This window comes from Sarcophilus harrisii, chromosome 4, assembly GCF_902635505.1.
Source record: "Sarcophilus harrisii chromosome 4, mSarHar1.11, whole genome shotgun sequence".
In the NCBI taxonomy this organism is placed as follows: domain Eukaryota; kingdom Metazoa; phylum Chordata; class Mammalia; order Dasyuromorphia; family Dasyuridae; genus Sarcophilus; species Sarcophilus harrisii.
In genome coordinates this window covers 376,502,758-377,656,190 of record NC_045429.1, presented here as the reverse complement: position 1 = coordinate 377,656,190, position 1,153,433 = coordinate 376,502,758, and the positions used below count along the sequence as shown (strand labels likewise).

At 32.7% G+C, this 1,153,433-nt stretch overlaps 2 protein-coding genes and 2 long non-coding RNA genes across 10 annotated transcripts in view; 2 read left to right on the top strand and 2 right to left on the bottom strand.

Moving 5' to 3' along the window:
• The window catches only part of FMN2 (formin 2), a 426,622-nt gene extending 50,510 nt beyond the window's left edge, over nt 1–376,112 (bottom strand). Inside the window, exons 1-17 of one of the 4 annotated variants that reach the window (XM_031966950.1) lie at nt 374,040–376,112; nt 322,028–322,194; nt 291,840–291,987; nt 289,603–289,614; nt 283,076–283,131; nt 255,781–257,201; nt 252,703–252,847; nt 200,144–200,231; nt 151,715–151,776; nt 108,131–108,222; nt 107,837–107,966; nt 106,510–106,656; nt 104,023–104,082; nt 103,588–103,708; nt 56,237–56,329; nt 37,308–37,359; nt 665–814 (exon numbers count right to left, since the gene is read on the bottom strand). In XM_031966950.1, coding sequence (XP_031822810.1) covers nt 665–814; nt 37,308–37,359; nt 56,237–56,329; nt 103,588–103,708; nt 104,023–104,082; nt 106,510–106,656; nt 107,837–107,966; nt 108,131–108,222; nt 151,715–151,776; nt 200,144–200,231; nt 252,703–252,847; nt 255,781–257,201; nt 283,076–283,131; nt 289,603–289,614; nt 291,840–291,987; nt 322,028–322,194; nt 374,040–376,074 — 4,979 coding nt within the window. In that variant the 5' untranslated portion in view covers nt 376,075–376,112. Of the gene's footprint in view, nt 1–664; nt 815–37,307; nt 37,360–56,236; nt 56,330–96,377; nt 96,488–103,587; nt 103,709–104,022; nt 104,083–106,509; nt 106,657–107,836; nt 107,967–108,130; nt 108,223–151,714; nt 151,777–200,143; nt 200,232–252,702; nt 252,848–255,780; nt 257,202–283,075; nt 283,132–289,602; nt 289,615–291,839; nt 291,988–322,027; nt 322,195–374,039 lie in introns of those variants that run through there. The other 3 variants (XM_031966953.1, XM_031966951.1, XM_031966952.1) reach the window with 3 other exon arrangements.
• On the top strand, nt 169,718–328,445 carry LOC116423367. 3 transcript variants are annotated; one of them, XR_004233956.1, is made up of 6 exons: nt 169,718–169,881; nt 280,555–280,687; nt 291,561–291,632; nt 291,850–291,970; nt 327,615–327,760; nt 328,186–328,445. It is a non-coding gene; the product is annotated as an uncharacterized LOC116423367 (long non-coding RNA). The 3 variants fall into 3 exon arrangements; XR_004233957.1 differs by lacking the exon at nt 291,850–291,970; XR_004233958.1 differs by lacking the exons at nt 327,615–327,760; nt 328,186–328,445 and adding an exon at nt 301,199–301,737.
• A 126,614-nt stretch (nt 376,113–502,726) lies between the features above and the next one.
• On the bottom strand, nt 502,727–1,119,625 carry CHRM3 (cholinergic receptor muscarinic 3). 2 transcript variants are annotated; one of them, XM_003767793.3, is made up of 5 exons: nt 1,118,720–1,119,625; nt 904,760–904,874; nt 772,214–772,309; nt 600,777–600,888; nt 502,727–506,074 (listed from the first exon to the last, which is right to left on the bottom strand). In XM_003767793.3, the coding sequence occupies exon 5, from the start codon at nt 506,053–506,055 to the stop codon at nt 504,298–504,300; it is 1,758 nt and encodes a 585-aa protein (XP_003767841.1). In that variant the 5' UTR covers nt 506,056–506,074; nt 600,777–600,888; nt 772,214–772,309; nt 904,760–904,874; nt 1,118,720–1,119,625; the 3' UTR covers nt 502,727–504,297. The 2 variants fall into 2 exon arrangements, with proteins under 2 accessions (XP_003767841.1, XP_031822809.1); XM_031966949.1 differs by lacking the exon at nt 1,118,720–1,119,625 and adding an exon at nt 1,097,917–1,098,125.
• Nucleotides 543,356–693,379, top strand: LOC116423366. Its single transcript, XR_004233955.1, has 4 exons — nt 543,356–543,542; nt 558,390–558,494; nt 690,543–690,603; nt 693,197–693,379. It is a non-coding gene; the product is annotated as an uncharacterized LOC116423366 (long non-coding RNA).
• Nucleotides 1,119,626–1,153,433: the final 33,808 nt, after the last annotated feature.

Here is a 1,153,433-nt window from a genome sequence, read left to right as displayed (position 1 = left end):
ACTGGGAGGTCTAGGTTTCTTCATGATTCAATATTGAATAAGGCTTCATGTGAACAGAAGGCTCCTCAGCAATTTCATAAACTCACTGACCTGTATTTTATTTTATATGTTCATACAGAATCCCTTTCTTTGTTCTCCATCTTCCTCAAAGAGTTATTCTAAGAAATATTGTACAGTATAAAAGGTCTCAAAAATTATAAAATTATATTCAATGATGCTTTTCACAATCTTCAGACTAATTCTAAAATGTAAAATTTGATGGTGATACTGGCAAAGCAAAAAGTGGCAGATAATGCTCCCCAAAATCTTTCTGCATTGCTTTGTAGAGAACAGAGTTTATCTCTCACTGTCAAATTCCACCAGTGTTTTTTCATTTAAACTTAATTCCTTCTCCCAGTTAATTCATTGTAGGAACATTCCTCTGCCCTCACAGATTATGATCCAGGCAACTCTTCATTTCAGTGTTTCTACATCACATCCTAGCTTTTCCTATCCACTGGCCTTTCTAAGCTCTACCTTTTGGCAATTCTCAGCAGCCCTCTTAACCTATCCCTCGTAAAGAATCATTCAGTTTTCAAACCTATAAAAACTGGCAAACTTAGTGATGTCACACCTAATAAAACACCAGTTTTAAAATGTCTTTGTTCAAATGAAAACAACCTACCTTTCTTGGAGAATAAGTTTGTTCTCTTTTTTCCAGAAATCTTTAAAGTCAGAACTGAATTCATGCCAGAGGCTGAAGAAAACATTTGGGGACACTTCCTTCTCTCCCATTTTTGGTTTCATGAAGAAATAAGCTGTAGTTTCCAAAAAGCTGTCAAAATACACACACACACACACATTTTACACACACAAAAGTAGCAACATTTCTATTACTTTTCAATATGAGGTATTCTTTCTTTATCCAAACACTGATTTCATTCATGCATAGTTTTTTTACCACCAAGAAAACTAAAACACTTCAAATACCAACAGTAGCTCTGCTACATTCTGATGTCAGAAACTTGGATAGAGGAGGAAGGTGACAGCCACAAAGTATCCCCCATCTCCTGACTACTACCTCTAGTTATATGGAATTTTCAAAATAAATGTTTTTTGTAAAACTTACAAAAATAATCCAGTATTAGGATCTAAAGTCAATTTGAGAAAAATAGGGGAAAACATTTCTCCTCCATACAATTCCTCAAACCAAAATAATTTTGACAATTTATAACAAACCTAGAACCTCAAACCTCAGCCAACTTTTTATTAGACAATATTAGACAATTTTATTCGACAATAGCTACAGTAGTTAATCAACCCTCCACCTGCCCATTCTCTTTCCAATTCTAAAGCTAAAATCAAATAAATACTATCATTTCTCCTGGAAAGGATTTATTGTTGGTCTCTTATCCAATGGCTCTACTTATCATCCTTCTAACTTATGTAACCAAAATATCCTTCCCAAGTCACTTGGGAAGGGCTTCTGGAGGATGGGAAGTGTCTTATGTTGGTGTGTACCAGGGCTTAGCACAATGCTCATCACATATTGTAATGGTGTTAATAAATGATTTTTCACACATATTATGTGTATACAATATGTTTATATCAATTTACAGTATCCACTTTACCAGTCTCCAGATGAGAAACAAAATATCACAGGCAATGTTTATTCAGTTTCTTACATAATGGATCATAATAGACTTATCTTGCCAGAAATATTAAATCTGTAACAATAGCTTTCCTGACAAAGTATCATTTTTATGGAATGAATATCATCCCGGTGTGAGGTATTAATTTATAATCACCTACTAACATATTTGCATATAATGTATTGGTAAATGTATTCACTCAAAAGCGTAATATTTGCTATCAACAAAATATTTCAAATTCCTGATTATATTTGATGCTGTACCCTTATATTCAAACTAAATAGAAACTGGTTCAACTATTTAAAAGATTCCCATCTAGGACAGAAGCAAAGAACCGACTGGTGTCTCATCCAAAAAGCAATGTTGTATTGAATAAATAAAATACTTAGATAAAAAAATATTAAAAGTATTTGGTGGGGTCCTAACTGAAGGTAGAGTCACTAAAATTACATAATTGGAAAATTTGGGATCTGATAATGTTTTCTATGTAAGAAAAGGTCAGATATTTAAATGTGATCTGCTTCAGTGCCATCTTTCTGCCTTTGCATTGGCTGTTTCTAATTCCTATCTTTATATAGGAGCCTCTCTTCTTGTCTTTTACAGTTTATCTTTGCTACATTATTCTTATCTTAATAGCTAGTTTTGTAACAAGGATTATACTTATGTAAATTAATTAGGGGATCAAGATTGATCTGAGAATTAAATGATTACTAGTATTTAAGACATGTTTATGTATATACATATGTTTGTATGCATGTGTGTACACATCCTTACAAAAGAAGTGTTTATGAATTAATAGAATGATACATTAAATATCTTCTATGGATTTCAAGGGGGCAGCTGAGTGGTACAGTGGATAGAGTTATTTATGTTGGAATTAAGAAGACTCATTAGGAATTAGAAAGATAGAGTTTATATATATATGATGCTGAGGGAAATAACTTGTCCCAATACACAAAACTTTAAACCTCTTTTCTATTGATAATTCTAATCTCTTTTACTCCCCACCATGCTTCCTCCCATGCTAATACACCAAAGTCAATTCTAACTTTCTACCTAAGGTCGAACGCATGTTAGGATTCCATGTTCAATATTTTGAATTCATATTTAGATTTATATATACTCTAAAAATAAAAAAATAATAAAGCACATTTCTCTAATAAGATATTAGCTTTTAAATTAAAAAAAATATTTTGTCCTGTATTATCAACATTTAGCACAGTACCTATTATGAAATAGGTATTTAAAAGTATGTTGAATGAATGAAAATAGCATCCTTCTTTATCCATTTACCAGACTTTTAAGTCCTCCCTTTAAACTGGCATCCTGAAGACATATAAGGCAAGTAGCTTTAAATCCTGTTTTTCTTCCAGGTGGCCTACCTGGTTACCTTTCTAATTCTGAGGAGGACAACTTGTCTGGTTTTTATTGGAGAAACATTTTATTGTATAGGATATCTGTCAAGTCATGTGTTTTATTTGCTTCAGGATAGTACCTGGGAAACTTCTTTACCTTCTTTGCGACTCATAGCTTAATGTAATCAGACATTTAAAATGAATAAAAGTTAGACATTTTAAAATAGACATTTAAAAAGAAAAATACAGAGAGATTTCTATTTCATGTAAATGAAGAACAAACAAAGTATAGGTCCGTTTGGTAACAAAACTTTTGAATTGTGAGATGCAGTTAGTTAGGTGCTACAATGGAGAGAAAACCAGATTTAAGAGGCAGCAAGACATGAATATGAACCATAACACACCACATACTTACCAACTCTGGATAAGTCAGTTGGCCTCTATGAGCCTCATATGCAAAGTGGGAATTATAATAACTCTACCCTCAAAGGGTTGCATAAGAACTAAATTGAGTTAACAAATGCAAAGCCCTTTGCAGATCTTAAAGTGCTATATAAATGCTAGCTATGATGATGATGGTGGTGGTCTTCTAAAAGGTGTTTTATCCATTTCTGTTTAGTAATTTTTTTTGTTCCTTCTAATATAAAATTTAAATAGCCCATTCCAGGAGATTCTTTCTCACTTCATTTGATACATAAGGAAAGGGAAAGAAAATAGTTTTCACTTATATCACAAATGAAATTAACATGCACCACACACATGCCAGCACTCAAGCAATAATATTTCAAGACTAAAAAAAGTGTGATAAATGATGAAGGAAAAAAACAATATCAAACTTATCATCTATAAGAAATAAAATCCCCAAACAAAACGTACCACTAATACATCTATAGTTATAAATATAACTACTATCACACATCTAAATCTGAATCATGCTTATACTTTGTGGGGCCCCTAGGTCTATGTGCAGGGAGGAATAGACTATTTATTAATTTCCTCTCCCACTGATTCTGATGCCAAAGGGGCCTTGAGACCAAGTTCCTCCCTCTCTAGTTCTGCTGTTAACGTGGCAGATCAGACTAATCCAAGCATTGCTATATTTCTGCTAGGGCCCCAAGAGCAAGGGATCTTGGGAAGTCATTTATTTTAAATATATCTAAGATCAGATGGGCCTCTCATTTGGCTTACAGTTCATTTTGATCAGACTGTCTCCTGAATGTGTCTGCAAAGACCTCTGAGTATCTTTGCTTTGTTCTTTCTCCCTACTCTCCCATTTCCCTATCTTGCCTGATAGTACCCTGAATGAGGATTTTTGTATAGAGCTAGGATTGTACTTGTTTAACTCAATTTAGTTCATATAGGCAGAGACAGGGACATAAAGCATCTCAGTATTAAAAATAAGGCCAAGTGAACATACCAGTTTAAATGAACTGCCAAGAATCATCATCATCAATCTTTCCTTGCATTTGCCTTTTTTATTGTGCAACATTGGATTTTGTAATATTATTCTTCAGAACAAACTAAGGTCCCAAGAGAGAAGATTTATTTTCAGTAAAAACCTTCCACAAGCAATTGCAATTTTTGGAATCCTAAATCATCTTCCTTATTTTTACCTCCTCCTTCCACCCCGAAAAGAAACTTATATTAAGTGTAACAAATTTTATTGCTCCAACAAAGGAAAATAAAGCTTTTTCTCCCTCTTCATTATTTAAAAGGCCTTCAGGGACTGTCCATCATTTGCTAAAGAGCACAAAGACTACTCTTTTACCAACCACTTCCCTCCAGGCAACAGAAAATCTGTGAGTCTTAAAATGATATTAGGATAGAAGGGTATTTTTGTTCTGTTAAAATGATGGACTACTTTATTTACACCTTAAGGGTTCTAGTATTCTCATAGCAGTTAACAAACCATAAAAGAGGCAATGTAGCATAGCATCAGCTCCATTCACCTCATTTCACTATATATGAGGGATTTATTTTCATGCAAAAATAAAATCCCCAAACAAAATCCACCATTAATAATATATCTATAGATAAAAACACAGCTAATATCACATATCTAAATCTAGATTAAGTTTATGCTTCAGACACCCTCAGGTTTATGTAGAAGGAGGAGTGGATTATTGTTTAATTTTCTCTCTCAGAGAACTTAATGGTAAAGAGGCCAAGAGATGCAGAAATGAAATAAAAGAGAAGCTGCCTTCAAGGATGGTATAATTCCACCTATGCCACCGTAATTTCTATGTGATCTTGGGATATTCTGGGCCACTAGCAATCCTCTTAATCTTTATCTTCCCACTGGACTTTAACAACTCTGGAGGAGAGAACAAGATTGACAGCTGCACCATTCTAACTTCCATTCTAAGTCCAATGCACATGCAGGGCAGGAAATCATCCAAAGGAGATTATTAGTTCTCTTCAAGAACAAAGAATGAACAACAAAATGTGACCTTGGGCAAATCATTTAACTCTTAAGAGGGAGATTAGTTCAAACGGGGAGGAGTGAAAAAGAAGTTAGAGATGATTTTTGTGAGTGATGGGACTGGTTGGTCCTTGAGGGAGGAAGGTAATTTAACAGGTAAATGTTTGGGAAAAAGATGAAGGGAATTTTTCCTGAAGGCTTATAGTGAAAGGCAAACTGTCATATTTGATGAAAAAGTGCTTTTCATTTCTTACAGCCATTTTGATTTGAATGTTCATTAGAAGTTTTTCTTTACATCAAGTCTATTGTTCCCTCTATGTAATATCTATCTGTCATAAATCAAGCTAGGTGGCAGGCCTAAAGTCAGAAACATTCATCTTCCTGAGATCAAATATGGCCTCAGATATTTCAGTCCTAGGAGATGGTATGAAGAAAGATCAAGATGGCGGAGCAAAGGGTGTCAGTGGAGAACACAGAGAAATACAGAATATTGAATACAAGAATGAATGGGATATGAGATTAGGCTGCACATGGCAATAGGAACCAGAATCTACAAGGATTTGAATGACAGGATAAGGAGTTTAAATTTCATTTGGAAAGTAATTGGGAATAGTCTCTACATGATTTTCTGGAAAAGAGAAACATGATCACTTAAGATGCCAAGGAAGATGAGGATCTGATTTTGGATGGACCCTATGGAAATGGTAAGAATTACTAAAGATATTATACAGGGAGAATATAGTAAGTATTTGGCAACTGAATGGATATATAAGGAATTAAGGCAAGGGGAGGTGACTCAAAGGATTTTAAATTAGTGAGCTCAGAAGTTAGTGGCGTCATCAACAGAACTAAAGAGAGTCCTTCTATTCTCGGTCCACGTCAGACAACATATATTGCTCTTAGTTTTGGTCACAACATTTTAGGAATTACCTATATAAATAAATATACAGAAGAGGGCAACAGAAGGCTAAAGAGCCTTGAAATCATTCCATTCGAGTATCAATTGAAAGGTTTTACCTTGAAGAGAGGAAGTAGGAGGAACATAATAATTTGCCTTCAAGTGTTCTGTCATGTGAAAGAGGGCTTAACCTTCTTGGTTCCAAAGAGCAACATTAGATATAATACATAACACATAGAAATTGTTGCTCACTTATTTGCAACCATGTGTCTGACTTTTTGTAATCCCTTTTGTGGTTCTCTTGACAAAAACACTAAAGTAGTTTGCCATTTTCAATTTCAGTTCCTTTTACAGATGAGAAAACTGAGGCAAATGGTCACACATCTAGTAAGTATCTGAGGCCAGATTTGATCTCAGGAAGATGAGTGTTCCTGACTTCAGACCAGCCATCTACTGTATAACAGATAGATATTACATAGAGGAAAGTATAGACTTGATGTAAAGAAAAACTTCTAACAGATATTCAATTCAAAATGGTTGTAAAAAATGAAAAGGACTCTTTCATCAAACATAGTAGTTTCCATTTCACTACAAGTCTTCAGGAAAAATAAGGATAACTAAATCCTTTATTATGTTTATATTGTGGACAAGATTCTTGTTCAGTTAAGGACTGTACGGCAGCCTCTAAGATCCCTTCTAAACTTATGATTCTGATAAATAAGCTGGAGGAATTGTTTGAAAGGACAGAGATGTTGAGTTCAGTTTTATGCATGTTGAGTTTGGAGTATGACAGGATATACATAAATAATTTTTTTTAATAGAAATGAGAAAATTCAGGACTGGTACTCTAAAGAGAAAATAAAGATGTATTTTATTATGCTTCCTTATTTTAGGTACCTCTGTGTACTATAGATATCTAAATAAGGAAGAAGTGAATACCATCAGAAGAGATAAAACTACTAAGAGAGATGAGGAGAAAACTTTGGAAAAAGGAAGAGGATGAGGAAGTATGAAAGGAACTGTCCAAAGTAGGAAAAGAATCAGGAGAGAGCAGTATTATGTAAGCCCATAGAGATAAAAAATCCAAATGGGATCATATCTAACAGCTGGACAGCTTATAAGACCTGCTAAACCCAAGGCTATTGCTTTCAGGATACTGATGCCTCCACTAATATCTGAGATGAATGAGAATTGAAATAGCAGTAGTGGTTTAAACAATATACTACCTCTTACCCTCCCTTTGGGGTGTCTTCTTGTTCACTTGTTCACTTACAACTGAACTTTACTTCCAATAAATTTGGCATTGATTGTCTTCATTTGACAATTTTGGATTGCTAATGAAGATTATTATTCTTGGACTGACTCTGGGAACACAGAAGTTTGAGGTTAAGTAAGTTGTCATCACCAAAATTCTCAAGCCTCACATAAATAATGCTGACAGTAATAATGACAACACTAATACCTTATGTCTGTGTATTGCTTTTAACTTTTAAAAGCTCATTTATAAGGCTCTGCTAGTTGTCACAGTGAATAGAACATCAGCTCTGCAGTCAGGAGGACCTGAGTTCAAATCTGGAGAGAAAACCAGAACTAAACAGAATCCAATAATTTGTTCTTTACAAGAAACACACTTAAAATAGACAGATATAAATAGAATTAAAATATTGGGCTACAGTAGAATCTTTTATGCTTCAGCTGAAGTATAAAAGACATGGGCAATAATTATGATTTCAGACAAATCAAAAGCAAAAATAGGCTTAGTTAAAACAGATAAGAAGACCAATTATATTTTGCTAAAAGTACCATAGACTATAAAGTTTTATCAAAACTAAATATATATATATATATACACTAAATATTCAAATTTATTCAAATTCAAAATTATAGAAGGCAAAGTAAAATGAATAGCAGGAGGAAACACATAGTAAATCTTTCTAGAAGTTGATATTTATTTTCCTCTTCAGAACTAAAAAACATAAGAATAAAATAAATAAGAAATATGATAAGGATAAGAATATAATTTTATAAAAAATTAGAGATGACAAATCTTTGGAGAAATTTAAATGGATAGAGAAAGAAATATAATTTTTTCTTAACTGTAAATGACCCTTTCAAAAACATCAACCCTCTCTTAGGACATAAACTTGAAACTTTCCCAATAAGATCAGGGTTGAAGCAAGAATGTCCATTGTCAATATTATAGTAGAAATACCATATGTAGCAATAAAAGAAGGAAAAAATAAACACTAGGAAAACAAAACTATCATTGTAGATATGACAGTATAGAGTACCTGAGAGAATCATCTTAAAATAGTTGAAACAATTAACAATATTATTAAAGTTGTAGGATATAAAATAAATCCACATATGTAATCAGCACTTTTATATGATACCAATAAAAACTAGCTGAGAAATAGAAACAGAAATTTCATTTAAAATCAATGGAAACAATATGAAATATGTGGGAATCTACCTGTCAAGGAAATATATGAATACTTTGCAAAATACTTTTCACATGAATAAAATCAGATTTAAATATTACAAGAAATATTAATTGTTCATGTATAGGCTGAAGCAATATAATAATGACAATACTACTTAAAATAATTTTCTTATTTAGTAAACTATCAAAAATTTACAGAATACATATTTTATAGAGCTAGAAAAAATAATAATAGAAAAATTCATTTGGAAGAACAACAGTAAAAAAAGGTACATCAGGGGAATCAAATAAAAATGTTAAGGAAGATAGCATTGAATTTCCAGATATTAAACTATATTACAAAGCTAAAATCATCAAAACAATCTGATAAAGACTAAGAAACAGAATGAGAGATCATTATATACATAATACACAGTAGTAAATGACTATGGTAATCTAATGTTTGATGAATCCAAAGATCCAAACTCTTGGGTCAAGCACACCATTTGTGAAAAATTGTTAGGAAATTTGGAAAGCCGTTTGGCAAAGAATAGGAATAGACCAACATCTCATACCTTATGAAAATTAGGTAAAATAGGTAAATGATTTAGAGATAAGGGGTGATATAAGTAAATTAGCAAAGCATCTGTCAGATCTATGGATAAGGAAACATTTATGATCAAGCAAGAGACAGAGGATCACGAGAAGTAAAACAAATAATTTTGATTACATTAAGTTAAAAAGATTTTACACAAACAAAACCAATGCAGCCAAAATTAAAAGGAAAGCAGGTGTCTTAGGAAAATATTTTATATCAAGTTTTTTCTGATGAAATCATTCTTTCTTAAAAAACAGGAAACTGAGCCAAATTTATCATAATTAGAACCATTCCTCAATTGCTAAATGTTTAAGGATAAAAACAAATAGTTTTCAGATGAAGAAATCAGCGATATATAATCATATGAAAAAAGTTCTAAATCACCATTAATTAGAAAGAATGCGAATTAAAACAACTCTGAGGTACCATCTCATACCTATCAAATTGGCTAACAACAGAAAAGAAAATGTTAGAGGAGAAGTGGGAAAATTGGAACACCAATGTGCTGTTGGTGGTGGTGTATAACTCCATTCTGTAGAATAATTTGGTACTACATCTAAAGATGTATAAAATTTTGCATATTGTTTAACTCAGCAATACTACTACTAGACATCAAAGAAAATTTAAAAAGGTCCCATTTGTTCAAAAATATTTATAGTAGTTCTTTTCCATAGTGGCAAAGAAGTAGAAATTGGGGGATGGCTGAACAAATTGTAATATATAAATTTTGATGGAATATTATTGTGCTTTCATGAAAGGATTAGTAGGATGATTTCAGAAAAACCTCAGAAAACTTATAAGAACTTATAAATTGAAGTGATCAGAACCCAAAAAAAACCCCTTTGTATTCTAAAACAGCAAGAATGCTCAATTATGAAAGACTTAGCTATTCCAATGAATAAAATGATCCAACACAATTCCATGGATAAAATAATGCTATCGACCTGAATTTAGATTAAAGCAGATTCTTTTTACTTTATTTTCATTTTCTTTCTATTTGTTTTTTTTGGAACAGGGCTTATATAGAAATGTTTTTATGCATAACCAATATTGTATTCCTTATTATATCAATGGGTTGGAAAGAAGAGATTGGAGTGGGAGAGAATTTGGAGCTCAAAATCTTATTTTTTTATTTTTTTTGAGTGTTTAATTTTTCTAATTACATGTAAACATAGTTTTCAACATTCATTTTTGTAAGATTGAATTCCAAATTTTTTCTCCCTCTCTCCTTTACATACCCCCCACCCCCCAGCAAGCAATCTGATATAGGTTAAACATGTGAACAAAATCAGAATAAAAGAGAAAAAAACACAAGAAAGAAAGCAATTTAAAAAAAAAAGGTAAAAATAGTAAGCTTTGATCTACATTCTGACATCTTAGTTCTCTCTCTGTATGTGGATGGCATTTTCCATCCCAAGTATATTAGAACTGTCTTGGATCATTGTATTACTGAGAAAAACTACATTTTTCACAGTTGATCATCATATAATCTTGCTTTTACTGTGTAGAATGTCCTCCAGGTTCTGCTCTATTAGCTCAGCATCACTTCATGTAAGTCTTTACAGGTTTTTCAGAAATCAGCTTGCTCATCATTTCTTTTAGAACAATAATATTTCATTACTTTCATATGCCATAACTTATTCATATCTTCCTCAATTGATAGGTATGTACTCCATTTCCAATTCCTTGTCACCACAAAAAAGAGCTGCTATAAATATGAAAATCTTTTAAAATACAACTTGCTATTCCTTTTAAATATATCATAAAGTTATCATATACATTCTCTCACCCTCCGGAGATGGTTACCATTAGATACAAATAGATCACATTCTGCCACCCTCTGTCATCTGACAGAGACATGATTCTCCTCTGAGTCATCAAATTGCTTTTCTATTTTTTCCATAAAAATCTTCTTTTTTTGTTAAGAACACTTACTTCTCCTGAGTAATCAAAAATAGAGAGGTATTCTTCTTATATTTGCCCCAAATAGGGAAGCTAATTTACATTTTTAGCATAGATGATAATTATCTTTCTATTGTAAAAATACATAAAAAATTATGTTCTCTCTGTGGTTATCACAAAATTCTTCTTGTTCTTCAGAATTTAAGAAAGCAAGCTTCTCTGTCCTTTGTCTGTCTGACTAGTGTCTCTTGTGGGTGATTTCCTTGGAAAATTTATGTGGGCCCATTTTAGAACTCTTGAACTTCAGTCACTTCACTAGGTAGGCATAGCCAGGTTCCTTCTCATTTCTCTTTATCCCAAGGCCTCTCCTACTCCTTCAATTTAGATTTTCTCCTTCAGTTCAAGTATTTTTTGTTTCTGTTAAATTCATTAGCATTTATCTCCTCCTTTCCCTCCTTCTTTCTCCTTTCCTGTTTTTCCTCCCTAATCTATTCTTATCCTATATTTTTTGCCTGCTTTTTCTTCTCTTTCTTTTTCTCCTTTTCCTTTTACCTCTTCTCCTTTGTCCTTTTTACTTCTCCTTCTTACATCCTTTGTATTCTTATTCTCATTCCTTTCATCTTCTCCCATTTATTCCCCCTCTCAAATTTTTAGTCACAGGCCTTTAACTTCAAAGGACTACAAATCTATAAAAAACAAAACAAAACAAAACAGGTTTTCACTCAACCTTCTGTTACCCTAACTGGAAATGGAATGAATCATTCAGTGTTTCTATAAGTTCTTCCTCCTGGCTCCCAATTAATATTCACTTATATATAAATCCAGCTGCATGCAAATTCTGCTTAAAATCTATTGGAGCTCAAAATCTTACAAAGTGAATGTTACATATTAGACCACTTGCCATGGGGGGGGGAGGAAGAAGGGAGGGGGAAATTGGAACACAAAGTTTTGCAAGGGTCAATGTTGAAAAATTATCCATGCATATTTTTTATTATTATAACTTTTTATTGACAGAACATATGCATGGGTAATTTTTTTTACAACATTATCCCTTGCACTCACTTCTGTTCCGACTTTTCCCTTCCCTCCCTCTACCACCACCCCTAGATGGCAGGCAGTCTTATACATGTTAAATATGTTATAGTATATCCTAGATACAATATATGTGTGCAGAACCGTACAGTTCTCTTGTTGCACAAGAAGAATTGGATTCAGAAGGTAAAAATAACCTGGGAAGAAAAACAAAAATGCAAACAGTTCACACTCATTTCCCAATGGTTCCTTCTTTGGCTGTAGCTGATTTTGTCCATCACTGATCAATTGGAACTGAATTAGACCTTCTCTTTGTCAAAGATATCCATCAGAATACATCTACGTACAATCTACATACAGCATTGTTGTTGAAGTGTATAATGATCTCCTGGTTCTGCTCATTTCACTCAGCATCAGTTCATGTAAGTCTTTCCAAGTCTCTCTGTATTCATCCTGCTGGTCATTTTTTACAGAACAATAATATTCCATAACATTCATATACCACCATTTATTCAACCATTCTCCAATTGATGGGCATCCATTCATTTTCCAGTTTCTAGCCACTACAAAAGGGCTGCCACAAACATTTTGGCACATACAGGTCCCTTTCCCTTCTTTAGTATCTCTTTGGGATATAAGCCCAGTAGTAACACTGCTAGATCAAAGGATATGCATAGTTTGATAACTTTTTGGGCATAATTCCAGATTTATACATATGTTTGGAAAATAAAAAAGCTTTAATAAAAAAGTGAATGTTAATTTTAAAAAATGTAATTGTTAAATATTTAATGAAGTAAATGGAAAATATTTTAAAAGAGATTAAGTCTCAGGTACATGCAGACTTTAAAACATTTATAAAGTACCTAGAGTGTGTTCCCTTACTATACCAGAGGGAGATGACTCTTCAAGTATTGAGGAACTGGCACTGTCTTAGCATTTTAGAACATTGAGATTTTTCATCAATGATATGTCTTTTTTTTTTTTTTTTTTTTTTTTGCTGAGGCAATTGGGGTTCAGTTATTTGCCCAGGGTCACACAACTAGGAAGTATTAAGTGTCTGAGGCCACATTTGAACTCAGGATTTCCTGATTTTAGGGCTGAATAGAGATTCACTGAACCACCTAGCTGTCCCATACATGACTCTAAAAGTGTTGTTCCCAAAATGACTACATTTCTCAGAGAGGTTCTAGATTGCTGTAAGTGATAGTCCAAATGCTAATTAAATTGGCATTTGTCTCAATCTCTTTATACACAGTGCAGAATAAATAATAAATTAACATGTAATTTAAATATATTTTAAATATTTAATATTTATTATTATAACATATTTATATAATTATATATTATCTATAATATAATTAATAATTAAATATTAAATAAATAAATAATGAATATAATATAAAATAAAAAAAAATAAAGATTGTTTCTTTCTTCTCTAGAAGCTACTATATATACTAAGGCATAGAAAAACATCTTTCTAAGATATGGCAAGCATACCACATATCTCTAAATGTATGTGGGCACAGAAGATGTTTCCAGAAATAGTATGGTTCTAGAAATCATAGTTTTAGTGGGATTTGCTGGGAAGTAAAATCTCTATGATACTAAATTGTATAAATTAGATATTTTGTGAGTTAATCATTAAAGTCATATCTGATTCTTCATGATACCATTTGCGTTTTTTTTGGCAAATGTATTGATTACCTTCTCCTGCTCATTTTACAGATGAGAAAAGTCAGGTAAACAAGATTAAGTGACTGGCCCAGGATCACACAGCTAGGAACTATTTGAGATCAGAGTTGAACTCAGGAAGATGAATCTTTCTGATTCTAGGTCCAACATTATCTACTGCACTATTCAATAGCCTCTTTTAGATATTGTTGCAAATTTGAAAAAGAGTGAATAGATGACAAAAATGAAAGAAGGATTTAATTAAATAAATGTGGATCATTTTTCTACTTTGGGGGGTCAATAAGTGGAAAGTGTAAATATATACAAGTTATTGGGATGCCCTGAGCTTGATTAACTACAGAGTCCCCATAAGAATGCCTATATCATAAGTGATTATAACAGTAACAAAACTTTTATTACTGCATTTATTTACTTTTATTTATTAATTACTTTTAAATCTCCTGTTTCATGTAATTTAATTCAATGTAATAAACATTTATAATGATAATATGCCTGCTATATATATTTTACTGTTTAGAAGGAATGCAACATATACATAAGTAACAAAACCATTTGAAGAGGAAAAGAGGCAGCTAACTATTTAAAGGAAGAGAGTATTAAGGAACATTTTCTATCAGACAAAGAAGTCATTGATTCTTTGTTTTTAAGAAAAATATGATTTAAATAAACTGGAGGTGATAAGAGGCAGCATTCCAGGCATGCAGGACCACCCTTGCAAAAACACACAGCTAAAATAGAATATTATGCATAGAAAACACCTATCAGTCCTATTTTGCCAGAGTGAAGTTTATGAAAGGCAATATTTTGAAAGAAGACTAGAAAAAAATAGTTATCAAGTAAATTGCAGAGCATTAGGTGTCATTAGAATACAGATTCTGTATTTTATCCTAGAGATATACGAAAAAATAAATTTTTTTAAGTATTTGTATTGAAGAAAGAGCTTTGAACATGGTAAGAACTATATTTTATAAATTAATTTGGCAGATGTATAAAGAATAGATTAGAAGAGGAAAAAAATCAGAAGCAAAAATCTAATTGTGAGTTACAATAGTCTAAATAAATTAAGGAGCTTCCTGAACTAGGGCAAAGTCTATGTGAGTGGAGATAAATGGATGGATATAAGCTTGACTATAGATGTAGTACAGACAAAGTTGAACGGATAAGGGAAGTTAAGTTCCTTTAAGCCTAAGAGGCACTTCACTGTGGTTGTAAGATATCAAAATGAAACCTATAACATCAATTATGCAAAATTTGGCATCCTATTAGCTGCCTACTTTTTTTGGGGGGAGGGTAAGGGGGAGGCTGATCTTAAATAACTCAGTTCAAATTTCTCTGTACATATCTCTACCTAGAAAATGGTGCTTACATACTTGCCCCATCTCTCAAAAAGTTATGGTAAGTTTCACTAAGCCAAGGCAGAAAAAAAAAAAAACTACTTCAAATCTTAGTGATCCAAAATAGAAGGCAAAATTAAAATACATTTCATTAACAGCTTGGCACTTTGCAAGACTTTCCCCCACATATAGTGTTCTCTCCTTCCAAGCCTGTGAAAGAATCAACCTAAAACTCACCCCAAAGTGTATTTAGAGATCTGAGCTTCAGGAGGAAAAATTAACAAAATTACAGTTGGTGTTTGCTAAATGTACTTTTAGAGCCAAGATAAATCTTTGTTTTAGTGGCCCAACCATGTCTGTGAGGTATGCCTGGCATGCTAAATACTGCATAACACTTCCATACTGAGTGGAATAACTTCTTTATAAGAGGAAACCTGAAGTCTTGCAATGAGTGTGCACATGAGAAGTACTTGCAATCTAACCAAAATTTCAATTGTATGATACAATAATATTAGAAAATTTTTAACTCCATTAGCTTGGAGAGGAGAATTTGTTACTCTTTTCTGTGATGAAAAAAAACCTTCTAAAATTTTTAGAATTCCTAGAAAATAGGTTGCTGCCAGGAAGAAAGAATACTTCTCTAAGGTTAAATAAACAAAACAAGTATATTGGATCTCTTTCATTCATCTTCTTCTGCATTATAATGTATCTTTCATATAACCTTAATCTTTGCCTCAAGCAATTTTCTCATATTCTTGCCTTAACTAAAGCCTAGTTTGGTCCAGATGAGAATATTTTCATAGCTATGCTTTCTTTACCTTTTTCCTATTTTCTTCAACCAAGCAGAAGAAGTTCCACTTCTTGTTCTGCATTGTGATGTTTGGATCTCTATCCTACTTCCATTATGCAATAAATCTTCTTTTGAAGTCCATTCTGTTCTTTCTACATAGCCATCTTTATTATCTATTATTATCAATGACGCTTTTATTTTGCTTACTGAATTCACATCTGGCTCCCATTTTCTCTCTGCTTCTTTTCTCCTGAAATTATCACTAGAGACTTCAAGATATTTATTTTTGGGAAAGGATTCTAGGAAGATAGTAGAATAAGTCAGAAAATTCCAAGTTCTCCATATTTCCCCCACAAGCAAGAAAAAATTTGCACCTCAAGAGTAACAAAGAAAAAAACAAATAAGAGCTGGGGAAGAACAGTGATCCTTCTGGGATAATCAGAAAAAAAAAAAAAGAGACCAGGACCCAAGTTTGGCCTTTGTAGACTATGAATACTAGCAGGCTAGTTCTCTTGAAACAGAAAGACTCCTTAAAAATTAGAATTGGCAAGAGGAAGCCAGGAAATATTACAAGAGAACAAAAAAATAACAATAATGAATGAAAATGTGAAACATCTCAAAAGAAAATATAAAAAATTTGAAGACTAGAAGAAGAGAAAATAATAAGAATTTGATTATCTATAAAAGCTATAATAAAGAAATTTAATACAATTTTGCAATAAATAATTAAATAAAATTATCCTGAATTCTTAATACAAGAGAGGAAAACAGAAATAAAAAAATTCCACTGGTTTCTACCTGAAAGAGATTCTATCAGGAAAACCTACAGGAATATCATAGCAAATTTCTGAAATCTCCAGATCAAGAAAAAAATATTACTAGCAAAAAACCCAGACAATTCAAATATCTGTCACAATTAGAGTCATAATTAAAATCACACAAGAGCTAGCAGCAACTAAATTAAAAAAAACCCATAGGTTTTGGAATACTATATGTGGAAGAAGAAAACAACTCGGCTTGTGCCTGAAAATATCATATTCAGCAAAGTTAGGCACAATCCTGAACCAAACAAACAAAACCAATGGACATTCAATGAATTGTCAGACTTTCAGAATTTTATTGCAAACAGACCTGGACTTTATTTGACATAGAAGATCCAAGAGAAAATATAAGGTACATACCAAAGACTAATTTCAAGGAACTCAATGAAGACAAACTATATGTTTTATACATAGAAATATAAACAATATGGTTAAGATATCATTAGTAATTGGGTAATTCAAAAGAAAGTAAGCATTGTGCTGAATCTAATATGATTTTAAAAAGCAAAACTAGGAAAAGGTTAAAAATATATAAAATTGAGGTATGAACATAAGAACTCACATGGAGAAATTAAATGGGGAAGGAAGGCTGATAGTTCTGAAATTCTACTCACATCAAGAATGGGTAAAAGAGGGATACATACAAAGGTATGAAAATCTACATTTATTAAGAAATAAAAGGAAAATGGAAAAGGATAATAGGGCATAGAAAAATTTGTACATTAATACAAATGAGATAAGGTATATAGATCAATGAGAATGGGATCAATAGAGAACAGGAAAGAAAGGATGGAAGAGAGAATAAGGGACAGATCCTTGGAGCTTGGGTAGATTATGTAATGGCAAGTCAAGGTAGCAGATAGAAGTAAAGCAGAAGAATCAGCAGGGAGAGGAGATATGAGATAAACACAAACATAATAATAATGATGAGAAACAGAATATATTGGGAAAAAAGTAGGGATAGTAAACATCGATCTCAGGTAAAATCAGGGCTAAAATAGATTCAATTAAAAGAGAAAAAATAGACTTATTAATATGGCAGGATTATTAATCAGTATTGTTTTAGACTATTAATATAACTAGATATAATAAAATTGGAATACTACTATTGGGTAGGAAATGATATATCACCTGATTTCTAAATCAGCTGAATAATATAGAAAGACTAGGATTTATGAAGGATGATTTTTATACAGCTGTATAACAGGGGTCCTCAAACTATGGCTGTGGGCCAGATTTGGCAGCTGAGGATGTTTATCCTCCTCACCCAGGGCTATGAAGTTTCTTTATTTAAAGATCCACAAAACAAAGTTTTTGTTTTTACTATAGTCCGGCCCTCCACCAGCCTGAGGGACAGTGAACTGGCCCCCTATTTTAAAAGTTTGAAGATCCCCGTAATATACACCGTCAGAGAAACAGAAGACAAAAGGCATAGTATGGCCTTACATTGATGTATTAGTGTATATGTAGGTACATATATACATATGTATGTATGTACATATATATATATATATATATATATATACACACACATACATATATATATACACATATATGTGTGTGTGACAATAGATATCATTGTGTATGTATGTGTATATATTATATACAATGCATGTGTGTATTTGTATGTATATAAATCTATCCACATTTAATTATAGCCTTCTTGGTGGTAGTAAAGGCAGGGGGGAAGGAAATGAGAAAAATAGAATAAAATAAAAACTATATAGCAAAAAGCTGAAGAAAACCTACAAGAAAGGAAAGATGGACAGCTCTGAACACTGTGTAGTATTTATTATATAGACTTTCTTGAAATGGAAATTTATTGTCTCATATTTTGAATCCTCTCTTATTTTTTTTGCTTTTTCTACCCTGCATTTGTCTTAAATAAATTGCAAGAAAGATATACATTGATGAATCTTGTGATACCTTGAGTTCATTTCTTCTCAATTACTACAACCTTTATCACCACCCAACTTCTGTCACTCAGTGGTGATAAGTCCCAAATAACTGGAAAATTGTTATCACCTAAATCTTGTTTACTTCTATGATCTTAAATCTGGCATATATGCTACATATTATAATAATCTCTTAATTTTATGCCATTACTCCATTGTCTTAAATTTACTGATTAAAATTTCTGCCTGAATAATGACATCTAGTGATAGGATTATAAATTTGGAATGTGAAGGGGGCTTAGAGGTCATCCAGTCAAACTCCATCACATCACATATGAATAGAGACTTGGAGATATAAACTGACTTGTCAAATAGAAGACAAAAAATGGCAAAAAAAAAAAAAAAAACCAACAGGAAATAAGTGGTGGGGTTAATATTTGGATTTCTAATTCCAATTCCAGTATTCTTTTTTTGTTTGTTTGTTTTGTTTTGTTTTTGGCAGCCAGTTGGAGTCTAGAATTCTTTTGACAGCAACATGATCTCTTTTTATAAAAATCTCTATTGGTATTCTATCATCTAGCTTCAGTTGTCTCTATTAATTCAAATATTAAAGAGTATCATTGATCTCATTGATGTGGATGTCCCTTCTTCCAATGCAGAGGTCAACCAACCCAGGCATACCTCCTGTATATCTTTCAATCATGTCTTCCCCAAAGTTCTCTATAATGTATACTGTTTTTCCATTTCTTTATATATTGGGAAGATACCAGTGGAACAATCGAAGTATCTGTGTATTATCCTTTGCTTTTACCATGTGATAAAACCATCTTGTTTTTCAATAAGCTAATTCTTTGACAACTTTTACTCTAGTTCTCATTCATTTGTTCTTATTTACTATAAAATACTGCCTACTTGTAACCGTCACAAGATTGGGAATGAAACAGTTGAACCCTCATTGTGCCATTCATACTAGTCCCCAATTAAGAGACTAGTGATTATGCTACCTTTGCATGGTCAGGATACCACGGCCGTTAAAGTCACAACTCACAGGGCAGGCAGTGCCTCTAATACTGGCCTCTACTATTTTCTCTTTGTGTGATATTCACATTTAATTCCTGAGAGAATATAGAGTTCCATTTGTTGAAGCCAAAGAACTTACCGGGGAAAATATTAGTTTTACAAAAGCTTAATTTATGGACAGCCATCAAGATGGTTGATTAGCCTTACTTTGGAGGCATACCAAATATCAGAGTAAAGTACCAGAAATTGAGTAACAGGGGAATACAAAATGAAATCTGAAACACTGAAGATTTCAAGAGAAAATTTCTCAGTTAAACTCCAAAATACATACAGATACATTACCAAAGAAATTTCTAGGTTCAAGAGAAATACTGAGCAATAAATTTTCAAAGATAACAAACGGTTCTCAATAATTATGAGAAAAAGAAAAGTGATCCTATGCTATTTGAAATACAAAATTTTGTGGAATATTTAGGAGTACATAGCACATCAATAAGTTCCATATTTTTAAATGAGGAATGAAAACAAAAAAAAAAGAAAGAAATCAGGAATAAATATAGGTATGAATTTAGAATTCTTGATACAGAATTTTAAAAGTAAATTATTGAATTAGGAGGTTTTTTAAAAATTCTGTATCAAGAACTCTAACTTCAAGAAATCTAAATCTAAAATCAAGAACAAAGAAGACAGTACCTTAAAAATGTGTTTGTTCTCTGTACCATTTCCATTGGTTTTCTAATATTAAGTATGAGAAGATAAGATTGTGAAAATACTTGGAACTTATATAATATCTGTGATATCAGAAGTAGAGAAGTTAATTTAAAAAGACCTGAGTTCAAATGCTGATTGTACTACATACTATCTATGTGGCTAAGTGAATTATGTAGCCTCTTAAAACCTCAGTTCCTCAATAGAAAAAGATCACTTAAACTTCTTAAAGTATGATTTTATTTATATGTGATGGATAAATACAGTTTGGCTAACTTTAACTTTATTTGAGAATAATGTTGCCTCTGTAACTCTGCTTACAGTTCTACCAAAGAATGAAGCTATCCTAGCCAACTTAACTACATATACAGAGATAATTCTTTTCATACTATTAGTCAGATTGATGTGAATGCCACTTATAATAATACCCTTTCAACTCCTATATTGACTCTTTCAAATTGTGGAGGCACTCTTGGGCTATGACAGAGAAATATAAGCCCTGGCAAGTTATTTAATGTTATAAAGGGTTCAAGTACAATCCCAGAAATAAAACAAGTCTATTTCTCAAGGATCACCCTGAGGTACATCATCAGTAAGCTAACCACTTTGAAATAATTTTTACCCTCTGTTCTTGGAAAAATGGGGGGAAAACCCTTTCATTCAAGAAGGACATTATCCTACTTCCACAAGTGGTTGGTTAATGGTAGGATATCAGGAAATGGGAAAGACAGTACTAAATTTCAGGACAGGCAAATTAAGCTAGCTCATGCCACAAGGTTCTAAAGGGAGAGATAGGAAGTGGCCACCACTATTGACTACCTTCATATTACAATGAAGGTAGCCCAGGATCATTAACTCCAGAGCAGTAGCCAATACAAGTACCTTTCACACCACCTGTACCCCACAGCCATCACTGTGGAGATGGATACAACTTCCTTCCTACCAGTATTAACAACTATCATACATGGTCAATTTAGGAGCTCTATGACTGACTGCACCATCTAGAAAACTCACCCTATTCTCAATACAGTCCTAGAAGCTATCAAACTAAAAAGCATCCCTTGAGAAAATGTGGCTTGGCAACTGCTTCTTGAAATGCTACATCAAAAGTTACTGAAAATCATGGGGAAAAAGTTCTGTCAAATTTTGCAAAGTCACAACGATATGATTTTATTTGTGGAAATGATATTGAAGATGAGAGATTTGCTTATACCTTACCATTGCACTTTCAAGGATGATAGAACTTTTTTACCTGACATAGCTGAAACATTTCATTTGCTATTTTCTCTATTAGGATTTATTTGCATGCCAAATGCTAAGCAGAGTGAGCATATAAGTGAGTACTAAGTAAAAGCTTTTTTATTCATTTATTCTAATTAAGAGCAGTTAATAAAATAATTAATGAATAATGAAAATAGCACAATTCCAAACCTCACTTGTACTAATTTTCAACAAATCAGGAGGGTACATACAACTTTTTCTCTTCTACTTAAAGCTTATTATCATTGCTTTAGGCCATATGTAGATGCTCCTTTAGAGTATCAGTCCTGGTTATTGGGGCAACTATGTGAATTTATGCCACAATTGTGGTTGGGAAAATCCTTGAATCATGATCTCAAAAAATGTAACACGAAAGGGAAAATTGAGATTGATAATTTTATAAATGTTCCATTTTAAGTCCATATAACACACACACAATAGTGTTTCAAATAGCCCAACTCTCTAATCCTTGCTATTATCTCAATTGCTGATACCTTCTAGTTTTTTTTTTTTTTTTTTTTTTTTTTAATGGCAGTTGAAGGTCACTCTCCACCCCTACTAGTCTTCCTGCTTTTCCCACTAATGTGTCACAAAATTAAAGGGTTGTTTTCTATCATGAATACAGGAGAAGACCTCTAAGATCTAGCAGGGGTCCTCAAACTTTTTAAATAGGGAGCCAGTTCACTGTCCCTCGGACTGTTGGAAGGCCGAACTATAGTAAAAGCAAAAACTTTGTTTTGTGGGCCTTTAAATAAGAAACTTCATAGCCCTGGGTGAGGGGGATAATCGTCTTCAGCTGCCGCATCTGGCCAGCAGGCCGTAGTTTGAGGACCCCTGACTAGAGAAATAGTGCCTGATGAATAATGTGGCTTACATTGAAGAGATGAATTTTATTTCTTAATGAGGTCAAACCACTATGACACAGTATTGATTCTTGGTAGAGTTTACAATAAAGAGTTCTCTTCATCTTTAGTATTTTAGTTGATGTATTGTCTTGGATCTTAACTAGGATAATTTATGAATGTGGGTATGTTATACCCAATTTGATTACAAGAGGTGGCCATAATTTCAGCTAAATTATTTGGCGTGATTATTTTGACCTTTCCAGTGAGTCATGTAATGGCTCCTTGTCAGAGTTGTCTTTTTGCAAAAAATAAAATTAAAAAAATAAAAAAGAAGAAAGAAATATAGAAAAGTGGGGGAATTGGAAGGTCCATTAGCTTGTCTAGTGGCAATGGAAGGCAGAATGAAACTTTTCTCCTGAGTATAGAAGCCTCTCATTCTCTTCTCTTTTTTTTCTTCCAAGAAGTGCAAAACTCATAGGGCTTGATATTCAGGCAGGCAGGCTCCATTCAGCCAAGAAAAGAAAGATATTGATCTCTGGTTAATTGAATGTAATATACATATGATAAAGACTTGTACAGATTCACTCTATTACAGTTGTAGAGTATTTGAAAGAGATCAAGAACCAAATCATTCTGAAAGAAAAGATAATAAAACTGTATTCCATATGAATAAAATGTGCAGTTAATTTCTCATGATCTTTTCACTTCTTTTATGAATAAATGATTTAAAAAAAATTTTAATGATGCAACGGCCTTGGGAATATTGGTCTAGTAGTAGCTATTGGGGCAACTAGGTGGTGCACTAAATAGAATGAACATTGGTCCTGGAACCAGAAAGACCTGGTTCAAATTGGACCTCTGATACTTATTAACTCTATGATACTGGGCACATCACTTAACTTCTGATCATTTTGCTGAACTGTTATTTCTTTCTTGTTATAAGGGACAGGGCTTTAGGTAGGGAAGCAAAAAGGAACATACATGAAAATTTTGTGATTATTGTCTTAAGGAAGTGAGGTACATGGAAATTTGTGGAAAAAAATAATACAAAATCCTCATCAGTTTTGCTTAGGATATTTCCAGTCCTTCAATAAATCTGGCAGAGTAGTGCAAAAAGGACAGAAGGTGGTAAGAATCACCACTTTGTAGGTCACTTAACCATATTAGCTCTTGAACGTGAATGTATGTTCTTAGTCTAATGAACCTTCTACTGGAATACTGGAGAAAGTGAACTGTATCAGTATTATTTTTTGTTATTTTCAACTGATAAGTCATTTTAGTCATGTCCAACTCGGTGTCCTCATTTTGGGATTTTTTTTAATGAAGATATTGGATGGTTTGCCATTTCTTTTTCTAGTTCATTTTACAAATGAGGAAAATGAGCCAAACAGTATAAAATGACTAGCCCAAGAACAAAATTTTGTTATAAATAAAGCCAAAAGACAAAAGGAATTTGCAGCTAAATACCAGAATGATTACAAGTTCTCCTGGACAAAGCACCTAAAGTAGATGGTGAAAATGGTTTTAACATTCATCCAAAGGCAAGAAATATTATTTCATTGAACATCTGAGCAGCTAATGTCACAATGTTCATATAGGCCATTATTGTTTTCCAAAAAGGACTTCATATGCCAACATGGCGTACTGAGAATATGAAAGAAGAAAAATTTCATAAAACACTTAAGACATTCTAAGTTAAATTACCATACTCTTAAATATCCAGTGAGTTTCAAAAGTTAGCATTAATAACTGAATATAATTTTAGGAGTCAATTTTGAAGTAGTTGCTTCTGTCCAATAGACACTGACTTGATAAAGTGAAAGTTAAAAACAAAAACACCAAGTCAAAAGAATAAAATAAAAAGATAAAGAATTCAAAGGAGACAATTCCAATCTGACCACTTCAATGGTTTCTTGATCTTGAAAAAAAATGGGAAATTGATAGAAAAACAGTCAGCAATGTTTTCTAAATAAATTTAAGTCCTATAAGTCATGTGATACAAAGAAGAGGTTCAAAAATTCTAACAATTCCCTCACTACCAAAATTTGCTCTCCATTTCACAAATGAGTTATAGGTCAACCAATAGTTACATTGCTTTATAATAGTTTTTGAAATAAGATCTTGTCAAGCAGGGTGGAGAAAGTTTAGGATCAATGTTCAACTGTTTGTGATCAACCTATATTGTTCATGGAGTTTTCTCAGCAAGGATATGAGGATCTTGGAGTGGTTTGCCATTTCTGTTTCCTGTGGATTAAGGCAAGCAGAGTGACTTGCACAGAGTCACACACTTGGTGTATGAAGCCAAACTTGAACTCCAGTCTTCCTGACTTCAGGTTCAGTGAATACCCTATTTACTTTGCTTCTAAGCTGCCTTTATGAGCAATATCACCTTATAAAACAATGAGAAGCAGTGGAAATAAAAATATTTTTTCCTGTAAGTCTGGCAAGAGAACTAATGAAGCCAAGTCATTCCAAGGGCATTTAAGGATGAAATTAGAACAAGGACCAGTAAGAGACAAAAAAGAAAATATCTGTCAACATTTTTATAACTTATGACAATGAAGCTACCACATTTGGATACTATCACGATCCAATGTGCTAAATGAGTTAATAGAAATGGAATTTTTAAAAAAAGTTGAGAAGTATAGCTGGTTTCTCTTAATTACACACAGAAGCCTTGTTAGAGGAACAGTTTTTAAGTTATTAGAAGACTGAACTTCAAAATATCTAAAAGAGGGGAGGTTACCAAAAGCTTAAAATATCTTAGGCTATATTATGATCAGAAACAAGGGAATAAGAAAGTATCAATTACCACTAAACTATGCCAATTTTTCCATCACTACAAAATCTTTATGACAATAATTAATGTGAATAATAAAGAGCAAATTTAAGAGAATACATAGTCTTGGTTTTTTTTTTTTTTTGGCTTTTTATAAATGATATCCTATATAGGACCAAATCTTTAAAATTATGAAAAACTGAAATGTATAAAGAAGACAAGATCTCATTGCATTTGTTTGTTAATCATAAAAAAGAACTTATTCCAATAGCTCAAATTAAAACCCCCTGAATAAAACAATGCCTTTCACATAGTACTTAATAATTGCTTAATAATTGATTAATTTTATCACCAACTTAGAATTCCTAAATCTTCTTTCTAGGTTAAATAAAACAAGGCTAATTAGTATTTATGAAAATTCTTTCTTTAAGGAAGTCCTTTCAAACAGCTTTTATGGTTCTTCTAAGGTTTTTTAACTTGAGGTGTAACAATCCCAATTCTTTAACCTGATTCTTATGTGGTAAAATTACACGTTCTCTTGCCATTTGGCTGGACATGGTCCTTAGATTTAAATATAATGCATTTATATTATTTAATATGTTTAAGTTTAATGTTTTTAACCCATCTTGAACTTGTAATACATCAATAATGCAGTAGTTCTATAAAACAGCTTGCTCAGTGAAGACTTCAATACTTGGATCAATCACTAGCCAGAGGAACCAAGAAAAGGGATCAGGTGGACAATACAATCACAAAAACAACAACAATTTTGAATTAAGTTTTTTTTTTTTTTTTTTTTTTTTTTGCAAAGCAACATCTTGGAACTCCTCACATTGTAGTTTCCCAATTTCCACAGTTCTGGATCTTCTTAATAGCAAATGCTCTACAAATTTGTTTGATTCTTCCTTTCTTTTCACTTCATTAGTTAAACCATTGACCAAGGCTAGACTATTCTCTTTTCTATTTTTCTACCTAAGGTAAGGATTACTTTTCATTCAACCCTTTTATTTTTCATCATTAGTGCCAATTGGGGGAATCCTTTCCAAAGTATTAACATAATGCAATGTTATATTTTTGAGGCACAATTTAACTTCCTGTCAATTTTGATAACTTTCAACAGTAACTGTATCTTATTTGATCCAACAAAATCCATGTGAGGTAAACTCAACATGTAGCAGTCTATGCAGTTTACTGATATGGAAACAGATTCAGAAAGGTTAAAATGATTGTCCCAAGATCATATCCCCAATAATTTGCAGAGTCTAGAGCCCAGGTTTTCTGAGTCTTATATTTGTACCATATTTTAAAATCTTTGCTCTTTACTTAGAACTATACAGATTAAGTGCCATTCAGTTTTCACTCAGAAAAATAATCTGTATTCTGTACCTAAAGTGTAAGTTATTTTAAAGAATCACTTTCAAAGATTTATAAAATATATTTCTGCTACACTGCAAAATGGTAGAATGGAAACAATACTGGCCTAAAAATCAAGAAATTGGAGTTGTAGTCTCACTATCCCAAAATTATTACTTGAACTTGGAAAATATGTGTATATGTGTGTGTATACACATATAATAATAATACCTCTTCTGTTTTGAAAAGTAGAACATTTAATGAAAAACAGGTAACCTATAATAAATGAAACCTCTGAAAAGCACAAAACATGACAGAAATAAAATATATTATGAATGTGGAAAGAGATGTTTAATCATATCTAAAGAGGAATCATGCCTTTAAAGAAAGTATCATCTATAGCTCCAAGTCTGCTCAGTAATGTTTTTACTTAGTTTAAATAAATTTCTCATTATTTCCTTTATCTTGCTCTTGTTGAATGCAGCACAGCTATGAACTGCCTGAAGGCAATTAAAACCAGTTTAAAAGAAGATTACTGAAACCAGTTAAAAAAAGAAAAGAAGGAAGTAAAAAGGAGCTAGCCATTGTGACCAGATGTTAGGTCATTCTGACCAGATGTTACCATTCCTGAGACTGTGGCCTTCCCTATGGATTTGAGGTTGTTATGTAAAACACCTTACATAACACCTTGTAAAAGTTGTTTCTCTGGTGAGACTCCCTCCTGGTTGAAATGTGTTTAACCCTGCTACTTTCTGCCCTCTCTTAAGCACTCCAGAACTTTTTGCAATTCTCTTGCCTGCATCAAAGATCCAAGTTTTTGCTACTTTGGTAGTCTTTAGCTTAGATTGACAGCCTAAGTTTGCTTTTTATATAATGGTTCTCTCCCACATTAGGAATCTCAGAGTACAATTTATGTAGGATATATTTCCTCAAGGGTTTACCTGTATTTAAACATATATATTAAATTAAATAACAAGGAAAATAATGTCTTCTGCCCCTTGCTCCTTTGCTTCATAATTTCTCACCAAAACAATATAAATTTCCTATAGAATTGGGGTAATATAGTCCACAAAACACTGGGAGTTCATCTCCAGCTTCAGGAAATTACTAGCTGTTTGTAACCTTTATTTCAATTTCCTCATTGCAATAAAGGGACCTGCCAGGGTCATTTTAAGAAACAAATGAAATATTTTTTCCAAAATAATTCATAAATTATGAATCATTACATAAATGACAATCATAAAAATTAATGTTAAACATAATAATTAAGAAACAAATGAAATATTTTTTTCCAAAATAATTCATAAATTATGAATCATTACATAAATGACAATCATAAAAATTAATGTTAAACATAGTAAGTACTATTTTTTCTATAACTCAATTATTTTACCTTGTGGGGGAAAAAAACAAACAAATATCATATATGCTTAGCAAAAGCACTTTCAAGAGTCTGATAACAGAGGCCCTAACTAGAAAAGGGATATGTTTCTATTTTCAGAACCAAGCCTTTTAGGGTATAAACAAACAATAAAACAAATGTTCATTTCTTTTTCAATTTTCAACCAAAACTGAAAAGAGGAGGTGCCAAAATGTTTTGTGAAACCAGTAGTTCTTATGAAATTTGCAGTTTAAAACCCATGAAGTTAGGCTCACTTCATGTGTAACATTTCCTCTGAGAAATGCCCAGCAAAGCCTGCTGCTTCCTACCAGCAATCAACAGATTTTGGGTTTATTTCAAGAATAAAGTCAAAAAATTTCAAATACCCTCAGTATAGAGAGAAATGTAAATTATTTGAAAAGTACAAGTGAAACTTTCTCTTCCTCTTTTTCCTCCTTTTTCTCTTTCTTTCTCCATAGTTATTACTGAAGTGCTCCCCTTCCCCCATGGTAGATAGCTAGATAGCTTATACTTTAACAGAGTCTGAAGTGTTTAGCTATGAAGTTCTAATTACAAAATAACACATTCTATTTATTATACTTTATCAATATTAGTAAGGGAATGATGTAATTGTTTAGAATTTTGCAAAGACATTCCATGTCACTTCAGTGTTAATACCAGGCTGGAGCCTTTTTTGTCTGCCTCCATAAGCTAGATAAACACAGACCTGTATGCTTTCTTCTCATCTCAGGATACTCAGAGAGATCCTGGAAAATATGCCTATTGTGAGCTAAACATTTCACTTTTCATTTTATCCATGTGCCAGAAATCCATTCCTTGGATAAACACTTTACAAACTGACACTCTAAAAGTCACTAAACATGATAAAGAGAGTGTACATCATTTCAGGACTGATTAAATATTTTCTCTCCCATGACAAATGAACAGTTACAAACTATATGTAGCCTTTAGAACCACCATTCCATTTTTGTCTTTATTTTGTATGAAAGATTAATTTTCCATTTCAATTCATCAGTTATGCAATCCTAGCTTCAGTAAAACACTACTCAGGCAATTCAGCATGACTATTATTTATTTTTAGAAGTATGTATAATAGTGCTTTGTTTTGGAGCTATATCATAAATGGACCTTCCTCTATACCACCTCTACCATTTATAATATTTTGTTATTGCCCATTTCCTAAATTTCTCATTTATTAGTACTAATTTCATTTTCAAATTACCTCATATTTATTTATCTGTGTACATATTAAATATACTAGAAAAATGAAAGCTTCTTGATGGGAAGAACTGTTTCATTTTTGTATTTTTATTCTCAGTGTCTAGAAGTGTGTTCTGTCTTTGGTAAGTGTTCAGTGGATATTGATTTTTCTTTTTTCTACAGTCAGAAAGAATTTAGGGGAATGAAAATGAGTAGTTAATGTAGGTATCTATAAAAAGAAAATAGTACAAATTGGTATATTTGATATATTTAAGATATATACAAGATAAACATAAACACTCAGCAATTGTATATGCAAATTAATTATATAAGATCTTCTATTCATTCACTTTATTCTATATGTTTTTTCTAGTTATCCAGTTTACTCGCACATTAGTCAATAATAATACTGCATAAAAATGATTAAAATGTAATATTCTATTTGACCTATGATTGCCTTTCTTAAATATATTAATAACATTTGTACCTAAAATTAAAACTATTTTAATACAGCATATGAGAAATCAATATATCTCGGTGCATTTGTTGAGCAAAAGCACTTTAATTCCTAGTCAAGTCACAAATTGATATAGAAGGTAGGAAAGATGATAAAAGAAACATGGAATGACAGAATGGTAGAATAATATTTGGGAAGATGTTTGGAAAGGGAATAGTGAGAAGAAAAAGCAATAGAAATGATAAAAGACTTCATAACTAAACAGCATTTTGTCCAGTATTTTACAAATATATTAAATCTATTTTCCTTATTAATCTTATTTCATAGAAGTTGCTAATTCAGAACCCACCACAAAATTTAAAAACCTCTTTGTAATAGTTTGTGTGTGTGTGTGTGTGTGTGTGTGTGTGTGGTAATAAAAATAAATGGAATTGAAGACATACCCATCAATTGGAAATGATTGAACATGTAATGATGGAATATTATTTTGCCATAAGAAATGATAAATAGGTTCAGAAAAAAAATGGGAAGGCTTAGATAAATTGATGCTCAGTGAAATGAGCAGAACTAAGAAAACACTGTATAGAGTAACAACAAAGTTATTATGATAATCAAATGTGAAAGATTTAGCTACTCTGATCAAGACAATTATCCAAGATAATCCTAAGGATCCACCACCAGAGAACATTAAAATATGCTTTTTTCATTTTCCTTATTTTTTTTAATTTTTTGCTATTGCATTTATTTTATTATTATTATTTTCATTTTTAGTGATGGAACTATGTCACTCAGCTAGGAAAAATTAAGTACTTGAGGTCAGATTTGAACTCATGTACTTTTGAGCCAGTGTTTTATCCACTGTATCATCTAGCTACCCTATGCTAGCTTTATCCTTTTTGCATCAAGGCTAATGTAAAAAAATACTTTTGTGTAATTTCACATGTATAATTGATATCATGTTCTTACCTTCTCAAGGGGTGGGGAAGAGGTAGACAGAAGGAAGAAAATTTGTAATTCAAAAAAATTTGAGGGGGTGTTATGATATTTAGAGAATGCTAATAAATAAATAAATAAATAAATAAATAATGGCAGGGAGAGAGAGAGAGAAGAACACAGCTGATAAAGGGCAGAAATAAAATTCCATTTCAAATCCCCTGACTCTAAATCCATTTGCATGTATAACTCTTTGGGCTTGTATTTTAATGGTTGTAACTATTATAAAAATACCATATAAAGTTAAAAAAATTACTCAAGTATTTTAGAATCTGGCTAATTTGAATAAATAAATGAATTAATTAATATGTAAATAAGTGAATAAATTAATGATAATTTTTCTAACCTCCCAGATACTCTAGCTTCTACATGACTGCTTCTATTGGTGGAAAATTTACTCATTTGTTAGGACTGAAATGCTTTCTTTCTTTTTTTTTTAATCTATTTTTAAATTTTATTTAATAGCCTTTTATTTACAGGTTATATGTATGGGTAACTTTACAGCATTGACAATTGCCAAACCTCTTGTTCCAATTTTTCCCCTCTTACCCCCCACCCCCTCCCCCAGATGGCAGGATGACCACTAGATGTTAAATATATTAAAATATAAATTAGATACACAATAAGTATACATGACCAAACCGTTATTTTGCTGTACAAATAGAATCAGACTCTGAAATATTGTACAATTATCTTGTGAAAGCAATCAAAAATGCAGGTGGGCAAAAATATAGGGATTGGGAATTCAATGTAATGGTTTTTAGTCATCTCCCAGAGTTCTTTCGCTGGGAGTAGCTGGTTCAGTTCATTGCTGCTCCATTGGAAACGATTTGGTTGATCTCATTGCTGAGGATGGCCAGGTCCATCAGAACTGGTCATCATCTAGTATGCAATGCTTTCTTAGACAGCTCCAACCACTAGAAAGTTCTTTATATCGAGACAAAAGATTTTGCCTACATCTTTCACCTACTTATTATTAAGTATAAGTAATTATACTTAGTCTATACTTCCATTTTATTTCCTGGAATTATAATGACAATTATTGAATATAATGCCCCAGATACACAGAAACATTCCAAATAGTTGTACAATTACTGCCATAATATTTTATGTTTTTCAGGTAAACATATTGAGTTCCTTCTACCTTTCTTTATATGACAAATATTCTGTTCCATTGACATCCTGGAGGTGGTGTTGTTTTGTTTTGTTTTAACCAATGTTCAACAATTTAACCAATACTATTCAAAATTTGGTGCTCAGAATTAAACATGAAACTAAAATTGACAAGTAGTATAGCAAGACCATAATCTATTTTAATTTTGATACTATTTATTGCAGTGATGTAGACTGAGATGGAATTAGCTTTGTGGGCACACTCATATTGCTCTCAGATTAGGTTTACCATTAACTAAAGTTCTTATTTTTTTTCCTCATGATAAATATTGGATCACAAATATGGAGCTAGAAGAGAACTAGAGGGGCATCTAGTCCAACCTCATTTTTTACGATTGAGGAAAATGAAGCCCAGGGTTAAATGGATTGTCTAATGCCACACAGAAAGAAAAGGTCACTGGCAGGAATTACTTCAGACCTTTTTTCTTAAATCTACCCCTGTGTAGCCACCCTCAGGGTTTTAAATTTTGACAAATCACTTAAATACTCTGAGCTTCAATTTCCTTATAAATGGTTTATTACAGTAGGCCTTTGCTTAGACTTCCTGCTCTGAATCTCTACCTACTCTAATCCACCATCCATCCAAGTTTCCAAAATGATTTTCCTAAAGCACAAGACTGGTCTTTTAACAATTCCCCTTCACCACTCAATAAACTGCAATGGATCTCTATTATTTTAGGAAGAAATATAGTCCTTTGTCATTTAAAGCTCTCTGGACACTTCCTACTTTTGCAATGCTCTTATATTTTATTCCCTTCTATATACTTACCATCCAGGCATGCTGGCCTATTTGCAATTCTTTAACAAAACATTTAATTCTGTATCTGTATCATTTTGGCTATTCCTCTTTCATGGATGATTCTCCCTTCTCCCCTCTTCCACTTTGAAATCTCACCTAGATTCCATGTCCACTTAAGACTTAGCTTAAAATCCAACTTCTTCAGGTCTTTTATAGTCCCACTGCAAGCGCCTTTTCTTCTGATATTGACTCCTTTCTACTTTGCTTCAATGTGTGTGTATCTTATCTAAAGTTGTTTCTCCCTTTCTTTGTATCTCCTGAACTTAGCATAGTGACTGGATCATACCATAATAGGTACTTAACAAATACTTTTTAAAAATAACTTAAGCATTAATAACTTTTCTTTAAAGATCCCTAATTTTATCAATGAAGGGTCACTCTCTACAGATGCATCTTACAACCTCTTTCCATTTCTAACCACATTCCATTTCCTATGTGAGAAAAAAAAAAATCTTGACAGTGACTCAAATATTCTTATGACGAGTTTCTCCAAATCTAAGTCAGGTAAACTGGCAGATGACAGATAAGCAAATGGTACTAAAAGATTTGTTGGTTTTGTCAAGCCTGCCAGAGCCTTGCAATGACATAAAATTATAATTTATTATTTACTTCTTGAAAGGGCAATATCCTACCAATACTGTTATTTTATGGGTAACTGACAAGTATGAATTTACTACTCTTACACTGATGGATTTTACATTAAAATGCCTCAAACTTTAATCACAGAGCCTACATGTTCATATTCCCCAGAGATATTTACTTCTTTTATCTACTTTTATGAATTAGATAGGAGAAAATTAAAAAAAAACAAAAAACAAAAAACATCTCTTCAAAGTTGTTAGGATTTTTTTTCCTTATACGAGTCTGGAACATAACTGCAATTTTCAACCACTGCCTATCTAGGACTAATCAGAATGAGTCTAATTCCTTTTTTGATAGCCTCTCAATAACAGAAATCAACTATCATCTTTGTCCTAACCTATTTATTTCTAGGCCAAACAATCCCAGTTCCTTTTATGGATCTTTATATGGTATGATCTTCAGGCCTTTGAAATCATTTAGGTCATTTACTTCTTTATGTTCCTAAGCTGATTAATTTTCTTAAAATATGGCAATCAAAACCACAATATTTTATCATTGTTAAATAAAATTCCATTATTAAGATTAACTAAATGGAAGGGAAGTCTGATCTGGTATATAGCTCTAAAGAATTAGTTTTAAAATAATATTTTTAAACTAACAGTATTGACAATCAGAAGTCCTAACAAGTGTGATATAATAAAAATCTGAGACTTATTTGGTATTTGCAGAATATTGAATGCATAAAAATTATACTGTTAAAATATTATTTTAATTATGTTAATCTCCCTCCTTAAATTATCTTTGAATCATTAGATTTCTTAGTTACTATGTTTTTCAGAAATATTTCCAGAAGGGGAGGGGTAAGGAAGGGGATTTTCACTGAAGATGAGTTTTCTTGTCAACCTGATAAAATTGTAGAGAATGGACCAATGTTTACAGGCAAATGCAGGGTATATTTCATGGAACTCTTAATTATTGGCTGACTAAGAATCAATCAGGCTTCTACATAATCTATAAAAATAGTCATCATTTTCATTCATTCTTTCTTTTCGTAGATAAACTGTAGCAGACTAGCATGTATATGATTTTAGAGGTAAAGAGGGAAAAACTGTGCTGATATGCAATTTCCTCTTCTATGGTGTAGATTTCAGAAGTTCACTGCTTTTCCAGATAGCTTAAGAAGGCAATTGCGGGAACTCAAATTCCTGGACACATTTATGCCTTTCTGTTGTCATTTCTTATAGTAACTGGGACAGGGAGATGTGTCTTGATGCTGTCTATGATAAAACAGAGCTAAAAGACTCAAACTTTATTTTATGTCTCAAGGAGAAGCCTAAATTCAAAGTTTAAGAGTTTCTAGGAAGAGAAACTGGTTTCTTAACATGCTGTGCTTCTTGGAGAAAGGAGAGAAGTAGCACCAGTCAGTTATTTTAACAAAGCAGGTATGATGGGAAGAGTATTGCTTTTTGATAACTCTCTAAACTATGTTTACTTTCCCAAAGGATCCTAAATACCAAAGTAGTGCTTTGCATCTTTGAGTGAATCACTGTGTATTCCTAAGAAAGAGGGATTATTGAAATAGCATAATTTTCCTAATAACAATCCAGTATTCATTTTCCTTCTGAAGTATATTAAGGGAAATTTCTGTATCTAGTTATATTCCCTCAACTGCATGTGAAGGCAATCAGCTAGATAGAAGTAAATTCTTCAAAGGCATTTCCCTGGATTGGATTCAGTCAATGTAAACCCAGAGTCTTTAAGGTGCTAGTAGGGGAAGCTTAGGTTATTTCTAAATGAATTAGGTTTTGTAGTAAACTAATTTAGAATTATATCTTGCTATCACTTTTATCAGAGAGAATGATCTTTACCTTGGAAAGGGAATAGAAAACATAGTTAAAAGAACATTGAAATCCAAGTTATTTAAGGACATAGGAAAATTACTTTGCTTTCCTAAATGATTTCAAGATTTATGGCCCAGTCAACATATATACAGGAATATGTATGTATGTGTGTATATGTCTCCGGGTGTGCCTATATATGTGACCTCTGAAGATATAAGAATCTTGAAGGCACAATGAGGAAATTGTTTAACAAGCTGTAAATGATGTCTGGATTTTCTAAAAGGGAAGAAAATTAGATTCTAGAAACAATAGACCAATAAGCATTATCCTATTCTCTCCCCCTCCATTCAAAAACTGATTATTAGTTATATAATTTGGGGGCACCTCAAAAGGGAAATATGATCTTAGGTATCATTAAAAGCTCATTGAGAAAATCTAAAGAAAATAAACTAATTTTAGATTTTTATAATAGCAAAACATTGGGAGAAAATGGTCTTTATGCTGTGTAGCATATTTCTGAATTTGGCAAATTAGTTTGTAAAATCTCTCAATAAATTCTTATGGACAGGTTGATAAAATACAGTTTGAATGCTAGTACAGTAAAATTTCAATGTAGCTTGTTGGGCAACTTTAAATAGAGATTCTTTACTATATGTAGCTTGATATCAACAAGGAATGTAGACATGTGAAAATACAGGTTGTTAACTTGCCAGGAAAATTTCAGAGAAGCTTATGCATATAGAGGGAATTTGGACCACCTGACTTCTAAATGTCCTTTTAATTAAGAGTCTATGATGCTACTTACTATTAGTTTTCTAGAACTCCTAGAAATCTGCTATGCACTCTTGCCAAGCAATACATTCCAGTGATTTAAAATTCTTGTTGTTAATCAGTCTTTCAATAAACAAAGATCACCATATACCCTGTACCCATTTAAGGTCCTATTTATTACATACTCTTGTATTTAACTGTGCTAGTCAATTACTAGTTACCAGTTTACATAAGAGTTCATATATAATCCTTTCTATAATATTGTATATTCAAGCTTATTATTTGCTGTCAGTGAAGACAGGAGATTATGACAGTTGGAACTATATCTGAATCAGAACTTTTTGTGTGTCTAGTCAGTTTTCTGGATGAAAAAGATGAAAGAGGAGGAACAAAAAAGATGGATTTTTAATCAGTTGTCTATTTATGCTCAACTCTGCAATTCTAAAATCAACTAAAAAAAACCCTTAGTTTTATTGCATTATTTAACAATACAATTTTCTTAGGCAAATTATTTTGTAAAATCTCTCAATAAATTCTTATGGACAGGTTGGTAAAACACAGTTTGAATGATAGTACAGTAAAATTTCATTGTAGCTTGTTGGGCAACTTTAAACAGAGATTCTTAACTACATGTAGATTGATATCAACAAGGAATGTAGACATGTGATTTTCCTTCATATCTCTGTAAACTTTGTAAAAAACTTACCACATTCCAACCTCCAAAACTTTTTCCTACATTTTATCAGTACTTTTTTCCTGCTGCTTTCAAATTTCCTGTTTGCTTTTCTAAACTTCTTCTCTAGTCTTAAAGCACCATACTAGATAAAATGAATTAGTTCAATATGGTGGTAGTGTTTGGTCATTTTTCAGCTATATCTATTTCTTTGTGACCCCATTTGAGGTTTTTGTGGCAAAGACTGGGGATGTTGGCCATTTCCTTCTTTGTCTAACTTTAGACATGAGGAAATTGAGGTACATGGGATTGAATGACTTGCCAAAGGTCACAAACCTAGTTATCTGAGGCCAAATTTGAACTCAGGAAGATGAGTCTTCCTGAATAGAGGCCTAGCAATTTATCCACTGTGCTGTCTCTAGATATGGTAATAGTATCCTATACTAATGAGGGGCAAAAAAAGATAAAATTCAGCAGCGATAATGTGTATTTAAATGCAGTATTATATTAGATTAGAGTAATTTTTAATTATTTAAAAAATGACTAGTGCTCTTAGTTGATTACTTTCAGAGATAGTATCTGGTAAATGTCTGACACCAAGCACTTTGCAAACATGTTCTGAGTAACATGTTTTACTGCTGAGTAGAGAGTCCTCTCACCATTTATGTGCCGCTGTCAATGAATGCTCCTCAGCTTCTTGGTCAATTTTTGCTGTAAACATGGAAGGAAAAAAAGAGAAAAATATAAATGCCAAATAAGTGCTACATCTTCAGGAGAGTATAATGCAAGTCCTTTAAAATTATTATATAGTAACATTTAATGATATAACTATAAATCTAACATTCATTTACTTGTAAAAATAACTTCAAATAACTTAAAACATGCTATAAACAAACCAACCCCTCCCCTCATATATATTTTATATACCTATATATAATGTATGCATACATATCTATATATCTATATCTATCTATCTATCTATCTAGAGAGAGAGAGAGAGAGAAGGAAATTGAGGTTAAGTGATTTGCCCAGGGTCACATAGCAAAGAAGTGTTAAGTATCCAAGGCCACATTTGAACTCAGAAACTCAGATCCTCCTTATTCCAGGGTTGATGCTCTATATTACTGTACCATCTAGCTGCTTTCTACAGATATATTTTTAACCATTATATTCTTCTCCAATACTTTAGTCAACAGTGATTTCATTGATACATATTCTTTATCAACTAATACATATCATATTGTAACTTGGGTGAAAGATTTTGAGAGGTTTTATGGAAAAAAACTAATAACACAAGGGCAATATGATAATGACTCTCTCTAAACTTAGCCTATGTACTCCCTAGGCAAGTGACACATTATTTTGCCACATCAATACTCAAAGCCTTTATAACTTAGTGGAATCTGCAAGAGCTCATCTTCTGTGGGTATACATTTGTGTATGCATAAGGTCACCTCCATTTCATGTTAATGCACAATATGACTTTAATGGTGAAAAAATAAATATTATGGATACATAATTTAAAATTTTTAGTTTTGATCCCTGTACATTAAGCATATAATATTGCTATAAGCAAGACATAGGTTTCATATTCTATGTGCCTTTTAAGATCCTTTAAAAACAATTTCTAGGACTGATAGGACAGTGTCTTCAGAAGATAATTTCAAAGAGGCACAGAACAAAAAAAGTTGAATATGATATAGATGTGAGATTTAATTACCATATTGTAGCCCTATTTATTCAATAACATGAAAATGCTACAGATAAAACAACTTGAGTTTTTTAGATAGCTTTTCAGAGAATCAGAGAATTTGATCAGACCCAAGAAGTCATATATCCCAGCTTTAACCAAATCATGAAAACTTTACAATATTCTCAATGAATAGTAATCCAGTTTTTACTCAAAAACCTCCAGTCAGGGAATTATTGAACTCTGAGAAAATTCATTGCATTTTTCTTTTGGAGAGGGGGGAGGAGAGAACAGCTCCACTTGTTAAGCATCTGTCCATTTCATTAATTAGTGAACCTATAATAGAAAATTTCAAATTTCACTTTTCTATAGCAAACTTGAATCAGAAGAATTTATACTAATTTTGAATATAACGATTCAGTTTTGACTGATGTTATGATGTCACAAAGTCAACTGGAGAGAGTAGCATAACCCATCAGTCATCATTAAAGAATTATAAACCTGAAAAGCTCACAAATTCAGAAATTACAACTCAAGAGATGTTCAAAAGAACATTAAGATCTGGGCAACTAGGTGGTACACTGGATAAAGCACTAGCCCTCAAGTCAGGAGGATCTGAGTTCAAATCTGGTCTCAGACACTTAACACTTCCTAGCTGTGTGACCTTGAGCAAATCACTTAACCCTAATTGCCTCAGGGGAAAAAATTATGATTTACTGCAAATAAAAATTTTAAAATTTGACTTTTCATTGCCATACTGCTACTTCATAGAATGTTGAAATTTCATCAATATTTTCAAATTATTATAGAATATAGTTATAAAATATATAGTATAAATCATAAGAATCAAAAGAAAAGGTAAATTTACAATAATATGTGAATTCATATTTGGGGGAATAAATGAGTAGAGATTGTAATATTAAAATAAAAATCTAAGTTTGAGTATACAAAGAGAACTATTTTACTTGTGGCTTTCTTAAATGTCTCCATTACTACTAATAACACAAAAGTAAAACTTGGACTGCTTAGCGTTTTACAGCCCCAAGACGGTGGTTTTCAAATGTCTGTACAGTATCTGTAAAGTCATAACTGAGTGTCATACTTCTACTATTTGCCAGGGTTGCTAAAATTTGACGGGATCATTTAAGCTGGCGGCAGGGATTCCCCCCTCCCCAAACCCCCACACACTTTGTACACTAGCAGGTATACATAAGTCTACAAGTCAATTGTTTAGCATATTAAAAATGGGAGAAATGTTCTGTGATTTATTTTTTGAAAGAGTCAGCATGAACACTCTGCATCAAGAAAACTTTTTTGTGCCGTTGGCACAAAGAATGATTTCCATGCAGAAGCAACTATATAAATACAAAAAAAAAAAAAAAAAAAGTCATTTAAACATACACACACACACACACACACACACGCACATACATATGTACATGTTCAAAACATATCTAGACCAATTGCAGGGAGTCCTTTCAAATGTTATGAAATTTAATTTACATAATTATATATTCAGACAGACTGGAAAATATTTCTTACAATTTTTAAAGAAGTCATTCTATTGAGGTTCATATCAACGAGTTTAGCTTTTACTTCCTTAGTACATGATGTAAACATTTTTTTTTTCAAATCTGTATTCATTGCATACCAAAGAGACAAAATACTAATAACACTGAATTTTCTGAAATGATTTCATAAAAGACAGATACAACATTCAAACTGTCCCTAAATTGTGATAAACGGGTTGAAATTGATTTTACTTTATTTCCAATTTTTAAAAACAACTATATAGGAGCTCTATAAAGATTTATTTTGATATGAGAATTAAAGAATCAGTTTTTGTCTCATGCTCTGTTCAAGCTTGCTGGTCACATTACAATACTCAGTACATATTTATGTGCTATTCTTGCAAGGTAACAATTATTATTAAAAAGGAACAAATATGGACTATTTTACTGAGTCTAAATCCATATTCTGTGCCATAGGAGTCAATATTGTAAAATATTTTTTGTTCAATACTTTTACATGGTTTAAAAAGCTAGGGCGATTTGTATGTTTAAATGATAGATCATCTTGATAAAAAGTCAAAGAAATCACATTATGGTTCACCATTTCATTTCTTAAAAAGAGTCAACAATTCAAAAAAAACACAAATTGATATTTTCCCCTTTCTATGACAATTTTACAAGAAAACTTTCATGAGTTGGATTCCAATAAATGCCACAGGACATGGCCATGCCATTTACCAACATGAACTTTTGTTCAGCCACACAGGACACGTCTGCTCTACAACATTTAATCACTGCAAGATTCCTTCAGATATATTATTACTAACTTACCAATACTTGAGAGGGGTGTTGAGGGGACCTAACTGATTTAAGCCTCATAGATACTTTTGATAACACAATATAAATTCACTCTCCAAGACAATTCCAATAGATTTAGGATGGAAAATGTCATCCACATACAGAAGAACTATGGAGACTGAATCATTATGGAAGCATATGATTTTTTACCATTTTTGTTTGTTTACTTTTTAACTTTCTTGTGATTTTTCTCCCTTTTTCCTTTAATTTTTTTCACAACATGAAAATATGGAAATATATTTATAATGATTGTACAAGGATAACCTACATCAAATTGTTTGCTGTCTTAGAAAGGAGGGAGGTGAGGAAGGGAGGAAGAAAAAGTTAGGAACTCAAAATCTTACAAAAATCAATCTTGAAAATTTATTTTCAGGTGATCAGAAGAAAATACTACTGGGAAATAGATACAAATATAAATATATAATAAATTTATAAAATATTTTGAGAAATAGAAATTAATATATATTGACCCAACAATGATTTGATTAAATTACTTTAGGGAATGAAATTGAAGACAGATGCAAACACTTATACATGTGTTATACATGTACCTGTGATTATACTATTTATTTATTTATTTTGCAAGAGTCACATATCATATAGCCTAAACCAGGAGTGTGTAACCTGATGATTGGAGACAACAGGTTTTTGCCTGCAAAATTCCCCAGTATGACCTGAACCGGATTAAAATGTAATTGGGAAAAAATAATAAAATAAAAATACCATAAAGCAAAAATCATGTTAGTTTCCAGTTTCCTAAGTCAATTTGTGGGCTGCAGCAATCTGTTCCTATTTCAGCACTGGTCTAGACCATATTCAATTTCGACTACACATGGTTTTCTTTTGATTGAATAAGACTGAGTATTAATTGTAAATATATATTTTTAATATTAATAAAGCCTATTGGTGGATGCTGTATATTTTTTCAGACTTCCTATACTTTGGTTTGTCCTATCTATCCTTTGATGCAGCTAAAACTGAACTATTTGCAAAACTTTGCACAAAATAGTCCATCTACCAACTCAGTGACATAGTTCTGACTCTTTCATAGAATTCTCTGCCCTCTCATATAAAACTTCTTTTAAGAAGATTCTGCTCAAATGCAGGAGGCCTTTCCCATTGTCACAGATTCTCATCTCTGATATTACTGCCTAACCTATTTATATAGATATTTAATATACCCATCCTTTACATATTGTCTATCCCATTACAATGTACTCTTCTTAAGGACAGGAAATATTTTTATCTTTCTTTTTATCACTAGTACTCAGCATAGTGACTGTCATATTAGCAAGCTCCTGAATGCTTTTGATTGTGTTAAATAACATTATTATATTTGTGGATATATTTAATTAAATTTATTCTTATTGATTTCCCTAAGATAAACAATTACTTCATAATAATGGTGGGCAAAACAACCTTACTCAGCAAAAATCAGAATCATAGAACATATTAAAATCAATACATTTATGTATTAATTATAAAACATTAAATTGAGGTAACAGCATATTTCCAATGAAAATTTTGTGGCAAACAACTGTCAAATTACCGTTATTATTATTTATAAGTAAATGTTTATTCCTGTAGTGTTTTAAACATTTCAGGTCAAACACTACTCTTGAAATATTTTTTGGTAAATTTAAAAAATCTTTTTTTTTTCATATTTCATAAAGATAAACTCCAGCACATAATTTTATATAACTATTATGAATATGAAATCACTAGGGCCTGAATTTAAGAATGTTTACCATGACATATCATGTTGCTTATTGTTTGGTCATGTCTGAATCCACATGAATCTATAGACATCATTTACAGATTTTCTTGGCAAAGATACTGAAGTGAATTGCCATTACCTTCTCCATTGTTACTCCATTTCACAGATGAAGAACTGAAGCAAATGGAATATAGTGACTTGCCTAGAGTCACATAGCTTATAACTGTCTGAGGCCATATTTGAATTCAGAACTTTCTTATGATAGTCCTGATACTCTACATATTTTATTACCTAGCACAGCATGCCAATAAACAAAATATGAGGCCAATAAAATAATATAAATATAATTTAGATATAAATATTATAGGATGAATTGGGTTTGGGGGATATTGATATCTTAAAGCAGCATTTCATCTTATCACTCAAATGAATTTGTCTTACTTTAATGATAGTTATTAATTATATATATATATATATGTATGTGTATATATGTTTATATATAATTATAGTTCTGTTCCTACATAATTAAAGCGATGACAAAATAAAGGAATTCTTTTTCTTTCTTAAAATGCATTTCTTATCTATAGACATAAGAAAAAAGCTATACCCTCAAATCTAATCTGTATGATTCTATCGACATGCTTTTCCATGTGGGTAAAAAAATTAGATTTCATTAAATTAGAAGAGAAAAATGGTTAACTTATACCACATCACTATTATTTTTATATCATAAAATCAGCAAAATATTCCAAAAGGTTAAAACAAATGAAAATTTCTAAGAGGCATTTCTCATATGCTCAAGTAAAACATTTTACATATATTTTCTACATTTTAAAATTAAAATTTGGTTTCTTCTTTCTATCTTGCGGTGGTTCCAGATTGAGTAGTTATTAGTTTGTTTGCTTGTTTTCTGTAGAAGTATAGTAGAAAGATCTGTAACTGATTAGCTCGAAGTCCACTGATGTTTAGCTCTAAGGTTTAGAGTTTAAATAAAGCTAATATCAAAATTTCAATTCCTTTTGTAGTTCAAGTAACTTCACTGTTTTCTAAGACCTTAGACAACTACCTAGTCCTCATCATAAATATGAGCTCTTTAGTCACATGAGGACTCGGTAGGTATATAAATAAATCCATGTAAATAAAATACTAATACTTAGGGGGTATAAAAATTTCAAATATGCCACATTCATGGTCAGTCTATAGTATCACATTGACATTTATGAAGAACTTCACTGTTACTATGATGAGAGTCCTAAAGGACTCCTTAGATTAGGCAAGTTTGAATTTAAACACTCATCAAACAACTCAGCACAGACCAAAAAAATGCTTCTGTGATCACTGTGACTTAAGATAACCTAAGAACTATTGCTATTTGAGAATGAATGGACTTGAAAGGTCGTTAAAATAGTAGAGGAACTCACTTTCCATTACTATATGATTATGAGAACAGTTTTATTGCTTTTTCCTCATTTGGGTTATTTTTCCAACAAGAGAAAATTCTTAAAAGAACAAATACTTGTTGAAAGAAAGCAAAATAGGAAAAGAAAATATTAATTTTTCAATCTGTAATTTTAAGCAGATTCACTTTCATCAGCTTAGTATTTTTTTTCAGTTTCTATTCTATTTTTTTTTTCTAGTGGGATGAAAACCTTCCTTTTTCTTTTTAGTCCATCATGGATAATTTGTGGAAATTATGACCAATGTCAAATTTCAAGACTGTTTTCAATATATTTACAATCTGTTATCAATGGATTTGTAATAAAATATTTTGAGTTAATTAGATGATGGAAGAAATATAAAAGATGCCAGTTACTTAACTGCCAGTGAAATTCATTAGACTAACACTTGCAGCACATATTTCACTTTTTAAGACATCAAACAAGGCTAGCAGCCTTCCAATCATGCTATAATAAAAATAACAGAATATTGGACCAAAGAAAGGAAATGTTAAGAATAGACAGACTCCAAAAGATTGGGTTCTTAATAAAGTTGGTTTGTCTTTAAGTTATCATCTTCAAACCTCTTGAAGATCTTTCCTAATCATTTCCTTTAACATCTTTATTTCTTTAATTCCATAATCTCATTCATCTGCATGTTTTTTGAACTGTATTCCCATTGTAAAGCTGTCCCTGTGACAAGACTGCAAAATCCTCATTTTTATAATTCACTACATTGATTTTGCTGCTTTTCTAGAAGATATCTTAATAAGTTGGGGCTTTTGGTTGGGGCAGACAGGAGGGGGGTAGGGAGAGAACAGAAATGCCAATGTATTTAACTCAAGGTATTAAGGTAATAAAATACCAAGAACTTTTTTATGGTATGAAAAAGTATGACATGGAGAAAAGAGAACTGGATTTGGAATTTGATAGTCTAGATTTGAAATCCATTGATGTCATTTATTCATTATGTATTACAGGCAAGAGATGTTTTTCTTTCCGAGTTAAAAAGATTCTTTGGCTATAATTCCCCAAATGAACATGACATGTTCATGAACAGACAATTTTCAGATGAAAAAATTGAAACTATTTGTAGTCATATGAAAAGGTACTCCAAATCACTATTCATCAGACAAATGCAAATTAAGATATCTCTGAAATACTACTATACACCTCTCAGATTGGCTAAGATGACAGGCAAAGATAAGGACAAATGTTGGAGGGGATGTGGGAAAACTGGAACACTGATACATTGTTGGTGGATCTGTGAATGGGTCCTACCACTCTGGAGAGCAATTTGGAACTATGCTCAAAAAGTTATCAAACTTTGCATACCCTTTGATCCAGCAGTGTTATTACTGGGCTTATATCCCAAAGAGATCTTAAAGGAGGGAAAGGGATCCACATGTGCAAAAATGTTTGTGGCAGCCCTTTTTGTAGTGGCAAGAAACTGCAAACTGAATGAATGCCCATCAATTGGAGAATGGCTGAGTAAATTATGGTATATGAATGTTATGGAATATTATTGTTCTGTAAGAAACGACCAGCAAGATGATTTCAGAGAGGCCGAAAGAGACTTACATGAATTGATGCTAAGTGAAATGAACAGAAGCAGATCATTATACATGGTAACAACAAGACTATACGATGATCAATTCTGGTGAACTCTCTTCAACAATGACATAATTCAAACCAATTCCAATTGTTCAGTGATGAAGAGAGCCATCTACAACCAGAGAGAGAATTGTGGGAGCTGAGTGGAGACCACAACATAAGATTCTCACTCTTTCTGTTGTTTTCTTGCATTTTGTTTTCTTTCCCAGTTTTTTTTCCTTCTTGATCCAATTTTTCTTGTGCCACAAGATTACTGTATAAATATGTATACATATATTGGTTTTAACATATATTTTTAACATATTTCACATGTATTGGACTATCTGCCATCTAGGGGAGGGGATGAGGGGAAGGAGAGGATAATTTGGAACAGAAGGCTTTGCAAGGGTCAATGTTGAAAAATTACCCATGCATATGTTTCATTAATAAAAAGCTTTAATAAAAAAAAATTCTCCGGCTATAAATAGTCTTGTAAACAGTATTTCAATGAAATAAGAATAATACTAATTGTACTACCTATCTCAATCAGTTGTTAGAAGGAAAATATTTATGAATTCTAATGTGATATATAAATGCAATGCTATTATTATTATTCTAACACCACTGTCTTTCAAGGTAAGGGCATTTTCTGAAAGATGTCTCTTTGACTTTGATACAGAATACAGTGTGAAATAATAAAGATGGTTACCTTCATGAGGGGGAAGTTTTCTTCAAAATTATCGGATAAGTTTTAAAGAGATAGGAAACCACAAAATTTTAAAATATATATGGTTCCAGGGGGATCTCTAATTCTCCACTGAAAATTCCACATTTCTTTTCCTTTAGAAATTTTCCTAGAACCCAGGGAAATCATTTTTTCCCCTTAAACAGGTTAGCAGCTTCTCTAATAGGAGAGCCAATCAGATTCTAGTCTCCCTTTATTTATGCAGCACTTGAAATATAATCTCTCAGTTATCCCAAGTTATCCCAGGTTTAGACAAAAGTGGAGCTATGATTCTATTTAATAGTATTTCTTTAGAAGTCTCAGGGGAATAGTAATAATAAACCTCTACCACAACAAATATATGATGCTAAATATATCAATAATTTCTCCTGTACATATTTTGTTTGGTGTCTTTTACATTTGACTGTGATGTTTTTAAGGACAGGAACTGTCTTTTGTCTTTCTTTGAAACCCCAATGCTTACTTAGTACAGTGCCTAGGATATTGTAGGTACTTAATAAGTACGGTTTGGACTACATAAAATTGTAAAATGAACCTTTAGAAAATTGTATGTACTCTGTTTTTCCTCTTATATTCATTTTAAGTTTGATTTTTAAATGATTATTTATATTTGTTGGAAAATTTTCAATGTATATGATATAGGAAAGTGTTGAAAGACTTTTTAGGCTAGTTTTGTTTTATGCAGCAGAAAATGCAAAAATCCAGGAAACACAAATAAAGTAAATTAAGGAAAGATTTATATGAATTTAATAGATTGAATATTTTATGAAAACTCATTGAAGGGATATTTTGTAGTATATCACTTGCCAACAACTAAGTATAACATCACAAAAAATCTCTATACCTATCAAAAGCATTAGATTTATTTATAAAGAAGTGTCCTGGGGCGGCAGCTAGATGGTGCAGTGGATAGAATACCAGCCCTGAATTTAGGAGGACCTTTATAACGACATTGAAGAAATTAAGAAATTGGAGAAATTGAATGCAAATTCAAGCAAGACAAGAGAATATGAGTAGTAAGGGTAACTATACCTTTGTTTCTGTTAGAGAGAAAAAGAAGATGGCCATGAAAATAACAAAGGAAATTAGTTTTATGATCATGTTAATAGCAAAATTTACCAATTTTAATTATTCCCTTTTGGGGGGACTTTATTATATCTGAAATTATATACTTGGAATGAATATTTCAAAGTTAATTATTATACAATCAAATTAAGTGAATTTAACTATCTGCAGAGATATAGGTGTAGATGAATATACCTAGAAAAAAAAGCAATATAAGAAAATGATAGTGAAATAGCATTGGTCTACTTGCCATTTCATTCAAGGAGACACATTCTCCAGAATAAGCATGAGAGAGAAAATCACACAACTTCCAAATTTCAAATTTCATTTCACTGTATGATAGGCTTTATATCTATTCACATCCTGCTCAGCCTACTGAAACTGTAAAATCAATATTATCCTTAATTTATTGATATGGTTACCATATCATTGGCATCCAACATATTGGCAATATAAATCACTCTAACGTGAGGCTTTTCACCTTGGATACTTGATTTAAATCGGGATAGGGTAGGATAGTAGAGGTGTAATGTTTGCTCTGGTGATTTTCACCTCAGTGATTGACTTTAGAACATGCCCACATGAAATTATTCCACAGTTCATGGTACCTTCCTTTGTAGTGAAAATAGAATGAATCTTCCATTCACTTCCCCTATAGCCCATTGAACCAGGCCTTTAGCTTCAGAATTAAACATTTCCATTATAATGGCTGCATCATGGTGGGTGGTGGTTGTGTGTTTTGACCTGTGGTTTATGGGATCACAGCATCTAGGGGTGGACAATTTGGAGCAAATAGGGGGCCCTTTGCTGAAACCAGATGGTAAATGAACTCCTGAACTTTCCTAGAGGGCAGCCATTTTTTCCCTTTTAAGTGTCAAAAAACTAGATTACCTTTTAGTTCCAGCTCAGCTGAATAAAACTGCTGGCTAGATAAATTCAGCCAATTGCTAAGCATGCAAGCGGTTAAAAAACATTGAAAAATAGTTCCACTTCAACAGCTTCACATTCATTAATGTCTCCTCTAAAGACACTCAAAAATCCTCCCCAGACTTTTGCCAGCACAACTCTTTTGTAGTTGTTGTCCTACTATGTTACTATTTTGACCCAGTGATTACTATCTATTGTTGCTTCCTGGCTCCAAGCCCTTTTGTAATTTGAAATATTTCAGCTGAACTAGTTCCAAAGGACTATGAGTAAGCAGAGGCACGAAAAGGGCCGCCCTTTCTGATCTTATGCTCTCATGAGGGAATACCACATCTTCCCAGGTAATTGGAGACAGAGTTGCATTTGAGTAATCTCAGATGGAAAGCAACTTAGAATCCTTTCATCTGTTTGTCTAGGCTTTAAATCTTTTTGCTGTTTTCCCTTTTGTTTAAAGTGTTAACTAGTATTTGTTTATAATTAGCTATGAATGTGCATTTCAGTTTCTTTTAAGTATAGCCAGTTGTTATTTTTTTTCAACTATGTGCCTTGTCTCTTAGTCATTTAAAACTTTTATTCGATTGAAGCTATATTACTTTTGTTTTGAGATTTCTGAGGCATTGTTTCTATTTTCACTAAATTAAAGCTCAAACAAATGTATATGGATTATCATAATATTGTGGAATATGGATAGTAATACCTTTCCTTTACAAGAGAAAGCTATTTTCAAATGCATGGCCTTTCTGTTGCCTCCCAGTTTCTCATGGCAATGAAATAAATGCTATAGAATGCTTGTGGGAAAGATGAGAGGGAAGAAAATATCTACAAGTTATGAAATTACAACTGAGACTTTGTAATATTTTACAGGCATCTTGCAGTTAGGAATAAGAGCTATTTCTATATTGTGTGGAGAAATATATAATACATTTAGATCTGCTCTTAAGTACATAAGCATATAGGTATATGCACTGACTTCATATAAAAATTGAAATAATAAAATAATGATATTCATTGACAACTCATATAAATTCAATAGTGTAAGATACGTAACTTTTGGCTAAACCAAAAATAGAGTGCTTCTATGAGTCTTATCATCCTCTCTAGATGAATTAATTAAATGAATAACAGAAAGCACAAAGAAAACAAACCAATTAGTTATCTTATAGATCTATATTTTATATCATTCATAAAGTATATGGGTATTATGATAGCATACTGGTAACAATTTCATATCAGAAAATGGCTCATCCCTTCTAAATGTTTATTACAAGTCACTTGCCTCAGCTGCCAGGAATAACTTAAATACACGGCTTCATTTTCTACCCATTTCTAGTCATCATGACAGACTATTGTTGTTCAGTGATTTTAGTTGTGTCTTACTCTGCATGAGCCCATTTGGAGTTTTATTGGCAAAGACAACTGGAGAGGTTTGCTATTTCCTTTTCCAGTTCATTCATTTTACAGATGAGAAACTGAGGCAAATAGGGTTAAATGACTGACCTAAAGTCATATAGCTAATAAATTCTTGAGGTCATATTTGAACTCATAAAGATGAATCTTCTTGATTTCAAGCCCAGTGCTCTATCTACTGCATCATCTATTTGCTTCTTGTAGAATATCAGAAGGCTATAAATCAGAGCCTATTTTCCTCAATTTAATGGGCTTCTTTTCTCCTTACACACTACATCTTCCTTTTACCAAGTATTTATTCCAGATCCAATTATCATAATGATTATTTAGATAGGACTCCTTCCTCTAAACTTATTCCCTTATAATAGATAAATGTCAAAGTAACCTAAGGATTTTAGCTGTGTGACATACATAAAATCTTTAAATTTCAGTCCTTCAAAATTAAGTAAAATATAATATCCAAATGTATAATATTAAAGTAGGAATTTATAAAACTATAAATTCCTCTTTAACATTTTTTCATATTCCACACTAATAGAATGAACTATAACAATGAATCTATAAAATTTAATCTACAAGATTGTCAACATCAAAATATTTCAAACCCTTAATATCATCCTAGTTATAAGAAAAACCTCTCTTGAATCATCTTGGAAGATAGTTGGAATGCCATCTAATCTTTTTCTCTCCTATAAATGACTTAAAATATATTTCTTTCCTTTAACTGATAAGGATTTTAGAGCCTTAAAACAAAACAAAAAACCCTTCAAAGAAACCGGCATTTTTTCCCCCATTAGATGGGTTATGTCACAATTTTTTCTGAACAAAAACATTAGCTAAAACTCCAATCTCAGAATTCTAAAATAGCAGAAAAAATTCCTGAAAATATAATTTTGATCACAAAATAGATTTTAGATACTCTGTCTTTAAGGTTTGCAACCTTTATGAAGTGGCAATTTTCTTTTTATTTGAGCATAAAGTAGAAATCATTATAATTATCTATGAATGGGCTAGGGAGACACACTAGTTATCATACATATATACATATATATATGTATATGTCTGTGTGTGTCTGTGTATACACACACACACACACACACACACACACACACACACACACACACAAGTATAATGGGTAGGATTCCAGAATACTTCAGGCTGTTTTTGGTACAATTGATCTGGAGATAAAAAGTGGAAATGGATAGAGGAAGAAGACAACCTGTCAACCTTCTTTTTCTCCTTTCATACATTTCTTTACCTATAGTCATGATCTCCCTGTCATTAAAACTCACTTCATTCAGTTTAACAATCATTTTAGTACCTATTACTATATGCTTGACATTAATTGATCACCTTTTCTCACTGTAACAAAAGGTGAATAAACCATGGATTTAATGTAAGACTTTAACAAGGAAAAAACATCACAACTTGCTGTATTTTCAGATTCAACAAAGTTCTGTTTTTACTTGATAAATTGGCTCCTTCAACTTTTTAGCAAAAAAATTAAATGCCTTTGAAAAATTGCAATGGGAGTACAAGGAAATTCAAATGTTTAACAAAAGAAATAGATCCAGTGAATGATTGAGGGAGATTAAGGGTACTCCTCTCACTTATGTCACTTACTTTGATGGCAGTCAGCTGTTAAATTTCTCTTTGAAAAAGTCTATTAAATTTTGCTCAAATGTTATATCAACAAAAATATAGAAATCTGACCACTGCAAAGTGAGGGAGTTAATATCCCATATATCATATCTTGTGCTACCTTCTCCTCTTTCAAGTCACACCATCTCATCCTCAGGAAGTAATCTGTGGGCATTCCAAATTTTTTGCATTGTACAGATAGAAAGTTTAGCTATTAGAAATTCAGGAATGAAAACAAGTTACTCTAAAAATTTTTATTCAGTTCTAACTGCAAGCAACTGAGAAGTGAATTTCTGGGTTGAATGAGTTCTCATAATGTAGTGTGTGTGTGTGTGTGTGTGTGTGTGTGTGTGTGTGTGTAAGATAAATTGTATTCCTAGAAGGATTTCTTCATTTATCAGCCCCTACATTAGGTAGGAGCTATTATGCTACTCTCTTCTAGTGTTTCTTGTATCTTTTTTAATGATACTTTTTATACCATAAGGAAATATGTTTTCAATCAAGAGTCTGATATGAGCTAGAGCAATGTTTAAAGTAGTTGCAAATTAGATAACCACATTTATTAAATAAGTATTATTGAGTTTTAAATATAATACTAAGCTGCAAGTCAGTTCTGACCTGATAATCTATACTGGGAACCACTTCTTTCCTATGAAATAAGGGGTTTTGTGACATCTATTTTCCTTGATATTTGATATTTGAAAGCTGTTTGCAAGCATTATGATTCTAAAAGGGGAAAAAGACAATATAACCCAGGTTGCTTTCTATGGATACCAAACCAAACTAAATAAAGCAAATAACCTTAGAAGATAGGCTGCTTGTCCAGAGAGGTAGTAAAAAGTGGTTCAGTCCATTGGTCTACTTCACTATAACTAAATGGTAAAATTAATATATATATATCTGAAATTCTATGTCTCTGTAATAATCGAAACAGGGTGTATCTTATGCTTATTTTTCAAAATAAAAACAATAGCAAACCTTATACTCCTGTCAATGGGGCATTACTTACAGTTCTCTCTAAGTATTTTTTGATAGAAAATATTCACTTCTTGGAAGTGAATATTTAGGGGATCTTTGGCATAGTTAATATCCCACTGCTTTCACCATCACTTCATCCTCAAGTATAGTATTACCAATACCAAAGACTGTATATTTTAAAAAGTCTTGAGATTTCAACACTCTTTTAATTATAACCTTGTGTTTATAGACTTATTTTCTTCCCCCCTCCTCCTTGCTTTTATTTTTCTAGTTCAGCTACAAATTTCCATGTTTGGTTTCAGCATGAAATTACTGTTGGGAGAGAGAAGAGAAGATGGATGACAAATGGGAGGAGAGTAAAACAACTGAAACATCCCATTAACTATTTTAAATTTCTGAAACCATAAGAGGAAAGAAAGGAAATAGAAGACTGCTTCTATTTCATGGATGGGAGAACATTTTTTTTTCCCTCAGTAGTTTAAAAAGTCAAAAACATAACTTTTTTTTCTTTCAAAACTATATTGTATGAGACAAAATTGCAATCCCTGCCAACAAAAGATAACCAATATTCCATTCTCTTCCTAGTAATCTCCCTAATAATAAAGCACATGACAGTTTCCGTGGAAGTTCTGTGAAAATAAAAATATACTGGGACATATATGAATGCATGCATTCATTCATGCATACATAAACACATATGTATATATATATATATATATATATATATATATACATATACACACATGTGTGTATAAATTCTAAAATAATAGCATTTAAAAATGATTAGCATAACTCCTTCTCTAACTCTATGTCCTGTATGCATTGAGAGGCCAATGATGAATGGAAAAGGAAAGGAATGTTTATGATGCAATAATGGTGGTAGATGACATGAAATCCCATCTCAAAGTGGGAGATCCTTTAATGGTTCCTCTGCTTCATTTTTCCTATTAGCCCTGTTTCTTTTTCTTGCTCTTATTCTTACTCCCTTTTTTTCTTCCTTTTATCATTACAGAATCTATACCTTTAAAAGGTTAAGAGAAAAAAAAATAAAACAAAACTGAACAACTATTTCAAAAATAAGAATCTTCATTTCCTGGAATGCATGCAAGAGAATGAATCACCATTTACTTGTGCATCAATTCCAGCTATGCATAAAACATTCTGACTTTTTATTTTGTTTTTGCAATTTAACTAAATCGACAATCTGTCCTTTTTCATGAAAAAACAAATAACAAAATCATTATTCCCTTAACAGTTGTTACTTCTTTAATATTTTAAAGGTATATCTTCAAATAGTTTCTAGAGCACTTAACCTATTCTGAAAACATTATATGTACATTTCAAATTTTGAATCTTCACCCTAAACAAAATCATTTCACATAAGTGAACAAAGTTCAGGTTTTGTCATTCTTCCTAATATTCTTCCAATGTAGTCTCAGTTTCAAGTTATTTGAAAACCTTATTTTGATTATTATAAAATAATCATTATTATTATATAAAGATTGACCTAACTCCTACATACAAAATTCTGTTTTATATGATTTAATAATGAACTCTAACTGGAAACATTTATCGATTATGTTTATATAAAATGATAACAGCAACAACAAAGCCCTTAGAAAAATCAATCTAGTCCAAAAGTCTGTCAAACAAAAATAAAACTTCAATCCTATATTGTGAAAACAAAAAAGATTTAAAATGCAAAATATTTAATGGTATTTTAACACAGTAATTATATATAAATATATATATATATATATTTAATATAGCCAGAGAAGATTTCTTTTAACCTTTCATCTTTGAATGATAAAAGCAATTTCAAAATTAATTTGTAAATAGTTAGAAAACTTATACCAACATAATAATCCAAACTTCCTGCCCCAGATTTAATTGTCACATAGTATTAATAAAACAATAGGATTTTCCTTTTTTTTGATATGCCTAAATATTCCATGACACAATCAATAAATGAACATGCTCATCACTACTCAGATCTTTATCAACTCTGAAATATGAAATGAGCTCAAAGATTGCAGAGAATTCAGAAAAAAACCCAGAAAGCTGATCTTAAAATATGGAAAATAAAATACATAAAGGATAACTTCTTTCTTGAACAACTGATAACATTTGTTCAAATTAAAATTTAATCATTATCATAAACTTTAACACCTGATGTCCACTGATTTACTTGCTACAACTTATTTTGATTTTCATTTAACCAAGTATAGATTTAATCTATAGAATAAATTATTATTATCAATAGAAAGTAATTCTTTATGGAATCTGGAGATATGGCATAGTGAGTTGAAAAGTCAGGAATACATGGCTTTGTTACCTGTCTCTGTGGCCATATGACTGTGAACAAATTAAAACAATTTTATACACGCGTCTCCTAAGTAACTCTGTAAAATTTTCATAAATTCATTTGTATTTGACAAAATAATTTCCATTCAAAAAATTTCTTAAACTGAAGAAATCATAGAAACAATCTACTCCTTCCCTCCCTAAAGGAAACATTACATAGATGTTTATTATTTCCTTTAAACTAATAGGAGGCAGCAATAAGAAAATCTGAATACCTGGCCTGGAAAATACAACATTCTATTTAATGTATAAAGTACATGAACTTTGAGTAACATGGTGCTTGAGATTGTTACATTTGCAAGTGATATTTGGTGAATAATTTTAGGTGAATTCACATTGCTTGCTTTCTCTTAAATCAGTTAGCTTGATTAATTTGCAATGCAAATTGAAATGAAGAAAGGGCATGACCCATCAAGAATATCACTAGTTGGATAAAATAAAGTCATTCTCATGTCCAACAGTGCTATTTATAGGTTATTCAGGACACTAGTGCTTATATTAGAAACTTATGATTTTGGGCAAAATAGAATTTTAAGAAATTGTAATTAAGTTTTCAAGTTCTACACTCTTTGAAGGCAGAAATGGTTTTGGTTTGTAGTATCTTGTTTTTGTCTTATTATCCCCAGCACCTAGTATGGTGTTTTATACATAACAGGTACTTAATAAGTGCTTGTTATAATTAAATGACAGTATGCAACTTGAAATTATATTCACAATGACACACAAAACTGAATTCATTTTGATAGTTTTCATTAAATATAGTCTTTTATCCTAGAAAGAGGGAAAACTGCATCTTAGTCAAATTTTAGTTGGTAATGCATCGTATAATATCATTAGATAACCTTGGTAAAACATAACTGTGAATGAAGTCATTCAATATCATTCTGCTCTTTGCTCTCATTTAGAAAAATTCTTGAAGCACCATAAATGTTCCCAGAAGATGAAAGGATGATTATCTTTGAAGTAGCATTCTAGTAGTTGAATTGTATCAAGTAATGGATACTCCCATTAAATCATAAATTTCAAACTATAGGATTTCTCAACATAAAATTACTTTCTTGGAGATGAGGACAACAAACTAAGCTTTGAACATTTCTTTTATATCTCTGAGTTAGAATTCACTCCATGCTTAATTTAGAGGAATGTAGGAAGAATAAATGGGATAACAGATTTTTTTTTAGTTCCCTAGGGAAAGTATTAAATAAATAATGTTATTAATATTTTATTGAAACAAAATATTGAAAAAAATTCAATGATGTAAAAGATTTTACATGTTCTTTTAGTGCAGTGTTCTGACAATATCAAATCAATCATTGGATATAGCTCAGAAATTTAGCTGTGATTTTTCAAGAAAAACTGAGTTCTTTAAGATGCATAAAATGTTTTTATAATACATTTTATAATGTATTTATAATGTATAAGCAAAGCCATGAAAGTCAATGACATTATCTTTTCTGTATTTTAAAAATAAGAATCGTACAAAAAATATCCCTAGTAAATTATTTTTCTCACATTTTCTTAGTGTAACTCATGATTAAATTTAATCCTTAGCTTTTTTTTTAGGCCAAAATGTTCTCTTTATCAATATCTATAAATGGACTTTTTTCTACCTTTTTGTTAACAACAAAAGAGAAGGTAAAATAATTTCTCATTGTTTACCTTGAAAAATGAAGTGCTCCATACTTTCTTTGAAAGGTTGGATGTGCTCCTCTAGGGACATCTGATAAACTTTTCCTGCTTCAGTTTCACAGGCTGAAATTAACAAAAGAATTGTTTAGAATGGTAAATGAATGAATAAAAATATTTTTAAAAACTTATTATCTAATGTTACATGATCTGGTTAGCTATGCAAACTAGTTTATTTTTTACTCATTTTACTGAAGCATTTTAATAGGGAAAAACAATTTGAGTGGAGTCATATGCAAGGATCCATTTATTGGGATATTCACATTGTCTAAAAAGCAGTATAGTGTGTGTGTGTGTGTGTGTGTGTGTGTGTGTGTGTGTGTGTATACAGAAAGAAAAGGTAAACGTATTTTCACTCATTCTGGGAAAAGGGCTCAATTGCTTATTCCTTCTTTATTAAAAACATAATCTAATCCAAAATTTTCTAAGAAGAATCTATTATGACAAAGAATTCTATATAATTTTATAATTCCTATGTTGAGGAAAAGAAAAAATAACCACTGAAAAAAGCTTTGAATTAAGATTTGCTATTTGCATGATGGTAATCTATAATATAAAAGCAAAAAAACCTGAAAATCACATATACCTTGATAGCCAATAGCTCAAATCAATGAATACCCCATATAGTATTTTCTCTACAAGCAAAACTTTTGAAGTAAAGATATCAATCATCCCAGAGACTTAAGTACCTTAGATATCTAAATCTCTCACAGTAATCTCAAGGCAAAAGGACTTATACTAGGTGATGTAATTTTCTTTCTAATTTAACAAGGGAATTTAGAAGGTAGAAGGGGAAAAAAAGGTTTTGTATTAATATAACTTATTCTTCCTCCATAATATAGGAAAAGTAGCATTGTAGTCTAGTCTGAATTGAGGCAATTATAACTACAATTCTGATACCTGATTTGTTTGGAAAATGACAACTGACATAGTGTGACCTACAAACAAGAATCAGATATTGAATAGCAATTAATTTGAAGACCAAACATTGTTTGCATCAGTTTTCTATTGCATATTATAAAATGAATAAAATAAGAGTTTATCTTGAAGCCCAGAATGTTTAGTTTTGAGAAGTGAAAGTTTAGTTGGGGTATGAAAAGAAGGAGGATATGATCAAGATCTTCAAATATTTGAAGGGCTTTCAAATGAAAATTTAGTTTTGTTCTGTTAAAGAACTCTACCAAGTGTGGAAGTTACAAGGCAGATTTTGACATATTATAAGGCTGATTTTTCCAGGCAATAAATCAAATCTAATTGCCAATTTGATAATCTCTTCATCAATAGAAATAGTCCAATGAACTTGAGTGAGTAACTGTCAGATATTGTGAAAATGGATCATATTCCTGTAAGGATAAAAGTGGGAATAGATTAGGTGACACTTAGTTACAAGGAATGCTCACCTCCCCCAAAATAAAGACCTACCTAAAGAGATCAAAATCATATAAAAATAGTTTGGGATACATATCATTCCTGTTGTCTTGCCTATACCTTGAATTTTGCTGAGGATCTTTTCAATGATAATATTTTCGTACTTTAATTCAAATACAATAATTATTTGATAAATTCATGCAAAAACTGCTAAATATAAAGTGTAGAATATTAAATGTATAAGAAGAATATGTCCTTTCCTTTCAACATGCAGAGCAAACAGTCTGGTTTGGGTATTCAACAGTTTCTGCCTAGAATATTACAATATCATTATTTTGAAATTTTGATAGTTTTTGTTTTTATTTTTTGAATTTTTTTCTTTTCCTAATTATATATAAAAGCAATTTTAACAATCTTTTTTAAAAAATTTTCACTTGCTTCCCCTTTTCTCCCTTTTTCTCCTGCTTACTTCAAAGGGCAAGAAATCTGATACAGATTGTACATGTGTAGTCATGCAAAATAATTTCCAAATTAGCCATGTTGCTAAGAAAAAAACCAGATAAAAACAAACAAAAAATAAAGTTTAAAAAGTATGCTTTTTTTTTTTTTTTTTTTTGCTTTCTCAGACTCCATCAGTTTTCTTTCTGGAAATGGATAGCAGTTTTTATCATAAGGCTCTCAGGATTATCTTGGATCATTGTATTTCTGAGGATAGGTAAATCATTCCTATTCATCATGCCATATTGCTGTTAATATGTACAGTGTTTTCCTGGTTCTTCCCACTTAAATTTGCAACAGTAGGTATAAATATTCTCATATTTTTCTGAAGACAAACCTCTCATAATTTCTTATGGCATAGTAAAATTCCATATACCACAACTTTCTCAGTCATTCTCCAATTAATGGATATCCTCTTACTTCCCAATTCTTTGTCACCACAAAAGTTATCAATATTTTTAGTTGCTGTCAATATTTTTGTACATAAAAATCTTTTTAGGATACAAATCTAATTGCCAGGTAAAAGGTATGCACAATTTTATAGCCTTTTATGCTTTGCTCTCTAATGCTCTCCAGAATGTTCACAGTATCACAAAACAGTTTCCATATCTCATCTAACATTTTTTATTTTTCTTTTCTACAATATTAGGCAATCTGATAGGTATCAATGGTATCACAGTTGTTTTAATTTGAACTTCTCTAATCAAAGTGACTTGTACATTTTTTATAACTACAGAAAGTTTTGATTTATTCTTCTGAAAAATGCCTGTTCATATCCTTTATTAATTAGGGAATGCCATATTGTAAATTTGACTCAGCTCTCTACATTTGAGAAATGAGATCTTTATAAGAGGCAATTGCTGTAATTCCCCCTGACTCCCATTTATTTTGTTTTCCCTCTAATCTTGTTACATTGACTTTGTTTATATAAAACATTTTTTTAGTTTAATATAATCAAAATTATCTATTTTATATCCTGTAATGTTCTTTGTCTCTTGTTTCATCATAAATCATTCCCTTATCCATATATCTGACAGCTAAAATATTTCATGCTGCCCTAATTTGCTTATGATATTACCCTTTTTTGTCTAAATCACGTGTCCACTTTGACCTTGTCTTGGTATATGGCATGAGATGCATACTTAGTTTCTGCTAAAATGCTTTCCTCTTTTCCCGTAATTTTTGTCAAATAGTGGGCTTCTGTCCCAAAAGCTTGGATTTTTAGGTTTACCAAGCACCATTACTATCGTTATGGTCATTTACTACTGTAAAATGTGTACCTAATAAATTCTACTGATCAACCAATCTATTTCTTAGCCAATATCATATTGTTTTGAAGAATTACTACTTTCTAATACATTTTGAGATATGGTACTACTAGGCCACTTTCCTTTACATTTTTTTTCCCCATATATTCCCTTGATAAATATTCTTGATCTTTTGCACTTCCAGATTAAATACATTTTTTAATTTTGGTTCTAAAAGGCAAAGTTTTTGGTAGTTTAATTGATATGACACTAAATAAGTAAATTAATTCAATAGAATTGGCATTTTTATCATACTGGTTTGGTCTACCCATGAGCAATTAATATTTCTCCAAATGTGCAGTTCTGGCTTTATATGCGTGAAAAGTATGTTATACATGTGTTCATATAGTTCCTGGGTTTCTCCTGGCATGTAGGCTCCCAAGTATTTCATATTATCTTTTGGGGGAGAGGAAATTGAAGCTATGTGACTTATCCAGGGTCACACAGCTAGGAAGTATTAAGTGTCTGAGGCCAGACTTGATTTAGGTCCTCCTGACTGCAGGGCTACTGCTCTATTCACTGCATCATCTAGCTGCTCCTACATTGTCTACAATTATGTTAAGTGGAATTTCTCTTTCTGTATCTAGCTGCTGGATTTTGTTGGTAAAATGTAGAAATTCTGTTTGTGGATTTGTTTTCTATCTTGAATTGTTGCTGAAGTTGTTAATTATTTCAACTAGTTTTTTTTTTTTATTATTTCCTTAGGATTCTCTGAGTATATTATTATATCATCAACATGGAAAATTATTCTAGTACATATTAAATAAAAATGGTGATAATGGGCATCTTTGCTTCACCCTTAATCTTATTAGAAACAAGCTTTTCCCCTTCACAGATAAAGTTTGATGATGGTTTTAAATATATGGTATTTATCATTTTAGGAAAATTCTATTTATTCCCATATTTCCTAGTGTTCTTAACAGGGACAAGTGTTGTATTTAATAGTTTTTTTCTGCATCTTTTAAAATAATCATATTTTTTTGTGGCTTTTGTTATTGGTATGATCAATTATATTGATAATTTTTCTAATATTCCATCAGTTCTACATTTTTGGTATAAATCCCACCTAGTCATATAGTATAAACTTTGTAAAATGTTACTATAAAATTCTTGCAGTTTGTTTTTACATAGTTTAAATTTTAACCTATTTCTCCTCTTCTCTTTCCCTACTAGAAAGCCATTCAAAATAACAAGTATATTTTAAAGAAGACAAAAGAGAGAAAAGAACAAATCGGCAAAAGTAATCAATGCACTGAAGAAAAAAATGTGAAAATATAGACAATTCACAATCATGAAACTTCTATGTCTGCAAAGAAATAGGACTGAGGGATCTTCTCATATCTATTCCTTGAAATTCACAACACCTTTTTTTTCCCTTAAATTTTGTAGTGATTGCTATTTCAATTTATATTGCTGTAGTTCTTGTGCATACTATTTCCTTGCCCCCAGTTATTTTAATCTGCATCAGTCTATGTAAATTTTCCTATACTTCTCTATATTAAACATATTTGTAGCTTTTTTCAGCACAGAAATATATCATTACATTCATATATGTATTTTTAAAAAACAATTCTTCAATCAATGAGGAACTATTTTCTCTTCAGTTCTTAGTTATCATAAAAGTACTTTTGTAACTATTTTGGTTTATTTGGGGACTTTCTTATTTCATGATCTTATTGGACATATATCTTAGAAGTGAAATCACTAGGTAAAAAATATTACATTTCAATAATTCAAAATTGCTTTCCAAAATGGATTTTTATTAAAAAAATTAATTTAAAATCATTTGCACAGATAATTTTCAACATTCACTCCTTCAAAAACTTGCATTCCAATTCTATTTCTCCTTTCCTCCATCCCCTTTCCTAGGTGGCAAGTAATCCAATATATGTTAAACATATGTAATTTCTCTATACATATTTCCACAATTATGCTGCACAAGAAAAATCAGAACAAAAATGAAAAAAAAAGAGAAAGAAAACAAAATTCAAGCAACAACAACAAAAAGTGAAAATACTATGTTATAATTCACACTTAGTCCCCACAGTCTGAGCGCAGATGCTCTTTTCAACACAAGTACATTGAAACTGGCCTGAATCACTTCAATGTTGAAAAGAGCCATGTCCGTCAGAATTAATCATTGTATAAATGTGTTGTTGCAGTGTACAATGTTCTTCTACTCACTTCATTTAGCATCACTTCTTGTAAGTTCTCCAGGTCTCTCTGAACTTATTCTGCTGATCATTTATTATAAATAATAATATTCCATAACATTAATATACATAGCTTATTCAACCATTACTCAACCATTATCCAACTAATAAGCATCCCCTCTGTCTCTAGTTTCTTGTCACTACAAAAAAGGCTGCTAAAAACGTTTTTGCACACATATTTCCTTTTCCCTTTTTATGATCTCTTTGGGGATACAGGCCCTTAGAGACATCGCTGGATCAAAAGGTATGCACAATTTGATAGCTCTTTGGGCATAATTCCATATTGCTCTCCAGGATGGTTGGATCAGTTCACAATTCCACCAACAATGTATTTGTGCCCCATTTTCCCCACATCCCCTCCAACATTCATCATTATCTTTTCTTGTCATAGCCAATCTGAGATGTCATAGTCAATCTGAGGTGTGTAATAGCATTTCAAATTTGTCTTAATTTGTATTTCTCTGATCAATGATGAATTATAGCATTTTTCATGACTATAAATGGTTTTAATTTCTTCATCTGAAAATTGTTCATATTCTTTTACCACTTATCAATTGGAGAATGGCTTGAATTCTTGTAAATGTGAGTCAATTATCTATATATTTTAGAAATGAGGCCTTTAACAGAACACTTGGATGAAATTATTTTTCCTAGTTTATTGCTCCCCTTCTAAATTTCTCTGCACTAGTTTTGCTTGTACAAAAACTTTTTAACTTAATATAATCAAAAATATACATTTTGCATTCCACATTGGACTCTATTTCTTCTTTAGCCATAAATGCTTCCTTTCCCACAGAAGGAGAGAGATAGACTATTCTTTTTTCTTCTAATTTGCATATAGTATGAAGCCATTGTGACCTTATTTTGGTATGAGGTGGTAAGTGTGAATCATTGCCTACTTTCTGTCATACTAATTTCCAAGAAAATGGTTTTAATATTCACAACATCCCATCCCTACAAATGTATTCATGTGCCTACCTTCAAACAGTCCTTCCAAAACTGACTATTCTTAACATTTGACAATTATGATAAATCTCAAATCAGGAAAGAGAAGCTTATTTCTCAGGGGAAAAGATAGCTGTGACTAGAATGTCTCAAGATGCTCTAAATTATTATTGTTATTATTATTGTAATTAGTATAATTATTATTTGCTTTTTGCTGAGGCAATTGGGGTTAATTGACTTGCCCAGGATCACACAGCTAGGATTTGTTTAGTGTCTGAGACTAAATTGCAACTCAGGTCCTCCTGATTTCAGGACTGATGCTCTATACACAGTGCCACTTAACTGCCCTGCTCTAAATTATTTCAAGTTAATAGAAGTAAACTTGTTTTGGGGACAAAATAGAAAGGTACTCCGGTTGGCATTCACGGCACATTTTAACTAAAAAAAGAAATTGTTTAAAGAAAATATAATAAAAATACTTTAGAAGAATTTTCCTAGTTTCATAATTGTCATCTTCTAATGAGCACTTTGATGTCAGAGTGAAAAAAAATTCAAATTGGCTAATGAGTTTTCAGTATAGAAATCACAAAACAGATATCATCTCAGTGAGCTTTTATATAGATCTATATTAAATAGTTTTTATTCTCCCCAAGTCATATATTTTCACTAATAAATTCCATGTGAACCTTTAAATTAGCATCCCTAAAAGTCAATCAATACTTATTTTTATCTTCAAGATCTCTAACTTGCATCAATGCAGGCAGTTAATTTATTGATGGATCCATAGAAATATTTGGAATAAAAATAAATCAAGTTCTCAACTGCTTTAGAAAACTAAGAGAGTTAAAAACAAAGAAGAAGCATATCTAAATTTTTAAGTCTATATTTGCTTTCTCTGATGATGGCCTCATTTTGTTCTAATATGTAAGGAAGAGTCTAATTTATAAAAATAAAAGCCCTTCCCAATGAAAAATTATCAAAATATATATGAATAGTTTTCAAATAAACTAAACTATTTATAGTAATATTTTAAAAAACTTAATTCATTAATAATTGAATAAATGCATATTAAAACAATTCTGACAATGCTACCTCATACCTATTAGTTTGACTAATGGGCCAGAAAAGGAAAATATCAAATGTTGAAGGAAATGTGGAAAAAATGAGATATTAATGCATTGTTGGTAGAATTGTGAATTGATTCAACCATTCTTTAGAGCAATCTGGAACTATGCCCAAAGAGCTACATAGTCATGTATACTTTTCAACCCAGGAACATCACTATTAGGCATGAATACCAAAACAGATTTTAAAAAAAGGAAAAGATCTTTTACATACAAAAATATTTGTAGCACCTCTTTTCTCAGGACAAAGAATTGGAAAATTAAATTCAAGAATTTTAGAGCCCTTCCCAAGATCAAGATACATGAAAAGGAAGCTTAAATAGAGGTAACTAATTTTATATAATTCCATAAGACTTGCAAAGCATTCTCCACACATAAATTCTGTGTTTTAAGTTGTGGAAGTTCTTGAATTTAATTTTGCACCTATTTTCTTTCAAGGAAGTATATATTCATTAAGCAAAATATGTGAACCTTATGTTAGTTTTGACACACATACATATTGCAAAGTTATGTTTTGATATTTTTATTTTGTGTAAACTGTGTTATCTTTGCCAGGATTATAAACTGGTTACATAGGAAGCATTTAAAAAATGCTTGTTGGTGGATCTCTTGAAAGCAGAGGATTCTTTTTTTTTTGTACCTAGATTTTTATTTTTTTTGTTTAAAATACAGAACTGGAATTAATTGACAGATCCTCTTACCAGAAATTCTATAAATTCATATTAACTGACATCATTTTGACTATAATTATCAAATCCCCATTAAGCTTTTGTTTTGATCTCAAACTTCCTTAAAAAGTGGGGGGAGAGGAGAATCATAGATTCAGCAGATTGTTGCTAATTCAGAAGCCAAAATCTCCTACGAAAATAGATTTTAAAAATAAGGTAGCTAAAATAATTTTGCCATTTTTCTTCTATCCTACAATTTAACTAGATTACTAATTCACCAGCTTTTTTATTATTTCTTACAACTGAATAGACACTAATCAGTCAAGAAGCATTTATTTTTTTTGCCTATAATCAGCATATATTTGTTATTCATCCTTTATTTGGTAATGTCTTGACTTTCACATGAATTGGATTTATTTATTTTTTCTTTCTTCAGCTCATTTTTTATTATAGATATTTTTATTTATAAGATATATGCATGGATAATTTTACAGAATTTACAATTGCAAAATTTTTTGTTCCAGTTTTTCCCCTCCTTCCCCTACTCCCTCCCCCAGATGGCAGGTAGACCCATACATGTTAAATAAGTTGAAGCATATGTTAAATACAATATATGTATACATATCCATACAGTTATTTTGCTGCACAAGAAAAATTGGACTTTGAAATAATGTACAATTAACCTGTGAAAGAAATCAAAAATGCAGGTGGACAAAAACAGAGGGATTGGAAATGCTATGTTTGCTGGGTGTAGCTGGTTCTATTCATTATTGAACAAATGGAACTGATGTGGTTCATTTCATTGTTGAAGAGAGCCATATCCATCAGAATTGATCATCATATAGTATTGTTGTTGAAGTATATAATGATCTGGTCCTGCTAATTTCACTCAGTGTCAGTTCATGTAAATCTCTCCGGGCCTTTCTGAAATCATCCTGTTGGTCATTTCTTACAGAACAATCATATTCCATAACATTCATATACCACAATTTATTCAGCCATTCTCCAATTGATGGGCATACACTGAGTTTCTAGTTTCTGGTCACTACAAAGAGGGATGCTACAAACATTTTTGCACATACAGGTCCCTCTCCCTTCTTTAAGATCTCTTTGGGATATAAGCCCAGTAGTAACACTGCTGGATCAAAGGGTACATACAGTTTGATAACTTTTTCAGTATAGTTCCAAATTGCCCTTCAGAATGGCTGGATGTATTCACAATTCCACCAACAATCTATCAGTGTCCCAGTTTTCCCACATCCCCTCCAACATTTGTCATTAGCTTTCCCTGTCATTTTAGCCAATCTGACAGGTATGTAGTGATATCTCAGAGTTGTCTTACTTTGCATTTCTCTGATTAATAGTGACTTGGAGCAAGTGATACATTGTTGGTGGAATTATAAATACATTCAGCCATTCTGAAGGGCAATTTGGAACTATACTGAAAAAGTTATCAAACTGTATGTACCCTTTGATCAAGCAGTGTTACTACTGGGCTTATATCCCAAAGAGATCTTAAAGAAGGGAGAGGGACCTATATGTGCAAGAATGATTTTGTCAGCCCTCTTTGTAGTGGCCAGAAACTGGAAACTGAGTGGATGCCCATCACTTGGAGAATGACTGAATAAATTGTGGTTTATGAATATTATGGAATATTATTGTTCTTTATTATATGACCAGCAGGATGATTTCAGAAAGGCCTGAAGAGGCTTACATGAACTGATGCTGATGAAATGAGCAGGACCAGGAGATCATTATACACTTCAACAACAATACTATATGATGATCAATTCTGATGGATGTAGCTATCTTCAACAATGAGATGAACCAAATCAGTTCCAATAGAACAGTAATGAACTGAACCAGCTACACCCAGCAAAAGAACTCTGGGAGATGACTATGAACCACTACATAGAATTCCCAATCCCTCTATTTTTGTTCTCCTGCATTTTTTATTTCCTTCACAGGCTAATCGTACACTATTTCAAACTCTGATTCTTTTTGTACAGCAAAATAACTGTTTGAACATATATACATATATTGTATTTAACTTATACTTCAACATATTTAACATGTATTGGTCAACCTGCCATCTGGGGGAAGAGGTAAGGGGAAGGAGGGGAAAAGTTGGAACAAAAGGTTTTGCAATTGTCAATGCTGAAAAAAATATCCATGCATATATCTTGTAAATAAAAAGCTATAATATAAAAAAAAACCTGCAATGTATCAGTGTCCCTATTTTCCCACATCCCCTATAACATTCAGCAATAGCTTTCCCTGTCATTCTAGCCAATCTGACAGGTGTGTAGTGGTATCTCAGAGTTGTCTTAATTTGCATTTCACTGATTAATAATGACTTGGAACATCTTTTCTTATGGCTAGAAATAGTTTCAATTTCTTTATCTCAAAGTTATCTGTTCATATCCTTTGACCATTTATCAATTAGAGAATGGCTTGATTTCTTATAAATTAGAGTCAAATCTCTATGTATTTTATATATCAGAACCTTTGACTCCAAAAATGTTTTCCCAGTTTATTGTTTCCTTTCAAATCTTGTCTGCATTAGTTTTGTTTGCACAAAAGCTTTTCTTTTTTATTTATTTATTTGTTTATTTATTTTTTATTTAATAGCCTTTTATTTACAGGATATATACATGGGTAACTTTACAGCATTAACAATTGCCAAACCTCTTGTTCCAATTTTTCACCTCTTACCCCCCCACCCCCTCCCCTAGATGGCAGGATGACCAGTAGATGTTAAATATATTAAAATATAAATTAGATACACAATAAGTATACATGACCAAAACGTTATTTTGCTTGTACAAAAGCTTTTCAATTTGATATAATCAAAAGTTTTTATTTTGTGATCAATAATGATCTCTAGTTCTTCTTTGGTCACAAATTCCTTCCTCCTCCACAAGTCTGAGAGGTAAACTATCCTATGTTCTTCTAATTTATTTACAATCTCATTCTTTATGCCTAGGTCATGAACCCATTTTGACCTTATCTTGGTGTACAGTGTTAAGTGTGGGTCAATGCCTAGTTTCTGCCATACTAATTTCCAATTTTCCCAGCAGTTTTTGTCAAATAATGAATTATTATCCCAAAAGCTGGGTTCTTTTGGTTTGTCAAACACTAAATTACTATAGTTATTGACTATTTTGTCCTGTGAACCTAAATTATTCCACTGATCAACTAGTCTATTTCTTAGCCAACACCAAATGGCTTTGGTAACTGCTGTTTTATGATATAGTTTTAGATCAGGTACAGCTAGGCTACCTTCATTTGATGTTTTTTCATTAATTCCCTTGAAAATCTTGACCTTTTGTTCTTCCAGATGAATTTTGTTATTATTTTTTCTAGGTCATTAAAGCAGTTTTTTGGGAGTCTTTTGGGAGCACTTTGGGAGTGCTTGGTATAGCACTAAACAAATAGATTAGTTTAGTGAGTATTGTCATCTTTATTAAATTTGCTCGACCTATCCAAGAGCATTTATATTTTTCCAAATGGTTAGATCTGACTTTATTTGTATGGAAAGTATTTTGTAGTTTTGCTCATATACTTCCTGAATTTCCCTTAGCAGATAGATCCCCAAATATTTTATACTATTGGCAGTTACTTTAAATAGAATTCTCTTTGTAACTCTAACTGTTGGATTTTGTTAGTGATATATAAGCATGCTGAAGACTTATGTGGGTTTATTTTGTATCCTGCAACTTTGCTAAGAGTGTGGATCATTTCTAATAGCTTTTTAGTAGAATCTCTGGGGTTCTCTAAGTATACCATCATATCATCTGCAAAGAGTGATAATTTAGTTTCCTCATTACCTACTCTAATTCCTTTAATCTCTTTCTCAACTCTTGTTGCCGAAGCTAGCATTTCTAATACAATATTGAATAGTAATGGTGATAGTGGGCAATATTTTTTTCACTCCTGATCTTATTGGGAATGGTTCCAGTTTATCCCCATTACATATAATGCTTACTGATGTTTTTAAATAGATGCTACTGATTATTTTAAGGAAAAGTCCATTTATTCCTATACTCTCAAGTGTTTTTAATAGGAATGGATGTTGGAGTTTATCCAATGCTTTTTCTGCATCTATTGAGATGATTATATGTTTTTTTGCTAATTTGGTTATTGATATTGTCAATTATGTTAATAGTTTCCCTAATATTGAACCAGCCCTGCATTGCTGGTATAAATCCTACTTGATCATGGTGTATTATCATGGGGATGATTTTCTGTAATCTCATTGCTAATATTTTATTTAAGATTTTTGCATCAATATTCATTAGTGAAATTGTTCTATAATTTTCTTTCTCTGTTTTTAACCTACCTGGTTTAGCTATCAATACTGTGTCATAAAAGGGAATTTGGTAGGAGTCCTTCATTTCCCATTTTTTCAAATAGTTTATATAACATTGGAGTTAATTGTTCTTTAAATGTTTAGTAAAATTCACATGTAAAATCCATCTAGTCCTAGGGATTTTTTTTAGGGATTTGATTAATAGTTTGTTCTATTTCTTTTTCTAAAATGGGACTACTTAAGCAATTTACTTTCTCCTCTGTTAATCCGGGAAGCCTATATTTTTGAATGTAGTCATACATTTCACTTTATGAAATTTATTGGCATAAAGTTGAGCAAAATAACTCCTACTTATTGCTCTAATTTCCTCTTCATTGGTAGAAAGTTCCCCCTTTTCATTTTTAAGACTAACAATTTCATTTTCTGCTTTCCTTTTTCTAATCAGATTTATCGAAATTTTATCTATTTTATTGGTTTTTTCATAAAAAACCAGCTCATAGTTTTATTTATTAATTCAATAGTTTTTTTTAACTTTCAATTTTATCAATTTCTCCTTTTAATTTTAGAATTTCAAGTTTAGTACTTGATTGGGAGTTTTTAAATTGGTCTTCTAGCTTTTTAAGTTGCAAGCTCAATTCATTGATCTTCTCTTTCTCTATTTTATTCCAATAAGCCTCTAATGATATAAAATGTCAGGGCAGCTAAGTAGCACATTGGATAGAGCACCAGCCCTAAAGTCAGGAGGACCTAAATTCTAATCTTGTCTCAGACACTTAATACTTCCTAGCTATGTGACCCTGGGCAAGTCACTTAATCCCAATTGCCTCAGGAAAAAAAAAAGATATAAAATTTCCCCTTATTACCTCTTTGGCTGCATCCCACAAATTTTGGTATGTTGTCTCATTATTGTCATTCTCTTGGATGAAATTATTAATTGTATCTATGATTTGCTCTTTCATCCGATCATTCTTTAAGATGAGATTATTTAGTTTCCAATTACTTTTTGGTCTATTTACAGCTAACTTTTTGTTGAATGTAGTTTTTATTACATCATGATCTGAAAAGAATGCATTTACTATTTCTGCCTTTCTGCATTTAATTTTGAGGTCTTTATGTCCTAATATATGGTCAATTTTTGCATACATTCCATGAACTGCTGAGAAGAACGTGGACTCTTTTCTGTCTCCATTCAGTTCTCTCCAAAGATCTATCATACCTAAGTTTTGTAATATTCTATTTACCTCTTTAACTTCTTTCTTATTTGTTTTGTGGTTTGATTTATCTAATTCTGAGAGTGCAGGGTTGAGATCTCCCACTATTATAGTTTTGCTGTCTATTTCTTCTTGCAACTCTCTTAATTTCTCCTTTAGGAAGTTAGATACTATACCATTTAGTGAATATATGTTTAGTATTGATATTGCTTCATTGTCTATGCTACTCTTTAGCAAAATATAGTTTCCTTCCTTATCTCTTTTAATTAGATCAATTTTTGCTTTTGCTTGATCTGAGATAAGGATGGCTACACCTGCTTTTTTGACTTCACCTGAAGCATAATATATTCTGCTCCAACCTTTTAGCTTTACTCTGTATGTATCACCCTGCTTTAAACATGTTTCTTGTAAATAAAATATTGTAGGGTTCTGGCTTTTGATCCAGTCTGCTATCTGCCTCAGAAAGCAGAGGATTCTGAGTTTTTTTTAATGGATATAATTTATGTCCTTTAGAATTTTATATTCTACTGAATATCTCACTTCTCCTATCCTCCATATCTCCTATGTATGAGAAAATATTATGCATATAGCCACTTAAAATTAAAATAATGAAAACTTAGTAGAAACTTTTAAAATTGCCTAAGATGACTTTCTCTCTACATTGTAATAATCCATTTTACAATATATCTGAGACATTCTTATCCAGGCATTATATGAACTTATTTCATTTATGGTATGGCCTATTAAATAGGTTTTGTTCAATGTATGGAAAGCATTATAAGAAAATTCCTTGCATAGCCGTTACATACAAGAAATTATATGGACTTTATAGTAGGAAACATTTGGGGAATTGGTTTTGGAATGAATACTAAATTTTTTAACCTTTTACTTAAGTTACCAGATCAAATTAAATTAGCACTTTAAAGGAACTCAATAGTTTCTAATGTGGCTTCTACCATTTTTTAAAGAAAGTTCTTCCCAATATTGAGTTAAATGGTATATCTCCAAAATACCCACTGACACCAATTCTGTCCTCTAAAACAACATAAAATAAGGCTTACTATTTTTTTCCCCATTGAGAATACTCAATCATTGTGCTCTACTTGAGTTTATTATCCTGTAAGATAAATTTTCTCAGCTGCCTCAAGTTCATCATGTGAAATAGTTTGTAATCCTCTCAACATCCTTGCCATTCTTCTCTGAATGTTCTTTACTTTGTAAATACTCTATGGTAATTAGAAATATAAGATTTGGATAGGAAATAGAATTAACTCTCATGGTTTCTGCTTGAATTATTAATTTCACCAAAAGACCACTGAGTTAAAGTTAAAGGCTACTGCCTCTCCCTGCATGCCTGAAAGAACCAGACTCCATACCCTTTGCCTAAAATGTTGCAAAATGGGAATGTCAGTCAATCATCATATGAGAATTATGATGGAAGTAATATACTATTACTATATTATATATATATATATATATATATATATATATACACTATCTATATTACATACTATATGAATGACAAAAAGAGATGTGTGGTAGGTATGAAAAAATATTTCCAGACAAAATCTTTCTCTGACTATGAATAAGTGCACTGAACAGGATCTGAATAGCTAATTATGAAGTACAGTATTTTAAAATACAATGCTAAGTAGCTCATTTAAAACACAGAATACATTAGACCAAGAACCTGTGTGATTTGGATTTGATTCATGGATTTGTCTCAAAATAGAGGGATGATAATTTCCTGAACAGATTTGGAGAACATCTAATAACAAGCAGTTAAAAAAAAAAAAAAAGGTTTTCCTACTATTCTGAAATATAATCAAAATAGTTTTCTATTTAAAATAAAACATGAAACTTTTTTTGTAGTAGCAAGGAATTGGAAATTGAGTGGATGCCATCAGTTGAAAAATGGCTGAATAAGTTTTGGTATATGAAATTAATAGAATATAATTGTTTCATAAGAAATGATGAACAAGCTGATTTCAGAAAAGCCTGAAAAGACTTACATGAGCTACTGCTGAATGAAGTGAGCAAAAACCAAGAGAACATCACACATAATAACAAGATTATGTGATGATCAACTGTGATAGACTTGGCTCTTTTCAATAATGAAGTGATTCAAGGAAATTCCAATAAACTTGTGCAGGAAAGAGCCATTTGCATCCAGAGAGAACTAGAGGTTGAATATGGATCATACATAGTATTTCCCCCTTTTTGTTGTTGCCATTTGTTTGCTTGTTTTGTTTTTCTTTCTTGTGTTTTTCCCCTTCAGTTTGTTTTTTCTTGTGTAGTATGATGAATATGGAAATATGTTTAAAGGAATTGTACGTTTTAACCTATATTAGATTGCTTGATATCTTGGGGAGGGGAAAAGAGAAAGAAAAATTTGGAAATTAAGGTTTTGCAAAGGTGAATGTTGAAAACTTTCTTTGCACATATTTAAAAAAAATGCCATTAAAATATGAAAAAAGTATGAAGAAGAAAACTACCTATGCAATAACTACCATTTATATAGTGCTTTAAATTTTGTAAAAACTCCTATATAATATGTAATTTATATTGATATATGTCTATGTACAAATATATATACACACATATATGTGTGTTTGTATAAAATCAATCTATATGTATAGTTTGATGTTAAATGCCTGTGATATAAATTTCAGTATTAGCTCCACTTTATAGAAGAGAAAACAGATTAAGAAGTATCAGTGTCACTATCTATGGCAATAGAACTATTAAATACCTCTGGATTGAAACTCTGCTTGTCACGATTCCCATGCCCAGTACTTTCTTCATTATATCATCCATTCCATCATTTATTAACAAAGTAGATTCAAGAGAGAATAACTTTCCATATAGGAATAATAACAATAGAATAACAATTCAATGCAAATTTAATAGGAAATTAAATTCAAAAGAAAGCCAATATTATGATTTATGGTCTCAGATTTCTATATAGAAATTAGCTATAATGGTCATTTTATTATTTTTATTGTCTTTACCCATAAACAAGGAATATTTCTCAAATTGTTTGGATTTATGTCTATTTAGACAAAGAGTATTTTTAGTGCACAGAGTGCAGATAGGAGCTAAAGTGCACTAGAAATTTTAATTCAAAGATGTGAATTTGATCTCATAAGGTATCACTGAGACTTGGTGGAATGACATTAGAAGAATAGGACTCCGGATAGTATTTTTCAAGAGATATCACCAGACCAGCAAAAGAGGTAGAATAAAAGGGAACAGTCAAGCTAAATTTATTCTCACTATTACCCTTTTATCAATATAAAAAAATTCCAGACAGATTGGTGGCAAGGAAATCTAAGGTAAAATCATAATGGGTGATTTCTCAAGCCTAAAATCAGTTCATCTCATAGACATGATATCAATGCAAGAATTTACAGGAATTTACCAGTAGCTTTGTGATCATAGAGCAGGATTATGCAATCAATCCTGGCTGTGATCACTGGTTCAAAGGCAGCTTTTACACAAGAGTCTTGTAATCAGTGAGTTTCCCTTGAAAAATGCTATTTGCCGAAACATGCAAAATATAAATAATTTGAGAAACACTACTTGGTTATAGGTAGACTGAGGCAATACAATAAAAATGATAATAATACTTCATTTAATTTACTTGTTAGTCCACACCAAGTAAACTACCAAAGAATTACTCTATGGAGCAACAAAAGAAAAATAATGAAATTCTTGCAGGAACAAAAGATTAAGAATTTTAAGGGAAATAATGGGGAGGAAAGTCAATGAAGAGGGCTTTGCAGTAACAGATATCAAACTATATTACAAAGTGGGAATTATCAAAGTAATTTGCTTCTATTCAGAAAAATAGATCTGTGGATCAAATTAGGGACATACTATACAGAATCAAAGAAAAAAACAGTAGACAGTTGTCTAGTGTTCAATAAAAATAGCGATTCAGGCTATTCAAGATTTTCTATCTAAAACAACAACAATAATAATAACACCTGGAAAACTGGAAAGTGTTCTGATAAAAATTAGACTTAGACCAAAATTTCACACAATATACCAAGATAAATTTTTATATATTTAATTACTTAGCTATAAAAGATCATATCATAAATGTATTAGAAGAGGAGAGGAGAAACTACCTTTCAGATTTCTAGAGAGGAATCAAATTCATACCTAAATAAAAAGTATAGAAATAATCACAGAAGGAAACAAAAAAAGTTTATATAAAATATTTTAATTTGCACAAACCAAAACAATGAAGCTCTGATCAGATAGTAAAGGGATAACTGATGGAAATCTTTGCTGCAAGTTTCTCTGATAAAAGTGTCACTTTCAGGCCATATGAGGAATTGATTAAAATGTGTAAGAATAAATTCTTTTCTCCAATTAACAAAAAATCAGTGAAAATAACTAAGAAGTTCTCAAGTTCTAAGATGTTTAAGCTATCATTAGCCACATAAAGAAAAAATATTCCAAGTGATTCAATATTATAGAATGAGAAATATAAGTAATCCTGAGGTTCTACTTCATACTCATTGGATTGACAAAGTTGAAAAAATAAAATTATATTAAAAGGGTTGAAGTAAGAGAAGGAGATTGATATACTACTGTCATTAAAATCTGGGAAAATATGCAGCAATTCTAAAAAAAAAATTTGAATTAGTTCCAAAAACACACTAAATTGTATGTACCTTTTTATCAAGTACACACACACAAACACACACATACACACACACAAACATTTTTCATTGTAGCCTAAAACTAGAAAATAAGAGAGTGCTCACCTACTAGAGAATGGCTAAATTAACTGAGGTACATAAAGGAAATATAATATCATTGTGCTCTAGTGATGAAATAGAGAATTTCAGAGGAATCTGTGAAGACTGCTATGATCTGGTGTGGACTAAAGTGAGCACAATCAGAAGTATAATTTACAAAGTAGTAACATTATAGAGAAAAATAACAGTGAAAGACTTTTGGACTTTTATTAATGAATTTGCCATTCATTTCCTGTCAGAAAAGTGATGGTCTCAATATCCAGAATAAGATCCATATTTTTGGACAGGGTCAATATGAGAATCTGTTTTGCTTGACTATGCATATTTGCTACAGAGGGTTTTTTCTCCAACTGGGGCAAAAGGAAAAACAGGAAGAGAAAATAAATGCTATTTAAAATATAAATTTAAAGTAAAACAAAAGAAACCTATAATTAAAGGGGTGGGAGAGCATTGTGTATTAAAAAGATTTACTTCTATAAGGAAATCAAGAAACCTGAAAGGAAATGGGATATACAGTAATGAGCATTTGGGAGAAGGCCAATGGAAACCCAAATAGAAGCAATATTGTCATTAGAATATAGCATAGACCACCTGGCAAGAAAGAAAAAAAATAAATACAGTTCAGGAAACAAATCACAAACCAGGAACTATGGCATAATATAATAGTGATGAGGGACTTCCATTTTCCAGACATTTGCTGAAGTTGTTTGTCTGCCAGAAGCAAAAAGTTAATAATTTCTTTACTTTTTTAAATAATAACTTCATCTTCCAAAATTCTGAAGAATCACCAAGAGGAATTCTATTCAGGATCTAAGTCTACCAAACCAGGAAAACCTGGTAGCAGACTGAAATATAAAACTTGGGGCAGAGGCAAAAAATTAATCTTCTATCTCAGAGTTTGTGACTGAGAAGTAGAGAAAAATTTAAAAAAAAAAAAGTTCTAACATGTACTCTAGATTCCTGGATAAAAGATTTAAGAGTCTAAACTTCAACTTCAATGGGGAAAGTAGTCCAAGGAAGATAAAAGAGAATTTCTGAAATGAAGTTTTGAAGATAGAAAGAAGATAAACAAAAGGGAGACTTATGAGGGGAGAGAGAAAGATAGATAGTAACAGAGAAATAAAGAGAGAATGCAAAGCATTGTGTTAATAAGCACTTTATGAATATTAAATCAATTTATTCTTACAACAACCTTGTGATGTAGGTACTACTATTACTCTTATTTTACAATTAAGGAAACTGAGGCAGAAAAGTTTTTTTTTTCCTAACGTTAATCAACTAATAAGAATATCAATCAGATTTGGGTACAGATTTCTTCTGTGCTAAGTGGCACAGTGCAGGTAGTACACTGGGCCTGGAGTCAGGAAAACTCACTTTCCTGAGTTCAAATATGACCTCAGAAACTTAATAGCAATGTGACCTTGACTAAGTCACTTAATTCTGTTTGGCTCATTTTCCTTATCTCTAAAATGAACTGGAGAAAGAAATGAGGATTAGATTTTATAAAAGACACTTGCTGAAGACAAGAATTTGAGAGTGAATACAAAATCATAGTGTAATCCTTCAAGGATAATGTGAGGAATGTTAAAACTCAGAATAAGTTGTGCCAAGTGTAAAATCCACTGATAAAATTATTAAAGGAAGAAGATAAAACAATAAAGTATATTTAGAAGACATTGGTAAGGAAGATCAAAATACAGTCACTTTCTTAGAAAGATGATAATTAACAAAAGAAAGTAGTTAGAGCTGATCAATCCTTAATTTTCTTGTTTTCTCTGTGAAGACAAATGAAAAAACAAGAAAATTCATTCCAGAGTTACTATTTACAAGAATGGTGATAATAAGAGTGTTATCTTGAAGACGTGTTTAAGTTCAAATCACCTAATTCAAAAACCTCATAATTAGATATTGAAATAACTAGTGAATTTAATTGCTGAACTATTGTCCTTGACTGTTGTAAGGCAGTAGAGAACAGAAAAATCATAAGATTAGAGAATGGTAAAGGCCCAGTTTATGTACTTACCCACCCCCTCAAAAAAAAAAAATATGGAAAGAGAATAAAGTCTGAAAATACCAGCAGGCTAAATTTAAATTTCTGAAAATTTTAGAAATATTGAGTAAGGTGTTAATAAAAGCAAAGGGAAGAAGGGTCTCAGTCTTGGATCATTTTCACCATTTGTCAACTTTGTTCCTGTACATGTATTGTTGAATGAAGGTAAAGACAAACACTTAACTATTATGACTGGATCCACTACAAATTTATGTCCACTCAATGAGGCCCTTACTAATGCTAAGCAATCTGATTATATCCACCTCATTAGTTCACTATCCCATTTTGGGCCGTAGACATTCCTAATCTTTTCATCCCTTCTCAATCCTCCCATGGCACCTTTTCTACCAACTTCCCCAAAGCCTCATATATTACACATAAAATCAATATCTTTTTCTGTGACCTCTCTCTCTCCTTTCCTCTTGCTTTTCTCCTATCACTCAGCTGCCTTCTACTATTATCTTATCCTTTAACATGATAAATTGGATTTTTTTTATCTTCTCCACCAAATTTTATTTACTTTCAATCTATTTTTCTCTACTGGCTCCTTTCCTACTATCTACAAAGATGGCCATGTCTCCCTTATACTGAAAAAAAAAACCCTCACTTGATCCTTCTATCCTATTTTTCTTCACTTTGTAGTTCGATTACTTGAAAGATGGTCTATAAAAGATATTTTTGCTTTTTCTCCTCTCACTCTCTTCTTAACACCCCCCCCCAAATCTTCAATCTGATTATACTACTGAAACTGCTCTCTCCAAAGTTATTAATGATCTCTTAGTTGCCAAATCCAATGATCTTTTTCCAATCTTCATCCTCCTTTGACACTGTTGATCACTCATTTCCCCATGAAACTCCTTTCTCTTTAGGTTTTCAAGACACACCATTCTCTCCTGTTTGATTACTTATTTGGCTACTCTTTTTATGTCTCCTTTGTTGGATCCTCCTTCAGATCACTCCTTCTAACCATAGATGTTCTGGGAGTCTTTTTCTTCTCCCTTTATACTACTTTCCTTGTTGATCTCATTAGCTCCCATAGATTTAATTAACATCTCCATGCTGATAATTCTAAAATCTTCTTATCCTGACCAGTCTTTTTGCTGATTTCTAATCTCCCATCTCCAGCTACTTTCTTTCACACATCTCAATCTCTATATACAGTGGACATCTTAACCTTAATATTTTCAAAACAGAACTTATTTTCTTTCCCCTTAAACTCTTTCCCCAACTTTCAATTTCCCTATTATTATAGAAGAAAGCATCATTCTCTAAGTCTCTCAGCTATCATGGATTCTTCACTATTCATCACTCTCCATTTCCATTGTCAAGGTCTGTCGATTTCATTTTTACAGTATCTCTTGAATAAGTTTTGAATAAGTATCTTCCTATTATCTCTGGATTCAAATACAAAATGTTTTGTTTGTCATTTAAAGCCCATTCAAAACACCTTTTTCTACATTTCTTGTCTTTTTATAACTTGTTCTCTAAAATATCCTCTTGGATCCAATGACATCAGCCTCTGAGCTATTCCATGAGCATAATGCTCTATTTCTGAGTTCTGAACATTCTTTTTTAGCTGATACTCATACCTGAAATGCTCTCCCTCTTCTGCTCTTGTTTTCTGACTCTCTGGCTTTCTTTAAGCCACAACTAAAATTCTATCTTTTACAGAATGCTTTGACTAGCCCATCTAAATTCCTTAGCCTTCTCTCAGTCAATTATTTCCTATTTATCCCATATATAGCTTGCTTTGAATGTATTTGTTTGCATGTAATCTCCCCCATTTGATTGAAACTTCCTTGAGGGCAGTGGCTGTCTTTAGACTCTCTTTTTGTTAGTTCTTTCATTATTGGTTCTTTGTTCTGGAAGAGGACTGACCAGTGGAAAGTGATATAATGCCTTGCAAGTGAATTGGATTTAAGTGAGGGAGTGTTGTAACAAATCACCAGTCTCATTCATTCCTCTGGAGCCATGTGGGTCCAGTGGCAAGGTACAGATCAGGACAACTGGAAATAACCTCAGGTATAGAGGGAAACCTTGTCCTTTTTAAGCTCTTTACCAGGTTTCAATGCCCATTCAATGTTTAAGCCTAGGTAAGAAACGAAGCAAAGACAACAATCTCTTTTACTTTGTCAAAAAAAAAAAAAAATCAATCTGGGAGGGAAAGACCTTCAGGGTTTCTGTCCAAAACAGAAACAATAACTATTTACATTCACTCTGGGCCATCATAGCCCAAACAGTGACTAAGGGAGACTTGGGCCTGGGCCTACTATAAAGCAATCAAAGAGAGCCAGAATGATCTGAATTTCAAGCACAGATCTTAAAAAAGAGATCTAGTTTATAAACCTCAAGCTATCTTGTAAGATTATAGTGAACAGAAGTTACTTATCTTGCATATTAAGAGAATGCTATTGATATAGTGTACCTAGATGTTGGCAGAACACTAGACAAATTCAAATATTTAACCATTAAAAATGATAATTAGGATATAAACATCGGTGCCATGCTCCTCAAATTTGCAGATGACAAAAAAAAAAAAAAACCTAGGAAGGAAAGCGAATATACTGGATAACACTCAGTATGCAAATAGATCTTGACAGTACAGAACACTAGTCTGAATCTAATGAAATAAAATTCAATGGAATAAAAATTTTATATTCACATTTAAAAAAATCAAGAACTTTTCAAGTTCCAGATGGGGAAGGCATGGTTCAGCTGAAAAAACAGATGGGGATTTTAGGGAACTGCAAAATCAATATGAGACAACAGTTTAATATGGCAGCCAAAAATATGTTAATTTGAATCTAGTGAGCCAGAGGGACACTCCTTTTCCTGTCTCTTTGACTTTGAACTGGCTATCCCCCATATCTGGAAAGCTCTTGCCTCCTTCTCTTCTGTCTCTTGGAACTCTTGGTTTCTTTCAAGACAAAGCTCAAATGTCACATTCTGCAAGCAGCCATTTTTGTCCTACAATCTACTTGAATTTCACTTCTCAGGTTACCAGTCCTTCATTATGTATATATTTTGTATGTACCTATTTGTTTGTATGTTGTTTTTTCCATTAGAGTGTAAACTCTTTAAGGACAGAGATTGTTCTTACTTCCATGCTTAACAGTATTTTTAAACTTAACAAATTCTTAGAAAATTCTTGACTGTGTCTAAGATTAGGAAGATGATTATTAATTTATTCCATCTGGGTTAGACTACATCTGGAATATTATTTTCAGTTTTGAGTACCACATTTTAGGAAGTATATTAATAATTTCAATAATTTCCTTTGGAGGTCAAAGAAGATGGCATTATTCAACTGTTTTTTAGTTGTATCTCCCCATTTGGAGTTTTTTTGGCAAAGATACTGGACAGTGTTTTGCCATTTAACTTCAACTCATTTTATAGATGAGGAAACTGAGGCAAAGAGGGTTAAGTGACCTGTTCAGTATCACAGAACTAGTAAGAGTTTGAGGCAGATCATTTTGCTTTGGGATTTTTCTAATTGTTGGTAAGTTTTTCTTCCCATCAAACTTGCTTCTATAGAACTTTCATCCTTTATATCTAATTCTACTATTTGAACCAAGCAAGGCATTTGAGGAGAGGTATCAACTCCAAATCTCACATTCTCTAGCTTAAACAAGGAATCTTTTATCAACTGATCCTCACATGGCATAAATAAATGTCAATACTTTTAACCAACATTTTCCTTCTTCCTTCCTTCCTTCCTTCCTTCCTTCCTTCCTTCTTCCTTGTCAACCTCTTGATTTTTCATAAATAGAGACAATGAGTAACATATCCAACGTGTCAGAAAAAGCAAATAGCAGTCAAAACTATGTAAGTTGAACCTGGATCCTTTGCTTTTCCCATGCCTCTTGATCTACTTTAAACTTCCCTATTACTGTTGAGAGTACCATTATCCTCCCAGTCCCCTGAGCACAGAATTTAAGTGTTATTCTGTCTTTTAAAAATTAAAAATTTAATATTTTCCCATTAAGCATTATTCTCAAATACTCATTATCTCCCACCTCCATATTCAATCTGTTGCTAAGGCCTGTCAATGGCACTTTTGCAATATCTCTCAAATATGCCTCTTTCCTCTGATATTGCAACCACTTTTAAGCATGGCCTTTTAAGCATTCAAAGTCTTTTGTAATTTAACACTCCCCACTTCACCTTTCCAGTATTCCTGTATTTTATATCCTGACACAGATTCTTCCATTTAATGACATTGGCCCCTTAGTTGTTCACAAACAAGACACTCCATCTCTCAGCTCCATATATTTTTTCTAGCTGTTCCCTCTACTTGGAATGCTCTCCCTACTGATTTCTGCCCATTTGTTTCTTGACTTCCTTGAAGTTCCAAATAAAATCTTATCTTCTACAGGAAACTTTTTTCAACTGCTCTTAAAGTTAGTGCTTTCCCTATATCAGCATCCTATTGCTTAGGATAAAGTTTGTCTGAGTATATGTTTGTTGCTTCCCCTATTAGATTGTAAACTCCTTGAGCGCTATCTTTTGCCTCTTTTTGTATCCCCAGTGCCTAGCGAAGTGCCTGGTAAGTAGTAAGCCCTTAATGTAATAAATGCTTATTATTATACTGACTTATTTACTCACTGTGCTAGAATACTAAGTATTCATAAAAATTGAAACTAGCTAAAATGGGTATAGAACTGCATGTGGATAAGGTTTTTTACACACTTAACTTCCATGAGGTAAAGTAGTAAGTCAGATGATGTATAGTTTCTGTCTAGTTCGATATTATTTAAGTGATTCTAATGGGCAGGAACCATGAGAAGTTGAAAGGAACCAAGTTTAAACAGGGTATTGTATCAGTAAAAACTGACAAGGGTAAAAGATAATAGTTATCTTTGACCTCAGTATAAATCAACATAGGTAGAATGAAACATAAAGATTAGTCTATTCTTTTCACCTTGTGCAAAGTTACAATTCTAACATAGTTTGGTTGCTGTGATGCTGGAAGATGTTAAGGATTCGACATCTCCCTCCTCCCTACCCTCATACTCATCAACAAGCATCTCTGACAGTAAATACTATATACTATTGTATATGAGGATAATTTAAGAGACAGTTCCATTTCATGAAATATTAAATCTCTATTTGACGGTGTTTACATAAAGAACATGGTTTTATATAACATCAAACTCAATAAGCTTGTAGTGAGTCATAGCCACTTTCTTTCAAGCTACATCTAAACAATTTTGATTGACAGCAAGAATTTGTAGAAGTTGGAGGAAAAGGAAAATAAAACACAATGATTTAGAATCTTTTATTTAGTCAATACTGATAAATTTTTCTATTAACATGATCTTGGGCTTACTAAAATGCTATTTTTAAAACCTTTGCCTCATCCCATAAAAATAGAAAAGTTAGGAACTATTTGGTTCAATGTAGCAAACATTCATTAAGTAATTTTCTATATTAGACACTAGGAAAACAAATATGATGTATTATTCAAGAGATACAATATACATAGACATGACTAAATAAAAATTAATTAGAGGCCAGAAAGAGAGAGAGTTAATATCCAGAATCATCAGAAAAGGCTGAAGGTGATGTAGACTGAGTCATAAAGAAATAGAATTCTGAAAAATAAAGATGAGGTGGAGATTGTTCTAGATGAAAATAGCTTAAGTAAAAATTGACCTATGCTCACTATTTTCTTGTTGTCCATTACAAAGTAAAGATGTCATGAATACATTTTCTTTGATTTTTATTTCAGGATAAATGTAAGATACTTGGGTTTTAAATAAATAAAGTGTGCAAGTACAGAATAGGAGAGATTGGACAAGTGAAGAGTTTATGTAAAAATGATCTAGTGATTAAAGTTAAATGGAAATTACTTATTTGATATGATAATTGACTACAAAGAGAAACGTGCATACATAGAATTTTGTAGTCAGTCTGGGGTCCATATTTTAGAAGAATCATTGACACATGGACAGTGCATAGAGAAAATAGTGACTAGTATGGTGGGGATTCAGAATGCTACTTAAAGATTGACTGAAATAAGAGAGTCTAGATATTCTGATAAATAAAAGACATTCTATCTTGTGAAGGACTATCATGTAGAAGAAAGAATAAGACTTTTTCCTCTTGTTCCAGATGGAAGAATTAAGACTTATAAAAGACAAACTTTCCCATAAGTAGTTAGAGATGACCAAAATGTTATTGCCTACTCTACAAAGTAATGGATATCACTGCTCATCTTCAAGGTTATTAAAGCGGGTATTCAGGCTTCAAAGAGAGGTAGGACTAGATTATATCTGACCTTTCTAGACTCTAGGAATCTATTCATTGAATGCATGTCTTAGAAAAATCATAAATCAAAATTAATTTCTAGATTGTTTTTATATTTTAATAACTCATTCTTGATGTTATGTTTTTAGATGACTAAACATTCTCTGGTTATGATAATCATGAATTAAGGAAAGGTTATGGTATAGAAGGAAAAAACACAAAAATTGATTTCAGGAGACTGGGTTCTGATCATGCTACTACTAACAAGTTTTGTGAACTATAGAAAATCACTTAAATTCTCTGAAGGTCAGCTCCCTCATATATAGATCAGAATAATCAAAGGACAATGTTTTTGTTTGTTTGTTTTTCTGAGGCAATTCTGGTTAAGTGACTTGCCCAGGATCATACATCTGGGAAGTGTTAAGTATCTGAACCCATTTTTGAACTCGGGTCCTCTTGACTTCGAAGCAGTTGCTCTATCCACTGTACTATCTAGCTGCCCCTAGATCAGAATAGTCAATGAGATTTTGAGGTCTCATAAATTATAATACTACAAGAATAATATTAACCAGATTTTGGATTAAAAGCTGGAGAAGTTTTTAAAGACACCTCTTCCAATTTCCTCATTTATAGAAACAAGGAAATTGAAACCCAGACAGAGTAAGAAGGAAAGGATTTGCACTGTAGGCTTCCAAATATAAAGACAGTATCCTTTCTACTATGTTAAACCATCACTCAGCTACTACTCTTCTCCCTCAACTTTCACCAGATAAACAAGATTCTAAAGCATATACTATATGAAGTATATATGAAGACAATGAATTCATTAAATTGGAATTTGTCCATATATAAAATGGCATGAATTGTCAGTGTTTAATCATCTTTAAGATAATGTTATCATTCTTTTCAGATAACACCTGAACGCTGAAAAAATCATGTTGTTTCTTTCAAAAGACTGCCATAGTCAATGTTAGTAATCATATGTAACAACTTTTAAAAGACAAAATACCTTAGAACAGAAGTTAATCAATAATAACCTAAAGTGAAACACGGAGACGCAGTTTTCCAGTTTGCATTAATTTTCCATTAAGATTTCCACTAAAGGGTGCTAAGGGGTTTCCTGAGACAATTCCTCGTTTGGCATTTTAAGGACAGTAAAACATGACTCACAGATTGACTACAGCTTGGCTTTAGTTGACATCTGGTTTAGGTTTGAGAGTCTGCAAGCTGTACAGATGTAGTCTCAATTAACCCTTTCACTGATGGTTTGATTGATGCTTCAAAGTGACAGTGAGTGCAGTGCTAATGATTAGCAAGGAGATTTTTTTTCTTTTAATTACTTACACATTCCACACTTCTAAATAAGTGGAAATGTTCAACTTTCATGATATGGTAGTATGAGGGTTATTGCTGAATCATCTTAACTAATATTTAAGATGACAGATTTGGCATTTTTCAATAAAACAATGAAAGCACTCCTCACCACAAGCTAACATGCTTGTAATATTTCACATATGGATCTGGGTTCCATCAAAAATGTTCCATCAGTACCACCATGTTTCAAAGAATTAATGATTTGCTTAAGAACCTTAACATTTGTAGAAACAAATTAAGTAATTTAGATATGAGAAGATACCATGAATAAAATAGTAAAATGTTGTAACCATGATATTTATGTAATTTCCATGTAATTAACCTATGATTATAAAAATTATTTTTCAATGAACCTTATGTAGATAGTTAGATATATAGGAATGATCCAAGCAATAGTATCTAGTCTGTTCCAAATAGATAATAAAATCCAGAGGGGTAAGGTAAGATGCAATTTAGTGCCTATTTAAAAGGATAGGCCATTTGAATATATAGCATTTACATCAAAGTCAGGAATTGATCAAGCTTCCAGTGATTTAAAAAAAAAAAAAAAAAGCAAGAAATGCCCTGTTTTTGTGACTGCAGAAACATCCACAGGGGTCATCCTTCCAAATCCATCAAAATCTCAGTGAAAATATCATTGATGAATATTGGGAAAATTCAGTTTGCTCAAGGATACCTATGATAATTTTATAATTTGTAGTAATTATGCTATCAATATTTCTTCAAAAGTTTCCTAATTTTTTAAGAACAGTGGTCCCACATTAAGGATTTCAGAAACCTCCCTTGAGTCCAATCGCCAAGAAGTGGTATTATTTAGATGCAGACCTGGGCATTATGGTTGATGCTTGTTTCAGGTCTACTAATTTAGTGATTTGCTAATGAATATCATCAACCTATAGGAATGATTTGTGGGAGGAAAAATAGTTTAAATAAATGACAAATCTGTTCACAAAAGATAAAACTCCTATTTATATTTTGCTCTAAAAAACAAAATATATTGCCTTTTTTTTAAGAGTTTAAGAGTCCAGGTGCCCCACCTCCTGTCTGAAGCATTTTCTGGTTTGTTGCCTCACTTCATTTGCAAACTTTAAAATGAAACTGACACAAGATCTAGTCAAAGCAATGGGGCTCAGAAATCGTGTCAGCTTTGCTTTGCTGAATTTGTAAGATGAGAGTAGAACGTAGTGGGGTCATGCAAAACAAAACAAACCAAAAAGAACAAAATAAAGGGGGAAAGTTGAAAAGGGGCAACAGAAAGTAGGAGTTAGAGACCAGATCTGTGACTTCATTGGCATTGGAAGCCCTGATGGAACTCCTTCTACCAATGCTGGTCAGCAACTTCTCTAAAACTTATATTTTTCAAGAGTTGCCTAAAGGCTTGAGACATTAAATGATTTGCCAGGGTCACACAGATATAATATCAGAGGCAGAATTTAAATCCAGATTTTCCTAGCTTCAAGGCCAGCTCTCTATCAAAATGAAAAAAAAATCATACTAAAGATATTTTTTTTTAAAAGAGGAAATACTTTACATGGGTTTAGATTGTTTAGAATAGAAACAAAAAGTTGCAAAAGGAAAACTTTATTTTCTTGAAGAATAAGGTAAGAGAGGAATATAGATTAATATAATACTAGTTATAGAATCAAAAGCCCTGAGTTTGAATGCTGGCTTTAACATTTACAAAATATGAATAGACCCTTAAATTTTCTGTGCCTCAGCTTCCTTTACTATAAAATGAGCTCAATACTACCTACACTCTTAGGATTTGTTGGGAAGAAAGCTTCCCCTCAGTCTCATCTTTAAGATATTTTTTCTGTGTCTCTTCCTATTTCTGTTCTCTCTCCTTTTCTCTTCTGTGTTTCTGTGTCTCTTTCTGACTCTGTGTGTCTCTCTTCTTTCTCTGTCTCTCCTTCCTCCTTCTCTCTGTCTTTGTCTTTCTCCCTCTCTCTCCTCTTTGTCTGTTTCTCTCTCTCCCTGTCTGTCTCTGTCTTTCCCCCTCTTTCTCTCTGTCTCCCTCTGTCTCTCTCTTTCTGTTTTTATATTCATATACATATACACATATGTATACACATGCATATGTATGTGTATATGCATATTTATATACATATTTATGAAAACATTTCTATAAACACATCTATAAATACACATGCTTATATACATGTGCATGTGTATATACATAGATCTATATCTATTTATATGTACATGCATACATACACATATAACTTTTTTCTTCTTTTCTTTCTTATTCTTTCTAAGAGACTAAGGAATCTGTCTGTCTTTCCAGGCATCTGGAGGAATTCTGAGTTGACGGGAAACCTAAATTTCTTGATTATATTCTAGCTATCAACTTTGAAAGCATTGGGTTAAAGCTTAAACAAAGAATAGCTTTATTATTCTCTTAAGTGATAAAGAGTTAAGATAATAATCAAAATATTTATAATTGAAGATACTTAAAAAAAGAAAAAAAAAAGATCTTGCTTAAAATGACAAAGAAAGAGAATCAGTCATTGAGAGTGATGTGTTCTGTTCTAAAAGAATGTAACCCCATGGTGACAGAGTTATTCATTACGCATGGTGTGGTATTTATACTCTTTTTCTTTTTCTTTTTTTACAGGATATATGCATGGGTAACTTTACAGCATTAACAATTTACACTCTTTTTCTGTGATGTGCTAATGCTAGGTCTCTATAGGAAAGAATTCTACTGAAGTAAGTTAATATTAGTATATACATTTTTTTTAAAGAAAGTATATTTTGCAAAGTAAATATTACAACTGATTCTGTTTTAAAATGACGTCATAAAATGTCAGACAATAATATTCCTTTAATAGTCAGTCTTTGCTTTCATAAGGCAGCAAAGACATAATTAGAAAAAATAAGGAAGTATATTTACCCTTAAGACAAAGCTTGAAGTTCTTTTACCAATATGGTTCATTGACAGCCTGAGAAATAGTGAAAATAAATGACCAGAAAGTTGGCCCCCTTCTCAAATGCCTTTGTTCCACAAGCAGAACTACCTTTGAAGTCAGAAGGAGTTCAACATTCATGATATGGAAGGGACTAATAGAGGATGAATTTTTTTGGATTAATAAACTAAAAGAGAAAAAAAAAATCTGAGAAAGCCTGTTAATTGATGCTTGTCTCACTGAGGGTAAACTTAAGACACCAAAAGGAGCAAATTAGGTAATTTAAAGCACTTTATAAAATACAGTGTAAGTGGAAGATATCCTCATTACGTAACTTTTTTTCCTGTTCAAAAGAAAAAGCACAATTGAAATATTGCTTCTTAAAAATGTGAATTGTCTTGCTTATGTCTCAGGAATTCCTGGATATATATATACACTTACATACATAAATACAAATATGCATGCACATGTATACATATATTATATATAAATTTTAATTCTACATTTCCTATTTCATAAATTGAAGATCATTAGTGAGCATCAAATCCAAAGTAATTGTTGACATATAAATTATTAATTCAGTTTTGAAAATAAATCCAATCAGCCAAATTAATTGAAATAAATAGAATAAAAATCTACTTTTGCCAAAAGGGCCAAGCTAAAAACATAATAAGAATCTATTTATGGAGAGCTACTTTCTAAAAATATTCTTTTAATTTTAAGTGTTCTTAAAGACAAATGTCTGGTAGATAGAAGAAAGATAAAGCTAAATAGTTTACATAATAATTTAATATAGCAGAAAACACCAAACAATTTAATAGAGATTGATATGAGTCTCAAAAAAAAATTCTTAACCATCCAGAATTTGTAAACTGAGAGAAATTATTCTGAAATCTGATAACTTAAAATTTTGAAATTATTCCAAAATTATTCTAAACATTTCCTAATAATTTCAATAATCCCAATAGAGCATAGAGGGTATGACTTTTCAACCTGCTTTTTGCAATTCAGACAGAGCTTTAATATTATATGTTTTTAAAAAGTTAACAATTTGCACTGGCAGAAAGGTAGCTTCCATTTAGGAGTCTATTACATCAATCAGTTCATATACTGGATCTTTGCCCCCCAAAACACATCATATTTTGACTCTCCAATCTTCCATTACTTCAAGATAACTCTAAAGAATATCAGTAGAACCATCCTGACTCTTATCAAGCTTTTTCAGAACAGATTTTCATAGAAGAATACAATCTTAAATATCACTCACATATGCTTTTAAATATCTTCATTCAAGGTGAACAGAAAGAGACAAACTGTATTATCTTATTTCTTGCATGAATGATTAGAGTCAAGTTCTTTTAATTAACAAGATGATTAATAACTAAGAAAAATGAGGGACTATTGGGTCAGCCTTCTTACTTTCAATATGTTTTTTCACAGATACATTTGTAAAAGTATTGAGGTGATTGAAGAAGGGAGATCAAATTTTGAAAAATATCAGCACTAATGCTCCAGGAATTTCAATAATAAAAAGAAAGAAGAAAATGAGAGTAAGACTAAGGATATTAAGATAATTAAATATTTTCATCTAAGACAATAAAAACAGATAACAGAATAGCTGTTATTGTTCTTTGGTCTAATGTGGAAAAATTCCACTTATAAAATAGTAGCATTTCGCTTTCAAAAGAGAAGTTAGATTAAAAGAGATCAGGCGACCCAGGCATTTCAAATATTAATGCCAGCACAGTTATCAAATACTTTGTTGAAAACCTAATATTAGGGTGAGGGTGACTGAGCTAGTCAGTCAAATCACTCCATAGTACTTAAAATAGGTGAAACGGCAATCTTTATATCTTAAGAAGATAAAAAAAATAATCCACATCAATCATAGATTTTAGTTTTATTTATAGTCAAAATTCCTTTTTAAAAGCTTTTTAAGCTCGGTTTAAAAATCATGCTCATCTGATAATCTTGGGAGGAAACATATTGATGGCATTAAACAATCATCTCTAATTCCTCAGTAGCGGCCCTAAATATCTATTTGAAGAGATACAGCTTTGCACTAGAGCTAGAGGCTTGTGGGAGATAAGGATCTTCATATAAGCATCCTCTTTATGTGTATTTATACTAGCTTAAAAGGTAGAAACATAGGGACTGGAAAATTATTAAGATTTATTTTTCCTAATATAAATATTCATATTAATTATTTACTGTACTTTGGCAGCTGGCAGTGAGAATTTCTTTGAAGAATAGAGTTATTACTCCATTTGGAAGGTATGGCTAAATTTCAAATAAACCAATTTATCTACTACTGACTCATTGTCAGGCTATGCATATTTCCTGTACATTTTTCTATATGGCATTATATCTAGCATCTGTAGCCTTTTTTTCCCCCATGCACAGTCACACTATTCTAATTCAGCCCCTTATCAGTTTACACTTGGAGTACTGCAATGACATTCTAATTGGTGCTCCTGCCTCAAGTGTTTCCCTCTTCCAATCTTCTCTCAATTTGAAAACAGTGATTTTTATCACCCTTCCAACACAATACATTTCAATAGATTCCTATGATCTCTAGGATGAAATATAAACACCTCTGTTTGATATTCAAAGCTCTTTAACATCTCGATCCATCTTATTTTTCCAGATTTATTTCATATTATTTCCTTTCTCATATCTAAAGGTGAAGGTAGATTACTGAATTGTCATTCCCTATATAGGACACTTAATCTCTCCTCTCAGTTCTTTTGTACTAGATATCTTTTTTCCTGGAAAAGTTTTTTCCCATGCTATTGTTTCTTGGAATTCCTAAATTCTTTCAAAGCTCAATTAATGTATCACATTCTGCAGGAGATATTTCTTATTCTCACTAGATACTAAACCTCCACTTCTCCCAAGACTACTTTGTTTTTATTTAGGATCTTAATTTTATATGCAAATTTTTGCAGTTACTGTTTTGCTTCTTAGCATTTAAGTTATTTGATGTTAGGGACATTCACTTTTGTTTTTGTAACCTGTTGCATAATATCACGCCTGGACATATCAGGTAATAAATGTATGTTGAATGATTGAAGTACAATGATGATCAGATTGACATTTTGTCTCTTATTTCCTAATGACAAACCAAAATGTACTCTAGAAGTGGTACTTTTTAATCTGTTTATAGGACAATAATTTTGCCTAGAATTCAAGCATAGAAGTCAACACCAAAAAAAAAAAAAAAAAAAAAAGAGTTACTAGCTAGTATATGAAAAGATCCTTTTTCCCTTCATGGTATAAAGTCAAAGGTAGAACCTGCCTTACTAAAAGAAATCAGAATAAGAGAACACTTCACAAATCAAACTTTACTGAGTCATGAATTTGACAGTACTGAGATGAAAGTCTATTACAATTCTAAGGTTCTTGAATATAGTTTAAAATTATTTCTTTAATGCAGAGATGGGGTAGCCTATACCTGTCTAGTCATACCTTAAGAAGCACCTAATTCAATGTTCTCATTTTAACAGATAAAGAGAAAGAAGAATAGGGATATTAAATACGCAATAGATATTTAACTAATGGTAGAGATCATACACGAAACTGAGTCTCTGTGATCACATTTAGGACTCTTTCTTTTTCAGTAATACTGCTGCAACCAGACCCTCTGCTGCAACTCTATCCCTTTATTCTAACCCTTAAAGGTTAGTCATTATCTCCAACGCAGGCCCAATCCATGGCAAGCCCTGCTCTGCTGCTGCCTGGGAAGGCCCTGGTGTCCCTGGAAGGGTCAAGCTTGAAAGTATGCGGTATGTATTTGTGCAAATCCAGACAGCCTCTGCTCTTAACGAATTCACCCTTCTCCATTTTGATTGCAGAAAATTATTAAGCATGTATTTTGAGGCAAGTTATTTTATTTATGTTTGCCATAGTTTCTGATCTGTAAAGGAAAAAATAATAATGGTACCCACCTCCCAGGGATGTTGTAAAGATCAAAATTGCATAATGATTATAAAGTACTTAACACCATGGCCAGCCATATGCTAATCACTAAATTATTATTTCTTAATTGAATGTAATTTGTTCAGGCCTGACAATTTTAGAGTATAAAATGCCAAAGGTAATAAGATCATTGGTTTTTATATGATATACTTTGGAAATGGAATTGAGGTCATCTGAAGTTTTACTACATGTTTTAAATACACAACATTCTTTGTGTTATTACTATATTTATAAATTATTTTATATAATGAAATTTAATAGCTCATTTTAACAGGAATGCTATTAGAAGAAAAAAATTTTAATCATCAGGATGCTGTTATCCATGAATTGAGATTTTTAAAAGATGTGATAAAAAGAGATATTTGAAAACTGTTAAATATTTAATAATTTTAGTTATAAAGTAGATAATGCTTTTAGCTATAAAGCCGACGATAGTACATATTAAAGAAATTTTCATTTGAAATGCTAAATATGTATTATGAATTCTGAATGTGTATATGGTAATTTAAAAACATAGTTTCAACACATTAATAGAGTCAATTATTCCACATGTGCTGTATGTCTGAAACCCCAGAATATAGGTAGTTTGGGGGATGACCTCAAACATGGCCTAAGTAGTAAAACTCCAGATTCTATTTTCCCACTGCACTGTTTCCTTTCTGAAAAATAAAATACCCACTTGGTTAATCCTGAGTTGACTTTTAATAATCTGTGATTATATCATTGGCTGTCAGCTATCAAAATGGATCTAAGAAAGTTAAAATGACAATGTTATCACTATGCCCCTCTTTTTCCTTTTACAGCAAATTTCTGTAATAAAGAAGTTTTATGAATACAATGATAAAACTATTAAATAATAGACTGATATTTGAATATCTCTGAATTACTACAATAGGATGCAAGTATGAATCTCTAATAATTTTAACCTAAATTTGTAGCCAAATTATAACATAGGGATACTGTCTTCCTGAGGAGGAAATGATTAGACAAGGTAATAAGACCAAGATGTAAAGTGAATTTTTTCTAAATAAATGGAAGAGTACATTTTGAGAAAATAATATGATTAGATGAGTTTTCTGATCTATATACATCTATATGTATATGATTCACTTTTAAAATTTATCTATTGTGGAAATTTAGTTAAGTACATTTTAGTAATAAGTTCTCAGAATTGGATCATGAGGTTTTTAATTAAGGATTAAAGATTTTATACATAAATTATATTAATGATGACAAAGAAAATGAAATCATTCTCCCATTTTAAAAGTCTTATCATTTTAAAAGGCAGAACAGACCATAAATGAGTTTTCCCCCCAAAATGATGCCCCCCATCACCAATATTATTCAATATTGCATTGGAAATCCTATTCATGGTAACAAGAAAAGAAAAAAGCAATCAAAACTGGAATAAAATACCACTTTTTTTTTTTTGCAGACAATATGATGTCACAAACAAAACCCTGCAAGAAGACATAGTAAGAAATGCCCCATTTCAAATTGGACTATATAAAATACCTGGAAGTTCATTTGCCAAGACAAAACCAAGAACTGTATCAGATCTAAAATATTGGAAAGAAATAGATTATTTATAAGTAGGCAAGGCCAATATAATAAAAATCAAGAACAGAAAGTCAAGAAGACCTAAAGAACTACTAATAAAAATGCAAAGAAAGGAGATTTAGCAGTATCAGATCTTAAACTTATAAAAATATAATTATCAAATCTATCTGATTCTGGCTAATGAATAGAAAAGTAGCATATATATATATATAATTACAAATCATATCATTAAAGGGTTTAGGCAAAGATAGAAATAACAAATGATACATAAACTGAAAAGCTCTGAAGTTTCTAAATTTAAGTGATTTTTTTTCTTTCTTTTTTTTTTTTTTTTTTTTTTTTTTTTTTGCTGAGGCAACTGGGATTAAAGGACTTGCCCAGGGTCATTCAATTAGGAAGTATTATGTGTCCAAAGCTGAATTTGAAGTCTTCCTGACTTCAGGACCAGTACTCTATCCATTATGCCATCTAGCTGTTTTTAGCTATATTGTCAGAATTATCTAGCAAACTCTAAATTTGGAACCAGGAAAGCAGAGTACTGTCATGAAAATAAAACCTATTAAAATTAATTCTCTATATTAGACTTCTGGAACTCAAAATATGATGCTTAAATGAATATTAAGAATGGCTTACTAGAATACAAGGGGAATTGATTTAGTTAACATTAGTGGTAATTACTGTATTGCTTTACATGGCTTGTGTTTTAAGGTTTTTTGCTTACCTTGGTGACATGTAAATCTTCCTTCTCAAAATGAATCCATTGTAAGGCCTCTAAGTAATTTGATCTGTATCTGATTTAATGTAATTATGAATTTATGATAATTGTGAAAAAAGATTGATTTATTTGTTTTGACCTAGTGCTACATGGGTAAGTAACTAGACTGTCTCTATGTGTTGTTTAGAGATTGTTAACCAAAACAATGGCTAGCAATGATTCTGGGACACAGTTCCCTATTAGGTCCCTTCAAGGAACTTACCCCTTGGCAACATCTCATCCTGAGCCAAATGGCTTTTCTTCCATTATGACTTCCTGTTTTTTGTTGGTCATAAGGGTAAGGGTTCTTTCAGAACTGTTCTTTGGCCAAAAGGGGGAAATGTCAAGATATTAGGAGATACCCTATTTTCTAGAGCTAAGACTCAGCAAGCAAACTGATGCTGAACAATACTTTGCACTCACCCTCTGGATGATCTTAGCCACAGCAAAATCCCAGGAGTGTCTGGTCAAAAAACTGTGATATGAATCAAATTTGTCACATTGTTGCTGTTATTCCTCATTATCAGGGCTAGAGCTGGGTCTCTTATCTCTAGCCTGCTTTATTTGCTTCCAGCTACCATAAATTAGAAGCCAGTTCCATCCACCTGACATATGACAACTATCTTAAAGATTATGGAAAGGAACTAAATTTGTTTTTCTTCACCCAAATAATCAGGCAGGTTGGGAAAATGCAGAATTTTAAAATCTACATAAAAAATGTAGACCTCTATGTAAAATCTAATTCTGCTCAGCAATAACTACTTGTAATGAGAAAAGGGAAAGAAGGAAGGAAAAATGAATATATACATATACATATATATATATATATATATATGTGTGTATGTACAGGCATGTGTGTATATATGCACCTATACATACACATTTATGCATATATACATATATGTATAGTGCCTATTATATTCTAAACACTGTGCTAAGTACTTTTAAAAAAATAAATATGATCAGATTTGATCCTTACAACAATAATGTAAGTGCCATTATCCTCATTTTACCATTTGAAGGAACTGAGTTAAACATGTTAAGTGACCTTCTCAGAGTCTGTGTCTGTTGTTGAATTTGAACTCAGGTCTTCCTGACTTCAGATCTGATATTCTTATTTACTGTGCAATGAAGGAGCCTCATTGAACAGTCATTTTATCATCTTAGTGAATTGAGTGGGACACTGTGGAGTAAACTGTTTTGACAAAGGAAATATAGCCAGTGTATGTCAGAAGGAGGACTTGAACAGTATGTGTCAGAGGTGAGAGATCATCATACTTCTAAAGCTAATTTTCTATTTACTAACCCCATACTGCCTCTCAAAAGAAATTACTGAAAAAGGAGAACATCTTATTAAGTGAATTATTTGGCCATGAGGAGGAAGAAGAGAAGTACTAGTAGTATTAGAACTAATAGTCAGTCTTATAAGGCATTGCAAAGAGCTTTATACAAATATATAACTTTATCCTTGCATAATTCTCATTTTATAAAAGTGGGAACTAAGTCCCTATGTTTCTACCTTTTAAGCTAGTATAAGTACACGTAAAGAGGATGCTTATATGAAGATCCTTATCTCTCACAAGCCTCTAGCTCTAGTGCAAAGCTGCATCTCTTCAAATAGATATTTAGGGCTGCTACTGAGGAATTAGAGATGATTGTTTAATGCCATCAATATGTTTCCTCCCAAGATTATCAGATGAGCATGATTTTTAAGCCGGGCTTAAAAAGCTTTTAAAAAGGAATTTTGACTATAATAAATAAAACTAAAATCTATGATTGATGTGGGTTTTTTTTTTTTTTACCTTCTTAAGATATAAAGATTGCCTCTTCACCTATTTTAAGTACTATGGAGTGATTTGACTGACTAGCTCAGTCACCCTCACCCTAATATTAGGTTTTCAACAAATTATTTGATAACTGTGCTGGCATTAATATTTGAAATGCCTGGGTCACCTGATCTCTTTTAACTTCAACTAAGACATAATTAAGTGCCTTAGCCAGGATCAAACATCTATTAAATATCTGAGATTGGACTTGAATTAACTTCTTGATTCTAGGTCCAGCATTCTAAAGAGCCTTGAAATTATGGAATGTAAATTCTTCCAGTAGAATGCAAGATCCTTAAGAAAAGGGACTTGTTTCATTTTGGTCTTTGGATCCTTTCCCACTAAGCACAGTATATATCACAGAGTAGGTGTCTTTTAATCAACTTGCTGGGAATAACTAGCACTTATATAGAAATTAAACGTTTGAAACATGCTTTAGTTATATATATTATATATTATATTATAATATTATATATAAAACTAAAGCATGTTTCAAACGTTTAATTTCTATATATATATAGAAAATATATATATATATATATATATATATATTTTAACTCATTTGATATTCATGACAACTCTGTGACCAGATGGTATGATTATTCCATTTTATTGATGTGGAAACAGATTGGAAAAGGTCAGATGACTAATTTAAGGTCACACAGCAAGTTTCTGAAGCTCAATTTGAATTGAGGTCTTTCTAAGTCTCTGTTTATGCTGTATCATCTAGTTAACTCAATAAATACTTATTAAGTTGAAATGAATTATACCTTCCTTAATTTTTTTCTAGAGATGAGAAAAATAGGCAAATGAGTGATTGATGTTGTCTTGATCACCTTTTTTTTTTTTTTTTTTTTTTTTTTTTTCCAGGGGTAGGTAAAATTGTCTGATTGTTTCCCCCTTGATTGGAATCTTCCCCTCTTTCACCTATCTTGTGGATCATTCCATCAATGCCCTCAGGCTTGTCTCACCCCCAGCATGGGTGTCATCTGTACATACTCAGTCTGCTCCAGCTGTTCTTCCAGGCTTTCTGTTCTCTCTTTTCACTTCCACTTCCACATGTAGCACATTGAGGACAGAGGTATCAGAATCCAAATGTGGTGGCTCCACTGTCATTGAAGAAAATAGAAATGTTGACAGACTGTTTCCATTTTTTCATCTGTTTGCTGTCGTCATTCAAATGTCATCTTTCAATGCTCTTGGGATGATCTGGTTTAACTGTTGCCAAGCATTCCTGTAGATCCATATCCTCATTGTTTCATGAAGTAATACTGCTCATAATCTTCCCCTTCCTTCCACATTATATCTTGCAAATGAGTTTCTACTTTAAATCAAAATTGCAACTTATATAAAATAAATGCAGTCCAACCAGAATTATACTTTAGAAGATTAAGAACTGTTTTATATATTTTTTTCCTTATAAAAAACTCAGATCACTTATTAGACAAGTTTAGATATGAAGTAGGGTATGTATTTAGAAATAGGATTATGAATAAAAAATTTGAGATTAATATCATCAAAAATGATCTTCCTCATTAATATCATTGTATTTCTGGACTAATGTACAAAATATGATACAGTGCCTTTTTTTTTTTTTTTTTTGCTTCTTTGGGATATTTTGGTTGCTGAGTCCTGGGACTAACAAATAATTTCTAAACTCAGAAAAAATTAAATAGTATCATATACACAATAAAAGTGAGAAGCTTCTTAAAGGATCAAAGATATAGTTGCATTCATAACATATCTAATAAAAGTCTATTTTTGACAGATTTCAAGGAAATATTTATTGATTACTAAGTGTTGAGGAACAAAACTACATGCCACAATAGAAAAAGTTCTGGGGATCCGAGGTCTGATTCTGGTTCTTCTATTAAAAACCACCAGCCAGGACCTTGAGCAGGTCTTCTAACTCTTGGTTCTTTGTTATTTCATCTATAAAATGTGGAAGTTGGACTAGATGTCCGATACATATTGCTTATACTTTATCACTAAATAGTTGCATTTTAGTCATTTTATGGTAATATTTTGTTTTCCTTTGCCAAAATGGTTTAGAGTTCAGCAAAAGATCTTAGTAATCAATAAATATTTCCTTGAAATCTGTCAAAAATAGACTTTTATTAGATATGTTATGAATGCAACTATATCTTTAATCGAAAATGGTACCATTAATGGAACCAAAACATACATGTAAGGCAACTAAGGAAGAATTTTCACAAAAATTTCCATGCCTAGTTCCGGTAATATAATTACTTGACTCTCTGTGCATATTGAATTAATTTAACTCATGTGGCAAGTAGTATAATTTCTATCCTAGAATGATACCAGTATAGAAGTCATCACTTGACATGACTGCATCATGAAGGACTGCTGACAGTCAGGAGAGATCAAAAGCAGATCAGGTTGCTTAAGAAACTATAAGTCACTGAATTCATAAAGACAAGACTGAGAGCCCCAGAGAGTTATGAAACCTGGAGGCAATTGTAGGAGACAAAAGCAGTGGACACATTAATAAAATCCTAAACTAGGCTTCAGTTTTCCCTTTTTTAAAATGTTGTATACATAGCACACTAATCCTTGGGATTCCACCTTTGAATAAAACGATCCATCTCTACAGAAACAGAAAAATCCTCAATTTGAGATAATGTGATTCAAAATCACATAGTGTGTCCCTACAATCTGCATATATCTTTCACTATAATTTCTATCTAATTATTTTAAAATAAAATTTATTTCTCAAGAATATGATATACACATTTAATTTAGTGAAATTTTCATGGACAAAATTACTAAATCTGTTCCAAAGAAAGAATTTATATAGCTTCTAATACAGGAAAAAATAAGTCATAATTTGCAATTAATGCAAAAAAAACCTCATATAGCCAAAGGTCAAATCTTTCCTTATGTAAATATGTTTATTATTATTATATTTTGATAAAAATTCTCTAATGCAGTTACTATTTTAAGTGAATTATATTCAAAATTTCAAAAAGCTAGGAAATTAGTTTTTTAAAGTTTTTTTTTTTTTTTCCCTTGAGAAAAATCAGCAAAAGGATAACATTGTACCTTGTGGTAGGAAGGGATGATAATGGAAGAAATAAAGAAGGTAGAATGGCTTGGTCAATTTTTTTGCTTTTATTTTCTCTATCACAGAGAATAATCTTTGGACTAGAAAGACTACAAGAAAAAAAATGACTACTTGGGAATGAAAACTCAGGCTAACTAGGGTGATAGTAAGAAATTTAGCTGCTCTTGATAAGTTTAGTTAAGCTCAGGCACGTGAAAATACATCCCATGGTAATGAACAAATTGTCAGACTTGATTCCTGGCCACTACCAGCCATTTTTGGATGACTGCAGAAAATGGAAAATAAGTACTGCTGAAACTGGGTAATCAAATATTGCCTCAGTTTGTTTTTTTAAAAAAGGAGAAGAGAATAGAGCTTGTAAACTATAAATCGATGAGCCTGACTTTTATCCTTGGGGAAAATAAAATGGTTAGCAAGAAGTCAATAAATAGAGTTTCATTAAGAACAAATTATTTCAATCTAATGACTTTCTTCTGTGACAGAATGGTGAGATCAGCATATCAGGGTCATTTGGATAAAGTTTACATTAACTTTAACAAAAATTTTGACAGTGTCTCATGGTGACCTTATGGAAAAGATGAAGAAACATGATTAGAAATAATATAGATCTGTTTACTTAGGACTATTCCACCATATCTGGTTAAATAGATAGACCTAAAGACTAATTGTTAATAGGTTAAGTCTACTTGGAAGGATATCTGTAGCATAGTTCCCTAAGGATCTGCCAATGGTCTTTTGCCTTTTAATCTTTTTGCCACTTATTTTTGAAGCTATATATGGCAGGCTTATTGAGTTTTCTAATGACAACATTTGGGAGATATAGTTAAGAGATTAGATAATGAGATCAAGATTCAATCAAATCAATCAATTAACATTTATCATGTAGCTATTAAATGCAGCAGGCAGTGGATTCAAATTTTATTTTTGAGATTAACATTTGGCAAAATCAAAAATCTTACATCTGATTTCAAACTAGCAATTAAACAAGAAAAGAAGTGTAAGAGATAAGATGAAGTGGCAAATCTTACCCAGAAGAAATGCATTCTGGGTGAACCCTATATGATATGGCTGTCAAGAAAGCTAATGAGTCTTGTGCTACATTAAAACTTAAATAGGTTCCTCATATTGTATTATTCATTTTATAATTCTGTTAAGTGTCAGCTCAATTTAAAAAAAATAGGCAACATTTATTTATAGTACATGGCATTCTTTCTGCTGAAAATACAAGAATTGAAAATGAAATAGCTTAGTTTTTTTTTTCTGTCCAAGGCTTTGTAATCAATTTTGGGATACATAATATATCTGCAAAATGGAATAAAATAAGGTAGAAAATATTTTAATAATATTTAGGAATGCTGGTTCACTTGGAGCTTAGGGGAGGAATAGGGAAAATTCCAGAAAACTTCTTGGAAGAGGTAACAATTGATTGGACTTTGAAAGAATAGGTAGAGATAAAGTGAAATTTCAGATGCCACTTATTGACAGGGTAGTCCATTCAAAAGCAAGAAGATAGAGGATTACAGATGAAATCAAAACCCAACAAATCGTCTAATTTTGCTATGTTTCTTTCAAAAAGTAATTCTGAATAAGGCCATGTTAGCAGATTGAAGTCATACAATCTCGTGATAACATTCAGTATTTAGCAAAGTGTCTGGTAAAGGGGAATCACTTAGTAATGTTTGTTAAATAAAAAGTTTGTATTGGCTCTTAGCACTTAAATGCTCACATTTCTTTTCTTTCTTTCTTTTTTTTTCCCTGAGGCAATTGGGGTTAAGTGACTTGCCCAGGGTCACATGCTAGGACATGTTAAGTATGTGAGAATAGATTAAAACTCAGGTTGTCCTTTACTTCTGGACTGATGCTCTATCCACTGTGTCACCTAGCTGTCCCTTATTCTCACATTTCTATGAGATCTTCCTGAAATATATTAAGTAAATGTCCTATGATCTTTATTACTCCCATGCCATGACCTTTCTTACTTTACTTAGTGACAGAGAGTGGAGGCAATGGATAAAAGACTCGGGCTTTGAGTCAGGAAAAACTGGATTACAATCTGGCTTCGGGCATGTACTAGCTATGTGATCCAGGGCAAATCACCTCAACTATCTGCCTCAATTTAATAAAATATCTTCTATTTTACAGAATTATTGTAAGGATCAAAAGAGATATTTGTAAAATGCTTAGCACAGTGCCTAATATATTGTAGATATTTAATAAATGTTTGTTCTCGTGCACATGCAAATATAGTTTCTCCACTGAAGTCCAACTTTAGTGTCTCATTTTGTTATGAGGATGACTGGAGACTACAGGAAGGGTTCATAACTGTGACAGATCTTATTAACGAAAAGAGCTTCAAATCTGTTCTGGAAATGTATTGGATTTTTCAGCAGTAATTTTAACTAGTTTCAAAAAAAAAATCAATCTAATGATGATTTTTTTCTCCTGCTTCAGTAACTATATGATTGTCTGTATTCCCTCTAAATGGATCCATTTCATATTCCCCCAAATCAGAATTCCATCTCTTATTTCCATGCTTTTTCACAGGTGATTCCTCCTAACTGAATATGCTCCTTCCTTAGTTCTACTTCTAAGAATCCCTGGCTCAATTTAAGGAGCAATTCATGTACAAAGTCTTATGGAAACCTTTTTCAGATCAATCCCAAAGAATGTATTAAGGTTATGTTATGTTTCTGACCCAGGCTAAGCACTGTAGATAAGAAAATAATTAAATAAATAGATAGATAAATAAAGACAAAAAGCATAGTCACTACCTTTAACTAGCACACATTCTATTTGAGAAATCTAGAGACCATAGAGTAGAAGTTCAATAATTTCAGAGTGGAAGTCATATTAACAAGAGTTTCTTAATTGTCTGTCATGGACCAGACACTGTATTTAGCTCTGGAGATATAAAGAGCAGCAAAATAAATAAAGTCACTATTCTCAAGGACTCACAAGGTGAGAGACCAACATGTAAACAACTATGTACAAACAAGATAGAGGCAGAATAAATTAGAGATAATCAAAAGAAGGAAAACACCAGTGTTAAGTAGAATCAGGAAAAGCTTCTCCCAGATTTTCCCTACACTTGACATAAGCCAGGGCATCCAGGAGGTAGAGATAAGAAAGGAGAGAATTCCACATATGGGGGGAAGACAACCAATGAAAAGGCACACCGATATAATGCTGTGTCTGAGGAAAATGTAAACCAAATATCACTGAATTATAGATTATATGGAGGAGAGTAAAGTATGAAAAGATGAGAAAAGTTAAGAAGGTGTTGTAAAGAGACTTAAGAATCAAAAAAGTTGTTTGTGTGTGTGTGTGTTGTTGTTTTTTAACTCATTCATCCACCTATCCATCCATTCATTTTTAATGGAAACTAAGAGGTATTCATTACAATTTACTGAGCTGGAGGGTGATATGATCAAACACATGATCTATGAAAATCTCTGAATCAAAGGAAGAGAAAATAATAAAAAGGCTTTTTGTTTTTCTTTCTTTTTTTTCCCTGAGGCAATTGGGATTAAGTGACTTGCCTAGGGTAACACAGCTAAGAATTAAGTGTCTGAGACCAGACTTGAGCTCAGGTCCTCCTGAATTCAGGACTGGTCCTCTATCCACTGTGCCACCTGGCTGCCCCTAAAAAAAGGCTTTTCAGTAATCCAGGGGGAGAGGGGTGACATGTGCTAACTCTGCTATGGTAGTTGATTCCTGTAATTGTTACAGTTTTCTCTTCCCCAAAATCATTGTGTATTTATGTGTTTGGTCAAAACTCCTCTATTGTTTAAGATGGCTAGATGAAGCAATGGATAGAACTATACCTGGAATAAGGATCACCTCTGTTCAAATCCTGCCTCAAATACTTGCTAGTTGTCTAACTCTGGGCAAATCCCTTAATCAGTCTCCATTTCTTTACCTATAAAAAAGAACTAATAATAGTAGTTACCTTCTAGGGTTGTTGTGAAGATTAAATGAAATCTTGTTAAAGTGCTTTTCAAACTTAAGGCACAACATAAATGTTAACTGTTATAATTATGCTTATATTGGAATATTGATAGAGATTTGAGAGCAAGAAATGTTTTTGTTTTTGATCTTTGTATATCTTGTGCTTAGCAGTGTGTCTAATCATAGTGAGTTCTCAATGTGTCCACTCAATCAAATATACTAATGTGATTGCTCATCCTTGAAGTATTTCAGTACATAAAAACTTAATGGGGGGAAAGGACTTCCAGAGTATGGTAGTTTATGTAACTGATTTAGTAAGAAAAAAAAAAAAAAAAGAATGGGATCATTGTCTACATTAAAAACAGCATATTAAGTCATTTGTTATTGAGATAAACATACAGCTCTTCTATCAAATCATCAATAACTTTAGCTTTGAAATTTTGCTCCTAATATTTGAATTGTGAATCCAAATCTGGCTCCATATTGAAATCATGAATCTTCATTATGATTCTAGAAACACTTAAGTAATGTCTATATAATTTCAAAGAGCTAAAAGTACCATAAAAGGAAATATTTCCCTTAGGATATCCAGAAATATTGCTTAACTGCTTTATTTTGGTTTTTGAAGGTTTCTTTAGGGAAAAAGCTTCTCTTAGCCACCTGCTTGGTCTATATGTAAAAGTGCATCACCTACAGGACTTATTTTTTTTTTTTTTTGGCTAAATGCATAAAGGGAAAAGTCACATAATTCAGAAGCCACAAATGCTGGGAGTTAGGAGAGGAACAAATATTTATAAGATGTATGAGGAAGTTAATTCAATGTAAAATCCCAAGGATATGTCATATTGTTGACCATGTCAATGAAAACAAGATGATAAAAAACACTTAAGAAATGTCATACCATCCATAATTTGCAGATTATATTCAAGAAGTACTTTGTGGAATACCAATATTTCTTGTTTTTGTTTTAGAAATAGAAAAGAGTAAGCATAATGGTTAAATATTTTCTTTGTCACAGCAGTATTAATGAAACTACCCAAGGCAAAGGCTACATAAAAATAAATACATTCTACACAAAAAATTAATATATTTAATTCACATTGGAAAGGTTTCCTTTGTCCATCAGCATAGGGAAATTATATAAATGGATTATTGGACTGCATTGTATTCTGTTACCTCTCAAATCTTTCTTCAGTTTACGAAGATCTTTCTGAAAGTCTTCAAACTTCATCTGGGAGGCCTGAAAGAGGTCCTGGGGTTCTGGCAGTGGAAAAACACATTGTTCTTTTCCAGCATCCTGTGAAACAAGGGGAATAATACTTTTTTTTTTGAAAGAATAACCACCCAGCACCAGCCCTAAAGTCGAGGACTTGAATTCAAATCCAGCCTTAGACACTTAATACTTAATACTCAGACACTTAATTAATAGCTAATAATAGCTATGTGAACCTGGATAAATTACCTAACACCAATTGCCTCAGGGAAAAAAAAAAGAATAAACATCCACAGCATAAAAAGAAAGAAAAAGGACAGACATATAGCATGATATCACTCAGTTTTCATTGAGTCAAAGTAAATTTGGCTGGGTACATAGAATTTACAATTATTTACCTGATCGAAATTTCGAAGATAATATGAAACAATATACGATAAAAGACTCCGGCTATTGTCCTAGGCAGAAAGATCAAAATGAATAAAGGAGGTTTAAATTTTACTCATTATTAAATTTTAAAAATCCTAGAAAACATCATATATATGATGACATTTTAAATGAAAAGTGAAATTATATAAGACAGATTGTCTTTCTGTACCTAAGAGACTTAACTACTTCAGGAAAGATCATCTATTTAACATTATTGTTCCTTTTATCAGACCAGTATCAGAACTGGTTAAGAGGAGTGTATAAAACATAAAGATTCTTCTGTGTTTTTTTTTTTGTTTGCTTCTTTAGTCACTAATGTTTTGTCTATTTATTTAATTTATTATATTTTATTATTACTTTTATTGATATTATTAATTTATTGTATTATATAATATAATAATTAAAATAATTTAAAAATAAAAATATTTTATTTAATTTAGTCACACACATAATCCTTTAGAGGAAAGCTAATCTTTAATGATGAAATGTATGACTTCTGTCTTAATTGAAGAATTTAGAATTGACAGGGCCTTATCAATATCTGTGCAAGTTATATAACCACCTGTAAGGTGGTGACTTAGTTCTCATTTAAGAGAAACCCCTCAAAAATAATAAAATGATTAAAAATCATTTTTTGCTTTATAGCAATCATTTTAGATAATAAATTATGATGTAAACTACCCAATGTTGGCAGACTTTAAGAAATTTAAAATTCATTAGCATAATGAATTATGTATCATGAGTTCTAATCTCAGGCTTAACAGCCCACTTTTCTTTTGCTTTTCTGTCAGAGATTCATCTAAGAATTGATTTGGCTGTAGAAATTGTATGCATTGCTCATTATTGCTACCACATTTGAATCAAAACCATGCAATATAAATATTATGAATGACATTTTGACTTTTATCTACTTTAAACTAAACCCCCTGAGATAAATTGCATATGCTCCTGGATTTTCTAATTGTTATGATTACAGCCAGTGGTTGCTGGATATGCCCCCTAGTACTTTGATATCCTAATCCAGACCTATTAATCTAAAAATAAAATCTAAAAATCTGCTTTTAAGTGATCTGAGTGACTTTTCACTTTTCATTTTTGGTTTGTGGTTCTACTAACTTTATTAACATGAACCTACTAGTTAGATTGAAATGAGTCACCAATATATTTACTAGAGGCTTGTTGTTCATAGTAATCTATATAATCCTAGGAGAGTGTCTTAGAATTAGAAAGAGCCAGATTCAAATATTTTCTCAAATACTTGTTAGCTGTGTGACTCTGTGAATACCATTTAACTTTTCTGAATTAAGTTCATCCTTCATGAAATGGGGATAATAATCTTTCACATGATATTGTTCCAAGGATCATATGAGATAAGGTGTTTCAATAGCTTCTTGAAGTTTTAACAACTTAAAACTTATTTTAAACTTTAATTATATGAAATTACAAAAGATGTTCCAATAAGCTTCATGCACTTTTAATCTTGAATAACTTAAAATTTGTTTTAAATTTTAATAATTTAATATCATATCAAGATTTTTTGTGACATTTTGTATAATCTCATTAATTCTCAGAACAATTCTTTTTGGTATATTATTGTTCCCATTTCATGAAGAATCCCTAGCTGAAGAAATCTAAGTGGTAAGTGGTATTCCTAGGTCACAAGTATCTTTAACAACTTTATAACTTAAGGTGGATTTAATACCTTAAAGTTGAAGAATTTTGGGATACCTTGTATATAAATAAAATACTTAGCAAACTTTAAAGTATGGCATAAAGGTTATGTAGAAATAATTATGGAATTCTAACATTCTCTAAGGAGATATACCAAAAAACCCCACAAAAATCTAGTGATTAAATTTAATGATTCATAAGATTTTGAACTAGAAACATTTGAGAGATCATCTATCCTCATCAAGCATCAAAAAGAGATAATTGTATTAATGTAGCTAACTATATTTTTTTTATTTCAGTCAAATATTTCACTTCCTTTAGAATATTATAGATTCTTCCTAAATTTTTAAGTACTAGAATCTATTGGTCTAAATCTAAATAATTAATTTAAATAAGAAAAACAAACAAACAAACATACTGCTAGAGGCTATTTTATCCTAGGGAAAAGTAAAAATCCTTCAGATTTCTGATTTAGAAAATTTTCCCATAGTTCAGATGGTCTTTGCATATACAGAACTGGGCATGAAATCAAGAAGGAAATATGTAGTTCTAGTTGGATTCATAGTCATCAAGGAGGACATAGGATTAATGGTTATTTATTTAAGAACACATTCTAATACTCAACACACATACACACAAAAATGAACAGTTCTTTTACTAAGATATTGTTTAGCTTCAAGGTATAAAGAAGCAATTATTACATAGGACACATACTCAAACTCCTTATTACTAAAGAAAAAAATTCATCTTCTAGTGATCCTATAGTCAGTCATAAAAATACTTACACTGCTTTTGACATCTTTCAGCTTTGGAAGAATGTCTAATCCAAAACCATCTGCCTGTCCCCGAGTCTTGTTCCCACCATTCATGTAATTACCAAAGGCAAGAACCAGACCTAGAACCTGCATAACCCCTGACCCATTTTTCAATGTCTGCAAAATAGGATAAAGAACAATTTTTCTTAATTAAAATATTGTATAACATTTATCAATTTTTTACAAGAGTTGTCATCACACAATATTCCAAGCGTCCAATATATTCACTAACATTTTAGGTTACATCCATTTATCATTATTCCTACTTACAATTTATAGTTCATTAGAAAATGTCTAAAATGCATATTAAAGTCACAAAACACACAGAAGTTACATTTACATAGACATAAACAAAGAGGGGGAAAAAAGCCCTAAACCACAGAAAGAAAAAAAAAATCATACCAACTAAAATAACACATTCTAACATACATTTCACAAGTGAGCCAAAGAGGGCATTTGAGAGATCACTCTCTCAAAATAAGCATCTGATACCATGTCTCCTACTCTTTGTTAAACTAAAAAGGGCTAGAAAAAGGAATACTTTGAAACAAAGATTATTTCAAGAGAAGTTCTTTGTAACTATTCAAAATTTACATACCTTCTTACAACCCAAGTAATCTGGCATCAAAACTAATACTAAAAAATGTTGATGTAAAGAAATATACTTTATAGAGATTAAATTTACCCAAATATTTCACACTTGTTTCTTCCAAAGCATTGTTAAGATTAACTTTGTATTTTTTTAGTGTTTTAATAATAGGAGAAAGAATGGTATTGCTGCCCTTAGACTTTTAAAAATTTTGATGTTGACAATTTATGCAGAGTATTATTACTCCAACTTAAAGCAAGCATTTTAGTCTTAAAATTCAGCTATGCTCTTGTCTTCAAATCATTGGGGTGGACTAATTATTAGCAATTTGTTGAGCAGTTCCTTCCAAAAATCAAAGAAAGCAAACAAAATGCGCTCAAATGGCATTCATTTGGTTGTCGGATGTATGAAAGCCTCTGCAAAGTGAAGATTTTGCTTTGGCAGCAGCAGAAGGAGCAATATTCTCTAGAGGCTGATGTGCATTGGCAGGAATCTTATGATGCTGCAGTAAAGCCCTGAAAGCCAATCTGAACATGTGCTTTGATCTGGAAGCACCATCATAAAATGTTCCATTCGGCAGGACTGTGATCCTTCATATTTAATGAAGACTTAAAGTAAATAAAAAAGAAAACTTTTGAAATATGAACATGACTAAGTGAGATTAAATATCAGAAATCTAGCTCCAGCTTTCTCTGGACCAGAACCCACCTCACACAACTTCTGGAGTAGTTCAAGTTTGCGGCGAATAGAACAAATGCTTTCTGAAAATGTTGACTGGAACAGGATGCAAAAGACTCTCTCTGAAAAGTTGGGTATTAGTGATAATTCATAAAGGAACCTGAAGAAAGAGAGTCAAATGAATAGGGAAAATATAATTCACATGAACAGATTTTTAGTTTTATATCATTCTTAACAATTATGTACTTAAGATACTGCACTTTCCTAGTGGAAATAGCCCATACATCTGAATGATTCTTCTTTGGCTATAAGAAGCATGCTTACTGTTCAGGTTTGTCCAGAGACTTGGCATTTTCTTTTTCTTTGCATGATCTGCCATGCTTTTCAATTTTTTCCAATTCGTCTGTCTGTGCTCTCTGGAAAAAAAAAAAGACATTTTTTCCCTGAAAACCTGGCCAATTAAACTCTAAAGATAATAATTGTCTTCCTACAAAAATCACTCGATATTTTCATATTCCTTAGCATCTGTTTGTAGTAAAACTTTACTTAATTCATGAGGCATTTTAAAGTGTAAATATGTTTAATGCAAACCAGATTACTTCCAAATCTTCCAAATAATGTTATTGACTATTAGTAATCTGCAAAAGATTTATTCATTCAAGCATGCATTGAGACAATACATTTTTCCTTTCCTGTTCTTTTGGCTGTTTATATACTCTCTAGGATGAAAGAATTTGCTTTTAAAGTGGTATTTCTCATTCAAAAATCAGTCAAGTTGAATTTGAATGTAATGTGATCCTAAAGATTTATGTAAAGCTATTTCTCTCATGGTAAAAGAAAGGGATTTATTTAACTATCTCAATCACTGTTCACTGCTATTCAGGCTATGAGAAATTCCCAAAGTAATTATTAGTTTGACTTTTAATGTGAACAACACAAAAATCACACAATGTACAAACAATGTTTTGTTGTTTTTCCTGCATTTTCTTTTTGGTGGAATGTCTTTAAATATATTTTCTTCTATGTACATGTATATGCTTCCTTTTCCCTTACACACTTGAACTGAAGATGAAATTTATTGTCCTAATCTTATTTTTTTGTGAATCTCCATAAAATGTTTTTTTAGCAGCATGTAAAGAATGTTATAGACAGAGAAGAACAAATCCAGCTTTCAGATTAGACTTTTTTTTTAACATATTACTTTTGTCTACATATGTGTAGTTTGGAAGAGGAGTTACATGACGCAGTGGATAGAGTGCCAAGCCAAAGTCAGGAAGTTCTGAGTTCAACTCCAGACTCAGATACTTATTAGCCCTGGACTCCGGGCAAGAAATTTAACCTTATTTTCCTCAGTTTCCTCATCTTTAAAATGATCTGGAGAAGGATATAGCAACCACTCCAATATCTTTGCCAAGAAAACTACAAAGAATAGGACAAAACTGAAAAAAACAACTAAGAACAAAATACACTTTGATATGATCCCCTTTTTGTAAAGATATGAAATCAATCACGTTTACATTTTCCCGAATGCATGAAAGAAAATGGGCAAAATCACATATCTTGTTCTTGGATCAGTTAGTTCCACATAACATAAATTTTATTCTGTTTTACATAATGTTAAAATAATAATCCAGTCAACCAATAAGTATTCAGCAAGTCTGGATGGACTTTGGTCTGATAAGTTTGAAGTCCCATGGCATCCTTTTAATTTTAGATGATTTCAAAATCTGACTTCGCTGGTTGATGAGCAAGCTCACGTAAAAAAAAAAAAAGACATCATCTACAATGAGGTATTTACGAATGAGGAAGGAACAAGTGATGAGTCACATACTGAGGTGAAATATTGATTCTTTGATGGTTTGTATTTGAAATAAGGTTAAACTATTAAGTCTTATGAGAGGAAGAAGAGGACATTTTCTTTCAAATACCCAGTTGCAGCAAAATCAAAAACAAAAACAAAAAGCAAAACTATTTGCAGAATTCAAGTCAATAAATATTTAACTTCTCAGTACAAACAAAGTTCTTTGAGAGATACACACATAGAATAAGAGTGTATCTATTGTCATGGAGTCTTATAGTCTCATATGAATCATCATGTTATAGTAAAAAAGTGTGTTCTCTTGGTAATCAGAGGGTCAAGTTAAATCCTCATTTCCCGTGTTTAATATCTCTGTGTGATCCTGCATAATTCATTTAGGATTTCTGACCCCCAATTCCCTCATCTGTAAGTAATGTCATATATCAGCAACTTCTAAGATCCCCTTTAACTCTACATCTTTGGAAGCTATGGTACATACATCACTAACTATAATCTATCATATCATATCATTGTATAAGCTTTAGAAGATGTATGGATAGTGATTAAATAGTTACAGCAGAAAAATTATTGCAGACAGAGGTAAGAGTATGATCAAAATGCTTGAGTGACATATTGCCTCATTATTCAAATAAATATGGAAATTATCACAATAGTTTAGAGAAGGAATTACCAGACATTATTCACTTAAAAGCATCTACATAAGTCAGATCAGGGGAAAAATAAGTGATGCACAGAATAAGGAGAAATATTGATTGTTAGTATGACATAAATCAGCCAAAAAACATTTAAGTGCCTATTGTGTGTTAGACAAGTACTAGGGATCTGAACACAAGCAAAAGACAGTTCCTGTTCTTGAGTTTGCAATCTAATGGGAGAGAAACTGAACAAGCAAAAGTGTACAAACTATACCCAGGATAAATAAAAAATTATTAACAAAAGGGAGGCTATAGAATTAATGGAGTTTGGTAAAAGTTTCCTGTAAAAAGATGGGATCTTAATTGAATTTCCAGTAAGACAGAGAAGTAATGGGATGAAGAAGAACACTCCAAATATGGGGGACAGAGGAAATACCCCAAACCAAGAAATGGAATGTCCTAGTTCCTGAAACAGCAAGGATGCTAATGTCATTGAATCAGAGTACCTGGAACCTGACTGTTCTTTATACTTTCCTGGAAAACTCCAGACATTAGAAAGCCTAACTAGGATCTTGAGGGCTTGAGTCTCATGGCATTAGAATCCCCTCCAGTATACCTCTCCATGCATCTATATAGAGATTCACATTCAGCATAAAGGAGACTAAAGACAAAATTTAAATTGAGCTGCCCTACAACAGAGCTTTGACATTGACCTCATAACCATATTATATTAGTGTTTTCAAAAACAGCACTATATTAGAGGCTAGAAGTCTTTTGACAATTGGATAGCACAATAGGTAGAATGCCAAGCCTGAAATCAGGAAGGCATGTTTCTGAATTCAAATCTAACTTCAGACATTTATTAGTTATGTAAACTTGGGCAAACTACTTCACCCTGTTTGCCTCAGGTTCCTCATCTATGAAATGAGCTGGAGAAGGAAATGGAAAACATTCCAATATCTCTCTCCTTCCTTCTTCCTCTCTTACCCAGTCTCCCTCTTCTCCTTCCCTTCCTCCTATCCTCTCTCCTTCCCTTACCCTCCCTCCCTCCCTTCCTACCTTGCTCCCCTTCCCTCCCTTCCTCCCTTCCTTCCTTCCTTCCTTCCTTCCTTCCTTCCTTCCTTCCTTCCTTCCTTCCTTCCTTCCCTTTCCTTCCCCCCTCTCTCTACACACACATGTATATTTATGTTTGAATACAATGTATACATACAATATATGCAATGTATATATATGTGTGTGTGTGTGTACAGGTACATGCGTGCATGCACACATACACACACACACACACACACACACACACACGATCAAATGGGGTGATAAAGAGTTCCCAAGAAACATTTTAAGATGTTCAGGGTTTTTCCACAGTATGTAAATTCTGGCTTTCAACTTGTAAAAACACTAACATCAAAAAAAAAAAAAAAAAAGAAAAGAAAAGAAAAGAAAAAAAGAAAAATATTATTTACATCACCAACCCATTTATACTCGGAAGACATAAATGCAAAATTAGACTGGAAAGATAACTATTGAAATACATATATTTTAGATAGACTATGCCAAAAGAACTAATATAGGAGCCTACTTTACCTCATCATCCAAGTATTTGAAAGTTTAAAGAACAGTATGGAACCTGGATTTAACTATCATAAAAACAATTGGGGTTGCATACCACTTCCCCTACCATGCTCCACTCTCACCTCTACTCCATCCCCAACCAATATGCTACAGAGGCCCTTCAATACCCACTTGACTATGTTCAAGGGGTAATCAATCCTGATGGCTTGAGCAGTAAATTCTATACGCACCTGAAGTCCTATTTAACCCAAAGTACCTTCCCATCTCTACTTTTGGAAGATTCTCACTTTTATTTTGTCTTCAATGTTCAATTGATTTCATTCCTGGCAATTTTTTTCTCACTTGGTACATTCCAAACTCTTTAATATCCCTCCTTCTTTTGTCTTCAAAATCTTATCCAATTACCTCAAGAAAAATCTCCCCTACCCTCACCCTCTATTTTCAATTTACTTGTGAAAGGCAAAATAACCTTAATTATAGATAACAACCATAAGAGTAGCATTAGTGATACAACTTTATAATAAAAAAAATCATATTTCTCCAACACTATCTGGAAGATGGTAATTTAAATATAAAGCCATAGAGAAAAATAAATACAAAATATACCAAAATACAAGTGTATATGAGTATTTTTGTGTTTTCTGGGCTTGTTGGTTAGTGACTGGGAGGCAGCAGGCTGTTTATTGTACTGGTTCACTGAATCCAATTTAGCACATTTTTAAAACATCTATTACGTAATTAGCAGCATGCTTATAAGTAAGGGAAATGAAACATGGTTCCTGTCCTCAAGGAGCTCAAATTGTAGGCTCTATCACTATATAGATTTGTGGCTGTCCCTAAATTCTTGGCCTCAGTTTTCCTATTTGTGAAATGCATAATGGGAAGCAGAAAAATTTAAGCTCTAACATGTTTTGTAAAATTAAAGTGTTTTTCTACTATTTTTTCTTTTATTGTATACCTTATCTCAGCAGCAAAAATTCTCAATTATTATTTGAGAAAATATTACGCAAATTCAATTAATATCTGTAACATGGTTTCTACTGGAAACTGCGTTCTAAGTGCCAAACAGCTCATTTGTAGATGAACTTTTAGATCCTACTTTACTTGTAAGATAGGAACTTTTTGCATTAGCATGATAGTCACTTGGGGAAGAAGTATCATAAAGGGAGCAGAAGAGGAATCAGAAACTCAATTTTCCTTTTCTTTCTGCTAATCATATTTCAATATTAGCATTCTTAGACAAAAGCAGTAAATTTCCTCCCTGCTGCTTGTCTTGGCAAGGACCACTTTCTGATATACATTCTTATTGTGCCCCATTACAATAAAATACTATAGTGGTGACCATTATAAAAATTCTCTATTTCTTAAAATATTCTCAAAGTCAAGTAGAAATATTTCAAAAAACTGTAATGAAAAGAATTTTGGACTTAAAGACAGGAGAGTGAATTTTAAAACCCACTCTAGATACTACCACTGTGATTATAATATAAGTTAACTAATATCTTAGAGACTCAATTTCTTCATCTATAAAATGAGGAGAAAAATACTTTCACTATATAGTTTCACAGAGATGTTACAAGAAAAGTGATGTACATATCTTAAAACACTCAACGTGACTTGCAATGGTTGGTAATAATTCAAAATTTGCCAGAATCAGAAGATAAGAATGATAATTTTAGAAATAAAAAAATTTCTCAAGACAAACGTATTTTATATTTTGTGCAGATTGTCTACTTTGATTTAAATAGGGAGATTGGATAAACAATCAAGAATATTCATTGGAAGGTCATCTTTCACAGATTGTTAACTGAGAAAGAAAACTTACCAGAATCTGTAGATATTTCTATAAATAATACCCAACTGCCCATTTTGTTTTCCTCCTCCCCCTTCCACCTTTCCATTTAGATGCAAGAGGTATTCCTATATACTTGGCAAGGTTTTAAGATATGTTAAAACACACCAAAAAAAACTCTGAAGTTTAACAGCTTATAAGATCTATTAAGTTAACTCCTATGCTTGTTTTCATGAGGTAGTTCTGTGACATTTCATTTATTTATTCACATCTTCTCTGAAGGAAATGGGAGACACGATTCTATCCTATCATTTATGATGCTGTTCTTGATGCTTGTTAAGTTTGTTTATGTAGTTTGCAACCTGATGGATATTATTACTGAGAAGGGTCCCCAAAAGCCCTTTTCTATTTTTGTCCTGAATTTTTTATGGAATTTTAATCACTTATAACCAATAAACTGACCTTTGTCGAGGTTGTCCTATGTGTAAAGGATTATGAGGGATGTAAACGTATAGGACTGAAGTAGAAGCTCAAGTGATCAATTAATAAGCTCTTTATGTATCAGGGACTGTTAAACATTTAGAATACAAAGACAAAAATAAAATACAGTGTTCTTAGAAAGCTTATATTTTAACAGTGGAGCTCCCAAGTAAATATGGGCAGAAGCAGCTAAGTAGTGCAATCGATAGAATGCTAGATCTTTTGTCAGAAAGTTAAAATTTAGTCTCAGATAGGTGTGTGTCCCTGATGAAATAATTTAACCTCCATCTGCCTTATTTTCATCAACTGAAAATGGGGATAATAATAGAATCTACCTGGCAGGATTATGAGTAAAAGAAAACATTTGTAAATCACTCTGCAAACCCCAAGGATACTATATAAATGTTAGCTATTGTTATATCACACTTAATATAATTATATTTTATTACTTTGTAACCACACAACAGATGTATAGAATAAAGAAGTAGGAAGGACTCAGACAATGGTCTGAGATTTTTTTTGTGTGTGTGGTAGAGGGGGAACCTGGGCCAATATGGGCATTTCATTAGCCTTACTATATATATTTGTAAGAGAGCTTTATCTTGTTTTATCAATGGGGACAGAGAGGGAGAAAAGATAGAGAAGGTGAACTTAATGAAAAAATAAAATAAACATTAATTTAAAACAGAATGAGTATGAGGTATTTGGGGGAGGGAGGGCATTAAAAGCTGGAAAAATCAGGAAAAAATTCAATTATCACATCTCATTTGAAGCAGTCCCATAAATATAGATGAGAGAATTTATTGCAACCCCAGGGCCAACCCACTGTAATAAACATGGAAGATGGAGCATCTTGTGTGAGGAACAGCAAGTAGTTGAGTATGGCTATACCACAAAATATGTAAAACAGAATAAAGCAACTAGGATAAGAAATAAAAATACTGTTTAAGCAGGAAAAAACAAAGCCATTGCCTTAATTATCACTGATAAAATTCTGCTATTCAAGATAGTAGATAACTGATACAAATATAGAAGAGCCATTCCCCCAGTAAATAACTGGTAAAAACTGAAAAAAAAAAAAAAAGCAAAAAAAGGAAATACAATTACAAGCTACATGAAAGATTTTTTCTACTTCTGTGATAAGAGAAATGCAAATCAAAACAACTTTGAGGTTTCATCTCACAACTCAAAAATGGATAAAAACACAAAAAATGGGAAGAATCAATGTCAGCAGGTCTGTGGAAAGGCAGTCACATTAATATGCCATTTTTGAAAATGTAAAATGATTCATCCATTCTGGAGAGCAATTGAAATTATGCTAAGAATGTGACTAAAATGTCCATGCCCTTTGACCCAGAAATTTTACTGCTAGACTAAAATCCCATGGTGCCCAAATACAGAAACTCCCATAAGCACCAAAATATTTGCAGCAGTATTTTTTTTTTCTGGAAGCAAAGAAATGAAAAGAAAATAGAATTCTACTAAATGAATACAGTTTAATAAAGCTGTGACACTACAATAACAACAACCTCCCCCTCAAAAAAAAAACCCTTCTCTAATTACAATTAAGCTTATTTTTGAAGAAAGTTGAGAAAAAAATGCTTTTCTTCTTTTCAGAGGTGGAAGATTGTGGATTTGGAAGACTACAAAGGTCAAATTAAATATATTGATCACTTTTATTGAAGTGTTTTGTTTAAATTTTTTTTCTATTTCTTTAAAAATTGTTGGCTATCATTGTTGCTATTATTTCATCTTTGAAACTCATGCATTGATATTCCAAGGTCATTTTTGGAGAGTGGCTCACATGGTAACAGGCTGGGGACTTCAGCTATGTATCATTTTAGCTTTTACCAACTTCTTACCAACTACCTTACTGACACTTGCACTTCTTTACTCCTCTTTTCTCCTCTGTTTTCCAGTTTCAGAAACATAATTTTATCACTACTGCTACTGTTATTGCAAATGATATATCAATCCACTCATCAGTAACCCTAATAAGTATGCCTGTAACTTTCCAAACCAAAAATTCCCCCATGAGGCCAACACTTTCTATATGTATTTTCTCCTTTATTATATTGTAAATTCCTTGAGGACAGGGACTTTCTTTGATTCTATTTCAATTTGCCTTAACGCTTACCATAGTTTGGGGCATATAGTAAGAAGTTGATTCATTCACTTACTTATAGTTACTTGAGTGAAGTAAGGAATGTATTCAGAAATAAATATAACAACAAAATACACTAATGAAAATATTTTCAATTAAAAACCAGAAGCCAAAATAGTTTGTTGAATTGAAGACATCATTAAGAACAAATATCCCACCAAAAATAATGGCATAAGTAATAATTAATAAAGTAAAATAATGCTTAACATTTCTATTATACTTTAGATTTAGTGATAACATCACTAAATCATAATATCATAAATAATTCTCATAACAACACAACACATAATAATACACAGAAGTGCTATTATTTCCCTCATTTTATAGATGAAAAAACTAAAATTGATAAAAATCATTCAACTGTTATCTGAAGCAGAAATTGAAATTGTGTCTTCCTGATTCCAAATATAGCATACCATACTGACAACTATACCCTTTCTCTAGTTCTAGTATGATGACAGCCTTCTGTGGGATTGCCTGGAACCATAATCACCATTTATATCATTTTTATAGGAAAAAAAAATCAAGAATTCCAAGTAATTTGCTACTAGAAAAGAACTCACTGGTACATTAGAGAGAGTACTTATATAATCTTGTTTAGGTGATAATGTCTCTAATTAGAAAAAAATAATTTTTAGTAGATATAATCTGATAATAATAACTACAAATTATGCAACATAATATCTCAACTCTTCCTCTACCCAGCAGAAAATAATAACATATCATAGATTTGTAAATATATTTCCTAAGAGGAAATTTTAAAATGGTGGTCCCATATACTATATGGACAGTTAAACTTATTTATTCATTGGTTGAAAGTTTTTTTTTTCCCCTTCAGAAAAGCAGAATTGAATATCCATCATTTAACCCCATATTGGCAAAAATCTATGCTACCAGAAATGTTGAACCAGAAGTACACAGATCACCATATGGAAACATTTAACTTTCCAAATGTGACCACTATTTAGGGAAATCACAATCTGCATTGTGCATCCCTGCTTAGAAGTTTGGTTATTTATCCTCATCATAAACTTGTTGTATAATGGATTCATTCAATTATTTATTTTATAATTTATAGGACAAAAAGAAATAATAAAGTATGCTCCCTTCAAGGCAATATCTAAACACTCTAAGAATGATTACTTCCACAATACTACAAGTATTTTCAGGCAGCATGAATTAATATTACAATAAAATCCCAGAATAACATAATTGTTTTCTGGTCAAATCATAGCTATAAAGATCTACAAGTTACATTTATATAATGTTTAGTATATCATAGATCAAAGGTGCAAAATTCAAGAATTGATTCCATCTTCCAACCTTGGCACTCCAAAGTATTATGCATACATTAGCTATTTGAACTTTATTATTTCTTAGATTCGGTTTGATGTTGAATATTGACAAAATAATGTTAGTTTAATATTGATTATTATCTATAAGGCTTACTTGCATCAGAATATTCATAATGATTAAAGACATAGATCTCTGACATCATTCACTGTAAGAGAATGGAAATGTTAGTAAGGAGAGAATGTGAGAGAAACAATTTCCATGACCTACTAAATTGTAAGCTTTAGCATACTTCTTAAAAGAAAAAAAGCAAAAGGCAGTTCTTAAAGGAAGAATAGCAATTTCTATAGAACAAAAACAATGCAAAAAGGAGACAGACATGGACTATATAAACAATCCAGTATCACACACATAGGGACACTCAATAAATGTTCTTTTGGAGGTCCCTTAGGGACCCAAGGAGAGTTTCAATAAAAGTAGTAGTAGGCAAGTCTTTCCATTACTATGTTAAGTTTTCACTTAAGATGTGAAACATAATGGAAAGAAAATTGAAAGCAGCATAGAACAAAGCTAATATCTGTGGCCATTAATGTTTTAGTGTAAAAGTGTTATTATTTTCATCACTGATAAAAACAATGCCAGAGAACCACCAAATATATCAATTTTCCTTTTCTCCTTCTAGATGAGTTTCAATTTAATTCAATATTTAGTTAGCATATAGTTACTAAGAACAAGGAACTATAATAGAAATTGGAAAAAGTACAAACATGAATAAGTTGATAAAGTTGCTTGCCTTTAAGTACCTAGTTATTGCAGTGGATAGAGTACTGGGCCTGGAGTCAGAAATGTTATGTTTGTTGTATTATGTTGTGTCTGACTATTTGTGATATTACTTGAGGTTTTCCTGGAAAGATACTGGAATACTGAGTTTAGAAAAGGAAGATCTGAGTTTAAATCTAGCCCTTCCAGGGGTCCTCAAACTTTTTAAATAGGGGGCCAGTTCACTGTCCCTCAGACTGTTGGAGGACCAGACTATAGTAAAAACAAAAACTTTGTTTTGTGGGCCTTTAAATAAAGAAACTTCATAGCCCCTGAGTGAGGGGGATAAACATCCTCAGCTGCTGCATCTGGCCCACGGGCGTAGTTTGAGGACCCCTGCCATTTGCAAGTTGTATAATTCTGGGCAAATTACTTTACCTTTATCTCACTCAGTTTTATCATCTGAAAAATGGGGATAATAACAGCACTTATCTTTCAAGGTTATTGTGAGGAAAAATGAGATAATTTTTGTTAAGGAATTTACAAATTGTAAGATGCTATAAAATTTTAATAATTATTAGTGTTATTATATTTATTTTCTTCATAAATGGGAGTAAGAGGAAAAAGTAAAACTTCTGAATATGAATCTGACATACTAAAACAACTAGTTATAAATGTTAAAATGACAGAAACTTTGAGAGAAAGTAGCCAATGCAGGTTTAGTGAGGAAGGGAAAATGCTAACAGTCTGAAGTTCATTCTAGATTCAACATAAATTGGTTTCAGACTTCAGAGATAGGATCATGGTAAATTCCTGTGGACTAAGATCTTAAGATTAACTCAGTTTAAGAAATTTTGAGAAGATTATTCTGAAATGATGGTGGCATAAGATATAAATGATTTCTCTGAAAAAGAAAAGCGAATGTTGTCTAAAGAGGCTTACATAGCTGACTGGTGAATTATTGTTTTTAACAATATGATAACACTACACACACACACACACACACAAACACACACACATATTATATATAATTTTATCAATTATCTAATCAATGCTTTTGCTTCCTTTATCAATATAAATCAATTTTACTTACATCTTTTGATTGTATGATTCTGTAAAGTCTTGTCTCTATATTTCTATAAACAATATGCTAGAATATTTTCTCTACTTTTTTTAATTTTCCATGGACACCACTGAAACAACTAGATGTCCATCTGTTACCTATTTTCACTACATAAGATGATTTTTTAATAATTGCAAACAACCAATATATTACCTTTTTTGCAACTTCTGCTAAGTAAAAACTACTACTAATATGGAACCTATTTATACATGTCTTTACCTTGCCTTTTTGACTATTTGATTGATGAATTAATTACCTGAAATTTTCATCATTCCAAGATGATAGAGCTTCACAGTGACACCAGTATAGCCTCACTGGAAGATTCTAGTTTTGGAAAAATGGAATTTGGGGCCAGGAGGAGTTTGGGATCACTAAAAGTGCTCTGTTTTTGTTTATGTTCAACTCAATCCCATTTGGTGTTTTCTTGGTAAGATACTAGAGTGGTTTGCTATTTCTTTTTCAGACTTTTTTTTTTTACAGACTAGAAAACTGAGGCAAACAGGGTTAAGTAACATGCTTAGAGTCACATAGTCAGTAAGTGTCTGGAGCTGGATTTGAATTCAGATCTTCCTGATTCCAGACTTAGTGTTCTATCCACTGTGCATCTGGCTTCCTTAGAGCTACACGACTTAGTTGTACAATCTAGTCTAATCTCCATCTTTAAATTAAGCCCAATCTTCATTGTCAAATCATTTCTGAATCCATTTCACTTACCATCTGTAGTGCTGGATTCAAAATGAATAGGAGCTTTTGAACTAATTCATTAGTCAGAGAAGTAAGTTCTTATTATAAAATACCACACATACTTTGCATCTGTTTTTTATTTTGTTAAGTTTCTCTCTTCTGAGTAGCACTGGATATCACTGATAAGACTAATATAAAATATTAGAGCTTTATGCAATCACCACAATGTCAGCTGTAAGAAAAAGCATTTGATGACCTTGTCATCTATATGGTATACCATATCAATTTGAATGTTAGATGATATACCGTCTATAATATCAAAAACAGTTTAGTTCAATATGTTTTTTTTCTGGTTTATATCTATCTTGTTATGAGGAATCAAAAATCATTGCATAAAGTTATTTCTAGGGTATATACTGCAGATTTTTGTAGATTTCAACATGGGCATAACAAAGATCTGCAAGGCTATATGTTTCTCCATCAAGTCAAATTTTGTTGCTATTCAGCCAAAAATTAAAACACATTGGAATCTTATATCCTCTCTAATTCTCAGTTATCTATATGACTGATTATATGATCTACTATAGAAACCTGACTCTGAAAGCCTGCCTTTTTCTTCTGCATATTTTCATTAAAGATATGTTCAATATATACACAGACCAATCTTATAATTTTATGGGAATGAAAAAGTAGGCTAAGTACTAATAATTACTGATTTCAGCCTGATAATTGTTTTTAGAGAATTAAAAGCACAATCCATGATTTTTCCTATTTCTTTTGAGAATTATCACCTCTTTGGAATATTTTGAAAACTGTTTCAAAGACCTTTAAACCTATTGCATATAGTAAAGAATTCTTTTGTATTTTTATCTCATTGAACTCAGCCACTTTTAACTCACTTCCTATTCTTAAATTCTTTAGATCACACATCGTTTACTAAGCTAATGTCTAATTTGGGGTGTTCCACTGTCATCCTTAATGAAATGATATTATGTAAGAGATGCTGGCAGATCGATTCAATTTCATATCTATTTGTTGCCCTTCTTCCAAGTTTCATCTACAAATCCTTGAGAGATGATTCATTTTTTTAAAGAATTGTTATCTTCTCTACTATATTTCAAATATATTAATTTTTTTAATCATCTATTGTAAAGCTTTGTGAATGAATTTGTACTATGTTAGGTCTGACTTTGGTTTTCCATGTTGTTACACTTGGCCAAGAAATGAAATGGTTATTAGCTGAGGGATTTTCCAGGTCTTCTTAGTATATTAATTAAATTCATTAATCTTCTTTAACAATTAGTAATAATTGAAGTCAATGCTTTATTTGACCTAGATTCAGTTTTTCAAAGTAAATAATGTTTAAATATGACCAATTGGAGCAATTTTAATAGTACAGTTTTAAAAGGGTCTTAAAATCTTAACCTTTGTCTAGTATTCGTTTTCACCTTTATTCTCATTAATTTAAGATCTGTCTCACCAGAAACATCTGATTCAAAAATGATATCCATGGTGGGAACCAGTTATTTCCTGTCCATTAAGATATAATCAATATCATTTTTGGTGTATGATATTGTTTGGCATGTCCAGAATCTTCTGACTCAGCCCTTGAATCATGTTTTCATGACATATAAGTTTTTTAGCTGTCTACAAGCATTTTATATCTTCAGTGTCTTAATTCCTCACGGTATTTACATCACCTTTTGCTGACCTTTCCTGTGCCCATAATCTTGCTGATGTCACTTATTACTGAAACATGTAATGATTTAATATGCAGGACCCAATCAAGTTCAGCATAAAGTGTATTTATTTATCAAAGATTTTCCAAAAAAAATTGCTATAGACTTTTTACTTATGATCAGTTTGCTTAAAATCATGAGGGCTGGGTAAGATTGAGGAACAATTTTTATACTGATTTCTGCCTATTTCAGCAATCCCATGATGGATTTTAAAATGTCATTACCAAGCTGTCAATCTTCAGGTGACAGACATGCCTAGAAAAAGAGATACAATCTGTTTTAGGACAGTGCTCTAAGATCCTGTAGTTTGGCACAACTTTATGTGATAGTTGTACTCATTTGAACATAGTTTGAACATAGTCAGCTACATTGTGTGATGAGGCATGTAAATAGGAATCTGTGGAGTTTTATTCTAAGATGGATCAATTTGTTTTTAGTTTCCAATAAGATGTGGACAGAATACAGAAGCAAGGTAGGTAATCAAAGATAAATAAAGAGTAGCACAGTCCTGTAATAATACCAGAGTGGCTTCAGTAAAATAGATGAGTTTTCAGTTATATGTAAGCCAATTTACATTAAGACAGGGGAATTATGGTGACAATTACAATGATAAAGAAAATGGAAGTAGAAGTTGAAGAAGGAGTAGAGAAAGGAAATTCTCAGACACTTAATGGTTTTGTGATCCTGGACAAGTCACTTAATCCTGTTTTCCTCAATTTCTCATTTGCAAAATGAATTGGAGAAAGAAATGCAAATCATTTAGGATCTTTGCAAAGAAAATCTCAAATGGGATCATAGCAAGTTGGGGATAACTGAAATTACTCAATAGAAATAACAAATGAATGCTCTTCAAAGTAATTGAACATACAGACAAGTCAGTGAAAAAGTCAAAACATTACTAACAATACTTCTTTGCAGAAAATGGATCTTTCTCTTTTAAACATGTAAACAGTGAATTATCGCTTCATTTTTTTTTGCATCTGAATTGATTTATTTACCTATGAATTTTAAAAAAAGTCCTGTACAATTCTGTCTTTATCAAGAAAAAATGAGTTAAAATTAAACATACTGTAAAGTTCTCATTTCTTTCATTTCCTTTCGGAAAACATTCCACTTTGGAGTATGTTATCCATTCATGTAGCATATTATTCTTTTTCCCCTAAATATAATAATAAAAAGTCTCTGAATACCATATTTCAGAATTTTTTTAAATACCTGAAAGTACTGGTATTAAGTAATAAAGAACAATAGTATCCATAGGATTTCATTAGAGAGGAATCCAAAACTTAGCTTGTCCCAAAATGTAGCGATCTAGCTTCTGAGATTTAAAGACCAAAAAAAAAATGTTTTAAAGCTGCCTTGAGGAGGCAGCTTGCCATGTAATTGAATTATAAATGGCCACTTACTATACATCATATCGTAGAACAGAAAATATATATTTATGCATATATATATAATGAGAAACATCTGAAGCAGTATGCAAAAAGCTAAGGAAGATGATTTACATAATTTAATATAAAGCTACATATTTTCCCACATGAAAGAAAAAGTACCTTTAACAATGAGCTTAATTTTTAAATATTCTTCTTGATAAAAACAGAACTGAGAAGGATTTTTCAAATGAAAAAGGTAAACAAATCTATATAGATACAAAAATGAGGTGATAGGTCAATGTTTTTATGATGTATGGAGAAAATTCCATATGCCACAAGTCTTTCCCAATTCCTCTTAATCTTAGTGCCATCCCTTAGAGAAGATTTCTCAAGTTGTCCTGTGTTTATCTTATTTCTACATAATAATTTGCATACTGTTTCCCCCTTTAGACTGTGAACTCATTGAGAGCAGGTGTTGTTTTACTTTATTTTGTCTTAGCATAGTGTCTCAACACCTTGTAGACATTTAATAAATGCTAATTGTCTGACTGACAGATTGGAGAAGATTCTATTGTCCTCTAATTTTTAAGCATTTGAAATGTGATTGATCATGTAGAAGTAAGATTAAACTAGTCTGAATGTTCCTGGAGGCAGAAATAGGAGCAATAGATAGATACATCAAAAAGGAAGGTTTTGGTTAAATGTAAGAAAAAAAAAAACAAAAGACAAAAAAAAGAAAAACAAAAATCTTTCTGACAATTAAAGATGACCAAAAGTGAAAGGCAAGCTTGGTAGGCAGCAGTTTCCCCTTTATTACACATCTTCAAACTAGAAAAAAAGGAGACAGGAGACTCCTTTTAAATGGAGAAAGAAAACAAAGTGTCAGTATCCAAAATTGGGAGAAAGTTGATTTTTCACATGAAAGGCTGAGTTTGACTTAATTTACTAAACTAATTTCTGGGTGTATTTTAAAAGACATAATAAATGACTCATGGGCCTTTGCAAAAGAGAAACAATTTAAGTTCATTTCCTTTTTTGATAAGATTTCTTAAAACTGCTAGATAGGAGGAGTGCTAGAAATATGATATGTCTGCTTACTGAAATATATTAGTATGGCATTGGAGAGATGTGATTTAAAAGAAAGTACAGTTTGATTTTGAATTACCTGACCATGAAAAAGTAGTAATCATGGATCAATATCAACCTAGAAAAATATCTGAAGGATTGATCCTTTTGATCTTCCTTCTTTTCTTTCTTCTTTTTCTCCTTTTAGAAAGGAGAGGAAAGAAGGAAGGAAGTGTATGGGATGGATGCTAGACCCCCTTCCCCAAATTAATTAATCAGAGACATTTTCAGGTACAAAGAGAAAGCATTTATTTAGCCCCTGAAGGGAGAGGCCCAGCAGACCTTTGAGGCAGCTCAGTTCCCAACATGTGCCCAGAAAGCTGTTTTTATAGCAGAAGACCTACGTCTTTTCATTGGATAGACTAAAAGGAAGGAACCATCATTGGCCAGTGGTCATCAATGTTGAATGCTTCCTGTGGGTCACCTCACTTCCTGTCACTGATCTATGGTCTTGGCCTTTAGAGACTTCTAGGCTTTGAGATCATGCGACTTCCTGCAACCTGGGCCCAAGATTTAATCTTTTGGCAGATCTCTGGGAATAGGGATAACGTGATTTAGGTTTAATCCCATAGACTTCTTAAGAAAGCTTCACTTGTCTATCTAGGAAGGAAGGAAGGAAGGAAAGAAGGAAGAAAGGAAAGAAGGAAGGAAGGAAGGAAGGAAGGAAGGAAGGAAGGAAGGAAGGAAGGAAGGAAGGAAGGAAGGGAAGGAAGGAAAGAAGGAAAGGAGGGAGGGAGGGAGAGAAGAAGGGAGGGGATTGAATGAAAGGTAAGAAAGAAAAAAAAAACATTCTTTTATTAAATGACTACTATATGCCAATCATTTTGCTAAGCTCTTTTCAATTATTATCTTTGTTAATCTACATTTTTGTCAGTAATTTGGTTAAATAAAAGATTGAATAAAGCTTAAATTTGTGAAGATGATTAATCTGGGAAGAATATCTAACACTGGATAACAGTATAAGGATTTAAAAAAAATCTCAACAAAATGGAATGAAATCCGAGTCCAATATAATGAAATTGTAATAAAAATAAGTGGCTGCTAGGTGTATAGAGTGCAATAATATAACAACCGTATTGGGGAAAATGTATCTGGGTAGAAACAATACAATATATAGTGACAAAAAATGAATGCAGTCTTAGGAAGTACACAGTCCTGAACCACAAAGTATACATTTAATAAACACCTCCTTTATGCACAATACAGTATTAGATGTTGGAGTGATAATAAAGTTCATATAAAATGGTAATTTCCTTTGAGGATCATGTGTTATATTGAATGCCATAATACTATTGTTTTTTGCCCTAGGAGTATGATACTTTAAATACTGTATATCAAACCTGGATTCTACATATTAGAAAAAACACTAAAAAGCTACAGCACAGGGAAGAAGGAGCAGTAAATGTTCATAGGATAATAGATTTAGAGACTAAAGCTGTGACAAATAAAGATGAGTTGGGGTAACTGGCAATGTTTAACTTGGAGAAGTGAGCAATTATAGGAAATGGGAAGGGGGGAAGGGTTGTCTTGAAGTATATAAAAGATTGTTACGGGATAATTAATTTTTCTTTCTGGTCCCACAGCAGAACAATGAGTACAACAAGCAGGGAAGCAGATTTCAGGTTCATACATGGAAAATTTCCCCAGCAACTGGAGCTATACAAAACTAAAATGGTTTATTTGAGTAGGTAGCAAAATTCCAGTCATTCCAGTTCTTAAAGGAGAACCTGAATGACCTCTTAGCCAGGGATATGCAATAGAAGAGATTCCCATTCAGGAATTGTACTAAAGGAATTGACATCCTTTCCAAGTAAAATATTCTATGATTCCATGAGTTGACTGCCTGATTTTCCTTTGATCCACTCACTAAGCAAAGACCCCCATAGAAAAAAGGATAAGTGTTAGCATATGTTGCCTATAGGCTAGATGTTTCAATGTGAAGTGATGCTGAAAATAGCAAGTGATTACCTTTCACAATTAGACTATTAATCTAAGGCAAGAGGAGGGGAAGAAAAGGAAAGAGGGCATTAGAGCTTTAAAAATGATAACAGTTAGTTACATCTTATCATCTGTTGAACTTACATTAAGGAAAGTCCTAATTTTAAGGTCCAAAAATGGAACAGCTGGAAAACATAATGCTTTCGTATTCTTTTTCCTACTAAACAACTGTAATTTACTCTTTAAATGTATTCTATAAAACATCATAAAAGCCCTATTAGCATAAATGTCATGCCTTTTCTTAAAATATTAAAATAGAAATATTTTAAATTACTCTCAAAATTAATTTTATCACAATCTTGATTACATATATATGTATATATGCACTTGTATATCCAATTAAAATTCTATTCCCTACATAATATGAAATACATTATGCTTTCTTAATAGGATTTAATCAGAAAACCAACTTTTTAGTGTTTTAGGAAATATTCCTCAAAATATCTATTTTGACAATAAAGTAGAAGATAAAACCTGATTTGTCCAAACCAATGAATGAGTAACTGTAATACTGGAACTTTCAGTGTGTATTCTATAATTGCAAAGTACTAGTATGAAATAATAGACTGATAAATCAGTCATATAAATTACACATTTTCAGAAGAATAAACTAGTTAGGAAGCACACTATAAGGTGGAAAATAAACTTATAATATATAGGTCAGCACTTGATTAGAGATGAAATGTAAATTTGAAATAAATAACAGAATGAAAAACTACTTGAAAATTTCATAAGAACATCATTTTATGAAACATTCATTACCTATTTTAACCTTCATTTTCTGAAATTGTCAGTGTTATCTCTTTAAAAGTAAATGATGGCCAAAAAGACAGGCGATATTTTTAGTACAAATCTCATCCTAAAAAAGACAGAATTATAATTTTGTATTTTATTAAATCCACAGATTCAGTCTGTTACTAATTCAAGATCTTAAACATTTTTTTTTGAAATTTTGAAATTCACCTTTAAGTATGTTTATAGTTGAAAATAAGCCTACTTGCAAGGTTTCCATAAACCCACTCGATAAAATAATGAAATATGAGAATGTGGTTTTAGGAACCATTGAAGTGGAGAAAATCAATACTCCCAAATTTGTTTGAAGAAACTGATGATTAAATGTTCCTTAAAACATTAATCAATTAAAATCTTTTATAAAGTTGTAGGAACACAGATGGTTAATCAAATTCATTTTCATTAATGTAATGTAGTATAATTTTTTGAGAATGCTATATCATGTGACAAAGCTCTATATCCATCTACTCCAGATTAAAGTTTACAGTATGTCAACTACTACATTAAATAAAGATTACTAAACCATGCTTCTGAAATTTAATCCTAAAATGTGTAAATTTAGATCTTTAATTCTTTCTACCATACCTGGTCTCCTCCCCCCAAAGAAACTAGATTAGAATTATTTAATGACAAAGGGATATGAATTACCCTCGCCAACTTTTTCTATCCTTCCTTACTTTTAAGTAAATTGTTTCAAATACAATATCATTTCTAAAATCTTATTTAATTTTTTGGTAATTTCCAGGAAATGAAAAGGTGTTGACCAAATGTATAGGTGACATAACAACCACAACAAAAGACTGAAATAAAAGTCAAATAATTTTTTCAAGGTAATTTAAAAGTGACTCTCAATTCACTATAGAAAACATAGACACTTCTATCCTGCTCTCTAAAAAGTAAATCTAAAGAAACAGAAGCCCTAGAACTATTTAACCAATTGTAAATATTATATGTTACTCCATGAAAAAACTTTACTGTCTGAACTCAATGCTAGTGAATAACCCTAAATAAACTATAAAGATTTTTTTTAAGTCACTAAAATATACCATATTTAGTAACGATGTGGTTTAACTAGGCTTTAATTCCTCAGTAAACAGGAATTGAGCCCTCAGGATTGTGGCTTTTGAAATTAGGGTGTGTTTAGATTTGGAGACTGCCCAAACTTCATTCACTGTCTAGAAGAGAAAGCTCAGTGCCAAACATATGCAATCAGAAAAAACGATTACATTCTGAATAAAGATTGTAAAACAAATACTCCCATATGTTTCACAGAGATCAAATGAAACTGCTGAAAGCCAGTCCAATGATATTTAAGGATCTGGCAAAAGAAAACTTCAATGTGTATGGTGAAAGGGGGATAGGTTAACTTTATTCTTGTTTTCCCCTCCCCCTACTCCAAAACTAAATAATGGAATGCTAATAAAGAAAAATGGGGGGTTAAGTGTATCAGTCATATTTTTTTCCAGATGTAACCTAAATTTTCCAACCTGTGCCCCCCACCCTCTCTCAATTCGAATGCAAAGAACTAGTTATGGGAAAATATTTAAGACCAAAAAAAGTTTTCAATTTGTTCCTTCATTCAGAAAGTGATAATTAATTATATCATGGTTAGGTTTTTAAAGGAAAGTCAAGGATAACTTTAATTGTGGGCTACCCCCCCAATAATGTTTCAAGTCCAAGACTAATCATTTGCCAGTGAACCAAAATATCAATATCAACATCTCTAAAAAACAAATGGAGATAGAAACTAATTTATGTTCATTCTATTGACTATTGTTAGTTGCAATTTGTTGTTTGTGGAAACACAAAGTACATTGTAGCCTTTTCTTTTGCACATATTTTGCTGGATTTTTATTAGCAAAAGGAAAAAGGAAGGGGAAAAAAGTGAAGATATCTGAGGCATACAGATAGAAAATTTTCTTTTCCAAAGATTCTCTTTGTGCAAGTATAAAAATTTATTTTTGTGCTCAGATTAATATAGGAATTTTTTGGACTATATAGGAACTATGTTCAGAAAGAATTTTTGTTAAAAGACTTTTTGAATGCAGTGAGTAAACTTCCTATATAAGGTAATTCTGTGAAGAGACCTTTTTAAAAAGTGAATAATCACTCAATTTATCTTTTTGTGCAAAACAAGATTTATACATGATATATATGTATATATATGCATACATATATGTATATATATATATATATATATATATACATATATATCTTCTGTTTTTTATACTGAAGTAAATACTTTTTGGAGTGAATCTCAAGTAAATATTATATTTTATGAAGAAAGAGAAATTATAGAAATGCATGTTATATTCCTGCTTAATAAAATGGACAATGGTTTATTCAAATAAAAAAATGGAATACTGACATGTCCTTTTATAAGACCTGCAGCTGGAAGAAAATGAACTCAATCTTCCTCTCTCATGGAAGCAGTAGAAAGTGCTAAGTACCTTCTCATCTTCTACATGGCAGAAGGCAAAGGATTCTTGATAATACTGCCAAAACGTTTTGAAACAGTAACATAATTTTGAATAAGATGTATTTTCCTAAAAAGTAAAGGCTGAATACCTGATAATCTCAACCTTGATAACATTCATATATCAAATTACAGACATATCATACTTTATATTGCTGAAATAACTTTCACAGTTTCAATTATATTTCTTTAAACTTTCCATTGATAAGAGGTAAAAAGTTTTTATTTTGCTCATTTTATTTTTAGTTTTATTTATTTTTTATTTTTTTCATAGCTTTTTATTTACAAGTTATATGTATGGGTAATTTTACAGCATTGGTGATTGCCAAACTTGTGTGCTCATTTTATAGATAAATTGAAGTATTTATCTCCCATTTCAAAATTCAATTACCTAACTAAAATATAGGATCCTTCAGAAGCCTCTCAAATCAGAACTGCAGCAATAGGTTCCAAAGATAGTTTTCAGAAGACATTTTATAAGTTAACACTTGAGCAACCTACAAAGGATTGCAGTTCAATTAGAGACCTATTAGGTATGCTATCTGAATTTATGAATATTCTTGATGTTTGTTTTTTTTTTCTATCCAAGGCATTTAAGAGATATATTAAAAATGCAAACTGTTTTATTTACTTTTTGAGGGAGGGGAAATGAATGAATTTAAACATTTTTTTATTTCACGCCAGCTAATTATAAAGTTTGAAGAATTCATATAGAAATAGAAATAAAGTTAAAGAAATAAGCAGACAGAAAGTCTAAGAAGAAAACCCAGTGAAGCAGAGGGAATTAAAATTAGTAAAAGTATTTACAATAGAAAAGAGATATAAAACAAACATATCTTCCTACAGAAAACAAGGTAAACAATTCAGTAATATTTGTTTTTTTCTTTAAATTTGGCCTCTCAACCCTAACTTCCTAATGTCTTACTCCAGATCTGCCCAATCATTCCACTAGGTCCTCTGGAATGCCTATTCCATAAGCAATAAAGTCATTTTCATCTTAAATGTCTTTGTTTCTTTCTTCTTCCTCCGGCACTCACTGAAACCTAGCTCCCTCCTGTTCACATTCTTTCCAGTACTCCATGAATTTTCTCTCATATTCCCTATTCACTGGTTATGGTGGAAGAGTCAGACTATCCCTTTCTTTTCTTTACCACTTCCAAATACTATACCACCATAACTCAGCAACTTGTAAACACTTGAGACTTATTCAATCCAAAATTATCACCCAATCCATATTCTTATAGCTATTATAGATTGGTCCAAAGGTACTCTCCCTTATTTCTAAATGAGTTCAGTGCTTGGCTCACAGTATTCTTCTTGACTTCAACTTCTTCACTAATTCTAGAAAGTTTAAAAACAGATGTTGTGACGTTCCCTCAAATATTCCAAGTGTCTGATTCTTCAATCTATTCAATTCCTCAATTAACTCCACCTCAGTGAAATGCAAGACTGTTCATATTCTTGATCTTGCCATTCCTCTTATCCTCGTTGTGATCTGCCCCTCCATCCCACTCCAAGAACATCATCACCTGGTCTGTCCTCAAATTCTTCCCATCCCCATCTGACTCCTTGGTAAAGCAAATCAACTCTATACTGTCCTCTAATCTTGAATCCCTTCTTTTTGTCCCGTGTCTAATCATACCTTGCCAAATCCTCCTACTCATATACTGCTGAACAAAATTGGAGGGAATCATGAGACCTTGTTAACTGAAACTAAAATATATGTTATATAATTTCAAATGATCCCCTGATACATGTCAATGCTGCTATGCTTCTCTAATGATTCCTTTATCTATCACATTCACTACAGCGGCTATCCCAAAACTTTTCTACTCTCTTCAATCCTCCCACACTACTTCTCTCATCCTATTTGCTGAAAACTTCTCATAATATTTGACACAAGAAAAAATTTTAGACCATTTGCAGAAATTTTTCTCTTTTCTCTTTCATATACCTCTAACATTAGCTCTCATAATTTTTGCTTTTACTCTTTAGTTGTTGTTTGTGCTACATCCTGGAAGACAACATGAGGCAATGCCATGACATGCAGGTGAATTGGATTTGGGTGAGATGGGGCTGTGCAAGGCCACCATCTCACTTTCTCCTCCAGAGCTATCTGAGTACAGAAGCCAGATATAGAATAGGATGCCTGGAGATAGTCATTGTCAACGGGAGATTTAACCTAGCATATTTAGCAGGTTGCATTTTGACTAAAGCAACCACTCATTCAGTGATTAAGGCTAGCTAAGAAAGAAATGAGGCAAAGAATGCTTTTTCTCTGATAAGAAAGTAGGCTTTCTAGTCTTGAAAGTCACTTCCTTTATCTACATATGTTCTTGACTCAATCCCTTCCCAATTTTCTCCAATATATCAATATTTTGCTCCCTACTCTCTTGCTTTCAATCTTTATCTACTGGCTCTTTCGCTGCTGCCTTTAAACATACTTAACAAACAAAAAACATCCATCCCTTGTAGGGAAGTTAATATGCATATATAATCCAAAAAGAAAAGAAAAGAATGTGCAGTTTAGGAAAGAGAGAACAATACTAGATACATAGATCTAAGAATCATCAGCACAGAGGTGCAAGTCAAGCTATCATCTTTCTGATATCATAGGTCCTCTTCAAGAGTTAAGTAAAGATCGGTGAATGCTAGTAGCTGCCCTGCTGGGTACTCAATTGGCCAGTTCCAGTTGGCCAATGCTTCTCCTTCCTCCCTCCCTTCCTCCCTCCCTCTTTCCCTTTCTTTTTTCCTCCTCCTTCCCTCCCTTCCTTTTTTCCTCCTTTCCTCCTTCCCTCCCTCTCTTCCTTCCTTCCTTCCTTCCTTCCTTCCTTCCTTCCTTCCTTCCTTCCTTCCTTCCTTCTTTCCTCCCTCCCTCCCTCCCTTCTTCCTTTCTTTCCTTCAATTATATCTTGGACTTTTCATAGGGATTTCTAACTTCAAATGTCAAAATTCTAAGAGTAGAAGTGTCAGAATGTGGAGAAATAGAAGATAAACTTACACAGTTATGAAGTTTCAAAAATATAAAATGTAGAAATTAAAAACTAAATGAAAATATGTTATTGATTTAGTATTTATGTGAAAAGATCACATGCAAACCCTTGATTTATAAGATATTTTTGTTTGTTTGTTTTTAACAATGGCTTCATAGGGTTTAATTAAAAAATATCTTTTGAAAAGATAATTTCTAGTAATTCCCCCTCTATCACTTGATCATCAAGACTTAAATTATCTCATTTAAAAAAAATACTGAGTAGATAGAATTTTATGATAGTAGAATTCTGTGTTTTTCTTAATTTCAGGACAGCACAATTCTCAACTAAAGATCTAGTTTGAGCATGCCATGTTTTCCTCTGGGCAAATGGGATGCTCAAACTAGATCTTTAGTCAAGAAGTTGCTGGAGATGTGGGTGCATAACTTGGAAGAAAGGACAAAAATAGAGATAGTCTTGGGAGTCATGTACATAAAAGTTATGTGTATATATAGTGAGAGAAACAATATGTAGAGAGCAGAAAAAAAGAGCCAAGGATAGCACCATGGGAAAAATGTATACAATAATCTGGAATAGGATGGAGATTGAGTAAAGGAAAGAGAATGAATAGTTAAAGAGGTAGGAGAACTAGGAGAAAGAGTTATCTTGGAAGTCAAGGAAAGAAATTATCAAAAAAAAAAGTCAATAGTGTCAGATGCTGCATAGAAATCAAGAAATTAAACTAAAGAAAAACAAAAAGGAGAAGATATAATTAAAACTAGGACTATATCTAGCAGATGTAAGTGATAATGGCAGATATGAAGGACTTGAAGGAATGAAATTATAATCTGTGAAGAACTCTAAGTTTTAAACTATAAAGTTTAAGAGAAAAGTTTAATAATGGTAGCAGTTAGTCACTAAACTTTTATTCACCACCAGGTCCTGTCATAAACATTGAGTGTTATGATGACATAATTAGGAATCCTAGAGAATTAACTAGAAACCTAGTTGAAATAATAAACTTTAGCAAAATTGCAGGATATAAAATAAATCTAGGTAAAACAGCATTGTTTCTAGATATTACCAACAATATATAGCAATAAGACATAAAAAAGTGAAATTCTATTTAAACCACAATATAAAATACTATGTAGTCTATTTGCCAAGACAAACTCAGGAATTACACAATGACAGAAAATCTTTCATGCAAATAAAGTCTGATTTACCTCAATTAATTTTTTATTCAATGTCATACCAATCAAACTTAAAAAATATTTCATAGAGCTAGAAAAAATTATAAGAAAATTCAGTTGAAAGAACAAAAGGTCAAGAACATCAAGGGAATTAAGGGGAAAATGGTGAAGGAAGGTAGTCTAACAATTGCAGAACTCAAACTTCATTGTAAAGTGATAATCATCAAAACAATGTAATTGGCTAATAATTATATAATTAAATAATTGGCTAATAATATATAATAAAATAATAACAATACACTGTGTATTGAACAATACACAGTAATATATAACCATAGCTACCTATGTTTGGCAAACTCAAAGTTTCAAACTTTGGGGATAAGAACTCATTCTTTAACAAATACTATTGGAAAAACTGGAAAACTGGCAGAAACAAGGTATAGACCAATAAATCATATCGTAAATAGCAAGAAAAGGTTAAAATGGCTACATGATTTAGGTATAAATGATTTAGATATAAGTAAATTAGGAGACCATGGGAGACTTTTCCTGTAAGATCTATGAGTAAGATAAGAATTTATGATGAAAGAAATAAGGGAGCATTACAAGATATAAAATTGATAAGAAATTTTTTAAAAAATGTTAAAATTATTTTAGGTATAGTTAAAAATAAAACATTCAAAAAGGATAATTTTAAAATAAATAATCAAAATTTGTAAATATTATCTATACTCAAATATGATTTATATTTAATATGAAAAATTCCCAGTGATTTGGGGGATGAAACAGGTAGGATTCCAATAATGGATATAAATGAGGATAATTCAGATAAAATTTATCTAATGAGGATGAGGATAATGAAAGAGGATGAGAACAACACTGGAGTTACAATTTAATTTGAGATGGCAAGAAAGGAAAATGGTAGAGCAAAAGTTATGTCAATGGTAGAGGTTTACCAATACCAAGGTTTCAGTTTGAATACCAATACTTTGAAATGACTTAGCTTGAATTTTATGGCTTTGCTTTGCTATCCTTTCAAGCTCATTTATCATCTTTGGTGAGAAATGGTTCAAGCACTGAACTTTCATACTCTATTTTAGTTATATGCATATGCAGGAAAGCATGCCAAATTGCAGGTAGTTGGTATGACCTCTTTTCTGGTTATAATGCACATAATGAATGAAAGTAAGTGGAAACATTTTGAGTTACAACTACTTTTGGCATAGAGTAACAAGATTCTTTTTGGTTGGATACATAGAAATACGTATACGTCATACCGGAATAAAGCTGTGGCCTGTTTTAATCTAGCTAATGTATAGTTATAGAGTTTGGAGAAAATCTACAGGAAATGGGAAGCCTTACTGCCAAGCTACATAACAGATATACATTTCATACAGCATGCCCCCTTATTTTATCAATCGTGTATAAGCAGACTATTAGTAACTAGAAAACATGGAAAGATTGTTCTGCATAGTGTTATAAAAAATAAACTTGCTTTCCTCTGTTTTGCCTCATAAGAAAGAATAAGATACAAGATCTCTATAGCAAGGACTCAAAGAAGCTCACTTCTTATTGTTAACTAGGTAGATAAGGAAGAAAGAAAATCCACCAAACTTCAACAAAAGGAAAATGTTCTTTTAGAAATAATGGATTTGGAAAATAGATTTGAATTATTTCTCCTTTTTTGTGTGTGGCAGAAATGGAGCAGTGATTTCACTTTTGGCCAGAATTCTGTGTAAAGAAATAACCTCTACCAATCAAGATCAGCAACTATTTTGATACTTAACCATCAAAAAACTATGCCAAGCCATGCCAAGAATATGAAAAGAATTAAATCTTTGCCCAAGGTCACACAACTAATACATGTCAAAGGCAAGAGTAGAACCCAAGTCTTGCTGTCTTATCTATTATGTCCTGATGCTTCAAAATACATATTAAGAGAAAGGGAGACAAATCCTGTTGACTGATAATCACCATATCAATTTAATTTTAGAAACTAAATGTAATGTGACAAATATGCCTTTTAAAAAATAAGTGGTAGCTTCACTTTCAGCTTTGAAATACAAATGCTGTTTGGTATTTCACCAAATTTATCATTTGTTAGAACCATGTCTTATGACTAGTGAAAAATACTTTCTAAATGCACTTTTTTGTTTGTTTGTTTTCATTGTATGGAAAAAAATGTTTTACTTTGTACTTGATGGTATTCCTCTTTAGAAATGGTTACACATACTACTGGGCTTATATCCCAAAGACATCATAAAGAAGGGAAAGGGACCTGTATGTGCACAAATGTTTGTGGCAGCCCTCTTTGTAGTGGCCAGAAACTGGAAACTGAGTGGATGCCCATCAATTGGAGAATGGCTGAATAAATTGTGGTATATGAATATTATGGAATATTATTGTTCGGTAAGAAATGACCAGCAGGATGATTTCAGAAAGGCCTGGAGAAACTTACACGAACTGATGCTGAGTGAAACTAGCAGGGCCAGGAGATCATTATATACTTCAACAACAATACTATATGATGATCAACTCTGATGGACCTGGCCATCCTCAGCAATGAGATGAACCAAATCAGTTCCAATGGAGAAGCAATGAACTGAACCAGCTACGCCCAGTGATAGAACTCTGGGAGATGACTAAGAACCATTACATTGAATTCCCAATCCCTATATTTTTGCCCACCTGCATTTTAGATTTCCTTCACAGTCTAATTGTACAATATTTCAGAGTCTGATTCTTTTTGTACAGCAAAATAACGGTTTGGTCATGTATACTTATTGTGTATCTAATTTATATTTTAATATATTTAACATCTACTGGTCATCCTGCCATCTGGGGGAGGGAATGGGGAGAAGGAGGGGAAAAATTGGAACAAGAGGTTTGGCAATTGTTAGTGCTGTAAAGTTACCCATACATATAACCTGTAAATAAAAGGCTATTAAAATAAAAAAAAAAAGAAATGGTTACACATATGTATATATGTATATAATTGATATCTATATGTGTGTTTATGTATATTTTGTTCTCTTTCATCAAAATGATTATAGGGCCCTTACCAATAGTACTTTGATCTTTCTATTTGGCATATCACTCACAGTCTCTACTAGACTACAAAGTTCTGCAGACACTCAAAAATGTTTATTGATGATATTTTCAGTCTTCTGAAAAGATGACTAATTATCATGTGATTAAATTGAAATGTGGATTTAATTAATCTATAAACATTTATTAAGTACCTAAGATGAGCCAAGCACGATGAGAGATCTGGATTTCTTCTGGCTTTTCCAAAAGAAAAGACATACCATTCTATTCTCTCTTCAGGGTTTCTAAGGAAAAAAGACTCTAGGAAGAAATCAACATGTGGAGGAATTGGCAATCTTTATCATGTCCTTCTCCTCAACTTACTCTAGTAATGATCTTGGAGAATTCCTCTTAAGTGAGAACTAAGACTTTCTCTCTTGGTAGATTTGATTTATTCTATAAGGGGTTTTTGTGGGATAGTTTTCTAGAAAGTCTCATGTTGGTACACATAATATACTCAACCAAAAATGTCCCATGTCAACTGCTTACTGAATAAATATTAAACACAAACTTTACTAACTACAATTCAGCAAAAAGGTGTATTTGATAAATGACCTTTGAAAAAGGATTAAATCTAATTGAAAACCAAATAATTCAATCCTAAAGAATTGGTGAGTCAAAGTACAAATCATAAAAACAATAATTTTATTTTAAAAAATGAAAACAACTAAACAATGCAGAAAATTTGGGGGATTTAGTTCCTTCAGGAACATTTTTTTTCTTTGAACACATTCATTGATAAAAAGTGAAAAAGAATATATCAGTTAATTAGTATGCAATTAATACATAATAGAAAATGAATAATTAAAAAAACTAAATACCAAAATAGAAATTCTGAAAATCAAAGATGAAACACATTGAATTAATGAAGTATGATATATTTACTTGATAAAATTAAGAAAACAAATTCATAAGTTTGATTTATAAAAAGAAGAAAATCATATCATGAGTAAAAATGAAAAACAAGAATTCACAACTTATGAAGAAGATGTAAATAAAATTACTAAAAAATATGTTGTGCAACTTACTACAAAATAATTAAAATCTTAAATGGAATAGCGAATAGTGGTAAAATTATGAAATATTCCAATTAGCAGAACAAGAAATAAAGATTTTAAATTGTCCAATCTCAGAAAAAGAAATTGAACAAACTATAAATAAAACACAGAGGAGAAAACAAGACCAGATGGATATGTAAATGAATTTTCTCAAATATTGAAATAATTCATTCTAATATTGTATAAACTATATGTATTGATAGGAAAATAAATTCTATTCCTTTTATAATACAAATATTGTTTTGATGCATAAGGCAGAGTGAATCAAAACAGAGGGAAAAACAAACTATAGTCCAATATCCCTAATTGTGATGACCGCGTATTTTAAAATCAGCTGGAGTCAGGAATTCAGGTTTGGGGAAAAATCGTCAATCTTTATTCTCAGTAGAGACGAAGAAAGATCGGAGGTAGAAGGGAATTGGCAATAGCAATGTGTGCAGCTGAGTCAAGAAGCTAGCCAGACCAGAAGTCACGAGACCAGCAGCCACTAGAACAGAATCCAGCCTCTCTCCTTCCTTTCCTGCCCCTCTGTCTCCACCCACCAAAATTGTCATTTCCTATACAACACATCAGGACTTGCACAGAGAGTGGGCGGGGGCATATATATTAATAGAGTATAGTCCAATTACTATTTAGCCTCCCGTGCTTGGGACTTCAGTGCATCAACTCAAGCCTCAGCCCATTACACTTAATTAATATAGATGCAAAAACTTTAAATGCTTTCTTTGTAAAGAGTCTACATGTAGGTTTTTAAAAATATATACAAAATCATTTTTGTTGAAATACTTGAAAACATAAAAATAAATGGAGATTTCCTTAACTTGATAAGTAGTACCTATCAATAACTAAGAGAGGTTAGGTTAGCACATTAAATGGATATAAACTAAAGTCTGCTTTAATATAAAAGATACACTTTGTTATCACTACTATTTAATGTAATGCTAGAAATACTAGCTATAATAAATAATAAGGCTAGAATAAGAGTTTTAGGGAAAAAGCATAAGCAATGCAAGGAAACAGAATTATCATAATTTTTTTCCTCCTCCAAATAACATGGTTTAAGCAGATCCCTACAGAGAGTCAAGTAAAATTAATTGAAATAATAACTTCAGGAAAGTTTCAGGGTATTCTCTGTGTTATTCCCTCAAAAATCAGGTATGGATTTTAAATAATAAAAGAATGTATAAAATATCTGGAAACATACCAGGTAAGACACACAGAGGAAATATATGAAAATAATTACCAAAAACCTTTATCTAAATAAAGATTAAATCATTCAAGAAATGTTAATTGCTCATGGGATATAATAATTAAAAATGTATAATCATATCAGATACTCCTGCTAGCTACTGCCCTAAGACAAGAAAAATGGAATAAATGTAGGCAAAAGGGAAGAACTTTCATATTAATTACTCATTGGAAGGTTGATAACAAAAATGATAGTACTATCTAAAATGATTTATTTATTCTGTGCTAATCTAAGTTAGTAAGTAAAGGATTATTTATAGAGTGGGGGGGGGGGAAATAAATTCATTGGAAACAAATGTCACCCATCTCAAAAGTGTAATGGGAAAAGTAAGAAGAATGGTGATCTTAGTGTACTAGATTTCAAATAGCATTGCTAAATAGTAATTAGCAAAATGATTTGATATTAGTTAAAAAGCAGAGAAGTGGATCATTATAATATATGAGATACTTAATATTATCCTAGTAGCCCTGTGTTTTTTTCAAAACAAATAATCTTTCTACTAGGGTAAAGTTTCACTATTTAACACAAATTTCTGAGGGAAAGTTAGGTTTAGACCAATATCTCCCCTGATATAGATTCAAATAGATACTTGATTTACATATAAAAGGTCATATCATAAATATATTAGAGGAACAGTAAGGAAATGCCCTCTCAAATATATGACTAAGAATGATGTTTATGATTAAATAAGAGATATCCTAGAAAATAAAGGACAATTCTGATCATATGTATATATGTATATGTACATATATATGCAGATAAAATAAGAAAAGAAGGAATTTTAATGTTGTAGTAAGTCCTTCTGATAAATATCTGCTTTTCAAGCTATTTAAGGAATAAGAACAATTCCACAGTTGACAAATTGTCCAAGAATATAAAATGCAGCTTATAAAGAAAACAAGCCAAATTATCAACAGGAATATTATTTTTCTTTTTTTTAATGTTTTAAATTGCTCATCATTAGAGAAATATTAAGTGACCCCCAACAGATTGGTAGAAATGCAAAAGAAGAAAATGAAAGAAAATTTTGGAGGGTGTGTGTATATGTATGGTGGGAGAAATTCATAGATTTAGTGTTAGAGGAATTGTGTATTGGTCCAGTCATCCTGGATTGTGATTTGTATCTCTACCTAAAATGTCACAGAACTGTACATACTCTTTGATCCAGCAATACCTCTATTAGATTTATATGGTAAAGAGATCAAAGAAAAAAAGGACTCATAAACAAATTAATCCTTTCTTTCTTTTTGTGGTAGCATAGAACTGAAAATTGAAGGGAATGTCTGAACAATTTATGCTTTATGAATGTAATAGAATGCTACTATGTCATAAGAAATGAAAAAAAAAAGAGAATAGTTTCAAAGATTAACATGAACTAATACAGATCAAGATGAGTAAAATCATAGCATTTTTACTAAATAATAACTATATTATAAAAACAACTTTAAAAGATTTAAAGAACTTTTTTTTTGGACCTTAATGAGTTTTATTTTATTTTACTATGCATGTTTTTTAAATAACATTTAGTCTTATTTTTGCTTTTCCTTTTCATTTGTGGGTTAAGTGTGAAGGAAAGAAAAATAAATGCAAGTATGATATATTAAATCACCACTATATAACGAAAGTTATATGGAGAAAAAATAATCAGATGAAGAATATTTCTAAATACTGATCATGAATAAATATGCTTTTCTTAATATTTAAAGATTGCACCAGTGACTATTAACTTATTACAAAGATAAATTTGGAAAATCTTGTTCAGTGACAAGGTTGATTCTATATTTATATTTCTTTCCATGTCACACCAAAGAGAGAGGAGAAAAGGAAAAACAGGACATTTCCATTCTTCTCTTCCTGTATTAATGGCTAATGAAACTATAATGTGCCTCATTTAGAGCTCAATTATTTATTTCCAAGTGGATATATGTATTATACAGTCATTGTTCTTATAATCTGCATGCTTTTAGTTACTTTCCCAGTAGTAGTAATATGTTTGTAATGAGGCATGAACACACTCTCCTCAAGTCCCTCCAATGACTGATGGTCTAATCTAATTTCATGCTTAATCCAAATGCATTTAATTCAGTGTAGCAGCATGAAAAGAACCTTGGACTTTGAAAACCTGGGTTTGTCATTTTTGCCAGCTAGTGTTGATGAGTAACAGGGCATATGAAGAATCTTTTTTGCCTGTTTCTGTCTGACCATGTGTGCTAGCTTGGGATTTGGGTACTCCCAAGTATCATAAACCTTTACTGGCTAGTGGGCAGGAAATTTCTAACTCAATAGATCTTTCAAAGGGAACAACCCAAGAACAACTGCTCTTTATTTACATAAACTGTATTTCTGAAGAGTTTTTGACCCTTTCGCTAAAGGTATTGGGACAGAGTGGGTGCCTTTCTGGCCTTATGCCATTTTGACATCATGTCAACTACTTCCACATGGCACCTGAAGATGAGTTCAGCTCAGAAAGCTTATTGATGGGCTTCTGGCTATCTTTTATGTTTTTTGTTTCTTTTCTTGATCAGAGGTAATTGAATATCATTCTAGAAAGGGATGCTTTAGACTCTGTGACTTTGTGAGTAAGATGTCTGAAGATCCTAGGTCCTCAATCAATGCCAGATATACTTAGGAAAGAATTTTTGGCTCCTACTCTAGCACTTTTGGAGAAAATGAACAACAGCTGGGGAATAAGTCCAGCCTCTGCTCTAGCTGGCCAAAATACACTGATTTTGAAGACTGTGAATGTAGACAGTCAAAATGAAATCCAAATCACCTATTCAGTAGTCCTCAAAATGCTTCATGTCCTGACATTAAAATCTTAGCATCCTGGAAGTGTGCAATAGTCACTAAAAATCACTCTATCCTATTTTATGTCTTCTTTCAATATGTGCTTGTCATAATATATTATGTATAGTATTTCTTTTGAGTAAATAAATACCTGTACCATTTCTGATTTAAACTGTACATGGAAGACCTCTATGTCCCCTATATTTCATCACAAAAAAGAATTCTTAACTCAGAAAATCAGAGATCTGTTTTTATTGAACATAAGGTTACATATTTCATATACTTCTGTGTACTATATAACTAATATGTTTGACAGATTCATCTCTCTATTTCTTTACCAGTAACAAATTTGATGATCATGACTTTGTGAGAATATGTTTTATAGAACGCTGGTTTTCTGTTTTTCTTTCATTTTAAAAATGACTTTTCTTTTAGATTGTTATTTTGTCATTGCAGATAAATTTAATAATTATTTTTCTAGCGCTGCCCCCCCCAACAATTCTCTGGTTGTTTTGTCATTGAATAAGTAAATTTATTGAAGTAGCGGTTCTTAATTGAGAGAGAGATGATCTTGGGTGATTCAAAATCTCATTGGATTTCAGTTTCATCAATTCATAAAATGAGTATAATTATACTAATTCCATGTGTTTTTTTAAATAAAAACAAAATGTGAGTAATTTTTATCATTAATTATTCAACCTTTATTCACTGAGAATCTATTAAATATTTAACAGAATTCTAGGTACCATGTGGTATCTTTTGAATAATATCAAAGCTCTCTACTACATGGGTCATATATTCCCACTGTTAGGAAATATTGTAGATATTAAGGATTTTTTGTGTAATTAAGCAATCCTCAAAGGAGTAGGCAGTGTAAGAGAAACTATTCTCTGCCTGTCAAGATTTTGGTTGCCTATCTACAGATTCATAATTAGAAATGTTCAAGCTGAAAGTCCATGCTGGAATGACTCAGGAACTATTCCTGGAGAGTATAGAGGTTTAAATGGAAGGATGAAATAGAGAGAGAGTTTGTTAGGAATGGGAGAATGATACTATTATCTTAATAGTAATCACAACTTACTGCATCATGTTCATAAATTTTCTACTGATGGGTGTTTGTGAGAACCTTTTGTGTACTAATGAATCTGTGAGAACAAGCTAGAATAGAAAGCATCTATCTATTCATGAGAATACTCTAATCTCTAAATCTATTACATAGCCTACTGTATTTATGATATTTAAAGGAAGTAAATCTAAATTTATCTCTCAGAAATACATTCTAATTTTTTTCAATTTTTAAAACATTTTAATTTAAAGTTTTGAATTTTAAATTCTATACTTTTCTCTCTCCTTTCCCTTGCCTGAAATGGTAAATAATCAGATATAGGTTTTATATGAGCAATTATGTACAGCATTTCCATATTAATCATTTTGTACAAAGAGACTCAAATAAAGAAGAAGAAAATGAAGGAAAGAAAGCAAAATGAATATATTTGAGTATTCAATAAATGTCAGTTCTTTTTCTGGAGACAGATAGTATGCTTTATCGTAAGTCCTTTGGGATTGTCTTGGATCATTATATTGCTGAGAATAGCTAAGTATTCACAGTCCTTCACTGAACAATATTGCTATAACTGTGTACAACATTCTTTTGGCAGTGTTCACTTCCATATGCATCCGTTCATGTAAGTCTTTGCAGGGTTTTGTTTGTTTTTTTCTGAAATAGTCCTGCTTATCATTTCTTATGGCACAATAATATTCCATTACTGTCAAATACAACAACTTGTTTAGCCATTCCTCAATTGATAAGATTTCCAATTGTTGGATTTCCAATTCTTAGCCACAACAAAAAAAGCTGTTATAAATATTTTGTGCAAATAGGTCCTTCTGCCTTTTTTGAATGGTTTTGGGATATAGATCTAGCAGTGGTTTTGCTAGATAAAAGGGTATATACAGTCTTGTAACCCTTTGGGCAAAGTTCCAAATTGCTCTTCAGAATGATTTGATCAGTTTGCAACTGCACAAACAATGCATTATTGAACCAGTTCTCCCATATTCCCTCCAACATACAACATTTTCCTTTTTTTTTTCCTGTCATTTTAGCCAATCTGATAGCTATTAGGTGGTAATCACAATTATTTTAATCCATATTTCTCTAATCAATAGTAATTTGGAGCATTTAAAAATATGACTATAGGTAGCTTTGAAAATCAAAATTATCTATATTACATTTTGTAATGCTCTCTATATCTTAATTCTTCCTTTATCCATAAGTCTGACAGTTAAACTATTTGATACTCTCTTAATTTGCTTATGCTATCACGTTTTGTGTGTAAATCACAAACCCATTTTGACTTAAATTTGGTGTATAAGGATGCTAGTCAATATTAAGTTTTGCGATATTGCTTTCCAGTTTTACCAGTTTCTGTTTAATAATTAATTTTTGTTTGAAAAACTTGAACCTGTGAGTTTATCATATACATGATTACTGTAGTCATTTACTATAATGTACTTAATCTATTCCCCTGATCCATCATTCTACTTCTCAGTCAGCACCAAACTATTTTGATAATTACTGCTTTAAAATTACAGACCACTTTTCACACAAATTAAGTCTGATCTAACCAATTGGAAAAATATTAAATGCTCTTGGATAGGGCGAGCAAATATAATAAAGATGACAATATTACCTAAACTAATCTATTTATTTAGCGCTATACCAATCAGACTCCCAAAAAACTATTTTAATGACCTAGAAAAAATAACAACAAAATTCATATGGAAAAACAAAAGGTCAAGAATTTCAAGGGAACTAATGAAAAAAAAATCAAATGAAGGTGGCTTAGCTGTACCAGATCTAAAATTATATTATAGAGCAGCAGTTACCAAAACCATTTGGTATTGGCTAAGGAATAGATTAGTTGATCAGTGGAATAGGTTAGGTTCAAGGGACAAAACAGTCAACAACTATAGCAACCTAATCTTTGACAAACCCAAAGACCCCAGCTTTTGGGATAAGAACTTACTGTTTGATAAAAATTGCTGAGAAAATTGGAAACTAATATGGCAGAAACTAGGCATTGATCCACACTTAACACCATACACCAAGATAAGGTCAAAATGGGTTCATGACCTAGGCATAAAGAATGAAATTATTAATAAATTAGAGGAACACAGGATAGTTTACCTCTCAGACCTGTGGAAGGGGAAGGAATTTATGACCAAAGAAGGACTAGAGATCATTACTGATCACAAAATAGAAAATTTCAACTATACCAAACTGAAAAGTTTTTGTACAAACAAAACTAATGCAGACAAGATTAGAAGGGAAGCAATAAACTGGGAAAATATTTTTACAGTCAAAGGTTCTGATAAAGGCCTCATTTCCAAAATATATAAGTAACTCTAATTTGTAAAAAATCAAGCCATTCTCCAATTGAAAAATGGTCAAAGGATATGAACAGACAATTCTCAGATGAAGAAATTGAAACTATTTCTAGTCATATGAAAAGATGCTCCAAGTCATTATTAATCAGAGAAATGCAAATTAAGACAACTCTAAGATACCACTACACACCTGTCAGATTGGCTAAGATGACAGGAAAAAATAATGATGATTGTTGGAGGGGATGCAGGAAAACTGGGACATTGATGCATTGTTGGTGGAGTTGTGAACAAATCCAACCATTCTGGAGAGTAGTTTGGAACTATGCTCAAAAAGTTATCAAACTGTGCATACCCTTTGATCCAGCAATGTTACTACTGGGCTTATATCCCAAAGAGATCATAAAGAAGGGAAAGGGACCTGTATGTGCACGAATGTTTGTGGCAGCCCTCTTTATAGTGGCTAGAAACTGGAAACTGAGTGGATGCCCATCAATTGGAGAATGACTGAATAAATTGTGGTATATGAATATTATGGAATATTATTGTTCTGTAAGAAATGACCAACAGGATAATTTAAGAAAGGCCTGGAGAGACTTACATGAACTGATGCTGAGTGAAATGAGCAGGACCAGGAGATCATTATATACTTCAACAACAATACTATATGATGACCAGTTCTGATGGACCTGGCCATCCTCAGCAATGAGATCAACCAAATCATTTCCAATGGAGCAGTAATGAACTGAACCAGCTATGCCCAGAGAAAGAACTCTGGGAGATGACTAAAAATTCCCAATCCCTATATTTATGGCCACCTGCATTTTTGATTTCCTTCACAAGCTAATTGTATAATATTTCAGAGTCTGATTCTTTTTGTACAGCAAAACAACAGTTTGGTCATGTATATTTATTCTGTATCTAATTTATTTTTTAATATATTTAACATCTACTGGTCATCCTGCCATCTAGGGGAGGGAGTGGGGGGTAAAAGGTGAAAAATTGGAACAAGAGGTTTGGCAGTTGTTAATGCTGTAAAGTTACCCATACATATAACCTGTAAATAAAAGGCTACTAAAAAAAAAAGATAATTACTGCTTTATAACACAATTTGATAACTATTGGGTTAGTTCACTTTCTTTTGCATTTTTTTTACATTCTCTTGATATTCTTGAATTTTTGTACTTTCAGGTGAATTTTGTTATTACTTTATCTAGTTCTATAAAATAATTTTGATAGTTTTATTGACAAAGCACTGAATAAGTAAATTTATTCAGGAAGAACAGTCATTTTTATCATATTGGCTTGGCAAATGCATGAACAATTAATATTTTCTTATTGTTTAGGTCTGACTTTATTTATGTGAAAAGTGATTTCTAGTTTTATTCATATGGTTCCTAGGCTCATCTTGGCAGATAGACTACCAAGTATTATATATTGTTTAAAGTTATTTTATATTTAATTTCTTTGTCAATTTCTTGCTGCTGCACTTTGTTGGTAATATATAGAAATGCTGAGGTTTTGTGTGGGTTTCTTTTGTCTCTTATAACTTTGCTAAAATTGCTAATAATTTCAAGTAGATTCTCAATTGACTCTAAGTATACCATCATGTTATCTTCAAAGAGTGATAGTTTTGTTTCCTCACTGCCTATTCTAATTCCTTTAATTTCTTTTTCTTTTATTGCTATAGTTAATATTTCTAGTACAATATAAAATTATAGAGGTAATAATGAATATCCTTGCTTCATCCCTGATTTTACTGATAAGATATTCAGTTTATCCCTATCAAAGATAATTCTTGGTTATGTTTTTAAATAAATATTACTTATCATTTTAAGGTAATTTCTACTTATTCCTCCTCTCTCTATTATTTTTAATAAGAATAGGTGTTTATTTTGACTGAGATTTTTTCTGAATATGTTGAAATAATCATATTTCTTTTTGTTTTGTTATTGATTTGGTCAATTTTGCTGTTAGTTTTCCTAATGTTAAACCAGTCCTGCATTCTTGGTATAAATACCTCTTGGTCATACTATGTGATTCTTGTGACATAGTGATGTAATCACTTTGCTAGTATTTTAATTAAAAATTTTACATCAATATACATTAGGAAAATTGGTCTATAACTTTCTTTCTCAGTTTGGTACTTTCTGATTTTAGTATCAGCATGATATTAGGGTCATAAAAGGAATTTTGCAGTACTCTATTTTTCCACATAGTTTATATAGTATTGGGATTTATTATTTGTTTTATAGTATTTGTTTGTGAATTCAGCTCCTCCTGGGAATTTTTTTCTTAGAAAATTCATTATGACTTGTTCAATGCCTTTTCTAAAATTGGGTTAAATATTTTATTTCTTCTTTTGTTAAATTGGCATATATATATGTGTGTGTATATATATATATATATACATATATATATATAATATGTAAATTTCACTTTGATTGCCAAATTTATTGGCATAATTGGGCAAAATAGTTCCTAACAAAATAATCTTAATTTCCTCTTCATTTGGGTGAATTCACCCCTTTCATTTTCGATACTAACAATTTGGTTTTCTCTTTCCTATTTAAAATCAAATTAACCAATGGCTTGTTTAGTTTATTTTGCTTTTTTCAAAAAAATTTCTTTTAGTTTTATTTATTAGTTCACTGGTTTTCTTACTTTCAATTTTATTAATCTCTTATTTGATTTTCAAGATTTCCAATATGTGTTTAATTAGGCATTTATTTTTTTTTCCTTTTTCTAGTTTTTTTTTTAGTTGCATACAAAATATGTTGGCTTGATTTTTTTTCCCTCTATTTTATTCACGTAAACAATTAGAAATATAAAATTTCCCCTAAATACTACTTTTACTGCATGTCATAAATTTTGGTATGTTGTCTCATCATTGTCATTTTCTTTAATAAAAAAAAAAACTAGTGATAGTTTCTATGATTTGTTCTTTGAATCACTTGTTTGTTGAGGATTAGATTATTTAATTTCCAATTAATTTTAATGTTTCTTTTCCCTGCCCATTACTAAATGCATTTTTATTGAATTATGTTCTGGAAAGGATGCATTTATTATTTTTATTTTTCTGCATTTAGTTATGATATTTTTACATCCTAATATATGGGTAATTTTTGGGTAGGTGCCATATACTATTAAGAAAAATGTGGGTATGTATATATGTATTATTTCCATTCTCATCCAATTTTCCCAAGAGATTAATTATGTCAAAATGTTCCAGAATTTTATTCAGCTCCTTAACTTCCTTCTTGTGTTTTGGTTAGATTTATCTAATTCTATGAAGGCAAAGCTGAAGTCCCTCACTAGTATAGTTTTATCATCTAGCTCCTTCTGTAAGTCATTCAACTTCTTTAAAAATATAGATACTATATTATTTGTTGCACATAGATTTAGCATTGAAAAGACTTTATTGTCTATGATATCGTTTAGCTTCCTTCTTTATCTCTTTAATTAAGTCTCTTTTTGTTTTGTCTTTATCTGAGATCATGATTGTTATTCTTTCTTTCTTTGTTTCAGCTGCAGCATAAAAAATTCTGCTCTATCCTCTTACCTTTACCCTATGGGCATCTCTGTGCTTCAAATGTATTCCTTGGGAAAAACACATAGGATTCTGGCTTTTAATCCATTCTGTTATTGACTTGCATTTTACTGGCAAGTTCATTCCATTCACATTTGTAGTTGTGCTTTCTAACTGTATATTTCCCTCCATACTATTTTTCACTTGTTTGGTTCCTTCTCTTCTCCCCCACCCTATGTCTCCTCACAAATGTTTAACTTCTGATTATTGTCTTCCCCAATATCCCCTTATTTTTATCAGTCCATCTCTCTCCCCACTTCATCTATTATCCCTGTCCCTTTTTACTGGCTGATTGAGTAAGATTTCTATATCCAAACGAGTGTGTATGTTATTCCCTCATTAAGCCAATTTTCACGAAAATAAGGTTTGAACTTTGCCCTTCCCATCCCTATCTTCCCCTTAATTATAATAGTTCTTTGTTGTCTCTTTTATGTGGGATAATTTATCCCATTCAATCTCTCCCCCCCTTTCTTTCCATGCAATAGTCTTTCTCACCCCTTTATTTTTTGAGGAAGGTATCCTATCAAAATCACCTAAAATCCACACCTTCTCTCTATATATGTTCCTTTTATTTGTTCTTATGGTAATAAAATTATTAAGAGTTACAAATAGCTTGTCATATAAAAATACAAACAGTTCAACCTTGAATTTCTTAATTTTTTTCTATCTTGTTTCTTTTTAAAAATTTTTCATATTTATGTTTATTTTGGAAGCCATTTTGTTTTATTCAGCTCTGGTTTTTTTAATAGAAATGTTTAGAAGTCCTCTATTTCATTAAATATCTATTTTCCCCTAAAAGATTATATTCAATTCTGCTGCATAAGTGATTCTTGAGTGTAATGCTAACTCCTTTACCTTCTGGTATATCATATTCTGAGAACTCCAGTTCTTTAAGGTGAAAGCTTTTAAATTCTGTGTAATCCTAACTGTAGCCCCACAATATTTGAATTGTTTCTTTTTGGCAGCTTTAAATATTTTCTCTCTGATCTGTGAATTCTAGAATTTGGTTACAATGTTGCTGGGAGTTTTTATTTTAGGATCTCTTTTTGGTGGTGATAAGTATATTTTTTTCAATTTCCATTTTGCCTTTTGGTTCTAATATATCAGATGTTGTCCAAGCTTCCCACCCCTTTTTTCCTCCTCCTTTTTCTTTCTTTCTTTTCTTTTTATCATGGCTCTAAGGTGGTCCAATAATTCTCATATTATCTCTACTGGATTTATTTTCTAAGTCAGTCGTTTTTCTCCAATGAAAAATTATCATTTCCTTCCTTTTTAAAACTTTTTTTGATTTTGTTTGATCATATCTTGATGTTTTATAGAATCATTAGTTTCACTTGTCCAATTCTAATTTTTAAGAAATTATTTTCTTCAGTGAGCTGTTGTACTTCCTTTTCCATTTGGCCTTTTCTAATTTTTTTTTTTTAGGGAATAACTTAACTCGGTAAATTTTTTTCATATCCTTCCATATGCCATTAACTTTTTTTTTTCTTATTCTTTTACATTACTTCAATTTCTTCTCCCAATTTTTGTCCTGCTTCTGTAATTTTTTTTTCATAGTCCTTTTAAAGCTTTGCAAGGGATTCTTTTTGGACTTGAGATCACATTATATTTTTCGTTGAGATTACAGTTTTAGCTATTTTGATCTTATTGTCCTCTTTTAAATTTATGTCTTGATCCTAGCCTATCACCATAGCAACATTTTGTAAACACACTTTTTTGTTCTTTTTTTGCAACTTGGTGTTTTATAATGAGTTAGGCTCTAGTCCTGCAATGCCCCAAACTTTCTGTGCTAGGATTCTAGGTTTTATTGCTAACTTGTAATGAATTTCTAAGTTTGCCAGTTTGCCTTCTCAGGAAGGTAGGTTTCCCTTCTGTCTTGTACTAGGGGTGAGGTCTTTCTTTTGGATTCTCCTGAATGTGATACTTTGCTTCTGGGGTGCTATAGTAACAGAGTCATTCTGGTAGCTGGCCTTGGAAGAGGCATCTTGTTGCTGATGTGCCCCAGAGGTAGGGCCTTGAAATGGAAATGGGGTCCTTTCTGCTCTATTCGAGGCTTTTGGCTGGAGTTCTAGTTTTTCTGGCTATTGGTGGAACCTCTTAGTGGCTTGTGCTTGACTTGGGCTCTGGTACCTTGCTGCCTTGCACAGAATGCTCACTTGCCTAGGAGCTGCTGGCTTGCAGGAAAGTTAGATCTCACTGATGGATTGCCCCTGGCTTGGAACCTTGCTGCAGTCTGACTGCTTGGAAGATTGGCTGTTGCTGTTCCTTTTGGACTTTGATTCCCTCTACTCAGTAAGACTTACTTTTCTTATCAAGTTGATAAGCTACTTCCCTGCTCCTAGACCAGTTCTTAAGTGGTCATGTAGTTGTTTGGCAACAGGAAGAGGGATGGGGGAATGGGGACTTCAGAGGATTCCTTACTCATTCTACCATCTTGGCCTTGAAGTCCTTTAATTTTTAAACAGGGTAGCAAACTTCATTTAAAAAATAGAGATTAATATATACATATATTTAAGAGATGTAACATTTGCATATTTGCTTACTTTCCTATTGTGTACATACACATACTATACATATTTCATGTATGTATATACATCTATATCTATAGAGATAATCTATTTAAAAAGACTGGGATAGATGGAGAGAGAAACAAATGCAGAGAGAGAAGGAAGAAGACAGTGGGAAGAGAAAAAAGAAAGAGACTCTGTGTCTGTGTATGTCTGTGTGTCTGTGTCTGTGTATTCACACTTCTTTCTACTACTCACATTTTCATACAGGGCTTGAAGGGTCTCCAGGTCAACTACAGAGTTATCCAAATTCACAACAGCTGTTTTAAAAAAAGGGAGAAAAAGCAGTAATAGTTAGTGATCACAATGATTATGAGCTAATTATGAAAAGTAGCTTGACCATTCAACTATACAGAGCAAAATGGCTTCATAAATCTGTAGCCACCAACTTTCAAATTTTAGTTCAAATGATCCCACCAGTTCTGGGCCTAAAACCAAAGTCTCATAGATATAATTCTCATAGATATAAATATCATGATTTTAAAAAAACTCTTTTTTTATAGCAGATAATTTACACCATTCCACTTCTCCCTTTCCCTTTCTCCCAAAACATATCTCTGTCATCCATTAATTTCATTGTTTTTAGATATCCCTTCATATTCAACTCATACCCATGTTTTTTGCATGCATATATATATAATCTACATTTATCCTTCTTCCTCCCATAATAATGAGAAAGTTCTAATGACTTAAAAGTATCACTGTCCTATGTAGGAAGGCAAACAGATAAATCTTTTTAAGTCCCTTATGATACCACTTTCCTGAGTACCCTCCTTATGGTTCTCTAGAATTTGGTATTTGAAAATCAAAATTTCCATTCAGTTTTGGACTTTTCAACACAAGTGCCTAAAAATCCTCTATTTCATTGAACATACACCTTTTCCTCTGAAGGATTATACTTAGTTTTGCTGGGTAGGTCATTCTTGGTGTAAACCAAGCTCCACTGCTCTCCAGAATATCATATTCTAAGTTCTCCAATTCTTTAATATAGAAGCTGCTAAATCTTATTTTATCATTATTGTAGCTCCCCTAATAATGAATAGTTTCTTTTTGAGTGCTTGCAATATTTTTTCCTTGACAGGGAGTTCCAGAATTTGGCTATAATATTCCTCGGAGGATTCATTTTAGGATCTCTTTCAGGAGGTGATTACTTGATTCTTTCAATTTCTATTTTACCTTCTGATACTAGAATATCTGTTAATTTTTTAAAATAATTTTTTGAAAGATGATGTGTAGGTTCTTTTTTTTGAAATCATAACTTTCAGGTAGAGCAATATATTTTAAAATTATCTCTCCAGAACTATTTTCTAGATCAGTTATTTTTCCAATGAGATATTTCACAATTTTCCTATTTAATTTTTTGTATTGCTTTAATGTATATGATTTAACTTCCATTTGCTCAATTCTCATTTTTAAGGAATTATTTTCCTCAGTGAGTTTTTGTATCTCCTTTCCCATTTGACCAATTTTGCTTTTTGAGGAATCCTTTTCCTCTTTACCTTTTTCTATTTGCACCACTCTCAATTATTTTCCTATTTTTTACTTTATCTCTATTACTTGACTTTCAAAATCCTTTTTGAGCTCTTCCATGGTCCAAGTTCAATTCTTATTTTTCTTGGAAACTTTGACTTTGTTATCTTCTTCTGAGCACATGTTTTATCTTCCTTGTCACCATAGTAACTTTCTATGGCCAGAAACTTTTTTACTGTCTGCTCATTTTCCTAGAGTATTACTCAGCTTTTATTTGTTTGATAAAATAGGGTTCTGTTTCCAGGATGATAGGTGTACTGTACCAAGATGGTTTCAGAGATCCTTCTAAAGAAACATGATCACAAGATTTTTTTTTTTCTGTCCTGAACTTTCAGGAGTGTCCATGTCTTACTATTGCTGTAAAATCTAGTATGTTGGAACAATAGAGTCCTGCTTAATTGGTGCTGAGTCTAGTGCTGGGTCTGGGCCTGGGACTGGTGCTAGTGCTGGTGCTGGTGCTGGGTCTGGTGCTGGGGCTGTTGCTATGACTGGGGTGAGGGCCAGGGCTGCACTGGTGCTTTCTGCAGTGGACTAGATTCCTACCCTGGTTCCACAGATCTTTTCTGTGGACCTTCTAAGTTGTCTTCAGCTGGATAATGTTCTACTCTGTCTTTTAGGCTGTTTTGATGCTCTAAATTTGTTTAGAGTCATTATCAAAAAGAATTTGGAGCAATTTAAGGGAAAGTTGGGCAAGTTCCTGCCTTTATTATGAGTCCAGGAGTGCTTTCTTAATTTTTTTTTTCTATCTCCACAATGAGTTTCATTCACCTGAACTGAGAACTGGAATATCAGAACATTCCATGGGGACTCATGTCTAAGATTTGCTCAGTTTTATTTAATACTGAGATTTAATATAAATTCCTGGCTTGGTTACTACTTTGCTATGTAACCATTAAATTTCACTTTTTGCCTTTGTCTCAGTTTCCTTCCTTATAAAAGAAGGAAAATAGTATTCATATCTCCTGGGGTGTGACACAATTAGCTCAGTATGGAATTATAGCCAAATCTGTTTCAGTTAGTTCAAAATAGATGTCATGTTTTGTATTCATTTTGATATATTTATTTACCAAACAAAATAATAAATCTAAGAACTGGATAGGAAATCAGTGCTATAATGTATAATTATGATTACTTCATTCACTGTAAATCATGGCCTTTTAATAGTCAACTAAGTGATAATGTGAATGCAATTAGAGGATAAATAGTTTTTACTCATCCTCCCCCTCTCCCCCTCCCCCACACATACATTGTTCCAGTGCCTTCATAAATACCATCAGTATCTGGGACTCCTCACAATTCTAAACTCTCCATTCCTAACAAGTCTATAAAGTAGTTTTAGCTTCATTCCCATAATATACATAAAATATACATTACTCCTAATTTCACTAAAGTATCTCTTTTATTTTTATGTGATTGGATTTGAGAATCAAGAAGATGTTAAGAGGAAGCACAGGGACTTTTCATAAGAATAGAACAGTATCCATTTATTTGTATTACTGCTAACTTTTGAGAATAAAAATTAAGTAGATGTTAATGATCTTAATATGTGCATTTGGCTACTTTTTATATAAGACAGTTAATGATTTTATGCCATCACATTAATTTAAAACCAAGAAAATGATAAGAATAAATTGGAATCTAGTTAGCTAGTTGTATCACCTTTGGTAGGTTATTTTAGCACTTTTTTACATTACTAATTTACATTTACATTATTCATCTTACAAAAGAGAACAATCATGGTGCATTCCCTCCCCCCCCCCATTATATACATACACATACAAATGCCCAGACATTATAACACATACAAATGCCCAGACATTATATACATATATATATATATATATATATATATATATACACACACACACACACACACACACACACACATACACACACACATTATAGGTGTGTGTGTGTATACTACCGAGGGATCACTTTAAGAAAGTAATTAATTAAAATGGAAGTGGATGCTTATAAAATTATTTTGATTTGTTTTATAAAGAGATAAAATTTGAAGTCAATGGAAATATAACAGCTACATGCTAGAGAAAAGGGGGTATGGAGAAGAAAGGGAATAAGCTGGAAATGCCAGATAGAAAATAGTTACACGATTATTTATTTGTTTCTGACAAATAAGAATTAAATGATAAAACATTGACTGCATTTTCTTGTCTTTAATATTTTGGTACATTTATTTCAGTTGATTAAAAGTGTGGCTAACGAATTTGGCTAAACTCATTGAATTCCATTGCCTTTTCAGTAAATTACTTTGTTACTAACTTTGAAGTAGGAAATCATACTTTAGAATATCTAGAATTCAATTAGTTATTCAAATTGAAGTTTTAAAATTATAATTATATTCCAAAAATTATAAAAACTTACAAAATGCCAGTAAAATTATTTTTCTTATTCTCAAGGTGTACTTATACAGAAGACAAGTGGTATCATAAAAATCTAGATCAGAAGAGAAAGTTGTGATATTTATTCTGTAATTGCTGATTATGCGAAAAGTTTCACACATGTATGGCCCATAGACATCAGCATTATATTTTTTGTATATTGGGTCTTTGCTTTTATCTTGTTTTCAGAATTCATTTGCTTTAGCACCAAGAAATATGGCACATGATTCCTAGTCTGACTTCCTACAATGTTAGAATCACCCAAGGATTAGCTAGAAAGCCTTGTAATACTTCTGTTTGAATATTTGTATGAGTTAAGAAAATGTCTATCTGTAAGCTTTCAACAGAAAAGCTATGTGAAAAGGAAAGGATCACATTTTAAAAGCCTATTATAAAACAAACTTGTGCAAGAAAAAGCACTAAATTTCAATTACACAAAGGGATCACAAACTCACACTTGGAAATATTGAACAATTTTTTAGCTAGCCACTAATCCACTATCTGAAAGAAATCCAAGAAATAAAGCTTATAGGGATATCATAGCTAAATTCCCAAACCCCCAGGTCAAGGAGAAAATATTCCAAGTAACAAAAACAACAATGGCAAACTAATTCAGATATGGTAGAGCCACAATTAGAATCACAGAAGACAATAGCAGTGGCTACATTAAAAGACCACAAGTCTTCAGATAAAATATATTGAAGGACAAAAGAACTGGGATTGTAGGTGAAAATATAACACCCAGCAAAATTAAGCATAATCTTGCATGAAAGAAGATGGAAATTAAATGAATTGTAGTACTTTCAGGATTTTATTGCAAAAAGATTTGAACTTAATAGAAAATTTGACAGAGAAGATCCAAGAGAAATACAAGATAAACATCAAAGGCTAATTACAAGGTACTCAATAAGGGCAAACTGTTAACTTTTTATACATGGAAATGTAAATCATATTTCTAAGATTGTCATTAGTAATTGAGTAGTTTGAAAGAAAGATTGGCATAGAACTGAGTATGATGTGATTACAAAAAGCAAAACCATGTAGAGAAAGGTAAAAAGTAATTATTTAATAAAAATGAGGTCCAAAAGGAAGAGCTGACAGAGAGGAATTAGATAGGGGAAGAGGGCTGGTAGTTCTGGAATCCTATTCTCCACCAGGAAAGTGTTAAATGGAAATTGTGTGTGTATGTGTGTGGTGTGTGTGTGTGTGTGTGTGTGTATAATTTTTTTTTTTAATTCTGAAAGTAAGAGACTAAAAGGATAGGGAGTGAGGAGAGAACAAGGGAGGGATTTTTAAAGGGAACTCTAAACACATCAGATCTAAGTTAAAGAAAGAACATATATAATTAGAAGGGAACAAAAGACTTCTAAATTTAAAAAGAAATAAGGTGAGGGAATAGGATGGGGGAGGTATAAAATGGTATGTAAATGAACAGGAATGGGATAGAGGAAACAAAATATATTTTAGAAAGCTATAAAAATCTTCTAAATTCAGATAGAAACAAGAAGATAAGTGGAAAGGGTGGGATTCTTGGAGAGGGGGTAAGTTAGGTAATAGAAGGGCAAGGTAGCAGGAAGAAATAAAATAGAAGTCAGGAAAGATATGTACAAACAATAAAGAACAGGAGTAGACTTTATTAGATAAAAATATCAAAAGTAGTAATCATGATCTCAAAGTTAAATCTAAAATAGATTTAAACAAGAGAGAAAAATAGGACAACTACATCATATGTCAGCCATATCAATCAATATTATTTCAGATTATTTAAAATAACCAGTATTAGAACAGAATATTGCTGTGTTGTAAGAAATGATGAGTTGGTGGTTTTAGAAAAAAACATGGAAATATTTGTACTTATGAAAGAAGATGTTAACCACCTTTAGAAAAACAGAGGACAAACTAGCATAATATGGTCTTACATAGATGCATATGAATTTATATGTTTGTGTGTATATTTAAATACACACATATAGGCATATTTATACATGTTTTATGATTATAGATATCTATTTATAGATGTGCGTATAGTATGTATATTTATCTATCTATGTATATACATATATAGATAGGTAGATATATACAAATATGCATATTTTTCTATACTCATACATGTTATATAATATAATATGTATTCAATGATTATTTATTGCCTTTTGGGGGAAGGAGAAGAAAAGAAGGAAATGAAAAAAGTAAAAATTGCACAGCAGAAAGCAAAACAAACTACAAGAATCCAAAAAGCAAAACAAAACAAAACAAAACATGGACAGCTCTGAACATAATATGTAATATTATACAGACTTTTTTGAAATGGAAATGTATTGCCTCATACTTTGCTTCCTATGTTCTGCTGTGCACATGGCAATGTATTTTTCTTTTCTTTTCTATTTTGTAATTAAATTTTAAATAAAGAAATAAATTTTTTAAAAAAGAGTTTATTTGTGGTTAGTTTTGATCCCCCTTTAATTAAACTTTGTGTTATTTTACCACAAAGTTATCTTTTTAATGGAGAAAAAATGGCTGCCAGTTTCGTATTTTTTAAGTCTTCAAGTAAGATTAAATAATTTGAAGGAAGAGAGGACCACATTCTAGCTAATGAAACAAAGCATTAAATCAACATAACATGGCAGAAAAAAAATGCAATTGGTATTAATTGGCCTGATTAAAATATTAGTTAACATTAATTGGTCAATATCAATGTTAGAGATTAATTATAATTTCTGAGTGATAAAGGTCTCTGAGACCTTTTAATCCCTAGGCTGAGTATAGTGCATGTATCCAAGAAAATTGTAATACACTGCAGAACTAATTCATTCAACTCAACCAAATGCACACACTATCCTCCCATCTTGCCTATTTCTTATGTAGTTTCTATTCTAACTGAGATAATCTAGACAAAAGATTTTTTTTCTTACCTGCTTCGATGAATGTCTATTTTAAATGTTTCCCTACTTTGTTATACTCATCAGTTTATTCCTTTTGACCTCTCTAAAAATATGATGCAGGGCAGCTAGGTGCCAAGCACCAGCCCTGAAGTCAAAAGGACCCGAGTTCAAATTTGACCTCAGACAATTAACACTTCCTAGTTGTGTGGCCCTGGGCAAGTCATTTAACCCAATTGCCTTAGGGGGAAAATAGCACAAAACTTTTTTTGAGAATTCTTACACAACTAATAATAAAATCCTTTAATTAGCAATCTTTCAGCACTTAATTTTTATATTTACTATGTAAGTATTTTTTGCTTGTTTTATGTGTGTGTCCTTTCTTCCAAGCTAGATAATAATTTTTTTAAGGACAGGAAATATGTTTCCACTTCATCCACATCATTCTTAACACTGATAGAATTCTCCAATCAATAGGCACTCAATAAAAGTTGCTGAATGCCAAAGTAGTCAACAATCTGCCAGACAGACACATTATAGTATATATAAATGACCTCTATTTGGGGTTTAAAATTACAAATACATCTCCTGCCATCATTCCTCTTCTACCTTTATTGAGTATTTATAACTTTATAAACAACTTGAAATATTTGCATTTTTAATCTTCATATGGGTCTTCCTTCTCTGCAAATAAAGAAATGATCTGAATTTCTTTACATCAGAATAATTTTAGAGAATGTTGGCTCCTTTTTTTAAAATATGTAGTGAAAAGAACACAGACCTGACATTAAGAACAGCAAATTCTTGTGGTAATTCTGCCACTACCTAGCTATCTGGTGGGGGCAATTTATTTACTCTCTCTGAACCTAGTTGTTGTTGTTGTTGCTATTTTGTTTATTCATGGGTGCTTGGGTTTTTTGTCACCCTCTGGCCAATGCAAAGGGATTTTTGGACAAGATGATCTCTAACAATCTCACTCAAATTAATGCTAACATTCTGCAAGTCTGGTATAATTGTATGCTAATAATTGTTGGTGGAGTTGTGAACGAATCCAACCATTTTGGAGAGTAGTTTGGAGCTATGCTCAAAAAGTTATCAGGCTGTGCATACCCTTTGATCCAGCAGTGTTACTACTGGGCTTATATCCCAAAGAGATTATAAAGAAGGGAAGGGGACCTGTATGTGCACGAATGTTTGTGGCAGCCCTTTTTGTAGTGGCTAGAGACTGGAAACTGAATGGATGGCCATCAGTTGGAGAATGGCTGAATAAATTGTGGTATATGAATATTATGGAATATTACTATTCTGTAAGAAATGACCAACAGGATGATTTCAGAAAGGCCTGGAGAGACTTACACGAACTGATACTGAGTGAAATGAGCAGGACCAGGAAATCATTATATACTTCAACAACAATACTATATGATGACCAGTTCTGATGGACCTGGTCATCCTCAGCAACGAGATCAACCAAATCATTTCCAATGGAGCAGTAATGAACTGAACCAGCAACGCCCAGAGAAAGAATTCTGGGAGATGACTAAAAACCATTACATTGAATTCCCAATCCCTATATTTATGCCCACCTACATTTTTGATTTCCTTCACAAGCTAATTGTACAATATTTCAGAGTCTGATTCTTTTTGTACAGCAAAATAACATTTTGGTCATGTATACTTATTGTGTATCTAATTTATATTTTAATGTATTTAACATCTACTGGTCATCCTGCCATCTAGGGGAGGGGGTGGGGGGTAAGAGGTGAAAAATTGGAACAAGAGGTTTGGCAATTGTTAATGATGTAAAGTTACCCATGCATATAACCTGTAAATAAAAGACTATTAAATAAAAAAAATTGTATGCTGATAATTTTCTGTAATACAACTCAAATAATTAATTTCAATTTGTGAATGTTAAGTGCATATATATGTCCTTCAGTTTATGGAATCCATTTTTATTTTAACAGGTCTCAGCAGCAATCCCAATTATTTCAGTGTAGTAGAATTTTGATGCAATATAAGAAATTATATCCTAAATCTTCTAGAATAAAAAAGAAGAAAGAAGTTAAGTTTAAAATCACTGGATGAATTAGCAAATAAAAAGAAGTAAAGAAAATCTAGTATAAGAATTATGAAAACATCATTCTTGAATCTCCCCTTTCTTCCCTTAAATTTTAAGTTCTTTTTTTTCTTGCTGTAGTAAATAATATGGATGTTTAGGTTAGAATGACTGATTTGTGAAGGCATGAAGGAAAATTCAGTTTAACAATGTTATTAATAACCTACTATGCACAAGGAATACAGACACTGAATACAGACAAAATGAAAAGTAGTCTTTTCAAGGAGTTTTTATTATTCTTGATTAAGGAAAAGAGTAATTGACTCTTTGTCAAATACAAACAAGGCTTTACTGATAGTTTAACTGTGTTGTTTTTTTTTTCTAGATAAAGTCACTTCTATGGAGAGAAAATGAAGAGTATCATTGGTATTGGGTTAATGCCTTTATCATTTACACTAGATAATATCTGAAGTTCTTTTCAGCTAAATAATTTAATGATTCTATAATTACAATTTGTATAAAATTCAATATAAATATCTCAATAAAGCACTGTTTTCATGGGCAAGCAATAGTGATAGAGCATTAGCATTATTAACAATGATTGTTATAGTCACTATAATGGTATTTAACTGATAAAATTTCCTATAAGATTAGCAGTAATATTAATTTGACAAGAATAGTTGCTTTCCTGGAAATGTTTACACCACAAGCAGATCCCTGGGCTGGAGGTGAAAACTCCCAGGTACTGGGAGTAGATTGTTCGGCCTACAGAAAGTATGACAGAGAAGAAGTTCTTAACCTTTTGGGCATCTTGGATCCACATGGCAGTCTGATAAAACCATTGGACCTCTTCTCAGAATGTTTTTAAAAGCATAAAATAGAACATATAGGATGGCCAAAAAGAAAAAATGTTTGGTGGTTGTCCTTTATTCTCCAAGAAGCTGATCAGACCAATATGAACTAAGAATGCTCTGCCATAGGTCAGACACAAATTTTCCCTAGAAACGTTTGGTGTGACTTCTCTAACTTTTCACATCTTACATTTCTTCTAGGATAATTCAATTCTGCTTTGCTTACAGAGCACAATAGCTTCTCTGATGAGGGTATACACCATGTTGGGCAGTCCTGTGCCAAGATTTCCCCTGTCATACAATCAATTCTAAAGTTCTTAAGAGAGATCTTGAAGGTAGTATTGTATTGCTTTTTTGAGCCTTTGCCCGATGTGAATTCTCTATAAAATAATCTTTTTGGCAAGTAAACATTTAGCATTCGAACAATATAGCCAGCCCAATGGAGTTGTGCTTTCTGTAGTACAGGTAGCAGTTTAGTTCAAGAAAGGACCCCAGAGTCTGGTATCTTTTCCTGTCAGTTAAATCAAACAGAATCTTCCTAAAACAATTCAAATAGAAATGATTCAGTTTCCTGGCATGGTGCTGGTATGCTATCCAAGTTTCATAGGCATATGACAATGAGGTCAGCACAATGGTTCTGTAGACCTTCAGTTTGGTGGTGAGTTTTATACCTCTCTTCTCCCATATTTTCTTCTGGAGCCTCCAAAATACTGATATAACTCTGGCAATGCGTGTGTCAATCTCATCATCAATGTGGACATTCCTGGAAACTATACTTCTAAGGTAAGTGAACTTAAACACAGCTTTCAAAACTATTTGCTGTAACTGATGGATCTACATATGGATGATATAGTGTTGGTTGATGGGATACATATGTTTTCTTGGTGTTGTTAGGCCAATACATATGTACATATATATATATATATATATATATAGATAGATAGATAGATATAGATATAGATATACACACACATATACATAAATATGCATATATATATATTAAAATCTGTCAAAATATTTTAAATTGTAAATGTGTGCTATAGCAATATAACTAGTCAACTTTAATAACTTCAGTTATTTCAAAGTAGTGATGTATATAAACATTTTGATATATTTGCAACAAAAATAATGTGATATGAAAATATCTAAGTTCTTTTGGTGTCAGTCACAAATACTGCTAATGTTACTGTAATTTGTAATCTATATTCATAATTGAAAGAAATATTAACAATATATCAGAGATTGGTAAAAAAAATAAATAAATAAAGACATTCCCCCCCATGCAAGTTGAGAGGCCCTCTGAAATCCACTAACTTAGAGGAAGACACGTAGTTGGAAGACAGTCATATAGCAAAGGGCTGAGACTTGTTCTACATGGGAATTATTAAAACTTTTCCCTCATTTTGTTCTTCCTTTTACCCAAATTGCTTGGCCTCAACAAAGGCCATTTTGTTTTTTTTATTTTTGGTGTTTGTTTTTTATAAGCATGTTTAAAGAATGCTGAATATCTGCCATTGTTAGCCCTCTTTAAGATAGACCCACCCTGTCTTTGCAACCTATTTCACCAGGACTCATCTAGACAAACTTGTCTTCTAGACAAACTGGTTTATTAATTGTCTTCAATTATCATATTTCCACCCCTGACTTTTGGTTTATTTTTCATATTTTTGAAAAAAAAAAATTTCTCCTTCATGTTCATCAGAAAAATAAGCAACTTTTAGATTAAGAAGAGAGTTTGTGTTTTTATAGCACTTTTGGTTATTGTTAGCACAGTGCTCTAGACATATTAGTTGGGAAATATTTATTGACTAATAAGAATAGACTATATCTGTCAATGGGATAGAAAATTATCTGAGGAAGTATGAGTTATACAGCTGATTTCATCTTCCAGAATGATGATTTTCTGGCCTTCTTGAAATTTAAGAGCAAAGTCAAGTAGGGCCTTCCTTAAACAGAGGGTATGTAAGGAATGCCCATATGTCTACCATCTAATCTTTCCAGCTAGAGGAAGGGCAGGGGCTATTGAAGAGGTATAAGTTTAATCGATGGTTTCATTTTATAGAATGATGAGTTTCTGGAGTTCATGAAATCCAGAAATATAGTCTGGTGAGAAATGAAGATATCACTGTTAATTTATCTAGGTTAACAATGACATTAGCTAGCCATAAGACAGACTGATCACCCTTAGTCACACACATGAAAAAAAGTAGTAATATATTAAAGGATGGAAGACAATTAAATATTAGCAGACACTGAAAAAAAATGATCTGAACAAAGAGTGATAAAGCTGCCAAGTTCCATTGGTAAGAACAATGAATTAAGAGCTTGAGGGAGAATTTTCCAAAGTAAAGGACCTCTTTTCTTGAGCTGCAATTTGTTGTGGAAGCAAATGGTCAATTGTTACTCATTTAAAAGCTTCCATAATTAGTCTGCTAGTAAGGAAATAAAAGAGTAAGATGGGTAATAGTTTCTCAAAAATGTAACTCTGAAATTTTTAGTTGAAAGTCAATAAAGCGTGGAAATCTTTGGTTAAGGAATTTCACTGTGCAATTTGGTCACAATAGAGAGCAATTTTATAAAATGAAATACAGCCTTCCTTTATAATGAGATATTGATGGGAGTTAATCCTCACCTGAAAATCTGCACACCTGTGAATTTGCTTAATTTTTTTTTAAATCCTAGAACTTTATTATACAATAAACTTTTGCTTAAGAATTCATCATCTTTTTAAAAAAAGTTTGTTTCAATTGGCTATTTCTATCAAATAAGTTATGCTGAAACCCAACAAAGACTTGGTACCACATTCATCTTAGTTTAACATTCTAGACTTTGAATTCAATATGAAAACAAAGACTGCATTCCTTTCAAATTCAAATAAGTATGCACACATAAATGCACACACATATGCTTGCTACAAATTTTTCTTTGGATACTAAGGCATATTACCAAGCTTATTCCCATGATATAAATATGCATGATGTTTTAAAAATTATTTTGGAATACATAAAAAATTGAAAAGATCAGACCTTCGAAATGTCAAGCATCAGTGATTTCCTTGGTATAAATTCTCATTACAAGAAGGGATGGGTTTTCTCTCATTTCTAGAACCTTCTTTTGACCTTAGCTGTTAACTGATTTGTATATTTCTATGATGAACTATATGCTTGTCAAGGAAGAATTAGTCTTACTAAATTTATGGAAAATTAATCATTTGAGTGTTTGGAGGGTGATGAATTCTTTGGCAACAGCCAATGTTTGTTGAGTGATTTCAACATGCATCATTAGAATGAAAATGATTCAGAGATTAGCTTTGATTATTTGTCTTTGATCATTAGGTAATTAACATTTACCAACTCACAATGATATATTATTATTACATTTATTTTATAAATTGAGAAAAAATATCATGGAGAAAGTAAATTAATCTATTTCATGTTGTACAATATTTGTGGAAAAAGCTAATTTCTAGATTTTTATATCCATCCATATTGTAGCACTTTGCTAGAGAGGAGGTTCTTTTCCAACTGCACAAAATCATACTTTTGGTCTGTTCCTTAAAGAATGTATGATTTTTGATTGGAGAGAAGATAGGAATGGCCATTTCAGAAAATATAAAAACAAAATAAAAGGTGAAGATAGATTTGGGGGAAGTCTAGTTAAGTATCAGCTTATGCTAAGGCAGTAACAGGAGATAAGATTAAAAAATAGCTTCCAACAAAATTATGGCAATTTTGACATGCCAACTGATGAATCCACTGGGAAATTTGAAAACTTTTTATCAAATAAGAGATGTAATAATAATGTTATTTAAAATAGATAAATCAGTTAAAAGTTTGCAGCACAATGGCTTGTAAATCGATCTATAAACATTTATTTAGTGTCTATTATATGCCAGGCACTGTGCACTGGGAATACAAAGATAGACAAAATGCACTCAGCTTAATGGGGAAGAGAAATACACAATAGAATCAAGGAAATCAGAACAGAATCTTAAGAGGTGATAGAATGGCCAAAAATACATGAAATGCTCAGATTATGTCATGCAACTAAATAGGAAACTATCATATTCACCTATCAACACATATATCTTGGGCATATACTTCAAATGAACAAGGAGCTTAGATCAGAATTGTTTAGAAGAAGGGAAATAAGATGGATTTCTTATGGGAAAATTCAGTTTGTTCATCACAAACTATATAACACCAATATTCATTTCTTTAACATGAGTATTTTCCCAGTGATGTCATATGGCTGTTCTGCTCAAGAAGAGCCAGTGGGAATTCCATATTCTTATCACTTTCAATATCATACTCTTTGCTCCAGACAAATAGGGCAACCTGCAGACCTCTGTTTAGTATTATGTGCATGTGTGACGGGGAGGGGCAGACTGATAGAAAGACAGACAAAGATATACACATAGAGACATTGAGAAACAAAAATATAGGCAGAGAAGAGAGGAGAGAATGTGAAGAGAAGAGAAGGAAGGAGGGGAGAGAAGTGAGAAAAAAGGGAAGAAATGGGGGCAGAAAGCAAGGGGAAGAGAAGAAAGCAGAAGAGAGGAGAGGAGAGAGGAGGAAAGGAAAGATGAAAGAGAACACTTTAAACATTTTACTATGTGCCAGACACTATGATAAACATTGAGAGAACAAATACAAGAAAGCAAGATGATACATGTCTTTGAAGAGTTTAAATTCTGTTGAACTAAGGCAATACAATAAAGGAATGTTGGAGAAAGGGAATGGTGGGCAAACAGTTGTATGGTAGAAAGATTACTGGAAAATATTAGGGAGGCCTGGTTATGAATAACCAAAGAGTAACAAAAAAACCATGAAAGGAGTAAGTGGATTTTTAGCATATTTCTATTGACAACGTTTTCCAGCAATGACACAAAAAGTTAATAACAATGATGGGAGCTCCATGAGGGCACAAATGTTTAAACATTCTTTGTATTACCAATGAATAGCATAGGACCTGATAAAGAAAAAGCACTTAATAGCTGTTTTCTGAATGATTTTTGATTGGCATCTATTACCTAAAAAGGAAATGGATCTTTCTTGAATCATGAACAAAAAAAGAGAGATAATTCCATATCTTGACTCCCACCATTTTCTCTGCCTGTCTCCCACACCGGGATGCCCTTTCTCTTCATCCCCGACTACAAGTTTCCTTTGCTTGTTTTAAGTCTCAACTAAAATCTTGTCTTCTACAGAAAGTCTTCTCCTAATCCTCTTAATTCTAATATCTTCCTACTTTTAATTTCTTCCCCTCTATTTATCCTGTGGTAGGGCTTACTTGGGGAAGTTAGGTGGTGCAGTGGATAGAGTAATATCTTTGCCAAAACAAAAACACAGCACAAAGAGGTTAATGACGTTTTGAACATGACTAAACAATAACAAGAAATAGTTTGTGTTTTTCCCCCTCATTACTATGAAACCAATCTGCTGATAAGTTTCTCTAAAGTTAGTTAGATTGGTACCCAAGTAAAAATGCAAAATATGTCCTTCTAGGGCCAATGATCCACTGGAACAGTCCTCAATAATGCAGGACTTTCATAGTAAGACAGAACACCAGAGAAGGATTTATTTAAATTTCTCTATAGTACATGAAAAGCATTTATTAAGTACTTAGTATATGCCAAGCACTTTTCCAAAAACTGGGGGGAAAAATATCAAAAACACTCTTATGAGTAAAGCAATAGATATAGGCAAGTGGTGGCCAGGAAAAGAAGTAGAACAAAAGTAAATGGAGCAATTGATATGCTCTTTCTAGAAGGAAATATAATGATTACAGTTCTCAAAGCAACATATGGGAACAGGAAGAGGGAAGGCAGAGCAGAAAATGCTCCAAAATAAGAGGATACATTGTACCATGGTCTATTCTTTTTTTTTTTTTTAAGAGATATGACAAGGGACCAATCAATCCACTGAAGTAGTATTTCTTTAAATCTATTTAAAGGCAGCTATTTAAAATAACTTATTTAAAAGAAAACAAATGTCATATTAATGGGAACTCATTCTTATCCAATTATGAATATTTGTGAGTTCATTCTTACCCAATTATAAAGATGAATATGGAAAAAATATAAACAAAAACACATTACTTGGAAGACAAAGATTGATACTTAGGCATTTTTGTATCCTGGGCAATACCTGTCAGATTGCCTTGCATTTAGTAGGTACTCCATAAATACCTGTTTAAATTTGTTAATTTGCAAAGTTTGTATATATTTTAATAAGAAATTATAGTAAGGAGGAGGTAGCTTCTGGGATTTTTTTTACATTTACTTTAATATTTCAATGTATAGAGGAACTAGGATTACGTATAAATGCTTTAGGCAGTCAATATTTTTTCTGATAACTATAGAGTATATTTGTTGTCTTGACTTAAACTATTAAATGTGCTAAAAAGATAAATTAATGTAAAATACTCCATAATTAAAACATTTTACTATTTTATAATGGTACTCTCTACTCCCAATGCCATTTGACTCTTTTTCACTGTTAATTTTAAATTTTATTTTCTAATACTAAGGGTACAATGAAATGCCTGATAATATATCTTTCATGCTTAAATTACACAAAGAAATCCTTTCTTATAGAAAACAGTTGGTACACATTCCACCACTAGTACATCTCAAGTACACATGCTCATACAAGTCTGTGGACATAAGTTACTGATTAAGTCAGTAGACTGCATACACCTATGGGCTTCCTTTATGAAACTGGTGCAAGCTAAATTGTCAAAGAACAAATAAGTTTTGTTTGAGTCAGTATGTCGCCTTCTTGTCTAGGCAGAAAAAAAAAATGGAGACTGAGACTGTAATCCTTTCAGAATAAAATCCTTAAATACAAACATGATTGCCATTGTAGACTGTTTAATCTAGTGATATAGTATTTCATTTCTGTTTTTGGAGAGGTTTGTTGATTTGACTATTAGGAGTATTGCTTATCTCAACTGTTTAGATAAGATTTATTTGACTTTGGCAGGTGACAAAATCTTGGGTGTGGAATAAGGGAGGGGGGGAGAAAGCCTGGCTCCTTTTCAAATTATATTTACTTTAAGCATAGAGTATAAATGAGTAAATAGTTTCTAACAACATACTTTACCTTGTGTAAAACATCCACTGTCTCATAGTTTTAGCAAACTAGCATTGCAAAGTTTCCATTCTTACTTCACCTTCTTGCTTGGGTAAACAATGATCAAAAGTTCTCTTAAATTACGGGGGAAGGGAGTGAATTCCCTTGAATGTAAGGAAGCTAAGCTTGAGCTCATGTTTTGACATTGCTTTCTAGCATATAAACTGGATAGATTATACTATGAGGTTGCATTTGAATGAATTTACATAATTTTTGTAAATAAATTTTCAGTAGAATTTGTGAATAGATCACAATGGGTTCTCATAAAACATTTTTAAATTGACCATTAATTTTTGTGAATAATAATAGAATCTGAAGCTCCAAATGCAAAAAAATCAGAATTAAAGATGAAAAACTATAAGGTAATCATTCACATTAAGAAATTATTGGGGCAGCTAGGTTGCACAGTGGATAGAGCACCAGCTCTGAAGTCAGGAGGGCCTGAGTTCAAATCTGACCACTTCCTAGCTATATGACCCTGGGCAAGTCACTCAACCCCAATTGCCTTAGCAAAATAAGAAAAAAAGAGAAATTATATAAAAAAAGAAATTATTAAAAGTATTTTGACTATATATGCATTTAAATAGCTAATACTGCGTAAGGAGGCTCATCTGCTTGTATGAATAAACATATATATATATATATATATATATATATATATATACACATATATGTATGTATGTATATGACTATTTTGAGAGGTACAGGAAAAAAGAGAAAGTCCTGAACATGTCTCAATTTTGAAAGACCAAACTTTTAATCCAAGTTATACCTCTCTAAAATGAAAATACCAGTATTACTTGTAGTAATCAGTAAGCCCTTGGAGAACAAAGATTGAGTTTTAATCACTTTTATATCTTTGCAAAACCTGTCAGAGCACCTTGCATGCAGTATGTGCTCCATAAATGCTTATCTGATTTGGCTTGTCAATTTGCAAAGTCTGTATAATGTTAAATTTGGGGAGTATAGAAAGGAAGAGATGGCTTCTTTGATTTTTTTTTCATGCATCCTTAATATTTTAACCAATAGAGCAACTGGGAACATGCTTAAATGCTTTAAGCAGTCTTAATCTTTTGTGATACCCATCCAAGGGTAAAATATGCAAGCTTTTGGTATACAAATTGAGTCAACTAAACTTCAGTCTTTGCTTTTATAGATGCAGATGCATAAGAAAAGCTTGGGAAAATCAGTATCTGTCTGTTATCTCTCTAGTTAATTTTGTTCTTCCCAAAAGGTCCATTAAGAACCTTTGAAATAGAATCAGAACTTTATGTCATTTTTTTTTTTTTTTTTTTTTTTGTATACCTCACAATGTTCATTCTGATCACTCTCCCAATAGAACTTTGGACTCCATCACTGAGAGTCAGGCACTGATAGATTTAAATTCATCTTTCCTGGAACCAGGCCTCCATGCCTCTTCCTGGCCATTTCTACATCATGACAACATTCAAGTATCTCTTCCCTGCTGCACTCTCCTTTACATGTAATTTTCTTCCACTGCCTGGTACATGGTAAGTTTTTAATACATGCACACTCATTCTATTGATCTATCTAGGTATCTGGCTTTAGTTAAAGCAACAAAAAGGACCTAATTATCTTTTGTCTGTGTCCCTTAATCATGAGGGAAAATGTCTTCCCTTCTTTAGAGAATATCAAATAATTTTCTCTTTGTTTCTTTAAGAATCTAGTCATTTTACATTACACACAGTATGACTGAAAGGTTAGGTATGGGATTCTCTTTAGTATACTGCTCCTTGCTAGGCTGATCTATGTAAGAAGATCAAGGCTAAGCTCCTTGGGTTTTCTCTCTTACCTCCTGTCAACTATATGGTTCATTAATCCTTAGTGTCGTTTGTTCCCTAAAGTGCTATTCTCTTTTATACCAGCAAGGATAAGGACAGCAAACCTGTTTTTCCCCCACTGAGGCACTGCTGACATATCAGCATGTCCATCTGTCACCAACTCCATAATGTACATGTTCACCACAGGGGTGATATGAACAAACAAACCACTTTCCAGCTTCTATGCACAATGACTCCTTTTTTATTTTTTGTGAACTATAATGATGTATCTGTCTGGATTCTTCCAATCAGTGAGGGGCAAGGTGTGGGAAGGAGGATTATTATCTGTATGTTTGTTTTTCAGGAAGAATTGAAAGTGTCCCTGAGATATCACTACATATGCGCCTCTTATAATAGCTAACTAAATCTAATAAATGCTATCTGAATGTAAATTCAACAAAATTCAATGAGCTATAATAAATATCTATTAATTACCTAGTACTGCAAGGCAGTGCATTAAACCTAAGGATATAGATATCAAGTTGAAACAGTCCCAGTGATTAAGAACTCCCACTGTACTAAAGGAATATCACATGAACTCAGATAAGTAAATTCAAGATAATTTGAAGAGGAAGACTACTAACTAGGGGATGGAGAAAAGTTGGGGTAGACTATCAAGAAAGGTCTTGAATAGGAAATTATTCCTGAAATGAAGGGGTATAGGAAACAAAATATTCTAAGCAGTGATGCTGTGAGTACATTCCACATATTAGCATCATTCTATGAATCCAAAGGTATCAAGACAGGATGAAAAAAAGCCAATTTCAAGGATGAAATAATATACTAGCATAACTGAAGTGTAAAGAACATGAAAGAGATATAGCAACCCTGGAAAAAAGAAAAGATAAATGGGGGTAGTTCATAGGGGGCTTCAAATTCCAATGTCAGGAGCTTATATTTTACTTAAGAGTTAATACAGGGCCACTACATAACTTGAGTAGGTAAGTGACATGGTCAGATATGTATTCAAGAAATACAAATTTGTTAGGGAGAATGAATAAGGGAATTGCCTGGAAGTAGAGAGACTAATCAGAAAATTATTAAAAATGGTCTAGGTGAGAGCTGAAGAGGATGTTGATAAAGGTATGAGTGGAGAGGACCAAACAAATTCAAAAGATGCTTTGAAAGCAAAATTGACAGAAAGACCCAGGCTTTTCCACATGCCACAGAATAACTTAAAGATCTGTGAAGATTCGAATAATTGCCAGTACATTAAAAAGTCAATTATACATTCACTTGTTATCATAAATATTTTATGCATATTTACTATTCTTCCTTTTGAGATATATGCATGCATCTAAAGTTACATGATATTGTGTTTTATTTTCTTTTCCTTTTTCATTCCAAGCAGAGAACAGAAACAATAAATTTGACCCTCCTATGCCAAGGTGCCAAAATGAAAAGCTCATCTTCTCTTCCAAAATTCCTCTCTGGCAAAAAATGAAATATTTAAAAGGTTGTGAATGGCAATTATCCTACCTCCACAAATTCCCCAAACTTTATCAAATTTCAGCATGTTAAGTTTTTCACTCAGTATTCTGAAATCACTATTGTGAAAAGCCACAGATGCTAGAAAAATGACATAATATTCTTTTGATACTCAGTCCATGATCTAAGTGTGGTAGGATTATGGAAATATGCAACTCCAAAGATTTTTGGCCAAGATAACTGACAAATGACACTGAACTGCCAATTTAAATTGCTTTACTTTAAGTGAGACTTCATGGAGGCTATGGAATCTTAAAGAACTTAATTGTAAATCTATAAATTAAGATATAAATTTTAAAATAATGAATGATATTGACCTAAAAAATTAAAGCCCATGCAGCTCAGGGTCAAGATAGTGCTTCAAATTATACCAGTATGACTGATTCAAAAATTCAAGAAAGTATAGCAATTTCAGCTTGGAAGATGGTGGGGAACTATAATGGTAAATTTTAAATATTTATATTTGAAAAATATGAGTATAACAATATTTGGCAGGGTTGCGTGACCACTAACCCCATACCCACAATCCTGCCAGGGATTTGTAATTCTTCCAGGTTAGTGAAAAGAAGAAACTCAGCCCTTGGACTTGAAATAGGAAGCCCTTAGATTTGTTACTTGGGTAGCAGGATTTCTCACACTGTTGAGACAGGTGTTTGGGGCTTGCTGTAATCTATGTGCAAACTGATGAGAGCCTGAAGTAGTGTTTTCACTGTATGAATGGAGAAAATTGGACTGTTATGAGAGATAATGTCAAGGCAAGAAGGATACAATTTGACAGAAGTCGTGATCATCCCTTAGCAGCAATATCACTGTATCAGCAATTATAATTATACGTTTTCAGTTCCCGTATTTAGAGCATGAGAAATGACTCCTAAATGAACAAGCTGGGAGGTATGTGACTGTATGTTACCACTAGTATCCTGATAGTAACAGAACTGCTATTATTTGCTTCAGTAGATAGTAGCAAGAGCAATGAGAAAAAGAAACCAGGCAGATGAAGAACTAATGGCACCAGTAAATGTAATGTCAATTCTTCTTCTGTTATTATAAAATTTATCCTGTTTAAAAAAAAAACCTTTTCTGACTTAATATTTAATATAACACCTATTTCTGAACTTCTCCTTATATTGACAAGTGTCCCTTTTTGCAGCACAAGAGTATAGTGGAAAGTATTAGGGCACAATGGGAGTCAAACAGAAGAAAGGGATCTTTTCTAGTAAAAGGCCATGGATTCTGCCACTAGCCTATTTTTAGAATTTCTTCTTTTTCTTATTCTAACTGGGGCAATAAGCACAAGTTATTTTATGACCAAGCTTCTAAGCACAAAATTACTCTGAATGAAGGCCATTTTTTATAATCTGACTCATAGATGCAAGCCAAAGTTACATGATCATGTGCAAATTTTAAAATTAAAGATTCTTTATTTTTAGCAGATTAAAATTCTAAAGCACCGCATGGACAATAAAAACATATCTATTTTCTTGTCTGTTCTTTTGCCAGATGTATAGTGTAATGAACAGTATGTTGGGTTCTATAGAGCTTTAAAAGTAAAAAAGAAAAAAGAAAAAAATATTTATGCATATGTTTTGAAAAATACAAAGCTTTACAAAAAAAAAAGAAAAGAAAAGATATGAAATCAAATCCTGCCTCCTGTGCTTATTGGATGCTCACTTACCATATTCTAACCTTTGGCATATATTGGCAAGCCTATCTTTGCTGTAGCTTTCATGAATTTATGCATTTCTGCTCACACAACCACCACACTATTTTAAGACTCTGTTACTTCTTACTCAGACTACTTTAATAACTTTCTAATTAGTCTTCTTATCTCAAGAATCTACTCTAACCTCCAATCAGCTGCCAAAATGATTTTCCTAAAGGTGTTAGGGGGGAAAGGAGAAGAACATATATATTCTAAAATGTTTATAGCAGCTCTCTTTGTGATGGCAAAGAACTGAAAATTGAAGGGATGCCCATTGATTGCTAGATAAGTTATGGTACATGATTGTGATAGAATACTACTATATTATAAAAAAGGAGCTCAAAGATCTTAGAAAAAAATGGAAAAACCTGCACAAAATAATGAAGAAAAGAATGAACAGAATCAAGAGAATACTCTATACAGTAACAGCAATATTGTTTCAAGAACAACTTTGAGCAAATAAGTCATTTTGATTATTATAAATATCCAAATGAACTATAAATGATAAATGAAGACACTATATGCATTCAACGAACTAAAAATAGAAGTATACATAGAATAATTTTACATATGTATATACATATATATATATATACATATATATGTATGTATGTATCTAATTGTAGCTATCTTAACAGTGGGTAGGGAAGATAGAAAAAAAAATTAGATGTTAACTATATATGTTTAAAAGGAAAAGCAAGTTGTACATAATAGATTTTTAATTTCATGTGTGATCACCTTTTTTTATCATACTATGTTATGGAAAAGCTTGTTTTATTACATAAATTAAAAATGAAATAGATGTGGAAAAAATAAGTGCTATGTCTGACAATGTTAACTGCTTCCCCACACCACTCAATAAACCGCTATTATGTCTGGTACCAAACATGTTTCTCTGATTGACTTCTAAAGTTCTTCATAATCTGATTTCTTCATATCTTCTCAGTGTTTTTTTTTTTTGGGGGGGGTACTTTATTCCTCTGCACATATTCTACATTCCATCTTGCCAGCTTGTATCTCCTCCTCCAATAGTTCATTCCACCTTTCATCTTTATAGCTTTGGTATTAGCTATCCCTCATACCCAGAATGCTCTACTCCTTTATTCTTGGCTGGGTTTTCTTGATTTTCTTCAATATTTAGCTCAATGTCTGCCTTTTACAAGAGGCTTTTTCTGATTTTTCTCCTGGCCTCAGTCAGCAGCTGATGACTCTCTTTTTGAAACTACTTCCTATCTATTCTGTATATATCTTTATATATCAAGTTATTTATATTTTATCTTCCCCATTAGAATGCAAACTCCTTGAAAGCAGAAACATTTTCCTTTCTTTGTTAGTTCTGTACTTTGCCACAAAGCTTTCTAAATGTCTAAGAAATATTTGTGATTGATACATGGTTACATATGGTTATACAGAGTTAAAATGTGTGTTACATAACTATGTAGCATGCATACATATATCTATATACTTATAGATATAGATGGTTAAAATCAATAAAAATTTACTTAAAAATAAGATTACTAGAACAATCAGGATACTGACCAAGACACAATTATTTATCATGTGGGAACAACAATTTAAGAAAGAATAGTTGAATAAGATGGTGGTAGGTAAACACAAGTGAAGAAAAAGGAAGATGAATCAATCACATGATAGAAAAATGGCAAATAGGTTTTTTTTCCCCCTTCTTCCTTGGAATGATGCAGATGAACAAGAGGGAAGTTTGAAAAACAAATTAAAAGAAGACCTAGTCTATTTTGAGTTTTGAAAAACACAAAATGAAGAGAGAGTAGTTCACTTAAATTTATCAAAGGGAATTTATTAAATGGATAAAACTCATAATTGTTGACAAGGAAATTTGTGATATTGTCTTTCAGAATAAACTAAGCTGACATAAGCCTGAGGAATGCTTTTACAGTCATCGAAATATCTTTATATTTGTCCAAATCTCAATCACCAAAGAATCATCACCTTCAAAATTATAGATGGCATTATTGAGCAATGTCTAACTGAGAAAGGTCCAGTAGTGTTAATTGATTTGTCTAAGATTGCAGTGTAATAATTTAGCGGCAGTATGACTATCAAACATGCAATGGACTTACCCTATCCCTTTAATTCTTGCCAATAAATCTCCCAGGAGTGGCTTGCTTTGTTTATATTTTTGTTGGGTTTTTAGTGTTTTCTTTTCATATCTTTACCCATTTTTTTGTTTCTATGTGCTAATTGCAATTGGAACCAACTAAAGACCTTCATCACCTTGCAAAATACTAAAAAAGAGCTTATAAGCTGTTTGAAAGAAACCCAAAACACCAGCAATCTTCATAATCCTTACTGTAACTGAAGTAGTAGAAAGCACAATGGTTTTAAAGACAGAAGCTGTTTTTTTTTTTTTAAATCCTAGTTTTGTAAAATGTCATCTGTATGAGTCCCAAGCTACTCATCTACCAAATACAGATAAAAATGTACTTGTACTATATACCTCACACCAAAAGTGCTTTGGAAACATTAAAAGACCTAAATGAATTTGAATAGTTTCTTATTACAAATTTTAGAGATGAAGATGAACCATTTTCAAAGAAATGTTCACTCCGTGACAGTTATACAGGAAGTCATATTAATAAAATCAGGTATATGCAAGCACCTAGAATCAGAGTATTGGGAGGGGACAGGAGAGAAATAACCCGGTTTTTAAAACAAAAGTTATATCTGATGAGGGAGGAAGAGGGACAGAAGGAAAGAGGGAGAAGGAAAAAGGAAAAAAGGCAAAAGGAAGGAGAGGGAAGAAAGGGAGAATAAGCAAGGGAAAAAGGAAGAGAAGGAGAAAGAGAAGGAGACAGAAAGAGGAGAGGGAAAGGGAAAGACATGAGCACAGTGGGACAGAAAGAGAGGGAAAGCAAAGAAAGGTCAAAGAAAAAAGAGACAGAGAAAGAGACAGACACACAGACAAGAAGGAAGGGGCAAAAGAAGAGGGAGAGAGAAACAGAATTGATACATAATAGAACAGAAGTCAAGTTCACAATTTCTGCCTTACTTCTTGAAGCAAGTCAAGCAAGGTCACAGAATCTTGAAGAACAAAGAAGAAATTAGCAAGAAGTTCAAGATCTCCCTAATGTTTCTACACTTCACATCTATCTACTTCCCCCAACAGCCCCTCTTCCCCTGACTGAGAATCTTTAAGGAAAAAGCAACAAGACTGAAAAGCAGAAAGATGCCTGCAGTATGTGTCAATAGTATTGGGTTCTAATTCTCAGTCTGCTATTAATTAGCTTTGAAAACATGACCCTTCACCCTTTTTGGCCTTTAGTTTCCTCCTTCCTCAAACAAGGAAAAATATTACAGGCAATGGAAATGCTCATAGAATGTCTATTCACATTGGGCAGAACATCAGGTTTCTTTTTTAAGTTTTTATTTTAATCATGAAATTACAAACACCAACAAACAATTTGAACATGTCACTCTGTAAAGAACAACAAAAGGAGGCTTATATATGACACTGGGAATTTGGATAGCATAGTTTTTAAGGTATGTACTAATTTAACTCGAGTAACCAAAGTGGCCCAAGTTAATTCTTATTGCTATTCCCTTCGGAAATTCCTTCTGCTTTCTTCTATGTATTTTAAAAGATTCCCATGAATTCATTTTGTTTCTTTCTCTCTCTTTTTTTCTGTATAACTTTCATCATTCATCAATAAATCTCCACCTCCTCTAAAATTCTGTCCTATCCCTGAAACTAAACTCGCTCTCTTGTTCAAAAATGGATAGTCAAGTCAAACAAATTCATGATGGTCATGACTGAAAAGCTATGTCTAATTTTGCTCTTCTAATTCAGCACCTGCCTGCCAAAAATTATTAGGTCAATGGTTAAAATTTGGGATTTGGGGACAGAAAGATCTGACTTCAAATCTTGCCTCAAACACTTACTAGATTCTTAACCCTTGAGGCAGGTAGGTGGAGCAGTGGATAGAGCATTACCCCTGGAGTTAGGAAGACCTGAGCTAAACCTAGTCTCAGACACATGACACCTAATTAACTGTGGGACTCTAGGCAAGTTAATCTTAATTGCCTCATCTCTCCCAAAAATAATTAGATGATTAATCCTGAGTGAGCTATTTTAATCTTTTCTAGCTTGTTTCTTCATCTGTTAAAGGGAGATAGTGGCATATATCTCATAGGATTTTGTGAGAATAATTCCAAAATACTTTGCAATCCTTAAAGTGGCAAGCAAATACTAAATATTAATAACAATAATAATAACCTAATGAGTCTCTTTCAAGGATCAAGTGATTTAACATAAAGAACATTTTCCATCTTCACAGTATTATACAAATTCTAAGACAAATCCTAACTATTATTAGTCATATAAATTCATGATTGGAATACCAGAATTAAAGAAATTTGAGGATAAATTATCTCAAAATTTCCTTCCATTTCTGATATTCTATGATTTTAAGTCTTATGGTGTAAAGGGCTGAAACTCTTGAGTTGATACACTGAGGTCGGACAACCGAGCACTTAAGGTAATTACCGATTGGACAATACTCTATAACCATATGCTTGGAAAATGGCCCTTCTCACTATTCTGTGATGGCTCGATAATTGGTGTATACGGAGAATTGTAGGAGGGACTAGGGGGTGGAGTAAGACTAGCCAGAGTCACTTTGGGGCAGGAGGAGAGGTCATGGAGATCCTGCGTCCATCCAATTCACTTCTACCCCTAAAAACCAAGGACTTTTGTTTATCCTGACTCTGGATGATTCTAAAGTATACAGAGGGCCAACTCGGTCTTCACATTATGGAATATTATATTTTTAAATACAAAATAAAAACACAATGATCTAAACAAAGGATTTGACCTCAATAAAGTATTTCAATTTTATTATTCATATTTAAATTAGGACTAGTGTGTATGGTCAAAGAATAATAGAACCTCCCAGTTAGAAATAATCTCCAGCAAACTTTTTTGCAGTTAGAGAGATTATTTTGGTTTTATTTGTATATTTCCAGTTTTTAAAAAATGCACTGCATGGATGATTTCAGAAGACTTATATGAACTGATACTGAGCGAAATAAGAAGGACCAGGAAATCATTATATACTTAAACAACAATACTATATGATGATCAGTTCTGATGGATATGGCCCTCTTCAACAATGAGATGAACCAAATCACTTCCAATAGAGCAGTAATGAATTGAAACAGCTATACCCATCGAAAGAACTCTGGGAAATGAGTGTGAACCACTACATAGAATTCCCAATCCCTCTATTTTTGTCTGTCTGCATTTGTGATTTCCTTCATTGTAATGGGCTGAGGTTTGAGTTGATGCACTGAGGTCCCAAGTACGTGAGGCTAAATAGTATTTGGGCTATACTCTATTATATACATGATTGGATAAAGAATGGTCCTTGCCCACTCTCCATGCAAGTCCTGATGTGTTGTATAGGAAATGACGATTTTGGTGGGTGGAGGCAGAGAGAGAGACAGGAAGAGAAGCTAGGAGAGATTGGGCCTGGGTTCGATTCTCCTAGCTGCTGGTCGTGTGGCTGCTGGTCTAGCTAGCTTCTTGACTCAGCTGCACACATTGCTATCGCCGATTCTCTTCCACCTCCGATCCTTCTTCACTGAGAATAAAGACCGACGATTTTCCCCTAACCTGAATTCCTGACTCCTGCTGATTTAAAAATACGTGGTCTTCACATTTGGCGCCCAACGTGGGGCTCGAACCCATGACCCTGAGATTAAGAGTCTCATGCTCTACCGACTGAGCTTACATGTCCATTCTCATAGTGGACTTCCAGGTCCCATATTTGATGGCAATTCAAAGGCAGATAGCCTTCTAACTATGTTGGTCAATACCCCTTTATTCCAAGAAGCCCAGGCATCTCATTCTAAATATCATCAGGCTGCTTAAGCTTTATGTTTACAATTTGGAATAACAAGAGAGGAAGCCAGGAGCATAGTAAAAGCCTGTACGGCTTGCCTTCCTTTCCATGCTCCCACACTGCCCCCAGGGAAGAACCCTCGTGGTTTGAGACCCAATGAAATCTGGCAAATGGATGTGACCCATTATAAATCTTTTGGTCATCTATCTTTTATCCACATTGTGGTAGACACCTTTTCTGGATTCACTTTTGCAATACCAGCAGCAAAAGAGACAGCCCGAGTGGTCACTGAATTCCTCATATAAGCATTTACCATTATGAATGTGCCACAAGCGATAAAAACAGATAATGGTCCTGCTTATACTTTGAAACATTTTGCACACTTTTGTGCACAGTATAAGATTTTACACACTACGGGCATACCTTTCAATCCTCAAGGACAGGCAATAGTGGAGAGGAGAAACAGAGATATTAAGACGCTCCTCCAAAAACAAAAGAAAGGGGGAGCCACAGGTAACCCTAGAGAACTTCTAAATCTAGCTCTTTATACTATTAACTTCTTGATTTTTGACAAAGATGCACTGGCTCCGGCAGACAGGTTTTATAACCCACCGGAAGGTCAGTGTCCAGTGCGAGCAGCTCCACTATCTTTAGATAATCACCAGGTGATGTGGAGAGACCCAGAAAGTGGTGAATGGAAAGGACCAGAGAGGCAAACTGCTTTGGGGAGAGGGTTTGCTTGTATCTCTACAGGTGGAGAAGGAATCAGATGGGTGCCAATGAGCCATATTTGCCTTGTCCATCGCAGAGAGACAGAGCAGACCCTTGAAAAAAAGAAGAAGACCCAAGAAATATTGGGTGGTTCTGTTGCTGATTGTGCTCACGATTGAAAGAGTGTGGCAGTTATGGCATTTGACTCATGGACATCAACGATTGTTGGACTTGAAAACCCTCAGGAATCATTGGATTCTCTGAGACATAGGACTTGAAAACCCTCAGGAATCATTGGATTCTCTGAGACACGATAAGATTGTTGTAGGACTTGAAAACCCTCAGGAATCATTGGATTCTCTGAGACAAAGGACTTGAAAACCCTCAGGAATCATTGGATTCTCTGAGAAATGATAAGACTGTTACAGGACTTCAAAATCTGCTGGAATCATTGGATTCCCTAACACATAAAAAGACTTTTTCAGGACTTCAAAAACTCAGGGGGATCATTGGATTCCCTGACATGTGAAGCAATGGACAATAGATTGGTTTTGGACTATCTCTTGGCTGCTGAAGAAGGCGTATGTGTGACTGTTGTTTACATACCCTCCTTCTAGGACTTCTGGTGTTCTTTTCCAACACCATGTTGATTAATATTGTTTGCTATTCCGCAACTTGCGTGTACAATTCATGTTTGTTACACCACATCGAGCCTGCACTGACTGTGGGGAGAGTCATCCCTAATAGCCTCTGCGTTATTGCTATGTGCTTGTGTAATACCTCCCATGCTGATGGGTTTGTGCATAATAAGACCCTTCAGCGCAGAAACCCGCTATAACCCCTACTTCCCTTTGATGCTTTTCATCTCCCTTCCTGAGATGTCAGGGAGGGCATAATCATCTCCTTTTTAGTGCTTTCACCGCCTTTCCTGAGAAGTCAGGGAGGCTGTGATCACCTCCTTTTCGGTGCTTTGACCTCCTTTCCTGAGAAGTCAGGGAGGCTGTGATCACCTCTCCTTGGGGGCTCTGACCTCCCTGAGGAGTCAGGGATGGCATGACCACCTGTGTTCTAAAATAAAAGAAAGCGGGAGATGTAATGGGCTGAGGTTTGAGTTGATGGACTGAGGTCCCAAGTACGTGAGGCTAAATAGTAATTGGGCTATACTCTATTAATATACATGATTGGATAAAGAATGGTCCCTGCCCACTCTCCGTGCAAGTCCTGATGTGTTGTATAGGAAATGACGATTTTGGTGGGTGGAGGCAGAGAGAGAGACAGGAAGAGAAGCTGGGAGAGACTGGGCCTGGGTTCGATTCTCCTAGCTGCTGGTTGTCTGGCTGCTGGTCTAGCTAGCTTCTTGACTCAGCTGCACACATTGCTATCGCCGATTCTCTTCCACCTCCGATCCTTCTTCACTGAGAATAAAGATTGACGATTTTCCCCTAACCTGAATTCCTGATTCCTGCTGATTTAAAAATACACGGTCTTCACACTTCATAGGTTAACTGTTCACTATTTCAAAGTCCAATTCTTCTTGTGCAGCAAAATAACTATATGGACATGTGTATATATATTATATTTAACATATACTTTAACATGAAAAAAATGCACTGCATATAATAAGAATTTGATAATATATGGAATTGAAGTGACTCCAGTCTTTTTAGTCCAACTCATAAAGGAACTGAATTTCCCAAAAAAGCAACCTGGATGAATAGCATTTACCCTCACTTTGGAGATTTTCAATGAAAAAAGCCCAATCTATGTTTAGATAGGTTTTCTTGGTAACTTTTGCCCTACATCATTCAAGATTCTATCTCTACAGTTTTGACTCATTGCTTCTAACTCTTCCCCAAGTATGTATATGTATATATAGAGACAGAGACAGAGATTTATGTATATGTGTATGTATATATATATATACCCATCATATATATATATATAAAATACATATATAATATATATTATATTATATTATTATATATTAATATAATATATTATATTATATAATATATATATATATTTATATATATACACTTACCTTTCAAGAAGAGAAGTTTAAATATATACAACATAAAATTGAAACAACTCTGGTACCACCTCACATCTATCACAGTGGTTAATATGACCAAATAGAAAACAAAATGTTTGCAATTGGAGGGGATGTGAGGAAACTGGGACATGAATGCACTGCTGGAATTGTGAACTAATCCATTATTTTGAAGAGCAATTTGGAACTATGCCCAAAGTGCTACAAAATTGTATATATATAATCTAGTAACACTACTCCTAGATCTATATCTCAAAGACATCAAAAAAAAAAAGAGAAAGAATCTATTTGTACACAAAATATCTACAGCAACTCTTTTTGTGGTGGCTAAGAATTGTGAATCCAAGAGATTCCCCATCAATTGAGTAATGCCTAAATAAGTTGTGGTATATAACTATAAATTAATTTTTTTGTGCTATAAGAAATGACAAGCAGGAAGATCTCAGAAAAACCTGTAGACTTATATGAACTGATGCATAGTGAAGAAAACATAACCAGAAAAACATAATACACAATAACAGTAATATTGTTTGATGAAGAATTGTGAATGACTTAGGTATTCTCAGCAATATAATGTTCTAAGACAATCCTAAAGGACTAATGATGAAGCATACTATCCATCTCCAGAGAAAGATCTGAATATAGACTTGAAACATGCTATTTTAAACTTTGTTTAACTCCGTCTCTCTTATTTGAGTCTTCTTATATAAAATGATTAATATGGAAATGTTGTACATAAATGTACATGTATAACCTATATTTGATTGCTTACTGGTAGGGAGAAACTGTCCAGGGAAAGAGGGAAGTTTAGAATTTAGAATTTCAAAAGTTTAAATAAAAATGTTTTTAAAATTGGGAGAAAATATACAACATAAATATAAATATATTTCTCTATATAATATATATAGTACACACATCTATATGAATAGATGTATGTATGTATATAGTAGTTATACATAAAATAGTTTAGGAGAACATTAGTAGTTTTTTAAAAAGATTGTTCATCCTTAATGAGTAGTGTTGAACTCATGTAGCTTAAGAACCACTAAAACATACAAAACTGATTTTAGTAACATGTTAACATTCTCTTTGTTCTGCTCTATTTTTAATTATTTCAACAAATATTTCTCAATTTTATTTTACTGTTTCATGAATCTCTTGGAAATGCTGTGATCATGTATTTGATAGCTCTGCTGTGAAGTTCCTTCCACTTTCACAGTATACATAACAAAGTATGGGTTAAATATATTAAGATCCAAATAATCTCAAGTCTATTTACAAACATTGGCTTTATTATTGGTAATACTCCTGCATTATGATCACCCAATGATTAAATCAACACAATGGTTGCAAACCACATCTCTAACATTTTCTCTATAAAACTAGCAAAAAAGAGAAGTCAATTGCAACTAAATTGAAAGGCATTACAGAAGTTGTTCATGGGTCCAAGGATGAGAAACATCACTTAAAGGGAAACTTGATAACCTTTCTTTATAGTATTCAAAATAAGCATGTTAACAGATGGACTGCATCTAATATGCCATTATCTTGAGAAATTCTGTGAAGATTTTTTGGGGAAAAGCTCCAAATTGGAACAACATTACCTTGTTTTTCAGTGACATCAATGTAAAGGTAGGCAAAGTCAAGGACAAAGAAAACTATGCCAGAAAATACGGTTTGGAACAAGAAATGAAATAAATCATTGGTCTGGAGACTACACAGAATTCTTATGAATGTTTATCAAGAATATTTTGTTTAAAAGAGAGTTGAAAGGCATTGTATGGCACCTGATAAGCAATACAATAGAAGATAAAAATAGTAACATTTTCACAAAAAACAACTGTTGGTTCTTGACTTAAATATCATTTGAATACACGATTTCTTTTTATGGATAACCAATGGATTAGCACAAAGATCAAATGAATACCAAGTTAAAGAGATAAAGTTAAGAAAATAGAGTATAATTATAGCAGTCCTGAACTAATGAATTTAAATAAACTGTTAACTCTTAAAAATTGGAAATGGATGAAAGTACACCAAAAATGTTTTTAGGAAATTTTTCTAATCCGTCTTCCTAGTGAGAGCACTTCAAACATGTGAAGTTGCTTTAATGTGCCTTCTAATCTTTTTTCCCTCTACTTTCTACTTCGACTAATACTTATAAAGCATGATCCCTAGTCTCTCCATCATCTTCTGGGCATTTTCCAACTAATAGTCTTTTAACAATGTGTTGTCCAAAACTTAACACACTATTTCAAATGTGTTACATGTAACTATCTGTCATAATGGAGTCAGGAATATTTGGGATGAACTAGATAATTTTGTAACTTCATTTTATGATGTTTTGAAAACGTTTTGATATAAGGTCAAATAGTTTTCTTTTATTAGAACAACTCCACATGGTTAAATGGTCCCAAAATATGGTTAGTGGATATCTTTAAAAAATATCCTGTCTAAATATGAGTTTATCAAAATACAAACAAATCCTTACCTGAAAAGTCTTTGTGAGAAAGTATATGTATTATTGTATTTGTGTTCCAGCCTAAGTGGAAAAATTGAAATTTGATACTGAAGGAAAATGCATGATATTATTTAGCAGATATATTATTAGTGCCATCATGCTAAAAGATAACTTATGCTTAGATAACCTGCATATTATTTTTATTACCTATTATTCCAGTGCCTAATGCTTTGGAAAGAGTTAGAAATGGAAAGGTATCTTCTGAAAGCATATAGTGAGGGGTCCAGTGGCTCAATTAAAGGAAGCTGATATAATTAATGATATTCAATATTCATTTCTGTACAGATGACCTAGACTTGAGTAAGGGTTGAACCAATCTTTATGTGGAAAACAAACCATTTATTCATTTACAAAATGCTAATAACAGCCTTGACCACTTGAAAAATTATAAAACTTCCTATTAATACAAAGCATTAGTTTAAAAAGAGAATGATATATAATAACCTATTTTTAAAAAATCACATACTAAGTAAAAGGCAAAGGGTGAAAATATAGTAAAAAAAATCTAAGTTCAACCAAAGTTCTTTGCTAACATAAGAATATTGGGAATTTAATTGTAATAATTCATTTTATTATATGTGAGAGTTAAGATGATTTAAGAAACCTTTGCTTCAATCCTGAAATAAATACTTCAAATAACAAACTTTGAACTAAAATGTACTTTAGTATTAAAAGATATTGAAAATAGATTTTAATAAAGAATATAGGACATTAGAGATCATCTAAATCATTTGAGCCTTTTCAAATTTCTAATCTTAAATTAGCCTCTCTATTTTAGATGTATAAAAACTATGCCCGACAGCATTTATTGCATTATTTTGGTTTAAAAAATATAAGTAGCTCTTAAAAATATTATAATTGTGAAAGAACAGATATACAAAGAAAAAATATGAACATTTTATTCTTCAATCTTTATAAATTTTAGTTTACACATCTTTTCAGCTTTATTTGCTAAAAGTTTTCTTTGTTTTTGTTTTTATTTGTTTGTTTGTTTTACCAGGGCCAGGATAAGATCTTCTTGGGTCACTTAGGTTCTTGCCATAACCTCAATCCTCCTGGGGTTAAGTCCCCTCAGGTTTTGAAGTTCAGAGTGGTAGATCTTCAAGGTCCTCTTTCATATCTTAGAGCAAACTATGTGGGCCTTGGAGCTGCAGAGATATCACAGTCTGATCCGTATGACTAATTACTGCTGATCCTATATCTCCCAAGTACTAAAGGTTTATGTGCCTATGCCATTACTCACTTTGCAGGTAGACCATTTTTCTATTTCCCGTGGGCTACTTACTGACTTTTTGTGAAGTTCTATACTATAATTGATTTACTATAATTTTTAAATGGATTTCTCAATTGTTATTTAGTGTGAAACAATTTTCAAGATTTTGCTTGAACACGTGTGTAGAAATTTGCTATTTTTTCTCTTTTCAGGGTAGCAATCTTGACTTTAAATTCTAAGTTTATTTTCTTAATAAAATATAATTTGTCTCATATTATGAAACAATGTATTCAATAACTATTTTAGTGATCAGGAAAAATATATATGTCAAAATAAGCAGAATCATCTTTCAAAGATTTACTTAAGCACAACTAATATCCCAAAACTTGATTTCAATAAGAAAAGAAAATTATTTTATGAGATGGAGTTGAGGAGAGTCAATACAAAGGCACTAATATGGGAGATAAAATGACTGAATTGTTGGGTTTGGGAGGATCCTTGCACAACCAAGTCTAAATGTCTGAAAGCTTAGAATTTAGGAGAGATGTTTGAATAAAGTCATAGATTTGGGATCCATTTCCAGAGATGAGGATAAAAGTAATGAGAATGGGTAAGAATGGACAGGGCAAGAAAGAAAAGAAAAGGAACTCAGAAAGAACAGTGTCAAAGAAGTTGAAAGTCTAGAAATTATGCAAGGGATTCAGAAGTGAGAAGGTAGTGAGAAGATGGAAAAAAAAACAAACAAAAAAAACAAATGTGACTCTTCCTTGGATGCTTAGAAGTGAAGAACAGAATTATAGCACATTAACTTGAGGGGCCAGAACTTGAAGTTTAATTGGTTATTTTGTGTTTAAAGTAAGAGTAAAAAGTATAATTGAAGACAAAGAGGAAAATCCATGGTGGACTAGTGATTTGAAAAAGTGGGGTGACCGAGTTAAAGAGTAAAAGAGGCCTTTTGATGGTATAGTAAAGAATTCTATAAGCATGGGTTTCATAAAACTATAGGGAGAGCCTTCTAAAATAAGATGTGATCAGTAGCAACTCTGTATGACAGGGATTAGTAAAATTTGGGGGATTTATTAGTAAAAAATAAAGTAAGGAGGGTTTGTTAATCACAGACAGAAAGACTTCTGAGGAAATAGAAATTTTGTAGAAAGGATGCTGTTGCGATTGAGGCTTCACAAATCAGTTGTCCTAGGGGAATCCTGAAGGGTTTTTTGTAGCTGGGAAGGAGTAATGATTTTGCCAAAGGGGAAAACCAAAAGTTGTGATTATTATCCTCATTTTATAGACTAGCAAAATGAGATTTGTAGAGCTTAATAAAATCACCAATCATAATGCTAATAATCTAAAATAATAACTAGCACTTATATGTGAGTTTTACAAAATACTTGCCATAATCTTCTTGAATCCTGACAACAGCCTGTGAGATAAATTTTATAGTTGTTATTTTTCCCAATTCATAGATGTGCAAACTAAGGTTTACAGATGTTAAATGACATGTCCATGTTCACTTGGCTACCAAATGTTAGAAGCATAATTTAAATTGCTTGTTCTCTCCATTCTGCCTCCCTCAAGGCTGAGTGACTTGTTATATCTTCTTAGAGCTTCTTTTGATTTCAAGTCTAATTTCCTTTTTTTCCCCCTTTTTATTATATTTTTTAAACAAAACATATTCATGGGTAATTTTTCAACACTGAACCTTGCAAAACCTTCTGTTCCAACTTTTCCCCTCCTTCCCTTTATCCCTTCCCCAGATGCTAATACATGTTAAAGTATATGTTAAATACAATATGTGTATACATATTTCTACAGTTATCTTGCTGCACAAGAAAAATTGGATTTTAAAAGAAGGTTAAAAATAACCGGAGAAGGAAAACAAAAATGCAAGCAGACAATAACATAGAAATGGAAATGCTATGTTGTGGTCCATATTCATTTCCCATAGTTCTTTTGCTGGGTGTAGCTGATTCTCTTCATTACTGAACAATTGGAACTGATTTGGGTCATCTCATTGTTGATAATCATATAGTCCATCAGAATTGATCATCATATAGTGTTGTTGTTGAAGTGTATAATGATCTCTTGGTTCTGCTCATTTCACTTAGCATCAGTTCATGTAAGTCTCTCCAGACCTCTCTGAAATCATCCTGCTGGTCATTTCTTACAGAACAATAATATTCCATAACATTCATATACCATAATTTACTCAGCCATTCTCCAATTGATGGGCATTCATTCAGTTTCCAGTTTCTTGCCACTACAAAAAGGGCTGTCACAAACATTTTTGCACACGTGGATCCCTTTTCCTCCTTTAAGATCTCTTTGGGATATAAACCCAATAGAAACACTGCTGGATCAAAGGATATACACAGTTTGATAATTTTTTGAGCATAGTTCCAAATTGCTCTCCAGAATGGTTGGATTCATTTGCAATTCCACCAAAAATGTATCAGTGTCCCAGTTTTCCCACATTCCCTCCAACATTCGGAATTATCTTTTTCTGTCATCTTAGCCAACCTGAGAGGTGTGTAGTGGTATCTCAGAGTTGTTCAAGTCTAATTTTCTTGTTAAATATTGAACCTAACCTCAGATAACAAATCTGTCAAATTTCCTTCTGGTAGGATATCTAGCTCCTTAGCCCCTTTTTCCTATGTGTGTGGCTCAACTGGGATATTTCTAAAGACTTAGTGAAATACATCACATGCATTGTTGTTTTTCTGTCATTTCAGTCATGGTAACTCTTTGTGATGGCATTTTAGGAGCTATCCAAGTGGAGAAGGATAAGTAGAATGGCAATTAACATTTATATAGTGTCTAGACAAAGTCAAAGCATTAAGGGAAGCTACTTACAATAGCAATAGAAAGAATACTTTGGTTTGTAATGAGAAAAAGCTGAGTTCAAATCCAGCCTTAGACATTTATTAATTGTGTGATCTTGTCCAAGTTTTTTTCATTTCGAAAATAAGGATAATGATATCAGGTAATTCACAGGTTCATCATATGTACCAAAATGAAACAATATATGCTAAGAATTTTGTGTTATATTGGCAGATATAGCTTACGGGAATAAGAAGATACGTGAAATCCTACTTTACTTTACCCTGGTAAAATCACAGCTCTAGTACTGTATCTAGTTACAATTTAAGAAGAAGAACATCAATAAACTAGAATATTATTGTATTATAAGAAATGAGGAAATGAATATTTTCAAATAGACATACAAAGATGTATATGAAAATGAAATTAGCCAAAAGAGTAGAACAATTTATACAACAGTAACAACATTGAAAAAAAAAATTCTGAAAGCTGTAAAATGCAATGAGTACTGATGATTCCAGAGGATGGATGATAAAGCATGCAATTCATTACAGAGATATTAGATCTTGCAGAATGAGCTATATGTTTTTATATCTAGACAATTAGGGAATTTGTTTTGCTTAATTATAAGAAATGTTTTTTTTTCTTTCTTTTTCATTGGAGACAAAGGCAGGAGAGAGAAAGAAATATGTTTGTTTTCTTTTGCTATTTTTTCATCAAGAAATAGGACTCTTATAGATGTGAATTTTTACATGTATTTTTCAGATATCACTGTATTATTATTTTTACTTAGCTATTTTGCTTTATTAAAAGAGTTCTCCCTTGAAGCAGAAGTAATCTGTGAATGTAATATAAAACTAAACATATCAATAAAATTTAAACTATTGAGCTAAAACAAATAAATAAACTTGAGAGAATACAGAGGAAAACTAAGATATTTAAGGGCCTTGGTTACATATCATAGGAAAATCTATTGAAAGAACTATAGCTCTAAAGCCTGGCTGCCCCAAAGAAGGAATACATTTATTTTACTTCCCCATGAGGAAGAAGCAGAAGGAATGGGGAGAAGTTGCAAAGAAGCATTTAAGTTCAATGTAGTAAGAAAAAACAATCCTAACAATTAGAGCAATTTAACACTGTCTGTAATATTTCAGGAGGTGTTGAGTATATCTCTCATGGCAGGCCTTCAAACAAAAAGCTGGAAGGTACTTGGCAGGTATATTATCTTATAATTAAGATTTCTCAATCATGGGTCAGATCAGATAACCTCTAAGCTCCTTTCAAAATCAAAATTCTATGATTTTTTGGGTGCATTTCAGTATAATCAAAGACTTAGAAGATAGAACACTGGATTTTAGCAACTGTAAATAGGCCATTTTGGAGAATGGGAATAAGGAATGACATGAGAATAAATCCATATGGCGGGAACCAGATTGTGAAGAGCTTTGAATGATAACCTGAGGAGTTTGTATTTTCTTCCAGAGACAATAGGTGCTCATCAAATGTTCTTGAGCAAAAGGAGGAGGGAAGATGATCTGATCAGATCTATACTTTAGGAAAATTGCACTGACAGTACTATTGGAAAGAGAAAGGTAGAAACTGGTAGATCATTTAAGTGTCATATGGCAAATGTCCGGGTCAGTGTGTTGAACTACTGAAAGTAGAGTCATAGTCATGTGAGCAGACAGAATAATATGGATATAAAGCTAATAACAAGAAAACCCCTAGTACATCAAAAATCAACATACTGTGACTGTTATCTGTACTTCTGTTCTCAATCTAACATCATGTTTACTATCCTCATTGGGTACTCTTACCACATCAGAAGGGCCTTTGAAAAACCAATAATTAACCTTAACGAGCAAAGAATAAATACAAGCATTTTTTTTTCTACTTTGTTATTACCAAGAAATAGCATTCCAATGAGCTAATGGCTTATAAAGACAGTAAGAGTTGATCCTTCAGGTTTAAAACAGGCAGAAGAAATTACTCTCCATAGATTTAGAATAAAAGTACAAATACAGAATGTTCCAAATCTAAGGGCAATTTTAAGCTTTAATAGATTATCTTTCATCTTTTAGTGGCTTAAAAATGAACTTAGACATTTGGGAATACTATATATTCACAGTTTTAAATTTTATTCTAAATTGGTAAAAAATAAAATAAAATAAAATAAACAATAGATAAGTACAGGCAATGATTGTTTTCCACTTTTTGTGAAGTTTCCAACTCTTCTCACCCTATATAGAGTTTTGTTGGCAGACCTATTGCAGTTGTTCGCCATTTCCTTCTTCAGTGGATTAAAGGAAAGAGAAGTTGTGACTTACATTGCTAGTGAGTATCTGAGGCCACATTTAAACTCAGGTCTTCCTGAATCCAGACTTAGTTTTTACTGGCTAAGCCACCAACCTGCCTCCATTTAGCAATGGTAGATGAATTAAAAAAGGAAAGATATGGCACCACTAGGTTGTCCATTCCCAAATGAAAGGTCTACTGCTTTTAATTGCAATGGGTGAGAGATTCAAATATTAATCAGGCATCTGTGACACACAAACACACACAGTTCTATGAATATCTTTATAAAACATTCTTTATGGAAAACATTACAGACAAAAACTGGAGGAATGTTAATTACAAGTGAATAAACCAATAAAATATGATAAAAATGATAACACTAAAAAATGATTTGCTTATTCATTGTCATCACAACGAAACCTCCAAAGGATTACTATGGAGAACTAGAAAATATAATAATGAAATTCATCTGGAAGAACAAAAGTTCAATAATTTTTGGGAAAACAATGAAAGAAGTCAGAAGGAAGAACAGAGACAGAACTCAAATTAAATCATAAAATAATTTGGTACTATATTTTTTAAATAGCATGATCAATCAGTAGAAGATAATAGATATACAATATATAGAAGAAGATGAGTCTGTTTATCTAGTGTTTGACAAGTCTCCAAATGCTAATCATTGGAGTAACATTATTATGGAGCCTGGAACCTTGAGGAGGGCAATGTCCATCAAACCAACAGACCTGCTTCCAGTGAAATCCTACAGTTATAGTTGAAGGAAGAAATCATTGTAGAGATGCCTATCTTACTCATCACTGGTAGAAATTGCTGATGAATTCCTACAAAAGGCAAGTGGGCAGAGAAGCACCAGGAATGCTAGTAATTTTCATATTTGCTACCTTTGCTTTTTGATTGGAAGGCAATGGAAGAGAAATGATATAATTTTTTAACAGGAAAATTAAATGAAATAAAAATATATTAATCAAGAAATTCTTAATATTAGAAGAAAATATTTTGGACATTTAGTCTAGGAATTCTTAAACTTTTTCCACTAATGACTTCTTTTGTCGCCAAGAAATTTTAATGCAATCCCAGGCATAAAGATATATAAAATAGGTATACAAATCAAACATTTAATGATAACAAATCATAAAGAAATTGATCTTAAAACAATTCTTTGGTCTACATATAATTTTATCATTTATTGAAGATGAAAGAAAATGTACACACTAATGAGATGGACATGCTTGTTTATTTTTACATAAAAAATTAAAACTTGGTGGAATATTTGGTATCTTTCACTGCTAGGAATTTTCACATTCAGTTACACAAACCCACATGGGAGCAGGGGAGAGGGGTGTCAATAAAATCAATAAGCTTTGATTGAGTCTACCTTTGCCAAAGTTAAAGCACCACCAAAAAAGCAGGCCAGAAAATGTCTAGAGTATAAAGCTAGTAAACATTGTTTGCAAAGGTTCAATCTACGTTTTTTCCTCCCCTTCTCTAAAACATATGAATTATACATGTGTAAACCCATGGCCCACTACCCTAGGATCTAAGATTCTGAAAATTATCGTTATTTGATTCATTTTTCCCTCAGAAAAATATAACTAATTAGGGAAATAAAAGGAATATAGCCCAAATGGAGTTTGCAGCTAGGTCTCCACAAATGTGGGTATAATGGTTTCCAGCTCCATGTAGGCACTCAATATTAAATAATGCCTATGAATTGAAGATACAGAGCAGACTTTATTTTATCATTAGAAGATACAAAGAAACAAAGAAGTCATAGTAAAACAATATAATTCTCCCTCTTTAATTGTAATTCATTAAGGGCCTACCCCATCAGTCCTTCAGCCTCAGAGTGCCACCCTGTGGTTTGAACTCTCCTCAAATGGGAAACAAATTTTGAGTGTTAAAAAATTAGTAATTCTTCCACATTTCAGTTAGTTTCAATTCCATCCCAGGTAATTCTCCTTTTTTATTCCTATCCTAGCTACCCAAAAGATGACAAGAGAACTACCATATTGTCTAACCTCCATTTCAAATTTCTAATACAGTAAATATTTAAATATTAAGTCAATCAGCCAATAACTATTAAGTGTCTAAAAATATCACGAACAGCTAGGTGGCGCAGTGGAGAAAGCACCAGCCCTGAAATAAGGAGGACCAGAGTTCAAACCTGGTCTCAGATACTTAACATTCCTAGCTGTGGGATCCTGGGCAAGTCACTTAACCCCAGTTGCCTCAGCAAAAAAAAAAATAAATAAATAAGTTAATAAATATAAAAATGCCAAGAACTGGGAACACAAAGTAAGGTAAATGAGAACCCTTATCCTCAGAATGTTCACAATTTGATGGGAAAAAGATAACTTGCAAACAACTATGCACAAATGAGCTATATACTAAATTAAATAAATAATCAATGGAGGAGAAAGACCTAGACTTAAGAAGATTTGAGAAAAAAGCTTCCAACTGAAGAAGTTTTTAGCTGGTACTAGAAGGAAGACAAAAGGATGAAATAAAAAGGGAGAAAATTTCAGACATGGAGATAGCCATTGAAAATGCCCAGAACTGAGACATGTAGTGTTATGTTCAAGTGACAATAAAGAGGCCAGTGTTATTATATCAAAGAATAGGTTGATGGGGATTTAGATATAAAAATACTGGAAGGGGATGGGTGGGGCATGAAGGGTTTTGAATGCAAAACAGAAGACTTTCTATTTGATTGAAAATGGGTATCATGGTGGGACTAGAACTTTAGAAGAATCTCTCTGTTGGCCTAATGGATGATGGATTGGAGTAAAAAATGACTTGCAGCAGACTGATCAAGCAGAAGGCTATTGTAAAAGTCCTGATGTGAGCAGATGAGGTACTACATTTGAGTGGTGGTAGTATTAGAGAAAAGAAGAGATCATATTCAAGAGATTTTACAAAGGTAAAATTGACAGACCTCTGCAACAATTTGGATATGGAAGTGATATTACACCTAGTTTGTGAGCTTGGAGGATTGGGAGGAGGGTAGTACCATGAAAAGTAATAGGAAAGGGGGCATTTGGGAGAAAATAAGGACATCCAGTTCTATGTATCTAATAGTCAGTTGGAGAAAGGAGACTAGAAGTTAGCAGAGAGATTTAAATAGACTTGAAAATTGTGAGAATAAAGGTGATCATTGAATTTATGGAAGCTAATTAGGTTACAAAGTGAAATACTATAGAGGGTGAAAAGATTCCAGTATAGTGTCTTATGAGAGACTCATGGATAGCAACCTAACTTGGATGAAAATCCAACAAAGGAGAAAGAGAAATAGTGGTCAGATAGGAAGGAGCAAACCAGGAGAAAGTAGTATTTCTAAAATCTAGATGAGACAGTCTCAAGAAGATGATTTACAGTTACCTGCAAAGAGATGAAGGAGAAAAACTGATAAAAGGCTATCAGATTTGGCTTTTAAGATATCACTGGTAGATGATTCAGACTAGTTCCAATAGTCTTGTGATGAAGACAGTCATCTGCACTCAGAGACAGGACTGTGAGAACTGACATAGTATTTTCACATTTTTTGTTGTTTGCTTGTATTTTATTTTCTTTCTCATTTTTTTCTGGTTTGATTTGATGTTTATTATGCAACCAGTTACTTGTATAAATATGTATGCATATATTGGATTTAACATCTATTTCTACTATGTTTAACATATATTGGACTACTTGCCATCTAGGGGAGAGAGTGGGGAAGAGGGAAGAAATTGGAACACAAGGTTTTGCAAGGGTTAATATTGAAGAATTATCCATATATATGTTTTGAAAAATAAGAAGCTTTAATAAAGAAAAAAATTAAAAAGTTATCACTGATAACTCCAGAAAAAAGTTTTGGATTGAATGATAAGGTCAGAAACCAAAATTGTAGAATTGAGAATGGAGGCATCTGCTGTAGATGGCCTTTTCAAGTTCAGTCAAAAAAGGTTGGCTATATGACAATAATTAGTGGTTCAAAGAATCAAGTGAGAATTTTTTAAGGGAGAAGAGATATAGACATGTCTATATCCAGGAAAGAAGAAGCCAGTAGACAGGGAGAGAATGAAGAGGCAATATACTGGGAGAGATGGGATAAAATGGGATCACTTGTGCAATTAAGATTTCCTTTAGTAAGGAGAAGGGTTACCACTTCATGTGAGACAGACTTAAGTAAGAGATAATCAAAAACATCTAAATGATTTGAGATGAAAAGAAGGGAAGAAGAAATAGTTCTCAGTAAACGTAGTGTTTATAGAGAGTATTCAGCTTTTATTTTCACACTTTATTTTTTTTTCAGTTTCTTCTTTGTAGTTCATTTGTATTGTGTTATATATTATAGCCTTCTCACATCATGAATTTCTCCACTTGTCTGAATGATTCTCATTTTTAACATTTATAAGACAATAATGTTTCATGACTTGTACCCATACCACAACACTAATTAGAATACAAGTATTAAATAGACAGGCCTTTGTTCTAAAGAAAAATTTGGGTTCACTGAAGGCAATGTGAAATTTCTCAAATAGAACTAGTCCACATGCCTCCTTCTGCTTAATTCTGGACCAACTCATCTTTTACTTACAATATTTGTGCAAAGTATCTAATTATATAGAGAGGTATAAATAGATTAACTAATAGAATAATACATGATATATAAACATACATACATATAAAGAAAGAAAGAGACAAACAGAAACAGAGACAGAGATAAGTATTCTTTAAGTCAATTTGATCGATTGATTTATCTATCCATCCATCCATCTATCTATCTACCAATACAAATAACCACATCTAAAAACTACTCTGCCACTATACCAAGGGAGTTCTGAGTATACCAAGTGAGTTAATAATCAATGTTAATGTCAAGAGTCATATTAAGATAAAAATAACCATAACAATAAAAAGGCCAACTTTATGGTGAACAAGTACATATGTAATACATACGAGTAAGTGACAATTCACATATTTTAGGTAAATAATGCATACGAAATGATAATTTAATATATATTTATCTCAATAAACATTTAATAGATTCCTAATAAGCAAACTTAATTTTAAGAGTGAATGACAACAACCAACCAACCATAAGCAAGGGACTTAAATGATATTTACCTTGCATGTTCCCATTTTATTATTTTCAGTTGTTTCATTTGTGTCTTATTCTTTGTGACTCCATTTAGGATTTTCTTGGCAAGGATACTGAAGTGGTTTGCCATTTTCTTTTTCCAGTCATTTTATATATGAGGAACAGGGTTAAGTGATTTGCCCAGGGTCACACACCTAAGTTCCCATGCTATGTGCAATAAATTCCTTGGTACTCCAGAGTACCAGCAAATGTTCACAGTAGTTCAAACAAGAGATAATAAAAGCACAAATAATCTTGAGTTCTAAGCTTTTTTTATCCTTACTTTCACCTAAGCATCTTGTAAACATTAAAATAGTGATTTGTCAAAGACTTAACTGTTCAGATTAAGGCTATTAACTAAGACTATGGCTTCAGTCTGACTAACAATGAATTCATCATTGAACCAGAGGCAGTTTGCTAGAGTAGTGAATATAGAACTGAACCTGTCACAAAGAAATCAATTTAAATCTTGCCTCAATACTTTCTACTTGTATAATACTGAGTAAGTCACTTAAGCTCTAGTCTTAATTTCTTTATCTGTAAAATGGGAATAATAGCTCCTATGCCCCAGGGTTGTCCAAAAAAGATCAAATGAAATGTAAAACATTTTGTTAGCTAACCATAAAGTACTATATAAATATTAGCTATCATTATCATCATCATTTTCATTATTAGCCAAATAATTTTGCAAGTGAAAGAAATCAAAGATTATATGCTATCCCAAGATGATAGTTTACAAATAATGAACCTTAAGTCCAGAGTATTTTGCTATAAGTTCACTAAACTAAACTAAAGGCAGAGCCAAAAGTAGAACCCAGATCTCCTGATTCCCAATCCCATTATTTCATGAGATCACATGCAGTGAAAGGTCTCCTGCAGTGAAAGGGCAAAAAGATTGGCTTAGCCATAATTAATGCCACATTAACAAATCTATACAAAATCAATTGTCCCCTTTACATTTTGTAAGGGGTTTTTGAATTTTGTTTTTGTGGTTTTTCTTTTTTGTTGTTTTTTTTTTTTTTTTTTTTTTTTATATCATCTTATAAATGGTGTTGTGGAATAGAAATAACATTCAGGTTTTTGTTTTTTTGTTTTTACTTTTATTTTTTGGTTTTTGCTGATGCAATTGAGGTTAAGTGACTTGCCTAGAGTCACACAGCTAGGAAGCATTAAGTGTTCTGAGGTTGGATTTGAACTCAGATCTTCCTGACTTCAGGGCTGGTGCTCCACCCACTGAGCCATCTAGCTGTCTCAACATTCAGTTGTTGTTGTTGTTGTTTTTATAGATAGAACATGTCATAGTAGGCTATTCATGTTTTGGGTATTTATGCTTTTAGGCAATGCTATTAGCAAATACAATTGTATAAAATAAATCAAATTGAAATAAGGCACTTGATTTAACTTTGAGCTTTTTTTTTTTTTTTTTGCTTTTGTTTTTGCCTAAGGAATATTGAAATAAAATAAATGCGTTATAACATTTCCCATATAGTTTATTTTCAATATGCTTTTAGGAAAAATAATTTATATTACTTAAAACATTATATGGATATGAGTTGACATTATATTCCTTTTAAAATAAGATATATGTTTATTTTTGAGAGAGGAAATATGGTATAGATCAGTAGTTCCCAACTTTTTTTTTTTTTGGCATATAAGGACCTTTCTAGTATCCTAAACCTGAGAATGGTAGATTTTTTTTTTTTTTTAGTAAAATAACATAACAGCAAAATGACAATGCTTGATACACAAATGAATTTGAGAATCTCAGAAAAACTCCACAATTCCTATGAAACCATTTATAGAATGGAAAATATTTGAAATTCATTGTTTCTAAAAGGCAATGATTTCTTAATCCCAAATTAAGAATAGCTTTCTAGATGTCAAATTAAATAAAAAGGTATAGGTAAACCCATAGTTCATTCATATGTATAAGGATGCCTGCCTCAAACAAGGTAGAATTAAAAGTACCTCTTTCACAGAAAGCCAAATCTATTTCAAAATGATCATTTGCCTTTTAATACAACCGTTCCTTGCAAAGTGGTTTGCAAGCTTTAGAAGAGACAAGAGCAAACACTTCTTATTCTAATAGGATAAAGGTTAAGTATAATACTGTATGACCCCATCAACTACTGACGTTCATGCCATGTTATTGTTAGTGTTGCATGTTAAGCTAGCAAATTTTCAATGAACTTGTGTTGGCTTTACCACAGACACAGATGTTAGGCGGACTCCTTTGTTCATAAGGTTCTCATTATTAACTCAAACCAAGTTGAATATTTGACTGAAGGAAAGGACCATATCATTGTTTTCAGATTTCACTCTATGACTTAACTGGACTACATCTGCCAGTTTTAGAAATACCAAGTACTTCTTGGCGCCAGCCCTGGCGTCTTGCTCTATGACTACCACCCTAAATGTTTCAGCTTGAGGAAGTCTCTTCACCATCAAAACAATTTAATAAAAACTTAAACTGTGATTAAGAGTTACTCATCAATTGACAGAATATACCAAAATTGTGCTGTTTATGAACTATTCCACATAATATTTTAAGTCCAGCAAAGAGAATTCATGTTTAAAACAGAGTAATCTAGAAAGCCAGTAAAATATTTTCATGATTTATAAAGTCTGTGCTGTACTTGAAACCATATTTATTTAATAGGTAGGCTGGCACTCCACAGGACAGTCCAATCTGCTTTAAATCTATTCTGAGCCTTTGGGTAGCTTAAGAGACTTTCTGACTATAAATTTAATTCCTCTCTTCACCTTTGTGCACTGATATCCTTTAGCATGGATGTGATGGAGATGCAAAGAAATGCTTAGTTTTTAATATGCATAATTATAGGTTAAAAGCCAATTATGAATATAATGAAGGCAAAACCCTTTCAAATTTATAAATGTGATTTTAACACTAAACATAGAAACTATTTTATAAACCCAATTAAAGATTTAAGTTAAAAAAACAACATAAAAGAAATTACAAAAGGTCATGAAATTACTGCTTCCATGTGTGTGGATCACCAGCAATAACATAAGGTGGGTAATACTGAGAAACCATCTGTGATACTTGTGTGAAAAAGTAATCTATTGCTATGATAGCAAAAAGACAAGAAACTTGCATTGTACCTATCTCTGAGTATGGGGTAAATGCAGATTCTTAATATAAAAAGCTATGAAAATTCCCTCACTGTTATAAAGAATAATTTTCCTTTGCTGACTGTGAGTCACTTCTCCTTTAATTCTACAGAAGGATTTCCAATTCATATCATAAAATTTTAGAATTGAATGGGACATTAGAGGTCATTTAGTTCAATCCTCTCTCCAATGCTGGAATCCCTTTTCAGCATTCCTGATAAAATCCAGCAATGGCTTAAACATTTCCAGGGATGGAAAACTCACTACATTTCAGGAGTTGTTCCATTGATGTATAGCTCTTAATATTAGAAAGCTCTTCCTGATATCAAGTCAAAACATACATTCCTATAAATCCCACCCATTTGCTTTCATTCTATTCTTGAAAACACATGAGAGCAATTTTACTAAGGTCCTATCCTCCATCCCCATAGTCTTTCAAATATTTGAAGACATGCTACTCTCTCTTTTTTTTTTCTAGACTAACATCCTTAGTTCCTTCAACCATTTCCCTTGCATGGCCAGTAGATTCTTCAATATTCTTGATTTCTTCCTCTAAATATCACTAGCAAAGCATGGAAATCATGGAAAACAAAACTGAATTTAATAATATATATGTTGCCTGGGATTGGTGAAAAGTGAAATTATTTCTCCTCATTCTCTGTCCATCTCCTTCCCTCCCCCCCTTAAAAAAAAAAAAACAGTCTTATGATGAAGGATAAGAATCTGGTTCTTTACAAGTTAAAGACATTGAAGTTCAACACACCACACATAAACACATACACATTGATTTATCTGACAAAAAAAGAAAAAAGGGGGAAAAGCCACCATGAGGAGAGAAAGTTAATACTGTTTATTAGAAATGCATAACGACATAATCCAATAATATTAATGGGAAATAGAGAAGTTAGCTGATATACAATGACATAAAAAATTATACCACCAACTCTGACATGCTACTTTAAAGTTGAATTTGTCTGTACTTACCATGCTGTATGTCTTTCATATCTAAATGAAGGCTTGACATTAGTATTCCAACTGCTTGTGATCTTTTGTTGCTTAATAACTTGACAACCTGCTCAAAACAGAAAGAAAAAGAAGAAAAAAACCCAGGAGTTAATTTGCAATTCAAGCTTATTATTAATTGTTTTGTAATACTAGCTTACAATCTAGCAAAGAAACAATTTTGTGCCAGTGCTTAAAATATGAAGGACTCGTTGTCATATGTTATATGGAGGATTTATTGTCATATGTTATATTTAGAGAGATTTGCTTTATTTACAGCCCTTACACACACACATATATGACTGAGCAATTTATTAGTAGTCTCAATTTCATAAATTCTACCTACTCTTTCAAGAGAGTGGGTAATCAACAACTATCATCCCAAACATTTGGGTAATTGCTTTATTCTCCAGGATATCAATTATTATTCATGCTGGATTGGTGCCTGAGATAGTAATAAAAAGTTCATTTTTTAATATAGACATTTGTAACACGGGACAAGTAAAATCAGCAAGAAAAAAACAAAATGTCCCATCAAGTTGTTGTCTTATGACATTTCCCTCAGAGCAGATTTAGACTCCATTTTATGTAATACTTTCAAAAACTTTGCTGTTTGCTGGCAGTGCCACTATTTTTGTACTCTTCATACATTTCAGGCTAAAACTTTCCAGAGAAATAATAGAGTTCCATCTACCACACCAATGGCTATATCGGATTTCAAAATTCTTCACAAAGAACCCAGCAGAATTTTCCTAAAAAAGTGATGAAGGAATCTCTATAAAGCAAAAAGACGCACACACACACACCCCCATACACACACATACATATTTATGTGCACACATGAGCATTTCTGTGTATGTATGTTTATATATAAATACATAAAATGTAACTATATAAATACTTTGTATAGGAAATTCTGCATTTTCATGTTGTATACGTGTGTGTATATGCTTTTCATCAATATATTCAGTTATAAGTTTCCTCTACTCCAGAAGCAAGCCATATTCATGGCACTTCAAGATTTTACTAATTCTCTGATGTTTTGTTTTACAGCTGCTTAGAAAAACACTTGGGGGAAAGAAAAACAGTTAAGATCAAATTACCAGAAGTGACAGCTGCCTTAACAGCTATCATAATTGCCCACCAACTTTACTTTTTTTGGTTGAAATTGGGTCAATCAGAGAACTAATAAAATAATCTTAGCCATCTGTCATACAAAGTCACAAAGCGAAACAATATTTGTAATTGCAATAATAGCTTTCGTGGTTCCCAGGAGGGGGAATAAAGAAAGAAAAAAAATTCAAAATGATCAACCACAACACCATAACCCTTTTGTGAAATTTAAGGTTAAAAAGCCTCTTCTGGCAAAGGGACAATGTTCCACAGTACATCTCTCCCTTTATACAGATTTTGCTGTAGTAAATGGAGCAGAGTGAAGCACAAAATCTATGGCAAACTCTTTCTTTTTGGCTTTTTTGCAAATGTAATTAAATCTCTTGAGTTTCACTGAGGAAGTTGTTACAAACTTTTATAAACTACTTGAGTTTGAAGCCAGTAGGTCTACTAAAGATATCCTATTAAAAAAAAACAAACAAACAAAAAAAATTTACTTTCATAAAAATCTAACTTTAGAAAAACAAAATGTAATAATTTCTTCTGGAAAATTTCCCTAACTTTAAAAGAACAGTATCTTCTTTCTTATCTACTTTGCCAAAAAAACTTAAATCAAAATCTAAAAGGAATATATACATTTGTATTTAGTGCTCTCCCCCTGCCCATTTCAGACCTTTAATTTGAGCAATTTCAATTGAGGCACTTTAAATTAATATTTATAGTTCATTCTACTTCATATCTCCCATATAACATTTCGACACTAATATACACATTAATACATGTCTTGGATAAAATACTTTAGACATTCAATGTCTCTATAAGTGAGTCCAATTTATTCTAGGTGAGAAAACTTGGGCAGTTGTCATAAAATGTGATATGATGGCTATAAAGAAAATTGAAGATTTTTTTTTTCTGCTCATTTATGTTTGACTCTTTAAGATCCCATTTGGGGTTTTCTTGGCAGAAATACCAGAGTAGTTTGCCATTTCCTTCTACAGATCATTTTACAGATAAATACAGATAAATTTTGCCGAGTTAAATGGCTTGCCCAGGATTACACAGTTAGTATGTGCGGCCAGATTCAAACTCAGGAAGATAAGACTTTCTGACTTCAGCTCCAGCACTCTATTCACTATACCACTTAGCTGCCCAATTGTTCCTGTCTATGAATAATGAAATAAGCAGGATTAATATCCGGGAAGGATATATATGTATATATGCATGTGTGTATTTATTAGTAACTCCCTCAATGGACTAGATAATTTTTATTAATGAGATTAATAAATTACAAAACAAAATTAGCAATAATGTAATTAGCACACTTAAAAAAAGCTTCCTGCATATTTTAAAGAAACAGCACCCAAATTCTAAATTTAGAAATAATACCAAGGTGTACTATTTTTTGCATGAATAAACATAAACATCAATATCTTTTTCATGAATAAATTCCAGAAGTCAATTCTTCCTCAGGGGGTAATTTTTTTCCTCCCTCCCTTCCTTCCTTCCTTGTAAATGAGCATATAATTACTAAAACAAAGGACAGTATCAAATCTATTGTTTCTGAAGTTGATTATAGAGAATACAAAAAAAAAAGTTGAATAAAGAAAATTTCCATTTTATTTTCACAAAAGTTACATTCTACAAGAGCTCATTGATGTGTCAAAAAGGAATAGACATAGCTAATTTTGTTTAGCCATACTTTGTATATACCACTTTGGGAGGTAGGGAAGAGGGAACTGTGGTGAGAGTGAAATTGCTTAAGTTCCCATTCATTTACTTCACCTTCCAAATAAGCTACTTATAAAGTAATACAATACAGTACTAATTCACTAAACATTCCCATTAACATGTGTGCCTAAAGTAATTCCCACAGTGAAAATGAAGTAAAAGCAATCATACTAAGCAAAAGTCTAGGCCTACAGGCTACAGACTATTGTCGCCATTGCAATGAAAAACACCAAAAGATGAGTAATCAAATCTCTAGAAGATCTAAGAACATCAGACAAACTTCAAAACTCCTTCAGCTTGAGACCTAGAAGACTTTTTGAAAAAAGTTTCCAAATACGAAGGAAACTAAATATTTTGTCAGTGGGCTAAAAAAAGGTCCCAGTGTTAGTTGATAATCAAACTATATGCCAAATTTGTTTCTGATCATATAGCATAAGCCCAACAATCAATCAATCAATACCTATCCTCTCTCTGTGTCTATCTCTTTGTTTCTATCTGTCTCTGTCTCTCTCTCACACATGTAGGAGAGGCCACTATTATACAGATACTAAATGAGATCACTGAAATTAGCTATAAATATTATTTTTCTCTTCACTAACCTTTCCCCATCTTCTTCATCCCAGTAACTTTTAAATTCAAAAGAGATAATTATAGCTCATCTTTAAGGTTTGCAAAACACTTGGCATATATTATCTTATTTTCCCCCTTTCAAACATCTCAATGATATGAATTAGGAGAGCAATTGCTGATAAGTTTGGGGTTTAGCACCAAATGTTGACAGTCACCAAGTTTGGGGGTTTAATCCTGTGAAGAATTTAAAATGACTATTCTCTTTGGTAAAACATAGGTTTATTTAGGAAAAGAGGTTATAATAAAATGAAGAGATATAATAGACACTAGAAATGATAAATATGAAATAGAGTTGGGAGAGCATATAGTTAGTAAGGAAAGGTGTTTTAACAATTAATGATGGAAAAAACAAGTTCCCTAATGGAATTCACAATCAGGAGAAAGGATATACAGACTAAATCTATAGAGGAGTTTAGTACCTAAAAGAGTTATAAGAGCTCTAAGAAGGAGAAAGAATAGAGGGTAGGACCATATGGTTAAACTGATCTAAGTTACTGTCCTTCCCTGATGCTTCAGTCTTTCTCTGCCACGTTACTCACTAAGTTACTCAAGACCTCATCATTTTCTCTTAAATCACATCATTTGGAACTAAGTGCTATCATTATCCTCATTTTATATATGAGAAAACTGAAGCAGAAAAAGATAAAATCACTTATTCAGGGTAACACAGTTAACTGTTAGCTAAAAGAGATAACATTGTCTAATAGCTAATAAATAACTGAGATAGTATTCAAACTTTTCTCCTTGACTCTAAGTCCAGTGTTCTGTCCACTATACTACCCACAGAAATTATGATATGAACAGAGAGAACAAGCTAAATGGAAAGATGGTAGAATGAATAAGAAATGGAAATATATTAGATATGATGAAGAAAGAAAATCAAGGATTATACTGAGGCAGTGACAATAGGTGGGCACTAAAAATAAGGAAGTTTAGAGGATAAGAGATATTTAGCGGGAAAAGATTGAATTCTTTTTATTGAGAATCACAGAGACACATGTAGAGCTAATAATATTAAACTGCCATTCAAGGGGAAGTCACCTAACTGCTCTGAGTTTCAGGATATTTTGTCTGTAAAATGATGTGGTTGAGCTAGATAAGCTACATGATTCTACTTCAAAATCTGTGATCTTATGATTCTTTCCAAATCATAAACATGGTCCTTCATCCGAAAATTCAGTGGCCTATGGACTTTTTACTTTATGACATCTCACTTTTATAACTTTAACACTCCCTTTTCATGCAGATGACTCTTGATTCTATGTCACTAGCCCTTCTCATTTAGAATCCAATTCTAAACCTACACATTTCTGTTGTTCATTTTACATTTGGATGCCTTGCCATACCCTCAAGTAGAGTATATACAAAATTTAATCTATAGGATCACAGATTTAGAAATGGAAAGACCTTAGAGGTTATCTGATCCAATCTCCTCTCAGTTTATATGAAGTACCAAAAATTAGATGTTTAATAAATGCTCATTCCTTCCTTCACCCTTTATTCCAGTAATTCAATTCTCCTATTTTTCCATCTAGATATTTCTTAAATTATTTTTCTTTAAATTCTTTTAATTAATTTTAATTTCTTTAAATTATTTTTAAGTCCTTTTTTTCATCATTAACAACTTAACAAGTCTCAATACATTTATGCAAATTTCTATAAAAGCTACCCAGATGGCCTTCCTAATTCTAGCCTCTCTTATGCTATCATCCTAGGTACTATGACTAAATGAATATCCTTCCTACATTGTCATTACTACTATCAAAAACTAAATAGTTTCTTATTTCCTATGCATGAATTTCAGTGAATCTGATATCTTCAATCTAGGCATACCCTCCAATGGTACAGATTACAATCAACCTTTGTATGGTTGAATATTAAGTTTTCACTGACAGTTCAGCCAGTTGTTAAATTTTTAGTCTATGAAACTATGGCTATATTTATTGTTTTGTTTGTTGTCTATTTTAAGAAAATGATGTACAAAATATTAGGAATGCATATTAAACTTAAAAGTTTGTTTTATGTACTTTTTATCTTGAGAGCTGGTTGTTAATTTACCTGTATAACTTTGCACCTGTCTCTCCTCATTCTTATTAAGTCTGTTGTATCCTACTTGAATCCCAAGAATATTTTTCATCTAAACCAAAAGCCTTAAATGATAGTCTTCAAAACTCCACAAATGCAGCCAGAACCAGATTAAAATATGTTTTTAAATTTTTTAACAAAAAATACAATAAAACATAAATAACATTATATTTTAAAACTAAGAGGCATGAATTAGTACCCTTCATTTCTATTTGAGTTTGACAAAACTGATCAAGATCCATCTATAATTTAGACTCCATATTATTCACCTTTTTCCTCCCCTCACCCATAAACACAGTACCACTTGAGAACAGGGTTGAGAACAATGTAAGAATTATATAAATGCTTGCTATTTAAATGATTAAAACCAAGAACAATAAGGTGATTATTTGTACAATTTTCAGCACAAATAATATTCCTCAATATGGCAAAGAAGTGATATAAATTTATAAATTTGATTATCATGCTTTTTTATACAAAAGAGGCACAGATAAAGAGAAGGACTTATCCATATGTTGAAAAATTGTTAAAAACAGAATAGTTCAGAAGAATGACTATGATGGAGAACTGTGAGACCATAACAAAAGCACACACTTAAAAAAATTTTAAACTGGAAATGTTACACTGAGCCAAACAGATGACTAAAAAGTACTTACTTTTTGTTTTTTAAAAAAGGAATAACTATATAGAAGTATATGTATAGATATATATATTTTTTTTCAATAAACAAGCAAAAGTGTTCATATATTAAAAGATCACATAGCAAAGTCAAGATTTGAACCTTGGTCCCAAATAAACCTGGTGCAGCCCTCCATTGCATTACACAATCTCAGAAGAAACACATTATTTTCCTCTGAAACAATTGGCATTGACTCATACTAGAGATTTTGTAGTATGCTGCAGAAATGAAAGGCCAGATCCAGCAAGTTAAATCCCTCTTTGAGAAGAGCAAGATAAGAAGAATCAACTACAGAGATTAGGTAAAGATGAATTCCAAAGCAAAATCTCAGAATGTAAAAAAGCTGTTGCTTCCACAAAGGTGCCAGAACCAGGGGCCATATCCTAGGTGGTATGTGGTATACTCAAGGGCCATATCAAGAATAGCTCAAAACACTTAACATAGGGAGGAAAGAAAAAGAAGAACAAAAATGACCACTAAAAGGAGAAAGATTAAACTAGAAGCTTAGGACTGAAATAATATAATGGGAAGTATAATAATCTAATCAAAATTTCATTTCTCAGGATTCCTCCTAGTTTGACCAATATTGCATAATGGACAGAACATTGGAATATCTTATAAACTTCAGTTCTGTACCCTGAAATTCCAATAGGTCATTACCTGGATGCTTCACTTGGGTTCTAAATCAATCTATGTAACAACTGATCTAATATTTCCCCCTAAATTTACTGTTCTTCCTTACTTCACTAATTTCTTCTGGGATATCATTATTCATCCTTTCTCCTACTGTCAAAATCATAATGACGTTCTCCTTGTTATCAAATATCATATCTAATTAATTGTTTTTTGTCTCTACACACTTCTTGAATCGATTTTCTTCTCTCTGTTCACACTACCATCATCCTAATGTAGCTTTGGTAATCTTAAACTGGACCACTAAAATCACTTAGCAATTCTGATACATCTTACTTACTAAGTAGCCCTTGCATAAGTTTCTGAATAGACAGATAGATAGATTAGATGATGGATGAATGAAGTTTTGACACATTTCTTTTCTAGGAATTCTATTACCTAAATAAAATTCAAGCTCCTTTGCCTGGCATCACCTATGCTTTGATGCCACTATAACTTTCCATTCTTATCATTCAATCATCAAGTATTTTTAAAACATGTTCCATGTATCACTCTCTGCTAATTCATATTACTTTCATTCAGTGTTCTAAGTTAGGAAACTGGTCACTACCCTGAAAACATGCATATATATAATGTATTCTTGAAAGTACTTTTACCCATAATATATAATATCTAGACCACTTTCCAATCAGAATAGTATTTGAAGTAAGAAAAGATACGAAGAAGATTGAAAATTGTGGTAAAGCTAGGAAAAGACCACCATCTAGTAAGACTAAATACCCTTGGTAGCCAGAGAATCAAGAGAAAAAATATCTTCCCTGATTCTCACCATCTTCCCCAACTCCTTAATTATATTATTTTGTATTAAATGACTGATTTTTAATTTGTATTCTGCCTTCTGGCATATTAATAGGCTTTGGCTCAATGAGAATAAGTTGTGGTCCAACAAGAACCACAATTAAAGTAGTAGCAATGCTCTCAAATGTCTACAGATCTTTAGTGAGAGCAGTAGATATGGCAAATTATCACCAGTCTGTATTAAAAAGAGAAGACTACAATGTGTGGGATTTTGAAGAGCAAAAGGTTATCTCATAGTCTACCTCCACAGTCAAGGAAGGCTGCAGTTTTATTTATACCACCAAATTCTCATGTTCATAACATTAAGTTTCCGGACAGAATAAGCCACAGGCTCTGGCTGGCAGACAAACTTTACTTACAGTCATCCAACAACATTCCAAGGCCCTCCACAGACAACAAAAGGCATTGACACTGACCATATCCCAGGAATGACATCTCTATTCCAAATGACTGACACCAGACATTCCTATCCACTTGGGAAGCATTCGCCTAAACTTTTTTTTTTAATGGCAAAAAGATACAATTTGCTAATTGGAAAAGGGACATCTGATATCTCACATTAATTAAGAAGGATACAGTTGTCTGAAAGAAACCACATTCCAACCTGTCAGTGTTTTTCTGGCTACTCACTTTGTTCCTGGCCTGTCTCCTTGGCCCAGGTATAAACCCTTGGCTTGCCTCATACTTCACCTCCCCTCTCTGGCCCTGGCTCTGCACCACTCTTAAATGGAACAAAACAACTGCAACATTCTGTTAGTTTGCCAGTGGACAATGTGGTCACAGAATGTTGATCTTAATTATGTACCATATTTGCCTTAAAACCAAGTTTGGGTGCTTTGGACACTAGTTTAGTTTAAAGGGATTCTTTTGGTTCTGCCCCTAGTTGGTTCCAATTCCTGAATTTATTGGCATTTGACTTTGTTTAATAGCTTGGTTTTGATTTTTGTCTTTATTTCACTATTTTAGGACTCATTGTCCCCCAACTTAGGTTCAAGGCTCTATTCAAAGGACATATGCAAAATATAAAAGACTCACATTAGGTCAATGTTCCACATGAACTTTTAACATATTAGCCAATCCTTATATGACTTTTGATAGATATTTTATTTCAGTATCTTTCCCACCTTGATTATCTGTCAATATATCAATATATCTGTCAATATATTAATCAAAATTAAACAAAAAACTAAGCTTTACATCCTATCATAAACTTGAGACTGTGATGAACACATATTTTAAAATCAGCCAGAGTCAGGAATTCAGCTTAAGGGAAAATCTTCAATCTTTATTTTCAGTAGAGGTGAAGAAGGATTGGAGGTGAAGGGGGAATCAGAGGTGAAAGGGGGGATCGCAATAGCAATGTGTGCAGCTGCATCAAGAAGCCAGGCAGACAAGAAGCCAGCCAGCTATCTCTCTTCGCTCCTCTCTCCGCCCCTCTGCCTCCACCCACCAAAATCATCATTTCCTATACAACACATCAGGACTTGCACAAAGAGTGGCCAGGGGCTATTCTTTCTCCAAGCAATTATATTAATAGAGTATGGTCCAATTACTATTTAGCCTCACGTGCTTGGGACTTCAGTGCATCAACTCGAGGTTCAGCCCATTACATGAGACAATTAACATAATTTATATACAGACAAGTTATGTTTTTACCTTTGTGATTAACATGCTATCTATAGCATAAGAAAATATATTAACAAATAAGAGTTTAGAGTTATATGCCGCCATATGAGATAGAGTGCTATTAAACACATTTTACAAATGAGGCAAATGAACCACAAAAAGATTAGGGAATTTGCTCAGCCTCACCAAAATACGAAAATATTAAAACTAAGAATTAAACTAAGATATTTTGACTCTAATACCAATGTTCTTTCCACTATACCAACAATGTTTCTATTCATAAGGAACACCCATGGAGTGATGAGGGAGTTAAATTATATCTACTCCTGGCTATTCAGATAATAAAGTAACCATGGCAGTAAATGAATGGAGAGGTTTCATCATTAGATATAATTTTCTTCTCTTCTTTTATGTCATTGTATTTAGCAACAAAAGATCTCAAATGACAAGAGCTGTTACCTTATTTATATGGTATCTAAAACAATGTAATTGCTCCAATACTTAACAAATATGATGTAGGCACATTTGTCATAGCTTTGTGTTAAAACATTATTCATATATCTATCTTTAACATTCTTGGTTTGGTAACTTATGGAATATAATACAATCTATCTTTAGTCCACTATTAAAAAATCATCCAAATCTAAGTTTGGCTCAAAATTAAGGAATTCAGTGAATTTTTCAACTTTCAAGGAAACAAAAACAAAAGGCAACAAAAAAGAAAATGATATTGCTTTAGGATATTGGTTCTCACTTACACATTGAAACCCAAATGAGTCTTCAGGTTTCTATATGACCAGAACAAATAAAAAGGCTAAAAGGTGGAGCTAAGTATAACTGGCCAGGAAATATCACATTTACAACAAGAATTTGGAAGCTGCAAGGAACCTCAGTGGCCATCTATCCTAATCCATATAGAGAGATACAAAGAAGATTGAAAATTGTGGTAAAGCTAGGAAAAGACCACCATCTAGTAAGACTAAATACCCTTGGTAGCCAGAGAATCAAGAGAAAAAGTATCTTCCCTGATTCTCACCATCTTCCCCAACTCCTTACTTATATTATTTTGTATTAAATGACTGATTTTTAATTTGTATTCTGCCTTCTGGCATATTAATAGGCTTTGAGAAGGAATTCCTCACTCTAACAAGTGGTTACCCTGCCCTACTCCCTATGGTTCATCTCTCATCCATTTAGCATGCTATATTGGGAAAGATAATCTTGTACAGCTGGAAGAGTATTGGTTATGAAATAGAGTATATAGGTTCAAAATTTGCTTCCAATATTTACTACCTATGTAATTTTAGGCAAGTCACTTAACTTCCCTATATCTCAGTTCCCTTATTTGAAAAATGTGGGAATTGGACTAGATGACTTATGATATCCCTTTCCTCTATAGATCAATGATAATACAATTACATCAATACTTTTCTTGGCCACTCTTAAGTGCATTTTTCAAAGAAAAGGAATTCAAGTTCCAGCAGTAGCAAATGTAATACTGAATGAGATGCCTCTACCTGGGTCCCCATTGCTAATTGAACTAAGTGGCTAGAGACATCTTTGTAAATCACCATGATAATAATGTTATTAAAAATAAATAGTCCACTTAATGGGGAAGAACATTATTCTTAAATTTGGAGTAAGACTATACTAAAAATATTAGGTACAATGATAATATTTGTAGATACTATAGCAATCAAATTATGTTTTTTTTATTAAAGCTTTTTAGTTTCAAAACATATGCATGGATAATTTTTCAACATTGACCCATACATTCTTTATTCTAAATTTTCCCCTCCTTACCCTCATCCCTTCCCTTAGATGGCAAGCAATCTAATATATGCTAAACATGTTAAAATATATGTTAAATTCAATATATATATATAAACATTTATACAATTATCTTGCTGCACAAGAAAAATCAGATAAAAAAGGAAAAAAAATGAATAGGAAAACAAAATGCAAGCGAACAACAACAAAAAGAGTGGGAATGTTATATTGTTATTCACATGCTCAGTTCCCATAGTCTTCTCTCTGAGAGTAGATGGCTCTTTTCGTCACAAGATCATTGAAACTGGCCTCAATCATATCATTGTTGGAAAGAGTCATGTCCATTAGAATTGATTATCATATGATATTGTTGTTATAGCAACCAAATTATCAAGGATTGTTAAGTTTCATTTAAGGCAATGTTTACCAGAATCCAGGGCTTATGATTGCAAGCAAAAAAACAATAGAAACACCACCAATATTGACAACAGAGATCAGAACTTCTGCTCTCTTCATAAAATATGTCAACTTGTCTTCTCTTTGGTTAGCCTAAATTAGAACCTGCCTATCTGTCTCCATCTCTATATGTATACATTCGTTATATACACATACATGTATATACTATAAATCTATTTTAAATATATAACTACACATATATATTATGTGTTATATGCATGCTTATATGCGTCTGTGTGTGTATACACACAAGGAAGGCTACTGTTAGATCAAAAAAAGGGCAGTAAGCACAATTCATTATAATTATATCCTTATTCTGATAGGGACTACTCCAGTTTCAAAATATTTTTTTAAAAAATCATTTCCTATGTGTGACCCTGGGTGAGTTAGTTAACCCCAGTTGCCTCAGTATAAAAAAAAAATTCTTATTTACATTCACATAATAATAAGCAAAAATATACATTGTTCTTTAAGCGATGAGAAAATAACCAAATAAAATGCTTCTCAAATTAAAACTAATTATCACAAATGACCATCCCCTCTTTAATTTTCATTAAGCACAGAGGAAACACAAAGATATTTGAGTCTCTTGCCTTGAAAATAGAATATGACTTCCAGTCATATGAAAAATACTCTAAATCATTGTTGATTAGAGAAATGCAAATTAAGGCAACTCTTAGATACCACTACACACCCCTCAGATTGGCTAAAATGGCAGGAAAAGACAATGATAAATGTTGGAGGGTATATGGGAAAACTGGGACACAAATATATTATTGGTGGTGGTACAAATTGATCCAATCAATCTGGAGAGCAATATGAAATTATGCCCAAAAGGCTATCAGACCGTCCAAACCCTTTTATCCAACAGTGTCTCTACTGACCCTGTATACCAAAGATATCATAAAAGAGAGAAAAGGATCCACGTGTGTAAAAATGTTTGTAGCAGTCCTTTTTGCAATGACAAGGAACTGAAAACTGAGTAGAGGTACATCAGTTGGAGAATAATTGAATAAATTATGGTATGTGAATGTTATGGAATATTATTGTTTCATATAAGAAACAACCAACAGGATGATTTCAGAGGCCTGGAGAGACTTACACGAACTGATACTAAGTGAGATGTGTATAACCAAAAGAATATCGTACACAGTAACAAGAGTATATGATGATCAAGTCTGATGAATGTGTCTCTTTTTAACAACGAGGTGATTCAGTTCAATGTTCTTGCAATAAAAAGAGCCATCTGCATCCAGAGAGGACTGTGGGGACCGAGTATGGATCATAACATAATATTTTCACCTTTTTTTGTTGTTTGCTAGCATTTTGTTTTCTTTCTCAACATTCATCCTTGAAAAACCTTGTGTTCCACATTTCTTTTCTCCCTTTCTTCCTCCCACCGCTTCCCCTAGATGGTAAGTAATCTAATATATATTAAACATGTGCAATTCTTCTATACATATCTCTATAATTATGCTGCACAAGAAAAAATAGAGCAAAAAGGAAAAAGAAGTGATAGTTTGAAATCTTCCCTGATTATTCTTAGTTAAGTTCTTTAAAAAAATAATTTGTGTAATATTTGAATGTAATTTTTTTATTTAGTTATCTTCATACATGTTATTTCCTGTCCTACTCTCCATCCAGTAGAATGTAAACTCTTTATGGACTATCTTTTTCTTTATATCCCCAGCACCTAGGATCGAACCCATATAGTAGATGCTTAATAAATATTTTATTAATTTGTAACCTTTAAAATGTTGATTTTATTCCTAGAGTATGAAATTGTCAATTACTATCACAAAATCTCAGATTCTGGAAAAAGTTGTAGAGCAACATATTATAAATATTAAAAAACATTTCTAATGCAAAAGAATGTCTAGGAAAAAAATATGCATTAACAATGACCTGTTACAGCATCAAAGCACACATTGCAATGGCATCTTAATTCATATTTCAAAATGAAGTCGTTCACTGTAAAAATATCTGTTCAGGCAAAATCATGGAATCTATTAGAAGAAATTAAAAAGAACCAACATTCCTTTCTACACCTTTCTACACAAGACAGAGCAAAAGTTCTAGATAAAAGACTGTAGCATATGTATGTCCTGATATTGAAAGTTATTTTAAATGCAGAAATCTTATTACTTGCATTTCTACCAAGGATTTTTCACACATTATATCTCTTTCCCTCCCTTCCCATACTGTTTTCCATCTATTTTACAAAGAGAAAATTTGAGGGTTGAAAAGTTACACATTTTACAAAGTCAGATTTGTTAACCCATAGAAAAATTTCAGAGTATGGTACAGATTGTTTTATTCCCTGGATATTATGCCTTTTGAATTATTTTGTTTAATAGTTTTGCAATATATCTTTTCTATAATTTGATATTACAAGAAGGTAAATAAGTTTTTCTATGTAAATGTTTTCTAAGATAACGTATTAATATCATTCATTTGCTTGAGATTAGATAATATCTTTCAAATAAGGATTTCTAAATTCTTAAGAAATATTTTATTATTTCTATAATCACATTTCTCTTAGACAGTGAAGGACAAACAAAGTGTTCATGGACTGACTGCACAGTATGTAGATTATTTAAGTAAGTAGATTATTCTATTTGTATTCTCGGCTTTATAACTTATCTGTCCTTCCAGTGGGTCAGATCTAAATTGTAATTCATTCTACTGATTCTCTTATTGATCCTAGCACTATGAAGCCAGTTTTAGAAAGGCAAAACATGTCACTTACTTCTAACCCATATATCAGTACAATCCCAGATTTTGTTCAATAAAACTATCTTTATTTTTGGAAATGTCATGCTAAGCAGATGGCTTATTTTCCAAAAACCTCCTAGTGTTTGAAAGTGAAAATAAAAATGAATACTGATTTGTCAGTGTGCTCATTTATGATGGCCATTGTTACAGGATAAATGTTTCAATATGCCACTTAGTCTTCAAAAAACCCAATGAGTTTTCCCACTCCATGGCATTATTTTCAAGACATTTGTATTCCCTTGTCTGTTCATTATAAATTGAGAAAATTTACTACCTTGTTTCAAAGCTAATTTTGCCCTGCCTCTTTCTAAACATATTTACAATGTTAATTATTCACATATTCTGTGTCCTTTTTTCCTGATTCTTCATATCCCATGCTAGCTATATGAAAATCAACAAAATCACAAACTGGCTTCTATTTTCTCAGAACAACTTAGTACATCCCCGCAATTCCCCCAATACATAAATTATCCAGTTTTCTAAATCATCTACACCATGATCCAATGAATGAAAGTTCGCTCCCTATGGTATGCACAATTATTAATTTTATTAGCACTTATTTTTGACATGTATTATGTATATATTCTTTATGAGGCAAAAGATAGTGTTGTGTCCGCAGAACTGAACAAAAGATGGAGTTAGTTTACCTTTGGACATTGCAGAGTTATTTTAATGAATCTAATGATCTCCCTGAAATGCAAGGCTCATTTTTTTCTTCCAATTTTATTAATCTCAGTTTTGATGTTCAGAGTTTTTAATTTAGTATTTAACTAGTGTTTTGTGATTTGTTTGCTTTTTTAGTAGTTCTTTTTTCCCTTAAATTGATGAATTTGTGGAATTTCATGTTCTTTCTTTAATTGATGAGAACATTTAGAGATACAGATTTCCTCCTTAAAATTGTAGTCACATTCCAAAGTTTTTCATGGTTGTCTCATTATTGACATATATTAATTATTCTATAGTATTTCTTTGATAAACCAATTTTAGCATTAAATTAATTTTAGTTTTAATTTTTAGTGTTTAATTAATTTTTCTAATATTTGCTACTAAATTATTTTTTCTTTTTTCTTTGGAGGCTCTTTATTAAATATAATTTTATTTCATTTTGTTGGGCAAAGAATATGTCTGATATTTCTGGGTGGGTTTTTTTTTTACATATTTTTGTGACTTTTTCATGGTCTAACATATGTGGCCACTTTTTGTAAAAGTGACATGCATAGAAGAGAAAGATTCCCTTTCAATAATCACTATAGATCCACCATATGTAATTTAATTTATTTTTGTTTATCTATTTGTTACGTTTGAGCAGGTGGGTATACCATGGTCTTCCCCTATGAAAGTTTTACTCTCTACTACTTTCTTTAATTTAAATAAATTGGCCTTTAAATACTTTGATACTATGATATTCATTTTGTGTGTGCATGTTTGTGTATATACACATATATGTATATTTACATATATATTCTAAATATTGATACAAACTCATTATTATATTTCTAAGCATAGTTTCTTTATTTTTATATTGTAACCATGTCTTTACTGTCATATTCTCTATCACCATGATTGATACCCCTGATTTTTTTAGTACTCTTAAAGGAGAGGATACTACTATAACTTCTGAATCTTTGTTTCATAAGTGTTGCTTGTGAACAATGTATTGTGGAATTCTGTTTTCTAATACATTTGGATTTTATCTGTTTTGTGGATGAGTTCATAATTATAAATTAGGAGGTTAATTTTCCTCCAAGCTATCTTCTTACACTTTTCTTCTCTTACATGTTCTGATTAGACAGAGAATGCTGGAAACTATGTTTTGCATAGTTTGCTTGGATGTTTGGCTGATGTCTCCAAAGGTGGTTCATAGATAGGCTTGATAATGGTTTATAGATAGACTCATTGAGCATTCACTAGAGTCTGGAGCACAAATTGACTTTCTTTTTTGTGGTTTAGGTACATTCTGAGTGTTGATATATATCTGTTTCTTATGGTAACTTGAATGCTGGCTTCCTAAACTCTATACTTGATGTTGATATGACCTTGTATCCCACTGTGACTTCAAATTACTTGTATGTTAATGCCTTCTATCTATTCTAGCTTATCTCTGCTCAAAAACTCTACAAAGTATAGGATATCTAATGCAGTATTGCAAGGGATAATGGAGATTTAAGTCAATTCTCTCTGATTTTATTTTAAATGTTTCCTCTTCTGTTGTATCTAAGGACATTTTAGGAGAATCCAGGCTCCTCAAAGTCCTAGTAGATTGCCATTTTAACTGGAAGATCCACATTTTTAGCACCAATATTCTACTGTTGCTCTTATATGGTTGCAAGTTATAAAAACTAGTCTCTAAAAATTTTTTTTGAGGAGAAATCACATTTAGCCCAAAGTACAGACATGAGGGTATGCATGTTATTTACATATCACAAGAAAGTAAGTTAAAAAGGGAGCAACATATCACCATAGAAATCCATGACTGAAAAAAGATGGGCTAGACAGAGTTTGGTAAACTATGTGATACTCTGATGATATCAAGATAACTCAGAGAAAGTCTCGGGACTGTGGCAAACTTCTGAGAGAAAATGGATGAGCATTATATAGGATGGGCAGGCAAGGATCAATTCTAACTTACATTACTGGTGGCAGTACACTATTAATAAGACTGCACATCTGTTGGAATTATTCATCGGGCACTATGGAAGTTGACATAGAAGAGAGACATAATTAAAGAATACTATGAGAGGCAGTTATATTAACTGTTTCTGAAAAATCTTGTGAAAAAAACTCAGTTCAACCTTACCTTCTTTACCTTTCCCTTCACATTACCATCAACTTTTATCTTAGTATCATTTTGGTCACATTACTTATCAACCTCATAAAGCGTATTAAAGTATTTCCGGTTACTCTGACAATTCTTTCTTCAACCACTGCCCACAACAGTAAGAATCTTATCTATGCAGGCACATACAGGAGCAGTTCATTACATTATATTGGCTGACAAAAACTCGTTTATTTTATTTAGTTACTTTGGGGTCTGGGAAATTATTTTCCCAAGATTGGTTCAAAAGAAGTAAAGATGGTTTTTGTTCTGAGGACAGAAATTATTCTGAAATGAGTCAAGAAAACAGAAATGGAGCATTCTGGAGAGCAATTTCAAATTATGAAAATAAATTGGCTTTATTTTATTTTTAATGTCTAACCCTAAACCATATATTCCATAGCTGGACATATAAGTCAAGGCTCCAAAATATTCATAGCAGCATTTTTAAAAATCAATTTAATAGTTTATTAAATGGAGAGATAGACTGGGACCAAATGGATCTTGGTCTAGATGAGACTATCATCTCAAAAAATCCAGCACTAAGTATCAGAGAGGAAGCTTTTTTATAAGATAACAAGAACAATGACATAATGGGGGAGGTAACTGGGTGGGGATAACTAATGGGGAAAGACACCTAGGATGACACAATGGAGGGAGGTACTGGAGAGGTTACTGATATTCTAATGATGTCTAAAATGGATAAAGTGTTATCCTGTCAAACATTAAGAAGGAATGACTATAACCTAAAGATATAAAACCTTTATCTCATCAACCATTTAAGAGGGAATGATTATAGCCTGGGGTTTTGGGGCAGAGCAATGGAGGTAGACCTTTATCTCATCAAACATTAAGGGAGAAAGGTTATAACCTGAGCCAGAGAAACTAAATAGGACAATTAGGGAAACTAGGTCAGGACATCAAAAGGTGACTGTGGCACAACATTCCACACTCTCTCTCTCTTCTAACTATTCAAATCTTTGAATTACTTTCCTCTAGAAGGTCTTAGCACCATAATTTTGATGAACCCTATGTGAAGTAAATAGACTAAATAAAAATCAAAATAAAGCTAGAACAATGAAAGGAGTCATGGCAAGGTCAAGTCTCTCCCTGATAACCCCAGAGTTATTAATAAGCAATACACAAAGTTCCTTATTTCAGTCATGTTAGATCCTCTTCAGTTGGGGAGCATATGGACAGTTCACTGTGAGTTAGGTCTGTGGTCATTCATAGCAGCATTTTTTTTTAATAATAAAGAGTAAGAAACAAAATTAATGGAGATGGATTGGGAAATAGCTAAAAAAATTGAGTTATATAAAAATAAGTGGATATGATTATGCTATAAGATACTACAAATATGATGAAGAAAGAAGATTGGAAAGAGTAATAACAATAGATGTAGAATAAAACAAGCAGAGCTAGGAAACAGTGTACATAATGACGATAATATATGTTTTATATATATATATATATATATATATATATATATATATATATATATATATAAATGTTATAAAAATAAAAGCATCCTAAAAAATTAATGTTTTAAAATTCTAAATAACATTCCCCCCCAACCAACTCCCATGTCCTCACTAATGATAGTTGAAGATATCTCTTCCCACTTGTCAAAATGTTGGGTAGGAATCCATAGATGTGAAGCATTGATTGTTTTTGATGGATTGATTGGCTTTGTTCATTTTTTATCCCTTCTTTTATTTTCCCTTTTTAAATTTTTGCTGCTATTATAAGGAATAGTTCTCTGGAAAGGAAAAACAAATGCTATGTAGGAAATACAGGTGACATCAAATTAAATAAATAAATAAAGATCTTTTTAAAGATGTCAGTCTTCTTCCTAAAATATAGTACCAATAAATGAACTTCATAGAACATCCATTGCCAAAATTATATTTTTATCTATTGCCAAAATTTTATTATTTTTATCTTCATATCACTCAAATATGTTCTCTTCTCTCCAATCATGCAACTGTCACCATATATTAACTTCTCGTTATCTCTCACCTAGACTATTACAATTGTCTCAAGTTTTTCCTCACTCCAATACATGTTGCATTCAATTGTCATTTTCCTTAATTTAAAACTAAGTTTTTTCCCCTTCCCATGTAAGCTCCTTGGGGAGGAATTCCTTTGTTTGATAAGAATTGCTGAAAAAACTAGAAAAGAGCCTGATTTTTAAAAATAGGGTTAGAAAACTATACTTAAAAGAAAATTCAAAATGATTCATAACTTGAATATTAAAACTCAAACTACATATTATTAAAAGAAGCAGATAAAATGCCCTTTAAACTATGGTTAGTAAATATATGTTAACTAAACAAAGGATAAAAGGAATACAAAAGATAAATTATTGTGATTTCATGAAATTGAAAAGCTTCCACACAAGCAAATAAAGGCAACTGGGATTAGAAAGATAACCATCAAACAGGAAACTAAAATCATTCAGTTAAATTTCTTTAAACACAATGTATCAATGGAAATATATGAGAGAGAAAAAAAAATCTCCCAATAGATAAGAGGCCAAAGAATATGAACAAAGTTCTCAAAAGGAAAATTGCAAGCTATGACAATATATGAAAGCACTACATCTTTTTTTTAAGAAAAATGCAAATGCTCTAACAATCAGAAATCTGGTAAAAATAGCAAAAGATGGGAATAAGCAATTATGAAAAGGATATGGAAAGATCAGTCATTATTGGAGGTACTATAAATTAGTATGTCATTTTGGGAAAATTTAGAATTAAAAAAAAATAAACTAAAATAACCATATCCTTCTACTCAAAGATCATACCACTAGACATTTGTAGTAAGTACAAAAGTGTTAAAAGAGAAAGTGCTCCAAATACCTCAAAATATTTCTTCAAGAAAGACTCTTGTTGGTCAAAATAACTTGAAAAAAAAAATAGATGCTTATCACTTAGGAGATGGACAAAAAATTGTAGCACATAAATATTGTGTGGCAAATGATTAATATACTTCATATAAAATATGGAAAATTTATAGGAATTTATATGACTAATTAATCTATATTTTTTAAAAGCCAATGTATACAAGGACTACAAATATATAAATGGAAAGAACAATTAGTGTATTGCAATATTATAAAAAAATTAAACATAATTCCACAGAAGCCATATGGTTTCTCATCTTCATCTTTACAGGTGACATTCAAGGATATTTAATGTTCCAGATTTTTTCTGTAAGTTGACTGGTAATGCTAATTTTTTCTCTTCCTCTTCTTTTTTTGGTTTAAAAATTATTGTATGGATTAAGTGGGTGGGGTGATAAAGAAATAAAGGGGACAATTATGAAATACAAAAAAAAAATCAATAAAATTTATTTTTAAAAAAGAATGTTAGATAATTGATTTTTAAATTTAAAATCTTTCTTTGAATCTCTACCCCTTAACACAGGCCTGGAATATGGTAAACATTTAATAAATATTTGTTTATTGTCTGTTGGAGAATTAGATAGCACCTCTTCCACTTATTGTCTGTATATCTTTGGCCAAGACACTTGAGTTAATTTGGGCCCTATTTTTCCTCTCCTATAAAATGAGGAGGTTGTACTTAATGACCATGTAGGACCTCCCTCAGCTTTAAATCTATGATTCTCAGTTTTTTCAGTTGTATAATGAAAGTATTGGGTTCAGGTTATCTCTAATGCCCCCTACTAAGTTCTAAATTATTTGATGCTTCCCTCTTTTTTTTCCCTTTTTATAAATAACATATTATACGTTGTGATTCAATAGGAATAGCTCTTAAGACTTAGTTCCAAGAACAAAGGCTAATATATATGAAATGAGAAACAGGTTCCTTCACTTATTTCTTTCTACCTGAATAAATATTTTGCAAATACTCCATTTAATTGATGGGATAATAAAACAAGGAGCTACTTATATTGTTATCTATTTTACACTCAGACACTCATAAAAAGAAAGCCAAACTTTTTGCCCTCATATGAACATTATGATAAAATGTATTATGAACTAATACTTAAACTCTTCATATGCTCTCAATTATGCTAATAAATCTATAAAAATTTGCCAAGTACTCATATTATTTCAATATTTATTTCATAGAATTTTAGGATTAGAAAAGACTTGTGATATTGAATCCAACCCCTCCACACATAGATGTAGTAACCAAAGTCCATAAAGCAAGATGACTTGTCCGTGGTCACAGGGCTACATATTGAAGAAAATAACTCTTATAGGTTTCCTGAATCCCATTCAAATACTCAACATGTAATACCAAGCTTCATGTGGGAAAAAATTGTAATCAGAGAGCTAATACAATATCTTCTTCTTTTTTTTTTTTTTTTAGTTTTAAATTCTTTTCTGGAGATTGTACTTTTCATAACAACAAATAAATACACAAAATGCTTAAATAAAAATATAATTTCTGCCATTTTATAATTGAGAGGCTTTTGCTTTTTCCTAAACTACCAAAAATTAATGGACAACAGATTTTTTGTGTTTAACAGCTTCACTTTAAAAAAATTTTTAAATTAAAATAAAGTAAAATTAATTAATTAATTATATAATTATTTTCTAAATCAACTATGCCTTTGTTATCACAGATATACCACATGATGAGATGTGCTTTTATATACATAAAAAAATGAACTTAGGTAACAAAAGTTGCAAAAAAAAAAAAAAAAAGAAAAGAAAAAGTCACAGTTCAATTCACATACCAATCTCAAGGGAGCTAAGTCTTTTGTGCGGCAAGTGTTGCTTTTCTTATTACTTTGACCACCTTTTGGGACCCAAAAGGTAACAACAACCTAACTCTACAGGACTTTAGAGAACAAGACACCTACTTTTTCTATGAAAGAATGAAAGAAACATCCTTTGAATTAGAGACTTGTTAGCAAAGTAGAAAATGGAAGCTGGAGAAAAATAAGAGATGGTTGAAGTAAGAAAATATTTTCCATTACAAGTCACAATCTAAAAACCATATACTTACTCAAAATATTAATACAAGGAAAAGAAGACATTATCAAGCAAAACCTTGGATGTATAGGAATTGCAATTACATCCATTCATATCCAATCTCATTTTTTTTTTTTTTGTATTTAAAGGTAAGAGAAAATTGCATTAATAAATAAAGGCTTTACCCAAGGTTAATACATTGAAATATGCTAATGGACTGATAGGTGTTCATAAACTATATTAGGCCCTGTGGAATGGAAGCTTCTTGGAGCTAGTGAAATGTCATCATCCTCCAAATCTGGGTTACTTCATGTCTCCATGTGAGGCAAGAGGACTTGACGTGGAAATCTAAGCCCAGGATGCTTGCTCCTTCCAATACTGATTGCCTTACACAATGTACCATGGAGGGGCCACATGATATTCTGGATAACAGCCTCAGGATACAAAAAGATCTGAATAGGCTTGAAAAGTATGTTAATTATTCTAGTCTCTGAAGTCATTTTAATTCTATAACTCAAAACCTTCTCTAAAGGGACACAGTTTTGGCACTGCTTGCCATTCTAAGTTTTTTCCCCTCTTAGTTTAAACCTTTTTTGTTTCCTCTCTATTACAACATGGACTCTGAGTTTTTTCCCTTTTTGTAATACAATGCTTATATTCAGCAATGTGCAGGAAGCTGTCTTATTATTAGTCTGGCTCAACTGCTTCTCTTTTTGTTATTTGAATGTATGGTTTCTGTTTTGTTTTTTGTTTGTTTTGGTCCTGCTCTATTTTCATGTTTTCTATAGGTTTTCCATTGAAATGCACTTTTTAAAGTATGAATTTTACTTATTGAACTATTTGATTAATCAATAAATATTTATTAAGCCCCTACAAAAAGTATGCTAATTAGACCTAAAATTTAACCAAGATAAATGGGAAAGAGAATCAAACTTCACAAGTAGAAGATGAAAGAAAAATTATTAAACAAATACTTGAGGGAAAAAAAATCTTGATGGCTTTACTGAATTATAAGCTCAATAAGCTAAAAGTGTGATATGGAAGTCTCCCTAGGCAACCTCTCCTCCCACCCCCCCAAAAAAAAGGTCAGTATAATCTGTAGTATTAAGAGAAGCATTATCCAGAATGGAGAAATTGATAGTTGCACCATACTTTGTCCTCTTAAGACCATATATCTGACATAGAGTGTCAGTTCTTGATGCCATGTTTTACCAAAAAAAACCAAAACCAAAACCAAAACCAAAAACAAACAAACAAACAAACAAAAAAAAACATGATAAGCTGAAGGGCATATAGAGGAGGATGACTTGAGTGGTAGACTAGAGAACATGGCACCATGACAAATGAGGATCAATTGAAATAATGGGAGATGCTGAGCCTGAAGCAGAGAAATTTCAGGAGAGATCTGGAATTTTCTTTAAGTATTTTAAGGGCTGTCATAGTGAAACTGAATGAAACTGCTTATCACGAGAGCATAATTAAGAACAACAGAGAGACAGCTGATGATCTATGAAGAAAAACTTTCTAGAAGTTAGAATTCTTCAAAAGTGGAATGTGCTGCCTAGAAAGGTAATGATTCCTGATCAGAAATTCCCTCAAGTTTTTTTTTTTAACAAAGGGTGTACAGCTATTCTCTCACGAAGAATTCTGTACAGGAGATTCCTGTTCATGTATAAATTGGATAAACATTGAGGCTCTTTCTGATGCTGAATTTCACAGGTATGTGGTAAAATTGATCAAATTGATACTTACTATGATGCAAGTCATTTACTATCTCTATGACTTAGTTATCTCAGCGGTAAAATTAGGATAATATAGCACCTGCCTTTCAACATTATTATGACAATAATATGAAATTCAAAAAGTACTTTATAAATTTTCCAGTATTATGTAAATGTCAGTTATTCTGAAAATAAGATGGGTTCCATCCACTATTGTCAAGTTCCTATATCCCCTGTATAACCTATTAAAGGGTAGTATCGCTTGCCTTTGGGATTAACCAAACTTGGTAGGGGAAATCACTTAAGAGAAAGGTTAAATTTACAGATGACATAAATATAATTACAAAATACAAGGAAATAAAAATACATCCCCCCAAAAAGTATTCCAATTTAATCAATCAGGATATAATCTAAACATTTCTGAAAATCCTGATCAATAGGATTTTCCTATTTGATAGGAAATCCTCTATTTGATAATAGAGATACAGCATCATAGCAGTGTGAGAGAAAAGTCCAAAAGACTTAGTAAGATTTCTTCCACCAACAAGGATGCCAGAAGGAAAAGGTAAGAGGAGGCCCATGAAGTATCATTGCAGACAAGCAGTACAAATCTATAGATATTACTAAAAAAGCCTAAGTGAAAAAGAGGGCAGGAAAGATGATAAAATCTATCCTCAGGAAACATGAACTATAAATCATTTTCAAATAGATTTAAATGAAAACAAAGGGTCAGAGCTAATAAAAGAAACCAAAACTCTCAGGAGACTTTGTAAAACACTGCCTAAAAGTATTCTGATTTACCAATCATGGCGAATTATATTTGGATGGAATAACTACTGGATAAAAAAAGTTACTACATATTCCTGTCCTCATTCTGCTAATCCATTTTCAAAGAAAAGGAAAATCCATATTATATTCTGATAGCCATAATTGTTTTAAAATTTATCACCAAATTTTAAACTTGAGAAATGAAAGAGAAAATAAATTAATAAATTATTCAATGATATAGCTAGAATTGGAAAAAATTACACAATACACTGGATACAGTACCAGAATTATCTTCCTAAGTTCAAATCTGGCTTCAGTCCTTTACTAGCTCTGTGACTCTAGGCAAGTGACTTAACTCTGTTTGCCTCAATTGACAATCTATAAAATGAGCTGGAGAAAGAGATACCAAACCTTTCTAGGGTCTTTGCTCTACAGGGTCACAAAGAGTTAAACATGACTGAAATTATTAAACAATAACATCTAGATTCACCATGAAATTCAGAATGCTTTTCTTTCTTCCAAACTCTGCCGTTACATCAAATTTGATACAAAGAAATAATATATGTATATATACACGCATACATACATATATAGAGTCTAGTTTTAAATAATGTTGCTTATCATCTGAAGACATTACTTTGGAGTTTCACAGAACAGCCTTTAATACTTAATGAATCAACAACTGATCTTGTTTAAAATTCTCTTCTCATTAATAGCAAGGAAAACAAATGAACTTATTAAATATAAAAAGTAGAGAAAACTGACCTCCTGGCTTCATTCCAAGTAACCGAGCATATATATCTCTTTCTTTAGTCCCTCATACAGAATTTCAGGTAATTATTTCTCAGAGAGAAAATTGAAGTATGCTGTATGACGAGATGCAATTGGTATCCTTGATCTAACAGTTTGGCTATCTACCTTCTCCTTTGACAACTTTTGGACAAGAAAGTAAATAGAAAAGGAGGAGAATAATTAGACCGTATATGCATGTCTCTGTGTATATATATGTGCATGGTTGTATGTATGTATGAATATATATGGCACTATTCTTCACCCAGCAAGTAGCACAGTGTTACACAGAAACAGCAGTGGTAAGAATAAAAGCACTGCCCAAAAGTTTAGTTCTCCTATGAGCTGATTTCTAGAAGGAAGAACTTCTACAACATTAGATAATAAAAATGCTTCTATCCCTAAACCAATTGGCAGGTAAATTACAATTACTAACATTAAAAAACATAATGTTATTGCTTTTTAATGCCACTATGACAAATATAAGGCATGTTCCTTTGTGACAGAAAAGACCAGTATGACATGCAGACTCAGACTATATTTGGGCTCAAAGAGGCAGTAATTGGCATCTTCACATATGATGCTCATGTGCACTCACCCTTCCAAGGTCTCTCTCCCTTTCTTCTACATTGGGTTTTCCCTTTTGTAGAAGGCTCTCTACCCCCTTGATATCTTCTCCAACAGAAGCATTGTCCAGTAGGTAAAAGTTTCTCCTGGCCCTTCTCAACCTTTTCTCCTCTTTCCAGGGGTCATCAGTAGGGAGATAAGAATCATGGGGGGAAGGGAGTTACCTGGGGAGGTGGTTAATGATAGAAATTCAATAATGATTGTTTTCTTTGTTTCAAATTTTTCCTCTAGAGAAACTAGCTGATATATGACATTAAATAGAGGTCTAGAGAACAAGGAGGTGAAAATGAAATTCTCAATTAAAAACAAAGTATCCTGAGGAGAGTGAGTTACTCTGTACAACAAGCTCTAGTCTTTCTCTTTCTATCCCACCTGCAAATGTGGCTCCACTTATTATCAAAAACATTAAATCTCCCTCATGTGGGCATTTTATCAACTAGTAGCAGAAATCTGGCCCAAATATACCAGACCTATCCAGATCTTCATTTTGCCTTTCATGGAAGAGAAAAGCTTACTATGAAAAATCATGTGGGATTTTGACCTGTAGTTCTTTACATGAAAATCTAGAGAAATACATAAAAAATTCTGCCAATATCAGTTTCTAATAAGAAGCATGGGCTTCTCTTTTTGGCACATTTTATTCCCAAAACATGTAATAATTTCTCTTCTTATCAATGACTCGTATCTAGAGTAGAAAGGGATCTTAAATATCATATAGCCTAACTGTTCTTAAACTATAGTCAAGATATTTTGATAACTGTATGTTAATATAATTGGTTTCCTTTGCAATCCTACATATTTTATCATATGTATTTAGAAAATTATTCTTGAAATGGGTCCATAGGTTTTACCAGACTGTGAAAGTGCTTTATACTATAAAAAAAGATTGCGAGCTCCTGATCTATTCTAACCCTTTCCTTTTTCAAATGAAGAAACTCGAGTTTTTTAGTTAAGTCACTTGCCCAAGGTCATACAGTATATAAGGAAGAGTGCTAGTTTTGAAACTCCAAATAAAAGACTCTTTCCACTGTCCCTCTTCCTTTCTATGACCTCTTCTCTAAGATTAAGTATTCTGTTACAAAATTAGAATATAGCCATGTTGCTAGCTTACCATAAATGATTTCAGTAGAGCAAATGAAAGAAGGTATGAATAAATGAATGAATACAGAATTAATTATGGACATTCATTAGTAATTCACAGTCTTTGCTCTCAAGGAGCTTCCATTTTAGCAGAGGAAAAAAACAGATTGCTTCAATTAAAAGTCAGAAGGAAGTTCCATGGTCTTTAAGGTGCAATGGCAAAATAAATGTTAAAAAATCATTTTCATAAACTAGATAAGAAAACTCATATTTGTTAGGAATGAAAGGAAGTAGCAGGAAAAAGGGAAGACGAGGGTAGTTTTATTCTCTGAAAGAGCATTGCAGACATTTATTAATTTTCCATATAGGTATAGATATATGGGAAATTTATGAATACAATAGAGGAAAAAAGAACACAAACACAGTAAAGATTTAGATCATAGGAAGATGATTGATTTTATGTAGTTCCGAGGAGCCCATTGAAAGGATTTTTATAGATAAATTTGGGTATGCGGCTTTAAAAAGGTGGTATTACCTGCAAAGTCATCACAAGAACCTCAAGAATAGCAAACATGATTTATTGTTAGATTCACAAAGAAAGAGAACAAACTAAAAACAAACAACATGTTATTGTTTTTCATAAGGCATGTGTTATACATCCATTTCTAGAATATTACATGCAGTACTGGTTGCCATACCACAGATATGCTAATTGGATCATAACATGCAACATAAAGTAGAGGAAATCATCTTAAAATTGATGAAAACTTAAGGTGACTGTACTTATTTATGGAAATAATAGAGGATGAGTAGCCTAACTGGAAAAAAAAAAAGTTTCCAAACCCCAAGACAACACCCTCTTTTTTTCAACGTATTGTTAAGTATGTCAAAGCAGGAGGAAGAGGTTAAGGTGAAGGGAAGGGGGCAATAATATAAATGTTAAGAAATGGGAGGTTAATAGAGAACTTAAGGAAAACTATTTCCTGAAAAGGGTACGAAACATATGGAACCTATTATCAGGAAGGAAACCAAAGCAGTGAGGATAAATGAGCTCAAGGAACACCTAGATTTTTTTTTTTTTTTTAGAAAAGGATGGTATTGTATAGAATAGTAAAAATTCAGTTAGGGTGTACTAGGAAACATGTCAGAAACCTCTTCTTATCTTTGCTTCCCTTTACTATTTCATATATTGTTTAATATGATCAAATTTTATTACAGATTTTGGCTTCATGACAAAATGATAGGGCATTATTCTTTAAGTGATAACCTTATAAAATAATAAACTTCAATTAAAAAAATAAATACTTTTTAATGATTTGCCAGATAAAAATCCTAAAAATATCCCATATTAGTAGTAAAATAAATTTTAAACTTCCCAGATGTAATGCAATAGAAAGTGTGCAAGGTTTGGGAACTAAAGACATGGGATCAACATTATCCTTGGACACTACTTCTATGACCTTAGGCAAATAATTTCTCCTCTTTAAACCTGTTTTATCATTTGTAAACCAAAGGGATTGAATTAGAATAATTCAAAAATCCCTTCCAACTCTAAATTTAGAGCCCTTTCCAGATTCAGTGCTTCTATTAATTTTCTCACAACTGAAAATGTTGATTGAACTTGACCCATTGCTAGCTTTGATCTTCCTCTATTCATTCTGTTCACACATATCAGTGTACTTCCTAATAATTTGGGGAACCCACTCAGAATGGTATCAAATGTGTGAATCAATGGAAAATAAATAGCTAAGCCAATTTTATTATGCAGATAAAATGAAATTTTACTATTTCATACTATTTGCTATGATGTGGTAAAGATGAATATTTTTTGGGGGGTGGGAATGAATTGATGTAAAATGAAATAAGCCAATCCATGGACAAATATATCCCTTTAAAACAAACAGTAATATAGTAAGTGAAAAGAATAAAAAGATGAAGAAAAAAACCCAAAATAATAAACAACACTAAACACTATGTCATTAAAATAACCAAGACTAGCAGAGAGTTGAGAGAATATCTTTGCTATAGGTGTAAAAATAGTTCAATTCACATACAAACACAACCAATTCCAAATAACAGTTATTTATTTATTTGGCTAAAGCAACTGGGTTAAGTGACTTGCCCAGAGTTACACAGCTAGGAAGTGTTAAGTGTCTAAGGTCACATTTAAACCCAGGTCCTTCTGACTTCAGGGCTGGTGCTCTATCCACTGCACCACCTAGCTGCCCTCAGTTAATGTCTTAACTAATTTTTTTAGAATTTATTTTTTCCTTTTGAAAAAGTATTGATTAAAAGAAATGGCTGGATGGTTAAGGAAATGAGAAAGGATATATTAAGAAATGAAAAAAAGACATCTATTTCTTTAAAAGGAAGGCCCCCTAGATACCAAAATGTTTATGATATTTTTGTTATATATTTGCATCCTACACTTTTTTAAATAGAAAGAACTAGAAAAAAATTGATGGATACCCATCATTTGGGGAAAGGTAAACATATTGTGAAACTAAAGCATATTGTAAATATGATCAAAATGATGAAAAAATAAAATTGTAATATCAAATGTTTCAATTTAAATTATTTTGAACCAGGAAAATGATATACTTAAGAATCATGAAACAGAAAGAATCATGGATAATAAAAACTGTATGTTCTACTTATACATCTTAGGATAATACATTTAGAGCTATAAGAGACCTTAGATACTAACAAGTCCAACCCCCCAAATTATAGAGATGGTAAGAGAGATTAAGTGATTTCCCCAAGATCACACAAACAATAAGTTTCAAAGGCTAAATTTAAACTAAAGTCCTGTGATCCTGGAGTCAGTGCTTTTTCCACTTAGCCATGTTGCACTGAGTCATCTTTAATGAGGATTTTATTGGGAAAAGGAAAGCATCTGCAAACAATATCCCACAGAAGACCATATCTTTACTATCCTGCAACTGACTGAAGGATATAGAAAATTTAAGATCATAGTGATCTTATTCTGTGTTCATCATAAATAAGCATTTGACTCCACTGAGCAAAATACAACTTTAAAAATTATCTTCCAAAATGATGACCCCTCCATCTATCAATCAAAATCATTCAAGATGCCTTGATAGATATAATAAATATGATATTGTTGATGACCTTCTGATCGTAAATATTAGAAGAGGAATAAAATGGGGAGGGCATCTGTTTGCCAAAGGTGCTTGCCAGTGTCAAATAGGAGATCTAGTGCTTAGTCCAAGTTGAATAGGCATTTCCTGTGGAGGGATTCCCTCCAGATGCTCCTGTTTGCAAATGACATCTTTCTTGCATCAAACTATATGTGGCACACCACAGAATCTCCTTAGAAAAGTCCTTAGCTACAACAGTTAGATCTCATTGTTCACTCAGTAAAAAAATAAGTAGATTAAGGATACCAAATTTTTCAAGTTATGAAATGCAGTTAGCTGAACAGCCTACAGACTTTTAAGAAACAATTAAAAATTACAATGAGATGGGCTCAACTTTGAAAATGAAGAGGAAGGTAGGCTAGATGGCCTTTTGAAAATTACAAAGCCCTTTAATGGCCCAAAATTTCTCAAGGAAACAAAGATGCCTATCTTTTTAAGTTTTCTTAAAATTTATTTTAGTAGTATACTTTCTATTTTATTTATTTTTATTTTCTCAAATAAATGTTTGCATTTAAAAATATTCCTTTTTAAAAACTTTGTTACAAATGTTCTTTTTCCTTCTTCATGCATTGAGGAAGTAAACAATGTGATATAGATTATTAATGTGCAATCATGCAAAATATATTTCCATATTAACATTGTTGCAAAGGAAAACAGACCAACAACAACAATGTATAGTTCAATTTGAATTCAAACTCTATTAATTGCTTCTTTGTAGGTAGATAGCATTTTTCATCATAAGTCTTTCAGAATTTTCTTGGATAATTGAACATCTAAGTCACTCACAGCTGATCATGGTACAATATTGATATTGCTGTGTACAATGTTCTCCTGCTTCTGCTCACTTCATTTTGTATCAGTTCACATAAGTCTTTCCTCAGGTTTTTCTGAAAGCATTTTACCCATTGTGGCTTATAGCATAACAGTCTTCCGTCACAATCTTATACAATCATACACTCAGCCATTCCAAAATTGATGAACATCTCCTTAATTTTCAAAATTTTGTCAGCAGAAAAGGAACTATTATAAATGTTTTATACATATAAATAATTTTCTTTATTTTAAGGTTTGTTTGGCATACATACCTAGTAGTAGTCTTGCTGGGTCAAAGATGTGTTAACAATTTTATAGCTTTTGGGGCATAGTTCCAAATTGTTTTTGAGAATGTTTGGATGAATTCATGATTCTATCAACAATGCATCAGTGTCTCAATTTTTCCACAAAATCTCCAACATTTGTCATTTTCCTTTGCTGTCATTTTGGCCAATCTGATAGGTGTGAGATAGTAACTGGGAGTTTTTTTTTTTTAATTTTTGATTTCTACAATGAGTTCCACTGATTACTACTATTTAAAACATTTTAATCTAACTATTGATAACTGTGATTTTTTTCCTGAAAACTGCCTGTTTATATTCTTTGATAATTTTTCAATTGAGGAATGATTCATAGTCTTATAAATTTGATTCAATTCTCTATTTATTTAAGAAATGAGGGCTTTATCAGAGAGGCTTGCTGTAATTTTTTCCTTCCAATTTCTTGCTTTTCTTCTCATCTTGGCTGCGTTGGTTTTGTTTATACAAAATCTTTTAAATTTAATATACTCACAATTACCCATTTTATGTCCTCTAATGCTCTTTATCTCTTGTTTGGTCATTTGATCTTAACTTGTTATCTGGTGTGAAATGTCAGTCTATATCTTAATTCTGTCAAACTGCATTTCAGTTTTAGTTTTCCCAGAAATTTTTGTCAAATAGAAAGTTTTTGTCCTAAAGCCTTAGATCTTTTAAAAATTATTTATTTAAAACTTAAATACAAAAAAAGAAAAAACACTTTGTCATGTGAATATGTGAGGATTAAAAATATGAGACAATAAATTTCCATTTCAAGAAAATCTATGCAATAAATACTATACATTTCATTAACAGCTGTCTAACTTTTTGTTACTTCCTTGCAGGTTTTCTTTTGCTTTCTATTGTACACTTTCCCTTTATCCTTTTTTCCCTTTCCACCCCACCAACTCCTCCAAGAAGGCTCCAAGTAAATGCAAATATATTTACATATACATATACACAGATATCTATAATCATGCACATATGTACAGCTATGTATTCATATACATTTATGTCAGATCTTACTATGTTTGTTTATCTTATTTCTCTGGAGGTAGATAATGTCATCTTTCATAAATTCAAGTCTTTCCAGTTTATTTCAAAATTGCCAACTCATCATTTCCTATACCACAGTAATATTCTAACCTACATGATTCTTTGCCTTGTTCTTCTCTCTTTATCCCATTCCTATTAATCTACACACCTTCTCCTATTCCTTAATCTATATACTCTCTATTTCTTTTCCTTATTTCTTAATTTCTTTTATTTACTTAATTTATTTTAAACCTTTCTAGAAATATATGTACTGTATTCTCTTTACCCATTCCCAATGTAAGTAGGATTCCAGAACTATTAGTCCTCCTCCACCATCCAATCTTCTCTGTCAGTTCTTGCTCTCACATTTTATATGTATATAATTACTCTTATTACCTTTTCCTACAAGGCATTATTTTTTTTAGAATCAATCACATTCAGCTCTTCTCCAGTCTTTCATTCAAATTATCCTATTACTAATGACAATCTTATGTGTCCATGTATACATAAAGAGTTTGTCCTTACTGAGTCCCTAAAAATTAGCATTTGATGTTTACCTTATATTTCTCTTGGATCTTCTATGTCAAATTTTCTATTTTTATGTTTTTCACAAAAAATCCTGAAACTCTGGCTATTAATTGATTGTCCTTTTTTTCCCATACAGGGTCATATTTCACTTTGCTAGATATGATATTTCTGGCTGCAACCCTAATTTTTTTGCTCTTTGATATATATAGTTTTCCAAGACCTGTAGTCTTTTAATGAAGTCACTACTTGGTCTTGTGTGATTCTAATTGTGGTTCCCCTGTATTTGAATTGTTTTTTTTTTCTTATTTCTTGTAATATTTTTTTCCTTATTCTGGGGGTTTCTGAATTTAGCTATGATATCTTTGTAGATCTTCCTTGTTTTATTCTTTCTATTTTAGTTTTTTTTTTTATTATTTCTTGGTCTAACATAACTTTACTGGCTTCCCCTTGCCTAATTCTAGTTTTCAAGGAAGTTTTCTTTTTTAAGATTCTGAATCTCTTTTTCCAGTTGCCTTGGATTGTTTTCCTTGGATTGTTCTTTTTTTTTTTAATTTTCAATCAATCTTTCTCATTTGAAAAGGAAAATCTTTTCTGAGTTCTTATATAAATCATTTTGGGGCAAGTAACCACTTAACATTACTCTTTGAGGGAAAAGAGTTTTTTTTGGTTTTTGTTTTGTTTTGTTTTGTTTTTTGCTCCAGTGTTCTCTGAAGATAAACCCTGGTTTTCCCTATTTCCATACTAAATTTCTATGGTTGGATTCTTTTTTTCTTAGTCTGCTTACCTTTTTTTACTAGCAGCTCTAGTTTCTGGTGTGTAGAGAATGATGTCATTGGCCTCAGGTCCTCCTTTTAGTTCTCTCCTCTAGTAAGAAACCCTAAATACTCCTGTAAGCTCCTGAAGCCAGCAGTATCTCTGCCCCACTTCTTCTGCACTCACAACAACTGTTTTGGTTCTTTTTGCCCAGGACTCAGCAGCACTGCTGGACCTGGCAACTCTCAACCTCAGTAGAGGTTGCCTCAGTTTTCTCTTGCTTTGATACCCAAGTCTTCATGATGTCAGGGAGGTAAAAATTCCTGTGGCTGGGGCCAATATTCTTCCCAATCTAGCCAACCTTGCTCTTTCAGCAGTTTACACTTCATACAAGTCAAGGCTTTTTTTTTTTTTTCCTGGTATCTTACTTTAGATCTTCTTTGATTGTCCTAGGAGGACCACTGTTCTGTCATAACTCTTATTTGTTTTTGACATTTTGTGTTCACCCTGAGGTGAAGTTTTGTCTGGTTTGTGGGGAAAATTTGGAGAGCTTGACATTTTCTGACCTACTCTGTCATCTTCCCAGAATCCTTTCCCAAAAGTTTAGATCTTTCTTTTATTAATTATTTTATTAATTAGTATGCTCATTTATTACTGTGTATTTTGTACTAATCTATTCACCCATTTCTTAGTCAGTGTAAGATTATTTTGGTGATTACTGCAAAGGCTCCTATTTTAAACATCACTATTCTGCCATTATTATTTGGCATGGAAGTCATGGAAGAAAATAGCATCCAAAAAATTAAAATAAGTACCACACGATGTATATCCTAGAAACACAGGATGAATATGGAAAAGGCTGTAGCATATAATAAATGAATAATTTCACAAAAAGAACTAACTGGAACACTTTTATGAAGATATATTACTTCAATAAAAGATAAGTTGACAATGTCATGAGAATGAAATATAACAAATGATTAGCCCAAAATACCTCAGGCAATTTTTTGACGTCAGAAGAAAGCAAGAAAGGTTACTAGAATGTTGGATGAAACTCTTCTCTTGAACTTTTGGGAGAATTTTGAGAAATGTCAGACATGATGAATAGGAATGTATATTATATGATTACTGAAGGGACCATACACATTAATGATATCAAATATCTATTTGAGTATTAAATGTTTGCTATAATGGCAAGGCTATTGGATAAGGAGTTAGAAGACTTATATGAGTTCAGATTCCATTAGTAAAGAAGTCACTAATTAGAGTATAGAATAAGGCATAGGCTGTCAGATACAACTGATGTGTTTATTTTGCTGAACACATTTTATTATAAGAAGGAGAGTAAATAGTCCAGAGTAATGTTATTAACATTATTAAAAAAAAAAAAAAAAAGATTCAACCTCTCTTCTCTCCTCTTCCCTCCCTCCCCCCTCCGCCCCAAACTACCAACCAATCTGCTTCTCTGGCATTACCCAATGAATTATGCACTCAAACTAACTTTCCAAAGAAAATAGTTAATGTTACTTTTTAGCCAATTCGAAAGAGGGGGATTAGCTCAGGGCCAATTTTTATATAATACCATGTTGTCTAGTCTATAAAAGTGAGGCTGATAATTTATAAAGCATTCAGTTTCAAGTGGAACCCAACTCAAATTCTAGTTTCCAGTGGTACTTTGGGCATTAAAAAAAAAGAAATAAAAAGAAATTCCATGGTCATTAAGGAATGCTTTGGTTATACATCCATTGATTGAAGTCCATAGAAATTTTATTTAAGGGAACCAAAGTTTAAACAAAAAAGAAAAACATTAAAATTCTCAAGTCAACATAAAAGTGAAGGTACCAAAGCAAATAATAGTTGTGCCATACTTAGTTACTTATTTATCAGCCTCCTCCCCAAAATGACCTATTTCTTTTGTGGCTGTTTTATGGCCCAATAAAGAATTCTCCTCTTTAAAAATATGTATCATTATGATGATGATGATGATGATGATGCAATATAAACATTACTATGTGGATAAAATAACTAAAAATATTTCCCTGCTTTCCCTCAGGATATAACATTTTACAGAGAAAAAAGAAAGAGTATAATGATCCATCAAAACACTGCAAGAGTCTTACCTGACCTTGGTTCTTACTATTATTATTATTACAGTTTTCTTAATATGTAGGTTTTTAAATCATTTCTTTCCATACATCTTTTGGGTAGTTTGGCTCTTGCCAAACTCTTGAGCTTTTATTTCTTAGACACATGTGTTAAAAAATAACAAAAAAAAAAATAAAAACTTTTACTATCCTAGCAAAAATTTCATCAAATTAAAAAAAAATTAATAAAGGGAAAATTCAAATATAGGCTAATTCTGATGATATTTCCTCAAGAATGAATTGTTTTCCTTTAAACATAAAATAATATTAGAAATATGGGTGTAACTGGCAGAAGAAAGAGTTCTGGATTAAGTTTGTAAAGATGCCATTTTGTCAGCAAGACGACTGTTTCTCAATGTCTCCGTTTCCTAAGAGTAACAGAAAAGAAAGTGATGGATTCAAAGTGCCAATAATGGGCAAAAAGAATAGGAATACACAGGCAAAAAATAAACACTTATTTAGGCATATAAGGTTGGTATCTAATAGAAAAACAGTTAAACACTTACTGCATGCCAAGCATTGTGCTAAATGCTGGGGATACAGCAAAACAAAAGAAAACAAAATAACAACAATAACAACAACAACAACAAACAAAATAAAACAAAACAAGATGCCCTTCCTTTGACAAAGCTCACATTCTAATCAGAGAAGTAAATGCAAAAGAATTGTACAAATAATTACAGAGTAGGAGCTGATGTGGTGACTCTACCAACCACCAATGGACTACAGTACTCTATGAAAAGTGCTCAAGATAAGACTAAATAGGATCAATCAACTATAACTAATTTATCTCTGAAATTGGGCCCTCACAAAATTTTCTTCAATAAATTTTCTGTATAATTTCTAGTTAAAATTCAGTGATACTCAGTTACTGCTTTCGAAACTATTCTTTACAAACTGAACAAAATGAAATTCCAAAGATCATTGAAGCTTTAATTATAATTGGAAATATTTAACTGTAGTAAATATCTAAAGTTGTTAGGGGTCAATATAGCTGTCAAAAATACTCAGGAAATCCATCTTCTGTGGATTATTCAACATTATTCACTGTTTTAGGGAATCCAGGGAAATAAAGTAAAATATATTTATTTTCTGGTTTTTAATGGGTTCCCTAAGGCCTATATTCCTACATAGAAACACAATTCACAAATCTCCTATATCTCACTGATAACATAAGGATATCAATTTTTCACTCAGCTTAAGATTTTACTAGATACATCAAATCGCAAAAATGATACATTTTTCATTATTGGCAGATACTATTGTACTATTTTTCTAAATCTAATTTTCAACACTAAAGACAGGTGTTATATAATCTAAAAGGTACAGAAAGGGGAAAAACTATATTAATCTATTTTTATTATTTTCTCAGGGGGTTAATTCCACTTGGCTCTATACATTTAAGATCCCTCTTTTAAAATTTCACACCTTAGAATCTATGTTTTCATCTCTTATATACTTCTTTCACATATGAATTAAAGAGGAAGTAGTACAATTCAAAGGAAGTATGATATTTAGTCTCAAAATCCTCAAAGTACTAGCAAAAATAACATAAACCAGAAATTATTGTTATTTTCTCAAGTTATTCTTCAGGTAGAAAACCAATAAAATTGTATGATTATATAAAAATATATATATGCCTTACCATATTGATCATTTTAGCCTTCATAAAGTTGAAAAAGCAAGAAAGGAAAGGGCCATGCTGTACTTTAATTGCACTAAAAATTCAGAATAGTTTGAAGCAATAGAAATGAGAGAAATGACATTTTTGTCTTAGGATATTATAATAGAAAAGTAAAATTAGAAAGTCTGAAACACAACATAGGTTGTATAAGGTTTTTTTGAGACTGAAGTAAGAGATATCTACAATGATACCTTGTTTCTACTAGAAAAATTGATTCCAAATGCTTCAGAAGCAGAAAACAAAGTTGTTGCTTTTTTAATTTGAAAATGAAAGGATACTAATATTGGCTAAGGCCGCTGCTGGTTATAACAAAAGAAATTTCAGATCAATCACAAACATATCAAGAAGCATTTGAAATCAGCAAAAAGGAGATTCAGCCAACACATCCTCAGAAATTCAATATGTCCTTAAACTTATCTGTGTTTAATGAGTTCCTGAATTCTCTACAGGCAATGTATTCCCTTGCAAAACCAGCTCTTGTGAAGCCATTCCTGACCTTGGTACATTAAGTGAAGAATCATAAAAAAGTCAGCACACTAATAATGCAATTATTGAGACAACCTAACATTTTGGATGTCAGTCTCCCAAGGAGATGAAGCTGAAGCACAAGGAGGAAGGATTTACTTGGCTTTCAACTTTTGTTTGCCTCATTCTAAAATTTACACAGTAGACCATTTGTCATCTAAGATGTCCCATCGTTTTTCTTTATAATTTGTGAAAGGTTTATGTAATTTCTATTTGGATTTCTATGTGTAGTTTTTATGTTTAATATTAGGGAATCAGAGCCAATTAACATTTTAGGGAATCATTTGTTTTCATCTGAGTTAGTCAATATGGGGATATGGAATTTTTAATACATATTTTACATGTTTGGGATAGTACTTTTGGTACATTATGATGTCATAAGATCAGTGTTAAAATAGCTTCTATGTTTAAGGAACACTGCCTATGTATTGGTATGTCATGGTGAAGAGATAAAAAGGATAATTTGTTTCAGTCACAGGTGTAGTTATTGTGAGTATTTTAGGGTTGAAAGACTCATGGTTATGATAGAAACAGATGACCTATAGATATTACATGTCATTCCATGTTCTGAGGAATACACATCCTCAACATGTATATGTTGCAATGTTCCAGTTGCAAATGTTCCTTAAGACAAATTTTAATCCAGTTAATTTCCTCTGGAGATGGACAGAAAGAGTACATATTCCATTATTGGTAAAATTACTTGTTTATTTTAATTTTGCTACACTTTTTTCATTTATTCAAAAGGTTTAGAAAATTTAAGAATAAATGTACAAGTAAAGATCCAGTAAAAATGATATTCATAATCATAGAGTGATGGATCAATGCAACAGATTAGGTACATAATGACAGTATTAAGCTATTTTTTTGATAAATCCAAAGACTCCAGCTTCTGGGATAAGAACTTACTATTTGACAAAACTGCTTGGAAAACTTGAAAATAGTATGGCAGAAACTAGGTGTAGATCAACATTTCACACTATTTATGAAGATAAAATTAAACTGGGGACATTATTTAGACATAAAGGGTGATACCATAAACAAATTAAGAGAGCAAGGAATGGTTTACCATTCAGATGTATGAATTACATAAGATTAACAATATTTTTGCACAAATGAAATCAATGCAAGCCAGATCAAAAGCAAAACAGAAAGATGGAAAACAATTTTTATAGCAAGTATTTATGATAAAGGGCTTGTATCTCAAATATATAAAGACCTAAGCCAAATTTATAAGAATACAAATCATTGCCCAATTGAAAAAATCATCAAAGTTTATGAATAAGTAATTTTCAGATGAAGAAATAAAAGTATCAGCATGTGAAAAAAATGCTCTAAACAACTACTGATTACAGAAATACAAATTAAAACTATTCTGAAGTATCCTCTCTGGCAAAAAAAAAAAAAATAAGCAGTTAATGAAAGGAATAGCTGCTTGATTTGAGGCAGAGCAAATCATAAGAAGAGCCAAGGATGGAAGACTTAGGGCCAAAGAAGGAGTAATTTAGAATTATCCATAACTTTCAGGAGTGGAGAAAGTAACTCATCAGACCACCTCACACCTATCAGATGAGCTAATATGACAGAAGAAGAAATATAAATGATAATGATGAGTGAAAATGATGAATATTAGAAGTATTAGAAAGGATAAATGTTAGAGATATGGGAAAATTGGACATTAATGCATTGTTGGTAGAATTGCGAAACTACCTTTCTGGAGAACAATTTGGAACTATGTTTAAAGGACAACCAAACTGTGTATAACATTTGATCTAACAATAGCACTGCAGGTCTCTGTCTTAGAGATCATAAAAAAGGGAAAAGGGCTCAAATGCGCACATATATGTGTATGTATTAGAATTGAGGAAATGCTCATCAAGAAGTTGTAGTATGCTATCAGAAACAACAAACAGCTCCTGGATCTGTATCCCAAAGAGATAATAAAAAAAGGAAAAGGGACCCACATGTGCAAAAACATTTGTAGTATTCTTTTTTGTAGTGGCAAGGAACTGGAAACTGGGTAGATGCTCATCATTTAGGGAATGGCTGAATAAGTTATGATATATGAATATAATGGAATTTAATTTTTATAAAAGAAATCATCAGCAGACTGAATTCAGAAAGACCTGGAGTAACGACTTACACAAACTGATGCTAAATGAAATGAGTAGAACCAAAACAACAGCAATGAGATGATTCAGAGCAATTCCAATAGCCTTGTGATGGAGAGAACCATCCACATCCAGAAAAAGGACTATAGGAACTGAATGTAGATCATAATAATAGTATTTCACCTTTTTTGTTCTTCTTATTTGCTTGATTGTTTTTTTTTTTTCTCATTTCCCTCCTTCTGATCTAATGTTTCTTATTCACCATGATAAATGTGGAAACTATGTTTGGAAAAACTGCACAAGTTTAAACTTATTGGATTACTTTCTGTATAGGAGAGGGAGAAAAATTTGGAACACAAGATTTTTCAAGAGTGACCATTGAAAACTACCTTTGCATGTATCTTTAAATATATACTATATATACTATAATTATAAAAAAAAAGAAATGATGACCACACAGGTTTCAGTAAAACCTGGAAAGACATGAATTATAAGTGAATTAGGTTCAGGAGAACATCTATACAGTAATAACATAATGTGATGATCAACTTTGATAGATTTTGCTCTTCTCAGCAATACAATGATCCAGGACAATTTCAAAGTCTCATGATAGAAAATGACATTCACATCCAAGTCTGAATGCAAATTGAAACATACAATTCTCACTTTGTGGGGATGGTTGCGGCTTTTTTCTTTTTATTTTTTTTTCGCAAAATGACTAAAGTGGAAATATGTTTACATTATTCCATATGCATAACCTATATCAGATTGCTTGCCATCTTGGGGGAAAAAGAGGGATTTAGAGAGAAAAATTTGGAATTGAATATCTTATAAAAATGAACGTTGGAGACCATATTTACATATAATTGAAAAAAGTAAAATACTGTTTATTAAAAAAAAGATGACCCTAAGTAAATCATGTAACTTTTGATATCTATTTCCTCTTCTGAAAAATAGGGGTTACAATAGCAACCCACCTCTCAAATATTATGAAGATAAAATTAAATAATAAGTATAAAGCATTTTAAAACTTTAAAATGCTATGTAAATGCTAGTAATTATTAGTTATAATTAACCAGCATGATGAATGGCTTCAATCATAACATGAAAAGCAACTAAAACAACTGAGAAAGTTCATCTAGCAAAATAGAAGATAAAGAGAAGTATGAGAGATATCTTTAAATATTTTATATGCTGTCAAGAGGCAGAGGAATTACATGGATCTATGAACTCATCCTTTAAGCTATAATGACCAGTGATATAGATCCCAGCCCATCCATGACTGTTTATCCTATGCCATATCTTTTCTATATCCTTCTATAAGCTAATTATAGGTTAAACTTTCCCCCCAAATATGCCAGAGTAATGCCTTGCTTTTGTTCTCATATTGTGATAGTACCAGTGTAGAAATCTTTGTTTATCCTATCATAATACCTTGTCACACGATGGACTTATTTTTCCTTTGTATGATATAATCCTTTGATGACATCCTATACTTACTCTCTGTTCTTCTTCCAAGTTGTTCATTGATTATATGTATTAACCATCTTACAAAATCCAATGTGAACTAGGCAGAACCAGTGATAATTAGAAAACATACTAACAATGATTCCAAACTTCTCAGAGATCAAGTATGCTTCCAAGGTTAAAAGGATAGAAATGTTTATATTATTAACTGCTATATATTTGACAAAATATCCCTTTGGGTTTTTGTAGCTGTTAGTAACTTTATTTTTAATACACAATGCTTTATGAATCATGTTGGGAGAGAAAAATCAAAGCAAAAAGGAAAAACTAAGGGAGAGATTTAAAAGAAAAAACAGAAAATAGACGTGAATATAGCATGTATTGATTTGTATTCAGTCTTCTTAGAATTTTTTTCTGGATGCAGATGGCATTTTCTGTCCAACATCTATTGGGATTGCTTCAAATCAGAGAAGAAGCCTTTCATAGTTGATCATTGCACCAAAAATTTCCCTTTGTAAAAGTGGTTTTATGTTATTTGTTTAAATAATACTTGTTAATGTGGGGTGCTAGTCACTTACAAGTGACTAAAATGGGAGGAATATTATTAATTTTGACCCCCTCAAATGGGGACTCAGGCATGAGATAAGAAATGCCACAACCCCACAGAATATTCATAGGACTTTATGGTTCTAGCAGCCTAACTCTACGATAATAAGCTATAGGATCTATTAACTACACAAAGTTGGGCTGAAATAGATGGACATTTGAATCTGATATGCCTCTGAGATATATATATGTGTGTGTGTGTGTGTGTGTGTGTGTGTGTGTGTGTGTATACTCTGATATCCTTTATTTCTTTGATTCTTGTGGATTATTTCATCATTTTGACTCAAGTACTTTATTCCTAATTTCATCTATTAAAAGGACCCATTAAATACCTGGAGATGGATCAGTGATAATGCTCAGGCTAAATTTTGCAGATGAGAATCTCTAATCCTATCTCAGGTCATGTTGAAAGGTAAAGAACTGGATTTTAGGTTGAAATGTCACAGAGCATTCAACATAAAACAAACAATTTTGAAGGATCTTGAAATTTTGTCCCATGACAACTGGTTGAATAAATTATGATTATTTTGTTAGAGAAGAGAAAGCAAGAGAGCTATCTCTGTGAACTTTAACAGATTTATATTTATATTATTTATATATTAAAATTTATATTAATATCTTTGACCCCAAGCCAATTCCTCCTCTTTGAAAAAGGAAAATAAACAAAAATATCCAATACTTATTTCTTATGGTTTGGGTGTAATTTTATCTGTTCTACTTGCCATAAACTTATTCCTAATCTGTACTTTAATTTTAATTATATTATTTTGTTGTATGTTTTTAATGCAAACACATTTATTTTGATTGAATCTTGATGAAAAAACCAATACATACCAATGAAATAACAGATCCTTAAAGCAGAACTGAAAACTAAAGCTAATTTAATAGCCAAGCAATTTGTTCCCTAGTGCATAACTAAAACATAACTAGATCTGAAAGTGCTACACTCTTATTCGGTGTAAAATTGCCCAAATTCCACATCTTGTTGTTACTCTGCTCCACTACACTGCCACTAGAGCTAGGGTAAAGTAGGACAGGATATGAATGGTCCTCAATTATTATTTCATCACTTTTCTGAAATTCTGAGGATGTAAACTCTCTTTCGTCAGGCATAAAGACAAATCATTCATATCTTACAGTTTGCTAAGGCACTAAAAGGTCAGGTGATTTATCTTTGACCCTTCAGCTAGGATGTTAAATATATCATCCTTCCAGGTCACTGCCTGACTATATGCCATGTTTCTTGTCATGCTATCCTCTCCCTTTCTCTTTAGAGATGGCTGCTTTTAAGTATTCAAAGGTTTGTTATGAAAAAATGATTAAATTTTAAATTGACATAAGAGGAATGAACTTGGAGCAATGGGTAAACTTGAGAAGCAGAATCCAGCTTAATATAAGGAAAAACTTCCTAAAAATTAGTTATCTGTCAATGAAATGGCTTGGGGAAATAAAAGTTACCAGTAATAGACATCTTCTAGAAAGTTCCACATTGCTATTATTTTATGGAGAACATTCATATTCAGGCTTTCCATGGAATAAATGGACTTTAGGATCCTTTCCAGTTCTGAAATATTGTATTTTTGTGATTCTTTACATAACATACTGTATTAAAAATCTCTCTTCCCAGAAACATTCTCCTCTATTCCGCACATTACCTGTAGTATAATAATCCCACAAGTAACCATCTCTATCTTAAAAACAAACCAAAAACTTAAGATCTGCCAAAGCACATAAAGTAAATGCTAATTAACACCCAGTAATACAGATGAGATTTTGTGAAAATCCAATATATTATAGAAGACTTTTCATATTTTCAATATTTGAATGTATAAGTTAACAAGGTCAATGATATGTAATCTAATTTCAAGCTATATTTCTTGATAATACTTTTTTGGTGTTATTCATATAGGACTAAAAAAAGCCTAATCACTTTCTTTCTTTCAATATAAAATCCAAAGTAAAAAATAAGGTTATGATTTAACCATTCTTTGAATTGATTGTATATGCTCTATGTATGGTAATAAGAATAGCATTTTCCAAAAAAATAATAAATCCTTCACCATCTAAAACAAATCCAGATTCCACAAAACCTATGTTTGTCTAATTATAGGTTTGTATTTTGATGTGGTTTTCTATGTAAATACATTTTTAAGCTTGCAATAGGAATGTATTCTATTAAAAGCAGATGTTATTTTAACAGTTGCAAAATACCAAATGTTTATTATCTATGCCTCAAACATCAGAAATTGTTGTCTTTAAAAAAACACCTATTTTCCATTTTAGCCATTTTTCATGTAGCTTTTCCAAAGAACTAATGTAACTGGCCAATTACTAAAAAAACACATATCTTACCACATACAAGCCACCCTCCGCATCCTCTACTAATAACAATGTCTACCAATATTAGTTTTTTTTAAAATTAATAAAATGGTGAATGCTGATATCATACAAAGTACCCTCAGTCTGCAATAATTGATGATGTTTGTGTAAGAATTTTATACCTCAAAATAATGACATATATATGAAACAACTGAAATGGAGGCCCTACAGGTATAATACATCTGCTTTTTATAACTTGACTTATGAACAGTGCCACAAAACCAACATTAGTTTGAGTCTTGCAAGACAATTGCTTTCCTTTTTGTGAAGAAGTCATCTAATCCCAACAGTTATTACACATAAGAGTAATTTTGTCATTATAATTTGAAACTCTATGTTTCCTCACAATTAACTAAGAAACCCATTATGACAGAACAGAAACACAGAAAATTATAATTTTTAGTACTATAATGACAATGATGACAACTACTAATACAAGCAAGCACTGAGTATATTTCTTTTAAGTTCTGCCAAATGATTTGCAAATATTATCTCATTTTACCCTCACAATAGTTTGTGAGATAGGTGCCTTTGTTATCTCCATTACACAATTAAGTTAACAGGAGTTAAATGACTTCTTCAGGGTTATACAACTAGTATGTGGCTGAGATTAGATTATATTCAGGTCTTCCTGAAATTTTCTATAGTAATTAATAAACAATGTCTTTCCCATTATTATTATTTTTAGAATTTGAGCATAAGGCATTATAATATATCGGAATGGATTCCCAAGGAGTACTGAATATTTAAAAATATACCAAATGTTAATTCCAATGAATCCTTATATTACCTCTTTTGTAATAAGTAGCAGACTCAACTATCTATTTTACTGATCACATTTCCAGAGGCTAAAACTCAACAAATATTTAGCTATCAGGGATTTTTTTTTTCCTCCTTCCCTTCTCCTTTGGGCAGCAGTAAGTTAATCTGATAAATACAACAGAAGAAATTCATGAAGGAATTCATTTGTGTTGCATTAAATGGTTATACAAATGTCAGTTCGGAGTTGAAATACTAACACAGATTCTTCTTGTTCAGTCTTGTTAACTTCTGTGTGTAAGTTTATGTTGCGGGCAACATGTTCCTATGCATGCCTTTTAAGCATGATCAGACACTATTTATTTAAAGCATATTTTACAGTGATATTCCCATTTTTTTGTCATTGTGGGGAGAATATGAAGCACCATCACTTGACATCCAATGAAGTTTAACCACAACCACTGTCTGCCTCTAACCACTCTTTATAGGCCACACAAGTGAATGGCCTTTACTTTTTATTGCTTACAGAGGTCTGAATGTTGAAATTTTACATATAAAATTATATCTCACAAGGAAAACATCAGATACAATGGCATTGTGGTTAATATACTTGAGCAATTAGTCTAAGACAAGGACTACACAAGTCATTTCCATCAATATTAATCTATTGTAAGAGGAACCATTTCACAGTTGTTACTATAAGAATTCGAATACTGACCAATATTAAAGACAAATATTATACAAAAAGGAAAAATCTTATGAAACATTTTGAATTTCTGACTTTATGGTTTAAGGAACTCTTTGGCAAAGAAATCTATCAATTCAGGTCAGCCATTTGTCTTTAATATCGATTCTGAAAGAGCTGCCTATTGTACTGCAAGGTTGAATAGTTTGCTCAGAAACCCAGTTATAATGGGACTGGAATCAAGTCTTTATGACTTAAAGTCTTGGTCTCTATACTGCTCTTTCTTTTATCCTCCACTCCCCCTTTTGTTCTCCCTTATTTTTAAGTTAAACATGAAAGTTATATCAACTTGTAATATCTTTTTAAAAAAATTCTGCTTTATATTTTTATATTTCCTAACAGTATTTTGATCACAGGGAGCAAATAGGCACATACTTGCAACATAGGACTGGGCTTATACTATAATATAGGATTATGCTTCTCAGATAAGAGTATATACACATAAACAAAAACATTCATATACATACATATATTATGTGTATGTTTGGATACAAACATTTATTTGTATATACAAATCTGAAAAGCTTAATCCTATAATATAATTCTGAGCACAATTCTTCGTATTTATGTATGTGTGCACATACGTATACATCTTTTAGATAGACACTTGAATATATATATATTTGTATCTACATACATTTACCACAAATAAGTAAGAAAAACTTTCTAATTCAAGTGACATTTCCTTTAATCAAAATGTCTACAGAAAAAGCCTCTTGATTCTTTTTTTCTATTTACTGTGACACTTAAATGGATTTGTGATCTCATTGCTATGGGTATTTTCTCCAACAATGAAGATCACATTCCATCCATACTTGCCACCCTGAGAGATTTTTTCTATTATGATAAAAATGAAAATCCTAAATTCAGTCTTTAAACCTTTTGAACCAGTATTCTTTTTCTTAATCTTTTGATAACAAATAGATACTAAAAAGGTAGCTAGTTGGTTAGGTCCACAAATTGTTGGACTTAAAAGTAAGAAAAGTTCAAGTTTGAATCTTCCCTCAGTGTAATCCAGGAGAATTCATTTAACCTATCTCAGACTCAAGTATTTTGTTTTGTTTTGCTTGTTTTTTTTTTTAATCTAGAAAATGAGAGAGATGATTAAAACCACCCTTATAGGGTTTGTGTAAGAATTAAATAATGTAACATATATAGAGTTCTTTGCAAACTTTAGAGCTACATAAATGATAATTATGACAATCATGATTTTCATTTTTGTTTTATTTGATGTCTATCATTCCTCCCTTTGGCATCCCTGGACTACATTCTTTTCTGGTCATTCATTTTATTGATTATTCATTATCACATTTATCATCATATATTACACTGATTTCACTTCTCTGATTCAAATTTTTTCATGTAATTTGTTACTCATGCCCATCAGATACCTCTCCATTCCTTTTTGGTTAAAATTAAGTTTTAATTCTTTGGAGAATTTTGTAATCTAGGATTTACAATATAGAAGAATATTCATTTTTTAAAGATGTACTTGTTTTTTATTGAGAATCTTGGAGTCATTAAAAACTGCACAAATTCCCAAACTCTTCACCTACATACTGAGAGAAGAATTCTGGATCCTGCTGCCTATCTCTTTTGAGCATATGTACAAGGCAGCTAATGGACATGTTTCATGTTTTCCATCCCATGTAAGAACATGGGATACTGTTCTCCAAACATCTTTATATATGTATTCCAATAGTAAAAATGTTTAAGCATATAATCCCAATATGAATACAATTTTCTATTTGTAAATTTGATGCATACATTACTATACTAGTAATTATTATACAATTATACATAATTTATAAATAATAAATCATTGTAAAATAAAAGTATATAAAATATTTAAGAAAAGAACTTTAAAAATTGAAATAAAAATGAAATAATCTTGCATCTACAATCAATAAGAAGGACTAGAATTTACTGAGTGGGGAAGTTACATGAATAGAACTATAATTTAAAATGCTATGTAGATGATTCATTAAAGAGATAAGCTTCTTGGGACAAGAAGAACAAGTAGAAGGCTATTGAAATAATCTAAGCAAGATGCTATCAAAATAATCCAAGGTTTGAAACAGTAATAGTTCATTGAAGATAAAAGAAGGAATTTATAGGAGAGATTTTGTATAGTTATTAAGACCAAAATGAGAAATTCAATGGATATGTAGGGTAAAAGAGAATGAGTAGTTGAGGAAGATATCTAACTTGCAAACCAGAGTGGCTAGAAAGATGGTAGGTAGCATTCTTCACAAGTAGCTAAGGACTGGACATTGAAAGGATGATCAATTGGGGAAAGACTGAACAATTTGTGACATATGATTATGATGGAATATTATTGTGTTATAAAAAATGACAAGATGATTTCAGAAAAAATCTGGATTTATATAAACTGATGCAAAAGGAAGTGAGTTGAAGCAGAAGAACATTGTATATACAGTATCAACACTATATAATGATCTACTATGATTTAGCTATTTTTAGCAATACAATGATCCAAAATAATCACAAAGAAACTGTGATGAAACATACTATCCACTTGAAAAGAAAGAACTAATACTGTCTGAATATACACTAAAGCATAATATATTTTTTTCCTTCCTTCCTTCCTTCCTTCCTTCCTTCCTTCCTTCCTTCCTTCCTTCCTTCCTTCCTTCTGTTCTTACTTTCTTTTTCTTCTTTCCTTCCTTCCTTCCTTTCCTCTCTTCCCTTCCTTTCTTTTCTTTCTCTCTCTTTTTTTATTCCAGTCTTTGCAATATTTTCCATGGCAACATATAAATAATGTGTATCAGATTTCTCACCATCTTAGAGATGAGGAAGATGGGGGAGAAAAGGGAGGAAGAGAGGAAAATAATTTGGAATTCAAAACATTAAAAATAAAACAAATGTTTAATTTTTTTTTTTTTTTTTTTTTTTTTTTTTTTTTTTGCTGAAGCAATTGGGGTTAATTGACTTGCTCAGGGTCACACAGATAGGATTCTTAAGTGTGTGAGGTCATATTTGAACTCAGGTCTTCCTGACTTCAAGGCTGGTACTCTATCCACTGTGCCATCTAACTGCTGCTAAAATCATTTTAACATGTAATATTTGAAAAATTAAGTAACATAAAAATTTAAATTAATTACCAACCAAACTTTAAATGGGTCAGGTGAGAATTGTCTCAATTTTGCTCCTTTTTTTTCAATTGATTTTTTTTCTTCAAATTTAAATGAAATTATCCCAAAACTCCTTGTTTTTGATCAAACTATGTTGTTGTTAATCTTTCTAAAATTCTGTCTTATCTACTTTACCACTCTCATTACTACAGGAAGTTAAATATACTTTCAAAATGACTAAAACCTTTACATGATACCTCATGGTCACTACTTTAAATTTCAAATATTTTTATAGTGATATAGCTATAGACAGTATAGAATGAATGTGGACTAGTACCCCAAAATATTCCCCAGAAGTTTTTTTTCAATAAATCTTTGTCATGATAAAAAAAATATAATTTTTGCCATTGTCTACTTCTTTTGTCTAAGAGCTAAATTCCAAAAACATTTATTTTAAAATTCCAATTAATAGGATTTTGATTTTTTTTTTCAGAAAGGAGCACTACTAAATATATTACTTCATTCCTCAGATCTGTGCTTCTTTTTAAGGTATTAATCTCCTTAAAGCTAAAAATCAAAAAATTTTATTATGGAAAATCTAAACTAATTTATTGTACTCTTGCCATTATAAAAATGTAAAGTTCTCCCCCCCACCCCCACCTTGCAACAAAGAGTTTTAAAATGCAAGATATTATCATTATTGTTGGTTTAAACATCTGGAAAACAATCTGCCTTTCCAATATGCTAAATGGCAAAATTTACCAAGAATAAGAATTCATGTTATCACACCAAAAATGTTTGCACTTTGAAAGTAATACAGCACAGGCACCTCATTAAATACCAATGCATCCAGACCACAGACTTACTTTCAGGAAGGAGACAGATTGCAGAAAAATTATTTAGCTATTTTTAAATATTTAAAGAAAAACAGAACTTCCAGCTTCCATTGTATACAAGTAGAATTACTTTGAATTATCTCCATAAACACATGCCACTGCATTTAAGATTATTAATTTTACTTGAAATGAATCATGAGGTACCAAAATGTGTACACAATTCAGTATACATCTGCCACATAAAGAAAACTACTTGTAAGCACTCTAGGAATACACTTTCCTTAAACAAGATATCATACTGCCCTGTAGGCACTGAATGGATGGATTGTTCTTCTAAGTGACCAAGTTAAACAAACTCAGCCTTCTTCAATAATATTTCACTTAAGAATAGGTCTTTGTCTCTGGAATTTCTACAGGTTTGGATGAGAACAATTTCTATACCACTCTTAAACCAGAACTGAAACAAAGAGTTCAGCAGCAGAACTTCATTGACAACTATGGTTATGTCAAGATAGAAACAGTTTAGAGACAAGGCTTGAAGTTGTTGTAGGGTAAATGAGTCTGAATTGATACAAATGTTAATCATGTCTAAAAGAAAGCCTCTCCTCCACAGTCTGTATAATGAGGTGTTGGTGACAAAAGAGGAAGACGTTTCCTGGCACCAGATTTCTGTAACCTGTCACAAAGCTTTGAATGATGACTTGTACACTCAGATGATAGTCAAGAGAACTACACTGTTGGCTGATGGACAGTAGGGAAAAATAATGCCAGCCAATTTTAATTCAACTTTAAGCAACATTCATCATATAGTAGATTTAACCAAGATGCAAAATTGAATACTGCTCCAATTCAAATATGATACAAGATGAATAGGCAGCAAGGTGGCACAATGGATAAAATGCTGGGCTCAGAGTTAGGAAGTTTTCTTTTTGTGAGTTCAAATCTAGCCTTATACATTTAATAGTTGTATGATTATGGGCAAGTCACTTAAACCTGTTTGCCTTAGTTTCTTCATCTGTAAAATGAACTGGAGAAGAAAAAATCAAATTAACTCTATTATTTTTGCTGTGAAAACACCAAATGGGATCATGAAGAGTCAGAGTTAAAAACACTGAACAGCAACAATAACGAAAATCTAATGGTTAGCATTCAGAGGTCAGAGTTGAGTGCTCTTTATCAGTTTATAAAAGCAGGATTTAAAAAAAAAAGAAATACCTTTACTTTAGATACACAAAAGAGAGTGCACTCATGATTTCTTAGCTTCAAAATGAATTTTGAGGGAAAATTCACATTTTGTTTATATTCAATTGTAGAAAATAAAAATCTAAAGGAGAATGCTAAAAAATCTTTAAAGGAAGAAATATGTCAGAGAATTACTTTAAAGACAAAATCCAACCTTAAGATTTTTATCTGGGGAGTATTGTACATTATGATACCACATTAGAATATCAGACTGCTGAGAATCCCAGAAAAATAACTGTATTTAAGTATCCCTTCTGGCTAAATTAGAGTAAAGCTAAACATGATATTTTCCACTCCCCTTTTAGAAACTTCCCTGATTGATAGAAAAGTTCTAAACTTATAAGCCTAAAATACATAAACATTAAGGAATTCCTCTTGCTAATGAATATTAAAGGCTAAATTTGAATCTAAGTCTTCCTAGCTCAAGCAAGACATGTATCAACCTGCCTAAAACTTTTTCCAGATAAAAAGTATAGGAAAAAATATGAATAGTTAGCCTACCCATTAGAACCCTAATGTAGTGATGGCCATAGGAAATTCTCAACCAAATTTTATTCTATAACTTACTATAAAATTTTAACTTTGTCAAAAAAAAAAAGAAAAAACTCAACAACAATCAAAGCAAAATATGTTTTTCTATCAACTTCACTTTCTTTTAAGATTTTTTTTACTTTGAACTTAACTGCTACCCTTTTCTATGTTATTGATTCTATACTTTTCAAGTGTTAGTAAGAGTGGGCCACCAACATTTCAATGTCTTAATTCATCTACTACCTATCTATGTCTACTAAGCACAGTCACTGACTCTTGATCCATAATAATATCATTATCTTATATCTCCTGTCATGGCAAGGGTTGTCTTGTTAACTCACTGCTGTGTTGCTAAAGTAGATTGTTTTATGAACTAATCCTCAATAGAAGGAAACATCAATAGGACTATCACCTAAAAAAAAAATCACTTGGGGGGGGGGAGTTGTTTGTTTATTTGTTTAGCTATTGGATCTTAGAACAGAGGGATATCTGACTGAAGAGGCATTAGAGATTCCAAAGCCTATTTGTTTTCTATTCTGATGTGTTCTTGTTTGACTATACCTTTAAATTTTTCACCCTTTTCTCTTTGCTGGAGTTCTGTGTTGGAGTTTACGGCCTAGGAAGCAGTTCAAAAGCAAGAACACATCTTTTCTAATAAAGTCCATATGTTTGTGCCAGAAATAACGTCCAACAAAATGGACTGGAAAGAAAAAAAAAAAAGAGTACTCACTTGTTTAGTCTTGGTCTTTGTTATGGTGTCAGAAATAGGTTTCTTCCTCTCTTTTACAGCAGTTTTAGAAAATAATTCTTCAAACTCATGACAATCTATAGATGGCTCTTCAATCTTTTCCCAAATCAGAGAAATGCTAGAATCTCTAAAGTTTAAGCACAAAATTAATGAACAGCAATGTCAAACTAATAAATTATTACATGAGAATAATTATGATTAAAATGGGTAAATTACAGAAATAAAACATTTGATCTATTTTTATAATTATCCCAATCTGCTTAATAATCTTAGTTGGAAAAAGGTAGTTTTATATAATTATCAAAATATTAGCTTTCTTGGAATTCTGAAATTGTAAGGGATAAATTCTTCATATTAAAATATAACAAGAGTACATTGGTATGTGGTTGTCAGATGTCAATTACTAAACCATAATTTCTCAGAATTAGGCATTATTCAAAATAGTTTTTAATCCCAGGTTTATTTCTCTTTGCTACAGAGCTCTCTTTTAAAATATTATCTTGTCAATTAATATATGATCAAAGAATGTCAATTTGTTTCAGTATTGGCCTAAACAAACCATATCTTATAAAACAAATGCATGTTTATATGTGTATAATATGTATATATGTGTATAAAACTGTATCATGGGCATAGAGACCTTTCAAAATGGAAACTTCCTTTACCAATTTAATTTACAAATGGTTCTGCACTTAATGACTGCAGAACAGCTTTATAATATTAGGTAATTGCCTGGAACAACAAGACTCCAAGTAACGACCATGAGAATATATTCAATATGCTTCAGGGACAGAACTTGAACCCAGGTTTTCCCAACTCCAATACAAGTTCTCTATTTATTTCTTTAGGAAAAGGTTGAGGTAGGTGAGGGGAGAGAAGGAAACTTGTTGGAACTTTTCATAAATGATTATTTCTTGGGACATTTTTTGAATAGTTTTATATAACTGTAGAATAAAGCCTTCATCAGGTCTGAAGTATAAGAGAATGTGAGAGTTGAAAGGGATCTCAGTGGCCAAGTAGTCCAAACTGTAGATGAAAAGAATCTCTTTAACATTACTGACAAATTATGTCTGGTCTTTTGAAAACCTCCAGGCAAGGAGAAATCATTTCATTTCAGGGTATCACATTTTAATTTTGAAAAGCTAGAATTATTAAGAAGCTTTTTTTTTAACTGACATTAATCTTAAATTACTCTCTTTGTAACTTGCACCAGTAGTTTTTGATTCCACCCTCTAGTGCTAAAGAGAAGGCATTTATTTTCTACCCAATGTGACTATCTTTCAAATACAAAAATTCTTAGCACATCCCTTCAGAGTCTTATCTTCTTCGATCTAAATTCATCCTTAAATAAAAGGGATTTGGAGCCTTTTTATCCTCCTGGTAGTATTCCTTTGAACTTCCTCCAAGTTATCAGTGTTCTTCAACAAACGCCAAACTAAGGCAGGGTACAATGGTTCTGTTAATTCCTTATTCTCAGAAATGATGACCCTCTTAAAGCATCCAAAATTTGCATTAGCTTTTTTAGCATCTACCTTCATATCTTTTCTTATTGTCCAGCCCTGGTTAGTAACAGAAGAAATGTGCGTGTCCATTTTGTATGTATTAGTTTTTTTTTTCTTTATTTCTTCATAGATCTATACCTGAATTTCTTGTACATACATCAACAAGGATAGAGATCTATGCAAAAGAATAGATTGAGAAGTAAAGAAAAAAAGAATGTGCATGTGTATGTGGAAGTACTTAATAAATATTATATAATATCTCTCTATCTTCCCCTGTCTGTCTGTCTCTCATATACATATATACATATATATATATATATATATATATACACACACATATATATATATGTATATGTGTGTGTATATGTGTGTGTGTGTATATATATATATATATATATATATGCCTACACACAAACACAAATATGCTCATAACTGTGACACTCACATATACTTAGTTCCTGACTAGGGTTGGATAAGAGGGAATAAGAAACAGGGAAAGAAATTATCTTGATATAAATTGTTTCTCAGGCATGCTAAACTGTTCAAAGAAGAGATATCCTTTCAAAAAGGCATTTCTGAAAAGTTCCGATAAATCAGTCACCTAATAAGCCCCAGAGTGAATTGCTTCCCATTCTACCACATTCCAGACATGTCAGTCAATCAATGGCTGGATGACTCAGGGGCATGAACTCCAGACTACAAGTGGACAATTTACGAAGTACTAGCACCAAAATAAAGAGAGAAGGGGGAGAAATAGCAGGGAATAGAATGGAAATTCCCAACTTTGGTTTTGGAGCTCTCTGTCCACTGTCACTTAGGATGCTATTACGCTCTCAAACATGAAAAATCATGTTTAAATTTGAGTGGCAGACATAGATATACCCTTTAGCACTTCATCCTAGAGAGTGTGCTACAAAATCAAACCAAATATGAGAAGCTATCACAATCCCCAAAATGTTAGCAATCATTGCCATAGAAGTACAAAGATTCCACTGAGATTCTGATTTATATTTATAAGTTTTTTGGCAGAAATGCAAAACTAAATGATGAATACGATAAACAAAGCACCCATATGGTGATTCATCTAGCCAGAACCTACTCAGGCTTGTTTACAATTGAGAGCTCCATGCTTATGTGGTGTGCTTTCCAAAGATTATGGGCATGACAAGTTCAGAGCTTAGAAACAGCACTCATTCTCCTAGGAAAAGTAGCAATTAACCTTCAGAATATTGTAGAATTTGACCTCTTTTTCCTCACTACTCAGAACTGTACGGATGAGAGACTAATTTGAAGACAGGTAAAGATGGTAATAACTCTTACTGATTTACTGGACTTTTTTAAATGTCAAAATTGGTTGGCCAATATATCAAAAAAAGAAAGAAAGAAAGAAAGAAAGAAAACAAGTTTAAAAAGCTACACAAAAATGCAATTCTGCCCATTCACAAAACATTCTCTATTACTACCATATATTCCTGTATATGAAACAACAGGATTTGGCAGGTATTTGCATTAAGTGTTCCAAGCACAATCAAACCAACATTTCAAGTTCCTGTTTTACCTTTTACTATGTAGCTGAATTCTTGTCCAATAAAGAGGCTTCATTGGTCGACAAGGTTCTATTGCTTGTTTCCTACTCACTTTGTCCTGATTCAAGCCTATTCCAAATAAGCCAGCTGGCAATGGAGGAGGAAGGAATCCACATACTTGTGGAAGCATAATGTTTGGCAATGTACTGGCCCCAGCTTGTGGTGGAGGTGGAGGACCTGATCCAGGTGGCAGAGGGGGTGCAGAAAGGGGTGGGACCCCCACTCCAGGCAAAGGTGGAGGAGGTGGAGGGACCCCCACACCACACAGAGGCGGGGGAGGAGGGATCCCCACTCCAGGCAGAGGCGGGGGAGGGGGGATCCCCACTCCAGGCAGAGGCGGGGGAGGGGGGATCCCCACTCCAGGCAGAGGCGGGGGAGGCGGGATCCCCACTCCAGGCAGAGGCGGGGGAGGGGGGATCCCCACTCCAGGCAGAGGCGGGGGAGGGGGGATCCCCACTCCAGGCAGAGGCGGGGGAGGAGGGATCCCCACTCCAGGCAGAGGTGGAGGAGGAGGGGGAACCCCTACACCAGGCAGAGGTGGAGGAGGGGGTATTTCTGAGCCAGGTAGAGGTATAAGAGTGGGCAGCACTGTCATGTCAGTAAGGGGAGATGGAGTAGGAATCATCATGCCTGATCCAGATATGGAAATGGAAGGTGCTGTACCAGGCGAAGGAGGTAGAGGTGGAGGAAGTGGAATGTCCACACCAGGGGGGGGAGGTGGTGGTGGGATACCTGCACTAGGCAGGGGAGGATTCAGTTGTCTGCCAGTTACATGAGGGGAGGGTAGAATGTCATGACTATTTTCAAAAGATGTGGGAAGGGAATGTTCATGGCTGGTCACACATTCATTTATAAAAGGTGTTGGGGGAGGCTGTGTTAGAATCTTTTCTTGATTATCAGAACCTGGGAGGGATGGAGGTGGTGGAGGCTGTGATACACACTGTATGGATTGATTGGCATCAAGCTGTACAGATATTAACCTTGGTGAAACGATCAAAGAAATCTCTGAACAAAACTTTGTTTGAGGTCCAGAAGGTGTCAATGGCATGGTTGGCTGTCCATTTATAGCCTCCTGAGTGAGTGGAAGATGCTGTGGCAGTGTGTTAGCAAAAGGCATTACAGATGCACTGCCCTCCTCTGTTGGTGAAGTCTGTACTGATTTTACATGTAACATCCTTTCATGTCTTATTTCTTCTTCATTTAATTGAAGATCTTCATGACAGACACCTTCAGCCATTCCCCTCTCAGCCACTTGTTTTCCAATCTCCATGCCAGTAGTAGTAGTAGGGTATTGCTTCTCTAGTTCAGCTATTTTGGTCCTTAGATTTTCAATTGTCTGCTCCAGCTGCTGAATTACATTTGCATGTTCCTCAGACTTCATGTCAGAAGTTTCCTTTGGAGAGAGAAAAGGACAACAGTTAATGAACAATGTAGACTATTCTAAGGTTGTCAGAAAAGAAAAGTTTACTAAACTTAATCAAACAATTTTTTTTTTTTTTATAGTCAGAACACGGTTTGAATATTTTGACTTTCAATAAGATGTGACAATGATTTGCGCATTAACCACCAATGCCTTTCAGGATAGTTTACAAGCATTGTGTAAGGACTAACACCACAGACATGTTAGGAATACTATAGTTATTAAAAATAATTAAACAGAGGTGGAAACAAAAGTGTAATGGTAATGTTTTTGCTACTGAAGGGGGATACATCATGTTATTCCCAAACTACATTTGTTGACTCCTTCGTGATGTTTCCTCAATTATATCCTTCTAAAAGTGAATAAGCCTACATCAGGATCTATATACTTTTTTTCATTTTGAGACAGTCAGAATTAAGTGATTTGCCCCAAGATTACACAACTAAAAAGTATCAATTTTCTGAGGCAATGATGAATTCAGGTCCTCCTGACTCCAGAGTCAGTGTTCTGTCTACTGTGCCTCCTTGCTACCCTGGTCTAGGGAGTTTTTAAGCTTTTATATAGGAACCTTCCTTCTTCTGTCTTACTGGGAGGACATTACCTCGCACTTCAAGGAAAGAATTGAGAAATTTCACCAGGAGTTCCCTTTCAATTCATATCTCATATGAAATTGACATCATTTTTACATTCTCTTCCTTCATTCCAGTATCTGATGCAGAGGCCCCTTTTTTAGCCAAAGTCAACTCCTAACATATACTGTTAATTATATCCCTTCCACATTACTATTATTTCTGTTCCCCCTAATCTTTAATATTTTAATACGCCTTTGTTCTTTCTCTGCTTTTTACAAGTACATACATATCTCCTTTATTCTTAAAAATCTTTCATTTGGCTATACCATAACTAACTTGCCATATGTCTCTACTCCTCTTCTCAGTTAAATTCCTTAAAAAGATTATCTTCCCTAGATATCTATACTTCCTATTTTCTTGGCCTCATTTAAGCCCTTCATAATTTGACTTCCAATGTTTTCCCCAGGATATGGATTTCTCTAAAATTATCTCTTCATTTTTACCACCTCTTTCCCTCCCTTTTCATTCTTCTTTTGTTGTTATGTTCAGTTATTTCAGTCCTATCCAGCTGTTTGTGACCCCCATTTAGAGTTTTCTTAGCAAAGATTTCCCTCTTCAGCTATTTTGACAGAGAAGGAAATTGAGGTAAACAGTGATAAGAGATTTGTTCATGGTCACACAAATACTAAGTGTCTGAGGTTGGATTTGAACTCAGATCTTTCTAATTAGGCTCAGTCTATGATAAATAATGATGACATAATTTTGAAAAGATGTATGATCATCTTTCTATATTAGAATGTAAACAGTTTATTTTATTTAATCTCTAGATATTGCTCATCAGGTTAGCTTTTTATATTTCTCTTATTGCCTTTATATTTCAAAGCTTTTACTTTGTTTTGGTCTTTTTTTTTCCTTTTCTTTTTGGGTCATTCTTTTTTTTAATAGCATTTTATTCTTTTCTCCAATTACATATCAAGGCAATTTTTAGCATTTATTTTTTACAAGATTTTGAATTCTAATTTTTCTCTCTCCATTCTTTCTGTTTTCTCTTCCAAAAAGGTAGGCAATTTGGCAAAGGTTAGACATACACTATCCTGTAAAACATAATTCCATGTTAGTCATAGTTCTGAAAGAAGAAACAGATCAAAAAAAATAGAAAAAAACCACCATGAAAAAGAATAAAGTGAAAAAATAAGCTTCAATCTGTATTCTGAGTCCATTATTTATTTGTTATATGTGGATGACATTTTCCTTAAGTCCTTTGTACTTGTCTTAGAGCATATGTTAAGAAGAACTGAGTTATTCATAGTTGAAGATCACACAATATTGGTGATGCTGTGTACAATGTTTTCCTGATTTTGCTCATTTCATTTTGTATTAGTTTTAAGTCTTTTCTGAAATCAGCCTGTTTCATTTCTTGTTGCACAATAGTGTTTCATTATACTTATATATCACACTTTATTCACCTGTTTTTCAATGAATGGTTATCCTCTTAATTTCCAATATTTTAGTCAATACAAAAAGATATGCCATAAATATTTTGACACATATAGGTCACAATTTGAATCAGTTCACAACTCTACCAACAATGCATTAATATCCCAATTTTCTCACATCCTCTCTAACATTTATCATTTTCCTTTTGGGGGTGGGAATCTGATATTTGTGAGGTGGTACCTAAGAATTGCTTTAATTTCCATTATTCTAATCAAAAATAGTTTAAACCACTTATTCATATGCAAAGAGATAGTTTTAATTTTATCTGAAAACTGTTCATTTCCTTTGGCAATTTATCAATTGAGGGATAACTTATATTCATATAAATTTAACTCACTTCTATATATATTTTTGAAATGAGGCCTTTATCAGAGACACTTTCTATGAATTGCTTCCCAGCTTTCTCCCTTCCTTCTAATCTTGGTTGTAGTGGTTTTGTTTGTACAAAAGTTTATTATTTTAATATAATTGAAATTATCTATTTTACATTTTGCAATTATCTGTATATTTTGTTTGGTTATAAACTTTTTTCCCTCTTTTCCCATAGGACTGATAGGGAGACTATTCCTTCTTCTCGTTTGTTTATGGTGTCACCTTTTATGTTTAAGTCACATACCCGTTTTGATCTTATCTTCATATAGGTGTGAGATATTGGTCTATTAGCTAATTTGTGTTCTGTTGTTTTCCAATTTTCCAAGCAGTTTTTTGTCAAATAGGAAGTTCTTATCCCAAAATGCCACTACAGTCCCTGACTACTGTGTCTTATGTACCTGATCTATTCCACTGATCCACCACTCTATCTCTCTTAGCAAGTACCAGATAGCTTTGATGATTACTGTTTTATAAAACAGTTTGAGATCTGATATTTGCTAGGCTACCTATTTTTGTATATTTTTTCATTAATTCTCTTCATATTCTTGATCATTTGCTTTTTCCAGATACATTTTTTGTTATTTTTTTCTAACTCTATCAAATAATTTTTGATAGTTTGACTGTACGGATGTCAAAGAATATAGTTTAGTTGGAAATGTCATTTCTGTCATACTGGTTTGGCCTACCCATAAACAACTAACATTTTCCCATTTGTTTAGATCTAAACTGATTTGTATGAAGTATTTTGTAATTGTGTTAATATAGTTCCTGAATTTCTCTTGGTAGGTAGTCTCCCACATATTTTATATTTCTTACCGTTATTTTAAATGAAATTTTTTATTCTGTCTTTTGCTCCTGTTGTTCTTGTTGGCCATGTAAAGAAATCCCTATTGATTTATGTGGATTTATCTTATATCCTGAAATTCTGCTAAAATTGTTAATTATTTCAAATAGGTTTTATTTGATTCTCTAGGGTTCTTTAAGTATGTCATCATATCATCGGCAATGAGTGATAGTTTGGTTTCCACATTTTCTATTCCAATTCCTTCAATTTATTATTTCTTCTCTTATTGCTATTGCTACCATTTCTAGTATAATACTGAATAATAGTGGCAATAATAGGCATCTTTGCTTCACTCTCGATCTTACTGAGAAGGCTTCTAGTTTATTCCCATTACAGATAATATTTGCTGATGCTTTAAGATAAATACTGCTTATCATTTTGAGGAATTTCCCTTTTCTTCCTATGTTCTCTGTTATTAATAGGAATGGATATTTTGCTTTTTCAACATCTAGACAGATAATCGTATCATTTCTGCAGGTTTTGTTTTTGATATTGTCAAATATGCCAATTGCTTTCCTAATATTTAACCAAGCCTGCATTCCTGTGTAAACCATAAGTGCTCATAATGCATTATCCTTGTGATGTATCTCTGTAATTACATTGCCAATATTTTGTTCAAAACATTTGCTAGCATTTTTGTTCAAATTATTCATTATGGACATTAGTTTATGATTTTCCTTCTCTATTTTGGCTCTTCTGGTCTAAATGTACTGCACCATATTTGCATCACAAAAGGAGTTTGGTAGGACATCTTTGCCTATTTTTCAAAATAGTTTATATATATTGGAATTGGTAGTTCTTTAAATGTTTGGTAGAATTCACTTGTGAACCCATATGGCTCTGGATATTTTTTTCTTGGGAAGTTCTATTCCCAAGAATTTATGGCTTGTTCAATTTCTTCTTTTTTAATATGGAGATATTCGCGTTCTATTCCTTGATCTGTTAATCAAGATAATTTACATTTTTGGTAAATATTGATGCATTTTGCTCAGATTGCTTGATTAATTGGCATGTAATTGGTAATTTCACCTTTTTAAAATTTTGAAACTGGATATTTGGTTTCTTCTTTTTTTTAATCAATTAATCAATGGTTTATTCATCCTGCTGGTTCCCCTCACCTCCATAAAGTAACCTCCTATATTTATTTATTAGTTCAGTAATTGTTGGTGCTTTGCTTTATTTTGTTTTTACTTTCAACCTTATTAATTTCACCTTTGATTTTCAGGATTTGCAATTTGGTAGTCAAGTAGAAATTTTTAGTTGGTTCTTTTTTATATAGTTGCTTTTTAGTTGCATACCCAATTCATTGATCTGCTCTTTATTTTATTGATGAAAGAATTTAGAAAAATAAAATTTCACCTAATTTTATTATATTATCTCACTGTTGTCATTCTCCTTAATAAAATATTGTTTCTATTGTTCTTTGACCTATTTATTCTTTAGGATTATATTAATTTTCAATTAATTTTAATTTATCTTTCCAACATCCTTTGTTGAATGCAATTTTTATTACATTATGATCTGAAAAGAATACATTTAAAATTTTGAATTTGAGGGTTTTATGCCCCATTATATAGTCAGTTTTTGTGGAGGTGCCATGTGCTACTGAGGGGAAAAAAAAAAGATATATTCCTTTCTTTTTTCATTCAGTTTTCTCCAAAGGTTGATCCAATTTAAGTTTTTCTAATATTCTTTTTACCTTCTTTGTTTCCCTCTTGGTTGGAATTACCAAGGTCTGAGGGGAAATAACTGAGTCCCTCATCCCTCATTAGTATAGTTTGGGTATAATTTCTTCCCCTATAAGAATTTGGATGCTATACTATTTGGAGAGTGTATTTTAGTACTGATCTTGTTTCATTGTCTATTGTACCTTTAAGCAAATTGTAGTTTGCTTTCTTTTTTCTTTTCATTAAATCTGTTTTTACTTTCTTTGTTTGAGATCAGGATTGCTATCTCTGCTTTTTTTTTTTTTATTTCAGCTGAAACATGATAGATTCTGCTTCAGTTTTTACCCTATATGTAACTTTCTGCTTCAGGTGTGTTTCTTGTAAACAACACATTGTAGAATTTTTTTTTTAATCCACTCTGGTTTTGTTTCATGAAAGAGTTTGTTCCATTCACATTCATATTTATGAATAATACCTCTCTATTTCCTCCATACTATTCTTCCTCCTATTTGTCCTTTTTCTCCTTTCATGCTTTCCTTTCTCACCAGTGTCTCCTAATTTCCCTGATTTATCCTCCCTTCTGTTAATTCCTATCTTCTCTTTATTTAATCTCTTCTCTTCCTGCTTCCCTTTAGGATAAGAGAGATTAATATATTCAACTGATTATGTAAATTATTTCCTCTTTAAGTCAATATAGAGGAGAATAAGGTTCAAGTGATGTTCATTACTCACCTTCTAATCTTCCCATTGTAATATGTCTTTTAATTTTTGTTGTGAAATAACTTACATACTTTCTCTCCCTTCCTTTTGAACCAAGTGGACTCCCCATTCCTGTCAGTAGGTGTGGTGATTGTTAATTTTTGTTATTACCTCAAATTTCCTTACCCATACCCTCTGTCTATGTGTATTCTTTTTGTTGAACTGTTAATGACAGTTTTTTTTTTAATTACAAGAATCATCTTCCCATGTAGGGATATGAATAGTTTAGCCCTCCTGAATTCCTTATGCTTTCTTTTCCTTCATTCCAAAAATTTATACCTTTCTTTGGTCTTAATATGGGAGATCAAATTTTTGGTTTAATCCTGGTCTTCTCCTTATAAAAGCTTTCTATTCATTGAATAACTGTTTTCTGCCCCTTAATGTATAATGCTTAATTTCATCTGGTAGGTGATTTTTAGTTATAGTCAGCTTTTTTGCCTTCTAGAATATCAAGTTTTATGACCTCCTATCTTTTTTAATATTGTACCTGTGAAGTCCTATATAATCTTGATTGCGACTCCTCAGTATTTGAATTGTTTCTTTTTGACCACTTGCAATATTTTTTTTTCATCAGACAGTTTTGAAATTTGGCTACAATGTTTCTTAGAGATTTATTTTGAGATCTCCTTCATAGGGTGAAGAGTGGATTCTTTCAATGCCTATTTTGACCTCTTGTTTCAGGATATCAAAGTATTTTTTCTCGATAATTTTCTGAAAAATCCTGTCCAGATAATATTTCTTTTAATTGTAGTAAGTTTACTTGTTTTTTAATACACATTGCTTTATGAATCATATTGGGAGAGAAAAATCGGAGCAAAGGGGGAAAACCATGGGAGAGATTTAAAAAAAACACACACACACACACAGAAAAAAGAAGTGAACATAGTACGTATTGATTTACATTCAGTCTCCTTAGATCTTTTTCTGGGTGCAGATAACATTTTCTGTCCAAAGTCTGTTGGGATTGCTTCAGATTACTGAACCACTGAGGAGAGCCAAGCATTTTATAGTTCACTGCACATAAATCTTTCCAGGTCTTTCTATAATCAGCTTGTTCATCATTTTTATAGAATAATAATATTCCATTACCTTTATGTACCACAGCTTGTCCAACCATTCCCCAATTGATGGGCATCCAATCCTTTTCCAAATCTTTGCTATCACAGGTAATACTTGTGATTATGGATTTCAAGAAATTCAATGATTTTAACATTGTCTCTTCTGAATCTAATTTCTAGATCAGTTGCTTTTTTCCCAAGAAGTATTTTGTATTTTCTTCTATTTTTCATTGTTTTGAATATTTTTAATTGATTCTTGATGTCTCATAGAGGCATTAGCTTCTACTTTCCCAATTCTAACTTTTAAGGAGTTGTTTTCCTCAATTAGCTTTTGTACTTTCTTTTCTTTTTTGGTCAATTGTACTTTTTAAAGAGTTGTTTTCTTCAGTGGATTTTTGTGTTGCCTGATCCATTTTGACAATTCTACTTCTTTAAGCAGTTTTTTTTTTCCTTTTTGAATGCTGCTGACTTTTTTCATAATTCTCTTCCATTACCCTCATTCATTTCCTAATATCTCTTCTATCTTTCTTATTTGATTTTTAACTCTTTTATGAGTTTTTCTGAGCTTGAGACCATTTCCCATTTTTCTTGAGTTTGGGAAATGTTATTCTATAACATATAAGAAATTCATGGTATAGGAATACTTAGGCTCAGAGCTCCCAGCTTCATATTCACTCCTTACCTATATATACTTCCTATATTCTGTGATAACATTTAGCAAGGGACCAAAGGAACCAGGAGAAATTCAGCTCCATCCTCAAAAAATTCAAAAAAGTTAAACATTTAACAAAAGTTAAACATGCTGATGAGCTCTCTGAGATATTTACTGGTTCCATTTGCTTACCTCATTCTCTAACTTTAACTAGATGATCCCATTTTTTGAGAAATTAATCATATGTCATAATTAGGGCTATCACATGTCAAACAATGATAACCAGATGGCATATGAAAGTTGATAAATAACATAAAGGTTTCTCCAGGATGAAGGCATGTTTGCATATACATACTTCCACTTCATCTATCTTTGAACTATTTTCCAAAGTCATCAGCAAGGTAAACCACTGAAGCAAAGACTTGAAAAATTATGAGTACATTGCCACAATATAATTTATCCAGGTAGTAAATTAATTTATTCAGGCAGTATTTTTTAAAAATACTATCTTCATGCATTCATTCAAAAATTCTTATGAAATTAGTGACCAAAGATTAATAAAGATATTTGTCATATGTTAATTATTTTATTTTAGTATATTTGTTTTCCCAATTATGTTCTCTTCCAGCAAATATTAAGATTCATCTGCTCTTTCTCAAGATATAGTAGTAGGGTAATATGGAAGATTTAGGAAACAGGCTAAAAACACTGATAATTTTTTCAATGTTGTGGATAATCAAGTAATCAATAATTATTTGTTATGTGCTAACTATGTATCATGAATTATAGTGGGGATACCAAAAGAGGTATCCCAAAAGACAATTCTGTCCCTCAAGGGTTCATAATTTAACTGTGGAGACAACAAATAAATTAAAATGTATAAACTACATAGAGGAAAATTACGAAATAGTTGACAGAAGGAAAGCATTATAATTAAGAGGGTTTAGGAAAAGCTTCCTGTTGAAGATGAGACTTTATTTGGAAGTGAAAGGAAGCCAGTAGGCAGAGATAAGGAAAATCCAAAGTTTGGGGATAGTCAGACAGAATTCATGTTGGTGAGAGATGGAGTGCCTTGTTCATGGAATAGCAAGATGATTAGTGTAACTAGATTGATGAATAGGTAGCAGGGAATAAGGTATAAGAAGACTGGAAAAGTAAGTAGTTTTTAGTAGTTACTTTTTCAATGCTTTCAATGCCAAGCAGAAGATTTGTATTTGATATTGGAGACAATAGGGAGCCCATGGAGTTTACTGAATAGGGAGGGTAATATGGTCAAAGTTATAGTTCAGGCAAATCACTTTTTTTTTTGGCTGAATGGAAGACGTTTTAGAATGGGAAGAGATTTGTGGCAGGCTATTGCAATAATCCAATATGATATGTTGAGGGCCTGTACCAGAATGGTGACAATATCAGAGGAAAGATGGGGGAAAACTGATGAGATGAAATCAGCAGAACTTGGCAATATCTTGAATATGAGAGGGAAGACAATGAGGAATTGAAAATTACTCACAAATTGGGAAAATAGGTTAAGAGACTGACTGGACAGTGATGTCTTCTATATTCATAGGAGAGGTAGAAGTGGAAAGGTCTCAGGGAAAGGTAATGAGTTCTGTTTTGGTCAGATTTGATTTAAGATGTCTTCTTGGACAAATAGTTGAAGCCATGTGAAAAAGGCATTTGGAGTCATAATGCTGGAGGTTACTCAAGATTGGAACAGAATAGGTGCATGTGAGAGAATCATCAACACAGTGTTGGTGATTAAGTCAATGGGATCTCATGTTATCATCAAATGAAGTAGTGAAGAGTGAGAGAAAAAAAGACAGCTCAAGACAAAACTTTGTATGATACCTACAGTTAAAAGGCATGATTTCGATGGGGATCTAGAAAAGAAAGACTGAAGAGGGGAGGGAAGATAAATAGCAGGAGAATTAGATAAGAGTGGGATCCTGCAAACCAGAAGATAATATCAAGGAGGAGAGGGTAATCAATAGTGTTGAAGGCTGAAGAGAAGTTAAAGAGAATAAGGACTGAGATTTTTTGTTTATGGAATAGAGATCCTTGGTAATTTTGGAAAGAGCTACTATGCTGGAATGATAAGGCTAGAAACTAGATTATAAGGGATTAGGAAGAGAGAGGAGATATTAATTCACAGAGTAATGATTCACATCCAAATGACTTCAAATTATATATTCAAAGAGGTTGTTTCCAAATGAACAAAATCACTATTATTTTGCATTAAATTTGCTAAATCTACTTATAAATGGAGCTGAGTGCTTCTCAGCACAAATTATGCAATCATAGAATTCCTCCTCTAAAAATTTATAATCTACAATTGAATGGTAAAAGCTCACTCAAAGAAAAAACATGATTTCTAACATCTAAAATAAATTCTGTTGAAATAAATTGTGCTTTCCCATTGACTTCCTTAATTTCTTTACAAAGAATAAATAAAACATTGGGGAAAATATTGGACATTTATGCTAGTAAGTGATCATACACACACACAAAATGGCAAGAATACAGCCAACTTCTATCAACTTGCTATGTAATATGATGTAAATAAAAGTTAAAATGTCTTTCTAATAAACATAATATTCAGAATGTTAACAAAGCTACCATTTTTAATAATGTCTTACTGCTGTTTTTCCATTAAAATCTGGAGGTAAACCTGAGGTTTTTATGCCTATGGCATCTCTGGTAGATTAACTTTCCATTCTCTTTAATCATTTTGAGCCATGAAAACTGTCAATAGTTCTAATAATAACATAATAGAGCCCATCAAAGTCCATCGTTTTAAAAATAAACTCCATAATCTGTGTAATGAACTCAAAACCTATATGGGTATACACTTTTAAATAAAAAATGCAAAGGAGAATATAGAAACAATTTGATTTCTTTTAGAAAAGTGGATATAGGATATAATAAATGTCATATATTCTTTCTTGTGAGATGTTTTGTCTAGAAAAAATATTGTTTTGAAATCTTAAATCTTTCATAGTAGAGACTGCCATATACTTTGGCTAAGAAATCTTATGCAACACACGAGCCAATTTTTTTTTTTCATTTCTGTGTTATCTTATAAATGGGTGGAAACATTTTGACCTTATAAGTTGAATTCTTATATATCAGAAACTAAATGTTACTATATTGAAAAATTCATGCCAAGAGTATTTTTCCAAAGATTATCTCATCCCCAAAAGAAAAGATTACTATAACATTATTGTTATAAATATCAATAAGAAAGGCAAAACAACCACTAGAGCTTAGCTTTTGTTGAAAAGTTAATTTGTTCATCCTTGAATCTGTTAAATATAGGTAGTATATATCTGGAATTCAAGAATATGAAAATTTCTCAATACCTATGATGTCAGCATGTGAACACCATACATTTATTTTTGTACTATTCAATTAACATTATACATATTATTTATTTCCTACCATAGATTGGAATCCAAATCCTTTTTTTGGAAACTCATATCTAAGAGCTTGGTAAATCATGATAGTTTTTTACCTCCACAATATGGAAATCCTACCATTTTCAGAAAAAAAAGTATGGCCCTACACCTTTTCAAATATTTAATGTAGTAGCATGGAAGATGATTTTTGTGTATTAGAGTAACTCCAGGTCATTTAAACCTGAACCTCAATTTCCTCAGTTGTAAAATTGGGTAGAAATTTGCATTAAATACCTTAGAGGACTATTGGGAAAAAGAAAGAAAAACATTTCATAAATCCTAATCTCATTGTGAAAGTGAACTACTATCATCATCCTTATGAGTCATATACTCTACTATATTATGTACCAGCCCCCTTTCTAATTAAAATCAAGAGATGTTGTGACCTCATTTGGGGTTTTCTTGGCAAAAATACTTGGCTTAGCATTTCCTTCTCCAACTCATTTTATCCACAAGAAAACTGAGGTAAATAGAGTTGTAAAGGGTCATACAGCTAGTAAGGAACCAAGGCCAGATTTGAATTCACAAAGATGATTCTTTCTGACTCCAGGGCCAACACTCTATCCATTGTGACATCTAGTTACCCAAAAATAAGAATTAGTATTATTTATAACAGAAAAATACTAGGGCCTTTTCTAGTATGATCAAGTCTGCTGTTAATAATATTTTATACATTTCTATTAGCTATAGCAAAAAAGATGATTGAAAAATTTAGTGAATATACATTTTTAAAGAAGAAACAAATTTATTACTTTTGGCAAATGCTATAATACTTATTTAGAGAACTCAGAGATTCAACTAAAAATAAATTGGAACAATATATTCAATGGCCTAGGAGGATAAACTCACAAAATCATCAGTCTCTTTATATTACCAACAAAGTCCAGGGGATAATGAAATTCCATGAAAAGAAATGTATGAAATGCCACCTACCAAAGACACACTGAAAACTTATTGAAAACTCTTTATGGATATGTAAAATTACTCTCTTAATCATAATAATATACTTTCCTTCTGCCTCTTTTCTGAGAGCCTGCACTTTGCCTTCATCATGATCTCTAATTATTCAAGCCCTCCATGGTTCTTCCAGTTCATCAATCTACTCTCATCATAATTTTAATCATAATCCCAGTCATTTTAATAATATATACTTTCTTGTAATCTTGAAAATCACTCTCTACAACAACATTCTGATGCTCCCTACCCTGCCAAGTATCGCCACTTCCCACCTTTTCTTTTCCTATTTTAAAAATGTTGAGCAGAGAAGGAAATAATTCCTTGCTCTAAGGGATCATTAGAAGGTCATGACATCCAACCTCAATTGGGTCCTAACTGTGATACCTTTTTTGTTTTTTTAATCGATCACCAAGACTCCTTTCATGTTCCTAAATCTCTACCTTTCATTCTCATCAGACAATCTCAATCCTTTTAAGAAGAGTATCTAGGCTCTTTTTCCAGTGGCAGTGACCAGAAATTAAATTTTCATTCATTCAATAAGTAGTGACCATGTAATAAACAGAAGAAAGTCCCTGAGAGCCATCTTCCCTTTCACAGACTCCAGGAGCCCCTAAGAAACACACTTGGGATTATGTTCTTGATTCTTTTGTCTTTTTCAGTTATCCTTGTAGGGAGTATAGTTCCCCCACCCAGAAGCTCAAGTCTTGGGGCGGGGGGGGGGGGGGGGCGGCATTGGAATCCAGAATTCAAAGCCAGATTTTATAGTAAGCTTAGCAAGGAAGCCCTGAGAAGTCAGGATTCTGGAATAAAACTTTAGAGTTGCTTTGGACTAGGAACTTTGTGGGCCTAATGAGATGTAGGGGCAGAATTAAGCAAAGAACTTAACCCCCTTCCTCTCCCTAGAGGAAAAATGTGGGCTAGTGGGGAAGGACCAGGGGTTTGGGTTATGTCCTCAGCGAGGGAGAATATTTGTGTGTTTCTTCTTGCAACTTTATGTTATTTCTAGCCTTATCTCTCCTTACTCCCCTTCACTTATACTAATTTATATTCCAAACAAATCAAACTATTATTACCTATTTTCATCTGTCTCTTCTCATCTTATTCACTCATTCCATCCTGCCCTCTTCATATTTTCATTGCAGTTTATTTGTACCTCTGTCCTTATCTGTCTACTGTCATAATTACTTTGAAGTACATTTTGTTCCACTATTATATTATAAACTCTTTGAGAACCCACCTCTAAATTCTTCTATAACCTTACTACTTTGCATATAGATGATAAATGTTTTGAATTATCAAGAAAAATCTTAAAAGATGAAATTTTTTAAGAAAAAAACTAAATATAATAGCACTTCAATAGTCCTTTACAATGAGGCATTTGTCTCTAATTTATTGGAGTAAGGACTCTTTATTAAGACCAGTTATATTTGAATTTGAGCTACTAACTTGGCCACTTACTTTTTTGTTCCCTCAAACTTTACTTGAAATTCTCCTATACTTAGATTATCATCTTAATTACAAAATCTTATTTTATAGCAAGATTTAGAACTTTTCTTTTAATTTCTATAATTTGAAATGCCATGAGAATGTATATTCAAATGCAACTTATAATAAACACCATCGATAATTTTAATCTTTATTTTCCTTGTTGCCTTTTCCTTATTCTTCTCAGATTTCAAATACTATTGTGAGTATAATTAGAGGAAAAGAACAGTATAGTTGAGTAATATGTGGCATTGCAACAGCAAGCATTTAACAAATGTTCATTGATTAATTAATATGAAATAAATATGAAAATATTTTACTAAGATATTAAAGATAATTAGTACAAACCATCCTCCCCCAAGACTCTGACACTTTTCTGTAAGTATATAGAAAGTCCAGGGTAGGATGGAGTCAAGATGGAGGAGTGATTGCAAATAAGACCAAGCTCATTTTCTATAAACTTCTCCTAACAGATCTATAAAAATATATGGTACAAAATGTTGATGGGAAAATATAAACAAACAACCCCCCCCACAATTAGTACTTTGACCAGCCCATCTAAGTAGAAGGAATCAGCTCTAAGTTCCTAGCCTCTCCCTGAGATCTTGGATAAGACAATATTCATTATTCCCAAAAAAGCAATAGCAAGACCAGTCCAGACCTTGCTTCCAGAAATGCTTGCAGAGCCCTGCCCTAACATTAAGCACTTGGAATAATGAACAAAAACACAGGTTGTATGAAAACACTGAAAAAGTAACTCTTGGATATGCCAAATAAGGGGGTAGATAATCTTTGAATCAAATACAGTCACTTCATCTGCCCAAACATTGAAGAGAAAAAGGAGTAAGAAATGAAGAATGTTCCAAGATAGCTGAAGCTTTTCAATACCTTACAGGCCTTTCAATCAGACAGGCAAGATCCATCTTTTTTTTTTTTTTTTTTTTTTTTTGCATATTACAATGAACTAAACCTGCTGCTGATTCGTAAAATCCTAGACTAGAGACTTTCCTCATATTCTTTGCCTGTAAGAGCTGGCTGTTTTTCAGCCTAAACTCAAGATCTTTTTGTCATCGATACAATACAATGATCATCTCATTGCTGATCATGCTACAGAATGAGGTTTGGCTTGGCCCCTCCCAGGGAATGAAGGTTTTCAATAAACTCTTTGATTGCTTTATACAATGGAGAAGTCAGTTCAGGAAGTACATACCTAATATATAATCCAGAATGCATTCATTAATTGTACTCTCAATTAAGTTACTAAAGCATCTTAATATCTAGAGCATCTTATTAGTTACTTTAAAGGAGGTGCAATGATTTTTGGATTGGCTCATTTGATCCTTATTTTTGCATATGCATGAAACAACTCTAAGGTCAATTAATCAAACTTCCTCAATCCAAGCCTTAACATTTTTTGCCCCCTTACCCTCAGACATGTGTACCTGGGATCAATTTCTAACCTACTACTTTATGACCTTGAAAAAGTCCCTAACTAGTTTCTTCATCCATAAATTTAAGAGGCTGGTGAACTCTAAATTCCCTTCTAACAAAATCTGATATCCCATGATTCAGGAACTGATAGATTTAATTGAGCCTATTTTAGAGACAGAACTTTGTGTTTTTTGGTATAACACAGTATTCCTTGGTATAATTTTCATTGACCTAATCACTCACACACACACACACACACACACACACAAAGATCACATAAATTGGTGTTAAATGAATTGTAAAACTGACTACTATGCAGTCTCTTCAAAGGTAAGAATTAGTCTCTTGAGGAAATAAAAAAATGGAGCAACAGACATATGGAAGAATGATGATAGACTTTGCTTCAAGGTGACCTTTGAAAGCTAGTTCTGGAACTCCAAAATTAGAAGAACTCGATTCTTGGGAAGTAAGTAAAAGAAACAGTAAGCCTGAGAAAGGAAAGCTGTTAGGAAGCCATAAGGAGCAGGTTAGACAAAAGTCAATCACAACAAAAAAAGAGATTGGGAGCAGGGGAGTATACTAGGATTGATCAGGGACAGAAATTGTATTGCTGAAAACATTCTCTTACAAACTAAAGTGAAAGTAATCCAGTGCCTCCTTTATTCCCTAGAGTTCCTTCTTGAAGACTTGACACTTCCCCCACCCTCCCCACCTCCCCAGAATATTGGAAGGAGGAAAGGCAAAGGCATCTGTTTACCTTACTTTGTTTTAAGTGTTTACTTTGCCTTTATAAACAGTGGTAACCACCAGCTATTACCAGTTGTACTTATAGGGACTACAATTGAAAGGCAGCAACTGAGAAGAGCACCATCTCCAGCAAAGAGATAGAGATATACTAAGGTATTTTCTCAGCTAGTCTCTGGCTGAGGGTTTGATGTTAACAAAAAAGATAAAGAGAATAACAGATCCTTTGATCTGAGTAGATGCTCTCCAGAGTGGAGAAGAAGCCAGGAAATTCATCTGGGCTACAAGCCAGTAGTAGAATAAGAAGAAAATAGGAGTAGCTGAAGAACGCATCACAACAACATCCCCCTCAACACAATTATATTGGGGGCTTCAAGACAATGAAAATACAATCCTTATGCCTAAAAAGCTTAATTATTTAATTGCTTAAACAAAAATGAATCAATTGCTGGATGAGCTGGGCATGTCAGTTCATTGAACTTCAGTGTTTTCATCTGCAATCATGGGAAAGAAAATAGTTGGACTAAGTGGTTTCTAAGAGCTCTATCATTCTATTATGCAAATCATAATTGTTGTTGCTGTTCCATCCTTTCTGTTATGCCCGACTCAGTTATCTTGGCAAAGATACTGGTGTGGTTTGTCATTTTCTTCTCCATCTCATTATACAAATGAGGAAACTGAGGCAAAAAAGATTGGGTGACTTGCCCAGAGTCACACACTTAATAAAGTGTGTAAAACCAGATTTCAACTCATAAAAATTAATCTTCCTGACTCCAGGCTCAGCACCCTATCCATTGTGCCACCTGGATGTCACAAAGCAAGATGTTAACAAATAAAAATTAATGGAATACAAAATGTAGATTTAAGTACTGGTCCAAATTAAGTCTTATACCTCTTTAGTCAACAAGCATATATTTAGTATATTAGGTAGACACTGTACCAAATACTGAAGATCCAAAAAAAAAAAAAGAAAGAAAGAGAGAAAGAAAGAGAGAGAGAAAGAGAGAGAGAAAGAGAAAAAGAAAAAGGAAGTAAGGGAAAAGAAAAGAAAAAGATTTCTCTGCTCTAAAGGGGCTCACATGCCAATGGTGTGGTTAATGTAGATTACATTTAAATAATTATATGCATCAAAATATATACAGAGTAGGTAGTAGGTATTCTCAGAGAAATGGTATGCTGGGGAGGGAGAAAAGACAGTGAAGAGAGATGCAGAAATAATAATATCCAGAGAGTGATTTGAGCAAAATTGGAAGTCTAGGAACATTAAGAGATAAAATAATGAGAATATTCCATCCATACACATTGTGCTGAGTCCAGTACAAAGGTACTGAATCCAAAAGGATGTGTTACATTGAAGGGAAAAAAAATCTGACATCAGAGTTTAAAAAGTGAGAAGAAGAAAAATGAAGGAACTTAGTATAGGCTGATTGTTCAAGGAATTCAATTAAGGCAAAGGAGAAATATGAAAGTAGCTAGTGATGATAGGCAAAGCAATGTCTGTGGGTCCTTGAAAGTTCTTGTAAGCTCAGTACAAACCATCATAGGCCCTATAAAACTGGAAATGCTTTGGTTGTCTCTAATTATAACCTCAGAAAAGGAATGGTAAAGTTCAATGAAGCTTATCATTAGAAGACTGAGCTTTATGTGATGATTTCCCAGCCATACCAACTCATGATGATCACCTCCTGATGCTAGCAGAGGATGACAATGGGAAGCAGTAGAACACATCTGTGAAATACTGAACGAAGTAAAAAACTGTTGGAGCAATTCACTAAAGTTGTATTGAGAGAGCTAAGTCTCTGTGATCAATAAAACCTTTCCAGAAAGTGAATTTTGACACAATTTTCAAAGAATGTGATGATTAATCATATGAAGTAAATGATGAGGCAAGAGCCTAATTACAAACTTTTTTTTTATTTCCACTTCACTTCTTGATAATAATTATCTTGCTTCTATTTTTCTAGATCTTAGTGAGGCTGAATTAGGGGGGAAAGTTGCATCTAGACTATGCCACAAATTTAAAAAAAAAAGGATGTTTAATTTTATCTTTCTTTTAAAAAAGATGCTAATACCTCCTCAGTGAGTATTTACATATTTATTAATAACACTATAGATGGACAGTGCCACTATACAAATTTAACAAGAGAAAATAAGAAAGTGAAAAGTTTAGTACATGTGAAAACCAGTCAAAGGAACTGAGTGCCTCTGTGTCTGACATTTATTACTTGTATGAATTTTGTAGATAACTTTACCTTCTTTATTCTCCCCACTTGTTAAATGAGTTGGGTTAGGTGGTCTCTGTACTAGACTGTCTATCTTTAGATCTATGTTCCTATAACTAATTTGTTTAAACTTGATAAGATGGTGGTCTTGATTAAAAAAATAACTTAAAATCTTTAAAATTTTAACCTAATAACCAACTCCACAGTCTAAGAAATAAAAGTAAGAGTAAAATCACTTTTGAAAGTTGGTGTTTTTTGTCTGCAAATCCTGAGTCATCCTTTAAATAATATTCCAATATCCAAATACCAGGACAGAACTGAAGACTATTATAAGATTCAAGAGAAATGAAAGTTCAACACAAATTTAATTTTTTATCAGATTTTCTTTAAAATAGACATAACTTCATGAATCTCTTTAGAAATGTATTCAAGTCATAGCTTTTGTCCTTTCTTGCCACATAAGTTGCATCTTTCTTTGCTTTAGGCAACAGACTCACTGGCAATAACGTTGAGAGACACTTCCCAGCTAAGGAAATACTTTATGAATCATGTGTTTTTCTACGCATACTGAACTCTCAGAATTATTAACTACAGCAAGATAGTAAAAGTCAAAACTCATTCAATAAATTCCAGGACATTCAGATTGAGAGAACAGGTGCTTGAAAATTCACAGCTGAAGAAAAACTTACTGGATGCTTTCCAATACTGCTTCAGGGCTAATACAAAGAAGAGTAGGCATTCTCTTATTAGGACTGAAGCTCTTACCCAGTAACTAGACCGGCCTTTTATTTCTCTTTCATACTCAGTAAAGCTTGGACCATGTAAGTTTTGAGTTCCTTTCCAACTCGTAAGAGTAATAATCACCATGACAGCAGATTCTTTAAAAAACTAAATCTAGAATGCAAGTTTTACAGTCAATTGAGATACGTAACTGCCATCTAGTGACAAGAAAGAGGAAGGCATTATACTATATATTATATTATAAAAGGAAGGAAATTTATTTTGCTTTGCTTTATTTGAAAGTTTTGTTTGCAATGATAGTAGTAATGAATTATAACAAGCACATATAAATGTGGGGTATAAGTTTCTTAATAGGAGTTATAGGATATTTACATGCTTTTCTTTTTTTATTATAGTTTTTTTATTGACAGAACATATGCATGAGTAATTTTTCAACATTGACCCTTGCAAACACTTTTGTTCCAATTTTTCCCTTCCCTCCCTCCACCTCCTCCCCTAGATGGCAGGCAATCTCATACGTGTTAAACATGTTAAAGTGATATTTACATGCTATTCAAAAGATTTTTATTTTACTTCTCCTATCAAATGACAAAACTAATGAATAAAAACTATAAAAAATGAATCTTTGAAAGAAAATTCTAAAGATATGACTTCTGCCCAAAAGGAAGGGCCAGCAGCATGATCTTTATTGTGAAACTATATTCTCTGAGCACTGCTGTTAGACCAAAGGCTCTTAATTTGGACTCTAGTAAGACAGGATCTTTTCTTAAAAAAAAAAAAAAAAAAAAAAAACTCCCCAGAAAAATGTGCTTGTATTCGTATATTAAATGAAGTTTTTCTATTTTTCACTTTATTTTCTAAGCAGGTCATTTTGCATTTGAATATATAATCAGAAATACTTCTAACAGTCAGTTCTGAACTACAGAATCATTTTGTTTTGCTTGACTTTTACCATGTTTTGCTTGACAACTCTTGGTTGTTCATTATCACCAAAGATAAGAAAGGGGGAAAAAAAGTAAAGTTAAAATTAATCCAGTCTATATTTATTCTTTAAGGTTCATCAACACCCATTAATCTATCTATAAACATTTATGATCTATGCCTCCCACATGTTGAAATTAGATAAAGAAAAGTGAAACAAACATCAGTGTTCTTACACATGGTTAGAGGTGACAGCATGTAAATATAGGTACAATCAAAAAGGATGAAGAGGCAAGGAACACAAGCAGGTGGGAACTTGTATATAGGTTTCAGGTAGAAGATCTGAATGTTGAAGGAAACAAGGATTCTAAGAAATAGTGGCAAGAGGGAAATACATTCTAGTCATCTAAAATTTCTTCAGTGTCTAAAATTTCTTTTGTCAGGTTTCTCCTAATATTTGTAATGTATTCTTTTTATTCATTTGAGATGTACAATTAATTCTTTTCTTTCACAAACATCAATATTATACATATTAAAACAATCTATGATTTGATACTCACTTGGTATAGAGGATCATTAATTTAAAACTAAGGGGATCTTTAGGTATTATCTAATTTCACTCAGATATTTTTACAGATCAGAAATCTGAGGCCAAGGGAGATAAAGTAATTTGTCTAAGATCATATGGATAGTTACTGTCAGGCAGAATTTGAAACCAAATCTTATGACTCCAATTCACCAGGTTGTCACCCTTCTGCTGAGGTAAGAGTAAAACAGAAAATCACATCAAAGATTTCTCTCCCCTATAAAACCAAGATATGACACAGTTCTTCCTGTTATTTAATAATTTAGTTTGTTATATAGGTCTAGGCCATCTAATGTCACTAAATAGCTGTGAAAAATCACTGGTACAAAATATTAGAGTACATCTCTTAGGAAGAATGATATAGTTAATAACCAGAGAAGCTAACTTTGGGGAATCAAGCACAAAGGGAGATCATTACTAATTATCTAATTTAAATCTTAGACAATTGGCTGAAAGTAGAATTTTAAAAAATGATAATTTTGTAATTATGTTCTCATGACAGTATTTTATTCAGGTATATACATACTGACAGGAGACATAGCTCATTTGGGGATAGGTAGAGCCTGATGGCTCCACAAAGTAATGCTGGGGGATTAAATAGGGAGGAGGAGGGAAAGATATCCAGACTCTGAAGATGATTTGTTAACACTATTTTATGTGATTTGTTGATGTTTGTTATGATTTATAGTTTCCTCCAGGTTGTTCTTGACCCATTTTCCCATAGTTCTTCACTGTTTAAGAATATTTAGATAATTATTATGTTATACCTTTATCTTAATAATATCTCTATCTAGTTTACCATATTTTCCTCACCTTCAAAAACTGAAAGGTTTATTGCTGTAATCAAAATTTTGAGCTTTATTTTTTTAGCAACATTTATCTTAGTTTCTCAAATTTAATCATGGTTTCTCTAAAAATTTTAAGCTGTGATAATTATGCAAGTATTTAGGAAACCAGAGAATTCAACTTGCTTAGGGTTGTAGTCTTATTGTTCCTCCAGGTGGCACTCAGTCTCAATTGTTTTTAGATGACAGGTATTGTTTCCTTAGAATCATAAAACATTATACCTTAGAGGAACCACAGATGTCCTCTAAGCCAATTACTTTATCTTATTTTTAAATAAATGAATTGAAGGTAAGTCACTTTCTTTTTAAGGTCATGGGCCTAATTAGTGACAGAAAAAAGATAATAAGCTCAATACCCAAATCCTGTTCCCTTTTCATTACATCATTGTAGCAGCTCTCCAAATGTGACCCAGGAATCTCAAGACCCATTTGGGGAGATTCATAGGGTCAAGATTATTTTCACAAAAATACTAAGACAGTTTAATTTTTAATATGATAAATACTGGTAAAAACATATAGTTCCCCCCCCAATGATGTTCTCTTGAGAATCCTCAATTTTTGACATTATAAAGAACTCATTAACCAAAATTTTTGAGAACTACCATTCACTACAGTTTGGCAGAACACTCTATTTTTTTTTTTTTGCTTATGACTCCAAACAATCTATATATTCAACAAAGACCTATCACCTTAAATTCCAACCTGGCTATAATCAAATCTGACTTTGTATTTAAGAGTATCTAACTGCTTTATATATAAATATCACTTCAAAAATATTGATTGATGTCTTTTTTGGTATCTTTATGTAATAATCATATTAATTTCCAGTTAGATATAACATGATTGTTTTTAATATGTGAGGAGGAGGTACTTTCTTTGACAATTATTCAATAGGAACTATAAAACAACATGATAAATCATATTTATATAGAGCTTTAAGAGCTACAAACTGTTTTCAGCACAACTCAATGAGATAGGGATTGAAAATTCTGCTTTCTCAATTTAATAAAGAACCTGAGCACTCAAACAAAGTTAAGTGCCATGTCCAGAGTCACTCAGCTAGGAAGCATTACAGCCTGGACTTAAACCAGGATCTTCTTATTCAGCCATCTACTGCCTGATCCAGTGTTTTGGAAAATCATAAACCAAGGAGTTTTTGTTTGTTGATTCATTTTTTAATCAAAAATCTGTCCTTGATTTAACAAAGCAGATTAAAAAAAATTCTTGTGTTTTAAAAGTGGAAAAAAAATATTGCTTCCCACTCAACGTGGTTTTTCTTTTCTTAGGGAAATGACAAGTAGGTAGGCAGAAAAGAAAGAAGGGCATGAATGAATAGCCTAAGACACAAGAAAAGTTCAAAAAGATGTAGGGAAGATATTGAAGTGACCATCAACACTGAATCCAATAAAGTATGATATCCAAATGACAAGCACTCCCATCCTATCCTTTATTTTACCCAAACTGAAAAATATCTAAAGCAGAACACCTTTCTTTTCTCCCCAAATATGTTCTTCCTTTTGACTTTCCTGTTTCTATTAATGGTACAACCAGTCTCCCAGTTATCATGCATCAATCCTTGATACTATCTTCAGCACAACCTATAGTCAAATAAGGGGCCAACTTTTATGATTTCTACTTCTCTAGTATCTCCAATATTCAGCCCTTCTTTCAATATTTATTGCTGCCACTAGAACATCACTGTCTCTTCCCTTAACTATAATAAATAGACTTCCTCTCAGTAACTACTGTTCAGGTTTATCCATCCTTTTTCAATTTGTCTTTTACAGTATGTTATATAATGGTATGTACACATACATATATATATATATATATACACACCATATATATCATATCTTTTTACAGTATGTATACACACACACACACACTATATATACTATATATCTCTCCAATGTCTCCAAATTTACTATCAAATGATGCCCAGAACTCCTTGCTATAGCATTTAAGGACATAATTTGATACAAATTTACTCTTGCAGTCTTATATCTCAGACTACTTTCTTTAATACATATCTGAATTCTCAAGTCTCTATTGAAATGATATTTTTTCCATGAAGCCTACTTTGATTCATTCTAATGTGAAATTATTTTTCCTTCCATAGAACTTGGAAGATATTTTGTATCACTAATATATTTTTGTCACACATTATTCAATAATTTCACTAATGTCCAACTTTTCATGACCACATTTGGGGTTTTCTTAGCAAAGATACTGGAATGTTTACTATTTCAATCTCCAGCTCATTATACAGATGAGGAACTGACACAAAAAGGATAAAGTGACTTGTCCAGAATCATGTAGCTAGTAAGTGTGTGAGACCAGATTTGAACTTGGGAAAATGAGTGTTTCGACTTTAGGTCAGGCACTCTATCACTGTGCCACCTAGCTGCCTTATCACACATTCTTCACTATAAGATTGATAGTTACTTAAGCTGAGAAACTGAAGCCTTGTTTAAAATATATGTGCCTCTCATAACTTAGCATACTATTTTTCAAACAGGTGAAACAATACTTCTTTGCTAAAGGAATTTTGAATGAATATGCATGGGTACTATATACACTGAATACTTTTACTGTCTTTTATGATGGAAGATAATGGAGAAGGTGCATCATCAATGAAAGATATTACTCTGGTAAGTACATTAATATAAATATAAAGCAACAGGTCACAATTTGCTATAAACTTTAAAATGTTTACAGCCTTAGTGAAATGTTTCAACAAAGATGAATTATAAAATGACAGCAAAACACAGGAATAGTGTATTGGTTATGTCACTGCATAATAATTCCAAGAAATTAAAAGTGAATATTGATGAGAACTAAAGGCAACCCTGAAACAACACTCCAAAATTCAGGAAGTTGGAAGGCCTACAGGAAATTAAGTTTAATGCAATCTAAAAATCTCAGTTTGGAACTCTCTGTCCTGGAGCCAATTTTCTTTGTGAAGCAGACAAACTCAGGAATTTATCATGTCTAGTAAGGGAAATAGCTCTCCAAGGATTTATTAGATTTATGTAAACTTCTTTGTCCATGAAAGGGAATGTAAGAGAATCTTCATTCTTAATATGAAGGGGGAAAAGGCCAAATGTTTATTTTTTGAAATGACAAGACAAAGAACATTGTTAAAGTTCAGTGTTATAAGAAATACCCAGATAACCTTAGTTTCTAGGATTTAACCAGCAAGAGATCTTTGTTTTGAACACACAGAAATGTGAAAGAATTTTACAAGTTTAAAAAATAACAAAATTTAATCCCCACAATTTTTTATCCCTGTCATAATTACAACAGCAATACATCATCTTCCACTAAGTTTCTATTCTAACGTTTTGCTGTGGAAGGGACAAACCTAGTAAGTCCTATATTAAACTGGAAAGTCTTGGAACAATGTTATTAAATTATTAATAACAACAGCAATGGGGAATTGCATCATGCTTTAAAGATTTGCAAGTGCTTTAATCTATATTAGTGATTCCCAAAGTTTTTCTTCCACAAACCTCTTTCAACAATATAAAAAGTGCTATGAATTTCTATAGTAATTTAATATTGTCGTTTAGTTCTTTTTCAATTGCATCTGATTCCTTATGACACCTTTTTGTAGTTTTCTTGGCAAAGATACTGGAGTAGTTTGCCATTTCCTTCTCCAGCTCATTTTACAGATGAAGAACTAAGGCAAATAAGGTTAATTGACATGCCTAGGGTCACACAGTATATGAAGCTAGATTTAAAACTGAGTCCTTCCAACTCCAAGACCAGTACTTTATCCACTGTGTCACCTAGCTGTCCATAATTTATTATACTATTCAATATATTATTTATAAGTATTTACTGCTCTAGGTATTTGTTAAAGAAGACGAAAACACAACCCATTGATCTATACAATATAATTTGTTTGGAGGCTCAGTGATGTGAACTGTATATATACTGCTTGAGGCACAGAGATGCTGAAAAAATGATGGAAAACCATAAAGAAATAAACATATTTAGTCATAGTAAGTAATGAAAAGCACTAAAGGTAGGAAGCAGGGTGATGATCTGTATTGATGGAAAGGGGAGCTTCTGCTGGTGGAATCACTAGTCTTCAAATTTTCAAGTGCAGATTTAACTGTACTTGTCAATAGTTAAGTGTGTCCAATTAAATTTGGTCTTCATATAAAATAAAATTTCTAATCCATGGCTTTTCTTCTAATTACTACTTCAAAAAACTCTCACTTCCCCTCTTTTTTTTTTTTTTTGTAAATTGCTCATACTATTGAATATTCAGAGACTTTTAAAATGTAGGACCAGAGAGAATAATGTAAGAGATTTGGAGGAGGGAAAGCAATGATTCCCATAGGATTAGAAGTAGCTGATAAAATTATAAAATCTAAAAAGCAATAAATACATTGGCTAGAAAAGCTGGCTCATTTCATTTAGCTTACAAGTCAAGTTTAGGAGCTCTTTGGGGGAATGATTTGTACACAAATCAGAGTAGGTTCTTAATTCTCCATTGCTCTCCATAAATGATGTAATGGTTAGAGAAAAAGGCCTAGACTCAGGATGATGAGTTCAAATATAACCTTCAGACATTTATTATATGTGTGGGCAAGTTACCTAACTGCTGTCACCTTCAGTTTCATTAGCTATAAAATGGGGATAATAACACCTTCCTCAAGAGTTATGAGGATCAAACAAGATAATTTTTATAAAGTGTATAGTAGTTGACAAATAAAAGGCACTACATATTTTTTTTTCCTTTCCCTGCCATCTTCTTCATATACCACTGATTATTCATGCTTATTCATACATTGCTGTGGAGACTCATGTTTCCCTCAGTAGGCATTGATTTAGCATGGGAGTTCTTTACCAATGATATTTTTGCCCACCAATTTTATTTCAAGTTTCAGTTTTTTTATACATTTATAAAAACCAACCCTTTGTAGTTAATGATTTTGAAAGAGAAACACACACTCACACACACACACACACAATAATTGCCTGTAGTTTACTCACATTTGTTTTAAATCCTGAAAGAAAAGTCTTACCTGTTGAAGAGCATCTGAACACTTTTTCTGTGTTTCCAAAATGACAGCTTGAAACTCTAGATTAGAAAGGGTAAGAAAAGATTAAGTCTTGAAGAAATAATTCATTTTGTTTCCTATTTCTTATTCACAAGGTAAAAGAATAAAAACTTACTTATGACATTGTGTCATGTGTGACACAGGTAATGAACACAATCATTTAAATAGATTTTATTAATGTATTTTGTTTTTATATTACTTATTTCTCTCTTGAATCCCTCCCTGCTTTGAGATCCATATCGTTATGAAAAATGATTTTTAAAAACTGGAAAGAAAAAAAATCAGCAAAACCAATCACTGCAGAAAAAAACTTCAAAACTAAAATGCAATATTTCAAACCAATGGACACAATCTCTACAAAGGAGTTGGGTATATTTGTGTCTTATTATATCTTGTTTTTGAGATCAAATTTGATTATTTTAATTTTGTAACATTCAAATTCAACTTTGTTGTTTGTTTTACATGCATATTGATTGTTATAGTCCTTTTCATTGTTTCTTTGCCTTGCTTACTTCATTTTGCATCAGTTCATAAGCTATGCCTCTCTGTATTGTTTTGTTGAATGGTGGAATCACTAGTCTTCAAATATTCAAGTGCAGATTTAACTGTACTTGTCAATAGTTAAGTGTGTCCAATTAAATTTGGTCTTCATATAAAATAAAACCATGGCTTTTCTTCTAATTACTACTTCAAAAAACCCTCACTTCCCCTCAATTTTTTTTTTTTTTTTTGTAAATTGCTCATACTATTGAATATGCAAAGACGCTTAAAATGTAGGACCAGAGACAATAATGTAAGAGATTTGGAGGAGGGAAATAAACATTCCATTACATTCATTAACCACAAATAGTTTAGTCATTCCCCAATTGATAGGTATCTACTTTATTTCTCATTCTTTGGTGAAAAATACAAAACACAATCATAAAAATGTTGCTGTATATGCAACCTTCCTTTTAGTAATTAACTGGGGTGTGCTCTAGTAGTGAAATTTCTGTTTCAAAGGGTAAAACATTTTAGATATTTCATCTGCCTAATTTATAAACTGTTTTGCAGAATGGTTATACTAAAGCATAGCTCCATCAATAAGGCATTAGTATATCTATCTTTTCTTAACCCCTCTAATATTAACTATTCCCATCTTTTTGTCATCATTGTTTTGCTAGATTTGAAATATAAACTCAGAATTATTTTAGTTTGCTTTTAGTAGTGTATGTATACACACACATATATAAGCAGTTCACAAATTTTGTAATTTTTGTGATTTATAAACACATATATGTATATGTGTATACGTACATGTTTTAATTTATAATTCTTTTGAAAACCAAATGTACTGAAACTATGTTAAGAGCATCTTAATCATAACGTTTGAATATATAGATTTTTTATAGTATATGAAAAAATGATCTTTGCTATGTAACACAGGTATCACATTAGCCATAAATTTTAGTACAAATTATAAAGAATTAGATGCCTTTCCTTACATGTTACACAAGAATATACAAATCAACTTATTCTCATACTTCATCACAGACTTAGAAAAATTCCATTTATCTGAATAATATCCTAAAGAATATTCTCATAATGTCATCAAAGTAAATGGTCCTGTACTATCACCACTTAAAAACATATCAAAAAGTAGGTTATGGGCTGATTAATTTTTTGGCCACAACTCTCAAAGATCATTTCCCAAGTTTGAGGGTTTATGACTTACTTCAGGAACTACCCAAATAAACAGAATCAAAGATCTCTGAAACACTGATATCTATTTTAAACAAATTATCTCTTTTTCAGGGTGAATCTCTGAATTTGACTAAGAGGGTCAGGGGTTCTTAAAACTGTTCATTTCTTTGGGACCTATTCATTTAGGCTTCATGGGAGTTAGAGAATAGTAGATCATGTAATACAGCTCCCTCATTTGAAAAATAAATCTGAGAATCCACAAGAAGAACTTACCCAAGTTTGCAAAACTAGTTGCATATTAAAACTAAAACCTAGATCTTCACTTTATTCTGTATATCTCTTGTTTCTATATAGTTGCTTACATGTTATCTCCTCTGTTACATGATAGGCTTTTTGAAAGAAGACACTTATTTTTCTTCATATTCCAAGCACTTAGTAGACAATTAATATGTTTACTGATTGATCTCTTGTTTTTACTAGTCTACCAGTGCCTTTTAATTGAAATTTAAAACAGACAGTATCTTCAAAATTCCTTATATGGACTAACTGGCTTCTGAACTTATTGAAATCACTGAAATTAAAGAGACAGCTATGACACGTTTTAAAGATTTGACAGGATGCTTCACTTATTATCTTCTTGGAGCAGTATGGGGGGGGAGGCTTTCGTCTTTGGAAATTGATATTTGTCATAAATAGAAAACAAGTATTTTGAAGGTAAGAGAAGAACTGTCTCAATTTTATACTTTTATTCCATGTACCAGCTATACATGATTGGCATTCACCAAATGTTTTCTGAAATAGTGATTCCTTATAGGAAACAGAGAAAAAAGATTAGAAAATTATTCAGGATATTTATAATTATTACAATATCTTTACCTACTAGTAAATTTATGCCTTTACAATTTAAAACTCCATTGTTCCTATGGAGAACAGCCTAAAGTGAAAGCATAAAAATTTATCATCATAGTGGCCATAAGAAACACATAATGCCATTAAGATCATTTTTGATGATTTCCCATAGTGAACAGACACTGTTAATAAAAAATGGATTTTCTCTCATTTTAAGATTGCTAAACTCAGAAGTAGGGATTACCATTATTATTGAAACCTGGTTTTTAATAAAGTACTTTAACATCAAAGCTGAACTATAGTCAATATTTGATGGCAAAGCTGGGTCCCAATAATACTTATTAGCTTTTTTTAATCAAATATTCATAAAGTACATTCCAGATTTATTTTCATAGTGTTGGACTTGGTATTCTTCCAGGAAAAATAAATTCTGAACTTTCATGGCAAGTAAGAGTCTATATCACAATTAGCAAACAAGAGACTGGATTATAAAGATATACAGATCTATATGTAATAATCAATGGAATAAATTATAAATACATACAGTTTAATACACTGATCTTTAACACCTATCATTAGTTTTCTAGAGCTTAAATGACTATGTTATTGGTTCATTATTTTCTTCCAATCATGATTCTCTAAAATTAATTTTAAATCTCAACAAACCTTTTCATTCTAAAATATACCTCAGTAAAACAAACAAACAACACTGGGTGTGATTTTTTTATGAGCCAAGGGCAAAAAAAGATTCTTAATCAGAACAAAATGTTTTTGAATAAGGAGTAAGTATGCTGGTTTTAAAGTTAAACTTTTGAGAAAGGGAAATAAGAGAAATCAAAGATGAAATTAACAAAAGAAAGGGAATGAAAAAGAGAGGATTAAAAGAAAGGAAAATTTTATATAGTTATTAAAATGGTAATTAAAAGAATTTCAGACTAATAACAACCAGATTAAATATTGCTTAAATCATTGGTAATACAAGGAATGTAAATTAAACTGTTTCACTTCATACTCATATTGATAAAAAAATTTTTAAAAAGACAAAAATAGAAATAGTTCATTTTGGAGGCTCTATGAAAAGACAAGCAAACAAAATAGTAAAGATGTAAACTGAACCAACCATTCTCAAATGTAATTTGGAATTATGCAAACAAATGACTAAAATTTCACTCTGTTCCAGAGATAACTCTGCTAGGATTCTATCCCAATGAGATTAAATATATAGAATTTTCAAGGTATATCAAAAATTCATAGCATCAATTTTTATATGAATAAAGAACTAGAAATAAACTCTGTAAAGAAATTTTGCTGCATGCATGTAATGGAATATGGCTGCAATATATGGAAGATGGATATGAAGGTTTTAGAGAAACAAAAGAAAACTTATGTGGATTGATGCAATGAAACAAGCAGAACTGGGGAAAATATATGCTACTTCTACAACCTAATTGTTAACTAAATTAACAAGACTACAAAATTTAGTGCTATCTAACCATCATAACCAAGCTCAGTCCTAGAGAAGAATTAAGAAGAGATGTCTCTTTCTTGTCAAAAGTAGGAAGCTTTGACAGTAGAATATTCCTTAAGCCATCATACAAGGCTGATATGTGCTGATTGATCTTACTGCACTGACCTTCCCACCCCCTACATTTAACAATAACAAAAACTTCATTATAGGACTTTTCTGATTTTTTTTTATAAAATGTGAATTTTATGTAAAAATAACTTCCACAAAATATATTTAATCAAGCAATGAAAGCAAATATAAGTGAATATTTTAAAAGTGAAAACAATAGAAAAGAAAGGGAAAATGCCAACAGGAAGTTAGCTGAAAATAAGAATTTGTGAGAAAATAGGAGAAAATGAGAGGGGAAAGATAAGAAAAGAATAAAACTAGAAGAAGAGGTAGAAAAGTAAGAAAAAAAGGAGAGAGATTAAAAGAAAGAAGAAAAGGATGATGAAGGAGGCGAGAAAAGAGAAGGGACAGTGAAAGGAGGAGAAAAGAGGAAAGGATAAACAGAAGGAGTGGGAACAGAGAAAAAAGGAGTTAACAGAAAGGGAGGAAAGAGAAGTATGGGGTGAGGTATGTAGAAGGAAAGGAGACACAAGAAATTTAGCAGAAGAAAACAAAATAAAAGGAGTGGAACTGTCCATTAGCTGACTTCTTCATAAAAGGATATGCAGACTCAAGGCTACAGTAGTTTGGACAAAAGTTTCTGGCACCATCTGCTTAGCTAAATTTCTGTGATCACCATAGGTAGATGTCATTCCTCCTCTTTTCCAAATACTTATTTTCATCATGATTTTTCCACAAACCAAATTTTAAGATATTTGTTGACTCAAATTCTCTCTCTCTCTCTCTCTCTCTCTCTCTCTCTCTCTCTCTCTCTCCATATATATATGTTTACTTAAGAACAGAGATCCTGTCTCACTTCTTGAAATATTAAATTAATTTGTATTCTCCATACCACCTTGCATGTAATATTCCATCTATAATTATGTCAAATTGCTGTAGCATTCTACAGCAATTTTGTAGTCACCATTTTGACTTTTTGTAGTCACTATTTTTTATTTTGTGATTTTGACCCTTTTGTAGTCACTTCAGTATGGTTACTTTAGAATGATCTAAAAAGGAGAGAACATTTTTGGTCCTTTTGGAATTTGGCCAAAGAAGAAAAAATTGGGAGAGAAAGAGAGGAGGAAGAGAGGAGAAAATTGGAAGCAGTGAATAAAAGTAAGCATAGAGAAAATGGAAACTAAAAAACAAAAGTAAAGAAAAATAGATTTTTTTTTCTTTAAAAACACTTCTTCAGCTTTATCGATACTAAATATTTAATGCCTTTCACAATATGATTTTATCCTCCCTGGACAGATTATACATTGCTCCTCTCCACTTACTCTAGAGTCTAGTCAAACTAGCTATCTTGCTGTTCCTTACAGAAGACAGACTATGTCTTATTTCAATATCTTAAGCTCACATATTCTTAGAATTCATTCCCAACTCATATCTATTTTTAAAAATACTTAATTGCTTTCAAAACTTAGCTCAAGTGCTTTGATGTGAACCTTTTCCTGATATCTGTCTCCCCTCCAGCCAGCTGCTAGTATCTCTCTCTCTCCCCCCCACCAAAATCCTCAAATTTATTTACACTATATTTTGCATTTACTTATATGTATATGTGACTTTTTCCCAACAGATTTTGAGCTCTTTGAGGATACTGCTTCATTTTTTTTTGTCTTTTTATCTCTAGCACTACTAAATTGGTATATAAATAATAGAAGGCAACCAAATACTTGTTGAATGATTGATTATCCATCACCAAAAATTGTGTAGATACCATGATGGAGAAATTTGGAACACATGAAGCACATCTATGTAATATCATAAGATCAAAAGCCTCTATATAGCTAACCCTTATTTTTTGTTTCTGTTTGTAAGTCTTTGTGAGAGAGCTCCCACACTCAAAAGTTGACTCAACTGCTTCAACTTCATAGGATTCATGATAGCTTCAATATCAAAGTTATTATCTTGGGAGAGTTAGAAAAGAGAGCTTAAAGAGAAGAGAGTGATAACGTATGGAGAAAATATGAGCTAAGGAAAAGGTAGAGAGCAGGACACTAACTAGTAGAAATTAACAGGACATATGATTACTACCCAAAATAAATCTGGGCAAGCTTGGAAAGGAGAGAAAAGCATTGGTCCAGATTTGCCAAGATGTTTTCCTTACAGCAGAAGTTTGTCTTATTCCCAAAATTAGACAAATGATCATTAAACTGTGTGTGTGTGGGTGTGTGTGTGAGTGTTGACAAAAAGTTATGTATGTGTTTTGGGATTCCAACTCTCCAATGCCTGTAAATATTTATAGCACTGTACAAATATTAAATGGTATTATATTTCTGAATTTGGGATAAACTAGGAAAAATGTTTCAACTAATAAATTAAAATATTCTTTACTTACCTTCAGTATCCTCTACAAGGATGCAAATTTTAAAGAGAGACAAATTTGATGCATTAAATTTTTTGTATTATAGCTTTGTAGATTGTATCAAATAATAAAAATTGATAATTATTCTGAAAAATATTGTTATATAAGTTTAATAGACTTTTAAGAGAAAAGATTTCCTTAATAAATAAACTGAAGCCTAGATCTTCATCAATATATTTTACTAAGAATTCACAAGGAATAGAGCATCAAATATAGAAAAGCTTTTAAAAATCACCTTTCAGATGCTCAATTTAAAAAAAAAAATCAAATAAGATCAATAGAAAGATGGGGAGAAAGAAAAACCAAAATAAAATTGATACATATATAAACATCATGATCAGCATGTTGTACAAACAACTATGTTATCAGAGATTGTTGTATAGTAAATAAACAGAATGATCTTTTTTTCAATCTAGAAAATGCTATTTGTATCACTTAGATATTTCTCACAAATACTTTATGTTATATCACAGATATTATAACTGACCCTATGAACAAAAAATGCTTTTCCTCTTAAAGATTTATACGTATTTTATGTTCAAATTATATGACCAGACTCTCTTTCTTGACTTGCTAAAAATACCTATCTTGGACCACACACCTTGATTTCTTCCCTACTGGTGACCTATTTTCTATATATCATCTACTACATTCCTGAGAAGATGTTTCTCTCTAAGGAATCATTTGTAATCGTATTACATTTCAGAGCATGTAGCAAAAAGACTAATCTCAAAAAGCAGCTCCTCAAAGGAATGATGGGCAAAGAAAGGTGAGCATAAACATAGCTAGTGTCTTTCAAAGAATATTTATTGCATAGGGTGATGACAGAAGGTGTTTTCTAAGATAAGTGGCAAGGTCATTTCTGATATAATAGGCAGATTCAAGTGATCCCTTACAGAGTTGGTTCAGGAGTTATAATAGAACTTTTACCAAAATTGAGTCTTTCAGAAAAGTCAGAATTCTTTCTGGGAAACATAATGGCAGCTGAACATTATACAATGCTAAAGTAGACTGGTTTAATCATTATTTTTTTTCCCACTGTAGAAACCTATTGCTGATTTCAAATATTAAAAGAAGCTACCCTGTACCCCACCAAGAAAGTTCAGGATTTAAGGTTTTTCTTTCTGTAGTTTGTCACCCTATGGATAAGTCATATTCTCAGTTCATTTAAGGATCACTGACCCCTTTTAGATAAGGTCATGAAGAAAATTCTGAGAGAGAAGGGGGGGGGGAGAGGGGAAAGGAGGAAAGGAGAGAGGGAGGGAGAAAGAGAAGGAAGGAAGAAAGGAAGGAAGAGAGAGAAAGCAGAAATCAATGAGATTCATAAACACATGATATCAAAAGTCAATTTTATGTCTGCCATTTTCTCAAAATCTGGGATGGCAAAATAAATTCACTAGAATTTAGCATAATTGTGATTACCTCCTATATTTATCTCTCCAGGAATGAAGCTGATAGTAACTTTCAGCTATATATATAGCTTTGTTTTGCAAAGTCTTTACATATAGTATCTCTTTTGATCATCTCAAAAAATCCTGTGAGATGAACAGTTCAATTAATATTACAACTTTTAAATTGATGAAGAATCACTGAGGGGATTTGTGAGGTCACATAGAGTTAGGAAGTATCAAAGTAAGATTTAGAACTTAGGTCTCTTCTACTTCCAAGGTCAGTGGTTTTATTTGATTTTGTTTGGATTGCACCATGTTGTCTCTGAAGGGAGATCAGCCTATTTTCCCAAGTCATAATACATGTATTTGAAGAAATTCACTTTGGGCCACAAGAGGAAGAAAAAAGAAATAGAAGGTGAAAAAATGACTAATTGATTTATTTAAAGAAAATGTAACCAGTATATAGTACCTGAAATAGATAGCTAGGATAAAGAAAACATATAATTTTTTCCCCTTATTCTTTTTTTCTCTCTCTTCTAGTCTCCAGATAGGAATTTGGAAAAGAGGACTACATAGAGGAAGAAAAAGGAAGGGGGTGGAACCTGAGGCAAGGTAGGATGGGACTGTCCTTGGGTGTCTACTAAAAACCATGGAGAGTGGAAAACTTTGTTCCCTATTCAAAGATGGATAAATACCCAGTGAAACTTCTAAATCCATCAATATATTTGTCATTTCTTAAATATTGCATTGTAATGATTGTTATTCCAAATATCCCCTCCCCAAATGAGGTCAACATAAGTTATATCGTCAATATTCTACCTTCTTCAAGCTCCTTGGGCCCATGTTCTTCATCAGGAGGCTTAGCTGGAGACCAGACACGGGGGATTCTCCTTGGAAACTGCTCCTCTGTGTAGTCCAGAGAATGTGTGGGTTGACTGACTGCAGCCCAGGTATAAAGTTGATCTTGCTGTAGTAAATATAAGCATTCATGTATTAATGCAAATATAATTTTAAAAATAAAGAATCAAATAATATTCTGTGGTTATTGATAGAAATCATATACTAGAAAATTCTATGTAGAAAATAGAACCATAGTTCTGAAGTTGGAAAAGTTCCAAAATTTGCATTTTATAGAGGAGAAAAGTGAAATCAGATTATTGGTGACTTGATCAAGATCACTTAATTAGTAAGTATCAGAAATAGTATTTGAATGTCCTATACTACAGAGCTAGTGTTCTTATAACTGCACCATGCCATTTCCCTAAAAGACATCTTTATGTAAGATTCAGAAAGTAAACTAAAATAGCCTTCTCCAATTTTAATCCATTTCTTTCCTTCTGCCTTCCTTCCTTCTTTCTCCTTTCTTTTTTCCTTCCTACCTTCTTTCTTTCCTTCCTTCCTTCCTCTTTTTTCTCTTCCTTCTTTTTTTTTCTTCTTTTTCTTTTTCATTTTTTCTTTCCTCCCTCCCTCTATCCCCCTTCATCTCTCTCTTCCTACCTCCCTTCCTTTTTTCCTTCATTCCTTTTTTCCTTATTCCCTCCTTTCTTTCCTTCCTTCCTCTATCCCTCCTTCCTTCTGATGCAAATTGTTTTCCCCTTGACTTTTGGGGGTGAACTTTGAGAGTTCTGGACAATTCACGGTGGCTAGGAGATATTTTGGATGTTTCAAAATAAAAGTAATTTTAAGACTACATAAGGTACCTACTTATAATTTTATCAAAATAATGTTTCACCACTCAAAGGTTCTATAGCAAGAAACACATATGCCCTCTGTTCAGTTTAACTGCTCATAAATTTCTACTTCCTTATTATTGTTTGATAAATATTAGATATGTATGTAGCAGAAGAGGAGGGAAACTTTTATAAAGAGCTTGTTCTCATCATCATAATTGAGAACTGAAAAGCTCAATGGTTTCAACCAAGAATTGGTGATGGATCACAGATTAATATAGAGCTGAAGCAGGAAGAGACTTCAGAGCCTTTGAGTCTAAGCCCTTCCTCTTATGAAGAAACTAAGAACTAGAACAGTTAAATACCCAAATACCTCACCAATTCTGAAAGTTTCAATAGGTTCTGAGTCTTCATGTAATCTAAGCATCATGCTTTTAGAAAATCACTCCTAATAATTTTTTAATGTTTTTTATTGTAAGAAGTTTATTTTTAATGCACTATGCTTTATGAATCATGTTTGAAGAGAAAAATCAGAACAAAAGGGAAGACATATGGGAGAAATAAAAAAACAGAAAAAAGATGTGAACATAGCATATGTTGATTTACATTTAATCTCCATAGTTCTTTTTCTGGATGCAGATGGCATTTTGTGTCCAAAATTTATTGGAATTGCTTTGGATCACTGATCTACTGAGAACCAAGGCTTTCATATTTGATCATCACACAAACTTGCTGTTATTGTATACAATGTATTCCTGATTCTATGTTTTGTTTAGCATTTGTTCATGTAACTCCAAGCCTTTCTATAATAAGCTTGTTCATCATTTTTATAGTATATAATATTCTATTACCTTCATGTACTACAACTTGTTCGGCCATTCTCCAATTGATGGGCATCCACTCCTTTTCCAATTCTTTGCTACCCCAAAAAGAGCTGTTACAAAATTTTTTGCACATGTGAGTCCTTTCCATTTTTTATAATTTCCTTGGGATATAGATTCAGTAATGGCACTGCTGGATCAAAAAGTATGCACAATTTTATAGCCCTTTGGACATATTTCCAAATTGCTCTCCAGAATGGTTGGATCATTTCACAACTCCACCAATAAAACATTAGTGTCCCAGTTTTCCCACAACTCCTCTAGCATTTATCATTTTTTTCCTGTCATCTTAACTAATCTGAAAAGTGTGAGGTATTACATCAGAGTTGTTTTAATTTTCATTTCTCTAATTAATAGTGATTTAGAGCATTTTTTTCATATAACTACATATAAATACCTTTAATTTTGTCATTGGAAAATTGACTGTTAATATCCTTTGACCATTTGTCATTTGGGGAATGACTTGCTTTTTATAAATTTGACACAGTTCTTTATATATTTCAGAAATGAGACCTTTTTTTTCAGAACCACTGGCTGTAAATATTTTTCCCAGCTTTGGACTTCTCTTTTAATCTTGTTTCTGTTGATTTTGTTTGTGCAAAATTCATTTTAATTTAATGTAATTAAAGTTGTTTATTTTGCCTTTTATAATGTTCTAGTTCTTCTTTGGTCATAAATTCCTCTCTTCTGCAAAGATCTGATAGGGAAATTATCCTTTGTTCTCCTAATTTGTTTATGATATCATCCTTTAAACCCAAATTATATACTCATTTTGATCTTATTTTGGTATGGGGTGTGAGATGTAGGTCTATGCTGAATTTCTGACATTTCTTCCAGGTTTCCCAGTATTTTTTTTATCAAATATGAAGTTCTTATTCCAGAAGCTAGAGTTTGGGGGTTTATCAAATACTAGAATGCCTTGATTATTGTGGCATGTGTGTCTACTTTATTTCATTGATCCACCACTCTATTTCTTGGCCAGTACTAAATAGTTTTGATTACTGCTGCTTTATAATATAGTTTTAGGTTTAGTACTGCTAAATTACCATCATTTGCATTTTTTTATTAATTTCTGTGATATTCTTGATCCTTTTTTCTGTTCTTTTTGTTCTTCCAGATGAATTTTGTTATTATTTTTTCTAATTTTATGAAATAATGTTTAGTTTGATTGGTATGGCACTGAACAAGTAGACCAGAACTGTCATTTTTATTATATTAGCTTGACCTAGTCATGAACAATTGATATTTTTCTAATTGTTTAGATCTGATTTTGTATGAGAAGTGTTTTGTAATTGTGTTCATATAGTTCTTGCTTTTGTCTTGGCAAGTAGGCCCCCAAGTATTTTATTTTGTCTATAGTAATATTAAATGCAATTTCTCTATCTCTTGCTGCTGAGACAGTAATACATAGGAATGCTGAAGATTTGGTATATTCACTTCCATTTTATGGAAGAGTTCATCCCATTCATATTAAAAGTTATAATTACCAGCTCTGTATTTCCCTCCATACTATTTTCTCCCCTGTATATACTCTTTCCACCTTAGTCTTTAGTAGTGCTTTTTTACTCATCCCTTCCCTACTACCTTATCCCCTATCACTCCTCTCTCCTTCCTAGTATTTTTTTTAACCCATTCTACCCACTACCTTATTTTCTATCACCCTTCCCCCTTTTCTTAGTGTTTTTTAACCCACTCCACCCACTACTCTATTTTCTATCAACCTTTTCCCCTTTCTCTTACCTTTTCCCCTAAAGTTACTGCCCTCCCTTCTATCCTATCCCTCTCTTTTCTTTTTTCTTCTCTTGCTTCTTTAAAGGGTTATTTAAATTTCTTTACCCAAGTAAATGATGAAATTATTCCCTCATAAAGCCAAAATTGATGTGATCAAGCTTGAGACAATGCTCATCCCCTTTCCTTTTTTCCCTCCATTGTAATAGGTCTTTTGTACCTCTTCATCTGAACCAATTGTCCCATTATACCTTCTCTTTTCTCTTTTTCCAGTACAGACTTTTTTCCACCCCTTAATGTTTTTTTTTTTCTTTGATGTCATCACATCAGGGACTATTCATAACCTCACCCTCAGTCCATGTGATACTCCCTTCTGCCAACCCTGATGACAGAATTTCAAGAGTTACAGATATTGTTTTCCTATCTAGAGATGTATACAGTTTAACTTTTAAATATACATATATATATATATATATATATATATATTTCCCTTGTTTTTCTTTTTATGATTCTCTGGTGTCCTGTGTTTGCAGATTAAATTTTCTGTTTAGTTCTGTTTTTTTCAATAGAAGTGATTGAAAGTCTCTTACTTCATTGAAGCTCCATCTCCTTCCTTGAAAGATGATGCTCAGTCTTGCTGGGTTGTTAATTCATGATTATAACCCCAGGTCCTTTGTCTTTCAAAATATGGTATTCCAGGCTCTCCATTCCTTTATTGTAGAAGTTGCCATATCCTGGGTAATCCTGACTGTTGCTCCTTAATATTTACATCATTTTTGTTTGGAAACTTGCAGTATTTTTTCCTTGAGATTATAATTTTGGAGTTTTATAACAATGCCCCGTAGGCTTTTTCTTGTGGGATCTCTTTCCAGAAATAATCCATTGATTCTTTGAGTATTTCCCCTTCTATTTCTAAAATATTGGGACAGTTTTCCTTAATGACCTCTTGTAGAATGCTATCTAGGCTCTTTTTTTGCTCATGGTCTTCATGTAGGTCAAGAGTTTAAAAATTATCTCTTCTGGATCTATTTTCCAGGTTGGCTGCTTTGCCAATGAGTTATTTCACATTTTCTTCCATTTTTTCATTCTTTTTAGTTTGATTGATTCTTGCTATCTCACAAAGTCATTAGCTTCCATTTTCCCTGTTCTAGTTTTTAATGTGTGATTTTCTTAAGTTAGCTTTTGTACCTTTTCCCATTTGGTTTATTCTACTGTTTAAGGAGTTTTATTCAGACAATTTTTTTCCCTTTCTTTTCCCAACTGTTAACTCTCTCATGCATGTCTCTCATTTCTTTTCCTATTTTTTCTTCTGTCTCTCTTATTTGCTTTTTGAAGTGTTTTCTGAGAATTTCCAAGAAGCCTCTTTTGGGCTTGAGAAATCTCTTTGAGATTTCTTCTGTGGATATTCTGTCCTCATTTGAGTTGTATTTTAGTCTGCCCTATCACCATAATAGCTTTCTAAGGTCAAGGTTCTTTTCTTTCTTCTTCATTTGGTATCTCCTATTCTCTTTACTTTTAAGGTAGAACTCCGCTCCTGAGGTAAACGTGTCATTGTCCCAAGCTTCCTGTGCAGCTCTGAGCCTTGGCTTTGAGCATAGGAGCCTCTTGTGTTTGTAGGGAGTAGCTTTATCTGCTCTATTCAGAAAACAGCCTGATTTCCCAAAGTTTACCTTCGGGACCTGGGACTGGAAGCTGCCCCCCTGATTTGCTCCTCTCCTGAGCCAGGAATAAGAGTCTTTGTTGCTGATTTACTGTGATTAAGACCCTCATCAGCTTTCCAAGAGTCTTTCTGACTTGGGATATACAGCCTTTTCAGTGAGACTGACTTTTCTTGAAGATTTTTCAGTTTCTATTGAACTGGAGAGTAGTTCCATTCCATCTGACTGTTCAGAAGCTTGATTTCATGTGGTTTTCAAGAGAAACTGGGGACAGCTCAAGCAGCTTCCTGACTTTACTCTATTTTCTTGGTTCCACCAAGATAGACTCCACTCATGTTTTTGCAATTTTCCTTATCCTTTCTGCCCAGAGTCATGCAGAAATAGGGTAAGAATGCAAGTACTCCAACTCCAGATCTAGTATTTTACATTAAGGAGAAAAGATAGGAGGAGTTTGCCTTGCACTGAGCTGATAAAATCACTGAGATTCCAAAATTTACAAGTCCTTTCTTCTACAATCCCAGCCTTCACTTAATTAGTGATTAACAACACCATTATGATAGAGACAAAATGATGTCGGCATTGTAAATAGTTACTACCATTGACTACCAGTCAATACCAGGTATTCACTGACTTTTTTTATAACGGAAGGCCAACATTGGTCTTAGGGGAACCCAAAAAGTGTGTGTGTGTGTGTGTGTGTGTGTGTGTGTGTGCACATGCACATATACATACATATATATTTATATATGTCTCCATTCATCAGTATCAGAAAAAAAATTGAACTACTATATCAATAGAAGCATCCTCAATCAATCAATGAACTAATATAATCTGTTATTATTATAATATTATTAATTCCATCTTCTTTTAGCTATTATTCATAGATTCAAGACTTGTTCTCCATTTAGTAATGTCTGACTACTATTATTTCATAATTCATTATTCACCCTAAGTAAATACAAATATGAAAAAGGAACATAATTGCTTAATTATTTTGGACAAACCAGGCTGACAAGATTAAACAATGATGACTGGAGATCTGCTGGACATGTGATATCTTTCAACAATCCCTTTTGATAATGCCATGTAGGGACAGGGACTAGACTCATCACTGATCTAGAGAATTGCTAAATGAGGAATCTCACTCTATCAAAGCAGGTCAGTACTTTCTGTGGAACTTCTAGCTTTTGAGAGCCACCTATCACACTTAAAAGGTAAAGTGATTTGCAAAGTGTCAAAAAGAGTAAAAGGTGGCATTTAAACTCACATCTTTATGGATAGATGATAGCAAAGTAGATAAAGCATCAGACGTGGAGTCAGGAAAATCTGAGTTTGAGTGACCCTGAGCAAATCATTTAACCTCTTTCTATCTTAGTTTTCCCATTTATAAAGTGAGGACAATAATAGCAGTAATTTGTAATGCGGTACCAGAGCAATGTAGTATTTGATTGTATTTATCCTTAAAATGTCATGATAGCACTTCCCTTACCATCTGCTCATATTTTTGTTTCCATCAGTGAAAACAATGAAGTTTAAATAATTAAACTCCACTACATCCCAGGGTTATTGTACTTACAGAATAATATTTGCAAAGCATTTTGCAAACCTTAAAGTTGTTATGGGCCAGAATTCTGAAGTTGAAACAAAGGATTCTTACAAGGTACTAAGTCAGTGGAATTAATAGAGACAATAGTTATCTAATTTAGCATGGTTCAGTTATGATTGATTTAATCCCACAAGGAGATGTTATGGACCAGAACTTGAAACAAGGTACTAAGTGGAATTGAGGAGACAGTGGTTAAATCTAGTTTAGCATTGATTTAATCCTACAACAAATAATGGTTTCCTAGTGATATGATTGGTTTATACTCAGTGTAGAGCATATCAGCTAGAAGCCTCAGCCAGGGAGATTCAGAGAGAAGGCAAAGGACTGGCGGCAGGAGCTTAAGCTCTCAGAACCAAGGGGAGAAATTCAATTCGATCTCTGATCTTCCTGGTGGCTGGCCAGGACTCCTGCACTTCCTCCACTAAGACCAAAGCCACACTGAAAGGCTCTCCAAAAAGCTGCCTAGCCCCAGGAAGGAGATAATAAAGGATCTGATCTATAAGAAAGCTAACTGGGCTCCAGGAAAGGAGACAAGACTTTGAAGGAGACAATAAAAGAATTGGACTTTAACACCTGGCTGTACTTGTAGTGATTACTGAACTGAAATGAAGGCTACTCCCAGAGACCCCAAGAAATCTCAACAGAGAACATTACATTTTAGAGAAAACTTAGCATAAAGTAATGTATAAATGTGAGCTATTATTATTTCATCTTCTTTTAGTTATTATTCATGGATTCAAGATTTGTTCTCCATTTAGTAGACAATCATATCCCTCCAAGGAAATATACTTTAAAATAAAAAAGAATAAAACAAACCCCCCACAATACTTTGCTTTTCTAAAATAATTAACCTCAGAATATTTTTTTATATTTATTTATTCTTTTTTTTTTTTTTTTTTTTTGCTAAGGAAATTGGGGTTAAGTGACTTGCCCAAGGTCATACAGCTAGAAAAGGTTAAGTCTCTGAGGCCAGATTTGAACTCAGATTGGGACTCTTTGCACTATACCAACTAGCTGCCCCAGGATATTTTTTTTATTTATTTATTTGTTAAAATAGCTTTTTATTTACAAGTTATATGCATGGGTAATTTTACAGCATTGACAGTTGCCAAACCTTTTGTTCCAATTTTTCCCCTCCTTCCCCCCACTCCCTCCCCTAGATGGCAGGATGACTAGTAGATGTTAAATATGTTAAACTATAAATTAAATACAAAATAAGTATACATGTCCAAACCATTACTTTGCTGTACAAAAAGACTCAGGATATTTTTTTAAATAATGAAAACAATAATATTAGCAAATGGTGAGAAGTTCAACCATAACATTTTAAAGGTAAATATAATCAAAAACCACCTTGTTCTATCACTCTTCAGTTAGTAAAAGAAATTCTATAGTAGAAAAAACATACAGGTTTAGGAGTCAAAAAACTTAATTTTAAATCTTGGTTATTATAAATAATAAACAGGATGATTTTAGAAAGGCCTAGAAAGATTTATATGAATTGATGCTGAGTAAAACAAGCAGAACTAGGAAAACATTATACACAGCAACAACAAGACTGCATGATGATTAGCTGTGATAGACTTGGTTCTTCTCAATGATTCATTGATCCAAAGCAATCCCAGTAAACTTTGAATGGAAAATAATTCCATCCACATCCAGAGAGAATATAAGGAGATTGAATTTAAATCATCATATGTTATGTCCACCTTTTTTTTTTCTGTTTTTTTTCTTGTGGTTTTTCCTTTCAATATGATTCATATAGAAATGTAAAAATTGAATGTGCATGCATAACCACCAAAAATGTTGTTTTACATGTACCTGGAAGGAATGAATTTTTTTTAATTAAAATTAAAAAATTTTAAAAAGACAAATCATGATCTTAGGATGACATTCTAAATAATTAAGCCTGGATTTTCTCATTGAGAAATGGAAACAAAAGGAAAGCAGATGTACAAGAGTTAATCTGACTAAAATCTTTAAGTACAAGAAATACAGCAAATACAAATTCTCAATTATGCATTACAGCACATATTAAGTGTATACTATGTGCAAAACAATACAAATTAGTTCCTAGTTTCTTAAAGCAAGGGTGACAGAGATAACTATAATATATAATGATACCTATTTGAATGCATTCATTAGTTATAAAAACAAAGTTATGCAGGAGGTCTAAAAGGTTATATAGTAAATGTTTGTTAAATAAGATTATAATTATATCATATAGCCAAATTTTTGTCTAAATTCTTTTCAATTTCTCTGAAAAAGAGCCAATTGAAGATGAGCACAATTCTTCCTCTCCTTGTTCATTGCTAAGAAATTTAAGCACTTAACCTAACTCATAAATATATATAGTAGATTATTTATTACCATTACTAATAAAGTAATGATGAATTCAGATGATCTGAAACAATTAAATATATAAATGTAATGGCCTGGCCACTACAGGAAAACATCTTGGAATTACCTAATGAATATTTAATGGGAATAGGTATTCTGCAAAATAATAATATCGAAAAACTTTTTGAGTCTCTTTTTTCAATAAATCTGATTTTATTTTGGGTAGCTAAATAGTGCAGTGGATAGAGTACCTAGCCCAGGAGCAGGAAGACCTAAGTTTAAAATCTGTCTTCAGACATTTACTAGAAGAGGAAAAGGAAGAGAAGGAAAAGGAGAAAAGGGAGGAGGACGACAAGGAGAAGGACCAAGAAGAAGTAGTAGACAATTACAGGAGAGAGTGAAGAAGGAAGAGAAAAAGAAGGGAAAGAAGAAACTAAGACTGTGACTATTAAATCTGTTTCATAGCATAAACTGGTAGTAATGTGCATGATTCTTAAAAGAAAAATTTTGGAAAATAATGATACTATGTACTTAGGCACCTAGTTACCACCATTCTAATATTTTAATTTCTAACTTTTAGTTAAAAGAATCAGAATAAATGTTAAGACTTTGTAGCATAGGAAAAAGTTGTACATGATAGAACCTGAGGTAAAAAAGAGGCCCTTAGTATTTCTCTTTAATAATCAATAAAGCACATTAACAAAGGTTATTAGATAGCCCTCTTGCGAGACACCTTAAGAAAGGGACAAGAAAAAAAGTGATTTAATATTTAGTGGGAGTGCTGTTCCTATATATCTACATTCTGACTTAAATTACTTCCTCTCACCTCTACAAGGTCATTCCATCTCTTATAAGTATTCCTCTCCTAACATGCCAAACAGAAAGGACAATTTATGTAATCTACCTTGCAGTACCAATGATCAGAAGGAATCATGGAAAAGATGGTGGAGTAAAGACAGGAATTTGCTGAGCTCTCTCCAAAAACCATTCCAAATTCCTTTAAATAATGAATCTAAATACATTTTAGAGCATCAGGACACACAAAAAGATGGAGCGAAACATTTTCCAGTCAAAGACAACTTAGAAGATGGGCAAGAAAGGTCTGTGTCATCATGTTTGAAGTAAAGCATACAGTCCTGAAGCAAGTTGAACCAGTACAGTACAGACCCCTCCTACAACCCTGTCTCTAGTCTGGGTCCCAGCACCAGAAAAGCAGGAAGAATGAGGCTTGCATCTCCGAGTCAATGTCAGTACAGGCAATTTCTTTTTCTTTTTTCTTTTTAATTATTATAGCTTTTTGGTTTTTATTGACAGAACATATGTATGGGTAATTTTTCAACATTGACCCCTGCAAACACTTCTGTTCCAATTTGTCCCTTCCTTCCCTCCACCCTCTCCCCTAGATGGCAGATAGCCCCATACATGTTAAACATGTTAAAGTATTTCTTAAATACGAATAAAAGTGAACATATTTATACGGTTCTCTTGCTGCACAAGAAATCAGATTTAGAAAGGTAAAAATAACCTGGGGGGGGGGAAACAAAAATGCAAGCAAACAACAACATAAAGAGTATAAATGATATATTGTGTCCACACTTATTTCCCAGTGTTCTTTCGCTGGGTGTAGCTGGTTCTGTTCATTACTGATCAATTGGAATTGAATTGGATCCTCTTATTGTTAAAGATAGCCACTTCCATCAGAATTGATCCTCATAAAGTATTGTTGTTGAAGTACATAATGATCTCCTGGTTCTGCTCATTTCACTCAGCATCAGTTCATGTAAGTCTCTCCAAGATTCTCTGTATTCATTCTTCTGGTCATTTCTTACACAACAATAATATTCCATAACATTCATATACCATAATTTACTCAGCCATTCTCCAATTGATGGGCATCCATTCAATTTCCCCGGTTTCTAGCCACAACAAAAAGGGCTGCCACAAACATTTTTGCACATACATGTCCCTTTCCCTTCCTTAATATCTCTTTGAGATAAAATCCCAGTAGTAATACTTCTGGATCAAAGGGTATGCATAGTTTGATAACTTTTTAACAATTTATCAGTTGGAGAATGGCTTGATTTCTTATAAATTAGAGGCAATTTTCTATATATTTTGGAAATGAGACCTTTTATCAGAAACTTTAACAGTACAGGCAATTTCTAGACACTCTAGACTTCTTAGCCCAGAGATACTAAAGACAACTTAGAAGGTTGACAGGAAGATAGAAGGGTGAGAGGGTATTGGGAAACCAGCAAACTAGTTGGGGTAGAGATGACAGCAAGTAGTTTCTGTAGGCCTCAGCTTAAGGAAGTCTCTTTACTATTATTAAAAAAGACTTTCTTACTTTAGCACACTTAGAACTTACAACCACAGTGAAGCAGGAACACTTCTCAGAATTGCAGGTCAGAAAAGAATACTTGTCTCTGAAAACAACTTGACACAAAAAAATGGAGTCCTATTTTTACAAAAGACTTAAAAACTAAATAACATTCTGGGGAAATGAGCAGAAAACAGAAAAAAATTCTGACCATAAAAGTTACTATGGTGACAAGGAAGATCAAAACACACCTTCAAAAAAAGATAACAAAGTCAAACTTTTTACATCCAAAGCTTCCAAAAAAAAATAAGAATTGGCTTCTAGAAGAACAAAAGGTCAAGAATTTCAAGGGAACTATTGAAAAATAGAAATCAAATGAAGGTAGGTTAGCTGTACCTGATTTAAAACTATATTATAAAGCAGTGGTCATCAAAACCATTGGGTACTGGCTAAGTAAAAGAGTAGCTGATCAGTGAACTAGGTTTGGTTCAAAGGACAAAACAGTCAATAACTTTAATCATCTAGTGTTTGACAAACCCAAAGATCCCAGCTTTTGGGATAAGAATTCATTGTTTGAAAAAACTGCTGGGAAAATTGGAAATTAGTATGGTAGAAACTAGGCATTGACCTGCACCCAACACCATATACCAAGATAAGATCAAAATGGGTTCATGAGCTAGACATAAAGAATGATATTATAAATAAATTAGAAGAACATAGGATAGTTTACCTCTCAGATCTGTGGAAGAGGAAGGAATTTGTGACAAAGGAAGAACTAGAGATCATTGCTGATCACTAAATAGATAATTTTGATTAAGATAAAAAGTTTTTGTACAAACACAACTAATGCAGACAGGATTAGAAGGGAAGCAATAAATTGGGAAAACATTTTTACATTCAAAGGTTCTGATAAGGCCTCATTTCCAAAATACATAGAGAATTGACTCAAATTTATAAGAAATCAAGCCATTCTCCAATTGATAGTCAAAGGATATGGACAGATAATTTTCAAAGGAAGAAATTGAAACTATTTTGTAGTCACATGATAAAAGGTGCTCCAAATCGTTATTGATCAGAGAAATGCAAATTAAGACAATTCTGGGATACTATTACACATCTCTCGGTAAGATTACATGAAAAAATAATGACTAATGTTGGAGGGGATGTGGGAAAACTGGGACTCTGATACATTGTTGGTGGAATTGTGAACAAATCCCACCATTCTTGAAAGCAATTTGGAACTATGCTCAAAAAGTTATCAAACTGTGCATACCCTTTGACCCCACAGTGTTATTACAAAGGAGACCCACATGTGCAAAAATGTTTGTGGCAGCCCTTTTTGTAGTGGCCAGAAACTCGAAACTGAGTGGATGCCCATCAATTGGTGAATGGCTGAATAAGTTATGGTATATGAGTGTTATAGAATGTTCTGTAAAAAAAAAAATGACCAACAGGATAATTTTAGAGAGGCCTGGAGAGATTTACATGCATTAATGCTAAGTGAAATGAGCAGAACCAGGAGATCATTATACATGGCAACAGCAATACTATATGATGATCATTTCTGATGGACGTGGCTCTCTTCAGCAATGAGATGATTCAAACCAGTTCCAATTGTTCAGTAATGAAGAGGGTCATCTACACTCAGAGAGAGGACTCTAGGAAATGATTGTGGACCACAATATAGTATTTTCACTCTTTCTTTTATTGTTTGCTTGCATTTTGTTTTCCTTCTTGAGTTTTTTTTTTCTTTCTTTCTAGATCTGATTTTTCTTGTGTAGCAAGATCACATATATTGGCTTTAACATATATTTTAACATATTTAACATGTATTGGACTACCTGCCATCTACGGGAGGGGGTGGAGGGAGAGAGGGGAAAATTTGGAACAGAAGGTTTTGCAAGAGTCAATGACGAAAAATTTTCCATGCAGATGTTTTGTAAACAAAAGGCTATAATAAAAAAAAAGAAAGAAAAATAAGCATTGGTCTCAGATGATGGAAGTGCTCAAAAAGGATTTTGAAAATCAAGTAAGAGACAGAGAGGAAAAATTGGGAAGAAAATTAGTGGTTGAAAAGAAAATTAAAAAAGCAAATACAAAGAAGAATGCCTTAAAAAGCAAAACTGGCCAAATAGGAAGGAAGATAGAAAAGCTCACCAAGGAAAATAATTCCTTGAAAATTAGGAATGAGCAAATGAAAGCTAATGACTTTATGAGAAATTTAAAAACAAAACAAAGCCACAAGAAGGAAAAAAAAGAACCTAGACATCTTTTAAGAAAATGTCAAAGAAAACTCTCCTGCTATTCTAGAATCAGAGAGTAAAAAAGAAATTAAAAGAATCAACTAAATATCTAAAAAATAAAATTAATGGCTGAGAGGAATTTATTTGGGGAATGGAAAAGGGGGAGAGGGAATGGTGTAAATTATGTGCCATGAAAGAGGCAAGAAAAAGCTTTTACGGTGAAGAGGTGGAGGACAGGAGGAAGACAGAGACAATGAGTGAATCTTACTCTCATCAGAATTGGCTAAGAGAGGAAATAATATATAAATTCATTATGGATATAGAAATCTAGCTTACCTTGCAGGAAAATAGGAGGGGAAGAGAATATGAGAAGGGGGTAAGGTAGCAGTAGAGAGGATATATTGGGGGAAGGGGTGGTCAGTGGCAAAACACTTTTGAAGAGGGTAAGAGTAAAAGGGGAGAGAGAATAGAACAAGTAGGTTGGAAATTCAGTTAGCAATAGTAATTGGGAAAAGAATTTTGAAGCAAGTTTTTCTGAAGTCTCATTTCTCAGTTCTCTGACTTGATTCCCTTTTCATTGTTTTATACTGAAGCCAATCTGGATAGTTTTCCATTCCCTATTTTTGTCCTGCCCTCTTCTTTCTCTATGCTACTCCTCACACTTTGCTGCAAGTTTGCATTTGAACTAGCCCTTTCTTAATCAGGCAGATTTTGTACATATATCAAATAAGCTAGTTGCATATAACTATCAATTAATTTATGCTACTTTGCATTACTCTGGATGAAATGTAACTATGTAACTCTTGACTCAATATGTATATCAGTAATACTTTTTTTTATTTAATAGCCTTTTATTTACAGGTTATATGTATGGGTAACTTTACAGCATTAAAAATTGCCAAAACTCTTGTTTCAATTTTTCACCTCTTACTCCCCTCCCCCCTCCCCCAGATGGCAGGATGACCAGTAGATGTTAAATATATTAAAATATAAATTAGATACACAATAAGTATACATTACCAAACCGTTATTTTGCTGTACAAAAAGAATCAGACTCTGAAATATTGTACAATTAGCTTGTGAAGGAAATCAAAAATGCAGGTGGGCATAAATATAGGGATTGGGAATTCAATGTAATGGTTTTTAGCCATCTCCCAGAGTTCTTTCTCTGGGCGTAGCTGGTTCAGTTAATTACTGCTCCATTGGAAATGATTTGGTTGGTATATCAGTAATACTGACAAAAGGGAAGCAGACTAATAATCTTTAGCAGCTTGAGGGGTGGAGGTCATGAGGGAAGGAGGGAAGGGTGGGTAGGCAGGAAATAAATTTTTTTTGGGGGGGTTAATTTGCCTTTTCTTAAAAGATTGCCCTATTTTAGCATTTCAAGAAATCAAACCACTGCCATAAAACAATAACATTGTTCATCTCTCCCAATAAAACTATAGTTTCTTCTATGATAGAAGACAACTCTTCCGTAATTCTCGCTATGTCTACTAAGATGCCTGGCACATATCATTTCAAAATAACTATATTTACTTAAATCTGCAGTAAAAGTCAAGTATACAAATAGCTTTCTTAGTTTTACATCTTACTACCCAAACACAGAAGGCACTTCTAGACCATTTTCAAAGTGGCATATGAAACCTGACAAAGTAAAGAATTTCTTTAAGGTTAAAGTGATTTTTAACATAGGACTCTCCCATTTTTAAACTTGTTATTGATATAAAGATGGCAAATTTTTGCTTTATAACTAAATATAAAGGAGATTTTTCAGTAAACTATTGGTCCCTCTGTTGGCACTAAAAACAATGTTTTAAAAAAAAAGAACTTTCAAGGATAGAGCTTCATTTAAGAAATCAGTTATATTAATTATTCCTTATGCTTCCTGTTGGTGATAATCAATGCATCAATGTAATAAGGCCTCAGGAACCCTGCCCAAATTCACATATCAAAAGGAAACCTAAAAATTTAAGTCAGGTATTAGGTACCTTGTGTCCTTGTCATTAAAAAAAAAAAAAAGACAAAATAAATGTTGAGACTTATATGATGACAATGTATGATTGCCTCAAAAATTCTGATCATTTGAAATTTCAAGATCTATGCTATTAACACTCAGTTGCATTATGAATAGCCAATAATCTGACTCATCAGAAGATAAAATTGGCATACAGAGGGAAAGTGTAGCCTAAGAGGAAAATATCAGAAATACAGAAAGATGTGCTCACCAATACAGAGTCATTTTATTGTTCCAAATATAATATCGTCACTTTAATACTGGACCTTTTGATTACCTATGATTTTATGAAAATATTAGCCATAAACTTGTGAGAAGCAACGTAAAAAGCTTTAAGCTTAGGTCTAAATCCTGCCTTTGGAAATTTATAAGCTATTTGACTATGGACTAGTTATTTAGAGTAACCCTTGGTTTTTCCATTTATAAAAACAGAAATAATACCATCAATAGCAATTGCCTTTAAAAGGGTTGTTATGAAATGAAATTATTATGTACATATTTTGGAAACTTTAATTAATTTTTATTAATCCATATGCATTTAATTAATTCAGACATTTTATTCACACAGTAATTACTTTTTTTTAAAGTGTAGAATGTTTGAAAGGCAGTTTGGAAATCAATTAGTCTACCTCCCTTATTATATAGAGAGAAATATAGGACATTAGGAAGAGGTGTTCACAGTTATAGTATTAGTTATTGTCAAGGCTAGAACTTACATTCAGATCTCTGAGCCTATACTCATGAAGATTGTAAACTAGATAGTATGCTAGATTTGGGATCAGAAAAATTCTGGTACAATTCTGTCTGCAACACTAGCTATGTGATTCAGGAGAAATCACTGAAATGATTATATCATTATTTTTCCCTTCTTGAAAATGGTCACGATACATAGTATGCTATCAACATCACAGGGCTCTTTTGAAGCTCAAATGAGTACTAGAAATGATGTCTTTTATTATTATATGATATGATTACGATTATGAGCCTTTGTATTAAAGTAATAACAATAGAAACTGTATTTATAGAATCCAGTGAAAATCTAAATAAGTATGTGCCACTGTATTAATTTAAACAAATTATACTTTTTCTTTGCTGAAAAATGTATAAGATTTTCATCTCTCTGTTGAAAAACATAAACATTATTTGTGTTATAAATTTTCAAGTACAGATATAATGCTTTTTCATGCATTGCTATATAAAGATAATTTTATTTTAGTGTTTCCTGGCTCAGATGAAATATTGAACTTTCCTCTAGAGAATCTAGGAGCAGTTGACCATGAAATAGGCTAGCAAAAAAGAAGGAGGGACAGAATACAATAATATAGTACAAAGGAAAGACCACATAATTTGGAAAGGAAGGACTTGGGCTGAAATGTAAGTTCCAATACCTACTTACTATGGGACCCTGGTTAACAATCTGTGCTTCAATTTGCTCATCTATCTATCTATATTAAAAAAATGAAGGATTGAATTATATACTTTTAAGTTCTTTCTAATTCTGAACCCCAAATTCCTAGGAGGAACAAGAAGAGACATGCTTATATATGTGTAGATTTTAAAAAATTAAAACTATGAGGAGTAAAATTTTGCTGTGGACTAGCAGCAGGGGAACACAATTTTATTCTATCCAGACAGTCTCCTTCAAGGTTAATCTTCCTTGAAGATTTCTATGAGTCAAGCCAACATTCCAAACATCACTGGGATCTTTAGTTCCTCTTGGGGCATCTTAATGGCTGAACATAGAAGTGTTGGGAGAAGTGGGAAGCAGCTGATAACTCTGATGACTATAACTGAGGTCACAGGCTCTAATGGCATTCTTGCACAAGGTTTGTATTCTTGTTGTAAAAGCTCCTTGAGGAAACTGGAAACTTCTAGACTCAGGAAGCTGAATGTTTTATTTTACTGAACAGATAAACAATTTGCAAAGGTCTTAGTTGGATTAACAGCTGTAATTAGGAATTCTGTGTAGTTTCATCTAGGATTATCCTGAGCTTCCTGATTGCCTTGGAATTAATCATGTCTTAAGTGAGTATCACAGAGTGCCTTGTTATGATTGCTATGGCTAGTTGACAGTTTTGTTTTTCCCAGAACAGTAATTATCTTTAACTTGAATAGTTGGAGGACTCTGTGAGGTGAATACAGAGCCACAGGAGTCACTAGCAGGTACTGTAATATAGGACATGCTTTGACTTACAGAGGTGGAAGCAGGAGATTTGGCATGATGGCCAGAAAGACAGGAAAATCCTGGGGAAATAAATGAAGAGTTGCTAGTAGGCCCAACTGGACCGCTGTAGTGATTGCCAAACAAAAAGTTTGATTGAGACACACAGCTATGGGAATGGCTTGTTGAAGATGTAGTCTTGTTTCGGGAAGAATCCGCAGCCTTCTCTATACCAAGAAGGAAGTAGGAACCTTTTTGTCAACCTGATGGGATCCTACTTGAATGTTCTTATAACTAGGATCAGCAGCAAAATTCACAGTATTTTCAGTTGATACAGTGCAGCCATTAGGATTATAATCAAGGCCATTCAAAGACATGGGGATTCCTTTCTCAGGTTTTAGGATAAAGTTCCAAGAAGAAGGAACATGGTTTTGAGAATGTAAGTCATATGTAGGTGAAAATGGGAATGGACTAGGAGAAGGTTTCTAGAAGGGAAGTGTGTGGGCTCTGTCAGAGAGTGTGTCTACTTCCTTGGAGACTCCATCATGTTTGGGGAGCAGCTTGGCTCTCTTGGCAGTTTGAGGAGAACTTGCAGGGGCAGACATGATAGTCTTAAGTGGTGACCTGTGTTGCTGCTCTTCAGGAGAGGAAAGGAATTCAGTGAAAAGAAGGAATGAGAAAGGAGAGAGGAAAGCAAGAGACAAAAACAGTTGAGAAAGGTAAACTGGAGGAGGCAAGAAAAGGGGAAGAAGGGGAAAAAGGAAGCGGAGAAAAAGAGGATTGGAAAAGGGGAAAGGGAGAAAGGGAAAGAAAGGGAAAGGGGAAAAAGAGAAAGGGAAAAATAGGGAAAGGGGGAAAGGGGAAAGGGAGAAAGAGAAAGGAGGAAGAGGAAAGTTGTGAAGTATGGAAAAAGAATACCTCTTAGTGTCACCAAAGGGATAGAACTAGAACACGGAACTCAGAACCAAAAGAAGATAAAATTCTATGCAGAAATCTCTCTCCCGCCTAAGTGCCAGATTTATTCCTAATACAGGACAGAAGACCGCAACCTCATCTCTGCCCCCCTTCTGGCCACAAATCCTTCAAGACTCCAGTCTCTAAACACACCTCAATTAAAAAAAAAAAAAATTAGTCAGTAAGCAGACTCCTTACTTCAGCTAACCAGCTTCCATCTGCTGACTCACCTTATCTTGAGGGATGCTTGCAAATTATTTTTCACCAGTTTGGGGGATACTTGCTCAAATTAGCACCTCTCATTCATAGCCAATGAAAACTTGGAACAGTTTTGTTTGTTTGTTTGGTTTTGGTTTTTGTTAGTTGGTTTTTTAACAATCACAGTTCGATTGCAAGGCTAAATTGAGAGAACAGACTAGCTGAATTCTATTTGAATCATTGTATACTGTTACATAGGTTCTTAGTCGTCAGTTATTATGCTTATTCATGTGGCCTCTGAATCATTTCCAGTGGTTTCTTCTTCTAGAGCAAGAAGCACATGTGAACTTGCAATTAGCTTTCCAGTTATTTTGTTTTCCTAGTCAATAGGTTGTTTTGTTTTGTTTTGCTTTATGTTTGACCTGTCCTGCTTTTCTAACATTTCATTGATGCTAAATGGAAGTCTGAAGTTTCTTGAGGAAGTGAGCATTAGGTGTTATTAATATCAACAAATAATCCTAATAAGTGGCTAAGACGATAACTATAAAAGTATCATCAAAATTGGAAACTGTATATCTTAAGTGTTTCCATCAGAAGTAGATCCAATGTATTAAAAAAAAAAAAAGGTCTTAATTGTCATGGCAACAACCTTGGTCCTTAAACTCTTTTTTGTACTATGCAAGCTTTTTATGAAATAATCTTTCTGTTCTTATAAATGTGTGTATAATTAACAAAAATATGTATAATGAATTATGTTTCATAGCACTTTCAGGCTTACAAAATACTTTGCCCAACCCAATTCTTCAAGATAGTAAATATCACCATCACCACCACCACCACCACCACTACCACCACCATCACCATCATCATCATCATCATCATCATCATCATCATCATCATTATCATTTCAGGAGGAAAGTAATGATCAGATAATTTTCCTGCACTCATATAACTAGCAAAGTGAATGAGTTGATGTATAACCTCATTTTTTAAGACTCCAAATACAGGGCTCTTTCAAACTATGCTGGGTGTATCACAAACAGACTATTTTCAACAATAGTGACTTTGAAGTGACTTAATGGAAAGGGAATTAAAGTGGATTTTTTCTGAAATTTTAAAATTATTTTAATCCCAGAATAATTAAGAAAAAATTAAGAATTTTGTGAAATAGTCATAAATTCTTAAAATGCAAAATAAAAAAATTATGATGGAAGACTCCTGAAAAACTCCTTTATCCAATTATGGTGCTATGACACATGAGCCATTATTTATATCTAAGATAGATCATGTAATTGTAAGTATTCTAGCCATGTAAAAATTTTATAGCAATCTATGAAAATTTATAGCTGATATTCTTGTTATATGTAAGATGTAACCTTTGTTATATTATATATATGTATATCTTTAACATATATAATAAAAATAATAATAAAGTTCAGAATATAAAGATCAGGTATTTTATTATATATTGTATATAGCATAAATAATAAGCAGTATGTAAAATGGATTATATATTATGCAATATTTACATCATATATAAAATTTAATGACCTATTACAGTGGTTCTCAAACTTTTGTTTTCAGTATCTTTATCCTGTTAAAAATTATTAAGGATCTCTCCCAAGTGTTTTTGTTTATCTAGGTTATATTTATAGATATTTACCATATTGGTAATAAAAACTATTTTTGAATTTGTAGACCCTCTAAAAGGGTCTCAGAGATGCCCAGGATTCTCTAGACCATACTTTGAGAACCATTGACCTATGTTATATATAAACAAAGAATATTAGGAATACTATTTCCTTTCCAATAACAGTTAATTTACAGATTGATTTTATTTTCTTATATATTGCATATGTAACATAATGTAAAAATATTCTATATTATATAAGGTTTATAACATAGATAACAAAAATGAGTTATACATATATGAAAGTATAAAATATCAACTATACTATTTCCTTTCCAATTACTGTATTTGTTTTTCTAGTTAACTTACTGGTAAGAAATTTAATAGTATGAAATTATTAGATTTCATTTACAAACAAAATGCTGTTAGCTAGGATTTTTCTTAACCCAGTTGCTAGTATTTGGAAATTACTTTTTAGAGTCAGAATTTGAAGTCACCAGCAGAGGGCACCACATAAAACTTGAATCTTTTTGTTAGACTAAAAGAAGGCTGACTGGTTATATTTGTCTTAAATTTGATACAAGATATAATATTTGCTGGATTTTAGCAGTGCCCTGTGAGTGTACTCCTTACTAATGTCCTTTTCCGTAACTTTTTTAGTTTAGTCTATTCCTAACTTCTGACACCAAGGAATGAAACAACACTGAGAGATACTAAATGGTAAATGCAAAAGACATTTTGCACAAAATACATCTATTATTAGAAACACAAAACTATAATGAACTAGTAAATGACTGACAAAATATTAATGAAGTACTTAGTATATCTCAAGTACTGTTCTAAGTACTAGATATACAAATTGTAAAGCAAAGTGGTTCTTTCTCTTAAGAAGCTCACAATTTAATTGTGGAAGTTATACATACAAAAAGTTTCTGAGCCGGGCATGTAGAGAGACCCCATGGTATTTAGGAAGCACTGGTAAGGCAGAAGTCAAAATTACATCAATGGCAATTTGTCCCATGTTATAGCTATATGAGGAAGATACTTCCCTTCCCCTTCACTTCTCAAGAGAGCAGATTAAGATTCTTAGTAAACACAACACTGGTAGATGAAACACTATCACAAATGTACACAGACATTGTACCAAGTATATAAATAATTAGATACTTAGCTATTTTATGCAATAGGAAGAGATATGCTATAGCCACATGCAAATTACCTTGTTTTATAGAATTTTATTCCAAATCCTATTTTCTATAACTTAAAGAGTTTTTTAATTAATATTTTTTTCTATTCAGTAAAAGATTTCAGAGAAATTCATTCCATCAGTGAAAGGGGAACAAGGAGGAAAAAAAATTGGTTTTTTTAAGTATATATATGAAGGGTAGTAAAATATTAAAGGAAAATATTTAAAATACATCTTAAAAGGTATAATATTTTAGATCTTCTTGAATGAAAAATAAAGGCATTTTGCATCTCATTTCCTTCTAATGAGACCACTGAGTGTGTTTAAGGAGGAAAGGGGAGGAGGGACTAACACTTCCCTGAATAGCATTTCTAGGCAATTCTGTTAACTGCCTGGAAACCAATTAAATCTTTCTCAGCTAAGCACTTCCTCAGTCACACACACACACACACACACACACACACACACACACACAAAAATGACCAAAGACTTAAGGAGCTATGTAGGAGGAAAAAAAATCCTTCATCTAAAATACCTCTCATCAGATAAGTTAGTGTATAACCCCTGAGAATTCCAAAAGCAGCAACATCTTTGAGAGGAAAAAAAAAAGCCAAGAGCATTTCTCTAACCTCCAGGTAGAAATTTTCTCAAAACACCAATCACCAGAGGACTTGCAATTCTCTATGGTTCTTCCTGAGGAATTTGTTATTTTGTCATAGGATAGTAAAAGGAGCATTTTTTTAAAAAAAAATTATTTTATTCCTCCTGCAACTTTTGGTTAATATTAACTTTACCTGACCAAAACTTGAAAATTCACTTAGATCCTTAAAGATTCCTTAGATAAGAAGTCAGAAGCAGATTTCAATTATCCCTGACTCCTTGATGACATATAAAACTTTCCTCTCAATCAGCCATTTTGTGAACTCTCTAAATGTAATTCAATGTGTAATCTGGTTTAATTTACCTATAGAGTTTATTTGATAAATTTTGTTTCCTTAAGAAATATATGAGATCCATTTATCTAAATGTATTCAATTTTTATGGCAGTAAAGGAAGTATGGGATTATGTATCTATCTTTTATATGGCCTAAGAGGAATGTACAAAATTTCAATAGATTAAAGGAATTATCCCTTTGTCACTCTGACAATTTATGAAAATACTAAAGGTGTTTAGGCTTTCTCTGAAGCCTGAACCTATATTTGAGCATAATAATAAAACTAGGTTTTTTACTTATATAATTTCTGCATTGTGGTAAATATATTTTGGCAGCAGAGAAGAGATATTTCTCCCCTAACAATGTGGAGTGAGGGGAAAATAATTAAAATGACTCAGTTATGTTACAACAAGCTCATAGTTTATCCTCAGTGTGATCAACCCTCATTTATAGTAATATTATGGCTGAGTAGAAAAGTATTCCAGAAATTAGAGTGTCTCAATGTTTTATCACATGCCCTATCTCTACTTCTCCAGATTGGATGAGACCAAATAGCAGTATCGGCTCCCTGCACAGATTAATGTGGAACTACGTTCCAGTTTTCTCCCACAAAGGAACCATGAGAAGATATTTTAGAACTTTTTAAAATTTCATGTCACAACTGATACATATTAACCTGGCACCTAGATTTTAAGAAAAGGACTATTGAAGCAATCTTTTTTTACTGTTTTAGGAAACTTTCTGCTGTATTACTTTTTTTTTCTTTTACTGTTCTGTCTCTGTCACTCTCTGTGACTCTATCTCTGTCTATTTTTATTTCTCTATATGTATCTCTCCCTTTTTACTAGTGGTAACCTCTTATCAAATCTTGAGTAATATACATACTCAAAATTTATTCTATTATGAAACTAACGGTGCAAAGATTACAGGTAAAGAAAGTTCTATTTGCCTTTAATTACTGTTCAACTGATTTGATTTCAACCATTTTGAAGAGAAGAAACTTTTCTTATCTGAAATGGAACAATCAGGCTAACTTTAAAATAAGATGTCAGTTAAGGAGCAAGAATTTTTACACACCAATTGTGTGGTCTGCTAGGTACTGGGAAAACAAAGACAAGAATGAAATACTCTTCCCTCAAGGGTTTTATATTCTTTTTCACAGCTTATGTTACTGCCCTTATCAAGATACATTTATTTATAAATCTGATCTAAGTCCAATAAATTCCTTTTAAAAAAGTCACAGGCCTCTCCCTTTTCCTCTTATAAAATACCCCTTTTCCTTCTCTTTATTTTCTCATAAAAAACATTTCAAAGTGCAATCAATGACCTTTCTCCAAAAAATGCAAGTTTTGAAAAAAGGAAAAAGATGTAGCCACAAAGAAGTGTATTGTTCTGCTCTTGAGACACACTATATATACCATAGATATACAATTTAGAATTATAGATTAAAGTAGACATATAAAAAATACAGTTTCACAGGAGAAATTCATTAATGTTGCTCTTTTATCATCTCTTACCTGAATTATTTAAGTTGTACAGATAATAAAAGATCACTATGTTTTCTCTCCGTTTTCAAAGGAAAAAAAAATTGAAGCTTCAGGGTAGTTACTATTTTTTTTTAACCACATAAAGGACATTTTTGATACCTGGCTCAAAAAGCACCAGTAAATCAACTTAAGACATTTAGGTGGAGTATGATGAGGGGCGCTAGTAAAAAGATACTCTAGGAAAATAGATTCAATAAGGGAAAGATCCTGAAATTCTGAAATATTGGAGGGAGAATGATTTTGAAGGGATCTATCATCAGGAAAATGGGAGCTGAATAGACTTGGATTAGGAATGGGAGTTTGAAAAGCCTCCAATGTTAACTAATTGTACTTGTTAACTAGGTGCTAAAATGGAGGTTCTTAGCCTTTTGTGTCATGGATTCCTTCAAAAGTGTGTTGAAGCCTACAAGTCCTTTATTGGAATGTTTTTAAATGTTTAAAAATAAAATAGTATTACAAGGGAAATCAATTATATTGAAATACAGAAGTAAAATTTTAAAAGAATGCTCAAGGATCTCAGGTTAAGAAACAGCTACAGAGTATAACAGAAAGAATAATGTGTAATAAGGCTAGAAAGAAAATTGGAGTCAGGTTTTGAAGAGCTTTGAATAATCAACAGAGTTTATATTTGTTCCATAGGGGATGAAGAGCTCTTGAATTTTATTGAGTAAGTGAATTAAATGATCTGTCTTGATGTTTTTAGAAAAAAAATAACTTTGGCATCTTGTGGAGGATGAATTGGAATGGAGGAAGATATTAATTAGGAAGCTATTAAAATATCCCAGTTAAGAGGTAATGAGGTCTTGAACTAGTATAGGTTGTATGAGTGGAGAGAAAGAGATGAATGCAAGAGGTATTGTGGAAAGAAATTCAAAGAATTGATACTTAATTAAAATGTGGAATAAGGCCAAAAGAGGTTTGCATTAAGGGGACAGGTAATGAATTTAAATTGAGACATGTTTAATTTGAAATGTTTACAGGATATCCAGTATGATATTCCAAAAGGCAGTTTTTGGGTACAGGACTATATCACAGAGTTTAGAACTGAATATATAGATCTGTGAGCTATTTGAATAGATGATAATTAAGTGTGGAGAGAGATGATGACATAATGATTGTTTTGGTCTATCTAAAGTTGGGAGTGCAAATGATTACCCAGCAAGGGAAGCTGACAAGTAAGGGCCAAAGGAATATGAGGAAAATTAAGGGAGTATAATTTCATAAAACTCCAGAAAGGAGAGACTATCTGGGAGTAAAAATCCGTGAATCATGTCAAATGCTGAAGAAGTCAAGAGAGATGAGGACTGAGAAAAGACCACCAGATTTGCTAATTAAGAGATCATTGATAACTTTGGAGACAGCAATTTCACTTGAATGATGAGAATGAAAATTAGTTTGCAAATGGTCAAAGAGTGAGTGAGAAGACAAAGGTAGGTAACAGATATAGGTAGCTTTATCTTTATTTTCGTATGAATTTAACTCAAAATGAGAAGAGATCTTAAAGTGAGAAGGCATGTTGAAGTCTAGTGGGATTTTTTTCAAGGTTGGGGGTCTATTTGTAGCATCAGGGAAGGAACCAAAGCTAGAGATTAAACTTTAGAAAGATCCTTCTTGATCCCTGTTGTGCAACATTTATCAGTATTAACCACTTTTCTCCTAGATACTCTCTCCTATGGGACTTTTTGTGATGCTGCTGCTCTTGGTTCTTTTCCATATATATGTAAGCTCTTAGAACAATGCCTGACTTAAAGTCGGTACTATATCAATGTTTATTTCATTTTCCTTCTCCTTTTGCATGATTACTAGCTGTCTTGTGTTGTTTAATAATGTGTGTGTACCTGAAATCTCTGTCCCAAACCTTTTTTCTATTCTTGCTCTTATTCAGTGAATTTATTGTGAAGTCTGGGATAGCTCTCTGGAGGCCTCAGGATCAGCCAGAGTCAGGATAAGCAAAAGTCCTTGGTCTTTAGAGGGAGAAGTGAAAGGGATGGACAAAACTGCCAGGAGTTTTGCCAAGGATCCCTCCTTGAGTCTAGAGTCCAGAATCTCCACAGTTTTCTCCTCCTTGTCCTGCAGCCAAGTGAAGTTCTCTTGCCTCTTTCATTCTACCCCCCTAATCCTTCCCTACAATTCTCTTAACCCCAAACATAGAGCTAGTATTAACTGAGAGAAGAGAAATTCTAAACATTTGCTAATAGAGTTACTGTCCAATAGGTAATTAGCCTTAAGTGCTCTGTGGTCTGATTCAAGTACACCTTTTCAGAGTTTCATCCCTTTACACTCATCACCTTCTATGTGTTTAATTATCACCTCTTACAGATGATTCCCATATTAATGTATCTAGTCTTAGTAGTTTCTGGTGATCCTGTGTTCTTCATTGATAACAGCCTATTTGACATGTCAAATTTGATATCTTGTAAGCATCTCAAACTCGACAGATTCAAAACAACTCTATGTCTCCTTTCCCATAAATAACTATATCACTTCTCTGCTTAATAGATAAATCAGTCCTCTGTGGTTCTCTATTACCTCAGGATCAAATATAGACCACTTTGATATTGAAGCAACCTAAATGCATTCTTTGTTTTAAGGCTTATTACACATTATTACTTGATTTCTTGAACCCTATGAACTACAGCCAAGTCACACTGTCTTTTTCTTGATGTGAAACCTAGAAGAATCTATTTCCGTTTTCCATACCTTTGTACTTCCTGCATGCCCTCCCACTCCTAACCTCCTTAACACACCCACCCTGTGTCTCAAGTGAACTCCTCACCTCTGCCTCTGAGAACTGGAACTTCTACATGAAACTTTCTTGATTTCCTAATGTTTTCCCCTATTCAAAAATCACCTCACAATTTTTTTTTTTTGTGCGTGTGTGTGTGTTTTGTTTTGTTTTGTTTTGTTTTTGCTGTGGCAATTGGGGTTAAGTGACTTGAATCAGGGTCACACAACTAGGAAGTGTTAAGTGTCTGAGGTCAAATTTGAACTCAGGTCCTCCTGACTTCAGGGCTGATGCTCTAACCACTGCAACCTAGCTGTCCCTCAACAAATATCTTTGAAATAATTTATGAGTAGCAAATTTAGTGGCTTTCAGAAAATTAAATCGTCTCTATTGGCTGAAAGGTTACTTCTCTCCAGATATCATAGGCATCAAATTAATTTTTTCCTGTTCCTGAAATGAGTTGTGATCAATGAAGAAGTATTTTTATGCCCTTACTAAGTCCTAGGAAGATTCTTAGCAATTACTTCTTTATAATTTCAAAAATTAATAAAACATTTTAATTGGTAGAGAAGAAAAGGATATTTCTTATATTTGTGCTTACAGGTCATAAACAGAAATGGAAGTCTCTCATTCCAGTAAGTAAACTAAATACCTAAGCTATGCCAAATAGCCAGAACTGAGAAATCATAAGGCAAATGTTTGGATTTTCCAAATGATTATTTGGAAAAATTTTGATTTTTATAATTTTGAGAAGATTTAGGAGAAGCAAAAGAGACAAGATATTAACATTGCTATGGAAGAATACCAAGGAAAGAAAAGAGCTACAGACATTAGACATTTTCATCATAAGTGAAAATGTGACTGCCTCTCATATATATATAGTGGTTTGATGGCCTCCCAATAGCTATTTGTTAATATGGATAAAACTTTCTATTTCCATTGGCAACAGCCTTATTCTATACTGATCCCCCATTAACATCTCAGATCCTCTGAATTTATACTGATTCTAATATTTCCTTAAACAAAGTACAAACTTTTTGACTGACCCATTTAAAAAACTATTAATAGTCAAAGTTCTACAAAGGTCTATTAAAACTTTGCTTTATTTTTTTGAGCCTTCTCATTTTCAAATTTTCCCTTTCACTTGATGTTTTTGTTTGTTTGTTTTCAGGAAAGGTGGGGAAAAGAACAGGGGTTTCTTTTCTCAAATGCTGGAAAAAAATAGAAAACTGATTCCCTATTTGAAAACTAATTCCTGTTGGAATGGCATTTTTTTTATAGAACTGTACTCTAACATCATCAACAGAATAAAAGAAGCTGATCTCTCCAAATTGACACTTCCAAGTATTTGTGATTTAGGGTTACAATGCAGTTACAATGCAGATTGGCAACCTTTCTATCACTTAGTAGATAGGGAGCTTCTATGCCTGAAAGGTTCATCACTGTAATGAACATGGTGATGAGCTTCTTCCAATTGAGCAAATGTGGCCCAAAGACAAAAATACTGAATCAGTATGTGGCTGGATGTAGGGGTGTGTGTGTGTGTGTGTGTGTGTGTGTGTTTGTGTAGTGGGGACTGGAGGGACGCTGTTTCCTCCAGCAAATAAAAAGAAGAAATAGATGTGAGACTGTTACTACTGTTTTGGTTACCTCCTCTCTCTTTCCCTCTCAGACCCTGTTTCTTCATGTTTTTGCTTCTGAGCTTCAGGGAAAAGAGTATAAATTGCCTTGGGAAAAGACTCAAGCAAAGGCAGGTGCTGAACATATAAACAACAGCTTTCTGCAGTTGTGTTTATCAGAAGTCTCTCCTGACTTGTGAAGATCCTATTTCTTTTGGTGATTGGCTTTAAAAGCTTCAAAACTCTGAGGGAGAGGAAATAAACACTGCCTTCACCCTGCTTATTATGCTCCTCAAGTTCCGTCTCCCGGATGACTCACACTTCTGTCAGAGGAGACAGAGGGGAAAGACTCAGATTTATCCAACTGCTCCTATAGGAGTGGGGAACTATTTTTATGGTACTGAACAAACCCAGCCAGCAGTGGTCAGCTGACATATCCATGTAAAAAAAGTACACAAGCTTTGAAGAGACACAAAAGAATTGCCTTGAGAAGAAGGCTTTACTAGTACTGAACATCCTAGGGAAAATTCTCTCAGAAGGAATGAAGCCAGAAGGTGACAAAATAGCCTGTTCAGTCACTGACCCATTTTAGTGCAAATTTTGAATAGAAGTTGAGCAAAAACAAGGATTTCACTGGTTCACAGAAGGAAAGGGAAAAAAAGAAACAAAAACATCTCCTTTTATTCCATAACACTTCTCCCTCCAAGGGCTATAGATTTCTTTCTAAAACTTATCACTTAAAGAACATACCCATCTTGGAGAGATGATGCCCAGATTAGTGGATCAAACCATCTTGGAACCAAGTATGAAAGTAATGGCATGACTTTGCCCTTGTTAGCACTGACCTTTATCCAGCTGAATCAATCATGTACTAATCCTTTACTGACAATAATTCCTACACATTTATTCACAAATGTGATTCTATTGCAAACAATGCCCCACAGAAACCACATACCTCTAAGAAAGATGGGTGATATTTTTGCTTTAAAGTAATCCGGTTGTGTTGATGTTCTTAAAAATGATGACTATATCTTTTGAATTGCCTTCCTGGGGCATTAACTGTCTTGATTAGCAATGGGTAGGGAACAAACAATGAAACATCTTCATGTGATTATTTAAATACATAGATGAGTTATGAAATGTATTGATGTAGTATCCAAGGTTTCATGGAAACCTGGGCCCATTGGGAACAAGTCTCACCCTGTGGAATAGCATCAGCTGAATCATAGGAAGGATATTATATGCTATTATGCACCTGGAAGAACGTGTACACAAGTACCTGCACAGCCAGGAAAGATTACTTATCCAGACAATACACTTATCAGTGTTTGAGATGTAGATTAGAAAATGCTCAATATAACTGTCTGCTAAGCAAAGGAAGTTTGGCAGATTAAAGGCAGCCATAAAGGGGGAAAATGTGAAAACCTGGAATATACTGAGTTCATTTGAGAAAACCTACCAAGAGCCAATGGGGAAAGGCAGCATGTATGATGTTCTGTTTCAAAATATATAGGGTGATTAGAGAATATTACAGATCAAAGATACCATTCCTGCAGCCTGGAATACAAACATGGATATATTCCATGACTTACATCAAATGGAGCTGAGCTTTGCTGTGCACTCTGGTTACATTGCTCCCTGAAGCAGTCGCTGAAAGGAAGTAGAAGACCCATCGCAATAATCCGAGAACAAAATTTCTCCGCTTCTTCTGGTGGTGCATTCTCTTGCTGGCTAAACAGCTTTTCCAACAGAGTACGCCCTGTCAAGATTATGAAATATAGTAATTAGGAGAGGGCTCACTGATAACTTTTTTTCAGAACATCCCCAATAGAGAAGCACTAAAAATAATCACCAGGAGCAACAAGGTTTCTAAGATTACCCTATGAGGTGGCTGGCTATAATAATTGGACTGAAAATGAAACTCCTTAGCAATTTTGTGGCCTGGGGGAAAAGAGATCACAAAGTTTGCTGATACAATTAATCACTTGAACTAGAAGATGTTAAACCAGAAAAGTTATGGATTTGAGATGTTTCCACCTTCAAAAGGGGTAGGCGGAAGGAACTGAGTGAGGGAGTATAGATGATGTCTTTACTTGTTTACTTTGGAAAAATTCAAAGAAAGGTATTCACAACAGAAGTGGGACATTAGGAAGAACCCTAATCATCTGTGATTTAAGAAATCAGGGTGCTCAGCCCCAGTGTAGCAAACTCAGTCACCAAAAAATAAATAAATAAATATGACGGAAGAAGTAGCTGTTTCTTTTTATGAAGATATGAATATAAATTAATATACAATGAATATAAAATTTATAAATATAAAACCATCATTATGCCTTCAATATGTCAAGCATAGGGCTTATAGATTTAGAACTTGAAGGGACCTAAAGAGTCACTTAATCCAACCCTTTCATTTGACAAAAGAGGAAAATCGGGCTCAAAGGATTGAATGAGTTGCCCCAGTCACATATATAGTAAATTGCAAAGACACAATTTAAATACAACGCCCCTAATTGCAAATCCAGTTCTTTTCCACTGCACCATAGTTGAAGTTCTCAATAAGTTTTGGAGAAAAATGGGAAAATTTTTCAGAAAACTCATCTTACTTGACAAATCTTGGGGAGAATCGATTATACAGGAGATTGTGTTAATTGTGTAACAAATGTGCATGTATTATGGAATCATTGCATTCATTAAAAAGCAATCACAAAGCTTGGGTTACAACCTTTTTGTAATGAAGAGACCATAAGTGATAGATCAGGCCAGCTATTATAGAAAATTATCCAGAGAGTTGTTGAAGAGTAGCAGGAAAAAGCTTCAGGAAGATATAGAAAAGAATGTTTAGGGTTCTCTGGGTGAAATTCAGTGCAATATACAGTGTTAAATTAATTTTCATTAATACTGATTATATGCTCACAAATTATATTTACAAAATACTGAACAATCTAAATACTTGCCTAATTTTGGTTTTCTGCATCTCTTTCTTCACATTCTTTACATAAAAAGCTGTTACTCCTCTACTCAAAACTTCAATGATTCTCTATTACTAAGTGAAATATAATGTCCTTATTATCTTGCCATTCCAACCATCAATAACCTCCTGTTTTGGACTTTGATCACAATACTTCCCTTCCATACTTTATATTCCAGTCAGACTTAACTACTAATCATTTCCCATTTTCATTCTTTCTTCTGTACTCACTGTGGCTTTTTTTTTTCCTTTTTCTTATTTTACTTTAAATTTTTTGTTTCAATTTGAAATTTGTTCTCACTTCTTCCCTCCCCAATATTGAGAAGTCAAGACACACAATATTTATTATACATATGAAATCATGCAAAGCATTCCCACATTAGATACGTTATGAAAAAAAAGAAAAGAAAACTTCAGTTTTCACTTAGGCTGATTAATTCTCTTTCTGTAGGTAGATAAAATATTTTTTATCATGAGTCTTTTGGAACTGACTTGAATAATTTTCTTTATCAGAGTAGCTAAGTCTTTCATAAATTTATTATCATTACACGTTATTGTTATTGTGTTCAATATTCTAGTTCTGCTCATTTCACTTTGCATCAATTCATCTAAGTCTTCCCAGATTTTCCTGAAATATTTAACATCTTAGAGCACAATAGTATTCCATCACAATCATGTAACACAACTTGTTCAGCCAAACATTTTATTACATTGTCTCAGTCTTCCCTGAGTATTGAAAATTTCTCCAATTGTTTAAATCTTTGTTTAAAGAATGTTTTTTTAAACTGTGTTCATGCAGCTCCTGTGAGAGTTTTGATAAATAGACTCACAAATATTTTATATTATCTGTCTTTATATTAAATATAATTTCTCTTTCTATTTTTGAAACTGGACTTTCTTGTATAGAAATATTGATGGTATTTGTGGATTCATTTTATATCTTGAAACTTTGCTCAAATTATTAATTGTTTTAACTTTTCATTTCATTCTCTAGGGTTCTTTAACTACACTATTGTGTCATCTGCAAAAAAAAAAGATTTTTTTTTGTTTCTTCTTTACTTATTTTTATTTCTTCAATTTGTTTGTCTGGTCTTGTTCCTATAGCTAGAATTTCTGATATTGTATTGAATAATAGCAGTGATAAGGGACGCCCTCACTTCTGGTTTAGTTGCTTTGTTCTTAGTTTTAGATAGGTAGCATTTATAATTTTAAGAAAAGTTCCATTTATTCTTATGCTCTAATGTTTTTAGGAATGGGCATTATTTGTCAAAAGTTTTTTCAACATCTGTTGATATAATCACATGTTTTGTTGTTTTTATTATTGATATTGATATTGTGCTCATATAGCTTTCCTAATATTGGACCAGTTCTGAGTTTCTGGTATAAATCCAGCCTTTTCATAATGTGTGATCTTTGTGACATACTGCTGTAATCTACTCACTAGTATTTTATTTAAAACCCCCACTGGTTTTCTACTCACACCCTTTCCTGTATCTGGAATGGATTTCATGTCCAATTATTGAAATTCCTCCCTTCCTTCAAGACAATAGGAGATAGTACACACAAAGATTTTTTTTTCACACATAATGCTTTACCCTCTTATTATAATTGTACTGACTTTATTCATCAATTATCTTTTCAATTTCATGAAAGTGAAACTATTTCTTCTTTTATTATTGCTTTTGTTTCTTGCTTGGTTGAGAATGTTCCCCCTATGAATAGCTATAAAAGATTTCCAATCTCATTCTCTTTTCATTATCTTTTATAGTGTGATATTTTATTCTGGAAGTATAAATATTTTGAAATTATTGTAGTATATGGTGTAAGACAATGATCTTAAACTCAAGTAGAAATGAAGTCCATTAATCTGTACATAAGGATTCCTGCAGGCAACATATTTATTTGGTTGCAAAAGGTGTTGTTACCTAAGTTTTATCGTATTTTCATTTATTTTATTAATATGTTTCAAATGTTAGTTCAAACTTATAGATGTAATATATTAAATACAAAATGTGGTTGATACTTTAGCTGATTTGTGATTAGTTCCTTTTTATCCTCATTTTAAATATAACAATGCAATGTATATGGATATATTTGGAAATTATACAAAAATAAAACAATAAAACTTTCTTAAACAAAAGTAAATGCTATAGCAGACTAATCTAGATTTTAGCAAAATATTTAATAAAGTTCCTATATTTGTGGGAAAAAACCATGCAGACATGAAGAAAGATGACAATGTAATTAGATAGATTTAGACTAGATGAATACCCAGACAAAAAGAATAATGATTGCAGCATTTTATATATATATATATATATATATATATATATATCACTTCATTCAGAATTATCTAATGGATTTCCCAGAGATTTGTTATTTGTCCTATGATGATAAGCTTTATTTTGGTAAAAATTATAGATCTAATGTTGGAAATGGTCTCATGCTATGTAATCCAATCTCTTCATTTTAAAGATAAGGAAATCAAAATCAAAAAAAAAAAAAGTTAAAACGACTTGCCCAATTGATACTGGTAGTAAGCATTAAGGATTTGAATAAAGGTATAAATGTCTTGTTTATAAAATCAGCAGAAACAAAACTAGAAGTGACAACTAGCAAATTGGATGGCAGGAAAGTTTCAGGAAGATGTTCAAATTGAGCTGAATTAAATGTAAAGTTTTATATATGGCTTCAAAAACTTTTGAGCATGCCCAGTTTGCCTAATATTGAACCTGCTATATCACCTTGTTACATGATTGGAGGTAACCTCCTTTTATTTATTGCTTGCTTTTGTCTTTAAGTTGTTGAGAGTTAATCTCTAGCTCTTTTGCTTTTTTTTTTTTAAAACGCATTGGGAATATTGTCACTACCTGCTATGTGCAACATGAATTCTATTTCTCTTGCTTATTTGTCTTCTACTCGGACTCTGAGAAAAGGGACTGGGAGGTGTTCATTTCTATTCTATTTTATAGTTTCAGATGCTGAAGAAAACCCCCAAGGATCTGTTATTTTTAAGTCATGGCAACATTTGATCTAGGATTTGATCTAGGATCAAGATCTTTTAGACAACTGGGCCAATAAAACCCATCATACCTGAAATTGGAACCAGAGGTTAGATTTTGGACTTGGAACCAAACTCTGCACTACAGAAATAGATCAAGGATATAGGAATTGAGTTAGATATTAATCCACATCTTTTTTTCTCTCAAGAGGATGAGGTGGTCTTAGCTGGGGCTAGAGGAAAGTGTTGGAGGGGACTTATATCTCCCATGTGTTGGGAACAGTAAGTTTGTTTATTTGTGATTATATCATTGAGTAAAAATTACTTTGAATAGGCTTAATGATTTACATGCAAGATGGGAAGAATATGACTAGACAACAATTTGAAAAAAATATTAATACGACAATCTTTAGATATATAACATTTCAGAATAAGGAGGTGATGATGCTGCTCTAATTGGTCAGAATCCATTTGGAACATTACATTTTCTCTGGTAATCACTTTTTAGGAAAGTCAAAGAACAGCTGGAGAATATCCACAAATGAACAGTTAGGATGTTTAACAAACTTGAGATTATATCATATAATCTGATGGTCAATTGAAGGAATTGAAAATATTCAGTCTGTATTAAATAAACTTATCTATCAAGATTAGCAATAGACAAACTGAATCTTTTCAGAAGACCAAGCTAGCTAATTATGATATCTCATTCTTCTCCCAAGTATCTATCACCCAAACTAAATCATATAACACTCCTCAATTTGTAATTTACTGTCTGTATCTATGATTGTCATTTGTTTAATAACTATTTTAGTTGAGAAGAACTAAAATGACTGAAATTAACTATTATCCTCCTGGTCTCAGTGATACTGTTACATTTAACTAGAGACCAGAGAAAATGGCTTCTTCTACAAACCCTTAAAAGAGCATCATATCCTTGTACTGGAAATATTGGATGAAACAAATAGCTATCATCATCTCAAAACCTCTCTTAAAGAAAGGAGAGATAAGAAATGATTGCTGTGTAAGACTATTTTCTACTTTCCACAAATTATAATTCTCCCTGAGACATCAGGTGGGTTAGCATGCATCGAGCTATCTAAATAGATCCCTGAATCATTTGTTGTTTTGATCCCTTGTGGTTCAGTTGAACCTTTATAATTAAATACCAAGTCTAGTTCTTATTTCAATTTCCTATTGATACTTTCAGTGTGAGATCCTTGAAACATGAACAAAAAGCGGGCATATTTTTAGAAGAACTGCATCATATCAATTTTGAAGTTCAACTATAAATAAAACCAGAAGAAAGAAGTTGCAAGTCTCTGGAGAAATGATTTGTATATAGTCTGTGGAAAGGTAAAAAAAGAAATTCATAATGTGGGTTTTATTATATATCTAGAGGCAACAAAAAAATGGGATAATTGGACAGCATGTCTTACAATATAAATGATAAGTATGTGTGAAAAGACTACCATGGGAATTTTATAGCTTATTCACTAATACTAATGAGTTTTTATTTTATATCCATTTGTTTTCTATATACATGCCTCTCATAATCCCTTATAAGATAATAAAAGAGATGGGGAAAAGTTAAGCAAAACAGTTCACCCAATTTGATAGCACATGTAATGTCTCATACCCAGTGCCGCTACTTCTGCAAAAATGGAAATGACATGAATTTTCTGTTTCTCAAAAACCAACCATGATCATTAAAATTTCAGAGAAGTTCTTTTTTTCTTTTTTTGTGTTCTTTCTATATGTTATTATAATGTCCTGGATAGTTCTTTGGAGATTCTCGGAACCAGCCTTGGTCTTAGTGGAAGAGTGAAGTAGGCAGGAGAGCCACCAGGAGGATGGTCAAAGATGGAATGTCTCTATTTCCAGTCAGCTCAGCACCTCAGTATGATTACATTTTTAGAGTACACTAAGTATGTGTGAACTAGAGAACCATTATCTATCAGTCACAGTGAGTAAACACCCTGCTGAAAGTATCCTTGTTTTAAATGTACTTTTCCAGAGTTCCAGCCCTCTGCATGTTATCATTATTACTATTTTCCTAGTTCTGCTTTTTTCACTCTGCATCAATTCAGGTCATCTAAATTTTTTTCATGTATTTCTATAATTTTCATTTTAATCATTTCTTTTAAAGTATTCCCATTACAATTCATTATGTTTTTTTTTACAAATTGTATAGCTATTCTATATCAGCAGATATCTATATGTTTTCAGTTCTTTGTTACTACAAAAGGACTCCAATAATTATTTTGTTTTATATGGATACTATGCCCATTTATAACAATTTTCTGTGTCTAAGTAAAACTCCTAGGGGTTTGTTTTTCATTTTGTAGAGGCATATATCTCAATTCTATGTAAAGAAACATACCCATTCCTATCAAAACTATTGAAAAATAGAATGAGCTTTACTTTTAAATGAAACAATGATAACTGGAGACCTTTAAGCAGATGGATTATTGTTTATTAGAGATGTTCTTGATAAAACCTTTGTTCATGAATGGATTAGAACCAGATAGTATTTCAACTCACATTCCAATTCTTTCCCTTTGAAGTCTGATTTCTTTATATTTCAACCAAATAAGACATACTGTTCTCCCTAAAGCACCTATATTTTTCACTCTATGTTTTTGTTGACATAGTTCCCATTGTCATGAATACTTTATTCAATCTTCTAGCAACTACTGTTTGATATCTATACTTTCTTTTTAAAAAACCTATACCAAATGCTATCTCCTCTATGAGATAATCTTTCACTACTCTAAACTCTATATCATGCCTTTTGTTATATTTGTGTATGTCTCTCCATGTCCTCATTAGACTAAAAATTTTATGGGCACAGAAATTATATCTTTTTTTTCTTTCTATCATTTAAAAATGGTTAAAAACTCATTTGTGCTTTATCCATTGTAGCTGCTCAATAAAATGCTGAATGAAATACATGAATTAGTTCTTTCTATTTAGTGTCAGTGAGGAAATAATTATAAGACATGAGGACATTGTCTAACACCATAAGGTACTCATAGGATCCAGATGCTAAGGCTTTTTGAGTTCCTTTGGCTGAAGTACCTCCTGGATATCATAAGAGAAATTTATGCCCAGAAAAGAAGGTTAGCTAGTCATATAGTTAGAATGGATGACAACAGATGGACTAATTATCCTTCACTGATATCCATATGATATTATAAGATGGGAAAAGGCTCCTTTAGCTGACAATTTACTGGACAACACAAGATTAGAAGGCAGAATTGGGTTATAATTTACATTTTTGTGTATTCCATGTGCTACTCCTAGAAATTCAATTAAGAGAAGGAACAGAAGCCAAAAACCTTAGGATGCTTTAATACTAGATGGAAGGGAACTAGAATGTTTACTATTTCCTTACTTTGTTTTACAAAGTATTCTTGTCAATTAAATGCTAAATTCAATTCTGTTTCCATGCTAATGATATTAACACCCTCTGAATTTGGTTGACCTAAGACAAAGCCTCAATATACATCATACGTACTGCATAAATTCTACCTCTCTTATTGCTAGTCAATCATCCAAATTATAGATATGGAGTTTGAGATGGCCTTAAACATAATTTAATTCCACTCCCTCATTTGACAGTTAAGGAATCTAAGGCTCAGAAAAGGTGACGTACAAGTCATATGATGAGTGCTGGAGGCAGAATTTGAATCTAGATCCTTCTAATATGAGATCCAACAACCATCTACAATGACAAGATACCAAAATGGTTTTCCTAAAGTACACTTCTGATTATATCAGTTCCTTATTCAATAAACTCTAGAAGCTCCCTATTAATTTTTTTAAAGTTCTTTACAACCTGGCTCTAAATTTTCTGTCCAGATTTATTATATGATGTCTGCAAAGGCACTAATGCTTGTTGGCTGACTGATGTTACTCCTTTGTTTTTTACTTTATGGTCCAACAAAGGTAATCTTCTTGATATTTTTCACATAAGATTCCACATTCAATGACCATATTTTTGCAAAGGCTGTATTCAATATCTGGAGTATATTTGCTTCCTTATATCTTGGAATCCATAACAAATTTCAACTCAAAAGCTATCTTTTTGAGTTCTTTTAGGATGCCTTTAACTTCTAATGCCTTCCATCAAAAATGACCTTTATGTTAAAATATTTTTAGTATATAAATGCATTCTATCTACCCGAATGGCATGTACATTCCTAGAGGGTAGAAGCTGTTGCATTTTTCTCCTAAATATTCCATATCTAGCAGAGTGTCTGATTAATAGTTGTGCTTAATACTTATTGATTTATTACTGAATGAACTGAAAGATTGTGACTCCATTGGGTCAATGTTATGGAATGACCTTTATATCAAAAAAAAAAAAAATCTGTCTCCCATTGCTCTTATTAAGCACTAAATAGCTTTACCAAAACTACAATCTTGTGATTTCAAACCTTATTTTTTCTCTCGCTGTGTCCTCTCTCCCTTAAAGATTTTACTTAATTCTTCAGGCTCTATATAGAAGAGATAGTTGACTCTGAAAGGATAAATAAAACTCCAAAGACAATGTAAATAAAGAAGAAAAACAAGTTTTTGATGTTTTTCTTTTTTTAAAAGAATCATCTGCTCAGAAGTGATAATTGATTCTGTTCAAATTAATTATACAGAGAGTAAAACATTACTGTGTTGTGTATTTGCATATCTTAAAATGTCTGTAATCCTTCCAATCTGATTGCGAATTCTAAGAGTGTAGTTTCTTCAACTTGGTAAAACACTACAGCACAACATATAAAATAGTTACTAAATGCATATTAATAACAAAGCAATTCTAGGTTTCTGTTAATTGACCCTCACCCAAATTTGAAAGTATTAATCCCAAATAGTTACTTTTTCAAGAAGTCATTGGTTGGCATTTGGGCAGTTAACAATGATCTAAATGTGAAAGGACTATATTATTAATACATCTCCATGGAGAAATGAAGATGTTTATTAAACTTCTAAGTACAGTGATAAAGGCAATTGTTTTTGTTTTTGTTTATACTATATACATGTTAAATATTAATGTTCAGAGATATTGCCCTCCTTTCTTGTGTTGTACTATATTTTATGTATTATTTTATATATACTCAAATGGACATGTTGTCTCACCCAATAGAATGTAAATTCCTTAAAAGAAAGATTTTTTTCTTTTTGTATTTATATTCTCACTTGCTACATAATACCTGACAAAAAATTAGGTGCTTAATATATGATTATCAAATGAATTAATTGATCAATATTGTATTTTCTCTTTTCCAGTCATTTTTCAGTCATGTCTAATTCTTTGTAACCCCATTTGGGTTTGTTTTTGTTGTTGTTGTTTTGGGTTTTTTTTTTGGCAAAGATACTGTAGTAATTTGACATTTCTTTCTCCAAATCATTTTACAGATGAGAAAACTAAAGCAAACAGGGTAAAATGACTTTCCTAAGGTCACACAGCCAGCAAGTAGTAGAGGTCATATTTGAATTCAGGGAAGTGAGTCTTGCTAACTCCAAGCACAGAACCCCGAACCAATGCACCATCTAGGTGCTCCCTTTTCCTCATAGGTATTTAATCATTCAACAAATATATATGCAAATTATAAAGAATAAAATCTCCTGAAGAAAGTTGTACTTTTGTAGGGAGTACGATAAAATATCCAGATAAATATGATTACAATAAGAATGTTAAAATTTTTATAAGTAGGAAGAACATAATGTTTTAATTGTTACAAGTATAATAAAGCAGCAAGAAATTAACCCATCATAATGCCAATTCTTTCTCTCTGGGACAACTCTCCTGGTTTATTCTGTATTTATCTTGTTTGCACATAGTTCTTTGCATGATGTCTTCTCCATGAAAGTGTGAGCTCCATAGGGGCAAAACTATTTCTACTTTTCTTTGTAATCCTACCACTGAACATTGTATTTTGTGAGAAATTAAATATCAGAAAGAAAAAAAAGTCCTACCAAAACAATAGCATGTTTTGATTTAAAACAAGCAAAAATGCTTAACAGATTTATAGCATACATTTTCTACCTTGACTAAAACACACTGGGATCCTATCCTTAATTGGAGCCACAAGAATATTATAAATTAGAGACCAGTGGCATTAATTCATTAAATTGATAGCATTTTCTGAACATTACCGAATCACATTGAATTAAAATTCATTCTGCCTAAACTTCTGAAAACCCAGTTTAACACTTTAAAACACTGGAAACTAGACAATACAAAGATGAAGTATATGAAACATAGATCATAAAATCAACATCCATTTCAAATATCTTTTGCAAAAAATAAAAAAAAAGAAGTCTGAAAAAGTCAATATCTTAAATTTACATAGATTAGTTTTCCTAGGTAATATTTATAGTAGCAACCAAGGGATTTAAGGGGGATATAATTATTCCTTCTGAAACTTTGGAAGTAAATAAGCATTAAAAAGAGTGAGAGAGGAACACATACCTATCCCTAGGGATGACTGAACAAAAGCAAACACTATGCAGAGAACTCATCATTATTGTTAGGTTTTTCCGTCTGCACAAAACAAAGGCAGACTTTTAAATTTAAAACCTCAGGTAAAAAAAAAAAAAAATATATATATATATATATATATATATATATAAAAATAAATATATATATATATATATATATATATATATATATATATATATATATATATATATGTTGCCCAAAACTTCCAAAAGAGTTTCTTTGTCTTAAAAAATTGATATTTTTTAAAGAATTGAAAGGGTCTTTAAGCACTATTTCAATCTCTCTTTTATATAGATGAGTGAACTAGGTGTTAACAGTAAAATGACTTTCACAAGATCATATAGCTAATAAATGATAGAGTAAAACTCTTACAAGAATAAATCCTTATTATGGCATTCCATAAAAGGGGTTGTTCCATCTCTGCTTGAATATGTCTAAAGAAGGAATTTATTGTATTATTAGCTGCCCATTTAAGTTTTAGACAGTGCTTTTTGTTAGGATTTTTTTTTTCCTGAGATCAAGCTTAAATTGCTCATTCAGAAACTTTCATTTCTCTGGGTCCTACCATATGTTGCCAAGCAATAGAAATAATTCCTCCTCCATATGACACTTCTATGGAGGCAGCTATGGTGTTCCTTTGTGCCTTTAATTATCAAAGCTAAACCTGACCAGTTATTTTAAGCAGTGTTCATATGACATGGACTAAAGGCCTTTCATCATCTGGTTGCCCTCTGAACTTTATCAAAGTCCTTAGTACATGATGTCCACAACTGAATCCAGTGATCCAGTGAAGTTTGATGCAGGCAGAGTACAATAGGATTTTCATTTCCCTGAGAAGTTCTGTCCTTCTAAATAGATTAGCTTTTTGTGCTCTCATGCTGCTGACTCATACTGAATTTGCAATCCACTAAAGCTCCAAAATATTTTTCAGAACAACTGTCATCTATCTATGTCTCCCCATCTTATACTTGTTAAATTGACTGTTGTTTACCAAGTACAAGATTTTACATTCATCCCTATTGAATAATATACATGTTCAATTTGCTCCAGGGCTTTTTCAAAGGAAAGATTTTCAATATTTTGGATTCTGACTTTCACATAATCTATATGAGCTGTACTATCCAGTTTTGAGTCATCTTAAAACCTGAACAATCTAGAATATATGTATAAGCCACATTGTCTCTTTAAAAACATTGTTATTTTCCTTTTCTTATGTCTACAATTATTGCATATATTATTCATCCTATCCTCATCGGAGAGTCAACCCACATGATATTTTTTCTTAATAATATTTTTTCTTAAGAAGAAAACAATCAGCACAACTGATCAACATGTTGAAAAAGTCTGAAAACATATATATTCATCTCCATAAAAAATAGGTTGGATTTCTTCTGACATTTATTCGATTACTGTTTATTTATTTTAAAGTTTGCTATATTTACTTTTGATTCTTTAAATTTACATTGTTATTTAAATTTACATTGTGGAAGTCATTTTGTGTGCTGTTTTATAGGCTTTCTCTACTTCACTCTGCATTAGTTCACATAGATCTTTCTACAATTATCTATATTTATCATGCATTATTTTTAATGGTATATATTCATTTGATGGACAACTAGAGGGTGCAGTGGATAAAGAATCAGAAGATCCTGAATTCTAATGTGGCCTCAAGTGATTACTAGTTAATGACTCTGGAAAGTCACTTAACTCTGCTTGACTCAATTTCCTCATCTGGAAAAGGAGCTGAAGAAGGAAATGACAAACCACTCTAGCATCTTTGCCAAGAAAAACCTAGATGGATTCATGAAGAGTTGGACATGGTTGAAATGACACAACAACAACATCCCATTGCATTATTATGCCACAATTTATTTAGCCATTCTCCAACTGCTGGGGATTTATTTTGTTTCCAATTCTTATCTATCACAAAATATGCCATTATGTTTTGGAATGTAGGAAAACTTTTTTTTTTAGTGGTCTCTCTGAGGTAATAAATTCAATAAAGGAGTCTCGGGTTTAAAGAATATGGCTATTTTAGTTACTTTAATTGGATAATTCCAAATTGCTTTCCAAAACAATTGTACATTTTTAGAGCTTCACCAACAAGGTTTTAATGCACTTATCTTATTATAATGCCTCCAACATTGAGGGTTACAATTTTTAAAAAATCATTTTTGCCAATTTGTAGGGTATATAGTAAAATCTCAGAATTGTGTTGATTTGTATTTCTCTTATTTCTAGTGATCCAGAGCATTTTTTTTCATGTGATTGTATTTTTGAGAACTATTTGTTCATACCTATTGATCATCTATCATGGAATGACTTTGTCATATTTATATTTATATCCATATCTTTAATTTAGACAACCCTTATTAGAGAAATCTAATACAAAATTTTCCCTAGGCAATCACATTCCCATCTTAACTCAGATACAATAATGTTGTCTGTTCAGAAGCTTTCAATTTCAAATAACTTATCTATTTTATTTTTTGTAGTTGTTTCTTATCTCTTGTTTGGCTAAAATATATGTCTGCTACCATAGCTTTGAGAGGTATATGATCTGTTGCTCATCATTTTTGTAGCATGAAATTTAATATTTTAAAGTTGCTTATCTAATTATAATATGGAATAATATGGAATAATATAATATGGAATAGAGTCTAAGGTGTTAGACTAAACTTAATTTCTTCCAGACTTCTTTCCAGATTTTCTAGCATTGTTTTATCAAATTAGGAGGATTTCCCTAGGTAATTTTTACTTTTTACTTTATCATATGATGTATTATTGAATTCTGTTGTTCCTAAACGTCCCTTCTAGAGTCTATTCCACTGAACTATCTTTGTTCTTTAACTAGTATCAAATGGTTTGATGCTTTATAATACTAAAAGTGTAGTTTCCTTTTCCTTTTCTTCTCTTCATTTTCCTTGATAGCCTAGATATTTTAATTTTTTCAAATGAATTTCATTTATTATTTTGTCAATTTTGTAATGTTATCTCCTTAGCAATTTAATTCGTATAGCATTAACAGTTTAATTAATTTCGGTAACCTTATTTTTAATAATATTGACTTGGTCTAGCCATGAACATTAAATATTATGACAGATATTTAAACATTCTAAATATTAGAAAATTTTGTTTTTGAATTTATCTGTCTTTTATGTTTTTGGGAGGCTATTCCCCAAATATTTTATGTAATTTTCATTATTTAGAATGGAGTTTCCTTTCTATTTCTGATTCTTGGATTTTATTGATATGTAGAAATGCTGTTGGTTTTTTAAGGTTTTACTTTATAACCTGACACTTTCTGAAGCTGTTCATTGTCTCAAATATTATCTTTGTGGATTCAAGTCATTGTCTTCTTTTTTTGTCTTGAAAAAATAGTGATGAAATGGTGCTTTTTTTCCCCACTGCAAATGAAGACATTTACATTAACTATCAAAGAAAGTTATGTATTGCTGCTACTCTTGATGTATACTTTGAAAACTAATGGGAGTAGATAAAAATAATTTGTTTTAATATAAACTGGTATGAAAAGAAGCATAATATTTAGGTGGGATTTGGACAATTTTAGAGAGACAATTATCTCAGGACTGACAACTTGCCAATAATAAGGAATGATGGCTTGTTTAGGGAGAACAATTTGTTATAAAAAGGCAGAGAAAAATCTTTTACTTATTAAAAACTAGGTAATTATGAATGTGAGAAGTAGTTTCAAGCGAACCAAAAAAAAATCAATGGAGACATCAGAACTGAGATATGATGGTTAATTCTAATTTCCATGTACATGTATTGTTGCTAAAGAGGGTAAAGCTAAGAAAATGAGAGGTCATATAAACTTTTGCAGACAACTATAACTAGAAAAAAGAATACAAATTTAATATGAAATTTAATATGATATTTTGGAAAGTTGTGACTTTTTAAGTAAAAAAAAAAAATGAACCACTAATCAGGATGCTTTTATTTAAACCACTGAAGACTTATTACAAGCACAGCAGTAGTAGTAGTGTAATTGGAGCCTCAAGAGAAGAAAGAGGTTGGACATGGTGGGGAAGATAAAAAGTTGTTCTTTCTGAGCAGTGAGAAGCAACCAGGTAAAAGAATATTTAAGCTGAGTGATTGGAAAGAACTAATTCCATTGACTAAAAGTTCCAGAAACAGCTATTATCCTTTAATCTTCTTAGAAAAGAAATGTAAAACTATGCACAAGTATTTGCTGCCACCTCTGACTTGAAAAGAAAATGCAAGGATTATTTGAAATTGCTATATATATGGGCCAGATAGTTAGAATCAATATGAATTGTGCTGCTGTGAGTTCTGCTCTGATTAGATAGTTACCATACAAAAGAAGGAATAGCTAGAGAGCCAATTTGATGAGTTTGGCAGTTTTCTGGCTTAAGACAAGGAAAGAAAGGAGACAACACCAAGAGATTTGAGCTATTATTATCTTCATTTTTGTACTTGAGAAAATTGAGGCAGACAGAGGTTAAGTGACTTGCCCACACAGCCAATGAGTGTGAGACTGTATTTGAATTCAGGTCTTCCTGATTCCATATTCATCACTCAAGCCATTGTGACACATAACTACCTTCAGATGTTCCTGAATGAACTAATAACACTGAAGTTTGCAAGGTAGCATTGCATTTATCTTGGCACATGAATTTTCTCCCATGCCAGGTTCCTAATACTTTGGGCTAACTCTTTAGTATAACAATTGAGTATAGCAGCGGGAGAGTGTGATTTGTTTTATACACACACATGCACATATATAGACACAGATATATTTATTTTAATACATTAATTTTATATACTATACTTATAGGATTATGTATTATAATTTCATATGTTAGTTATAAATTTATAATGTATTTATTATATATTATATTTAATGAATGGAATATTTTAATTTCTTTTTTTATGCTGTTAGGTAATTGGCTATGTTTAAGATATAAAAATGTCATTATTGATTGGCTGATTCTATAAATATCATGCATTGTAACAAGTGGCTGATCTTATGACACATTGGATAAATTGTCACAGAGTGTATTTTAACATGCCTGGGGCTCTTAGATTGTTTGAATACAAATTCTCTGTGGAAGAGTCACTCTCTGTCAACTTAGATCTGTTAATGCAAAAGCATTCAAATCCACAAAGAAGTGAAATTGAAATAACCCCTTCCCTTTTTAGATATTTGCCAGCTACTTCTTTAAAGAGCTATTCCAGAATTTTGCAGAAATTCAACTCAGTCTCACAGGCTTATAGTTCAAAGATTCTATTACATTCCTTTAAAAATACATTGAAAATCAGGTCATTTGCTTTTTTTCAGTCTTGTAATATCTCTTCTATTTCTGTGATTTCTCAGATATCATTGAAAGTGGTTCAGGAATCATATCTGCCAGGGATTTTATTTTATTTTTAGGATCTGGGGATTAAGATTTTCTTTCTTATTGTATAGGTAACAGAATATCTGAAGGTCTTTGAGCAAAGGGGTGATATTGTTAGAATTTTGCTTTGGAGGATTAATTGTACTAGATCGTTAAAGTATTAGAAAAGTGAAGGTCTGGAAGCAGAGAAACTAAGTAAGAAACTGTTGGTAATTCAAGTGAGTGTGTGACTTGTTTTACACACACACATATATAGACACAGATATATTTATTTTAATACATTAATTTTTATATACTATACTAATAGGATTATGAACTAGAGTAATTGACAAGCAAGTCATCCTAGCCTTCTCACTAGGCTCTTATAGTTTTACCTTTATCTGTTTGCTATAAAACAGATCTTCTTAGAACTCACCATATAATTAATAATAATGCCATATATTTATTTATATATATATTTATGTAATTTTATATAATATTTAAGATTTGCAAAGTGCTTGCCAAATATTTCATTTTATCATCATGGCAACACTGAGAAGTACTTGCAGTTATTATACCCATTTTACAGATGAGGAAACAAGGTAAATAGAATGGCTTACTCAGGATCTCTTAAAAGTTAGGAAATAACTGGGTCATATTTGAACTTAGGCCTTTCTGACTCCAAGACTAGTGCTTTATCTGTCACCTATCTGCGATGCCATGAATCAACCTCAAGGAGGACCTAGAACACACTAATCTCATGCCTTCCTCATAGAATGTTGACCACTGATACTACCTGAATTCTTTCTGCTCCATCATTAAAAAACCCCTATCCTCTTATACGTCCCCCATCCCATTGATTCTAAACCTCTTGGAGGCCACATACACATTCTCTAACTCTGTCTCTCAGCTACCTCAGACCTATCCACTTTAACCTTTCCCCTCCCATCATTGATCACTTTCATATATTCCTGTCCTTTCCGCTGTCCTCATTTCCCCTGACTTCTCTAAAAGCCATGTTCTTAACCTTGTCATCATTATAGATTACATATTAAGTAACAAATTTCTAATGGGCACAATCTGTACCCTTCATGATTTTCTTCAGCTCTGTTTAGCATCACCTAAATAAGAACAAATTATTCAGAGCTGGGGTTGGCCACGCCCTGATTAGTAATGGGACAAAGGGACAAGATAATCAAGAGTGGAATAAAGTGAATTTATTTCTATAAAGGGTCAAGATAAGCAAGGAAGGCACTATTATCAAAGCAGAGGGGATGGTTAGGGAAAGAATTGAATAATTGAGAGAATGAATCTATTTGCCTACAAATAAGTCTGTATCTTTCTCACTCAGAAAATTCCTCACATAACTACATTATCACTAATAGCTACTATCCTATAACTTTTCTCCCTTTTTTGCTAATTACTTATGAAAGTATCTACAATCTTGACTTCCCCCAAAGCTATTCCATTTCTGAGCAGCTTATTATTGAGGATTTTATTTATAAAGAGCAAAATCTTCCTATATATTCCTCCTATTGGTCCTAGTTCTGCTATCTGAGCCAACGGAAATAGTTCCATCCACTTTCCACATGGTCACAGAATTGTATACAAAAACATTTCTAGGCTAGATTAACTCACTAGTTTCAATCAGATGAAATTTAAAAGTGATAAGTACAACATCCTATACATTAACAAGTAACAATTGCATATAGGGACTACAAAATAGGTCATGTGAAAAGGACTTGGGGGTTTTGCTGAATGACAAGATCAATATGAATCAGCACTATATCATGGAAGCAAAAAAAAAAAAGTCCTAATTTGTATTAAGAAAAATACAATACTCATAGACCCAGACATATTGGTCCCAAAATACATACTGTAATCTGTCCTACTATATCTAAAGTATTGTGATTATTTCTGAAGAACTCATTCTAGAAAAGATATTGGAATTAATTCTATACAAGGGAAAGTGATGAGAATGATGACATTTTGTGATTTTTAGGAGCTATAAACCTTGATAATCACTTGAAGGTAGTGGGGAGAGCAGGTAAGTGGTACAGTGAAGGACTTACAGCACAACAAAACATCTCAATTTAAATTCTGATTCAGGCAATTACCCATGTGATTCAGGGCAATCAGTTAACTTTTTCAATGCTTTAGTTTCCTCATTTTATTATCCATGTAAAATGGTGACAATAATAACACATATCTCATAGAGTTCTCATGAGAATTAAATGAAATATTTGTGAAGTGCTTTGTAAATTTTACGGCACTATATAAATGCTACTGCTATTGTTATTGCTGTTTTTTTTTTACTATAATATTACTACTACTACACTGCTTCAACAACCACTGCTACTACTATCACCATCATTACTATTACATTACTATTATTACTATTGCTGCTACTGCTACTTTACTACTACTACTGTATTTACAGTAGGGAAGAACAGTCTTAGCAAGTTTATGATCACTGTCTTTAGGAGTGGGAAGGTTTTCATATAGAGAGGAAACTGAACATCTTTTGCTTGACCTCAGCAGGGGAAAAGTTTAAAAAAAATAAAGTTATGATAAGACATATTTTAGCTCAATATAAGGAAGTCTGTCCTGATTCTTAGATTTGCTAATATCAAACATATAATCAATGGTCTGTATAAAAGAGGGGTTACAGAGATTATCTAATTCAAACCCTTCTTTTTACAAATAAGTTTTGAGAAGTTGTCAGAGGTATTCAGTGATGAGATGTTTTAACCACAATACCACAATTAACACCTTCAAGTAGCATGATCATGATTCCCCCACAAATAGTGTTATTTACACAAATATTAATGGATCAAATTATTAGGGATAGCTACTCATGTTTCAGGTAGAGTTTGGAAATGAAAATTTTTGAGATTCCCTTCCAGCTAAAATAATCTATTATTCTAATTATATGAAAACATTTCCACGGAGTGCTATAGGAAATTCCAAGTAAAATAGAAGAAATATTCGCTACTATTCAATATTGTTATCACAAATATATACAATACAGATCACAAAAATGAACATGAAGACTAAAACAACCATATCCTATGATTCAGAGATACCAGGGAAGTCAGGAGGTAAAAGAAATATTCCATGTATACCAAAATATTTATAGCAATACCTTTTGTGCTAATAAGAGAATTGGAAATAAAGTAGATGCCATTAACTAGACATTAATTGAATTATATTAATTCAATGGAATATGTTACTGATATTAAGAACTTATGAATATAATAGATACTGAGAAGTATAGAAACACATGAACTAATGCAATGTAAAGTGGAAGGAAAAAACATATACAGTATCTACAAATTGGAAATGGAAATAATCTCCACATAAAAATATAAATTGAATGAACTAAAGATTCTTCCCACTATTGGGTTTTCCTCTTCCATTAAATTTTAAGTTCATTGAGGGTAGATGCAATTTTATCTTTCATGTCTGTATCCCAGTGTTTATTAGAGGGCTTGGCATATAGTAGGTGCTTCATAAATATTTATGGGCTAACTAACTATATTGCTTAGTTTTTAACATTCTCATTTCTTCCATTTTCATACTTTATGTTAAAGGATGACTCTCTCAAAAAGGAGAGAGGGAGGAATATAGTGAGAAATATGAATGCTTGATGGATAATAAATATCAATATAATTTTTTTATTTTTGTTTTAAATAAAGTATCAGAGACCTGCCAAGATTATGAAGTAGAGGAAGTAATATATCCCAGTTCATCCACACAATTATTTCACAAAGACCTAGAAAATATACCAGGTTAGTCCTCATCTTGAAATCCAAGAAAAATATTATACTGACTCATTTTCCAGTGTAGGTCAGCATAGGAAGAAAGACAAAGATGTTTCTGGATATTAGGGATGAAGTTTCCGGGGTGGGGGGTGGTGCACAAGAATATTTTCAATGCAGATATTTAATTAGGACTCATGGCCTTGCAATACAGCAACAAAAAGTCTCAGATAATGTACTTACAGCTCTACTTCTATGCAAGAATCAAGACAAGTGATAACTGGCAGCTCCATCACTCATATCCCAGAGCTGGGCCACAAAATCAACATGGACTTAGAAGACACAAAGCATCCTTTGTCTAGAAATGGAAGGTCAAGGTATAAAGTGATGTCAGGCCAGAGGCTGCGTCATAAGCTATGACTGGGAACAGAAGCAAGCAGCAGCTGTGTGACCGTCTCTGGGACTTATGTAGGGGGTCTCAGATATAGCCCCCCATGCTGGTCTGAAGCCCAAAATGTAATAATCAGAGCTAGTTGCATTGAATTTGATCCAGCAAAAATTTTTTAATCTAGTGAAATTAAAATAATCCAATTTTTAAAAATTGAGTATTCAGAATGCAAAAATGTCACACAAAAATAGTGCACAATAGATGCAAGATAATGATAATACAATTTAAGTAGAATATCTAAATTCTGAAGGTTTTCATGTGACAATTATTAAGAAACACTGGTACCAGGAAAATCTGGATCAATCAATTTTTTGATTGAGTCAATAATATAACTGAAAATATCAAGAATTTAAGAGTTAAATCCCTATTGCATTTAATCTTTTCTATTAATATTAAAGAGAGTTTTTCTTCTGCAATTTAACCTGAGTTCTTTCCTGTCTCTAACTCTATCTTTTCTATTTTTCTAACTATTGCCCTCAATGAGCTTTTTAAGCAAAGTAATCCAGATCTGAAAGGCAAACCAAGGGAAAAAGTTCTATTCTACTAATTAAAATACACTGTGTTCTGCTGCTTTCCACAAAAGCTTCATTGATTTGGTCATTTTCTTTTCTAAAGGAAATTTGTAGAACGACTAGTAGCATTGCTGTGGAGATGCAGCAGTTTTGAAAAGTGTCTACAATCCAAGATTCTTAAATTGCAACTACTATTCTTTAAAAATAGTGGTTGGCAAACTTCAGCCTGAAGACCAAATGAAGCCAACTTCTTAATTTTGTATATCTAAGATGTTTTTTACTTCTGACCTAGGGGCTTTAGTTTGCCAACCTGTCCGAAATATTATATCTTTTAAGAGTTTAAAAAATATGTAAGCAGTTACATTGTCTATTATTTGCTTATTATAACTATATAATAAGTTATATATATATATATATAAAATCTCTGGCATAAGATCATTCTTTGTCTTAGTCCACCATCTTTAGGCAATTACCTAAAACATATTTAAGATATGTATTAAAAGCCATTTCTGAAATGTCTGAGAAAGTATAGAGAAGTAAATTTATCTTTAATATAACATGAATTTCCAAAGAATAAAGCTATCCAAAATTGAAATTGACTAACTTGGGAAGTACTGATTTCCTGGTGTCTGGAAACTTTTTAAACAGTTTGTTGGCAATAAATACTACTCCATGTTTCTCTATGAGACCAGCAAGATCTCACATACAACATTATAAATTAAACAAACTCATAAGGCATAATGAAGGATAAAACAAAATGAACGTTACCATAGATACGTAAAACAAATGATAATATATGAATATAATGGAATATTATTGCAGTGTAAGAAATAATCAAATGTGTCATTTTAGAGAAAATTAGGGAGACATAGGGACTAATACAAAATTAAGAATTATTGACATTATAAAAATAACTTTGCAAGACTATGAAATTCTAATTAGTGCAATGACTAACCATTATTACATATGACCTAAGATAAGGCATGGGGACAAGAGGTGGTAGACACAAAATATAGAATGAGGCATTCTTTTAGGGATATGGACAATGAGGAGATTTGCATTATTACTATAATCATTATGAAAAAATGATATTTAACCCTTGTGCTATTGTTTGTTGTGGGAAGGAGTGTACAAAGGGTGGAAGAATAAATACGTGTTAATAACAATAACAACAAAAATAAGAGGTATGGTTTGATTTTGATTCCAACTTTTCTAAGAATGAACTTGGAAGAAGCTCATCATCACAAGGATAGCCTCCAGATAATATTACAAAAGTCATAATAACTCATGAAGAAATATAGTAAGACATAGAGGAGCTAGTTTACACCAGAAGTGGGAATACCCACAGAGATGAAGTTATAGATCTTTCAAGTGTTCGAAAATGTATTGATTTGGGGTCTGGATCCTCTGCTCATAGACTTTATTGAGCTATAGTTATAGTTCCTTGATGGTAGGAACTCTCTCATTTATATTAACTCCCAGAGAAAAATTTGATAAATATAAATATCCAACATGCTGCTTTATTGCATTTTTCTGTTAAATGATATCATAATCACTGATTTTTTTTTTATCCAAACCTATTAGCAGTACACTAAAAATGGTTTAGAATCAATCCTTGGTTTTCAAATATGTAGGCAGAATCCCTCTAATCAAAGACACTAAGAAACTTCAATTATTTTTATTTTAATGTTTTATTTAGGATAGCTAAGCAGAAAAGACTTCTTAAAATCAAACACAACAAGCTTTGAGCCTTGAGCATAATTATTTAATTTTAATTTTTCTCTAATCACAATTCTGTCAAAATCAAATCTTTTATTTAAAAAAATTACATAGAATTAGTGGAAAGCATCTCAAAACACCTGAAATGATGAAAAAAACCACTTTTTTGTACATCACTTAGGGTAGATTGGATTATAAGATCTCAGAGATAACAAAGGGAAGATGGTTTCTCAAGAATTTCTGAACTTCTATAAGATGGAGCATATCTCTATTTGCTTGTTTATATGACATGCATTTTCTTATTTATAAGAATGTCTTTTCAGTGTTTGTCAAATGTGTGTATATTTTGAACTCTCTGTATTGATATTATCTCAATGTGGAGACACAATGCCACAGCACACATATAAGAAAGAATGCTTTGTGATGAAGTGAAAAATGAAAATTTTTTTTAGGAACTAAAAGGTGGCTCTGGTTAAATGAAAACAACAAAAATAAATATGGCTGACATCAATTACTGAAAAATTAATAGATATTAATAGAAAATATTAAAAGATAAGAACATTAAAAACAACTTTCAACTTTATTCCTTTATTTCAATGTTCTCTACAGCCAGTTTAAAAAACAAACATCAATTTGTTTGATCTTTCCCTTCTTCTATTTATAGTACAAATAGTCAATGAAATTTGCATATAGAGAACAGCAGAAAAGAAGAACCCAGAGTCTGAATAGCCAATCAATTCCTGTGCAATCATGACTTGAATGAAAAAAAGAAAAAAAACATTCAAATGAGACCAAAAAAATAGTTCTAAGACTTGGGAACTGAGAAATTTCCTATGGGTTCATGTGTTTTGAAAATCAAGTAATATAAATACAAAATCTCAGCCCAAAGCTTAAAAAAAAAAATCCAAATATGCTCCCATTCCAATACTCTTAGAAAATATCTTGGAGGCGCCCTCATTTCCCACCCATCCCCACCTCTATTTAATACTTGAGCAACTACACAGGGAAAATTTAGGAACATGTAATCAATAATCTAGCTGTGATTTATGAAAAGCCAAGTTTCTAATCCCAGACTGCCTTTGAAAGAATATGCTGCATGTTGGGAGACAACTTCCTAACATTCCATGATGTCAACAAGTATAATGAGCTTCCACAGAATTTAGTGAACAGGTTTTCCCCTCATTGGAAGTTGATAAACAAATTCCACATAGCCATTTGTTAAGCTATTTGTAGAGAGAATTGTTGTTGTTGTTTTGGTAAAGGTTGTTCTAAATGAATGGAAGTTTCTTTCAAAATTCTGTGGTTTAAAATTTCTTATTGGTACAGGAGAGACTAAGGAGTGTGCTGTCAGCTTTTGTTCTAGGCAGAAGTACTGAATTATCTTCACATTTAATTCTATACATGTTCATATAGTACATATTTTGGTCTGACCTAAGTAGGGAAACTTATTTACTAAATACATTCATATGGGACCTTTTAAAAAATTTGCACCAAAATATAAATCTGGGGATTCACAAATGTAGATGTTTCTTCAATGACACAGTAACTGATATTTATTCTGTATGAGGTTTGTCTATGACTTCTCATAACTTGACCATAGAGGATTTCTACTCAATGTGCTGATAAATTTGCTTTCTTCTGATATTGGGAGAATACTAGTGGAGTACATCCAATTAGCCTTTATTGTCTTTCTCACTCTTGCCACATGAGCAATCAATTTTCTTTTTCAATCATATGTTTTCTGATATAAACACAGGGCATTTTTCAAAGTTCTTTTTCAAACTTAATTGTTTTGTTTTAACTTAGCAGAACCTACACGTACCCTTTCATTGCCTTAGTTGATATTTTTAATCTTCCAACTTTTTATTGTTTCATCACTCAAAGCCATATGACATTCCTCTAGCATAATGTTAGTAGTAGATGGCTTTTATATTTGAGAGAATTTCAAGGTCATAAGAAGTACTTTGACCAACAAAATAGACAAACCCTTAGTAAATCTGATTAAAAAAAGGAAAGAGGAAAATCAAATTGTTAGTCTTAAAAATGAAAAGGGAGAACTCGCCACTAATGAAGAGGAAATTAGAGCAATAATTAGGAATTACTTTGCCCAACTTTATGGCAATAAATTCGACAACTTAAATGAAATGGAAGAATACCTTCAAAAATATAGCTTGCCCAGCTAGGGGAGGAAGAAGTAAATATCCTAAACAGTCCCATCTTAGAAATAGAACAAGCTATTAACCAACTCCCTAAGAAAAAATCCCCAGGACCAGATGGATTTACATGTGAATTCTACCAAACATTTAAAGAACAATCAACCCCAATGCTATATAAACTATTTGAAAAAATAGGGACTGAAGGAGTCCTACCAAACTCCTTTTACAACACAGACATGGTACTGATACCTAAACCAGGTAGGCTGAAAACAGAGAAAGAAAAGTATAGACCAATCTCTCTAATGAATATCGATGCTAAAATCTTAAATAAAATATTAGCAAAAAGATTACAGAAAATCATCCCCAGGATAATACACTATGACCAAGTGGGATTTATACCAGGAATGCAGGGCTGGTTCAATATTAGGAAAACTATTAGCATAATTGACTATATCAATAAGTAAACTAACAAAAACCATATGATCATCTCAATAGATGCAGAAAAAGCATTTGATAAAATCCAACATCCATTCCTAATAAAAACACTTGAGAGTATAGGAATAAATGGACTTTTTCTTAAAATAGTCAGGAGCATATATTTAAAACCATCAGTAAGCATCATTATGCAATGGGGAAAAACTGGAATCTTTCCCAGTAAGATCTGGAGTGAAGCAAGGTTGCCCACTGTCACCACTATTGTTCAATATTGTATTAGAAACACTAGCCTCAGCAATAAGAGTCGAGTCAGACTTAAACAATTGGAAAAATATCAAGTGCTCCTGGATAGGTCGAGCAAATATAATAAAGATGACAATACTCCCTAAACTAATCTATTTATTTAATGCTATACCAATCAGACTTCCAAGTTTTCTTGGAAATTTTAATGATCTAGAAAAAATAACAACAAAATTCATATGGAATAATAAAAGGTCAAGAATCTCAAAAGAGTTAATGAAAAAAAAATCAAATGAAGGTGGCCTAGCTGTACCTGATCTAAAACTATATTATAAAGCAGCAGTCACCAAAACCATTTGGTATTGGCTAAGAAATAGATTAGTTGATCAGTGGAACAGGTTAGGTTTACAAGACAGAATAGTCAACTATAGCAATTTAGTGTTTGACAAACCCAAAGATCTTAACTTTGGGGATAAGAATTCATTATTTGAAAAAAACTGCTGGGATAACTGGAAATTAGTATGGCAGAAATTAGGCATGGACCCACACTTAACACCGTATACCAAGATAACATCAAAATGGGTCCATGATTTAGACATAAAGAACAAGATTATAAACAAATTGGAGGAACATAGGATAGTTTATCTCTCAGACTTGTGAAAGAGGAAGAAATTTGTGACTAAAGATGAACTAGAGACCATTATTGATCCCAAAATAGAAAATTTTGATTATATCAAATTAAAAAGCTTCTGTACAAACAAAACTAATGTAAACAAGATTAGAAGGGAAGCCACAAACTGGGAAAACATCTTCACAGTTAAAGGTTCTGATAAAGGCCTCATTTCCAAAATATATAGAGAACTGACTCTAATTTATAAGAAACCAAGCCATTCTCCAATTGATAAATGGTCAAAGGATATGAACAGACAATTTTCAGATGATGAAATTGAAATCATTACCACTCATATGAAAGAGTGTTCCAAATCATTAATCAGAGAAATGCAAATTAAGACAACTCTGAGATACCACTACACACCTGTCAGATTGGCTCAGATGACAGGAAAAAATGATGAGTGTTGGAGGGGATGTGGGAAAACTGGGACACTGATACATTGTTGGTGGAGCTGTGAACGAATCCAACCATTCTCGAGAGCAATCTGGAATTATGCCCAAAAAGTTATCAAACTGGGCATACCCTTTGATCCAGCAGTGTTTCTACTGGGCTTATACCCACCCCAAGGAGATACTAAAGAAGGGAAAGGGACCAGTATGTGCCAAAATGTTTGTGGCAGCCCTGTTTGTAGTGGCTAGAAGCTGGAAACTGAGTGGATGCCCATCAATTGGAGAATGGTTGGGTAAATTGTGGTATATGAATGTTATGGAATATTATTGTTCTGTAAGAAATGACCAGCAAGATGAATACAGAGAAGCTTGGAGAGAATTACATGAACTGATGCTAAGAGAAATGAGCAGAACCAAGAGATCATTATATACGTCAACAATGATACTGTATGAAGATGTAATCTGATGGAAGTGGATTTCTTTGACAAAGAGACCTAATTCAGTTTCAATTGATCAATGATGGACAGAAGCAGCTACACCCAAAGAAAAAAACACTGGGGAATGAATGTAAACTGTTTGCATTTTTGTTTTTCTTCCAGGGTTATTTCTACCTTCTGAATCCAATTCTCCCTATGCAACAAGAAAATTGTTTGGATCTGCACACATACATTGTATCTAAGATATACTAGGACATATTCAACATATATAGGACTGCTTGCCATCTAGGGGAGGGAATGGAGGGTGGGAGGGAAAAATTGGAACAGATGTGAGTGCAAGGGATAATGTTGTAAAAAAATTACTCTGGCATGGATTCTGTCAATAAAAAGTTACTATAATTTAAAAAAAAGTACTTTGAAATCTCATGAAAGCAATCACGTCTGCTTTTATCTTCCTGCTTAATGTTATACCCAACACACTGTCTATTTCTAGTTTCCATCCAAGATGTGATTATTGACAAATAAACTCTAAAGGTATGGAGGAGGTATAAATGGCATGAAGCAAAATACATGCAGAAAAAAACTCAAGTATACACAGAAGAATTCTATGTTAGAGACAACATAACTATGAAGGCATTACATAAGAAAAAGGGAAAATATTCATTTAGCTATATATCATAATCTAGACAATCAACTTCCCCACCCCATGTAGATGGTTAGACCAGAATCATTTGAGGAGTTCCCATCTCCTCCAGTAGCGTCTAAAATGTTCCAAGTCTTGTTTCAACCAGAACAACGATATTTGCAAACAAAGAGCATTTGGAAGACTTTCTTAATCCACAAAGAATATATCTCCAACTGGGATTCTTCACTAGATATCCTTCATGGAAATAGTAAACAGCTTTGGCAAGAATATCTCTCCTTATTTTGTAAGGCATAAGGTCAAACAAAGTTATCTATTTTTATGTGTTTTTGTAAATGCTTAATAATTTTTATGAATTGATGGGATGCACTTTGTTAGAAAAGAGACTACTTTAAAGTGGCTTTACGATTTCAGACTTCTTTGTCTTTTCTTTTACAATCAACAAATAAACAAATATATGTTCCCATATGATGTAATCTTAATATTTGTTGATGTGGTTTGCCTTAAAATGTTATCTAGATGGGAAAGTAAGCTTAAAGAACAGTAGGTGTTGATACTAATCACCTTTTTTGGCATTAACAAAGCTGTGTAAATCTTGTTCCTTTTCAAATGAAATTATCTCTCAATCCTCTCACAATTGCATTATCTCCAGTACAAATAATTTCCATGTACACTTCACCTAATGCATCTTCTTTTCCAAGATTTACTCTCTTTTCCATTTCTAACTTTGTAAGTACATTGGATCTTAGGATCATAGATTTAAAATTAGAAAGGCCATGAGGTGTCATCAAATCCAGGGGAAATATTGATACCCCTAGAAGTTGGAATAACTTGCCCAAAATCACACAGGTAGAAGTAACCATTAAGATTTGACCCTCCTCTTACTCCCAAACCAGTACTCTTGCCACTGTACCATATGTCTTTTTTATTATAGCTTTTTATCAAGATATATGCATGGATAAATTTTCAACAATGACAATTGCAAAACCTTTTGTTCCAATTTTTCACCACCTTCCCCCCACTCTCCCCTAGATGGCAGGTAGACCAATACATGTTAAATATATTAAAGCATATGTAAATACTATATATATATATATATATATATATATATATATATATATACACACACACACATATATATAGCTAATTTGCTGCACAAGAAGAATTGGACTTTGAAATAATGTACACTTAACCTGTGAAGGAAATAAAAAATGCAGGTGGACAAAATTAGAGGGATCGGAAATGCTATGTAGTGGTTCATACCCATTTCCAAGAGTTCTTTCACTGGTGTAGTTGGTTCTCTTTGTTATTGAACCAATGGAACTGATTTGATTCATCTTATTGTTGAAGAGAGCCATGTTCATCAGAATTGATCATCATATAGTATTGTTGTTGAAGTATATAATGATCTCCTGATCCTGCTCATTTCACTCAGCCTCTCTAAAATCACCCTGCTGATCATTTCTTACAGAACAATAATATTCCATAACATTCATAAACCACAATTTGTTCAGCCATTCTACAATTGATGGGCATCCACTCAGCCTCCAGTTTCTGGCCACTACAAAGAGGGCTGCCAAAAACATTCTTGCACATACAGATCCCTTTCTCTTCTTTGAGATATAAACCCAGTAGTAACATTGCTGGATCAAAGGGTATGCACAGGTTGTTAACTTTTTGAGAATAGTTCCAAATCACTCTCCAGAATGGCTGGATATGTTCACAATTCCACCAACAATGTATTAGTAGTCCCAGTTTTCCCACCTCCCCTCCTACATTCAGCATGATCTTTTCCTATCATCCTAACCAATCTGACAGGTGTGTAGTGATATCTCAGAGTTGTCTTAATTTGCACTTCTCTGATTGATAATGATTTGGAGCATCTTTTCATATGGCTAGAAATAGGTTCAATTTCTTCATCTGAAAATTGTCTATTCATATCTTTTGACACTTATCAATTGGAGAATGGCTTAGTCTCTTATAGAGTCAATTCTCTATATATTTTGGAAATTAGGCCTTTATCAGAACCTTTACTGTAAGAATGTTTTCCCAGTTTATTGTTTCCCTTCTAATGTTGTCAGCATTAGTTTTGTTTGTACAAAAGCTTTTCAATTTGATATAATCAACATTTTCTATTTTGTGATCAGTAATGATCTCTAGTTCTTTTTTGGTTATAAATGACTTCCTCCTCCATAAGTCTAAGAGGTAAACTACCCTATGTTCTTCTAATTTATTTATAATGTCATTCTTTATGTATAGATCATGAATCCACTTTGATCTTATTTTGTTGTACTGTGTTAAGTGTGGGTCAATGCTTAGTTTCTGCCACACTAATTTCCAATTTTCCCAGCAGTTTTTGTCAAATAGTGAATTCTTATCCCAAAAGTTGGGATTTTGGTTTGTCAAACATTAAATTACTATAATTATTGACTATTTTGTCCTGTGAACCTGACCTATTGCACTGATCAATTAGTCTATTTCTCAGCCAATACCAAATAGTTTTGGCGACCACTGCTTTATAACATAGTTTTATATCAGGTACAGCTAGGACACCTTCATTTGATTTTGTTTTTCATTAGTTCCCTTGACATTCTTGACCTTTTGTTCTTCCAGATGAATTTTGTTATTTTTTTTCTAGGTCATTAAAACAGTTTATTGGGAGTCTGGCATAGCACTAAATAGATTAGTTTAAGTAGTATTGTCCTCTTTATTGTATTTGTTCAACCTATCCAAGAGCACTTAATATTTTTCCAATTGGTTAGATCTGACTTTTTTTGTGTGGAAAGTGTTTTGTAGTTTGCTTATATAGTTTCTGACTTTCCCTTGGCAGATAGAATTTTATACAATTGGCAGTTACTTTAAATGGAATTTCTCTTTTTAACTCTGTTAGATTTTGTTAGTGATATATAGGAATGCTTATGACTTATGTGGATTTATTTTGTATCACACAACTTTGCTAAAAGTAGATTATTTCTAATAGCTTTTTAGTAGAATCTTTGGGGTTCTCTAAGTATATCATCATATCATCTGCAAAGAGTGATAATTCGGTTTCCTCATTACCTACTCTAATTCCTTTCATCTTTCTCAAATCTTATTGCTGAAGCTAATATTTCTAATGTGATACTGAATAGTAATTAAGAATAATGATAGTGGGCAACCTTGTTTCACTCCTCATCTTATTGAGAATGGTTCCAGTTTATCCCCATTACATATGATGCTTACTGATGGGATTTTTTTAAAGGAAAAGTCCATTTATTTCTATACTCTCAAGTGTTTTTAATAGGAATGGATGCTGGATTTTATCAAATGCTTTTTCTGCATGTATTGAGATGATCATATAGTTTTTGTTAATTTGGTTATTGAGATAGTCAATTATGCTAATAGTTTTCCTAATAATGAACCAACCCTGCATTCCTGGTATAAATCTTAATTGGTCATGGTGTATTATCCTGGGGATTATTTCTTGTAATCTTTTTGCTAATATTTTATTTAAGATTTTTGCATCAATATTCATTAGGGAGAATGGTCTATAATTTTCTTTCTCTATTTTCAACCTACCTGGTTTAGGTGTCATGATGTACCATGCCTGTGTCATAAAAGGAATTTGGTAGGACTCCTTAGATCCCTATATTTTTTCCAAATAGTTTATATAGCATTGAGTTAATTGTTTTTTAAATGTTTGGTAGAATTTACATGTAAATCCATCTGGTCCTGGGGATTTTTTCTTAGGGAGTTGATTAATAGCTTATTCTATTTCTTTTTCTAAAATGGGACAATTTAAGCCATTTACTTCTTCCTCTGTTAATCTGGAAAGCCTATATTTTTGGAGGTAGTCATCTATTTCACTTAGGTTATGAAATTTATTGGCATAAAGTCGAGCAAAGTAAATCTTAATTATGGCTCTAATTTCATCTTCATTGGTGGAAAATTCTTTCTTTTCATTTTTAAGACTAACAATTTGATTTTCCTCTTTATAATCAGATTTACTAAAGGTTTCTCTATCTTATTGGTTTTTTCATAAAACCAACTCTAAGTTTTAGTTATTAATTCAATAGTTTTGTTTTTTTTTTTACTTTCAATTTAATCAATTTCTCCTTTTAATTTTAAAATTTCAAGTTTAGTATTTGATTGGGGAGTTTAATTTGGTCTTTTTCTAGCTTTTTAAGTTACAAGCCCAATTCATTGATCTTCTCTTTCTCTATTTTATTCAAGTAAGCCTCTAAAGACGTAAAATTTCCCCTTATTACCATTTTGGCTGCATCTTACAAATTGTGGTATGTTGTCTCATTGTTGTCATTCTCTTGGGTGAAATTATTAATTGTGTTTATGATTTGCTATTTCACCCAATCATTCTTTTTTTTTTTTCCCCAATCATTCTTTAGAATGAGATTATTTAGTTTCCCCATTACTTTTTGGTCTATGTACCCCTAGCTTTTTGCTGAATGTAGTTTTTATTGTATCGTGATCTGAAAAGAATGCATTTAGTATTTCTGCCTTTCTGCATTTAATTTTGAGGTCTTTAAATCCTAATATATAGTCAATTTTTTGTACAGGTTCCATGAACTGCTAAACAAAAGTGTATTCCTTTCTATCTCCATTCAGTATTCACCAAAGTTCTATCATACCTAACTTTTCTAATATTTTATTTACCTCTTTAACTTCTTTCTTATTTGATTTATGGTTTGATTTATCTAATTCTGAGAGTGCAAACTTGAGATCTCCCACTTTTATAGTTTTGCTGTCTATTTCTTCTTGCAAATCTCTTAACTTCTCCTTTATGAAGTTAGATGCTATACCACTTGGTGCATATATGTTTAGTATAGCTATCGCTTCATTGTCTATGATACCCTTTAGCAAGATATAGTTTCCTTTCTTATCTGTTTTAATTAGATTAATTTTGACTTTTGCTTGATCTGAGATAAGGATGGCTGCCTCTGTTTTTTTGACTTCACCTGAAGCATAATAGATTCTGCTCCAGCCTCTTACCTATACTCTGTATGTATCTCCCTGCTCTAAATGTGTTTCCTGTAAACAACATATTGTAGGATTCTGGCTTTTGATCCAGTCTGCTATCTGTCTCTGCTTTATGGGAGAGTGTATTCCATTCACATTTATGGTTAAAATTACTAATTCTGTATTTCCTGCCATCTTATTATCCCAAGATTATGCTTTTCTTTTTCTTACTTCCTTTACCTCCCTCCCCAGTATTAAATTTATGGGCATCACTTTGCTCCCATTGCTCTCCCTCTTTAGAATACCTCCAACCCCCATTGCATCCCTTCCCCTTCTTACACCTTTCCCTTATTACTCTTTTTCTTTTCCCTTTTCTTCTCCCACTTTTTAATGAAGTGAGAGAAGTTTCTCTATAAACCAAATTGGTCAATTATTTTCTCTTTGAGCCAAATCTGATGAGAGTAAGAGTCACATAATGTTCCTCCCCCTCCCTAAATTCCCTCAGATATGATAGGTTTCCTGTGCCTCCTCGCTGGATGTAGTTTCCCTCTTTTTATCTCCCCTTTTCCCTTTTTCTGATACTATCCCCTTTCCATTTCTGCTTCCCTTTTTTATATTATATCAGTAAAATCAAATTATACATGCACTCTTTATTTATGTCCATAACAGAAATACAGTTCTCAAGATTTTTTTTACCTTTTTCTGCTTCTTTTGAGTCCTATTGTTGGAGGTAAAAATTTTTGTTTAGCTCTGGTTTTTTCATTAGAAACAAATGGAATTCACCTGTTTCATTAAATGTCCTTCTTCCCTGGAAGAAAATGCTAAGCTTAGCTGGGTAGTTTATTCTTGGCTGCATTCCAAGTTCTTTTGCCTTTCAGAATATCAGATTCCAGACCCTTCAATTCTTTAATGTGGAAGCAGCTACATCCTGAGTTATCCTTATTATGGGCTCCTCAGTATTTGAATTGTTTTTTTTTTTTTTTTCTGGCTGCTTGTAATATTTTTCCTTCATCTAACAGTTCTGAAATTTAGCCAAAATATTCCTTGGAGTTTTTATTTTTTATTTTAGGGTCTTTTCCCAAAGGTGTTAGATGAATTCTTTCAATGCCTATTTTACCTTCTAATTCTATTACATGTGAGCAGTTCTCTTTGATTATTTCCTGTAAAATAACGTCTAGGCTCTTTTTTTTTTCATCATAATTTTCAAGAAGTCCAATAATCCCCAGATTAGCTCTTCTAGATTTATTTTCCAGGTGTGTTGTTTTTCTGAGTAGATAGATATTTCACATTTTTTTTCTAGTTTTTCATTTTTGGGGGCTTTTGCTTGACAGATTCTTGATGTCTCAATGAATCATTCATTTCTATTTGTTCAATTCTGATTTTTAATGAGTGATTTTCTTCATTAGCTTTTTTACTTCTTTTTGGATATGTCCAATTGAGTTTTTAAATGAGTTGTTTTGCTCTATGGAATTTTTACCATTTCACTATTTTTTTTTACTGAGTTATTTTCTTTTTTCAATTCACAAATCCTACTTTCCTGGGAATTCTTTATCTTTTCCAATTCACAAATTCTGTTTCTGTGGGAGTTCCTTACCTTTTCCAATTCACATTTCAGGAAGTTGTTTTCTTTTTCCACTTTATCAAATTTTTCTTTAAGTGAATTATATGCCTTTTCCATACTCTCTTGCAGAGCTTTGCTTTCCTTTCCCCATTTTTCTTTTAGCTCTTTTTAAAGATCTTTTATAATTTCTTCTAGGAGAGCCTTGTGTGATGGGGATCAAGTTACATCTCTCTTTGGGGTTTTGTCTGGGGACTGTCTACTATTAGTCTCCTTGGGGTTGAAAACCTCCTCTCTTTTTGTATAGAAGTATTGATGCCTACACTTGGCTTTTTTACTCATTTTTTAAAAAGCCCTTAGGGTTTGCCTTCATGAAAGGTTATCAGCTTCCTCTGCAAAGCAGGGATCAATATATGGATAGTAGCTGTCCTGCAAACAGGCTGCTAAGTGTGGCTGAGCACTAGTGGAAGTGCCCTGGGAAGAGCACTGCATTAGAAGTGTTTCTGCCCTGGGAAGCGCAGCCATGCTGCGGAAGTTCTATTGCCCCAGGCAGATCCCCGCTGCTGTGCAGATTTGTGGCTGCCCTGGGCAAAAGCCCAGTGCTGCAGAATGTGGCTGCACAGTTGTGCTGTGGTCTGTGCAGAATCACTTCTGGTGCTGCATGGGTATAGCCAGATGCCTTTAGAGTCTGGCATTTTTTTGGAGTACACTCTACCTTTGGCCTTTTTGTAACTTCTCTGCTGCTCTACTGCTTTGTAAACAAAGCAGAGTAGCCAATCTGTAGTAGAGTCCTCCCTGCAAAATCTCCACCGGTGGAGACCGCCCTGCTCTGGTTCTGCTCAGTGTGCTAGCCTCTATGTTCTGCCTCCCTACTTGTGTGGTCTTCTCCCGCTGATCAGGACAAATCTTTTCTGGTGATCTTCCAGATTATCTTTGGCTGGTAATTTGTTGTACTCCCAATATTCATGGATTTTGCTAGTCAAGTACTGTTTCTGAGGTTGAATTTGGTAATTTAATAGTGAGGGTAGAAAGGAGCTCAGAATGCAGCCTATGTCTTCTCCACCATCTTGGCACTGCCCACTTGTACCATATATCTTTACCAATCTATAATTGTGTTTGCTTAGAATCAAAGTATGATAGCATCATTGTCCTTCAGAAAAACATAGAGTTAATTACAAGTCACCAATTCCAACCACCTCCTTTTATAGAAAAGTAAATACAGAACCAAAGAGGTTAACTAAATTTTCCAGGGTGATATAGTTAGTTAACAGTTTGAGGTAGGAGAAGAGGCTTGAATATAGATTCCAAGTTTAGCACTCTTATCTACAATACTACTGATCTTGTTGGGGGGGGAGGAGTTGTACTATATATCTGGATATATATCTATATATTTGTGTACATACAAACAGATAGATATGTGTAAATACATGCATATATGTTTGTATATAAAGAGATATTGAGATTGAGAGATCAATAGATCAATCAGATAGTTAGCAGAATAGATAGAGGGCTGAGCTTAAATCAGGAAGACTTATCTTCAATGAGTTCAAATCTGGCCTCAGTTTTTCCTGTGTGATCCTGGGCAAGTCACCTAATCCTGTTCAACAGTTTCCTTATCTGGAAAAGAAAATTGCAAACCACTCAAGTATTTTGCCAAGAAAACTCCAAATTATGTGACAAAGAGTCAGAATGATTAAAATGACTCAACAACAACAAAATATTTACCAATCTTTTGCAATTTCCCTTCTATTTATTATGTACCATCTATCTTCATCCTTGAATGCATCTGGGATAATTTTGTTTACTTGTGTCTGCTTTAAATAAACTGATTTTTGTTATCCATAGTTTTTTTTTTAATTTTAAATTTCATTTTATGACGTTACACATTTTTTTTCATCTTCCATTAATTTTTTTTCAAGAGAATTTTTGTTTTGAGCCAAGTGGCTTCCATTTCTCTCCCCTGACAATTAAGTCATATTTGCTAACTAAGATGATTTTTAGGCTATATCTCCAATATATTTTACTTATAAAGTTGATTTTTTAAAAACTCAAATGTAAGACCACGTACTCTCTAAGATTTCATCATCCAAAGTTTAACTTAACAGTTAAATTTGCTAAGAACTTTTGGGATCCTGATTTTATAAAACATGTTAGGTCTCTCTTCCAGCTTTATGAACCTACATGATCTGATAAGCATACCATCCATTTTTTTTATCCATATCATTGTTAAAAATGTGAAACAATAAAATACCAAGAACATATCCCTTGGTTGTATCCATTCTTTTCTATCAGTTCTAGGATTTTGTAGCATATGTCTTACTCTAATTTTTTATCTCTTTGTGAATATATGGTCATATCCTACTAGGTTATAATCTATCCTTCTTTATATTCAAGAACTAAGTGTATCTTTGTACCTACCTATATCTAGTTTAATAAATGTTTGTTGAATAAATTAAGGAATTCAAGTGAACCAGGAAATTTAGTGACTGTTCCTGCTAAGTAGTAAAATTTTTTCATTCTTTGTACTTCAGCTTAAAATATCTGTGATTTCATCAGGATTGATACTCTGATAAATTACTGATAATTTATAGAACTCAATAGATTGACTTTAATAGTTGTGATAGAAAAATGAAAAACGGTACCATACTACCATCAATTTGACAAGTCTCTCTAAGTTTAGCTAGTAAGTATGTCCCTCACATAACAAGTCTATTTACCCATCATCAGTCTTTAAGCTGTTCCAGGTTAGAAGGATCTATCATGTATTGTGCTCTATTGGTATACCTATAAGGAATCTAGAATAATTTTTATAATGTAAAGAATCCTCAGTGTAGAACTTTATTGTTCAGTTGACTACCTTATGTAACTTGAAACAGCAACAATAACAAAACCATCTGGAATGTCACCCAAGCTTTTTTACATTCATAGAAACAAGAAGATTATAAACACCAGAGTTTTCTGAATTCTTTTAAAACACAAGGAATTCATCTTAACAATTAAGTTTAATTGACAATTAAACTTCAGTAGAAAGATGGCAGAATAAGGTTTAGAATACGCCCAAATTCCCTTCCAAACATTAAAAAAATTTAGGAATCACAGTAGGGGGAAAAAATTGGATTAGACATATACAACACAATAATCTATGACTACAGTAATCTAGTATTTGATAAATCCCAAACTCCAATTTTTTGGATAAGAAGTCGTTTTTTTAGAAAAATTGCTGGAAAAACTGGAAAATAATAAGTCAGAATCTTAGTATAGACCTGCATCTCATACCTCATATTACCAAAATAAGTTCAAAATGGGTACCTCATTTGGGCATAAAGAATTTGAAAATGAATAGATGTCCATCAATTGAGGAATGGCTGAATAAGTTGTATATATGAGTTGTGTTATATAAAGGTAATAGAATATTATTGTTTTATAAAAATGATGAACAAGCTGATTTTAGACAGGCCTGGAAAGATTTATATAAGCAGATGCTGAGCTGAACAAGCAGAACCAGGACTACAATGTGCACAATAGCAGCAAGAACGTGTGATGATCAACTGTGAAAGAAAACACAGTTTTCTTTCTCAGCACTTGGTTCTTCTCAATGTTTCAGTTATCTAAGGCATTCCCAATAAACTCTGGATAGAAAATATCATCTACATCTAGAAAGAAAGCTACAGAGATTGAATATAAATTAACACATACTATATTCACTTTTTTCTGTGTTTTTTCTCTCCCATGTTTTTTTTTCTTTTTGTTCTCATTTCTCTCCCAACATGATTCATAAAGAAATGTGTATTAAAATAAAAATTTAATTTAATTTTAAAAAATGGGTACATGATTCACACATAAAGAGTAATACTATAAGCAAATTAAGAGATAATGGAATAGTTTAACTATCAGATTTATGGATAAGGAAAAAATTTAGGGCTAAAGAAGAGATAGAAAGCATCAAAAAATATGGATTACATTCAATTTAAAAGAATTTATATGAACAAAACTAATGGAACAAATATTATAAGGAAAGCAGAAAATTAAGGGAAAATTTTTGCAACTAGCATTTCTAATAAAGTCTTCATTTATTAAACATATAGAGAAGTCAAATTTATTTTAAAATATGCCATTCCCCAAATGTTAAATGTTCAAAGGTTATGAACAGGTAGTTTTCAGATAAAAAAAATCAAAAGTATCTATAGCCATGTGAAAATGGTCTAAATCACTACTGATTAAAGAAATGCAAATTAAAACAACTGTATACCCAATTTATAAATAGTCAAAGGATAAGAACAGACAATTTTCAGATAAAGACATTAAAGCTATCTATAGTCATATGAAGAAATGTTCTAAATCACTATTGATTAGAGAAATGCAAATTAAAACAACTCTGAGGTAGCGCCTCACATATCTCAGATTGAGACAAGATTGATTCTTGTCATCTTATGACAAGAAATAATAATGATAAATGTTGGAGGGGATGTGCTAAAACTGGCATACCAAGGCATTATTGGTGGAATTGTGAAATGGCCTACCATTCTAAAGAGCAATTTGGAACTCTGCCCAAAGAGCTATAAAATTGCATACTCTTTGATCCATCAGTTCCATTAATGGGTCTGTATATCAAAGAAAATGTAAAAGAGGGAAAAGGACCCACATGTGCAAAAAACATTTGTAAGCAGCTCTTTTTTTAATTACAAAGAAATGGAAAATTAGTAGATGCTCATTATTTAAAGAATAGCCAAATAAGTCATGGTATATCAAAATAATGAAATATTATTGTTCTATAAAAAATGATGAGCAAGCTGATTTTAGAAGTCTGAAAATTTATATAAACTGATGCTAAGTGAAACAAGCAGAACAGGAAAACATTGTACATAAAAACAGCCAGATTGTGTGATGATGATCAACGATGACAGACTTGTTCAATGATCCCAACCTCCAAGCAACTTCGGATAGAAAATGCCACTGGCATGAAAACTCTAGAGACTGAATATAAATATATATATATATATATATATATATATAACAAAAAAAAAGGTTTTAATTGGGAAAAATAAATTTAAAAAACACCTCTAAGGTACCACCTTACAACTATCAAATTGGCTAATATGATAGTAAAGGAAAATGATAAATGTTGGAAAAGAGGTGGAAAAATTAGAAAAAATTATTATTGGTAGAGTTATGAACTGATTTAACCATTCTGGAGAACAATTTGGAACTATGCCCAAAGAGCCATAAAGCTGAGTATATCTTTTGATCTAATGATGCCACAATTAGATCTGTACCCCAGATGATAAAAAAGAGCCACATATACAAGAATATTTATAGCAGCTCTTTTTGTGGTGGCAAAGAATTGGAAATTAAGTGAATGCCCAATAATTGAGGAATGGCTAAATAAATTGAGGAATGTAGATATAATGATTTTATAAGAAATAATGAGCAAGCAGATTTCAGAAAAACCTGGAAAGACTCAACGTGAATTGATGCTGAATGAAGTGAGAATCAGTAGAACATTATATGCAGTAATGGCAACATTGTTCCCTGATCATCTATGACACACTCAGCTTTTCTCAGCAATACAATGATCCCAGACTTTCAAAAGACTGGTGACTTAAAATGTCATCTATATCCAGAGAAAGAACTGTGGAATCCAAATGCATATTGAAGCACGTTATTTTTGCTTTCTTCCCTTTTGTTCTGATTCTTTTATAATATGATTAATGTAGAAATATGTTTAACATGATTGTACGTGTATAAACTACATTGGATTGCTTGCTGCCCTGAGGGGGGAGGGAGAAAAATTTACAAAGATGAATGTTGGAAACTATGTTTACATATAATTGGGAAAAATAAAATGCTAGTAAGTGAAAAATAAAGTATGTGGATAAGGGCAGAGGAAACTTACATAATTAGAACTCAAATGCTTTAGGAAGCAAAAACATTATCAGACAAAAAAGATAAACATAAAAACCTAATGAAATGGACTGTGATATAGTTCATAGAATTAATGCCATCATTTTACTGTTTCTATTTTTGTGAGATTCATTTAGATTCAATCACTAATTAAACTGATATAGTCCTCCATCCTTTCAAGATACTAAAGTAATCTTATTACTTAGATAATAAAACAGACATAACTTAAATGACTTGCTCAATTACATGTTATCTAGTGGCAGTACTGGGAATAGATATTTGTTTTTTTTAAATCCTTGGGTCACACATTATAATAGGGCCCTTGATATATTACTTTAAAACAGGATTGAACAGAGTACATACAATCATAAACAGAGATTTACCTCCAATATACAAATATGTGCATGTAAAGTGTTTACATCTCAACCCAAGTATCTTGCAAATGAAATTCCCCTTAAAATTTAGTTGAAATTTGAACCTCTAAAATCTTATTGTCAATAATATTTACCATCATCATTTTTTCCATCTTGTCTATCACCACCTCTTGGTCTAGAAATATTTTTATTCAAGGATATACATAGACTTTATTTCTGGCATGGGCATAGTCAGCTTCATTCATGTCAATAAATAAAAGCAATAAAATTTCAGAATAACACTCTGTATGAAAAATTTAATCTTCTATTATATTCCCTTTAGAGGGATGAGTAACCTTGAAAGGTAGCTCTCTAGATAGTACTTTCTCCAAGATTATTATCCTCTCCTGTCCACTGACACCCCCCCCAAAAAAAAAAAAAAACACCACACACAACAAGTACCAGCTTTCTCCTAATGACTTTACTGTTTTTGCTTGTGGCTCTCAGATTTACACTTTACATGTGTAAAATCTCAGTAACAATGCTCAATTCTTACTCTCTCACTCATCACAGTCACAGTCATCTCTATTTCTATAGAAGAACATTCCTACTCTCTTTCCCCAATGCAACTATCCTAGAACACAATCCTATTATTATCTACCTTGGACAACATTAATAATCTCCAGTAGATCTTCCTGTTAACTGTTTTTCCCCTTTCTCCAACAGATCTTTCATACCTATTGGTATAGTGGGGAAAGGATTGCTCTGGAGTCAGGAAGATGTAAGTTCAAAGTCCCTAGCCTCAGAAACTTACTGGCTCTATGAGCATAGTCAAGTTGCTAAACCTCTTGCTGTTTCCTCAACTAAAAAATGGGGATGAAAATAGCACCTATCTTACATGGTCATTGTGAGGATCAAATGAAATATTTGAAAAGGTGCTTATTACAGTACGCAGAAAACAGTAAGTACTCTGTAAAAGTTCATTCTCTCCTCTTTCTCTTTTGCCTTTGCTCAAAAGCCTTCAGTGGTTTCCAATTAATTGTCTCTTTAGTAAAATATGCCCCCCCTTTATCTAGGCCTTCTATAATCTGACACCACCTATCCTTCTGTCCTTATATCATCTAATTCCCACTTAGATATCCTGTGGTTCTAGATAATCTGGACTGTTCTCTCCATGTTCTAGAATTCCTGAGCACCCTCAACATTCTTCCAGTTCCATGCCTTTGCTTATTCTTTTTTCTAAACTTAGAAAACTCTCCTCCCCCCATTCTTGAATTTCACACCATTCTTTAAAGGAGGACTTAAATGCTTCATGCATAGTGAAACCTTCCTTGATTCTCCTATACTTCAGAATTCACAGAGATGAGAAGATTCTGAGATGAAAGGGTAGATCGGTAAATTTCAAGCTTTCCAGATTTTCCCCACAAACAGAACAAATTTGTGCCTCAAAGCAAAGAAAGACTAGTGAAAAAACAAGAAAACTTGAGGCAGAATGGAGTTCTTCCTGGTGCAACCCAAGAAGATTGGAAGACTAGAGATTAACCCATTTGAAGTGCAAACCCCTTCAGCCTAGATCAAAAGAAACACCAAGTGGAGACCCCTGAGGCTAGCTGGGGTTGTCTGGACATTCAGCAGGAACCACAGAAACTTTTACCTCCTGGACTGCATATGTTGAGATGTGGGTCTGCTTCCTACAAGACTGAGGAAACCTTGACTGAATAGAAACATCAGGCCCAGCTGTGTTGCAGAGAACTGGTCTTGGGCAAGAAGAAACCAGCACATCCCTGCAGAAACAATGGGCCAAGGACTACTGGTTGTGAGCATTTACAGGAGGGTAGAACTTTTGGTTTCAGGTTCCAGATCAGAGGGAAGAGTCGAAGTGACACCAGAGGCACCATGTTCCCATCATACAATTAGAGGTGTTTACACTAATATTACCCATTTAAAAAAATGAACCAGCAAAGAGGAAAGAACCCAAACATAAAAATTTATGGGGGACAGAGAAGACCAGGGTTAATCTTCAGAGGAGAACACAAATAAAAAAAAGTTTCTCCTGCCCCAAAGAATACCATTAAATGGTTTGCTGCCCAGAGAGAATTTATAAAAGAACTCAGAAAAGAATTTAAAAATCAAATAAGAGACATTGAGGAAAAAACTAATAATAATAACAATCAAAGAAAAACAAGATTATGAAAAAAGTTAACCAACTGGAAAAGATAGTCTTAAAGACAAAAAAAAGTTTTTGAAAATTAGAATTGGGTAAGGGGAAGCCAGTGAAGCTGTAAAAGACCAAGAAATAAGAAAACAATATGGAAAATGAAAAAAATAGAACAGAATGTAAAACATCTTATAAGAAAAACAATGGATCTGAAGAATAGATGAAGAAGAGATAATATAAGAATAATTGGAGTACCTAAAAACTGTGCCGAAAAAAAAAAAAAAAAAACCCTTGACAAAATAATGCAAGAAATAATCCAAGACAATCATCCTGAAGTGATAGGTCATGTGGGTAAAGTGGAAACAAACAAAAAAAAAAATTCACCAATCACCACCTCAAAGAGATTCTTTGTTAAAAACACATAGGAGTATTATTTCCTAATTTTCAAACCCCAAGGCCAAAGAGACAAACTTGCAAGAAACAAGAAAAAAAATAATTCAAATATACTGGTGCTACAATTAGCTCCAGTATATTTGGATATCCAAATCCAGTACCTGATTTATCAGCAGCTACAATAAAAGACCACAAGTCCAGGCAATCAAAAAAAAAATTTAAACATGTGCCCCAAAACATCATATTAAGCAAAATTATCTATTAAATTGAATGAAAAAAATGGACATTCCATTTACTTACAGATTTTTGAAACTTTCTTTCAAACAAACCCAAACTCAATAAAAAATTTATTATATGAGTCAACATCAAAGATCAATTTTAAGGAATTTAATATGGACAAATGGTTTGTGTTTCTTACATAGAAATGTATACCATATATTTATGATTGACATCAGCAATTGGGTAGCTCAAAAGAAAGAACAGGGCAGATTTAAGGTAAAATATCAATTATGTTATGTAATAGATACAGAAGGAGGAGGAAGGCTCATAGTTCTGAAAATCTACTTACATCAGGAATGGATTGAATAGGCAACATTACGTATACTATGAAGGATATAGCACCTTCCAAAATAAAGGGGGTGGGATGGATGGAGAGGGGGAAAAGACAAGGGAGAGATTCATGGGTGGGAAGAGGTTATGTAATAGCAAAACAAGGTAAGGAGCAGAATTAAAGAAAAGAGTTAGCAGGGATAGGAAAGATATGTGTGTATGCATATATCAGTATATATACATAAATATATCTTTACTTAACTATAACTTCTTTGGGGGAAGTGGAAGGGAGGAAAAAGAATAAAGTTTTAAAAAAAATAGTGTGCAGTGAAGAACAAACAAATAGCCTACAAGAAAGTAGAGAACAAAGAGACACTCATGAATATAATTTCTTCACTATTATGTATAGCATAGCACGTTCTGTTTTGTCTTATTTTGTTGTGTTTTTCTTTTTTCTGTTCTTTTTTAAATAAATTAAATAAAGGATTCATATAACATGTTTCAACACTTTACTTAGCATTTTATATCATGTATTAATACTGCATGTATATATTTTGTGTGGCAGCTAGGTGGCATAATAGAGTATCAAGATTGCAGTCAGGAAGATTCATTTTCCTGGGTTCAGATCTAGTCTTAGATATTTACTAGCTGGGTGACCCTGGAATAAATCACTTATTCCTATTTGCCCCAGTTTCCCATTTATAAGATGAACTAGAGAAGGAAATGACAAATCACTTCAGGATCTTTGCCTGAAATCCCAAAATGCATCAGAAAGAATTGGACACCACTGAAGAAAAACAATGACAAGTGTATTCATATGAAGATAATATTAAAAGCTCTCTGAAGATAACACAATTAACTAATCAATACACAGATATTTATTGAATGTGTTCTATGTATAAGCAGTATGGAGGAAAATGAAGAAATATGTAATATCTGTTCCTGAGGAACATTATCATTTGTATGGGAAGAAGATGTCCAAATACTGGAAAGCTAAACATTAGTAATCATTTAAGAAGGAATGGCATGGACAAAGATGCAGAAATTGTAATATTCACAGAATGTTTAGGGAATGATAAATAGATAAATTTGTGGAGTGGAGATTGTGGAGGACATGGAAAGGAGAGGTGATGGATGATCTGACTGTGTTGTGAAGAGCCTTTTATTCTGAGCAAAAGAGTTTAGATTTTGTGCATAACAAGTGAGGAACCAGTAAAAGATACTGAGAAAATTAAAAAAAAATGGTGAGGCAGGATTTTTGCAAAACTAACTCCATCTATTTATGGGATTGATGATGCACCAGAAAAGGAAAAGTAAAATTGTTGAAAACTTTTAGCACTTTGGAGGTCAATCAATAAATATTTAAGTGTTTACAATGTACTAGGCTGCTAAGTGTGAGAGATACAAATAAGAAGATAGTCTCAGAACTCTAAGAACTCATAATGTAAAGCAGGAAGATAACACAAAAGGGCATTTCAAAAAATGAAGGAGGAGGAAATCATGGAGATGAGGAGGAATGCAGCTAGGGGAGAATTAAAGAGATGGCTGGCCTGCGTGCCCTCCTTAGATGGTGATTTTAGATTTATTGCTCTGCCTTCCAATCAGAGGAGAAGAGGATACTAATGAAATATGAGTACCAAGGCTGAATTGTCTCACTGCATGATGAGGATCCTGATGATGAAGATCCTGGGGGCATGATACAAAACTCCAAAGGAGTGTAGCCAGTTGGAAAATGAAAAAAATAGCTGGCCTGGGTGTCCTAGTTAAGTGATAAGGACATGAAATAGGCAGCTGTCTTCATTCTGTACTATCTGATAGTTGAAATGACTTTTATTTGGAGTGACTGAAAATGACATAATTAATTGTTAGAACTGCTCTGGCTCTCTAGTAAAATACCTGTGCTTGCTTTTTGTTGTTGCTGTCATTGAGTCATTTCAATTACATCTGACTCTTCATGACCCCATTTGTGGTTTTATTGGTAAAAAATATTGGAGTGGTTTCCCTATTTCCTTCTCCAACTCATTTTTCAGATGAGGAAATGGAGGCAAACAAGATTAAGTGATTTGCCCAGGGTCACATAGCTAATAAATGTCTAAAGCTGATTTTGAACTCATAAGGAGTCTTCCTGACTCCAGATCCAGTATTCTATCCACTGTATCACTTAATGTTGTTTTTTTATATACATAAATAAGAAAAGAGCTTTTCAAATCTGAGAGTTTTTGTAGTACAAATTCATTTTGATTTAATAAGTATTAAATATCTAGTGTATGGCTAGCACTTGACAAAAGCAGAAAAATGTCAACACAATATCACCTGTGGAAAAAATCTCAAACTAATGTGGAGTAAATACCACTTCTGCCTGGAGTCAGCAGAACTGGCTTTGAAAGTAGGCTCTCATATTTATTACTAATATTATTCAAGGCAAGGTAGATTGCCTCTATAAGCCTTAAGTTCTTTTTTTAATAAGCTAAGTGTTTGGAGCATAAAATGATTACTAAATTATTCCTTACTTTCAAAATCTATCTATATTTCACATAAAAAAATGATTGAATCAATATCCACACAAAACCCTAAGCTAGAGTAACTATTATAAGCATCACCCACTAGTGTAATTCCACCACCTCTTTCAGGAACATTATATAGCATTATAGATCTGAAAGCACCTGTTAGGTTTCAAATACATTTGGCATCTGTTCATCTGCTCAAATGCACTAAAAACTAGACCAGTCATCAGCTCAAAAAGTAGTCATTAAAAGTCATCACTAAAAGGTATGTGGGCTGCTTGACTGCCATCCAGACCCACATTCAGCACACTGGAGACCTACAGAAGGGGGAAGGGACTGGAAGTAGATTTTTCTGACCAAAGCAAAAATGCTTTAATAGTATTTCTTCTAGTACTTGCTAATGATTTCACTTGCTACAATCACCAAATCCCTGTTGGATACAGAAGGATCCTATAGTGTTGGTATCATGGGCAAGGAAAGCAGATTTTTGCTGGTTATATTGAAAATTTTGCATATATATCATGACTATTCAAACTTGATTAGAACATGGACTGTATCACCTACTCAGTGACCTATATAACTAACAAGAATTGTACTCTCAATTCCCAAAACCAGAGACTAAATCTTTGTCCTTACTGTGAGAACCCTTCAGTTATTATCTTTTTATTATGTTGTTGCACTAAGCTTCCTGTGGTTGATTATACTTCTAAAATTTAGCAAAATAATTTATATTTTTATTTATTTTCTATTCTATATTCTACCATTAGCCACTATCATCTTTGCTGCCCCCTAAAGAAAAAGATTCCAATTTCTTTTTTTTTTTTTAAATCAACCTATTGAAGATAAAAAAGTAGATTTTTAAAAAATCATTATATACTTAATTCTAACCTCCAGCATAAATGAAACTATACCCTGTAACTATGTAAAGGAATATTGACATGCAAAGCAAATTGTTTTATTTTTGTTAGTGCTGAAAATGTACTGATTTTATGACATTTTCAGAATCTTCTTTACCTTTAGGACAGGACATGGCGACATTGTACATGAGAGAATCAAAGAACAGCGAACTTCCAGGAGCCCTAAATATCATTTATTCCAATTCCACATTTTAAAGAGATGAAAACTAATGGCCAGAGAAATATAATTGTTTGCCCTAAAATATATTGCTAGTTAATGATTGAACTAGAATTCAAACCCAAGTCCTTAATAAACAAGTGCTATGTTCTTTTCATTTTGATACTAATATTAGTCAGCCAACTAGACAGACACGGTCAAGATAGTTGAAGTTTTTTTCCCCTTAAGTCAGTTCTCATTATATCTCATCCAGGTAGTAAATACAGTAGCCACTTGTGAACCTGATCTTACTTCTGCATGGCATAGAAGCTTTTACCTGCTTTCATTCTGACATGGGCAGTTTTACCTACTTCTTCCTCCTTAGACAGTCTGGTGGCTCTTTTTCCCTCAGGCCTTACTATATTTGTATCAAATTTTGTATGGACATCCCATATGCATAGCTCAGTGAATCTAAGAACTTCTGAAGTCAAGTGATTTACCAGCCTCAATGCCCAAAGCAGGAAGGGACCACAAGTATTATGTGGCAGAAATAGATTGTTAAAAAGGGCTAAATAATCAAAGTTCACATCCACTAAATTCCCTGAATTTTACTTGTAAGAGTATCTTTACTCTTATTCCATATGCAATTCCAAGAAGTTCTGTTAAGCACAAAACTCATTTCATAAATTTCTAAGTAATAGCTGAATGAACGATGGAAAAGGAGATAAAAAAAATAAACAAAAGAAAAAACACTGTAAACCAGATACAAAAATCTCCACAAATGGCAATCTTAGTCCATATTCTATAGGAACAAAGAGCCCAACACAGATCAAAAGAGGAGCATGCTCATAATAATGACCTGGAGTCATCAAGCAAAGGTAAAGCTGAGTTCAGGATGTTCCTACGATAAAGAAATCTAGAAAGAGAATATTTCTGGAAGTTTTCCATCAAGAATTATGCATGTAAAAACCCTCTTTGGGGATTTTAAAGTAAAAGCTTTAAAAGGTAAGCATCAGTAACCTAGAAAGTATGGCAAAAGATACCTCATTCCCAGATGGCTCTGGATATATGATACTTTGTGGGATATGCTTTATATGTAGTATATCAATGAAATCTCTCAATTTTCCATATCCAAAACAAAACAAACCATAACAACTTTCTATAACATACACAAAAGCAGGTTACTATGAACTTTCTCCTAATGTTCTCTATTCAGTACAAAGAAAATAAAATCTATTCCTTTATGTAGAACTGAGGTTCAAAATAAGATGTCTATGGAAGCTCATAGATAAAATATTCACCTTGCTTTCTAAGGCGGCTGGCCGTGAATTGATCCAAATGCACATACCACAAGGGCTAGAGAAAAATCGCCCCAGGATATAGGAAGTGCACTCTTGGCCTCTGGATATTTCAGGGACAGTTATAACAAGGTAAACTGTGGGAAGGAACCAGAAGCAAAGCCTAAATAATGAGCAAATGGTCATTACTTGCAATTAAAAGACCCCTGGGTAAAGTCTGGATACACAGTGTTATCCCATGGAAGATTTTTAAAGAGAGAAAGAAATATAATAAATGATAACCAAGTAAAAATGTTGAGAACAAAATAATGAAATAGTATATTTTTTAAAAGAAAAAAGCTATGGAAAACAAAAATGGCAATTTTTTTTTTAAACTACAGTGGTTAAAAGGTAACTGTCTACATACATACATAGAGGTTGTCTTACAAAGTAGATAGAGTATTAGACTTCAAATAAAGAAAACCTGGATTCAACCAGATTTCTGTCACTATAAAGTTTTGTGACCCCATGCAAGTCATGATCTCTTTATCTTAAGCAGCAGCCTGTAGGTCAACTCCTACATCATAGTCAAGTTACAGTTTGCCTTTGTAGTGAGACTTTCAATGCTTGGGGTTCTCCATACTGACAAAAATCCCAGATTCTTTGTGCAATTGCATATATGTATATGTGTGTATGTGTATGTGTATATGTACATACACAGGTTTTACACATATTGTTACATATTTTTATTAGTTGAAGAAAATATGGCAAAGACCAAGCAATCAAGACTATTTTGAAAACAACGTATATCATAACCATATACCATGTCCCCAATGTTTTCATTGCAAGACAAAACAAAAGAGTCAAAATTTTCTAAGCCTAATCATGTTCATGAAGATGATATACTGCTCTGGCTACTTCTGATACTAACTAGTCATTTGTTTCAAAGTCCCAAAATTCAAATAAAATCTCAACTGCTAAAAGAGAATTGAAGAAAATGTATCTTTAAAAGCTAATATGATATAATGCATTGAGGTTTGCAGAACACTCTACATATGCTTTTTCATATGATTCTCACAACAACGTTGTAAGGTAGATGCTATCATTCATACATTTTACCAGTGAAATTTGCCCAACTTTTGCAAAGTCTTATCAGGGGTAGAGTAAGACAGGATGAACACATTAGGAAATATAAATGATGCAAGAACAAAAATAATCATCAAATGTTTTTAAAAAAGAGACCAATTTATCACTAATAAATCCAGTAATGTGAATGTGAGTATGTGTATGTGTGTGAGTGTGTGTAATAGATAACACTAACTCAAATAATTCCCAAGTCTTTGTAACTATAGAGATAGTCATCACTGTTTTCAGTGACTTAACCAGTGTTAACACAGAGAAGATTTGTCTTTCAACTTTTATATTGCATTGTAAAAATATGGTATTACAGATGTGTGGTTCACTATTTGATTTTTCAGCAATAAGACTTTCAAGTATTTACATGAAATTCACAAAGACTAAAAAATGAATGAGACTTGGGACAGTTAGGTGGCACAGTGGATAGAGTGTAGCCTTGAAGTCAAGAGGATCTGAGTTCAAATCTGACCTCAGACATTTAACACTTCCTATCTGTGTGACCCTGGACAAGTCACTTAACCTCAATTGCCTCAGCAAAAAAAAAAAAAGTGAAATGAATGAGACTTTAATTTCTTTAACCCTTTTTATACTATTACAATTAAATTTTATAAAAAATTGAAAAATTCCAAATTTATTAATATTTTCTTAAATAACTTGTGTTAAGAAATTAATAGAGCAAACTGAGAAAGGGAATCATATGAACAAATAGAATATGCTATTCTTAACTGCAAAATGTTTAGTCTTTATTCTCTCTACTAATACTGATTATAACCTATAATTTATTAGATAGATCCCAAGGAGATGTCTAACTCACTGGGAAGTTAAGTAACTTGCTTACAGTCACATACTAAGTGTCAGACTGGATCTGAACTCATCTTTCTGACCCTGAGTATGGCATTCCATCTGCCACTCCATGACATCTCTCATGTTTCCTTATAATCACAAGAACAATAATATAAATAATGAGTAAAATTTAAGCAATGGAAGCAAGTTATTCAAATCTATACCTTTGGATTACTCATCAGAGGTATCAGAGAAAAGAATAACAGGAAGCTTTCCTCATACAAATTATTTCAGCATGCACAAACATTTATTTTAAAATTTTACTTTCATTGGGTTACCTCCTTAGATTGAATTTTCAAACTTCCTGTCTCCCCCACTCCCTCCACTATGAATGACTATTTATTAATTTACTTTCCATTCATTAGTTATAAGGGAACTTCACAAAGGTATACATGTGTCTGTCTGACAATTTACTAAAAAATTCTGAAAGTAAGGTTTCAGGACCTAAAACCTCTGATTTAAGTATATAGAAGATAATTCACTTAATTGGCTCAACATTTATTGTAATACATACACGCATATCACTGTTAGAAGATCAATGTATCTGTAAAAAATAAAAAAAAAAAAGAGCTCCAAAAAGAATAGCCAAGTACTTCAGTGTGTTTTGACATGCACTTTAGGGTACATTCTATATTGACTTATCCATAAAACCAATTATACTGATTATTCTTTTTGGAATTGATATATTTGTATCAATACATTATAAAAATTCTATTTAAATGTTCTGGAGGAGCAAATTCCTGTAAGACTGAGGCTGCCATAAAAAGGAGATTAACTGGAATGATCATGGAGAGCATATGATTATTATGGGCCAAAGAAATATATGAAGGCATCACAGAGCTGGATCTAGAAAGATACTTAGAATTTAGAGAGGAGAGGAAGGAAAACAGGGAAAAGTATATCAAGTAAGAAAGAATGGTATGATAAAGCTGTAGAAGTAGGAAAGTTATTTTGAACAGAGTTCAACTTCAGAGAATTACAAAAAAAAAAAAATGAAACTAAAGGATGTTTTATGTCCCTATGTTAGCTATTAGTTTTTTGATGTAATCTTTATAAAATGTGTCTTTCAGCCATTCAAGTTCATCATTTTTCTCTGTCACTGAAGAGAACATGATAGGAAGAAAAGTGAGTATCCTTGCAATGGCTAATTTTGATCATATGTGTGACAGGACTAATTTTCTTCCTCTCAATTATTGAAGTAAATTCAATTCAGTAAAGATTTATTAAGTCCCTACTATGTACATCACTGTAATAGTTTTTGAAGAAGGGAAAAAAATGGCAATTCTTACCCTCAAGAAGATTATAATCAGATGGAAAGGGAAGACACATAAACCTACAAAAATAAATACATAATGTGGAGCATAATATAAATAGGTGCAACACAGTTAATCAAAGTGCTCTATTTAGAAGAGGAGGAAATGAGAGTAAGAGATTGGGAAAATATGCAATCTGTCAAATACATTCAAGATCATGTGATATTACTGACCAAGGAGGGCATAAGAAGACTTCACCTACTGGTTGGAATGAAGACAGCAGGAAGAATTAAAAAAAAAAATCACCAAAAATTTAGCATAGTTTTTTTTTTTTTTTAAGTGGGATAAGAGGAGAAAATGATTTGGATGGCAGTACTAGGGCCTCAAGAAACAGTGGAAGCCTGTGAAAAAGGTAGAAGCTAACTCACCTGTGAATACATTCTGGAAACCCTCTGTGGCAGCCTGCACTCCTGAGGACTTTCTGGACAGAGTTGGGGGGATTCCATCAGCTCCTTCCTGGGCTGCCCCACATTCAAGCAAGTCTGCTGAGCCACCTGCCCTGGGCTCTCTCCTCTCCACCTCCTCTGTCCAGTCAGCAGAGCGGCTCAGTCCCCCAATCAGGCTGCTGCTGCCTGTCTTTTGCTTCTTGACCTGGGCATCAGTAGAGGCCAAGGCAGCCTTCTGACTCCGGCTCAAAGAAGGCTCCAGCCTTCTCACAAAACGGGGGCTTTGGCTAGGGGACTGAGAAGGTGAGTGGTTGGGTGAACTAAGTTGTCGAGTGGTGGTCTTGATGTAACAAGGATTAATTAGTGGGTAAGGCTTGAAGCAGCGGGGACTAGGGACAGGACTGTCCATTTGGGTAGGTGTTAGACATACCCCTGACACTTCAGCCTCCTCCTCTCCTATCTCAGAGGGAGTCTCCTGGGTGCCTTTGTCCCAGTCCTCCCCAGGAGAACCCCTGGGAGCATCCTCAAATGCATCATCTTCATCATCATCATCTGTGTCTCCTGCTCCCCCAGCAGATGGTACAGTTGCAGTATCCCCCTGCCCTGATTCTGGGAAGGGAAAGGCAGTAGAGAGAGAGTCTGTAGCTGATGGCAAAGTAGCCACAGGGGTAGTTACCTCCCAATCCACACCACTAGGGGGTGATGGCTTTTCCTGCATTGGAAGCTCAGGGGCCAAATTGTCTGGGAGGTCAGAGAGGGCAGATAAAGCTTGCTCTGTGTCTGGACTCCCTGGTGCTTCCCCTGCCTTACTGACAGGCCCCAGTAGAAAATGGTCCAGGCCAAGGAAGGCTCCCGGTTGAAGAGGAGCAGAGCCCAGGGGCACTGAAATGTCCCCGGAGCTGACCATACCACCCTGGTGCTGCTGCTGCTGTTGCTGTTGCTGCTGCTGCTGGAGCCGAATTGCTTGCTGAATGTCTGAGAGCAAGTCCTCCTGCTCTGTGGCCGAATGAAAGCTATAGATGTCTGTGTCTGAGCCTGAACTGGTCCTTTGTCCATCTTGCGTCCCAGGGGCTGCTTCCAAATCCCCTTCTATGGCAGATTGAACCCCGATTCCTGCAGGCCCTACTGCACTTGGACAGCTGACTTCAAAAGGGTCTGCGCCCTCTGTATCTGACAGACCCACTTCATCAGCAGACAGGCTGAGATCAGGGGTCTTGGTGACCAAGGAGTGAGCGCTGTCCAGCTCCCCTGTTTGCAGGGCCTGGGAGTCCAGCACATCTTCCCGTGAACCAACGCTCCCCTTTCCCTTAGATAGGTTTTTCCTGATCCGCAGGTTGTAAAAAACCGAGGCTCTGGAGTCTGACTTGCTCTTCTTCTTGCCAGGCTCTCCAGTGCCACCTCCCCCTCCTCCCTTTCCATGTTTGCCCAGAGCCTTCTTGCCTCCGCTCCCCTTCTTGGTTCCTTCAGCATCCCTGGGCCCAACAGCATCCTCCCCACCACCGCTACCACCTCCCCCTCCTTCAAGGGAGGCATCACCTGCGCTCCTCTTCAGTTTGCCATCCTGGTTCCCCATGTTGCAATCCCGCTGCAATGCCGCCCTGCCTACAGTCAGGCCATCCCACAGATTTTCATTCCCCGGCTGGGTCTGGGGGAGACTCCCGGGGAAGCCAGGCCGATGTGCAAACTGCCCAGCAGGAAAGGAAATGCGCTCTTGTTTGGCCCCTCTTCCATCTGCCGGAGCCGCTGCTTTGCATAATGAGAGGCGGCTCCTGCTGCTGTGGCTGCTGCTGCTGCTGCAGCTTGGACTAGGATGGGCTCGAACATGCTCAGTGCAGCACTCCCCGCCGCAGACAGCTCCTTCCAATGGCTGCTCCTGACGCAGCTGCTGCTTAGGCTGCGCTCTGGGTGGCTCGCCACCACCCCCTTTTCCTCTCTTTTGCCCCGCTAGGAAAGGGAGCTCAACTAAGGTTGTCTGCATCCCAGGGATTTTCACCTTCAATTTATGAATCGGATTCATTATCTCTGCTGAAAGATCCTATGTCAAAATATCAAAGTCCAAAGACCTGTCAGAAAAAAGAAAAAAAAAAAGGAAAAGAAAAAGGAAAGTTAAAAACAAAAAGTTTAGAGGAAGAATTGGGGGGTGGGGGGAGAATGCCTCCTTCAGGGAGAGACAAACTGAAATTTGTATGAAGCACAAAGTTACTGCCACTTAGGTCCTTTCCCCCTCAAGGCTAGATCTGCTGCCTTTAGAAAACATGAACATCTATAATTTTTTTTTGAATGAATGTAGTGTCTTTAATAATTGAGTATCTAGTTGAACATATGGCTAAGAAACTACACTTTAGGCTCCATTTTCTTCTTGATCTTCAGTCTCTATTGGCCAGGACAAAAACATTTTCATTTACAAAAACTGATTTTTTTAATAGGGAATTTACAATGGGAAGTAGTAAAATAAGGAAAGTGAATGATTCCTGGGGTAGGGTGTTAATTAAAATGTTAATCTTCAAAATTCCATGTATTTACTGTTTAAATCAGGCAACATTTGTATTCAAGGAGAGTTCATATGCTATACCTCCCAAGAGGTTAAACTCATCAATATTAAACACCTCACCATTGTCTCCTCCTATAAGGACCCTTGGCAAAAAACAAATTAAATCCAAAGTTACCATGCAAATGAGTGCTCTCAGCCCCAACCCAGTCCTGGCAACTAGTAAATCTTACAGGGGAAAAACATTTCCCTTCTTCACATGTAAATATTTTGCAACAAACAATCCAACAAACCAGATTTTCTTTAAGTTGCTGATTTTGTGATGTTTTCATTCTCTAGTCTGCCATTTTTTAAATTACCAAGAAAGTTTGTCTGTCTTAATACCATTATAATCAAAACATGTTTCAAAGGTTCTTGTTAATATAAGTTAGATAGAAAGACATATAGATAGATAGATAACACGTTAAAGGACAAGAAATTAAAAGATAAAAAGTGATTAAACACTTTAAAAATGTGAAATTATTCTTTATATACTTAAATATAATAAATTTAGAGTTAGCCCAAGAGAAAATCTTCTTAAGGGTCTATAAAACAACGAGCACACAAACAAAATTCAATTTAAATATGAAATACATGATCTTTATGTGCTTCTTTCCTCTGTCTGTATTTATATCTTCTCCTCTTTCTTCCTTTTGGTCCAAGTATACCTCCAGTATGGAAACTCTTTATATCAAATTTAATCAGTAATTCCTCAGTAATTTAGTCTTAGAGAGTTTCTACTTAAAGGTTAAATGATTCGCCCTTGATCATGCAGCTGGTATGTGATATATGGTAAAATAACTCACATTTATGGACTACTTGAAGTTTCACAAGCATACATTGTCATTTGACACTTTTAAAGGCTCCATGAGATCAACCCCAATCTTCCAAATAAGGAAATAAGGTTCAGAGAAGTTAATTGAATTTATCTATGATACTGGAATTAGAATAGATATCTAGATCCCCTACTTCAAGCCCAGAACTCAATCCAGTTATACCACACTGCAAATATGCATAAACATCTTAATTGTTCCTTGCTAATACTCAAAATTAATACACCATCTTTACCAAAATTTTCCATACAGTTGAGTAATGTAAAATAAATCAAATTTATTACTAATACTAGACCATATTCAACTGTTTCAGTGGTTCAAGTGCCCTTATTAAAAGCCTTTGTTTCATTTCATTCACAAGACTGCCTTCATCTGCAGACACAATTTGTCTGCAGCTATTAGAATTTTCCTACTTCTCTGGAGTATTCAAATCTTTTTTTTTTGTTTGTTTTTTTAAATTTTCATCTCAGTTTTGCTGTTACCATTGTTGTTTTTACCAAGACAATGCTTGGCTAAGGGAAAGGAGTTAACCAGATTCTGAAGCATTTATTTCATTATTTCCTTCTCTGCACCTTTCTATAATTTTAGAATACAAAGCAGGGCACCATATGGCTCTGAGTGATCCTAAAAAAAAAAGTTAAGTTTCTCAAATAACACTGATCCCCATATGTAATCTAACTGCTAATCTATTCTCTGGAAACTGGGGAAGGAATCAATACTTGGCCCAAGCTGCCTGTCACTACAATGATCCATATAGAATCCATGCTTGTTCCTTCCACGATCATGATGAGAGAGAGAAAGGGGGGGGGGGGGAAGAAAGTGAGAGAAAGAAAAAGGGGAGGAAGAGAGAAAGGGGAAGAGAGAAAGGGAGGGAGGGAGGGAAGGAGACAGAGAGAAAGAGGAAGGGAAGGAAGGAGGGAGGGAACAAGACCAATCAGCAGATGCAGATACATTTAAAGTCATATATTTCATTTGCATTAACTGCTAAAACAAACAAAAACAAAGAACGACAAAGACTAAGTAGCATGTCTGAGGTTGTTAGAGAACTGGCTTCAAATGGAGAAAGATTTGGATTCTAATTCTGTCAGTGATATACTGGCTGTGTGAAAATAATTTAACTTCTTACTGTTATTACTAGAGTCCATCCTTAAGAGTCAGTACACCTGCCAGTGGCTACTGGTGGAACTCAGACTTGTAGAATGGATCTCTTTACATGAGAGGATGATGACGATACAAGGACACTGAGGGATAGTTGTGTTGTCTGACTTCTCTCTTCTTCCCTCTGCCTCCAATTTATTTCATTCCAATCCACAAGGAACATCTGTGAAGACTGTTTTGTAACTCTTTCAAGTGTTATCATTCACAGTTGTGGAGGCTCTTGGAGAATTGATCTGCCCCTTCACTTAGGCATGGTCCTTAACACTAGAACTATAGTATACAGTGTAAGGAATTATATTGTATACTATACAGTATACATTATTTTTCTAAATTCTTTACTTCCTCCTTCTAGCTTACCTTAGAGAAATAAATGGATAATTGAGAAATATTTCTCTATAGTCACACATTGTGTTATTGACAGAACTTTAACTCAGGTCTTTCTGACATCAAAGTCAGCACTAAATCCACTGCACCTTTATGCTTCTCAATTACTCATAAAAATGGACAATATGGTGAAACTAACCTAGAAGTTTCAAGATGAGACCTACATAACACTGGTTATTCAAAACTGAACTTCAAAAATGTTATATATTTTGATAGTATAAAACTCTATTTATTCATTCTAGATCAATCCCAAAAATGATTATTGATGAGAGACATATTGTAACACAATCAAGGAAAAGATAACCATTTGCCCTCTATCCTAAAAGCCTGGTTTTGACTTCAAGCTTGAAAAATAAAATGTACCAGCATATGTGTGAGCTTAGACTAGTTCGATAGCAAGAACAGTATAGTGAGCAGAAAGCAACTGAATTTATAAACAGGAAGCTTAGGTTTGAATCTGTTTCTGATAAATGGGGTCAGAAAGAGTTGGATATGACTGGGGAGAAAAAAAAAACTGTGATCATGGAGTTCAGTTTCCTTATCTACAAAATTATGATCACAATACTATCTACTGAAAAACATTGTTTTAAGTGAAGAAGTTTAAAAATTTTACATTATCATTATCATGAATCAATTATTTGTTGAGATATATTTGTGTTTATGCATGAAATTTAAAAACAAAATAAAAGTATTGGGTAGTTTTCCACAGATACCTTAAAACTTAATTAGAAAATCTTCAAACTGCTGACCCCAAACTAGTCCTTCAATTATTTTCACCTGACCTGTAGGTCAAGTGCTAATAAATTATATTACAAATGTCTATTCATATAAATATCCCAATCTTCAGCATTAATATCTTAAAAGACCACAGATTGGTATGTCAAACAATATATGACCATATCCACTTTCTAGCAAAGTGGTATTTTCTCATAAAGTTTCATTAAGATATAAATTGCTATTTTAAAGTTACTCCTATTTTTTAATTAGTAGATTATGCTTTTTATCACCTCTGAAAGAGAAGCCCCTCTACCATTTCCTTTTTTTTTTTAATTTAATAGCCTTTTATTTACAAGATATATGCATGGTCTACCATTTCCTTAGTAACACACACATACATACATACACACACACACACATATATATATTTCTATTTTATATAGATACCTATCTCTTTGGTTCCATCTTTCAATCTTTTCTCTATTTTCATCTTTCTCCTGACTATTTCTCATTTTTGCCTACCTCCAATATTATTTCTCAGGTGATCTTATGAATTGAAGGATTTAAAATTTTTTATATTTATTAAATCATTGTAAAAGTTGCTTTAGTTAATTAAAATGTGCAAATTTCTTTCTGTTATGGCAGTGGTGTCAAACTCAGAGAAATAAGGACCACAAAATCATACATAAGAACACGTGAAGAACCACATATCAATTTTATCTGTATTTTATTATATTTTTGTTTCTTTTGTTAGATATCTCCCAACATACTATCATTCAGGCCTCTCTTTTTCCCTCTATAGGTCAATAGCTGTCAATAGAAAAAAAAATTAGAAAAACCTTGCTGCTGGAAAAGAAAAATTTGTTTACAGTTGTAGTTAAATATGATTAAAAACTTGAAGACAGCTCAGGTGGCCGAGTGAGTGAGTTGCTAACCCGGATGGAGGTCAGCAGCGAGACCAGAAGCATGAAGCCAGTGGGTGCAGAGTTGCAGAGATGCAGATCTTTGTGAAGACTTTGACTGACAAGAGTGATATATAAGACTATCACTCTTGAGGTTGAACTCAATGATATTTTTGAGAATGTCAAAGCCAAAATCCAATACAAGGGAAATATCTCACCACATCACCAATGTCTTATTTTGCTGAAAAACAGCTAGAATATGGCCAGACTCTTTCAACTACAACATACAGAAAAAGTCCACTCTGCACTTGGTGCTCAGGCTTTGAAGGGCCATCACTGAGCCTTCCCTTTGCCAGCTGGCCCAGAAATACAACTGTGACAAGATGATCTACCACAAGTGTTATGACCATTTGCACTGTAAACTTCCATAAAGGAAATGCAGCACACCAACCACCAACACCCCAAGAGATAGTCAAGTAAAGATTAGCCTTGGGACTCAGTTTTGGTTTGGCTCTCGAGACTGAAGTGCTGGAGTAGTCTGTTGTAACAAGATCTTACTCCTGAGTTTATTGGGGTTGTGATATCAATAAAATCCCCTTTTAGTTAAGAAGTAAAACAAACAAACAAAACTTGAAGGCAATAATAGTGGTGAAGAAAAGTACATTTTGCAACAAAAATTTTACAAGAATATTGACAAAGGTCATTTTCTGAAACTAAGAATTGAAATCTACTTTAACCATTTTTTTTGTTAATGGGTATCATGTATCTATTTAATCTGATGATAAAGCATAGCCCTCAGAATACATAACTATTACAAATATCTGAGATCAGCTTTTTGAGTTGACTTCAACAAGTAATGTTAAGGAATCTTATCAGCACATGATCCACAAATTTCTTTTCACACAATTGATTGGAATGCAGCTGTATGATGCAATAGAAAGAGTGTTAGATATAAAGGGTGTTATCAAAAGCAAATTAAGGAGCATAGAAAATTTTCCTTGCAAAATTTATAGATAAGGAAAAAGTTTTTGAACAAATGAGAAATAATTTTAAGAACATGAAATGAAAGTTCTTGAACAAAAACAATGCAGTCAAAATTAGAAGAAAAGCAGGAAACTAAGAAAGTAAATTTATAGTAAGTTTCTCTGATAAAGGTCTTATATCTCAAATATAAATGGAACTTAATCAAATTTATAGAAATAAGAACCATTCCCCAACTGATAAAAAAGATAAGGATATGAATTGACAGTTTTTAGAAGATGAAATCAAAGTTATCAATTATCATGTATATCTATATCACTATTGATTAGAAAAATCTGTATTAAAACAATTCTGAGGTACTAAATCACTCCTATGAGATGGGATAACATGACAAAAAGGGAAAATGACAAATGCTGGAGGGAAGTAAAAAAAAATAGGTACACTAATGCATTGTTGTTGGAGTGTAAATGGCCCAGCAATTATGAAGAACATATGGGACTAGGTCAAAAGGACTATAAAACTGTCCTTTGACTAAACAAAATTATTATTAGGTGATTCTAAAGAGATCAAAAGGAAAGCAAAAGAATCTAAATGTACAAAAATATAAATAACATTTCTTTTTGTGATGGAAAAGAATAAAAAAATTGAGGGGATGTCTAATTGGAGAATGACTGAACAAGTTGTGATATATGACTGTGATGGAATATTGTTGTGCTGTAAGAGTTCATGAAAGTATGGCTTCAGAAAAATCTGGGAAGATTTAGATAAGCTGATTCAATGTGAAGTGAACAGAATCACACAGATAGACAGTAACAGCAATATTCTAAGAATGATCAGTTGTGAAAGACTTAGCTACTTTGATTAACATAATGATCTAAGACAATTCCAAAGGACTCATGATGAAAAGTGCTATCTACTTTAAGAAGAGAATTGATAAATTCTTAGTAAGCAATTACTAAATGCTTAGTAAATTGAAGTATAATTTTTAAGACTTTTTTCACTTCATTTTTCTTGCTTTTTTTGCACTACAGCTAATATGGAAATATGATTTGCATCACTTTACATGTATAAATTTATAACATATTGTTTGCCTCCTAAATATTTGGGTAGGGGGTCAGAGAGAGAGAAGAATTCAAAGTTCAAAATGCTATAAAATGAATGTTAAAAATAAATATTTTTTAAAAGACTATTAGAAGTGGAAACATAAAAACTTGCTTTTGAATCCTCTTATCCATTTAATACCCAAGTAATCTTGGGCAAGTCACTTAGCCATTATAGGCCTCAATTTCTTCATGTGTAAAATGGAAGAATGGGACTAGATGACTTATATTGTCTCTTCTTGCTCTAAATCTAAGATCCTGTGTTAATGACCTATTTTACTGTGTATCTTCCTATCCTTCACACTCAAAATATTTTTTAAAAAACCCACAAAAAATAGGAAAGAAAAGGAAAACATTTTCTCTGAGCAAGATATAAGTTCCAAATTATTGATTTTGTGCATGCGTAGCTTTCCTGATTCTACATTCATTTCCTCAAAAAACCCACACTTTTTCAAGGGTAAATGACCCCCACAGTTTTTTTCTCTGTATTTTCCTTTTGTATATAAAAATTGGGGAACACTCAGCAAAGAGTTTTTAGGGAAAAAAATATGTAGTTAAGAAGATTTTTATTTTGATTTTCCAGCAGAGGAGACTCTTCACTAAATTAATGAGTTTTTACTTGAGTAAGTTTTATTTTTCCTTCTAAATAATCTAATTATTCATGAACTTATTAATTAGTTAATTACATTATAAAATACTACCTATGTGTGGCAAATAAAGTGACTTGATTTTCTCTTGAATAACAGAAGAGGCATTCTGCAGACTCAGTCTGGTCTTTGGGCATAGAGCTGCATTCACTTCTAATTCTCCCTTAAAGGAAAAATGAAAGTATGAAATTACTTATAAATTTTATTGATCCTTTGATCAAAAGCAATATTTTTTTCCCTTTGGGATCATCTAGAAAGATATTTAAAAGGAGTCTTTGGGTATCATTTTCCACAAAAATGAGGAGCAATGGAAAGTTATTTAAAATATTCAAAAAATCTTGGTCCCTCACAATTCTAACCTTGCATAATTTAAATTCAAAGACAGACACTAAAATTTAACAAAGATACTCTAACCAACTAGTAGTAGAGAAAAAAAATCTAAACATTAATATTCTAAAAACATAAATTATGAAGTTCTTTTGTTGATGTGACATTGTTTTATGATATATTCAGCCAAGAATCCAGACAAGCATATGGAAGTTTGGGGCAGGCCTGCTTCTGGCCAAACCTGGTGAAGGAAAGTTCTTTCCAAGTCAGAGTTGGTATAGATATCCTTTGCTTCCTATCTGCCATGATTGTTCATGGTTTGTACTATATGATGATGAAAATCTTTTATCTGACTTCTGAGCCAGAACTTCATGGGTATACAAAAGGTACCCCTAGACTCACTCTTCCAAGTAGCTCTCTGTATCTTCCAGATGATTAAGGGGGGGGGTAGCATTTTCCCATACTAGGCTATGAAAGTATTTCTGAGGTAAGGCCACCTTTCTCTTTCCTTTGGCTCTGTATCTTGTCAGATTTTGAAAAGCAGCTGTTATCTTGTTCCCCAGAATTTGAGCAAAGTAACATCTAACTGAGCAGTTGATGAGTGATAGGATCAGTAGAAGAAACAAACTGAAAGGAAGGAAGAGAAAGACATGGAGACAGAGGCCAGTGAAAAGAAAGAGCTCAGTTGTCATTAATCTGATGATGTTGTTCAGTGGTGATAAAACATGAGAACAGTTATGAGTAACCTTTATGAAAAAACTGATTGTAACTGTCCCAACGAGCTTATCATTGTCAAAACTAATTGTATTAGTGATAAGTTATTAGGTATTCTCTTAATAGTTTGGATTATTGCTTAGCATTCCTTTTTCTGGAGAGGAATAATACTTGTTCCATACATGAATTTTGTTATATATTGAGAATTTTCTTATTTTATTCTTTGGGGGAAAGGGTGGGAGTCAGGTAGCTGAAAGGAACCCAAACTAGAACCAAAGGTGGATTTATTTCTCAGAAATTTGAGGTAGATGGAATGAAATTTTGGGAGCCTTATAATCTAAATGAAAAATTGGCAACTTCCAAGTAATGGATCCAGGGAAAATTCAAAGAGCAGGTAAACAGGGCTTTGTCACCAGTTTAAATGTCCTGAGCCAAGCGATGTTTACTTAACCACTGTTAGAGAATAAACTTGGTCAGTTATGACATTTATCTTGTTCAGATTGTCCAAATTAGGATTAGAAAATCTACAAATTATTTATAAAATCTACAAAAGTCAAATGAGAGACATTGAGGGAAAACTAAAGAAAAAATTAAAACCATCCAATAAAAACAAGAAGCTTATAAAAAAAAAAGTTAACCAACTAGAAAAAGAGATGAGTCTCAAAGATGAAAATAATGATTTGAAAATTAAAATTGGGCAAGGGTAAGCCAGTAAAGCTGGGAGAGATCAAGAAATAATAAAACAGATTATAAAAAATGAGAAAATAGAGCAGAATGTGAAACATCTTAAAGAAAAATGACATCTGGAGAACAGATTAAGAAGAGAAAATATAAGAAAAATTGAACTGCTGGAAAATTCTGACTAAAAAGAGAAGCTTGATACAATAATACAGTAAGTAAACCAAGAAAATTGTCCTATAGTGATAGAACATGAGGGAAATAGGAAAAAAAACACTAATCACCATCTCAAGAGATCCTGTGTGGAAAACACGCAGCCATATTATTGACAAATTTTGAAACCCTGAGATCAAAGAGAAAACTTTGCATGAAACAAGGGAAAAAATCAATTCAAAAATGTTGAAACTACAATTAGAATTATACAAGACTTATCATCAGCTACAATAAAAGATGGCAGATCCTGGAATCATATCTACTGACTATCAAAATCATATACCAGCCTATAGCCAAAAATATCACATCCAGTAAAATTGTTTATAATCCTGAATGAGGAAAAAAAATGGATATTCAATGAACTTGCAGATTTTCAGGATTTTCTATTGCCCAAACCTGAAGTTAACAGAAAGTTTAACATATAAGAGTCAATATGCAAGATCAATTTTAAGAAACTTAACATGGACAAACTGTTTAAACATGGACAAAATATTTTTTTTGTTTTTTGACATGTATGTGATTATACATATATATATATATATATATATATATATACATATGTATATAAAATTCACATCAACAGTGGGGTAGTTTAGAAGAAAGACAGGCAAAGTTAAGGTAAAATAGCAATCATATTAAACAAATGAGGCAGGGGAAGAATAGACACAGCCTTAGAGGGGGCTCATAGTTTTGAAAACTTACATCAGGAATGAGTTCAATAGACAACAATACATATATATCATGAAGGGTATACCACTCTCCAAAATCTACAAATAAATAAGGAGGGAGGGATAGGTGGATGGGGAAGCAAAAGGGAAGGGAAGAAGGCAAGATAGGAATCCTTGGATGTGGGGAAATTAAGTGATAACATGGAAAGTTGTGGAACAGAATTTAATTGAACAGTCAGTAAGAATAGGAAAGCTCTGTGTGTGTGTGTGTGTGTGTGTGTGTGTGTGTGTGTGTGTGTGTATACACACACACACACTTTCTTGATCTGGTAATTTGTTGTTATATATTTTGAATCCTCCCTGATGTTCTGCTGGGTACATAATGTCCTCTTTTATTTTGTTTTGTATTTCTTTTCTGTCTTCCTTCTTTTCTTACTCTATTTTTTCAAATAAAAAAGGAAAAGGGGGAAAAAAAGAAAATCTACAAAATAGAAAGCACAAAAGTTGGAAAAAAAGTGAGGAAAGAAGGTCTTGGAATAAAATAGAGTAGTGGAAGTGGATATAACTAATAATGTTCACATAGAGTTTTCTGTATTCTCTATTAAGAATAAAACCTTCATCTTAAAACCCAAGTTTCTACCATCACAAAGTTGGCTAGACACAGAATCCATTAATACCAGTTTCCTAGGTTAAATTTACAGGAATGGTAAGATATATTTTAATTTGTAAAACAGCTTAGTCTATCCCTGAATATTTTAGGATTGTGCTTTCAATATTAATTTGTGACACAAATGGCTCCCTATAAGTTTATTGGGAAAAAAAAATCTCATTAAAGCCTTAGCTTCAACTGCTTTTGTTTAGCAGTTAGGTTCAAACTTAGTTAATGATTGAAAGGGGAAAAATATGAAAGCAACAACAAATATTCCAACTTAGAAGTCATGTCTAGTTTCTCACTCCAAAAATAAAAATCATCTTTCCTACAAACAGAATTTGAAAATATATTCAAAATTCACCAAAAATAGTCTAAAACTTACAATTAGTTATCTCTTTAGTTCTTTTCAATCTTCAAACAAATTTCCTCAAGTTGGCTGAGACTTCACAAAGATAGTTGTAATTATTTTCTCACACCTCCAATGACTGCTTTAAGCAGTGACCAGCTTATCTCAGAGAAGTCTTTGCTTTGGAGAAGCAAGAAAAGAAGTTTGCCATTTTGACTGCTCAGGTTTTCTTCAGGAAAATCACTAAGAAAAAGGAAGGAAATAAATCAGGAGATTAGTTAGCCCCCCCTCACTGATTTCAGACTAACTCAGCTGTTTCCTATTATTCTATTGGGTTGTTTGAGAACAGAAATGCCTGGAAAAGAACCTTTTGCTATATTTTGAGGTTTGGATTAATCACCTCTCTGGGACTCTATTTGTAAAATCTTAGTTCTTCCAAAGCTTAAATGAAGAGAGAAAGGAATGGCTCTAAGTCGGTGTGGTTCAGTTAAAGTATTGTTGAGTTTGTAGTCAGAAGCTCTGAGTTTGAAATTCTGGCTCTATAACTTATATGTGGGATATTTGATAATCTCTTTATCCCTGTGGATCCTAGTTCTTCATTAGCAATATGAGGAGTTTAAGCTGAATGGCCTCTCTAGTTTCTTCTAGCTCTAAATCTATTCTCTTTCCTTCCTTGGTCAAATTCACCATGTGTAAGAAATCTTTTGTACCTTAATACTGGAAGAAAAATTCCAGATGACTCTAAAAGAAAAGAATAGTTTCTAGACATGTATTTCTCTACTGTCCAAGGATGATGAGATTTTGATAAATGAAACAAGGATCCATTCAGTTCTTATGAGTGCTTGACTACTATAAATTCTTTTTAGGGATTTTCTTTTTCCCTTTAAGTTAAATAAGCTATTAAGAAAGAGGCAGGTTTGGGAACTCCAAGAAGGATTAAAAGGGGAGAGAAGACAATAAAAGAGGGTTTTGATTTCACCCCCCTGAGATAATTCTAATATTCCTAGAATTCTTGAAGTATTAAATTAGAAACTATATAAAGTAAATTTAATCTTTGAAATAATTCCTCTAGGTTTTCAGACTGGCAACTCCCTAGAACTTTAAGGAACTTGAAAGACTTAGAATGGTGATGCCCCAAAACAATAGTGATTTATTATCAAAATCACAAGGGACAAGAGAGTGAGGCCTAAATATGAATATGAATAAATATGAATATAAATATGAAAATAAATACTATGTCTCAGTAGATAGATCCATGTGCTTTACCAGCTAGAACTGAAGCTGGTGATAAAGAGTTTCCATTGTCTTCCTTGTAATTAGAAATCGACTAACTTTCTTCATATTTCTGTTTGCCATTGAATTTCATTTAAGAGGTTGAAAGATTATTGTGTAATTATTGAATATCTCTTAATTCCTCTCAGAATGTCATATCTACTTGCAGCTGAAGAACAGTCTGTTGAAAGGAAAATCCCATTTTCTTTGAAATCTCCTCCCTTCTCAATATTCTTGTTCTAAGCAACTAAATGTTTATAAATGACAAATGTTTTTTCATTTAACTACTTTACATATAAATTCTTTGTGTTTCTCACTTGAAATATTTTCCCTAATTAAGTTATTGTTGACACCTAAATGATAAAATACAAATACAAATGAAAAACTAGATTTGATCCACATGAATAGAATGAGTACTATTAGATACAAAAACATTACTGTGAAAATTGATAGAATATCAATTCTCTGTATTATTACAGCAAGAGAGAAAAATAAAATAAAGGAATTTAGATAGCTATATAGGGGAAAGTTGTATTTTTTATTATTTAACATGAATAAAATGAGAAATAGACATAGGCTGAAGTACTGGACAGAGTTCTGGGATTGGAGACAGAAAAACAGATTAAAATTTCATTTGACATTTAGTCATCTATATAGACTTCAGATGACTTCCTAGGAGTTGTCTACTAAGCCAAAAACTGAGGAGGTAGTTTCCACACTAGGAGTTCACTAGACTAAGAATTTGAGGAAAGAATAATTGGTTTTCTCAAATTTACAAAGTATCAGTGACACAGATATCCTGACTTCCAGTCCCATTTCATCCACTTGATGCGAAGGTTGCAGCAGCACAGAATGGAAGTAATTGTTCATTCACTGTGGCAAAAAACTGCTAGGCACAGAAAACTGGACATTCTCAGATTTTGTTGCTAGGTGTTTTGAATTATTGAAGCCTCTCAGTAGAGACCCTCTGATAGTGCTGCATTGATATGAATGCCAAGGGATAAATGCTGAAGTGATTGGCTGAATGTTGTTCCACCCCATGAAGCTGGATTGCATCCACCAAAACCTCAAACATGTTGGCTGGCCTAAGAAACTCTGATTTAATTTACTGTCCTAAGAAGGCCTGTTAAAATTAGAGAATCTTTCAGAAAGAGAGTTTGGTTCTTTAATACCCTAAGGTTGTATATCTACTGGTGATGTCAAGATGACCCTAAGAGTCTCAGATAATTGGATTCACCATGAAGCAAGGACAACTGTTCTTCCAGAGTACTGTTAGGATTAACACTGATTATTAGGAATTCTGCCCTCATTACCTAACCTTTTCAGGCTTTACACCCATAGAACAAAAATATACATAACTCTGATATACATAACTCTATTTTTAGGTTTATTGTCCTTCCAAAGGGTGATATTAATAACACAGAGATTGTTTCTAGATGAACATTAAATGTACCATCTTGTTCTAGCTTATATTGATTCTGTACTAGCTAGGTTCACACCATCTTTTATGGCTGAGGAGATGAGAAGCCATCTAACATGTGGATGTGAAGATCAGTACCACTTTGAATGGAGTATAAAAATTCTCCAATGAATACCAAAGTTACTTGGGAGTGAGCCCTATCTCACTAACTATTTAATTTTTAAAAATTGCTTTTAGTTGGCTGTATCCAGTTTTTTTTCCAGCATGGTTTACGGCCAGTTGTCTGCCAAAGGAATGTTTTTTATAAATGAGAAATATTGAATTTTAGATATTTCATTTAATCTCTAAAAAAACAAAGGTACCATTAAGAGACTATAGCAGCCTGACAAATGAATAAATTGCAAAATGGTGGGGGGATTTCTTCCCTTCAAATAACTGAGCTTTCATTCATGTTATACTTGAGCATTTACAAAAGTATTTTCATAAGCCTGAGCCTCAAAACCACTATAGAAAGTAAATACTAACAAACAGTATTAGCCCATTGTATGGATAAGGAACCTGAGAGTCAGGGAGATTAAATTACTATCTGAAGAAATTAAATAGTACTGTCAGGATTCAAACTCATAATTTCTCACTTCTTATGCAGTTCTCTTCATACTATACCAAAGCAATATCTATGGGAGAGGTCAAGTTATTCCTAACTTGTTAACTACTAAGGGGAAGGACTTTGGGAAGAAAAAACACTAAAAGCCTGGTTTTGCAAGTATATAATAGTATTTGGACTACTATAATAGTAATTGAAAATGTTCACAGTGGCAGTGACCTAAACTTTTTTAAATTTCTTCCTTCACGTCTTCTAGAAATAGTGTCCCCAAAGTCTTAGTGCAATTTTAACCTCTTAAAACCTAAAAATGCACCAATATTTTAAAAACAACCTATATTATATAACATATGTGTGATATATCATATATTGTTAATTTATCTATACATTTATGGTCTGGAAAAATTGCAAGGACAGGGATGGCAGAATATAAATGACTTTTTTCAGTTTATAATCCCAAGATTAATTAGTCAACAAAAATAAATCTCATAAATGAAAATGAACCTATAAATATGCATATAGGAAATATGGCAGAGATAATTCATCTAGAATGATCCAAATATTAAAAGAATCTCAAAATTTCTATTTATGAGTTTTTAATTCTAAGGTAACAGACACCAGTGCTACAAATAAATCCAGTGGTAATACCATTGATTGACCCACATCACTTTACTAAAGGACAGGAAATAAAGTATGACATTTGACTAATTTAATGATCAATAACTATATAATTTTCCTAATTTGTGATTTGATTAGGAAGGATAATATTCATGACATTAATAATCTTAAATGTCTGATATAATGTTAAAATAAGGATCACAACTTCTAAAAATTATAGAACGGCTGTGTGACATGGTAGATAGCTACCTTTGAGACAAGATCTGGGTTCCTTCCCATATATTGATTATATGATCCTGACTAAGTCAACTAACCTCTCAATGTCCCAAGAAAATCTCTTAAAACTGTAGATTGCAAACCAGATGCTGATCTTCAGTGATAGGGAGAATTTCCCTATGGGCAATTTCTTATCAAAATGAAATCACAGATCCATGCCCAAATGGCTTCTTTTCGACACCAGTACATGAGATGGATGGGGGAAGGTGGGGTTAAAGCGAAGGAACATATGTGATGTGATTTAACTGAGGTGAGAAATTCCCAGTTATACACTTATTTCATTACTCTCAGTCATTATGGTGGTATATAACTGTTATCCCCACTGCTGAGGCAACTGAGTCAGATGGCTTTCTTAGGCTAAGCAGTTCTGAGTTTCCCTAGACCATCAGTCAGGTGTCTTCACTAAGCTTGGTATTAATAAAGTCAGTCCCTGGGAACAGGGCCACTAGATTAAAAGTAGAAAAGTAGTTAATCAGTCCAGAGTGGAAGATGGGAGAGAAGGGAGAGGAAAGGAAGAGGAAAAAAAAAACATAGGTAGATAGATAGATAGATAGATAAATCTAAAACTTCCCATGTAGCAAGCACTGTGCCAAATGCTTTGCAAATATTATATCATCTGAAATGGAGTATCTCAAAGTTCTCATGCTGACCACTATAGTGGTATCAGGCAATTTAATAGTCTCCTGCATTTCCATTCTGAAAGTTGTTTGAAGGTCCAGTCTTTAATTAAAAAAGTAAAAATAAATAAATAAAAAATAAACAACAACAACAAAAACCAATACATTGCTGGTTCACTAACATATTATGGGACTTTCCCACATATTTTATTTCAGAAACAGAATTGATACCTGTACATTTTAGTCAGAATTTATGTGGCACTTTAGAATACACAAGGCCCTTTACATTGTTCATTTCATTTGACTCTCACAAAAATCCAGTGAAATCCTAGAGAATCAACTTAAAAACTATTAAAAATAATCCAAAACTTTAGCAAAGTTGCAGGTTACAAAATAAAACTACATAAATCATCAGTATTTTTAATATCACCAACAAAATTCAAGCGATATAAAGAGAAATTCCATTTAAAATAAGGTTGATAGTATAAAATATTAGGGAATCTATCTGCCAAGGAAGGGTCAGAAAATATATGAGCAAAACTACAAAACACTTTCCACACAAATAAAGTCATATCTAAGCAACTGGAAAAATATCAAGTACTCTTGGATAGGTCAAGTGAATATAATAAAGATGACAATACTCCCTAAGTTAATCTACTTATTTAGTGCTATACCAATCAAACTCCCAAGAAACTAGTTTACTGACCTAGAAAAAATAACAACAAAATTCAACTGGAAGAACAAAAGGTCAAGAATTTCAAAGGAATTAATGAAAAGAAAAGCAAATGAAGGTGGCCTAGCTGTACCAAATCTAAATCTATATTATAAAGCAGTAGTCATCAAAACCATTTTGTACTGGAAGAAATAAAGCAGTTGATCAGTGAAATAGGTTAGGTTCACAGAACAAAATAGTCAATGACTATACCAATCTAGTATTTGACAAATCTAAAGGCCTGGCTTTTGGGATAAGAATTCAATATTTGACAAAAACTGCTGGGAAAACTGGAAACTAACATCGCAGAAAGTAAGCATTGACCCACACCTAATACTGTATACCAAGATAAGGTCAAAATTGGGTTCATGATCTAGTCATAAAGAATGTTACTATAAACAAACTAGAAAAACATAGGATAGTTTACCTCTCAGATTTGTGGAGGAGGAAGGAATTTATGGCCAAAGAAGAACTAGAGGTTATTATTGATCACAAAATAGGTAATTTTGATTATATTAAGTTAAAAAGGTTTTATACAAATAAAACTAATGCAGACAAGATTCGAAGGGAAGCAATAAACTGGGGAAACATTTTTATATCCAAAGGATCTGTTAAAGACTTCATTGTAGAAATGAGAAATATAGAGAATTGATTCAAATTTATAATAGTTCAGACCATTCTCCAATTAATAAATGGTCAAAGGATATGAATAAACAATTTTCAGATGAAGAAATTGAAACTATTTGTAGTCATATGAAAATCACTATTGATCAGAGAAATGCAAAGTAAGACCATACCTTATTGTCTGAGATACCACTACACACCTGTCAGATTGGCTAAGATGACAGGAAAAGATAATGACAAATGTTGGAGGGTATGTGGGAAAACTGGGACACTGATACATTGTTGGTGAATTGTGAATGGAATCAACTATTCTGGAGAGCAATTTGGAACTATGCTCAAAAAGTTATCGAACTGCACATATCCTTTGACCCAGCAGTGTTATTACTGGGCTTATATTCCCATAGAGATCTTTCTTAAAGGAGGGAAAGGGACCCACATGTGCAAAAAATGTTTGTGGCAGCCCTCTTTGTAGTGGCAAGAAACTGGAAAATGAGTGGATGCCCATCAATTGGAGAATGGCTTAATAAATTATGATATATGAATGTTATGGAATATTATTGTTCTGTAAGAAATGACCAACAGGATGATTTCAGAAAGGCCAGGAGAGACTTACATGAACTGATGCTAAGTGAAATGAGCAGAACCAGGAGATTATTTATACACGGCAACAACAAGATTATGATGATCAATTCTGATGAACATGGCTCTCTTCAACAATGAGATGATTCAAACCAGTTCCAATTGTTCAGTGATGAAGAAAGCCATCTGCACCCAGAGAGAGGACTATGGGAGCTGAGTGTGGACCACAAACGTAGCATTCTTATTCTCTCTGTAGTTATTTGCTTGCCTTTTATTTTCTTTCTCAGTTTTTCTTTTCCTTCTTCCTTGATCTAATTTTTCTTGTCCAACAAGATAACTGTATAAATACATATACATATATTGGATTTAAAATGTATTTCCACATATTTAATATTGGACTACCTGCCAGCTAGGGGAAGTGAGTGGGGGGAAGGAGGGGAAAATTTGGAACAAAAGATTATATAAGAGTCAATGTTGGAAAAAAATTACCCATGCATATGCTTTGTAAATAAATTAATTAATTAATTTTTAAAAACTGAAAAAGGTAGTAGAAAGCTGACCTGGAGTCAGAAAGACATGAATTATAATCCTGCTTCAGACATTTAGCTGCTATGTGACTTTGAACAAGTCATTTAACCTTTGCCTACCTTAATTTTCCTTATCTGTCAAATAGGAATGATAATGGTGCCTATTTCCCAAAGTTGTGAGAATTAAATGACATAACATTTTTAATATACTTTGCAAACCTTAAAGAGATGTAGATAAATATAAATAAATATAAATGCTAGCCATATGCATATATATGTATATGTTTTCAAGCCACTTGATATCTTTTATTATCTGTTTCCTTGTATATAAAATAAAAATATTAATACTATATGCCATCTGAGGATCAAAAGAGACAATAAAGGCACAAGTATTTGTACTTAGTTTTAATTGGTGACAGAGTATAAAAAGTCAGCTATCATCATCAGCATTAACTACTTCATAGAATTAAATAAAATGTATAAATTATCTCACAAACCTTAAAGAATTTTATTAATATTAAATATTATTCTCATTGATTCCAAGACCAGCCCCAACAACCACTGGTTCTTAGCCCACATTATAATGCTAGGCAAATTGAAATTTAAGATAATTTATCTTGTTTTATCAGAATCCATTTCTCAAGGAAGTTTCATATATTAAGAATCAATCCAAATCTGACAAGATCATTATGAACTGAAACATGCTCAGTGATTGTATCTTCTTGATAGAGTTAAGGAGCAACCTGAGAATGTTTCTGAAACCAGTCTGTCAGGAGTTAATAAATATTTATTAAGTACCTATTCCTTGGCAGAGAAGAAATGGACTTCTCTTGACTGTGGTGATTACAGTCGTCAATAAGGATGCTTTTAGAGATCTACTGCCTAAAGTATCAATTGTTTCTTTAAATCTATTTATATGCAATTTAAATTTATTTGATATATATATATGTATTAAATTTAATATAAACCCTTTACTTTCATTCCCATAAGAAGGCTATGGTTAGTAAGGACAAAAGATGCATAGAAAGCAGGAGAAAAACTGCCTAATTTTCAAATGCCACTCCACGGAAATCCAGATGAAAAAAGAAGTATCCCATTAAAGAAGGGCATCTAACCAAACCACCCAGCACACACATCACACAGAGCAAACAAATGATGTCTCTGACTAAGAATCATTTCAGTTATCAACTAACTAAAAAGAGGTCAGCTTTATCCTTAAATATGGTAAAAAGTTTTAGGCAATAGAGAAGACCTTCCAATTGAGAAACCTCTCTTGAAATAACAAAGACAACATGACATTTCTTTTTTTTTTTTTTTTCTTTTTTACTTCTGGGAGCCTGCACAATACAGAATCACAAATTCTTGAAAATTTGAAAATCTTGGAAAAGGACCTCAGAGGCCATGTTATTTCATTTGTACCTTCATTCACTCTTTTAAAATAGATTTTTGATTTTTGCTAAAGCCTGGAACAGAAAGCTCTTATGCCATATTTACTCAAAATGAAAAATTACTGGAAGGTGAGAAAGATCTGAATTACCCACTTCAATATTAACATTTTAAAGGTGATAGAAACTTGATCATGATCTAGTCCATCTTTATTATTTGCTATATGGGAGAGAGAGGAGATTCTTAACTTGGAAGATTTTAACAAAAGAGTTTGCATTTATATAACACCAAGGTTTACAAAATATTTTACAAAAATGACCTCATTTTATCCTTTTAATAACTCTGGGAAATAGACATTATTGTTATTTCCATTTTGCAGATGAGGAGATAAATATTGGCAGATATTAAGTGACTTGTCCAGACTTACATAGCTAGTAAATGGCTGTGGCCAGACTTGAATTAGGGCTTCCTGACTTCAGGCTCAGCTCTCTATCCATTTTGCCACCTATCCCATATTCACAAAATTACTAAGTGACAGAGAAGTTTGACTAAATTCTTATTTGTGTCTCCAAATCTAATGCTTTACCTACTTAATTATTTGCTTTGTGACCTTGGACAAATTAGTTAATCCCTTTAACTCACTTTCTTTACCTGTAAAATGATGATAATAATGCTTTGCATATATTATTAAGGCTGTTGTGGGAGCTAAAACAATCATGTACATAAAAGCATCTTTGTATACTGTAAAGCAATATGCAAAAGCACATTTTTATTATCACATTTATGAAAAAAAATATTCTGATCCAAAATTCTGATAAATCTAAATTTGGCTTTCCTTATTAGGTTAATGGTAGTAACATAAAAACTGTTTTCCCAATAAACAATGAGTTTAAACATCGCTTAATGACCTGGAACTATTTACAAGAATAACAGTAGAAATAATATTCATTCATTTATGCATTCCTTTTTTTATTAAATATGTATTAAAGTCTTACTATATTATTAGCACTGTGCGAGGTTCTTAAAAGCATTCAGAAGAAATGAAAAGTCAGTTTGTAATCTATATGAGGAGAGAAAGCAGCAGTAAGTGATTAACAGTGAACATGAGTAGGATAGATAATAAAGTACAACAGGGGTTCAGAGAATGAGACTCTCTATGCAGACTAAAGGAAGCCTCATGGAGAAGATGGGATTTTCGAATTTGATATAATCACAGCTCAAGAATAATGACACTTCCTGAGCCCTGGAGCATCTTGATGTACTATTCATTAAGCATCAATCCATTCTAAAATTGGAAGCTGTCATAATACTGGGAGATTTGGCAACTCATGCTTAGGGCCATATTCCAATATAAAGAACAAATAAGTCTGCATGACATACATTTAAATCATTTAAAAATATACTACATTTATGAAATTGAGAGGAAGAAGGAAGATATGAAAATCCCTGAAACTCCTTGTTTCTTTTTTTTTTTTGGAAGGGGAGTGCTTTGCTTCAATATTTATAAACTGTGATCTTATTTCCAGTATTAATAACAGATTCATTCCGAGTTATGTCTATGCTCATTCTTCAGTTCCAATATATTATATATTATATTATATTAATTATATGTTTCTTGATATATTTAGAAAGTGCTTTGTGAACTTTAAATTACTTGCTATTATTATTTTAACTAAAATTCTATAGTGTTTATATTTGTAAAGGTAATCATCATAATAATCACATTAAAAAGGAAGATGCTATAAAAACTTAAGTGACTCTATGGTAGTGAAGTCAACAAACAATTATTAATTGCCTACTGTGTGCCTGACATTGTTCTAAGTGCAGAGATTAGAGAGAAAGGGGGAAAAAAAACTCTCTTTCCATAAGGAGCTCTCGATCTAATGAAAGACAATATGCACATAATTACATCAAACAAGATACAGATGGAATAAAATGGAGATCATGGACAGAGGGAAGGCATTAGCAGAAGGAGGAGAGCTAAGAGTTTTTTAGAAGATAAGATTTTAGTCTGTATTTGGAAGAATTTAGGAAAGCCAGAAAGCAGAGGCAAGAAGGGATAACATTCCATGCATGGGGCACAATCGGTGAAAATGCCAGGATTTCAGAGATGGAGTGTTTTGTTTGAGGAAAAGGAAGGAGTTCAGAGTCACTGAATGAGAGAGTAAGGGATGGGGGAAGGAATACTGGAAAAAAAATATGAGGGGGTCACCTTTTGACGGGCTTTACAAGTCAAAAATGAAATTTGTATAATATAAAATATAAAAATAATAGGGTCACTTCAATTTGTTGAATGAAAGGATATGTATGTGTGTGCCCTCAATGAGAATAAGACATTAATACATGAATATGCATAGAGCATAGTGTTTTGCATATAGTATATTCTTACTCATGTTTATTGGAATGAGTGAATGAATATAGAAAATGAAAACTTCATTAAAGAACAAGATGTATATAAACCAACTAAGAAGCAAAGAGGTTTCTGGTATGTAGACACAAAAAGGGAGACAGAGATGGCAGAAGGGTTTTGCACGAGTTTTGGAAGGAGGTCTCTGAATGTTAGTGGGTGGCAGTTCCAGGCATAAAGGGCAATGCAAAACAAGGCATGGAGTTGGGAGTGGGCGAAGGAAACAAAGAGTTCAGTCAAAAGAGATGCTTGGGCAGAATAGAGAGTAAGACAGTGTGTAGGAGGGTAGAGGGTCAAAAATGCAAGAAGACGCCAAATTGAACCAAAGCTATATGAAGAAAGGATGCTAGGGAGAAAGGAAACCGAGTAAAATAATGAGGAAATAAAAGAGAAATTCTGAGTAAATCTACATTTGAAAAGACTATCTCTCTCTTCTCTCTCTCTCTATCTGTCTGTTTGTCTATATAGCTATCTAAATATATGTCTATTCATATGCTTAGGGACAACAGAGATGGATATACCATAATCAAAACAATAATTTACAGTAGTAGATTTTGGGCATGGATTTCTTACACAGATTTATAAGGGGAAAATTATATAAATTTCAGGGACAGAAAATGGTTATGAAGTAGAGGAGAAAGATGAAGGATATCAAGGGAGTAAAAAGGGATAAGTACAAAATCTACCATTTATAATTTTATAATAAGATTAAAAGGGAACCTAGTAAATAATAACTATCAAGGGTGATTTTGGTACTTATACATAGGAAAGTTAAATATATTTGGTATTTATTAATTTGTAATAGTAGTGGATGTTAGTATGCATTTTATTTACAGTAGTAGATTTTGGGCATGGATTTCTTACACAGATTTATAAGGGGAAAATTATATAAATTTCAGGGACAGAAAATGGTTATGAAGTAGAGGAGAAAGATGAAGGATATCAAGGGAGTAAAAAGGGATAAGTACAAAATCTACCATTTATAATTTTATAATAAGATTAAAAGGGAACCTAGTAAATAATAACTATCAAGGGTGATTTTGGTACTTATACATAGGAAAGTTAAATATATTTGGTATTTATTAATTTGTAATAGTAGTGGATGTTAGTATGCATTTTAAAGTTTGCAAAACATTTTCTAGAAATCATTTCCTTTGAGCTTTGTAACAAACCTATAAAATAACTATTATAGCTATTATGATCTCCATATTAAAAATGAAGAAACTTAAATTCAGAGGGTTTAAATGGGCTGCCTATTATTACACAAGTAATATGTGATAAAGGAGAGTTTTAAATACAGAACACCTTGCCAACATTTCCAGCAATCTATCCACTATAGCACTGCCTTTTACATAGGTATTTTTTTTCTTTTTACTTTCTTTCTTATGAATTTGAGTAGGGCCTATGAGTATATGAGTATAGGAACTTCCTTATACCTAAGTGAATTGGTAACTCCTACAAGACTTGTCTAGAGTACAGGTGTCAGACTTAGATCTGTAGGCTACATGAGACTGTCAATATTCCCAAGTATAACAGAAACCACTCATAAAAGAAATTGAGAAATGTTTATGAAAATAAATAAAATGCAATCAATCGTAGATATTGCTGATTTGTGGTTTTCAAAGTCAATATGCAGCCAACAGGCATAATTTTCTATTTGAATCTGACTCCACGAGTTCTAGCACCAAGATAGTTTTCTTGCCCATGGTCATATCACTACAATGTGTCAGCAACAGGACTTAAATGCAGATCTTCCCAACTTAAAGGATAACTCACCATTTATTACATCAAAATACAGTATCTTATCCAGTGTCTTAGTTGAATAGCCTTAATAATATAAATAAAATTATATTATGGAAAGCAGTAGTTTTCTAAATTTTTTTGTTTACACCAGGGAGTATTTACTTATTTCTTTAGATTCAACCTCACATTTAAATAAATGCAAATAACTGAATAGCACACAGTATAAATGAGAATCCTTAAGAGTCTAGAAGTCTACATACAAAGATTCAGCAAGTCTGTCACTGTATCTAATCAGAAGTCCTAAAGGCAGATAACTTTAGGGCTAAAGGAGGAAGTCAATAAAAGTTACCCTCCAAGTTATTTTCATGATGAAGAGAAAGCTTTGAAAATTTTTGTGAATTTTCATTCTCTGCACTACACTTTTGGGAAATTAATTTCTGAATTTAGAGTTTCAAAATATTGGTTGAGTCATTGAACAATTGCCATGCTTTTCTATAGCATCTCTATCCTGACTCATAGGGAAAAGTTTTTCTTTTGTATGGTCTATGAGTATGCAGAAAGCTAATAATATTCAGTACAATGCACAATTCTCCCACACACCATTTTCAAACATTGCAGGATATTTTATATTTTGGTAAAATCCAAGAAATATATTCAAGTAAGACAAATTGAATGATAAACTATAGTTTTAAAAGCATTCAAACATCACTTTCTATTTGTTAACCTGTGCAGTTATTTGCAATAGCTATTTATTGCAACAATTTAGTATAGTATACCCATGCTGTCATTTCCATGTTAACTATGAAGTAACTAAAGTAAAAGGGAATTAATGACTGTTCTAGCTCACTGAGCAAAAAGGATTCATACCTTTGACCAGACCTTCTTAACAACAGGGTTACTAATTACTATGCTTCACATGAGCTCTTTTATCCCAAATTAACTATTTACATGTTCTCCAAGTGTTTCCAAATTTGGTTTTAAAATTTCAACTCAGTAAAACTGTAAGGTATGAGTACTGTAATCTAAAGATTGTCTTACCATATTCACATAGTGAGCATCAAAAGTGGGATTTCAACCTAAAATTTTTTGACTCTAAGTATCTACATAATCATTAGCCATATCCAAAACTGGAAGGAAATACATGCACACATGCACTCTTTCTCTTTCTCTCTCTGTCTCTGTTTCTCTCTGTCTCTCTCTCTCTGTCTCTCTGTGTCTCTGTGTCTCTCTGTCTCTCTCTCTCTCTGTCTCTGTCTCTTTCTCTCTCTACTTCTCTCTTCCTCTCCCCCCCCCTTCTGTCTCTCTCTCTCATTCACATATGCATACAATGTACTCTCCAATTAGGAGAATTCATTTGTTGGTAGCAATTGTATTTTTTCATTTTTATAAATACTAATAAATCAACTCTCATTTATTAAGTATCTGTTATGAGTCTAGTATCATGCAGACACTAGAAATAAAAGACAAAAGTGAAACAATCCCTAAGCAAATACAATCTATTTGGAGAGACTACATGTGGATATAGTTACGTACAAAATAGACAGTATTATTTGGAGGGAATATTGGCAGCTGAAAGATAATAAAAGCTTACATGTAGATGAAGATATTTGATCTGGATATTAAAGAAAATTTGGAAGTCTAAGAGATAGAGGTCTTTTTATTTTTTACTTTTTTAAAAAATTATAGCTTTTTATTTAAAAGTTACATGCATGGGTAATTTTACAGCATTGACAATTGCCAAACTTTTGTTCCAATTTTTCCCCTCCTTCCCCCCATCCCCTCTCCCAGATGGCAGGTTGACCAATACATGTTAAATATGTTAAAGTATAAATTAAATAGAATATAAGTATACATAATCTGAAAGAACAAAAGGTCAAGAATTTCAAGGGAATTAATGAAAAAAAAGAAAAAAGAAAATGATCATAGCCTAGCTATGCCAGACCTAAAACTATATTATAAAGCAGTAGTCATCAAAACCATTTGATATTGGTTAAGAAACAGATCAGCCTATCAATGGAAGAGATTAGATTCACAGTATAAAGCAATCAATGACTGGAGATAGAGGTCTTAAAAGAAATTTGGAAGAGATAGAGGTGAAGGCAGATGACTTTCAGGCATGGACATGGAAAATAAGAGTGCTATAAGAGAAATGGTAACCTGGTCAGAATGATTAGAGGAGGGGAGAACAATCATTCATTAAGCACGTACTTTGCTCCAGTCAAGAACATTAAAATATTATTTTATTTGATTAGACAATAAAGTTTGTGAATATAAGTAAAATTTAATAAGACTAGGGTTGGACTAGATTGTAATGGAATTTAAATGCCAAAAGAGGAATTTATATATTTATGGTTCTGTTGAAGTATATTGAGTAGATTAATGATACAAATCATAATTGTGTTTTGGGTAAATCACTTTTCCAACTGTGTGGCAGATTTGAAAAAGTTTAAGACTTGAGGCAGGAAGACCAGATAGAAAGCTATTGAAATACATCAAGTAGAATTATAATGCGGGCCTGAACGAAGATGGGGCCCTCTTCTCATCAAATCAATTTTGATATTTTTTAGTGTTCTGAAACAGATGAGTACACATAATACTGTATGCTAGATCTCTGAAATTTACTCATTTCTTTTCTGCTCCACTATTGTCAACTATGTGTTGGCTTTGTACCCCTCCAAGTTAACAACAAATTGTTCACAATCAAGAGAAAAGCTCAAATGTTTTGACATCAAGTCTTTTGGTAGTTGTCTTTCCTTGAGGTCCATTGTATTTGTTGAACGATAATGTTTAGCTTTGAGAGGATAAGTCTATGGTCAATCCAGCAGTCTATGCCAATCCTTGCCTTTGTCATCTCCCAAACTGTCTATATCTTCTTAAATTAACATAGTCTACTAAATTCCAATGTTTGCTGCAAGGCTACATCCATGAAGTTTCATTGCATTTAGGTTTTTAAAAAATATAGTGTTAGTAATGAGAAAGTTATGAGACACACAAGTCTTAAATAGTAAGTGACTATTGTTCTTGTTTCTAACATCATTTCTCCAAAATGCTCCTTGCCATGCCTGTGCTTACTCTGGCACTAAAGCCACCCAGAATTACAAGCTTGTCTCCTTTCAACACACTGATGATAAGGGTCTCCAGGTCTTCACAATTTTTTTTTATTTGATCTCATCAGTATTCATCATGGTGATAGCATTCACATTGATGATGATGGCATAGTGCTTTCCTACAAGTAGCAATCATGTTATTGTGAGCCTATCATTTCTCCTTTTGGAAGACATATAAGTTTGTTGATTAGGTTATCTTTTATTGGAACCCTATGCCAGCTTCATAGCACTCCACATCATGGTGATGACTGTAGAAAAAATGTATATATTCCAAATTTGTCAGCCTTGTTTCACTCAGAGTTATTATTGAATGTGATACCTGCTGAATTCTCTAACAAGAGCTTTTTATCTTTCAGGTCTATTAAATTTCGTATTGTCTATATAATGTCCATAAGCTTTCCATATACTGAGGGCATGAGAAATCATCTTTGAAAAAGATTTTGTACTCTGTGTGTGTGTGTGTTGACCACAAGGTCTACGTCTAGAGATGTGAATTAATTAATATAATGACAAATTAATTCTGTAATACTATTCAGGAAAAAGTAGGCACTTCCTTTTTTACATATCTAAGAGGAGCATGGGGTTGGAATAAGAGCTCTATCCTTTAAGCATGCACACTGTTTTGTTTCCTGTAGTTCTCCATCAGGGAGGTAGATAAGCCTGGCAAGCTCTGAGCATGCATAATAGCAGATGCTGTCTTTCACTGCTAATCAGTCTCTCTTGCAGATGTAAGAATGAAATTCTCTAGCTATGACCTTATTCTTAAGGAATAGTTACAATGGATGCAATAATAATGATGACAACAATAATAGCTAGCATTTGTATTGTGCTTTAAAGTTTGCAAAGTGCTTTGCAAATATTTTATCCTCGTAACAAGAAGTGATATTATTACACACAAGCTATAGATGAAGAACCTGAGGGTAACAGAGGACATAATTTGTTCAGATTCTTATTAATAAGTGTCTGAGGCATTTTTTCTCATTTTTTAAAACTTTTTGATCTGATTTTTCTTGTGTATCATGATAATTGTGAACTATGTACAAAAGAATTGCACATGTTTAACATATATTGGATGTCCAAGGGAAGGCGTGGGAGCATTTGGAACACAAGGTTTTGCAAGGGTGAATGTTGAAAACTCTCTATGCATATGTTTTTGAAAATGAAAAGCTTTAATAAAAAAAAAAATGAAAAAGTGTCTAAAATCAGATTTTTGAACTAAGGCTTTCCTTACTACAAATCCAGCTCTATATCTGCTGTATTACTTTTCTTGAATGGCAAGGAAAAGCTAAAGTCAGTCAGTCAATGGAAATTCCTATTTGTTTCTCTAAAAAACAATTTAAGGAAAGAATAGGGCCATGTATACTGACTATCAAATTTAGTTTGCTTCAACTGAACACATTTATTTAGCATCTATCATGAACAAAAGCATTACTTAAACAGTTTCGAATGTTGTATCGATGCCTAAATTAAAAGATATTTAATTTCTCTCCTTCAATTATCCATGTTTAAATGTTGTACTAATATATATGTTCATAATGTTGATCTAGTTTTATTATTTGTTCTTAAATATTTTTAAGTGAAAATCCTCTTTATTTTAAAAGAAATTTGTAATGACAGCTTGCATTAAAAAGTTTGTGGATAGTTTTTTTTTTGTCTCCTATTAATAACTTTAAATATATGTGTGCATACACACATACAAATGTATAATGTGTATTTTTGTGTGTATGCATATATGTGGATATATATGTATATATTATATATATATGAATATCTTCTTTTTACATATCTTAAACCAACTCTCATTCTAAATAATTAGATAGAACATTTGTAGAGGCAAAAAAAGTTGGCATGTTAATAACAGATTTTTATTATGAAATGATTATTATATTATGATAGGTTCAACCACCAAAAACCAAACACAAAACAATAATAGGTAATTCTAGGATTACTGAATTAATAGATTCTATAGCATTCCTGTAAACAGTGACCATCCTATGGAGCATGCATAGAGATATAGCTATGCTATGGCTCTTTCCCATTTCTTCCCTAGAATGAAGATCTTCTGGCAAGCCAGAGCATGATAAGTTGTTCAGACTATAGAGAACTGAAATGAAGGTGAAATGCTTGTTCAGCACAATCTCAAAGTGTATCATGATTTAGTATTTTAAGCATGAACTTTCTGTGAGAATATAATAGAAGTCGCAGGTTATTGTTTTATGTTTTAAATGTTTGTCAATGCATGTTTATGAGTCTTTTATGATTTAAGTGGGGGGTTTTTGGTAGTAAAAGAAAATAAAAGAAAACAAAACAAACCTCATCCTATATCAGGTTCTATACCTATATGATCTATAATATTATATTAACTATTTCCTTGAATAGATAACTTTAATGCTCTTGGAAAATACCAGTTTGATGTTTATTTCCCTAATGTAAAAAATATATGTAAAATTACTTAAAAATTAATTTAATTTTATGTTATTTGCAGGGCAAAGCAAAAAATCTTACTATATAACATCAAGTTCAATTTCTCACATTTTCCAAACATAATTTATTATCTTCAAAATATAAATGAAGTATTTTTAGGGGGCTAGGTGCCACAACACAATATTCCCAATGGTTCCTCTAATCCTTTTTTTCATTTCTTAATCATGAAAACTGAATTGCAATATTTTGCAATTTGCAGTCCCATTCTTAGGATTAAGATTTATTGTTCTAATCATTCAAATATTATTTCTAATGCCCTGTTAAATTGCCAGATGCTAAAAATGTCAAAGATGGTCTCTCTGCTTACAATTTATTAGAAGAGTCATATTAACACAAATAATTAAAGCATATATCATTATTTCACATCTAATGCACACTGAAAAAGTAAAAAACAGAGGGAAGATGTTTTAAGATGGGGAGTCTTTCACAAAATACAGTGGGAAATGAACATTAAGAAAAATATTATGCAAAAAAAAAAACTCCTAAGTATATGAAATAAAAATTAAAATGGAAATCGTCACAACATGAATTGAATAAAAAACCTTATAAAAGTTATTCTGTATGTACGGAGGGGAAGTGTGGTGCTATGAGTGATTTTAATTGTTATGAGTTTTTTTAGTGTTTAATATCTTTCAAATAACCACATTTGTATGCAGCATTCATTTCCATAAGATGTGTGGGAATAAGCAGTTTCAGTTATCTGTTGAAAGCCTACTTATCCCTTACCTAATTATTAATTCTGGATCCAAAAATACTCTTAAAGACCAATTAAATTACTTATAATTGAAAAAAGCACTAGTAATCATAGTATCAGTAAGAGTAATAATAGACAACACATTAGAAACTATCAGAAACATAAATAGAAAATTTTAAGAATACCCAAAGAAGGTTATTATCAAGTATATGAAAGGCACGTTTGTCTCAAAGTGGATATAAATAAAAATTGTTTCTATTTTAGCCAGAATCTCTGAAGTTCTTCCCCTTCCAGATTGATTTTTTTTTTGAATGAGGTAAAAGAGGCCTTTTTTGGCCTCAATTTTTACCTATTCTTAATCACTGAATGGGCATTGCCCTGAGGCAAACTGAAACCTAGGAAAGACCTTAGTGGTTTTAAAAATAGCTTTTAATTTTCAAAATATATCCAAAGATATTTTTCCACATTCACCCTTGTAAAATTTTTGTTCCAAATTTTCCTCCCTCCCTTCCTCATCCTAGAGTAATTCATACATTCAAAACACGTATAATTTTTCTATGCATATTTCCACATTTGTCATACTGAACAAGAAAAATCAGACCAAAAAGGTAAAAAAAAAAAAAAAAAAAAAGAGAGGAGAGAGAAAGAGAACCAAATGTAAGCAAACAATGACAAAAAAGTTAAAAAAAAAAAAAGACTATGTTGTGATACATATTCAGATCTGACAGTCTTCTTTATGTCTCTCCATTTCTTCATCACAGATCTATTGGAATTGGCCTGAATCACCTCATTGTTGAAAAATGCCATGTCAATCAGAATTGATCATCACATAATCTTGTTGTTACTGAGTACAATGTTCTTTTGGTCCTACTCACTTCACTTAGCATCAGTTCATGTAATCCTATCACTCTTTCCAAAATTATCCTGCTGATAGTTCCTTATAGAACAATAATATTCCATAACATTTATATACCACAACTTATTCAGTCATTCTCCACTGATGGGCATCCACTCACTTTCCAGTTCCTTGCAACTGCAAAAAGGGCTGCCACAAACATTTTTGCACATGTGGGTCCTTTTCCCTTTTTTATGATCTCTTTGGGATACTGACCTAGTAGAGACACTGCTTTATCAAAGGGTATGCACAATTTAATAGCCCTTTGGGCATTGTTCCATATTACGGTCCAGAATGGTTGGATCAGTTCACAACTCCACCTATAATGTATTAGAGTCCAGTTTTTCCACATCCCTCCAACATTTATCATCATCTTTTCAAGATATCATTATCTTAGCCTATCTGAGAGGTGTCTAGTGGTGCCTCAGAGTTGAAAGACCTCAGCTTAAAAAGGCCAAGATCTCCCACTGCATGCAGGGCCATCTCCAGCCATCCTGATCCATATCTTGCCATTCAATGTAGACACACAACTCTGCCTCACTTAAATCCAATTCACTTGCAAGTCAAGACAGCTTCTTCCTCATGTTATTGATCCTCCTCAAGAATGAAGGACACACAGCAAAGGACATGTTTATGATAAAAATTTAAATCTAACAAAAAAAAGTTTCTAAAGTCTATGCTTGAAGTTTTAATTTCAAAACAATAAAACATTGGTATCACCAGTAGAATTTGCAGATTCAGTACAAGCCCTAAGAACACTGTCATAGAAAGTCATCAAATACTGATTTAAGGTAAGTGTTAACTGTTATGTGGGTGGAAGGAATTAGTGATTGGATTGGAAAAGTCAGTATTCCTGGAGAATCATAGTCAAAAGATTTGGGGAAGAACAAAATCCTTTCACTGCTTGGTAGTAGTATACTGCAGGAATCAGAAAACACTAAAGAGTTAGAAGCCATAAATTGAGGAATGTTCAGAGGAATAAAACTTTCATGTGGTAAACTGAGGTTTTTTATTTGTTTAGGTGATCAGGGCTAATTGAGAAATAAAAAGATTTCCATATATGCTTATGAATATATGTAATCTAGGGACTAGCTTTCTGGGGGGCCTTGGAACCAGCCTTGGTCTTAGCAGAATAATTACCATGAGAGTAGTCAGGAATAAAGTTCAACGTCTTTATTGTCCCCTTCATAGTCTGTGTCTGTCATAGTCTGACTCAGTCTCCTCTGCCAGTCTCACTTCTGATTCTGACTTTGTCCCCAGTTTAAATCCCCTCTTACAATTACATTAACTGTAGAACTATTACATCACCGTGCTAAGTACTAAGTATATGTAAACTAGAGAACCATTATCTCATCAATTCCACTGAGTTAACACCTTGTTTCAAGTATACTTCTCCAAAGTTCCTCCCTCTACAAATATAAAACAATTAAGTGATTAGAATGATTAGAATGTCTGGAGTCAGACAGACCTGAATTAACATACTTAGCTGTATGAACCTAGGAAAGATCCTTTATTCTCTCTCAGATTTGGTTTACTGATTTGTAAAATTATAATACATTACAAAGATTTTGTAATGACAAAAGACATATATGTGTAAAATGTATATTAAAACTATACAGAAATCTTAGCTATTACTCATATGATCCATTAAAATATCTGCATGGTTTATGTTTCTTCTAACTGCTCACATGTATGTAGCATTTACTATGTATCAGGAACTGTGCTAAATACTTTATATCTATGTAATTTTCACATTTAGATGCAGACATGTTCTCCTACAGTCTCCCCACAAACAATTACTCTTTTTAAAAAATTCTCTGCAAAAGACTCATTACTATAGGTGTAAGACTTCAGGGAAAATAAAATTACTCAGCCCTGTGCTATCACTCACTGATGGGATAAATTGTTCACAAATATTCACAGTGACAAACTTTCTACAATGACAAGAATTTGGTCACCTTATTATAGTAAAGCGATTACTATTCACTGATGATATTCCCTGATAAGAACACATTCTAAATTACTGTCAAATTTTTAAAAATGTAGCTGTTAGTCTGCCATTCTTTACTAATCTTTGTCTGCCTAGGTAATAAATATTAAAGGTTAAATAAGATTCTTTTGCTGGAAATTTTGAGCCATAGAGGAAAAAACTTAAATGGCTTTTTAAACCTTTCTTATTGGAAGAAGAGGGGGAAAAAGCATTTTCCTATCCAAATTACTTAAGAGCTGCTTAATTTGTCTCCTACATTAGATTGTGATTTCCTTATGGACAAGGACTGTGTCGGTTTTTCTTTTTTCCTTTCTTTTTTTTTTTTGCCTATTATTCTATTATATTGCCAAGTATAGTGTTTGGCACATAGGCATTTAATAAATAAATGCTGCTGCTGCTGCTTATGTGATGATGATAAGCATGATAAAGAAGTAGGGGTGGGACTTTTGCAGTAACTGAAAAATACACCTGAATTATCACAGAATCTAAGATTTGAAAAAGACCTCAGAGGCCATTTAATTCAATTTAAACCTCAATGAGAATTCCCTCTATGAAATTTCCATGGTTATCTAGCCTTATGGATGGACCTAGGATGAGACAGAATTGGCTTTCTTGAGCCAATTCATTCAAATTTTAGCCAGCTCTTTTGTTTAAAGATGTTTTCTTCATTTTGGACCTAAATGACCACTCTCTAAAATCTACCATCATTCATAATTCTGCCCTGTGAGATCAAATAAAATGAATATGCATTCATTCATACAACATTATTTCACACATGCACAGTGTAGATGGAAGAGTAATAAATTTCTCCTACTCAAACTTCACTTTGCATCTGCTATTCTACCTGGTTTCACTTCCATGGAACAATTGTTCCAAGGAATAGTCCTTTCCAGGATAGGCTCATTACTTCTAAATTTACCTTTAATCACGCTTTGATTGACACCATCTTCTTTAGCCTCCCTATCCTCTGATTGAAGAGGTGGAGGATGGAGTACCGCCCCCCAATGCCTTCCTTTTTAGAGAATAGAAGCTAGACCCTCACTCCACTTTTTGTTCTATATTTCCAGTTTTTAGCAACATATCAAGCATGGAGTTGTTATCCTTCACTTTTGAAGAGGACCAGTAATAACATGTGGTGATGTCTTGATTTGTTTATGAATTGGAATTAAATGAGGCAGAATCACATAACAGCTCACAGTCTCTTCCAGAATCACCTGGCAAGACAAGTCAGGATAACACTTGATGATCTTAGATGCTGTGAATGATTTCTGTGTCTTCAATGTCTGATTAAACTTTCTTCAGCAGCCTTTGACAGGGCAGGTGGGGAAAGAAGGAACCTTCACAGGTTGGGGATAGACATCTCTTTAATTCACTGACAGCATTCACCATGGTGTGGCCACTGCTTATGCTACAGTTTCTTGGAGCCTGTTGAGATTTAAATGAAAGAAGGATACCCAAACTAGAGAGATGAGATACACATAAAAGAACTTAGCAAGCTCTCACACCAGAGATGCTAGTTTTCCCCGAACACACACAGAACAAGTGCTTAATAAATGCTTGTTGATTGACAGATTGGTTATGATATAAAGTTTTGATCCTTTTTTGGCCTCTTAAATCTTTCACAAGCTTTTCCAAAGATACTTGGAAAGGATCTTTGCCTGTGCTTCTCTCATGTCCTTTATCTACTATTTTTTTTAAAAACTAGAAATGGGAAGGTTTAAAGTATCCACAAAATCTCTCCTTGGTATCCATTAATAGAATTTCACAGTTCTCAAGAGCTGTCTCCTCTCTGGCTTTCACATTTTGCCAGAAGTTTCACAACCACCCACTTTCCCACCCACTTCAAAAATCTTGAACAATTTTTTCCCTGTTCAAAATTTGTGCGAGGAACTACACACTAAGCCAGGTCTACTTTTTTAGAGAGGGAATTAGTGTAAGGAATTGGATCTTCAACTTTTACAGAACTTTTTTTTCAGAGAGGAGAAAAAATGAAATTGAAGAGAATATATTCATGACAATTTTTTCTGAGTTGAACTCAAAGCAAAACCAAAAAATATAGCATTAAATGTGACAAATTGTTTATTGTTTTATCTTGTAGTCTAGGGCTTTTTCCATGCTTTCTATGGGAAAACAATTTACTTTTAGGATCCTTATCATAAACTTAGCTGTGTTTTTTTTTTTTCCTGGTGAAACTAAACCATGTCAAACCAATGTCTCAGAAGTATCACTGTTATAAATATCAGTCAAAATAGAAATATAAAATGACTGCAACTTGTTATCAAGTATTAGTTGTACCAAAGATATAGCATAAAAGATATTATTATGAACATGAATGGCCAGAAAAGGAAATATACATGAAGGGAATGTGAATGACAATAGGCAGAGTACAAGTAACAAATTGTCTCCTCTGAAACAGTCATAGAAAAGAACAATTCTAGAGTATTAGGTATCTATTTCAAAGTTTTTATGGTAAGATACAACTCTGTAAATCATGGATTCGAGACATAGAACCCATACAATATAGCAGAAAAACATTTTTATCATGGAAGCAGATATAGAAGTTACAGAAATCTTTCCTTCTATGTAATAGCGAGGAAATCACTTAAATTTCCTGAGTCTCAGTTTCCTCATCTGTAAAATGTGACATTATCTATTTCACAGGACTATTGTGAGATTTAAAGGATATAATTTACATAAAATGCTTTGTAAATAGTAAAGTGATCCTTAAATGTTAGCAGTTATATTACAATCACTATTTTGCTAAGATGTTTGCATTGAAATTTGGATAGCTCCATAATCATAGTGTAGTTATTCTCTGCAGTGATGGTCCTTTCAAAGTTCTGGGTATATTGTATGATTCTCTTTCACATCCTAACATAAAGAGGGATAAAGGGAAATTTATAATTAATTACCATCACCACCACCACCAACATAAAAATAATAATAATTAGCATTTATAAAGCACCTTCAGTTTTACAAATCACTGTGGGGGGTAGAGTAGAGTTACTAAACTGGTAGGTGGACAGCAGTGTTCTAGAACTAGCTTGAACCAATTCTGAAGAGCTGATTGTTAAAATTTATATCTCCTGGAAATCAGCTAATGCTAGAAATCGGGCCTTGATTTATATTTCATTGCACAAGTTTTAAAAAGTGAAGCAAAAATGTTAATGCAGATTGAGTTTCAAATTGTGTAGTGAATGCATTTTTTAAAAAAGAGGGCTAGATGTTAAATATTTACTAATAAACTCATGTAATTAGAAGAAATGCTACAAATCTAGTTCATCTATATGTCTATAAAGCCTTTAACATCTTTCATGTAATTGCTTTAAATTAGATGAGGAGATAGGAATTAAATTACAATGCATTTAGTCATATTTGAAATGAAGAAAAGACCAGACATAAAGAGTAATCATTAATCATTCAATATCAACTCAAGATGGGATCTTCTATGGCACAACACAAGCATTTGTGGTTAGTTGGCCCTGTGTGGTTTAATAGTTGAATCAATGATAAAGATAAAGACATTCTGCTTATCAAATGTGCCGAAGATATAGTTAACTGGATAATAGTACCAAAAAAAGGTATTTATTGATTCCTCAATCATTAGGTTAAATAAAATGTGCTGAACTTTAATAAGGATTAATGTAAAGTCTTAACACTTGTGTTAAAAAAAAATCAACTTCACAAGTAAGGATGACTAGAGAGCTGTTAATCTGAAAAAGTGTGGGGTTTTTAGTAAATTGCAAGCTCAGTATGAGTCAAGAGTGTGATATTGCAAGAAAGTGAATGTGTTCCGGCTGAATTAAGGAAGCAAGATCCTTGCTATACTCTGGCCTATTCAGACTACATCTAAAATTTTCTGTTCAGTTCCAATTTTAATGTTTTAGGTAAGATATTTAAAATATTGATAGTGCCTAAAGGAAGAAATAAGGGTAATAGAAGACATCAAATTAATGGCATAAAAGAAAATAGTAATATTAAAAAGAAGAAATAGTAATGAATATTAGTCATTTACTATTCATACTAAAAATGGTAATTTATATAGCACTTACCATGTGCTTAAATTCAAAATCATCGTAAGAAATAGGTGCTATTATTATCCCCATTTGACAAATGAGGAAACTGGCAAGTAGGCATAAAGTGACTTGCCCAATGTCACACAACTGTTAAGTGTCTGAATCCACATTTGAACAGTCTAGTCTTCGTGGTGATTCCAGGCTCTGACTCTATCTACTATAATACCTAGCTGCAGAGAAAATCAGTTGAAAGAAGTGATGTTTACTGGGGACAATAACAGTCTTAGGAACAATATAGTACCTCTCATAAAGTTGTTGGAGCTATCACTTAGAAGTTTCCAGAGTTGAAAAGAAGCTCAGTTGCCATCTATTTTGTAAATGAGGGAACTGAGACTGTGGGAGATGGCTTGAAGAAAACTCATAGATAAGTAACAAAGGCAGGATTTGAATCTATGGTTTCTGATGATAGAACTACTATACTTTCTGATATATTTTGTTATATTAGATGCTGGTTGCCAAAAGGGGAGAACTAGGAGCAATGGGTAGAAGTTCCAAAGAGTCTAATTTAGGTTTCAGTTCAGGGAAAAAAAAAAAAAAACTTCTAAAATTAAGAGCTTTGCCAAAATGGAATGGATTGCCTTGGGAGGTAGTGAGCTCTCTTTTACTGGAGGTCTTCAATGGAAGTTAAATTTTTCAGGATTTTTTAAAAATTCTTTTTGAGGAATGGTGTAGTGGGGATTTACTTTCAGGCCCTGGTTGAATTAGGGGGGTCTTTAAGGCCTCTGCCACTTCTGGAAACTCTGACTTATTCTATTCTGTAACATTGACTTTTTCTAATAGAAAATATTTTAAAATTCTAGTGGATAATCTTAAATTTAAAAATTCATTAAAAATTCAAAATACAAAAAACAAAAAATATTTCCTTGTACACAAGACAGGATAAAAAGAGGATTTATATATAAAAATATAAAATACATTTCCATTTCACAGTTTGGTTTTTTGTTTAAAACCACATAATAAATACTATACATTGTTTTCAAAAGTTATCCAGTTTTTTCTGTACTTTCTTCTGTCTTCTTTTGTTCTCTGCTATTTTGTTTATTTTTTCTCTTTCCCCCACCCTAACCTGGAGAAGAGTACTGTTAAACATAAATATGTGTGTATATATGTATATATACATATATGCATGTGCAGGCACACACACATGTAAAATAATATAATACATACCACTATTTTTTTAGTTCTTTCTCTGAATATGGATAGCATCTTCCTTTATAAATACTTTGTAGTTGATTTGAGTATTTATTATACCCCAAATCATTTAGTCATTCAAAATTGTTAGAACAATATTGTTGTTCTGTACACAATGTTTCTTAGTACTGCTCATTTAACTCTTCATTATTTAATGTGAAATTATGTTTTCTTTTTTTTTTCTAAAAAAGTATATAGCTTCTACTGAAACTAAGCTAGATCATCATTACAAATATTCTCAAAGTCATAAGTAAGGTCCTTTCAATGTGTAGGAAGCCTTTTGTAATCTACAGAACAATATGAATATTTATTACTTGTTTTTTAGTTTTAAATCATGTTAGCAATGTATATTTTAAAAGGTTAATAAATCATATTATGCATATAGGAACAAAGCTTTTTTCTACCCCCTTTTTATTAAAATACTTGGAAAAAACCTTTTTTCTCTGTTAATCCTTAACATAAGATACTCTGCAAATATTCACTGAATAAATTAGTATAGCTCTCCTTGTACTAGTACCTAAGTTAGTGTTGAGAAATCCCTTTGTGAGAAAGGTCAACATTGTTACCTTATTTACATTTATTTTACTGTTGAGAAAACCAAAACATCAAGAAGTTCCCCAGATTTTCAACTTAAAAGGAGGTAAATTCATCTCCACTCTCTATATATACTCTACCTGGTATTGAATGGATTGTAAATGGTGGTCAGTAACTGTAACATCCTCATATGAAATGTGATTCCCAGAAGAATGAGAATGGAATTTATATACTACCTATTTATTATACAGAATTCAGTTTACTGCCCATTTGCTTTTCTTAGATAATCTAGAAAACTTTTCCACCTATACTTGACAAAGTATTACAATCCTTTCTATGAGAGCATGACTATCCATCCATCCATCCATCCACCTATCCCTTCCCTTCTTCTATCTATCCACTCAACTAACAAATATTTATTATCTATCTCATGGTCTGCACTGTGCTAAGTATCATAGAGGGATACAAGATATCTTGCCTTTAAAGTACAAATAAAATATCTGGAAAAGTATAATATATTTATATAAATCAATAAGGAAACTATTGAAAAAATGCAAGTTTCTATACTAATTCAGGGTTTTAATTTGTGGCAACACTGCCACCTTTTCTCTCTTCTTTTTTATTGTTTCACATGTGCTTGTGTCAAAGGTCACATTCAGTAGTTATAGGATCTGAATATCATATCCCATTAAAAACTGTCATATCTATAAACGAATGTCAAAAATTTGCTTTTAATTTGAAAAAAAAATGTCTTTTTTTTCCCTGAGGTAATGACTTGCCCAGGGTCACACAGCTAGAAAGTGTTAAATGTCTGAGGCCAGGTCCTCCTGAGTTCAGATCTGGTGGTATATCCACTGCTCCATCTAGCTGTCCCTCTCAAAGTTGTCATTTTAGCTATTAATCCTTGCTGAAATTCTGCAGATCATTATAAAAATCTCTTTACAAATATTAAGGAAAAAAGTTACAACCAATTCATATTCTTCAAGATAAAAACACTTAGAGCAGGTTATAAAAACAAAATGTAAGCTGTCATTTGTAATATTTAATTTTTAATATATTGAAAATTTGGGATCTGTTCTAAGTATTGTAAGCTATAACCAAAACACTACTCCTACCCCCAACCTCCACTGAAATGAAAGAGACAAAAAACCTCTGGGTTCAAAAGGAGTATGTCCAATTTTGGATGCTGTTACAAAAGGGTATATCTTTTCTTTTTTGGTTCCTTTGCCTCACTGCATTTTACTGCCATAAACCCTTCAGAGACAGCACATGTCTACATTCCCACAGTTGTAGGGAAAATGGATCCCAAGTTCCCTCATAGATAGTTAAAATAATAAATTCATATAAGTAGAAGACAGTCTTCAGGAAAAATAAAGACAAATTTGTTAAATAGAATGACTTAGATTCAAATCTGACCCCAGACATTTACTAGGTATATAACTGGGCAAGACTATAAGACTCAATTTCCCTATCAATAAAATGGGGATAATAATAGTACCTATAACCCATAATACTTATGTTGAGATGATAAAATGAGAAAAAAATATAAAACTCTTTGGAAGTCTAAAAACTCTATGTCTATGCTAGCTAGTATTAAAATCCAAGACTCATAGTAACCAACAAACATATTGAGAAAACACTAAAAATATTTCTAATAGTTTCCTTTAGAAAACAAATTTGGGATTTTCATCATTCCCTTTAATAGCAATAGCTCATTTAAGTCTCTATAACACTGTGGAATATTTCAGGAATTTTTTTAACATGCCAGTGAATCCCTAAGTATCCCTAGGATTCTACTTAGAATCATTGTGCCATCTTGTGGTTTGTATTTTGCAAGAGATGCTATCATAATTAATACCTTGGCATTCTAGTAATTTCTTTTTTTTTGACCCCATCAACGACCCCTGTAGACATTCATTCTTATAACCCTAACTTAAAGTCTTAGAATCCTTTAGATTATTTTTGTTTGTTTGCTTTTGGAGCTGCCATAAGCAATTCTAGTATCCTGTTAGATCTCACTGGAGTAGCAAGGATGGCAAGAAAACAATTTCTGTCCCTCCCCCCTCTACAATATGTCTTTAACCATCATGACTTCTCTGGCTACAGGGTGATATGGATTATCTCTTATTTTTCCCTCTGAAGAAATCCTCTTCTTCATCTAAAAGTTCCAATCCCCCAAATCCTAAATTTGTGGTTACTCTTCAGGTAACATATAAAACTTGTACCCCTCCTCCCCCACCCCAATCCCCTTCTCTGCCATGAAGGATAAAAGCTGGTATTACACTGCAGAGAAGCAAGTACTTCTATTTCTGTTCTGTTATACTCTTGATGAAATTGCAATTGCCCTTTGCCACCACTAGCTCTCAGATTGTCCTCAGAACTTTACTCTTATACTCTTGAGTGACAATAGTGATTTTCTGTCCAATTGTTTTCATTAATAGTTCCTGAACCAAGATGAAATAGGCAAAAGTGCAAAGAGCAAGTCTGTTCTCTTTTATAATCCATAAATATGCTTCCTTCTGCTATACTCTATATCCCTAAGTGTCAAGCCCATCTTTTAAAATGTCTCAAGATGTGGTCGTTGTGTATGGTGTTTTTGGTGAGCTGTTTGTTGTTGTTATTGATGCTATGGAAGGTACAATTTAAAGGGAAAGAGGTTTTCTTACTATCACAAAATGGTTGTTAAACCAAAACAAATAAGAAAAAGGAGAAGGAGGAGGAAAAGAAGAAAAGGAAGAAGAATAAGAAGAATAGAAAGAGGAGGAGGCAGAGGAGGAAAACCCAATACAGAGCCATCATTTGTATTCTCAATAATTATGCCACTGAAAATATAATAATCTATAGGAGGAGAGATGTCATCATCAAATCAATTATGCTAGGTAGAATGAGCTCCTCTGATCAACTGGTCCCATGTAAAATTATAAATAATCATTTAATATTTCCATCATTTTTTTCCAAGGAACTATAAATGCTAGATGGTCTAGTATAGATAGAGAAGTCAAATATGAACAACCCAAGTGCTCCCAGATTAAAATATAATTGGAAAGTATTTAACAAAATAAAATTTAGAAGATAATAGAAAATCATATATTGACATTATGTATGTTATGAGTCAATATGTAGTCTTCAGGGAATTTTATGCACATAACACCACTGATATAGTGCATGGGAAAGAACATTGGATTTGAAATTAGAAGATTTCAACTTGACTCTTGGCTCTTCTCCTTATTACTTCATCCTTTAAAACATGTTGGCTACCCTTAAAGAACCTCAATTTTTTCAACTACTTTATGACTTTACAAGGTGGTTTTGAGTTTCAAATCAAGTTAAGAATGTAAAGTACTTTGTAATTATAAAGCAGTATATAATTATAGACTGATAGTATTTTACTAAAGTGAGTAATTGCTATATTGTGATATGTCCATTTTATAGGATAAGAAACTGAGAGCACCTAGAGTTGAAATAATTGGCACAAGAATTTCAAGGGTGTTTGAAATTAGTGTGCAAAACTAACATCAATTATGCTTCCATATCCCCTTTTTAAAAGTTCATTGTAATTTCAGAGTCCAATTCTTTTGGTACAGCAAAATAATGGTTTGGACACGTATACTTATTTTGTATTTAATTTATACTTTAATATATTTAACATGTATTGGTCATCCTGCCATCTAGGGGAAGGGGTGGAGGGAAAGAGGGGAAAAATTGGAATAAAAGGTTGGCAATTGTCAATGCTATAAAATTATCCATGCATATAACTTGTAAATAAAAAGCTATTAAAATTTTTTTTAAAAAGTTCATTGTGTCATATAGCCAATGAATGGATATTACATTTATAATTGTACCTAATACATTAGACATTACATTAATTTGGATTACTGCTTAAAAGCTTCTTACAATATTTTATTTTGATTATGCTAATTTAGAGAAATTAGTATGTTCCTAAAGTAATTGGCAAGGCCTAATCTTCATTTAAGTAATTGTAACATGTTACCATAAGATCAAGATGGGAAAAAAAGCTGAATTCTCTAATAATGGAAACCATGGAATTTTGAAAGCTCTAACAACTTGACAAACATTTGTTTTACTCCTTCCCTCCCATCCTATTCTACTTAAACAATCCCTAGTAAATGTTCTTGGTTGTGAAAATAAGAACAAGTTGGTAATGGGACAATTAAATGTTAACAATAAATATGCATTTATATAAAACCTTGTGGTTATAAAATACTTTCAAATACATAATAATAATATTTTATATTCATGAGACTCTGAGATATTATCAGTAATAAAATATTTCCTGATCTCTAGGAGTTACGGGCTTATGACATACCTGAAAGGAATCTTATAAGTCATATAGTACAAGTTCCTTAACTTTACAGTCAATCAATACTTATTAATTATCTGCCATGTGCCGTACTAATTGTCCTTTGTCTTCAAAGTGGACCAAAATGGCATCACTATGTTGGAGTTGAGTTACAATGTATCCAACTGGCTGATCAGACCAATATGAGTTCAGAATGCTCTTGGTCACAGAAATTCCCTAGAAACATTTGGGGTGGATTCTCTATCTGTATTTTGCATTTATTCTAAACTAATTGAATTCTGCTTTTCTCACAGAGCCTGGCATCTTATCATCACATGCTGGGAAGTCCTGAGTCAGTGCCTTCCATGTCATACAATCAATTCTAAATTTCTTGAGAGACACCTTGAGAGTATCCTTGTGTCACTTTTTCCGACCACCTTGTGAACACTTGCCACATGTGAGTTCTCCATAAAACGTATTAAATAGCAAATGCTCATAGTCACTTAGGTGGTTACCAACTGAGACAACATTAATACCCAGGTCATTTAGCCCCAAAGCATCCCATCTTCCACTGTATCACTTAATTTTGTTAAATTCTTACTTTATACCTGATTGTATCTTTTGCACATAGCATACTAAGGGATACAAAAGGGATACTAGAATAACAAGCAATATATTTGTAACTTGAGGACTGGTCTGACTAAACTCAGAGCCTCTTCACCAGATAATATAACATTGAGATAATGGAGTAAGTACTATTTTGTAAAGGTTTTCCAGTATCTCTGATTAACAAAACAGAGGACTATCAAAAATACAACTTGCTGTATCACTGACTATAGCTTCTAGCACAACAAGATATTATAGGGCATACTGAATTGTTCATGGCAAAAAAGGCAGGCACATATAGACGATCAAAAATAACTTTTAGTAATCTATCAGGACGTTTTTAATTCTGTTTCAAATGTCTCTATCAATATCCAACTGAAGCAGCCCATATGAATGAATCACTTTAGTCTCATTCTTCCCCCTACCCTCATGGTAGTGACCTACTGATCTGGTCACTAACAAGAAATGAACAAATAAAAAGCTACTTTAATACTCAAGTATATCTTATCTATCTATATTCAAGCTTTTACTAAACTCTTAAAAGGCAATTTGGAATTAGACACAAAAAGTTGCTAAACAGCAAATGCCTTTTGATCAAACTATACCTCTTATGGGTATCCAAAAGGAATATAAAACATAGGAAAAGTTATTTATATTCAAGAATATTTATAGCAACTCTATGTGGCAGCAAAAAGATGAAGTAAATGATGTTCATCAAATAATAGTTGAATAAGTCATAATATATGAGTGGATAAAATGCTATTATAAGAAATAAGAAAACTACATTTGAAAATCATGGAATGATTTATGTGAACTAATACAAAGTATATTAAGCAGACTCAGAACAAATTATATTCTAACATTAAAATTATGAAAAAGAAATAATTTTGAAGACTAAAAAGAAGAATAAATTGAACAAATCAAAAGTTAGATTCATATGATTACAATTTTGAAAAAGTTAAACATAGATATAGGTAGATGTGTAGACATTTATATATATAGACATGTGTGAATTTTGTTGTTTTTGTTGTTGCTGTTGTTCATTTGTATTTAACTTAGTTACCCCTTGGACCTTAAGGTTTTCTTGGCAAAGATACTGGAGTAGTTTGCCATTTCCATCTCCAGTAGACTAAGGCAAACAGAGGTTGAATGACTTGTCCAGGGTCAGGCAACTTGTAACTATTTGAGGTTGGATTTAAATTTGTATTTTCCTAACTCCAGGCTAAGTATTCTATCCAATGGGCCATTTAGCTATCTTACATATGCATATTTTTCACAAGGAATATGTTTTTCTTCCAGTTTACCTCTTAATGGGTTAAGGGGTAGAATGAAGAGAAAATATGCTTCTGTTGATTAAAAAATAGATTGGGGGCAGTTAGGTACAGTGGATAGAGAGCACCAGCCCTGAAATTAGAAGCAGAGTCAAAATCTGTTCTCTGGTAGTTAACATTTCCTAGGTGTGTGATCCTGGACCAGCATGTAACTTAATCCCAATGAGAGAGAGAGAGAGAGAGAGAGAAATAGGGAGAGAGGGAGAGAGGGAGAGAAGAAGAGAGAGAGAGAGAGAGAGAGAGAGAGAGAGACAGAGAGAGAGACAGAGAGAGAAGAGAAAAGAAGAGAAAGGGAAAGAGAGGGAAAGATGAAGAGAAATGGAGAGAGAGGGAGAGAGAGGAAGAGAGGAGGAAGAGAAGGGAAGAGAGAAAGGGAGAGGGAGAGAGGGGGAGAGCGAGGGACAGAGAGACAGGGAGAGAGGAAGGAAAGGATTATCCTTTTCAGGAACCTGAGTGGGAGAGATGTTCACTCTGATGGACCGAAATCATAAAATTCCCAGTATATTATTAGGGAAAATGAAAAAAAAAGCTCTTAATTAATAACATTATACTGATGCTATTCTTAACCCCCCCAAAAAGTTACCACCATTCTTTGAACTATTAAAGATTCCTGAAAGAGGATCCAAGCTTGACAAGTCAAAGACTAGTGAAACCTTTGATGTAAACTAGTAACTGCTGCCACCTGTGGACCATAAAAGAAGACAATAATTAAAAGTAAAAGGGATTTGATTTATCCCTTTACAACATTCTCCAGTCCCTTTAAAGTGATTCACTTCTTCCTTAGGCAGTGCCAAGCTTTCTATAGAAAGCACATTTCACAACAAATGTGCAAATAATATCTCCCCAGTTGAATTGCAAGAGGTCCCTAAGATATATAAAAGGCCACTCATGTTCCTTCAGCCTTGTCAGAAATAACTGGATATCAGGATGAAAGCTCTCACATCTGTATTTGAGGATTAGTATGTGAATATTTATGCTAATTGGAAAGAAATTTCTTAGAGTTAAACTAGAATTTTCTGCTCTCAACTCTATTTCTGAATAAGAAGGAAGAGAAAAATTTGAGGGGGGGAGGGAAAGGGAGAATGAATCAGAGGCATAGATATGGTGAGTGGAAATAAATTCCATAGTGAATTCTAATATGAATTGATACCTCAATTTTAAAGTTTTAAATTTTTCTTAAATAAAACACTGTCATAACAAAGTTTACCAAACTTTGTACTGATCTTAAATGAAATCAATGACTGTCTCAGCAAAATTAAAATTATTTTGTAGAAGAAAAATTAAACAATATTAGCGTTGTGAAGGCTAAGTAGCATGTCATATGGAAGGAGAAGTGGATTTTAGAGAAGACCTTGGTTAAAATGCTGGTTCTGCTATTTAACTACCTACATGACCTTGACTAAGTTATTAGTTCAGTTCTCTGAATCACTTTTTTTTTGTTATTTGCAAAACATGAGAATTGTACTATATAGATGATCCCTAAAAATCCCTTCTACCTCTAAATCTGAGTTCCTATGATCTCTTCTTTTTCTTTTAAATAGGATTTTATTTTTTGAAATACATTCAAAGATAGTTTTCAACATTCACCTTTGCAAAACTTTGTGTTCCAAAATTTTCTTTTTCTCTTCCACTCCCCAAGACAGCAAGCAATCCCCACATAGGTTAAGCATGTGCAATTCTCCTAACCATATTTCCATATCCCATGATCTCTTCTAATATCATTTTTACATTCATGCCTTGAAAAGTAGAATTATTCAACCAAGGTTTTATAGAAGGCAGGAGGCAGGAGGGGAAAAGAACAAGTATTGATTAAGTACTAGGTGGTGGCACAATGAATAGAATGCTGGTAGTGAAGTAAGAAAGAGCTAAATTCAAATCTGGACTCAAACACATACTAGCTATGTGATCCTGGACAAGTCACAATCCTATTTGTCTCAGTTTTCTCATCTACAAAATGAATTAGAAAGGAAATGGCAAACCATAGCAGTATATTTGCCAAGAAAACCCCCATAAGAAGGCACAAAAAATTGGATGTGGCTGAAACAATTGCTATTATAGTTCCCATTTTTGAGTTAAGGAAACTGAAGTAGACAAAGGTTAAGTGACTTGGGTAGAGTAACATAGCAATTACTTTTCTAAGATGGAATTTGAATTTCAGTCTTCCTGGTGCCAGGTTTAGCATTTTAGCCACCTATTGGGGAACATTAGGTGGCAGAATCAATATTAAAACTCAGGTCTTTTGACTCATGATCATGGATTCTTTCCCTCCACTGTACCTTAAAGGTAAATTTTTTATAACTAGTGAAATTTATTAGATATAAATAAGCAGCTCCCAAGGCAATATGTTATCAAAGTATTGATATCTTATCTCATTTATTTTATCCTCCCAAAAAACTTGGACTCTGACTAAACTGTTGACACTTCTTTTTATCTGTTCTGCTTGGTTCTCCTCTGGGTTTTTCCCCATTAAGTCATCCTCTTTCTTTCTCATCAGAGAACCTCTCAGTCTATTTTCTAAGGAAAAATGAAATTGAGAAATGAGAGTTTTCTCTATTTAATTCCGTACCTTCTCAACATGACCCTACATTTTCTCCTTTGCAACAGTCTGGGAGAAAAAGAAAATTTTTCTTTGCCAAGGTCCCTACTTATATCTCATTCTATTTCCTCTTTTTTTCTTTTGGGATCTTATCCCTTTGATCATTTTCTGTCTCTCACTGTGTGTCTGTCTCTATCTCTGTGTTTGTCTCTCACTGTGTGTCTGTTTCTGTCTCTGTCTCTCACTGTGTGTCTGTCTCTGTCTCTTACTGTGTGTCTGTTTCTGTCTCTCACTGTCTGTCTCTATCTCTGTCTCTCACTGTGTGTCTGCCTCTGTCTCTGTCTCTTCCTCTCTCCTTTTCTCACTTTTTTTTTCATTTCTCCCCCCCCTCTCATTTTATTATTATATTTTATTGTTATATTGCCTGGATTTCCATCCATCATCATTCCTTCTCTTTTTCCAGAGAGCAATCTCTTTTAACAACGGATTAAAAAAATCATTAGCTTGGTTGATAGACTATTTAAATGTTTTCTTCCCTCTGAGCCATTTTATAAGTGCCATCCCATATTTCTTAGCATTCTTCATATTCATAACTTATTATTATGCTCAAATGCTAAAAAGGATCCATAATTTCCCTTTATCTTTCCTCCATTTCACTTTCTAATGATCTCCAGTGGATATCACAAAGTCTTCTTCTTCCTCTCTCTGCTTTTCAGTACCCCTTTATATGTTATCTTTTCCCATTAGAAGTTAAAACACCTTCAGGGGAGGGGTCTTACTTGTTTGCTTTTATTTGTATTCCTAATCCTTAAAACATCATCTAGCATATAGTTAAAAAAAATAATGCTCCACACTCAGATCCACATAATCATAATTTCTCATCCTTGCTCTGCTGTGTCCTTCAGTATTTCCTTTATGTCCTTTTGTGCCATCTGCAATTATGTCCAAATCATTGTGATATTGAAAAAAGTCTCCACCAACCACTCAAGCTACCATTCTAGATGTTTCTTTCCATTCACAGCCAAACTGCTAGAAAATACTATCTAAAGCTAACCCATTAGACTTCCTTGCCTTTCACTCCTTAAATCTTTCAGGACTAGCTTCTAACCTCTTTGTTCATTTGAAATTGCTTTTGCTAAAGTTACCAATGATCTCAACTGTCAAATCTAATAGATTTAACCTCAATTAAAAAAAAAATCTTGACATCTCTGGGTCACAAGTATTCAATACTATTGACCACACTCCCTTCCTGAATCATCTTTCCTTTCTGGATTAATACTGTTAATGTTAAAACTGTTCTGTCTGGCTTCTCCTCTTACTATCTGACCATTCCCTCTCAGTCTATTTTACTGAGTCATTACATTATATTCTGCTGCTCTTGTGGTTTCCAGAATTCAGACAACCATTACCAGGAATGGTTATCTCTTCTTGTGAGTGGCTGATGATGATACAAGGAGACTGAGAGACAGTTGCTATTCTCTGACTTCTCCACTAAGAGGCTGTTGTGTTTTCTGACCTCTCTCCTCTTCCCTCTGCCTCCAATTTATTTCATTCCTAGTCCACAAGCAATATCTGTGTCAGTAAAGGCTGCCCTGCAACTCCCTCAAGTGTCACAATCCACAGCTGCGGAGGCTCTTGGAGAATTGACCTGCCCTTTCACCCAGGCATGGTCCTTAACAACATTATGCTCTTTAACTATGGTTATATCATAAGCTTCTGTTATGGACCACCATCCAGGGATGGGTTTCTGCCAAGAGCCATTTAGATATTTATAACATCATTCATGTGTCATACAAAACTATCAATTTATAGAACTCAAGAACTGAGAGTTGTTGTATTTAACCTTTAGCTCATCATGTCCTATGGTTGCCATAGTAAATGTTTTCACAGGATTTATGTGGCCCATGTTGGATGTTCCCCACTCTGATATTCTCTATACACTTTTTAAATCTGTGATATCTTTATTTATCAGGGATTTAAGTATCACCTCTATGCAAATAACTTTCTAACCTATATCTAAGATATAGGATCTAAGATCCTACCCTCTCTACTTAATTTGCTTTCTGCTACTTATTAAGTATTTCAAATCAGATGTTATACAGGCAACTCAAGCTCAATATTGAACTCATTATCTCTTTCCATAAATCCATTCCAATTTCCATACATCTATCAAAATTCAGAATTTACCTACTTGAATATTCTGGTGTAACAGGAGACCACTGGAGTTTGTTAAGTGCATTTCTAATACAACAGAAAAATTACATTGGCAGCTATATGAAAAAATGGATTGAAGAAAAAATAACTTTGAGACTAAGAGCTAATTAGGAAGTTGTAATAATAACAACATTTATAAAGACCAGAAAGTATTTGCCATATAATTTAGGTTAGCTTTTCTCTATACAGATAATTAAACCACCCAAAAGTCTTAATTAATTCATGGGATTAAGGCCAGAATACTGATGTATTTTCTCATTCACCTCAGACATAAAAAGTCCAGTACATATATTGATGTTCCCAGATTTGACACTTTCTTTTTGACAAGCCAATGTGTCAAGAATAGAAACAAATAAAAGAGATATGTGCAACTGTGTTGCATATTTGCTAACTATTCTTTCCATTCTAATATTAAGCAGATATTTCTGCTAAATGTTAAATAATTTTAAAGTGTCTTATTTTCTTCCAATCACAGTCCTAGGCTTGAAACAGGTCTGGCCCCAGAGCAAAGGCTATTGCAATAGTTCAAATGATAAGTGATAATTAACCTTTTAGCTTCATGAGATCATTGATCCAGAACTAGGGGACCTCACAAGTAATTTAATCCAACCCTCTTATTTTACAGCTTATGAAACCAAGGCCCATCTAGATGGCAGAGTAGACAGAGTGCTGGCTTGGAATCATGGAAATCTTGACTTCAAATCCAGCCTCAGACACTGGTTAAGTTCTTTAACCTCTGTATGCCTTAGTTCCTCAACTGTATTATGGGGAATACCTCATATGTCATTGTGAGGATCGTATTAGGTCATGTTTATAAAGCATATAGCATATTGCATATAATATAGTAGGTAATTAATACATGCTTCCTCCTCTACCTCCTTATTTAGGTGACTTTTTCCCCCTAAATCCATACAAGAAATAATTATTAGAGGCAGCATATAAAACTAGTTCCTTCAACTCCATAGCTAGCTTTGTTTCCACTTTATTATATTTCTTCCTTGACTTGACAATTTTCATCAAATTTTGTGTTGGGATGGGTATCTCATGGCTTGGGGCTTACGTTAGTCTATGTTGGACTGAGAGGTGCCTGGATCTTTCCTTATCATACTTCTGTGGCATCAAGTCTAGCTAAGTCAACAATTATTTATTAAGCACTTACTATGTGCCAGGTAATATGCTAAATACTGGGGATACAAATGCAAACAAAAATAAAGATTGCTCCTAACCTCAAGGAGTTTATATTCTAATGGAGGAAAACAATATATAAAAGTGATGAAGTAGAGAGAGAGAGAGATATTGGTGGTGAAGGGGTGGAAAATAAGACTGAAGTCTGAAGAATGAAAGATAGCTGGTCTGGGACCATTTCCAAAATGGCAGCTCTGCAGAAACTCATCAGTGGAACAGTAGCAGAGGTAAAATCAGTGCAGAGATGAATATAATACCTAGAGGAATAACACACCATTCCCCCATCTTGAAGAGTAGATATCTCAAGGGAATACTTCCATTAGGTCCAAGGTCCATCCCTTAAAAACATAGCTCAGCCTGCATCTATGTAAATACCTTATTAGTCAGCCTTTGAAGTGAATTAATCCAAAGACATTTATTCAGTGAAACAGAATAGTAAGAATAGTAGCAACAAGACATTTCCCCCTATACCATGGCCTATGATTGATTTATTGATTGAGACATGTTCTCACTTATAATATTAAGCTAAAATGGATGGGGGTGGTTTTATTCCCATCCATAGTGACTGATTTAAATTTATTACTTAATCAAACTAGAAATCAAATTGATTACTTGATAACCAGGAGGGCAGCTATGTAACTCAATGAACAGATTATGTACCTTGGACCTAAATGCAAATACATCCTCAGACACTAGTTAGTTATATGACTGAGCAAGTGACTTAATACTGTATTAGCCTTAATCCACTTGAGAAGGAAATACCAAACTACTCCAGGATCTTTTCCAAGAAAACCCCCTTAACAGTATGATCCACAGATTCATAAAGATTGCAACAACTAAATGACTGAACAATACAACAACAGTAACAATAATATCTCTTTCCTTGAGATTGTAGTTTTTAAAAAAAGAGAGATTAGATGAAGATTTAGTAAGGTTTTTAATGCATGGAATAAAGTTAAGAAGAATTCTATTTACAATTGCAAGCTTCAGGTTGAAAATTAAAATTAAATTGGGCAGTAAGTAGAGTCAGAATAAAAATTTATAGGCACATTGCCTTGATGGCATGATGTGTTCTATTGATTAATGGGTGGTTGTTTCATTCAAACCAAAATTTATTTTTTATTATAGCTTTTCATTTACAAAACATTTGCATGGGTAATTTTTCAACACTGACCTTTGCGAAAATTTCTATTCTAACTTTCCCCTCCTACCTTCCACCCCTTCCCCTAGATGGCAGGTAGTCCCATACATATTAAATATGCTAAAGTATATGTTAAATACAATATATGTATACATATTTCTATAGTTATCTTGCTGCACAAGAAAAATCAGATTTAGAAAGAAGGTAAAAATAACCTGAGAAGACAAAAATGCAAGCAAACAATAACAGAAAGAGTAGAAATGTTATGTTGTGGTCCACGCTCATTTACAGTGTTCTTTCGCTTTGTGTAGCTGGTTCTGTTCATCATTGATCAATTGGAACTGATTTGGATTCCTCTCATTGTTGAAGAGAACCACTTCCATCAGAATTGATCATCATGTAGTATTGTTGTTGAAGTGTATAATGATCTCCTGGTTCTACTCATTTCACTTAGTATCAGTTCATGTAAGTCTCTCCAAGACTCTCTGTATTCATACTGTTGGTCATTTCTTATAGAACAATAATATTCCATAATATTTATATACCACTATTTGTTCAGCCATTCTCCAATTGATGGGCATCCATTCAATTTCCAGTTTCTAGCCACTACGAAAAGGGCTGCTGTAAAGTATGGGCTAGCTCCCTGGAGGGCCTCAGGGTCAACCAGAGTAAGGGTAAGTCAAAGTCCTTGCTCTTTAGGGGGAGAAGTGAAGGAGGCAGGCAAGCTGCTACTTGGCTTGCCAAAGATGTTTCCTGGATTCTGGAGTCTGAAGTCTCTAGCGTCTCTCCTCCTCATCCTGCTGCCAAGTGACTCTAGCTTCTCCTCCCCTGCTTCAATCTTGCCTACAATTATCTCAACACCAAACATTCAGCAAACACCAATGCTAAGGAGAGCCATCACATTACCATCTCATCTAAATATGTATATAGAGCCATTGTCTCATAGCAAATAGGTAATTAGCCTTAAGTGCTCAGTTGTCTGATTCAAGCATACCTTTTTGGAGTTTCAACCCTCTACGAGCTGCCACAAACATTTTTGCACATACAGGTCCCTTTCCCTTCTTTAATATCTCTTTGGGATATAAGCCCAGTAGTAACATTGCTAGCTCAAAGGGTAGGTACAATTTGATAACTTTTTGAGTATAGTTCCAAATTGCCCTCCAGAATGGTTGGATCTGTTCCAATGCATCAGTGTCTAGTTTTCCCACATCCCCTCCAACATTCCGCATTATCTTTTCCTGTCATTTTAGCCAATCTGAGAGGTGTGTAGTGGTATCTCAGAGTTGTCTTAATGCATTTCTCTAATCAATAATGATTTGGAGCACTTTTTCATATGACTAGAAATAGTTTCAATTCTTCATCTGAGATTGTCTATTCATATCCTTTGACCATTTATCAATTGAAGAATGGTTTGATTTCTTATAAATTAGAATCAATTCTCTATATATTTTGGAAATTAGGCCTTTACTTGTCTGCATTAGCTTTATTTGTACAAAAGCTTTTTAACTTGATATGATAAAACTTTTCTATTTTGTGATCAATAATGATCTCTAGTTCTTTGGTCACAAATCACTTCCTCCTTCATAAATCTGAGAGGTAAACTACCCTATGTTCTTCTAATTTGTTTATAATGTCATTCTTTATGCATAGATCATGAATATACTTTGATCTTATCTTGGGGTATAGTGTTAAGTGTGGGTCATTGTTTAGTTTCTGCCATTCTAATTTCCAATTTTCCCAGCAGTTTTTGTCAAATAGTGAATTCTCATCCCAAAAGTTGGGGTCTTTGGGTTTGTCAAACACTAGATTACTATTGTTATTGACCGTTTTGTCCTATGAACCTTACCTATTCCACTGATCAATTAGTCTTTTTCTTAGCCAATATGTTTTTGGTGACTGCTGCTTTATAATATAGTTTTAGATCAGGTACAGCTAGGACGCCTTCATTTGATTTTGTTTTTCTTTAGTTCCCTTGAAATTCTTGACCTTTTGTTCTTCCAGATGAATTTTGTTATTTTTTTCTAGGTCATTAAAATAGTTTATTGGGAGTCTGATTGGTATAGCACTAAATAAATAGATTAGTTTAGGTAGTATTTGTTCGACCTATCCAAGAGCACTTAATATTTTTCCAATTGGTTAGATCTGACTTTATTTGTGTGGAAAGTTTTTTGTAGTTTTGCTCATATAATTCCTGAATTTCCCTTGGCAGATAGATTCCCAAATATTTTATGCTATTGACAGTTATTTTGAATGGAATTTCTCTTTGTATCTCTTGCTATTGGATTTTGTTAGTGGTGTATAAAAATGCTAATGATTTATGTGGATTTATTTTGTATCCTGCAACTTTGCTAAAGTTATGGATTATTTCTAATAGCTTTTTAGTAGAATCTCTGGGGTTCTCTTAGTATACTATCATATCATCTGCAAAGAGTGATAATTTGGTTTCCTCATTACCTACTCTAATTCATTTAATCTCTTTTTCATCTCTTATTGTTGAAGCTAGCATTTCTAATATTGAATAATAATGGTGATAGTGGATAATCCTGTTTCACTCCTGATTTTATTGGGAATGGTTCTAGTTTGTCCCCATTGCATATGATGCTTACTTATGCAAACAGAAATTTATTAAAGACCTTAGCTTAAAAAGTTCAAAGTTTCCCAATGCACCCAATGCATCACTAGTCATCCTGATCTATATCTAGTCACTAAACCCAGGTGGTTCCTGAGGAGAAAGTGAATCTGTTGACCTGTCACAGCTCTTCCTCACCCGAATCCAATTCACTTGTGTGTCATAGGATCACCTCTTCCTGATGTTATGGTCATCTGAAAACAAAGGACAAATAACAGCAATCTTTGTACTTCTGACCTGACTGCTCTATGCAATGCCTCTAAGAGTCAGATGGGAATCAAATATACTATATGTTATTCAGCATCTAGTATTTGACAAAATTATATATGACAAAATTATATATGGGGAAAATTTTATGCAACCAATTCATTTCAAAATATTAATGGTTTATAATATTTTAATTTGTTAATTTTATCAGGTGTATTTGCAGGCACCTAAAGCCATAATACATTAATCTGAAGTCATGAATTTCTAGTGATGGAATTTCTGTGGTTCAAGGACAAACCAGTGCCATGAAGAAAATGGCAATGGAAGGGTACAGTTGAAGGTAAGAATGTAGTATGGGTGAACAATATCCCCACAGTAATAAAGTTTTCATTACATTTACATACTTATCAACTTTTGAAATTCTGACTAACCTTGCTAATCTTCACAGTTTCTTTCATCTGCAGGTTAATAAAAAATGAAATCTAATTAACTGGATGGCAATGGTATTGATAAAATTTCATTCTGCCAATAAGAAAATTAAGTTCTTGGCTCCAGAGCTGGCTATCAAGGACTATAGGTCATATATTCAGAGCTTTGAGGCACTTTATGGTTAACCAATCTAATCCCCTTATTTTGTAGGTGAGGAAACAGAGAGGTCATGGCTTGGATAAGGAGGCAATATAATGTACTTAATAGATCTCCAGGGTTGGAGTCAGGAATACTACTTCCAACACTTACTAGAAATGTGAACATGAGTAAATGATAATCTCTGAGTCACAAATATCTCATCTATAAAATGGGATACAAATAGTATATGTCTACTAGGTTGTTGCAAAAATCAAAAGGGATTACAAAGATAAAAAAAAACCTTTAAGAATATAAAAATATTACTAATTGCTATTATCATATAAAGTTAAATAAACAGCATCTGTTAAGATTTGAGCTCGAGTCCCATGAAAGCCAAATCCATCATTTGATAAAAATTTTGTCTTATTAATTCAAGGCAATAAGGAAAATGAAAAAATAAATAAGTTACAGTCTACCTCAAGGAGTTTACAATCTAGAATAAAATCATGGATTAAGAGGTATGAGGATCATCTAGTCCAGGGCTTCTTAAACTGTGTGTCATGACCCCATATGGAGTTATATAACTGAATGTGGGGATCACAAAAAATTTAGCAGCTGCAAAAGGTATCAAATACTTTGCCAAAATTTAATTCTTTATGCAAAAATAAATAAGTACAACCATCTCACTAATATACAAATTTGCTTTCATTTTTAATAAATGGTAAAATTTTACATATATACATCAAAATTATTTTAAAATATATTTTATTTTGATTTATTATCAGTAAATATTTGATTTGTATAACTATTTTATATATACCAAGAGACATGTAAAAATTTCTTAGGCTAAAAGGGATCACAAATGGAAGTTTAAGGAGCCCTGATCTAGTTCAACATCTTAACAGATACCTTGTTGCTGTTCAGGTGTTTCAGTCAAGTCAAACTCTTTGTAATCCCATTTGGAGTTTTCTTGGAAAAGATACTGGAATGATTTAGCATTTCCTTCTTCAGCCCATTTAACAGATAAGGAAATTGAAACAAAAATGATTAAATGACTGGTCTGGTGTCATATAGCCAGAAAATGCCTAAAACCAGATTTGAACTCAGGTTTTCCTGAATCCATAACTAGCATTTTATCCACTGTGCTATCTAACTGTCCCATCTTAATGAACACAGATATACATATACATAATGCATATTAGAATAAAATGAGTACCTAAAAGAAGCATAAGCAAATTATATAAAATTAAATGATAGAATAATTGCATATGTCATAACTTCTATTTCTTTACTTTAGTAGTCACATTGAAAAATGTGTGCATCAAGAGAAAAATTCATGAGTAGCAATGGAATCATTTGCATTTATTAATCACCAAACACTTATTAATCATTTCATATTGCACTCATTCTGTGAAGTATTGAGAATACAAAGACAAAAATCAAACATTCTGTTCCCTCAAAAAGTTCACAATCCTTCAGGGAATTCAAAGCACATGTAGATAAGATGCATATAAAATAAATACACTGTCATTTTTTTGGAGTAAGACATTAGCAGCTGGATGGATCAGGATAGACTTCATGTAGAAAATGCCAGCTAAGTTTTGGGCTGAGTTTTAAAGGAAATTGGACAATCTAAGAGTCTGGAGTGATAAAAAAAAAAGTTGTTCTCATTTCTGGGAGACAAACAATTGAAATAAATAAAGATAAGAGATGAAGTGTCATGTGTAAAAAACAGAACAGTTTGGTTGGGGAATAAATTTAATGAAAAAGAGCAATGTATATAAGTTTGCTAATAAGATGGGAGCAGGTTATGAAAAAAATTAAATGTTGGGTACAGAAGTTTATATTTGATCTGAAAGTAATAAGGAGCCATTGAAATTCACTAAATTAACAAAATTTAAATAAAACTTTTACATGATCAGCCTATGCTTTGGAAAAATGTCCTCATGTCGCAAAATAATAGTACTGATTGTACAACAACAATACCACCAAGAAAGTGTTAGGTGATTTCAGGTAGATAAGTATATAAAATAAGTTTACAAATCAAACAGTTGCCGATAATTAATTATAATTTAATAATCCCCACATTTAGTTAAGATCCTAAATGGAGACCCGACCCATAGTTTAAGAAGATGAGACTTAAAGACTTCTCATTATTCCATTTCTCTTAATTTTCACTTTTGTATAAATAGGTATAGCATCACCAAGTAGTTAAAGAGCTGCCCTAAAAGCCGGAAGATCTAGATTTATTCCCTATCCCTATGAATCAGTAACATTTAAAAGAATAAACAATACAATATAAATACTTATAGACCATAATTTATCCAAACCAACACGTGTTTAATTTTTAATTTTCATTTTACATTTATAATGTAACTAATAGTTAATGAAAAAAATTCCTACCATTTCTATTTCACAATTATTTCTATCTGGCAATGAAATGCCCCAAAGTACTTACATATTTTTGTTAAATGCCACTTCAACACTGAAATCCCCCAAAGTGAAAATGATCATTATTTATTTAGCATTTGTTGCTGGCTGATGATTTATAATAATTTACATTCTTTATACATGAAGTTATAATTCAAAACCTCAAACTGGGCTGCTTTTGATACCAAAGAGACAGTGCTATCAAGCAGACAGTGGACTGTTCTGAAAGGCAGTACAAATAGTACAGATTTAGCTAATATAGATGCCTAAGATCAACAACAGCTTCTCTTTCTGGTTCTGAGTGTCCCTGAGGAGCTTATCAAGAAAGGGGATCATTCTGGTTCTTGTTTGCATTCTTCATTTCCTTGGTTTTCATTCCATAGCTATGGAAAGTGCTAACTATTTCTATACTTCTGTCCAATTATTTTGTTAAAATTATTTTAAAAGATTATGCTTTTCTAATCCTCCAACTATTTTGGTACAAGTTTCCCAGAATTCTCTGAGACCATCCATCTTTACATTCAGTGTTAATAATGTGCTTCTAATAGCAGTTAATGAAAAATTCATAATAACTTTCTTAAAATAGATTTAAAACCTGAGAGATTTATGTATCTGTGTCTTTGCAATTCTGGCAGAGAATTAAAAGTTGAAAAGCGAGAAAAGAGTTTCCTAGATAAAGAAACAAGTCATATGTTAGGAAAGACATATATGAATTTTAGTTAATTAAACAATTAGTAAGTACTTATAATGTGCCAAGCATTGTGCTAAGTGTCTCTCCCCCTAAATATTTTAAGTGGGGATTGGTTTCATACATAAACACAGACATACAGACACATACATAAATACATATATATATGTGTATATATATATACATGTAGAGGTGTGTGTGTGTGTGTGTATACACACACATACACACCTACATATACATATATTGCTAGTAAGTTTATTGTCTGCCACATGGTAGGCAATTAAAAAATGTTTGTTTACTGATTAATTCTGAAATGGTGACTTTTGTCTGAAATATAAAAAGCTCTTTAGATATTTACATACTGATGATAATGATGTGTGCATTTGATTATCTCCCATATATATTTAAGTTACTGCAAGAAATTATATACAATAAATTACAAAAATGATAATAAACCAAATTGATAGACGAGCTGTAGAAAGACAAATAAACTAGCAGATCTATGAACTCATGTAACAATTCTGGAAAGCATATTAAAATTATGGTTTTTAAAAAATGACTGAAGTAGCTCTAAACTTTGACCCAAAGTTACCATAGTTAGGCACATAGTCCTATTAGATCAGATAGAAAGGCAAAAATGTGTTTATATAAGTTGTTAATTTCTGAATCATTTAACAGACTAATAGTAGGTCAGGTGTGGTGGCCCTTGCTTATAATCCCATTTACTGAGGAGAATGAAGATATTTTGAGCTCTGGAATTCTGAGCTGCAATGAGCTACACTTTTCAGGTTTCAGCACTAAATTCAACATTAATATGGCGAATCTCTAAGATTGTATTATAAGGAAAGTAGGGTATCCAAAAAAGCCATTTTGAGAAGTCTCTCTAGAAGTGTCTTATCAAAGTGTGTCTAACTACTTGGGAACTTAGCATATGTTGCTCTGCATATTTTTCTTAAGATATGAGTTGGACTAGATGGCCTCCAAAGTGCCTTCTGACCCTAAACTTACAACTTTATCATCCTTATTTTTTTTCCCTGAGGGCTACTCATTGATTGATGAATCTTTGTCTGGAAATGTCATATCATGAAGAGTCCCAGACATTCTACTCACTTCATTTCCTGCTCAGTATCTGGTTTGTTCCACCTCCAACTGGCTGCCTTGTCCTGCCTCCACACCAATCTACTATGTTTCACCAGGTACACTCTTTCACTCACCCATCCCTTTATACTTCCCCATGATATCTTGCCTTCCCTCATCAGAAGGAAAATTCTTTGAGACTGAAAACCTTGTTTTTGTTTGTTTTTGTATCCCAACCACAGCACAGTACATAGCACAAAGAAAATATTCAACAAATGTTTCTTCTTCTTCTTCTTTTCCTCTTTCTCTCTCTCTCCCTCTCTGTCTGTCTCTGGGTCTCTACTTCTGTCTCCATTTCTGTCTCACTGTCTCTCTTTGTCACTGTGTCTATCGCTGTTTCTGTTTCTGTCTGTCTGTCTCTCTTTGTTTCTATCTACCTCTCTATCAATTTCTGTCTCTCTTTGTCGCTGTCTTTATTTCTGTTTCTATCTCTGTCTGTCTCTGTGTCTATTTCTGTTTGTTTGCTATCTTTGCCCCCCTCTCTATTTCTGTCTCTGTTTCTCTGTTCTGTCTCTCTATCTCTGTCTCTGTCTATCTCTATCTGTCTGTCTCTGTTTCTCTCTGTGTCTCTTTGTCTTTCTGTATTTCTGTCTCTCTGCCTCTGTCTCTCTATCTCTTTTTTTCTCCCTTCTCTCTTGCTTTCTATTTCTACCTTCATCTAGGATTTTTTTTCTGAGAAATAACAATCACAGTAACTAGGTTACAACTTTAATGCAAGGTACCTTACTGGATAGCTAGAACATCTGAGAATCTCCAAGAACATCATAGAACCATAGAATTGAAGGTTGAAAGAAACCATACTTGAAAGAGAAGTCAGTTGTCAGTGTCCTCAAGTCCAATCCATATCCCTCTAAAGAATCCATTGTACAATATTTTTACCAAGTGGTTACTCAAATTTGCTAAAAGATCTCCAGTGAAAGGGTGAGAATGAAAAAAGAAAAAGGAATAACCCATTCCCTACTGAAGGAATCTACTATTCCATTCCACTATTACAAAGCAAAAATTTTCAGAACTTTTTTTTTCTTTTTTTCCTGACAGCAAGCCTAAAATTGTTTGCAATGTCCATCTGATGCTGTTACTTCTTTCTTCTATAGTCAAACAGAATGAATCTAATATCACCTACTTTCCCAATGGCACTCACACATTTCCCAGTCTATTTCTTTCAGCATTTTTGTAGTTCTCAGAGTCTGATGAGAACTCATAGAAGCAAAATTTCCACTGACTGGCATTGCTCTATAAAGATCAGAGAATCAGGCTGTGAGAAACTTACATTGACCATCTGGTGGGTTTTATAATCTCTGCTTGTGAACAATGAAGGAGAGGTTTCCTTTTTATGCATCTTCTTTCAAATGAAAAGTCAAGGCCAGGCTGAGACAGAAAAACAAAATGATGAATGAGAGGAATATAAAGAACTTCAGTCCAGGGCTAAAGACCAGGAGGGATTAGAATCTTTGCTCAGTGAGTATAGAAGAGCCTTTCTTTCCTTGAAATAGTCTATCTGTCAAATACAAAAATGGTATTGGAGCAGATATTATTCATGTATCCTATGAAAAATCATCACTTATGCTTATACCAAGGCTATCGAGACTTCTGATTGCCCCTAAGAAATAGCCAACATGATGCTATAATTCACACACTGCCATAAAGTAGATTTAATCATTCTCAGGTTTATAATTCACATGGAAAAAAATTCCCTTTCAAATCAAAACACTGGCTGATTCCATAAGCTTAACGGTCACGAACCTCTGAAAATCAGAAACAAAAATCCATACTTAGTTCATCTCAGAGACAAAGAATAGGCAGGATACAGGGCTCTCTAATATTTATTAAAATAGTTTATAGACAAATGTAAAAGATTTTAATGGATAAACCAATATATAAAGATCTACATCAAGACCAGGATGATAGAAACAAAAGAATATTGTCTCTGGAGTAAAAAAAAAATTCACTTCAGATATTGCCATTGGCTCTTGCAATATCTACTATTCCATTCCACTATTACAAAGCAAAATTTTTCAGAACTTTGTTTTCTTTTTTTTCTTACAACAAGCCTAAAATTGTTTGCAATGTCCATCTGATGCTGTTACTTCTTTCTTCTATAGTCAAACAGAATGAATGTAATATCACCTACTTTCCCCATGGTACTCACACATTTTCCAGTCTATTTCTGGACACAGACCATTTACTCTTAACTGGGCCTCAGTTTCTGCACTTTTAAAATGAGACAGTTGGATTAAATAGTATTATTTTTGAACTCTAATTCTATGCTGCTATGATCTTATTTCAGGAGTCAGATTAATAACTAAAACTTTTAAAATATAAAAACCTTTAAGGTCCCTATAAGCTGCCACATTCCTACCTTTCTAGTCTTCTACATTTTACTTACACACACGTAATCTACCATTCCCTGTTTTTATCATTCAGAGTTTTCAGCCATGTCCAACTCTCTGTGATTCATTTAAGTTTCCTTGGGAAACATACTGAAGTGATTCGTCATTTCCTTCTTCAAATCATTTTACAGATGATGAAATTGAAGCAAACAGTTAAGTAGCTTACTCGGGGTCACACAGTTAGTAAATGTCTGAGGCTGGATTTGAACTAAGGTCTTCCTGACTCCAAGCTAGATGCTTTATCCCCTACCCTACTTGATGCCTTTTTAATAGCTATCCTCTACATACAGTTGCTCATGGATAGGCCAAGCTAATAAAATGAAAATGACAATTCTGCCCAAACTTATCTACATGTTCCATACCAATGAAATTGCAAAAAACTTATTTTATAAAACTAGAAAAAATAATAACAAAATTCATCTGGAAGAACAAAAGGTTAGGGATATCAAAGGAATTAATGAAAAATTACAAAGCATGATGACTTAGCAGTACCACACCGAAAATCATATTATAAAGCAGAAGTCATCAAAATCATTTGGAACTAGCTGAAAAATAGAATGGTGAATCAGTGATATAGTTACACACAACACAATAATTAAGGCCTAGTATTTGATAAAGCCCCAAACTCCACCTTCTAAAATAAGAACTCACTATTGACAAAAATTGCTTGGAAAATGGGAAAATAATATGTTAGAAATTCATCATAGACCAACAACTCAGTCCCCATACCAAAATAAGGTAAAAATGGATACATGATTTGGGCCTAAAAATGTTATCATAAAAAATTAGAACCTATAAGGTATTTGAAGAAGGGAGGAATTTAGGATCAAAGAAGAACTAGAGAACATCATAAAGAGCAAAATGGACAATGTTCATTACATTAAAAGAAAAAGGTTTTGCATAAACAAAATCAACAGAAACAAGATTAAAAGGGAATTACAAAGCTGGCAAAATAATCTTTACAGTCAGTGTTTCTGATAAAGGTATCATTTCTAAAATATATAAAGAACTGTTGTCAAATTTATAAAAATACAAGCCATTCCACTACTGATAAATGATCAAAGGTTATGAACATGCAATGTTCAGTTGATGATGAAATTTAAACCATTTATAGTCATATAAAAATGGTTTAAATCACTATTGATTAGAGCAATTCAAATTAAAACACCTCTGAAGTACCACCTCATACCTCTCAGATTGGCTAAAATGACAGGAAAAGATAATGATAAATGTTGAAAGGGATGGGGGAAAATTGGGATGCTAATGCATTGTTTGTAGAGTTGTGAAATAATCTAACCATTTTGGAGAGCAATCTGGAACCTATGCCTAAAAGGTTATCAAACTGTGCATACCCTTTGACTCAACTCTGCCATTACTGAGTCTGTATCCCAAGGAAATCATAAAGGAGGAAAAAGGGCCCATTTGTGCAAAAATGTTTTTAGCAGCTTTCTGTGGTAACAAAGAATTGGAAAGTGAATAGATGCACATTAGGTAATGGAATATTATTATTGTTCTATACAAAATGATGAATAAGCTGATTTTAGAAAGAGCTGGAAAAATTTACAATGATGCTGATGCTCAGCTAATGCTGAATGATAATAGCAGAATTAAGAATACATTGTTTATAATAATAGCAAGAATTTGTGACGATCAGCTATGAAAGAGTTAGTTCTTCTCAATTGTTCAGTGATCCAAAGCAATCCCAATAGACTTTGGACAGAAAATGGCATCTGTATCCAGAAAAAGAACTATGGAGATTCAATGTAAATCAACATGTGCTATGTTTACTTATATTTTCTGGGTTTTTTTTCTCTCCCTTGATTTTTCCCTTTTGTTCTGATTTTTTCCAACATGATTCATAAAGCAATATGTATTAGAATAAATAAAACAAATAAATAAGTAAATACATAAAATATATTTTGTCATTTATTAAAATTATATTAAACAAAATAAAATCAAAGTGACAGCTTTTCAGTGATACTTAGATGCTCTGACCAAATAATTGTTCTACTTCTGAAATGAACTGATATTCTAAGTATTCTAGTTAAGCATTTATTTTTTTTCTTGTAATAAGATATATCAATATACAAATAAGATATGTTAAATATAAACAAAATTAGATTTAACCAAAAAATGCCATGAAAATTTCTCACCTCATGATTTTGGCAAGGGAACCATATCCACATCTTGAAGGGAGAACAAACATGCATTGTCTTTATTTTAAAGGGTGTGACAGAAAGAATTCTCTAAACCCCTGTTTCAATGTAATTTGGACTAGCTGTTCCATAAAGCCTAAGGATTGGGAAATTAGGGGGTGGAGCCAAGATGGCAGAGTAAAACCAGGAAGCTGCTTAAGCTGTCCCAGTTTCCCTCAAAAACCACATGAACCCAAACCTTTGAACATAGTCAAACAAAACAAAACCATTCTCCAGCTCAAGATAGACTGAAAAACTTCAAGAAAGGTTCATCTCACTGGAATGAAAAGGGTGTTCAGCTCAGCTCAGACAGATTCTGGGAAAGGAGTGAGAAGATCTTAATCACAGCAAATCAGCAAGCAAGACCCTCAGTCCTGGTTCAATAGATAACCAGATCACTGGGGCAACCTCTAGTATCAGCTAAGAAGGTAAAACTCTGGGAAAACCAGGCTGTTTCCTGAAAAGACCAGGCAAAGCTCCTGCAAAGACAAGGGGCCTTTATGCTCAAAGCCAAGGCACAGAGATGTACAGGAAGCTTGGGACAGCACCCCCTTTACCCTAGAAGCAGGGCTCAACCACAAAAGTAAAAAAAAAAAAAAAAAAAAAAAAAAGAAAAGGAAAGAAAATGATCAAGAAACAGAAAAGAACCTTGATGATAGAAAGTTACTATGATGACAGGGAAGAACAAAACACCAACTCAGAGAAGAACAAAACATCCACAGAAGAAATCTCAAAGAGTAATATAAATAAGTCTCAAGCCCAAAGAGGCTTCTTAGAAGTTCTGATAAAAGACTTTAAAAGGCAAATAAGAAAGGTATAAGAAAAAAATGATAAAAGAAATGAGAAATATTCAAAAGAAAATCAACAGCTTGGAAAAGGAAGAAAATAAATTTACTGAAGAATACAACTCCTTAAAAAATACAGTTGGCCAATTACAAATAAAAACACTAGGACACTGGTACATTGTTGGTGGAGTTGTGAACGGATCCAACCATTCTGGAGAGCAATTTGGAACTATGCTCAAAAAGTTATCAAACTGTGCATACCCTTTGATCCAGCAGTGTTTCTACTGGGCTTATATCCCAGAGAAATCTTAAAGAAGGGAAAGGGACCTGTATGTGCAAGAATGTTTGTGGCAGATTTCTTTGTAGTGGCCAGAAACTGGAGACTTAGTGGATGCCCATCAATTGTAGAATGGCTGAATAAATTGTAGTATATGAATATTATGGAATATTATTGTTTGGTAAAAAATGACCAGCAGGGTGATTTCAGAAAGGCCCAGAGAGACTTACATGAACTGATGCTGAGTGAAATGAGCAGGACCAGGAGATCATTATATACTTCAAAGCAATACTCTATGATGATCAATTCTGATGGACATGGTCCTCTTCAACAATGAAATGAACCAAATCAGTTCCAATAGAGCAGTAATGAACTGAACATGTAATTTTTATTGCATATTGATCTGGAAAAGAGGCATTTAACTGTTTCTGCCTTTCTGCATTTGATTTTGAGCTTTGTATGCTCTAATACATGACCAATTTTTGTGTTGGTTCCATGTACTTCTGAGAAAAAAAAAAAAAAGGATGTTCCTTTCTGTTTCCATTTAATTTTCTCCAAAGGTCTATCATACCTAACTTTCTTCTTTCTTATTTATTTAGTGGTTTGGTTTATCAGATTATGAGAGAGCAAAGTTGAGATCCCTCACTAATATAGTTTTCTTGTCTAATTCTTTTTTGCAGCTCTCTTACTTGTCCTCTAGGATTTTGAATTCTTGGCACATTCAACTACTTGGTGCATATGTTAATATTGATATTATTTAATTATCTGTGGTAGCTTTTAGCAAGATGTAGTTTCCTTACTTATCTCTTTTAATTAGATCTATTTTTGCTTTTGTTTGATCTGAGATGAATATTGCTACCTCTGTTTTTTTTTTTTAACTTTAGCTGAAGCATAATAGATTCTGCTCCAGCCTTTTACCTTTACTCGTATGTATCACTCTGTTTTAAATGGGTTTCTTGTAAACATATTGCAGGATTCTGATTTTTAATCCAGTCTGCCATCTGCTTCAATTTTATGGGAGTATTTATCACATTCACAATCAGTTAAAATTACCAGCTCTGTATATCCTGCTATCTTATTTTCCTCGTTTTCTCTTTCCTTTTCCCCTTTCCCTCCTCCCCAGTCTTTTGCTTCTGACCACCACCTCCCTCAAACAGCCTCCACTTTTACAGCCCCTCCCCATTTCTTATCTCGTTCCCTTTTTACTCCTGTTTTCTCTTCTGTTTTTTAAGGATCATGCCTAGGTGAAGGGGTAGGTCATTTCTATGAGAGCCTCCACAGCTGTGAATCATAAACTTGAAGGAGTTGCAAAGCAGCCTTCAAAGTTTTTCCTTGTGGATTGGGAATGAAATAAATTGGAGGCAAGAGGGAGGAGGAAAGAGGTCAGAAAATGCAACTGCCTCTCAGTCTCCTTGTATCATCATCATCCTCTCACATGAAAAGATCCATTCTATAGGTCTGAGTTAGACCTGCATCAAAATGCTTAAAAATAGTAATAAATTCGGGGACCACAAACGAAAATAAGCAAGCACCCAAATGAAGATGTAATAATAAAGTCTTAAATAATGAGGGAAACAAAATACAACAACATAATTTTGTGGGGGGGAGTGGTAATAAGTAAAAAAGGATGGCAAAATTTTTGAGATTCAGCTAAGGCAACCCTCAATAGTAAAATTAAATCCCTAAAATTATACAACAATAAAATGAAAATAAGAATAAAGTTCATATACATTTAGAATGAGAAAGTCAACCCATATACAAATCCTTAAGACTCATAAAATAAATGTTGAAATTTAGAGAAGAAACCAAGAAGATTACAGAAATGATAATCAAAAGCATAATCCAGTTCTTTAAAAAGACTGAGGATAAATCTATAGCCAACCTGATTAAAAATAAGAAGGCACAACTTCTGGGGGTGAAACCAAGATGGCTGAGTGAAGCCTGGAAGCTGCTTGAACTCTCTCAGTTTGCCTCAAAAACCACATGAAACCAAGCCTCTGAGCATAATCTGACAAAATGAAATCACTCTCTAGCTCAAGATAGATTCAAAAAAGGTCATTCTCAGTGAGATAAGGATTTCCAGCCCAGCTCAGAAAGAGTTTAAAAAAACCAGTTTTAATCATAGCACATTAGCAACTGAGCTCTCCACTCCTGGCTCAGTAGAGAAGTCCAGTGGGGCAGCCACCAGTCCCAAATCAGAAGGCAAATTCTGGGAAACCAGGCTGTTTCCTAGAAAAAGCAGATATAGCTACGTCCTGCAAACACAAGAGCCAAGGCTCAAAGTTGCACAGGAAGCTTGGGAAAGCACCTCATTTATCCCAGGAGGAGAGTTCTAGCATAAAAGTCTCAAATGAGGAAATAACAAAAGAAAAGAAAATGAACAAGAAACATAAAAGAACTTTGACTCTAGAAAGCTACTACGGTCTCAGGGAAGACAAAATACCAATCAGACAAGGACAAAATGTCCACAGAGTAAATTTCAAAGAGCGATATGAATTGGTCTCAAATTAACCAAATGGAAAAAGAGATATAAAAGGTAACCAGAAAATTAACCAAATTAACCAAATGCAAAGAGAGATATAAAAGGTAACTTCAGAAAATCACACATTAAAAACTAGAACAGGGCAAATGGAAATTAATGACTTTAATACATTAAGTATCAGGTAAAAAAAAATGAAAAAATGAAGGAAAGTGTAAAATACCACAACTGAAAAGTAGTTAACCTGGAAAATAGATACAGAAGAGACAATTTAAAAATTATTGACCTACCTGAAGGCCATGATCAAAAAAAAAAAAAAAAAAAAAAAAAAAAAAAAAAAGAGCCTGGATAGCATTCTTCAAAAGATAATTGAGGAAAACTTCCCCAATAGTGTAGAAACAGAAGATAAAATAGTCTTCAAAGACTTTCTTGAAAGACTGTTTTCATCAATCATCTTCAGAAAGAGAACCCACAAGGAAAATTCCAAGGGATGTTGTTCCAAAACTCCAGAACTACAATCTCAAGGAAAAATATTGCAAGCTGCCAGAAAAAAAATTCAAATATCAAGGAGCAACAGTCAGAATTACCCAGGATCTAGCAGCTTCTATAACAAAGGATTGGAATAAGATATTCTGGAAGGCAAAAAACCTAGGATTACAACCAAGAATTAACTATCCAGTGAGACTGAGCAATATCCTTCAGGAGAGCTGATGTCACTTCAATGAAGTAAGGGACTTTCAAACATTTCTATTGAACAAAACCAGAAGTAAACAGAAAATTTAACTAGAAACACAAGATTCAAGAGAAGCATAGAAAAGTAAACAGTGGGCAAATATATGTTATTTAAAAGGCTAAACTGTTTATATGCCTAGATGGGAAACTATGTCCACAACTGTTAAGAATTGTATCTGTCAGTGGGGCAGACAGAGAGGGGGCATCTCAAAGACTGAGAACAAGAAAGAAACAAGAAGATTATAGGATCTGAGAAAACCTAGATATGACAGACATCTGGAGAAAATTGAATAGATACAGAAAGGAATATACTTTTTTTTCTCAACAGTACATGGCACCTACATAAGAATTAAATATGTGTTAGGGCATAAAAGCCTCACAATCAGATGTAGAAAGGCAGAAATAGTAAATGCTTCCTTTCCAGACCATGATGCAATAAAAATTATATTCAATAGAAGGCCAGGGAAAGATAGACTAATTAAGTAATCTAATTCTAAAAAAAAAATAATGAGTGGATCAAACAACAAATCACAGAAACAACAATGAACTATGCCCAAAGAGCTATAAAACTGCTTATCCTTTGACCCAACAATATCATGGCTAGTTCTATAACTAGCCCACACTAGCCCACAGACATTCAAAAAAAAAAAAAAAGGAAAAGATTCTTTTTGTAAAAATATATATTTATGAGAGCTTTTTTGTATTGTTTAAAAATTGGAAATCAAATGAATGTCCATCAGAATGAGGAATGTGATATATGAATGTAATGGAATATTATTGTGGTATAAGAAATGACAAGCAGGACATCTCCCAAAAAATAGCTGAAAATATTTACATGAACTGATGGATAGTGAAGTGAACTGAACTAGGATAACACTGTACAAAGTAACAACACAAGTTCAAAAAAGAATTATGATTGACTTAGGTATTCTCAGAAATACAATGATCCAAGGCAATCCAAGGCAAAAATGAAGTATACTCTCTGCCTCCATTGTTTGCATATAGACTTGTATGTCATTTTCACTTTGTTTCTTCTTTTCCTTTCATTTGTTTAAATTTTCTTGTAAAAATGTTTAATTTAGAAATGTTTTATTTAATTTAATTTAATAATTGCCCATGTATAACATTTATTTGCTAATAGTGTTAGGGAGAGAGAAACAAAAAAAAAAAAAAAAGAAAGAAAGAAAGAAAGGGAATAGAATTTGGAATTCAAAACATCAAAGAAAATATTTTATAAAAAATAAGAATGCACATTAATGAATGCATACTAACTTAAAATAAAATCCTATGAATATGATCATGGCAATTCATCCAAGAAATCACTCACCATGATAATTTGGATTTATACTAGATATACAATGATAATTCAAAATTAAGAAAATAATAAATATAATTTATCATCTTAAAAATGAAAACATTTCCAGCCTTCCTGGATACCTTTTCCATTAATGGCTGAACCTTGACTCACTACTACACTCATTAGTCAAAGTTATAGGTTTAAAATACTCTTTGCTCTTCATTGCTATATCCAGGATTTCCCTCTGACTCCATCACTTAGTAGCCCTCTCTTCTGTGGTTCATTTATTCATATCTACCACACAATCAAAATTCTGGTAGCTATTGTCTGCATATCCCCAGGACACTTCTTTTCTTTCACTTGGTATATGACAATATAGCAATATTCTCACAATAGATTCAATAGATTGACATAAAGGCCTTCACTAAAAAAGTTAGATTAATTCATGCTAAAATCTCTATAAATTATGGGCACAAAGGAATCTTTTAATTTCATAAAAAGTATCTATCTAAAACCAAAAGCAAGGATTATAATGGAAATATATTGGAAGCCTTTCTCATATAAACAAGAATAAATCAAAGATATCTACTCTCCCACTATCATTTCATATGGTTTTAAAATTCTGTCAATATTAGTAAGAGAAAGAAATTAAAGGCATAAAGATAGCAAAAGATAAAAAAAAAACACTTTTCTTGTTTGTTGATATGATAATGCCTTATTTAGAAAATGCTGGTGAATGAACAAAGATACTAATGGAGACAATTAGTACCCTGCAATTTTTATACTCTACAAAACAGCAGGATACAAAATAAATCCATTGAAAAGCCAATAGCATTTCCATGTGATAAAAATAATCCAAGATGTAGTAGATGAGGAAATTTCAATCAGAGTAACTAGAAGTATATATAATTTTTGGTACAAAAAAACATTTATGTAGATTCAGCTATAAAATCGTTAAGAAATAAAGAACAATTTAAATAGCTGAAGAAATATCTATTGCTCATGCTTGGACCATGACAAAGTAATAAAAATGATAATATTGACAAAGGTAATTTACAGTAATTATAATTTTAGGTAATTACAGTTAGTAATTTTACCAATCAAATTCTGAAAGAGCTACTTTATGAAATTCAATAAAATGATAATAAAATTCACCTGAAAAAACAAGAGATTTTTAAGGAAAATAATGGAAGTTTCTACCAAATACCATCCAAGGCTTTCCAATGTATCCTCTGGAATGCCTAGTGCACAAGCAATGCATTTCTCTTTATCTTAAATATTTTCCTCTTCCAGTCTCGTCTATTATTACTGAAATCTAGAAAACCTCAAATGACACAGCTTTCTTGGATACCTTTTCCAATAATGGCTGAACTATCACTCATTCTCCTAAGTTCACTAGTCAAAGTTGTGGGGGTAAAAATACTCCGTGCTCTTCATTGTCATATCCAGGATTTCTCTCTGTCTCCATCACTCAGTAGCCTCTCTTCTTCTGAGGTTCATGTTATTCATATCTACCATACAATCAAAATCCCAGTTGCTGTTGTCTGCCCATCTCCAGTACACTCCCTTCTTTCATTTGGTACATGACTCACAATTTTTCCTCTCCTCCCCAGTCCCTGGCCTCATACTAGGAGATTGAAACATACATATACATTTGCCTTCAAAGATGCTATCCCAATCTCTTCACTTCATCCACCCAATTTCAACCACCCATAGAGATGATCATGCACTTGATTTTGCCATTGCCCACAAATGTACCAACTCCACTTTGAACAATTCTGAAATCCCTTTACTGGACCATATTTAATTGGCTTTTCAATTTTTCTTCTTCCTTCCCTTATAAAATTCTCCTCTTCATTTGCACCATGACCTCTCCTTTGACTCCTCCATTCTCTTCCAGGCCATCTCCCCTGAACTAGTCACTTTATTTTCTCCCCTATCTTGTCTATGAAAAAAATATACTCTATACTTTTGAACTCCTAGTCTTCTTATCATGTCACCAATTTTGTTCTAGCAAGCCCTAGCCTTGGATTATTTATTACCTTTGCTCCTACAAATTATCTACTGAATGAAGATAAAGAAAATTATGTGAAGATTCTAATGGGGTCCACAAAAATTTATGTAATACAACTTCAACTGGACTTTCATTGTTCCTAGAAAACCTTCTTATACTACTTTTATCAACTCATAATTTCACTTTTCACAGTGGTTCTTTAAAACCTTTTTCATACCTTTTCAAATTTGTTATTACTCCTTTTCCCACTACCTTACCCTATATTTTGAGGAAACAATTGAGACCATTTCCTGTGGGTTCCTCTTCTCCCCTTTTTCTTTTTTCCTATCTCTGATACTTTCTGTCTCACCTGATGAAGCAGCCCTATCTTTAGCAAGGATAGTCCTTCTACATGTTCAAGTGATCCCATTCCATTCTTTTTTCTCTTTTTTCCAGTTGTGAAAAATTTTTCATTGGCAGAAAGGACTAAGGCCATATAGATATATATGTAATGTAAATCAGGTATAGAATAGCAATTTATTTTTCTCCACATACAAAAAAAATGTTAAAAACACAAAGGACTTAAACTCTACTAAGAAGTTGCAACTGAATCATCAAAATACGAAAAATATCACAGACATTTTCACTTTCCAATTGGCTTTATGCCATCCAGCTAACTCCTTCAAGATCCAAGTCTTCTTGAAAGCCATCTCATGATAATGGCTGCAACAATAATAGGTTTTTAAAAAAGGAATTAGGACAGATAATGAATTTTTTTGGGGGGGGGTGAATGTTGAATTTGAGATGTCTACAAATGTCCAATGGACAGTTGCAGATTGAAGACTGAAAGTGAGGAGAAAGTATAAGACTGGTTTAATTGATCTGAATCTTCTACACAGAGATGATAATTGAATATCAAGTGAGGTATTGTAAAAAAAGAAAAAGGGACTAGAATAGAGTCTTGGGTGACAGCCTGCTTGGTGGGGTTGATCCAGAAGAAAGTGCAGTAAAAGAAATTGAGAAAGAATAGTCAAACACATAGAAGAACCAGGAGAAAGCAGTTTCATGAAATCTAAAGAAAAAAGATAATCCAAGAGAAGGTGTTTGATAATATCAAAGCCTACAAAGAGGATGAAAAGGATGAGAATTTGGGAAAAGGACATTAAATTTCACCATTAAGAGTTTCAGTTGGTAATCAGACTACAGAGTGGGTAAGGGGAAAGGAAATGGTGGTAGCAACTATCTATGATTTTCTAAAAGATTATCCACACAAATAAGCAAGGATATAGAGTGATAGTTATATGAAATGTTTAGAAGTGAGGCTTTTTTAAAGGTTGGGAAGACCTATGCCTATTTGTTGGTAATGGGAAAATTACACAGTAGAAAGGTAGAGAATAATTAGTGAGAGAGTAGCAAGAAAAATGATTATTTCTCTTTTGTGAGTAATAATTATTGAATTAGGACCAGTGTTTTTCTTCTTCATCACCCAGAAATCAACTAGTGTGGAAGATTTTGGACTGAACTTGCCTAGCTAGGAAGATTGATATCTAATCAAAGATAGTAAAGAAATTCTAAGGTTAAGTTGGTGGGTAGATTCCTGATCACTGTGTCCTTTGAAATAGGTCTGGGAAAATGTGGATTCTCCCTTTTATCAGATGGATGACATGGGAATTGATAAGTCTCTTTGACCAAACTGTATACCTCAAGACCCTTATTGGTATTAGGCCACCTCTCTTTATAATATTCATTCTCTCATTAATAGTAAACCAATCACAGTTGATTGCCACCCTCAGGAACATTCACTTTTCCAAGGGCACATAAACTGTGAGCCCACTGTTGTGATTCATCTGTGATCTGAGACACAGCCTAATGACCATTTCTTTTTATTAACAAAATGATTAATTAGCCAAAAACTATGTCTCTCAAACTTTTTAACCATCACAGTGAAAATGATAAAGAGAGTAATCTGCTTAAAAAGATGAGTTAGAATAAACTGAGTTGGGCTGAGTTGGCTAATTGTCATTTCTAGGGACAAATCCTTTTAGCACTGAAGGAATTTAGAGTGATACATCAATCCAGGTTCCTATGATGGTGATAAGTAGAGGACTTTAAATGGAGTTTAAAAGGAAACACAACTTCCTTTTTTGCTTGCTTCTTTCTCTCCGGCATTTTTTGTGAGAACAGAAGATTCTCCTTTATACCACAGCTTTCCCCTTCCCTCCCATCCCCCCAGTATGGTGAGTACATGCACCTTGCATCAAGCTGTGCTAACTAGATAATCCTGACATTAGATATCAAGAATTTAGCTGCTTCATCTCATCAGAGCAATATAAATAAATAAATAGATAGGTAGATAGATAGCTAAAGCAAAAAAAAAAAAAAAATCAAATAATAAATAATGTCATGAATCATGAATATTGTAAATAATCAATTAATTAAGCAAATAAATAAAGTGACCAAATAATAAATCAGTTATGGCATTTCTAGCTTTAGCAACTTGATAAGTTTGAAAGCTCATATATACTTCTGCTTTTCTCAGTCACGAATAATGTCAGTAGAAGTTTTTTACATGAAGAAAATAGGAGGATGAGCCCAAGCCATGAGATGGCTTTCAAGAAGACTTGGATCTTGAAGGAGTTAGTTGGATAGCATAAAGCCAATTGGAAAGTGAAAATTTCTGTAATATTTTTCATATTTTGATGATTCAGTAGCAACTTCTTAGTAGAGTGTAAGTCCTTTGTGTTTTTAACATTTCTTTTGTGTGGCGAAAAATAAATTGCTATTCTATATACATACATACATATATATATATATATATATATATATATATATATATATATATATATAGCCTTAGTCCTTTGTGCCAATGAAGGATTTTTCACAACTGGAAAAAAAAGAAAAAAGAAAACCTGGGGAAATTTAAGAGGTGAATTTCTTTTCAGAGATTTCCCTGCTTCCAAAAGGCAATTGGTACCTTTGTAATTTAACGTAAAAGTGAAAGTCATTTAAGAGATAGGTTTTTACTGCCATCTTGTGGCCTACTGAGCAAGTGACATATTGCTGAAAAAAATATGGAAACTGATTTGTATTGAGGGACACTTAATGAAGTTGAGTGGTGATATCACTAGAGTCATTATCTCCAACTTTGTATAATAATAATAAAAAATAATTTACGTTTCTGTAATGCCTTAAAGTTTACAAAAAAACAAAAAAACATTGCAAACAAAACAAAACAAATGTGCTGGGTTATAATCTCTTTTGACAGTGAGGAAAATTATCATTTAAAAACCAATTATTTGGGGACCTCCAGAGTTTCCCTCTTTTACTAAAATCCTTAAATCTCTTGAAGGACATTGCTGATAATGCGATTGGATTAACTTTCTTGTTCAAGATCTTACTCAAGTCATAGTAGTCATCGTATTCTGCTCAGGCTTGGGTGGGACATCAATTCTTTAAATAGATTACCTGAGGCTAGGAGAAGTCTTAGTATAGAAGAGTGTCACTCTCAGCCCCTCATTGCAATATATTTTTTCTTATTAATTGTTAACCAATCAAAGTTAATTGACTCTCTTCTTCCAAAAGAACATATAAACCCTGAAAATACCACAATAGTTGTCTTTGGTCTAAGGGAGATAGCCAAAGGATCATCCTTTTAATAATAATTAATTAATTAATATCATTAATACTGGCATAATTAACAAAATTATTAGATTACCTATAAACTATGTTTCTTAGAACCATTTTAACTGCCACCACAAAGAAACTCAATCACAGATCTACTGATTTGTCTCCTTAATTAGTTAATTGAAGGTAAGAATAAACCTAATTCTCATGATTCCAGAAAGAGCAATTTTACCATTCTACTTCAAAATGCAAAATATTGAACCCTTACTCAAATAGGAACTAGAATAGATTAGATAGATCAATTGATTTGGATTCTAAAAAGACTAAATTCAAATCCTACATCAAACATTCTTTAGCTGTGAGAGGTGACTCATTGAGAAATTGAGATAAAATTCATGCTTTGTGAGAGTCAAAAGACAAAGTGCTTTGAAAATCTGAAAGTACTATCAAAATGTTAGCTATAATTCTCTAGTTGTCTCACTTTACCTTTGTAATATAACGAATTCTTAGAATTTAAGTGTTCTTCAAGTACTTTCTAGTGTTCCTTATTTTATTTACTTTTTTTTAGATAAATTCAAGTCTGCGTCAGTCAATGATTTCTCAAAGTATGTTGTAGGCTTGATAATTAAGAGCACTGGATTTTGAGTCAAAGAACCTCATTTTAAATCCTAGGTTTCTATGAGAGGAAACTGGGTCAAGTCACATATCTATGCCTTCCTTTCCTCATCAGTAAAATGATATATAATCACACTAAATTTATGATTCTATGAAATTTCAGTTGTTTTAGAATGCCAGAATGTTTCTCTATGCTTGGATTAATACATTAGAAAATAAAACAAAACAAAAAACAATAATAATAACAACAATAACAAAACAAACATGTCTCTACAAATAGACTGGTTTTATGTATACAAGCAGATTGACTATCCTTATGGAAAGGTAAATACTACCCTGATGCTGATGTACTCTCATTTACTTTGTTCAGGAAAAAAAAAAAAAAAAGCAAACAAATTGTAACCACAGGAAACTAACCAGCTTATAAAAATCTTAATGACTTTCCTCTGGATATCGGGAATGTTGTAAATACTACTGTTTAGAACAAGAACACTCACTGTACATTTAACTTTTTAAAAATGAAGTGAACATTTTGTTACTTCAAAATGAATCCATTTATTACATTTCTATGTGCTGTTTAAGAACCTATGTTAGGCTACACAGAAACTAAGATACAAAGGTGGATTCAAGTTCACAACTATATATCTTAAGAAATCCACATCTTATCTGAAAAATGGCAATCAATCACTGTTTTTAAGGGTCCCTATCAGGTACTTCTGACTGCTTCCATAGCTGCTAAATTTGGGGGTATGTAGTTATTTGTCCAACTGATGCAGTGCTAGTGGTGTGAGAAATGGGATGGGGAATCCTCTCTGGGTTGACGCAGGTCCAATGTGAAAGAATTCACAAACTTGGAATCTGAATGGCAAAAGGGACTTTTAATGGCACTGAGAAGCCAGCTTTGCTAGGAAGACAGACTTCTCAGTAGAGAAGTAGAGTAGAGAAATAACAAAGATTATCACTGAGAAGAAGATAGATATCTTCACAACGGGCAAGAGTCCTGGCAGGCAGCTATGCCAAAAAGAGAGGTTCCCTGGCAAGGCATAATCATGCTTCAGACTTCTGCAGAGATTTGGAGTTCAGAATTGTCTTTTTATGACTATCTAATTGTTTTAGGAGGCAAATAAGGAAATAATTATTAATTTTACTGGTAATTTTAATTTAAGTAATTTTAATTAATTAATTAAGTATTAATTTTACCAGTATGAATTTAATTTAATAGAAGAAAATTCCTGTCTAAATCCTAGTATCCAAATGGCTAATCTTATCTACTAAGATTAGATTTAGTCTAATTTGTTATCTATATCCTTATCTATTTTTGCTAACCCCCTCTCTAATCCTTCTCCTCCCTCTCAAACACTACCAGGGATCTATGATTTTATTAGTGTGTATAATTTTTTCACTGATACCTTCCTTTTTAGCCAATTTGCTGATGAGATTTTCTAGATTGGTCATCATAGGGCATGCAGTTTATTGTCACAGTGTGCATGAAATCTTTCTAATTTGCCAGGATCTTTGGAACTTTAATTCCATTGACACACACTATGAATATTATACTGCTTGGTACTTAAGAGCTTAGAAACCAGATAGGAATTGTATTTGTATTTGGGAAGAAAGTGATTACCAAGGGCAGCTAGGTAGTGCAGTGGGTAGAGCACCATACCTGAAGTCAGGAAGACCTGAGTTCAAATGTGGTCTCAGACACTTAACATTTTCTAGCTGAGTAACCCTGGGCAAATGAGAATCACCTATTATAGTTCAAATACCCTTGGAGGAAAAAAAGGCTCTATAAGAATATTTAGAGACTATCTGTGTACTAGGATTCTAAGGCCCAGAGAAAGGCTGCTTAATACAATGCAAACAGTTCTGGATTTGAAAGACTTGGGTTCAAATCTCACTTCTACCACTTACTAATATCTGTATCACCATAGAGATCACTTAACTTTTCTGGACTTCAGTTTTCTGTTCTGTAAATGTAAGTACCTCCTGATACCTAGCATTGCCCAGGAACTCCTTACCTTAGGAACTCATGAAGAAGTCACCAGTGCTGTAAGCATACATCTCTATCTACCTTCCAGCTCTAAATCCTTAGAAAATTTTGATTTTGTATATGTATGTATATGTGTGTATTTGATATATTTTGACATTTTTGATTATTTGATCATATGTGTGTGTGTGTGTGTGTGTGTGTGTGTGTGTGTTAGAGAGAGACAAAGAGAGGGAGGGAGGCAGGGAGAGAAGATGAAAGAGAGAGAGTTATTAACACATCAGCAATTAATTTATATATATATGCTTTCCAAAGCTACACAAAATGGGACAAAGAGTAGGCTACTTGAGCACAGGAGAAAGAGAGAATTCATTATGTAATAAGAGGCCCTCCCTAAAAGGGAAGAGGTGGGTACATTGACAAACTTTACTGATTTTAGACTTTTCCTGGAGCCTGCTATAAGTCCTCATGAATCATCACTGAAATCTAGACAATAAACAATAGCCCTGCAGGTTGCTCCAAGTGGTACAAAATCTCAAGTCATGCTTTACATGTTTTTAAATCAATCTTTCTCTATCTTTAGAAGAGTGAGCTGTCTCTCACTAATAGGCAGACAGTCCTTCATATGAAAAGAAATGTTAGCAAGGATTTCAATCTCAGTCTTTAAAGAACCTAACTTTTCCTATTTTTAATAATTGTCGATGGCCCATTTTCTGAATGTTTTGTAGAACTTCTCTTAGCTCTCCAAGATTTTCATCTCTGCTTCTTCCCAAGGCATTTTTTTTTATTAAATATACCTGGAATTGCTATTTTCATGTGAGAAAGTTCAGTGGAATTGTTGACTACAGAATGACAGACATAAGATGTTGATGCTTCAAAGATACAATTAAATTAAATTCAACAAGTATTTAGAAGAAAGAAAATAAGCATTTATTAATCCCCTACTATGTGCCAGGCACTACACAAGGGCTTTACAAATTTTATCTCATTTGATTCTCATAATCACTACAAGAATTATATGCTATTATAATGTCAATTTATAATCTCATCTATCTACAATTGAGGAAATTGAGGCAAAGAGATATTAAGTGACTTCTTCAGGATCATAGACCTAGTGAATATCTGAAGTTGAAACAAAATTTTTCCTGATTCAAGAACAATATTCTATCCAGTGCAGTACTTAGATACCTCATAGTAAACACCTACTTATGTGAAAGATTCTGTAGAAAATGAAAAACAAAAACAACCAAAAAAAAAAAAAAAGTCTCCACTGCAAAAGATAGATGTTCAGTTGTCATTGTGTTATTAGTGTCCCTAAATATACCTGCTGAAAAAGAAAGTGATTTCTGTGTCTACCTCTGGCTTACAATTGTACAAATTTTGTCTAATTTTTGTTAGAGAATTTCATTGTTTTACTGTGGTTTATGATGATGAGTCACACTTATGTAATGCTCTAAATTTTACCAAGTGCTTTCCCCTCATCAACAACCTCATAGGTTAGATAGCACACATATCCATATTTTAGAGATAAGGAAACTGAGATTTTGAACATTTATTAAGTGACTTGTTAATGATTGAACAATAAGTATATAAGGAGTGGAAGGAATTGAGGGGGCAGAGCCAAGATGGCAGAGAGGGCACACGTGACTTTCTAAGCTCCTCTCATGCCATCACGACCAACTATTAAATTCAGCCTCAAAAATAGCTCTTGACTGCTAAAATTCATGAAGATTAGAAGCATAACAACTTACCAGCCGAAGATTATCTGGAAGATGGTCAGAGCAGATTTGTCCTGAGGGGCAGGAACAGACCAGTGTGGGCAGGGAGGTAGGAGAAACTAGTATCCAGAGCAGACCAGGAGCAGGAGGGTAACCTCTGTGGCTAGAGATGAGTCTCTCATAGGCTAACTGCTCTGCCTTAATCATAAAACAGTAAAGTGGCCGAGAAATTAAAGCCAAAGACAGAGGGTACTTGCTAAAAAGTGCCAGAACCTAACAAGATCTGGCTATAACCACCCAAAACCGGAAGTGACTCAGCGCAGACTTTAACGCAGCCCTGCAGCCACATTCTGAAGTTTGGGGCTTTTGCTGGGGGCAGCCTCTAATCTGTATAATGTAGGGCTCGGCCTGGGGCAATAGAACTTTCGCAGTGGACTGTAATTCCTTCGGCAGGGACACTTCCGGTCCATGCGGGACTATACACTGGTCAGCCACTAATACCCACAGTTCCATGGCAGGCTTTGGCCTGGGGTAGTGACACTTTCACTACTCAGATTCTAGCCCCAGGGTAGTCTTTAACCCACACAGCAGAGTTCTTTGCAGGGTACTTTCCCAGCAGGGCCCTGCAGGCCTGAGTTATTTCCAGTGGGGAATTCTTTCCCAGAGCACTCCTGTACCTCGCTGCTCTTTGTAGCTGGTTGGCAGCTACCAGTCCATACACCTATCCCTATTCTGCAGAGGAAGCTGGTAACCTCCTGTCCCTGAAGGCAGACCCTATAGACTTAAAAAAAAAAAAAAAAAAAAGTAAAAAAATCAAAAGGACAATCCATAGCTTCTATACAAAAAAGAGAACAGGTTTTCAACCCCAAGGACACTAATAGCAGACAGTCTCCAGACAAATGTTGGTTCCCAACACAAAAGGCTTTCCTAGAAGAGACTATTAAAAACCTTAAAAGAGAACTAGAATAAAAATGGGGAAAGGAAAGAGAAGCTATTCAAGAGAGCAACAATTTCCTGAAATGTGAATTGGAAAAGGTAAAAAACTCCCAAGAAGTACAGGGAAACAGAATTTATGAATTGGAAAAAGTAAAGAATTCCCAAGAAAGTAGGATGTATGAATTGGAAAAAGAAAATAACTCATTAAAAAAAATTGGTGAAATGGAAAAATATTCCATAGAGCAAAACAACTCATTTAAAAACTCAATTAGACATATACAAAAAGAAGTAATAAAATCTAATAAAGAAAATAACTCACTAAAAACCAGAACTGAACAAATAGAAATGATTGATTCATTGAGACATCAAGAATCAGTCAAGCAAAACCAAAAAAAAATGAAAAATTAGAAAAAACGTCAAATATTTACTGGGAAAAATAACAGACCTGGAAAATAGATCTAGGAGAGAGAACCTGAGGATTATTGGACTTCCTGAAAATTATGATGAAAAAAAGAGCCTAGATACTATTTTATAGGAAATCATCAAAGAGAACTGCCCAGAAGGTAAAATAGGCATTAAAAAAATTCATTGAACACCTTCTAAAAAAGACCCTAAAATAAAAACTCCAAGGAATATTGTGGCCAAATTTCAGAACTATTAGACTAAAGAAAAAATATTACAACCAGCCAGGAAAAAACAATTTAAATACCGAGGTGCCACAATAAAAGTCACTCAAGATCTGGCTGCCTCAACATTAAAGGATCGAAGGGCCTGGAATCTGATATTCCAAAGGCAAAAGAACTTGGAATGCAGCCAAGAATAAATTACTCAGCTAAGCTGAGCATTTTCTTCATTGGAAGAAGATGGACATTTAATGAAACAGAGGAATTCTATTTGTTTCTAAGGAAAAAACCAGATCTAAACAAAAATTTGATCTCCAACCATAGGACTCAAGAGAAGCAGAAAAAGGTAAAAGGAATTCTTGGGAACTGTATTTCTGTTGTGGATATACATAAAGACCACATGTATAATTTGATTTTACTGATATAACATAAAAAGGGAAGTAGAAATGGAAAGGAGATAGTGTCAGAAAAAGGGAAAAGGCAAGATAAAAAGAGGGAAACTACATCCCATGATGAGGCAAAGGAGACCTATCATATCTGAGAGAACTTAGAGAGAGGGAGGAACATTGTGTGAATCTTCCTCTCAACAGAGTTGGCTCAAAGAATCCGTGGATCTTCTCTTAAAATGATAAGTAGCAGCTATCCAAAACAAAGAGTAAGCATTATCTGTAACAAGAGAAAACTAAAAGTCTTCCCAATAATATCAGGGTAAAGCAAGGGGGTCCATTTTTACTACTATTAATCAATGTTGTATTAGAAATGCTATCTAGCTTAATGTCAGGAAAAAGAAATTGGAAGAATAAAAATAGTCAGTGAGAAACAAAACTATAACTCTTTACAATATGGTATACCCAGAGAATCCTAGAGGCATAATTAAAAAACTAATTGACATGATTAATAATTTTAGTACAGCTGCAAGATATAAAATAAACCCACACAAATCATAAGCATTTCTATAAATCACCAACACAAGCTAACAGGAAGGGATAAAAGAAGAAAATAACTTCAAGTATTACAAAACACTTTTTCTACAAATAAAGACAGGTATAAACAATTGGAGAAATAGTCATTATTCATAGGTTTACTCTTATTGTTCAGTTATTTTAGTTATGTCCAATTCTTTGTGACCATATCTAAAAATTTCTGTGTAAACAAACTGGAATGTTTTGTCATCTAGTTCTCTAACTCATTTTACAAAGGAGAAAACAAAAGCAAACTGAGTTAAGTGTCTTATCTAGGGTTATATAACTAGTAAGTATCTGAGGCCAGATTTAAATTCAGGTCTCCCTGACTTTAGACCTGATGCTCTATCCACAGCATCACATACCTACCCCTGCTCATAGATTCACCAAGTCAATATAATAAAAATGACAATTCTATCTTAATTAATGTACTTATTAAGTGTCATACCCATCAAACTACCAAAGAATTATTTTGTAAAGCCAGAAAAAATAACAAAAAAATTCATCTGATAGAACAAAAGGTCAAGAATACCAAGGAATATTTTTTTAATGAAGGTGATGTAACAGTGTCTGATTTTTAAACTATATTATAAAGCAGTAATCATGAAAACAATTTAGTACTGATTAAAAAATAGAGTGGTAGATCAGTGGAAAAGATTGAGTATACACTATGTAGTATTAAATGACCAGAATAATCTAGAGTTTAAGAAACCCAAAGTGCAAAGTGCAAGAATTTAGCACTTGATAAAAATTGCAAGAAAAATTGGAAACCAGATTGGCAGAAACTAGACATAGACCAACATTTCACAATATACAAAATACAATAAGGTTAAAATGAGCAAATAATTTAGACATCAAGGGTGATTTCATGAAAAAATATGTCATATTTGTGGATAAGGGAAGAGTTTATAATCAAATAAAAAAAAGAGAGGATCATGGAAAGTATAATAATTATTATTTTGATCACATGAAATTAATGTTCATAGAAATAAAATCAAAGTAGCTAAAATTAAAAAGAAGCTGGAAACTGGATGGGGAGGGGAGCATAATTGTAGTAAATTTCTCTGGTAAAGGTCTCACTTCTTAAACACATAGGGAACTGAGTTAAATCTTTAAAAATAAAAACCAGTTTTGTAACTGCTAAGAGGTCAAAGAATACAAAAAGGCAATTTTCAGAAAAAAAAAATCAAAGCTATAATTATTTATTAGAAAATGCTCACTATTTATTATGCATATTAAAATTTTAAAAAACTCTGAGGTACTATCTCCCCCCATCAAATAGGCTAACATGATAGAAAAATAAAATGATAAATGTTAGAAAATAGGGACACAAATGCATTGTTAATAGAATGATGAACTGATCCAATCATTCTGGAGAATAATTTGGAATTATGCCCAAAGAATTAAAAAACAAAACATGCTTACCCCTTTACCCACAACATTACTATCTTTGTATCCTAGAAGAATAAAATAAAAGGGCAAAGGATCTATTTACAGAAAAAAAAAATCTATAGTATATTTTAAAGGGCTGAAACTCTGAATAGGTGCATTGGAATCAGACAATTGAGCATTTAAGGCTAATTATCAATTGGACAATACTCTATTAGCATATGCTTAGAAAATGGCCCTTCTCACTTTCAGTTCTGGCTCCATCTTTTGGTGTATACAGATAATTGTAGGAGGGATTAGGGGGTGGAGTAAAACAAGCCAGAGTCACTTTGGCTGTGAGTGAGGAGAAGGGAGGTCACGGAAAGCTTGTGCCCATTCCCTTCACGTATCTCCCTAAAGACCAAGAATAAAGAGCAAGGACTTTTGCTTACCCTAACTCCGGCTGATTCTAAGGCATCCAGGGTGCTAACCCGGACTTCATAGTATATCTTTTGTGGTGGCAAAGAGTGGGGATTTAGAGGATGCTCATTAATTGAGGAATAACTGAACAAATAATGATATTAAATTAAGATGGAATCCTTCTGTTTTAAGAAATGACAAGGTGGTTAATTCAGAAAAAATCTCAGAAGATATATATGAATTCATATAAAGTGAAGTGAGCAGAATGAGGAGAACAGTATACACAACAACTAATATTGCAAGGATGATTATCTATGAAAGTTTTTTTAGCTATTCTGATCAAGATAAGACAGTTCTAAAGGACCCATGATGAAAAATGTTATCTAACTCCAGAGAAAAACCTTATGAACTTCAAACACAGATCAAAGCATATTTATTTTTTTCTCTTTAGGTTTCTTGTTTTTCTTTTTACTTTTTTTTTTGCAACAATATTAATATGGAAATATATTTTGCTTGACTTCACATGTATGATTTAAAAATGTATTGTTTTCTTTTTCTGGTTATAAAATGTACATTAATTTTTTTAACACACATTTCTTTATGAATTGTGTTGGGAGAGAAAAATCAGAACAAAAAGGAAAAACCAAGAAAGGGAGAAAAAAAGGCAGAAGAAACTGCTTGTGTTAATTTATATTTATTATCCACATTTCTCTCTCTAGATACAGATGGTATTTTCTATCCAAATTTCATTGGGATTGCCTTGGATTAATGAACACTGGTGAAGAACCAAGTCTTCCATAATTGATCATTGAGAAAGAGTATACTTAGGGTAAACCTTTGTTAAGGGTATACTTAGAGGGTGTAGGTATAATTTGACTTTATTGTGATAACATAAAAAAGAAAATAGGAGTAGAAACAGAATAGCACTGGAAAAAAAAAGAAAGGGGAGGTAAAATGGGGTAAATTACATCACATGAAAAAACGCATTTATTACAATTGAGGGAAAGAAGAGAGTGGGATAAGCATTGTTGGACCATAATTAATATCTTTAGATTTGGCTCAAAGAGAGATTAATAGACACATCTAATTTGATATAGAAACTTGTCTCACCCTATAGAGAAGTAAGAAGGAAAGGGGGAAAGTAAAGGGGGAGGGTAGTAGAAAGGAGAACAGAAGCAGAAGGGGAAAGAGATAAGAAAGGAAAGGAGCTATAAAAGAAGAGGGCAAATTAAGGAAGGTGGTGATTAGAAGCCAAAAAAAAAATTTATGAGGAGGGAAAGAGGGGGAAAAAAAGAGAAAACTGTAACTTGGGGAAAATAAGATGACAGAAAATAGAGTTAGTAATTTTAATTGTGAATGAGAATGGGATGAACATTCCCATAAAATGGAAGTGGATGGCAGACAGGATTAAAAACTAGAACCCTACAATATGTGGGTTATAAAAAACATATTTAAAGCAGAGTGATACATAACGAGTGTACATGGAGGAGAATCTACTATGCTTCAGCTGAAGGAAAAAAAAAAAACAGGGATAGAGATCATGATCTCAGAAAAAGCAAATGAGTGAAACAAGTAGTGCCATGAGATCATTATATACTTACTTCAACAGCAATACTATATGATGATCAATTCTGATGGACCTGGCCATCTTCAGCAATGAGATGAACCAAATCAGTTCCAATGGAGTAGTAATGAACTGAACCAGCTATGCCCAGAAAAAGAACTCTGGGAAATGACTAAGAACCATTACATTGAATTCCCAATCCCTATATTTTTGCCTGCCTGCATTTTGGATTTACAGGCTAATTGTACAATATTTCAGAGTCTGATTCTTTTTGTACAGTAAAATAACGGTTTGGTCATTATACTTATTGTGTATCTAATTTATATTTTAATATATTTAACATCTACTGGTTATCCTGCCATCTAGGGGAGAGGGTGGAGGGAAGGAGGGGAAAAATTGTAACAAAAGGTTTGGCAATTGTCAATGCTGTAAAATTACCCATACATATAACTTGTAAATAAAAAGTTATTAAAAATAGATTTAATAAAAGAGATAAGGGAGGAAATTACATTTTGCTAAAGGGGACCATAGATATTGAAGTAAAATCAACACTAAACACATATACCTAAAGTGGTATCCCATCCAAATTCCTAGAGGAAAAGTTAAGAGACCTGCAAGAAGAAATAGATAGCAAAACTATATGAGTAGGGAATCTCAACCTTGATTTATCAGAACTACATAAATCAAACCACAAAATAAACAAGAAAGAAGTTAAGGAAGTAAAAATTATTTTAGAAAAATTGAGTATGATAGACCTTGGGAGAAGATTGAATGGGGAGAGAAAGGAATATGCTTTTTTCCTTAATGGTACATGAAACCTATACAAAAATTGACCATGTATTAAGAGCATTAAAATCAAAAAATCAAATGCAGAAAGGTAGAAATAGTAAATGCATCTTTTTCAGATCGTGAAGCAATAAAAGTTACATGTAATAAAGGGCCAGGGAAAAATAGATCAAAAATTAATTGGAAACAATTGATCATCACATAATCCTTGCTATTGCTGTTCTGTATTTCTGATTCTATTTATTTTGCTCAACATCTATCTGTGTAAATCTCTCCAGGCCTTTCTCAAATCAGCCTATTCATCATCTTTTAAACAATAATATTCCATTACTTCAATTTATATTACCATATTTTATTCAGTCATTCCCCAATTGATGGGCTTCTACTCATTTTCCAATTCTTTCCCACCACAAAAAGATGCTATAAACATTTTTGTATATGTAGGTCCTTTTCCCTTTTTAATAATTTCCTTTTGTTACAATAATAATTAAATAATTAAATAATTTAATAATACTAGGTATAGACCTAGTAGTGGCACACTGTTGGATCAAATGATATGCAAAGTTTTATAGCCCTTTGGGCATAATTCTCAATTGCTTTTTAGAATGGTTGGATCATTTCACACCAACATCAACAATGCCTTCATGTCCCACATCTCCTTCAACATTTATCATTATCTTTCCCTGTCTTCTTAGCCAGTCTAAGAGATATGAGCTAATACTTCAGAGTTGGGTTAATTTGCATTTCTCTAATCAATACTGAATTAGAGCATTTTCCCAGATGGTTATAGATGGGTTTAATTTCACCATTTGAAAATTGTTCATATCCTTTGAATGTTTATTAATTGGGGAACAGATGTATAATTGATATTTATTTCTTGAGTTCTCAATGAGTTGGGGGGAGGGAGCAATATAATTTGAAACTCAAATTTTATTTTACTTTCTTTTATATTTCAGTCTGTATTCAGACACAATCTGTTCTTTCTCTGGATATGGATAGCAATTTTAATCATAAATCTTTCAGACTAGTCTTGATTTTTGATTTTCTGATAACAGAAAAATCATTTACAGCTGATCATTCCATAACTTTGCTATTACTACATACACAGTACATTTCACTTTGATTGAACTCGAGGATTACTTTCCAGGTTTTTTTCTGATAGCATCTTGCTAAATATTTCTTAAAGAACAATGATATTCCTTCATTAATAACATGCTACAATTTATTCAGCCATTCCCCAAATTATGGGAAATTCCACATTTTTCAATTCTTTGCCTTGAGAAAGAGCTGCTATAATTTTATGCAGATAGATTCTTTTTCTTTTTGAAAAAAAATATCTTTTTGGATTCATACTTAATTATGGTATTGTTGGATCAAAGGATATGCATCATTTTATAATCCTTTGGCCACATATGGTGTCTTTGATAATTTATCAATTGAAGAATGACTCTTTTTTAAATATAAATTTAACTCAATTCCCTATACATTTGAGAAAGAGCTCTTCATAAAAGTAACTTGATTCAAAATTATTTTTCCAATTATTATTTTGTTGTAGTTGTTCTTTACTTATTTCTTTTTAATACCCATTGCTTTATGAATCATTTTGGGAGAGAAAAATAAAAGCAAAAGGGAAAACCATAGGAGAGAAAAAAAATGAGAAAAAAGAAGTGCATAGCATGTGCTGACTACATTTAATCTCCACAGTTCTTTTTCTGGATGCAGTTGGCATTTTCTGTACAAAGTCTACTGAGATTGCTTTGGATGAATGAACTACTGATAAGAACCAAGCCTTTCAGAGTTGATCATCATACATTCTTGCTATTATTGTGTACAATGTGTTCACGGTTGTGCTTGTTTTTCTCAGCATCAGTATGTGTAAATCTTTCCAGATCTTTCTAAAATTGCTTGTTCATAATTTTTAGAACAATAATATTCAATTAACTTCATACACCATAACTTATTCAGCCATTCCTTAATTAATGTGTATCTACTCCTTTTCCAATTCTTTGCTACCACAAAAAGAGCTGCTGCAAACAGTTTTGCACATGTGGGTCCTTTTCCCTTCTTTATGATTTTGTGGGGGGATACAAACCCAGTAGTGGTACTGCTGAATTAAAGGATAACCAGTTTGATAGTCCTTTTGGTGTACCTCTATATTGTTTTCTAGAATGGATGGATCATTTTACATCTCTATTAACAATGATTAGTGTTCCACTCCAACATTTATCATTATCTTTTCCTATCATGTTAGCCAATCTGAGAGTTGTGAGGTGGTACCTCAGAGTTGTTTTAATTTGCATTTCTCTAATCAATAATGATGCAGAGCATTTTTTCATATGACTATAGATGGCTTTAATTTCTTCATCTGAGAATTGTCTGTTCATATCCTTTGACAATTTATCAATTGGAGAATGACTTGTATTCTTATAAATTTGACACTGTTTATAGATTTTAGAAATGAGACCTCCATTAGAAATAGTGGCTGTAAAGGTTTTTCCCCCCCAGCTTTCTATTTCCTTTTAAATCTTATTTCTGTTGGTTTTGTTTGTGCAAAACCTTTTTAATTTGATGTAATCAAAGTTGTTGGTTTTTCCTTTTGCAATTTTTTCTAGTTCATCTTTGATCATGAATTCCTCCCTTCTCCAAAGATCTAATAGTTAAATTATCCCTTGCTCTCCTAATTTGTTTATGTTATCATACTTTATGCCCAAATTATGTAAGCATTTTAACCTTATTTTGGTATGTGGTGTGAGATGTAGATCTATGCCAAGTTTGTGACATATCATTTTCCAGTTTTCACAGAAATTTTTATCAAATAGTGAATTCTTATTCCAGAAGCTGGAATTTAGGAGTTTATCAAGTACTATAGGCCTTGATTATTGTATCACATGTATTGAATCCATTCCACTGATCCACCACTCTCTTTCTTAAATGCTTTTGATGACTAATGCCAAGCCATCATCCTTTATATTTTTTTAACATGTCCAAACAGTTATTTTGCTGTACAAGAAGAACCGGACTTTGAAATAGTGCACAATTAGCCTGTGAAGGAAATAAAAAAAATGCAGGTGGAAAAAAATAGAGGGATTGGAAATTCTATGTAATGGTTCATAGTCATCTCCTAGAGTTCTTTCATTAGGTGTAGCTGGTTCAGTTCATTACTGCTTTATTGGAACTGATTTGGTTCATCTCATTGTTGAAGAGGGCCATGTCCATCAGAATTGATCATCATATAGTATTGTTGTTGAAGTATATAACGATCTTCTGGCCCTGCTCATTTCACTCAGCATCAGTTCGTGTAAGTCTCTCCAGGCCTTTTTGAAATCATCCTGCTGGTCATTTCTTACAGAAAAATAATATTTCATAATATTCATATATCACAATTTATTCAGCCATTCTCCAATTGATGGACATCCACTCAGTTTCCAGTTTCTGGACACTACAAAGAGGGCTGCCACAAACCTTCTTGCACATACAGGAACCTTTCCCTTCTTTAAAATCTCTTTGGGATATAAGCCCAGTAGTAACACTGCCAGATCAAAGGGTATGCACAGTTTCATAACTTTTTGAGAATAGTTCCAAATTGGTCTCCAGAATGGCTGGCTGTATTTACAATTCCACCAACAATGTATTAGTGTCCCAGTTTTCCCACATCCCCTCCAACATTCCACATTATCTTTCCCTGTCATTCTAGCCAATCTGACAGGTGTGTAGTGGTATCTCAGAGTTGTCTTAATTTGCATTTCTCTGATTATAATGACTTGGAGCATCTTTTCATATGACTAGAAATAGTTTCAATTTCTTTGTCTAAGAATTGTCTGTTCATATCCTTTGATCGTTTATCAATTGGAGAATGGCTTGATTTCTTATAAATTAGAGTAAGTTCTCTATATATTTTGGAAATGAGGCCTTTATCAGAACCTTTGACTGTAAAAATGTTTTCCCAGTTTATTGCTTCCCTTCTAATCTTGTCTGCATTAGTTTTGTTTGTACAAAAACTTTTCAATTTGATATAATCAAATTTTTCTTTTTTTGTGATCAATAATGATCTCTAGTTCTTCTTTGGTCATTAATTCCTTCCTCTTCCACAGGTCTGAGAGGTAAACTATACTATGCTCTTCCAATTTATTTATAATCTCATTCTTTATGCCTAGGTCATGAACCCATTTTGACCTTATCTTGGTGTACGATGTTAAGTGTAGGTCAATGCCTAGTTTCTGCCATACTAATTTCCAATTTTCCCAGCAATTTTTGTCAAACAGTGAGTTCTTATCCCAAAAGCTGGGGTTTTGGGGTTGGACAAACACTACATTATTAACGTTATTGGCTGTTTTGTCCTTTGAACATAACCTATTCTACTGATCAACTAATCTATTCCTTAGCCAATACCAAATGTTTTCGGTAACTGCTGCTCTATAATATAATTTTAGATCTGGTACAGCTAAGCCACCTTCATTTGATTTTTTTTTCATTAATTCCCTTGAAATTCTTGACCTTATGTTTTTCCATATGAACTTTGTTGTTATTTTTTCTAGGTCATCAAAATAGTTTTTTGGGAGTCTGATTGGTATAGCGCTAAATAAATAGATTAGTTTAGGTAGTATTGTCATCTTTATTATATTTACTCACACTATCCAAGAGCATTTAATATTCTAACCAATTTTATATTTCATTTAATATTTAATATTCTAACCAATCTACCAATTGGTTAGATCAGACTTAATTTGTGTGGAAAGTGTTTTGTAGTTTTGCAAATAAAGTTTCTGATTTTCCCTTGGCAGATAGATTCCTAAGTATTTTATACTATTAGTAGTTACTTTAAATGGAATTTGTCTTTGTAACTCTGACCATTGGATTTTCTTAGTGATATATAAGAATGCTGATGATTTATGTGGGTTTATTTTGTATCCTGCAACTTTGCTAAATTTGTGGATAATTTCTAATAATGTTTTAGTAGAATCTCTGGGATTCTGTAAGCATACCAGCATATCATCAGCGAAGAGTGATAATTTGTTTCCTCATTACCTATTCTAATTCTTTTAACCTCTGTCTGAACTCTTATTGCCAAAGCTAGCATTTCTAATACAATATTGAATAGCAATGGTGATAGTGGGCAACCTTGTTTCACTCCTGATCTTATTGGGAATGGTTGCAGTTTATCCCCATTACATATGATGCTTACTAATGGTTTTAAATAGATGCTACTGGTTATTTTAAGGAAAAGACCATTTATTCCTATACTCTCAAGTGTTTTTAATAGGAATAGATGTTGGATTTTATCAAATGCTTTTTCTGCATCTATTGAGATGATCATATGATTTTTGTTAATTTGGTTATTAATATGGTCAATTATACTAATAGTTTTCCTAATACTGATTCAGCCCTGCATTCCTGGTATAAATCCTACTTGGTCATGGTGTATTATCCTGGGGATGATTTTCTGTAGACTTTTTGTTAATATCTTATTTAAGATTTTAGCATCAATATTCATTAGGGAGATTGGTCTATAATTTTCTTTTTCTGTTTTCAATCTACCTGGTTTAGGTATCACTACCATGTCTGTCTCATAAAAGGAATTTGGCAGGACTCCTTCATTGCCTATTTGTTAAATAGTTTATATAGCATTGGGGCTAATTGTTCTTTAAATGTTTGGTAGAATTCACATATAAATCCATGTGGTCCTAAAAAAAAATGCCTGGGGATTTTTTCTTAGGGAGTTGAGTAATAGCTTGTTCTATTCTTTTTCTGAAATGGACTATTTAAGCAATTCACTTCCTCTTCTGTTAATCTGGGAAGCCTATATTTTTGGGTGTAGTCATTCATTTCACTTAGGTTATCAAATTTATTGGCAAAAAGTTCGGCAAAGTAACTCCTTATTATTGCTCTAATTTCCTCTTCATTGGTGAAGAATTCTCCCTTTTCATTTTTAAGATTAACAATTTAATTTTCCTCTTTCCTTATTCTAATCAGATTTACCAAAAGTTTATTTTATTGGTTTTTTCACAAAACCAACTCTTAGTTTTATTTATTAATTCAATAGGTTGTTTTTTTTTTTTTACTTTTGATATTATTAATTTCTCCTTTTAATTTTAGAATTTCAAGTTTAGTAATTGATTGGGGGTTTTTAATTTGTTCTTTTTCTAGCTTTTTAAGTTGCAAGCCCAATTCATTGATCTTCTCTTTCTCTATTTTATTCAAGTAAGCCTCTAAAGATATTTCCCCTTATTACCACTTTGGTTGTATCCCACAAATTTTGGTATGATGTCTCATCATTGTCATTATCTTGAGTGAAATTATTAATTGGGCCTATAATTTGTTGTTTCACCCAGTCATTCTTTAAGATGAAATTATTTAGTTTCCAATTGTTTTTGGTCTATTTACCCCTAACATTTTGTTGAATGTAGTTTTTATTGCATCGTGATCCGAAAAGAAAGCATTTACTATTTCTGCCTTCCTGCATTTAATTTTGAGGTCTTTATGTCCTAATATATGGTCAATTTTTGTATAGGTTCCATGAACTGCTGAGAAGAAAGTATACTCCTTTGTATCACCATTCAGTTTTCTCCAAAGATCTCTCATACCTATTTTTTCTAATATTCTACTTACCTCTTTAATTTCTTTCTTCTGAGCTTTGTTAGTAATATATAGAAATACTGATGATTTGTATTATAAAAATAAAATGTTTATTTTATATCCTCCAACTTTGCTAAAGCTGTGGATTGTTTCCAGTAGGTTTTTGGATGATTTCCTAGAATTATCTAAATATATCAACATACCATCTGGAAAGAGTGATAGTTCTATTTCCTCATTAGCTATTCTAATTCATTTAATTCCTTTTTCTTTTCTTTTTGCTAAATCCAACATTTCTAGCACAATGTTGAATAATAGTGATGATAATGGACAACCTTACTTCACTCCTGAACTTATTGAGAATGTGTATAGCTTCTTTTCATTATAAATAATGCTTGCTGTTGGTTTTAGATAGATTCTGCTTATTATTTTAAAGAAAGTTCCCTTTATCCCTATGCTCTGTTGTATTTTTAAGAGGAATTTGGGGCTATATTTTATCAAAAGCTTTTTCTGCATCTACTGAGATTATCATATGATTTCTGTTGGTTTTGTTATTGATATGGTTGATTATGGCAATAGATTTTCAGATATTTTACCAGTCCTGTCCTGCATTACTGTTATAAATCCCACCTGGTCATAGTGTATTATCCTGTTAATAAATTGCTGTAATCTCCTAATATTTTATTTAAAATTTTTACAACATTCATTAGGGAGATTCATATGTAATTTTCTTTCCCTTTTTTTTGGCTCTTCCTGTTTAGGTAGTAGCGCCATATTTGTGTCACAGAAGAGATTTAACAGGACTCCTTCTTTATCTATTTTTTCCAAATATTTTACATAGTATTAGAATTAATTGTTCTTTACATATTTGCTATAATTCACTTGTGAATTGATCTGGCCCTGGAGATTTTTTCTTTGGGAGTTGATTAATAAGTTCAATATCTGTTAATTTGTGCAATTTAGATTTTTATAAATATTCATTCATTTTAGTTAGATTGTCAGATTTGCTGTCACATAGTTGGGCAAAATAGCTCTTAATTATTTCTTTAATTTCTTTTTCAATGGTGGTGAGTTCACATTTTTGATGGTAGTAATTTGATATTTTTATTTCCTTTTTCTAATCAAATTAACCAAAAATTTATCTATTTTGTTGTGTTTTTTTTTCATAAATTCTTAGTTTTATTAATTAATTCAATAATTTTCTTAGTTTCCATTTTATTAATCCCTCCTCTGAGTTTCAGAATTTCTAATTTGGTATTTAATTGGAGACTTTTCATTTGTTCTTTTGCTAATTTTTAGATCCATGCCCAATTCCTTGATCTCCTCTTTATTTTATTGATGTGGCTATTTAGAAGTTTTGGTATGTTGTCTCATTGTCATTCTCTTGGATGAAATTATGGATTTTTTTCTGTGATTTGTTACTTAATCCAATCATTTTTTAGAATAAGATTATTTAATTTCTAATTGTTTTTTAGTCTATCTTTTCCTGGCCCTTTAATGAATGTAATTTTTATTACATTGTGGTCTGAAAAAAAAGCATTTACTATTTCTGCCATTCTGCATTTGATTGTGAAATTTGCATGCCCTAATACATAGTAAATTCTTTTGTACATACGATTTACTTCAATGAAAAATATATTTTCTTTTCTGTGCCCATTCAATTTTCTCCAGAAGTCTACCATATCTAGGTTTTCTAGGATTCTATTAATCTCCCTAGTTTCTTTCTTATTTATTTTGTGGTTAGATTTGTTGTATTCTGAGAGGGGAAAGTTGAGATCCCCCACTAGAAGAGTTTTGTTGTTTATTTCTTCCTGTAACTGGATTAAAATCTTCTCCGGGTATTTGGCTACTCTATTACTTTGTGGATATGCATTTAGTATTTTTACTATTTCATTATTCATGGTATCTTTTATCAAGATGTACTTTCCTTCCTTATCTATTTTAATAAGATCCATTTTTACTTTTGCTTTATCTGAAATCAGTATTACTACCCTTACTTTTTTTTTTTTTAACTTCAGCTGAAGTATAATAAATTCTGTTCCAGCCTTTTATCTTTACTCTGTATGTGTCTCTCTATGTAAAATGTGTTTCTTGTAAACAACATATTGTAGGATTCTGGTTTTTTTTAATCCACTCTGCTATTCTCTTCTGTTTTATTCACAGTTATGATTATCAGCTCTGTGTTTCTCTCCATCCTATTCTCCCCTATATATACACTTTTGTTCTTTCTTTTTGCCCTGTTATTAGTAATGTTTTATACCCACCCCATCCACTATCTTATCTCCTATCACCCCTCCTTTTCTTAGTAGTTTTTCAACCCAACCACTATCTTATCTTCTATCACCTCTTTCCTGCTTCTCTTTCCTTTGTTCCCTGTATTTAAGCTTTGCCTTCTATTCCACCCCTCCCTTTTCTTTCCTTTTTCTTCTCCAATATTTCTTTATAGTTAGGTACATTTCTATACCCGACTGAATAATTAAATTATTCCCTCTAGAACCAAAACTGATGAGATTAAGCTTCAAACAAGGCTCATCCCTTTCCCTTCTTTTTCTTGATTTTAATTGATCTTTTGTGTCTCTTCATGGAATCTAATCTGTCTCATTATACCTCCCCTTTCCTCTTTTTCCAAACAGACCCTTCCCCATACCTTAATGTCTTTTTCTCTGATATTATCACATCAGAGACCATTCACAACCACATTCTCCATTCATGTGATGTCCCCCTCTGTCTGCAACTCTTGAGAACTATATCTGTCACCGGGGCAGATATAGTTCTCAAGAGTTACAGATATTGTTTTCTTATCTAGGAATGTAAACAGTTTAACCTTTAACTAATAAATATTTTTCCCTGTTTATCTTTCTAAGCTTATCTTGAATCCTGTGTCTGTTGATTAAATTTTCTATTTAGTTGTTTTTTTTTTTTTTTTAATAGAAATGATTGAAAATCTCTTACTTCATTGAAGATCCATCATCTTCTCTGAAAGATGAAGCTGAACCTCCCTGGATGGTTAATTCTTGGTTGTAACTCCAGGTCTTTTGCCTTCTGGAATATAGTATTCCAGGCCGTCCAATATTTTCTTGTAAAACTGCCAGATCCTGGGTAATCCTGACTATTTCTCCTTGATATCTGAATTAGTCTTATCTGGCAGCTTGCAGTATTTTTTTTCCTTGAGATTGTAGTTCTGGAGTTTCACAACAATGTTCCTTGATATATTCCTTGTGGGATCTCTTTCAGAAGGTGATAAATGAATGCTTTCAATGAGTATTTCCCCCTCTGTTTCTAGAATATCAGGGCTGTTTTCCTTAATTATCTTTTGTAGAATGTTATAGAGGATTTTTGGCCACAGCCTTTAGGTAGGCCAAGAATTTTTAAATTGTCTCTTCTGTATCTATTTTCCAGGTTGGCTGCTTTTCCGATGAGATATTTCACATTTTCTTCCATTTTTTTTCCCCATTCTCTATTCTTGAAAGTATTATTTTCTTCAGTGATTTTTTCTTTTTTTTTGCATTTGGCCAATTTTATTTTTAAAGAAATTGCTTTTCCTTTTCCAAGCTGTTGACTCTTTTATGCATATCTCTCATTTCTTTTCTCATTTTTTTCTACCTCTCTTATTTGCCTTTTAAAATCTTTTATGAGCATTTCCAAGAAGCCTCTTTGGGCTGAGACCAATTCATATCACTTTTTGAGATTTTCTATGTGGACATTTTGTCCTCCTCTGAGGTGGTATTTTGGCCTTCTCTGTCACCATAGTAGCTCTCTGTGGTCAAGGTTTTTTTTTCTGTTTCTCGCTCATTTTCTTTCCTTTTCTTTTGGCATTTTCTCTCTCTTTTTTTTTATTTTTATGGTTGAGCTCTCCTTCTGGGGTAAGCTGTTCCAAGTTTCCTGTGCTGCTCTGAACTTTGTCTTTGAGCACAGGGGCCCTTTCTGTTTGCAGGGGTAACTTTGCTTACCTTTTTCGGAGTCTGGTTTCCCAGAGTTTGCCTTCTGATCTTGGACTGGAGGCTGCCTCACTGACTGTTCTACTGAACCAAGACTAAGGGTCTAAGTTGCTGATTTGCTGTGATTAAGATCTTCTCACTGGCTTTCCCAGAGTCTTTCTGAGCTGGGCTGAACACCTTTTTCACTCCAGTGAGACTGACCTTTCTTGAAGTTTTACCTGTCTATCTTGAGCTGGAAAGTGTTTTCATTCAGTCAGACTTTGTTCAGAGGCTTGGTTTCATGTGGTTTTTAAGGGAAACTGGGATGGCTTTACTCTGCCATCTTGGCTCTCTACCCCCTGCAAATTCAAACTCAATTAAAAAAAAAAAGGAATGCTGAAAATTAATAAATATACACACTGGGGATTAAAAACAATCCACTTTTAAAATGATTTCCAATTGAGATGTATGAACAGAGGCAAGTATGGGAGAGATATCTATATGTGTCTTAGAAAAATGTGATCTACCTCAATTACCTCATCTACAAAATATGGATAATAATAGTATCTACCTACCACTGTTGTGAGTATATAATGAAGTATTTGTAAATTATTACATAAATATCAGCAATAATTATTAGTAAATATATTCCAAGGAATGTGGGACCAAATTTTGATCTATCTGATCCCCTCTTCAATTAGTATAAGTTTAGAAATAGGATTTTGGGGGGGTTGAAAACAAAATTTCCTTTGGTTTAAGCATAATACTAAGTTTGTTCCTTCCCAAACACTGCTTTCATAAATTATCTTTAGAAATAGCAAAAAGTGAATATTTAAATGTATTTTCCCTAAGCAATGAGAAAACAGATATTTAAGATAAAGAGTGAAATATACCTGCAAAAGGGAATTAGATCTCCCACTTGGAATGAGATATTTCAGCTCAAACCAAGAGAGAGTTGCCATTCTTTCCTAATAAGAAAAAATGGCTGAAGTCTTTAGGGAGGCAAGCTGGAAATCAGGAATACTGAGAGGCCAGATTCATTTATATGTCTACAGATTTTCAAAGTCCCCCCCTCCCCCTTGTTGGAATCTCTTTTGGCATCGCATGTTTCTCACTTCAGAAACACTATCCAACTCTTCCCTTCCTACAGGTCCCCAGTGTCATATCAACATTTCCTTCATCAATTAAGAGTTCTATCCATTTCTACTTTAGCAAATGCAGCAGTGCACAAAAATTTCCAGGTCTAGTTGGAAACCTGATAATATGTAGGAAGCAAAAACCAAACAAACAAACAACAACAACAACAACAACAAAAAAAAAAAAACCATTTATTCCAGGCACTGTGTTAAATAGATATAAATACTAACAAAAGAAACAATAGTTATTGCCTTCAAGACATTTACATGCTAAAAGAGAATGACTGCACATATACAAAAAGGAGCTAGAAAGTGGGAACAGAGGAAGTAAAAGGTACCCTGAGCAGAGCACGTTTTTGAAATTTAGAGTCAAGAACAGGACCAGAAGGAGAATAAAAGCATATGGTTTTTGTTGTTTACACAAAATAGATTTCAGGAGGCACTCACCAATGAGAGAAAGGAACAGTTCTTGAATATTGGGTGAGTATTGAGGGATTGTAAATTATTTCAGAGCAAAGAAGCACCAGGGTTTAAAGGAAGTTCCAGCATAAGCCAAAAGTAGAAAAGGTTTTTCAGTACAGAAGTTAGGACCAAGGCCAGAAGCAGAAAGTACTCATAATAAATTTTCTAGAAATCTTGGCCAAATATCCATAAGCCTTCATTTTAAAAAAAAAACTCAACTGCCTGGAAAACATTACTGGGAAATTTGCTTGAGGAGTAAGATTAATCATGATGGACTAAAAAATTATTGATTTCAAATCTACTGTGTGTTCTTGTCTCAAATCTCTTATCACATTGACAATCTTACCATGCCTAGTTTCAGCCCTGAAGAACATAGGATTTGACATTAGAAGACTTAATTTTGAATCTTAACTTGAACTACTATGAGTGAAATATGTAAAGAGTAAAGCCCCCTCAGGAACATTCTTGCAAAACATTCACATTCCTACTTGACCACATTGACCACCTGTCTAGTAATTCTTCCTGTGACCAATGATAAATGAAATAAAAGAAGGGTAAAGTACCAACAAGACCTTGCTCTCACCTCACATCCCCTCCTTCCTGCTTCTCTCCTTTTTTTATGGGAAAAAGTTTCCTGTGTTCATTGTGTGATTTCTGAAGCCCAACCAATGAGAAGAAAAAAAAGGGGTGGGTAGGAGTATTGCATTAGGGATAAAATTTTTGTGCTTTGTTGAATTCTTTGTACTCTCCTTGCAAGCCGTTTCTGAAAGCCACATAGGAAGTACCCTTTCTAATGAGAAACAGAATAAATCCTTTTTGTCTCTCTATTTGAGCTTGTCTCATTATAGGATATCACACACAGTTTTATAAATGTTCATCTGGAATAATTCTCTTAATGAAAAAAGGGACCCACAGATTGGATCAGAGGGTAGGAGCACAGTAATCTGTTACTAGTGGCCCCAGATATCATCCAAAGGCATCTCCCTCTCATTAAAAAAAAAAAAAAAAAATAGCCAAGGGGACTATAGGAGGTTAAAAAAACAAAAAAACAAGCCCTCTATGAGAACTCATGACACAGAAAGATAGCACTTGAAAAGAGAAACTCCCAAAGCCATGTATGTCTGTATGCATAGATCCAGGTAAGCAAAATAGGGCCGGGGCAAATTTGGTGAGTTTCTCTGTTGGAGGCAAGAACTAGTGAGTTCTTACTCATATCCTCAAGTGAAATTATTGAGCCATGAGGAAAATATAATTTAAAACTAAAAAAGAAAAAGATCTTCCTCTAAATTTCTAAATGATGTTCTTCTGAGGGTTCCTAAGGACCTTAAATTCTTTAGGAAATCGATGTGATGAAATGCCAAAATACAAAGGAAAGGATAAGAATAAAGAGATTAAATAATATAAATAAGAATAAAGAGAATAAAGAGTTGTTTGGTTTGACCAGGTACTTAATTCAGAGAAAACATTCTCTGGCCAAAGTCCATTTCTTCTGAAGATTGAGTTTGCCAAAAATTGAATCTGCATATAATCTCAAAAACTCCCTTCACTGAAGAGGCGAGCTCATATGCAGCTTTTTGGATACCTTCAACAAGGCAGTTTGAAGTTGAAAATTTCCCTTTTCAGGGTGCCATGGACATTGCCTAAGCTTTCCCTCTAAGGGATGTTCCCCCTGGCCTGAGGGATAGGTTGTAGGAACATTCCCCTCAGCACCTGAAATTCATAGATTAAAAAAAAAAAGAGATAAAGAAGTTAAATGAGAACCCCTCAGGTTGTTGCTGATCAGGTTAATTAGTTTTCTTTTAAGTGGTAAGGGCATCACTATCCTTCAGGGTAGTCACCCAGGCTTGCAAATTGGTTATTATTATAATCCCTCTCACTATACCTTACTATGTCTACCCCTGCCCCACCCCATTACATCTATTGTCAAGTCACATTGATTTTCCGTTTTCAACATTTATCAATATCTCTTCTCTCCTCTGTCACTAATACTATCTGACACCAGCTTTCATTATATTAATGCCAGCATCTTCCAACGTTTTATTATTTCCAAATAATCTTATATGTATCATGTTTTTACACAGTTGTTTGCATATTGTCTTCACCATTGAATTGTGAGCTTCTTGAGAATTTTACTTTTTCTTCATAAACCCTGTACTTAGCACACCATGATTAGAACATAGTTAGCACTTAATAAATCTTGATTGATTTTCTGATTGACTGATTAAAGATACTACTTAAAAACTATATTTTGGATCAGTTTAACATCTAATTCCCTATCAAGATGAAGTATATTCTTTTTTTTTTTTTTTTAATTTAACAGCCTTTTATTTACAGGTTATATGCATGGATAACTTTACAGCGTTAACAATTGCCAAACCTCTTGTTCCAATTTTTCACCTCTTACCCCCCACCCCCTCCCCTAGATGGCAGGATGACCAGTAGATGTTAAATACATTAAAATATAAATTAGATACACAATAAGTATACATGACCAAAACATTATTTTGCTGTATAAAAAGAATCAGACTCTGAAATATTGTACAATTAGCTTGTGAAGGAAATCAAAAATGCAGGTGGGCATAACTATAGGGATTGGAAATTCAATGTAATGGTTTTTAGTTATCTCCCAAAGTTCTTTCTCTGGGCATAGTTGGTTCAGTTCATTACTGCTCCATTGGAAATGATTTGGTTGATCTCGTTGCTGAGGATGGCCAGGTCCAAGATGAAGTATATTCTCTATAACAGAGAGTAATATCTAATATGTGATGATAAAATATCTTTTTAACATATTAAAATATTTTTATTTTTATAATAAAAATTATTAATTTTTATATTATAGCTAATATATAGTTATTATAAATAACAAAAAAGTCAACCAATTTGGAATTTAAAATAAGCATGTCATCCTGTTCCTCTGTTTGTTAGTATCTTATTTATGTCATAATCTGTTTCTCAAAACCTTAGCTGCTGTTTTCACCTCTGCTACTGTCCCCTGCCTTTTGAGCCACTATTAGATATTACTCTCTACTATGGAGAATATACTTCATCTTGATAGAGAATTAGATGTTACATTGATTTAAAATATAGTTTCAATTGTGAAATACTGAATTAAGGGAAGGCTTATCTTCCTCCTCATTCCATCAGTCTCCTAGTGGCTTTATGTTTCAATCTGACTGCCATGGACTTTCTACTCTAGTATTGCATTAAGACTAGACTTCTTTGGGCAGCATACTGTGTATATATCCTTCCTTGAGCTCCTTGCACTATGAAATTATAATTAGTGGTATTTCCTATGTAAAACTTTTCCTAATTCCTTTTATTATTACTGCTGTCTCCTGCCTCTCACTTGCATTTATTGTATATTGCATATACACCTCTGTGTATATCTTGTATCCCCCAAGTAGACTATTAACAGTTTGAGGATAGGAACTGACTCATTTAAAAAAAAAAAAATTATACTTCACTATTTATCTTAGTGCCATTAATTGACTTATTAGCATTCTGAAGAAATATAAAATCTAATCCTTCATTAAATACTGTCTATTGAACTTTTCAAACTATTTATCTCATAGGTATCAAATTCACAAACAAAACAGAATTCATTTTCTTTTCCGAAAAAATTGTCTCTGAAGTTCTCTCTAATTATTGAGGACACCATCATTCTTCTAGTCACTCATATTTCCAACCAAAATGTCTTCTTTATCCCGTATAATCAATCAATTGCCAAATTTTGTTAAATTTACTTCTATAATATCTTTTCTCATCTTGCCTTGAACTTATAAAGACATCATCCTAGTGGCCCTCAGCAATTCCTCCTACTTTGTCATTTTGTCTTCAACTATCCCTTTTCTAATTTGTTCATGATACAGCCTTTATTCTTTATCCACAAATTCCAATTGTTCTGTATTACTTGCAAGATCAAATACAAACTTTTCTTTTTTGGCATTTAAAGCCTTGTAGAATCTTCCTACAACCTACTGCTAGACCCTTATTCTTTATTCCCCTTTACTCTCTACACTTTATCAAAAGAGACTACTTGTTCTTTACACATGGAATTCCTCTTCTATCCCCATGACTTTGCTCTCATCCATGACTAGAATGCACTCCCCCATATCCTTACTATTGGATGCCAGTTTCTCTCAATACAAAACTGAAAAGTCACCTTTTAGAAATGACAACTCCCTTAATAGAATCCTAGAAAACCTAGATATGATAGACCAGTGGAGAAAATTGAATAGGGATAGAAGGGAATACATTTTTTTCTTGGTAGTACATGACATCTACACAAAATTGATCATGTATTAGGGCATAAAAACCTCACAATCAAATGCAGAAAGGCAGAAATAGAAAATATTCCTTTTCTGAACAAAATACAATAAAAAATATATTCAATAAAGGGCCAGGGAAAGATAAAAACCAATTGTAAATTAAATAATCTAATTCTAAAAACACGAGTGAGTCAAACAACAAATCACAGAAACAATCCATAATTTCATCCAAGAGAATGACAATAATAAGACAACATACCAAAATCTATGGGATGCAGCCAAAGCAGTTCTTAAGGGAAATTTAATATCTCTCAACAACCAAATAAACAAAATAGAGAAAGAAGAGATCAATGAATTGGGCATGCAACTATAAAAGCTTAAAAAAAGAACAAATGAAAAACTCCTAATTAAATACCAACTTAGAAAATCTGAATCTCAAAGGAGATTAATATAACTGAAACTAAGAAAACTATTGAATCAATTAATAAAATAGACTTGGTTTTATGAAAAAAAAAACAAAATATATAAATCCTTTGTTACTTTAATTAGAAAAAAGGAAAGAAAAAAAAGAAAAACAAATGGACCAGCATCAAAAATGAAAAGAGTGGACACCACCAATGAAAAATAAATTAAAGCTATTTTGCCCAACTGTATGGCAGCAAGTCTATCTCCCCAAAATGGATAAACATTTAAAAAAATCTAAATTGCCCACATTAACAGAAGAGGAATAAATTACTTAAATACTCCCATTCTAGAAAAAAAATTGAACAAACCATTAATAAAATCTAAGAAAAAATCTCCAGGGTCAGATAATTCACAAGTGAATTCTACCAAACATTTAAAGAAAAATTAATTCCAATTCTATGTAAACAATTTGGAAAAATAGGTGAAGAAGGAGTCCTGCCAAAGTCCTTCTATGATAAAAATATTGTACTGATACCTAAACCAGGAAGAGCCAAAACAGAGAAAGAAAATTAAATTCCAATCTCCCTAATGAATACTGTTGCAAAAAGTTTAAGTAAAAGATTAGCAAAGATTACAGCAACTTCTCAGCAGGGTAACACAATATGACCATGTGGGATTTATACTAAGAATGCAAAGGTGGTTTAACATCAGGAAAACTATAAACATAATTGACCATATCAATAACAAAAGCAACAGAAATCATATGACAATCTCAATAGATGCATTAAAAGCTTTTGATGAATGCTGCATCCATTCCTATTAAAAACATTAGAGAGCATAGGGAGAAAGGGAACTTTTCTTAAAATAATATGCAATATCTATCTAAAACCAATAGCAAGCATTATTTGTAATGGAGAGAAGCTGGATACATTCTCAATAAGATCAGGGGTGAAACAAGAATTCCCATTATCACCATTATTATTACACATTGTACTAAAAATGTTGGCTTTACATGATACTTGTGGAAATATGTAGAGAAGAACTACATATGTTGAACATATATTAGATTGCTTAAAGTCCAAAATAGGGGGTAGGAGAAAAAAAAATCACAATACAAGGTTTTGCAAGGGTGAATATTGAATGCATTCTATGCATGTTTTGAAAACAAAAAGCTTTAAAAAATGTTGGCTTTAGCAATAAGAAAAGAAAAAGAAATAAATTCCTTTAATTTCTATTCATAGAATAGACAATGAGAAAATAAAACTATCGCTCTTTGAAGATGATATGATGATATACTTTGAGAATCCTAGAAAATCATCAAAAAACCTACTGGAAACAATTCACAGCTTTAGTAAAGTTGCAGGATATAAAATAAACCCACATATATCATCAGCATTTCTATATATTAGTGACAAAGCCCATTAGCAAGAGACAGAAAGAGAAATTCCACTTAAAATAATTATATACAAAATAAATTATTTGGGTGTTTCCCTGCCAAGAAAAACTCAAGAACTATATGAACACAATTACAAAACACTTCTCACAAAAATAAAGTCAGATCTAAAGATTTGGGAAAATATAAATTGCTCACAGGTAGGCCAAACTGATATAATAAAAAATGACAATTTTGCCTAAATTGGACTTATTTAGTGCCTTAGCAATCAAACTTCCAAAAAAAGTATTTTATACAAAAAAAAAGTAATAATAAGATTCACCTGGAAGAACAAAAGGTCAAGAATATCAAAGGAATTAATGAAAAAAAATGGTGGCTTAGCAGTACCAAATATTAAATAGCAATCATCAAAACCATTTGGTACTGGCTAAAAAATAGAGTGGTGGATATGTGGAATAGATTAGATATACACGATATAATAATCAAGGCCTATAATAATATAGTGTTTGATAAACTCCCAAACTCTAGCTTCTGGAATAAGAACTCACTATTTGACAGAAATTGCTGTGAATTGTCAGTTGTGATATATGAAGGTAATGGAATATTATTTTTCTATTAAAAAAAATGAACAAGTTGATTATAGAAAGGCCTGGAAAGATTTATATGAACTGATTCTGAACAAAACAAACAGAACTAGGAATACTTTGTACAAAACAACAGCAAGAATGCGTGATGGTCAACTATGAAAGATTTCATTCTTCTTAGTGTTTCATTGATCCAAAGCAATCCCAATAGACTTTGGACAGAAAATGCCATATACATCTGGAAAAGGAACTATGAAAGTAGATCAACACATACTATGTTCACTTCTTTTTTTCTGTTTTTTTTTTTCCTTTTCCATAGTTTTTCCCTTTTTCTCAGATTTTTCTCTCTCAACATGATTCATAAAACAATGAGTATTAAAAATAAATAAATAAATAAATCATCCAAAGGGGGGAAAAAAGTGAAACATCCCACATTAAAACCTTTCCTGATTCTTCCAGATAAGAGGCCTTTCACGCCCCATTGCCTTTTATTTATTTTGCATACATGTGTTTATTTTATCTTCTCCAAAAAATGCAAGATTCTTAAGGGTAGGGACAGCTTCACTTTTATCTTTATATACCTAGCACCTAGTACAATGCCTGGCTCTTAACAGGTAAGTGTTTAATTAACACTTGTTGAATGATTGCTTTCCATAAACAGAGTAGTCAGTTTATAAATATTTTGTTAAATTGAAACAAATTTTATTGACTCATATAAAATCTTCTCAAGATTATAGTTCCTCGAATCCAACCATTTTGGAGAGTAGTTTGGAATTATGCTCAAAAAGTTATCAAACTGTGCATACCCTTTGATCCAGCAGTGTTACTACTGGGCTTATATCCCAAAGAGATTATAAAGAAGGGAAAGGGACCTGTATGTGCACGAATGTTTGTGGCAGCCCTTTTTGTAGTGGCTAGAAACTGGAAACTGAATGGATGTCCATCAGTTGGAGAATGGCTGAATAAATTGTGGTATATGAATATTATGGAATATTACTGTTCTGTAAGAAATGACCAACAGGATGATTTCAGAAAGGCCTGGAGAGACTTACACGAACTGATGCTGAGTGAAATGAGGAGGACCAGGAGATCATTATATACTTCAACAAAAATACTATATGATGACCAGTTCTGATGGACCTGGCCATCCTCAGCAACGAGATCAACCAAATCATTTCCAATGGAGCAGTAATGAACTGAACCAGCTACGCCCAGAGAAAGAACTCTGGGAGATGACTAAAAACCATTACATTGAATTCCCAATCCCTATATTTATGCACACCTGCATTTTTGATTTCCTTCACAAGCTAATTGTACAATATTTCAGAGTCTGATTCTTTTTGTACAGCAAAATAACGTTTTGGTCATGTATACTTATTGTATCTAATTTATATTTTAATGTATTTAACATCTACTGATCATCCTGCCATCTAGGGGAGGGGGTGGGGGGTAAGAGGTGAAAAATTGGAACAAGAGGTTTGGCAATTGTTAAAGCTGTAAAGTTACCCATGCATATAACCTGTAAATAAAAGGCTATTAAAAAAAAAAAAAAAAAAAAAAAGATTAGTTCCTGAGGATTTGTCAATTAGTTAGTACTTTTATACTGATACTTTTTCTGAGTAACAGTTGCATTTAATAGTAACTGTTTCTCAGAGTCAATGTTCTGACCAAAAGGACTGATTTTAATGATGGAAATTTTAAATTTTCTGAAAGGTAAGTGGGAATATATTTGTGGATGAGCAACCCTAATCTCTCATATATATTGATTAGCTAGTACTCATCACATGTCAATAAATTAATGTTCCTTCCTGATGATATTTCAACTCTCAAGTTGATAGATGATTTATTTATTTATTTGTTAGCATCGGAATTTTAATAAACATTGAATAACAATACAATTAGCCTTGGTGACATAAGATGTAACACAAGCAAATTTTCATTTTCAGGTCCACCAAAAAATACCATTAATTGGTTGAGATAATTGCTTTTAACACAAAGAAAACACATTTGTTAAGAAAACCAAAAATTGTTTTACAAGAGAGCCAAAGTTTATTTTCATGTCATTGATGGACACTGGCTAATCCATAGACATTTGTTATGACACATATAATTGCATTATTTAAAGATTAGTCTAGTTGTGATTGGTTTGTCTTGCTCTTTGTTATCACAAAATCATTTTCTTGGCTCATGCAGTATTGCATTTGATTCAGGATGATGGGTTGCATGAGGCCACAGTAATTAGAAACTATTGTTTCCGCTAAAATCAATTGCTCTCCGAAAGGAAATGAAAGTATTTATAGAAAATAGTCACAGATGTAGAGAATGTCACAGTTCGCTATTTATGAAGAACCATTTTGTAATAAATTTAGAAAATTGTTAATTATCAGAATTATTCACTAACATCTGAAATTACATGAAAAATCCAGTGAGTCATGATATTTGTTCAAATTCAAGAAGGAAAAGCTCAACCTCCTTTTCATGAAACTAGGCCAAATTCTCAAAATGCAACAGAGGGAAGCATTAGAATTGCCTTCTTTGTGGAAAATATGGTAATCTGATTTCCTAATAGGGAGACTTATATCATATGCATTTACTGCTACATAAGAAGACTACTGCTTTCCATCTTGAGGCTGGTCAACCATTATGATGATTTTTATGTTTTTCCTTTCATGCAGAAGCAGGGAAAGAACTATCCATGATTCTATTTTTAAAATGTCTGTGAGAAAGTACTATTTTATAATTATGATTGTGTCATTATAAAAAAAAACCTCATTTGCAAAAAAGGAAAAAAAAACATCAAATATAAATGTTTTCTTAACTTTTATAAAACAAAAATATCACCTTTAATCTCTTCCTTTTATAGAGGAAAATAGTTAAATACTTGAACCATTTCTTTGTAATCATTTCAATTATGATCTTTAATTGTATTTGAGAATAAATATCCAAGAACTTTAAACAAAAATATTTGGATGTAAATTTAATGTAAAAAATTTCAATTATTATACAAAATATACCTATAGTTTAGGATATACCTATATTACATAGAATCTGAGCATTTTCCCAAAGAATTCTACTTTTCTAAGAAATTATCTGAGCCCTGATCACTGAAATAATTATTCTAAGCTTTTGATCAGTTTAAATTGCCCTTTGTCAATATAATTGTATGGGGTTGGTATAGTAAGAGGAATAAGCTACCAAAGTCCCCACCATGGATGCTCTACTAGATTTTCTTTTTCTTTGAAAGGTAATGAAAGCTTCCTATAGACTCAGAGGTCTAAAGGCTCAGGATGTTGATATTATTGTCTAATCACCTCACATTGACGAGCCATAAGAAATTCCAGAACCTGCCTGATGTCTGGTCAACCAAAGATCATGGCAATACAGAGGAAGAGGACTTTTTCTTCTAAATCTACATGGATATTATCCATAATCTCTAACTCCTTTGTGAAGACTAGGTAAATTTTCCTCTTTTAATTATTAGATGAGGAACAACTACTATTAGACTTTATTTCATTCTTACTGCAAACCTAAACTACTCAGAAACAGGCCTGGCCAGATTGTTTTCCCAAACGGCATATTCAACAATTTTGGGATAGAATGACCTTGAATTGGGTGGTGGGCAATAAAGAAGAAAATAGATCCTTCCTGGCCTACCTGTTTCTGATGATGATTCTGGTAAGAGCACCTGCTTATTTGAATTCTGGACAATAATCTGTTTATTTCCATTCAGTAACTATAAACTATTATGAATATAACCTTCAAGAATTCTATCCTGAAAATAATCTTAGTAAACTATCATTAGTTAATTTTTTTTCCAATTTAGAATAATACTGATTTTTAGGCTGTAGTCTGGGTATTTGAACCAATTCCCAATTTGACTAAAATATTTCCTTAAAACTCAATTTACATTAGAACAAAAGAGGGTTAAAATTTTGGAATGAAATTTATTTTTCTTCAGAATAGAAAACAAAAGACTATGCAAGGATATGAACTCTGTTTAGTTTTAAAAGTGAAACATAATGAGGCTCTCATAGTCCATCTAATATTTAACAAAAAGAAGTTTACTGAACCATAGCAGGAGATATGTAACATATAACTGCTGATTGATATAACTGCGTTGATTCATTTGAATGCAGTGTCCCTGCCTCTGACTTGGCCATGATACTCACTATTAATTAGCCAGTCACATCAATTATAATTATAGTAAAAGAGAAAAAAAGAAGGAAGAGGAAAAATAAGGATAAGGTAGGAAAAAGAGTAGCACAGCTTTCTAGGATTTTTCCATGTACTCAAATATAAATTTGAGCCATTGATCCTACTCAGACACCTTTGTTAGTTTTGTCTAAGACAAAAAGAACCTAAGTTCAGTATTTCAGTGAATTTTTAGAAATTTGGGCACAAACAGAAAAAGAAAACATTTTTATTCAATCACTGAAGATCAATATTTGTATAATGGGGAAATTCATCTTTGGAGATTTATTGCTTTCTCCTTAAAAATGCAAATATGGGGGCAGCTAAGTGGTGCAATGGATAGAGCACCAGCCCTGAAGCCAAGAGAACCTGAGTTCAAATGTAACTTCAGACACTTAACACTTCCTAGCTGTGTGACCCTGGGCAAGTCACTTAACCCCAATTGCCACAGCCAAAAAAAGGGGAAAAAAAAGAAAATGCAAATAAAATAGCAGGTTTTAGGAGATAAAGATCCCCTCTAATAATCTTCATACAATCATATGGATTATGTGGTATATTACAACTGACACCAACTAAAAAAATCTCTGTTCTTTAATTCAAAAGATTCCCCACCACTACTATTTCCTCATAAATTAATAGAAATTAATATTCATTAAGTAAGCAAGTTATCTATGAGCTCCCATCCTATTTTATCAAATAAACTAGTGATGTGTTTCAGTAAGCTTTATCTCATTTATTTTTTTCCCTCTGTCTCTTTCTCCCTCTTCTCTCTCCTTCTTTTTCAACAAAACAAGTTTCTAATTTATACAAGTGAAGATGGTGCAAACTACAACAGCTGACTTCTTTATAACTCTGGAGACAGATTCTCAGCATTCAACTCTCCCAGAATAGCATTTAAAGCTCTCAAGACTTATTGGCCAGATAGCTTCACCATAACATAAAAGTTAAGCTTAGTCTCTTAGGAAACAACTTCTCTCAGTCCATGCTCAAACAGTCTCTCTCCAGGCATGAAAATTATTAGTTTCTCCAGAATTCAGATAAAGTGTCTCTTTCTCAAGATTCTATTGCCTCTTAAAGATACTGTAACAATAGCTATAGTCCCTGAAGGGGAAATTGAAGATTCTGTTATGCACAGGGAGGGATAAAACATTGTCTCTATCACTTAAATGTTAATCATTTTATCAGTTCCTTTCCTTTCTTATTAGGGATATCTGACTACAGGAGAGCACTGGAGAAAATTAGCTAAAAAAGAAAGGGAATGCAACAGAAAGATTACTTTGCATTTTTCCTCAAATTTAGATATGACAATATTCAATTCAACTCATATATGATAGGTGCTAAGGAGATGAATGGGAAGTAGCCACTAGGTGTCATAATAACCATGTAAATCAGGTACTTTTTATCTAGGGAAAGGAAATCTGGAGTTTCCTTTTACAACTCTTCTTTGAGGAGGTCCAATATTATGGGGGACTAGGGAGTGAATGGCTTATTATATAATACAATTCACAATTAACAATGAACCACAGATTGCTTTTGCCAGCCTAGAATTAGGAAGGGATTTCCCACTTAGTCTTCCGGGTAACTATAACTCCTAGAGATAGCTTACTGAAATCACAAAAGGACACAAGGAAATACAAATGGCTGTATTGGTCACACTTTTGTGGAGTGAAAAAGCAAGAATATATAAGGAAGTAAAGAGTATATAAAAGAATAAAGTAAAGAAATAAAGAGTATATAAAGGAAACATCTTAGATCATTAGACAAATTGCAAAGCAATGCTTGATAATGAACAAGTAACTGGATAGAGCATAACAGTTGGATAGTTCTTTCATATCTCTTACAAGCCACATGAACTGCTTAGGAACTTCCTATACTACTAATAGACAAATATATGGAACAATCTTTATACCTCTCCCTAGGCAGGGAAATAGCTTCTCTTCTGCTGGGCTCTAACTGATTCTGATACAACTAGCTTCCAACTCCTCAAATTCAAAGCTTCTGGTATAGGAGTAGCTAGGACTATCTTCCCTCCCTGTTTTTTCATGTAGTTCTTGGCTAGTAAGATGATAAAAAAAAAAAAAAAAAAAAAAAAAAAAAAAACAACTACCACCACCTCACCTCACTCCCCCCAAATGCTTAGCAAAGATTTAAACTACTTCACCAGTGGAAAGTGTTTCTCCAAATAGTCAAATATAAAAAGTCTACCCAAATGAAAATAACAGAATTCACTCTCAAAGAGTTTACAGTTGATTTTGATAAATGAAGAAAAACATACAAGTAAAGCAAATCTTAAATAATGTCAGCTGATTTTAATTAAGGAATCAAAAGTCAGTTAGGTAATCCATTTCAAAATGGATCCAGGGATAGAGCTTACATAGTTGTTGTTTTTTAAACTGTTTTATTATTTCAAAGTCTTACAAACCTTTCATTCTCCCCATACTTCCTTCCCCAAGTCTTTTGCAAGACCTAGATTGATGCTGCACACATAGTAAATGCTCAGTAAAAAATCATTGTTGATTTATAGATTAATTTGTCAGAAAAAAGGCCTTTTTGAAAGATTACAATATTTTTCCTGTTCTTAGTTGTCACCAAAGATACTAAAGATTTTTCTTGAATAAATGAATTTTTTTTAGTTTTATCTTATTAAAGCTTTTTATCTACAAAACATATGCATGGGTAATTTTTCAACATTGACCCTTTGCAAAACATTCTGTTCCAAATTTTCCCCTCCTTTACCCCAATCCCTCCCCTGTCAAATTCAATATATGTTTACATATTTATACAGTTATCTTGCTGCACAAGAAAAATCAGATCAAGGAGGAAAAAAACCCAAGAAAGAAAATGAAATGCAAGCAAACAATAACAGAAAGAGTGACAGTGCTATGTTATGGTCCATGCTCAATTCCCACAGTCCTCTCTCTAGGTATAGATGTCTCTCTTCATCACTGAACAACTGGACTAGTTTGGATCATCTCATTGTTGAAGAGAGCCGCATCCATCAGAACTGATCATTGGGTAGTCTTGTTGCTATGTGTAATGATCTTCTGGTTCTGCATATTTAACTTAGCATCAGTTCATATAAGTCTCTCCAGACCTCTCTGAAATCATCCTATTGGTTGTTTCTTACAGAACAATGATATTCCATAACATTCATATACCATAATTTATTCAGCCATTCTCTAATTGATGGGCATCCATTCAATTTTCAGTTTCTTGCCACTACAAAAAGGGCTGCCAGAAACATTTTTGCACATGTGGGTCCCTTTCCCTCCTATAAGATCTCTTTGGAATATAATCCCAGTAGAAACACTGCTGGATCAAAGGGTATGCACAGTTTGATAACTTTTTGAGCATAGTTCCAAATTGCTCTCCAGAGTGGCTGGATCCATTCACAGTTCCACCAACAATCTGAGAGGTGTGTAGTGGTCTCTCAGACCAGTCTTAATTTGCATTTCTCTGATCAATAATGATTTGGAGTACCTTTTCATATGACTAGAAATAGTTTCAATTTCTTCATCTGAAAATTGGAGAATGGCTTGATTTGAATAAATGAATTTTTGGAAACATTTTTGATGACATTTGCTTCTGGAGTTTGGGGAAATAATTTATCATACTATAAACAAAAATTTCCCTGAGTATAATAATAATGATTATGAAATATTTAATCTCATTTTTCTAATCTTTTTTTCAGTGAATTTTAGTTAGAAATGTTGCTGGGGAAAGCCACTATCTATTATTTTATATTTAATGTTCTTCAGACTATTCCTCAAGTATATATAATAACTGCATTTGTGACTGAATCAAAAGAATGGCAAATAATATCATCTGAATGCTCACTGAAAATATGTTTAGGATAACTTCAGTAATAGACAGGATTACAAAGATAATGTGCTTAGTAGCATTATATAATTTGAAAGTTTTTAATTCCATGGCATCTGGAAATTTGGTAAGATTCATATTTGGTAAAGTGATATCTATTAAAATATTGTTCTTAAACATTATGAGTCATTGTTATATTAGATGCTAGTTTATAAATGATAATGATTTCTGAAGCTTAATTTTAAGCTATATAATTATCTTTCTAGGTATTTGGCTAGATGTAAAACTTCTGCAGTCATCAATGATAAATTGCATAGTATCCATCATTTCATAATATGTATAAATCAATAGTTATAGAATCCATAAAAATTTTTTTTATAATTTTCAGTGACAATGATAAGTTTCTTCCTAAAGTAAGGATACCACATTCCAGTCTTCTTTAAGAAAATCATGATCAGGTTTCAAGAAGACCATTTCTGAACTCTTCCAGTTTTCTTTTATATATAATATCTTTGGTATCCCCAGTACTTAGCATAGTGTCTGGCACTTAATAGGCACTTAACAAATATTGATTTATTGATTGGTCTTCTTCCATTATAGTATAAATTCTTTGAGGGTACAAATACTCTTGTACAGTAAGCTCTGCTATAATGTTGTTTAAAAATGGTAAATTTTTGCAATTTGATTGATATATCAAGGAATACTTTGAGGATAGCTCAAATTTACAGTTTGTTATGCATGGTTTCATCAAAGAGATACAGTTAGAGAATGCCCAAGATATAAATGACTTCAAAATACAAGCTGTAACTCTTCTGATGGGCATTTCCATGAACAAATTTCAGATTTTGTCAAGATATACTGCAGTATTTATTGCATATCTTCTAGTATAGTGGGAACTGCAGAGAGAGAAGTGATCATTTTCACCATCCCACTCCCCGCACAAGACCTGTGCTCTGATACCTACTCTGAAAGCAAAGGTCAGATAACATAGATTGGGCATTTTATTTTAGCATTCATGTATGTTTTAATCATTTAAATCAATAAAACATGCTACTATTTTAATAAGTTCCTATCTTTTCTTTTTAGTGTGCCATTGATGAAAATTTGGATCATTTTGTCTCATTTTCTCCATAAAGTCTGCTTTTGGGGAGGCATATGTCCTTTACAGCAGGACTATATTTTAATTTCTGTAGCACACAGTGCCTTAAACATATTAATTTCTAAGTAAAAAAAAAACTTTATTAAATTGTTTTATAAAAAGTAGCTTTATAAAAAGCTCTAAATAAAATGATCTGTGTGACTATCTATTTTTTCTATTTATCTATCCATCTATCTTAATGTGAATCGCAGGTCTCTTAAATCATAGAACTGCAAATTCCATCAAACTGATTCTCTGATTTATAAATCCAGACTAGCTAATAAACCATTCACCATTTGCTACTCTGTCCAATTAAACAGTAGCTCATGGCAACACTCTACCAAGCTGCTGTCTCTGCTTTTCTTTTTTATGCTAGAGGTGACAGCAGAGAATCATAAATTTTTATGAAAAGCTCTCCTTGTCTTCAGCTATAAGTGATGCAAAAAGTTGATAATAGTCACTGGAGCTCTTGGCTAATAAAGTCAATTATCTGACTAATCAGGAATCATTTGGCTGATGCTTCTATTAGTTGACTGTTTACTAACTGGTCATAGCTTAGATTAGCTTTTTATAGTCTTTACCACTCTACTCTGCTTTAAGATGAAAAGAACTTGAAAAAGTACAAACTTAAACTATCCTGAAAATATTATAGAAAAACTTCTCCTCAGCAACAAATTTAATGATACCATGAGACTAATTACTTCTAAAGACTTCCAATGGAATCATCATTTTCTAGTCCATGCTATGGTAGAAACAGGAGAAACAAATGTGAGAGCACTAGCTCCTGAAAAGGGAACTTAGTTTCTAGAGCCAGGGGTCCTCAAACTTTTTAAATAGAGGGCCAGTTCACTGTCCCTCAGACTGTTGGAGGGCCAGACTATAGTAAAAACAAAAACTTTGTTTTGTGGGCCTTTAAATAAAGAAACTTCAAAGCCCTGGGTGAGGGGGATAAACGTCCTCAGCTGCTGCATCTGGCAGGCAGGCCATAGTTTGAGGATCCCTGTTCTAGACCATTTGAAAAAAAAAACATTTGCCAAAAACTCAATTAAGTAAACATTTATTAAGGACTTAATCTGTGCCAGATACTGTTATCAATGCTTGGAATACAAACAAACAAAACAACAATGGAAATAACAACAAAGCCAACAACTACAACAAATTCCTGCCCTCAAGAAGCTTACAATCTCAAACAGCATACATAAAATGAAAAAAAGGAATAAGAAGAAAACAATCTACTGATGAGTTAGAATTTTAGGTCTAATTATTCCATTCAGTTTTAATAAAATATTAATTGAAAATTATTAATTCAATAATTTTTTAATCATGGTATACTGAGTAAACCAAAACACCTAAAATTTAATGAATCAATATTTATAAAGCACCTACTATGTGCCCAGGAACTAGGTAAGCACTGGGAATATAAATTTGGAGGGAAAGTTACTGCCCTCAAACACAACACACAAAAAGAAGCTGAAAAGATTGGGGGTAGAAAGGAAGATGTGAGAGAACAAAGTTTAAGGAAAGCTTACTTTCTTTGTCCCAGGGACCAGCAAAAACTAAGTACCTACCAAATTGAAACATAGTGGAGTACTTAGAAGGGAGAATCAAGGAATAATCATCCTATCATTAGCTAAAGTCCCCACTCACAATGGTTACTGGATCTTCGAATGATAAAGTCAGTTATTCTAGGGCAAAGTTGGGAAAACATTTTATACAATGATAACTAGGAAAATATTTAACTCCTGCTTAGTAACACAGGATTGGAAATTTTATTTTGTCTTAAAATTAGTTTCATTGTAGTCATTCTCTGGTCAGATACTAAGGAAGGAACTCACTAAAGATTTGAGGAAGTATTGGTCTATTTCATTGCTTCACCTTAGCGTATTTGTTTAACACCTGTACTGAACTTCCATCGATTTTCATCAGAACAGGTTAACTGGGACTAACAGTTGCTTACTTACAAGAAAATCAATTGCTCTAAGGGTCAGGGCCAACCTCAGTAATTGCCTTTAGAGGTCTGTTGTATTTTAGAAATCTGAGAATAGAAGTTATGAAAGCTTATACATCTGGCTACATCAATGAGCCAAAGACTCAAAGAGAAAACAACCAAGACTCCAGGGTCTTCATGTTAAAAACTGAATTACAATCACTAAGATGGATTTAGAAATACAGCTTCAAACTCTTAGTTATGTTGTATTTTATTTTTTACCTTCATAGCTTTCAAATGACTATTAGCAACTGAAAGATGAGTTATAATTTTGAGGCACAACATTCAATTCAATTAAAGGCATCAGAGAATATAGAAATAAATGTGTTTTCTTTTTAATGATAGGCAGTAGTTATCTAAAACCATCAGCAAGCATTTTATGTAAAGGGGACAAGCTAGAAGCATTTCCGGTAAGATCAGAGGTGAAATAGTACTGGCTAAAAAATAGAGTGGTATATCATTGGATTAAGTTAGGCAGAGAAGACATAATATTAATGACCACAGTAATCTACTGTTTGATATAACCAAAGATTTCAACTCCTGGAATAAAAATTCAATATTTTACAAAAATTCCCAAGAAAACTGGAAAATAGCATGGCAAAAACTAGTCATAGAGCAATATTTCATACCATATACCAATATAAGATAGAAGTGAATACATGATTTAGACATAAAGGTTTACACCATAAGCAAATTAAGAGAGTAAAGAATAGTCTACCTGTTAGATCTGTGGAGAAGGGGAAATTTAAAGACCAAAAAAGAGATAGATAACAATATGAAATCTAAAATGGATAATTTTGATTCCATTAAATTACAATTTCTATTAACAAAACCATTGCAGCCAAAATTAGAAAGGAAACAGAAAGCTAGGAAACAATTATCACAGCCAGTTTTTCTGATACTCATTTCTCAAATATAGAAAGAACTGAATCAAATTCATCCCTCAATTGATAAATGGTCAAAAGCAATTTTCAGATGAAGAAATTAAAGATATCTGTAGTCATATGAAAAAATGTTCTTGATCACTATTGATAAGAGAAATGCAAATTAAAACAACTGAATTACCACCTCATATCTACCAGATTGGTTAATATGACAGCAAAAGAAAATGATAAATGCTGGAGAAGATGTGGAATAGGCCACTGTTGGTGGAGTTGTAGACTTTACAAATATTCTGGAGAACAGTTTGGTACTATGCCCAAAGGGCTATAAAACTGTGCATATCCTTTGATCCACCAGTAGGACTGTATGCCAAAGAGATTATTTAAAAAGAAGAAAGAATTGTGTACAAATATATTTATAGCAGCATCTTTTTAAAATTGGAAATTAAGGACAGAACGGAAAGTAGATGGATCTTTATCTGAGCTCTTCCTGGCACCCCTCAGATCAAGCCTCTGAACTGGTTTGGGAATGAGAGAACCCATAAATATTCAGCAGAAGATATTTTGAAAGAACTCCAGAAAAGGTCTATTTCAATTGAGCATGGTGAAGGGCAGGGGAGAGGAGAAGGAGGAAGCACAGCACAGGTGCAGTGAAGGAACCCAGGGTGGTGTGGTATCCACACACTAGGGAATCTCCCAGGAGGCTCTTAGCTAAAATACAGCAGCACTGACTGCTTTGTCCTGATTGGAAGCTAGTGCATCAGCAGATTAGCTGTGAGACATCCAACAGAAAGACAAAAGGCAAACCAATTCATTGAAAAATAGAATTTGCGAAATTGAAAAAAAAATGAAGCAATGAATAAAACACCTCATTTAAAAGTTCAATTGACCAAATAAAAAAGGAGATAAAAAGCTAACTGAAGAAAATAATTCACTAAAAATTAGAATTGAACAAATGGAAGGGAATGATTCAATGAGATTTCAAGAATCAGTAAAACTAAACCAAAAAAAAAAAAAAAAGAAATAGAAGAAAATGTAAAATATCTCATTGGAAAAACAACTGACATAGAAAATAGATCCAAGAAAGATAGTCTAAGAATTATTAGACTACCTGAAAATCATGATAAATAAGACCCTTGAAATCATCTTTCATGAAATCATCAAGGAAAACTGCCTTGATGCCCTAGAAAGGCATAAGAAGGTAAAATAGCCATTGAAAGAATTCATCAATCACCTACTGAAAGAGACCCAAAATGAAAATTCCAAGGGCTATCATGGCTAAATTTCAAAATAATCACATCAAGGAGAAAATATTACAAGCAGCCGGGAAAAAAAAAGTCAAATATTGAGAAGCCACAATCAGGATTACCCAGGACCTAGCAGCTTCCACTTTAAAGGATTGAAGGACCTGGAATCTGATATTCTAAAAGATAAATGACTTGGGATTTCAGCCAAGAATCAATTATTCAGAAAAATTAAGCTTTATCTTTCGGGGGAAAGATGGATATTCAATGAAACAGGTGAATTATATTTATTTCTGATGAAAAGACGAGAACTAAGAAGAAAATTTGATATTCAAATACAAAACTCAAGAGAAACATAAAAAAGTAAAAAGGAAAGAAAAAAAAAAACTTCCTTTTAAAAGTTAAAAAGCTTACATTCCTATGCGGGAACATAATATGTTTAACTCTTGAAATCTGTATCTCTGTTATGGGTATACTTAGAGGGTGCATGTATAATTTGATTTTATTGTGATATTATAAAATAGAAACTAGAGGAGGAAAGGGGATTCTACTGGAAGAAGATAATGGAGTTGAAATGGGGTAAATTACATCTCATAAAGAGGCAAAAAAGACATTATTATTGAGGGAAAGAAGGGAGAGAGGTGAGCACTGTGTGAATCTTACTCTCATAAGATTTGGCTCAAAGAGACAATATCAGACATATTTAGCTTCACAGAAAAAAAATTATCTCACTCTATGGAAAAGTAGGAGAGGAAAGAGGAAAGGAGAGAAGAAGGCTAATAGAAGGGAGAAGTAGAGTGGAAAAGTATAAGAAAGGGGGAAAGGACATAAAAGGGAAAGGGTGTTTGAAGTAGATGGTAGTCAGAAGCAAAATACTGGGGAGGAGGGTAAGGGGAAAATAAAAGAGAAAAGTATAAATTAGGAAAAACAAGATGGTGAGAAATAGTAATTTTTAACTGTGAATATAAATTGGATGAGGTACAATATGTTGTTTACAAGAAACACATTTAAAGCTGAGTGATAAAAGTAAGTAAAGGTAAAGAGCTGGAGCAGAATCTATTGAGCTTCAGCTGAAGTTAAAAAAACAAACAAACAAACAAACAAAACAGGGTTAGAAATCCTGATTTCAGATAAAGCAGAACCCAAAATAGATTAATTCAAAAGATAAAAAAGGAAACTATATCAGCTAAAGGGTAGCATAGATGTGGTATAACATCCAGATTCCTAAAGAAGAAGTTGAGAGCTGCAAGAATTAGACAGCGAACCGATGCTAATAAGGGCTCTCAACTTGCTCTCTCAGAACTAGATAAATCAAACCACAAAATAAATAAGAAAGACATTAAGAATGTAAATAGAATTCTAGAAAAGTCAAGTATGATAGACATTTAGAGAAAACTGAATGGAGAAAGAAAGGAATATACATTTTTTTCTCAGCAGTACATGAAACCTATGCAAAAATTGACCATGTATTATGGCATAAAACCCTGTAACTCAAATGCAGGAAGACAGAAATAGTAAATATATTTTTCTTCTACATCATGATGCAAAAAAATTGCATGCAATAAAAGACCAGGGGAAAATAGACCAAAAAATAATTGGAAACTAAATAACCTGATTCTAAAGAATGAGTGGATGAAACAACAAATCATAGACAAAACTGATAATTTTATTCAAGAGAATGGCAATAAAGAGACAACAAACCAAAATTTATAGGATGAGGCCAAAGCAGTTTCTAAGGGAAGTTTTATATCTCTAATTACTTACTTGAATAAAATAGAGAAAGAAGGTCAATGAATTGGGCATACAACCAAAAAAGCTAGAAAAAGAACAAATGAAAAATCCCCAATTAAATAAAAAATTTGAAATTCTGAAAATAAAAGGGAAGATTAATAAAATTAAAAGTAAGAAACGAACTCATAAATAAAAATGAGAGTTGGTTTTATGAAAAAACAACATAGATAAACATTTTAGTTAATTTGATTAGAAAAAGGAAAGAAGAAAATAAAATTTTTAGTCTCAAAAAATGATACGGAAACTCTCCACCAATGAATAGGAATTTAAAATAATAATTAGGAGTTATTTTCCCCAACTGTATGTCAATAAATCTGATAATTTAAGTGAAATGTGGGAATACTTACAAAAATATGGATTATCTAGATTAACAGAAGAGAAAACAGAAAAAGAAACTGAATGAATTATTAATCAACTCCCTAAGAAAAAAAATCTCCTGGGCCAGATAGATTTATGTGTTACTTACAAACATTTAAAGAATAATTAATTACAATACTATGCAAACTGTTTGGAAAAATAGGGAAAGAAGGAGTCCTATTAAATTCCTTTTATGACATAGATGTGAGGCTGATACCTAAACCAGGTAGGGTCAAAACAAAGAAAGAAAATTATAGACCAATTTCCCTAATGAATATTGATGCAAAAATCTTTAATAAAATATTAGCAAAAAGAGTAGAGTGAGTTATCTGCAACATAATACACCATGACCAAGTGGGATTTATACAAGAAATGCTAGGCTGGTTCTATATTAGGAAAACTATTAGCATAATTGACTATATCAATAACTAAACTAACAAAAATCATATGATTATCTCAATAGATACAGAAAAAGCATTTGAAAAAACCCGACATCCATTCCTATTAAAAACCCTAGAGAGTATAGGAATAAATGGATTTTTCCTTAAAATGATCAGTAGCATCTATTTAAAACCACCCTCAAGTATCATATGTAATGGGACAAACTAGAACTATTCCCAATAAGATCGGGGTGAAACAAGGTTTCCCATATCCCATTACTATTCAATATTGTATTAGAAATGTTAGCTTTGACAATAAGAGAAGAAAAGGAGATTAAAGGAATTAGAATAGGTAATGGGGAAACCAAATTATTACTCTTTGCAGATGATATGATGGTATACTTATAGAATCAACAAAAAAAACTACTAGAAACAATTTGTAGCTTTAGCAAGGCTGCAGGATACAAAATAAATCCATATAATTCATCATCATTTTTATATATTATCAACAAAGTCCAGCAGAAAGAGATACAAAGAGAAATTCCATTTAAAATAACTATAAATAATATAAAATATTTGAGAATTTACCTGCCAAGAAAAAGTGAGGAACTATACAAACACAATCACAAAGTCCTGGGAAAGTTGGAAAAGGCAAGGTAGAATCCTCTTGACTCAGTTTTCCCATTGTGTTATTAGCTTTTTGAAAAGGAATGTTTCTTACCTGGTCAATTCTGTGGCAAGTTAGGATTCCCAATGAACAACATGGAACTTTACTATATGATTGGCTGTTCGAAAAAAAAATTAGCTATGACTGAGCTGAAATCAAACAGAAATAAAGATGTTATCCTATTATACCTCTTTCAAGTCCTGGAGCAATAGTTTTGATGCTATTTTGATTATTTCCTTACTTTTTCTTTTCATGACAAATCTCTCTAACCATGTATGACAGTTAAAATTATAATTTTTAAAAATAATAAATCCTGTTGTTCTAGCACCTCTGAACTGCTATCATGGGATAATTTCTAGCTCTGCTTCTGTTTTTTTTTTTTTCAACACTAACAACATTAACCATAATTTTCAGTTTTATCTATCCTATCTTAATCTCTCTACTAAACTCCAATATTGCATCTCCAAATGCCTTCCAAAGGTCTGGGACTAGAGTAGGATACTTTTGTGGAATTGAGTAAGTACTCTAACTTTTTGCTAAGACACACACACCTTGCCAGGAAGATAAAGGGAACTATATCACTTGCTACATAGTACAATGAAACATGTTTTTATTTGGTGAGAAAATATTTATTTCTGAATAAACCAGATAGTAGAAAATACCTTTTAAAAAGGATTTTTTTTTCTTTAAAAGTCTCCCTCACTCTTTTAAGTACCTATATTTTTATAAATGTATAATTAGTGGATCCAGGATCTAAAGGAAAAATGGGCTGAATTGCTTTTGGAAAGTGCACCATTCTTGAAAAATATAAAAGCTTTACCATGAAACAAAGACCAACCTTTTTAACACCAATATTCTTTCAGTTGATATTTTTGAGTGCATTGAAATAAAACTTCAACTAAAGGAAAGTAAAAAGATCTTTTGTGGATGTAGAAAGGCTGCAGCCCAAGAAGCAGTGTGAAATATACCATTAGAGAAATTATGATCAGAAAAATGATGGATTGGTCACTTAGCAAGCACAAGGTATGAGCAGCTTCTGTGCTCCATTAGTATTTATACAATGTCAAGATAGTATAAGATAGATTCCAATAATTTAGGGCATGGCAAATTTGTGTAAGACTATGGGTTAGAGTTTCACAAGGTAGGTAGGCATGTATGAATTATGATATTCATTCTTGGAGGAAACACTCACAACAATGAAATCAGAGAAATAAAAATAGAATGGATTTCAGTGGCTTTCTGTCACAAGCTCTTCATTTTATATATTTGCATATTTATGCATATACAATATAATTTAAGTGATTCACAAAAGGTAACAGTAAGTATTAAAAATGGAATTTAAATCAAGTCCTATTACTCCATAGTCAGTATTCTTTGAACTAAGCATACTATCTTCCTTCATGAGAGTGTCTAGAGTTTATTGGATTTGGTATATAGGTTTTTTTTTTTAGATTTGTTTTACATACAGTCTTAGCAGACACGAACCATATCCATATGCTTGTATATCCAAACTCAGATATATAGTGGTTTACATATGGTTTAACTGTTACTGCAACACCCATACTTAATGAATAAACATGATAATTCAGTCTTTCCAAATGTTGGAGAAAATCATATTTTTTTGTGTGGAAAAAAGGCACAGTTTATTGGATATGGCACCATATTTCAGAATGTATTATCATTTTCATTCCATTATATTTATTCCAATTCTTCTTCAAACCTGCAATGCAATCTGCTTACATATAAAAAGAAAAGCTTTTTCATATGTCTTATGTTATGTCTTAGACCTTAGATGAAAATGAAAGGACACAATCTTTATTTTGTAGTGGATTTTATTTATTTAGCTATTTATGTTGTTTAACTTAGTCAAGGAAGTAATATTTACCACAAAGTTGCAGGCATAATTTTATCATACAGACCATTGACTAGTTTTCAGGAAAAAAAAAATGAAAATGATATTTGAAACCCCCCCCCCCCATTTGTCTCTGGAAGAAATGCCTGGTCATTAAGTAGTAAAAAGGTAAAATTTGGCACCTTTCTCTAAGGCTTGGACAATATTTTAATACAGCTATGATACATGTTCTTTGCTTACAAAGCAAATAATACACTCAACTTATGTGGACAGTGATTAATTCATATTTGTAAACCCCTATAGAATAGGATGCAATCATCCTAAGTCTCTTAATATTTGTTTATCTATCCAAGCTTCCTGCCCAGTGAAATAATGCTCTGGTTTCACTATCTCGGAAGCCCATTTGTGATTTGTGCTACAACTAAGCGGCACATTTTTACTTCTATTTTCCATAAGATTCCCCTCAAGCCTGCCCCCAAACTTAGTGAAGCTTTCAATGTGTAAGAAAAAAAGATGATACTGCTAAAAAAAAAAAAGTTGGCATCATATGTCTCTAAGAACAGGCAAAAACAGGTTTCCACAAAGGTTGTTTCTCTTTTCTTTTTTAAAACAAATCTATTTACTAATCTAGAACTAAGAGTATATATCATGATGTGATGATTATGAGGGCTTTCTCTTCAGTATTTGGATCACAGGCTAAAGTTAGAATCTTCCTCAGTTTTGTAAGTTAACCAAAATTATATTCAATGATGATTAGAGTCAAGTCAATAATTCTAACATACATGTAGGAAACTCTAGATTATCTATGTATATTTATCAATGCAGTTTGTAGATTAACTTAGCTTTGAGAAGGAGATAAATGGGAATCTCTAACAGATAGATTTGTACCTGTTGGTAGCTCTGCTAAAAGGTTTGGTGGAAAACTGAAGTAGTTATAAACAGTATGGCTTTGGAATTTTCCAAGTTGTAAGTGATTATGGATTTGTCTTCCCTATCAGTATGTATCCTTCACTGTGTAATTGAACACTATTCTTGAAAGATTCATTAGATTAATGAACCCAGATTTTTTAGTCTTACTTCCTTTGCTTTCTAAATGACTGCTGATTTCTGTAGCAGCAGAGCACAGAGCTATGCATATAATCAGTACCAAATAAATATTTAAATGAAGTAATGAATGTGCCCATAATGATGCTTAATAAGTAGAGAAGTTTCTCCCTGAATATGCTTTCTTTAACCCCAATTAACTGAGACTAATCCATCTGGAAGCACTGAAAGAGTTAAAAAAGAAATCCCACTAAAGCTTTATAACATTTTAGACTAGAGGCAGGTAGCTTCTTAGCATTTATGACTATTTTGTTGCTTCATATTTTGCCACAATTCTAGAGCTACCAGGTAACGGGGTGGATAGAATTAAAACATATTTAGCAAGGGAAGACAAGGAAAAGAGGGTATAAACAAGGAAACTTAAATAGTGACCAAAGGAAAGATCATGGGAAGAAAAGCAGAAAACAGAATGAATGGGCATAAATGTGTGTAGATACAGCAGTATGAGATGGCATGTGACAGATAGCATATGATAGGATAATACAGTATGGGTTTATATGTATTTTACCTATTTGAGGTTTGTTTGTTTTTTTGCTCTTTTCCAAAAGAATAATCACAGAACATACATTTTACCTGACTTGCACATAATAAAATCTTTTAGTTCCCAATTTGAACAAAAGGATATTTGTACTTGATATATTAAATTACCTTATTTGTGGTGAACCTATTATGATGTGAATGTGTAATGTTATGAAATGCCTTTTATAAACATTCACTACATTGTATTATATTTTCAAATCTTTTTTACACTAAAATCTCATTTGTTTGTTTGTATTTTTCTTCTCTGAAAGTGATCCAAGGTTTGCTGTCCCTATCCTGTAAACAATGTCAACAAGTAATTTTTAAAAGTAACTGTTAAGAGTTCATAACTTTAAAAAAATCTGTAGTTAAAAATGAATTATAATGGAGGAGGGCTAGATTCTCTGTAGTTTCATTTTTTCCCCTTTCCTCTGCACTTATCAGAATTATATAAAGACATGAATCAAGAGATAATTTTCTCTATGAGGAACAGTGATTATTGACCCTGTTTTGTTTTGTTTTCATACCCAGGGTGCCTCCAAATCTCAAAGTAAGTTTAATTTTCTCTAATCTAAAATAAATAAATAAATAAAGCATACCAAATAACAGTTTTAGGAAGACGGTAGTATGGTAAACCAGAATAAGGAAAAGATTTTGCAACTTCTAGAAGTATTGGGTAGCAATGATTTGTAATGGGAGACATTAACTTTGTAAAAATACTTTTTTTCCAGTTCAACTTGAATAATTTTTTTTAAATGTTTCAGCTGAAACATAAATCATAGGCTTTTAGAACAGAAAGGACCTTAGAGATAATCTAGTTCAACACCCTCATTTTATAGATGAGAAAAATGAATTGTCAAGATTAACCAGTTAGTGTTAGAACTACGATGAGATCTGGTTGCCACTTGGTTTTAGAGTGTAGAGAGACCTGTCATTTTCCACTCAACTTAGAAAACTTCATATTTTCCTAATTCTTTGGTTGAACAAGGTCAACAAAATAACTGTCAATTGTATTGGTTTCTCTTGTTTTGTTCTTATCAAGTGCAACAAAATCGTGGCTAAACTGCCTTATGTTAAAATTATCGTTATTTTTTTTTAATTACCAGACAAAGAGTTAAATATTCACTGATGCCAACAGAATGACTTTTTTTCTTAGCAACATGAAAGCTAGATATATTGTATCCATTGTTAAAGTGGACCTTTAGGAATCACTTTAAGAGGACACCACAGCTGAAGACTGAAGAGTAATATTTATCAACATTAAATAAACATTTGGTGAAGTATGTATAAATATTTCTTCATATAAACATAACACAAATTAAATAGCTCAAATACACAGACACCATTTAATATACTTCCACTGTGGTCAAAATCATCTGTAAACACCATCTCACACTGAATACAAAAGCAGCTTTTACACCAGCTCTGTGTTCACAACACTGATGCCCCAAAGGTAATTCCTCCCCCCACCCCCACCCACATTACCCTCCCCCACCCCAAGCCAAAAATAAGAGCGAGAGAGACAGAGACAGAGACAAGAGAGAGATACACACAGAAAAAAAAGAAGAAAAAGAAAAGAAAGGAAAAGGAAAGAAAGAAAGAAAAGAAGATAAAAAAGAAAGAGGAAGAAAATTTAACAGAAACAATTAACAAACAAAAAACACCCCAAAACAAAACTCATATAATTTTGGTCAAATTAAAATACAAAATTATTTCTCAAAATGTAAATAAATCAAATTAGAAGCAATACTTTTAAAAATACAGTCCCTTGCTCAGAGGACACCTAACTTTTATAGAACCCAACCGTTATTTGGGTGCTGATCACATGCTCAAGCCTAGGAAACACTGGCAATGTCTAAATGACACAGATTTAAGCCCTTTAATTTATTTAATAAATTTTCATCAGAAAATGCCAGGTAACCAAAACAATTTCAATTTTTTCAGTCTTTTTCTTCTTCTTTTTTTTTAAAAAGGTTTTTCCTTTTATTATTACCAGATATATTGCAATTGATGAGACCCAGACAGCCATGTCACTAATGTTGAGTTTCAAGCATATCATAGAAATTTTTTTTAGCCGCAAGTTCAGATTTGAGACTGTGGAGAATTCAAAAACACTGTGTTGCAAGTCATTCTTTGAGATCCAAGGAGCCTGAGCCTTAGCACAGGTACAGAAAGCGTTAAACCAATGCAGATACCCAGTCCTCAGTGTGGGGTGCTAGAGTCTAGAAGAGATTGATTTTCCTGGCTGATTTGGACTCATCTGGTTTCAAGACCACTAATCTCCACAGATTTGTTTACCTTCGCTTAGCTGCTCAGACTGAACATGAGGGCATCTAGTAGGTATAGTTGAACACTGCTGGCTTCATCTGGGTTACTTTGGATAGGATTCCGCTATTCTTGGAATGGCCCCTAAAAAAAAAGCCTTGACTTAAAAGCATTAAATGAGGCCAGTTTTCATCCGGATCATGGTGAACATTTGTGTTGTGTTAGATTTCCAGAGAACTTTAGTTGCCAAAATACAGAAATCATGTATTGCAGGAATATTTTGCCAGTTTTGTTGTTTCCCAGTATATTACATACATGTGTGTGTGCACTCTGTACTCACACATATATGTGAATTTATTTTCATATACACGAAACTTTAGCTGCACAAAACAGTACTCCGGAAGGATGGAGGATCAAGTCCACAGGTAGGTAGGGTTTAACAAGGATACACCAAAGAGAAGACAGGAAGCTCTATTGGGACAAGATGCCACCTTGCAACATGTTAAAACTTTTCACAACCATCTTCTTGCTGGCCTCTGGCCTTTAATTCAAGAGCCTGGATTAAAACTTGCAGGATCCTTGGAAAGAAGTTGGAAATTAGGCCAGCTATATGTTCTTACCTGAGATCCCAGAGCTGATAGGAGTCAATAGACCTGGGCAGGTCAATAATGGATTTATAACTACTATACAGCTTTGTTTTTCTCCCTTTTTAGGAAAAACATTTAAAGTAGTAGAATAACAACTTCTGAGTTAATGTTTTACCTTTCAGTAGTATATTTTTCTTTTGCTTAATGTGCATTTGAATTTTTATATTAAAATAGGTTTATTAAAAGAATACATCAGCCAAGCAGCGGCTTTGATAGCTGGACATTGAAATGTCTAATATCAATACCAGAAAAAAAAATCCTCTTCCTCTCCCTTTCTCAAGGTCAGTGTGGTCTAAGTGCATGTGTGTTTGGTCGCTGCTGTTGTTTAAAAATGTTTCACTTTATGAAGCCTCCTGTGGGACCCTCTTGTGAAAAATAACTGATTGCCTTTGTTGATACTGCTGTTTGCGCCTCTTTCTTTTATCACACTGACAAAGCAGCAACATCTTGAATGTGGTTCTGAATGTTTTGTTACATAGTGCATAGCACATGGGATTCACCGTGCTGTTGATATAACAAAGCCAGTACCCCAGGTTCCAATAGGTTTTAGGGATGCAGCTCTTGCAAAAGGTGTTCACCAGGACCATGATGTTATACGGAGTCCAGGTGATGATAAAGGCAAGTAAAATTGCACTGAGGGTCTGTGCTGCTTTTTTCTCCTTGATGAGGGACATCCTTTTCCGTTTTGTGATCTGACTTCTCGTTTTAAGGGCAAATCTTTTGGCCAGTGTAGCCTCTTTGAAGGAAAGAGGCAGAGCTGCTGTTGTCTTAGCAACAGAAGAAATGGCCTCAGGTGTCTTGGCAGCCTCCACAGTTGACTCTAATTGAATGGGAAGCTTGGCAAAGCTCTTCCGAAAGCTGCCTCCATCCTCCATGCTTTTCTGGGCTTGTAGCTTGTTAGTTTTCTTCTCCAAGTCAGCTTTTTGGAGCTCCTCCTCTGATCCTTGCAGGTCCTCTGATGAGGGCAATTTGGTTGAGTTCAGGATAGTGCTATGACCTGGGAGCTTCAGCACAATGGAGTAAATGGCTCTTGTCTCTGAGCCAATGTCTTCCTCATCAGAAGAGGCAGAATTTTCAAGAGAAGCAGCAGCATCATTGTTGTTCCAGCTGTCACTGCTACTATGTTCTTGATCCATCTGCTCAGCGCTGGGTTTCCAGCTCTTTGTTGTGAACCAGAAATGACAGCGGCCATACTTCCGCCTGCTCGAGCGTTTTAGGGTTTGCTGTTGTAGCTCATAACTACTGCAGCTCCTAGAGCTGCCCGTTGGATTAACAAAATGGGCAGCTTCTGCCTCACTTCCTGAGGCCTGCAGTCCGGCAAGCTCTTTGGTACGTTTCTCAGTCTCCTTGTAGATCCTCCAGTATAAAATAGTCATAATAGTCACAGGCATATAAAAGGCAGCTATGGCAGTGCCAAAGGTAATGGTGGGTTCAGTGAGGAACTGAATGAAACACTCCCCTGGGGGGACAGTTCTTTCTCCAACAAAGTACTGCCAGAACAATATGGCAGGAGCCCAAAGGATGAAGGAGATGATCCAAGCAAGGCCGATCATCATACCGGCCCTTTTGGTTGTTCTCTTAGCTCGGTATGTGAGTGGCCTGGTAATGGAAAAGTACCGGTCAAAGCTGATGACCAGAAGGTTCATGACTGAAGCGTTGCTGGCCACATAGTCAATAGAGAGCCAGAGGTCACAAGCTAAGTTTCCCAAGGCCCATCGGTTCATGATGATGTATGTGGTAAAAAGGTTCATTGAAATAACGCCAATGATCAGATCAGCACAAGCCAGGCTCAGGAGAAAGTAGTTGTTGACCGTCTTTAGCTGCTTGTTAACTTTAAACGCCACAATCACCAGGATGTTGCCAATGATGGTCACCAGAGCTAGGATACCAGTCAGCAAGGCAATGAGGACCACTTGCCAGACGGTGTGACCACCAAGGGGATCGTTGTTTGTAGCATTGTTGGAAAAAGCCTCAGATGCTTGAGAGACATTGTAGCTGCCATAGTGAGGGGGAAGACCTGGGCCTGAGCTGCCTTGGGTCCAGGAAGTGCTGATGTTAACAAATGAGGAAGAGGTTGTATTGTTACTGTGCAGGGTCATCGTGGCTCTCTGGCATAGTCTAGGGAAGAAAGAGACAAAAAGAGAGAAAAAAAGAAATCAGGGAAAATGCTGCTTATTTTGGTGCTTTCTCAGAACTGATATTATAAAAAAAAATTAAAAGGCTGGGACAGCTAGGTGGCGCAGTGGATAGAGCACCAGCCCTTAAATCAGGAGGACCTGAATGCAAATATAGCCTTAGACACATAACACTTCCTAGCTGTATGACCCTGGACAAGTCACTTAACCCCAATTGCCTCAGCAAAAAAGAAAAGAAGGAAGGAAGGAAGGAAGGAAGGAAGGAAGGAAGGAAGGAAGGAAGGAAGGAAGGAAGGAAGGAAGGAAGGAATTAAAAGGCCATCAAGGAATAGCCAATACACTGTTACCACTGGCATGGACCTAGGGAACCATCTAGCTCAATCTCCACATTTTATAAATGAAAAAGATGGAGCCTTCAAAACTTTATACTTTGTCCAAGGTCACATAGCCAACTGACTGTGTGCTCAAGTCTAAAACCCCAAGACTACCAACTCCTAGCTCTGGATATATTTTTTATGTATACCAATAATATGCTCATAATATTTCATCTTTTTTCTTTTATGTAATTCTTAAAATGTAGAGTGATTCCAAGTTATATCATACTTATCCAGGACATTTTTCATCACCCTTGTCCTTGATATATTCATTTCCTAAAAATAACATTTCAAGAAAAATTTATAAAACTTGAGCTGAGATAAAGACAAGTTTTATAAGGTATCTGCCAGATGAGCTTCATAGGGATGAGAATAAACACCTCTACATCCATAGCAAGGGAAAAAATAGAATCAAAGCAAGTTAATGTCAAAATTTTAAAAATATGATGGAGCAGAGATTCTTAACCTGGGGTCACTGAACTTTTTAAAATAAATATTCTTATAACTGCACTGCAATATGCTGGTCTCCTTTGTAATCCTTTGTATATTATTTTATTCATTTAAAAACATTATTTTGAGAAAGGATTCATTTTGTTATTAGTCCTTTGTTCTGGAAGAGGACCAATGACATTAAGATCATGTCTTGATATGCAAGTAAAGTGGATTTGAGTGAGGCAGAGATTTGCAAAGTTATCAGCCTCACTCTCTCCTCCAGAGTTATTAGTGTCCAGTATCAAAACATAGGTCAGAATGAATGGTGATAACCCAGAATTCAGTGTGGGACCTTGGTCTTTTTAAGCTAAGGTCTTTCCCAGGTCTCAGTTTGTAAGAAACAACACTCATCCGTAGTTAAAGAGCAAATAAGAATTGAGTTAAAGATAGTCTACTCTGCCTTCACAAAAGAATCAGATGGAATTCATAAATTTTGCCAAGATGTCAAAGTGATTCATGACACAAAGATAGCTAAGAATTCCTGCTATAGAAACTATATTATTTTTGTATGCATATATTTATTACAATAGTTTATTCAATGAATTCCTAGTTGTCAAAAACTAAATGCATGGTGAAGTAGCATTCCATAAATATGTATTATTAATTTCCTAGAAGAGTCCATAGTTGGGTTCACATAGATTTGCATATTAGTCAAGAATACTTTGGATCTAAGATGTTATCACCATTTATCTCCTTTAAAAATGTTTTTAGAAATAATTTGTAGTACCACATAAAATATTTTTATGAAGGGAACAAGGTAAATGAGAGGCACTATAAGTAACATAAGGCAGCTAGTGGTACAATAGATAGAAATCAAGGCCTGGAGTTCAAAAACCTACTAATTGTGTAACCCTGAAAAAAACAAGCAACCTCGTTTGCCTCTGTTTTCTCATTTGCAAAATAAGCTAGAAAAGGAAAAATAGCAAAGTATCTATGCCAAGAAAACTCCATATGGGGTCACAAAGAGTCAAATCAACAGAAAATGATTGAACAACAATAATGGGTGACAATAAATATTAAGCTGGCATGGGTCCTTTGAAACCTGCTGCCTGGATGATACTGAGAATTTAACCTCTCAATGCCCCAGACTATTCTGCATGTTAAAGAGCAGGTGTTAATTAATTTCCTCACTGGGAATTCTTTTGACCAAAAATAAAATACATTTTACACAAACCTAAGAAAATATAAATGAACTTTATTTAGAAAATGATTGTTTTCATGCTGATAAATTTGAAATGAAATATTTGATTTTTGTTGTTTTTTTTTTTCCTTTTAAAACATAAATTTTCAGTGTGAGGTTTAGATAACTGACCATTCAATGAGGGGAAAAAAACCTTCTGTTGGTGTGGAAGAAAAAAACACTTTATTATTCCAATGTGCTTTTTAAATTATACTTCATTCTGTTGTACACTCAATAATACAACCTTGATGAATTGTCTTTTTCTGTTGGAAAGAGAAAAAAAAGAGAGACAGAGAGATGGGGAGAGGAAAAAGAGAGACAGAAGGAAAAACAAAGACCCAGAGAAAGAGAAAGATAGGGAGAGAGAGAGAGAGGAAAGGGAGGGGGGAGAGAGAATCGTTCCAGTGTCTGGAGGGACTCAATAACATCCTTTAAGTTAGGAGAAAGCATCCTTTATTTCAAAATTTTGTAATGCAAATACTAAAAGAAGGAAGAAAACTATAAGGTATTCTGTGGGACTGAAAAAGGACAGAAATTGTTATGCCATAGTTCTTTTTAACTGTTCTGACTCGGTTTCCCTGAACTAGTTTCCTTTGTCTCAGTTTCCTTAACTGTTCTGTTAATCCCCTTAGTTGTAAAAATCCACTCTGGTCCATTAAGATTGGGAACTGTTTACTCTAAGGTTATAAATTGCTAGCAGGATAAACAAGAAGAGTAGACCTCCTGTTCTCAAGAATTTATAATATCCCTCTAAAATGATACCTCACTGACATCTTTATCTCTGAGTATTCAGACATCCTGTTTCTGGGCTTTTAGGTTTTATGGTCTCCCCCAACCTGACAGAAGTTTTCCCGTGCTTCTTGGTTCTTTGTTTCTAGGGGTATTTAAGGAATTGGGCAGCTCCTATTGATTGCTGGATTCTTTGAGATGACAGTCTCCCCAGCCCTGGGACCAACATGGATTCCTTGGTCCCAGTATATCTTTATCTCTGTCTGACTGGATAATTTGAGACGAGAGTCCTGTCCAGTCAATTATACTCTCCAATTAGTAAAATATTGAAAACTCTCTAATCTCTCTCCTGCCTTACACAAAGTGATATACTGTCAGCACAAAAAATAAATAAATAAATAAAGGATAAAATAAAAAGGGAAATATCAAGAATAAATGGACTTGGTTTGAGCTTCTTTGCATTCTTCAAATGAGTGAAAAAAATCATACAGAAGAAAATTTTATTAAGCACAAAAGGTGGATAATATTTACTGAGAAAACAATCATACCCACAAATGTTTGAGTTTCATAAAAACAATGTGAAAGCAGAAAATTCTTGAATGACACTTGCTTTTCCTGTATACAATTAAAATGGTAATGCTGGGAAGAAATTTCAACTTCCTCTTTAGGGAAAGGTGATAGGGTTAGAAACTAACTAAAAGTAATTATGAAATAAAAATATTTAGAATCTGTCTAAAATACAGAATAATTACTAACATATGAAGTATTTTGAGGTTTGTAAAGTCATACAGACACACACTTTTAACAATTCTGAAGGTGGAACCAAGATGACAGAGTAAAGGAAGGGTTTCACCTGAGCTCTCCCCCAAACTCTTCCAAATACCTTTAAATAATGACTCAAAATAAATTTCAAAGCATCAGAACTCACAAAAAGACAGCATAACAATTTTCCAGCCAACAACTGCTTGGAAGGTCAGGAGAATGGGTCTGTTGCACAGGGGTGAATCTGGAGTTCAATTGTACTGTGTCAGCACAGCCAGGGCCCCAGCAAACCAAAAGAAGGCCTGAGGGTCTTTGAAGAGGCAGTACTGATGGCAATCTCACTCAACCCACTCAGCCCACAGACGCCAAAGACAACTTGGAAGGTTGGCAGGAAAGGATTGTTGCACTAGAGTGTGAGGAAAGCCCCAGAAAATCAGGAATAGGCTTTAGGAGTCACCAATTCAACTGTGGTGGCAGTGGTAGCAGCAATAGCACCAACTTCCAGACATCTCAGCCCATAGGTAGAGAGGTTGAATAGTTGATCAGAGGAAGAATACAGGAGTCTCTCTGCTGGAACTATACAGGATTCTGTTGCTTTGCCTGGGTAGTGATGCTGGCTCACAATGCAAGTACCTAAAAGGATCTCTGAAAATGGTTACACAAAATCCCTGAAGCTTGGGACATTATATCTTTCACTCTGGAAACAGAATTGTACTCTAAGAAAGAGTTAAAAGTCGAGTAATAGCCTGAAAAAATGAACAAACAACAGGAAAAAAAAAGATTCTGACCATTGAAAATTTTTCTGGTGACAAGGAAGATCAAAACACACAGTTAGACAATATCAAAGTCTGAATCCATAGAATAGCTTAAAAGGGATTTTAAAAATGAAATAAAAGAGATGGAAGAAAAAATTGGAAAAGAAAAAAAGAATGAAGCAAAAGGCTAATGAGAAGAAGCTTAAAAAGCAAACCTGGCCAAATGGGAAAGGACATACAAAAACTCACTGGGGAAAATAAATCCAAGAGAGATAAGTTAAAACTTATTAGTGTACCTGAAAGTTATTCTCAAAAAAAAAAAAAAAAAAAAAAAAAAAAAAGAGCTTTAAAATTCTTTTCATAATTACTATTTCTAACTATTTCCCCCTTGTTTATTTCATTCTCTCTCTCTTTTCACTCAGTCCTTCTGCCAAAAGTGTTTTGCTACTGACCAGTCCCTCTCCGAGTATGCCTTCTCTTCTATCACCCTTCTGCCTTCTCATATCCCTTTCCCCTTCTCTTTCCTGTAAAGTAAGATAAATTTCTATATCCATTTTGAATATGATTGTTATTTCCTCTTTGAGACAATTCTGATGAGAGTAAGGTTTATTTACTCTTCTTTCTCTCCCTTTCTTCCCTTCCACTGTAAAGCATTTTCTTGCCTCTTTCATGGTAGACAATTTACACCATTTTACTTCTCTCTTTCCTTTCCACCCAGGATGTTTCTCTCTTACCCCTTAATTTCCCATTAAAAAAAAAATTATCCCTTTATATTCAATTCACACCTGTGTCCTCTGTGTGTATTTAATAGACAAGGGGGAAATACAGTTAGAAATAATAGTATTTATGAAAAGAATTTTGAAGAAAGTATTTTTTTTTCCTGATGAAGGCCTCAGTTCTCAACTGTATAGGGAACTGAGTCAAAATTACTTCCTGGATTTACCCATTAAATTTTGGGAAAGCACAGACAGGATGATCATCATATAGAGAGCCAAAATTTGCCACTCTGTTACTTTCACACATTTGCCTTAGTTTTTCCCTCTGGCCAACCAAATAAGTATAATCCCTCTTCTATAAGATAGAACTTTGGGGCAGCTAAGTGGCACAGTGGATAGAGCAGCAGCCCTGAAGTCAGGAGGACCTGAGTTCAAATCTAGTCTCAGATACTTAACACTTCCTAGCTGTGTGACCTTGGGAAAGTCACTTAACCCCAATTGCCTCAGCAAAAATAAATAAATGAAATAAAATTAAAAATAGATCTTCAACTACAAAAAGAAGCAGAGGTTGAGTAACCATCGTCAAGGATGTTGGAATCTGACCACTAGATAACGAATCTGACTTCAAAATCATGAACTCAGGTTTTCCTCAACTCCAAGATTCTAGGCTCTCTGATATAACAGAAATATTTATTTGTATAGAGTAACAGCAATATTGTTTTAAGAACAACTTTGAGTGACTAAATCATTTTGCTTATTATAAATATACAAATTAGCTACAATGGAAATGTGAAGAAAAAAACTACCTACATCTAGAGAAAGAACTGATAAATATAAGTACTTATACAATAGTTTTACATGTATATACATATGCACACATATATATGTGTATATGTATATGTATATGTATGCATATGTATGTATATGCATATATATATATTTTTTCACTCGTGTATTTAATGGTAGCCATTTTAGAGTGGAGGGGGAGGGAAGAAAAAAGTAGGAAAAAGTTATATGATAACTTTATTATATATGTATATATATATATATATTTTTTTTTTTTTTTTTTGAGGCTGTGTGCTTGCTCCCATGCAATTGCCTTCAATGAGGATAAAATATGGAATCAAAGTCAGCTACGGCACTGATGGTAATATATAAAGCAATAGCAAGTTGTAGTTGCAATTTCATGTGCAATCTTTTTTTGGGGGTGTATTCTACTATGTTATAGAAATGCTTCTTTTATTTCTTTAGTTCAGAATAAAATTTAAAAATTAAAATATAATAAGGATAAATCAATAGAATTCAGCATACTATAGGGGTTAGAGAGTTGGCATGGAATCAGGAAGACTTCAAATTTTACCTCACATTCAAATTGACTATGTGATCTTGGCTATGTTCCCTTACCTCTCAGTGCCCCAAGCAACTTTAGGACATAACTGCAGAGACATGTTGATGTGTATTGGTAGTGATAATTCTTTACCTGGCACTCTGTGCAGGAATGAAAACACAGATCTCATTTAAAAAAAAAAAGTGCCAGTTTGGAGAAGAATGGACAGAGCAATAAAATATGTTAAACAGAAGAGAAGGATGAGTCAGCCAAGAAGAAATTAAATTTGAAATTAAATTTGAGAATATGGATAAATGTTGAAAAACAATGCATTGTAGAAATCATGAGTTTTTTTCTAATGGTTAAAGAATTTAAAATATTTGCACTGTTATGCCACAGTTCTCTTTTATTGTCCTGACTCACTTTCCCTCATTATTCTGACTCAGTCCTGCCTCAGTTTCCCTGCTTCTCAGTTCTGCAAAACCTTCCCTCCCTCTTTATCAAAATATTTGATAAAGATAAAAGATCTTATGTTTTAGAATATCAGACTGCCTTCCCCATCCCAAGCTATGGAATGTCAGACACTGTCTTAATAAGCTGCCTCTCCCCATGTCCGGGGTGCCTCCGCCTGATTATGTCATCCCATTTTCGGTGACTCACCCCACCCTGTCAGAGTCCAGCTCTTAGTACCCTGACTCCACCCCTGCCTCAGTCTACCCCCTAAGTCTGAGCCACCTGTATATATGTCATTGAGATTTTGTTTGCTGGATTCTTGGAGACAATAGTCTCATTCAGCCCTGGGACCAAACCATGGATCCATTTGGTCCCAGTAAATCTCTCCATTTAATAAATTATTAAATATTCTCTTATCTCTATCTTGTTCAGTTTCTCCAGCATTACAGTACTAATGTGCCACAGTTCTCTTTTATTCTGACTCAGTTTCCCTAAATTGTTCTGTCTCGATTTCCCTGAATTGTTCTGCCTCAGTTCCTAATTCCAGATAAGGAGAAAAACCTTCTATCTTAGGCATCATCAGAATGTTGGGTGCCTCTCCCCATTCTGTATTCCCAATTTATCAGATGTCCCCCATGCCTCCCCCCACTCTGTCAGAACTAAATTATTAGTCCCCTGTTCCCATCTCAGCTTTCTGACTCCGCCCCTGCCTTAGTCTACTCCCTGTATCTGAGCCATGTGTATATATATGTCATTGAGAACTCACTTTGTTTGCTGGATTCTTGGAGAACAATAGTCTCATTCAGCCCTGGTGCTGCATCTTATTATCCAGCCAAACCATGGATCTGTTTGATCCCAGTAAATATCTCCCTTTCCAATAAAATATTAAATACTCTCTAATCTCTATCCTGTCTCAGTTTCTCCAGCATTACACTATGTAGATATATAAACATGATAAAAACATCAAAAATTTAGGAGAATCAAATGGCTTAATGAATGTGAAACCAATGAGAAAAGAACAAACTGCTAGGGAGGTAGAAACCATTATGCATGGTGTATGTATGTGGGAGGACAAAATTGAGGATAGGAGTTGAGTCTCCTTTCTTTTGGTGGACTTGAAGGTCTTACAATAGATACTTAAGTAGGGTAAACCCATTTCTTCTTATATCTGGAACTTAGTCTCTTCTTTCACAAATCAAAACTGAGTTTCTTTTACTTGGGTTTCAACTATCTTTTTTTCCCAGAGTCCTCACCCAACCATCCCATCCAATGAAAAGCAAATGACAATGATATGTTAGTAACACTCATGTTCTTGCCACAGAGTCATCTTAACTTAGCAATTCTTAATTCTCACTCAGAATTAAGTCATCCAAAAATTCACTAGGAAACCAGTTTCAAAAACTGTCTATTAAAAGCCTGAATTTAACTATACCTCTGTTTTTATCAGACTTGGAGAACAATTTGGTACAGAAGAAAAATATCCTCAGATGATACTTTTCCCCCTTCCTTTATGTGGTATCTACCTTGAGCCATGATTAAACTTTCAAGTGTCAATTTTGTTGAGAGCATTCATGACTAAGGAGAGGCTTAGAATAGTTTGGGGTGGTGGTGGTGGTGGGGTGTTCTAAGAGAAGCAAGAAAATGTGGGAGTCAGAAGAAAAGAAATATGAAAATCTGACCACTAGATGGCGAACCTGACTAAAAAAAAGAGTCATAACTCTTGACTACTTATTCCAACTAGCAAGGAATCATTCAGAATTCTTAAATGATATCAAATAGAATCAACAAAGCCTATCCCAATCAAAAACAGTTTTAAAGGAATTCAAACTTTTTAGTAGCATGAATGAATAGTCAGAAACAAACCCTAAAAACTCTGCTATTATTATTTATTGTTGGAGGTAAAAAAAGGAAATGTGTCCTGCTTGGCAGGATTATTCATGCTTTGAATAGAAAGAATATTTTCCCCTCAGAACACCAAAACTAAAATATAAAATCCCTCTTTTAAAAAAGAAAGAAAAAAAAGGAAAAAGCCATCTATTTGTTAAAAAAAAATTATGCATTATACTCTCTCTCTTTATTGTTTCCTTTCATAGGTTTGATTGAATTTGACAACAAAAATGAAGGATGCTTGGAAATGTAATTGCATCAGAATTGATTATGCAATCTATTACTTTCAAAATAGCACAGTTTTGCCTTTAAAACAAGGAACTAAATTGGACTAATTATTATCTTTATCGGTTCTCTCAAGCCTGAAAACCTTTTGTTTTTGGTGAGCCATAGAAAAACTGTGAAACACTTCATTTGAAAAAAAGTGAAAACAAAATGAAAAACAACAACAACAAAAAAACTCAAACAAACAAATAAACAAGACCAATGGTAAGGCTACCTCTACAAATTGTCCCTGCCTCACTCAGTTTACCCTAAGGGCAGTCCATATGTCAAGACTCCTGCCATTTATGCCTTCTTTCTGTTATCACAAGCCCAAAAGGATTCAGGAGGTGATTCATTGGGGAATTAAAGTTTGAGATGAATGGGGAATTAAAGTTTGAGATGAATAGGGAAAAAAATAAACCTGCATCTCTAATGGCAAACCTTTTAAAAGAGTTCAATCCTAAGCTATTTTCTCTAAAGATTTATTTTTTAAAGTTCAAAGCTTAAACCACTGAACATAGGAGAGAACTGGTTGCATAGGTGAAGAAATGGCTTGGTTGAATAAATTTTTAGGGAGAAAAAGAACCACTGAGAAAAATGTTCCCAAAGTGCAGAATTTTTTCCCCCAAGAATTCCTGGTAGAGGGGAGGTGGTGGGATCTGTAATTTTTAAAAATTACTATGAAAGGGATCAGTTATAATTGAATCAGTAATATAAAAGTGACCCCAGAGCTGCCTTACATATGATCCTTTCCTGAACATCAATCCATATATATCAGAACTTTTCTATGTTTAATTAAATCTAAACTAGCTAATACACATATAAAGAGGTAAATTTCTATTAAGAAAAGATAAATTGATAAAAGCATGGTGCTATGGTAGGTATAAGTGGGAGGGGAAGAAAATATAAAGAAGAGAAAAGTTGTTTCCAATGTCTGGAATTGCCTCCTTCTTATCTATACCTCCTGGCTTCTCTGGCTTCCTTCCATTCTCAAATAATATCTCAGTTCATATAATGCTAATGCCTTTCTTTTGCTGATTGTCCACAATTTAACCTGTTTACATCTTATTTGTACATTGTTGTTTCATTTTGGCTTGCCCATTAAACTGGTAAACTCTTGGGAGTGAGTCTTTCTCCTTTCATTGTATGCCCAGCAATTAGCACAACAACTGGCAAATAGTAGTATAGTGGATTAAATGTTAGGTCTGAAGTAAGAAAGAATTCTCTTCTTAGTTCAAATCTGGTCTCAGATGTATTAGCTTTGTGAATTGGGTCAAGTAACAATCTTATTGACCTCAGTTTGTCATTTATAAAATGACCTGAAGGACATAACAAACCAATCCAGTATCTTTGCCAAGAAATCACAAATGTGGTTATGAAGAGTAGGTCAGGACTAAAGTGACAGACCAACAATAATAAATGCTTGCCATTAAAAATCCCAGCCATAAAGGATAAAAGGAGAAAGGAACAAGCATTTATTAAGTAGCTCTTGTGTGCCTGGTATTGTGTTTTGCTTTATGCTAATTATCTCATTTGATTCTCACTACAATCATGGAAGGTAGATATTATTTTCCTTATTTTATGGTTAACAAAACTGAAGCAAATAGGTTAAGAGACTTGCCCAAGGGTCACACTGAAAATATCTGAAGCTGGATTTCAACTTAGGTCTTCCTGACAAATCCAACAACTTCACTTCCTGACTCTAAAGCCACTGAGCCACATAACTGCCTCATGATGCACAGGAAGCAGTTAAGAGAACTAGATTCTAGATTGTATTTGTTATCATATGCCTTTGGCAAGACATTTAATCATCCTGATAATTTATAAAATGAAGGAATTGAACTAGATGTTCTTCAAGGTCCCTTCCTGCTATAAATCTATGATATTATAAAAGCTGGATCTTTTCACAGGTTAAAAAAAAAAGATACACATTCTCATGATTCCTATGTACTCTCAGGTCTAATAAGAAAAATCTGGAGATGGTAATCTAATTTATTTGAAATTAACTGGGTACATTTTTAGTGTCCTATTTTTCTTTCTGAAAAGGATTATGGTGAGACTAAAGTCAGAAAACTCTCCCAAAGAGTTACCTTGAAATGGATTATATTAAGTATATGTAGAGAGAAAATAATAGGAGGTTCAAAGCTCCTACTTAAATTAACAACCCAATTAAGTAACCAAGCAAAAAAATGAAAGAACTAACTCTCATTATAAATTTCTACAATTAAAAATAAACTGAAACTGATATTCTGACAGAAGATGTTCTACTCAATAAGCAATAGAGAAAAATGTTTAGAAATGACATGTTTTTAAAAGTATTAGCTGAAATGCAGTGATCCAAGACAATTCCAATCAATTTAGGATGAAAAATGCCATCGGTATCCAGAGAAAATTATGGAGACTGAATATGGATCTAGGCATAGTATTTTTATTTTTTTGTTTGTGTGTTTTTTTTCTTTTTGGTCTGATTTTTCTTGCATAACATGATAAATATGAAAATAGATGTAAAAGGATTGTACATTTATAACCTATACTGGATTGCTTGCTGTCTTGGGGAGACAGAAAAAAGGGATGGGAGGGGAAAACTTTGGGAACAAAAAAATCTTACAGAAATAAATGCTGAAAACTATCTTTATATGTATTTTGAAAAATAACCTATTATTGAGAAGAAAAAAAGATATTACTAAAAAAGTATCTGCTGAAACATTGTGGAACAGAGGTAAAAGCCTTTAACTTGGAGTCAATGGGATTAAAGTCCAAATCTAGGATCTTACACTTATAACCTATATGAATATGGATAAATGCTGGACTTGTTTCCTCATCTGTAATGAGGTTAAATTATATGATCTCAAATGCCAATTCCTTCTAACTTTTAATCTTTGATAATATGATTTTAGTGGATGACCAGAATTTTTTTTTTCTATGCTTAGTTATGCTATTCACTTATAGATCATAATTAAGTGTTAAGACACTTAAGCTCTGGAATGCAATTTCATTGTGATTATGTGAAAGGAAAAGTCAAATCCTGAAGGGAAAATGTGGTGGGACAAAGATAAAGATGTTATTATAGTTGGATAAAGGCAGTATTGGTAGAATAACAAGACTAAGAGTTGTACCAGAAAATGGTTGGAAGATAGAGAACAGAAAGGACAGAGAATAGGCCATGTATTTAAAGATCTTAGATAGGACTGGAATGAAGCTGATGGTTTGGAAGCTTAAAAGACAAAAATAGGGAGAGGGGAGATATGCTCTTTTGTGAATAGGAAGAATTGGCATTGTTTAATAAGGAAAAAGATTGATGGTAGCTTCATTTTAAAGAGAGGAAATGCCCTTGTTCCACTAGAGATATTTTTATAAGTGATAAAGATTGTAATCTATTCTCTCCAATTATAAAGCCTAAATATTCTTTATTATTCCAGAGAAATTAAAGGTGAACTCCTAAATAATGAAACTTTTTTAAAGGAACTATCCACCTAGGAGTGAACCTAAAATAAATTAGTGATAGGGATAAGTAATGTATATCAAGAATAATGCCATTTTCTCTAATTTTTCCAGTCTTTCCTGAAGTTATTCAAGTAAATCATTTGATACAACAAATTATGTTTTGTTGTTGTTCAGTCATCTGACTTTTTGTGACCCTTATTTGGCATTTTCTTGGCTAAGATACTGGAATGGCTTACCATTTCTTTCTCCAGCATATTTTACACAAGAGAAAACTGGGACAAACAGGGTAAAGTGACTTGCCCAGGGTCACATAGCTATTAAGTTTCTGAGATCAGAATTGAACTTAAGGTGACTAAACCTGGAGCTCTATCCACTGTGCATCTAGCTGCCCCTGGTTGCATCAAATAATGCTGTATTATTAGCTTCTCATGTGTGTTATACATTATTCCCTACTACTAGGCTGTCTGTACCTAAAGGACATGAAGTATATATTAAAATTCATTTTATACCCCATGGTAACTATCAAAGTATTTTGATTGCTATATATCCTCAATGAATATTTGCTTGACTAATGTAATGTTAAATGGACCAATTGTCACTCAGAGTAGAAAGGAAAATATGTAATCCTTCTTTCCTTAAAAAAAAAAATTCTGAAAACAAACCAACATCAGAAAAATGGGGAAAAAAACAGTTTGAATTATCTGTAATACATAGCAAAGAAAAAAATTAGTAGAACAAAGGGAAAATGAAGCAATTTGGTCTTGAAGCACACATACATATTGTGTTTTCTTTTGCAATATGGCTAATACCAAAATATATTTTGCATGACTTCACATGTATAATCAATATCATATGGCTTGCCTTCTCAAAGGGTGAAAAGGGGTTATGAAGGAGAGAATTTCAGACTAAAAATTGTAAAATATGAATACTAAAATTTTTAATGAAATGTAATTTTTAATGTAATTAAATAAATAAAATACATTTTTAAGCATTGAGGAGAAGAAGCTAAATGGGGATGATAAAGCAATGAAACATTGTTTATATTTCATATTGTTGTGGTTCTAGAAATATTTCTTTCTTAGCACATTTAAAAATGAGTTTAAATATGAGCAATATCATGTCACTAGAGTCCTGTAGAATTTGATCTCATCAACTTTTCCAATATAAAAGCACCTGTTAAAGAAATACTTTAAAATCAAATCCAGATATATTAGAAAGACTTCTAACACTGAAAACTCTGGGTTTAAATGAAATTTGTAGCTGAAAGAAATGCAAATGTATTAAATAGAGTATAAGTTAAAGATAAAAATTGAAGAAAATATTTCTATTTTTTTTTTTTTTTTTTTTTTTGCATTTTAGCCACTGACTCAATAAAGTGTTTAGGTGAGGCATGTGAACTATGTACACTTTGATTTCCCAATAAATGGTAGGGACTATATTTGAAGATTTCTTAAAGATGATGTTTTCAAAATATTGCAATGAAAAGATTCTCAAAACTTTGTATTTATCTTCTAGTCTGAATTAATCTCTAAATTTTGGGGTATAAATATCAATTATAATTATCATTCTGAGGTCACTGCCTAGTTACAAAAAAGAAAACAATAAATATTTATAAAAAATGAAGAATAAAGATAAGCAATAATGGAAATATATATTTTGTGTGTGATCACTAAGTAATTAAATATTAGAAAACTTTTTTCTCATTTTGAATTTCAGTTAGAAAAACAGAAAATAAAATATATTTCAGTATTAGCCTTCATACTATATAATCAATAAACAACAATAGTAATAATAGCTGACATTTAACATCTATCATTGACAAAGCACTTTAAGGTTTTCAAGGCACATGATATATGTTTGCCTCATTTGAACCAAATAACAATCCTATGAGGTAGGTGCAATTATTACTCTCATTTTACAAATGAAAATTGAGTCTGAGAGGGAAAGTGGCTTTCCTAGGCTCAGAACCACTAGGAAGTGCCTGGGACCGTATTCAAATTCAGGTTTTTTTAGGTCCCAGTCCAGTGCCCTCTCGACTGCACCATCTAGTAGCCTACAAGGTATAAATGTGAAAAGTTTAAGCAGCAGTGAGTCAAACAAAATGAATAAAGCTCTTTTCACTCATGCAAGAAATATGAATATACAAAAGAAAACTAACAATGTGACTGTTCTTAGTACTCAACTGGATAGTCTGTGATCTCATTGATGAGAGCATTCCTTCCAATAATACAAGTTGCATTCTATTCAAGTGTGCCATGAATATGAGAAGGAAAATGAGAAGGAAATAGAGGAGATGGCAAACCACTCCAGTGTTTTTGTCCAGAAAACCAAAGTCCATGTGGTAATGTACAGTCAGACATGACCAAATGAGTGAACAACAGTGAAAGAAAATTAATAGAAATAAGTAGATTCTGGAGATTATAAGAAAATTAATGAGACAAAAGTTTCAGAATAGAAGCAAAATACTATGTATAGGTGATTATTGGTGTCTGTTACTTGGAATTACCAAGTACCATAATAATGGAAGGACACTATCCATCCTACAAGGCTCATATTAATGTAACCTACTCAACAAAACTTTATTCTTCTTCTCTTGTCTTCATAAGCCACTTTTTCACTTGAATTCTGATAGCACTTTTGCCTGTAATATTCACCACATGCTGTCTTTGTTGCCTTGTATTGTTTATCTTTTAGTGCAAATTTCGAAGCAGGCAATAAACATCTACAACTGAATGGCACCTCATGGAAATTGGTGAAATCTCAGAGAGAATGAATAAACTTAAAAGTGCACACCTTGCAACAATTACCAAAGCATTTAATTATTTTTTATTGCTGGCAAGATAGCAGTGAAGATAAAGTCAAACTAAAGTAAATACTCAGCCCAACAGAATTTGGATTTCATAAAATTGGAGATCATGAAGGAAAAATACACACAACTTTAATAATTTTACAATCTATTTCTTGACTTTGTGGAAGACTCAAGCTAAATGAATTGAGATTTAGAAAGAATCTTAAAAATCACTTAGTCCATATCCTTCATTTTAAATATGAGTTTCAAAGTAATGGAACAATTTGCTCTAAGTCACATAGGTAGTATCAAAAAGAGTTTGAGCTCAGGTCTTTGCACATTAAATCCTAACTTATTTCCATTAATCTGAAATAACAATTAAAATAATAAGCAGCTTTTGTTTATCAAGGAATATTGGTTGTTCAGTGGAGCTCATTGAAATCCCTTCTGACTACTACATGTTCAGCAAATTGTATCAGAACAGATTCTACCCCAATGTGATTCTAGTGTTATTAAGTCTGTTTTATGTAACCAGGCTTAAATATGTAACAAGGGACCTAGGAAATGGTGTCATAGTGAACTTGTTCTGTGTAACAGTAAAGTAGGAAAATAAAGTTGAAAGTTTTTTTTTAATACATGTGAATGAAAACATAGTCTAATAAAATGTCAATAAAAGGAAGTTTTATAAATTAATGATTAAAAGATGTCTGAACTATTGAAACTTTTTTTTTTTTAACATGGTTTGATTTTCACACAGAATAATAAAAATGTGAAGTACTAGGAAATAATGAAGAGCTATTCAAAAATGTCTAATAAAAGCATGCTAAAGGGCTTCCTGGCAATTGTTACTGTACAGAATATAATTTAGCATATTCAGGTGATTATTATACTGGAGCACTAGGGTAATTAGCTTCCTGAACTTTCAATTAGTTTTAAATTTTTTATTGTGAACTGGTGAAATCCCCAATGCTTAGCACTTTTTCTTTTCTTTTCTTTTTCCAATTTCAAGAAAAGGATGGAATAAAGAAATTTCAGTGTGGACAACCTGACTTCAACACTGAGCTCAAAACAAGAGGATTGATCTATAAACATAAGAAATCTTACTGGGATGTGCTTCACAGGGACAGCCTTTTTTTAAAGAGATCAAAATGGAATAGGTAGGCATAACAAGATTAGGTTCTCCTCCCCCCAACTGCCAGGAATACAGAGGATGTGACTCTTATTTTAAAAAATGACTATAGCCAAAATTTGAAGGAATTTTTCTTGTAAAATTAGCCCAGTTTAAGTGGAAAATAAGCACAGTCAAACTGACTGGAAACCAACTGGGATACAATTAGCAAGGGTAATGACAGATTATAGAACATCCAGTTGCAGACAGGTATTCACTGGGTTCCTGAAGGAATGTTAGGCCCAATAGACTTTGAAATATTAATCAGAGATCTGTAAGTGGATGTTAATGAAATTTTGCATGTGATATTAAATTTGTAGCTAGTACAAGTCAAAATAGAGGTATGAAAATAGATGAATCTTTCTTCAAGCATATGCAAGGTTATTAAATGGAAAATTCTGACTGGATGCTCTACAAACCACTGCAGAATGAAGACAAATAACAAAATTAGGCAAACTAAAAGTAGAGGAATTTCAGATGATCAGGAGTTATTAACATGGGTTCCATAACCTTGTTTGTTTTTTTTTTTTTTTTTAAGTGATAACTACATTTCAACATAACTGATTGTCTTGGTAATCTCATGTATTGTATTTTATGCATTTAAAAACATTATATTGAGAAGTCCATGGGCTTCACCAGATTGTCACTGGGGTCCATGACACCAAAATGTATTATGTAATTAAAAAAAAAAAAACAGCTAAGCATTGTAAAAGGTCACCCACCATGAGTATTCATAAACTTGCCTTCACCTATGAAATTTTATATCTAGGGAGATATCTGGATATTAAATGAGAACCATTTGTTAAATGAATATTGTTCTCTACTGAACAGATGTTAAAAAGGATCTACAATATATAGAGTATTACTCTAGGAACTAAAGAGAATAGAAAAAGAAATGGAAATAAAATATGGTTACTGCCTTAAAACAGCCGACAAGCCAACAGAGAAGATAAGATACAAACACATACACACATCACACACACACACACACACACACACACACACACACAAACACACTATAATACAAAATAAGTGAGAAATATAGGCAAAAAGCTATAATAACAATTTTGGCATTAGAGGGAATGGCAGAGATCAACTAATCTGACCAGTTCCAGGACAGAAATAGTCTGTGTAATATTATCAGTTTGTAAACTTCCAGTGATGAGAAATATCCCATCTCCAAAAGTCCATTCCAGTTTTTGATTGCTCTATCAAATAAAATTATGTTCTTTATGGAATCTAAAGTGGTTTCTTTATTGGTGCTAAAAACTAGTTTAATGATTCTTCCTTGTGGAAATCATTCAGATGGGTAAAGAGGAGGGACAGAGTGAAAGGAGAAAGAATAAATGGGGGGCAGAGGCAAATATAATTAGCAATAATCAATGTTAAAACAATTATGAAACAAGTTTCTTTGATAAGACCTCATTTCTCAAATACAGAGAGAACTGAGTCAAATGTATATCTCCTCCCTGTGTCTCCTTGTCTTGTAATCTGCAAGGTGACAGGCTGCAACTATATGAGGATTTTTTCTACTAGTCTGGGACAAGTACTAAACCTTGCAGAGCTTCTGTTTCTTTATATGTAAAATAAAAGAATTGAATTGGATATCCTCAAAGATTCTTTCTGGCTTTTAAATACTAGGATCCTGAATTCAAAATCCAATATTTTTTAGCTTTGATACTATGAATATGGTGCTAAGACAATGTGATAGAGTGAAAAGGATGCTTCCCTAAGCAATGGAGCTAGGATTACAACCAAGAATCACCTACTCAGCAAAACTAAGTATAATCCTTGAGAGGAAATTCCATAAAATAGACGATTTTCAAGCATTCATGATGAAAAGATCAGAACTGTATGGAAAAGATCAGAACTGTACAGGACTCTCGAGAAGCATAAGGAGATAATCAGGAAAGTTATATCATAAGGGATTTAATAAAGTTTATTTATATTTCTAGTAGGGAGGATAAATCTTATAGCTCATTAGAACTTTCTCATTATTATGGCAGTTAGAGTAAATATAGACAGAGGACACAGGTGTGAGTTGAATATGAAGAAATGATATCTTTTTTTAAAATGATTAAATTAAGAAGTGAGAGAGGGATATACTGGGAGAAAGAGAAATGAAGAAGTGTAATAGTTCAAATTATCTACCATAAAAAGAGGCAATACATTTTTTTAAAAGTGGAGAAGAGGGGGATGAGAGGAGGTGTGAGTGAATCTTACTTTCATCAGAATTAGTGCAAAGAGGAAATTACATACATATTCAATATGGGTATAGAATTCAGTGAAACAGGAAACTGAGGACTTCTCAGAATAATAAGTCTCAGCACCAAGGGTTTAATCATTAGACTCTGGAAAGAAGAACAAAGACTTTCCAAGAGAAAATATTTAAAAGATAACTGCTTAGAGAAGAATCTGACTATTTAATGGCCTGGAGATATTCCCGAAGTCTGCAAACTGGCTAATTTCTATTTGTTGATTGAGAAAAACCTGAGGTAAAACCAAGTCTCCTCAGGTTATTTTAGAAACCTAACTTAATTGATTATTAACTTTAGAAGCAGATAGCACTCTTTGAAACAGTATTGCTTAATCAAAACCTTAGTGCTACAAAAGCCCACCTATATTGCAGAGACAAATAAAGGAATAAAGGTCATTTGCCAATGATTTTAGGAGGAATAACAGGAGATAGGTGGGTGAATAGTTTATTTATTTATTTATTTATTTATTTTTAACATTTAAATGATCTCTCAGCCTTTGTGAAACTGGCTCTCCTCACTGAGACTCCAGAAAGTGGACTATCTGCTTCTCCCGAGATTCTAATAAAGCTTCTATTCTTCACTTTGAGATATCTCTCAGTATTTTGAATTAGGGTTTGTTATACCACACAGAATCAATATTACCCTGCAGAAAAATGGGAGGGGAATGGGATATAAGAATAAGGGTAGGGTAATAGAAGAAAAGTCACCTTTGAGAAGGGAAAGGGTGAAAGAAGAGAGAAAATTAAATGGAAGGAAACTCAGTTAGCAATAGTAATTATAAAAGGAATTTCGAAGCAAGTTTCTCTAATAAGGCTTCATTTTTTAAACATAGAGGGAACTGAGTCATATAAAAAAAAAAAGGGCCATGCTCCAATAAATAAGTGATCAAAAGACATAATGTATACCCAAAGAGATATAAATTCATGCATAATCTTTGACCTGACAATAGTATTACTAGACATAAATACCAAAAGAGATTCAAAAAAAAAAAAAAAAAAAAAAGGAAAGTGACCTATATACAAAAAATATTCATAGCAACTCTCTTCTCAGAGAATTAGAAATTGAGGGAATGCCCATCAATCAGGGAATGTCTCAATAAACTGTGGTATGTGTTTGTGACGGAATATTATTTGTTCTATGGGAAGTGATGAGCAGAATTCTCTCAAAAAAAAAAAAAAAAAAACCCAACAACAACAACCTGGAAAGTCTTCCATAAACTCAAGCAAAGTGAAATGTACTATATACAAAGTAATAGCAATGTTCTGGGATGACCAGCTGTAAATGACTTTGCTATTCTCAGTAGTACAATCATCCACAACTACTCTGAAAGACTTATGATGAAAAATCCTATCTCCACCCAGAGAAGGAACTATTTGTGTCTGAATACAGATTGAAGCATTCTTTCTTTTTCTTTATCTCTCTTTCTCTCTTTTTTAAACATAATTTTTCTTGAGGATTTTTATTTTCATTAGAGTAGGAGATCTGTGTTTTCTTTCACAACTTGACTTTTATGAAAATGTTTTGCATAACTTCACATGTGGTTTCTTAATTGTATGTGAGGATAGGAAAGAGAATCTAGAACTCCAAAAATTTAAAAACAAATGTAAAAATTGTTTTGAATGTAATTGGGGCAAAATCTTAATTTAAAAAAAAAGAATGATTTTCTGAGAGTCAGACAATCTGGACTTAAATCCTACTTTAAATACATACTTCTTATATGGTGCTGCCATGGTCAGAAATTATATGCATTCTAACCAAGTCCTTCCTGTTGCCATTGACAACTTTATCACAAAGGGAGATAAATTTCTGGGACTGTTATCTTGTCAGCATCAGGAAGGTTTGCTGAACTCATCAAATCATTAAGGATCCTGCAGATAAGAATCCCTTCCTTCCTCTGAGCAGATGCATTTCACATATTCTTACCCTACAAATAACCTTTATAACCAAAGCACCTTAATTATCATACTCTATTTCCTGTTGTCCCATCATGCAGTTACTGATGTAGACAAAATATGCATGGAGTTTGTTCTCCAGTAGGACCCTCCCTAACGCCAATCTAAATTGAGACCCCACCCTTACTCTTCACATCTAACTTTTAAATGATTGCCTTCAGTCATCATTTTGATTAATGCCATGCCACTTTTATGACAATAAAGGGTCCCTTGTGATCATGATAATACCTTTTGTGAGTTTTGCACATTCAAAACTGCTCTCCCCGAATCTGGTGCTTCATAAATATGACCTATTGTATAAGTCAATACACACAATAATTTAATCTTTCAGATTCTCAAGCTTCTTTCTTAATTGTAAAATGTGGAAAATAATAATGCTCCCATTACCTATCTAATAGAATCCTAGTGAAGAATGTAATTTGTAAATGTTAAAGTGACATGAAAAAATATGAGTTGTTACTACTTTGATCTTCCTTATTTGGAAATGTGGATTACTATATCTAGAAATTTATGAGACATAATTTAGAAAATTTATACAGATATACAACATTCAGACCAGATTTTATCATTTAGAAATTACTACAGGGTCATTTTAATTAACCATTTTTTTTTTTTTTTTACAATATGCTTGTGAGATAAAACTAATTTTCTTCAACTCAAGGATGAATTATGATTCTCACAAAAATTTAGAATTCCCACTATCTTGGGTCAGTTAGTTAGACCTGACATTACCATGCCATTCCATTAAAATGGGCATAATACTGAGTAAATGTGGTATCAGGCATTTGAAGAAAAAACATTGCAGGTGTGAAGATTAGTGGATTAGCCAGAGAATGAACGGGAAGCAAAGAAGCAGGTGTGTCCACTGCTTGATAAGTGAATAATGTTCTTGCCAGAGTAGAAAGTAGTAGAACAATTACATTGTTCCCTGCAAATAACCTATCATTAAATAAACACACTTGCTATTTTAAAAATTAACATATTTAGCATAAACTGTGTAGTTGCTTTGTTCTCTGGATGCATTCAATGATTCTAAGCAACTATCACTAAACAAACAACTATATCAGAGATATGTTAGGAAGAAGGCAGGATCACCACTGAGAATTATTATTATTTTTTAGTGGAATTCACTAAAGGGATTTTGCTAAAATGTCAGATCTTTAGCCGCAACAAATGATTTTTGGTTACAGTCCCCACAAAATCCTGGAGGATCTTAGTAATTTAGAACCACTTTTTCTCTTTTCTCCAAATACATTGTCTTTCTCAAATCCTTCTATCTCTCAAAAAAATCTCCTTGGAATGCTAGTATTCCCATTTATTCTTATCATGCTGATTCTAAATACTACACTTGAAAGCATTTTGTGATAATTAATGACAATATAGTAAAAGTAATGTTAGGTATTTGTTGAGTACTGGGTTTGATGAATATAAAACAAATGTTATACTGTGGTTACTCCTAACTTCAAGGTTAAGAACAAGAATCTAGCTGAAGAAACAGAAATAAGAAACCATTTTGAAAAAAATTATAGCTGACCTATATATACTTCTTTGCATTTCCTCCACAGTGGCTCTCTATTAACACAAATAACAGATTCCTCCACTTGGCATTTGAAACCTTTGTAGCTACCTTTCTAATTTTATTGTTATAATTTGTTGTTATATTACATTTGGCATTTATAATTATATTATATAATTATCTATCTATCTATCTATCTATCATATCCATTCTATTTAACTCTCTTTCCCTTGCTCCATGATCTAATGAAGCTAGTTTTCTTCATTGCAGCTAGGTGATTTAGTGACAGAGGCGGGGCCTGGACTAAGAAAAAACTGAGTTCAAATTTGGCCTTGACACTTAATAGCTGCTCTGTGATACTAAGCAAGTTATTTAGTCTGTTTGTTTCAATTTCCTCATAGGAACATAGAAAGCATAGGACAATATTTAATAATTAACTATTGATAGGTTTTAAAAGCTACTAATAAGTTCATTCTGATGTATAAAATAAAGCCATATCTTGATATAGCTACAGAATATTAAAATTAAAATTGTATTAATTTTATAAGTATTTATATAATATAAATATAATCATATATGTCAATATATTAATATTAATATTAAATAATATATAATACAATAATATATTATTTATATAGTATCCATAGTATAGTATTTATGTAGAATTTTCTAGATACTATTTATACATTATATTTCACACAATGATACATATATGTATTTTTATATGTATATATGTATATTATATGTATATATGTATATTAATAACCTATAATAAATATAAAACATGATATATTTATATAACATTTACATAGCATATATCTATGTAAAACATGGAATTACAGTGCATAATTTTATAATTATAACATATTAATCATTAATAAGGATTATACATTTAATAATATTAAACTGAAGGATAAGTTATGATGATATTTATGGAAATCTATCCTTTTCCTCTATTCTTTAACATTAAGAGGTAGTGTCTTTTATTGGCAAGGCAGAGTTGAACAGAACTAATGCCACCAAAATCTCTAATAATGAAATGAAGATGAAGTAGTTAGTACAATTTGAAAATGTCAGCATAACATGATATGAACTGAGTTTTTTAAGTGACCTTTTGAAACTCAAATTCAAAAAATTAAATCTAAGACATGAAAATATTTGCTTATTGGATTGAGGCTTTCTACCATGAATACCCTCTTCAATTTTTTTTCTCCTAGTTTCAAGTTTGCTGAGCTTTAAGTATATGTTAGGATTATTTTGAAATGAGAAAATTCCTTTCCAATCATCCTAAAAATGAAAACAAGGGAGAGTATGTTGTTAACTGGATAGAGAAAACTGATAGGTAAGAGAACTATTAATTCTGTTTCTTCACATTGCCTGAAAAATGCCAATTTCTCTAGACTGGCTTAATTTCCTTTATCAATAACAACAAATAAATTTATATGGGTGTGAAAGACAAGAAAAGGGGAAAAATGCATTATGTGTCTTTTTTCCTTCCAAATTTCAAATAAAACCTTGGGTCAGAGAATAAATATGTCTGGCAACATAAGTATCAAATAGTTCTAAGACAGGAAGACTAGTGATGAAGAAGGAGGGAAGGAGATAAGTAATTGTTAAACACCTATAACTATATGGCAGGTGCTAAGTTCTTTAGAAATAGCTCATTGATCTTCATAAAAACTCTGAGAAGTAGGTTCTATAAGGGAAAATAATTTATAAATAATTAGCTAAATAAATAATATATATATACAATAGATTGAAAGCAATTTGAGAAGGGATGGAACTAGCAGCTGGGAGAAGAGAATAATGAGAAGCTTCCTGTAGTATATGGGATGTGACCTAAGTTTTCAGAGAAAATTAGAAGCATATATGAAAGGACAGAGCATTCCGGACATAGGAGAAAGCCACGACAGAGGCACAGAGATAGGAGATGGTCAATCATATTCAAAGAACTTCAAGCAAACTAGTATAGCTGGATCCTAGAAATAATGACATCTCCTTATGGTATCCCAAAAAGACACTCCATCTTTCAACTCCAGGTACTTTTTTTCTATCACACATACCCAGAACACTCCCACCTCATCTCCACTTACTGGATTCCCTGATGTTCTTTAAGTCTAAACTAAAATCCCACTTTGACAACTAAATGAAAGGATGGATCCAAGTGAGGAGAAATTAATGGCAGGCAAACTAACTGGCAGGCTATTGAAATAATCCAGGTGTGAAAGAAAGAAAACCTGTACTAGAAAGGTGACAGTATCACAAGAGAGACGAGGAATGCATTCAAGAGATATTGCATCAGTAAAATCAATAGGTCATTATCCATGGGGTGGGAGTATATGAGAAAATTAATGAAGAATTGAGGATGACATCTAGATTGTAAGCCTGGAGACCTAGGAAGATTGTGTTGCTATTACCAGTAATAGCGGAGTTTGGAAAGAGAGTAATACAGAAGCTTGGAGAGGGAGATAATGAATTCAATTTTAGATGTGTTGAGTTTAAGATGTCAATTGGAATCCAGTTTAAGATGGCTGAAAGCTAGTTAGAAATTCAAGACTGGAATTCAGCAGAGAGGTTAGGTCTGGATACTTACATTTGAGAATCATCAGTAAGAGATGATAATTCAATTCCTGAGAGCTGAAGAAATCATCAAGTAATATAGTATAGAGGGAGAATTGAAAAGGGCCCAGGACAGTGCTCTGTGGGCCACCCAAAGTTAGTGGATGTGATCTGATTAATCATCCAGCAAAAGAAACTGAGAAGGACTGGTCAAATAGGTAGGAGGAGAACAAGGAGAAAGTGATATTTTAAAAACCTAGAGCCAAGACAGGATCAAGAAGAGAGTGATCAAATGTGTCAAAGCATTCAAAAAGGACAAGAAAAATAAGAATTGAGCAAAGTTTGAATTTGGCAATCAGGAGATTATTGAGGTCTCTAGAGAGAGTAGTTTTGGTGAAATGAAATGAAGTTGAAAACCAGATTATAGAGCATAAACAAAAAAGAATGAAAGGGGAAGAAGCAGAAGGAATTTGTACTAGGAAAGGAAATTTCCACATACAGGAGTTCTCTAAACCAATCAAAGTATAGATCTAGTACCTAAACCTATCCTATGAATAACTTATTCAAACAATGCTTTATGATTTACAAATGGTTACAAGCTATATAATTGTTGCTGTTAGTATTGAGCTTACTTTCCAAATCTGTAAAATAGGAATAGCAATATCATCTCACAAGATTGTTATGAACATTAAATGAGATAAAATATGTAGTGATTTACAAACCTTAAAGCTACATAACATGTTAGCTATTATTCTTAAATTAATAATAAAGAAATGACCACCAAGATCTACAGTTTCTTCCACAGAACAAAGATAATTAAAAAAAATAGGAAAGAATAGGAAAATTGGACTGTTTTTCCTACTGTCATTGCATCTATGTTTTTGGCACTCTTATCTGCTCTTCAGGAAGGTAAGAGCTGGCTATTTACTCTGTCATTGGGCCAACCAGACAACTTGGGAATGAAAAATGAAAGTTTTGGGTTTTTCTTTCTCTCTGGCATTGTCTGTTTCTGTCTCTTTCTAAGAATTATTTTGGTTTGCAAAAGAAATCTAGGAGGAGTAGGCCTTTATAATCATAAGACATTTAGTGTTGGTATTGGCTATAATACATGGAGATAGATACTACATTGAAATGATTGAAAAAGTTATAGATTTAATAACTTATGAAGGAATTAGATTCCTCTTTTGATAAACAGTCTAAAGTTCATGGTCTTTTATTTGAAAAGCAGCCAGCAATGTAAAATGTAATTTAAATAAAATTTTAAAAATAAGGTCACAAGAGAAGAACATAAGAATAAAAACTAATTTCAAACATGTGGAGTAACAAAATTGTATAAATTAAAAAAATAATCTTTAAAAGTTCCTATTTGATTAATTATATACTTTTCATTCAATTAGAATTCTGTAAACTACATTCTGCTTATAATTCCATATAAAATTTTATGTTTTTCATACAAGAGCAAATAAACCGAATAATTTGGCTGAATTTCCAGCACTGCAAAAATTAGTTTGAATCCTCTGCATGACCACTAAGACTTTGTGGGGGCAGGAGAGAAACATGTCTCTTTGCCAAAATCAAATTGTTATTTAAAATATTCCCAGAGGGTTTTAAAAGAAAGCATTCCCCCATAACTGTTCTGAATCTACAATCACAATCTAAATTATCTGAGAACAGCAAATGAAAATCAAATTGCAGAAAACATTCTGATCTCTTCTTACCTTAGTGTGTAGTCTCAAAAGTAAATTTACCCCAATTTCTTTAAGCATCTTTTAATAAAGAGCAATTCCAGACATTTTCCATTTGCCTCCCTCATTGAGAATAACAATTTTGCCTCATGGAAGGTGAAAAATGACATTTATGTCTTTCACCCAGAGTCTTTTCAAATGAGCAAATGGTGTTCTGCAATTGTGCTTACCTTGGTGAAAAGCCTTGGGTGAACCAGCAAGCTAAGCTTATAAACCTAAGTGTCTGAAAATGAGTGCTGAATAGACATACTCCAGGAATGTAATTTGCAACATAACCAGAAAAGGAATGAAGGATAATAAAAGCAAAGAGTGATTTCCTCAACTAAAGATCCTATAAAATCAATATTAATACATAGACATATGATGTTGACTAGACAAAAATGAAATGTGAGAAAACTATTAATATAATAAATTATCAAAGACTAAGCATATGAGTTGCTATTCTTATTCTTTTCACTATCAAATAATCAATACTACTTATTCTTATTACCATTATTCTCATTGTTATATCCCTATTATTATTATTTCTATCACTTTTTCCTTTCCACTATAGTTTTACTCACTTATTTAATGCATTATTATAGTATTTAGGATGACCATGGATTCTGAAAGGCTATTCTAGGAGAACATAAAAACTGATAATTCTCAGAACCTAGAAAAGCTTTGTCTCTACCAGCTTTGTGATTGAACAAGTAGCTTCTACTAAACTATAATCTCCTCGAAGATAAGAATTATATCTTCTCTAAATTTGTTATCTTCCTCAAGATCTATATGAGTGGTCTACACTGTAGATACATAATAAATGTTTGTATCCCATTGTTTTTCTATTTTTTAAAGGACAAAACATAAGGTTCTTTAATTCATATTATAACACTTGGGTTAACACTGGCACATAATAGGTAATAAAGTAAAGGCTTCTCAGACAATTTTCAGATGACAAAATTAAAGCCATCTATAATTATATGAAAAAATGCTCTAGATCACTATTGATTAGAGAAATGCAAATTAAAACATCTCTGAGATATCACCTCACATCTCTCAGATTGCCTAAGATGACTGGAAAAGATAATGATAAATATTGAAGGGAATGTGGGAAAACTGGGACACTAATGCATTGATGGTAGAGTAATGAAATGATCCAACTATTCTAGAGAATAATTTGGAACTATGTCCAAAAGGCTATCAAACTGTGAACATTCTTTGAATCAGCAGTGCTGCTATTGTCTGTATCTCAAGGAAATCATAAAGGATGGAAAAGGACCACATGTGCAAAAATGTTTGTAGCAGCTCTTTTTGTGGTAACAAAGAATTAGAAAATAAGTAGATGTCCATCAATTGGGGAACAATTGAATAAGTTGTGATATATGAAGATAATAGTACATTATTTTTCTAAAAATAATGAATAAGCTGATTTTAGAAAGATATAGGAAGATTTACATGAATTAATTCTGAGTGAAACAAAGAGAACAGAAACACATTGTACACAGTAACAGCAAAATTGTGAGATGATCAACTATGAAAGACTTGATTCTTCTCAGTGATTCAGCCATCCAAAGCAATTCCAATAAACTTTGGATAGAAAACATCATCTGCACCTAGAAAAAGAACTATGAAAATTGAATGTAAATCAACACAAGCGATGTTCCCTTCTTTTTCCTGTTTTTTTTATCCTCTTCTGTTTTTTTTCCCTTTTATTCTTTTTTCCTTTTCTCCTTTTTTTTTTAAATTTTTGTTTTGATTTGTTCCCTTTTATTGTGATTTTTCTCTTTCAACATGATTTATAAAGAAATGTATTTTAAAAGTTATTATTTATTTAAATATTTTAAAAAGTCAATATACATGTATAATCAGAAAAAAATGTTAAAAATAAAATGAAATAAAGGTTTCTTCTCATTCTAGCCAATAAAAGACATGACATTCTACTTCACTGACAAAATTGAGGAAATTAATTTGGTACTCTTTTCTCTGACCTAAGCTATACAATGGAAATCTCAACCTTGACCCATCTTTTCCCTCCATTGTTGCATTTTCCAAGGAAGAGGTAGTCTTTCATCTTCTAATAGTTGTACCTATGTCACATGTTTGATTCAATATTTGCTTCCATTTACTTGGCATGCAATCCTATCTCAGCCCTCTGTAACCAGACATCTGACGACTACTCCACTGAAATAGCTATTTTAAAGATTATCACATATTCTCACATTAGTACATTAGTTAAGCAACACAATACAGCAGAAAGAGCACTAGAACCAAAGAATCTAGGTTCAGATTCACCTCTTTTACTGCCTGCATGATTTGGGACAAGTAGCTTTACCTCTCTCAATTCTCAGTTCTCAATTCACTAACATTAAAGTTTTGCACAAGATGGTCTCTGAATTCCTTTCTCTTTCTAAATCCATTATCTTGTAGCCTCCAAACTATTAAAACTAAAAGCTATTTCTCAAAGGTCAAGTTCTTGAAATTTTCTCTTGCTTTTTATATCATTGGTCATATTTCCCTCTTGTATGATCTATTTTTCCTTGATATCTGGAGAATAGTTTCCCTGTCTTGGGACCTCTCTTTCTCTTTTCTTCTTTCTCCCAATTCTGACTTATCAATCAATCAAAGATTTCTATATATCTGTTTTGTGTCAGAGACTGTACTAGGTGGTAAGGATACAAAAGCAAAAATAAGATAAACCTTCCTCTCATGAAATCAATAATCACCTCTATGCATCTCTAATCTCTATGTATCTATCTATCTACCATCCTAGTTTAACTTCTGATCTCCAGTTCCACAGTCCCAAGAGTATGCTGGATAATTAACTTGAAGTTCATATCAGGTTTATTCTTCTCAATATGTACAAATGGAACTCATTATGTTCATCTCTATTCTCCTACCTCCATCCTGCCCATTCTCTATTTTCTCAAGTAAAGGTAATAGCATTATAATAGCATCTGGCATATGCACAGAGTGCCTTAAACTACATCTTTCCATGTGGAGGAGATTAGAAGACTTGCTTATAGGAGTGTCTCAGTGACACATAATGGAAATAACTTAGAGGTTCTGTAGAGGATGTGTAGATATTCCATATGTGATTTTAGCTATTTGAATAAGAGGTTCTTTAATTTACTCTGAAGACATTCAAAAAGGTCTGACAGCTTCACTACTATCTCTTTGCCTCATTTGGTGACTACCTTGCTCACAGAGACTCATGGGATCTTCCCCCATTCCTATCTCCCAGGTCTTGATTGTTACCTTCTACATCTGATCTTTTCTCCTTAAGATCGAGAGATTAGAATTATCAACCTATTGACTAGATCTGAAAGACTTTACACAATATATTCCTGCCAGTATTTGTTTGGTATAATCCATCCATGGCCAGCATCCCACTATTCGTATAATTTAAAGTTTCAGTCAGAAATTAAAACCTTATTCATAAATACCATCTCTTATTCAGCCATTTAAATATCTAAGGCAGTACTTCAACTACTATTAAGCTATTTGTTTGTACCTCCACTGCTCCTTAGTGTCTTATAAAGAGATATTCCTTTTAATTTTTGATCAACTTTTTTTTCATAATGTTTTACAAATACATATGAACCATAAACAATTATTTTCTTGTATATCTTTTCATCTGTCAAAGGATAAAATAGCTACATTCTTTTGGTCTTCTTGTTATAGCCATTAATTTATAATGGCTAAACACTGGTATGAAATTGTTAAAAATCACCTTTGATATACTTTTCTTCAGTCATTTTTTATTTTTTTTTTGGAGAATAGTTATTTCTTTTTTTAAGGTTATTTTGGAATTGTTTTAATTGCTTATGATTTATTTTTCTCATTTTTATTCCTTATTTTATTTTTTTCTCTTAAATAATTGGCGATCTGATTGTATACCAATTCAAGAATAACTCCTGGTTCGAGGATTTGTTTTTCCTTTGGTTAAAAAATAATCAATTTCATTTGCTATGTCTAGCACTTTCCACTTTTCTTAAAAAAATAATCTTGATGGATAGAAATGAGATTTCCATGTGAACTATCAGTCTATGTTTTCTCTCATTCCTTATTCCTGAAACATATTTTCCAATATATTTTCTTCTTCTATGCTCACACTTGCATTGAATTATATGTTTTACACATAAATTATATAATTATATGTAAGTTTAATTTTAAGTATATTTATTTTTTTCATATATTATCTCTATCTGCTTTTCCATATCCTAATGTTGACACAAAAGATGTAATTATTGTCATAGTAGTATTTCTAGAAATGTTTACCATAAATGATATTTCTTATTGCTTTGGATTTGAGATAAAACTACTTCTATCACCTCCTTTATTAGCTCTTTTCTTTAGTTTCAACTCTTTTTTTGTCTTCTGGTTTCATTTCTAGCAAGCAACCCAAATAGCAAAACTTTTTCAATAATACGTCTTCTTATCACTGAACAAAGATCTCACACTTAGAGTATCAACATCTAGCTAGAAATGGTATAAAAACTCTTGTGATTCTTTAAATACCTTATTCCCTCTCACACTGCTCTGACACAACCACAGCAGAATCAAAAACAGGGCAAATACTCATATAGTGAATTAAAGAGAGATGAATACGGAGAGGTTAAAGGAAGCTTAATAGTTGACAGCCTTGAATGGAACATCTAGATTATCCAGTGACCAGGAAAATCATTGCCTTTTTAAAAAAATAGGATATAGAAATATACAAAGCAGGCCTAGTGGGATTTTTAGATTCATTGCATTTCTAACCTAGACTAGAGAAATAATCCTCAGAAAATATGTACAGAGAGATACAGAGATAGATATTCTAATTATATGCTAATAATATTAAAAATTAATAATTTATAAATACATATATAAATTTTAATTTTTTGATATCAGATGAAATATTTGAATCATTTGGGTATAAATCTGTTTTAGTGGTCAATTTTAGATTGATTTTTGTTACAATAGCATCTTCATGGCCCCAAATTTAGCATGTGGATAAAGAGTGAAAAATAAAAAAGCACTGGAGTGTGGTGTTACAAAGTTTTAAACCAAACAAAAAGGACTTTGTTTGACTAATATATTTTTTGCAGGTGGCTTTGTGTTCCAAGGGAAACAAACCCTGCTGATTTTTTTAGAACGGCTCATGACATATTTCACAGCATGTACATTTAAAAAAAATACACACTACCCTAAAAATATTCCAGTCTAGCATGACTGCAGGCTGTCAGGATGTTATATCTTCATTTTTATACTTCCTGCTGATATTTGGAAATTGTTGCAATCCAATGTTTAATCAATGCTTTCTTTTTGTCTGGAAAAATAGATATTAAATAGAGCAGGGCATAGGGCCTGCCACTTATGCAGGATCAGCTCTGAACTTATGAGATTTATCTTTTTTCAACTTGCTGTGTTCAGTGAGAGTCAGCAAGATGCAGTGGACAAAAAAGTAGTCTAACAGCAAAGATGACCTGGGTTCAAATCCTGCCTCTGACACATAATTAGTTATATGATCCTGGATAACTTGATTAATTGCTTAATGTCAGGCAACTTTGTAAGAGTATAAATTGCAGAGAAAGTTTTGATAAACAGTGGTCTAGGAAAGTAGCTATTAAGCATTTTTGGTGTCCTGCTGCCTGGACTATTTGGCAGAATTTATGGATTCATTCTTAGAATTATATTTTAAATGCATAAAATAAAATATATAGGAAAACAATTATATCAAAATATAATTAACAAAATATTTTAAAAACAAGTTAATGTTTAAGAACTTAAGAACTCTTGGTCTAGGGAGTTTCATAACTAGGAGTTCGCTCTACTAATGAAATCAGAGGTCCATTAACTGTCCCTATCTTCAAAAAAGTTTTTTCTTTCTATGCACTCATTCAGTCCAATGTAAGGGTCCAAAGAGGAAGCTCAGACAGTGCAATAAGGAAGCACAAAGGCCTTGAAGCCAGAGATCCCCAATGTGGTTTTCCATGAATAAATAGGGACCACCTGGTGAGCAGAAGCTCTGGTGAGAGCGTGAGTCATCAATGGGAGGTGTGTCCTTCTCTAATTGGCTGTGCATGTGACCTCATAGACCCGATATAAGAAGTGAGGATCAGAAAGCAGAGATAGGGCAGGAGGTGACCACATGGAATAAAGATCTTAAGCTTGCATTGCAGTTTCCTTGGGGGCTCTGTTGAACATGAGAACCACTGCTCAGTGAGGCAGTAGCTAGAGATCTCTGAAGACCTCTGATTGAAGGCTTGGGAATTAGATGTGACTGGTAATGGTAGCTCTGGGTGAGAGAAGCTACAAAGGTGGTGGCCGATGTGGAGGCAGCAGTTACCAGGCCCCAAAATCGGGAAGGTTCAGCAGCCCCTCTTTAGAAGGGAAAGTGGAGAAGCAGTATGGGTCTAGGTATGAGTCTACCTACGACCAAGCCCGAGAGAAGGCAGCTCAAAGCATACAAGTTGGAAAATCGGAGGGGTGACCTTTTAACAAAAAACATGCCCGATGGAGAGCAAGGGGTTTGCTCCCCGATACCGAGGCATTTATGCCCTTCATTAGTACATTTACCGGGGCTATATGCCCTCAGATGATCAAGATAGCAAAGATGAAAAGAATACAATAAGAATTGAACAATAGGAAATTTGCCTTCCACCCACTGAGTACAGGTCAGCAAGAAAGGATGGGTGGGGGGATTAAGTAGATAGAACAAAAGATGCAGGAACTTCACCTGCAGGCAGAGTTAGAGGACAAACCAAAGACTACTTTACCACAGACAATTAGAACAAGTGCAACAGCTCCACCTAAAGATTGAGGCAGAGAACAGACAAAAGATTATTTCACAGCAGAGAGAACAAGAACTACAAGAGCTCTGCCTACAGGCTAAGCTGGAGAAGAGACAAAAGAGTACTTTACAAAGACCTGTGGCTTTTTCCATAGAACACAAAAAGAGCCACCCCACCCCCCATCCCCAATTTTACAGAAAGCTTTGATAAGGGCAGCTTCTAAGGGGGAGGATGTAATTCCATGGGATTCCTATTGGGGCCTTCAGGCCTACTCAGTAAAAGAGGACTGGGCCGGAGGTCAGACGTCCCAATCCCATTTAAAATGTTGAAGGAAATGAAACAAGCTTGTATTAATTATGGCTCGAATGCTCCCTTTACCCTACAAATGTTACAGCTATTATCAAGTAGGTATGCCTTCACCCAAATGACTGGAAATGCCTGGTATCTGCCTGTTTTACCCTTGGCCAGTCACTTGTATGGTTATCCGAATTTGCTAAATTGTCCCGGAAGTATGCCGTGGCCAGTGCCCATCAGGATCCAGAAGAGTCTGTGCTTGTAATTACTGGCACCGGCTGCTACTCCACAACTCGGGCTCAGATTTTATATGAAGTGACTGTTTCCATCTATCTTACAGTGCGCTATACAGGCTTGGGAGAGAACAGACAAGGAGGGGTTGGTACAGCACCATCTTATTTCAATGAAGCAGAACCTGTTCAAGATTATGTGTCCCAATTAAGAACAGCAATTGACAGAGTTATGGGGAAAGGTGGCGCTTCTGACCTTCTCTTCAGGCAACTTTTAAAAGAGACAATGAATAAAGTGTGCAGTTGTGTAGTGACTGGACTTTCAAAAGAAGCTCCTATCTCCAAGATTATAGACAAATGTTATGAAGCAAATTATGAGGCTGTTAATGCAGACACAATGGCCTCAGCTATAGCCCAGGGAATCACACAGGAGATGAACAGGAAGGATCAGGGAAAGAAATGTTATAGCTGTGGCAGAAAAGGACATTTCCAAGCCCAATGCCATAAGCAGCCACTAGCAGGGCGGGAAATCCCTTTGCTTTGCTTGTGGCAAGATAGGGCATGTTGTAAAATTTTGTAGGACCAGGATGAGAAGTAATTCCAGGGAAAAGAGCCCCTACGGGAGCCCCAAATGCATACCTGATAGATCAGGAACTTACCTAGAGAAGAGCTACAGAGTTCAAAGAGATTTATCAAGCCCTGATGAGGAATATACACAGCACTTGGTGAATGCAGTTGAGGGTTTTGATATCGACCCATGGACCACTGCACATATTGAGATACAACCCAAGGCTAGAGATAGATTAGTGACTGGACTCTCAGACTATGCACCTGTAATTGTACATACTATGATATTAAAACATATAGAACCATTTATCTTGGTCACCAATCCTTACCCGTATCCTGTGAGCTTAAAGGGAGATCATCCAATTGCCAAAGCACTCCCATTACATCCCTTTGGTGAGGTGAATTTTACTCAGATGATTGGGCAAGAAAAACTCATGTGTACTATTTATATAGAAAATAGGCCTTTTCAAGGACCGATTGATACAGGGGTTGATATATCCATTATAACAAAACTTGATTGGCCTCCTGAATGGCCGCTTCAGACTCAAAAACAATATTTTGAAAGGCCTTTCTGCCCTGAAATCACCACAATCATGGTCTGCAGAAGCCTCTGCAGCATTACTATCTATTCCTTTGCTGTGTGCTTGTCTTACCTCTAGAATTGATCCTTCATAGCCCTTGATGTTATCGGCATTTGTTGTTAAGTCCTTTTTTACCACATTGCACTAAGGTGAGCATCCCATAGCATAGCTACTAGACCTTCATGCATTCTGTCTGATAAGATTGAGGGACTTGATTCCTTTTTGTAGCAATGTTGCCAGGGCACCATACTTATCTCAGGATGGTTTCCTCAATTGGCTCTTAGTATACCAGCATAGCAGGTGCTTGCTATTGCCCAGGATGACTTAATGTGGGCTGTCCTGTTACAGTTTTGTCCCTTGGTGCTTTTGCATACTTCTCAGCCATTAGGCAACTGTACAAAACATTAAGGATAAGTATCGCCACTGGATCTCTTTCCTCAGAGCCAGTGCAATGCCTTAATGTTTGTACTGATGCTACCAAAGATCACAGGGCCGCAGTATACAGGGAGGACACTCGAGAGATATATATCCTTGACACCCCTTATGATTCCACACAGAAAAATGAGTTATATGCCCTCATATATACCATGCAACGATATCAAGAGGCTAATAATATCATTACTAAAAGTCTTTATGCCTGTCAAGCTGTCCAACAGCTACCACATGCATATATAGATGACCGGCACTCTACTGTCACTGATTTTCTTCATCAGGCTCAGGATGCATTGAACAACAGAGCCGCACCTCTTTTAATCATGCATGTTAAGTCTCACACTGATGGTATTGGTCCCATATTTGACAGCAATAGGGTAGCTGATGCCTTTCTCTATCCTTTGTGTGGCTTCTGGTCTGATTCTCCTGCCCAAAAGACACATGCTTCATTTCATGTATCTGCCTGCTCATTGTGGAGGCTGTATTTCTAAAGCAGAAGCTGCATCTCTAAAGCAGAAGCTGCAGCTATTGTTTGCCACTGTACTACTTTTGCTCCTTTTCGTATTGCTCCACAAAATACTGCAATGAATTCTCGTGATAAGTCACCCATCCTATGGTAAATGGACATTACTCAAGTTAAAAGGCAGTGCATCCATGTAACCACAGATACACATTCTCAGTTCCTCATGGCTTCACTCCAGGCAAGAGAAGCAGTTAGGCATGTAATCAGCCATCTTTATCATTGCTTTTCTATTGCAGGAGTCCCATGTGCACTTAAGATAGATAATGGACCAGCTTATATATCTTCTGCCTTTCAGTCCTTCTGCACTGAATTTGGCATTGCCCATTCCACTGGCATCCCATATAACCCTACAGGCCAATCCATTGTTGAACAGGCTATTTGTACCCTCAAGAGGCTCCTGTCTAAGCAAGAAAAGGGGGTACCGGGGTTTACAAGACCCTCCACCTGACTCACACAGGCCCACTTCAATGTGGTGATATATACATATAATTACTTACAATTTTCACATTCCTTGGATCTCACCTCAGCAATGCGCTTCTGGCAGATGCAGAAGGCGCGGCTAACTGGCTGACAAGGACCAGAGCCCTCTCTCCACTTAGAAGAGCTTAGATGGCCTCTGGAAGGGCTTGAGTTGGGTCAAGGTTTGGGGTCGCGGGTATGGTCTTGTCTTCCAGATGCAGACCCAACAACAAAGGAGTGGATCCCAACCAGAAATATCCGTGACCTGGGAAATCAAAAAGAAAAGGACCAGACGATGGCCCAGAAAATCAGCCAGATGTCAGCAGCCCTTCAGATGCCGATGGCAGTCATGTCCCTCCTGACTGTGACATCAAAGACGGCAGACGCAGCACCAGTGTAGCATCTGAATTGGACTATCCTAGGTGATGCACAACACCTAGAGACTGACAGAACTGGACAGTGCGCTTGTGCGCTTCTCCTATGGTGACCCGATTCATATAGTGGCCTAGAGAGAGGCTTCCTCCTGTTTTCCACATGTAGACAAGGCCTCTAAATTAGTGGGTGAAAAACCAACATGCCCACTTGCTAGAGTTAGTGAGGCAGTGCTACAGGACAAGACTTTTCTTGCATACACCTTCCTCTGTGCCTTTCTTTATTAGATACCAAAGGGTGTATACAATTGAAACCACTTATGACATTCTACCTCCTTGAGCATGACTTTCTTGAGTAGGTTGAACACCACGTTATCCTTGCTTGGTTTTGGCCCCTGTTGGGCCTAGTTCTTACTGTTTTACTTTTGTTTGCCTTTATTCTGCCATATACACTCTATAATCTCATTGATCAAGCAAGCTACTGTTGATGTAAAAGTTAGCTTGATGTGATAAATGGTCCCTGCTTTACAAGAAAAGGGAATTGTAAGGGCCGGAGGAGGAGTCACATACAGTGCAAACAGGAAATAAACAGGCATTGTTGCCTGAGACCCCCAGAAGTGGTTTCTGTGGATAAACAAGGACCACCACATGGGGAGGAACTCTGGTCACATTGAGATCACATCATCAATGGGAGGTGTCTCCTTCTCTAACTGGCTGTGCATGTGACCTCATAGACCCCATATAAGGAGTGGGGACAAGGAAGTAGGGCTAGGGCAGGAGGTGAACACATGGAATAAAGATCTTAAGCTTATATGCAGCTGGCCTCTGTTGAATGATGGCCAGAGATTCTGAAGACCTCTGATTGAGGTAAGATTGGTAAGGAACCACTGTGTGAGACAGTAGCCAGAGATAATCTGAAGGCCTGGGAATTGGGCATGACTGGTAACAATAGCATCTGAGTGAGAGAAGCTACAATCCATCTGACAAATGGGACCTTGGGGAAGCAATGGAGAGAACCTAAATTTTAGAGGTAAAAGATAGGAGTAGGAATCAAGGATCTAAGATGTTCCAGCTTATCATGAAAATGTGATGTAGTCTCTTTTTGGGTCAGCTTTTTTTAAACTGGTAAATGATAATAATATATTATCTGTCTCAGAATATGATACAGAGGAAATGTTTTATAAGTTGTAAATGCTTGCTCTCTCTCAAGATAAGTGGATTCTAGTCCAAGTTCTGATTATCAGTAGTTGTATGACACTAGACAGTTTTCTCATCTATAAAATGGGGATAATCATATTTGCAATATTTCTTTCACAAGGCAGTTGTGAGTAAAGGCCTTTATAAATCTCAAAAGTATTATCTACATGTGAACTATTATTCTTCCTGGTCCTTTAAGAATCTGTCCTGTTCAAATAAAATGTATTATTCAAGTGCAATGTTAAAGCCACACTGGACTTATTCAAATAGGAAGACAATTGGCAATTGTTCTACATCTTCCTAGAGTCATTCTTAATGGCATGAAGGTGATCCTGAGTCCTTTGAGCCCATCATAGCTGAACACCTAAGCTCTGGAAGATTTGGAGATGGTTACAGTTTGGAGTTCAATCTTAGTAACATAGTGTGTTCAGGTCAAAGGGGTTCATCACCGAATGGCTTGGGCATTAGGATTATGTGAGTAAATATCTTCCAAAAGTATTAATTATGTCTAAATGTATTCCTCCTCAAAAAGCTTCTGCCATCTGAAAGAGCTTTAAAAAGAGTGACAGAATGACATTAAGATTGTCACTATTTATTCATGCTTTATAAATTTAAAGGACATCTCTTCAAATCTTTTCAGTTTATTTCTAAACTTGAATTGTGAATTTAGTCTGAGGAAAAATGTAATACCACATCTAGGACTACTGTGGTTCATCAAATGAACTACTTTCTGCCAAAGTGCTATACTATTCTTGACCCATGGTGTGTTAAATATATAATATTATATATACCTATAACATTACACATACATGTTAGTATATAAATGTATATAAATTATTTGTATGTTTAACATTACAGTTAATGCATACCCACTTACATATACATTTTCACATATATACATGCATATATATACATGTATATGTAGTATACATTGTGTATATATATATATATATATACATACTAATGTGTATATGTATATATATATATATATATATAGACATACTATTCTTGATTTCTGTTTGCTTTTTCAGAGGCAGTTAATAATACAAATTTTCCAGGCTTTTTATAGAAAAAACACTATAGTACAATTTATACCTAAATATAAATCTGGTTAAATGATATATATTCTTTAGGATAAGGTTAGGCAGTTTGACATTAAGGCTACAAAGTACCTTACTGTACCATATTTGATTATTTCTTTTCTTCTTCCTTTTTTCTATCAGTTTTCCTTCCTCTATTTTCTACCCACTCCTCTTTGTCCATTCTATTCCAGGCCTCTCATTGGTACCTAGAACTCCTTTGTTTCCCCATCTCTGCAAACTTTTTAAAGTGACTCCTTAAATTGATGTTAAGGATATTAAAATGTAGAAAGGACAACATAAATGGATGGTGTTAATCAATTCCATATTTTCTCACTTTTTCTACTAAGCAAAAGAAGTTAATTGTTATAGTAGTAAAAGTATTGCATGAAGAAGCTAGAGACTATAAATCTCCTCAATGTACTTTTTACAAGCCATGTGACCCTGTATAAGTTCTTTAACTCCTTTGGGGATCAGTTACTTCATCTAATAATAATGTTAAGTATAATACATAAATTCTGAAGGCAGAAGCTGGACTTGATACTTGCTTGAGGTTCCTTACAATTCTAAGATCTGTGAGTCTATAATTCTATTCATTAAGTGTTTGGTTGATTACTCTGAAGTTCATTACTTTCGTAGTAATCAGAGACATAGATCACAGAACCAGAACATGTAAGGATCTCTACATTTTTTCTTAGAAGACCTGGATTCAAACCTCAGTTTGTCACTTACTTTCCATAAGCCACCAAAATTTTTTGTGCTCACTTTTCTCCTCTGTAAAATGAGTTTAGCAATACTTACATTTTCTACTTCACAGAGCTGTTGTGAGGATCAGGGGAGAAAATGAATATAAAGTATTTTTTGAATCATAAAGCACTAAATGTATGTCACCTATTGTTATTGTTGTTATTAATATATAAATAAATATTAGAAATTGAAATTCTGCAGTCAGGTAAGATAAGAAGAAGAAGCCAACAAGCATTCCTGTCTAGCTACATTTACTTGCAAATTTATTACTGGGCAAACAGGTGAGCACAGGCTATAACAATGCCCCACTTAAAAAATGAAAAATGCTATCAAAAGCACTCAAAGTTTTCCATAGTCTCTTCTTCTCCAGTTTGCCAACATAGTTTAATCATATTCATCTCATGTATCTATGAAATTTTTTGTTTATGTATGTCATTGTAATGTTAAAAATTCATTCTCTACAGTATTATACATTCCTCTAGATATACAATGTATTTAAGCCATTGATTTACCACCAGGTACCACTACAGGGGAAAGAACAGAAATTATGATTGTTTCCTATGAAATCCTCAATGTCATCGTTGGTTAATAAGTTCAACAAATTATCTATGGCTATAGTTAGTTTTTTTTCTCTCTTCCTGGCCACCCTCTTCCTTAAAAGTATAGAAAATATATCTCTTATTTTTTTTTATCTTTTTAACCCTTCCCCTGGAAATATACCTATAATTGTCAGGTGTGCCTTATGCTAAAACTTATGAAAAAAGTCATCTGAGTCAAAACAAGAGCATAACAACATACAAAGGTGATCTCTCCCTCATTCTGTGCTTCAGTGGAAATATACAAGGGCTTCCAAAAATCTAAGCTTTAAATAGTTTAGAATTATATTAAGACTTTTAGAACAGCTGGTATGAAGGAAGAAGAGGATCTCCTTAAAGTAGTTCCTTTCTATGGAAACACAATTTAATGCTAAGAACTATATAATCGATAGTTCTTTCTATTAATTCAGGACTATTAAAATATAAATATTGAATTTAGGTCATAGGGGACTTCCCTTTTCTTTCCCAAAATACCAACCTAGGTATGGGAGTAAGGGTCAGGGAAAGAGAGAAACCCAAAATCTGATAATAGAAATGCCCCAGAAACTTCTCACCTCTGAGATTTTGCCTTTTTCTCATCTGATCCATTTTGTATTTGAATGGTGTATCTGTTTTGTGTTCCCAGAAAAGACTGGGGTCATGTGTCCAACATACGGCCAATACATTGCTGACACTCTGTCAGGTGTGTCTTAGGTTAAAACTTATGAATTGTTATCTGAGTCAAAATAATAGAATATATCCTCCTTACATAGGTAATCTCTCCCTCTTTCTGTGCTTCAGTGGAAATATTCAAGGAACTCCAAAAATCTAAGTTTTAAATAGTTTAGAATTACATTAAAAGACTTTTGGGATAGTCCACATGAAAAACAAGATATCCTTAAAAGTAGCTCCTTTCTATGAAAGTTAGACAGGCCCACACAATTTAATAATAGGAACTATGTGGTTTATAGTCCTTACTATTAACTCAGGATTATTTTTTAAAAATCATACAAATATTGAATTTGGACTATAGGTGAGTTCCCTTTTTCTTCCCAGAATATCAGTTGAGGTACAATGATCTCAGGGTGTGGGAGAGGGAGAAATCCAAGATTGGCAAATAGAAATTCCCTGAAACCCTTCCCCTCTGAGATGTTGCCATTTTTCTCAGCTGATCCATTTTGTGTTTGAATGGTTTGTCTGTTTTGTGTTCCCAGAAAAGATTGGTGTTATGTGTCCGGCATATTGCCAACCACATTGCAGCCACTCAACAAATAATATTAGTCCTTATCATATGACTTAATTGAAAGCCTGCACAGGAAACTAGTATACACAGTTTCACCTGTCCTTCCTATGTAGTCAGGTATAATTCTACTCATTTAGAGAACCACAATCTGTTAAAAAGAATAGCAACCTCTTCACAACTCACAAAAATTTCAGGTAATTATGAAAAAGTCATATATTTATGTGGTATTATATCTATGTGCTGATTTGCTTTTAGAAAGGAACAGAACATTTACTTTGTTAGCCTTGCAGAGTTTTAATTGATTTTTTCTCTTTTAAAGAGTAATTCATTGTGTTCAGGAACTACATCTTCCTTCCATTATGTGAACCTTCATCACACTACTTCATACAGGTGACTTTGTTCCAATCAGCCCAGAAGAACTAGTTGTAATGGCCAAGAAACGGCTCATTAATGATAAAGATTACTTTGTTGTCAGAAAAGTAGAAACAAGTTCAATGACTTAATATAATGTCCACTTAAAAGCTCCTAATGACCTAATCTGTACAGAAAATAATTTATAGAAAAAGCCAGTAAGATGAGAATTAAATACATAATTTATATAGACTTTCACATCCCATAAAATCTCCCTTTTGTCCTAATTTCCATAAAAATGTTGACACCAATTAATATTTGTTAATTAACTATATGCCATCAAGTACAATGCAAGGTATGTAAGTATAAGAAATAGTATTTCCATGACATGTACTCTAGTTGAAGAAGGATTAATATGATTTTAGAATATAACAGTTGATGAGACCTCCTTATTCCTTATTTAAGCAGGGATATCTTCTATTACAATGGTGTCAAATCAATGGTGTCAAAATCAATTAGAAATGGCTCTGCAGGCCACATATTGACTTAGAATACCACAAATTAACATTATATATGTTACACCTGATATTATATGTGTTAACATATTTTTATATTTTATAAGGTATTTTCCAATTATGTTTTAATCTAATTAGGAAAGAATTTTGCCAGCTTGACACTTCCTTGGCAAATATTCATTTAGTTTGTGTTCAACTGCAAGAGAATAGGCTATTTCCTGAGGTAGCTAATTCCATATTTGGAAAGTTTTTTTTTTCCCTTAGATGTAGCCAAAATTTGTTTCTTAGAAACTCATGATTTCTAATTTCCCCTATTAGGGTCAAGGTAACAGTATCTAACCCATTCTGTATGTGAAAGTCCTTCAAAAACACAGAGATAACTGTTAAATTTCCCTTTGACTAATTCTTGTGTGTCATAGTTGTCAATCAAATCATAGTCCTAAGCATGTGCTCTTCTTGGTCAATGTTCTTCCCAAAATATAGCCCATAGAATTGACCTTAATAGTTCAGATGTGGTGTGGAATATTATTAGGAAGGACTATACCTTTCCTTATTCTAAATATTTTACTGCTATTCTGCCACTGTCTTTTAGAGAGACATTATGTATTAGAACCAATTTTGAAACCAACAAGATCTCAGTTCAAATCCTAATTCTGCACATCTAGTATGGGACCTTTGACAAGTTATTTAACTGCTTTGTTTTCTTCTAGGCAATGTTCTAGGGTGATAAGTTGCAGATAAGCTACCAACCTGTATTAGTTGTGGAAATTCAGAATCATAGATTCAGAAGAGTTTGAGGGTCACCAGTGACATCAAAAGCTATCTAATCCAACACATATACAATATATCTAATAAGAGGTCATCCAATTTCTGTGGGATTTTCCACAGAGAGGGCAACAACAATGTCTACAGCCAAGCTTTTTCTCTTATAAATAAGTTATAGGTTTATCTCCCTGCCTATTTTACATTTCCATTAATGTAGTCTATGATCAGATGTGATTATTATATGTCTCACAGTTAACAGATATTGAATTTATAGTACACTAAACTCCACTATCTTTTCCAGATAAATTGCTAGTTAGCACTATTTCCTCTATTCTAAAATTGTGGATTGATTTTTTTTAACCTAAGTGTTGGTTATGAAGATGAGGGCAAACATCTTCAGGTAATATTCTTCCCACATTTTAGTGTCTGTAACTGAATGTAGATTTCCAAATGTTAACTTACCATAGCAGAGACATTTAGACTATTACCTTCTTATTTCTTAAAATTATCCTTCTCAATGTAGTCTGACATGATTTTTTTTTGTCTATAATGTGCCACTGTTGAAAAAAATTCGTCTTTCATTCCATCAAAATCTCCAGATCAAAATGTTATCCAACAATGTCTCCCTTTTTGTGTACTTGTAATGTCAATTTTTTTAATGTAAGGGAGGCTTGACATTTAATGCTATTAGATTTCATCTTATCTGTTTTAAATTCAGTCCAATCTATCCTGCCAAGTCCCTTTTTGTTGCCAAATCTGTCATTTCACATATTAATGTATCTTCTTTAGCCTTTTGCAACTAGCAAATTTGATAAGCTGGCCATTAATGGCTTCATATAAGTAATTTTAAATTTCTCGACAGAATAGGACCAAGGACAGAGGTCTATAACACGGAACTAGAAACTAATGTCCTTCCAAGTTGATGTCAATTTATTAGTCAGACTACTGGGTCTGTATCCCAAGGAAACATAAAGGAGGGGAACAGGATCCACAGGTGCAAAAATGTTTGTAGAGTATGTCTTTTTTTTGGTAGCAAAGAATTGGAAAATGAGTAGATGCTCATCAATTGGGGAGTGGCTGAATAACTTGTGGTATATGAAAATAATGGAATACAAAAATGATGAACAAGATGATTTTAGAAAGGCCTGGAAATATTTACATGAATTGATGATGAGGAAAACAAGCAGAACCAAAAACACATTGTACACAGTAACAGCAAAATTGTGTAATGACCAATTATGAAAGACTTGGATCTTTTCAGTGATTCAGTGATCCAAGGCAATTCCAATAAAATTTGGATACAAAACTGCCATCTGTATCCAGAAAAAGAACTATAGAGATTGAATGTAAATCAACACATGCTAGTTTCACTTATTTTTTCTGTTTTTTTTCCTCTCTCATAGTTTTTCCCTTTTGTTTTGATTTTTCTCTCCCAACATGATTCATAAAGCAATGTATATTAAATTTTTAAAAATAAATAAATGAAAATTTTATTATCATCATACTTTGTATCTGGTTGTTTGAACATATCACCTGATGGCAAAGATGAGAGACTAATAGAGAGGATACACTTAAGGATACACTTAGAAAAGATACACTTAAGTACATGCATTTCATATGCATATGTGTGTAAATTTTAAATTCACAAAATATTTTCTATTTAATAAACACTTTCCATACAATAAAACTGCAGAGGTTGAAATGATAATATTATTATCTCTACTTTATAAACAAGAAAACCAAGACTCAAAGAGGTTGTCATATACTAAAATCACATGGCTAATGGGTAGCAGGTCTAGCTTTTAAACTCAGATATTCCAACTTTGTTATCAAGAGTCTTGAGAACTCCCTTTGGAATTAGGAAAGCTTCATGAAATAATTCTACTTTAGTTACTGTAATATGATTAGATAAGTGATAATGAAGGCATAGGATAATATTTATATGGTTGGTGAAATCACTGACTTAGTGATGAACCTGTGTACCTAAGTGTACATTCCTCTTACAGAAGTAAGATACTTGGTGGCTCTTAATTTTCCATTGAAAACCTGGGACTCCCAAAAGCCCTAGTGGACAGATAGAGTATGTCATGAGACATATGAACTTTATAATGAACAGTGGTGATGTCTGTGTTATGTTATGGACTTAAAATGCCCACTAGAGGAGCTCTAAGTGTATCAGTCATAATAGAGTTATGAAAATAGAGAAGATACTTTTTTTGTATGAAAGGTGTGAGGTATGAAAGGGAAGTAGGCTGATGGATGGAATTAATGAGATTGCTGATATATTTTTAAGGATGAATAAAAACCATTTTGCTTTTATCACATTTGTTTTGGGAAGCTTTTTCTTAACTGAAATCTGCTATTATTTAACTCCAAATCATTGACCTTAGTTCTGCCTTCTTTAGTACACAAAGGAAATCAATTTATTTTACATTATACTCTTTTAAGTTTTTGATAAATGTTTTGTATAATAATGATTATAATGATAGCTAGCATTTTAAGATTTAAGTGATTTGCACAGTGATTTACATGTATCATCTATATCCCAAAACAACCCTGTGAATAGGTTCTATTACCACCCTATTTTGCAGATGAGCAAATAGAGGCTAAAAGAAATTAAGTGTCTTACCCTGGTTCACAAAGCCAGTAGGTACCTTAATTTGAATTTGAACTCAGATCTGGACTTAAACTTAAGTCCAGATTTCTATCCAGTAAGAATACTGGAGACCTTTATCACTTTCACAGATTTATATATTACCATTGATAGTGACACCAGTCACCCTGATTCTCAACCTAGGTACCATTTTTAACTTTTCACTCTCTCTTACCTTCCATACCCAAACAGTTGTCAATTCTTTTCATTAGATGTAAGCATCTCTCAGGTTTACTGTTTTCTCTTCTTGACACTACCATCACCCCAAAGGAGATCCTCCTTAGCTCACACCTGACTATGGAAATAGTTCGCTGCTCGGTCTTTATGTCTCAAATCTCTTCCCATCCCAATCTTTTCTCTACTCGACTATAAAAATGATCTCACATTTCAAGTCTGACCATGTTACCCATGTAATATATAATATTTTCAATTATGGCTTTCAATTATGTCTGAGATCTAGTATAAAGTTCTCTAGTTTTTAAAACCTTTCATAATCTGGCCCCTTCCTACTTTTCCAAACTTTTTATATCTTACTCCCATCCAGATACTCTTAGATTCTAAGATACTAAACTCCTTGCTTTTTCTTGAACATGATCTCTGGCTGTCCTCCAGTCCTTAAATTTTGTCTCTCCTCCCCTCTACTTCCTGGCTTCCTAGGTTTCCTTTAAATCTCAGCTACATTCCACATTCTACAAAAAGCCTTTCTCAATCTTCTAATTTTAGGGCCTTCCTTATCAGATTACCTGCAATTTACATTCTTTTGGGCAGAGCACCCATGAGAATGTAAATTTTGATGCCTGAAATCTTGCAACATATCTTGGGTTTTATAAGCTAGGACTATTCCTTAAACTCAAATTACTATGGATCTTCTGGATTCAACAATAGTAGATTCACAAACTAAGCACCACTAGGTCATTGTTTGGGTCCTGATTGGGTCAGGGTAAATGTAAATAGCAATTATTTTGTTTTGGCCAGATATCTTAAGGGTCTTCCCCTACTAGACTGATTTTTTCTGCCTCATTTCTTACCTAGCCTTAATCATTGATTGGGCATTGCCTTAGTCAAACTGAGATGTGCTAAAGATCTTTATTATTATTATTATTATTATTATAGCTTTTTTATTAAAAAACATATTCATGGGTAATTTTTCAACATTGACTCTTGCAAAATTTTCTGTTCCATCTGTTAAAGATCTTAGCTTAAAAAAGCCCAGGACTCCCATTGCATCTAAGGCCATCTCCAGTGCTCTTGATTGATATCTGACCACTGGACCCAGATGGCTCTGGAGGGGAAAGTGAGGCAGGTGACCTTGCACAACCCTCCCTCACTTAAATCCAATTCATGATATCACTTTCCTGCTGTCATTGGTACTCTTAGACAATGAAAGACAAAAAACAGCAACCTTTGATTTATCCTATATATCTCAATTGTATATAATTGTATATATAATTGTATATAATTTGTATATAATAAATCTCAGTTGTCTCTTCCCATTTGTTTGTGAACTTCTTGAAATTATGTACCTTTTCCCTATTTGTTCTTGTTTGTTTGTTTGTTTTTGCCTTACTTTGTACCTCCAGTACAAAACACAGTGTCATAGATAGTAAATAATACTAGGTGATCAAATATTTGATTGCCTAATCTTTCAGTTTCTGAATAACTTTAAGAGGCAGCATAATGAAAGGAATGCTGAATTAAGATCTAGATTCTGGCTCTTGATCTGGATCTGGTTACATGACCTTGAACAAAATCCCTAAACCTTTCTAAGCTTCAATTACCTTATTTAGAAAGTATATTGGCAGACTAGAAATGCATAAATGATAACACATGGAAATAAATGGAATAATGTATGTAAATCTCTTTGCAAATCTTAAAGTATTACATACATAATAGTTTCTTTTTTATAGTTTTATTCATTTCTAAAATCTCCTAATTCTCTGAATTTCCTCAGTTGTTTCATATGATACGATTTTAAGACTACTAATCAAACTATTGGATCTCCTCTGATTATGTTCTAATTTATTAATGATAGTATTAAAGAAAAGACTAGTACCTCTGATATGAAAGCTGCCAAACCATTTTCAGGGCTGCTTTCCACCTTTGGTGTAGCTCTGATCCACTTAATTCTCATCTGTGGTTCTAAAAAGCTATAGCATGCACAATGGCCATATACCAATAGATCATTTCAGCAGATAGGTCTCAAACCCATCAATGAGGTATAGGAGTACCTATCACAAGCATGGGAAGACTTTCCCTGGTGGAATGGATAGATGGGAATAATTTGTTTCAACTGCTGTGAATATTGCTGAAATAGACACTGTGGAGCACTTAGAGCTTGGTTAGACACTGATGATATTGAAGTCATCCACTGCATCCTAAATCATCACCAATCATTGACTCTTGTTCTGCTTCTGAAGTGTGGTGATATCTTCAATTTATTATATATACATAAGTATATATTTATATATATATATATATATATATATATATATATATATATATATATTTCTGTAAGCCTGTATGCATGTAGGTATATTTTATGCATATAGTTGTTTGCAGATTGTCTCCATTGTGAGAATGTAAACCTTTTGAAGGCAAGAAGATTTTTCCCCCTTTCATTGTATCCATAGTGCTTAGCACTTTATCTGACAGTGTTTTTAAAATTCTTCTTGATGTGTTATTAACTTAATTTAGCAAATGATTGGATTGGGGGGGGGGGTGAGGAAGAAGATACAGTTGAAAATAACTCCAAAGTTACAAACCGAATGACTCAAGGACAACATAAATAGGGAAGTTGGATGAAGGGTGCACTTAGGATGAAAGATAATGAATTCTGTTTTAGATATGTTAATTTGGAAATGACTAAAGGGATATCACTGGGAAATATGCGAAACTTGAAATGATCACATCTGGGTTTATATTCCAGTTCTGCCTTTATCTATTTAAATTTGGGCCACACACTTAACTTTGAACAGTTTCAGTTTCCTATTGTGTAAAATGTTCATCAACCATTTTATAATCCTTATGCATTACATAAGTGCATTTTATTATTATTATGTAATAATACATTTTATTATTTTCACCATCTTGCTATAATAAAGTGTGAATTTTTAGTACTTACAACACACAAGGTGGTTAGAATCAGCAGCTAGAGGGAGGTTTCAAGAGAGCCATAGCCTGTCAATGTGTGTAACATTCAAGGCCTTTTCTCCACTTTTTCATCCACATATGATAGGAAATCACCCTCTGGCTATCACCTGAAATTAGAGAGGTCTCATTTAAACCCCTCTAACTGTGCATGACAGTTATGGACCTGTTGCTTTTGGTGAGGGAAAATTACAAAATATTACTAAAGGATGCAAAGTTATGGATTAGTAATTTAGGCACATTCTACCCAGAATTAACCATGGCATCCAATGTGGCAGTAATAGATAAGTATGCAAAGTACGATTCTATGATATCATTTAAGGTGTATTTAAATTGTTAAACAATCATTTATGTTTTTCCTTTCTGTTCTTCCTTTTAAGAATCAAGGTGACTGGTAGGTCATGTAATTTCTCACCCACATAGAAGAAGGATTCTTTTCTTTGAACTATTTCAGAATTTTGTTTTTCATGTTTCATTTACACTGTATGGAAGAAGCTAGTAAAAAGATAATTAAAGTATTGTGTTGGAATGTCATTATCATGTATTCACTGGTCTTCTTTACCATATTTCATTATTCTCTCCGCCTTCCTACTCCTTCACTAAGTCAAAGATTGGTGATGGAGGGCTTTCCCAAACTTGTGAAAATGATGTGGATGATAAGAACAAATTTAGTCTCCTGTGATTGTTTGAGACTCATGTTTTCTTTGGCAGGAATGTTTCAATCTAGCTATAGTCCTTTATATTTCTGAGAATTATTGTGAAGATAAGATGTGATAATGCACACAAAGGTGATTTGTAAATAGTATCATCATAATATGATATTATATATATTCCTGATACCTAGGGAAGAAAAAAAGCCTTCCTCATCCTTGCCTGGCACATAGTAGGCACTTAAAAAATGCTTGATGACATGCTTTAATGATTAAAGTCTCTCTGACACATTTGGTAGAGCAAAAACTCCACGATGGCAGGGAATCTTTGCAAACTCTAGACCTGATAGGGCAGCAAGGTGGCTTGGTAGAGAACTAGACTTGGAATCAGGAAGATTCATCTTGTTGAGTTCACATCTAACTTCAGTCACTTACTCTTGTGTGACCTTGGGCAAGTTACTTAACCATTTACCAGCAGTATTACTAGGAGGTATAAACCCCAAAGAAGTCAAAGACAGAAAAAATGATGTCACATTTATAGAAATATCTATAACAATTTCACTTGGGTTTTTGGTGGTAGTAATAGTAGAGGCAGCAAAGGATTGAAAAAAAAGTAGATGTTTACTAACTGAGTAAAAGGCTGAATTAACTGTAGTAAATAAATTAATGAAATAGCATTAGGCTATAAAATAACAAAGGGTAGTTGTAGTACAGTGGAGAGAGCACTGGGCCTAGAATTGGGAATACTCATCTTTGTGATTTCTCATCTGTAAAATGAGATGGAGAAGATAAGGGTAAATCATTTCAATACTTTTGCCAAGAAAACTCCAAAATGGGGTCATGAAGAATCAGACATGACTGAAGTTACTGAACAACAAAAAAGTCTAACAGTGGCTGGTCAGCATTAGGTAGCTACTCAATTGATTTATGTGCCCACATTTTGAGATATTTAATTCAACAATATTTACTAATCATGTACTATGTGCAGACCTCTCTCCAAACCCTATCCACAAATGATAGGGAATGATTCCCTTTTTATAATGGGAAATTATGAAACACTTCCTTAAAACCCTCTATCTAAAAGTGGAAGCTAAAGGCTTCTTACCAGCTATCACAAAATTTAATATTGGAAAAGATAATAAAATATAAAGAAGACCTGATATATAAATATAAATTGTATATGATATTAACAAGATTATCCATGAAAAGTGCATTAAAAGCAAGCTATCAACAATGGTAAAAACGCTACAAATCAAAAACGACAAGAGATGTGAAAATGAAACAATCTTGAGGTTTTACCTCACTCCTAATATATTGGCAAAGATAACAAAAGATAAAGATGGCAAATGTTGGAAGACCTATGAGAAGACACATACATTAATGTATCAGTGGAGCTGGGAATTGCTCCAAACATTCTGGAAATCTTTTTGGAATTACAACAGATGAGTCATTAACTTGTGCATGCTCTTTAACTCAGCAATATTACTATGAGGTATAAACCTAAAAGACATCAAAGGTATAAAAAGATGTTACCTTTATAGAAATATCTATAACAGTCTCACTTGCTTTTGTGGTAGTAGTAGTAACAGAAACAAGAAACGATTGAAAGGAAAGCAGATGTTTACTAATCAAGGGAATGGCTGAATAACTGTAGTAAATAAATTAATAGAATAACATTAGACTATAAAATGAGAAAGGATAGTTAGGTGGTACAATGGGTAGAGCATCCCCTGGAATTGGGGATACTCATTGTGAGTTCAAATGTGGACTCAGACACTAGCTGTGTTACCCTGGGCAAGTCACTTAAACCTGTTTACGAGTTTCCTCATTTGTAAAATGAGCTAGAGAAAAAAAAACTATTCCAATATTGTTGTCAAGAAAACCCAAAACAGGTCCTGAAGAATTGGACACAGCAGATACACAAGTGAATTACAAATAAAGTGACAAATATAAAGCAGTTATAGAAACATGGAAAGACATGCAAATTGATGCTGGGTAAATAAAATAAGAATAAAAAAACCCAATTTACATGATAACCACAATAATAAGAAGAAAAACAATGAAAAACTTCAAAATTCAAATCTATTCAATGACCAATTATTACTTCAGATTGCTGAATATGAACTCTGTGAAGAAACCTTTCTCCTTTCCTTGGAGAATGAGGCAAGCATTGGAAGATGACAAACATTTGATTTGTTTTGGTAAACTGTACTTCATCACAATGAAAAGGTGTATGCGGGGGTAGGGGGGTGGGGAGGGAGGGTCACTAGAAAGTGCTAAGCAAGGTTTAAAAAATATAGTAATAAAACTACTTTTTAAATTTAAGTTTATCTGAGAATTACAGAGAAAGTGCAAAAGTGCACAATGACCTTTAGTCTTAGGGGAAATGTCCTAAAAATTGGGGTGATGAGGCCAGGAATGGAAAATTGGTGTCACAGAGGAGGTGGCAATTCAATCAGGCTTTAAAGGATATTTTGGCTTTGAAGTGTGTCAAGTTAATATGTGTTCCATAAGCCAACAAAGACCTCCATGTACTTTTATATCTCAACTTTTTCAAAAATTCCACCGTAATATTGAGGCTTAATAATTCATAATCTATCCATTCTATGTTTTCATCAGCATGATCCATTTTAATTAATACTTTTATTAAATATGTAGATACATGAAGTGAATAATGATGGCCAAGGCAGAAGTTCCAAGTGGCTTAATCTCTATTCTGCTATAATTCTGGAGGTTGCCTTAAACCTAAAGATTATTTTTCTTTTAATGAAAATTCCTTATTTCCTTCACAGATCTCTTGATTATAGGAGTCAAAAGCATGAGAGTGGGGCGGGAAGGAGTTCAGGAGCAAGGCAACTTCTTTTCTTCACCAAGGAGACATAAATATGTAAACTCAGGTAACTAACAGTAAGACCCAGAATCTTGATACTGTGCAATTTACTGTCTATTTCTTCTAGTAAATGCTTCTAAGCTATTAAAAATACCAAAAAGGACAGAAATGAGATTTTTGTTAGCATATTACTCCTGACACAAATCAGTTAATCATAGAATTAGGTATACATAGAGGAACACAATGTTGAAAGTGATATTTTCTTTCTTTCTCTTTCTTTTTCTTTCTTTCTTTTTTCTTTCTTTCTTTCTTTCTTTCTTTCTTTTTCTTTTTCTTTTTTTTTCCCCTGAGGCAATTAGGGTTAAGTGACTTGCCCAGGGTCACACAGCTAGGAAGTATTAAGTGTCTGAGACACAGAATTTGAACTCAGGTCCTCCTGACTTCAGGGCTGGTGCTCTATCCACTGAGCCATCTAGCTGCGCCAGTGATACAGTTTTCAAGGACTAGATCTCAGATATTAAATTTCAATTCAATTCAAGGCAACACATTTATTAAGTATGTACACAACATGATCATTCTATCAGTTACTAGAATTTTATTGTTGCTGTGTTGTTCTAGGCAATTAGATAGTACAATAGATAGAATGCCAGTCCTGGAGTCAGGAGGACCTGAATCCAAATCTGACCTTACACATTTACTAGCTGTATGTCCCATGGCAAGTCATCTAACCTTGTTTGCCTTAGTTTCCTCATCTGTAAAATGAGCAAGAGAAGGAAATGGCAAATTATTCTAGTATTTTTTGCCAAGAAAACTGTAAATGGGATTACAAAGAGTTATATGTGACTGAAACAACTGAAAAACAACAACATAATTCTCTCATTACCAATAGCAAGTGAGACATAAAACATGGAGACGTGTGGAAATCAAAGATATGTGAGGCTATCATGAGCAATTCCCTTTGTGAGGTTTAGTGCTGTCTAAAGATGATATTGTGTTGATTACACTAAGCTCTCCAGGGAGCAATAACATTACTCAAAAAGATAGGCCAAGCAAAAACAAATGGATAAAAAGTGCCTACTACACAAAGTATTAAAGTATATTTGGAAGGAAGTCTACTGAGCTAGTTCATCAGTACACATATCTTGTAGAGGCTTTACAGGACATTCATATTGGTGCAAAAATGAGGAGTAGAAGGAGATCCATAAGTGAATGTACAAAACATTACAGGTAATCAAAAGTCTAAACTGTCTCATGATGTCTATTTCCCTTTTCCTTTACTTTAGTATAATAAATCTCAAATTGATTATATATAGATATAACTATGGTCTGAGAGTCTTAGTTACACTGATTTTCTCACCTTATTACTTGGAAGTCATCTGCTTTTCAAAAGCAAATTAATAACTACCAAAATAATAAATTTAATTTTTGCTTACATGTTCAGGCACACTTATTCCTACAGAATTATCACTCTCTCTTTTTGCTATTTCTTAATCCTCATTATTTATATCTACATTTTTTTAAACCTCTCTCGGGTGCCAATACAAAAAAAAAATTATATTTCAAATGGAATTTCCATTTAATAACTTCCAAACAATAAGTCAAAAGATCACTTTAGTGATTATTTATCAAAAACCAAAAGTTCAGTTGAATAAAAATGGTGTCAAAGAAGGAAATTTGCTGAAGCAATCATGCTTTGGGCAAGTTTCTATTTGCTGTTCTATTTTCCCTTTGGATAGTTTTTAATCACCAAAGAGAAATATAGTTGCATAAACTTATAAAGATGTCTACCATTTAAGAGTCCTAATGACTTGAGAAGCTTAAAATTCTTACTCTGATGTTTTCTCAGGTTAAGTGTGTTTCTTTTCACATGATCCCAGCATGTTGAAGATAATAAAAGTACTGTAGTTCTCATGAAAAGTTTGAACCATATTACTCTCCAATTTTTCTGGTGATAAAATATTTCTCCCAAGTTGTCTTATTGATAGGTTATATTGTTTCTCAAACTATATTTGTACTTCTTTCAGGGTGAGGGCCACCTCTGAAACTTACTAGCTATAAGATGGATTAATTATTTAACTTCTTTGAGGCTCAGGCAAGTTTCTAAAACTATATACTAAGTTTTAGAGGCTGTCCCCAAAGTCTTAGTGCATTTTAAAGCTATTAAAGCTTTACCCCTTATGATCTGTGTAGGAAGAGAGAGTTTTCAACTTGAGGAAATTATAGCTCTTGATGTCAGGGCAAGGAATGATTTTCCAACCAATCAAGTAGACCTTTGTTTTTGAAGAGAACCAATGACATCATGCTGTAATAGCTTGACTTTTTCATGAATTGGATTTCAGTGAGTAAGAGTTGTACAAAGTCATCAGCTTCACTAATCAAGAATTATTGAATAGTTTCCTGTAAATATTCACCAATACCATCTGCACTAATGACTCTTTAAATTCTAGATTTTGTCATCTTTCTTCTTAAATCTGCTTTTTCCTTTGACATCTCTATTTCGGTTAAGATCAAATCTTGAGATTATCTTTGACTACTCCCTTTTTTTCTTCCACACCTATATCTATATTCAGTCTCTTTTGAGTCTCTTTCTCTTATTAGTATTCATCTGCAAACTCCATCTTCCTTGCACTTTCTCCCTTTACATTCTCACCATTCAATTCCAGGGTCTCATCTCAGGTCTACTTACTGAAATAATGTCCTTATCGATATTTTTATCTTAAGCTTCTTTTAATCCAATTCTCCCCATTTTCTTTACTATTTGTTTTTACATGTTTTAATTTGTAGTAGCAGAATCTGAAATTTTACATTATTTAAATGAATCCATTTGATGATTTCCAATGACTTATGTGTTCCAAGGAAATGAGGCACATAAAACCAAGGTTTTCTCTCTCTGGAGTTAGGCTGCTTTGTGTGTATTTTGAAAATTTCAACAAAACTCTTTTGTTTGCTGACTGATCAATCATTTTAGCCTGGTGTTATAGCACCCTTCCTCAGTGAGATCCAATTTGGAAAAAGTGATTTACTCCAATAGTGATTTATTCTCTTATATTAGTGTCAGGACACCTGAGTTCTTTTTCTTGACTTTATTATATACAAGATTTGTGAACTCAAGAGAGAATACTTCCCATCTATGAAATAACCTCCTTCCCATAATCACAAAATAACATTGTCATTTTTCTTATTATACTATTATTAAAATTATTCTGACTCACAAGGTTCTGTACTCTAACAAAAACAAACTGCTCAGTGGAATGGGACATATAAAAGTGGAATCCTCTTTCAAATTTTCTTTACTATACTGGATAATTTTAAGTGATTTGGCCACTACAGGTTTTGTTAAATAATCTTTTCTATTATTACATGGTCATGTGGGAAAAATACTTTAGTGGTAAGAATCTTTCCTGGTTTCTAACATCATCTCTATTATAAAGCATGTGTGTAATAATGGACATGTTACCATACTTGGCTTCCATAGGCCTCAATGTCTATTTCTGTTAATTAGGAATTTTAACATTTTTATCTGTTTTTGAAAGACTAGGATGAAATTTAAAAATGTAAAAATATTTTAATGATACTGGACACATTTTGATGGTGATTTTATTTCGACATGCCTTAACTCTTAGAAGAATGTACTCTTTACTAAAAAATAATAAAGCTCTTTTTACTTGTATCTCTATCAAATATAATTATTGGCTTCAGAAACCAATATTTCAGTTAAATTCTATTAATCATTATATACATTTAAGAACAAGTCATATTCTCTTTAAAAAGGTCACTGGTAATCCTGGGGTAATACAAACCCAAATTCTACACAGCTGTCAATGTTTTTCCTTAAGCACAGATCTGATTATATTGCTTCCTTATTAAATAAATTGTAGATTAAATAGTTTATTTTTATTTAGTTTTATTTTATTAATCTACAATTTATTTAATAAGGAAGCAATATAATCAGAAGAAAGTATATCTTCTGATTGGCATTAAAAGTCCTTCAAAACTTAGTATCAAGCTATTTTTCAGTTCTCAAGATCCAATACTCCCTTTCCAATACTTGATAGTTTAGCCAACTTGACCTTTCTTGTTCCTTACACATGGCTATTTGCCATCTTGATATCTTCATTGGCTATTTTCCATGATATAAAACTCTAGAATCCCTATATTCCTTCAAAATTGAGATAAATCAATACCTTCACAAAATCTTTCATGATCAGTCTAATTGCCTCCTCACTCCCCAATCTGGTATTTAAGTATCTTATTTCTTTTGCTATATAGTTCTATTTATGTGTATGTATGTATGTTTGTGTGTATGTATACATATAAATATAAAATTTCCCCAGTAGAATATAAGCTCTACATGGCTAGAAATTATTTTATTCCTTGTGTTTGTACATTAGCATCTAGTACAATGTATGGTATGTCATTGGCATTTAATAAAGCTTATTGATTAGTGATAAAATAATTCATCTTGTAAATAAAATAATTCCTAACAGCTTTATGATCTTGGGCAAATCACAATTTTTTGAAGCCTCATTTTTTTAAATTTGTAAAATGGGAATGATATTTGCATTTCTTACCTTATAAAGCTATTGTACTTAATTGGATAATAGTCTTCAAGATAAGGGTTAGAACCTATAATTTCATTGTTATATGAAAGTCCCAGAGGAGAAAACTCTCTCTGCCAATGCATACTGGCATCTTTTCCACAATTTATAAGCTTATAGGATTGGCTATAACAAAGAGAGGTTAAGTGACTTGCTCAGGTTCACACAGCCAGTAAGTTTCAAAAGGAGGAACTGATATCTTACCTGGCTTTCTATCTACTATGACACTTTGTCTCTCACTTTATTAATCAAAGAGCTACATAAATATTAGCTACAATTGTCAGTGAACCTAAGATCTGAAAGGATGTTTAAAAACCATTTGGTTCAAATACTCTATTTTAAAGATGAGGAAACTGAGGTCAACAGCATTTAATAGACTTGCCCAAAGTCACAAAGCTAGTAGTGAAAAGGATTGCAAACTAGGGTCTTCCAACTTCAGATTTACTTTTCTGCTTCCTACACTAAAGAATTTAAAGCACTCTCATGTACGTGTATATCTGTGTATATACAAACATTCACAGACACACGTGATTTAACTAGGCATGCATTTTTGAATGAAGTGTGGCAATGGGGAAGAGTAGAATTTTTTGCTTAAATTTTCTCAGCAGTTCCAAGAAGGCGCCAAAAACATGGTCCTAAACTGTTTTCTTTTGCATCATAGGATTCATGCCAATTAACCGAATAGGAGTGGCCTTATCCCTGATGTGTGTGTGCGTAAACACATACACATATACACATACATATAATTTATATATATATTATACACACACACACACACACACACACATACTTCATAAATCTCTTGTTCTAAATGTGAATATTTCAGCTTTTCATATTGCAAAAAATGCTTCAAGTATTTAATTGAATTTCTACAACTGCTCTTTAGTCCATCTTGCTTAAATAAGATTATTCTATTTGAACTACCTATAGCATATGCTATATTAAATTCCATAATTTTCCTAAAATGTGAATCTGTCCATGTCAATTTCATACTGAATAAATTCTAGTGGATTCACTTGATCTCCAAGATCAAATATAAAACGCTTTGTTTGGCATTCAAAGTCATTTACAATCTGACCTCTTTCTATCTTTCTAATCTTCTTACATTTTACTCCTTTCTATGGGCACTATGATCCATCTATGTTGGCCCATTTATTTTTCCTTATACATACACACACACACACATTATATATAAATACATACATACACATGATACAGAATTTCCTAACTTCATGCTTTTCCTCTCTTAAAGGCCTACTTCCCTTTTTCCCCTGACAACATATGAAGCCTTCTTTTTTCAATTTTTGACCTGTGGTTCAAAAGATTTTTGAACCTTTGAGGACAGAGACTTTGTTTTTGCTTTGCTTAGAGCATCTCCACTGCATGCTCCTTGTACAAAGTATGTTCTTAAATGCTTCTTGATTGACCAAAATGACTGAATAGAAAGATGTGAAAGGAGCAAACAATGGTTCATTTCTTTAAGAGTAGGACTGAACTTGTTTCTAAAAGAGCTGGCTTATTTTGGATTTTTCAAATGGCCCTAAAAGTGTCAAGGCTGGTATTTCTGGTCCTTCTAAATGAACTGGAACAGAAAAATCCAACCTTTAGTCCTATTAAGTACTGCCTCTACAACCCACATAATCTCACTTGGGGAAGTTACCTTTTCCTAAGAGGGAGCAAATCATAACATGGATGTAGTTCTTCCTTATATTCAGGAACGACATTTTAAGAGAATTGTTGAGGATGAGTAAAATCTCTGTTTCTTGCTAGTTCACTTACATTCATGAATATAATCAAATGAGTGAGATAAGGAACTGCTCTGGGCACATAGTAGGTGCTTACTAAAGTTTAGTTGAAATGAATCAAATTGAATTGACATACTAGCTTGATTTTGTGAATTAGAGAAAAGCAACAACAACACAAATTGAAACAGTTTGGGAGATTGGCTGGATAAAAGAATCAGTTCCTTAAAATGTCACTTTGTGAGAACAGCTTTTGAAATCTAGTCAATTAAATGAGATGTTGGATGGACCTATTTTCTTAGGACCCCAGAAAATAATTTGCTGAAGTACAAAATAAAATAACTCATAAGTATAGAGTGATGTCCAGATTCCCCTCCTTATACATGTATATACATGTGTTTTTGCACACATATACAAATATGAATACACACATATCCACATATTTATACATAAACACATATGTTTGTATGTATGCACATATATGCATATGGTATTTTTCATTTGTTTTTTCTTGCAAGTTTTTCTGCTCTATCCCAACTATGGATTATAATCTTTAAGGAGGAAAGATGATTTACTATTTCCTAGTTCCACCTTACTGTTTCATTAAGTGTGAAATAATGCTTTGTATATTTACTAACTGGAAATAAGCACACTAGCTTAATTTTGTTAGAGAGAAACAAAAATACAAACTGAATGTACCAAGTGGACTATAGAGACTGGAAAAATGCTTATGTGGTAAAGAAAACCATATATCATAGGACTAACATATATTGTACAGTTACTGGATATAACGTACCATGAAAGAAGTCCACATCATCCAATTCAAAAAAATCTCTGACTTACAAAGCCCTTCAAAACCTGGCTCCCTCTTGTCTTTTTGGTTCCTTTATATCATACTCTCCTCACAAAATCCTAATATCCAGGAACAATGGACATTTTACCTTTGTTTTTCCTTGCATGAGATAACACATATTTTAATCCCAAACATTTTTCACTAGCTTGAAAAATCTCCATCTTCATTTCCATCTCCTGGTTTCCATCAAGTTCCAGCTAAAATTTCACCATCTATAAGAAACCCTTCCCAATCATCCTTTAAAACTAATGTTTTCCCTTTGTAATTATTTCTAATTTCTCCTGTATCCACATCTTGTCCTTAAATATTTGTTTGAATGTCATCTTCCCCATTAGACTGTGAGATCTTCCAGAGAATGGACTGTTTTTTATCCTCCTTTGTATGCCTAGTACTTAGCACAGTGCTCTAATTTAGTAGGTGCTTAATACTTCTTTAGTGACTTGTTGACTTCCAGAATCTAGCTTTGATTTTTGTTTATACTATTGTTTAAAAATGGCATAGGAGAAAGAAAAGTGGATTTGAAGTCAGAGGATTTGAGTTGAGATTCTAGCTCTGCCACTTACTACCCGTGTCACATGAGTCATTGGCTTTTATGAATTTTTTTATTTGTTAATCTTTTAATGAAGGGTTTGAAGAACCTTAGCCCTAAAATTATGAACAGAAGATCAAATAATCTCTAAAGTTAGATCTTATGATCCTAGGAGTGATTAAATTGATTGTAAATAGACTAGGATAAAGTGAAAACACCTTGCAGTTGCTGTATTTCTGTTCTTAAAAGCTTTTAATTGTTCCCTTTGGATATCACAATGTCCTAGAAAATGTCTGAAGCAAGGTAAATGTACTTTATTCCAGCTCTCCGGAAGATTAAGAATAAAAGTAGAAAACAGTAGTGCTCAATGAGTTATTCAGTACATATGGATACCTGAACAAGCACTTTTGAGGTTAGCAGATTTCAAACTTTGTTTGAACAGCCTGAAATAGTCTGTAGCTTAATGAATTGTGACTATCTAGGTGTCTTGTAGGGCTCTTAGCATTGAGACAAGGTGAATCAAAGCTACTAGTAGCAGATACTACAAATTACATATGGATCATTTAGCCTACAGCTCATTAGATTAAATAAGTAAACAGATGATAAAGCCAATGAATCCAATCTCTATATTCCTGTCTACATGACATGACTTGGGTGAAGGGAAATGTGTTTCTTTTTAGTCCTCATGAAATTTTAGACAAAAGAAAATAATTATGTTACTGATCCTTTTTTTTTCCTGCTTGTTTTGTTCCTTGTTTACAAGCAAACACGAACATATATAATCTTTAGAAAGCCAACTAACATCTTGCAAATTGTATGAAAAATGTCTTATAAAGTTTGGGGAAAACGCTCTAGTTTTTAATGTATTCTAATATTTAATATATTTCAATACTTTAAGGAATATGTGAGTATTTTTTTTCCACCAACACTCATCAGGACCACCCTGCAACATAGCTGATAGTCTTGCTGAATTACCAAGGATAAAAAGGGGAGAAAAAAGAAAAAGAAAAAAAATAATTTCCTTGTAGCTCAGATTCTCTGACCTTACCTAGGTTTGTCACTGCACAATTAGCTATACAGTCCATCATTGGACCTGTACTTGAAGTCATTCCAGCTTGTAAAGACCTGCCAGACCTAATGTTTACTGGCTCAGCTTTGTAGAACTTAGAGTTATGTCTAAGTTAGCAGGAAGCTTTAGAGAATATAATTTTAGTGCAAATAGTGAGAAACTGCATGAAATAGAGCAATAGTTTTAATCCAGGAGTACTCAAACATGTTTATTTTTAATATTTGTGTAACTATATTTCAATATAATTGACTTCCTTTGTAATGTTATATATTTTAAGTAAATAAGAACATTTTCTCTGACAGGGTCAAAAGGATTCTGCAAACCACCGAAAGTATCCATGACACTCAGAAATGATTAAGAATTTACTTGTAGAGGATAAAGACCTTGACTGAGAGTCACTAAGATATGTTAAACTCTTGCCTTTTATACTTACCTACTAACTAGGTGTTTAACAAGAAGCAATTCACCAAGTCTTCTGAGTTATACTTGCCTTGTTTGCAATTTGGATATAATGCCTGCAATTACTTGATCTTGGGATTGTTAGGAGGTTTTAATGGGATCCAACATGTAAATAATTTTACACATTCCAAAGCTCTATAAATGGTCACTGTCTGAAGGAAGAGTTCCTCTCCCAGAGAATTCACATGTCATGATATAATATATAGATATAGATATAGATATAGATATAGATATATATAATATGTTTCTGTGTGTGCATATGCATATGTGGGTATGCGAAGTTATTACATGTGATTTTTCTCAAGTAGGAAATTCTTCCTCCAAGAGAAATCCATGCATAAATGTAGTCTTTAAGAATTTCCTGGAGCAAAAAAAATTAAGCAACTTAACTAGGTTCACTGAGGTAGTATGGGTTAGAAACAGACCTTGAACATGTTCTTTGACTCCAAGGTTAGTATATAAACTAACCATTAACTATTAGCTAAAATTAACTAACTAAATTACTAATTAATTAATTGAATATCAAATATAAAATATTTTCATTCCTTGAGGAAACTCATAAAAGTATTTTCTATTCCAATTCTTTCCAGTCCCTCTCAGCTCTACTCCATCGTGGAATTCATTAAGACATTTCTATTGTTCTTATAAAATAAAATATTGATAACTGAGAAGAGTCCCTGTTCTTTATTTATGTGGTTTTCTGGTACATCTTTAATTTGCCTCTCACTTATCACAAAATTGCTGCATCTGTGGCTCATACCCCTTAGGGCCCTCCCCCAGTATCCTCTAAGCTCCCAAGATCTTGTTTAATTCTGCATGTTTTCAGGAAGCATGCTTTAGCCAAATTTCTGCCACAAAAAATAGATGATCTCATTGGCAGGCCTTCCATTTTATCCAGCAGTTCACTTTCTTAATACACAGTTGGAATTCTGTTCACTTGGCAAAACTGGTTACAGCTTTTGGCAGCCATGATATCATTGCTTTCCACATGATACTTGGAACCTTTCAGGTCAGTTTCTAAGTAAATTCAATCCATTCTACACGAATAGAAGTTTTAAAGAAACATTTTCCGAAAAGAGGAGGAGGAATGCATTAGGTCCAGATAGAAAACAGAATAGGTATTCAGGATGAACAGAATTGATTTATGAAAAAAGGATGGTAGCAGCATTTCTGATGAAGAAAGTACAATGAAGGGCAGAGGAGATAACTGGTACTACAGATTAGGAGATGATTGCAAAGTAAAGAATAACAGGATTAATGTCTAAACTATTCATTATGAATTACTTTGAGATTGATCATTCTCCTCAAATCTTCCTTTATTCCACTCTATTCACTTTGTCTTCTTCCCTGACCCTTTTTATCCTCTTGCTTCTTATTTATGAGCATTTCTTATCTTTCATCTGTTGCTTCCTGTATCTATACTCTTTTGTGTGGTGATTCCCTTGAGATGTGATATGATGCAGTATAGGACTTTTGAGTCAGGACCTGGATTCATATTGTGACTCAGAATCTTCCTAACTGTCTGACCATCAGGCTTTTAAATCAATGCAAACTCTAAGAATGAAGTGATATTTATAAGAGTCAGGGAAGAAAATGTATGACAGGCACTACAGGAATATTCTTTTTTCTTTATGTATGAGCAACATAATTTAGAAAATGACTTTAATTATGGAAATAACATTAATTTTCTAAATTCTTCTGAGTTAGGAATTGTTAAGTTTTAAAAGAATAAAGGAAGCATGTTGAATTTCAAGGTAAATTCCACATCTTTCCTCATATAATAAGATATATGTTTGTGCTTCTGAAGTTCAATATAGACCAAATAATTAACGAGGCAGGAAATGATTGCTGAGAAAAAAAGTTCTTTCTGCAAGCATTTTTCAGGAAATGGAGTTTTCTTTTATTATTTTTGTCATAAAAACTAGTTATAGATATCCCTTGTCAAATGCTTATGAAGTGATATCTGTATTTATATGAAAAGAAATTAGTTGTTTGAAACAGAAGGTTATAATTCTATTATATATTAACAAGGCATAACTCTTTGAGTATTATGGACAGGAACTAAAGAGAAGGCTCTGAATATTCACAGGTCCTCTTTTTGTGAATTGACCACATGGATAAAGGAGGAAAACCAACCAAAGCAGAGACTTAATGACTGTCTGGTAACTCAATGACTATTTGGTAATATTAACATTATCTGTACTCCTCTTTTAAAAATTTATTTTGTTAAATACATAATAGTTTAATCTGGTTAGGAGAGTACTCCAAAGGGTTGCAGGCTACATGCTAAGAGTTTGACACCTCTGGCCTAGAGTACTAAGTTCAGATAGAAAATATGTGTTAAAAGTGAAATTTAAAACCCCATTTTTCTGATTCTATGTGTAATATTCTATTCGCCACATCATACTTCCTCTGATTGGGTGTTGTCTTAGTCAAACTGAGATCTGTTAAAAACTCATCTTGAAAAGGCAGAGGTCTCTCATAGCATCCAGGGCCATCTCTAGTTGTCCTGATCTATATCTGGCCACTGGACCCAGAAGGCTCTGGAGTAGAAAGCACAGCACACTCTCACTTAAATCCAATTCACTTGCAGATCATAGGTCATAGTCCTCTTCACAATATAAGACGGATGACAACATCTACTGCTACTATTACTGATTATAGATAACATTTGTGTAACATTTGTAAATTGCTATATTCATTTTAATTTATTTGATACCAAGCTATTTTTGCTGTACTAAAGTAGATTACTTGGATGCCTTAGTGTGGCAGGAAGGTAATCTTGTACTTAAAAATAAACAACAGCAACAACAAAAGTCATATTTATTTCAAATTACTTTATTAAAATTGATTCTCCTTTCAACCAGCCTTTCCATTAGTTAGCAAAAGCTTTGTTAGGTTCTATTAAACGGCAAAAATTATGAGTAGAGATTCAGCAATGAATTGTATATACCCTCTGAAGTCCTAACAAGTTGAGTTCACAGTAACATCCACTCCATCAGAAGGTTAATTATAGGAACCCCTGAATATATTACATCTATTAAGGCAAAGTGGGAACTGAGGGGAGAAAGATGCTTTGCAATCTGTGTCACTGAGGGGAATAGCCAGACCAATAATAACACAAATCACAGAATTTCAGATCTACATGGGACCTCAGACATTTTTAATTCCAACTTGTACCTAGAAAGAAGAAGGAAGGATCCTGTAAAAGTATAATAAAAAGACATCCACATCCTAGAAAACATCCTTAAATTACCCACATTATTTCTGCATAGAATAATGAAGTTTCAGAAATGTATTCTCTTTGTTAAAAGAGGAATTTATATGTAAGAATTTACACAGGAGACAAAGTAAAGATTCAATATTTGCTTTTACAAAAGGTCTCATCATAAGAAACAGATTTTTAGAACTAAAGAATCTCAATACAACCCATACTTAGAATGGTTTATATGATGAAATCTTGCATGGATTTTTATCAGCTTTTGGAAATCCAAATATATTATATTAAATGTCTCTTTCACTTTCTTTATCCCTTAAACTAACACTGTTTGTTAAAGAAATAAAATCTTATTAATTTCATTCTTTCACTTATCTATGATAAGTCACATATATTAAATTACTGTTTCTCATAAGTATGGATATAGATATTTATAAATCTCATTTAAAAAATCCTTCCATGGAGAAATATTATTGTTATAAATTAATTTTAGCTATTCCAGAAACATTATTCAATAAAGTGAGAAATATTCTCAATATTGTAACATCTATCTTGTGTGCCATATTTTCCCTAGTGTATAGGTTCCAAAATCTACTCTTACATAAAACCTCAAGATCTATAATTTTGAATAACGAATAAAAACAGCAATTTCATTTTTTTATCCTATCATATATTCACAGATTTATAGACAGGGATAATTAGTCTATGAGTCAGACAGTTATATGCTCTGATTTTGCTTGAACCTGATATACTAGTCCACCTGGGAGGCTTATAGCAATTGACACTCTTCTTTCTTTCAGACACAATGGAAATGTTCCCAAAAGATATAACCCCATAGCAGATCCATAGACCATCAAAATCTATAGTATTAATGGACTATAATTGAAATTGTACAGTTTATTAGTAGCACAGGTGGAGTATGAACCTAGCTCTCCTGATTTAGGCTGATGGAGTGTTATGTATATCCCAACAAATTAGGTTAAAAGTGAACTATGCACTCATCAAGAATGGTGAAAAAGAAAGCACAGATACTTTTTATATGTCACTGGAAAAGTATATCAAAGATCATCATGGCTATAAAAAGTGGGAACTAACTGAATATTTCTCATCAATGACATTCAGTTGCTTGGCACATTTGGATATTTGTTCCATATATGATAGGTGCTAAGTACTTGTTGAATTGACCCCTTCCTTTCTCCACTTTTAATGACCATTTTGGCACACTCATTCTTACTTATCTCATTCTCTTTAATATTATTTCTTTTTTGCTCTTTAATAGGCTTCCTTTCACAAATTCTGATCAAATACAGTAAAATTTTAATGAAGCTTTTTTTTCTTCTTGCCCTCAGGAATTCTTCGTGTTTATTTCTGCTTCATAAGCATTTAACTGATTAATAGATTGGCCATAATGTTCACAGTGTTCAGTTTGTGACAATGATATACAAGCATTTCCAAAAAATTCCAGCCATTTTTAGAAAACTGTGTCCAGTTTTTCTTTATCTTAAGATTTCTTTTTCATCACATATGACCATATGATGCTAATGAAATACTTAATCAGGAATTTTCTTCTTGTTTCATTGCTTTTCAGTTATATTTGAGTCTTTGTAACCCCACATCTGGAGTTTTCTTGGTAAAGATTCAGGAATAGCTTGCCATTTTCTTCTCATTTTACAGATTGAGGAACTGAGGCAAAGAAGGTTAAGTGACTCACCTAGGGTCACACAACTAGTGAATGTCTCAGACCAGATTTGAACTCAGGAAAATGAATGATTCTTTCTGATCACCAAGTCCAAAGTTGTGCTCTATGGAGTCACTTTATTGAAATCTGCTCAGTAAAGATGTGTAAATGACAAAAGTTGAAACACGGAGAGCTGCATCCCACTGAAAGACCCTTCTATTGGGATTTATAAAAAACTATCAATAATTCCACCAAGGATCATACAGAAGAGTCAATGCAAGAAAAAAATATATAGTTAAAGTGGGGTGAGATGGGAAATTTTAATAAGATTTTTAATCAATGCAAATATATCAGACTGAAAGTTCCCTTTTCTATGATAAATTTAAACACATATTTAGCATTAAATCAATTTAAAATGTACCAAAAGAGGGGCAGCTAGGTGGTGCAATGGATAGAACACCAGCCCTGATGTCAGGAGGACCCGAGTTCAAATTTGGCCTCAGACACTTAACTTGTCCTTGCTGTGTGACCCTGGGCAAGTCACTTAACCCCAATTGCCTCAGGGGAAAATAAAGTACCAAAAGAATCAATTATCTAGTAGACACACCTTTCAAACCTTGTTACCTCTCTCTCTCTCTCTTTATCTCTCTCACTCTGTTTTTCTCTATATAGGGATACATATGTGTGTGTGTGTGTGTGTGTGTGTGTGTGTGTATATTACAAACACATATTCATATGGAGGTCTATATTCATACTTTGATATTGTTGTTTAGTTGTATCTGACTATTTGTGACTCCCCTTCCTCTTTATTTTTTGGCAAAGATACTGTAGTGGTTTGCCATTCCCTTCTCCAATTCATTTTGAAGATGACAAAACTGAGGCAAACATGGCTAAGTGACTTGTTTAAGGTCACCCAGCAAGTGTCTGAGGCAGCATCTGAACCCATGAATGCAGTTCTTTCTGACTCCAGGCTTGGCAGTCTACCTACTTACTGCCTAGCTGAATTTTACAGCTCAAACAAGCTACATTAAATATATATATATATATATATATATATATATATATATATATATATATGTATATGTATATGTATATATATATACACACAGAGAGATATAGATATACACATATCTATATCTATCTCTCTCTATATATATATATACACACACACATATATATATCCCTCTCCTTTTCATTTTACAGCCTCCATATATAAAAAATGCAAAGAACAGATATAAAGAACATAAACTAGGTTTTTTTTTTTTTTTGGTTGTTGTTGTTGTTTTGTTTTTCATTTTGGTTTTTGCTCTAGTATTTAGCTGATGTTGATATTGAAGGTTACATAAAGGCTGATTTCCAAGACAGAAAAGGAAAAAAAAAAAAAAAAAAAAAGCACTGCTCATTCAATGCTATCACAAATACCTGTCACCTCCATTTATTTAAAATGTTGATTTCACACAACTCTCCTATGCTAGCACTGAACAATGATACTTGAACTATAATTCCAAAATATCAGTGTCAAATTTAAAATGTACCTTACCGTGGAGGGTATTATTAAATGCCTACTAAAAAATAACTGCCAAAACAAAGCCTGACAATATACAAAGATAGATGAGTTTTTGCTGTCAAAATAACAGATGTGTTAAATTGTTATAGACAGAAGTAAGTTGTGATGATAAAAGAATAACTGGAATATTGAGGCTCATTAAAAATTTGACATTGAATGGTCTCTTCAGCAGCACATACACTAAAAAATTTGACATTGAAACCAAAATTAGTTAAAAATTTTATGATACTTTGAACATAACTGGCCTACCAAACTTAGAGATGAGAAAGATTAGTTTGAGAGACATGTAGTAAACCCTAATTTCAATCCACACAATATGAGTATTTTTTCATACTCATACAAGATACTAATGGGGAGAATACTTCCTTCCTGAAGGCAGCTGATAACTTCTCAGCAGCCAGATGGTCTACATGACTTAGCCATGGCCAAAAATATTCATGATTTGGTCACCAAGCCTAAGATGATAAGTCTCTGTGCATTTAGTCATCAGTCCCATACTTGAAGCTTTTCTGGCATGGCAAAACTTGCCAAAACTCATGTTCTGATGGCTTAGATTTTGAGAACCCAAGGTTTTCTCCCCACAGTAGTGAAACATCAAAGGATGACTTTAGTGTTCTGCCAAGTGTTTAAACACAGCAACCATTAAAATTAATTTTTAATGACAAAAAGTTTAAAATACTAAGTAAAGATTTAGATTTCTCTATATTTAGTTAGAATAGTTGTGAAGTTAACGTGTGGTATCTAAAGAAACTTAGATTTCAGGTCATGATTTGAGTTTAAATTATGACTGTGATATTTAATTCTTGTGATCTAAGACAAATTGCCCTCTTTTGGGCTTAGTTTTCTGCTCCATAAAACCTAGGGGTTGAACTATAGTCTCTGGGGCTTTTCCTGCACTAAACTTGTGAGTCAACCATAACTGCTAAGTAAGAGTAAATAAATATCTCTTTTAACCAGATATTTCTTGTAGTTTTAAGCATCTGGAATATCAACAAAACTAGGAAATAGCCTAGGATCATGACACATGAAACACAGTCTAAACTCACTGAGACTCAAGGACTCTGAAATCATGCCATGTGTTATAACCAGAAAAACAATGGAGCTTTCACTAGTATCAAATGGACATTGAAGGCAAATTTTGCTGGCACAAAAAAACAAGAATTGTAGAAGCAGTAGGGAAAGAATACAGAAGAGAAATGGTATTGGTAAGGTAAGAAAATCAGAAAGAAAAAAGAAAATAAAAGAAGATCCAATAAAACTTAAATACTTCTGTAGAATTAGGTTAAATAGTAGTTCTTAGGACATCATATTATTGTTCATGCTTTCTTTTTTTATTGATGGGAGTGGGAGGTAGTTGAAACAAAACATTTTCTGAAAGGGCAAGCTAACTCTGACTCACTTAAGTAGATTCAGAAAGTAGGTAGTATCACATGGAAGGCAGACCTACTTGTAAGATGGATGTCTTTGAAGGTACCTACTACAGGAGAGTCCAAGTATTATAGGATATATATATATAAAACATGGTATAAAACACAACAGAAACTCAAGAATCAACCAGACAGAAAGAGCTCAGTGTGATGGAAAGAGAATTGGCCTTGGAGCCTATGACTTTGAACAAGTACTTATTTCTCTGTTCTTCAGTTTCCTCATATCTAATGATTGAAGGGATTAGACTAGACAATCTCCTAAAGCCATTCTCAGCTATATCTGCAATTCTATTTGATTTTGAGTCATATTGAAAACCCTAAAGCACCACATCAATGGGAACAATTCTAAAATTTCATGCTTTCTCCAGTGAAGGCAAAGGGCAGAAACATAAGAAAGAAAGCTGTTTTAACCTTCAAAGAGAAAACAGAAATTTGCACACAAGTGGAATAGGGAAAGTATGGATTAGATGAAATAATATATTAGAAGCATTTTGTAAACCTTGACAAATTACACAAATGTCAATTACACTTATTATTTTTATTGCGGGAAAATTTATTTCAGCATACTGTTGAAAGGAAAGAAGAAATGAAGGAAGGATACAAGCATTTATTAAGGGTCACTTATGTCCTAGGCTTTATGTTAAGCACATTACAAATATTATCTCCTTTGATAATGTTTTTTATGTGTGATTATTTTGCAAAGGTTAGAATTCATTACTTTCTTCCTGGCCTAAAATTAGCCCAAAAAAGTAAAGTATATTTGTAAGCAAATATAGCCCTAATCTCAGGAGAATGGTTTCAGTATTTCTGAGTCAGATCTGGCATTATTGCTCTAGATATTACTTGTGGAAAGAAACAACAACAAAAACTCCAAAGCAAAGAAAGAAACCAACCAAGAAATCAAAATGCTAAAGAATATTTCTATGGATTTTTCAGAGGACACATTTTCCCAAATAACAGCCTAAAAACAATTTTGCAATGCTGATAAAATTGGGCTTTTTGGATGATGCTCTCTGACTTCTATCCTAGCAGGTGCTTATGAATCAAGTACCCATAGACATAAGCCTAGGATAGTATGACAAAGTAATTATATTAACTCTACAAGCTACAGTAAAATAAAGCTTTTGGTGATTAACTAGGAGATTTCCATTGTTCTCCAGAACAATGGAAGTAGAAATATGCAAGATTTTCAATAACATTTAGATCCAATTTTTAATGTTCCTTCTTTCTAAAAGTCTGTTAAAAGGTAAACATTACAAACAGTGTAGAGGAGATTAAGACCCAGTTTTCTAGTCATATTCTAGTGAAAACTATAGTCATTTTAGATGCCAAATACCAATAGGTTGTGAGGGACGATGCCATCCACATCCAGAGGATGAACTATAAAGACTGGATTAAAACATATTATTTTCATCTTGTTGTTTTGTTGCTTGCTTGTTTGTTTGTTTTTTCCTTTCTCATTTTTTTCCTTTTTGATTTGATTTTTTATTATACATCATGAGAAACATAGAAATATATTTTTTTAAATGGTGCATGTTTAACTTATATCTGATTACTTGCTGTCTTAAGGAGGGAGAAAGGATGGAGAGAGGGAGAAAATATTTGGAACACAAGATTTTGCCAAAGTGTATGTTGAAGGCTATCATTGCATGTATTTGGACAAATAAAATAGTTAATTAAAAAAAATAGATTCCAATAAATATGACCACTGGCTACTTAATTCTGGGTGTAACTACTGATCTTTACTTAATGGCAATAAGAATCTCAAAGATTTATGAAGATTCCAGGAACCTAAATGCTCACATAATTTTTTCCCTGTTCTCACTCTTCAATTTAATTTGTTCATTTTAGGAGGAAAACCTTGCAAGTAATAGTTCAGTTTCTACTTTAGTGAGAAAATGTTGTTTGGGAGAAAGTATAGGAGGATTCAGATTGAGTAAGTAAAAATATGAAGGAGGTTTAAAGGCCACAGAACAAATGTGAGGAGGTAAAAATTGTAAAGATGAGAATTTGAAAGAAAAGGAAGATAAGAATTTGAACTAATTGAAAAGATGAACTCAAACAGAAAGACCTGAGATGGTAGAGAGGAAAAGAAACCTAAGAGAGGAATAAGGAAGAGGCAAACAGCAGGAAAAAAATTCAACCTGAAGAAGGAAAAGGAAAGGATCAGAATAAAGGAAGAACTTCAAGATTAATCACTTATTAATAATTCACAGAGAGGAAATAAAATTTTTCCTATATTTCAAAGTAGTATTTAGATAGTTTCATGTAAAGCTTAACATATTTTATCTCATCATAAGACATTTGGGGGAGGAAGATGATACACTTGTTGCGCTACAGTTTCTTTTTATTGTCCTGCCTCAGTTTCCCTAAATTGTCCTGCTTCAATTTCCCTAAGTTGTTCTGCCTCAATCCCCCTGGTTGTAAATCCCCTGCCCCCTTTCCTGTTCATTAGGACTGAGATAATTAGGGCTGTGGAGATCTGGCCACTCCAGATGTCTTATCTCAGATACCTAATTGGATCCTCTACCTCTCTCTCTCCAGACTTCTTGTCTCTAGCTGAATACTTCCTTCACTCCCAGTTTATCAGAATTTATGGTCCTACATCCAACCTGTCAGAACCGAATTTATGGTCTGTTCCTGGAAATTCCCGTGCTAACAAGTGTTCAGATTCCACCCTTTGCCTTTCTCTCTTCTGATCATTAGAGCTATATAAAAATCATTGGAATCTCACATTTAATTGAGATGAAAGTCCAATTCAGCCCTGGGGGGAAGAATGGATTCTGATCTGCCCCCCCCCGAAAAATCTCTCCCTCTCAGAAACTCAAACAAAATATTAAAAACTCTCTAATCTCTATCTTGTCTCAGTTTCTCTGGCATTACACAATAAAAAATATTTGAAATCAGAGCCCAAGAATTCGAATCCTGATTATGCCACTTAATACCTATAATCTTGGCAAAGTCATATAAGCTTTTTGGACCTCAATTTACTCATCTCCAAAATGAGACAGTTAGATTACATGATCTTTCCTTCTAGCTCCATATAAAACACAGAAACTGTCACCTATTCTTTCTAGTTCAAAATACTGAAGTGAACTTTCCCTCTTCAACCTCTTTCTTTACTTAATAAAACTATGTGAGATGATACAGCATCCTTTTGTAATCAAATATTCTCTCTCCTTCTCTCTCTCTCTCTCTCTCTCTCTCTCTCTCTCCCTTCTTCCCTCCCTCCCTTCATCCCTCTCTCTCTTTCTTTCTCTGTATGTAGATATATTTATGTATGTATGTATACATATATTCCCCCCCCCACACACACACACACAAAAAGATTGATAGCAGGTAACAATATTGTCCAAAGCTGGTAAAATACTTAATGGAAAATCTGAAATCAATAGAAAGTTAAGTTATAATATATTTCCCATGGGGGAAAAAAGAAAAGAACAATTTAAAAATAAATTCAGATCTATTTCTAAGGATGGCCACTGGGATTTCAAACATAAGCGGGTACATTTATCCTTCCATGGCACCCCAAGATATGATAAACAGTGCTATCGAATTTCAGCAATGAACATGAGCTCACAAAGTACCAAAAAGCAGAAAGCAAATTAAAGAAAAAAAATTTGTCAAAGCTTGTCTGCAAAATCAAAGCACCTATATGGGCTGAATATAAAGTTTTATTTTTAACAAATCCCTCAGAGCAACAGAAGAAATGCCTGGTTAACATTTGTTAGGGCATAGCTTAGAAATATTTTAAAGCAGTCTTGTTTTTACCTCTTAGATTTTCATGGGACAGTTTGAATCACCTACCCTAATTATTCTGCATAGGGAATGTGGGCACTGATTGTATATGTGCTCACTTAGGGGTAAGAATAGGAAATGGACCTGTGATTTCACTGTAACTCCTAAATGAGGAAATGCCCTCTACTAAGGCATGTATATATAGTCTGGGCAATTTATAGACAATTTCTAGAACTGTGAGCAGCTAATTCAGGGTCTCAAAGCCAGTGAATTTGGCTAAGGGCTTTGAAACCAGCTCTCTATTTACTGGAGCAGTTAGATACAATACTAGGTCTGGAATCAGGCAAATTCATCTTCATGAGTTAAAATCTGGCCTTAGACACTTACTAACTATGTGATTCTGGGAAAGTTGTTTAACCCTGTTTCCTCAGTTTCCTCAGTTGTAAAAGTAAGTTGGAGAAGGAGAAGGGAGAACATTTCAATATCTTTGCCAAGAAAAACCCAAATGGGGTCAGTAAGAATCAGATGTAACTCTTAACAAATGATCCAACAATTCTGTCCACTATAGCAAGGGATCACATATACAGATATATTCATAGAATCACAAAACCACAAGTCAAATACACAATTCTGACTGTCATATTTGCAGTATTGTCACATAGCATGCCAAAGTTTCTTTTGGTATTTTACTAGAAATGGGAATTGTGGGGCCGGCAGCTCAGATAATCAAAAAAGTCAGAGATCTCTAGGTCTTGGTAACTTTTTTCTCTGTAGTAGTCATTCTCTGGATGCCTCTGTTTTGGAAAAGGAAATAATTGTGCTGTTCTGCTCAGAAAAGACAGGGTGAGAATTCTCTTAAACATTGGGCAGAAAGGGGTCAAAACAAAAATGTATTAAATTTTAAATTGACTTTTTTTTTCTTTAGTAGATGACATGAAAACTGGCTCATAACTTCTACACCCCTTTTTAATGTTTGATCTTTAACAAATATGGCAAAAGCAACATTAAGAATTGAATCTTGGAGATTCATTAGGGCATTAAGAACAGATTCTTCTTAATAGGCCTCAAAGGTTATACCAAATAGTGAGATGTTTCCTCACCTTTGTCTTTTACAATATAACTGCCATATATTGGAGAAGGAAATGGCAAACCACTCCAGTATCTCGGCCAAGAAAACTCCATATGGGATCACAAAGAGTTGGACACAATTGAAGATGGACTGAACAAAACTAAAACAAAAAAATAAACTATAACAAAACCCTGCTATACATACACTGAAAAGGGAGTTTAGTATAATTAACAGAGAGTGGGTCTAGAGCCAATCTGACTTAGATACAGAGGAAACTCCCTCAGCTGGTATTCTTTATAATAGTAAATTCACAGGTCCAGTGACAATCCTTTGCATACACTCAAAAAGAAACAGAAAATCTCAGTGTCAGAAGGGCCTTCAGAAGTCATAATTTTGACCTGAGTATTTATTTTTTAAAAATGCTTACCCAAAGATATTACCCTATTCTTACTCGGTTAGATTTTTCATAGTATGGCTTAGAGACTTCTCTAAGCACAAACAAGAATTTATGTTTGGCTCTCTGAATTTACCTCTTCCTTCTGAAAAGAAATTCACTCAATAAACAAAGAACCACAAAGAATCTATTCAAAGTCCCAAAGTTCCCATAAGGAACCATACTCAGTGAATCTGTCACAGAGTAGAATGGAAATAATCTATCTTACCCATTATTTCCTGTGTTATATTTAAGCTCCTGAGTCTAACTAATGCCAGGTAATGATCAGTACTTTACTAGCCTTAACAAATTCCTAATGATGCTATTTGTCATTAGTTAAAAGCACCATTAATTAGGAAGAAAATTTCTTACTTGGGAATACTCTGTTAATTTGTTGATGACTCCCAGCCATTAAATGGTCTTTGAAAGTAGAAATTGTGGTGAAGAATAAAGGGCTCTGAATTTAGAGTCAGGGTATCTGTGTTCGAATCCTGACTGCCACATATTTTGTTATTATTCAGTTGTTTTTGTCAGGTCTGATTCTTTGTGCCTCCATTTGGGGGTGTTGTTGGCAAAGATACTGGAGTGGTTTGTCATTACTTCTCCAAATCATTTTACAGATGAGTAAATTGAACCAAGCAGGATTAAATGAATTGTCAAAGGTCACATTGCTAGTATATGTCTGAGGCCAGATTTAAACTCAAAAAGATGAGTCCAGACAAAGCTCTATCCACTATATCACCCAGTAGCCACCTATTATCTATCTGGCTTTTAGCAAATCATCTAATTTCTCTAGAAGGTCTAGGAATATCACCATTTCTTTGAAAGGCTGTTTCCTCAAATGAAAAATGAACTCATCTTTAAATCTATGTTCTATGATACTGTATATCTGGAGTAAAGATCCATCATTGGAATTCAAAAATTAAAGTTTTTAATGTTTTATGTCCTTTTATTCAAAGATTTTTAAAAAACTGACAGTGATGGAAGGGAGGACAAGACAACAAAATGTTTTTAGAATGCAAGAAAAGATCAAAAGACAACAAAACATGATCATCCTTAGTTTCTAAGATAATTTGAGCCTTTAAGAAATTTCTAAATACAATATTAGAGGTTGCTACCTTTATAGACTAAGGGTAGAGAGGACAATGCATATTATAGCAGTTTTTGATCTAGCACTGTCTTTTAAGTTCAGGACTTTTTTTTTTTTTTTCATGGCCTCATTTTTATAATTGCTAAGATTTTAGTGGAGAGGGAACAGTACTTTTGTTCTGACTAGAAGCCAACTATGAAAGGGACTGAGTAACAAAAGGCAGAGGAAGTGAGGCAAGGAGGGCTGGGAAAGGTTGGTGGGTTTAAAAGCAAACTTTCTATCATAGCTTCATCTAATTCTTTGGCAGAGCCCTGGGAATACTTGCCTAGACTAGGGGAGGAGATAAGAATTGAGGGATTTCTTACCATTACTCAGATGAAATTTATATTCTAGGAGCCAGAAACAGGAAACAAAGGAGCAAGTTCAAATAATAGATAATCCTAGCCTAGGGGTTTCTACTGACTGCCAGGCTGGGTGTGACTGGTTATAGCCTAAGGCAATGTGATGGAAAAAAAAAAAATAACAAACCACAACCTTCTCTAGCAAAGGAGAAGTTTATTAGCAGCTGTAGTCCAGCAGATGGTTGTAGAGAGCAGCAAATGGCCTTGCAGTTAAACCAGTTGAAGATAGTGGAAATACCAAGGGAGGAAAGACTAGTGGCTCTCAAACATAGATCCCATAGACATAGATCCCAAGAAGGCACATAATGAAAAAACTAGGAATAATGGTTGCACTTCATAAGGTGTGAGTGGTCCCATCCACATACAGTCTCCCTGGGCTTGATGCCCTCCTTCTAGTTATAACTTTGAGTCACAGAATAATGGAAGAAAGAGTTGGAAATGATCTCAGAGGTCCTATGGTCGATTTTCTCTTATCAGAAAGTTCACATATGATATATCCGTTTAGTCATTTTAGCCAGTACATCAGTCATTTCAAAGTTTTGTGTGTGTGTGTGTGTGTGTGTGTGTGTGTGTGAGAGAGAGAGAGAGAGAGAGAGAGAGAGAGAGAGAGAGAGAGAGAGAGATTCAGTTGTTATTACTACTGCTACATTAAAAATAACCTTTCAAACATTTAAAAATTAAAATACAACTCTACACAGAAGATGTGTGCAGGAAAGGGGTACTAATTCTGAAGTCAGAGAGTCTAGGTTCAAACCTTACATTTCATATGGATTACATATTTGAACTAGGACTAGCAACACACTCCTGGGAACTTTGTTTCTTTACCTGTTAAATTAGAGACCTCTGAGTGGCCTCTGAGGTCCCTTTTAGTTTTCGAACTATGACCCTCTGAATCCTAGACTCTTTTCCTTATAATAATGAAAGAGGAAGAGAAAACGAGACAGAGAGAGAGGAAAAAAAAAGAGGGGGGGGGGGAAAAAGAAAACCGGAGGGGAGGGAGGGGGGGGGGGAGAGAGAGAGAGAGAGAGAGAGAGAGAGAGAGTGAGTGAGTGTGTTAATCCCCATTTCAGCCATAATTCCATTTCTTCATCACATTCCTTTAATTCTGAACCTACCAGTCATTCCTCATCATCTTTACACACTGCTTTAATGTTTTCACTGATGCTCTGATAGGTGAAGGCAACAGTAAGCAGATATATATGTGTGTATATATATATATATATATATATATATATATATATACATATATATATACACACACACACACACACAGTCAGCATTTCACTTTTTTTGTGATGTTCTCAGGAGTATAGTATATAAAGAAGGGAAATGATACAATAATTTGAGACCTTTTCCTTAGTATTTATGTAACACTTAAATCATTCCTTGTAACAAATATTCCTGCAAAATGAAGATACTAATCAAATGATGTCATCTTAGCCAGAAATAAAACAACAAAAGAAAAATAGGAAAAAAGCCCAATTTTTATCCAAATTAAAAACTAAGCAAATGTGGCCAGAATATTCATAAGGAAAAAATAAGAGGAAAAACAAAAACATGTCTTCCACCTTTTAGGTCCTTTTTTTTTGATTCCCAAAGATAGAATTGTCATCCATCCATATGTGTATATAGACCTCTGCAAACAAACTCTTCTTATCCTGTGCAATTCCTATTCATGATTTTTCTTAAAACATCCATAGAGGATCTACTTAACATGAGAAGAATTTCTCTATTTAAATATCCTGGGACTATCAATGACCATTTAGCTTCTCCAATTGTTGAATCTTACTATTTTTCTATCAGTTGCTCTATGGCTTCACTCACTGTCCCTGTGATTTTTCAGATCAAAACATGGCTCTCTGGTCATCATTCTCCTATGTGTATAGTATTCATCTACTAGAATGTAAGCTCCTTAAAGTTTAGAGCTTATATTTTTGTATCTGTATCCTTAGTATTTTGCACACTTCATGTTACACAGAGAGTATTTTATTATTACCGTTAATTTTTTCAGCCATTTTGTGACAGATATACCTGTTTGCCTAATCATACATTTTAAAAATAATGCTGTTTATGCACCTTCTCACTCACAAAATGAATTCCGATTATAAAGTAGAACTTGATCTAATTGAATCTCAAGGTACTACTAACTGAACTCTTTTTACTATTATGTTCCTTGGGGTTAGGGGAAAACAAACTAATTAAAACAAAAGAAAAATTAAGTCCCTGGAAAGAGAAACCACTTGCTCTTTTAAAAATGGAAAAACTTCTTAATGCACATATAAATTTTTTTAAACATGTATTTCCTACCGGATTATATGTCTTTCACAACTATTGGTAAGAGATTCATTTTTTTTTAAATCAAATAAGGGATACAGGAAATTACAAAAGAAAACTTAGATACCCTAGATTATTTCAAACTGAAAAAGCTTCTGCAAAAATAAAATTCACATAGCTAGGATAAGAAGTGATACATCTCAGTAGGAAAAATATTTGCATCACATTTCTATGATAAAGATTTTATATTTAAGATATGTATATATAATATATAAATATAAATATAATATATAAAATACCAATAGCTATTCTTCCAGTAGATAGTCAAAGGATATGAACAAACAGTTCTTAAAAAAACAATTTTAAAGTATTAACAATCACATAAAACAATGTTCCAAATTACTAATAATAAGAGAAATGCAAATCAAAATAACCCTGAGGTTTTACCTCAAACCCTGCAAACTGGAAAAGCTGACATAAGATGACAATACTCAATGTTGGGGGTGTTGTGGGAAGATCAAGATATTGACAGAACTGGGAATTGGTAGAACCATTTTGTAATTCATTTGCAATTCTGGAAATAGGTGATTAAAATGTTTATATTCCTGGATCCAGAGATTTTATTACTGGAGTTACATTCCAAGAAGACCACTGACAAGAAGAAAATCCCCAAATACATCAAGATATTTATAGCTACTACTTTTATTATAATAAAGAATTGGAAACAAAATAGATGCACATTGACTATGAAAGAGCAAAACAAACTGTGGGATAGAAATGTAATGGAATATTATTGTCCCACAAGAAATGATTACTGTAATGAAAACAGTAAAATTTACAGACAGATGTAGTATGAAGTTAGCAGAATCAAGAAAATAAGAAAACTGTACATAATAACAGAACAGGTAAATAAAAAGAACAATTACACCACCCCCAAAATCAAAAGAGAATGTTGTAAAATTATATAAAACAAGTATGAGTTGAAAAAAAAATACAAGGACATACTCCCAACCCATTCATTTGCAGAAGTAATAAGTCCATTGGTGTGGACAACGCATTTATATAAATATATATATATATATATATATATTGTCTTAAAAATACTATTTATTATATAGGACTGCTGTCTGGGAGAGGGAGTTAGAGAAAGAAAATGGAGGAAAGTATGGTGATATAAAACCAAAAGATCAATAAAAATTTATTTAAAATTATTTGATGCTTTTGATTATCTATATCAATGATTCCTAAGATTATTACTCTGATTAGCTTTGGTTACATATAACTATACATACACTGTTTTCAACATTTGGAGAAACAGTGATAGAACTAATTTGTCAGGTATTTTTCAGACCAGTCATCATTCTTAGCTGGTGTTAGTACTCTCTATTCTTCAGTAGTTTTTATTTCATTTGTGATATGTCTGGCTTGTAGGATTCCTTCTTTCTTTACACAGAAAAAGTTCTTATAGTAGATTTATTTAGGTAAAATATGTTTTTCTTTTTAGACACATTTATTAAGGTTTACTATGTGCCAAGCACTATACTAAATACTCAGAATATAAATACAAACAGTTCCTGACCTCAAGGAGCTTACATTCTAAAGTCAAAAGAAATCAGATAAAGGGGAATTGAAAAGTTAAGGAGTGGGAAGGAAGAATTGAGGTACCCTCTTCTGGGGCATAGTAGAGAAAGTCCAGAGTTAGGAATGTAGCCTGAGAAGGAATATAGATGTGGTTGGGGAAAATTCTTAAAAATGGAGGAACTAGACTATTATTTGGGGGTAGAAAAAGGAAGGAGAAGGGCTCCTTAAGGTGACAGTAGTCAATAGGTAGACAGAGACTTTTGTTGCATGGTCCAGAAAATTCTGAAATGCAACAGGATTGAGGCCTGGGGAGAAAAACAGCCTTTCATTAGGAACTTTTTTCTTCTTGTTTAAAAATTGTTGTAGTATCAAGTACCTAAAGTAGAAATGGTTGGCTCCCCGGAATGCCATTATTGTTAAAGGTTGACAGCCTTTCCACAGCAAGCATTTTTTGAATTTACTAAAGGAAATATGTTGACATTTCCTAACATCAATGTCAGAAAAAAAATCACATCAAGGAAACAAAATATTGAATATGACGACAGACCCATTATGCCACTAAGGGCCCTGATCCAGCACAAACTGGAGTTGGCTTCCTTATTGATTAAATTAAACAGTATTTGTTGGACTTCAAAACAATCTTCAAAGGGCACTGTTCTGACCTAACATCAGCCTACCCATAAGCATTGTCATCCACGTCACTTATGATTTCTTAACTTAGCATTCATATATATATATATCAGAGGTTAAAAAAAATCATTGATATGAAAAGTTTCATTTTACTATTTTTTAAAAACTTGAGATCAGTTCTAATAAAACCTATTTCCACAAATAAAATTTGACTTTTATTCACTTAGTGTTGGAGAAATACTGGTAAATGCTTAAAAATCCCCTCTCCAGGAAAAAAAAATGTTTTCACCACACGTTTAAATTTAATCTGCATTATTTTTCTCTATTGCTTTCTTAAGCCTAGAAAACCAACAAAACAATAAATCAAATCATGATTTCTTTAATATAAATATTCATACTGAAAATGTAGCAATTTATTCTTCAGCCTAGAATCTGTTTTATTGAAACTGAAAAACTGTTCAGTTTTATTCCACTGATTAGATATTTTTTGCATTTATTTTTTACTTTTCAAGTTGTATCTTCAGATAGAAGGTAAGCTTCCAGAAGGTAGGAAATACTTTGTTACCCCAATGCCTAACACAGTAACCTTGAATTTATTATTGAATCAAAGGAGAAATTACTTATGTAATAGTTCAATGTATGTTTGTCACATATTACTAATTATACTGATTAAAGGCTGCATTTGAAGGCTTATTTCTAAGCAACTGGATGCCAACTATAATTCGGAATGCAAAATCTTTAAGCATTTAAGTGATTTTTGTTCAACATGCCTGTAATATTTTTATTTTTTATTCTTAAATTCTAGAAGAAACAAAACAGTACTTTTCTGACATAATGTACTTTTACAATTAGAAAATTACTTTTAAAAACAGGCAGTCTATAACTTCTCATTTCAACCAAATTGACAGAACATTTCATTTAACAAACATTTCCTATGAGTACAGAGTGTTAATGAACTCTGCCATAAGTATTTTGCAGTCTGCCTACAACTTGACACCACCTGATCTGGCCAGCCATATGGCATAATCAGCTATGTCTTAGAGGATGTATCCAAACCAGATTACTCTATGTCCCTCAAATATGTTTTGTGCTTTTTGTCTTCCCTGCTATTGTTAGGTCAGCTTAATATAATTTCCTCCTCTCTCTTCAAATGCTATCTTTTTCATGAACATTTCACTGAGCCTAACTATTAGCAATAACATTTTCCTTTTAGGCACAGCATTTTGTTTAGCTCACACTGCATCTACTTTTATTATTATTTGCTATAATGATAATAGACTGGAATTGGGCAGACATAATCTCTAGAAGCAGACTGGCTGTTGTATAGAGTTATGCCTGTAATTTTAATAAGAACTTCTATCTCTAGAAATAGTGTCTTGAAGCCAGTCTGTTCTCTGATATCTGGGGGCATTTTGGTTCAGAAGTCATTAAGTGATCAATGCATAAAATCACAGAATCTAAAAGATAAATGGGGATCTGAAAGGTTGGAGAGTACAATCAACATGTCTTAGCCAAGATCTTAATTTAAGGCTATAAGATTTCACTATTTTTCCCCTTTCCCTCCTCCTTTTCTTTGTTTCTCCAGCACATAACACATGAGTCTAGGATCTAGCAAACAGTCAAAAAATGCTTGTTGAATGATTGACTGACTAGATAAGATATGATTAATTTCAAGGATATACTTTATTTAACAGAAATTCCTTAAAGATACATACACATAGATTCATTCTTACATACATTCCTGATATGAGTATAGAGTCATAGAATGATATTTACTAATCACATTAGATTCATATGAAGGAAGTCTCAAAGGAGAAAGTAGAGTGGAAACTTTTGGGGTAAGAATAGAGAAAGCTTAATAGTCTGTCTAATTGCATGACCTTGCAAGTCACTTGAACAATTCTCTGTCAGTTTCTTTTATCTGCAAAATGAACAAAGTTAGAATGGATGATTTCAAATGGCTGGCTCTAAATACTACACTTCTATGCTTCTCAAGATTATATGTGTGTGTGTATTCACAAAATTATACATATGCATATGTGTATATATCAAATATATATTCTGTGTGTGTGTGTGTGTGTGTGTGTGTGTGTGTGTGTGTATCACTTAACCAGGAAAAAGAAAGGAGATTGAATTTCTACATCAGCTCACAAAGCTGGCAGGGAGGTATGTTATTATAGTAAAAACTCATTTTCATAGTAATAACAAAATTATTCGATTATTCTAATATATGTTGGATTCTCTTAAAGAGTAGTTCATAGCCCCCTATTATCTTTTTGAGAAAATCAAAGACAGAATTTTTTTTCACTAAGCAGTACTGTCGATTGATAACATTTCTATGAAGTGGAGCTTCTTAAATTTTCTCCACTTGTGATCTCTTTTCTCCTGAAAAATTGTATATGCCTCCAGGTATGGGGATGAAACTGTGTCCCCTTTAATCTGTAAAATTAATACTCTGAAATTGTGTCCCCTTTTGATCTGTAAAAGAAGGGAGACTCCAGCCTCCCAAAGTTCAGAGTCTAGAAGAAAAGATTTTCCAGGCTAGACTTTTCTAAGGCAAATCGCCCCTCTCTCCCCCACTGATCTTTTGGATAGCTGGATCCCCAATTCAGGAAGTATTCAAAGTGATTTTCATTCAATCTGGGCTGAAACTCCAAGATGAATATCTGGGCCTGGGGGTATTGTCTTTCTTTTCAAATGGAAGTTTTAGCCTGATTTCTATAAAGGACAGTTTTAAGCTCCATATTTTTGCAGGAGTCTGAAGCAGGATGCTTTGCCAAGGGATCTCTCCCCATCTTGGCACAGCTACCTAACAGGACCCCTACCTGCTGTGAAGAGACCTTCTTCTCTGTCAAAACCTCTTGTTTTTCCTTTGCCAGGACCTTGCCACTGAGGAATTCAGCCTTCCTAGCAAAGCTGGCTTCTCAGTGCCAACAGAATAAACTTCCCTTTTGCCATTCAAACTTTTCGGGTTCATGAATTCTTTCACGTTGGACCTGAGCCTCCAATCAAAAGAGGATTCCCACAATTCTCTGCACTGCCACTACAATAGCATCATAGGTATAGAAATCAAACATTTTCTGATAATAAATAATAATTTCACCACCCTCATATTCAGTTATATGTAATGTATACTTTTAAGAAACTTTGGTCTAGAGGGTGCATTGACTAGAGTACTATATTCACAGTATGAGTTAAAAGTTAAAGTAAAGCCCCATCTTAGCCACTTACTAATTTTGTGATCTAGGGCAGGTCATTTAAATTATCTCATCCTCAGTCAGCACCTACCTTTCAGGGCAGTTGTAAAGACTAAGGGATAAAACAAATCTAAAGTACTTTGCAAATCTTAAATGTGCTACATAAATATTTTTTGTTATAGTTGGATCTAACTCTGCATGACCCTGAAGAGTCTGAATTTATATCTGAACTCGGGTCTTTTTGACTTCCCACCTGGTTCTAGCCACAGCTTCACATAACTGCCTATATCCACACTAAGAATACAAAATTTTCAATTCAATGCTCTCTCCTTTTAACTTCAGCTATCATCAATTATCATTTAACTTCATCAAAGTCTGGATTTTAACTTTTACTTACCAAGAGAGTTTCTAAAGGCTTAGAAGAGCCATTCAAGTGGGAAAACCCTTCAGGCTCCTTTAGCCACTCTACTTTATGTGAATTAGGAATCACAGACCTCTTCTGTTTATAGTTCCAGTGTCTGGTCTCAATTGCATACTCACTATCTGTGAAAAGGAACTCCAAAACTTCCTCTTCTGCTTAGCTTTTACAAAATCCTTCTTTTTTATACCCTAGGTTTGTAAATTTTTATTTCAAGTCTTTCCTCTGCTTTTTCCAGTCATATCCAGAACAAATGAGGATAAAACCAGTGGGATCAATTCGCCCTAATCCAGTGAGATTTAAATTCAACAAAGTTTTAACTAGAAATTTTGTACCCATGGCAAAAGGCAGGGAAGCACCTTCATTTGGAGTGTGAGAAGTAAAAGAGTAGGAAGGATAAAGTTTCCAACAGAATCTTAATGAATGTTTACTAGAAACAAAATTTTATAATAAGAATTGGAGATACAAAGATAAATTTTTTCAAAAAATAAAGAAAATCATTTTTTTTTTTTCTGAAGGAGCTAATATTGTATTGAGGGGACAAGTAAATGGATAAAGTAAACACAGTATCGTCTGTAGAAGAGATCAGTAACAATTAGGGAGCTCTGGCTCTGGCTTTTCCAATAGGAAGCACATGAGCTGAGCTAAGAAGGAAGTTTAGTCAGAAGTGCACAGGGAACAAAACCCAGGCTTTAAGCAGCCTTTGAAATGGCACAGAGGTGGAAGACAAAGTGCTACATTTGGGAACAGCAAGCTGGTCATTTTAGCTAAATAATAAATAAAAATAGCTAAATAAAATACAGAAGGAAGAAAGGTGAATAATATGAAATAATCATTATAAGGTAGACTGGCAACAGTGTGTAAATGCCAAATAGCATTTTATTTTGAAAGGGGGTGAATGGAACTGATTGGATGAAGTTTTCTCAGTTTATGAGACTAGGTCTAAGTCACATGATCCTTATACCCAGAGCCAGAAGATAAGGTCTTGGGCCTCAGGTTTGAGGAAGTCTCATGATGGCTACTTCCTTTTAGTCTATCCAATGAAAAGGCTTGGGTCTTTACCTATTTAACTGGATGTTCTACTTCCTGCTGGTCAGATGGAGCCCATGGCAGGAGCTGGGGTGCTTCCTGGGTGTGTTGAGTCTCTCCCTGCACGGACTAAATAAATGCTTTTTCTTTGTACTTTACAGGGATAATAAGGAAATCACTGAATGTTTTTGAGCAGAGCAATAAAAAGCTGATTTGTGCTGTAGAACACATATCTGTGGCATATGCATAGAAGGAAGAGAGAGACTCTATAGAGGCAACAGAGTAGTGGCAATTTGCAGTAGTCCCGGAATCTATAAGTATAAGCAAACAAATTTGAAAGCAGATTTCTCCTAACCACTGGTTATAAGAAGGTTTTATCTATACCAGGATAAAACCAGGATGACTCAGCCATGAACTGTGCTAGAGCTAAGTAGAAAAGAGTTATTTCCATTACTTCAAACCAGGAGGTGAAATACCAGGTAAAACAAAGAATCACAGAAGCTAGAACTCATTTTAAAGTTCAGGTAGCCCCCTCCTTTTACAGATGAGGAAACTGAGGACCACAGAGAGATGAAATGACTTGCCTATGGTCATGTCAGTCACTGCATGGTCAGTCACTGGTACAGTCAGTTTGAGTAACTCCATACTTTAACCTTTTCTAACCTTTGAGCATTTGGGCAGCCAGCCTGAAAGAGAAGGAAGTTCACAGGTGCACTAATGTTACTTAATAATGTTAATCCCATTTCCCTACGAAGCTGTTATAAGCTGGGAAGCTCAAGGGATATTAATCTGATCTCCCCCCTGAAAACATGTACCAATCAGGACTGTTTTACCTTTATACGGAAATTGTTTTACTCCTGTCTATAAAGGCAGCACATAGTTTGAATTTGGGGCTGGTCACCCTCCAACTGCTTAATGCTGCAGGGTGCTAATAAACTCCTTTTGGTCTTATTTCTTGAGATTGCCTTACTAACGAAGGTAAAACATGAACTAAGATGTCTTTTAATAGCATGACAGAGGAAAAGCTGTGGGAAAAAACCCAAATCTCCAGATTCTAAATCCATGAACTTTCCATTAGTTCATGGCTTGCTAGACTTTGGTGGCAGGAAATAGAGTGATAAGCAGCCTGACTTTATTTAAATGCTTTCCACATTATAGCTTTATGAATTTGTTACTCTAGACAATATTTTTTAGGTCTTCCAACATGAACCATTCCATCTTAGAGTATGAAAAATCTCTCTTTTCACCTAAGGAAGTATAATATGCCAACCTCTATTCAGACATCTCATACTTCATTTCTCATTTTCCTGTAAGCCACCTGGTAGTGTGCAAATATGTACACTATTTAAAAGAATCCCAATAGACAAGTAGGCAATATACAGTAAATGCAAGGTCTGTTAATCCAAGAGCAACATCAAGATCAGACATGCCCAGCTGAAATCCACATCTTTTCTATTTCAGCTTCAGAGCTCTCTACCCTAAGGCTTATTCTAAAAGTTATAGCCAATTGTTTCTAAAGCATCAATAAATATGACACTTTGGTATGTAACACATATTCCAAAATTTTTGGACCCATGGAAAAACACCAAGAAGTTCACATGAATGGAAATTTTAATGAATTTAAGTTTCATAGCTTCCTCAATAATGGTTTTAAAGTTAGCATGGAATCAGCTTAATTACTACTTTTGAATCTTTTTTGATTCCCTCTTAATACTGTTTTCTATCTTCTATCCTTATCTTACATTTATTTTGCACATACTCATATTTTGCACATGCACTATAAAACCCCAACTATAAAAGGTAAGTATAGAATCTCCTTGATGGCAAGGGTAGTTTTATTTTTGTCTTTGTTTTCAGAGTCAAACATAGTGACTGGTACTTAGTATAGGGCTTAATAAGTGAATATCAATTAACTGACTGATATAAGATGATAAATATGATCGGGCAGGATTAAGAGGGTTCCCATGAGAGAAATATTTAGAAGAGAAAGTGTGAAAACAAATAGGAATGGCTTAACCATTTTCCAGAAGCCTTATAGTAAGCAGTTCTAGCCAGTGGTGTGCTGGACAGAGTTTGAACAGGTAGATTAGACTGTTGTTTGTCCTTAGTTCTTCAGGAGGACCAATTATATCAGGAACTGTCCTGGTAGAAGCAGCATAACATTATCAAATAACATCAATGGTTCTGTAGAATTTGGGGTATGAGTTGTTCCTACACACATGTACTTTTTTTTTTTTTTTTAGGCATCTATTTTCCCAATGTGTGTGTTTTGTTTTATGCTTTTTTGTCCTCATGCATTTTTCTTATGATTGTCTGATGGCTTAAGTATTTATGGGATTGTGTGTATCAGATTTGTTGGGAAGTGTTTTAAGGCTACTTTTCTTCCTATATTCTTTAATATTTTTGCTTTCAATTGTGTTCTCTAAGCACTGTAACCTTAATATAGCCTTGTTTAAGGAGCCAAAGTACAAATTTTTGCCCATGTATATGTATGGGTTTTTCACAGGTGCAATGGTAGCAAGGCAACTCAGTAATTTAAAGATCTCCATTTAATCTTAACTTATTAAAAAAAAAAAGATGACACTTTAGGTCACTTTGTATAGCTGATGACAGTTTGGCTTGAAAGTAGAAGGTAGGTAGATGGCCTCTGCAATCTGTTTGTAGAGCCAAACCTTCGTAAATGACCTACAAAAGTTCTATATTCAGTGTCTTTTGCAGCCTTGACAATGAATCAAGGGCTAATCACTGCATGTGCCAGGCTGAAAAAAAAATGAATATTAATCACTGACAGATGGCCCCACTGGTGCAGCAAGTTACTAGACACTAGAAATAGTGTGTTCTGCAGTTAACAAGAAGGCTCTATGGAACTTATTTTTTCTTTCTATTTTGACAAGGGATGAGTTGATGAAATAACTCATAAAAAATTAGAAATTTTGGTATGTGCTAATATAATATTATTTAAAGTGGTCAAATATTAAACAAAGCCCAATCTAATATTTAGTACCCTGGTATCATCTGCTTTTTGGGTAGTAATCTCCTAAATAGCCTGCTAAGAAAGATACTGAACCATAAGTACACAGATATTGCCATTTCATATTTGCAACCTAGTTTCCATATTTATAAATGCCCATTTCATCGATTTCCTGTGAGGATCAAATGATATAATAGGCATTAAAATTGAAAAAAAATTGTAAAATGCAATAAAAATGTAAAAATTTGTTATTGTAGTCTTTGTCATTTAAGGCAAGAATTATATTTACCCTCTTCTTACTTGTTTTTCAAGAAATCTTTTTCTACTTTACCATTAGCTTTTTAGATGATATTTTTCCTACTACAAATGTAGACATTTTATTAATCTCCTGAGCCATTTTTTTTTAAAAGAAATTACCTCCTAAGCATAAATAGTTTTCTTTTGTAAACAGTCAGGTTTCCCAGAAAAGGATTTTTGATTCTTATAATAGTAAAAATGTTTTGCCTGGTGATCTTTCTTCACCTATCACAGTGTCTACAGACTAGAAAACATTTTCATGAGAAAAAAGATTCTTTATTTTTGTTAAACAAAGAATTTGAAATCCCTGGAAAGACTCGTATAGGAATAATTCAATGTTTCTGATCCTCTTTTGGGGGTTTTAGAGGCATATGTATATGTATGTATGCATGTGTATATATTATATGTATATATGTATACACACATACATACACATATATTATATATACATTTAATATTTTCATCTGTAAAGTGAAAAGTTATACTAGATGCTGAGATCGAATTATCAGTGTAATAATCCTAGGAACTTACTGAATGTCTATTGAATTGAAATGAATGAAATAATTAAGAAACATTCAAAGCTGATGAAATTTTCAAGGGCCTATGACTTGGGGTCCTTGAATGAAAAGAACCCAACTATGATTACTTAAGTGTATAGTTGTATTCCAGAGTACTTAAATGTGTAGTCATATTCAAAAGGCACAATTTTCCTCTAGTGTTCAGTTTTATAGTTCTTTGTCTCATTAGTAAACTGTTGTTCTGAGTGCATCCCACTCCAAGGGAAGAATATTAGAAGGGAAGGAAAACAAAAAACAAAATAACTTTGTAACACCTGAAACTTAACTTTAAGAAATATGACTAGATGGCTAGAAACTGGAAACTGAATGGATATCCATCAGTTGGAGAATGGCTGAATAAATTGTGGTATATGAATATTATGGAATATTACTGTTCTGTAAGAAATGACCAACAGGATGATTTCAGAAAGGCCTGGAGAGATTTACACGAACTGATGCTGAGTGAAATGAGCAGGACCAGGAGATCATTATATACTTCAACAACAATACTATATGATGACCAGTTCTGATGGACCTGGCCATCCTCAGCAACGAGATCAACCAAACCATTTCCAATGGAGCAGTAATGAACTGAACCAGCTACGCCCAGAGAAAGAACTCTGGGAGATGACTAAAAACCATTACATTGAATTCCCAATCCCTATATTTATGCCCACCTGCATTTTTGATTTCCTTCACAAGCTAATTGTACAATATTTCAGAGTCTGATTCTTTTTTATACAGCAAAATAATGTTTTGGTCATGTATACTTATTGTGTATCTAATTGATATTTTAATGTATTTAACATCTACTGGTCATCCTGTCATCTAGGGGAGAGGGTGGGGGGTAAGAGGTGAAAAATTGGAACAAGAGGTTTTGCAATTGTTAACACTGTAAAGTTACCCATGCATATAACCTGTAAATAAAAGGCTATTAAATAAAAAAAAGAAAGAAATATGACTAGAAGTAATATCTATGTACTCAATTAATCCAGTATCCTGCTCAGAAATATTATTCACAAGGATACTAATGTTTTTATATACACATACATGTTTAGAATAAATGGGGTCCCAGAAGAGAAATATTTAGAAGAGAAAGTATGAGAACAGATAGGAAGGAAGGGCTTAACCATTTCTCAGAAAGCATATAGTAAATAGTTTTGGCCAGTGGTGTGCTGGAGAGAGGTATATTACATTGTTTGTCCTTTGTTCTTGAAGAAGACAATTACTTCAGGAGGGTGATGTTGTGACTTGTAAATGAGTTGTATTTAAGTAGAGCAAAGCAGTGCAGACATCAGTCTATAGTCACCTGAGTCCAGTGCCATGATGTAGGTCAGGATGACTAAAAATGGGCAGATCATTGTTAAAATATCAGTATGAAAATTTTTGCGTAATAAATGGGAAAATACTAAAAATCTGGGCTTGACTGATTATTTTATTCATGGTGTGAGGGAAAATTATGGGATAAGCATTTATTTGCCACCCAGTATCTGTCAGGCTTTACAAATATCTCATTTTATCCTCCCAAGAACCCTGAGAAAGAAGTGTTATTTTATCCTTTTTAAAAGAAGAAGCATATGAAGAGAAAAAAATATATATATATATTCTACTTCATTTATCCTAAAAAGTGATGAATTCTCAAGTCACATTTTATCTAGTCTTTCAGGGGTCCATGGGAACTGAGACAAAAATATTCTATTTGTTCTTCTTAATTCCCCTATTTGTTATGTACTAACAATGATTTTAAAAAACCTTGAGATTAATAAACATGTATATACATATTTATATTGTATATATGTTTATAGACAAATATGTATGTGTATCCCAAAAGTCTTAGTACAGTTTTAAGCTATGTAAAATCCTCACTGTCTCCCTATGTATATAAATATGCATTACATACATTCACATATATATTCATACATGCACATATCCACATATATTCATACATTATATGCACATATATATATGATAAGGCCTAACATATGCTTAAGCTATTAGAGTTCATATATGTATATATGCTCACACACATATATATATGTATACATAGGTATATGCATGTGTATATGTGTATTCTGTTCCTCCTGATGTCTTAAGAAACTTTATTCTGCATCCATTCAATCAACATTTATGTTTATAGTAGAGATTTTTAAAAGACTTCTATGTAGGCTTGAAACTCCTAATGAGTTTATAAATCCTTCAGAGCTTTACCAAGCTTACAGTTACCCTCATTTGTAGAAGAATGGAAGAGCTGACAAAGTTCAGATCTTACCTTCCAGATATAAACAGTATAGGAACAGAGTTATATTCTAGCATAGCATTTTTAACCCTGAGAATTTGGTCAGAAATGCTACAGTATTTCTTTTTTCTCTTAGTATATGGTTCCTCCTATGCTTATATTTTGAGAAAGATATGATTATATAATGCATGTAATGTACTTTGAAAAACTCAACTACTGTAGAAATACCAGCTATTATACTTATCCTCATTCCACTGCCTTTTTTTTTCTTTTAAGAATGGCTGAAACCTACATTAACAAAGAAATAATCTTAAAGTTTTCTAGATTTTTGGTTCGACTCTTTTACGTTTATGACACTGACTTGCTGAATAATAATAATTATGATGACACGTTTTCATAGTACTTAAAAGTTTGCTTCATGTGTATTATCTCATTTTTTCCTATACTAGTCCTGTGAAATAAGTGCTTTTAATCAGTATTTTACAAAGAAAGAGATTGAAGATGAGTCAAGAGTTAAAAGATAACCTTAGTGACAGAAATCACCTATGGTGACTAAATCTTTTAAGTAGGATTTGAATCCAGGTTTTCCTGAGTCCAAATTCAGTTCTCTATACACATATATACACCATTCAATAACAGTTGATTCTGCTAATAATTCTCCAGGATGATTACTTGGCATCTTATTCTCTTCTATCCCTCCATCATCCTCTTCCTTGACCCCTTCCACATTTCCATTAATATTTTCATTATCTTAAAACTTCCCTCTTATATAAAGCCTACTAACTTTGATCATGGCTCTATTTTGTATTCTTTTAGCATTTGTAGATATAGACTTATTTTATTCTTGTACTTACACTGTTACTTACATTGATTTTACTCACCATGCTTTTTATTATAATCATTTGATTTATATAGCGTGTTGTTTTTTTAAAATTCAGATGTGTGTGTGTGTGTGTGTATGTGTGTTTACACAAGACAAATGTCTGAAACATATTTTCTGTAATGTGGCTTTGGCGCAATCACATATTCTCTCTTGTTGTCCCAGGCAGCTCTTTTTAAGATTATAAAATAGTCAACAACTGCTAAACTACAACAATAAAGGGAATTTTCACATGGGGAATTCTCTCCATTGATTATAGATTGAAGAGGAGGAGGAGGACAAGAAAGAAGAGGAGGAGAAGAAGAAATAGACATAATATAATTGATATAAATGATATAACACATATAAAGTCCTTTGTAATTCTTAAAGTGTCACATAAATACTAGCTAAAATTATGAGGTTAACATGATTTACTAAGAAAAGAAATAAAATTCTAAATTGCCACAAGGTAATTGGGTCTTTCTATCTATCTGAAGCAACATTTGCAATCACCATTTACCTAAAGAGCCATCAGTTTGTGGTTTTTGTTTATGTGTGAGTGTTTGTTTTTAAGCTGTAAAAAAAACAGCCAGGCTATGTTCATCTTTAGGTACAGAGGCCAAGTAAGCACTAAAATATTTCCAGATTAGGTATAGCAAAGGCCACATACCTAGTACCCATCATCCCCTTTACTGTACAAGAATTTCATATCTTTATTTTTGTTGTTAAAGCTAGGAAACCTGAAGACTCCAAAACAGAACTTCAAGATATATAATTTTAAAATACACTTTAAAAATGTAAAGGCAGTGTTCAAATATCTACAAAAAACTCTACAGATTGTTTAAGTTCAAAGAAGGGTGGGAAGGCATAAGCCCATGTACTGATTCATTCATTCATTTTGTTCATTTGATAACATTAAAAAAGTACTAGGGCAGCTAGGCAGTACAGTAGATACAGCACCAGCCCTGAAGTCAGGAGGACCTGAGTTCAAATCTGGCCTCAGACACTTAACACTTCCTAGATGTGTGACCCTGGGCAAGTCACTTAACCCCAATTTTCTCAGAAAAAAAAGGTACTCCAAAAATAAATCCTATCTTTAATCCTCATTTTTTCCCATAGTTATGACTGACCAAACATACCCATGTATATGTATAACATCTCCATTATTATTTATCTCTCTCTGTGTACATAGAACATATATATAATATACACATCTACACACACACATATATATATACACACATATATATATATGTTATGTATGCAATGTACATGGCACATGCATATATGTATTTATTTTTCTAGCATTCAGTTTGAAACCTTCCTGAAAGTGAATATATCTCTATCTCATTTGGCAAAGGGTTATTTCCTAGATTGTAAAAGAAATTCTGCCCACTTGCATATAGATAAAAAAACTTCTCAGCTGTTATTATCCAGACTTGTCCCTCCAGCAAAATGAAAATCTGTCTGCTGACTTTTTAAAATGGGTGGAGCAAGGAATTACAAGAAGAGGTGGATTTATCAATCTTAATAGGTTACTTTTTACCATAGAGCAGAATGTGATATAAAAGGGGACTCTAACTGGGACTTCTGAAAGGAGTAAGAAGTAATCCTATAATAAGGCAGTGTCAAATATAACAAAAATTAATTTTAGAGTCTAAAGTGCTTTGGAGTTACCAAATTCTTTACTTCTATTATGTCGTTTTATATTTATAATAATGTCATGAGGCAGATTATGTAAATATTCTTATCCTCTTTATATATATGAAAAAATTGAACCTCAGTATAAGGTAGCCTTTTGGCAGAGAGGGTAACAGCAAAAGTACCAGAGTCAGTAGAATGTATGTTCCATGAAAGCAGGGAATGCATCTTATATTCCTGGCATCTAGCAAAAGCTTCCCATATTTACAGGATGAAGGGCTGAGTTACAGGAACACGAGAAGTTCAAGTATGACCTTGGAAAAATTGCTGCCTCTCTAAATTTCGGATTCCACACCTACAAAATGGATATATAACAGTACTTGTACTACTTAACCCACAGAGTTGTTGTAAAGATCAAAGGAGAAAATGAATTCAAAACCAATTTGCAAATTACCAATTACTCTATAAACATGTTATTATTGCTAATTATTGGCATCACTAATTATTGTTAATTTCTCTGAGGCCACACTGTTAGTCAGTAAGAGTAAGAACATAAGAGTCAGAACATACTAGTTCAGATCTCTTAGCTCCAATTTTAATATAGATTAAGTGTAATACTGCTTCTTTAATAGAAGCAATCTGAACTCTTATATCACCCATTTCTGAGGATATCCATATTTGACAGATTTTTAGCTTTTGTTAAGGCATTTATACAATTCATCAGGGAAAAAAAGGGTTGTGAAAGCAACTTAATTTCTATTAAGACATAGCATGCACATTAATATTAACCTTTTCTTGATCTTTCCTCCTTTGTTCTTGATAGAGATGGATGGTGAGAATCAGATAAAATAAATGAAAAATCAATGATATGATTCAGACACAGGCATTGAGAACACACCACCTGGAAAAAATAAAAAAAATAATAATCCACCTCATTTTCCTCATTCTGTTCATGTAATCAAGGCAATTATTTCAAAGTACATTATGACTACAACTGGCAGATTGTTTAAGCTCAAAGAAGGGTGGAAAGACATAAGCCCATGTACTGATTCATTCATTCATTTTGTTCATTTGATAAATATCTATGGAGAAGGACTAGAATACTTCTGGCTTGGGCAACCTGGAAAAGTTTTACAAAGGAGATTGAAATTTAGTTGTACCTTGAATTTTAAGAAGTCAAGCCCAAATGTCAAGAGCAGCGCAGGCAGAGATTTTGAAAATTAGCCACTGCAAATCTTTTGTAGATTACAGTTAATTCTGATGGTCTGGTGTGAAACACATTTCTAAATAAATCTCATCTTTCAAGATTAATGCAGGAATTAAAATTTACATATATACTATTCCTTTCCCATAATCTGTAAAATTATATTCTGATGAGAAAACTCCTTTCCACATAATTTATTCTTTCAAATCTAAAGAACCTATTTTCCTTCATCCCAGTCTTCTATTTCTTGAGTCCTTTTTCTTTTCAGATAAAAAAAAGATAAAACTCAACAGGGATGAATATATCAATCTAATCTCCTGTGATTAAAAAGCTCATTTTTAATATGTTGGTCAGAAACATAAAGTTCATATTTATTATCTACAAAGTAAAATTTTCATTGTTTTAACAGAAGGGTCTCTCAAGGCATCTTTTGAGGTCTTTGTAAATAATAAATATGATTTTTTTGTTTCTGACCAACATATTAAAAAAGATATTGATGAAGGAGATTAGATTGCCCATGCCCTTCACTCTATTTTCTCCTGGTTCCTTGAAATTTTTTTTACATAAATTACTGCTCACCATATCATTCTCCACATTGTCAATTTCTCTCCTTCCCTGGGTTTGTCCTTTCTGCCTTTAAACGTTTAGGTTTCTCTATTTCTGAAATTTCTTAATGATACATTCACCTTTTCAATGCACCATTCCCTCTTTCCTTCCTTTAATAAAAACTATAGAGTAAATCTAAACTCATTATTTCCCCTTTGCTACTCACTCAAACTAGAGTGATCTCTCTTCTCAGAACTCACAGAATTCAGTTTATTTCATTACACTTTGTATTACATAGCTTTGTATTATATGGCTTTGTATATGTACCTAGAAGATCTAATGTGTTTGGGAGATTTGTGGGAGGGTGTGGACCAGAGTTTTTCAGACTGAAACAGCATGGAAGGATTCTATAATATTGGAGGCAGTATCTCTATTGATAAGATCAGAGATGCAGGGAAGGAGTGTATAACAGAAGAGTATCCAGCAAACCTAGTCCTTATGAGCATACAGAGAGTACCCCTTTGCGGTAATCACCACGTGGACTCAAGAGCATGTATACACATTTTATGGGAAGACTTCCAGGAGTGGAATCAAAATGGCTGAGAAAAATCATGAAGCTATTCAGACTATCTTAGTTTTCTATGAAAACTACATTGAACCATGCCTCTGAACACAGACTGGTGAGTGAAACAACTCTCCAGTTCAGGATAGATTGGAAAAACTTTATGAAAGGTTAGTCTCACTGAGATGAAAAGAATATTCATCCCAGCTCAGTCAGATTCTGGGAAAGCCAGCAAGAGGATCTTCATCACAGCAGATCAGCAACTGAGATCCTCGGTCCTGGCTCAGGAGCAGAGCAAACCGGTAGAGGAGTCCCCATTCCCAGCTCACAAGGCAAATTATAGAAAACCAGACTTCCTGGAAAGAGCAGATAAAGTTACCCCTTGCAAACACAAGGGTCTCTTATACTCAAAGCCAAGGCTCAGAACTGCACAGGAAAGTTGGGACAGCACACACTTTATCCCGGGAACGGAGCTTAATATAAAGATAAAAAAAGAGGAAATACCAAAAGAAAAGGAAAGAAAATAAACAAGAAACAGAAAAGAATCTTGACCATAGAAAGCTATTATGGTGACAGGGAAGACCTAAATGCCAACTCAGATGAGGACAATATGTCCACAGAGGAAATCTCAAAAAATGAGAGAATCTCATTCTCAAGCCAAAAAAGGCTTTTTGGAAGTGCTCATAAAAGACTTTAAAAGGCAAATATAGAGTTAGAAGAAAAATGAGAAAAACTAGAGGTATGCAAAAGAAAGTCAGCAGCTTAGAAAAGGAAGGTAATTCCTTAAAAAATACAATTGGCCACATGCAAAAAGAAATCCATTGAGAAAATAACACCTTCAAAAGTAGAATAAACAAAATGGAAAAGAAGATACAAAAGCTAACTGAAGAAAATCACACATTAAAAAGAACAAATGGAAACTAAAAACTTTCTAAGACATCAAGAATCAGTCAAATAAGCTAAAAAGAATGAAACAATGGAAGAAAATATAAAATACTTAATTGGAAAAATAGCAGACCTGGAAAATTGATCCAGAAGAGACAATTTAAAAATTATTGGTTTATCTGAAGGCCACGACCAAAAAAAGAGCCTGGGTTGCATTCTTTAAGAGATCATCAAGAAAAAAATGCTCCAATATTCTAGAAACAGAGGGCAAAATAGTCTAGAAAGAATCTATCAATCACCTTCAGAAAGAGATCCCACAAGGAAAACCCCAAAGAACATTATTGCAAAACTCCAGAACTACAATCTGAAGGAAAAAAATACTGCCAGCTATCGGACAAAAATAATTCAAATATCAAGGAGCAACATTCAGGATTACCCTGACTCTGGCAGCTTCTACAATAAAGGATAGAAGGACCTGGAATATCACATTTCCTGGAAATCAAAGGATCTAGGATTATGATTAAGAATTAACTACCCAGCGAGTTTCAAGGGAAGCAATGGATTTTCAATGAAGAAAAAGACTTTCAATCATTTCTATAGGAAAAAACAGAAATAAACTTTGAGGTAATTTGATTAGAAAAAGGAAAGAAGAAAAACAAAAATCACCAGCATCAAAAATGAGAAGGGTGAACTTACAACTAATGAAAAAGTCAAGAAAAAAAGGAATTAATGAAAAAATTTACAAAGAATGATGACTTAGTAGAAGCAGACCTAAAACTAAATTACAAAGCATCAAACATTAAAACCATTCAGTTTTGGATAAGAATGGTCAATCAGTGGAATAGATTAAATACACGACACAATAATCAAGGCCAACAGTAATCTAGTATTTGATAAACCCTCAACTCCAGCTTCTGGGATAAGAACTTACTATTAGGTAAAAATTACTGAGAAAAATGGAAAATAATATGTGAGAAATTTGCATAAGTCTATGTCGACTTATGACTATAAGTCTTACAACCTTTTCCAAAATAAAGTCAAAATAGGTACGTGATTTGGGCATAAAGTGTGATACCATAAGCAAATTAGGACAGCAAGGGATAATTTACCTATTAGATCTTTGGAGAAGGGAGGAATTTATGACCAAAAAAGAACTAGAGAACATTATGAAAAGCAAAATAAATAATTTTGATTACATTAAATTAAAAAGCTTTTGTACAAATAAAACCAACCAAGATTAAAAGGTAAGTACAAAGCCAGGAAAAATTTTTACAGCCAGTGTTTCTGACAAATGTCTCATTTCTAAAATATATAAAGAACTGTCTAAAATTTATAAGAATACAAGTTATTCCCCAATTGATAAATGGTCAAAAGATATGAATAGACAATATTCAGATGACGAAACTAAAGCCATCTATAATCATAAGAAAAAATGCTCTAAATCACTATTGATTAGAGAAATGTAAATTAAAACAATTCTGAGATAATACCTCACACTTCTCAGATTGGCTAAAGTGACAAGAAAAAATCACAAATGTTGGAAGGGATGCAGGAAAACTCGTACACTAATATACCTTGTTGATGGAGTTGTGAACTGATCCAAGCATTCTGAAGAGCAATTTGGAACCATGCCCAAAGGACTATCAAACTGTGCATTGACCCAGCAGTGTCATTACTGGATCTGTATCCCAAGGAAATCATAAAGGAGAGAAAAGGACACACATATGCAAAAATTTTGTAGCAGCTTTTTTTTTGTGGTAGCAAAAAATTGGGAAATGAGTAGATGCCAATCAGTTGGGGAATGTCTGAACAAGTTGTGTTATATGAAATTAATAGAATATTATTGTTCTGTAAAAAATGATGAACAAAGTGATTTTAGAAAGGCCTGGAAAGATTTACATGAAATGATGCTGAGCAAAACAAACAGTACCAGGAATACATTGTATATAACAACAGCAGGAATATGCTACATAAGACTTTGTTCTTCTGAGTGGTTCCATGATCCAAAGCAATCCCAATAGATTTTGGACAGAAAATGCCATCTGCATTTAACAAAAGAACTAAGGAGATTGAATGTAAATCAACACATGCTATGTTCACTTCTTTTTTTTTTTAATCTCTCCCATGGTTTTTCCTTTTTGCTCTGATTTTTCTCTCCCAACATGATTGATAAAGCAATGTATATTTAAAATCAATTAATTAATTAATTTTAAAAAGACATTTCTTGTGTTTGGTCTACTATCCACAAGGTAAAGGCCTTTTGGATTAACAATGGGTGATACTAGTTAGTAAGAAACTCTTTCTTGGTGTGATTTTTCCCTGCCTGATATGTAAATATAAAATTGAGAAATCAAGGACTCTACCTTCAGCAGGAAGAGAAGCAATAGCCAGGTTTTCAAAAGCATATGGTCCTACTCTTGCTTCTGTTGCTGGTGTGTCTTTTTGTCCTGCTTTAAGTGAAGGAAATTAGAGATTTCCCAGTAACCTTGTGAAATTAAAAATATTAGGAGAGCAAGCCACCCAGGGTTCTGTGAGTGAAATCCATGCTGAGTTTTGTGGCCAGCCAGTCTATTGTCAAAGTCCTGAGAAACAACTTCTGGGACCCAACCCAGTGGTAGCTGAGATAGAAATCAGCTATGCTATATTTGTCTGTGAACTTGGTGGAACTAATGAATCTGGGTTAAGTCTAATCTCAGTCCTACCAGGGACCACGGGAGATAGGGAAAAACTATCTTTGGACATTCCTCCTTTCCTCTATCCCTTCCTCCCTCTTTTCTTCTCTTCCTCCTTCCCTCTTTTCCTTCCTTCCTCCTTCCCTCCTTTTTTCCTTCCTCCTTCTTTCCTTTCCTTCCTTCCTTTTTTCTCTCCCTTCCTCTCTCCCTTCTTTTACTCCTCTCTCTTCCTCCTTCCCTTTCTTCCTTCCTCCTTCCCTTTCTCCTTCTCTCTCCCTCCCTCCCTTCCTTCCTTCCAAGTCTCTTCTTCCCTTCCTCTCTCCCTTCCTCCCTTCCTTCTTCTTTTCTTCCTTTCTTTGTTCTTCCTTCCTTCCTTTTTCCTTTCTTTATTCTTCCCTCCCTTCTTTCCTTTCTTATTTCTTTCATTTCTTAGCTAGTACATTTCTTTAATTTCTTCCTGCACCTGCAAAGGAAATATTCTTTTATAACAACCTAATGGAACAGGGAAATATTTTAATGGCAGCCAATAGTAGAGAAACACAATAGAATGGGAGCTTTATCCAAAAGCCTTAGAGAATGCTCAAACTTGGAGGGATTTGATGCTCAAGTCCCTAGAATCTTGAGGGAAAGAATTTACCTTTGCATTTGCTCTTAGCAACTAGAATAAATTAAAGCTTCATTAATCACTTGTTGAGTTAAATAATTTTCAGATGAAATTACAGTGGTCATAGAGCTTTATTGTAATTACTTGGTAAATTAATTTTACAACATCTGAAGGCTGTTTTTTAAGTTATTTTAATGGGCATAATATTATTGCTTGACTACTATTTTGAGTTGTTTTTATTTCAAAAGGCTATAATTTTTATTTAAAAACTTCCTGTAGCATTTTAAGAAATGATAATATAAATATAGTACAATATCACTTATCTGAATCTATTGGGGAAATACATCTTAGAAATATAAGAAAATCTGGCTAGTTAAGAGACCACCCTTCTGCACATATAAATATAGTACAATCTAGCAGTGCATCAGGTGGCACAGTGGGATTTATACAATCACTATATAATTAAATGTATGTTTTACTCATAGACTCATAAACAAAGATAGTCCAAATTGTGATCCAACATTTATAGGATGTTAGAAATGGGAGGGATCTGCAACTTAAAAATTATCTAGTTCAAGCTTATAATGTCCTGGATTATGTACTGAATGCAAAGTGTTTTGAAGAGAAGTGGCTATGGAGGAGGGTAACCAGAAATACCTTTAACAAGAGGCTGGTTATATGAAAAAATAGTATAAATATGAATGTATCTCACATTAAAATTCTTGGGACAGTGGCTTATGGGTCTTTATACTAGAAAATATTTTGAATTCTGAAAATGAAGAGATTATCTTTGCTTTTTTAGCTACACGATATTTATGAAATGGAGAGGAAGTGGTTGCTATATAAATCATCAGAAAATAGAAATACTAAGAACCAAAGACAATAAGGTTATTTCATGGGTGGTTACAGAATCCTATTATCATCTACCATTCAAGAGGTATGATATGTGTTTCCTCAGTTTGACAAACTTAGAAAGGAAGAACAAGAATAGAACAAAATATCACTGGTTCTTGGCTGCCCTTGGAAAAGCACTCTTCCTCCATAAATCAAGCAGGCTGATGTTAAAATGGTGAAAACATATATTGTGTGTTAATAGAAGTTTCTTCTGGAATGATTTTTCTTGATCAGTTTCAGTGATAGGGTCTATTAAAGACCATAGCCAGAATAAGTGGTTTCTTTTACTCATTTCCATAAGGGCTATGCATAAAATTGAGCATGACAGCTGCGACATCAATGTAATGGCCTTTTAGTAAATGCAGGGATTATATACAAATAACAGACTATGTACAGAATGCTAACACACATGTCTACTCTCAAAAATCAGTGTTTTTAGGAAAAATTTCAACATGATTTAGAAGCCTATTGGTTTGAGTAAATGTCTGACAAAATAAAGAAAACAAATTTGTGTTTATCTTTTTACTTGCATGTTTTGTTATCCATGAAGCAAACTAAATTGCTTTGTTTTAATAATGTTTATGCATAGAGCAAGGTTTCTAATACATACACATACACATATCTCTTCCACCTTCCCTCCTTCCTTCCCTCTTTCCTTCCCTCCCTTCTTTCCTCTTTCTCTCTCTGTCCCTCTCTCTCCTTCCCTCCCTCCCCCTTCTCAAATCCTATATATTTTCCCTCCTTTTTTTATTCTTTCTTCCAACCTTTTAGTTAACAAAGATTTTACTTCTATACCAAGGCAACTATGTGATACAATGGATAAAAGAGGTGGACCCAAAGTCAGGAACATGTGAAATTGAAACTTGACTCAGAAATATATCAGCCATGTGAGGTTAGTGAAGTGACAGTCTCTGACTTAGTTTTCTCATCTGTATAATGGGAATAATAATAGCACCTAGCAGTGCTGTTGTAAGGATCAAATATTTCTAAAAAGCACTTATCACAGTGATCACCTCATAGTAAGTGGTATATGAATGCTCATTCCCTTCCCTTCTCTTTTTTTTTCCTCCTCTTCCTTTCCTTTCCCACTAATTCTAATCAATTTTGTTAAGCATCTCCTTGAGGTAGCTAGGTAGCAAATGGATAGAGTGATGGCCTATAGTCTGAAAGATTTGAGTTCAAATTCAAATTCAGACATTTAGTATCTGTCTAATCCTAGCCAACTCTCTTACTCTTGTTTGCCCGAGTTCTTTATGTGAGAAATGAGCTGGATAAGGAAATGGCAAACTGGAGAAATCTAGTATCCTTGACAAGATGAACTCATTATGTAGAGTCAGACATGAGTGAAAGGGCTGAAGCACAACTAAAATTACCTAGTACACAGCTCTGCATACAGCAGATACTAAAAATTTTGATTTCATTGAACTGAATTAAATTGGGCTGCCTTTAATGATGTGAACAAAAGGAAAATTATGATGTAGCATAGAACAATTAATTAACATATGAACACTTGTTAAATGTTTATTTAAAAACAAGGTGCACAACTCTTCAAAACCACACATACACAAACATACACACACACACACACACACACACACACACACATTTTTTAACTTTTCAAAGAGAGACAATTCCAGAAATCTCTTAGCCAAACAAGTAGGGGAATTTTTCCTCCTCCTCAGCAAGTTAGTACTAAACGTTCTGAGATCAGGCCTAAGGAAACTCCAAACAAAAATATGATTGTTTCAGAACAGTGGGAGGTGGGGACACTCTTTGTAAGAGTGCTGGAACACCTATAGTACAGGGATACACTTTGTCCTCTGCCAATGTACAGGCAGCCTACCTTACATTGCCTCCCCAGATTTTCTTATTTTGTTGTAAGCATATTGAAGTGTGCCAAGATTCTGCATCTGGGACTTAGGAGAACCATGTCAAATTTCATTTATAGAGATTCCACTTGGAAATGCTTGAACCAAGCATTGTCTTTAATATTACCCTGCTGTTGAGAGATAAAAGGCCAAGTCAAAACATAATTTTTGGTTGTATCCAATCTGCCTATGCCTCTGCTAATAGCCTGGGGACACAAGGCTTTAAGGGAAACTAAAAGGCTCTCCTTGCCTCTGGCATTGGTATCTTTTTGCAGAAAGGCCTAGGAAGGAAAAAAAAATCAGAATTCCTTTAAATGCAGAAATGGGTGAAATACTTTCACTAAGCAGGAACAGGGATAACTTTTCAAACATTTATTGGGGAAAAAAATGGAATAAGAAGTAATCTAGTCTTGGAGCTGAAAAGGACTTCAGAAATCAGTTAACACAAACAAGAATCACTTCTATAATTTTCCCGTTTAACGAAATTATAACCTCCAGCTAAAAACTTCTTGTGAGGGGAAGGATTAGAATACCAGGACAGCTCCTTTTACTTTTGGACATGCCCCATTCCTATTTTTTTTCCTACATACACTGAGCCGAAGTCTGCCTTCTCTGTAACTTCCACTTATGTCTTCTAATTCTGGTTACTGGGACCAAGCAGAACAAATTGAATCTCTTTTGTATGTGATGGTTCTTTAAAATAAGCAACTTGGAACCCCTAAATCTCTTCTCTAAATCTAATCTAAATGGTCCTTCCCAGGTCTTTCTTCAAATGGTGTGGTCCATCCAAGAAATTTGTCAATTTCCTTTTAAAAATTTGGAACTCAACAACAAATGCTCCAAACATAGTATGACTAGGTTAGAAAAACCAAGCAGAAAAACCTTGTAGACATCATACTGCATTAAATTCTATAATATGGATTTTTATCATTTTATATATAGTTAAATCTTCATTATATTGTTCTTCTAATATTTCATCATGAGGTGAAGATGATCCTATGCTCTCAATTGCCATGCTACCCAAACATGAGCTGAGAAGGTCCCATCATACTGGAAAGGCTTTACCTATGGACTGTTTTAACTGTCTCCTGAAGACTATGCTAGTTATTTTCAGAAAGGTGAACATGGTCTTAGGGTGATGAAGTGTTAACCAAAGAATTTCACAAACTCTATCTGTGAAGATTTTGCAATTTGTACTGTTGCGACACAGTTCCCTTCTAATTGCCCTGCCTCAGTTTCCCTTAAATTGTTCTACCTCGGTTCCTAATTGTTCTGCCTCCAATCCCCCTGGTTGCAATACTACCCTTCCTCCTGATCATTAGAACTGATATAATTTAGGGCTGGCTACACTAAGATTATAAACTGTAAATGTTTAATCCAGACAAGGAGAAAGACCTTTTATCTTAGACATCATGACCCAAACCTTCCCTACTTATCAGATGTCTAATACCTCCCCCCACCCTGTTAGAACAGTCTCAGTTCTCTGACTCCACCCCTGCCTCAGGGGCCGTGTGTGTGTGTGTGTGTGTGTGTGTGTGTGTATTTCATAAGAGCCTCACATGCCCTGCTGGATTCTTGGAGAAGATAGTCTCATTCAGCCCTGGGACCAAACCATGGATCCATTTGGTCCCAGTAAATCTCCCCCTTTTATGTAAAATATTAAAACTCTCTAATTTCTATCTTTTCTCAGTTTCTATGCATTATAGTATGGATAGAAGAAATACCCACTAAAAAACTTTCAAGTCAAGTATCTTAAGGAAGGTACAGAGGAAAGCATGCTAACTCTGGAATCAGAGGACTTGATGTCTTCCCTTTCTGGAATCTTGGGATAAGTGCTTAAGTGAGGGAAGATTTTCTCCTCCATAAAATGAGGGGGTTGAATTTAATGTTTTTCATTCTATCTATCTAACTATCTATCTATTTAAATCCCAAGATCCTCATGTAAGATACAGTCTTCTCTAACCCTAGTTTTAGACCTGAAAGTAAATTTGTAAAGGAGATAGTAACAGACCCCAAAACATTTTAGTAGTGAGGAAACAGCTCCTAGATATCCAGAAATAAAAACCAGAGGCATGGAAATTTCAATCAATTTGCCTTATAAAGAAGGAACTACTCTGATGCAGGGAAGCATAAAGGGGAAAAAAAAAAAAAAAAAAAAAAAAACATGAGTGTGAATACCAGGACAAAAACTTGGCTCTCCCACCAAAGACTTCTACTTTTATGTACATGATCTCATTTTAAGCTCATAATACATAAGGTTAGTAATGCAAGTAGTACTTTTCTACTTTTATAGGTAAGGAGAATGAGACTCAGAGATAGATACTGACTTGTGATTTACACAGTGAGAAGATAAGCTTCTATTCTAACCTAAACCTTTAAAATCTAAATCAGATTTTTTTAAACCTGGGATCTGTGAATTTTTTTCATAAAATATTATTTTGATCATTTTATTTCACTATGTTTTCATTTGCAATCATATATACTTTATTTTATGCAATGACATTTGCTTTTTTTTTTTTTTTCCAAAAGGGGATCCATGACACCAGATTGATAAGGAGTTCATGAAACAAAAAATGGTTCAGAATTCCTACTTAAAATAAAATGCTCTTTTTACTCTACTTCTTCCCATTATTAAGAATGACAATTCCTGATTTAAGCTCCTATTTCCTAAAATCTTATTTGGTATCCTATTGGATCTTTATCTAATAATGAAGCAACTAAGGACATTTATAAGTTCCTTTTTTACAGGCAACATTATCTTCCAAAGAAGCAGTAGAAGAAAAAAAAATCTGCAAAAGAGTGGGGGGTTGGGAAAAAAGAAGCAACTTGCCTAATATTTCATGTTTGGCTCTGTGGGTGGGCCTTGAATTCTTAACTTTTTAGCATGCCACACTTATTGTGCTCACTCCAGGTTTTTTCTTGACATCTGAAGAGGCAGTGTATCTAGGGAGTATATATTTTTGTATTTCTCCATATGCTGCTTTTTGTCTTTCTCATCAACAGACTTTGCCAACAAAACTTGAGAGTTCTACCCGAGGCCATCTCTCCAACTTATGTTTCATGCTGGCCTTGAGAAAAATAAATTGCCAAACCATTGGCGGATGCATTCCCTTTTTTGAGAAGAGGCACCTCTCTTTATTTCCCCTCAAAATATTTATTTTCTTCTATTTTACCCACATTTCTGGTTCTTTCAGAGGTCTCTTGTTTATGATCATCATATTTTTAAAGCATCTTCAAAGGTTTTATACTTGATGATTTATTTCATAGTTTTCTTTTTTATTAAAGCTTTTTTATTTTTCATAGGTTTTCTAATGAATATTTCAGATTGATGCTGCTGACTTCTATTTTCTTGTCCAACTGCATACTTTTGCTTAAATGGAGATGAAGGATATTCTCATATTCTGCCTGCTATTTAGGACTAGGATTTAAGTCATTGGAATAAACTTCAATATTAAAGATGCATCCATTTCTTTTTCTTTACCAAGGTCTTTATACTTCACATGCCAAGTGAGGAGAAAACCACAAAGTTTTAACATATTAGATACAATAGATTGATATTAATACTCATGTAATTAATATAATAAATTTAATTAACAAATGTGCTACCTATCATAGAACATACAATATCTCTATCCTTCACCTGCTAATAACAATACAACATTCTCCTAGGTTTTTAAAGAGGATTTAGCATCCATCTTACAGGGGACAATGATGAAAGTATTAAAAGAACAGAGTTTACTCAAAAAACTCCAATAAATATTTATAAAGCAGATCTATATTCGAGATATTTTGCTTAGAGTTGGTTCTTGGAGTTATTAAAATGTTTTTAGTTTTCTTCTGGTCCTCCATTAAAAATAGGACATTTGCTACACTTTCTGGCTTCCTCCTTCCATTAAACTATTCTTATTCAGGGTCATGATATTAACACAGTTTTAATTCTGTGGTCACTAAATTGTCTATCCATAGTTGTCTATGATTCTGACTCTCTGGCCTACAAAAAGAGAGTATGAACTTAATTAGAGACTCCCTTTGTGTTGTCTCTCAGCCTACTGCTTCTTTCATTGAATTAATCATTGGAAATATGCTTGAGGTATGTCCATTGTTGATTTTCCATTTTCTTTTGAGTGATTAACAATTTTAATTCTTTGGACAATGTGTGATATGAAATTGGATGGACAACCCCTAAGTGGCTAAAATAACATTTTAGTAGCATATTTTGTTTTAGATAAAAAGTGGAAACAAAGTAGATACACATCAATTAGAGAATGGCTGAACAAATTTTGTTATATGAACTTAATAGTATTTTACTGAACAATAATAAGTGAGGAGGAATATGATGGATTCAGGAATATGATGAACTGATAAAGTGTGAAATAAGTAGGGCAATAGTTTGTTCAATAATCATAATAATATATGAGGAAACAACTTTGAAAAACTTCAGTTCTATGACCAGAGTTATAACCAAACGATTTCCTGGACATAGTCTCATCATGTCTCTACTCCCTAACTATCTATTTTCATCTCATTAAAAACTTGAATTCTACTCCTTGGTGCCTTGGATCTGACAAGTCATTTTTCTTTCCAGGGCTCAAGCCACCATGACATTTCCTGGTTATCTTTTCACCATGCTCTTATGAATACTACCCTCCTCCATATCCTCCTTCAATTTTTTCAGCACCTATTTGTTGCTTGTATTTGTATCTCTTGTGTTTACCACAATTCCTGACACATGGCAATCAATTAGTAAATCTTTTATCCATTTATCTATCAATCTATCAAGCCATTAATCCATTAATCCCTGACTTCAAAAGCTTGAATATGATATATATCTCTTACCTCTGGGCATAGAGGTGGTGAACTAGAGTACACAATAGACATCCATTCTCAATCATGCTCAATAAGTTTATTTGTTTTTCTTGACTAAACAGTTTTATTACAAGTGAGGGGATATATTTATATACTCTAGAATAATAAGAGAAGTGGACTAATGGTTAATGATAAACATAAAAAAATCAATCTTTTTTTTAAAAAAAAATCAGAAGTTATGGTATATGATTGTGATGGAATGCTATCATGCTATAAGCTATTTTGACTATTAAAAACATCAAATTAACTATAAAAGATGAAGACTATCTGCATTCAGAAAAAACCCTCTGATAAATTGAAGTATGTATTAGAATAATTTTACAAATACATCTCTTTGTGTCTAATGATAGCCATCTATAGGGTAGGGATGGAGGGGAAGATCAGAAGACAAAACACAGAAAGGGACACAAATACAATTGTTGATACCTTGCTAAACTTAATGTATATATATTTTAAACTATATAGTTATAATTCCTCATATAATGTTCTCTTCCTTGTGTTTTATATCTATAAATGTCCATATTTGTTGATGAGTAATTTCACAATAAGTAATGGGAAAAAATAATTTACACTATGCTTCCTTCTAATGAATTCAAGTTTCACTCTAAAATCAATACCCATTTTTTTTTAAACACCAATATTCTTCAGGTAATGGCATATGGCTGTAACTCATGAAATAGCACATTCTCTTCAAATAGAAAAATAGTTGGCCTTCGGTTTAACCTCTGTTTAAACTCAAAACAAATGGTTTCTTTCCCTGGAATTCTGCCACCACTATAGGCCAGTAGGTGTCAATAATTAAGGAAAATGTTTCCGATTTCCTAGAAATGTATGTCCTATTTACACTAAGCAACTCAGCCACATTTTCATACCAAAAATCCTCAGCTCAAGACATAAACCTTTTATTAATTATCTTCTAAAATGATATTTAATCTAAACGATAATTCAGAAATTTTTAAAGCTACTTTACTCTGTTGTGGATGTAGTCAAACATATGCTCTTGAAACATGAGTCACAGAGGGGAAGCACATTGTCTGCTGTTTGTAGGTAGTAGGTGATGAACAAGTTTTTGCCAAATAATTGGAGAACTGAATACTAGATAATATTTTTCTCTAAGTTCTAGCATCTTATGCTCATTACAAAGTTGTCTGAATACATGAGAGAATATCCCGTGCAGTGTTGTTTGGAAGGATTTAGACTGAGAAGACTTGACCCTACCTCTCCCAGTGACCAGTTTATATAATGCACAAGTCCTTTCTTTCACCTTTCAATATCTCAGTTTTCTCATTTGTAAAATAAGGTGGTGTATTTCTAAGGTCCCCTTCAGCTCTAAAATACTATAATCCTATAAGTATAAAGTAAACAATATTCTGCAATTTTTATTAAATACTTACTAAAAACAGAACATTATGCTAAATATTGGGTAAGTTATATGGTTTACATAATACTATAATCATAAGAAAGCAGAGTTACATCCAAAATAACTTAGTGTGGGTTAGGTGGTATAAGAAAGCAATTCTATGCTTGGGCAGCAGATGGCCATTGTAAGCATTGGAAAGCATAAGCACACAGTACACAATGTAGAGTTATTAAGCTACTTAAAAGGTTATTACTCAGTATTAATTTTCTTTAGGTGTCCAGGAAAGGTTAGAGTCTGCTCTGAACCCACCCACAGTCTTCTGTTTGTTTTTCATAAAGACTTCTGTCAGTCCCTAAGATTCTTTCACTTTGGTCATGAAGATTATTTTTGTTAGTTGAATTTGTTTTCTTATTGGAGGTATTTACTTTCTCTAATATTCCAGTTTGAAAACCTTATTAAAATGACTTTATAGGTAAATTTATTATTTTTATTTTGTAAATGTTAATCTTGAAATTTTTGTTGTTATATAGTTTTTATTTTGTTAATATATATTGGATAACTCTTGTCTGAATTCACTTAGGTAAAAAAAATTAAATTTGAGTAAAAATCAAATGTTTTCCTTGATCTATCACTAATGATCTTCAAACAAAAGCTGCATGATTCCCTGATAGAGATGTATAGAGATAAGTAAATACAGTAATAGAATGAGTGATGTATTTGTATATGCATATGTACTTGTAAACACACAGTGTGTATAACAAGTTATACACATACACAGATGTGTATGTATACATACACACAGCACTACTCACATATACACACCCACAATATCCACAAACTAAATGCACAGTTATAAAATAAATTTTAAAAAACCAACTAAGAACTTGGGGGATCAGAAAACTTTTCTTATAAAAGGTAATTTGAACTTAAGCTTGAAGGGAGGTTAGGATTTCAAGGATTAGAGATTGAGAAAGAAAAGCAGGTCTAAAAGGTAGTCCACGTAAGGGGAAAGAATTAGGAATATAGGTGACACTGCATTAGATTTCAAGAATAGAAAATTATCTCACTTGTGTTATGTTAGCTATAAATACTATAAATGGGCTAATTATATTTTTATTTTAAAAAGCTGTGAAAAGTCAAAATTTTGCCTACTCTGTTTCTTTAAAGGTGGCACAGTATTATATAGGACCAGAGACAGGAAGACTTGAGTTCTGTAACTTGAAACACTTATTAGCTGTGTGACCCTGGGAGGGCAAATTACTTAACCCTGTTTGCCTCAGTTTTCTCATCTGTAAAATGAGCTGGAGAAGAAAATATCAAAAGATTCCCAAATCTTTGTCCAAAAAACTTGAAATTGGATTATAAATAAATCAGTTATTACTGAAACTACATATTTCTTTATAAGTATTCCAAATGCTTTTTTCATTTTTTTCCAGGAACATTTATTTTTTCTCTTTCCCATCCCTTTGCCCATGGTGAAAAAAATTAAAATAAAATTCCTATAACACACATAAATATTCAGAAAGATTATCCTTACATTAGAAAAGCCAAAAAATTGTGTGTCTTATAGTACACCTTGAGTCTATCATCTTTCTCAGAAAGTGTATTATCATGGTTCTCTGAAGAAAATTGTGGAGAATTTCCCATGCTGGGTTTATGATAGCCCAACTAAAAATGTAAGATAATTCAAGATTAGGTCAAATAACAATTACTAAAGAACATTTGTTATTCTTATTCTTTTTATATAAGGTCATTAAGGATGACTTATTGATTTGGTTCTGTTTTATAATCAGAGTTTGTCTGTTTCCTCCCTTTTTCCCCCTAAATAACTATCCTCTAAATTCCTTAATTAAATCAGGCAGTATAAAATTTGTTAGGGAAAAAGAAAGAATAAGTTTAGTCTGATTGAACTGCACACCATTTTGTTACCAATCAAATGAAAAATCTGATTAAAATGCTTTCTGTTCTATTGTAGAAAATACCAAAAGGCTGTAGAATAAGTCTACTTCCTAGATTGAATTTGCAAAACCTTGTTGCATGAGAAACACTTTACTTATCATTGCCATTATGTTGTACCTAACAAGCGTTTTCCAGGTTAATTTTCTTTTAAGAATAGACTATGTCCCACTGGTTCATTCCGATATTATAGAATGCTGCTGACTCCATATTCAAAATTGTCTTCTGACACTAACTTATCACTTAACCTCTATTTACTTGTTTCTTCAACTGTAAGATGGAATTATAACAGCAACCACCTCTCAGGGTGATCAAATGAAATAATAATATAAATAGCATTAGAACAGTGCTAATATAGTACACAGTATCATCTTGTCACATAATAGTTGCTATATAAATATTTATTCCCCTCACTTTCCCTTTTCCTTCCTTCTCTTTTATTACTGATGTCATCCAGGTATTTCTTCTATCTCTGAACATAGGCCTGCTGTTTGTGATTACCTATGGATATTTTATATATATGTGTGTGTGTATATAAATATTATTTCATTTCATATATATATATATATATATATATAAACACTTGACAGTGGATGTTAACATCAAATTGTAACTATCAAAAAATGGTGACTTAGAACCTTGTCCAAATGGATCTTTGTCATTCAGAGCATTCAGGGTCATTCTTGATAGAATGTGAGATTGTTATATGTTATTTTTAATTTGAAAAAAAAATTATTTCTTGGTGGTATGGATAAATACTTGAAGAAAGAATATTCCTTCCTTATAAGTACAGCAATCCAGAGAGAATTTCAACCATAATAAGGAAGCACACTGCCCTCTGTGGATTATTTGAAGAAATTGTGAATACTTAGCTTGGTGAAGAAAAGATTCAGGGAGAACATGTAATCTATTTCAAATATCTGAAGGCCTATATGGCCTTCATTGCCATATGGAACAGGGATAAAATTTATTTTATTTGACCCCATAATTCAGAACCAGAAATAGTAGGTAAAAGTTATGCAGAGGCAAATGTAGACTTGATATCAGATATCTTTCTAACAAGTGGCTTACTACAAAATGTGAATGAGTTGCCTAGGAAGGAAATGGTTCCCCCCCTTGCCTTAGATCTTCAAGAAGAGGATGAATAACCATTTGCTTTGTGTGCTATGGTAAGAATTTCCTTTGAATATGGGTTGAATAATATGGCTGATGGAATCCCTTCTAACTTTGAAATTCTATGATTTTATAAGATTCTATGATTTATAAGATTTATAAGATTATGACACATGCAGGGTTCAGAATGCAGATGAATGTGAATTGTTACTTCACTGCTAACTTTCCTCTAACCTTTTGAGAACACAACAATGCCCAGGGACAGCAGAGGTCTTCTTGCCTCCAACCTGGTCTAAGTCTTTATTATGCTGTTGACTGCTGCTATTATTTCTCAACCATCCTTCAACAGTGCCCTCCTTAAATCCATTCTTTACACAACTGACACGTTAGTTTTCCTTATGTAGATAATTTATCTTCTCTAAATCCTTTAGCACTTCTCTTACTGAAATCTAAAATCTCTAGCTGCTCCTTAAAAGTCCTATATCATCTGATGCCACCCTACCTTTTCCACATTATCTTATATTAAAATGAAGTCAGAAACTAGATTACTGGGCATCTCCGCTTATAAATCTATATATTTCTACCTCCTTCTCTTTGCTCATGCCTTATAACCTGGAATAGTTCTCTTATATTCCTATCTCTCAATGCCTCAGTGAAATCCTAGCTATCCTTCAAAATCTAGCTCAGATACATTGTCCTTCTTGAAACCTTTCCTAATATCTCAAAGTTAAAAAAAAAAAAATTCCCTCAAATCTTGAATAATAGGTAGCATTTTGAACCTCACCTATGTATTGTGATGCCACAGTTCTCTTTTATTGTTCTGACTCAGTTTCCCTAATTGTTTTGCCTCAGTTTATAATTGTTCTGCTCAATCCTGCAAAAACCACCCCTCCCTCTTTATCAGAATATTCGATAAGGATAAAAAATCTTATGTTTTAGAATATCAGAATGCCTCTCCCCATCCCAAGCTATCTGAAGATCAGATACTATTTTATCAAGATGGCTCTCCCCATCTCCGGGGTTCCTTCCCCTATTATGTCATCCCATCTCCGGTGGCTCACCTCTCAGAGTCCTGTTGCATCTCTGAGCACCCTGACTCCACCCCTGCCTCAGTCTAACCCCCAAGTCTGAGCAATGTGAGAACTCACATTGTTTGCTGGATTCTTGGAGCCAGATAGTTTCATTTAGCCCTGGGATCAAACCATGGATCCATTTGGTCAGAGTAAATCTCTCCCTTTTAAATAAATTATTAAATACTCTCTAATCTCTATCTTGCCTCAGTTTCTCCAGCATTATAGTACTTATCCTTTCTATTTTATAACATTGTGCCTATATTTTCCATTGCTATTAGATGTTAAAGGTCATCTTCCTACCTTCTCTAGTGACTAGCATAATGCTCTGTATAGAATGCATTAATAAATGTTTGTTGAATTCCTGAATTGCATTTCTTTCAGATGACTATGTGGTTAAATGAGTCAGGAACAACTCAATTGATAAGGATTCTTTTATTTTTATTGTGCACAGAAACACATAATTGAATGGAGTTGGGGAAACCAGAAATAAGAAAATCAAGGATAAAAGGAACTAAATTTAAAAAATTATTATGAAAAAACAGATGGGATTGACTCCATTATTTAAAGGAATTTCATTGTCATATTAGGAAACATTTTAATGTGGAAATGGGCAATTGCATTTGATCTGATATAAAAACAAAATGAAACAAAGCAAAATAAAAATTCTTTAAGAACCTTTCAGACACTACTTATTCTGTTTTTCCCTTTATGACACACACTGTTTGTATGTCTTGCTTTTAGTAAATACTTACTAATTCTAAGTAGTATACTTACTGTTTACTTTATTAAATATTTCACTAAATACTTAGTAATCCTTAAAGTAGCATAATGGAGCTATCATTTCCTTCTTGAGTTGTTATGAAAAGGGAAGAGGGGTGCTTGTGTTATTAGTGTAGATAAAGAAATGTTAGAAAAGGATAATACCTTCTGACATTTTTTGGTCTCTGTTCAACGATCAATGGTCCAAAAGTTGTTACACTTGATTAAGGAGGGAGGAACAATATAAATTAGAGACTTTGTGAAGATCAGAAGTGCTGTCTCTTTTCTACCTTCCCAGGGAATAGCTTTTGTAGAAAAGACCCATTCAATACACACTCTATCTATAAGTGTTAGAACTAATCAACCAAAACAGAATTCTAACAAATAAAATTACATATTATACTATTATTCCATGTTAGAATGCCTGTATGTAGTTATGCTTATTAGCTCACCATCTTTCCCAGGAAACAGAGAATTAGAAAAATATTTGTTTTTTCTATTTCTTTAGCATGTACTGCCACATGCTTTGAATGAGAATATCAGGGCAATTTGAGATGGCTGCTTGATTGATAGTATATTTGAGACAAAAAATGAAAATAAATGATACCACCATCATCTGGCTAAAGTAGTCAACTTAAGAGTCTAAACTCTGAGAGACACCAACTCTGGTCAACTTTTTGGTCCCATTTATCTGTCAAATATATTTGTTTATAAAATCAGCATAATTTCCTGTTTCCATTCTAGTTTTTCTTTAGGAAAAATAATTAGGCCAATTAAATTCTTTCCATAATTTAGCAGTAGATCTTTTGACTCAGGGCAAAATGCCTCATTCTCAATTGTGATACATCAAGAATTAGAAATAGAATACTTTTCATTTTAAATACTTGTTTCATCTAAGGAAAAATACAGTAAATTTCAGTATAGGTGTCCAATTTTAGTAAAGTCTTTAACTGTACTTTGGAATATATTCAATTCACTTTTCATTTAAGTACATGCTGTTTGCCACTCAAGATACTAGGTGTTAATACAATAGCAACAATAAAAATGGTCCTTGTCCTCAGGGACCTTCCACTGTTCACTTACAAGCAGATTTCTTACAAACATTCTTTCCTTTGGCCAGAAGTTTAAAAAGTCACAGAATAAATAAAAATTTTGGCCCTAAAACTTAATTGTGTTAAGTACATTTTCTTCTAGCTTACCTTTCTACAGCAGAGCCTGTATTTATGTGTACTATTTCCTTTTTTGGATTGCCTGAAAAAGTCTCCATGGAGACAACTCACAAAATGATAACTTTACATAAATCCTGTGTGTGTGTGTGTGTGTGTGTGTGTGTGTGTGTAATAGTTGTTTTCTGTCCTTTTTAATAACAATGATAAGAAGGAAATCCATAAGAGAAGGGGAAGATATAAGGACTAAAACTGCCTGAGTCATTGCCAGGTAGCTTGTAAATCAAGTGATAAATTAAAGTGTCACTTTAAAAAGAGCACTTTTCTGAGATCTATTAATACTGTAGTTTGGAGCCACAGACCTCTCCACTGCAAGTAAAAACTGAGGGTCACAAAACAAATGGCTCCCGCCCTGCATATGTCTTTCTTATAGACCATAGCTCTCTTTCTCATTTGCTTTAAGATTAGCAATATTGTCAACATTGAGAATTCAATAACAATCATTGAAGGAACACTCACTAGTGTTTCTAAATTCAGCAGAAAACATTGGAAGGAGGTATTAGGGGAAGGGGTGAGGAGTTGTCTTCCAAGTGTTTTCACTATGTAAAGGATAAAATAGCAAATAGCACTTTCTTCCAAAACTGCTTAGAAAGGTTCTTTTTCAGAAACTTCTATATCAAAGAAGCAAAAAAACAAACAAAAAACAAAAATAAACTGATGCTGATGTTAGTGATGGGGAATCAGAGTCTTGATAATCATGGATTCCAGGTTTTGTTTTATTTTGTTTTGTTTTTATTGTTGTGGATTTCTTTTTTCTTTTCATTTATTGTTTGGACCTGTGATTTAGATAAAAATAACTTCTACTACTGATGGGTCAAACTCCATTATAATTAAGATAAACACAACAAACACCATGATACAATTCAGTTAAACACACTTTATAGCATTAATTGTGTTTGAGAGGGACATAAAGCTAACTTTGACATAGTCTAACTGTTCAAGAAGTAGACAACCATCAGATAAAGTGCTTCATCTAATTAACAATGGTTATGATAACTGAAAGAAATCGTAGGGAAAGAGTAAGGAATAATTTGAAGAGAGAAGTATCACTTTTAGCTGTAGGGCATTGGGGAAGAAGTGGAATAAGTGAAGTGTTTATTATGGATTGATCACCTAAGATAGGTTTGAAGAAAATTAACACTATCAAGAGATTAAAAAAAAATGTGTAGGGGATAGTATGAGCACATGAATGGAGACTTTTTTTTAAAGTTACTATCAGAGAGCAAATAACACAGAAAGTCAAAATTAGAAGGTAATTAAGAGGTCATTTAATGCAACCTACACCTGAACAGGAATGTACTCATTTGGAACTTGGAAAAAAAGAGGCCTGATTGGCTATAATGAAAATTATACAAAAGAGAGTAGGTTATAAATTTGGTCAGACATTTTGGATATGGTCTGTGGAGGGCCTTAAATGTCATGTTAATATCAGGAGTTTATGCTTTATTCAGTAGATAGAAGGAAACCACTGAAAGTTTCTGAGTGCTATGTAATTTAAAGTAGCGCTTTAGGAAAATTATTTAGGAATTAATGTGAAGAAGAAATGGAGAGGGTAGAGAATGGAAGTGGAGAAGAAAAATTGTGGTGATTATAAGTTCACAAATGATATATGTTGAATGTTTCAAGTAAGAGGCTGTTGTACAGGTAGAGCAGATATCTGTGTGAATTATTACCAAGAATAATGAAAAAAATTTTCCCTTCCTTAAAGAGCTTTATATTCAGAGTTGGGATATAAAGAGGAGGCAGGAGGGATACATGTACAGATGCAAGTAAATACAATTTGAGAAGAAAAGGCTTCACACAACCAACAATACCTGAGCTAAGGATTCTAAGTTAGAGCGGGGAAAGGAGTGCATTCTAAGCATGAAATACAGTTTGCACAAAGGGAGGGAGGTGAGAAACAGAGTATCAGAATGGGAGGACAGAATATTTGGGGTGTGTTTGGTTTGTAGACAGATTACATGAAAAGGAGTAAAATGAAATAAGCCTGGAAAGGCAAATTAGAATCAGATTTTGAAGACTCTTATATTCTAAATTGAGTAATTTATATTTTATCTTCATGGCAATAGAAGCCAGTTGGAAATGTTTGAGCAAAGAGATGACAAAGACCTATCCTGCGTTTTAGGGACAGAGACTGGAACCATGATTACACTGACGCAGGAAACTTTCAAGTGAGGAAAGTCCTTCTGCCACTGCAGGCCAATATCTTCTCTGCAACTCAGTCTTAAAGAGTAGCTTTAAGCTCTGAGGCTGAATAATTTGTCTGGAGTACCCAGATAATGTGTGTCAGAAGAAGGATTTGAACCTTGGTCTTCCTGGCTTTGAGGATGACTGTGTATCTTTTTTGTCATTTTCTGAATTGACTGGAAAATGGAGTAAATGGAAATAAGGAGATCAATTGGGAAACCCACTGTATTAGCATATATGTAAACTGATTACAGTTAGAAGTAGGATGATGGCCATGTAAGTGGAAATATGGGAATTGCTAACAAAATATACTGAGGATTTCAAATTTAGATAAGACTTAGAAACTGTGTGGATAATGGAGAGGAAGAAATGAAAGGATGGATGAAGAACTGAAGATAATTCTGAGATTTTAAATGTTAGGGACTAAAAAGATAATATCTTAAAGGAAAAAAAGGAATTTTGATGAAGGGAAATTTGTTAACAATGAAATGAATTTTTGAAAATGCAGTGTAAAAGGTAAACTAGTGAGAAGACAGAGAAGTTAGTTGCAAGATTTGGATGAGTAAACATGAGCTTAGGGATTTATAACAGTATAATGAGCCAAATACTTAAACTTTTTCTTTCAGAATGACAGGTATTAGGGGAAAAGAAAAGAGGAAGGTAAGCAGAATAGGCTTCTGGATTTTGAGATGGGATTACTCAACAATGGTAGCAATTTAAGTACTTACTATGGATGATAAATGATATTGATAGGATAACTCAAACTAAAGATCAAACTAAGATCCTCCAAGTAACCTAAATCCTCTGGAGGAGGGTGTGGAAAGAATCCCTTTATATTAATCTTATGGAGAGGGAAAAATCCATGATTGCAACAAATATTCAGGAAATCTCTGCTCTTTAAGCAGAGGGGGGAAACAGAGATTTAGGGCAGTTTTAGGGTTTTCAAGAGTAAGAGATGGAGGCCAAGAAGGCTCTGTAATGCAGTGATATAGAAGTGTTTATGATATTTTGAAAGAACTTTACTAGAATACTCCAATGGAAGAAAAGAACTATTTAGTTCTGTGTGAAAGATATCTTATATTTACTTTTATGGATCTCTATAGTTTTCCTGCATATATCTAATCCTCTGGTAAGTGGTAGAGGTATAGATAATAAAAATGACAAAACCTGGACTTGGTGTTGGTATGCTTTTGGGTTAATGCTGACTCTCATTGTTTCAATCTGTCATCATAAGCAAATTGCTTCTTCTGTTTTTCTCATTTTACCTTTTGTTTTCAGTAGTGATACAAAATTCTTATCCATAGAAATAATGTGGAGATTAGTGGATGAAATGTTTACAAATTCTTAATAAAGATAAGGAAAACAATGCACATAAATAAAATATTTTGGTATCATTGTCAAATTAGTAAATATATTAGGCAAGGTTACAGATCATGTTTTTAAGCAAATATATTGATCAAGAAAACTCCAAACCCCAAAACCAAAACCAAACCAAACCAAAACTAATATACATCATTCTGTTTTACAGATTAAAGCAAATTAAAATTGCTAGCTTAAGACTCCTGTGTTCATAAAATCATAGCTCTAGTTCTGAAAGGGATGTAAGAGGCTATCTAGTATGACACATTCATCTTACAAATAAGGGAACTGGGGCCCAATTAGGTTAAATGGTTTGCTCAAGAATACACAAGTAGTAAATATCCAAAAGGCTTATTTGCTTTCCTGAAAATCTTTTCTTGCCAATATATATACCTTCACCTAATTCCCCCTATTGACACTTGACTGCAATGGATGACAGAAGAGGGGTTCAAAGGAAAAAGGCATAAAAGGAAACCATATCTTTCTTATTACTGAGTTTCTTGTTTTTTTAAAAGTCATCATAATAATATCTGAGGAGCCACAAAGAACTGGGTTTATTGTCCAGGTGCCATTGAAACTAAAACACATATTGATTTTCTTGAAGTGTTAGCACTGAGCATCATTAAACCGAAGACAGGTTAATTAACAATGTGCAACAAAGGAACATAAACTTAGCCAAGCTATATCACTCCACTTTATGTACAGACTTCCAGAGGTCAAATATGGGTCTCAAGAAGAAAACATATTCCTACATGCTTTAATAATTTTTAAACTTCTAACCTACTATGAATTTAGATGCTAAAATTTTCATTTGTATTGGGAATGGAAATTGTGTCTACCTCTGCTGATGCAATAAAATGATTCCTGTAAGTGCAATAGGATGAAACATAACAGAGTGAATTAATTAGTTTAAGAAAAAGGAATCTTTCTCAGTCTAGCTATCTTACTTCCCAGGAGACATCATCACTTAATATTCTGCTCCCTTTCAAACCAATCATGGCTGTTCATCTTGCAGATTTTTAGAGAGAAGAAACAAGAGTTATTGGTGAAATCATTCAGAAACATAGTATCTTTAGAAATCTTGACATAACAGCTGATATGTCTTTAGTATTTTTTTGTTTTACAAAAATATGTATCTATCTATCTGTCTAATTTATCTAGCTATAAATATATTTGTATATTATATATATATATATGTATATAATTTGCTTAGGCTTATACTACTAGGATTTGTGGCTGGATTTAAAAGCAAGTTTTTCTAACTCCAATTCCACTATTTTACTCACAATTTTATGCAACTTTCTAATATATTTAATTTAAATAATTTCTCACATATTAATATAATTTTAGAGCTAGAAAGACCTGTGAGTGCAGTTTAGCTCAATCTCATTATTTTGCACATGAGGAAATAGGTAGAAAGGGTAGTTTTTTCTGTCTAGTTGTACTGTTTATGCATAAACAAATTCCTATTATTTCTTTTAATAACCTAAGAATAATAAACATGGAATCTCTTCACTTACTTAGTATAGGGAAGAAAATAGATAAATGAAATTCACAAATAACCCTTTATTTAAATAATCCTCACTAAGTCTTTTTATATGGCTTCTAAAAAAAGTTTATTTTCCTCTCTTATCTTTTGTTAGTACTGCAGTTAAAAAAAAAAAAAAGGTCACTATCTAAGTAGTCAGAACAACGAAGAAAAACCCAAATTATTGAAAAATCTGCTGACTATATAGTTAATCCTAATAAGATCAAAATTTACTTGTAGTAATGATGAACTTGTTCAGCTTTTAAATGACATGAAATATAAGGTAATTGTTTGTATACCTCAAACATGTCTTACTTTAAAGGCAGAGTGCATTGTATTCAATTTCATGTTCATTCTTTTTTCTATTGCTAACTTAATTCAGTGACCTTAAGTAAACCCTCATGTAAAGAAACCAAAAACATCTTTATATCCCCTTCTGTGATTCAGTGGAAATAGCAGAAGATTAGTAGTCAGAAGACTTGGATTTGAACCCCAGGTCTTCCATGTGATATCTGTGTGACTTTAGATGAATCTCTCAGTCTCAATTTCTTTACCTATAAAGGTGCTTGGGTAGACTACATAATGCCCCTTTCAGTTCTAAATCTATGAATGTATGATCTTCATTAAATTCCCTCTAACAAGCACCGCAGCTAATCAGTTTGCCTCATCTGTTCTTCTTTTCAACCTCAAATGAAATCTCACTGGCAGCATTTTAATTCTAAAGGTGCCACAGAGTACATGCAATAATTATCACAGATAAAAAGCAAAGCAGGTGCAATCTCTCTTGTGGAAAAAGGGAAGCCTTCTTTCCTTCTGAAATACCCATTACACCAGCAGCCAGCTCTGACAGAGTTTTGCTGGAACTCACCATTATTTCTCTTGTGTGTGATTAAATATGAGAGCAGCCTGAATTATAAAGGGAGAAAGACTGGTTTTGTCGAAAAAATTACAGCAAATTGACTAAAATTTGCCCTTAGAAACAAACCATGAACTTGACTGGAAGATCATTTGAGAGTAAAATTGGAGAAAAGAGGCATTAAAGAACAAAGAAAAAAAAAACACTTCAGATCATTCGATTTTATGCTGCTTAATTTAAAGATCTAATCCAGATGGCTGAAGTCAATGTCTCAAACAATGTCTATCTTGCCTTTCCCCCACAAAAAAAGTATTATGCAGATTGCTTGCTATGCTTAGTATGATTAGTGTTTTTAATCATTCATACAGTGTCATTTGAGGATATTAAATGAACTCCTAAATGTTTCTGGAAGTCAAAGATAGATCTTGAAATTCTTAAGATTAGAGTTATTCCTTTGTACTAGATCATTTCCTCGAGGAAACTCCAAAAATATGAATAATATGACTGAGAAGGAATTTTGCACTCAGAAGAGACATTAGAAATCATGGAATATAACTTTAAAGATGAGGAAACTGAGAACTACAGGGGTTGTGACATATTCAAGTTCATACATCCAGGAAATGATGGAGTTGGAAGAAGAACCAAGATCCCTTGATTGTACACCCTATATACTTTCCATTATGCTAGCTCGATTAATCTCTCAATTCAAATCAGCTAGCAAAAAAACAGGGTCCTAAGGAAATAGAATATAAGATGAATAGTTTTGGTAAGCGGCTATGTGGAAGAGATGGATGGATAACATGAGATAGCAAGCAAAGGTGAGCAGGTCTATGTTAAGAGTTTTCTTGGGGTTAGGGAATGCTGATCAGCAACACAACAGTGATGGAGGACTGTGGGGTGGAAGTAACCAAAGATAAACTTGGTCTACCTCAGTTTTGTCCATGCTTGATTGTGAGGATTATGTTATTTTTGTCATAGAGTCAGCACCAGACTTGCCCTATTTCTCCCCAACTAAGGACTCCAAGCAGAAGAGCATTTTTTTTTTTAGTTAGTTACATGTAAGCAACAGGTGATAGTGGAATCCTTGAAGAAAGAGAGTATTTGGGCACTTTCTGCCAAAGTCCAAGACTGCTTATTTATTCTGATTCCCAAAGGAAATACTCTTCTTCACCCTGCTAACAATGCTTTGTGAGAATTCAACCTCTGTTGTTCTCTCTCCTCTCAATGAAAATGATGGTAGGGGAGTGGCAGTGGTGTTGGAAACAGACACATTGATTTTCTTTTATATCATTTTGAACATGATCTCCAACTGCATATAGTTGAAAGTAACATTTTTCTTTACATCCACAAATTGAGATGCATTACTTGGCTTCATAGTATGGTTAAATAAGCCACTTGAAACCCATTTAATACTGCAGCACATTAAATAGAACCTTTTAAATATTAGTCCAGCCTAGATAACGGCATCTCTTTTGTAGTTTATTGTCAAGCATTTCAATATAGTTAGCTACCATTCTTTCTTGGGACATAAGAATGCATATGCAGCATAGTGATGGCAGGCAAGAGGCACACATAGAGCATACTGCTAACTCATTACCAACTAAACTGCCCACTACACATCTAGAGTAGAATAAACAATTTCTTTTATATTCCAATACTCCTTGACTTCATTCTATTTCTTTAGTAAAAGGTCTGAAATTCTAAAAGCTATCAAAGGAAAGCCATAACTGTCAATAAATCTAACAAGTAAATAAATATATACACACCAATGTGGAGCTTTTCCATTTCGCAGGGAAAACAGAAGCCGAAAGAGGCCAAGTGATTTTCCTCCACAGTTACTCAATTGGCTCTGGGCAAGGCTGAAATAGAACCCAGGGCTCCTGTTGCTCAGCAATCAGAATAGCCACTTGATCACTTTTCTTCCTGCTGGTAACTCATCATAATAGAAGGGACAGCTCATATTTCATACATGAAAGGTAATGGTTTCCATTCACTTAGGTGCAAAGTTACAGAGACAATCTCTATGGGATAGAAATCCTTCACAAGAAATTGACAATAAGGACGTTCATGCATGATTGAAATGAAATCAAGCTCTCATTCTTCTATTAAGCCCAGTCTCAGTCCTGCTGGGGCTGTAACCATAGTTACCATCCCAAAGATGCAAGCCCTATAGTTAACACAGGGTAGATAGGGACAGAGACATCAACTCTACTGAAAATCGAATGCTGCAGTAGCAGTTTTTGTTTGTATATTTAAGACTGAACAGATTGATATTTTTCCATTGGTCCAATATAACTGATTTCTAATTAGGACAGTTAATATTAAATTGTTATGTAATTAAACTAAACAAGCTGACTTCTTAAAGAAAAAAGAAAAACCCCAAAGCTACAACATTCTTTCTGACCCACAGCCTGTCTCATGTTGTTTTCCTGTACAATATGCTCACCTGCACATGTTGCCAATTGAAAGTTATGTCATCTTCTAGCACTTTATATTCTATTCATATCTTCAAAGTTAAAATACATTTTGTACATCTTACTACAATGCAAAGTTTTTGAGAGAAAAAGCCATATCTCATTGTATCTCAGGACTTGAGGCAGTGCTTTGCACATAATATCAAATTTTATCATTTGATAAAAGTTATCAAATGTTTGTTGTATAACTCCTTATTGGTTACACAAATTACAGTTTTTGTTTGTTTTTTCCCAGTTAGAAGGAGTACCGGAAAGATGATGGGAGATGGAAAATGTAGTAGGGACAGAAAAACCCAGGAAACTGATGCTCTGAGGTGATAAGAAAGAAAAAGAGAGGCATACATGGTAGAGACATACAAATGGTGACCTAATGGCAAAGACCACAATCTAAACTAAATTCATGATCATTTCAAACTTTCTTGAGTTTGAATCATTTGAGAATGTAAACTTGCTAAGAATTGACTATTTCCCTACATCTATTTACCACACTCTAGGCTATGGTGAAGTTATCCACTTTCCATTTTTTTCTTTTTTTCCTGCTACATTGGTACCAGGCCATCTGCCATAGCTGTCATTAAGAGTTTTCTCTTGCATTCAAACCTTTTTTTTTCAAATTGCTGTCCACAATTTTATAAGGGATTGTGTCTCCATATAAAGATGAGCTGGTTTTTGTTACATTCCTCTAAAGGAGAAGGCTAGACAAGGTAAGGAAAGTCCAAAGGAAATATCTCTAGATTTAAAAACAAGGATTCTGTGTGTGTGTGTGTGTGTGTGTGTGTGTGTGTGTGTGTTATTTTCTTTGTGTCTCTCTGTATCTCTTATTATACATATACATGTGTACATAGACTGTGAAAGGTATTGCCTTTGCTCTAACTTCAATAGTTACATAGTCAAATACTTGGTGCTGTTTTTTCAAACCTGTCTCTTCTGTGTTCTTTAATTTCTAAATATGATTTACACAGGTAATGTATAATGTAATATAAGAATCTGTGGATAGTTTTGCTCCATAGCAGCAAAGGGAGAAAAGAATGGGAAAGTTTTGTAGACATGGCAGGACCAGATTTCCAAACACAGGGTAAAGAGTTTGAAGCTGATATGAAATACACAACAGTATAAATGTCAAAAGTCTGTGGTTACCTTTAACCAGGTTTAGCTCATCTGCCAAAATAGTTGTATTTAGGTATAGACAATTTATCTGCTACAGCTTCCTGGAGTCAAAGGTGAGAATTAGATAATTTAGGTGGACAACCACAAGAAGATAAGGAGTCCTGGAAAAGGCTTGACAAGTCCTAATACTGGAGGTACTAGTTCTTCCTGAATACAATCACCTATGATATCATTGGTTTCCTTCAAAAATGATGAAACCACACCAAAATAATTGTCAATAAGGAGTGACTGGATGCAAGTGCCTGATCAAGGATCAAAAGAATCTGTCATCAAATTATAGAATAGTGATTGAACAGGAGACAATATGCTCGCAGAAAACATACTTTCTGGTGCCAACAGCTTCGATATCACTTATTCATATAACCCCACTTAAAAAGTAGTTAGAAAATTTAAAAGGAAATGAATTCATTTTAATACAGTGAGTTTATAGCTTATTGATAAGCATTCTCAATAGGATCTTAGAATTTCATGTGACTATAAATAAGAACAAAAATAAATTAAGAATTAAATGTATAATTTTTTCATTTTAAAATGGTACTCAGTGAGATTTCATTCTAGTACCCACATACAGTCTACTCTTCTACTAAAAGTTTGTGAACTTAAAATGGGGAAAATTTACATCTTCATTTCACTAACCTTTAATTAAATTTTCACATTAAATTCAATTATGAATCCAGGTAACAAACTGTAGTAGTAGTAGTAGTAGTAGTAGTAGTAGTAGTAGTAGTAGTAGTAGTAATAGTAATTGTATTTTTTGGTAGACAACAGAAATCTTAGATATATTCTTATCACATTATAGATGCTGCAATTATCTCAAAATATATTTTATGCTTAGTACTACTTAAAAATTACTGTGGTTACTAGAAATGTCACTAGATTATATATGATCAAGATATTACATGATTACTTTCTTCCTGTCCTCAAGCTGTATAATACTAGAATTAATTTTCTTTGTAATCCTATGTCTTCTTTTTATGCATTTAAAATGTTATTTGGAAAAGGAGTCCATTCTATAGACCTCATCAGATTGCCAAAGGGGTCCAAGACACACAAAAAATGTTAAACGCTTTAAATGTTTTCATTGCTATTTCCAGCTCTCTGCAACACCATTTTGAATTTTCTTGGCAAAACACCGGAGTGGGTTGTCATTTCCTTTTCCAACTCATTTTTAGATGAAGAAATTGAGGAAAGCAGAGTTAACACAGTTAGTGTCTGAAGTTAAGTTTGAACTTAAGATGATGACTCCATATCCAGCATTCAATTTACTGTGTCAGTTAGCTACCTTAATCTTGAACTAGTCTTCAGGGTAGGCTCAGTTTCATAAATTCAAATTAAGCCTCTGAAGTTTACTAATTGTGTGACCCTGAACAAGTCATTAAACCCTGATTGTTTCAGTTGTTTATCTATAAAATGAGCTGGAAAAGGAAATGGCATACCACTCTAGTATCTTTGCCAAGAAAACCTTAAATGAGGTTACAAAGAGCTAAACATGATGGAAATGACTGAACCATCAATTTTTAATTTTATATTTTACAGTCACCAGAGAATTAAAGAATGAGAACATTACCATTCTTTGTCATCATTCCTTCTCTCCCCTGTCTTCTAAAAAAGGGTATAAAATCTGTAGTCATTATCATAAGTTTAATTTTGGGAATCTCAAGAATATTTTTACAATACCTCATCCTTAGCTCATTAGTTACCTCTGTAATCCTTTCTGAGAAACAAGTTGCGGTTGAATAACAACTTGATTTGAGAAGAAACTAACTGGTTTTGAATCTTGTCTCTGCTACTTACTACCAGGGTGACCTTGAACAAATTGTTGTAGGTTTCAATCTCCTTATCTCTAACATGAAGGAACTAGACTAAATGATCTCACAGATTCCTTCCTTCTCTGATCCCCAAAGCACAGTAGAAGCTATCTGAGTAGCAGTTACATTTAAGTTATCCAAGTGAGTGATAGTTTTTTAGATTACATTGAACTCATCCATGTAAGTGACAGTTTTTTTGGGGGGAGTGTGTGTTTTTTTCTGCCCTATCTTCTCTAGGAGTCAAATGGACCCTCCAGTCAGCTCTACTTTTGCCTAACCCATCATCCCAGCATGGTCGGCCTTTAAACCATTGGTAAGTAGGGGGTTATTATTTCACACCAGGGACACTGGAGTCCCTGTGATGCTCCTGCAGCAGAACTATAGCGTGACAAGGAAAAAGAATGCTATGAAGTTCCCCAGCCTTCCCTTAATAGCCTGGGAATCCAAGGCAGCGCAGCTTCCCTTTTGGTGAGGATTACCTCACAGCTGGCATCACATCACAGTTCTGGGGGATCACAAAAGGATATTTAGAAGAGTAGTCATTATACTGTTGGCAGCTGCACTATGTGGAGATGCCTGTGCCCCCCACACTTTTGCCTTGGCACAAGCTGCTAAATATAATGGCAAACAGTGGCAGGATCTCACATGTGGAAAACCTAAACAATCCTATCCTGAACACTGCTAAAGATGAATCTTTACGACCTCTTTGTATCTTTTAATTTCTTTCTCCCATGATTCAAACTTCCATCCTTTAAACTTCACCACTATCTGATTGCCCCTCTGGACTCAATCCCTTCAGGGGACTGAAATATTCTCTTAACCTACAAGCTTGCCAGATTCTCTTAGGATTCTTTGGCACTGACTTATCACAACTTTGGGATGGGGTAGGGCTCATCTTCTTTGCTTCTACTTAATTGTTCCTGAAACTTTTTTATTGCTCCTTAATAATATTGTTCTGACTTATTCCTGGGGAAGGAGCATCTAAAAAGAAATGGAGAAAATAATTAAAATTATTTATTGCTCCTTAGATATCAACCAGTATTTAGATGGGGTGGCCAGGGAGCTGTTGCTTTTAAGAACAGATTCATTATAAGTCCTTTCATTCTATGGACACTTCAAAAAGACTCTATGTTTCCCCTAATGGTTGGTTATAATAAAAAATCCTTAAGACTATAAAATGAGACAAATGAAAAAGACTTTTCTTGGAATTCAATTAGTCTAGATTTTGAATGATTGTTAGGATTCAAGTTGAGAAAGAGCTGCTTTTTGCTCCTTTTTGTATCCCCAGTGCTTAACACAATGCCTGGTACAGAGGAGACACTATATGAATACAAATTAATAATAATAATGATAATTAATTTCAATTCAACAAATACTTTATAATTGTTATTATTGTTGAGATGTGTTTCAGTAGTCTCAGACTCTGACATCATTTGGGATTTTCTTGGCAAAGGTAGTAAAGTAGTTTGCCATTTCCTTCTCCGGTTCATTTGGCAGATGAGGAAACTGAGACAGTATTAAGTGACTTGTCCAGGGTCACCCAGCAAGTGTTTGATACCAGATTTAAACCCAGGAAGATGTCTTTCTGACTCCAGTTCTGGTGCTTTATCTACTGTGCCATCCAGCTATGTGAAAGTCCTAGATAAAAAGCAATATAGCCCCAACTAGTCCTCCAAAGCTTGGCCTTAAAATTGGGGATTGGGAGGGTTTGATGGTGGAGCATATGACTAGGCTAAAATTCACAGCCAAATAAGCATGTTTTGAGATAGAAAATGATTATTTTACAAAGGAAAGACTCACTCCCACAATAAATGATACTTATTAATAAGAATATGGGAGACTAGAGGAATCAGGGGAGACTTCATGAAGGAGGTAGCACATGAACTGGAAGTTGACAGCAGAAAATGATTTAAATAGGTGGAGATGGGCGTTATAAGCATCGGCTTCATAAATGAATGGAGATCAGGCAGTATATGAGGAGAACAGAACAAACTTGATTGTACAATTTGGCTAGATGTAACATATTTGAAGGAAGGATGGTGAAGTAAGTTACATTGGCAGTTTGGTGCCACAATATGGATGGTATTGAATGCCAGGCTAAGAAGTGGACACTATATCCTACAGCTAATAAGGAGCCATGGACAGTGTTTGAGCAGAGGAGGGAAACAGTTACTTTACAGCATTAGTTTTTATGTCTTATTTGTATCTCTTGGTGAAAAAAGGATAACATTTAGGAAGATTATTATTTTGAAATCTTCAAAATAATTTAAAATCTAATGTTTCAAATTCAACATATATAAAGCAGAACTTTCCCTCTTTCTCTTTAAATCTATACTTTCTTTTAATATCTCTATTTCTGTCAAGGACACATTTACCTGAGTTTGAAATGTTTCAGTCAAATCTTTACTACTCCTTTTCCCTTTTCCTCAGCTTCTCAATCTTGCCAATTCTATACCCACAAGCTTTCTGTCTTGCATTTCCCTTTTCAAGTATACAGTTACCAACTCTATCCAGGGCCTCCTCACCTCTTGCTTGGCCTATTGCCATTACCTCCCTATTTAAAATCTCTCCCCTTTCCAATGCAGCCTCAATGCAGTGACCAAAAGCACAGTTATGATCATAACACACTATTGATCAAAAAGTTTTAGAGGCTCCTAAATTGAACATCAAATTCAAAGTTCTCTGCTATGTAAAGAAAACTCTTCATAATATGGTTCTAAGTTCACTTTTCCAGGCTGATTACATATTACTTTCCCTCATGCATCATACATATCAACTACATTAGCCTACTTGGGATTTCTGTATATGGCAATCAATCTCCCATTCACAAATTGTCTTTTATCTAAAATGCCCTCTTCCTCCTCCTTCTTTTCCTTCTCTTCTTTCTCTTTCTCCTTCTCCTTCTTTCCTCCTTCTTCTTTTAATACTTTTTAAAATTAATTATCTTTTCTAGCTATACATGTATATTAACTTTTTAAATGCACATTTTTAAAGAATCATGTTGGGAGAAAGGGAGAAAAAGAAAAAAAAAACATGAGAGAAGCAAAGAGAAAAAAGAAGTGAATATAGTATGTATTGATTTACATTCAATCTTCATAGTTTTTTTCTGGATGCAGATGGCATTTTCTATCCAAAATTTATTGATATTGCCATGGATCACTGAACCATTGAGAAGAACCAAGTCTTTTATAGCTGATCATGGAACAATTTTGCTATTACTGCGTCCAATATATTTCTGGTTCTGCTTTTGTCACTCACCATCATTTCATGTAAATCTTTCCAGGCCTTTCTAAATCATCTTGTTCATCAATTTTTATGGAATAATAATATATCTTCCTATACCAGAGTTTATTCAGCTATTCCCCAACTGATGGGCAACTCCTCATTTTCTGATCCTTTGCTACCACAAAAAGAGTTGCTATAAACACTTTTGCACATGTGGGTTCTTTCCCCTCCTTTATGATTTCCTTGAGATACAGACCAGTAGTGAATGCCTTGCTTCTTCAATGCTACATCTTGAAATCCCTATCTCTTTTCAAGATTCAGCTCTCCTGCTATCTACTCTAAGAGGAGTTATTTCTGTAAATTATTCTTCTTTCCAAGGGTAGCTAGGTGGCATAGTGGAAGGAATAGCAGGCTTGGAGTCAAAAAAGCTCATTTTCCTGAGTTCAAATCCAGCCTCAAATAATTGTCTCTAAGTATGATCATAGGCAAATCACTTAGCCCTGGTTGCTTTTATTTTTCTCATCTGTAAAATGAGTTGGAGATGGAAATGGAAAAACACTTTAGTATCTTTGCTAAGAAAATCCCAAATGAAGTCAGAAAGAGTAGTGGTAGACATGATCAGAATGATACAACAAAAACAAATTCTTCTTTCCAGGAGAATATAAGGGGGCAGTATTTGTATCTTTGTTTTGTCCTTATTTTCCCAGCAGCTATCAAATGCCTGTCACAAAGTAGATGTTTAATACTGCCCCTAGTCCCTGGGGCAGCTAGGTGGTACAATGGGTAGAGTACAGGATCTGGAGTCAAAAAGGTGACTCTTCCTGAGTTCAAATCTGGCTTCAGACTCTTATTAACTGCTTGCCTCAGTTTCTTCATTTGTAAACTGAATCATAGAAGGAAATCAAATTATTCCAATATTTTTACCAAGAAAACCCCAGATGGGACCATGAAGAGTCAGACACAGTTGAACCATCATGAATAAACATGAATAAAAATTCTAGTCTTTGAAACAATGGAGAGTTAACTTTATATTGTATTAAATTAAATGAAATGAAAAATAAACTAGACATTTTGTTTTATGCAGCTTAGGATTTAAAATACTACAGATCATATAAAGATCAAAGAAGAATGCCAGAAAACATTATATTTGAATAAATGAATGCAATGTGAAGATTTCTAAGTCAAATGAAAACTATTTATCTGACATGAATGATGTTATTTAAATCCTAGGCCTCATTCATGTTAAACAGAGGCAACATTTTCCATTCACTTTTCCAAGGCTTCTATTCTCTTGAGAGCAAATTCCTTTCTTCTCCTTTAGCATTACTATTTATGGGCTTGATGCCCAACATTAAGACAGATGAGTCTGAAAGTTTTTCCTTTTGAAAATGAGGAGACGTAAATGACTGTTCAGATCTCAAATAGGAATTTGTTTTTATTTTGGTAGAATATGATACATAAACATGAGTATTTTTACTCTAAAACTCTCTGGGACATTCATTCATTCGATCAACAAACAGTCATTATGTATTGCATATTTTACCATGCTCTTTAGTAAGGGCTGAGAGTACAAAGATAAAGACACAATGTCTGACCTCATGAAGCAGCTAAGTAGATAAGAGTGTGGACCTGAACTGTGGACCTGAAGATACACATTCAAATTTGATGTTTGACACTCCTAGCTGTGTTGTCCTGGGAAAATCATTTAATCTGTCCCTGATTGTTTCTCCATCTGTTAAAAGGGGACAAGAACACCTAATTCCTTTGGCTGTTGGGGGGATAAAATAATATCTCTAAGAATTTTGCAGATATTAAAGTATGATATAAATACTACTTCAAGAAGATTAGAGAGCCAGTTTTGGGGTCAGAAAGACTTATTTTTGCGACTTCAAATCTGGCCTCAGACACTTACTAGCACTTACTGGACAAGTCACAACACTATTTGCCTCATTTCCTTATCTGTAAAATGAGCTGGAGAAGGAAATGGCAAACCACTCAAGTATCTTTGCCAAAAAAAAATACCAAATGACATCACAAAGAGTCAGACATGATTGAACAACAACAACAGGTTACACTCCACCAAGGAAGAAATAACATGTACACAAATAAATCAACATAAAATTTATGCAAAATAAAATTTGGGGGTAAGTGTGTGAGGGCCCTCACAAAAGTAGGGATATGGAAAAGTTGACTGTGATGGATGGCATTTGAACTGAGACTTGAAAAGATCAGAAATATATCAGTGAGGTATTAAGGAATTTGATCCCTCATTCTTTTTCTAAAATAAGCAAAGAAAATTTAATACATTTGGAATCATCTATGTATTCTTGTCCAAATAAAGATTCTCAGCTTTTTCAACATTTACATAGCTTCATCTTGTTTAATGCTTATTTATAACCAAAAAAAAAAATTAGAAGCAAATCTCTATTTTTGGACATCTGAAATGACTAAGTATTTGATGATATAGTGGCACGATGGTACAATATGTCTGCTGGCAATATGCAGAAATGTTTATATGAAATAATGTTATGTAGAAAAAACAGAACATAAATAATATATATATACAGTGAGTACAACTTAGTAAAAACACATCTATGTGCAGTAATAAAAATCAGAAGAGAATTTAGAGAGATATAAATATTTGGAATGTAATGTCCATTCATTTCTTTTATGCTGTATAGTTGCCTAAGTTCATGATAAGCTAAAAAATTTATTTAAAAGATGGATGGAAGTAACTAAATCCTCTAGAACTGAATGTTTAGAAAGAATAATTTAATTCTTTATGGATAAATCTTTAAAAATTTTTCTTCACTTCTGAATTTTCTTATTTCTTAAGGGACAAAATTAGAACCACTTTAAAATACATATGCATATATACACATACATGTATATATAATATAGATTATACATGTACACATATGTGCCTTCATACGTATGGATATATATGGATAACTAGGGCAGCTAGGTAGTTCTCTCTCATTTAAATCATCAACAAAAAATAAATCAAGCTTTGATTTATAGCAACAATTTTTGAGTTGTAAATGCTCCCAATGAAAATTAACAATGAGTGTTCAGTTTGAGCAGGTTCCAGAACACCTCTGCCTAAGGATACCAAAGTCATGAGACTCCCTTCATAAACCAGCCAAATACCTGGAGGAGAACTCTTTTATCATGACAGTAAATTTTACCAAACTCCAGAAACAGATTAACTGCAAATCTGCTCCGGGTTTATTTTTGTTGAAGGAAGATACCACATCATTCTACCTTCTTTTATAGTGAGCTCTCTAATCCTAGTCTTCCATTATCAGGGGCTTAGGTGACAGTAGCATGATTACATTATCTCCCAGCTTCCCAAGTGTATTCTCTGTTCTGTATTACTTTGACCTTGATAAGGACATTTGTGTTTTGTCAAATATGATAACATCTCCTATGTAATAAAAATTAAACACATTTAGTATATTAGTAAAAGCTATCTATGATTTATCTATCTACACACACACACACAAACATATACATGCACACATATGTACAAATGGATGCATGCACTTCCCCTGGGATGTCCTCTTCTATCCTTCATGTTTGTGCAATTTGTTAAAAAACTAACTCTCATGGTACCTCTTTTATGAAGTCTTTTCTTGTTGTTGCTTAATCATTTCAGTTATGCCCCAGTCTTAGTGACCTCATTTGGGGATTTCTTTTCAAAGATACTAGAATGCTTTGCCATTCCTTTCTTCAGCTCATTTTATAGTTGCAGAAACTAAGGCAAACAGGGTTACCTACTTGCCCCAGGAATAGAGGGCTAGTAAATATGGAAGGAAAGGTATTTTTGGCTCCAGGCTTGGCGCTCTATCCAAGCAGTCACCTAACTGCTCTAAGCCTTCTCTGATCTCTTACAATTAATGACTTTCTTTAGGGGTCATCTTATTGAACTTTATTTTTGTAACTCTAACATCATTAATGTTCTATCAGCATGATCTATTTATGATCTTATCCTTTCTTCCACACAGAGACTTCTCTCAGATTTTATATCTTATACTTCATTGGTGTGTGCATAATGTTTGACACACAACAGCCAACCTACTAAATATTTGTTATATTGTACTATGTAGGAGAATCAGTACAGACACAAGGGCTACTAGGTAAAATGGATAGAGAAGTGTAGGTCTATTTATTAGGAAATCGGGAAAGAGACAAACTTGAAAAATGAAAGACTTAAAAATAAAGCTAGAAAAAGAGACTGCCACAGAAGGTGGAATTGGAAAAGATGAATTAATTTAGCTATATTTTCTTCACCACAGTCGCCAAACTGAAGGGGAAAAGGAAAAGAAGGACAGGAAGAAAGAGGAGACAGGAAAGCAAGAGAGAGAGAAGGAGGAAGGGAGGGAGGGAGGGAGAGAGGGAGAGGGAGAGGGAGAAGAAATATGAAAAGAAGTGGAGACAAGTAGGAAGAGAAAGGGACAGAACATGAATGAGAAAGTCTTTTGCTGGCCATTCATGCTATATCCAGTCATTTCACTTTGATAGAACTTACAACTCTTAATTAAAAAATAAATAACAAAAATTGAGGCAAAATAAGTCAATAGGTTAAATTAGTGCTATTGTAATTGTCACAATATGATTAGTGCTGGTGTCACAATATCAGGTTGAGCCTCTATTAAATGAGATCAACTTGTATAATTTTAAGTTTGATTTAATAAACTAGTAAGAAAAAAATTGTGCTCCTTTCCATCCCTGCTAACTCTACTCAGGGCAATTCTGCTGGTAGAAACACTCACACTTTTCAGACATGAAGTATGGCTCATTATGAAAAAGTGAAATCACAACAGTTGGCAACATTTGAGAGTGCAATGGGAGGGATTTGAATAAAAACTGTCAATTTCACTTGATGGTAATGACACCTTGCACTCTAGAGTTTCAATTGTCTTTATTTCATAACTTGGTTTCCCTTACAGACGCCTCTCATAACCTTTTCAAAGGCTTATTGAAGTTTTTGCAAAACTGCATTCTGTGGTTTTCCACACGGAAACCATAAAACTGTCATCTCTGATATATTGATAATAATTAGGGTACAGGATAAGGTGAATATTGCCTTTTCCCTTCCAGAGTGCCTAACACTTGGAATTCTTCCTTTCAGGATGTGGTAATTCTCTTATTTCTCCTGAGTCAATGGTTGGCAATTCTGGTGATCCATAGAATGAATGACAGGATAATAGTCATTTTGTTAATATTTAGGTGGCTACTTTCCTCAATCCAAAATCTGACAGGGGAAGTAACTATAAAAACACTTATTATCCTCTTAACCAGGCCATCTAGTCCAATGCTCACATAAACAAGAATTCCTGTTTTCCTGTACCTGACAAGTGATCATTCGATCTTTTTTGAAAACCTCTAAAAAGGAGGAAGTTACTACTTCATAAAATAGCTCATACCATTTTTGCATAGCTCTAATCATTAGATAAGATTTAGGCTTTTTCTTTATTATTAAATAGAATCACACAAATAGATAGCAGCACCATTTGACAATTAACTAACTTTAGTCAATGATGAATTCCTAAAAAGTGATATATTTCTACAAAAAAATGATTTGGCTTAATGTGTCAATATTTTTACTTGGGCAGACATAATTTTAGAAATGCTTTATATTTCCATAACAACTTCATTGGCAGTGTGCCCCCATCAGTCTTTTCCTCCACCATTCCAATATGAAATTATCTATATACTTTTGGTTTCATGGGCCAAATGTTCCTCTTCCAATACTCAATGACCAAATTAAACTTACTCCTCCTAAACAAAATGTTTGGCAAGGGAGAGACTTAGTCATTTTCTATTCACTCAGGCAATGTCTCTTACGAATAGCTAAAGTAGATTTTCATATCTTATTTATGGTGCTATTTAAGGGGTGAGAACCTTCCTTGTGCCCTTCAAATTATTTTGCAAAGGAGTGATTATTCATTCTGTGACTATTAATTTTTTTTTTTTTTTTTTTTTTTTTTTTTTTGCTGAGGCAATTGGGGTTAAGTGACTTGTCCAGGGTCACACAGCCAGGAAGTGTTAAGTGTCCGAAATCAGATTTGAACTCGGGTCCTCCTGACTTCAGGGCTGGTGCTCTATCCACTGCGCCACCTAGCTGCCCCTGTTCATTCTAATTGTTGGTAAATATCATTATGTGACATAAATATGATTTATGTGTCTTCTACCTTTAAAAATTACATGACTATTTTTTGCTACTATTAGCAAATAAACTTCACAATCAAGCTATATTAAAGAAAAGTATGATTTGATATCACAAAGGAATAAAAACATTTTGCCTAAATGTTTTATAATGTGGAAGTGGTGACTCAGTCTAACTTGTGGCTCTTTCCCTTGCTAGATGAACTATGGTAAAATTCAGTATATCCTCAACCCCATATGAAAAGCTGGAATGTGAGAATTAAGCCACAGACTGATGAACTGTTATATTATAGAAGGAAGGAAGGAAGGAAGGAAGAGGGGCGGGGGAGGGAGGGAGGAAGGAAGGAAGAATGGAAGGAAAAAAATAAAAAGAGAGAGGAAGAATGGAAGGAAAAAATAAAAAGAAAGAAACCTAGGAGTGAAAATAATGATAGATCATATTTGTAAGGGCATTTGCAAAGCACTTCATATATGTTAAATCAGCTGATTTTCAGAACAAGTGTATTTAATAGGTGCTATTAATATTCTCTTTTTAGAGATGAGGAAACTAAGGTTAAGAATGGTTAAAAGAACTGCCTCTATAGTCACATTGCAAGCAAGTATCTGAGTCCCAATTAATGCTCAAGTGTTTCTGAGTCTCACCAGCCTTCTAATTCCTGTATTATCTAGATGCCTTCAAAAAGTTAAGAGTGAAGGCATTTAAAATTATGGAACCTTTAAAAAATAATTTCTAAAATCATTATTTGGAGATAAAAGTTATCATCTAGATACATAAAAGTTATTTTATTAATGTGTGGATGACAGAGAGAATCAAAATAACCTGGTAGTTATATGGCTATGTTCAATAATTTCTGGGTTAAACTGTACTTTTCTAATAGTGATATAGTGGGGAATACTAAGGAATCAGAAGTGTGGCTCAATACAAATGTGGATTTCTTATTTCAAAATTTTCCTCTGCTATTTACTTGTTAGGGGCAAATCTCTTAGACTTTTATAGTTTTTGTTTTCTTATAAAAAAAAAACTGAGGGTGAGGACATTGAATTAGAAGAACACTAAGATTCTTATTAGTTCTAAATCTATAATTCTATAACCTAAAATAATGGGCCTATGAATTTATAATCAAGAGAATTTATCTAGTCTTTTTTGTGAATGCTGTGTAATCCTAAAGGAGGAGGAACTGAAATGAGAAATCATTGATTCTAAATTGGAGAAACTGAATAAAATTATTTCCTCCTGTGTATCTCCCTTTGTTGTTGCTGTTCGGTCATTCAGTCATGTCTGATTCATGTCTGACATGGACATTTCTTTCTCCATTTTGTCCCTATTTTACAGATGAGGAACTGAGTCAGATAGGGAGTAAATGACTTGCCCAGGAACTCAGATATTCCTGTCTCTAGGCCTAGTACTCTACCTAGTTTAACACACTAGCTGCCCCTAATTTCCCTATTTTATTTTAAATCTTCAAATGTGCCTCATCTCTTTCAAATATAATCAACTGCTCCAAATCCTCAAGACTATCTCAGGAAGTACTTTTCATATATCAATACACCTGCTCAATAAATTTGATTTGCTCTCTATTACTTCTAGGATAAACTTTCATTTAAAAGTCTGAACAATCTGACTCTTTCTAATCTTTCCAGACTGATTTTACTTTAAACCAAGAATATGCTGTATCTTCAAGACAAACTTGCTTACTTTCTTTTTCATGTAGATAGCATTCCATAATTTATCTCTATATTTTTGTAAAAGCTTTACACCATACCTTGACTATTTTCTATCCTGACTGGTCTTCTACAGAATACCTAACTTCATTCAAAGCACAGCTCAGGTTCTACCTCTTACTGGAGATTTTCTCTAATCTCCCCAGCTCTTGGTGCTTTCTTTGTTATCCCGCCAATTACTCTGGATATGTTGTATATAGACTTATCTTGGTACATGTTGTTCTCCCCCTTCATCCCCTCCACCTCTACCCCTCCAAATCATTACAGCTCCTTGAGAGAAAGCATCACTTCATTTCTGTTTTTGTATTTCCAGTGTCTGGAACATAGAGGGTGCTCAATAACTGTCTTCTGAATTAAACTGGATTGAAGGGATACAAGAGCTACATTAATGTGATCTTAAGAAAGTGCTTCAGACAAACAATTTTCCCAAGGCAGCCATTAGAATGTGTTGTTTAGTCCAGGGCTGTGTCTTCCAACCACCTGTTTTTGTCTATGTTTCAGACATATTCTCATCTAGATCCTGTCATTCATAATTCATGGGTTTATTGAGAGATGTAAGGGACTGTCTGCACTTTGGTATTTCATAACGGCATCATTTCCTCTCAGAGAGAGTGCAGCATGGAGCAGTTAAAGTTTGATGTTGTGCAGAGTGACATTTCTGCCTGAAGACAATGGGATCTGCACTGTTAGGAAAGAATATCATGGCAGGGAAATACAATGTAAATGAAAGCCCTAAACAGACATCTTATCTGAAAGTTGAAAGCTTTAATGTGTGAGACACTGGCCCAGAAATGGCAATCTAGACAAGCTATAACTTATTAAAAAAAATGTCAAGCTAAAGGAGGGAGGGTAACCAAAAGCAACTCCAGAAAGCATGTGTTGTTGTCTGATGGAATGATCAAATAAGTTCTTGATTGTCTTGATTTTCTACTTTTGGTTCAGGCAAAATTCAGACTTAGAGCATGTAAAGAGATAGGATCTGAAAGATAGCTATATGGCACAGTGGATAGAACATCAGCCTGGATTCAGAAGTACCTGAGTTCAAATTTAGCCTCAGACATGTAACTGTAGCTGTGTGACCCTGGGAAAAAGTCTTTTAATTCCAATTGCCTCAAAAAAAAAAAAAAAGGAATATAAGCAACATGATTTATACTATCCTTTTTGAAGCAAATAACATTTTCTTAGTCCTGCTTCCTATTCTGTCACTTGATCACCTTTAAATATGGTATCGCTTTTTCACCATCTGTCTAACTCTTTAATCAATATCTCCTGACATGCCAAACTTTTAATGAAACCATTCTCTATTAAGTCTACCAAATTCAGTGATCCTTTCCTTAGTCTTTACTATCCTAGACATCTGCAACATTTTACACCATTGCCTATTTCTTTATTGTAACTTTCTCCTCCCTTGACACTACATTGCTCTGGTTCCCTTCCTAAATCAGTCCTGCTCATTCTATACTTATGTTCCTCTTTCTACCCTTTACTGTGGATCATCCAAATGATTCAATTTAATTATTAGCCCAACAAGTTTCCATATTCTTCCTTAGTCATTTGGAGCTTTCATCCAAAAACACAGCTTCAAATGTCAATTCCACATGGATAGCTATTTTTTTGTATTTATGTCTACAAATGTCTGCATGGATCAGTAAGTATCAAGATCAGTATCAAGACATAAATCTCCAATTACCTCTCAACTTCAATATCCTTCACTATTATAAAATCATAAATTTTGAGAGGGCAGGGATATGTCAGAGGCTGTGCAGTTCAATACCCTCACCTTAGCAATGTGAATACTGAGGCTCAAAGAGGTTAAGCAACTAATTTGTCCTAGGCACACAGGTAAGCATTAGGTATGAATGTCAATCTAGGAATTCTGACTCTAGAACTAATGCTCTTTTCTCAATTCTACATGGCTTATACTTCTCTTCAGTGAAAGCTATATGAAAAAAGACCTGGATTTTGGTAGACTATGGATTTAATATATGCCCACAACATGAAGTTGATGTTTAAAAAGTTTGGAGGATAAAATGGTTTCATTATGTTCTGCACTTGTCCTCATACTACAGAATTGTACTTAATTCTGGGGATCAAGTTTTAATAGAGGGAATTGCCAAATTAGAGTGAATCCAAAAAGAATAATCATGATGTCAAAAGGTTTCTGAAGTTTATATCATTTGAGGAAGTAGGGTAATGTTTTAGTGAACACTTCAGGAAAAATACAAAAGTTATCTTCAAATAGTGCAAACTGTAATGTGTACTAATCTTATTTTTGATATCGCATATGGGGAAGATAAGGAGGAACTAAGTTTTATTAAGAGCTAAAAAATATACTAAGTACTATCCACACAATAACTATGAATTGGGTGCTATTATTATCCCTATTTTATAGTTCAGAAAATTGAGGGAGGTCAAGATTAAGTGACTTCTCAAAGTTACACAGCTAATAAGTATTTGAGGCTGAATTTGCATTTAAGTGTTCCTGATTCCAGTCCAGTACTCTATTCAATGTGCTACCTAGAGTTATTGTAGCATAACTATATAATTCCACGACATTATAGAAGCATTTAGGTGGATGAACTTAGAATCAGATTTTCATTTGCTATGTAATCTTAGAAAATCAGTTAATCTTTATTTCAGTTTTTTTCATATGTAATATGGGGATAATAATTTTACCTAACTTCCAAAATTGTGATGATAAATGAGACACTATACACACACATATACATATGTGCATACTTTTATATATGTGCATGTATATGCATGCATATATGTAGATATATACATACTTAAATATATACATATATGCATATATATGTAACATTTTACAAACATAAAAGATCTACTAGACATCTGCATTAGCAGATCCTATTTCTATTGATTATTTTTTTGTGTCTTAATCACTTCTTTCCACTCATATTGCCATGACCTTAGTTCAAGCCTTTGTTACCTTTTCCTTGAACTAATATAATAGTCTCTTAACTGATCTTATCAGCTCTATTTTTTCTACCTCTGTTTCCTCTTCCAGATAATTGCCTAAACAGGCTTACTAAACAATAAGTCTGACCCTTTCTTTCCCTTCCATACTTAAAGCTCTGTAGGGGCTCCCTACTATGTCTAAGATAAAATACCAATTTCTTAGTCTGGTTTTTAAAATCCTTCACAATTCATTTCCTTTCTCTCTTCCTACACTTATTTCACATGACATCATGGAATTTATTCAGGCCATATTCCTAAGTACTCCCTAAAATCAACTTGCTTTTTCCTACCTTCAAATATTCATGGAGGCATTCATACATATCTGAAAAATACATTCTCATCTCTGACTTTCAGAATTCTTCAGTTCTCTAAGGGCTCAGAATCAGCCTCTTCTGTGAAACCATCCTTTATCCCAATCAATTTCCCAAAATATTAGATGAAACTATTATATTTCTCTTCAAATGTTTTCAAATCCAATTTGGGGGTCTTTTCCTTTACTCCCACAAAACTGGCATCACAATATTTATCTAAAACATATAACCACAAATATACACATTGTTATTCAATTGTAAGGAGGAGTAGGGGCCATGTAATTTTTCCCCCTTTATACGGCAAGCATCTGGCATAATCCCTTAGGCTATATAGTAGGTACTTCAAAAAATTCATTCCTTTTCAATCATATCCAGCTCTTCACAATCTTATTGGAAAATTTTTGGGCAAAGATATTGAAGTGGACTGCCATTTCCTTCTCCAGCTCATTTTACAGATGAGGAGCTAGGAAGTATCTAGGTGAGATTTTAATTCAGGAAGATTAATCTTCCTGACTCCAGGTCCAGTACCCTCTATTCAGTATACTACCTAGTTTCCCTCAGTTGATGCTTAATACACGTTTATTTGTTGATAAGAACAAGCACTTTGAAATTACAAAGTAGATTTTTAAAGAGCTACAAGTGGGAGAGTATATACACATAAAAGCAATCCAATCTTGGAATTCTCGTATCATTTCACAAAATCCCATAATATACCTTCCAATTCAAACATTCTATGATTCTAGAAAACTTTTTTTTTCTCCATAAAAAACTCAACAACTCTAGAACCATTGGCATCCCTAGTCTGGTATTGCAGCTCTCTACCATATTAAGATATACATGTATAATATTCTTAAACTCAAAACAGTCTTTGAAAAATACCTTGAAATTCTGTGTAATTTGTTTCTTTTGATGGCTACACTATGCTCTAAGTTACTCCTTTAAATAACCTCAAAGGTGTCTGATTCTTTTTTCTTCTTAGCTATTTAATCAGTTGTCAAATATAGTTTATTCTATCTTGGCAACACCTCTTGAATCCCTCCCATTCTTTCTGCTCCCCATTATATTTCAGTGGACCTGAAATCTAATTCATGCTGGTTTCATTAACATGTAGATTATAAATCAATCAAACTTTACCTTTTAAGATTGCAAGTCTATAAATTAACCTTCAGAGTGAATAAATTGACTCTTTTTACCAGAAGAAATTGTGTGGCAGCATGACAATAGTCCATATAGTTCATTTGCTTATACTTGTTTATAAACAGAAAGGAAGTGTGTTTTGGACATTAATTAAATATCAAAAAGGTACACTGGGAGAATAAGATTCTTTTATTATTGTGAAAAAACCTATGATAACTGGAGTAGCTTAATGCTTAAATGAAGACATTTGCCTCTAAAACAAATAAACAAAAACCCACTCTAAAGCACAAAATTAACCACACCAAAGTAAACCAATCTACTTTCATTTGACATTTGTGATATGCTAAATTACAAAGAAGATGCCTCTAAATATTTGTTCTTGCCTTATGTTTGGTCCCCTACCAATAAGAATTATTGTGATTCCATCACACCCTAATAGTTTCACTAGAAATAGTAACAAGAAGGAATTTTCCTTCTTTTACCACTTCTATTCTTCCTCAAAAATTACAATTGTTCTGAATTTACTATCTTCCTGAGTTGTTTTTTTCCCCCCATTCTTAACTGGAGAGCAAATCAGCAAAAGGAGAAAGATGCTATAGGATTTCGTTTTGTATTCTTTTGTTTGGAGGCAGAGTTAAGTGACTTGCCTGTGTGTGTTTGTGTGTGTGTGTGTGTGTGTGTGTGTGTTTAAGCCATACGTGGTATGATGTAATGAAAAGAAAATTGGCAATGGCACCAAGAACAGCTCATTCAAGTTTTGCCTCTGACCTACCAACTGTGAAATCTCAGCTAGATCAATTAAACATTTAGTAATCTAGGCAATTCTTTAAGATAGGGGTTCTTAAGGTAAGATCCATGAACTTAAAAATGAAAATTAATAATTTATAGATAATTATGTATAGATAATGTATAGATAAAATAATGTATAAATAAAACATTAATATTCTGCATTAGTAGAATAAGCTCCTTAGCTATTTTGATGAAATCACAGATCTAGTTTCTTTTATCCTATCTTAATTACTCCTTTTTAATTTTATCCAACATTCTCCACTGATATCACTTTCCTCAGACCCCACATTATCACACATCTTTTGTAACTCTTGAACATAAGAAACTCTCTCAAACAATCACAGAAAAGACACATAGAAATCCCTTAAACAAACAAGAATTAAAAATGCATATATCCTGATACTATAATGTAATAAAGTTTTTATATACATGTTTTATATACATTTTTATAACACATGGTGTATTATAGTTATCCATTTTTGTGATAATCCTCACACTGACTAAGCTCTATAATAATGAGCATGGTTCTTCTAAATTTTGTGGACCTGCTGCTTAAAACATTTGTGCTGAATGAATATTAAAGTATGTGTTCTGTCTAGAACTGCATATAGCTAAAAATTCCGAATAATAATAACAGCATTACTAATAAATCTGTTAAAGTAACATATTATCTATTGAGTTATTTATATTTTATATTCCTTCCATTGAAGACTTTATTCTATGTAGCTGGATATGTCAAAAGGAAGAGACTCCTAACCTTACTCCAATCCATTCTAAAGTTTAAATGTTGCAAAAAAGGAGTCAATTGAAAAACATAATTATAATTGTCCCTCATGTTTTTTTATATGAAAGATAATAGTTTGTTTGTATTAGTTTATATTAAGATGAATTCAGTCAGATTTAATGTACTTGCAGCTTCCTAGATGAAAAAGCAGTTTTGTGGCTTTAAAACTGTATCCAAATTTGAAAAAAAAATTCATATTTATATCACTATGAGGGAAAACTAAATTTCATTTATTTTTAAATTTTTTTATTATAGCTTTTTATTTACAAGATATATGCATGGGTAATTTTTCAGCATTGACAATTGCAAAACCTTTTGTTCCAACTTTTCCCTTCCTTCCCCCCACCCCTTCCCCCAGATGACAGGTTGACCAATATATGTTAAATATGTTAAAGTATAAATTAAATACAATATATGTATACATGTACAAACAGTTATTTTACTGTACAAAAAGAATCAGACTTTGAAATATTGTACAATTAGCCTGTGAAGGAAATCAAAAATGTAGGCAGACAAAAATAGAGGGATTGGGAATTCTATGTAGTGGTACATAGTCATCTCCCAGAGTTCTTTCACTGGGTGTAGCTGGTTCAGTTCACTAAATTTCATTTAAAGTAGTGACTCATTCACTTTTCACCCCTCAGATTTAAATCTGAGGAACTCCTTCATAATCACATCTGAAAGAGCATTACCATAAATAGAAATAGAAAGTTAATGATGACATAACAGAGAATGTCTTCACTGTTATACTAAATTGGTGAGCTAAACTGGAATTGGGTAACAACAACAAGAAGTGAAATATAGTCAATTTAGACTTCATTGAGAAAAATTGGTACAAAAACAATAATGAAATAATTGATTAATCCAGAGACAACCTAATTACTGAGTGATATGAGGAACAAGTGGTTAAAGTGGTAGGTAGTTGGAGTATCATAGAATAAAGGTTCACAAAATTTTAAATGAAGTGAACTTTTTTTTAGGAAAAAAGCACATTTTGGAATTATAAGTACATATTCTTTTGGGGACTCATTCTTTTTGAGGCTCTCACCTCCAGAAAGCTGAACACATAAAAACTTCCTCACATGACAAAATCTGGAAGAATATTGGAAAAAAATTATATCATCACTGTCCCTGTGTTCCTTAATAAACTCTATTGGCTGGAGTACAATGCCATAATAAATACAATGCTCTATTCTCCATGTATTATTAAATAATGTTCTATTTATTTTACATCATGCAAGCTTTGGATAACAGTCATGATAGGATATTCAGAGACAACAAATTATCTAAAAATATAAAACCCAAAACCTTGCTATTCTGTTATTTTATAAACTTAGCAGAACTGTTAATATTTTATGCCATAAATAGAAACATCCCAAAATCTTACAAGGAAAAATAAATGTAGGAGAATGGAGCTATACTAATGAAAAGTCATCTGCCATCTTTGAATCAGGAATGATACACATCTAAAAAATACTGAGAGCTTTTAGATATCAGTTCAGAAAGTGGTACTTTGAATCAGAGAATGTTGGAATGAAGAATGGTCCTTAAAGATCAAATCACCTTCTCATTTCATAGATGAGTAAACAGAGGTCCAAAGGAGGTAAATAGTCTGACCAAGTTCAAGTAGTTCTTAATGGCAGTTGGAACTAGAAGTTAGGCCTTTTAATTACTCATATAATATTCTTCCCACTAACAATATGTTGTCTCTGGATATATTGAGCAGTCAAGAATCCTATGATATGATTGAATGCTAGATTTGGAGTCTGAGGCCCTGGATTCAAATCCTATTCCTTTATTTAAAATATCCTTTTGTGTAAATCACTTAATTTCCCTGATCAGTTGATCCTTCATTTGTAAAATGATGGCTTAAGACTAAATGACCTCTGAAATTCTTTCTGGTACTTACTACTATTTACTTAGATTTTTTTCCCCCTCCCGGATCACTGCTTTATTGTAGCAAAGAATCTTGCATAGAGTCAATGAAACCATTAGCTATGACACACAGGGTTACTCAGGATAGAAAGGTCATGTGTAAAGAGATCTGACAAAAGATTATCCATTTGAAAAGAAAATGACAAATCACTCCAAAAATTTTTGCCAAGAAAATTCTATAGATAGCACTAATGATAAAAGGCATTACATCAAAAGATGAGCCCCTCAAAATTGAAGGTGTTCAACACACTACTGGGGAAGAACAGAAGACAATTAAAAGTAGCTCCAAAAGGAATGAAATACCTGGGCCAAAGCCAAAAGGAAGCTTGGCTATGAATGTGTTTGTTGATAAAAGAAAATCTAAGATAAAGATCGGTATTGCATAGGAAACTGAATGTAAGACCTATGAACCATGGCAAGCTGGACATGGTCAGATAGGAAAGATTAAACATTGACATCGTGGGTGTCAGTGTCAAATGGATGGGAATGAGTGAATTTAATTCAGGTAATCATTGCACATATTACTGTGAACAAGTCAATAAAAGGGTGGCCAAAAACAGTACTGGGATACAATTTCTTTCTTTTTTTTTTTTTCCTGAGGCAATTGGGGTTGAAGAACTTGCCCAGGGTCAATGCTAGAAAATGTTAGGTGTCTGAGGTCAGTTTTGAACTCAGGTCCTCCTGACTTCAGGGCTGGTGCTCTATCAACTGCACCACCTAGCTGCTCCTGGGATATAATTTCAAAATAACTGAATGATATCTATTTAAATCCAAGGCAAACATCAGATTCAACATCAAACTAATACAAGTCTATGCTACAACCACTGATTGTTGAATAGGCCAAATCTTTATGACTTTTTCAATTGAATTTTATTTTTTTCCAATTACTTGTAAAGGGAATTTTCAACATTCATTTTTATTAGATTTTTTAAATTCCTAATTTTTCTCTGTCCTTCTCTCCCTCCCCTCCCTATCCCTATCCCCAAAGATGGCAAACAATTTGATCTAGGTTATATATGTGCAATCATATTAAACATATTTCTGCTTTAGTTATGCTGTCAAAGAAGAAACAAAAGAAAAGAATTTAAAAAATAAAGAAAAAAACCAAAGTGAACATTGTATGTTTTAATCTGCATACAAATTCTATAGTTTTTCTCTGGATGGAAACAGAATTTTCCCTCATGCATCTTTCTGAATTGTCTTGAATCATTGTAATTGTGAGAAGAGCTAAATTTCTCACAGCTGATCATGATAAAATGTTGCTGTTACTGTGCAAAACATTCTGGTTCTGCTCACTTCACTCAGCCTCAGTTTATGTAAGTCTTTCCAGTATTGTTGTTTTTCTGAAATCTACCTCCATCATTTCTTATAGCTCAGTAGTATTCCATTACATTCATAGACCACAGTTTGTTCATCCATTCCCCAGTTGATGGGTATCCCTTAAATCTCTAATTCTTTGATACAACAAAAAGAGCTGCTATAAACAATCATGTGGATTGTTCTGATTTTTCAATGATCTTTTTGGGATACAGACTTAGGAGTGGTATTGCAGGATCAAAAGGTATGTGCAGTTTGATTGCCCTAAATAGTTTTAAATTGCTTTCTAGAATGATTGCATCAGTTCAAAACTCTATCAACAATGAGTTAGTGTCCCCATCTCCAACATTTATCATTTTTCTTTTCTGTCATATTAACCAAACTGATAGGCTTGAGGTGGTAACTCAAAGTTGCATTAATTTTTCATTTCTCTAATCAATAATGATTTGGAGTATATTTTTATATGACTAGAGATAGCTTTAATTTTGAAAAGTCCAACTCTATGGAGACCTACAATATCTTCTAGAAATAACCCTCAACCAAAGAGATGGGATATTCATCAAAGATGATGAGAATGAGAAAACAGGAATGAAAAGATAATTGGAATAACAGATTAAGTTTGATCTTAGGGTATAAAATGAATCAGGACATAATAGAGTTTTGTAAAAGTAATTCTTTGGTCATTAAAAAACAATTTCCCATAATGCAAAAAGTACCTTTATTCAAGGACACTGCTAGATAATCAAAATCAAAATCAAATTGAATATATATTTTGCAGTCAAAGGTGGCACAGCTCTATAGTAAGTTAAAAGAGGTTCTAGAAGTGAGAGTGACTCAGATTACGTGCATGTTATTGTAAAATTTAGACAAAATGAAGAAAATAGAGAAAACCATCAGACCACAGAGGTATGAACTAAATAACATCCCTTATAAATATGAAGTGGAAGTGATGAATAGATTGAAAGGAATAGTTCTGGTAGATAGAGAACATGAAGAACTATGGACAAAGTTTCCAATATTGCATGGGAGGCAGCAAGAACAACCACCATGACAATAATTCCAATGAAAAAGATGAGAAAGAATGCAAATTAGCTTTTAATGAAGCTTTATAAAAAGCTGAGGAAGCCCTTTTTGTACTGGCCAGAAACTGGAAACTGAGTAGATGCCTATCAATTGGAGAATGGCTGAATAACCTGTGGTATATGAATATTATGGAATATTATTGTTCGGTAAGAAATGACCAACAGGATGATTTCAGAAAGGCCTGGAGAGACTTACACAAACTGATGCTGAGGGAAATGAGCAGGACCAGGAGATCATTATATATTTCACCAACAATACTATATGATGATCAATTCTGATGGACCTGGCCATCTTCAGCAATAAGATGAATCAAATCAGTTCTAATGGAACAGTAATGAACTGAACCAGCTATACCCAGCGAAAGAACTATGGGAGACGACTAAGAAGCATTACATCAAATTCCCAATCCCTATATTTTTGCCCACTTGCGTTTTTGATTTCCTTCACAGGCTAACTGTACAATATTTCTTTTTGTACAGCAAAATAATGATTTGGACATGTATACTTATTTTGTATTTAATTTATACTCTAATATATTTAACATGTATTGGTCATCCTGCCATTTAGGGGAGGGGGTGGGGGAGGGAAAGGAAAAATTGGAATGAAATGTTTTGCAATTGTCATGCTATAAAATTACCCATGCATATAACTTGTAAATAAAAAGCTATTAAAATAAAAATAATAAAAAAAAACATTTTCTAGTAGGTCTTAGGGGATATAAGAATAGGAATAACATTACTTTAAAATGGTATCATACTTTTGTCCATTTTTAAATGTAAATCAGCCAGGCTTCAAACTCCTTTAATCAATCACTATATTAAGTTATATAGAAATTTTTAAAAAAAGAAGCAAAACAAACAAACAAAAAAAGGTAAGGAAAGAAGAAAAGCTAAAGAGAAACAGAGAAGAGAAAGATATATTCAACTGAATGCAGAATTCCACAGAAAATCAATGAGAGATAATAAAGTTTTCTTAAAAAGAGCAATGAAGAGAAATAGAAGAAGACAAAAGAATGAGGAATACAGGTGATCTATTCAAGAAAATTAGAAATATCAAGAGAAGTTTTTATGCCTAAATGGGCTTGATAAAAAACAAAATTGGTGAGGGATTTGGCAGACATTGAATAGACTATTGTTGTTTGTCCTTCTGAAAGTAAATCAGATTTAGCCCCTGAGAAAGGGCTGTGCTGTCACCAGCCTTACCCTCTTCTCTGGAGTCATCTGAGTTCAGTGGCAAGATATAGAGCAGAGTAACTGAATATAGCCCCAGACGCAACAGGATAATATAGCCTTTAAGTTAAGATCTTTCCCTGGTCTTAGTTTGACCATTCAGTGAAAACTAAATAAGAAAAGAAGCCAAAAAATGGCTTCATTTACCTACTTTAAAAAATCAATCTGGGACAGTTAGACCCTCAGAGTTTCTAGCCAAAACCGTAACAATTTCTATTTACCCTCACTCTGAGTCATCAAAGCCCAAAAGTTGACCAAATGAGGTTTGGGTTGGCACCTACAATGCCAAACAGTGAGAGCCATAGTGATTTGGATTTAAAGCATAGTCCTTAAGAAACCTGGCCTGAAAACCCATAATTTAACTTGTGAAGTTGTAAAGAACAAAATTTATATTCTTTTGGGCAGAACACTTTTAAGTAAGGGTATGATTTCCTGTTCCTTGGAGGAAGAGAGGGAGAAAGATGAGAGGGAGAGAGGAAGGGAGGGAAGAAGGAGAAAGGAAAGACGAAAGGAAGAGAGGAAATGAATAAAGGAAGGAAGGAAGGAAGGAAGGAGTAGGGAGAGAGGGAGCTGCATTGCTTAACTGAAACTAGCCAGTGGGTCCCCAGTAGGGTAGCTGCTACTACTCATAGATTGTTATTTTTCCTTTAATCTCATGACATCAGGAAGGCAATAATTTGTAAATCAATTGAATTTAAGTGAGGAAAAGGCTACCCAAAATCACCAGCTTCATTCTCTCCTCGAGTCTTCGGGGCCCAGTGGCAAATATAAATCAGGACAACTACAGATGGCTCCCAAGAAAAGCTGACAAGAATATACAGAACCATACAAGAAAGATCTTAATATCACCAATAATTATCATGCTGTTAATGATCTAGATCCTGATCTCCTGGAGAATGAGGTCAAGTGGATTTTAGGAAACCTTGTTAACAATTAAGCTAGTGGAGGTGATGGAATTCCAACATAGCTATTTAAAATCCTAAAAGATGATGCTGTTAAAATGTTATACTTAATATGCTACCAAACTGGAAAAACTAAACAGAGGCCAATGTATTGGAAAAGCTCAATTTACATCCCAATCCTAAAGTAATGAAAAGCCAAAAAAGTTCAGATTATTGAACAATTTTGCTCTTTTCACACACCACCAAGATTATACTTAACATCCTTCAAGCTAGGCTTCAACAATGTGTTAACAAGTATCACCAGAAGAGTAAGTTGGTTTTCAAAGAGGCTGAAGAAATAGAGACCAAATTGCCAACATTTGTTGGAATATGGAGAAAGCAAGGAAGTTCCAGAAAATATTTACTTCTGATTCATTGAGTATACTAAAGCCTTTGACATAATAAAATGTGGCAAATTCTTAAAAGTTTTTGGAGTACTTGATTATCTTACTTGTCTTCTGAGGAAGCTGTATGCAGACTAATAAGCAACTGTTAGAACTGAATATTGTAATTGGTTTAAGATTGGAAAAAAAAAACTTGGCAAGGCTGTGTGTTGTGAACTTATTTATTTAATTTATATACAGGGTATATTATGCAAATACCAGGCTTTATGAATAAAAAGCCAGAATTAAAGTTGCCAGGAAAAATATCAACAATTCCAGAGAAGTAAATGATAGCCTTTGAAGGCAAAAAGTAAAAAAAAAAAAAAAAAAAAAAAAAAAAAAAAGACAAGAATAAACTTGAAAAGAATGAAAAAAAAAAAAAGAGTACAAAAGCTGGCTTGAAGATTAACATGAAACTAACAAGCAAAAAACCAAACTAAAACAAAACAAAAACCTGAGATCTTGGCAACTGGTCTCATTATTTCCTAGCAAATGGGGGAGTGAAAGTAATTAGAGGTTTTATATTCTTAGGTTTTAAGATCACTACAGATTGTGACATTAGCCATGACCTTAAAAAATACTAGGTTCTTGGAAAGAAAGCTATGGCAAATCTAGACAGCACAGTAAAAAATTAGAAATCCCATCTATCCAAAACTATGCTTTTTTCCAGTAGCAATGTGGGGCTCTGAGAGTTGGACTTCAAGGAAAGTTGAGCAATGCAAAATCAATGTTTTTGAATTGTAGTACTAGAGAAGACTTTTGAGAATTCCTTGGACAGCAAAGAAGTAAAATATGTTAATATTAAAAATTAACTCAAACTATTCACTGGAAAGTCAAATACTGAAGCTGAAGCTTAAACATTATGGACACAAGATTTAATTATTTGAATAAAGGAAAGATTGAAAACAAAATGAAAGGGGGACAGCAGAGGATGAAATGGAGAGGAAGTATTTTTTGAAAGCAAGAAACACAAGCTTGGACAGACTTCTGAAGATACTGGAGAATGGAAGAGCTTAGAGTAGTATGGTCCATAATATCATAAAGAGCTGAATATTACTGAATAATTATACATTAAAAATGATTTTTGATTGTGATATATGATAAATGTTTCATAAAATACTAGATAATTTCTTCTTTCTATACAATTTAAAGACTAGAATAATCATTACTCATCCATTAAAATATTTATAACCATAGGAAAGGCATTATACCTCTGATTTTATTGATAAAAGGACCACTAGATGAGGAAAAATTTTTACCTATACTGGTAGACAGTCTGCAATTACTTGAATTAGAGCATCTGGAAAATTGAGAGATTTAATGACTTCCTGAGGATCACAAAACCATATGTCAGTGGTAGGAGTTAAGCCCAATTCTTTCTGGTTATAGGCTTGCTCTTTTTAAACAGAAACTATATATCCCTATTTCTATTTACAACTATATTAAACTACACACGTAAAATAATATTAGTTGTGGAATTGTGAGTCAGCACAGTTCAATCCATAGTAAATAGCTTTTTTAAAAAAAGGGAGAAAAATATCTTGGGGAAAAGTAGGAAAGCAAGAATAATAATCAAAATATTTGTGACAGGGAGTTATATTTTTCTTTGGTTTTGCAGATCATAGCTAACTATTGAAGCAAATAACTTGTCATAAGAGAGATTTTTTTGTAGACTTTCTTATCTCTATTGAGAGATCTCTCCATTTCACATGCTATATTATAGTTTGGTCTAAACAATCCATAAGGACTAATGGGAACTAGAATTATGAAAGAGGACTAATTCCTTAAAAATTGCTCACTATCAACACTGGAGCAAAATTAATGTTTCTTAGTCTCTTCAAAGAGCTAAGTGGACTTGACAGTTCCCTTCCTGGTTCTTTAGATTATAGCTTTCTAACTTCTATAGCACTATTGTACTAGGAAATTTAAATAGAAAAAAAATGTAAGAAAAGTAAAAACAAACAAAATACCTCACTCCAAGCCAAAACCAAAACCACTATCACCAACAAACAATAACATCAAAAACCAAAGTTCTATTCAATATTCCTTAATTTGATCTATTCTTCTCTTGTAGTAATTATTTCAGTGTGTTTCCTGAAGTTTATTTTCACAAATTACATGAAATTATACCTTGAAATTGTTTTAGAAAAAATAATTAAGATAAACTTTTATTATATCCTTTCATAATATATTCTTTTAATAGCATATTTTCTCCCCATAATTTGAGGGAGTTTTCTCTAAATTGTTCTGTTGTTTCTGTGAAATATGCTTTTTTTTATTCACCTGCTTTTGGCATTTGTCTGATGAGTCCTGCCTTAGATTTAAAAAATCCTTTAAGAAATAACCCATTCCCCACTATTAGCAAGTTATTTGCTTCCTAAAATGCAAGTTTGAGACTGTTACTCACAACTTAAGTAAATGACTTATTGTTATTAGGTACTTATTAAATTCAATAGGAAATTGTGAATGCTACTCCTGGAAGCAAAAGAAAAAAGAAGCCATGAACTCTATATGTAATTCCTAAAGATTTAAGAATGTATAGCTACCATATAATATCCTGAGCTTTCAGATTTGCCTACTCATAATAAGGGACTGTGATAAAAATTATGGTATTTTATGAAGCCTGGAAATAAATATGCCTAACAAAATGAAAAGATACAAGTATGTGACATATACATGGAAATAAATCAAAATATACTTGAAATATTTCTTATACAATAATGAGTAAGAAATGTTGGTCTCCTGCAGATATTTCTGGCATTCTATCAGAAAAAAAAAATACTCACTATTTAATGACTAAGTCTTAGGTTTAAATCAGTAAATAAAGAATAAAAGGGCATCAGGTTACTAAATAATTGCAGATGACAAAGTGTATATGTTACAGATAATAAATGCTAATACAATTGAAGCAGCAGGAAATAACAGTGTCAGAGTGAAGTATGAGGGCACTAATACACCTTTGATTTTGAAAGATAATAAGCTTATATCTTAAGTTGTAGTTACGCATTCATTATGAAATGAGATAAAGAGAAGTAAATCACTGTGTACCTACAATGGAATACTATCTCTAATGTCCCTATATTTATCTCCACTTTGTGGAAGATGACGCTAAATCCAGAAAATTTAGGTGATTGGTTCAGAGCTGCAGTTAGATGCAATTTTAACCTACTTTGCCTTACACCAAGTCTAACGTTCTTTTTTGCAACATCACATTGCCAACATACACTAGATTAGCCATATGCCTGGTTTTCTATATCAGATGAGGTAAATGTTAGAATGGCAAGGAAATTGATCTAGCTTTGCCCAGAAAAAAAGCAAAAACTGATTAGAAAAACTCCCAATAGATTTCTTGCAACAATCAAAGTGCAGAAATACCCACTGTTCTTTATATTTCTTCTATCTACTTGCTGATGGATACTTCAAAGATATTAGGAAGTTACTCATTTCTCTCTTTCAGAAATTTTTGATCTCTACAAATTAGAGAAATTACTCAGCAGTCTCAGAATACTTTGTGATATTTCATGGAACTTTACTACTTTACTTTCATTGATGTTTAATGAAAATTGAGTGGATCTTAAACAAATTACATCTTTTTAAAAAATGTACATATTGCTTCCTCCAATAGGATTTGTTTTCCTTACGCTACACTTAGCAGCTCAAAATGATACTAATTATGTTGAATTTGAGTATATAAGTTCAATGCTTAATGGCATATTCTATGCTCTTAAAATAATGTATCTAAGTGAATATTATGTAGAACAAATGGTTAGAATATCAACTTGCAGTCATATAACTGACAAAATTTATGACTGCAGGCAAGACATCAACTATCCAATGCTTTCCCATTTCTTAAACTTAAGAAAGGGAGTTCAGTCTTAGTGGTTCTCAGTAGTTATTGGACATGATGGATTGGGTTATTCACAAATTGTCTATGAAATAAAATAAATGTCTTATCTCTTGAGAATATTGGGAGGATGGAGAATCCTGTTTCATAAGGACACAGAAATCAGTTTTCCTTCCAGAGTCAGATACTCCTATTTTTTTCTGTTTTTGTTAATGGAATCCTCATTTTCCCAGTCATATAAACTAGAAGTCCTAAATAATTTCTGATTTTTTGTCTACTCTATTCTATATATCTTATCGTAGTTGTCAAATTCTGTTAATTTTGTCTTATATAAATTTTCTTGCACTGGCTTTTCCCTTCTCTATTTCCATCATTTGAGTTCAGACCCTTTTATTTTTTATCTATGCTATCACAAATATTTTCCAACTAATCTTGTTACCAGACCATCTCTAATTTTACACCTGTAGCATAATATTTCTTTAAAAAAAAAAACCACTGATCAAGTCTCAGCCATATCCCTTAACCTTATATTCTAAAATCCATATCTGCTTTATCCTATTACAACCTTACATGATTTGATTCAAATCTGTATCTCTACCTTTGCCCCAAATCTACCACTTTTAACTTTTGTCATACCATACTTAGCTGAACTATAAGCTTGCTATGGCTCTATAACATAACCCTATCTGTTCTTCAAGACATGGTTCAAATGCTACTTTTTCATTGAAGCTTGTTCTGAGCTCCCAGTCAGCCATTTTTTACTCTTATAATACTTGGGCTACACTTTTCTCCTCTGCTATATTCTGCCTTGTACTAAACATGTTTCAATATATCATTCCTAACCATTTGGATCACAAACTTCTGGTTTACTTATAATTGTAACTTTCCCAATATATAGCAAAATGCTTACCACCATGTCTTGCATATGATAACTTCTCAATATCTGCTAAATTCACTAGCAGAATATTCTTCTTAATAGTGTTATTATATATTATAAGTAGAATACCAGTTCTCAAAAATTGGTATGTAATAAAATACAAATTACTTGGCATAATTTCCTTTTTCTTCAGTCATTAAGAATGAAATTTAGAATTTTTACTATGGCATGAAAATAGAAGATGGAGGAAATTAGGCTAAACAGATCTGATGGCTTAGTCTAAAAGTGATTTCCTTTACTAAAATTTTATATAAGATGAGATCTGTCATTTGTTTCTTTCTAATACAAGAAAAGTTAAAAAATACTTCTAGTTATTAGATTCTTCTACTTCTTTGGATTTGGAATAAATAGAATTTTTCTCTACTTGGGGCTTCTAAAGAAAAGTATAACATTTAGTAATCAGGCTTTGAATTACATTACTATCATCATGTTTAAAATGAAAGTAGATTACATTTTAACAAAAAAAATAAAAAATTTGGAAGCAGACTAAACTATAGTAAAAGCTAAGTTTTTTCCACTGAATTTGAAATATGATGGATGGCAATAGAGTTGATGAATCCTTTAAATCATTTCTCCCCTCACCCACTGAATCAACTATGTAGTATTACTTTTGCTTGCTTACATAAAAATAATTGACATTAATTCTAATTTACACCACTGATGAGCACTTGAATTTTTATATAATTTTTTTCCCTGAGAAGAATTTCCACTCCCCCCTTGGATAAAAAGACCTTTCATCCCTCAATAGGAAATATTTCTATAAATATAAACAACCAATATCAATTCTAAAACGAAAATACAACCTGTTGACCGCAGCTCCTTGCAATGATTTTTTCATAAAGGAAACAGCAATCCATCATCACTGACTAGAGTGAATGCTATGGAGAAGCGACACTAGAGAGAGATGTGTCATGGGTCAAAAAACATTATGACAGCCAGAGAAGCTATAAATCATGAAGAATGAAGAATGAAAAGGCAGATAGAAATTGGGCGAGGAAAGAATGAGAATAGATTTGGAATTGGTGGAAGAGAAGAGATGGGAGAAAAATCCATCTGGATGGACCCATTGGGAAAAAAGCAAAAAATGGAATATGAGAAATAGACAAATCAAAGATATACAGGGAGGGCATATTTATAGTGAATCTATCCATGTTGAGACTTCATGTAGTAAGACCAAAAGCCAGGAGTTTAAATGATTTGTTTTTCTATTTTCAATTTTCCAACTATTCTTCTCATCTTAATTCCTTAATCCCTTTTTAAATGCAATATTCATAACTATGAATTTAAGGTTAAGAAGTGACTTTATACTGCTTTTATTATTTTGTCAATCCTCATTAATTTTATATGATGCATACAAATAAAAGACTCTTAAATTAAGACATACGATCTTGCTAGGATTTCACAAATCAGTCTTTATCCGCAAGCCTGGGTAAAGGGGACACTTGACTCTGAATCATTCATTTTTATTTAAAAAATAATAATATTCCTGCATTCAAAGGACTAGCCTCTGTCCCACTTATTCTATTTATACTTAAGGCTTCAAATAGTATGATTTAATCTGAAAGTCTTGCTGAAATTTTGCAAGGATGGTAAACAGATATCAGACATATTGCCAAGTCAGCAACCTAACAGATGGCAAACTGGAAAACATGCAAGGGAAGCAACAAGATAAATGAAATACTGAGACCACTATAGGATGCAGCAGGACCTGGTCCAAGCAAATCATTTGGTATATAAGGAAAAAATCAATAAGATTTAGCATCTTAAAAAGGTTAGAGCAGGAAAGGATATCAGAAATCACTGGACTAATGCCTTTCTTTCTTTGATTTGAGCACTGAAATTCATGGAAGTGAAATAATCTGTCTAAAGTAACATAATCAATTAGTTAATTTCTATTTATCTAAATTATCCTGAAATTACTTACTAAATGATAAAAATGGTAATTTACTGCTATTTTCCTTGCTAAATGACTTATGAAAAGATATTTGCCAGATTATGCCTCCCAGAAAAATGAGAATGATAAATGGAAAGACTATAAGAGAAGACCCTATCATGAAGCCCTATATGAGTTCTCATATAAAACTCTTTACACGAGTTTGATAGTAGTGTTAATGGGTCTTCATAAACTCCTGTAGGGAGATACCCTTATATGGTCAATACAAGTCCTTAGAATCTGTGGCCAAAGAAAAGTTGGACAAAAAAGGCCAATATGAATACCCTGGCATCCCCTGTAATTGTGGCTCTAAGGAAGAATTACAAGATTGCCTGGGGTAATGTCCAAGTCATTTCTGAATCAAATCCAAATCCCTTTGCTTCAATCAAGGAAAAAAAATTGCTTATGAACTTTCTTATTCAAAAATCATACACCACATAGAATACTATGTGCTTTTTCCATTGCTGCACCTTGAGAAATCTTGTAGAGGAAGACATTGCAAACAACACAGGGAATGAACAACTTGGGCTTGCTCTATGAATGCAGAAGGAAAGGATTCCTCTCACCTTAAAGGGATGAAAGTTAAGAAGTATGGTGGAAGAAGTTTAGGAGTAAGGAAGGAAATGGGCAAAGTAAATAAGGAATTGCTTTCCAAGTGCTTTGAGGGTAGGATTGAGAGGACTCATCCCTTTAATAATGATGTAGGATAAATGAGGGAACTGTTGCTTACAAAGCAGGTTAGACAAGAATGGGGAAGAAGTTTCCCCTAAAATGAACAAATGAGTGAACATAGTGGTGAGAGGCAGTTCAACAAGTGGTTCAAGTGCAAACAATTCAATTTTTGCAACCGGATGATTTTTTAATCAGTAAGAAATTTCTTTTTCCATAAACTTCCAAAACCTCATTGCCATACAGCATCAAAAGCTTCCTATTTATGCTGTGGTAATTTTAAAAATAAAGTTGCAAATATGTAACCAGTGTCAGCTGAAGGGAAATCTTATCTTTGAACTCCCCTCAGTATAGTCTCCTTTCTTAGAATGAAAATTCCTCAGAGTCTAGGGGGGAAGAGAGGAGAGAAGGAACTGTTTTTGGTCTTCTATCTCTAACATTAGCATAATGCCTGGTACATAATAATTCACTTAATAAATACTTATTTATTGATTCTCATGTATGGAATAATTTAAGAAATGTAGAAAATTAAACTATTCAAAAAGTTGCCTCCCTTGGAATGGGATGATGGTGGCTAAGAGTTTTTCCCTAGGAATCTAGGGTAATTTTAATATGTCCATTCATTGAACAATACAAGTTAGGAGGTACCTATACACTTATTAGCTGCATGACCCAGGACAAGTCACTTAACTTCGCCTCATTTTCCTCATCATACTATTCCAGTATCTTTGCCAAGAAAATCCCAAATAGGGTTATGAAAAGTTAAGCAGAACTGAAATGGCTCAACTACAACAAGGGACTCTGTTAGGCTGTGAACAACTAAGATACAATTGCTAGGGAAAAGAGCACAAGATTTGACCATAGGGTATTGAAAGGACATCAGGGCTGGGGTGTATCTGAATATGGTTACAACAGGAATGAGTGGCTAGAGAAGTTTCAAACAATCAGTTACATGTGATCTGTCAGAATTGTCAAAATCATTGCACAGACTTCAAGTGCTCAGCAAAACTCCCTGTCCCTGAACCAGATTAAAATGTAAGTTGGTGATATTTAATAAAATAAAAACAAATGCAATACAACACAGATAATGTTAATTTGTGGTTTTCTAAGTCAATATATGGCCCTCAGGAATCCATTTCTATTTGAGTTTGATTGATAGCACTAACATAAATGTCTAGATATGAGAGTTATGAGTTGATAAAAGATCATGACCAAAACAGATAATATAAAGTAACGCTATTCCAATCCCTGGAGTCAGGGATTCATAGTAACAATGTTCAAAGAGAATGTTTAATAAGTTGGACAGTCTAGAAGCAGTAAGTCAGTCAATAAGCATTTATTAATTATCTATCATGTATGTCCTAGGTAATGAGCCAAGCTCTAGGGAAAACTAAGAAAGACAAAAGTGAATCTCTGCTCTAAAGGAGCTTGCAGTTTAAGAGGAACCCTACATGAAAAATAACTATGTTTACAATAAACATACAGTAAAAAGTGGAGATAATCAACAGAAAAAAGACACTAGCATAAAGGGGTTTACAAATGGTTCTTGTAAAAGCTAGGATTTTACTTGGGACTTGAAGGTAGTCAGGGAAACCAGGAGACCAGGAGAAAGAAATAAGAATGGAGTAGATATAGCAAATAATAATAATAATAAGTATTAAAATAAATAATAAATAATCATAACAATAGCATGATGCCAGAAGATAGAATTACTTTTGCAAGGAACAGCCAGGAGGCCAATATCACTAGATTAAAGAATAAGATAGAAGAGTAGGATATAAGGATGTGGGAAAAGTAGGTGGGGGGGGCAAGTTATGAATCAATTAGTCAATCAAGATATGTGTATTAATAACTAATATATGAAAAGTAATGTGCTTACCTCTAGGGATAGAAAATTTTCAGTCATAAGCTTGAAAAGTAGTGGGGGAGATAATATGCAAACAAATAAATGAAAAGCAGCCTATATGCAGGATAAATAGGAAATTCAAAGAGGGAAAGCACTAGAATTAAAAGTGTTTAGGAAAGGCATTCTGCAGAAGACAAGAATTCATGTCAAAGGATTTTTATTGGATCCCAGAGGCATCTGGGAATCCCTAGAATTTAATGAATGGGAGGATAATGTGATCAGATCTGTATTTTAGGAAGACATTTTGATAGCTGAGAGGAAGATAGATCAGAAAGAGGAGATATTTATGGCTCTGAGATAAAGCAATAGATTAATATAATGATCCAAGTATGAAGTGATGAGAGTTTGAACCAAGTGAGATAATGTTAAAAGAAAAGATAGTATTATGGCGGGAAATCTACTTGGCAATAAATTAGATTTGGAAGATGAGAGAGATGGGGGAGTTGAGAATAACATCCAGGTTGTTAGACTGGTTAGGAGCATGATGCTGCCCTTAAGGATAAACGTGAAGTTCAGAAGATAGATTTTTGAAGATGGGATTGCTGAATTCAATTGTCTATGAAACATCCTATTAGATATGTTGAAGTGATAGTTGGAGATAGGATATTAATCACAGATTAATACAGAGTTTAGAGTAAACTGACTAAATTTGATAATCATTAGCTGAGATGATAATTAAATCCATGAAATTTGATGAGATCAAGTAAAATACTACAAGTGGAAAAGAATGCAGTCCCCAGTTCAGAGGCTTTGGGACACCTGCCCTTATCATGCATTGCTTTAATTAGCTCTAACAAAAGAGACTGATAAAATTGGTTAACTAGTACAAAAGGCCTTGAGTCCATGTAATAAAAGTATAATTTAAAGGATTATTTAGCCCAGAGAATAGACAAACTCATTATTCTAGATGTTATCACATGACAAGAGCTAGAATTATACTGACTATACCAGGAGTTTCTAATGTTTGTGTGTGTGTGTGTGTGTGTATGTACATGATATATACCTTTGGCTGTTTGCTGATTTCTAAGATTATTATTTTTTAATGTATAAGATAAAATACATATGATAAAAAAGGAAACCAATGATAATGAAGCATGTCTATAATCTATTCTACCCATCCTCTCCAAAAACATTCATGGATCTCAGGTAATAGAGTCTTGCTTTTAGAGTTCTCTCTGCTTTTAGAGGCCATCTGAATTGTCGTGAAGTCAACAGTAGAAAATGGTATATGTTGTATATAATCTGGGAACTGATAAAGGTGGATGTTTGTTCCTGGGAAAAGTTTTGTGGAAAATCTTGTAAACAGCCTACTTAGGATTCTCCTAATTCTATCATCCATTGTGCTATTTCCTTTTTGAAAAGGAAAATGTTCATTTGTTAATCCTGATTCTTGCTTTTGATACATTGTGACGCATATGGTTGGACTGTCAGATATAACTCATCACTGGAATCAAGCAGAACGAAGGGAGTTTTTCCTCCTATGATATATCACAATGTTATCACTATGTTTCTCTTTTTTTCCTTTTATAGCAAATTTCCATAATGAAGTTTTGTAAAACAATACTAAATCTTTTAAATAATAGATTGATACGGAACCATTTCTAAGTTAATATAATAGGATGCAAATGTGCACATCTTACAAATTTTAACCTATATTTATAGTCAAAATATATTATAGGGATGATATCTCTTAAGGGGGGAAATGATTAGATTAATAATATAATAAACAAAAGATGTAATGTAAAAGTTTTCATATTAAATGGAATAGTAAAATTTGCAAAAAAAACACAACAGGATTAGACTGTTTTCTCTAAGAACTATATACAGATGTACATGATTCACTTCTAAATTTATCTATTATGACTTTTAGTATGTTATACTGATAAATTCTCAACATTGGACTAAGGATTTAGTAATTAAGAATTTTACACACAAAATGTATTGATAATGGCAAAGAAAATGAAATTACTTTCCCATTTTTAAAGTATTTGTCGGATAATTTTAAAAGGCAGAAGAGGATACCATGAATGAGCTTCCTAAAAAAAAACAAAAAAACAAAACAAACAAACAAACAAAAAACCACTCAGACCCATCAGATTTACAAGTGAATTTTATCAAATATGTAAAAATGATCTCATTTCAATAGTAAATAAATAATTTGGAGTAATAGGCAAACAAGGGATCCTACAAAACTCTTTTTATGAAACAAATTTAATACTTATACCTAAAACCAGAAAGAGCAAAAACAGAGAAAGAAAATTATAAATCAATTTCATTAATGAATATATATACAAAAATCCTAATACACTAGCTAAAAGATTACAATAATGTATGACAACGGTTGTACAATATGACCAAGTGGGGATTTTACAAGGAATATAGGGATAGTTTAACATGAGGAACATAATTGATTATATTGAAAATATAGGTATGAATGAGTTTTTCCTTAAATTAATAAAAAAGCATGCTTTTTCTTCATCAGCAAACATTTGTAATGAAAACAAGTTAAAAATCTTCCTAGTAAGATCAGTTGTGCAACAAGGGTGCCCACTATCACTAATATTATTCAATATTGTATTAGAAATCCAAGCAATAGCAATAAGAGAAGAAAAAGAAATAAAAGGAATCAAACTAGGCAATGAAGCAAAATTATCTCTTTTTGGTAGTCAATATGCACAATCCTGCAAGAAAAATTAGTAAGAGCTGCTCCATTTAAAAACATCTCTAGACAGGATAAAGTATGTGAAAGTACATTTACAAAAACATACCCAGGTACTATATCAAATGTACGTAATTCTCAAAATATAAATTATTTACGTATAGGCAAGGCCAACAAAATAAAAATGAAGAACAAAAAGTAAAGAGTAGCTAAGGAATTAATAAAAATGTAAAAAGAGGTTTAATAGTATCAGATGTTAAACTATATTACAAGGTATTAATTATCAAAATTATCTGGTGTTGTCTAAGAAATAGAAAAGTAAGTCATCATTTATTTTTTAAAGATTCTTATATCAGGTAGTGGATTTAAGTAAGGATTAAAGCAGCAAATGGAACATAAACTGAAACCTTCAGACTTTTCAAAATTGGAGATGCAAGTTTACATGATATTACTAGCAAAATTATCTGTGAACCTCTAGATGTGGAACTAGAAAAGTAGGCTCCTCTTTATAGCGGACTTGAGAATAAAGCTCATTATACAAAAAACAGATATCTAAGAACTAGATAACTAGTTGAAACCTCTGAGACTCAAAATGTGCTGATTAAATGGACATTGAGAATTAGTTAGTAGCATATAAGGAAATTTGATAGTTAATATCAGTTAATAATCAGATAATTATTGTACTGCTTTGGTCTTTTGTTTCAAAGTGTTTTTAAATTTTCTTGGTTTCCTTGGAGACATGTAAATCTCCCTTCTTTGAACTAGTCTATTGTAAGACCTCTAAGTAGTTTGATCTTTACTTGACAAAGAAATGATGCAATGATGACAATTACAATTCCTACATCATAATCACAAAAGAAAAAATTTATTGCATTGCTTAAATCTAGCCCTATGTGACTGAAAAATGAAATCACCTCTATGAATTGTTTAGGGACTCTTAACTAAGAACCCATATTATGCTGATCAGACACTCAGATCTAGAGATTGATGAAAAATGTTTTATTATCTGAAAACTGGCCCCATACTGATCAGTCCATCACTGTATCTGAAGGTCCCTACCAGGTATTTCTGACTAGTCTCACAGCGGCCAAACTCGTGGGCATGTACTATTGGATCAGCTGAACAAAGAAATTCCTACTCCTGAGTAGAGAGCAAAACCATCCAGGGACCTTAATTTAGTATGGACCCAGAAGCATCTGAAATCCAGATGAGACAGCTGTCCTAAGAGTTAGGATGAGGGCTGAATATACCATCCCAGAATTTTTATCTTACCTTTTGTTAGTGTGTCCAACCATTAATTCCCTGATTCAAGTGTTTGTTGGCTTTTTCTCCCCCTACATTCTTGCCTCTCTCTTTTCTGTTTATGAGCAAATAACAACTAGCAATTGATACCTGAGACATACTTCCCCAATAGACCCCCTCATGGAACTAACCACCTGAACATCTTGTCCTGTCCCTACTAGCCTCTAATGGCATTGCTGACCATAAGGGTAGCAATTCTTTCATACCCTCTCCCTTTGGCTAACAGGAGGAAATGTCAAGATATCAGAAGACAGGCACCCTCTTTTTTCCAGAGCAAAGACCCAACAAGCAAGCTATGCCCCGAGTTTGGCATAACAACAATTCTTTGCACTCACCATATGGATGATCTCACCCTCAGATGAAGCACCCTCTAATGCTTTGACCAGTACTAGGTGTTCTTGGAGGGATTTGTGATTTTAATATTAATCAATAACTATTTAGATTTTTTGGAGTTTTCCTATTTTCCAGGGACCTGTGATTGAGAAGCAGCCAATGTGATGTAGCAGAAAGTTATAAATCAAATCTCCTGACATTGAACAATCTTTGTGCTCAGAATTGGTAAATGAGCTAAACCAGGTGCTATACTCCTGTTTCTAAACCCTTAAGACTTGTAACTTGGGGACTGTTCACATAGGATCCAAGAACATCTATACTGTTCCAAGAAATACCAACCATAGAAACTGTTTACTCAAGCAAGACCTGTGTTTACCTTTTGTTGTTTTCATACTTAAAAGCCCCATTCTGCCACAAGCCACAAACCACAAGCTCTTCTTCCCAGGAGAACTTTGGTTTGCAAACCTGTTTTCCTCACTCTGGAATTAAATTTCTATTTGATTCTTGACTCTTCTTTCTCTCTAACCTGTTTGGCTCTGGTCCAGAGACTAGCTCCTGTCCAGCTGTGAAGTAAACTGAGAAAGATTTCAGAGAATATAATGCCCAGTACATTTTACCAAACCTTAAGGCTACAAGAAATGGAAAGAAATGGCAAGAACTAACAAACGCTATCACAATTTTATAGGTGAGACACTTGAGAAGCAGAGAAGTAATTGACAAGAATTTAATAGACAAAGCATTTTGTTAAATGCTGATGCTGGATGATGAGGATAATAACATAAAAATGAAATCATCTCAACTAACTCACAAGATTTAAGTGACAAACACACACATATTCATAAAGAAGTAGCAAAAATATAGAAGGTAACTTTATAAGTAGTATCTGGGATGATCAGGGAAGGTTTCATGTAGAAGGTTGTATATAAAAATGGATCTTGAGGAAAACAAGAGATTTTAAAAGATGAAGAAGTACATTCCAGATATGAGACACCTTTTATAAAGGTACAGAGAAGGTATGATTGTGGAATGTAAGAGAATTAATAAGAAGGCCAACTCACCAACATATAAAACATAATACTTTCTTCCCAAATCCACCACCTTTTTTTAGTCTTATAGTCTTGCAACTTCAGTCATATTTTTGACTCTTTATATTTCTTCACCCTAGTGTCCTATCTTTTCTTGTACAGTCCAAGTTCATATAAACAGCTTGCTGGTAAAGTGGCTCAAGTGCTGCACCTGAAGTTAAGAAAACCTTAGTTCAAATCCTGCCTCTGAGTTACTGGAAATGTGACTGAAAAAGTGATTCTTTCTCTCTAAGACTTAGTTTCCTTAACTGCAAAATAGCAAAAATAAGAGTGTCTGTCTTCCAAGATTGCTCAGAAGATCAAATAACATTATAAATATATATATATAAATATATATATATATATGTTTGTCAAAACATAAATTGATAAACAAAAGCTATAATTCTTCCTTCTTTTTTCTTCTTCCTTCCTTTCATTAGAAAACTTACCTGATCTTCCTGGCAATGGTTATTGTTCTCTCACCCAAACTACACTTGTATAAATAAAAAATTATATTTATTCTCTTAAGATTACTCTTTACTTATACATGTATGTGTTGACTTCATCATTGGAAATAAAACTTCCTTATATGTAGAGATTTCTTTATTCTTTATATGCATAACCCTGGTACTTGGCATGCTGACTGGTTTGTAGTAGTTGCTTAATAAATATTTGTGTAATATTTCTAGTATAATTCTCATTCATGTCTTTCATCTTTCTTTAGGATTTGGTATTTCTCCCTTTCCTAAAATGCACTATGTAATTTTCACCCCTCATTCCATAGTCCTTAATTTAATGTAGCAAATAATTCAACTTGACAGTGAAGTTTTGGCAGTTGATTTTACATAATTTGCACTTCCCCTATAGATTTAGATAAAATGCCCCATATGTATTAGTAATAGTTTCACAAAGCCTCACAGGAAAGATAGCAACAATTACTCTGATCTGAAATTAAGTAGTTTAGGAATTATAAGGTGAAGTGGAATTTTATTTGTCTTGAAAGAAAATACATAGGATATTTTTCTCTATATTTCATAAAAGAACCTATTTTAAAATATTTGCACAGAAGAATTGATCTGTTTTTGAATACCCCCCAAAATTACCTTAGTGCAATACACCTTTACAAAGACTACTATATTTTGATATGTCTGCTTTGGCTGCATATTAAAAAAAAAAACATATTTCCCTAGTAACTTTAGAGTTGGTATGAAGTATTTTTCACCCCTCCTAGAATAGCATATTCAAAATGTATGAACACAATGGCGGCTAAAAAGCTTCAATTGTGTGTTCAGTTATAACAACTCTACACCCTCACTGAGGTAGTTATCCAATGTCTACTATATCTAAAAAGTTCTTAAAAGTAACTTAAAGGTTTTTATGTATTTTTAGTTACGTAGAGGGAAATTGGATGAAGCTTTGCAGGAAGAAAAACAAAATTAATCCAATGACAGACAAAATGAGAGATGACTAAATAGAAATGCTTTCAGTGAACATTCCCATATTCAACTCCCCCCCCCCACAAAGGCTATGAAAATAAATGATTCATTAAAAAAAATAGAGGTTGATCCTCCACCTCCAGCCATTTTTGTATAGTTCTTCTTTTGCCTCGCATTTTTGGGTGATTTTTAGGAACAAATGAATCAAAATAATTAAGTATGGGTGTTTCCTTATATAATTTTGCTTTAATAACTCGATTTTCTATCATACATGGGTTCTTATTGTCCAAGGTAGAGAGGATTAGAGACAATGCCTACTTATGGCTACAAAGTTAATAACTTCCATTCATTTAGGTTTTTAAAGCATTTCTAACAAGAATGATATGAGATAAAAATATTATTAATCCTACTGTAAAGATAATTGAAGTTTCTGAAACAAGTAAATCACACAGCTAGTACAAACTTAGATCTTCCTAATTCTACATCAAGACTTCTGTTCTCTATATCAGTGGCATCAAACAAATACAAATGAAGGTAAGTAAATTATAAAGAAGGACCACTGCAGGCTATATGATGGCTTAAAACCACATATTAATAATATCTATGTTTTAATGTATTTTTATTTATTTTGTTAAATATTTTCCAATGACCTTTTAATTTAATTTAGGGTACATTTGAGAATATAGTGGGTCACACTCAACTGTATTTGTCACCTATGCTCTTTATTACTGCTGACTCTCAAGGAAATTCTTCTAGCCCATTTTTATGTTAGGACTACTATTCACACCTAGTGTTCAGCTTCTCACTAATTCATGTCTCTTCTCAATCCCATACATCCAAGGAGAAAAAGCAACAAATAAGACAGAAATTCCCACAAATAGAAAATATATCCCTCTGTCCATCTTCTACCTCAAGTAACTCATGGCTATTGTCACCAGGGAGGAAATTGTATGAGACCATTATGTTTACATGAGAAAACAATGAGCACAAGAGCCAACGCTTCTATGAGACATGATCTATATCCTTTTACTCATTATTTTATTAAGTAGAATAAAATCCTAGAGTTCTGGAATTAGTTGTCAATGTTGATAAACACAAAGGATACATCAAAGCAATGTGGAAGGGCAGGTAGTTAAACCTCAAAAGAAATTTCATTTCATGGGAGTTTCTAAATTATATTTCCTATTTCCTCAGTTTAATTGCCCAAACATTTTTGAAACCCACAGTGGGAGAATTTTTGACATATGGTTAAACAGAAAAGGAAGTTGGATATGATAGGAACACATAGCTGCCACCTTTTTGCACAAGTTGAATCTACATTTGCTACTGAAGCTAACATTTAGCAAACATAGTGTTTTAAAATCTTTAATCTCCCAAAAGCAAGGTTAATGGCAAAATTCTCTGGCTTACACCTCGAGAAATTAAAACCAAAGAATCTGGGAGATAACAATGCAAATGGGGAAGAGGAATACAAGGAATCTAGCATCTTATATTGCCTGAGTGAAATATGACTTTCATTTTCTTGGTGCTATTGAAAATATTCTTAGAGGTTATTGATGACCTCCTAATCCAATAGCAATAGGATAGGAGAGTAAAGGAAGTCCTGATGAGAGAAAAAGAGAAGGAAGGGAAAGAAAAAAAGGAGATGAAAGGGTCTTTATTAAAGAATTACCATATGCAAGAGAATTTTTTCCCTGAGGCAACTGGGGTTAAATGATTTACCCAGGGTCACACAATAGGAAATGTTAAATGTCTGAGGGCATATTTGAACTCAGGTCCTCCTCACATCAGGGCTGGTGCTCTATCCACTCTGCCACCTAACTGCCCTTATGCAAGAGAATTTAAAGGCTCTTGAGGGAAACAAAATCTGAGTTTGAGTTTTGACTCACAGATTTGCGAGGAATGTATTATAGAGAAATTACTAAACCACTCAGCCTCAGTTATCTGATCTGTAAAACAGGAAGAGTTATAGCACCTAGCTCAGAGGTTACTGTCAAATGAAATAATGTAAAATAATGTAATAGCCTTAAAATCCTATATAAGTATGAGCTATTAATACCGATCTGCCATTTTAGACATTTCTGAAGGATGTCAGTGATTTTTGTTCTTTATATCATTTTCTCCCATGGCATCTTTTATCAGTTGCATGTGGACAACCCAAAACTCTCTTCTGAGATCCATATCCACAATTATAATTTCCAGCTTGAATATTCTACTAATAACTCAAATGCAGATTATATGAATCCCAATTCATCATTTTCTTCTGTAACATCCATCCATTCTTCTGACTCCTCTCTCTCTATGAGCACCACCTTTCTTCCTAGTTACTTAAGCTTGAAGCCTCAAAACCCTCTGTTTTTGTTTGACTTATTGATTATGAAGTAGCTAGGTGGCACAGAGGAAATAGCAATAGACATGGAATAAAAAAGACTCAATTTGCCTTCAGGTACTTACTAGCTATGTGATCTTGAGCAAACCTCAATTTCTTCTTCTATAAAGTTGGGCCAATACTAACACCAACTGTAAAGAATCTGAACTTTGGAGAAGTATACTTGTATATATATAACAACAACAAGGTGTTAACTCAGTGGAATTGATGAGATGATGGTTCTCTAGTTCACATTTATCTAGTATGATATAATCTCTAGATTTGCATACATTCAGAACATTGTAATGATGTAATTGTAATAGGGTATTTAAGGGCTGAGAGAACTAAGGAGAGAGAGAGAGAGTCAGTCAGTCAGTCAGTCAGAGTGAACAGACTATGAAGGAGACAGACTGTGGAGACAATAAAGAATTTAGACTCTATTCCTGACTATCCTTGTGGTGACTATCCTGCTGAAACCAAGGCCTGTGCAGAGGACCTCCAGAAAGCTAGCCCAGACATTACAACCAACTTTCTAGGATTGGTGTAAGGATACAATAAAACAATATTTGTATAGTGTTTTTATAAACTTTAAGACACTATATAAATGATGCTATTATTATTATTACTAATTAGGATTTGATTCTCAAAACCAATCATTCACCAAGTCCTATCAATTCTTGTACAGTGTTTGGTGAACCTAATTTTTTTTTTCATTCTTCACAAGTTTATTTTTTCACAAGTTTATTTTTCACTACTTCTCTCCTAGATTATTATATAATAGCCTTCATTATTTTCCTTGCTTCTATATTCTTCCTTTCCCCATCAAATTTATCAATTAATCTAACAAACTGCACATTTCTAACCATGGACCTACATTTGTGCAATACTCAGATTCTGTGCTTGGCCAAAAAATGTAGCTATATAAATAAATATACTAATATATATTTATATACACATATATTTTCAGAATTGTTATATACATAAACCCCAGAACATTAAGTTGCGTATGGTAGATCAAGTTGTGTATGGTAGATTTGTAGTTTCATGCACAATCATTTTTTAATTATAATATGTAATGGAAATACTGTTTTATTTCCTAAATTAAAATTAAAAACATATAACAATAATAATGATTAATATATAGCATTTAAAATGTGCCAAGGAGGCACCTTGCTAAGCACTTTACAATTATATCTTACTCATAACAGCTATTGGAAAGGGGAGTTATTTTTTCTTAATTTACAGATGAAGAAACTGGCAAAGAGTTTCAATTAATTGCCCAGGGTGACATAGCTAATGAGTGTCTGAGATCATATTTGAACTAAAGTTTTCCTTGTTGTAGTCCCAGTTCTTTATCCAGTTTACCACCTCGCTTCAAAAAAAAAAATGTAACTAAGAAGAAGGTATCCAACTTTTACTTGAATGACTTTTATGAAAGAGATCTCCCTGTCACCTGAAGCAAGTTATTTAAGTTTCAGTAGCTCTCACATTTGGAAAGATCTTTTTATTTCTAATTTTTCCTTTCTCTTAGATTGCTTAAATCTATTCTCAATAGCTTTTGCTCACTTTTTTTTTAGTTCTAATTACTGAGAATATACAAGACAATGCTTATTCATGTTCTACATGACAGTCATTAAGATACTTCCAAACTGCTTCCATGCATCCTCTTTGCTTTGAGCTAAACATCCCAGTTTTCATTATGATATGCTGAAGACCTCAGTTTAAAAAGGCCAAAGTCTCCCATTTCATCCAGGATCATCTCTAGTTGCCTGGATCTATATCTTACTACTAGATCCAGATGGCTCTGGAAGGGAAAGTGAAGCAGGTGACTTTCCACAGCCCTCCTCACTCAAATCCATTTCACTTTCATGTCATGGCATCACCTCCCTGATGTTAGGGTCCTCCTCGAGAACAAAAGACAAACAAAAATAAAAATGATATAATATCTGAGAACTTCATTTTTCTGGTAGGACTTCTAAAGTCTTTCTTGTTTTTTGATATCCTTTCAAATATGAGTGGCACTCATAATGGAGCGCAATATTCTAAATGTGTTGTAATGACAAAACGCATCTTTTCTCTTGCTCTGGACACATCTTTGCCTATTACATATTAACTTTTTTAGTCATCTCCATATCATAATTCTGTCTTACATTATACTCAAAGCTCTCTAAAAGCCTGAGTTGTTCTTTCATACTTGTTATCTTGCTTCCTTCATTTTGTTTAGGTAATTTTTGAGCTCAAATGCAGAGGTTCACATTTATTTCTAGTAAATTTGATCTCTAGTAGATTTGTCTTAAATATTCCAGTCTATTGACATCTTTTGGGAGATTGAATCCTTCATTCTACATAGATGTGTCTCTAAATGTTGCATCCTCTGCAAATTTGGTAAGTGTTCAAATTCACTGCAGGTATCTATATATAATGAATTTATAAGTAAAATCATGTTTAGGGAGATTTCAACATGAAAATTAAAAATCCAAAAGTTCAATCATTTGTATTCTTATATTATCATATAGTTATATATATATACATATATATATTTCATATATAGTTACATAATATATATTATGCATATTATTATATAGTTAAACTGTTAATGTTTATTTGAAGTAATTAAAACATCTCTTCTCCCTCTGTTCCTGTTCCTGTTCCTCTTCTTTCTTCTCCTTTCCCTTCTACTTCTTCTTTCTAAAATCACGAAAGCTGGTTTCTCCTATGATCTTAACTTCCACAGCTGTAAGTTAATGCTCAATTGAAAACTTGCAAGCAGGTGAAATTGACCAGATAACTTTAAAGGGCTTATTCTATTCTAATAACTGTATTAAAGAAAAATATAGCCCTAAGTACAAACATTTAAATGTGATTTTCCTCTTTGCTAAAGCCTACAGAAATTCCGGATAAGCCTTAAACTAAACAGATTTTCTGGCAGAAAACTATTCAAGTTCTGGTTGGTCCTGTATGCTTGGATTTCTGGTTTAGGGATGAATAAATCTAGCTTCTTGATATCAAAACATTGTAATATGAAAAGGGTGATAAGTCTCCTTCTTACCAAATTGAGGTTGAGAGTTCCCCTCCCAGAACGAGGGGGAAGGATGAAAGGTATATTTCTGTTAACAAAGTAGAAAAAGTTGGAAAGAGAGGAGTAAAGAGTTAAGTGATCAAGGCCTCAGTTTCTCATGAAATGGTGGTTTTGGGTATGGACTCACCAATGAGAAAAGGGGAGGGACTGCAATGGGGAGGCATTGCTGGAATGAGAATAATTTTCATTAAGAAGTACAACATATTAGAGAATAGCTGGATTTATGATTTTCAATGTAATGAATGTGATGAGGGACTAAACTACTAATATAAATAATCAAGATTAAGAAAATAAATTCATGTGAGGTCTCATGTGAAATTTTTCATTACTGTAATAAAAGCAATGAGCCTTTAGGAAATTTTTTTTTGCTAGAAAATATAAATAACTAAAATAAAATGGAACAATTATACAAATAATTTAATAGTTCAAATTCAAGCACAAAATTCCAATAATTCATTTTATACCATACTTAGACAATGTAAACAATCCCTACTTGATAATGATAGTAAACATTATTTGTCCTTGAAAACTCACTGTGTGTGTATGTGTGTGTGTATATATATATATATATCTTCTATCAGGATGCTGCAAATGGTGCTAATTAATTGATAACATCTATAATATTTTAAAAGCCCAGTACTTGCATAGAAGAACATTTGTAGTTTTGATGGACTCAGCTGGGAACTTTGAAGATCCATTTGTGACTTCTTTGAGAAGATGCTATAGACTAGATGTTACTTGGCAGGTTGCCATTTGTAAGATAACCAGAGAATCCGAGACCTATGTTTTATTGAACATGTAAATAACCAAAACTACTAAATGACCATGTAATCAAAGGTTGTCTTCAAACTTCAATTGCTCAGTTATGCTTAGACTGAGATATTCACTAATACACTGAGATAACTATAGATATTGAAAAGGAAGTTGCTCAGTAAGTTGAGAACTTTTATAAAGGAAAATCAAGCATGATATTTTGATTAAAAAAATTTTACATTGACATTTGAGAACTAAACTTTGACCTGATATGATCATATTTAGAACTGCCTGTAACAGACTAACCAGTTAAGAAGAAACTAGTGAAAGTTCAGCCATTTAAAACAATTTTAAAGCATGAAGAAAACTAAGTATTGGATAAATTTGGAATCATTTACATATTTGCTATTTATGTTTCCCTGTTTGAATAAGCAATTGCCAGAGGTTTTTATTTAAATGTGTCTCATCTCAACACTGTTGCAATTTATACAAATAGCACTTTAGAGAAACAGAAAAAGGAATAGTGATTGAATATTCATTCATTTATTCAGCAAATATTCTTTATGTATGTATATGCAAAAAGGGAGTGTTAAATTAAATTAGACAAGGTGCTCACCCTTAAGAAGATTATAGTTATAAAACTTAAAAATTGTAATCTAACAGTTTATTATAAAATGTACTTGACTATAAAATATTTTTTGCATATAATATATTTTGGATATTTTCTTGCTGTTTTTAGTGTTCTCATACTATTTATGTAAATTATTTCAAACATTCCTCTATGGACATAAAGCAAATCTCCATTTTAATCACTGTAGGCAAAATGATTCCACAATTTAACTTTTCATCCTAATTTTCTGGGGTCTTATTGGCAAGGAAAGGTGACAAGCATTTATCATGCATTTACCATGTCATAAGCATGCTAAATTCATATACAAGCAAAAGGACAGTCTAATCTTTCAAAGAGCTTACATTGTAACATGGAAAAATACACAATAGGGAGTGAAAAAGGGGGTAAGGATGGAAGAAAATCCACTTGAGATTACTGTATTGAAGTTTAGAAAGTCAGAAGCAAAAGATAATGAAAACTGGGCCCTTCTCCAAAAAATGATGCCACAGGAAAATTATAAAATTATACTGTATTTAAGAGAAAGGCCATTTCTGCTACTTGTAAGCTGTATTATGTTAGGTAAGTTCCCTAACTTTTTGAACCTGTTTGTTCATTTGCAAAAATGAACAGTTCAAAAGCCAAATCATGATTCTATAGTTGTCTATAAACATATATTAAGTTCCTACATATACAAGACATTATATTAAGTAGTAGAAATAAAGGAAAAGCAAAAGCCAGTCTTTACTTTCAAGGATCTCACAGTTTTATAAGGGAGACAACATACAAAAATTATCTTCAAATATGCTCTATCCAAGATAAATTGAAAGTAATCAACAGAGGGAAACCAAAAAGTCACCTACTATATTCTGAATTACAGTTGTCATTGTGTAGAGAAGAAATACATTTGGAGTTGGTAGATGTGAATTTGTATGTGTACCTATCTGACATTGGGCAAACTACTTCCTATCTATAAGTCTCAATGTCTCCATATGTACAATGAGAGGTTTGAAGTGGATGATTAGTCTTCCAGATCAAAATCTATTACCTTATGATCCTAATTTGTAGATCAATGATAAAAATCAATAAAAATAATTTTATTTCATTTTCTGAATATTAATAAAGCCATTCAAAATGTTACTTCCCTTTTAAGATCCTTAATATATACACATGTCCTATGCTTGACTCAAAGACAATAGTCTTTGGTATATAAATGAATACCTTTATCCTTAGCCTTAGACTATGAGACTAGTAAACAAAATTCATTTATTTAAGAAGTATTTATCAACTTGTTTTTAATGTAATGGTTAAGAAATTAAATAAACTGTTCATAATTTTTTATTTCCTTTAGCTACTGGTAAATGACAATAGCATGACATTTAAAATGCTTAGGATAGTATATTTATCAGTCTTATTTTTATAGTGAGGATACATGCTGGGTGGGAGCCTAACAAATGATAACTGAGATTTTTTGAAGGATCTCGCCTTAATTCAATGATTAGAAAAAGTCATGGTAAATAGAGGATAGATAAATAATGATAAAGTGGTAGAAAGAATATTAGACAAGGAATCAGAAGACTTGGGCCCAATTCCTGGTTCTCTGTCACTTATTCAGCATGTGATCATGCACAAGTCATTCAACCTCCTGGAATCTTTGTAAAATAGATTGAGTATTACTTGTACTCTCACCAATCTTACTCTGCCAAGTTTCAGGCTCGCATTAATCTCACCATCTGCTGCCTTTGCTCCTATTTATATATTGTTGAATAAAGCTAAAGAATATCAAAAAAAAACTATGTTGATTGAGTCCACTACAAATGTACATTTCTGAATCTCAACTGGACCTTCTTTATGGCAAGGATATTCTTTTAAATTTATATAATTGATTTACTATCCTACTCATCAAATGGCTTTTCCAAACTTTGATGTCCCTCCTTAGATTTTCAATGGCTCCTCCTCCTTCTACATTCACAGCTGAGAAACTTGCTTCATATTTCACTGGAGTAAAGTGATATTACCTGAGAAGTCCTTTTTACCTTCTACTCAGCACTCAAATGTCTTTTGCCACTATCTCCTCCTTGACCCTTCTCTTACTAAAAGAAGTGGTTCTTTCCTTCACCAAGGCAAATTCCTCTCTATATAACTAATCTTGTAATTATGTCTTTTTCAGCAGATTGCCTCCTCTTTCATCCTCCCTTTTACTAATCTTCAATCTGTTTTTGTCTAGTAGCTGCTTTCTTTGCTTCCTGAAAACATGCTCATTTCTCTGCCATGCTTATAATCCACCCCAAACCCCCAAAACCAAAACCAAAATATTCATCACTGCTGGTTATCATAAAATATCTTCCTTTAGTCACTGAACCTTGAATAATCAATCGACAGTAAAAAAAAAATCTTATTATTCTCATATTAACTTTCTACAATCTAGCTTCTAATTTTATATATTACTAGTTGTGTGACCCTGGATAAATCATTTTGTACTATTCACTTCCGTTTCTTTCCTTTTTCTTCCTTCCTTTCTTCCCTTTCTCCCTTCCTTTTTTTCTTTCCTAGAGTTGTTCTGAAGACCAAAGGAGACATTAGTCAATAACTCTGTAAATCATAAAGTACTACATAATTACTAGCTATTATGGTTCTTATAAAATAGAATTCTGTTAAATTTTTTAAAAAATTAAAGTTTTAAAATAATTTTAAAATATTGAGGTAAGTTTTGTAGTGTCAAGAAACTGAAGATTGAGAGGATGCTCTTCAATTGGGGAATGGCTGAATAAATGGTATATGAATGTAATGGAATATTATTGTTCTATAAGAAATGATGAGTACACTGATTTCAGAAAAGACTGAAAAGACTTACATGAACTGATGCCAAGTGAAGTGAGCAGAACCAAGAGAACATTGTAAACAGTGACAAGATTATGTGATAATCAACTATGATGAACTTATGGACTTGGCTCTTTTCAATAATTAGGTGATTCAAGGCAATTCCAATAGACTTGTAATAATAGAACATGCCGTCCATAGCCAAAGAGAGAACTATGGAGACTGAATGTGGATCAAAGCATAGTATTTTCACTATTTTTGTTTTTGTTTGTTTGTTGTGTGTTTGCTGGATTTTGTGTGTATATGTGTGCAGCATGACAAATATGGAAATATATTTAGAAGAATTGCACATGTTTAACCTATATCAGATTGTTTACTGTCTTGGGAAGGACAGAGCAGGGAGGAGAGGGAGAAAAAAATAGAACACAAGGTTTTATAAAGGTGAATGTCGATAACTATTTTTGTACATATTTAGAAAAATAAAACATTACTAAAATATAGAGATGAGGGGATGTTACAGATGTATAACATATTATTTTCAGATGAGGTCAATATAATGTTAATTTTAATTGCTTCACTTTGTTAATAAGAGACTCACTGAGTTGGGATGATCTGTAACTATAATATAAAAACAAAACACTAATGTGTTGTAATTGTATTAACATACAATTTAAAAAATACTACTGGATTGTACACAGCAACAACAAAATTGTGCAGTGATCAGTTCTAATGGATGTGGCTCTTTTCAATAATGAGGTGATTCAAGTCAATTCTCATAGAAGTATAATGGAGAGAGGCATCTGCATCCAGAGAGAGAGGACTTCATGAACTAAATGTGGGCTGAAAGTATAGTGTTCTCTTCTTTTCTAAATTATAATGGTTCTCTCTGGGAGCAGGTTTCTTGGGGAGGTTTTCTGGAGGCAGCCTTAGTTTCGGTTCAGAGTAATAATCACCTCAAATGCAGCCAGAGATTAAAATACAGTCCTTTATTGTCTCTTCGAAAATAGATCAGTTAGCTTTCCTTGGTTCTGATAGCTCTTGTTGCTAGTCCTTTGCCTTTGCCTCTGCCTCTGCCAGCTTCAGCCTCTCCTCTTCCGAATCCCCAGTTCTGCCCCACTGCAGTCTCCTGCTTTCTCATTCTCCTCAACTGACTCTTCAGACTGATACTCTAAGAGCTTCTTATATATGATCTCTTAAAGGTGTGAACCCAAAGGTTGACTCCTCCTCTGAGAGAGTGGGATTGTGGGAGGTGTAAACTTGTGAATCTCATACTGAATCCTGATTTGTGAATCTCCCAAACTTGTGAACTAATGTGTGAGCTAATATGTAAACATAAGCATTGTTTCTATCAATTCCATTGAGTTAATACTTTGTAAGGATTCTACCATGAAAGTATTTTCCCCTTTTTGTTTGCTTGCTTTTTTTCTTTCTCAATTTTTGCATTTTTGATCTGATTTTTCTTGTGCAGCTTAATAAATGTGGAAATTTACATATATATATATATATGGATTGCACATGTTTAATATATATTGGATTACTTGCTGTCTAGGGGTAGGGTGGAGGGAAGGGAGGAAGAAAAAATTTGGAACACAAGATTTTGCAAGGGTGAAGTTGTAAATTATCATTGTATATACTTTGAAAATAAAAAAGCTATTATTTTATTTTTTTTATTTAATAGCCTTTTATTTACAGGATATATGCATGGGTAACTTTACAGCATTAACAATTGCCAAACCTCTTGTTCCAATTTTTCACCTCTTACCCCCCCCCACCCCCTCCCCTAGATGGCAGGATGACCAGTAGATGTTAAATATATTAAAATATAAATTAGATACACAATAAGTATACATGACCAAAACGTTATTTTGCTGTACAAAAAGAATCAGACTCTGAAATATTGTACAATTAGCTTGTGAAGGAAATCAAAAATGCAGGTGTGCATAAATATAGGGATTGGGAATTCAATGTAATGGTTTTTAGTCATCTCCCAGAGTTCTTTTTCCGGGCATAGCTGGTTCAGTTCATTACTGCTCCATTGGAAATGATTTGGTTGATCTTGTTGCTGAGGATGGCCAGGTCCATCAGAACTGGTCATCATATAGTATTGTTGTTGAAGTATATAATGATCTCCTGGTCCTAAAAGCTATTATTTTAAAAATACATATTGGTTGTTGGATTTATTTAATTAGTCATTCAGTGAATAAGTATTGATTAAGCATCTACTATCAATCAGACAGTATGATTGGTGTTGAAGAAACAAAGAAAGGCAAAAGGCAACAAGGAATGCTTGCTATGATGGAACTCACAATCAACAAGTATTTTGTAATATTTATATTTCTGACTCTATCTATAACTCCATTCAGTCTAATTAATCATTTCTACTATTTCTTTGATATATCTAGTTTGTATTTTTATGAAATATTTGAGGATAATCTCCAAAATACTATAGGACTATTATTCAAAATTTCTGTTAGCTAATGGTCCTTTATCTCTAGTTATAAGTCCAGAAGATCCTCATTATGATATTGTCAGAGAATAAATTAAAACATTTTTTTTTAAATACAGCTCATTTTATACTAATGGAAACATACTCTATCTTATAATGCCTATTGGGCACATGATATCATATAAATAATAATTTAATATCATTAAACTGTAAGCTCCTAAGGAATGTTGTTATTTTTAATTTTTTTATTTGTGTCCAAATATTGAGATTTTCTTGAGAAAGATATTGGACTGCTTTGCCATTTCCATCTCTGTCTCATTTTAGAGAGACTAATGTGGTTAAATAACTTGCCCAGAGTCACATGGCTAGCAAGTATATGACACCAGATTCCAACTCAGGAAGTAAGAGTCTTCCTAACTCCAGGCTTGGCACTCTATCCACTGAGACACCCAGCTGCTCCTCCTAGAAAGTAGAGACAATCTTTTGCCTTTCTTCATGACCTTAGTTGTTAGCACAGTTTCTGCTACAACATAGTTGTTTAATAAATGTTTATTGATTGACTGGTAGAACTAGGTTTCCCATTGCAATGTTACTCAAAAGGATAGCCAAATTATTAAATAAATTAGAATATATATTTACTTTTTTAATGGTAGACTCATTGGAATGAGTTGGTGGTCCAAAAATTTGAGCAAAACAGAAATCATGAGAAAAGAATTACTGAATTCATTGAGTTATGCTTCCATCATGCTGAGTAAAAAGAGAGCTGAATATAAATGGGAGTTCTAAAACTGAAAAGTTTTTTGAACAATCACATTGCCTTAATGACAAAGTAAAGGAATCCTTGGTCTTTATATATTTTATTCTATACTGATTTTTGTATAGGAATAAAACTATGGCAATCAATTAATAAGAACTTGTTCAATATAACAGATTAACTGTGCTTGATATTTTGGGATATAAAGACAAAAAAAAAAAAAAAAGAGCCCTTACACCCAAAGGGAGTATATTAAAGACATAAATTGATATTAGAAAACAAGTGATTATTTTCTATATTGATAAACTTTTTGTTTTTTAAAGATTACTTATTTAAAGGTTTTTGTACTGCCCACTTAAAGATATTTCCCTGATCCTCCCCTACCTCTAATGTACATTCATGTTTAAAATAAGTTTCTTTTATTAGAATAGGTAAGCAGGATTTTATCCAATGGTAATTTGTATCTCAAGGCCTTACTCAACTATGTGGAGGCAACAGATGGGTAGTAAAGAAAAATGGTCTTTAGAAGAGAAAAAAGAAAAATGTTTTTGAAGTCTCCTTATTCCTCCATTCCTGTTGTCCTTGTAAATAATCAAGGAAAGGAAGTAGTTACACCTAACCCAACAGAAAAGAAAACTCCCACCCAAAAATTTAAATTATGCCAGCCTGCAGAAGATGTTCATGCATTAAATTGCTTCTCCACCTGGAACATCAATATTTCTGCTTGAAAATACTGCTTTCTAAAATGACTGTCTCAAAACTGAACCAATCACTGCTGCTACAAGGATAGCGGCCTTCACTACAGTATTCAAAAAACACTCTCTAGTGATCTGTTATCTAAAACAGATTGTAAAGGAATCTCCCACAACAAAACTAATATTATTTCCATATGATAAGACTTCTATTTCAATGTTTCATTCTGTCTTGTTACTTCTTTCATTATGTCCTAAAATAAATCTCCTTTCAAGGCTCTCTCAGTTGTGAAACAGCATCAACAGTATCCTTGTGGCAAATTGTTATAAAATCAGACTTTTTAATATGACACTTGTATAGAGAGTAAACAGGATCCTCCCCCCAACCCAATTCGAATATGTATGCATTCCAACCTTGTCATCTGGGTGAAATGGAGCCACCAATCTGTATTGATTCTGATCTTTCATGTTCTTTGAATTTTGTCCTTCATAATGGATGTATGACCTAGAACTGCTGAACATTACCACTGAGATTTCTTTTGATGATGTAATTAACCTATCTCAGGAGCAGCTTAAAGAATTCTAGGCTCTTCAATGTTAGGGGAAAGAAAACTATAATAGAGTTTAAAACAAATTTACTCAATAAAGCAATCCCTATACCCTGCCACAGATCGTACACTCATACAAAGGCTATTCTGTGATAAATGAAAGTCTGAGAATTCTATTTGTTCTGATATGATTTTAATGACACCCACAATGAAAAATAAACAAAAAATGAATCTCTCATACTCTTTCTGATATAGTCAAATTTCCCATTAAATATTCTCAATACAGTAAAATTATTTTGCTGCATAGACCATCATTACCTATAATTGTGGTTTTTATCATTTTCCCCAACTCAGTTCAATTTGACCTTTTATTATACACCTGTTATGTACATGGCAATAAGATGTTAGACTTAGCTGGGTCCATGGGAATTATCTCATTCAACACTTTCATTTAACAGGAGAAATAGTACATGCAGATGAACCAAAATAAAAATGCTTTATAAAATAAATCATGATTCAATGCCTTTAATTACTGTTCTTCATATGTCTTTGGTCTCACTGTGTACCTTTAGTAAGTTTCCTTATTCCTTTTTGTTTGGGTCTCTATTATAAAATCAGAGAAATATTTCACTTTGAGTCTTATTCAAGTTATCATATGACTTCTGTTATATTAATGAGCTCTCCAAAGCTAAAAATATAAGTTGAAAATCTAAGATAAATAATAATGTATGCATATTCAAGTTTGATAAAAAACTTTTGTGCACAATTTATTGAGAAAATAGGGGACTTCTATTATGAGTTTCTTCCCACATATTCTACTCACCCAAATAGTTTTATATCAATGCAAACAGAATTTTCCTTTGCTCCAGTTTGGGATGAAAAAGAGCCTTTATACCTGCTAAGGCCAATTTCTCTGTTTCACTAGATCGCTTCCCAATTTTTCTTTTCCAGGAGCAATTTCCTTTCATCATTCCATTTCTCCATTTCTCTGTGTCTTTTAGTCTTTTTTCATTCTTTCTCTTGTTTTTAATTCTTTGTCACCTTATTGGAACTTTCCCTGATACTTATAAAAATACTCAGTTTTCTCCTATTCTTAAAAAAACCTAAACTCCCAAATCTCCTTCATATCAATTTGTCATTCACTGAAACTAAGAATCTATAACTTTCCTTCTTTTCACAGCTAAATTTAAAGGAAACAAAATAAAGTAAATGTACCTGCATCAATTGTCTTTATATCTCATCTCAATTTAATTTCTTGGTTTTTTGCATTCTGGCTTCTAATATATCTCTTAAATTAAATTTCTGTCTTCAAGTTAATACATTGCTTAATTGCTAAATCCAAAGGCTTTCTTTCAGTCATCTTAATCTTTGTCATCTTCTCCTCCTCCTCTTTTTATTCTAATCCACTTCTTTCTCCTCTTTCCCTCCCCTCCTTGTTCTTCTTAGAATTCTCTATACCTTTTATTAGTCTAAAACAATGGTTCTCAAACTTTTTGATCACACGACCTTTAATTTTTTTTTTTTAATTATCAAGAACTCCACTCCCAAGAGTTTTTATTTAGGCATGTTATACTATTAATATGTGCCTTGCTAGAAATTAAAAATGTCTAATACTGAAAACAATTTTGATCTTCCACAACATTCAGGAGCACCATATAGTCTCTCCTCTCTCAGCTTTCTAGACCCTTCTTTTAGTTTTCCAACCTACTTGTCTGACTTGTCCACAGTATTTTCCTTAATAATTGCTGAACACCTTCCTAATCCTAGATTGTAATCCCACTGGAAGTTGTAATCCCTCTAGACCAATGATTCCCAATTTTCCTATCTACCTATGGTACCATAATCTCTTCCAAAAATTTAGTTTTAAATCACAGACTACCTGCTAGACATCTCCACCAAGATATCCTATAGGCATCTCAAATACTGATTCTTGAATATAATTCTTTATCTCACCACCTCAAAACTCCCCAAAATTCTCTGTTTCTATTGAGGGAGCCACAATCCTTAGAGAAACCTAGGTTGTAATCTTGGAGCTATCAACAATTCATTTTTCTGAGTCAACTTATTCTCTTGATCCCTATTTCAAAGCATATTAAATTAGAGATTAATACTTAGGATTGTTTTTTTTTTATTATAGCTTTTTATTTACAAGTTATATGCATGGGTAATTTTACAGCATTGACAATTGCCAAATGTTTTGTTCCAATTTTTCCCCTCTTTCCCCCCATCCCCTCCCCCAGATGGCAGGTTGACCAATACATGTTAAATATGTTAAAGTACAAATTAAAAACAATATAAGTACACATGTCCAAACAGTTATTTTGCTGTACAAAAAGAATCGGACTTTGAAATAGTATACTATTAGCCTGTAAAGGAAATCAAAAATGCAGGCGGAAAAAATTGGGAATTTTATGTAATGGTTTATTAGTCATCTCCCCGAATTTTTTCACTGGGTGTAGCTAATCCTAATGACTATAGATGAATTAAAAAATTTAAAACCCAAAATACTGCTTTAAAAAAAAGAAAGCTGATTTTTATGACTAAGTTTTGTTTCTTCATTACCCTATTCTAATACTTAAATTTCTTTTTTTCTTCTATTATTTTTAAAATTAATCTTTTTAGTACAATATTGAATAATAATGATAATAGGGATCCTTATTTCTTCCAGGATCTTACTTGGAAAGCTTCTAGTTAATCCCTGTAACATACAATGGTTGCTATTGGTTTTAAATAAATACCTCTTATCACTTTAAGGAACCTTCATTTATTCCAATAATCTGTCTTATATTTAATAGGAATGGGTGCTGTATTTTGTCAAAAGCTTTTCAGCATTTATTGAGATAATCATATGATTTGTTGGTTTTGTTATTTATATGAACAACTGTGGTGATTATTTTCCTAATATTGAACTACCTTGGTATTCCTGGTATAAATCCCATCTGATCATACTGAATTGTCCTTAGGATGAATTGCTGTAATATCTTAGTTAATATGCTATTTAGTTTTTTGCAACAACAGTCATCAGAGAAATTGGTCTTTATTTTTCTTTCTCTGTTTCAGCCCTTCCTGGTTTAGTTATCAGCATGATATTTGTGTTATAAAAGGAATTTTGTAGGACTCTTTTGCTTCTTTTCTGAAATACTTTAAATCATATTGTTCTTTAAATATTTGGTAGAATTCACTTGTAAATCCATTTGGTTCTGGAGATTTTTTCTTAGGGAGTTCATTGATAACTTGTTCAATTTCTTATTCTAAATTGGAGTTATTTAAACATTTTATTTCTTCTTCTGTTACTCTGGGTAATTTATATTTTTGTCTATATATAGTATATATATAAATGAAATTCCATTATTGCTTTAATTTTCTCTTCATTGGTGGCGAGCTCACACTTTCATTTTTCATATTGGTCATTTGATTTTCTTCTTTTTAAAGAACAAGAAGAAAACTGCAAGAAGAAAGTGTTGCTTCTCCAAGGACATGTTTCTTCTCTGTGGTGAGTTCTGGACCTGTGCTTTTTGAAAAAGTAAGGTCCTTGGGCCATCACTTACAGCAAACTATTGCTGCATGAGGGCACTCTGGGCAAAAAATCTGTTAACCTTGTATTGGTTATACCTCTATGACAAATAGTGAAAGTATTATTCCCATTTTAAAGATGCATAAAAACTGAGGTTCCCTGAGGTAAAGTGATTTGCCAGTGGTGACAGAGACATTAAATACCTGGTATAGGATTCAAACCCATGTTTCTGGAATGCAAGTCAATCAACAAAATAATTAATCAACAAGTATTCATTAAATGACAACTATACAACAAGTTATATAATAGGGTCCCAGGAAATATAAAGATGGAAAAAATGTAATTGCAAACTATACAGCATTCTAATCACTATTCCTTCACTAAATATGCATCTAGGGTTAATAATTTTCATTATTTAAAAAAATATATAGAATCTTTGAGGCAGAAGTGACATTAAAGATAGGCTAACTCTTTCATTTTATGGATCTAAATATTACCCACTTTTGAAGTGCATGTTTATTTGACTTCTATAAAAATTCCATGAATGAGAACACCTAACATAGATGTGACTATATAAGAGCTGCTTTACTGATAGAGGATGGTTTGGCAAACAGTAAAAAGAGCTATAATATTTAAAAGAAAACAATAAATGACTATTTCGGACCAAAATAAACACATCAATAAAGACTTCCTTTACTGTTTATTATTCTTAAATTATTTTGATATGTTATTTTCCCCCTATAATTAATCCCTTTTATTAATATAACACTTTATTTTCTGCTCAAAATTCTTTCTTTGTTGCTGTTTTATGTGATTCTCACAGCAACTGTCTGGTAGTTAGAAGAGGTTTTATTTGTCCCATTTTACAGATGAGGAAATCTGTCAACCAATAAAAACATATTGAATTGAGGCCCAGGGAAATTGTGACATAAAATTACACAGTTCAGAGAACTTGAGAACAAAACCTGGATCACAAATCCTATCCAAATACCCTTAGAATTTTAGTTAATAAGGTTTAACCAAGGTTTTAAATTCTGAAAAAGAAGACAATACAAAAATCAAATACAATGATTTTCATTAATAGTTGCCTCTGCAGGATGGCTGTTCTGCCACTCCAATACACCAACCTCTTGCTTAAAATTTAGAAAAGCTTTTTAAATTTCTTGAAAATCTCTTTATCCACACTTTTCCCCACAGTATTCTGGCCCAAGAAGTCCTATTAGAAGCCATTGGTCATAAACAGTTATCAGAATGATTTAAAACTTAAAAAAAAAAAAATAGGAACTAAAATGTTTCACTTTCAGTTTAATTTCTGAAATGTCTTAAGAGTCCAAAGAAAAGCATTACCAATGAGTAGTTTCTCTTTATTTAGAATATGGTGTATATACCCATAACTCTTAATGAAAAGGAAAGCAAATAAGGAAAAGGGGGAGAGAAATAGAGGTATATTTGTTCTTTTTTTGAACAAAGTAGCAAATCTGAGCTTCTGTGGTGCTGGGAACTCTAATGAAGCCCTTCAGTCTTTTTTTATACCTCCTAAATGAAAAGTTATTTTTATTGAACTCTAAGGTATATGCACACATCAACATTAGATTTCAAAAGTTACTGTCTTTTGTGAGACTTATATGCAATAAGACATATGATAGAAATGATATCATCTTTAATGAGACCATTCATTCAATTAGAACATAATCTCCACCCTCTATAAAGTTTAGAGAAAAGCCAGCTGAAATACTGGATAGTGTGTTAAAATTAGTAAACTGATTATTATAATATTTTTATTAATGATTTCTTCTCTGTTATCTGAAGTTAATTTTTGGGAATGGATGAATAAGTTATGTAATATGATTGTGATGGAATAAGAAATTATGAGTTCAATCATTTTAGAAAAACATGAAAACACTTGCACAAAGTAATGAAGAATTAAATGAGCAGAGCCAAGATAACATTGTATACAGTAAAAACAATATTGTTTTAAGAACAACTTTGACTGAATAAGTTATTTTGTTTATTATAAATACCTAGTTTAACTATAAATGGCATATAAAGAAAGACACTGTCTGCATTCAGAGAAAGAAATAATAAATAGAAGTATATAGAAAATATATATATGTATATGTATATGTGTGTTTACATATATGTAGATATATATGTATGAATGTATATACATACACACATTCTTATTTGCATCTAATGGTAATTATATTGGGACAAGAATTCTTTCTGAAACAAAACCAACAGCCATCCACTGAAATAACAATCCAGTAAAAAGGAAATCACTATCTGCCCAAAAACTGACTGCACTGGATAGTTCTAACTCATAGAAAATATTTCTTTACAGGTAACTTAAAAGTTAATTTTTTCCTCTGGAACTAAGAATAACAAACTTAAACTCTCACACATTCAAAAGTCTTCAACTATTTTAAGGCACCTAATATATTCCTAACTGTTGATTTTTTCCTTTACCAATTACCTAAACCAATTTGGTTTACCAAGAAACCAAAAGTTTCTATTTTCTTTGATCCTAATATGCCAAGATTTTTTAAAAATTTATTTTATTTTCAATTCACAGATCACTTCTGATCCACACTGGTTGGTCTGGCACCTGAGAGTAGGAGAAGCCTTGTCCTTCATTCTTTCCCTCCTTATCTGTTTAATATTCTTTATGAAGTAAAAATATGTAAGAAGAAAGTTCCTGAGTCTGTGAAATGAAAGTTTGTGACATGGAATTTCTAGAGGCAAGAATGAGGTGAAAGTTGAGGTGAAATTATTTGAAGTCTAGTCCTTTTCCTAATGGAATTGTCCTCAAAGCTTTACTGTTTGTTAAATTCAACCTATCTTGGAGTGTCTTTACTTAATTTAGGCCAAATCTCATCCCTGGGAGGTCCTATATTTTTTGAGGTTCTCTCAAATTATTTTAGGAGGACAATTGCTTTATCCTTTTATTTTCACTGCTCTAAGTTCATTTCAAGAGAAGTTTCTTTTTGTCTATGGAGGAAATATGGAGAGCCTGGAAATCTCTGACCTCCTACTTTTTCACCTTCCCAGAATGTCCCTCCTGTCATGATACTGATTCCCCCCTGCACCATGTTATTTTCCCCCCTTGGAAGATCTATGGATTATCAACATATTTTCAAAAATATAGTTCCCTGAACTGAACATATTACTAATGTTATCTGATCAAAATGCAGAGAATAATGGTACTTGGGCTTCCCTAATTCTGACAAGTTTCTCTTATCATAGCTTAAATTTATATATTGTGTTCTGTGGATATCATATTCTTTTTTGAGTCATACTGGACATCCAGTTCACTAACATACATACATACATAACACATGTATATCAATCTGTGTGTACCTATATAGAGACATAAAATATATGTACATATAGAAATATACATGCTTGTATACACACAAAACATGCATATAATCAACTATTGTCTAGACATGCCTTTTTCTAATTGTACTTGTGAGATTGAATACAAATATAAGATTCTTCTTATCTGTATAACTTTTTATCTTGTTTGAGGATACATTTTTCTAGATTGTTAAGGAAATTTTGAATCTTCATACTTTCATCCACTGTATTAACTATCTTTTCCAGGTTTAAATGATCATGTATTAGAATCATCACATATCTTTGGATATCTTTTTCTTTCTTTTAAATATAACAAAAAAGCAGATATAGTTTTTTTTCTAGTTAATTTCAGAGTTTAAATTTTTCTGATCTAGAAAACTACTTGACATGGAATTTACTGTTTAGATGTCTAAACATTTCATTAACTTAATAGCCACTGTATATTTCAAATCTGCCACTGAATTTAAAAAAAAAATCAGAGGACAGATGGGTCTTGTGATTTATTCTTTCCTAGAATAATAACTCAGAAAAGTCAGCATGGATTGAAACTTTTTAAAGAATTCCATTAGAAAGAGAAATTGATAAAGAAGGAGCAAATGAATGCATGAAATAAAAAGGAGTGGTGATTTAAAAATTAAAAACAAAAATGAAATTAAGGTAAAAATCTAGTTCTTTACTCACATTTAATAAAATGAAATAGCTAGTGTCATATGCTTGCTGAATTGTGCTGAATTAAAGAAATCATAACTGAAGTGTGTGGTTCTCTCTCTCTTGTTTCTTTCTCTCCCTTTCTGTCTCTCTATCTGTCTCTGTCTCTTTGTTTCTGTCTCTCTCCAATGCATACAACACACACACATATATAATATGTGTACATCTATGTATATATATATATATATGCATTTAATTTTCATATATAAACTGAAAACTGAACAAAAGACAATGCTATATGCTAAGTATAAATAGGCTAAACAATATAATCAACCAATAATTTTAATTTTAAAATTATATAAAATCAAAGTTCGACAAAAGATGCAGTAAATGTGAGTGATAATGTATACATAAGTCAAGTAAAACAATGATAATCATGAAATGCATGAGCCAAATTAAAAGACAACTGAATAGAGAAAGACAAGAATATTATAGGATGAGAAAGAAGGATGGATTGTGAGCTATGTCACTAAGAAAAGTACTCATATAGGGAAGATCATGGATCCACCAAAGGAATGACTAAATTTCACATAGTAAATGTCTAGAATTTGTGTCTTACTATTTTCCTAAATCTATTAATAGTACTTTCAAAATAGTACTTAATAAAGAAATTGAATGCTAAGATGCAAGCTAACATGGGACACTGGTTGTACCATTTTCCACCCTGTTAAATAAAATAAAAATAAGACTTAATCACAAACCAGAGCAGATCAATTGTTATTAAAATTCATTGCTTCTTACATGTATTGGGTCAAATGTATAACAGTTTAATCAGCAGACAAGAATGTTTTCAGCATACTAATGTTTTCTGATAGAAAACAAATTTTAATTATCTAGAATGCAGAAATATGTCAAACATAAGTTACATTAGACTGTGCTAGTTAAACTGATTGTTTATTTAAAAATATTGAGAAGAAAAAATCATATTACATTGCTTGTACATTACTATCATTTGTCCCATCACCTATTAAAAGTGCATATGATACAAAAAAGTCAAGGGCAGTAGATGACTTCAGTAATCCAATTGATGTCTGATTTGGCAGCAGTTTTATGCCTAGAACTAGTCTTAGAGAAACTTTTTATTCATTCACTATCAATATGCTCATATCCCTATCACAACACTTACAAGAGTGGGATTGCAATGATGTGACCAATATGTTCCCTTAACTTCTGTCTCCCATCTTCAGAATTTTGCTGAGTAAAAGAATTTTCTCATTAATGCTTTCTACAACTAACTGAGCTGACAAGTCTGAGATCTCTGACTCAAAGACAATATCAGAAGTTATTCTCAAATATTGTATATATTTAAATGGATAGAAATGAAAATTCTAGTAGCAAATTCTAAACATGAGAATATAAACTAAAAATGACAGCTTCTTAAATATATTTTCCATTTCCATATGTTCTAAAATTATATTATTTTGATTAGATATTAAGTAATTTTATTTAAATAACATCTGTTCTTTGAATAAAAGCTATCATACTAAGGTTTAAAACAGTGTAAGTTCAAAAAAATCATCATTGTATAGCCTTACAAATTCAAAATCCACCAATTGATAATTTGTAATAACTCAGAGATCTGATATGCTGTTTTCATTTTTTCTAATTAGAAACAAAATATATTCTAAACAAATTAATTATATACAACAAATGTGTATAATATAATGACATATCTAACATCTTATATATGACATAATAAGCATGTAAAATATATATTATGTATAACATCTTATATATGATTAAAATATGATATATAATAAATATGCATAATACATAATGATATATATCTTATATATGACACATAATATAATGATATATAATAAATATGTATAATATATAATGATACATAACATTTATAATATATAGAATATAATTACATGTAATATATAGGGAATGAGAAGGATCATAGATTGAAAGCTGAAAAGGACTTCCTAGGACATGTTATTTAACCCATTCATTTTACAGAAGAAGAAACTGAGGCACATCAAGGGTATATGATTTATCAAAGATGACAGAATCTGTAAATTTCACTGGCAGATTTTGAAATCAGTTTTAGCCAATATTTTTCCAGGGATATTTGAACATTTTCAAGTTGTTAAACATTCAAATGGATTCACCTGATTTGCTAATCAAAATGTTTCTTTTGAAAAAAGGTCTACTCCTTGGCAATATTTCCTTTAATCACTGTTTGATTTGAAAATAGCAAACCTATGATTCTCTAAGACAAATTTGTAATTCTTTAATCCAATTAAAATCAATCTTTCCATAACTTCTCAATTAATAAAGACTTGTTAAATCATCAAATTAAAGACTTTGTCCTTCTGAGTCACTGTTTACAAGCAGAAAGGACATCACTGTTTTCTAGGCTTTAATCCTGATTTACTCTTTGTAATCAGTCACAGTCCTGAGAGTTCAATGCTGAAAGAGAGAAAACTGCCTACATGTATCCTCAAAGTTAGATACTGTAAAGAATAGCTGCAAAGAAGCTGGCACAGAGTTGGGCCTGGAATTAGGAAGATATGAGTTCAAATTCAGCCCCATACACTTATTAGTTATGTGATTCTGGGCAAGTTATTTGCCTGCCGTCTGTTCTGGTTTCCTTAACTATAAAGTGGGGACAATATTATCTACTTTCTTGGGTTGTTGTGGTAATCAAATGAGATAACATTTGTAAGATGTTAGCATAGTACCTGGCAAATAGTCTGTGCTGGATAAATGTTTATTACATCCATGCATCTCAGAAGAATAACTGCTAAAAGTTTTTTTAACTGCAGGAGACAAAACCAAGAGTGAATCCAACAATAAAATCCATGGCTTCAAATATTTATACATATATGCCCAATGTTAGGATGATAAACAAGAGAAACTAGAGATCAACAACACAAGGCAGAAAATATGATCAAGATTCTTTTTGCAGTGGCAAGAAACTGGAAACTTAGTGGGTGCCCATTAATTATAGAAATGCTGAACAAATTATAGTTTATGAATATTATAGAACATTATTTTTCTGTAAGAAATGATCAGCAGGATTATTTTGAAAGGTCTAGGGAGATTTACATGAACTGATGCTAAGTGAAATGAGCAGAACCAGGAGAACATTATGCACAGCAACAGTAAGATTATATGATGATTAGTTCTGATTTCATCAACAATGAGGTGATTCAAACCAGTTCCAATGTTGTCTTATGATGAAGAAAGCTATCTGTACTGAGAGAGGACTTGGAACTAAATGTGGACCACAATATATTTTCATGTTTTATTATTTGCTTGCATTTTGTTTTCTTTCTCTTTTTTTCTTTTTGATCTGATTTTTCTTGTGCAGCATGATATTTGTGTAAATATGCATAGAGGAATTGCAATGATTAACATATATTGGATCACTTGCGGATTGGGGGAGAGGGTGGAGGGAAGGGAAAGGAAAAAATCAGAATATGGGGTTTTGTAGGCGTGAATATCAAAAATTATCCATGTATATATTTTGAAAATAAAAAAGATATAATTTAAAAAAGACTTTATGTGATTAAGCCAACCAACAAAACAATAAATTAAGCTCTTACTTGTTGAATTTACTGATTTCTGAGGTGTAAATACCTAGACAATTAATTTCTTGATGAAACCCATGACTAAACTGTGGCTTTGGATACACCTTAAAAATGTAGAAGTAAAGGAATAGAATGGGAAGGTAAGTAATAGGCAGGGAGGGAAAATAACAAAGGAATGAAAACAGTGAAAGGAACATGATATGGGGGAATATTACTACCTCTGAACTGAAAAATGAAATAATTTCGGAAACTGAAAAAATACAATGTTTTCTTCTTTATTGTATTTATTTCCTTTTTTGTCTTTAGAACTTTATTTTTGAGCATCTCTTATTCTCTGTATAGCATTTGTATCCTACCTGTTTTCCCTCTAAATTCCTTGAACTATGCTTTCATCGAAATCTGGAGTGCATGAGAGACTATTCCTAGATTTCTCTTTTTCTGTCATAGTCTTTAGAATGGTTATTTCTTCCTTCCAAGGTTTCCTTCATTTCCAACTCAAAAATCAATACTTATTTCCCTATTAGTGAAAATCTGATCCATTATGGAACTCCCTCTTGTTGGTTCTTCTAACATTCAAATAGGGAAATTTAACAGTAAGACAACTCAAAAAGTATTAGCTGTTCTGCTTAAGTATAGAGATCTCCAACAGATTTCTAATGCCAGGCTCACATTATATTTTCCCAAAAAAAATTTACCCATGGGCTCCTTGGTCAATGCGCCTTAGGTTATGAATTTTTATTCTAGGGAAACCACTATCCTAAAAATATTAGTTTAATTTATAATTAATTTGTAACATAGGTAGAAACTTCTGAGATCTCATGGTTTTGCCCCAAAGAAAGTTATTAAATATACTTGAAAAGTTTCAGATGAAAGCATAAAAGTCTCCAGATTAACTGGGCATTTGAGCCATAAAACAAAATTCCCATCTTGTTTCAGTTTGCAGGGGAGTTGCAAGTTTAGAGAACTAAGAGAATCTGTGTTTCCACTAAAAAAAAAGTGAGGTGGAATAGGAAAAAGAGAGAAATCAATGAGGGAGAATTTAAAAGTTTGATTTCAAAATCAGTAAGAATATGTCCATCTAAGGCTCCAGGACCAATATGTGCCTGATCTGATCACCACAGAGGTTCCCATGAATTCCTTCTAAAGGATGAATTGAAAAAATAGCCCAGATTGTACTTATCAATGGGACAAGTGGCCATCAACCAAAAATCCTTCTTCCAGGGTGTCGGGGAGATATGGTATGGGAAGTCAAGCTGGATGTCAACCAGAAGTCCTTCCTCAAGGAAAAAAAAAAAAAAAAAAAAAAAAAAAAAAAAACTAAAGAAATGTGGTCTAGTGACTGATGATATGGTGACAGCTGACGTAAACAAGATTTGCTTTGAAGATAAAGAGTCCCAACAACCCAGGGTCAGATATCAGTGTTGCCCACAAAAGGAGGAGAAAATGCAATGATTAAGACATTTAGAGTAAAGTAATTAAGATCAGTGAAGAATCCCAATGTATTTGAAATGGATGCACTGCACACTACTCATCAGGCTAGTTCTACACAGTAGGGCTCAATTGCCCCTGTCTCAGGCCTAGAATTCTCAGTATATATCTGGATACATGGTTATAAACACAACCTGTTTCAAATGTAAAAACAAGAGTGTTTATATGATGCTCAACATCTCTAAAAAAAGGGACAAATTCTGTCATATATCCAAATTTGTTTTATATATGATACCAATCCTCCAGAAATGTGGAACACTCTAGACAGTTAAATTGAATTTTTTTATGTTAGATGCCAGAGGAAGAGTCATTAAATTCATTTTGCTAAAGTATTTTTTTTTAAAAAATAAGCTAGTCTTGCTCTGGTAGAACAAATGGAATTTCTAAGCCTGCCACATGAAAATGTTAAGTTTGTTCTATTTACATATCTGCTGCATAGGACAGAAAGGCTGCCTAATTAAATGAATGTTCATGGAAAGAAGACAATTCCTCAAAGAATAAATCATGTGCCCAATGACAAAATATGTTTTTCTAACATAAACTTGTCACTTTGAAATGAAATCTACTGTGTACCAGAGTTCAACCAAAGCTACATAAATAGTGTCAAGGCAGACATCGTGTGTGTTTTATTTAAAAGCAGCATTGGCAAGTTCTATCTTGGATAAAAAAGGGTAGTTTTTAATTTTTATTTATTAGATTAGATTTATTAGATTTCCGTGTGTGTGTGTGTGTGTGTGTGTGTGTGTGTCTACCACCCTCTCCATTCCTACCTCCTGGAAAGAAATGGTTTCATTATTACTTAAGGGGGGAAAATTCAATAGAATATTCAGAGAAACTCAAAAAAAAAAAAACTGAAGCAAGTTGAAAGAAGTTTTTAAAGCAAGTGGACTCTTTGAGAACAGATTATCTCATTCTTCTATTTGCAACCCCAGCACTCAGCATAGTGCTTTGTAAAAAGTAAACATTTAATGCTTCATTAGCTCATTAATTCATTAGGAAACATCTCTCAATTAATTTAGGCAATAGAAATAATTTATTGAACAATTTCTGTTGTGCAATAATTACTTCAGCAGCAGTTGAAACTATTATCTATTCAGTCAGGTTTGAGTTATATTTGAGCCGAGAAAAAAAATATTAGGTTTTCATTAGAATTCACAAAAATGTGTAGAGAGTCTCTTGAGAGCATCTAATTTAATTCTTTTATTTTATACACAAAAGGAACAAGTATCTTAATGCCTACTGCCACAGAACTAAGCCCAGGTCTACTAAATCTCAGATCAATGTTCTTTACAATAGACCATGGCTTATTATTAATTTTATAATAAAATAATCTTCTTTCCCTTCAAAAATCAGTATAATCTGTACATCACATTTTATTGTGTTAAAACAATTATATTTGCTATTTCAGAAAATAATCATTCTTTTTTGACTAATAATAAAGACAGGTTGTAGGAAAGCTTTTCCAGCTTTCTCTTTTTGTTTATGAAAAGTCCCATTTCTTACATATATTAGAGATGCTCTCTCTTTTTAAAGATTCCCTGATTTTGACTGGTGAGGAACAAGATGTTTTCTGCTATCTGAATTTTCAAACTGATATTTTAGGATATCTGACTACAATAAATATAATGGAAAATAATAATAACTCATTCATATAATCTGTACACAATACAAGTGTTTATATATCCATTTTATAATACAAGGAAACTGAAAGTCAAAGTATTTTAAATACTTTGCTCACATTCATGATTTCTTAAGTACCAGAATTGGAAGTCAACCAAGAGTCTTATTTGTATTTAGGTTGCTGTTGTTGAGTTGTTGTTTCCACCACACACCCACTTTTATTTCCCTAACTGAGGAAAAAAAAAAAGCATGACAGGAAAACTTAAGACAGAGAATTATATCCTTTTTGTAACCTGTTTTTTATCATAAGAGAACTGACAAGTGAATTAAAGGAGACAAGATTAAAATGATAAATTGTTCAAGGAAAGACTAAAGAAGACATCACAGAATTGTTATTCCTAATTCTTCCACTGCTACTCCCATTTCTCACTAACTTCCTTTGTATGTAAATATTTTAAGCAAAATGTTATTTGGTAAATACTGATCCATAGACACACATAGGTACATACACGTGTTTTCTGCATTACAATGTAAGAAAGTTCCTTTAAATCAAGTCTTTGTAACACCAGTGATAAACACAATGCCTGTCCATACTGCAAGTACCTAAAAACATGCTTGTAGTTTAACTTATTGATCAATGCTGAAGAAAGAATTCACGCAGAAAAAATATTGTGGAGTCTCTAACCTTTCTTTCAATTCTGAAAAATTTTATGAAATTGGAAGATAGTTAAAACATATATTCGTACAGTACAGTAGGAATTCAGAAAAAGAGAGTCTTTTCTCTGTGAGTCATAGTGGTGAAGGAGACTTCAATGGCAAACAATTAAAAGAATGGAAGCCTAAAATGATCAGAATTAGATAAAGAGAAAGGAACACTGAAGACAACAGTGATACTGCATTCAATAGATCTGGTTCAAATCCTGATTCCACCATTGATATGCCAAATTTTAGTTAGTTGACCTAATTAATCAGTCTCAATTTTATCAACTAGCAAAAGGAGCTTGGTTCTATAACAGATAAATTGCTGGATCTAGAATTAGATTTTGTTCAATTGTTTTACTTGTGTCTAACTCTTTGGATCCATTTGGGGTTTTCTTGTCAAAGACACTGGGGTGGTTTGTCATTTCCTTTTCTATCTCATTTCACAGATGAAAAGTATTAAATGACTTTTTTTTAGAATCACACAGCTAATAAATAGATTTGAACTCAAAGATGAATTTTCCTGATTCTAGGCCCAGCACTTTTATCTACTGCACCACCTAGTTGCCTCTGGAGTCAGGAAGATCTGTGTTCACATTCAAATTCAGACATTTACTAACTGTATAAATATATATAGTTTACTAACTATATAATTCTATACTATACGATATATAGTAACTATACTATATTATATAACTATATATACTATGTAATACTAACTATGCTAACTATATAACTTATATGTAATATGGAAGATTCCTTAACCTCTCTAAGCCTCATTTTTTCTTATTTGTATAACTTGAATAACAAACGCCTACATCTCACAGGCTTATTGTAAAAATAATATGAGATGATATTTGTTAAGTGCTTTGCAAACTTTAAAGTATTATATTAATGCTAATTATTTTAAAATAAAAGAGTTACATGAGATGACCTTTTTGATTACTGTCAGTTCTAAAACGTATTATTCCATGAATAAAAAGGGGGCATTTTAGCTAAGGAGAAGGTATAAGCAATATCTCAAAAGCAGGGATTACCATGGCATGGGAAGAAGTAAAAATGAAATTTGATCATATAATGTAAAATTTTATATTTGGGAAGAAACTTGAGTTGAAATTTGGCCTCAGGCCTTTTTTAGTTGTGTGACCCTAAGCAAATCACAAAAAGCTGGACATAACTGATATCACTGAACAATAAAAAGGATGTCAGGGTTTTGAGAAGTAGAGTCAAAATTCTATTCCAGTTTCCCAAATCTCAGAAAATCTTAACTCTTTTTCTGTCCTGATTTTCTGAATCAGGAAAATTTGTGCAGTAGATCTTAACCATGCTTACAGATATACAAATGAATTTGGAAACAAAATCTCAGTCTATAACTAGATTATTTAAAGGGATACTAAAATTCAGGAAGTTTGCTTTTTTTTTTTCTTTACCAATCACCGACTCCTAAAACCACTTATTACTGTGTTCTCCTTAAACTGTTTTAATATCTTTAGGGATTCCTTAATTGCCAACATTCAATGATCTTTCCATAGCATTCATTTTATTTGAACTTTTTTGCATTATTGACATTTTTGAATACCAATTCCTTCTGATTCTCCTTTGATAGCCATTATACTGCTTTTTCCTGGTTTATCCTGCTATATGTTTAGCTGAAACTTCCTACTTCCCCCCACTGTTTCATCACTTTTTCTTTCAATCCCTTAAGCATTTTTCCTTACTAAAATTTTTTTGCTCAACAATTAAATCTCCTTTTAATTCTTCCTACCCAGCATTCCTCACATATGTCCTCTTTTCTTTGCACACTATTTCCTCTCCAATTCAGTACCTTGTCCTTTTTACTTGGACTTCTACAAACCTTTCCTCTTTAGACTCTTGGCTTTTATTCACTTCTATCTCTAATTCATCTTCCATACAGCTGCTGAGAAAAATCTTCCTCAAGCACAGATCGTCCCCTCCTGAAAGACTCCTGATGACTAGCTACTTCCACTAAAGGAAAATCCAAATTTCTTTCTGTTCACAAGTGAATCCCATATCCCTGTGTTGTGTTATTTCATATTATCATTCTTTTTTCACTTCATATCATTATCAAATAAATGTACTTGATCTTCTGACAACTCAATATCTCATATCATGCCTTTGATATTTTTCCTAGACTCTTCTTCATGTTCTCTCTCCACATATTCATTTCTTGGAAAACTTGTATTCCTTCAGATCTCAACTCATATTCTACCTCCTATGATAATGATTTCCTGACCTACTTTCCACCCCATAAATTATGCTGATTCTACCTATCTCTTTAAATGTTCTATCTTTCTTCTCTCACACCCCAGTAGTACGCAAACTTGTGATGACCTTGTAAACTTTTTTTTTAGAACCAAAGCTTCTTTTAGAACTACTCTATATTTCTGTCATGTTATGTCAGTCCTTTGATCTAGCACATTGCCAAGTCCTGTTAAGTTCAATTCCATAATATTTTCTACATGCAATTTTCCCCCTCCATAGTCGTTTGATATCACCTTAGTTTAGATCATAATCACACTGTGGCTCATCACTACTGCCATAGCTTCTGAACTGGTCTCTGACCTACAATTTAACCTTCACAAAGTTGCAAAAAAAAACTTCTTCAAGTACAGGTTTAATTATATCACTCCTTTGCTCTAAGTCTTAAATATATTCATGCCTCTACAATCTGAATGCATCCTGTTTTTCTAGTATCCTTCACAGGCCCTGCATTTCAGCGACTTCAGTTATTAGATTTTCTTTCTTCAGCTTTATCCTGACATTGCCTATTTGCTACTAACCCCCAGTTTTACTTGTAGAAAAGTTTTTTGTTTTTGTTTTTTTTTTGTTTGTTTGTTTGTTTTTTTACCTCTGAGGCCTTGCTAGGGCACCAACATTTTTTCAGATCTTCCCAATAAAAATGAACTTTCTCTTCGCTTCTTACTTTTCCCCCTTTCTTCAATCTACTTTCTATTATATTAATTTTGTTTATGTCTTCAGAGATGCATTGCTTTTAATCTTTGCATTTTAGTGCAAAAAAATCTGTAGTCAATAAACTGAACGAAAATAAAGGGAATATAACTAGCAGTGCTTTGGTGGGTGTTAAAGTATTCAATTTCTTGAATACAATTAACTATCCTCCAAAAAATAAAATAGGCAAAACCAACTCATCCCAACTATAATCCTGAGTTATTTGTGTATGAAGTTTCACGCTCAATTTTTTTTGTCAGTGAGTGGTCTCAGTAAAAGTAGCATGTGTATCTCCTAGTAACGTAGTTTTTATGTCAGAACCCCATTTAAAATTCTAAACTTTTATGCATTACAAAAACTAGAAACAATATATGGAGGAACAGGAACATACTAAAAGAGGGGGAAATTCTCTGAAAAAAAAATGTTGACTATTGTGTTGAAAGACAATAGTTTCCCAAACGTCATTTGTATTCTCAAAATTCTTGAATATATAACATTCTATTGCATTGTATCTTTTATGCTGTTTGGAAAACAGAAATTTTTTTGACAGAACATAAATTTGAAATAACTCTCTCAAATGCATTTAATTAGGTTGGCTTCATTCATTGTCCCCAAAAAAATGTTACGCTCAGATCACGTTTGAAATACTGCAACTAGTACATTTAGTCCATATCCGTATTGCCGACCAGTGATATTCCATATAAACATGTTTAATTTGGCTTCTCTTTGAATATATTCATCCTTGAAAGCTAGATTATTATTAAAACCTTTACCTAGCAGTGGGACAATAAATGCAATGAACTGCTCTGTAAGTGCTATGGACAATCAGCTTGCACAAGAGGGCAGGTCCAATCAATATCTTCAGGGGAGAAAGTTGTTTTAAGAAACTGTTGTAAGTAGTTTCAGTAAGTATTAAAGCTTCCAACAATATTGTTATTTGGGAGATTGGGTCACATTCTTTTACCTTCATCCCTCCCTGCCTCGCTAAGGGTCAAAAAAGAAAGAAAAGAAAAAGAAACAACTTTAATGGATCTTTAGATATAGGAATACTTTTTGGAGGGTGATCATGCACCAATATTTTCATTACAGGTAAAAGAATACAGTGACAGGAAAATTTGGGTGATGGGCTCTAAGATAAGATAGAAAGCTACCATCATTTTCACTAGCATTGGTACATTCAAACTCTAAAGTCTTGACGCAGAATATGGATAGTCTTAGATAAAACTCAATGCATTTGATTTATCTGGTTCAAATTTGCTGGCAGACTTACCCTAAATTCTTGTTTCCTTTTTATCTCCTATACCAAATCTAGTATTAGGACCATGACCTAGAACAATTTCTGGGTTCTAGGCCAGAGAATAAATAATGTGTCATGGAAGGAGTTGCAATAACTAAAGTTCACACCATCATTTTCAAAGGCTTTTGGGATTCTTTTGGATAAAAAAGGGTAATATAAGCACAAGTCCTCAGCTACTATTAATAGCCACTACAAACATATCACTAAAGCCTAGTACATGCCAGTATCCAAGACTTCTGAAACAAGTGAGTGCTTTCAAATTAAATTGGCAGTACATTTTCCAAATGGCAATGATTGTTACCATTGCTCAGTTGGTTTAACTGCATGAAAGAGAGTCTAGTCATTGCTTTAAGGTTTTCACCTCTTCACTTCAGTTTTCCTGGCTTCATCCCAGCTTATAAGCACTGAAAAACAATCCATATTAGAGCAAAGGAGCATAGCAAGTTTGGTCCATTTGTTTCACAGAAAGAAAAATGAGCAGAATTATTGTTCTGTATAGAGGAAGAGGAGTGGTAGGAGGCTTCAAAAAAAAAAAACTTCAGGTCTAAAGATGAGTGTATTATAGCTGAAATAATAAAGATTTTATATTTCTTAATAATATGATTTACCTTAGGCAATTTTCTGAATTATGTAAAATTATCTTTGACCCTTCACTCAAACATAAAAAATATGATGCCTTTGAGGAATTTTAAAGCTCCTTTTTCTTTTTGGAAGGCCCAGTATGTCGATTACTCTTCAATATGACTGTCAATCCAGGTTTTTTCTTTCCACATTTGTGCTGGACCTTGATCTCAAACCTAATCAAAATATATCTAGTCTGGACTCCATTCTCTTAAATGCTTAATACTTCCAAGGTGATGAGCAGATTTGATAAGCTAATCATCTTTAGTGGATGCTAATGTACTCTTCTGTCCCTAGTTCTTTTAAAAAAAAAAAAAGACATTCAATTTAAGAGTGACTTTCTGACTGGAAACTGAGTGGATGCCCATCAGTTAGAGAATGGCTGAATAAATTGTGGTATATGAATATTATGGAATATTATTGTTCTGTAAGAAATGACGAACAGGATGATTTCAGAAAGGCCTGGAGAGACTTACACGAACTGATGCTGAGTGAAATGAGCAGGACCAGGAGATCATTATATACTTCAACAACAATACTATATGATGACCAGTTCTGATGGACCTGGCCATCCTCAGCAATGAGATCAACCAAATCATTTCCAATGGAGCAGTAATGAACTGAACCAGCTACGCCCAGAGAAAGAACTCTGGGAGATGACTCAAAACCATTATATTTAATTCCCAATCCCTATATTTTTGCCCACCTGCATTTTTGATTTCCTTCACAAGCTAATTGTACAATATTTCAGAGTCTGATTCTTTTTGTACAGCAAAATAACGGTTTGGTCATGTATACTTATTGTGTATCTAATTTATATTTTAATATATTTAACATCTACTGGTCATCCTGCCATCTGGGGTAGTGGGTGAGGGGTAAGAGGTGAAAAATTGGAACAAGAGATTGGCAATTGTTAATTCTGTAAAGTTACCCATACATATAACTTGTAAATAAAAGGCTATTAAATAATAAAAAAAAAAGAGTGACTTTCTGAAATGAAACTCTTAACTTAGTTCTAATGGTTGGGACCTCAGGCTCTGGTGAAGAAAGTATATTCCTGACAAATAGTAGTTTGGCTATTATCTCCAAAAGAAACATATAATTAAATGCCTATTTTTTCTTGGTGTAGGTACAATGGGACTTGCTCCTCCTCCCCCAACATGCTTTCTATATGCTAAATAGTTTTTAAAATCATTGATTGTAATAGTTAACATTTTATTTTAAATTTACTAAAAAATGCCAGCAAGATGCGATTTATGGCAAAGATAAATCATAGAATAAGGGTTACAAAAAAATAGGGTGTGTAGAAGGTGGTTTACTCAAGAACAATTTGCCTAGAGGCCAGTGTTATTGTTCGGATCTTTCAAAGTTAGGACTGACTCTTCAGGTTCTCATTTGGGGTTTTTTGGCAGATACTGAAGAAGTTTGCCATTTCTTTCTCCAGTTAATTTTATAGATGAGGAGACTAAGGCAAACAGTATTAAGTGACTTCCCTAGGGTCATATTGATAATGTATCTGAAACTAGATTTAAACATAGGAAGACAAATCTTTTTTGACTTCAGGCCCTGTACTCTAACCACTGCACCACTTAACTTCCCCAGAAACTAATGGGGTATTGTCAAAAAGAACAATGGATATCCTCCAAAGTTTTTTCTCCTCATTTTTTGACAAAGAAATAATAGAGTAGAAATGCAAAATAAGATGTACATATTCGGACACAGACAATTTGTGCATTTGTTTTGCTGGACAATCTATTTCTCCTAGAAGGGAAGATTTTTTACTTCGGAAGAAGATGGGAAATAGGTAACAGCTGAAGATATAATTAGTAAAAAGAAAGGTAGTCCCTATTCTTAAAGAACTTACAGTTTAAAGAAGGAGACAATATACAGAAGGAGTCACACAAGGAGATGGAAGATATTAAGGAACATTTTGTTCTATAGAGGTGAAACCAAGGATATCAGCAGATGCAAAGTGAAGAGACTTGAGAGACTAATTTCTAGTTTGCTCTATAAAGTAAGGTTCCAGCAGGAATTTGGCACTCGACTTTTAGCTCTTCAATCAGAGGAGAGAATAGGTTGAGAGAGATGGTGTCAATCAAAGTTAGAATAAGTATCATGATGGTGAGTTCCCAAGTAATTTAGCTTACCCTGAAAGGGACATCTTTTCCCCAGGAGTTGAAACTAGATGGGAGCAAGAGAATGGAATGAGCTGATATTTTTCAATTAAAAATATCACTTCATTTCCAGGGAGAATATAGAAGATCAAAGGAGACAGACCTTCAATCATCTTATTAACAAACCACTTGTCCATATTATAGAGACATCTTGGTCATTTCTAGCTTAAATTTCTCTAGTGACCATTGATCCTTTCCCTTTTTTACAAACTTTGTTTTACAACTTCTCCTTATGGTTGGAGATAATCTTGCATTGTTCTGTCAGTTAAAAGATACAGATTACCAAATTTGGATATGTGTCTCTCCTTGGAAGAAATGGGTGAAACTTGAGACAATCAAAAAGTAGGCCAGAATAATCTCAGGATGTAAGCTAACAGGAATAAGATCATTAGAGAAAAGAAAGAAAATGAAATCCAAAGCAATTCCAATAGGCTTTGAATAGAAAACACCATCTGTATTCAGAAATAGAACGATGAAGATGGATTGTAAATCAAGACATGCAATGTTCACTTCTTTTTTCTATTTTTCTCTCTCCCATGTTTTTCTATTTTATTCTGATTTTTCTATCCCAATATGATTAATAAAGCAATATGTATTGAAAATAATTTTAAAAGTAAAAAAGGAAGGAAATGAATAAAATGGGAAAATTGGTTATCTTATTCATTTGCCCTTTTTGAAACAGCAGCAAACTTTGGAATAGGAACTTTCAGATAAAAGGATTTTAAGTCTGTTACTGTTTTGCTTGTAAATATTTCTTTATGGTTACTTGTGGCCTTCTGTCCAAAGACTTTGAAGGCTGTGGATCTGAAATTCCAAAAATTCTCTGGAAAGATATATTAATTTTCTCTCTTCTATCCGATCCCTACCATTTCTGTTTGGATACATAACTTCTTTCTGTACAAACACTTTGAAAGGATTCTATTAGATCTTAAATTTGTTCTGCAAATTATATTGGTGTTTTCAATATGATCTAAATATAATTAGAGTATATTGAAATCTTGTGTGTACCTCAAAATTCTTAAGAAATGTTATTTATTGTGTCTAATTTGCTAACATTCATGTGACCCAGGGTCCAATCCTGATGCATTTGTATAAAATTCTCCTCTTTGGTTGAGAGAATGATTAATTGATATTCCATGTTTGCATAAGGGGTAGAAATGGCAAGTAATCATTCATTTTACCCTCAGGAGAGTATTATATACATATATTAGGTTTCCACCATGTATTACATATGTTTTCTCAGTCAAAGGATTGTAAAGCTTTTGAAGACTTTTGGTGTGCTTGTTGTTGTTGTTAAGTCATTTTCAGTGTGGTTTGCTATTTCCTTCTCCAGTTTCATCTGCTAGGAAATCCCAAAGACAGATTTCATAGCCTTTAATTTTTTATTTAGAAAAAAATTGCATTGATTTAGCAACTATGCATTATGTGAACATTATTCTTTCTAAAGTTTGACTAGTGTGTAGTGTTTAGAATATGTCCAATGGATATACAAATTTCCACAGAGTGCTAATAGGTATGTGTATAGTGTTTTTTAATTCCTCCACATATAATAAATATACCATGTAGTAACTGCAAACACCATGAAATAGGGGAATTACTTAAAAAACATTCATTAAATTATCTTAAAGGAATTGAAAAGAGAAGATCTGTGAATAGAATCAAGATCTCAATTCTCTCTCTACTAGTTTTACTGCAATCCCAAAACCCTAACAGACTTCTTTTAACAACCTAGCTATAGTCTAACTATATAGACATTGAGCTCAACCCTTATGCTAATATGTGAGTCACACCTTCTCAAAGAAGCAGCTGTTTCTACAATTCTCTGATCATTCTATCCATACTAGTCCACTTACACTAACCCTAAGAACAGTCCCTGTGCTCCAAATCCCTCTTATCCCTACACTAGAAATGATAATCCATCCATCTGTGACTGGCTGTTCTAGCTTGCTGTCATGCTATTAAGAGACAGGACTGAGTGCAAATTAATGCATTGTAATTTTCTTCATTTTGAGGCAACCTTCTATGCCCAGTGCAACTTGGAATGTATAACACTATCTGACTTAATATAGAGGTGGAGATACAGCTCAAGGCTTGGAGAAACAAGGGGAAAGAAGGCATTAAAAGTGAAGGATTTGTGAATAATGAGTCTGTTTTCAATATTAAAATTTAATCTGTTAGAGATCAAAAGTCCAGCTAGACAGCAATAAACAAAGCAACTGACTGCTAAACCACTATCATTTTTCCTTTATCCTCAAGAATATCTGATTTCATCAATATAAGTATTCCCTTAATAAATTCAGATACTAAGCCATTTATGTCTTGGTAGATGGTCTTTGCAAGTTGCAGTAAAAAGAAAATTGACCCATTGTGTCTTAAATTTTGGAGATGGGTCTCTCTGAACTTATTTAGTATGGTCAGTGAGTTTACAGCTATCAATGATCCTCTACCCTGGTCTTACTTATCTGCTTGCTGTAAGTTGACTGAACCTGTATTCTACTGATATAACCTTCAAGAGCTCAGAATCAGGACAACTAGATGGCACTGTGAATAGAGCATGGGCCATGGAATTAGGAGGACCTAAATTCAAATCTAACCTTGGACATTTAATGCTTTCTATTTGTGTGATCCTGGGCAAGTCAGTAACCCCAATTGCCTCAAAAAGAAAAATAAAAGAGCCCAAGGTCATCTCTATGTCAGAAATAAGAACCAGAATAGAACATTAGCACAGTCTTTCCCTGAATTCAAAAAGTAAAGATATAATCTACACAAACATTACCTTTTTTGCCCTTTGTTTCCATTTTTGAATAATTGAGGGGACAGATTATTGCCTGAGCTAGGGAGGTATAATCATTTTAGACACTTTTTTTTCTTACCTAAAATTTCCTCAAGAGAAAATACTGCAGCCTCTGGGGATTCTTTACTTTATGCAGTGAAAACACTAGGATATATTCTTAATTGACTCTCAGAGAAGAGGTAACAGGTGCATTTGGTAATCTATCACCACTATCATGCTGTCAGGGTATTTTAAGCACAGTTTTTAAACAATCTTTTATTTCAGGAAAAAGACAAAGAAGGAAAATAGAAACTGTGTATCATGCAAAATATACTATTGCTATGGAAGAATATAAATCAATCCCTGATCAATCTTAAATGTCAAATCAAATTGTTGGAAAGTAGCAGCCAGCAGGATTTTAAAACTGATATGAGTTATATTTTAATAGTAAGAAAAATACTATATCAGTAAAACCAGAGCATATCAATATTTACAGGGGCACATATTTGACTTTGAAACAAACTCTCAAAATTAGATTTTCCTATTTAAGCCTTCATAAATAAGATTAAAATAATTAAAAAAGTATTTATATGTCATTAAGTAGCATAAAGGATAGAATATTGCATTTGTGGTCAGGAAGAACTGAATTCTAATTCTAATCATGATTCAAACAGTATATGAATATGCGTTTTTGCTAGCTGTTTTTCTCCTTTGCCAAGAGTCTCCTACCTTCTTTGTATTTCCTTTTCCTATTTGTATTCAAAACACTTAGCACAATGTAGTAGGTATTTATAAACTTATGGACCAGGTGACTAAGTAGAATATCTTACTATTATTTATTGGGAATTTAAAATATTAGTTAAGGTAATTCTCATGATTTTTTCCCTAGGAAGAAAATAAATTATTTCAGAACAGGTGATTATTTGGTGAATGGAAAATGAATAATTTCTTCAAATAATTATTTATTCAGGTGAGATAAAAAGTTTTACATAACACCAAAAAAAATGTGTTTTAAGGTTTTTTGAAAAACTTAAAATAAAAATTGATAACCTCCTTGTAAATAGGAACAATTCCACTTGTTATACTTATATCCAGAACATCTATCACAGTTCTTGGTATGTAAGAGGAGAATAAATACTTGTTTACTGATTAATATTCATGCAGTGAGGGAGATTCTGTGAAAATATAAATATTTTATATGATCTAGTAACATCATTTTGGCAGATCCCTAAACTTACTGAAAAAAACTGAATTAGTAACAGCAATATAATTATCCCACTTATCCAATGGAATAGTTTTTTTAAAGTAGATTCTAAAGGAAGGGTACTATATCTTGCTAAAGGGTAGCTTAGACAATGAAGCAATATCAATATTAAACATCTATTTAAAATTGCCAGTAAGTATCATATGTAAGGGGGATAAACTGCAACCATTCCCAATAAGATCAGGAGTGAAACAAGGCTGCCCACTGCCACCATTAAATCCACTATTGTGTCAGAAACATTAGCTTTACCAATAAGAGTTGAGGAAGAGATTAAAGGAATTAGAGTAGGTGATGAGGAAACCAAATTATCTCTCTTTGCAGATGATATGATGGTATACTTAGAGATCCCCAGAGATTCTACTAAAAAGCTATTAGAAACAATCCACAACTTTAGCAAAGTTGCAGGATAAAAAATAAATCCACATAAATCTTCAGCATTTTTATATATCACCAACAAAATCTAACAAGAAGAGATATAAAGAGAAATTCCATTTAAAATAACTGTCGATAGCATAATATATTTGGGAATCTATCTGCCAAAGGAAAGTCAGGAAGTATATGAGCAAAACTACAAAACACTTTCTAAACAAATAAAATCAGATTTAAACAATAGGAAAAATATTAAGTGCTCTTGGATAGGCCAAGTGAATATAATAAAAATGACAATTTTTTTGTCAAGGCTTTCAAGGGAACTAATGAAAAAAAAATCAAATGAAGGTGGCCTAGATGTACTAGATTTAAAACTATATTATATTGTCAATGCTGAAAAATTACACATGCATATATCTTGTAAATAAAAAGCTATAATAAAAAACAAATAAAAGTATATTATTAAGCAGTCATCAAAACCATTTGGTATTGGCTAAGAAATAGACTAGTTAATCAGTGGAATAGATTAGGTTCACAGGACAAAATAGTCAATAACTATAGCAATATAGTGTTTGACAAACTCAAAGATCCCAATTTTGGGGATAAGAATTCACTATTTGACAAAAACTGATGGGAAAATTAGAAATTAGTATGGCAGAAACTAGGCATGGACCCATGCTTTTAACACTGTACACCAACATAAGATAAAAATGGGCTCATGATTTAGGCATAAAGAACAAGATTATAAATAAATTAGAAGAACATAGGATAGTTTACTTCTCAGACTTGTGGAGGAGGAAGGAATTTATGGCCAAAGAAGAACTAGAGGTCATTATTGATCACAAAATAGAAAATTTTGATTACATCAAATTAAAAAGCTTTTGTACAAACAAAACTAATGCAAACAAGATTAGAAGGGAAGCAATAAACTGGCTGAAGCTGGCAGAAGCTGGCAGAGGCAAAGGACACCAGGATCCAAGTTGAGAGAGAGGCCTCTAAGAAAGCTAACCAGGCCCAATGAAGGAGACATGATTTAAAAGGAAACAATAAAGGAGTTGGACTTCTGGCTGAATTTGAGGCAATTATTACTCTGAACTGAAACTAAGGCTGCCTTCAGAAGCCCCCCCAAGAAACCTGCTCCCAGAGAGCACATTGATTCATTATTGATGGAGTTGTGAATTCATCTAATCATTCTGGAAAGCAATTTGGAATTAAGCTAAAAAAAAAGTTAAAGAACTGTGCAAATTCTTTTTCCCAACCCTACATATGATATCCTATGATCCTATTTAAATAGAATTTGAAGAGAAATTCTTCAAGGATTTTAAGGAAAGAAGTTTCTTTAATGAGAAGTGTTTCTTTCTTATGTTTGTATCAGGTCACACTGTATTTTGATGCCTTAGGGGAAATTTGCCTTTTCTAGATTCTTTGTGTTATTGTTTTCTAGTCAACCTATTTATTTCAATGCATGAAATATTTCCTAGATTTTTTTAAACAATCATAATGGATTATAGTTTTAAAAAAGACTTCTAAAAATCCTATTTGAATCTAAACCAAATAAATGTAACATATCTAAGTACTATCTGCCATCTGAAGAAAAAGGAGATTTATACTAGACAATATACAAAATTTTCAAATATATTATTTTGATTCCATCTCTCTCTCTCTCTCTCTCTCTCTCTCACACACACACACACACACACACACACACACACACACACATACACACAATATACATACAATTCAATAACTCTTACATCAAAAGTTGAATATAAGGAAAAGAAAAAAAAATGAAACAAACTTTTTCACAGTTACTCTATTCAAAAGGTGAATGTTTTGCTTTGGGATCACATTCATGGTCCTTAAGTGTAGATTGGTTTGTTGTTTGTCCTTCCTTCTGGAAGAGGATCAAAGACATTAAGAAGATGTCTTAATTTATAAATAAATTGGAATTAATTGAAATATAATTATGCAAAGTCATCAACCTTACTCTCTCTTCCAGAGCTATCTGAGGCCAGTGGCAAGACATAGATCAGGAGTGGAGATAGCCCTAGATTCAGTGGAAGACCTTGGCCTTCTTATACTAAGGCTTTTCCTAGGTCTCAGTTTGTCTGAGGCAACACTTCAGTGATTATGGCTAGGCAAGAAATGAGGCTAAAGATGGACTCTTTTAACTACTCAAAAAAAAAAAATCATTCTGGGAGAAGAATACTTAGAGTTTCTGACTAGGAAAGAAATGATTGCTATTTACAAACAACGACAACTGAGGATTGGCTTGTGGCCAATTAGTAAGAGAAAAAGTGATTTTGGTTTTAAGGCATAGGCAAATAGAGCCACTTAAATTCCAATGATCTCTATCCAAGCCTGGCTTTTCAGATCTCTATTTCAAGAAATTTATAAAAGGTTGGTTTTATATTTGTTAGGTATAGATTACAAATTAGATTTTTTAGATATTTGTTAATATGCTCCAGCTCATATTATAAAAGATTTTTTTTCAGGAGTAGGTTGGATTAAATGGCAACTGTGATCTTTTCCTACCTTGATATTTTATGATTCTGACTGGATTACTTGTTTAGACACAACCCACTTATTTATAAGTAGAAAATTGGTGAGGTTTTATTTAGATATTATAAACTTTTTGGAAGAAGAAGGAGTCCCCTGCACTAATATTTGTGGCTACATGACCTCCCTTCCACTAAACCACTTTAACTACATAGGAGACATGTCCTAATTGATATGTCAGACTGAATTTTGTTCTGAATCACTACCTTATTGCATAATATCCAACCTCAATCTAACTGAACATAATATAGAAAACTAAAGTTAAAGAACACCAATTCTAATAGGATGACAACATGTGCCTGCACAATGGAAGAGAGAAGATGGCAAAGATTTTGAAGCAGATCCCTAATAATCTTGTTGTCATCATGAAGAAAAGAAAAGAAATTATAAAAATCATCCCTATTTATACATATCCTTAAGGCATAGGAAAGAATCTTTCTATAATACTATGCAATGATTATGTATATATAGTCCACTAAGCTTTGGAGGACATTCACAGATAGACAACATATAGTTCCTTTCTATAACAGAATAGGGGAATGGAGAATATAAATTGATAAAAAGCATACAAATTTAATCAAATGCAGGATAAATCAGTTCTAGTTTGGGATTTGGAAATGTGGGACCAGTACAGAGGGTAGGTATGGATATGGATAAGAATCATCAGCAAAGAAATGATCATTAAATATATGGGAGCTAATGAAATCATTAAGTGATTTAGTATAAAGGAAGAAGAGGGGAGGGCTCTGGATCGAGTCCTGGGTGACATTCACGATAAGCATACATGACATGGACAAAGATTCAACAAAAAAAACTAAGTAAGGTTCAGAGTAGTAAGAAAAGAATCAAGACAGAAACTTAGGAAAAAGACAGTATCAAAAAGATTAGGGTGATTGGCAGTGTTTCCAAAGGTTTCAAAGAGGTCAAGATGAATGAGGATTGAGAAAGGCAATTGAGAATTTGACAATTAGTAACTTTTGACAAAGCAGTAGTGGCTAAAGGAAGAAATTGGAAACCAGATCATAGAGATTTAAAAAGAAAGTAAAAGAAAAGAAGCAGAGGTCTCACTTGCAGATGGTCTCCTCAAGGATTATAACTATAAACAGGAAAAATAGGGTGCAAATGGCAGCATATATACTGAGGTGATAAAGCATAGACCATGCATGGTTAAAGGCCAATAGTAATCCAATTTATACAATGAACAGATATCATTTACATAGCATGATTAACATGTCATTGGGCTACTGTAGGCCATATCCTACAAGAGCAATATATACGGGTATAAAAATCAGCTGGTATTGAATGAATGCTGAAAATGTTGATCAAAGTTTGTCATTACAAAGGATTTTAGGCACTTCAATGATGTTAACACAACATACATAATTCACTGCTGAGAGCAAAATGCTTTGCTTTCTCCTTCTATAATACTTCTCTCAAGTACTTAAAAAAAAATCATTCTGACCCTTACTGATCTGTGGAGACAGAGTGCCCAATTAAATTACTTTCATTATAAAAGCACATACAGCTAACTACTTTTTATAGTACATGATTCAAAACCTATAATAAGCATCAAGGAAAAGGAGCACAAAAGCTCTTTAAAATTAAACGGAGACTTTTAAACAATTGGTGATACCAAAAAAGGTCAGAGAGAGCAATGAACTTCACAGGGCTCAATTGGCAAAGGATTTATAGAACAGTCATTAGAAATGAGAGAACATTTTAATAGTCATTCTTATGGGGATTGCAGAAAGGGAAGAAAGAATAACAATTATGATTCAAAATGAAGAAATTGAACTTACAGGAGGAATTACCTGTATTACAGGTTAACACTTTGAAGTTTTGTTTCCTATTGTCAGCAAAAGCTCAAAGCTCTTTCATCTCATTATTAATTAATCTTCACATCACCTACGGACAGTATAGATAAGCAGAAATTGACTATCATTTCAATTTAAATAGAAAGGAAACTGAAGGAGGTCCTTGTCCTAGGTTACAAATTTGGATTAAAGATGGGTTGAGGATAAAGCTCCCACCTCTTGATTCTAAGAAGACTATTCCTTCCACTGAATTTTGCTATGTTGCTTTAAAACAAATGAACAACCAAAATAAAAGAGAAAATATTGAAACAATAAACCAGTGCTATGACATGCTAAAGATGTTATTCAGTCAGATGGTTAAAAGCTAGTGTGGTATACTAGAAAGAACCTGGAACCTAAATTGAGCCCATCAATTGAGAAATTGTTACATAAGTTGGGCAATATGAATGTAATAAAAAATTACTGTGTTGTAAGAAAAGAGGAAACAAAGTTTTAAGAGTTTTTAAAGAGTTAAAGAGTTTAAAGAGTTGCATATGAACTTATGTAAAATAATCACAACGATGAGAATGTGAAATCATGAAAAGGAACAATTCTGAATAATATTATAAACTGATGAATAAAGAGAGCAGAAGCAGAAAAAATATATATAATAGCAACACTGCAAAGTCAAACAATTATGAAAACTGTAGGAATTATCAATATAATAACAATTCATGATTACAAAGGACCCAGAAAAAGACATGCTATGCTTTCACAAAGTGCTAATAAATTTAGGGTGTAGAATGAGCCATATAGAATGGCTGTATATTTTATTTCATATGTCTAGCTATTATTGCTTAAAACTGAATAAGATTTTGGGATATTTTGCCTAATTTTTGTATACAGTTAGTAAAATTATTAATTTTACTTGACTTTGCATATTTGCCACATGGACTTTTTTTTCCCTTCCTAGTTTTTTTTCCAATTTGGATAGAGAAGAGAAAGGGAAAAATTTTTGTTCATTAAAAATATTTTTAAAATAAAGGTTGGGAGATGTTATAGAGGTTAAACATTGCAGGAATTTAGCTGTTTTGCTTTGTTAGGAGAAGTCTCTCATGATAATGAAGATAATCTGAAATCGTTTGTAATATTAAAAGAAAACAATAAGAAATAAAATTGAAAAAAGATAATTTACTTAGAACTAAATACTAATCAACTGTTACCTTGGGAAAGTTATATAGACTCTCCAGGGTACAATCTCCTTATCTATAAAATAAGGATAATTGCACCAATAAAGACAGTCAATAAAACTTGGAAAAGAAAGTACCTCGCAAAGTGTAAAGACTTAAAATTCAAAGAATATAAAATGTAAAGAATTATTATTAGTCAATTCAATTCAATAAATATTGATTCAGCATTTACGATGTGCAAAGTTCCATATTGGGAATTTTATTTTTTAAGGAATGATAGACAAAAATGATTCCAGATATCAAGGAGTTTATAATATACTAAGAAAAAAATATGTATACAAAAATACACAAGCATTTGTATACAAATGTATACAAAAAATATATATAGCATATGCTATATGCTAGAATATGATAAGGACAAAGCAAATATGTATGTTAGGATGTAATAAAAAAAACTAAAGGAAATTTGCAGAGAAAGCTCACTTTGATTTGGGAAAAAACTTCTTAGAAGATGTAGTCCCTAAACTAGTATCTGAAAAAAGCAAGAGATATTAACAAAGAAGGAGATATGGAAAAAATCTATTTCTAGACTCTCTCTCTCTCTCTCTCACTGTGTGTGTGTGTGTGTGTGTGTGTGTGTGTGTGTGTGTGTGAAAGGATAGTGAAAAGAGGGTAGTACAGCTTAGCTGAAATATACTAAGTATGAAGGAAGAGGAGAAAAAACAAAGCTATTAAAGTAAGTTGGAGACAGATTTTGCATAGCTTTATATTACAAACTAAGGAATTTGTATTTTTTTAAATATAAGAAACAGTGATATAATGTGATTTTGGGGTCCCCTGACTATGGGGCTTCTGTTCTAACGGATCAGTGGCCCTGGGCATGCTAGCTTTGGAAACTATCAATCTATCTGATTCTGACCACTACTTAGCCAGATAGCTTCTGGTCTCAGGAAACTCCTACGCCCAGTTTGTCTGATTCTGCATAGACTATTTCTCAGTTCATTGCTGACTGATGATCTGGTCAGCGATAATTAAATTTCGGGGAGACCATCCTTAATTTATGTGGAAATTACTTACTACCCTTACCCTCGAGTTATAGAATTAACATATCTATCATTGAAAACTGTGTGTGTGTCTCCTTGCTTCAGTTTCTTTACTGAATTCCCTTACAATTCAGTCTGCTCAAAAATGATATCACATTACTTCAATAAACTTTGCCCCTTGACTAGGAGATAGGCTCAAATCTGCAAAATTTTTTGAGACACCTCGCAACACTGGCTCTGGCATTTTCGGGGTCTCCCCTTCTCAAACTCAATGACAGGAAGTAAAAGAACAATTATGGCTCTTAAAAATATGCCATAGATTATGGCATCTTATAGAGATGATATGGACACTGAGAGGATTAAGTGACTTGCTTAGGTTCAGGTAGAAAACATGCTAGAGGTGAGACTTGAACTAATGTTTTCCCAGCTCCAATACTTGTTTTCTATTCATTGGGTTATATCAAATAAAAGGAAGTGGTTGCAGTCAATAAATAGGATGGAAGTGAGATATATGCTGGAAGAGGAGAAAAGAAGACATAGTAAATACTATGACAGTGAGTAAAGATTCAAGATAAATAGCAGCACATTTAAGCAAATGTGTTGATCCAATCAAGGTTATAGAGCAGAAATTTAGTTGTTTAAGTTATTGGGTTTTATAACTTTCTCTATTAAAATCCAATAGGCAGTATAAAGTTGCAAGTGAAGCCAGAAGAGAGATCAAAGGCAGAGACAACAGCTAGTAGCTAAGAGACTAGAAATTTCAAGATGAACAGGTTCAACAGAAGTGGGGTAAGACATACAGCTTTTAGCTTCATTTATAAATCACATTTTCTTTAAAAACAAAACACCTCTATAGTAAACATTGCCCACTCTTTCAACTAAGAAGTTTTTTAATCTGATGAGGGGAGCCCTGAAACTCTCTCTCTTTCTCTCTCTCTCTCTGACTTCTGGGTAAGCCATGAGGTAAAGCACTTGGGAAGCTTTTTGAAGGAGAGATTCTCCTTGAACCCTGCCTCTGTAAAGGACCTCAACTGAGAGAAACAGGATAAAGCTTCATTCTGTTATCTTGAGAGACTGCACCACCCCCATTGATAACACTCACTACTGATTAAGCTTCCCATTGGATTAAAGATCAGTCTAAAGACATTCATTCAATTCTAAGATTCTCTATTCTAATTCCAGCTCAACTTGTGCTGACTAGCCCCCATCAAGAGCAAACCCCAGCTTATAGATAAAATGAGCCAACTTGGGGCTCAGTCCTTGCAGAGGAGCTAATATGCCATGCCAAAGACACTCTCTCTCCCTGGCATAGAAGCAAACCTCTGCCCGCTGAAATGATATTTTCTTTCAGTGTTACCCTCTCTTTATCTTTCTCACCTATTTCCCTAATGAGACTTTATACCTCTGTCAGGATTTCTCTACTAGAAACTTTACTTCTCTGCCAGGACTCCTCCACTAGAAACTTTACCTTGCCACCAAGGAATTCAGTCTTTCTGTTCATGCATAGTAAAGGCTGACTTCCCAATGCCAATAATAAACTTCTTTTTACCAGTTTAGTTTTTCATAAATTCTTTTATGAAGAACCTCTGCACCGCCAGAAAGGGGGTTTCCACAACTCCCTACCCTGCACCAAATTCCAAGGGGACTTAGGAGAGCCAAACCTCTTCATTTGGTTCCCTGGACCCTGAACCTGCCACTAATCTCATCATTTAACTCCCTGACCACCAGGAACCCTAACCTCATCATTTGGTTCCCTCACTGGAAACCCCAAAATCTAGACCTCTTCAAATCCACAAACTATTGTGGTTAGCACTGTCAAGATATGTTCTGGCTTGTCAATGTCTTAGTTGGCAGTAGCCAATGGTGAATGAAGAAAGTCCTAGCTTTAGAATCAGAGGACATGGAATTAAATCTTTATTCTGCCATTTACTTCCTATGTCCTCGGACAAGTCTGATGATGATGATGATGATGATGATGGTAGTAGTAGTAGTAGTAGTAGCAGTAGTACTAATCATCATCACCATAATAAAAAGTTATGCTAATTGTTAGCATTTTATAGCCCCTATTTATCAACTACTGTGATAAGCACTTTATAAATTTTATCACATTTAATCTCAGTACAATCCTAAGAGTGTATTGGTATTGCCATTTTAAGGTTGAGAAAACTAAGGTAATCAAATATTAGTCAGAGAGTTAATAAGAGCTTGAGATCAGATTTGAATTAAAGTGTTCCTGATTCCAGATCCAGTGCTATACCTATTACACTATTGGGCTGTTTTGATAGCAGGCTGGATATCAACAGTTTGAAAGAGTTGAGGGGGACATTGATGGGTAGCTCAGTCATTTACTCAACACATATCTTAAGCATTTTCTATGTGGCAAGTATTTTGCTAAGTTTTAGGGATACAAGGAAAAGTAATAACAACAACAAACTTAGTCTCTGCTGTCAAGGAGCTCACATTCTAACAAAGGAGAAAACATGCAGACAACCATGTACAGATAAGATATATACAAGATAAATTGAAGTAATGAGGTAGGGCCTTAGCATTAAAAAGAATTCTTGTAGAAGATGAAATTTTAGTTGATGTTTGAATGGAGCAAGGGAAGTCAGAAGGTACAGATGAGGATGGAGAAAATTCTAGATAAGAAAAGGAGTTGAAATTCCCAGTTAGAAAATAGTGTTTTCTATAAAAAAACAGCAAGGAAGCCAGTGTCATTGGATTGCAAATTATGTAGGAGGAGGAGAAAAAGAGCAAAGAAAGACTGGTAATGTGGGAAGGTATATGAAGGTTTGGGAAATTTTTCTCTGAAGAGCAATTTCTTTACTTAATGTCTTTAAAATGAAGAAGATTCTAATACATCCCAATTCTTATAATGCACACACACACACACACACACACACACCAATATCTAACTACAGATTATACTATACACACATATACATGTATGCATACATACATTAAAAAGCAAAAGCATAATGTTCATTAAAATCATTTTGATGTCCACGTTGATAGATTTTAAAAAATTTTATAAAGAGTAATAATAAAAGTCTAGAGGTTAGACAGCCAGCAATTTCAACCCTTTAATAACAGAATCCAAAATGCAGAAGTAAAATTTCAAAATGAGAAAATAAATTCTCATTAATTTCAACATTAATCACAAAATTCATACAATTTTATTTTACTTCTTAAACCTCCATTCAGAATTTTACTGGTTTTTATTATACAATTTGAACAATTTGGTTATTTTACTGCCAAAAGACAGAAACTATAAAAATTACAACCAAGAAATGGGAATCTAGAAGTGGGTGCTCAGAAACCAGAGGTTTATTTCAGAGGTCAGAACATTGATAAGAGGAGAATTGTGGAGTGTTATTGTTCAATTAATTAAAGTTATTTAAGTAATTCATGTTATGTTCTCTGATAGATATTTTTGAGTTGTTTCAGTTGTATCTGAATTAAGAAATTTTTGGTGAATGAATGACATGCACACATACACCTACATACACACATACACACAAACACCAATTCTCAAAAAGCTAAATTATTAACATTTTCTTTAGAAGACAGTAATAGAAATAGTCTATGAGATGTAAGTTTGTTTCAATGCCACAATTCATGATATTGCTTAGATTTTGTGCTTCACAGACAATGGAAAATAGTACTGGATAATAAAGTGATCAAAAACAAGTCTACTTTGTGTTTTTGAACATCACTGATTGGTTCCCCAAAACATTCCCTTTAAATTCCCTGATAGCTGTCTAGTTGAATTAAGGCAAAGATAAGCAGATTTCACAAGAGAAAAACAATTAGTTTCCTTCCTTTCCCACTCCCCCCTCCTCCACTCTCTGGTTTTTAAGTATTTTCCAGGTGACTACATCTTTTAAAAGTGTTTTGCATAACCTAATGTTAACATTCCTCAACAAACTTTGGCTAAAACATTAAAGAAAATGAATAATCTACACAGATGAACATCAAATAAGTTTCACTGAATTTTAAAGCTTATCCTTTGAGCCAAAATTGTGACTATGATCTGGCAAGTTAGTTCTTGTTAATTTCCTTCTATGACTTTATAGTCTGGGATGCCTTAAGTAATTTTTGGTAAGCCTTTTCTCCTTTTAACCTTTCAAAATTATACCCCCCTTTCGAGACAAATATCAATTCCTCCAGGAAGCATGGATCTACTCTGATATTCCTGATAACATTCTTACTCCCCAGTTATTTTCACGTGAGATAATATGGTATTTTTTTTTCTTATTTTGGGGAATACACTATAATACATATATAACAATGACCTCATTTTCCCCAGTTTTTTCTTTTTATATATTATCATTATTAATATTTATCACAACCACAATAAAAAGACACTCCAAATCACTAATACTAGAAAAATACAAATCAAAACAACCTTGAGGTTTCACCTCATTAGCAATGATGAGAAAAAGTGGCAATTGTCAATGTTGTAGGCATTATGGGATAATGTGCCCATGCACTGTGGGTGGAGATATGAATTGGTACAATTTAAGAATTTGGAATTATAGAAACAAAATGACAAAAAATTTTAGTTTGATTCAATAAAAATGTCTTATAAATGGTATATAGTTATTTAATCAAAATGCTTCTATTGATCCTAAAAATAACTAGGATTCTGATTTAAGAAGCTATCTGAGTAAAGGAGGAGGTGACTAATATAAACTAAACTAAATAACAGCATTTTTCTTACATTTGCCATCAATCTCATTGCCTATATTCAACAGTCCTCTAAAGTGAATTTCATTCATAACAGTGTATAGAATATTTTTTCTTACGTTAATTAGAAGAAAATCTCTTTCATAAATCTGCCACTGAATTTCCAGTGGAAAGATTCATAAGCATTAGAGTATTTATAATTTATTCATCTGACATAATCTAAATACTTAAATGAATATGTCTTTTAAGTTTACCACTAAAATAAAAACTATGAAAGACACAGAAAAATATAATTATTAGAGGAGGATGTCTTAATGAGCATTCCATTTCTGAATATACAACTAAAGATGTTACTTTAAAAAATGCATTTTGTCCTTGAAGAAAATTTCCATTTATAATTTATTATTCTACTCCATAAAAAATTCAAATGAGCCTAAATGATTATTAGTAATTTTATTTATGTAAATAAAGTGGTCACATAAATGGCCATTTGATTAATTATGGATGAAGACAATGATCATCAGAATCTCTAAATTATATTATCTACTGTTTGTATTTAACAAATTACCTCCTTGGGAATTTTACTGTAATTTTAAAAATTAAGTCAGTGAAACTGGCTGAAAAATCATAATCTTATAAATAAAGCATGAAGGACAAACACTTCTAAGGCAAGATAGGAGAGAAATGTTTGAAAACATGAAAACAAAAAAAATCTATAAATAATGTTCTGAAAGCTACAAGTAAATTCTTTTGTTCTGGGGTATCAACAAATAAATGCCATGAAAATATTATTTTTGTTCATTCTCCTTTTTCAATAAATGATGTGTTCCCTTTCCCCTTCCCCTCCCACATATACATTAAAAAGTGTATGGTTTCTTCTATAATTTGGCATATCTCTTTCTGATCAAATAAAAAAAATCACCCAATATCAAAATAGTTGTAAATAGGAGAAGTATATAATACACTTTGCTTAAAGGTTAGCAAGCAGGGTATGGTGAAAGTAAGAAACAAAAAACAAAAACACAAAAGAGAAAGGGAAATTATTCTATTTTTCACCACAAAGTTTACTTATGTCTGAGCAAATAATGTGTATGGGATCAATTTCACCTGCCTCTATGTTGGATTCTACTCACCAGCCGTACAAAATCTCATTCTCTCTCTATCTCTGTCTCTGTCTCTGTCTCTCCAATATTAGTCTGAATTGGTAATTTAGAAATACTATAAATCAAATTATGTTCTTCTGGAACCATAGCTAAAAGTAGTTAAAACACAAATGTAATACAGTTGATGTTTTTCCCTATATCACCATTATGAGAGAATCCCACTATATTTATTTTAAGGATTCAGTTTCTAGTTCAGAGCTTTAAAAAAAAAAAAAAAAAATTCTGCTGATCCCTGTCCTGAAACAAAAGTATTTAAAAGAAACCTGCTGCTGCTGCCTTTCATACAGACAATATCCTTTTATTGTGGAAATATATGCAATCTGCTCTGAATATCCACAGAATACAATACAAATAACACAATTTTCCCACAAGCAACAGGAAGGATGTGGTTGAGGCTTTGGGGAAAAAAAAAGAAGTTGCTACATAAGAAAATTGTTCAGTAATGCACTTGTTTCTTAAAGACCTATTGTTTCTATAAAGAACTGATAAATTCCACCAAAGAAATTGCAATATTGTTATAGCCAACCAACTTTATTTAATTTCTCAATAGTACAACACAATGCTTCTTTGCCTCTTACCTTCAATGGACACATGATGAAAGTGTGTTCATAATCAAAGACATTTCTGGGAGCTGATGACACAGTAATCCTGCACATATACAGGTCAGCTGCCACGCTAGAGTACTAAAAATTGTCAGAGGAAATGATCAGAATTACCCACTGGCTTGATAAAAATCAGCTTACTTTGAGTCTAATCCAGAGCTCAGTGTACAGAAAGCTCTGAACAGTGGAAACAGTAAACATTGTTGAACTACCATTGAAACTATAAACATTGACAGGTCATTCACTGCCAAGCAAATAAATATTTGCCAAATTAAGGGATACAATCTTGGTTTCACAAGAGACCAAACTAATCATAAGCCATGGAACAATGAGTAAAGCGAAATGTGTAGTAATGAAATCGATAACTCCTAACCAAAAAACTCCAAACAAGCAACAACCAAACCTGAATTAAATTCCACTGTTACCTGAATTTCTGAATCTTGTCCGTTTTCTCTATTCCATGATTTAAAGGATTCCTCTATTAATGCTTTGATTGTAACTCAATACTTCTCTCAGGATTTCCATCTTTTCTGTTCGTTGCTCTCCAAAGATTTTTAGCATGGTGCATCTCTAACCAGAGATTTGTTCAGATCTTGAGGAGCTCAAGGCTCCAATGGGAGGGCGTATCAGCTCTTCTAAACCACAAAGCATATGTCAAACATCCTTCAGAGGTTAGTCTGTGAACTCAAACTTACCTTTGAAACAAGTGGTTTGTTAGCTAGCACCTGTTGCAGATCCTCAGATACAAATTCCTGTCTTCACAATCCCTCTCCAATTTTACTGCCCTCATAAGACTGTTACCCAGAAAATAGAAAAACCAGATGAAGAAAAGGCGCCTGGGTTTATTCTGTCCTTTAAAAGTTGTGATCAAGTAGTTCATTCAACTTTGGGGGAAAGGTGGTAGAATTGAAACCATGAATTACTCCTGATTTTTTAAAATCACATTTTGTTCCCCCCACCTTTCCCCATTTTACTATATCTACTATTTCTCACATTTAAACGGTTCTTGGTGCTATGGAGAGAGCAACTATAGAAAAGCAAAAGGCAGAGAGTTGATTAGTAGTATTTTTGGATACCATTATAACTAAAAAAATAAATTCCTGTCAGAATATACACAACTACTCAGATATTAGTGGTTCATCATTGATTATTATATAGGGTATTACCATTCACTTTCAGCTTTCAAAATAACTCAGCTATGTTCCCCAGTCTTTCCCTGTCAAATAATTTGCCGTAGGCTAAGAGAAATCTAAAGCTGACACTGGGAAGCCAGGAAACTTTCACCTTATGTCATGTTTCACTCTGAGAGGTTTGTACAGCTCTTGTGTAAACCTTGATCTCTAGGACACATTCCAAGTTGCATTTATTCCAAATTCCAAATTCAGTTTATTCCCTTCCACTCACTTAAAATTCCAATTGCAATTGGAAAATATACACTTCATTTACCTTCTGTGTAGTGTTCAATGAGCCACATGGCAGTTTTCACCTCTGTAGTTTGTATTTCAGCAGAGAAACCCTCTATATATCAACTGACTAAGGGTTCTGACATAATTTGTTAAGAACCATATATCATGTATTTGAATGCCCTACCAACTTTATTATCAAGGTTATTATCAAATTCACATGATAACAATCAATTTTTCTGAAGTTAGAACAATATTTTAAAATGGAAAAGTGCTAGACCTGGAGCTGGGTGACCTGATTTTGAATACACTGCAAATATTTACTAGGTGTGTAATCCTAAGCAAATCACTTTACTTCTCATTATCAGTAGGGATAATAGTTTTTTCATCCCCTTCCAAAAAAGGGATATAATGAGGAAAATATTTTCTGATCTTACCAGTGGTATATAAATGTAGATTGCATTTTATATTACTATTTATAAATCAGTGTAGAACTGATTATCTTATGCATTGAAAAATCTTGGAAATGGAAGCAAATAGAACATTACCAATCAATGAAATTAAAATAATTATTCACTTCAGAGGCAGTGAAATAGCATATGAAATATGATGCATATGAAAATATGAAAAAAAAAAGTTCTTATAAGCACTTATTCCATGTCAGACACTGTGCTAAGCACCGAGGACACATATATAAATAACAAAATAGGTCACGCTTTTAAGGAACTAAGATTTTAATAGAGAAAGCCAACACATATTGATGGTAATGGTGATCAATGAAGGGTGTTTTGATTAAGGAAGACACAGGATAATTAATTGATGTTTCTTCTATAGGAAGAGGAGATTCCTTTAATAATTTTTACAGTGATAAAGGTGAAAAGCAGTGGCAGGAAGCAATACTATGGTCAGCTTAGATCAGATTAGTATGGTGAATTACAACCAATCAGAAATCCAGGGACCCAGGGCAAAACCTGGAGTGACAGGATGGAAAAAAAAAAAAAAAAAAAACAAGGCTGGAGCATAAGAAGGGGAGGAAAACAATAAAAAATAAGGAAGTTGCATAAAAATGGATAAATGACTTAAAATTATTCCTTGATGAAGCAAAGAAAAGAGTTGCTGCATTTTTTTTATAATCATCCAAAGATAGAAAGAGGCATGATCATTTTGTATTGTAGTAGTAATAGAAGCTTATAAATGAATGAATGAAATACAATAAAATAAACACCATGAAAAAATTGGGTTGAGCACAGAACTGATTCTCAAAATGAAGAGGTAGAGAAATTCTGTAAAGAACATGATAAGGCCAGTCCAATTAAATCAAATTTATTTAAAATGTATTATTTTCCTTGCAAACATGAGAAATGCTGAGAATGATGGAAAGGGGAAATATATGAAAAAGCATGGTTCAGGGAAAAGAATGAGAGAGGTTAAGGCTTCCAGATTATGGAGAAGCAATTTTTTAAAAAGAAAATAATTGGCAAATATTGGCTATGGCAGCACCACAATTGACAAAAAGGAGAAACTTGTTGAAGTTATCTCTGAATCAGCTGTCTGCTGATCAAATTATCAGAGTAAAGATCAAATTTAGGAAAATCAAGAAAATTACTCATAAAAACTGTAATAAAATGGAAGAAACTCATTACCAATTTAATCAAGTAATTAGAAATTAAAAATGGGAGCTAAACAACCCAATATAAATGATACCTGAATATATTATAACAATTTTACACAGATGCTTAACCAATAAAAATATAATACTTTGGTGGCATCCTTAGTGAAGTTATAATCAGTGTGTATTGAGTATTCAGAGAGGACTAACACTTCTGGAGTGAGAGTTTACTGAGCTCTTTTCAGGTATATACATCCATATTTATTGTCCAACTTCACCCAACCTTAATGCTTTAACTCTAAGAAGCTGTACTGTGCCCAGTGGCCATACCTTGGAAAACCATCTCTGCAAATGGACTAAACTAAGTTGAGAGTGACAGGCCTCAAACCTGTAGTGAATTAGGAAGATGTTTACTTTAAGCATTGGAAAAATTTCCCCAGTGGAACGGATAGATTAGAAACATTTCTTACAATGGCCATGAAGGCGGTTACAGCAGGTGTTGTGGAGTACTTAGTATATCTACTTCATTCTGGGCCATTACCAGTGTTCTTGACTTTTTCCCCTAATGCTAGGACTCAAGAAGAGAGATAAAGATGAAGATTTTATACAACTATGTGTCACTTAAATCCAATTCACATACAAGTCAAGACATAACCTGTGATATTACTGGTCCTTTTTGAAAATAAATAATGAACAATATCAGGAAACAACCAAGCTTTCAAAAGTAATATAAAACAATTCCTCATACCTTTACATTTCACAAATGATTGATGATATGCAGAATAGATACCAATATACTTGTTTATACATTTTAAAAACAAAACCAAAATTGTTGATTTCTTAGAACAGAATATTAATTTCAGAGATTTTTTGTTAAGCATTTGTTTTCAATGCTCAAATCAAATTAATCAAAATTTCTTGAAAAGTATAACTGAAATAATCCTGCACAATGATTATACTTGGATCATAATATTTTAGTTTTAGATGCACATACAGAATATGTAGAATTAGCACAAAATAGGCAGAGGTGGCACAGTAAGTAGATAGGACACTGACTTTGGAGTTGGGAGGACATGAATTCAAATCTGATCTCAGATATTGGATTTACTAGCTATGTAACCCTGGGCAAGTCACTTAATCCCAATTGCCTCAAATTCCTCTTTCCTCCAAAAAAACAAAGACAAAGGTGTAATGACTGAAGCTTGAGTTGGATGCACTGAGTTCCCAAGCACGTGAGGCTAAATAGCAACTGGACAATACTCTATTAATATATGCTTGGAGAAAGAATGGCCCCACCCCTCCCTGTGCAAGTTTTGATGTGTTGTATAGGAAATGATGTAGAGACGATTTTGGTGGGTGGAGAGAGAGAGGCAGAGAGGCTGCTGGCCAGGTTCCTGTGCGACTACTCTCACTTCCTATTGCTATCCCCCCTTCACCTCCAAAAAGAATAAAGATCGAGGATTTTCCCTTAACCTGAATTCCTGACTCCGGCTGATTTTAAAATACACGGTCATCACACAAAGGAAAAAGAACTAGCATGAAAGAGAACAATTTCACATTTCTAATGGAATAAAATGTTCATTTTGAAAATCACAATATTCTATTAAGATTGCTGTATGGCAGCCAGACAAGGAATACAAGAGTTTCTGAGGGATTAAAATTGAATTAGTACAAATAGGGAAATGGAAAAAGTTCATTATAGATATAGCAGACTGAAATGTATAACCAAATGCAAAGACAAAAAGAAAGAAGAGATGATATCAAGGAAATATCTACAGGATTTCATTATCAAGAAAATCCCCATTTGGCTTGAATCTGCAGTGCATCTCCTTCATGGTGGTGAACACCTTTGGCAAGCAGACATATCATTTGTACAACCATGCTTCATGGTTGCCTTTTTGTTTGATATTAATATTATTCCCACTCCATGTTTGTTTTATTCCTCAGTGACCCTACTGTATTCAAAGGAGATAGTCTTTTCATGTGATGGCAAATTAATATCCAGAATATTCCATTAGAACCCAAAAAGTCTCAGGAAAACATAAGGGTAAATTTCAAAATGCTAAGTGAACTCTTTGAAGCAAAATTATGGGAGCAAATGCCAGGTATAATAGGTGAGACAGTATGAATAGGTCATGATCATCATCTACGCCTCCTACTTTCCCTAGTAATTAATTTCTTCAAGTAATTAGTAATAATAATAGGTATTTAGATGGAATTTAACAATTTTCAAATTACTTCATAAATTTTATTTTATTCTTATTTACACATTGCAAAATAGGCATTTTTATTAGTCTTTTATAATTGAAGAAACTGAAGCAGGCAGAGGTCAAATGACTTACCTGAGACCATAAGCTAGTAAATATCTTAGGCTGTATTTATACTCAGATCATCCTGAACTCCTGAACACCATCCAATGTTCAATCCATTGTGCCAATTGTCAGTTGAAATTTGGCTTTCTTTAGAAGTCCTTCCTAGTCCTCCTAAATCTTAGAATAGTGAGATACACACACACACACACACACACACACACACACACACACACTCTATATCTTGTTTGTGCATAGTTGTTTGATTGTTGTTTTTAATCATTAAGAGTATGAACTTCTTGGGAACAGAGATTGTTTTTGCTTTTTGTCTTTGTATCACCAGTGTTTAGGACAATGCCTCACATAAAGAAAGTACTAAATAACTAAAGAAATTTTCCATCCCCAGATCAGATTATTTGACTCAATAAACTCTAGTGGCTTTCTACTGCCTCTAGGAGGAAATGTAAAATGCTAACTTAAGGTCCTCCTTTCTTTTCAGTTTTCTCATACTTTACTCTGCAACACATACTTTGATCCAGTAAAACAGGCCTCCTTGCTGTTCCCACAAAGTATACCATCTCTTGGCTCTAGGCATTCTTTCTGGCTGTTCCCCCTTCTCCAAATTTGGAAATCATTCCTTCCTTTCTTCCTTCTTCTCTACTTATTTCCCTAGATTCCTTTAAGTCCCAAATAAAACACCTTCTTCAATAAAACGCCTTCACAGAACCATCTTAATTCTAGTGCCATCTCTCTGATAATTATTTTTCAATTATCTTGTATATAGCTTACTTTTTTTATGAATGTGTTTGTCTGTTGTCTCTCCCTTTAGACTTTATTAAGCTCCCTGAGTGAAGAGACTTTTTTGCTTTTTTATGTATCTCCAAGAATGAGCACAGTACTTGGCATGTAGTTAACACTAAAAAAAGCTTGATTCATTGATTTATTATTATTTGACTGTATAGTTGAAAGAGACTTCTAAATCATTGATGTCACATATTTCTTTGAGTCCTGGATATTCTTAATACCTAACACCTTTAAATGCATTTGAAATGAAGGTTATCTAATGAGTGAATTAAAATCATCTATTAATAACTATAAAACAAGGGGGGAGAATTTTATTAATATACTGGTTGGCTGGTTCATTGTTGACATTCGTTTTCAAAGAGGAACAAAATGATATCACTATGTTAGAGTTGAGATATGGTATGTTTCATTATGGCTGATCAGACCAATACAAACTAGGAATGTTCTGCCACAGGTCAGATACAAATGATCCATATGAACATTTATGGTGGCTTATCTAATTTTGCACACCTCATGTTTCTTTTGGGTTAATTCAATTCAACTTTACTCATAAAGCAGAGCACCTTCTCTAATAAGGGCAGGCCATGCTGGGTGGTCCTCTGCCAGGGTCTCCCATCATACAATTTATTCTAAAGTTAAGAGATACCTTGAGTTTCCTTGTATCACTTTTTCTGACCACCTAGTGAATACTTGCCTTGTGTGAGTTCTTCATAACAACAAAAACAAAAACATATATATATATATATATATATATATATATATTTGGCAAGCACAGGAACAATGTGACTAGCCCAACAGAGTTGTGTTCTCTAGAGTAGAGTTGGAATGCTTCACAGTTACTTCAATAAAAGATCTCAATGTCTGGTATCTTAAGTGCCTAATCTTCAGACTCTTCCTAAGACAATTCAAATAGAAATGATTCAATCTTCTGCCATGGTGCTGGTACACTGTCCAGGTTTCACAGGCATACAACAATGAAATCAGCACAATGGCTCTGTAGCCCTTCAGTTTGGTAGTCAATCTAATACCTCTCTTCTCCCACACTTTTCTTCAGAGCCTCCCAAATACAAATCTAGTTCTGGCAATGCATGTGTTAATCTCATTATCAATGTAAACATATATGGAAAGTATACTGCCAAAGTTAATTAACTTTTCCACAGCATTCAAAACTTCATCATTTACTGTACTTGATGGTTCCACATATGCTGGCTGATGGAGGATCTGTGTTTCCTTGGTGTTAGTTGTTAGGTGCAAATTAGCACAAGTAGAAGAGAATTGATTCATATTTTGTTGAATTTCTGCTTTAGAGGCTGCATTGAGAACACAATCATCTGCAAACAAAAAAATCATGCACCAACATTCTCTCCACTTTAGCTTTGGCTTTTAAGCCCTTTCAAGTTGAAGAATTCCCCATCAGTGTGGGATCTGACTTTGACTCCATGTTTATCCTCATTGTGGAAAAAGAAAGACAACAAGATAATACCAACAAGTTTATTCTCCTCACAATTAGCAAAACTATACTCCTGTTTGCTTATTGTACAAGTGAGAAAAGAGACAGAAAAGAATTAAATAACTTCAATGATGTCACAAGGTTAAAGTTAATATCAACACTAAAATTATTTTTTCACTATCCTTTCTCTACATTTTAATTAAAGATACTATGAAGACTATTTTTTCCTTTTTAGTATTAGAACATTAAATACTTTAAATTAGAAAAAGTCAGGTATAATATAGAGAAAGAAGTTGGATTATAAATAAAAAGACTTTAATAACAGAAAGGATCATAAGATCAAATCTGGTTTGTGGCTATTTGGAGAATTAATCTTTATTCTTAATCAGAAATACTAACTTTTGTCATTCCTTTTCCTTTGATTTTAATCCTTCAAATTTTTTTCAACAGTTTGAAATAGCATTTATTAAAATCTTTACAAAAAAGGTTATAACAAGATCAAATACAGCTTTGACAACATTCTACTCCATCTGATAGAATGATTACTTAATCTTGTCTGTTAATTCTAATTTTTTTTGGCCTTTCTCTTCCAGTGTTGTTTTGGAATAATCAAAGAAATATCCCCATGATCAATATAATTATCTATTCAGGAAGGAAGGAGCAAAAAAGGAAATTTGTGAAGTCTGGGCTAGCTCCCTGGAGGCCTCAGAGTCAGGATAAGTAAAAGTTCTTGGTCTTTAGGGGGAGAAGGGAAAGAAGCAGACAAACTGCCATGAGGGTCACCAAAAATGTATCCTGGATTCTGAAACCAAAGTCACAAACTTCTCTCCCTGTCCTACTGCCACAAAGTCACTCTCTCCAACCCTCTCACACCCCACCCTCAAATCCTGGTCTTCTATTATCTTAACACTAAACATTTAATAAGTACCAAATAGTAAGAAGAGCCAGTCATTTATCCAAAACATATGCTAATAGAGTCATTGTCTCACAGCCAATAGGTAATTAGCCTTAAGTGCTCCAGTCTGATTCAAGCACACCTTTTTCAGAGTTTCAGTCCTTTACAGAAATTATCTTAAATAAACAAAAAGCATTTCTTGTTTTAAATTTGGTCATCATCTTTAATTCATTTTCCCTAGGCCTTAACTTTTCTTTTCGACCTTTTATAAACTTTTGTAAAAGGAACAGTGTAGAAAGGACTTTAAAAGAGAAAAAAACACATATATTTCTTTTTTTAATCTGAACTTTGGAAAAAAAAGAAGCATATTCTTAATATGCTTCCAAATGGGTTAATTTACAAATTTAATACTATAATAATTATTTTACCAGAGGATGCTATCACCAGACAAACAATATTACAAAATTTATTTGGAAGAAAAAAGTTCTAGAATCTCAAGAGATATAATAAGAAAAAGCAAAATTAAATTGGGATAGCATAATTAGATCTAAAAATAAAACTTAAAGTAGTAGTCACCAAAATAGTTTGTTACTGCTTAAAAATGTACAAAGTATATCAGTGGGGGGGAAAAGGATACAGGCAGATAAGCCAATCTTTCTGAATAGGAAAAAAGCAGTACAGTCTAGCTCCTCAGAAACTCCAATAAAGACATAAGACCACTGAGACAAGAAATGGGGAAAAAATGTGGCATGGCATTTTTATACTCCAAGATCACAAATGAAACCAACAGACAAGGGAACATGGTAAGAACAATGGAATGATGATAAGCCAGGATTTGGACTCAGACACCATCTGAGTTCCGGACAAGTGTAAGGTAAGGGAGATCAGATTGTGTACTTAGCTGTAGTTCAACAACAGAAATAGGCAAGCTAAGACCAGACTAGCAGCAAGTGTATGGGAAATAAAAGAGGTTTCTATTAGTGGAAAATGAAGAATTCAGTCCTCAGGGATCTGAAGAAAACCGCTAAAAATTTAGTGCAAGGTATCCCAGAGGTATCCCTTCAGTTTTGAGGATGTTATTTGCTAATGACAGTCTGGGGTTCAAAACCTACTGAACTAATCACAATATCAGGGGATGCTAAAAGTCCTTAAAAGTCATCTGATGCCACCCATTCATTTTAGAGATAGAATTCTGAGAGCAGAAGTGACTGCCAGTATTCAGACACCTATTTAATGGAAGGGCTAAGACTAAAATCCAGTATTTTTCCATAGTGCAGGAGTTTTTACATAATACCATCCTGCCTTCTTTATTGGTAGAACATTTCTGATGATTAAACACAAGAACATTTATGCCAATTTTTGTATACTTGTACTTTAAAAATGATACAAATGATGAAAATAAGATGATAGAGATTAGAATGAGGAAGGGGAAAAAGTATTTTCTAAATGTTATAATATGGGTTACAACCTATGGGTAGAAGGTCCTATAAAGTAAGTAGCAATTTATACATTTAAATTTATTTTTAATTTAATTGTTTCATTTGATCTTCGCAATAATCTTTTAATGGAAGGATCAATTGGAATCTATTGAAAATCTCATATGGCCAGAATTATTCTAGAATTAAGAACTATAAAAGTAAGACAATGAATGTTCGCTGATCTTAAGAAACTTAAAATAATGCTGCAAGGTAAGACTTGGAATGCCTACTTTATATGTGATAGAATTAAATTTCAGGAAAAAATAAAAGACTTAGTCATCCAACAAGCAAATTATTGGCAGAGATGGGAATAAAAAGAACTGAAGAATGATCCAATGTTCTTTCCATAATTACCCGGCTTCTAAAATAAGTATAGGGTAAATTTCAATGTATTTTATGCATTTGTATATATTACCCTAGAGAAATACCCAATAAACACATAGATGGTTTGTAAATAGAGAATGTTCTTGAGGTCACCAGACATTTTTCTTCACATCCTTCTTTAGCAAAGAGAACTGGCATTGGGACAGATAATCTGAAGTACCTCTGGAATGCTGAATGAATCTGAAGCTCTCTGGTTGACTCATTGGAATACCAAACTTGTAGCTAGCTGCCAAGTAAATACAATAGCCTAAGACATTTCCATTTACTGTATAGTTAAATTCAACTTATATAGTCACATTACTTCAAACAAGTAATGAAACAGAACAGAGACAGCCATTATACACTTTGGACAGAGAAATAGTTCCCAGAGAAATAGTCTATACTATTTATTACATATCTAAGAACAAATCACATCTTTCCATTAATCTGTTCTCTTTGAATATAATAAATGAATTAGAATTCATTACTACTTTGTACTCCCCTAACAAAATAAGTGAGTCATGGTCTCTCTTAGAATTCTTTGCTATTTAAGGGTGCTGAAGTAGAAATATATCATTATCCTAAATTCCCCATAAATCCTAGCAACCGTAACAGAATTCATCAACAGCAAAATTCAATACTCAAATATCTCCTACATCTTGAAAAATTCCTGGGGGTTCTTTCATTAAAAATATTCATTCTAAATCTCTCATTTGGCATTCAATACAGGGTCACACTAGCAAAAAAAAAATTAATGAATGTTAAAATTTTGAAAGTATATTTTTCTGTTTCATTCATTTTATGAAATTTACTATGAAGGAAGCATTGTGCTGGACAATGTGGGAGAGAAGGTAATGTCAAAAATCACTTTCTGAAAGGAACTAATAATCAAGTAATAGATAAAAGTTAAGTTACGTAATTGTGTGCAAGGTAACTCATTGGAGTTAGGTATACTCCATTAGCTAGGTATACAAACATGCATACATACATACATACATACATTTATACAGTTAGAGAGATGAGAGATAGACAGATCTATGTGGCTTTGAACAAAGGAGAAATGACATTTGAGTATACAAAAAGAGGAAATCAGAAAAGAATGCATTAGTATTATTTTGTCTGTTTTGGGAAAAAATACTTAATCATTAACATTTCTATTCTTTGATCAACAAGAGAATTTTATATAAGGGGAAAGAAATTATATATCATATTTCAAATTAAATCTTTCAGTTTTATAATTATAACATACCTAAAAATTACAAATTCACCAAAAATAATCAAAAAATACATTTTTGAAGTAAGAAAAGTTACATTTAATTTCCTTGCTATTCAAGGGGAAAGTGGTTTTAGAGTACTTCCTTTAATAACTGAGAATAAAGGCAATATCCCTTAGGTATAATTAATAACTTGGAATCAGACTACAATTATTCAAATTAAGCTGACTTTCTAAGTTTTCTTGAATTGGGAAATTGTTTCACTCTGTCTTTTTTGTGGGTTCTGTTGTTCTAGAATTTGTTCAGTCACTACTGCTATCTTGGCCCCACTCCTATAATTTCTTGTAATATGATTTCTAGGCTCTTTCTTTTATTCTGAGTTTTATGTAGCTCAATAATTCTTAAATAATGTATCCTTGATCTATTTTTTTTCATGAAAGTTGTTTTTCTAATATTTATTGTTTCTTGATGTCTCATGGAGTCAACAACTTTTACTTGCCAAAATCAAATTTTAAAGGAATTATTTTCTTCCGTGAACTTTTGCACTGCTTTTTTTTTTCCCATTTGGCAAATTGTGTGTGTGTGTGTGTGTGTGTGTGTGTGTGTATTAAGGAATTGTTTTCATTAGTACATTTTTGTATCTTTTTTTCCATTTGGCCAAATTGTTTTCAAAGTGTTAGTTTCTTTAGTATTTTTTTCATGTGACTCTTTTATTAAGCTGTTGTCACTCCATTTTTTTTTTTCACTCTTATTGCTTTACCTAATTCTTCCTCTTTCATTCTTATTTTATTTTGAAGATTTTTTTTAGCTCTTTGAAGAATTCTTCTTGGCTTTTATTTAATTTATTTTTTTTTTTTAAATTGAGACTTTGCTTATGTCTGTTTTCTGAATTTGTGTCTTAAACTTCCCTGTCACCTTCGTAGCTTATTTAATATTTAATTAAATACAGGAACTTATCTATAGTTGGCCCAGAGTTAGAAAGAGGGAACAGAGCCTTCTGGCCCTGCATTAATCAGGAAACTTGTAGATATAAGACTTTACTAACGTCTTCCTTCTGGAAGCTTTATAGGCCTGAACCTCAAGGTGAGGTTCTTCAACAAAATTCAACAATTTAACTTGTTGATCTCCTTATTTGATAATAAAGATCAACATAGCTTTAATGCTTATATTTTGACCAAATATTTGAGGGATAGAATTTAATAGGTTCTAGTCCCTTTTTCAGTTTTATCTAGATTGCTTCAGTGATGAGCTTGTAAAATATAACCCTTGTTATATTCTTCTCCCATTTTGGGGGTTACTTCCCAATGTCTGAACAAGTTATTTGGGTGCTGTGGGTAAAATTTGGAAATGAGACTTCCCTACATCCTATGGGACTTGGTTTACTTTAAATAAATAACTGTGTCCATAGATAATAAAATTTTTCTAGCATTAACATAAGTGGTTTGAATTTACAATAACTTAATACTGGTTGTAAAACGCAACTTTAAATGTTTTTAAATTGTTTGCATCTGTTGTTTGCCTATCCAATCAGAGGAAGAGTGTAAATGAAGGTATTTAATTACTGTTTTCTTTTCTAGATTCTCAATAAAATAATTGCTGACGAATTCTGTTTGCCCAGAAAATGCCTTTCAGAATTGTTTAGAATAAAAAGAAAAGAAAAAAGGAGATTATTTTTTATACCCTCACTTCAAAGTCAATGTTTTAGAATCATAGATGTTTTGAAAGCCCAATATCATACAATTACATGTTATGATTTGATTTGTTCTGTACTTTTTAATAATAAATATTGGTATATTAATAGAAAATATAAAGTTCCATTTATTCTTCAAACTGTATATATATATATATATATATATATATATATATATATACACATATATTTTATATTCCTGAATAATTTATATTTCTGTTTCCTACAAGATCCATTTTTAACTTTTCATTGTGATATAGAGCTGACCCTCAGACCTTGAAGGCTATTCTACAAAATTTGGCAAGTTCTGTAATGCTGAAAATATTATATTTGGTCATCAAAGATGAGCCTAGATAAAGAGTTTCATAAACATTGAATTGAGAAGGAATTTATGACTGTTGTGAAGTGTATCACCATTTGATCAAGGACACACCAATGAGATAACAAAATCCACCAAAGTATGAAAATATCTCCACACACACACACACACACACACACACACACACACACCCCTGACTTTGTATTGGTGGTTCCCTATTCCTGAAATTGTCTCTCTCCTTAGTTTGCATTCTCTTGCTCCATTCAAGGATGAGTTCAAGTGCCCAAATGAACCATTTCCTGATCCCATAACCTCCAAAAACAATAGTTATTTTATAAAAAGTATACTTAGGAATTTGATTTCCTCAAAGGACAGTGACTGCTTTCATTATTTTCTTTTATCCCTAGAACCTAGTCCTTAATAAGGATAATAAATCCTTGTTGAATTGAATTGAATTGATCTTAAAAAACCTATTATTTTTATTGATATCTCATTATTATGTCAATTTACTTTCAATTAGCTTTTAAAAAAAAAAAGGTAAGAATAGATGTGTACTTATGGCAGGAAGTGGATTTCATAATCTGGGAGTGTCAGAATTAGAGCTATGAATTAGAATAAAATGAACCCATTGGTGATTGATCTAGAATCTTTAGATGCAGCCTCTTTAGCTATTTTCAAAAATGATTATTGAATTAAAGTAAAAATGTGACAGAAGCAGAAAGAAACAGTTCTAGATACATGGACAGGAGAACTGTAAGAAGGGAAATCCCTGGTAGTGAGAGCAGGTATTTCATAAAGTTGAGAAAGCTAATATTGGATTAATTTTCAAGAGGTGGCAGTTGATCAATATCAAAATTATGGATAAGAATATTATCATTAAGTGATTATACTTTTTATACAGCTTCAGAAATATGGAGTTAATTTCATGATCTCCTAAGGAAACACCTATAGTCAGCTCTGTTCTTTTATTTTTCCCTTTCCCTATAAAAAAAGCAGACTTGCTAATAATACAAATTGGCATTTCATTTTATTCTAAAGTCCTTCTTAAATTATGTCTAGACTTTCCTATCTGTTCAGTTTACCAAGAATTTAGTAGTGAAACAGTTCATGTCAACACTGTTCCTTAACAATCTTTTGTTTGCTTATTTTGTAGATGTGAAGTTATGAATCAGACTTTTTATATGTATTTTTATACATATATGTATAGAAAAGATAAGGGATAATAGAAATTTACTAGCAACCTGAAACAATAACCTAAGAGTTGATATTAAATTCAACAGTTACAATTCCCCTTTATGACCCTGGATTAAATTAAACAAATATTTATTTAGCATGTATTATACATAATGCATTGTGTGAAGGTAATTTTGATCAACTGAAAAAGAATTGTCCCTGAGAACATGTTATTTCTTCACAATTTTAGATTTTGAGACTTTACTGCTTTTCAAAAGTCCTATTCCCTTTGTTTATGCCAAATTATACTGAACTGGATTGAATCAAAGTGTAAAATTCAAATGAATTACCCAATTAACTAGAATAGGCTGACACTGTCCAGATATGCTTTCATAGCCTCCATCAATATGTTATTACTTCATTAGACCATCTTTAGCCTGAGCCTTGGACAACTTGGGCTATGGCAAAACAAATGGATTGAATCTAATGCTTGAGATATCATTATGTAATAAAAGCAAGGAGAATTAAAACAAAAAAATAATTGGTCAGAATATATCTAGAGACAAGCTCAAAAGAACCAGAAAGATATTGGGAACTGAATGGCAATTACTGAAAGAAGCCCACATTTTCTATATAATAGCCAATGTCTTTCTCCTAAAAGTGAACATGCTTTGGTTGTTAATCTATTTTCCTTAGCTAAACTCCTGCCAGAAGTTAGAGAGACAACTAGACTTAATTCACTTATGATTCAGGTTGTATACACAAAAACAACATTGAAACATACCCATAATGAAATACAAACCACTTCTGGGAAAAATGCAGTGTGTGAGAATTGGAAGTGTTCTCATGATTTATTTACTTCCTCTAATCTTTTCTGGGGAACTAGGTACTGATGTAAAATATGTAAGAATACGGGAAAAAAAAAGTTTCCCATGAGAGTAAAATAAAGGTTCACTAACGATGAAAGGTCTGATTCTGCCATCAGTTCAAATGTTTTGCAATCACTATTATTCTACAACACTAGCAGCTTTTATTCCCAACCTAAGTATTCCCAGTCATGTGAAACCTAGGGTTTATGTATCTCAGTTATATTTGGCAAAATGTTTGAAATTTCAAAACCTCTTTGGTTTTTCCTCTTCTCTTCTTAAAGTTTGAGTACTAAATATTGAAGACTATAAGTAAGGATGCCTCTAAATGGAAGGGCAGCTGTTGGGGGAGACAAGAAGGGAATACTTCCCCATTTACACTGGTAGGCCATGCATTAGGGATGACAGATAAGAGACTTCAAGATAAATATATTTCACCCCCATTTTGCTAAAGCTGTTTCTCTCAATGAATAATAAAACTTAGTTTCGTGATTCTCAGTCATTTTGAAGTCAGGAATCTTTTGGAGTCTTAAAAATACTGAGAACCCCAAAGAGATTTTGCTTATGGAGGTCATATCTATTTGTATTCATAATTAAAACTGATAGAATTTTAAAACATTTACTAACTTACTAAAATAACAACATTGAATTTATTATGTTGATACAATTATTGTTTTATGAAAAATAAAAAAACTTTGTTAGGCTAGTGGATACCTCTTCATCCAAGGACTCATGATACAATTTTTTTTTTTTTTTGTTTCATATGGAAAGGATTCCCCAATCAATCATTTTGATTCCCTGTCGTTACAGATCATTTGATCTGACTGAACCTTCTTATGTCCCCAAGACTATTTCTTCACAATTACCAATAGGATATATTGTGAAAATCTGAAAACAAAACAAAACAAAAACAAAAACAAAAAGATCAAATAATATTTCCAAGGAAAGAGAAAAGAGGCACTATGTTTTGGATGAAGACTAAAGGAAATAAATACTTTCCCTTATCTCTTTTTTTCTACAATTATCCTGAATAAAATAGCAGATGTTAAGATAAGAAATGACTTTTTATAATTTCATATAAGGTGTTACTTGAAGATGGAGGTCTTCTGCTAAAAAGTGTCTCAATCAGACACATTTGAATCTGAAATATTACCACCAGGAATTTATTCATTTTGCTTTGCATACTTCTTCCCCAAATTCCCACAACTCAACTTTCATTTTTCAGTATGATGTAAAGCTGATCTCAGGTCCCTAAAAGCTTATACCAGTGAAGGACACATTAGTTAGTCCTATCAAGTTATAAAGGTTTTGTATATGGTTCCAATATGAACTATGTTTTTGTCATTTGATATTTGGGAAGATTCACTACTATAACTGCAGAATGACTGCTTTTTTTTTAAGGAACAAAACAAAACAAAAGAAAAAAATCACTACTTCCTCCTCGCTGGGCTTGCTAAAGCCCAGCATTTGTAATCTGTTGTAATCTGTTGTAATCTGTGTAGGTAGGGGGAATACAGATAGTTCCTTCAAGATTTAGCCCTTCTTTATATACTTTCTCAAAATGGAAGGGAATAGCATCAATAAACTAATTAAACCTAATCAACTAACCAAAATATATGCTGAATAGTTATTATGTTCCCTGAGATCTGTTAAATATGATAAAGAATAATGCCAATCTCTCTGTCTCTGTGTGTCTCTCTCTCTCTTTCTCTCTTGAATTTGCACACACACCACACACACCACACACACACACATATGCAGGCACAAGCACTTAGTGCTCCCTGCATTTTACTTTCATAAGAAGCCAATAATGTAATACAGGAGAGGTAGAAAGTGAAAGCACATGAAACAATGACTGGAAAATCTGATACTGATGCACTAATTTTGGATGATAGAGAACTGGAAGATGACACATACAAAGCTAGAAAGAAGACATTTCTAAGAATGGACCAAATAATAGGATTTTATGACAAATTGGACATTGAAAAAGAAAGATATTAATTAGTTGAGTTTTTCTAGGTAGAGAAAATGAAAAAATTGGTGAAGTCAGTTACTAAAAATGGAAGAAAAAAAGAAAGGATGAAAACCAAGGTATTGATAAAGAATAAAGATGCTGTAAATTGCAAAAAAAAAAAAAAAAGTGTTAATTAGCTCTCAAAATTACTTTTCTTTTTTACAAGAAGATGAGAGTAGCAAGAATCAGAGTAATAATGGAAAAAGGGAAATGTTGAATGAAGTGATAGAAAAACAAGAATAAGAAAAGATGTAGTCCTGTGGAAGGGATTGCAATTTAGTATTGCAACCACAAAAATATTCAGTTATTTTGCTCTGACTTCATTGAAATGATCAAGCTTTGTGGGACATATCCATTACTTAGGATCAGAAGATACTGTTCAATCAGCCAAAAATAGTCTTAGAAAAATAGTTTCCATTTTGCTTTATTTTTTTTCTCAAAAAAAAAATTCAACCTTCTTTTTGTTTAAAATATTGAGTTCCGAGTTTTCCTCCCTTCCTCCAAGCACAACATCCATAGAGAATATAAGCAATATAAAACAATTACAGATGTGAAATCATGTAAAATAACTTTCTTTTTAAATTTTTATAGCTTTTTATTTACAAGATATATGCTTTTCATTTTCAGTATTGACAGTTGCAAAACTTTTTGTCCCAACTTTTCCCCTCCTTCTCCCTACCCCCTCCCCAGATGGCAGGTTGACCAATACGTGTTAAATATGTTAAAGTATAAGTTAAGTACAATATGTTATATATGTCCATACAGTTATTTTGCTGTACAATTAGCCTGTGAAAGAAATCAAAATGCAGGCGGACAAAAATAAAGGGATTGGGAATTCTATGTAATGGTTCATAGTCATCTCCCAGAGTTCTTTCGCTGGGTGTAGCTGGTTCAATTCATTCATTACTGCTCTATTGGAACTGATTGGTTCATCTCATTGCTGAGGATGGCCATGTCCATCAGAATTGATCATCATATAGTATTGTTGTTGAAGTATATAATGATCTCCTGGTCCTGCTCATTTCACTCAGCTATCAATTCATGTAAGTCACTCCAGGCCTTTCTGAAATCATCCTGCTGGTCATTTCTTACAGAACAAGAATATTCCATAACATTCATATACCACAATTTATTCAGCCATTCTCCAGTTGATGGGCATGCACTCAGTTTCCAGTTTCTGGCTACTACAAAGAGGGCTGCCACATTTTGGCACATACAGGTCCCTTTCCCTTCTTTAGTATCTGTTTGGGGCATAAGCCCAGTAGTAACACTGCTGGATCAAAGGGTATGCACAGTTTGATAACTTTTTGACCATAGCTCCAAATCGCTCTCCAGAATGGCTGGATGTATTCCACCAACAATGTAACAGTGTCCCAGTTTTCCCACAGTAAAATAACTTTCCATACACACCATGTATGGGGGAAAAAAACAAGAAAAATAAAGTGGGGAAAAAAAAACTATACTTCAACTTGCACTCAAAATTCATCATGAAGGTGGATAGTACTTTTCATCATGATTCTTTCAGAATTACTTTGGATGATTATATTGATCAGAAAAGCTAAGTCTTTCAAAGTTGAACATTATTACAACATTGCTATTATTGTGCACAATGATCTCCTTATTCTCCTCATTTCATATTACATCTTTCTAGGTTTTTCTGAAATAATTCCCCTCTTTATCTTTTATATCACAATGGTATTTCATCTTAATTACACAGCACAAGTTTTTGAACTGTTCCCCAACTTAAAAAAAAGAACTTATATGTACAAAAATATTTATAGCAAACTTTTATCTTCTGATAAAAATAAAAATTAAGAGGATTTCTATCAATTGGGGAATGGCTGAACAAATTTTGCTAAGTGATTGTGCTGAAATAACCATAAAAATGATGAACAGGATGCTTTCAGTAAAACTTTGAAAAATTTAAATGACTTAATGCAAAGTGAAATGTACTATATACAAAGTAACAGCAATACTGTAATTTGATTAGCTGTAATAACTTAGCTATTCTTGGCAAATTAATTATCCAAGGCAACTCTGAAGAGGTTTATGATGCAAAATTTTATGTATCCTCAGAGAAAGATGATATCTGGTTACATATTGAACCATACTTTTTTTTTCTTGAAATATTTTTGGTCTTTTCTTTCACATGAATAATATGGAAATATATTTTGCATGATCACACACGTATGACATATATCAAATTGTATGCCTCCTCAATGTAAGGAGGTGGGAAGAGAAAGAATTTGAAACTTAAAAGTTTTTTTTAAAGAATATTAATTTTCTATGTAACTATGTAATCAAAAATAAAATATAACATGCTACATACATATATGCCCATAAATATACATACACATATGTGTGTGCCTATGTATTTTTCCCAAATATATTCCCAATTATCATAATCTTCTAATCACTGAATATTTTTTTCTAGAAATATTTTTTTAAAGAACTTCTAAATGACGTTTTTCCTCAGAATTCTCAAGGCAACATGACCAAAATCAGCAAAGATGTGATTTCAGTTCTGTATATATATTAGTGAAAATATGCCTGGTGATGATGATGACAATGATGATACCTTTGATTTTCCTCTGTATTCTAAACTCTTTTGGAGCAGGATGAGAATATTAGCTTTAGAGACCTTAGTTCTTTTCACCATGATACCTGTAGGGGTAGAAACATTATTTTCTCCAAATCTTCTCTATGAAAATTGTATAACTGTTGCTGGGGACCTAAATAAGATTATTTTCTAAAATAAATATAACTAGGTAAAGCTAAATCAATATTGCATGTCTAGTTACAAGTCTAGTAGAAACTTAAAGCATACACATCTCAGTTCTTTAAAATGAAATGGCAACTGCTAAGAATTTTATTACATTTTTATACTGGTTTCCTAAAGATAAATCAAGTTACTTATTTACTAATTCAATTATCTTTTTTGGTCATTCCCAATAAACACATAAAGATGTGAGTTTTAGAAAATTCTCAGTTCAGCTTACTAAGAAAATAAAAACCCTATACATTTTTATTTCTTTTAAATTCATATGCAATAAAATTAAATGCCAACAAATACAATTTGTAAAACACTTTTAATTCTTACTTTTCCCAATCATAATTCAGCTGAACATAGAAAATTCAAGCTTCTCAATTGCTAGTGTCTTAAAATTCAAGTCTTTTATTATTTGTAATTGAAAAAGACTAACTTTAATACACTAAAAATTTTACTTTTGTAAACTGGATTTTAAAAAATTCTTCTAAACGTAGAATGTTTAACTTGAATATGATAAATCATTTAACTTGTATGAGCAAGCATATGAATACTTGCTTAATTTTGATCATTTTAAATTTCTTAAACAATGACCACAACAAAATACAATATAACTATATTTCTGGATATATTATTTAATACGTCTAGTGTACTATATTTTTGTATACTTCATATTCAAATTATGTTTTCTTTTTTAATTGTTAGTCAAGGTACCAAAGATGCATAAATATATTTTCACAAAATAAAAAGTCTAAGCTTTAGTAGAAAAACTGACTTCATTAACATTAAACACACATTATTAATGTTTTTAATGGAATCATAATAATGATATTTGCATAAAATTAATTTTTTAAATGTAATTTTTAAAAATCACATTAATTAAATGTGATCATTCTAGGACATTAAGTTATGAGATGATCCATAGTTTTTCTCCACAATTTTGTTTTTATATTTACATTAATGTAGAAGAGAATTCAATACTTTAGTTTCCTTGGTTTTTAACCTGGAGTAGTGTGTTTTTGTTCCCTCTTTCTATTTTCTGCTAAAAAAATTAGGGGAGAGGGAAGAAAGCACTCCTATTAACAAGAACCAGCACACAACTTTTTAAATTCAACCTAGTATATTTTTGGTAGTTACACATTCACATTCAAGTAGACTATGGAATAAGCTTCCACTATAGAAGTTCATTCTCCTCCATCCTTTCTTCCCTCCACACCAGTGAAAAAGTTAGCCACCTAGAATACAAGGGTCTTAGGTATCCAGATGATATACTGCCACACCAACATTTTAAATAAAACTACAAAGATTTTCATTAAACATTTCCTGACTCCTTTAATCTCATAGAATTGGAATAGAAGTATTATATTCCTTCCCCTTCCCCCACTCCAACTGTTACTTTCAAATTCCTATTCTGCAATCATCATTCAAAATACTCTTTTCTCACTTAATTTTATACCTAGACTTTACCCAATTCTCTTATGATCATAAAGCTGTCATTTATAACCTCTGGAGATTCTCCCATCATTCTACATGACTGCAATACTTTACTCATTCTTCACTGAAGTGAAAATCTGAATCTAACAAATACCAAATAAAATGAATATTTCCATTATATAATTTAAGAGAGGAAAAAGGATCATGAGTAAAATGGAAATCTCCATTAAACAGTGCTTGGCTTATTTAAAAAAAAATTGTTCAAAAATCAACTTTCAGTTATCACAGTTATCCCCCTTGTCTGTGTTTCTGTACTTCTGAACATTTTTTTCAAAGCTTGTATCATCCTCTCTTTTTTATTTTCTTTCTTTTTGTTTTTCATTACCATATCCTAATTCCCCCAAGCCCTCCTATTCCCTTCATCTTAAAAGAAAATATGCATAGTCAAATAAAACTAAGTTCACTGTATTCATATTTGAATAATATATCTTACTCTGTATCACAAGTGCATTACTTTAGAAAGTAGGCATCTTGCTGTATTATTAATCATCTGTAATAGCAGTTAGCAAATTGTACCAACCTACCAAATTTATATTGATTAAGAATTAATAATAATATTTATATTTAAAAATAAGAGTATTATATTTAAAAATATAATAACCATTCCTAGCTCTGGCCAAACAAACACAAGAACTAGGCTATATTTGATTTCCTAAGCTATAGTTTGCTAAACTCTTCTGTCACCTTCAATAATAATTATTCATTAATTAATGAATCTTTCAAAGTTATTTTTCTTTATAATTTTATTAATGTATAAATGTTGTCTTGGCTTTGCTCCTTCAATCTATATCAGTTCATGCAAGAATCCCAACATTTCTCTAAATTACTCTGTTAGGTATGTCTTATGGTAGGGAAATGAACAAATTCCGATAGATAGGTAGATAGTAGGGTGAAGACATAGGCCTGGATTATGGCTACGGCCAGTTCTAGGATAGTGAGGAGGAAAAGAATAATGAGTGTGATTGGTGATAGTACAATGTTAATGGATATGAGTGCTAGGGCAGCAGAGCCGATTAAGGTGAATTAATAGGTGGCCAGCGGTGATATTGGCTGTTAATTGTTCTTCTAGTGCTAGTGGTTGAAGGAGCAGACTAATTGTTTTGATGATGATTAGTATAGGGATAAGAGGAGTTGGAGTTCCTTGTGGTAGAAAGTGGGCAAGTGAAGCTTTTGGCTTATTGCAAAGGCCTAGTACTGCAATGCCCATTCAAAGGGAGATGGCTATGCTGATATTTATTGAGAGTTGTTTTGTAGGGGTGAATGAGTAAGGGAGGAGTCCAAGAAGGTTTGTGGTAGCAATAAATAGGATAAGGTTTATAAGTATGAGGGATCATGTTCAACCAAGGTTGTTATGTATTATTATTTGCTTGGAGATGAGTCAGATAAGTCAGATTTATAGAATTTGGATTTGATTAGGCAGTAAATGCTTGGGCGTTGTAAAAATTAGACAAGGGAATAGTATAATAATAGGTAAGGTAGAGATGCCTATAATAGTAGGGCAGATGAAAGGGGCAAATAGATTTTCGTTCATTTTTTCTCTCAAGGGAATGGAATTTCTGGGAGTTTGAGGATTTCTTCTGGTGGGTAAATATAAATTATTTCGATACCGATGAGTTGGAGTTGGAATAAGCAGAAGATGTCAATGATGGTTAGGCTGGCAACGTGAAATCAAGCTGATGTTTCTAATTGAGGCATGGCTTTGATATATATATATATATATATATATATATTGGAATTTGTTCATCATTTCTCAAATTGGCTGATATACCTCTTAGTTTCAGTTTTTCACTGCACAAAAAGCTGCTATGAATACTTTTTTGTCCATTTGGATTCTTTTTTCCCTTTATTTGATGTCTTGGGGGGAATAAACTTAGTAGAGGTATTTCTAGGCCAACAGTTACAATTTAATTGTTTTGGGGGCATACTTCCAAATTTCTTTTCACAAAGATTATATTAATTCACAATTCTACCACCAACAATGAATGACTTTTTGCAGTCCCTTCACTATATTCCTTTTTTCTTTTTCTTTTGGCATTTTTTAAAGCAATTCTATATATGTAGTATAGAATTTAGAGTTACTTGGCAATTGTTAATGCTGTAAAGTTACCCATGTATATATCCTGTAAATAAAAGGCTATTAAATTAAAAAAAAAAAAAAAAAAAGAATTTAGAGTTACTTTAGTAAGTTTTATTGTTCATTCCTTATCAGTTTCCCCAAGAAATAGATACTAACATAATGGTTTTCTAACAATGCTCTCATCAAGAACATATAATAGAGTATGAAATTACAAATACTACATGCTAAGCATAACCATGAAAATAACTTCAAGTCTTTACTCTTTTTGTATACATGAATAAAATCATAAAATTAAGTGGTTGCAAAAGTCCAAGAAGCCAGATTGATCTGTTCCTTTGCTAGAGAGGATTCATCTAAGCTGATCTAGATGAAAATGATTCCTTTTGTTTAAGCCTCTGAACAATGCAATTCCACATTTTTGCTTAGTAAACTTTAATGTTTAGGAATATTCAATGACAGACAGGAAAATTTACCCTACATCTAGCCTAAATTCCTTATGATGCAACTATAACAATTCCCCTTCAGAATTTGAATAAACATAGTTACCATGTTTTATATAATAATTCTTTGATGATTTTCATATATTCTCCCCTTGGCATCTGCTTCAGTTTCTCTAGTTTTACCTTACATCACATTTTTTGTCCCATTAGTCATTCTTACAATTATTATATCAACCCTTTTCAATTTTTTTATTTCTCATTTAAGTTATACAGTCAATATATACTTATAATTGACAATAAGATTACTTTGAGGATTCCCTAAGTTGTTATTTTAAAAAGTGATTCAAATCCTATTAATATTAAGCACAAATGTCTTTTTGCAACCCTATATGTCTCTTTTTTTATGGAAAAGAATTGGGTTCATGTTTCAGAAACATCAGTATAATATTCATGAACAGGAAAAGATATTACAACTTTAAATATTTAGATAATTTTGATAAGCTGTTGAATTCAATGGAACAGTTAAAATTTTAAAACTGAAGAATAGTAAATAGCATAATAAAGTCTTCAGATGAACATCAGAAAAATTATTGAATATGACTCACACATGTTTTTGTTGTATACTAAAAACTGTATAATGATTAGACTTTCTTTTTTCCGCTATTTATTGAAAATTACTATGAATATATTGAATAAATTCCCTGTGATTATAATCTAAATATTTGTGACATAAATTTTAAGGTTTTTTTTTTCTTTTTGGAGAGATATAGGGCAGTAGAACACATTGTGTGTGTTTTCAAGATTTAGAAATGAGTTTGGAATTGTTGATTTTAGATTAGAAAGTACCTTCTAGGAAATCTCAATCAAGGTCCTTAGTTTATTGATGAGGAACTGTAGCTCAGGAGGGTCAAGAGATTTGTTTAAACTACATAGATAGGAAGAAATTAAACTCAACTTATGTGTCCCTAGAGCTAGGAAGTTTCCTTTTAAGTACATCTATGGATTATTTCAGCCAACAGTGAATTCTCTAGGCAAATCAAGAATGTATCTCATGTGTACATTTGACAATTTTACCTCTACAGCACTAGAATATATTAAAAGGGTCATTCAGTAATATGAATAAAAATAACCAAATACTATAATTTTTTTTAATTTTTGCCCTTTAAGCAAAAAAAAAAAAAAAAAGGCAAAACCTAATTTTACATTATAAATTTCAGTATCAGAAATATTTAGCAGTTTAGCAGAATATAGCTTTCTTTTTTTTTATATCAAGATATGAGAATGATAATCAGATTTATATTATTTTGTAATTTAGGTAAAAGTCAGGGCAGGTAGGTAGTACAGTGGATAGAATACCAAGTCTAGAGTCAGGATGAACTGAGTTTAAATATGGCTTCAGATACTTACTAGCTGTATGACCCTGGTGAAATTACTTAACCCCAATTGCCTCAAAAAAAAAAAACAAAGTCAATTATCTCCCCTCCCACTTTGAGTCCCAGTAGTTGATTGTTTGCCTTCCAATGAACCAGTATATAATTATGTCGTATGAATTATCTAATGGAAAGAGTAATGAACTTGGATTCAAAATACTGACTTCCAAGAAACTACATTGCATTGGGAATCAAAAGGCCTATATTCTAGTCGTTGCTCTTCCATCAAATTAGAAGAAGAATTTGAGCCAGTTTCCCCATCTATAAAATGGAAACAAAAGGCAGATTATTCTAATAGATGTTGAGTAGGCCTCAGAGTATGAAGATTTGTGTTCAAGTACTGTTTTTGATAAATAGCAGCTATGTGACCCTGGAAAGATTACACAACCTTTCATGCCCTAAGACAAAGCTTTTTGTACTGTGGTTCTTGACTCCATATGGGTTTTTAAGTAAATGTGATAGTTGCAAAGTTATGATTTATTATCAATAAAAATTTTATTTGTATACTTATATAGATATGGCTATATATATATATATATATATATATATATATATAGCCATGGCCAGCAAAAAATTTCTAGGGTGAAATGGGATTACAAATGTAAAAGATTTCAGAAGCCTTGTGCTAAGTAACTCTCTATAACCATAAACTGAAGATCAGCGTTGCTGATTTGTATTAGTAAATATAATTTCCTCAACAGGATTATGCCATACCAACGAAATAACTGATTCATGTCCAAATGAAACAGGATAATAGTACTTTCACCGTCTTCTTCACAGGGTCATTTTAAGCCACAAGCAAGATAATTTGAGTACAATTCTTCACAATTATAAAATTACTAAATATGATCCCTGGTTGTAATCCTGGAGCTAAAACTAATTTGCTCTGTGCACTTTAGGGCACCCTCTCTACTTTTTTAGGCCTTAGTTTTCTCAGCTGTAAAAGGAGGAGTTTGGATCAGAGATTTTCTCTCAGTTTCCTTCCAGCTGGGATGTTATAGATTCTCCTTCTATAAGAACTTTTTTTTTTTTTTTTTTTTTTACCTATAGAAGGAAAAGAACTTCCTTTTTACATTAAATAAAACAGACAAATAATTAAATGAATATTAGATATCTGAAAGCAAAAGTTAACCTTATTTAAGATTGACCAAAATATCTTTAATATTCTATGTATACCTTAGTCCAAAAGTTATTTGTACCATTTCTTTTTTTAAAAAAAGGATCCACATCTTTAAGTTAAATATTTAATAGCACTGTATATAAAGATTTGTGATGTGTTATCCAATGAAAATTGTTTTGTTTTAAAATGTAATACTTATGTTGCTATATTTTAACTTTAACTCCTGCTTTGCATATCTGACATCTAAGCTTCTGTATATTTTAAGGTGTGAAAAAGAAAAATGGATAAGACCATAAGTATATATACACAAATATCTGAATTTTTTTGTGTCATAGAAATTTATTCTGCTGTTATTCAACAAATTTTAAGGAAGAAAAACCGGTTTTCTTTTTTTTTTATTATTTTGATAAGTTTTATTCTGAATTTGACAAAAAACAATAAACAAATATTTCTATCTACAAGAAAAAGGATTGTATCTGAAACAGTGATATATAGATAGAGAATATATATCATTCTTTTTTAAAGCAGATGTTTCATCAGCTTAGTTTCAAAGGTATCCTACTGGTTTTATTTTTCTCTCTGAACTTTTTCTATTATCTTCTTTGTATTTTAAAAAAAAAAGTTGCTATGACCCCAAAGCAATTATAAATAGTTTTAAACATCTAAAGGTTAAACCTAATTTCATCAAGAGCTTACTATTCATCAAAGATTCAATGAGTAAAATACTGTATAGTAAAAAACTGTATAGGAAAAGATAAAACTAATACGTATAAGAATGAGTTGTGATAACAAAAATCAGTTTAGAGGAATTTGATGGGAGAAAAAACTGGTAGTTCTGAAAACCTACTCACATCAGAAATATATTAAAAAGGGAACAATACATGCACACATACACATACACATACACACATACATACATGCACATATACAAAGAAGGAAATAGCACCCTCCAAAATCTATTTAAAAAAAAACAGGGGTCAGGGAGTAGGATAAGATGGGATATGGAAAGGTGTGCAAATCAATGGGAGTGAGATAAGATGTGTAAATTAATGAGAAAGAGATAATTGGGAGAGAAAAGGTGGGAGGGAGAAGATAAGAGAGGGAGCAGCATAGTAAAGGGCAGCAGGGAGTTTCAGTAACAATAAGGCAAGTTAAGGAGTAGTAGAAGAGAAGGAAAAGGAAATAAGAAATAAATACAAACATAGTAATAATGGTCAGAAGTAAAATTTATTAAAGAAAAGTAGGCGTAGTAATCCTCAAGACAGAAATCTACAATATGTCAGCTATATTAATATTGTATTAGATTTGTGTGTATGTATATATGCATACATATGTTTATGTACCTATGTGTGTACATAGGCATATATGTGAGTATATGTTTGTATGTATATATGTATATATGCACATATATAAACTATATGCATAAATATATCTGTGCTTAATTGTAGCATTCTTGGGGAAGACGGGGGAGAGGAAAAGAAAAAAAAGAATAATGTAAAAAGTGCACAGAAGAGAACAAAAGAAAATCTACAGGTAAGCAAAGAAAAATTGGACAGTTTTGAAAGCAATGTTTTTTATTATATATAATTTCTTGAAATGGAAATTTACATATTTTTATAAAAATTACAAATGTTACATGTAGAGGGCTGGAATTCTGGAAAGGTATACTTGAATCAAGGACAGAAGGGTGCTTATAGTTAAGCACCTACTCAGTGTGATTGATGGGATAATGGTTCTCTAGTTAAACATATACTTAATGTAATGTAATGATATAATCACACTAGTTGGCATATACTTAGTGTGATATAGTGATGTAATGGTTTACAATTCGCACATACTCAGCTGCTATAGTGATGTAATCAATTGAGGTATTTAAGGGCTGAGAGGACTGGGATCAAAGAGGCTCAGCCACAGATATAGAGGCTTCAGACTCCAGACTCCAGACTTCATCTTTGACCAGCCTCATGGTGGCTCTCCTGCCTTCATCACTTCTTTACCTAAAGACCAAGGTCCATCCAGAGATCCTCCAGAAAGCTAGCACAGACATTACAGTTACATATTTTGAATCCCCCTCCAATGTTCTGCTGGTGATAAGAAAATGGGTATTTTTGGTTTTGCATTTTTTTTCCATTTTGTTTTTTCTTAGTTTGCATTTAAGTTTTAAATAAATACATTTTTTAAAAGGATACAAGAGTGTTTTAGACAAATTTGTCATTCAGTTGTTTTTCAGTCATGTCTGACTCTTTGTGACCTGTGATGTTCTCTTCTTTTTCTAAAATATGATAGTTCTCTGGGAGCAGGTTTCTTGACAGGGTTTTCTGGAGGCAGCCTTAGTTTCAATTCCAAGTAAATCACCTCAAATACAGTCAGGAGTTAAAATCCAATCTTTTATTGTCTCTTCCAAAATAGCCCAGTTAGTTTTCCTTGGTTCTGAGAGCTCTTGTTGCTAGTCCTTTGCTTCTGCCTCTGCCAGCCTCAGCCTCTCCTCTTCCAAATCCCCAGTTCTGCCCCACTGTAATCTCTAGCTTGTTAATCTCTTCAACTGACTTTTGCTTTCTCAATCTCCCAACATCTCTTGACTGAAACTCTAAGAGCTTCTTATACATGATCTGTTAAGGGTGTGAACCCAAAGGTTGACTCCTCCTCTGAGAGAGTGGGATTGTGGGAGGTATAAACTTTGTGAATCTCCTACTGAATCCAGAAATCTCCCAAACTTGTGAATTAATATGTGAGCTAATGTGTGAACTCTCAAAGGTGTAAACATAAGCATGGTTTCTATCAATTCCAGTGACTTAACACCTTGTAAGAATTGTAACAGTGACCCATTTGGGGTTTCTTAAAAAAAATACTAAATTTAGTTTGCTATTATATTATCCAGCTCTCATTTTTCAGATGAGAAAAGTAAGACAATCAGGGTGAAGTGATTTGTCCTGGGTCTCACAACTACTAAGTGTTTAAGAACAGATTTTTATTCAGGAAAATAAACCTTCTTGGCTCCACTCCTGTGTTCTATTTACCATGCTACTTAGGTGCCCCTTACAGAAAAATATCTCCAGGAATGAGAACTTCCCCTGACTCTTAAAAGATTTTTGTCTGGCTCCTACCTTTCTCTGATATATAATGCAATCATATCATTCCCATAGGTTCCATCTTAAATGATCTTGTATGAATAATCTAAGGGGCATTAGAGTAAACCAGTTTCAATGTTTGATTAAATCCTTAGGAGATACTTTTATCTGCAGAGTATATAACCTGTTTCATGGTTTTTGGACAATTGATATAAATTGGCATGAACTCACTATTGATTAGACAACTTCTTTATGCCTAGAGTTATGGTAGATATGAGGGTTATGGGAAGAGTGGGTTACAAAATGATCCTAATACTGGAGGTGAGAAAAAGAAAAAGATGAGACTCTTGCTCACTTCCAACCCAAAATATAACCTCCTGTAGTTAGTAACCAGGTTTTAGTTATTAAACCCTATTTTGCAAACCTTGACATAGAGAACTAATTAAAAAGAAACAAGCATACCATGTGTAAGAAGACTGCAAAATTAGAGAAGATTATGATTCTAGAATAATATGCTACCTTTAATTTAATATTTTACATGTAACTTAAAAAATTGATTGGTGATGCCATTATTATTTAGATTTTATTTTTTCAGTTTTTATGTTTCATTTTAAAAACAATAAAATCTAAGGAAAGAATATCCCAATATCTTTTATATAGATGCACAGAAAAATTTCCCTGCCAGATCTATGAATAAAGGAATTATTTATGATCAAACAAGAGAGGATCATGGAAAGTAAGATAAATAATTTTGACTATATTACGTTTTTAAAAAGTTTTTTTTTAATCAAAAAAATGCAGCTAAAGTTAGAAGCAAATTAGGAAACTGGGGAAAATTTATAGCTTTCTGATAAAGCATCCTTTTCTCAAATGTATAGAGAATGAAGTAAAATTTATAAAATTAAAATCATTACTCAGTTGATACATGGTGAAAAGATATGAATAGGAAGATTTCAGAAGAAATAAAAAAAATACTCCCTTAATTTTTTCTGAATCATTTTTAATTAGAGAAATGCAAATTAATATAATTCTAAGCTATCGCTTACCTGTTATATTGACTAACATGACAGAAAAGAAAAATGGCAAGTGCTGGAGGGGATGTAGCAAAATTAGGATATTAATGTACTGTTGGTGGAATTGTGAACAGGCCTAATTATGATGGAAAACAATTTGGAACTATGTCCAAAAGGATATAAAATTGTGTACATCATTTCATTCCCTAATACCATTACTAGGTCTGTATCCCAAAGAGATAGAAGAAAAGAGAAAAAAAAAACTATTAAGTACAAAACCATTTATAGGAATTCTCTTTTGTGATGGCCAAGATTTGCAAACCAAAGGGATATCCAAAATTGTAGGAATAACTGAAGAACATGATTGTGATGGACTACTATCATGCTATAATTAATGATGAGCAGAATTGCTTTAGAAAAACAAAAAAACAAAAACCTCAGGAAGACTTATATGAATCGATTACAAGTGAAGTGAATAGGAACAGGAGAGAATTTGACAGAGTAAGAGCAATTTTGTAACAACAATCAACTAAGAAAGACTTAGCTATTCTGATTAAGATAATGATATAAGATAATACTAATGGACTTGATGAAAAATGTGATTCCCTTTCAGAGAGAGAAATGGCAAACTTTGAGTGTAATTTGAAATCTTTCTTTTCACTTTTTAAATTTTTCTGTGTTTTTTTTGCAATGTGACTAATTTGGAAATATATTTTACATGATTTCAAATGCATAACTGATATAGTATGTCTTCTCAATGTGGGGAATATCAGAAAGCTCACAATTCCACCAACAGTAATTAATATCCAACTCAATATGAGTTGGAGGGAGAGAAAAATTTCAAAATCAAAATTTTAAAAAAAGAATGTTAAAATAAATAATAATTTTATTTAAAAATAATGAAAATATTTTTTTCAGTTTTATGGGAACTACTTTTTTTTTTTTGATATAGAGTGTAGCAAAAAAAAAAATTACTAACAACTGCTATAATGTAAAGCTCAATGCTTCTGAAAATTGACAAAATACCTATGTGGAATATCATAGTTATTGTAAATGACATATAATAACATTATATATGTTATATGAGCTTATAAATAAGCTAAATCTTTCATATGTAGATTTAAATTGTAATATATGTATTGATCAGCAGGCTAGTTTGTGGTATCCACATTTGATACATTGGCAACTTTATTTTAATCAATTGGAAAAAAAATTAAATGGAGTATATTTTAATGACTTCAACCCATGAAGGAATTTTTACAGAAATTTGGAATTTGAAAGGGTCATCAACCTTAACTTGATGATTTCTACTGACAGAGAAACCCACTATCTTCTGAAGCAATCCATTATACTTTTGGATAATTCTAATTGCTAGGAAATTTATTTGTTTTTTTCCACCTCCTGATAGTAAGTATAATTTTTGCTTGAATTTAACTTCCACCTTTTACTTCTATTGCTATGCTCAGGAGCAAAATTTATTGATTTGCAAAGATCACCAGAGTAATCCTATTTCTGCCCTGTCATACTGTGGCCATATTACATCAATATTGTACTGGTATTTTCTCATTAACAATTATAACGGTATGAGTTATGTCTAAAATCAGCATGGAAATTAAAGCAGTTACATTGGGTTTTATAGAAACAAGAGTTAGGTGAGAGATAAATTAAATATTGCAGAGCAAACCTACATTTTCCCCTTGCTTCCTGGAAATGGATCAATTCATTATTCACAAGACTTAATGACAGCCCTCTACTTCAGCTTAAATTACAATATTATTGTTATTATAAAATAATAATAGTGCTGATAACAACAATTACTATATAATAACAGCATCATTAACTTGCCATCAAAGTCTGTCTCAGTATTTGTATAATAGCAAAGAAGAAAACTGCAGTATATACTTTAGTTTTTTTCCCCCCATTTTTGTGAGTTGTATATTTGTTTAAAATTTTTCTAAGTAACTATGCCATAAAGCCACAAATATCACTTAATGGAATAATAATAACAAAAAAATAATGCCTGAAAGTTTAAAATGTGGTTTCTGCTCTCAAGTAAATTATATTTAAAGCAAAACATATATAATATAAATATATGCACATATATACTATATATATGAATATACAAACATAAATGTGTATACACATAAACATATATGTATATCTAGAGAGACATATATAGTGTGTGTATATCTATATTTTTAAAATGAGTACCATTTAATTAGAACACATTTATTCCCATATAAAATCAGAGAATAAAGAAGCAAAGGAAGGAAGGAAAGAGAAATAAAGAAAACAGATGTTTTGCTATTCCTTAAGAAGATGGGTATAGCTGATGCTGGAGGAATCTACTTGAATAGTAAATAAGAGTTTTTAAGTACAAATAATTTATCAACAACATGTCCTAGGTTCCTAAAGCCAACCATTACCATCTCTTCTACTACAAAAGAGACTTTAAATCAAGATAACATTTTAAATAACTGTTTGATAATCAATCTGAAGATCTAACAATAAAAGTAGTCATTTAAAGTAATAACTATAATAGATTCTCCTTATAGAAAAAAAAAGTTCATATAACTAACTTCTTTTCTGAGCTTTGAACTTTAAACTAGAGAAAAAGGAGGGGAATAGAAGGGAAAATTTAAACCTGTCAATGTTCAGTGTAAGGAATACCAATTTGTTTACTACAAGCTCTCAAAAGAATAGAAGAGAAATAAGTCATATATAAAGGCAAATCATAAATTAGGCTATAGCTAAATGAGAGAGACCAGTGGAATTCAAGAAATACCTTCCTGGTCTGGTTATAATCCTCAGAACAGCTGCTGCCAAAAACATAACACAAATAAAGTGAATGGGACAGATGATAGACAAGCAGAGTTATGTTTCAGGATAGATCCAAATACTCATCCTTGTAGTCTGATTCTTTGGAATGAAGGTTCATCTCTTTGTAAATAGGTCCTATGTTACACTCAGATTTCTATTTTCTTATTTAAGTATTAGGAATAAATTATAATGCCATCTGAAGAAATGCAGTAGCAAATCATTTGAAAAGAACAGACATTTGAATATATCCCTGACACATAAATGAATTTCAATTCAACTACCAATTAAGTATAAGGTATTGCAAAAGAATTTGAGATACAGAGTCAGAAACAATATTATACTATTGTTTCATGAGCTAATTCAGTTCAATGAGCTCTCACAAAGAGTGTCATAACTAGCAATTTTGGTGTCCACATAAAACAGCAATAAATATTATCTAAAATCAAGCATGGTGCATACTCTAAGGCCACTTTTATAAATACTTATTTAAATTTGGCTCCTTTCAAATTTCTGAGGCTTCAAACATAATCTTGATCTTTATGTCTCAGGACTCTACTATCAAGCATATATAGAAGAGCAATATATATGCTACATACAGCACTAACTAGTCAAATTCAAATGGACGTCCTGCCCACAAAATGACAACTGATATATTTAACTTCCAAGGTAGGGCTAAATGGTATATGAGCTCATGAAGGGCTTTATCATAAAGTAAATCTTATGTTATCAAGTACAGTGCATGACCACTAAAATGACTCTAAGAAATAGTGAGATTTCTTCTGACAATTTGTCATCACTAAGATTCCAAAGTTCCTTTATAATCAGTATCATTCAAGCCCATTCACTGTATTAGCTACAGAAAAAAGTATACTTCATTTTCAAGGAAGATCATATTTAAAGCAATTCTGTAAAAAGCTATCTCATCCTTATACTGTTTTCTATTTGAGTGTCTTGTTCAAGGTCACTGGCTTTTGTTGCTGGCTTCAGTGAGAGTCGCTATATTTATAGTCCTAAGGGATCAGGATTTCACTAAAGAATCCTGCTAGTCTTCATACAAGTCAGTCTGGAAAAATTTCTCATTAGTTGGATCAACTAGCAATAAAGTTTAACTCACATTATGGTGAAGACAAAACAAAGCTGAGATCCAAACTTAATTAGAAGAGAAAAAAGCAACAATGAGATTTAATCTTTGACTTTTCACTAAAAGGTGATTACGAATTAAAGCTAATGCCATAACTATTTATTAAGTATCTACTATATGCCAAGCATTCCGGAAAAAAAGCTAAAAAACAATGACAGTCTCAGTTTTCCTTTACATTTTAATGGGGCAGAAGAAATATATTCTTAGAACAAAAAATATACAATGGACAGGCAAAGTGAATAAGAGAAGGATTTAGAGAGATCAAGAAAGGTTTCCATTGAGAATTAGTACTTGATATAAGTTTTAAAAGGAGCTTACTAGTGAGTGAGATGAGAAGGGAGCAAATCCCAGAAATATGGGACAGTCTGAACAAAAGCAGAAATGTGAGAAGTATGTGAAAATGGGGAAACATCAAATAAGGTAGTTTGTCTAGTACATTCTAGTACATTATCTAGTATATTGAAATATGCCTATAAAGACAGGCTATCACTGAGAAGGAAAAGCTTTCTTTCTTTCTTTCTTTCCTTCCTTCCTTCCTTCTTTCTTTTGTTCCTTCCTTCTTTCTTTCTTTCCTTCTATCTATCATCATAAAAGCACCATTAATAGATCCAATTTTCCAATCTAATACACTTGAAACACTTATTCCTTGTGACTGTGTATTATCAACTATAATAATGTAATGCAAATAGTTATGGCTGGAATGACAGAATTTCCACAAGCATTCTTCCTAGAAAGTACACTAAAAGAGTAAACATTTGACTGAACAAGACTAAAAGTGTATTCAAGGAGCCACAAGTGAAGTTGGATTTGGTTCAAGCCCTGAATTCCTGTCTTCTGCCCTGTGTTTGCTATAACATGATTTTTCTGCTGCCTTTTCCCTCTCCTTCCCCACCAGAGAAGTTCATTGGTAAGGATCTATAGTGGTTGTTTCAAACAAGACAGACTTGGTTAAATGGGAAAAGAAAGAGGGGGGGGGGGAGACACAGAGACAGAAACGGGGGGAGAGAGAAAAAGGGGGAAGGGAGAGACAGGCAGAGAGACAGACAGAAATAGAGAGAGGCACAGAAAGACAGAGACAGAGAGAGAGACACAGAGAGGCAGAAACAGAGAACAAGACAAAGACAGAGAGTCAGTAAGAGAGACAGAGAGAAAAAAAAAGACAGAAGACAGACAAGACAATGAGAGACAGAGAGAGACCAAAAGAGAGAGAGACAGAGACAAATACACAACACACATACCCAGAGAGAGAGAGAGAGAGAAGAAGGAGACAGAGACCAAGAAGGGAATAGAGACAGAAAAATGTACAGATAAAGTGTTTAATCAGAGAGAGATAAGAGTCCTGGTTCTGCCACTAACTTGCTATGGTACCTTGAGCCAATCCCTTTATGTCTCTGGGTGTTTTCTTATGAAATGAGGAAGTATATCACATGATTTTTAGGGTTTCTTTCAGTGTCAATGTGTTATATTTCTATTAGTTTTTGTTCTAGAAAATATTCCTCAATTTGTTATAAATACATGGTAGTAAATTAAAAGTTGTAAAGATAAATAGAAGATGGAATTCAATTTCCAAAGAAAAATACCATCATCCATAACCAAATAATTCTGCCCACCATATAACATTTATTATCTGACAAAGCCCAGGCCATTTCAAGAATGATGCATTATTCTTTTGGGCTTAGTTGGGCATAGTCTCTCAACTAGATAATTATCTTCAATGATTCTAATTACTATTTCCAGCAAGTTCCCTAACTTCAGAATATTTTAATTTGTTTTCAGTTAAAATGAAAAAGTCTGAAAATGTCCTATTTCAATTTGCATATTTTTACATATAATAATTAAACTAAGTACTTCAGAAATAACTTCAACAATGCACATGCTTGTGTATTTTAACAGAAACTGATGGCATTTTTCCTTAAAATTATATCTGATATATTTTTAGAAGAATATACAAACTATCATCAATTGTTTTGACCAATTGGCTTTCCATGCCTGTCCCATGGAAGACATGGCACATAATTCTGTCCATGTGAGAAATAATATTTTCCTAATGCTATGTCACAAAATTGAAATTAATTATCTAAGTAAAATAAAAATAAAATACTTTATCTCACAATTATATTACCTTCAAGGTATGCCTATCTACAAATCTGGCTATGTATGTATCTATCCTATATCTATACATTATGAATACACACATTCAAACATTTCTAGTAGCATAATATTAAAGAACTCTCAAAAAAAGATGTGAAAATACACTGGAACTTCACTATGATGTTATTCATTATAAAGCAAGTTAATTTTTATTTGAGATCTCATTTCATTAAAAGAATGTCTTCCTGTATCAATGAGAGTCAGTAGAATGTAATAGAAAACATGCTATTTTTGGAATCACAAGATTTCAGTATGAAACCCAACTCTGTCATTAGCTGAAGGACTCTATAAAAGGACCTTAAGCTTTTTACACCTCATTTTAAATTTAATCTATAAAATGAGGGTGATAGACAAGCTCATCTCTCAGGCTCTTACCAGCTGGGAAGCTTTGATCCTATAATTCTAAGGATGGCTGTATGAGATTCACAACATATCTATCTTATCCATATTTTTCAATAACTCCTATTCTAAAAAGATTACTTTTCCCCCAAAATGATGATAAGTATGTGTAAGTAAAATATTTAGGAATCTAAATTCAGTTCACAAATTGAATATACTCACTTATACCTCATGGTGCAATGGGGGGAGTACGAGGGATGGCTATTTTTAGAGCTATGCTTAAACCTCCACTCTATCATTTACTGTCTGTGTGACCTTGTCAAGTTAATTAAACTTCTTGGGACTCAATTTCCTTACCACAAAATGAGGGTGATGAATGGATGATCTCTATGATACCTTCCATCTCTAAAGCTGATTTTATGATTCTAAAGGAGTATAAAGTCTTTTCCTTGACTACATTTATCACATTATCACAAGAAGATATTTTTACATAGTTTTAAACATGAATGACTTACATTTTTTACAAAATATTAAATCTTATATCTTATATGAGAAATTTAATGTTGAATATATGTAATCAGACTTTTTGTATCTTAAGAGACAAGTGAAGTCATTATAATTACCCATCATTTGATTTACTACTGGGCTTATATGACAAAGAGATCTTAAAGGAGGAAAAGGGACCTGTATGTGCAAAAATGCTTGTGGCAATCCTTTTTGTAGTGGCAAGAAACTGGAAACTTGAGTGAGTTGGAAAATGGCTGAATAAATCTTGGCATATGAATGTTATGGAATATTATTGTTCTATAAGAAATGATTTCTATAAGATCTATAAGATGATGATTTCAGAGAGGCCTGGAGAGACTTATATGAACTGATACCATGTGAAACAAGCAGATCCAAATCATTGTCCATGGCAACAACAAGACTATATAATGATCAATTCTGATGGATGTGGGTCTTTTCAATAATGAGATGATTCAAACCAATTCCAATTGTTTTGTGATGAACAGAGCCATCTATACCCAGGGAGAGAACTGTGGGACTACAACATAATATTTTCACGCTTTCTTTTGTTGATTGCTTGCAGTTTTGTTTTCCTTCTCAGGTTTTTTTTTCTAGATCTGATTTTTCTTGTGCAGCAAGATAACCATGTGTAAATCATCTGTAAAATGAGGATAATAAAAGTACCTACCTCCTGTTGTGTAAATAAAATGAAACATTTGTAAAAAGTTAAAAAAAAGAGAGAAAAAAAGTGCATGTAAAAAGTTAATAAAGATGTATAACTAAAAAAAAAATAAAATAAAACATTTAATAATAAAAAAAGAAAAGAGAATGATGAGAGACAAATTATGGTGGTATAATCCACAAAACCTGGCAAATGATTGAATCTCTGAGATGAAAGAGAGCAAGATATCTTTAGCTGTTATTTTTGAGGAGTAGAGATTTCATTAACCCAGACTTCTAGTAATACAGCTGGAATGAACCTTTAGAAGCATCTAATCCAAAATTTTCATTTTACGGAGAGAAGGGAAATGATTTGCTAATATTAAAATTGAGAATTAAAAAGACTGTAGATCAAAGGGTTGATCCTATTTATTTTGCAAATGATAAAACCAAGTCCAAGCTCATACGACATATGTGATTTAGCTCAATGAATCCATCTAGAGCTCTGTTCCTTAGTCTACTGTCATATATTGTCTGATTCAATCATTTTTGAGACATATCTCAGTACTGCTTTTCTTACCCTTTTATTGACTATGGGTACTATTCCATTTTCCCTAAAGTTCTTTTGCCCACACTAGTATATGTAGTGATCACTTGATTTTAAATCCACCTATTCCCATACATTTAACAACATTGATACTTGAAATGCTAATGTTTAATTTTTCCATCAACTTATGATCACATTCTGCTTATCTTCATACATAGATTTTTTACATATCAGGCCTTATGCAATATTGATCTTATAGCCTTGAACTTTCTTTTTCTTTTTTTCTTTTTTTTTAACAGACACATCTGCATCAGAGCCTTAGGCTTTTGACTTAGGCCCAATTGCTTTATTAGTACTTGAATTGTTTGGAATTGTCTTAATCCTTCCCCCATCATCTATTTGACACCTTCTGACCTGAGAGATTCATTTTTCCAGTATTGTAATGCCAGAGAAACTGAGATTAGAGACCAATTCAATAGTTTATTAAATGGAGAGAGATACTGGGACCAATGGATCCATGTTTGGTGCCAGGGCTGGATAAGACTATCATCTCAAAGAGTCCAGCACTTAAGTATCAGAGGGCAAGCTTTTTATAGGATAACAAAAACAATGATATAATGGGGGAGGTACCTGGATGGGGATGACCTAATGGGGGGGAGACCCCTAGGATGACACAAAATGGAGAGAGGTTACTGATATTCTAATGACATATAAAATGGATTAACCTTTATCCTGTCAAACATTAAGAAGGAATGTCTATAACCTAAAGATATAAAACCTTTATCTTATCAAGGATTTAAGAGGGAATGATTATAGCCTGGGGTTTTGGGGCAGAGCAACTGAGGCAGACCTTTATCTCATCAAACATTAAGAAGGAAAGATTATAACCTGAGGCAGAATAACTAAATAGGACAATGGGGAAACTAGGTCAGGACATCAAAAGGGAACTTTGGCACAACAATATCATATTGTTATTTTTTTTTTAATTTTAGTATAGTCTATAGGTTTTTCTTGGCAGAAGTATCAGAGTGATTCACCATTCTTTTTTCTAGTGGATCACCTTTTGTCAAAACTCTTCATTATGAAGTGTCCACCTTGGGGATTATGCTACACAGCATAATCAATGTTTCATTGAGCTACAGAAGTCCCTCCACCAAGATAAGGTAGAAAGTGAAGAAGAATTAAGAAGTCTCTTGATGAGGATGAAAGAGGTATAAAAGCTGGTTTAAAGATTTAACATAAAAAAAACAAATAAACCTAACAACTAAGATCTTGGCAACTAGTCTCATCATTTCCCAGCAAATACAGGGGGAATAAATGGAAACAGAGCCATATATACCTGGGCTAAAAGATCACTGCAGGCCTTGACTTCAGCCATGAAATTAAAAGACACTCACTCCTTAAAAAGGAAATCTATGGCAAATCTGAACAGCACACTAAGAGCAGAGAAAGCTTATAAAGCTTACAAAGTCTGTATAGTTAAAAACTATGATTTCCTCCTCCCCCCCCCCCCCATTTCCTGCTATAGTGTATGACAGAAGAGTAGGTCTATAAGGAAAATTGAGCTTCACAGAATTAGCACTTTTGAATCATGGTGCTGCAAAAGACTTTTGAAAGTTCCTTGGATAGCAAAGTGGTCAAATTAATCAATACGTAAAGAAATTAACTCAGGCTATTCACTGAAAGGTCAAATACTGAAGCATCACTTAGCCACTCTGGCCACATAATAAGAAGATGTGATTTACTGTAAAAGATCCTGATGGTGAGACAGACTGAAGACAAAAGCAAAAGAGGATGGCAGAAGATGAGATGACAAGAAAGTATCATAGAAAAAATGAATGTGAACTTGGACAGACTTGGAGAAATATTAGAAAACAGAAGGGTTTGTTTGGTGTCATAAAGATCCAGACATAACTGAACAATAACAACAATTTTTACTGTCTATCAGAGAAATTGTCATCCAGCCACTACTCAAAGATTCTGTCTCTAAATTCTATATTTTTTCCTTGTGTATAATGATACAGCAATACAAAAGTAATTTTCACATTATTTACCATCTTAGGAAGTTTTTCTAGCAAGTAGGCATAGCAGTAAATTGATAGGATGGGACACAGGAGAGGCAAACCTTGATAGGTTAAGAGTCAGATATAAATAAGATGATAAACTTAAGAGCAGTGATTGTCTTTTGCTTCCTCTTGTACCTCCAGTGGTTAGCATGCCTGATACATAATAGATGCTTAATGAATATTTGTGATTTGGATGATTTAGGTCAATGGGTATACATACCACAAGAATAGTATTTCAGTTATAATTTCTAGGCAGCCACATGTTGATTTCGTGGAAGATGCCTCTCTGCTTGGGGTGTCTGCTATGTTTTCATCACTAGTGTACCTACTGATTATAATGAAACTCATATTAGCTGGAATGGTCAAGAAATGGAAGATTCTAGGAAATTACTTTTCTTACTAATATTTTTGGTGATTTAACCTATATTTAATCAAAAGCATTCTAGAATATATGCCTTCTTTTCTATATTAATAAATCTAGTCTTATAAATATAATAGTGTTTCTCTGTTGAGATCATATGTTTTGAAATCTTAGTAAATGAAAGTTATATTGATAGCTGTGATGATGAGTCTTTTGTTTTCTCAGTATTATCATTTGGAACATCAGAAGGCATGGGTAAAATAACTGGTTTGGCAGTCAACCCATCTAGATTCAAATCCCATTTCTAAGCCTTACAATTATCTATATGACTTCAGGCAAATCACTTATTTTTCCTGGGCCTTAGTATACTTATTTATAAGAAAGAATTAGGCTAGATAACTTCTGAGGGTCCTCTTATAACCTTTTAATCAGATCTCATTCTATGAGAATCTATTTATAGATAGAGGCAGCCAAGGTTGTGTGAAGAAAGAGTGTTAAACCCAAAGCATAACCTGAATTTTGCTACTTATTACCTGAATTAAGTTTTTTTTTTTGAAAAAGTAAAAATTACTATTAATGGACTATTATGATTAATAAAATATTTTAATAAGAAAATGGTTAAAGAAATTAGAAAAGTTTAAACAAATATGTTGTACTTTCAAAAAAAAAATGAAAGTCATTGTCAATCTCAATTTCTGCCAGCAATTAGTAGTCATTCTATATAAAGGAAGATTTTTTTTTAACCTATTCTGTAGTTAGAAAACCTTCAATTACATGTACTTAAACTTGCATGTAATATATAGATGGTGGGCAATAAAAGAAGAATTAAATGTTCAGACTTTAACCCAAGCGTCTGGCAAACAGAAAACCATAAGACATAGTGAGTGGTCTGAGTTATCAGAAAGAAGCAGAAAAAGTAAATGCAAGATTATGAATTCTGGTATTGAGTAGATTTGAGTACCTGAAAGGGCCATGCAGCAAGAGCAATAAATGATGATACAATTAAGTTCCTTTGTTATACATATACTTTATAAAATAGACTTGCTTCCCATTTTTAAAAATAATAAATGGTCTTTGGATAATAAATATTATTAGTAAAGCATCTGAACAATGACTGATAAGTAAATCTTATCCTTTTACTTGAAAAGTATCCAAATTAGATGATATGATTTTCTGTAATGGGCTGAAACTGAGCAGATGCATTGAGGTTCCGCACAAGCAAGCACTTAAAGCTAATTACCAATTGGACAACACTCAGTTAGACTTTGCTTGGAAAATAGCCTGATCCACAATTCTGTGCTGGCTTGATCTGTTAGCCTATAGAGAGATTTGGAGGAGGGATTAAAGGGTACAGTAAGAAAGCAGAATGACTCCTGGCCAGATTTGTGAGGCCATTCCATTCATGTCCACAAAGAATAAAGATCAAGGACTTTTGCTTATCCTGATTCTAAAGTATCCTGGGTGCTAAAGCGGTCATCACAATTTTCTATATATTTCAACTTTCTTATAATCAGGGAATCATATTCTTCATCAAATGTAAGAACTTAATATTAGCAAGTACAGAAAATACTAGCTAAACTGCTCTTAGATGGATTTAATGCCATAAATAGTTCTTACCCAAATTTACTTAAGATTTCACACACACACACACACACACACACACACACACACAAAACATACACACATATACAATTAGGTAAAATTTAATGTGGAAAAAAAAAACCCTTACATTAAAACAAAAATTTCAGTATTGAATCCTACAAGAGATTTAATTGCAAACCCTATAAATTTCAGAATAGAACTAGAAAGTATCCGCTTTCTTTTAATATCATTATTAGATACAAAGAAGGAGTAATTATTACAAGTTGGCATAAGTCAAATAATCTGTTGGGAAATATGACTAATTAAAGAAGAATCAGAATAAAAAGTGAACTTACTAATTTAGATTCTGATAGACCAAAAATTATTATTTTGAAATTTGAGAAGATAGTCATCAATCAGGTACCTTTCACAATTATGACTACAGGAAAAATTGTTAAACAAAATATAATACAAAGGCAGTCACTAAGTATAAAAAAGATAATTTTTATTACAAGAAACTATAAAACTTTTATGTGAATAAGTTTAATGCAATTAGAATAAGAAAGAAATGCATCAACTGGTACAAAGAAATTGTAACAAAGCATTCTGAGAAGAGTCAAATATCAAAGATATATAGGTAACTAAAGAAAATATGTAGGACCAAAAATAATTCTATTGTTAACATATATAAACAGTTCTTGAAAAAATAATTGCAGGGCAGCTAGGTGGTGCAGTAGATAAAGCACAAGTCCTGCAATCAGGAGGACCTGAGTTCAAATTTGGTCTTAGACACTTAACATTTCCTAGCTGTGTGACCCTGGGCCAGCCATATAACCCCAACTGCCTCAGCAAAAAAAAAAAAAAAAAAAAAAAAAAAAAGTTGTTTAACTATAAATTATTATCAAACATATCACTACCACTGCTTCAAATCACTACTAATAAGAGCAATTAAATCTCTGAAATTACACTACATATTAACTATATTTACCAATCAAATTGGTAGAGATAAGAAACTATGGGAATAATAAATATAGAAGGAGCTTGTGGAAAGATGGATATACTTAGATACTGATGGTAAAGCTATGAATTAGTCTAAAAAACTCTGCAAAGTAAATTTGGAACTATGCTATAAAAGAGTGACAAAAATACCTATACCACAAGACACAGAAATCCTGTTGTTAGGCATATAAAATAAGAATGTTAATAAAAAAAATGAATAGCCTCATATATAGTAAGATGTGTACAGCAACATTCTTCCTAAAGGTAAGGAAATTGGGAAAAAAAAAAGTAGATGCCCATGACTTGAGGAATGACCACGCATTAATACATTAGAGTAATATCATGTTGTAGTAAACAAAGAATATAATCCATATAGTAAACTATATGAAAAATTATATAAAATGATTAGAAGTAAAGTAAGGAGAACTAGGAACAAGAACAGTACAAATGGAAAGAGTAATAATAAAATGAGCAAACAGTAATGTTAAGAAATTGAAATTATCTGGTATTATTTTAGGTGATGCATCAGGCATAATGCCAACATAATGAGAATGCAAATCTTTTCTTTCTTTATTGAGGTAGGGGGCTGAGGGTGTAGAAAACACCATAAATAGTCAAATTTGTTTAATGTGAGGGTTGTAGTGCTGAACTAATTTTTTTTTCTTTTTCTCCTCTTTTTAAAATTCTTTGTTATGAGGGTGCCACTCTGGCATGGGAGAAAGAAGAAAATATTAAGAAATTAATTAGAATTCAAATAAAACATAACAAAATGTAAAAGAAAGAAAAAGTCTGTCTACCTATTACATCTCATACTAAATTTAACATGTTATCCTTTTTTCTTAAGACTGACCTTTTAATTGCATATGTTGAACATTCAGATTCCACAAAGTTAATTGCTTAATTGTCATACCAGACAGATGCTCATTTTGTTGACATTTAGTTATTTCAGTCAGGTCCAAATCTTTGTAACCACATTTGGGGTTTTCTTGACAAAAAATCTGGAATGGTTTACTCTTTCCTTTTTGAGCTTACATGTGAACAAGTGAGGCAAATAGGATTAAGTGACTTGTCCAGGGTCCCACAGCTAATGTGTCAGGCTGGATTTGAACTTAAGAAGAGTCTTCCTGGCTCCAGGTCCATCCAGCTGCCTATAGATGTAGCCGATCTCGCACTAGGTCTGGCAAATTCTATTTGATATATACAAACCAAAATGTATGCCAAAAGAGTAACTACTACTAATGAACTACAAGTCCATTACTGCACTATTGTTAGGTAAATAGTTCTACAAAGGCAGACTAAATAAGAAAATTTAAAAAAAAAAACATAAAAAACAATCATGGTATTTTAAGCCCATATCCCACAAAAGTATAGGGATTTCTTTTTTGTATCTATGGATTGTATTTTACAGAATAAAAGTTTTCTACTTTGGAAAATAAATTATGTTTATATAAAATGTCTATAAGAAACTAGAGGTAAAAAAATAGAGTAAATTTTACATACATGTTCTAGGTAGAAACATCAAATCAAGCCACTGTACTAGACACTGTTGTGTATTTCTCTTCCTGAAGGAAACCTGGTGTTCTATCACCATGAAGGCTGTAAAAGAAACAGGGAAAGGAAAAAAAAGGGAAGATTAGATTTCCATAAAAGGAAAATTATTAGACAATAAATCCATTATAATCTGACACTTGGAAATCTGAATAACAAAGAAGAGCCCATGAAAAATAATTCAATGAAAAAGAACAGGAAAATACTTGTACTAATAGCAATTATAGTTTTAAAGTGTTCTACTTATTTATATCATTTTGATCCTTATGACAACTCTGAGATATACTATCCCTACTTTATGAATGAGGAAATTGATGCACAAAAAGGAAAAATGACTGATTCAGGCTCAAATAGTATTTTAAGTAGCATTATAAAACAGGTCTACCTGATTCCAACCCCTGAATTCAGTTGCCCCAAAACTTGTACTTCTGATATATTAAGTTGAAAATTGACCAAAAAAAAAAAAAAAATACAGAATCTTAAATTTGAAAGGAAATTTAGGGAGCATCTAATCCAAAATCTACATTACTTAAATATGTGATGTAGTGGAGCAGATCTATCATTGGGTCTGGCATCAGACATTTATTAGCTGTGTGATCCTGACAAATCACTTATTCCTCTCTTTTCCTCAGTTGTTTCCTTAGATGTAAAATGAAGATAATACATGTACCTGCCTCTCAGGGTTGTTGTGAACATCAAATGAGATAATTTTGAAGTCCTCAGCCCAATGTCTGCCATACAATACAAACATTAATACAAACATTAACAAGTATGCTATTTCTTCCTTTCTTCCTCTCTCCCTTCCTCCCTTCCTTTCTTTTCCTTCCTTCTTTTCTTTCCTTCCTTTCTTCTTTTCTTCCTTCCTTCCTTCCTTCTTTCCCCATGAACAAATGAAATGACTAATTAATGGAAGTGAAGCACAATAAAGTGCAGGTAATTTAAACAATGACTATGCTAATGTTGCTGATAGAACAAAGTGGATTCTTCCTAGAACACAAACCACATGAAAGTTTTTGTGGAGGAAAAAATAAAAATTCATTAGGTGGTTATTAAGGGCTAAAGCAAAAGGCATATTTTATCTCCCATCCAAAGATGATTACCAAATTCCATAGTTCCCAGAGCCAAATAAGATAAGAACTGAGGTAAAACTAGTTTAAACATCTTGGTTTTATTGATTATATTGATTATAGATTTATTGATCTACTAACAGCTTATATTTCATTAGTTTACTTTGCTATTTGTATATTTATAAACATTATCCTTCATTTCACAAAGATTCAGGCCCCAAAACAGAATGAAAAATGTCAAAAGAGAAATATTTTAGTGAAATCTATGAAATGATAATATAGAGTAAAAAACCCATGCGACTTCCAACAATTACTTTCAGTCAATGCAGAACTTGAAAAAGATATGATCAGCTCATTCTTGGAATTATGTAAATTCCTTTACATGGTAAGGTTGGGTTTGATGGTCTCTCAGATCTTGTCTAGATAGGGAGGGACATTTTAAAAATAACTTGAAAAGATGACTTCTCTTCCCCCAATACTATAACATCTATTTTAAATGCTGCTTTTATTTAGAATTGCCTTTCATTATAAGTTTGTCATGTTTTAGATCATATTAAGTGTTGATTTTTGGCTTTAAAGAAAAAAAAAAACTTCTTTACTTAAATAAGCAGTTTTGCCTACTAAATTTTTTAAAGACAGAAACCATTTTCCAAACAGTTGTATGTCAAAACAGTAAGAGCAGTTTTAGGAAGGTAAGTCTGCATACAGTGGCATGCAGATATAGTAATTCTTACAATTAAATCATTGCAAATTAAATTAGGTATATTGGCATGAAATTTCATGTTTTTCTTGAGCTAAAAGCAAGAGACAAAAAATGTAGCCAAAGCAAAGCAACTATAAAACCAAAAACAAAATCCAAAGCTTCTCAGATGCCCAAATAGGGGAAAATTTGGAGAAGGCATTTTGAGAATGGGCTATATGTAAACTGAGAGAAGTGAATTATTCATTTTTTAAATATAATAGGCTTATTTTATCTGTTACTTTAGATACATATGCACATAGCGAACTATGTGCAATCTATAAGATTATAAATTGTTTAATCTTAAAGTTTAAAGCATAAGAGTTGGAAACATTTGACATATTAGCCAGAGTTCAAGGTTGAGGAGAAAAGAACAGTGCCAGATAAGTGAGACCAAATGCCAAGAAAATTCAGTTCAAGTATATGAGAATATGAATATACAAAATTGATGACACTTATTACAAAAAGTAGTTCCTTAAGTAACAAATCCCTTGCCTTGCCAGAATAGTTATTATTAGATAGAAAAGTTGAAAGAAGGGAAAGGAATCTTATTCACTAAAAATATTACAGGTCAGTGCTAATTGAATAGTAATCAGAAATGATAAGCACTTATCTTTCAAATTAAATATATCTAGCATAAAAGAGGATTTGATTAGCTACTATTAAAAGGCGATATCCTTATAATAAGCTATTTTAAAATCTAACCAAGGGAAAAATTCTAATAAAAATTACTTTGAAGAACCCTGGGATCTCCCCCCCCCCCCAAAAAAAAAAAATACTGTATGCAGTAAATATATCTGGACAATAACAAAATGTTTGAACTTAAGATCATCTTTCTGAGGGGGGGGAGGAAGAGGAGAGACAAGATGACAGAGAGTAAACAGTTCATTGCCTGAGTTCTCCCCAGCTTTCCTCAGAATCAATGCTAGATCACAGCTCTGAACAAATTTTGGAGGAGAGAGAAAGAGAGACAGAGACAGAGAGAGAGACACAGAGAGAGAGACACAGAGAGAGAGAGTGATACAGACTTGGGAAACATTGGATAGTGGGAAATAACAGTTAGTTAACAGAAATTTAACTGTGAATGTAAATAGGATGAACTCTCCCACAAAATGAAAGCAAAGTGGATTAAAAGACAAACTCCTACAAAATATTGTTTACAAGAAAAAAACATTTGAAGTAGAGAAAAACAAGGTCTCTTGCTCTTACTACCTCAAGCACAATATTAAATGCATTTGTAAACCATCTACTGTATGTGAAACATTGTATTAGGTGCAGAGATAAAAACAAAATCATTCCAATAGAAAGCCTAAGGAGTAGCATTTTCATATAAATTTCCCACTTAGTCTGCATGAAAGATATTTAATCCCCTTACTTAAAAGGAAAATAACTGAAACCTAAATAGAAACTATTTAATTTAACTGCAAATTATCTTTGGATAAATCTTTCTCTAAAACTGACAAAGCTCCAGTTAGAAAATCTTGTCCTATGTTAAGAATAATCTTATCAAAGAAGAAATTTTAGATTTAGATTACAAGTAACTTTACTAATGTTATATGGATTCCCAGTGGGACTCTACATTTTTTATTAGATATTGGTGAGAATTTCACAGATTAATAAATATTTCAAGATACAAGGGAGAAAATAATGAAAAAGAGATAATTCCCCTCCATTCATCTTTGTGCATAATACTTTGTCCCATTTCCCTTTATTAATTACTGCCATTGATATTTATTATTGTATTAGGACAAAGTTCAGATTATATAGGAATTTCAATTAAGGTCTAGAATTTCAAATAGGGGAAAAACAAACAGGTTGTTCTATATGCCAGACTGACTTTTCCTCTATTGAAATGAATTTTCACTGTTGAAAATTTTCTCTGATATCCCCCCTTTCTTCCAGACTCATGAGAAGCAAAGGATGGTGAATAGTTCTGTTAATTAGAGGAAATCATGATGTCTGGATGTGATCCTTTCGCAAACAAATGAGACATCCCTATAAAGAGGCACCAATTTGTTAATTGAAGTGGACAACCAATTTGCCTGAAATAACTAGATGTATGATAGGAACCAGAACGGGGAAGTCATTGTTAGACAATTAGCAAGGAGAAAGAATGACAAGAAAAAAAAAAAAAAAAGGAGGTAGGGGAAAGATTTCTTATTCTAGTTCTATCTTTGCCTTTTAAGGAAGTTAGTATTTTTGTCAAACTTTTGGGAAAGTTGGCTGCAGAATGACAATCACATGGAAGGGATTCCAAGCCAAGGAATATTGTGCTTATTTCTGAATAAATGGACTGTGCAGCTGGATGCTCATGCTTACAAAATTTTATTGATGATACAATGAGAAATCTCAGATTGAAATAAATTAAAATAAAATTTATTTTCAACATCATATATAACTTTCAACTAACAGGAAAACATTTTAAGGACATGATGATCAGTATCCGTTTTTAAACTGTCTACATTATGCTATAACAATTTCAACTGACAACATAGACTCTAGAATTATCTTATTACTAGTTGAACTAAATAAGTAAGAATTATAAAGGCCTGGATCAAAATATCACATCTAACATATCTTGTTGACTATGGTCAAATAAATTATTTTTTTCTGATTTAAATTTCTTTATCTGAAAAATGGGGACAAAATTTTTGGTACCTTGCTCATAGGATTTTAATTAAGCTCAAGTGAAATAATGTTTGTAAAGTACTCTACTGATTTTTAAGTACTATGTAAAATTTGTTATGATAATTCCAACTAACCTTTCAAAGACTCAAGGAAAGGTAATTATTTTTCCACTAATCAATTAAGAACCCAGACCTATACTTGGATTAAAAAGACAAGTTTGTCTTTACCAGGAAGCAGTAAGTTAACAATAATCAGCATACTACAGACAAATTAGTATGTTATTGTAGTATACATATACAAAAGAAATTTTAGTACAAAACTTTTTGTTCCTATGGCTAATTGAGAAGTAGCCAGTGGTGAAGTAGATAAAGTTGTTCCAGTCATCAGAAATACTCAGTTTCCAATCCCACCTCAGACATTTGCTGATTTTATGGTCTGGGGCTGGTCAATAAACTCTCAGGTCACAAGTAACTCTATGACCATAGATTGCAGAGCAAGTGAAGATTTGCAGTGATAAAGGGAGTTCCCTATGTCAATAAAGTCAAATGTAAAATAAAATTAATAAATACACAATCTAATCTGTCCTCAAAATTCCTTCAAAAAATAAAGCAATGTGAAAATTAGATTTAACAATTTATTAAGTACATACAACATTACATTAAATGGACCTGACACTGAAAATATGAAAGTACAATTTTTGCCTTTTAGGAGCAGAGAATCTAATTAAAAGCATAAATGTATATAACATATTAATATGTTGTGCCATAGTTTCCTTTTATTGTCCTGCCTTAGTTTCCCTAAATTGCCCTGCCTCAGTTTCCCTAAATTGTCCTGCCTCAGTTTTCCTAATTGTTCTACCTCAGTTTCCCTGAATTATTCTGCCTCAATCCTCCTCTTGGCAACTCCCCCTCCCTGACTATTAGTACTGATATAATTTAGGACTAGCTACTCTAGGGTTACAAACTATAAATTTTTAATCTCAGATAAGGGGGATTTCAGATATCCTGATTCCTAAGCCTTACTAAGTTATCAGGAATTTATGGTCCTACCCCTCAAACTGTCAAAACCCAATTGATGGTCCCTGCCTGGAAATTTTAGCTCTCACCAATGCTCAAACTCCATGCCTTGCCTTTGTCTCCCCTGACTGCTTAGACCCATATATAACTCATTGGAATCTCACTTTTGCTGCTGGATTCTTTGAGATAGAAGTCCAATTCAGCCCTGGAGGCAGAATGGATTCTGCTCTGTCTCCAGACTATCTGTCCCTCTCAGAAACCCAAATAAAATATTAAAAAACTCTCTAATCTCTATTTTGCCTCAGTTTCTTTGACATTACAAATATGGAAAAAATTTTCAGAAATATTTAAAAAAATACAATCACAGGGATGTGAAATTAGAAAAGCCACAGAAACTACTTTGAATTTAAAGAAGACTTCATGGAAGAAGACTTATTTTGGCTGGGTCTTGGAGGTGGGAAAATGATTTTAAAATGCAGAATTAATGAATGAAAAATAATTATTATATATTTTCTCTGAGTCAAACATTGATTGCACTCAGGTTCAAAATGAAAACAACATGCAATACAACAAAGGCAAAGGCATTTCCTGCCTTCACATTTACATCCTAATATGAGAGAAATTCAATGTGGCAAGTGATGACTAGAGATAGGGCCACTAAATAAAAAAATTACAGAGATGGGGAATAGCTCTATAGCAAAGTAGATTTACATGTCCTAGTCTGGAACAGTAGAAGAACTGTTTAGATCATGAGAGGAAAGGCTAATCATATGGTGCCAATGTAGTTGACAGGGCTGTTTAGGTGCCAGCTAGGGAGGAGAGAGCAGTATGAAGAATTGTGGTTATGACTGTCCTAAAAGAGTGATTTGAAAAAGACAGTAACTAGTTAAATTTCCCAATTGGTTGGGGGCACAACTCCCATTTAAGAATCTGAGTGATAATATGCCTGTAATTAAGCAATCATGACAGTATATTACTGTCAGTTATATGGTCTGACCATATATAAAATATTATTTGCATTCCATGGAGCTACATTTTAGAAAGGAGATTGGCAAGCTGAAAAATGTTGAATGAATATAACTACCATGTTAGTGAAAGGACTGAGATTCTGGCATATTAAAAAAAAAAGTCTGAATCAAATATGAATGTTTAGCCTAGAAAAGACATTTTGTCTTTGCAGAGGCAAGGTTAAAAACCATCACCAACTATTTGAAGGGCTATATCAGTCGAACATTGTTGAAGAGGAACAAGCCTTTTTCTTACTTTTCAGATGACAGAAATAAAAGCAATGGGTAGAAGCTACAAAGAGACAGAATTAGATTTAGCAATGAAAGATAACGTTTAGACCAACTGAATTATCCAATTATCCACAATGGTTAAGTTTCCTCTCACTAGAGCTGACTTAGTTATGTTATAAAAAAGAACATGCTAGATGGACTTTGTGGATTCTATAAACTATGAGAATCTGTGATTATACTAGACTTGAACTTTTTTTTAAAAGTTCTTTCCAACTTCAAGTTCTAAACATTTTCCAAATAAATCAGGTGTTTTAGGATAAAATGTTACTATACATAATGAGTTAATATATCTGAAAAAATAAAAGGTACCAAAGTTAAGGAATAACTGAAATGAAGTTTAGTCCTCCTTAGACAAAAGGAATTGTACAAAACTACCTACCTAAGGAAAGAATTATTTACATAAGAACATTCACAGTACAATTGTCTAATTTTGGAAAATTAATAAAAATCTTTGAATGGATATAATAAAGTTCCCTCCACAAAGACCTCAAAATGCTCTATGTTCATTTTTGTTAAAAAGACTACTACAAATGCAAGATTAAATTATGGTCTGTAAAAGTATGAAATATAATGGTGACATAAAATTGACCAAACAATAAGTAATATAGAAAGAAATGTATGAAGTGAGTGAAGGAAGAAGACACAGATCAATAGATACTGTTTATAACAAAAACAAAACAAAACAAAAACAAAAAAACAGCAGTAAGATTTGGTAATTAGACCAAAAGTGACCAAAGGGAAAAAACAGGGCAAATTAGATCCTGCTAGGATTTTAGTAAAGATTATACGCAAATCAAACACATAATAAACATATTTTCTCTTAGCAAACTACAGTTTAAAACTTCACTTCTGATTCAAAATTTTATTCCTCATTTTGTTTAATTTCTTTATTGAGATTTTTACTAAATTAATAATGAAAATAAAATGTAAAGAAAGTAAAAAGCATGTCTAAAGAAAAGCCTAAAGTCCTGTGAGAACAAATAATGTAAAGAAAGTTAGGGAATAAAACATAAAGAGACAAAAAATTTCTGATTTCGTACAGAGTTCTATTGTTTGATCTACATTAAGTTTTAAAATAACTAAGAGTTTTACTTTACTTGGTTTCGGCCTTTTGGCCTAAGACAATGCTAAAGCAAGCTGACATTTGGGCTGTAAATTCTGCAGCTGTGTAATCATTGAGGGCTAAGAGACCTAACTATACTTGGTTCAGCTCTTAAATTCCTTTTGAGACGAAGACAATGCAACTTATAATTAGCAAACTACCATAAGCCTTAGTATATGACACATGAATAGAATGATTCCTTCTTCTCCTTCCCTGAGTAAAGACATAAAAATAGAACAGGAAACCAAACCAGTGTATTTGCCATTCTCCTCAAGTTACCACAATGGGGATGTGGAGGGAACCAGAGAGTAAAGTTTGAATTTGGTAAAAAAGCATCTATCTTACAGGACAAGATTTAATCCAGTTTCGTATTTTCATATAGGATGACTCTTGCTGATTTGAATTAAACAAGTTAGGATAAACAAAATATAAGGGCATATGGAAAAGGTGTACATCAGAATGAATTATTCTGATTCTTCCTAGACATTTTATGAATGATCTTTCCCATCAATAAGTTTGGAACAATTTGATAAAGAATTGAAATTCAATACAACTAAGATTAAGTCATTGATTCTGGCATTTTCCTATTAGCTGCTTAAATGAAAATGAACAACAAATAATATAAAAAGAATGACATCATGATTCTTTTCTACATTAAGTCAAAATCTGTTTTTTTTTCTGAAATATTTTCAGCTGAAGATGAAAAGGAAATCCAATTAAATGATTTATCAAGACAATTTTTGGTAAGGACTTAATCATTGGAACAAAAATTTAGAATTTGAAAAGACTTTGAAGATTATTTAGACCATCTCTTTCAACACACCATAAATTTAAACATATTAGAAACTAAGCAAAAGACAATGACATCCTCCATTTCTCCAATGTCATTTGATTCTCTTATTTGAGTTTCTTTATTCATTGGTTACCTTATATACCCAATGTATACAGTGACTCAAAACTGAAGCTGTTTAAGAAAAAAGTAGACTATATTTTTACTTGGTTAAAATTAATTTCTTCCTACAGATGAGTTGTTTAGTGCTCTACAATCCCATATTATAATGCTATATAAAATTCAAGTAATTTCTTACAGAGTAAGGTCCAAATTTCTCTACACAATTTAGATTCAATTTCTCCAAATTTATCTTTTATTATTCCTCTACATATAAGTTGGTTTACTTCCTCTCCTGACTAACCCCAATAATATGCTGTTCACAATCTTGCCTCTGCACATTTGCTCTCACCACTGCCTTACCCTGAAATTCAAAATCCAATTTTTTCTTATTCATCCTTCAAAATCTTATTCAAGTTAAACCTCTTCAAGTCTAGGTTATTTCCAACATTAGAAATAATAAAAATAATAATAGTTCAAATTTATATGCTATTTCCAGCCAAGTGTACCTTAAAGTGGAGGGTATAAGTTCTTCTTGACTTACAAAGTTTCTGATGTTGAACTATTTGTCAGTGTCAAGGCTTTTCATGCCAAGAACTTTCTTTTTGGGGTTTCTAGTCGTTCTAATTGTAGCACTTGCAGGAGTAATTATCAGGCTGCATCTCCACAGGAATGGCTTTCCTGGATGATATTGGAAGTTCAGTGGGCTAGAAATATTGTAATCAGGACTCCTGGATTCAATTGTCTCCAAGATTCATGGGTTCTAGATTGTCTCCATTAGGGAAATAATAGTCAAGGTAGTTGAGGCAGCTAGGCAGTGCAGTGGATAGATCTCCAGCCCTGAAGTCAGAAGGACCTGAGTTCAAATCAAGTTTTAGACACATAACACTTACCAGCTGTGTGATTCTGGGCAAGTCACTTAACTCCAATTGCCTCAGGGGAAAAAAAAAAAAATCAAGGTGGTTGTAATGGTTTGATTTGCCTGATCATCCTGGCTTGCTTGCCCTGTGTGTGGAAGCAAGTTAGCACTTGATGAATAAGACTGATCCTTTCTCCATAAGAGATGCTCCTCCAGATGAAGGATCCTGGAAGCAGGACTGGTATTTTGTGTGGGTGATACCACAATGGGGCTCCCCTACCTGTCAGTTGGTGGCACTTGATCAGAATTTTTTCCTGGTGATAAAGGAGAAGACTCTAATTTTCACAATAATTTCTCCCTTCAAGTGTGTCTGTGGAAACTGGACTAGAAGATTTGGGGAACATTAATATTTGAAGAATATGGGTTCAGAGTTCTGCATTTCCCAATCAGAATTTGAGAGATAGTGATTAATGTACTTAGAACATTCAGTGTATGTGTTTATACACATGTTCAGTGTACTTAACACACACATACACATATGTATATTGATATGACATATAACTGCATATCACATATGAGTCATGTATGAATTGTAGGCATGCATATGTAATATACATTTGTATTAATATGCACATGTGCATGTTGCATATATATGTGATTATGTATAAGAAATGTTTATATGAATACATAAATGTATGTATATATTTAATATACAATGTATATATGCAAGAATATGCAGATAGGTAAATGTAAATGCTGGAATATATATTTTATTTTCTCAGAAAATCTTGATTAAATTAGACATCTATTTGAAGGTCTTGCTTAAGTATTGGCCTAAAAAAAAGTTTTACCATATGAAATCTTATATCTAAATTTAATTAATCTCTGTAGATTCATATTTTAAAGGTTTGTCCATCTTTGTCTCTCTCTGTATGTTTCTGTCTCTATCTCTGGCTGTCTCTGGCTGTCATAGTCACACACATTTGCACTTAAACTTCTGGCAAAGTGAAACTGAATGAAGATTTACCAAATATGTCAGCTTAAAATTAGTAATACTAGTTGGTAATAATGCTATCATATCTTAATGATGACTCACATATATAATAATATTTTCAGATGCATCATCTCATGTCATCCTCTTAACAATTATGAGAGTAAGAGTAGTACAAGAAATTTTAAACTTATTTTTGTATATCAGGAAACTGAAGCTTAGAAAGGTTAAATCATCATAAGATCATTGATCATAAAGCTAGTATGGTTTGTTCTGGTTAAAAATGCTTACACAAAATTAAGTATGGCCACTTACTTCTTCAAAAGAAGGAGTCTGGTAGGAGCTCCTTGTTATATGACCAAGCTATCCACTTGAATGACTATCCATTATCCATAAAATGCTGTATCACTATCCACTGCCAATTAACATTTGGTTCTTTGTTTCTGTCATTTGATTCTCATAGTTTGTGACTTACCCATATCAATAAGCTAATTCCTTAGACTTTTTCTAGAGTTACCTTGACTCATGTTTTGAGTTTCTACAATTCTTGGTCTTAATGTCTCCAAACTATATGCTAATAGAATATCTATTACTCCTTGGTCTCCTCGGGCTGTTCTGCTTAACAGTTACCCTTCTTACTCAGAGAAAATAAACTATGGCAATGTATGAATCAGGATTCAATTGCAATTCTTGTAAATCCTGTCTAGTGGCTTTTTTGCTTCAGGCAGCAATCTTATTGAGGAGATAATTATCAGAAGATATTTCCAATTTTAAATGGAAATTAATATATTAATCAGGTTCATTTTATATATTTTTTCAAAATCAATTTTATTGAACTCCATGATACAGAAACCAATATCCCCTTTTCATAAAAAACCATTTGATTATCCTATATGAACAGAAAACACCGAACTTCACTATTCAGTCACAGTTAATGGTCTGCTTCTGTACCTCTCGGAATCTTAGTTTTCTGTCTTGAATCAAATTAAAGATCATGTTGTAAAATGAAGTTTTCCTATATTAATCCTAGTTAGTAACAACCTTTTCCTCTGGGCTATGCATAGCTGCTTTTCAACATTCTGATGCATATGCCATGTTTATGAGTCAAACATGAATTTATGAAGTGATTTATTATGTGCCAGGCACTGTGTTAAACTCTGGAGAAACAAATGAAGACTAAAAAATGATGTCTTTCCTCAGGGAGCTCACATCCTTATTGGAGAGACATCATGCAATAAAACAGTATGCATAAGGAATACAAAGTACAAAAAGAAAGCAATGTGAGGGGAAATGTACTAGCAATTTTTGGGGTAGGATATGGAGTGGAAGGGAAAAGGACTCCTGCAAGAGGTAGGATTCCAGCTAAGAAAGTAAAGAGGCAGAGGTGAAATGGAACTATGGACAACTGGTATGAATGAAATAGATGAGAAAGGTATAATAGTGAATGAATGATGAGGATGATGACAATGTCCTCAACAATAAAAGGTTTTATCAAGTTTGAGAAGCCTTTGGGATGTTTACTTCCATATATGCAAAAGGCAATTGGTGATTAAAAAATTATTTTTCAAGAAAAAGTTGAGCACTGGACATTTTGATCTGGAAATTACTTGACTAATGATAATTGAACCCATGAGAAATGATCACTAAATGATATAATACAAAGTCAGAAGGCCCAGGATAAAACCTTGGTGAAAACCCAACTGAAAATTCCTGTTAGCAAGGGTGACCTTGAGGAAGATCTAGCAAAAAAGATAGGTCAGGGAGATTTGAAGAGAAACAGGAAAAAAACTTAAAGATGAAAGCATATACAGGCAGACAGTAAGCTTTTAAAAAATACTTGTTTCTTTGAGTGAGAAGAGGTTGATAGTCTCAGAGGTCAGAAAAGTTGAGTATTGGGAAAAGGATATTAGATTTTCAACTAACAGATTATTGGTGTCTTTGGAAAGAATGGTTTCAGTTAAATGCTAAAAGTCAGATTTCAGAGGGCTTAGAATTGAGTGAGAAGGGAGGAAGAATAATCAAAAAGTATAGACTTTTTTTTGTAACTTTGAAAAATTTATTTACCAGCTCAGTAAAATATTTCTCTGCATTTAGAAGACTTTGTTGGGCTACTAGTAATGTACTAGTAATGAAAAGTAATTTGTGTTGCAGACTGTAGATTCTGTGGAACAGAGAGAACTTAGCATGGAGTCATAGAACCACTTAACTTTAGTTCAGCAATGATTTGTTATTTCCTTCTCCAGTGCAGTAAGACAAATAGAGAATAAATTACTTGTCCAGGGTCATAAAGCTAGTAAGTGTCTGAGGCCAAATTTGAACTCAGTTCTTCCATATTCTAGGGTCAATACTCTATGTACTGAGCCATCAAGCTGTTCAACAAAATATATCACTTAGAGAACTCATTTAGCTCTCTTGGTGGTAGAACTGGGATTAAACGCGAGCCATAACCAAATAGCATAATATGAGTTAAGATCTTTTGAAAATGCTTAAGTATAAATATTAGTGGTAATAGGAGCTTTAGTAGCAGTTGTTGCTAATATTTTGTTATTATTATCATTTATATTATTTATGTATTATATATTATAAATCCCAATCCAGTATTATTTCAACTATATTATGTCCCATAGAACATCTTTGTACTTTAGTTTAAGTTGTTTGTTTGTTTTGAGGGGGGAGAGAATGTTTGATTTTTTTACATTTTCCTAACATATAATTATCCCCCTAAGTGCTTACAATATGATTATAACACAAGTCCTTGCTATATGACTGAAATCAGGAAAAAATATTTTATAAGCAGCTGCCACAAATCTCAATTGACAGAAAAGAAAAAGCCCCTAAACTCCTGTAATCTCACTATGATATTATATTTATTTTTAATTAATTAATTTTTTAAGGCACACTGCTTCACAAATCATTTAAGAGAGAAAAATCAGATCAAAAGGAAAAAACCATGGGAGAAGGCAAAAAAACAAAACAAAACAAAACAAAAAAACAGAAAAAAAAAAAAAGAAGTGAACATAGCAATATATTGATTTACAATCAATCTCCATAGTTTTTTTTTTCTGTATTCAGATGGCATTTTTTATCCAAAGTCTATTGGGATTGTTTTGTATCACTGAACCACTGAGAAGAATTAAGTCTTTCACAGTTGATCATCACTCATTCTTATTGTTATTATATACAATGTGTTCTTGGTTCTGCTTGTTACACTGTCTGCATCAGTTCATGTAATCTTTCCAGGCCTTTCTACAATCATCTTGTTCATCATTTTTTATAGAATAATATTCCATTACTTTCATATATCACAACTTATTTATCCATTCCCCAATTAATGGGCATCTACTAATTTTCCAATTCTTTGTTACCACAAAAAAAAAAAAAAAAAATCTGCTATAAACATTTTTGCACATGTAGTCCCTTTCCCTCCTTTATGATTTTCTTGAGATATAGAGTCAGTAGTAGTAGTGTTGGGTCAAAAGATATGCACAGTTTGATATCCTTTGGGGCATAGTTCTAAATTACTCTCCAGAATGGTTGGATCATATAAATCTATATTTATTTGACAGATAAGATATATCTTCTAGTTTTAATATTCTTGTTAGCATTTTGGCACAAATGTACAGTGTGTAGTTTGGTTTAGTTGATGCTGACAATGACAGTTTACATCAAGTTTAAATAAGCTCTCACTTGTAATATAGCTTGCAAATTTGATCACTGGGTACATTTTTACTCTTTTTATATGCCGAAACTCCCTAACATTCTATATCCTAAAAGAGATTAAAAAAAAAAAAAAAAACAACAGGAAAACGTGTACCTACATATACAAAAATATTTATAGTAGATCTTTTTGTGGTAGCAAAGAACTGGAAATTGAAGGAATGCCTATTAATTCAGGAATGGCTGAAGAGTAGCATGTGATCATTTTGAGAGAAGAAATGAAAAGCAAAGTGCTCTCATAAAAACATGGAAAGATTTACATGAATTGACATAAAGTGAAGTGTATTATATACAAAATAATAGCAATATTGTAGATGATCAACTGTGAATGACTTAGCTATATTTAGCAATACAATGATCCAAGATAACTCTGAAGGATTTATGATGAAAAATATCATCCATACTCAGAGAAAGAACTGATAGTATCTGACCGATTGAAACATACTTTTTTTTAGCCCTATTTTAAAAGATTATTGTTTGTTTGTTTTAATCAATGTTTTCCAACATGACTATTATGGAAATATTTTGCATGACTACACATGTATTACCTGTATCGAATTGCTTGCTTTCTCAATGAGGGGGATGGGAAGAAAGGAAAGGAGAGAATTTGGAATTCAATGTTTCAAAAGCAAATGTTTAAATTGTTTTTGCATGTAACTGGGCAAAAACAAAATACTAAATAAATGTAATTAAAACAAATAAACATCCCTAATGTGTTCACAACACTGAATAAGAAGCACATTTCTATTAAGTTCATACTTTGCAAATTTGCAAATCGTTTCACATAAAGTTACAAATATAAAATAAAATTTTCACTGCCGTGTCTACATTACCAATGGCATGATCTAAATAATGTAAGTATTACAGTCAATTAATCTAAGTTAAGAAAATCAATGAGTAGTTAATACTCAAGCCTTAACTAATTTTCAACTAATTTGTCTCTATCTCTTTTTCTCTCACACACTTATATAAAGATACTTACAAACACACACACATATATACACAACTAGCAAATATTATAATTAAGTCAGATGACACATATGTGGGACAAGACCACAGGCTCAAATAAGTCAAATAAATTAAGGAGATTTCTCAAGGCAAAAGCAGAAAGGAATTTTATTATGATCTCAGGAGAAAGTGCATCTCCCTAAAGGGCAATTAGGCAAGGAGAGGCAAGGCCCAGTTAACAGAGAAGAATTATATAGGAGTCTGTGCTAACATTCCCTATAGGCTGGATCTTTGCCCTCATTAGCCAGGACAAATGACCTAATATTCTAAGTCATAAATGAGGAAAAACTTTCAACCCAACCATATCTTTAGGATTACTAAATTACCTTATAGGGAAATTTCAATGCCAAAGTGACTCCAATTTAGTCTCACAAAGAAAAGGTCCCACTCCTTATAAACCATAATCTCTGGAAAAAGAAACCTGGTCCTGGCCGACCTTCACTCAGTCTTAGGGGTCCTCAAACTTTTTAAATAGGGGGCCAGTTCACAGTCCCTCAGACTGTGGGAGGGCTGGACTATAGTAAAAACAAAAACTTTGTTTTGTGGGCCTTTAAATAAAGAAACTTCATAGCCCTGGGTGAGGGGAATAAATGTCCTCAGCTGCTGCATCTGGCCTGCAGGCCGTAGTTTGAGGACCCCTGCTTAGAACCTTGTCTCCATCTTGTGAGATGGCTTTCACAGTTCACTTCAATCAATTCCCCCCTCTCTTTCATCAGTTGAAAGCTTCTTACACCAAAGTTTATACATTTCTTCAACTCCCTGATCAAATTCATTTTCAAGGTCTGACTTATCCTCCCAGGCTCCTCCCACCTTTGACTCTTGAGCACTATCCTAATCCCATGAATGTACCCTCTATCTAATGATTTTGCACAGAGTTTTCTGAACCACACTGGTAATAAGTTACATCATACAGAGGGAACATTAACTCTACTGAGGGCTATTAGGAGAAACTATAAAGTCTGTCTCCAACAGGCTCCTCCAAATCAAGACCACCAAGAAGTGTTAAAAGGGGAGATCCAATCAGAACATGTGCTAATTTTTTGATGTCTTTGGTTATGTCTTTTACCAAAGCAACAGCCAGTATTTTCTCCTAAAAACATAGTCTTTTCTCATAGGAATATTAACTATGAAATCATCCAGACAATTTCCTTCCTTCCTTGCCCTTCATTCTAATCATACAATACAGATTGGGCCCTATCAAGCACTATGAGGATAGCCTTCTATAGACATCTCCTTCTTGATAGTAGTTTTCTTCTTGGGCTCAAGTAGCAGGGCCACCTATCATCCCAACCAGTTATGTCCCCCATAATTGGGGTAGTAACCTTTCACAAATATAGATGGCTACCACAAAAGTCAGTGACAACAGAGATATTAAAATAAATAGACAAACATATGCACCTAGCAACAGATGGACGATTAAGACAATACTCACTTACTTTAGGATATAATGACCACATTTTTTTTTTTTAATTGTGCTTATGGCTTCTACTGACCATTTGTCCTGATTATAAAAACTTGCCATTAGAGAAAAAAATCAGGGACATGATAGCATCAAAGCAGGTCTTTCAAGGCTTGACCTAAGAGCACATACAGGATATAGGATTAAGCATCCTTAACTCAGTTTTACTTTCAGGCAATTGTCCCATTTTCTAATTAATCATGAAGTAATAATCCACCTTAAGCCAGCTCAGGAATAATTAGGTGGGTTCTTATTCAAAAGAACACCACTGGGAAACTGAGTTAGAAGGATCCCATCTCAACAGAAGCCAAGGTTGTCCTCCCAATTTTTTTTTTTCCCCAGATACTAACTTAAACCTGTAAAAATTCAGGATCATATTCTTCTGAGTAGCTTATGACATACTCTTTTCAGGTGGTGGATCACTGGCTTGATGATTTAACAGACAGTCCTACCTGAATTTAAAACTCCAAATAATATCAACTACTGTCCCTAGGGATTTTATCATAGCAAATCTCATTAATCAAAGCTTCAGATGAATCTAGCTCTCAAGGATCACATATCCTAAAAAAGTATTGACTATGACCTTACATTGATAACAGTAAAAGATTCATCCTAGAAGGTTCACAGCTTTTCTTTCATATCTAAATTCAACATTATGCAAATCATTTTGCCTTTAAAATATCCAATTCAAAGAAAAATTCTAAATTACATTTTGTCCATAAAAGAACGAGGTTCTTTTATAGGGTAACAAGAACAATGACAGAATGGGGGAGGTACCTGGGTGGCAATGACCTAATGGGGGGGAAAGCACCTAGGATGACATAATAGGAGGTACAGGAGAGGCTCCGGATATTCTAATAATGTCTAAAATGGATAAAGACCTTTATCCCATTAAACATTAAGAGAGAATAAGTATAGCCTAAAGTCTAAGATATAAGACCTTTATCCTATCCCCATTAAGAGGGAATGGTTATAACCTGAGGCAGAGTAACTAAAATCAAATATTAAGAGGAAAAGGTTATAACCTGAGGCAGATAGGACAATGGGTAAACTAGGTTAAGACATCAAAAGGGAACTATGGCACAACAAAATCAAATCAAATACAGGTATATTAGTAACAATAATTCAATATCAATGCATACATTTCCAAATTCTTATGCCAGAATAAACAAGTTCTTACTTTTAGAGTTATTAGTAATTATCCCCCTACATTTTCAGAATCAGAATTCCAGTGTAAACACACAATCCCAAAATTTAAGATAGCAGAAAACTGCCCTTTCAAATCAGACCACAGTCCTTTAAGAAACTGGCAAACTCTAGACCCCAGGAGAAGAGGGTTGGAGAAATTCAGACCTATGTGCTACAGGTCTGTGGCCCAGTGGCTGTCTCTTTCTTGCCACAAATACTGGGGGAGGGGGCCCATGTTAAAGATGTTGGGGCATCAGTATAAACTACAGAAGAATTCAGATCAGCCAGGGCCACCTCTAGCCAAGATAGATTCCAAAAACCTGAAAACCTTGAAAAACCCTGAGAGGAAGCAGTTTGTTTTTGTTTTTGTTTTTCCCTTGGGCAGTTTCCCTCAGAAGGCTTTTAATCATGTAAATTAGACCTACTTGAAAAGACAATAGACCAACTCAATTTAGCTGATAGGGCCAAGTAACTTAAAACATATTCTCAAAAAATCTGCTAATTTTTTTTTTTTTTAACAGCTCTTTAACCAATTTAACAAATTGGCCAGTTCTGGGTTCAGAGAAATATCATTTTTCATTTCATAAATTTTTTAAAGTGGTAGCACACTGCTTTTCTATTTTCCCAAAAGTTCTCAAACTCTCTAATCCCTTTCAGTCTAGGCTCTTCTCATTCATACATACTTAAGCTTTCTCACTCTCCTTTCCATATACCTCAGTCACAGATCTATCTTTCTAACTCAGTCTGATCTTTTCCAAATCAGCAACAGAGGCTGACTCCTTAACTCTTGCTCAGCTTTATATACCCAGAAAAAGAACTCTGGGAGATGACTAAAAACCATTACATTGAATTCCCAATCCCTATATTTATGCACACCTGCATTTTTGATTTCCTTCACAAGCTAATTGTACAATAATTCAGAGTCTGATTCTTTTTGTACAGCAAAATTGTACAATATTTCAGAGTCTGATTCTTTTTGTACAGCAAAATAATGTTTTGGTCATGTATACTTATTGTGTATCTAAGTTATATTTTAATATATTTAACATCTACTGGTCATCCTGCCATTTAGGGGAGGGGGTGGGGGGGGGTAAGAGGTGAAAAATTGGAACAAGAGGTTTGGCAATTGTTAATGCTGTAAAGTTACCCATGTATATATCCTGTAAATAAAAGGCTATTAAAAAAAAAACAAAAAAAAAAAAAAAAAACACTCTTGCTCAGCTTTTAACACAGAACAAAGAATGCAAAGCAGATACACAGAAAGAAATCACATGACAGACAAAAATCTATTTTACATACAGATTTGTATATACTCAACTAGCCCTGGGAGTGTCCTTTCCATATAGAGTAATCATTTTTCTCATTGGGAGACTTTTGGTTGAACCCTCCCATTTTGAATATTTGATGAGATTTATCACAGCACCCCTCCATAGTCTGTAGCATCCCTTGCAGGGGTCCTCAAGCTTTTAAAATAGGGGGCCAGTTCACTGTCCCTCAGACTGTTGGAGGGCCAGACTATAGAAAAAACAAAAACTTTGTTTTGTGGGCCTTTAAATAAACTTCATAGCCCTGGGTGAGGAGGATAATCGTCCTCAGCTGCTGCATCTGGCCTGTGGGCCATAGTTTGAGGACCCCTGCTTAGAGTCTAGAGTCTACTCAAGGGTCTCCTAAAAGGCTTATCACCCCTCCAGAGTATGTGGGATGGGTGCTAGACCCCTTTCCCAAATTAACTAATCAGAGACATCTTCAGGCACAAAGAGACAGCATGTATTTCATTCCTGCAGGGAGAGAGCTAGACACACCTGGGAGCCATCCCAACTCCATCCATGTGCTCATGAATCTGGCCAGCTCCTGGACTGTCCAAGGTTTACAAAGCAAAAGACCTGAGCCTTTTCATTGCATAGACTAAAAGGACATAACCATCCTTGACCAATGTCGTCTGCTTCCTGTGGGTCGTCACTTCTTGTAACCTCACTAACTTCCTGCATGCCAGGGTTCAAAGTCTGGGAAAAGGGATCATGTGTCTTAGGCTTAGTCTCATAAACTTGAGAAAACTTCATTTAATCAGTCCCATTCAAGAATAGTGGACTCAGAGGTTAACTCAAAGGTCTCAAATGTACTTACTCTTTAGCGGTCCTTGCATAAAAGTTGCCTGCCTGACTGCCATGTCCAATCCCTGCCACTTGGGATTTGCTTTGGGATTGACTAATTTACTGACTTTCCTTTTGCCTTGAGTCTCTCATCATCAGGCCATTTGATCTTGGAAGCAGGGAAAGGTCCTGGAAGTTCACAGGCTTCCTTAAACAAGTCAGCATGTGCGATCCTGCTAGCTTTTGAGACCTCACTCACTCACTAGGCCATATGATCCCAGAGAGCCCCCAATGAATAAAATTTAAATAATATTAATCCCTTGATATATATCAAACTTGTGCTAAATGCTGGTAAACATAAATATAGAAATAAGCTCTGCATTAAGGAATTTAGTCTAATGGAGAAAATAAACACATAGAAGGGAATGGTAACAAAAAAGGAGCAATTTGGTATGAATTTTTATAGGAAAAGTGACTGGGGAAAGAGAGGAGAAGGTTTCTCTATTTCAATAAACTAATATTCCAATCAACTGAATTGGTCATTCAAAATAATTAATGAGAAAATATTGCAAATTTATTAATGAAAAAATATTCACAGAATATTTTTAATATATAAAAGAACCTATAAGATAAAATTGAATATATAACAGTTATTGAAGTGCTGGGATAAAGTGAGATCAACAAATGAGGTCAGATGCTAGATTCAATAAAAACTAAGAAATCATGGCATTTTAGAACAAATCTCTGTCTCTCTTTTTGTCTATGTGTCTCTGTTTATCTTTTCTCCACTTCCACATTTTTAAAATGTGTATATTGAGATCAATTTATTTTTTATTACTTTCTATCTTATTTAATAGGCTTCTGTTGTGACCCAGCTCAATGTAATTAATGCAGCGTCATTTAAGCAGGAATATTTAGAGACTTTCACTTGGGAACTTAAAAAAGGAACAAGCAAAAAAACAACAAACAAACACCTCTGCACAGCATGTTTTTCATAATACTGTTGAACTATATTTTAGAGCAGACTTATGAATTAAGGATTTCTTCATGATGAAGAAATGTTTTGGATTACAAATGTTCTAAAACTTATAATTTAGCTTTAGTGGACACTTAGGAGTATTTTATTCTCATCAACCTTTGTTTTCATCTGTGCTAGTATTGATCAGATCTAAATCACACCTGAAAAATTTTATGAAGGCAAAATCGCAATTATTTGAATGAACTATTTCTAATATTTTCTCGGTTATCTTCTCTTATAAAAGCATTCACCTTCATTATGTTTTTTAATCTCTTTAAATGATATGATTGTAATATCTCCAAATTTGGTACCTGAGTGTTTTAAACTTTTATCACTACAAGTGAATCTCCTTCACTTATATTTTATATATTTCAGTCATTTTTCATGTTTTATTATTTTGTATTATTAATATTTTGTCAATGAATTCACCGTATATTAAACTAAAGCAGCAAGAGTGGAAATGTGGTTCTCTTATTGTTGCAAATTAAAGATAATCCCTTTAAAACTAACAATTTCTTCTATTTGCATGTGGTTGTTCTTGATTTTACATACAAATATCTTCAAGTTGACCTGGATTCATTGTATTTCATAACTACTTTCTGAAGGCTTCTTTTCTCTTCTTTTGTTATGGTACTTTTCCTACTCTTCATCTTTTCTCCTTTGTTATATTTTGCAAAACAACAATAGCAATAAAAGCAATAATTGGCAAGAAGATTGTAATGATTGCTTCAGGAGATTTTATGTTCATTTTTTGGAACTATTTTGCATCAGAGTTCTTTAAGAAATAACAATAATCATACTCAATGTCTTTGTCTGTCAAAACCTTTTCTTAGATTTGACAGCTTGTTTAAACAAGTTAAGTTGAACTACTACAATTGAATGCAACAGCTTCTTTCCTCTTTTCTCCTTCATATTTGCTATTTATTTTTCAGGAAAAAAAATAGCTAAAACAATTCATAACCTCAACAGTTAATATACTTAGCCATAATTCTTGAGGCTTTTAAATATTTTCTGACCCACAGAAAAAAATAACCACATACTCAATTAAAGGATTCTATATTAAAACTTTAAAAATAATGTTTTAAATTATTTTATTTGATCACTAACATGAGAAGAGATATAAAAAGAAGTAAATATGAGTTGAACTGTGGTCTATAATAACTCTAACCTATAGAATTAATTTGTTAATTAGATACATAAAGTTATATGCATATATAGAGTAATACATATGAACATATACACATATATATTCAGTTTTTCAGACCAAGGAAATAAATACATGTGTAAAGGAAAAATAATATTCAGAAAGAAAAATCACAGAATAATGGCATTGGCAAGGGCCTTAAAGATCATAGAACCCAATATTTTTTTAGTTTAGTTTTAGTTTTACATCCTCCCCTAAAAATAAATAAATAAATATTTTTAGAAGATTTCCCAAAAAACTAACCAGTAACACTGTTACTAGTGTTGGTTCACCACCCCTTTAAAAATCCCTTCATATTATTTCCCATTACAGCTGCACTTTTTTTTTTCCCTGAGGCAACTGGGGTTAAATGACTTGCCTAGTGGGGTCACACAGTGAGAAGTGTTAAGTGTCTGAGGCCAGACTTTTATTTTTATTTTATTTTTTCTTTTATTTAATAGCCTTTTATTTACAGGTTATATGCATGGGTAACTTTACAGCATTAACAATTGTGAGGCCAGACTTAATAAAGGTCCTCCTGACTTCAGGGCTGGTGCTCTATCCACTGCACCACCTAGATGCCTCTTATATCTATCTGCACATTTAAAAATATTCAAGGTAAATAGAAAGATAAGAAGTTATGAAACAGAAAAAACCAATGTCTGCAAAAGTTTACTTATTTGATGAAGTACTTATTATGAATACATCTTTGATCTATGAACAATATAGTACACTTATAAAAGATTGAATAAGAAGGTCCAGCCTCTTAAAAGACCTAAATCTCAAGGTTCTATATGAAATCTTTGACAAAATTAAAAACAAAAGATTAAAGCAATCTCTGCAAAAGCTATTTTTGTCAATTAGCTTTTAAAATTTCTAAAAAGGTAAACCATGGAAAAAAGTCAATAATCCATATAAACTGTATTTTGGCTATTAATATTAACACCTTTCCATAGCTATTTTACTGGAAATAAATGAGGCAAAAGTCATTGGAACTATCTGTCTCCTTCCCATTAACTAGTTTGCTTCCTAGAGGAAATGCTTTTGAGGATTTAAAAATCCCAAAGGAAGTTTAGGTAAAATAGATAATATAGATATACAAATTGCATAATCAACGAGGTGACTAAAATAATATCTGCAAATCAATTTGTTAAAAAAGTTTATTTTTATATAGGCTTTGAATATCTATTAATATTCAAATCAAACAAACTGAAAGGATAAAACAAATGTTCCAACCATTAAATTGTATTTCTTCACCGCAGATGTCAGATAGCTACACGGAATTCCACAACTTTCCTATCACTATAAGAATAAAGTGATGAAAAAATGCTGATATTCCTATCTTCTCAGTTGCAGTTCCTACAGGACAGGCCTAGCTTGGTTTTCCCTCTCATTTTACTCTTCTTTTCAGAAAGTGATCTCCATTCGTACTGACCTATATCTTGCCACAAGTCTTGGATGTTTCCAGAGGAGAAAGTGAGGCAGGTAACCTTGCACAGCCCTCCCTCACTTAAATCCAACTCACTCGCATCTCATGGCATCACCTCCTTGATGTAATGGTGTTCTTTGAGCACAAAGGACAACCAACAACCTCTATATCAGTTTGTGCCCCACTTGAGACCCAATTGAAGTGGTTAGTAAGGCAACAAAGCCCATCTGGTTTCTTTGTCTCCTTTATCTCTATCTCTTTATTTCTCTGTCTCTCAGTCTCTGTCTTTTTCTCTCTTTCTAGAAAAGATATCATACTCTGACCTGTGGTAGCTTTGCCCAAAGGAATTTATTTATATTTTGATCACTGAAACCTCCAAAGATGTCTGGAGTTAATGGCCTAGATTTCTTTCTCAAGGACCATGCCTTAAACTGAAATTATTCTGAAGCAAAGAAAAATTTATTTGATTGGCAACAATAGGTCCCAGGCCAAGGTCCAATTGGTCATTGTTTGGACTCTGATTGATTCAGAGTGAATGTAAATAGCCATTTTTGTTTTCTATTTTGGCCAGAAACTCCAAGGATCTTCCCTCCTGCATGGGATTTTTTTTTTTTTTTTGACTATGTAAAAGAGGCCATTCTTTACCTCAGTTCTTATACAGTCAGTGCCTTGAGTGGATATTGTCTCTGCCAAACTGAGACCTTTTAAATATCTTAGCTTAGAAAGGCCAAGGTTTTTCACTGAATTCAGTGCCCAATCTAGTCATTCTGATCATATCTTGCTATTGGACCCAAATGACTCTGGAGGAGAAAGTAAGTTGGTGATTTTGCACAACCTAATCACTTAAATCCAACTCACTTGCATATCATGATACCACCTGAGGATATCATAATCCTCTTCAACAACAAAGGACAAATGGCAACAACAGCAACTCTTCTTTTCTACTTTAATATAACTAGTATCCTTATTATGATCTATACCAGCAGAAGGAAATTCTACTCCAGTATTAATTAAAGACTTGGCTAGAGCCATTTATTTTGGCCAGAATGATTCCTTTTATCTTTTCCAAAGCAAATAATGTAGATATATGTAGATAATGAAATTCTATAAAGTGCATCTAATTAATTAATAAATTAACCACTTTACTTTCTGAGGCATATGTGAGGTAATCAAGGAAGAGGTACACTGAGAATTTGTGAAGTTAATAGGTGCAAATGTCAAGTATATTGTTATTATTATTATATTGTTTGGTAAAAGAGCAAAACACAGAATTATTCATTGTATATTATGTGTAAATATTTAAAAAGAGGTCCCAACTTTTGTTTGCTAATCCCCATTTGGCTAAGCATATATTTAGTGTTAGTTCACTATGACATGAGTTTCTTTCTTTTAATTTTTTAAAAATTTATTTATTTTTCTTTTTTTTTTATGATATGGGTTTCTTGATCAGAGCTCAGTTCTCTTGGAAGGAAGTGTTTTACAAAACTTCCAATTTGACTTCCAATAGTTCACCATTTTACCTCAAGGATAGCTCCTAGAAGCATAAGTTTTAAATCAAGGAAATATGAATCATTAGTTTTCTATTCTTAAATCTTTTAAAAATGAAATGACTCAGAGTTAAGGTCATCAAACAGGTCCAATTTGAAATTAAAGGAACACAGACTTAGTGAAAAGCCCATAAAATTGGCATTTTGTTTTACTGGTAATAACAAATGTCTACTATCTGTCTGGTAGTTTTGATCCTTCAAGATATTTTGTGTTAGTGAGAGTCAGAGGAAAAGCATCCAACAGAGTTTTTTTTTTTAACTTCTAACAATAATCTTGTCAAAATTAATAAACTGGAACAAATAAATACTATTCATTAACAACATCAGGGTGATTGTTGGCATAAAAAAAATTGCAGACCAACAGGAACTGGGCTAAATAACCAAAAGTTTGCCATTTTGGTTCCTCCCTTCCCTCCACTCCCATGTTACTGTTCTGAGATTAGGCTCAGTAGTCAAGCATTCATTTTGGAAACAAGAACTGGCTTTTTTCCTAGTACCAGCTTATTCTATTATAAATTATTTGAGTGTGACATTCATTAGGAGTGAGAATTTAAACCATGGAGCATAGATGACAGCTTTCTTCAAGAACACATGGTTTAAATGGATGACTCTTAGGTCGTTGCCATTATTATATCGTTAGACCAAATGAAGAGGAAGAAACAGTTCAAGAACTTAGATCATTCACAAAGACAACATATTATTTGAAAGGTCTCAAGAGAAAAATGAACATGGACTAAGAAAACTTGGTTTAGAGTTTATGCTCTAATATTTACTGGTTGTACAACTATGTACAAATCACAAGTTTTTTTTTTTTTTTGATATTAATCTTTTCTTTTATAAAATGGTTGTAGTAATGATTCTACAAATTCCCCCACAGGTTGATAGAGAAAATACTTCAGGAAATCATGAAATTCTCCATAAATGAGTTTACTGTAATTATTAGAAAGAAAATGAAAGATTCAATTAATTTGGTCCAATAAATAAATATTCACACATCTAAATTTTTGTTAGAAATGATAAAAACTTTTTAAAGGAATGGTTCCCTCTCAGTTTACATTACATAATTTTAAACTTTGTTGTCAACAGCACATTATGATGTTTTACTGTGATATCCATTTCATTTTGCTTCATCAGACAAAATCATTCTAACCCATTCTTCTGAAATAAAATTTTCTCAGGATTGGTAAATTATTTTTCAATTTATTTTAGGGAAACTTAAACAACTGCTTCAAGAAATATGATGTAATTAGTATCTAAACTTATATTTAGAAAAGGAAGGGATTTCATGGGTACCATCTTGCTCTTTCTCCTCATTCTACAGATGAAGAAGTTGAGGCCTATGGAAATGAAGTGACTTGTGCAATGTCACACATACTGTAGCAATCATTAGTGACAGTATTAGAACCCAGATCCTGACTTCAGAATAATAGTTTGTTTTTTTTTTACAGTACCAGATTATCTCCTTTTTTCTAACCCTCAGATTTTGAGTTCTCTCTCTCTTTCCTCTCCCCCCATAAAATTAACAAACACTATATAATATATAATATTTATAGAGCATCTATTCCCTTTATCTAATATATATATACATACATATATTATAATATTATAAAATATATTAGAGTATATGCACACATCAATATATCTTTATATCTATATAATTTGGGCAATAAAAGTGGCCAATGAGTTGAATTCAAAATTTGGTGGGAAGTATATGATATACAGAATGAGATTGTCTTTAGGAAATTGGAAAAAGTCCTTTAATCACATCACATTTTCAATATAAACAATTCAATTAAAATATATTAAAATAATTACTTTGAGTCAAACACAATGCAACTTGGTAAAAGGAACAGAAAAATAAAAATAAAACATTTCCTGCCCTCAAGAAACTTACATTTTGGGGGAGGAATATCATGTTTATTTAGATAATGTAGGTAAACAATAAAGATAAGTAAATACACTATATTCTAAATAAAAACTAGTTGGAAGTAAGCTAAAAACAGGGGTGAACATAAGGAAAAAGTGTTTTCAGAGGTCACAATTGAGGCAAGTTTTGAAGGATTTTATAGAACACAACACACACACACATACATACACACACACACACACACACACACACACACTCCAGAAACACAGAGAGAGGGAGACAAAGAGAAAGAGATAGATAGAGAGGGAGAGCGAGACAGAGAAAGAGAAGTCTGTTTTCAATCTAGAGACAAGAAGAAACTATTGAAATTTCTTGATCAGGGAAATTATATAACCAGATCTGTCGTTAAGAAATATTAATCTGGCAGTTGTGTGGAAAGAATAAATAGGAGAAAGGCAACATGGAAACAGGGAGCCTATTTGGATTGCTGCAATATTCCAGATCTATATCCTAAAGAGGTCCAATAAAAAGGAATATGATAGACAAAAATATGTATAGCAGCTCTATTTGTGGTAACAAACAACTGGAAAGAGAGGAGATGCTCATAAATTGGGTATTGATTGAACAAGTTCTGATTTCTGATTTTAATGAAATACTGTTATAAGAAATGAAGAACAAGATGGTTATATTTTCTTGTTGTTGGATTGTTTTTTTTTTCTTTTTTTTTGGTCTATATTTTATTTTGCAACATGGCTAATGTAGAAATATGTTTTGCATGGTTTCACATGTACAATCTACTAATTGATTGCTTTCTCAAGGAAGGGAGAAGAGAGGGAGTGACAGAATTTGGAACCAAAATTTTTTTTTAAATGTCAAAATCTACATGTAATTAAGAAATATTTAATGAAGTAAAATATATTGGGAAACAATAATCTAGAAGATGAGGGATGAGCACCTGAAATAGAATGAGCATTTTGAGTATGAACATTGATAAGGGCACAGATACAGTAGAGGCAGAATAATAAACAATATTTTGCAAGCACCTGGATATGAAGTCAAGAGAAATGAATTAAGAGTAAAAAGTTCTGGCAGATTCTAAAAGAATTCTAGGCATATAACAGAAATTAGAAACTTAAAACGAAGGTAGGTTTTAGGAGATGATAATAAGTTCTATTATTTTGAATATATTAAGTTTAAGATGTTTATGTGGTCCATATATTACCTAGGCAAATGTTTTCTTGAACTGAGGCCTAACATAACTTATTCATAACAGCCTTTCCCAGATCATTATTTTAAGAACAGCTGCATCTCAATAGATGCAGAAAAAAGCTTTTGACAAAATACAGCACTCATTCCTATTAAAAACACCAGAGAGAGAGGCAGCTAGGTAGCGCAATATATAGAGTACCAACCCTGAAGTCAGGAGGACTTAAGTTCAAATCTGACCTCAGACACTTAATGCTTCTTTGCTGTGTGACCCTGAACAAGTCACTTAACCCCAATTGCCTCAGCAAAATCAAAACAAAAAGAACACTAGGGAGTATAGGGAAAAAGAGAGCTTTCCTTAAAATAATAAACAGTATCTATCTAAAACTACAAAAAGCATTATTTGTAATGAAGAGAAGCTGGACACATTCTCAATAAGATCAGTAATGAAACAAGGATGCCAATTATCACCACTATTATTCAGCATTGTACTAGAAACACTTTATTTAGCAATAAGAAAAGAACAAGAAATTAAAGGAATTAAAATAGGCAATAAAGAAATAAAACTATTATTCTTTTCAGATGATATGATGATATACTTAGAGAATCCTAGAAAATCATCCAAAAACCTACTTGAAACAATTCACAGCTTTAGCAAAGTTGTAGGATATAAAACAAATTCATACAAATCATCAGCATTTCTACATATTATTGACAAAGCCCATCAGCAAGAAATAGAAAGAGAAATTCCACTTAAAATTACTATAGATTAAAATAAAATACTTGAGGTCTACCTGCCAAGACAAAGCCAAGAAGTATATGAATACAATTACAAAACATTTCTCACACAAATAAAATTAGATCTAACCAATTGGAAAAATATCAATTGTCCATTGGTATAAAAATGACAATTCTGACTAAATTGATCTACTTCTTCAGTGCCATACCAATCAAACTGCCAATACATAATTTTATAGAACTTGAAAAAAATTAATAACAGCTCCATCTATGTCTTGCTATTTTTTCCTTACCTATCACTTGGTCCTGACTACCCTTTCCCACTTTATCTTTCTTTTCTGGCACAGCCCCACTCCTCAATAAAAATTACAATAAAGGAATTTTTTTCTTACTTTCCTACTCTACTGAAGGGTATCTGTCTCTTTCCAGTCATTATTTTAGGATGGTTTCTATCACCATTCTTTATTTTACTCTCTCCTGTCCATCTACTACCTTCACAGTCTACCTTATCTGCCTTACCTCCATACATGGACTCTTTTCTTTCATGATCATATATACTCTATTATTATTCCTGGATATGGTATGCAATTCTACTTTTCTATGGCCCATTCAACATCCTTGTAACTGTAACTAAGAGTGAAAGAGACCCTCCCTCATTACCAAGACTCTTTTGTGCCATCTCCTTATCTGAATGTAAATCTTGAGGGCGGAAACTATCTACTATTTTCCAATTTGTGTCCCTAAAGTTTAGCACTTTATCAAAATGTTTAATAAATTTTCATACATCAATTTTGTAAATTCATTTATTCATTGAAATGCTAACTTTTGAAAATTAATATTCTACTGGCATTCCAGTAATTTCCAAGAAATCACAAATTATTTTCACTCAGATAATATTGGAGAGATGCTTTGTTGATGACTAACCTTCCAGAGCCTCAGTAAATCAGCCTTACAAAAAAGAATTAGAATATTTTAAAAAGCTAAAAAATAAACTAATTAGGTGATGAGAGAAGAGATAACCTATGTGCCCCATGGATCTCTTCATATTGTCAAGAGAAGTCGAGAAGAACCTCCAGGATGTGGCTGATGTAGCAAATGATTTATTACCAGGCGATGAGCTTTAGGAGAAGTATCAAATGTTTGGGGTTCAGTCTTGTGAAGAATTCACAATGGCCATTCTCTTTGGCAAAAGTTAGATTTATGTAGGAGAAGAGGTTACAGACAAAATGAAGGGATATAATAGACACCAGGAATGGTAAATATGAAATAAAGTGGGAGAACATATAAACGACAAGTTCCTTAGAGGGACTCACAAATACTCACTAGAAAGGGAACACTCCATGAGGTTGGGGCATGCCCTTAGCTGGCAGGCTAAATTCTGAAAGGGATTTAGCACCTTAAAAGACCTTTACAAGGAGGAGAAGTGGGGTTAAGAAGCATAATGGGGTTAGGAGAGATACCATGTGGCATGGGGGAAGAATAAGGGGAAATACACACATGAGGCAGTGCCTTGGCAGACTTACCTAAATGGGGATAGTAAAAACGGCATGGGCCATAAGTAGATTTATAGGGAAAATTTAACCTCAAGGATATAATTAGGATTTCTGACAGGACATAGCAAGGTGAGGCTGCTTACCACCCCTACAGGGCCTCAAGGTTTGACGTAACTTGAATTTCTGACTGGATGATTTCCACAGAGGTTGGGATCATAGAGCTAAACTGATCTCCATCAGAGCCTTCTCCCTGCCTGCCCCAAGGAGCAATTCTGTCAATGTTCCAATTTATCTGCATCAATTAAACCTATCCTTCGGAACCTCATCACCCAGCACTCCAAATGGATCCAACAAATTACTCCTCTTGTATGAGAATACATAAATGTATAATAATACATAAATAAGAATTACGTAAGGTAAACAGACACAGGGAGTTGTGTTTTGCATCTGCGATGGTAATATACACATTGATAAGATCCCATATATATTCAAATTTTGGCTTTTTCTTATTCTTCTCCAGCTTGTACTTAGGACTTTTTCTACCATGACTTAGAAATTTTTTCACTTTGGAAAATTACTCCAGTCCTGCAGTTCACAGGGGTTGTACTGTGGCTTCTCCCTCTGATTAGATGGCTCCTCCTCGTACCTCCATTTAAGAAGAGAACAAGACAAAACTCATTCCATTGTATTTTCTGTATCATAACCCTATGCTGAGTACCTTCTCCCTCACGACCACTTTTTAGATTATTTTCATACATTTTCTTTCCCTATTGAAATTTAAACTTCTTTAGGGAATAGACTGTTTCTTTGCTTTTGTTTGTATTTCTATTGTTTAGCTATTTAGCTGGCACTTTGTGTCTTACACATGCTTGAAGCCTGACTGAAAAGTATTTTATTATACATGTTTATGATATTGAAATAACTTTTGATCAATGAGTTTAACTTGATATAATACCCAATTTAAATAAAGTATTCATAGGGATGACCCAGAATGACCTCATCCTCTAATTTAATAACAGAAAACATACTTAGACATGTTTTATCTAGGGATAAAAATAGGAAGTGCCTTGAAAAGTTTAACCAATCTGTTTTTTAAGAAAAAATAAATACAGATGCTATAACATATTACACTTCAACCTAGTCTGATTTGCATTGTTTCTAGTCAACTCCAACACTCACTCATTATCTTACACTCATGCAGATGTCATATAGCACTCTTAATTTTTGGCTTTAATATGTACAAAGAAGAAGCTGAACTCCAGCTAGATCTAAAAATATTCTCTTTTAAAATAATAATCAGTACTCACTCATTCCTTATATAATAATTGAAGCGAAAACAAAGATCTAGAAAAGAGAGAGAGAGAGAGAGAGAGAGAGAGAGAGAGAGAGAGAGAGAGAGATATATATCTCCATCATGGAATCTAACCAAGAAATTGGTTGATTATTTGAAATGAAGTCTGGGGAAGAATATTATGTTAAAAGGGGTCTACAAAGTGGGTTGAAGATGGCATTTTATGGTAACTTTTGTTTTAACTACTTTCTTAGGGGAAAATGTTTCTCCTACTTAATGAGAAAACAAATTGTATGACTTTTGCAACATTACTCAGTAATGAGAAAGCAAGCTAGTAATTACTTGCCTGTTATTCATTCAACAAGCTTTTATGACACACCTACTAAGTATCAGTTATTGTACTAGGCTATGGTGACACAAAGGAAAAAAAAAAATCAAAGTCCCTGATGTCAAGGAGTTTGCATTCCATTGCCATTTTCTTTTTCTTTCTTTCTTTTTTTTTATTAATTAGCCCTCCTTATATTTTCTAGACTCATATCCTGTTCAGTTCTCATTATGCAGTACACAACTCATGTTCTCTTGAAATATTCCAAAAACCATAAGAGAATAACTCAAAATCTGAGAGAAAAGTTGTAAAGGAAGGAAAGAATCAAAATCCAAATGAAAAGATTTCTGAAGTTCAGTTGCTCTTGAATAGGTTTTCCTGAGTAGATCCTGACATTTCTAAAAAACAAACAAAAACCAAACTACTTTAAGTTATAACATTAGAAATTAAATGTTTTTTTTAATTTGTTTGCTTGTTTTACAAATTGTGGTTAGAAATAGATTGTGTTTCCCCTTCAATCTGACCAGAAATTAGAGACAGAAAATCTTTACCTCTATATATCTATGGTAAGGAGACACCAGGCAGCCTTATCTTTATTGTTCAAATTGCTCTCAGCTAATTGATATTTTTATATAACAACAAAAAAAATTACATTTTATATAACAAGAAAAACTTACATTTATGTACCATATAAAATAATAATTTATATAATTATTAATATATTAAATTAAATTATAATGAAAAATTAATGAAAACATTTTCCTCACAAACAATCATATGAGAGAAGACAGTGTGAACATTGTTATACATTTTTTTAAATAGCCTTTTATTTACAGGTTATATGTATGGGCAACTTTACAGCATTGACAATTGCCAAACCTCTTGTTCCAATTTTTCCCCTCCTTCCCCCTACCCCCTCCCCAAGATGGCAGGATGACCAGTAAATGTTAAATATATTAAAATATAAATTAGATACACAATAAGTATACATGACCAAACTATTATTTTGCTGTACAAAAAGAATCGGACTCTGAAATACTGTACAATTAGCCTGTGAAGTAAATCAAAAATGCAGATGGGCAAAAATATAGGGATTGGGAATTCAATGTAATGGTTTTTAGTCATCTCCCAGAATTCTTTCGCTGGGCGTAGCTGGTTCAGTTCATTACTGCTCCATTGGAACTGATTTGGTTGATCTCATTGCTGAGGATGGTCAGGTCCATCAGAATTGGTCTTCATATAGTATTGTTGTTGAAGTATATAATGATCTCTTGGCCCTACTCGTTTCACTCAGCATCAGTTCGTGTAAGTCTCTCCAGGCCTTTCTAAAATCATCCTATTGGTCATTTCTTACAGAACAATAATATTCCATAATATTCATATACCACAATTTATTCAGCCATTCTCCAATTGATGGGCATCCACTCATATCACACTTATTTTGAAAAAGAGATAACAGATAGCCTATTAGTGACTTAGTTGTCAAATATAAGTTTAAACATGAGCTTTAGTCTCTGGGTTCCCAATCCAATGTTTTTGTTTTTTTTTTTTTAGAATATTGCACACTGTAAATCTGTATATAAAATATCAAGCTTATCATTGAACAGCAATAAGTTAGATGATAATTGAAAATAAAATGGTGCTAAACATATCAAAATGTCAAATGACAAATGAAATTCCAGAATTTCTAACTTAGCAATACCAAAAACAGCCTAATCCTGAATCTTCAGCATGCAGATTTTGAAATCATGATGGAGACTAAAAGAACATCTTATTTGCAATGTTCATTTACATTTTCCAATGTCTTCAAAGATACTTAAAAGTTTAATGAAATATATTACATGACCAAAAAGAAACTCTATAACTTACTCATACTTGTGTTAGTCAGCAGCTGAATTCTATTTAAATTTGTTGCATTTATTAAAGAAGTCAGAATGAATGGTAAACCAGAATTTGTTAGAAAAAAATATATTTTTTTAAATAATTATAACTTTTTATTGACAGAACCCATGCCAGGGTAATTTTTTACAACATTATCCTTTGCACTCACTTCTGTTCCATTTTTTCCCCTCCCTCCCTCCGCCCCCTCCCCCAGGTGGCAAGCAGTCCTATACATGTTAAACATGTCACAGTATATCCTAGATACAACATATGTGTGCAGAACTGAACAGTTTTCTTGTTGCACAGGAAGAATTGGATTCAGAAGGTAAAAATAACCCAGGAAGAAAAACAAAAATGCAAACAGTTTACATTCATTTCCCAGTGTTCTTTCTTTGGGTGTAGCTGCTTCTGTCCATCATTGATCAAATGAAACTGAGTTAGATCTTCTCTTTGTCAAAGAAATCTATTTCCATCAAAATACATCCTCATACAGTATCGTTGTTGAAGTATACAATGATCTCTTGGTTCTGCTCATTTCACTTAGCATCAGTTCATGCAAGTCTCTCCAAGCCTCTCTGTATTCATCCAGCTTGCCATTTCTTACAGAACAATAATATTCCATAACATTCATATACCACAATTTACCCAACCATTCTCTAATTGATGGGCATCCATTCATTTTCCAGGTTCTAGCCACTACAAACAGGGCTGCCACAAACATTTTGGCACATACAGGTCCCTTTCCCTTCTTTAGTATCTCTTTAGGGTTATAAGCCCAGTAGTAGCACTACTGGATCTAAGGGTATGCACAGTTTGATAACTTTTTGGGCATAATTCCAGATTGCTCTCCAGAATGGCTGGATGTATTCACAACTCCACCAACAATGTATCAGTGTCCCAGTTTTCCTGTATCCCCTCTAACATTCATCATTATTTTTTCCTGTCATCTTAGCCAATCTGACAGGTGTGTAGTGGTATCTCAGAGTTGTCTTAATTTGCATTTCTTTATCAATAGTTATTTGGAACACTCTTTCACATGAGTAGAAATAGTTTCAATTTCATCATCTGAAAATTGTCTGTTCATATCCTTTGACCATTTATCAATTGCAGAATGGCTTGAAAATCTATAATTTTTCAATTTGCACTTGCATTTTTGAATCTTGAAATTGCTTATTTTAATCTGAAAATTACTAGACATAGAAAATTATGACTAATCATTCATTCTCCCCCTCCCTCTTTCTAATAACCACACAATCTGAAAAGTGAAAAGTATCTTATATGACAACTGGTCTAATCTCTCTTACTTTTCAATTATGTCCTTTAGAAGTAGCATTTGGTGGTATTAATATAAAATTTGAAGTTTCAAAATGACATCATTGCAAATCATTTCTAAAATAGGAACATCTAATCTATATGAATTAAATTTCAATATAATGAATTATCTCTATAGAATTCATCCAAAGACGGTCAATGTCAATCAGCATTATTGGAACATAGTTGCATTGAGTTCCTTTTATTTTAGGATGAAGGGGAAAAGTTTAAATTCCTTTATTTAGCTATATACTCTTTCCCTAAATGTTTTCAGACCTCAGAAATAATCTTTTGGAATCAAGCTCCATGTGTAGAGTAGCTCTCAAATGCTCGCAAGACTGACAGACAATTCCATTTTGTCCACACATTCTCTCTAGATTCTTAAGGTCAATTCCTAACATTACAACTCTTGTAGTCATTTATTTAGTTGAATTATCACATCAATGTCACATCCATAGAGACTCCCACTAATTGTTTAGTTCTTCATTTAAACCTCTTATAAAAAAAAATCTCTATTAATACCTTTATTTCCTAGGTTTAAGTGGCCTTTAATTGACAGATCTCATGATAGCCAATTAATCACATTTCTCTATCTTGCTTGTTCTCATAGAACTGCCACTGTACTATAATTCCTGAAGGCTTTTTCAAGCTAAAAGAAACTCATTTTTTGAAATATTGATAGTTTCTTATCAGAGCATTTCCTTTCCCTATCAGAGAAATATTTTAATTAATGACAACTCATTTCAGTTTGCCAATAATAAATTCTATTTGTGTCAGATCTTCTGTTGTAGCTTTTAAATTTTAAAGACCAATTTCCATTGGCTAATAAAAAGCTTTGACCTGACAATGACTTTCAAACTTAATGTAACAAAACTTTCTTTGACTGTCATAATGCAAATTATCTATATGAATGGCATAGCCTGAACTTAGGCATCCATATTCAATTTGTGGCTAGGGAAGTGATTCCAAATCATGTGTATTAATAATAGGATGATGCTCAAAAACAAAATAAAGATTATATATATATATATATATATATATATTTAAAATTAAGTATATTTTGAAAATAAATGTCAAAGATACACCCACGCATATATATGTATACACACACACATATATAAATTTTTTTTTTAATTTTCAAAAAGCAGCAAAAAATAAACACAAAAAACTCTCTTAGGGCAGCTAGATGGCACAATGGATAGACACCAGCCCTGAAATCAGGAGGGATTGAGTTCAAATACAGCTTCAGAAACATAACACTTACTAGCTATGTGATACTAAGCAAATCACTTGAACCCAATTGCCTCTCAAAAATTAAAAAAAAATTCTAAAAATCTGAAAAAACTTAAATGGCTCACATCAACCTGACTGAAAAAGGAACTACCTTTTGCCAAACTTTGTCTTAGTTTGAAAATTCATTTGATTATGTCCATATTTAAATAAAATGCATAAACTTTATGTCAAAAAGATGCTGAAAAATAAAATTGGCAGTCCAAAAAAACCAGGGCAGTGACACATGCTGAACAAATAATGAAAATACTAATAGGTTTTGGAAATAAATTACTTCTTTTAATAATAACATTTAGAAAGATACATTTCCAAATATCACCTTTGAAAATGCAGCTGTGACATTCTTAGATGCACACTTGACAATCTAATGAGTTCCTGAAAAAACATTTAGTCAAAATTCCAGCCTCTTAAAAATTTGGAAAGGTCAACTTTGATGTGATGAATTATAAATCTGGTTATTCCTATTGTAGAACTGTTCTCAAAAAACATAAAACACATAGTTTTTCTATTGTTTATGACAAACAATATATTTGATCTTTTTCCTTAATCTCTTTTAGAAAAATCTTTTAGAATTTTAAAGTAAATCCCCATGTATAAAACAATTTAAAGTTTAGAAAGCATTTATTTATATAATTTACATAAAACAGGTAGTATAGGTATTATAACTCTCAATTTATAAATAAAGTTATGTGGCCTAAAAAAGTTAAGTAGACCAAGATGACACAACTATTAAATTCAGAGTAAGGATTCAAACTCAGGTTTCACGTGACCAAATATGGTTCTCTAAAACATTCAAGATGTCAGAGCTAGTAAGAACACTTCATATTTGAATAGCTAGTCAATGTCAGATAATAACTATCAAACACCAGCTATAAGCCAATCTCTCTTAACATTCATAGTTTAGAATCAGTGTCTACATTCCGCCAGAATTAAGGTACTAGGCAAAACATTCAGTAAAGACTTTAAAAGAATTTATATGAAGGTCAAGTGTAATTTAAACATTCAATAAAGACTTTAAAAGAATTTATATGAAGGTCAAATGTAATTTAAACAGTATAACATTCTCATAGATAAGAGACCACTTTCTATCATAACTCCAAAACAGAATTCTCTGTTTTGGATAAAATAATTTGTTAGTTGTTCTTCACAAACAAAATTCCATTCTATGGTTTTTTTTATCTTTATAAAAGCTATCTCCCACATCTAGAATCTACTCTTCTTTGTTATACTTATGATTCTTGTCAAGAATGAAGCACAAACAACAACCTTCAAAAAACCTCTAGCTTCCTTTAAAGCCTTTCTTATTCCCCTAAGTTATATCTTTCCCTTGAAATTATTTTTTATTATTTTGTATACATGTGTATATGTACATACATACATACATATTTGAATGTGAATAATAATCATAATAATACTCATAATCATCATCATAATAATATCTAACATTTACAAAGCCTTACTATGTGCTAGATATTATGCTAAGCTCTTTCCAATTATAGGCTCATTTAATCCTCACAACAACCTTGATATGTAGGTGTTATTAAATGGGGAAACTGAAGTGAACAGAGATAAAGTGACTTGCCTAGGGGTGTAGGGTCATCTAGTCAGTAAGTGTCTGAGAAGGTGCTTTGAACTTAGATACTTCTGATTCCAGATCTATCATTCTATGCATGGCACTACTTAGCTATACCTAGTATGAGGAAGTGTAGGGAAGATAAGGTAGGACATCTAGGTAGCACAATGGATAGAGTGCTGGGTCTAGATTCAAGAAGACTCATATTCCTAATTTCAAATCTAGTTTCAGGTATTTACGTTTTGGAACCCTCAGCAAGACATTTATCCTTTTTTGGTTTCAGTTTTCTCACCTGTAACATAAATTGGAGAAGGAAATGTTGAACCACTCAAGCACCTTTGCCAAGAAAACCTCTAATAGGATCATGAAGAATCAGACCTGACTATGTAATAACAACAACAATAGAGAAGCATACAAGGCAAACCGAATTTAACAGCCTTCTGGCAGGAAAGTACTGAGTAGGGAAAGTTGTTTAATAGAGAAGTTTGACATGACCAATATTTCAGTAGATGGGAATAAAATCATATTATAGTGAGGAAGAAACTTAGAAGTTATCAAGTTAAAGTCTGAACATTAATAGTTCTAAACCCAGAGAGATTATTTTCAAATAATTGAGTCCTAAGGATTACAACCATTAATGTTCAGACCAGAAATGAAGTCAAGGAAGAAAAAAGAAAAGAGAGAGAGAGAGAGAGAGAGAGAGAGAGAGAGAGAGAGAGAGAGAGAGAGAGAGAGAGAGAGAGAGGGGAAGGGAGGGAGGGAGGGAAAGGGGGGGAAGGAAGGAGGGAGGGAGGAGGAAAGAAAGAAAAAGAAAGAAAATTCTTTTTCAGTTATATTCATGACCCATTGTTTTTCATTTTTTGGGGGGCGGGAATACTATAATAGTCTGACATTTTCTTCTCCAACTCATTTTATGGAGGAGGAAACTGAAGCAAAGAGGGTTAAGTGACTTGCCCAGAGTTTTTGAACTTCCTGACTCCAGTCCCAGTTCTATCCACTGCAGTACTTAGATGCCTGAAATTTATTCAATCATTCCATAATTGCTATTCACATGATTTATTCCCCATATTCTGCCTTTTTATTCCAGCTGATCCCCATTTTACAGAAATGGCCTTATTTTTTCACTGCATAAATTGTGCTGATTTCTTCCAACTTTATTATTTTTGTTTAAAATTTTGAAGAAATACACAGTTCATTAAAGAAATCGTTATGACACCAACCTGGTTCTGACTGGGGGTCTTCCCCTCCCAAACTGACTTTTTTTTTTAACTTAGTAAAAGAGGCCATTATCTATCTTTTTCCTTATTTTTACTTAATCACTGGCTGGGTTTTGCCTCAGTCAAGCTGAAATCTATTAAAGACTTTAGCTTTAAAGGTCAATATCTCCTACTGTGTTCAGGGCCATTTATGGTTATCCTGATCAATATTTTGCTACTGGATCCAGAAGGCTGTAGAGGAGAAAGTGATACTGGTAACTTTACACAGCCTACTCTCACTCAAATTCATTTCACTTACATGTCATAGCACCACCTCCCTGATATCATGGTCCTCTTTGGAAATGGACAAACAATAACTTTGTTTTCAACTTAGCTCATTCTTTGAACAACCTTTTGTTTTTCTTGATTTTTTTGAGGCTCTTTTTCACTGTTTTTTTTTTTCTTTTTAACCATGAGTTTTTTTTTTTTTTTAAATGCCTTATACAGACATATGGCTCATCTCCCACCTCCATGTTTCAAATTTACTTCAAAACGCCTACACAGAGATGGAGGTTCCTTACATGTCAACAGATGAGATGTCCCAGAAGTTGCACACACACATTTTCAAGTGAAGAATTAGGGAGATGGAAAATTACAATATCTAAAGACAGTCAAGAGGTAGGCAGAACAGTGGAGAATTTCTCAACTTTAGTTTATTTTCATACATTTGAATGATTTAGAGTAATAAAAAATGCTGGAATCTTAAATTATTAAATTGGTCATGTTCCAAATTTTAAAAAAAAGTTTTAATTTTTTAAAATTTTCCTAGTTACATATTAGAATAAGAAAAGACAAAATAGTTGAACTCTATTATATAGCATTACTCAATATTTAGATATGCCTCAATGGCAGAAACTAGGCATTGACCCACACTTGACACTGTACACCAAGATAAGGTCAAAATGGTTTCATGACCTAGGCATAAAGAATGAAATTATAAATAAATTGGAAGAGTATAGGATAGTTTAGCTATCAGACCTGTGAAAGAGGAAGGAATTTATGACCAAAAAAGAACTAGAGATCATTATTGATCACAAAATAGAAAAATCTGATTATATCAAATTAAAAAGGTTTTGTACAAATAAAACTAATGCAGATAAGATTAGAAGTGAAGCAATAAACTGGGAAAACATTTTTACAGTCAAAGGTTCTGATAAAGACCTCATTTGCAAAATATATAGAGAATTGACTCTAATTTATAAGAAATCAAGCCATTCTCCAATTGATAAATGGCCAAGGATAGGGACAGACAATTCTCAGATGAAAAAATTGAAACTATTTCTAGCCATATGAAAAGATGCTCCAAGTCATTATTAATCAGAGAAATGCAAATTAAGACAACTCTGAGATAGCTGTTAGATTGGCTAGAATGACAGGGAAAGATAATGTGGAATGTTGGAGGGGAAAACAGGGACACTGATACATTGTTGGTGGAATTGTGAATACATCCAGCCATTCTGGAGAGCAATTTGGAACTATACTCAAAAAGTTATCAAACTGTGCATACCCTTTGACCCAGCAGTGTTTCTATTGGGCTTATATCCCAAAGAGATTTTAAAGAAGGGAAAGGGACCTGTATGCACACGAATGTTTGTGGCAGCCCTCTTTGTAGTGGCCAGAAATTGGAAACTGAGTGGATGCCCATCAATTAGAGAATGGCTGAATAAATTGTGGTATATGAATATTATGGAATATTATTGTTATGTAAGAAATGACCAATAGGATGATTTTAGAAAGGCCTGGAGAGACTTACACGAACTGAGGCTGAGTGAAACGAGCAGGGCCAAGAGATCATTATATACTTCAACAAAAATACTATATGATGATCAATTCTGATGGACGTGGCCCAGTTCAACAATGAGATGAACCAAATCAGCTCCAACAGAGCAGTAATGAACTGAACCAGCTACACCCAGGGAAAGAACTCTGGGAGATGACTATGAATCATTACATAGAATTCCCAATCCCTCTATTTTTGTCTGCTTGCATTTTTGATTTCCTTCACAGGTTAATTGTACACTATTTCAAAGTCTGAATCTTTTTATACAGCATAATAACTGTTTGGACATGTATACATACATACATAACTTATACTTTTACATATTTAACATATATTGGTCAACCTGCCATCTGGGGGAAGGGGTAAGGGGAAGGACGGAAAAAGTTGGAACAAAAGGATTTGCAACTGTCAATGCTGAAAAATTACCTATGCATATATTTGTAAATAAAAAGCTATTTAAAAAAAAGATATGCTTCAGGTCATATAAGAAAACAAATCATAAAAGCAAAGCCTGTTACAACAATTGCTTTTAAAATTATAGTATATATATAATATAACCTTAAACACTAAAATTTATTTATTTATTGATAATAATAATTTGTCATAATACATTATCATTAATAATTAACTGATGATGACAATAATAAATCAAATTGTACTCAGTCTTTAGAAATAATGTTTAAACCATAATGTTTTCTCAATCCTTTGCTTGTGAGCAATTTGTTTTACAACAATATAGATATAATGACTAATTGTTGGTAGTTAAATGGTTAAGACCTAGGTTTTAAATTACTTTGTGTGAATAGTAACCCAAGTTCCTCTTTCAAGCAAATATAGATGATAAAACTCATGTTTTAAAAAAAAGCAGTGTAATATAGTTTTAAATATTAGACTGAGTCGCAAATTTTAGATTTAATTCTTATCAATCACATTTATTTGTTGTTTATTCTTGGTCAAATCAAAATCTCTTTGTCTTCCTATTTTCTTACATTGCAAGATATAACTAAACCCAAGTCTTTCCTCTCCCTATTTAGACACTGACTACTAGATTTTCATATTAGATCCCCTTTACGTATTTCAAGCTTAAAATATCCCAAAGAGAACTCATTAGCTTATCTCTCAAAGTCTCTCTCTTTTGGAACCTCTTTATTAGTATAAAGGACATTATTGTTTATAAGTTCACTAAGATTTATAATATCATTGTTAGATTTATAGCCTCATCTTTCACTTATTATTTAGTCCCACAAATTCAATTAGTTGTCAAATCTTGCATTTATCTCCACAAGATTTCTTATATATTTGCTTCTCTCTATCACATATTATCATTAAAGCTCAGGCAATCTTCATGTTTATTCTGAAATACTGAAATGGTTTCTTATTTGATTGAAAGCCTTTTCCCCACTCCAGTTAATCTTCTACTCACTCAAAAAAAAAAAAAGTGATATTGCTCAAGCACAGATCAAATCATTATATCCTTCCATACTCAATAACTACTATTTTCCTAACTTCTAGGATCCAATATAAACTGTACTTTTTGCAACTTAAAATTCTTCACAACATGTCCCATGCTATTTTTTTTCTTTTAAACATATTTCTACATTTATCATGTGCACAAGAAAAATCAGATCAAAATTGAAAAAAAAATAAGGAAATAAAAACATGCAAACGACAACAAAAAGAGTTAAATACTGTGTTGTGATTCACATTCAATCCTTAGTCCTCTTTCTGGATGCAGATGGCTCTCTCCACCACAAGTCTATTGGAATTGCTTTGAATCACCTCATTTTTGACAAGAACTAAGTCCATCATAGTTGATCATCACATAATCTTGTTAATATGTATGATTTCTTTTGATCTACTCACTTCACTTATCAATTTATGTAAGTCTCTCCAGGCCTTTCTGAAATCATCTTGCTGATCATTTCTTATAGTACAATTATATTCCATTATATTCATATACCATAACTCATTCAGCCATTCCTCAACTGATGGACATGCACGCAGTTTCCAATTCCTTGGTATTAGAGGAAAGGGTTCTACAAACATTTTTGCATATATGGGTCCTTTCCACCTTTTTTATGATCTCTTTGGGATACAGATTTGGTAGAAACATTCCCATGCCATCTTTTTTTAATGCCCTTACTCCATTACTCCCACCCACTTTACTTTATGATCCAATCATACTTGTCTACCTGGTGATACTCACACAAGACACTGCACTTTTTCATATCTATGTATTTTTCATAATGGCAGTACCTTGTATCTGGAATTATTTTCAGTCAGTCAACCAGTCAATAAGCATTTATTAAGGTCTTATTATGTGCTAGGCAATGTGCAAATTGTTAAGGATACAAAGACAGGCAAAAGGCAATGGTCTGCCCTTAAGAAACATACAATGTAAGGGGAGTGACATCATGAAAACATAGATAAACATGTATTCAATATACATATATGTGTATTTATATTATTAATTATTTATCACTTATACATACACATATGAAAAATATGTGTAAAAAGAAAAATACTAAAGTTAAGAAAGTTAAGAAAAAATTCCTATAGAAGTTAGGATTTTAGCTAAGATTTGAATCTAGGAAAGCCAAGAGGTGGAACTAAAGAAGGAACACATTCCGGGCATGGGGTTCATACAATGAAAATACATGGAGATAACAGAAAGAGTGTATTGTTTCAGAAATAGCAAGAAGACCAATTCTCTTGGATCAAAGAGTATGTGAGTACATGATATAAGATGTTAGAAAACTGGAAAGTTAGAAAAGTGTATGCAGTCATTAAAATATGCGTTTAAAGTATGTGAGATAATCCTTGATGCTGTAACATTTGTTCCTCCAGATTCCTAGGATGATATCTGGATAATTTGTTCCTTTTCTCTTTTTCTCTTTAACTTAAAAAAAATTCTGAACAAAATGGTCATTTTCACATATATAGTAGAACACAATAAGAGAATGGTGAATGTGAACCTGAAAATCTCTATTATAAATATCTTCCTTTTAAAATATATAATAGATTCAAACTGTAATTTTCAAAGATGGCCTACTTCTCTGTGATTCTGTCCCTCCTTTTGCTCTCTCCTGTGAATAAAGAAATGCTTCAATGCTATCCTTATCTTACCTTTCCTTTCCTCAAAATTATCTTATCCCCCACATCTCACAAGTGATCCTTCCTTATAGCATACAAACCTGTTTATTTACACCAATAGTTTTCTATCTACTAAAATGAATATCACAACTAGATTTCAGTTTAATAGAGTAACTTCCCAGGGTATTTAGAATATGTCATCTTGAAATTACGTTAGTAGTTTATCCCAATGGAAATTAATCTACTTTAGATATATGAAATAAGGAAATAGTTTATCCCAATGGAAATTAACATATGTGAAGTGCTTTGCTAAAAAAAAAAAAAAAAAAAGGTATTTCATAAATGTTCATTCTTCATATTAGTTATTATTTGGCATCAAGAAGCTCTGTGTTATAATCCAAAAGCTGTGTGACCATGGTAAAGAACACAACCCATCCAAGACAATCTCAATAAACACACACACACACACACACACACACACGCACGTAAAACCAAGTTGGAGTTTAATACATCCAGGGTCCCTTTTATCTCTAAATCTACAATTCTTGTTTTTGTTTTTTTGTTTTTGTTTTTGTTTTTTGCTGAGGCAATTGGGGTTAAGTGACTTTCCTAGGGTCACACAGCTAGAAGTGTTTGTTAAGTGTCTAAGGCCACATTTGAACTCAGGTCCTCTTGACTTCAGGGCTGGTGCTTTATCCACTGCGTCACCTAGTTGCCCCTCTAAATCTATAATTCTGTGAAATAATGTTTTGTCCATTCCACATGCATATACCATAGCATTCATTTGGTTTAAAGCTGAGAAGCAACTACAAATATGTTAATGACACAGTACACAAATACTTTCTATTATAGCCCCTTCATATTGCTTGTGCCTTCTCTATGAGATTATAATCCATCTATAAGACTTTCTTTGTAGACAAAGGTGCTTCCATGTCCTCTTTTCTATTAGAACTCTACCTTCTTGAGATTAGGAATCATATTCTTTAACTTTTTTTTATTTTTTCATATCTAGAGCATGCTTCTTAAACTGTAAGTCACAAGCCCATGTGGGGTCTGAGCAGAATGTGGGGGGGGGTCACAAAATTATGATTTATTATCAGCAAATATCTAATTATATATGTAACTATATATCCAATCATGTAAGTATTTCTTGAGCAAAAAGGGATTGCAAATGAGAAAAAGGTTTATAAGCCTTGCTCTAGAGAATTTTGTATGGTTCCTGATAAATGCTAAATGCTAAATGCTTGTAGCACTGGATCTAGATTCAGAACACCTGAGTGAAAATACACCTCTGACAATTACTGGCAGTGTGATCCTGAACAAGTCACTTAATCCTGATTGCTTCTGTTTCCTCATCTGAAAAATGGGCTGGAGAAGAAAATGGCAAACCACTCAAGTATCTTTGCAAGAAAACTCCAAATAGTGGTCATGAAGAATCAGATGGCATTGAAAATCGCTGAAGAATAACTTAACACTAATAAGTCACCCAACTGCCATCAGCTCCAGAATCACTTTGTCAATTGGGGTAATTTCCCCAATTCCCATAAATAATTCCATAATTATTTCCATAAATCTGAGGTATTACATTTACTACAGGGAAAGGATCTTATTTTAGTGACTATGTGTATACTTCAAAATTCACAATTAACTAACTGCCAGAGGATATTATGCTGCAGATTAATATTTGAGAATTAAAAATCTTGTGATTCCTATGGTATTGAAAATCACTGGTCTAACTAAAAAGCATTTTACCCCTGAATTATCAAATGTGACAACTAAGAGGCCTGAGGTGTTTCACGTGGAAGAAGCCCAGGAATAATTTCTGCCTGGAAGTTTTTCAGATGATAAAAAGTGTGGAAAAAGTCATCCACATATCCTTTTAAAAAATCCTTTCAAATTTATTCTAAGGTTGAAAAGAAAATAAAAAGACCATTAACATGGAAAATACCTCAGAGGGCAATTAGTACAGTTATGGAATACTAAAGAATGAACATCCTTATCAATAGATCATGATGTCAGGAATAATTACTCTTTTATAAAGTTATTTGTCAAGGAAAACGGCAAATTTCTTAAAGTAAGAATGATAAGAATGCTAAGGGCAGATATTTAATGTGCTTATAATCAACTTTTCTAATACTTCAGGGGCATTCATCACACTCTCACTTCTTAAGACTGAATGGAGTCTCCATTAATAGATGCATTAATTAATCTGAATGCTTAATCAGCAGTGTAATATCAGGGTAAGCAGAAACATGATAATTACCTCTGTTGATACTCTAGTTGTTGATAGCTTTTTTTTAAACAAAATTGTTACTTATTCCTCCCTGTTCATAAAGTGTTCTGTTGCAAGGATTTTCAGGCTGCAGGTGCTGATAAACTCAAATGCCTAAAACTAGTGGTTTCAAATTTGCAACAGGTGAGAAAAGTATCCCCAGTTTAAAAAGACTGGGTGAGTATTAAAGTTACATTTTCTTTTCTTTTGTTTTGCATACTGTAATTTTATTTCATTCCAACTGTATTTTATTCTCCCAAATATATGTAAAGATCATTTTCAACATTCATTTTTTTTAAGCTTCTTGTTTCAAATTTTTCTCTCTTCCTTGCTTACCTCTTCTCTCTTCAAGACAACAAGCAATCTGATATAGATTAAATATATGCAATTCTTTTAAACATATTTGCAGATTTGTAGAGTTGTTCAAGGAAAAAAAAAAGATCAAAGGTGAAAAAGCCACGAGAAAGAAAAAAAAAACAGGAAGAAGGAGATAAACACTCTGCAGTTTCCACAGGTTCTCCCTCCCAAGTCTATTGGAATTGCCTTGAATCATAAGGTTACATTTTCTAGGGAATTGACTTCACTTAGACCAGGGATTGATGCTGTTTATGAAAATAAAGTTGTTCCAAAAAAATCGGTTGTTCCAAAAGAATGAAACGTCTTTAAAGCATGAACTGCTTTGGTTTTGGTCTTTGTCTTTGAAAGGTAGCTCCTCCTTAGTAGATAAAGCACTGAATTTGAATTGCAGAAGACCAACATTTGTATTTTGCTCTTTCTTTTAAAATAGATAATAAAATCAACATAATTTTCAAAGTTACTCTAATTGTGACTCCCACTTTTTTCCTCTTCTTTGCTTTAAAAAATACTTCAAACATGCTCTTTTCTTATTTTTCCTTTTTCTTTCTTGTTTTGGGGGCTTTAATAAGCTATCTCTCAGTATTTTTTTCCTTGAATAAATATGCAGGAAAGTCTTCTTAGATGTTAATTATTCCTTCTTACTCCCTGCAATCTACTTCTTTAGTTCAGTAGTTGGCTGTGTTTGACTATACTCAGAGAAAAGCTCTGGGTCATTACAGAATAGGTCTTTCTAAATTAGAAAGATTTAGTCTTTGCTACAGATATATAAAGAACTAATCACCACCCACCTAGCAGAATTGTGAATGGATGACAACTTTCCTAGGTTGAGTGCAATGTGAGTGGGAAGAAGGAAATCTGTCTATGATATCCTTTCAATATGATAGTGATTCACCAGACAAAGCAACTTTGCCCTTATAAAGTGAGACCTTTCACTTCACTGAAGTTTTACTTCAATGGAGTCAACATATTTATGTTCCTTGGTTTGAGATTATGGGCCACTAGAGATTATTTCTTCAGTTATAGACTGGATCCTCTGCAATCCTCTGCACCATTTCCATTGGTGAGACCTTCTGGGAAGCGTTTTAAGACTTTACTCTGAAATCTGAATCATTTCTAGATTTCTGATGTATCTTTTGCAAGTGACCCTGAGCAAGTCACACACAACCTCTTTAAACCTGTTTCCTCATACATAAAATTGAGGGAGATAAGAGTACCTATTTTATAGTGCTGTTAGAAGAATTGAGTGAGATAATCTCAATTAAAACACTTAACAAACCCTAAAACATCATATAAATGTAAGGAGTCTAATGTAAATACTTTATTAAGTAGGCACTTAATAAAATTGTTGAGCATTTAGTAAGCATCTAATAGGTGCCAAGTACTTTGCTAAGAACTGAAGTTTTTTTTTTTTAAAGTCAAAGAAAATGAAGCAAACCCCATGTGTGTCTGTGTATATATATATATATATATATATATATATATATATATATATATATACACTAAACATGTAATATGCAGGGGTTCCGAGACACCTTTCAAGCATGTCCAGTCTACCTAACATGCCTAAAAGTCTCCTGTCAAATAGGTGGGCTAGTCCCTTTTAATTGGCTGTGTCTTTAAAACTGTCAAGACATTTCATCTCTTTTTCTTCTACTCTTTCTGCCAGTTTTATCTAATGGATCCAGTTCCGAACAAGTTTCATGAACTGAACTGATAAAAGGAAAAGGCCTTCCTTCCCCTGCTCTCCTTCCTCTTTTATCCTAGTTCAGGGAGAAAAAATGTCCAGGGGATGTTTGTTTCTGTTCTATGTTTGACTACCTCAGTTTCAAGTGTCAGAGGTGATCCTCAAGGGATGTAGGGGTTTGGGCTGTGACAACCTTGTAAGCAGAGAAATGAAACCACCAGAAACAGGGAAGGGAACTATGAGAAGCCAGATGCCAGGGATTTGAGCCTGAGAGGGCTGTAACTTGTACTATGATCTGTAGAAAATGAATGCCTGTGATCTTAATCTTCCCCTCCAGAGACTGAGTTGATGCAGAAACAAAGGGGGAGGATGTCTCCCTCCACTGGGATGGAAAGTTTGTATATTTATGATTATACCTTTTTAATATTCCTTTATAAAAGTTAATGTGATTATCAATTGCTAAGTGGAATCTGTGTATATGGGACCCCTTTCTCTCTACTTATAGGAATACCATTGATAGGGCTTGAAGGCATTTGGAGAAAACAGATTGAAGCATTCTTTTTTTTTTTTACTTATTTTATTTTGTTCAATATGGCTAATATAGAAATATGATTGGCATGACTTTACATGTACAATGAGTATCATATTACTCACCCTTATCAGTGGGGTGGAGGAAGCAATGGAGAAAGGAGATAATTTAGAATTCAATTTTTGTCAATGATGTTAAAGTATTATTTAATAGAATGAATGTTGAATTGATTCAACTATATCTGATATCTAATGTTTGCATATATATAAACTGGAATAATCTTTGATTTTGATCCCTAGATTAGTGCCACATTGGAAAGATAATCTCAGTTTATCTTCCCAATCACTCTACAGGAAATGTTTGATCAAGTATTACTATACGCTTATGAAAAATGAGGAGGTTAATTCATGAAGAAGTAGAATGACATACCTAAAGCCACACATCAAGTTAATCTCAGACATGAGGACAAAAATTCAAATTGCTTAAATATTAGTTCCAAAATCCTAACATCAGTTTGGTTATGAGAATTTATTGCTATTATTCACAGAAGAAATAAATGTTAGCCGCAGGCTCATCAGTTCTCTGGGGAGAACAAATAGGGATCTACCAGTAAGATAATATGCTAAAGAGCAAATCAAATAATCTGCATACATGCTTAAATGAGGTTGGTATAAAATTAGCAGGCAACACTATGTATTCAAAAGTTTTATGCAGTATTCACTTGGGATGGAAAATTCAATACATGTTTTGAATTAAAAGCATAAGAGCATATAACTTTATGGGTCTTAAGGAAATAATTCAAAATTCAAACTGAGACAACAGAGATTGATAAATCACCTGTAATAAAATAATAAAACAAATAAGTCAGTGTGCAGAAGTATATTTAACAATGTGATAAAAGCAAAAATGATACATATAGGGAAATCTATATTGTGTAAAATGGGTCAATAGATGTTTGGTAAATGCCATAATATTTTCTAAATTTCTAAAATGTAGGCGTCTTTAAAGTTGAATGCAGGAAAATAGTTATTTTGATCAAAACTTTCACTGGATTCAAAAGATATTCATCTAGAACTGATTCCTCGGAAGGAAGACTTTGATGCTAGTTAGGAAAAAATAAATGTATGTATGTGTGGGGACAAAACAGAGTAGAGTAATAAGAAAAAAATGCAGGTAAATTTGCCAGATAGGTAATGGTCCTACCATCATTAAATTGCACTATTTGCAATGCCAAAATTAAACAAACTTCTCTTAATAACCTCTGACTTTAAATGATATAGTACTCTAATTTTCTTTCATTCAAAATTCAGTTCCAATGTTACTTCCTAATGTTTTCTTAGATCTAAAAGTATCATACATAGAGACTTAGTTGTTTACCTATTATGTCCTCACCCAGGAATTCAGTAAATTTAAACTCTTCAAAAGCAAGAACTAATTTTCTTTCTACCTTTGTATCTCCAATGCATAGTGCATTGTAAAATAATTTGTTGTTTAGTCAATTAGTTATGTCCAACTTTCCATGAACCCAAATTTAGTGTTTTCTTGGCAAAGAAATTCATTGGTAATAAGATAGATATTAATTTATCATGGATTCCTAATCACAGAAATAAATAAGTTATCCTATATCTTTTACTTTGATTCTAGCTTAGATAAACTCTAACACATCAAAATGGATGAAACGAAATTTAGATTTAAATGGTCCCTTACAAAAATCTTTAAGCCATTTATGAGTTAATAAAGCATTGTTAATTTGTTCTGCTTTAATTTCATCTTCATGCACTCTATCTTCCTTAAAAGTGGCCTTTTCTCTATTTCTATTTCTTATACACAAAATTCTCTCCTTTCTCTCCAGACTACTCAAAGTATATGTTTCTCATGCCAGGAATACATTGGCTCTTCACGTCTTAGAAATCTTATAGTCCTATTAACATATGCTTCAAGGCTACTTCTTGGGATCTGAGCTAAGATGGCAAAGTAAAGATAGAGACTTTCCCCGAACTTTTCCAAATATCTTTAAATAACTACTCTACAAATTCTAGAGCAGCAGAACTGACAAAAAAGACAGAGTAAAGCAATTTTCCAGCCCAAGACAATTTAGAAAGTTGGCAGGAAGGGTCTATCACACACCTGGGTGGGAGTGAAGTACAACCCAGCTTTGGACTCATCAGTACACTCTTAATCCCTATAAACCAGAAGCTTAGGAGTCATTGAATAAGCAGTGGCAGTAATGGCTTTTGGAGTTTTCAGCCCATAAAATTTAAGGAAGTTAGAGAAGTAGTCGGAAAGAGTTTATCAGGTTCTTTGCTAGCACTGAGATAGGACTTTATTGCTTTGCCCATACTTAAATAAGAGTAAGTGCTGAGTGGCCATCGCAGGGCAAGGAGAATCAGTAGCACACTAGAAGTAGGGACCCTTCTTACAATTCCAGCCCAAAAAAAGAGGGCATGTGATTGTTCACAAACCAGAGCATAGGCCAGGAGAGTGTGAAAAATGCCTTTCCTTAGATCATACTACTTTGGAAGAACTGAAAAGTTACAATTCCAAAAAAGTATTTCTTAAAATAGCTACACAGAACTTCTGAAGTTTGGGACATTGTACCCTCCTGGAAAAAAATGACTATAGAAAGTTTCTATGGTAACAGGGAAGATTAAAATGTATACTCAAAAGATAACAAAATCAAAGCTCCTGCATGCAAACCTTCCAAGAAAAAATATGAATTGGGCAAAGACCATGAAAGAGCTCAAAAAGTATTTTGAAAATCAAATAAGAGAAGAGAAAGCAGGGAAAGAAATGAGAATGATACAAGAAAATCATGAAAAATGTGTCAATAGCTTAATAAAGACACAAAAAAATAGAGAAAATAACACCTTAAAAACAAAATAGGTCAAACTGTACAACTACAAAAAGCCAATGAGGAGCAGACCTTAAAAAGCAGAATTGGCCAAATGGAAAGAGAGGCACAAAAATTCACTGAAGAAAAAAAAATCTTTAAAAAGTAGAATTGGTCAAATGCATAGAGGGTGGAGGGAAGAGGGATTGACTGAAGAAAATAATTCTCTTAAAAGTAGAATTGGACAAATGAAAAAGAAGGTACCAAAACTCACTTAAAATTAGAATTGAGCAAATTAAAAATTAAGAAATTAGAATTTAAAATTAGAATTATTTTAAAATTAGAATTATTAAAAATTAGAATTGAGCAAATGGAAGCTAATGATTTCATGAGCAATTATGAAACAATAAATCAAAAGAATAGAAAAAAAAATAGACCATGTGAAATATCTAATTGGAAAAACAAGTGACCTGGATAATAGATAGAAGAGATAGTTTTAAAATTATTTGACTACCTGAAAATCATGACCAAAAAAAGAGTCTGGACATCATTTTTTAATGAAATTGTAAGGAAAAGTGCTCTGATATTCTAGAACCAGAGGTAAAGTAGAAATTGAAAGAATCCATCAATCACTTCTTAAAAGCAATCCCAAAATGAATACTCCCAGGAATGTTATAGCCAAATTCCAGAACTTCCAGTGAAGGAGAAAATTTTGCAAGCAGTTAGAAAGAAACAATTCAAGTACGGGGGAGCCACAATTAGGATAACACAAGATTTAGCAGCTTCTACAATAAAGAATCAGAGAGTTTAGAATATGATGTTCTTTCTATAAGACAAAGCAGCTAGGACTATGACTAAAAATCACCTACACTGTAAAACTGGATATAATCCTTCAGGGGTAAAAATGGATTTTGAATGAAATAAAATTTTTTTCAAGCAGTCTTGATGAAAAGACCAAAGCTTAATAGAGAATTAAACTTTCAAATTAAAAAAAAAAAAAAAAAAACAACTCTCAAGGAGCATAAAAAGGTAAACAGGAAAGGGAAATCATAAGGGACTTGATAAACTTAAATTATTTATATTTCTACAAGGGAAGATGAACTTTTTCATTATTAGAGCAGTTAAGACAGAGAGCACAATTGTGATTTGAATATCAAGGACTAATATCCAACAAAAATAAAATTAAGGGGTGAGAGAGGTATATACATGGAGAAAGGGAAAGCAAAAGGTAGAATAGGTTAAATGATTACACATAAGAGGCAATTAAAGGCTTTTACAATGAAGGGGAATGGGGGAAAGTAAGTGAACCTTACTCTCATCAGAATTGGCTATAAAAGAGAATAACATATGCTCTTTTGGGTATAGTAATATGCATATATGTATACACATACACATCTATATTTAATCTACAGTAAAGGAGAAGGGAAATTGAATTAGAGAAGAATGGAGTAATGGAGGGGAAGGCAGACTATGGGAGGGAATAGCTAGAAATGAAGCACTTTTTGAGGGGCAACATGATGAGATAGAGAATAGAATAAACAGGGGGGAATACAGTTAGCAAGAGTATCTATGGCACTATACCTTCCCAGACAATCTAGGAAATTCATTAGATTATATGAGCTAGAATGTGTGCTCACTGTTCAAAGAATTAAAAAACCATAAGTATTATTGAAAGCATAAAGTAAAAAAAAATATATATAATACTACATGGACCATTGAAAAGACAGATTGCCTCTACTGATCACCCCTCTCACTGCATACTGATGTAGAGTTCTATTTATTTACAGTCATAAACCTGGTTGGGCTCTTAGCTGACATTTCTTTCACTTTCTTTTCAACTCCCATGAGGTGGTGTCCAGTGTCACTCATCTTTTTTGTTTCTCTAATAAAAAAATTTAAAAAAAACTCTAATATTGACTCTAGGTCCCGTCCCATTGCTTTTCAAGGGAGGGAGATGGGAATATATCAATGATTTCATATAATAAATTTAAAACTGGAAAGGACTTTAGAATTCATTGTCTACTTCAAATAAGTAGACAGGATTCAGAGATCCAAAAGTACTGTCCATACTTATGGTATTATTCTTCATGTGTTCTTTGTCTCAGACAAACTAAAATACTCTTTCTTCTGAGTTTTCATACTAACATCTCCTCCTGTGATGTCTTTTCTTATAATGTCTTTCAGGTCTAAAAATGCATATTTCCCCTGACTTACCCACATTTGCAAAACATACACACACACACACACACACACAAAGTCTGCTTCTTCTTTTAATTTAGATACTACATTCTCCATAAAGCTATCTTAAAAAGAAAGGATGAGGAAGAAAACTATCTTTGTTTATTCGATCTATGTTGTATCCTGCTTTCTAGAGCCCCCAAGTTGGGGTGACAAAATGTATTGTTGCTTTCCAGAACCCCCATGCTGGGGTGATTAAAATATCCTGCTTTCTGGAGCCCCCAATTTGGGGGCGACAAAAATGTGTTTTCTAGAGCCCCCACGCTTGGGGTGATTAAAATATCCCATCCTAGTGGAGAAGTGATGGGGCAGGACTCCTGAGGATGGGGGGGGGGAAATGGAGTCCTTTTATTTCAAGGACTTTCCCCTTTTTATACCCTCATACCCTTATGTAACAACAACAAAAAAAAAAAAAAAAAAAAAAACAACTGGGCATGCACAACTGTATACTGCCCACATGGGACCACATAAACAACTTGTTATTTATTGTATGTAGTTTGCCACCTGATATCACTCTTTGCCACCTAATATCACTCTGCTTCAATCACAACACAGGTTGTCATTGCCCCCTGACTTCTCAGGAAGGCTGAGTGACCTTAGGGGAGATGGGGAGCCAAACCAGACATTGTTAGCACATTCCCTCTGGGCTGAAGGGTCTTACACTTCTGTGCCCTACTGTCTGTGTCCCACTGCCTGTGACCCTCTACAGAGCTAGATACCAGAAAATGTAGCCACAGTCAAAAGAGAATAATTGTACCCAAGTGTTCACAGGAGAAAAAAAAATCAAGAATATAACGTGTAATAAAATTGGTGATCTCAAATGTCAATATATAAATATATAAAGTTGGCCAGGAGGCAATTATTAAATCTTTACTATGTACCATGTGTGGTACTAAGCCCATACCACCCCCAAAAAAATAGAAAGAAAGAAAAAGACAAAGAAATATATATATATATATATATATATATATATATATATATATATATATAGTCCCTTACCTCAAGAAGTTTATATTTTGAAGGCAACACTATGCAATTCATTGCACTAGATAAATACAGTGATAATGGAAAGCAATCTGAAGAAAGCAACTAATACTAAGGGAATGGGGAAATTTTGCTGCATATTAGGGTTAATGGGAAGAGAAGACAGATTTGAATTGATTCTTGAAAAAAAAAATAAGCACATAGGGAAAACAAGAAGTAGAAGTAAATAAGGAGTACATTCCAGGCAAGGAGGAAAGCCAATGAAAAGGCATAGAGTCAGAAGAAGGAGTGTACTGAATAAGGAATAAGCTATTATAAGACTAGTGGATCTAGATCACACCATCTTTGAAGGGAAAATAAAATAGAAAAAAACTTGAAAGATGTAAAGAAGCCAGGTCATAAAGGATTTTATGCAAAAGAGAGAATTTTATGTTTGATCTGAGAAGTAGTAATAGAGATAAAGCAAAATTGAAACAAAGGGGTAGCAGGAAGTACAACCTACCTTGAAAAATATACCCTTTATAAAGACAAATGCAATAAGATTAATCCTGACTGGGAAATCCAGAAGGAAAAAAAAATCACAGCAAATCGCTTTTCTATCTAAGGTTAGAATAGGAAAATATAAAGACCCCTGGACACTGGACAATATCATCTGGCATTTCTGCCAATCCTTTCTGAAATATAGGGCTTATTAGTAAGAGTGGCTTTCTTGTGTAAGAAGTGGTCCAAAGCTTCTAAGCCAAAGTAAGGGGCAATTTAAGAAACAAACAGAAGCTCTAACTCCATGGGAAAAGCAGGAGATGCAGTTATAGTCTACATCTCAGTCTGAAGCCTCCAATATTAAAACATGGCAGGAATTCTAGATGAAAAGCAACCCTGCATTTTTGCAGGTATGAACCTTTAGAACCACAAAATTGTGTTGAAAGAGTTTGAGCTTAGCAGAAACCTATTAGTACATCTAACTAGACCTAAGATCACTTAAATTGATTCAGACACAAACCTTCAAACTTCAGACCAGGAAGGCAATAAATAAACTTTGCCCATGATCTTTGTGTATCCATCAACCTAGATACTAGAGAGAGTAGCCACAATTTAAAGGGAATAATTGTCAAAAACCCAGGTGTTCACAGGAGGAAAAAAAATCAAGAATGTACAAAGTTGGTCAATAGGCAAACATTAAATGTTTATTATGTGTCATGTATGGTACCTCAGGATATATCCTAATCTTCCCCCTCCAAAAAAAGAAAGAAAGAAAAAGACAAAATCATATGGTCCCTAAAAACCATAGAGGGACAATATATTTTGTCCCTATATGGGAGTTTATATTTTAAGGGCACAGTATGCAATTCATTGCACTTGACAAATACAGTAATAATGGAAGGCAATCTGGAGAAAGGAACCTATAAGTGCATATCCCCTCCCACCTACTCCCAACATATACATAAATACACACACACACACACACACACACACACACACCTACTACATTCTCCATAAAACTATCTTTAAAAGGGAGGGTGAGGAAGAAAACTGTGTATTCCTCAAGGTAGAAGGGAACCCTAAAAATTTGCAGATCCCCAGCCTCGGATATCCTTGAGATCCTGGATTAGCATAATACTCAAAACCTAAAGAAGGTAGCAGAAAGATCTGCAGTCAACAGCTTAGTTCCAGAAGTGCATGGAGTTTGGCCCTAATATAATGTCCAATGATAGTAAGGTGGCACAGTGGATTGACTATTAGGCCTGGAGTCAGGAAGACCTGAGTTCAAATCTGGCTTCCTGTGTGATCACTAAACCCTGTTCCTCATCTATAAAAAAGTTGAACAAGAAAATGGCAAAGTACTCTAGTATCGTTACTAAGAAAACCCTAAATAGAGACACAAATAGCTAGACACAAAAATGACTAAACAACAAAAACAAAATAAGGTCAAAAGTGAAGAAGAAGATTGAAATAAGGGGCAAACAAACAAAACCAATAATCCCATCATAAACTGCTATTATGATTTTAGAGATTTTTAAGACATAAGCATAGAAGAAGAAAATGACTTTTTCTTACCTATATATAATTCTTTGGACTTCTCCAATATGCCTGGATGAACCTCATCATCAAGATGATGATGGTTCTGTATTTAATCCTGTAATTCATAATTCTGTAAGATCACAGCAGCCCTAATATTTGCACCTTATCAGCAAATTTTGCCTTTGGGACCATTCTGATCAAAAGATAGAACAAAGCATCTCCCCTGGAACTCAAACTCCATTTAAAGATGGCACCCAGTCATCTTCAACCTGGTGTAACTCATCTGCCAAAACAATTTTCCTGGAATGTGGCTTCTGTGCATCCTACATTTATTTAGAACCACAATTGAGAAAATGGGAATCCCCTATATGAATGAACTGAATGAAATAGGCATGACTGTCTAGAGAAGAGATGAATCTACAGAGGATAAAAGAGCTTTTCTTAAATACTTAATAGGTCTGGTATTAAATAAGGGTAAAAGTTGTTTTATTTGGTCCAAGTATAATTGGCAGAAGTTATAAAGAATCAAATCCAACTTTGAACTGAAGAGGAAAAATCCTAAAAAGTAGAACTCTACTGTTCTTCGATTGACTGTCTTGTAAAGTTTTTACATTCCCTATCAGTATAGGTCTTCAAGGACAGAATGAACTACCTACCTATTGGAGGAATTGGAATAAATATTCTGAGGCTTTTTGGAGTCCATTCCAGCTTTGAAATTTGATAATTTCCTCATTCTCCTGCTATATTCTTCATCCCTAGGTAAAAATACTCATTTCTCAATTTTGTATCCTAACTTTTTATGTACTTATTCTTTAACCCCATTAAAGCATAACATCTGATAGCGAATTTCCTAATAAAACCAAATTATGTGTTGCGTTCCATTTAAAAATTTAGAAAGTAATTCAACTTTTTTCCTTATATCAAATTTAAAAAGGATATAAACACACATATACACATACATCAGGAATTTTAAGGACAAATATCTATCTATTGAATATTACATAGTTTAAAGTGTAAATTCATCTAGAAATATAACACTGCTCTCTTACTTCATAATCGGTCTTCACAACCTCAGTAGTATATCTGAAAAAACTTATAAGCAATCATACTTAGAAAAAAATTATTAATATACCTATTTTAATACTATATTAAATTAAATTTACATTCATGTAGAAATCATGTATTTCTTTAAAGTAACATTTGGTTATACAATCTTAATTATATCATGGAATCTAACAAAGGGAAAATCAATAGGACTGTAATATATTTATTTTTATGTTCCTAGAACTTATAAAAAATGACTTGGAAATACAGATAGGAAAATAATTAATCCTGTGAAATGGTCACATACATTAAAATTCACACTATTTGAAGTTATAATTATTCAATAAAAAGTAATTGGTTTCAACTCAATAAAGTATGCAGTGTGAATTAGAATAATGTAAACACTTTATGAAATTAATTATTCTTGGGGCAGCTAGGTGGCTCAGTGGATAGAATGCCAGACCTGAGGTCAGGAGGACCTGAGTTCAAATCTGGCCTCAGGCACTTAACATTTCCTAGCTGTGTGACCCTGGGCAAGTCACTTAACTCCAATTGCCTCAGCAAAATAATAATAATTATTACTTTTGCTAATCAGGACTTAACAATGGTTGTTACTTAAATATCTTAGCAATAAAATAAAGGGACATATTTAACACAGATGATGAGATAGGATGATTAACAAAGAGGAATTAACAGCAGTTTTCATAATATTTAGTAGTTTGTGTGGTAAACTTTGATCACAGAGGAGGAGATGCTAGAATAGAATCTATATCAAACCACTTAATTACTCAGATTTTTAGTGCCTTTACCTCTAGGTATAGTTACACACTCCTATATAATTTTGCCGCTTCATTTTAATTAACTCTTTTTTTTTTCTTTCAAATCCAATATCTGTTTTTTCTGTCTTGATCTCTTGGTCACCTTTCTCACATTTGGTATTCACATTTTTTTCACTTAAGCTTAAATGAGTGTGTGTGTGTGCACGTGCACATACCATGTGAATATTTAAAAGAAGGTTCAATTGTATTTATTCCAATTGCTGTACTTTGAGTAAGAAAATCTAAAAATACATTTTTTTGTCTTTCATTTTAAATATATGCTTCCAAGATGGAAGGGTTCAAGTCTTGTTAGATATCATGCAAAGCCATTGGCTTAATGAACATTATGGAAACTGCAATGTATAATGAGAAGAGCACTAGCTCTTGTATCAGAGAATCTAGACATGAAATTCCACCACAGAGACTTGCTACTTGTGTGACTTTGCATGAATGTGAATGTTTGCATGTATGTATGCATGGATATACACATGTTGAGATAATGCAGTTGAATGTCAGATTTTTATTCTGATAAGATATATTTTTATCTTTTATTTTGTTTTTAATAAAAAAACCAAAAAGTATATTGTGTATACAAAACAGAACAGAAAATTATGGATATGAGAATAGATTATGAGAAATTGTGTATCTCTAATAGGTACAGTTTTTTTTTTTGATTTATATATTTAATAGGTTACTTTAACATCCTGATCATTTGGCCTCTGTCTCCTTCTAGACTTTGTCTCATTCTGTACATAGATTTCATTTATCACTCTTTTGTCATAAAGTGAATAATAGCATGCTTGATTATTAGTCCTCTTTAATTGAGATTGGCCAGTGCATCTATCATATTTCTTAATTCTTTTGAAATATTTTTCTTTATAATGTTGTTTCTATGTAAATTGTTTTACTCAATTTTTCATTAATTCAAAGTCTTCCAGGATTCTCTTAAAATATCTTTTCACCAATTTTTATAGCATAGTAATATTTCATCATATTCTTAGAAAATAATATCTTTAACCAATTCCCAATTGATGGGTATCCCTCTCAGCTTCCATTTTTTTTTTGCTACAACAATAATCCGTCTTTAATATAATTGTACACCTAAGTCATTGACATTCTTGTTTCCCTTAATGATATACAGATCTACAAGTAGTAGCTTTGAGTCAGTTCTATGCATGTCTCAATGCACTTTGAGATGTCTTTCCAAATTTTATAAAGCTAACAATCATAAAATAATTTTTTGAAGTATAACTATATCTTTTTGCTAATGTTTTATTTTAAAATGCATTTATGCTAGCTAAGGATATTCACACATAAAATTTCTGAGTTTTTCCCCCAAAGTTAAATAGCAAGGCCATATTTGGATGATAGCAGGAATCTGGTAGAATATTATCATTTTTATTTTTTTCAAAGTGTATATGAAATTAGAATGGATTGTTGTTTAGATACTTATAAAATAAATCAAGTTCTGGACTTTTTTTTTCCTTTGGGAGTTTAATTATGACATGTTGAATTTCTTTTTCTGAGACTGGGTTATTTAAATGCACTATTTTTATAGATATTCAGACATCTCACTAAAACTGTCAGGTTCACTGGAATGTAATTTGACAAAACAATTTCTAATAACATTTTATCACTTCTTAATTTATTGTTATTCCACCTTTTTGTTTCTGAAACTGGCAATTTGTTTTCCCTCTCTTTTAGAATTAATGTAGCTATTGTTATTTTATTTTCAAAATACCTTCTGTTTTTACTGATTAATTCAAGGGTATTTTTCTTTTTCATTTTTCTCTTTTGCTTTGAATTGTATTATGATCTTCTTTGATATTCAGATTTTCCAGGATTCAATTGTTTTATTGTTATTTAGCTTTTTTCCTATTTAAAAAAAAAAGTTTCATGCCCCAAAATTGATTATTATATTCCTTTTTTTTTTTTTTTTTTTTTTTTTTTTTTTTTAATAGTGGAAAGCCAACTTTTAATCAGAGACCTGACCATTTTCTGGCTATATGATCTAGATTGAGTTCCTTTTCCTGCATCTCAGTTTCCATCTCTGTCAAGTGGGTTGATAATATTGACCCTCAACTCCAGGGATTAAGGCAAGGATCCCATTAGATAATGTATTGATAATATCTTACAATGCAAAGTATTATATAAATTTAAGTTGACACCATTGATATACTGAGGGAAAACACCAAACTCCTATTCTAAAATGATTATGTGAGGCTCCTTGCACACCATGCCATGCTGTATGCCCAGAATGCCAACTTGCTATCAAAAATGCAGCCTTTGATCTTCCCTCAGAAAAGAGAGAGTAGTCAGTAAGTCAATCCCACAATGACCTTGCTTAGTTGATCTCAAGTCTGTTCTTCATATGTAATCTCTATACTTGTTGAAACATCAGAATTATATCTGACTCCATCTTCTTTATTTCCGTAAACCATTCAACTCTGAAAGTCGATTTTTTTTCTCTTCGAAATATTTCTCCCCACTATTCCTTTCTTTCTATTCTCACTCCCACTACTCTTGTTCCAGACCCATCACCTCTTACCTGGACTGCTCTAATCACTTCCTAAATCCCTGTTTTTATTGTTGCTTCTCCCCATTCCATATTCTGAAAACACTTCTACCTGACCAGTCTTTAAACACGATGCTACTCACTGATCAAAGTGGACATTCATGAGTTGTGCGTTCCAGCCCCTCCATTCTTTGTCTTCACAGGAGCATTCTGGTTTGATTTCATACTATTCAAAGAGACAAACTTAACTACATTGAAGCACAGGAAATGAGTGCTAGGCCTGAAATCAGAAAGATTTTAGTTCAGGATTATTATATTCTTTTTCTTTTCTTGATGAAAATTCTGGGCGGTATAAAAGTTTCCTATATGACTATTTTAACTGCATTCTCAAAATAGAATTTTTGGGGGGCTGCCCTTTTTAAAATTCATGACACTTCTATTATTTTTGTTTGGTTCTATGACTACCAAATTCATTATTATTAGATTGTTTCATATCCACTCAACTTTAAACTTTTAATTGACTACAATGCTTATTTTGTGGTGGATGGTAAATGATGTATTTGATATTTCTGCTTTTCAAAATTTGTGAGGACTTTAAATTCTAATATAGAATCACTTTTAAAAAATAAAGAAGCTTCTATGCATAACTGAGTAATATTCCTTTTTTCTTTCCATCCAATAATGGTCAAAGAAATATTATATCAATTTTTAAAAATACTCTTTTCAGGTTTTTAACATTTTTCTTGTGTTCCTTCAGTTTAGGCTTATGTAGGTTTACAAAGGGGTACATTGCAGGGATGGGGGGGTTGTCATTATTTTATTATATAATCCTGTTCATGTTAATGCTATAGAATCTGATAAATATATTTTAAATGGTATTAATTTACTGATGAAAGTACTGTTCCTTAAAATGTAATTTCTTTGTTTCTTTTAATAAAGTCTATTCTTATCCTTGCATAGTTTGAGATGAATTTATTATTTATTATTACTCAATATTATGAATGATATTATTTATCTCAAATATGTTTTTCTTTCAAAAATTCAACAGAAAAGTGATTTGTCTCTGGTTCCTTATTTTACTTTGTCTGAATCTTTGTGCTTCAAGAATGTTTGTTTATTTAGTATAAAGAACACAGTATTGAAGTTTGATTTAAAGTATTCTGCAGTCCTTTTTATGGATATTTATGTGAAGTCTGCTTTTTAAAGTATTCTGTAGTCCTTTTTTATGGATAGTTTTTATGATTGATTTAATCATATTCACATTCAAATTATGATTGTAAATTATGTATTTTACTCTATCCTAACCTGCTTTATTTCTTTTTCTTTTTTTTTCCTATACTCTCCTCTTTACAAATCAGAAGATGCTGAGAGAGAAGTTTTGTTCTTATCACTAATAGCATATTGCTTAGTGAGAGGCAGCTAAGTGGTCCAGGGGAAAGAATGCTGGTCTCACGACAGGAAAACCCGTGTTCAAATGTGACTTTAGCCTCTTACTAGTTGAGTGATTCTGCACAAGTTATCTTAGCCTCTAAAATGGGAATATTAAAGTCTTTCCCTTGCAGGATTGTTGTGAGAATTAATGAGTTAACATTTGTAAACAGTGATATTATAGTGCCTGGTACATTTTAAGGGTAAGGTAAATTGTTATTCTGGTCAGAGCTGGACTACTATATTCCATTCCTTCCTAAGTGTAACAAATTCTTTCTGCCAAACTTATAAATTGTCTTTGGCTAGAAAATTGTTTCATTCCCTCTTTCTATGAGTTCTATCACTCTATAATTTGTTTAGAGTCATTATTTAAAGAGTTTTCTTGGGGGATTATGGGGAATCCCTGACTTTACTCCACTATCTTTGCTATATCTTTCCAACTAGAATTACAACCATAAACAAAACACAGAAAAACTGAATATAATCCTTGGGGAAAGAAGAAAAATGTATATTTAATGACATAGAGGACTTTCAGGCATTCATGATGAAAAGACTTAGAAGTGAATAGAAAATTTGAAATACAAGCAAAAAACAAAAACCCAAGAACACTCAAACATAAAAGGATGAACATGAAAGAGCAATCATAAGGGATTTAATAAAGTGAAGCAGTTATATTCCTATGTTAGAAGATATATGTAGTCTCTGAGAATTATATTATTATGGTAGGTTTTAAGTGCCTACATAGAAGGAACAGGTGAAATTCATTTAAGTTTGAATGATCTAAAACAAATAGAGGGAGTGAAAAAGAGGAATGAAGAAGGGGGAGAAGAAAGGAAAAATGGGGGAAATTAACTTACATAAAAGAAATCCACGTTAAACTTTTATAGTGGAGGGGGAAAATTAGTGTAGGCAATACTTGAATTCCACTCTTATCAGAAATGGTTAAAAGAAGGAAGAAAACATATACACAAAGTCAGTTGGCCATAGAAATGCATATTATGCAATAAGGAAATTGGAGGAGAGAGAGAGAGAGAGAGAGAGAGAGAGAGAGAGAGAGAGAGAGAGAGAATGTAATAGAATATATAGTAATCATAAGTGTGAAATTAAATGAAATTAATTCACCCATAAGATGGAAGAGGATCATACAATGGAATAGAAACCAGAATTCAACATGTGATTTATAAGAAGTCCCCTTAAAACAGAAAAACACACACAGAGTTAAAATAAGGGGCTAGAACAAAATCCATTACGCTTCAATTGAAGTAAAAAAAGGCAGATGTAGCAGTTATGATCTTAGACAAAACAAAAACATAACTAAAAAATGATGTGTTTCAAATATATCTTTTAATTATTTAGTCTCTATTTTGTTTGTAGTCCCTTATTTTGTCCCTATAACTATATTACTGTATTGCAACTCCAATCCTGTCTTTCACCTTGCTTACAAGCTAAAAGAAAAAGAACAATTTTATTTATTAGGGAGGGTATATAAGAGATAGTTAAACTTAATAAGTGACTTTCCTATTACTAGCTCCCAGAAACAAACCCTGTGCAGTTAAATCATACTACCTCTCCTATTCTTACCCTCTAAGCCTCTAAGCAACAGCACTCCCTGTAAAATCCTGAGGTACCCCATACCTATTTTACCTCTATCTAAATGGAAACCTTCTGTTTCTTCAGGGAGAGTATTGGGTTTGGGTTATGGTTTTGTTTTGGGGGTTTGGGTTTTAGTCCTTGAGCCACTGCCAATTTTGCCCAAATTATACCCCCAAAAAGAATGGTAACAGGAAGCTCCCTCCTTGTTTTACTGCTCAAATTTACTGATACAACATCCAAATCCTAATTCATGTTTTAATACAGAGATTAGTGAATGGACTAAATATTACCTAATCCCTAGCTTCTCCCTTGGAACATGAACTAATCTAAATTTATTAAATACAGCCAAGAATGGGTTCCGAAAAAATAAGTGTTCTGAAAAGGCCCAAGTATTTCTGGAAAACCACAATGTGTTTCACATCCCTATTCTCCAATAAAGAATGTTGAATCTGGAAAAAAAATCACCCTTTCTGCCTTCTTTATTATTATTATTCAGTTGCTTCAGTCATGTCCAACTATTTGTAACTCCATTCATAATTTTCTTCAAAAATATACTGGAATGGTTTGTCATTTCCTTCTCTGGCTCATTTTATAATTGAGGGAGTAAGGCAAACAGAGTTATGTGAATTGCCCAAGAAACATAGTAAATGTCTAGAGATAAATTTGAATATCAAGATGAATCTTCCTCACTCCAGCATCAGCAGTCTACCTATTTTGCCACCAACTTCCTAAGGAAGATTAATTCTCCAACTTTAGGTAAATATCCTCTCTGAGATTCATAGTATCCTGACTTTGGATCTGAAAATTAGACAACTACATAATTTCACTGGTATGTACAGACTGACTAATAATGTAGCAAGTCAGAGTTTCTTCTTTTGATAAAAACAAAACAACTAATGACTCACATATGACAATGAAAGAGCATGGGTAACTAACCTTCCTTACTATTGTCAGAATCTCATTATAAAGCCTCCTGACTCTACTCCATGAATTTCATGAAAAGCAATTCTATGAAAATAAAATTTCCAGTGCTTGAAATTAGTCTCAAGGTCCTCAATCTTTTTGAAAGAACATAATGTGTTCAATGTGTTTTGAATTGCAGATACACACATGTGATACATATTATGTGATACATATATGTGTGGGTATCTTTGTGGTACATATATATTATCTATATACCTATACCTCAACTTACATTTATCTATATCTAAATGTTTGTATATATGTGTGTGTGTTTGCATATCTACTACTAGACTTACTTCAAAAGATCAATCTTTTCAGTTTAAGTAATTAAACTTTTTAAAGATATAATATTTCGCTTCTTTAAGTTAATAGAGTGAAGAGTATTTTGAGAAAAGCAAAAGTCACTCTACTATATTTAACTACTAGTGGCCTAATGAAGTTGAGTGTTGATGATTTTTTTGTGTGTGTGTGTGTGTTTATTGCTTTATTTATTTATTTTTAATACACATTGCTCTATGAGTCACATTGGGGGAGAAAAATCAGAACAAATGGAAAAAAACATAGGAGAGAGGAAAAAAAAACACAGAAAAAAGAAGTGAACATAGCATGGACTGATTTACATTCAGTCTTTATAGTTCTTTTTCTGGATGCAGATGTCATTTTCTACCCAAAGTCTATTGGGATTGCCTTGGATCACTGAACCATTGAAAAGAACCAAATATTTTATAGTTGATCATCACACATTATTGCTGTTATTATGTACAACATATTCCTGACTCTGCTTGTTTCACTCAGTATCAGTTCCTGTAAATCTTTCCACGTCCTTCTAAAATCAGCTTGTTCATTTTTTTATAGAGCAATGATATTCATTACCTTCATATACCAGAGTTTATTCAGTCATTCCCCAATTGATGAGCATTTACTCATTTTTCATTTCTTTGCTATCACAAAAAGAACTGCTACAAAATTTTTGCACATGTAGGTCCTTTTCCCTCCTTTATGATTTCTTTGGGATACTGCCCCAGTAGTGGCATTGCTGGGTCAAAGGTTATGTGCAATTTTATAGTCCTTTGGGCATAGTTCCAAATTGTTCTCCTGAATGGTTGGATTATTCACAACTCCATCAAAAAAGCATTAGTGTCCCAGTTTTCCCATATCCCCTCAAACATTAATTATTATTTTTTTCCTGTCATCTTAGCCAAACTGAGAGGTGTGAGGTAATACCTCAGAATTGTTTTAATTTACATTTCTCTAATCTGTAGTGATTTGGAGCATTTTTTCACGTGTGTAGATGGCTTTAATTTCATTATTTGAGAATTGTTTGCCCATGCCCTTTGACCCCATATCAATTGAGGAATGATCTATATTCTTAAAAATCAGACATAGTTCTTTATACATTTTAGAAGTTAAACTTTTATCAGAAACACTGGCTGTAAAACAAACAAACAAACAAAAACAAACAAACAAAAAAAACCAATGGTGATTTTTAAGGTAATGATCCTATCCACTTCTTCCACTCAGCTCCATTTTCATTCCAAGTTCGTTATTATTCTTTCACATCCCACACAATTTTATTTTGTCTCATATACTCTTTTATCTCTGGAATTATTTTCTTTATTAGCCTTATTAATTTAAAGATTTAGTAAAATAATCTAAATTTGTTCTTAGTCTTTGTCTCTTGTATCATTACACACACACAAACACTCACATATGCACACACACAAATCCCTCAACAACATACATAATCATATACATACATATGCATGCATACACATAGAGTTTTCAGTTCTAAAGAATCACTTTATGTAAATTACAATTCTCTGGCTTATCATATCCATGAAAGGAAAATATTACATGATTACTAAGTTTCCTTGAGTCAAAATTTTAGATTTGTCAGCACTAGATATAGTATCAGAGATTTGGGATTTAATCTGAACTATGCCAATTACCTGTGACAATTTAGGTCAGCTATTTTAGCTATTTAGACCTCAGTTTCTTCATTTTAAAAATGAGATATTTGGTTTATGGCTTTTGAGGTCACTTCTAAATTTCCATTTATCATCTTATAAAACTATACAAATAACTAGAGGAATTCTCATAATGAATGAAACATTGTCAATCTGTTAGTAGGAGATCACACACATTATTTGATTTGTATATCCAGATTCATGAATTAAATTTTCTATCCACAATCCTTTCCTTTACCCTACCTCTTCACTTATATAACTCTTACATGGTCAGAAATGCCACTTGGTATCCCTCTTCTTCTCAAATTATTATGTACTTATGTTTTCATATGTTGAATTTTTCTGCCCTATTTATGCTCCTCAAGAGTAGATTTTTTTTTTTTCATTTTGTCATTGGTTTTTCCATTTTTATAGAGTAGCTTATACAAGATTTTAACCATTTGGTATAGAGAATTATGGGGAGGTAAATTTTGTCTAAAAATACAAATCAGAAATGGTTTTGCATCTCATTTTTTTTTGGGGGGGGGTAATGTATAGTTCTATTGTTAGGTTTCTAACATAATTCATATGTCTGAGGAAATGTTTGAACCAAAGACTTTACAAATCTTATATTATCACTTTCATTACGGCTGCACATGATGGGTACATAAGCTATTTTTCTAATTTCTTCAGTATTTTGTTTTCTGTGGGGCTTTGAGGGGAATTCTTATTTGATTTTTTAGACTTACTCACATTCTATTCAGTTCTCTGTTTTTCTTTTTTTACTTACCTTTCTGTTATACTTATTCAGTCCTGAGAAACAAACATTAAAATATCCTACAAGTGCTTTACTATATGTGTCTATTTATAATTCAATTACTCTTACATTATGAATTTAGATGCTTTGCTATTTGGTTCATATATATTTAATAATTTATTACCATGACATAGTGAAGAAGTGAAATTTAGATACATGAACTATGCTTCTGCACAAGACCTAGAGTAAAATTCTGACTTCCACATACTCATTATATGACTATGAAGAACTCAATTAATGTCATAATGCTTGTCAACTCACTAAGCCTATAAGGTGCAGAGATAAGGTGCAGAGATTCACACCAGTAGAAGAAGTTCTATAATAGCATCTCTTTATATACACATAAAATCCTAGGTTGGATAAATAAATAAATAAAAATTAACAAATGAATGAATGAATATACATAAAGATAGATGGATAGGTAGAGAGAGATAAAGAGAATGTGACAGGTGCATAGTGATCTTTTCATACTTTCTCACACATTATTCCTGTGGATGAGCAATGGATGCCCACGAGAAGGATTTTTTACAATGCAGGATACAGAATGGCACAAGGATTAGAGTGAAGCAACTAATCCATACTGAGTGTAACAGGAAACTGGGGACTTCTCAGAATCAGTCACTTGATAATTCCAGACCCAATTCCAAAAGTTAATCATTAAGCCTCTGGGAAGGAGAACAAAAGGCTTGATTTTCAAGTAGAAATATCTGAGTTGATCTCTTGGACCTTTACTTAACTACTTAGAGAAGAATTTAACTATTTAATGGCCTGGAGTTATTCTAAGAGGTCTATAAACTGACTAATCTCTATTTGTTGATTGAGAAAGCCTAAGGTAAACTAAATCTCCTTGGTTATTCTAGTTTAATGGACTACTTGCCTCTAAATAAATCTCCTTTTTGTGGGGGAATTATATGGTTTCTTATAAAATTATTAACTAAGGTAGATTGAATTTATAACTTAGATTCAGTTTATCTGGGGAATTTGGGAAAATGAAAAAGGGTGCTCATACTGGCTCAAGTAACTAATTGTAAACCTTGTAAAACTGACCACCATAAATCCATAAGTTTAGGAAAACACACCTGGAAACAGTAAAACTGACCACATGGGCCTGACCAGAATTTGGCAAATTTCTGCCACTAAGTGGGAAGAGAGAATTGATTGATAAGGGAAGAAGGGGTATCATGGATTCTTGTGGTCACAACTATATAACTCACTTCAATCTCTGTGGAAATTAACCTCTCTCTCTCCACTGGTGGAACTCCAGTGGAAAGATGTTTGCTTCCTGCACTTTTCTAAAATAAACACTTCTATTCTTCACTTGAGATATCTCTGAGTATTTGTAAATTGAATTTGCCATACTACACAATACAAATGTACCTCTAAGTTGAGTATCATCAGCTTGAATTATAACTAATTTAATTAAACTACAATATGAAAAAAAATATTGAAGAGATTATTCTCGTATTAATAGGAACATTGTTATAGAATGCCAAAAAAGATATTGTCATGGGAATAGTAGTACTAGTAGGACAGTCTTGAATCTGCAAACCATCCTTATTTTACAAATGTCTAAAGGATTGAATGAAGTTATGGCTGTTTAGTAATGAGGATTTATCTAATACACATACCTATAGATGCATAGAGATGCTATACAGATAATTGATATTCTCATAGACACAAACCATTATTTTAATGACAATTATAATAAGTACCTGCATAAGGGGAGGGGCAGAAATGAAATTTAAAACCTCTGAATGTCATTGCACAGGTATTTGCCTTCTCTGTATATCTGATATGCTAAATACTGAGAAATTTTCTTTAAATTGGAAAAAAAAAAGTTTATTATTGCCTGAAAGGCCAGAAAACTTATTTCACTCATTAACATTCAGGTAGATCTTCAAAATTCTTCTTATATAGCCTGGGTCATGAAAGATTTAAAGAAGCTTAGTTTAATGTATTCTATGCCAATCTAGGGCCAAAAAGAAGGTCTTGCCACTAGAGCCTTAAGTAGGGTAAAGAAAGAAGAGCTTTGCCCCAGGGCAGAAAAAATCAGAGAACATAACACATACATTCTCTGAGAAGTGAAAAGATACATAACAATTAATTTGCTCTAGTTTATTTGTGACTTAGTAAATTATTTTCAAATTACAAAGTTGGTGTGAATGAATATTTTTATTATTCTGCCATGGTAGCAAAGGATTTCATGGTGCTTTCTCTGGGCACATTTTTGGGTTTCTTATCTCAGTTTCAGTAATTGTAGGCTATGGTTGTTCCTGATATTACATCCATGAGTGCAATCTTTGACTGGGCTATCGCACTACTCCAGGCATCATCATGTTAGTACTTTTCATTTGTAGAAATCAGTTCTTCCTTAAATAGCCATACTTGGATTTTTGAATAAAATGTTATGCCACCGTCAGTCTCCCTAATTATCCTGACCCAGTCCTGACTCAGTTTCTCTGATTGTTCTGCTTCAGTTTCAAAGCTCAGTCCTACAAAATCTCCCCTTTTCTCTTTATCAGAATATTTGGTAAGGATAAAAGATCTTATCTCCTCATCCCAAGCTATCCGAATGTCAGATACTGTCTTATCAAGATGCTTCCCCCCTTCTCTGGAGGCTCACCCCACTCTGTCAGAGTTCCGTTCCTGCTCTCAGCACCCTGACTCTGCCCCTGCCTCAGTATATTCTCTGAATCTGAGCCATGTGTATATAGGTCATTGAGAAACTCACATTGTTTGCTGGATTGTTGGAGATGATAGTCTCATTCGGCCTGGGACCAAACCATGAATCCATTTGGTCCCAGTAAATCTCTCCCATTTAATAAATTATCAAATACTCTCTAATCTCTATCTTGCCTCCGTTTCTCTGGCATTACAAAATAAATGCAATTGCATTGTAGAAATGATAATTCTCGGGAATACTGGTACTAGGAAGAATAATGGGCCAAAGTTAAGTTGAGAAAAGTGACTTCCTTAGGGTACATGGAAACAATGAATTCTGATTTGTGGTATGTGAAAGGAGTTTAGAAGAAAGAGCCTCGAAAAACTTGTAGGAATTGTTGATAGATACAGAAAGAAATGTGTAAAAATATGAGCATCTCAGAGACATAACTAGAGAATTATATTACCACTTTTGGAAAATTCAGTAAGAACAGTTTTAGCTTGATTTTTGTGATCTAGAAAGGAATATCATTCTTATAAGAGAGGACTTGATTTGAAATGGGAAGTAAACTTTGAAGGAAATACAGAAGTGTTTCATATTAATCTAAAAATTGTTTGCTCTTCACTAAAATCGTTTGTGTGCTTAAACAGAAATCTAAATTGTGCATATTTGGGCCAGGAAAGAAAATATATAAAAAGACTATGAAGGGGAACTCATGAATATAAGAATATGATCTTTAACATAGCTTAGAAACTACCAAAGCTTTAATGAAAAAATTCCATTGAAATTTGGAATAAAGGTCATTCATAATTCATTATACCATTATCTTCAATAACACAGTCTATTTGTTCATTAGATAACATTAGACAATTCTTTCCAGATTCATTTAACTAGTAGTAATGATCAGTGGGGCAAAAACACCTGAGGTAGCCAAATAAATACTTCAGTAACTTTGTATACCATTCATTGGAATGTGGTAGTTCCCTCCAATGAGAGAGTTGTCAGCTTTTTCACAACTTGTCACATAATACCGATATTAGGTATTATTGTGTTTTCACATGAATCCCCATAAAAGATTTACTGTTATTCTTCAAGAAAGATCACTTGTGAATCAGGCTGATGTATGGAATTAGGTCATTATTAGAGGTCTATTAGAGTATTAGAAATGAAGGGAGTGCAATAACCTAAGAGATGGCACATAGCAAAGAAAAATAGAATAATGATGAAAACAGGAACAGAGCCTGAGACTGGAAGGAAAATAATTTGAAAAAAGATAATTTAGTAACCATACTTACTAAGGTCTGAGACAATAACAATGTCTAGAGGTTAGATTAAATTATGAAAACTTTGCAGGTAAATTTGAGTATCAAACCCAAATAATAGAAACAAATGATAGGCAGAATTAAAAATAAACACATTAGAAAAAAATTAACTCAATTACCTAGGAAACTATTAAAAGTATATAATTTAAAAGTATGGTTATTGCTTTAGTCTGAGATTTGAAGACTTCTGGTGCTATTAAAACATTTCTCTCCAAAATTACAGATGATCTCACATCTGTTAAATCCAAATTGACATTTCCCAATCCATATCTTTTGAAGCTTTTGAACTTCTGACACTATTCTCTCTGGTTCTCCTATTTACTATCAGACAGACATTTCAGTCCCCTTTATGTATATACTACCTATTTCTAAACCCTGGAAACTGTTTCAGGGGTCCTCAAACTACGGCCCACGGGCCAGATACGGCAGCTAAAGACATTTAACCCCCTCAGCCAGGGCTATGAAGTTTCTTTATTTAAAGGCCCACAAAACAAAGTTTTTGTTTTTATTATAGTCCGGCCCTCCAACAGTCTGAGGGACAGTGAACTGGCCCTCTATTTAAAAAGTTTGAGGACCCCTGCACGTGTAGACTATCCTGTACACTTCAATATGGGCTCTCCTTGGTAATCCCCTCAATTCAAATGACTCCTAAAGCTAGACATCTAGCTATAATCTCTGTTCTAAACCCCGCTGCAAACACATCTCATTTATATTGTCTTCATCCCAGCTCCTAGGGCAGTATCTTTGCCAGAAAAAAGTCTAATCAAAACATTTATCAAGTCCTTAACACACACACATACATATATGTTAATATATATGTATATATATATATATATATATTTATATATATATATGGAGAGAGAGAGAGAGAGAGAGAGAGAGAGAGAGAGAGAAGGAGAGCATATAACAAGTTAGGTATTGTGATAAGCACTTGGCAAAACAATATGAGCAAGAACAGAGCAGTTTTTTGCCCTGTAGGAGCTTATATGCTAATGGAGGAATTCCTTTAAGTGTAAATAGGAATCAGATTGAAGAAGGCACCTATATAGCCAATGGCGATTTAAGACAAGAAAGCCCAAAAGTGGCCTGGGAGAGGAATGAAGAAAGCCAGGTCTGGATAATTCCTCAAAATGGATATTCTGTTGGAATTCAGTAGTGGAAGAAAGAGGTTGTGAATTTATAATAAATATTTGTTGAATTGAATAATTCTATTAAAAGCTTTTTAGTCAAAATGTTTTAAGAAACAATGATCATTTATATGCCCATGGTACTTTCATATCTATTAATGAGCACCAAATTTTATATTGTATATTCATGAGTAGCTAATTTTCTCAACTTAACTTTAACTATCTTCATTAGAAGCTCAGCATACAAAAATGATTTTTACAAAACAAATTATATTTAGAATCAAAAATGTGAACCAAAGCAAAGCAAACACTGCTTTATTTTACTAATAGCCTCTAATTGAAGACAAAATAATCAGTTAAATAAACAAAAGATTAGGCTGAAAATCTGTGTCAATAATAGCACTCATGATAAACCATATGAAATATATCTGTTGAGGCATATGCATTAAATTAGTTTGAGGTTACTATTTAAGAAATTTAGTAAATTGATATAGGTGAACATAAAAAAAATCTTGAACGAATTTATAGCAAATTACGTATTAAATAAGCAATGAAATCAGAAATGAATGCAATTAAGAATTCCTTCTAAATGTTCTTCTTGACATAATTAATTTGCTGATGACTCAAGTTTTTGAAGGTCAATTTTATGCCAAAAGAAAAGGAATGCACATTTTGTCCCTAAAAAAAAAAAAAAAAAGAAATTCTGATTTCTAAACCCCAACAGTATAATGTGTGCATATATGCATATATGAGTTATATATATATATATATATATATATATATATATATAAAATATTATAATGTACTTCATGGGTCTTGAGAAAAGTAAAGTCACATTGTATGCTTGTTTGTTTTCATCTGATGAAAAACAATGAGTAAGAGGCATATAGCTCAGGATAGACAAGGAATAGCCAGTATCTTCTTCCCCTATCACTATTTCAACCTATTTTCTCTCTCTCTGGAAGAACAATCTTTTAACCATTCTCTAAAGTGATGGGGATAAGCAGAAGACTTTCAGATAAAAGTACATGGACAGAACTATCTGAAAGGTAGAAACAATTCTCAGTCCTATAGCTATAACTAGAAGCTCTGCCCTGAGGATAAGGCTTATAGTCCGGCCCTCCAACAGTTTGAGAGACAGTGAACTGGCCCTCTATTTAAAAAGTTTGAGGACCCCTCAAATGGCAAAAATGAAAAAAAAAAACCAACAATTTGATTAATGATTTAATATTTTAATTGAACTTTCATCTCTTTTTTATTTTTAAGAGGGTAAATGGTGCTTCAGTTTCTAAACATGCCAGAGAATTGCTTTTGAAATTTATCCTATTATAGTCAAATAAACTGTCATCATTGAATGATTACTATAATCCAATCCACAAAAACACCACTCTGCAAAATGGACAAATAATATAAAATAATTACTAAGTCTCTTCCCTTACATATCTATAGGTTTTTTTTATCAATAGATTTATTTCCTAATAAAAATGCATCAAATATAAAAAACATAAAACTGTTAAATACATACATAAATTCATAATGGTAAACATGTCAACAAAGAAGGGAAAAGCAAAAAAAATGTTCAACTTTGCTTGAAATCTAATTATAATAATTCTTTCTGGATGTATATAAAATATTGCTGAAAATGGGTGAGGGGAGGGTAAATAACCTAACATTTGTTTCCTTATTTTTCTTTTTCTAATTTATTAGATGTCCTTGAAAGTGCTATTTTGATGTTTCATTATATTGAAGCTGACTAAATTGTCAAAACTAACACTGAGTTACTCCTACCAAAAAGAAATTATCCAAGCTCATGTAATTTATTTTCAGAGAGTCACAGGATTTCAATTAGAAGAGATCTTAATCACAATCCAATACAGCCCTGTCCTATAATGGCTCTTTACTATATGTTAACAAATTATTATATTAACTGTTCAGTCGCAGAATTAGAATGTACTTTTGGAATTCTGAAATCTTATTATATACAATGGGCCCAAAGTATGTATGTTTTGTTTTGTTTTTCAACAAATCCCAATATATTTTTTTGTGTGAAAGCATTAATTTCATTGAATAAATTAAGTATGTAGCTCTCTCCAAATTAGCCAAGGATTTTTTCCTTGAATGAGTTAAGACCCTTCTTTGTCCACATTATTGGGGTGAGGATTCCTATCCCCTCCTTTACATAATCTGTTTTGTTCTCTCTCAGTATAACTCTTATTTCCCAATTCTTCAGAGCACAGATAAAACCTATGAATTACATTTATTCCACTGCTCATCTAGTACTAGCCTATGAGATTGTAAGCTCCAAAAAAAGAGGAGAAGAGCTCAGAATGTATCACAGTCAGATTTTATCTAGGAATAGCTGATAGCTTTCTGCATAAGCAGAAATTATTTTATCTAAATTTTTATCTCCTTTTTATCTCCTTTAGTGATTACCACAGGCAAAATATGCACTTTATAAATGTTGAAAGGGATGGAATTAGCAAGCACTAGAGTTGAATGCAGTATCCACATTTGTCTTTCTGTGAACATGTATACATGTAGAATGTGTAAACATAATTCTGTAGAAGTCCTAGGGGAGTGATTAATTAATCTTTGAATTGTGTGGTGCGTCTCTCATTTTGTGTCATATTCTCCACAGTCTCCTCTTTCCCCCTATCAAACATAATCCTCTGCAGGAAAATTTCATTTTGGGATCCACAGTTTTGACTGGTGACTCACATAAACTCTCATTATTCCTGGATAGATATACTGTTATTCCTTCATATTTCCTGAAGCATTCTAGATCTGTGGTGTTTCTCCTATCAAAATGCAAAGTCTCTGATGACAGGGATTGTTTTGGCTTTTATACTTTTACCTCAGGTAAAAGTTGAATACATAGTAAGTGATTCATAATTTTAAAAAGTAATTTAATCATATCATGACTATAGCCATTAACAACAGTCATGTTTTCTTTTTTTTTTCCTTTCCTTCTCCCTTTCTCCCTTCCTTCTTTCTGAAATGCTAGATATGTTCCATCTATAAAGATGACAAAGCCAAATCAGTTAAATGGAAATCATTCTGTTTCTCATTTTATGTCTTAGCTAGGTCAAGAAAGTAATCCCATATGAAATTGTCAATAAGAATCAATATCTCATTTTTACCTTTCTTCTAGAAAGATTCAAATATATATGACTTTTTCAATGAAAGCCAAGAACTGTTCCTGTTAGATCAGATGATTCAGTGAGTAGTATCAAAAGACATAAAATACCTTCCTCTTCTGAATCTTCACAGTGTGTTCAATTGCTTCCTTTTGAGGAATATTAAAATCATTTAAACCCTTTTTATGCACATTTGTTTCATGCATGATGTCTCTATCCTGAGAATACAAGGGGGGAAACAAACACAGTAGACCACTATAACATATGTACTGAATATTTTATAAGAATGATTCAATTGCATCTTGTTGAACTGATCATGTAGTGACAGCAAAAGATAGTAAATGGACAGTCTCTTTTATCAATTGCTATTCATTTAATAAATAAATTTAGAGGAAAGTGGATCATCTTTGGAGAATATATGGGAGATCATGGAAATAGCTCTTCAGTCACTTTTCTGCTGAGCATATGATACAAATGTGTGTTTATACATACACACACACACACACACACACACACACACACTATCCTCAGGGAATTCCCCTTTACTTCTCTTTTTTTAAAAAATGCCATTTAGTATTTAAGTGTTTTTTTAAATGTGGCAGCCACTGAAAACCCAAGTGTGAATAATGAAATAATCCCTATTTGTACTGTGCTTACATTCTAATGGTAACACAAATACACATGAAAAAATGCATCAAAATATATAATTAATAAATTCAAACATATATAAAGCAGTTAAATACAAAGGAATACAGGAGAAAATTAGCTTTCTATTTTCCTTTTTATATGTAGTCTTCTTATATAAGAATGCCCTCTTGAGGGCAAGGGCAATCTTGTTTGAGATTATACATGTGAAGCTAATTGTACAATATTTCAGAGTCTGATTCTTTTTGTACAGCAAAATAACGTTTTGGTCATGTATACTTATTGTGTATCTAATTTATATTTTAATGTATTTAACATCTACTGGTCATCCTGCCATCTGGGGGAGGTGGTGGGGGGTAAGAGGTGAAAAATTGGAACAAGAGGTTTGGCAATTGTTAATACTGTAAAGTTACCCATGCATATAACCTGTAAATAAAAGGCTATTAAATTAAAAAAAAAAAAGAGAGATTATATATGTGTCAGCACAGAATAAATGTTTAAAATGTTTTATCATTCATTCATTAATACATTCATTTAAAAGTCACACAATTTTGGAAATCACATATAAATTCTGATATTCATCCCACAAAAAATCATAAATTTAAGTATCAAATTAAACTCAATAAAAACTCAAATTATTTGAGTTCATGACTTTACATTGACTTTGTACTTGCACTTTAAGGAATTCTACATTGCTTTGATCCTTATTTATAGAAGTCAATGTATGTACATGCAAAAAAAATTAAAATTATAAAATAATGTTACATTTTCTGTGATTAAGTCCCTTTTTTTGGGAAAGGACAAAAGGTCTGTGCTTTGTCTTATTTCATCAATGGAATACATGTACATTGATGTTTAAGTAGTGGAATAGGCCAAATAAAAATATCACTAAAGAAAATTAATGTCATTATTAGAAAACTAGATGTTGCTGTGATGTTTGTAATTAAGATCTATTATTGATCCCATGAGCAATAAGCAGCAATTCCTCTTTTGTTATAGGCTTGATAGTCTAGCTACCAAGAATGGTTCATATGAATTCAGTCTCAGAATTAAATTGTAAATTGCAAGAGTGTGTGTAAGAACTGCACACACATATATGCACACTCTTCTGCAAATAGTGTCTGCAAATAAAAAAAAAAACAAACCAATAACGATATATTCCGCTGCTGGCAAATAAGGTATATATTATTTTTGTTTTTGTTTAGATCTTTTCCTTTTTCTGAGATTCTGGTCAAGATATCATGAGCATTCACCAGGAGATTTATCTTTAAATATGAAGAACAATGATATCTTAAGATAAAGGTTAAGAAACTGATTAGTATTTACTTTGAATGGACATCCTTGTTTACCTGTAATTCAAAGAATTTAGAATCTTCAGGAAACTGAAAAAGTAAAGTTACTCTGTAAATTTAGTTTTATGGAATTAAGTTATACCTACTTTACCAAGGTTTCATAAACAGGGTGAAATTTCATTTAAATATATTGCATTCAATAGACTTAAGAGACATTCTTATCCCACGTTATTTTCCATTATATTTTCATATGCTCCTTATCGTTGTGTTATTTAAAAAGAAAAAGAGTTCATTCAAAATTCAGTTGACTTCTTTGATTTTTAAAAGAGAAATATCCAACATTCATTTGGATAAATAGACATAATCAACACAATGTTTTAAGTAAACAACATTGATATGCAAATGTTGCTACACATCAGGCAATATCTATCCTCTGACTTGTGAACAACTCATAAAACTTCATTAATTATAAAGCCCAAGGAAATAAAATGTTTTATAAAAATATGAAAGGAATTCCCCCTAACTTATGTAGCATCAGTTTTTGTTTATTTTCATTATATAATTCCCTCATGTTAACCATCCTCAAAATTGCACATTCTATTTAATTTCCTAAAAAGGGAAAAAAATATATATATATATAGATATGTATACACATAGTATGTGCATATGCACATATGTGTATGTAACTAACATTAATTAAGGCTCCTTTGTAATTTTGTTAAAAATGAATTTAAAGCAATTGATTTGATATGAATAATAATATAAATAGTATGCATTTACACAGTGCTTTAAAATTTTCAAAGCATTTTACACAATAACTCAGAGAGGTAGAGGTTATTATTTCCCCCATTTTAGAGAAAATTTAAGTGGCTTGCCAAGACTGACACATTTAGGAAGTACCTGAGGAAGTACTCAGTAAGGTCGTGAATTGGAGAATTAAATACACAACAATTAGTAGTTGTGACCAATTACCATTATGATAATATAATTCTTCAAAGTGCAGGAAGGGCTTCTAATTAGTAACTAGTCATCCTATAGTCATTGATCTTTTATTCTCTATCTCGACTTCTCTTTATTTTATAAAAAATAGCGATTGCAACTAGTTCCATAAGATCATTCAACACGGAGATTTAATTAGTCATTATAACATAGATGTGTTAGACATTATGGAAGATGTCTTCCCCAAAAGTTAAAGTGAAAGTTCTCATTTCAGAGAATTTATAATCCAACTTGAAAAAATTTGGAGACCTATAAAATAAATTCATATATTCCTGAACCACAGATAATTCTGCTTCAAGTCAATCAACATTTATTTAGTGTCAATTTTATGCAGGACACTTTACCAACCTGGGGAAACAGTGAAAAAAAAAAAAAAAAAAAAGAAAAGAAAAAGAAGAAAACATCATTTCCCTCAAAACAGTTACATTTTATTTCTTACATTCTATTTATTCATTTTGAATAATGTTTTCTTCTGCTTTTAACCCTCTATGCCTATTCCCCATTTTGAATACATAAGCCCTCAATTTTAGATCCCCAGCTTTTTGAGTTTGGAAGATAAGAGCAGATAAAGATAAAGTATAGAGATTTATTAAGCCACCTATAATAATATATAATAATAATAACACAAAAATAATAACACCTATAATAATAACACAATACCAGTAGTAAAGTAGGATACTCACCTGAGGCTTTGTTTACCAATATAAGATTCAGCTAGTTGTAATGAAAATTGTATTGTATTTTTTATCAAAATATTAGATAAAACTGCAAGTATTATAGAGCATAAACTAAAACTAACATGAATTATTTCTCAGTCAAAAAGTAAATCATAGGTTAAACATCATGAACTATGGAATATCTATTCAAGTCTGAAAACTTCTGATTTTTTTTTTCAAAAAAGAAAATCTCACCAGAGAAAAGCATGGTATTTCTATTTATTTAAAAACCAGAAATTATGGAAAACAAAGTGATATTTAAAGTTTTCCTTGTGGGTTATATTTAGTGTGTTTTAAATATAAAATTACTCTTGCTAATCAGAGCAAACCTAATATATGAATACTAACAAAGAGATGATCTGCTTTGGTAAAGTAGCCTCTTGCACAAACATTCTACAAACAGTAGGATTATAAATCTAACAGAATTATAAGCTAATTTATTCAATGGCCAATTAAGAACAAAAAAAAAAAAAAAAAAAAAAAGGAAGGAAAAACAGCCAAAAAACTAAATCTGAAGCAGACGTTTGGAATGCAAATATCTTAAAATTGATTCCTTTTGGCTTTCCAGATACTAGAGTTAATGATAGCAATGAACATTAGCTTTTTGCTATTTTTAAAAAGTAAAATGTATATTTAAAAAAATTCATCAAAGAGAAAAGACATGATCAGAAAGGTATAAGATAACTCCAAAGATGAAGAGTTGAGGCAAAGGAGGTAAGATATGTAGGATGAAATCCTTTAAGGAAAAGGAATTTAGTAAAGAGGTAAATGGAATATTAGAAAAAATTAGGTATGACAGATCTTTGGAGAAAACTGAATGGTGACAGAAAGGAGTATACTTTCTTCTCAGCATTTCATGGAACCTATACAAAAACTGACCATATATTAGGACATAAAGGCCTCAAAATTAAATGCAAGAAAGAAGAAATAGTAAATCTTTCTTTTCAGATCACAATGCAATAAAAACTACATTCAACAAAAAGTTAGGGGTAAATAGACCAAAAAGTAATTGGAAACTAAATAATCTCATCTTAAAGAATGATTGGGTGAAACAGCAAATTATAGACACAATTAATAATTTCATTCAAGATAATGACAATGATGCGACATCATACCAAATTTGTGGGATGCAGCAAAAGTGGTAATAAAAGGAAATTTTATATCTTTGGAGGCTTACTTGAATAAAATAGAGAAAGAAAAGATCAATGAACTGGGCTTGCAACTAAAAAAACTAAAAAAAGACCAAATTAAAAACCCCCAATCAAATACTAAGCTTGAAATTATAAAATTAAAATGAGAAATTAATAATATTTAAAGTTAAAAAAACTATTGAATTAATAAATAAAACTAAGAGTTGGTTTTATGAAAAAACAATAAAATAGATAAACCTTTGGTAAATCTGATTAGAAAAAGGAAAGAGGAAAATCAAATTGTTAGTCTTAAAAATAAAAAGGGGAAACTTTACACCAGTGAAGAAAAAATTAGAGCAATAATAAGGAGCTATTTTGCCCAACTTTATGCCAATAAATTTGATAACCTAAGTGAAATGGATGACTACCTCCAAAAATATAGGCTTCCAGGATTAATGGAAGAGGAAGTAAATTGCTTAAACAGTCCCATTTCAGGAAAAAGAAATAGAACAAGCTATTAATCAACTCCCTAAGAAAAAATCCTGAGGACCAGATGGATTTACATGTGAATTCTACCAAAAATGTAAAGAACAATTAGCCCCAATGCTATATAAGCTATTTGAAAAAATAGGAAATGAAGGAGTCCTACCAAATTCCTTTTATGACACAGACATGTTACTGATACCTAAACCAGATAGGCTGAAAACAGAGAAAGAAAATTATAGACCAATCTTCCCAATGAATATTGATGCTATAATCTTAAATAAAATATTAGCAAAAATATAGGATTTATACCAGGAATGCAGGGCTGGTTCAATATTAGGAAAACTAAGGGTATACTTGTCCATATTAATAATCTTATTAATAACAAAAACCATATAATCATCTCAATAGATGCAGAAAAAAGCATTTGATAAAATCCACCATCCATTCCTAATAAAAACACTTGAGAGTATAGCAATAAATGGACTTTTCCTTAAAATAATCAGCAGCATCTATTTAAAACCATCAGTAAGCATCATATGTAATGGGGATAAACTGCAACCATTCCCAATAAGATCAGGAGTGAAACAAGGTGGCCCACTATCACCATTACTCTTCAATATTGTACTAGAAATGCTAGCTTTGGCAGTAAGAACTGAGAAAGAGATTAAAGGAATTAGAGTAAGTAATGAGGAAACCAAACTATCACTCTTTGCTGATGCTATGATGGTATACTTAGAAAATGCCAGAGATTCTCCTAAAAAGCTATTAGAAATAATCCACACCCTTAGCAAAGTTGCAGGCTACAAAATAAACCCACATAAGTCATTAGCATTCTTATATATCACTAACAAAATCCAACATTTAGAATTACCAAGATAAATTCCATTTAAAGTAACTACTGATAGTATAAAATATTTAGGAATTTATCTGCCAAGGGAAAATCAGAAACTTTACAATTAAAACTACCAAACTCTTTCCACACAAATAAAGTCAGGCTAAAATAATAAGTGCTCTTGGATTGGGTGAGCAAATATAATAAAGATGACAATACTACCTAAACTAATCTATTTATTTAGCGCTATACCAATCAGACTCCCAAAAAACTATTTTAATGACCTAGAAAAAATAACAACTAAGTTCATATGGAAAAACAAAAGGTCAAGAATTTCAAGGGAATTAATGAAAAAAAAAATTCAAATGAAGGTGGCCTAACTGTACCAAATCTCAAATCATATTATAAAGCAGTAGTTACCAAAACCATTTGATATTGGCTAAGAAATAGACTAGTTGATCAATGGAATAGGTAGGTTCAAAGGACAAAACAGCCAATAACTTTAATAATCTAGTGTTTGACAAACCGAAAGACCCCAGCTTTTGGGATAAGAACTCACTGTTTGACAAAATTTTCTGGGAAAATTGGAAATTAGTATGGGAGAAAATAGGTCTCGACCCACACTTAACACCATACACCAAGATAAGGTCAAAATAGGATCATGACCTAGTGATAAAAAATGAGATTATAAATAAATTGGAAGAGCATAGGATAGTTTACCTCTCAGATCTGTGGAAGAGGAAGGAATTTATGACCAAAGAAGAACTAGAGATCATTATTGATCACCAAATAGAAAAATTTGATTATATCAAATTGAAAAGTTTTTGTACAAACAAAATTAATGCAGACAAGATTAGAAGAGAAACAATAATCTGGGAAAACATTTTTACAGTCAAAGGTTCTGATAAAGGCCTCATTTCCAAAATATATAGAGAATTGACTCTAATTTATAAGAAATCAAGCCATTCTCTAATTGATAAATGGTGAAAGGATATAAACAGACTATTTTCAGATGAACAAATTGAAACTATTTCTAGCCATATGAAAAGATGCTCCAAGTCATTATTAATCAGAGAAATACAAATTAAGATAACTCTGAGATACCACTACATACCTGTCAGATTGGCTAGAATGACAGGGAAAGATAATGTGGAATGTTGGAGGGGATTGGAAAACAGGGACACTGATACATTGCTGGTGAAATTGTGAATACATCCAGCCATTCTGGAGAGCAATTTGGAACTATGCTCAAAAAGCTATCAAACTGTGTATATACCCTTTGACCCAGCAGTGTTAGTGCTGGGCTTATATCCCAAAGAGATTTTAAAGAAGGAAAAGGGACCTGTATGTGCAAGAATGTCCATGACAGCCCTCTTTGTAGTGGCCAGAAACTGGAAACTGAGTGGATGCCCATCAAATGGAGAATGGATGAATAAGTTGTGGTATATAAATATTATGGAATATTATTGTTCTGTAAGAAATGACCAACAGGATGATTTCAGAAAGGCCTGGAAAGACTTACATGAACTGATGCTGAGTGAAATGAGCAGGACCAGAAGATCATTATATGCTTCAACAACAATACTATATGATGATCAATTCTGATGGACATGGCCCTCTTCAACAATGAAATGAACCAAATCAGTTCCAATAGAGCAGTAATGAACTGAATCAGCTACACTCAGTGAAAAAACTCTGGGAAATGACTATGAACCACTACATAGAATTCCCAATCTATTTTTGTCCGCCTGCATTTTTGATTTCCTTCACAGGCTAATTGTACACTATTTCAAAGTCTCTTTTTGTACAACAAAATAACTGTTTGGATATGTATATATATACTGTATTTAACTTACACTTTAACATATTTAACATGTATTGGTCAACCTGCCATCTGGGTGAAGGGGTGGGAGGAAGGAGGGAAAAAGTTGGAACAAAAGGATTTGCAACTGTCAATGCTGAAAAATTACCTATGCATATATTTGTAAATAAGAAGCTATAATTTAAAAAAAAAAGAAAAGAAAAGGAATTTAGGACAGTTAAATTCCCCAAAATTGAGAGCACCTAATCCCTATAACTACAATGCCTCTTTCTCTTCCCAAGCCCAGAACTGTTCAGGATGGGAGTGAGTGGTAACAGATCTAATAGATAATGTTAGCTAATGCAAATTCTGGGAGGTGAGTCAAAAAGTGAAGGCTTCAGGCAATGTTCCTGAGGTTTTTACTTGTGTTTTCTTTCTAGTCTGAAACTGATTATAAGAAATGAAAGGGAGAAGGAGGCCAACATAAAACAAAGACAATCAGAACTACTAGATTAATGCATGTTAGACTACCTCTGTCTGTAATAATTTCAGAGCTATTTTTCAGGAAAATGGAAAGACCATTATCTTTACCTATCAGTTTATGTCTGTTGTCCCCTACCCAATGTTTAAGAAGTTCCTGCAGAAATCTTTTCATAGGAAGAACTCTGTGATTAGTTGCTTGAATTCTTGGGTACACAGTGAAATACAATGAATTTGGCTAATGATGGTTGTCTCATAGAGATCAATAACAACTTAATTTTGAGCCGCTTTTCTTTTAGGCTTATCTCTTCCCATGTTATAGGGAAGTGATAGGTAAGAGTTGCTTCACTGCGAGGGAAAAGTGGAAAGAAATAATACCTACAGGAAGTCCTCTTCATTGAATCCCTATGCTATTATCTTAGTCTCAGAAACATCACTATCTTCTATTTCATATCCTACTCAATCCCCTCAAAGCTTTTTTTTTTTTTTTTTTTTTTTTTTTTTTTTTTTTTTTTTGATGGGAGTGAGTTCCCATTCCAATCCAACCATAGAGAACTTCTGGATAAGTGCTTAATGGATCAAATCTGATTTTGCTTTTAGTCATAAGACCCAGGATAGATGTCTACTATAGTTTTCAGTCTGTTTCCCCATTTAAATTGATAGATAAGCTTATTTCATGGATTACATTACAATATGGAAATATTGTATTTCCATAGAAAGATTATTATTATCCCTAACAAGCAAAAAAAAATGCCACGTGCATGAAATTATGGTTTTCCTCAGATGTTGTAGGTGAAGAGGGGAAAAAAAGAAAAGTTGAAAAGAAATTGTGGAAGCATTTAAAGACCCTTGGAAAACTTTTTTAAAAGGTCAGTATACTTGTTTTATAGATAATTGTGAAAACCTCCCCCAAATAGTTGGAAGATACTGGGCTTTACTCAGCTCAAATTTTCAAGCAAAATCTTTAGGACCAATTGTAAATATTACAGAAGAGAGCACTTATTCAGTTATGGACTATATTCAACATCTTCTGAGGTTGTTTGCAATACTAAGATTCTTTGAAATATTTCTGGATATTTCATTCTACTTCTCTTTATTCGCACTGCAGTCAAAAGAAACTGGGCCATAAGCTATTCTGTCATCTTGGCATTATGTTTCCCACCTTCTTGCAGTTCAAAAGTTAACTCTCATCCCTGAAATACATTTTCCCCTTTACTCTAAAAATCATTTACCTTTTTTTCAAGGTTCAGTTCACCTGCCATCTCCTTTACACGATTGTTTGCTGACTCCCAGATTGTTAGTGTCCATGCCAAATTCCTCCTATTGTTAGTTCATTAAAGGCAGTGGTTGTTGAATTCTGATGTTTTAATCTATAGTGTCTTCCATGCAGTAAATGTTTTAAATTTTATATTTAATTTAAGTTTCATTATTACTTTTTATTTGCAATTATAAGGGACTTTGTAATGGATTTATAGAAGCAGTTACTGATTTTATCACATGATGAGACAACTGGGGTTGAAGTGTGAAATGACTCACTGAGCATCAAAAAGAACATCAAAAGGAGAGTTAAAACATCTCCCCACTTCTTTAGACCTTAGTCTGTAGAATCTTACCAAATCCTGCCACCACTTTTCATTTTCAAATTGATCTCTAATACCCATGGTATATATCTTTACTTAACTTTGTATTATATCTGACAACAAAGTCATATTGAATATATCAGGCTGTTCTCCCTGAACTTACTGGGCATACCAAAAAAGGAAAGAAGGTCTTTATCAGCCTGAAAGTTATCACAAACAGTTTGAATTTCTTCATCCCTGACAGTAATCCTCAGACTACCCTTTAATATCGTTGTTCCAACTCTTGTTCAGTTAGGCAAAGGAACAACTCTACAATCCTCAGCTAAGAATTAAAATTAACTTCCTTATATGCTTACAAAAAATCTACAGTTAATCCATTTCCAGGGGTCTAGAGTCTATCATCCCCACTTCATATTCCCTTATATTTTAAACATCAAATCAACAAAATTTGAGTTTCCACTATGCAGAAATAATTGTGCCAGGAGCAACAAATGTAATGTTCATAATACTAAGTTCATGTTAGAATAAAGTATAAATATAGCATAGAATTAATTTTAGATTTGCTTCTTAGGGAGATAATAAGACAAATTAGAACTAATTTCTGCCATGAAAGAGTTTATAATGGACCTGGAAGAATTAGTATTAAATATAAATAGCAGACAAAACAGATTATTCTTTCTAGAATTTTATATGATAGAAGAGGATAAAGATAGAATAACAACTTGGAGTTATAGAATCTTTTTATTTATATTTATTTATGGCGGACAAAAGATTTCTGTGCATGTAGTGAGAAAAAGAAAAGGAACACTAGTTCAAAAGTGATTGATGATGCAATATAATGGATAAAGATAGAATCAAAGAAAACTGATTTGTCTCAATATATCCTTTTCTTTTCATTTCTGAAAACAACAAATATTTCCTTACTACACATATTTCCATTTGCCAGTTAAAATCCTTTTTTTTATGAATGTTTATGCAAAATGTTATACACTCTACACCCTAGAATGTAGGCATGTATTCATGTATTGAGAATCCTTTTACAAGAGAATAGACAGTGACCAATGATATTGATGGTGTTTCTACTCTGACGTAACTTAAATTAAAATTGACAGTGTATGATATAGCCACAAATAAGTACTATGCAAAATAGAAAGAGATAAGGACAAAGCAGAAATTTCAGAAAATATGCTCTTGTTTAGGGGGCAGGGCAAAAGACTATATATGCATATGGTGAAGAAGAGAAGGAAATTAATGAAAAAAGTGATTGATGATGAAATATAAAGCCTAATAATGGGATCAAAGCAAACTGACTTTTCTGAAAAAGGAAAGAAATATTTCAGATGTGAGGATTAGAGGAAGTTTAATCAAGCAGCTAAAGGAGAAAAAAATTCTCAACATGAAATGAGAACAGTTTCTTCAAAGCTTAAGGATCAGAGACCTGAATATAAAGAAGGTGAAAGGTGCAGGACAAGATTAGGATAAAGAGCAACGTAAATTGAAAATAATATAGAATGGGAGAAGGCTGAGTACAAAAGCCTGAAATAATACTAAAAAATTAGCCTGGAGTGACTCAGTAGAGGGCTTTAACTACTAAGCTAAGATGTTTGTATTTTTATTTTATAACCAACAGAAAGCCTCAGAAGGTTTTTGAAAAGAAGAATGATATCATCAGAATTGCTTATTAAGAAATGTATTTTAGCATAAACATAAAGAATAAAAGATAACCAAGTTGACTACAAGGTGGTGACTATTACAACCATAGTAATTCTTGAATATTTAATAAATTATAGATGGGTTTCAATAGGCACATGCTATGGATAGCCACAAATTTAAATCTCCTTTGTTGAATCAATGAGATTCTCAAAGCTCTAAAGTACATAGAGATTGCAATTTTTGTCACTGGATGTATTGCCAGCTAGGTGATACAATGCATAGATAACTTAGGAGGACTTAGATTCAAATTACTTAGACATTTCAAAGTCATATAACTTTGGGAAAAATAACAATCTCATCTACCTCAATTTTCTCAACTGTAAAATGTGAATTCTATCAATAGCACCTATTTCTCAGGGTTCTTGTGAGGATCAAATGAGATAAAATTTGTGAAAAGCTTGGGAGAGTGCCTGGCACAATACAAGCTTTTATTTAATGATTATTTCACTCCATTTCCCCATAAGTTAAAGTGTGAAGGATAGATTGGTGAGAGGAGATAATGGAATTAGGGAGGCTAAACAGAGAGATATTATAATAATTGAGATGTGAGGTACTCATGTCTCGAATTAGAACCATGGCAATGCAGAGGTAAAATCACTAAAATATGACAATTGTATAGAAGCCAAGAGAGATGAGTTCAGAATCATTATAAGATTAAAAATCTATGAAGAGGGAAGTTAACAGTGCCATTAATCCTAAAGGAAAAGCCACATGGAAGCTCAATCAATCAACAAGTTTATTATTAGGCAACTGGTTGTAACAGTATATAGAGAACTGAGAATAGGAAAAATGGGAAGTGGAGCTGAGATTTAAAATCTTTTTGACCCTGGATATATCACTTTTCTGTAGTTCAGTTTCTTCTGCTACAAAATGGGGTTAATAAAAGGATCTCACAGGGTTAATATAAGAGCAAAACATGTTAACATGTGTAAACCATTTTGTAAACTTTATAACGCTGTGCAAATGCTAGATATGCATATTCTTATAATATATTCATGACAATATGTACCAGACAGTGACATAATTCAGTTGAATGATGGATATATTAGCTCCCAATAGTTCTAGACCAATCTATGACAAAAAGTGCATGATGATAGTTCTGAATCCAGTGAATCATAAAACAATGGTTATAAACAGAAAAGAAAGAACTAAGAACTAAAATTGACAATCTAAGATAGACAACTCTATTATGAAATAATATGATTTTTTAAAAAATGAAAACTTGTAGCTTCTCTTCTATAATAGATATAATTATTGTAGTACTCCCCAACTTGAGAAATTAACATGATTTTTTCTACCTCTTACTACCCTGATGATGGATGCCATGAGGCATGCTAAAGTGAATAAAGTTTTATAAACAAGGATAATTCATATAAACTAATTAAGAGTAAAACAGATTCACAATGATATAATCTCCAGATTCACATTAAAATCTGTAAATCCTGTTTATTTATAATAATACAAGGTAACTTAGCAAGAGGAAAGAAAAATAAAACAAATCCATAATCCTGATTATTTCTGACACCTGCATAATTTTTTTACAAATTTATTTTATTCTTTTGACCAACAATAGAAATAACAGGACATTGTGAAATTTTATTTATTAAAAAAAAATGCTTTCAGCTTCATAATAGGACTGCAACTTTGCCCTACAAAGAAGGACAAGATTGGGCACAATATGATAAATGCTGTTTTCATTTATATCAACTATATTTTTCTAATGACTAAATTTACTATTTTTATCAGATATTAAAAATGCTTAGCGATGAATAGAATTTATGGAAAATCTCTAAAGATACATTATATTTGATATGAACATATGGCATCAAATGTACTTGATAAAATATCAAATGACGGTAAAGCAGATAGCAATTTTCAGGAAGTATTTGTGATACTTTTAATAATTAAAAAATAGAATTAATAGACATTGTTGAAAATAGAAGATACATAAACAATTTACTTGGATAATAGCTTACATTACTCTTTCTGTTTAGGAACTGGTGGGACCCAATTATGCAATCTCAGAATATGAAGAAACCTCAAACATTATCTCACCCAATTCCTACATAGTCATCAAACTTCCTCTGGAAAATCTTGAAAAATAGAGAGCTTCTATGGGAGCCTATTTCATTTGAGATACCTTTAGATAACTACAGATTTTTCCAGTCATGGAGATGATGTACAACTATTACCCATTGTTTCCAATTTTACCAAGTAATCTATAACTTCCTAAGGACACTTGAAGGCAATGATCACATCCATTATCACCAAAGCATCATGGGTCAGGGTATAAGTTTGCCCATGATGAAGCCCAAGGATACAGCCATGCATGCAGCTCAAGTATTTAAGTTAAGAGAGTCAAGACGGTGATTCTTTAGTAGAAAACACGTAGGATGAGGTCAGATGTGGAAAGGGATTACTCCAGAATTCCAAGGCATTTATACCCTTCTTTATGGTCTCTAACAGGGTATACGCCCTTTTCTGACCAAGATAGCAGAGTGGAAAAATGCATTAAGAGTTGAACAACAGGAAATTTGTCTTCCATGCCCATTGAATACAGCTCAACAAGAAAAAAGATGGAAGAATGTGGGAGAGGTACTTAAGCAGTTAAAACAAAAAGTACAAGAGCTCCACCAACAGGTTGAGTCAGAGAAGAAACAAAAAGTTACTTTACAGGGACCTGTTGCTTCCCCAATAGAATAGAGAAATCTTTTTTATTTTTCTTTTTTTGTGAGGCAACTGGAATAAAATGATGTGTCAAGGTTACTCAGCTAATAAGCATCTAAGTTGAGGTCAGATTTGAATTCTGGTGCTCTTGACTCTAAGACCAGGGCTCCATCCATTAAGCCCCACCTAGCTGCTCCTCATCTCTTATCATATGTTTCAATTTCTTTTAAACTATAAACTATATTTGTTTTTTATCATTATTTTCTTCTTTTAGCAGAGAAAAGATAAGAAAAATTTGAGTTGAGAAAGCTTTCTACTGAATTCATCCACCCCTAGAAGAAATCTTAACCCTTTTTTATTCTTCCTCTTTCTCCTTCCTTTGGCAAAGGAAAGCCATTGTTATCTAGAGCCTCAGGGTGATGTGAAATTTGTATATCTTGATACTTTTCTTATGTGATAATGCCATTCTTCCTCAATTACTTTCCATCTGACTTAATAATTGCTAGTATTTCCATTTTTCCTAACCTTTTCATCACTGATTTCATCACTGATGAAATTTTCTTCATTATTGTTTCTACTTTTTGACGAATAAAATTATCATTAAAAACTTACTACTAGAATGAAGAATTTATAGACTGCATGTTCTTGGGGAAAGACTTGAGAAAGGAGCAGAGGGAGAAAAAGGAAGAAAAAGAGAGAAAGAAGGAAATACAGGGGGAGACAGCTCTTACATTCTAAATAAGATTTCTGAATCATTTAAAATTCCACAGATATATCTAAGGAAAGTGTAATGGGCTGAGGTTTGAGTTGATGCACTGAGGTCCCAAGTACGTGAGGCTAAATAGTAATTGGGACCTCCATACTCCCAGCTTCTCTTCCTGTCTCTCTTTGCCTCCACTCACCAAAATCGTCATTTCCTATACAACACATCAGGACTTGCATGGAGAATGGGCGGGGCCATTCTTTATCCAATCATGTATATTAATAGAGTATAGCCCAATTACTATTGGGACCTCAGTGCATCAACTCAAACCTCAGCCCATTACAGGAAAGCATAAAAGTAAAATAGGTGGATGCAAAGAGACAGGATTATCATGTTTACTGAGACTCTGAAAGCAAAATGTGCTACAGGTCCATAAGGATTTGATAATTAAATGAAGCATGATTTTGAAGGAATCCCTTTTCAACATTAAAACCCTTCAAATACTTCATGACGGCAACTATGGCTCATGAGTCTTTTTTTTTTTTTTTTTTTTTTTTTTTTTTTTAAGGCTAAACACTGCAAATTCTTTCATTTGATTCTCATATAGCATAATTAATAACTCTCTCACCGTTCTGGTTCTCCTTTTCCAAATGTTCTCCATTTTATCAACATACTTAAAATATGAAACCTAGAATTCTACAGTATTATTCAAATGTGGTCTGACTAAAACAAAGTCCCACACTCATTTTGAATGCTAATCATCCTTTATTTAGTCTAAAATTGTCTTTGATTTTTTCTTCCCACCCTCCCCCCTTGGGGGAGCAATATAGAAGAAAGAACATTAAAGTTGTAGCCAGGAAAACTTGGATTTGAATCATAACAGAAATATTTATTGACTCTGGGAGTGAAAATCTTTCTAACTGAATTTAAGTACCATTGTTAAGTCATTTTAGTTGTGTACAATAGTTCATAAACTGGGGTTCTCTTGGCAAAGATACTAAAGCAATTTGCTTTTTTCTTTTTGGGTCATTTGACAGATGAGGGAAACCAAGGCAAACAGGCTGAAAAGGCTTGCAAGGGGAAACATAACTAATTCATTTCTGAGGCCAGATGTGAACCAAGGAAAATGAGTCTTTTTGATCCCAGTCCAGCCTTCTATTCATTGCACCACCTTGCTGCCCTCAAGAGATTATAATTTTTTTTTAATATAGACATCTTGTAATACCAGAGAAACTGAGCAAGACAGAGATTAGAGACCAATTTAATAGTTTATTAAATGGAGAGTTATACTGGAACCAAATGGATCCATGTGGTCCCAGGGCTGGATGAGACCATCATCTCGAAGAATCCAGCCCTGACAGCCCTTTTTGTAGTGGCTAGAAACTGGAAACTGAGTGGATGCCCATCAGTTGGAGAATGGCTGAATAAATTGTGGTATATGAATATTATGGAATATTATTGTTCTGTAAGAAATGACCAACAGGATGATTTCAGAAAGGCCTCGAGAGACCTACATGAACTGATGCTGAGTGAAATGAGCAGGACCAGGAGATCATTATATACTTCAACAACAATACTATATGATGACCAGTCCTGATGGACCTGGCCATCCTCAGCAATGAGATCAACCAAATAATTTCCAATGGAGCAGTAATGAACTGAACCAGCTACGCCCAGAGAAAGAACTCTGGGTGATGACTAAAAACCATTACATTGAATTCCCAATCCCTATATTTATGCCCACCTGCATTTTTGATTTCCTTCACAGGCTAATTGTACAATATTTCAGAGTCTGATTCTTTTTGTACAGAAAAATAATGGTATGGTCATGTATACTTATTGTGTATCTAATTTATATTTTAATATATTTAACATCTACTGGTCATCTTGCCATCTGGGGGAGGGGGTGGGGGGGTAAGAGGTGAAAAATTGGAACAAGAGGTTTGACAATTGTTAATGCTGTAAAGTTACCCTACCCATACATATAACCTGTAAATAAAAGGCTATTAAATTAAAAAAAAAAAAAAAAAAAGAAGAAGAATCCAGCCCTGAGTATTAGACAACAAGATTTTTTATAGGATAAAAAGAACAATGACATAATGGTGGAAGTACCTGGATGGGGATAACCTAAGGAAGGGAGGCACCTAGGATGACACAATGAAAGGAGGTACTGGAGAGGTTACTGATATTCTAATAATGTCTAAAATGGATAGACCTTTATCCTGTTAAACATTAAGAAGGAATGATTATAGCCCAAGATATAAAATCTTTATCTCATCAACATTAAGAGGGAAAAGTCATAACCTGAGGCAGACTCACTAAATAGGACAATGGAGAAACTGGGTCAGGACATTAAAAGGGAACTGTGGCACAACAGACTTGGGATATGAGGAAACAAGGTTATTTTGAGCAAAAGAAATACTACTTACCTCCTCTTTGGGGGAGAGAGAATATAATAGTTATAGTGTTAATCATTTTTAGAGAATGATATGTTATGCCTTAATTCTCTTTTATTGTCCTGACTCAGTTCCCTAATTCAGGGGTACTCAAACTACGGCCAATGGGCCAGATGCAGCAGCTGAGAACGTTTATCCCCCTCACCCAGGGTTATGAAGTTTCTTTATTTAAAGGCCCACAAAACAAAGTTTTTGTTTTTACTATAGTCTGGCCCAGCAACAGTCTGAGGGACATTGAACTGGCCCCCTATTTAAAAAGTTTGAGGACCCCTGATTATTCTGCCTTAGTTTATAATTGTTCTGCTCAGTCCTGTAAAACCCTTCCTCTTAATTAGAATATTTGATAAGTGTCAGGAACCAACATCCCCTCCTTTAACAATCTTTGTTCAGGTGGTCTTCTCCCCTCCCCAAAGGCAACTGCACTCTTAAACACACCTGTTTGAAGAAGAATGCTTTTAGAGCACAATGATTCGAGGGGTCCTAGGATGAACATTAACTACAAGGACTATGTGAACTTTGACACAGAGATAATGGTCTCACGTAGCAGTATAGCATAAAAACAAGACCCTTTGCATGAATAAAGTTGAGCCGTGACAAAATTTGCTCGGTCTCCCTCCTCTTTCTCGCCCGTTTCTCTTTCAGGCTGGGTCCCCCTCGATCCCCCGAATAACTGAGTCCCGCTGGACGGGACAGATAAGGATAAAAGATCTTCTATTTTAGAATATCAGAATGCCTCTCCCCATCACAAGCTGTCAAAATATCAGATACTGTCTTATCGAAATGCCTCTCCCCATCTCCGGGGTTCCTCCCCCCATTATGTCATCACATTTCTGGTGGCTTTCCCCACCCTATCAGAGTCTCAGCACCCTGACTCCACCCCTGCCTCAGTCTATCCCCTGAGTCTGAGTCAATATATATATATGTCATTGAGAACTCACATTGTTTGCTGGATTCCTGGAGACCACAGTCTCGTTCAGCCCTGGGACCAAACCATGGATCCATTTGGTCCCAGTAAATCTCTCCCTTTTAAATAAATTATTAAATACTCTCTAATCTCTATCTTGTCTCAGTTTCTCAAGCATTCCAAATATTAATAATAAGCTAATAAAAGGAACTAGGTATAATGAGAACTGGGTTTTCCAGAGAAAACTGGGGACTTTAATATAAAAAATTATGGCTAATTTCATCTATGTGATGAAATGTCCTGAATATAATGAAGGCAGAAAATTATTTTATTACTACAGGTAAGAATCAGACACTCCTTTGATTTGGCATACATTTATTTTTATTTCTAAGGCCATCAAGGAGATAAATATGAGACTTCTATTTAAAAAAAAAAAATCTATTTGTGTATAAATCAATATACCAATGAATCAAAGTTCCTATATTTGCCCACAATGGAGAGAATATTATTTCTGGATCCAGAAAAAATGTTTTGAGTTTAAAACTACATCAAATATGGTCTTAGACATTTAGTAGCTCTGTGATCCCAGACACTTTTGCCTCTGTTCGCCTCAGTTCCTTTATATGTAAAATAGGGATAATATAGCACTTACATCCCAGGGTTGTAAGAATAAAGTAAAATATACCTAAAGTGTTTTTCTAAACTTAAAACACAATATGAATTATTATCATTATATTATTATCCTTTTAATATAAATATTTAAAAGAAAGAGAACAAATAATAAAATAAAATGTTTTCAAAGCTAATAAACTTATATGAGAAGAAAAAATTCATATATTATACAGAATTGTGTTATTTCTGAAGTTCAAGTTAATTCACAGTTTATTAAGTTTTATAGAAGAAGTGTATTGTTCTTGAGGGAAGAATAATTTTACTTTCAAGGATACTGCCTTTTCAAGACACATAGTAGGAACTTCATCTATTGTTCCTTCACTCAAATTAATCTCATAAAATTTGTGGCATCTTACTCTGTCACACTCTTATCAGTGTCAATAGTTCTGTGTTCCTCTATGGATTTTATGCTTAAATTCATAATGACATGTAGAAACCTCTAATAAACACACTGTTTCCTTAGTCATAGTTGTGGAGGAATCTGATGTTGATAAGGGGAAAACTACTATTGTAATCACAGAGTGGAGAGAAAGAAAACTTATCTCAGCAAAACACAATGTGGGTGTAGGCAGAATAATCTGAGGAGGAAGAGAGGAAAATTGTTATTCTGAGATCCAGTAAAGCTACCCTTGTTTCTTACATACGACAATCTGTCTCCTGACTGAATCTTTTCATCGACTTCATGCCTAGAAATCTTTTCCTCTCCCCAGTTTATTGGTTTTTCAAGTTTTAAGTAAAATGTCAACTTAGTTCTTCTCTCTGAGAATAAACCCAATTTGCCAAGTATTAATCTTATTTGTACATAGTTGTTTGCATGTTTTCTCTTCTTTTTATTATATTATTTTCATGTTACATTATTTTATCCTATTTTACGATATTATTGAATATAAAGTTTCTAAGAGAAGGAACTATTTGCTGTTGTTTTTAGTCTTTGTCTACCCTGTACAGACACTTCTTAGCTGTGTGTCCCTTAGCAAGTGACTTAACTACTATGGCCTCAGTTTTACCAAATGTAAAGTAGGGATAAAAATAGGTATCATCCTATCATTAGTAGGCAGTGTGGTGGAACAAATCTTAGAATACTCAGAATCAAGAAGATAGGACTTCCTATCTAAACCTTGGATACTTTGTAGCTGTGTGACCTTAGGCAGGTTAACAAATGTATATCAGTTTACTCATCTGTGAAACAGAGTTAATAACAATATCTGCCTCTTAAGGTTGTTGTGAGGATCAAATGAAATAATATTTGTAAAATGCTTAGCATAGTCATCTGACACATAATTACTTTATACTGTTATCATCAATATCAACAACAACAATAACACCTTTTTCACTGCATGGTTGTAAGGATAAAATGAGTTAACATATGTTAAAGAGTTAAAGAACAACAAACCTTAAAGATATTTCAAAATTTTAAAGCTACTACTGCTGCTGCTGTTGCTACTGCTACTACTATTATTACTACTACTACCACCACTACTACTACTGCTGCTTACCACTATTATTGGTATCCTTACTGATTTTAGCTTATTATAGTGCCTGATTAAGAGCTGATATTAACACCATTGTTAAGTTGGAACTTGATAAAAATTATCTCCATATTATGGTTCATAATTTTAAGGTACTTTACCTTCAAGTTATGCAAATTCAGAATTCCATAATGATGAATAATTTTACAGAAGTGCCAATCTATCTAATGTGTTAGACTTTTTTTTTTTTTTTTTAGTCCATAGTGATTCTGATATAATACAACCAATTGCTGATTATAATTAATGCAGTTTAGTGGGTGGTTTTTAATGTGGATGGGAGTAGTATGGGGGGCGGAATTCAATTATTATGATTCAATGAATAATGCTTAAGTGAACACTTGACTTAAAGAGTATTTGCAGGAAACTAATTTAGGGTAGAAAAAAGTAGTTGTAGAAAGATGAGGAAATCCTAGGGGGGAAAAGGCAGCAGGATTACAGTGAATAGAAGCATTAGTGTAATTTACTATTCTAGGAAATCTAGCAGCTGGTTTATCTAAAGCATTCCTCTCCCCCATGAGCAGGGAATCGAGGACAGGAAATGGTTTAAAAAAGGAATTCTTACCTTTATATGCTCTATTTCCCTAAAATTATAGTGAGAAAGAGTAATTTTCAGAAAACTATTTTTCTCTTTCTTTGTGCCTCCTTTTTAATATGATAATATAGTATATTTCCAATTTTAATTTCCTAAAAACTACAGTCTTAAGCAGGGGGTGGGGGTGGAAAAAGGCTACAGGAAACAAATCCAATCACATTATTTTGCTCATTTCATTGATGCAAATATTAAAAGAACAGGAAACTTCAATTTTTTCCTCAGCTCATAGCTTAGAATTTACTGCAAAATAAATATGTAGTCCAGGATCCAAAATTAATATCTTCAAAATTTCAACATATACATTTCCTTTAAATGGAAATTTTGTGATCAGTGAAGGAATAATATAAGACAAAAATATTAGAGTGGTTTACCATTTCCTTCTTGAGTTCATTTTACAGATGAAGAAACTGAGGAAAATAGGATTAAGTTATCTGGCCAAAATCACACAGTTCATTAATGTCTGAGACCAGATTTGAAGTCACAAAAATGAATCTCTAGGCCCAGCACCTATTCACTGAACCACCTAGCTTCTTAAACAGATACATACCTTCCTGTACATATGTAGACTTGGAGAGCTGTTTATAACATTCTGATAAGTGAGTTTGTCCAAAGTCACAGATCAAGTCTCAAGCACAATCTAGGTCTTCTTCTTCACTCCCAGTTCAGACACTCATCCATTAAGCAATATTGTCTCTCTCAAAATGTGTGATTTAAAAAAAAAACCAAAATATAAAAATAAAACTTGTTCAAATCACAGAATTATGGAAACAAATGAACAAACAAAATTTTAGAAATTCTAAATCTTTAATGGAATTAAAAGGGTTTCAGAACCCCTGGGTCTACCCAGAGTAGAATTTGGTAGACCATCAAACAAATGGTCCTTTAATTTGGTGTATTTATTTGAAAGAATATGGATGGCTAGGTGGTACTGTTGAGGTAAGATACCTCAACATTATTAGGGTGCTCAAGTGAGTGTCCCAGATATGGTGAAAGAATTCACAAACTCAATTGTCTCCAAGTTGAAGGGCAAAGATTTATTATGCTCCTGACAACTGGCTAACTTTCAAGGAAATTTAACAAAGAGTCAGAAGCAAGAAGATAATTTTATAGAAAAGAGAAACAAAGATCAGGTTGAAGTCATTGATAAACTAATTTTATGGCTTAGAGGTACAACTGAGCAGTGGTAGCAGTGGCGTTACATCCATTATTAAATTCTATAGCTTCTTGGAAAGTATGGGATAGAGGTGGAACAGCTCCCATCACTGAATTCTATGTCTTACTGACCCACAAATTGTTCTCTGACAGCCAGCACTATTTGTGACACTCCCAAGACTCAGTAGCCTTAGGGTTTCTCAGAAATTGCTATATTTTCTTTAGGAGCTATTTCTCATCAGTACAATTGATAGAGTTACAAGCCTGGGATCAAGAAGACATCTTCCAGAGTTCAAATCTGACCTCAGACACTTATTACTTGGGTGACCCTGGGCAAGTCACTCAACCTTGTTTGCCTCAGTTTCTTCATGTGTAAAATAAGCAGGAAAAAATAATGGCAAATCACTTCATTATGTTTGCCAAGAAAACTCCAAATGGAGTCACAAAGAGTTGAACATGACTGAAAATGAATGAACAATAATATAAATCGAAGGCCCTTGAAGGGCACAATGACACAATATCTTCAAGTTTGAAAGGGATTAACCCAATTGAATGGGCTATTTCCTTTGATTTTGATTAGAATCTGATGTTTCTATGATAGTGTGAACACACACACACACACACACACACACACAAATACACTACTATGTATAATACAGTCAATAAAGAGGTATTTTTGAAGTCAGAAAGACTTGTGTTCAAATTCTGTCTTAAATGCATGATGGTCTTGGGACTATAAGTCTTTAAACACTGTGCCTGAGGCAAATATTTAAGAATATACATTATGGACCAATTATCATTTCTCCATTGGTTATGTGAAGCTTCATCTTCAGGAGGTCCTTGAACAATGAAATAGAGTATCTAATCTAAAAAATTGACCCCTCCCACATTCTGTTTATACATATGCATATTAAAATTTAGGGAAAATAAAATTTTACATGAAGTATGAGAACATTTCCATTCTGATGACTCATTTTGTCTTTTTGCTTGTCCCCTTAAAGTCACCATTTGTTCACAATCTGAAATAAAACAGTGGCACTATTTTTGTTGACAAACTATTCTACTTTTTAAGCTCTGTAGAGACTCATTTTAATCACTTGATTTTAAATTCCTTATTAATATTTAGTTCTTTCAGTAATGAATAACGTACTGATAACAACAAAAGGCAAAAGGAAAAGTTTTAGTAGAAGTGGGTCAATTTCATCTATAGCTAATCACTTCTACTTTAGTTCTATTAATTCCTAGGATTGCTTAGTCAACCCATTACCTAGTGAAATCTTTTATCAAGAACAGCACTGTTACTCAGTAGTAGTAAAAGAAGTTAAGGGGATAAGGTGATGAGACAGAGGGATAAATGTGTCTACAGAAGAAGGTATAATAATAAAAAGAATGAACCACCATAGATTTAATTTTCTTGTGTCATTTAAAATTAACATTATTATTGATACCATTATGTAATCTTAAAATTCTTCATAAAATAAAGTTCTCTTTCATAATTCCATCACTATCTGCTCTTTAATTTAGCAGTTTTGTCTGTCATCGACAGGTTGTAGCCTTTGAAATATAATAAACTAAAATCCTTGTTAGTTTCTGTCCTGAAAAAAGAGCAGATCTCTATAAGCTTGGGTAGTAAGGGTCCTGAATTTATATTTCAAAATATCTCAGACATCTGAAAATGTGGAATCTCAGACATTTGAAGTACCTGAGATTCATATTTACAGTTGAATTTCATGAATTATGACAGATCAGTCAGTGAACAGTCATTTAATAATTATCTCCTATGTATCAATGTGCTAAGCAGAGGAAGTACAAAGGTAAACAAAATAAAATCCAAATCATGAATTAAAGACTCTTCAATCAATAAGCATTTACTAAGCACTAATGTGTGCCAAACACTATGATAGAAAGAAAACAGTGCAACAATCTGATCTCTCAAGAAACTTATAATTTATGTGGGAAGACAACAAGATTTAGATGCCATGCTCAGAAGGCTTTAAGCAAAAGTACATTGATCAACTACATTTAACATATTAGTATATTTAAGGTATCATCAGTTTTGAGGACACAAAGTAGTCAATCTTTTAAGCATAAAAACTGTTTAATATAATCTATTGAAATGTTGAAAAGTTGTGATTTGGTTGTTGGAAGGAGTACCAATACTAATAAAATAATAGATTCCTGAAATGTTTATGTAAGCGGTTGCTGCTCAGTCACTCAGTTATGTCCAATTCGTTGTGGCCTAATGATGAGATTAGGGTTCCTGGTGGTCAGGGAGTTAAATGATAGGGTTAATGGCAGGTTTGGGGTTCAAGGAACCAAATGAAGAGGTTTGGCTCCCCTAAATCTCCTTTAGGATTGGTGCAAGGTAGGGAGTTGTGGGTACACCCTTTCTGGCAGCACAGAGGTCCTTTGTAAAGGGATTCACGAACCAAAAAAGCTATACTGATAAAAAGAAGTTTATTATTGGCATTGGGAAGTCAGCTTTTGCTGTGCATGAATAGAAAGGCTGAATTCCTTAGTGGCAAGATACCGGCAGAAATAAAGTTTCTATTAGAGAGATCCCAACAAAGAAGTATAAAGTCTCATTAGGGAAATAAGTTGGTATAAAGAGAGGGCAACACTAAAAGAGAATATTATTTCAGTGGGCAGAGGTTTCCTTGGCACAGCATGGCATGGAATGTTAGGTGGTCTGCAAGGAGTGAGTTTAAAATTGCCATTTTTATAAGGAAATGTGAGACAGAAGTTTCAATTGAATGAGATTCCCTCAGTGTTGTCACTGACCCTAGGCCTAGATAAGACCACTTACTGGGAGTGGTTTTGAGCCAACAATAGGGATAGAAAATCTTGGAACTGAATGCTTTAACTAGTCTCACCAAGATATACTACTTTATCTTGGTTCCTTGGGGTGGGTCTCCCAGAGGCAAGATTCAAGGAGACTTTCTCCTTGAAAGAGTTTTAGAGAGTTTCAGGGCTCCCTTGTCATTCCTGCCTCAAGCAGTCACCCCCAAATTCTTTTGGTATAAAGGGCAGAGTTCTCACCTCCTTAGATGCTCTGCTGCCATTTTCAGACCTCATACCTCATCTCCTAGCATGAACTCTGAAATGAACTAGGGACATCTCTACAACCCTTGCCAGCTGGAAACAGCTATGGAAGAAGAGATCAAGAAGTCAAGAACTAGAGGTAAGATTTATTGTGGAAGTACAAAGCAGTCTTTTTTCCATTTCTTTTTCTGGTCCCTGGTTTTGCACTATTAAAAGAATTTTTCTCCACAGATCCTCTGATTCAGATTGTTATTCTGCCTTTCCATTCCTTCATATGGCTGATTTTAGAGAAGTGGAAACAGAACTCTATTGAAGAGGTATTTGTTGACAACAGGGAGAAAAGGTATTGCTATGGAGGTGCAGTTGCAATGATCATGCAAAGCCACAATGCCCAATAGTGGAAAAAAAAAGTGTGGCAAAGATAAAATAAGCCATCAACCAGAACTCAAGACTGGATTGTCAACTGTTGTAAAACTTTTGTCTCTAGTTAAATATGGCCAGGAAACAAATTTTCTACTCATGACTGCTTCCTCCTTGGTTTCTCTTTACATAGAACTAATTACACATCCCTTTCTTTTTCCTTTCCCATAACTTAATTGTCTGGAAGGATATATATGGAGAAGCTATCGACTTCTTTAAAACTCCAGTCCATTTGAGCTTTGAGAAACCTTTTCCTAACTCTCATTAATGTAAGTTGAGCACCAAGAGTTTGGCTAGCTATATCTCCCCCTAAGAATTCTAGGGATAGTCTTGAGAAGTTGGCATATCTTTTTAATGTCAAAAACTTGAGCCCCCAGTAAGATGCTATTTTAAAAGATTATCATTTGAGAATCAGTTTAGTCAACCAGTCTCAAGTAGCTTTTAGAAAATGTTATTTAATAGATGCTGTGAAATGAGTAGAATCAAGAGAACATTGTACACAGCAACAAGAAGATTATGTGATGATCAAGTATAATAGCTCTTTTCAATAATGAGGTGATTCAGGCCAATTCCAGCTTGGAGAATTGGAGAAAGCCATCTACATTCAGAGAGAGAACTATGGGGACTGAATGTGTTTCACAACACAGTATTTTCACGTTTTTTTTGCTGTTATTTTCTTCCTTTTTTTCCCCATTCTCCTTTTTTTCCTTTTTGATCTAATTTTTCTTTTGCAGCACGATAAATGGAGAAATATGTTTAAAAGAATTGCACATGTTTAATCTATATTGGGTTATTTGCTTTGTATGGGAAGGGACTGGGGAGAAGGGAGGGAGAAAAATTTGGAACATAAGGTTTTGCAAGGGTGCATGTTGAAAAATATCTTTGCATGTATTTTGAAAATAAAAAGCTATTATAAAAAAATAAAAAAAATTAAGAACAACTCTTTCCCTACAAAATCTGTGACACATCCTCTTAGAAGTACATATAGAATTTAAAGGAAAATGGTCTCAAATGTTAAGAGGACATATAGAAAAGGAGTAACTTATAACCCATATCTCCTCATTGCTGGAAGTACTTTTCATCATTCCTTGGATACTTAAGAAGTTCCCCTTAAGCAAGGTCAATCTATCATCATTATAGTTTTGGTTATGGCAGACACTGCCATCAGCAATTTGGGAGATGTTGTTTCAGATATCAGTGGTAAACAAATAAAACAAAACCCCTTCATGATCCTTTATCTGAATGTCCTCTTATAGTCAAGATAGGATAGGGAGGAGATCTGGCCAACTAAGAAGCATAGTATTCCTCTCCCTCAGATCGTAGGTAGTAAACTTTTTCCTTAGACATGTGCTGGAAAGCAATTCCTCCCAATCCATCTAATGTTTTATTCAAAAGCCAGGGAATGTGAAATAATCCTGTAGCCAATACATATAGAACGCTTGTCTAACATCATTTCATTTCATCAATGCTTTGCAATTTTTGATACTTATATCAAGACCCATAACTGAAATTATTTGATTGAGACATACACTAGCCAAGTATATAGAGATTGATTGTTTGGAGAAGTCAATACATATGTTCTATACGTGTGTGACAAAACCTCTTGTCTCATGGCTTAAGTGAAATTCCACATAGAGAACAAATAACATTGAAAGTGGATTTTGAAAGTTCTGTATTTATCTTATATGTTTTATCCTCAGATCTTTGATCCAATCAGATTCTTTTGTTCATTCAATTTTGCCTAACTCTTTTTGATTCTGTGAGAATACCAATGTTGTTGATGGGGTTTTCTGGACAAACATTAAAATAGTTTGTCATTTCCTACTCCAATGCATTAAGGCAAACACAAGTTAAACGACTTAACCATTGTCACAAAAGTATTGTCAGATGTCAGACTTGAGCTCAGAAATATGAGTCTTTCTGATTTCAGAACAGGCACTCTATCCATTACACCACCTAGATGCCAATTAATTATAGAGGAAAGGTTAAAAATCAAGAATATATGTGTGAAAATTGGCTATTAAAATGGAGGAGAAAGGGAAAAAATAGACATTTGCCAAATGTTAGCCAGACTATCAATGAAATTATATATTTTTGTCAAGGCAATATTTTTTTTCCAACATTACTCAGTGCCTTATAAGAAGATGATAAATTCTGGCATTTTTAGGTTAGGATGATAAGATTTTCAAAAGTTTGAAAATTTTATTTAACCTTAACATCCTTCTTTCTTGAAGATAAATTGACTATCTATGCCAGGAATAAGGAAGCTTTTTCTTTTTTCTTCCAGGAGCCTTTTGGATATTTATAAGATTATTTGGGGGCCATATAAAATTGTCATCTAATGTAAACTCATGCAGTGATAAGTTGTTGTACCTTGCTTTCACTTCATCATCACCTGCAATTCATTATACAAATGATTTTTCAGACCTGATGTGGCCAGCCAGCTGGAGGTATTGTCCTCATTACTGGTCTGTGCCAAAGAGCTTAAAATAAATATAAATATTTGAAAACTTTTTTTTCCCCTGAGGCAATTAGGATTAAGTGACTTGCCCGGGGTCACACAGCTAGGAAGTGTTAAAGTGTCTGAGGTCACATTTGAATTTAGGTCCTCCTGACTTCAGAGCTGGTGCTCTAACTACTATACCACGTATCTCTCCCAAAATCTTTTTTAGCTAAAAAAAGAGATAGTAAATGTTTTTAAATAGCTTTTTATTTTCCCAAATACATGAAAAGATAGTGTTCAACATTCATGTTTATAAAACTTTGTGTTACAAACTTTTCTCCTTCCCCCATCCTCCATTCTTCCCTAGACTGCAAGCAATCCAATATAAGTTAAACATGTGCAATTCTTCTAAATATATTTCCATATTCATCATGCTGTACAAAAAAAAATCAGATCAAAAGAGGAAAGAACAACATGAGAAACAAAACAAACAAACAAACAACAACAATAATTTTAAACAAAACATAATATGCTTTGATCCACATTCAGTTTCCATAGTTCTCACTCTGGATTCAGATCTTTCTATCACAAGTTTATTGGAACTGCTTTGAATCATCTTTCTGTTGAAAAGAGCCAAATCCATCATCATACAATCATGTTTTTGCTATATACAATGTTCTCCTGGTTCTACTCACTTCATTTAGCATCAGTTCATGTAAGTCTTTTCAGGCTTTTCTGAAATCGGCCTGCTCATTGTTTCTTATAGAAAAATAATATTCCATTACATTCACATATCATAATGTATTCAGGCATTACTCAACTGATGGGTATCTATTCAATTTCTATTTTCTTACCACCATAAAAATAAGCTGCTACAAACATGTGCATATTTTGCACATGTGGGAACTTTCCCCCCTTTTATGATTTCCTTGCAACATAGATTCTGTAGAGACACTGCTGAATCAAAAGGAATGTATAGTTTTATAGCCCATTTTGGCATAGTTCCAAATTGCTCTCCAGAATGGTTGGATCAGTTCACGACTTTACCAATAATGTGTTAATGTCCCAGTTTTCCCACATGGGACAGTAACTCTTAATTCCACTAAAATAAAATCAGTCTTACAACACAATTCAATTTGATTTACTATTTATTAGTTCCTTATAATAACTATATGTTTAATTAAATGCTTTTTAAATGACTGAAATTCAATTGGATTAGAAAAATACATTTTAGAAGGTCAATTTTAAGCTGTATATGAAGGACTAAACATTATGAGATCATAAATTTAGAACTAGATCAGATCATAGAGATTCAATGCCCTCATTTTATAGATGAGGAAATCTAAGCCAAATGGGATTACAGGATATTATGTGGGAAACATAGGGTGTGAATTTAGGTGCTATGACTCCAAGTTCAGTGTTCAATGAACCATAATGCCTCTTGATGACTCACTTAGAAGTCAAGAATTTTGACAGATTCTCAAGTTAATTTTGGAATATCTCAATGGGAAAACTCACAGGAAAAACACTTTGTCTGAAAAGCAAATAGGAAGAAATTATTCCCTAGCAAATTCCTTTTGAAAAAGTTTTTTTTTTCCAAGATAGAAAAAAATGTAGAAAAAGTATATTGGTAATTTAAACTTATAAGTTATAGTTTAGTAAAGATTTATGGGAGGAGGACAGAACTAATATTGGGGTTACTTACTATATGAAAAGCTGATATGATTTACTTTTTGCTATATATTTGGAGTATGTGTGACTGGTAGGAGAATGGGATAAAAAGACTATTTTTATCATTTTATTTTAAAATATATTTTATTTGGAGTAGCTAGTTAGTGCAGCAGATAGAGCACCAGCCATAAAGTCAGGAGAACCTGAGTTCAAATCTGGCCTCAGACAATTAATACTTCCTAGCTGTGTGACCTTGGGCAAGTCACAACTCCAATTGCCTCAGCAACATATATATAATTCATGTATATATATATATATTCATTTTTATATTGTCTAATTTTTTCCTCATATCCTTACCTCTACTCACTCTTCAGAGAGTCATACAATAAAGAATATTTTTGAATAACAAAAATAAGGGCAGGGGGAAGCAAATTTGTTTGATACATCAAAAAAAAAAAACTAAAAATGTGTACATTCTTCATAACCATGGACTTTCTACCTCTACATTAAAATAATTCTGTTGGCATGCTTCTTCTTTGCAATTTTGCCACAGTAAATCACCTGTTTTGTGCTTGTTATTTTAAGCTGTCATAGATATGGTGCATATTATTTTTGTTGGTTTTGGTTCTATTTATTTCATACTAAGTTAATTTAAATCTTCCCATGCTTTTCTATAGTTATCATATTAATCATTTCTTATGCCACAGTAATATTCTATTACATCCATGTATCATTTTTAGCCATTTCCTAATTGATATATATTGAATTTGATTCCTTTTTTTGTTGTTGAAAAAAATGCTGTTATAAATATTTTGGTGAATAGGGTGCCTTTTTGTTTATCAGTGATCTGCCTGGAGAATATACCCAGTAATAGAATCTCTTGGCCAAAGAGTATGGACATGTAATTATTTTATTTATATAATTACAAAATGCTTTCCAAAATAGCCAGGGAAAACACACAATTCCATCAACAATGCAATTGCATGCCTATGCTCCCTCAATTCTTCTGACTATTCTGATATTTGTCATGTTGTTGATTTGCCAACTTCACAACACCAAAAACAACAACAAACCAAACCAAACCAATCCAAAAAAACTAATACATTAAAAACAAAATAATCCAAGACTAATTAAAATATGATGGAAGTGAACAAAAAAAAAGACATCATGGAAATAATTAACCACATTAAATATATAACTAAGAGCTTAAATATATTCATTACAAATCCTGATATTTCTCTCTGACTACATTTCCAACACATTTTGATGAAAAAACTTTAAAAAAGCCAAACTCCAACTCTACATGTAAATGTCATGCTACCTGCTGCTCTTCACCTTGACAGTGTTGCCACATTTAGAAGAAATCCATCAACTAATGATATGGTTTCATTCCCCCAACATTCTACATTCCAATTAGATAGTCCTACTTTCCTTTCTCTAAATTAGATTGTAGTCTGTGTCTTCATGCTTTTACATTCTGATTTTCATTTTGTTACTTAGATTACAAAATTTCCTTCAAGTTTCATTTCAGTTCTACCTGTTACAGGAAACCTTTCTTTTTCAATCTCTTATTCAGTGCTCATTGCCTTCTTCCTTAAATCATTTTGTATTTATCTCTGTAAATAGTGTATTACTTAACAGATTGTAAAATTCTTTGCAAGGAGGACTTTTTTTTTTCTTTTTTGTCGTTAGAATTCCAGAGTCTTGTAGAGGTATTCAAAAATAATCAGTTAGTGAATGACCTTCATTGAGTTCCTTCCTAATGAACAAGTTCATTGTTCTTATAAAGACAAATTGAATAAAAACATACTAGGAATGACACCTGATCATTATTCTCTTCCTGAACAAAGAACAAAATTTGACAACATGACTTAAAAGATCAAGACACTGACTGCTCTATGATCTTAATTTTCAAAAGTCATATGGTTCTTTAACTGTTTAGATATCTTTGTTCCAGTTTGAACTTTTACAGACCTGTAGGAATTGCAAAGTGTTGCCCCATCTAAAAAAATAGTAACATTATTAGAAGGAATAATGTAAGTAGCCTTCAAAAACTATTCAGAATAAAACCAAGTAAGCATTTCATTGCTATTAAATGACAGTATCTAATAGGACCTCACATTTCTAGGTTATCTCCCTTCAAATTATTCTTTCTGTAGTCAAGCTGTCATCCACATATGCCCTATTGCCCACCCGAACCCTAGACTCTATAACTGGGATGTCAAGTGCTGATGGATAAGCAGTCACTTTATCTTGCCAAGAACAAAGATCATCTCCACAACATGCTACCTAGCCTCTGGTCATTTTCATTTCTTCTCATACCATAACTGTATTCTCTCTATTCCCTTTCCAGCTCCTTTTTCCATATTTCATTTCCCTTAAGTATAAATACTCCCTGAGGTATGTCTGTGCCTTTCTTGCTAATATTTCTATTTCCCATTCTTAGAATTTTGCCTGAAACACAATAGGCAAATAAAATAAATGCCTATGGTTGTTGTGCTCTTTCCCTTCTTCACTCTAAAAAAGAAATTCTAAACCTAACATCTATTGAAAGCATGTTCCAATAACTGCATTTCAGTATAATTGATTTCCTTTGTAATCTTTTATGTTCCTATATATCTTATTTTATGCATTAATTTAAAAAAAAAAAAGCTTTATTCTGAGAAGACATCCATGACATATACTTTTAGGCACAAAAACAGGTTAAGAAATGCTGATCTAAAATTTGAATGTATTTGATAATAACCTGAAAGAAAATTATCTTTCATTTAAAAGAATCAAAATCCAAACCCTACCAGGTATTTTCAGTAAAGTCTATACTAAATCCAAACTAAGTAAAGTCTATACCAAATCCAAGCTTAGTCACAGTGTTCATTTGAGTTTTAATATCTTTTATATGTTTAAAAGAAAATAAACTAAAATGCCCTCTTCCTACCAACCAGAGAATTCAGTCTTTTTGTTTTCCAGTGTTTGAAATTGTAATATTTTAAAAACATTTAAAACTTATTGAAATGCTTTTTCTTAAAAATTCAACATCAAGATGATTTGTTTAGAGCAGTATTTTTTCTTTAAATAAGTAACAATAGCAACTCAATGTATGTGTATAGACACACAAAGTTGTATTTTTATGTGTGTATATATTTCATGAATAATATAATTTACCTTTTCTGAGAAGTTATGTAAAAGATGAAAACAATAAAATAATATTTCAACAAAATTCTGCAATCATTTATTGAATGTCTACTGTGTGTCTATTACTATGCTATAAACCGGAGGTGAGGAAAAATAATCAGATGTTCTCTAAAGGGGACTTCTGGGGAAAATATAAAGAAATATTGTTAAATATTAAAGTGGTATGATTTTATTGATTATCAGTTATCTAGTTATCAAATGAACTATCTTTTCTGATAAAAGTCTTTACCCCAATTGTATTTGCTATTAAATAGATAGCTCAAATTGGTCCAATGCCAAATTATTTTTACTTATAGAAAATACAAAATAACAAAAATAAAAATTCTAAAGTGTAGTTTTTTTAGTGGTGGTGTCTACCCTCACCCTCACCACACACTGAATATTTCCTGGTCCAGAAGAATGCTAAATATAAATTTTTGTTTCTTAATCTCAAAGCATATCAGCAGTAACAGAATTAACTCACTGTTTTGTCATTTCATGATTTGCTAAAAATCATAAATATGTTAATTTTTTTTCAAAGTTCAGAAATTTTCTATTCCGCCTTCATATAGGAAAACAAGTATCTTTGCTGAAAAGAATTTTAGTCAGTCTGGGTCATAACTACTTTAAAGAAATCTGGTGTAGTAAAAAGAGGGCTAATTCTGGAATGAGGCAAGATCTAAGTTTATAACTGACCTCTAACCTTTGTTAGCTGTGTGACCATAGGAATGTAAGAAGCTTCACATCTCTGATTCCCAAATTTTCTGAACTGTATTTTAGGGACCTTAATACATGCAGTATTTATACAGACTGATTACAAAGATCAAATGAGTAGGTAAAAGATACTTGACACACTTTAAAGTACATCTTACATAACCTAAATACAAAGAGAGATTTTACAAGAAAATTAGAACATGGAAAATATTACTTTATCAGACTTATGAATAGGTAAGCAATTTATGGATAAATAAGAGATAGAGAGGAAAGTTAGGTGTAAAATTAATCATTTTGATTACATTAAATTAAAGAGGTTTTGTATAAATAAAACAAATGTAGCCAGAATCAGAAGGAAAGGAAAAATTTGAAGGAAAATGTTTAATGTTTATCAGATAAACATTTCATATTTAAAATCTATAAAGAACTTTGTCAAACTTATAAGGCTACAAGTCATTCCTCAATTGGTAATTGGTCACAGGAAATTTTCCAAAGATGAAATAAAAACAATTTATACTCATATTAAAAAAACCTTAATCATTATTTTTAGAGAAACTCAAGTCAAAATAATATATAAATAAGTGAAAACACCTACTATATTGTTTAAAATGATAGAAGGGGACAGTAACAAATGTAGAAGGGAACATGGAAAAACTGGAACATTGATTCATTGTTGATGAATTGTTAACTGATCCAATCATCTTGAAGAGAATCTGGAATTATGCCCAAAGAGTTATTCAACTATCCTTTACCTAGCAATATCATTACTTGATCAATTTCCAAGAATAATCAGGGAAAAAGAAGAGAATCTTTATGATTTAAACATGTTCATAGCAGTTTTCTTTGTGGTAGCAAATAAATGGACATTGTTGAGACACCTATCAATTGATGGATGGCTGAACAAGGTGGCATACGATTATGACAGAATATTAGTGTTTTCTAGGAAAAATAGCATAATGATTTTAGAAAAAACATGGAAATATTTGCATGAAATAATGAATGGTGAAATGGATAGAACCAAGACAACACTGTATTCAGTAATAGCAATGGTTTAAGAATGACTAAGCAAATAAGTTATTTTCACTATGATAAATACTCAAATTAACTATAAAGGATATATAATGATGCTAACTGAATCTTAAAAATAATTGATAAATAGAAGTATATATGGAATAATTTTACATATGTATACCTATTTGTGTCTAATGTTAGATATCTTTAGGATGAGGTTAGAGAAGAGAAGAAAAAAAATTTACATGTTAATTTTATTGAAGATTTGAAAGGAATAGCTATTTTGAAATGGTAGATTTAGAGTTTCATATGCAATATTTTCCTTTTTTTTTTTTAATTGTATCAAATTCTGGAAATGCTTATTTTATTCCATAAATTAAAAAGTTAAAAAAATTTAAAAGTACATCTTATACATTTCAGTTATTACTACTATACTTGTTCATGTTAACTCAAAGCTCTACCTGTGATGATTCTATCCATTCTTCAGAGTTTATTTCAAATTCCATTTCCCATATGAAGCTTTCATTGATCTCTCTAGTCACCTCTCTTTCTGCTCTCATTATTTTGAAAACTCATAGATGTTGACATATATCCCTTATGGTACTTGTATTCTGCCTTGTCATGTAATTAGCACTGTGCCTGATGGTGGATACCCTGTCAAGTGTAGTAAACATTTAATAAATATATTTTTAATAACATGGAATATTTTATTTTCATAATTAGTAAACAGGTTCTTACCAAATCACAACAAACAGAAAACTGCTACAATACTATTACATTATGCGAAGTGTCACCATTTTCAAAATGTGATATTAAAAAAAAAAATCTATTTAAAGAAAAATGCCATCTTTTGCTACTCAATAGCTCCACCTACTGGAACCAATTCAAGTGCTAAGCAATGAGGAACTAAGTATAATTTCCACATCACTTCAAAAATTTTGCTTTATTTATTTTTTTTAATCAAAAGACTGAGCTAATCATTTTGGTTATGTAGCTGATTTATGGCTCATTAAAAAAAAACTGTTCTTTGTTTCTAAAGCATACACATCCAGAATCCCTTAAGGGGAACTGCAAGCTTGATCTTTTAAAAATCTCAAGTAATTACAGCATTATTCTGCTAATTTTGTTTCTTTTTTTCCAAAATGTTTTTATATTCAGTTTAATAGTCTTCCATCTACAGTAACAAGTAAGTGCTGAATCATTTGACAAATATGGGCTATCAAAAATGAGACTTGATTCTAAGGTATTTTATATTTGATAAAACAAAACTATGTGTGTTCTGTTTAACAGTATTGAGATTTCAATCTTTTATGTATATTAAATGAGTATGTAAAGAAATACAAGTTAAAATTCAAAAGATCAAAACTGTTTCAGTCACTCTTCTGATTAGTCTACAAAAGACAAAGAGAATGAAGTAACTTCACAAAAATATAATAATGATGTAAATAATAGCTTGCATTTATGTACTACTTTTAAGGTTTGCAAAGTGTTACAAACAACTCATTTTATCCTCAGAATATTTCTGGGAGACAGATGCTGTTATTATCCCTTTGATGAGGACATTGAAGCAAAAAAAGAATTTAAGTGAAGAGCTCAAGCTCACATAAATAGCATATGATTTGAACACAGGTTTTTCTGTCTCCGGTTCCAGAAAAACCTATCCATTGAGCTAACGATGTGGTTTCAACCTTCTAGGTACAATGCAAAAATTATCAATTGAATTGTAATTCAAAATAATGCATCTGGAGTTCTGGGGGCAGAGCCAAGATGGTGGAGTGAATCCAGGAAGCTGCTTGAACTTTCCCAGTTTCTCTTGAAAACTACATGAAACCAAGCTTTTGGACAGAGTCTGAAGGAATGAAACCACTTTCCCACTCAATACAGATCAGAAAGGACTTCAAGAAAGATCAATTTCACTGAGATGAAAGAATTGTTCAGCCCAGCTCAGATGGAGTCTGGGAAAGTCAGTGAGAGAGTCTTAATCACAGAAGATCAAAAACTGAAATCCTGAGTTTTGGCTCAGTAACAGAGCAGACCAGGGGGGCAAACTCCAGTCTTTGCACAGAAGACAAATTGCCAGCCCAGAAAAATCAGGTCATTGTCTGAAGACAGCAGGTAGGACTGCCCCTTACTGTGAGCAAGGCACCAAACTCAAATGGCCCCTGGGCTCAAAGTGAAGAGTGGCACAAGAAGCTTGGAACAGTGTCCTCCTAAGTCTCAGAAGCAGAGTTCAATCACAAAAGTCACAAAAAAAGGCAGGTGGGAGAAAGAAAAAAATGAACAAGAAATAGAAAAGAATCATAACCATATAGTGATAAGGAAGACCAAAACACCAATTCAGAGGAGGACAAAATGCCCCCATGGGAAATCTTAAAGGGTGATATGAATTGATCTCAAGCCCAAAGAGATTTATTGGCAATAATAAAGAATTTTAAAAGGAAAATAAAAGTAGAAGAAAAATTGGAGGAAAAAAAAAAAAGAAATGAGGAGATATGCAAGACAGTCAACAGCTTGGAAAAGGAAGGACCAAAATTGAATGAAGAAAACAATTCCTTAAATATACAATTGGCCAAATTAAAAAAAATTCCACTAAAGAAATCAATTCCTTAAAAAACACAATTAGCCAAATGCAAAAAAAAAAAATTACTTTGAAAAGTAGAATTGGGCAGAGCTAAGATGGCAGAGAAGGCACATGCAACCTTCTAAGCTTCTCTCATATCCTCAGGACCAATTATTAAATTCAGCCTCAAAAACAGTGCTTGACTGGTAAAATTCATGAAGATTAGAAGTACAACAACTTACCAGCCAAAGATAATCTGGAAAGTTTTGTCCTGAGTGGGGAAAAACCAGCACAGGCAGGGATAGAACTAGAGACAAACAGACCCGGTGGGTGTGGACTCTATGGTTAGAAAATCTACAGAGACGATTCTGCCATAGGCTGACTGGTCTGCTCTGCTTGCAAAACAGCAGACCAACAGAGAAATTAAATCCAAAGGTAGAGGGTACTCTAAAAAATGCCAGAACCTAACAAGATCTGGCTATACTCACCCAAAACCAGAAGTGAGTGACTCAGCACAGACCACAGCACAACTATGCAGCCCCATTCTGCAATACAGGGCTTCTGTCCAAGGAAGCCACAAATCTGCACAGCAGGGGTGCTTGGCCTGGGCAGTAGAACTTCAGCAGCATAATTGTGCTTCTCTGGGCAGAGACATTTCTGGTCCTTGTGGGGCTATTCACCAGTCAGCTGCTAATACCCACAGCCCCATAATGGGTTTTGACTTGGGGTAGTGACACTTTTGCTGCTCAATCTCTAGCTCCAAGGCAGTCGTTAATCCACACAGTGGGGTTCTTGACTGGGCACTTACACAGCTTGGCCTGTGCTAGGTATGAATCACTTCCGGGGGGAACTTTTCCCAGCACACTCCCGTACCTTGCTGCTCTTTGCAGCCCATTTGCAAAACAGCTTCTGTCCATATACCTATCCCTGTTCTGCAGAAGAAGCTGGCAACCCTCCTTGCCTTGAAGGCAGACCCTACAGGCTTTTAAAAATGAGTAAAAAAATCAAAAGGATGATGGATAGTTTCTATACAGAAAGAGAGCAGGTTTTCAACCCCAAGGAGACTAACAGCAAACAGTCTCTAGACAATATCCCAAAGGGGAATGTAAACTGGCCCTCCTCACATAACACTATCCCAGAGGAGACTATTAAAAATCTTAAAAGAGAGCTAGAAGAAAAATGGGGAAAGGAAAGAGAAGCTATGCAAGAGAGTAACAATTTCCTGAAAGGTGAATTGGAAAAGGTAAAGAATTCCCAGGAAGCGCAGAGAAACAGAATTTGTGAATTGGAAAAGGTAAAGATATCCCAGAAAAGTAGGATTTCTGAATTAGAAAAAGAATATGACTCACTAAAAAAAAAAAAAAAAAAAAAAAAAAAAAAATTAGTGAAATGGAAAAAAAAATCCCATAGAGCAAAACAACTCATTTAAAAACTCAATTGGACATATACAAAAAGAAGTTAAAAAAAAAGCTAATGAAGAAAATAACTCATTAAAAATCAGAATTGAAGAAATAGAAATGAATGATTCATTGAGACATCAAGAATCAGTGAAGCAAAACCAAAAAAAAAGGAAAAATTAGAAAAAAATTAAACATATACTTGGAAAAACAACAGATCTGGAAAACAGATCTAGGAGACATAATTTGAGGATTATTGGACTTCCGAAAATTATGATGAAAAAAAGAGCCAAGATACTATTTTGCAGGAAATCATCAAAGAGAACTGCCCAGATGTAATAGAATCAGAAGGCAAAATAGGTATTGAAAGAATTCATCAAACACCTTCTGAAAAAGACCCTAAAATAAAAACTCCAAGGAATATTGTGGCCAAATTTCAGAAGTATCAGACTAAGGAAAATATATTACAAGCAGCAAGAGAAAAGCAATTCAAACACCGAGGTGCCGCAATAAGGATCACTCAAGATCTGGCTGCCTCCACATCAAAGGATAGAAGGGCCTGGAATCTGATATTCCAAAAGGCAAAAGAACTTGGAATGCAGCCAAGAATAAACTATCCTGCTAAGCTGAGCATTTTCTTCCATGGAAGAAGATGGACATTTAATGAAACAGATGAATTCCATTTGTTTCTAAGGAAAAAAAAAAAAACAGATCTAAACAAAAAATTTGATCTCCAACCATAGGACTCAAGAGAAGCAGAAAAAGGTAAAAGGAACTCTTGAGAACTATATTTCTGTTGTGGGTATGCATAAAGACCACATGTATAATCTGATTTTATTGATATAACACAAAAAGAGAAGTAGAAATGGAAAGGGGATAGTGTCAGAAAAAGGGAAAAGGAAAGACAAAAAGAGGGAAATTACATCATAAGAAGATGCAAAGGAAACCTATCATATCTGAAGGAACTTAGAGAGGGGTAGCAACATTGTGTGAATCTTACTCTCATCAGAGTTGGCTCAAAGAGAAAATAATTGACATTTATTTTACAGAGAATCTTCTCCCATCTCACTAAAAAGTGGGAGAGGAAAAGGGGAAAGGAAAAAGAGTATTAAGGGGAGAGTACAAGAAAGGGGAAGGGATTCAAAGGGAGGAGAGAGGGATCTAAAGAGGTAGAGCTGCATGACACAAGTGGGGCCCATAAGTTTAATACTGGGAAAGTGATCAAAGGAGGATAAGAAAAAGAAAAGCATAATCTGGGGATAATAAGATAGCAGGAAATACAGAATTAGTAATTTTCCTTTCTTTTTTTGCCCTCAAAGAGTTTACATTTTATTTTATTATTATAGTTTTTTATTTACAAGACATATGCATGGGCAATTGTTCAGCAATGACAAATGGAAAACCTTTTGTTCCAACTGTTCCCCTCCTTTCCCTCCCCCCTTCCCCCAGATGGCAGATTGACCAATACATGTTAAATGTGTTAAAGTATAAGTTAAATACAATATATGTATACATGTCCAAATAGTTATTTTACTGTAGAAAAAGAATCAGACGTTGAAATAGTATACAATTAGCCTGTAAGGGAAATAAAAAATGCAGACAGACAGAAATAGAGGGATTGGGAATTCTATATAGTGGTTCATAGTCATCTCCCAGAGTTCTTTCACTGAGTGTAGCTGGTTCATTACTGCTCTGTTGGAACTGATTTGGTTCATCTCATTGTTGAAGAGGGCCATGTCCATCAGAATTGATCATCATATAGTATTGTTGTTGAAGTATATAATGATCTTCTGGTTCTGCTCATTTCACTCAGCATAAGTTCATGTAAGTTTCTCCAGACCTTTCTGAAATCATCCTGCTGGTCATTTCTTACGGAACAATAATATTCCATAATATTCATATACCACAATTTACCCAGCCATTCTCCAACTGATGGGCATCCACTTAGTTTCCAGTTTCTGGCCATTACAAAGAGGGCTGCCACAAACATTCTTGCACATACAGGTCCCTTTCCCTTCTTTAAAATCTCTTTGGGATATAAGCCCAGTAGTAACAATGCTGGATCAAACGGTATGCATAGTTTGATAACTTTTGGAGCATAGTTCCAAATTGCTCTCCTAAATGGCTGGATGTATTCACAAGAATTACTCATTTTAACCATGAATGTGAATGGGATGATCTCCCATAAAACAGAGGCTGATAGCAGACTGGATCAAAATTCAGAACCCTACAATATGTTGTTTACAGAAAACACATTTAAAGCAAGGAGACCCATATTGAGTAAAGGTAAAAGAGCAGAATCTATTATGCTTCAGGTGAAGTCAAAAAAAGCAGGGATAGCCATCCTTATCTCAGATCAAGCAAATGCAAAAATTGATCTAATTAAAAGAAATAAGGAAGGAAGCTATATCTTGCTAGAGTGTAGCATAGACAATGAAGCAATATCAATACTAAACATATATGCACCATGTGGTATAGCATCTAAGTTTCTAAAGGAGAAGTTAAGAGAGTTGCAAGAAGAAATAGACAGCAAAACTGTAATAGTGGGAGATCTCAACGTTGCACATTCAGAATTAGATAAATCAAACCACAAAGCAAATAAGAAAGAAATTAAAGAGGTAAATAGAATATTAGAAAAATTAGGTATGATAAATCTTTGGAGAAAACTGAATGGTGATAGAAAGAAGTATACTTTCTTGTCAGCAGTCCAGGGAAGCTATACAAAAATTGATCATATATTAGGACATAAAGACTTTAAAATTAAATGCAGGAAGGCAGAAATAGTAAATACTTTCTTTCCAGATCATGATGCAATAAAAACTACATTCAACAAAAAGTTAGGAGTAAATAGACCAAAAAGTAATTGGAAACTAAATAATCTCATCTTAAAGACTGATTGAGTGAAGCAGCAAATTATAGACACAATTAATAATTTCACTCAAAATAATGACAACCATGACACATCATACCAAAATTTGTGGGATGCAGCCAAAGTGGTAATAAGGGGAAATTTTATATCTTTAGAGGCTTACTTGAATAAAATAGAGAAAGAGAAGATCAATGAATTGGGCTTACAACTTAAAAAGCTAGAAAAAGACCAAATTAAAAACCCCCAATCAAATACTAAACCTGAAATTATCAAATTGAAAGGAGAAATTAATAATATTGAAAGTAAAAAAAAACCTCTTGAATTAATAAATAAAACTAAGAGTTGTTTTTTATGAAAAAACAATAAAATAGATAAACTTTTAGTAAATCTGATTAGAAAAAGGAAAGAGGAAAATCAAATTGTTAGTCTTAAAAATGAAAAGGGAGAACTTTCCACCAATGAAGAGGAAATCAGAGAAATAATAAGGAGATACTTTGCCCAACTTTATGCCAAAAAAATTTGATAACCTAAGTGAAATGGATGACTACCTCCAAAAATATAGGCTTCCCAGATTAACAGAGGAGGAAGTAAATTGCTGAAATAGTCCCATTTCAGAGAAAGAAATAGAACAAGCTATTAATCAACTCCCTAAGAAAAAATCCTGAGGACCAGATGGATTTACATGTGAATTCTACCAAACATGTGAAGAACAATTAGCCCCAATACTATATAAGCTATTCGAAAAAATAGGAAATGAAGGAGTCCTACCAAATTCCTTTTATGACACAGGTATATTACTGATACCTAAACAAGATAGGTTGAAAACAGAGAAAGAAAATTATAGATCAATCTCCCCAATGAATATTGATACTAAAATCTTAAATAAGATATTAGCAAAAATACTACAGAAAATCATCCCCAGGAAAAAACACCATAATCAAGTAGGATTTATACCAGGAATGCAGGACTGGTTCAATATTAGGAAAACTATTGGTATAATTGACCATATTAATAACCGAATTAACAAAAACCATATCATCATCTCAATAGATACAGAAAAAAGCATTTGATAAAATCCACCATCCATTCCTATTAAAAACATTTGAGTGCATAGGGATAGATGGGTTTCCTTAAAATAATCAGTAGCATCTATTTGAAACCATCAGTAAACATCATATGTAATGGGGACAAACTGGAAACATTCTCAATAAGATCAGGAGTGAAACATGGTTGCCCACTACCACCATTACTATTCAATATTGTATTAGAAATGCTAGCTTTGACAATAAGAGTTGAGAAAGACATTAAAGGAATTAGAGTAGGTAATGAGGAATCCAAATTATAACTCTTTGTTGATGATATCATGGTATACTTAGAGAACCCCAGAGATCCTACTAAAAAGCTATTAGAAATAATCCACACCTTTAGCAAAGTTGCAGGATACAAAATAAACCCACATAAGTCATCAGCATTTGTATATAGCACTAACAAAATCCAACAGTTAAGAGTTACAATGAGAAATTCTATTTATAGTAACTACTGATATATATAATAAAATATGTATTTTATTATATATATTAATATTATATTATGATTTAATAATGTATTATAATAATATAATATATAATAATTAACATAATTAATATTAAAATATTTAGGAATCTATCTGCCAAGGGAAAATCAGAAACTATATGAGCAAAACTACAAAACACTTTCCACACAAATTAAGTCAGATCTAACCAATTGGAAAAATATTAAAAGCTCTTGGATCGGGTGAGCAAATATAATAAAGATGACAATTCTATCTAAACTAATCTATTTATTTAGCGCTATATTGATCAGACTCCCAAAAAACTATTTTAATGACCTAGAAAAAATAACAACTAGGTTCATGGAAAAACAAAAGGTCAAGAATTTCAAGGGAATTAATGAAAAAAAAAAATCAAATGAAGGTGACCTAGCTGTACCAGATCTAAAATTATATTATAAAGCAGCAGTTACCAAAACCATCTGGTATTGGCTAAGAAATAGACTAGTTGATTAGTAGAATAGGTAGGTTCAAAGGACAAAACAGTCAATAACTTTAATAATCTAGTGTTTGACAAACCCAAAGACCCCAGCTTTTGGGATAAGAACTCACTGTTTGACAAAAATTGCTGGGAAAATTGGAAATTAGTATGGCAGAAACTAGGCATTGACCCACACTTAACACCATACACCAAGATAAGGTCAAAATGGGTTCATGACCTAGGCATAAAGAATGAGATTATAGATAAATTAGAGGAACATAGGATAATTTACCTCTCAGACCTGTGGAAGAGGAAGGAATTTATTTATTTATTTTTATATAGCTTTTTATTTACAAGTTATATGCATGGGTAATTTTACAGCATTGAAATTGAAATTTTTTTTCCTTTTTCCTCCTTTTCCCTCCACCCCCCTTTTTAGATTGCAGTTGACGAACATGTTAAAATGTATTAAAGTATAAAATAAATACAAAATAAGTTTTTTATATGTTCAAAAGTTTTTGCCAAAGTCGGACCAAATAGTTAAATTACCGTGAAGGAAAATCAAAACGCAGTGATATAAATAGAGAGATTGGGAATTTTATGTAATGGTTTTCCACATCCCCGAGTTCTTTTACTGATGATTCATTATTGCCCCATTTGGAATTATCTTTGTGTGAAGAGGGCAGGTCCATAAATTGATTCAATAGTATTGTTTTGAAGATATAATGACTTTTTCCCTTGCCATTTCACTCAGCATCAGTTCGTGTAAGTCTCTCCAGACCTTTCTGAAATCATCCTGTTGGTCATTTCTTACTGAACAATAATATTCCATAATATTCATATACCACAATTTATTCAGACATTCTCCAATTGATGAGCATCCACTCAGTTTCCAGTTTCTAACCACTACAAAGAGGGCTGCCACAAGTATTCTTGCACATACAGGTTCCTTTCCCTGAGGAAGAAATTTATAACCAACGAACTAGAGATCGTTATTGATCACAAAATAGAAAATTTTGATTATATCAAATTGAAAAGTTTTTATACAAACAAAACTAACGCAGACAAGATTAGAAGGGAAGCAATAAACTGGGAAAACATTTTTATAATCAAAGGTTCTGATAAAGGCCTCATTTCCAAAATATATAGAGAATTGACTCTAATTTATAAGAAATTAAGCCATTCTCCAATTGATAAATGGTCAAAGGGTATGAACAGACAATTCTCAGATGAAGAAATTGAAACTATTTCTAGCCATATGAAAAGATGCTCCAAGTCATTATTAATCAGAGAAATGCAAATTAAGACAACTCTGAGATACCACTACATACCTGTCAGATTGACTAGAATGACAGGGAAAGATAATACAGAATGTTGGAGGGAATGTGGGAGACAGGGACACTGATACATTGTTGGTGGAATTATGAATACATCCAGCCATTCTGGAGAGGAACTTAGAACTATGATCAAAAAATTATCAAACTGTTTATACCCTTTGATCCAGCAGTATTACAACTGGGCTTATATCCCAAAGAGATTTTAAAGAAGGAAAAGGGACCTGTATGTGCAAGAATGGTTGTGGCAGCCCTCTTTATAGTGGCCAGAAACTGGAAACTGAGTGGATGCTCATCAATTGGAGAACGGCTGAATAAATTGTGGTATATGAATATTATGGAATATTAAGAAATGAACAACAGAATGACTTCAGAAAGGCCTGGAGAGACTTACATGAACTGATGCATAGTGAAATGAGCAGGAACAGGAGATCATTATATATTTCAACAATAATACTATATGATGATTAATTCTGAAGGACATGGCCCTCTTCAACAATGAGATGAACTGAATCAGTTCCAATAGAGCAGTAATGAACTGAACTAGCTACACCCAGGAAAAAAACTCTGGGAGATGACTATGAACCACTACATAGAATTCACAGTGCCTCTATTTTTGTCTGCCTGCATTTTTTATTTCCTTCACAGGCTAATTATGCAATATTTCAAAGTCCAATTCTTTTTGTACAGCAAAAGAACCACTTGGACATGTCTATATATAGTATTTAATTTATACTTTAACATATTTAACATGTATTGTCAACTTGACATCTGAGTGAAGGGGTGGGGGGAAGGAGGGGAAAAGTTGGAACACAAGGTTTTGCACTTGTCAGTGCTGAAAAATTACCCATGCATATATCTTGTAAATAAAAAGCTATAATAATAATAATAATAATAATAAATAAGCAAAAAAGTAGAATTCATCAAAAAGAAAAAGATACAAAAGCTAATTGAAGAAAATCATACATTAAAAATTAGAACCAAGCAAATGGAAGCAAATGACTCTCGGAGACATCAAGAATCAGTCAAATAAACTAAAAAGAATGAAAAAATGAAAGAAAACATAAAATATACCACTGGAAATCAGCCAACCTGGAAAATAAATCTAGAAGAAACTACTTTAAAATTAGTGGTTTACCTGAAGGTCACAACCAAAAAAAGAGCCTGGATAGCATTTTTAAAGAAATCTTTAAGGAAAACTGCATTGATATAATAGAACCGAGGTCAAAATAGTCATTGAAAGAATCCATCAATCATCTCCACAAAGAGATAACAGAAAGAAAACCCCTAGAAACTATGTTGAAAATCTCCAAAATGATAATTTCAAGGAAAAAAAAATTGCAAAGCGCTCACAGAAAAAAAAAATCAAGTAATAGAAGTTACAAATCAAGATTACCCAGGAGCTGAAACAATAATCCACTACCCAGCAAGACTGAGCATCATCTTTCAGGGGAGAATGTGATTCTTTAATGAAGTAAGGAACTTTCAATCATTTCTATTGAAAAGACCAGAACTAAACAGAAAAGTTGATCTTTAAACACAGGGCACAAGAAAGCATGGAAAGATAAAGGGAAAGGGGGACAAAAACATGTCCCTGAAATATAAACTCTTGCCAAAGAGATCCTTCAACTCTATGAAGTTTAAACAGTCAGATAAAATTTGAAAATCATGTTATGATTAGCTAAGCTGCCAGGAAAAACTTAAATATATATTACATATATACTCAAACACAGTAAGAATCTGCAAAATGGATAATTCTTTATGATAACATTGAAAAATAAGAGCACAAGGTCAAATATTTAAAATGTAAATATATAATAAAATAAAATGTAAACTCATATAGTTAGGTTCTAAAAGAAAAATAAGTATTTATGTGGGTCAAGGGAATGGCATGGCTGTAATGTTCTTCCCAAAGAACTTAGGCAATTGATAAACTGCAATTTCCAAGAGGGAAGAGAAATGGAAATAAAAGAACTTAAACTCAATCTTTATAGATAAATAAATACGTAATTCATACATAATATATACACAATATATGCCTATATATGCCTATATATGTACATTTGTATATGCCCATATTTGTGTGTCTACACAGATATGTACATGTATACATATATATCATGTTTTATAGGTCTGTCTATATATGCATGTTTATATGTATGCATGTATGTATGTGTACACACACACATGCATACATACAGAGTCTGTATTTCAATTCCTAACCTGTAAAATGAGAGGATATAAATGAAGTGAATAATCTTCATTGTCCTTGCAAAGTCCAGATCCTACTAACCAACAATGAAAATACTTCAAATTTAAGCTGATATATTTTTGGGGATTGTTGTTGAGTCATTTTAGTTGTATCTGACTCTTTGTGACCCTATTTGGGGTTTTCTTGGCAAACATACTGAATTGGTTTTCCATTCCTTCTTCAGCACATTTTACAGATGAGAAACTGAGGTAAATGGGGTTAGATAATTTGTTTATGGTCACACAGCTTGTAAGTGTCTTAGGATATTTGAATTCAAGAAAATGAGTTTTTCTGACTTCAGGTCCATGTACCACTTACCTGCCCACGATGATACTTGTTGAAATACAAAAGATTTGTTCAAAAATGAAAATAGGTGACCTTGAAAGATAATGAATTCATTATTATAGGAAGTTTACTCTTCTTTAAAATGGAGATCATAATACTTTGAATACTTACTTTAAAAGATTGATGCATTTATTATATATTAAGGTAGGAAGAATATTTTACAATGCTTTAAATATTAAACAAATATAATTCAGAAAAAACATTATTTAAAAGTTAAACTGTTCATTTCCCTTGATGGGCAAATGGTACTTAAAAATCTTGTGAACTAAAATCTTTTATTAGGACAGTTAGAGGGGACATATATAGACAGAGTGTAGATAAATCAGTTTAAAGTGATGAAATCAAAGAAAAAAGATATTAAGAGGCAGGAAAAAATATTGTATGGAGAAGAGGAAAGGGAGATAAATTAGATCACATGAAGAGGGACAAAAGACCTGTTCCAACAGAAGCAAAGAAGGGAGGGGGATGAGCAATGTGAAGCTTAATCTCATCAGTTTTGACTCAGAGAGGAAATACCATATTCACTCAGTTAGGGATAGAAATTTAAAGAGATAGAAGTATGAGGAGAAAAAGGAAAGAAAAGAGAGGAGCTACATAGAAGGGAGGGCAGAAACACTAGGAAAAAGAGGTAAGAGAAAAGAAGAGAGGTGATAGAAGGGAGAGAAGATTGAGGGTGGGGTGGATTAGAAACAAAACACTAACAAAGAAGGGCAAAATAGAAAGAAAGAACAAAAGTATACATGGGGAGAAAATAGAATGGAGGAAATTACATATCTACTAATCATAATTATGAATGTGAATGGGATGAACTCTCCTGTAAAAGGGAAACAAATAGTTGAGTGGATTAAAAACCAGAATCCCACAAAATATTGTTTACAAGAAACACATTTGAAACAGAAAAATACATATAGAGGAAAAAAAAAACAAACAGCATCAGAAATAAACTTACCACCAATGAAAAATTAAAGCAATAATTAGGAGCTATTTTGCTCAACTGTATGCCAACAAATCTGACAATCTAATTGAAATAGATGAATATTTACAGAAGCATAAATTGCCCAGACTAACAGAAGAGGAAATAATAATAATATAATATATATAATAAAATAATAATAATAAGAGGGACATAAATAGTCCCATTTTAGAAAAAAAAAAAAAAGAAACTGAACAAGCCATAAATGAATTCCCTAAGAAAAAATGTCCAAGGCCAGATGGATTTACAAGTGAATTGTACCCAGCATTTAAAGAACAATTAATTCCAATACTGTGTAAACTATTTGGAAAAATAGGCAAAGAAGTCCTGTTAAATTTCTTAAATGACACAATTATGGTGTAATACCTAAACCAGGAAGAGCCAAAACAGAGAAAGAAATTTAAAACCAATCTCTCTAATGAGTATCAATGTAAAAATTCTAAATAGGATATTAGCAAAGCAATTAAAACAATTTATCAGCAAGATAATACACTATGACTAAGTGGGATTTATACCAGGAATGCTGGGCTGGTTCGGTATCAGAAAAAAAAAAAACAAAAACAACTATTGGCATAATTGACTATATGTATAGCAAAACTAATAGCAATCATATGATAATCTCAATAGATGCAGAAAAAGCTTTTGACAAAATACAGCATCCATTCTTATTTAAAATACTAGAGGCCATAGGGATAAAGAGAACTTTCCTTAAAATAATAAGAAATATCTCTCTAAAATCAACAGCAAGTATTATATGTAATGGGATAAAACTGGATACATTCCCAGTAAGATCATGGGTGAAACAAGGAGGCCCATTATCACCAATATTGCTCAATACTGCACTAGAAATGTTGGTTGTAGCAATAAGAAAAGAAAAAAGAAATTAAGGGAATTAGAATAGGCAATGAGAAGATATAACTATCACTCCTTGCATATGACATGGTGGTATACTTAGAAAATCCAAGAGAATCAACCAAAAATCTATTTGAAACAATTTATAGCTTTAGCAAAGTTTCAGGATATACAATAAATCCACACAAATTGTCAGCATTTCTATGTATTATTAATGAAGTCCAGCATCAAGAAACAGTAAGAGAAATTACATTTAAAATAAGTGTAGACAAGATAAAATGTTTGGGTGTTTACTTGCCAAGACAAACCTAGGAACTATATGAATACAAGTATAAAACACTTTTCACACAAATATAGTAAAATCTATATAATTGGAAAAATATCAATTACTCAGGGGTAGGCCAAATTAATATAATAAAAATGACAATTCTCCCCATATTTGTCTAATTATTCGGTGCCATACCAATCAAACTGCCAAAAATTACTTTATAGAGCTGAAAAACTTACAAAAGTCATCTGGAAGAATAAAGGGGCAAGAATATCAAGGGACTTATTAAAAAAATGCAAAGGATTTGTGGCCTAGCAGTCTTAAACCTAAAACTCTATTATAAAGCAGAAATCAATAAAATCATATGATACTGGCTAAGAAACAGAATTGTCAATTGGTGGAATAGGTTAAATACACATGACATAATAATCAAGGACTAAACCCCCAAATTCTAGCTTCTGGCATAAAAACTCACTATTACACAAAAGTTGTTGGGAAAATTGGAAAATAAGTCAGAAACTCAGCATAGTCCTACATCTCATACCCCATGTCAAAATAAGGTCAAAATCATTACAGGATTTAAGCATAATGGGTAATACAATAAGCAAATTAGAAAAGAAGGGATACTTTACCTATTAGATCTTTGGGGAAGGGAGAAATTTATGGCCAAAGAAGAACTGGAGAATATTATGAAATGAAAAATGCACAATTTTGGTTACATTTCAATTAAAAAGTTTTTTGCACAACCAAAACCAATGCAGTCAAGATTAGAAGGGAAGCAGAAAGCTGGAGAAGTTTTTTATAGCCTTTGTTTCTGATAAAGATCTCATTTCTAAAATATATAAAGAAATGAGTCAAATTTATAAGAATACAAATCATTCCTCAATTGATAAATGTTTAAATGATACGAACAGATAATTTTTCAGAATGAAATTAAAACCATATATTAGTCATATGAAAAATGCTCTAAATCACTATTGAATAAAGAAATGAAAATGAAAACAACTATAGCATACCACATCACACTTCTCAGATTGGCTAAGACAGGAAAAGATAAGGATAAATACTGGAGGGGATGTGGGAAAATTCGAACACCAATGTACTGTGGTTGGAGTTGTGACATGATCCAACCCTTCTGGACAGCAATTTGGAACTACACTCAAAGAGATATAAAACTGCATACTCTTTGCTCTAGCATTACCACTACTGGATCTGTATCCCAAAGAAATTAAAAAAAAAAAAAAAACAGGAAAAAGGCTCCACACATGTAAAAATGTTTGTACCATCTCTTTTTGTGGTGGCAAAGAATTGGAAAATGAGTAGATACACATCAATTAGGGAATGTCTGAAAAAGTTATGGTATATAAAAAATAATGGAATATTATTTTTCTATAATATGTGATGCCAAAAATGCTCTTGGTACTCTTTAAGCAATTATTCTGAGTTATAAGTACTACTGTACATGAATAAATTCAGCAAATTTAAATGAAGGGAATAATGTAGATATTTCAAATAACAGGGTTAGCTCAGTCAGTAAGTCAGTCAGTTAATGATTTTTATTGAATACTTACTATAGAGTATGTACTGGTGATTCAAAGAAAGGTGAAAACAAGGTCCCAGTTCTCTTACAAGGCAGTATGCAAATAACCCAAGTATATAAAAAATAAATGCAGCATAATGGAAGGATGTCTCAGAGAGCAGACACTTGCAAGCATGAAATGGAGGAAGGGTGAAAAGACATGTGAAGAAACAAACAAGTTCTCTAGAAAAGTGATGTAACTTTTGAAAGAAGCCATAGAAATTGAGAAGCAACAATGGAGAGGAAGAGCATTCTAAGAATGGAGTTCAGGCAATACAATAGAAGATGAAGATTCTTGTATGAGGAAAGATAAGTAAACCACTAAAAGTGAGCTATATATTATGAAGAAGAGAATAAACTGAAAGAAAACTGAAAGTAGTGACGAAAAGTAGTATTTCTATTTAGTCTTAGATAGAGGAGGGAACCATTGGATATTATTGGGTAAGGAGATAACATAGTCTGAACTACTCTTTACAAAAATGTCTTTAGCAGCTGATCATTTGGAATTGAGAGAAGACTGAGACAAAGAGATGAGGTAAAGAACTAGTTTAGTGGTATAAATGAATGGTGACATTGAAATAAGAGGAGAAAATGATGAGGAATAATATGTAATATTATAAGTGTAAAATGACAAGAGCTGCTAATGCATTAGGTATATCAGGGAAGTTAGCGCAAGATGACAGTGAGATAGTGGAATTAGATGTCCTGAACAATGATGTTGAGCTGAAAAGTAACAAGGAAGTTGAGAAAAGGACAATATTTTGGAAGAAGAAAAGATAACTAGTTTTGTTTTGGGTACATCAAATCTGGAAAACCTACCGAACCAATTCAATATATTTAAGATGTAGCTGGCAAAGGAGGACTGATTCCGAAATGTGGCATTAGGGCCACCCCACAGTGAATAATACAGATACACAGATTTGAAAATGGTTAAATGTCAGTGAGCAGAGAGAGAAAGAGAGAGAGAGAGAGAGAGAGAAAGAGAGAGAGACAGACAGACAGACACAGACAGACAGACAATGACACAGACAGACAGAGACAGGCAGAAAAGAGAGGGGGGAAGTCTTTAGTACAATAGTTTGCTTTGAGAAGTTATAAGTTCCAACTTTTGGGGTCTTCATGAAGATACTGGACAACCACTTATCAGATATGTTATGGTAGGGTGTACTTCATATATGGTTGAACTATATGACCATTAGGAATGCATCCATCTGTCAAAATATGTGATTCTATGATTCACAATAGTTAGAAATTCAGCTTAGAGAGAAAGGCCCTAGCAGCTGGTGAGAACACCTGTGTGTGGTCAAACAGTTTCAGAGACAAGGAAGCTAAGACCCAATTAGATCAAGTGCTTTCTAATAGGTCACATAAGTCATAAATATCAGAAACAGGCTTTGAACTCAAGTTCTCTAACTATAGAGCCAGTGCACTTTTCACAGTATTATTCTGTCACAATGAACTAATATAAAAGTGAACAATTAAAACAAGTAAAATTTGATGAATGAAAATGACTAAGATATCACTATAAATAACTCATAAAATAGTCTAGCATAGAAATTAGTTCTAAAATTGATGTTTATCACCTCTCCACATCCTATGCTCAGTCTCCCATTTCCTCTACCCTTTTTCTGCTATATTCTCCATCATCTCTATTTTCTATCTCTATCAATCTTTACAGTCCCCTTTCTCTTTTATTAAAGGAAATCACAAAATATGCTTTTTTTTCCCAGATGCAAGCATCCTATCTAAAAAGAGTGACTAAAACTTGAATATGGTATGACTTTAAAAAGCCTTGAGAAATATTTCATTCCTGAAGCTTGAAAAATATTATTTTTAATCTACAATTTACTTCACATTTTAAATTCATCTTGATTTGTATACTTAATTTATACTATCAATAATTATAATTATAGTAATAACAACAAGAAATGCCACTAGATGATTGCATTTTTTCCCCTTCCAAAATATGGGAAGAAAGGGTTAAGATTCTGAGAATGATTAAACTTTATCTAGTATGTTAATTATTCTTCTATCTGCTTTAAGTATCCTCTTAATGAAAGTCATTTAAGACTTTGAGTTTCATGCACATAAACCATATGCATATACATATACATGTACACACATACACATACACATATGGACAGACATATATGTGTATACATACATATATCTGTATATACATCAGTTGACTTGTTATAGATATGAAATTTCTGAAATACATTTCAATGGATCACATGTCTGCTGAGAAAATTGTTCAAACATAACTACACATAAATAAAATAAGGAGGTATAAGAGACTATGCTAGATCTATGTTTCTCTTATATGGATATATAGATACATGTGCATCTCTGTGTGCATAGATGGATATATGACATATATATGTCATACAACTACATTGGCAAATGTATATTGATTATCAGAAGGTAGCTGAGATATAAAAAATGAAGCAAAAATTAATTCCAGACTTGAAGAATTAATTTTTTTGCAACAGAAATGAGTCATTTTTTGAGCTAACAACATTCTAAAAAGAATGATTTCATAAGAGTCTTGAAATTGAACTGTACAAAGGAGAAAAAACACAAATACCATGCATTTTTCATCTCTAAGCACAAATGCCTAATAAATATGATCTAATAAAAAGCACACAATCTAGATAGCAGAAATAGTTTTTTATGTAATGGAAGTTCTTCATTTATTTGGTTTATAGAATTTAAAAAAAGATATTTTGTACTATTAAAATTTGGTACATTTTCTAATATATACAAAATTTGTTAATGGGATCCTTCCGTCATTTTGCAGATGGAGAATCTGAAGTCAAGAGTGCTTTAATGATGCTTTCAAAATCAGAGATAAATAGTAGAAAAGTTTTGATTTAAACTGAAGTCTTTTGACTCCAAATCCATTGTTCCCGGCTGTTATAAATATTATTAAGTACAATTATTTTATTCCCCAAATAGAGCTTATCAGAAAAGTACAAAGAAACTTTAAAAGTCATCCCATCAAGTACTCATACTTTGTATATGAGAAAACTGAAGCCTTAAAAAAGAGAATTTATATGCCAAATGCCCCACGGGGGAAAAGATCAATATTCTAATCCAAGCCATCTATCTCCAAGGTCTATCATTTTTATGTTACTCCCAAAATACAAGCTATTTCAGACATTTATAACATTAGCATTTTAAAGTGAGAATTGCAATTATGATTGATTTCTAATCTATGACTCAATATTTGTAGCCACAGAAGTGATAAAGATGTAAATGAATTTGTAACTTCATAATTTGAATATTCCTTGAAATGTTGCTGATCATAATTTATCAAGGCCTGTCCATACTGCAAAACTCTAATTCACTTCCTTCCTAAGTTGATTCAAAAGAGTCCATCTAAAGAGGTGTAGCCTGACTTAATTTTCTCCAGAAATTCCAAGGAACTCAAAGGGCACTTTGGCTCTTGATTTCAGGGTCATATAGACGGAAAAGTACTTAACGTGGTGTCAGAATAATGGAGTTAAATCCTCCTTTTGCCACCATTTACCTGCTTCATCTTATGTAAGTCATGTAGACTTGTTTTTTCTCCTTTTTCTCAACTATTGAATGAGACAGGTTTCCCTAGAAGGCCCAATGGTCCCTTCTTTCTCTAGAGCTCTAATCCCTTGTCATGTAACTAGACTTTCTGTTATATAATTCCCTGAAAACATTTCCTTTTCAAAGTTTTGCATATATCATATGTTGTAACTTGCTTTCATCCACCCACCAAGCACCTCTCTATTGTTATTTTTGTGATACTCAATTTCAATTCTTTAAAAATTGTGTTCCATATATTCCAGCCAGAGTAGATTGCTATAACATAGTTATTAAAATAAAATAATTTGTTTTTTTGGAGATGTTTATGGTCATAAAAGGGATCAAAATATTCTGACATGAAAGAAGCATAACTTTTGTCTTATTAACTTTGTGGAAGGACTTCTTGCCTATTTGTACTGTCTGTGGATGTTGATACATACTGAAAGTTTGCTATATAGTCTGTAAAGTCAAATCTATATAATGATCTGGGCAATATTTTTCATCTACTTAATCTTTTTTTTTATTAATGGTCAAGCTGAATATTTAACTTGGTGCAGATATTTTCCAAGAGATTCTGCAATAGTATTGATTGAATAAATCACAAGAAATACACATATATATATATATATATATATATATATATATATATATATATATATACAGAAGATATGCCACAAATTCTAGTATGCAGAAAATAAGAAGATACCTTGTATTAAAGTCAAAGCTTTATCATTCTTAAGCTCAGATCTAGACTGATACATATTATTGGAAGCAAGAGACCACCAAACAGGTTTGGTCTAAAAAGTTTTAGTTTCATGTTTGACAAAACCAATCTTTTTGGTTCTGTTCCAGTTGTTAACAATGCAAAAGGTGCCGATAATTTTTTAGTGCTATTCTAATTTGTTGACAGTATATAATCACATCTTAAACTCAAGCACATGTAATAATAAATAGTACACAAATGTACATATATACATATACATTTTCTGTATATATAGATATATACATATACACATATACATTAGACATAGGTCTGAGTAAAACATAATGAGTAAGACTTACCAATGACAGGGAAGAGTCCTGATATTGTACATCATATTGCAAACGAATATGGTTCATCCAATCCATAATCTCTGATAATGTTCCTTGCTGAAATATCTGCTATAACCATCCATATCTAAATAAGAAACATACAAAAAACATGTCAAAATACTGAAATTTTATGTTTAACAGAAATCATACCTAGCTCATATGATAAAAAAGACCTCTCATTTATAGCTCATTTCAACTAACAAAGCACCCTCCTCAAAATAGTCCATTATAAAAGAAGCATCAGCCTTTTCCATATTACATAAGTATATTTATAATATGCTCATATTTAATATTTACACATATTTATATATGTAGATATAAAGTAGACTTGAGTCATGTATTTATTTTTAACATTCACTTTTTATAAATTTTGAGTTCCAAATTCTTTCCCCACCTCCCACTCTCCCCAACTTGTTAAAAAGATAAGCAATAAAATATCAATTATACATGTGAAATCATGTAAAATAAATATCCATATTAACTATTTTTTTTTTAAATAAGAAAATATATGGCTCAAAATCTGGACTCAGACTTAATCAGTTCTCTTTCTAGAAATGTATGATATTTTTCATTTTTAGTCCTTCAGAATTGTCTTGGATCATTGCATTGATCAGAATAACTAAGTAGCAGCATTCTTATCTCAGTTTCACAGATAATGAAACCAAGGCCCAGTGAAGACATCTTGCACAAAATGACTTCGTGGGGGAGGAGGTGTTATAAACTCCAACCCAAGACCCTGCACCAAAATCACTTATCTCTATTCACTATATCATAATTTTTTCCTAATTATAATACACCAATTAGTGGCAAATAAATGTGAGTTTATTGTGTATTCCTTTCAGTTACAGTATAAACATTTCAGGAGTAAAACTAGAAATATAATTTTATCCCTTCTTTCTGCCTCACCCCACCAAAAAATCAAGGCTGAAGTAGCTACACAATGAATGCTTGTTAACAAATTAAAAATTGAAATTTAGAAACATGCTTAGATGAATAAATAACATAAATTGGAATTACAATTGTAAGTTAATTTCCATTTTTTTCTCTTTCAGAATCAGAAAAGGGTAGGTGGTAATCTATAATAAAATGATATGGAAATTGTTTGAAGAGGCAATAGAAGATAGATTCTTTAAAAGCTTTAATTGCATGAAGAATAAAAAGATAAAATAATGAATAAGCTAGTATGCAAGCCATGGAATAAAGAATAAAAGTCCAGAATGAATGAAAAATAATATATTTAATTAAGATGATGAAAGAAACATATCTATGTGTATCTATTTATCTATCTATCTATTTATCTATCTATTTTATACTCTTTTGTTTTAGGAAAAACGTATAAAAAATAAAAATAATAAACCACATAAGTTGAAGGGGTACAGAGGCAGGGGATCTTGCTTATTCACTTAATTGAGAGAGAAAAAAAGATAGATTGAATGATACCTTGCTATAAAAGAAAAAAGAAAAAGAGGAATTTGTTGGTTAAATGAAATCCAAACTGGGAATGGATGACATTTGGAAGAAGTGGTGAAAGAGAGGGAGAATCTGTATGAATAATATTGTGTTAAGGAAAAACAACCTCCAAAAAATACTTTATAAAGAAGCAACATCCAAAATAAAATTGAATTCAGAAAAGCAAAAACATTAAAGGTAAATAAAAAAGACAAACCTAACTTTCATAATTTTAAATGTAAATGCATTCAATAATCCAAAAAAATATTTTAAAATGATATTTTGAGTAAGAAAAAAAAATTCCTGAATCTATACTCCCTGGCCTAGGAAGAGAAATAGGAGGCATAAATATGATATCCACATTATGCCAAAGCTACTCATATAAATGTATGCAAAATGAATAAAAAGTAGATACAAGATATATAGTAAAAGGGAGGTAATAGATGAGGGAAAAATGAAAGGCCTTCTACAGAAGCTATCATTTAACTGAGTGTTGAACAACCCTATAGATTTTTTAGTGATGAGGGAGAAAATTTCAAGCAGATGAAGCACTTTGTATGAAAAGGGGAAAATAATCATAGTGTTCCTATACTATAGAGGCAGGGAAGATGAACAATATGTTCAAAGGCTGGGAAGATAAGCCAGGCTAAGAGCTTTGAATGTCAAAAAGAAGAGATTATATATGATCCAAGACATCATAAATAGACATTCAAACTTATTTTATAGGGAAAGAAATGTAGTGAGCTCTGAGACTTAGGAAGGCACTGACTCAGTAGTACTTATAATTCTTCAGAGAATGAATGGAGATTTGCAATTGAGCTATTTAATATAAATATTAGAGAAATTCTTATTCTTTTGGTGGTTGACAAGCAGAAGACAAAGATTATTTATAGTATTTTATTTCAAAAGGATATATGCCTCGCCATTCAATTTTTCCTGCAATTCCCTCATTCTCCCCACTACACACAGTGACTGAATTTATATGAGAACAATCTTTTAATGATTTCCAGAAAAACCAATCCTGTGAATATATTAAACATGATAGCAATCCATTAAGAAACAAGGTTAAATTTCTCACCCAAACAAGTTTGTGGCCCAAATTCATGATTTATTTCATAAATTTTGCTACTTTTTTCATAAACTTTCCAGATACATATTTCATTTTGCAAGAAAATCCCAAGGGAAAGAAATATAAAGTATAAACTTCATAATTTCAAGAAAGTAAAATAATTTCATTCTTAGAAGCTTTAAAATAACACTCTGGGTAGCAGTCAATTTAATCGGTGACCATTAAGAGAGATTCTCAAAAGGTATTTTAAGATTAAAAACATTTTATGAAAATTATTCACTCTTAAAATATAATTACATTTAATCTAATATGAAAAATGCCATTCATACAAATTGCACCAATAATCAATTAACTATCAATGAGTAATCTTAAAAACAATTTACTCCTGACAAATTTTTGGCAAGTTCAGTACAACCACTTAGCCATTAAGGGTAATGACAGCAAGGCATTTACTTGAATGTGCTATTAATTACCAATTATGTGTCTTTTACTAATAATGCAAAATAAAGATAAATGACTTTTGATAAAATTTATATTCTCTTATCCCTTCACTTATGATGTATCATTCCAAGGAATGTACTTTATTCCCTGAACTAAAACATACAACAATTAATAAACTTGGGCTTTTCAGGTGGTGAGTAAAGAGAATATACTCTAGCTTTACAATGCAGAAAAATAAATTAATAATCAAAGAAAGTCCCAATCATTTTTTAAAATTTTTCCTTTATAAAAAGAGCTAAAAACTTGTCTTGGCAATAGGTAACACAAGAAGCATTGTTTTAGTATCCATACTTATTTAGTCAATCATTCAACTAACACACACACACACACACACACACACACACATACATTAGGCATTCAACATAACAGTACACCTACAGCCACATAATTTTCTCTAACTGAATTAATGGATAGCAATCTTTACACCTTTATATATTAAATTCAAAGAATTAAGTTAGAGATGTTATTAAATAATCAAAAGATACAGAAATGTAAGTACTTTACCCCTATAAAAATCACCCCAACCAATATAATTTCCCAATGATAGTAGTAATTCTTTGTTTGGGAACAATTTGAAATCCCATTCTTTTATGGCAGAAAGTCTAGTCACTACAGGATAAATAAATGGTTCAATGCTCATCCCTTGACTTCTTGTGTTCAAACTAAAATCTCCTTGGAATAACCTCACTTTTCTTCTACTTATGGATGCTCAGTACTACTACACTGCTTTACCACTGCTCTACCTCAAAACTGTGGAGACACTGGGCTATATGACCAATCAATCTTCATAACTCTTCTCATCCTCAGGCATATTCCTCTATCCTCAGACACAATCAATTCTTCTTGTCTTTGGAGTCAAAATATTCAGAAATCCTGAACTCTGTTTCTAATTAATTCATTTAATCTTTCTTCTCTTCTTCCAAGGTCACCCCAGCTATTCTATAAAGGTTCCTAAAGAACTCTTCTCACAAACATGCAATGCATTTCCAATTTGTAATGTTGTTATTATGAAACTAACTATCCCCTGCAATGATTATTCACCTTATATGGTCCAAGGAACCAATCAAGCACTCTGTGCAGGATATGTTTACAAAAATTATGGGAATGATTCCAAACCACATATTCAAAAGCACAAGTTTGATCTTGTATAATCAAGCAGAAGGGTAAAAAGTTCATTTACTCTTGTGTAACTACATACATAGATACAATCACACAAATATTAATATTATAACACAAATAGAGAAAAAGATTATTTATTATTTTTAAAACATTGTTTAAGAAGATAACAAACAAAATGCAAGAAAAACCTCCTACTAATATTCTATAGTACTCTAGATGTGTTCCACGAATGGGATTGTAAAACTGGAATCTCTTAGATATACAGTTCTTATAGGATGCACAGAAGAGTGATTATTGAGTTCTAATATTGCCTATTCCACGTCAGGTGAAACACAATTGAGATTTCACAAAACTAACAGGAAAAAAAAACATAATTTGGTTTAGTTTGTGCATTAAGCAGTCTTTAAAAAGTAATTTACAAATTTATTATGAATATATGATCATCTTCTTTAACCTTTCTTTTTTTTATTTATTTAATAGCCTTTTATTTACAGGTTATATGCATGGATAACTTTACAACGTTAACAATTGCCAAACCTCTTGTTCCAATTTTTCACCTCTTACCCCCCACCTCCTCCCCTAGATGGCAGGATGACCAGTAGATGTTAAATACATTAAAATATAAATTAGATACACAAAAGTATACATGACCAAAACATTATTTTGCTGTATAAAAAGAATCAGACTCTGAAATATTGTACAATTAGCTTGTGAAGGAAATCAAAAATGCAGGTGGGCATAAATATAGGGATTGGGAATTCAATGCAATGGCTTTTAGTTATCTCCCAAAGTTCTTTCTCTGGGCATAGTTGGTTCAGTTCATTACTGCTCCATTGGAAATGATTTGGTTGATCTCGTTGCTGAGGATGGCCAGGTCCATCAGAACTGGTCATCATACAGTATTATTGTTGAAGTATATAATGATCTCCTGGTCCTGCTCATTTCACTCAGCATCAGTTCATGTAAGTCTCTCCAGGCCTTTCTGAAATCATCCTGTTGGTCATTTTTTATAGAACAGTAATATTCCATAATATTCATATACCACAATTTATTCAGCCATTCTCCAATTGATGGACATCCATTCAGTTTCCAGTTTCTAGCCACTACAAAAAGGGCTGCCACAAACATTTGTGCACATACAGGTCCCTTTCCCTTCTTTATAATCTCTTTGGGATATAAGCCTAGTAGTAACACTGCTGGATCAAAGGGTATACACAGTTTGATAACTTTTTGAGCATAGTTCCAAACTACTCTCCAAAATGGTTGGATTCGTTCATAACTCCACCAACAATGCATCAATGTCCCAGTTTTCCCACATCCCCTCCAACAATCATCATTATTTTTTCCTGTCATCTTAGCCAATCTGACAGGTGTGTAGTGGTATCTTAGAGTTGTCTTAATTTGCATTTCTCTGATTAATAGTGACTTGGAGCATCTTTTCATATGACTAGAAATAGTTTCAATTTCTTCATCTGAGAATTGTTTGTTCATATCCTTTGACCATTTTTCAATTGGAGAATGGCTTGATTTTTTATAAATTAGAGTTAATTCTCTATATATTTTGGAAATGAGGCCTTTATCAGAACCTTTGACTGTAAAAATATTTTCCCAGTTTATTGCTTCCCTTCTAATCTTGTCTGCATTACTTTTGTTTGTACAAAAACTTTTCAGTTTGGTATAATCGTAATTTTCTATTTTGTGATCAGTAATGATCTCTAGTTCTGCTTTGGTCATAAAGTCCTTCCCCTTCCACAGGTCTGAGAGGTAAACTATCCTGTGTTCCTCTAATTTATTAATAATTTTATTCTTTATGCCTAGGTCATGAACCCATTTTGACCTTATCTTGGTGTACAGTGTTAAGTGTGGATCAATGCCTAGTTTCTGCCATATTAGTTTCCAATTTTCCCAGCAATTTTTATCAAACAGTAAGTTCTTATCCCAAAAGCTGGGGTCTTTGGTTTCTCAAAGACTAGGTTGCTATATTTGTTGACTGTTTTATCCCTTGAACCTAACCTATTCCACTGATCAACTAATAGATTCCTTAGCCAATACCAAATGGTTTTGGTAACTGCTGCTCTATAATATAGTTTTAGATCTGGTACAGCTAAGCCACCTTCATTTGATTTTTTTTTCATTAATTCCCTTGAAATTCTTGACCTTTTATTTTTCCATATGAATTTTGTTGTTATTTTTTCTAGGTCATTAAAATAGTTTTTTGGGAGTCTGATTGGTATAGCGCTAAATAAATAGATTAGTTTAGGTAATATTGTCATCTTTATTATATTTGCTCGCCCTATCCAAGAGCATTTAATATTTTTCCAATTGGTTAGATCAGACTTAATTTGTGTGAAAAGTGGTCTGTAATTTTGCTCATAAAGTTTCTGATTTTCCCTTGGCAGATAGATTCCTAAATATTTTATATTATCAGTAGTTACTTTAAATGGAATTTCTCTTTGTAACTCTGACTGTTGGATTTTGTTAGTGATATATAAGAATGCTGATGACTTATGTGGGTTTATTTTATAACCAGCAACTTTGCTAAAGTTGTGGATTATTTCTAATAACTTTTTAGTAGAATCTCTGGGGTTCTCTAAATATACCATCATGTCATCGGCAAAGAGTGATAATTTGGTTTCCTCATTGCCTATTCTTATTCCTTTAATCTCTTTCTCAGCTCTTATTGCCAAAGCTAGCGTTTCTAATACAATATTAAATAGTAACGGTGATAGTGGGCAACCTTGTTTCACTCCAGATCTTATTGGCTGAATAATATATGCCATTTTTTCCCTTCTCAGTTAAAAATGTTTCAGTATAGATTTGATTTGAAAAATAATTGTAAGGAAGCACACCCTGGTCACTCTCTTATAGGAAAATATTATCCTGGTCAGTATCAGCTCTACTTAAGAAAATATAGAAAAATAGAACACTATATTGTATACTATCTTTCTTATCTCCCTTTCCCTGTATATTTTTGTATGGATAAAATCCAATTAAATGAATAAATGTTATTTAAATGAGAAAAAAGATGTCAAAATGGATACCATGTACATTTAACAGAACAAGTCAAAATGAGGATTAAAAAATTCTATTTTTGTGCATTTTCTGTTTGTATAATCCCATCCTTCTTGTGCCTGTTAGAGAAACTGCCTACTTTTTGACTTGGGCCTAATTCATTTCAGGTCCCTAGGAGTGTTACTACACATCTGGAAATCCCTCCAATTCCTGTTTTCAAAAAGCCCCTAAACTTGAGTAACAATCCTACTGTATCACTTTGTTGTTCAAATTCCTATCCTTTGGATTTTCACTGTAGACCAGGTAAGCACATATTCTGAACATTTATTCTTATTTTTTCATTAAACTTAACCTCTCCTATGCCTCAATCTCTTCCCATTCTTTCTCTAAAACCTATTTCAACTTGACTAATTAGCTAAATTAAAATGCCTTTTTAATTTAAGGTACTATGCAGGGGTAGTATGCGAGAGTATATGTGTGGATAGAATTTGTGCAAGAGAAATGAGATAATTCCTATCCTCAGAAAGCTTAAATTCTACTATGGGGAAGTACCATCTTCAAGCATAGGTAAATTCAGTAATGTACAAAGTTATTTAAGATAACAAATTAATAATGAGGGGAAACACTAAAAGTATTTTAAAGCAGGTGAATTTTAAGTTGAGCTTTGAAAGGAATCGAAGGTTCCAAAATATTTTGAATTTGAAATGAGACATAAATAGTCTTCTGAGGGGAAAAAAAACCTTTTAATAAAAATAGTTTTTCAAAAGTGGAATAAAATAAGATTCCTTGGGAGGTTGTAAATTTCCCCACTGTGGATATATATCTATATCTATATCTATATCTATATCTATATCTATATATAGAGAGATTAGATATAGATATAAATCAAAAGCCACATAATTCTAGGACAGGCATGTTATAGAGAGAATTCTAGTTAATTAGTTTCAAATTACATTTAAGAGCCCTCCCAATTTTAAAATTCTGTGATTTCTGTAGCATTCCAAATACTCAGTTCATTACAGTTCACATTGATTCACTGCACAAAGAAATAAATTGTTGCTATTTGCCATCAAAGAACTATTTTTCTCTTTGAAATGAACTCATTGAAAATTCATTGGACTTGAGACTTCAAGAAATAGTCACTTGTATCTACAATATCTAAAACTGCTACAGTTGAAGTACAATTTTAAAGAATTAATAAAAATATAAATACATTTGAAGAGGTGTATATAATCTTTAAAAATGAATTAACAATTATTTCTTTAATCTAATATTCTTAGAGAACTTGTATATTCACTCTGTATTGCATTATGATACAGTACTACAGATTAGGTTTGTTATAAAAAACAGAAGTAATTATAGCAAACCTAGGTGAAGAACAATGGTTAAATGATATACTAAGAAAATACAAAACTAAAGGAAAATATTAATCTTTTAGATAAGAAAAAAGTAGCATTCAAACTCATTCATTTAATCTTCACATTTTGAATTGAGTATAATTTAAAAATAAATCTATGAAATAACAATCATTGAATATAACTGTGTTCATGATCAACCATGACCCTCATTAATTCACAAAAATCATCTGACATCTAGTCATTCCCTTTCTACCCCCTTTTCCATATCCTTTCTGTTACTTCTCAAATATATTTTGCTAAACTAGATATTCTGATTCATCAAATGCATTTTTGCTAAAAAAAAAATGACTCAAAAATGGACTCATTTTGTAAATTAGTATAATCATTAGGGAGTCAAAGGCAACTCCTTCAACAGTTTTTCTTTCCTATTTGATACAAAACAGTTAGATTTAAACCACAGACATGGCATAAGTATTGTTAAAGTTTACAGAATTTAGCAAGAATGTTGGTCCCATAGAGCAAATGAAGAGTTTATTAATGAAGACATATAATTGAGGTCGATTTGTACATTTTAATGATATGTTTAGGGATTTTTTTTCCATTGTAGAGATGAGCTTTTTAAAAGTTATCCCCTCCAACAAAAACTCCTTTGCTAGTTTCTACACTTTGCTGTAGTTGCACTTTCCATTTTATAATGGAAAATAGGAAATTCAAAATTATGGGAAAAAAACCTCCTCTCTGAGATTATATGTGTGCACACATGCATATATCATAATATACAGTATATATCTACATTATTGATCTTTATTTTAAGTGGTTAATATATTAGTTTGTGTGCATGTCACTGGTTATAATTCAAATGGAAAAAAAATGCTGTGTCCAAATATGCTCTCTTCAAACCTTAGGAATAGTTTTATTCCTATACATTTTTCAGTCATAAACAACTGTGCTTTATTTGCCTTTAATTTAAAAGTATTCTAATTAAATTTATTCTGTAAAGATAAAATTCACTTATAAAAAGGCAGAAATCAATAGAATTTTCCTATAAAATTTAAAAAAGAAAAAAAATACCATTTCAACCTTCCTTTATGTAAATCTAGGATCGTAGAATTTAGTTGTGACTTTTTAAAGAGATATAGATACTGTTCTCTTTTCTGATATTAACTTCTCATCACAAAAATAATTGATTAGATTGCTCAATTCTATGGTTATGAAACTGGAAGAAAGTTAGATGCTGAATCAATAGGTCAAGAAAGAGGAGAGGGATATTTCACTGGTAAATTCTCTCAAAATTTCACATGTAAATATTTTCTTAAATAGTCACATTCCATTTTATAAATTATTTTGTATGAAGAAGCAATGTGAACAGAAGGTGGGGGGAAAAAGCATTATTTTCTAAGCCAGATAGAACTTCACAGACTACATCCTGAAAAATAATCATTCAGATTTAAAGATACCTTTTCAGTGTCTACAAGTCTAATTTTTAAAAGTATTTTCCTTAAAACACATTTCTCTCCTCCCACTATCTGTTCTCCCCGCCACCCTGCTGCAAATACTCTCACTCATTCCTGCTTGTTTTGCTATCTGAGGACCAAGAGAGAAAATTTAATCCCTTTTCTCTTCCTCAAATACTTGAAAATAGTTATCATTTAAGTGATACTGTGGATAGAGTGCCAGATCTGGAGTTAAGAAAGTTCATCTTTCTGTGTTCAAATCTGGCCTTAAATACATACTAGCTGTGAAATCCTGTGTGCATCACTTAACCCTATTTGCCTCTTTCATCATGTGAAAAAAGGATCTGGAAAGGAAATGGCAAACCACTCCTTTATCTTTGCCCAAAAAACCCCCAAATGATTTCACAAAAAGTTGGACAAGACTGAAATGCCTGACCTTCAACTAGATTCAGTAACACTACTTCAACTCAAATTGATAGTCTACAATCTCAATCACAAAACTGAACTAATATTTTCCTTAAATAAGAACAAAGGTTCTCCATAAGGTGAAAAGTATATGTGAATTCCAAATGTTCTGTAACACCATAGTTGCTCTATCTACATCAGATCTTTGTGAGAAGATAGAGAAACAGGAAAAACAAGTGTGTGGGTCAAGGCACAGGGCCTAGTAGACTACCAGAACATCACTTAAACAATTAAACATTATTAAAACTGAAGTACTAAGATAAAATCATAAAAAAAATGAACTGGAAATTCTGGACCTGCTGTTAGAAGGAATGATTTACATTTTAGTAGTAGCAGTTAATTAACTACTAGCAAGAAATAGGGGATTAATAGCAAATAGTTTTTAGCTGATGCAAATAGGAAAATATGTTTTTACTGAACTGTTACTAAATGGGCAAAAGTGTGTGAACACCTTGACAACTCAGAATGCATTTGCGATCCTTCTGGGCAAAAGAGCTGGGGATTAGGGGTTAGAGGAGGAGCAAGTTTAAATACTACATTTTATTTTAATAGATTCTGCATGAAGTATGCATTTCCATTGCAGCTTTTTGACAGTATATATCAGCAGCTACATGACACTCACTCAGATGGAGCTTTATAGAACTGACTCAACTTATCTGAACATCCATTTAGAATGAAAATTAATGATTTTAAAACCTAGAAATAAAACAATATAATTAACATTTCCCCCCTGTAAGTCATGTTGGGAGAGAAAAATCAGAACAAAAGGGAAAAACCACAAGGAAAAAAAACAGAAAAAAAGTGAAAATAATATATTTCAATCTGTGTTCAATCTCCACAGTTCTCTCTCTGGATATGGATGGCATTGTCCACCAAAGTTTATTGGAATTTCCTTGTATTACCGAACTGCTGAGAAGAGCTAAGTCTATCATAGTTGATCATAACACAATATTGCTGTTGCTGTGTACAATGTTATTCTGTTTCTGTTTGCTAAACTCAGCATCAGTTCATATAAATCTTTCCAGAATTTTTCAAAATTATCATTTTACCATTTCTTATAGAACAATAATATTCCATTACTTTCAAAGATCATAACTCATTCAGCCATTCTCCATTTGATGGACATCTATTCATTTTCCAATAGTTTGTCATTACAAAAAGAGCTGCTATGAATATTTTTGCATATATGGGTTCTTTTCCCTCTTTTATGATTTCTTTGGGATATAGACCCAGTAGTGGCACTGCTAGTTCAAAGGGTATGCAGAAGTTTTAGAGCCCTTTGGGCATAGTTCCAAATTGATCTGTAAAATGGTTGGATCGTTTCACAACTCTACCAACAATGCATTAGTGTCACAATTTTTCCACATTCCATCCAACATTTTCATTATGTTCTCCTGTCACTTTAGCCAATCTGATAGATGTGGTATCTCAGAGTTGTAAGAAGACTCATTGTGAATTCAAATCTGGCCACAATTACTATAGAATCTGGGGTAAGTTATTTAGTCCTCAGCTTCTTCATCTGCAAAATAAGCTCTATAAGGAAATGTTAAATCATTTCAGTACCTTTACTAAGAAGCTCCAAATGGAGTCAAAAAGAGTTAGAAACAATTAAAACAGTTAAACAAAATTTCATGGGAAAGTAAGTAGAAACAGGAAAAAATATACACAAACACAAGGAATAACATTGTAAATATAAATATTTTTTAAAAAAATATATAATTAAACAGCTCAGTGAAACAAGATTTCAGGGAGATGACACTATTCACCTGTTCATAGAGAAGTAATAGACTTATGTATGTAGAATGAGACACATCTTGTATATGTCCAGTAGAGGAATTGGTTTTGCTTGACCGGATTTATTTATTTCAAGGTTTTTCATTTTATTTTTTTTAATGTGGATAGAGAAAATTATATTTACTTGAAAAATAAATTAAAACCCAAAATTATTTTGGCAGGTATGTGGCAGATGGACATAAATGTGAAGAGATTTAAAACAGGAAGATTTTTTAAATTTAAGCTTTTTATTTTTCAAAACATATGCATGGACAATTCTTCAATATTAGCCCTTGCAAAACTTTGTGTTCCAATTTCTCCCCTCTTCCCTAGATGGCAAGTAGTCTAATATATGTTAAACATGGTAGAAATATATGTTAAATTTAATATATGCATACATATTTATAAAATTATCAAGCCACACAAGAAAAATCAAATCAAACCAGTTTTTAAAAAGAGAGAAAAGCAAAATAAAATGCAAGCAAACAACAACAAAAAGAGCGAAAATGCTATGTTGTATACTACACTTAGTTCCCACAGTCCTCTCTCTGCATATATATTGCTTTCTTTATGACCGAATAATTGGAACTGGTTTGAATCATCTCATTATTGAAGAGAGCCACGTCCATTGGAATTTATTATTGCATAATCGTGTTGTTGCCATGTATAATGATTTTCTGGTTCTGCTTATTTCCCTCAGCATCAGTTCATGTAACACCCTCCAGGCCTCTCTGAAATCATCCTGCTGGTTGTTTCTTACAGAACATAATATTCCATAACATTCATATAACATAATTTATTCAGCCATTCTCCAATTGATGGGCATCCACTCAGTTTACAGTTTCTTGCCACTACAAATAAGACTGCCACAAATATTTTTGCACATGTGGGTCCCTTTTAGGAAGATTCTTTAAAAGCCTTATGATAGATTAAAAGCCTTGATGTATGTAGTAGCTACGTATATGAGAAAAAGAGATAGGCAAGAGATATTGTAGTAGCAGAAATAACAATTTTATAAGTAGTATGTGAAGTTAGTGATGACATCAAGGCTTTGATATAGGTAAATGGAGGTACAATAATGCAACTCAAAAGAAATAGGGATTTTTGCAAGAGTGGCAGGGATTATTTTGGGTGGAGTGGGTAGAAATATTAGGTTCTAGTTTTAGATCTGTTGTATAAGTCTACAGGAAATTCATTTCCAGATGCCTAATAAGGACCTGATGCCAAGAGCTCAAGAGATATTACAACTGGATATAAAGATGTAGGACTCATAGTTATGTGACAGGATTATTGATTTAGAACTGGAAGGAACATTATAAGTCATCAAATTCAGACCCTTCATTTTAGTTATTTATTTATTGAGCATAATAAGGTCCAGAAAAGTAAGATGATTTTGTAATGGTTACAGGGTAGCAAGTGGTAGAGCTGGATTCTCTTAACTCCAAATCCATGGATCTTCCATCTGTGCCATAATTTTACAAAGATGATAATTAAATCAATAAAAAGTGATGAGAATACTAAATGGAAAATGTTCAAAAAAGAAGTCCCAAAATAAAGACTTTGGGGATGCAAATACAGTTAGAGAGATGTGACGTGAATAATCAACCAGCAAAAAAGATAATTAAGGGACAGTGGGAGGGATAAGAGGGAAAAAAATGACAACTTAGGAAAAAATATCCAGGAAGAGTGATGGTCAGTGTTATCAGAATGTATAAAGAAATCAGAAAGGATGAAAATTGGAGGGGAAGGTCATAAAACTTGATAATTAAGTGATCATTATCATTTGTGAAAATAATAGTTTCAATTCAATTCATGAGGACAGAAGACAGATTATTATGGATTTCAAAAACAATGTGAGTAGAAGGTGTGTAATTTTTTCAGAGATTGGCTAACAAAGGCAGAAAAGATACAAGATAGTAATATCCAGTTGGAATGGTAGGCTCTAGTTTGGGGCTTTGGCTGTAGTTGTAGTATATTTTTTCCTTTTCTGATGATGGATACTTGGGCATGTTTATAGGCATCATGAAAGAAAATTAGAGAGGAAAAGATGTAAAACTAGACAGAGATATATAGAGATAGAGAGAAAAAGATAGAAGACAGAAAACGAATGAGGATGACAGTAGGAAAAAACAGAAGAAGGAATAAAATATATAGAGAGAATAAGGGTTTAGCCTTGTAAAGGAGAATAGAGTCCCCTTCTTCAGAGTCTGTAACAAGGAAGAGATAAAGGAGAATTTGATGGTAAGGGGTTATGAGATGGAAAATAAAGAAAATGAAGCACATGGATAATGATCTCAACTTTCAGGAAAAAATAATATGAGAACAAAAAATCAGCTGAGAGGGAAGGATGAAGAATTGGTATGGTTGACTTGAGAAGAGAATGTTTAGAACAGCCACTGTTGTGAATATTAAAAGAAGAAATAAGGAGAAATTTCTTTGCTGTAGTGAGATTTTGCTTAAAACTAAACTGCATAAAATTTTAGCTTATTCTTTAATATGATGAATTATATAGCATGTAGTTGTCATATAAGAATCCATATGCCTGGATAATTTTTCCAACACTGACCCTTGCAAAACCTTTTGTTCCAAAATTTCCCCTCCTTCTTCCCATGCCCTCTCCAAGCTGGCAGATAGTCTAATACATGTTAAATATGTTGAAATATATGTTAAATCCAACATATGGATACATATTCATATAGTTATCTTGCTGCACAAAAAAAATTGGATCAAGAAGGAAGGAAAAGAAAAACTGAGAAAGAAAACAAAATGCAAGCAAATAACAACAGAGTGAGAATGCTATGTTGTGTTCCACATTCTGTTCCCATGGTTCTCTCTCTGAGTGCAGATGGCCCTCTTCATCTCTGAACAAATGGAAATGGTTTGAATCCTCTCATTTTTGAAGAGAGCCACATCCATCAGAATTGATCATATTATAGTTTTGTTGTTGCTGTGTACAATGATCTCCTGGTTCTGCTTATTTAACTTAGCATCAGTTCATGTAGGCCTTTCCAAGCCTCTCTTAAATCATCCTGCTAGTCATTTTTTACAGAAAATAATATTTCATAACATTTGTATACCATAATTTATTAAGCCATTTTCTAATTGATGGGAATCCATTCAGTTTCCAGTTTCTTGCCACTACAAGAAGGGTTGCCACAAACATTTTTGCACATGTGAGTCCCTTTCCCTCCTTTAAGATCTCTTTGAGATATAATCCCAGTAGAAACACTGCTGAATCAAAGAGTATGTACAGTTTGATAATTTTTTGAGCATAGTTCCAAACTGTTCTCCAGAATGGTTGGATCTGTTTACAATTCCACCAACAATGTATCAATGTCCCAGTTTTCCCACATCCCCTCCACCATTTGTTAGTATCTTTTCCTATCGTCTTAGCCAATCTGACAGTTGTGTAGTAGTATCTCAGAATTATACAAGTACTATTTTCTTACCTGGAACTGTGAGGAGGACCATGCTACATTGTGGCTGCAAATTTTGGTGTGCTACTACTCTTCCTCCTCCTGAGATTATCATCCAAGACTGTGACTAGGATCCATGTATGGATAAAGGAACAGAGTCCTGCCTTAGTGTTAGCAAAGAGAACCCTGTAATTTGTTCCTGACCACTTTTCAACTCCCTCACCACCCATGGGCCAAGAATTCCAGAAGCTAATTATGGTATTCCTGATTTTGTGATTCACATTGCCTGTTCTGGTTTGTGGAAGCAGAACTGTACTGGATTTATTTGCTTTATACTATGCTTCACTCTCAGCCAGATGAGAGGAGCCTTTCCTGTTTACCTTCTAAATTGAATGTGGTATCTGTGGAATAAGAGATATAGAAAGTGCCACTAATGCCACTGATTCAGTCATCTTCATTTCTGTTCCTGGTTTGTTGGAGCCTAGGCTATGGCCCATCTCTCACCCTGGTACACCAGACTTTTCCTTCCAACTGTCTAAGTTGTCTTGCACTGAGAAATTGTCTGCTTCATCTTTTTTTAAGTTATATCTTATTATTTAAAAATATAGACATGGATACTTTTTGACATTCACCCCTACAAAACCCTGTATTCTAATTTTTCACTCCTGTCTTCCCACCCTCTACCCCAGTTGGCAAGTAATCCAATATATGTTAAACATGTGCAATTCCTCTATACATATTTCCACAAATAGCATGCTACACAAGAAAAATAAGATTAAAAAATGAAAAAAAATGGGAAAGAAAACAAAATGTAAGTAAACAACAAAAAGAGTAAAAATACAATATTGTAGTCTACATTCAGTTCCCACTGTCCTCTCTCTACATGCAGATGGCTTTCTTAATCACAAGATCAGTGGAACTGGTCTGAATCACCTCATTGTTGATGAGAGCCATATCCATCAGAATTGATCATTATATAATTTTTCTGTTGCCATGTATAATGATCTCCTGGTTCTGCTCATTTCACTTAACATCAGTTCATATAAGTCTCTCCAAGTTTCTCTGAAATCATCCTGAAATAATGTTCCATAACATTCATATACCCTAATTTGTTCAGCCATTCTCCAGTTGATGGGCATCTACTTAATTTTCAGTTTCTTTCCACTACAAGAAGAGTTATCACAAACATTTCTGTGTATGTGGATCCCTTTCCCTCCTTTATGATCTCTTTAAGATACAAGTCCAGTAGAAACACTGCTGGATTAAAGCTATGTATATTTTGATAACCCTTTGTGTTAGCAAAGTTCCAAATTGCTCTCCAGAATGATTGGATCAATTCACAAGTCCACCAACAATATATCAGTGTCCCAGTTTTCCCATATCCCCTCCAACATTCATCATTACTTTTTCCTGTCATTTTAGCCAATCTGAGAGGTGTACAGTTGTACCTCAGAATTGTCTTAATTTGTATTTCTCTGATAAATAGTGATTTAGACCACCTTTTCATATGACTAGAAATACTTTAAATTTTTTTCACTTGAAAATTGTTCAATGAAATTAAAAACATAGTCCATAGAAATTACATTTAAAAATACAAAAGTAATTTCTGAAGAGGATACTAGCAATTGGAAGGACTAGGATGGAAGTGAACTGAGCCTCAGAGGAAACTAGAGACTCCACAAAGAAGAGTTGAAGAATTACATTCCAGGGAATACATCTTATTAAAAAAAAATGATTGGGAAGGATATGTTGTATATGAGCAGCAAGAATCATCCAGTTTGGTTGGCATATAGATAGTTTGAAGAAGTAATAACAAATAAACTCAAAAATGTAAGAAGGATACAGGATGTGTCTTTAATTCCTAAATAGAACAGTTTGAATTTTATCCTTAAGTCAATAAGCAATCACTAGGCTTTTTTTGAAGATGTTGGTGATAATTTCACATATATGCTTTAGGAATTTCAAGAAGGATAAATTACAGATTGGTGACATTCAAGACAAGAAGAAAAATTAACAAATGAATTCAATAACCCAGGGAGTTGCTATGAAGTCCTGAACTAGGGTGGTTCTCTTATGAATATAGAGAAAGGGATTTAAGAGACAGGGAGGCAGAATCATTAATATGTAGCATCCTTTTGGCTATGTGTGGGGAAAGAAAGTGAAGAGATGAGGATAAATTCAAGATTGTGATAATGAAGTGTTCAAATTAAAACAAAAGTTAGTTCAAAATAAAGAGGGTTTTGATTTGGTGGAAATAGATTCTGATTTCTAAATATAAATCTTGACATGACTACAGTTATGTAGTCATCCAGTTAAAAATACTCAGTAGGTAGTAGACCATATGAGAGTAGACATTAGGAGAGGCCAGAGCTAGATATTTAAATCTATGAGCTAAATGTTATAAAGATGAAAATTGCACACCAGGAAGAGAGAGAGACACACACACACAGAGAGAAATAAAAAGGGAGAAAGACAGAAAGAAATAGAGAGAAAGAGAGAGAGAAAGAAAAAGTAAGAGAGAGAGAGTAACAGAGAGAGAGAGAGAGAGAGAGAGAGAGAGAGAGAGAGAGAGAGAGACTGAGTCAGAAGCAGAAGCAGACACAGAAACAGAGACAGAGAAAATAAAGTGTATAGACATAGTTCATGATCAAGCAAAGGGGATGGAAAAGAAACAGAAAAAATATAACTAAATCAGATGCCAGGGATTGAACAGCAAGTGCTCAAAACACAATGAATGGAGGCAATGAGTACGAAAAATTTTTTCTACCATTTTGATTGTGAATAATAATAAAATACAAGCTGATTGATTTGGCAACATAGGAGGATGAAATGAAGTATTTTGGGGCTTTTTGATACCTGAGTGTATTTCTAAGAAGTTGGGAAACAGTCATAGATTTAATATTATAAATTCTATGTTGTTCAGTCATTTCAGTCATAACCAACTCTTCATGATCCCATTTTAGAATATTCTTAGCAAAAACACTGGAAAGGTTTGTATTTTCCTTCTCCATATCATACCAAGGTAAACAGAGTTAAGTGAGTTATTGAGGGTGACACAGCTAGTAAGTGTCTGAGGCTAGATCTGAACTCAGGAAATTTTTTTAAATATATATTCCAAACCCAGTACTGTATCCACTATGCCATACAGTTGCCTCTAATATTACATAGAGCAAAAATAATTAATGGGGGAATTTGCTGGAGGAGACAGAATAGAATAAGATCAGGGTACAGGTAGAAGTAACAGTTTTGCAAGGAAATATGGGATAAAAGAAAAAAATTGGGGTGAATTTAAAGTTAATTTAAGGTGTAGTGTAAATAAAAAGTATATAGTGAATTGTTTCTTTTCTCAATAAAAATATGAGGCAAAATCCTTGACTGAGAGATTGGGGCTTGACTGGGTGGTTTAGTAGAGAAGTTTAGATTAACATGTTGTAGGAAATATAATAATCAACTAGGAAAAAGTAAGACTGTCTGACTTACATGATGTTGATGGCATATTTATAGTGAATCCAAACAATTAGAATGAATGATTTCTCTCATCACCAGTCAGGAAACACATGGAAGGAGTAATCAAGGGTGGTTTTTGGCAAAGCATAAGATGTTACAGGACAAGAGGTCAAGGGATCCAAAAATAGAGGGCAATATATTAGAGGTTTACAATTATGAAAAGAAGAAAAAGAAGCCATAGAAGGGATGCTAGCTTGGAAAGGACTGAGGGATAAAGGAACTAGATGTGATAGTGAGCACAGTTAGTAGGTTTAGGAGTGAAATTATGGGAGAAATAGGATAGTTGGAGGCTAATAAAAAAATGAGAAAATTATACCTCAATTTGTACTCAAAGTTCATTATTCTCTGTCTGGAGCATTTTTATATCATGAAAGCTCTGGAATTGTCTTGGATTATTGTTTTGATCAGAATAACTAAGTCTTTTATAGATGATCATCAGTATAGCATTGCTGTTACTGTACACAATTATCTGCTAGTTCTTCTAGATTATTAGTATATTCATTACATATAACGCATTTATAATTATGAAAATCATAATAATTTTTTCACAGTTTTCAGTTCGTCTTCTGATAAAAATAACTCATGTCTACATCTTTTTAATGTTCTCTTAAGAACATTATTACTCATTTTGGGGGATAAAATTTGAACAAAACCTATGAATTGAAACTCCTTTTATCTCTGTGGACTGGCAATTGTTATGCAATTTATATCATTAAAATAATCACCCAGGAAACTAAGCTTTTAATTTATTTGCTCAGGATCCAAGTTGGAACTTGAACCTAAGTTTCCAGTTGGTTCTATATCTATTATGTGACATTACTTTTAGCCATCACTGACAGATGAAGAAACTGAAGCTTAGAGAGACAACATGACTTTGCCTCAGCATTATCTAGTAAATACCAGGACTTGACATTCAAACTATGTCACATGGTTCCATATCTAGTGTTTTTTTCCACAATAACACAAAGCCACTAAAATTGCTTACAAGGTGTGATAGGAAATTATTTTTCATCCTCAGTTTGAATGTGTTTGATTCTGCCAACAAAACTTTAAATCACATATTTGTGTAACATTCCCTATTTTTTCAAGGTTTCCACAAAAATATCTTATATATCTCCTGATAAAACACAATAAAACTCATTCCAGAGTGATGAATTTTTATTTCACTTTTATTTTATTTATCTATCATCACTGATAGATCCAAAGCAATCCTAATATACTTTGGATAGAAAATGCTATCTGCATCCAGAAAAAGACCTGAGAAAAGACTGAATGTAAAGCAACACATGTTATGTTCCCCTCTCTCCCATAGCTTTCTATTTTGCTCTGACTTTCCTCTCCCAACATGATTCATAAAGTATTATGTGTTAAAAATTTTAAACAGAGTCGGGGAGAGGAGAGAGAGAGAGAGAAAAAAAGAAAGAGAGAGAGAGAGAGAGAGAGAAGAGAGAGAGAGAACGCACAACCAGTAGGTGGTGCAATAAATAAAGTCCTGGGCCTGTAGTCCTGAGTTCAAATTTGAATTCAAACGCTAGATGTGTGACCCTGGACAAATCACTTAACTCTATTTGCCTCAGTTTCCTTATCTGTAAAATAATCTGGAGAAGGAAATGGGAAGCCACTCATATTTTTGCCAAATGAATGTTAAATGGAATCATGAAAAAAACATGATGGAACACATATGGTACACTACACAATACTAGACATTGTGAAGTTTTTATATAATATTAGTAGTCACTTTCACTATGTGAGACTTCAGAGATCTAGCAGTGAACTCCTATATACAAATTCTGATATAGCATAAACTGAAGTAGAATACACCATGAAAATAAATATGCAAACTTTAGTAATCATTAGCAGTCTATAGACTTTGAAAAGAGGAACTGTGGAAGGCAACTTCATGGAGTAGAGATTGGAGAAAGCTTTACATTAATATAAAAATATTTCTTAGAAGAGTTAGATTTTACCTAGGATTGTATGGAAGCAGAAAGTCAATGGGCAAGTACCATTCAGTAGATAATAAGAAACGATGATAATGAAACATTAGAGAATGGGAAAAAAGACATCTCTCTCCCCCTCCTTCCCTCCCTCTTCCTTTCCTTTCTCCCAGTTTATCCTCTTTCTTCTCTCTCCCCACCTCTCTCTCCCCCTCTCTCTCCCTTCTTCCTTCCCTTCCTCCCTCTTTTTCCCCTTCCTCACTCCTAACTTCCCTTCCTCTCTCTATCTGTCTCTGTCCCTATCTCTCTGTTTCTCTGTCTCTGACTCTGTCTCTTTCTCTTGATTTTTTGCAGTATAGGGATAGTAAGTAGACTATTTTAAGTGAAGGGTACTCTGCGGCTTCCAAGTGTAAGTGAAGGGAGTAAATTGGTTATACATGGTGGCAGAGTACACTTCTGCTTTTAAATATGAGACCCTCAAGGATCGGATCTCATAATCTAATACAGAAAGTGATTAAATATTTTTCAGCTGATAATTTTATTATAAATTTCCAGAATAAAAAATATTATCCTTTTATTTTAGTAGCACTATAAAGTTTCTGTGCCCATTTTGATGGCGAATTTTTCTTGATTATTACTTGCATTAATAATGATTATCTTGATATACACCAGTTTTATTTGTTTTTCTCTTTCTTGTTGTTTTTTTCCACCTAGTTTTGATTTGAATTGCAATAGACCAAACAACCTCTATGATATATGTCCTTTTATTTGTCTATTTGTTTACTGTTATTAAGATTTGTTTTCCTATCACTTAGGCTGGAAATTCAGCATCTATTTATAGGCTCAATTTCATGACTGATAGTTTTGGTACATTCCATTTCTAACCTGAGCCAGTTCATTCCTCTTTAGAAAGCTTACCTACATACTCCCTGCTCCTAGTGCTTCACTATATTAATGGTGACTTTGTGCAGACACTGGTTGAGTCCACCATAATTCAGAAATCCTAAATTCTGCCAGATTCAGCCTCCTTACTTGCAGGGATTACAGGCTTGTACTACCTTGACCCATGACAGTCCTGACTTTCAAAGCAATAAGCATAGTGGTTAAAAATCATAGCTTTGGAGTCAGAGGATATGCATTTGACTCCTTTGTTTGCTTTTTATTACATGTATGCCTTTGGACTAATCCCATCTCTGAAACTTATAAGATGTGTCATTTTAGAAGAGTCAGAATTTCTTTAACTGCTTTCTTCATTGGCAAACTAAGGGTAATTGCAATAAAGAACCTCATGAGCTGGAATAAGGATCAAATAAAAAAAGTAGATGTAAATGATTGGTAAATAATAATATACTATATCAGTAGAAGTTGAATAAAATCTCAGCAAACATCTCTTGAAAAGGTCAAAGAAGTATAGAAATGCCATTTATTATACACACAAAAACCCAATTTTTCAAATATGGAACCAGAAGACCAAAGAGTTTATATGATTGATCAAAATTATATTTGGATTGAGAGTAAACACCAGAATTCAAAACCAGATTTCTGACTATAAATCTAACATTATTTTTACTATACTAAGGGAATACTTGGATTGTGTTCTAATATTAAAACAGGAACTCATAATCTGTTGATTACTTAACCATTAAAGTTAAGTCCAATTTTTGATTAGAAATAGAAGACATATTTACTTGACACAGGTGTTATTAAATAAAATAAAAAAGGTTTGTTAAAAGGAAAAAAAATTACCATATTTATAAGCAGAAGTATGTCATTTTGTCAGTTTCTTTTTTTTTTTTTTACCATCTATCCTTTAGAATGCAAGTGTTGTCTAATGTAAAATCAAGTTTCAGAAAATTACTATGAAGGAAGCAAGGCTCAAAGGTCTTGCAGTCTATTGTCTTCTCTTTAGACAGATGCAAAAGCAAATTTGTTTTCTTCATTGTACTTTCAATCCAATTTTCTTATTGAATTACATCTATTGTATTTCCCCTGTTGATTGTAAAGTTTGGGACTTTGTTTTGTTGTTGTTCACCCTATTTTTGAAAAGGACCAAAGACATCATGGATGATGATTTAACTTGGATTTAAGTGAAGCAGAGTTGTACAAAGTCATCAGTTTCTCTTTCTTTTTTGAGAGTCATCAAGTTCTGGTATTAAGATAAAAATCAAGATGACTGGTAATGGCCTAGTGTAAAGGGCTGGAACTCTGGAAAGGTATACTTGAAAGAAGTAAACTTGAAACAAGGTGTTAACTCAGTGGAACTGATGAGATGGTTGTTCTCTAGTTTACATATTTACTTAGTACTAAGCATGGTGATGTAATGGTTCTCTAAGTTCACACATAATCAGTATGTTGTAATGATGTAATTACAATAAGGTATATAAGGGCCAACAAGGACTGGAAGAGAGACATTCTATGTTTGACCTTCTTCTTGAAGGTTCTCCTGCCTCCTGCACTAAGATCAGATTGGCAGACCTGCAGACCAGCAGACCAGCAGACTGGCAGAGGAGACTGGGTCAGATTATTACAGACACAGACTGTGAAGGGGACAGTAAAAGCTTTGGACTTTATTCCTGACTATTCTCATGGTGATTATTCTGCTGAGACCAAGGCTGGTCCCAAAGTCCTCCAGAAAGCTAGTCCAGATATTACAGTTAGAATGCAGTGGATTAGTATTTTGATGTATGTCCAAACTCTAAGAGCTCCTCAACATCACTGAAATAAATTATTCTCATCTGCTCATTTCACCATGGAAAGTCTTTTCATGCTTGAGGTAGACAACACCCTAATTCACTGACTGATTTGAGGCCCATCAGTCATCAAATTGGTTTAGATTATTTGTCAAGATGATTTCACAATGTAGCACATGCTATATAGCTTCTTGAAGTCACAGGTGAGAGTTGGGTGACAAGTGAACATCAAAGATGAATGAACAACTATGAAAAGACCTTGACAAGCCCTCACACCAGAGTTGCTAATACTTCCTAACCCCCTATTATCTCTAGGTTTTGTAATTCTTTTTAGATCCTCCCAAGTGGCATGAGTGCATAGATGTGCTGGAGCCCACTCCTAAAGTATAGCTTAGGAGAGTCAATAGTTAATTTTTCAATATAAGCACTGATACAACTGCAATCAGCAAATGCTACAAATCAGGGCTTAGTTTTGTTTTAAGACTGTCTAGATGGAGGAAAGTGATTTAGAAATGCTAATAAAGCAGAATAAATTTAAATTTGTTGTGCATATATTCTTCCCTTCTCCCAAACCCTATGGGGAATTAATTGTTAAACATGTACCAGCACACCACTCTCTGGATGTTATTATTACCTAAGTTATTTTAATCCTATCTATGTGAGGTACATGTAAAAAAATTATGCCTCCACAAGGAATATAAGCAAATAAATTACACCTGATTGTTTGTTTATTCTAGGGAAATTGTTCCAGACTTGGTGAAACAGGCCTAAATCCAACTTAAAGCTTTCTTGGAATTTTGAACTTACTTTCCCTTTATTTACACTGTATAGTAAGATTTCTGAGGATGTCTGTTGAATTGTAAACACTTTTGTTGAATTGTAAAAACTTCTTTAATATTTTTCCCCTGCCTGCACACTTCCTGTTATTTTGTGTGAATCTGCTATTAGATTTCAAGCCTTACACAGTACTTGGCATGTATTGCTTAATAAACATGAAGGAAAAAGGAAAATGGCAACACAGTTCCCAGTAGTAGTAGTATTAACTCATATAATCATGTGTCTAGGATGCCCTTGCTTTTAAATATGATTTCTTCTGTTAATAATTTTTTTAGAATTCTGCTGGTTGGAGCCAAGATGGTAGAGTGAAGCAAGGAAGCTACTAGCACTTTCCCAGTTTCCCTCAAAACCCACATGAAATCATGCCCCAAACAGGAGTCTGACAGAAGGAAAATATTCCCCACCTCAATATAGATTAAAAGGACTTCAAGCAAAATCAATTTTATTGGAGTAAGAGGGTTGTTAATCCCAACTCAGAATGTGTTTAAGAAAGACAGTGAGAAGGTCTTAATCATAGCAGATCAACAACTGGGACCCTTGTATCTGGCTCAGTAATATAGTACACCAGGGGGACAGCCTTCATCCTAGCACAGAAAATTAATTGCCAGTCAGGGAAACCAGGGTTTCCTGGAGATAGCAGGTAGGACTACACTCTGTTATAAGAAAGACATCCAACTCAAAGGATCCCTGTTTCCAGCCAAGGCTCAGAATGGTACAAGAAGCTTGAGACAGTGCCCCCTAAACTCCAGGAGCGCAGTTCAGCCACAAAAGTCACAAAATTGGGGAGGAAGGGGAAGAAAGAAAAAAAATGAACAAGAAACAACAAAAAAAGAATTATAAGTATAGAAAGCTACTATGGTGACATGGAAGACAAAAATACCAATTAAGAAGACAATAAAATGGGCACATAGGAAATCTCAAGGGGAGATATAAATTGGTTTCAAGCCTAATGAGGCTAGTTGGAAGATATGATTCCCTTATGACTGAACAAAAAAATTCCTTAAAAAGTACAATTGTCAAATGCCAAAAAAAAAAATCCACTACAAAATCAATTTCTTAAAAAACTGATGAAAACAATACCTTGAAATGTAGAATTAATCAAATGGTAAAAATATACAACAGCTAACTGAAGAAAATCATATATTAAAAACTAGAATCGGGCTACTGAAAGCTAATGACCATATGAGACATTAAGAGCCACTCAAACAAATTAAAAAGAATGAAAAACCTGGAAGAAAATGTAAAATATCTCACTGGAAAAACAGCTGATCTGAAAAAAATAAATCCAGGAGAGACAATTTAAAACTATTGGCCTATCTAAAGGCCATGATCAGATGAGTTTGCAAAACTTCTTCAAGAAAATCACCAACATCAAAAATGAAAGGAATAAACTTACTATGAAATTAAAGCAATAATTAAGAGCAAAAATAGCTTTTGCCCAACTTATGGCAAGTCTGACAATCTAATCAAAATATTTGAATGTTTACTAAAATATAAATTGCCCAGGTTAACAAAAGAGGAAAAAATATTTAAATAATCCCATTTTAGAAAAAGAAATTGAACAAGTCATTAATAAAATCGCTAAGGAAAAATCTCCAGGGCCAGATAGATTCACAAGTGAATTCAACTAAACATTTAAAGAAAAATTAATTTCAATACTATGTAAACTATTTGGAAAAACAGGTAAAGAAGTACTGTGACATAAATATGACTATAATAACTAAACCAGGAGCAGCCAAAACAGAGAAAGACAATTACCGGTCAATCTCCCTAATGAATATCAAGGCAAAAATATTAAATGAAATATTAGCAAAGAGATTACAGCAACTTAACAGCAGGATAATACACTACGACCTAGTGGGATTGATATAAGGAATGCAGGGCTGGTTCAATATCAGAAAAACTATTACCATACTCAACCATATCAATAACAAAACCAACAGAAATCATATGATAATCTCAATAGATGCAGAAAAAACATCTGACAAAATACAGCATATATATATATAAACTAGAGAGCATAGGGATAAAGGGGGCTTTCCTTAAAATAAGCAGTAACTTTCTAAATCCAAAAAGAAGTATTATTTGTAATGGAGAGAAGTTGGACACATTACCAATATGATCAGGGGAGAACCAAGGATGCCCATTATCACTGTTATCCAACATTGTACTAGAAATGTTGGCTTTAGTAATAAGAAAAGAAAAAGAAATTAAAGGAATTAGAATAGGCATTTAGGAAATAAAACTATCACTCTTTGCAAATGACTAATGATATACTTGGAGAATCCTAAAAATCATCCAGAAATCTACTGGAAACAGTTCACAGCTTTAGCAAAGTTTCACGACTTAAAATAAATACACACAAATCATCTGAATTTCAATATATTACTTACAAAGCCCATTAGAAATAGAGAAATTCCATTTAAAATTACTGTAGGCAAAATAAAATACTTCAGAGTCTACCTGCCAAGACAAATCCAAGAACTATATGAACACAATTTCAGAACACTTCTCACACAAATAAAAATAGAGCTAAACAATGGGAAAAACAGCAGGTGTTCATGGCTAGACCAATCTCAAAAAGTTATCAAACTGCATATCCTTTGATTCAGCAGTGTTGCTACTGGCTTATATCCCAAAGAGATCTTAAAGAAGGGAAAGGGACCCAGATGTGCAAAAATGTTTGTGGCAGCCCTTTTTGTAGTGGTTAGAAACTGGAAATTGAATAAAAATGACAATTCTGCTGAAATTTTTCTACTTGTTCAGTGCCATGCCAATCAAACTGCCAAAATGTTATTTTAGAAAACTACAAAAATTAATAACAAAATTCATCTGGAAGAACAAAAAGATAAGAATAGGAAGGGAATTAATGAAAAACAAATACAAAGGATGGTGGCTTAGCAGTACTCAACTTAAAACTATAAAAACTAAGCAGCAATATTCAAAATCCATTTGGTACTGACTAAGAAACAGTTATGGGTCACTGGAATAGATCAGATACAACACAATAATTAAGGTCTATAGCAATCTATTCTTTGATAAGTCCCCAACTCCAGGTTCTGGAATAAGAACTCATCATTTGATAAAATTTTCTGGGAAAACTGGAAAATAATCCCAGAAACTCAGCATAGACCAACATCTTACACTCCATACCAAAATAAGGTCAAAATGTATATATGATTTAGGCATAAAGTAGGATACCATAAATAAATGAGGAGAACAAGGGATTATTTACCCATCAGATCTTTGGAGAAGGGAAGAATTTATGATGAAAGAAAAATTGGAGAACATTATAAAAGACAAAATGGACAAATTTTTAATTTAGTGTAATCCAACAAAACCAACAGAAACAAGATTAAAATGGAAATACAAAATTAAAAGGAAAAAAATTTTACAGCCCATTGTTCTGATAAAGATCTCATTTCTAAGTGATATAAAGAACTGTGTCAAATTTAGAATACAAGTCATTACCCAACTCATAAGTGATCAAAAGATATGAACAGATGATTATCAGATGATGAAATGAAAGCCATTTATAGTTATATTTAAAAATGCTGTAAATCCCTATTGATTAGAGAAATGCAAATTGAACAACTCAGACACCACTTCACACATTTCAAATTGGCTAAGATGATAGAAACAGATAATGATAAATGTTGGAGGGGATGTGGGAAAACTGGGACAGTAACGCAATGTTGGTGAAGTTGTGAAATGATCCAACTATTTTGGAGAGCAATCTGGAACTATGTCCAAAGGGCTATAATACTGTGCATACCCTTTGACCCAGCAGTGATATTACTGGATCTGTATCCCAAGGAAATAATAAAGGAGGGAAAAGGACCCACATGTACAAAAATATTTGTTGCAGCTCTTTTTTGTGGTAGCAAAGAACTGGAAAATAGTGGATGCTCATCAATTGGTGTGGTGTTCTTCTTTTGTATAATATGATGGTTCTCTGGGAGGTGGTTTCTTGGCGAGGTTTTCTGGAGGCAGCCTTAGTTTCAGTTCCAAGTAATAATCACTTCAAATGCAGCCAGCTGATAAAATCCAAACGTTTATTTTCTCCTTCCAAGTCTTATCTCTTTCCTTGGGCCCGGTTAGCTTTCTTAGAAGCCTCTCTCCCTCCTTGGTTCCAAGAGCTCTTGCAGCTTGTCTTTCAGTTCTTCCAGCTCTGCCTCTAGCTCAACTTTGACTTGTGGCATCTCAATCTCCAACTGATGCTCCCCTCTCAATCTTTTCAACTGAACTCTCCTGACTGAGCTCAGCTGTTTTTATGCTCTTTTAGGAGTGTAAACTCAAAGGTTGACTCCTCCTCTGAGAGTGGGATTATGGGAGGTGTGAATTTGGATATCTCATACTGAACCCTGAAATCTCCCAAACTTGTAAACTAACTGTGTGAGTTAATGTGTGAACTCTCAAAGGTGTTAACTTAAGTATTGTTTCTATCAATACTAGTGACTTAACACCTTGTAAGGATTTGCTCTAATGTGTGAACCAATAAGCATTGTATCAATTCCATTGAGTTAACACTAGGATTCTAACATCTCCCACTTTCTTTTGATTTAGAACATAGGTGGTCATGACCTCCCTGACTTCTCAAGGAGATGAGAACCCCAAAAAAGAAGGTGATCACGCCTTCCCTGACTGCTCAAAACAGAAATGAAAACACCATAAAAAGAAGGTGGTCACACCCTCTCTGACATCTCAGGAAGGGAGATGAAAACACCAAAGAAAATGGGAAATCAAATCAGATTAGCGGGTTTCTGATGGGGCTCACTTGAAACAGGTATACATAAATCCATCAATATGGGAGGCATTACACAAACATATAGCAATATAACACAGGCTAGTAGTAATGTAATAATTAACATGAATCAATATGAGAATTTATACATGTCCATAAGTCCTAGAAATAGTCCCAAAGGAATCCATTGTCCATTGTTCATGTGCCAGGAATCCAATAATTCCTGCAAGCTTTGAAGTACTGCAATAGTCTTATTAACAATTTTTCATCTCAAGGAATCCAATGATTCTTGCTGGTTTTCAAGTCTTGCAACAGTCTTTATCTTGTATTAGGGAATACAATGATTCCTGAAGATTTTAAAGTTCTTTTGACAGTCTTATTGTCAGCTATGCTCCTTCAGTGTCAGATGCTTTTTAGATCTTCTTCTTTATTTTGAGGTTTTTCTCCTTTTCTGTCTCTTTCCAGGTGTTCATTGCCACCATCTGTTTCCTTACCCATCTGTTTCCTTCTCTGTCTGTAGGAATACAAGCAAACCCTCTCTCTCAGGCAGTTAACCTATCTAATTCCCTTCTATTTACCAACTTTTGGGATTTCTCCTTATCAACTGGCAATTACATTGGAGCTGCTTGCACTGGACACTGCCCCACATTGGACGCCAAAATGTGGTGTTCTTCTTTTGTATAATATGATGGTTTTGTATAATATGATGGGAAATAGATGAACAAGTTGTGGTATAAGAAGGTAATGAAATATTATTGTTCTTTAAAAAATGATAAACAAGCTGATTATAGAAGGCTAGGAAAGATTTACATGAACTGATTATGAGCAGAAGAAGCAGAAGAGGAATACATTGTATACAACAACAGCAGGAATGCACAATGATCAAAAGATTTGGTTGTTCTCAGTGGTTCTGTGATCCAAAGTAATTCCAATAGATTTTGGACAAAAAATGCCATCTGCATCCAGAAAAAGAATTAAGGAGACTAAATGTAAGTCAACACATGGTATGTTCACTTCTTTTTTTTTTTCTTTTTTTAAATCTCTTCCATGGTTTTCCCCTTTGCTCTGATTTTTCTCTCCCAACATGACTCATAAAGCAAAGTGTATTAAAAATAAATGAACTTATTACAATTTAAAAAATGTATATGCACCAAGTGGGACATCATCTATTTTTTACCAAAAAAAAAGTTAAGCCAATTAAAGAAGAAATAGACAGCAAAACTATACTAGTGGAGGACCTGAACCTCCTCCTCTCAAAATAAGATAAATCTAAGCAGAAAATAAACAAGAAAGAAACTGGGAGAAAACTCTTGAGCAAATTATATAGGAATAGAAAGGAATATATATTTTTTCAGCAGTATAAAACACCTAGACAAAAACTGACTATGGATTAGGGTATCAACACCTTACATTTAATGCCTAAAGGCAGAAATAGTAAATGCTACCTTTCAGGTCATTATGCAATAAAAATCACATTCAATAAAGGGACAGTGAAAGATAGACTAAAAACCAATTGAGAATTATATAATCTAGAAGCAGCTAATTGGTATAGTGCATAGAGCCCCAGCCCTGAAGTCAGGAGGACCTGAATTCAAATCTGACCTTGGACACTTAACACGTCCTAGCTGTGTGACCCTGGGCAGGTAATTGCCTCAGGAAAGAGAGAGAGAGAGAGAGAGAGAGAGAGAGAGAGAGAGAGAGAGAGAATGAGAATTAAATAATCTAATTCTAAAGAATAAGTGGGTCAAACAACAAATCATAGAATACATGATTTAATGCACAGAAGAACAATGATACCAAAACCTATGGGATGCAGCCAAAACAGTTCTTAGGGGAAATTTTGTATCTTTAAATAATTTATATCTCCAAATAGAGAAAGAAGGGATCAACAAAAATATAGAGAAAAAAATTAAAATCACCCAATTAAATACCAAATTAGAAATTCTGAAAATCAAAGGAGAGATTAATACAATTAAAAGTAAGAAAACTGGAGAAGTAGAGAGAGCTTCAAGAAGAAATAGACATCAAAACTATAACAGTGGGAGATCTCTACCTTGCACTCTCAGAACTAGATAAATAAAACAACAAAATAAATGAAAAAGAAGTTAAAGAGGTAAATAGAACACTAGAAAAGTTAAATATGATAGATCTTTGGAGAAAACTAAATGGAGACAGAAAGGAGTATACTTTCTTCTCAGCAGTTCATGGAACCTATACAAAAATTGACCATATGATTATGCCATAAAGACCTCAAATTCAAATGCAGTAAGGCAGAAATCGTAAATACATTCTTTTCAGACCATGATGCAATGAAAATTACATTCAATAAAAAGTCAGGGGAAAATATACCAAAAAGTAATTGGAAACTAAATAATCCCATACTAAATAATGATTGGGAGAAACACCAAATCAAAGACACAATTAATAATTTTACACAAGAGAATGATAATGATGAGACAACATACTAAACAAAACATGAGGGATACAGACAAAGCAGTACTAAGGGGAAATTTTATATCTCTAGATGCTTACTTACATAAAATAGAGAAAGAAAAGATCAATAAATTGGGCTTGCAATTAAAAAGGGTAGAAAAAGAACAAATTAAAAACCCCAATCAAATACCAAACTTGAAATTCTAAAAATAAAAGGAGAGATAAAAAAATTAACCTAAAAATCTGTTTAACTAATAAATAAAACTAAGAGTTAGTTTTATGAAAAAAAAACAAAATAGATAAACCTTTGATAAATTTGACTAGAAAAAAGAAATAGGAAAATCAAATTGTTAGAATTAAAAATGAAAAGGGAGAACTTGCCACTAATGAAGAGGAAATTTGAGTAAAAATTAGGAGTTATTTTACCCAACTGTATGCCAATAAATTTGATAACTTAAATGAAATGGATGAATACCTCCAATAGGTTGCCCAGATTAACAGAGGAAGATATAAATTGGTTAAATAGTCCCATTTTAGAAAAAGAAATAGAATCAACTCTCTAAGAAAAAATCCCCAGGACCAGCTGGATTTACATGTGGATTCTACCACACATTTAAAGAACAATTGACTCCAATGCTATATAAACCATTTGAAAAAATAGGGATTGAAGGAGTCCTGCCAAATTACTTTTATGACACAAATGTGGTACTGATACCTAAACGAAGTAGGATGAAAACAGAGAAACAAAATTATAGACCAATCTCCCTAATGAACATTGATGCAAAGACTTAAATAAAACATTACCAAAAAGATTACAGAAAATCATCCCCAGGATAATATATCATGGCCAAGTAGGATTTTTACCAACAATGCAGGGCTGGTTCAATATTAGGAAAATTATTAGCATAATTGACTATATCAATAACCAAGTTAACAAAAGCCATATGATCTCAATAGATGCAGGAAAGGCATTTGATAAAATCCAATACCCATTCCTATTAAAAACACTACAGAGTATAGGAATAAATGGACTTTTCCTTAGAACAGTCAGTAGCATCTATTTAAAACCACCAGTAAGCATCGTATGTAATGGTAATAAAGTGGAGCCATTCCCAATAAAATCAGGAGTGAAACAAGGTTGCCCACTATCACCATTGCTATTCAATATTGTATTAGAAATGCTAATAAGAATTCAGCAATAAGAAATGAAAAAGAGATTAAAGGAATTAGAGTAGGTACTGAGGAAACAAAATTATCACTTTTTGTGGATTATATGATGGTATACCTAGAGAATCCCAGAGATTATACTAAAAGGCCATAAGAAATAATCACAGCTTTATAAAAGTTGCAGGAAACAAAATAAACCCACATAAATCCTCAGCATTTTTATACACACTAACAAAATCCAACAGCAAGAGATAGAAAGAGTAATTCCATTTAAAATAACTGTTAATAGTATAAAAATATTTGGGAATCTATCTTCCAAAGGAAAGTCAGGAATCATATGAGCAAAACTATAAAACACTTTCCACACAAATAAAGTCAGATCTAAACAATTGGAAAAAATAGTAAGTGCTCTTGGATAGGTTGAGTGAATTAGTTATCTAATCTATTTATTTAGTGCTATGCCAATTAGACTCCCAAAAAAACTATTTTAATGACTTAGAAAAAATAACAACAAAATTTATCTGGAAGAACAAAAGCTCAAGAATTATAAGGAAACTAATGAAAAAAATCAAATGAAGGTGACCCAGCTGTACCTGTTCTAAAACAATATTATAGAGCAGCAGTCTCCAAAACATTTTAATATTGGCTAAGAAATAGACTAGATGATCAGTGGAATAGGTTAAATTCATAGGACAAGATAGTCAATAACTATAGCAATCTAGTGTTTGAGAAACCCAAAGACCCCAATTTTTGGGATAAGAATTCCCTATTTGACAAAAACTGCTGGGAAAATTGGAAATTAGTATGGCAGAAACTAGGCATCGACACACACTTAACGCTGTACACCAAGATAAGATCAAAATGGGTTCATCTTCTAGACATTTGAGGGGGACAGAATTAAGGAAAAGAAAAAGGTTTCAGTCTCTCTCTTGTCCATTTTACCATATATGCACATCACCTGTCATGACCTTATCTTACAATGTAAATTTACCTTACTCTTCAATACAAGTGATTTTCAGGAGACAAACTAATCCATAAATAAATTAGAATTTACTATTCTAAAATATTCTCCCCAATCCCTGCAAAATCTTTTGGAACAAAATATTTTCCAAGGTTCAGTGTTGGAAAAATTACCCATGCATATTCTTTGTAAATTAATTAATTAAATGAGGAATAGCCTAAAGAAAGAAAATTACAGACCAATCTCCATAATGAATATCGATGCAAAATTTTTGAATAAAATACCAGCAAAGACATTACAACAACTTATATTGATAATACAGTATGACCAATTGGGAAAAATATGACAAATACAAAGCTAGTTCAGTATCCGGAAAACCATTACCATAATCAACTACATAAATAACAAAACAAACAGATTTCATAATGTCAATAGATAAAGAAGAGGCTTTTGTCAAAATACAACATTTATCTACAAAAAGCATTAGAGACTATAGGGATAAAGGGAGCTTTCTTTAAAACATTAAGTAGCATCTATCTAAAAAAAGCCAGCATAATTGTAATGGAGAGAAGCTGGATGCATTACCAATAAGATCAGGGGTGAAACAAAGATGCCTATTATCAAAATTATTATTCAATAATTTACTAGAAATGTTGACTTTAGGTATAAGAAAAGAAAAATAAATTAAAGGAATTAGATTAGGCAATGAGGAAATAAAACTGTCACTCTTTGCAGATGATATAATGATATACTGAGAGAATACTAAAAATCATCCAAAAGGTTACTGGAAACAATTCGCATCTTTAGCAAAGTTGCAATATATAAACTAAACCCACACAAATCATCAGCATTTCTTATATTACTGACAAAGTCCATCAGCAAGAGATAGAAAGAAATTCCATTTAAAATTATTGTAGACAAAATAAACTACCTGGAGGTCTACCTGACGAGAGAAAATCAAGAACTGTATGAACACAATTACAAAACACTTCTCACAGAAGTAAAGTTAGATGTAAATAATTATTGATATTTTATAACTGTTTATATCTAACTTTACTTCTATAAAGTAAATATTTACTCATGATTAGGCCATGCTAATATAACAAAAATGACAATTCTTTCTAAATTGGTCTACTTATTCAGCGGCATACCACTCAAACTGCCAAAAAATATTTTATAGAACTAAAAAAAATAATGACAAGATTCATCTGGAAGCACAAAAGGTCCAGAATATAATGGGAATTAATGAAAAAATACAAAAGATGGTAGCTTAGCAATAGCAAACATAAAACTATATCATAAAGTAGCAGTACATATTTATAGTTATTTTGCTGTACAAGAAAAAATCAGGATCAAGAAGAAAAAAAACTGGGAAAAAAATAAAATGCAAGCAATTAACAACAGAAAGAGTAAGAATGCTATGTTATGGTCCACACTCAACTCCAATATCCTCTCTTTGGGTGTAAACGGCTCTCTTCATCACTGAACAGTTGGAATTGGTTTGAATTATCTTATTGTTAAAGAGAGCTATGTCCATCAGAATTGATCATCACATAGTCTTGTTGCCAGATATAATGATCTCCTGGTTCTGCTCATTTAACTTAGCATCAGTTCACGTAGGCCTCTCCAAGCCTCTCTGAAATCATCCTGCTGGCTGTTTCTTACAGAACAATAATATGCCATAACATTCATATGCCATAATTTATTCATCTATTCTCCAATTGATGGGCATCCATTCAGTTTCCAGTTTCTTGCCACTACAAAGAGGGCTGCCACAAACATTTTTGCACATGTGGGTCCCTTTCCCTTCTTTAAGAACTCTTTTGTAATGACTGCACTAGCACCCAGGATACCCCAGAATCAGCCAGAGTCAGGATAAGTAAAAGTCTGTCTTTATTCTTGGTCTTTAGGGATAGAAGTGAAGGGGATGGAAGAGAATTTCTCCCTCCTCTACTGCCGAAAGTGTATCTGGCTCGACTTACTCCACTGCCTAGTTCCTCCTACCATTCTCTATGCACCAATCATTGAGCCAGTATGGATAGCGGAAAGGACCATTTTCCAAGCATATGCCCAAAGAGTATCATCCAATCAGAAGTTAGCCTTAAGCATTCAGCAGTCCCAACCTCAGTGTATCAACCCAATAGTTTCAGCCCTCTACACAATTTGGGATATAAATCCAATAGAAACTGCTGGGTCAAAGGGTATGTACAGTTTGATTAGTTTTTGAGGATAGCTCCAAATTGCTCTTCAGAATGGTTGGATCTGTTCACAGTTCCACTAACAATGTATCAGTGTCCCAGTTTTCCCACATCACCTCCAACATTCATCATTATCTTTTCTGTCATCTTAGCCAATCTGAGAATGTGTAGTGGTATCTCAGAGTTGTCTTAATTTGCATTTCTTCCATCAATAGTGATTTGGAGCAATTTTTCATATGGCTACAAATAATTTCAATTTCTTCAACTAAAAATTATCTCTTAATATCCTTTGACCATTTATCAATTGGAGAATAGCTTGAATTCTTAAAAAGTTGAGTCAATTCTATATATATTTTAGAAATAATGCCTTTATCAGATCATTTAGATGTAAAAATGTTTTCCCAGTTTGTTGCTTCCCTTCTAATTTTGTCTGCATTAGTTTTGTTTGCACAAAATTTTTTTTAACTTAATATAATCAAAATTATCTATTTTGTGATCAATAATGATCTTTAGTTCTTCTTTGGTCACAAATTTCTTCTTCTTCCACAGGTCTGAGAGGTAAACTATCCTATATTCTTCTAATTTTTTAAATAAAATCATCCTTTATGTTTAGATCTTGAACCCATTTCAACTTTATCTTGGTTTACAATGTTATGTGTGGATCAATGCCTAGTTTCTGCTATACTAGTTTCCAATTTTCCCAGAAGTTTTTGTCAAATAGTGAATTCTTCTCCCAAAAGCTGGGGTTTTTGTGTTTATCAAATATTAGATTGCTATAGCCATTGACTATTTTGTTCTGTGAACCTAATCTATTCCATTGATCAACATCTCTATTTCTTAGCCAATACCAAATCGTTTTGGTGACCACTGCTTTATACTACAGTTTTAGATCAGATACAGGTAGAACATCTTCATTTGCATTTTTCCCATTAATTCCTTTGAAATTCTTGAGTTTTTGTCTTCCAGATGAATTTTGTTGCTATTTTTTCTAGACCATTAAAATGCTTTCTTGGGTGTTTGATTGGTATAGCACGAAATAAATAGATTAGTTTAGAGAGTAATGTCATCTTTATTATGTTCTCTCAAACTGTGCAAGAGCACTTCTTTTTTTCCAATTGTTTAGATCTGACTTTATTTGTGTGATAAGTGTTTTGTAGTTTTGCTCATATAATTCCTGACTAAATGGAATTTTATTTAAACAAAATGAAAACAAAAAAAATTTGCAATCATGAAATTCCAATTATGAAAATAATCTGGCATTGAGTAACAAAGCATAATGATCAGTGGAATAGAATAGTTACACAATATCTAGTAGGAAGTAACCATAGTAATCTAGTGCTTGATAACTCCAAAGATCCAAAGCTTGTAGGCATAAGGTAAAATCTGAAAAAAAAAGATTGCTTAGTAAATTGAAAAGAATTATTGCAGAAATAATTATTCGTCATATTTTACACTGAAATAAGTATAGGTTTTAGACATAAAAGGAGATTAAAAACATCAGGAAATTATGGCAAATGTACCTATCTGATCGTTGGATAAGGGAAAAGTATATGACCAAATAAGATAGTAAAGATCCTAGGAAGTAAGATGGATAATTTTCATTACTCATGAATGTGAAAATATTCTGTACAAATAAAACTAATGCAGCCATTGTGTGAAGGAAAGCAGGAAAGTGGTGGTGGTGGGGGGGGAGATTTTAGTAGCAAGTTCTTCTAATAAATACCTCATTTCTCAAATATATGTGGAATTGATCCAAATTTAGCAATAAAAATGTGCCCTTCCTGAATTATTGAATGGAAAAATCATATAAATAGGTTTAAAGATCAAAGTAATCAGTAGTCACATGAAAAAAGTTTTACTACTGATTAAGAAATGCTATTAAAAACAACTCTGAGATACCACCTCATGCCTAATAGATAAATTAACATGACAGAAAAGGAAAAGGACAATTGCTGGAAAGTTATATAGAAAAAAATATATACACTAATATACTTTTTGTGGAGTTGTAAACTGGTCTAACCAGAACACAATTGGGAACTATGTCCAAAGGAATATGAAGCAGGGCATATCTTTTGTCTTACCAATACTATGACTAGATAGTTATTCCAAAGAGATCAAAGAAATGAGAAAAAAAGATCTTAATTATTAAAAAAAACATTTATAAGTTATTTATGTAGCAGCAAAGAATTGAAATATGAGGAGATATTCATAAATTGGAGAAAGGCTGAACAAGTTGGGAAATCTGATTTGGATAAAATATTATTGTGATATATATATAAAAAAAATGAGCAGAATGATTTCAAAATAACCTGGGAAAGCATATATGATCTGACACAAGGTGAAGTGAGCAGACCCAGGAAAACAATGTAAACAGTAACAGCAAGATTTAAGAATCTGTGAAATACAGCTATTTTGATCAAGTGAATGATCCAAGGCAGTTCCAAGGGACCCAGGATAAAAAATAATGTTCTCTATCTTCAGAGAGAGAATGATGAACTCTGATTGCAGATTGAGGCATTCTTTTTTCACTTTATTTTTCTTGCTTTTGTATTTTCTTTTGTGACATGGTTATTACAGCAATGTGTTTTGCATGATTTCACATTGACAACTGATGTATATATGTGTATATGTATATGTGTGTGTGTGTATGTGTGTATATGCAGCGGGGGAGAGAGAGAGAGAGAGAGAGAGAGAGAGAGAGCGCTTGCCTTCTCAAAAGGTAGAGAGGAGTACAAAAGAAGAACAGAATTTGTAAGAATATTTTATTAAAATGTTAATTTTTTTTAAAAAATGCAAATGTAAAACATTTGATGAAATAAATTTTTAAAAAAGAATAGTAAAAAAGAAAACAGAAAAAAAAATTGGTAAATTATAAGCCACTAAGCTTGGCTTTGATTTCTGGGTGGGGAAAAAAAACATTTATGATAGATCAAACTTGTTTTCTTCTTCTATACTTAGAGGATTACTAAACTAGTAGTTTCAGGGAATTTTACAGATAAATTTTGCTTAGATTTTAACATAAGTATCTGATTAAATATTTTATGTTATGTGTCTTAGGGTAAGAAATGGTGTAGAAATATAGACTCAAGGAGAGCAAATTAAGTAGATTTCAAACTAATTATGGTTCAATCCAAAATGCAGTCTTTAAGCAACTGATGTCAGCTTAAATATATGTGTGTAATAGAGTGACCCATGAACTTCTATGTGACCCTGTTTGACTTAAACTTGTTATCAATAATTTACATAAAGAAGAGATTGGGAAAATGTTAAAAATAATTTTAACATGTAATTGGGGAAAATAATAGATTGTTGAAAATAAGTAAGATATGACATTGTTATCAGATCTGCAGATGAAATGAAGTATAGAAAGACTGATAACACAATGTGAGACAAGATCCAAAAATGTATAGATGGCCCATAAATCAAATAAAATGCAATGTATCAATACTAATTTTAAAATCTTACACTTGATTTAAAAAATCTATTCATAAATACAAGATGGGAGCAATATGGCTTGACAGCAATTTCTTTGAAAAAGTACTTTGCATAGGAGTTGGGCTGGAGACACAAGTAGGTAGAACAGTAGATAGAGTACTGGCCCTGGAATCAGGAAGACCTGAGTCCAAATTTACCTTCATACTTACTAGTTGTGTGTCATTGGGTAAGTCACTCAACCCTGAATGCCTTCCCCAAAAGTACTTTAGATTTTAGTGATTCACAAGCTCAGTATGAGTCAATGCAATATGATAGCAAAAAAAAAGGTAATACAATCTAAGACTGTCTTAAGTGCATTATGTCAAGGAACATGGAAGTAATAATTCCATATGACTCTGCTTTCATCAGTCCACATATAGAGTATTATATTTTACTCTAAAGGCTGCATTTTAGAAAAGACATTTTTCAAGTGGAGATTGTCCAGAGCATCACCAAAATGGGAAATAACTTCAAACCATACCATCTAAAAAGGTATTGAAAAAAAATAGCTTTTTTTTAAAGCAAAAGAAAAAAAGTCAGTATTTTCATATAATTAATGTCATATGGAAAAGGCCTTTTATTTATTCTTCTCATCTCCATTTGGCATAAATTTTAAAAGCATCATTGGTAAAGTGCAATTAACTGCTTGATGTTAACAACAATATAAACAAAAGAGAAATATCAATTGCATCCTCCTGTAAACCTTCAATCCATCAACCCCATTATATGAATCTTCTAGTATCCTTCATACCTGTGGTATTTTTTTCCTGTGGTAGAACTGTAATAAAAATAAGGTCAATGTTAATGTTCAGGATATATCAATCAATGCCCTGATGGCTCCATTCACCATAGCAGTGATTTATACCATAGCAGAAAGATTTACATCTTTCTATGCCTATCACTTTTCTATATGTTATCTTCTCTTTTCAAATATGAACTCATTGAGAATAGAAACAGTCTCACTTGTATCTTTCACTTTTGCAGCTGTATTCCCAGTACCTATACAAACTTTATATTATTTCTAATTCTAAAACTATTTTTAATGTATGAACCCCTTCTGAAATGGTAAGATTATCTTTGTTGAACACAATTAACCTGAGAATATAGAAGATTATTCTGTTTAGCTCCTTGAATTATGATCACATGATCATGTTTTAAAATAGAGGGTCTAAAAGGAAAAATACAAACTAAAACATAATACTTCTATTTTCAAATACTGAGAGTGACAACGAACTCAAATTTTATTTTTATATGTTAAGCCATATTTACCATTCTGATTACTTTAATATATTCATTTGAAAAATCATCAGCCATATGTAACTAATCCCTTATAGTTAGAAACAGCAGAACAGAAGTACAATCCCTTCCTTAGGATAGCCAGAACATATATCAGTAGTTGCAAAGGTTAATAAGTAAGTGTTCTCATTCTTGTGCTGTTTCACTTGAAATTCTCATTTGTTCCCAATTGTGGGATCAAATTCATCTCTTCTAAAAATACCTTCTCTGATAAATCATGAGTTTGGAAAGATATTTTGTTCTTCAGTTGTTCATTCATATCTGATTCTTCAAGATATTATGGGTCATAGCACATTAGTCCTTCTATCTTCTACAAAATTTGTCCAAGGTCATATTCGTTGCTTCTATGACTTTATCCATCTTATCTTCTGCTGTCCAATTCTTTCTGCCTTCAATCTTTCCCAACATCATAGACCTTCCCAATAAGTCTTGTCTTTTTATTATGTGGCTAAACTATGTAAGCTTCAGGTCACATATTTGGCCTTTCAGTGAACAGACCTTACATACAATTGATCAAAAATGAAGCACTCAGTTGGTTATGGTGCTTAAAGTATATGAATCAGAAAAAATGTTATCTGATGACCTGAGGAAAATTATACTAGTTATAAAGGGAGTATCATTATCTAGGCATACCTGATACCAATAAAATCACAGTTCCAGTTCTTATTTCTATCCCTAAAGAAAAATAGTTAACTATTTATTAAAACTTTAAAGTTTTCATACTATCTAAGCAGAATTAAAATAAGAATTGATGGGTGACATATTAATCAAGCCTTTTGAAATAAAAAGTGAACCACATTAGGGACACATATATTAGCAATCTGAGATTTAATTGATGTTGACAGCCCTATCTATAGAAAGAGGGATGATCAAAAGAAATATACACATGCATACACACACCCATATTCTTAGATTTTAATTCAGGTAAGTTCATCTGTACCTCAGTATTGTCATTCACTGACATTTATTTTCCAGACATTATGGCCCTATTTTAAAAGGGATATAATGATCCTATATTCTTATCATCTCTAGTGAAGTTTTGGCAAAAGATGAATTTGAAGAAAGCCATACTTGGAATATCATTATTCTAATATGATGATGTCCAATATCATTAGCTGAAATTCTTGCTAAATCAGTACCATAGAAATTTCATAGCAAAAAAAAAAGTCTAAAAATATCATGAAAGACAATAGAAATTTGTCCAAAAATATAAAGGGTTACATATTGAAGTACTAGGTTTAGCATTAATAGAAGAGTGCAAGCAGAGTTTGGGTTCTCACTGGTTAGAATTCCTATATGTTGGTTTGGCGAGGAATCTGTTAGATTACATCATTTATGAATCTGATTTTAAGGGTCTGTGGTTTGTAAATGGATTTTAGAATGTATCATGATGATTTTTCTTTTTAGCAATTTTGCTGCATTGAATCTGTTTGTTTTGAGCCAATATTATAGCAATAGATGAATGCTTTTCATGAGCAGGCAGAAGAAGGGTCATGATGAAAAAAAAAAAAGCCTAGGAGAAAAAAATTCTGAGTTTTATAAAATATCAAAGAAAATCTCCTAAGAAAATCAATTATGTTAAATTACTTATCAAATATAATTTTTTTAAGTTCAAGGACCTCAGGTCTGATTTATCACTTTCTTATTTTGACATTCTATATTAAATAATTTCTTCCTTTCACCTTCCATTTTATACATACATTCTTTATAAAAGTGTTGTACAGAATGTATAGTAGCCTGATGACCTGTGCAATTCAAAAGACACTTTCTTTAATATTAATTTCTGAATTATATACTTAAGCAGTTTTCTGTTGTATTTTTATTGCTCTCAATAAAATCATCTCTGCCATATTTACTAGTGTGCTTTTCATTTTTAATAGCTTTCAAATATTTTATTAATATAAACTAAGTAACTACTTCAACCTCCTACTAAACTTCAGTGCCTTCTCTGACTTACTTTTTAAAGGAAAACAATAGTATTTTCTGAAATTTTTGGTAATTAGCTTTAAGAAATAACTCTGCCCTCTCCCTAAAATTTTGCATCTGCATGCACAAATGAGATTTAAAATTTTATTCCTAAAAATAACATTTTCACTATGCTTTACTCATGGCTATTAGTATTTTGTGACTCAAATAATCAAGAACAATCCTTTTTAGAGATGTGAAAGAATCAATTTAATGGGAGTTCTAATTAGCACAAGTAGTTGTTAAAATAAACCATTTTTGTTCATTTCCATTTTTATAATCACAAAATTCAACTGGCAATATTGACACAACAGGTCAAAACACTACTCTTTTGCAATCCAGAGTGATGTAAAACTCATAGACTGATGTGTTTTCATGTTGTATCTCTTAGTCAACAAAGTTTTATCTCGGGTATTTTTTTTTCTAAGTTTTTTTTTTTTACATTTTCACAACCTAAATGGTGTCTTGACAAACACACTGAAGTCTTGTTATAAAACAACTTGTTACAGTTAGTTTTGGTCCTCATACAAGGGAATTTATTATTGTAAGTACCAGAATGATTTGAGTACAATACACTTTTACATATAATACATCCCACAGCATGAACTGACTGGATAGAATTATAATGAGATACCAATGAGAGTATGTTAATGTTATCACATTTTAATGTTTAATGTTATCTTCTTGTGATTGAAATAGTTGCCAATGAGAGTATCCAAAAAGAATAAATTTGCCTATACCAGTAATCCAATTATGAACTCAGTGTATGATTAAAAAATTCAAATTTTGCAACTGGGCAATAGAAGTAAAAGGAAAGTACCAAAACTCTGAAAATTTCAAAGTACTCTTATTCCCATATTGATCATTGAGGAAATCACTGTCTTAAGAATAGAAATCCACTGTTTGCATTTTTGTTTTTCTTCCCAGGTTATTTTTTAACCTTCTGAATCCAATTCTTCCTGTGCAACAAGAGAACTGTTCAGTTTTGCACACATATATTGTATCTAGGCTATACAGTGACATATTCAACATGTACAGGACTGCTTGCCATCTGGGAGAGGGGGTGAAGGGAGGGAGGGGAAAAGTCGGAACAGAAGTGAGTGAAAAGGATAATGTTGTAAAAAAAATTACCGAGGCATGGGTTCTGTCAATAAAAAGTTATAATAAAAAAAAATGAAAATGAAACACACACACACACACAAAGAATAGAAGTCCAGACATGTTAAATAAACTTAACTTCAAAATTAACCATTCCTTTTCATAATTATACTTTCAAGTTATATAAATATGTCTTGTTTTGATGAAAATATGTCTCCTATAATCCAATAAATAATTTTGTTAATTTATGTACAACCAGTAATTGATCATACATACAAAATCATTTCCACCTCTTCAAATATCAAAAGAATATTAATGTCTCATTGAAGGCCTATTTTTATCATGTAGCAAAACAGATTATATTAGCAAAACCTTTCATAAAAAGGTTCAGAAATGTCTTCAGAAAAGACATTTTATTTGAACTATGGTGTGAACTGTCAGATTCTGAGTTGAAAATGTAATAATAAAATTGTCCTTTGTTATCTATATCTATATAATAAATAATGCAGTAAGGCATAGTGACTGGAAAGCTAGTCTTAAAGCTTGGAAAATTTTGTGTCATGTTTCTTTTATGTTTCTGGTACACAGTAGCTGGAAAATTGGTACCTTGGTCCATAGTACCTTGGAAAATTCATTAGCCTATCAGTAATCTAGGTGACTTTCTAAAATGACGAGCTGTAGACTTTCACTGAAAGAGGGAAAATTATAAGTCTACATTATATACCTATTCCAATGAAATCATAGATCTTAATCCTTAATTACATATACCATGCTGAAATGTGGTACTAAAATGAACACAAATGATATTTATATAGACAGATGGTAATTTTCAGTGGTTAATCCTCAGTACAGAAGCAACAAAATGATCAATCTTAGCAAGAAATTCTGAAACATATTTGCCAAGTATGTGACTGTGAGGGGTCCAAGATATATATAAAATATAGCCTGTAACATCATATGTGCCAATAAACTTAGTTTAGTATATTGGGGAAATTTTGTAAGTATAGAGTTCCTGGCCAAGTAATTTAACTATAAAATAAATAGTTCATTATAAAATATATTATGATATCCTATAAAATCCAATCTCTTATGTTCGGATGAAATTAAGGTAAGACTACTAAATGTCTAAAGTTTTACAATTCAGATTCTTCTTTAGACACAATGGATTTGAAAATGTTGCAAATGAAAATATTTTTTAGATCTTTAACTTGTTTTGATCAAAGAAATGAAAGCTTCATTTAATTCATATTCCTGAATATGGACAGAAGTATTTCAGAACTTAATGGGCAAAAGTCTCACAAGATGGCACAAAGGAATAATGAATGGTTCACTATTTTTTCAGTACTAAGTTTAACGTGGGAATGTAGAAAATACAGAAATGTGGAGAAAATAGGGAATGGGACATGAAGATTTCTGTAGGCATGATATTTGTTTTATCTTTATTTCTGCTTCTGCCCTCTAGGATATGATTCAACAAATTCAAAGTGTGAAGGTTAACAACTCAGTAATTTAATTGTTGGGTCTAAAACTTAGGAAGAAAATTTAATATAATATTCCATGAGAATAACATTATTATAAGAAAACAATATTCATGTCAAAGTCAGGGACATTGTCAAGGACAGGATATTTATACTATTAAGGGAGTTTTACCATTGCTGCAACAAGAAGAAACTATAAGAAATAAAATAGGAAGTGTTCTAGGAGGTATTATTTACTCAGAAAACTATATTGATTAGATCTGATTTTGTTTTTTATTTTTGCCCTGAAGATACAGAAAGTTGGCCTCCAAGTCTTGTAAAGGAGACTTTTTAAAATGAAAGAGCTAAAAGTCCTCACACATAATTGTTATATTCAATGTATGCATATTTATATGTAAAAATCGAATTTATACCACTTGCTCATAACTTGTTGAATATACATTTCATGCCTTTGTGACAATCTCTTCCCCCCACCCTCTCTCTCTAAGATAAGAAATCATCGATGTATATGAATTACACCAGTAGAGGGAGCATTCACATTAATAAAATTGCAGATCTATTAAAGTAAATGTTAAAATTTAAAAAGTGAAAAAATATGCCAAGTTCTTAAATTTTGAGGCTGCCTCTTAACATCAACAGGATTTCAAAAGTTTTATTCTGGAAAATGGAGCATTTGGGCTATTAAGTTGTTTTAATATTTCTGGAAAGGGGGTTTATTTTTTAAACAAAGAGAAAAGGTATCATAAATAATAAAATGGAAAAAAATTTGCATGTAATTTAACAACCTTTTGCATGAATAAAATAAATTCAGATAGGAATAAAAGAGATGAGGAAAAATGGTAACATGAAATATCACCAGCATAATTCTCAGTTTTAAAAAAAATTCTCATAATCTAAATATTCATGGGTTTGGCCAAGATATATATCATCTGAATATTTATCATTAAGAGTTAGTCATTTAAAAATAAGTACACTATAAAAGATCAAATGAAGAAGTGATAAAAATTATTAAAAGCAAGAGGGATTTAAATGAAAATATTTTGAAGTTTCATATTTTTTTCCATGCAAATTGATGACATAAGAAAAGATAGAATGAATCCATCTCAGGGGGAAATAGAAAGACATTCATACTACTCTTTGGAAGAACCTATTTTAAATGATACGATTATTTTGAAATTATATAATTAAATGATTAAACATTTTAAATCCATAATTTCCACTATTCATACCCCAAGATTACCAAAAATAGAAATAAAGTTCTAAGATATACTACATAGTGACATTCTTTATTAATAATACCTAGAAATAAAGTATTTTCACAAGTATCATGGCATATATTGTGATCATTCTTTTGGAGCAAGAAATAACAACATGAGAAAGATGGGAATATTGGGATAAACTGATGCCAAATTAATAAGTAATAATAACAAAACAATGCATACAACATATAGTAAGTCACAAAAAGATCTCCAAAAAGATGAACTTTGAGTGGGGGGAAAAGGGAGAAGAAAAGGAAAGATGATGTTGAAGAAGGGATAGTGAAACAAATCTCCTCCCATAATGAAGAGGGCTAGAATCCTATCAGCAAAGAATATTATCAAAAAACATTTCTGTACAGGATTTTGTTCTCTAATTTGTCTTTGTTATAAGGGTAGAATCAGTCTGAGAAGTTGGAGTAGAAATGGAAAGTGAAAAGGAAAGAAGGGTATTTAGAGATATTATACTTAAACATTATTGAAGTCACAGAATTTCAAGGGTTTAAAGGCACCTCTGTGGCTATCCATAATAGGCTATGTCCAAAAAAGTATCTTCTCCCCAACAGCCAGAAAGTAGTGATTAAGCTGTAGTATTTATACTTAAAATGAAAGAAAACATATTAGCACAATGCAACTCCACCCTTAGGCTGTCCATTCTACTCCTAGGTGCTGATATTTAAACTTCTTTATCCTGAAAATTTCAATCAGTTAATAAGTATTTCTTGAAGAACTATTCAGAGACAGGAACTTTGTTACAAAGTGGAGAAATAAAAGAAATAAAGAAATAAAAGAAAAAATCCCTGTCCTTAATCAGCTTATATCATGTGAAGATGACATATATATATATATATATATATATATATATACATACAGAAAGAGAGAGAGAGAGAAAGAGAGAGAGAGAAAGAGAGAGAGAGAGAGAGAGAGAGAGAGAGAGAGATAACACACATAAAAATCAACAGTTTTTTTCTTTGGGAGGCATAAAGGCACTATAAGCTGGGAAGTCAGAATCATGAACTATTTCATTCAGAAGGTAGTGCATGAGCAGAATATGAAAGGAAATGAAATATTTTAAGAGGTAAGATATAGGACAATCTATATCAATAAAAATACAGAGATGGGTGCAAGCAAAAGAAAGAAGGATAATTTCACTGGAAAGGTAGTTGGAGTTAGATTTTAAAGAACTTTAAATGCTAAACAGAAACATCTACATTTGGAGTCTGGATTATATGGGCAATAGGAAACCATTTTGGAATTTATCAAACAGAAAGAAAGATTTTTATTTGGGAAAAATCACTTTGACAGCTATATAGAAGATGAATTCTAAAGGAAAAGGGACTATTTAGGTAAAAAGTGATGAAAGAATGAACTAAGTTTGTGCCTTGATCTAAGAGAGATCAGCAATTTCCATACTTGAAAAGAAGTCTTCAGCTTAGAGGGTGACTCGAAAATTACAAATCTAAGTTACTAGAAGAATGAATGTAGCTTCAAGAGAAAGAGAAGTATCGGGAAACAGATGAGTTTTGGCAAAAGTTTAATGAATTCCATTTTGGACTTGATGAATTTATAATTTATGACCCTTGGGAATAATTAATTTGAAATATCAGTGTGGAATGTGGAACCGTAATTCAGGAGGAAACTAGGACTGAAAATAAAGATCACAGTTCAGGAACTATAAGGGACCTCAGATATTATTGAAACCAATGTCCTCATTTTACAGAGGAGGAAAATTAACCTTGCAGAGATTACATAACTTGCCCCAAAGCATGTAGGATTAAATTCTAGGTTCTTTGGCTTCAAATCCAGCATTCTTTCCTCCAGACAATCTTGTCTCATCACTTTATAACAATGTGGATGAATTTATTTTGTGGAAAAAATACCAGATTCAACTCTGTTCTTTTTCTTTTATAAAGCATTAGATCCCCTCATGACTCTCCCCCTCAAAAAAATTAAATACAACATATACATTATACTTAGGTTACACTAAAGTAACTGACAAAGACTCTAATGATTTCTTTGTAAGATGAAAAGATGTAGTACATGAGTACTACAGTACAGAAAAGATCAGTACAACAATGCAGTAATGTAATCTTGGAATTCTTTAAACAATGGAACAATATTTACCTCAATTTGATGCCTTATGAATGAATGTCAAGGTGCTACTGCAGTAGTCAAAAAAGTAAATATGTATTTTAATGAATTAAGAGAAGTTCTGTTTCCACAATGAAGGAACCTATTTTGTATTCAGATCAGTCTTTAGAACACTATTCAAGTCAGGGTATTTTAAGTCATGTAAGGAGCAAGATGGAACATTAGATATTTTCTCTCATCTCCCTAGCCTTTCAATCTTTTCCAAAACAAGAAATAAGGAAAGAAATATAAAACAACTTATGTGTCTCTATGGTTTAGGACACCTGGAATCCAAAAGAAGATTATAATATCCCAAATCATAAAGTGACACAAATGGACACTGAGTTCACAAGCCATCCCCAGTTGATATGCTGTCCTAACTGACTAAATGACATGACATAAGCTTATAACAAAAACCACCTCCACACATACTCCACTTTCTCCCTTTCAAATGACAAGAAGATATTAGTTTCCCACCATGAAAATTTGCCCTGGTCACAACAGACAGCCCAGTTTAAAAGACTCTTAGGAGTAAAAAGATCACTGAAGGTCATAACCCCACAGCAATAGTGTGGCAAAGATCCAGAACAGTATCAGGGTGGATGACAAGGTAACATCAGCACTGCAAAGCTCCAAATTGTTGAAGTTTTCCCAAAGAACTGGATCAGAGGGAGAGGGACAACACATGAGAAAAGGGGTACTATCTGTATGTGTCTGGTGGTAGGAAGAAGGGGTGAGTAGCACTTCCCTAATCCTGAGGAAAAGATCAAAGTATTTAGCTGTAATCAGTTATAGGTGGGTAAAACTGATCCTAGGTGGCTGAAACTGGAATTGTACAGTATAGGAAGAAGCTGATAGACTTTGACATCCACTCCTTATGGAAATTACAATCAAAGGAAGGGAGTCAAAAATGATCAGAAGGTGAAAATAAAAGAGGGAAAAAACTGGAATTATCAAAGATGTCAGGGAGAAGAAAACGCAAAAATCATGAATATAAACAAATAAATTTGGCCTTTGAAGTTTCTAAACAAACCAAACAACAGAAATGTGCGGGGAGGAGAGGCGTGAATAAATGCAATGGTCAAGGATTGTAGTAGTATCAAAGTGAATGTAGAAAGACCAGTAAGAGATTTTTTTTCTACATATACAGAAGGAGATGAAGTGAAGACATAAATTGTAAGGCAGGAATTTATAAATAATAGAGAACTGGTAGTCAGGGGGTATTTTGAACCTGGTGACATTCGCATTACAGGTAAATGTCCGTGGTTACATCACAACATAAGAAAATATGTAACAGGGAGGAGGGAAGAAGAGAAATAAAAGGAGTATGTGATGTACAGGGTCAAATCAAGGATTAGTAATGAGGCCAAGACCTTACAGGAAAGTAAATGAGGAAGAATTGGGAAATGATTGAAAATGGGCAGGGAGAAAAAGGAGTCCTTACTTTGATATTTAGAAGAGGCATGACTGGTGAATCTCCTATGAGTGAAGAAAGATGATCCATAAAGGGATATGGGGACCTTGCACCAAATGGGGCCTGGGGTATTTGATCCTTGAAAAGTTGACTCAGAGGGAGGAATTTGAATCCATGGGGGAATAGAAAACTATGGACTTATGGAATAGATTTTGAGACAAATGTAGGAAAAAAAAAGAACAGGGAAGGATATAGAACAATGAGGAGTTGTGTAATTGAAATATGGTAGGTGAGGGTTGCTAACTTGGGACAATATCCTCTCTGACCCACACAATAAGTGACATTATTCTGAGAGAGAGGGACAATGAAAAATGGAAACTCATAGGGCACACTCTGAAAGAAAGTAGCAGAAATCTGTAGAGGAGAGAGCCAAGAATGGATACCTTGGAAACTTTGATTACATGATGAATACAGAAACAGAAAGAAGAGATAATAATAGTGGTCATGAATCAGAGAAAAGGGGCCTAGGATAGACAAAATAGGAGCATGGAAAATAGAGGGAGAGAAACCCTTTTTGTAAAGGCACACAGACTTTTTTTAATAATTGGAGGATTTTTAAAAATAATCATTTATATTAATTATTAATTATATTATTACTATAATTATCTAATATAATTATAATACATTATTATTATATAATTATTAAATAATTGTATTAATTATTTAAAATAACAGTATTAAATTTATATCTAAATTAATTATATATCAAATTTTATATATTAAATAATTATTAATAATTGGAGGAAAGCAAGGAAAGACAATATAAAACTAAATCATTCACTTTAAATACAAAGGGATTAAACAAGCCACTAACATGAATGACAGATTAGATAAGAAACAAAACCCTACAAACTGTTACTTCCAATTTTCAAAAATCAAAGACTTTCACAAAACACAACTGAGGTGTTAGGAAAAATATTATGTATCATCTGAATAAAAAAAATCATAAGTCACAAATGTGCTATCTGATAAAGTAAACAAAAAGTAAAAAGGAAAAGAAAAGGAAATATATAAACAACTGTACTGAATTTAAAAGAACCAAAGATGGCCCTGCAAATAAAATATAATAAAAAATAATTTCAATAATAAATATAAATTCTCCACATGCCTCAGAGTATACATTCAAAACAAAAACATAATATGTAAGGTAAATGAAGATATAGACAGGAACAGAGAAGTGGGAGGAGACTTTAATATACTTTTATCAGTTTTGAATAAATTTCACAAAGAGAAACAAAAATAAAAATATGGAACAAAAAAATTCCTGAAAAACTAGGTTTAAAAGATGTATAGTCTCTTCTAAGTGGGACAGCAGAACAATATACAAAATTTTAGTACCACATGGAACATTTACAAAAAATCTGTCCATATACTAAGACACAAATATTGTGAACAAATGCAAAAAGGTAGAAATAGTCAATAATGCTTTATACACCATCATGCAATTAAAATAGAAATTGGTTTAGTATAAACCCAAACTGAGACTTAACAGCAATCATACATAATGAATAGTTGTGTAGAAGACCACTTCAATTATATATCACAAGTATTAATCAAAACTTCTTTTTTACCAACTTTTGACAAGAACAAAAATGACAATTCTGGGAAACAGATAATGGTAGAACAAGAATATGAAGGCACCGTTGGTAGAACTGTGAATTAAGATTGTCATTCTAAAAAGCAATTTGGAATTATATCCTAAAGATCATTAAACTGTGTGTAACTTTTGAAGTGATGCGATTTCAAGGCTTCTACAGCTAAAAAATAAATACCAAAAAAACAAAAGAGGAAATAAACAGAAAGGTTGATAGTACCATTTGTTTTGTGGGAGGGGGAAAAAAACCCAAACCAAGAAATTGCCAATTAGTAAGGGAATGGATGAAAACAATTTGCATGTTGACACAATTAAATATTATTACATTGTTCAGAAGGAAAAAGGATGGATTAAGACAAATTTAAGAAGAGTCATATAAAATGATGCAGAAAGATATGAGCAGATTAGATACACATGACACAATAATCAAGGCCTATAGTAATCTAGCATTTGATACAAAATCACCCAGTTTCTGGAATAAAACTCACTATTTGACAAAAGTTGCCAGGAAAAATGGAAAATAATGTCAGAAACACGGCATAAACCTATATCTTACACCTCATACCAAAAGGTCAAAATGGGTATGTGATTTGGGCATAAAAGATGATAACCATAAACAAATTAGTTAAACAAGGGATAATTTGCCTATCAGATCTTTGGGGAAGGGAGAAATTTATGACCAAAGAAGAACCAGATAACATGATCAAAGGCAAAATAGACAACTTTGATTATATTAAACTAAAGAGCTTTTGCAGAAACAAAACCAAAAGAAAGAAGACAGACATACAAAGCTGGGGGGAAATCTTTACAATCAGTGTTTCTGATGAATATTTCCTTTCTAAAATATATAAATTACTCTGTCAAATTTATAACATCACAAGTTACTCCCTAATTGCTAAGTGATCAAAGGATATGAACAACCAATTTTCACATGACAAAATTAAGTATATCTATAGTTATATGGGGAAAAAATTCTAAATTACTATTGATTAGAGAAATGTAAATTAAAACAACTTTGAGGTACTATCTCATACTTCTCAAATTGGCTAAAATGACAGGAAAAGGTAATGATAAATTTTGGAGAGGATGTAGGAAAACTGAGACATTAATGAATTGTTGATGGAATTGCGAAATAATCCAACCATTCTGGAGAGCAACTTGGAATTATGCACAAAGGGCTATCGAATTGATGAACAGTTTGATCCTCAGACCCAGCAGTGCCACTATTCGGTCTGTATCACAAGGAAATGTTAAAAGAGGGAAAAGAACCCACATGTGCAAAAATGTTTCTAGCAGCTCTTTTTGTGATAGCAAAGACTTGGAAAATGAGTAGTTGCTCATCAACTGGGGAATGGCTGAACAAGTTGTGATATATGAACATAAGGGAATATTATTGTTCTATAAAACAATGATGAAAAAGCTGATTTTAGAAAGGCCTGGATTTACATGAACTGATGTTGAGCAAAATAAGCTGAACCAGGAATATACTGTACACAATAACAGCAAGAATGTGCAATGATCAACTATGAAAGATTTGGTTCTTCTCAGTACTTCTGTGATCCAAAGCAATCTCAATAGATTTTGGACAGAAAATGCCATCTACATCCAGAAAAAGAATTAAGGAGACTGAATGTAAATCAATACATGCTATGCTTACTTCGTTTTTTCTATTTTTTAAAATCTCTCCCATGTTTTTTCCTTTTTGCAAAGACTTTTCTCTCCCAACATGATTTACAGAGCAATGTGTATTAAAAATAAATAAATTTACTAGAAAAAATTAAGATATGAGAGTGAATAAAGCTACTTACAAAATTTCTCAAACATAAACAACAAGAACTGATCAACACAATAAGCAATCATTTATCTAAGAGTCCTATAATGTATATATGCTTCCTAATATAGAGGTGATGGACACAAAATGCAGAGACATACATTTTTTGGAAATTGTCATTGTGTAGACTTTTTTAGCTTGATTATACTTATTTTTATGGAAGCTTATCTTTTTTTTTCTTTTGGTTTATATTAATTAGAAGGTAGGTGGCTTGGGAGGGGGTGGAGAAGAAAGGACAAGGGTGATACCAAAATAAAAAGTGGATCATTAGGACATTTTTTTAAATGTACAGAAAACAATTTCAGAAGAAAGAACAGGGAAGCTGGCAGTTTTGAAAGGAACATTTGGAGTTTATTTTATACTTTTTAATTTTTTTATTTTTTGTAAAAGTAACAGTATGAAATGGAGACTCATGACTTTATGTACAATCCTTTTTTTATATTCTCCTTTTTGCATAAAACTTTTTCATACTAAAGTTCAGAAAAAAGTTTAAAAGGGTATTTGAAAGACAAAGAAAGTGAAGACAGTAAGACAGAGAAGTAACAAAAGAAAAAAGAGAAGAGGAGACAGAGACAGAAAGAGAGAGAGAGAGAGACAGACAGACAGACAGACAGACAGACATGGCTGGGGATAAAGGGAAGGAGACTGGAGGGAGGGAGAAAGAAAGGAAGAATGGAGGGTGAAAAGGGATTTCTTTCACTGGTCCAAGGGGAAGTATTATCAGACAACAGCAGAGGAAAATTAAGATTTGAAATGTGGAAAAATTCCTAATAATAGCAATTCAAAAGGAGAATAGATGACTCCAAGAAGTAATTAGTACCCCACCCCCATTGCAGGTTTTAAGAAAAGGTTGGAGGATCTCTTATTGTAAATATCATAGAGGGGATTTTTTTTTGGGGGGGAGGTGAATTTTTTTAGTGCTTCCTTCCAACTCTGAAATTCCATGATCCTGTTATGTGTCTACTCTCTTCAATGAAACCACAGATCTTTGAAGTATATCTTCAAGATTTTTGAGACATGCACCTCTTATCTTTCTGAGTATTTAATGATATTCTACATGGATTTAATAGTGTACTGTGGATGTTACCAATCTATAATCATAATTGGAAATTTAATATTTCTTTGGCCAAGTGAGGAACTTCCCTAGCATTTACTTAATTTGTTATTGTTATATATGTGTGGAAACACATTTTAATAGTATGCACATAATATTATATATAATCAATATATTTTATTCATTTTAAGAGTATAATTTCCTTGAAGATTGAAATATACTTTATTATAGTATTGTATCTCTAATCCCTAAACGATCATGTGTTTTGTAAGCACAAAACAAACATTAATTAAATGTCCTTTTTAAATCAGAAAATGTAAAGGCTAATTTTGTAACCATTAAAAGATGAATTCTGTAGATAAGCTTAAAGTCCAATTGTTGATTATGTTAGCCAATTTTAACTTCTATGTACTCATAAAAACCCACATACTAATAACCTACATTTACATAATGCTTTATCACTTAGAAAGTACTTTTATATATATCTTTTAATTATTTCACCCTGTTAGGTAATGTGCTATTATCACCCTTATTTTACAAATGGGAAATTAAATCTAAGAAAAATTTTAAATGTTTTTTTCTCTGGACCACATATATACATATTATGGGAATAATTTGAACTTTTTTCTTCCAAAGTCTACTACTTTAATCATAATACCACCACATCCACTCTAGATTTAAGAAATGGATGGACAGCCAAATCGATAATGCTACTTTTAGAATGATTCCAAAAGACCAGATTCTACATTAACACCTTTTTTTTTTTTTAATTCATTCCATCATACAAAGACCTACAAAGTCTGCTTTTCCTTGGACATTTGGCAGAATGTTTGCATTTATCTTTACTATTCTCCACATGTAATTTTATGGGGCTGATTGAATTCATTCATCACAGATGGTGGTAGAAATTAATTTGACTATTTAGTACTCCCTCATGCTTCCTAAAAGGCAATTCCATTAAAATTCAAATAGAAATTGTCATTATTTTATGAGATGCACTGATGATTCAACACCAGTTTACTACTCTTAATTTTCCCAGCAAAATATGGTATATTTGTCACAATACTTCCTCTACACACATACATACAAAATGTCCTTTGAATTTTCTCCAGTTTCAAAGATAAAGATAGCCCCTGGGACAACAAATACTCAGAGAATGAAAAATTTTAAATTACATATCCCAGTCAGAAAGAGACACAGAGGATTTTCATCTCTCTATCTTCAAACATGATTGAGTAGCCAGAGAGTAAACTAAATTTCAGAGGACTTTTACAAGAAATAATATGAAGATGCCAATTTACATATTTGATTTGTTTTCACTAAACTGAAAGAGATAAAAAAAACTTAATTATTCAATTCAATTGTTTTATTTTTTATTCAATTCTTATTCAATATTTTTTTAAATTCAATTAAGCTTTCTGAAATAGCCAATAATTTGAACAAGAATATACCATGTTGCATAAAACAGTGATATTAAAATGAGTAACAACTCTTTTTTCCCTCCAAGTTAACTTGTAGATAAATTGCTATCAATCTGTTATCTATGAGAAAAGTTAACATTAAGTGCTTGAGCTACTCTCCCTTTAAAACTGAAATAAGGACAGAACCATTTATTCATGATAAAGTTACATTAGTGCATCAAGGTCATCACTCCCCTTTTCAAATATCCACAAACTCTGTATTTAAATGCTATAGAATTTTTCCAGTTATTAAAGAAAAATTCAGCAGGATATACAGTCTCCATACTCTACCATACAACCAAATTCTGTTCAATTTGACAAAAATAAATATTAGCATTTATGTATAATAACTTTGCTAGACATTGGTAAAAGAAAGAAAGAAAAAAAACTTGACCTTAATAAATTGATGGTTTTACAAAAAATTTGCTCATAAAACATATATACCTAGTAAGAAAACAATTTTAAGTAAAAAAAAAAAAAGTACTGGCACTCAGAGAGAAAGTTTTATGTAGGAGGGGGTACTGAACTTATTCTTTGAAGAAATATAAGAATTCTGCAAGTTGAGTATGAGAAGGGAGAATATACAAGATATAAAGGACTATGTACCTAAAGATAAAAAAGAGGAGAAAACATAATATGCAAAAAGGAGGTCAGGTGTTTTGATTAGAACAGAAAAAACATAAAAGAAAAGGGAAGCTAGTAAATAAGAATTTTTAAACAGCAACACTGTGTCAGCCATTATGTTAGGCACTTTATAATTATGAATAGTAGTAATATGTAATACTGTGAAACAGAGAATTTTAACCTGAGGTCCATTAATTTATTTTTAATTTATAATTACATTTGAATATAACTGTATTACATTGTAATACTATGGGTTTTATTAAATTAAAAGTAGATTTCCATGAAACACACACACGCATGCATGCATGCATGCACACAAATATACACAATTATGACACAATATCAACTTTTTCTTTGGGAAGGAAGAGGAATAGTGGGGGAAATTATGGGAATGTAAAAACAAGATTTTTTTTTTTTTTTTTGCTGAGTTAATTGGCATTAAGTGACTTGCCCAGAGTCACAAAACAAGATGTTTTTTTCTTTTAATACTAGCTTTATTCACCATACCCCCTAGTTTCTTTTTGTTTTCCTTTTTTTTTATATAATTATAACTTTTTATTGACAGAACCCATGCCTGGGTAATTTTTTGCAACAATATCCCTTGCACTCACTTCTGTTCCGACTTTTCTCCTTCCTCCCTCCACCCCCTCCCCCAGATGGCAAGCAGTTCCATACATGTTAAATATGTCACAGTATATCCTAGGTACAATATATGTGTGCAGATCCGAACAGTTCTCTTGAAAACAAGATATTTTTAAAAGCACCTAAAGTTAGTCCTTAAAACTGAACATCATTCTCTTTATTTGTTCCTAAGAGAGCAGACTACAATAGAACTACACATTCCTTTGTCCTGAAAACTATACTTTTACTAATTCAGCCAATGATTATATTTTACCCATTGCCATTATGTATTATTAACTTTCACTGAATATTTAGTTCTCTAGATTGCTAGAACTTTTTCATTTGAGATGCCACATTAGCTATCAATGCCCCATTATATGCTTATAGTACTTAAGATTTATTCCAATTACTTTCTGTTTTTCTTATTAGATTTGGACAAGTATTCTTAGTGATATGATGATCTAAGACAATCCCAAAGAATTCATGAGAAATACTAATCACCTACAATGGGAAAAATGGTATCTGAAAATAGGAAGAAGCATACAAGTTTCAAATGTTTTTCCTTTTTTGGGGGGGATATGGGTGGATTTCAAGATTCCTTCCACAAAATGACTAATATTGAAATACGATTAATAATTGGATATTTATAATCTTTATTAGATCACTTAATATATCAAGGAGGGGAGGAAGAAAAGGATACAATCTGGAGCTAATAACATATTTTTTTTTAAAGCAATGATTGAACCCTTTGATCCAGCAGTGTTACTACTGGGCTTATATCCCAAAGAGATCATAAAGAAGGGAAAGGGACCTGTATGTGCACGAATGTTTGTGGCAGCCCTTTTTGTAGTGGCTAGAAACTGGAAACTGAGTGGATGCCCATCAGTTGGAGAATGGCTGAATAAATTGTGGTATATGAATATTATGGAATATTATTGTTCTGTTAGAAATGACCAACAGGATGATTTCAGAAAGGCCTGGAGAGACTTACATGAACTGATGCTGAGTGAAACAAGCAGGGCCAAGAGATCATTATATACTTCAACAATAATACTAGATGATGACCAGTACCGATGGACCTGGCCATCCTCAGCAATGAGATCAACCAAATCATTTCCAGTGGAGCAGTAATGAACTGAACCAGCTACGCCCAGCGAAAGAACTCTGGGAGATGACTAAAAACCATTACATTGAATTCCCAATCCCTATATTTTTGCCCACCTGCATTTTTGATTTCCTTCACAAGCTAATTGTACAATATTTCAGAGTTTGATTCTATTTCTACAGAAAAATAATGGTTTGGTCATGAATACTTATTGTGTATCTAATTTATATTTTAATGTATTTAACATCTACTGGTCATCCTGCCATCTGGGGGAGGGAGTGGGCGGTAAGAGGGGAAAAACTGGAACAAGAGGTTTGGCAATTGTCAATGCTGTAAAGTTACCCATACATATAACCTGTAAATAAAAGGCTATTAAATAAAAAATAAAAATAAAAATGTAAAAAAAAAAGCAATGATTGAGCCAGGAAAGGAAGAGTGAAGCCATGAAGCTGCTTGAATTTTTCCTTTTTTCCTCAAAAAACACATGAAACCAAACTTCTGAACAAAGTCCAATGAAATGAAACCATTCTTAAACTCAAGATAGCTTGGAAGGATTTCAAGAAAAGCCAAACTCCCTGGAATAAAAGGGATTTTCAGCCCAGCTCAGGTGGTGTCTGGAAAAGTCAGTGAGAGGGTCTTAATCAAAAGAGAACAGCAACTGAGACCATCAATCCTAACTCCATAGCGGGAGTAGACAAGTGGGGTACCCTTTTGTCCCAGCACAAAAGGCAAATTACCAGCCTGAGAAACCAGGGTGTTTTCTGGAAAGAGCAGGTAGAGCTACCCTTTGCTGTGAAGCAACACTTCAAATTAAAGGGGCTCCTATGCTCAAAGCCAAGGTTCATAGTGGCACAAGAAGCTTGGGACAGTACTCCTTGTACCCCAAGAGCAGAACTCATCTTTAAAAGTCACAAAATAGGAAAAGGAAGAAAATGAGCAAGTAAAGAAAAGAACCTTAGCCAAAGAAAGCTATTATAGTGACCGAGAAGCCCAAAACATCAAGAAATTTGAATGGATAACATGAATTAGTCTCAGGCCTAAAGAGACTTCTTACAGGTGATTATAAAAGATTTTAAAAGGCAAATAAATACAAGTAGAAGAAAAAAAAGTTCAGAAAATGAAATGTATGCAAGAAGAAGTCAACAATTTGGAGAAGGAAAACAATTCCTTAAAAAATATAATTGGCCAAATGGAAAAACAAAAACATCCACTGAAGAAAACATGACCTTGAAAAGTAGACTGAATCAAGTAGAAAAAGAGATTAAAAAAGGTAACTGAAGAAAGTTATACAATAAAAATTAGTACCAGGCAAATGGAAGCTAATTACTCTATGAAACATCAAGAATCAGTTAAATGAACATAAAAAAGGAATGAAAAATGGAAGGAAATGTAAAATATCTTATTAGAAAAACAACCAACATGTAAAACAGATTCAAGAGAGACAATTTAAAAATTATTAGTCTGTTTGAAGGCTATGATCAAAAAAGAGTTCGGATAACTTTCTTCAAGAGATCATCAAGAAAAACTGAACATTTCTTGCAAAATTCCAGAACTATAATTTCAAAAAATAATACTATAAGCTGCAAGAAAAACACAATTCAAGTACCTAGAAGCCACAGTTAGGATTACCCAGGATTTGAAAGCTTCTACAATAAAGGAGTAGGGGGCCTCAAATGCCATATTCTGGAAGGCAAAGGGTTGGGGATTACAACCCAACAAGACTGAGCAACCACTTTTAGGGAAGGAAATGGATCTTCAATGAATCTTTCAATCATTTCTATTGAAAAAAAAACAGAACTAAACAGACTAATTAACAAAGTAGACTAAACATACTCAGTACTCAAGAGAAGCATAGAACATTAAATGGGGGAAGGAGAGGAGAGAACCATTAAGAATCATTTATGTCTATAGATGGCAAAATGATTCTTGTAACTATTGAGAAATATATCTTTTAGTGGGACAGCTAGGGCATACATGGAAGGAGGGTGTGAGTATAAATTGATTCTGATGTGATGATATCAAGGAAAAAGACATTAAGGAGTAGAAAAAGAATTGTTCTAGGAGAAGAGGAAAGGGGAGGTAAAATGGGATAAATTAAATCACATGAAGGGGCACAAAAAACCTATTACAATAGAGGGAAAGAAGGGAGGGAGGTGAGCAATGTCTGAAGCTTAATATCATCATTTTTGACTCAAAGAGGGAATATCATAGTTGGGTATAGAATTTTTTTCTTATCCTATAAGAAAGTCAGAAGAGAAAGAAGAAAGGAAAGTGAGGGGCTGGACAGAAGTGAGGCATAAATACTAGGAAAAAGGAATAAGTGAAAGAGGAGGGGTGATAAAGAACAGGTTGAGGGCAGGATGGGTTAGAAAGAAAACATTAATAAAGAGGGATAGGGTGAAAAGAGAGAACAAAAGTATGAGCAGGGAGAAAACAGGATAGAGGGAAATACACAGCTAGTAATCATAACTGAATGTGAATGGGATGAATTCTCTCATAAAAGGGAAGCAGATAGCTGAGTGGCTTAAAAGTCAAAATCCTACAATATATTGTTTACAAGAAACACATTTGAAACAGAGAGATACATTTAGAGTAAAGGTAAAAGGCTAAAAGATAATACATTAGGCTTCAGCCAAAGACAAAAAAGTAGGGGTAGCAATTCTGATCTCAGATAAAGCAAAAGCAAAAATAAATCTAATTAAAAGAGATAAGGAAGGAAACTACATCTTGTTGAAGGATACCATAGAAAATGAAATGTTATGGATACTATGTAACTAGACCAAATGGTACAGTATTCTTATTTCTTAGAAAACAAATTAAGCCAGTTACAGGAAGAAATAAACAATAAAACTATGCTAATGTAGTCTAGTGTACAGAGCATCAGCAAGATCATGCAATGATTAATTATAAAAGACTTGATTCTCAGTAGTTCAGTGATCTAATGCATTCCCAATTAATTTTGAATGGACATCATACCCATCCAGAGAAAGAACTATAGAAACTAAATGCAAATCAACACATGCTATTTTCACTTTTTTTCCCTCTCATGCTTTTTCTCTTTTGTTCTGACTTTTCACTTCCAATTGATTCATAAGGAAATATGTAAAAATATATATAAATGAATGGACACATATAATATAAAAAAGCAACAACTTGAAAATTGCTTTATGCATTATTGAGGAAAAACAAAATAAAAAACAAAATACATTTAGTGATTTTTTTTATAAAATGCAAATTATTACTTATGTGACTTGGACCTATTAAACTTTCTGCTTAAATTGTTTAAATTCTCTAAATATCATTTTTGGGGTAAAATTGATGTAATTTGAATGGCTGATCTTTTAAATCCTTTAAAGTAATGGACCTAGATACTATAATCAGTCTTTTCATCAATAAGCATTTCTAAATACTTACTATGTACCAGGGATTAAAGATACTGGAGTATAAAGACAAAGTGAAATAATATCTGCTATCAAAGTGCCTATATTTTAATATGGAAAATAACATATGCATATGTTATGATGATGATGATATTCATATAGAATTTTTTGTGCCTTTTTTATTTTTAATAGCTTTTTATTTATAAGACATATGCATGGGTAATTTTTCAGCATTGACCCTTGCAAAACCTTCTGTTCCAATTTTTCCCCTCCTTTTCCCCACCCACTCCCCTGGATGGCAGGTAGACCAATACGTGTTAAATATGTTAAAACATATGTTAAACACAATATATGTATACATATCTATAGTTATTTTGATGCACAAGAAAAAATCAGATTCAGAAATAAGATAAAAATAACCTGAGAAGGAAATAAAAAATGCAAGCAGAAAAAAACAGGAGTGGAAATGCTATGTTGTGGTTCACACTCATTTCCCATAGTTCTTTCACTGGGTGTGGGTGATTCTTTTCACTATTGAATAAATGGAACTGATTTGGTTCTTCTCATTGTTGAACAGAGTTTTGTCCATCAGAATTGATCATCATATAGTATTGTTGTTGAAGTGTATAATGATCTCCTGGTTCTGGTCATTTCACTCAGCATTAGTTCAGATCTCTCTGAAATCATCCTGCTGGTTATTTCTTATAAAACAATAATATTCCATAACATTCATATACCACAACTTATTCAGCCATTCTCCAATTGAAGGGCATCCATACAATTTTAAGTTTCTAGCCACTACAAAAAGGGCTGCCACAAACATTTTTGCACATACAGGTCCCTTTCCCTTCTTTAAGACCTCTTTGGGATATAACCCCAGTAGTAACACTGCTGGATCAAAGGGTACGTACAGTTTGATAATTTTTTGAGCATACTTCCAAATTGCTCTCCAAAAAGGTTTGATGCATTCATAATCCCACCAACAATGTATCCCTGTCCCAATTTTCCCACATCCCCTCCAACACTCAACATTATCTTTTCCTGTCATTCTAGCCAATCTAACAGGTGTGGAGTGGTATCTCAGAGTTGGCCTAATTTGCATTTCTCTGATTAATAATGATTTAAAGCATCTTTTCATATGGCTAGAAATAGTTTCCATTTCTTCATCTAAAAAATAGTCTGTTCATATCCTTTGACCATTTGTCAATTGGAGAATGGCTTGATTTCTTATAAATCAAAATAACTTCTCTATATATTTTGGAAATGAGGCTTTCATCAGAACCTTTGACTGTAAAAATGTTTTCCCAGTTTATTGCTTCCCTTCTAATCTTGTCTCTATTAATTTTGTTTGTACAAAACCTTTTTAAAGTGATATAATCAAAATTGTCTATTTTGTGATCAAAATTGAACTCTAGTTCTTCTTTGGTCACAAATTCCTTCCTCCTCCACAGGTCTGAGAGGCAAACTATCCTATGTTCTTCTGATTTTTTTTTTTTATTATCTCATTCTTTATGCTTAGATCATGAATCCATTTTGACTTATCTTGGACAGTGTTAAGTGTGGGTCAATGCCTAGTTTCTGCCATACTAATTTTAATTTTCCCAGAAGTTTTTGTCAAACAGTGAATTCTTATCCCAAAAGCTGGGGTCTTTGGGTTTGTCAAAGATTAAATTGATATAGTTATTGATATTTTGTTTTGTGAACCTAACCAATTACACTGATCAATTAGTCTATTTCTAAGCCAATACCAAATGGTTTTGGTGACCACTGCTCTATAATATACTTTTAGATCTGGTAAAGCTAGGCCACTTTAATTTTTTTTCATCACTTCCCTTGAAAGTCTTGACCTTTTGCTCTTCCAGATGAATTTTGTTGTTATTTTTTCTAGATGATTAAAATAGTTTTTTGGGAGTCTGGTATAGCACTGAATAAATAGATTACGTTGGGTAATATTGTCATCTTTATTATGTTTGCTCGATCTATCCAAGAGCACTTGATATTTTTCCAATTGATTAGGTCTGACTTTATTTGTGTGGAAAGTGTTTTGTTTATAGTTCCTGACTTTCCCTTGACAGATAGATTCCCAAATATTTTATACTATCGGCAGTTACTTTCAATGGAATTTCTCTTTGTATTTCTAGCTATTGGATTTTGTTAGTGATATATAAGAATACTGAAGATTTATGTGGATTTATTTTGTATCCTGCAACTTTGCTAAAGTAGTGGATTATTTCTAATAATAGCTTTTTAGTCGAATCTCTGGGATTCTCTAAGTATACCATCATATCATCTGCAAAGAGTGATAATTTGGTTTCCTCATTACCTACTCGATTCCTTGAATCTCTTTCTCAACTCTTATTGCCAAAGCTAGCATTTCTAATACAATATTGAATAATAATGGTGATAGTGGACAACCTTGTTTCATTCCTGATCTTACTGGGAATGTTTCCAGTTTATCCCCACTACATATAATGCTTAATGATGATTTTGAATAGATGCTACTAACTATTTTAAGGAAAAGCCCATTTATTCCTATACTCTCAAGTGTTTATAATAGGAATGGATGTTAGATTTTATCAAATGCTTTTTCTGCATCTATTGAGATGATCATAAGTTTTTTGTTAATTTGATTATTGATATAGTCAATTATGCAAATAGTTTTCCTTATATTGAACAAGCCCTGCATTCCTGGTATAAATCCTACTTAGTCGCAGTATATTATTCTGGGGATGGTTTTCTGTAATCTCTTTGCTAATATTTTACTTAAGATTTTTATATCAGTATTCATTAGGGAGATTGGTCTATAATTTTCTTTCTCTGCTTTTGGTCTACCTGGTTTAGGTATCAGTACCATGTCTGTGTCATAAGGGTAATTTGGTAGGAGTCCTTCATTTCATATTTTTTCCAAATAGTATATATAACATTGGAGTTAATTGTTCTTCAAATGTTTGGTAGAATTCACATGCAAATCCATCTGGTCCTGGGGATTTTTGCTTAGGGAGTTGATTAATAGCTTGTTCTATTTTTCTAAAATGGGACTATTTAAGTCCCATTTACTTCCTCCTCTATTTATTTAAGAAATTTACTTCCTCCTCTATTAATCTGGGCAATCTATATTTTTGAAGGTACTCATCCATTTCATTTAGGTTATCAAATTTATTGGCATAAAGTTGGGCAAAGTAACTCCTAATTATTGCTCTCATTTCCTCTTCATTGGTGAAAAGTTCTCCCTTTTAATTTTTAAGACTAACAATTTGATTTTGCTCTTTCCTTTTTCTCATCAGATTTAGCAAAGGTTTGTCTATTTTGTTGTTGTTGTTTTTTTTTCAGAAAACCAACTCTTAGTTTTATTTATTAGTTCAATAGTTTTTTTTCTTTACTTTCAATTTTATCAATTTCTCCATCTAATTTTAGAATTCCAAATTTAGTATTTGATTGGGGGTTTTTAATTTGCTCTTTTTCTAGCTTTATAAGTTGCAAGCCCAATTTATTGATCTTCTCTTTCTCTATTTTATTTAAATAAGCCTCCAGAGATATAAAATTTCCCCTTATTACCACTTTGGCTGCATCCCACGAATTTTGGTATGTTGTCTCATTGTTGTCATTCTCTTGGGTGAAATTAATTGTGTCCATGATTTGCTGTTTCACCCATTCATTCTTTAGGATGAGATTATTTAGTTTCCAATTACTTTTTGGTCTATTTTCCTCTAGCTTTTTGCTGAATATAGTTTTTATTGCATCATGATCTAAAAATATTTACTATTTGTATATTTAATTTTGAGGTCTTTATATCTTAATATATGGTGAATTTTTGCATCAGTTCCATGAACCGCTGAGAAGAAAGTATACCCCTTTCTGTCTCCATTCAGTTTTTTTCCAAAGGTCTATCATACCTAACTTTTCCAACATTTTATTTACCTCTTTAATTTCTTTCTTATTTGTTTTGTGGTTTGATTTATCTAATTCTGAGAGTGCAAGGTTGAGATCTCCCACTATTATAGTTTTGTTGTCTATTTCTTCTTGCAACTCTCTTAACTTCTCCTTTAGGAATTTAGATGCTATACCACTCGGTGCATATATGTTTAGTATTGATATTGTTTCATTGTCTATGATACCCTTTAGCAAGATAGTTTCCTTCCTTATCTTTTTTAATTAGATCAAATTTTGCTTTTTCTTGATCTAAGATAAGGATGCCTACTCCTGCATTTTTTTACTTCATCTGAAACATAACAGATTCTGCTCCAGCCTTTTACCTTTATTCTGTAGGTATCAACCTGCTTTAAATATGTTTCCTGTAAACAACATATTGTAGGATTTTGGGGTTTGATCCAACCTGCTATCTCCCTCTGTTTTATGGGAGAATTCATTCCATTCATATTTATGATTAAAACTACTAGTTCTGTGTTTCCTGCCATTTTATTATCCCCAGATTTTAGTTTTCTTTCATATAGAATTTTAAGGTCTGCAAATAATTTTTATAAATATTTCATTTTAACCTCATGATAAATCTGGAAATTAAAGGCTATTATTTTTATCCATTTTTTTAATGACATGGAAATTGAGGGAACAGAAGTTAGGTAATTTACCTGGAGTCACATAGCTAATAAATGTTTATGGTTGAATATAATATTCTCTCTAAAATGTAATGTTCTCTGTTGAGGTTTTCTTGGGGTCTTTGGAGGCAGCCTTCATTTCAGTTCAGTAATCAACACACAAGTAGCTAGGGGATAAAGTCCAAATCGTTTATTGTCTCTTTTAAAGTCTTGTCTCCTTTCCTAAAGCCTGGTTAGCTTTCTTATAGTCCAGATCCTTTATTATCTCCTTCCTGGGGCTAGGCAGCTTTCTGGAGAGCCTTATGGAGTCTTGGTTTCAATGGAGAAGCAAAAGAGGACAACCTGCCACCACTTCTCTGTCTTCCTTAGTTCTCATTCTGGCTGAGTTTGTTCAAGTTTATATGGTCTCTTTTAGAACTATAGTAAGTACTAAGTATATGTACTGAACTAGAGAACTGTTAAGCACCATGCTAAATAACCATTGTCTCTATCAATTCCACCGACTTAACATCTTGTTTCAAATTCTTGCCCTTAAAGTTGAAATCTCAGGTCTTTATGACTCTAAATCCAGTGTCTATTCATTGTACAAGTTAGCCATGTATAGATATAAGTACATGTTAAGTATAATATATAAAGAAGAAAATAAAGTATTTTGAGCAGCAAATACTTTCAATTTTGAAAAGCATAAACCAAAGAATAGATCCATGAGGCATTCTATTAACTTATTGTTGTTGTTGTTTTGTTGATTTAATTGTGTCCAAATCTTCATGACCCTGTTTGGGATTCATTGACAAAAATCCTGGAATGTTTTGTCATTTTCTTCTTTTACAAATGAGTAAACTGAGGCAAACAGGGCTAAGTGACTTGCACAGGCTCACACAGCTATTAAATGTCTGAGAAACCACATTTGAACCTAGGTCCTTTGGACTCCAGGTCAAGCACTCTAACCATTGTGCCATATAGCTTAGCTAGTAAATCTCTCTCTCCAGATTGACTATAACCCATTCATGACCACTTTATTGAGCCTGTCATTCAACTAGTATTGAGTCACACAAACAATATTATTAAGTAACCCTCATCTCTCCATTTACTCCATAATTCAAGCATAACAAAATGTCAATATTTTTTGAAATGGAAGTATGCTTTTTATAACATTTGTCCATTGTTACAGCCTAATAGTTCTACCAAATAAATGAGAATAATCTAATGACTTGCTCCTGATGGACTGGTATGGGCTTGTGTGATTATAAAGGCCACTTTAAAATACTTTTAAGCTCTAATTTTAAGGGAAATGTTCAAGGACATTATGGTAACTCCTCCAGTGTTCTCCAAACTCTGCTCCTGACTTCTCTAGATTTCTTTTTTCCACAGTGTCCCACTGCAGTACATTCTCCTTCCTCCCTTTTACCTTCCTTTTAAGTGTTGTCTTTCCCTAGTAGAATGTTAATTTGTCAAGGGCAGGGATTGTCTTTCTGCTTTTATTTCCTTCCCTGGAACACAGTAAATCCTTCATAAATGCTTGATGGCTTAAGTTAGAAACTATTCCTAGATTTACTAATTTTACAAGGAATCAAGTCAAGGTCAGTATCTTATTCAGATCATATTTATTTCACTTTAAACATAAGAATGTTGGTTCTGCAGTCATGTGGCATTTCTCCTTATCTTCATTAAATTTAAAAGATCACCAAGGACAGCTTAGCAATCTCATCTGCCAGGAATTTTGTATAAGGAGGAAAATTGTCACATTCTGTGACTTAAACTAAATGAAAGTAGATAGATGCCTTCTAACCATCTCATTCTTTTTCTTAGATTTCATGTCTTTGAAAAACATTATTTTGGTTCAGCCATTCTTGAAATACATTTGGAAATATACCCCATAAGTCTTTAAACTGCATAGAACATTTGATCCAGTAATATCACAAGTAGGCCTAGAATCCCAAAGAAAACAAAGAAAAAAAATTAAGATCCATTTATACAAAATTAATTATAGCAGCTCATTTTGCTTTAGTCAAGTACTGGTAACTAAAAGAGTACCCATCAATTGAAAATATTACATAATAATAGAATGGGATATTGTGTCCATATAAGAAATGACATGAGACATGGTGCTTTTTATGAACAGATACAGAGAAATGTGAGCATGCTGTCTTCTGAAAGAGAGGTGATAGCTTCAAGATTCACAAGAAAATACATATATTATAAGACATGAGCAATAAGGAAATTTATTTTGTTTCAATATTTGGCATAAGAATTTCTCTTCTTGGAGCAGCTAGTTGGTGCAGCATAAAGCACCAGTCCTGAAGTCAGGAGGACCTGAGTTCAAATCTGGCTTCAGACACTTAACACTTCCTAGCTATGTGACCCTGGACAAGTCACTTAACCCTAATTGCCTCAGTCAAAAAAAAAATTCTCTTCTCCTATCCCCATTTCTCTTTTTTTTTCCTGTCTTCCTCAATAAAAAAATTGATGGAGTTAGAAAGCACAGTGGAAATACCAATAAGGTTATCCAAAAAAAGATATAAAAAAGGATCACTGAAGTATTTTTAAATACAGAAGAGAACAGAGGAAGAGCAGAAGAAAGCATAAACAGAACACATTTAAAAGATCAATTACTACATATCTAAAAAAGCAAAATGCGTGTAATACAGTTGCACAGTTTTGTGTATAGTCCCACTTTTTCTGTACTACTTTGTGCACCAAAATGCTTATCTTAGTTTTTGTTAAAAAATAAAAAAAATCTTTATATTTCTAAAATTAAAGAGAGGCAAGCTGATGGACTTCAGGTTTCAAATGAACAATTAAAAAGTAATACATCAAAAGTCAATGACAAAGACTTAACATATGCTAATCTAGGCGTATTTAGTAAATTATGGTCTGCAAGGCAATTTGGTAGCAGGTAAAAGCTATAGAAAAAAATCAGAGATATAGATTTTTTATGAAGTGTACATGTTAAACTAAGAATTGTACTTAATATTGATTCTCATTGCACACAAAAATGAGAAAAATTTAAAAACATATATGTATATATTTCTAAGTATAATTAAATGTACATATACAAAATTTAATATGAATAACTTGGCTAGGGGAAGGGGACACAGCCTTGAGGTGAAAAGCGACATGTGATAATGAGAAAAATAGCTTCAAAAACTATACTTCAAAACAAGAAATTTGGATAGAATTCATGTAAAATCTTGCTTTAGGATTCAACACTTCAACTGAAATCTACAAGAATAGATTCATGGTTATATAATAGTTAAGGAGGAAAAAGACTATAGGGATTACATTTGACAGGAAATTCAATGAAGCAACAATATGATTTGGCTGCCAAAAAAACTAATTACTCCCCTCCCCCAATTTTAGGCTATATTTGTAAAAATGTCCTATTCAGAATCTGAAAGGAAATAGTTCCATTGTACACTGTATGGTCAGATAACATCTGGAGTAGTGTGTTTAGTTATAAAAGAACATATTTTTAGGGCAAAATTTGATAAGCTAAATTGAGTTCCAAGGAGAGAGTAATTTATGTGAGGATACTTGCAACCATATCATATCTTGGGAAGAATGGAACAAAAATAAATTAATGGGAATTAAACCCAAATATTTTTAATGGAAATAGAAAGAGAATATTTAACTTTATACAAGATGTCAAGTAACTCTGTTGTATAAACTTTGTTTTGTGTAAACTACAACCCAGAGTATCAATAAGAACTCAAAGTTATGATTTATACTGATTTTATGTACTAAGCCTAACAGAAAATAGATGATGAATAAATGAAAAAGAAGTTATAAATTTTTTACTATGTGCAAAGACTGTGATAAGTAACAGCAATGCAAACAGGAAAACAAAAAATATTGTTTTGCTTTCAATGAACTCATATTCTATAAGTGAAAAACAATACTTGATGGATTAATAGATTAAATTTACTTAATGTAGTTCATGTATTCGTAACTACATTCATTGAGCAACTTTCTGTCTGAGAAAATAATGAAATGAATACTTTTTAATCAAGGAGAGAAATACAAAAAAGTGAAATAGGATACCTTGTTGGGACAGTCATTTTCCTCCCTCTATATTCTATGAAAGTGATGACTGCTTAATGAGAATGTCACATAAAAAATTAATGTCTGATTACTGATAACCTCAGTGTTATTTATCTGTATATAGAAATGGAAAATTTGTTATGAATTAAAATAAGTGACAGTAAAGTTATCTAAGTTCACTTCAATTACTGCAAATTCCATTTTTTGTTTTTAGTTTTCTCTTTAAGTCTAGTTATGTCACATGTATTTTGCAGTTGCCACAGTCTTTTTGAATCATTTCAGGTTTTCTACATTTAGAGTTTGTGTCTGACATTTTCTCTCTGAAAGCTGTTTTCTTCCATGTGATAATGTGTAGAAAGATTTTAGTTTTTCCTCTTGGCTTACCCCATTTAGCTAAAATCATAGAAAACTTTAACTTGTGATTTTTATATGATTTCTTTAAAGTATATCAGCAAAAACTCTAAGGACTCATACCACTCTAGAATTTTAAGATTTGAATTGATGGTCTGAAATCAGTTACTTGTAACAGAAAACCTCAAATCCATTCTTCCATTCTTCCATTCTGGGTAGGTATTAGTATCTTCTATTTCCAGAGATTGATTTTCCTTAGGAACTTAGAAAATTTCATTGATCACTTCTCCTAACAGCATCTTTGTAAATAAAGCCAACAAAAATTATTTAGCATTACTATGGCCAAATGATGATGTTCAAAATGAAAAATTTATATTCAATGATATGTCATTTATAGATATAGATTTACTTCCTAAAAATTCTACAGAATTTATATATATATATATATATATATATATATCATCATTTCCAATTTCAAAAAAATATCTATCTCTCTTGAGCACTTTTAAAAATCATATATCTTGTACTCAGGAGGGGAAAAAAGAAGAAAGAAATGAAAAAAATAGATAATTAACCTGCTTTTTAAGACAAGAAGGGCTTATCCTAGAAATTATGTTAGACAAAAAATGAAGTTGTCTACCTTTATATTTCTCCATTAAAACCACATGCTTATTTGGAACTATGCTCAAAAAGCTATCAAACTGTTCATACCCTTTGACCCAGCAGTGTTACTACTGGGCTTATATCCCAAAGAGATTTTAAAGAAGGGAAAGGGATTTGTATGTGCAAGAATGTTTGTGGCAGCCCTCTTTGTAGTGGCCAGAAACTTGAAACTGAGTGGATGCCCATCAATTGGAGAATGGCTGAATAAATTGTGGTATATGAATATTATGGAATATTATTGTTCTGTAAGAAATGACCAGCAGAATGATTTCAGAAAGGCCTGGAGAGACTTACATGAACTGATGCTGAGTGAAATGAGCAGGACCAGAAGATTGTTATACACTTCAACAACAATACTATATGATGATCAATTCTGATGGACGTGGCCCTCTTCAACAATGAGATGAACCAAATCAGTTCCAATAGAACAGTAATGAACTGAACCAGATACACCCAGGGTAAGAACTCTGGGAGATGACTATGAACCACTACATAGAATTCCCAATCCCTCTATTTTTGTCCACCTGTATTTTTTATTTCCTTCACAGGCTAATTGTACACTATTTCCAAGTCCTGACTTTTTTGTACAGCAAATAACTGCTTAGACATGTATACATATATTGTATTTAATTTACATTTTAACATATTTAACATGTATTGGTCAACCTGCCATCTGGGTTAAGGGGTAGGGGGAAGGAGGGAAAAAGTTGGAACAAAAGGATTTGCAACTGTCAATGTTGAAAAATTACCTACGCATATATCTTGTAAATAAAAAACTATAATAATAAAAAAAAGAAAAAAAGAGAAAAGAACCACAAAACACATGCTTTTAATTATTCTTTAATCTAGTTATTCCCTTAAAAAGAAAAGTTATTTTGTTTATTATTATTATTTTCCTACATCATTTTGAAAAGTTATTTTTGTCCAGGACCTTTTTCTGAATGCATTTGGTTTTATTTGAATTATTTTAAAAGACATTATATAGAAAGGATAAGGGCCAAGAAAAATGTATAAATCTGATTCCTCCTGTTTAAATAAAAATATCTGCATACTAGATTTTTTTTTTTAATTTTTGCTGAGGCAATTGGGATTAAATGACTTGCCCAGGATCACACAGCTAGGAAGTGTTAAGTGTCTGACATTAGATTTGAACTCAGGTCCTCCTGACTTCAGGACTGATGTTCTATCCACTGCACCACCTAGCTGCCCCTATTTGCATATTGTTATAACTTCCCTTCTGATAATTATTTTTGAGAAATATTTCATCTCATCTATTATTATACACAAATGAATAATATCTCTATTGTTCTAACTTCACAATTTTTACCTCACAGAAATCCTTCAATATCTTTTAAGCAACTAAAAATGATCTGTGAAATATCATTATATTGGTGAGAATATTTCATTGTTATATTCATGCAATGCTTACCTGTTTAAAGATAATTTTTAATGTCCCTGATTTTGTCTCCCTGCTGTCAGCTTTACAGTCTGTCTTACACAAGAGAGATTCTTAAAATTTTTCTACTTGTGATTCCTTTTCACCCAAGGAATTTCATAGGTATATAAAAGAAGTATTCAAATATAATATTTACTGATAGTAAATCATAATTTCATAACCCCACACATTCAATTACAAGACCCCACTTGGGGTTTTAAACCTCAGTTTAAGAAGCTGGGCTATACAGCACTGTCATGATCCCTTCCTTCATCCCTTCCTCCTTCTCTTCCTTCTTTCCTTCCTTCCCTCCCTTTGTGCTTTATTGTTGTTGTTTTGCCATGGTGATTCCCTGTTGTATGATTTTCTTCTACTGAAACGATCTATTTGAAATTCGTAAAGAGTTGGTCACTAAAGAGTTAAGGACTTGTTCATGATCAAATACCTAGGTTGTGTAGAAGTAGTATTAAATAGATGAAAAACTCAGTAAAAGACAAATCCTTACTTCATATATTGAGCTATAACACCCCTGCCTTCTAGTGTTCTTGTTCCATAATAAATAAGTGAATTTAATATTTAACTTAAAAGAAATTATCAAAATATTTACTTTAGTTCTGTTTCAATTATTTTGTCAAATTACATCTAAACTAACATATAAATTTACTTATTATAGTAATGCCTAACAATAGCATTTTAACTTTAACATTTTCCACTAAATTTCTCATGGATTTATTCTGATCAAGAAATAGAGTGTTTCAATATGCTGTATATTATTTGGGATCAGGTTCAAAATGAAAATGAAAACTTAACCCCCTACACATGCAAAAATTCTCCAGTCTATTTCCATCACAAATGTTTCCCAAAAGAAGGAATTTTTTTACATTCAAATTAGTCTTGTATTAGATCACATAATTGTATGAAAATATACTTGAAATAACCATAACAATCTTTTGGAAATGAGTCTTTTCCTGACGGACAAACAACAACCTTTAAACCTGAATTTTAACAACTTATTTAATAAATTTGATATTAATATATAGGAAATTAACTTTTATTTAGGAACCAACCTTGTGTTTCCCTATCCTTTCTTCCTCAGTGATTTTAAGCTAATTTCCTCTATCGATACTTAAGGAAGAGCACAGATCATGGAATTCCTTCAATAAATATGAGCTATATTATACTCCAAACTTGTTTCAGTCCTTCTGCCAAAAAAGCTTAGTAGGGTGTGGCCATTATGTATCCTACAGTTTCTTGAAGCCACAAGTGAAAGTTGAGTGACCAGTGGATGAAAAAGGTAGATAAGCAGCTCTGAAAAGATCTCAGGAAACTGTCATACCAGCAGTGTTAGTCTTCCCTGATCATCCTATGTAACCCTTTTCTTATAATATTATTTCTTCATTATAATAACAAATATTAATATACTAAGATTTGCAAAACCCTTTGTATATTATTTCATTTGATCTTTACTATGATACTGTAAGATTTGTAAAGCCAACTGGCATAATTTCTGACATATAGTTAAATGCATAATAAATGCTCCTTCCCACCATCTTTCCCTCTCATTTTACTGATGAAGAGACTAAACTGAGAGAGTTTAAGTGAGGGCAACTAGGTGGAGAAGTGGATAGAGTACCAGCCCTGAAGTCAGGATGACCTGAGTTCAAATCTGGTCTCAGAAACTTAACACTTTCTAGATGTGCGACCCTGGGCAAGTCACTTAACCCCAATTGCCTCAGGGAAAAAAAAAGAGTTTAAGTGATTGTTTCAGGATCACACATTTAGTATGTGTTTTCATGTAGAATTTGAAGCAGGTCTTCCTAACCAGAATCCTGCACTTTATCCATTAAAATACCTAGCTGCCCAATTATAGCAACAAAATAACTTAATATTCCATTTCTTTTTTTTTTTTAAAGCTTTTTATTTACAAGTTATATGTATGGGTAATTTCACAGCATTGACAATTGCCAAACCTTTTGTTCCAATTTTTCCCCTCCTTCCCCCCACCCCCTCCCCTAGATGGCAGGATGCTCAGTAGATGTTAAATATATTAAAGTATAAATTAGATGCACAAGAAGTATACATGACCAAACCATTGTATTGCTGTACAAAAAGAATCAGACTCTGAAATAGTGTACAATTAGCCTGTGAAGGAAATCCAAAATGCAGCCAGGCAAGAATATAGGGATTGGGAATTCAATGTAATGGTTCTTAGTCATCTCCCAGAATTCTTTCGCTGGGTGTAGCTGGTTCAGTTCATTACTGCTCCATTATTGGAACTGATTTGGTTCATCTCATTGCTGAAGATGGCCAGGTCCATCAGAATTGATTGTCATATAGTATTGTTGTTGAAGTATATAATGATCTCTTGGCCCTGCTCGTTTCACTCAGCATCAGTTCATGTAAGTCTCTCCAGGCCTTTCTGAAATCATCCTGTTGGTCATTTCTTACAGAACAGTAATATTCCATAATATTCATATACCACAACTTATTCAGCCATTCTCCAATTGATGGGCATCCATTCAGTTTCCAGCTTCTAGCAAGTATACACAGGGCTGCCACAAACATTTTGGCACATACAGGTCCCTTTCCCTTCTTTAGTATCTCTTTGGGATATAAGCCCAGTAGTAATACTGCTGGATATCTTGGCCCTGCTCATTTCACTCAGCCTGAGTTTGTGTAAGTCTCTTCAGGCCTTTCTGAAATCAACCTGTTGATCATTTTTTACCAAACAATAATATTCCATAATATTCATATACCACCATTTATTCAGCCATTCTCCAATTGATAGGCATCTACTCAGTTTCCAGTTTCTGGCCATTGCAAAGAAGACTGCCTTTCCCTTCTTTATGATCTCTTTGGGATATAAGCCCAGTAGTAGCTGGATCAAAGGGTATGTACAGTTTGATAACTTTTTGAACATAGTTCCAAAGTGCTCACCAGGATGATTGGATGTATCTACAGTTCCACCAACAATGTATTAGTGTCCCTGTTTTCCCATATCCCCTCCAACATTCTGCATTATCTTTCCCTGTCATTCTAGCCAGTCTGACAGGTGTGTAGTGGTAACTCAGAGTTGTCTTAATTTGCATTTCTCTGATTAAATATTCCATTTCTAATAGCTTTCAGCTTGGTCTTTATAATCTTTTAAATCCTCACAAAGGTGAAATATTAAATTATTTAAGGTAAAAAAAAACTTCAATAGATAGAAAATAACTAAGAGTTTCCCAAACCACTGTTGCTCAAACATGGACATATTATCCTTACAAGGAGAAAACTATTTCTTTATTCTAAGTAGTAGGGCCATACAAAATAGATGATGAGGTTGATACACACATTAACAAAGCTAAATAACCATTTAAGAAGCTCTGAAAGAACATGTAGGTGAAAAAATGCTAATGAGATTTGTAGAAGAATTATTCTGGGACTACACAAGTATGCTCCTTTATAGGAGATCATAAGATGTTGTGACACAGTGGACACAAATGCCTTTTATACCCAGGCTATGATGCAGAACATGGAAAGACAGGGTCCCTCCTGGCAAGGGACTTCCAGAGAAACTCGTCAATGCTTTCACTGTGGTAAAATAGGGCATCTGAAAGCTCAATGTAGACATAGAGATAAAGGGTGAGAGAACAAGACCTAAAACCCTGTGCAGTAAGGGCTTCCACTGGGTCTCAGAATGTAGATTGACACAGGAAAATGAGAGGCAAAGTCCAGCTCCAAGACCTCAAACAAACAAACAAAAAGACAATAAAGAATTTGGATTTTAGCACCTGGCTATTCTTGTTGTGGTTACTTGGTTGAAAAGAAGGCTGCCCAGAGACCACTGGGAAACCAAACAAGAACATTACACACATCAAAGAAGATGTTGTGATAGGTAAAGAAATGTGAAATGATGCAAAAATTTAGAGACATTTTCTTCCCAAGTGTTCATATGGAATATTTGTGACTGATCTATGGACGTCTCACAAATTCATATTGGCATAATTGCCCATAGTCAGAAACTATGACCTTGAAATTGTGATGACATTTTGGACCTCTTTGAGCAAGAAGGACAAAACAAAAACAACTGCTTTTTGATATCATAATTCAATTTTGAATTTACAATCTTATTCTAATTCTTCCCACAATGGTGTCTAGTGCACCTTATATTCCTGAAGCACCAATTGTTGCCTGTGTCAGTCTACTTAAATAGTAGACCCCAGGTTGAAGTATTTTTCAGCTAAATAGTTCCTGACGATTTATTAGCAAGTCAGAAAAAAGATGAGATGTATCCCATTAAAGAAAGTACCCAGAGCAATGAAATCAAATGTCATGGAAATACTAAAATATTAACAAGTATATATAATTTATAGCATTTCAATTCATCATAGAATATAAAAGAACAAAGTACCTCAAAAGTAATTATTATTAGCTCAATCAACAGCACAAAAGCAGTCTCCTCTAAAATACAACTAATAAGTAACTATCCAAATTCTGCTTAAGGATTTATGATAAACAAGAACTCATTACCTCAAGAGTCAACATGTTCTGCTCTGGGAGAGTTAGACTGGTCCTCATTATCATGTAGCAGGGCTTTTGTGAATATTTATCTGATATATGTTTTATCACCCCACCTCAAGCGCCATATTTTCCCCAGTATAATAAATTCTCCCTGAAAACTGGAAGAGTCCTTAGGGGTCATATATTCCAATGCCTTTATATCACAGGTGAAGAAATTTGTTAATTTCCTTTCTGATCCAAATGATGTGACTGGGTTTCCTAGAACAAAACAAAACAAAACAAAACAAAACAACAAAAAAATTCAGACAAATGGCTAGTCAACTAATAATAAGAATTCACATTTCTATGGACCTTTACGTAAAGATTTACAAATAGCTTTCTTCATGTTGTTTAAAAAAATTGCTCATCCATGTGCTAACCTTGTTCAGAAGGAAAAAAAATATGAAGTTATTCTTCATTTTTTGAAAACTATCATCAACAATTAAGCATTTTAGCATAGAATTGACACATGATTTATTAGGGAAAATGCCATTTTTTCCTATCTATGGGATCAAATTAGCTGAAATAAGTATAATCTCAACCAAATTCCCACTTTGTATAGGAAGACTTCCTCAACTTATCTTGATTCCAGTGCCTTCCCTCTATTAATTATTTCCTATTTGTCCTGTATATAGCTGGTTTGTATAAATTTGTGTGCATATTGTTCCACCCATTCTTTCTAGCTCCTTAAAGGTAGGAAGTATCTTTTTTTCTCCTTTTGTATCCCTATTGCTTAGCACAGTGATTGGCACATAGTAGCATTTCATAATTGTTTTTGAGTCATTGATTATAAAAGACAACTTTCACACTTATTAATTTTAAATCTTTTAAAATAAAATTTTAAGTTATTGATCTATTTTTGCAACACACTGAGTTTTAAATTTTTCCTCTCCCTTAACTTTCATTTGTTGCAAAGAGAATAAAAAAGAAAGCAAACATCAGTAAAACTACCAAAATATTGATCAAGTCACATTCCATATCTCATCCCATTACTCATCTAGAGATAACATTTTATTTTTACTTCTTTAGGGCAAAGCAAAATAATTATTTGTGTTCCATTTTTTCCATTTGTATTCTTTCTGTATACATTATTGTAGTTATTGTAGATTTCCCCATCTCCCCACTCCCAATTCTGCTTATTTCACTTTGCATCAGTCTTTCCATGCTTCTCTATATTCTTCATATAAATTATTTTTACAGCATAGAAATATTCTATTGCATTTATGTGATACAATTTGTTTATCCACTTTTCTTCTCAGATGGCAATGAATAGGTATTACATGAATTTTTAAATGAAATGTGTGGGTTGTTGCAAAGAGGAAAAGATAATACTTAGGTAAAGAAGCCTTCAGTTTAGTCAGATTTTTTTGTTTTTAATAATTTTCAAGATTCCCTTTAGTTCTTTATGACCTGAATTAACTTTAACTAAATTACACTTGTAATGACCCACTTTCCCCTTAACTTTTTGGTTAAGTCACCCAGTATACAAGAATGACAAAATTTGTACTTCTCTATTTGACTTCCGTTATTTCTAGTATGTCTCTATTTTTCACCTATGTCATTCTCAAACTGCCAGGAAAACTTTAAAGTCTATTACCTTCTTCTCAACTGCCCTCCCATTCCTCCCCTTTTAGAGGAATCACTGTAGAATCTTGCCTTCATTATCTCATCACCACTCACATTGTTGTAAGTACAACAATTTATAGACATGAAGCAGAAGACAAAATAGCCAATTTAACATTAATACAAACAAGGGCAAAATTATATATGTATATACATATCTGAGGCACTTCAGAGGGTCCATCTTCTTACCACAAAGAAAAGCCAAAATATTTCATCTTCTCATTATTAAGAGAATTTTGAATTTGAGAAGAATTTGAATTAAGAATTTGAGAAAGTACTTAAAGTTTCAAATTGAGATAAAAGTGCTTCAAAGGTAAATTATTATATTACTAATTTAAAAACATAAATATTACCATGGAATTTTAAAGGCAAGTACCATTCAGTTTCATTGAGGAGAACATTTTAATTTTTCCATAATTGCTTCTGTATTCATCACATTTTAGAATAGAAAATCAAAACACAAACCACACATTTTGGAAGAATAATGGAAGGGAACTCTGGGTGTTAAATGGCACTAAACATTGCTACCATAAACATGAATTGATGAATTGTTAAATTTTCTCATTTTAAAGAGGCAATGAGAAAAATACTGAATGGCAGATGACTACAAAAATCATTCACATTTGTTTCTGGAATAGCTTCAATTTCTTGGAACATAATACATCTTACATTCCTGGGAATTCACAATACTTTAAAGATTTAGAGGTTGATTGTACCTTAGAGTTTATCTAGCCTAATTCTGTCACTTCATCATTGAAAAGATGAAGTACAGTTTAAGCAAGCTCATTCTTTACCATGGTCACACAAAATTATTAAGTAAAAGAATCAGGTCTTGCACCCAGGGCCTCTGACTCCAAATTTATCATATCAAATTTGCAAAACTCTCAACATACAAGTCAAAAGGTCCTCAATAAAGTAAGCTTCTCCTTGTCACCTTCCATATGAATTTTTAATTCTTGCCTATTCCCTTATGCAGCTCTTATATTTTCATCTCTTTGTGCTATTGCTAATAAGTAAGTAGAAACAGAAACCTTGATGCAAGGAAGTAGTGGGGGGAAAAGCATGGATTAGAGTCTAAAGTCTCGCCTCCAATAAGATGAGTGCTGACTCCTTCTTCCAACACATCCTGACTGTGTGCTCCTTTGCAAATCATTTAATCTCTTTGTGCTCTAAGTGACTTTCATAGACTACCAAATTGCAGAGAAGGTGCCGTCTTGTATTAAAAGAGAAAATTTCCTCATCCAGGATTTTCCTATACCAAATCATAGGTCCACTTTCTTAACTTCTTAATGCAAGCAGCTAAATTCAAACTCACATATATGCCTGATATTTGATGACCTGTGATACTTGACTACACTATACCCTTATCTTTTAAAGAAACAGAATAAAAGAGAAATAGAGAAGCTGAAGATGTTTGAAATACAGATTTAGTTAAAAACCAGGGTGCTCTGCCCTATGGGGAAGGCAATCAGGGCAGAAATAATGGAATGTTTGTGTTTATTATATGGCATCAGAGTCCAATTAAGTTCATAATCCTAGCAAGTCCAGAATGAGAATGTTGTTGAGATATAGCTTGGGTATATGAGTAAGCAATCTGAGACTTTCTTTTCTATCTTGAAAATGACTAAAGAGCTTCTTAGATATAATGCTAATTATGATATTTTGACTTAATGGTTTAAAGAGGCCCAAACTCATCACATATATGATACCATTTGATTCTCACAACAACTCAGTGAATATTACTATCTTTCTCTTATAGATGAGGAAAAAAAGAAGCTTAGGCAAATTGTGATTTCCCTAAGGTTACATTATAAGAGGCAAAATATCAGTACTGAGAAATTGGTCTTCTTATAAGTATAATGTTTATTGCACTGCACTTTTAAGATTAAAATATAGTCAATATTAAGCCTAAGCATGATGAGTCACCTTCTCTTTTGCAAAGCTGAAGGACTATGGATTTGAAATGTTTGATATCAGTTCAGACCTTTGCAATATTGTACTTCAATTATTTTTATTTTCCCATTGCATTAGTCTTGGAAAGGATTTTTCTCCTTGAAGCAATTGGGCTTAAGTGACTTGCCCAGGGTCACACAGCTAGGAAGTGCTAAGTGTCTGAAATTAGGTCTGAACTCAGCTCCTCCTGAATTTAGGGCTAGCCATCACCGATTTGCCCGTGCGGTTGGTTTTGATAAACTTTTTTTTTTTTCCCTATGGAAAAAATCTCTTAAAAGGGATAGGTTTTGCTGGAAGGAAGAAGTAACTAATATGATCAATGTAGATGATAGAAAGACAAACAGACAGACAGACAGATAGATAGATCAGACTGATAATAACTATTTGCATAGCATTCAGAGGATGGATTTAAAGACAAATATCTGAAAAGCATTAAACATTATGCAAAGACAGCAGTCTTAGAAATTCATATGAATTGGATAAATACCAAGAGATTTCACAGGTTTGCCAGTTTCTAGGAGTTCCAGGAATAAATTAAAAAAAATTACAACCAAAAGTTCAAATTCAGCTCATAAATAGAATGTTATATGAAAACATTGTATCTTATACTCAATTCAGCTTTCAAATAAATGCTCTGTCAACGAATTGGTTTCATGCAATTAAGATAATGCCAATTCCCATTTTAATCAATAAGTCATTAATTAGCTAGATAAAAGCACTTTTCTGTTAAGTTCCCAGAAAGCTTATACTTATAATTTATGGTCACTTTTGTACTAGTTTAAATGAAAGAGTTATGTTCTTCCATTAGTCCAATTGTCTTTTAGAAATCTTGGAGTTAGGGAAAAGAAATGTCTGTACATCATCAGGAGAGGGGAGATTTTTTTAAAAAATGCTTTATTTAATATGAACAATTGTGCTTTATTCTTCAATTCAATTCAAATCAACCACAAACTATATTTATAAATAATTTTGAAAATTTAAAATATAACTCAAGAAATAATGAATAAAATATGATTAATAATAGTAACAAAAAACTTAAGATTACAAAAATTTTGCTACTGGTTTAATAGTAATTAAATTTAGCATGCCTAATATAAAATATATCCCAAACTTTTTGTAGCTTTATATAGTGAATATAGTCAATTTATTTTAACTTATTAAATAAACAGTTGAAGAGAACCAGTAAATTCAACATAACTGTAAAAGCTCAAATGTTAAATTTTAATTTTTGTTCCAAGCTCCAAATATACCACTTATCACAATCTAATTCCATTATTATGCTAATCCCCATATATATATATATTTCTGATCCAAATCCTTCTTCCATTATTGACTAGGACTTCCTTTACACCTTGCTTAAATTTCATTTTACATTTATCTCACTCTATATTGTAATTTTCTCATTTGTCTAAAAATGGTTCCTGAATATAAAAGAAGGGCTCTGTATGATGCACAAAGATAATAAGAAAAAAAAGAAGCTAAGGAAACTAAATATTTCCTTAGCATTAATATTTCATATCTTTTTTTTCTTTTCCTGAACTCATCAGATACACTTCAACATTAAGGGAAGATCTGCTTGCAAGGTAGAACCTAGAGGAAAATATTGAGGAATAGTAAGTGAGGCAAAATGGAAATCAAATTCCAAGAAACTAGGGTATCAAAGAAATTTAAAGATAAGAATGTAAAGAAAAACTTGGAGACACTTTCCATCCTAAATTGGGCAAAAGGAAATCTTGGAGGAAGCTGAGTTGGGGGAAGATAGACGGAAGGCTTTTCCCACATCAGAGCCACTAGAGTAAGGAGAAACTAGATCAAAAAAGACAGTTAAAAATGGGAGAGAACAGAGCAGGAAAGACTAAAGGGCTTTGAATAATAGCCTTTAAATAATTATTCAATAAATTTGAATAATTTGGGTCAACTAAATCCATGGTGATGAAATGAGAAATTACTACTAAATCACAGCTCAAGAAATATATACATTTATGCAACTAAGGAGAAGAGGTAAATACATACCTTGTATTTGGTCATGAAGACTAGGTTTAAGTATAAGAACTTTTGTAAAATGTCATCTATTATTGTACTCTCTCCCAATTAAATGCATAATCTCTTTTATGTTGGTGTTCCATGATCAGTGTCAAGGGAAATAAAGGAGGCAGTTTTCTCTCTGTCAGGGACCTGGGAAGCAGTGAATTTCAGGAATGTAGAAGTGATAGCAATCAAAACAAAACATCCCATCAGTGAGTCAAGATGTGGTTTTGTGAGGAGGAAGATAAATGAAAGGGGAATTATGAGATGATTAAAGCCTGCTATATAGGAATATATCCTACTTTCTCACCATGAAGCACAATACGGAACAGAAATTTACTTAATATTTCTTCATTTTTAAGAAAAATTACACTATAAATTGTCTCATTTATTCAGCTTAGTGATTTCTTCTTTCATTTAAACAAGAGAACCAAAGTAATTATAAATTTCAATTGTGATAGTCTTTGGTTGCTTGCCTAATTTCATACCCTTACCACCTTCTAAGGTCATATGTGATTATTTTTCCTGAAATTTATTTGATGAATAAAAGCAGAGTGAAAATAAAACAGGACAGAATAAATGAACACCTTCTTTTCCTTCTGGACATTTTAATTGTATCTGTTTAGAAATAATTAATTATAGAAGAATAAAGAAGTAACTGGTTATCGGGTTTGGTTTTGCATAAAAGAGGGATGAGGAGACTTCCAGGGGTGGAGTCAAGATGGCAAAGACAACACACGTTTCTCTCTGACCTTCTCCACAACTCTCACAATAATTATAAAATCTAGCCTTGGAATTAGCTCTGAACCAGCAGAATGCACAAATATTGGGAGTGCAAGTAATTATCAGCAGAAGATAATTCTGAAGATTGCCAGAAAAAGATTTCAACTGGAAACAGGAGGGAGGTAGCCAGTGCAAAACAGCTTGAGTACAAATACAAGTGCAGAGAGCACAGAGTCCCATGGCAGTGCAATCTCAGTGTGGCAATGCAGAGAATCTACAGGAGAAAACAGACCAGGAAAAAGTCTGTTTCAATCAGAAATGAGAGGGAGGCAGCCAGCCTAATAAAAACAGCTGATGGCAAATGCCAGCTCAGACAGTGCAGAGTCCCAGGGCATTGCTGACTCTGCCAGAGCAGAGAATCTATGGGGAGGAATCCACAGGAATCTACAACAGTGTTGGCCACTCTGCCCTGGTTGCAAGCCAGCAGATGAGCAGAGAAGTGATAAAACATCCAACACAAATGCAAAAGATCAAGAGTGAACTCCCAAATGCCAGAATCTCACAAGACTTGGCCATGTCCACCCAGCACTGGGACTGAATCAGCACTGACCTAGCACAGCTGCAGTCACTTGGAAAACATTCCCCACCTTAAAGGCAGACCTTAACTTTTAAAAAAATGAGTAAAAAAGTAAAAAGGATTCTAACAATTGACAGTTTTTATGATGAAAGAGAACAGATTTTAAACTCTGAGGAGACTAAAGGCAGTTTGTCTCCAGATGAAGCCCCCAAAGGTGATATAACCTGGACTCTCCTAGAAGAAATTTTTAAAAAAATTCTTAAAAGATAGCTAGAAGAAAAATGGGGAAAGGAAATGAAAAAAATTGCAAGAGGGTCTGGAAAAGGCAACACAGAAACCATGTGAAGAAAATCCATTACAAAACAGACTTAGTGAAATGGAAAAAAGCATATAATTCATTAAAAGATAAATTTGATAAAATGGAAAATGAAAGCAACTGCCAGAAAAACAGAATTTGTGAAACTGGAAAAGAAAATAACTCCTTAAAAAGCAGAATTTGTGAAATGGAAAAAAAAATTGCATAGAACAAAACAACTCATTTAAAAATTCAATTGGACAAATATAAAAAGAAGTGCTAAAAAAATGAAAAAAAAATAACTGACTAAAATTCAAAATTGAACAAATGGAAATGAAAGACTCAATGAGACAACAAGAATCAGCCAAGAAAAATTTTTAAAAATGAAAAAAAATAGAAAAAAATGTAAAATATCTAATTAAGAAAACCAACCTGGAAAATAGATCTAGGAGAGACAATCTAAGGATTATTGGAATCCCTGAAATAAATGATGAAAAAAACAGCCTAGACACTATCTTTCAGGAAATCATCATAGAGAACTGCCTGGATATCATAGAAACCGAAGGTAAAATGACTACTGAAAAAATTCAAGAAAAACCTCCTGAAAGAGACCCCAAAATTAAAATCCTAAAGAATATCGTGGCTAAATTTGAGAACTATTAGACAAAGGAAAAATATTACAAGTAGCCAGAAAGAGCCAATTCAAACACCCAGGAGCCACAATAAGGATTATTCAGGACCTAGCAGCTTCCACTTTAAAGGAACAAAGAGGCCTGGAATCTGATATTCTGAAAGGGGAAGGAACTTGGAATGCAGCCAAGAATAAATTATCCTGCTAAAATGAGCATTTTCTTTCAGGGAAGAAGATGGACATTCAATGAAACTGGTGAGTTTCATTTACTTTTGATGAAAAGACCAGAGCTAAACAAAAACTTTGCCTCCAAATATAAAACTCAAGAGAAGCATAAAAAGGTAAAAATTTTAAAAAAATATCTTGAAAACTGTATTTCTTTTATGGTTATACATTGAGAGTACACATATAATCTGATTTTATTGTTATAATATAAAAAAGAAACTAGAGATGGAAAGGGGAAAGTGGAGGTAAAATAAGGGAAATTATATCTCAGGAAGAGGCAAAGAAAATATATTATAATTGAGAGGAAGAAGGGAGTGATGAATATTGTATGAATCTTACTCTCATCAGATTTGGCCCCCAAAAGAATATTAAATATATTTGGATTCACTGAGAAACATCTCTTATCTTATAGAAAAGTAGGAGGGAAAAGTTGAAAAGGGAAAGGGTAGGCTAAATAGAAAGGAAAAGAGAAATAGTAGGGGAGAAGTGTAAAAAAGAGGAAGGTTCTCTAAAGGGGAAGGACTGTTTGAGGCAAGTAGTGCTCATGAATAAAATACTGGGGAGGAAGGAAAGGGGAAAAGGAAAGAAAAAAAGTACAATTTGGGGGTAATAAGATGACAGGAAATACAGAATTAGTAGGTTTAACCATAAATGTGAATGTTGTAAACTCTCCCATTAAAATGTGAGTGGATAGCAGACTGAATTAAATCCTACAATATGTTGTTTACAAGAAACACATTTAAAGCAGAGTGACACATACAGAGTAAAGGTAAAAGGCTGGAACAGAATCTAGTATGCTTCAGGTGAAGTTAAAAAAAAAAAGATACCATAGATAATGAAGCAATACCAATATTAAACATATATGCACCAAGTAGTATGTATCATCTAAATTCCTAAAGAAGTTAAGAGAGTTGCAAGAAGAAATAGACAGCAAATTATAATACTGAGGGATCAACCTTGCTCTCTCAGAACTAGATAAATCAAACCACAAAATAAATAAGAAAGAAGTTAAAGAGGTAAATAGAATGCTAAAAAAAACTAGATATGATACATCTTTGTAGAAAACTGAATGGAGATAGAAGGAGTAGACTTTCTTCATGGCAGTTCATGGAACCAATACAAAAATTGACAATATATTAGGACATAAAGACCTCAAAATAAAATGCAGAAAGGCAGAATTAGTAAATGCATATTTTCCAGATCATGATGCAATAAAAATTACATTTAATAAAGGGCCAGGGGAAAACAGACCAAAAAGAAATTTGAAACTAAATAATCTCATCCTAAATAATGAATGGATGAAACAACAAATCATAGACACAATCAATAAATTCATCCAAGAGAATGACAATTATGAGAAAACATACCAAAATTTTTGGGGTGCAGCCAAAGTGGTAATAAGGGGAAATTTTATATCTCTAAATGCTCACTTGCATAAATAGAGAAAAAGAAGATCAATAAATTGGTCTTGCAGTTAAAAAGGCTAGAAAAAGAACAAATTAAAAACCCCAATCAAATACCAAACTTGAAATTCTACAAATAAGAGCTAAATTGAACCTAAAAATCTATTGAAATAATAAATGAAACTAAGAGTTGGTTTTATTAAAAAAAAAAAAAAACAACAACAACAACAAAATAGGTACACCTTTAGTTAATTTGCTTAGAAAAAGGAAAGAGGAAATTCAAATTGTTAGTCTTAAAAATGAATAGGGAGAACTATCCACCAATGAAGAGGAAATTAGAGCAATTATCAGGAGTTACTTTGCCCAACTGTGCTAATAAATTTGACAACCTAAGTGAAATGGAGGAATACCTACAAAAATATAGATTGCCCAGATTAAAGAGGAAATAAGTTACTTAAATTGTCCCATTTTAGAAAAAAAAAATAGAACAACTTATTATAATCAACTCCTTAAGAAAAAATCTCCAGGAGCAGATGGATTTACATGTGAATTCTACCAACATTTAAAGAACAATTAACTCCAACACTATGTAAACTATTTGAAAAAATAAGGATCGAAGGATTCCTACCAAATTCCTTTTATGACACAGACATGGGACTGATACCTAAACCAGGTATCACAAAAACAGAGAAAGAAAATTATAGACCAATCTCCTTAATGAATACTGATATAAAAATATTAATAAAATATTAGCAAAGAGATTACAGATAACCATCCCTAGAATAATACACTGCAATGATGATATGATGGTATACTTAGAGAACCCCAGAGATTCTACTAAAAAGCTATTAGAAATAATTCATAACTTTAGCAAAGTTGGAGGATATAAAATAAATCCCCATAAATCCTCAGCATTTTTATACATCAACAAAATCCAACACCAAGAGATACAAAGAGAAATTCCATTCAAAATAACTGTCAACAGCATAAAATATTTGGGAATCTATCTACCAAAGGAAAGTCAGGAATTATATGAGCAAAATAAAAAAAACTTTCCACATGAATAAAGTCAGACTTAAATAACTGGAAAAATATTAAGTGCTCTTGGATAGGCTGAGCGAATATAATAAAGATGACAATACTCCCTAAACTAATCTATTTATTTAGTGCCATACCAATCAGACTTCCAAGAAAAATATTTTAATGATCTAGGAAAAATAACAAAATTCATATGGAATAATAAAAGGTTGAGAATCTCAAGGGAATTAATGAAAAAATAAATCAAATGAAGGTGGCCTAGCTGTCTCTGATCTAAAACTATATTATAAAGCAGCAGTCACCAAAACCCTTTGGTATTGGCTAAGAAATAGATTAGTTGATCAGTGGAACAGGTTAGGTTCACAAGACAGAATAGTCAACTATAGCAATCTAGTTTTTGACAAACCCAAAGATCCTAACTTTGGGGATAAGAATTCATTATTTGACAAAAACTGCTGGGATAACTGGAAATTAGCATGGCAGAAATTAGGCATGGGCCTACACTTAATACTTGGTATACCAAGATAAGATCAAAATGGGTCCATGATTTAGGCATAAAGAACGAGATTATAAATAAATTAAAGGAACATAGGATAGTTTATCTCTCAGACCTGTGGAGGAGGAAGAAATTTGTGACCAAAGATGAACTGGAGACCATTATTGATCACAAAATAGAAAATTTTGATTACATCAAATTAAAAAGCCCTTGTAGAAACAAAACTAATGCAAACAAGATTACAAAGGAAGCAACAAACTGGGAAAACATCTTCACAGTTAAAGGTTCTGATAAAGGCCTCATTTCCAAAATATATAGAGAATTGACTCTAATTTGTAAGAAATCAAGCCCTTCTCCATTGATAAATGGTCAAAGGATATGAACAGACAATTTTCAGAGGATGAAATTGAAACCATTACCACTCATATGAAAGCGTGTTCCAAATCATTATTACTCAGAGAAATGCAAATTAAGACAACTCTGAGATACCACTACACACCTGTCAGATTGGCTAAGATGACAAGAAAAAATAATGATGAATGTTGGAGGGATGCAGGAAAACTGGGACACTGATGCAATGTTGGTGGAGTTGTGAATGAATCCAACCATTCTGGAGAGCAATCTGAAGTTATGCCCAAAAAGTTATCAAACTGTGTATACCCTTTGATTCAGCAGTGCTACTACCGGGCTTATACCCCAGAGAGATACTAAAGAAGGGAAAGGGACAGGTATGTGCCAAAATGTTTGTGGCAGCCCTGTTTGTAGTGGCTAGAAACTGGAAAATGAATGGATACCCATCAGTTGGGAAATGGTTGGGTAAACTGTGGTATATGAATGTTATGGAATATTATTGTTCTGTAAGAAATGAGTAGCAGGATGAATACAGAGAGGCTTGGAGAGACTTACATGAACTGATGTTGAGTGAAATGAGCAGAACCAGGAGATCATTATATACTTCAACAATGATACTGTATGAAGATGTATTCTGATGGAAGTGGATTCCTTTGACAAAGAGACCTAACTCAGTTTCAATTGATCAAGGATGGACAGAAGCAGCTACACCCAAAGAAAGAACACTGGGAAATGAATGTAAACTGTTTGCATTTCTGTTTTTCTTCCCAGGTTATTTTTACCTTCTGAATCCAATTCGCCCTGTGCAACAAGAGAACTGTTTGGTTCTGCATACATATATTGTATCTAGGATATACTGTGACATATTTAACATGTATAGGACTGCTTGCCATCTAGAGGAGGAGGTGGAAGAAGAGAGGGGAAAAATTGGAACAGAAGTGAATGCAAGGGATAATTTTGTAAAAAAAATTACCCTGGAATGGGTTCTGTCAATAAAAAGTTATTATAATAAAAAAATGATAAAACAAACAAGCAAAAAAAGAACTTTATAATTGGTTTGTACAATAAAAAATACACTGCAACTAAGTAGGATTCATATCAGGAATGCAGGGCTGATTCACTATTAGGAAAACTATTAGTATAATTGACTATATCAATCAAATTAATAAAAAAACATATGATTATCTCAATAGATGCAGAAAGAGCATTTGATAAAGTCCAACACCCATTCCTATTAAAAACACTAGAGAGTATAGGAACAAATGAATCTTTCTGTAAAATAGTCAGTAGCATCTATTTAAAACCATCAGCAAGCATCATATGTAATGGGGATAAACTAGAACCATTCCCAATAGGATCAGGGGTGAAACAAGGTTGCCCACTATCACTATTATTACTCAATCTTGTATTAGAAATGCTAGTCTTGGCAATACGAAGAGAAAAAGAGATTAAAGGAATCAAAAGATAAAGGAATCAAGATAAAGGAATCAAGTAATGAGGAAACCAAATTATTACTCTTTGCAGATGATATGATGGTATACTTAGAGAACCCCAGAGAATCAACTAAAAAGCTATTAGAAATAATCCATAACTTTAGCAAAATTGCAGGATACAAAATAAATCCACATAAATCATCAGCATTCTTATACATCACTAACAAAATCCAACAGCAAGAGATACAAAGCAAAATTTCACTTAAAATAATTCTTGATAATATAAAATATTTGGGAATTTATGTGCCAAGGGAAAGTCAAGAACTGTATAAGCAAAACTACAAAACACTTTCCACAAAAATAAAGTCAAATCTAAGCAATTGGAAAAATTTCTAGTGCTTGTGAATAGATCACACAAATATAATAAAGATGATAATACTCCCTAAACTAATGTATGTATTTCGTGATATACCAATCAAACTCCCAAGAAAATATCTTACTGAACTAGAAATAATATAAACAAAATTCATCTGGAAGAAGAAAGGTCAAGAATTTCAAAGCTATTAATGAAAAGCAAATAAAGATGGCCTAGATGTACCAGATCTGAAACTATATTATAAAGCAGTGGTCATCAAAACCAGTTGGTACTGGCTAAGAAAAGAGAAGTTGATGAGTGGAATAGGTTAGGTTCACAGAATAAAATAGCCAGTGACTATAACAATCTAGTATTTGACAAACCAAAAGGCCCACTTTCTGGGATAAGAATTCACTATTTGACAAAAACTTCTGGGAAAATTGGAAACTAGTATGACAGAAAGTAAGCCTAGGTCCACACCTAATACTGTATAACAAGATAAGGTTGAAATGGGTTCATGATCTAGACATAAAGAATGACACTATAAACAAATTAGAAGAACATAGGATAGTTTACCTATCAGATCTGTGGAGGAAGAAGGAACTTGTGACCAAAGAAGAACTAGAGATCATTATTGTTCATAAAATTGATAATTTTGTTTAAATTAAATTTAAAAAGTTTTTGTACAAGCATAACTAATGGAGACAAGATTAGAAAGGAAGCAAAAAACTGGGAAAATATTTTAAATTCAAAGGTTCTGATAAAGGTCCCATTTCTGAAATATATAGAGAACTGACTCAAATTTATAATAGTTCAAGCCATTCTTCCATTGATAAAGGGTCAAAGAATATGAACAGATAATTTTCAAATGAAGAAATTGAAACTATTTGTAGCCACATGAAAAGGTGCTCCAAATCACTATTGATCAGAGAAAAGCAAATTAAGACAAGCCTGAGATACTACTACACACTTGTCAGATGGGCTAAGATGACAGGAAAAGATAATGATGAATGTTTGAGGGGATGTGGGAAAACTGGGACACTGATACATTGTTGGTGGAACTGTAAATGGATCCAACCATTCTGGAGAGCAGTTTGGAACTATGCTCAAAAAGTTATCAAACTGTGCATACCCTTTGATCATAGTCCAGCAGTGTTTCTACTGAGATTATATCCCAAAGAGATTCTAAAGGAGGGGAAGGGACCCACATGTGCAAAAATGTTCCTGGCAGCCCTTTTTGTAGGGGCAAGAAACTGGAATCTGAGTGGATGCTAAATAAATTATGGTATATGAATTCTATTGAATACTATTGTTCTGTAAGAAATAACCAGCAGAATGATTTCCTAGAGGCAACAACAAGACTATATAATGATCAATTCTGATGGAAGTGGCTATCTTCAATACTGAGATGATTCCAACCAATTCCATTTGTGCAGTAATAAAGAGAGCCATCAACACCCAGAGAGAGAACTGTGGGAACAGATTGTGAAACACAACATAGTATTCTCATTCTCTCTGCTGTTATTTGCTTACACTGTGTTTTCTTTCTCCATTTTTCTTTTTCTTCCTTCTTGATCTGATTTCTCTTGTGCAACAAGATAATTGTGTAAATATGTAAACATATATTGGATCTAACATGTATTTCAACACATTTAACATGTATTGAACGACCTGCCAGCTAGGGGAAGGAAGGGAAATGCAACGGTTAATATTGGAAAACTTATCCATGCATATGCTTTGTAAATAAAAATTTTAATAAAAAAATAAAAAAAGAGGAATGAGGTTGGGATTTGTAAAAGACTATGTGACAGATTTTTGTGAGTTATACAACTAATAAACCAATTAAAGTGACTAGTATCTTAGACTATAAGCCAATAAAGAAAAGCAATGAAATCTCAGGTTATATTAAGAAACAATTAGGGTCCAGAATTAGAAAGACAATACTTCTGATATGCTACAATCTTGTGAGACCATAAATCTATTCACTCAATTGAAAAAAAAAATCACCAAGTGCTAGATATTGTACTCCCCTAAAATGATCTTTTCTCATGGATTGCCACAGAGATGCTCTCCAGTACATGTAGAGTTGAATGAACAAAGTGGAAGTACCTGAACATAATTAAAGTCTACAGTATGTTTTATATCGTCATCATCATTTATTAAATTCCTATACATTTCTTAAAAGTCTAGTCATATTCTTAATATATGCTATTTTTATTATATATATATATATTTCAAGATGAATGATAATAAAAAGACAAAACCAAACAATCAACAAACAAAAAACCCTGAAATAATCATGTGAGAAGAAAATAGGGACACAAAAAGGAATAAAAGAAAACTAATGAATGTAACCAAGAGTACCTTCAGTTGTTTTTCAATCATGTAAGCCTTTTTGTGACCCCTTTTGGTGTTTTCTTGACAATATTACTAAAGTGGACTGCCATTTCCTTCTCCAATTCATTTTACAGATAAGAAAACTGAAGGAAATAGGATTAAGTAACTTGTCCAAGGTTACACTGCTAGTGTCTGAGGCCAGATTTAAACTCATATTTTCCTGGCTCCAGATCTGATATTCTACCCATTGTACCAACTAGCTGTCTTCAAAAGCAGTTACAGAAACCTAAAGAAAATAACTCAATAAATCATAGTTAATTATAGTTGTTTTATTCTCTTGCAAACACCTATAGAATAATCTGCTCTAAATATAGCCACTGACCTCCTCTTCTGCCTCTACTTAATCAGCATTGTAAACATCCCAACCCCAAAATTCCAAAGCGTCCCTTGACTCCATGTATTCCTTTATATCCTGAGTCCTTTTTTAGAATTTAAGCTACCTGGGGGCAGGAATTATCATTTCTTTTATACCTGTAAATCTAGACTTGGGAAATGATAAATGCTTAATAAATGATTTTTCTTTCTGTGTGGCCATTCATTCATTAAGTTATTCAATCACTTCAGTTTTCAATTCCATTTAGATGGCTTTAAAAGGGAAGGAAGTAGAGGTAATAGTGGTGATTTTTCAAAACTTTTCTTTTTCTGATGTCTCAGTGAATACTATATTCTCATTTATAGATGTCAGAACTGTTTTGTACACAAGAAAGTTATGATCTGTCTTGTGCATGTATCACAGTAAGAAGAGTCACAGAGTCCCCAATGGACACAGATAGGAATTAAAGTGGATTAAAAGAAATATTACAACCAAGTCTCAATTGAGCCCAGAATTCAGGAATGGTAGCAGTTTAGCATCAAGTTAAATGAAGGAGTGATGAGATTGAAAAATTTTCTAACAATTTACCCAACTTATTATTTTAGTACATGGCCATCCTTTATTTTGCTATACTATATTTTGTACTTTGGTCTAGTCAAACTTACTATCTTTCTTTCATTTTCTTTACCTAGAGAGATGCTGATATTAGTTCCAACAAAAAGAATTCTACAACCATAAAATGCTATATAAATATTAGATGTTATTATTAACAGCTAATAATAAAATATTATTAATATTTCATTTGATCTTCATAACCATCTTTGTGACTTAAGTATTATTTTATCTCCATTTTACACATAAAGAATTCTAGATTTAGAAAGGTTAAATTTCTTGTCCAAGATCATAGGTTTCAAGTGCCTTTAACAAGACTTGAACTCATGTTTTTCTGAACTTAGGCATTTTATACTCTGTGCCATTTATCAGACTCATTTTCCCCTAGCAATGATTGACTAAAATTAGAAGCTGATGACAATGTGAAAACTATGATAAAAATAACTTTGAAAATACAACAGAGAATTGCTAATATAATTCAAACCTTCCTTTGTCCTACCCTTTCCTGAAAAGATGAAACTATACAGAATTAGATCCTCATATGCTTGGCAATTACTATTAATAAAAAATAAAAAGACCTATAACATGTGTTCTGAGTCTGAGAGAGAAAAATAGGGAAGCTGGATAAAACAGTTTGCAGAACTCCAGGTGAAGTGAATAGTTTATTTGGGGATTTCAAGGGCCATCACTTAGACTGTTAAGTAAACCATTTTTGGCATTGTAAGAATGCCAGAATTCTTTTACATGTTATAATCAAAAGAAAAGCAATCTGAAACAAGAAGAGACAGTCTTCTTGCAGATTCTTAGAAAGGATAATTCTAAATATGAATTCTAATGATCTCACAGTAATATAAACTTGAATTTATTTTTTTCTTGATAATATGAAAAAAAGTTTCTATAATGTGAGAACTCTATACTATCTCTTACACTAGAATTCACTGTCCTATTATGCTGTTATAATTATACATTGCCAAAATTCCATCTTATATTACTCCAATCATTTATCATCTGTATTCCCATTCACAGACTGATAAAGAGAGCTGAAAAGGGTGAGGGACCAAATTGACTTGGTCCACTAAAAATGTATGCTATATAATCTTACTGGACCTTCGCTATAAGATAATCCTTTTAACTTTCCCTAAGTGCCATCTGGTAATTAATACATTTTAATAGCCTGGAGAAATTCATCCTAGAAACATCCCTAATAGAAAATCAAATTTTTACATCTGATCTCTGATTCTTATTTTTTTTTTTTTAGTTTTGCTGAGACATTTGGGATTAAATGACTTGCCCAGGGTCACATAGTTAGGAAATATTAAGTGTCTGAGGCCAAATTTGAACTCAGTTCCTCCTAACTTCAGGGCTGGTGCTCTAACCACTATACCAACTAGATGTCCCTGATGTCTGATTATTACATAGAAGTGTTTTACGATCAAAATTTAATATTTGATAAATGTCTACTTTCTACAGATACTTTACACAATGATACCAGTTCTGTACCCCTCCCACTCTCTCTCATTCTCTATGTCTTACTGACACTGTCTTCTTGCACCTAAACATCAAGAAAACGCAAGAGGTTGAGGAAAGATAGGCACACATTGTATTATAGAGACTATTTCAGCAGGAGCTTCCGTTTAGAAATTGGAAAAGGAAGAGCTGAGGTGTGTGTGGACTGTGTATCTGTATATCTCTATTTGTCTATATGTCTGTATGTCTCTGTGTATGAGCACACAAAATGATTAATTTGATTTCACATTTTATGAAATTGAAATGAGAAAATATCTGAAAGGAAATTGGAAAAAAATATGGGCCAAAATGAAATTTAGGCTAGAGATCTGACTTCTGCAAAATATGTAATGAATAAAGCACAATTTTTAAAAATAGGGCAACATCATGGTCTTTAGAAAGTATGCATTATGTAGCCTACAATTACAGCAGTGACTGATATAATAAATTATGAAGTTTGACATATTAACAAGTTTTCAGGACCTATTTCTTAAAATGAAAACAATTTAAAATGAAAATAAATGTGGTGTAGTATTCACCCTCATTCAGGCACTTCCTGAATTAAAGTAGAATTCCTATGAGTATAGACTTTGAGAGAAGGCAGAGATGAGAAAAAGGAGATCTATCTATACTATTATCTGTTAAGAAAGTATAATAGAGGGGCAGCTAGGTGGCTCAGTGGATAGAGCACTAGCCCTGAAGTCAGGAGTACCTGAGTTCAAATTTGACCTCAGACATTTAACACTTCCTAGCTGTGTAACTCTGGGCAAGTCACTTAATCCCCATTGCCTTAGCAAAAAAAAAAAAAAAAGTATAATACAACCTTTTAATATTTTTTGTACATTAGGATGAGAGACCAGTATTTATATGTAAAATATTTATGACATATAAATAGGCAAGATGTCATCTGGGAAGTGGATAGCAGTGTAAATATATCCTGGTAGCAAGTTGACATGAAGGTAGCAACAAAAAACAAACAAACTTTTTTTTTTTAAGTTACCAATAACATGCCTAAAGATTGCTGTTTAACACTAGGAGCAAAGTAGACTTATAAGGGATCTGATCACTCTCTTTAACATTCAGAGTTCTCATGTAGGAAAATAATTAGACTTTTTTAGGGGGTCAGGATAGGAGAAGTCCAGGGGACATAACTAGAAACAATGGTTAGAAATTGCAAATAGACAAATTTAGGCTTGATTTAAGGAAATACAAAAATTAGGGCCATCCAAAAGTAAAATGGACTACCTGATCAGATAGTGCACTTTCCTATCTCTTGGATCATTCAAGTAAAGTTTGAATAATCTGATTGAATGACTATGCAGTGTGATGAAGAGGGCATTGTAGAGGGTTCTTTTTCAGGTATGGGTTAAACTAACTGGTCACTGTAGTCTTTCCAGCTCTGAGTATTTTGTAATAATGTGGCACTTATTTTTATTTTTTCCTAGTATTTTTTATTATAGTTTTTTTATTCACAAGTTATGTGCATGGGTAATTTTACAGCATTGACAATTGCAAAACCTTTTGTTTCAATTTTTCCTCTCCTTCCTCCCACTCCTCCCCCAGATGGCAGGTTAGCCAATACATGTTAAATATGGTCAAGCATATGTTAAATACAAAATATGTATACATGTCCATACAATTATTTTGCTGTACAAAAAGAATCGGACTTTGAAATAGGTGACATTTTTAAATAAAACTTTGATTTCAATTAAGTAGTATCTATTCCAAATTTTTACTGTACAAACAAGCAATTATTATGAATGTAGTCAATTTAATATCTATTCTAAAGGAGCAAAACAATAGCCTAAACATACTGAATCCAGTATGTTTTCACGCCAAAATCTCATTATAGGGGAGATGAATCCCAAAACACTAACATTTTATTAGTGACATTAAAAAAACACAATTGCCATGCATTTTGTTCAATATTAAAAACAAATAGATAAATGGTCAAGAGTACAGTAGGAGAAAAACGAAGAAAGATAAATCACCCACAAAATGGATAATAAACAATTGAATAATCATGATTTCATTCTACCTTTAGGTGTATCTCTCCATCTCCTGTTTTCAAAAAAATCTGTTTCAGAGGAACTTACAGTACCTCTGAGATATTACCCAATTAGTCTCTCTACATGTGGGTGGCAGGTAGAATTTACATTGATTTCTCTTACAGTTGTTTAATCATTTTAAAAGTTTTCAAAAATGTGACAAAGCACCTTGTCAAAACTTGCAATAAAGACTTTTGTGGTAGAAAGACCTAATTCTCTTGGTCATTATGGATCTAGCATATGCAAATGTTCTCCCTTTTGGTAGTCATCAAAATCTTCATTCTTAAGACCAAGCGAAGGGGCAAAGAGTGTACTGCTTTTTATCAGAATTGGTGGAAATTATAGAACCAAGCAACCAGGCTTGAGAATTCCTTGATATGTTTTCTTGTTCTTTGATTAACTTTTAGTTTTATTGGAAAGATCCTGAAGGGTAACAAATCCTGTGGCTGAACTGATCTTAACATAGAAAAAGAAATGGATTTGAGAATATAATGAAATTCATTATCCAATATTTTTTCATGAATTAAAGGTTTATTTGTACAGAATATTGAAATGAATATATGTATGCTTATCAATTACTACTGATACATGAATTTTCTTTCTCATCTCTATATACCTTTTTATGGGAACAATTTACATACATTTCAATGGCATCATTAGGAAATTTAAATTAAGGGAAAATGCAGGCTTTCATAAATTATATTCTATAGTAGATCAGCTATAGAAGATATAAGAAGATATTTTTTGTTTATTGGTTATTTTAAAAAGTACACATTTGATTATATGAGAAATGCTTTCTTAAAGTCTCTTTCACAGCAAGACATTTTGTATGCATTTATCTACATTAACTAAGCCTCAAGGTGGACTTATCCATTATTAATATCAAGTGAGACATAAAACAAAGAGAATATACTCATTAATAGAAAAGGGATTCCTGAAGTTTTTTCCTGTAGTTTCCTTTAAGTAAAGGAAAAAAATATTGAAGTGCTTGCTATGTGCCAAGCACAATCAGTTAACTACTTGAAAGCATCTATCATGTGCTTCCTTCATCTCCTTTTCTATAGGCTACCCATTTCCAATTAAATCAACCTTCTTTCTTTTTTTTTTTTTGAAAGTTTTTTATTTTCAAAACATATGCATAGATAATTTCTCAACATTGACCCTTGCATAGTCTTGTGTTCCAAATTTTCCTCTCCCTCCCCTAGATAGCAAGCAATTCAATATATGTTATACATGTTAAACTATATGTTAAATCCAATATATGTAAACATATTTATACAATTATCTTACTTCATAGGATAAAATCAGATCAAAAAGGAAAGAAAATGAGTTAAGAAAACAAAATGCAAGTGAACAACAACAAAAAGAGTGACAATATTATGTTGCGATCCATACTCAGTTACCACAGTCCTCTCTCTGGGTGTAGATGGCTCTCTCTTCATCACAAGATCATTGGAACTGGCCTCAATCATCTCCTTGCTGAAAAAAGTCACATCCATCAGAATTGATCATTGTATAATATTGCTGTGCCTTGTATAATGATTTCCTGGTTCTGCTTATTTCACTTCGCATCAATCCATATAAGTCTCTCCAGGCCTCTCTAAAAATCATCCTGCTGATTGTTTTTTATAGAACAATAATATTCCATAACATTCATATACCATAATTTATTCAGCCATTCTCCAACTGATGGGTATCCACTCAGTTTTCAGTTTCTTGACACTACAAAAAGGACTGCTACAAACATTTTTGCACATATGAGTCCTTTGTATAGGCCCAGTAGTAACACTGCTGGATCAAAGGGTATGCACAGTTTGATGACTTTTTGAGCATAGTTTCAAATTGCTCTCCAGAATGGCTGGATTGGTTCACAATTCCACCAACAACGTATTAATGTTCCAGTTTTCCCACATCCCCTCTAGCATTAGTCATTATCTTTTCCTGTCATCTTAGCCAATCTGAGAGGTGTTTAGTGGAGTATCTCAGAGTTGTCTTAATTTGCATTTCTGTGATCATAGTGTCAACCTTGAAGGTTAAATAAAAATGTAAATATAATAATTATAATACAAAATCTACATTTAAATCTATCATTTATTAACTTAGGTATTTTTGTGTGTTCATACACATATATGTAAATTTATGTATCTCTAGAAGAGATCAGGGGTTATAAACACTATAAAGTTATGTGTTCTTATATCAGTTCCATTTTTGCTTCTGATTGGTGATTGCTCCCTGTGTATCTTGTGGGCTTTTAAACAAATTTCTGCCATCAATACTACAAACATTAGCAACACTCACTCTCAATTCTGTACCTGATTCTATTTTGTCATTTACCCTGAGCAGGAAGTAGGCTATTCTTTTTGAAAAGACTGATGCTCAGCAGCTAGACTTGCATTAACTGATGCTAAGTGACATGAGTAAAACCAGGAGAACATTGTATATAGCAATAATAAGATTGTGATGATCAACTGTGATGGACTTGGCTCTTTCCAAATATGAGATCATTCAAGCCCTCTGTTCACTGGTATTGATATTAATTAAAAGTCAAAAAAGGCATTCTATATCTCAAAAATATTTTAAAAATTATAATGCTGGATATACTGGATCAGTTGAACTTTTATCATTTAGGGATATTTTTCCCACTCCAAATTTTCTTTCTTGCTTGCTATCTTTCTTTTGTTGTTGTTGTTGTTGTTGTTGTTGTTGTTGAGGCAATAGGGATTAAGTGACTTGCCCAGTGGAGTCACACAGTGAGGAAGTGTTAAGTGTTTGAGTCCAGATTTGAACTCAGATTCTCCTGATTTCAGGGCTGGTGCTCTATCTACTGCACCACCTAGCTGCCCCTAAAATATTTTTAACTATCAAATTATATTAGGGATGCTTAGTACATCCTGTTTATAATTGTGCTTTGCTTTATAATCTACACTAAATTACAAGCCAGAATTCAATTATTGGTTTGCAAAAAGGATATCATTTATGAATTATCCCCTCACTTAAGCCTATGCTAATTGTTCCCAGTTTGATAAGTCCTCAAATATTAATCAATTATTTCTTGTACTATTGATAATTCTCAAAACATTAAATATTAATTTTCTTCAACATTAAAAGATAAAGTAAGTTTTTTTTATTTCATATGTATATATAAAGTGATGTAAATATATGCATGTATTTGTATATATGCTTTTCTCAGTTGGGGTGCAGCTTCTTCCTGTTCCTCCTTCAATTCTTCTGAATGTTGCATAACTAATGTCGGGGCTATTTCTATCCCGTCCCACCTATAAAGAGGAACCGCATTTCCCAGTGATGGTAAGAATTCAGGAAAAAGGAAAAAAAGAAATAGAAATAATAGGAGTAATGTCTGTACTCCATACGCTATGGCAATAGAAATCACATGAAAAAGGGAAAAGAAATAGAACAGCAAAAGACAAGAAGCAAATAATAATAATTATAAAATGTATTACTTCTACTAATTTTTCATAAAAACTTCCATTGTACAAAATTTCTAGTTATATATATTGTAGTATCACTTTCAGTGGTTTTAAGAATCTTTAGCTTTGTTGAGTTATAATAATGTTATACACATTATTTTCATAATGTTATTATCTTATTTCATCCTCACAACACCCATGGGAGATAGATAAATATCTATCTATGATTTATATCACAGATTAAGAAACTGAGGCAAATAAAGATTAGATTCCACATTTAATAAGTTTCTGAGGTTGGAATTGAACTCAGGTCTACTTGACTCTAGGCCTAGAACTCTAAACACCATACCATCTGGAGGCTTTAAAATATCTTTGGGTTAAAGAACAACATGAAACATCAGATATTATTTATGTCATTTTACAAAGTGCTTATGATAAGTGCTGGGTAATTATTCGTATTCTGATTGGTGAGAAGCTGGGATAAAAGTCATCTGCCCAGCTCATTAGATGTCCTTTCTAAAGACTGAAGGCCTAGGTATATCCAAATAAGACTTCAAATTTTCCAAGTGCTTTTCTGACAAAACCGCTATGATAAAGGAAGAAAAAGACTAATGATCTCCATTGAAAAGATGAAGAAATTGAAGCACAGAGTTATTTACTTACTTGTACAGGAGCCAAAAAAAGATTTTATCAGAAATACTACTTGAACCCAGTTTTCTGACTCTTACAACAGTGACAACCCACTATTGGTCCTACTTAAATAGGTCCTGATATTGATTATATAAGTGGATTATAATAAAATAGGTACATCACTTTTCCTTTATCCTTTCAATGATTTAATTTTTTTAATGTCTACATTTTTTAAAGGAAATTCAAAGTGTGTCTACTACAAGCAGTTTCTTGTGTTTTTAATCTCAGCAGTAAAAGGAAACACAGTAATTTGGTAAATATGCATGAGGTCAATGCAAATTATATATGCCAAATATTTGCAGGGTGATGATTGTTTAAAATTACTTTTGAGTCTGTACATATCCTTTATACAGCAGTTAACTCTCTTCATCCAATTTAGTTGCTTTGTAAATAAACTAAAATATGAATAAAAATTAATAGCAGTATGCTTGCTTAGCATTTTAATTTTGGGTTATGCCTTCTGTCTAGGTATTGCTTAATCAAAAAAAAGAAAAAGAATACAAAGAAATGACTTCTTGTAAGATGAGGAGCAATATAATTTTTTTAATAATTATCTAAAGCAAATAAAAAGTATTCCTTTCCTAATCCTCCAAAGTTCTCTCTTTTATTTTATTTTCTTTCCTTCCTTGCTTTCATATTCCCTTTCCTTTCCATTAATTTCCATTCTCTCTCTCTTTACTTTATACTTTCCATTCCTTTTTCCTTCCATCCACATTCTTCTCTCTTTTCTTCCTCCTCAATAAGATTCGTTCCTCAAACCAACCCCAGTTAAAACAACTCTGTATATATTATGAAACGATATCTAATTGGAATGAATTTTATTTAAATTAGATCAAATGGCACTATGAAAGGATAGACTCTAGAAGGCAAGAAAATAAGTTTAATAGATATTAATAAATGATCACAGATATCAGGAATTATGAGGAAAAGAGAAAATGTTACATTATTTTCCCAATTATATAGTTATATACATATATAGATAGATAGATAGATAGATAATTATATAGTTTTTAATCCAGAGATTAGAACCAACAGAGGCAACAGATTGTCCATGTTTTTTTTTCCTCCTTTTTTCCTATAAATGCTAAAATTATTTTTTTTTTTTTTGGTAAATCTAATATAAGCACACATACTTATAAAATTATCTTGCTACACAAGAAAAATCTGATCAAAAAGGAAGAAAAATGAGAAAAAAATAAAATTCAAGTAAACAACAAAAGAAGTGAAAATGCTCTATTGTGATCCATATTCAGTTCCTACCATCTGCTTTTTGGGTGTAAATGGCTCTCATTATCACAAGATCTTTGGAATTAGCCTGAATCATCTCATTGTTGAGAAGAGCCAGTTCCCTCAGAATTGATCATCATATAATTCTGCTGTTGTTGTGTACAATGATTTTCTGGTTCTGCTCATTTCACTTAGATCAGTTCATGTAAATCTCTTCAGGTCTCTCTAAAATCATTCTGCTGATTGTTTCTTACAGAACAATAATATTCCATTACATTCATATACTATAACTTATTCAACCATTCTCCAATTGATGGGCATCCATTAAGTTTCCAGGCTCTTGTCACTACAAAAAGGGCTGCTACAAACATTTTTGCATATGTGGGTCCCTTTCCCTCATTTAAGATCTCTTTGAGATATAAACTCAATAGAAACACTGCTGAATCAAAGAACATGTTCTGTTTGATAGCTCTTTAAGCTATCTGAAAGCCCTTTATTTGCTCTCCAGATTGGCTGGATCCATTCCAATTCCACCAACAATGCATTAGTGTCCCAGTTTTCCCACATCACTTCCAACATTCATCATTATCTTTTTCTCTCATCTTAGCCAATCTGAGAGATATGTAGTTAGTGGTATCTCAGAGTTTTCTTAATTTTCATTTTGTTGATCAATAGTGATTTAGAGCACCTTTTCATATGACTAGAGATTATTTCAATTTCTTCATCTGAAAATTATCTGTTTGTGTCTTTTGACCAATTATCAATTGTAGAATTGCTCGAATTCTTATAAATTTGAGGCAATTCTTTATATAATTTAGAAATGAAGTCTTTATCAGAGCCATTGAATGTAAATTTTTTCCTAATTTATTGCTTTCATTCTAATTTTGTCTATTTTAGTTTTGTTTGTATAAAAACTTTTAACTTAATGTAAACAAAATTATCTACTTTGTGTTCAATAATGATCTCCAGTTTTTCTTTGGTCACAAATTCTCCACAGATCCGAGAGGTAATTTATCCTATATTCTTCTAATTTGCTTATAATATCACTCTTCATGTCTAAATCATGAACCCATTTCAACCTTATCTTGATATGTGGTATTACATGTGGGTCAATGCCTAGTTTCTGCCATACTACTTTTCTACTTTCCCAGTAGTTTTTGTCAAATATTGAGTTCTTTGGGTTTGTGAAACACAAGATTACTACAGTTATTGACTATTTTGTCCTATGAATCTAACCTATTCCACTAATTGACTACTCTGTTAGCCAATACCAAATGGTTTTGATGACCGCTGCTTTATATTATATAGTTTTAGATTTAGCACAGCTAGGTAACTTTCATTGGCATTTTTTTCATCAATTCCCTTGGAATTCTTGACCTTTTGTTCTTCCAGATAAACTTTATCATTATTTTTTCTAGATCTATAAAAGAATTTCTTGAGAGTTTGATTGGTATGGCATTAAATAAGTAGATTAATTTAGGTAGTAATGTCATTTTTATTATATTTACTTAGCCTAACCATGAGCACTTGATATTTTTTCCAATTGATTAGATCTGACTTAATTTGTGTGGAAAGGAGTGTCTTGTAGTTGCAGAGTCATGTGTGTGTGTGTGTGTGTGTAATAAATGTATGTATGTATGTATGCATATGTATGCATATTTTTGCTCAGACAATTGAGGTCAAATGACTAGCCCAGGGTCACAAAGCTAGAAAATGTTAAGTGTCTGAGGCCATATTTGAACTCAGGTCCCCCTGACTTCAGAGCTGGTGCTCTATCCATTGCACCACCTAGCTGACCCATTCCCAAATACTTTATATTATGTAATTTTATTATTATTTTAAAAGTTATTTTAAAATAAATTTTTCTTTGTATCTCTTGCTGCTGGACTTTATTGGTAATATACCAAAATGATGATGATTTCTGTGGATTTATTTGTATCCTGCAACTTAGCTAAAGTTGTGAATTGTTTCTAGTAGTAAAATTGTCTAGTAGTTTCTAATAGTAGAATTTTTCTAGTAGTTTTTTATTTGAGTCTCTAGGGTTCTTTAGTATATTATATATCATCTGCAAAGAGTAAAAATTTAGTTTCTTCATTATCTGCTCTAATTCCTTTAATCTTTTTTTCTTTTCTTATTGTCAAAATTAACATTTCTAATACAGTATTGAATAGTATGGTTCTAGTTTGGCCTACTACAGATGTTGCTTGCTAATGGTTTTAGATAAGTGCTATTGATCATTGTAATGAAAAGTCCATTTATTCCTATTCTTGAGTGTTTTTAATAGGAATGGGTGTTGGATTTTATCAAATACCTTTTTTTGCATCTATTGAGATAATCATATGATTTTTGTTAGTTTGATTACTGATATAGTCAGTGATACTAATAATTTTCCTAATATTGAGCCAGCCCTACAACCCTGGTAAAATTTTCCTTGCTCATAGTGTATTATGATGGAATGACTTTCTATAATCTCTTTGCTAATATTTTATTAAAGATTTTTGCAATGATATTCATTAGGGAAATTGGTCTATAATTTTCTTGCTCTGTTTTCACTGTACCTGGTATAGGTATCAGCACCATATTTTTGTCATAAAAGGAATTTGGTAGGACTCCTTTCTCTATTTTTTCACATTGTTTTTATAGTTAGTATTAATTGTTCTTAATTGTTCTTAGAATTCACATCTAAATCCATCTGGCCCAGTAGCTATTTTCTTTGGGAGTTGATTAATAGATGATTCTATTTCTTTTTCTAAAATGGAATTATTTAAATAATCTATTTCCTCTTCTGCTAATCTGGACAATCTATATTTCTGTAAGTATTCTTCCATTTCACTTAGATTTTCAAATTTTTTGATATATAGTTGAACAAAATAACTCCTAATTATTGTTCTAATTTCTTTTTATTGGTAGAATGTTCTCCCTATTCATTTCTGAGACTAACAATTTCAGTTTCTTCTTTCCTTTTTCTAATCAGATTAACTAAAGATTTATCTATTTTGGTGCTTTTTCATAAAACAACTCAATTTTATTTATTAATTCAATTGTTTTCTATTTTCAGTTTTATTAACCTCCCAATTTATTTTCAGAATTTCAAATTTGGTATTTAATTGGGGGGGTTTAATTTGTTCTTTTTCTAGCTTTTTTAGTTGTAAGCCCAATTCATTGATCTTTTTCTCTATTTTATGCAAGTAAGCATGTAGAGATAAAATTTCTCCTAATAACCACTTTAGCTTCATCTCAAAAATTTTGGTATGTTGTCTCATTATTGTCATTCTCTTGGATGAAATTATAAATTGTGTTTATGATTTGCTGTTTTACCCATTCTTTACATTTAGATTATTTCGTTTCCAATTAATTTTTGGCCTATTTTCCCCTGGCCTTTTATTGCATCATGATCTTAAAAAATGTATTTACTATTTCTGCCTTTCAGCATTTCATTTGAAGTCTTTATGTCTTATATATGATCAATTTTTGTATATGTTCTATGAACCATCAAAAAATATATACTACTTTTTGTCTCTAGTCAATTTTCTCCAAAGATCTATCATACCTAACTTTTCTAAAATTCTATTTACCTTCTTAACTTCTTTCTTATTTATTTTGTGGTTTGATTTATATAGTTTTGAGAGAGCAAGGTTAAGATCTCCCACTAGTTTTGCTGTCTATTTTTTCTTGCAGCTCTGAACTGCTCTTTTAGGATTTTAGATGCTATAACATTTGGGACATATATTTAGCATTGATATTACTTCTTTATCTGTGGTTGCCTTTAGCAAGATATAGTTTCCTTCCTACCTCTTTTAATTAGATCTATTTTTACTTTTGCTTGATCTGAGATCAGTATTGCTATCTCTGCTTTTTTTTTTTAACTTCACCTGAAGCATAATAGATTCTGCTCCAGCCTTTTACTTTTGCTCAATGTGTGATTGTTTTAAATGTGTTTCTTGTAAACAACATATTGTAGGATTATGGCTTTTAATCCAGTCTGCTATCTGATTCCATTTTCTGGGAAAGTTAATCCCATTCACATCCACAGTTAAAATGACTAATTCTGTATTTCCCACTATCTTATTTATACCAAGTTATGCTTTTCTCTTTCCTTTTCCCTCTTCCCCAGTTTTTGCTTCTGACCACCACTTTCTTCAAACAGTCCTTCCCCTTTCCCTTTCTAATATCTTTCCTCGACCACTTCTGTTTTCCCTTCTATTAGCCTCTCCTTTTCCTTTTCTTCACCCACTTCTTTCTAAGGTTAAACAAGTTTCTCTGTGAATGTATAATATTCTCTCTTTGAGCCAAATCTGATGAAAGTAGATTCCAACAATTATTATCCCCTTCCTTCATTCCTTCAATTATAAAAGGTCTTCTTTGTCTTTTTATAAGATGTAATTTCCCTCATTTTACCTCCATTTTCCTCTCTGTCCAGCACAATCCCTTTTCCACCTCTAGTTTCTTTTTTATATTATCACAGTAAAATGAAACTATGCCTGTACTCTCTAAGTATACCTATAACAGAAATAAAGTTCTCAAGAGTTCTTCCCTTTTTACCTTTTTATGCTTCTCTTGATTTCTGCATTTGGAGATCATTTTTTTGTTGTTGTGCAGCTCTGGTCTTTTCATCAGAAATAAATGAAATTCACCTGTATCATTGAATGTCCATCTTCTTCCCTGAAAAAATAATGCTTAGTTTAACTGGATAGTTGATTCTATGATGCAATCCAAGTTCCTTTGCCTTTCAGAATATCACATTCCAAACCCTTCAAACCTTCAAGGTAGAAGCTGCTAGGTCCTCGGTGATCCTGATTGTGGCTCCTCAATATTTGAATTGTTTCTTTCTGGCTGCTTGCAATATTTTTTCTTTGATCTGACAATTTTGAAATTTATCTATGATATTCCTTGGAGTTTTCATTTTGGGGTCTCTTCCAGGAGATGATCAGTGAATTCATTCAATGGCTGTTTTACCTTCTGATTCTAGGACATCAGGGCAGTTTTCCTTGACCATTTCTGAAAGATAATGTTGAGGTTAAAAGGTTTTCAGGAAGTCCAATAATCCTTAGATTATCTCTGAAATCTATTTTTCAGGTCAATTGTTTTTCCAATGAGGCATTTTACATTTTGTTTTATTTTCTTTTTCATTTTGTTTTGTTTTGTTTTGTTTGACTGGTTCTTGATGTCTCATTGAGTCAATCATTTTCATTTCTTCAATTCTAATTTTTAGTGAATTACTTTTTTCAGTTATCTTTTTATAGCTCTTTTTGTATTTGGCTACTTGGATTTTTAAATGAGTTGTTTTGTTCTGTGGATTTTTTTCCATTTCACAAATTCTGTTTTTCAAGGAGTTGTTTTCTTTTTTCCATTTTGTCAATTCTATTTTGTAAGGAGTTATATGTTTTTTTTCCCATTTCACTAAATCTATTTTGTAAGTTTTCTTCAGATAATTTCTGTGTTTCCTTTGCAAAACCCTATTGCAAAGCTCTCATTTTCTTTCCCAATTTTTCTTCTAACTTTCTTTTAAGATCATTTATGAATTCTTCCGAAAGAGCCTTGTGAGATGGGGACCAATTCATATCACCCTTTTGTGCTTCATCTGGAGATGATCTGCTATTAGTATTCTCAGGATCCGAAATCTGTTCTTCTCTTTCTTCATAAAACCTATCTATTGTCAGAGTTCTTTTTGCCTTTTTTTTTTAAGTTGAAGTTTGCTTTTAAGGCAAATGAGAGAATGTCCAAGCTTTCTCTTAAGGCAACAGTGGCTGTACAGGGTCTGACTAATTTCTGGTGCTGGGTGGGCAGGGCCAGATCACAATATTATAGGGTTTAAAAGATCACTATTTGCCTTTTGTATTTGTGTTGGATGTCTTACAGATAATCTGCTTATCTACTGGCTTGCACCCAGAACAGAGTAGCCAATACTGCTGTAGATTCATCCCAATAATTTCCCTGGAGCCTGTGCTCAGCCCACCTCCCTCCATGCTTGATTGAAACAGACCTTCTCTAAAGATATTCCAAATTATTTTCTGGTGGAAATGTTACACTCTAAATATTTGTGAGTTCTGTCAATCCAAAACTAGCAGAGGCTTAATCTGCTGTTAATTTGAGGGATGTGGGGAGAACTCAGAAAAAGACATGTCCCCTCTCCACCATCTTGGCTCCACCCCCTAAACTAATTCTTCTAAAATCAAAAAAATTCCATTTTTTACTTGAACTTAAAATACTCATATGAAACATCCATATTTTATGACCAGATTATCAGTTGGAAGAAAAAAGGATGGTGGCATAATCATGAAGAAATCATGAATGGTATTTAAGGCCTGGGAAAAGTATCAAAGACCAGCAGAAGAAATGAGGAAGTTTACCTATTAGCAATGACTCAGGTAGATGCAGACTGCTGAAGACATCTAGGGATAGAGCACTAGACCTGGAGTCAGATAGACTTAAATTCAGATCTGACCTCAGATACTTAATTGGTTGTGTGACCATGGACAAGTCATGATCCGTTAGAGAAATATGAAACCATTTCACTATGTTTGCTATGAAAATCCATGCACAATATGGTCCAGTGTAAGGTTTGGGCTAGTTTTCTGGAAGTCCTTTGGACAGGCCTTGGTCTCAGCAGGATAGACACTACAAGAATGGTCAAGATTAGAGTCTAGATTCTTTATTCTGGCCCAGTCTTGATCTTAGTGCAGGAGGCATGAGAGCCACCATCAGGCTGGTCAAAGATAGAATGTCTATCTTCCAGTCCTTCTTAGCCCTTATATACCTTATTGTAATTACATCATTACAGTGTACTAATTATTTATGAACTAGAGAACCATTACATCACCATACTAAGTTCTAAGCATATATGTGAACTAGAGAACAATCATTTCATCAATTCCATTGAATTAACACCTTGTTTCAAGTATATTTCTCCAAATCCCACTCTCTACAATCCAGAGGGTCATGAAGAGTTGTACACAACTGAAGAACAAAACAAGTACAGACTTTTTAATTATCTAATAGACTATAAACTAGGAAGCCAGAAGTTGATTAAAGAGAGGGTGCTAAGAAAAATAATTGCCATTATTGAGAGAGGAAGCAAGGGACTATAAAATGTTGGTTAATGAATTCTTCTTTGACTTGTGGAGCAAGTAATAATGAGCCTGAAGGAAGAATTTAGCAAACATAGTTCCTAAAATACAGTAAGGTCTTAATTAAGTGACTGGGTTTTTTGTTTGTTCTTTTCTTTTGTTTTGTTATTGTTCAGGGTTTTAGTTTTCACTTTTTAATGAACACTGGTGGGAAAAAAATCTCTAAATAAATCCCTGTATGTATTATGATTTCTTGAATCCTCTATATTAGAATTATACAATTTAAACCCTGATGGGACCTTAGAAATTGCCTATTACAAATTCTTTATTATACATATGAAAAACTGATTTCTAGAGTTTAAATAACTCATATAAAACTACAAATAGAAGTAAATAACAAAAATAGAATCAGAGTTGCAAGAAACCTCATAGGATAAACATTACAAATCATATCTGAATAAGAATGTCCTCTATTGCAAGCTGACAACTGAAACAATTGACTATCTATCAAGTCTTTGAAAAAGAGTCTTCAAATGGGAGTATGTGCGGGATGGGGGAACTTCCTTCTAGCAAGCTCAAATGGAAGCAAGGGATAGACTTCTGATGAAAATCATTTCATAGTAGCATAGCTCTAATTGTAAGGAAGTTTTCTTAACTCAAGCCTAAATTTGCCTCTGAAATTTCTGCCCCTTTCTCCTAATTTTTTTCCTGTGGGAATCATTTGAATATCTTGGGGGATAAGCAGAAAAAATATTCCACATGAAAATATTTCAAATCCAAATAAAGAAACCAGTAAAAAAAAAAAGTAAGTTTGGTAAAACACTATCTTTAAAGAAGTTATTAATGTATTGGAATTTTTTTTTTATTCAAAAGGCATTCTGCTTGTTACCTTAGCTAGAGTTTGGAGTAGGATCCCATTCAAAAAAAATTGGGGGTTTTAGGAAGCATCAAAATCATTCAAATTTTCTAATTACTAGAAAATGTCTTGACATTGTTATGACCTGACTACTGGAGTACATGTTTATTCACCTTAGTTTCCAGGCAAATACGCGCCAGTACCTTATTTTGACATGCAAGTAGCTTTAAGATTCAGAAGCTTATGCCAATGGAGCACAAGTATTGGCTAAGTTGTACCTTAATGAAAAAAACTTCAAGTATAGGACAATCACAGACAGTATCTATGCTAATATCTAAGGACCAGCTTAGCTATGATCAGAAAAGCTCATACCAAATAGGCATGGAACCATATGGAACATTATAGAAACACCAGATCCTGAAGATAATTTATTAATCCATAGAGAAGTTACAATATGCAATGAATGGATAAATAAAATAAAAACATTTTAAGTGTTTACTATATATCATACATTATGATAAGCACTTGCTACAAATAACAAGATATTTCCTATCCTAAAAGAATTTCTATTGTAATGGGGTATATAATATATTCAGAGGAGTAGTGTGTTTGATCTGGAGTCATAGCATAATTGATTTAAATATTCAGATTTATGTGTATGTGGGGAGTGTACACACTCCCCTCTAGGCTCACTTGCATAATTCTCCTTCATATTGGAATTTTGGGGTACCCAAGTAGCTAATTAATTTTATATCTATGTAGCACATCAAAGCCTACAAATTATTGTTCTGAAGATACAGATTATGAATATCAAAGTAGTCAAAAACTTGTTTTTGGTCACAGTAAATATTAGACCTGCATTATCTTCACTATTCTACTCATTTGAATTCATCCAACTTAAAGCGATGTTCCATTCTTTTGAATGGATTTTTTTTTTTTAAAGAATAGTCATGATGTAATTAGTGTGGAGCAGAAGTGCAGGGGCACAGGAGAAGGCGGGAGAGATTGTTTATTCAGCTGGTGTTAAGCTTGGAAACCAACATTCACACCACCCAATCCTATATACCCTTCTTAATTATCACCAAGGCTAAGTAACAGTTTATGAATGTCCTCACCTTCCCTGCCCCACCCTCTGTTATACTGCAGAATACACTGGATTCTTCCTGTTATTTTCTTTTTGAAAATTATTTTCCTATTAAGCTGATCCTCAATGGGGAGTTTAAGATGGGAGAGAGGATGAAAGAAATGAGATGGAAGAATAATAAGTGGAAAAAAGAAAAATTTCCCTAAACTTCATATTAATATACTCAGGAAGGCTTTAAAATATGACAAAACATATTTTTTTAAAAAACTAATCCAAAGAAGAGAATGAAACTCTAAAGTTAATAGAATTATTTTCAAATGTCCTTTTCTGATACTAAGAAAGTCAAAAGAGTTTACATTATTTCAAAATTTCATAATTTAAAAATATATGGTCCAATTAAAATAATCACTCTCTCTATCCAATGAACTTCTAAATTCGAGTTAAAGTAAAAAGGTTTAAATTGAATGGGAAGGAAAAGGAAAAAAATATTTATATAGAACTGACAATATGACAAGCACTATACTGCCCACTCTTCAATATTATTTCATTTGATATTTCTAATCTCCCTTTTGAAGTCAATGTTGTTATTCTCATTTTACAATTAAGAGAACTGAGACAAAAAAGAATAACGTTAAGTAAGTTATCCAGGTTAACATAGTAGAAGTCTAAGGCCAAAACTGATTTCTTGAATCCAGGCTCAAATCTCTATCTACTGAGACAAGTAGCTGTTATTAGTTTACAATTTAGTGTAAATCAGCATTTTGACTTCAGAATAAGAAAAATGGATATTATAGCAGCATTGTGTTATTTACTGTCTTCATCATTTATACCAGCCTGCACCTCAGGTATAATCAAATGGAATGGGCAATCTATTTCCATTTACAGAATTTGGGGAATAATTTAACTCTTTTCAAAGCTGTACCTTTACTTTTATGACATATTGTTTATGGTAGTAGTAGATAAGATTTATGTGGTGCTAAGTTCTTAGGAATATATCCTCTAATTATGACATTGTTTCTATGTGAAAATTTGATCAGATTTGTCATGAAGTTCCCAGGAACTCATTCTGGCAAAAAAAAAAAAATAATAATGCCTACAATACGTAAATTGAATCACCTACATTTAATGAATATCTACAGTAAGAATAGAAGAAAAGATAGTAATAATAATGAATTAAGATATCACTTTATATTTAGACAGTACATTATGAATTTTGATGTAGTTTTCACCTGATCCTTATGAGAAGTGGCTAGATGGCAAAGTGATTAGGACACTGGATCTGGAGTCAGAAAGTATAAGTTCACTCAGAGACTTTCAGAAGCCAAAATGGCAAAATAAGTAACAATTGACCAGAATTCTCCTTAATATACTAAAAAACACAAAATAATGCTTTAAAACAAATCCTGGAACAGCAGAAGCAGCAAAATGATGGGGTGAAACAATCTTTAAGTTAAGAAACTTGGAAGATCAGCAGGAACAGTCTATCTCACTTGGATAAAGGGGAGCAACAGTCCAAGATGGGAAGCATTCCAGCAGACCCTAGTTCAGCAAATCAGGGTAGATCTTGAGCCCCTGTACAGTGAAGCAGGAAAATTCCAAAACCAGGATCCCCAACATGCCTCAAAATAGACAGGAAAACAGTCAGTCTCCAACTCTGAGAACTGCCAAGGACTTTACCATAACCACAGGCAAACAGGCAACCTCTACTGGCCAGATTTTTACATTTCAGGATAGTCCCAGATAAAGAACTAGACAAGCCTATAGTTCTTAAGCAAATAAGCAGATACCAGCACTGCTAACTCACCTCCTGATTCAACCTAGCCCTGCACAAACAGGTAGCCTCCAACTGGCAGATGATCACTGTTTCTCAGGGAAATACAGAAAAAACCCAGCAATCTCAGAATATGCTGTATACAAGTAGGAACTCAGCTCAGCATCACATAAGCCATTAGACTCCCTAAGTCTAAACCACTCCCATCATCCCTTCAGTACAGCACCAGACGCAAGAGTTGTCCTTAGTCCTCAGGGCAATATCAGTGCAGCACCAAGTAAATAGACAGGGCATGTAGCCTGTGGCATTAGAAGCCTAGACAAAGACCCTACTATCCCAGGAGGAGAGCTCAAATTTAAAAGAAAAAAAAAAGAACAAAAATGATGAACAACAATAAAAACAAAACAAAACAAAAAAGAATTTAACCATAGAAAATTATTATGGTGACAAGGAAGATCAAGACACAAAATCAGAAGAGGGAAAATAAAACCAAAATACCTATGGGACAAACCACAAAGAAAAAATAGGATGTGATTTAAAACTCAGAAAAAAAAAACTCATGTATAAACTTAAAAAGGAACTTAAAATCAAAGAAAAGAAGTTGAAAGAAAATTGAAAAGAACAATGAAAATGATGTAAGAAAATTATTTTTAAAAAAGTAAACATACAAGAAAACTGCTTAACAAGTAGAATTCTTCAAAAGGAAAACAGTGATGTAAAAAAATCCACAGAAAAAAACAACAAAAGTAAAACTGGACAAATAGAAAAAGAATGTACAAAAACTAATTAAGGAAAACAACTCCTTAAAAAATTAGAATTGATTAATAACTTATTCTATTTCTTTTTTCTAAAATGAAACTGTTTAAACAATTTACTTCCTCCTCTTTTAACCTGGGAAGCCTATATTTTTGAAAGTACTCATCCTTTTCACTTAGGTTATCAAATTTCTTAGCATAAAGTTGAGCAAATTAACTCCTTATTATTGCTCTAATTTCCTCTTCATTGGTGGAAAGTTCTCCCTTTTCATTTTTAAGACTAACAATTTGATTTTCCTCCTCCCTTTTTCTAATCAGATTTACCAAAGGTTTATCTATTTTATTGTTTTTTTCATAAAACCAACTCAGTTTTATTTACTAATTCAATAGTTTTTTTTTTTACTTTCAATATTATTAATTTCTCCTTTTAATTTTAGAATTTCAAGGTTAGTATTTGTTTGGGGGGTTTTAATTTGCTCTTTTTCTAGCTTTTTAAGTTGCAAGCCCAATTCATTGATCTTCTCTTTCTCTATTTTATTCAAGTAAGCCTCTAAAGATATAATTTTCCCCCTTATTATCGTTTTGGCTGCATGCCACAAATTTTGGTATTGTCTCATCGTCATTTTCTTGGGTGAAATTATTAACTGTATCTATGATTTGTTGTTTCACCCAATCATTCTTAAGGATGAGATTATTTAGTTTCCAATTACTTTTTGGTCTATTTACCCCTAGATTTTTGTTGAATGTAGTTTTTATTGCATCATGATCTGAAATGAATGCATTTACTATTTCTACCTTTCTGCATTTATTTCTACATTATTTCAAAGTCTGAGTCTTCTTGTGCAGCAAAACAACTGTATGGACATGTATACATATATTGTATTTAACATATACTTTAACATATTTAACATGTATTGGTCTATCTGTCATCTGGGGGGAGGGGGTTGGGGGAAGGAGGAGAAAAATTGGAATAAAATGTTTTGCAAATGTCAATGCTGAACCCATGCATATATTTTGTAAATAAAAAGTTATAATAAAAAAAGTAGAATTGGATGAATGGAAAGTAAAAACACTATAAGATATCAAGAATCAATCAAGCAAATTTTAAAAATTGAAAAAATAGAAGAATATGTAAAATACTTTATGGGCAAAAAACTGACCTGGGAAACAGATCCAGAGAAAACAATATCAGAACCTTTGGATGATCTGAAAGCCATAATCAAAAGGCTGACCTGGACACCATCTTTCAAGAAGTTATCAAGGAAAACTATCCTAATATCCTGAAATATTAGGATCCAGAGAGCAAAATAGGCATTGAAAGACCCACAGATCACCTTAGGAAAGAAATCAAAAATAAAAATCTCAAGGATCTTTACATTCAGATTTTAGAACTATCAAGTCAAGATAAAAATACTGCAAGTGGACCAAAAGAAACAATTCAAATATCTGGGAGTCACAATCAGGACAATATGTGGCTTAAAAGCTGTAACATTAGAAGATTAGAGATCATGGAATAAGATATTCCAGAAGGCAAAGGAGCTGTGATTATAACCAAGAATCACTTCTCTAGCAAAGTAAAACATAATAAATCAAGGGGGAAAATGGTTATTTGATGAAATGAAATAATTTAAAGCTTTCAAAAGAAGAAGACCAAAATTAAACCAAAAATTTGATCTTCAAAATCAACCCAAGGGAAAACATAAACAGGCAGAAAAGGAAAAATAAAGCATAAGGGATTCAACAGACCTAAACTATAACAATCCTACATGGGCAGATGATACTTCTAATTCTTTAAAACTGTATCACTAATAGGACAGATAGAAGGAATGTATTCCTAGGGTATGAATATAGAGTGAATTTAAGGGAATGACATAAAAATAATAGATGATAAAAAGGAGTATACTGGGTGCAGAAGGAAGGGAAAGGTAGAATGGGGTAAATTATTTCATGTGAAGAGGTGCAAAAAAACCTATCCCAATGGAGAAGAGAGAGTGGGCAATGAAATGGGCATTGCTAGAACCTAACTGACAGTATGGGTTCAAAGAGAAAATGCTATATGAAATCAGTTGAATATAGAAATCTATCTTACCCACACCTGATAGGGAAGAAGGGAAGAAAATTAAGTAAAGGGAGGAAGAGGATCCTGACAGAAGAGAGGGTAGGTCAGGAGGTTTGGAAGACAGAAGCAAAACATTGATGATGAGGGAAAGGGTAAAAAAAGGATGGGAAAAAGCAGGAGGAAAAATAGAATGGAGAAAAATAAACTGATATAACCCTTATTGTGAATGGAATGAACTCTCCTATAAAATGAAAGCACATAGCAGAGTAGATTAAAAAAAAAAACAACAGAATCATATAATATGCTGTTAATAAGAGAACGTGAAGTAGAGAAACATACAAAGAATAATGATAAGGGGCTGTAACAAAACCTATTATTCGTCAGTTGGAGTTAAAAAAACAAACAAACAAACAACAACAACAACAACAACAACAAAAACCCAGGAGTAGCAATCCTCCTCTCAAACAAAATGAAAGGAAAAAAATAGACTTAATTAAAAGAGATAAGGAAAGAAATTACATCTTGCTAAAAGGTATCTTAGACAATATTAATATTACACAGATGCACTAATTGTGCATCCATATTCTTAAAGGATAATTTACATTAATTGTTAGAAGAAACACAGAGTAAAATTCTATTAGGGAGGTATTCAACTGTTCCTTCTCAGAACTCTATATATCAAACAAAAAGATAAACAAGAAAGAAGCTAAAATGGGAAACAGAATATCAGAAAGATAAATATAACAGAAAACTGAAAGGGAACAGAAAGGGAATATGGCTTTCTGTAAGCAGCACTTGATAACTATACAAAAAAGTCCATGTATTGGGGATAAAAGCCTCAAAACCAAATGTAGAAAGATAAATATTAAATATATTCATTTAATCCATAATGCAATAAAAATTACCTTCAACAAAGTGCAATAGAAAGAGATTAAAATTACTTGGAAACTAAATAATCTAATCCTAAAAAATAAATGGGTCAAAGAACAAATCATAGAAACAATAACTAATTTCATTAAGAAGAATGAAAACAATGAGACAATATATTAAAATGCTTGGCACAGAGCTAAGGTAGTACTTGGACTAAATGTATTTCTCTAAATTCTACATCAATAAAACAGAAAAAAAGAGTAAATGAATCAACTGGACATTTCACTAAAAACTAGGGAAAAAAACTGGGACTAAAAGTCCCAGATAAGTATCAAATTGGAAATCCTAAAAACCAAAGATGAGATGAATAAGATTGAAAGCAACAACAACAAAAAACCAAACACAAAACAAAACAAACCAATTCTCCCAAACATAACAACAAACAAACAAAACCTACCAAAACAATAAATGAACCTAGAAACTGTTTTAAAGGGAGAAAACATCCAATAAGGTACAAAACCATTGGTTAATTTATTTTTTAAAGAAAAAAACAAACATTCAGTATCAAAATTAAAAAGGGTTAAATCACCACCAATGAAAAAGAAACTAAATCATTAAAACATTTTGCCCAATGCATGCCAATAAAGCTGACAATCTGAGTGAAGTCAGTGAATATGTAAGAAAATATAAATTACCCAGATTAATATATATGGAAATATTATGTCTTAACCCCATTTTAGGAAAAAAAAATGAATAAAACCATTAATAAACTCCTTAAGAAAAACTACCTAGGACCAGAAGGGCTCACAAATTCATGTCATCAAACATTTAAAGAACAACCAATTCCAATATTATATAAATTCTTTGGAATAACAGTAGGAGAAAGGAGTCCTACCAAAATCCTTTTGTGATACAAATATTATTCTGATTCCTAGTTTAAAAGAGCTAAAACACAAAACAAGTTATCTAATGAATGTAAAAGTAAAAATTTTGCATAAAATAGTAGCAAAATAATTACAGCAACATACCACAAAGATTATATATTATGATAAAGTGAGATTTATACCAGGAATGCATGATTGGTTCAATATTCTGTAAATTATCAAAAATAATTGATCATATCAATAACAAAAACAACAGCAATTGCATGGCTTCCATTTTCACCTATTTTCAGCATTTTTCAGCATGAAAAACCTTTTTGACGAAACAAAACACACATTCCTATTTACCACCAAACAGAAAAAGAATACAGGGAGTGTACATTAAAATGATAAACACTATCTATCTAAAACCATCAGCAAACATTATCTGTAATTGGGATGAGCTAAAAACCTTCCCAATAAAATCAGAGTTAAAGCACAGATGCCCATTATTGCCACTATTATCAAATAGAGTACTAGAAACATTAACTATAGCAATAAAACAAAAAAGAAATAGAAAGAATTAAAATAGGCAATGAGGAAACAAAATAATCACTTTACAGATGATATTCCTAGAGAACCAAATAAAAGTATTTGAAATAAGAATTTTACCAGTTTCAAGACATAATATAAAGAAATGCTAACGATTTATGCATGTTTACATGACCAACAAAGCCTAGCAGCAAGAAATAGAAAAAGAAATTACATTATAACAGTAAATAATATAAATATTTTGGAATCTACCTGCGAAGACAAACCCAGGAACTACGTTTACAAATTACAAAATAGTTTTCACACAAATAAATCCATATCTAAATAACTGTTGAAATATCTATTGCACATGATTAATCTGGGCCAATATAATAAAAAAGCACAAATTTTAAAACTAATTTAATTATTCAGTTTCATACAAATCAAAGTACCAAAAATTATTTCACAGAGCTAGAAAAAATAACAAAATTCATCTGGAAAAAATAGAAGTCCAAGAAAATCAAGGAAATTAATGAAAAAAAATGGTATCTAAAATTATATAATAAATTAGTAATCATCAAAAACTACCTGACATTTGCTAAGAACTAGAGTGGTGAATCAGTCAAATAGAGTAGTACACAAGACACAGTAGTAAATGGACAAAGTAACTTACTATTTGTTAAAAACCAAAAATCCTAGCCTTTGGAATAAGAACTCACTACATGCAAAGACTTCTGGGAAAACTGGAAAACAAGAGGACATAAATTAAATATAGAGCAACATTTCACATCATATACCAAGAAAAAGTCAAAATGGGATATGAACAGATAATTTTCAGATGATGAAATTAAAACCACCTACACACCTACAGTTATATGAAGAAATGTTGCAAATCACTACTGACTAGAAAAATGCAAATTAAAACAACTCTGAGGTACCACCTCACACCTCTCAGATTGGCTAAGATGACAGGAAAAATAATGATAAATATTGGAGGGAATGTAAAAAAAAGTGGGACAATAAAAAATTGTTTGTGAGGTTGTAAAATGGCCCAACCATTCTGGAGAGCAATTTGGAACTATGGCCAAAGGACTATCAAACAGCATACCCATTGAGCCAGTAGTGCCATTACTGGGTCTGTAGTTCAAGAAAATCATAAAGGAGGAAAAAGGACCTACATGAGCAAAAACATTTTTACCAGCTCTTTTTGTTTTTAGCAAAGAATTGGAAAAAGAGTGGATGCCCATCAATTGGGGAATGGCTGAACAAGTTGTGATACATGAACATAATAGAATATATATTGTTCTAGAAAACGATGAACAAGATGATTTTAAGGCCTGGGATATTTATGAATTGAATTTGAGCAAAACAAGCAGAACCAGGAATACATTGTACATAATAACAGCAAGAATGTGCAATGACCAACTATGAAAGACTTGATTCTTCTCAGTGGTTCTGTGATCCAAAATAATCCCAATAATTTTTGGACAGAAAATGCCATCTGCATCCAGAAAAAGAACTAAGGAGACTGAATGTAAATCAACTTATGTTATGTTCATTTCTGTTTTTCTGTTTTTTTTTAATCTCTCCCATTGTTTTTTACTTTTTTCTGATTTTTCTCTCCCAACATGATTAATAAAATGTGTATTAAAATAAATAAATTTACTAGGAAATTTTTTTAAATGGGTGCATGAGTTAGACATAAAGAGTGACATCATAATAAAATGAGAAGAACAAGGAAATATTACCAAGATTAGCAGGAAAGCAGAAAGGTGGGACATAATATTTAAAGCAAGTGTTTTTTATCTTTTTTTTTATTGAAGTTTTGTATTTTCAAAATATCAGGAATTCTTGAAAGTCTTTTATTTAATTAAAAATACAACTTTCTGAAAGATTATACTCAGGTGAAGGATAGATGATTCTTGATTGAAATACTAGTTCTTTTGCCCTCCAGAATGTTATATTCCAATCTCTCTGATATTTCAAGGTATTAGTTGCTAAATTTTGAATTATCTTGACTGTGGCTCCACAGTACTTGAATTTTCTCTTTATTTATTTATTTGTTTTTGTAATATTTTCACCTTGACCTGTGAGCTCTGGAATTTGGCTATTACACTCCAGGGACTTTTTATTGTAGAGATCACTTTCAGGAGGTGATTGGTGCATTCTTTCATTTTCTATTTTATCCTTTAGTTCTAGAACATTAAGGCATTTTTTCTTGATGATTTCTTGAAAGAAAACATCTCAGTTCATTGTTTAAATGTGATAGTATTTTATTTCTCCAATTACACATTAAAAAAAATTAACATTCACTTTTACAATATTTTGAATTTTTTTATCGTTGTTGTTTTTCCACTCCTTCCCATTTTCTGAAAAAAGGTATGCAGTTTAACCTAGTTTATACATGTGCTCTCATGTAAAACATATTTCCGTATTGGTCATAGTTATGAAAGAAGAACCAGATCAAAAGGGGAAAAAATGCAAGAAAAAATAAAGTGAGTGGGGAAAAAAGCTTTGATCTGCATTTAGAATCTATCAATTCTTTTTCTGAGTATGGATTAGGAACTTTTTAAAATCATGGCTTTCAGATAGTACAATAATTTTAAAATTATTTCTCCTAAATCTGTTTTTCTGGTCAGTTATTTTTTCAATGAAATATTTCACATTTGTTTCTATTTTTTATTCTTTTGATTTTGTTTGTTTCTTAATGTCTGATAAAGTCATTGGTTTTAATTTGCTCAATTCTAATTATTAAAGACTTATTTCTTCAGTAAGCTTTTGTACCTCATTTTCCATAAGGCAGTGGGAAACTGAAAACAATGCAGATCTGTTCACACCTCAAGACTTTGTGACACAACCATAATCTCTGTCTCTATTAAACATTGATTACTTGGTTTTCCTTGGCCTTTAAAAGATCATTTTGTAATAAAAACTTGTACAGAATGAAAATAACAACTGAAACAATGGCAAATTTAAGGTTTCAAAATCCATTCCAAATATCTCATTTCACCTAGAAGAAAGCATAGCAATTATAGGCGTTCTCCCCATTTTGCAGATGGGAAAATAGACATGACTTATAGAAAGATTCTTATGGTAGTAAGTGGAAGTAGGGAGACTAAAACCTAGAATATTTTATACTAAGTTCAATGTGTTATACATCAAGATAGAACATAAAATGCAACAGTAATCCAGAAAACAAAAAGGCACAAAGATAACAGACATCACATCATACATGAAGGACTGCAAGAAGGCAAAGTAGGCTAGGACCATAGAATGTGTAATTTATCATAAACTTAAAGATTTGTTGGGGGCAGATTATAGAGAACTGAGGAATATTCTAGTTTTGGCTATTTTTTAAAATCTTGCCAAGATATTGAAAGCTAAATAATGAGCAATACTATTGAACTGAATGCATAAGAATAATATCTGAATATATCTTTGAGAATTTCAGTGCCCAAAAGTATAAAGTTATTCAATAGGCAATAAAATTTCCTATAAAAGTGATTCATTTCACTCATTTGGATTTCAGTAGTGTCTATCAATCTGGGACTCCTTGCCTTAGGAGTATAACATAATTGTGTTATGTAAAGACAAAACAAATTAAATCAGTAAACAATTCCCCAAAGGAAAAAAAAAACCACATATTGAAATATGGTATATGGAACAAGTAACTATGATAACGCTATAATAAATCAATTTTTCATCTACAATTAATGAAAATAGGTTAGGAATAAAGCTTCTGAAGAAAAAGTCATGAATCAAGACAGTATGAAATAATGGAAACAGAGCTAGTTTTAGAGTCAGAAAACTTGTATTCAAATCTTGGCTTATAATGTCTGGACTAGCTTTCTGGAAGATCTGTGGATGGGCATTGGTCTTAGGTGGAAAAGTGATGAAGGCAGGAGAGGCACCATGAGGATGGTCCAGGATGGAGTCTGGAGTCTCGAGTCTGGAGTCTGGAATCTGGAATCTACCTTAAATCCTCTCAGCCCTTAAATCCCTTAGGACAATTACATCACTACAACACACTGAGCATGTGTCAACTGTAGAACCATTACATCACTACATCACACCATATATGCTGACTAGAGTGATTACATCATTACATCACACTAAGTATATGTGAACTAGATATCCATTATCTCATCAAACACACTGAATAAACACCCTGTTGTAAGTATGCTTCAACTATATCCCAGAGTTCTCCTACTATCTCTGATCCTCTACATCTCCCACTTTCTTTCGTTTTAGAACACAGGTGGTCATGCCCTCCCTGACTTCTCAGAAAGGGAGGTGGGCACCAAAGGGAAATGGCAAGCCAACCAGATATTGTTAGCAAGTTTTCCTCTGGGCTGAAGAGTCTTAATTGAAACAGGTATACATAAATCCATCAGCATGGGAGGTATTACACAAAGACATAATAATATGACACAGGCTAGTAGTGATGTAACAAACAACATGAATCAACATGAGGAATTATACATGCCCATAAGTCCTAGAAGGAGGGTATATAAATAACAATCACACATACATCTCCTTCAGCAGCCAAGAGATAGTCCAACACCAACTGAATGTCCATTACTTCATGTGTCAGGAAATCCTGACAGGTTCTGAAGTCCTGCAACAGTCTCATCCTGTGTCAGGGAATCGAATGATTCCTGCAGATTTTGAAGTCCTGCAGCAGTTTCATTAACAATTTTTGATGTTCATGAGTCAACTGCCATACACAATGGGTTAATAGCCATGCTTTTTCAGTGGCACATTAGTCAGAGATGGAACCACCAGATGTTTCCTGGGTCTTTTCCTTTGTTTCAAGGGTCTTCTTCTTCTCTCTCCAATGGACAAGGCAAATATGGCTTGTTGACACTCATCTAAATCCTTCTCCATCTGTAGAGATGCAAGCAAACCCACTCCCTCAAGCAATTATCCTATCTGGTCCCTTCCATTCACCACTTTCTGGATCTCTCCACGTCATCTGGTGATTATCTAAAGAGAGTGAAGCTGCCTACACTGAACACTGTCTTTCCGGCAGGTTATAAAACCCATCTGCCAGAGCCATTGCATCTTTAACAAAAATCAAAAAGTAATAGTGTAAAAAGCTAAATTTAAAAATTTTCTAAGGTTACCTGTGGCTCCCCCTTTCTTTTGTTTTTGGAGGAGCATCTTAATGTCTCTGTTTTTCCTCTTTATTATTGCCTGTCCTTGAGGATTAAAAGGTATGCCAGTGGTGTGTAAAATGTGATACTGTGAACAAAAGTGTGCAAAATATTTAGAAGTATATGCAAGTCTATTATCCGTATTCATTGCTTGTGGCACACCCATAATTGCAAAAGCTTGTATAAGGAATTCAGTGACTACTTGGGCAGTCTCTTTTATTGCTGGTATTGCAAAAGTAAATCCTGAAAAGGTGTCCACTAAAATATAGAGGAAAAACATATGACCAAAAGATTTATAATGGATCATATCCATTTGCCAAATTTCATTAGGTCTCAAATCATGAAGGTTCTTCCCTGGAGGGAGTGTAGGAATGGGGAAAGGAAGGCAAACTATACAGGCTTTTACTATGTTCCTAGCTTCCTCTTTTGTTATCCCAAATTGCAAATGTAAAGCTTGAGAAGCCTGATGATATTTAAAATGAGATTCTTGGGCTGCCTGAAATAAAGGAGTATTGGCTAACATGGTTAGAAGCCTTTGAATTTTCATAAGAAATAGGACCTGGAAGTCCACCATGAGAGTGGACATGCAAGATATGAATCTTACCTGGATGCTTTCCCACTTGCTCTTGAAGTTCCTCAAAAAACTGATATATATTAGAAGTTACAAATTTTATTTGGGTTGTGGCAATTCATTGTATCACATCTACTTTATAGACCAAATTAGATATTATATTTACATCTCCTGGATAATAAGTCAGAGCCAGCATGACTGCACACAATTCATTCTGCTGAGTGGATTGAAAAGGAGTTCTAACTATTATAGTTAAGTCATGAGAGTATACAGCAAAAATGTTATCTTTGGATGCATCTATAACAATAGCTGGTCCTTCAGAAACTTTTTCTTCAAAAATCCATTGCCAATTATAAGGCAAGTTATCTTTAAATGGAGACCTGTGTGTAAAATTTGGAGCTGTGGCCAATAAAATTTGCCATTTTGGGATGGTTTCACAGCATACATTAATTTGTGCATTGGTATAAAAGATGTATATCTTGTCAGGTCTTATCCCAGATAACTGTATTACTTGCTCCATGGCCTTTAATAAGATTCTAGCCACAAGCACTGAGTAAGAAGTAAGGCTTTGGTCTTATTGTCTTGAGAGTCACCCACTCTATCACACTATCTCCTTAATGAAAGACTGCTGTGGGTAGCTCTTTTGTAGCAAAAACTGATATTTCCAAGGCTTTTTGAATGACTCTTTCAACCACATTGGATAAAGCCAGTTCAACTTCTCTCAAAGGCTCTTGAGCTTCTTTTGTAAACTGGTGTGGTGAGTCTAAAGCAGTGTATCCCCTTAAAATGTCATATAATGATTGTAACTGATAGTTAGTTAAGCCTAACTTTGGACACATCCATTGGATATCTTCTATCAATTTTTGAAAGCCATTTAAGGTGTCCAACTTCTCTGTTCTTAAACAAAGCTTTTGTACTCTAAGCACCTTAGGATATACTTCAGATCCTAAATATTGAAAAGGAGCATGCCATTGAACTTTTTCTGGAGCTATATACAATTTGTAGTTTCTTAGTGTGTCTATGGTCTTTTGTAGACAGGCTTCTAACATTTGCTCCTCAGGTGCACACCTCAAGATATCATCCATGTAATGTAATAACGTTACTTTTGGAAATGCTTTTCTTACTGAAGTAAGAGCAGCAGCAACATACATTTGACACATAGTAGGGGTATTTTTCATTCCCTGTGGCAAAACTATCCATTCATATCTTTTATAAGGCTCAGCTAAATTAACGCGGGGTACTGAAAAGTCAAGACTTTTCATATCCTCCTTCTCTAGAGGGATAGAATAGAAACAATTCTTAATATCTATAACCCAAAGAGGTCATTCTCTAGATAATTGAGTAAGAGATGGAAATCCAGGCTGAAGAATTCCCATAAATTCATTCTGTTCATTTACTTTTCTTAAATCAGTCAATATTCTCCATTTTCCAGATTTCTTTTTTACAACAAATACAGGGGTATTCCAAGGACTTAGAGAAGGTTGTAAATGTCCTTGGTCAAGTTACTCCTGTACTATATCTAATGAGGCCTGGATTTTTTCACTTGTTAAGGGCCACTGTTCCACCCACACTGGTGTATCAGTTTTCCAGTGAATGGAAATAGGTGAGAGTGCAGGCAGGCCTTCAACAGCAGCCCTGCCTAAAAAGTCAAAGTACTCAATTATAATCCTAACTGTTGTAAGATGTCTTTTCCCCATAGATTGATGGGGATTTTATTTGCTACAAAAGGAGTAAAAACTCCTGTTTCACCTTCAAATATCCATCTCAAAAGGGTAGCACTAATTTCTGCTGCCATTGATCCTCCTATGTCAGTCATATGGGTGTCTCCCGTAATCTTTGGTCAATGATTTGGCCAACTGGCACTTCTAATGACTGTATGATTTGTACCTGTATCTACCAACCCTTTCAATGGTATGCTCTTTACATAGATAGTGAGTATAGGATGGTCAGCTGTAACAGCTGCAGTCCAGAATATTCCTGGATTCTGGTGCTGGGAGTCAAAATCTGGATAAATATCACCAAATTGCCTATCAGGAGTGTGTATCAGTAAACCTGATGCTACTACTTCTCCTGGGTGATAGATCACACATTGTCTATCTGTATTACTGACTGGGATATTAGCTATATATTCCCCAGTTTGCCAAGTCAATGTAGGGATAAACACTGTTTTGTAAGCACTCTTAAGAGGTGAAATGGTCAAGCCTTCTATGTCTGGAGGAAAGAGATCTATAAGCTGGACAGGGACATATTTCACCTTTCCACTGGATACCTCAGTAGTCCCAGCTGCATACATCTCTATTCTCCCCAATTGTAATCTCTTCCCCCCATCAGGTTACTTTTCAGCTGATTGATCATGTTGGAGTACTGAACTTTTTTTTTTTTTTTTTTTTTTTTGCTTGAGGCCCTGGACTGAGCCCCACTTCCCATTTCTCTGAGTCAATCTACATTCTGATGCCCAATGGAAACCTTTGCTGCATTTTGGACATGGAGTTTGGGTCTTGTTCTCCCACCCTGTTTTTTTTTTTTTTTTACTTTATCTTTATGCCAACATTGAGCTTTCAAATGCCATACTTTATCACATGAAAACCATTGACGAGTCTCTTTGGAAGTCCCTTGCCAAAAGGGGGCCTGTCTTCCCATGTTCAGATCTTGAAAAGTCTGCATCATATCCTGGGTATAAAAGGTATTTGTGCCCACTGTGGCACAATGTCTTATGATTTCCCCTAAAGGAGCATCCTTGTGTAGTCCTAGTATAATTCTTCTACAATCCTCATTAGCATTTTCTCTAGCAAGTTGTCTTATCATAATTTCTCTTGCTGCATTTTCACCAATAGTTCATATGACAGCTGTCTGCAGATGTCCCACAAAATCAGCAAAAGGTTCATTTGAACGTTGTACTATTTTCATGAAGGCTTCCCCTCTAGCTTGTCTTCCTGGCAGGGTGGGTGCCCCATGCTTTGATAGCAACAGAAGCAATTTGCTCATATTCTTGTCCAATTCTCCTTGTTTTTCAGCTGCTTTGTAAGTACCATCCCCCTCCTGCTCTTTCTCCTCACACTTATTTGTCTGGCTGTCCACATTAAAATGTGTCCTTTATTTTGTACAAACAAAACTAATGCAGGCAAGATTAGAAGGGAAACAATAAACTGGGAAAACATTTTTACACTCAAGGTTCTGATAAAGGACTCATTTCTAAAATATACAGAGAATTGACTCTAATTTATAAGAAATCAAGCCATTCTGCAATTGATAAATGGTCAAAGGATATGAAGAGACAATTTTCAGATGATGAAATTGAAACTATTACCATTCATATGAAAGAGTTTTCCAAATCATTATTGATCAGAGAAATGCAAATTAAGACAACTCTGAGATACCACTACACACCTGTCAGATTGGCTAGAATGACAGGAAAAGATAACGCGGAATGTTGGAGGGGATGTGGGAAAACAGGGACACTGATACATTGTTGGTGGAATTGTGAACGCATCCAGCCATTCTGGAGAGCAATTTGGAGCTATGTTCAAAAAGTTATCAAACTGTGCATACCCTTTGATCCAGCAGTGTTTCTACTGGGCTTATACCCCAAAGAGATACTAAAGAAGAAAAAGGGATCTATATGTGCCAAAATGTTTGTGGCAGTCCTGTTTGTAGTGGCCAGAAGCTGGAAAATGAATGGATGTCCATTAATTGGAGAATGGTTGAGTAAATTGTGCTATATGAATGTTATGGAATATTATTGTTCTGTAAGAAACGACCAGCAAGATGAATACAGAGCGGATTGGCGAGACCTACATGAACTGATGCTGAGTGAAATGAGCAGGAACCAGATCATTATATACCTCAACAATGATACTGTATGAGGATGTATTCTGATGGAAGTGGATTTCTTCAACAAAGAGAAGATCTAGCTCAGTTTCAATTGATCAAGGATAGACAGAAGCAGCTACACTCAAAGAAAGAACACTAGGAAAGGAATGTAAACTGCTTGCATTTTTGTTCTTCTTCCTGGGTTATTTATACCTTCTACATCCAATTCTCCCTGAGCAACAAGAGAACTGTTCGGTTCTGCACACATATATTGTATCTAAGATCTACTGTAACCTATTTAACATGTATAGGACTGCTTGCCATCTGGGGGAGGGGGTGAAGGGAGGGAGGGGGAAAATCAGAACAGAAGTGAGTGCAAGGGATAATGTTGTAAAAAATTACCCTGGCATGGGTTCTGTCAATAAAAAGTTATTTTAAAAAATCCTATCAAAATAGTTTATACAATAAATGGAATTAATGGGAAAAAAATGTGTCCTTTAAAGCCAATTATATTATATTGTTCATAAGGTATGTTTCCTCAGACTCAGAATCAGGACCCATAGCTTCATAATATTCACTTAGTTGCTCTCCTAGTATTTTCCACACATCTGGCTCTGCTTCTTTGTTAACCTAACTATGCATGCTATACACTCCCCTTGGGGTGAGGGAGGTTCTTTTCTTAGTATTTGCCCCATTTCAGCTGAAAAATCAAAGTGACTAGTTTAGCCCTCAGCAAAGTTTCCCACTTTTTATTTTTGTACTCACCCTATTTCCGGGTCACAGGGACTTCTCCACTGAGCCTGCGATCATCCCACATTGGGCGCCATATGTTGTGATATGGGACCCACCTGCCAGTGGCTCCTGGAGATCTAATTCAGACCTGTAGAATGGATCTCTTCATGTGAGAGGATGATGATGATGTTGATACAAGGAGACTGAGAGGCATTTGCTGTTTTCTGACCTCTCCACTGAGAGGCAATTGTGTTTTCTGAGCTCTCTCCTCTTCCCTCTGCCTCCAATTTATTTCATTCCCAGTCCACAAGCAACACCTATGTTAGTAAAGGCTTTTTTGCACTCCTTCAGATGTTATGATCCACAGCTGTGGAGACTTTCAGAGAATTGACCTGCCCCTTCACTTAGGCATAGTCCTGAACAATTCCCCATTATTTTTTGTTTTAGATGCAATTATTTTCCCCACACACAGCATGGTCAGTAAGTTTGTGCATTTGCTGTTATCTGAGTCTGCACACTAAGGAATGGAAGCAGCACTATCACCTCTGGATGGTTATAGCAGGTGTTGGTCCTTGTGAGATATCATGGAAGCAAACTTTCAAATAGAAAAGAGGACTATAGTCAGAACAGGCATTTAAGTCTCTATTCAGTGTTCTAGCTTGGCCCTTTGATGTAATGGCCCATTCAATTACCCTGACTAAAAAAGTCTTACCAGGAATCTTCTCCCTTTCCTTCCCTGCGGGTTACAAAAAGAACTTTGGGAAGATCCTACTCACAAACAGCTCGAGGACGCTGCTGCTTCTTGTGCCCCACATTGGGTGCCAAAATATAATGTCTGGACTAGCTTTCTGGAAGATCTCTGGATGGACCTTGGTCTTAAGTGGAGAAGTGATGAAGGCAGGGGAGCTACCACGAGGATGGTCCAGGATGGAGGATGGAGTCTGGAGTCTGTCTATATCAAGTCTTAAGATATAATCACTACAGCACACTGAGCATGTGCCAACTGTACGATTATTATATCACCATATCACACCAAGTATATGCCAACTAGAATGATTACATCATTACATCACACTAACTATATATAAACTAGATATCCATTGTCTCATCAATCACACTGAGTTAATACCCTGTTGTAAGTATGCTTCAAGTATATCTTTCCCAGAGTTTTCCCATAATTTAGTCCTCTACACTGGCTTTGTCACTCAATTCCTGTGTGAGTTTAGGAAATTCATGTTTTCATCTTTGCATCTTAGTTTCTTCACCTTTAAAATGAAAAGATTGGATCCAGAGATTTTTAAGGCCCATTCAATCTCTAAATCTTTGATCTAATTCTCCTTTCCCATTCCAACTTCAGATGAACACAAGTAAGTAAAATCTATTTTGGGGGTATGATTTTCTCCTTTTTAAAACAGAAAAAAATGATCTCTTTTCCAGTAGTTCTAAATCCTTTTAGTTTCCCTTTGAAACATAAAAATAAATGAATTTTGCTTCAGTTATTTTTAAATTAAAAAAGCCAAAATGTAGTGCTTAGGCCATATTTTTTCCCATTCCAGATCTGAGGTTCTTGGGTTCATAAACTTTAAATTATACACACACACACACACACACACACACACACACACACACACACACACATATATATATACATATGTATATATTTAATATAGCCAGATTCCTTTGTATTCCTTTGTATTTTTTATTTAAAAACAATGTTCTCATATGGATCTATAGGCTTTACCAGTGTGCCAAAGATATATACACAAAACACGAAAAAGGTTAAGAATTCTTGCTTTAGATTTTATTTTAAAATAGAAAAACTCAGGTTGCTCTTTACTCATGGGATTTTAGCAAGTCATGGATTGTGCTTTTCCAACTGCAAAAACATAGGACAATAATACTTTTTTTCACACCTTGAATAAGAAACATAATAAGCTCCAAAAATGATATATGATATATATGTGTATTTATCTATACATATACACTCATGTGCATATACATACCCACAAATATATAATATGTATATACATGCATATATTTATATTAATCATACTAAAATGTGATTATATTTATATTTAATTCATAATTATATTTATATGTATGCATAAATGAATATTATGCACATATATGGGTATTAAAATGAATATATACATGAATGAAAGCTATTATAGATTAAATAGAAGTTTGTGAAATAACCTAAAACCACTAGGTATAAAAATGCTAAGTAGAAAAAATATTTAGTATCAAATAAAAGATAGAAAAATTACCTTTTGCAATACAACTCATCATAAAGTTAAAAACTGCATTAATACAGAGCACAGGTTAATGATAGATCCTCTGACTAGGATAAAAAACAAGTGATCTTAAGAGAGGAAGGCTAAATGATCTTTAAATCTCACATTAGAAATGCTGTATAGAAATATCATTACCCAGAATTTACTGAAATACAGACTGTTTTCTCAGCCACAAAGGTAAGTTCTATCTTGAATTAATAGATTCATCAAATGTTAGAACTGTAAGCGATCTATACCACTAATTAGTAAAAGAAGTCACTAGACTTCTCTTCTGGTGCAAATGCCAATACCAATAAAGGGTTAAATTGAATTTTTAAAACAGATGGGATATAGCAAATATATAGTTTTGGTATATTCATTTATATATTTTTTGAAATAACAAATATCAAATATCAAAGTAAATCCAAATGATTTAATACTGATTAAAAATGGGTCCTAGTTTACACTTCAAAGATTAATTGTTTAATAGTCATATACCACTGTTCGTGACAGAAACACTGAAATGGTTTGCCAATTCCTTTTCTAGTTCATTGTACAGATAAGGAAACAGATAAACAGCATTAAAAGACTTACCTAGGGTCACACAACTACTAAGCATCTGATTGTATATCTAAACTCAGGTAGAGATGTCTTCCTGACTATCGATGCCTATATCTATTTATTGTACCACTTAAATGACCTTTAAAGTAACTTTTAAGAATACTATGAAAGAACTATTCAGACCGGGAGAGCGAAACTATAAGGTTAATACTATGCCTTAAAACATGAAATAACAATGAAAACCCCTCAATATATTGTCCAGTGATTCACTCTGATCTGTTTTATTTTTCCAGCATATTCCCCTATCCATTCCTCAAAAAACCCTTAGGATAACAACAGTAACAATAACAATACAGAAAAATATCTTCATTTCTTCATATTTTCTTCATTCTCTTGTTTCCTGAGCTAAATATGGTATTGTTGTCAAAATGTGTAAGTATAGCAGTAGGTGTTATAGGAATACTATATAATATATCAAATAGGAAGAAGGAAAAATAAAAATATTAATATAAGGAGAGTTTTAAATAACCATTACTGAGGAGAGAAAATCTATTAAGTCTCTGCTCGCTTAAAAGGCTTAATTAGAACACAGTATTTAATAAATATGGACACTATTACTGAGATTTTTGATATAAGGAACAATGTTGAGCTAAAGTCCTTTTTTTAAGAAATTGCTTTCTTTCATTAAATCATTTGAGTGAAGAAATCATCTTCAAGCACCGGAGAATGTTCAGGATCATCCATTCATAGCCATTCTTGCCCACCAAGTCAATAAGTTCCTAAAAGGATTTTAACTAAGGAAAAACAGTTTAATTTGACTAATTATATGTACTTGGAAGGAATTTTTGAAATATTACATAATTTCAAATTTCCATAAATTCCATTTGACTTTCCCCTTAAATAATCTTACACAAATGAGATCTTATTATACCAATAAAATATTAGAAGCAAACTAAATTATCTACAAGTAAATATATAATTATTTGGGTTTTTGTAAGTTTTTATGTTCTCATGGCTTTTTCCCCCTTTTGATCTGATTTGTCTTATCCAGCATGAAATACATGGAATTATGTTTAGAAGAATTGCACATGCTTAACCTGCATCGAATTACTTGTTGTTTTGGGGAGGAGAGAAAGAAGAGGGCAGAAAAAATCTAGAACACAAGTTTTGCAAAGATAAATGTTGAAAATGATCTTTGCATGTATTTGGAAAAAAAATAAAATACTATTAAAAATAAAGAATAAGATGGGGGGAGGAGAATATGAACTCCTTGAAAACAGGGACGTGATGAGGACTTATCATAGTGCCTGGCAAATTGTAAGCACTTAAAAATATTTATCAATGTTCATCTTCCTACATATCTATATCAAAAATAACATCTTAATATGAACATAATTGTTTATACTGATTATAATATTATTCTATAATTGGAATATTTCCATAAGATAATTATATAATTATAACTATTATTTCACAAATAATATATTTTATTCTATATTCTAAATCCTTCAATAATAGGGATTATGTTTTATTCAAATTTATATTGTCCATAACATATAATACATTTTCTTGCAACTAATAATGACACATAGCAATCTTCTATGAAAGAATATTGATATTCCAAATATAGGGTTTTGATTCAGGAAAAAAAAGGAACATCTTCCCTCACTTTATCCCAAATTGTTTTAAAAATGAATCAAAATACATAGAATCATGAAAGAAATTGAGCATAATTAAACAGAATTTTAAAATATTTAAAAGAGATAGAAGAGAATATGGTCCTCAGGCTAAAACTCCTTGATTTAAGAAATGGTGAATTTCTATATGCATGTATATGTGCATATCTATATCTATATCTATCTATCTATATATATATTCACAAATACACATGCATATGTACACATATATGTACATATATATAAAACTCATTTGATCATTGGGTATTTAAACTTTTAGTTAGATAACTTTATAACATTGACAAATAGAGGCTACTCTGTGGAGTACAGATATTAAGATAACCCTTTACTTTTCTGAATTAAATGTTGTTGATGATATTTGTGTGTTTTTTTTTTTTAATCACCAAAAAAAAACATAAGTTGCGGGTCTTGTATTCTCTTTAACTTTCAACTGGTTGTGGTTCAATGAGGATATTTTCTAGAAAATCATTTGTCAAAGCCTACTTGTGCCAAGTTTATGTTTTTATCAAGGGTACCATCAATATATATTTAAATCATTGTTGTAAGTGCCTTATAGAGCTGAGAAAGTTATTTATTTATTTATTTTTGCTGGGGCAATTGGAGTTAAGTGACTTGCCCAGGGTCACACAGGTAGGAAGTTGTGGTATTTTCTTCTTTAAAAAAAAAAACATATATGATGGTTCTCTGTAGGCAGGTCCTTGGGGAGGTTTTCTGGAGGCAGCCTTAGTTTTGGTTCAGAGTAATAATCACCGCAAATACAGCCAGCTGATAAAATCCAAACATTTATTTTCTCCTTCCTTGATTCCAAAAGCTCTTGCAGCTTGTCCTTTGCTTCTGCCTCTGCTTTCTTCAGCCTCTAGCCAGCACAAAGTTGGAAAATGGAATGAATCTGACTCCACCTCCAAGAATGGGCATGTGGGCTTCTGTATCTCCCAGAGTGCTCCTCTCTGACTCCTGGCAATGATCCGAAATGACTCTGACTGACTCACTGAAGCTCTTTTTATGCTCGGTGTAAAAGGTTGACTCCTCCTCCGAGAGTGGGATTATGGGTTTCTGACTTGTGAATCTCATACTGAATATTGACTTGTGAATCTCCCAAAAGTGTGAACTCCAATGAGTACTTAAATACATTAGTGAGCTAGAGGATTTGCTAAGTACCATGCTAAATTAGGCAACTGACTGTTCACTGAGTATACACCAATCATTATATCACTGGGAAACCATTATTTGTTGTACGATTAGATCAATGCTAAACTAGATTTAAACATCGTCTCCTCAATTCCATTTAGTACCTTGTTTCAAGTTCTGGCCCATAACATCTCCTTGTAAGATCAGATCAACCAAAATGAACCATGCTAAATGAGATAATTATTGTCTCTATCAATTCTAATGACTTTACACTTTGTAAGGATTCCAACAGGAAGTGTTAAGTGTCTGAGGTCGGATTTGAACTCAGGTCCTCCTGACTTCAGGGCTGATGCTCTATCCACTATGCCACCTAGCTGCCCCATGAGAAAGTTATTTAAAGTGACCTGGCAAATGCTTTTTTCCCCCATGCTGTCATCTATGATTGCTAATTATTTAGTATCTTCCCTACTCTTTTGAGTTTCAGTTTCTTGATACTTTCACAGAGGCTCAAGTCCTTTATTTTGCTAGGTTTAGATTTCCAGATTTTGAACAAAATTATGTGGTCATGTGCTTTTAAAATAAATCCATCTGGTATATCATCTAGGAGTTCTATAACATCTCCAGAAACAGAGGAATCAACTGGTTTTTTTTTTTTTTTGTTATCTCTTTCTTCTTTGAATATATTTGGGAGGAGTAGGGAAATTTGGTAGAAATGATAAGTTCTATTTTAAGGATGAAACTTTGGGAAGTACAAAAAAAAATAAAAATGATCCAGCCTACTCTGTTTCCTTGATGCTTTTAAGAGACAGGATAAGAACACAATATTGCTATTATCTCATTTCAACAGCAGATTAAAATCAGCCCATAAAACATCTTCTCCACTATGAATGCTATTTGGTGTCAAAAGTCAGATTCTACATGACTTCTCCAGAGAACAGATTAATACAACATATGTTACTTAATAGGAAAAAATGATATAAAATATTTGGAAACTATAAAGAAATATGTATATTCTCTCTGCAAGACATTTTAAGGAAGAGTTAGCAAACACATATATCTGGATTACTTGTAGCCTACAACACTCCTGAATGTGGGCTAAACCAGATCAATGTGTAATTGCTAAATATTTAACAAAAATAAGTAAATTAATAAAAAAGAAATATATAAAATATGTGGTTTTCTAAGTCACATACAGACTGCAAAGAACCCTAGGAAATATTTAGCAGCTTCATTTCTATTTTAATTTAGCACCACTTTTAAGGCATTTAAGTTCCAAGGATCTACTCTCCAGATGTTCAAAGATCATTCATTAAAGAGAAAAATATTCACTAGACCTGAATATCATCCCATACATTATCTCCCTCTCTCAGTCAAATTAGTAGAAAAAAGTTTTTGACATTCATTTCTTCTACCTCATATCTCTTCATTCCTCAATCCTCTGTTATCTGGTTTCTTACCTGATCATTCAATTGAAACTGTTCTCTCCAAAGTTACCAGTAATCTCTTTATTGCCAGATATGAATGTCTCTTCGCAATCCTTTTAAGACCAAAATACTTCATTTAATTCCATTGAATATCTTCTACCCCAGATGATACACTTTTGTCTTTAAGTTTTTGTGATGTTATTGTCACCTGTTTTTTTCCCCTACTTTTGGAGGGGTTAAGACAAAATCAACAGAACAGGGTAATGGTTTGAAACTATCCTAGATCTTATTTTGTTTATTTGTCTCAGTTACAAATATATTAGGGCAAAGGAACAGTACAAAGAAGGCAGTAGATTAAAATCATTTGTCAGTATAGCAAAGAAGATTTGGGGGGAAAGTGTTAATGATGGAGAAAAGAATTTCAGTTCAATTTAGAATACTATATTTGTTAATAAAAAAAAAGATCGTTCACCTTCAAAAGACATTTCTTTAAAGTGGTAAGCCAAATTGTGAGGGTTAAAATAAACAATAAGTAATAAGGAAACTGAAGCAGAGAGAGTATATTTCATTTTAATTTCAATGCAACAAAACTGTAATGTGTGACCACTTGTTACTGTTGGTATTCAGTTATGTCTGACTCTTTGTGAACCTATTAGGGGTTTTCTTAGCTAAGAAACTAGAGTGATTTGCCATTACCTTTTCCATTTCATTTTGCAGATGATAGAAATGATACAAATAGGGTTAAGTTACTTGCTCAGGATCACAAAGATAAGAATTTTCTGAGGGTGAATTAGAACTTGTTTTCTTGTGTCTTGGAATAATTGTCTACTGTATCACCTAGAAGTCCTAAATGACCACTAGATGCAAGTAACTGTTGCAAGTTTAGATCTTAAAGGAAACACAGAAGAAATATGAAGGTTACAAATTGTATACATGTACACACACACGCGCACACACACATATACGCACACATATATGTACATGTTTATGCAGCACAATCAAGTAAAGGTTTTTCTTTCAAGACTGAAGAGTCCTAATAGGATTTTAAAACACATTGGAAAAGCCAGTGGAAAAATGAGTGAAAACGTTGTTGTCATTAATTCTTTACAGACTAAAAGGTTCTGATAAAGGCCTCATTTCCAAAATATATAGAGAATTAGCTCTAATTTATAAAAAATCAAGCCATTCTCCAATTGAAAAATGGTCAAAGGATATGAACAGACAATTCTCAGATGAAGAAATTGAAACTATTTCTAGTCATATGAAAAGATGCTCCAAGTCATTATTAATCAGAGAAATGCAAATTAAGACAACTCTAAGATACCACTACACACCTGTCAGATTGGCTAAGATGACAGGAAAAAATAATGATGATTGTTGGAGGGGATGTGGGAAAACTGGGACATTGATGCATTGTTGGTGGAGTTGTGAACGAATCCAACCATTTTGGAGAGTAGTTTGGAATTATGCTCAAAAAGTTATCAAATTGTGCATACCCTTTGATCCAGCAGTGTTACTACTGGGCTTATATCCCAAAGAGATTATAAAGAAGGGAAAGGGACCTGTATGTGCACGAATGTTTGTGGCAGCCCTTTTTGTAGTGGCTAGAAACTGGAAACTGAATGGATGTCCATCAGTTGGAGAATGGCTGAATAAATTGTGGTATATGAATATTATGGAATATTACTGTTCTGTAAGAAATGACCAACAGGATGATTTCAGAAAGGCCTGGAGAGACTTACACGAACTGATGCTGAGTGAAATGAGCAGGACCAGGAGATCATTATATACTTCAACAACAATACTATATGATGACCAGTTCTGATGGACCTGGCCATCCTCAGCAACGAGATCAACCAAATCATTTCTAATGGAGCAGTAATGAACTGAACCAGCTACGCCCAGAGAAAGAACTCTGGGAGATGACTAAAAACCATTACATTGAATTCCCAATCCCTATATTTATGCCCACCTGCATTTTTAATTTCCTTCACAAGCTAATTGTACAATATTTCAGAGTCTGATTCTTTTTATACAGCAAAATAATGTTTTGGTCATGTATACTTATTGTGTATCTAATTTATATTTTAATGTATTTAACATCTACGGGTCATCCTGCCATCTAGGGGAGAGGGTGGGGGGTAAGAGGTGAAAAATTGGAACAAGAGGTTTGGCAATTGTTAACGCTGTAAAGTTACCCATGCATATAACCTGTAAATAAAAGGCTATTAAATAAAATAAAAAAAAATTCTTTACAGACTAGGCCATTTTTATCTTTCTATTCCCATGCCTAGAATAACACTTGTGTATGAAGTAAATGTTTAAGCAAACTTTGCTGAATTAAAAAAATAATTTAACTAGGGTTTTACTAAGGAAGAAAAAGGAAATTTTTTGAGGCTCAAAAAATTTAAATGACATTCCCATGGTCACACAGCTAGTAAATGTCAGAAGCCTTTCTTTTCTAGACCCCAGTTTTGTGGTTAGAGGGTTCAATTGAGCATTAAGTACAGATTCTTCCTTAATTGCTCGTCATTATACTTCCTGATCAAGAAGAGGAATTGATTAACAAATGAGGATGCAAAGATTAGCTAAGAACTATGAGTTGATAACAATAAGGGACAATGGATCCCAAAGATCCCAAATGGCACATATGAAAAAAAGACCCTAACACAGTTTAAAAAAAAAAACAACAAAAACAGTCTGGAATTATTCCTATAGATCATTAAAGAAAATGAAAATGAGATGGTTTCTGACACCTGCTCAGCCTTTCAAAGAGTCTGGAAGCAAATACATAAATCTGGAAGCAACAATTCAGCCTTATCACAGGATATAAAAAGCCTTTAAGATCCATTCAGTCTCAAACCCTCATGTATAGATGAAGAAATTGAGGTACATGGATGTTAAATGACTTTTTAAAGAGTTCAGTGCTAGTAAATGTCTGAGATGGGTTTTGAAACCAAGTCTTTCTGAGCCAATGCCTCTATCCTATCACCATATTCTTGTAGGCAGAACACAACAGGGTGGACAAAAGGAACATGTGAAATACAAGATAGAACCACAATGTTAATTAGGAAATTTTTTTCCCCAAGACGTAATTCAGAGAAAGAAATTAAGAACCAAGTTTGGGGAATCAAATCATATTCAAATGACCAAATCTAGTACAAATTTTGAAGTGTGTGAAGTGGAATTACTCATGACTAAGATCAAGGATAGGCAGAAAAATAACTGAGGCAGATGAAATGGATAAATAAAAAGAGATGGAGAAAAAGGAGATGAGAAACAAATTTGCTACAAATGGGAGCAATAGGCTGATTCTACAATAAGAAAAGTCATTCTTGGCCTTTCTTCTGTGTTTAAGTCCCTTTGCTGACACTGATGGAAAAAGGCTGGTAAGAGTATGCAAGTGCCTACCCCAACAGAACATGAGAAGTGTTTATTGCTAATGACTTGAAGCACAGACATGAAATTAGGTCCTCTATTCTCATTCTATTGTAGTATTTACCTATTAACACAGCTTATCTTCCTAAATCTAGTCTCTCCCCCACACCAAATTATCCAGCACATAACTGCTGGCTCATCTTCCTTACATAATATTCCTTTTTTCAAATCTCTTTTAAGGACTGCTTATCTCATTAAGCATAAAACTCCTCTTTTTGTTTCTTAGGGCCAGGTTCCACTTCTATCTTACATCTCAATATTCTTTATTGCAGTGAGGCCATTCTTCTCCCTATCCTGTATTTACTCCCACATGCTGTAGGTATTTCCATACTTCCATCATCACTCATTTTAATTCTTTACCTTTACCTCTCAAAAGTCTAGTTTTTTTTAAGATTAAGCTCATATTCCTCTTCATCATTGCCCACAATAATCTTTCTCCATTATAAATGCCTACAAAAATAAGTAAATAATCACATATTGTCATGTTTAACCATTCATTTTTCACCAGGAATTAGAAGTCTGTTTCTTAATCTCTACCTAAAGGTTGAGACCATATCTTACACACTGTCTACATTCTACCATCACCACCAACCCCTCCAGAGTATAGAAGGATGTATCCCTCAATAAATTTGTTCAGTCATTTTAAGTCATGTGTGACTTTTTGTGACTCCATTTGGGATTTTCTTGTCAAAGATACTGTAAGTGTTTATCATTTCTTACTCCAGCTCATTTTATAGATGAGGAAACAGACACACAGGATTACTTGACCTGCTCAAGGTCACACAGTTAATACCTGAAGGAAAAGTTATTAACATGACTCTTCCTAACTCCAGCCTTCTATCTGCAGTGCCACCTTGCTTCACATGGATTTACATAAATAAATATTTGATTATTAATAAAATGAATTAATCAACAAACATTCATTAACAATTCTTTCACCCATGTAATTTATCAAAATTAATGAAATATTTAATGTTTAGACTTGGGTTACCTGAAGATATAATAGGTTCTCCCTTACTAGAGATCTTCAAACAAAGACCACATCATAGATAGTGGAAGCTTTGGTTTATAGCAAATTGGACTAGATAGCTTCCCATTCACTTTTTAAAATCTGTGGTTCTATTTGGGCCATGTTTATTCCATACCAGAATTTTTCAAAGGATGTTTTCTTCTTTAAAACAAATATAATATATTAAATTTTAGATCAATTGCTTGAGTAAGGTTCCTGAAAAAAGCCTGTATCTATTATTATTACCCAAAGTTGAGAAAATAAAAACTCACTTTTAAGTACTAAGCATATCTCAAAATCAAAAGAAGTTATGGACCCAATGGTATGTTAAAAATATAATATTTTTGTGACACTAACCTAAAAAAACCTTTTTAAATGTGTAAAACCAAATTATCTCCCCCAGAACATGTCTTGGTAACTGAATATCAATCATCTATTTTGAAATCTTAATCTGCCAGAGAAGTGAACTTTTAGTCGAGTTATTTTTAATATACACCCTCCAAGCAGCTGTATAAGTGTGAATGTATAAAAATGAAATGTTGACTAGCTTCTTATATTCTTAGGCTGCATTATATCATAGAAACAAAACAAATATAGTTATGGTCTGGAAGAAGAACATAAACACTTTTCATTTTCATTAGTTGACAATAAATCTTCATGACTTCTAAAAAATCCATTTCAAATAAAAGCATTTTTAGCATTATTTAGATGAAACATCACATGGAGAAATGAAATGTATGTGTCTACCTGTCTCAAGCTGTAAATATTCTCCTGGTTTAAGGTACTCATTTTAATGTTACATAGTTTTATATGGAATTAGAAGAAATTTACTGTTATTTACCTCCTAAATTTAAGTAATGAACAACTTAAGAAAAAAAAACTAATGAAATTAGATCTTAATTTTTACATGTATTTCTCCTTCCACTCATATATTCTTGCTATTCTAACTTCTATTTAAAAATAAATAAATAAATAAAAATAGAGTGAAACAATTGCTTTTAAGACTTTAAAAACTAAAATTGATGAAGATATGATATCACTACTGTACTTGTGTTTTCTTTGGGATAGTAAACTCCCAGGTGGGGATACTTTTTCTTACAATGTGGGTTGACACAAAATTTGTAAATTATGCTCTTTGAAAGTTGTCAAGAATGTTAAGAAATTAAGTGATCTGCATAGTCATAAAGGCATTTGTTTTTCAGAGGCTAGACTTTAAACCATCTTCTTTATTCTGAGCATAACTGTCTGCTATAGTATACTACTTCTATATGTTGCCTTTGCAAATTTAATAACCATATTTTGTGTTTTTTAAAAAAAATTCATCTTTGGCCAAGATAAATTAATCATTTGATAAATATGGAGCATATTAGGAAAATACATTTTAAAAGATTATTAGATAATGTAGAAATTGTTCTTGGTGGTTTCTAAAATAATTTAACTACAGAATTTAGAAGTAAAAACATATTTTACAAACAATGCAAATTGAAGATGAAATTTATTTCAGAAACGGAACAGTGCTATGAAACTGCCATTCATAACAAATAAGGGGACTAGATTCATCAAAGATAAGAAATACAACTTTTCTAACTTTTCTCTGTATGTGGGTGTGAAGTCAAAAACATTTTTCAAGTCTGTTATACAATTTCAAATCCTCTGTCTATTATTTATGTTATGCTGGGTTAATATTAAGAGTTCTAGAGATACTGAAAACAGGATAACCAAGAATATAGATTAACCTAAGATTACTTGGCAATACATTAAAATAAGTAAAAATAAATAGCAAACTTTTATTCTAAACATATTTAAATGTCTGGACTTTGACATAATTTCCAATTTCTGTCTTGCTTCATCACTTGCTGAATGTTGAAGCTTCACTTTTATGTCAAATATTTTTTTCAAAATATCTGGTTATTATGTTTGGAGCTACACAGGGTTGAAAAAGAAAGGCTAATTTATCTCAATTAATGACTTAGAGTGTAATATTAGTGAAGTCTAAGGTCAACCATTCAATCGCTCCATCAGTAATTAAGCATTACTTTCTTTCTCTTCCATGACCTCAGATGCCTTCACGTAGTCAGTCATTTTGAAAACATGTGAGCTCAAAATCAAGTAAGTCTATATAGACAGATCAATGCAAACCAACCACAACTGGAAAAAAATAATCCTCAAAGAGTCAGACTTCAAGACAAGTAGGTCAGTAGCACCATGGGCTTATGCAGAAAGCAGTACATTCCTTGCCAAGAGGTTTGTTTGTATAGACCCTGTGCCTGAAGTACTCAAGTAACATACACAAACTGGCAGGGGAAAAAAACCGGAGAGGGAATGATGACAGTACAGCAGTAAACAAAGCTAGTTCTCCCACACACTGCGTTTGTATGAAAATGTGGCAGCTCCTGTAAATTCTGTCATCTTTAAATTATTTCTTCCCGAGTTGTCTTGAGACTCAAATATAGTATCTACTATGAATGCTAATCTAAGACAACTACGATACAGTTTACTTTTCCTTTTGGAAGGCAAGTAAGGTATTTTCAACCTGACCTTTGTTATACTGGCACATTAACATTAAATTTTACACATTTAAATCAAAAAGGTCATATATAGGATAAAGAAGATATGATTTGCTTAGTTCTCAGAGAGAAGGAAAGGAGTTTTACATCTCAACATTATTAATTCAAAACCAAAACATTTTAATTGTTGCAGTATGGAAGCTATCTGTTCCAAAGATGTAAAAATCAGTTCAGAAGGCTGGGTTCTTATAACTTTTTGTAGGATATGCTTTAAAAAATTCCATGAACAGAATTTGCACCAAATATATATTTTATGGTAGTCAATACAAAACAACAATAACAACAACAACAAAGAAACAAGAAACTCAAAGTGAAGGAACACTCATGTCCCTTACTTCTCATGGAAGAGAACTCCTAAAGAAATAGTCTCAATCATGGTACTATCTTTTACAAATTTTAATAAATAGTATGCAACAGCCAATAAAATGACAACTTACTTCCTACTATCCTATTTACCTTTTGAAAAAACTTATCCAATTCTACCCTCACAGTGAGAAAAATAGAATCACTTATGTTGTTGGCATTTGAACATTAATTGAATTCAAACATTAAAGTTTTTTTTAATCATTTCCTTGTTAAAATAGTTAACAAAAGATCAAATGTTTAACTGTTTCTAATGATCACTGAATGCATTAAAAGATAAACAGTTAATAAGAACCACAATACTGATATTGACATTTGGTCAACAAGGCAGGCAGAATGGTACTGTGTCATGAATGTTGAATGCATACTTTGTGAGGCAAGAAAATTAGATATTTTCACAAGCATTATGATATCAGGAATATCATATTATCAAGAATATCAAGGTATCATAATTGATAATATCTTGTTTTTATTGCCTTTTATGTTTGTAAAAAATATCACACTAGAACCAGTCACACGTGTTTGAATAGTATAGATATTGTGACATTTTATACACATATAGTCAAAACACTTTAATCTTTAGACAAACATATATGAAAATCTGTATGGCTAGGAAGTAAAAGAAATTACAGTCAGGCTCCTATTAGTACAATGTTGATGCCTGTGAAGTGGCATGAAAAATAAATCACAGGAAGTGATAGCATTGAGTTTACATTATTTGAAGTTTTGATTATATAAAAATATGGTAATCAATTCTAGTCCAATGGAAATAGGCAATGAAAATTGGAATCATGCTACTCTAACTAGGACTGAGTTGGAGAAGATAATCATTGCTTCTTCAAAATTAGTGACCATGAAGTTTTTTTGTAATGTGCAAGCTCCTGTACAACATTTAAAATATATTTTTCAAATTAAATTTCAAAATCTATAAGGATAAAAAGCATCTCTCATATATCATTCTCTTATGATATCTAACATAATCCCTCCCCTGCAAGTTTCATAAAAATTGATAGCATGATCATGAACTGGTTGGCATGCAACTTTTCAGGATAAGATCTACTGCAGAAACCTAAATATACATACAGATGCCATAATAAAACAAGGATACTATATATTTTTTTTTAATCATTTTTGTAATTTATAGATTTTTTTCAATTTTTCATAAATTTTAAGATCTTTCTGAAAAAGAACCTCTTCTGAGACTGTAATGTATGTTGTACAATGTTTGACATAGCTCTAACTTTGTAAGCAGTAGGTGTTCTATAAATATTGATTGAAAGAATTTGTGATCTTATTTATTCCCAAACAAGTTGGCATGTAACTTTTTTCAGGGTCAGGTATTAAATAAACTAAATTGTACAGGTAGCTATTTCAATTTTTGGAGCAAGTATAAGATCATATTTGCTTTGATTATTTATTTTGAAGATTGAAAAAGCACCAAAGTCAGGCTTTATAAATTATTTATTTGATTCAACCCAATGGGTTTCCAATTCTTGAAAATATATGCAGATTAGTTATTGAGGGAGAACATATAACAAATTAGCCATTCAATTACTAAAACAGTACATGAGGGCCAAATAGTTTTAATAACAGAATATAGGCTGCTTTTGACTATCTAAAATGGCTATGTTATAAATGATGGCAAATCATTTGACCTTTGAAAACTGGAATTCAGTTTCCCACAAAACAACTATCATCTGAGACATCAAGAGTCTATTTAGCTCAATACATATCTAGAATATTAGAGCTGAGGAAGAAACTAAGAGATCAACTAATTTATTGAGGCTTTATTTTATAAAGAATACCAGTTATATAGTCAGCTAATGGCAGATAGGTATGATGAATCTCCTGACTCATAGGCCAGTGTTCTTTCTATATCTTCATACTGCCTATCCTTCCCTATTGTGAACAAAAAATGTACAACATGTCCTATTTGTCCACTTCAAATAAGAATCAAGGCTCTTCATTTTCCTTTTTTAGTACTATCAAGCTACCTATCAATATCCAGACCTTGTTATCTTGCCAATTAGCTCAGGACCCTACATCTAGACCAACCTCTCCCTGAACATCACATATTCAACATTCCTCCATCCACTTGTGACCCATCATGTTCTACCATTGTGAAATGCTATCCATGCCGCAACCTACCATGAAATTGTAAGACACGGACAAACGACATTGAAGCCTTCCCCTCTGTATTTGAGGTACCTAGAGAGAACATTCATTCACAATTAAACTTCTGGATACTCCTTGGTAAGCCATCTGACCCATGTAAGCTAAAAGAATTTCTAAATTTCTGTATTGTATAATAAAATCTAGTCATCATTCCAGTATGAGATGGTAATTCTACAAAAAGTAGAATTAGAATGAATAGCTGGAAATTGCAGAAAAAGATTTAGATATGATACAAAAAAAAACTTCCTGACAGCTAAAAGGGTAATAGTTTTCTTTAAAAGGAAGATATTTCTCATTAGAAATCTTAAAGGGGAGGCTAGATGAGCATGCTTCAGGGATATCATAAAGGGAATTCTTGTGCAGGTATGTTTTGAACTAAGAGATCTCTAAGGTCTTTCCAAATTTGAAATTGTGGGATTTTGAAAGGGGGAGTTAAAATGGTATTCTTAGGATGTACATTTAAAGCTATGGAAGAACCAAATAACATCTTTCTGCACATTTACAAGTTTATTTATGCAGGGAAACTACTTGAAAAATATAAATTACAACAGTTGTCAGGATGTTAATAAATGTGGAACTTTAGATCTTGGGTCTGAAATCAAGAAGACCTGAGTTCAAATATGACCTTAGACACTTACTTTCACATTCAACAGTTTAACATTTAATTGAGTTTTAGGTTCTGTCACTAAACATTTTCTATTACAAATACTATCACTAAAATAAAATTCAAATTCAAAAGAGGAAAATAATCCCTTAAAAGTAAGTATTTCCCCTCATGAAAAACAAATAACCCTATGGCAATGAAAACATTCTTATTAATAAGGAGATCTGGGAATTTAAGAAAACAAATTAATATCAACATCTATATTTCAATGTTAACAAATAAAATAAAAACTTATTTCTTCCTTTTTCTTGAAATGGTTATTATTTCTATATTGCAAATGATTTTTATCACTTCTAAACTACTATAGGTTAATATATCTATGGTATACTATGGTATACAAATAACTATGGTGATTTCTTTTGAAGGAAGGAACAAGAAACTTTAAATCCTAATCTGTGTTAGAATGGCTACCTATTGGGTTAAGATGCCAGTAGTCTTACTATGATGGGAAGATCCTTTCTTTCTTTCTTGATTTTTTGGCCAGCAATCCATAATTTTGCATATTTATATTGAGGGAATATGCAAGGATATTAGTAAGTAGGTAGAATAAATATGGCACACACAGGCTCTCAGGTAAGTAGTGTTTATGACTAAGTTCCTTACATTGCATAGTCACTTTGGCATAGCAGAGTAGCATCTGTAGATTAGAGTTTATTCAATGTTTACTAGTATCACCTTCCTTCACAGCTAGAGCCAGAATAGCATAAGGAATAAAAAGAGCCTCAAATCAGATTCTATCTAGTATAGGATATTCAAATCATAGCATAAATGAGCTTGCTTTCAGGTCTAATGTCTCAAGAAAAGTGACTGGGGGGAAAGCATTAGGCAACCCAACAGTTACATCATCTAGTAACCTACTTCTTTATACCTTTACATATCCTTTTTAGAATTTCAAGCACTAAATCCACTTCATAGCTGCCTTTGAAAAGATAAGAGGAATTGGGAATCTTCCTTTGCAGATTATAAGGTGCATCAATCTTCCCATCTCAACCTTTGGATTCCTAATTTACTGAGAGTAAGAGTAAGGAAAAATATTTCATTTCCTGGAAATACTGGTGACAGAAAATAAATTTCATTCTTATTCTTAATATAGTAAAAATGAAATATTATAATGTGTGTATGTGCACACATAATAATTATTCTTGAAAAATCGTGGAAAATGAAACAATTATGGCTGAATGCAAGATGGGCAGATGGTCCTATTTTTAAAAAGAAGGTGGTAAATACCACAAAGAATGGTGACTAGATTAGGTTCACAGTCCCAACATATTCTGACCAAGTCAGTATTAATTTAAAGCATCATTCTAGTTCTGGGCATCCCCTTTCAGAAGGAATTTACATATACTAGAGCATATCCACCAAAAAAAAAACACCAGTAAGATTAAAGACTAGAAACCACATCATTTGAGCAGTATTTGAAGCATGTGAGAACAAAAGACTAGAAGGGACACTATGGAAGTCTTCAAAACAATTGCTATATGAAAGAGAGGTGAGAGGTATTCAGTTTGTTGGAGGATAATGAATGAAAACTGCAGGGAACCAAAAAGAACTTAATTCTAACAATTAGATTTTTTTCCAAAAGGTAAAAGGAGAAGCATAATATTTAATTCTCTTGGTCATCATGTAATCACAGCATCTTAAGACTTTGAAGGCTCCTTAAAATCAATTTAGACCACCTTATACCTGATCACAAATCACTTTTACATCTCCAAATTGTCATCCGGACTCTGCTTGAAGAGAGGAACTTAATATTTTTTTTTAAGCAATGACTGGTCTACTAATAGGTGGGATATCATAGAGAGGATTCATGATTTAGGAGATGTTTTGACAAGATACCTTAAGAAGTCACTTTTAAGTATAAGTCTATGGTTCTAATAAGGCTATGACATTAACATTTGTGAAAATTGTGAGCAAAAATATTTATGATAATTTTCAGCAATTTAAAATATTAATTTCTTGACCCCAGAACCAGTGCTCTATCCACTGTATCACATAAGTATATTTGTATATATGTGATTTACATATATATAAATACGTAAAATGATGTATATGTAATATGCATAGTTGTTTGCATATTCTAACCAATTTTAATGTGATCTCAGTGAGAGAAGGGATTGACTTATGGTTTTTCATCTCTTTAAATCCTCAGCTGCTTAGCATAATGCTGAACACACAATATATATTTGACAAATGTTTACTGACTTGAGATGAACCTTTCTATTCTCCTAAATTCAGATTATGAATTCCAAGAACTTAACTATAAGATAATATTTCTTAGTGTAAAATCATGAAATAAAGTAACAGAAGGCATGTGATAATGATTAAAGAGTCCTATTTTTAAAATTTTAGTTCATTAAAATCATTCTAGTTATTCTTAATTTATCATAAATCACAAATCATTTGTCTAAATCAGCCAAATTCCTATGAACTGTCATATTATAACTTAATATTACTTTGAAGTGATAGATAAAAAATAAAACTTACCACTTAATAAATAAAATTCAACTCTAAACACACAGACATGCACACATATATACACATCTAAATATATCACTATATATATATATATATATACACACACATATATAGAATTAAGCAAAATTTTTGACATAGTTTATACAAACTACCAAATAATGTATGTTTATACTTTTTTCATTAACTGAAGGCAGAAAAAATTGTTTTTTTTGAGTCACTAAGTTTTGTTATATATTTTATGTATGATTTAACGTGTCATATATCTAATATATACATTATTATATAATACACATTTACAACTGAATGCTGAAGTTTAAATAGTACAATCCTACTTTAATACATCACATTACAGGAATAGATATGCAAAAATAATAAAGAATAAATGAAGATTTGGATTCAAATCTACAAGTTGAATGAAAAGAGTAATTAGTTAATCAAAATAAACTTAGAAAACAATGTTATCATTAACCCAATGAATGCTGTCATAATGAATTATCCTTACTTTTCAAAGTTGGGCATTTATAGCAATAAATAATTAAGTATCAGCATTTATTGATGAATATATGTCAGAAACCTTGCAATGTAACTGTCACCTAAACACATATTTCAGCACTTATTTTTCATTCAATCCCTCCTAAACACTTTTATGGTTATTAGTCATATGCTAAGCTTCCCAGTACTAATGCAAAAACAATTATTTAATTATATTTATAAGTTTTAAAATAACTAGAATTCAATGTAGTACCAAAATTGTCATGGCTTCCATTATGATACTACAAAAATATTTGAAAAGAAATGTATTACAAATAAAAATATCCCTATGCTAAATCTACCATCCAAAGTTAATATGCAATTTCACCAGAATCTTAAATGAGTCCTAAAAATGATATAAGTGAAGACAAAAGCATTAGAACTTCTAGAAATCAATATATATCCCCATATTTCCATATATTAACAGAAAGAACTGGTATAATTATGGGGAATAGTATCATAGAGCAGTTAAAGGATTCATAAAAAATGAGCTTGACCATTTAATTATTGAGAAATGGTATTGAGAACAGCAACTTTCATTTTGTCTTCTTATCCTAGTATCTTAGCATATACTACAAGTAGTTACTTAGTATGGTTGTTGAAGTAAATTGAAATATTTTTTTTTTACTTTTTAATGAATTTGGTATTGTTTTTCCCTACTTTAAGTATTTTTCAAATATCTTTAAGATTTGTTAATTCAGAGGATTGGTCATGAATCCACACCTAAACCAGATGTCACAACAGATCATAATTTAAAGTTACTATGCTTTTACAAATGAGTTTACCTTTTCTGGCTTTATGGACTTGTAAGATATTTTGCTAGTCTAATGAATTTTCATCAGTTTACAATGTTTACATCACCATTTTAAAAGCAATGGCAAAACCCAGGAATGAATCAATACAATGCTTGCTCTGCTATATTAAGAAGACTTGATATCTAAAGTTTTATATTACGCACATGCAGAAATGTCAATTGCCTGAACATATTAAACTTCTGAAATGGGTACAGTAAAAGGTATCACACTAAGATATTAGTTATATATTCTATTAGCTAATCATGGAATCCTTTCCAAACTCCTAAACTCCATGCTCTTCTGAATGAATATCAATATTTAATCATACCAAAAATAGCAGATTTTCTTCCACATGGTTAACAAACGAAATTTTTTTCACTAGTTAGAAATAATAATGATGAATTTGTCCTCCCAAAAACCCCTACTACCAGAAGCCCTAAGAACAACATTTTTAATAAATTACATCTTCTCTATTCTAACTACATAAACCTAGGAAAGCTACTCCCTAGTACCTACCTGGCCTGCAGCAATAACCTTTAAATAGATCATCTCACTTCTATTCTTTTGCCCCTTGCAACTCCATATGGAACCTTATCACTGAATGTGGGTATCACAAAATTATGATTTATTATCAATAAATGTGTGATGTGTACACCTATTTTATATATGTATATACCAGGGCTGCATAAAAATTTCTTAGATGAAAAGAAGTCATGAGTACAAAAAAATTAAGCTCTGCTCTATACCACTAATGAAATAAGCTTTTATACACAGAGAATTAATCATATTATTGATCTGTTTTAGCACCTTTAATGATTCCCTAAAGCCTACCAAGTAAAGATAAGACCTCTTTGTTTAACATTCAAAACAATATACACAGTCTGAGAATATTCTATCTTTCTAGGTCTTATATCATTATTACCCTTTATTCAATCTCAACTCCAACCAAAGTGAGCTACTCTTTGTTCTCTAAATATAGCACGTGTCTTCTCATTTTTTATTCAGAAATTCTCATTGACCAACAATTTCTTTCTTTATCCTTTTTTGCCTATTGAGTTCTTGCCTATCCCTTTAAAACCTTACTTAAGGTATCACCTATTCAAAGAAGTCTTCTTTCTTCTCTAGAGTCAGTAATGAATTGTCCCCTTGGAAATGAAAAAAAAGGCTTTATTTTATTCCTCTCTAAAGTGATATAATTCTGTATACTATAATTATATTTGTGTGTATGTGATAACTCCTGCTATCCTGTAAGCCTCACAAATGTAGGACTTGAATCTTACTAAAATTTTGTTTCCCTAATCTCATATTCTGCAACATATTATGCAAACTATCTTCTCTTTTATTAGAACAAGATCTCCTTTAAAAAAGAACTCTTTCCTTTCCTCTGTATCCTCAACATCCAGCATGCTGTCTGGAATACACAGCAAAGGCTCAATAAATACTTATTGATTGCCTCTCTATAAGTACTATAAATGGCCTCCCCATTTTCAGTCCTTTTTCTTTTCCAATTCATTCCCTAGAGAGAAACAAAACATGGGTTTCCTCCAGTCAACTCTTTTGCTCAAAATATGCCAATGGTTCCTCACCAACCATTTGGAAAAAATACAAATCCCTTAGCTTAGATTTTAAAGCCCTCCAAACCAGGCTCCCTTCTATATGCTCTGAGACAATGACTAGTTCTATGATCCTATGTAAGTCACTTAACTTCCGTTTCAGTTTCCATAACTGTAAAATGAGGTTAATAATAGCATCTATTTCATAAGGATTATTGTGATAATTAAATGAAAGATATTTGTAAAACACATAGCATAGTCCCTGTCAGAAAGTATGTCTTTAATAAATGTCTCTTTCTATTCTTTGTCCCTCTCTTTACCCCCTTTACTAAAGATGTATTAACTGTACTATCCTGTCAAAGGAGACCATTGCTCATTCTCTAAACTCAACACTGAATTATCATCATCATTATTATTACTATTATATACTATTACTATATTATACTATTACATATATTTATTTATCACTTTAGGTTTGCAAAGTATTTTTCGATTACAATCTCATTTGATCCTCACACTACAGACAAGAAAGTTGGGGCAAAAAGATTGTGCCTTGGTCACACAATCACTAAGTGTCAAAGGCCATATTTGAAATCAGGTCTTCTTTATTTGATGAAACAAGGTCATTTCTAATGGGCTACCTGTGTATCTACCAGTGTTTGAAACAACAACATGGTATAGGGGACATAATAGTGGACTTGGGGTCAGACAAGCTGAACTTAAATCCTATCTCAGATGCTTTAATATGTGACCCTACACAAATCATGTAACCTCTTCAAACCCCAGTTTCCATATCCATAAAATGGAAATGATAATAATAATGCCTATCTTACAGGATTAAATGAGATATCAAATATAAAATAGTTTTCAAAAACTCTATGCTATACAAATATTATTATTATCATTCAAGCATGATTAAAGATATTCATTCTGGAACAACAAATGCTGTATAGAGATATATGGTAGCAGCATTCATTATTTTAAATAAGTTTATTCTCTTTCACTCAACAGAGAGTGTTCCAGGTTACTACAATTTCTAAAGCAAAATGTACATTACTGGTTTATACTTTAGGGAACAAAAAACTATCCTACTTTAACAAACTATTTGAAACTTTATCACTATTAAAATAATTCCTCAGCTCTTCTTAATTCACTTTATATTGATCATATGCCAAAGCCATAAATCATAGTTCCTGATACTACACTGGTTTTATCCCAATATTCCATTAGAAGCCGCTGAATTCTTGATAATATTTGCTTTACTCTAAATGATCAGACAACACACTTTCACTTATTGCTTTGAAAAGTGAAAGGGTTGATGACTGTGTGACTAAATACATTAATAGAATTAAATATGTTAACATAATAATAATAATGCCTTTTGGTTTGGATAGATAAGCTAAAGGGTGCTGTCAGATGTTCCCTTAATTTACTTGAACAGCAGAATTATAAATGCAGCAGAAAACAGCTTACTGTAATGTAAACAAAGCCTTCCATGCACTGCTCACAGGACAAGTTTATTTAATGTAATATATTACCCTAACCCATCATTGCTACCTTTAAGTTTATACTTTTATGGTAACAAACGGTTATAATAAACAGAACCGTTGTGTTAAAATCAAATAAGAACTGGAAGTCTCAGTCTTCAATGTCTACCAGAAAAGACAATTTAGCTGAAGCTTATTTCTTAAAATGCTGGGGGGAATAAACCACAGAAGGGAGAATATAAGCTAATCATGACTTCAGGGATCTTGGCATCAACTTATGGTTAATTCTGACCTAATATGTATTTATGTGATAAATTATACAGTAAAACAATATTTAAATATGTTAAGACTAAATGACAAGGGGAAAGCTTATTTGTTCACATTTTTATTAAAAATGCCAAAAAATAATATATTAATCATAGTGATAGCTACTAGTATTTATTTCATCTATTTGCAGCTGAATACAGTGATAGCTTGATTCTATTTGTATTCACAGCTTGATACAGTGTAGTTGAATGATGGATTTGGAAACAGAAGTAAATTCAAATCTTGATGCTACCATTTGTAACCTGTGTGACCACTGATATCTTTGGCCTCAACTATGCATATGTAAAATTAAGAGGTTTGACCAAGATACTTTCCAACTGTAAAGTTATAGTTTTGTCTCACCAATAATAATCAAAACATTTTAGTCTTACAAAGTCAAAATTACTGATCTGTCATTTGGCATTCAGAAGTAACAAACTTTATGAAATAACAATTATATTAGATATGTTTACAATAATCACATGTTTAACATATATTTGATTCCTGGAAGGGGAGAATGAGGGAGAAAATTTTGGAACACAAGATTTTGAGAGGATAAATGTTGAAAACTATCTTTGCATGTATTTTGAAAAATAAAAAGCTATTATTATAAATATTATATTAGACAATCCATGTGGCAATAAGATTACATTATATATCAATGTTTCTTAAAATATTGTAACCCTATGGAGCCTCATTACTAAATGTAAGGGTTACAAAATTATTATTATCAATAAATGTTTGATTTATATGCCTATTTTATGTATCTATATACACAGATAGACAAAAAGAAGTTGCGAGTGGAAAAAAGTTTAAGAAGCTCTAATATATATGAAGTATACATGAGAAAATACTTTGAAAAAGATAAAAACCCCACATGAATGTAATATAACACACGTTATTTTAGTTATAAGATACAAATCTGGAGCTCTTAAAGTGACTGTTTTCTATTTATTAATTAGATTTGATCTGAGGTAGTAGAAAAAGAAGTTATAAGGTTTATTAACTTATAGTTAATTTAAACTATATATTTATATATAGTAATTACTATATATAAACCACTGTGTGGAGAATATTGAGATGAAGAATGAATGAGTCAGAGTAAGTTCTCAATCATTAAACACTATATACACCTTTCACTAAATACATCCCTAAAGGATGTCATACCAAATTAATGATTGAGAACAGACAGAAGAAGCAGAAAGACATGGCTAGATAAAAGGGAAGGTTAGAGGGCAGAGGACCTATGGATATAATGAATAATAATTTTAATATGAGTAAATAGCTTGATGTTGCAGGGGTGAAAGGAAATACAATGTTAATGCAGTCTGAGAAAGCCACTGTGTCTAAGAGTAAAGAGGTGATAGTCCTACAAGACTCAGCCCTGATATGACCATATCTGGAATATGGTGTTCAGTTCCAGGGGTCATATTTTAGCAGTAGCTAACAGTAGCAGCATTTATACAATATTTAATATTTGAAAAGTATTTTTACAAATATATTTTTTTATCCTCATAAAACCCTCTAAGTTAAGTGCTATTATTATGTTCATTTATATATGAATAAACTGAGGCAAACAGAGATTAAGACATTTAACCTAGCATCAAACAACTAATACATATTTTAGGCAAGTCAAATCTTAAATTCATCTTTTCCAAACTCCAAGTTTATTGCTCAAACCATTTGACCATTGAATCTAAAACAAGTTTATTGGACCTAAAACACCAATACCATTGTAAGAATGAAACTTGAAACTTTTCACCTCTGTGAAATAACTTTTAAAGCAGCTGCCTCAAATGATCTTTTAATGTTACCTTAACTAGTTAGGGAATAAAAAAAAATCATAGGAATCATTTTTTCCATCTAGTATTATTTTCCTATGTTTATGCATAGATTACTATTTACAAACACCAGCATTGGATCTTACTAATAAATTAATGTTCAGGGTTTTTTTTTCCTACCCAAAATATTTTCTTAAAATACAACTGATGTGAGTTCCAAAGTAAAAACAACACAAAAACACACAAAAAAAAATTCAATATAATTAACAGGCTCAATACACTTCTTTTATACTGGAGCTATACTTTTAGAGCAGAGACAAAGTAATATTTGAATTGGGAGCTCTGAAAACTGTTAGTGTATTAAATAAGGAAAGTTTATTTCAACATCATATTGGGAGCCCATAAGGCCAATGGCCAAGATTATTTTCATGCTATCTCTTAAAGACATGGCTCTTAGGTTAGATTACATTTATTCCTCTGAGCTTTTCTTAATAACACAAAAGGCAAATCTCCTAAAACACAATGGGAAGTAAAGCACAATACATAGTAAATCATTTTCTCCATAAGAACAGTGATCTCAACCTTCTTTAATTCATAAAATGGAATAAAACAAGTATTGTTATTTCAATTAGAACTATAAAAACAAAACTGTCATAGTTGAATACTCGTTGACATCATTCAAAAAATACTAAAGGAAAATGGAATTATTCAATTATTTACAGAATCACAGAATTTGAGAGCTAGAAGGTACCTCTGTGGCCATCTTGTCCAAACCATGGAATAGATTAGAATGGGACTAGAAATATAAATTATAAAACAGACTCCAAGTGTTCATCTGACTCCAATTTAAAGGCATAAATGGAGTTAGAAACTCATTCCACTCTTAGACTTAATTGTTAGGGAGTTTTTTTCCCCCTAACATCAAGCCTAAATTTCAATGTTTTCCAATTTCTAACCCCAACTCCTGGTGTATGAAGGGGACTAAACAAAATAAGCAAAATCCCTCCCCCTACATGAAAGTCATTCTAAAAATCGAAAACAGCTAACATATATACTTTGAATCTCCTCTCCATCATACTAAACATGGCAGAACCTTCAATTGATCCTATATTTCATGGACTGATGAACTTTTAATATCCTTGTTAATGTCATCTGGATAATCTCCAGTTTTTTAATACCCTCCTTACTTAAACTGCCCTGCCCAGAAAATAACAGTGTTTAATATGAGAAATGAGAAATATGGCTTTTATTTTGTCCTGTATATAATGTTTTTGTACATAGTTTTTTGCATTTAGAAGCATGACTGAGTTTGGTTTGGATTGGTTTTGGTTTTTCTTTCTATTCCTTTCACTTGGGATAATGTATAACTGAAGCACTTGACAAATTTTGCTGATTTGTCTGTTTCAAAAAATTTGAAATGTTTCAAAACACAAAATCAGAATGAAATTCAAAAAAAGTATGATCTAAAATTAGTATGGAGATATGTGAATTGGTTCAACCATTCCTGAAAATATTTGAAATTATATTTTAAAATATTACTATAAATTATGCTTTTTGACTTAGAGAGGCATATTAGGCAAATGCCCCGAGGAGGACAATGGAAAAAAAGAAAAGTCCTAAATAAGATAAAATACTTATAGTTATATCCTTGTATTACCAAAAACTTGGAAACAAAGCAGGTGATACCATTTGCTTGTAAAATAACTAAATAAATCATGGTAAAGTAATTTAATGGAATATTACTGAACTTTAAGAAGTGTTGAATATGATAAACATAAAGATTCATGGGAATAATTATGTAAAATAATGCAGAATGAAGTAAGCAGACCAGAAAAATATATACACAATCCTTACAATAATGTAAATGGAAAAACAAGAACATTTGAAATTGAATGAACTGAAATTATAATAATCAGTTGGTTGCCAAAAAATGGATAAAAGAATGCAGAGAATACACCTTCCAATCCTTCTTTGCAAAGAAGACTATAGATGTGGAAATATGGAGTATTTTTCTTATGCACTGCTTAGTCAGTTTTTTTTTTATCTTTATCAGCATAACTTCTTGAATTATATATAAAATCCTACTTATTGTTCAAAAATCTTTATATTCTACCACACTACCTCAACTTTGCAAATACTCATCTGTTATTACCTAGAATACACTTTATGTTCCAATGACATTTCCCTTCTTGCTGTTCCATGAACAAAACATTCCATCTCTCAATTCAGAACATTTTTTTCCTGACTGTTACAATACCTTGAATGGTTTCTTTCCTGATCTCTACCTACTGACTCTCCTGACTTCCTTCAATTCCAACTAAAGTATCATTTTTCTATAAGTCTTTTTCATCCTTTAAATCTAATGTCTTCCTCCTTATTTTTTTCCTATCTGGTTTATACCTAATTTATACATATTTATTTGGCTGTTGTGTGCCTCACTAGATTGTGAGGTCTTTGAGAGCTCTCTTTTATCTCATCCCTAGCATTTAGCATGGTACCTGGAACATAGTAGGAGCTTAATAAATGCTTACTGACTTCTGACTGAATATTATAAGACTATGAAGAGAAGTTGAGAAGAGTATACTAGAAAATATAGGTAATAAAAAAACCAAAGATATTTTTAAAATTCAAGTACTTTTTTCTAACTCATATTTAAAAGTGTTTTTGCATTCATTCTTTCATTCATCCAAACAATCCAAAATACACTAATGTGCTCCCATAAAAATTTCATCAACAATAAATTTCATTGAAAATATAGCTTCAACTTTGTCATAAATATACTGAAATGACAAACTATAATAAATTAATAGTTTTGAATTTCTTAGGGAAAAATACAAAAATATGGAACCCAATTCCTGAATGCTTTCCTAACATTTTTCTCAGAGCAAGCCCTTCTATAATAATATCCTCTCACTGGCCTACATGCCTCTACTTTGTCTTCTTCTAATTGATTTACTAGATCTCTCCCTCAGGTATAGGTCTCACCTTGACTCTGTCCTGTTTAGAAACTTTTAGTGCCTCTCTATTGCCCCAAGATAAATACAAACTCCTCATTTTGACATTTAAGTTGTTCTCCTCTGGCTTCAACTTACCTTTCGTACTAATGAATTATTTCATATCAATCTCCATCATATAATGTTTCAGTCAACCTGGACTACCAGTTCTCTGAGTTCTAGATTACACTGTAAGGTTTGTTTTTTTTTTGTTTGGTCCCTTTTCAAAAACTTCTAACATTTGCAACCAGTCAATAAATATGCATTTATTAAATTCCTAGTATGTTTAAGGCACTTTATTCGGCTTTGGAAGTATAACAGATAACAGTCCCTACTCGGTACAAGGTGTTTACATTTTAACAGAGGAACAGTAAAGATATATAGATAAATACAGAATAAAAATAAAGAGAATAAATGCCTCTCTCCTCAAATTGTAGGATAGTTAAATACAAGGTTGTCTAAGAAGAAAAGTATTAACATTTAAAGATATAAGGAAAATAAGATGGAGAACACTAAAAAAAGAAGGGAAACAAAATAAGAAAAATTAATTTGGAGCATCAGGAACAGTCAAAGCAAAAGCATTAAGAAATGAAGTCATATACTTGCTCATCATAGAGAAAAACCATCATAGGATTGCATTATAATATGTAGGACAGAGAGCATACCTAGGCTGGAAAGAAAGAGTAGTTCAAGGTTATGAACAAGGCTAAAAACTAAACAGAGGAATTTATTATTTTATCCTCCAGGCGATAGTATGCCATCAAAGTTGATTGAACTAGAGTGTGACTTGATCTAATTTATATTTGAGAAAAATCAGTTTATCAACAGTGTGAAGGATGGCCTAAAGGAGGGAGAAACTTGAGACAGGAGACCATTTAGTAGGTCACTAAAATAATCTTACCAGAATATAATATAATTCTGAAGTATGGTGGTAGTTGTGTGAACAGGGGTGGAGTTGGGTATACAGGTAGAAAAATCGAGATTTATCCTGAATGGATATATGTGGTGAATGAGAACAAGCATACAAACCTCCTCGGCAAGTATTTTTAAAAATTAATCCTTAAGATAAGAGATGCTTTGCAACTGATTTCTCAATAAACTAGATAATTTACTCAATTTCTATGATTCAAATGTTCTAACAATAAAATGAGGTACTTGGAACTCACTTGAATTAGACAGCTAATGCAATAATTACTGAGTTCAGAAAAGCTACAGTAAGACTACCCTTAACCTAGATGTCAATTGTGTATCATTTTAAAGCCTCTGAAACACATATAAAAATCTCAAAATAGTAAAAGGCAAAAAATGCAGAAAAAATTAGTAAAATTATTATACACTAAAACCCATGAGTTCCATAACACATTATCACTTCGAATTCACCTTTTATAAGATTCTAAAGCTGATTACTAATAGGTCAGAAAGGAACTAAATTCCATTTAAAGCAAACACAAGAAATAGTAAAGCAAAATTTTCTAAGACAAAAGATAATCTAAAAAACTACCCTGATAGTACTCAGTAGCCCAAAGACAGCATTCTGGCTTACACAGAATATAGACTCTTTAAGGGAAGAGCTTTTGTGTGTATGTCTTTGTAACTCCAATACCTAGCACAATCCTTGACACCTAATTGATTTTGATGCTCTTTGACTGTTATGTTAGTCCATGAATATTCTGAATCATCAAGAAAAGGGGTTAATATATTCCACTTAAAAAGTCAGGGGAATTTTTTTAAAGTTTCTATTTATGTGGTTTATTCTTAAAATGAACTTTAAGTATTTATATATTACCTTGAGTTTTCTGGAAATTCAATTATGTGGTACTCTTCATCCTGCTTTATATTAAGCATTTGTCTTTCCATTCACTTATTAGAAGGTAGGATATAGCATCATGAAACTGAGAGAAATATTTCAAACTAAAATGAATGCCATCAAAAAACCAACTGGATAGCACCTGGGACTAAAATCATACAATCACTACAAGTGATAACATTATTCTCAAATGAGTCATTAACTGGCAAAATACACATGTCAAGAGAAACTTTAATTACTGATGAAAGACCATTTTATCATGGGAATTATTGATGTCTGTCTCTAATGAAAAAGAAATTATCTAAGGACTAAGTCATGAGCAAGAGGGGTCGAATAATTTTATACATGGTAAAACAACAACAAACTACTTTAGAAGGTCCCAGGAAGACAAAAACACAGTACACTCAAATGAACCCATCCTGAAAGGTCTGAGGTGTTGTGGGTAACCTACTTGAGGGAAATTGCCAAGGGTCACACCACACAGGAAATACTTGATCACAGTAAAAGAAAGGTTTATCAAATTGCCAAAGCAAACTCACTTCCTACCAAAAAAAAAAAAAAAAAAAAAGGATTAATAACTGACAAGCCCTGACAGGTTATGGGATAGATGGACACCTGTACTAGTGAATACAAAGCAGTGACTGTGGCATTTCAGGGCTGCCCACAAAATACAGCTCAGCTGCATTAAAATTCTAGAAAGCAAGGGTAACCCAGCCTGCTCATTTATTTATGATCTAGTAAAAGCAGCAAAGAGCAAGAATTCTGTTAACTGAAATTAGCCCATGCTGAGAAAAAATGAACAGAAATTGTGGTCATAGTTTCTGATTTCAAATAGCACTTATCTTTTTTTCTTTCAGGGTCTCTGCAGACACTCATGGTTGGAAGAAACCTTAAAGGTCAGTTCAACCCTGTCTCAATTTACAGATGAAGCAATTAGAAAAAGTGATTTGCCTAAGATCATAATGGTAGTGATAAAGTAAGGACTTTGTCACTGTTACCTCGATTGATAACCATCAAAACACAAGGTTTACAAAATGTAGGAAAATCCTTGTGTGGCTGAAGTTTAAAACAACTTTTGCCAATTTAAAAAAAATACTTGTTTGTTAAATAATCAAAATAATTCCCCACTCTTTTTAAAACACACCTAAACATAAACACAAACACAAGAGTGAATACACCCACAATTCTTTTTTTATTCACTTGTTAATCACAAGCATTATTCATAGCACAAATATAAATTCTTTATTTTAATAATGACAAATCTTTAAGTATTGGTAGGCAAAGACTGTGTGATTCAAAACAATTCCCTTGTTCATGATTCAAAGCAAAGATAAAATGGCATAGAAAATTTTGTTTAAAATAGAGGATCAAAAGTTTTCTTTGGAAAAGACTGAGTAGAAAAAAAAATGCAACTTCTTTAAGGAGGAATCAATAAGGTGTGGCTTTTCAGGACAATATTTTTCTTTTTATTTAGGAAGAGTTCCAGTCCAATATAAATTTTTAAGTAAAAAAAGGTCTTACTTAAAAACTGAAAATGTTCCCATACACACAGTAAGTTGACCTCTATCAGTGGCGGGCACTAGTTACTGCCTTCAATCCTAACCCCAATGGACAAGAAAGAAATGCCACTTCTTTTTAATATATGCTAAAAAAAAAAAAACAGGCATGAAGGAACAAGGAAAGGGAAGTTTTTCTATCACTGAAATTGGCTTTACCAAGTCACATTTCTTTGCCTGGGATATCCTAATTGCTGGATAAGTGGCCCATTATAACTAACTTATCCTCCCTTTCCATCAGCAAACTAAAGACCACCTATCTATAAGAATCATATTATTTGCTCTGCTATTCTCCCTTCCACTGTTTGTTCTGGGGACAGAAGTCAAATCAATTCTACCATTGATACTAGAAAGAATATGATAATCAACTGCCTTATAGCTGCACTCCTAATCTCTGTAATATCCTGAATTACACATCTCTTCCCTGGCCTCTCATTCTCTTATGAATGTATTATTCCATTATATTATAAGAGGGTAGGGAGCCGTTTGTATGCCAAGGGTCATTTGGATATTTATATTATTTGCAGGTGATACAAAATTACCAACTTATGGAATTCAAGGAGTGGAAGGTTTTACCTTTCTCTTCTCAGAACTGCTTTCAGTTCATCATCGCCTTGCAGTTGCCGCAACAAATTATTTTAAAGGCCTAATATGGCCCATGGACAGGATATTACCCACTCCTGAAAAGGTAAGATTTTTTTTTTGGTCTTTGTCTTCATGGCACAAAGTTCCTGTACATAGGTATAAGACTAGAAAGGTAAGGGGAGGTGAGGAAGCCAATTTGGAAAAGTTTTGAATGCCAAGCAGAGACTTTTGTATTTGATCCAAAGGCAATAGGAAGTCCCTGGAGTTTATTGAGTACAGTCCTGAGTGATTCATTGTCTATCCTAAACAACTGAAAATTTCTCTACCTTCCTCTACTTTATCTCATAGAATGAAAGAGCCTTTCTTCTTTGAAACTCTAAGGTATTTGTATTCTCATCCTCTGGGACTTTGCTCCATTCATTATCACCATGCCCTCCCTCTCTTACTTTCAGTCTTTCCTCCTCTACTGCTTCCTTCAATCCACCTATAGCAAGAATAGATCTTTCCTATCCTAAAGTAATTGTGTCATGACACTGTACAGCCTCAAGGTATCTTTCTATGGAGCTCCATCCACCAACACAATCTACTGTCAAATTCCACATGCTCTTTGTTTTTATTTTTACAATACTTGTTTTGAAAACTTTTGAAACTTCCTTTAGTGAAAATATATACATGCCCCCCAACCTATATTCTTGGATTGACAGGGGTGAGATGGGGAGAGACAGATTTTGTTCAGAGTCAAAGAGCTAGTATGTCAGAGACAACACTTGAACCAAGTGTTCTTGATTCTGAGGCTATCTTTCTATCCAGTAATGGATAGTGTTCTATTTAGGAATAGCAATGAAATAGGAGTTAGAAACTCTAATAACCTTTCCTCAGATCTCAATTCCATAATCTTACTGTAAGTTTTCAGTCTGGGATTATTCATCTTTATGTACACATTGTCTAGCATGTTACCTTGCTCATAGTAGATTATCAATAAAAGTACAGTGAATTGTTGAAATGATCAAAAGGCAAAGTAAATTTAATATTATCTATGTATTAGTTTAAGACTGATAATATTGAAGTTTGAATACAAAATAAAAATGGGAAAAACAAATCCACAACAATTATTTCAAACAATATTAAACAGGTAAATCTGATAGCATCTAGGTTATCAATTTCATAGTAGTTTTCTGTATGATATACAGTCATGGCCAAATGGCATTAACATTTTACTGTAGGTAAAGGACATCACTGTGGAAAAACTATATAGCTGTATCTGTTTATCCTTTAATGTTCATATTAATGACAACCCCAGGTGGTAATCACTTTCTTTGTAATAATTCTCAGTTTACAAATGATTAAGTGTTTCCCAGCACAAAACAGGTAGAACCTTGTCAGGGTAGTGAAAAAGCAGACCTTTGTGCCAGGAATACAATAATAACATTCAGGGAGAGGAATTTCATTCTTTAGAAGGAATATGATAGAAGAATAGAAGTGCTATAGGCTTGATCTATTTCTATATGCTGTAGTAGGGAGCTAATTCTCAAGATATATAATTTTTTTACTCATGTTGGTATAAGATCACATAATTTCATTAAAAAAAAATCAGACCTTGTGCTTGCTACTAGGATCTTCCAGTAAGAAAACTATCTTTACCAATGAAAATATGGACCTTCTCCCCAACCTATTCTCTTATGATGATAGGAGTGGGATGGAGTAGAGGCTGAAATGTTGTCCATGGTCAAAGAGCTAGTATTTCAGAGACAAGATTTGAATCCAAGTCTTCTCAATTCTAGTACTACCTTTATATCTAATAAGGGACAGTGTTCTATACTTAAGCCTTAGGAAGACTTCAATTGCAATACTGCCTCTTGTAGCAAACACTTACCTCCCCCTTAGTTTCATTTTTTCTTCTGTAAAGTGGTGTTAATAAAAACCATTACTGTAAAGAATTGTTGTGGGGACCAAATGATGTAACATATGAAAGGGCTTTACAAATTTTAAAGTAAAATGAAAATTTTAGCTATTATTATGCCATGATATGGTAAAGTCACATATGTAAGTCACATATCTATTTGGATTTTATCTAGCCCTAATTTCTATCAAACATCTTTCCAGTTTTCCCAGCAGTTATTGTCAAAGAATTGTCAGGTCTTTACTGTAGCAGTTCATGTTTGCTGGTTTATAGAATTCTTGGTTACTATACAATGGGGAACTTAAAGGAGTCTAATCTCATAATTTTGATAATAGACATATATGTCTAATGAAGTAATATCCCTAAAAACACATAATTAATAAGTAGCAGAGCCAGAATAAGAAAATAAGATCCAGCGCTCTCTCTCCCACTCTAAACAGCTTTCAAATTTTCAATGTTATCCAGTTATTCCATGTATCAAATTCTATATATAATTTTGATTATATATAATTTTAATTATAGCCTTATAAAACAGTCTGGTAACAAATCCCTTTGTACCTATTTTTTCTTACATATTCTTATTTTTGTGTTACTCCAGATTTTATTTTTGTGGTCAGTGTTCTATCTGGTCCTATTAAGTAATACCTTGTTAATTTTTCTGACATAAAACTAAATATTAAATTATTCATTATGTTGACACAGCCTATTGATGAAAAACGAACCCCTATCCAATTATATCTCTTCCTTTATTTATAACTTTAAATGTTGGGTGTATTAAAAAAATTAAAGGCATCTAATTTTTGTCTTGTTCAGTTTCTGTTTCTGAAATTGGGTTTTCTGCATTTGCTAACTTTGAGTATTTTGTCATAAATGCTTATCTGTTTACATTTTTCAGTTTGCTGGCAGATAATTATGTTTAGTAATTTTTAAACACTTTATTGATTTCCTCTATTCCTTTCTTTCTTCTTCATTTACTGTGATCTCTTCCTATTATTTTTAATTTATTTTGGTTTTTATGGTTATTATGATTATGATTTTTAATGAAAAATCAACTTAGCTAAGATTAAGGATACTTTCTTTTTTATTTTCTTTATTTTTAATTAAAGCTTTTTATTTATTTTGTGGCAGCCCTCTTTATAGTGGCCAGAAACTGGAAACTGAGTGAATGCCCATCACTTGGAGAATGGCTGAATAAATTGTGGTAGATGAATATTATGGAATATTATTGTTCTGTAAGAAATGACCAGGAGGATGATTTCAGAAAGACCTGGAGAGACTTGAGCAGGATCAGGAGATCATTATATACTTTAACAACAATACTATATGATGATCAATTCTAATGGACGTGGCCCTCTTCAACAATGAAATGAACCAAATCAGTTCCAATAGAGCATTAATGACTACAACCAGCTACACCCAGTGAAAGATCTCTGGGAAATGACTAGAATATGGTTTCATATGACTAAAAATGGTTTCAGTTTCTTTATTTGAAAATTATCTGTTCCTATCCTTTGACCATTTATCAATTGGAAAATGGCTTGAATTCTTATAAATTTGTGTCAATTCTCTATATATTTTAGAAATGAGGCCTTTATCAGAACCCTTAAATATAAAAATGTTTTCCCAATTTATTGCACCCCTTCTAATCTTGTCTGCGTTACTTTTGTTAGCACAAAAACTTTTCAACTTAATATTATCAAAATTATCTATTTGGTATTCAATAGTTTCAGTTTTGGTTTTTTTTTTTGTTGTTGTTGTTTTGTTTTTGGTTTTTTTTTTTTTTTTTTTTTTTTGGTCACAAAGTCCTTCCTGATTCACAGATCTGAGAGGTAAACTATCCTATGTTCTTCTAATTTGCTTATAATATCACTTTTTATGTCTAAATCATGGATCCATTTTGATCTTATCTTGGTATATGGTGTTAAGTGTGATTTAATGCCTAGTTTCTGCCATATTAGTTTCCAATCTGCCCAGCAGTTTTTTGTCAAGTAGTGAGTTCTTATCCCAAAAGCTGGTGACTTCTGGTTTGTCAAACACTAGATTGCTATGGTTATTGACTATTTTGTCCTATTAACCTAACCTATTCCACTGATCAACAATTCTCTTAGTACCAAATGATTTTGATGACTGCTGCTTTAAAATATAGTTTGGGGTCCAGCACAGATAGGCCATCTTCATTAACATTTTTTTCATTAATTCCCTTGAAATTCTTGACCTTTTGTTCTTCCAAGGAAACTTTCTAAAAAAAAAAAAAAAAAAAAAAAAAAAAGTTTTCTTAGCTTTCTTTATGCTGATACTAGTTTCTTGCTGCTGTTGGATTTTTTCAATCTCAGGTTTATATGATTATTTTTTATTTCAGGAACATATTTTGTTTAATTGGGAGTTTTAAATTCATCTTTCTAGAGAATTATTTGCGTTCCATATTGAATCACCTGAGTTCTTTTTTTCCTTTCTTTTTATTTATATAAGTATTTAAAAATATACTTTTCTCCCTACTTATATATAAGCTATAATTGATTTTTTTTTAAACGGGTGTCATGCCGTTCAAGTTTTATTTGGTATGGTTATTAATTATTTATATAACATGTTCATTTCTGGATTCATCCATTCTTTAGAATAATATTAATAACTTTTATTTAAATGTAAATCCCTTCCCCTATTTATCTTGGTAACTATTTATGGAGTTATATATAATAAGAAAGTATTTAAATGCAGTGGATTGTCTATATGACTATTATACCCTAACATAAGACAAAATTTTATAAAGGTGTCATGTAAGTTAGAAAGTATTCTCACTTAATAATCACCAAAAGTCAATCATATCTAACATTGATAAGTTAGTTACATTCTTGACTTTAAAAAATAGCATCTAAGATTTGTCAAGGCCTAAAAAGAACAGTCGCCTAATATTATTGTTTCATGTTTTATTCTATTTTATTTTCTTTTAAAATTGCAATCCCATTTCAAATGTTTGTATCTAAATACATATGGGAAATATTTATATTGTTTCATTATTTACTGTATTTGTAAACATAATGTAAATTCAAAGTCTTTCTCTTTTAATCACACCAATCGCTTAATGTGAAATTATGATTTCTACCCTTGTTTTTGTTTGTCTGTTTGGGAGGTGAGGGGAAGAAAGGGAGTTGACACTAACATAATCTCATTTCAGCTCTTGAAATATTTTGTTTTAAATGGCTTTCTCCATAAATAACAAATTATTGAGTTTTGTTTTTTGACCCCTTCTCATTACTAGTAATTAATTATTGGAGTAGGCTAATGCCAGATTTCTTCCCTTCTCTTTTGTCAACCTAAACCAACAAAATCAAAGCTTTCTGTCACTCCTTTCTCCCCTTTCATAATCAACTCTCACTGATTAAAGTCTATTTTGATTCTGGAATCCCTCTCCAGTTCTACTCTCCTAAGTCTACATTTCAACCACTGAAGATAATTAAGTATATGTCCAGGGGAGATTCTTTGTCTTCTGCTTCCTTTATATAATTCATAATTCTTCAAAAATGTTCACTAAATCAATTGGATTACTAAAAATTCACATTGTGATTGATAGTTCCCTAAATCACTTATACCTCACAGAAAAGATAATGAACTTCCAATGAAGTTTACAGTAACAGAAATAAGTCCCTTCCTTTCAATGGTCTGATTCTTATGAGAATCAGATCCTTTTTATTGCCTAAGAAGTCACAAAATAATTATATTACATTGTATTATATATGACCAATAAGCCATATTAGTCATACAGTTCCTCATTAATATACAGGAGAATAAGTTGTGTGGATTTCCCAATAATAAAATTTCATTATTTGTTCTATTACAGTATGTTCTCTTGTATTTTACTTAATATTTCACAGGCTTAAAAAATTATTTTCAAAATGATTTGTTGATGCTATGAGATCTAAATAATGAAATGACCAAACATGATAGATAATGAATCATGTCTTTTTATTAGGTCAGCGGTCCTGGAAAGATGTTTTTATTAGGTCAGACTAGAGTTATGAAATGAAATTTTTTTTCAGACAGATTTTTTAAGCATTTCTTTTGAGTAACTATAGTTTTGTTATAAGGAATAGCTTTTATTTGGAGGGGGGAAAGAAAAAGAGGGTAAGTTTGCCATTTACTATTTGAGTGACCTTGAGTAAACCACTACCTCTTTAGATTTCACTTTTCTCATCTATAAAAATTAAAATGGTGAAACAGATGACAACCAAAATCCCTTCCAACTGTAAAGTGATTAAATAATTCTGTCACCATTCCTTTTCCTTCTCCTTTTCAGATTCAGTTATGTCTTGTTCCCCCAATGCACATCTAATGCAGAGTCATTCCTTGAGCTTTCTCTTCTTTTTTATCACCTCTCTCTCACTGTTTTTTTTTTTTTTCATTTGAATGTAACCTCTATACAGATTTGTGAATATACCATATCACTCTTACAGAAATTAGGGCCCTTGAAAGTGGGGATTGTTTCTTTATGTATTTCCTATACCTATAATACTGCCTAGTTAATACATACTTAATAAATGTTTGTTGCTTAATTATGGTTACTTTTTTTGTTTGTTTTTGCGCCCCCCCCCCATAAAACAGGAATACCTCTACTCATGAATTTCTCTTTGATTATGCTCTCTTTTCTGCAGCTACTATTTGTCCTCCTAGGGCAGAAAGAGAACATATTACTGTTTCCCCAGTATATCAGTCTCATTTTCTGTGATAGCAGCTGGGTGAAGTGGATGTGGTTATAAGAGTTCATAAAGAATATGACCTCACATCCTCTGATATTTGTTTGGCCTCAAAACCACTGAAAAGCAACTAATGGACACAGGAAGCATAGAGGAAATTGTCCTTTTCATAGTGAGAAACTATGACTCACACAAAAACTGGATGCATATAGACAATGTTAAGAGTAATTAATCTCTGCTTAGGTCACTAGCATTCCCTCACTTTGATTATGCTTCTCCCCAGTCACTAATAAATACAAAACAAAACAAAAAAAAAAACAAAACAACAACAAAAAAAAGAAGAACCAGGTCAGATTTCTTTTGAGAACAATTTATTTTCATTTTCCTACAGACATCATAAAGAATTTGCTTAATGAGACATATGTGATTAACAACCTATTGAACATATTAATCCATGTTTGCTTTAAGACCTATGAAAAAAAGAACATCTATAAGAAAGAAATTAGATATAAATAATTACCAAAAACTTCACTAAAGAATACAGAAAAAGTAATAAAATATTTAAAACACTGATTTATCAATATAAATAAATATTTTGAAACAGAAACTATATGAAAATGTACAATGTTTATATTGCCAGGATCCTGATTTTATTATTCTTTGGCAAAAAAAAATGACTATCATTTTTGATCTGAAATGATTCAACTTTGAAGCCTTTAAATCTTAATTGACACAAATTCTTTTTAATTTCACATATATCATAGAGAGTCTTGTAAAGTACCATTACTTTTTGAGTGATATTTAACTATAGATAATGATGGTGAATTTCAGAAATTAAATACTGTTTAACTAATTTTTCATTCTGTCCAACTCTTTTTGACTCCATTTGAGGCTTTCTTGGCAAAGATGTTAAGAGTGGTTTGCCATTTTCTTATCCATCCCCAGCAGAAGAGGAACTGAGGCAAAAAGGATTAAAGTGACTTACCCAGGATCAAATAGCTATTAAGTGCAGAAGCCATATCTGAACCTGAATTCAAATCATACTGCCCCCAGGCCCAAATTCTATCGACTATATGCCACCCAGCTACTCTAAAACAGAAGTTAAATGAGTTGTCCAAGTTCATAAATTTATGTTTTTAAGACAGAATAGAAACTAGGTCTTCCCAGCTCTAGGTCCAGTACTGTATTCATTGTGCTAAATTAAACATATCCAACATAATTAAAGCATTATATTAATTAGAAAGTTAAGATTAAAATGTTTCATATAATATTAAATATTCTATAGTCTACCATGATATTCTGAGTTTGGGTCCATCACTCTTCTTGATAGAATTTAAACATTTAATTCTAGTGGTCTACATAGCCTACTATTTAATTAGCTAAATATTTTCCTTTTCTAGGCAAATTATTGAGAAGACAATAGTTACTCAATTACTCTAAGAAAGACTACTCAACAATTTACAAATTCAATTAGACAGTTTTCAAGTTCTGAGATATATGAGTGATATACAATAAATATGATTAAAATACTTAGTGTTTGTAAAAAACATTGTGTTAGGAATTGGAGGTCCAGAAATAAATTCTCAATTCTCAAGCAGCTATAGATAAAAAAAATCTGTGGAGAAAAAGCAAAAGACACTAGGTAAATTAACAAATAGCAATCCCTGAGCAGTTCTCTCAGGAAACCAACAAGGCCTCAAGATAATTTACCTCAACTTTCATCTCCCAGCCTAACGAATTTTCAACTCTTCAATTTTTACCTCATAGCATTTAATCTAAGGAACTGCAGATCATTGGGGAAAGACTGAAGAACCTCAGATGCTTTTAGGTTCCAGGCTGAATAGTGCTGATCATGGAAGTGAAAGGATGGAGAGAGAAGATAAGCTAATAGGGTAAAAAGAGAGGCTGAGAAAGAAAATAGCAAAAATAACATGGAGGAACTTCACAAATAATAATTATAACTTTGAATGTGAATGGAATGTTTGTAGCAGTTTTCTTTCAATACTGATCTATAATTGCTTTTAAAGATCACTCAATTCCACTTTATTTTACAGATAAGGAAAATGAAGCACAGAGAGATCATCTAATGTCTAAATTCACAGAAAAGAAGTATCCCATTTGGAATTAGTCAAACAACAAAAGCAAAAATGTCTTATTTGCATAGTTTTTCCTAATTTATGTTTTGTATTTGGATCCCAGAGAGTATGTATTTGATTCACTGATGAGGATTGAAGTGAACCAAACCAGGAGAACACTGTACAAGGTAATAGCAAAATTGTGTGATGACCAGCTTTGATATACTGAGATCTTCTCAGCAATACAATTAACTAAGACAATTCCAAAGGACTCATGACAAAAAAATGCTATTTACATCCAAGAAAGGAACCATAGAATTGGAATGAAGATTAAAATATAGCATTTTCACTTTGCTTTTTCTTTCTTGTGTTTTTTTTCTTTTGTTCTTTCACAACTTGACTAATGTGAAAATATGTTTAACATGATTGTACATGAATAATCTATATCAGCTTGCTTGCCATCTTATAAAGAAAGGAGAGAAAGAAGGGAGAAAAATGGAAGTCAAAATATAAAAGCAAAGGTTGAAAAATTACCATTACATGCAATTGGGAAAAATGAAATACTACTAAGTGGGAAAAATAAATTAAATGAGGGATCTAAAAGGTCTCTTCCAGCTTTAGATGTACAAAAATATATAGGTGGATATATTAACTCTGTCTCCAACCTATAGAAGAAACAATTATCTGTGGAATCAGAAAAAAAATCTCATCTAAGAGTCATAAAAATTGGGTTTCATTTAAAGAAAGGTATATAGCCAGAGTATCATGGTAACTGACACAGATTCAGAGAGAGGAGGTAAAGGTCTACATAAAATGAGCAGCAACTAGACAAGGTTAGCTGAAAAGGAGACCACTGTTAAGAGGACTAACATGAAAAAGTGAAGGAATATAGTCTGTATTTGATAGTGAATGAATTAAATGACTCATGTCCTAAGAACAGTAGGGATATAGTAAATTATTGATCTTGGAAAAGACCCAGTCAGACCATATTTTAGCAGCTGTGAAGAAGATGGATTAGAGAGATAAGAGACTAAATCATGCTATTATAATAGAAGACTGTAGAAGTCACACAGTAATCACCAGAGTTGTTTGAAAGCCTATATAATGAATTACAATATAGATGATAGGGCCCAAACTCCTGTGATGGCCTAGGAGCTGAGTGTCAGAGAATAGGTTAAAGTATATTTTTATAAGGCTTGACAACTTATCAGATCCTATTGTACCAAGGATAGTGAATAATGAAGAATTATTTCAAGGCTGTGAACCTAGGCAAATAGGAGGATGGTGGTATGGCCATAAAAAGACAGAAATTTAAAGAAGGATAAATTTATAAACTATATCAAAAGAGGCAAATGTAGAAGAGCAAAGAAAACCAATAAAACTATTAATTTATAATAATTTTCAGTGAGATACCAAAAAAATAAAAACACTCTAACAAGTTGGATTTATAGGAATTTATAGGAATACTCTGGGGAAAAAACCATGAAGGATACTGGAGATAATGAAATAGAAACCTAATTAAGGATGTAATTATCCTGAATTCCTGGTTATAAAATGTCCATAATCTGTATTCCAAAAAGATTATAAAAAAAAGGGAAAGGGACCCACACCAAAAGTATTGGTACCAGCCCCTTTTGTAGTGGCAAAAAACTGGAAACTGAGTGGATGCCCATTAGCTGGAGAATGATTGAATAAATTATGGTATATGAATGTTATGGAATATTGTTGTTCTGTAAGAAATGATCTGCAGAATGATTTCAGAGAGACTTCAGAGAGGCTATGTGAAGAGCCTTACAGAAACTAATAATAAGTAAAAAGAACAGAACCAGAAGATCATTGTCCATGGAAACAGTAAGATTATATGATGATCAATTCTGATGGACGTGGGTCTTTTTTGAACAGTGGGGTGATTCAGGCCAGTCCCAATCGTCTTGTGATGAAAAGAGCCATCTGCACCTAGAGAGAGGACTTCAGGGACTGAGTATGGATCACAACATAGTATTTCCACCTTTTTTTTTTCTTTTTACTGTTGTTTGCTTGTATTTTGTTTTCTTCCTCATTTTTCCCCTTTTTGATTTATTTTTATTGTGCAGCATGATACTGGATATTTCCTGTATTTCCTATTTGGAAAATAGGTATAGAAGAATTGCACATATTTAACATATTGGATTACTTGCTGCTAGGAGAGAGGGGAGAGGGAAAGGAGGGGAAAAAATTGGAACACAAGATTTTGAAAGGATATATGTTGAAAATTGTGCATATGTTTTGAAATTAAAAGCTTTAATAATAACTAAAAATGTCCATAAAAATCGGTATAAATACAAAAGCTTTATTGCTAATGTATTCATTAGAGGTGATAATAAAAATTATTAAAATTTTGGCATTATCACTGAAATATGATCTTTTATTAATGTTTGTACGTGCAAAATGTCTTTAGATATTATGCATTTTGATAAAGGACCATTTGATATATTAGAAAATATTAATAACTCTTCAGTCATAAGACACAGATTCTCCTAAATTCTGTATGCCTCAGTTCCCAGAAGCTACAGAAATTCAGTGAGAAAAGGCACCAAAAAAAGACAGAGGAAAAAATTTCTTTATACAAATAAGTTGTCAGGAACACATGAGTATGTTTATATGTTTTCTAAATAAAACAGGTCATGTTTTATGTTAAAAGAAGTTACTTTCATGTGAAGTTTCACATGAAATTTATATTTGAGTCTGTTTTCATAAAATAGTACTAAATATGTTGTGGGATTAAAATTGGTCCTTTGAAATAATCTACTCAAGCCCTCTATTATTTTGTACATGAGAAAACTTAAGAGATGGAAATGTTAATGAATAAAAGTTATTACCAAGTATCAGTACTAGGTAGCAAGTATTAGTACTAGGACTCAAACCTAGTTCTTTGCTACCACCAAAAGTGACCTGATAAATTGTTTTAGTATATATGATGCTTTTCTTTTTTGTCACTGATTTCCTTGAAATACATGCTTAGAAGTAAAATCTCTAGTGTCAAAAGATATAGATGTTTTAGTCATTTGATTTACATAATTCTAAATTGCTTTTCAGAATGACTGTACTAATTTACAGCTCCATCAATAATATAACTCCTCCTACTGGATATTTCCTTCTTTCTTCATCCCTGCCAGCTTGCCAGTGTTGAGATATTACATCAAATACTCAACATTGCTTTTTATTTTATCTCCTGGTTATCTGGATAGTGCAAGAATCATCTGTACTTATTTACACCATCAACTTTATATCCAGACTTTGAAATTTAAACATTAATTTTTTGAGAAAAAGTTCCTAATATTACTGAGAACAGAAATTTAAAGGATATATTTATAAACTATCTATACCAAAAGAGGCAAATGAATAGAACAAAGAAAAACAATAAAACTATGAACTCATACATCAAATATCTGATATTTTTCAGTGAAATACCAAAAAAAAAAAAAAACTTCACTCAAATAATTTGGATTTATATGACTGTTTTGGGAAAATATCTATCCACTGCACCACCTCGCTGCCCCTAAATTATTTCTATTTCTTATGTAGGTCTATTTGAATAGGTACTTTGAATTAAAAAAATAAATTAGAAAGTTGGTCAAACCATCGCTGAAAGTCAAGACAAAAACCAATGTCAACAAAAGGAATTAAAGAACCCTGTCAACTTCAAGATACAAATGCTGATGCTTCCTCCCCTCTTGGAGATTGTTTGTCAGAAAGGGAAAAGAGGGGTGAGGGGAGAGTGGAGAATCACTCTTTCCACCTAATAACCCATAAATTAAGTTGTAGAATATTTTCCAGTTTTGGAGAATTTGCTATTTTTATTACTAGGTAGTGACCATTTGTTCATTTCCATGGCTATTTTCTTCAAATCATGCCTCAGATACTTACTAACTATATGAACCTAAACAAGACACTTAATTACATCTCATCTCAATTTCTTCTTCTTTAAAATGGATATAATAATAACACACATCTTCCAAGGGTGTCATCAATATCAAATAAGATGATATTTTTAAGGTATTTAGTACTTGGAACATAGTAGGCTCTTAATAAATGTTTATTTTCTTCTTTCCTTTTTAGCTTTAAACTATGATTTCCAGTTCCTTTCTTCCTTTATAGCTATTCTCACTACTAAAGCTCTGGCCAATGCCTTCATTTTTTAATGCTAATATAGTTTTATTTTTTTAAAATAACTTTTTATTGACAGAACCCATGCCAGGGTAATTTTTTACAACATTATCCCTTGCACTCACTTCTGTTCCGATTTTTCCCCTCCCTCCCTCCACCCTCTCCACAAGATGGCAAGCAGTCCTATACATGTTAAATAGATTACAGTAGATCTTGGATACAATATATGTGTGCAGAACCGAACAATTTTCTTGTTACTCAGGGAGAATTGGATTTAGAAGGTATAAATAACCTGGGAAGAAGAACAAAAATGCAAGCAGTTTACATTCATTTCCTAGTGTTCTTTCTTTGGGTGTAGCTGCTTCTGTTCATCCTTGATCAATTGAAACCAAGTTAGATCTTGTCTTTGTTGAAGAAATCCACTTCCATCAGAACACATCCTCATACAGTATCGTTGTTGAGGTATATAATGATTTCCTGGTTCTGCTCATTTCACTCAGCATCAGTTCATGTAGGTCTCGCCAATCCTCTCTGTATTCGTCCTGCTGGTCATTTCTTACAGAACAATAATATTCCATAACATTCATATACCACAATTTACTCAACCATTCTCCAATTGATGGACATCCATTCATTTTCCAGCTTCTGGCCACTACAAACAGGACTGCCACAAACATTTTGGCACATACAGGTCCCTTTCCCTTTTTTAGTATCTCTTTGGGGTATAAGCCCAGTATAGACACTGCTGGATCAAAGGGTATGCACAGTTTGATAACTTTTTGGGCGTAGTTCCAAATTGCTCTCCAGAATGGCTGGATGTAGCTAATATAGTTTTAGAACTCAAGCTCATTTATCTAAACTTTATCTAAACAGGAGTAACTGGGTCCCCAAGGGGAATGTTCCCTCTGAGATATATAGCTCTTAGATCTCTGGAATAATTCCTAAGGGGTTGTAGATTTATCTTTCCCTAATATAGCTCAGAGTTCCCCACTATGACTTGGGGTAGATTATCAGTGACTCAGACAGAAAATCACCTTTCATGTAGGTATATTTTACTAGGGCCTTAAGGTTGGTACAATTTGTATAAAACATCCCCTCAAAAGGCTATGGAATAATCACAAGTATATACAAAGGTGAAGTAAAAGCAAATTTAAAGTTGGGACCATGTGACAAAAAGGGTAACTCAGAACTCCTGAAAGCTCTTTTACTGGAGACCTGAAAATGTCATATTTAGCCATGGCATAGCATTTATTTTTTTATTTTTTTATTATATATTTCTTTTAAAACTATTTTTTTATTTTGAGTTCCAAATTAATCTCCCTCCCCTCTCCAGAAAGCAATATAAATATTGGTTATACCTGTGAAATTATTCAAAATATTTCCATATATGCCATATTTCCAAAAAAAAAAAAAAAGAAAACAAAACAAAGTAAGAAAATTATACTTCAATTTGTACTCAGAGTTCAACAATTTTCTCTCTGGAGATCGTTAAAATGGTTTTTGTTTTTGTTGTTGTTGTTATTTTTTTTGTATTGTGATTCCTTTTGAACTGTCTTAGATTACTGTATTGATCAGAGCATCCAAGTCTTCCACAGTTGATCAACATCACAACATTGCTGTTACTGTGCATAGTGAGTTCTCAATTCTTCTCACTTCTTGCCATGTCATTTCCATCCCTCCTTGTCATTTCCAAGACCATAATAATATTCCATCAAAATCATTTGCTGCAACTTGTACACTAATTCCCCAAGTATGAGCATCCCCTCAATTTCCAATTCTTTGCCTCCACAAAAACAGATGCTATAAAATTTTTTGTATATAGAGGGCATTTCCCTTTTTCTTTGATCTCTTTGGAATACAAATTTAGTACTGGTATTTCTGGGTCAAAATGTATGCACAGTTTTATAGTCTTTTGAGTCTAGTATTCTCCAGAATTGTGAATGAAATGAGCTCACCCATAAAGGGGCAGCAGATAGCAGAATGCATTAGAAAAGGGAAAAAAAAATTATACACTGATGAATTGTTGATAGAATAGTGAATCATCTGGATAGAATCTGGATGAATTCATCAGTGTACAAATTTTTTCCCTTATCTTCTCCAGCATTTGTCAGTTTCTGATAGGTATGAGGTGTGCTTTTACTTGCCGTTATCTAATCAATAGTGATTTAGAACCCAGCTTCTTAAATTTAAATTTCATAATCACATATGAGAACCCATAACTGAATGTAGGGGAGTAGCACTGGCAAGATTATGATTTATGATCAGTAAATGTTTGATTTGTATATCTATTTGATATACCTATATACCAGGGTCATGTAAAAATTTCTTAGCAAAAAGGGTCAGAAGTGGAAAAAATGTAAGTTCTGAGTTAGAGCATTTTTTCATATGATTATAATAGTTTTCATTTCTTCTAAAAACTATTTGTTTATCTCCTTTGACCACTTATCATTTGGGGAATGACCCATTGTTATAAAACTGATTTTTCTATATTCAAAATATATTTGAAAAATGATATATTTTTAAAAGAAACTTGCTATATATTTTTAAAAATTGTTTCTATGATACTATTTAGCAAAATGTGATTCCTTTGATTATCCTTTTAAGTAGGTCTATTTTTGCTTTTGTTTTATGTGAGATCATGATTGCTACTCCTGACTTTTTTAGGTTAGCTAAAGCATATTAGATTCTACTACAGATTTAGCTTTGTGTGTATTTTTCTGTTTCAAGTATGTCTCTTACAAACAATAGATTGTTTGAATTTTGGTTTCTAATGCATTCTGTTATCTGTTGCCCTTTTATGGATGAGCTCATCTCCATTCACATTTACAGCTATAATTACTAAGTCCATCCTATTTTCTTGTTTCTTCTTCTCCCTCTTTATCCTGTCCCTCATCAAAAGTCTATTTTGCTTTTACACTTACTTCTTCTTAATCTACCCTTCCTTTTATCAATCCTTTTTCCCTTATCCTGTTGCCTTCTTATTTTCCTAATAAATTATGTTATACTAGTATATATATTCAGTATGTGCAACTGAGTTGTCATCTGTATGTCTCTCTTTATATGTGTGTATTCTTTCCTCCTTGAACCAATTTCAATGCAAGTGATGTTTAAGCATCATCCATCAACTCTCCTCCCTCCCCACCCACCTCCTGCCATTATCATTGTTAAAATGTTTTTTGTTTTCATTGTTAAAGTTCTTCTCTGTGCACCTTTTTACAATTTTCCTTCTCCTATTGTATCCTCTTTTTTCACTGCTTCAATTTTGAGAGAGATCATTCAACATAACTGACTCACATACATCCTATCTGTCTATGTAAACTTATTCTTGTTGCCCAAATAATGATAAGGTTCTCAGGAGTCACATCTATCATCATCAACATTAGGAAAATAAACTGCAAGATTTTATGATTTTTTAAGATCTTTATGATCACCCTTTAATGTTTACCTTTTTAATGCTTCTCTTGAGTCTTGTGTTTGAATATCAAACTTTCGATTCAATTCTTGTCTTTCAATCAGGAATGCTTAAAAAGTCTTCCATTTCACAAAATGTCCATTCTTTCCCATGAGGCATTGTATTCCATTTTCATGGTACATATAAACCTTATCACCTTTGAATTCCAGAATATCATATTTCAAGCTCTCCATTACTTCAATGAAAGATCCATTAAGTCTTCTATGAGACCAATTGTGCCTCTGCAATATTTGAACTGCAATTTTTCTGGCTGCTAGAATTTGGCTATGGGATGGTATTTTTTCCTGGGCTCCTTCTAGAACTGTGATTCTATGTCCAATCTGTCTTTGGTTCTAAAAGGAAACACTAGCATCTTATTACTCCAAATCTTATGCTCCTTAAACTGCATATCACTTAGTGGCCTTCTTTATGTTCCTCCCATCTAATTTCTTCACTTTTTCAAGACCCAAGCTAAGACTTATATTTTCCTATTACCTCCTTACTTTCTTATTAACCATGTCCCTCAAGTGACTGACCCATTCTCTAAATACATGCCATATTTATATAACAAAATACATTCTTGTACTTTATTACCAATTGTCATGAGCTATTCTCTAGTTTCCTTATATTTGTATATAACCTTTCTTCCTAATATATGTCATAAGCATCTGAAAGGTAAAAATGGAATATTCTATTTCTGCATCTACCAATCCATCTGTAACTTTCATCACAATGCACATTGTATGATAAAATATAATATGCCCATAAATAATATGTTGAATTAACACCTTAAACAAGAGCTAAGTCATTTCATTGATAATCTTTCACTTAATTTGATATGTCATAAAAGGGTTATAATTATATCTGGGACTCTTATAATGATTGAATTTCAAATATACTGCTCAATATGATGTAAATTATAACCTTGAATCAATCACAAGTTGTGTTTTTTGTTTTGTTTTGTTTTGTTTTTGAGAGAGAGAGAATTAAAAATGAACACACATTATGCTTCACATCTTCGTTCTGGATAACCAATCTAGCACCTATATGGAATAGTCTGATAATGCTGCAGGGAAGCTAATCACTTGAAAACTGAGTTCCAAAGCATAGCCATTAAATTTGAAAACAGAAATTCAGAACAAAAAAAGAGAACTTCCCTGAACCAGACATTAGAGAAGGTCAAGAACAAAGATTAAACAGCACAGCAATAACCAGCACTCTGCAAAAAAGTCAAGCTATTATAAAGATAAGCATTACATAAATGTACTAGTCTGTATAACTAAATATAATAAATACTAAAATTAGTAATTCTAGACAGTTAAAAACTTAAGAAACCTTATATTAAAAATTTGCACAATATGCATTATTACAAGATGGTTAGGTTTGTAAAATATAATCTATTTTTATTTCCCCATTTCCTTTTACTCTTGGTAAGAAAATCAGAGTAAAAGTCCTCTCTGGTTGAAGAAAAATCCAAACATTGTGGCATTTAGTATAAGGGAACCAGAAAGTGAAACTGACAAGCATTGTTATGCTTCACATGATGAATGAAAACCCACTAGTTGTTACAGAAACTACAAGTTAGGAAAACTACAAGCTAGAAGTCAAAGTTTACTAAATCTGATAGAATTTTGTTAATAGGTATGAATTTAAATACACTAGGTATCCATATCACCATATGATAATATAATATGTTATATTTTAATTTTAAAAAGTTTGACAAGAAAAGAATACATTCAGTATTCATTATTAGAAGCAGCAGTCAAACAATTCTAAGTTTTCCCTCACTTATTTCTACATCTTTACTAGCAAGTTTTAACTGTCTCATTGAGATCCTTCTGCCTTTTTTCTCTCAATAACATTCTTAGATAAAGTAGAATAGCAAATTAGGAGTAAGTCTAGAATTTAATTTGGTATCTTAGAAGAGAACTCTTTTGTACAAAAGCAGAAATTCTCCAACTTTCCAGTGTCAGAGAAAAAAAATGAAAATCTTCCTCGTATTTCGGGGGACTGGCTGAGCTAAAACAGCTTTATTGTATTTTATAATATTTTTTATTTTTCAAAATACATGCGGAGATAGTTTTCAAGATTAATCCTTATAAAACTCTGTGTTCCAATTTTTTCTCCCTTCCTCCCTTAGACAGCAAGTTGTTATTGTTTGCTCTTTGTTCTCAAAGAGGAGCACCATGACATCAAGGAGATGATGCCCTGACATGCAAGTGAATTGGATTTAAATGAGGAAGGGCTGTGCAAGGTCACTTGCCTCACTTTCCCTTCCAGAGCCATCGGGCTCCAGTGGCCAGATATAGATCAAAACAACTGGAGATGGCCTTGAATGAAATGGGAAACCCAGGCTTTTTAACCCAAGATTTAAGTTTGACTGAGTCTGCATCCATTCAGTGATTCAGGCTAGGTAGCAATTGAGGCAAAGAATTTCCTCTTTAGACTAGTCCTTCTCCCCTTCCTCTCTTCTTCCCTTCTTTCCTTCCCTTTTCTCCATTCCTTTCCTCCCCCCTTCTTTTATCCCTTCCTTTTGCAAGAAACAAAATATCTTTCCACTAACTCATTGATAAATGCAGGAAAGATTTATTTTACATTCTTACAAGAATGGGTGCCTAGGTTAATACACATACCTTTGAAACTCCATAGAGTATTTTATTTCCCATCCTGAAGCACAAGTCCCTTCCCTTGATAAACAACAAATAATCATATATAGATTAAACAAATGCAATTCTTCTAAACATATTTCCACATTTCTTGTGCTACATAAGAAAAATAAGAACAAAAGGGAAAAAATGAGAAAGAAAAAAACAAGAAGCAAATAAACAACAGCAATAACAAAGTGAAAATACTATGCTGTGAAATATATTCAGTCTTCATAGTCCTCTCTGTATGCAAATGGCTCCAAAGTCTTTTGGAATTGCCTTAAATTACTTCATTGTTTAAAAGAGCCAGGTCCATCACAGTGGATCACTACATAATCTTGTCATAGCTGTGTACAATGCTCTCTTAGTTCTACTCACTTCAATTAACATCAATTCATGCAACTCTTTGCAGACTTTTCTGAAATCAGCCCTTTCATTATTTTTTACAGAATAGTAATATTCCATTACATTCATATACCATAACCTATTCAGCCATTCCCCAACGGACAGACATCCATTCATATTCCAGTTCTGGGCTATTAAAATCATTTTTGTTCATGGGGGTTCTTTTTCCTTTTATATGATATCTTTAAGATACCAATCCAGTAGAAACACTGCTGGATCCAAAGGATATACACAGTTTTATAGCTCTTTTAGCTATAAACTACTCTGCCAAATGGTTAGATAAATTCACAACTCCACCAACAATGCATTAGTGTCTCAATTTTCCCACATCCCTTCCAACATTCATCATTATCTTTTCTTGTTATCTTGTTAGACTATAAAGATAGTCTAAACCAATTTAAAAGGTGTGAAATGGTACCTCATAGTTGTCTTAATTTGCATTTCTTTAATCAATAATCTCCAATCTTTAAGAATACTTAAAACAGTATCGTCTTTTATTATAGGATAGGGAAAAAAAAACTACTCAGTCTCTCCATGTGTCTTCTTCCTCATATCACTTCTTACTCACATCTTATGTTTAATATTAAAAATGCAATTCAAATTTGAAGAATAATAAAAATGGCAAGCCAAATAAGGCTTCCATATAACCTCTAAAATTAATAGTATTTTATATTCTTGACTTTTTTGTTATAGATCCTGCTTTTAGCCCCAGATGTGGCAGCTGTAGAATGTGGGACTATGTGGCTAACTGGTAAGATTTCCTGAAATCTATACTCCTCGATAAAAGAGAGGAAATGGACTTAATAACCTGATCCAAGAATCTAGGCTTAAAGTTAGAGAAAGGAGACTACCTGGATATTAGTAAGTCAATCTTTTAGAGAGAACAGAGTTATATATTTGTCTACTTCTAATATACAAAGCTGAATGACTAGAGAAGCACTAAAAGACTTAGTACATATAAAGTACCTGGTGAAAACTTGTTGACTTGTAGTTTGGTTTCTGCATTCCCATGAGATGTTCAAATGATAAGGATCTCATGGGAAAGGGATTATTTCTAGAGAAATATTGTTCGTTTTTTTTTGGGGGGGAGGGGCTTGCATAGCTTTCGTATAGTATCATTAAGTTGAATTCCCATATGGGTATTTGGTACAAAAGATAGCATTAATTTTAATGTTATTAGGTGTCCCAGTACAAACTTTATGGAGTCTAAACCACAGGATGGTAGAGGTAGGGAAGAAAGAGAATTTCATTCATTGTTTATAGGTTACTGAAAGTTCTTTTGAATTTTCCAGAGATCTCAAAATAAAGGCTATCTCATATTTTAGATTTACACATATTCTTCATATGTATATATCTATACATACATATATAGCTATACATATATATACACACATACATATATATATATATATATATATATATATGTATATAGGCTGTCCATACCACATTTTCTTGAATTATGCATGAAAATAATGATAAGTAATTCTGGATTGAATGGGTCAAGTGGATGTAAACAATTCATGGAAATATAAAAGAAGAAGTGAAGAAGTATATAATATAAATAGGGAAACATTTAAATAGACAAAAGTTGAGGAGTAGGTAAATGGTGAAAAGAACTCAAGACAATAATAGAAGTGTCATAAGGAAGCATATTATTAAGTGTGAATTGAATTATACAGACAAAATTGAATTATAAGACTTCACAAGAGAAAGAGATTATTTCAGGTTACAAGGTCAAAGATGTTGGTAGACTATGACAGATGAGTAGGCGCTAGATAGATATTAAGCATAGAGGAGAGGCTTTGAAGTATTACTCAAAAATGCATTTATCAGAACATATATATGTAGTAGTTATGTACTTACTTCAACAATGCTGTTTGATTCTAAGTAAATCAATAATCTTTTTATAAACCTTATTTTGTTCATCTATAAAATGAGTACTACCTATCTCATGATATTGTCATCAGGACATTTCTTAAAAAATCATAAAGCACTATGTAATTGTATATATATATATATATATATATATATATATAAAGATATAGATATAGATATATAGATATAGATATATATAGATAGATAGATATAGATATATTTGCAACCATAGCAAGTTTAATTTAATTCAATAAGCATATTTTTTACATAATTCTCTTGGCGAGGTGCCAGGAATATTAAGACAAAAATTAGTCCTTACCTGAATAAGTTTACATTCTTATGGAAGAAATGATATTGGGACAGATATGTGAATAGAAACAATTTGGAGAGAGCAGGGTTAAAGAAATCCCCAAAAAGGAGATAGTACCTGAGTTAAGAATTGTGGAAAGGCAAAAATGTTAACATTTAGGGATAAATAGTGTATTTATAGGCATGAGGAATGGCTTATATAAAGGAATACAGGAAGGAGATAATATGTGAAGTTTTCAGAACAACTGTTGCTATTTCTTCTTTATGCTCTAAGAAGACCATGACATCAGGAGGATGAGATGTCAGGACTTCAAAGTGGAATGGATTGCAAATGGAAGGCAGGGCTTTGCAAAATCACCAGCCTCACTCTTTTCCCTAGAGTCTCTTGGGTCCAGTGGCAAGTAACAGATCAGAATGATTCAGAATGGTCCTGGATGAAGTGAGGGATCTTGGCTTTTTTAAGTTAAGATCTTTTCCAGGTCCCCAGATTACCCGAGGTAACACCCATTAAGTAATTAAGGATAGGTAAGAGATGAGGCCCAAAAAAATGGTCTCTTTTACCTAATCATATTCAGTAAAATCTTACAATAATGTTAACACTGGAATATTAGTTTAAACTTTACTTATAAAATATTTTGTGAGGATTTTAGTTTTCAGGGTTTAAACTGAATCTATGATATATTTAATTTTATGTAGTGAGATATATCATGAAAGTTTTGTTTTGTTTTATGTTATTTTGTTGTATAAGCTCTGAGATTTGCAGTCAACTTGAATAACTCCAACAAAAAGAGGCCACTTCTCCAGGCTCTGTTAATTGGGTACTTATATCATGAGACATATGCATACTGTTTAATGAATTGTTACCATTTTGAATCAAACGGGCTTTGTTACTATTATACCTTCAAGAGTCACCCATTTGAAGGAAAATTTGAATATTATATGAAATGAGTGAATATGGATTTTGTTTTAACATAGTACCAGTTTTTTCTGTTTTCATCCATAGTACTTAAACCAGTCCTAAAGCTCATATTTTCAGAAGAAAATGAATATATAACTGGGATCATGACACATATATGTTCATGTATTGTCATAATACACACATATATCACCATAATCAAATAACTGATATCTCAATGTGGGTACACAATATACCACTAATTCCCATGGGAAATTCATAGAATCCTAGAATGAGACAGGATCTCAAAAGTCATCTAATTCAATCCTTTTCAGAGAGAATGAAGTGCCCTGACAACATAAGGTTTTATAACTCTGCTCATGTGGGAACCCACTATCACATAAAGCAGTCTATTTAATATTGCACTTCCAAATACAAGCAGTGTAATATCAAAAAAAATCCAGTCTCAAAAGGGTCAAATTCTGCCTCTGATATACACTGGTTGTGATTTACACTGGCACTGGACAAATTATTCAAGCTCATAGTGTCTTATGAATAGTTACCAATATATACTGATAAACTGAGTAATTTCTTCATTAAGATCTCTCTCTACAGAGAAATCACAAGATTTGTCCAAAAAATGTCCATTTATATTTGTCCTAAGTTTGTTTCTGAGTAATTTTAACTTATTGCTTATATTTTTATACTTGGAAGTCACAATAAATGTCTATCCCTTCTTCCATGTGAGAAACTTTAAAGTATTTGAAGACAATTATCTTGTCTCCCATCCCCCTAATCCAGTTTATTTTCCAAACTCAATAGCCCCAGTTCTTTCAGTTCTTACTACTATGACATGCTTTCAAGTTTCTCTCACCATCTGAATTCTACTACTAGATATGCTTTGGAGTAAAGATGTCCTTCATAATATCTTTGTTCTGGGAAATGGACTGAATATCTAAGTATTTTAGGTAAGACTTTGGTATTTAAGATTGACTCTGGCAAGGTATATACTGCGACTGTTCCCTTATTCTGGAAAATATAATCTTAAATAACAAAGTTTAAGATCACATTAAGTATTCTGATTTCCCCTTCAAATTATTAATTCATGCCTCATGACCAAATGAAAATTATCGCTGTCATGCAGTTATTATAACTATTTGCCATTCATACTGTATTTAAAAAGTTAAAATATTGAACTTAAATTCTTAGTTTTTTTTTGTCTTGATAGAGTAAAAGTGGCTAGCATATATTGTTCTCAACTCTGATCCTATAAGTCAGAGAATTAGTTACCCTTCTTTTTACCAACTACAAATTTTATAATAGTACCCAAGTCTTATGGTTTATTGCTAAAATTCTAATGTAAGATGCAAAAAATAACATTAATTTTCCCACCAGGATGTACTCCTTGGACTTCTGTATGAGACTTTAGTCCATCCATTTCAGCCCTAAAACTCATCGCTGGTTACTATGCTCTGTCTTTGAGTTTCTGTCCTACTCTGAAGAATAGAGAGCTCCTCTAAGAACCTCCATTTAAGGACAGCTCCCAGGCAATGATGTTTTTACATGGTTTCCATCTATAGTTCCCTGGAATATTCATCATGCTCACTTCCACCTTTTTTTTAAAGTTTCATTTTATATGTGATCTTTTTTTATTAAATTATAATCTCCTCAAGGGATGGGTTTGTCTTTTACGTTTCTTTGTCTTCCCAAAGCACTGCACAGTTTCTGGCATATAGTAGATAATGAAGTAACTGTTTAGTGACTAACTTCCCCTTCTCCCTTTTCTTCATACAAAGGACTGTTCAATCTCAAGCTTACACCTACGAGTATAAACCACTCGATGAAAAATATTCTGGAGTATAATCTCTATGTCATCATATAGCCTGTGAATTTCATTTCATAGAAATTATCTCCATTCACACATTTTTCTCCTTTTGAAAACAGCATGTGTGAGCAACACATATTCACAGCTGAAGTTGTTTTCTTCACATCTTAGAATGATGAAAAGTACATATTCATCTTTTTTCCTAAATTCAGAAACAGATGATAAAGATTTTTCCAAAATAACCTAGTCATGCTTTTGGTAAGTAGCCTTCTGAAAAAATCAAGAACTTTAGAACTCTGGCATCCTGAAAGGTATTAGTTACATGAAACAACATATTCAACTTAAGTTCATATTTTCCTGCTACCTTGTATAATTAAAGTGAACTCTACCAGAAAACTTCCTATTCCACCTACAAAGGAATGAGATTTGACAATTAATTTTGACACCTAGTAACTTACAAGCATTTTAATCAAAAAGAGTTTTCCATCAAATTAACTTTAAACCATTCCTCCTACCCAATTCTTTTTTCTTTTGACCCTGAACTCAGTTTTTAGAAGTTAGCATTCATTTCTTTCTCTCTCTCTCTCTCTCTCTCTCTCTCTCTCTCTCTCACACACACACACACACACACAATTGTTTAATAGCAAAAAAAAAAAAAAAAGGAACTGTAAAATGTGATAATTCAACTATCACTATGCATTTTCATAGGAAAGATCAAAGTTTTTAAAACTTGCCAAAGAATTTTTTAGGATTTATATAGAACAGTACATTAAAAAATTGTTTTCTATATTTATACATTTATGTGTAAAATTACTTTTAAATATTTATGTATATGTACTTCCAAGGAAAAAAGTAGAAATAGTACAAAAATGTGATTTTTATAAAGAAATCCACAAAGTCAGATTTGAATTTGGAAAAAGACTCTTAAATACAGTGAACTTGACAATACTTCTTAAATAAATGGTGTAATGAATTTTCTTAGCAATTTGTTTCAAGCCTAAATCATGCAAAATATATTTTACTCTACTGATAATAAAGTACCTATCTGATATTCATAGTTTTCTCCTTATATTTAGAATACTTTCACAAAAAATGGAATAGCACAACTAAAAAGGGCTTTTTCAGTAATGTAATGTTACAAATGAATATCTTCTGGCTTTTAAGGATGAAGTGACTTGCTTAAGGTCTTAAAAAGACAGAATTGAAATTCAAACCCAGGTCTTTGTACTTCAAATCCAGTTCCATTTATAATACCCTTTTTTATTGTGACAGATATAGATGACATAGAGGGACATTTCATCTACCTTAGTCTTCCTTGTGGATCTACTATTCACTTTTATTCATTTATTTTTTCTTCTTTGTTTCTATATTTTCAGCCTACTATTACACTTTAGCCACCAAAATTAGCACTTGCAACAATAGCAAAAAAAAAAAAAAAAAGAAAGATTCCAAAATAAGAGAAACCTAAAGCTATCTGCCTGCTATACATATTTATGGTGAGAAATAATAACTTACCTCATATATATTAACAAATGCTCACTCTCATGAGAGAAGAAAAGGGAATTGTTGTTTTGTTGTTTCAGTAGTGTTCTGCTCTCCATGACCCCATTTGGAGTTTATTTAGCAAAGATAATAAAGCAGTTTGCCATTGCCTTCTTCAGATCATTTTATAGTTGAAGAAACTGAAGCAAACAAGATTAATTAATTCACCCCAGATCATACAGTTAGTTCGTGTCTATGGTCACATTTGAACTCAAGTTTTCTTGACTCCAGAACAATATTCTGTCCACTAGTGCTCTATGGTGTCTTTTATGTCGTTACAGTCTAGTGAGGGAAACATTTTCCAAAGAGAATATCATTTGATGATGTTGGGCCACATCAATTAATTAACAATTAAGTATTTTTAAAGTATCTGCCACGTATCAAATACTGTGCTAAGGAGACAAAGACAAAAAAGACATAGGCTCTGATCTCAAGAATCTTATATAGGTACATGTAATTTCTCCCAATTTAATTTAAGTAAATATATGTACAAAACATGTAAGATATAAGGCCATTTAGGTTAGAAAGGAAGTCACTGACAGCTGGAAGTCTTTTGTAGGTGATGAATAAGTGGGCCTTTGAAGGAAGAAAGATTTTTTAAAAGCTCCAGTTTAGGAAAGAATTTATTTCAGGCATACAAACATATGGAACATGGAAGGTGAAATATCATATATGAGGCATAACAATTAGAAAAGCATGACTGAATCACAATATACATGAATTGAAATAAAATGTAAATAGCCTACAAATTTGAGTTGGATTCAAAAATAAAGGGATTTAAATATCAAGAAGAGAAGTCTGTATTTTATCCTCAAGGATAGGAATTAATAGGAAATTAATGAAGCTTTTGAAACAAGGGAAGACTAGGTCAAACATCCATTTTAGGATATTACCTTGACTATATTGAAGATGGATTGGAGAGTGAGGGGACTGGAAACAAAAAGAACAAAGAAGACGGTATTATACTGGTCCAGGTAACAGGTGATGAGGGCTTAAACTAAGGTAAAAGCCATGTGAATGATAAGAATAGGTGGAAAGAATTATAATATAATCAATACATATTATTTATCAATTATAATTATAGCATGAACTTTGGTAACTGATAGAATACAATGGAGTGAAGAAGAAAGAGTCAAGGATCACTTTTAGACTGTAAACATATGACTGAAACAATGATGGTATTATTGATAGCAATAAACTATTTGGAAGAAGGATGCCTACAGAGAGAAAAGTAATAAATTCTGCTTTGAACACATTGAATCATATATGCCTGCATGACATCCAGGAATGTCTGGAAGAAAATTGATGATGCAAAATGAAACTTGGAAGAAAGGGTAAGGTAGGTAGACAGATAGATAGGAGGGTCAATGAATCTATGAGAGATGTAAATAATACAGAAAGTTTTATACTTTAAAATCAAGATAGTATGGAAAATTGTAATCATTAGTTTGAATGTTCAGAACATACCTCTTCAGTATCAGAATGGAATCTCATAATATAGTTATGGTTTTCTATATTCCACGGAGATATACATATATATATATATATATATATATATATATATGTGTGTGTGTGTGTATAAATGATGCATGATGTATGGTGAGTTACATCATTTCTGTGCAAGTCCAATGTCTCTAGTTGTATGCTATTTCACTCAAATTGTTTTTCTCCCTTAGGTTTTGCTTGTTAATCTGATGCATAATAAACACAAATAGGAATTGTGGAATCTATGATGTTTTCATTAAATAATCCCCTGCTGTTTGGAAATATTTGTGGGTTTTTTTTTACATATCCTAAATGAGTATGAAAAATTTCATAACTACTGCAAAAAAAGAAATGCTAACAAAAGACTTCACCTAGACTTGTGATGATGGGCAATGATAACCTTGATAAATGGTTTGGTCAGTAATCTCCCTCTGTCAGTACTGATAATTATTCCAAAATTAATAATTTTATTGAATTGCTTGGAGTACTGAAAAGTTAAGTGGGTTTTCTACCTAGAGTTACAACGCGAGCATGCTTTAAAGGCACCTAAGTCTTCTGAACTCTTTTCCTAGGATATGACAATACCACAAGGTGTCTAATGATAGTATTAAGATGATTACATATTGAAAGGACTAATAATTCTTTTCAATAATATCAATCCAGAGGGAAAGTAGCTATCATGAAAACTTATGAGTTCAACAAACAATTGTTAGTAGAAATAGTCTAATTGACATTTCTTAAACTAAGCACATCTATGCTCCACTGTTAAAAATATAAATAAAGCAGATTTTCATCTATTCAGACAATCCCAAGTCTTCCTAATTTTATGAGGCAGTATGGTATTTTAAAATAATGAATAAAAATAAACAATTTTACAATTTAAACTTTATATATTTCTTCCTCTATGAAGCCTCACAGGTTACAGACAAAAATTGAAGCTTCTCTCTCCAAAGTTATGAATGGTCTCTTAATTGCCATATCAATTTCTCAATCTTCATCATTTTTGATCTCTCAAAATTTTCATGATTTTCCACTCTTTTAGTTCTTTTCCTACTACCTGACTATTCCTTTGTTGCTTTTGCTAGATCTTTGTCAACATTACACTCCCTAATCTTGGATATTCCACAGTTCTCCATCCTGAATCCTTTTCTTCCTCTATCTTATTTAACTTGATGATCTCATCAGATTTCATTGATTTAATTATATCATCTCTATGCTGATGATTCTCAAATCTGCTTATCCAGTACTAATTCTCTACTGCCTTCTAGTCTTCCATCTCCAACTCCCAATAAGACATCTTACATTAAATGTACTTTAGCTATCTTAAACTTGGCATGTTCAAAACTGAACTCATTATCTCTACCATCACCACCCCTATCTTCTCCTCTTCCTAACTTCTTTAATACTACTGATTCCTTAATATACCATCCTCCCAATCCCTGAGGCTCACTATTAGTTATAATCTTCAATTCCTCAATCTTTCTCACTACCCATATCTAATTTGTGGCCGAGACCTGAAATTTTTACTTTTAAACATCTCTCATATATGCTCTCTTTTCTTTTTGAACATCTTGAATTTCTTTTTGTCTCAAGCAATTAGTAATAAATATTTAAATATTTTTATTGATAGATTGATAAAATTAAGGAGCAATATCTTCTGGCCTGAGTCTTAAAAATGTGATAATTCAAAAAGAACTGGAGGACTTAAAGACAGAAAATCAGAAGACATAATTGAAAATGAACCATTTAAGAAAAAATGGTTAACCTCTAAGGAAACAAAATAACTTCACAGAAAGCTATCATTAGCTGATATTTTAAAGTAACATACCGATAGAGACAAGAACATCTGAATACAAGCAAAGAAAAAAAGTCATTCCTATGAGTACAATGTCAGGAAATCTAATCCCAGAAGGAGCTGAGAACTGAGACAAATGCCAAGGAAAACAACAGCAGCAACAACAACAACAACAAAAAAACAATAACAAGAAATGTCTTTTGTTTGTTTCTTTGTTTAGAAGTATCAAGGTAAAAAAAAAAAAAACAAAGAAAATATAGATCAGATATATTCCAGGAATATGTCAGCACTGAATGAACATGACTGGTAGAGCATAAAACTACTGAAATTCTATTTTCTTTGTCTTCTCTCTCAAACAAAAGGATCTTCAGACAACAAATCAAATGAAATAATATTTGTAAAGTGCTAACAACAGTGGTTACTATATAATTGCTGCTTAATAAATGCTTATTCCCTTCCCCCAGAGTAAAGAGAGTAAACAAAAATAGGAATGCACTGAAACTGAAAGTAACAAAGATAAAAAATACATGTTTTAATGTAGTAAAAATTACATATTTATACAGAGTCTGGATATTTAACTGCAAAACTATTTCAGTGATCTTTGAGGAACCATGTAATAATTGGTGAGGTTCCATAACAAAAGAGATGGTCCTCATTTTCAAAATGAACAAAAAAGAAAAGTAGAAGTAAGTTTTCTAAATATTAGACTAATTTACTATGTTCAATCTAAAACAAAATGCCAGGAATATTAAACTAACATCATAACATGATACATATAGAAGAAATATAAAATTTACTCTAGAGTTACAGATTAAGAAATATGTTTGTGAGCATTTTAGAATGAAGGTACATGGAGTCACTCTGGGTTCAGGACAAAAAATCATGAAAAACTTTCTTTCCTAATAGGGATCTTAGATTGATTTATCAGGGGAACATTACAGAAATAGATGATCTAGGCTTCAAAATGTTATTTGACGATTTATGTTATAAACAGGATAAAACTGATTCATTTGTAATGGATAATTAGTAAAGTTGTTTTGTTTATTTATGAATATTTATTTTATTTTATATTATTAACTTTATTACCACCACTCTGAGAATTCTCATAGAAACAAAGTAAAATGATTAAGCTAATTTAACAATACTCCCATATAAAAAGACTCTGCAACATTCTCTATTTGTAGTAACTTATCCTCCTCTATTTTTGAAGTAAAAAAAAAAAAAATTGCTCCTTTACAGCTTCCATCCATTAAGATAAGAAAAACCGATTCCTTGCAACAAATATGCAACAACTATTAAGCCAACTAGTCAAGTAAAACAAATTCACTCATTGACTGGATAGAAAAATAGGTTACTCTCATTCTGCACCCTAAATCCATGACCATCTCCCACAAGGTGGATGGTTTTTCTCATCACTTCATTTGGAATCATAAATGGACTCTAAATTGATCTTAGTTCTTGTAACTTTCAAAGTTGTCTGTTTCTTCAGTGCAGTTAAGGTATAACTTGCTCTGGTTCTAATCATTTTATTCTTCATCAGCTTAAGAAGTTTTCTAAATTATTCATATTTAGGATATTGCTAATTTAGTACTAATTGTTGTGCTGATTTTGCTGATTTACTGATGATGATGCAATAAAATTATATTAAAGAGCCATTAAAAACATAAAAAATAAACTGGAGGCTAATTTAACCTAAAAATTAATTGGTCAAAGAATAAATCAAAGAAATAATGATTTCATTAAAGCTAATGTTAATAATCAGACAAGATACAAAAATTTGAGCAATATCATTAGTGAAGTATATAAGAGAAAATTTATATCTCTAACAACTTTTATTCACCAAAAAAAGATAATTAACTAGTAATGTATTGGAATCCTAGTGTTAACTCAACTTGAAACAAAGTACTAAGTGGAACTGAGAAACAATGCTGTACTCACTGGAGTTCACGTGTTTGGGCGATTTCAGGATTTAGTATGAAATATCCAAATTCACACCTCTCTTGAAACTCTCAGGGCTAGAGAGCACTCTGGGAGAAACCCATAATTCCTCTCTCTCAGAAGAGATCCTATATAAGAAACAGATAGAGGTTCTCTTGAGGAGTTGAGTTGAAAACACTGAGAGAAGAGTTCAGCTGAATTAGATTGAAGAAGGGAGCATCGGTCAGTTCAGCAGAAGCCCACTCTAGGAGACCCAACCAGATTGGGAGATCATATATATAGAGAGAAAGCTCTTAGAGCTTCGAGGAAGTTATTTGGGAATATTCCCAGGGGTCGAAGAGGAACACTCTGGGACAGACACAGAGCACCCTGGGAGATTGAAAGCCAGAAGCCCTCTCTCGGAGGCAAGACAAATTCAACTTGGTGCTGGGTGAAGGCTGAAGAAAGCAGAGGCAGAAGCAAAGGACAAAGCTGCAAAAGCTCTTAGAACCAAGCAGAGAGATAGGCCTCAACTAACCGGGCTATTTTGGAAGGAGAAAATAAATGTTTGCATTTTTACCAGCTGGTTGCATTTTGGGTAATTATTTACTTTCAACTGAAATTAAGGCTGCCTCCAGAAAACCTCCCCGAGAAACCCCTCTCCCAGAGGGAACTATTATTATTTTAAAGAAGAAAAAACACCACAGTAATGCAACTAAAAATCACTAGTAAGCCAACTAATTAAATACCAAAATAAAAAAACAAAGATGAGATTAACAAAATCAAAAAAAAAAAAAATGAGTGAATAAAGAGATTCTTTAAAGAATAAAATATATAAACCATGAATCAGAAAAACAAATTACCAAATTACCAAAAAAATTCACAACACATAAGAAAAAATATATTCTTAGAAATTATTTTGTCTAGCAATATTATTAAATAAGTAATTTAAATGAAATAAATGAGTACTTATAAAAATAAAACAGTTAAAAGGAAAAGAAAAAAAAAATTAAAAGCCACCCAATGATTGACAAATAAATTGAACAGGCCATGGACTTCTAAACTATGAACTTCCAGAATGCCAATGTCTGGATGAATTCAGAATGGATTCTTTCAAACAAAGAAGAGTCAATTTTAATATTATATAAAATTTTAATGGCAAAAAATATTAAATTCCTTATATATGTATAAATTCCTTTTATAATACAGAGTTTTGATAAATAAACCATCAAGTCAGTCAGAACTGACAGAGAATTATAGATCAGTTTTCCAAATGAACATAGATGAAAAACTTTTAAATAAAAACATTATCAAGAAGGACAAAACAACATAGCACAAGGGTTATACATAATGATGAAATTGGATTTATTCTGGAAGTGTAATGTCAGTTTAATATTAGAAAACATAAACTTAAAGCCATTAATAATAAAAATCATTATCATTTACATAAAAATAGAATAATCATTCCTCTTAAAAACAATATAAACATAGGAACAAGTTTAATTTTCCTCAAAATGACAAATAGTATATATACCTAAAACTGATAGCTACAATTTTATATAAAGAGGAAAACTCAAATTTTTTTCCAGTAAAATCAGGGCTGACACAAAGATATCCATTATTACTTCTGTTGGATATAGAACTTCCATCTTCTGTTGCCTGCTTAATCTCTAACTTGCAATTTAGAGAACTTCCTTTGTAAAGAGATGCAACCTTTCATTTGACTTCAAGCCTTCCATCCCCTGCTGTGCCTGTTCCTCAAGGTGGACAGCAGGATTTCCATCAACTTTCATGTCCTGATGCATTGTCTACTGCTGCAACCTATCCTGTCTAATTTCCAGACTCTGGCCTGTGCCTCCCATCTGACTATATGCCCATGTAGTCATGTGACTTTTATATCAAGCTTCATTTGTCTCCTATCTAATCTGTAGTCTGTTTTGTGAAGAGGAATGACACTTTCCAACACTCAGAACAAAAATTGTTGGGAAAATTGGAAAGTCATCAAGCAGAAACTAGGTACAGGCACTCAATATACCAAAATAAGTGCAAAATGAGTATATAATGAAAACTTAAAGGGTGATATCATAACAAAATCAGTGGAGTATAAAAAAAAGTACCTGTCACATTATGGATAGGTGAAAAGTTTGTGAACCTACAAAACATAGAAAAGTTCTTGGTGGTTAAATAGATAATATCAAGCATATAAAATTAAAAGTTTTTTTTTTTGATAAAGTTCTCATTTCTAAAAATATATAAGGAACATATATGATATAAGGAAGTGTGATACATAATACTACATTTATACTATATATAATATAATAATATAAAGAAAACGTGTATAAAATACATAAGAAACAAAGCCAAATTTATAAAAAAGAACCATTCCCCCCAAAATTAGTAAACGATCAAAAGTATGAAAGACAGCTTTTAGAAGGAAGAAATCAAACACAATAGTCATGGTGAAAGTGTTCTAAATCCCCAAATATTAGAAAAATACAAATTTCTTTGTAGAAAAATACAAAACTTTAAGGTACTATGTAACAGTCATCAAACTGAATGATAAAAAAAGAACATTGAAAATGTATGGGGAATACAGAAAAAAGTCACACTAATGCAGGGTATGTGAAGTTGTGAATTAGTTCAACCATTCCAAAAGGAAATGTGGCACTATGACCAAAAGGTTGTCAAATCATGCACCCTTTTCAGCCAACAAGATTGCTACAAGGATTATATTACAAGGGGAGAAAGAGAGAGAGAGAGAGAGAATATGAATGTGTGTGTATTCCACCCTCTTTATGGTTGCAAAGAATTGTAAACTGAAAAAATGTCCATCATTTGGATAATGGTTGACCAGCTTGTGATATGTGATGAAATACTACTGTAATGTAAGAAATGGCAAAGAAAAACCTGGCATGATTTATTTGAACTGATACAAAATAAAATGAGCAGAACCAAGAGAACAATTTACACAGTGATAGCAATATTGTAAAAGATAATCAACTTTTAAAGATTTCATAAATGATTAACACAATGACCTAATAGAATTTCAAGACTGATGCTGAAAATGATTTAAACCATTAGATTAACCAATGGACTCAAAATTACAGACAAAAGCATTTTTTTTCATTTTGTTTTCTTGATTTTTTTAAAGAATACTGCAGAAAGTTTTTTTTTATATGACTTACTCATTATCTATAATGGGTTTTCTATTTATTGTTTTTTTTAATAAATGGGTGAATGGTGGGAGAAGGAAGAGTATTTGGAACTAAACATAAAATAGAATTTCAAAAATAAATAAGGAAATATCACAAAAATGGGAGCAAAGCTCTAAATCACTGTTGAACAGGGAAATGCAAATTAAGACAACTCTGAGTTACCGCTATAGCCCTCTCAGATTGGCTAAGATAATAGGAAAAGATAGTGATGAATGTTGAAGGGCATTGGTAAAACTGGGACACAACTACATTGTTGGTGGATTTGTGAACTGATCCAACCATTCTGGAGAGCAACATAGAATTATGCCAAAAGGCCTATAAAACTGTGCATATACTTTGACCCAACAGTGTCTCTACTAGGCCTGCATCCCAAAGAGGTCATAAAAAAGGGAAAAGGATCTACATTGGCAGAAATATTTGTAGCAGCCCTTTAATGGAGGCAAGGAACTGAAAACTGAGAGGATGCCCATTGTTAGAGAATGGCTGAAGGAATTATGATATATGAATATTATGGAATGTTATTGTTCTATAAGGAATGATCACCAGGATGATTTCAGAAAGACCTGAAGGGATTTACATGAACTGATGTTGAGTGAAGTGAGTAGAATCAAGAGAACACTGTACACTGCTCCAACAAGATTATATGATGATTAATTTTGATGGATATGAGGTAATTCAGGCCAATTCCAATGGTCTTATGATAGAGAGAGTTATCTGCACCCAGAGAGAGGATTGTGGGGACTAAGTGTGGATCAAAACATAGTATTTTCACATTTTTGTTGTTGTTTTCTTGCTTTTTGTTTTTTTTTTTCTCTTTTTTCCTATTTTATCTGATTTTTCTTGTGCAGCATGATAATTGTGGAAATATGTTTATAAGAATTGCACATGTTTAATATGTACTGGATTGCTTCCTGTATAGGATAAAAGGTAGAGGAAAGGGTGGGAGAAAAAATTTGGAACACAAGTTTTTGCAAGAGTAAATGTTGAAAATGCATATATTTTGAAAATAAAAATGTTTAATTTAAAAAAATAAAAAAACAAACTAAAAAAACAAAAATGTGAACAAAAAATTCAATGTACAACACAACCATGTACACAAAATTAATTTGTTTCCCTGAATTAATATACAAAATTTCTATATATGTGGATTTCAGTTGTATTAGTTCTTAGTTTAGACACAGTGGATAGGTGTATAATGGAAAAGTATAGACTGTGGAGTGGGAAAAACTCATTTTCTGGAGTTGAAATCTGGCTTCAGAAACTAGTTATTAGCTTAAAAATGCCAAAGTCTACCATTTTATCAAGGGCTATTTTATCTGTCACCTTGATCTATATCTTGCCATTAGACTCTCATGGTTCAGGAGGGGAAATGAGACAAATGATCTTACACATTTCTCCCTTACTTAAATTCAATTCACTTGCATGTCATGGTATCACTTTCCTGATGTCATGGTCCTCTTTTGAGAATAAAGGCCAAACAACAACAGATACCCTGAGCAAATCACTTAAACGTGTTTGCCTTGGCTTCCTCATTTGTAAAACAAGCTGAAAAAGGAAATGGCAAAGCACTCCACTAACTTTGCTAAGAAAACATGAAAAAGGGGATACAAAGAATCAGGCACAACTGAAACAACTGAACAAGAGTAACATTTAGTTTTCCAAGTGATATCATGATTTGCAATTACAGTGTGCATATGTGTGTGTTCATGTGCGTGTGTGTGCGCGCATGTGGGGGGGGGCAGTCAGGAAGAATCATGTGGAAAGTCCAACAAAATAAAAATATAATTTTAGCACATATTTGAAATTTGAAGATGTTTTTGGGGTTCCCAACTTGCATTGGGTTCATCATTCTTGTTCAGAAAGAGTAGCTCCATTTCTTACAGCTTTGTGCTAAACTTATGTAAGAGTTCATGTAGCTTCTTTCCCAGATACCAATTAGACTGTACCATATGAGGTCATGCTTCAGGCAATGTTCAGTGTTTCTTCAGATCTTTCTGCCTTTAGCTGCACAGATGCTTCAATATCTTTTCATCTTTCATCATATCTCCATGGTTAAATTATATATATATATATATATATATATATATATATATATATGTGTGTGTGTGTGTGTGTGTGTGTGTGTGTGTGTATATGAACAATCCCTAGTGTCAATATTGATATGTCTTTCTCCTCTCTCATTTACCAGAAACCCAATTTAGAATTCTTTCCTTCACTGGCATCTTCTTGTATTGTCAAATTCACAAAGGCTAAAGATGCTATTTCTGTTATATCCATGAGTTTGAGTTTAATTTAATATATCCTGATATCTGAATCCTAGGAGATTCCCTTGACATTTACAATTTGGTAATTTAACCTTGTTTGAGGACCTTGAATCTAGATTCACATCTTATTTCTAAATGATGATAACTATCTTTGGTCTTTTTTTTCTCTGCTCTTATTTATAAACTGCTTTTTGGACTATTATTTCAGTTTCTACAAACCCCTACTGTTTTTCTGAAAATGATTGTTAATTTTTTGCATGTAATTTAAAAATGCTTTAATGAAACATATTTAAATAATTTTACAAATCAAATAATAAATTTTACATTATAATTTTTCCAGTTAATTCTTAAAACCATCCACTCTCTTCCATGGCAAATGACCTCAGTTACCAATGGATTTTAATTAGTTTTTAAAAGTGATAAAAGATTGAATTCACTAACCCAGGAAAAGCATCCATTTCTAAGATTTTTTTAATGAACAGACGAAAATCTCTTGGAAGGTAAATACTAATCAAGGACTACTAATATTCATTACTCTCTAAATTTTTAAAGTACATTCTGATTCTCCTAATTCAACTGGTGTACTATCTGCAAGGGCAAATATGACCACACGATATCATTGCTAAGTTACAATCTCAGTAATAGGATGTTCCAAAAGCCATTTTTTATTTCTTTGGCTAAAGAAACAGAGCAAAAGAACAAATTTTAAAAGTCAGCTGGAGAGCAAAAGTCAACAAGTATAATTGAAAAATGGAAATATAACAAGGAGTTAGGGAAAAACTTACTAAACTTCAGAAGTCATAAAGAATAAGAAACAAAGTAATTCATCTGAGCCTAAAAAATGATAGAGACAGTGAATAGCAGTGTAAGCAAATGATATAAAATTTATTATTAAAAATAATGGATATTTATTAGATAAGTGAAATTTAATGTAAATTATTTCATTTTATAAATAAGTATGTTATAGCAGTATAAACCCTAAACTAAAATAAATTTGCATTCACTTCATCTTTTCTGAAGTTTATGATTCCATAAGGGATTGTAATATAATTTTTACATGGCTCCAAGTTTTCACAACTTTAAATTTGGCTAGTCTGAATGCAATGTGGGAACTTAGCAAGAGTCATCTATATATGGAATCAAGAGACCAAGAGTCCAAATCCTCACTGTACAAGTTACTAGTTTGTGACCATTGATAATTCTCTTAATCTCCCTAAGCCTTAATCTTTTCATCTGTAAAATGGTGGTAGTAAAACTTTTCCTAAATGCCTCAGAAAATTATTTTAAGAGAAGGGTTTTAAAATATGTAACATAGTATTTGAATGTGATATAATTATCATTTTGGCTGTTTATTTCTTTTCTCTTCCTCTATTCACCTTTGACAATTTCATTGACAAAAAAAAGCACCATTTAGTAGTAGAAGGCATGAATATCCCGTAAAACATATTTGAAAAAAAAATAGTTCTAAATTCAAAGGGATGTGAAGAAAAATGAACAAATATCACCTGAACTCTCACTGAAGAAACTTAACTTTTTTACTTTCTCTAAATTGACTGTCACTTTCAGCAGTTGCTGTAATAATTTTTTTTTTCTTTTCTACCTAAGCATTCTATAAAATGCTTTCTTCATTCTTTATCAGAAAAGGACTTTGCCTAATGATTTGTTGGGAAAAAAATATAGACCATTCACTCTGAGTGATTTCTTTTATCTTTTAGATTTCACCTTCCTGTGACATCATCTCTTATTGTTTCATTCATTACTACATACTGTAGTAATACATACATACATATATTACTGATGAAGAGATAGTCTTTCTTAGCAAGACCATGCACTCTACATGTACAATTAATTCCATTTTCTTCTATCTCTTTTTAAGAAATTTTCCCCATTATCATCTCCACTCCCTCTAGTCTCTCCTATTACTACTTGAATGTGTGCAAAAATATGCAGTTTTCCACAATTCTTAAAATACCCTTAGTTGAATATACTATCTCCTCAATTTTCATACTATTTCTACTTCCTTAAACATCATAAAGCTCTCAGTCTCCACTTAGCAGTCTCTTGTTCTTCTATGATTCACTTCTTAACAATTTGTAATTTGCAGCAGTCCTGAAGTGAAGAGAACCTGAGTTCACATCTGACTTCGGACACTTAACACTTCCTGACTGTGTGACCCTGGGCAAATCACTTAGCCCCAATAGTCACAGCAAAATAAATAGACAGATAGATAGGTAAATTTGTAATTTGACTTCTAATGTAGTAACTCTTCTGGAACTATATTATCCAAGATTCCCAGCCACCTTTTTTTTTTTTTTTTTAAAGAGATCCAATGATGTAAATACCAAATCAGTTGGCCTCCTCCATTTTCATTCTTCTTAATCTTTCTGCAGCATTCATTGCCATTTACCAATCCTAATATCCTCACTTGGATATTTTGATACTGCTCTTTCATATTTTTCTTCCTTCCTATCTATTTCTTTTTAATCTTTTTCAAAATTACCATCCCCTGTCCCCTGCAAAGAGGAAGATCTCTGTTTTAGATCCTCTTCTCTTTCAACACTTTCTTAGTGATATCATCTGCTTTAGAAGGTTCAACTATCATCTCTATGCATATCATTTTTAGTTTATTAACAGTCTAATTCTATCTCTTGAACATCCATCTGCATTACCAACTGTCTATTGAATGTTTCCAGTTAGTTCTTCCACAGGCAATTTAACTTGGGTAAATTCTATCTGTGAAAAAGAGAACTCATTTCCTTGTCTCCCTACCTTTCAATCACCTCTTTCTGACTTCCTCATGTCTATAGAGGGAACTACTATCTTTCAATCACATCAATTTACTTCCAGATAGGTAAACCTTAACTCTTCTTTCTTTGTTACCAATTAATCCCAATGAATTAGTCTTGCCTGGTCAGCCTCTAAAAGGTAAATCAATCAACAACATGTATTATGCACTTACTACATGTCAGACAGTGTACTAGATCCTAAGGATAAAAATACAAAGAATGAAATAAATCTTGACATAAACAAGTTTGCATGCTAATGAATTAAACAATACGTACACATATAAGTGTATACAGAATAAATGTTAAGAGAATTAACTCAGAGTGATTACAGAATGAATAAAAAGAGGAAAGTCACTAACAGTTGGGAGAGGATGAATCGTGAAAAGGTCTATAAAGAATGAAAATTCTCAATGTTTTCTGTATCAAAGATATAGTGGCAGGTAAAACCTCTGTATGCATCTCAGAATAATTGTTTTTACAATATATAAAATAAAATATATAGGAGAAACCAATTATATTGAAATACATTTATATTGAAATACAATTATATTGAAATGCATAGTTTAAGCTTACAGATGCCAGAAAAGAACTCCTGTTGTGGAGGGAGATGTGCTTGAGTCATACTTTGAGGAAGATGGGAATTATGTGAGGTTGTAGGAAAGGGGGATACATTCCAGACATGAGGAATGGCCAGTGCCAAGACACAAAAAGAAAATGAAGTACCTTTTGTGAAGAACATAGCGAAGATCAGTTTGTCTGGGTCAGTGTATTGGAAAGTAAGATATATCAAAGCTGAATAATTAGGCTGTGAAGAACTTCAAAAGTAAAACAACAGTGATTGCTGAGACAATATTGAGTCACTGGAGTTTAAGGACTAGTAGAGTTTATGGAAGGAATGCAGTTACATGGGAAAAATTTTAAATTATGGAAAATCAGTTTGGTAACTGCATGAAGCATGGACTCAAATGAGGAGAGACTTGAGACAGGGAGACTACTGTTTAGTTTAATAAACTACATATGAGGTAAAAAAAATATCTGAACTATAATAGTGTTTTGTAAAGAGTAAGATAAGCAGAAAACAATGTATATAATCACAGTAATATTGTTTTAAGAACAAATGTGAATGAATAAGTTATTTTGGGGTGTTTTTTTTATGAATACCCAAATTAATTATAAAGGACACATGAAATATGTTATCTTCATTCAGAGAAAGAACTGATAAATAGAAGTGTGTATAGAATAATTTTACATATATATATGCATGTGTCTGTGGGTATTCTATATCTATAGCTATCTATCTAAATATCTATACCTATTTTGTCTAATGATAATCTCTCTAGTGGAGGGAGAGGAGAATAAAAGAAATTTACATGATAATTTTGAAATTTGGAAAGAATAGCAAATTGGGCATCATCAATTTACAGTTTCATGTACAATAACCTTTTATTTTACAATGGAAATACAATGGAAATTTAAACAAAAATTAATACTTTTTGAAAAATAATATCATATTAGAAAAGTTTTATGGTTAGAAATGGTAAACTCTGACAAGTGATTCTATGATGAAGAGGAATGAGAATTCAATGGCAACTCCAAGGTCACAAACCTGGAAGAATGGAAGAATGGTGATGTCTTTGACAGAAATAGGAAAGTTCAAAAAATGGGTCAGATTTTTGGGGAAAAGAAGGAGTTACATTTGGGAAATGTTGAGTTTGCTATATCTGCTATCTAGTTTGAAGTGTACAATAGATCATTGGTTATATAGAACCAAAGTATCAGGATGGACAGATGATGAATATATTATTTTGTGCAAAGAGATAATTTAAAAAAAACTCATAAGAGAAAATAAGATGCAAGATAGAGGTAAATGGGTGAAAAGAAGACAAAGTATAAGAAAAGGAGAAGAGGATGAAGAAAGAAAGAGAAAATGAGAATGAAAAAGGATAACAGAGAAGGAATGGATAAAAAGTGAAAAGAAAAGGGGAAGGAGAAGAAATAGGAAAGAAAGAGAGAAAGGAGAAGAGAATGGTAAGAAGAAGGGTAAGGGAAAGGAAGATAAACAGGACAAGGAGGAGAAAAAGAAGAGGGGACCCTTCTTAGGGGAGAGGGTTGAGGGAGAAGAGGGGGAAACAAGAATAGAGAAGGAAGGAAAACAGAAGATAGAGAGGATGAAGAGAGGGAATTTTAGAGGGAAAAAGAGAAGTGGTAATGGAGGAAAAGAAGAACTGAGGAGGAGAAAAGGGGAGAAGGGGGAGAAGGAAAAAAGGAGAGTAAGAGAGAAGGGGAAAGAGAAAGTACACAGAAACAGTATAAAATAATTAAATATTATCTTGGCAGAAAAGGTTATGTAACTTGGTTGACCAGAACAATTCCATGGCTGAATGAGAGAGAAATGTACTTTGGGGCCCTATTAGGAGAAATAATGAACACCAGAAGGAACAGTAGTAGAGCAAAGAACAATTGAGATTATCACCCAAAACCATCCATTGAGAATTCACAGCATTGAGAAACTCCCACATTAAAGATGTTTTTTTCTAAGGAATGATTTAGGCTTTTGGGACTAATGGGCGCTCAATTTATATTTGTTTCCTTCCATTAAAAAATAACCACACTAATCCAGCAGCAAAAGATATAGCAATTTCAGTTAAAATAACTAGTTAGTATAAAATATCTCAGAGTCTGTCTGTTAAGAAATATACAGATATTATATCAATACAATTACACAACATTTTACAAATAAATAAAGATAAATCTATTGTTATTCAGTCATTTTAGTGGTATTCAGGTCTTTGTGACCCCACTTGGGATTTTCTTGGCAAAGATATTAGAGTGGTTAGGCATTTCTTTCTCTAGTTCATTTTATAGGTGAGGAAACTGAGGTAAAAAGGGTAAATGATTTATCCAGGATCACACAGCTAATGTCTGAAGCTAAATGTGAATTCAAGTCTTTCTGACTTCAGGTCTAGTGCTCTATCCACTGTACCATCTAACTGCCCCCTAAATACCTGGAGAAATGTTCACTGCTCGTGGGTAGACTTGACCCAATATAATAAAAATATCAATACTACCTAATTTCATTTTTCATATTCAATGCCAAAACAAAGAATTACTTCAAAGAGTTAGAAAAAATAACAAAATTCATCTGGAAACGAAAAAAAAAAGTCAAGAACATTAAGAGGATCAACGAGGGAAAAAAAAGTAAGGGAGCTTAGCAATACCAAATCTTAAGACTACACTACAAAGTTATATTCAAAATAATATGATACTCCGTAAGAAGTAAAGAGATTAATCAGTTGAAAAAATCAGGTGCACAATATAGAAGCAAATAAGAAAAATAACTTAGTGTTTGATAAACTCAAAGATCCCAGATATTGAAATGAGAACTCACTATAATTAAAAATCTTGGGAACCTTGAAAAGTAGCCTCATAGAAATTATACATGAACTAACATTTCATATTATTTGCCAAGATAAGACAAGCTCAAAAAGATCACATGGTAAAGGGTAAAACAAACAAATTAAAGGAGTAGAGAAGCAATTACCTGACAAACAAGAGATGAAGACATTTGATAAGAGATAAAATAAATAATTTTAAAAATTAAAGTTTTTATACAAACAAAACCAATCCAGCTAAAATTAGAAGAAAAGAAAGAAACTGGGGTAACAACAACTTTGCTGAAAAGTTCACTAATAAGAATTTCATTTCTAAAATATACAGGGGACAAAACAACCAAATTTATAAGAATAAGAGTCATTCCTTCCAATAATAATTGGTCAAGATATATAATAGGCAATTTTCAAAGGCAAAATTAAAGCTATCAATAATTATATTTAAAATGCACTAAATCAGTAAGTTATAAAATGCAAATTAACAGAACTCATCAGATTGCAATCAACATAGTAAAAGCAATATTATAAAGCTAATCAACTTTGAAAAACAGTAAGTGATTAACATAATCATCCAACAGAATTCCAAAGTATTCAATGAAACATACTAACCACTTCCATATAGAGAAGTGATGAACTCAATGTAAACAGAAGTCTATTTTTTCTTTTATTCCTTTCTCTTGCTTTTTTTTTTTTTTTTTTTTTTTTTTTTTTTAGGGGAATGGGGGAGAGAGGATGAATGAGGAAATTTGTTTAGCATGACTATACATAAAATAAGTTTTGTTGTTCTTGCCTTCCTGTTGTATGGAAGAACATGTGGCAAAATGAGATAATTTGTAAATGAAGAAAAAAAAGACAGAAAAGTCTCTGTGCTTTATTTAAAAAAAAATTTTTTTTGAGGTAATATTGTAAACTGAGTCTTTAAAAAAGGTGACTTGTTCTCAGTTTCCTGGAGGGGAAGAGGGAGGAGACAATAATGTAATCTTAAGTTTTGTTAGGAACAAAATACAAGCAACAAAGTGCCTCAGAATGTAATTTGATTCTATGTCATGAAAAGTATCTGTTGTACTGAATATATAGAGTTACCTAGTTACTTATATGTCTCCTTCATTAGAATGCACACTTAATGAGGATAGGTATTGTTTTTAAATTTCTTTGTATGCTCAGCACTTAAAACAGTGTCTGATAATTAGTAAGTTCTTATTAAATGCTTATTAAATAGGTCAATATATTTGTGCTCTTCTATGATATAGACAGCATTTTAATGAATCAATTCTAAGAAATAATGAGTCTGTCTGTATTTTGGTGTCATTGTGTTTTCTGGCCTTCCTTCTGATTATATTTATATTTCCACTATATTTTTGAGCTTAGGCAAATAAGAGGAAGTTATAAACTCTTCCCTCCAGAATTTTATAATTTAATGGGAAAGATAAGGTTTAAATATAGGAAGTAATCAGAAAAAATAATCCTTATTAATGACATTTATTTGTTGAATACCTAGTAGATAAATCATGCTAAACACTCAGTGATACAAATTACACGAAAAATAATTATTTTTTTCTGGAGAGATGAGACTGACATATACAAAGGGAAGACACAAAGAAGCATAAACATAGGATGAATGTAAACAATAAGTATTCTTCATCTTCAGTGCCATTTCAGGAACAAGATTGTTAGCTCTGGGTATTTCCTTTAGCTGTCCCCCATCCTTGGAATGCTTTCTCTTGTCACCTCTGCCTACTGACTTTCTTGGCTTTTTCCAAGTCAAAATTAAAATACCATTTTTATTGGGAGCCTTCCCTAACTCCTTTTAATTTTAATTCCTTCCCTCTATTAATCATTGCCTATTTATAACATATATAGCTTGTTATGCATACATTTATCTTCCCCATTAGAGTATAAGCTCCTTGAGATCAGCACTAATTTTTGCCTCTTTCTATATTCCCATCACTAAGCACAGTACCTGGCACATAGTAGATGTTTAATAAATATTGATTGATTGATTATTTACTATAGTCATCTAAAATGTAAGAAAAGCAAAGACTAAAACATGATCAGAATATAGAGCAAGGATACCCAGATTGTCCACTTGATTACCGACCTCCAATTATCTTAAGTTGAAGCAATTTCTGGAAAGTCTCTCCATTTTTTGGAGATCAAGGACATTCCCAATCCCACTTGGAAGTATTCAGATGGCCAAGAATTCTACCATCCCAGGAAAGGATCTAATCATTTTTATCTAAATTTCAAATAGTCTATGGGCCTGTGTGGAGGATTATTGTATCTGCCAGATATTTACTGTGTTTCCAGGTGTTTGTTTTGGTTGTTGTTCTGTGGAAGAAAATTACCAGTTTTCAATGCAAAATGTATGCTTTTAAAATTATCTTGCCAAAATTCATGTGATATCATATATTTCTGTCAACACCTATTCACAGAGGATGAAGGAACAAGGAGTGAGGTTACATTGCAAAGCTTCAGATGATGAACAGAACAGCACAACAACATAAAAAAGATCAGACTCCTGATGTAGAAAATCATCACATACTACCTTGCTAGCAGTTTTCAAGAATAGCAAGAATAGGTTAAATTATATTTGAGATTTTATTTTCAAATATTTTAATTATTTTTGAACATAGTATGTAAAGGTACACATAGGATTTGACAAATTTTACCAGTTATATTTTCTATGAAATGAATTGTATCTCCATATTTCTCTTCAAAATGTTTAAGTTACCATTGGCTTTGAAATGAATTGGCATCATCAATGAAGAACAGCTGATTCTAGTTGGGAACATTCTTCCTGCCATCAAGGGACCCATTTATGACAAATTGTCAAGCTGCAACTGGAACCTCAATCACAGAAATATGGAAACTATTAAAGTAGGCAAAGTAGTTGGCACTCAGAAAGGAATAAGTGGGAAGTTGTAACAGGTGGATAAATCACACTGGTTCTCGTCTCAATAGCAGAGACTGCCAAATGCCCAGGGTAATGTATATGGTGCCAGGCCTATTGGCCAAAAGAGAATAATCAGTAGCCAATTACTAAGCTAAAAGGACACTTCACATTAATCCTCATAGCAATATCAAGGAATACAGAAGACTCGGGGTGAAATGGAAAATATTTAAAAGAGAATATGCAAACTTGCTCTATAAGCCACCCATCCCCCACTTCTTAAATAGCACACATTCTGGTTGAACTTTGCATTCGTGCACCAGAGGAAAGCTAACAATATTCTTTTTTTTTTTTTTTTTTTTTTTTTTTTTTTTTTTTTTTGAGATTGTATAGAGGGTGGAGGAAAAAAAAAGAAGAAATCTTTGCTCTCTGAAAGCAATGATTTTAGTCATTATTAAAAAGATCCTTCATGGAGTACCCATGAGAAGCAAAACAGGTATCATCTTCCAAATATTTGACACTCTTAAACCTTGGGAGTTTTGATACGTGTCCAAAAATATTATTTATATATGTTTGCCATTTAAATTCATTTCAACAAACTTTTATCAAGCTCCTACTACATATAATGCCCTGTGCTACATGGTAAAAAGATAAAGATGAAAAACTAATTGGTCCCTATCCAAGAGGAGCTTATAAATTGAATATTTTTTAAAAAGAATATGAAGTGAAAATAATAAAATTCAACTGGAAAAGCAAAAAACTCAAGGATATCAAAGGAATTAATGAAAAAAAAATGCAAAAGAAGGTGATCTAGCCCTATCACATCTCAAATTGTATTATGGTATTGGCTAAAAAAATAGAGTTTAGATCAGTCTAATAGATTAGATACACATTACATTGTAGTAAATGACCATAGAAATCTAGTATATGATAAATCCAAAGGTGTAAACTTTTGGAATAAAAACTCGTTATTTAACAAAAACTGCAGGGAAAACTGGGAAATATAAAGACTAATATCTCATGTGATATTCCAAAATAAAGTCAAAATAAGTCCTAAAGTACCAAAGAAGATAAAAAGAGCATTACAAAACATAAAATAGGTATATTTGATTATATGAAATTTAAGTTTTTGTGCAAACAAAATAAATGGAACCAAAATTATAAGAAAAGTGGAAAACTAAGGAAATGTTTTTACAACAAATACTTTAAGGCCTAATTTTTCAAATATACAGAGATAAATATACACATATGTATGTATAATGTATATACTTAAATGAAATTAATGTGTATAAATTTATAAAAATACAACTATATATGTTCAAAGGATATGAATAGGCAGTCTTCAGACAAAGAAATCAAAGCTATCTGTAGTCATGGAGAAAAATTATCTAAATCACTAATTAGAGAAAGGCAAATTAAAACAACTCCAAGATACCATCATACAACTATTAGATTGGCTAATATGACAAAAATAATGTTGGAACTTTAGAGGGAATGTGGGAAAACTGGGTCATTAATGCACTGTTGGTGGAGTTGTGAACTGATCCAATCATGCTAAAGAGCAATTTAGAATTATGACCAAAAAGATATAAAACTATGCATACCCTTTGATCCAATAATACCACAGCTAGATCTATATCCCAAAGATATTCCCCCCAAAAGGGAAAAGGATCTATTTGTACTAAAAATATTTACAATAACTTTTTTTGTGGTGACTAAAAAATGGAAATCAAAGGGATTACCTGTTAATTGAGGAATGGCTAAACCATGCTGGGTTTTTTTTTTTTTATTGTAATGGATTATTATTGTGCTATTAAAAATGACAAGTAGAATGATCTGAAAAAACCCTGAAAATACTACATAAACCAATGCATAGCGAAGTTAACAGAACCAGGAAAACCTTCTACATTGTAACAGTAATACTGTTTGATGAAGATCTGTGAATGACATTCTCAGCAATAGAATAATTCAAAACAATTCCAAAGTACTAATGATGAAGCATCTACTTCCAGATATTGTTTGAACACAGACTGAAATATGCTATTTTTTAAACTTTCATTTTTTATTTGAAAATTCTTACACAAAATGACTATAATGCATAAACTATATTTGATTTCTTATGGGTGAGAGGGGAAGAGAGGCAATAGAATTTGAAATAGAAAACTAAATAAAAATGTTTCAAAAATTGAAAAAATATGACATGTAGCATTCATTATACCACAAAATACAAATGGCATGAGGTAGGTTTAAGCAAGAAGCTTTAAGAAATTCTAGGAAAGAGAAATCACTATCAGTGTAGGACATTAAGTTAGGGAATGCTGCAGAGGGAAACATCTGAGCAGAACCTTGAAGAAAGAGAATTACAAGATAATTGTTTTGAATCAAGAGTGAGATAATTGTGTTTGTTGAGCATAAAGGAAAGAACTTATAATTGAGCCTGATTTTTCCTATGAAATTAGCTGAATAATGTCTACATTTTTGAAATCTACAGTCTCCATTTGATTATGCTATAGGTATATACTTTTCAAATTCTATATTCAAATGGCAGGGGAAGGGAGGAATTTTGGTGAGTTATATTGAAGAATTAAAAAAAAAACAGTATTAATGTCAATTGAATTGAGGAAGGGCTATATATTGCCCCTCCTCTCAACCTCTCTCATGGAGTAATATTATTATTACTTATTTGCATTTGTATTCCTATCTCCAAGTAAATATTGTGTAAATGAAATCATTCTGATTGATATAAAAGATAACACAGGTATAAGTAGAGTTGTGTCCTATTTTCTTTGTTTTTCCTCTCTCAATATAGCTTTTTTTACCTTCCTTCCCAAAAAGAGACATCTTTTTTCCAGTTCCTCACTGAAACTTTAAAATGAAGCCAAATTGTGAGTATATTGCTATTAGCCATAATATATTACAGCAAGATAATTATGTTCCATTTATGTAAATAGAGTCTTGATGCATTTCTCCCATACACACAGATCTAAGTCCCCTTCCTTCATATGATTCACAGTTCATTCATCTTGTCTTTTGAAGTGGCACTACACCACAGCTGTTCAGAATATAAACTTCCCTGAATTACAAACAAAACAAGCTAGTTTCTTCATCCTCACATGAGAAACAGCCAAATCATTTAAGGGAGGATAACTATTTCTACAATTGTTAATAGGCCAGAACAGTATGTCCATTGCAGAAGGGGGAGTAAGAAAAAAAATGGTAGAAAAGTATATGTTTTAAGTTAGAATCATTTCATTAAAAAATGAAGAATTTTAAAATAGAAATCTGAAATAAATTCATCACTGCAATTAACTAAAGAAAGTTTTTAAAATGTTATCTTTTAATTTTCTCTCTACTCAAATTATTTTTGATACAAATAATTGTATAAATGCCAATTTTAGGGTATTTTTTTTCAGAATCACATTATCAATGAAACACAGCATCGCAGTTTAGGTAGAGAGCTAGTCTTAAAGACAGAAAGACTTGGATTAAGTTGTGTGTCTGACACTTACTGATTGTGTAATCCCAAGCAAGTCATTTAGCTTTAGTGCTCTTTATTGGGAAAAAGATTTTCCACCCTGGAAGTTTTCCACATGAAGGAAATTAAAGTTTTAGCTCTTATCCCTATTATATACTCAACAGGTTGGCTGCATTAATACCTTAGTATTATGCAACAATCTCATATACTGAACATCATCTAAAGTGGTAGCTTCCTTTACACTCTGTGTAACTAAAAATAAAAAAAAACAGTGTCCTAAATGGAAAAATATCAACTATGCTTTTTTAGCATGTGCATGTGCAAATCCCTGTTGTATTGGGTTTTTTAAGAACTGAAAAATAAAAGAAATCATATCTTAGAAATGATTGTGGGGGGGACCTTGGCAGGGGAAAGAATTAATAGTGCTATATTTTGCTATTTTCATGTGTATTCTTATAATAACTTTAAAGGTTAATACAACGATTCTACTTATATAAGGCTGTCAGGCTACCTGCAAGAAATTCTCATAAAAACCAAAAGACCTTTTTGAAAATATATTTACAGTAATATTCTAAGAAACTTTCTTATATCTCCATACCTAACTTTTCAAATGTCCCAATTCTTCAAAGTTCTCACTTTGAATGAAACAATGATTCTTCATTGTTTAAAGTAAAAGAAACAAAATGTTCAATTCAATTACAGGTTTTATCATAATAGTTAATTGCCATTATAGCTCTTTCATTTTAAAGAATCAGATATGAATAGAGACAAACATATTGACAATCTGCACATAAAAGAAATTGACTCTCTGGATCAGAAAGATGGATACAAACGTATTAAACCTGTATGATGCATTCTTAAATGGAAAGTCATATCAAAAAAAATTCTATTCTATCCAAATAACCCTTTGTGTCTATTTCTTGTGAAAAATGTTAAAGAAACTTTTAAATTAAGGCATATTATATGATGTGCAAAAATCTATTTGTTCTGCATTTTCTGTGAAAAGATTAGATAATGCAGCCAAAATAAGATGTTAGAATACACGCACACACACACAAATTGTGTGTGTGTGTGAGAGAGAGAGAGAGAGAGCGCGAGAGCGAGAGAGAGAGAGAGAGAGCGCAAGAGAGAGAGAGAGAGAGAGCGAGAGCGAGAGAGAGAGCGAGAGCGAGAGCGAGAGCGAGAGCGAGAGAGAGAGAGAGAGAGAGAGCGCATCAATGACAAACAGGCATTTCTGTGTGCATTTATACCTAGCAATACCAGTTCTTATTACAAGGGGGTGCCCCCAAACCTTGTACATACAGCAACATATTTGGGAAAGACCCTGGCAGATCTTTATATTGGTTGCATTACCACAAAAGACATGCACGTTCTGTTTGAAACCTGAGCTCAATTTCACACTTTGTAGAATGAATATTGTTATTCATCTCAGAGACATTATCTAAAGTAAATACTTGGACTCAGTTTTAATCACTGGCAATGTAGGTCCATGTTAATTTGTCTTAACACTCTTTGCCTACTGAAATCTTTGGGGGCTTACTTATTCAAATGCAATCTTAAAAGGGACCCTTAATAGATTTTTTTTTTTTATCACTCAGAATAGATTTACAGAATTACAAAGAAAAATGATTTAAAGTTCGGTTTGAACTCAAACTGAGCCAACATTCTAACCACTGTGAAAAATATATTAAAATGATTCATTTTCTCAATAACCTAATTGCCAAGATAAATATAGTATTCTCTTCGCTATAGCAAGTATCAGCAGTACCCCTCATTGAAAATACAGAGGGAGAAAAATAGTGTTTTGTATTCCGTCACGAAAGTTTAAATAACGCAAGCCAATAAATGATTCATTCCATCCTTGAGAATTTTTCGTATTGGAAAATTTCCCAAGTCCTTAATTCCTCGTAACATTTCCATTCCGCAAGCAACACAAGGGTTAAACATTCGTGGGCACATACACACAATCTTAATAGAGCTCCCAATTCCAACATGCACACCCTACTAAGTATACAAGGGAATTCTATTACATAAGTCAAGTTCCCCCTCTTCTACATAGCTAGAAAGAAACAAAGAAAGAAAAGACATAGTCTAGTTAACAAATATTCCTAAAATGAATCAAATCAGGGACTGACAGCGCTGGGTAAGAAATAGGGACGTAGTTCTGCAGCTGCTCCACAAGTTTAGAAGACTCCTTGCCCGGACAGTAGAGACGCGCGCGCTGAGCTGCGTACCTTCGCCTAGGTGTTGCACAAGTCTCAGATCTCAATTCACCCCACCCCCACTCCAACTCCCACTTCCACCCCCTACAGAAATAAAAATGGATCAAGATCATTCGTGGAAAACTGAGTTTATCTTTTCTCTGCCCCACTTAAATAATGGGGCAAAAGGGGGCAAAATCAAGACGCGATAAGTTATTTTTGCCAGAACACCACGTCCTTCAAGTCAGAACTCTGTCACCGGAAAGAAAGAAAACGACCCAATAGGCATCATAGGGAGCCCCCAGCTGCAATTCGCCATTAGGTCAGTCCTTTAGGGGTATCTTATTGTGACAAAGGCAGTATCCTCAATCTGTCCCCCATTTCCATCTTCACCCTATTATGCGCTGTCTTAGTGCAAACGCACTAGGAGCAATCATTTCCTTCATTCTCCCCAGCTCTGTTTCAACTCGGGTGAAGAAAGACCTTTTTCACCCCAGCTGAAAACTTTTTTCCTCCAGATAACTACTCGCAAAGGCAATAAAGGTTAAGTTGACCCTGGCACCACCCTTTCCCCAAAGCTCTGGACGCTTGGCTTCTTACTTACCTGGTGGACTGAATCCCGGAACGTTGCAGGTACCTCTGCCTTGTCAAAACCTTTCCAATGCCCTCAACAAGGTGCCTGGATTCCTCACTCCACTCCCGTTCTAGGAAGGTTCAGCGAGCAAACGACCCAGGACCAAGATGCTCAAGCCAGATTCACGCTTCGTAGACTCCGGTTCATGATCCAACCCGAAGCTCAGTAGGCTCCACGGGAGTTGACTATGGGAGAAAGGGCAACTTGTCCCTCAGTCGGGGTGTGGGCTCTAGGTCCAGCGAGCGCTCCGCCCGCAGGCAGCGGCCGCCGCCGCCGCGTCACATGCCTTCTTCTCAGGGCAGCGGCACCTGTCCAAGCAACCGCGCCGGCTCCACGCTGCCAACCCCGGGCTTGCTGGGATCCCTTCCCCGCAGCGCTTTCTTGCCGGGATCCCTTTTCCGCAGCGCTTTCTTGCTTTTTTTTTTTTTTTCCCCCGCACCGTATTTTATCCCCACCCCCACTCCACCCCTTTCTTTCTTCGCTCCTTTTCTTTTTCTTTTTCTCCCTCTTAAAATTTCTTCCTCTTCTTTTTTCCCAAAGCAAGCACAGGAGACTGGAAGTGCAAGGAGGGTCTTTTCCACCACCCACACGTTCGCTCCCCACCAACTCTTTCTTCACCTAGGGGTGGCTGTTTTCCTCAGTGCTGCTCCCACATCCCCCCCTACCAATTCTTTCTCTCCTTCCTCCTCCTCCTCCTCCTCTTCTTCCTCCTCTCGCAGCAGCTGCCTTCCCTAAGCTCCCTCACTGCCTACAGCCGGTGTAACGCACTGGCTGTCTACTTGAGACCAAAACCTGTCCTGGCTACTGAGCATGCCCAGTTGCCCTAGTGGAACCACACTAACCTCCCATGTGCTGTGAGATTCCGCTTCTCCCTGTTTTAGTGGCCGCCCGGGAAGGAGATCAGGGAAGCTCTGATAGTCCACTAAGGGTTTATGCTTCCTGAAAGCCGTGAGAAAAGTGGAAAGGGGGACAGAGGGTCATCAATCAATCACTCTGAACCACACCTGTGTCACCTATTCTACTCTTGGCTACTGCAAAAGCATAATGGCTTTTTTGGGAATTATTCAAAAGGTTGTAAGGGAATATGCATTATCTGGGACTTTTTTTAATTGTCACGATCTTGGTATAAAATCTTATTCATTTAGAAGTCTGCATCTGAAGATCATAATATAAAGTCTAGTAGTATATGATTCCTTGAGCAGTGGTAGGAAGCAGAAAATTATTAGAATTAGACACTTTATGCTTTAATAGAAAAAAGCCCTTAATTTGGAATTGGAATTTAGTCCAAATTCTGTTAATAGCTGTGAGGGATCAGATAAGCAACAGACACTTCAGATCTTGGTTATCCTCTCAGTGAAATGAAAAGGATGGATTAAATCATCTCTTTCATTGCTTTTAAGCTCACAGTCTGAGTATTGTTTTTTGCCTTTAGGAATCTTTTACTACAAGAGGGTAATGCGATAAACAATCATGAAAATGGGAAAAACAATCATATACATGTGTATACTCCAGGAAAGTCAAATTTTGAAGATATCTTGATAAAGCTAGAAACTCAAAAGGGTGATATGAGTCAGAAAATATGGAAAAATTATGAAATACAATTGCAAATAGTTTTTGTAATGAACTAAAATGAGAAGCTGCTAAAGAAAATAATGTGGATGCACAAGGAACTCTCTGATGAGCTCAAATTTTAAAAGAGCATGAATAAAAATAAAGTGCAGGATCACATAAAAAGGCAAGAATAAAATTTAGGAGACAATCCAAAAACTGTAAAGCAAGTGCTTAGACTTGCTTCAAATTATTTTCAAAAATTCATAAGTGTATATTATGTTGTTTCTATTGTTTTAAGTTATTCTTAAATTATATCTTATTCTTAAGAATAAGAAAATTTAAGAAAGGGAAAGGCATACTCTTTGAGAAAGATAAGAAATTATTTGAGTCTAATATTTTCTTGAAACTTCTGTTTTCTTCAGGAAAGAGAATGATCAATCAACTAGACAGAAAAAAACAAGTGACATCAAAGAAGAATTAAGTGTAAAATAGAAGAATAAGATTATTAGACTTTTTATTGTGAAATCATGGAATTTTGGGGAGATGCCAGATTTGTTCTTTTATATATGAAACATATATAAAAGTGAATTCCAGAGTATATGGATTTTTAATTAGTAACAAACATTTAAAATAGAAATCCACTGATAATCCACCTTGTGTTTGTGGCCCTCTAGTCCAATTCCCTCATCTAATGAGCCAGGAAATTGAGGCAAAGAGAATGTGAGTAATTTACCAAGGTCCAACCAAGAAAAGCTATCAGAGGTAATTTCTGATCCTAGATTCTATGCTTTTCCTATTGTATCACAATGAATCCTTTATTGAGAGGCTGTTTAATTTCAATTTATGAAAGAAAAGTTATTACTAAGACTAAGGTGAATTAATTAAGAGCAAATTAATATACTAATTTCCTTTATTTGAGGGAATGCTTCACATATAGTTGGTTCTTCATTTCTTTAAACCATTTGATAAAGTCGATGAACAATGATGGACAAAATTAAGATGGGAAATTAATAGTTAGAAGAAGTTGTAGCTAGTTGAAAAATAGTATTCAAAACTCAGTGTATGAATCCCTATCATCCTTGAGGATAATTATTTTTATGGTATACTCTTTCAGTTCAAAGTTTTTATCATGACTTAATAAATGGATATTGAATTGAAATGCATCTCCATAGAGAATAAAAAAAATAATAATGATGTATAGCTTAATGAAAACATCACATTTATATATTGCTTTATAGTAAAATCACACACAAATAAAAAGTTCAGTTGCATAACGTCAGGGAAAAACTGTTTCATAACAAATTTAATGCAGATTTATTAAGTGGCTTTTTTGATAGACTTTTTTTTGGTTCTGTGGGTGATAAGATTTTTATATAATCCATCTTTTTTAATTTTTGTATATTGAAATGTTGACTGATGATTGTTAAATTCACAAGAAACAAAAGAATTATTTTTAATGGTTGTTTCAATTTCTATCTTCAATGTGTGGCAGACCTTATTTGATAATTTTTATTTTTAATGAGAAAAAAACCTAGGAAAAAAGAAGAATGGCTACCAAGACTTATAGTATATTGTGAATTGAATTTCATCCCACTATGATGTTAAGAATATAATCTTGTTATTTTTGCTATATTATGTGGCAGACTAGAAAGGCTTATTCCCTTCTGTCCTGAGGGCTCAATGTAGACTAGCACCATAAGTTATTTCATCCATCATTCAAACTACAGGATCTTAGAGTATTTAAGAAGAGGAACTACAAGACCCAATATAGTCATACAGGAAATTCAGTAGTAACTAGATGGCATGCAATTTGAATATTGGGAAGTGCCTGAAAACTTTCACATGTAAATGCCCCCTCTTATCAGCCAAGATCATCAGTACCCACTTTATGGACAGATTTGAAGAATGCCTGGAAGTATAGTTTGTAGTTTCATCCACACTGCTTATGAATCTCAGTGGCTATGAAGGACCAATTAAGTGCCTGACTTTTGATGAATATCATATCCTGGCAGGAAGCAATAACAATTTTATCTTGAGTGGAAGCATGGTAGGGGAATATGAGCAATGTCTGATAGTGTTCAAACATTCAATGGAAATGTTCTATATGGTCTTTCTAATTTGTTTAGGCAATCAATGTCTTTTATGGTAGGAAAGAACCACCTAGATAGTTTCTTGATTGGGATCTGTTTGACAGTGATGAAAGCCAATGGCAGAGGTGACTCAATACTGTCCTTCTGGGGATGCTAGATGTGAGCAAAGCTTGGAACCTGTAAAGTTTTGTTTAACTTATTTATTTTGTGGATTATATTATAGCATTTGAATATATATTTAATTTTTGTACCCCCTCCCAACATACATCCAGAACTTTGAGGGCTAAATCTACACTAATAAATATATATTCAGCAGATAAAATAATAATTTAAACAGTTTGAATAAGAGATATATCATTAGAATGGAGTCTGTACTAATCCCTTCCCAAAATAGATGTATTTCAGTTACATATATAGTATTTTTGGAATGTCTGTTTGAAACATTAATGTTGAAACATTAAGTTGATTGTGTTGTCTAATTTGATGTTTCTTACATTTATTATCAATTTGTGGAATGGTTCACATGGGTGATATCACCTTTTACTAGATCAAGGACATGTCAAAACTTTCTTTTAATTTACAGTTAAAATCTCTGTTATTCAGTTTCCAGCCCATTGTCACAAAGATGTGTAGTGATTTAACTTGTACTCTTTCATTTTTAGAGCTTAAAATGTTCTCTTAATGACTACTTTGAAAGATGTTAGATTTAGTTTTATACTTTACTAAGTAGGAAAAAAATCATTATTTTAATGGCATTATTAAAAATGTTTTTTAAAATGCTTCTTAAAAAAAAAAAAGTTTTTTTCTCACCAAGCCTGAAAGTACAGTGGCCATGCTATGGTTAATCCCACTCTAATTAGCATGGAAGTTGTAACTTGCTCTTTTTCTCACATGAGTTTGTTTAAATCTCCTTAGGCAGTATGGTAGATACCCTTTCTAAAGTTCTTCATATTATTTCCAGACTTAACGGGGACACCCAATTGGTTTAGGACTACTGAAACTTAGAACACACCATCATCACCAACATCAGCTGCCCTACTGCTAAGAAAAGTATACCACCATGTCTATACAAAAATGCTTTTGATAATGATTCATTTAAAGAAACAGTTTAAATGCAGGTTATATTAAATCCCTAAGAAACCACAATAATTTCTGATAGAGTTGTAAACTGATCTAGCAGTTCTGGAGAGCAATTTGGAACTATGTCCAAAGGTCTATAAAACTGTACATATCCTTTGATCCAAGAGTGTCACTCCTAGGTCTATATCCCAAAGAGATCATGAAAGAGGGAAAAGAGCTCACATGTGCAAAAATGTTTGTAGCAGGTCTTTTTGGGGTGATAAGAAATTGGAAGTCCAGGAGATGTCCATTAATTGGGGAATGGCTGAATAAATTATGGTATATGAATGTGAGTGAATATTATTGTTCAATGAGAAATGATGAGTATGCTGATTTAAAAAAAAAAAAACCTAGAAAAACTTACATGAACTGATACTGAGTGAAGTGAGCAGAACTAGGAGAACATTATACACAGTAATAGCAAGATAGTATGATCAACAATACAGTGATCCAAGACAAATATGGAGACTGGATGTGGATCAAAACATATTATTTTCACCTTTTTGTTTTTTTTCTGTCTTGTGATTTTCCATTTTGTTCTGATTTTTCTTTCACAACATGACTAATATGGAAATATGTTTAAAATGATTGTATATGTATAACCTACATCTAATTTCTTGCTGTCTTTGAGATATGAGAAGGGAAAAGAGGAAGAAAAAAATTTCAAACTCAAAATCTTATAAAATAAATATTAAAAACTTTATTTACATGTAATTAGAAAAAACAGAATACTATTATGTAAAAAAACAAACACCTCAATGACTACTTAAAATTTCTATAATTTCAATACTAGGTGCACATCCACCAATGATATATATGAAGACCTCTCTATCATACTGTAAATTGTCTTTGAGAGTTTAAAAAATCATTGAACTTTAGCAAACCTGGTAAGAAATTTAGCCAGAATGATCCTTGTATGATAGACAAATAATTTATCACCATATTTGAAATGTTTCCAGCTTGGTAGGACCTGCCAGACCTTACTTTCCACTAATCACAGTGCCTGGCACATTGTAGGTGATTAATAAATGTTTGTTGACCAACTGGAATAGTTTTCAAGAACCCAGAGTTGTATTCACCCTATGAAAGATCATGATTAGGTTATGTATGGAAACAGTGCAAAACCTGGAGATATTATTTCAAATACTGTTTCTGGTAGTTATTAGCTTTGTGAACATAGACAATTTAGTAATAACTTTGAGTCTCACTTTCTTTTTTTAATGGAGTTCCAACATATCCCGGTATAAAGAAGAGTAAGAATAGAAAATTTGGGGGCACCTGGGTGGCACAATGGATAGAGAACCAGCCCTGAAGTCAAGAGAACCTGAATTCAAAGCTGATCTCAGACACTTAACACTTCCTAGCTTTGTGACCTTGGGCAAGTCATTTAACCCCAATTGCCTCAGGGGGAAAAAAAAGAATAGAAAATTTCAGTATAGCTTAAGCATACACTAAACTAAAGTAAACCAATTTTCCCAGGACTGAAAAGGTAATCAGTTTATCAGCTTAAAATTTAGCAGAGTTCATTAATAATCAAAGAGATCCTTGATTTTTTTTTTCAAACTGGACTAATGTCCCGAGAGATTATACATTCACTAACAAAAGTCTGCTAATATTAGCATTAACAGACTTGATCATTCTTATTATTTCCATATAAATTTGCACACTTGGAATTAACCCTACTCAATTCAACCAAGCAAGCATTTACTTAGAACAGTCTTAGTGCGAAGCACTGTCCTAGGTGCTAAGAAAACAAAGACAGAAATTAAACAGTTCTTGGCCTTAAACGATTTTCATTATATAGTAGGGATGCAATGCAAATATACACAGCAATTTTATGAGAGAGAGCATAGTCAATTGAAGGGATCAAGGTTCCTCTGTCTTGTTAGTATAGGAGTTGAGGCTTTAAATAAATTACATATTCTGAGAGTGGTACAGATAAAAGGGTAAAAGGTATATAAATGGGGAAAAATTTCTGTAGGTTATTGAAATCTTATTTGATATTTTTAAATTAATTTCTAATGAAAAGACTAATTCTAAGGTTAGACATAAAATTTGTTACAATTATTTCTCTCAAGAAACATCATGGAGTAATGGAAATAAATACTCTTTTTGGACTCAGAAAATCTACATTCAAATCATGACTCTGCCACTTGACAAATAAGTTATCTCATTTATTTAAAAAATCTGTTGTTGCATTATTAATCTGACTTTGTTAAAAAGCTTTCAATGACTTCCTTTTGCCCAACCAACAAAGGTTAAATTTATCATTGTGGCATCCAAGACATTCTACAAAGTGATACCCATACTAGGTAAATGACTAGATTTGCCCTAGAAATGAGAATTTTTGCTTAACTATACTCTCATTGAGGCCCAATGAGAGTTAATGGTGTGTTCGTAATGAATTTTAAGCCCTTTCTTTTTGTTTTAAATTACACTCATTTATTTTAAGTGTATTTATTCCCACTACCCTCTAACTGAAAAAAAAATAAAATGAAGAATAAGATTTTCATCATAAGCATACATAGTTCAGCAAGAACAAACCCCCACTTTGCCCATTCTTAAATTTTGTAAGTTTTATTCTACATTTTTAGGTACATCATTTCTGTTATGACTGATATGTTTCATCATCAGATTTCAGAACTCATGATCAATCATCCAAACATAAAGTTTAAATCAACCTCTAAACCTCTATTCTTGTTCACATTCAGCTTTATAATTTGTATTCCAATAAATTGTTATGGATGATTACTTCACTGTTCCATAAATAGTAATTAGACTAGTATTATATTGACACATTTCTTACATCTAAGTATTGGCTACTACTTGGTTGATCAACTTCCCATATTCTTTCAATAATTTAAATGACTTCTCATTAGCTACATGAAAAAGTCTTATTTTTATGTGACATTCATAATCATTCATTATTTGGCTCTTTCCAATCTTCCCAATCTTATGTCCCTCTAGTCTCTGTGTTCCCATTTTATTCCTAGCACTGCCTTACAATCCAGTCAAATTATCAGATTTATGCTTCTCTATTCCTATTTCCATACTTTTTTCATACTCTTCCTTTTCCAGAAATGGCACCCTATCCAACTTCTAAACATTTTCAATCTTCATATTAAATTTTAACTGCATTTTTGGAAAGATTCTTGATCCTCCTGGTCACATGTTTTATGTTTCTACTTTGTACCAATATAACACTCTGAAACTTCCATTGTTACATTTTTTGAACATGGTCTCTACTCGTGATTATGTCTTTTTCTTCAAGCTGGGAAGATTTATGAAAATCTTATGAAACACTTATGAAAATCAGCATATATCTCTAATAACGCCTGGGGAATTTTTACCTTTTTCTATTGTTTCATCATTCATTCTTGTAAATATGAGATGAAACACTCTCCAGAGTATTTAGAATAATAGAAGTTTAGAAATGGAAACTATCCTTTTTTTTTTAATAGCCTTTTATTTACAGGTTATATGTATGGGTAATTTTACAGCATTGACAATTGCCAAACCTCTTGTTCTAATGTTTCCCCTCCTTCCTCCACCCTCTCCCCCAGATGGCAGGATGACCAATAGATGTTAAATATATTAAAATATAAATTAGATACACAATAAGTATACATGACCAAACTGTTATTTTGCTGTACAAAAAGAATCGGACTCTGAAATATTGTACAATTAGCTTGTGAAGGAAATCAAAAATGCAGGTGGGCAAAAATATAGGGATTGGGAATTCAATGTAATGGTTTTTAGTCATCTCCCAGAGTTTTTCGCTGGGCATAGCTGGTTCAGTTCATTACTGCTCCATTGGAAATGATTTGGTTGATCTCATTGCTGAGGATGGCCAGGTCCATCAGAATTGGTCATCATATAGCATTGTTGTTGAAGTATATAATGATCTCTTGGCCCTGCTCATTTCACTCAGAATCAGTTCGTGTAAGTCTCTCCAGGCATTTCTGAAATCTTCCTGTTGGTCATTTCTTACAGAACAATAATATTCCATAATATTCATATACCACAATTCATTCAGCCATTCTCCAATTGATGGGCATCCACTCAGTTTCTAGTTTCTGGCCACTACAAAAAGGGCTGCCACAAACATTCATGCACATAGAGGTCTCTTTCTCTTCTTTATGATCTCTTTGGGATATAAGCCCAGTAGTAACACTGCTGGATCAAAGGGTATGCAGAGTTTGATAACTTTTTGAGCATAGTTCCAAATTGCTCTCCAGAATGGTTGGATGTATTCACAGATCCACCAACAATGTATTAGTGTCCCTGTTTTCTCACATCCCTTCCAACATTCCGCATTATCTTTCCCTGTTTTTCTAGCCAGTCTGACAGGTGTGTAGTGGTATCTCAGAGTTGTCTTAATTTGCATTTAGAAATAGGGAAACTATCTTTTGATTCTAAAAATCAAAATCCAATCTCAATATAATATCAAATATAATTTAATATTTGGCTCATTTTCCACTTTGTTAAACGCTTTCTTATTAAAAACTGACTTTATTGTTATTATGGGAGCCAAAATAGCATAATGAATATCACATTGGATTTTGGAGCCTACTTTCAAGTCTTATCACACACATCAATTAGCACTTGGACCCTTGGCAAGTCATTTAACTACTCTGGGCCTAAGGCTGCCATATCTGAAAATGAGAAGATCTGATCTGATATTCCTTTCTAACTATAAATTATGATCTATAATCTGTCAGTATTTTATTACAAATTTGTTAAGCACTTCTTTTTTTTCCCAGTTGTCAAGCTAAACATTGGAAATACAAAAAAGGCAAAATTCCTTCTTATTTAATGGGTTCACAATCTAATGAAGGAGATAACAAAGATGTGCAAATATGCTATGAACAAGATAAGATAATTAAGAGAGGGGAAACACTAGAAATAAGAGAGGTTGAGAAAGGCTTTCTATAAAATATTAGATTTTAGTTGTGATTTAAAGAAACTAGGAAAGTCAGTAGATGGGAAAGAGGAAGGACACCATTTCAGATATAGGTATCAGCCAGGACAAAATCCCAGAACTAAGAGATTAGGTGTCTTGCTCAGAGAATATCAAGAAAACTAGTATCCCTCTTTAAAAACTATGTGGCAGTCAGTTAGATTTAAGCAGTCTAGAAAAGGTAGGGAGGGGCTAGATTATGAATGACTTTGAATGACAATGATAGAATGTATTTGATCCAGGAAGCTATTGGGAACCATTGCAGTTTATTAAGTGGAGAAAGACAGGAAATCACTTTGATGACAAGATAGAGGATGGACATAAGTGGGGAGAGGCTTGAGGCAGGCATGCCAACAGCAGGTTATTACAATATTTTATCTTGATGTGATATATACCTGTACAAGACTGGTGGCAATGTCAGAGAAGAAAACATAGAGTACTTGAGAGACACTAAAAAGCTGAAATTGGTAGGTTTTAACCACAGGTTGGCTAATGGGTTTAACAGTTAGAGGTAATATGGAATTGAGGATCAAAATATCCATGTAAGTCTAAAGAAATGGGAATATGGTTTTGCCTTAGACGATAATAGAGAATGTGGGAGGTGAGGAGGGTTTAGTTGGAAAATTATTAAGTTCTATTTTGCATATGTAGAGTTTAAAAGGTCTATTAGATGTTCAATTCAAGATGCTTGAAAAGCAGTTAGATGATAGGAGTCTAGCATAGAGACTGAGCAGAACAGAGAGATTTAAGAATCATCAATCTAGAGGCAGTAATTAAATCCAAGTTAAGTAGCATAGAGGTAGAGAAAAGAGGACCAAGGACAGAACTTGTGGATTCCTATTGCTAAATGACATAAACTGAGTGAAGATCCAGTGAAAGTGACTGAGAATGAGAAGTCAGTTGAATCAGAGGAGAATCAAGAGAGAAAAAGTGCCCTGAAAACCTAGAGAAAAGAGAGGATTAAGGACAAGAGAATGTTCCATGGTGTCATAGTTACAAAGAGGTCAAGGACAATAAGGATTAAGAAAAGGTTATTGAACTGCATCTCAGTGATCATTGGTAAGTTTGGAAACTTCAGCTTGGTGAAATGATAAGGTCAGAAGGCAGTTTATTAGAGGTAAGAATAGAGAGAGAGGAGAAATGGGAGACATCTTTGGAGACGGCCTTGTCAAGGAGTTTGACCTTAGAAGGCGGAAGAGACATAAGGCTCCACTGAGGATTTTTTGAGGATAGGGTTGACACATATTTGTACACAGTAGGAAAAGAGTCACTAGATAGATAGAGATTGAAAATTGTGCTAAAGTGAAGATGACAAAAGGGGGGCACTTTATTGGACAACATGATGGAAATGAGATCTCTTGAGCAGTAGAGATAATGGTTTTCTTAAGGAGTAAAACTATTTAATGATTTAAAAAATATAGGGGTGAGGGAGAAGATAGTAGCAAAAGGCATATGAATGATATAAGATAAGGAAAAGGAAAGAAAAATGAACACATGATGAATAGCTACTAGATAGTCTATAGCATCACTATTGTTAGCCTTTTTTTCCAGCAACAATTTTCTTCTTCCTCTACCTAAAATGTACAATTATGCAACTTTCTTCTTTTACATTTTTGAAAACTTCTTTCATTATATTTAATTTAGTGTACTAATGTCTTATTATCAGTGAGCTTTCAGTATACTTCAAAATGCTCTTTGATCATTCTAAAATATTATGAGCCACAGAGATTTATTGATTTTTAAAAGATTTTACCTACTTCACCTATCTAGATAACATTCATGTTTCTGTCTCTCAGATCAGTAAAAACATATCATAGTATATATATATATATATATTTCATAGATAGAAGTGCCTTTAAACATAATCTAATCTACTTCTGTAGTTAAAATATCTATTCAAGGCCGCATAAGAGGTAGGAACAAATCTGAAACTAAACCAACTTATTTTCCAGATCTTATTGTTTTATTTGTGCCTGATTTGAAATGAAAGTCAGGATTCAGGAGAGAAGGAGGTAGAGTAAGGATGAAAAGGGAATAGCATCTCCAGAGTCCAAATTAAATTATAAATCATTAATCATCAAAGCTATTTGTACTTACTTAAAAAATGGAAAAGTAGATCAATGTAACATGTTAGACTAAAAAAAAGAGAATCAGAATCAATTTAACTCAATAATTTGTTTTGTATAAACATGGGAACATAAATTGCCCAGGGAAGAACTCACTATTTGGAAAGAACTACTAGGCAAACTGCAAAATAATTATGGAGAAATTGAGTTTAACCAACCTTTGATCCTACCTACTGAAATAAGTTCAAAATGAAGATGACCTGAATACAAAAGTCATAATAACAAAAAGTTAGAAAAGAAGCAAATCAATGATGGCTTGGGAAGAATTAACTAAACAAGAATTAATCAAACAAAGGAAAGAGTTGAAAACAAAACAAAAAATAAAGTATATAATTTCAATCTAACCTAATTCTGTAATTGAGCCCAGGATAAATGAAGTGACTTGCCTAAGGTCATATAGATAGCAGAATCAACACTTGAACCCATATCCAGGGGTTCTAAACCCAAGTGCCTTTCTATTGTACTGTGGTCAAAGAACATGAATAAAGTTAAAAGAATCAACAAAACCTTAACAACTATATTAGTGATTGTTCTAAATTATAAGAGATATGTACTTATTCATAATAAGAATATTGCTAATCAAAATAATTCTGAGATTTTAATATGCATTTGATAAATTAATTAGAATGACAAAGACAGAAATAGTAAAGATGGAAGCAGTACAGGAAAAAAATAGTACATTAATACACTTTTGATGGAATGTGAAGTAGGCCAACTATTCTGGAAATCATGTAGATATGCTAAGAAAGTGAATAAAGTGTTCATACACTTCGATGTAGAGATTCTGCTATTAGACATATACTCAAAGAGGTCAATGACAAAAAAAAAGTCCCAGTACTACAAAAGCAGTACTTTTGCTAGTAGCAAAGAACCAGAAACAAAATAGATGCTAACCCATAGGTGAACAGCCAAAAGAATTGTTATATGGCAATGTAATAGAATTAGAATGTAATAGAATATTACTTTACCATATGAAATGATGAAAAAGATGAATTCAGAAATGTATGGAAATAATCATTTGAACTAATGCAGAGAAGCAAGCAGAATCAGCAAAACAACATTCACAATGTCTAAAACAATGTAAATAGAAAGGAAAAAAAAATTGAATGTTATGTAATTATAAGGATCAACCTTATCTTTCCAAAGACAAAATATCTTCCTCTCTTCTTTACAGAGGTAAAAATATCAGTGTAAAGCTTTTCATATATTTTCAGACATGGTTGATATATTGTTTGTTTTTGTTCAATTTTTAAGGGATTTAAAAAAAAATTTCTTTGTTATAAAGAATGTATCCTTCTGAGTATAGGAAAAAAGATGGATACATTCAGGAATGAAATGTTAAAACAAAATATAACTAACAAAATTATTTTTAAATGAAAAAACTCTGATGATAATTATGTCAAGGGTTCTGTGAAAGGAGAACCATTTAAAACCCTATGACCCTCACTTTTGCAGAATTTATTCATTCTGTTTCTATTAGAATTTTCTATTAATTTAAAACATTCCATTCAATTTGGTAGTTCACTTAACTTTCCCCAATGCTGCAGTAGCCCTAAGAGGTGACAATGTATTTAATTGGTCCATTAACCCACATCTTAGCTGTGTTCAGAGATACAGTGCTGCTAGCCAGATATCTTCACCACTCAAAGAATCTATTAATGGACCAATAAAACATATCCTAAAGTGTCTTAATGTTGTAGTAGAAATAATGACAGTCATTTATGTAGAAAATTTTATTCCCCAATCCCAAAGCACTTAAATTTTGTGATCAGATTTAGAGACTGTCAACTTAGATCAGATCAGAGAATTACTTGATTTTAATATTGAAATATAAACATAATATCTACTATGTCCAAAGTAGATAAAGCCAAAAGTGGTCCTAAATGAGATATTCTAAGAGCAAGCTACATATCTGAGCTGAAAAAAAAATCTTAGAGATCATTTAGTACAATTCTTTTAGATGATTAATAGATTAATAAGCTTTAAATGAGAGAAATAAAGAGTCTCTCCTGTGGTCAAGGTCAGAACCTTGAGTTGATAAAACAGTCAGGGATATAATTCAGGTCTTTTGTATTTTGTTCTTTATACTACATTTAGCTGCAAGGAAAAAGACAAAGGAGAAGTTTCCTATGGTGGGGAAGGAGAACTGATCCCTAATTCTAATACTTGAATACCTAGACAACAATGGAATGAGTTTGAAGGAAAAAAAAAAAAAAACTATCCTCTGGAAAGAAGGATAATTGTGAAGAAATAGGCAGATGAAGTTGGAGGGAATGACTAAATTCAGAACAAAATATTAGTGAATTTTCATTCATTGTTTCCCTCAAGACCAATGGGAGATAATGAAATGAGACATCTTGTGGGAAAGAATTTCTTAGTCTTTTCTACCTGATGAGGATTACAATACTACATACTGCAGTTTCTAAGTGTTTGAAATTCAATAACCAAAAAAACAACAACAAAAAACAAAAACAAAAACCAACAAACTTCAACTTTATAGTTTCAGGTAGTGAAAATCAATAAATTTGTATTTGATAAAAGATCATTTACTCCTTTGTCTTTCTGACAGGGATTTTGGAGAATGATATGTGCATTCCATATCCAACAATGACACAGATAAGGGGTATGTATTAAAATGCTCTCTATAAACAAAGAACAACCCAACCTTTTTAGGGGAGACAACATTTTAATAGACACTTTATGAGGTGTCAACCAAAAAAAAAAAAAAAAAAGAAAGAAAACTATGTCCAGGTTTCATTGCAAGTAGATGAAATCTTGAAAAGGAAGAATGCACAATATACAAACACACACACACACACACACACACACACACACATGAAAACAAATACATCTATTGCTTTAGTCATAAAAATTATTCCTCCCTCAAAAATATAGTTCCTACCAATAGCAGTCACCCCTTAATACATACACATACACACAGATCAGATATGAGTGGGAAAAATTAAAATAATTTTGAGTAGAGATATAGAAATCCTACACTAGGGGAATTTAGATATGTTGTATTCAAAGATTTAAAATAGTTTTTCAGTCTTAGTATCTTTTTGCTAGTATAAGTGTGATAGTAATGGCTGCCCCATGTTTCTTCCTATAGAAGCACATTTGTATTAGTGATATTTTCAACAGAATAGATTTTTTTTTAATTTCTTTATGTAACTCAGCCCATTTTAAACCTGTACTTGCTCAATGATTGATAAAAGTAGTTAATTCTATTTGAAAGCTTTTAAGTTGGGAAAACAGACAAAACTGAATATTTTATTGTCACATCCATGACTCTTAGGATTTAATGGCCTATAATAAAGCTTGGCTAATCACTTGTCATGAGCAGGAACTGCTTCTCAGTATTCAGCAAACTAGAACAAAGAAACTACTTTTCCTTTCAGTTCTTTACACTTATCAGAACCACTCCCAGACATAAGTGGAGCAGTTGACCACCTGTGTGATCTGATTGGCAAAGTAAATTAAGGACCCCAGGCTCTAATCATTTTCATTATCAACTCTTTTCCTATATGGCCTGAAACCCCATCACTGAAACTAGAGGAATCAACAAATAGTCATATTACACACAGAAAGGGAAAACTAACAAGGTGATATTCAGACACTACTTTTTTCCTCTAATATCGATTTACTTCTAATATAGTCCTAGGTTTTAGAGTTAAGCCCTCAAATATAAGCCCTCAAATCCATTTCTTCTTAGAACATATCAGTAATTTTTTGCATCAATAGATTGGCTTTTATTTAGATTTTTCCCAATGAATGACATTGTTTCCAGTTACTTTATATTATACTAATGCTATTGTGGCTATTTTGGTGATTATGAGACCTTTTTTGTATATATTCCTATCTGTCTTGGACTGCACAGTGAAAATTTCTATATCAAAGAATATTGTTATATTAGTCAATTTCATTACATAATTTCAAATAGACTTCCAGGATATTGGGACCAATTCATAGTTCTAATAGCACAAAATTGGTAAGCCTTTTTTATATAACCATGCATTTTTTATTTTGTTTATTCATATTGTGTCAACTTAGCCAATCAGTAAACTGGGAAGTTGTATTTCAGAATTATATGGATTTATATAAACCTTAAAAATAATTTAGAGCAGTCTTTCTTGTGGTTGTTAATCTTTTTTTTTTTTCCTTTAAGAACACTTTATTCACATCCTTTGACCATTGGTCTTTTACATATAGGGTATCCCAAAATTCTTCCTTCAATTTATGGGTTCGTTAATTTAAAACTTTAATAACACCAGTCAGATCTCTTTTTCTTGAAATTCCCAGCTTCCTTTAAGACTCATCTTCAGTATCACATTAATATTCTAATTTTCCTGGTCCTCTCAATTCTTAGTATTCCAGTATCCTGAATTACTATTTTTTCTATTTATTCTTTAGTATTTTCCACTTAGCATTTTTGATGCTTAGAACAGTGCCTGAAATATAGTAGTAAATTAAATATTTCTTGAAATGAAGCAAAGAATATTGCTACTTTAACCTTAAAATTAGGGCTGCTCAGGAAAAAGAGCAGTTTTCCAAGAAATTTATTTGGATTAATCTTCAATCTCTAAGCCAAGGAGGTAGAAAAACTCAAATACATATAAATTATATTGGAGACTGGAAAAAAAACCATAAATGACAAAGATACAGCTGTTTGTGTATTGCAATTTGAAAAGTATTTTAAAAATCTAAAACATAAGTTCATGTGCTTTGTAGAAAGAATATTTCTTTTGAAATAGCAGTTGAATTGAATCTAAAGCATATGAGATGAGGTTAAAGTCCTGACAATTATTAAACATCTTCCTTAAGGAAGAATTCACAATATTGTTTTGAATCAACTGGCATTATTTTTTAAAATACCTAACCCTACACAAGTGGAAGAGTGTGTAATGGGGAATATTCCTATGATATCCCTATGATATTGCATATAGAGAGATGTAAATCTTGTATAGCTGAAATAATTATTAGAGAGGTTTCTTGAGACACTTCAAGAGTTTAAGCTTCTATTTACTCTTTCTCTTCAGTGCAATCAGAAAATCAGTGCAACTCTTCCTTCTGAACTTCTTAGAAATGTACCCATTAACTTATCTGTAAAGTGTCAGATAAAAATAAATATGGTACAATATCTCTTTTATTGACTGGAGGATTGTCCAGCATCATTAGTCCCAATTTGCTCTATTTCCTTGTTAGATTTATGATGATACTGTCATATCTCTCCTCCAAGTGGGTTAGACACAGCTTAGCTCAGGTCTGTTCACTTTGTCACAAGTTGAATTCATAAATTTAAACAACCAAAAGTACAAAGATATTTTAAAATTGTTTTCTTGTGTATCATTTCAAGTTATATTCATAAAAGTTATTATGGAAATTTGGAGTCAAGAAAGTCGTGATTTCTAGTGCACCTTTGAAAAATGATCAGTGTGCGACCATGAACATAGCCTTTGATCTTTCAATATTCCCAGGTATTCATGAAGAGTCTAAGTTTCAGAAGAACTGACAATCTAGGTGAGAGTTATAGGTTGGACCATGAGGAGTTTTCTAAACTGATGAAGTGTAGAGTAGATCTTATAATATAGTATAAGTATATAATAAATCTTATAGTATAGAATAGAAGGTATAGGATAGGTCCACACTCATTTCCCCCTTCCACCAACAAGAAAATAACACTAAAAGGCAAGAAGAATATGAAAAGTTAAAAAAAAAAAGGAGGGGGAGGTCTTAGAAAAGATATAAGTGATCATCTAGCCCAATCCATACATGAAAATGATATTCTCTCTAATATTCCCAGTATGTGCTAATCCAGTTTAGTGAAGATATACAAGAAAAAGAAATTACTTCTCCTTAAAGTCTCTTCCACTTCTGCATTTTTCTTATGCTAGAGAGCTTTATTATTTTTTCCCTGACAGCAAGCCTAAATTTGCTTCCTTGAAACTTCTATCCATTGCTCAAAATTCTGTCCTTTATAACCATAAATTATAAGTCTAATTCCCTTTTTCACTTAACATTTAACATTTCAAATAATTGAACATACCTGACATGTCTTTTATGAATCTTCTATTCTCTAGGCTAAACATCCCCAGTTCTTCCCTGTGTTTCTCATATGACAGTAACTCAAGGCCCTTCATGAATCTGGATTCTTGATTTTGGACAATCATTAGCTTATAAACACCCTTCTTATAGCTGAGGCAGTTTAACACAAGAGACTAAAAGTTTGAAGATGTCAGTACAGTGAGACTATTGCTTCTGTATTTCTTGGATCTAGACTCCTCAACACACTTCAAGATTATAAAACTTATTTTTGTTTTGGGGGGTTTTTTGGCTGCTGCAACAGAAAACTGAATCTTAGGATAAAACCTGGAATTCTTTTGCAGACCAACAACTGTCTAATTAATTTGTATTTTTGAAGTTCATTTTTTGTCTACAAGTGTAAAACTTTAAATTGTGCAATGTTAAATTTTATCTTATTAGAGTCGCCCTAAATATGTGCTGTCAAAACCTTTTTAGATCCTGACTCAATTATTGAGTATGTTATCTCTCCTTTCTAGCTTTATGTCACCTGCAAATTTGATTAAAAAAAAAACCACATTGTTAATACCTTTAGTCATGTCTCTGATACAAATATTAAATTTTACTGGGCCAAGCCCAGATCTCTGGGTCACTCCAGTGAATAACTCCTGTCACATTAACATTGAATAATTAACAGCTATACTTTGAGTGCAGCCATTTAACCATTTCTAAACAATCTAAGTAGATTGTTTAAAATGGCTAACACCTCTCTATCTTCTCCACACAAATAGTATGAGATGTCCCCCAAAAAATCTTTGCTAAAATTTAGTTTAAGTAATCCAATGAAAAGAAAATGATTTTAATCTGCTATGACTTGTTCTTGCTGAAACTGTATTGGTTCTGTGTAATTTTACTTCATTTTACAGATGATCATTGATCACTTCTTAAATGATCTCTTTTGCAATTTTCACGTAAATTCAATCTCTCCCTTTCTTTTTCTCCCTCTTTCTTGCTTTCTCCCCACATAGATATGCATGTATGTGTATTTTATGGAAATATATATTTAAATATATAATTATATATATATTAAATGTAAATATATATGTGCACATATACATCTATGTATATTTCTTTCATTTTATCTCCTCCATTAGACTGTGAGTGCCATGAGAGCAGGGATGGTTTCTTTTTTTGTCTTTCTTTGTATTCCCAGGGTTCAATACAGTGTTTGACACGCAGGATGTGCTTAATACATGTCCTTTGATTTCACAGGAATAAAAGTCAAGTTCATTGGTCTATAATTTTTAGATTCTATTCTTTATCATTTAAAAAATAAATGCAATCTTTTCTCTGCTTCAATATTATAGTAGCTTTTATTTTTCATACCCTTTTAAATAACACAGGTAGTAGTTTAGCAGTCACATTTCATTTATTTCAACACCCAAAGATGCATTTTATCTGAGCTCGATGGTTTGAATTCATCCATGGCAGTTAAGTGCTCTTTTTTATATCCTTACTTTATCTTGGGTATCTTTTTATCCTCTTATTTCTAGTAGTAAATTCGTTTTCCTTGGCAGAGAAAATAGAAGCAAAATACAATTTGAGATCTGACTTCACTTTATTTTCAGCTATGATGGCCCATCCACCTCAGGCAAACATCCTTTTTTCCTCTATAATCTTTCTTCTTCTCATAATAGATAAACAAACTTTTTTTATTATCCTTAACTTTCTATGTCATCCCCAGCTCAATCTGAGCTTTAGTTTCCTGCCATTTTCTTTCCTGCCATTTCCTGCCATTAACTTTACAGAATCATGTAATACCCTTATATCCATCCTTTACTATTTATACTTGCTTTTATCTTCTATACTTAAAAAAAAAATGTAAGTTAATCATTGAGATTTCTGTTCATCTACATTAACTTCCAGACAAATCTCATTTTCCTCATTATTGGAATCATTTCCTTTTCTATCTTCAAAATTCATTCTTGAACATTCCCATCCCTCTTGTGTTGATTAGCTTTCTACCATTTTAGTCCATTTCCATCCCAGCTATCTTTCCACTGGATCCTTTCAAAGTGACTTTCCAAAATTCTAGGCTAGAAGCCATATTACACTCACATATCTTCTCCATCCATATAATAAATTTTAGGTTAGAGTAGTAACTGCCTCATTCCCAAGGCCACTACCATTTCCACTTCAGAAATAAAATTTCTTCTGCTCATAAGAATCAAATATAGAATAGATTTTTCTCCTTTGTTGTTTTGTCACTTTTTAAAGGATGAAATTACTAATAAGGCACAGTAAGGCATTTTTAGCTATTTTGGTTTGGTTTGGTTTCAGAAAAATATATATATGTAAAATTACCAAAAACTATTATATCATGCTTCTGTATCAGGCTTGTACTCTATTTCCCAAACTGTACTTATTTGTAGTAAACACAAATGTTAAAAATCACTTCTATTCCTTTATCCATTGGCCATCATCCAAATATTCTCCATCAAGCTTACCCACTCTAGCTCCTGAATTTTCTTTTATGAATAAACTTTAATACATAATTCTATCCCCTCCCAATTTGACCTATCCTATTTCTTTTTTTTTTTAACAAAATTTGCTAGTTTAAAACTGTATTACAATCATGTATTTCATTCACCAAGATTCAATATCTTTGAGGTAAAATTTGCCTCCCTTGTAAGTCCTGTTATTTGATCTCCAAACTTTCTTTATTTGTTTAAACATTGGAAGTCATGATTTGGGCATGTGACCTCCTGAAGTTTGCTCAAAAAACTCATATAGGTAGTCATCTAATACACTTATTAAGAATGTTGCTGTTTATCAACCTGATATAGTAAAGCCATATATTGTTAGCACATTATGTCAACAAAATGTATCATGTCAAGCAGAAATTGATGTAGTGAAAACTACCTCCCCTTTCCTTTCAAAAGAGGAATTTGAATTTTTTTGAATTTTTCCTATATACTTTCAGTAGTCACTTCTTTTACTGAAGCAACTCTGTGGTATCTATCTTTTAGGATATGCTTAGGTGGTTTTCTTTTTCTTCTAAGAGAGAACTCACTCAAAGCTTACTTGGCAACTGATTTGAATACATTGTTATCATTTATACTAATACATGCAGGTCCTTAATTTGTATCCAATATCTAGAGTTCTGCACTGATAAGAGATGAAGCAACAAATTAACAAAAAAAGAAGTAGATGTTATGATCAAAGAAGAACTAGAGAACATTAAGAAAAAGTAAAATAGATAACTTTGATAATATTAAATTTAAAAGGTTTTGTACAAACGAAAGCAGCAAAAACAAGATTAAAAGAAAAGTACAAACCTGAGAAAAATATTTACAGCCAATATTTCTGATAAAAGTCTCATTTCTAAAATATATGAAGAACTGTGTCAAATTTGTAAGAATACAAGTCATTCCCCAATTGATAAATGATTAAAGGATATGAATAGATAATTTTTAAATGACAAAATTAAAATCATCTATAGTTATATAAAAATGATCTAAATCACTATTGACTAGAGAAATGCAAATTAAAACAGCTCTGAGGTAGCACCTCACACATTTCAGGTTGGCTAAAATGACAAGAAAACATAAAAATAAATGTTGGAGAGGATGTGAGAAAACTGGGACATTAATGCATTGTTCATAGACTTGTGAAATGAGCTAACCACTCTGGAGAGCAATCTGAAAATATTCCCAAAGAGCTATACAACTGTGCATACCCTTTGACCTGGCAGTGCCATTATTGGGTCTGTAACCCAAGGAAAACATAAAGGAACAGTACTCACATGTGCAAAAATGTTTGTAGCAGCTCTTTTTTGTGGTAACAAAGAACTGGAAAATGATTAGATGCCCATCAGTTGGGGAATGGATGAATAATTTGTGGTGTATGAAGATAATAGATATTATTGTTTTATAAAAATGGTGGATCAGCTGATTTTAGAAAGGCCTGGAAGGATTTTCACAAACTGATGCTGAACAAAATAAACAGAACCAGGAATACCTTGCATACAATAATGGCAAGAATATGCAATGATCAACTATCAATTTGGCTCTTTTCAGTGGTTCAGTGATCTAAAGTATTCCCAATAGATTTTGGACAGAAAGTGCCATCTGCATCCAGGGGGGGAAAAAAAAAAACAACTAAGAAGTATGAATGTACATCAACATTTTTTTCTGTGTTGTTTTTTTTTTTTTTTTTATCTCTCCCATGGTTTTTCCCTTTTGCTTTAATTTTTCTCTCCCAAGATGATTCATAAAGCAATATGTGTTAAAAATAAATAAAAAATAACATTAATTAAAAAAAAAAAAAGAAAAAGACAGCCCAGGAGGACATATGAATTTTGAAATGAGATTGAGTAAGAGTTTAGTAAATAGCTGCTAATTCCCTTCTTTTTCTCTGTAAGCAATTTGAGAATCAGTTATCTTCTGGGAAATCCCAGTTATTGCCCTCAAAATGAATTGAGGAAAGGGGAGGTAGTTTTCACTACATCAATTTCTGCTTGACACTTGATACATTTTGTTGACATAATGTGCTAACAATATATGGCTTTACTATATCAGGTTGATAAACAGCAACATTCTTAATAAGTGAATTAGATAACTACCTATATGAGTTTTCTGAGCAAACTTCAGGTCACATGCCCAAAGTATTTTCCTTATTATCTGATTATGATACTGTGAAAATTCATAATTTTATGTCCCATTCTAACATTTAGAGTATTGCTTCTTAGCAGAGAAACTTTCTTGAAAGGTGCTATATAAAATAGTTATAATTTATTAATAATAGAGACTGAATGAATTTTATAAAACCTTTCCAGCTGACACTTGGCTACAGGGAAGGTGAGAGGACAGATTGAACAGACTAATGCAGGCACAGGGAATTGACTAGACAAATAGGACTTGTTGGCAGGCCTTTCAATAGGTAGAACGAAATGCTTTCATTGTAAGGAGCAAGAGTGTGTGCTTAGGGACTAGAGTGTGGTTGAAAGGGATAGACTGCTGTGTCAGGAAGGGTAACTAAGAATGAACTAAAAGGTAAGATGGGCCAAGGCATGCAAACTCATTTTACAATTGTTAATTTTACTCTTATAATTTAATATCAGGCATAGGTGGGTAGATTTATGTTATTGATCTTTATATAACTCCCATGTAGTATATCCTTTGGGCCTCCATTATAGTCATTTTAGAGATTTCATTATTTAATGTTCTAAAAATAGACAGTTTGGCATGAGACTAAAACAGAGTATGGTGGTAAGGGTAAAGGGTTGAATTGGGACCCTTAAAGACTAAAGATTCTGAATCATCTAGTTATTAACCTAAAGTGAAATCGGGAGACTATCAAGCTGAAGGGTTTTTGTTTGTTTGGTTGTTGTTTGTTTGGTTTTTTTTTTTTTTTTTTTTGGTTTTAGTGTTCTTTTCACACCTATCACTGATGAATCATCTTTCAAATGATTCTATTAACTCAGATGCACTTAATTACCTGTATTATATTTTGTGGGTGTGTGTAATAGATTTTATTGTTGGCAATCTAGCAAATATCCACAATGAACCAAATGGCCTTTTTGCTTCAGTCAAGGTGAAGCTAAAAAAGTTCAATGAAGCCTTACACTGTCATCAGATTTCATATAGGATAAAATTATAATTTCTTTGAGTGCCCTGTGCTAGCCTTTCATTGTGTAGATAATAGGCAATGAACTTTGAGGAGGTAGTTTGGGTGGGAGGATTGAAAATTCTTGGGCTACCTTATCTTATTCTTGTCCAGTTCTTTTAGAAGTCTAAATAAGATTTCTGTTTAGATCTTTTTAGATCTCCTTAGTCCTCAGTCACTTTAATCTTCTGTTCTTTTTTGGATGAGTGTTCTGATGGAAATAGAACATCTATATTTAGTTTAGCATTGAGCATTCTGATTGAAAATGCACACACACACATACACACACAACACACACACACACACACACACACTACACACACACACACACACAACTGTGAAAAGAAGTAGTAGTCAAGGAAGCAATGTAGGTTTATTTGGCCTGATAATTTAACAAACACATAAATTGGTCATTTGTAGTACTCATTGATCAATTTAAATATAAAATCAATCCAAAGTACAAGAATACTGTAATTTTTTCATCATCTCTTTTACTTCAAAATCATTTTGCAATGTTAAAAGTAGTAAAAGTGAATAGAGGTATAATATTCAATATTAGAAGGTAGGATTTACATAAAATATTAAAAACAAAAAAGCACATATTGCTTTCTTATTTCTTTAATAGCATTTTGTTCATAATTTGATACCATTCCAAATATCAAATGTAACAACAAAATGTTCTAAACTTAAAATGTTTTCATTTTGTTTTATGAAAACACAATAAATTTAGTCTTTCAATAGAAATCTATGACATTTCCCATCCAAGAAAATGTTTGTCTGAGTCTTTAGTGTATATAATTTTTAATGTATAGAAAATGGCCAGATTTCTTGATTTAACTATACCTAAAATTTATGTAGAGTTTTGAAAAGATATAAATACAACAATAACAAAAAAATAAAAATGAAGTGCTTAAAAAGGCAGGAAATGTCACCTGCTCTTTAGTTACATATTAATAGACATATAGACATAAACAAAATTAAATATAAATTTTTGATTGCATTATAGAAAAAAAAAACCTCAAAACCAAACCCCAAAAAATATAATTTGGATTTACTACTCTTATAGATATATGCAATTGACACACATTTTGACTTCATTTTCTACTTTCATAAAGTAGAACTCAGTCTAAGTTAATTTGGTACACAGAAGCACTCCCATTTGGAGATACTTAAAGGTCTCTTATAATCCATTTCATGAAACCCTAATGACAGCAAAGTCATGGCTTATTTTGAAGAGTTACATGTATGGAAAACTAGTGTGTAATAGAAAGAATTTTGGACTTAGGTAATCTGTGTTTGAATATCAACTCTGATTCTGAAGAGCTTTGTGATCCTGGGAAAATCATTATACCTCACTAAATTTAGATAGCCTTATGGGGAAAAATGGTTCTTAACCCTGTAAGTTTGCTTTGTAAGCCCTTTAAGTGCCATATAAAACTGTGCTATTAGGTAAACTGAAGAATAACTGAAGGACTAGATTGTAAATATTCATTCAGTCATTAATTTAACATAGTTGAAACATTTTAAGACAAATTTTTGCAGCTGGTTTGTCAGACAAAAACATCTATTACTCTCCTCAAATTAATAACTATATTTTTCTCTCAACACTTCCAGTTCACTGGTTGGATAATTTACCAATTATATACAGAAGTAGCATAAAATCTTCCACAGAAGTTGTTATTAAAAAAAAAAAAAAAAAAAAAAAAAACTAAAAATTTCTAGCAAGAATGACAAAGTGCTGAGGATCTGTTTCCAGTGACTATAAAGATCATGAATAGTTTCTCAAAGACCTCCTTAGATCTTTGTCTTTCTGCTATGTCCAAGTAACTGATATTGATGCTTAACCTAGTGAAAAAGTTGTTTTCCTTCTAGAACAGAAAGTAAAAACAAATTATTTCCCAATGCTGAGATTAACATGAAGCATAAAGTGTTAATTAAAGAATTTTTAAAAAGTTGTATGGTTCCCTTTAAAGTTACCAAGGAGATCTGGATATTGGAGATAACATATTTGCTATTAAGATACAGCCTTGAAGGAGTTGCCTTGAATCTATGAATGACAGAACTAGACTCATAAATTAATCACAACCTTCCACCAAGAGCAGCCACATGGGTACCGATGAAGTCATGTTACTATGCTCAGGAATCAAAAGGTTCACTATATGATAAGGTGTGGAGGGAAAGTGGCAGCCATGAAATCTTCAGAGGTGAAGGGAAAGGGAAAAGGCTGAATCACTGAACTATATAGATGAGACACAAGTTCAGTTGATGGGATTATTCAAATACCTGTTATCCGAGCTGTAATTCTATCATTCTTTTCCTTTCCTTTTATTTTCTCCCTTCCTGGGAGAGGTATGACTGTTCAACAAATCTCTGTTTCTTAAAAGTCTGTTTGCTTTTTATTATGTTTTGCTAATTAAGTATGATAAAGTTGGTTAATCTTTGCATTTTTGATCTATGTAAATATCAGTGAGGCAGTTAAAAACATTTGTTTGCTACTTTCTATGAAGGGTGCTAAATACTATACTAAGTGCTGAGGATGGAAAAAGAGGCAGAAGATATTTCTTCCTCCTTGAGAAGCATATAAGAAGCTAATACATATTTGCAAACAAGCTTTATACAAGGTAAACAGGCATATATGAGAGAGAAAGTACTAAAATTTACAGGGTTTTGGAAAGGCTTCCTATGGAAATGATTTTAATTGAGATTTGATAGAAGCTAATTAAAGTAGTGGTTGGACATGGGGAGCAAAAGCACTATACACTTGGTGGACAATCACAAAAAAAAATTCTCAGAATGAAGAGATTTATTTATCTTGCTTGTAGAAAATAAAAGAGGCTATTTTCACTGGTTCAAAGAGCACATGAGAGGAAGTATAAGAAGCCTGGGAAGTTTGGAGGGGTTTAGGTTATAAAGAGCTTTGAATGTTAAGTGGATTGTTTCGTTTGATCTTTGAGGCAATAGGAAGTTACTGGAATTTATTGAGTAGGGAGTTGACATGGTCAGACTTGCAATTTAGAAAACTACTTTCATGGATAAATGGTGAATGAATTAGATTGGGGAGAAACATGAACTAGGGTACAACTAATATAAGTCTATTTTAATAGTGTTAGTCTAGGTGTGAGGTGATGAGGACTCGCACCAAGGTGATGGCTATGTAAGATGATAGAAGGCAGAGTATTTGAAAGATGTTTCAAGAGTGAAATTGGAAGACCATGTCAGAAGATTAGATATTAGGGGTAAGATATAGTTAAGAATTGAGGATGACCCATAATGTGTGAGTCTTGCGGACAGGGAAAATGATATTGCATTCTGCAATTATAAGGCAAGTAGGAGGGAAGGCAAATTTGGAAGGAAACATAATGAGTTCAGGTTGTGAATTTATTGAGTTTGAGATGTCTATTGAGTATGTACTTTAAAATGTTGGAAAGACAGTTGGAGATTCAAATTTGGAGTTCAGCAGTGTGTTAGGTTGCAACAGAATGGGTAGATTTAAGCATCAAGAGCAAATATGACCGTTAAATTCATGGTAATAGATTAGATCACAAAATGAAATAATATATAGAGAAAAGAATAGAGGATTTAGGACAGACACCTGTGTAGGACACCCGTGGTTAGAAGATATGATCTGAATGAGGATTTAGCAATGGAAACCTAGAAATAGTGATCAGAAAGGTAGAAGAAAAACAGAGAAAGTGAGGTTCCAAAAATCTAAAGACAAGAAAGTTTCAAGGAGACATGGTATCATGTCTCCCAGTATCAAAGGCTCCATAGCTTCTGTATCAAAGTATCACTAGTATCAAAGGCTCCATAGAAGACCAGGATAATAGAGATAGAGGAAAAAATCATTAGCTTAGTCAATTAGGAGATTATTGATAACTTTAGAGAAAGCTGTTTTGATGTAATGATGGAGTTAGAAGTCATATTGTGAGAGAAGAAGAGACTTAGAGGAGATGTATTATAGAGAGGCTTTTCAAATAATTTAGCCACAGAGCAGAGAAGATATAGAATAATAGCAGGAATGAAAGGATAAAATAAGATGGAAGAGATGTGGACATGTTAATGAGTAGTAGAGAAGCAGCAAATAGATATGGAAAGATTGAAAATAAGTGATAAAGTGGAGATGACAGACATAATATATTGAATATGATGGGAAGGAATAGGATCACTTGATTAGGTAGCTAGATTAGCTACATAAGGAATAAGGTCATTTCTTCATGTAAGACAGAAATGAAAGAGGAGATAGCATTAGATTTCACATGAGTGATATGAGATGAACAAAAGGGGAAAAAAGGGAACCCATGGTAAATGACTTCATTTTTTTAACTGTAAAATATGAGGCAAGTCTCTCAGCTAATGTGATATACTTATGCAGCAGAGGCAATAGCAGAGGCTTTGGAAAGAACAAGCATTTGTTAAGTTTTATTAAGTAGACACTTTATGCCAGGCACTGGGCTAAAAACTTTAGAAATATGATTTCATTTGTTTCTTTCAATAACCCTGGAATATATTGCAATTACTATACAGCTGAGGAAAATGAGTTTGACAGAGGTGAAGTGACTTAATAAGATTTGATCACAAATTTTCTTAATTCCAGGTCCAACTCTGTATCCATTGGGGTCACTCTACTGTTTCTTTGAAACAGATTTTACATTGTTGTATATGTATCAGTAGAAAAGATATTTTCTTGGGTGACTGAGCAGTGAAATAGTATTATTTATTCATGTTTAAAGAATTTCCAAATTATGTCTAGAAGAATTGTACATGTTTAACCTATATTGGATTACTTGCTTTCTAGGCAAAAGAGAAGGGTGAGAAGGGAGGAAATTTGGAACACAAAATTTTTCAAGGGTGAATGTTGAAAACTATTTTTGCATGTATTTGGAAAAAAAAAAGCTATTGTTATTATTTTTTAATGAATTTCCAAAGCAGAAAGAAAATTAGACCTGAGTCTTTCTAGGCAATTAAATCAAATGGATGATTTGGGTCTGATTTGGAAGGTGTTGTCTTGTCCACTTTGGCCTTATCATTCTTTTCTTAATCTGACTTGACAGAAAAATGCAAGCCTTATGATACTGAGGGTTGGAGTGGGGAGGGGAAGTGTTAAAAGGATTGCCTGGAGACAATTTCAGCCAATCAAAAGTGTAGGAAGGAGAAACAAGACCAGCCTGATAGGTGAGGGTATGTGGGACTGATATCTTTGGGAAATTCTCATTAGTTAGGTAAGGCAGCAGTTCTTGACTACTAGAAAGAGAAGAAATATTTAAACATAAAATCAAAGAAGAAAAAGGATCTGAAGAAGCAAAGGATAATCTTCCTCTGTATAATAAAATGGGTGGAGAGGATATTGTGACCTAGAAGAAAATCTTCTCTTTTATTTAAAAGATCACTGAAAATTTGAAGCTAAAATTAGAAATGAGACTTTTCCTGAAAATTTGCTAGATGAAAGGTCAATAAGAAGGAAGCTTTTGCTTCTCTTCCATTGAATGATTTTAATCTGCATGCATTGTAAAATGAGAAATAATACAGAAAGGGTCAGAAAAAAAAGTGAAAACAACAAATGTATCATTCAGTGTCATGGATGAAACTACAAATTGTGGTATATGGATTGTTTCCATAAATGTGATGTATATATGGAAATGATTGTAAAGATGAATACAGTGTTTATGAGGTATGAAGCATAGTTCAGGGGAGGCAGAATGGACAGAGATAGTTAGGAAAAGCCACTGCTCCCTAGAAGTGTCCTGTACACCTTCAGCCCCAGATCAAAGAAGCCCAGTCCAGTTGGATCCAGCCCAAACTCCTGACCTCCCCAACAGAGCCAGAGAAGAAAGAGCCTGAGACTGCTTGAGTAGCCATTGCCTATTTCCAGCTGCAAATCCCACTGTCCTGTTAGAAAGAACATAGAGAAGAACTTGGAAGTCGAATTAAAAATTGGTTCTTGGATTTTAACTGAAAGTTGTTGGCTTGCCAAGTGGTTGAAAATTCAGCATGTATTTTATGCATGGATTTTCCCCAGTGCTTTGTATTAGGAACCTGAAGAAGAAATCACAACTGAAAGACAAATTGCTTTCCTAGGTAACAAGTACTGCATGATGCCATGCACATTGTTGTAACCAGGGTAATAAAATACACGGAGGAGTAACTTGTCAGAAGGAATATCCAGACTTCCTTCCTTCCTTCCTTCCTTCCTTCCTTCCTTCCTTCCTTCCTTCCTTCCTTCCTTCCTTCCTTCCTTCCTTCCTTCCTTCCTTCCTTTTATTGTTCCTTCCTTTCTTCCTTTCCAAAATAATCATTAGAATGGAGGTAGTCTACTTAGCTCCCACATATCTGCTCTAGAAAGATCCAGAAGTTCAAACTATCCTTAAAAGTGATCAAGAAATCTAATAAAATAACAATCATAACAACAACAAAACTACAGTAATTTATTCTACTTCAGAACAGGGCAAAAAGTCAGCAAGATGACTGAAAGATGTAGGTAAGGGAGCCCATAAGCAGAGCCAATCTCAATACAGAAAAGTAACTGAGGACCACAGACACCACTATCCTTACAAGTTCTGGCAGACTGAAAAGGGATATCCTATAAGGTCCCTAACACAATGTGCTAAGATGCTGGAAAGCCCTTTTCAAAGATTTTTTTTGTCTTTTTGGCTGAGGCAGTTGGGGATAAATGACTTGCCCAGGGTCACACAGCTAGGAAGTGTTAAGTGTCTGAAACCAGATTTGAACTCAGGTCCTCCTGACTTCATGGCTGGTGCTCAATCTATTGTAACACCTAGCTGTCCCTTTTCCATAATTCTTAAATTAGCCTTCCTTGTTCTATTTTCTATGTCAGTTGGTTCTGCTATAAAAGAGCTCCCCCCCTTTTTTTTTTCCTGCTGCCCCCCTCCCAATCTTTGGCTTTGTTTTGAAATATTATACCATGGAGTAATTAATTTCTATTTGGTCCATTCTCAAAGTACTTGCTGTTTAGAAATGTTGGCATAATTTTTGTGTCAAGCTGTTCATTCTCTTTCTAATTCTTTCTTCTATAGATCTCATTTCTTTCCCAATTTTCCCTACTGTTATTATTTCATTTATATAACCATTAGGCCCTCACCATTTTTGTAATGGTCTTTGTCTCTTTCATGAATTTTAGTTGAATTTTTACCAAGCTGTATTTCCTTTGGGGCTTTGCTTTTAGATGTTTTGAAGTGATTTTCTCCTTCAGATTTTGTATCATTTATTAAATTCTTATTGTGTGCATTGTGCTACTTGCTTTACAAGTATTATCTCATTTTATCTTCCTACGAATGCTAGAAGTTGTTATACAGTCATTTCAGACCATGTGTCATTCTTTATGACCCCATTTAGGATTTTCTTAGCAAGGAAACTGGAGTGGTTTTACCCTTTTCTTCTTTAGCTCCTATTCAGAGGCAAATGGATTAAAGTTACTTATCCAGGGTCACCCTCCACTGTGCCACCTCTCTGCTGAATGCTGGGTCTAGGTGTTATTATAATCCCTATTTAACAGGTGAGGAAACTGAAGCTGACACCATTCTCACAGTTCATCCAGGATCACAAAACTAGGAACTGTTTAAAGTAGGATTTGAACTTAATTTTTTCTGACTGCAGATTCAACACCTTATGTTCTGCAACATAGTTGTCATTGCTTACCTGGCACCACTACCTCCCAAATATTTTCACCAACCAACTCTTCAGTCATTTGTTCTATAATTTTCCCAGGAACTGAAGTCAAGTTCAGTGATCTAACATCCATTTTCTTTTCTATTTTGAGCATTAAATCAGCATTTTTTCTGATTCTGCAACATTTCTTCTATTCTCCTTGATCTCTTTTGTATCGCTGACAATGAATCAACAACTTTCTCCAGTTCTTTCAATAGCTGATGATATAGTTCATTAGGTCCTGATGACTTGGATTTGTCAAAAGCTATTCCACATTCCCTTATTATGTCCTTATAATGTATTTACCTTCCTCCTAGTTAATTTTGTTTTGCTGTTTGTGGAGCAAAGGTCATTTTCCTTTCAGAGAAAATAGAAAAGAAATAAGAATTGAGTGGCATTCTTTCCTCATCAGTTATAGTCATCCTGTACCTCAAACTCTTGTTCTACTTTTTCTTTTATTTGCCTCTTTCTCCTCAAATAACAAACAAAACAAAAACAGTCATTGAAAATCATTTTTATTATTAGCTTTTTTCTATGCGATACTTTGTTCATCTTCAGTTGCAGCACAATGCAATATTCTTCTATTCATTTTCTTTGTTTCTACATCCTGTATTTGTATTTTAAAAATATAAATGTCATAAAGACCTCAAAATCAAATGCAGAAAGGCAGAAATAGAAAATGCATTTTTTTCAGACCATGATGCAATAAAAAATTACATTCATTAAAAGGCCAGGAGAAAAGAGACCAAAATGTCATCAGAAACTAAATATCCTCATCATAAAAAATGAAGGGGTGAAACAGCAAATCATAGACACCATTAATAATTTCATCCAAGAGAATGACAATAATGAGACAACATACCAAAATTTGTAAGATGCAGCCAAAGCAGTAATAAGGGGAAATTTTATACCTCTAGATGCTCACTTGCATAAAATAGAGACAAAGAAGATGAATGAATTGGGCTTGCAACTAAAAAAGCTAGGAAAAGAGCAAATTATCCCCCCCCCCAATCAAATACCAAACTTGAAATTCTAAAAACAAGAGGAGATATTAATAAAATTGAAAGTTAAAACTATTGAATTATGAATAAAACTAAGAGTTGATTTTATTAAAAAACCAACAAAATAGATAAAACTTTAGTTAATTTGATTAGAAAAAGGAAAGAGGAAAATCAAATTGTTAGTCTCAAAAATTAAAGGGAGAACTTTCTCCCAATGAAGAGGAAATTAGAACAGTAATTAGAAGTTACTTTGCCCAACTTTATGCCAATAAGTTTGATAACCCAAGTGAAATGGAGGAAAACTACAAAAATATAGAATGCCCAGATTAACAGAAGAGAAAATAAATTACTTAAATAGTCCCATTTTAGAAAAAGAAATAAAACAAGCTATTAATCAACTTCCTAGAAAAAATCCTCAGGACTAGATGGATTTACATGTGAATTCTACCAAACATGTAAAGAACAATTAACTCCAATAATATATAAATTAATTGAAAAAACTGAAAAAAATGAAAACATATAAAGAACAATTAACTCCAATACTACATAAACTATTTGAAAAAAATAGGGAATGAAGAACTCCTACCAAATTCCTTTTATGACACAGACATGGTACTAATACCTAAACCAGGTAGGATGAAAACAGAGAAAGAATGTCATAGACCAATCTACTTAATGAATATTGATGCAAAAATCTTAAATAAAATATTAGCAAAGAGATAACAGAAAATCATCCCCCAGATAAGACCCTATGACCAAATAGGATTTATATCAGGAATGCAGGGCTCATTCAATATTAGGAAAACTATATCAATAACCAAATTAACAAAAACCATATGGTTATCTGAATAGAGGCAGAAAAAAACATTTAATAAAATCCAACATTAATTCATATTAAAAACACTAGAGAGCATAGGAATAAATGGACTTTTCCTTAAAATAGTCAGTGGCATCTATTTAAAACCATCATATGTAATGATCATATATAAAAACATCATATGTAATGGGGATAAACTGGAACCATTCACAGTGAGATTAGGGGTGAAACAAAGTTGCCCACTATCACTATTATTACTCAATCTCATATTAGAAATGCTAGCTTTGGCAATAGAAGAAAAAGAGATTAAAGGAATTAGAGTAGGTAATAAGGAAGCCAAATTATCACTCTTTGCAGATAGGATTGTATACTTAGAGAACCTTAGAGAACCAACTTAAAAATTATTAGAAATAATCCATACCTTTAACAAAGTTGCAGGATACAAAATAAATACATATAAATCATTAGCATTTTTATACATCACTAACAAAATCCAAACAGCAGGAGATACAAAGCAAAATTCCATTTAAAATAACTAGATAGTATAAAATATTTGGGAATCTACTTGCCAAGGAAAAGTCTGGAACTACATTAGCAAAACTACAAAATATTTTCCACACAAATAAAGTCAGAACTAAACAATTGGAAAAATATCAAGTGCTCTTGGATAGGTTGAGTTAATATAATAAAGGTAACAATACTGCCTAAACTAATCCATTTATTTAATGCTATACCAATCAAACTCCCAAGAAACTATTTTACTGACCTAGAAAAGAATAAGAACAAAATTCATCTGGAAGAGATGGACCATTTCTTGGAAAAGAAGAAAGACCTTTTGTGAAGAACAAAAGGTCAAGAATTTCAAGGAATTAATGAAAAAAAAAAAAAAAAAAGCAAATGAAGGAGGCCTAGTTTTACCAGATCTAAAACTATATTATAAAGAAACAGTTATCAAAACCATTTGGTACTGGCTAAGAAATAGACTAGTTTATCAGTGGAATAGGTTAGGTTCACAGGACAAAATAGTTAGTAACTATAGCAATCTAGTGTTTGACAAACCCAAAGACCCCAGCTTTTGGGAAAAGAATTCACTATTTGACAAAAATTGCTGGGAAAATTGGAAACTAGTATGGCAGAAAACTAGTTTCTAGAGACAACACTGTATACCAAGATAAGGTCAAAATGGGTTCATGATCTAGACGTAAGGAATAATATTATAAATAAAGTAGAAGAACATAAGATAGTTTACCTCTCAGACTTGTGGAGGAGGAAGGAATTTGTGACCAAAGAAGAACTAGAGATCATTATTGATCACAAAATAGATAACTGTGATTACATTAAGTTAAAAAAAAGTGTCCAAACAAAACTAATGCAGACAAGATTAGAAGTGAAGCAATAAAATGGGAAACTATCACGTTCAAAAGTTCTGATAAAGGCCTCATTTCTAAAATATATAGAGAATTGACTCAAATTTACAATAGTTCAAATAATTCTCTAATTGATAAATGGTCAAAGGATATGAATAGACAATTTTCAGATGAAGAAATTGAAACTATTTGAAGCCACATGAAAAGGTGCTCTAAATCACTATTGATCACAGAAATGCAAATTGAGACTGCTGTGAGATACCCCATTACATGCCTCTCAGATTGGCTAATATGACAGGAAAA

Coding starts and splice junctions, on each gene's coding strand:
- CHRM3 (XM_003767793.3), bottom strand. CDS start 506,055: ATGACCCTGCACAGTAACAATACAACCTCTTCCTCATTTGTTAACATC.